The following is a 1,153,433-nucleotide window of genomic DNA, read 5'->3' on the forward strand; positions in this document are numbered from 1 at the left end:
CGGTGAAACAGGAAGTGACCAAAAACAATTGAATGCGTCAATCAATCCTAATTTATTTCATATACTAACATACTAAATCTTGTTTTTTATTTGAAAATATAAAAAAATTATGGGGATGAGCCACTTTTGAGACGCACCCGGTATAATAAAGACAGTACCGAGTTAAATAAATGTAGTTTTTATTTTATCCACTTCCTATCACCTTCCTTGCTTTAATGGAACAGATTTATGTTTTCTCTAATTTACATAATAAGACATCACTTAACCAGAAAAAAAATTACAACAATCATATTTTTTTTCTCTCCCTGTCGCCGATTCTATTATATCTGTGGAATAGATCCTGTTTTGATTAATATTAGGGGTTGTAAATGTTTGACTAAAATTAATAATTTATTATTAATTTCAAAAATTACCTAATTTCGATTATAAAATTTCTTCTATAACGTGTATTTTATTATTTTTATCCTTTTGGACTCTAAATTGTTTTTCTAAAGTTTTATTTAAAAAACCTGTCCTAAATCTTAATAAAATATAAAAAAGTTTAAATACGATATATTTTTAATTTAATTATAGCTTCATTAAAATAAAAAAAAATACCCGGCTATGATACGGAGAGTTCAGGTGTACTTGAGAAACGAAAGACAGTGTTGTGTTTCTCGGCAGAGTCGTCAGGGAACGACCGTTACGACAGAGACAACCTATCTATCGCTCGTGTCGCACTCGTTATAACCTAAAACAATAACACAACAATAACAAGACAGTGTCTGACCGCATGTTCCAGCTATTTATGAATGAGATGCTCAGTCTATATTTTATTTTAAGTCTATGGTTGGTACCGTCTCCGCACGCCACCGCTAACAGCATTTCAATAGCTCTACTTGATGTTGTTGGATCTAGTGTTACGACTCCGAGGACATTAATATATTGATTTTATTCATCTTCTTTCCGATAATTTTTTAGACGCGGTTTTAAAAGATCCAAAATTGATTAAAGTATCTTCTAACCTTCTAAAAATGGCTGTGTTTGGTTGCTCGCGCTCTGAATACCGCTCAAAATATAAATCAGCTGCCATTTGCTTATGTTTGTTAGACTCAATATAACATTTCTATACCAAACATATTATATTTCTCAAAATTTTCAAATTTACTAATTTTTTTATTATTTAAAATACACACACTTCAATCTGTTGAAATGAAATGTCCCGCATCCATCAAAGGTATGTTCCGATCACCATGACAACCATTTACTTTGTTACTCGGCGCGGCCTACTATCTATTAAGTGGATATTTTAAGAAAAATTTAAAATGTTGAGGTTAATAGTGAAACTAAATATAGAGTGTTATATATTTTCGAGAAGCCCATGCCAAGCTCAATAAGAAAATTTAAAAATATACAGGGGGTTCTATTTAAAAAAAAACATAAGTAGGTATAGTTAATATCTCAAAAAATATTTTTTTCGAAAAAAGTCTGACTACGCCACTGCATTCTACACAGAAAAGTGCCTTTAGAATGTATAATTCATTTTTCCGTGGTTGCTGAAATAAACAAACTATCGAACATCTTCAAAAACTACAAAATTTGATAATACCCCTGTAGCTTCGAAACCGATCAAGACAGCTACGATCCGTTTGCGCCATTGTAATTTTTTCAAGAAAAGAACCCGAGACTGTAGTATCAAAATTTAATATTTCTCACGGTTTCCTAGATACCCTATAGAAACAACCAAAATGGTCCACCCTGTACAAAGAAGTTTTCGAACAAGTTTTTTACGCTATTTTTTCTACGACTACAAATTAGCAGCAGACTCACTCAGTTTTTGCCAGTTTTGTGAAATAATTTGCGATGTAATGATGACACTTTTCTGACGGCTGCGTTGCGTTTGGCCTTTCATCTAAACATTGGAGGGTAAAAATGTTAAAATTGGCACATATCGTGTGCAAAATGACACATGTCGTGCGCTAAATCCTTAGCACACAACAGTCTGCAAAACGCCAATTTCAGATTGAGTTTTCCCGGAAAACTTTTCCGTGTATCAAACTGCATTTTCTAGGCTAGTCGTAGAAAAAATAGTATTTCAAAGTCAATTTAGAGTGCAATAACTTTGTTCATAAAGGTAATTTCACTCGAATTACCAAATATCTATGTGGTGCCAAATTATTTATCAAATACTGTTTTTTTTTTCAAACATATATGCTAATAAACAACAATCTCCACACGTCCATACCACCCGGTGCGAATAGGTAACAATAGCAGGCAATAGTGCGAATGGTAACGTTCGTCAGGTCTGTACTCGGCTTTACATTCAGAACCCTAGAATTAGTTATTTCTGTGTTAATACATACATCACTGGCAAGATAACGTACATCCTGTAAATGAAAACAAAGCACCAATGCTGAATAACAGCTATGACTATATTTTAACATTAGAACGATATATTCAATAATTTTCTCATTGAAGTAGGTGTCGTTTAATTATTTTCTTATTTACTCTCCATAAACTAAGTAAACCCACTTGTTGATATAACTTTGATTCCATCTATTGATTTTCCGGAAAGTTTCCATGAGTGCGCAGTCCACCGACAGCCAACTTCACCGATCATTTTCTGTTTTCTTCTCTCTGAAAAATTTTCCGATAAGTGTATTTCGCTCTTCCAAGTTCATTGTTAAAAAGGCTTTATTTTACGCCGATCAGTTTTGCTTTTCGCAGCAGACAGTTGCAATATGTTTTTTCTAATATTTAGTTGTTTATTGTAAAGTAAAATATCGGAAATGGAGGATTTGCTTTTAAATATTGTGAAAGAAGCCGGGGGATCTAAGTTGAGTCATTTGAAACAGAAGGCACAGGAAGCTCATGGTGAGATACCCTTTTTAAAAATGATATTTTTAGTTCAATATGTTTAACTTTCTGTTTTACATATAATTTTGAATAATATTTGAATATATAGAGTATTGAAAAGTGTATTCTCGTTAATATTGCCAGGTCAAAAAATGAAAAATTTTAAACTACGTTTGAATAATCTGAATAATACCGGCATTTTAACGTAGTAAGAAATAAAGAAAAATAACAATTTTTTACGTATTTTTTTATATTTTTTCATAAAAATTATTCATTATTAAATAATTCCACTAAATATGTATTTATGCAAAGAACTTGTAGTTTTTAGCTAAAAGTATACGTATCTACTGCGTAAAAAGAGTTCAGTAGCATATGAAATAATCAATCTACTGTTCCTTATCATTTTTTAATTCGAGGTAGGTGTGAGAGTTTCCAGATTTTGTTCAATTTTGTGTTCTTATTAGCATATTTTATATTTATACATTTTTCAAATATTTGAATATAAGATTTTAAAAACGTTGAATAATTTTCTTTTTGAATAATTGTGTTTTTCATGTCGAACTTTAAAGTCGATGTAACATACAGTTCCGGTTCATTAAAAAATGAAAATTTGTTTGTTAATTTGTTTTTTCCTGTCCTTAATTAAATGTGCTTAATTTATTAGATATTTTAATGTATATAAAATTGGTTAATACAGGGTGGCGCCTCTTATACGTCGGGGAGGCTCCAAGGAGAACGACAGTTTGTACTGAAATGAAATTTTGTGAGCATATATGTATTTAAATTCAGAGCACTTTTTAAAAATATAGAGAGTTCTACAGGGTGTCCCCAAAAAAAGTTACATATCAAAGTTGTGTTTTTTGTAATGGAACACCCTGTATATTAATTGATTTTAGGATTCTGGGAGAAAAATAAAGGTGAGTTTTATAAGAGAAGTATATGACTAAAATGTAAGATTTTTGGCATATTTAACATTTTCTAGAAATAAAGAACAATTTTCAAATTACAATAAAAGCTACCTAAATTAGAATTTACTCGGTATAGCCTAATATGTAGTTAAATTAACTATTGTACTTTAAATCAAATTAAAACTTGATTCAAAAAGTTATACAGGGTGAGACAAAATTAATATTGAACATTGGTCACCTTTAAAAGCATGTTACTCTTTTACCCAGTTTATTATTCCGATATTCAATGGTGAAATTCACGTCTCTTCAAAATACTGTTGAGATTGCCTACCCCTCAAACAAAGATTTTCCTAGATATTTTCATTTACATGATTTGATCCGAGTAGATCTTTATTATTTGATAAAATCTAGGTGGCTGTGATGTGTCTGACGTTATTTCAACATACCTCTCTAATTAGTCCAACTTTAACAACTAGTTATCATTTTGTGTCAGTTAAAATAAAAAAATTTCTCAGAAATTTGCCGAAAATGCAAACTCATCCTACATGAGAGAGAATTGATATATGATTCTATTATTTGGTGAATGCAGGTCGCCATTCACCAATTAATAGAATACTTAAATGCTCCTGATTTTATCTAGTCTGTTATTTATGGGGATATGTTAAAGACAGTGTTTACGAAACTCGACCAACTATTGTCGACAACATGAGAGAAATTATTGTAGCAGTTTTTCGAGGTGGAACTCCACATATGCCTTTTAAAATTTAAAGATTCTTTTGAAAAGACAATCATTTTATGCAGTGAACAGGACAGGAAGCATATTGAGCATTTGATTTCATCTAGCTAATTTTTGTCACATAATTATAGGTTTATATCATTGCCTGGAAACTTATATGGTGAAATTTTGATAAAATAATTTAGTACACACTAAAAACACGGTATGTCGCTAGTGGTAGGAAAAATAATTTTTAGAGGTTACTAGTTGATTTGGTTGCCTGTGATATGCATATACAGGATGTTTCCTAATTAATCTAAAAAATAAAACATCGTTAGAAAACGAATTAAGGCGGGCTCTTAAGAAGTATATTTATTTTTTTCTCGACAACCGTTTGATGAACAAGAAAAACTCAAAAGATCAATTTTGTTGAAAGAGGATGGCCAATCAAGAAAAAAATATATTTCCTTTAAAAAAGCAGTGGTGTACCATTTATGTTAAGCAAAAAAAAACGATTTCTTTTAATTTTTAACACCCTGTAAATCAGAAAGGAAGTACTTTAGACCCAATGGTTATATAAAAATTGTTTTAAGAACACATGAGGAATCACACCATAATTTTTTTAGACTAATTCGAAAACATCCTGTATATTGTCAACTTGACAATGACTGCTGATAAATCAAAAAATACCTTTTCAGTGAAAAAAGCCTGATTTTCGCAGGAAAAATTTTGATTTTTATTGAATTTGGGCCTGCGTTTGCAAATACTCGTTTGTTTTTTAATTTTTTATCTATCTAAATTTACTAACTATCTAAAATTACTTTTATCATAGTCAGAAATAGTTTTATTATTGGTGCATTTATTCAAAAATGGTGTTTTCTTGTTGTGTTGCATCTTGCAAAGAAACTAACAAAACTGCAAAAATGTACGTGTTTTCAAAATACGATAAGGTATGTATCTTAGATAAAAGAAAAATATATGGTATGTATTCGTTGTTTGATTTCTTTTCGTTTGCTTTAAAATCTATAAATCTCGGTCTATTCATTAGACAGCCAGTCGACTTACGATCATTTACATGAAACTCTGTAAAATAAATAAAAAAATAAATTGTAAAATATATATATTCTTATTTTTTATTAAAGTTACTCTGATATACTAATATATCAGTGTAACTTTAAAAATAAATCCTTTGAATTCAAATATAAACATAAAAAATATTTACAGCAGAAAAGGCGAAGGCGCTGGGTTAAACGTAGTCTCCACTAAAAACACGGAGGGGCGCTTTGACCCAAAATTTTACTATTAAGTTTCATATCTATCTTAATAGTAGATTATTTTCTTTTATCTATGGTTTATATCTAGTTTTAATTCTGTAATAATTAAAGTATATTTTAAAAGTGTATCTTTTTATTACCGTTGACTATTTTACTCTACAATCTTTAGTTTTTGTTAAATTAACAAAAGGCATATCACACAGCCATCCTAGTTTTTTTCAAATAATAAAGATCTACTGACGCAAAATCATAAAAATTAAAATATCTGAGAAAATATTTGTATGAGGGGTAGGCAACCTTAATAATATTTTGAAGATATATAAATTCCCCATTGAACACCGGATGCTATATACTAATACTGGGTGTTCCATTTAAAATAAAGGTGTAACTTGCTTTTAAAAGTGTCTAATGTTCCATATTAATTTTGTCTCACCCTGTTTAACTTTTCGTGTCAAATTTCATTTCGGTTTAACATATAATGATTACTATAATTAAAAACCAGGCCAACTAAAATTTAGGTAGCTGTTGTCCAAATTTAAAATTTACTACTCTTCATTTTCACAAAATGTGAAATATGTCAAAATTCTTCGATTTTAGGTATATGCTTCTTTAATAAAATTCACCTTTATTTTTTTCCTAGAATCCGAAAATCAATTAATATATAGGGTGTTCCATTAGAAAAAACACAACTTTGATGTGTAACTTTTTTTGGGGACACCCTGTATAATTCTATTTATTTTTATAAAATGCTTTCAGTTAACTTACATATGCTGCCAAAATTTCATTTTGAAATAAACTACCGTTCTCCTTGGAGCTTCCGCAGCGCCACCCTGTACAATTTGTGGGTCTCCAGTGCTATTATATTTAGGTTTAGGGGACCGTTGGTTGTGTTTTTGTTTGTAGTCTTTTAAAAATCTACTAATTAGTTTTCCATCGCTGGAAGTTGATGGGTTTATTAAGTTTAACCCAGATCTAGGAATAGTAATGGAAGGAGTAAGAAAATTCGTTATCTAATAGCTGTTCTTGAATAAACGAAATAAAATTAGGCAATTTAAATGATAGACGTCGAAATTGTTAGTTTTACAGCAATTCCACCACCTGCGATAGCAGCTATCTTATTGTCTTTGTGCGTCTTCAGATATTGACGATAAAATTGTTGCAATAAAGCTTTCTGGGATTCCTCTCTTCAGAAATGACAGACATCCTAATAATTTCCCTGCCATCAACGTAAGGGTCCGATGAAGAGGGTGTAGTGTCCTGAAAGTTGAAAATAAAAGGCCGGGTTCTGGTTTTAACTAAATCGGATTACCCATCCATCCATATCCATATACGTATTAAGCCTTAAAAGCTCAAAGGATTTTTTTGTTACACCCATCCCGCGGAAACTGCTTCACCAATCTTGATGATTCTTTTTTTAAATGAAAGGTATATATGTCTAGATTTGTTATGAATATTTATCGTTTAATCGGTATTTCTTTATGTAAAACGAATAAATATTAAAACATACCTGAAAAACACCTACACACAATACCTCGAGAAATAAATTATTTGTCATTGTCAGTGGTGTGTCAGTTAGAGTATATATTAAGTTTTTAGATATTTTAGGGGTCAGTTCATACCGCCATGCGCCAGCTTTAGATACATAAATATTAGCACAAAGGTTGGTTTAAATGACATTAGTGATTAGTGAATTAGCTACGTAAAGCGATTTTAGGAAATTCATCCTCAGAGTGTAAAATTATGTCGAACAATTTGTTGTATGAAAATTCCTTACTATCTGGTTTAGAAGAATGAAATTCTATAGAAAGAATTAGAAGAGATTTTTGAAATTCATCAACCAAATGGGTAAAGTTAGTAAAAATGTATATAAACCTTCGTGACCTCTGGATTATACACGTATACACATAAAAATTTGAACAAAGGATCATTTAAATTTAAAACACATGAGTTAATTATTTGTACAAAGCGAATTTTTGAAATTCAAACCCTTAGAGAGTAGAATAGGGAATGAAAGTTTGCTGTACGAAAATCGACGAAAATGCATTACTGTAACATCTAGAAGTATAAAATTTTATACAAGGGTTTATTTATTGACATCAATAATATGAACAAAATATTTCTTCTTCAAATCATCCTTCTAGGAATAAAAAATATCGTATAGAGAGTATATTAGTGCTCTTGAAAAATAAAATAAAAAATTCAGGGGAGTATATCAAGATAAGCGACAAATGAAAACTTCAAATATTCAATTGAAAACTTTATTTGTCAGAGCTATTTATTTTAGTAATACAGTTTATATTGAACCATAGGTAGGGTTCTATCATTTTTAACTCTATGGTTCTATCCATAGAGGGTACATAATTATTTCATTATTTATGTTTTTCGAGAGATTTTCTTTTTTCAGATTTTGCAAAATTTCGACTTTGGTTTTAGTCAAAAATAACAAAATCGATTTTTTGAAAGGATATAAAGGGCGAGGCTTAAATAAATGCAATTATTTTTAGCGGTAGTATACTTTGACCCCAGAAACACGATTATGAGTTTTTTCGCGAAATTTTTTTTGGAAAATTTGGAATTTTTTGAAAAACTTTTTTTAGTTTTTAGTTAAAAACCATAATTTCTTGATAATATGGCAACATAGGTAGTAGAATAAATTTACCAGACAGAAAAACCCGAAAAGCTCCAGTGGTTCTCAAAATTTAAACAAAAACTTTTTTTTTGGAAAATTTTTAAAGGAAAATAACTCGGTTATTTTATAGTTATTTGAAAAAAGGTAAAAAGGAAATATGTTTCTTTTATCGAGATCTACCAGCCCTGAAAATATTTGCACTTATTCAAGACTCGTCCTTTATAATACCATACCCAGAAAATCGACAATTGCTAACTTTCATATGAAATACGAGTAGCTCTATAACTCTTAAAAACATAGTTTAAATAGTGCATTTGTAAGGCTCACCAGCTCTATTTATAAAGAGGTAAGCAATCATTTAAATCAATGCATGAACGATTCGAGGTGTAAAGGTGCGTACTCAGTAGAGGATTTTGGTCCGAACGAACCAAGCGAGCCGAGCGCGCACGAACGAACTCAATAAGGAAAACATCGCGATGTTCAGAGTACTTGTTGCGTTCGCTGTATTCACACGTTCAGTTGTATTTAATTTTTATTTGCGCTTTGAATCTCTAGGTCACCGTTCTGTAATTAGCATTATTAGTGTACCCGAAAATGCAATGGTTCAGTCGCTGGAAATATTTTAAAAATTTGACACATGCCAAAATTTTCCATGTAAATAAGAAACAAGCTGTAAAGCCTCTTTTTTTATAATAAAAATTTGACGTGGTTACTTCTTTACAGCTAGGTTGGATGAGAAATCATGTGACATTTGCCAAATCTTTCCATTAAAAAAACAAGCTTTATTGATATATTCGTTATAATTTGTGTAAATGTACCTTTTCCTGTTCCAATAGATTTTTTTTCCTTTCGCCTTCTCCCTTCTGAAACTTGCCAGAAGACTTTCAATTTTTTTCTTTGCTTCTCCAGAAGCACATCCCATGATCTCATCTATCTGCCTCCATGCATCAAACTTCTTAACTTTATTAGAGTATAATCCATCCTTTGGATTCCAAAGCACTGGATATTGTTCATAAATGTCTCTTAACTGAAGGCACTTTTCTCTATTCCGCTCCATTTCGTTTGAGCAAAGAAAAATCAAAACAATGAAAATTTTTAGCCGCGAATGCTCCGAATAAGACGAACACCATGAATGCAACGAACCTCCGTACCCACTGAACCATAGATGAAAGAAAATAATCTTCTATTAAGATAGATATGAAACTTAATAGTAAAATTTTGGGCCAAAGCGCCCCTCCGTGTTCTTAGTAGAGACTACGTTTAACCCAGCGCCTTCGCCTTTTCTGCTGTAAATATTTTTTATGTATATATTTGATTTCAAAGGATTTAGTTTTAAAGTTACATTGATATATTAGTATATCAGAGTAACTTTAATAAAACATAAGAATATATATATATATTTTACAGTTTATTAAATATAAAATTTGACTACAAGGTAGAAAGTAAATCACAATATTTGATAAAAGGTATAAGTATACCATTTTACAGTTAATAAATAATAAAACTATTTCTGACTATGATATTTAAAATTTATAAGATAGATAGAATATTAAAAAACATACCGGTATTTGCAGGCGCAGGCCCAAATTCAATAAAAACCAAAATTTTTCTTGCGAAAATCGGGATTTTTTCACAGAAAAGGTATTTTTTGATTTATCAACAATCATTGTCAAGTTGACAATATACAGGGTGTTTTCTAATTAGTCTAAAAAATTGTGGTGTGATTCCTCATGTGTTCTTAAAACAATTTTTATATAACCATTGGATCTAAAGTACCTACTTCCTTTCTGATCTAGAGGGTGTTAAAAATAAAAAAAACGATATTTAACATAAATGGTACACTACTGTTTTTTTAAAGAAAATATTTTTTTTTTCTTAACTGGCCATCCTTTTTCAACAAAATTGATCTTTTAAGTTTTTCTTGTTCATCAAACGGTTGCCGAGAAAAAATAAATATACTTATTAAGAGCCCGCCTTAAGCCGTTTTCTAACGATTTTTGATTTTTTAGATTAATTAGGAAACACCCTGTATATGCATATCACAGGCAACCAAATAAACTAGTAACCTCTAAAAATTATTTTTCCTAGCACTAGCGACATATCGTGTTTTTAGTGAGTACTAAATTATTTTATCAAAATTTTACAATATAAGTTTCCAGGCAATGCCACTGAACAACGCATCCCCTTTGAGCAAAATGCATGTACCGACAAGCCGGCGAAAATGTTTGGCGCGCTCGGTTCGATGAAATACGTAACAATACGTACAATACGTACTGAAACACGTATTCACTTGCCGAATTCGGCTGTCCGCGCTTGGCTCGTTTGGTTCGTTCGGAGCAAAATGCTCTAGTGAGTACGCACCTTTTAACAAAAAAGTATAGTCTGTCCCAGGCGAAGATCCATAACAATTGAGTATGCCAGTTTAATGCTGGCTATACACCGTCCGATTCATTAGGGCGATTGGGACGATTTAAGCTTGATTTTCATGCATCCGTTATACGTTGGTACCTTTGAATAAGAAGACTAAGGAAGGAGCATAATGCTATCCATGTATTCATGCATGGTGGGCGGAAAAAGCACTCTAGTGTGGGGATCCTTGACAGTTCTGTTTGACGATTCATTTGACACATTTGAATTTGATTTGAAATTTTGTGGATTTGTCAGTCTTTAAGGAGCTTATTTTATGTTATTTATTATTTAGTCTACTACTGATAGTTGTATAAAGGTAGTAAATCTAGATCGAAATTGTAGCAGAACTTAAATTAACAGTGACACTATCGCGATTTATCGAAAAAGACTCTAAAATAGTTGGTTGTGTAGCGTGCGGTAGATCTCGGCAAAAATTGAGTGAAATAATGGAATAAATTTTCGCTAGTAAGTTACTATACTAGTAAACCGATCATTTATGAAATTCACTTAAATTAACTAAATTATATATTTTTCTTGCATTTTAGCTTTTATTTATTACTTGTCAAAGATTAGATGTCAAAGAATTTAGAGACGTTAATTTGACTTACCTGCTTCAGTAGCGTATCGGATGCTTGTGTTAATAAATACTTATTATAACTTATCTATTTTTATTAGAATTATATATTTTCATAACAATTTTAATAACTACCAACATTTATTCACAACGTAAAATAAAACAACAAATTATTGAGTCTACCCCACGTCTACCCTACATCATAGTTTTACATTTTTTAAATAAAATTAGAACAACACTAGCTTTTTTCGTTTTCCTGTTATTACCGATTCTGAACCGTCCTAGAATTGTGATGCGTATGCGCAGAAGGAAATATGAAGACATTATTTCATTTGCGCATGCGCTGGAGAGTTCTAGGACGATTCAGAATCGATAATAACAGTAAATATTTTACTTCAGCCCGTCAACGGACCCGTTCATACGATCATAGATAAATGCAACAAGTTTAGATTGGAAAGCCCGTAAAAATTTTAGGTCGCGAAATTATTTTGGGTCGCGACCGTTATATACGATCTGGCGCTGCTACAGCGGTCGCTAACAACAACGGCAAACAAAATCAGAAATAATTTTCTCTTGTCAAAGTCAGAATCTTCAAAAATCATAATGATCTTTCAAAATCTAAACCGCTCTCATTAAAGAAATTCCGAAAAGTGTTTATAGCGTCCATTTTCAAAGTAATAATTGCTATCTTGTGAGTTTAATTCAAGTGTTATTTACTCCAACCGGTGATAATTGTGGAAAAGTGGCATTAAAAACTTAAAAAGCTGTGCTGTGAACTGTGAACTGCAAAAACCATCATGGATCGTGGCATAACGTCGGTTTCCAATGTTTCATAGGTATTTCATACATGCGTCCTTATATAAAATAAAGTCTCTTGTATGCAACACACTGTCTTTTATTTATAAAATTAAACGAAAATAATAATAAATTTGAATAAACAATATTTGGCGATATAATTCCGGAAAAAGCCGAACCGCTCCGAAATTTTCAGAAGTTTTGGGTCGCGACCGTTGCAAGAATAGCGCCAAATTAGTGTTTACATTGTCCTTATGGGCACTTTCCAATCTAAACTTGTTTCATTTATCTATGCATACGATAACGGACGTTTTGACACTTTTTTTACAAATTTAGTCTAACAATAATAAAAATATAAGTAAAATAGCAAAATCGTTATGGAAACGAAAATATAAAATAACACCAACGTATATCCGATAAATGGTGGCATGAAAATGCAATAAATTTAAAAATTGCGATGTTTTCTAACCAATCAAAGTCTTTAAATTCTACCAATAAAATTAATATCGTATCATCGTATCGTCGGACAACGGATGCATGAAAATCAAGCTTAAAGCCTGAGTCTCATGCATCCGAAATCCGATGGTACGACATCCGAAATTTGAAGTTATCGTGTGAAATAAAAAAAGCCTGTCACATACATCCGAAAGTTCGTTCCGAAATTTGACAGTTTTGACATTTTTCTGCTGCGCTGAATAGAGATTCATGTCATGTTTTATTGGAGAAACACTTATAAAAATAACTTCCTCGCCAAATATCCCGAAATTGCCCACTTCCCACTAAACTTGTTTTAAAAACAAATGTTTTAAAAAAAGTGAGGTTAAAAACACACGATATCGTACAAAAGTTAAACAAAATTTAACTTTATACGACGTCGGATGATTAGTTAAAATTATCGGATAAAAATTGTTGTCAAAATATTTCGACCAATAGGAGCACCGTCGGATCGTCGTGTCATCGGATTTCGGATGCATGAGACTCCGGCTTTAGTCGGGTTGAATGAAAAATTGGGTCGTATGTAGGCTTGTCATCTGATAAATCGGGTCTGTGTTGGCAGAGAAAACCATATAACTGGACGATTTTTTTTCTATTAAGTCACTTTGTAGCCGATGATTTTGTTTTTTTTTTCTAGTTATAATAACAGCTAACGATAAGACCGATTTTACCATGTGTACTAGGGTTCAGAACCGGGAAATCCCGGTACCGAAAGTACCGAGAATTTCCGGTTCTTTTGAGACATCAAAGAACCGGGACTATTTTCGGTACCGAATTTTTTTACTCGTTAATAAAATGTAATTAAAAAAAAATATTTTTTGTTATATGCGAAAGTTCTTTGATACTTTCTAGCGGTCGAAATCAAACTCTTCTAAATAAATAGTGATGTTATCTCTTATTGTTGTTACTTCTGAAGTTCTTTTGAATTTCCTATAATGTTTATTAACAATTATTGAAGTTTAGATATGTTATTTTATTATTAAGTATAATGTTGCTCAATATATTAGTTATATTTTATGTTATGTTTTTACAGACATTTGCATTTTTAATTGAAAATGTATTTTTTTCGAATTTAGTTATAAGTTGGTTTATGTTGTTTGGTGTAAATTTTAAGTTTCCTCTATTTTTTTCGTTTTTCCTTCACTTGTGTTCATTTGTGTTGATTAGGCTTCTGAACCGGGAAATCCCGGGCTCGAAAGTATCATGAATTTACGGTTCTTTTGAGCCATCAAAGAACCGGGACTAGAAATGAAAATTTCCGGTTCTTTCAGTACTTTAGGTGCCACCGAAATTTTTTTTACTGATTAAGAAATTATTTTTTGTTACATGCGAAAGTTCATTGATACTTTCTAGCGGTCGAAATCAAACTCTTCTAAATAAATAGTGTTGCTCAATATATTAATTATATTTTATGTTGTTTTAATAGGAATTTGCATTTTTTGACTGATTATTTAATAATTATTTTCATTAAAAACACATATTTCTATCGATTTTATTTTTGAAAGCCATCTCTTGTTTGCTGATTGACGAAATGTGCCATCATTTAACAAAAAATTAGCCAGTACCGAAAGTACCGAAAAAAAAGGGACATCCCGGTTCCTTAGAGGCGTGGCCCGGGAATTCCCGGTTCCCACAAACGGTTCCGGTTCCAAAAACCCTAATGTGTACCTATAGGAAACGAAATTGAACTGTCGATTACAGATGGATTTATTGTGAAATCGGGTAGTGTGGATAGACAATAGCCAATTGCGTTGGCTCAACCTAGTTGGACGTGTGTATACCACCGCCTAATTCACAGGTAAATTGTATTTTCTGTGATTTTGAGGACCTGGTTGGACAGACTATAGTTAGAAGACTGCAAGGTTTTGTATAGGTATATTAAGGGACCTAACCCTCAATTGGGAACAAAATGGTACATTATGTACATTATCAGGTCTCTGTTAGCAATAAATATATTTTGTCTTGTATAACCAAAGTCGATGTATATTATGAAATGTTATGTATGACGTTTGTTTTACCGTATTTCTTTTTAGATTTGCTGGCATCGCAAAACAATCTTTTAAGAAACCCGTCTTATGAACTAAGATCTGTTTGCTTTGTTCCATTGAAGCTAGCATTGGAAAGCAAGAAGAGTAAACTCGTGTCGCTAGCTTTAACAGGATTAAACGTAAGTGATTTGATGAAAATTATAAGTAGATAGTTAATATTAATTTAGCACCTAGTGCTAAAAAGTATTTCATAGTTTTTTAAAAAAAATATCTAAATTTAATTTAATGTGCTTATAAGTACCTACCTAGTCTTTAGATCGAATTACTTTCATGCCTGGTTTCATCAACTTATTTTCATTTAAAGATATCAAATTTTATAAATTTTGGATCCTATTTTTCCAAAATTTGCGCTTCAATGAAAAAATAATGACATAAATTTGTTTTGAACATTCTGTACCACTTAATTCAAATATGTTTACATTATATCTTTTTTCTTCATTTCATGAAATTCTTCTACCAATTTTGACTACTGCGTATTCAGAAACAAGACTACTATTGACAATTTAATATTTTTTTTACCACAATATTTTTTTTGAAAACAAAAATAATATATATTTTTTAAAAATTTCAATTTTAGAAAATTTTTGAATTTTACATTTAATCTAAAAATGAAAAAAAATGGTATATGTTCTAAACGTTCTGCGTCCCCTACCCCTCGTCAGAGGTTTTACTTTGGTATAGTATGTTCGCTACATTTTCGGATATAGGTTACACCCTCTATACTATTTTTAAATTGTGCACTTTAACTTGAAACTATTACATTTAATTTACCATATTTTTGTTTAAAACAAATGAGAAAATTAAGTTTATTTTATCTTGGACAATTTTATGGGTGCCCAACAATATTATAACCCTAGAATCATACCCTATAAAATATTTGTTTTAAAATAAAAACAAGAATTGTTGTTTGGTACATTGATCGGTACGTTCTTTTCTATTTTCAAAACTATATTTGCCATACCTTTTCTTTTTAATTATTGTGTTATTTAAATTTAATTAAAATTTGTAAAAGTATCTAAGTATATTACACAATGTGATGAGTGTTACAATGTGAAAAGAGTGTTACTATTAATATAGTAACAAGCGAGGCAACAAGTTACCTTCATAAGATTAAATTTAGTGTATTTTGTAATACATTATTATTATTAATTGAAATTGGAATTCAAAGACATTAAGACAATTATTAATAAATATTTAGTTGGTTTTGGACATTCATTGCTTTTGCGTCCAGTTTTGTTCTTGAAAACCATTGTGTATGTAATAGCTATACCGACTGGTGCATCGTCGTTTGAAACAGGAAATCCTGCCCAAATTTTAAACTGGTCAAATATTGACTCCTCTGTTGATTTTAAAGCGATGTTGTAAATAAAAATGTTGACATTTGCCTGGATTTCTCTGTTCAGATTTATTTGACGCAGGTTTTCTTAAATTAGCTAAAATCTCGTTGTTCAAAATTGTTCAAATTTGGCAAGCGTATTCAGCATACGCAGCATCTTTAAGAAAACTATTTACGACATTGTTGGCAAAATCAATAGGGGGCCAATATTTGGAGAATTCAAAATTGATATGGGATCTTATCTCTCGAACGACCATGCACCTCCCGGTTCTTGCAAACATGATTGCAATGGAACATCAAAATCAACTTTTTTTTATCATTAATTGTCGACTTTCAGAAAATAATACGAGATGAACGATTTCAAACGGGAACCGAGCCTGAAGATGATTCCCTGTGGCTTCCCGCTCAGCTTCTTTTATCTACATCGTCGATGTTATCCCACTGTGAAGATACGCAAGTGCACATCCTTAGAGTGGTGCTCAACTTGGCTTGTACAGCAAGTTGGGCTTTAAATGGTCGGTTGGTTTTGTTACTCTTAAGCAGATGTGGCGAGGCGTATGAACTGGGAACACAACCCGTTAGAGCAGCAGCACAAGCAGCCGCGAGTCAGACTTTAACTGCGTTTTGTACATTTCTGGGTAAGTAATTCCTATTTAAGAAGAAAAAAAATATATATGTATGTGTGCACTATGAGTGCATATTTGAAATGAAACTTCTTACTTCCGTCGGTCCCTTTGTCCGTCTGTCAGTCTATCCATCTCTATAATTAAATACCGTACATACGGATAATTTTGGTTCTGTCAGTTCTGTTTAGCACTATTTTAGAATGCACTAGGCTGTAGGAACACTTTTAACTACACTACTAATTCAAATGTTTTTATTCTTTTCAGTCTTCTAACTTTTCAAAGAAAAAATTATGATTAATTTAAAAAAATAAGAAGTTCCCAAATTTATCATTTCAACGACTGATATTGGAGATGGAGAACTACCCTCTATAAAACCGTCCCAGATACTGGCTTTTGTCAAAGCCCTGGGACTGTATGATGAGTTATGATTCAAGAAAGGGGGACACAATGGATCTGTAAGGTCGAAGTGATTAACCCCCCTCCCACTCATTCTAAATTCTAAAAAAAAAATTCTACGTAAAAAACGTCGTAAATGTATATTTTTACTCAGTGGTACTCAGTACTACAGGTACAGACGAGAAGTTATTACTCTCCAAACCAGATAAAATATATGTAGGTGACACCCTCTATAAGTTGGAGTCATATTGGCATCAAAATAAAATTGCTCATGTCGAAGAACTCCCAGATACCAATTTTCATCAAAATATTGACGTTACTTCAGAAATTATTTGGAAAAAACCGAAATAAAAATGAAATTTCTACACCCTGTATCTCCGAAACTAAACATTTTAGGACATACACATACGAACTTTTTTACTTATTTTTATCTGCAGAATATTCTGCGGAAGTTTCCGGAATACATTTCGGACCACTTTGTATACAGATAGGGTTGAATGTCGCCTTAAGTACATTTTCCTGTACTTTGATTCGAATTTTTCACATTTTTTTTTTCACATGCGATTTCTATCTGAGTTTAGCATCTCATTCTCATCATTCCAAGATATTTAGTTGTATTTTCATAACGTACTAGTAGTTGATTTTATACTGGCATTGTACTCGATTTGTTTATTAGTGAAATAGATATGCACTGATTTTTATCATTCAATTTAAGGCGCTTTGTTGCTGCTCAGCGTTGTATTTCGGTAACAGCCAAAAGTAATATCTTTGGTAACGGCAGTTTGTAACTTTTGGGTTGACTTGCTTGGGTTTTATACAATAAAGTAGTCGAAGTGATAGTAATATAGAGAAGTAACTTGTAGTTAATTATGAAGAAATTCTTTTACCAAATTGATTAAATATTTTTATTTTTCTATTTTCATTCTTTTAACATATATGGAAAATTGGCTCATGAAACATAAGAAATAAACTCTTGAGATACATTATTATTTACCCAACTACTGAGTCAATCATATTTCAGATTTATTATTATTTAGAGTTAAATACTCCCAGAGGGGTGTCTAATTTTTTCCCAAATGTAAAATAAAAACTAATAAATGAAACATTTCGAATTTAGGATATAATGGTATATTATATTTTGGTCTTTTATTATATTAGATGAGGAATGCCAAGAAATACTTCAGCAACAGCAGAAACACAGGCATTCAGGCAGCAGCGCTGAGATGGTCTACACAAAAACATCAGCGGTTGCATGCTTCAATGAAGCCATACCAGTTATGCAGTATATTTGCAGCAAGTTAGAAGAAAACAAGATGTACATAATATATTTAGTTATATAATAGAGTATTTATATAAAAACTTATTTTTACTAGGTTGCCAAGGTCAAGCGATTCTACAATTTTTCTGCTGGAATGTCTCTTAACTTTAGTGAATACATTGCCTCATACTGTTCACTCCAATATACATTTTACAACCTTCTTGTGGCAGAGATTTTGCCCTGCATTGCTATCTCTATTAGGTTCACCCAGTGATCCTAGTGGACAAGTCCTTACTAACAGTCAGGCAAAGATTGTATACAGGTACCTATTACAAGATTGCAAATTTTTATTGTTATATCTACATAAATACATTTATTTTTTAGTATCGGAATTCAAGTTGTACGATTGGTTGGAAGAGAGCGTCCTTTAAGACCAGTTTTAGAAGCTTTATTTCATCGAATGCTCTTGTTACCAAGTCCACCCAAAAGACTGGAACCATTAAGAGCCGCTAGGGAACTTTTAAGATCTCCTGGAAGATTAGCTGATTTGCTCTTACTTTCTGGACCTATCCACAGACACGCTGGAGATGACATGGCAATCATAAGACTGTAACTATACTTGCAACTGTATTAGTATATCAATAATGTATTCTTGAATCTAAACAGGATAATGGATTCCATAGAAGAATGCTCGCAATGTAACGATCATGGGGTAGTGTTGGCTAGCGTCGAATGTGTGGGTGCTTTACTAGGCTCACTTGAAGCACTGAGCAGAGGAGAAGGACTGAATCAAGAGGCAGCTGATTTAACCAATACTAGATATGGGTTGCTTGAACAAGCTGATTATACTGGACCATTAACTTACCAGTCTCTAGCGAGATTACCCAAACCTTACAGGTTTGCTTTATAAATACGAGGGTTTGCTGAAAAGTTGTCTCACCTCACAGTGACAAAACGTTTTCTTTAATTTACTTTCATTTTTTTACATAATCTTCACTTTGTGAATGATGCGTGGTATTGTCATATAATGGTTTTTCCCTTCTGAATATAATCGATTAGAATTACAACTCGATTCTCCCAAAAACCAGTCGCCATCAAAAATGTTAGCTTTCTTTTGAGGCCATTTCTTATTAGCAGTCGCTGTATTGAGTATACTTTCGTTTTTGATGTATAATGATGAATCCATGTTTCATCTACAAAGATTAAACGGAATTAAATCTCATCTCTGTAAATAAACTCACCGGCAAAAAAAACCGGCCACTAAAAACTAGTCCCAATTTCAAAGTTGGATTTCTCGAGAGCCACTCATTAGATTTTGATGTTTTTTTTTAAATTGTAAATTAATTCCTTCTTAACGGATGCTACGTCAGAAATTTCTATTCCGAATTTATTTTGAGCATATACTGGGCACAACAATAAGACGAAGTTTTTTGCCCGAACTTTGTAACACCCTGTAGGGTGTAGTAGCTGTAGTAGCTATTGCTAAATCAAATCACATTGTAGCCTCATCTTTTGTGAGTATTTTTTTTTAATCTCGACATTATCTCTGTTTGTATTGGAGATACGCTGCTTTAAAACGAAGGTCTCGGAAAAATGCTTCGCAGGCAGAAAGTTTTATCTATAAATAATCAAGGCGACATAGACGAAAAGGGATTTATGAATATTTGCAATATGACAACAACGGTTGTCAAATTAAAAAAATGCCATTATCTGTGACGGATGTTGCTCGTATTGTGGCTTTAATTGAGGATTACCGGAGTGAACGTTATGTGTCCGATACCCTGGGTATACCTCGAAGAACAGTCCAGGATGCCTGGAATCGGTATAGGAAACGGGAAATTTCACCAGGCGAGTGGGTTCCGCAAGAAAACAGAAGACTAATGCAATTGACGACCGCTTTATTATTCTGAATACTTTACGAAATCGCAGAATTACAGCGTTTCAGAATCAACATCTGCTACAAGCCGTGCGTAGAACTCAAGTCAGTTAGAGAACACTCCGACGAAGACTAAAAGAAAACAGCTTGTCTGCAAGGAGGCCTGCCACGCAATGGAATATTAGGTTTATCGGATTCATGCGAACTGTTTTTACCGCTGCTACTTGCACTCATCTTATTGATAATTTCTATCAAAATTTAACGCAAACTATTACAAAATTACTATGTAAATTAAATAGAAATCACGAGAGCTTCACTAAACACGTCCGCACAGTCTGGTATCTATAGAACTAACTTTAAAGCAGCGTATCTCCAATAGAAACAGAGATAATCTCGTGATTAAAAAAATAAAATGCTCACAAAAGACGAGGTTACAATGTGATTTGGTTTAGCAATAACTACTACAGCTACAGGGTGTTACAAAGTTAGCTACAGGGTGTTACAGCCTACAGGGTGTTACAAAGTTCGGGCAAAAAACTTTGTCTTATTGTTGTGCCCTGTATATGCTCAAAATAAATTCGGAATAGAAATTTCTGACGTAGAAATTATATTTGGTTAGTAGGTATATATGTTAGTAGGTATATAGTTGGAAAATATTCCAAAATTAGGACTAGTTTTTAGTGGCCGTTTTTTTTGCCGGTGAGTGTATTTATCGTATCAAAGAACAAAGGACTCTTTCTAATACTGAAATTTTGGTTGGGTTTGTAACATATACATTCTTTAGACATTCTTATGCCCTCTGGTATCTCTTTTAATTTAATTCGGTGTAATTGAGTAACATTGTCAATGTTTACGATCAGATATCACGTAGATTTAGGTAACCAAATTATTACGATAGTAAATAATGGTCCTTATATACGGCACCCAACACGTTTTTGACTTGTAGAAGAATTGAAGCGAAACTTTTTACTAACAGCTATTAAATTGAAGGACTTGAATATTTGTTTATGAATGCTTTTTATAAACTTCAAAAAAATGGAGTTAATATAAAACGATAATTCTGTTACCAGGACGGATGGCTGTGGCTATTAAACCAAAATACTACTACGTCTATATCTCTGACTACTCTCTGACTACTACTAACTGCTACTAACCAACAATTTGTTTTGTGTAGTCTCTGGTCTGTTTTTGTTTAAATGTTTTGTTAATTATTCATGTTGGGGATTTATTTTTAAATTAATGTTAATCATTAGCCAACCAGTATTTTTTTTGCACAATCAAAATAGTTTCTCTAAATTTTACATAACCAAATTGTCACTCTAAATTGCTGTCCTTTTTAGAGAGATGTCACTTGTGTGGTCGTTATTGAATTCATTATTCGAATTCTCAGAATGTTGTTAAAAGTTTTATCTTAAAATAAAATTTTAATCAATGACAATTGTTTATCTCCATCATTTACCAAATTAATAATACAGAAATTACAGCTCAATTACAAACAATTCATTACATGATTTACAATCATTTTAATAAATTATACGAATATTTTCGTTGATTATTGGTTTGAAATAAATATGACAGTATCCTCCAATGAAAATGCGAGTTACTTCTAATTCTAAGCTTGATAATGAGCTAGATTCTTTTCCTAGACCGTTATTCAGAAGCTACTTGCTTGCAGCTATCGATGAAAATATGCATGGAATCAAGGTTGGTACAGTTTCAAGTTTATTATAGTGCTTTTCTTAGCCGCGTTGGTACAGATCGTTACCCAGTGTTGCCACAAGCTTATTTTTTATCGGGGATTATCACGAGATAACGGGGTTAAATTGGTTTAAAAAGGGTAGATCTACCCCCAATGGGGTAGCTGTGGCAACACTGCCGCTATCACTTTTTCCCTCGCAAACTCGCGCGTCACCGCCGTCTCCCATGCGTTCTCGCGGCCGTCATTCAATGGCAATTTTTACTCCCAACGCGCGTAAAGAAGTTTCATTTCAATAACAAATATTTGACGACTTTGTATTTGATTTTATCTATTTTCGTAATAACTCTTGCATCGTTCAAGCTGCAACTGTGTTGAACAAAAAAGAAAGTGCAACACCTTTGAAAATTACTGAAATCGTTTCTGTTGAGCAAATCTCAACAAACACTGAAATTTCGTAGATTTTGATGATGAATGTTGCCGTACCTATACATGTTGAGGTCAGAAAGTTTTTACAATACCCTCGTAAATTCAAAGTTCAAAAAGTTCTTAAATCAAAGAGTTTCTCATTAATTTTCAGAGACGTAGTAGCAAACTTGAGATACCAAAGTGATTCCTCCGAAAGCAGTGGAATTGAAGGCAATGCTCGAGATGCGGAGGAAGAATCAGATTCTGGTGCGACTGAAGGACCGGAAGATGATATCAGTCATTCAGATGATAGTATTATGGATGATGAAAGCTTTTTGACTAATCAACAATTACAAAAGCTATATAAATTGCCAAAATCTTTGCATTTGGTTAGTATTAATAATTAGGAACAATTATTGTCAGTACATTTTTTTATTTTACAAAAATGAATTTTGCAAAACCCAAAAGTCAAATTCTATAATATCTTTCACAAAATGTTTAATTATATTAAAACCTATAAGTTATAAACTACCAACAACTAGTTTTTGTGAATTACACTTAATGATGGATTTTGCTTAAGTATGCTTTTTTTAGGGACGAGTGGGCATTGAAGAATGCAATACTGACATTGAAAGACATAACTCAAGACACTTTGTGAAAACATTACAAAATATTTTGTTGCCAAATTTATTAACTCTTCGATCATCGATTCAGGTGAGCAGGAAATATTATTTATTAAAGCTTTAAGCCAGGAAGCTTTATTAAAATTTGTCCGCTTTTAGGTAGATGAAGTATTACAGGAGTTTGCTTCCAAATGTTGCCAACATAATTACGCCCAGAACTACGAAATTTCAACTATCATGAATGCCGATGGGGTCTATTTAGCAACATATTCTGCATTACTGTTAGACCTAAAACTTATTCAAATCGGACATTACGAAGAAATTAGAAAAGAGGTAAGCGTTTTTTTTTACACAAAAGTAAGAACAGTAAAAAATGTTATTTTTTATAAATATAGGTTACAGTACCTATAACTGAAGTACAGTTTGTCGAAGAAATTCATGGAAGTGGAGTATTGGTCTACGTGTCTGCTACTTGGTTATGTGAATTGTATCAAAGCGTTTTAGCAAAGTCATTGTTGCTAACTGCTGGGTATGATCCGAAAGGCAGACAGCAACCAGCACTGATAAATTTATTAACAGGTACCTACCTAAATTATTCCTACAACTGATAAAAATGGCCGTCAAACGTCTTCCGGATTCGGACCTTCTCATATTGAGTGTCAAAACTTGTCTTCTTGTTCTAGATGTTTTATTAACATAATATCTCCTTTATGATCATATTATACAATCAATTGCGTCCACTGTTGGACATAGGCCTCCTTTAATTTCTGCCATTCATTGCGATCTCTCGCAGCATTTATCCAATTTGTCACAATCTATTTAATATAGTCGGACCAGCGTGTGAGTGGACAACCTCTACTACGATAATCTTCTTGTCTAGGAATACAATTATTGTTCTAGCTTACCGAGTATCTGTTCTTCTTGCCAGGTGGCGAGATTCTTCTTGCCAGATTCTTTCTAAGACTTTCTAAGGAGGGAACACTTCACTAACTCGACCAGAATCGTTCTGCTTCCCAAGTGGAAACCAACTTAAAACAGAACTGAAGAACCTTCAACGGTCTAAGACACTCGCAAAAGAACTTACGACCTAGATCAAAGATTTTCCTTGATTTAACTAGAAACAGTCTTTGTATTGTCACGGGGTTTCTAACAGGACACTGTCTCCTCAACAACGAACACCTCAGTAGGCTGATTCTGAGAAATAACGCCGAAGTGCAGATTCTGTGGGGAAAATGGGGAAACACCAGAACACCTTATCACTGAGTGCACTGAGACGACGACCGTTCGTGCCATGAACTTTGGTACGGCTGATGTCGAAGATGGAGAGCTGGCCTCTGTGGAGCCGTCTCAGATACTGGCTTTTGTTACAGCCCTGAGACTGTATGATATACTCGTTATAACTCAAGAAAGGGATACACAATAGATTTGTAAGGTCGCGGTGATTAACTCCCCTCCTAAACATTCTATATTCTACTACTCACTACTCGCTAAGCGAGTCGCTAAGTAAGTGACAAAAAAACGGCGACGCTCCAAAAATTACATATCACCACTTCCTTCGTATTCCACACTATGTATAAAATATACTAAATTAAAACAAATCATAGTCAAAACTTGTTTAATGGCACAAGCACAAACAACATAAACGAATGAAGCTAAATCAAAAAATGTAATTGAATAATATTAAGCATAAATGGGTATTTTTTTCTTTATGGGCTATATAACATTTGGTTTTATAATTTGATTGGCGCTTTCCGGGATAGTATAATAAAATGCTTGGATCCAGGACATTTAAATCCGGGATTTTCCCGGAAATCCCGGACGTCTGGCAACCCTAGTTCCTGTTTCACTTGGTTGGTAGTTGAGATTCACTTTAGGTATGGATTACATTACTGTGCTCCACTATTTTCCTCTGCATAAAGGTGGGTAACGTCTATAGAGGGTAGAGGTGAGGAGAATCATCTCTTATGGGACTTTGTTTGAAAAAGTGGTCACCGAAAAGGGGAAAATGAGGGTTCACCAAATAACCATAGTTGCGCTAATAAGCAATAAAGGATCGAACTGAACATAGCAGTTATAAATAAAATCAAAAAGAGTGACAACACGCGTCTTCAGAAATTGCATATTTACTTATCTCTTTATAATTATTCCCTATGTCGGCGAGCAAGAATTCATTCAAATTATCAAGGGGAAATTATATTAAATTTTTTCAATTATCGAGTATTTTCTTAAAGGACTTCAATATATAGTCTATAAAATGAATAACTTTGAATTTTGACCGTTATTTTTTACCAACATGGCAAATATAAAATCCCTCTGTCAAAAAAGTGACTGTTATTCTTTACAGTGGCGGACTAAGCCTGTCGGGGGCCCGGGGCGGCGAAGCTAAATGTGGCCCCCAGTCTGTTTAGATTATGATATACTTCTAATGCATATTTTGTAAACATTGAATGACGTATGTATAATGGTTGACAAAATTCAAGTATTTATAAATGGTGTCTCAGGCTGAGCCTGCGTTAGAAGTTTCTAGAGAACTACAATATCTAGATATGAGATTTTATGCATATCATTGTTTCACAATGAGATCTATCGATTAAAAGCATTTTCAATATGGCGACACTTTCGGAAGTACCGGAAGTTGACAGCAATTTTCTTATTTTAAATGGGTGACCCCATTTTTTATTACATACTTAAATTCTCTGTAAAATTTTATGAATTTTGATATTAAACACTCTATACCTAACGTTAACCGTTTTTGAGAAAAAAAATATTAATAATTTTTGGAGGAAAAAAACCGCCTGTCAAAAATATGTATACTCGTATAGCTTAAACGTCAAATTTAGTGATTGCCACAGCCACTGTACCATAAAAAGAAGATATGTGGCTATCTATGTCAAAAATTAAATTGTCCGAATGATATATAATAATGGCCGCAGCTGTCATTGAATTGAGCGATTAAAAAATTATCATAAATCATTTTTTTTTCCAATGGAAATCCACTTTTTTATTTCACTCGTAAAAAGGTTTTCGTTACTTTCGTTTTTAAAATTTGTTACATTTTGACTATACTTATGCCTAAAACAGTATATTATCGATCATCATTTTCAAGCTAACTTGGCGCTGCTTTTTTTTCGATCGTACGGTATATTATTAAAATATCAACTATTAGATATCACTAAAGAACGAAAATACGAGATATATTTATATATGTCGCATCCACCTAGTGTAATTCTCCGCTTCATGAAATGGATATCCACTTCGCGAACTGGTTAGGTTAGGTTAGGTTCGCGAACTGGTTAATTTCAGTTCGCGAAATGGATATCCATTTCAGGAAACGGACAATTACATTAAGTGGGTGCGACATATAACATATAAATACACTTTTTAAACTTTTAAGCAGGCAGTAGTTATAATATAGGAAATTCAAAAAATTCATTTTCTGACAGATGGAAATAAATTGTCTGACTGTTTGACACTTAATGTCAAAGGAAGCTAGATAAAATCAAGAAAAATATATACGTTTTCAAACTAAATCTTAAATAACTTAAAAACGATTTATTGTAGGTATAGGGATATGTCTAGTTAAAACGTAACGAATTGGAAAACCTTTTCACTAGTGAAATAAAAAAAGTGGGTTTCCATTTGAAAAAAAATTATTTATGATAATTTTTTAATCGCTCAATTCCATGACAGCTACCGCCATTATTATATGACTTGCTCTTGCATGCTTGAATGACCAGGAGATCGCTAGGATAGACTGGTCGCCAACTGTTTTAGCTCTTTAGTTACCCAGGGTGCACCACGGGGAGGCGAGCTAAAATTGCACCCCTAAAAAGCAGTAACTACAATTCTCGAGAACAGTGGCTTCAGTTATGGAGAGAAATGGCCGATGCGCACCTATATTCCTGGTTCAAACATAACTATTGCCAGACACCGGGTACCGATCTAAACCGGAAAACATGGTCAACTTTGAATAGGATACGTTCTGGCCATGGAAGATGTGCGGATTCCCTTTATAAGTGGGGAAAAATACCTTCCCCAGAATGTGATTGCGGATCCCCTCACCAAACCATCCATCACATAACTAGAGAGTGCAACCTACGCGCTTATGGTGAAGACTGGAGGGACTTCTGGAGGCTTCTCCATCAGCTTTGGAATGTATAGGGCATCTAGATGTTAATATACAGTGTTCGTAAATACGTTTTTTATGTTGTCTTTTTATATTATACTTGCTTTTTTTTATATTTACATTGTAATGTTTTCATTTACATTGTAGTTTATTTTATGTCTATGTTTAAGTGTCTGGTTTTCTTGCATGTATATGAGCCATACGATAAATAAAATAAATAAATTATTATATGACATTTGAACAATTTAATTTTTAAAATAGATAACCACAGGTCTTTTCTTTATGTCACAGGGACTGTGATAATCACTAAATTTGACTTTTAGGCTGTACGAATTATTTTGACAGGTAGTTTTTTTCGTCCAAAAATGTTAAATATTTTTTTCTTAAAAATGCTTTCAGGGAAATACCGCGGCAATAATATCGCGATTTTGTAAGTCCTCCAAGATCCGAAGGGCCCCTTCGCTGTTTCACACCCGTGGCCCCCGTTATACTAAAGGAAATGAAGCTAGAATACAAGTTATGCTGTGCATTGGTTGTAATTTAAAATGTTTATTCAGTAAAAATAAATAATGAAACCATTGAAAAATAACTTAAAAGCTAAAATAAATAAATTCAGTCTCAAAATATATAAAAAAAATAATTATTCGATATTTTAAACAAAGAAAATTACCCCTTGATTTAATTTCCTAAATAGAAAATGCCATTCACAATTATTGGGGCCTGATAATTGATAATTAAGTGAATATCTGCTTCCATTTATACTGTTTACAAACTGCTTTATAACTACTGAACACAATATTGGCCTTGTTTGCCAGTTGAATAAAAAATTACTTATTAAGATTCGGAGGCCCCCTAAAAGACGGGGCCCGGGGCGGACCGCCCCTTCCGTCCCCCCCCCCCCTTAGTCCGCCACTGATTCTTTAAATTGAATGCCTAAACGAATCAGATAGGTAACTCTTTTTACTTTCGTGAAATAGAAAAGGAGAATAATAAAACAAGTGACAGTTCTTCCTCTTCTTGCAAAAATCAACAAGCACTGTCATAATTGTCAAAAGTAAAATGTCATCAGCTTTTGACATTTCTAAATATCAGACCAATGCCGTCTCTAATAGAACAGCCTCGGAGCGAGATTTATGACGTCACGTTAGTTACATACTACGGATTAATAAATATGTTGTAGAATGCATGGAAAAAATAATTATTCCTCGTATTTTTGGTTTGTATTTTAAAAAAGATATAGTTTACATGAAATATACATAATATACAGTTAATAAATACAATATATGTAAAATAAATACAAAATGTAAAATATATTTTACATTTTATTATTATTATACCGTATGATCGAAAAAAAACGGGGTCCAGTGGGCTGGGAAATGACGATCGATGACATTTCCCATATAAATTTACATATAAAATGATAGCGATCTTCATTTCATAGCCATCGTTGACGCCGTTTTTTCTCGATCATACGGTATTTTTTTTATTATAATTTTTTTATTTTTCAATACACGAAAATAATTCTCCTTACCTCTAAACTCCATAGTTACGACTTTATACATAAGACATATTATCAAGTTCCGAGTTGTGTTCTTTAGCTCTTTTAAAGAAGCCCTTGTTGTGTTTTTAACTAAATACCACACGGTCCGAATTCGGAACAACTCTAAAATCTTGTTTGACGTGTCTGTGACGATTATTTTAGATATTGGAGGCTTATCTCCATCCCAACTCCTAACGGACTGGCAGAAACTTCAAAAAGTCCATGGAAGTCCAGACACGAGTCCTGAAATAGAAGCTGGAATTAAATTAAGCAGAAGAGTTCTCACTTGCTGCTGGTCTTCGGTAGTTTCCGTTCTTGGTGCGCCGTTAAAAGAAAAATCTCTTTTAAATGGAACTTCCGCTTTAAGTAGGTTGGTTGCTAGAAGAGCTAGACAAAAACATAAGCAGAAGCTTAGAGACGACATTATCACTGCGAGTTTGGAAGGCCTGCATAAGGTAATTTAAAGAATCTATTTAAATTTTAAAACTGAGATAATAATGAATGCGGTAGGCTATGATTCAGTAGTATTGCTAAAGACTAAGGAAGGAGCATATCAAAAATCTTAGGTACACCGCGATTGGCCTCAAATATGGCCGACTTAAATTCCGGTTTATCAGTGTCGTTCTAATTTTATTTAAAAAATGTAAAACTATGATGTAGGGTAGACGTGGGGTAGACTCAATAATTTGTTGTTTTATTTTACGAATTAAAAATTATTTTACGTGAATAAATGTTGGTAGTTATTAAAATTGTTATAAAAATATATAATTCTAATAAAAATAGATGTTATAATAAGTATTTATTACCACAAACATCCGATACGCTACTGAAGCAGGTAAGTCAAATTAACGTATCTAAAGTCTTTGACATCTAATCTTTGACAAGTAATAAATAAAAGCTAAAATGCAAGAAAAATATATAATTCAGTTAATTTAAGTGAATTTCATAAATGATCGGTTTACTACACGTATGTATATTATATAGTCACTTACTAGCGAAAAGTTGTTCCATTATTTCACTCAATTTTTGCCGAGATCTACCGCACGCTACACAACCAACTATTTTTGACTCTTTTTCGATAAATCGCGATAGTGTCACTGTTAATTTAAGTTCTGCCACAATTTCCATCTAGATTTACTACCTTTATACAACTATCAATAGTAGAATAAATAATAAATAACATAAAATAAGCTCCGTAAAGACTGACAAATCCACAACATTTCAAATCACATTCAAATGTGTCAAATGAATCGTCAAACAGAACTGTCAAGGATCCCCACCCTAGAGTGCTTTTATGGCGCTTTTTCCGCCCACCATGCATGAATACATGGATAGCATTATGCTCCTTCCTTAGTCTTCTTATTCAAACACTATATTAAAATAATTTCGGACTTCCATTGAATTTAACTTTGATACCGTTTCGGTCATATGTATCACAACTCTATATTTGACGCGCGTTTTGCTAACCCTGTTAGCATTATGGGCAGATGATTAGAACTAAATTAATACTTACAATTTGAGCATTTTTATAGGGCCCGGTTGCTAATGACAAAGCGTGACAAAATTAATCAAGCGAGTCAAAACCGATCGAGCGTAACAATTAATTACCGGGAATAGAGGAATAGAAACGGAAGGAATAGAGGAAGGAATTGGACCATTATTTCTATTCATATTATCTTTAGATTTATTCATTTTGACGCTTTCATATGCAACTAATTACTTGTAGTTTGAGAGAGTTTGATTAATTTTAAATTATTAACATGTATACAATGATCTTTATCAAAAATATGTTGAGCAACAAAGATTTATCTGCCCTAATTAATATCGATCTTTTATTTTCCCCAACATGTTTTTGATTAAAATCTTTACCGGAAATTTCATAAATACCCGGCCTTTCCAGTGGAGGTGTTTTATCTTTAGAATTACCTTGGCTGTTGTAATTAAATAGAACCATAAAGCTGTTGTAATTAAATTGAGTTTAAAACTGTTTTAGTAAAACAAGAATGTTAATTTTAGGCCGCAAGTTTAAGTAACACTTTGAAACTACAAACCAGAAGCAGTAGTATTTTAGCACTTCTGTCGGCTTCTTCTTGTAAAAGTTATTCTTCAAAATTACTGGCTTCTCACGCCTTATCTCTTGATGTTTTACTTTCTAAAGGTAAGCCTTTACCCGCATCTATAATCGGTTATTAAACATTTTTCATTTTAGGCATTGAATTAGGGTGCTACAGCCCGGCGTGTTGGCCTCACGTATTCAGCGCCTGCGTAGCCGTGGCTAACTTAGAACATTTCTTGTTCAGCAAAACTGGCTCAACGCAACTATTAATGGTCGCACAAAGCACACAAAATAACATTATAACATCTACCACTAAATCGGACAATCAGGATAAGCTAAGTTTCAGTATGAATAGCGATGAAGAAACGTGGTAACCATTTTAACACATGTATAGTAGATGTTTTAATATTTCGTTTGTTTTTAGTGTGGATGTATACAGTTTTTTGCATAACTCTTACTCATCTGATCAAAATAGTCCAAACGAAACAACTATAGGGGAGATTGTTGAAAAAAGTGGAGCGAACAACGCACAAGGTCAAGGAATTTTACGAGGTGTATATGCAGCTAAAGTTTGTTGCGCTCTGTCACAAAAGGCTGATGAGTTATTCCATTCTGCGGCATTAAGGTTGTCGTTACCAGGATTGTGTAGTTTTATGACGGAGCTTTGTAAAGCATCTCATGCACAGGTACTGTGGAAAATGTTATTGTAATTTTATTGATCCAAACCATTTTATAGCTGATGTTGGTGCTTGTTTTATAGTTAAGTTTATTTTATACTTAAACTAGCTGACCCTGCTAACATACAGTGTGCCTAACAGTGAAGTGAAGTGATTTTTTGCCTTGTGGTATGGACTGAGAGACCGAATAATCTTGAATGATTGAGACTAATAAATTGTTTTCTATATTGTCGCGTCCTGGTTTAGAGGGTTGCGGCTAGGGACGTTTTAGGTATCGAAGATCATTAAAACATCATATACAAAATATAAATTTATTACAGAATTAAATGCATGAGTATATTTAGGAGAAATGTCAAGTAGAATATCTTTTGACAAATAAAATATACTTAGAGAAAATATATAAAAATCAATAAACTTACTTTACTGTCATTATGATACTTGGAGAACTCAACTCAACTGAATCGTGTGACTTCTTGATTCATTCTCCCTTACTCTCCTCTCATTTACTTTTTAATTATTCTACATATTGTTATTTAGGTACAACAATAAGAATTAAACAAAGTTCACCTTCAGATCTTAGTCTGACGTCAACTTGTTCTGGTATAATTCCTATTGTGCAAATATTATGTTTATAGAAATATATTTTGCTTTATATATTGGGTGATTTATTTTAATGATAAATACTAAAATTCTTGTTCTTGACAATATTTTCGTTTATGTTTCGATTCAAGATCCAAGTATTTTCTATACACTGTGTCAATTTTAAAACTTCCCACCTTTCATATCTTTCTTGCAGTTAAAAGTATGAAAAATCGGAAAGACACGTCAATTTTATTTGTAAGGGGGACACTTTAAATGAATATTTTTAGCCTTTTTCTTTCAACCCCCTAGGAGGCGTAGACACCCTTACAATCTTTATTGGGACTTTGAAGCCGCTGCGAGAGCGAACGGATGGACAATCGCTGAAAAAGCTACTGCTTTGACTGTCGCACTACGAGGAGATGCGACTGACATCCTGCAGACACTGTCATCATCGGAACAGGGAGATTATCAACAATTGGTACGACATATAGAAATGAGGTACGGCCGAGCTCATTTGGAGCATGTCTACCATTCCCAGCTCAAAAATCGTGTTCAGAAGCCCAATGACACCCTAAGAGAATATCAAGCTGAAATGGTCCGCCTTGCTCGCCTTGCGTACCCTGGTATGTCCGAAAATGTTATGGAGCGCTTAACAGTATAGGCTTTTAGGGATGGTTTACGTGACAACGAGACAAGGCAAACACTTTTTTTTAGCTTATCCAACGCATTTGGGAGACTCCCTAGCACGTGCCCTGGAATTTGAGGCCGCGAAAGAATGCTCTAGGTCTCTATAGTTTGTACGGGCTGTTGAGGATTGTTCCGACGATTCCAAAGTGGAAAGGATTGTGCGGAAAGTACTGGATCAGTATATGAGCAAGAAGGGGGGACCGATTCGCTGTTGGAATTGCGGACAGATGGGAAATCGTTGCAAATAAGAGAAAGAAGTGAAAGTCTTAAGGACGACTGTGGTTGGTGATAGTTGGCAAACCGAAGATCTTGCAAATGACCAAATCAGTGATCCAGAGTTGGGCTTGGTGATTAACTGGAAAAACGCGGACGAGAGACCAACGTGGGAGGAAGTTTGCAGATATTCGCCGAACGTGAAGTCGTACTGGTCCCAGTGGAATTCATTGGTAATAGATAACGGATTACTTCGCCGTGTGATTGAGAAACCAGAGGGATAAGAAGAGAGAAGGCAGATCGTCATTCCAAAGAAGAGGGTCTATAAGAAATATATAAGAAAGTATGTCCCAGATTTGCAGTAGACATTAATTATTACAATAAGCTATGAGGATGCGTGACATGAGGTGTCAATTTTGGAAGATGGCGTAGTTCCCAAACCAAACTTATATAAAAAATGTCTATACCTATGTGGTGGATTCATCTCTCCAAAAAATCCTATATGGGTATTTCGCAACTGCAAAAAAATCTACAAAATAAAATAGTTATTTTTTGTAAACACTGCTGCGTTAATCCAACTGAAACTACTTGTCAGCAGTTAGGTTTACAGATAAACAAATTTGCCTAACGAACAAAAAAATACTTAACGTTTAATAAAAAACTTAAATAAAAATTGATTTTCTATATCATTTTCTTCGTGATTTTTTCCGATATTTTAATAGTTATTCTGCTATTCGGGACAGACACGAATGAATTCGATAATAGATAACATTAAAATCGGCCCAGTTATTTTTGAGTTATAAATGGTGTAACTAACAAGAAGTTTCTTTCATCATCATCAGTAAAGCACTGATAGACAAGAGCACTGAACATTGTTGAAGTTCGATTAGTAATTCAGTAGAGATCAAGTTGAGTATTTTTCTTTTTGAAGTGAAACTTTTTTACGCGCGCTGGGAGTAAAAATTCAAAGCCGTTCCACACGAGCTAGCGTCACGAAAAGTGGTAACGATCGAAAAAGTGGAAATGTGGATGTTGAGATGGGTCTTTGGAGCTTCGTAACCCGGGTCCTATATGCACTAGGGGGTTGAAACTCGGAATTTAGATTTTTTTTATTATTTCTTCGAACCCCATCTTTTCATGATATTTTGGTTTGGTTTTGTGCACTATGAAACCCTATAATACATGACGAAAAAATTGTCCGATTTAAATGAAATTTGTTATATCGATCGATTGGACCAAGACAAGCTTGACGGTGTACGACACGTGTCACTGTGACAGTTAGTTTTGACGTAAGAAACGTCAAAAGTTGATATCGTCCGATCGTGACCAAATTTGGTGGGTAAGCGTCCCACCCTGCAAAGTTGGATACGACGCGACGTCGACGGCGACATTTCGTTTACATCTTCCTCAGGGCGGGGCTAAGGATTTGACATTGAAGAAAAATGTGGATTGATTTCGGCATATTTGGGGACGGGCTACAGGATGACGCCCTCGAAGTTTCGAACCGATGCCTCTAAATGGACGAAACCATCAGGATTTTTCTTAATTATGGGTCTATTGGAACCATATTTGGCACGTGAATAGAGGTAACCGAATGGAGCCCCCAGACGGACAGACGGTCATTTTAATATAAATCTTGTGAAAGTGAATTAAATTATTTATTAATTATTAATTTAGTACCTTTTCAACATTTCAAACTACACTTTTTCAAACAAGTCTTACAAATCCTTCAATTGAATAGCTGTTAGTAAAAAGTTACACTTCAAATATAGTGCACACGCAATTTTTTTTTTGATAACGACAGAAGATATAACTTCTAGTGTATACACATAGAGACATAACTTCTAGTATTTTATTAATAATTTTGATAAGAAGGAAGATGTATATTTAAACTGTAAAATATTTTTGTTTGCCATTCAATTTGAAATATATGTAAAATATTCTTGAAAAGTTTGACTCCATGAATCCAAACGCAACCTTTTTTTGTATTCTATTTTTTATTTCTATATTTGAATTGTGAATTTATTTCTAGCTGTTTACTAAATATGAGGAATCATCAAATATATCGAAAAAATGGTGGAAAAAAGAACTGGAAATACAACAGAAACCACCACCTACTTTACTATTGCACAGAATTGGAGAAGTAACATTGAAATGTATTAAATCTGGACGGCCTTTGATTCATATTATGAAAATGTGGTCCATAGGTAAAATTATATTATCATTCGTATTAACTATAATTTATCTCGTTTTTATGCAACACCAAATAATTATTTAAAATTATAACTAGTAGATTAAAAATAGAAATATAAAATATTAATCTAAATTTATAATTCTATACAATATTGATACCTTTATGGAAACCTTTCCTTACTGGCAACAGTTGGATATTTTAAAAACAAAAAAATGCTATCACATAATTTTTTTTGCAAAACGTTTGTTACGAAGTAAATGTTTGTTGAATTCTAATCCCAGTGGCATTATGCAGAAAAGAATGTTTTCTGCATAGTTTTTCTGTTTTTAATAATAAATATAAGTTTTATAACTAATATAGTAGTATTTTAATTACAGTTGGACCACACTTTATGCAAGCAGCATGCCATAAAGACAGGGTTGTGTCTAAAAAAGCAGTCACTTGTATTCACGATGCTGTTACTGCTTTACTAAATGAACAGGCAGAGTTGCCACATTTCCACTTCAATGAGGCATTGATTAAACCGTTTGAAAATCTACTTTGCTTAGAGCTTTGCGATCTGGATGTTCAGGTAAACAAACGTTTATAATGAAAAATATAGATTTGATTTTTTTAATTCTAGGATCAGATTGTGGCTTGCTTATGTGAATTCGTTGAAGCTAATAGAACTGAAATATGTTCAGGATGGAGGCCTCTTTTCGGAACACTAAGAGTAGCTAATTCCAAAAATAACGCCACAGCCATTTTAGATGTATTTAGAATCTTTCTTTCAACTGATAATACTTTGGTGTTCTCAAACGCCGCTCTGGATTACATCCTTTGTTTATTATCGCACATTAAAAATTCAAACAGTGAAGATAGCCTTCCAGAGAACTCGTTACCTGCAACTCCTAGCAGCCTTAGCAAAAAATCGGTTGGATTTTTCGAAAAAGACATTGAGTTTCCATCAAAACTTTTGATTGGGTCTGTCGATTTGTGCATAGAATCTTTGAAGTTACTACAAAACTGTGCTGAAATATTGTCAATGATGTACGGCATGCCGAAATGTCCAAGTTTTAACCTCTCGCACAGGGTAAATATTGACACAGACCCACAGTTGGTCGATCCAATTATAAAAGATGTTGAAATAATCAACTTCTGTCAGGTGGACAGTGATCAAATAAGTTACGAGGTACTCTCGACGCAAAGCGAGTTTAAGAGGTGCGAGAAGGAAAACATTACGTTGGCCGGATTAGATAAACCAAGTGGAGTCCTCAAAGTTTACTATATATTAATAGGTAAAACATACGATTGGTCTATTTGAGTGGTAGAAAAAACAATTGGTGAAATAAAACATCATCTTGGACTGACATTGATTTTAATGTAGAAGTTTTATACGACGTTTTATTTGTATCACTAGTCGTTAATTAGTAATATTAGTAATCACTGGACCATGCTAAATCAATTGAAAAACGAGGAACACACGCCCACGCATCAATTTCATCAGGCCGTTGATGAGGGTCTTCAAGTTCTTGATGTTTATTGTGGGTTTATTAAAAATCTTTAGGTTATTTTGCATATTTAGAAGCCGACTACTTGAATTTCTTCTTAAATCACTATTACTCTGCGTGTTTCGCTACTCATATTCTTTTTCTCCCTGTGCCTTGTGTTTAGCCGCACGTTGGCGACTGTCTGTACTCTTCATAAAATGTGTAGAGTGCCGTTTTCGGCTCTTCGAATATGGTGGCTGCGGCACTGATGCAACACCAATCCCGTACGTTTCTTAGCCAGGAATATTGTTTTCTTTCTGGGCCTCGCCGTCCCTCTATTTTTCCTTTTAGAATTAGTTTAGGAATGTAATATTTATCTCCTCTAAGGATATGGTCGAGGTAGGAAACTTTTCTTTCTTTAACTATATTAAGTATTCGTTCATAGCCTGCAGTTCTTAAAACTTCTTCGTTGTTGGCATGTGCAGTCCATGGTACACGTAAGAGACTCCGGAGAGTCTACATTTCGAAAGCCTCGATGCGGTTCAGGGTTCTAGCCTTGAGAGACCACCTCTCTGCGCCGCCGATAGTAAGATGGGTCATATGTAGCATTTTACTACCCGTAGTCCTCGCCGTAGTCTAAGTGCTAGCGGGAGACTGCGTGCTAATAGGAAGTTTTTAAGTTCGAAAAATGTTGTTTTTGTATAATTCGTTCTAAGTTTAACTTCCTCATCGCAGTCCCATCGTTCATTGATCATGACACCTAGATATGTAAATCGTGGTACTCGCTCTATATATATTTCCATCCACCGTCAATGCGGTGATGATTATAGGCTGGCGTCCTATTACCATAAGTTTCGTCTTTGATTTGAAGACCGAAACGATTTCTTATGTCCTCTATCTTATTTATTATTTGCTGGAGATCCTCTAAAGTTGGTGCTAGGATTGCCGTATCATCTGCATATCTTATTATTATTAATTGGAACTCCGTTAATCTTAATTCCTCCACTTTCTTCTTCCAGGGCCATTTGAAAACTCTTCTCGATGTATATATTAAAAAGTATTGATGACAGTATACAGCCCTGGCGGACTTACTTACACACGTTGAAGCTACTCGTATAGTTTTTTTATCTTTCATACAGGGTGGCCCATTAGTGCGAGGAAGTCCAATATCGTCGTCGTTGTCAAAGATATGAAAAAAAGTTTAATACAGATGTTACATGGTTTATTAAGGGCGTATACTAAAATATTTTTTTGTATACAGGGTGTGCCAAAAAAAGTTATGATAGAGTTTTAATTTTTTTTTAAATTGCACCCCCATTTTTGTGTACATACAGATTTGGATTCACCATAAAATTCTGGATATAGTACGCTATTTTTATTTTCAGCACCATGCAGTATTGCCATTCAATTTCTTATTTACCTACTAAAATTAAGAGTCTATTTCACTGGTCCGAAAAAGTAGCAAAATAAGCGTTCGGTATTTAACGTTTTATTTAAAACTGGCTAGGTATTTTTACACAAATGAAGAAGGAAATTAAAGATAAAGGATTATACTATATCCGTATTACAGCACATGTTTAGACAAATTCTTTATTTTTAAGATTTTTATGGTCAAACATCAAAAAAATATTCCTTATGTTTCCACTAAATTTTATCGAAAACTAAGACATAATTTAAAATTCCGGTACAATACGGAAATAGATTGAAGTTTTGTGATTAGAGTGATATATGTATAATTTATATGGTTTTGTAACAAATTGCTCGCTATTTATCAAGCTTAATCAAGCCTTAAGGCTTGATTAAGGTTTGATTGACGATTAATTTTTTGATTGACGATTAATCAAAGCATATGTGTTTGGAATTTTGGCTTGATGTGGCTTAACACGACAGGATCGGGCTAAGCCTTAGGCAGATTTCTGAAATATACTATATATTTCCTTGGGCCACACACCCGCTTTACCCAACCCCTGAGAGCGACCCGAACAGTTTAGCGTAATAGACTCTTAATAATCATGAGCATAAAATGCAAATCATAAGAAAGTCCACTACAAAAAAATATCTATTTATACTGTGTTACCTAAATACTGGCTTTGGTCAAAGTCCTGAAACTGTATGATGAGTTATAATTTAAAAAAAAAGGAGACAAAATCAATCTATAAGGTCGCGGTGATTTATTGTGATAATCTTGATTGATTGGTTTCTTTGGGTTGTTAATTTTTTTTTATAGTTGATTCAGTTAAATTTTTGGGATACCAATTTTGCTCCAGGTCATTTTTCGTATTTATGATTTCCAATAAGAAGGATTCTTTGGAATTACTGTTTTTTTTGTAATTTTTCTTGTGTATGTAAGTTACTGATTATGTCCTATTTAACCCATGTTATATGATTGGAATTACGGTGAACATACTGTTGAGGAATACAGTGTGGGTAGAATTTCTGTAGATCGATAAATCCTGTTGCCTTGCCAGTGATCCTAATAGGTATTTAAGAACTACTACTAACTTTAGTGCTTTTAGTTTAATATTTACTTAAAAACGACTGGTGATATATTAAAATCAAAAGTTCGTATAAAATTTCATCATTAAAGGCAATTCCAGTCCAAGAAGATGTTTTATTTCATTCAGATTGTCTGAAGCTATATTAATTTACGATTTTTTAGATGGATTATCATCTGCTATTATACTTTCTGCTCCAAAAAATCAACCGTACGTTATAGAAACACTTTTTAAACTTTTGAGGGATATCTTAACAACACCAGGCGTAAATTTCGGTTTTTGCTGTATTAATCATATATTGTTGCCGATGGTACAAAACTGGCTGCGACAAAATATGAAGGTACAGAAGCCTGGCGAGGTTTGGCAGAATTTTAAGCATTGTTGTGGTCTGGCCAGCGAGTTGGTTGTTGATTATCTGTATCACGTTCAAGTAAGTTGTACAATATAAGTAGAAAAAAATTAGTAAACAAGTACACATCTATTTATTAAGGCGCATTCTTACGACTCGTGTACTTGACAAACATTTGTTATTGGTATATACTTGCCATGTCGTGAGAACGGTTTCCTTGGTCAGTCGTCGCGTTCCCACTCTCTGTCGGTAAACATAGCCCGAGTAAAAGGATCACAATTATTCGTACACTTGCCAAGTGTGGCTTTGGCCAGCTTTGGCTATACTTGCCGATCTTACTATATCGGCTATACTTACAGATCTCCAGGTTAGTGCGTCATTTCAATCAAATTGCAAGCGATATTGTGGTTGCCAAGCACTTTTGATTTACACTGCGGAAGGTGAATCGGGTTGCGATTGCCAGCAATTTAAAGAGGTTGTACGAGAATCGCCCAGTCAGTGGACTTCCGCAACCGGGTTGCTCAACTATTTTTATTATTTAGTACGTGAACAGGAGAGTGTCGGAAATTTTCGATTTGGGCGTATTTTTTTATATTTTCTACGTATCTTGTACGAGTATATTGTTCTCGTATCTACTAAAAAACAGCAACTGAAATTAATTTTCAAAAAAATTGATTGACAACAAATTGGTTGACAAAATTGATTGACAATAAAAAATATAAATAGTCCGTTCCAAGGAACCAAATTTTCAAGAAATTTAGAAGCAATTTACTTGGTTGCTACAAAATCGCCCAGTGAATGGGGGCCATTCCGCATGGGCGACAAGTACCTATGTATCTTACAATTAGTATTATATTATCTAGTAAATTTATGTATTCTAATAAAAACTTACTTGAATATTAATTTTCTTCCTACAACAAAAAAATAATAGTTTAGATTGAGGTTTCATACAACCTTTAATTGGACATCCCTGTTTTTTCCCCTGTTTTGTTTTGCATTTTGACATTTTTATTTCGGTATCTCGGAATATGAATAATTAACAATATTAATAATTCAGAATTGGTAGTAATACATATTTTCTAATTATTCAAAAAATAAAAAAATAAACATATTTCTTTAAAACCACTAAGGTAAACGTACCAATTATCGGCACCTTAAGCACCTTGCGTACCAGAAGCACCATTTAAATTAATTTAGTAAATAGAATCCCGGAAGATCCCACATTCTAATTATTAATTTGGCTAATTAAAGGTATCATACTACGAAAAAACAATTTATTTAAACCTAAAGAGAACACATAAAATTTACAAACGTATTTAAATACAAAATATGCTGTGCTTGTATTATCGGCATACTAAAATAAATTAATGTTCTAGTTTTCGGCACACATAAGATCCGTTTATCGGCACAGAAATGAATGATTTGAATATTATTAACTAAATACTAATTATTAGGTACCTATTCAGTCTTTATGGTCATTTTTAACTCCAAAATAGGCGCGAAAAGGTCTTTGGTAATCTTTTGACTTTCATTTTCTTTTCTCCATCGGTGCACGCTCTTTTTCCATTCAAGTTTTAATGGTCGAAAAACTGTTACGTCCAATGGTTGTAGAATATGTGTTGCGTTTGGGCAAAGAGCTATAAGAATAATATTATTTTTACTGCAAAACTCACTGACGGCCATCGTTAAATGGGATGTATGTCCGTCCAAAAACAAAATAACGGGAAACTGAACTTTTTGGGCGACTAGCCAAGGATGAAATATATTTGCGATGTACTCAAAAAATGTTACACCGGTCATCCATCCATTTTCTGACTTTCCTATACCCCAATGTTCTGGTACTTTTTCGGCAACTGATTTGGGAACTCTTTTGTAATTAAAAACGATCATTGGTGGTAAAATTTGACCGGAGACATTACAAGTTACCAAAGTCGTTAGACACTCCTTCTCATTATTACTTACAAATGAGTAAACTGTTCTATCATCCTTTTTAACTAAAACTTTGTCTCCTGTCCTCTGTTCTAACTAAAACTTTGGGACTGAGGAAAAAAGCCGTTTCGTCGCAATTAAATACGCGACCAGGGTCATCAGTTATACGAAGATAGTTTGACTCCTCTAAGAAGGCCGCTACTTCTATGAACCACTGACGAATGCGATTTTCTCTAAGGCTACTTCTTGCAGATGAGAGGTTTTGAGAAATCTTTGGAGCCAGTTCTTGATGCCTTCTAAGAAACAATTCGCACCATTTACGTCCAGGCCTATTGTCTGTGAAAATATTCGGCCTATTCAGTTCTTTAACCAATAGCTGAACACTATCTAACAATATTGTTTTTGTTGCAGGAAATCCACAGGCTGCAATCCGAAATAGCCATGCTACCAATACATTTTCTTCTTCTCTTGTTAGTATGGTTTCTGGTCCCCATTTCTTCTCTAAAGCCGTTCGCCTTTAACTTTGTCTTGTAGGGTCGACCTGGGTACTAATAACTTATTAGCTGCTTTAAATGGCATTCCAGATCGAATGGGGCTAACAGCGTTATTTAGGTCTTCCGCAGAATAGAGAAACGGTTTTTTCTTTTCCATTGTCGTGAAATTTAAATCTAATAAAAATACATTTCTCATTATCGGCACGTGAGTGTATGTATTATCGGCACTACTATTATGTCAAAGTTTGGTTTAATTCCAATAAAAAAAAGGGGTGCCGAAAATTGGTGTAAAATCTTGTGGCTTGATATTCCATAGAATGACCAAACACTTCTTTTGGTATCTTAAGGGCTAAAGACAAAATCAACCTAAATACAGTTCAATGCGTATAACCAATTATCGGCATATCTGCCGAAAATTGGATCATTCACTAATATTTATATACCCATTATTGGCACCCATTAAATACTCATAAAAGCTACAGAAAAGCAGTTTTTGGCAAGCAATTAATAAAAATAATATATCCTAACTATATGAGACCCAATTAAACGCTTATAACAAACATTATTCAGAAATTATAAAACAATATAGCTTACCTGTTTCTTAACACGTACACCAAGAAAAGTTTTATACAAGAGTTTAGCGCGATCCGACAAGTATATTTTTGATAGTGACAATTACCGATTTTGACAGACAGTTGTTCGATTGTGAAGACGCGTAGATAAAGGTTCGCTGAAGGTCTTGAAATACTTTTATTTAATAATCTTGCCATAGATATCTTATTTTTTGAAATTATTGATCATCATTAATAAACTGTTAAACTCGTTAGACAGCTCAAGTGAAGATTTGCAGGTCCAATATTAAAATAGAGCAATAATAAATAAACAAATCTAATCAATATTTATATTTTTATAGCTTACAAAACATTCACGATTACTTGATGTCTTGTTTTTCATGTTTTCTTTAAATGTTCCTGACTTTAAGAAACAATGGCTGCATGATAAGTTTAAACGGCCCGAAAAAGGCATTCTATCTAGTTAATGAAATTTAATTACCTTTACTGCCTACCTACATTGCTTTTGGATGTAAATACATGTGTATAATAATACTGTATGATCGAAAAAACACGGCGTCCAGTTGGCTTGGAAATGAACATCTCGATGACATTCTCCATATCATTTTACATATAAAATGACAGCAATCTTCATTTCATAGGCAACGCTGACGCCGTTTTTTATTCGATCAAATTGTACTTATGTGTATAATATTCATTTAATGGTTCCTGTTTTAGTTGCTGGTGTTCATATTTTGTTTTTTTTATTGTGTTGTTGCTCTACAAAATGTTAATATTTATGTGTATAACATTACTCTTTCTGTGTATAATAATACTTATGTGTATAATGTTCATTTAATAATCCCTTCTCGCTTGTTGCTGTTGTTGCAATTCAGAATTTAAATTAACCTGAGGCAGTAGGTAGAGTTTCATCCTCCAATATTTTCCTATGTAAATACTGAAGTGGACAGTATTTCTGATGACAATTTTATCACAAACTTTAACATCTTGTTCTTTAAAATGAAACTGCCATACCTTATCTGTAGATTTCAAAGCAATATCTAAATGCTTTTGACCATCATCATATTGTAGAATTAGTGCCGATAATTGGGGTGGTGCTGATAATAGGTACGTTTACCTTAAATTGCATTTTTCTCGGCTCCAATTAAAATGGACAAAGCTGGGTTTCCCCGTGTAAAAAAAACTAATGATGTTGTTTTGGAATTTATGGATTTATACGAAAATGAGCCCTTCATATGGATGGCCAAATATAAAGAAAATAGAAATCGTAATTGAAATTAAAAGAATCACTAGCAAGGACAATTTCGGGACGACCGGTATCCATGGATCCGACTATACTGTTTACTTGCCAAGGATTTAAACAATGTTTGTGCTGACGTACTTGTCGAAATGAACACGTCGTGTAAGCGCCACACTTGCCAATGTTGTTTACAAAGTGGGGATGGTAGGGATACTAACCAAGTACGCAAATATTGGCGTACTTGCTAAGTGGACGAGTCGTGAAAGTGCGCCTTTACACTAACATACGTACTGAATAACATTAAAATTAACTTGTTTTTGTTTTAAATGTTGTAGGGCGATGAGTTTACAAGAAAAGAAACACCATCAGCAACCTTAGCTTTAAAACAAATTCTTCTAATACTGATCGAGTGTATCGCTCAGCCTTGCGAAAATGTTGCCAGATTAGGAACATCTTGTTTACGACATGTGATACTAGGTGTTGGAAAGATCTTAACTGAGAACCAATGGACGATTTTAGTCACAGCCTTACACCGAGCCTGTTATATTAGCTTATGTCCATTGTACCAATTGACGTTAGCTTTCAAAGAAAATTCCGATAGCTTTTATGGCGATTTGGCTACTGTAAAAGTAGCTGCTAGAAAAGATAGCAGCGTAGTAGAAAACGAAAGATTGTATGAGTTGGCTAATCAAGTTTTCTTGATGGCATTTCAAAGAAATTGTGGAAAATGTACTGGAAAAACATGCGAATGTGAAAAAAGTGTTGCTATTGATGATAGAAGTTACGTATTCTTATTATATCCATTTGATTGTAACACGCTACTGAATCCGGACCTGTATACAATAAGAGTGCCGTTTAGGAACTTGGTTGTTGGTATTCTAGCTCATCAAATGCTAATTCAAACGATTTCAAGTGCACTGTTGCAAAATCTAAGACATGTAACGCCAATTTTAAATATACTTCAAATTAATTCCTGCAGTTTAAGAGGAATATTGCCCAAAGTAAACGCCGAGCATGTTTATATGATGTTAAAATGCTTAGAAGTATCCAATTCGAAGGCCAGAGAATTTGATATGCGACCGGGTTTGAAATTCCTGACGCAGAAAGTCGGTAATTTGAACAAGGCTGCTAATTTATACACCCAAGCTAATACATCAGAAGTGGTGCAGATTATTGTCTTAATAGAGTTGTGTTTAGATGGAATAGAAAAATACGAAATAGAGCCTAGAAAGATGAAAGAAATATTGGCCAAAGAAGAAAACGAAGGTGAAGATATTCGAGATATAGTTGAAGAAACAGAGACTCAAGTACTTTGTGACAGAGATTTTGGTTACTTTGAAAAGTTTTTGAGAAGGTTGCATTATAAGTGGGAGAGGTTTGTTCTAATTTACTTATGGTACCTATTAGGATTTTATAAAATACAATAAATTGTAGATTATGCGAGTCATATATTAACTTGACAATAAACATTCCTGAAGAAACTAGAGAGGACTTAGAAGAAGAAATTCAAAATGAGAAAATGGCCGAACCTGAGGTATTTTAATTATGTTTGTTTAAAATGTATAGGAAAAATAATAATGGCGTAGTTATATTATTTAATAATCCTAAAAAAATATTAAGTATTTAATTGAAACACCCACACTTTTATAGACACTTTTATTATACCCCTATAGACACTTTCATTTTTATTATAGTTAAATTGAGTGTAGATATTTTATTTTCTCTCTTCTACTGGCTTAAAACGAACTATAATTGTATCAAATTGGGATTTACAGTATACAGTATACAGGGTGCTACAAATTGGGGGTACGAGCATTGGTATCTCGGTAACCATATAATAGATACGAACATGGTTAAATTGCCTCAAAAGATGCCTTCAAAAAAGTTTCAACAATTTCAAGGATTGCTGGGTTATTTGAAAAAAAAACGGATTTTTTTGAAAATCAAAAAAATAATTACACAATCCCATAGCCACTTTATGAACGCTATTTTATAGTTTTTTTAGATTTTCAAATTAGCTGATAATTTGTGAGACACATAGGCCAATTTATTTTTTTTAAATACGAATCTGCATTTTTTATTTCAGGTTTTGAAAGAATTTGGTCTCTTGAGTACAATGATATGCCACACTTAATATTTTTTTGTTTCTGGCATTTAAACCATTTTTTTTATTTAAACTAATTTCAAGTCCGGTTCAATTTTTTTACATTGAATACGGAAAATCAAATACAATAAAATAATATAAATGTAATATGTATAATACAATCAGTCAAATCGTTTCCCCGGAAGATTGATTGGATATGATGCATGGAGCAGTAAAATGGCTAGAGTTCCTGGACCTATCGCCAAGGGGCGGGAGCATTACTTGACGTTATTTGTAAAAGTGAAATCAATACACCTCCACATTTACAATAAAGAGTACAAAATGCATTCAGAAGTATAAGAAGAAGATCTGTTGAAAGGGCTATACATAAAATTGAACAAAAAATAAATGTGTGCAATAGGGAGGGTGGTAACCCTTTCGAACATTTAGAGCATTAGAAACTAGTTTGTAGAAGTTAATATATTTATAATATCTACTTAATATTATGCATCTTATTAGATCGTACACTGAGATTTCAAATTCACAATAAAAAAAAGTTAAAAATAATATCTTAAAATTGCTGACCTGGATATTATTTATTTGAATCTTTCAATTGGCTCGATTTTCCTTATTCAATATTAATTAGAGCCATCAATATTTGCATAAAAAATTTTGCATTTTCTCAAAAAACTCAGCAATCCTTTTAAAACTTTTTTGATAGCATGTTGGCGAACATCCCAAGGCGCAACTTTGCCCCAATTTAACCGTCTTCGTATCTATTACGGTTTCAGAGATACTAATGCTCGTACCTCGAATTTGTAGCGCCCTGTATATTTCATAAGTACTTATTTTTAATTAGATCAAGTCAATTATGTTTGTAGGTGTTTAAACTCGCAGAGTTTAAACAGCCATACGAAAATGACGATATTAGTACTATAAGCACTGATTCCGAAAGCTACTTAGACAAAGAAGCTCTACCAAACGTTAAAGACGGCGAAAAGATTGAGGACGTAATACCTCCTAAAAAGCCGTTGGTTTCGAGCAAAAGCGTGGATCAGCCTTCACCACCAGTAAAGGAAGTAAGTAAGAAGAAGCACAAGAGTGAAAATGGTTATTCAACTGACGACGAAACCAACGACATGGCAGCTAAAAAATACGAAATGGCCTATGAGAGATACAAAGTGGAGCTAAATTCGATAAAATACGATAGAAATACTTTATTGCAAATGAGAAAATCTACTATTTCCAGTGACAATATCATTTTAAGTTGTACGAGGCCTGGTGATTTAACCAAGTCTTCCAGGTGAGTCTTTTAACAATCATTTTATAATATGTAATATAATTAATAAAAAGAAGCAATTTGCCCGCTAAACATTTGGGTACTACTGGTATAAAAGCAGTTGATCTATGTTTAAATTAGTGTTGAAACGATTACGATTGCTATTATGATTAAAACCGAAATAATCGTACGATTACGATTACGATTATCAAGTAAAAAACGGAGAAATATATATTTCATATAATTTATAAAACAAACTAACGAAAAAAGATACAAACTGAAAATAAAATATAGGTTCAAAACAAAAACATTTAAAATCTAAGATAAATAAGCAAAATTAAGTCCTAGTCCTGTTTTTGGTATAACATAATATAATTTAATATTGAAAATTAAGAGATATTAAATTTTTATTAAGAAAACATAACATTTTTAAGTTTTCAGAACCCAGTCGATTTCTCTTCGGAGTTTGAATGTTTCCTGCTGTAGAAAACAATCTTTCTGACTGGACAGAGGATGGTTTGAATGACAAATATTTCTGTGCCAACTTATTAAGGTTTGGATACAAAGAGTTTTCAGACCAGTACTTGAAGACATCTGCTGAATGATCTAAATTAGGCGCCTTTAGGTATCTTTCAATCTCTTCTTTAAAACCAGTGACTGAAAACAACAAAAAACATTACTTGAAGCCAAAGGCAGAGTATTCTTTAATTAATTTCAAAATATATTTTTTAAAATTTTTATGGAAGAAAATCTATATTGTACTGACCAGAAAAAATTTGCTGGCTTGGAAAAAAAACAGTGGCTTTTCCATTTCTTGACAAATGTCCCATATTCCATCTCGCGTAGAAGCCTCTGTTACTGGAGGCTTAAGTCCAATCTCTGGCACTTCCTCTATAGGGTCATTTTCCAAGGCAGATGTTGATAATAGAAGTTTTTTCGCATTTTCAATTGTTAGGTTATGTATAAACACCCATGCTTTATACCGAGGATCGAGAATAGTGGCCAAGATATAATTTTTATTTTCTTCGAGGTCACTAAACCTCTGAGTCAAGTGATGTTTCAAATTATCAACTATAATTTTTAAACTATCCTTCTGTTGGATTCTATCCCTTCCTCCCATCCTTTACCCGAAAAACCTTAGTGGGTACGTAGCCGTAGTCGAATACGCAGCGTGACAAGATCGGCCGAGTACACAGTGTACACCTCCAAGCGCGCGCTATCCTCAAGTGTTTTATAAGCAAAAAATCAACAGGTACGAGTACAAGAATAAAGGTGAGTGAAAATTAATGAAAATCATGAAAATAATGAATACCTCAAAATTTTATGGCGATTTAACGCTAATGAGCCCATTCAAGAATACAAACTTACTCGCGTTACTTTTGGTTTAAGCTGTAGCCCATTTTTAGCCATTCGAGTTATAAAACAAATTGCTTTAGAAAATTTAGTAAAATATCCCGAAGCATTAAAGATTTTAGATATGGATACGTATGGCGATGATATTATATCTGGTTGCGATTCTCTTTCTCTTGCTATAAAAATTCAACGCGATCTCATTTCTATACTCAAACACAGCGGTTTTGAACTTAGAAAATGGACTTCGAATAGCTCAAATTTTCTTTCTCAGTTATCTCCAAATGAATGCAAAATTGATTCTTCTCTCTCTTTAAATATAAATTCTCTTTCTTCCTCTAAAGTTCTAGGACTAAACTGGAATCCCTCTACAGATGAATTTTTCTTTGATTCACCAGCGTTGTCCTTGACAAACAAAATCTGTAACAAACGCAATATTCTTTCACAACTCGCAAGCATATTCGATCCATTCTGTGGCATGTGAGTTCCTCTCACTCTTCACCTAAAACTGATTATACAAGATTTGTGGAAGTTAGGTATACATTGGGATGATCTGCTCCCAATAACATTGCTACTTCTTGGTATCAACTCGTTCAAGAATTACCTTGCATTTTCTCTCTCAAAGTTACTCGATATTTTCTCACTCTCAAATATTTATCCCTGGAAGTACATGGTTTTTGTGATGCCAGTGAAAAAGGCTATTGTGCAGTAATTTATTTCAGGATAATTCTTCCAGATAACTCTGTAAAAACAAATTATGTCTGCGCTAAAGGCAAAGTAGCTCCACTCAAAAAAATCTCAATTCCAAGACTGGAACTCTGTGCAGCCTTACTTCTGACCAGGTTAATTGATTTCGTTAGAACTTCTCTTACTAATAAACTTATTAATGTTAGTACGATTATATGGTCCTACTCGATGGTTGTTTTACATTGGCTTAGAAGTGAACCATATAAGTGGAACACCTTTGTGAGCAATCGAGTTTCCCAAATTCAAGAGAAATTACCTCCTTCTTGTTGGCGTCATGTAGTCTCCAAAGACAACCCCGCTGATCCAGGTTCTCGTGGTCTTCAACCTAGCGAGTTACTCGACAATGCCTTATGGTGGGCGGGACCTCCATGGCTAAGCCAACCGGATCTTATTGGCCGCAATCAATTTTTACTTTCCCTGAAACTGAAGAAGAACAACGAAAAGTTATATTGACATGTACTTCACAGCCCTCATTGTTTGATACTCTCTTTGAAAAGTTCTCTTCTTTCTCTAAAATTATAAATATTGTCACGTTTTGCAGACGCTTTCTCTATAATACTCGACATTCTAAATCTCGTAAAACCTCTCCTCTCTCGAAATTTGAAATAAATGAAACTCTAGAATGTATTATTAAATGTGTTCAATCACAATATTATGCTAGGGAAATTCTCTTAATAAATAATTGCAAATCTCTACCTAAATACTTAAGAAAATTGACCCCCTTTATCGACACCAATGGAATTCTTAGAGTTGGTGGTCGCTTGCGCAATGCTTCTCTAAATTTCTCTCAAAAACATCCCGCACTCTTACCCAATAATCATAAATTTACTACTCTACTCATAGAATATACTCATAAACTCTATTTGCATCCCGGTCCCCAAACTCTTCACTATATTCTCGCTCAACAATACTGGATTGTTTCTGCTAGAAAAACAATTCGTAGTGTTCTCTTTAAATGTCCTCAATGCTTTCGCGCTAATCCAGTAATGCCTCAGCCTCCTATTATGGGAGATATTCCTGCTGTAAGACTTTCTCAAGTAAAACCTTTCTCTGAAGTTGGATGCGACTATGGTGGTCCATTCTCTTTATTAAGATATCGTGCACGAGGTGCTAAGTCCTGTAAAGCCTATATTTGCTTATTTGTGTGCATGGCCACGAAAGCTTTGCACTTAGAACTGGTTTCCGACCTTTCCTCCGAGACTTTTCTGGGTGCAATGCGTCGATTCATTTCTCGTAGAGGTCGCTGCAATCATATTTATTCCGATTGTGGAACGAACTTTGTCGGAGCTTCTAGAGAACTGATTAATATGCTAAAATCCGCCGCTGAGCAAGAACAAATTTCCTGGCACTTCAATCCTCCAAGCGCGCCTCATTTTGGTGGCCTGTGGGAAGCAAGAATAAAGTCTGTAAAAACTCACATTAAAAGGGTCATTGGTGACCAATTGCTCACGTATGAGGAATTTTATACGCTACTGGTTCAAATAGAAGCAGTGCTTAATTCTCGTCCATTGTGTCCACAAAGCTCTGATCCTAATGATTTGTCAGTTCTTACTCCAGGACATTTTTTAACCCTAGAGCCGTTAAACGCCCCTCCGAAAGATGATCTTTCCGGGATAAAATTAAATCATCTCTCTCGCTGGCAGTTGATATCACGCTTGCACCAAAGCTTTTGGAGCCGATGGTCTAAAGAATACCTTCAAACACTTTTACAAAGAGCTAAATGGAATGGCTCTACTATTCCAATAGAAATAAACTCGGTTGTTTTAATAAAGGATGATAATCTTATTCCGCTCAAATGGAGCATTGGAAGAGTCTTAGAGATTCACCCGGGCCATGATCGTGTTACACGCGTGGTTACTTTAAAAACAGCCAAAGGCATTCTTAAAGACCAGTGACAAAGATATGCCCACTGCCTTACTGCAAATCTGAAAAGTAAAATTTACTCTCTAAAAAACATAATCGCAAAAAAACATAATCGCAAAAAAAACATAATCGCAAAAAAAAACATAATCGCAAAAAAAAACATAATCTCATTATAAACATAATTCACATCTCTTATTTAATTACTTTACTCTACTCTATAACAAATGTAAACTCTCTTAATATTTAATTAAATTACACTCATGCATTAACCCCAATAATGCATTTTTCTAAATTTCCTCTAAATTTAACTCCATAAATTTCACTCTTACTTTCTTTTAAACATAACGCATTTTTTCACTTTTTTTTTTTACTTTACTATTCTCAAACGAAAATGGAAAATATTTCATTTTGGTGGGCGGTATGTTGGATTCTATCCCTTCCTCCCATCCTTTACCCGAAAAACCTTAGTGGGTACGTAGCCGTAGTCGAATACGCAGAGTGACAAGATCGGCCGAGTACACAGTGTACACCTCCAAGCGCGCGCTATCCTCAAGTGTTTTATAAGCAAAAAATCAACAAGTACGAGTCCAGAACGGGAATAAAGGTGAGTGCCCACAGTCCTGATACATTAACTCACCCTAATGAACTGAGCCCCTTAATTCTCGCCCGTAACACCTTCTCTTTATCCAAAGATTGTTTATTGAGCATTTTAAAAAGTGAATTTACCAATGGGATTGCATCGGCTAATGTAACTTGATCTTTGCTGAGTGCCCTTGTAACATCATTAAAGTAGGGCAATAGCTTAACTACTTGTTCAACTAGGATCTACTGACGGGTACTGAGATCATATTGACATTTAAGTTTAGGGAGTACAGCTTGAATTGCGATGCATTGTTCATTCAATCTGTCTAACATTGCATATGTAGAGTCCCATCTAGTTGGGACGTTAGAGGTAGACGTTTCAGGTAGATTGGAGATTAGGACGTTTCAGGTAGATTGTAATTTTTCTGTGCTTCTTGGAGTATCTTTAAAGCTTTACTGACTGAAATGTCCTACTATTTTTCTAGCTATAATTATAGTTTCCTTTATGTCATCGTCTGTAAATATGGCACCCTGAAAATAAAGTAAATAAATAAATCATTCATCTAGGTATAATTTCAGTTTTTTCTAATTTCTCACCTCTAATACAAGTTGCAACGAATGAGCCATACAAGTGACATGGTCTATTTGTGGAAATTTTGCCATCGCAGTAAGCATATTCCGAGCATTATCAGTTATTATTACTTTAAATTTATCCATAATTCCCCAGTCAGTTAAGGCTTTGAGCAAATTGTCAGCAATATTATCTCCAGTATGAGTGTCACCTTCGAATGGCATTACTTCAACGCAAAAATTACGAGGAACAAAATTATTATCCCATCCATGAGCTGTTATGCTTATAAAATCATTAATATTAGAAGATACATCACTGGTTCACAAGTCCGATGTTACGCACAAATATGAAATATTTTCTAATACGCTCTTTACTTTTGTTTTTGCCCTGGTATACATATCTGGAATTATTGTTTGTGTAATGTGTGTTCTAGAAACCATTTCATATTGCGGACAAAGTTTTTTAATGAGTCTGTGGAATCCAATTTTATTGACATGGTCCAAAGGTTCCATGTCCACACATATTTCCTGAGCAATAAGCTGCGTTATTTCTTTTGCTCTTGGATCGCTGACATCATATTTCTGTGCTCTAGAAAGCACCAGTGGAATGGTGGCTTGTTTATTTTTTTGTAGAGATGGACCAGGTTCTGCAAAAGAACCCTATTTGTACTTTCTTTATTTCATTCTAGATTAGAAAAAAAACAATTCAAATACTGGTGAAGCCAGCACTACTTAAAAGTCTATCCCATTATCGGAGGACAACAACATGTTGTATACAGCTTTAATTTAATTAATTTTACATTTTATTGACACAAAATATCATTAACGAAAATAAAGTATTACATCTCATACTCCTATAAGTTACAAAACGTACTAAAAGATGTCCTTACCTGAAATGATTTGTTCAGACGAAATACTTTTAGACTTGTTAATCTCACTTTCATGAAAACGTTTTACGTGCTCCCACATATTAGTTGTTGTATATCCTTTTAGGCCAGCTTTTTTCCCTCCTCTAGAAATTTCACGAATGCAGTATTTACACCTTGCCTTATTTGGATTATCCGCTACTTTTATAAAATGTCGCCACACATCACTTCTTTCTGGTTTATTCCTTGACTCCATTGCAAAATAAAACAACTCCGTAATACCTGCGCGGTGAAACCCTTGATATATGATTTAAAACTAAAACCCTTGTTTATAATCAAGGCTAAAACGTTTTTGTCTTTACAACCGCGTACGCCGTAACCACAGGCCGTAACACAGTCAAAATAATCGATATTTTCGCATTCCTCGCATCGAGGTGTCCTTATAGCGCATGGCTTAGTTGCCGGGGAATTACCAGTGGTTTTAAAACTTTTCATATTACAATAATCGTATCAATAATCGTATATAAAATCGGCGGTTACGATTAATCGGAAAAATCTAATAATCGGCGGTTAATCGTAATCGGAATTGGAATCGTTTCAACACTAGTTTAAATACAGTAATAGAGAAAAATTCACAGAAACTAATTTTTTAGTTGCTCTATACTCAAATATGTTGTTTGATCATTATTTTTTTATTTAAATATGATTTAGACTTTTTGTTCGAGTAATTAGCCTTAAATTCCGACGAAATTATTTTAATAGGAACGCTAAGAGATAAGAAAATATATTATTTGCATTGATACATGGTCAAAACCAAACTAAACCAACCAAAACTAATAAAAACCATTGGCTTTAAACAGTTAGGTAGTTAAAAAAACGCTTAAAAAAGTTAAAAGAATATTAAATATATTATTATCTTATTTTATTTATATTATTAATTAAAAATCTCCAACAACATTCCGGTTTAGCAACACATTGTATATTAAATAGTCACAATTAATGTAAATTCAATTAAATGGTTGCAGAAAAACGATAATAATGTAAGCGGCTAACAAGAATTTTTAAACACATTTTTATTGTCCGTGTTATAAACTCTTTATACCCACCCTAAAAGCAAATACCGGGTGCGTCTCAAAAGTGGTTCACCCTTATAACTTTTTTATTTTTTCAGATAAAAAATCGAGATTTGGTATGTTAGTATATGACATAAATTAGGATTGATTGACGTATTCAATTCTTTTCGGCCACTTCCTGTTTCACCGGAAATGACTCAACTTCTGATTTATAAATGGCACCCTCGGTATTTTTTATTTTATTCGATAGAAAATGATACTCTGAATAGAATGACATATCGTATGTTAACTTTTGACATTTTCGAATATGGTTTATTTGAAATTGCAACATGCGATTCATAACGACAATTTGACTCGAAATACCAAATGTGTGGTACCAAATTATTCGTAAAAAATGGATTTTTCAAATATGCTAATGAGCCACCCTTGTTTCATTTGAAAAATTGAGATATGATTAAAAATACGATTTGAGCATCTTTTAACCGGCCAGGACAAGACACGAAAAACATTAGACGATTAAATCTATTTTTCCAATGCTCGTTGATTAAAAATTAGTCTTTTTAACACAGCCATGCAACTCCAGATTGAAATTTAAAATACGAGAGAATATCAAAATTTTACATGTGATATGTCATTCTATTCAGAATGTCGTTTTCTATAGAATAAAGTAAAAAAATACCAAGGGTGCCATTTAAAAATCAAAAATTGTAGTCATTTTCGGTGAAACAGGAAGTGGAAAAGAATTGAATACGTCATCAATCCTAATTTATGTCATATACTAACATACAAAATCTCGTTTTTTTATCTGAAAAAAAAATTAAAAATTATAGGGGTGAACCACTTTTGAGACGCACCCGGTATATTTCGTGCCACTGTTGTTAGACGGTTAAAACTCTTAAAAAAGACCTAGCAAGCCGAAACATATGTGGAGATAAAATACTCTCCTTTCATTAAATTTGAAACACATAAAAGCCTGTTTCATTAAAATATTAATATAAAAAAAATGAAATTCGTTATAGTATTTATTAGTAGTAGTACGGTTTGATCAATTTTTTTAAGCTGTGCTTTGACCTTGACGCTTAAAAAAATAATATAAATTTCCATAACAATTATTTATTTGGCATCATACAAAAAATGCTTGACCATTAAACTTTTTGATCATATTGCGAGTCATATTGTATATTGTTAACCATTATACCAATATCAATTTAGTTGTCAATTATGGACCGAGGATGGTAAAATTAACGGAAACCGGAGACTTTTTGTCGGAAACAGTCCTAAGCTAAATCCGTTTATGCCATCTACAATACCTCCCCCACAACCGGTACCACCAGAAATACAACAGCAGCGAGCTTTAAGCATTTGTAAGGTAAGTACCATACCATCAAAAATACAAATGGCGTGACAATATCTTTTAAAATGTGGATCTCTATGTATCATTTATTATAAATTTATAACTTAACTTGTCAAAGAAAATTCAAATGATAAAAACACGTCAACTTTTTCTTTCAATGTTAATCTTGATCAGCGATGGCCCGTGAGTTCTGAAAGAGGATGGTGACAGTCACAGTCTATCCTTCTAGTTTTTATGCTACAAAAGACGTCATTATTTAATTGTACACAGTGTAATGTAGAAAATGTTAATTATAAACAATTTTTAAAAAATTTAATAAAAAATATTTTCTACACCGTACAGGACGTCCCAAACTGAGCGTTAAATTTTCTGTAAAATTTTATGAATTTTGATATCTAACACTTTATACCTAATATTAATCGTTTTAGAGAAAAAAATATTATTTAAAATTTTTGGAGGAAAAGAACTGTCAGAAAAATATGTATAGCCTAAACGACAAAGTTACTGATTACCACAACCACTGTGGCTATCTATTTCAAAAATTAAATTAATTGTTCGAATATCATATAATATTGGCCGTAGCTGTCATGGAATTGAGTGATTAAAAAATTATCATAAATCATTTGTTTCATATGGAAACCCACTTTTTTTTATTTCACTAGTGAAAAAATTTTTCAATTCATTACTTTTTGATTATACATGTTATATCTAATTTGCTTATACCTAAAATAATTTTTTTTAAGTTATTTAAGATTTAGTCTTAAAGCTTAATAATTTCTCGATTTTATCTAGTTTTCTTTGACATTAAGTGTCAAACCATCCCACAATTTATTTCCTTTCGTTAAAAAACTAATTATTTTAATTTCGTATATTATAAATACTGACGATAAAACTATGTGTATTTATAAAAATATATCTCGTATTTTAGTGATAGCTAATGGCAATATGACATGGCCAGATATAGTTTTACATCACGTGACATTTAAAGTCATAAGCTACTGGCACAAATTACCTCTACTGGTTAAAACACAAAAAGATATAACTAAATCTTAAATAACAAGAACGATTTATTTTAGGTATAGGAACATGTCTAATCAAAAAGTAACGAATTAAAAAACATTTTCACTAGTGTAATAAAAAAGTGGGTTTCCATTTGGAAAAAAAAAATATTTATGATAATTTTTTAATAGCTCAATTCCATGACAGCTACGAACAATTTAATTTTTGAAATAGATAGCGACATGTCTTCTCTTTATACCAGAGTGGCTGTGGTAATCACTAAATTTATCGTTTAGGCTATACAGATTTCTTTAACAAGCAGTTTTTTCCCTCTAAAAATTTTAAATATTTTTTTTTCTCAAAAACGGTTAATGTTAGGTATAGAGTGTTTGATATTAAAATTCATAAAATTTTACAGAGAATTTAATTATGTAATAAAAAATGAGAGTACCTACCCATTTAAAATAAGAAACTTATAAGAAGACAAGGAAAGAGAGGGGAGAGCTAACACGCATATTCTCCAGTGAAAAATTTTTGAGGCCAAAATTTGATGGGCGGCCATACTTTGGTGACAAGATATCGAGGTGACGCCAAGCGAATTTTTAGGTTTTTTGTGAATACCGTTTTGTTTTAAATTTATAAACTGTGTTGTTTAGTATGGTGAGATGTTCAGCGTATGGCTGCAAAGGCTGAAGCGAGAAAAAAGTGACTGGAATTACATTTTACAGGTAAAAGTCGATACATAACTTTTGTTATGTAGTCATAAAATGTACATTTTTTTCATTATAGCAGTAAAAATATGTAAAATGCTTTTAATATGTTTTGTACCACATCCAAACCAAACTATTTTTAATAATTCCTGTATTATAATTAATGTGTGAAACTAAAAATAATGCTACTCAGCATGGGTTTCTCCAGTGGCGTAGGGAATTATAATAAGAGAAATACAATTTCTGCAATAAACATTTTTTTATATATTTAAATGTAAAAAAATGTATAAAGTATTTTGTTATCAAATATGTAAAATAATTGTAAACTATAAAAAAAATTCTAGTGATAAAAAATCTATATGTATAGCTGTTATATAAAACTTAAATTTACCTGCCAAGACTTGCTGGGGATGGACAAACTTGTGGTGGGCTACTTGTTACTACATATATTTTTTTAAATATTCGTTCAAAAAATTTGCTAATTTATGTGTATAATAAGAGTTTCAGTGAGTAATTAATACAAATTTAAAAATAAATAAAATAACACAAAGCTTCTAGAATTGTTTATTTTTTTGTGGAAAATTAGAATATTCTTATGATTGAAGGTAACAAATATTAAAAATTACATTATTCATTGAATCCGTACGCAAGAGTGAAGGGGATTGGATAGATTCATTATTATACACTATGTTCGAAAAAAAAAAACGATGTCCAGTTGGCTTGTAAATGACGATCGACGACATTCCTCAGATAATTTTACATATAAAATGTCAGCGATCTTCATTTCACAGTCATCGCTGACGTCGTCTTTTCGATGTCGTTTTGTATAGTTTTTATGTAATTTTATATGTAGAATTATATAGGGAATGTCATCGATTGTAATTTACAAGCCAACTGGACGCCTTTTTTTTCGATCATACGGTATAATAATTAATCTAGCCAATCCCCTTCACACTTGCTTACAGATTCAATGAATAATGTAATTTTTAATTTCCAAACAAACAAGACGCCGTTTTTTTTCGATCATACGGTATATATGTATATAGACGTATAAAACATATGTATTTACATTATTTTTTATTTAATTATACATTATACACACGTTAATAAATAAATAATTGTCTTGATAATCAGTCCACTGTGACTGTTAAATAAATTTTGCATTATCGACTTAGATATTCTAATATTATAAAGGTGAGACTATAAAATACAAAATTGTATATACATTACTCAAAAATGAACGATATATTAGTTTACGTTTTAATAAATATTTTGTATCGTCTAGGTACAAGCTAATTTCTGATGTTACGCCATTGGAGAATTTCGCGTGGTGACAAGTGGCCTCACTTTCAGCTGCCGTGTTACCTGTCCCCTCTCTTTCCTTGTCTAAGATAAGAAAGTTCTGTCAACTTCCGGTATTTCCAGAAGTGCCGCCATATTGAAAATATTTTTAAACGATAGATAAAAAAAAACTATGATGTGCAAAAAATATCCGATGTAGATATTGTGATTCTCTAGAAACTTCTAATGCACGCTCAGCCGGGGACACTCTGTATATTCCGCCACTTACCATTTGTTTTCATGGCATCATATCTAAAACCATCAGGCCTTATTAATTAATAGGTTAATATCTCTGGTTAATATTGATGGTAGTGCATTTCAATAGATTTTTCATATTTTGTTACAACAATCACTACAGAATTTTTTTACTTTCCCCACTTCAAACTCTCTTCTTGACTAACGTTGTTTAACTTCGGTAATCGAGTGGGAATCAATATGTGGACGAAGCTGGATATTTGCCGTAAAAAATAATCAAATTTATCTTTTATAGGCTATATTATGTTTGGTTTTAATAATTCATAAAAATATTTTGAAATTTAAGTTCTATTTTTTGCTGTAGTGCAGTGGCGGACTAAGCCTGTCGGGGGCCCGGGGCGGCAAAGCTAAATGTGGCCCCCTGTCTGCACATTTTTTAAAGATTGAATGACGTATGAATAATGGTTGACAAATTTCAAGTATTTATATATTGTACTAATTGTAATAAAAATCGATATATATATATACAGGGTGCCACAGAAATAAGTGCAAGTATTTTAAGGGGTGTTAGATAAAAGAACCATATTTTTTCTTTATCGTTTTTCAAATAAGTCCAAAATATCGGAGTTATTTTACTTTGAAAATATACAAAGAAAAATTTTGCTCTTGTAAATTTGTTCTTGTAAACTTAATCTTATACCTATGTTGTCATATTAACAAGAAATTATGTTTTTTAACTAAAAACTAAAAAAATTCACGAAGTTTTCAATTATTTTTTCTCAAAAAAAACGTGTTTCTGGGGTTGAACTATACTACCATAAAATACTTGTACTTATTTCTGGGACACCCTGTATATTACAGTCAGTATGTCCCCGGATTGTCTTTACAAGAGGAAAAACTTTTTAATTATTGACTTTTTGAAAAAAATGCGTTCTTCATAAGAATTTTTGGTTGTTGTAAAATGGCGTTTATAATTTTCTAAATATCCATACCATTTTAGAAAAAATAAAAAAAAACATAAAAATGTAGTTTTTAATGGAATTTTCCCCCCCAAAAAAATCCTAAAAAAACTAAAAGTCCTAAACATTAAAACGCTATGGTAATATAATTTCGATTTCATTTTTTGATAGATCGTTATAATTCATTTTGATTAACGTCATATTTTTTGATGTAAAAGTATAACATTTTCCGATAACTATTATCACCCTTTCCGTAGCATTGAACTAAATAAAATTTGTGCTTCTTTAGCATTTTAAAAGAGCAAAAAATATAACTTTAATTAAAATTCTGTCAATAATAATCTATTAAAAAATTATCACGAAATTATATTACCATAGAAAGGCGTTTTATTTTTACTAGTTCAAAAATTCAACTACATTTTCATGTTTTTTTATTTTTCTCTAAAACGGTATGGAAATTTGGAAAAGTATAAACAACAATTACCATTTTAGAACAAGCAAAAAATTTTATGAAGACAATCCGCGGACATACTGTAGATATAAATACGTTATTCATCGGCAGTGCCGTTCTTACGTAGGGACCCGACGCGCGACGGGCCCCGACGCGCGACGGGCCCCGACCTAAGAATTAAGGGCCCCCTCGAGGGCCCCAGCTTCAAAAAGGTATCAAAAACGATAACATCATTTTTTTAAAGCTTATAATAATACATTTAAATTGAAAAACGAATGCAATTTGACGTAATAAAACAATCCCCGAGCGAATGTTTACATATATTTAATGGCAATATATGATGACAAAGTGATGGGAATACCGGTTCCACATATATGCCGCGTTACTTTCGCGACCGTTCCAGGTAAATACCGCGATTTTGTAAGGGGCCCCTTACAAAATCGCGGTATACTCCTATATATGTCCAAGAATAAATAATAATTATTCGAATATAAAAAATAATAATTAGGTACATATTCGATATTCTAAACAAAGAAAATTACCCCTTGATTTAATTTCGTAAATAGAAAAATGCCAATGACAATTACTGTGGGGCCTAATAATTGATAATTAAGTAAATATCTGCTTCCATTTACATATACTGTGTTTAGTTTGCGTATACTTATGGTTTGCATACTCTAACTACAAATTGCTTTATAACTACTGAACACATATTGGCCTGTTTGCCAGTTGAATAAAAAATTACTTATTAAGATTTGGAGGCCCCCTAGAAGAAGAGGCCCGGGGCAGACCGCCCCTTCCGCCCCCCCCCCCCCCCTTAGTCCACCACTACTGTAGTGTAAATGAAAAAAATAGTTTGGTTAGATATTGATATCTAATTCGAATTGTTCAATTTTAGGATGCAGAAGCATATAAAACGACTAAAATAGAAACCATGGAGGCCTGCCTAGAGCTACTAACAAGCTTATCTTCAGAAAAATTATCTCCTTTGGCTTCCATATTAAAGCAAGGCGCAGTGTTATTGATTGGAGCTCAGGATGAAAAAATAAAGAAGGCAGCAGAGATTCTCTTACAAAGAATGAATATATCATACGTAGATCATGACAACTATTAATCTTACACAAATCGCATGCCAAGCTTAGTTATCAACGCAAAAGCCTGGGTATTTTAGTTTACTAATCAAGTAATGACTGTAAGAGTAAGTTCAGTAGGTTACTTATTAGGAGACACAATTAATGTGGAAAAATGTATATTGTTTGCGCACAAACAAATATTACTGGGTTAAAAGTCCAGGTTACTCTGCAGACACAACATTCTTGGTGGTTCTTTCTTGCTATTAAGGGACCGCCATATGCCGGAGCACTGCAAGACCTATATCTGATATCAATTAAACTTTTAGTTACGTAATCGGGGGCGTAATTTTTAAATTCATTGTTGCCAACCATGGATATATTCGGCGCCGGTCTAACTAACTGGAATTTAAATTTCGCGCTGGGGATTGAAGTGGTAGCTCTGCTGTAAAAAATGTCAAGTTGCTACATTTATTTATGTATTTCCTGACATTGTCATTCGTTTTGACACTTTAGTTTAGTATTTGAGTTTTTGGTTGAAATAAATAGTGTTGTGATACTTGAAGCTTGAAAATGTTTCCTAGCAGACCTTGCCGTTGAACATTGTTCTTTTTAGGAACTCTTTTAGTGCGAAGTGTACAAGATAGCTTAATAACCGTAAAAAAATCATCGCAACTTTATTACAATATTTTGAACGCGAAAGCAGTAGTAAGGCCCTTTATGTCCCTTAAGTGCTGTTAAGAAAGTAAGTTTTGTTGATGTAAATAATAACTGTTTATATATTTATAATTAATTTATTATTGTTTTCTAAAATGTTAAAATGTTTTGATTAAAAGAAAATATGTAACAGTGGGCATCGCTGTGGTGGTCAAGCTTAAAGCTGTGGCGGTCAGACTAAAAGTTGATTTGGTATGAACTGTATTGGGTTTCTCCTTTTGCTATGTCTGCACCCAGTCTCCTATCCGTGTTCGCCACAGTAGTTTGTGAAGGATCTTAATCGTATGGGAGCATATTTATTCCAGTTCTAGTCATGCATTCTAGTGTGCTATTTCAGGATCATCCCGGCAAAGTAGATATTTCCTTGACACAGACTGATCTTGTTCAGGTGGCACTTGATAGCCATATGCCCTGTAAAGAGACCTGCTGTAATCAGCAACTTACTGTTGCTGAGAATTAGCTGTTTGTGGTTTCAGAATTTTATTGCTTTGTGGTTTCAGAATTGAGTTTTTGTATGAAGGCTTTGAGAATGATTCCCAGACGAGTCTTTTTATCGAGACATCCCTAATTTAATATAAAAATATGACAACTCCGGAAGCAGTATCAATTTAAGAAACCAAAACATGAATAATGACAGATTGACGGCGCGCGCGAATGTTTGAAAAGCAAAAAGAAGAGAGTCGACAACCAGCTTTAGAATGGTGTGCATCGCTTCTGATGGCGGAAGAAGTCGATAGTCTCGATTTCAACAAATGCCATGGAACAAGGGCTGCCTTTTATAGCCTTATTTAAATAACTTGCTTGCTTCTTTGCACAATTTAAATAGAAATAAATTGTTGATTTCGGTTAGAGTTAACCTTGATTTTTATGCGTCCGTTATCCGTTGATACGATGCTCCGACGGCGCTATGATAGGTTATAGCGTTTTCGCGCCACTTTTCATCCGTAAATTTTTACTCCAATGTTTACGGTAACGGACGTTTTGATACTTTTGACAAATTTAATCTAACCTTAATAAACAAAAAATAGTTAAAGAGTCGGGAAAACGAGAATTTTAAGAAAGCTGGTTCTTTAATATTGTCCCCAAGCTATGTCGCGACAATATATCTTTTACTATGCTCTCCTGACTAGTCATGACCAGAGAGAACATTAATAACTAAAGTGAGAGAGACCGGTTAACGTTAATTTTTGAAGACTGTGTTAGTGGCGCGGCCTTTGGCGTCTAACCCGAACTATGAGCGTATTATCGATATAGTAGGTTGCATTCATACCTATATACAGGCGCCAAAAATTTAAAATTTGTATATTTGAACCGAATCTTAATCTTTCAAGTTTATAATAAGAAATCTTCGTAGTTTTTTTAGATTATTTTCTTGACAACGAAAATTTATTATTAGACTTTAAAGCAATAAAACCTATAAATACAATACTGTGTAGGAACATAATAATTTATTTAACTCCAGACTCCTTGCCATACTCCAACTCAAGGCTGCAATCTTCAGTATCTTTTTTATCTAACTTGGTTGGGAGTGAACAGGGAAGCACGGTTTGGAGCTCGCACATAGTATCAGCCGGTATCCCGTAGATATTCAATGTTTTTGATGGTCTTTATTCTATAACAAGAACCTAGCAGTTGAAGAAAATAATTTGTATTACTGGAAATAATACCAGGTATAATACCTAGTCGTTCCATAGGTATCAGAAAAGAATGTGATGTTCAAATTAAAAAAAATAAATTAGCAATGTACGATTATTATGTGCACTCATTATTACTATTAAGTATGTTAAAATAATTACCGAGATAAAACTTACCTTTAAAGGAAACGTTTTGTCTGGGTCTCAACCACAAAACAAAAATTACAAAATGCGGAATAATCGTGGAATCTGAAATAATCAATAATGACAATAATCTTCTCTTCTGACAAGCTAAAAGAACAGGCACATTCAGTCAAAAACAATTTATTACTCCAATTTGCTCCGATTATCAACACATTTTAGTTATCTCCTTCTAGAGCTAAGAAATAGAAAAAGCTACTGACAATCTAATTAATCCTGTCAAATGTTTAACTTGCAAAGTTGAAAACTTACTTTTGTGACCGCCAAACGCTATGCGCGTCTGGGATGCGCGGGGACAAAATAAACTTGTCTACGAAATGCCCTATTCTACAAGCCCTCTCACTTTAGTTATTAGTTTCTCTCTGGTCATGACCAAAGTGCGGGCCGTCTGGCTGCCGGGAGACTACTGCGGTCTACTACTGCGCATCTCATCTGTACATCATTAGTGTTTACATGCTTGTGTTAGTGTTTACGTTGTCTTTGTTAGTACATTTGTGTGTTTTATGGGATTTCTCGTTTATGAGTAGAGATAGAATAATGCGAATTTCACATTACTTTGCAAATTTTTTATGAAACTAAATATGCTACACATATGTGTTTGTCCTAGCCTACTTAGTTACGGAAATACCGGGCGAATTTGTGATGCGCTGTAGACAACAGATGTTAAATACAGATATGATGCGCAGTAGTGAACGCAACGTTTACAGGCAGCTTTCTTAAAATTCTCACTTGAAGTGCTCATTTCTCACTCGTGCCGTCATTCTATCATCATTCACGCTTTCGGATTTTTAAATTGTTACCGCATCCGGGGTTGTCATACTTTTATATTTAAATTAGGGATGTCTCGATAACAGCCTAGGCGATATCTTTGTCACATATTGGCTCCTGTCGCCTGACTGCCTCGGTCGTTTTATTCTTTTTTAGCTTTTTTCATATAGGCAATTGTATTTATTTTATTTGCCTATATGAAAAAAGTTTTTAACGTTTTAAGACGTATATTTCCGGCAAAAAAACATTTAATTTTTAAATTCTTATGATTAACTTTTTTCAGGCTGATAACGGAGGGCCATACATCGCTGAAACTTTAAGATTATTTAGGCCATAAATTAATTAGGCACGATTAGGTAAACTTGTTTCCAAGTAAAGAACCACTGAGTAAACCCTGGCTTTTAAATTCAGTTCATCCAATTTTTTACTGTTCCAAGTAGTACTAACTACTGAAGCTACCTATTGTACCAATTTCTTAAAGCTTTTACATGTATGTATTGTACTATTCGTTTGGTTAGAGCTGGAGCGATATTGAAAAATTACAAGCAGCCAAATAATCAGGGCCCGACTGTAATTATTAGGTTAGTGACGAAAATCTCAGTTAAAATATATGCAACTTAGTAACCTGCTTTAAATTGTATAGATTGCGGATTAATTAAAAATTAGCAACGTGGAATAAAACAATTACAAAGAATATTTAGCATTTTAATGCAGGATAGCAAATGTCTCGCTCTATATATTTAAAATTAATAATACTTAAAATGCATGATCTATACTTGCGAAAAAAATAGCGAAATTTTAACATAGCTGAATATTATTTTTATAATTACCTTAGATCTTAAATTAAATAGCAAACGTTTATTTTTATATGCTAGAATAGAATATTTGTATTTATGTATGAGTTTAATATATGTATAAACATTTTTTGTAGATACATATTATTTTTAGTTTACAGCGGTTTCAGATGGAGCGGACCGTCCGCTATGGAGCGTCCGCGCCTTCGAGCAAGTACCATGAGTTTATATGAACAATTTCACATGGGTCGCGTATGCTCCGTCCGACGGCTATCTTGAAAAAACACGACGGATTGTCCGTTGCGGACGCTCCGCTCCATCTGAAAGCGCTGTTAGTTCGAATTTTAAATATATATTTATTTAAAAAATACAATCTGCACAACAAACTTTTTTTGTAAACAGCGAGGTGTAGTCAAACATATTGCTGTATAAAAATAATAAAAACGCAGTGTGATAACTATATAATATCTGAAATATATATACAAATTCGTGTGGGATGTTTTATTTAATTTCCTAAAATCTGCCATCCTTTTCTTGAAGCAACTTATGCGACTTTTGACCCTCCTGTAACTTTGTTGTGGATAAAGCAATGTTATTCATTTTTTACTAATCAAAAGGGCGTAGGTAGAGGAAGTGAAGGTATTTTGAAATATTAGTTGTTAAAAAATTGCCAAAAAATTATATGTTGATTATTTTGAATAAAATAAATAGCCTGCCTAGATCTACATACAGGGTGTCCCAGTTCAAACGAAACAAGGCAATTTAAAGGTGTGAAAAGGACAAAACGGTGAAACACGTCAACTTTATTTCCGAAGGGGAAATATAATGCGGCTATTTTTGAAGCCCCTAATTCAAACACCATACAGGGGTGACATCCACCCTTAAAATCTTAAATGTAATGCGGGGTCGAGTAGCACATCATTCGAAAGGTAATTAAAGCCTCTTTTCAGCGCCGCGCGCCCTCTCATTTTTGGAGTTTTTGTCAAATTTGACTGAAAAATAAACTTTTCATAAATTGATGATGCTTTGATATTTGATTAATTGTACAGGGATGGAAATGGTGTCCAAAATAAGAAATTTAGATTAAATCAACAAGATTTTGCTTAATGAATAATACACAAAAAGTAGTACCCTGCTTTGAAACAATTGTGACGATTTACTGTTCCGTAGATGAAAAATGTACATTCATTCGAAAAGCACATGTTGAAAAGAAGACGTGTACTAGCCGATAAGAAACAAAAATGTAAACAAATTTTTGGTAGGTAAAAAATTGTTTTTATAAATATCTTATCTTCTTTTGAGGCAGTACTGCTAAATCTTTTTCATCTTGTCATTCAGTTTGGAAGTATTATTAATATTTTGTACGGCTTACTGTTCTTAGTATTATCGTAAGAGTATTTAGTATTATTGTGAATTGACGTGACGTGGTTTATTCTACTGCAGATAAAGTTGAGATAATTGAAACTTTCTTTAGTCATGACGGATGTGGCAATAGAACGGCACAGTTATTTAACGACCCACATCCAGGTAAACATGTCAATAGAGAGTACGTGCTGGAATTAGTAGCTAAATTTAGAGAAACTGGAAGTGTTCTTACAAAAAAGCGAGAAGTTTCACCTGGCGTAGTTAACAATGAGGCGATGCAAATAGTAGTTCTGTGACAAATCCATGTCGAACCAAGAATGAGTGTTAGACAATTGGCAACAGCCATAGGAATAAGTAAGAGTAGTGTTCACAGGATACTAAAGTTTCAGAAATTCCATCCTTACAAACTTCATTTGAAAGTTTTGAATTGAACTTCAAGAATTGAACGAAGATGATTACGACAGACGATTACAATTCTGTGAAGAACTAAGTGAAATGCTCATTGCTATTCCACGTCTTCTTTTCAACGTGTGCTTTTCGGATGAATGTACATTTTTCCTCAATGGAAAAGTAAATCGCCACAATTGTTGCTACTGGTCTGATACCAATCCTAGAGAATTCCGTGAAGTTCATACAGTACTCAGTACCATGGCTTGGAAATAACGATCGATAACATATATGTTCTATGTTCCCATATAATTTTACGTAAAAAGAACAGCGATCTTCACTTCATAGCCATCGCTGACGTCGTTTTTTTTCGATCATACGGTATATCTCACAGTATACATATTGCTAGTCAAACTTCTTTAATTTCGACAGTGACTTACTCACGTCATCAAAATTCTAATGTACTTCTAGATGTTTCACAAACTTGAAATTTTGAATTCCAATTAGCGTTTAGCGTGTAGAATGTAGAATGTTTAGGACGGGAGCTAATCACCGCAACCTTATATTATATCTATTGTGTGTTCCCCTTTCTTGAGTTAAAGTTTTTATTAACGAGTTATAACTCATCATACAGTCTCAGGGTTTTAACAAAAGCCAGTATCTGAGACTCTCCATCTTCAACATCAGCCGTACCAAAGTTCATGGCACGAATGGTCGTCGTCTCGGCGCACTCAGTGATAAGGTGTTCTGGCGTTTCCCCATTTTCCCCACAGAATCTGCATTCGCCGTTGTTTCTCAGCTTCAGCCTACTGAGGTGTTCGTTGAGGAGACAGTGTCCTGTTAGAAACCCCGTGACAATCCGAAGATTGTTTTTACTTAAATCAAGGAAAACCTTTGATTTTTCTCGCTCGTAAGTTCTGAGGAACTTTTTCGAGTGTCTTAGACCGTTGGAGGACACCCATTCCAAGTTGCGGTTGGAATCTTCCAGATTATTCAGTTCCGCTTTCAGTTGGTTCCCGTTTGGAAAACAGAACGGTTCTGGTCCAGTTAGTGGAGTGTTCGCTCCTTTCCTAGCTAGATCATTTGCTTTTTCATTGCCTTCTATCCCTTGATGAGCAGGTACCCAGAATAGGCGGACTTTATTTTCTTAACTTTAGCTTTTAGCTTATAAAGGAAAGAAAAAATAAAAAATCTCGAAATATTCTTATGCATTAAAAGTTAGATGTCTAGCCGCTACGGGTAACTGACTTTCCAGTCAACAAAATCTACAATTAAACGATTTGATATTGCGTGATTTTATTTGGATATCAATACAGAGTGAGTCGTAAATAAGTACAATTATTTTTAGGGGTAGTATATTTCGATCTTAGAAACACCTCTATGATTTTCTTTTCGCAAAGTTTTTGAAAAAAAAGAAAATTTAAATTATTTTTAATTTTTAGTTATAGAACATAATATCTTCATAATATGGCAACACACAGATCATCACGGCAAACCCACAAACCAACCAGTATTAAAGCGAAAAGCATTTTTCTTTTAAATTTTCAAAGTAAAATATCTCGGGTATTTTGGACTTATTTCAAAAATGGTAAAGGGAAAATATGTTTCTTTTATCAAGATCTACCAGCCCCAAAAAATATTTGCACTCATTTAAAATCCACCCTGTATAACAACAGTAAATCAAAGTTTATGAATTATCGCTAGTAAAACTTCTTTAATATTATTTTGAAAGATATATTAAGCTAGAAAAACAGAAGAGAGAAATGAAATCCATGTGCTTCCATGAAACTAAATAAAATAAACTGACTTGGTTTAAGATATCACAACTTTTTGTAGTGGTAGAACAAAGGTTGATTCTCACTATACCTTCCATATATTAGCTCCCTTCCGTTTCTCTTCCGTTCACATAAAATATTATATCATGTAAATGAAAAGGACAATGCACACTATCCGTTCCGTTCCATATCCTTTCCTTCCATACATTTTTTTGGCGGACGGACTGAAGCGTATCGGAAACATCGTTTTCAAGTTCTTACATTTGTACCAGCTATGTTAAAATTTTGCTGATATTTATTTATTCTTTCACCTCTTAATTAAATCTATTACCTTTTTTAAAAGATACACATTTTTAAAATAAAACTTTTGTAATGATATAAATTGTACAATAAAAAGTATGGAACTCATACGGAACGGAAGCTTAAGGTTGATTCTCACTATACCTTCCGTTTCCATTCCATATCTGTTCCGTATTTTAATTGTATTGACGCTATATGTAAGTCTCCGTTCCGTATCAGTTCCATACTTTTTATTGTACAATTTATATAATTACGAAAGTTTTATTTTAAAAATTTGTATCTTTTGAAAAAGATAATAGATTTAATTAAGAAGTGAAAAAATTAATAAATATCAGCAAAATTTTAACAGAGCTGGTACAAATGTAAGAACTTGGCAACGCTGTTTCCGATACGCTTCAGTCCGTCCGCCAAAAAATGTATGGAAGGAAAAGATATGGAACGGAAGGAAATGGAACGGAGAGCATTGTCCTATTCATTTACATGACATAATATTTTATGTAAACGGAAAGGAAAAGGAAGGGATCTGATATGGAAGGTATAGTGAGAATCAACCTTAAGCTTCCGTTCCGTATGAGTTCCATACTTTTATTGTACAATTTATATCATTACAAAAGTTTTATTTTAAAAATTTGTATCTTTTTGAAAAAGATAATAGATTTAATTAAGAAGTGAAAAATTAATAAATATCAGCAAAATTTTAACAGAGCTGGTACAAAATGTAAGAACTTGGCAACGCTGTTTCCGATACGCTTCAGTCCGTCCGCCAAAAAATGTATGGAAGGAAAAAGATATGGAACGGAAGGGAAATGGAACGGAGAGTGCATTGTCCTATTCATTTACATGACATAATATTTTATGTAAACAGAAAGGAAAAAGGAGGGGATCTGATATGGAAGGTATAGTGAGAATCAACCTTAAGCTTCCGTTCCGTATGAGTTCCATACTTTTTATTGTACAATTTATATCATTACAAAAGTTTTATTTTAAAAATTTGTATCTTTTGAAAAAGATAATAGATTTAATTAAGAAGTGAACAAATTAATAAATATCAGCAAAATTTTAACAGAGCTGGTACAAATGTAAGAACTTGGCAACGCTGTTTCCGATACGCTTCAGTCCGTCCGCCAAAAAATGTATGGAAGGAAAAGATATGGAACGGAAGGGAAATGGAACGGAGAGTGCATTGTCCTATTCATTTACATGACATAATATTTTATGTAAACGGAAAGGAAAAGGAAGGGTCTGATATGGAAGGTATAGTGAGAATCAACCTTAAGCTTCCGTTCCGTATGAGTTCCATACTTTTTATTGTACAATTTATATCATTACAAAAGTTTTATTTTAAAAATTTGTATCTTTTGAAAAGATAATAGATTTAATTAAGAAGTGGAAAAAATTAATAAATATCAGCAAAATTTTAACAGAGCTGGTACAAATGTAAGAACTTGGCAACGCTGTTTCCGATACGCTTCAGTCCGTCCGCCAAAAATGTATGGAAGGAAAAGATATGGAACGGAAGGAAATGGAACGGAGAGTGCATTGTCCTATTCATTTACATGACATAATATTTTATGTAAACGGAAAGGAAAAGGAAGGGATCTGATATGGAAGGTATAGTGAGAATCAACCTTAAGCTTCCGTTCCGTATGAGTTCCATACTTTTTATTGTACAATTTATATCATTACAAAAGTTTTATTTTAAAAATTTGTATCTTTTGAAAAAGATAATAGATTTAATTAAGAAGTGAAAAAATTAATAAATATCACCAAATTTTAACAGAGCTGGTACAAATGTAAGAACTTGGCAACGCTGTTTCCGATACGCTTCAGTCCGTCCGCCAAAAAATGTATGGAAGGAAAAGATATGGAACGGAAAGGAAATGGAACGGAGAGTGCATTGTCCTATTCATTTACATGACATAATATTTTATGTAAACGGAAAGGAAAAGGAAGGGATCTGATATGGAAGGTATAGTGAGAATCAACCTTTACGTATAGCTTCAATACAATAAAAAATACGGAACGGATATGGAATGGATATGGAATGGAAACGGAAGGTATAGTGAGAATCAACCTTAATTGTGTTGCAAGACTTTGTTTTCATTTTTCGGCGTCATTTTTTTACATTCTATTTTTTTGATAAGGTGTAATCTACATATATAAAATGCTAATGTTTATCTGTGTCATCTCTACTGAAGTAACGACTTGCTCTAGAAAGTTGCTTTTTTTACCAAAAGATAGCTAATTGGCTCTTCTAAAAACTGTCCTGGCCGGATTTTTTTAGTTTTCATTTAATTAAAAAAATATATTTTTTTCCTGTCGCATGTCGTGGCGGATGCGCCAGGCTTCAACTAGTTTAATAATAAAAGAAATATATAATCTCATAAAATTTTATTCATTGCATATAAATTTTACAAGGCAAAATATATTTATTACATTTTTAGAAAACTGCTGATATGCCTATACAATAAAGAAATAAATATATACATAGTCAGAAACATTTTGATAGATTTGTAATTTTTAAGTTTTTATAAAAATCAAATGCGGTAATTAAGCTACAATAAATTATTGACTGAATTTAAGTTACTTAATAATATATTATTAAAGGTAAATTAGAAGATAACATTAACACCTCGCTTAGTTGCAAGATATATTACAATAATCGTATGAGACGATAATAAAGAAGTTTAATGTTAACAAATTTTAAGGTATAACTTGGTGATATGAATAATTAGGTAGGTATATGTAACATACATATTTTATGGATTTTTTTGTACCGTTTTGACTTAGTGAAATTTTATTTCTTAGAGTAGAAACATAGTGAGGCATCTCGATGCGATGCTTGCCGCGATGCATCTTACGCGCACTTACTCGCTGTTTTAAAAGTGTCTAAAACATGCGCGTAGGATGCATATCGCGGCGAGCATCGCATTGATATGTCCGATTACGTTGTACGCTTAGTCTTTTGTATTTATTTAATACTATAATTGTAGAGTAAAGTGTAGTGTAAATATAAAGTACTTCTTTAAATACCGGGTCCGGCAATAGTGCGTCCGGCATCTATAGCTCCTAGAATAAAAAACTTGAGAATTTTGTTTAAGTGCAAACCTAAAATATGTACTAGGATGTATTTCAGGAAAATATTTTAACTTCTATAGGGTGGCTCAAAAAAGTGTGAGTGGACCTGGATGATTTTTTTTAAATGGAACACCCTGTATATTATTGCATTTTTGGCTTCCTTTTAGATCACTTTACATAACCCTAAGATTTAATTAAGAAGTGAAAAAATTAATAAATATCAGCAAAATTTTAACAGAGCTGGTACAAATGTAAGAACTTGGCAACGCTGTTTCCGATACGCTTCAGTCCGTCCGCCAAAAAATGTATGGAAGGAAAAGATATGGAACGGAAGGGAAATGGAACGGAGAGTGCATTGTCCTATTCATTTACATGACATAATATTTTATGTAAACAGAAAGGAAAAGGAAGGGATCTGATATGGAAGGTATAGTGAGAATCAACCTTAAGCTTCCGTTCCGTATGAGTTCCATACTTTTTATTGTACAATTTATATCATTACAAAAGTTTTATTTTAAAATTTGTATCTTTTGAAAAGATAATAGATTTAATTAAGAAGTGAACAAATTAATAAATATCAGCAAAATTTTAACAGAGCTGGTACAAATGTAAGAACTTGGCAACGCTGTTTCCGATACGCTTCAGTCCGTCCGCCAAAAAATGTATGGAAGGAAAAGATATGGAACGGAAGGGAAATGGAACGGAGAGTGCATTGTCCTATTCATTTACATGACATAATATTTTATGTAAACGGAAAGGAAAAGGAAGGGATCTGATATGGAAGGTATAGTGAGAATCAACCTTAAGCTTCCGTTCCGTATGAGTTCCATACTTTTTATTGTACAATTTATATCATTACAAAAGTTTTATTTTAAAAATTTGTATCTTTTGAAAAAGATAATAGATTTAATTAAGAAGTGAAAAATTAATAAATATCAGCAAAATTTTAACAGAGCTGGTACAAATGTAAGAACTTGGCAACGCTGTTTCCGATACGCTTCAGTCCGTCCGCCAAAAAATGTATGGAAGGAAAAGATATGGAACGGAAGGGAAATGGAACGGAGAGTGCATTGTCCTATTCATTTACATGACATAATATTTTATGTAAACGGAAAGGAAAAAGGAAGGGATCTGATATGGAAGGTATAGTGAGAATCAACCTTAAGCTTCCGTTCCGTATGAGTTCCATACTTTTTATTGTACAATTTATATCATTACAAAAGTTTTATTTTAAAAATTTGTATCTTTTGAAAAAGATAATAGATTTAATTAAGAAGTGAACAAATTAATAAATATCAGCAAAATTTTAACAGAGCTGGTACAAATGTAAGAACTTGGCAACGCTGTTTCCGATACGCTTCAGTCCGTCCGCCAAAAAATGTATGGAAGGAAAAGATATGGAACGGAAGGGAAATGGAACGGAGAGTGCATTGTCCTATTCATTTACATGACATAATATTTTATGTAAACGGAAAGGAAAAGGAAGGGATCTGATATGGAAGGTATAGTGAGAATCAACCTTAAGCTTCCGTTCCGTATGAGTTCCATACTTTTATTGTACAATTTATATCATTACAAAAAGTTTTATTTTAAAAATTTGTATCTTTTGGAAAAGATAATAGATTTAATTAAGAAGTGAACAAATTAATAAATATCAGCAAAATTTTAACAGAGCTGGTACAAATGTAAGAACTTGGCAACGCTGTTTCCGATACGCTTCAGTCCGTCCGCCAAAAATGTATGGAAGGAAAAGATATGGAACGGAAGGGAAATGGAACGGAGAGTGCATTGTCCTATTCATTTACATGACATAATATTTTATGTAAACGGAAAGGAAAAGGAAGGGATCTGATATGGAAGGTATAGAGAATCAACCTTAAGCTTCCGTTCCGTATGAGTTCCATACTTTTTATTGTACAATTTATATCATTACAAAAGTTTTATTTAAAAATTTGTATCTTTTGGAAAAGATAATAGATTTAATTAAGAAGTGAAAAATTAATAAATATCAGCAAAATTTTAACAGAGCTGGTACAAATGTAAGAACTTGGCAACGCTGTTTCCGATACGCTTCAGTCCGTCCGCCAAAAATGTATGGAAGGAAAAGATATGGAACGGAAGGGAAATGGAACGGAGAGTGCATTGTCCTATTCATTTACATGACATAATATTTTATGTAAACGGAAAGGAAAAGGAAGGGATCTGATATGGAAGGTATAGTGAGAATCAACCTTAAGCTTCCGTTCCGTATGAGTTCCATACTTTTTATTGTACAATTTATATCATTACAAAAGTTTTATTTTAAAAATTTGTATCTTTTGAAAAAGATAATAGATTTAATTAAGAAGTGAAAAAATTAATAAATATCAGCAAAATTTTAACAGAGCTGGTACAAATGTAAGAACTTGGCAACGCTGTTTCCGATACGCTTCAGTCCGTCCGCCAAAAAATGTATGGAAGGAAAAGATATGGAACGGAAAGGAAATGGAACGGAGAGTGCATTGTCCTATTCATTTACATGACATAATATTTTATGTAAACGGAGAGGAAAAGGAAGGGATCTGATATGGAAGGTATAGTGAGAATCAACCTTTACGTATAGCTTCAATACAATAAAAAATACGGAACGGATATGGAATGGATATGGAATGGAAACGGAAGGTATAGTGAGAATCAACCTTAATTGTGTTGCAAGACTTTGTTTTCATTTTTCGGCGTCATTTTTTTACATTCTATTTTTTTGATAAGGTGTAATCTACATATATAAAATGCTAATGTTTATCTGTGTCATCTCTACTGAAGTAACGACTTGCTCTAGAAAGTTGCTTTTTTTACCAAAAGATAGCTAATTGGCTCTTCTAAAAACTGTCCTGGCCGGATTTTTTGTTTTTCATTTAATTAAAAAAAAAATATATTTTTTTCCTGTCGCATGTCGTGGCGGATGCGCCAGGCTTCAACTAGTTTAATAATAAAAAGAAATATATAATCTCATAAAATTTTATTCATTGCATATAAATTTTACAAGGCAAAATATATTTATTACATTTTTAGAATAACTGCTGATATGCCTATACAATAAAGAAATAAATATATACATAGTCAGAAACATTTTGATAGATTTGTAATTTTTAAGTTTTTATAAAAATCAAATGCGGTAATTAAGCTACAATAAATTATTGACTGAATTTAAGTTACTTAATAATATATTATAAAAGGTAAATTAGAAGATAACATTAACACCTTGCTTAGTTGCAAGATATATTACAATAATCGTATGAGACGATAATAAAGAAGTTTAATGTTAACAAATTTTAAGGTATAACTTGGTGATATGAATAATTAGGTAGGTATATGTAACATACATATTTTATGGATTTTTTTGTACCGTTTTGACTTAGTGAAATTTTATTTCTTAGAGTACAAACATAGTGAGGCATCTCGATGCGATGCTCGCCGCGATGCATCTTACGCGCACTTACTCGCTGTTTTAAAACAGTGTCTAAAACATGCGCGTAGGATGCATATCGCGGCGAGCATCGCATTGATATGTCCGATTACGTTGTACGCTTAGTCTTTTGTATTTATTCAATACTATAATTGTAGAGTAAAGTGTAGTGTAAATATAAAGTACTTCTTTAAATACCGGGTCCGGCAATAGTGCGTCCGGCATCTATAGCTCCTAGAATAAAAAACTTGAGAATTTTGTTTAAGTGCAAACCTAAAATATGTACTAGGATGTATTTCAGGAAAATATTTTAACTTCTATAGGGTGGCTCAAAAAAGTGTGAGTGGACCTGGATGATTTTTTTTAAATGGAACACCCTGTATATTATTGCATTTTTGGCTTCCTTTTAGATCACTTTACATAACCCTAAGATATGAATAAATATATTTCGATAGTTTCAGAGATATTAAAAAATAAATCAAAAATATATATATTTTCAGCCCTTCTTAAAAAAAAATATTAAAAATAAAAGAACTGCTCTGAAATCAAAACTATATTAGATATTTACTTTAGATGGTCTGTTCTTACTTTGCTATAATTATGTTAATCGTAAATCATACAGGATGTTCAATATTCCACGCCAAACTTTCTAAAATATAAAATATTTTTTCTTTGTTTTTTTAAATAGAGTGGACCTGGATGATTTTTTTTAAATGGAACACCCTGTATATTATTGCATTTTTGGCTTCCTTTTAGATCACTTTACATAACCCTAAGATATGAATAAATATATTTCGATAGTTTCAGAGATATTAAAAAATAAATCAAATCCCTGTATATTATTTTTTTATTAGATGGAGAGTAAAAAAATGAACATTTTTTGTATTCAGAGTATTTCAAAATTTTTAACGGTTTCGCAGATATACGCAGTATTATTTCATATGGCGCTTTCAATGGTAAAATACGCGAGAAAAATCATTGGGTGGCTTTGATAAAAATTTACTATGGAAAATGCCATCCAACGAAACCGTTAAAAATTTTAAAATACTCCAAATACAAAAAAAGTTCATTTTTTAATTCTCTGTCTATTGAAAAAATAATATACAGGGTGTTCCATTTAAAAAAACGAAGAAAAATTATTTTATATTTTAGAAAGTTTGGCGTAGAGTTTTGAACATCCTGTATAACTTACGATTTTCATATTTATTGCAAAGTAAGTACAGACCATCTAAAGTAAATACCTAATATAGTTTTGATTTCAGAACAGTTCTTGTATTTTTAATAATTTTTTTTAGAAGGGCTGAAAAATATATATTTTTGATTTATTTTTTAATATCTCTGAAATTATCAAAATATATTTATTCATATCTTAGGATTATGTAAAGTGATCTGAAAGGAAGCCAAAAATTCAATAATATACAGGGTGTTCCATTTCAAAAAAAATCATCCAGGTCCACTCACACTTTTTTGAGCCACCCTATAGAAGTTAAAATATTTTCCTGAAATACATCCTGGTACATACTTTAGGTTTGCACTTAAACAAAATTCTCATTTTTTTTATTCTAGGAGCTACAGATGCCCGACGCACTATTGCCGGACCCTGTATATCTGAGGAGTCGGGGAATGTATTATCTCACTAGCACCCCATACACCAGCGGACCAGGAAGCTCGGCGTTTTATACCTTTTTTATATAGATATTAGTGATGTGTCGGTATTTGAGTAACGCGATTTTGGAGCGGTATTTTGTTGTAATGTCGTGTCGCGCTCAACAACGAATCAGGAACCTGTTACTGAAGAACGACGATCATAATAACAACGAAACTATAAATTAAGGATAATTTGCAAATAAATTATTTAAAATCGCTCTTGTAGTTAGCTCAAACCGCAGTAACCGCATAGCGACGTGTTTCGCTCCAGCCGTCGCGCTACCATGGTCGCGAACAGTAGTAATTGAACTACGTATCGACGCGCGACCTCGATCGCGACGTGTTTCGTTCAAGCCGTCGCGCTTCTAGAGTCAATTGTTTTGTCTGACGCGAAGAGATGTAACTGGTAACGACCTATACCGCGACGTGTTTCGCTCCAGTGCAAAAAGTCGCGCGACTGCTGGAGCGCACGAGCAGGGTTGCCAACTCTGGAAGGTCGATGGAAGAAGGATACCCGCTAGATTCGTATATTAAGAACCGCTAGGGCCGATATTGCACCTTTCATTACCTGATGAGAGGAATTTAACGATGGGTCGAGTATTTCGCGTGCAATTTAAACAAAAAAAAACTTACCCCAAAGACTAACCAACGCAATCAAAACGCGTCTAACACAAAACATGCAGATGGCTAGCTGCATGTTGTTTATTGCTTAGAAATTTGGGGTTTATGAATTGTTATTCTTTATGAATTTGCACGTACACAGAGATAATGGCAGGGATATGGGTAGTACAGTCACCAGAAATACCGCATAGGTGGGAACAGCAACACTTTGGAAGCCGGAGCCTCGGTTACACGTTACACAATCGCGGTATTTCTCTGGAACGGTCGCTATTGTAACGCGACTGCTGTGGAACCGGTATTCCCATCACTTATAGATATACACATTTATCGGAATATAAACTGCCGGCATTTTTACTTAGAAAGAAAGAGCGTTATAACCCCCTCCCCCTATTTTATCCTTCGATCGTTTTTAAGACGAATCTAATCTGACAGATCAAGCCTGCTGATTTGGCCCGTGATAGGCTTGGTCCAAATAAAGTTTTATAGGCGGATTTGGATGGTGTGTGTGCTATATCTAGTTGGTCAGCTTATCCGCTGGCGTATGGGAGTTTATTGATTTTAGTAGCAAAAGAATCAGAAATGTTTGGAAATAAAGCAATACATATTTTGAACGTATGTAAGATGTCTTACTGCATAACGAAAACAACTGTCAAACGCTGTTACAATAATTATTTGATTTCTTGTAATAATCATTAGATAATAAAATTATCAATAAAAATATTAACTTATGAACTTACGGACTTTTTTGAATGAAATACTACAACTAAGTGTAACAAACGATTACTGTTAAATACCTTGTTTCGTAATTTAGTTACCAATGAAATCTTTATGCATACTTATGTTATCTATAGGTGTCGTTATAACAGTGGGTCATTATTTTTTAGTTTAAAATGTTGGTGCAAGATCCATTACAGCTACAAAATATTCTCGGGCTATGGGAACTGTCCCAAATTCCTGGGCCGCATCTCGTGCACAATCCATTTAAGGTACACGGGATCTCCCGCATTTGCCTAAACTGATGTAGAAGACCTCTTGCTTTTCTTGCTATTAGATGACCATCCATATACATTGCTACAAAAATAATTAAATTATGGCAATACATTCAGTTATACCTGTTGAAGTGACACTTCTTTACGCGCTATGGGATTAAAAATTGAAAGCCGTTACACATGAGAAGCGTCAGGAAAAGTGGTAACGATCGGAGGTTAAGACGGAGCGTCGCACAGTGCTTCGTCCCATGGACAAAAATCAAAAAATAAGTTAAAATTCACTAATATCTGAATATATAATTTTATACCTATAGCAATGTTCAACCATCCTGTATATTATTTTTCATAAACAGCGTTTTTGTTAGCAAATATTTTCACTAAAAATAAATTTTGCGATCATTATCTCATCAGTGAAAAGAATAAAATTCATAGTTGTTCTGTATATTATGGAGTTAAACGGGTACGTACTTAATTGAAAGCCACTATGGATATTGTTAAACAAGGTATGTACTTTAAATTTATTTCTAAGTTCGTGATTGTTTAGTTTTTATTTATTTTTTAAGATGATTCTTAAATGGGTATAAAAATTTTACGTTTTCAAACTTCAAAAAGGCATTTAAAAAAAACATATCAAAACATATCGTATTTATTGAATATTTTTGTTGCCATATTCATACACTTTTAATTTTTATATAGTTCACCTGCGTCTGCTTGCGACGAACTTTATTCTATAATACTTTTCAGATGGGGTAAAATTGATAAGCAATGCCGATCTGGCTAATACTTGGCTTGATCATAAGGACAAGAACTCAAAATTATTTGTATTTCAAAAAATATGTTCTTATTAGATATTGATGAACCTTCCAGTCAAATGAGACACCACTTGTGCCTGAAAAAGTCCACTATGTTGGAGCGAAACGTCGCATAAAAAAAGTGTCCCCCCCCATCTTTCAATTTATTATAAAATCTCATACCCAAGAAAAGGAAAAAATAATATCTGAATATGGTCTCTTAAAGAGGTAACTATTAACATCCGAACCCCTCATACCGACAAAATGAACAGTAACAACGCGAAAAAGTAACATATTAGAAAATGATATCTTATATGTGAGACAGAAATATCTTATATGTGAGGATACCTCATCTACCTGTGATTTGGATACTATAAATTTGGAAGATTCTGTCAGCAGTGATTCTCCTGAATCAGAGTAGTTACGATCTATGCATTTTGTTGTCCTAAAGTAAATTTATAATATCTTAAGTTTTTTTTTAATTAAATATAACATTGATGTTTCTTTTTCATTAAAGAAAAACATTTTTATCTTATATTAGGCTTATATTGTAGGAATCATGTTCTAATGTTATTTCAATTCTTTTTATCACAGGAATTTATTTAATACTTACACCGTTTTCATACTATAACTTATTATTTGCTTAGATGGAACACAGCTCCAACATTATTATTATTTATAAGATTTTTTTTTCATAAACGTGGGACTAAGAACATCATCATTTAGTACAATGAGAGTACTCATCATTTGTGTCAAATAAACCTAGTTTGAATAAATTGCTTACAATAAAAGAGAAGTTTTGGATTTTTGTCCTCTAGAGCCATATGTTCGAAGCACTGTGCGTCGTAACTCGGGCCCTATGCGAGCTAGGGAGCTGAAACTCGGAATGTCGAAGAGCCCCATTTTTTCATGATATTTTGACAACGTTCCGTGCGCTACGAAATCGTCAATGTATCGAAATCAAAAAATTGTAATTATTAAAATAAATTTTAATTAATTAATTGGTAATAATTAATCAATTGAAATTAATTAATTAATATTTAATTAAAAATTAATAATTCACCAATATAATTTCCTAACTGAACAATAAAATAATTGTGAAAAACACTAGATACTATTGAATTTATAAATGAGGGATTTGTTGCTATTAACATTTTATTTCACCTGAAAATCTATAGATACACTAATTATCAATATTTACCTAGGGAGCTAAAATGGAGAAGCATTTCATCTGCTCTCAGATCTTGAGCTATCACATCGTCGGCGTATACAGATATTATTGCTAAACAAAGAAATAGATGGAAATAATCTGTCAAATAATTGGCCCAGCAAGCTTCCCACATTCTTAAGGCCACTGCTTCTGTGAACTCCCTCTTGAAACATCTACAAAAGGTGCATTGTATTAAATTATTTTAATAATTAAATAGAATTGGATTTACAGTAAAATCCATCGGTGGCAAAACAAAAGTTCCATGGCATCTTTATGGTTCTCCAAGTGTTGGTAGAATTTTGGAAGCATCAATCTTATCAATTCTCTTAAATACCTAAAAATACATTATATCTTTAAATTCGTAATTAAGCTACTACAAAAATTGCACAATTTAGAAAATACGGCAGTAGTTTATTGTCACTGAAAGAGAGTAGTTTCAAAATTCAAAATATTAATTTTGTGTAAAAGACTACTGAATTTTGTACTGTTATCATAAAAGAGCCTGATAGCTTACGCATGACTTCTTGGCTTGAGGACTACAAGGGGAGGTATTTATAGGCACGACAGAAAAATCCAAATGAATATTAATCATCTCTTACAGAATTAAATTTAAATAATGCTATTGGTTTTCAAACCTTTAAACAGGATTAGCGGTTATGCAACAAGTATTTTTTTTATGAAGAACTTATTTTCTCAAAATATTAATATAAACTTTTTCCTCTTGTAAAGAGGATCCAAGTACATATATTGCGACTTTTAATTAACATACAGGGTGGTCCGAACTGTATTCTGGAAACTTCGGCAGCATATTGTGCTGATAAAAATAAGTAAAAAAGTTCGTATAAAGGAATGCCCTAAAATGCTTAATTTTGGAGATACAAAAAAAAATCAAAAAATCTTTATTTCTACAGTGGTACATAGTTTTACAAATTATAATAAAATCTAAATAGTAGTAACCTAGTTATCTAATCAATAATATAATTCATACAAGTACGTGAATTCATAATAGCTATCAATATAAATATTTACAAAAATGCTACAGGGTGTAGAAGTTTCATTTTTATTTCGATTTTTTCCAAATAATTAATAAGTAACGTCAATATTTGGATGAAAGTTGGTAGGTAGACACAGGTAGGTACAAACCCAACAAATAGGAGTCACATTAACTTCGAAATAAAATTTCTTATGTCAAAAAACACCATTTCTTATGTCAAAAAACACCCACACACAGATTTTCATCCAAAGATCGACTTATTAAGTTCTTATTATTTAAGTTCAGAAATTATTAGAAAAAAAAACGAAAAAAAAAGCAACGAAACTTCTACCCCCTGTATCTCAGAAACGAAGCATTTTAGGAAATTAATTTATACAAACTTTTACTTATTTTTATCTGCAGAATAAGCAGCCGGAGTTTCCCAAATACAATTCGCACAACCCTTTTTTATGGAAAGCACTGTTCATTAAAATGTTGTATCCTATCAGAACTTCAATACGCTGATAACTGCGCTCTAGTTGCAAACACGTTACAACAATTACAAGAAATGTTGAACACATATACCTGGGCATACGAGGCTTTGGGCCTTAAGCTAAACATTGACAAAACCAAAATCATGTGCACTCCCCCGGAAGATCATAAAATGCTATAAAATTCGGAGAAGAACTATTGGAATATGTAGCGGAATTTAATTACCTCGGCAGTTTGATTTTGGAAAAGGTCAATATTGACTCTGAAATTCAGCACAGGATTAGCAGCGCCTCAAGAGCATTCTGGAAATTAAAAGACAGGGTTTTCTACAATCATGACTTGAGTACAAAATCGAAACTTGCAGTGTACCGAGCAATTATAATCCCCACCATGTTATATGGGAGCGAAACCTGGGTGCCGTACCGCCGACATATGAACGCATTAAACAAGTTGCAACAGAGACACCTGAGACAACTCTTAAGAATCCGGTGGTTCCATCATGTCTCAAACGTATTGGTCCTTGAAAAAGCTAATTGCGAGAGTATTGAAGTCATTGTTACAAAATCCCGCTTAAGATGGGCTGGTCACGTATGCAGAATGCAAGAAAACCGCATACCAAAATCTCTGCTTTACGGTGAGCTTGTAGACGGTAAGAGGAGGGCGGGTGGACAACTCAAAAGGTACAAGGACATTTTCCACGAAAACTTAAAGGGGATTAACATGCAGAATCACTGGGATGAAGCAGTTCACAATAGAACTCAATGGAGAAGAATTGTAAACTCAGTTAACAGCGACAACCAAAAAGTAAAGAGACAACAAAGCAATGAGATTTTTGAATGTCCGGAGTGCGGTAGGCAAATAACATCACGTATCGGGCTTTTCAGTCACAGAAAAGCTCATGAAAGAAAACGCCTTGCGTGACCATCTTTTGATGCGTGTCGAAAACTCGTCAGCGAGTAACGGCAGTATGTATGTATGTATGTATCCTATGTTATAGGCTTGTTTCTCTCTACAATTTCCTGTCTCACAATATACCGTTTGTGTCCAGGAAGGGATCATAGTTTCATAGTTGCCGATTTTCGAAAGAAATGAGTACATGCATATCATTTCGTATATCTTTCGTTTTATTGATTTTATGAAAAGCACTGTTCATTAAAATGTTGTATCCTATGTTATAGGGCTTGTTTCTCTCTACAATTTTCTGTCTCACAATATATCGTTTGTGTCCAGGAAAGGATCATAGTTTCATAGTTGTCGATTTTCGAAAGAAATCAGTACATGTATATAATTTCGTATATTTTTCATTTTATTGATTTTATAGAAAGCACTGTTCATTAAAATGTTGTATCCTATGTTATAGGGCTTGTTTCTCTCTACAATTTCCTGTCTCACAATATACCGTTTGTGTCCAGGAAGGGATCATAGTTTCATAGTTGTCGATTTTCGAAAGAAATCAGTACATGTATATCATTTCGTATATTTTTCACTTTATTGATTTTATGGAAAGCACTGTTCGTTACCTAACCTAACCTAACCAACCTAACCAACTTTTGATAGCAGCATTCCGTATATGCAGAAGCTAAAATATTCAATAGAAATTCATCTTTATCTGGGATGATCGACCAAAATTGGCCTTGCGATCAACCGGTCGATCGCGATTGGCCACCCCTGTCTTAGACGGTGGCAGGACTCCCATTCCTCAAGTTACGGTGATAATTTAAAAGTTTATGGAGATAATTGATCGTTAAGCCTAATCTCACTTTTAGTCAAAGTAATGGTCACTTAAAATGCTATTCAGTGACGTTATGAACTTAGAAGTTTCGTATATTTTTCCCTACTATGCAAAAAAAATGTATTTTGCCGTGATAAAATTATGGGTCGCGACAGTATCATATATTTACCTTAAGGATCTATCCATATCTCTATCCGTAGGTGTAGCTACAAAAACAGCGCGCTGCATTAATCCGACAAAACACCAAAAAGCTGCAACTTCGTCTTTCAGCTCGCAAAGCACCGGTGAAAGTAAGTCGCTCATACCTTGCGTGTAACTACAATACAATTCAATATATTAAAACAAATATTTTGTTTATTTAAATCAAAATTACCCTAAGCCTGTATTGTATATTGCATAATTTAACAAAATATTCTTCATTATAACCAAATTAGGGTTATTGTCACCAGCAAAGTAAGGGTTGCCTCGATCTGTTCGGACTACATCTTTTTCCACAACACTTTGAATTTTTCTTCGAAATTGATTCAGTTTGTTTTCGTTTAGATCAAGTCTTCGCCTTGTTATTTCTTCATATTCCTAAAATTATTTATATAAATTTGATGATTTGTTTCATTAAAGAAAAACATAAAAAAAAGGTAACGGTATCTCTGGTGGAATTACCAGTAATTTGAAATTTATAGAACTGTACTTAAAACTTTTTATAATTTTACTGAACATAAGATGGCTTTTACTTCTTAATAGGTACAGTATGATCCAAAGAAACGGCTTCAACGATGACTGGGGAATGACAATCGATGATAATTTTGGCGAGGTCAATCTCTAGACGTCATTTACTAAAAATTGACAAAAACTCGTAAAAAATTAAAAGTAATAAAATATCAAATGTTCCAAATAATATAGAAAAATTAAAAGTCATACCTTGTATGTAATTATATATCGAGATCTAGTGATGGTATGGGTTGGGTTGGGTCGTGATTTTGGAGCGGTATTTTTTTGTAACGTCGTGTCGCGTTCCACAATGAGTCAGGAACCTGTTACTGAAGAACGACGATCATAATAACGACAAAACTATAAATTATTTATAATTTGCAAATAAATAATTTATAATCGCTAAGAGGCCAGGTCGCGATTTCGTCGGTCGCGAACAGTAGTAGATCTCGATCGCTTCGTCTGTCGCAAAGAGATGTAACTGGTAACGACCTCCAAATACCGTGATCGCGCCAGTGCCAGTGATCGCGCGACTGCTGGGAGCGCCCGTTGGGTCGAGTTTTCGTCGGTCGCGAACATTAGGAACTGGAACTGGTAACTACGTAGCGTCGCGCTTTGATCGGTCGCTGTTGGCGTTGATGCTCCCGTTACAGTCGTTACGTTATTTTCGAGATCGCGATTTTTCGGTAGGTCTAGGTACTAAGCATTTTTGATTGATAATAAATACATGTTAGGTACATTAGATTGTTACAAATAAACACTTTTACAAAAATAATAAAAACAAAAAAGAAATATGACCGAAAAAAAAGGAAATTTGTAAAGCTACTTTCAATTGATTTTTTTTCTTTTGAATTGAAAATATAATCCCAATTAGAGTTATATAGTCTGCAAAGAAACCGAATTACATTTTACTAACGGGAATGCATACGGGAATAAAGGAAGACTGATTTTATTTTGATTTTCTGACATGAACATTTTACTCCTAATTTTTCTACCAATAAGAAATATACACGTAGATAAAGAAATAACACATTACAGAATCGCGGTATTTTGTCGCGGTATTTCTCTGAAACGGTCGCTATATATTGTAACGCGACTAATGTGGAACCAGTATTCCCATCACTATCGATAATTCGCATAACTCTCAAGGCCAAGTAAGTTCCGTTAAAAAATAAGTAAGAGTATGGGCCTAGTAAATGACGTCTAGGGCTTGACCTCGTCAAAATTATTATCGATTCCCCAGCCATCTTCGATCCAGTTTTTTTTCGATCGTATGGTACTAACCTGTCTTCGTATTTCTGCTATTTGATTTCTCTCTTCGAACGTGCTCTGATATGGATACACTTGCAACAGGAAAGGCCACACTTCTTTACGGATATCTCTATCCATGCCGGAGAAAAATACGTGTTTTCTTAAAGTCAGGTCATCCTCTAACTGTCCATTTTCATTAAACAAACTGCGAAAAATTTCCGTTGTTAGTTTCGATACCTGACCTTCTTCGGGGTGAAGTTCAAGTTCGGAAACTTCGGGTCTGCACACCATGAAGTGTCGATAAGGAAGATTTTCATCGCCTCCTGAAATTTGTCAACAATCTTTACAATGAATTTTAACGAACTAGCATTTCTCAATATTTCATAATTTCAACTCTAGTTTACAAAATTTGTAGAAATAGATTCTGGAGTCTATAGTGCGGACATACTTTCATATAAAACTATATAAATCATAGGATATGAACAGTAGCAATATAAAAATACAATAAACATTTGATAAATAAATTTGACTATTTAAAAAATTATTTTTTTATATGAGGTGCCCGGTGGCGTAGAGGTACAGGCTCTCGTCTACCAATCTGAAGGTAGTGGGTTCGAATCTCACACCCGGCATTGCATCAGCTGACTATTTGTATTAAAATAAAAATAGTTTGGGTACCTAGGTCGACTCAGCCTTAAATGAGTACTTGGGATTGACAATCCTGAGGTAATAATAGGCGGTTGAAGCGTAGTGCTAGACACACTACCTTCCTTGTATACCGAACGGCTCTAGTATGGCAAGCTGTACCTTGCTACTCCCAAGGCGTTGAACGCTATATACGGGAGCTATTATTATTATATTTCTTTATATTCGGAATTCCATATCTATAAGAATGCACATTATAGGCTTGGTGCATTTCAGTTAAATTCAACAAATTCCAACCGCACCGCTTCAACGGCAAAAATCAGAAGTTATCGGCCGGCGGCGCCGCGCGTCTGCGTCGCGTCGCGTCGTGTTGATCGCATTAAAATAATATTGAAATCGTGGCTTTGTCATAATATTTAAGTATTTTAGTTTTTTTCTAGTGCAGTTATTGAGACTATAAAATACTCAGGTAACTCACTTGTGTGATTTAACGCTGTTTCGGGTAGTAAAAAATAAGTGAAAAAGAATTCGAACTAAGCGTTGTGTTGTGTTTGAAATTTGAAATATTAATAAAATTGAGACGCAAAATGTTAACTCGTAAAGGAGAGCGCAATTAGGGCGTTGTTGGGTGCAATAACATTCAATAATTCAACTAATTCTAATTCAAATATTCAAATCTCCCGAAACAACATTTTATCGCTTCAAAGTTTCCCACACCGATTTGATCAAAAGCAAAAATGGATTCAAGCAGTTCGACGAAACAAGTGAGTAAACAAAGTGCTCGTGACGTAATTAAAACATTAAATAGACATATACTATGAGAGGATAAAATATAATTTGCAATATTAACTTTGTAACTTTTTTAAATCAACTAATGATTAAATGTTTTATGAACATCTTCTAAAATTATAATTATGTACCTTTAAAAAATTTTGTTATAGCCGAAATAGCGGCAATTATGCTCCACTAGCAAAACCTGTGATTAAAATACGAATTAGCAAATAATCTTTCAAAAATTATACTTCCTAACACTTTTAAAACTGGAAATATTGAGACTACTCGGAAAACAATTGAGATTTTAAATTAACCACACCACGTGAAATTGTTCTTTAGGGACTTTAAATATAACTCCAAAGTTAAATTTTTGCTTTGATTACATGATGTTAACTGGAATTCGATTTACTACATGAAAAATATCGACGAAATAAATAACTTTAATAAACTTTTTGTCAAATAAAATTATTGATTTATTTAACAGGCATGCAACCTCTTTGTCTCAGGTGAGTGACAAAGCCATGTACCCCATGGTTGGCATGCAATACAAAATTGTTAATTAAGGAAAGAAACAGTGCTTTTGCAAAAAAAAATCTACCTCAGATTTGGCCTATTACAAAGCACTTCGTAATCTAGTTACTAGCATAGTGTGTAAGAAGAAAAATATATTCTTAAATTTTTACACGACGCTAATTTAAACAACAAAACACTTATTAAACTTAAGTGAAAAATTCCGATCAATTTAAAAATGTCAACGACTGTAACAGTTGTAACCTACTGCTGAATCTTTGAAGACTCTCAATTAAAGTTACAGAAATCAGAAGGTATCTCTCAAATGTGTCAAAGAAATGGAAGACACAGTAACGACTCCTAACCTTAGAGAAATAATGAATTTAACAAACAATGGATTGAATACTCAGAGTATAGTTTGTATTGTTCAATTATAAGGCAATTTAAAAGAAAATAGAAAAAGCAGTATTATTCGATACTGCTGAGATCTGTGGGTATGTAGAGATCAAAACGTCGTTAATTTCACAAACTGACTTATCTCAAAAAATGCCTGTTTTGAGATACAGCCACAAACTCAAACCTAATATGATACTTTCTTTTCATCTCACGAAGTGTCGTATCTCTGCGTCCTATACTTTTCCGGCAAGTAAATAATTTAGCAAATGTTTATTTACTTTAACCGATATCCAAAACCATTCTGGAAAACTATGAAATATGAGATACGACCTTTGTAAAATTAACGACGAAAAGTGGTAAAAACCAAAGTAACAGACGTTGCATATGAATTGTAATTGTAATTTTTGTAACTGTTTTTTTTTATAATATTGCATAAAAATATATAATGATACTTACCTTTTGCGCTTTTTATATTATGCAACAACGAATGCCATTGATGTAGCACTTGAGCCAGATGATCTAATCCACCATGGTGAAAATGTAATATTTTGTATTGAGATTCTCTAGACGCCACAACTAGTTGTCCGCAGGTACATGTATTGTCATTAAAAAATAGCCTGAAATATTATACAAGAAATTAATCGTTATAGTTTGTTAGGCGGGAGAGTATATATTTTTGACAGACGACAACAAAGAAATTACAGGGAAAAATATTTCTAGTTACTAATATCATATAGTATACCGATTTGGTCATTGAAACTGCGTGGTCTTTATTTTAGTGCATGAGACAAAGATAAATATAAATGACCGGTTAACAGACAGAGAAACAAAATAAAAAACGGCATACAGTGTTGCCAGTTTTAAGGAGTGTACGAAAATGTGTGTAGAAAAAAAAAATATATTTTAAAAACTTTCACGAATACTGCTGAAATGAAGATAATATATTTAAGCTAAATATAATCTAAAACAGCCGCTACACTATCCCCGAACTGTTTTACGAAATATTTCTGGAAATAGTACGATAAATATAAGCCCGTGTTATAAAAATTAGTTTCCAAGTTTCCTGAAATAGATCGAGACCCGCCGTGATTGGTTGTTTGTTTTTTATTTTTATCACGGCGCGTTATACTAATTTTTATAACAAGGGCTTATATTTATCGTACTATTTTGTGAAATAGCACGAGGCAATTAAGGTCAAACGTTGTGATGGCTTCAGAAAAATAAGTAAACATGGAAAAACTGATATGAAAACAGTTACCGATGGTAAATTAAATTGGCTATTCCTCGAAGGTTACACAACAATATTTAGTTTTAATTATTGCCTAATATTATTAGAATATTTATTATTAGAATTATTATTAACAATATAGTAAATAATATAAAAGAGTGACTAACTAACGGTCTACCATTTATCGGCTTATAATCCACGGTATTGCGCCTCATGAACAAAATATACACAAAATTATTTTAAAAATAGTCTCTAGCAAAGTTTAGTTTACGAATTTGATTTTGTTTTTCTAGTTTTAATTGTCTAAATCCCTGCATAATAAATACTAGTTGAATGTATTTATATGAAACCATGCTGGGTACTAATAAAAGTATCGTTTACAGAGTTCTCTTAAGAACAATAAAAGAACATTGCATGTCCGTGGATCATACTTTTGTTGACATCGGGTCAATTAATAATTTTCTCAAGCGTATATATTGATAATGTTACTAGTATTACTCATCAAGCAATACTACTCTTATATTAATCAATTAAGGCCGTATACAAACCTATCATATATACAATTGTATATACTTATTCATTAGAATAAAATTAAATCCTAAAAATATTCCTGCAGTTTAAGTGAAAAGTTTTGTTCCTAAATATCTACTATACATATAATAAACGCGTGTTCAAATATTAATTCTGTGGAATATATATCAATATAACATAAAGATGTAATTAGCGAAATATCATCGTAACAACAGCTATTTTAGAAACGTCTAGGTTTACTTATTTCACTGAGATTTATGAAAAAAAAAATTGCCTCGGATACAGATACCGCCACGTTTTGGAAATAGCTCAAAACAAAACAAAATTGAACGATGCATGAAAAAACGCCAAAAAAATCACCCCTCGCCCTCCTCGCGAGTAGTTTTCAAGCGCTTTTAAGAATCGAAAGTATCGAGGCAAACCGAAGTGGGTCAAGACAACTGGAAATAAATCGAAATGCGTCAAAGTTGGGCGACGAAATGCGACCTTGATATGTTTCGAAGAGTTTCTCGCATAGTGTAGATGCTGATTAATACAGAGCTGTAGTATAACCACTGGACGCGCGTTTCGCTAACCATAATTAAAAAGGCTCTGCTATATACACTGTTAATCATCTGCTGATGATACTAACATCGTTAGCGTTTGCACGTCCAGTGCAAAGGTAAAGTGTTTTGGTGTACTGTGGTGAATTAGTGTTTTATTTTGTTAAAATATTGTTGTTCTTTTATAGAAATAATTACCTTAATGATCGCATTTGACTAAGATCAACGCTAAACCTTCTACATTTGTGCTTCTTAGTAGGCAGTATAGGAGAACTGTTGGCGCTCTCGGGAAAGTTAAGGTTATGTTTCTGCATCAGGTATTCCGGAGTAGTGATCCAGTTGTACTGACTATCGGTACTCGTCACACTTCCCGATCTTGAAAACTCGAAGTGCTCTATGGGATCCTTGATACTATCCGGCGTTTGAATGATTTCTATTTCTGGATTGGATATATCCACGTTGATGTTGATCACACTATTGTTTTTCTCACTCTCGTCGGAACATACCGAGTCGGATATTTCGCTCTTTTCGAAGTTTAGGAATGGGTTTGTACTTTTGATTTCTGCGCTCATGGGTCTGTAGAAGCTGTCTTGTACGTTGCTGTTGTATGAGTCATTGGAAGTGAGACTTTCGAGACTGGTCTGTTTTTTCTGCAAAGTGTTTTGAAGGGTGGACGGACATTTCGACAGATCGCTGTTGGGAATCCAGGTGAGAAAGAGGGTTGGCCGTTTCGCATCGTTATACTGGTCGATAAAGATTTTTGTTGTGACTGTTAGGTATCCTAAAACATAATTACCACAAGTTTGAATGGCATATTTCTATTTGAATGTGGTAGACAATAATTGTGATTTATGAAAAATCATCTTTTACTATGAAATGATTGTCAAATACCAAAATATCAGCATTTACAAAATTCTATGTAAATGCTAGAGCTTTAGTATCTGCGATATCAATAGTCCTTTACTAATACGAAAAACAAAGAATGAAAAAACTAGGAGTGGGTTTTTTATTTAGTCCATATATATTTTTTCCTTTTCTTGGGTATGAGTTTTTTGTTAAATAAATTGAAAGAAGGAAACTCTTTTTTTTATGCGACGTTTCGCTCCAACATAGTGGGCTTTTTCAGGCACTTTATTCTTGAAGTCGCCCCTTTCAATTTATTTAAAAAAAACCTCATACCCAACAACAGGAAAACAAAAAATATATATGGATATTATCTAAAGGTTTAAGCAGTAAGGAACAATTAAACTATTTTTTAACTAAACGTTCTCCAACCCAGTGTGAGTACACATCAATGTAAAACCTCTGACGAGGGGTAGGGGACTCAAAAAACTCACAATCTTTTAGGATGTTTATTTCAAAATTTAATTTGATTTAAAATTGGGGCGACATGTTTCGGGATTCATTTAATTCCCATCCTCAGGCCCAGAAAGACAAAAGTCACACCAGGAAGCCATACCACTCTGAAAATTAATAAATTAATCAATTTTAGAATTATGGTATAAGCCTTTATTGATTAGAACAACAACGAAGGATTTTGAGAAATTGGATTGGTTTGCAGTTACAATGAGTACAATTGCTTAATGAATTTTAACAATCCAATTGTTTTATTTTTTCCGAGTGGCTTCCTGGTGTAACTTTTGTCTTTCTGGGCCGGATGATGGGAATTAAATGAATCCCGAAACATGTCGCCCCAATTTTAAATCAAATTAAATTTTGAAATAAACATCCTAAAAGATTGTGAGTTTTTTCTCTGTAATAATTAAAATATGTTTTAAACGTGTATCTTTTTATTACCGTTGAGTATTTTACACTACAATCGTTAATTTTTCTTAAATTAACAAAATGTATATCACACAGCCCCCTAGATTTTTTCAAATAATAAAGATCCACTGACGCAAAATCATAAAAATTAAAATATCTAGGAGAATCTTTGTCTGAGGGTTAGACAACCTTAATAATATTTTGAAGATATATAAATTCTCCATTGAACGCCGGAAAAATATACTAGGTGTTCCATTTAAAATAAAGGAGTAACTTGCTTTTAACAGTGACTAATGTTCCATATTAATTTTGTCTCACCCTGTATAACTTTTCGGGTCAAATTTCAATTTGGTTTAACATACAATGTTTACTGTAATTAAATATCAGGCTATACATAGTCAACTAAAATTTAGGTAGCTGTTATCGAAATTTAAAATTTACTTTTTGTTTTCACAAAATGTGAAATATCTCAAAATTCTTAGATTTTGGGTATATGCTTCTTTAATAAAACTCACCTTTATTTTTTTCCTAGAATCAGAAAATCAATTAATATATAGGGTGTTTCATTAGAAAAAACACAACTTTGATGTGTAACTTTTTTTGGGGACACCCTGTATAACTATATATATTTTTATAAAATGCTTTCAGTTAACCTACATATGCTGCCAAAATTTTATTTCGACATAAACTGCCGTTCTCCTTGGAGCTTCCGCGGCGTATGAGAAGCGCCACCCTGTATAAACGCTCCAATTGTAGATTGTATTTTAGTTTATAATCATCTGCTGATGATGCTAACATGGTTAGCGAAACGCGCGTCCAGTGTAAAAGTAAAAGTGTTTTGGTGTTTTATTTTGCTGTTACTAACCATCAATTTGTTTTGTGTAGTCTGTGGTCTGTTTTTGTTTAAATGTTGTGTTCATTATTCATGTTGAGGATTTATTTTTAAATTATGTTAATCGTTAGGCAACTAGCAAACTCAGAATACTTTCTTCTGTATAATCAAAATTGTCACTCTAAATTTTACATAACCAAATTGTCACTCTAAATCGCTGTCTTTTTCTTTTTTGGGCAGATGTCACTTGTCTTGTCATTAATCAATTATTCAATTCATTATTCGAATTCTCAGAATGTTGTTTCGCATATATAAATAAGTTTCATCTTAAAATAAAATCTTTATCAATCACAAATGGTTATCTCCATCATTTACCGAATTAATAATACAGAAATTACAGCTCAATTACAAATAATTCATTATTTATAGTGATATACAGTAATTTATTAAATTATACTAATATTCCCGTTGATTATTGGTTTGAAATAAATATGACAGTGTTCTCCAATGAAAATGCGAGTTACTAACTCTAAATTCTAATTCTGAACTGACAAATGAGTTAGATGCTTTACCTAGACCGTTATTTAGAAGCTACAAACTTATCGATGAAAATATGCATGGAATCAAGGTTGGTACAGTTTCAATTTTATTATAGTGATTTTCTTAGCCGCGTATGGTACAGATCGTTAACCAGTGTTGCTACAAGCTTATTTTTCATTGGGGTAGATTATCACGAGATAATGGGTTAAATTGTTTTACAAAACGGTAGATCTATCCAGAATGGGTTAGCTGTGGTTATTATAAACACTGGCGGTATCACTTTTCCTCTCGCTAGCTCGCGCGACACGGCCGTTTCGCATGCGTCTCGCGGCCATTATTCAAGGCCGTGTGTCACAGAATGGTCGTGTGTCATAGAATTACACCGTTATCCCAGAAAGAAGAGAAGGCTTAACAATTTGCATGTGAAGTAATTAACTGAGAGTGATAGACGAAAGTTGTTTTAAAAATACTTTTACTACACTCTTAGAAAATTTACTATTACAAGGATTATTTTTACCTGGGTTGTGTAGAATGTCCGTCTCTTGTCTAATAACTGCCGGGGGATGGACGCATACGTTATTCTTGCAGAATAAGACCTCGTTTTCCTCATAATTTAGCTCTTTCTCCGTGCCGTCTTCGTAGCCGAGAATGTAGGTGGATGCGCGTCGGAAAATGTCAGTCAAGGGCATCTCTAAGGCAAAGTGCCAGGAAGCTGCGAAGAAATTTAAACGAGTTTCATTATTCGGCATTTCTTACTTTATTTCAGGACATACTATAAATTCTTATTCTAGTTAGATATTAATAAAATTTGATATTACATACTTAATATTTCAAATATTATCTGTGGGTTAATAGATATATTTATACATATTTTTATAGGTTATACCGGGTGCGTCTCAATGGTGGCTCATTCCTATATTTTTTTTTTATTTTTTCAGATAAAAAAATGAGCTTTGGTATGTTAGTAAAATATGACATAAATTAGGATTGATTAACGTATTCAATTGTTTTTGGTCACTTCCTGTTTCACCCGAAATGACTATAACTTTTGATTTTTAAATGACACCCTAGGTATTTTTTTACTTTATTCGAAAATGACACTCTGAATAGAATAACATATCATATGTCAACTTTTGCCATTTTCTCTTATTATGCTTTATTTGAAATTGTAAAACTAACTCGAAATGCCAAGTGTGGGGTACCAAATTATTCGTACTTTCGTGCTTTTTCCAAATATCCTAATGAGCCACCTTTGTTCCATTTGAAGAAATTGAGATATGATTAAAAATACGACTGTCTGATCGAGCCAGTCACTGTTTGATCGAGCTCGAAACGACAATGTAGAAATTAGTCTTAGTAACCTTTAAAAAAAATTGTTTTAAAAAATAGTGCCATATGATGCTAGTTTTAAGGCCTTTTGGTGCAGAGGATATTGTTTTTGCTAATTGACTCAGTCAAACTGTCCTGAGGATGGGAATAAAATTCTCGAAAGCTTGACAATTTTGAAAAAGTAGTTTTATTAGCCTGTGTGGTGATTATTGACTGCATCCTCACTTAAGTTTTGAGTTTTTGATTGTAGTAACTGTCAAAAATGTGTCATATTCGCATATAAACCCTTTTTGTTGACACCGAATACCTATTTTTGTCGCATCTACCGAATTTTGTCGCATTAGGTAAGGCACAGTTTAGTAAACATTTATTTATTTGTTAGTTATTTGTCACGATCTTCTCGAATTTTGTATATTACTTAAAAAACTATAAAAACAATGTTGCAATAGTCGAAAACTGCCATTATTTTAATATGTTTTGAGTTCAAGAATACCCCTTAATTTGGAGATTTTTTAGAGCAGTAGATGAATTTTCAAATTTCAGCTCAATTATGAGCAATCATAATATTAAAATAAATACCTACTACGAGTACAATATGCAGTTTAAATAAAATAATTCTAGTGCTAACATCACAATTAGCTATAACATGGCATGATTCAACACAAACTTCAACAAGTGATTCCTTAACTAGATTTGTTTCGACATTTTCACAGATTTGAAAATATCGCAGCAATCCTCGGTATAGTGCAGGTACTTAATATAGAAAACCAAAATTTTCAACAAAAAAGTTATATTTCTTTAACGTTCCATTACTTGAAATTACTGTTTTTTTTCTTTGTATAAATTGCTTCTAGTAAAAATTTATCAAAAAAGTGCCAAACTTGAAAGAGTCTTGCAGCAAAGAAGATGAATACCAAAACTATTTATTATACTGTAAGATGTTCTTGATGTTGATTTTGCTCATCATTATTATTACGAAATCTTCAGAAAAAAAAATTAACTACTAATTATTCATTGACATGTATGTGTCTGGTTACACGCAGGTATATTCTTTGTTTATACTACTTAAGGATATTTGGTCCAAATTACACTAAGCTTCTCGTATGGTTTTCGACAAAAAAAATGTTCTTTTCCAAATTACCTTTCAGACTATTTTTTTTTAATTTTTAGTTAAAAAAATTTCTAATAGGCCAGAAAGCGAGGATAAAAATAGAGTTTTACCTCCGAATTCTTGACACCTGCAACGATTGACGTGAAATTTTAACAGTGAATAGAGATATAGAGATAGGTATGTAAGAAACAAAAGTTACATAGCAGCGATGTGTGCTTTCACCCTGGGGGTGAGTGCCACCCCTTCTCGGGGGTGAAAAATAAATCACCCATTTTAATTGCAAAAATCAATAAAGGGATGAATTCTAAGCAAAAACTCGGAAAATTAAGATTTTCCGAGTTATTTAGGATTCAAAAAGGTTGATTTTTCATCTAAAAACTGCATATTTTTCTGCCATTTTAAATAATAACTCGAAAATCTTGCGTTTTATTATAAAAAAAAATCATCCCTTTATTGATTTTTGTAATTAAAATGGGTGACTTATTTTTCGCTCCCGAGAAGGAGTGGTATTCACCCTCAGGGTGAAAACACACATCGCTACTGTGTAACTTTTGTTTCTTACATATATCTCAATTCACTGTTAAAATTTCACGTCAATCGGTGCAGAATTTAAAAAAAAACTAAAACCCTTGCTTACTGGCCTATAATGCATATATTAACAAAATTATCCTACTTGCTACTATGTGGAAAGTAATGAGAATACTTTAATAATATAATTTTTACTTACTTACTTATTAATACTTCAATAATATAATTTTTAAACATTGCATCTATGACACCATGAACTTCCGATACTAATAATTAAGGATATAATAGGCCAGTGCAATTAATTTTAAATTTGCAAAAATTTTTAGAAAGCTGCGACCATTGAAAATAGTTAGCATTAGTAATCTTTATTAACATACTAAAAGTTCCCATATGTCCGGTGTGTGCGTCATCAAAAAAAATCGGCCGCCATCTTGAATTTTGGTACTTTTTGAGAAAAAATGTAAATAACTCGAAAACGGTGCGTTATAGCGAAAAACTTCAAGAAATAAAAATTAAAGAGAATTAGAAAGTCTATGAGAACCTATAAAAAATAGTTTATTACCCTAACGCAGTGATGTACAAAATTTTTTTGAAATTCGAGCAATTTTTAAAAGGAATCACCGAAATGCAAATTATTAATTTTTTAAGCTTATTAACAAATAACATGGATATTTAGCATCAATTCAACTAAAATACAATCCTTGTAATATTTTCAAGAAATATCTATTGGTGGTTTAATAATATTTCAAAATTAACAAAAATTGTAAAAGCTATCCTTTACAAAATACATGTGTACTAATAATGTGCGAAACCAGCCTCCACCTGTCCCGGTCGCGGGAATTTGCACTTAAACCAAGGTCTTTTTGTTACCATTTTGTAAACAACTTGTTTTTAAAAATACAGTAACAGTTTGAAAAATTAGGCTACAGGTTGGAAGAAAAAAATAAAATGTAATAAAGTATTTGCGAATGTCTATTTGACATAAATATCATCTACGATCTTAACACTTTTTTATTATGATAAATACATTATAAACATACTCCTACAAATCGAATAACAATAATTCAAATTATGACCATTTTAATAAAAATGTGTTACCAACTTGTAACTTAACGTTTCAAACTGTCATCTCTAGAAAAAAAATGAAGTTTACAATTTTATTCGATTTGTTCTTCATCGACTGATATTTGGTTGTTGCAAGAAATATCATTACAGTTACCACACAAGCTTGAACATGGCATATTGGATTTTAAACATGTACATAGTTTATTACATCCAAGATTTGCAATTATAGTAAATCATTTTGAATACAAATTCTGGTGCCACTGCGTTTGACATTGTTTTTGGAACTAAGGTATCCGTTTTTTACTCCATCCCCATTATGTTGCTTCTTTTCCGTTATTTAGCCAATACTGCATTTGTAAATAGGTTCTATAATAATGATTTTCAGCTGCGTTAGTTGTTGGAGGTAAGGTAGCTAAATCAAAATTTTTACCAAGTACCTGACGAGATGTAAGGATTTTATATTTATAATATCTCAACTGATCTAAATCTTTTGCTAGCCTATGTCGACCATATAATGAAAATAACAATGTATTTCCAGCTTCGACTAGCTCAGATTTTTGTGCTGCAGGATTTAAAAAAGCGGATGTACTAATTTGTCGTAGATGAGGATCTTTTTGCAACGTTTTGAAAGTCGCCAGTTTACCTTTTTTAAACAAGCACGAGGTTGTATTACATCCTGATATAGCATGTGCAGATAAGATTGAATGCTTCATGTTACCAATCTTGTTCTGCATATTACCGATGTCAGTTACTCTGTGAGGTTTGGACGATTTTCCATGCCGAAGCATAAAAATAGAATTTTTTGTCCGATAATGCAGTAATAAAACTAATAAATCAGTATCTTCGCCAACTAAAATAACCGACGCAAACGTAGAAAATGCATTTACTTTCAAAACATAATTTACTAAAACTATATCTGCATCTCCATCTGCTTAGAAGAAATAACAGTAAACACTACTTACTAGTAACAGGCTTACTATGATTATGGCGATCGATATTAAACTCAATAGTTTATTTTTTATTTTTATGTAAATGTTAATATTAAAGACAAGTACGAAAATTCAAAAAAGTAACCTATTAAATAACATTTTACACTCTCTACGATTTTCGCTTCGCAAATGCTTGATTCTAGAATATTTCCGGATTTAAAAATTCATAAGATGAATCTTCGCTGCGAGACTAAATTAGTTTTTAATGAGTCTGGTAGATTTTTCAATTCTCTTCAATTTTTACCTCTTGAAGTTTTTCGCTAAAATGTGCCGTTTTCGACTTATTTACATGTTTTCCCAAAAAGTACCAAAATTCAAGATGGCGGCCGATTTTTTTGATGACACACACACCGGACAAATGGGGACTTTTAGTATGTTAATAAGGGTTACTAAGACTAACTATTTTCAATGGTTGCAGCTTTCTAAAATTTTTTGCAATTTCAACATGATGAATGTCATAACTGCACTGGGGTATAATACATGGCAGTGACAGTTATCTGTGATTTTAATTCACAAGTAAATGCAATTTTCTGTGATTTTCTGAATGGCGTCTGTCGAAATCTTCCCTGACTAGTTGGAGAGACTTTAAACGAAAACGTCCAGCGTGTACACCACACTTATCTAGTGTGACTCTTGTACACATTTTTGTGCGGTTTTTGATCCAATATAACGCAGAAAGCTGCTTAGGTAATACTTTATAATATCTTATAGTCATCAACCTTCCCCAATATTAATAAATTAAATGCACTATGAGTTGAACAATTTTGCGTTAATAAAATATCGTAAAATATACGTCACACCTTTTTAAATTTTCTAATTAATTTTTTATAGTATAATTTCTATTCAGAATAAACTTATTGCAGAAAGAACGTATTCTATAAGATTCGAAAGAAAAACGAAGTCAGGAATGACTTGGAAATCATGAAATCATGAAAAAAAGATCGCTCTCATTTTGTATGAAAAAATATTTGGTCATCTATCATCATTTTTAAGCCAACTTGACGTTGATTTTCAATTGTTTCGTACTTTTCAACATTATTAATGTATTTAGGACAAACCGTTTAAGACGTTTAAAGGTACGAAATGTGATAAGAAGGTATTCAAAGTAGCACGAGGTTGGTAATACTAACTAGAATGATATGGAAGGTATATTTTTACCTTTTAAAACAATAGATAACATTATTACAATGTTTTTTTTATTTATAGGGTTCTTGGCTTTTGGTCAATATTAAACTTTTTCTGGGTTTAGGAAGTGTTTATTATATAACTAACGTTTCGGTCCAATTTTAACCTTTTTCAAAGCCACAAAACGTACATTTCCTTCGTCAAACTTGTATTAAAACATGGGTGCATAAAATAACAGGTGATAACACATAACATTTAACTTAAAATTATACTCATACAATATCACCCACATGACACAATAATTAACATATACAGTTTAAAATTTTAATAAATTGTGATGGCCGGCTCAATGTATTTTCTGTACTGAAGCGTTTCTATTTACAAGATTGGTGTGTATATTCTACTTAGCTTATCGACATCTTTTTTTTCCGTTAATTGCATTTTTGTTTTTTTGTATCTGAATCATTTCAAGGAATTCTCGTTGTTTCAAATTAATTTCGGTGTTTAAAATTCCAGTCCGAAATTAATTTGATTAATTCGATTAATCAAATTACGCTTCAGTACAGAAAATACATTGAGCCGGCCATCACAATTTATTAAAATTTTAAACTGTATATGTTAATTATTGTGTCATGTGGGTGATATTGTATGAGTATAATTTTAAGTTAAATGTTATGTGTTATCACCTGTTATTTTATGCACCCATGTTTTAATACAAGTTTGACGAAGGAAATGTACGTTTTGTGGCTTTGAAAAAGGTTAAAATTGGACCGAAACGTTAGTTATATAATAAACACTTCCTAAACCCAGAAAAAGTTTAATATTGACCAAAAGCCAAGAACCCTATAAATAAAAAATATATTAGATTGGTCAAAGAAAAGTTAATTAAAAAAAAATTATTACAATGTATACATTAAATTAATCAACAATAAATAATATTAACTTCAAATAAAAAAACAAAATATTGTAGTGACGTTTTGATTTATTGTTTCTCTATTATATTTTATCTTGACTTTGGTTGGTTATTATAATAAATATTTCCTGAAATATCGCGATAAATGTTAAGGAAGAGAGAAAAATTAAAAATAATGTTGAATCATAGAAGCTGTTTGGTGACTTGCATAATTATATTTATGTATTATTATTATAATTCCAGAAAAAATGCTAATAAGCATTTAGATTAAATTAGATTATCAGTATATTATTAACCTTCCGTCACTCGCACTTCTACGTAAGTACCCGCGTGGGGTATTTTAATACCCCAATTAATTTTTGTTGAGAAACAAGAGAAAAAATATTTAGATGTCATATGAGTAATTATGTAAAATACGCATTCATTTAAATTTTTAACAATTGTAGAGAATGAAAAACTATTATAACTAAATATTAATAGCCCTAATTTTCGGATTCAGAAACTGCTTTTGCCTTATTTGCTAAGCCATTGTTGATGGATTTTACATAGCCAATCAGTGCACTTGGGGCACTGCATGATTTCATGATTCATGATTTTTGGGACAGAAATAACACCCACCTTTGCCAGTTTTCGACCTTTTTTGCACGTGTAAGGTTTCAAGATAATGTACTTTAATAGAACTTGTTAGGCCCTCGACACCCTAAAGAAGATGTGTGTTAAGTTAGTACAACCACTTAAAAAAAATGTATGAAACTATGTGGAATAATTGCCGTAAATTTGCCGCGAAAACGAAAAATTTGCCGCTCTTCGCTGAGTATGTTAAATCGATGGTTGTGCTAAGTTAATATTAAGTTAGCACAACCACCATTGGAAATCAGTGAAAGAACATAGTTAGGAATTTTACAGTATAGCAGGAATTTGCATTTGATACAGTTAAAAAAAATATCCTCCGATCCTTCTCTATCCCCCTGCAGCAAAAAATGTAATAGCGTCAAGGTCATATATTAAGTTAGCACAACCATTCCAGTAAACAGTAACAAGTAAAATGTCTGAAATTAGGTGAAACAATTGCCGTAAATTAGCCGTAAATACACCATGCAAACCAAAAATTTGCCCCTCTATTATTTGTTTATAAAATCGTTATTTTTTTTAATTAACGTAAACGTTTCACGGCAAATTTACGGCTAATTTACGGCAATTATTCCACATAGTTACATACTTTTTTTTAAAGTGGTTGTGCTAACTTAACACACGTCAACAGAAGTAATCCTTAAATTTTGGTGCCGCATTTGCGACTTAATCAGCTAGCACATACTACGTTTGAAGAATACAAGATACGGTATACCGGGTGCGTCTCAAAAGTGGCTTACCCTTTTTTTAATTTTTCGGATAAGAAAAACGAGATTTTGTATGTTATATATGGCATAAGTTAGGATTGATTGACGTATTCAATTGTTTTTGGTCACTTCCTGCTTCACCGGAAATTATTACAACTTTTGATTTTTAAACGATACTCTCGGATTTTTTTTTTACTTTATTTGGTAGAAAATGACACTCTGAATAGAATGACATACCATATGTCAACTTTTGACATTTTCTTATATGGTTTATTTGAAATTGTAACATGCGGTTTATAATGACAATTTGACTCGAAATATCAAGTGTGTGGTATCAAATTAAAGTGATAGTAAAAAAATCCTGTTCCCAAATATGCTTATGAGCCACCCTTGTTCCATTTAAAAAAAAATGAGATATGATTAAAAATTCGATTTGGGCATCTTTTAATCGGCCATAACAAGATACGAAAAACATGAGACGATCAAATCTATTTTTCCAAGGCTCTTTGATTAAAAATTAGTGTTTTTAACACAGCCATGGCACTCTTGAAATTTAAAATTCAATTTTGTCTTAATCAAAAACGTCAAAAGTTTACATATGATATGTCATTCTATCCAGAGTGTCAATTTCTATCGAATAAAGTAAAAAAATACCAAGGGTGCCATTTAATAAAAAAAAGTGTTTTTAACACAGCCATGGCACTCTAGATTGAAACTTAAAATACGATTTTTTTTAAAGCGAAAATGTCAAAAGTTGACATTTTCGATTTAAAGCACTTCTTCAGACTGTCATTTTTTATCGAATAAAGTAAAAATATAACGAGGGTGCCATTTAAAAATCAAAAGTCGTAGTAATTTTTGGTGAAATAGGAAGTAACCAAAAAGAATTGAATACGTCAATCAATCCTAATCTATGTCATATGCTAACATACCAAATTTCGTTTTTTTATCTGAAAAAATAAAAAAAAAGTTATAGGGGTGGGCCACTTTTGGGACGCACCCGGTATAATTTTGAATTTCCTCACCAAGATATCTAAGTAAAACAACCATATGTGGTATTAAAATACCCCGAGTGAGTATTGGAAGGTTAAAACTAAAAACGTATTGTGTTTTAACGATTTATCCATATTTTAATTTGGCATCACATATTTTAATCAGAATATGACAAAAGCAAGGATTAATCCTAATTAATCTCCACCTTAAAAACTAAAAGTAGAAAAAATAAATGAAGATTTGTTATAGACACTTTACGATATTTTTGCCCTTCATAGTCACAAATTATCATAAATGGAGTATGTATCTTTTTTATCAAATGCCTAAATCTTTGTTTGAGTTTGTTGGTAAATGACGTATTGGTAATATCAAGTTATAGAGCATATTATCACTAGTAGGCAATAAACTTGAAATTTTATAATAAAAAATAAAAAGTTAAAATATTGCAGAGGAATAAATTAGTTATTTACATACTTACTCTGTTTTTTTATTACATAAAACTAACTTCTTAACTTTCTATTATAAATATTTGGTTACTAATTTAAACATTTTAAGCAAATTGTTATATTTTTCAGGAAGAATATGCTTTATCCAGAAAACCCGATGTTATACGTTGAGCGCGCTGACACCGATACTGACACTACCGCCCTCCTTTCCTACTAACTTATTGATCAACTCAGTTTCGAAGATAAAACGCCAACGTACGCACCGCGAATTCTTATCCAATTTATTTATTGCAGCTCATAAGCTTCTTTATAATAGTTGATAAGGTAATTTATTACACGTTTTGCATACTGAATAAATAAACGTTTTTTATATTATCTAATTATTTTTTTTTCATATTTTGAAATATCTTGGGAGATTTTTAATTTTCTATAGTATTAAAAAGGACACAAGAAGATGCATCCAGGGTGTCATAAAATCATTTTTAAAGCAACATTCGTAGAAACATGCAATGGAATAATATATTAAGTACTAAACAAAATCATATTATACAGGGTGTTTCAAAAAACATGTGCCATCTCTCGTGGGGAGATTCCTCACGTAAAAATAAGGTTTATTTTTCATATCAACATACGTCCGATTCCACTTTGTTTCGTAGCTATAGGGTGTTAAAGTCTTAATATTTTTTCGATTGATTATAATTTTCTTCCAAGTACTTTTAGCGTTTCGAATGAAATTTTGAGGGTAAAAGTTACTATAAATGCGCCATATTTTAAAGTAAAAAAAATGTCGACATATTCACCAGGGACGTGTATATTGTTTATCACTGGAATATTTTTCTAACAAAAGCATGTACGCCACTGATTTTCTATTATCTTGTTAGCGAAATAGTGTAAGCAATTTAATGCCGATTAAAAATTGTCTCTTGATATGTTGTCGATTTCGGCCTCCTTGATGAGATTAACGGAATTTTATCAATTTGCCTTGATCCAGGTCTAATAGCAACCTTTAAAAAAATTTAACATCATTATCTTGCGAAAGTTTTAAATAAGTACTCATCGATTTCTCATCAAAAAATACGAAAAAAATTACTATAAACACGGGTATCGAAATGCATAGTTTTAGAGTTACAGGATGTTAAAACATTTTAAAATTAGAATTTTATTTTTGTAATTATCTAAAAATACTATTATTTTTTATTTTAAATTGCTGTATGTTGGAGTAATTGTAGTAATAACTAATAGTAATAATATTTAATAATAAGTTAGCTAAAATATTTAATTTATTAATTTTATTTTTATTAATTGTGATTAATAAAATTGTGTTTATCTCATCAAGGAGGCCGAATTCGACAAAATATCAAGAGAAAACGTTTAATTGGCATTAAACGAACTACACAATTTTGATACCAAAAGAAAAAAGTCAGTGGCGTACATGTTTTTTTTGAAAAACATTCCAGTGATAACCCATATGCACGTCCTTGATGAATTTATCGACACTTTTTTAGCATTAAAATATGTAGCACTTATAATAACTTTTACCCTCAAAATTTCATTCGAATCACTTAAAGTACTTGGAAGAAAAGCATAATAAATCGAAAGATTATTAAGACCCTGTAGCTACGAAACAAAGCTGAATCGGACTTATGTTGATATGAAAACTAAATCTTATTTTTACGTGAGGAATCTCTCCACGGGAGATGGCACATGTTTTTTGAAATACCCTGTATAAATACAGGGTGGTGCTTCTCATACGACGCGGAGGCTCCAAGGAGAACGGTAGTTTATATCGAAATGAAATTTTGGTAGCATATGTAGGTTAATTGAAAGGATTTTATAGAAATATATAGAGTTCTACAGGGTGTCCACAAAAAAATGTTAAGCATCTTAGTTGCTTTTTTTGTAATGGAACACCCTATATATTAACTGATTTTCGGATTCTAGGAAAAAAATAACGGTGAGTTTCATTAAAAAAGCATATGCCTAAAATGTAATGATTTTTACATATTTCACATTTTGTGAAAATGAAGAATAAATTTTCAATTTCAGAAACAACTACCTAAATTGTAAGTTACCCTGATAGCCTAAAATTTGATTACTGTAACTATTATATGTTAAACCAAATTAAAATTTGACCCGAAAAGTTATACAAGGCGAGACAAAATTAATATTGAACATTAGTCAGTTTTAAAAGCAATGTATATGTATGTATGTATTTAAAAGCAATGTACTCCTTTATTTTAAATGGAACGTCCAGTATATTATTCAATCCTGTTCAATGGAGAATTCATATATCTTCAAAATACTATTAGATTGCCTACCACTTAGACCAAGATTTTTCTAGATATTATAATTTTTATGATTTTGCGTCAGAAGATCTTTATTATTTGACAAAATCTAGGTGGCTATGACATACCTTTTGTTAATTTGACAAAAATAAAAGGATGTGGAGTACTGTAATAAAAAGATACACCAAAAACACATATTTTAATTATTACAGAATTCAAATTAGATATAAACGTATAATTATATATAATTATGTGACAAAAATTAGCTAGACGAAATCAATTGCTCAAAATGCTTTCTTTCCTGTTCACTGCATAAAATGATTCTCTTTTCAAAAGAAAACATATTTTCATGTTAGTTCAGTCATTGGGGATCTTTGCTTGGAAAAAAGTCCGGAAGTTTTGCAACTTTGCTGGTTTATAGGCTTTGGGGTCCCTAACTTAAAATCCATAAAACCCACATTTCCAGACTTGTCGCCGGCGCCGCCATCTTGGCAAGATGGAGTCCAAAATCGGTATTTTGTGACTATCTCGAAAACTATGTGTTTTTCGCGAAAATTTGAGGAGAGCAAAATCAAAGAGAATAAAATTTCCTATAAAAAAGGTTTTATGAAAATTTTCGCTAAAGTCAACCGTTTAGGCACAAAATCCCTGGAAATTTTACAATTTTGCGGAAAATATGATATATTATGTAGGTATAGTCGATTTTCCGAAATCAAATGTCGATTAGGGTTCTCTAAAACTAGTTTTAGTTTAGTTTCTTCAATTTTGTCATAAAACAGTGGCGTATCATTCATTCGCCCATTAATTTAAGAATAATTAATTTTAATTATTGAAAATGTGTACTTGTTTCCACATCACCCAAGAGGTAAAGTATATGGCGAGTTTATTTTAATGTGGTCTCCCCGGAGGCCTACTCCACTAGATAAATTAAAAACTTTAACTTATCTGCACAAGCCTGACGGATCTGGCTCATTGATGTCAAAGTCGATCGAGTCTGCTGTGCTGGGTTCATCAGGATGGTCTCTCAATATGTCCAACTCTTCATCTTCAGCCGCCAGAGGAATATCTACAGGCAAGTCCAGCTCCACTTCATCGGATTTGTCGAGTGACACTTCAGTGACTTTGTCACATTTCCCATTGCAGTATGCACAAATCATTGAACATTTTAATCCTATTTTTCTGCATCCGCAGGCTTTACCATAGTTGTTGGTTTTGCATTTACAGGATAAAAATGCCAATAGGAATTTTGGAGCTGCATCTTTCAACGTTGTGACTGGAGTAATGCCTGTTTTTGTTTTCTTCCAACCCCATTCTTCGGCATCTTTGGTACAATCAGACCAATGCTGAACCTGGTGGTAAGTTCGCAATGAATGCTGTCCAGCATGACAATAAATTATTCATAAATTAATGAGCGAATTAATGATACGCCATTGTTTCATGACCAAATTGAAGAAACTAAACTAAAACTAGTTTTAGTGAACCCTCATCGACATTTGATTTCGGAAAATCGACTATACATAATATATCATATTTTACGGAAAATTGAAAATTTCTAGGGATTTTGTGCCTAAACGGTTGACTTTAGCGTCATTTTCATAAAACCTTTTTTATAGGAAATTTTATTCTCTTTAATTCTGCTCTCCTCAAATTTTCAAGAAAAACGCATAGTTTTCGAGATATTCACAAAATACCGATCTTGGGCCGGCGGCAAGTCTGGAAATGTGCATTTTATGGATTTTAGTTAGGGACCCCAAAAGCTATAAACCTGCAAAGTTTCAAAACTTTCGGACTTTTTTCCAAGCATGCCCCTTTTTTGATCCCCAATGACTGAACTAATATGTGGAGTTCTGCCTCGAAAAACAGCTACAATCATTTCTCTCATGTTGTCGACAATAGTGGATTGAGTTTTGTAAACACTGTCTTTAACATATATCCCTATAAAAAAAAGCCTAGACTAGATAAAATCAGGAGCATTTAAGTATTCTAGTAATTGGTGAATGCACGCTATATTCACCAACTAATAGAATCATATCAGTTCTCTCTGATGTAGGATAGGTTTCCATTTTCGGAAAAGTTCTGAGAATTTTTTTGTTTTAACTGACACAAAATGGTTAACTAGTTGCTAAAGCTAAACTAATTAGACATCTATATTGAAGTAACATCAGACATATCACAGTCATCTAGACTTTATCAAATAATAAAGATCTACTCACACTAAATCATAAAAATAAAAATATCTAGAAAAAACTTAGATTGAGGGGAAGGCAACCTTAATAGTGTTTTGAGGAGACATGAATTGCCCATTGAATATCGGAATAATATACTGGGTGATTTAAACTAATGTAGTACCTTGTTTTTAATGGTCACCAATTTTCAACATTATTTCTGCCTCACCCTGTATAACTTTTTGGGTCAGGTTTTTCAATAGTTATTTTAACTAAATATTAGGCTATACCGGGTATATTCTAATTTAGGTAGCTTTTATTGAAATTTCAAAATTGTTCTTCATTTTTAGACAATGTTAAATAAGTCAAAAACTTTACATTCCAATCATATATTTTCCTAATAAAGCTCATCTTTATTTTTTTCCTGGAATCTAAAAATTAATTAATATATAGAGTGTTCCATTACAAAAAAAAAATAGAAATTTGATGTGTAATTTTTTTTGGGGATACTCTGTAGAACTCTCTATATTTTTAAAAAGTACACAAGCATTAACCTACATATGCTCACAAAATTTCATTTGAATACAAACTGTCGTTCTCCTTGGAGCCTCCGCGTCGTATGAGAAGCGCCACCCTGTATTATATCGAAGGCTTCAAGAAATAATATCTTAAAAATTTTTTTTTGTAAATAGCAAAAACCAATTGTGAAGCTTTATTATTTAGAAATCACTTTCCCTAAGTTCGCATTGATAAATATGTATAATATTTTACATGCTTTGCACTTTTTAATTATTACATATTCAGAACATGAACAACATTTAATGATTATACACAACGAAGATTTTACTCGAATTGTCAACCTGTGCTCAACATACTGATGAGACTTTTGACCCACAAAAGTATCGAGAACACTTTCAATGTCGAATATATCCCATACAAATTTCAAAATATCTTTTATCTATAAATTGAACCTAGCTTGTTTATTTACCTCACTTTATTTGTTTCTTCTCTAATGATGTGACATGTGAAAATTGCTTTACTTGCAGACGTTACTTTGAAAAATGAAAATTTATGTGAGAGTGTATTGGAAGTGTATAGTTTTAATTATAATAAGTGTTTGTTGTTTTAGGTTTTGCTTTTCCTAGCTGTTGTGGTATACAAGGAGATATCTTGTAGTTATATTAAATCCAGGTGAGGAAATTAAAATAAGATTATAAACTAAGCGTATACACAAAATAGAACATAATATGGGAATATTAGTGATTTCTGAATAATCTAGCTGCAAATGTAAGCAATCAAAACGAAATTATATTTTAAAGCCGGTCCCACAGGATGTGGCAAACACATGAACACATGAACATTTGCCACATCGTGTAGGAGACACACTTGTGAATTGCAATATTGTGGAAGCCTATGCCAAATGATGCGTCCAACGTTGGAAGCATCGTGTAGGATCGGCTTAAAACATATTTTGGTATGGTATCTTCTTTCTGTACCTATATATTATGTGCAGTTATATACTGGGTGCGTCCCAAAAGTGGCTCACCACTATAACTTATTTATTTTGTCAGATAAAAAAAAACGACATTTAGTATGTTAGTAAATGACATAAATTAGGACTGACCGGTATATTCAATTGTTTTCGGTCACTTCCTGTTTCACTGGACAGGATTACAACTTTTGATTTTTAACGGGATTTTTAATAAAAAAAAACACATCACCCTCGGTATTTTTTTACTTTATTCGATAGAAAATGACACTCTGAATAGAATGCCATTTCGTGCGTTAACTGACATTTTCGCATATTGTTTATTTGAAATTGTAACAACCGGTTCATAAGGACAACTTGACTGGAAATACCAAGTTTTTGGTACCAAATTATTCCTAAAAACTGCTGTTTCCAAATATGCAAATGAGCCACCCTCGTTCAATTTGAAAAAATAAGGTATGATTAAAAATTTGATTTGGGCATCTTTTAACCGGCCAGGACAAGACATTAAAAATTAGATAATCAAAGCTATTTTTCCAAGGCTCCTTGATTAAAAAATTGTGTTTTTAACACAGCCCATCTAAAGGATTGGAAACTAAAATACGATTTTTCAAGCGAAAATATCAAAAGTTGACATATGATATGTCAATATATTTAGAGTGTCATTGTCTATCGAATAAAGTAAAAAAATACCCAGGGTTCCATTTAAAAATCAAAAGCTGTAGTCATTTCCGGTGAAACAGGAAGCGACGGAAAAGAATTGAATACATAAATCACTCCTAATTTATGTGATATACTAACATACCAAATCTTGTTTTTCTACTTGAAAAAATAAAAAAGTTATAGGGGCCAGAGCGGTTTAAATGTAAATCTAGGGAGGGTAATTTTAAATAAACATTTTTTTAAAACTAAACATTCTCCAACCCAGTGTGAGCACATATCAAAGTAAAATCTCTGACGAGGGGTAGGGGACAAAAAACTCACAATTTTTTAAGATGTTTATTTAAATTTAATTTGCAAACAAATTTGGTCTCTATATGAAACGTAAAAAGAACGTAAAAAACTATTTTTACGCGTACAAAATATTTTTAATTTATTACTTTTTCAAAATTTCAAACTATGCACTCTGCATAGACGCTCATCCGCGCATAGGAAGCTTATTACCAAACATTTACGACGTTTTCTACGTAAAAAATTCACAGTCCTTTACAAAGATGCAACCGGGGAAACAACAGATTTAAAGATTCACTGAAAAAGTAGTAATGTTAACATTAAATAAAACATTATCAATAAAAATTATGCTATCGCACCTATCCCTAAAACAAACAAGCAAAAAAACAAAATAACATACAAAACATCAGGTTAACATGATGACAGATCATGATCGATGACAGATAAAGAATTCTTACGGAAAGTTACACTTTACGATATAATTTTTTAACTGTTAAAGGCAAACCCCATTTAAACCACAAAACTTTTTAATACCTACTACTGTATCTAAAAGACATTTTTTTTAAATTACTAAATTCTTAGCCACGCATCTGTTTTTCTTGGCTGTTGTGCGTCACGTTACAGATTAACAGGCCCACGTTTGCACCACAAGGCGATGCTGCAGACCACTAGGTAGACCGGTCGTTGTTATACAACTTGTAGTCAATTTACACACAAGAAAAAAGTTTTTGATAATATTTATCAAAAACTTTTTTTCTTTTAAAATGTGTTCAGATTTTGTAAAAAGTATAAGTGAAAATCGCAAAACTTAAATTTGATATGAGTTTCTTAGTTTTTAAGTAATATAGCCCAAGTAGCATTTTCACGACTTGCGACCACATGTTTACTAAACACAACGTTGGATTAGTTACAAAAAATAGTTAGCTCCCTACCTTGGGTATTAAAATAAATTTAAACGTTTTTATAACGTTATGCCGACGTTGGACTAGTACTACAGCAAAGTAGAAGCTTCTGCGACGTCGAATAAACGTTGTCTTGTAACCTTTTTTGCTTAAGTGATCTTTAGGTGATTCGGACAACGTAGTTACAACGTTGGACAATATAGAGTTTTCCGACGTCAGTTTCAGGACCTATTCCAACGTTATGCAAACGTCGTCTGTTTTACTAATTCCAACGTTGTTTAGATTTCCTTATTCTTACGTTGGTAGGACGTCGAGTCACTACCTTTTTGCAACTGTATTGAACCGTAACCTTAAATTTTAAATTTTCACTTCATTGTTCTGTTTGGTCAGACAGTTCAGTGCTGTTTGTTTTTATAAAAAAAAATTTAATTAAAATGGGACATAAGAAAGGTACATATAAAACTAAATTTAAATATACATCAACATATATTACCGATAGTTTATCCACTCCCTCGTTTATTTATATTATAGAGGGCGGCACAAGCTAGACTCTAGGATGACTAAATTAGGCAATCTTGCGACTAGTATACTACCTGTTAAGGCCGAACTGCGACTTTATTAGTCCAGTATGCGACTACTTGAACTACTCCATCTTAATCTCCAAAACAACAAAGTGAAAGCCGCCATGTTGTTAAATAAGAAAATGTTTCGTTCCTAAAATAGCAATTCCTGCTTTTGAATACATTAACTTGAAATATTTGACACTAAAAAACACGCGGAAACAATTTTTCGACTGCGAATAAATTATTCTCATTTTACTAAAAAAAAAAATTCAAGAAAATTTTTAAAACTTCTTTAATTTTAAGGCCCATTAGTATTTTTCAAAGTAGAAACAAAACATTTATCAATAAAGTTGTTTGCGTTTAACTTTTTTTGCCTTGGGTAACGAGTTACAGAGTCGGTTAAAGTGTTTCAATAATTATGATCTTCAAACATCCTCCACACTTAAATACTTTTGTTTTGTTTTCCTTCACTGCCATCTGACATATGTCTCTAACTAAATCATAAAAATAATATTTTTACTATAATTATCCCAATTTAGGATGAAACGCGACTTAGACGCCATATTAGTTTGTACTTCTGTGAATTAGGATTTTAAACAACGTTGCAGTTTGTACTAAATTAGGCTGCTAGCCAACGTCGGTATCCAACGTCGTTTCGACCCAAAAATTATTCTCCAAACTAGTGCAGACTAGGGTTGGCACGAGGTTGTGCCGATGTTGCGCCCCGACGTTTGGTCGCGTGACACAACGTTGTCCCGACGTCCAAATGCTGCTTGGGAGTGGCGAATTACAAAAATTCCTTTTCAATGAAAATTAATCAGTTCAATGAATCAATGAAAATTAATTAATAAACTACTAGCTTTTTCCCGCGACTACGTTCGCGGTACACCTCGAATCGTTCATGCATTGATTTAAATGATTTTTTACTTCTTTATAGAGAGCTAGTGAGCATATATGATTTTTATTTTTCATCTTTTTTTTATTTATTAAGAGCACTAATACTCTCTTTATATGTTATTTTTTATTCTTTGAAGAACAATTAAGGAAGATATATTTCGTTATGATGTCACTAAATAAACCCTTGTATAAAATTTTATACTGTCTGGTTTATAATGTTATAGTATTGCATTTTCGTACAGCAAACTTTCATTCCCTATTCTACTCCCTAAGGGTATAAATTTCATAAATTCGCTTTATCTTTGTGCCAATTTTTATGTGTACAATCCAGAGGTCACCAAGTTTTATATAAATTTTTACTAACTTTACCCATTTGGTTGATGAATTTAAAAAAATTCTTCTAATTCTTTTTTGTAGGATTTCATTCTTCTAGACCAAATAGTAAGGAATTTTCATAGAACAAACTGTTCCGACATAATTTTACTCTCTAAGAGGATGAATTTCCTAAAATCGCTTTGTGTAGCTAATTCACTAATGTCGTTTAAACGAACCTTTGTGCTAATATTTATGTATCTAAAGCTGGCGGTATGAACTCACTCCTAAAATATCTAAAAACTTAATATATAATCTAACGGACACACCACTGACAATGACAAATAATTTATTTCTGGATGTATTGTGTGTAGGTGTTTTTCAGGTATGTTCATAGATAAAAGAAAATAATCTTCTATTAGGTATGTTTTAGTATTTAGTCCCTTTACACAAAGGAATAGCCATTAAGCACTATAAAAAATACTTCATAACAAATCTACACATATATGTGTACCTTTCAATTAAAAAAAGAATCATCAAGATTGGCGAAGCGGTTTCGGCGGGATGGATGCAAAAAAAACCCTTTGAGCTTTTATATATGTATGGATTAATTATTTTTCCAACATATTTTACTTTGCAAATTTTTATAAATATTCAGTCTCGCCAATATCGTAGTCCACCGTGTCCAACCTGTTTAGCCAAACGTAGGCCGATTCCTATTCGTGACCCTGGCCGATGGAAGAGTCTTGAAGACGCTCATCCGCGCATAGGAACAAGTTGACTGCGTAGCGTATTGCGTATTAATCGATTCTGAAACTTTCTATCTCATGTATAACATGTTACGCAAGTTTATTATTTTAATCTCGATTTTAATAGATAAATGTGTGAAATGCCACCTGAATATCTTCCGCCATGACATGTTTTTACTTTTTTGTTATGGTAAAGTGATTTCTATATAAACTTTATTTAATAACGTATATTTTCCTCCATTTGTGATTTTTTAATTTTAAGCGAAAATTAAGTATAACATTTTAGGAAAAAGAAACACTGTAATATTTAAAAGAATAAGAAGAAATTAGTCTTATTTTGAAAGGAAAATATAGAAAAAACTCTTTCTATAGAAAAAAGTTTTTATACTAACCAGAATCCGGTGACATATACGCGGTCTCACCAGAAACATTACTTATTACTTCAATAACTTGAAGAATATCTACTTTTAATAATGAACACTTCAGAAATACACCAGTAAAAACATTTTTTGTTTGAGATTAAAACTCGAATTAAATTATAAATATTAGTTACCTATGTAGGCCTGTTTAAATACTTAATAAGTTACCTAGCGAAAAAACCTGTGCGCGTACCTACCACTATTGTTACAGGTTAATTCGTTAAAGAAATATGTTACACAAATTTAAAACGCTAAAATTTTAATGGTATTACTTGTGCATTATTGGCCTTATAATGCAATTAGTTGGAATTATATCTTCTTTAAATATAATTAGACTTTTTAACAACTTTTAAGTTACCTAGGAAAAAATATGTGCACGTTGTTACAGGTTAATTCGTTAAACAAATGTGTTACATATTATTTGTGGTATTAGTGGTATTATATTGGAATCAGCTTGGCATTAGTGGCGCATTATATGAGAAATTTTGGTATTTAATTTGTATTTTTGGCATTACTTTGGCATTAGTATACAGACATTTGTCAGCGGTTTACTCCTTGTAGATAATCAAAAAGTTTTTTGATAAAATTTGCTTTTTATGTCATATCATTTCTATGAAAAATTACATTAGATTTTTATTAAAGACGCTGGGTAATTAAAACATTGACTAATAAAGCTTGTCCACTTTAAATAAGGGGTCACGAAATATCCTCCTTGGACTGTTTGGGTTAAGGGGTGTATAATAAATTAATCCTTGTTTTATAATGAAAACCATAAAACATTTATTTGTGAGTAAAATAATGCAATGGTTGGATATCTCTCCTTTATAATTAGGTGACTAAAAATACACTAAAATAATTAGAAATAAAATCTTGTACTTATTTAGTAATTACGTCAATATTAATTAATTGACTTTCTATAGTCTATTTTATTTTACGTACAAATATATTATTAAATTTTAATCTAAGCATTAAGTAATAAAACACTTTGTGCCCACTTATATCGTAAGAGGTTACGAAATATACTCTTGGTTACACCCCTTACAGAAAACAGTGTAAGGGGTGTAAGTAAATTGTATAATCCCTGTTTTTTATAGTAAAAACCATAAAACATTTCTTATTTGTGAGATTAAAAAAAAAACAAAACAATGCATTGGTTTAAATAAGTACATTCAATACATATGTATGTGTTTGGTTTGGTTTGGTGTACATTTATATGCCCAGTATATTTTTGTTTAACAAACCAATCAGGGAAAAATCCAAAACCTACCGTTATAGGAGATCATCATCATCGTCATGTAGCCATCGTTGTCCACTGCTGAACGTAGGCCTCCTCCATATTTCTCCATGTCTCTCGATTTTGGGCCGTCATCATCCAATTTCTAGCAATCCTCTTTACATCATCGGTCCAGCGTGTCGGTGGTCTGTCTCTGCTACGTTTGTCTGCTCGAGGTCGCCATTCTAACAATCTTCTAGTCCACCTGTCTTTAGATGTTCTCGCCACATGACCGATTAGGAGGTATAAGATGATTAAACTTATATAATGACAACTACTTATCGGATAACAAATTAATTACTACTGTCAGCTACTGTCTAGGTAGCATATACCTAGAGTACCTATACCTACCTATGATGTAGGTAGATTAAAGCTTATTTTGACTTTACCTCTCACTTCGGTGTCACAAGCTGAATTTTTCAGGGATGGAAGTACAGTATATAATATGGGGACCCCTTTCCGAAGGTAGTACAAAATTAGACCAGGTAAAAGGGCACTATCATCAAAAATCGATATATTAATACCACCGTATAGAGAAAACATATACTTATTTTTTGATCCAGTACACAATAAAGTCTTCGTAGGGAGTATTTTTTTATAATTATTTACAAAAAAACATTTCCATTAGCGCTTATGACCAAAAAAAACTTTAAACATGAATAACTCATTTCAATCATGCGAAAATTTGGTTTAAAAATAGACTTTTTTTAATATAACTTTCATTTAACGAAAAACGAAGGCTTAAATGAAAAAAAGAAATGAAAAAAAGAAACAATTTAAAAGTTTCGCTTATGTCTTGACAAGGTATCAAAGCAAACCCCATATTTTTTGCTTTTAAACTAATAAAGATATATCAAAAAACAATTAGCTATGTAATGGCTTTTGCGCGCGCTGGCCGACTGCCGCCGCTGCGCCGAGATTTCCTATACCCTTGTATATATGACGTCATGGTGTGGCAAATGTAGCATTTTAATTCGATTTGGGCTCCCTTATATAGGATAACAGAAACATTTTCAATGTTAAAAGGTCTCTTGGTAAAAATCGCTACAAGTAATGCTTCTCGAGATATTTGAAATCGAAATTATCAATACCGGTCATCATTGACATAAATTCAACATATATGTTGACTAAATAGTTATTAGACTGAAATCATAAATTTGAAATGTTTTTGTGCTAAAAGTTCAACAGAAACTGTTTTATCATCATTTTTTTACAAAGAGATATTTTTTACGTAAAAAGTCACAGAAATGTATATTTTTTCGCTCGGTAGTTTTATACAAGTACGGACAAAAGTTATTACTCTTCAAAACAGTTAAAACACATGTAGGTGGCGCCCTCTATTAGTAGGAGTCATATTGACATCAAAATCAAATTTCTCATGTCAAAAAACTCTCAGACACCAATTTTCATCCAAATATTGACGTTACATCAGAATTTATTTGGAAAAAATCGAAATAAAAATGAAACTTCTACACACTGTATCTCTGAAACTAAGCATTTTAGGGCCTACATTTTATACGAACTTTTTTACTTATATATTTTATCTGCAGAATATGCTGCCGAAGTTTCCGGAATACAATTCGGACCACCCTGTATATTTTAGAAAAACGAAATAACAACAAACTAATACAAGTAAAAATAAGCTGAATATAAAATAATGTAGTTTAAAATGTAGTTGTAGCCATATAAGTTGCGTTTAATTGTAAATTAATTGATACAGGCAACAACAAACCATTTAAAAGACTTAAATATGTATATTACTTTTTATTTTAAGATGTTAAAATCACAACTGTAAAATAGAATATATTACTGAGGCGTTATTTTCTTCTAAGATTTAGGCTGTCTCGTTGATTGGTTTTAATTGACTTCTAAATACTCTTGAGAATTAATACTATTTTTTAGAAGTTTTTCACCTCTATCTGGTAGTTTTATTACCTCCAAATTTTTTATATTTTATATAAAAAAAATTAACTATTTTTTTCCACTGTGACATTAATAGTTATTCACGTTTAGTAGTAGTTATTTTCAAAATATATATTTTTTAAATTATAGTAAAACAATCTCAAATTGCTATTAATATTTTCTTTATAGCATCCATAATATTTTAACAGACTCAATATTTATATTTCAGCAAGTATTCAACCAGTTCTTCACCAATTCACAGTGACGATTTTGGTAGATTATGGAAAACAAGAACAGAATGGAAATCTCACTGGGTAAAAGAATGGCATATAAAAAAGGTCGGTCAAAAATTTGAGAGAGAAGATTTTTTATTAATCTATTTTATCTATTATTTTTTTTACCTATTACTATGGAGTCACTATGGAGTACATCATATAATTTTATTTTATTTTTATTTATTTACGCAAACTTAAAAATTGGTAGTATTGAGAGAAAGAATAATTATATGTTTTATATATTAAATTGATGAGTCGATCTCTTAATAAAGAAAATGTATTTATTATTATAACAGCAAAATCATCAGATTGTTGAAGAGCTGTGAAAAGATCTTTTTAGATTGAAAGTAAGGCCAAGTGGCGATAAACGTTTATTTTTCATGAAATCTCTACTATAAATTTTAATGCATTTCAAACATGAAAAATGTATCTCAACCCAAGTACTTGTAAATGGTGTAGTAACAAACAAAACAAACAATTTTTTTTCTAGAAATATATTTCCAGGATTATTCTCCTTAAATTTTAAAATCGAAATTATCATATCAATTATTAATACCTGTAATTTATTCATCAATTTACGTTGGTCAATAACATTTTTTGTTTGTTAAATCACTATTAAATGCGTTGGAAATGTATCAATATAACAAGTTTGTTAAATCAGATGTTAAATGCGTTGGAATTTTTTTATAGGATTCTTTAAATTTCGGATCCGCAAGAGATAAAGAAAAATAATTGAGACATACGAGTACCTATCTGCAAACCTTATTTCTAAATATGTATAACAATATTATCTAATATTTCATAAAATAAAATTCACAAAGATATTTGACTTAGCCGCTTTTATTAACATATCGAATTGAAATAGCACAGAGACTTTTCTGTAATATCTGTTGTATCATCTTCTTGCACCGAATAAATAACGCGCTTTTTTATTTCAGATTATTTTATTTCTGTGGCGTGTTCTGAAATACAACGGGTTACATCATTTCTAATATTCTCGGACAAGGCCCGAAAATTTTTTCCAATTTGCTGTAAACGTTTTTTGAATTTTCATACTACGTATAATGAGTCATATGAAATATCCCCTTAACGAAATGTGATATATCTCCTTATGAAATATCGGGAATATCCCCTTAACTTCTAAGCCTACCGAGCCTTCACGACTTGGGTCCGTTACAGTAAGCCCCCCCGGTTGAATATTTCCCTTAAAACTTTAGCACTGTATTGCACTCACCTAGCACTACCTAGCACCCAACTTACAGAGCTAGCACCACAACTCCTAGCGAGTTACAGGTCATTTTTACCGGGGGGGGGCTAATGTAACGCTAGCCCCCCCCCCTCGGTTGAATATTTGCCTTAAAACTTTAGCACTCTATTACACCCACCTAGCACTACCTAGCACCCAATTTGCAGAGCTAGCACTACACTCCCAGAAGAGTTATAGCATATTTTCACCTGGCGCACAGTGGGGCGGATGGTAATTCTAGTGGGACAAAACATCAGTGATGTTTGGGACTTTATTATCTTGTAATACGAGATAATAAAACTAATGGGCATAAAACTGTTATAATATATATGACACAAAAACCGTACTGTAAACTATTGCCAAATAAATAAAATTATATCAGGTGAAACACTTACAAAAAACTCTATTTAACAGTTATTTCTTAATTACTTTGTAATCTTGTTACACCCTGTATATTTTATTTTAAAAAATATTATTTTATTAAAAAATAAATAAAATAGATGTTTAATTTTAATTTATATATATATATATATAGTAAGGATCTAAGACAATAGTTTAAACTTTTATTAAAACTAATAAATCATTTAATTTTATTAGAAGTTATAAGAAATTTAAAAAAGGCTTTTGCATATCATCATGTTTTGTTTAACTAGAACATCATGTGGGTGTTTTTGTCTTGAGGAAAATTGCCGAACTGACTATTGGTGTCATTCATTGATTTTTTGAACTCAGTGCCTTTTGCGAGAGTTTCAGAGTTTTCAACAATTATTACAACAGCATCCCTACTCCCACTAGATCTAAAGCTCACAGTACTTGCAAAACCCAATCTTCTTTTGAAAGGTCCTCTATTAACCCTTTAACGAGTCTTTGTTTCGTGTTTATACTAGCCGATTGAAATTAAACTTTTAAGCGTCCACACCTTCAGAAAATTCTTGGCAGCTAACTTCAATCTAACCTATCCGGTGAATCGGTGAGAGACTCCTAAAAATTATGTTTTTTTTTTCAACAATTTGGCAACGCCCGGTACAAATAAATATCGGCATGGAAACTACAAATATTCTAGCATCAAAATTGCTTACTACTTTTTGGTAACTATTGGTTACTCAAAAGATCTACATCATTCAATATATCGATATTTGATAAAAACAAGTGAAAGTTTGATATCTGCAGAACAAAAGCACGAAATATTTTAACGAATAATATACGTGTAGTATAAAAGTAAATAACATAATTTGGTTTTGGAATAGAATGTATAAGCACTTGTAAATATTTTGTTTTCGTATATCCTCTGCCTTGCTGAGCAGAAAACGACCTTTAGTTGATAAAAATGTATCGAAATACATACAAAGAATATATATAACCAAAAAACAATTGATGCATTTTTATATCTATTGGAATGCCTACTATTAATTCATCAGTACACATTTTTTGGCTTATTTCTAACAAAACGGTTTTGTCCCGTTAGAATTACCGTCCGCCGCACTGTGCGCAAGGTGAAAATATGCTATAACCACAGACTTAACTATGGCCACCGTCCAAAAATATTCTAATTAAAAAATTTTAGGCGGTGCATGGGCTATAACTACCTATAACTCTTCTGGGGGTGTGGTGCTAGCTCTGTAAGTTAGGTGCTAGATAGTGCTAGGTGGGTGCAATACAGTGCTAAAGTTTTAATGGAAATAAAAATAAAGCGAAATAATAAATACACTATAACTCTTTTGGGGGTGATGTGCTAGCTCTGCAAATTGGGTGCTAGGTAGTGCTAGGTGGGTGCAATAGAGTGCTAAAGTTTTAAGGGAAATATTCAACCGGGGGGCTAGCGTTACATTAGCCCCTCCCGGTAAAAATGTCCTGTAACTCGCTAGGGGTTGTGGTGCTAGCTCTGTAAGTAGGGTGCTAGGTAGTGCTAGGTGGGTGCAATACAGTGCTAAAATATTAACGAGTTTGGAGAACCGGGGGGGGGGGCTACTGTAACGGACCCGATGTTTTGTACCACTAGAATTGCCATCCGCCCCACTGTGCGCCAGGTGAAAATATGCTATAACTCTTCTGGGAGTGTAGTGCTAGCTCTGTAAATTGGGTGCTAGGTAGTGCTAGGTGGGTGCAATACAGTGCTAAAGTTTTAAGGGAAATATTCAACAGGGGGGGGGGGGCTAGCGTTACATTAGCCCCTCCCGGTAAAATGTCCTGTAACTCGCTAGGGGTTGTGGTGCTAGCTCTGTAAGTAGGGTGCTAGGTAGTGCTAGGTGGGTGCAATACAGTGCTAAAATATTAAAGAGTTTGGAGAACCGGGGGGCTACTGTAACGGACCCGATTATATCGGGGGGAATATCACTGTGGTATTTTATTGTACAAACGCAGGAAATTGCAGAGGAATTTTAAGGTATTTCGGAAAATTTAGGGACATTTTGGGGAATGTCGCGGTATTTCGAGTGAATTTCGGGGAATTTCGAGGATATTTCAGTGAATTTCTAGTGAATTTTGGGGAATTTAGAGGAATTTAGGGGTATTTTGAAAGAATTTGGAAACTTTTGGGATATTTCGGGGAATTTTAGAGATTTTTGGGGATTTTTTCCAAAAACGGTATTTCAGTGTACAAATTTTGGCACTGATTTTTTTCTCGGATTATATAATTTATAAGTTTATATGATTCATTGAACGATATAAACTTTTTCTATTTTTAAAATGTTTACATTATGTAAATATACTAATTGTGATTTTTTACAGATTTACGTACCAATTTGGAAGAAAGTTTGGACGCCCGTAGAAATAAAGGAATGGCTACCACTTCCAAGTATATCTCACAAATAGATCCACTTTTGAGTAGTATTACGGCGTATAATTGTACTCTTTATACTCTTTTTACTTTTATGGAATATAAAGAAAAACATTTAAAATAATCCTTACTCATAAATAATTGCCATTGTAAGTTAACCAGTTCATTTTATAAAATGCATTTTGAAAAAATAGTTTAATTTCCTTTTTACTCCAGAATGCAAAGTATATTTTTTGTCTCTGTATTCGTGGAAATAGATATCTATTACAGAATTAATAATTTAGTACATCATCAATCATAATTTATTATAATAAATAAAGGCCATATTACATTCATCTATAAATAATCATTTTAATATCTAATGTTTATTATACATACACATAATTACCACTCTCTCATTTGAATCCGATGTTGTAATGAAAATGGACTGGCTAATCTAATAACTATTATACTTTAAAAGTAATATTTTAATATACCGGTGTTGTAAACTGATGCATTATTACAATTGTGATAAAGCACTATATTTATTTAAACTATTTATTTTTTTGTTAATTTGTTAGAAAAATATTACAATTAAACCGTGTTTAATAATAAAAGCAACTTTGTCAATTGGTGTCCTATTTCAAATTCCTGTAAAAGTTCCCCTAAAAACCGGCGAACTGGGTAACTACAATAATTTAGTTGATTACGATACGGAGAGGGAACAAACTATGAGGCATCTTCTCGTATGCCCAAATTTTCCCAATATATTATGTAATCAGAGTGATTTGGCGGAGGGAAATAGCAACGCTCTAGGGTGTACCAAGTAATGGATATCCTGTATACCGGGTGCGTCTCAAAAGTAGCTCACCCCTATAACTTTTTTATTTTATCAGTTAAAAAAACGAGATTTGACATGTTAGTATATGACATAAATTAGGATTGATTGACGTATTTAATTGTTTTTGAAACACTTCCTGTTTCACAGGAAATGATTACAACTTTTGATTTTTAAATGGCATCTTGGGTATTTTATTACTTCATTCGATAGAAAATCATACTCTAAATAGAATGACATATCATATGTCAACTTTTGATATTTTAGCATATGGTTTATTTGAAATTATAACATGGTTCATAACGATAATTTGACTCGAAATACTGTGTGGTATCAAATTATTCGTAAAAAAAATGCTTTTCCAAATATGAAATAATCATTTAAAAAAAATTGAGATATGATTAAAAATACGTTTTGAGCATTTTCTAACTGGCCAGGACAAGACACTAAAAACATTAGACGATCAAATCTATTTTTCCAAGGCTCCTTGATTAAAAATTAGTTTTTTTAACATAGACATGGCACTCTAGATTGATTTTTAAAATACGATTTTTTAATAAGGGGGAATGTCAAAAGTTGACTATGATATGTTATTCTATTCAGAATGTCATTTTCTATCGAATAAAGTAAAAAAATACCGAGGGTGCAATTTAAAAATCAAAAGTTGTAGTAATTTCCGGTGAAACAGGAAGTGATCGAAAACAATTGAATACAATCAATCAATCCTAATTTATGTTATATACACACATACTAAATCTCGTTTTTTTTATCTGAAAAAATAAAAAAGTTATAGGGGGTGAGCCACTTTCGAGACGCACCTGGTATAACTGCCTACGTGCATATATGTTTGCTTGTCTATATTGTCCAATGTCTATTTATGTTGATTTTTTGACTGTTCTTTTTTAAATGTGTGCCCTTTTTTAATTTGAGTCGTTTTATATTTTTTGATATTTTTTGTTGCATCTTACACTTCTATATTTTTTGTATTTCTGGAATTTTTTTATTCTGAGTTGGACACGAATAAATAAATAAATAAATTTTAAAAAGGTCTATACCTCTGTGACCGATTCATCTCTTCAAAAAAGTCTAATACTCATTAGACTTTTATAAAAAAAAACAATATAACATACGAATCTCCTTCAAAACACAAAATACAGGGTCCGGCAATAGTGCGTCGGGCATCTGTAGCTCCTAGAATAAAAAACATGAGAATTTTGTTTAAGTGCAGACCTAAAGTATGTACCAGGATGTATTTCCGGAAAATATTTTAACTTCTATAGGGTGGCTCAAAAAAGTGTGAGTGGATCTGGATGATTTTTTTTAAATGGAACCCCCTGTATATTTTTGCATTTTTGGCTTCCTTTCATATCATTTTACATAATTCTAAGATATGAGTAAATCTATTTCAATAGTTTCAGAGATATTCAAAAATAAATCAAAAATATATATTTTTGAACCCTTCTTAAAAAAATATTAAAAATACAAGAACTGTTCTGAAATTAAAACTATATTAAATATTTACTTTAGATGGTTTGTTCTTACCTTATTATATAAATATGGTAATCGTAAATCATACAGGATGTTCAATATTTTACGCCAAACTTTCAAAAATATAAAATAATTTTTCTTGATTTTTTTAAATGAAACACCCTGTATATTATTTTTTTATTTGATGGAGAATTAAAAAATGAATATTTTTTGTACTTAACGTATTTCAAAATTTTTAATAGTTTTCCGGATACACGCAGTATTATTTCATATGGCGCTTTCAATAGTAAAATACGAGAGAAAAATCATTGGGTGGCTTTGATAAAAATTTACTGTGGAAAATGCCATATGAAAAACAAAACCGGGAATATCTGCAAAACCGTTAAAGATTTTGAAGTACTCTAAATGCAAAAAATAATAATTTTTTAATTCTCCATCTATCGAAAAAATAATATACAAAGTGTTCCATTAAAAAAAACAAAGAAAAATTATTTTATATTTTAGAAAGTTTGGCGTAGAATTTTGAACATCCTGTATGATTTACGATTTCCATATTTATAGCAAAGTAAGTACAGACCATCTAAAGTAAATATATCTAATATAGTTTTGATTTCAGGACAGTTCTTGTATTATTAATAATTTTTTTAAGAAAGGCTGAAAAACATATAATCTTTATTTATTTATTAATATCTCAGAAATGATCGAAATATAACTACTCATGTCTTAGGATTATGTAAAGTGATCTAAAAGGAAGTCAAAAATGCAATAATATACAGGGTGTTCCATTTAAAAAAAATCATCCCGATCCACTCATACTTTTTTGAGCCACCCTATAGAAGTTAAAATATTATCCTGAAATACATCCTAGTACATACTTTAGGTTTGCACTTAAACAAAATTCCCAAGTTTTTTATTCTAGGAGCTACAGATGCCCGACGCACTATTGCCGGACCCTGTATACACTAAGATTTATTTTAACCCACACTAAACCAATCAACACTGCACAACAAACAAAAAATGTAATATATGTACATAATACCATGTGAATGTGATAAATGCAGTGGCGGAATAAGCCTGTCGGGGGCCCGGGGCGGCAAATCTAAATGTGGCCCCGGTCTATTTAGATAATGATATACTTCTAAGCACATTTTGTAAAAATTGAATGACGTACAATAATGGTTGACAAAATTCAATCATTTATAGAGGGTGTCCCAGGCGGAGCCTGCGTTAGAAGTTTCTAGAGAACTACAATATCATGAAGCTTTTGTGCATATTGTTGCGGACCCGTGTGAACTCGACCTAACCTAACTATATGTCCCGCCCTCAGATGACCTTAACATCGCATTAAAGAATAGACACCGTAATGATTCATTCGTTCGAGAGGAATCGAGTCCCACTGGAATGGACTAGTACATACGAGAACATTCGAAAACCTTCTCTACGCACCTAACGATCTATGGACTATTCTAGACTTCTTTACCTGTCGGTATAAAAGCCGGCGGCTGTGGCCTACAGGGGGCAGTTATAAATATACAGTTGACGCGCTAAAATTCAAAATAAATTCTTAGTTATAAATCGTTTGTAAATAGTTCTATAAGTCTTTTATCGTTATTGTTTTTGTTAATTAGTGTTAAATAAATAGTGTTTAAATAAATTGTGACTTTCTATCCACACGGAACCGACGAAAAACGTAACAATATCATTGTGTCACAATGAGATCTATCGACTAAAAATATTTTCACTATGGCGGCACTTTCGAAAGTACCGGAAGTTGACAGCAACTTTCTTATTTTAAATGGGTAACCCCATTTTTTATTACATACTTAAATTCTCTGTAAAATTTTATGAATTTTGATATTAAACACTCTATACCTAACGTTAACCGTTTTTGAGAAAAAAAAATATTTATAATTTTTGGAGGAAAAAAATTTGCCAGTTAAAAATATGTACCGTATGATCGAGAAAAAACGGCGTCAGCGATGGCTATGGAATGAAGATCGCGGTCATTTTATATGTAAATTTATATGGGAAATGTCGTTGATGTTCATTTCCCAGCCAACTGGACGCCGTTTTTTTTCGATCATACGGTATATAGCATAGATAAAAGATATACTATTAAATAGATAGGCAACTTATAATACATTTCAATTTTATTATACAAGGGCGCCTCTGGTAGACGGAGGAAGAAATACTAATGGAAGAGAGGGGTGCGGGGAAGGGGGGTTGTTTTAGTTAATTTAAAATAAATTTAGACATACATGTAAGAACACTTTGTGTGCTTTTAATTAGGTCGATCATATTATAAACGATAAATCAACTGAATTAAAAGCATACAAAGTGTTCTTATATGTCGGATATTAATTAAAAAATATATTAAAAATACTAGAAATAGTATATATTAAGTTGTTACAGTTATAATTTAATCTTTGGCGGTTTTCAGCAAATAGCAGGCAGTTTTACATAATTTTCCTCCCTTTGAAGTGAATTGGAAACGGCTAGGTATATAATTTTGGTGTAGGCAAGATTCCCAGTTTGTTTCTGTTTGGGACCTGAAATAATAAAAACAAATTAAATCAGATGTAATCATCTGCTGATCATGCTAATATAAAACGCGCGTCCTTAATTCCTTACATGCACCGTAAAAAAATTTAAATAACTGCTCTGCAAGTAGCATTTATTAGCAGTACTAATTTAAAAAATCTATAACTGTAAGTAGATATGTTTAATTTACTTACCATTGTATCCTTCGGAAACCAGGAGTACAACAATTAAACTCCATGATAAAAAATAATTAAGAGTTATTACAAAACACAAATTGTCCCACCATTTTTAAAAAACATTGTCTAAAACAGAATACTGGCAAAAAATCTGAAGGAATTTAATTTTACAATAATTCGACAAATCAAAACGAAATCAAACCGTAAAATCACAACAAAAGCGACTCTGAGTGACAGTTAAAAATCAAATTTTATTATTGTCAGATATTGACATTTACATTGTTAATATTGACAGTTTTAATAATTTGCGCCTCTGCATCTTGGAGGAAAAACTATTTTTAATGAACTGTCATTTCCATTTAAGTTTCCCAGCCATGGGTATATAGCCTAAATGTCAAATTTAGTGATTGCCACAGCCACTGTACCAAGAGAAGACATGTGGCTATCTATGTCAAAAATTAAATTGTCCTAATGTCATATAATAATTGCCGCAGCTGTCATGGAATTGAGCGATTAAAAAATTATCATAAATCATTTTTTTTCAAATGGAAATCCACTTTTTTTTATTTCACTCGTAAAAGGCTTTCGATACTTTCGTTTTTAAAATTTGTTACTTTTTTACTATACATGTTCCTGTACCAAAAATAAATCGTTTAGGTTGTAAGTTATTTAAGATTTAGCTTTAAAGCGTATATTTTTCTTGATTTTAATCAGTAGCCTATGACAGTATATTATCGATCATCATTTCTAAGCTAACTTTGCGCTGTTTTTTTTTCGATCATACGATATATTATTAAAATATCAACTATTAGATATCACTAAAAGACGAAAATACGGAGATATCTTTATATAAAAATAAACTTTTTAAACTTTTAAGCAGCAGTAGTTATAATATGGGAAATTCAAATAATTCATTTTCTGACAGATGGAAATAAATTGTCTTACTGTTTGACACTTAATGTCAAAGGAAGCTAGATAAAATCAAGAAAAATATACGTTTTCAAACTAAATCTTAAATAACTTAAAAACGATTTATTTTGGGTATAGGAATATGTCTAGTTAAAACGTAACGAATTGGAAAACCTTTTCACTAGTGAAATAAAAAAGTGAGTTTCCATTTGAAAAAAAATTATTTATGATAATTTTTTAATCGCTCAAGTTCATGACAGCAACCGCCATTATTATATGACATTTGAACAATTTAATTTTTGAAATAGATAGCCACATGTCTTTTCTTTATGTCACAGGGGCTGTGATAATCACTAAATTTGTCTTTTAGGCTGTACAATTTTTTTTGACAGGTAGTTTTTTTCGTAGAAAAATTTTAAATATTTTTTTCTAAAAAATTCTTCCAGGGAAATACCGCGACAAAATATCGCGATTTTGTAAGTCCTCCAAGATCCGAGGGGCCCCTTCGCTGTCTCAGGCCCGTGGCCCCCTTTATACTAAAGACTTCACTGCTCATCATCAGTAATGAAGCTAGAATACAATTTATGCTGTGCATTAGTTGTAATTTAAAATGTTTATTCAGTAAAAATAAATAATGAAACCATTGAAAAATAACTTAAAAGCTAAAATATATAAATTCAGTCTCAAAATATATAAAAAATAATAATTATTCGATATTTTAAGCTAAGAAAATTACCCCTTGATTTAATTTCCTAAATAGAAAATGCCATTGACATTTACTGGGGCTTAATAATTGATAATTAAGTAAATATCTGCTTCTATTTATACTGTTTATAGTTCCAACAAACTGCTTTATAACTACTGAACACATACTGGCCTTGTTTGGAGTGGCGGATATAAGGATTTGGGGCCCCCCCCGCGAAATTTTTTATGGGCCCCCCCTAATAGTCATAATAATAATTATTACGCCGTCAGCTGTCATTTGTTTTCAATATTTCCATTTTAGTGCGCAGGACGAAACGAGAACTTCTTTGTTCACATTTCTGTACCCGTTCACAAAACATCCCCCTTTAGAACTTCGTCTGTCATGTTAAGAAATGAAAGTAAATAATAAAGCGCCTCTCGTGTTTGTTCGCACTCAAAAAAATTCAATTAATGCCTGTATATATTTTTAATATATTTTTTAAATTTACATTTTTTAATTGTAAAGTACTATATTACATTTAAATGGAATATATTACATAACAATTATGTCTATTACAGGATTACAAGCTTGTTTTCTAACATTTTTTAAATAAAACGAATTATAAAATTTCAATATATGTATATTTGTCGTAGGTATGAAAAAAGTAAAATATCAAATGGACAAACGTTTACTTACATTTCAATAAAACTTCCACTTTTAGTTTTGCAATCCAAACGCAATATTTCTATTTCACAAATAAAAATATCCGACAGCACTAAAATCACTGAAACTTCCGCGGCTGACAACGAAAACTGAAAAATATAACGGCACTTTTTGTTTTGGACCTGCATATCAACATTACGCTGTACTATTATGTGTTTGTTGTTGAAATAATATAAAATATCTAATTATAACTTGTAAATTTTAATATTTCAACATGATTTTAACTACTTTTGACAATAACTAACTTTTTGTTATCAAGATGACATTTTAGACGGCAAATGACATATATGTCATAATATTTGAATCTAAAATATGTATGTAATATCGTAATATATAGTTTAAATTACTATAATGCAACTTTATGCTAAGAAAATATTTATACATTCACAAAATACAACAAAGTCTAATAATATAGTTTGAAAACAATGAATATTAAATTAAAATTGAAAAAGTTAAGCGCCCTTGTGTCAAAATTAGATGATTAAATTTTCGCAGTTTTTACACCATTTGATGACCTGTGGCGCCTCTAGTGTTTGTTCGGGCGGTTGGGCTTTTACTCCCGCTTATGGCCATTAAAGAAAAAGTTCTAAATGGGGATGTTTTGTGTACCCGTTTTCTCGCCCATCAGGTTGTCACTTGTCAATGCGCGACAAGTGGGTAATTGGACAATATCGTTAGGTATTCGCGATTAAAGTTCACGAGAGATGGCGCTGTCAATATTCCAAGATGGCCGTTTAAGAATACCCGTTTTAAAAGTTCTTATGACGTGTTGTTTTCTTTTTAAATTTTTCTTACTTTTAATTGCAGTTAAATTATATTTGACTGGTCTAATATGAATAAAAGAAACATTTACGGTTTTTTACAGTTTACTAGGTGACGGAAAACGCCTAATTGTTGATGATAAAGCTCTTTTAAAAAGAGACGTGTTAATTTTTTTTGGAATAAAACGACTACGAAAACATGATTTAACGATAAAGCTGGGTGGGTTTAGGTGTCTAACCCCAACGGTAATGAACATACTAAAAACACTTTAATATCCTGAATTGTGGGTACCAAGAAAATTAGATGTAATTGTATCCGCAATATGGGCTCGGGAAAACACTGTGAACACTTATTTGCCCCATTATTGTACAATAACAGGTAAGGTTATTGTACAATAACAGGGCAACACAATTCTACAACTACGTTACCGATTTATGTTGAAAAAACGATCTTAAAATTTTGTGTTAGTATGGTCACTTTCTTTTAACCATTTTAGGTTACAAATATCACCAAATCAATAAAAAACACATTCGGGGTTTGCGTTTTTGTTGCTTTATTCTTAGGTACGAGTTTTAAATAATATACGTACTTATACGAATATAATCTTCTTGCACAAAATGAACACCGCAAATTTTCTTGTACGACATCCACGTTTCGATTTCCACTATTACATCCATTTTGGCCATAAAATGCATTTTTCGGGGAAAAGCATGAAATATTATGCCTTAATTCGTAATAATTTTGCACTGTGGCATACCGCAACTATAAATACGATAAATGGGATCATTTTTTAAAGTCAGAAACCAACAAATCCCATAAAAAAACTGAAAAACGGATATCTCGTCTGAACTTTTTTTAATGACTACTAGAGGGCACCACCACCACGGGAGACTTTAATTGCGAATTGCTTATCCATAGTTATCAATCAATGAGCAATGGGCTTTCAAAATGATGTAAAATATTAACAGATTGTACCAACATCGAGCACAATGCACTAAAAATGAGAGTTGACAGTTACCGCAGTGATGCCAACAGACTTTTTGTGAGATTATGACACGCTGTAGCCAAAATTATCTTCTTCTAAAGTAATGGTAGGAAATATGGATGGCAAAGTTCCAGATCGATTTTCAAAAATAAAATTATAATGAATGTATGATTTTAAACAGGCAAAAAGTTTGGCATTTTTTCGCTGTTTTACAAATTTCAATAACGGACTTGACTTTCCTTTCGCAGTATTAATATTTTTCTCCTAACCTGTGGGGCCGTGTTGAAATAAAATGGGGCCCGCGTCGCGGGCCCTGCCGGCCCGTTATATCCGCCACTGTTTGTTTACCAGTTGAATAAAAAATTACTTCTTAAGATTCGGAGGCCCCCTAAAAGACGGGGCCTGGGGCGGACCGACCCTTCCGCCCCCCCTTAGTCCGCCACTGGATAAATGTTATATTGGTAAAACATTTAGCCACTTAAATATTCAAAATAAATAAGATAAAGAACATTTAAGAAAGGGCGATTTTCAATCTAAGATTTGTTAGCATTCATGGGACACAGGGCACAGAGTAGATTTTAACAACGCAAAAATTATTATGAACGAAGCGGATTTTTTAAATAAATGTATTGGTTACTAATGTTTGGCTATCGCTTCTTTGATTTCAATTAACTTGATATAATGTTATTTTAACAGAAACTCAACGGTTTTTATAAAAGTATCTGTAGAAAAAAAACTAAAGTGTTCTTGAATAGTTGTATTTAGATATTTTAAAGAGTTTTTTCTTTGTTCTTTGTGCTTTTTGGTTTCCGACGAAGGGGAGAGATTATATACTTCCTGAAACGTTAAGTATTTTTTGTTCGTTAGGCAAATTTGTTTATTAAGAAATTTACAAGAAATAACTGTTTTATTTTGTAGATTTTCTTACAGGACAAGTGGCGCAATACCCATTGAATTTTTTTCAGTGAAACTTCAGTCACTTTGAAAATTTATTAAAAATGATTTTTTCCTTAAATTTTGAAAACCACCGGATCTTTTCTGGGTTTTCGTAAATTTAATCTACTACCTACATATGTTGAGAGCCATATTATCAACAAATTATATTTTTAACTAAACAAAAATCAAAATTTTCAAAAAAAATTTTGCTGAAAAAAAAACCATAGACGTGTTTCTGGAGTCGAAATATACTGTCCCTAAAAATATTTGCATTTATTTAAGACTCACCCTGTATAGTTGAACAATTTTCCGAAAAAAAATATCCCAATTTTTAAAAACTAACAAATATAGGTAAACAAAAATATTTTTTTAAATAAAGTAGAGATTAAGATTTACTTTTGAATTATACAGGGTTGTTCACCACATACGACACGGAGTATTGTAGCTAAACGGTTAGATTTCTACAAATTGTAAGTTTTGGGTTCGTTAAAGGACTATTAGAGCTACAATTTAAAAATAATTTTACAAGATTCACAGTGTCCCAAATAAGTAAAAAATATTATAGTTGTATTTTTTTAAATGGAACACCCTGTATATTATTTTATTTTTAGATTCTACGATTGAAATAAAGGTAAATTTTATTAAGGCTTATCACGCTTAAACCTTACCGTTTTTGAAATATTTTCAGTTTTATGAAATTGCAGTAAAAATTTTAAGACTTCATTTCTCCAAGGGTATCGAAATTTTTAATACTAAAAATTTACTGAAGTTTATTTATTGATCAGATATTGTGTTGCAATAATAAACAAAATTCTACCTTATACAGAGTGCCTAAAAATTTATATTAAGTAATTACTAGCTTTAAACGGCAATAACTAGTTTAATTTAAATGGAACACCATGTATATTTTATGAGAATCAGACGCACAATTTAATTGTCTATCAAATTGTATTATACTATTTTTACTCATCTCTTCAAGTTTTCGAAAAAAATGAATTTTCTAATAATTTAGACCTTATTTATCACTATACCCATGGAATATTGACATTTTAGATTATTTTTAAAGATGTAACAAATTTTCAAAAAGCACAGATACAAATATAGTCGATATAGTTCGCTTATTTTATTTAAAGGTAAAAAAACTCAATATGATTCCAGTATTCAAACTACATTATTTGACTGTTAACGTTGATTAATAATAATTGCTCAAAATACTAAAAAACTGAATTTTTTATTTGTATTAGACAGTGTGGTAAAAAGTAACACCTTATAAATTTTATTTCATTTTTTGACGAATGCTTATTTATAACAAGAGAGACGTTCATTTTCATAACTTATTATTGTATTGATTTCTGAGTCAAATCCACATTTATTTAGAATAATTTATTAATTAAAACAATTAAGTATGTAATTAACTAATTTTTGGGCGGAAATAATGGTGGTATATTAATAATTAGTAATAATTGGTATATTCTTTTACAAATATTTAAATAGATTTGTTTTTGTAAACAAATGGGCTTGCAATATTATTATTTTTACCACCTGTACATTTTGTACATATGTTGCTTTAAAAAAATCTAAAATGTCAATATTCCATGGGTATATTGATAAATGAGGTCTAAATGATAACAAAATGCATTTTCTACGAAAACTTGAAGATATAGGTAAAAAATGCGATAATACAATTCGATAGACAATTAAATTGTGCATCTGATTCGCGTAAAATATACAGGGTGTTCCATTTAAATTAAACAACTACTACTAACTACGACACTCTGTATATGGTAGTATAATTTTTATTATTACAACACAATATCTGATCAATAAAAAATCTTTAGTAAATATTTAATATTAAAATCTTTAATACCGTTGGTGAAATGAAACCTTAAATTTTTTACTGCAATTTCACAAAATTGAAAATATTTCAAAAACGGTAAGGTTTAAGTGTGATAAACCTTAATCAAATTTACCTTTATTTCAATCGTAGAATCTAAAAATGAAATAATATATAGCGTGTTTGTTCTATTTAAAAAAAATACAACTAATATATTTTTTACTTATTTGGGACCCTCTGTATCTTGTAAAAGTATTTTTAAATTGTAGCTCAAATAGTCCTTCAACGAACCCAAAGTTTACAATTTGTAAAAATCTAATCGTTTAGCTACAATACTCCGTGTCGTAGGTGGTGAACAACCCTGTATAATATATCCTATAGTAATGAAAATATGCTTCATTATACCTTATTAGAAACCAGTTTAAGTAAACGCATATTTTCTAAAATTAAATCAGCGTAAACAGTTTAATTAAAATATCTCGGTCTTCCCGTTGCACTCTTAATTTAAATTTGTTAAATTTTCATTTATAGGGCCATACGCGGACCACTATAAATCTTCAAAATTAAATCTAAATGACAGCGATGCTCGCAAACTAATTCATATCATTGGGAAAACCGTAACGGGTTTAATGTCTTTCGCGAATGTCATAAATTCTAGTATATCAATTAAAAGAAAACGCGTTTATAAAATTCCCAAGCCGCAATGCTTTAAAACGAATATTTACAATCCGTTGTCATTCAGTTAGCAGTCACAGTTGATAAAATAGTGAGCTGGACAAGGTTTACCGTTAAAAAGTAAAGTGATGAAACCTTTTTATGGGTTTGGCATCTTTTGTGGTTAAAGGACATCAAATCTTTCTTAGTAGAAGAAACTTTTTTAGTGCAACTGATTAAGAAGTTGGTATGTTTTAAATATTTTTATTTTTATTTTATTTTACATATACAGGGTGTTTCAAAAAACATGTGCCATCTCTCGTGGGAGATTCCTCATGTAAAAATAAGATTTATTTTTCATATCAACATAAGTCCGATTCTGCTTCGTTTCGTAGCTACAGGGTCTTAATAATCTTTCGATTTATTATAATTTCCTTCCAAGTACTTTAAGTGATTCGAATGAAATTTTGATTGGAAAAGTTGCTATAAGTGCTACACATTTTAATACTAAAAAGTGTCGATAAATTCATCAGGGACGTCCATATGGGTTATCACTGGAATATTTTTCAAAAAAAAACATGTGCGTCACTGACTTTTTTGTTTTAATGTCAAAATTGTGTAGGCCGTTTAAAGCCAATTAGAAGTTATCTCTCAATATTTTGTCGAATTCGGCCTCCTTGATGAGATAAACGCAATCTTATTAATCAGAATTAAGAAAAGTAAAATAAAAATATAATTAATAAATTATATATTTTACCTAATTTATTATTAAATATTATTACTATTAGTCTAACCTACAGTAATTTCAAATAAAAAAGTAATGTTATTTGAGATATAGTTACAGAAAACCTAATTTTAAAAAGTTTTAACATCCTGTAACTCATGTAAAATTATGCATTTGCATACCCATGTTTATAGGAACATTTTTTCATATTTTTTGATGAGGAGTCAATAAGTACTTATTAAAAACTTTTGCAAGTTAATGATATTAAATATTTTTAAAGGTTGCTATTTGACTTGGATCAAGGTAGATTAATAAAATTGTGTTTATCTCATCAAGGAGGCCGAAATCGAGAAAATTTCAATTGGTTAGGCATTAAACTGCTTACATTATTTCGCTAACAAGAGAAAAAAAGTGGATTTTTTTAGAAAAATATTCCAGTGAAAACACATATGCACGTCACTGGTGAATAGGTTACTTTTATTTAATATACTTTTTTAGCTTTAAAATATGTCGCATTGTAGTAACTTTTGTCCTCAAAATTTCATTCGAAACACTTAAAGTACTTGGAAGAAAATTATAATAAATCGAAAGATTATTAAGACTTTAACACCCTGTAGCTACGAAACAAAACAGAATCGGACCTATGTTGATATGAAAAATTAATCTTATTTTTACGCGAGGAATCTTCCCAAGAGAGATGGCATAAGTTTTTTGAAACACACTGTATAGGGTGGCCCATTAGTGCGAGGAAGTCCAATATCATTATTATCGAAGATATGAAAAAAAGTTTTAAACAGATGTTGCATATCCTAAAAAGAATCTACTAATCAACTAAATAAAGCGGCATATCCTAAAAATATTTTGTTGTATACAGGGTGTCAAAAAAAAGTTATGATAATGTTTTATGTTTTACCCCAAAAAAAAAATTCTCCATTACACTATTTTTATTTGAAAAACTATGCGATGTTGGTATTCTATTTCTTATTTACTAAATAAAAAGTGGTTAAAAACTGGAGTGAATTTAATTTTATTAATACTTAGCTATATTTTCCTAAACACCAATGATAACAGAATAAACCCGCGAAGAAAAATATACATTATCTTATACTACAGAGTCGCCAACATCGCAATATTTAAAATGCTATATCTCAATTATTTTAAATGCGACACCCTATATATTATTTTTCTTTTAGAGGTAGAATTAAAAAGTGAATTTTTTTGTATTTAAAATGTTCCTAAATTTTTAATGGTTTTGCAGATATTCGCAGTACTATATTATGGCTCTCCCAATTAGTAAATTTTTATTAATTCGATCTGATATGACCTTGGTCTGGTATTTTACCGTTGAGTACTCAATGAGTAATATAATTAATACAGCCAATATCTGCAAAATCGTTAAAAATGTCAAACTTCAAATACAAAAAATGTTTATTATTTTAGTCTGCATCTAAATTATGGAGTGTAGAGAGGAGGAGAAATATCTCCTTATGGGACTTTATTTGAAAAAGTGGTCACAAAAATGGGAAGAATAAGGATTCACCAAATAACCACATTGGCGCTAATGGCGCATAAATCTAAAAAAAGCAAAGTAACCATAGATAAGAGAATAAAAGTAACATAACCAAACATTACCCAAAAAAGCTTTGTTTTTATTTTTTACAATATAAAACAATTACTTTAATATATTAGAGGTCCAGTCTATTGCTGCTTGCTGCTGAATAAAAATCGATAATTTATTTCATGTGACATGAAAATAAACACGCCTTCACGTCAAATATTTATCTCTTTTGAATCATTTTCTGTTCTAAAAATTCTCGGCGCATATTTTAAATTTTAGGTTTTTGCTACAGCAGCGCCATCTTAAGTCTTCTATGACCATTTTTAATGCACGAAGATATTTCTCCTTACCTCTACACTCCCTAATCTAAACGAAAAATAATATACAGAGTGTTGCATTTACAAAATAGAGATATAGAACTTTGAATATTGCGCTTTTGATGACGCCATATAAAATACCTTGTATAGGAAAATGTAAATTTTTCTTCGCGGATTCTGTTATTCTTGGTGTTTAGGAAATTATAGCTAAGTATGAATGAGGTTATATTCACTGCAGATTTTAATAACTTTTTAAATACCGGGTGCGTCTCAAAAGTGTCTCACCCCCTATAAGTTTTTTATTTTTTCAGATAAAAAAACGAGATTTGGTATGTTAGTAAATGACATAAATTAGGATTGATTGACATATTCATTTGTTTCCTGTCAATTCCTGTTTCGCCGGAAATGAGTACAGCTTTTGATTTTTAAATGGCACCCCCGGTATTTTTTACTTCATTCGATAGAAAATGTCATTCTGAATAGAATGACATATCATATGTCAACTTTTGGCATTTTTGTTTAAAACAAAATTGAATTTTTAATTTCAATCTAGAGTCCCATGACTGTGTTAAAAACACTAATTTTTAATTAAGGAGTTTTGGAAAAATAGATTTGATCGTCTAATGCTATTCGTGTCTTGTCCTGGCTGGTTAAAAGATGCCCAAATCGTATTTTTAATCACATCTCATTTTTTTCAACTGGAACGAGGGTGGCTCATTAGCATATTTGGAAAAAGCATTTTTTTACGAATAATTTGATACCACACACTTGGTATTTCGAGTCAAATTATCGTTATGAACCGCATGTTATAATTTCAAATAAATCATATGCGAAAATGTCAAAGTTAACATATGATCTGTCATTCTATTCAGAGTATCAGTTTCTATCGAATAAAGCAACAAAAAATCGAGGGTACCATTTAAAAATCAAAAGTTGTAGTCATTTTCGGCGAAACAGGAAGTGACAGAAAACAATTGAATACGTCAATCAGTCCTAACTTATGTCATATATTAACATACCAAATCTCAATTTTTTATCTGAAAAAATAAAAAAGTTATAGGTGTGAGCCACTTTTGAGACGCATCCGGTATAGAGTTTTTAACCGAAGTTTTAGTAAATGAGAAATAAAATGGCACACCGCATAGTGCTTCAAATAAAAATAGTGTACAATATGCAGAATTTTATGCTGAAAAAAACTATCTACGGAAAAATAAGGGGTGCAATTTAAAAAAAAAATTATCATAACTTTTTTTGTGAAACCCTGTATACAACAAAATATTTTTAAGATATGCATCATTATAAACCATTCAACATCTGTATAAAAACATTTTTTCATATTTTCGACAACAACCACGATATTGGACTTCTTCGCACTAATGAGCCACCCTGTAGGTGGTGCCCAGTAGCTCATATACGGGAGGAGTATTGCGGGTAATTACCCTTCCCAAAATGTAATTTATAAATAACGTAAAATGTGGTATAAAATAGTTGAAATTAACAATACAAACAAAAATAGAAAATTCAGGTAAATCCAAGTTACATATTTTTATTCTACAGTGACAATACCACAGACAATACCTTTTAGCGTAAATTTAATTTTAATCTGATACTTGCCACTTGTCACTACCCTTTTCAGACTCAATTTCTAGATGCGCCGCTGGTAGTGCCTCTGTAAGAACTTGTATTTTTATTGCAATAATAAATATGTTGTACTATTTGCCACCTTTTGATATTCAATATACTTAAAGCAAATCATTTTAAAATATAATATACCGGGCGTTACTCAAAAGTGGCTCATTCATATAATAACTTTTTATTTTTTCAGATAAAAAACGAGATTTGGTACGTATTCAGTTGTTTTCGGTCACTTAAAATAAAAAAAGAAAATACCAAGTGCGTGTTACCAAAATATTCCTAAAAATGTGCTTTTTTTAAATATATTAATGAGCCACCCTCGTTTCATTTGAAAAAATTGTTTAAATAAATGTTTAAAAATATGAAATTGTTTAAAAATATGATTAAAATACGATTTGGTTATCTTTTAACCGGCCAGAACAAGACACGAAAAACGGTAGACGATCAAATCTATTTTTCCAAGGCTCCTTTATTAAAAAATAGTGTTTTAACACGGCCATGGCACTCTAGATTGAAATTTAAAATAAGTATTTATTAGGACACTTGAGACAGACAGCCACTTCCGGTCCAGACACCGAATTCCAGGAACCCAATCAGATAAGAACATATAAAATATGTTAATAAATAAGGATAAACAGGTTTGAACCGGGGTGAACCGCTTTTGAACTGCCCGAACAGCTTTTAGTTTAAAACAACAGACCTGTTCATTGTTTGTTCAAACATGTCTATTTTTGTTCTAAAGCGGTTCACCGCGGTTCAAACCTGTTTATCCTTATTTATTAACGTATTTTATATGTTCTTATCTGATTGGGTTCCTGGAATTCGGTGTCTGGACCGGAAGTGGCTGTCTGTCTCAAGTGTCCTAATACCTACTAAAATACAATTTTTTAGTAAAAATGTCAAAAGTTGACATATGATATGTTATTCTATTCAGAGTGTCATTTTTTGTCGAATAAATTAAAAAAATATCGAGGGTGTCATTTAAAAATCAAAAGTCGTAGTCCAGAGAATAGGTACATTAAAGAAATGCTAACTTCATGTTAAAAAATGGAAACAGACGCCACCTGGTGTCGCCTGGCAGTACTAGCTAAATTGAGGGGAATTGGAGGGGCGGGGCTTAAAAGAGGGGAAATTAAAAAAAATATATTTTTATAAGTATCACTGACTTACTGTTTAAAGTTAATAAACATATTTTTTATTACTTTAATATAATTTAATGTATTAAAAAATATGTCTATTAACTTTACACAGCAAATCAATGATATTATTAAAGGCTTATTATTTTCAGAGAAAATTCATAGTAAATAAATTACACATTAGTAAACAATATCATTTATTTTTTAGAGCTGCGATTTATATTACAATAATATTGAAATACATATATATATATATATTTTTAACAATGAAAAACAATATCCCGGAACCTGAAAAAGAAAGATGATCAATTAATGACTTAAATTAGTTCAAAATACATTTTGCAAATAACTAGTGAATTGGAAAGATAAACATACTATTAAAAAGACATTTTAGTAGTATATTATTATCTATTTACTGATAATACATAAGTATATAATAGGTAAATAACATGCATAAGGCACTATGATACAACTACCTGTATCATGATAATACACTAATATCACAAAAAATATATGCTAATTTAAATTCCTTTAATGATCTAATGAAACACTATCTAGCCTCAATGCACGCCATTCCAAAGGCAAAAAAAAGCTGTTATACCAAATAAATATAAGCTGAATAAAACATAAACCAAGCCAACGTGCATAAAAAACCAAAAAATGCATCAAAAAATACTTTTATCAGATCATACCCTTGGATATATTATGTATTTTATATATCGCACATCCCGTTCAAAAGTTTACTAACTCAAAATAGAGAATATAGAGAACATTGTCAAGAGAAGTAAAAGAAAATTTAAGTTAAGGCAATATGCTCCTTTTTGGATATTAATGGCCAAATAATATAATGTTGATTTAATAAAATTTTACTGGCATCCTTCTGAGGTATAAATCAGATTAAAAGGACATTGTTTTTGTAATAATTGTTTGTTTTGTAAACATTTTTTGAAGACAATACAGTTTTGAACGGGCTGTGCGATATAAACAAGGATCTTACTATTATTTGAGGTTAGAAAGTATTTAAATAACATAAAACATAATCAAAATCATTTGTCATCATAAATTATAGAGGTACTTACGTGTTTTGATATTATTATCAGGAAATAATACGTTTAGTTAAACAGGTACGCTGCCAGGCAAGTTCTATCGGCGGGTCTTTGCAAAAGTTGAAATCTAAAAATACAAAACTACGTTTACATCTTAGTTGTATTTACGAATAAAGTATTTGTGTGTAATTTCTGACTTACCAGTTAATTGAATAATCGCATTAAATACATCCAAATGGTAATTTAATATTGTAAAAGCAAAATTGTTTTAAATCACTTGCCAGGACAGCCCGGTCAGCTTCTTTGTTGGCAAAATGGCCGCGGTATCATGATTTAAGCAATGTGAGTGACAAAGAAAGCCAATGCCTGGCAGATGTTGCTTTCTTTGTCGTTGGTCCTGGCACGTTTAAATTTGACTGTTGCCTGTTTTCCCATACAAGTGACACCCCCGTGTTGTAGTCATTTCCGGTGAAACAGGAATTGACCGAAAACAGTTAATAACGTCAATGGATTCTGGAATTTATGTCATATACTAACATACCAAATGTCGTTTTTTATCTGAAAAAAATAAAAAAGTTATAGGGGTGAGACACTTTTGAGAAACGCCCGGTATAATAATATAATAATATGTAAAAAAGGATCTAACTATAGTGTTTACTATACTTACTTATTACTAAACTACATATGACAGTGACAGTTATGTCTGTCATTTTAATGCACTCGTAAATTATATTTTCTGATGTTTTTTGAATATCTCGAAATGTTCCCAAACCAAACTCGTTGGATATTTTGGCTTTCTTGAAACTTCTAACGTAAGCTGAAATACCGTTTAGTAGGTACATCGGAACACGGGACATAGGAAATCCCATGTTAATTTTGAAAAGGCCAAATCCCAAAAGCCCTAAAATCCCCAGATGATTTTAAGCAAAAATTGTATTAGACTTTTTTGAAGAGGCGTTAAAGTTGTGTAGAATTTCGTTTCATTTGTAATAGTCATTTAAAATTTATTTGCACAAATCTACTTTCAAATTACTAAAATTTTTAATACTGCCCAGTGAAAGCTACAGTTAAAATACCAGCAAAAATGTGATTGTGTCAATGTCAAATTTGATATCACATTTTGATTACAATAAATTGAAGATATCAAATAGAGAGTAATTTTGTATAAAATAATTACGAATTTTACAACTGCTGAAAAAGTTATGATGGTTAAACGGCATTTTGCTGGGAATAGTATTCCCGCTGTGTGAGATATGTTCGCAGCTGTCTCCGAAAAGCCTATACCGAATAAGTCAACAGTTTAAAGAATAAACCGGAGGTTTGAAACTAAAGGCACTAAGATATTAAGCATATGGAAGTGTGAAGACAAAATAATTGATCAGGAAAAAAATAACAATGACTTGAATATTCTTCATCTTAAAGAAAAGAAAAACATTGACTCCCGTTTATTGGGGATATGGTAGGAAAGGATCTTTCGCCAAACGATTTCTTCCTGTGAAGCACACTCAAAAACCGTTTTTATAGGTATATTAAATACAGAAATTTGGACTGAAAATTTTGAATGAAAAAATATTTTGGGCTGAACAAGACATCTCTGTGGAATACTATAAATTCTTCTAAATATACAGGGTTGTTCACCACATACGACACGGAATATTATAGCTAAACGATTAGATTTTTACCAATTGTAAGTTTTGGGTTCGTTAAAGGTGTATTAGAGCTACAATTAAAAAATATTTTTACAAGATACAGAGTGTCCCAAATAAGTAAAAAATATTATAGTTGTATTTTTTTAAATGGAACACCTTGTATATTGTTCTATTTTTAGATTCTACGGTTGAAATAAAGGTAAATTTAATTAAGGTTTATCACACTTAAACCTTATCGTTTTTGAAATATTTTCAATTTTATGAACTTGCAGTAAAAATTTTAAAGCTTCATTTCTCCAAGGGTATCAAAGTTTTTAATACTAAATATTTACTGAAGATTATTTATTGATCAGATATTGTGTTGCAATAATAAAAATTTTACTACCTTATACAGAGTGTCCAAAAATTTATATTAAATAATTACTAGTTTTAAACGGCAATAACTTGTTTAATTTAAATGGAACATCCTATATATTTTACGTGAATCAGATGCACAGTGTAATTGTCTGTGAAATTGTATTATTCCATTTTTTACCCATCTCTTCAAGTTTTCATAGAAAGTGCATTTTCTTATAATTTAGACCTCATTTATCACTATACCCATGGAATATTGACATTTTAGCTTATTTTTAACAATGTAACAAATTTTTAAAGGGTACAGATACTAATATTGTCGATATAGTTTGCTTATTTAATTAAAAAATAAAAATAAAACTGTTTAAATATTTTTTGTTAAAGAGGACCAATTAATATGATCCCAGTATTCAAACTACATTAAATTGATTGTTTACGTCAAAGTAATAACTGTTCCAAATACTAAAAAACTGAATTTTGTGTGTGTATTAGACACTGTGGTAAATAGTAACACCTTATAAATTTTATTTCATTTATTGACGAATGCTTATTTATAAAAACAGAGACATTCATTTTCATAACTTATTATTATATTGATTTTAAAAAGAACTAAAATAAAACAATTTACAAGTATGTAATTAACTAACTTTTGATGTTTTTTTGTAAGAAATAATGGTGGTATATTTAATTGGTATACTGTTTTACAAAGATTTAAATATTTTTTTGTATGCCAATGGGCTTGCAATATTTACCACCTGTACATTTTGTACATATTATGGTGCTATAAAAAAATCTGAAATGTCAATATTCCATGGGTATAGTGATAAATGAGGTCTAAATTATAAGAAAATGCATTTTCTACGAAAACTTCAAGAGATGGGTTAAAAATTGTATAATACAATTTGATAGACAATTACATTGTGCATCTGATTCACGTAAAATATATAGGGTGTTCCGTTTAAATTAAACAAGTTATTGCCGTTTAAAGCTAGTCATTATTTAATATAAATTTTTGGACACTCTGTATAAGGTAGTAAAATTTTTATTATTGCACCACAATATCTGATCAATAAATAATCTTCAGTATATATTTAGTATTAAAAACTTTAATACCCTGGGAGAAATAAAGCCTTAAAATTTTTACTTTCATAAAATTGAAAATATTTCAAAAACGGTAAGGTTTAAGTGTGATAAACCTTAATCAAATTTACCTTTATTTCAATTGTAGAATCTAAAAGTAGAATAATATAAAGGGTGTTTCATTTAAAAAAATACAACTATAATATTTTTTACTTATTTGGGACACTCTGTATCTTGTAAAAATATTTTTAAATTGTAGCTCTAATAGACCTTCAACGAACCCAAAACTTACAATTTGTAAAAATCTAATCGTTTAGCTACAATACTCCGTGTCGTATGTGGTGAACAACCCTGTATATCTATGTTCGTATATTATAAATTCTTATAAATATCTATATCTATTCTATTCTGGAATACTAAAAACTTCTCCCCTTAACAGTTTTGTATTGTGAGGCGCGAATTTCACAATCATTTGGTTTATTGTTTGACTGTGAATGGGGAATTATGTAAACATTTTATTAATTCTTAAGTTTCTTGTGCTGTAAATATTTCGTTATGAACGAGGCTTGCGAGTGATCGAGTAACAAACAGCAAACAAGTCATACAACGCGAATACTATTCTCAGCTCCACTAATTCTTTTGTAGATGATCATTCAGAAAATCAGAAATTAATTAATAAAATTCAGAAATAGTAAATCCAGAAAAAAGTTAACCACTTTTTTCAAACCATAGAAATTCTTGTAAACAAGAAAAATGTGACATCGCATTTGACAATAACAAAATCAAATTTTTGCTGTTATTTTAATTGTAGATTTCACGGGGCCGTATTATAAATTATTATTAATTCGAAGATTTCGAATTATAATTAATTTGAAGTTAGATTTTTGTAAATAACTTTTAGATGCCTATTCCAAATAAAACGAAATTCTAGACGACAATACAACTTTAACGCCTCTTCAAAAAAGTCTAATACAATTTTGCATAAAATGGGCTCTTTCACTATATTTTGGAATTAGCATAATTGAATAAAGCAATTAATTCTAGAATTTTCTGCTATCTCACTTTCGAAAAATTTGAAGTCGTTCTCGAAAATAAATAAAAACAAAAAAGCCCAGAATAAAAATCCGCACTTTATTTTTAATACGTCACACCATGTTGAAAAGCGGCAACACGGCCGGGCCACCATGCTGACCCACCACCACCTCCACACAAGGCAATTCAACCTTTTCCAATATGGCGGAGATAGAAGTGCTTTATTTGGCGCGTATTTTAAAACCTGTTTTATTTCCAAATAGACATTTTTCACACAAATGTCGGGTTAGATTACGTAATATTTCACTAATTTTTTAATATACAGGGAGTCTAAAGCTCTCCACATAAGTATGGAATTTTTTGTATTATTACTTTTATGAAAACATCAGTTAGTTACTTTTTATAAAAAGGTCTGATTTCTCAGAAAATAAGTAGGTAGTGTACTAGAGTGTAAATATTCAAACTTGAGGCAGCATATATAGGGTGTTCAAAATCATCGGAAAAAGAAATAACCAGAAATATATGACAGAAAATAGCAATATAAACTAAATATTCAATTGCAAACACTTACCTACCATAGTTTAGAATTTACTGCACGTTTGATAAATATATATACTATTATGGACAGTATAGGAAGTTACTTGTCTTAGTAAAAGCCTTGGTAAATACTCTTGGTGTAAACTTGGTGTATAAATTCTGACGTATGTGAGGGGCAATTGTGACCTAAAAAAAGACTTACATCCAGGCCATTTATATTTTCAAATGTGAATGTTGTCAATATCTTGTGAGGTAAGTGTAAGCAGTAGCCATAACTAAATCCTCACTAGGGTAACAGAGGCTTTGGCCTTTGGCCTTTTTGAGGCATATTTAATGCACTTCTTACTCGAGAACTACTAGTAGAAGTGAAACTATCTCTTTTAATAGCTGTCAACCATTTTTTAAGAAGCTCGTCATTTTTGGGGAATATAAAAGCAGAAACCTTGGGACCCCCTCTATAATTCTCGTGACAATTTGGAATAGAGCATATAAAAGGTATGCTACAATAAAATGTTAATACCTACCCTTTAATACCTATCTTTTGATTTTTGTAAGTAACCATTATAAAGTAATATGCAGACTGGTGAAGGCTTTTTACTCATTTAGGTGTAATATCTTGATATATACTTCTAGTTCTTACCTTAAAATAATTAATAATAGAGGAGTACGGCAAGCACAAAAGTTTGAAGTTCCCTATGTGGAATGTCTGGTTTGGATTTTTATTACACTGTTATTTTTTCACAATTTTCTGATCACACCATGCACTGAACACTAAGAACTAAACAAACGTGCTGCAGAAGTACAACAAACTAGAGATAATTAATTATTTCTGGTATGCAATCGGAACGAGAAACCACTACCGGCTTTTCAGTTTAAAGTAAACAATTTAATAATGCGCTGCCTTCGCCGCCATATTTGCCTTGCCCATATCATGTTGATTGGCCTTGAGTTGAGGTGGTGCTGGTCAAATCAAATCGCAATGTTGCCAGTTGTTGGCTGGCGCACGAGCACGGTTCTACAATGTGATTGGGCATATTTTTCATACGTCATCAATTGGCGCTTTAAAATAATTTCAAATTAAAGCAATTTTGAGGGCCTATAACAAAATTATTCAATGTCATGGAACTAGGTTTTTTTGATAAATATACTGAAAATAGTCTTCTTTTTCAGATTTTGTTCTTGAATTGGGTATTTTATTTTTTGTGAAAGAGCCCATTATCTGGGGAGACAATATCTGACATTTTCAAAATTTATGGTATTTCCTGTCCCGCGTTCCGATGCTCCACACGGTATAAGAAGGAAACCCAGATTTTGTATAAATTCTGTATATTAAATTATTATTTAAAATGTTGAATTAAACGTAACTAGATAATAAGTAAATCTGAATATACTAAATTTAAAATATTTAATATTATTATGTCAATGTTTACAATTTAAAAATTGTTTCATAGAATAGACAACTGTTTACATCGTGAACAATAATCTACTCACCATAATTTAAAAACTTATAAATATCACTACTTACAACTTATAAATATTATTTGCAGTCGAATACATGAAGACAACAAAGTTTATACTTTTAATTTAGAACTTTCGTTTTATAAAAAAATATATACAGTATGTCCCCGGATTGTTTTTACAAGAGGAAAAACTTTTTTTAATTGACATTTTGAGAAAAAAGCATTTTTCATAAAAATGTTTGCTTGTTCTAGAATGGTTAATTCCGTTTGTACTTTTCCAAATTTCCATACCGTTTTAGAGACAATTAAAAGAAACATGAAAATTTGTTTGAATTTTTTCCTAAAGTCCTAAAAATCATAAAGCGTTTCTATGGTAATATAATTTGGATGGCATTCTTGAAGGACGGCATTGTTAAAGTGTCACATTTTCCGATATCTATTATTACTCTTTCCGTAGCATTTAACTAAATAAATTATATGCCATTTTAACATTATAAAACAGTAAAAAATATGACGTTTATTAAAATTCTATCAATAACAATCTATCAAAGAATGAAAACAAAATTATACTACCATGGAAACGCGTTTTGATTTTTAGAACTTAGAAAAAATTAAACTATATTTTCATGTTATTTTCAATTTTCTCTAAAACTGTACGGAAATTTGGACCAGTATAAACGGAATTCGCCATTTTAGAACAAGGTATTTTTTTATGAAGAATGCTTTTTTCTGAAAATGTCAGTAATAAAAAAGTTTTTCACACCTTATTGTAAAGACAATCCGGGGACATAGTGTATATTAAATCATAGAAATCAAATAATGTTCGCCAATATTTTCTCCTGTTATTTATAGAATACTAGCATGAACCCGCGACTTCGTTCGCGTCGAATTAATCATTTGTAATGGTAATGATAAAGCAAAGCAAGAATTCCCATTAACATACTAACTGGATAAAATTTTCTCACATTTATGTCAGCATGAGAAAAAATAATATGGCGATATTATTATATAACTTCGTAATATTTGAGGGGTAATTTTATCTCGTTGGAATTTGATTTTCGAAGAATCCGTTTGCCAAAAATAAGCTTTTTACGTCCAGCAGTTTAAGCAGAATCGTGATTATGATAAATCACGATTCTGCTTAAACCTATTACTTATTTACCCTACCTTATTACCCAACTTTTTGGAACACCCTGTATGATTTTTTTAAAAAAATTTAAAATATGTAAAAAACAAAATAAATTATGCGTGCCCAAGCGTTTTTGCGAAAGACTAACCGTTTTTTAAATAACAAATACTGTAATATTTGAGGGTCGTTTTCACCCTCTTGGAATTTGAGATTCGAGAAGCCCCTCCTTATCGAACCTCTACACCCCACAGTCAATCCGTTTGCCAAAAATCAGCTTTAAACGTCAAGCAGTTTAAGCAGAATCGTGATTACTCAATGGTCATATTTTATGAAACACCCTGTATAAATTTTTAAAAAATCTTAAAATATGTAAAACAACAAAATAAAATATACGTGTTTAAGAGTTTTTCCGAAAAACTCACCGGTTTTTAAATAAAAATATTCTAATATTTGAGGGGTTGTTTCAGCCCTTTAGAATTCGAGTTTCGAAAAATTCCTTCTTATCGAACTTCTACACCCTAAAGCAATCCGTTTTCCAAAAATCAGCTTTTACGTCAAGCGCTTTAAGCAGGATCGTGATTAATCAATGACCAGATTTTTGAAACACCCTGTATACATTTTTCAAAAATCTTAAAATGTGTAAAAACAAAATAAAATATACGTGTTTAAGAGTTTTTCCGAAAAACTCACTGGTTTTAAATAAAAATATTCTAATATTTGAGGGGTTGTTTCACCCCCTTAGAATTAGAGTTTCGAAAAATTCCTTCTTATCGAACTTCTACACCCTAAAGTCAATCCGTTTTCCAAAAATCAGCTTTTTACGTCAAGCGCTTTAAGCAGGATCGTGATTAATCAATGATCAGATTTTTTCGAAACACCCTGTATACATTTTAAAAAAATCTTAAAAAATGAAAAAACAAAATAAAATATATGTGTTTAAGCGTTTTTTCCGAAACTTGACCGTTTTTTAAATAAAAATATTGTAGTATTTGAGGGGTGATTTCACCCCTTTGGAACTGGAATTTCGAAAATCTCTTCTTATCGAACCTCTACACCCCTAAAGTCAATCCGTTTTCCAAAAATCAGCTTTTACGTCAAGCGCTTTAAGCAGGATCGTGATTAATCAATGACCAGATTTTTGGAAACACCCTGTATACATTTTAAAAAATCTTAAAATATGTAAAAACAAAATAAAATATACGTGTTTAAGCGTTTTTCGGAAACTTGACCGTTTTTAAATAAAAAATATTGTAGTATTTGAGGGGTGGTTTCACCCCTTGAACCTGGAATTTGAAAAATCCCTTCTTATCGAACCTCTACACCCTAAAGTCAATCCGTTTTCCAAAAATCAGCTTTTACGTCAAGCGCTTTAAGCAGGATCGTGATTAATCAACGACCAGATTTTTCGAAACACCCTGTATACATTTTTAAAAAATCTTAAAATATGTAAAAAACAAAATAAAATATACGTGTTTAAGCGTTTTTTCGGAAACTTGACCGTTTTTTAAATAAAAAATATTGTAGTATTTGAGGGGTGGTTTCACCCCCTTGAACCTGGAATTTCGAAAAATCTCTTCTTATCGAACCTCTACACCCTAAAGTCAATCCGTTTTCCAAAAATCAGCCTTTTACGTCAAGCGCTTTAAGCAGGATCGTGATTAATCAATGACCAGATTTTTGGAAACACCCTGTATACATTTTTAAAAAATCTTAAAATATGTAAAAAACAAAATAAAATATACGTGTTTAAGCGTTTTTTCGGAAACTTGACCGTTTTTTAAATAAAAAATATTGTAGTATTTGAGGGGTGGTTTCACCCCCTTGAACCTGGAATTTCGAAAAATCCCTTCTTATCGAACCTCTACACCCTAAAGTCAATCCGTTTTCCAAAAATCAGCTTTTTACGTCAAGCGCTTTAAGCAGGATCGTGATTAATCAACGACCAGATTTTTCGAAACACCCTGTATACATTTTAAAAAATCTTAAAATATGTAAAAAAGAAAATAAAATATACGTGTTTCAGCGTTTTTCGGAAACTTGACCGTTTTTTTAAATAAAAATATTGTAATATTCCACCCCCCTTTTTACCCCCTTAGGGGATGAATTTTAAAAAATCCTTTCTTATCTCACGTAAACATCATAAAAGGAACCCCTGTACAAAATTTCAGCTTTCTAGGGTCAAGGGTTTGGTCTGGGCGTTGATGAGTCAGTATCAGTCAGGACAGTCAGATTTATATATATAGATATCATTCTACCTATTACAATTTTTATTACTATAGAAAAAGCTATAATGCGCTGTATCTATGCAGACAGTTTTGCTTTTCATTTCGAAGGAATGAATATGCCAATACCTATTATTTTTATGTTTAAAAATTTCTTTGTTACGAATACCACAAAATGATGAACAAAACTGTACATACCTTCTCATTACAAGATATCTAACTGTGTTAATTTTCGCAATTAATCGGATTTTCCATCTGTAACATTATACTCTACAATATTGTTATTATACGTCTATAAGTATATTTAATAATGTATTTTGAATAAATTAAAGTAAAAACAATACAAGCATACAACTAATGACGCTTGGTGTTTTGTGCGAGAAGGTATTGGTATTTAATTTTTTTATAAAGCATTTCTTTTTTACCTGCTTATACAGGGTAAGTCTTAAATTAACAAGAGCAAATATTTTTAGGGGTAGTATATTTCGACGCCAGAAACACGGTTATGAGTTTTTTTTTCGAGAAAAAAATCGGAAAGTTTGCAATTTTTTGAAAATTTTTTTGAATTTTTTTTAGTTTTTAGTTAGTAAAAACATAATTTCTTAATAATATGGCAACATAACTGGTAGATTAAATTTACAAGAATGAAAACCCAGAAAAGATCCAGTGGTTTTCAAAATTTTAACAAAAAATCATATTTTTTTGTAAATTTTTGAAGATAAATAACTCGGTTATTTTGGACTTATTTGAAAAACGATAAAGAGAAAATATGTTTCTTTTATAATGATCTACCAGCCCTGAAAATATTTGCCCTTATTTAAGACTCACCCTGTACAGGTAAATGAGTGCAAATATTTTAAGGGATAGTATATCTCGACCCCAGAAACACGGTTATGAAGTTTTTTCCTGAAAAAATTGGAAAATTCAGAATTTTTTGAAAAAAAAAATTGGATTTTTTTTAGCTTCGAGTTAAAAAACGAAATTTCTTAATAATATGACAACATAGGTAGTAAATTAAATTTATTTACAAGGAAAAAAAAAACCAGAAAAGATCCAGTGGTTCTCAAAATTTAAGTAAAACTTGTTTTTTTATAAGTTTTCAAAGTAAAATAATGTTAACTCTACTAAAATATTTTCTTTCTACTAGTTTCTTTTATCGAAATCTACCAGCCCTCAAAATATTTGCACTTATTTAAGACTCTGTATAAATATAGTGCTTAATAACGTTTTTAGTGACATAGGACGATGCTATAATCTTTATTTTCAAGAAAATGTTCCAAACCAAACTAAGGTTAAATAAGATTCCCAAAAGTGGGAATTATCATCAGTGATGGTTTTCTTATGTAAACTTTACGCGCTATAAATACTTGAGAACAAATTAATATGTGGAAACCGTTTTTAATTGCGCTCAACTTTTATATCAAAAATGATTGTTTCATTTATTATATCTTGGATTTGAAGGTGTGAGGATGATATGCTAAGCTGTTTTGCAATCTAACTAAAAACGCTGCTATTTTTTTAAGAATCAGCCTATTTTTCAAACTCTGCTTAGTTTACAGATTATATATATTCTTTTTGGTTAATGTTATGATTTTATATTATTGTTTTAATACTAAACTAACCACTTATTTTGGTTTGTTTGTATAATAACCCTTTATGATTAGTTAACCGAAATTGCAGGATTCTTAACTAGTTTAGAAATGAAGGGAACGGCCTCTGTAATTGCGGTGTTAGTATTACTTTATTACCATTTACACTTCTTTGAATATGAGGTTATAACTTTAGAGAATTTTTTTATTTACCATACGGTTTTTTACATTTTGCAATTTTTTAAAGATCCAAACTACTTATAGGTACGTATTATTTAACTTCGTAACTTTAAACTAACACTATAGGGTTTTCTGCTATTTTGAATTGTTTAAGAAACTAGACTTATATAGATTTAATTCTGCTTTGTTATTATATTTAACCGGAAACTATCGGGAATGTGGTCCTTCGATATACCGCGACAGGCATCTCATGTGATCGTAAGCACAGGAACCTCTCGCTTCGACTGCTTGCCTGCTTGTCATGTTTTTCGTGTTTGGCGTGTTCGTTTGGGCTGCTCGCGAGCAATGTGCACACACCTTAAGGGACCAACCTGGGGCACTGGGTCAACACTAAATTATTTTACATCATGTTGTCGTTACAGAAATCATGTCGTTACAGAAATAAAGAAAATAAAAGAATACTTTATAGTAAATAATTAAACAACTTAGGAAGTGATATTGGTCGTTAATGTTTAATTAGTTGATATTTAACAAATTCAGCAAATTTGTGTGAGTTTTATAACTAAAATATACAAATAAAAATGAAATTTATCATATTGCTATAACTTACCCTACCGCTACTTTAACAGGAACCAAATTTGATTTTGTAAACTAGTTGATAAGTAGCTAAACTAGCTGTTTTTTTGATAAACGGTAAACCGTCATAAAATCTCTATTTCAACAAGATAACTTTTTGCTTAGTAATAACTCTAGACTGTTAACAAACTGCTGATTACCTGCTAAGCATTTGGCAATATTGAGCGAATTCCTTCAAAATAACAGCGCTTTCAGTTAACTAGCAAGTGTGCATTTTAGACTTAAAATAATAAGCTTCAGTTTCATAGCTTCTATCATCGAAAATTTTACATATATATTTTCCATATTCGTGTGTATTCATGACTTTGTTAGTATCATGCTTAACTTGGTTCATAAACCAAACTATCTTTAAATTTATTCTATAATTTGATTCTGTGACTAAAATCTTTAATATTTTATCAATGACTTGGATTTTTAATAATGCTTTCGTGCCTTCCTATGAGGTATGTGTCTTATATGTTAAACTCTTTGTATTTAAGTATGCAAAACTTTTATGTTGAATTCCCATTTTTTTTTAATATATGTAATTTACAAAATGTATATCGAAATGACTATTTTTTTATTGAATATATTAATTTATCAGTATTTTCAAGAAACAGAGCCTCAAGGAAAATTAATAGTTTCAACCAACCAAGCATTGAAGTTTCAACGAGTCGCAAGACTAATTTAAAGAAAATTTAAAATTTCTTCATTTAAAATTTAAATCAAAAACATCATGGAAGTTTAACATTACAGTTTTATTTATTTTTTTTTGATTTTGAGCAAACCTATAAGCAGCTGGATTGATGACAGAGGCAAATTTCTGAAACATTCTTCCAATTACTCTCAACAGCTATAATTTATTGTTTGAAATTCTTTCTTACTTTTGAAAATTTCGATATTTCAACAAACACAAATATTTACTGTATTTTTTTTCTTTTCAGATGTGCCACAACGTCTAGTATGTTTCTAACTTTGAAAACTAAATTATTAGTTACCATACTTGTAATAATTGGAGGAATAAACGCACAGCGATGTTATAAACGATGCAATTGCCTGAAGAGTAAATCTGCACAGAAAGCAGCAATGTGCAACAAAAACATAACTTACCTCAACATTCTTGTCGATGAAAAAGGAATAGGAATTAGTTGTCGACAATTATTTCCAGAAGATATTAAAGACACTGTGATATTCGATGCCAAATACTTAACATATATTAACGAAGAGTCTCCAATACCATTGGAGTCTATTGTTAAAAAGTGCCAAAAGTCCAAACAGCGGAATATACAGTACGATTTAAACATGCTCCAATTCGACAATATAACTATAAGTAGCAGTATTTTCGAAACTAATCCTCACATTTCACATTTGAACATAAGAAGTAATGTAAATTCAAATAATACGAAGAATTTTTTCAAACTAGATGCAGACTTTTTGAAAAATGCCTCTCATTTAAAGGTCCTGACTATCAAAAATAATAACTTAATGTACATGGATAGCATTTTTAAAGAATCCTCTTCGATAGAGATTTTGGACTTATCATCTAATAGATTAGAAAACTTCAGAGCAAATCTTTTTGCAGGGTTTGAAGACTTGAAGTCACTAATCTTACAACAAAACCAAATCACGTTTTTGAACAAGGAGATGCTAAATGGATTGGAAAATATTACATATATTGATTTAAGTCAAAACAAAATAAATAAAATTGAGAGAAATGCATTTGATGATTTTTCAAATCTTGAATATCTCAACATTAGTGCCAACAACCTGTATATTTTACCCAATGACCTTTTCAGTGTTTCCATCAACATCAAATACCTGGATTTAGCAATGAACGAAAATTTGTTATTACCAGAAAATATATTTAGTCCTTTAGAATCACTGACATCTCTCAATTTGAGCAATACAAATTTGAAAGAAATTTCAAAGGATTTTCTTCAAACGAATACAGATTTGCAAGTTTTGAATTTATCAAAAAATAGTATTAGTGAATTGAAAACCGATGCTTTTACGAATTTGTATAATTTAACTCTTCTGGACTTAAGTTACAATAAACTGCAATATTTACCAAATACAGTGTTTTCAAATTTAGGGAAAATAAGAAAAATTTACCTGAATGACAACCGACTCACTAAGATTGGTGTAAATATTTTTTCACATCTAAATTACTTGGAAATTATTGATTTAAGTGGCAACTTAATTGTTGATATCAAAGAGTCAGATGAACACGTTAAATGCAATGAAGTTATTTTAAAAAATAATCTTCTATCAAGATTTCCAGCATTTTTAATATACAATGCTTCAATCTCGAACTTGGATTTGTCGAGAAACCTGATAGATGAATTTGTTTTGGTAAGTATTCAATTTTAGTACCTATAGAAACTGAGTATAGTCTGTCCAATGACAAGATCCTTGACAACGATAGATGTGTCTGTCATTTTATTTTCAAAGTAGTTTATTTTATTTTACTAAGAAATAAGATTGTACAATTGGAACGCATAACAGAAAATTAAAATATTTAAAATTTGAGTGACAAGTGATTATATACTTCAAAATATTGTGAAAAAACTGTATAAAATTGAAAAATCTAATCGCGTTATTTTATTAAAAACAATTACAGTATGTGTTAATACAAAACAAGCAATGGTGTATTAAAAAAACACCACATACCAAAAAAAGTATAAAAAGATTTCCTGATTTCAAGCCGTGTTTCAAGCCCAAGCAACTTCCTGCATTTATTTTTACATTTATCAATATAACTTATGTAAAAATAAAAAAAAATATTACAAAGGAATAAAAAAGACACAACATAAATAAAACAAAATATTTTATTAATAATAACACTTACTGACTTGTATACCTTAACAGTTTGTTAATTAACTTTAATTTTAATTTTTGTCAACCAGCACCTTTTGACATTATCTCTCTGCAATACTAAAATTTATTATTTACCTATTGTATGCTGCTATGTTACAGATATTTTAGTTTTTGGTACCATATACGAAATGATATACAAACTTTATTTGTGGCTAATACAACTTTCTGGCCATAATCTCTGGAAAACTGTCTCTGGCGGTCCCTAGGCAGCAAATATTAGCTGTAAACTATGGGCTGGGTCAACACTTAATTTTCACGCGAATATTTCTCCACTTTTAAACCTTTTAAACATTTTAAAAACACGAAACACACGTAATAACAGAGTCCAAAATGCAAAATATTTATCATTTTTATGTGACATAATTTGACACTAAATTATAACCTATAATTTGGAAAGAGTTTGACAACTCTCAAACTTAAACCAATAAAACTGGTTATAAACAACAAGAGATGACGGATTTATACAGGGTTGTTCACCACATACGACACGGAGTATTGTAGCTAAACGATTAGACTTTTACAAATTGTAAGTTTTGGGTTCGTTTAAGGACTATTAGAGCTACAATTTAAAAATATTTTTACAATGTCCCAAATAAATAAAAAATATCAAAGTTGTATTTTTTTAAATGGAATACCCTATATATTATTACATTTTCAGTTTCTACAATTAAAATAAAGGTAAATTTGATAAAGGTTTATCACACTCAAAACTTACCGTTTTTGCAATATTTTCAATTTTGTGAAATTGCAGTCAAAATTTTAAGGCTTCATTTCTCCAAGGGTATCAAAGTTTTTAATACTAAATATTTACTGAAGTTTATTTATTGATCAGTTATTGTGTTGCAATAATAAAAATTAGACTACCTTATACAGAGTGTCTAAAATTTTATTTTAAATAATTACTAGCTTTAAACGGCAATAACTTGTTTAATTTAAATGGAACACCCTGTATATTTTATGAGAATCAGATGCACAATTTAATTGTCTATCAAATTGTATTATACCATTTTTTACCTATCTCTTCAAGTTTCTGTAGAAAATGAATTTTCTTGGAATTTAAAACTCATTTATCAACATACCCATGGAATACTGACATTTTTTAGATTATTTTTAAAGATGTACCAAATTTATAAATACTACAGATACTAATATTGTCGATATAGTTTGTTTATTTCATTAAAAAATAAAAGAAAACTGTTTAAATATTTGTTAAAGAGGACCAATTAATATAATTCCAGTATTCAAACTACATTAATTGACCGTTTGCGTTGATTAATAATAATTGGTCCAAATACTAAAAAACTTAATTTTGCATGTGTATTAGATAGTGTGGTAAAAAGTAAAACCTTAAAAATTATATTTCATTTTTTGACAAACGCTTATTTATAACAACAGAGACATTCACATAACTTATTATTTTATTGATTGCTGATTCAAATCCACATTTATTTAGAATAATTTATTAACGAACTTAATTAAGTATGTAATTAATTAGTGTTTGTGCGGAAATAATGGTGGTATATTTAATTAATGGTATACTCTTTTATAAAGACTTAAATAGTTTTCTTTTTGCATACAAATGGGCTAGTAATATTATCATTTTACTAAAAACGATAATATTACTAGCCTGTAGTAAGAAATAATTTAAAATAAATTTTTAAACACTCTCTATGAGGTACTATTATTTTTATTATTGCAACACAATAATGGATCAATAAATAGACTTCAGTAAATATTTAGTATTAAAAACTTTAATACCCTTGGAGGAATGAAGCCTTAACATTTTTACTGCAATTTCACAAAATTGAAAATATTTCAGAAACGGTAAGGTTTAAGTGTAATTAACCTTAATCAAATTTACCTTTATTTTAATCGTAGAAACTAAAAATGTAATAATATACAGGGTGATCCATTTAAAAAAATACAACTTTGATATTTTTTATTTATTTGGAACACTCTGTATCTGGTAAAAATATTTTTAAATTGTAGCTCTAATAGTCTTTCAACGAACCCAAAACTTACAATTTGGAAAAAACTAATCATATAGCTACAATACTCCGTGTCGTATGTGGTGAACAACCCTGTATATCGGGTCCGTCTCAAAAGTGGCTCCCCCCTATAATTTTTTTTATTTTTTCAGATAAAAATACGAGATTTGGTATGGTAGTATATGACATAAATTAGGAATGATTGACGTATTCAATTGTTTTCGGTCACTTCCTGTTTCACCGGAAATTACTACAACTTTTGATTTTTAAATGGCACCACCCTCGCTATTTTTTTACTTTATTCGATAGAAAATGACACTCTGAATCGAACGAGGTATCATATGTAAACTACTGACATATTCGCTCAAAAACAAATTGTATTTTAAATTTCATTCTAGAGTGCTATGGCTGTAAAAATATTAATTTTTAATCAAGGAGTCTTGAAAAAATAGATTTAATCGTCTAATGTTTTTGGTGTCTCGTCCTGGCCGGTTAAAAGATGCCCAAATCGTATTTTTAATCATATCTCACTTTTTCCAAATGGACTGAGGGTGGCTCATTAGCCTATTTGGAAAAAGCATTTTTTTACGAATAATTTGATACCACATACTTGGTATTTTGAGTCAAATTGTCGTTATGAACTGCATGTTACAATTTCAAATAAACCATATGCGAAAATGTCAAAAGTTGACTTATGAATAAGGTAAAAAAAATACCGAGGGTGCCGTTTAAAAATTTGTAGCCATTTCCGGTGAAACCGAAAGTGACGGAAAACAATTGAATATGTCAACCAATCCTAATTTATCTCATACACTAACATCCCAAATCTCGTTGTTTTATCTGAAAAAATAAAAAATTTATAGGGGGTGAGCCACTTTTGAGACGCACCCGGTATAAACCCATCCATAGTTAACTTAAAAAATATTAGAAAGTTTTTTTAGTTAAATAAATGGATTGGTATTGACGTCATCTGCTTTTTTTCTGTCATCGTCTGTCGAAATCTTACCTGAAAAAAAAACAACAGAGTATATAATAATTAGTATTAATAATAAGTTAGAAATTATGAATTTTAAAGTTTAAGAGATTGTGTTAACAAAAAAAGTTTTTTAACAGAATGGGTGGTTTATAACGCTGTTTGCACGGCAACCGTGTCAGTCTCCTATAAAGATCCTTTCGTGGAATGTTGTATACTAATGTGCCAAATATTACGACATTAAAAGACGAGTAAAAATAATTAATTGTGATATTCATATCTCTTCACAGAGTTGCCAATATTTACTATTGTACGTCTTTTCATTCATTCACGAAAATTTCTAATTTATTTACGAGTCATTACTGCATATAAAAATTGAATTTATATTTTTTATTTTAATTATGGTTTTGTAATGCATAAGTTAATTTTTATAATCATATACTAAAATATATTTAAAAAAATATAACAATTAAACATTCGAACTTTTTTTGCAACAATGATTATAATCGGAAGTCAATATCAATATTTTCTAATGCGAGAATAGTGCAAAATATGCTTTTTTATCTCAACTTCCTCTTGTAATCGGGAGATTAATATATTTAACAGAAATTGATATTTAAAATATAATTCTAACTATCTTGACCAACAATGTCTTCTCTGGGCCGAAAATCAACAAACTCTGACATTCAACTGTTTCCAAAACTTACTACTCCGCTACTCGCCAACATCAGCGGACACGGGGTGCAGGCACGGCGTGAAAATGACTGCCTATCATAAGGATCATAGGCGTCGATAACTTTCGGCCATTCCTGACTTTTGAGTGTCCTCAATCCTCTGAATCACACTAAAAGGACATAAATAACACAGGCCGACATGATTTTTGTAACACGAGTCAGTTGCAGAATTTCTTCATAAAAATATGCTTCTAATAACAGAAAAAATACTCCTGAAGCTCCTACACGTACCACTTTTCAGTTGCCTAATTACGCCTCTTTTTTGCAGGTAGTCAATTTTATAGATGTCAGGTATTAAGTCTAGGTAGATTCGTTTACATACAGGTAAATTTTATGATGGGATGATTGAAAGGGACGCATTTTGTGCACTATAATATATTGTGAAAAACATAAGAGAGTTCAGTTTTCAGTTGATTTTCGACGTGAGTTGTTCTATGCGTGTAGATAAATAGTACGAAAATGTCAAGTCAAACGCGCCGCAGTTGTAAAGTGTCTCCTGATCGATTTTGTTACATTTATGGAGAATTTATGGTGCAATCACAAGCCAGACCATTTTCTGAAAATGTGAAGAAAGCCTACTTCAAGTATTTTGGAGTTTTGGTTGGAGATCAAGACAAGCAGTGGGCTCCTCATGTGTGCTGCGTTACTTGTAGCGTGTCGCTTGTGCAGTGGATGAAAGGGAAGAGGAAAAAATGCCATTTGCGGTTCCAATGGTATGGCGAGAACCAACTAACCATTTTGACGATTGCTATTTTTGCCTGACGAAAACTGAAGGTTTTTCCAAAAACAAAAGCACAAGATCGAGTATCCCAATTTGCCGTCTGCCATACGACCTGTTCTTCATGGTGCAGATCTCCCAGTGCCGATCGCGCCCTTAGACTGGCAAGGTATTGTTTTGGAAGATAAGGAAGATATTGAATCAAACAGCTCTGGAGACCAGTGTACTGATCCTACCTTTACCCCAGAGGGCGGTTCCGACAAGCCACATTTGATTGTTCAAAGCGAGTTGAATGACTTAGTGCGTGACTTGGGGTTATCAAAGCAGCAGTCAGAACTTCTGGATCCCGGCTTAAGGAATGGAATCTGTTAGCCAATGAAACAAAAATCACCACTTTTAGAAAAAGAAATGCTCCGTTCTCTGCATTCTACAGTATGGAGGATTCGTTGTGTGCATGTACTGATATCGATGGCTTAATGCAGGAACTTTCTATAGAACATTCTCCCTGTGAGTGGCGCTTATTCATAGATTCGTCGAAATATAGCCTAAAAAGCTGTGTTATTGCATAACGGAAATTTAAAACCCTCTATACCAGTTGCCCATTCAGTGACAATGAAGGAAACTTATGAAAATATGCGCATGCTTTTAGATAGAATCAACTACAACTGGTATAAATGGCAGATATGTGGGGACTTGAAAGTTATAGGAATTTTAGTGGGACTTCAGGGAGGATTTACAAAATATTGCTGTTTTCTTTGTTTGTGGGACAGTCGTGCAGTAAATCATCATTATGTACAGAAAATTTGGCCAGAAAGAAGTGAATTTCAACCGGGTTCCCAAAATGTCAAGTATATCCCTCTTGTAGACCCCAAAGACGTCCTCCTGCCTCCTCTTCATATCAAACTTGGCCTCATGAAAACTTCGTGAAAGCTATGAATAAAAGAAGGTGATGGATTTAAATACCTAAGGCAAGTCTTTCCCCAGTTGAGTGATGCCAAATTGAAAGAGGGTATTTTTATTGGACCACAAATCAGAAATTGTTGGACGACACAAATTTCACAGACACGCTTACCAGGCAGGAACTCAGAGCATGGACCTCATTTGTTAGTGTAGTGAGGGGATTTTGGGAAACAATAAGGATGCGAACTACGAACAATTGGTTAATGAGCTTTTAGATGCTTATAAATCGCTTGGTGCCCGAATGTCTTTAAAAATTCACTTTCTCCATTCTCATTTGTCATTTTTCCCTGAAAATATGGGTGCTGTCAGTGATGAGCAAGGTGAGAGATTCCATCAAGACATAAGGACAATGGAAATTCGTTATCAAGGACGATGGGATCCAGCCATGATGGGTGATTACTGTTGGTTTTTGAAGAGAGAAGACGCGGTCCCTCATAAAAGGAAAAAGTAAAAGTTTTTGTTTATGTTTTGATCTCGTTTCGATTGTTTTTGTACTTTTTAGGTATAAGTAATGTTTGAGGAGTGTAAACTATAAAATATAATCGGTATATAGGCTTAAGAAGTTCTTAAATCATGTTTTGAATAGCTATCTTAATATATTGAATATTGTAATATTGAATGATGTTTTATTAATGTAACAAAAAAACCTTACGTGTTACGACTTTTTTTTTGCCACTTTCGTGATTAGATAGGTTCATTCTACCACAATATCCTATTGAGCTTTGTGTTACATCGAAAAAATTTTTTTTTGTCGGCCTGTGTAATCAGAACCTTTTAAATGGCATTTTTAAATGCTGAAATAAAAATATTTATTAGTTTTTTTTTGCTGCTGAGCCATATCTTTATCAGCTAATTGCTACCATTGTTACATCACACTAAAAGGACAAAAATAATCAGAATGGTTTAAAGGACATTTTTTAATGCTGAAATAAAAATATATTATGTTAGATTGTTTGCTGCTGATACTAGACAATTGATACAAAACCAATTGTCAAAACCTTATCAGCTAATTGTTACCATTATTACAACACACTAAAAGGAGAAACATAATCAGAATCGTTTAAAGGACATTTTTAAAAGCTGAAATAAAATATATGTTAGATTGTTTGCTACTGATACTAGACGATTGATACAAAATCAATTGACAAAACTTTATCAGCTAATTGTTACCATTATTACAACACACTAAAAGGAGAAACATAATCAGAATCATTTAAAGGACATTTTTAAAAGCTGAAATAAAAATATATATAGATTGTTCACTGCTCATACTGGAGCTACGTCTTATTTGCTACTTAAATATATAAAAATAAAATATCGTAACTCACTCAGAAACAATACTCAAAAACTCATGATGGACAAATAAATTATTCAGGGACAAAATACAATTTCAAAAGGTAAAATAAACGAATTACTTATTATATATTGGTGTTACACGCAATCTGCAGCTTGCGTGCAACAAAATAAAGTTAAATCTCAAATCTAAAATCTTAAATCTAAATTCAAAAATCTAAAAGATAAAATCTAAAAGATAAAATCTAAATCTAACTATGGGCCCACGCCTATTCTAGCCACTGGATAGGAGAGCAATCCAGGTCGAACTAACCAGACCGAATACCGGGACTCATCCCTATTTGCAAGTCTTGTCCGCCCTACTCACAAAGCGCCCAGGTGGAAAACTCATACCTTAGCAACCACCACACGCCTTTTCCAGCTATCATACTAACGTATACCTTGAAAAAGAGAGTACCGGGTAGAACTAACCCTACTCCTTTTTCCTATCCTAATAAACGTTTGAATCTACCATAACCAAATCCATAGCTTGCCAAACCTAACTATTCCACAGTACTTGTTCTGTGACCTTGCATGTCATACTAGGATGTTTCTAATTTCATATCAACCAATCCTCAGCTGCTTAGAAATTCAAATGATCCTGCCTACCATGGAGATTGATTGAATCCTATTAGCTGTGTCGAAGTGATCCTTAGCAGATCTAACGCTGAATATAGTTCGCTACGCATCCAATTTTTCTTTTATTCCGCTTGATATTTCGCATAATTCGCTACTAATTTATGCCGAAAATCGCTAACGCCGACTTTATCATTTACGCCCGGAGGGATAAACACAACTTATCCAGATACGCTCATTTTGCTCCTAGTGCTTAGTTCCCACGCAATCCAAACTGAATGTTTGAAACATTTTCAACCTGGATATCGTAGTGCAACTTGTTACACATACTAGAGATTATGCCTCTCTACTTGTCCCATTCCACGTGGATGTCTAACAGTATTCAGGTAGTGAGATATATGGCTAGTTTATAGTGAAAGTATTCGTTTTTTTAGGTAAAAGGGTATCCCTAAATGATTACTTTATTCGGGGTTGTAAAACTCATATATTAATGTCGCATAAAGATTTAAGTACATACCTAGGTAGCTTAGTTTATGTATTTTGAATTAAAATAATATAGTACCGCTTTACTTATTTTTGTTTACGCATAATATGAAAAGTGTATACCATTTTATATAAGATTAAGATAATCGGATTTGCTAGTTGTATATTAACTATTAGACATTTTTGTTAAAAACTATTTAAACATGTTTTTACCGAAACAATATTTTATTTCCGAGAATATTTATTTTATGTCGTGCTTTAGTACAGCGTTGTTGTGAAATCTACTATATAATAGTACTCTCGCGCCTAGAATTTTACCCATCTGGACATGTACATGTATTTCTAATTACAAGAAATTACGCTTTTATTAAAAAGTAGCCCTGTGTACTTTAATAAACGCTTCGTTCTTATCTTCTGCAAAATTTTACACAACTTTTTTAACATTCACAATGTGTCAATATATTACAACACTACTCGAAGGGTTATTTGCTATTAAATATGGCGTATACGAAGATTAAATTTCTTGAAATACTAGTGAAATACCTGAATTAAACTGAAAAACTCTGAAATATAATGAGGTGGTTAAAATTATATTATAATAATTGAAAAACTAATGTAATACTTATAAAATATGTGAATTTTTGATATAATTCTCAAGTGAATTTGCAAAACCTGAAGTTCGAAACCTATTTAACTTTTCTACCACGATGTATTTATTCAACTACATAAATAGGTACAAAACAAAATAACTTTCTTAAAGACTACGTTAAAAACAGCATCTTAAAATGAATTTTCAAATATTAGATCGAAAATGCGTGTATACTAGAAGGATTATGAGGTGTCTATAATAAATTAATATTATGCCTTAATAAACGTTTGATTTCATAAATGTTCAACTTTAAATTTTACATATCTACTATTTCTCTATTGTATTTCTGATCACTAAAGATAATTACCAAGTACATTCATGTAATACCTAGTATATTACTGATATAGCAATACTAGACTACCTAAAGTCGAAAGTTTCAGTAAAATGTAAGAAAAATTAAAAATATAGATGAAATATTAATAACATCTATAACTAAACTTAAAGTAATAAAATAAGTAATAAGTAAAATGGGGTATAATTAAAAAAATGTATATATGAAAAATATAAATTATATAGTATTTATGAAACAATCTATGGTCGGTATTTCTGAAAAACTGAAGACTTTTGAAGACTTTTTTTTACCTTTCCACATAAAGTCTTGAATATACCTGTATATACTTGATATATTTTTTTACATAATAAACAATGAAATTATTAAATTACTGTTCGACTTTTGTTTACTATTTTTAATTAAAAAGCTCAACAAAATATTTCAACGCACAAAAATAAAAATCATGTTTGAAAACCACCGTTCCACGCTTCGGCTTGATCAAGAAGTTTAATGAGAATAAAATAACACATACTCAACATAACTAATATACTAAATAACACATAACTCTAGAAATTTTATTCCTAAGGAGGACCATAGATAGATATTTATTTAACTTTTAATTTTAACAATAAAATTTTACTTTTCACGTGAAAAACTGTTTGTTTGTGCTTCAAGCGAAATCGACCCTTATCAACCGACTACGGTAGCGCCCTCTCTTCGAGACCTCTTGAACCACGAGGCGATTCATATCACAGAAATCGAAAAATCCGAAAATCCGAACAATTACTTTAAAAAAACTGAAATCTGTCTCCATGACAACAATTTTTACTGTATAAAAATACTACCTTAGAATTTATCTTGTAATTACCTTAGTATTTATCTCGATTTTTTTCTAGCAATTTTTAAAATACCTTTCAGAAGAGATTTGTTCAGATAATGTGTTGGCTCACTACCTTTTCCTGTTATCTTCCGGAGTCTGTAACTTGTAGGGGTGATATGACGCTTCTTTCCAGCACTGCATTTTTTTCCGCTAATATTTTCGAGCACTAGAGCTAGCAGAATGATCCTTCCGGTTTTCTTTTCGCGCTTCGTCGATCCGACGACGGTATATCCGAAATCCGAAGCCGACGCACAGTGCTTCGTCCCATGGACAAAAATCAAAAAATAAGTTAAAATTTACTAATATCTGAATATATAATTTTATACTTATAGCAATGTTCAACCATCCTGTATTTTATTTTTCATAAACAGCGTTTTTGTTAGCAAATATTTCACTAAAATAAATTTTGCGATCATTATCTCATCAGTGAAAAGAATAACATTCATAGTAGTTCTGTATATTATGGAGTTAAACGGGTACGTACTTAATTGAAAGCCACTATGGATATTGTTAAACAAGGTATGTACTTTACATTTATTTCTAAACAAGTTCGTGATTGTTTAGTTTTTATTTATTTTTTAAGATGATTCTTAAATGGGTATAAAAATTTTACGTTTTCAAACTTCAAAAAGGCATTTAAAAAAAACATATCAAAACATATAGTATTTATTGAATATTTTTGTTGCCATATTCATATACTTTTGTGGGATCGCGCCTGAATACGCCCCTGGCGTAGACCGCGCGCGCAAGGTCAAGCCGACGACGACGAGTGCAGCGCCGACGCGAGAAGAAGTCAGTTGAGTTTGAGTTTGATGGTGATTTACCTTGTCGGGAGCTGGCGCACGACGAACGACGAAATTACGACGAAAATACGACGCGATTATTAATCTATTTCCTTTATTTTATTTTGTTTAAATAAATAGTTAAATTTATAAACTCTTTAATTTCCTCTCCTGCCAGTATCCCACAAAATTTGGGGGCTCAGCCTGGGATATAAGAGAGGGAATTACAGTTTATAAATAAAAGTTGACAGTGAAATCAAGGTGAAATTAAAAGTAAACGACGTATAAGTAAAATAAACATTCAGTTGTGAGAAGTGTTAGTGTAGTGAGTAGTGCAAGTGACTGAAGATAAAGAGACAGAACAATAGACAGTGAAATAAAAACAAAAACTTGTTTAAAAGTGAATATAGACATTTTGATAGACAATTATTGACATTTTCGAAGGCACAAAGACATTATAAACTATTTTTACATCTATCCATCGTTTCATCCATCGTTAAGTGCTAATATATTAAACAAAAATGACCAGTTTGAAAGACATTTCACGAATATCAGACAATATTCAAGCCGCGCCTTTCGCTATAATAAAACTATTTCACAAGTTTCTCTATGAACAAGATGGTGACAGATCAAGTAGAAAAAGGGTCCGTAATTTCCAAGGTTTTTCTTACGAACAAGGGTCTGAACAATAATAATAAGATAGGGTATGCAAATATTTTTTTTATTAGTGATTTAACCTCCATTGCAAATATTTTATTAGTCGATTACACTGCTTCGAAAAATGAATTAATAAAACGTATTTGTGACCAGTTGCTAGATATAAATGCATTGAAATTGTCCATAGAAAACGCCGAACAATCTGAAGAAGAAGATGAAGATATAGAAGACCAGATTTCGATAATAAGCAACACCAGTAGTAAATATGTACCTAAAATTTCTCAGAATATTCTACAACCACACAGTTCGAACCATAATTTGAATTTTGCACTTACGTTTCGAGACGTTGAAGATATAATTAAACCTTTTGATGGCACAGGGCCGTATCCAGTAGAAAGGTGGGTACAAGATTTTGAAAGCACTTCTATTATGTTAGGCTGGAGTGATTTACACAAATTTATATTCGCTCAGAGATCTTTGACTGGATTAGCAAAACTTTTCATAGAAAGTGAAAATAATATTAAGTCTTGGTCAACTTTAAAAGTTGCTTTATTAAGAGAATTTTCATCTAAAATTAATAGTGCCACTTTACATAAGATTTTATCTGAGAGAAAAATGAAAAAAGAAGAAACAGTTTATGAATATTTTTTAAAAATGAAAGAATTAGCTAGTCGTGGTCCAGTTGAAGAAGATGCTTTAATTAAATATGTCATTGATGGTATCAGAGACGAAAATTCCAACAAAATTGTTTTATATGGTGCTTCAAACATTACAGAATTTAAGACAAAATTAAAAATATATGAAGAAATTAGAAAAACTAGTCGAAGTGGAAATCAGCAAAGATATGTAGCCAATAATGATCAGCAAATTACTAGAACAGTAAAATGCTACAACTGTGGTCAAAATGGGCATAAATCATCACAGTGTTCATCAAGACACTTAGGAACAAAATGCTTCCGATGTAATGGCTTTGGACATAAAAGTTTCGAGTGCACACAAGGTCAACAAAATCGCCAAAGAAGTAGTCCAGCACAGAATCATCCAAGAACGACATTCACGAGACCTAACAATCCTAATTCACCAGATTGCAACCAGATCAGTTTGCCAAAGAACGACTCTGTACATAAAATATTTTTGATAAATGGCCTTGAAGTAAATGCTCTTGTAGACACGGGTAGCGCAATTAACGTACTATCTGAAGATTTATACAGAGAGTTAGAAAATGTTTCCTTAAATCCAAATAAAATTATTTTACATGGTTTTGGACAAAGCAAGGTTGAAACCTTAGGATCTTTTGATGCAGAAATATACGTCGATAATTATCAATTTTTCACCCAGATTTATGTAGTTTCAAATAATGTAATGACTGAATCAGCAATCATAGGAAACACTTTAATAGATCAAGCAGAAGTAACCTTCAATCAAGATGGAATCACTTTTACGAAACTTAACCCTCTACAAAATATGATGTCAATAGAAGTCAGTCCTAATGAATTCGACATTGGTCCCATAAATTCAAGTTTAAGGAAAGAAATTGAGAACATGTTAGTAGAATATCATCCAGAGAAGATAAAAGAAACAAATATTGAAATGAAAATTATACTGAAAAACGATTCCCCTGTATATCATAATCCGAGAAGATTACCATTTCCTGAACGAGATATAGTAGACAAACAAGTTGAAGATTGGATTCAAGATGGTGTAATTGAACCCTGTAATTCAGAATTTTCAAGTCAAGTCGTGGTAACTAAAAAGAAAAATGGTTCACACAGAGTATGCATCGACTATAGAAAGTTAAACAGAGAAATAACCAAAGATCGCTTTCCGTTGCCGTTAATTGAAGACCAGTTAGACAAACTGCAAAATGCCAAAGTATTCTCGACATTAGATTTGAAAAATGGTTTCTTTCATGTTGGAGTTGAAGAATCAAGTCGAAAATATACATCCTTTGTCACACATAAAGGACAATACCAGTTTCTAAAAGTACCCTTTGGATTATGCAATTCTCCAGCTGTATTTCAACGATTTATCAATCAAATATTCCAACCATTAATCAGTGCAGGTATAGTACTACCGTACCTTGATGATTTGATAATTCCATCAGCAAATGAATACGAAGGCATTTCCAGACTTAAAACCGTCTTACAAATAGCAAGAGAGTATGGCTTAGAAATAAATATGAAGAAATGTCAATTCCTGAAACGCAACATAGATTTCTTGGGTCATGTTATAGAGAATGGCAAGATTTTTCCCTCTAAATACAAAACTGATGCTGTAATGAAGTTTCCGTTGCCAAGAACTAAGAAACAACTACAAAGCTTTTTGGGGTTAACTACTTTAGAAAATTTATTATGAACTATTCCTTGAAAGCTAGAGCTTTAAGTGATTTATTGAAGAAGAACTCCACTTTTAAACTAGAAGAACCGCAAATAGCAGCATTTGAAGAACTTAAAATAAGCTTATCCCAGAAACCTGTTTTACAAATTTACCAGAGAGATGCTGAAACAGAACTTCATACAGATGCAGCTTTAGAAGGTTATGGTGCAATACTTTTACAAAGATCACAAGAAGATAACCAATTACATCCAGTTTATTACATGAGCAAAAAGACAACTGACGCTGAAAAGAAATACTGTAGCTATGAACTTGAAGTATTAGCCATCATAGAAGCCTTGAAGAAATTTCGTGTTTATCTATTAGGCATTCCGTTCAAGATTGTGACAGATTGCGCAGCTTTCCAGAAAACAATGAACAAGAAAGATCTAGCCACGAGAGTAGCACGATGGGCGTTACTACTCGAAGAGTATCAATATACCATAGAACACAGATCAGGAACTCGCATGAGACACGTCGACGCTTTAAGCAGAAACCCAATTATGATGATATCAAGAGAAACCGAACTAAGACAAAGAATTAAGATGGCGCAAGAAGACGATAGTGAAGTAAAAGCAATTAAAGAAGTTTTAAAAGAGAAACCCTATGATGATTTTGTCGTAATAAATGATATTTTATTCAAAATTCATGATGGAAATAATCTGATAGTGATACCTCGATCTATGCAGACTGAAATCATTAGAATGATTCATGAAAATGGTCATTTCGCAACTAGAAAAATAGAAGACAGGCTAAACCAAGAATTTTTCATTCCCAAGGTTAGATCAAAAATTGATAAAGTAATCGGAAGTTGTGTACCATGTATTATGAATAACCGGAAAAGAGGAAAACAAGAAGGATACCTGAATTCCATACCAAAAGAAACAATACCACTTCATACATATCATATAGATCATATTGGACCTTTGGAATCTACAAGTAAGAACTACAAGCATATTCTAGTTATCATTGATGCTTTTTCAAAATTTGTATGGCTATATCCAACCAAATCAACGACAGCAAAAGAAGTAATACAGAAGCTAGAAACTCAGAGAAAAGTATTTGGAAATCCATCAGTAATAATATCCGATAAAGGTACAGCATTCACAGCACATGAATTTGAAGATTACCTGTAAAGATCAGAATATATTTCACGGTACAATAACTACAGGTTTACCAAGATCAAATGGACAAGTTGAGAGAATAAATTCCATTATAATATCCGTTTTATCGAAGTTGTCTATTGAAGATCCAACTAAATGGTTTAAACATGTTGATCAGCTGCAAAGAGTTATTAATTCAACATATCAGAGAAGTATCAAAACAACACCTTTTGAATTATTGACAGGAGTAAAGATGAGAGACAAAAATGACTTACGAATCAAAGAAATGTTAAATGAAGAATTTGTAGCAGAGTTTCAAGAAGACAGAGAAGATTTAAGAGCAAGAGCTAAAAAAGCTATAAAAGAGATTCAAGAAGAGAATAAGAAGACTTATAATTTACGAAGACGTCCACCAAGAAAATATAAGAAAAATGAACTAGTTGCCATAAAGAGAACTCAGATGGGTCCTGGTTTAAAGTTGAAGCCGAAATACCTTGGTCCATACAAAGTTACTAAAGTAAAGCCGAATGAAACTTACGATGTACAGAAAACCGGTTTTTGTGAAGGCCCAATGGAAACCTCTACATGCGCAGAATTCATGAAGCCTTGGATTCCTTATGAAGACGACCTAGATGATATTGACGGATCATCTGAGGCAGATGATTTGCAGGACGGCCGAGCTGTGGGATCGCGCCTGAATACGCCCCTGGCGTAGACCGCGCGCGCATGGTCAAGCCGACGACGACGAGTGCAGCGCCGACGCGAGAAGAAGTCAGTTGAGTTTGAGTTTGATGGTGATTTACCTTGTCGGGAGCTGGCGCACGACGAACGACGAAATTACGACGAAAATACGACGCGATTATTAATCTATTTCCTTTATTTTATTTTGTTTAAATAAATAGTTAAATTTATAAACTCTTTAATTTCCTCTCCTGCCAGTATCCCACACTTTTAATTTTTGTATAGTTCACCTGCGTCTGCTTGCGACGAACTTTATTTTATAATACTTTCCAGATGGAGTAAAATTGATAAGCAATGCCGATCTGGCTAATACTTGGCTTGATCATAAGGACAAGAACTCAAAATTATTTGTATTTCAAAAAATATGTTCTTATTAGATATTGATGAACCTTCCAGTCAAATGAGACACCACTTGTGCCTGAAAAAGTCCACTATGTTGGAGCGAAACGTTGCATAAAAAAAGTGTCCATCTTTTCAATTTATTATAAAATCTCATACCCAAGAAAAGGAAAAATAATATATGGATATGGTCTATTAAAGAGGTAACTATTAACATCCGAACCCCTCATACCGACAAAATGAACAGTAACAACGCGAAAAAGTAACATATTAGAAAATGATGTACAGAAATATCTTATATGTGAGGATACTTCATCTACCTGTGATTTGGATACTATAAATTTGGAAGATTCTGTCAGCAGTGATTCTCCGAGTGAATCAGAGTAGTTACGATCTATGCATTTTGTTGTCCTAATGTAAATTTATAGTATCTTAATTTTTTTTTAATTAAATATAACATTAATGTTTCTTTTTCATTAAAGAAAAACATTTTTATCTTATATTAGGCTTATATTGTAGGAATCATGTTCTAATGTTATTCCAATTCTTTTTTATCACAGGAATTTATTTAATACTTACTCCGTTTTCATACTATAACTTATTATTTGCTTAGATGGAACACAGCTCCAACATTATTATTATTTATAAGATTTTTTTTTCATAAACGTGGGACTAAGAACATCATCATTTAGTACAATGAGAGTACTCATCATTTTTGTCAAATAAACCTAGTTTGAATAAATTGCTTACAATAAAAGAGAAGTTTTGGATTTTTGTCCTCTAGAGCCATATGTTCGAAGCACTGTGCGACGGGTACCCGTATCTGAGACGACCGATCACCGAATCGGTCCTCGAAACCGACGCGACGCGACGCCTTTACAAAACGATAGTCTCAAAGGTCAAAGTCAAGTCAATAGTCGTCAGTAAGTCAGAAATACGCCGTTACGGCATAAGAACGCTGGATTAAACTCATCGCCACTACTAATGTAATCGGGAGATTAATATATTTAACAGAAATTGATATTTAAAATATAATTCTAACTCATCTTGACCAACAATGTCTTCTCTGGGCCGAAAATCAACAAACTCTGACATTCAACTGTTTCCAAAACCAACTACTCCGCTACTCGCCAACATCAGCGGACACGGGGTGCAGGCACGGCGTGAAAATGACTGCCTATCATAAGGATCACAGGCGTCGATAACACTCTGCCATTTTTTTTATTCACTAAAGATTTAGTTCGTGAAATATCTTAACACGTTTGATTTGCTTATTCACGATCGTGGCGTCTTTCGTATTGATTCCTTTCGATTCTTCTTTCACGAATTTACTGTTGACATGAGGCGTGGTCCACGAAAGTGTGCTTCACTACCCGTATCAACGTAGCTTTTTATGCTCGAGATTTTGGCTTATAGGTTTAAATATGTTGTATTCTAGTATAATAGAATAATGTGTGAAAAAATAATTTATTCATAAAATTAAGCCAACTCTTAAAAATTGAAGAATTAGTATTAAATACCCATATATGCATTAAAACTTTTTCAACACCAATTAACAAACCATGTTGACTTGAATTCTGATGAGTTTTATATTAACATTATTAATTTATCTCTATCTTAACCTTGTCTGTAAATAGACAACTAGAAAACATATATTTCTTTTGTTGCTGTGTTATTACATGTCAGTAATTTACATTACAATATGTTTATTATTAAATACATAACTTACTACAGTAATTTACACTCTTAAACATTTTAATTAACGGAATTGATATAACTGGCGCTTGTTTGTCCATTATTTAGTGTCGGATTAGTAAAACGAGCATTGCGAATATTTAAAGTGCATTAAAAAATATAGTGCAATCGAAACAGACGTTAATCGGAACATCTAATAATCGGGACATCCCAATTGCGATTTTATACGCCATCTCTCATGGGGAGATTTCACACATAAAAATAAGATTTATGTTTCATATCAACATGTCCGATTCTGCTTTGTTTTGTAGCTTTTTCTTCTTCAAGTGCCATGTTCCTAGTGAACGTTGACGACTGCCATATTAACAATATTTCTGTATCGCTCTCGATCTTGCGCTATATGGAGTAATTCATCCACGCTCAAGCCTGTCCATTGCCGCTAGTTCCTCAACCACGAAAGCCTCTTGCGCCCAATCCATTTCTTTCCTTCGATATTTCCGTTAAGGATCAGTCGGAGTAACTCATATGGAGGTCCTCTGGTTATGGCCAAGGTATTCAAGTTCTCGCCGCTTGATAATATTCAGAAGTAGTCTGTCGTGCTCCATTCTTCGAAGAACTTCTTCATTTCTGGTTCTAGTGGTCCAAGATATTTTAAGTATTCTTCTTTATGTCCACATTTCAAATGCTTCGATTTTATTTATCGTTTCTTTATTAAGTGTCCACGTCTCACAAAAGAATCGACCACACATAACACTTTGTAGACTTCTCCCGTATTTTGATGTTTAGTGAACTATTTGAGAGCAGCGACTTAAACTTCTGAAATGCATGTTCTTGCTTGTTCTATACGATATCTGATTTCGCATGAAGGATCGATATGTTGGTTAGTCCAACAGCCTAGATATTTAAACTTCGCCACTCTCTCCAACACGTTTCTTCATTCAATAATAATGATGTTTCCCCGACATCTATTTTACTCACAACCATATATTTCGTTTAATTTATATTAATAGATAGCCCCCAATTCTTACAAGCTTCATTGACTCTATTGACTAATTCTTGTAGACCTACGAGATTTTCTGCTATAATTACAGTATCGTCGACATATCGACTATTTATTGACTATTTCTCCTCCTGTTACAATTTTTTTTTTGGCCACTTAGGTTTTCTGAAAAAACGATTTAATATTCGTAGCTACAGGAATTTAAAATCTCCATTTTTTTTCGATTTTGTTAATTTTCTTCCAAGTGCTTTTAGCGATTAAACTGAAATTATGAGGGCAAAATTATGAGTGCTACATATTTTAATGCTAAAAAAGTGTCGACAATTTCACCAGGAACGTGTATATGGGTTATCACTGGAATATTTTTCTAAACAAACATGTGCGCTACTGACTTTTTCCTCTTTTACCAAATTGTGTAGGTCACTAAAAGTTGTATCTTGATATTTTGACCATTTCGATCTCCTCGATGAGATAAACGCAATTTTATTAATCACAATTAATAAAAGTAAAATAAAAATAAAATTACTAAATTATTTATTTAACGTAATTTATTATTAAATGTTATGTAGCAACGAAACAAAGCAAAATCGGACCTATGTTAATATGAAAAATAAATCTTATTTTTACGAAAGGAACCTATCCATTAGAGATGGCACATGTTCCTTGAAACACCCTGTGTATCTAATTTTAGATATAAAAATTATTCACCAAAAGGAATCATAATAAAATACTCTAAACTTGTCTGTATAAAAACCATAAGTGTGCAAATTTCAAATAGGAAGCGTGATATGGATCTTTTTCCGAACACCCGGTCATCCTGTTTATGTTTATTAATAATTAATTATTAATAAATTAAGTGTTAATGCGATTTTTAAATATTTTGTTTCTGTTTTGCATCTTATACAAAAATAAACAGGAATGTTGACGGAAATGTATTATGCTGAAACCATCCAGCTAAGATATGTTTGCCAGATAGGGATTCAATTCCAGATGTTCAAATTTTTTAAATGTCTATTGTTAAAAATATTTATATCATAATTGACGTATACAGTTTCCTTGGATTTTCTTTCCTTGAAGTGCGACTTAAAACTTTTGCCTCTGAATATTCCAGATTATAAATTTTAATATTATTTGTATGTGCGTGTGGTTGTTTTTAACTGTTACTTATTTGATTTTCTGTTAGTTCTATAACCAAGGTTTTATGTTTCATGCATATTATTTTATTTTATAGTAAACGTGTGATATAGGTATTTGATATTCAGTATATCAAGAATGAGAATAAAAGTTCTATAACAACACAGTTGTCTACTACAGCACAATACTCCCCCCCCCCCAAAAAAAAAATCCGCTACCCTAAACATCCTAAGCAGATACAAATAAATTAAGTATGTTTGTCAGGGTTGTATTAATATAAATATTGTATTCATAGATTGATAATGTACTTACTACTATGAGCAAAACGTACATAACATGAAAAAATGATAGAATGGAATCACCCAAGGGCCTTTTCAGTTTTATTTATATAAAAATAATATTCACGTAAGAATCTCATTTCATTTTTGAATGCAGATATTTTTACTTAATTTACATTGCATTTTCTCGTATCTTTTCTAAGTAAAATTTAGGGTGTTATATTTATACGCTCTTTATGCCACTATACAGGGTGCTACAAATTAGAGGTACGAGCATTGGTATCTTGGAAACCGTAATAGATACGAAGATGGTTAAATTGGAGCAAAGTTGCTCCTTGAGATGTTCATCAAGATGCCATCAAAAAAGTTTTAAAAATTTCAAGGATTGCTGAGTTTTTTGAAAAAAAACGGATTTTTTTGAAAATCAATTTTATTTTTTCCTGTCGTTAATTTTTAGAAAATAGAAAAACTAACTGCACATTGTAGCCACCTTATTAGGGCTATCTGATAGTATTTTTAGATTTTCAAATTAGCTGATAATTTGTGAGATACATATGCCAACTTAATTTTTTTAAATACGGACCTGCATTTTTTATTTGAGTTTAAAAGAACTTGGTCTCCTGAGTACAATAATATGCCATACATAATATATTTTTTTGTTTTGGACATTGGAAAACAATTTATTTAATTTAATTTCAAGTCCGGCTTTGCTTTTTTTTAATATTGAATCTATTCATCGTTGCAATACTGATAAGCTTTCAAATTTAACAATAACGTCGGGTAAAACATTAAATACGGAAAATCAAATGCACTAAAATAATACAAAATGATATAAAATAAATAATATAAACAATCAAATCATTTCCCCGGAAGGTGGATTGGAAATGGTAGAACAGTATAATGGCCAGCGAGGTTCCTGTCGTCCATAAGAAGAAGATATGTTCAAAGAGCTATAAATAAGATTGAACGAAAAATAAATTTGTGCTCCCGGGTGCACAAATTTTTATTTTCGTTTCGGTTGTAACCAAAGACATTATAAAGATAGACCGAACATCTCATTCATAAATACTCGTTGGTAGTGTATCAAACATTCCAATGTGTCAAACAAGGATAGAAGAGACAGAGAAGTCTAAAATTTCCGACCCCGGTAACTAGGCACATTTGTATTGTTCTAATGGCCAGTGGCGTATCGTTTTTTGGAACGAATTAGTAAAGTAAAAGTAAAGTAATTAGTAAAATTTTTATTCCATATTATTATTACATTAACACTTTTTCGTCAGATGAGTTTTGTTATAAGGTCTAATATAATAATACAATTAATATCCCACATATACTTATGTTGAAACGTTAGTAGTTTTCGAAAATCGCTCAAACGTCGATTTTCAATTTAAACTTTCACACATTTTAGACATTTTTGTAAACATAGGTGGCCGGAACATATTTTCAAACCAAAGTTGTAGATTTGCCATTAAACTTCCATTCCAGAAATACCTAGGGTTGCCACTTGTCCTTTTTTGAAAAGGACAGTCATTATTTAGAATAACTTGTCCTTTTGATTTTTTTTTACTTAAAAAGTCATTTTTATTTACGTATTTTCCGTGAGAAAATTACCTACAGCAAACAGAAATATCTTTTTCGCCCAAATTTAATTAGGAATGTTATAAAACTTAACTTATAAATAAATTTTTCTTGTTTAGAATAGGCAGCATTATTTAGAACTTCCCGTTTAATCTCAAATTATAGTTTAGGTTTTAGTTTTACCTTTTTTTTATCTTAAAAAGAACTTTTCAAAATTAGTACCTAATTAGTAACGATTTAGTTAGTTCGCAATCGATAGCTTCCTGTGAAGTACTGTGTAATAGTTGTTTAATCTTGTATTATTAATAACTTCCTATACCTAAAATCAATATTTAATGAGAAAATTGTGTTTTTTTTTAAATAAGACAAGATTTGACTCTTTCGGTCTTCTTCTTGTATTATGATGGCTCTGATACGAGGCAATTGCCTTTTAGTCTCGCAATAGAAGGCATTTATCATTAAAAGTATAAAATCTGTGTGCTACAGTATGGGATTTCTGTCGCATAATAATGAATACCTATTACGTTTATTTACAAATCCATTACTTTTAAAGGTAGCTTCATCAGATAATCAAATTTTAGTTAAATGTCCTAATCTTCATGAACTGTATTAAGCATATGTATTGCGGTTTGAATCACCCTGTATGTTGACAAAAATATTTTGAAAATGTGTGTTACAATGACCCCCATCTTATGTAAAAAATTAAAATAAAAATCACAAACCAAAAACGTAATAGGTAAAAAGCTTTTTTGGAGGCCTGGGTCACTCTCTATATAGATATGTATAAAACTAGTAGCCTAAGAATTATTTACAGTTCGTCCCATTCTAAAAAAAGTTAAACACACCGTACAAATAACTCTAGGAAGATGTATTTGTACGGTGGTAAAAAATTGTCTAAACAAGGCCGAAGGGGCAGATATAAAAAGCAATAAAATGTAAAAAGGTTGGGTAAACACCTTTGTTTATTTGTTGAGCAAAATTCCTTTAGAATATCGTATATAATGACCAAAATAGGACGCAATTTTAAGAAAAAATGTCACTTTTCTGGCTTATAATAAAGTTTCAAATGTAACGTTTATATTCAAATTTGTTATGATCTACATCAGTTAGGTAGTAATTGAGACGAATTATAATTCAATTACCGGCTACTACGTTTTTGTTTTAATAGATCAAAATTCAACAAATATAATTAGAAATTATTTTAGTTGTGAGAGGCTCCCTTGTGGGACGCCTATGTACGATTACGGCGCGGCGGAAACAATGCCTACCTGTGAAAAGACAAATTCGGGTAATTTGAGCTTATTTGTCCACACATTTGACACTGTCGTACCATATTGAAAATTCGCAGATTCAAAAGTACATTAAACAAAAACAAAAACTACTGAAAAACACTGAAAAGTTCACTTCGGACTTGATTCCGACTTCAAACACACCGTAAGCTAAACGTAGTACGCTATAACGGACCATGGGTCGTCGCGAGGGGTGGTGAGACGGACGGCTCATTTCATTCTGGAAGACTAGCAGCGACGTTGCCAATAGTTCTAGACGTTTCAGCACATTAAACAGTAAACATATCCTTTAATAGTAACGCATATATCCTCTGGTTAATAACATATTATTACGCATGCTTCTTTAAAAATAAACTATTACTTTAATTAAGAAATTGAGATTTATTGATATCCGGTGAAGGTTTTAAAGTCACCTTTTCTGCAAATCAAACTAAGTAGATAGGCGCAAATTTGATATGTGGCAATGTCGCCTTCTCTATCTCAGTTGGTTTTTACAGTCAACCTCCGAATGTTTGATCGGGTTAAAATGCATAATATGATGTCTGTTCTTCCTAAATCTATGGTCGTAACCCTTTCGAACATGTAGAGCATCAGAAACTAGTTTGTAGAATCTGATTTATTTATAATAACTACCATTAATATTATGTATATTATTAGATCGGACACTGAGATTTCAAATTCATAATAAGAAAAGTTAAAAATAATATCTTTAAATTGCTGACCTGGATCTTATTTATTCTTCTTTAGAATCTCTATTCTTATCTTTCTCTTCTTATTCTTCTCTTTCAATTTTTCCCGATTTTCCTTATTCAATTTTAATTAGCGCTGATCAATATTATTGCGATGAATATGATCATATTAAATAATTTAAAAAACCAGAGTCGGACTAGAAATTATTTTAAATAATAATGAAATAGTTTTGTTATTGTTAAGGTACCCAAAACAAAAGAAAAGTGTCAAGTGTGGCTTATCATGTGTGGCTCATGAGACCGAGTTCTTTCAAAACTTGAAATACAAAATGTAGGTACGTATTTCAAAAAATTAAATTGGCCTCTGTGTCTCACAAATTATCAGCTAATTTGAAAATCTAAAAATACTATCAGATAGCCATAATAAAATGGCTATGAGAATGTGCAATTAGTTATTAATTCTCTAAAGAGTAACGACAGGAAAAAATAAAATTGTTTTTCAAAAAAATCCGTTTTTTCCAAAACACTTGGCAATCCTTGAAATTATTAAAACTTTTTTGATGGCATCTTGGTGAACATCCCAAGGATCAACTTTTGCCCCAATTTAACTATCTTCGCATCTATTACGGTTTCCGAGATACCATTGCTCGTACCTTGAATTTGAAGCACCCAGTATAATTACTTAAAGCTTTTATAAAAGTCTGCTGTGTATTTCGCCACTGTAAAAAAATCTGCAAAATAAAATATTTTTTTTATAAGCACCGCTGCGTTTATCTAACGGAGATTAATTTGTCAGTGGTATTTTACCAAATTTAAAAAGATACGTTAATTTAATTTTAATAAGTTTTTTTATTGGTAGTTCTCATTGGAATTAGGTAGTAAATTTATACCTAATGACTTATCTTAAAACTTTATCAGCAAAATAAAACACTAATAATTAGTGTTATTAAAGAGAACTATTCACCACAATACACTAGAGAATACTTTACTTAATACGTTACTGCTGAGTTTTAATCATCTGCTAATGAACTACTTACTTACATCTGCTTACTTAATCATCTGCGCGTTAGCGCATTTATTTTGCAATGAAGCATCAAATGAAAACACGTTTAGTCAAAAATGCTTGTGGCTAAAACTGTTTCTCTTGCTGTGTGCATCTAGTTTTACCTCGAGTTTTACGGAATCATATGTTTTGATGCTATTGCGTATCTTGTAACAAAAAAGAATAAACATATGATTTATGGTAGAACATGACACATTTATGTAAATAATCCACAATAGTGTATTCATTCATTAAACATTTTCAGGTGAAAGACTTGGTTCCCGACAAGAGCGAAATGAAAATAAATCTATCAAATAATTCACTAAGACATGTAGATATTAGAGGTGGAAATACGACAAGTAGAAACTGGAAATTGGATTTAGACATCTCAAAGAACTACGTGAAATGCGACTGCGAAAAATTTAGTTTGACCAAAGACAACAAAAAAGCATTTAGCGCGCTTCAGCTGACATATAATCAAAGTTTCTGTAGAGACAAATCGTGGAAGCAAAGATGTCCTTTAGTGAAAATCAGGAATTGTCCCACTCCGTGTGATTGTTACTATCAGGATAAAAAATTAGCCGTAGTTGTTGATTGCTCAGTAAGAAATTTAACGAGATATCCTGTGGTGCATAACGTTGAAACCGTTGACAATCAGTTCAAACAAAATCAGACTGTAGTGTATCTGAGTGGGAATCGTTTGAATCTTGAAGGACAGATAAATTTGGAAAGCTACGCAAACGTTTCCATTTTGGATTTATCACACAATGAAATTACAAAAGTGAACTGGATACCTCAACATGTGAAGGTGAGCTTTCTATTTTTGATTTATTTACTATTAATAACACTGGTCTGCATAAACAATATTTTTCTCGAGCCCTGGCACTATTCCTGCTGACTCTTTTACATCTTAGAACATCAGTTTATACGAACTTTTTATTTATGCATATCTGCAGGATATGCTGCCAAAGTTACTCTATTAAAAATTATATTAATATTATTACCTTTTATTAAAAAAAAATAATAATAACTTAAGGACGCAAATCTACCACAATATTTTCGTATTTTTATATTAAAACCATGTTGTTTTATTTTATCTAGTGGCTTTTGATATTAAATGTCTAATAATACAAATATATAATTAATAATAATTAATATTATGATCAATAATAATTCAATCTAGAGTTGGCTCCCGTATATAGCGTTTAACGCCTTGGAAGTGGCAAGGTACTTAGTGGTTTGCCATGCTAGAGCCGTTCTGTACACAAGGAAGGTAATGAGGCTAGCGGTACGCTTCAACCGCCTATCATTACCTCAGAAATTGTGAATCACAAGTACTCATTTAGTACGACCTACGTACTTAAATTATTTGTATTTTATTAGAAATACTTGTTTCCAAAATGTTTCGATTTAGCGCTATCTGTATAGAAATTTCTACACAGAAACTAGTCACCTTTCAACAACGCGAATCAAAACTTCTGGTCAAAATAATTAAAACATATTTATACCGGGTGCGTCTCAAAAGTGACTCACCCCTATAACTTTTTTTATTTTTTTCTGGTAAAACAACGATACCTATGTGATATGTTAGTATATGACATAAATTGGGATTGATTAACGTATTCAATTGTTTTCGGTCACTTCCGGTTTCACCGGAAATGACTACAACTATTGATTTTTAAATGGCACCCTCGGTATTTTTTTACTTTTATTCGATAGAAAATGACACTCTCAATCGAATGACATATCATATGTCAACTTTTGACATTTTGGCATATGGTTTATTTGAAATTGTAACATGAGGTTCATAACGACAATTTGACTCAAAATATCAAGTGTGTGGTATCAAATTACTCGTAAAAAAATGCTTTTTCCAAATATGCTAATGAGCCACCCTCGTTCCATGTAAAAAAAATTGAGATATGATTAAAAATACAATTTGGGCATCTTTTAACCGGCCAGGACAAGACACTGAAAACATTAGACGATCAAATCTATTTTTCCAAGGCTCCTTGATTAAAAATTAGTGTTTTTTCACAGCCAACTCTAGATTGAAATTTAAAATAGAATTTGTTTTTGAGTGACTATGTCAAAAATTGACATATGATATGTCATTCGATTCAGAGTGTCATTTTCTATCGAATAAAGTAAAAAAAAGAGGGTGCCATTTAAAAATCAAAAGTTGTAGTCGTTTCCGGTGAAACCGGAAGTGACGGAAAACAATTGAATACGTCAATTAATCCCAATTTATGTCATATACTAACATACCAAATCTCGTTGTTTTATCTGAAAAAATAAAGAAATTATAGAGGTGAGCCACTTTTGAGACGCACCCGATATACTTATTATCCCTTAAGTACTAACACCCCGTCTCACAGACGCAAAGGACTAGCTGGACGTATGACATCTCCTCTCCTCTCCACTTCTAATTATCATCCAATTATGTAATTTCAATACGCATCAAAACAAGTTAAAGGCCGGCAGGGCAATTTGCGAAAGTGTGTAGTTTTCGAAATATTTTAGTTCAAACTGTCGATGCCGTCTGACAGACGGAGTGTTGGCGTTAACGTAAGTTTTTTTTTTAATTTGTGGAATGAATCAAGAACCTAGAAGCTCAAAACATGTAAAGTATGGCAAGAAAGATTACAAGGATACTCTTCTAAAGTGGTTTGAAGGGACTGGCAGCGATAATAGCAAAATAGTGACAAAGAATCCGAATGTGGGGAAAATTTTGCCATAGAGAGCGATCATAATTCTGAATTCGAATTAGAAGGTAAAAAACGGGTTTTAACTAATATCTAATGGTATGTAGCTGTGTATGTTTTGATATAGATGATGAAAATATGGATGTGAACGATCAGTAAACTAATATCGAAGAAAGTGAAGAGAACAATTTGTTTGGAATGCGCAAAAAAGTGTGTAGGGAACAAGCCCATCTTTAGGCATTGTCATTTTTTTATTCTTTATATTTTCTTTTCCTTTTTTGTGCTTAATAGATAGGTTTTTATATGCTAAATATAATAATCAATATATTTTTTCATTTTCCTTTCGCTTTTTTTTCTATCTCGATGAGAAACAAAGATATGGTCAAAAATCCAAAATTAGTACTTTTATTTCAAAAATATAAAACATGTTCGCATAATATAAGCATTAGATATTTTTTTCCTGTAGTTTTAATGCTAATGATTCACTCCACTTACAAAAAATCTGTTAGACACGAACAAAATATGAATTTTTTTTAATGCGTCTCTCAGATGGTCGGTCAGTATAGGCGCGACTATTTCAATATGCTAGTACTTAAAGGTTATAACACAATTAAAACATAAAAACATGTATTCCATTGTGAAAAAAACGTTTGCTGGTAACATTTTTCTTCGGTCTCCTGTTGAGTATGGGTAGTTGGTATTGGCTGTTATTGGCGGGTATATGGATGTTATTACATTTATTACTAAAATAAGTCATCTCTGTAATGCGTATAATAAATTATTATAAAATCGCATAAAAAATATCTGTATTTGTACTCACCATATGCCCTTCCTTCTGCTTTTTTAAGTATACTACTATAAAAACTTGTAGAATGCTTAAATGCAAAAAGTGCAGAACAAAATCCAAACAATTAAAGTAAGGTTATGTTCTCATATTTGATGGAATATCAAATAAATTATGGACACTTTTCAGGCATTAAACGGGTACAAAATCTTTGTATATGTGGGCCACATCTGTTCTTAAAAGTTTTGAAAAATTTGCCACTGAGATCTTTATTGTTATAGAAGGGTTATGGCTTACGTAGTGAAACCATATTTTGGTAAAATGTTTCCCAACAAAAAGAGATTTACGTTACGAAACATATGTGTCAAAAATGTGACACAACTGTTTCACAATGTTTCCCAGCGGAAATTTTGTTTAGATTTTGTGTATAAAAATTCTACTTGGGGAGAATGAAAAGAAATATGTTTTATTGGGTATGTTTTATTACAGGTGCTACACTTAGAAGACAACAAGCTATCAACGCTGAGTGATAACGTTATTACTACTTTAAGGAATGACGTATACTTAAATAGGGTGTCTTTGGGAAATAACTCATGGATATGTGACTCGACAGCAAAAAAATTACAAAAGTTTCTAATAGAATTTAACAATATAAAGGTAATATATTTGCACTGGAAAAACAATTTCATAAAATCTAATTGTATTTTTCTTTTAAACTAATAACCAGTTTTACAAGTTTAAAATTCACAATCACAAATAAATATTTCACTAACAAGTAATTCAATTCTTATTTAGCAATTAATATAAATTAATTATTTGATTACAGGTTGATCAATCGGAGGTGATATGTAATAAAACTGGCGAATCTCTAGTGTACATGAAGTTGTACGATCAACAAACCAATGCCGTAATGATGATTTTTCTTATTAGCGTAACTATAGCACTAGCTCTGATATCCATACTTACGATGCTCTACTACAAATATAACAAATCTATAAAGATATACTTGTATTCGAAGAATTTATGTTTGTGGTGTGTGGCGGAAGATGAACTTGATAAGGGGAAAGATTACGATATCTTTATAAGTTATTCGAATAAGGACGAGGAGTTTGTTCAAAATAGATTGTTAAAAGGTAAAAACATTTAATCTTCTATTTTTATACATTTAAAACTCTTATTACGTGACGTATCAGTATTAATTAGTGTTCATTTTGAAAACACAACATCAATAATTCGTTATTGATTAATGTTTTGGTGTTAAATGTTATAAATACATACAGGGTGAGTTTTCTACGATGTTCTCTATGGGTATCTCGGAAACTACTGGAGATAGAAAGTCGGTTAAATGGGGAAAGAATTGCAGTTTTGTGTTCTATGTCAAAAATGACAGGCTTTAGAAAAAGTGGCGGACACAATCTCATTAAGAATGTGATTACCTACAACTTTTATATGAAAACTTTTTGTCTAAAATAGCTTATAATGGAATTAGGGACAATTTTTAAAATAGCCAAAATTTGTTCGAAATATCGAAATATCTAGTAAGCCATGAACTTTTTCAAAAATCTGAAAGGCGCATATTTATGTCCCCACAAAACTGCAATTTTTTCCCCATTTAATCGAATCTCTATGTTCAGTAGTTTCCGAGATACCCATAGAGAACATCGTAGGAAATTCACCCTGTATAATAATTATTCATTCCTATATTAAAATTTTAATAGATTTTTATGTATTGTTACCATATTTTTAAATATATTCATTTTAATTTGAGCCATTTAGTTCTGTTATTAAATCTAAAAATGAAATAACTGGTGTTTTGGCAGTTGATGCGTCGACTTTTATGTTAACCATAGATATATGAAACAAGTTTAGATTGGAAAGTTCACATAACAACAATGTAAACACTATTTGGCACTATTCTTGCAACGGTTGCAACCCAAAGCTTTTGAAAATTTTGGAGCGGTTCGGCTTTTTCTGGAATTATATCGGCAAATATTATTTATTCAAATTTATTATTATTTTCTTTTAATTTAAAAATAAAATACAGTGTGTTGCATACAATAAACTTTATTTTATATAAGCACATGTATGAAATACCTATGAAATATTGGAAACCGACGTTATGCCACGATCCACGATGGTTTTTGCAGTTTACAGTTCACATCACAGCTTTTTAAGTTTTTAATGCCACTATTTCACAATTATCATGGGTTTGAGTAAATGAAACTTAAATTAAACTCACAAGATAGCAATAATTACTTTGAAAATGGACCCTTTAAACACTTTTCGAATTTTTTTCAATGGGAGCGGTTTAGATTTTGAAAGATTTTATAATTTTTGAAAATTCTGACTTTAGAATTTATATGATAGGACAAGAAAAAATTATATTTCTGTTTTTGTTTGTGGTTGTTCTTACCAACCGCTATAGCAGCGCCAGATCGCGTACCACGGTCGCGACCCAAAATAATTTCGCGTTCCAAAATTTTCACGGGCATTCCAATCTAAATTTATTTCCTTTATCTATGGTTGACAACTTAAGGTTGGCATTTGCCTGGTTTTGCATTGTTACCTGTTCAGTTTTAATTTAAAAATAGATGCACTTTTTCTTGAATTAGTTAAAATCGGTTTGTTCAAAACTGTTCAAATTTGTTCAGCATACACAGACTTTTAAAAACTCTAATTACGACTTCGCTGTAAAATTATCAAGGGAGCTAATGTTTGGACATTTCAAAATTTGCATGCCACTTCCGTTTCCAACGACGATGCACCACCCAGTATAATTCTACTGGTATTATTAATACTCTTCATATTTCAATTTGTATTTTTTTTTTATTTTATCTGTTTTATTTAGAAAAGAATGTGTAGAAGCAAGAATAATTTTAAATTGATTGTTTATAGTAATAAAATTAGTCGGGGGATAATAATATAGAGTAAACATTAATGGAAACCCTCTAATGAGAGGAAAGAGACACAAACCTCATAATCTTGTAAAAAACTTTTTATTTAAAAAAATATGAAAAAATATAATTTTAAAAATTTAATATGAACTACTGGGCCAATACACGTTTATTAACGGAGTACTGGAAGTGAAAGTAATTTTTATACCTTTGTGAGGGGTTCTTTTCTTGAAAAAAAAACTGATATTTTGCCACTGAAAGAGAAGTATAAAAAATAAAAAGCTATTTTTGTAAAGTATCTGTGTGTAGAATCCAAACGGAAACTAGTTTTTCAGTGTTTTTTAGAGGTAAAACAAATAGGCTTAATCGTAAAAAAATGCTTAAAGTTTCAAGGGGTATATCCTCTAGTATTTTGGTAGTTTAGACAGTAGATGTGTATTAGATGATGTATATGAGGCAAATGTGTTATGAGTAATAAAATAATACTAAAATAATTATGTTTTTGTTTTGTTTGTTAATAGCTATTACTCAAACAAATACTTGTGCATTATTACACCTCTCCTCCCCTTCATATCAAAAATAAACGGATGTCAAACGACTCTAAAGTCTGTCCAATGACTCGAGGGAAGATTTTAACAGACGGCAATCAAAAAATGACAGAAAATAAAATTTGCCTGTGAATTAAATTAATTAATCTGGGATCCTCCAGTTGGACAGACTCTATAGGGTGTCAAAAACATGTTTACCAAACTCCCTAATACAGATAAAAATAAATTTAATTATACCTATACAAGGTGTCCCAGAAATAAGTGCAAGTATTTTAACTTGTAGAAACAACTGTTCAACCCCAGAAACACACCTATGAGGTTTTTTTCGGGCAAATTTTTGTTTTGAAAATTCGGAATTTTTTGAAAATTTTTTTGGATTTTTTTTAGTTTTTAGTTAACTCGCGTATGTTTTACGCATCTGTTTAAGTACTCGCGTATGTTTTACAGATGTAAATACTCGCGTAGTAAATAATAATTAAATAATCATTAGTGAAATGGGGGTATTTGAATGGTGCATATTTATACATGGTTTTTCATCACATACGACACGGAGTATTGTAGCTAAACAATGAGATTTTTACAAATTGTAAGTTTGGGGTTCGTTGAAGGACTATTAGAGCTACAATTTAAAAATATTTTTACAAGATACAGAGTGTCCCAAATAAATAAAAAATATCAAAGTTGTATTTTTTTAAATGGAACACCCTGTATATTATTACATTTTTAGTTTCTACGATTAAAATAAAGGTAAATTTGATTAAGGTTTATTATACTTAAACCTTACCGTTTTTGAAATATTTTCAATTTTGTGAAATTGCAGTAAAAATTTTAAAGCTTCATTTCTCCAAGGGTATCAATGTTTTTAATACTAAATATTTAATGAAGTTTATTTATTGATCAGTTATTGTGTTGCAATAATAAAAATAATACTACCTTATACAGAGTGTCTAAAAATTTATTTTAAATAATTATTAGCTTCAAACGGCAATAACTTCTTTAATTTAAATGGAATGCCCTGTATATTTTAGGAGAATCAGATGCACAATTAAATTGTCTATCAAATTGTATTATACCATTTTTTACCTATCCCTTCAAGTTTTCGTATAAAATGCATTTTCTTATAATTTAGACCTCATTTATCAATATATCAATGGAATATTGACATTTTAGATTGTTTTTAAAGCAACAAATGTACAAAATGTACAGACTAGTAATATTATCGTTTTTAGCAAAACGATAATATTACTAGCCCATTTGTATGCAAAAAGAAAACTATTTAAATCTTTATAAAAGAGTATACCATTAATTAAATATAACACCATTATTTGCGCCCATATACTAATTAATTACATACTTAATTGTGTTCGTTATTAAATTATTATAAATAAATGTGGATTTGAGTCAGAAATCAATATAATAATAAGTTATCAAATTAAAGTCTCTGTAGTTATAAATAAGCATTTATTAAAAAATGAAATATCATTTTTAAGGTGTTACTTTTTATCACACTGTCTAATGCCCATACAAAATTCAGTTTTTTAGTATTTGGAGCAATTATTATTAATCAAAGCAAACAGTCAGTTAATGTTGTTTGAATACTGGAATCATATTAACTGATCCTCTTTAACAAATATTTAAACAGTTTTTTTTTATTTTTTAATGAAATAAACGAATTATATCGACAATATTAATATTTGTACTCTTTAAAAATTTGTACATCTTTAAAAATAATCTAAAATATTAATAATCCATGGGTAATATTGATAAATAAGTTCTAAATTACAAGAAAATGCATTTTCTACGGAAACTTAAAGAGATAGGTAAAAAATGGTATAATATAATTTGATAGGCAATTAAATTGTGCATCTGATTCTCGTAAAATATACAGGGTGTTCCATTTAAATTAAACAAGTTATTGCCGTTTGAAGCTAATAATTATTTAAATATAAATTTTAGACACTCTGTATAAGGTAGTATTATTTTTTATTATTGCAAACAACAACTGATCAGTAAATAAACTTCAGTAAATATTTAGTATTAAAAACTTTGATACCCTTGGAGAAATGAAGCCTTAAAATTTTTACTGCAATTTCACAAAATTGAAAATATTTCAAAAACGGTAAGGTTTAAGTATAATAAACCTTAATCAAATTTACCTATATTTTAATCGTAGAAACTAGAAATGTAATAATATACAGGGTGTTCTACTTAAAAAAATACAACTTTGATATTTTTTACTTATTTGGGACACTCTGTATCTTGTAAAATTATTTTTAAATTGTACCTCTAATAGTCCTTCATCGAACCCAAAACTTACAATTTGTAAAAATCTCATCATTCAATACTCCGTGTCGTATGTGGTGAACAACCCTGTATACTAAAATAAATTAAATAGGAATATTTAGGCATTGAATGAATATGTAATACGTTTATCTTAAATAAAAGTTGCTTACATAAATGGTTTATATGAAGATTTATTTCTAAATGCCTATAATCGCAAAACTTATACCTAGTGCGGCTAGACCAAAATTAATCATTTTGAGAACGTCCATTACACACATTTTTGTGAATGTCTGAACATATAATATGTTGAACATATTAATCTGAACAATTAAAATATATTTGTTTTTAGTGTATATTTTTTGACCTAGGGCATTTATAGCCTTCATTTAGCTCGAAACGTGAACTGTTTTTAAGATATTTGCATTTAAAGGTTACGATACGTCGACTTTAGGACTAAAAAAACTGTGAGATCAATCATGAACAACTGATCATAGATAAGTAGGAATACTTTAGTAGGAATTTGAACGGAGCATATTAAAATAATTATCAGTGTAGTAACATGCACCACATATGCTCTAAAAATTTACAGGATATGTTACAAGTTAGGGCTGTAAATGCTTGCAAGGGCTGTAACTTCTTCAGGCAACACCTTAAGGCATATACCAACTTTTCTTTTTATTTTTATCTTTAGTCAATTTTGTTTGTAAGGGGGACAACTTTTGCCCCAAAAATGATTGCAAAATCTTCAACCCTCTAAGCGGGGGTGTCATCCCCCAATTTTTTTCAAATGGGAAGGGGGGTTAAGTGGTACCGCAATGAAAAGGGCTGTCTATTCTCTATACTTTCCCGTTTTGTTTTTGAAAATCGGTCGAGTCATTGAGAAAATATGAAGGATTGAAATTTGAAAAGTTTATTTAAACATTTATCAGAGTAAATGATAAGGATAAATTCCTTCGACCAATTTGCCGTTTTTTCTTATTATTTCTAGATGCTTACGCATTTTTTCACTTGCCACAAGGTTGAACGATCAGGTTAGATAGAGTCCACTTTCTTTTTAAACGGTCTAGTTAATCGGCACAACTGTCGGTACTGGGCTGAGGACAAGCCCAGGGTTTTTCACGAGGTGCACACCCAAAACCCTCAGAAATTGAAAGTGTGGGCCGGTATTTTTAGAAATTCTATTGTGAGTCCTTTTTTTCTTCCTGGAAATCTAACAGGTGATATGTACTTGGATTTACTGGAAAATACCATCGACCCAGCCCTAACTGACATCATAGAGAACAATCCTGGATACGTTGAAGCAGAACTAATATTTCATCAAGACGGTGCACCTCCACATTACTCTCAAAATGTGCGTAATTATTTAAACAATAACTTTCCCGTTCGGTGGATAAGACGAAGGGGTGCAATTGAGTGGCCTCCCCGGTCACCCGACTTGACTCCTTTAGACTTTTTTCTATGGGGACACATAAAAAGTAAAGTGTATAGCACTCCACCCGCTTCATTAGAAGAGCTGCGAATACGAATTATTGATGTTCAATTTTAATACGAATTATTGATGACAAATTTCAATCTTTCATATTTTCAAAATGACTCTACCGATTTTTAAAAACGAAGTGGGAAAATATACAGAATCAAAAGCCCTTTTCATTGAGACGCCACTTGACCCCTCTTCCCATTTGAAAAAAGTTGGGGATGACACCCCCGCTTAGAAGGTTGAAGATTTTGCAATCATTTTTGGGGCCAAAGTTGTCCCCCTCACAAACAAAATTGACGTGTTTTTAGATTTTTTGAAAAAAAAAGACCCTGGCTGTTATGCCTTGCGGAACGTTTTCGATGGGCCACCCTGTATAGTAGATATAATTAATTCATAGAAAAAATAAATAAATAAAGTTAATTAAAAAATAAATATTTGTCTTTTTACAGAACTAGAACAAGGCGAAATTCCATTTAAGGTCTGTATTCACTACAGAGACTGGATGCCGGGAGAATTTATCAGCAAGCAGATTATCAATTCCGTGTTAAATTCCCGAAGAACTTTGGTTATTTTGTCCAATAATTTTCTCGAGAGCGTATGGGGTAAAATGGAATTTAGAACGGCTCATACACAGGCCATAAGCGAAGGCAGAGCAAGAGTAAGCAATGCATTTGAAATCTTAGATTGAATAAAGCAAAGATGTAGCATAATTTGTTTAAAATGTCCTCAAGATATACATATATAAGAATTGTTTTTTTTTTTGCCAAAGTATACTAGTTATAACGTTAAATTGAATAAAAATGTCTCTACTTCTGTGGCGGATTCATCTCTTCAAAAAATTTCTCTGGGTATTTCGGAGAGTAAATTTTTTATTTTGTAGATTTTCTTACAGTGCAAGTGACCAAATACCCAAATATTTTTTTTAAAGAGTACAATTTGAATATTGTTTATGTTTCTGCATTTATCTGTCCGTCTTTTTTGACGGCCAAATCTGTGTTTATTACGCATACAAAACTTCCAATGCTATTTTAATGTGGCGTTCTGTATCCTTTACTATATTTTAATCTAATGTTTTAGAATAGTATAAACATTTTAATATACACTCAGATGCAAGAAAACCGCAACGGAGAAATTTTTTATAGAGTTTTTTTATAGATATTAGGAGAAAATATAATTTTACGATCAGAACTATGACTCCTGAGCATTTTGTTTTTTGATTTATGTCACTACATGCTTTGGTTAATTTTTAATAGCGAAATGAACTGATTACGATCAATTTGCAATTTTTTCAATTATCATTACTTATTGATGTAATTTTTAATATGACGAGATGGTTTTGGTTACTACTTGTCCTAACGTCATATTACGCTTCATTGGATACTAAATTAAAAAAAAAACGTTAAAGACTAACGATACAGTCCTTGTTTTAATAAACATTAATAACGATAACAGAACTAACGATATTAAAGAAAACATCTGAAGGTAATACTCAAGTATACAAACAATGAAAAAATGTAAAAAATACCGTAATACTTCGTATTGCCTCCCTTGGCTGCTATAACTGGCTGTGTACGTCTATTCATACTGCCATTTAGGCTGCATATACCATATTGCGTTATGCTTTCTCATTCTTCTTTAAAAACCAACCGAAGTTCATTGAATGAAGCTGGTACTGCTTCGCGACTTCTAACCCTACCGCCAAGCATTTGACTACCGTCGAATATGATGGGCGATTTATAATAGTATATTATCCACAATAATCACCAAAGTCACCGTGTCATATCGTAAAATATCTTAAAAAAGAAATGATAATTGAAGAAATTGCAAATTGTTGGTGTCAAGTTTATTTTGCTCTTAAAAATTAACCAAAGCATGTATTGACATGATCCAAAGAAATAAAATGCTTAGAAGACGTGGTTTTGGCCGTAAAATTATATTTTAGGAAAAAAAAATTGCACAGAATCTTTTAAATTTATGGTAAAAAAACAACTTCTCGATTAACCCTGTATAATATGCCAAATACTAATGTTTATAAAAAGCTGAATTTACAAATTAAAGTTGATATAATTATATACAGCTCGCTAAAAAAATTATGATTATAGGGTTAAAAATTACAAAAATATAATACTTTAAATTTGACCAAAAATTTCTCCGATGTTTTTTTTGCAACCATTCCTGCTGATGTAAAATAACGTTGTGGTTTGGATCTATGATTGTACCTCCCATTTTCTTCTACCACCCACCCTTTTCGCGGGAGCTCCCCTTCTCTATTTTTATCACTTTCCAATATTATCCATTTTTCCTCTTGTAAAGACAATCCGGGGACATACTCTAGAGCAAAATGTAATTACCAACATTTTTAGGTTATTGTAGTGATTTACGGTGAACTAAACGAGGATAGTTTAGACGAAGAGATGCAAACTTATTTGAAAACGAACACTTATGTAAAATGGGGCGACCCTTGGTTTTGGAACAAGTTGAAGTATGCTTTGCCCCATTCAAAAGCAAGGACTTTATCACGAGGAAATTGGTACAAACATAATCATCCTGTTAATTGAACAAATAGAGAAAGACTGTTACTTTTATTTAAATTTGATTAGATCTCAAAACATATACTGTGTATATATGCTATTTTATAAGGATAAGTTTGAGTTTGTTTTTAATGTATTATATGTTTCGCTTAAAATTAATATTATACGTGTCAGTTATATGAAATCAAAGAATATTAAAATATTCTTTGGTGAAACTAAACGAGATTTGAACTCATTTAAGTAATGTATATTCGTAAAAGTAATAAGCGAAGTATACGTAAATGTATTAATGTACTTAACAAAAATATTTTTTTAGAATGTTCTACACATATATCTACACATATTATCACTGTATATTAAATAAAGTAGATTTTGAGTATTTTATTTAATAATATCCTTGTATATATAAACAAGGATAATATGCTTAGGGAAGTGGCGGTTTTTCAATAAGAGCACATGTGCACGTGAACCTTCAAATTTAATGCCTGTTATTGAGAAAAAAATAATTTAAATTTTATAATTTTTTATAGTATTTATTCCAAAATCGTTTCATCTTAAAGTGCGTATAATAAACATTAGTTGCGTATAATAAACATTAGCACTAATATACAGTCATCTGCTGGATCTGTGTCTATGAAAGGAATGCGGACAAAAAACATTTAAATAAACAGCAATATATTTTATACGTCGACTTGACGAGTACGTCACCGCAAATCGCTCCGCCCACTCATTTTATTGGCCACATGCAAATTTGTCGAATTTTTATTGATGGGACGCGTCGTCTAATTTTTTTCGAAAAACATCGAGAATATCGTTTCCCCTCTCACGGATACCGCGTAGCTACAGAACGGACAGACGTACTGTACATTAGTGTGCTGCACCACAAACGCGCGGCGCACGCGCACTGATTCGCCTTAATGTGAAAATAATAAAAATTAACTCGCCTTCTGCGCGCAAACCGCTTGCCGCGAACCATCTCCTGTCGGTTTTTCTGATAAAAGTGCTAAAAAAACCTATAATTTTTCGATTAAAAAAAGGTTCATCTGAAATTGCCAGAAACTCTCATTTCCGGCGAATTTATGGTAGCCGTTAACAATCAGCCCTATTTGTAAAAAATTGTTGGAATATACCGAATATTACAAAATAATTAATGCTGATTCCGAGGTTGATTCAATATAAAAGGTGGACCGAATTGTAATATATATCCTAAAATACTTCGTTTTGGATATACAGGGTGTAGAAATTTCATCTTTATTTAGGTTTTTCCAAATATTTTCTATATTCTAATAAAAATTTCTATTAATTAACGTCGATATTTGGGTGTAAATTGGTATATGGATTTTCTTTTACATGAGAATTTCAATGCTAGTAAAACTTCCACTTGCAGGGGTCGCCACCTACGTGTTTTTTTAATGGTTTTGAGGAATAAACATTTTTTATTCGGACCTGTATTACACTATTGAGAAAAAAGATACATTTCCGTTTATTTAACGTATATAAGAAATGTCTCTTTGTAAAAGTCGGTACGAGCAACCGTTCTCAAGATATTTGGAATCGAAATAATCAATACATGTCACCACTGACAAAAATAAACATGTTGACTAGATAGTTATTAGACTGAAATCACAGATAAGATAGCAGTTATACATATAGTGATATTTAACATGGTGTTATCTGTGCTGAAGTAATAAATTTGATTTTTTTGTGTCCAAGGTTCAACAGAAACTGTTTTATCATATATTTTTCTAAAAAAAATGATAAATTTGAAAAGACACATGTATTGATTATTTTGATTCCAAATATCTTGACAACGGTTATCCATTGCGGTTTGGTTTATTTTTTTGCTCAGTAGTTTTATACAGGTCTGGTATACGGACCAAAAGTTATTAACTCTTCAAAACAGATAAAAACATGTAGGTGGCGTTCTCTATAAGATATTTGGAATCGAAATAATCAATACATGTCATCACTGACAAAAAACGTTGACTAGATAGTTATTAGACTGAAATCACAGATAACATAGTATCTTATCTGTGCGGAAGTAATAAATTTGTTTTTTTTTGTGTCAAAGGTTTCACATTTTTCTAAAAAAAAATATAAATTTAAAAAGGAACATGTTGTATTGATTATTTAGATTTCAAATATCTTGACAACGGTTGCCCATAGCGGTTTTTACCGAGATACATATTTTACATAAAAAAGACGAAAATGTATATTTTTTCACACAATAGTTTTATACAGACATATACGGACAAAAAGTTATTAACTCTTCAAAACAAAAAAAACATGTAGGTGGCGTGTCATATTACCAAGTAGTATATACCAAGTAGGAGCCATATTGACATCGAAATCCCAAATATCTTATGTCAAAAAACATCCAGACACCAATTTTTATTCAAATATCGACCATAGTTTAGAAATTATTTGGAAAAAACCAAAATAAAAAACTTCTAAGTCCTGTAACTTTAAAACAAAGCAATTTAGGACATATATTTATTATATATTTATATTAACTATTTTATTTATTTTTACATGGAGAATATGCTGCCAAAGTTTCCTGAATACAATTCGGACCACCCTGTATGTGAAATAAGTAAATTGGTAAGTTACCGAAAGAATAGAAAATATGTATGTCATTTATTTAATTCTCATACAGAACACAAAAACTCATATTTTATTATGATCTGTTGAAGAGAACACATGGTGAATACAGGTTGAGTCTTAAATAAGAACAAATATTTTTAGGAGTAGTATATTTTGACCCCAGACAACAATTATGAGGTTATTTTCGCGAAATAAAATGGTTGAAAATTTGGAATTTTTTTGAGTTTTTTTTAGTTTCTAGTTAAAAAGCATAATTTCTTGATAATATGGCAACATAAGTAGTAGATTAAATTTACAAAAAAGAAAACCCAGAAAAAATCTACCAGCCCTGAAAATACTTGCACTTATTTAAGACTCACCCTGTGTATTACATAATATTCATTTACTTTTTTTCTTCTGATTTCCAGTCTCCATTGGTCTCTGTCTGTCCAGAGATTTTCGTCTATTCGTTCTCGAGTCGTTTCCCTCTCTTTCTTTTACCTGTTGTGTCCAATTGAGTATTTTCTTTGGGATTCTGCTTTCTTCCACTCTTGGTAAGTGCACGTACCTGAGTGCCACGTACCACCTTGTACGTGCCCGTACTACCATATATAACAACAATACACAAGAAAGGAAGTAAATACGATTGCGATAACTATCGAGGAATCTCCGTCTGAGCTGTGTTTCAAGAGTCTATGGAAAATTGGTCAAAACGAGAATTGAGGAACAATACCGGGATATGGAGGCTGAAGAACAAGCTGAACAAGATGAACAAGAAGAACAAGATGACAAGATATCATGAAATACATCTCCTCTACGTAGACCTCAAGAAAGCGTATGATAGTGTACCCCAGTCTAAATTGCGGGAAGCTCTCAAAAAACTAATATCAGCATAACATTAATTAAGCGCTGTCCAAGAACTTTACATACATAAATACCGCCATTACTCGCTGACGAGTATTTGACACGCATCAGAAGATGGTCACGCAAGGCGTTTTCTTTCATGAGCTTTTCTGTGACTGAAAAGCCCGATACGTGATGTTATCTGTCTACCGCACTCCGGACATTCAAAACTCTCATTGCTTTGTTGCCTCTTTACTTTTTGGTTGTCGCTCTTAACTGACTTTACAATTCTTCTCCATTCCGTTCTATTGTGAACTGCCTCTTCCCACTCATTCTGCTTGTTAATTTTCTTTAAGTTTTCGTGGAAAATATCCTTGAACCTTTTGAGTTGTCCATCCGGCCTCCTATTACCGTCTACAAGCACACCGTAAAGCAGAGATTTTGGTATGCAGTTTTCTTGCATTCTGCATACGTGACCAGCCCATCTTAAGCGGGACTTTGTAATCATGACTTCAATACTCTCGCAGTTAGCTTTTTCAAGGACCGATACGTTTGAGACATGATGGAACCATTTTATTCTTAAGAGTTGTCTAAGATGTCTCTGTTGCAACTTGTTTAATGCGTTCATGTGTCGGCGGTATGGCACCCAGGTTTCGCTTCCATATAACATGGTGGGAATTATTATCGCTCGGTACACTGCACCGCAAACCAAGCATTTTTAAAGAACAACACTAGCCAAGTAAAGACAAGACAAACAGTATCAAAGGGATTCAGCATAAACAAAGGTCTTAAACAGGGCTGATGTCTGTCCACGACACTATTTAAAATCTATTTGTAACAAGCTCTGAAAACGTGGACTAGGAAGTGCTAACAGATGGGGATACCACTAAATGATTCGATACTTTACACTTTTTGTTTCGCTGATGATCAAATAATACTGGCTCCGAGATAACGAGGACCTGGAATATATGACTCGCAAATTAATTGAAGAGTATAACAAATGGGGGCTGGAGGTAAATTTTAAGAATACGGAATATATGTGTATCGGCGGCGAACAACAACTTAATTCTAGAACAGCAACGGCAAGAGATAAAACTCCAAATGGCGAGCAATTAGACAACTCATACTTTTATGGGATAAGGGAGTATCAAAACAAAACAAAGTCAAAATTTATGACAGCATAATTAAAAGCATTATTAGTTATGGTAGTGAAGTATGGCCTTTAAAAGAAAAAAAAATCTTAAGTTGCTCGAAGCTACAGAAATGGACTTTTAGAGGCGCGCGGCCGGGAAATCGAAACTGGATAGAGTAAGAAATGGAAAGAATTCAGAACATCATGGGCGTTAAACACAGAATAACAGAAGACATCAAAATTAACATAATCTTTTTATTTGACTTAATACATTCGGTTCTTGGAACAAAGGCTTTTCATTTGATTCGCCCATTTCTAGTACATAAATTACAGAACATCGTTAGATCCGTAACAGTTCTGAACAGCCTGACAAATATATGGCATCGGATTATTACACCCTAAATCGTTCCATCCATTTGGTTCAGGACTATACGTTGGCATACCGAGTTGAATACAATATTCGCCTTCGTACTTGTTGTACTCGGTTTTGGCATTATCAGGTTGACCGCGCAGCCAATCTGTATAAATAATTTTCGTTCCCGTTGTTGCCCAGTAGTAGTCACCGTTTCCCAATCTTGTACCTGCTAACCAATATCCATCTAAAAATTTATTAGAATTAGTTATTATTAGGGTTAATTTGTGTTTGAGAGTTTGTTTTAGAAAAAAAGTATAAAAAATAAGAGTATACAGAGTGCTACAAATTCGGGGTACGAGCATTGGTATCCGGAAACTGTAATAGATACGAAGATAGTTAAATTGGGGCATAGTTGCCTCTTGGATGTCCACCAAGATGCCATCGAAAAAGTTTTAAAAATTTCAAGGATTGCTGTGTTTTTTAGAAAAAGCTTTTTTTTTGGAAAATTAATTATATTTTTTCCTGTCGTTACTTTTTAGAAAATCAAGAAAATAATTGCTCATTCTCACAGCCACTTCATTAGGGCTATCTGACAGTATTTTCAGATTTTGAAATTAGCTGATAATTTGTGAGATACGGAGGCCAAATTATTTTTTTTTAAATACGGACCTGCATTTTTTATTTTAGATTTTGAAAGAAGTCTCCGGAGTACAGTGATATACCACACTTGATACTTTTTGTTCTTTTGGGTACTTTAACAATAACAAAACTATTTAATTATTATTTAAAATAATTTCAAGTCCGACTCTGTTTTTTTTTAAATTATTTAATTGGATTATATTCATCGCAGCAATATTAATTAGCGCTAATTAACATTGAACAAAGAAAATCGAGCTAATTGAAAAATTCAGATAAATAATATCCAGGTCAGCAATTTAAAGATATTATTTTTACCAATGACTAAAGAACCCAAGGATATGTAACATCCATATACGGGCTGCAATAGAATTTGTTACGTTAGACACCATCATTTTGGAGCCTACGTATGAGTCACCACCTCGTCAACAGCGACAATTTTAGCGATTTTCAATAATTTGTTGTTTGTAGTGAACTTTGTATAAACTTTATTACAATGGTGATGTGTTCAGCTTTCAAGTGTAAAAGCCGCAACGATAAGAAAGAGCTAGGAGTTGCGTTTCCATAAGTTAGTATAGTTTTTTTGTAAACCCTATTGTTAATCACACCGCATAAAAAAAATCTAAAATGGATAGGTCAGGTGATCGAGGAGGCCCCAACGACCGTTTTTAGAGAGGTATTTTAGATAACAATCGATATTTAGAAATTTTTAGACACCCTGGAAATACTACCACCGAGCATGTCATTGTAGCAACTTGCAACTGCGTTAATACGCCTGGCGGCGACCGCTTCATACTCTTTCAGATATTTAGCAATAAAATAAAGAAACCTGTTATTTTTAAGCTGTTATGTTAAGCTGTTTTTTATAAATAACTATAACAGTTTCAACTGTTATCTAAAAATAACAGTTTTGCCCATCACTATCATGGCTAACTAAGTGAAATTGTTTAAAAATGATAAGAATTGGCTATAACTCAGTAATTTTTCGAAGAAAACATATTATAGCTTATATCGCTAAAAAATCTTAAAAAATGGCGCTTTTTATAAAGTCATGGCCAACTATGGTTTCCATTTAAAAAAACATATGTTTGTGTCTTATGTCAAAAATGACAGGCTTTAGAAGAAAACGGAGGACACGATCTCATTAAGGATGTGATTATCTACAACTTTTATCTGAAAACTTTTTGTCTAAAATAGCTTATAATGGAATTAGGGACAATTTTTAAAATGGCAGAAATTTGTTTTTTTCGAAATATCTAGTAAGCCATGAAATTTTTCAAAAATCTGAACGGCGGCTATTTATGACCCCACAAAACTGCAATTCCTTCCCTATTTAACCGACTCTGTATCTCCAGTAGTTTCCGAGATACCCATAGAGAACATCGTAGGAAGCTCACCCTGTATAGTTCAAATGAACGAATCGATGGCCTCTACACTATCCGCGAAATTATTCGTAAAATCTTTTTGGAAGTATTACGCGAAATACACTTTGCAGAAGTGTTTTTTAACGTGTTTAAATTAATGTTTTTTATGTGATAATTATAATTAAATTTGAAAGTTTAGATCCCCTACGCACTTACCTTTGTACCCATTATCTGTCAGAAATTTTTGCAATGCTTTCGTTTCTTCTTCAGAATTTACACTAGCTAGTTCCAGACCTACGCCTTTGCAATTAATTAATGCTTGAAACCAATTGACCTAAAATTAAAAATAAAAATATCACTATCTATCTAATATCGATTTGTTATATTAAAATATTAATTGTGAGTAATAAACAAACTCAATTTCTGAACCATTCAGATTTTAAATAAACAGAATAAAATTTATTAAAGCTGTGTTTTTAAAATTGTATATTTTGTTTAGATACGATCATCATGGGTTGTATTATAATTCTAGCCGTTTATTTTAATATATTTTTTGGAAGATGTCAAACTAACAATATAAAATCTAAAACCTGTATATACCTTTATACATCTCCTGGACGAGCAAGGCGATCTGATGCTTTTGTATAAATAACAAAATAAAGACGATGGAATTTCCACAAAAAAAATTATTTTCCATTTTAAAAATTGTCTACCACTTAATATATTTTTTTCTTTTTAAGTTTCTTTTGTGGTATTCAATGACGTAGAATTATATAGTATCTACACAGGGTGTTTCAAAAAGCATATGCCATCTCTAGTAGACAGATTCCCGAGGGGTGTCTCACTATTGGAATTACATGTACATTTTCTTGGCAGTCGCTGGCAGTCATTGGCAGTCTTCTTCGCAGTCATTGGCAGTCGCTTGGCAGTAAAGTGATATTTTGGCAGTACATGTACATTTTTTACCCAAGTGTGACACCCCTCGCAGATTCCTCATGTAAAAATAAGATTAATTTTTCATATCAACATGGGTCCTATTCTGCTTTGTTTCGTAGCTACAGGAGGTTAAAGTCGTCAGTTTTACCGATTTATTATAATTTTCTTCCAAGTGCTTGTATAGCGATTCTAATGAAATTTGGAGGGTAAAAATTACTATGAGTGCTACATATTTTAATACTAGAAAAAGTGCCGACAGATTCACCAGTGACGTGCATATAAGTAATAACTGGAATATTTTTTCTAAAAAAACATGTGCGCCACTGACTTTTTTCTTCTTATTAGCAAAATTATATCCTTTAAAGTATGGTCAGTTAAATGCCGATTAGAAGTTGTCCATTTCGATCTCCGAGATGAGATAAACGCAATTTTATTAAATTAAAATAAACATAAAATTAATAGATTATTTAATTTAATTTATTACTCATTTTTGTTAAAAATTATAACACTGATGTACAGGGTGGGTCAAATTCGACGCTTTTAAATGGAAACACCCTTTTCTATAGGAGATAGACAAAAACTAATATCGGTGTCTGGAGCTCAATTTTCATCAAAAACATAATGGTGAAAACCGCATATCGATCTCTATTACCGTTTCGGAGTTACGGGGTGTTTTTCAAAAATATGCATGTTTAACAAATTGCTGTAACTTTTTTGCTATGAAAAATGTTGTATTTTTATGAAAACATTTCCAAAGCACCTTTTTACGTAGAATTTAATGGTTTAAGTATAATTTTTTTAAAATTAATAATTTAAGAATTATCAACAGAAAATTTGATTTTTTATATGGGACACCCTGTATATTTTTAATTTATTGAAAAGAATTTAAAATTACCTTTCCAAAAATATAACACACTTGATATTTTGCTGGATTCCTCTTCGAGATATAGAGTATATAAAAATTCGCCCGCTTTAAATAAGTAGGCTTTGAACGGCATCGGCTGTGATGCAAAAAACTTCTAGCTTTGAGCATCAATTAAAACGAAAATAATACTTGCTATGAGAGATGCAGAATTTTATAACCATTTAAAATATATTTATCCTACATCAACACATTTAAACTATTTCTAATAACAATTAAAATAAATAGCAAACCAAGACATAAAATTTTGCTACAGGTGCTCGACATATCGACCGTCTTCTGTTATGGACAGATGGGTCAGTTTTTGAACATTTCTCGCGGAATTCATTAACTCAGTGGGGGTGAAAGATACCCTCTCATAACTGCTAAGTGTTTCGAATTATTGTCTAGATTATACGGAAGAATAAAGAACCTTTATTGTTCCGCAAATATATCCATATGATTAGATCCATGGGCACTAAGTCAGGCGGCCTTGACGACCAACGGCTGGGATCTTGGTTAGCAATTCAATTATTCTTGAAATTGGCTGCAAAAATTTGCTGATAACTTCAGCGTTCGGAGGCGGTGCGTCGTCTTCCTGGAAAAATATGTTTTCGAGTTCCATTAAGGGCATATCATCAATAAGGGATCCAAAGCCTACTAGTTAAAATTGGCGAACTTTTCAAAATTCTGTATTTCGAAGAGGATTATAACAAAATATCAAGTGTGCTATATTTTTGGAAAGGTAATTTTAAATTCTTTTCAGTTAATTAAAAATATAGAGGGTGTCCCAAATAAAAAACCAATTTTCCTGTTGATAACTCTTAAATTATTAATTTAAAAAAAAATTATACTTAAACCATTAAATTCTACGTAAAAAGGTGCTTTGGAAATGTTTTCATAGAAATACAAAATTTTCCATAGCAAAAAAGTTACAGCGATTTGTTAAAAATGCACATTTTTGAAAAACACCCTGTAACTCCGAAACGGTAACAGATATTGATGTGCAGTTTTCACCATCATGTTTTTGATGAAAATTGAGCTCCAGACACCGATATTAGTTTTCGTCTATCTCCTATAGAAAAGGGTGTTTCCATTTAAAAGCGCCGAATTTGATCCACCCTGTACAGTGCTACCTACAGCAAATTCCACTCAAAAATAATCTTATTTAAGATAATTACAAAAGGCTTGTTTTTTAAAAGTTTTAACATCCAAACCAAACTTTAAAACTATGCATTTGCGGACCATGTTTATAGGAACTTTTTTTATATTTTTTGATGAGAAATCAATGAGTACTTATTTAATACTTTGGCAAGTTAATGACATTAAATTTTCTTAAAGGTTGCTATTAGAATTCAATTAAGGCAAATTAATTAAATTGCGTTAAACTCATCAAGGAGACCGAAATCGACAAAATATCATGAGACAATTTTTAATCAGTCCATTTAATGGTCTACACAATTTTCCCAACAGAACAAAAAAAGTCAATTCGACACATATTTTTCACACATATTTTTTTAGAAAAATATTTCTAAAATAATAGGTCCGGCAATAGTGCGTCGCGCATCTGTAGCTCCTAGAATAAAAAACTTGGTAATTTTGTTTAAGTGTCAACCTAAAGTATGTACGAGGATGTATTTCAAGAAAATATTTCGGAACACCCTCTATATTATTTTTTCAATATATGGAGAATTAAAAAATGAAAATTTTTTGAATTAGAGTATTTCAAAACTTTTAACGGTTTTTCAGATATTCGCGGTTTTATCTTTCATATGGCATTTTCCATAATAAATTTTTATCAAAGCCGCCCAATAATTTTTCTCTCGTATTTTACCGTTGAAAAAGCCATATGAAATAATACTGCGTGTATCTGCGAAACCATTAAAAATTTTGAAATACTTTATATACAAAAATTGTTCATTTTTTAACTCTCCATCTAATAAAAAAATAATATACGGGGTGTTCCATTAAAAAAAAATAGAGAAAAATTATTTTGTACTTTAGAAAGTTTGGCGTAGAATTTTAAACACCCTCTATAATTTACGATTATGATATTTATAGCAAAGTTAAGTATAGAGCATCTAAAGTAAATACCTAATATATAGTTTTGATTTCACGACATTTCTTGTATTTTTAATATTTTTTTTAAAGAAAGCTGAAAAATATATATTTTTTATTTATTTATTAATACCTCTGAAACTATCGAAACGTATTTACTCATATCATAGGATTATGTAAGGTGATCTGAAAGGAAGCCAAAAATGCAATAATATATAGGGGGTACCATTTAAAAAAAATCATCACAATCCACTCACACTTTTTTGAGCCACCCTATAGAAGTTAAAATATTTTCCTGAAATACATCCTCGTATATACTTTAGGTTTCCACTTAAACAAAATTCTGAAGTTTTTTATTCTAGGAGCTATGCCCGACGCACTATTGCCGGACCCTGTATGCACGATAACTTTTACCCTCAAAATTTCATTCAAATCAAAAATTAAAAATTATAATAAATCGAAAAAAGATGATCAATTCAACCCCCTGTAGTTCCGAAACAAAGTAGAATCGGACCTATGTTGATGTGAAAAATAAATCATATTTTTACGTGAGGAATCTCTCCACGAGAGATGGCACATGTTTTTTAAAACACCCTGTATAAAAATAATTAAAATAAATTTGTTATGTTCTACCTGTTAATCTTTTTAAGTTTAAGGTTTAATATTTGATCTTTATTTGATTGATAATAATTGGTGTAGTAGATAACCCTATTTCATTCAAAATTTTACGAGCTGCTAGTCCACTTATTTGCCTTTAATTAAAATAAAAATTACGTATAATACTCACCGGTTCGTTTACAACTACATATTTTTGACAACTAACACAACAAAATAATATTATTAATAAAAAGGACAGTACTTTACAATTTTGTTTAAGAACCATGATGATGTGTTTTCAACTTTACTACAACGTGGAATATGGTAGATGCAGGAACTATATATATAATTTACGTAAAAAATCATGTCGGTGGGAAATTCCATGACTATAAATTTGTGGTCTGAAAATTTCATTTAAAATATTAATTCTTTTAATGGACCATTTAGTAGGAGACATTTAGCATAAGATATTTAATATGCTGTATAGCCCAGTCAAATTAGATAAATCGGTGGAAAAAATTCTGACAGTTTTGAAAATGGTTTTAAAGGATTCTTCTAGACTTGGGATGATATGACATGTGTCAAAAGTTCCTGAGTTGAGCCCGAGAAGGGGATCTCCTGGTTAAATGTCACTTATATTACTCTCTCTTCTTTTTAGCTTATATCTCGGAAAATATGACACCTATGGAAAAATACCCTATATACTGGGTGCGTCTCAAAAGTGGCTCACCCATATAACTTTTTTATTTTTTCAGATAAAGAAATAAGATTTGGTATGTTCGCATATGGCATAAATTATGATTGATTGACGTATTCAATTATTTTTGGGCACTACCTGTTTCACCAGAAATGATTTTGAAATGGCGCCATCGGTATTTTTTTACTTTATTTGATAGAAAATGACACTCTGAATAGAATGACACATTATATGTCAACTTTTGGCATATTAGTTCAAAAACAAATTGTATTTTAAATTTCAATCTAGAGTGCCATTGTGGTTGTGTTAAAAACACTAATTTTTAATTAGTTGTTACACTTGGTATTTCGAGTCAAATTGTCGTGATGAACCGCATGTTAGGTTAATATACCAACCCCTTTTTTACCTGGAAAAATAAAAAAAAAGTTATAGGAGTGAGCCATTTTTAAGACGCACCCGGTATAAAACTCTCTACAGAAAAAATAGAAAAAAAAAAACAGAGAATTCTCTACAGAAATGATGCATTTTTTAACAGGTCTAACATTTTAAGAGTTGCACGGTTGACAATATTTTGTCAATAACACCATTTCTCATACTGTATTTTTTGCATTTAAAATCAAATTAAAGTCTAATGCCGGGTCCAGACCAAGCCGACAAAACAGTGAAAAGACAGAAACATTCATGTTTTACGAAGTTGTGACAAATCCAATATATTTCTGCGACATTTTTGTCTCATTTTTGTTTTGTTTCAAAATTCGGAGACTTTTCAATGTCCCGTCTCGAGTCGGTAAAGATCAAAGTGTCTATGTTTTGTTCGTATATTTTGCGACAAGTTGTCGGCGCTGTGTGGATGCCGTTGCAAACCAAACCAAATCAAACAGTAAGAGACCAGTGAAATCACACATGGTTAATAAAACTCATTCGCAATAACTAAACTTTTTACTTTTTTGTACTTTTGCCATTGTGGTGTGGACAATTTGTCTCAAGTTTGTCTTGTCAGAAGTCTCCATTTTTTGTGACAAATTTGTCTTGTTTTTGTCACAAAATCGTGTTTATTTTTTGTCACCTTGGTCTGGACCCGGCATAACATTAAACTATAATAATAATAATAAGGGTGATATTAATGGATTCTTATATTCCCTAGAGAGTCTTCATTGCATTCTGAATTTTAGTTTTCCATTGGAGCTGCAAACATTGTAGAAAATATACGAAAACTATAGATCGTGGTTCACAATTCATGATTGCTCAGAGTTGAAGATCTCTATGTCTACACAGTAAAAAATATTTACATAAAATTACCATAAATATAATTTTTCAAAGTATGGTAATGTGAAACTTTCATGTCCTCCAATGTATTATTCCCTATATTTACAGAAGATAAATGTTATAGGCTTTGTTATAAATCATACTATGCAAACGAGTAAAAATTAGTACTATACTTGAAATTTAACGTATTTTTAACTGTCCTGCTATATAATGAAATGATAGGCTATGGAGTAAACGCCAATTATAGATTGTGGTATACCAAAATGGTTTGTAGAGATTCATAACTAATAATGTAAAAAAATAAATTGTATGACTTATTACGTAATTTTACTTTTATTAAATGTATAAAACACTTTGTAAAAAAAAGATTGAAAGTATATACAAGTTGGTCCGAATTAACAGGGTTGGAAAAAATCATGATTTTTTAAAAAAAATAAAAAAAATCAGATTTTTTTGATTTAAATCGGATTTTTTTTATTTAAATCAGATTTTTTTGATTTTAATTCAAAACAATATTTAAATCGGATTTCCAAATGACTAGGACTTATTTCCAATTAAAGTCTTATCCTAAATGGCTAAATCTTTATAACTCTGAGCGATACCGATAACATTAACAATTCTACGGCGCGTGTCATTCTTCCACATCGGTGACCAATATATTCCGCAAAAAAAGTCGCTCCCTTCAGATCAAAAGGATTTTTTTTCAAACGTCTCAAAAGTATTAAATTTTGTCATTTTAACGGCTAGGCATAAAAGTAAAGCACTGTTACGCCTAAGCACAAAAGTGCAAAAATATATTATTAAAATGATATTGGGTGTCAAATTCAACGAGTGTACAAATCGTTTCTCGATTACTGTTTGTATTAGTTGCAATGTTTAAAATTGATTAAAAAATTATTTGTTATGTTTTAAAAAAATGGTGTTTTATTCGAAGTAAAAATGTACTTTTTGTGCCTCCTTGTAACGTCGGCATAGCTTTACGATGGTCCTCAAAATGTACAGCATCGTCAAAAAAAGTATAATTTCTACTCTTAATAAAACAACAACTGTTGTTCGGAATTAGTCTTAAGTCGAGAATGAAATTAGTATTATCTAATGTCAAAATGTAAAGTACTTACTGCAAATCAAAATGTCGGTAAGAATTTGGAAACATACCAACGTTTCAAAAAAAAAAAAAAAGTATATATATTCGGACAACGATTATAGATTTTCGGGAATGAAGATATAATCTTTATATCAGGAGAAACTAGTTCTGGGCACCAGTCTGCGAATGATATGTATTCGAACAGCGAATTTTTGTCACTTATACATAAATTTTAAAATAAATCCCTGCGTTTAGCAGTCTTATGGATTCACACGAAATTACTTCAAAAATCGGTCCAACATTTAAATTGATGAATAGGTATTTTTATACAGTTTTATAAAATTTACAATTATTTTTCGATTTATTATCTGTTATATCTGTTATAGAAATATTTTTTATATTTTTCTAAGATAGATTTTTTAACTTTTACAGTTATTTTTTGATTTATTATAAAGTTTCAATAAAATTAATTTTTTGATTTAAATCACATGATTAAAATTTAAAAAATCACTTGATTTAAATCACGATTTAAATCATGATTTAAATTTAATTTAAATCATGCCAACCCTGCGAATTATATTCGGGAAAATTTCGCAGCATATTCTACAGATAAAATAGGAAAAAAATGTTCTAGAAGTTTATGTAATAAAATGATTCTTTTCCGAGATACAGGTTCTAATTCGATTCTTTCCAAATAATTGCTGAACTAATATCGATATTTGGATGAAAATGGATCTCTGGATGTTTTCTGGACCCAAAAATAGTTAACTATACTATTATAATAGTTAGTTTTATACGCTCAACACAAAGTTATTCCAAAATAGTTAAAAATTTGTAATTGGTGTCTTCTACAAGTAGGAATCATATTGACATCGAAGCCTAGTTCTAGACCCTGTATTTCCGAAAAGAAGCATTTTAGGACATAAACTTATACGAACAATTTTACCTATTTTTATCTGTAAAATATGCTGGCAAAGTTTCCGGAATACAATTCGAACTACCCTGTATATTACATACAACATGAAATAATCTTAGAAATTGTAGTAAATTAAAAAGGGGCAATAAATAAAATACTAAAATATTTTATATAGGTTTTATCAAAATTCCTGCTAAGCATTGGCAGTTCCTTTGTGGTTCTAGAATTAGGCCCTTGGATGAAAACCTTTCTATGCTTGTGCCTCTATCTCTTTTCCCAGTGGACATTCTGCTTTTCTTTGATCCAGATTTTTACTGCACTACGGATTATACATTTGGATATTCCTTGTACTTGGCTTCAGACTAAGATATGATTCTGATGACCCTTGCCTTGCTAGATTATCGGATTTTTCGTTGCCTTGGATTAGCGATGGGAACTATCGAATGAATTAGACTATCGAATGGTTACTGAATGAATAATTTCAACTATCGAATGGTTTCATTCGAATAAAATCATTCATTCATTTGTATACTAAAGCATATGTGACAACCTCGCCGTGCAACTAAATGATTATCGTTAAGCCACGACTATCGAATGCTTTTTATAAATGAAATTTAGTATTCGTTTGATTATTGTCTGCGTCAGTGCATTATTAGTCCTTCCCAAAGAGGTTAGGTCCTTCCAAATTTTTATAACTTGCCTTCTAAATACTGTGCTATTTTTGCGTTTATTAAAATATTTAAAATACTAAAGTAGTAGTGTTTTTTTTTTAAATTGATGATTGTGTAATGTGTGCAGGTGGTCAAAATTTTTTCCGAAAATTTTTTGTGATTTTCCGATCTTTCAATTATTTAATTTTATACGGTATATGGTCTATTTTTTAATGGGAAATTTTGAGAAGTAACAATTTTAAGAGAGATGAGGTGAACTTACAATTAATTTTAAAAATACATATGTATTTGTATTTTAGATGTTTTAGTAATATGAATTAGTTGAACTTAATAATCATATATAAGTAATGTGGTAATGTGGTTAAGTAAATTGTTATCAAACTCAAATTTTGGGATGAGAAAATTAAATTGATTGATTAAAGTTTTACACGTGCCAATTTAAAAAAAGTTAACGATATTTGTATTTTGTTTATGTTAATTCTCTTACATGTAGATTTTTGCGAAGAAATATTTCATTTATTTTTTAAAGTAAATGCCAGTAAAAGCAAATATTATTTTTAAATACTAATACAAAGTAATAAAAAGTAATATACATATTATATAATTTTGATTCCTAATTTTTTATTTATATTTTTCTTCTATTACACTGCATGCTTAGAAAATTAATAAATGTTTATATTTCATGATTTTAAAATTTGTTGTTAATATAACAAATTAGTTCTGTAATTATTATTATTTAATAAACCAACGTTGCCACAAAAAAATTAAAGACTATATTATTTTTAAATAGGATCTAATATAAATAATTTTGACTTCTAATTTGTTGTTTATATTTTGCTACTACTTAAAAAAATGTTTATATTAAATGATTTTAAATTTTGGTGTTAATAGGTATATCAAATTATTACTGTTATTATTATTTATTAAACCTGTTTTGCTTAAAAACATTAAAAATCATTTTCCTACATCCAAAATAAAAAGTATTATTGCAGTGTAACAACAGAATATTAATAAAAAAAAATGCAAAATATATAGTCATACTATCCCTAACTAACTATAATACCAAAGAATAATATTCTTCGCTAATACCAACTAATACGAATATACGGCAACAGCGCCGTTCGTAATGTATTTTCTGTGTAAATACTAGCACCTCAATAAAAAAAAATAATGTGTCCTTATCTTTATCTGACTCAAAATCAAAGATGCCGGCTTTTTTCATACCATTGCCACCGACCGCTGTCGGGTTTCTAGGAAAGAAACCTACGTCGCCGGGCGACAACTAAAATCGAGTTTATATTTTATTATAATCGATCGTGACGAATAAATGAATTTTACAAATGAATGAATTTTATAAATGAATGGTTTTTGGTGCCGAATTAATATATTTCAAGGCAGATGACGCATCTATTCGATATTTTTATTCGAATAGTTTTCGACGAATGTTTTCTTACTAGCTATCGAATTATTCGAATGAATTGCAACTATCGAATGTTTCGATAGTATTCATTCGATAGTTCCCACTACTACCTTGGATGCCGCTCTGGAGAGTCTCGACAATACTTTTGGGCTCATAAGCATACAGGAAATGATTACATTAATGTAAAATATTGAACAGCTCTTAATCAGATTTGGTGTAAAAAAGTTATTTACGGTGCCCATTTCCCTTTGGAATATAAAAATTTACATTTCATTTACCCTTTTGGAGTTTATGGCGTTCATGTGTTGGAGTTTATTGAGTTTATGGTTTATAATTTTATTTACACAAGAAAACTCTAGCGCAGCATTCTATTATATTTATAGGGAATAAAACCAAACCAAACAGTAAAAATGCCAGTAGTTCAAATTAAGAAAGGATTTATCAGGATAACAGACAATTTTACTTAGAACGAGAAAATTTTTTTTTCAGACGTCACAAAAGTATTTATTTTTGCATCGTGATTGACAATATAAAAAAGTAATTTTAACGCCTAGGCATAAAAGCTTAGTATAAAAGTACTAATGCATAGGTAAAGCACAAATGTACAAAAATAACTCAACGAGCTAACCATAGTTTATCGAAAAATATAATTACTTACAAGCTATTACTTTTAAATATTTTTATATTATTTGGAACGTTTAAAATTGTTTAATAAATTATTTGTGGCGTTTGAAAAAAAAGCATGTTCAATTCGGAGTAAAAAATTCTATTTTTGACTCGCCTGTATGTCAAACGTACCACCTCACCGCAAAAAGTATCCTTTTTACTCCAATAAAGCAATATACAATTTTTGAAAAAAGTTTTTGATTATTTTTATAAACCTTTATTTTCATTGCCTGTTTCTTAAAGAAAGAATAACTCTTTTTGTATTATTAATTAAAATATTAGTATCTACATATTATAGCAAATATTACTGATGGTGAAAGAAAGGAAGCATCAATATTTAATTTATGCTTCTTTATTTTTATGAGGCTGACATTTAATTACAAATATACAAATTATAAAATACTACCCATATATCTAAAAAAAATATTTAAGACTAGAATAAAAGAACTATAATGCAAACCTATAACTACATGTCTAATATACATTATTTATAATAATGGCTTTAGAATTTTATAAATTTTATCACAAAATGTCATTCGATTCATAGCAAATTTCACTGGACTGACAGATGTAGGGCAGATGCGAGTGACATCCTACATCGTTCCATCCGTTTGGCTCAGGACTGTACGTGGGCATACCCAATTGAATACAGTGCTCCCCTTCGTTGTTATTGTAGTCCATTTTGGCATCGTCAGGCTGACCTACAAGCCAATTCGTGTACACGACTTTAGCCCCTGTCGTAGCCCAATAATACTGCCCATCTCCTAATTTTGTACCGGCTAACCAGTATCCAGCTGAAAATGACACATTACTATAATTAGCAACCAAAAATATATTAAATATAAATGTGGTAGATTTGCGTCCTTATGTTATAATATATGAAATGGCGTCCGCAGGTTTAGGACCAGGAAATAAAAATCTAAAAAAAGGACCAGGAAAAAAAAAAAATTATACTGTGATTGTAAACGAATTTTTAATTTTTGTATTATAAGGGAAATTGTGTATATTTTATATTCTTGTGTCGTGTTTAATGCCTTGGTCATACAGAGTGGGCCACTGAAAACTTACAATGTCTATAATTTTTAAACCAAAAAAGATATCAAAAAAATAAAAAATACCGTTTCTATAATATCGGGGGGGAATAAATATGACGTATTTTTTGAACCACCCTGACCTACCCCTTAGACGGCACCCCTACTCACTTGAAAATCTTAAATAGTAACACCCCACTTGTGGCACCTTTTTGGAAAGCCCATGAAAAATGTTAAACGATGATCATAAAGTTTTTAGGGTGAAATTGAAAAACTACCCCTTACACGAAAAATTAGGTGGACATGAAAAAAGTGATGTTTCAGTATAAGTTACAAATTGGGACCCAGCTAAATGAGGCAAATGAGGTATTTTCAAACCACCCCGACCCACCCCTAGGTGTCACCCCCTCACTTCTAATCTCATCAATGCCATTTTGAAACCATTGCCATTTTGAAGCTAAAAATAAAAAATGTAGATAATAAAAAAGGCAATGCAAAGATGTTTTACTAATCGTTCAGCCTAATTTTGCGATAACGCAAATTCTTCCTTATCATCTATTTTTTTACTTTCAAAAAATAGGAGTGCATTTTCAATACTCTTCTGACAGATGTTCGAGGTATACCAGTGATTGATGCCAGTGATTGATGCCAGTGATTGATGCCAACTGGCGTGTTGATGCTTCTGGATTGACCGATACCTGACCAATAACTTCCATCTGCATTACTTCATTCAGTACCCTGGACCCTGTCCTTTTTTTATTTTTAACCGATCCAGTTGCTTGAAACTTTAGAATCAGATCTCTAACATAAACGTAACATAACCCTTTCCAAATAGCACATACCTTCAGCACCATAAAGAAAAACTATTTGAATTATTTCTTCCACAGTATAAACCATTTTTCTTTCAAATAAGCGCATCAAATAAAGATTTAAAATAACACCAAATTTGCAAACGATTGAAAATCGATAGAAGACAGTGCAAAAACGCAAAGATTTTTTAAGAAAACGTTTTAAGATTCCTGTTTGTTGAAAGTAAAAAAATAGATGATAAGGAAGAATTTGCGTTATCGCAAAATTAGGCTGAACGATTAGTAAAACATCCTTTTTTATTACCTACATTTTTTATTTTTAGCTTCAAAATGGCAATGGTTTCAAAATGGCATTGATGAGATTAGAAGTGGATGGCATCTAGGGGTGGGTCGGGGTGGTTTGAAAAATACCTCATTTGACTAATTTAGCTGGGTCCCAAAATCACTTTTTTCATTAATGTCCACTATATCTTTTTTGGTTTAAGAATTATAGCCATTGTAAGTTTTCAGTGGCCCACCCTGTATAGACAGACTATTATGTGTAGTGTGTCTTGATTGTGTGTCTTGATTGTATCCATACTATCAAGATAAGCTCTTCTTCTTGAAGATGCGAGATCTTGTCGTTAATGAGGAAGCTCCTAGTCAGGTGCTAGGGGGAATCTCCTCTAGCACTTTAGCTGGGTCTAAGGAGCATCTCATTGTCTTGTCCCTGGCTAATGGCTGTAGTATCGTGGCCAGGGAATTACACCAAGATGTATAACGATTCGGGATGGGACCACCCTGCCCGTCATACTAGGTACCCTCTACTGTCTGTGGTCAGGTATCACGGACAGAGGGTGTGGGGGATCTAAGCTTAACCGCCCGGATCAAGAGGAGACAACCTCAGACTAGTCTAGGGTTGCCAACGGTCTCCTATTCCAAAAGACAGTCCTTTTTTTGATCTCACTATCCTCTTTTCTCTCACGTATTCAAAAAATCCTCTTTTTTACATACCAAACTCAAAATCTAAAAAATATTGGGTATCCCCACAATGCATTACATTTTTGTATACAGACCGGACCACCGTAGTAGTAACATAGGCAGAACCGGACGAATTAGCGTATACCCGTCCGCCGGATAAAAAGCAGGCGAAAAAATGCGATAAAATAAAAATAGGTAGATAAAATTTGAATGTTTTAGAATTTGTATTTATTCGTGTTTTAATAGCCAAAACGAATACATAGATTCTCGCGACAGTTCTCGTGTAAAATTTATTTTTTAAGTAAAATAATCGATGTTTACGAAGTTCGTGAGAAAATTCAAATTGTAAAATGGTATTTCCAAAATAGGTCTTATCGGGATATACAAACAATTTTTCCACAAACTTTTGTAAACAGGTCAATTCCACCTTTACCTACTATATCAAGAGTTATTAATAATTTTGAAACACATGCGTGCGTGTCCCCACAAAAACACAAAAAGCCTGATGTGTTCACCAGATCGCCAGATCTTTCTCCCAATGATTTCATTTTGTGGGGTTATGTAAAATCCAAAGTGTATGGTCATAATAGGGCTAATAATCTGGATGAGCTTCGAGTAAAACTACGAAAGGCTTTACAAACTATTAGCCCTAATATGTTAGCCAATGTCCGACGGGAATTTTACGACCGCCTAGGCTTCTGTCTAGCACAAAAAGGTGGTCTTTTTGAACACTTGTTATAACTTTTATTATTTTTTTAAGAGTAATGTTTTAGTTTTTTTGGGTTTAGAGAATTTATTTATTTTTAGTTTTGGCTTGTAAACACACTCAAATAATAAATATTTAAGTATTTTTATTTTAAATGTTACCTTAAGTGAAGGTAACTTAAGGAACACTTAAAATGAAAATAATAAATACTCGGCACTCCTCGCGTCGTATTCCTAGTCTGCCACGACCGACCCGTCCAAGCACAACTGCAACTGCGTACTGCCTGACCAGCCGACTAGTCGGCAGTGAATCTCGAGTACCCTCGAGTACGAACGCAAATCGGGTAAACGTAAATTCGTCTGGCAACTTGCTATGTTACTACCCAGATAGCACAAAAGGAACATTTACATTCTAAGAATATTCCTCCTAAGTTCTTATAAGTATATTCTTTTTTTAATAAGTATAGCATATGAATAGTACATTCTACTATGAATGTGATTTAAAGGTATATTATCAGCATGACCTTAGAATGTCTTCTTAAATTATGGTTTACAATAAATTATAAGTATGTGCTATTCACGTTCTAAACATATCAATATCTGAATAAAAATAAAGGACAATAAAAATAATTTCGAAATGAAAAAAAATACAATACATTATATTTGTATACATATATTCTTACTATTAAATTTTTGTGTATTAAATAATTATTAGGGATTTTATATATTAGTGTATATAGATGCACTGTAAACAAATATTCAAGCAAAAATACAGTGTTTCTTATTCTAACAAATAAATAAACCTGTAAAACTGTATAAATAAAAACGATCTTCCATTATGAAATAAAAAGATCGATTATACCAAAAGATAGTTTGATAAAACTCGATAGATTTTAATCGATTTTTTGGGTAAAAAGATCGATCTTCGATTGAAATCGATTCGAATTGGACATCCATAACATAACCTAACAAAAAAACAACAAGTGAACCATACCATAAACGTAAACGCGCTTCATCCAAACTATTTTAATAATTAAAACATGTTAAAACACTGAGATAAAGTAAAGGTAAGTGATGCAAATAATTATTTTAAGGATAGAATCGGTAAAATAGTTCTTGTTATGTTTGTGTTTTTAGTATCTATTTTAAGGGGAGTGAATTTAATGTTCTAAAACCATGAGACCTCGAAAAAAAATAGGTTATACTAAAAATATTTTAAAATTCAACCAAAACAAAAGGAGCCAAAATCTTATTAAGTCAATGTTACGCAAATATGACTTCAATATTGTACATTAAACTGGATTCAGACTAAAGTGATTCTTTATTATCCTCTGTACATCATCAAAGTAGTAGTATCTGGTAGTATCATTTCTGTTCTAATAAGTGTAGTTCCAGTGCTGAAATTTCCTACAATATAGTATTTATATAGGTATTTATGTAGGCTCTTCTATAATCATGTATTGTGTATTTTTTAAGAGAAAGGTATTTTTTAGAATTATTAGGTTCGAGAATTATCTAGACTTGGTGGTTCAGGAGTAGCACAAAGTACAAGGAAAGCGCTTTATAAGGTTCTGGGCAATGAAATTGCACAAAAATATTCTTGGGATGGGGCCAAACAGAAGAGAAGTTTGAAATCATTGTTAGTGGCCAAAAGCAATTTTAGGTATCTGAACTTAAATATATTTGGTGTTGCAAAGACTGTAATAAGATATATTTTAGACTCCATGAAAGGTCAATTTCAAGAGTCAAAAGAAACCGAAATTATCAATATAATTATAAATTATAAAAAATATGGCTTGTAAAAACAAAAGAAGGATTAGAAAATACAAAGGTAAGTTGTGCAAATTTATTTGAACAGTATAATTTTGCTGATATTATTTCAGAAGGGTAGATAAGAGAATATAGAAACATAGACATAGAAGATAATATCAATGTATATTGTTATATTAAAATATGTTTAATTAATAAACATATATTACTCAAGTTCGTCTTTATCCTTACCTATTATTTTTAACCGTTCTATTTATTAGTTAATTTTTGATTATTACACACCAAATTATTTAATTTCAGCAAATTGTTTGTAGTGTGTCCCAGATATGAATGTACTGTATATGTATCCTATAGATTTTAAGAGATAAAAAAATTGCTAAATATGAAAAAAATTGTATCTATCTATAGTTTATAGGATATTGGTACAGTGCATCCTTATACAGGACACCCTGTAGATACAGAGTTGAGGGTTGGAATCTTTGGTGTTACAACAGCAAAATAAAACACTAATTCACCACAATATACCAAAACACTTTACTTTTGAACTGGACGCTTGTTTGGTTAATCATGTTAGTAGTGTATGATTAAAACTTAAATTTTGACCATCTGCTGATGCTGCTAACATGGTTAGCGAAACGCGCGTCCTGTGCAAAAGTAAAGTGTTTTGGTGTATTGTGGTAAATTAGTGTTTTATTTTGCCTCTGTAGATAATAAAAAAATATTAAAAACATATGAAAAGCATAAATATAGAATATTAAAAACATGAATATCATATAATTGGAATATTATTTTTAAATACATTCTTTTACGAACATATAATTCACGTTCATACAATGTATCTTGGAATGTGAAACGCACTTCTATATCACTTGAATAGTGTGGAACGTAATCTCTGCTATTCATGTGCTATATATGTTCCCAATGAAAAAAAGGAATGTGAATAGAACATTGTTGTTCTCCAAAGTCACTTGCTTCGCATATGAAAAGAACGTAAATGTGCTATCTGGGTAGTAGCCTAGTCTTCTCTGTATAATCTGTGTCGTCCTTTGTACAGAAAAGAAAATGAAGAAATATTTATGTACAATAAATATGTATTCATAAAAGCAATAAACATGTCTAACTATTTTATATTTACTTACTGTTAGTTTATGTTTTGAAAAGTTTTGTTGAAAATGGTTTGTTTTGTTTGGTATTTTAACAAGTTTTGAATATAAATATTTTTAAGAAAGTTAGAAAGACCATCAATCGCATACCGTTGACATAACTTTTTGATAAATTCTAGACATTTGGGCGAGGTCTCAAGAAATATTTCGCCTCTTTTTTAACCTCTCGTCCTCTATTTTTTATTTTGAAATGTGGCAACCCTAGACTAGCCTATTTTGGTCTCAACCTTCGGGGCATTAGGAAGTACCCCATTGTGTTTAGCCCTTAGTACATGCGGAGTTCTGTAGAAGTGGACCGACTAACCCTTGTGGTGTAATTGGCCTCACATCCAAGGAGGCAATAGAGAAAGAGGGGCATATCCTCTATTATTGATTCGGGACAACATCGGTGTTAGGTCTAAGGAGAGACTAAGTTAGAGGTGGAGAAAATGGAGGACAGGTCCTCCAGCCTCCACCTCACGAGTAGCTCAGCCGGAGACAAGCTCCTCGACTGTGAAGGGCATGGAGGAACCACCCCAACCGTGGAAGGATGTATACTCTCATAGGAGGTAGATGTCAAATCGTCGGAGGATGAACATCTGTTGTCAGAATGGGCAATACCCGGTCCCCCTACAACAGGAAGATCCTTATGTATGATGAGTTATAGACTGTATGATGAGCAATAACTTAAGAAAGGGGGAAATAATTAGTGATGAGCAAATGCAAGACTTGGTCTTAAAGTTAATAACTAGTATTGGTCTTGGGCTTGGTCTTGCTGCAATAGTCTGGCAAGTTTTTTTTAATATATTTTAACTAGATGCACTTGCTATAGAAAATATTTAAATAAATAATATAATAATAAATATTAGTTTTACGAATTTAATGCCAATAAAACTTCAAAGAATGTAGTAAAATATCCCTCGGTAGTGAAGTCTTGTAGGCATATTTTGATATTAGAATATTAATCTGACAAACATTTTTATTTTTAATATATTGTATGGAATCAGGATTTCTTTCTTTAAAATTTTATGCAATAGTCGGCAAAGCACTATTTGTAATAAATTAAAACTATAATTTTGAACAAAATAAATTATATCGTATTTCATACAAACGTGAAAATAAAATTAACACAGTATCGCTAATTATTTCAATCCTTATTGATCGCACTGTATATATTTATTATGCTTACCCTTGTATCCGTTATCTGTCAAAAATTTCTGTAGTCTATTGGTCTCCTCTTTCGAATTTACACTGGCAAGTTCCATGCCAGCACTTTTGCAGTTGATAAGTGATTGAAACCAGTTAGCCTAATGCAAAATTTATAAGTAAAATTCAAATTTATTTCTTAGAATATATCTTAAAGAATCAACAGTTGTTATTTATAATTTAAAGGAAAAAATAGGGAAAATAATATTGTCTGTTTATATTGTATAGTATACTAAAATTAATAAATTAGTTATAATTCATCCTAACGTTATATTATTAACGTTATGATATATTAACTTAACAACTATAGTAAAATTGACAAAAAACAGAGTCTTTTTAATATATTTTTTTTCAAATTCCTGCCAAAAAAAATTAAATTTTTGATCGATAATTAAATAATATATGTCAAATATAAATTCAAGAGCCTACATAGACACATAGATAAACGGAACAAGTTTAGATTGGAAAGTGCCCATAAGGACAATGTAAACACTATTTGGCGCTATTCTTGCAACGGTCGCGACCCAAAGCTTTTGAAAATTTCGGAGCGGTTCGGCTTTTTCCGGAATTATATCGCCAAATATTGTTTATTCAAATTTATTATTATTTTCGTTTAATTTTATAAATAAAATACAGTGTGTTGCATACAAGAAACTTAATTTTTTATAAGAACGCATGTATGAAATACCTATGAAATACCTATGAAACATTGGAAACCGACGTTATGCCACGATCCAGGATGGTTTTTGCAGTTCACAGTTCACAGCACAGCTTTTTAAGTTTTTAATGCCACTTTTTCACAATTATCACCGGTTGGAGTAAATAAAACTTTAATTAAACTCACAAGATAGCAATAATTACTTTGAAAATGGACGCTATAAACACTTTTCGGAATTTCTTTAATGAGAGCGGTTTAGATTTTGAAAGATTATTATGATTTTTGAAGATTCTGACTTTGACAAGAGAAAATTATTTCTGTTTTTGTTTGCCGTTGTTCTTAGCGACCACTATAGCAGCGCCAGATCGCGTATAACGGTCGCGACCCAAAATAATTTAGCGACCTAAAATTTTTACGGGCTTTCCAATCTAAACTTGTTGCATTTATCTATGCATAGACAAAATGTTTATATCAATTTTCCATTCATTTCAAACTATGCAAAGGACGCTAAAATAAAATTTGATAGTCTATGTAGCATTAATATATTGGTATTTAAAAAAAAATATTAATATTTATTACATTTTTTATATTGTATTATATTGACATTAATTGTCGGACTCTCTCAATCACTTGCCCACCAAATAGAAGAGATTGGTAACGTCATTATTGATGACGGGCATTTCGTAAATTACTGCGTATTCTTTTTAGTAATTGTCATTTTCATTTGATTTGGGGTTATAATTTTATTGACGGACATCGATCAATGTCAAAATTAAAATTTGACTGTTGCTGTAAAACAAAATTCCAATTTTTTTATTGCAAAAATGCTCCAAAGACTTAACCAAAATGAACAAGAGCTCATTGCTAAGCTTATAACACGCTGGTAGAACACTCTTGCCCGTTGACGCCGTATATGATTTAAGTACAGGGTGAGTCAACGATAGAGTAAAGTCCATTATCTCATTTGTTTCCAGGTTTACAAAAAAATGTTTAATATAAAAGTTATAGGGATGGTTAAGATACACATTTTAAAATTATTATAAAGTATACAAAGTGCTTCAAAAAAGTGTGGCGGATATAACATATGTTTTTTTAAATGCAACACCCTATTTTTTATTTTATTGTCAAATTCTGCGTAAAATTCCATAACTTTTTTATATATAATGTTATATAATTAAAATTAATGGTTTGTGTAATATTTCAATTTATTTAAACAAATGTTAAATTGCAGTGTGGTAAAAAATTGTCAGTGGTGCCATTGTGTCTGAAGTTGAAGTACCAAAATTTGGTAGGAGAGTTTTATAGAGATGAAAAAAAAGATATATGTAAAGATATTTTAGTTAAATAATATACGGTGTTCAAAATATATTTATGAATTTCAACTACTTAAAATTAAAAAATCTCAAATTTTTTAAATGGTACACCCTATATATTATCATTTTTTCTGATAGATTTTACAAAACTCTTCAACTTCTATTAAGTATGTCATATACCTATTTTTAATAGTTTGCGATTTATTCCCATTTTTTCTATTTTTATCCATATTTTTAATACAATTACCCTATAAAATCATAGTTTCCATGAAAAAACAAAACTATTTATTACTTACCTTTAACAAGTAGCTTCATAATTAGTTACAATTGCTGGTATTAGTTAAAATTAATTAACTTTACTCAAATAAACTAAAGAGCAGTCGTGAATTTCTTGGTATATATTATGAAAGATGACACTTGGGATTTTTCGTCGGGGTGAATAGCCACAGAATCGGGTAATACTAGAGTACCTAATTGCTGAAGACTACTGATATAGGAATTTTCTTCGACATACAGTAAAGTTTTTTTCTCGTAGTAGGTAATTCTGGTTTATAATTCATTTGGTAAAGCCAACATTACTACTGCCGCGAAACCGTCCCATTACACACTGAAGATGTTTTCTAGATAATATACATCTATTCTTATAGTAGTTAGCAAAGTACTAAGTATATAATATATAGTACTGAACCAAAAAAATGTGGTTTTCTAGGCTTGTCCGTGAATTAGTCACATTGACTAATTCATTTTAAGAAAATCTGTAACTATTATCTCTACCATTTATACTTATTATAACAAATTAAACTAAAACTCAAATTTTGTTTTTAACTTGCTTAACAGACATGAAATTGTGATAATTATTACTTTTTGTCATGGTAATTATGATGTTATAGCGTAATTGTATTAAAAATATGGCTAAAAATAGAAAAAATTAGAATAAATCGCAAACTATTAAAAATAGGTATATGACATACTTAATAAAAGTTGAAGAGTTTTATAAATTCTATCAGAAAAAATGATAATATATAGGGTGTACCATTTAAAAATTTTGAAATTTCTTAATTTTAAGTAGTTTAAATTCATAAATATGTTTTGAAAACCCTATATCTCTATAAAATTCTCCTACCAAATTTTAGTTCTCCACTTATCACACCGCAATCTAACATTTGTTTAAACAAATTTAAATATTACAAAAACTATTAATTTTAGGTATATAACATTATATATAAAAAAATTATGGAATTTTACGCAGAATCTAAAAATAAAATAAAAAATAGGGTATTCCATTTAAAAAAACATATGTAGTATTCGCCACACTTTTTTGAAGCACCCTGTATACTCTGTAATAATTTTAAAATGTGTATCTTAACCATCCCTATAACTTTTATATTTAATATTTTTTTGTAAGCCTCGAAACAAATGAGATAATGGACTTTACTCTATCGTTGACTTACCCTGTACAATGCAAAGGTGTAATATTCCTATGTAAAATACAAATTGGATAGCGTTTTTAAATAATATAGTGAGTTGTGCTGATGCTTTAGAAAAAGTAATTTCAACAGTCCAAAGGATTGGAATGCCGAAAAAAACGGAACTCGCTCAATCAATAATATAGCAACGTACTTAAAATTGTTTAAACAATATGACCTGATTTCAGACACACCCTAAAACTCACATTTGATAAATAATGATGACGTAACGGTGAACAATGGCTGGACAGTCTTTTGCATTTTTTTTCTTAAAATAAGCATTTGTATACCGGGGTATCGATTCAGGGACGTACGGGAAATCCCATGTAAATTTTAAAGGTGACGTTTATTGGCTCCCCTATTGATTTTAGAAGAAACCTTTATTGAAATTTTTTAACGTATTCGCTGGATTAGATTAGGCTATCAACTTTGAAATTCTTCCGCAAAGCCGTTTTTAAATTATTTGCAAAACTAGGTTTGGTTTGGCACTCCGAATTCCAGTAATTTATGAAACTTTATGGCATTGACATTTTTGAAGCATTGAAGTTCAAAACATTTTTTTGTCGTGAAATATTCATTTAAAGGGAAACTCACCATGACTAAGTGATATTATGGAGGAAATAACTACCAACAAATATTTTTTAAAAACAAATCTAATATTAGTAGTATTCTTTCGTTCTCATTGCAATCGAAGTGTTGTGATTTTAGTGAAAGTGATTTTTTAGTTCACTTCAGGGGGTTTATTCACTTGTTTAATGAATGAAAGAACACGATCAAAAAATAAATATTTTTTTGTTTACACCCACCGTTGAGATTAAAGTTATATTGATTTACTGATATAGTTTAGCGATTATTCTGTTTAGAGTTTATTTAAACATTAATAAAGAAAAAAATATTTTTGGAAGCTTTCCTGAGAGATTCCGACCTAAGGGTACGAACATAGTGGAGGCAGGTTTCTGCTTTCCGGCAACCAGCGCCGTCTCTGGGGACCTATTCTTGACCACTCGCATCTTCAAATATCGCTCGCATCTCGCATCTCCTAAAAAGCCATATAACAATACACAGATGCGTAACTTTGCGTATATGCATCACGTGTATTGTATATGGCTATTTCGGAGATGCGAGAAGGATACGGGAAGTAGATAATTAAGAGGAAATTTACCTGATTAACTAACCTAACCTAACCAAACCATATTCAAACGCCGCGCCCGCCTCACCGGGGCCGCGCATAGGTGTATTTGGTCTATAAACCTGGCCTAAAGTGATATTTTTTTATTTTCATTTTTTATCTTAACTGAATACAAATCTATAAATTCTAAATGTAAGCACGTTTATTAGTTATTAGCTTTTTTAAGTCGTAAGTTGACTATCAAATAAATAATATATTTTAGTTAAAAGTATGAATTATCTTGAGTGTATTCTGAATACTTCTAAGATTATAAAAATAGTGGAATTGTTTGTAGTGCTTTTTTTGCAAATTGTTCATAATAACTGTCATGATGGATACAGAGCCAGCTTTGTTTGTTGGCTCTGTTCTGTTTTATGCCATATTTTTATTTTGAAACGTTTCCTTCTATTCTATTTTTTTATAATGTTTTATATTTAAAAAATCAGTGGCATTTTTATAAGGTGTAAGACTATTCGGCAATATTCCGCATGGAAATTAGTATCCGTTCAATGCTTAAAGTCTCCAGCATTGGAATATGCACAAAAATCTTGCCAATATTTGCCACTGCCAAAAAAAACATTGATTTAAATAGATTCTTAAAGGAAATAGTCTTTACCCTATTAACACCCATCCTCGCTCAAATATCGTCTATAATATACAAATTACTTTCTTGTTCTAGCATCCTCATCCAATTGCTTGGTTTTGCACAGAATGGCCCTATTTGATCGGTGGAAAGGGTTTCAGAGTAGAGGAAAAAATATTGTGTAGGAAAAACAAAATGGGGTTCCATATTAGCAACCTCTCCTCTAATTAATAATTAATATTACTAGCAAAAAAGCAAAAAAATCATAAAACATAATTTTGGCCAACTTTTAGTTCTTAATACCCCCTGTGCGCCGTCGGCGCGTGCAAAAGCAGAAATAAATAAATTTTCGTTCCGGTAAAAGCGAGAACGCCGATGAACGCTGGTTGACGGTGCCTGCCTGCTTTCACTGTGAACTAGCCGATTTGATAACACGCTTTAATTTTTCAAGGTTATAAGCGCGAGGCGGCGCGGCGCGGCGCTACTATGTAACCATATACAGGGTGTCCCAGAAATAAGTGCAAGTATTTTAACTTAACTGGTAGTATAGTTCAACCCCAGAAACACGCCTATGAGGTTTTTCTAAATAATTTTTTTTAAAAATTCGGAATTTTTGAAAATATTTTGGAATTTTTTGCAATATTTTTTTAGTTTTTATTTAAAAAATAATTTCTTGATAATATGGCAACATAGGTAGTAGATTAAATTTACAAGAAAGAAAATCCAGAAAAGATCCAGTGGTTCTCAAACAAATCTCGAAGTATTGGAAAGAATGTGTAAGGACCAAGAACTATTGACTACAATAAAACGACGGAAAGCAGCATATTTTGGTCATATTTTTCGAAATAACAAATATAGTTTCCTACAGCTGATCGTTGAGGGAAAGATTGAAGGACGACGAGGCATCGGGCGTAAACGGTTTTCCTGGTTGCGGAATTTGCGCCAGTGGTTTAATATAGGAGAGGCCAGTGCAATTATCCGTTTGGCTCAAGACAGGAGGAATTCCAATTGATGGTCGCCAACCTCCGATGAGGAGAAGGCACATGAAGAAGAAGGTTCTCAAAATTTTAGCAAAAATAATTTTTTTTGAAATTTTCAAAGTAAAATAACTCCATTATTTTGGACTTATTTGAAAAACGATAAAGAGAAAATATGTTTCTTTTATCGAGATCTACCATCCTTTAAAATACTTGCACTTATTTCTGGGATACCCTGTTTATAACAATACACGTGATGCGTATACGCAAAGTTGCGAACGATGTCAAGAATAGGTGCCCAGATTGGCGCTGACTACCAGTAAGCGGTAAACCTGCTTGCACTGTGTTCGCACACTAAGAGTTAAATTCAAGCAGGTTTAAATATTTAAATTTTGTTCTTAAAATGGTTTATAGTCACAAAATATCACCGGTGTCTTTTATGGTTTAACCTTGACAGAATAATTTTTAAGGTTAGAAACCCGAACTGAAAGTTTAAAAAGTTTTATAAGGTTATTGAAGGACTGTATGTTGAATATACATGCCAAATTTGAACAATTGTGGATATGCTGTTTTTAACTAATTTAAGAAAAACTGCATCTATTTTTAAATTAAAACTAAACAGGTAACAATGCAAAACCAGACAAATGTCAAATACCTTTAGTCCATAGATAAATGCAACAAGTTTAGATTGGAAAGCCCGTAAAAATTTTAGGTCGCGAAATTATTTTGGGTCGCGACCGTTATACGCGATCTGGCGCTGCTATAGCGGTCGCTAAGAACAACGGCAAACAAAAACAGAAATAATTTTCTTTTGTCATAGTCAGAATCTTCAAAAATCATAATAATCTTTAAAATCTAAACCGCTCTCATTAAAGAAATTCCGAAAAGTGTTTATAGCGTCCATTTTCAAAGTAATTATTGCTACTTTGTGAGTTTAATTCAAGTTTTATTTACTCCAACCGGTGATAATTGTGAAAAAGTGGCATTAAAAACTTAAAAAGCTGTGCTGTGAACTGTGAACTGCAAAAACCATCGTGGATCGTGGCATAACGTCGGTTTTAGGTATTTCATACATGCGTCCTTATATAAAATAAAGTTTCTTGTATGCAACACACTGTATTTTATTTATAATATATAACGAAAATAATAATAAATTTGAATAAACAATATTTGGCGATATAATTCCGGAAAAAGCCGAACCGCTCCGAAATTTTCAAAAGTTTTGGGTTGCGACCGTTGCATGAATAGCGCCAAATAGTGTTTACATTGTGTGACATTGTCCTTATGGGCACTTTCCAATCTAAACTTGTTTAATTTATCTATGCTTTAGTCCTCAACCTATAACTTTGTCAATTTAGTGTGCCCGAAATGCCTTTTGGTAATTAAAAACTTGTTACAACTTACGTTATTACTCTTTAAACCAGTTAAATAATATGTAGGTGGCGCCCTCTATTAATAGGAGTCATATTGACATCAAAATCAGATTCTCATGTCAAAAAATACCCAGACACCAATTTTCATACAAATATTGGCGTTACATACTTCAGAAATTATTGGGAAAAAATCGAAATAAAAATGAAACTTCTACACTCTGTATCTCCGAAACTATGCATTTTAGGACATACATTTATACGAACTTTTTTACTTATTTTTATCTGTAGAATATGCTGCCGTTGATGAATAAGTTTCCGGAATACAGTGCGGACCAACCTGTATATCACTGGTCTGCAAAAAGCATTTTTTTCTCGAACCATTCCTGTTGATTCTTTTTTGAAATAACGTCCTGGATCCAAATGTACCTCCCATTTTCTTCTACCGCCCACCTTTTCGGGGGATGCATAAAAGAACGCAACAGAGAAATTTTTGCTCAAATTTAAATTGTTCTGTTTTTGTTATTTTTTTAGCTCAATTTTCATGAATTTTTTAGCAAGCTGTATATAATTATCTCGACTTTAATTCGTAAATTCAGTTTTTTATAAACTTTAGTATTTGGCATATTATACAGGGTTAATCGAGGCGTTGTTTTTTACCCTAACTTTAAAACACCCTGTGCAATAATGTCGTGTGTAAATTTTCCGAAAATATAATTTTACGGTCAGAACCATGTCTCCTGACCATTTCGTTTTTTGGATCATGTCAATATATTCCTTAACAGGTAAAAGCTTCACGATTAGGAAATACAATTTAACATTTACATACATTGTTACCTTTCCAGTCTTAATTTAAAAATAGATGCAGTTTTTCTTAAATTACTTAAAATAGGCTTGTACAAAATTGTTCAAAGGCAAGTTGACATCGTCATCATCAAAGGCAAGTTGACATGGTCAGCCTACGCAGACCTTTAAAAAACCTATTTACAACTTCGCTGTAAAATTAATAAGGGAGCCAATATTTGGACAGTTCAAAACTTGCATGGGATATACTATGTTTCCAACGACGATGCACCACCCTGTATATCCTGAGCCAATGCATAACCCGGTATACATAGATTTTATAATACGACACCGTATAAGTACGCTCATTAAAGTACATACTTGCATGGCAGACTAAAATGACCATGTGAACTAAAATAATTTATATTAAATGTTTTTATTTGTATAGCTGTTAACCTTGTTGTGGAAAACAGATTGAAGATTTAAATTTAGCCAAATAATTATCTATAATTATCTATTGCCTTACATACACAAACACCTTATAAAAATGATCTATCTACATGTAATTAAGAAAAATTACTATTTGTTGTAAAATCATTTTAATAAAAAAGAAACTTGTTTGCTATACTTACCGGCTCTTTAACAACAACATACTTTTGACATGTCGCAAACTCGAAACTTAATACAACAAATACAACCACAGAGGTTATGTTATTTCGTATGAAAACCATTATGAGTTCTCTCCACTACAACGACTGATAATAATATAACTGGAATCGTTAGGCTCATATAAAATAACACATGGTTGTAATCTTTAGCGTAGTTGGAAAATCCAAGTTCTTTAAAATTCATCAAATAAAATGGTGTAGTAAAGCCTCTAAATTAATAAAATATAAATTAAAAAACACATTGCAGTTAATTTCTTTTATTAATTCATTACTTTAATAAATATGGCGAGTGGTAATTTCCTTGCTGTTGCTATTTTGAATTAATAAAATAAATTAGGAATAAACAGTTTTGTTAAGACTGAACGTTAATCAAAACTATTAAAGCAATATGTAACATATACAGGGTGAGACTTTAAGTGCAAATATTTTTAGGGATAGTATATTTTAACCACAGAAACACAGTTATGAGATTTTTTTCGTGAAAAAAAAAATTGAAAATTTGGAATTTTTTGAAAAAAAATTTGGAGATTTTTTAGTTTTTAGTTAAAAAACATAATTTGTTGATAATATGGCAACATTGGTAGTGAATCAAATTTACAAGAAAGAAAATCCAGAAAAGATCCAGCGATTTTCAAAATTTTAGAAAAATTTTTTTTTGGAAATTTTCAAAATAAAATAACTCGGTTCTTTTGGATTTATTTGAACAACAGTAAAAAGAAAATATGTCTCTTTTCTCGAGATCTACAATCTCCGAAAATATTTGCACTTATTTAAGACCCACCCTGTATAATTTATTTATTAATTATATTAGAAGTTGAAACTAATTACTTTTATCTCACAGATTACATGTAATGTTAGAGTAAAAGAGAACTGTCTTGGTAGTCAGTTAAACTAAAATGTTTTGAACGTAAATATAGGATTATATGTCAAAAATTTGAAAGTAAATAATGTTAAAAATTTGATTGTGCGTCCAATTGTAAATTTTTACACAAATATAAAAAATGAATTAATAATAATTAAATACCAACTTGTGCTTTATTGATGAATGCCTAAAATGTATTATATTGTATTTTATATAATTTTCAATAAACACTATATTGTTATATTACACTCAGATGCAAAAAACGCAACGGAGAAATTTTTGGTCAATTTTTTTTAGTGTTATAATTTTGTTATTTTTAGCCTCGTTTTTACCTCTATTTTCATTAATTTTTAGCAAGCTGTATATAATTATATCAACTTTAATTCGTAAACTCAGTTTTTTATAAACTTTAGCATTTGGCATATTATACAGGGTTACTCGAGGGTTTGGTTTTTTACCCTAAATTTAAAACACGCTGTGCAATCATTTCGTGTGTAAATTTTCTTGAAATATAATTTTACGGTCACAACCATGTCTCCTGAGCACATCGTTTTTTGGATCATGTCAATATATGCCTTGGTTATTTTTAAGAGCGAAATGAACTTGACACCAACAATTTGCAATTTCTTTTTGAAGTTATTTTTCGATATGACAAGCCGGCATTGGTGAATTGTTGTGAACTATACATATCATGTTCGACGTTTGGGACATGTTTGGCAGGGAGGTTAGAGGTCGCGAAGCGGTTCCAGCTTTATTAAACGAACTTCGCTTGGTTATTAAAGAAGAATGGGAAAGCATAACGTAATATTTATGATATACATATGCAGCCTCAATGGCAGTATGAACAGACGTATACAGGCAGTTATAGCAGCCAAGGGAGGCAATGCAAAGTATTAGAGCATATTTTTGACATTTTTTTCTGTTTGTATACTTGAGTATTACAGATGCTTTCTTTAATATCTCGTCTGCATTGCTTCTCTCTACCCATGGCTGAAGTTTAGGTATAGGCTTGTAGGTCTACCTACCAGATTTTCCTTGCATCCATTCTTCTTGCCATTTGTGCATCAAATTTGCTCTTGCAGCATCTTTCGGTATCTTGTTGTATCTGTCAGCTTGTTCTTCTACTAAGATGTGAATAGAGAGAATACTAGATATTGCATTCAACGCGTCTGAGGAAACAGTTCTATATGCACTGGACACTTTTAGGTTCACCTTTCCATGGAAACTCGTTAACTTTTTTTTATATGTTACTTTGGACATTGCAACGTGCCACACGGGGGCGCTGTATAGCAATTCTGAGTGTATCACGCTTGCCAATACTCTTCTTTTTGATGCTCTTGGACCGCCCAATCTAGGCATCAGTTTACCCAGAGCTGTAAACGTTTTGTCTGCTTTTGCAATAGGCTTGTTTAGATGTTTAGCAAAGGTTAATTTTGAATCCAACCGTATACCGAGATATCTAAGAGCATTTTTTTAGAATGACTGATGTGCCGAGTATTTCAAAAGTTATTGACTGAATCATTCTTTTAGTGGTTACAAGTATAGCTTCGGTTTTTTTTGGCGCCAACAGGAGATTTTTATATTGTAACCAATTAGCCGGCTCTTTGCAGGCCAGTGTTATCCATGTTTGTCAATGCTTCCTCGGCTTTTGCAATTACTACCATAGCAACATCGTCCGCAAATCCGATTAATGTTATCCTTCTGGCATTCACGTCTCCAGTAGGTCATCATATAGCACGTTCCATAACGTGGGCCCACGGACCGATCCCTACGGAACATCGCTGTTGATTTCAATTTCCGTTTTCTTGTTATTTTCTTCTAGGATTATTTTCCGCTCAGAGAGATACGAGGTTACGATGTTTAGTACATCTGCTTTCAGTCTATAGAAAATAGAAGGTCTGTAGATAGAAATGTTTACACAGATGTTGACAAGATAACCTGAAAACTGAACTGACAGTAGGGGAAAAGGGGGAAATCACTAGGGTATTTTAATGTACCAACGTAAGGAATTACAGGGGAATTTTTAAGTATCTGGAGGAATTTCAATGAATTTTTGGGTATTTGGGGGTATTTCGAGGGAATTTCGGGGAATTTTAAAGGAATTTCGAAGGTATTGCGGGAAATTTTGCGGGAATGTCGATGAATTTTTTCTGAAAAGGGAATTTCAGGGTACAATTTTTTTAAGCCATCGTATTTTAGATGATGCCTAGTGGTGCGACTTCGGCAACCGGTTTCCTGAATCGTACCATATTTAGATGGTTTTAAAAACTGATATTTATATTGAAATATTGTCAATAAAAATCTGAAAAAAGTATATAAGACGAAATGTGGAAAAGATCAACATAAATCTTCGTAATAATCAACCACCCAGCCCGAAAAATTTGTTAGTTTTTCAAGGTTTAGTCTTATACTCCCCCCCCCCCTCCTATTTGTGATGTATATTCTTTCTCTTGCTCTTGTTATAACAAAATTAATAATATCAAACAAAAATATTTTATAGAAATTAATGTGATTTAATTCAGAGAAAGGTTAACATTTAATTTGTCAATCTAAGTGTAATTTCCTGATCATCAGGAATTCAGAAATGGGAAAAACCATGAGAATGTGAAGCGACCGACCTCTCTGCTTCAAGTATCAATATCATTGGAATTTCTCGATCTATTTAATATTCTTATTAAACGGCTTTGTTGTTTATTAATGGCATCAAGAATATATACAAAGATCTGAAAAACCCACTGAACGTGCGAAGCTCTGAACCAAAGCCAGGCCACAGTTGCATTTGTCGTCTGTCTGCCGCAATGTGTGACAAATATTGTTTTGTTTTGGCTTATCTGTGGTGAAAACTTTTAGCGCCTAACTAAATATGTTTTACAACAAAATATTTGTTTTAGCAGTTTATTATTTCGGTGAGTAGTGATACACATTATTGTGCATTATAAACTTTTATAATCTAAAATGGCATAGGCGTTATTAATATTATACTAAATTAATAAAAAAATCAGTTTAAAATTCAAAATTTTTTTCGGGGTTAATATTATTAAAAAAATATTTTTTTTATATTCAATTTATTAGAAGATGATTAAATAACATGATAAATTGATCTGTTTAATATGCACTTTTATAAACGCGTTTAAATTCCTTATAATGTATGTACAAGTTGTTTCAAAAATCATTGTGCCATCTCTTGTGGGGAGATTTGTTACATAAAAATAAGATTTAATTTTTATATCAACATAAAACAAAAAACAATCTACAAACTGTTGTAACCCTGTAACCCTACCTTTTATTATTTATTACATTTACATCTTTAATTTGTATACAATAATTAATTATTTTTAACATCAAACTTTAATACTTTATATCATGTTCATTTTATTTATTTTGATTATTTTAGATTATAATTAGATATAACATAAGTTAGCTAACCATACATATTTTTTATGTCCAAAATCTATATTCATTTCATCTTCGTTCTAGTATGTTAATTAATTATGTAAAACTTTTTCTGTTTTTGAGATTTCATATCACTTACACCTTATCAAATCTCTCATTAAGGGGGAAGGTGTTGTATCCCTGCCTAGATTAGATTATAATTTGTTATAATTTTTACACAATTTTGATAACGAGAAAAATAAAAGACAGTGGGACCGGCGCCGTCGCCGTCGATAGCCATGGTGAATATGTCGACTTTTTTTAGCATATTTAGCATTATTAGCATTTAAATTTCATTCGAATCGCTAAAAGTACTTGAAATAACATTATAATAAGTGATAAGTAAATTATTTTTTCGTGAGGATTTTCCCCACAAGAGATGGTACGCACATGTTGTTTGAAACACCCTGTATAATTTTGAAAAGATTGTGTTCAAAATAGTAAGTTTAGAAAAATGTCTACAACGTTGTGTTGGTTCATTTCTTGAATATAGCCTGGGAATTTCGTATTAAAAGGGAAATCTAAAAAGTAAAATATTTATATTTTGCTTGTAAAATACCAAAAGTCGGTTTATAAATTTTTGTATAATAAATAATAAATTTTACATTTTTATATAGATATTTAAATGTAATGTAGGTGATCGTTTTTCTACTCCTTTTAAAATCAATATAAATAAAATTGTATAATTTTAACAGTTTAGATGAAACGAACCTTATACAAATAAGATGCTTGATTATTTAGGCAGTTGGTATAACATTTTTAGTTGTGTTTTGTCTATTTATTTAATTAATTATCAATTTTGCAGCTGCTGTCAACTCCTTGATATTTGAAAATAATAATTCCAGTAGTTTGAATATTAAATATCACGTATCCAGTGATGAGGTAAGTCTAATTTTGAAGTATTCCATTGCATTAGTAACTTTCTTCTGTAATTATAGCAAAATTGGTTTCAAGCTCTAATAAGGTGCCATAATGCCGGTATGGAACTGGCAAGTATAAGGTCGAAAACGGACTACGACAATTTAGATAAATATCTGAAAGAAAATGGATTTAAAGGTGAGTAAGAATAAACTATAACATATTGGCAATAGATAGTCTTCGGTCGGTATCTATGGTCGGTATCTACATGTGTAGGGATGAATGTTATTTGATTGAGTGTTATTTACTTAATAATTTTATACTTGATAATATTAATTTGAGGCGTCAAGTTGCAAAACCCGCCTTATCCATTATTAGCCGACAATACCAACAAAAAAGCAAAAAAAGTTTTTTTAATTTCACTCAAAATGAGTTATTTGGGTCATAAATGACCTAAATACAAAATATTTGTATGGTGTCTGTCTGTCTGTCAGTCTGTCAGTCTGTCCGTCTGTCCGTCTGTCCGTCTGTCCGTCTGTCCGTCTGTCCGTCTGTCCGTCTGTCCGTCTGTCCGTCTGTCCGTCTGTCCGTCTGTCCGTCTGTCCGTCTGTCCGTCTGTCCGTCTGTCCGTCTGTCCGTCTGTCCGTCTGTCCGTCTGTCCGTCTGTCCGTCTGTCCGTCTGTCCGTCTGTCCGTCTGTCCGTCTGTCCGTCTGTCCGTCTGTCCGTCTGTCCGTCTGTCCGTCTGTCCGTCTGTCCGTCTGTCCGTCTGTCCGTCTGTCCGTCTGTCCGTCTGTCCGTCTGTCCGTCTGTCCGTCTGTCCGTCTGTCCGTCTGTCCGTCTGTCCGTCTGTCCGTCTGTCCGTCTGTCCGTCTGTCTAACACGATAACTCAAAAACCTAACCTAACCAAATTTGGCACAAAAATACTGTGGCACCTGAGAATCTGGCCATTAGTTTTTGGTGGGGGTGGGGCGTTGGTAAGGGGGTATGGGAGGGGATTAAAAATTTTAAAAAATCGTAACTCCAAAATTACGGTAGCTAGCGAAACGCGGTTTTCAATTTAAGATTAGGAATAATATTTGCAACAAAATTTGTAATAACATCAAAATCAGTCAAAGTAGCAGTTTTTGAGATAAAAAAAAAGTGGAAAAGTTCCTTTACTTTGAAACTAAAAGAACTGCCTGTCAACTTTTTATTAACATATTTTAGTATGGGCGGCTATACGTGCCTGCCGGCGCCAATTTTTTTTTAAGTGGCATAATGACATAATATATTGATACTGGATCCTGAAATCTACATAAACATAGTCTCAAAATGCAGTAACAGTCGCCTATTCCTATATAAAATTCACTACAAATTACGTTACTGCAGCAAAATCCGTCTTATACACTTATATTTGCTTTGTATTGCTTTCTAATTGGGTTGCTTTGGTTTGGTTTGTTTTGGTTTGGTTTGTTGGCTGGCTTCTGTTTATTTTTGGTTTTTTCTTCAGTATGGCATTGATATCTAAAATACAGTATCTCCTAGGTTAAGTTCATACCTACACAAGATAGGTGTTTGGAATGTAAAGCAGGAACATATTTTCATGATTTCAGGTATTCTAAAGTTAACACTATTTTATGAAAATTGCGAATTTCCTCAGAAAGTCGTTTGTGTGTTTTGTTTATGTTTGGAAAAGTGTTCAGAAAGTAATGCAGGAACATGTTTTCATTTAACTGATTTCAGTTATTCTATATAGTCGGAAAAAAGAGAATGATAGATTTCCGCAGAGAATTTTTTTTTGCTTTTTTGTTTGGGGAGGCTTCTATATTTCCTCCTTCTACACAAAACTACTAAAGTTATGCGTTGACAGGCAATTTTCAGTCGGTTGACTATTTAGTTGCAGATTTGTGACCAATATATTCTTATAGAGTCGCGCTCACATGCAATCAAATAGTCAGCATAATCTATGCGCTGACATATCGTTGGCTTTATAACGAAAAGGCGTATCTCGATTTTTACTACTTTTCAGGAGAGCAATTTAAAGAAAATTGCTTAGTTACTTAATAACCAATAAATGTAAAGTCTTTAATTTATTGAGGAGAAATTAAATTCTAATAAATAATTTATTTTTGTTGTTTAGTAAAGATAGACCTATTTATTTTAATATAATACATTTATTATCGACCGAATAGTATACATACGCCTATGTAAAATAAATTTAAAAATGAGGATAAAGTGATACATACAAGAAAAAAATAGAAATCACCAAAAAATCAGAAACAAATATTTTTAAATACTTTTATTGGGGTGTTGAATTAAATCAACTGAAAACAAAGACAGTGTTCATTCTAGAAGCAAAAACAACAATATATGAAAATACTCTCTAGCTTATTTTAATAATATTGTTTTTATACGAAAATAATTTTTTAAGCATTAATATATTTTTAGTAATTATTTAGTTAGTTGAGGCAATTATTTAAAATAAAACCTCTTCTGATGATATATTGACATTAATGATTTAATGATATTTTCGTAATATTATAGGTTTTGACCCCGAGTTTAGTTTAGATTGTGATGTTGAAAAAATTAGTTATCGTTTTAGATTTACTGTTCTATAACATTCAGGAATTACCGGTAACATCTTTTTGGGCATAAATAATTCGCCTGTTTTTTATTGCATGAGCAATACAACAGATCTAGTAAAATTGCCTGAAAACAATTCACCGAAGTAGAATTACGCGAAAACAATTGATCGAAAAGAAAATTAACCAAAAAGATACTTGCCCGTACAGAAAAATTGTCGAATTTCAGTTGGCCAATTAATAAAACCCCAAACTAAACAAAAATTACACATGTTTCTTCATCCGTGCCTTTTTGATACAAATAACTGTGAAGTACGTAACAATTTCTGTTTCCCTGTTCACTGATTGGAAATTCGACTTCCATTCTACATATTTAAAAACTGGAGATAAACTGGATGATGATAGGCACAATAAAAACAATTTTCTAGAAATTGGCAGGGTTGGCAATGACAATGGCCTGACAATGATAATGAGCTGGCAATTAAAATGGACAATTATTGTGTTTTTTCGGAAAACCTTCTGGTTCGCTAAAATGTTCTTAGGGAAACTATGATTTCGGGCAATTTTCCATTAGAACAGTCTTCGTTTCGGTAATTTGCTTTCGGTCAATTTTTCTTCGGCCATTTGTCTACGGACAATTTTCTGGATACGCAATATAGCTATGTGCAAAGTCTAACTCGTTATAAGCATAGTTTGTTGCAAAAATCCATAGACTTATTTCTTTCAAGTGTGTTGAATCAGCCACACTGTAAAAGAGCTGCTGCCTTTAGAAAAGAAAGCAACTACCTTACTTTTGTTTTGTCCCAGGCAGCCATCAGAAAATAATAGGCAGAATGTGTCATTTTCTCCCGCACGCATTCTCATAACTTAAAATAAAGGACCTACCTCAAATTCCATATTTCTTGTAGTATAAAAATTAGTATAACAACTGATATAACAAAGAGCCCTATCTCAACATACGTTTCTTCGTCAGAACAAAGAATTCTAGTATTTGAGATGAGGCAAATTTTTAAATGAATATAAAATGAAAAAGGTATAATATCGAGATGCTCAAATTCTCTATGTTTAAAAATGACCCAATGGGCATATCATGACGTTGATATTTCAAAATCGCCAAAAATCGGCTTACGCCTTTTCGTCATAAAGCCGAATTGATTACAAATTTGCAACTAAACAATCAGCCGACTAAAAATTCTCTGTCAGCGCAGGGGCTTAACGGAAACGTATTATTAAAAATCATTCAAAAATATCACATGCTTTTAAATTCTTTAAATGATTTCCCTTTAACGGAAGATATTAAAATTATTTTTATAACTAGAGAAAACGTAAACCTTAATAAACAAATTATATAACTAATAGACACAAAATTTATGTTGAAATCTAAAAATAAAATTAACTACTATAAATTGTAATTTGTTTCACATTAGTTAAGCTAATACATAATATGAGATCTGATATTGAACAAGGTTGATATGAAACATTAGTTAAATGGGTATGCTTCCTCGAAACCAGTTAAAATTATGTTGTATTTTAATAATAAATATTGTGCTTTAAATAGGTAATACTAATAGTCTTTATTGTACTCATAATAGAAATTTAATGCGAACATACAATTTCCGATGCCAGAAAATTGTCTACCTAGGTATATATTCATTTAACAATTAAAGAGATAAATAAATTAGAATTCCATATTACGACTATATTTGTAGCCAAAAAATGGTGGTATGATTTGCTACACTCTGTACTCTGTATCAATTTAAAAGAATGTAATGGTTTTTCATGAAATTTTTTAAAAATATATTATTTAGCGTTAAATTGTACAGGGTGTTTCAAAAAACATGTGCCATCTCTCGTGGGGAGATTCCTCACGTAAAAATAAGATTTATTTATGAACACATAGGTCCGATTCTGCTTTGTTTCGTAGTTACAGGGTGTTAAAGTCTTATTATATTTTTGATTTATTGTAATTTTCTTTCAAGTACTTTTAGTGTTTCGAATGAAATTTTGATGGTATTTTAAATCTAAAAATGTGTCAACATATTCACCAGGGACGTGCATATGGGTTATCAGTGGAATATTTTTTCTAAAAAAAGCTTGTACGCCACTGACTTTTTTTTTGTTAGTAAAATAGTGTAAGCAGTTTAATGCCGATTAAAAGTTGTCTCTTGATATTTTATCGATTTCGGCCTCCTTGATGAGATAAACGCAATTTTATTAATTTGTCTTGCCAAGTCTAATAGCAACCTTTAAAAGAAATGAATATCATCAACTTGCGAAAGTTTTAAATAAATTCTATAAAAATGGGTATGGAAATGCATAGTTTTAGAGTTACAGGATGTTAAAACTTCTTAAAATTATTTTTTTTGTAATTATCTTAAATACCATTATTTTTTAATTAGAAATTGCTGTATGTTGGATTAATAGTAATAATAACTAAGTGGGAATAATAACTAAAGTGGGATATAATAATAACTAAGTGGGAAAGATCATACACCAAGAACTAGCATTAAAGTATAAACTCATTGAGCATAAAGTTAACTATTATCAGTACGAACCTGCTACAATCCTTGAAAACAATGAATATGAAATGTACTGGGACAGAACTATAATAACAGATAAAAGACTAGAACACAATAGACCAGACATAGTAGTGAAGAAGAAAAAAGAAAATGAAGTGTTGCTCATAGATTTTGCGGTGACAAACAACAATAACCTAACACAAACATACAGAGAGAAGATTACCAAATATATTGATTTATGTTTTGAAATTAAGGATATGTGGAAATACGATCGAGTCCGGGTCATCCCATTAGTACTATCGAATATGGGTGTAATACCAAAAACACTAACTGAATCGCTGAAGGCAATAGACTTAGAACCATACCACTACCAACTTATGCAAAAATCTGTAATCCTTAACACCTGCTATACAGCAAGGCGATTTCTATACATGTAACTTAACCGGGAACGTTTCTAAGGCAGAAAAGTTATCACCATCATGGTTGAGAGGAGTCACTCCTCCAACCACGAGAAACCGACGGATGTAGTTGGGATAAAACGACATTATAACTAATAGTAATAATATTTAATAATAAATTAGATAAAATATATAATTTATTAATTTAATTTTTATTTTAATTTTATTAATTGTGATTAATAAAATTGCGTTTATCTCATCAAGAAGGCCGAATTTGACAAAATATCAAGGGACAAATATACATTGATAACCCATATGCACGTCCCTGATGAATTTTTGACCCTTCATTTGCATTAAAATATGTAAGACTTATAGTAACTCTTTTTTATTCAAAAGACCAAAGGTACCTGGAAGAAAATTACAATAAATCGATAGAAAAATAAAGAAAGACTTTAACATCCTGTAGCTACGGAACAAAGCAGAATAGGACCTATGTTGATCTGAAAAATAAGTCTTATTTTTACATTAAGAATTTTTCCACGAGAGATGGCACATGTTTTTTGAAACACCCTGTATAATAAATTGTAATATTTTCAGCAAGAGTCTTGCTTTTATATTTTTTTCCGCTAGTTCTGATAAGGAAGTAAACGGGTAAATACCGGTAAACCCATGTGTTTGAATTTACGGATTACTGGTAAATTAAAAAGTCGGAAAATTTGCAATCCCTAGTCATGGTTCTTCATTCTTTTTATTTTAACATAGTACATTTCGATCTTCAACAGTTTTCAAGCACAATATAATTTAAGCTTTTATCAAACTTTATGTTTATCTTACAGGAGGATACTGGCTGTCAGCAACAAATTTGGGCAACGGAAATTACTACTGGGCGTCATCTGGATCTGCGGTTATATATTCAAACTGGTTGCCTAATCAGCCGGATAATGCTAAATTAGCTGAGAACAAGTACAAGGGTGAGAATTGTATCCAATGGGGCATTTACAATTCAAATCCGGAGCCATCCGGTTGGAACGATATGCACTGTAATTACAAAATAAGATATATTTGTCAGGAAACTGACGTTTGTGAATAAAGTTTATATCGGAGTGTGTTGTAATAACGCTCAAAATGTAATCTTAATTTTACTAGTTTCTAGGATAGGATTTCTAGATTTCTTGGAACAAACCTTTGGAACTGCGGGAACTATACTGCCGTGTTAACAAAAAAACCTTTATCTCAAAAGTTAAGTTTTTTTATTGTTATTACTTCTAAATAAGGGTACTCATATACAGGGTCCGGACTGTATTCCCGAAATTTTGGCAGTATATCCTGCAGATAAAAATAAGCAAAAAAGTTCGTAGAAATGTATGTCCTAAGATGCTTAGTTTCGGAGATACGGGGTGTAGAAGTTTAATTTTTATTTCGATTTTTTCCAAATAATCTGAAGCAACGTCAATATTTAGGTGAAAATTGGTATCTGGGAGTTTTTTGACCTGAGAAATTTGATTTTGATGTCAATATGACTCCTATTTGTAGAGAGCGCCACCTACATGTGTTTTAACTGTTTTAAAGAGTAATAACTTTTTGTCCGTACCTGTATAAACCTACTGAGTGAAAAAATATTCATTTCCGTGATTTTTACGTAAAAAATGTCTTTTGGTAAAAATCGCTATAAGCAACCGTTCTGAAGATATTTAGAATGGAATTAGTCAACACATTATAGTATAAGAGCTAGCAACGTTTTCGAGAAAGTATTTTAAGACGTCTGGCTCTTTGATATATCTTTTACTATGCTCTCTGGAACAGCATGAGGCCCGTCTGGCTGCCGATACCCGTTGCGTTCACTACTGCGCATCGAAAGAAGATCCTATTTTTTTTTATTAATTTAGTCCTATAAATTCTAGTATTGAATATAAATCGAACATGTCTCTATAGCGCAGTGCGTATGGTTTCCGACCACGAATCGATGATTCAGAGTTCGAATCCGGGTCAGGTCAAAGACTTTTTTATTTTATTTTCGTTTATATTTGGATAGTAAAGTATTAAATAATTCTGGTAATTAAAACAAAACAAATATTTAATACTTTACTATCAGAATATAAACGAAAATAAAATAAAAAAGTCTTACCTGATCCGGATTCGAACTCTGAATCATCGGTTCGTGGTCGGAAACTCTACGCACTGCGCTATAGAGACATGTTCGATTAATATTCAATACTAAAATTTAAAGGACTAATAAAAATAGCGGATCTTCTTTCAATGCGCAGTAGAGAACGCAACGTTTACCGGCAGCCAAACGGGCCGCATGCTGTTCTAGAGAGCATAGTAAAAGATATATCAAAGAGCCAAACGTCTTAAAATACCTGTTTTTTTCCGACGTTGCTGGCTCTCGTACTATTAGTGACAAAAAAGAAAGATGTTGGGTAGATAGTTATTTGGCTAAAATATTAATTTGGAAATTTTTTATTATTTAAATTAATCATAAATTTATTTTCGAACAAATGATGAAAAAATAGTTTCTGTTGAACTTTTGACACAAAAACATTTCAAACTTATGATTTCAGTCTCATAACTATTTAGTCAACATATTTAATTTATGTCAATCATGAAAGATATTGATAATTTCAATTCCAAATATCTCGAGAACCATTACTCCTAGCGATTTTCTCCGAGACTCTTTTAGGTAAAAAATGTCGTGAATATACAGTGTGTCCACGGATTGACTCCCAAAGAGGGAAAACTTTTTTATTCGTGGGTTTATGAAAAAAAGTTATTCTTCATAAAAACTCCTGCTTGAGCTTAAACGACCAACAGGCATATTATTTTTACAAATTTTATACCGAGTGTTAAAAATTTTAAAAAATATGGAAAACGCTTAGAACAAATAAGTACTTGTATATGTAAAAATACGAGGAAAAGTTATTAATAATAGTTCTAGGGATTGAAAAACTACACCACGTTACCAAATTTTATCTCACTACCTAAATGTACAGGGATTGGTAAAAGATTCCTCTCCATATAAAATACCATTTTCTCTAAATTATTTTTTTTTGGAATAACACCTGCTACAACCTGCCTTTATTATCTATTATTTGTTTGCAACAATATTTTTTATTTTTCATTCGTTTTCTAAAAAAAAAGTTCAATAATTAATCGTGTACGATTTTTATTTTATAGCCCCCATTGGTTAATTTAAAAAGGGAAGTAATGAAATTGCGTAAAGGTAAACAAGGATTTAAAAGTTATTCAAAAAGAAATTAAGTTAATTTAGAGTAAATGGTATTTTATATGGAGAGGAATCTTTTACCAATCCCTGTACGTTTTAGGTAGTGAGATAAAATTTGGTAACGTGGTGTAGTTTTTCAATCCCTAGAACTTTTATTAATAACTTTTCATCGTATTTTTACATATACAAGTATTTTGTTCTTAGCGTTTTCCATATTTTTTAGACTTTTTAACACTCGGTATATACATTTGTAAAAATAATATTCCTGTTGGTCGTTTAATCTCAAGCAGGAGTTTTTATAAAGAATAACTTTTTTTCATAAACCCACGAATAAAAAAATTTTCCCTCTTTGGGAGTCAATCCGTGGACACACTGTATATTTTTTTACTCAGTAGTTTTATACAGGTACGGACAAAAAGTTATTACACCTCAAACTAGTTAAAATTATGTTGGAGGCGCCCTCTACAAGTAGGAGTCATATTGACATCAAAATCAAATCTCTCGTGCCAAAAAACTCCCAGACACCAATTTTTATATAAAAATATTGCCGTTACTTCAGAAATTATTTGGAAAAAATCGAAATAAAAATGAAACTTCTACACCCTGTATCTCCGAAACTAAGCATTTTGGGACATACACTTATACGAACGTTTTACTTTTTTTTATCTACACGCTCTCAGCCTGAATGTACCTTAAGGCATTCTGTTTAAAACCTAGGTATCCTATAAAACGACTAACGTTTTCATACATTGTTTAAAATTCAAATGTTTTTATCAGCCAAGTCGAGCACGCCATACCGTCTTGTTCTCGAAGGTATTAGCGGCACTTTTTACCACCCTGTAACTTCGTTGTGGATAAAACAAGAATATTAATTTTCACTATACCTGAAGATATGCTATAGATGGCTAGGTTACCAAAATATCTAGTAAATATACCTCATAGTTTATGAATTATCGCTGGTCAAATTTCTTATTTAATTTTAACATTGACTCACTGACAGATCATCAAAATTCTAAGGTACACACGTAAGGTGTCACAAACTGTTAACATTTCGAATTTTAGATAAATTTATACTTATAATGGAAGGAAAAAATTAAAAATCTCGAAATATCCTTATGGATTAAAAGTTAGCTGTCTAGCCGCTACCGGTAACTGACTTTCCAGTCGAGAAAAAGGTAGAAAACTAGAATTAATGGAAGCGGTCTCTTCTGATTTTATTTGTAAATATGAATGTACCGACAATAATTCAAGGATTATCAATTTTTTCTAGTCAAACTTGTTTAACTTCGCTAGTGACTCACTTGCTGTCATCAAAATTCAAAGCTACTTCTAGATGTGTCACTAACTTCAAATTATGAATTTTAGTTAGCATTAAGCGTATAACGCAAGGAAAAAATGAAATATCCCAAAATATCCTCAAAGTTAGCTGTCTAGCCGCTACCGGTAACCGACTTTCCGGCGATGGTAATGGAAGACCGGTGATAGGATTGTTTTGAAAATTTTGATTTTTATATTGATGGTATATTGTTGCCGGATCATTTAAAAAGTGGTAGCATCTTTGTTATTTTAAACGGAACATCCAGTATATTATTACATTGTTGGAAACTACTCTTATATATGATAAAATTTCTATTATAGGCTTGGTGCATTCTCCGCTGATGCTGTTTCCACCATCGGAGAATATCGTAAACAACTAGTACTTAGAAATACACGGGTTTAAATAGCGAGAATACGAAAAATTTATTACTTAATTATTCTAAAAGTGTTCAGATCATATTGGCAATTGCACAGCACCATAATTATAAAAAAATAATCTACTATCTCGATTACTAAGTATATCTAAACAGTGCCCTTAAAAATAAAGTTTTTCAATTAGAATAGAATATAAGACTAATATTGATATTAACAATTATAACAAATCCCGGAGTTTAACCATAGTTTTTTCATTGCAAATAATTAATCTTCATACAATCTTATGACACCCGTATTTTTTTATTTTACTTCAATTTCATCCCATTTTTAAAAAAAAATTAATCAATATTAAGAATTTCAAATTTACACTATTGCAATCTCTGACGTCACCTATCAAAAGTGTCACTCGAGTGTCACGGTTTGCCACCGGGTACAAAGGTAAATAAAAACCATTTTTCTAAATGTATTTTAAAGTAGATATAACATTAATTGTAAAATAAAACTTAAGGAACTTACGTTAAAATGATCTTCACAGTAAAATCTCGTACTTTTGCTGACATATTGTTGTCTTGCCGCTTCAAACCAGGCTCTTGGACGGCTTTCATCCAAAGGAACAGTTATTAAAACTTTTTCTGGAGAGCCTTCAGAGATATTTAGACAGCCCTTCACAAAACAAACTTTAATACCTTTCATTACAAAAATAATAAAGGGGGTACAATAAAACAAAATTGAAAACTCAAAGTATTTAACGCCAAACGCAAAATCAACAAAATACAAATCTAACCTCGAACGCCTCGAACAAATTTTAATGCTTCGTTAAAAATGGCAGTAACCTGTTAATTATAAAAATTTAAGTTTTAATTTCTAGTAGTGAAAAATATAAAAGTAAATTTAATATTGGGGTAATAAAAATAATCCCACATAAAAACGTATTTTTTAACGATCTTAATAAAAATAGAAGAGAACTAGACACGCCATAATATTATTCTTCAGAGGCTGGAGCGCCCTCTGTCAACTATTCAGTCAAATGCTGATAGGTGACGTCACAATTTTCTACGCGTCATTTCGAACCAGTGAAATTTGTATTGAATTTGATTTATTATTTATTCCTTAATTGTAACTTCGTTGCATTTCTTTTTGTATTGAGGGAGTACTTTTTAATCACTTCAATTGAATTTTATATTAAAAATAACAAAAATTTACTATGGTTAAACACCGGCGGATTGTTGAATACGTGCTAAAAGAGAGACTAAATAAAATAAACTGACTTGGTTTTACATGAGATCTCACAACTTTTTATGGAAACTTTTTATCACAACTTACTTTTTATGTGGAAGAATTGTGTTGCGAGACTTGACATTTTTTACATTCTATGTTTTTGATGGGATAATATATTTCATACAATGCCTGATATTTTTTGTTTGCCTGATAGATTTTATATCATACCTAGGAATCCTATACAATGTCGGATTTCAATCTCTATAGGTAACATAATATTATGTATAGGATGATACAAACTAGGCGCTCTGACGATCAAAAACTGGCTATTGAAGTCTTAGAGGCAATAGTTATACCGCCATGCACCACCATCGTTAACTATCGTTAACATTAGTTACAACCAATGGAAACAGAAGAAATCCCATGCAAATTTTGAACTATCCAAATATTGACTCCCCTGTTGATTTGTAAAAATGTTTAAAGACTTTTTTACGTCTTCGCAGTGAGTTTTGCATTGTTACCTTTTTGTTGTTTTAATTTTAACATAGATGCAGTTTTTCTTAAATTAGTTAAAAAGGCTTGCTCAAGATTGTCCAAATTTGGCATGTGTTTTCAGCATACCTAGACCTTTAAAAAACCTATTTACGACTTTGCTGTAAAATCAACAGGGGAGCCAATATTTAGCAGCAGTTGAAAATTTGCATGAGGTTTCCTATATTTCTAATGCCAACGCACCACCCGGTATACGTACTTCCTTTCCCAAAAGAAGTTGTCTCTCAACCCTGGAAGTTGTCTGCCATTTTAATACAAATAAATGTATCTTGTTCCTGTTTGGATGTCGTTTGTCAAAATTATATTTTATTTTATACTTTTTTGAATTTATTATGCCTTATGTTTATCTATAAAAGAACAAAAAAAACACCAACAACATTCTTATTATATAATTTATTTTGAAGTTGATAAAAACTCTAATTCACATTAACAGATATTGTCAGTCAGGAGTTTTAGTATCTTTTGCACCTTGTACAAAAACCTAGATTTCATCCTTAGTTGTTTTTATCGCGTGCTTTCTTTAAGAATATTATGTGAAAGTAAATAATTTATAGAAATAAGTATTATTGCATTATATTCTATTTATAGTACTTTTGTTCACTTTCGTATTTCTGTATTGCTTGAGTCGTTTGTCTAAATAATTGTTAATAAGTGATATGTTTATTATTAAATTAAAGTCTACCATTAATATTTGAGCAACAATTCTGGCGTTTAAAACATATGCAACATTACAAGAAAGAAGAGTTAAACCTTTTTAAATTGATTGTTTTCGCATATATGTACGTCTAAAATAAATTAATTATTTTTAATGTAAAATAAAAAAAACAGTCCTTAAAATACTAAAACAATACCTTTTTAGATCTACCTTCCTTAATACTAAGTTGTAACAAATGTTATTAACATGTTAAAATATACTGATTATAAGAGGTTTTATAAAACCTTCAGGGTTTATATACTTATATGAATTATGTATAGGTACTTCATATTGCTACATATTTTACATGTTACAATTATTTTTTACGCTAAAATTTTTTACATATGTACAAAATTAAAACTACAAATTAAACAAAATGAATGTTAATTCATTTTCGTCATACTATATTGTTATATTATTATAACATAAGCAAAATCAGAATGGAAAAGATGCATATAACGTCCGCCGGACGTTATCATAACGGCCGGCGGCCGTTAAGTTTCTAAGGTAATCGTAACGTCTGTCACCTGCAACAATGACTATTTATTGTCAGTTGGACTTTTCAAAAAATTGGGAAAATAGACCATAGCGAGATGTCGCGAGAAATTCCGTTGGAAATACAGGAGGAAGCGGCTGCGGCTACTCAAAATTTACTTCCGACTATAACCAGAGAGAGATATCAGCAGGAATATGACAATTTTTTGAAGTGGCGGCAGGATAGAAGTATAAACAGCGTAAATGAAGCGGTATTGCTGGCTTATGCTAAAAGAATGTCTGAAATGTATTCTCCTACATCACTGTGGACAAAGATATCCATGCTGAAGCTTGCGTTGAGAGTATATGAAAACATCGACATATCAAGGTAAAAAGCCATTATATTCTTCGATATTTAATCATACTCATCTAAATTATATTTGTTCATAGATTTGGTAAACTGTTCATGTTTCTGAGGCGCAAAAACGAAGGTTATTCACCAAAAAGCCAAAGTTCTGTCGGAGAATGACATAAATAATTTTCTACTGGATGCCGATGATTACACCTGGTTACTCGAAAAAATTGTATTGGTGCTTGGTATTCTTGGAGCTTGTAGGCGCAGCGAGCTTTGGTCACTCACAGTTGATGATTTCGAAGATTCGAGAGAAAATATTCTTGTCTCATTAAGAAATACTAAAAATAAGAAAGATAGGAAATTTCTTATTCCAAAACGGGCCTTCCGTTTGATGCCTATGGTTTATACAAAAATACATCAACCTGCGTCCTCGTAACTTTGACAATCCAAAATTTTTCATTGGTTACAAGAAAGGCAAGTGTGTTAAGCAAATCGTCGGTATACATACCATCGGGAGCGTACCGCAGAAAATTGCAAAATTTTTGAACTTGGAGAATCCAGAACGTTATACAGGGCATTCATTTCGTAGATCATCAGCAACCATGCTCGCCGAAAATGGTGGTGATTTACTATCGCTAAAGGAGCTAGGAGGATGGGAGTCTTCAACAGTGGCAGAAACTTACATAGAAAAATCAGTTTCCAAAAGAATGAAAATAACAAATCAACTTTTTTCATGATAGCTCCAAAAATAATGTGTCTTTAGTGGATACAAATATTTGCCATTCTTCAGTAGCATCATCTTCTTCTATAAAATCTGTAAATCCCTGGGAAGGATTACAGATTTCTAAGAACAACAAGTGCACTTTTAATTTCCATGTTCATTATCATGAAAAATGAATTTTAGTATAAGACATTATGTATTTTTTTATCCTTACTTGTGTTATTGTTCAATAAAATTTGTTATTAAATAGTAGTGTTTATTGCTCTAAAAAATCTGCAGTATGACGAAAAATCTAGAACGCAACACGGCCGATAACAAATAACGGCCTTGGCTGCTTATGATCCTCGGCTATCGCCTCGGATCACAAACTTCAGCCCGGCCGTTATTAGTTGTTTATCGGCCTTATTACGTTAATAACTATATAAGGTTGAAATAATGTTATTTCATTATAATGTTGAATATATGTATAATAAGATATATCTTAAAATACTTACTACAATAATTTGCAGCCAATTGCAACATCACTAAAAATATTAAAGTTAGATAAAAACCAACAAGGCGACAGTTTTACCCATTGTCTACAAATACTTTTGCTACTACTATTTTTAAAATAACGTGAAAATAAAAAAAATCAAGTGAAAATAACTAAAAAAATTCAGAGTTATTTAACACTGAAAATATAGAAAACTAATGATCACTTTTTGAGAATAGCTTGGCATCATCATAGCACTAACAAAATTACGACTCGTAAAATTACATCAAAGTACTCTACTAAAAAAATAATGTCAGTAGTCAGTAGATATTTTTGGAGTAGAATAATTTTAAAATAATTAATATTTTGAATATTAAAAAAATGAGGGTCTTTGTTAAAAGAAATATTTGTAAGTAATACTCTGACACTATTTTTTTATTTAACCATCATTTAAATATACATCCCTTATAATACTTATTTTTTAGTATTGCCTTCAATAATACACTGCTGAACATAAAACGAGTCATTATAACACTGGTCTGCAAAAATTTGTTATTTAGTACTATTATTAGCTTATTATTATTTCGTGAGCAAATTTTCCTAAAACATTATTCTTTGGTCAGAACCATGTCTCCTGAATATTTTGTTTTTCGACATGTGATATTTTCATGTCAACACATACCTTAGTTAATTTTTAAGAGCAAAATAAACTTGCCACTAATATTTTACAATTTTTTCAATTATCGTATTTTTGATGTTATTCTTCATAATGATCAGGTGGCTTTGGTGATTATTGTTGTGTACGATTGAATATGGTTCTTAGTGTCAAAGATTGTGCAAAAGTCATTGATCTTGTTGAAAATGACCGAAATTATGAATATTCGCTTGGTCCTTGAAGGAGAGTGGGAAAACATAACGCAATATATTTTCAACCTCATTAATAGTATGAACTGTCTACAGACAGTTATAGCCGCCCGGGGAGCCAATACAAAATATTCGAGTATTTTTTCAAGTTCTTTGTTTGTTAGTACACTTAGTTATTGCAGTTATTTTGTTTAATATCCGTAGTCTTGTTAGTGTTACTAATATTTATTAAAACCAAGCCTGTATCGTTACTTTTAAACGTTTTTCAAATTTTAATATAGAGTTCTAATCAGTGTCGGTATTACATTACGGCAATAGAAACCAAAGCCACCTCGTGATTTTCAGAAATATCATCATAAGGTAACGATAGTTGAAAACATTGCAAATTGTTGGTGGCAAGTTCATTTCGCACTTAAAAATTAACCAAGGTATGTGTTGACATGAGTCAAAAAACAGAATGTTCAGGAGACATGGTTATGTTTGAAAAATAATGTTTTAGGAAAAATTACTCAAGAAATTCTTGCACAGGGTCTTTTAAAGGTATAGGGTAAAAAAATAACTCTATTCGATTAACCCTGTAAAATAAGTTAAATATTAAAATTTATAATAAACTGAGTTTACGAATGAAAGTTGATATATTTATATACAGTTTGCTAAAAAAAATGATGAAAATAGTGCTAAAAGTAAAAAAATAAAACACTTTAAACTTCACGAAAAAATGTTCCGTTGTGTTTTTTTCATCTGAGTGTATTATAAAATATTGTTTCAAGTTGCTAAAAACAAATTGTGAGTTTTTAAAGAAATCTTATTAAAGGCACCAGAGTTTGCAATAACATGCACAACGTTATTTCAAAATTTCACTTAAAAGGATCTAAATTTTAGCATATACAATATCGAACAATTACAATTCTACCAGTCTTCAGATAAAAATCCTTTTAGAGATTTTTTACCTAAATTAAATTAACTACGGATTTTTCTAACACAGCCCACTTTTAAACTCTAAAAAAGTGTGTTCGGTTACAGATACAATAACGTTCCTTTGCTCTTGTCGCCAGTTTCTTATTATCACTACCAGCAGTACCACTACGGTTGCCGTAATCACTAGCGCTAGTGCTGCTAGCGCTATGGAATTCAAATAGGCGTAGGGGAAGCTGGAATTGACGGAACAGTTGGCCTCTTGCTCGTCGTTGCCCGAAGGACAGTGACGGAGACCGTCGCACCACAACTTCGAACTTATGCAAGCGCCTAGTTCCGGACAACTGAAACCAAAAAGAGCACTTTTTGTTTTGAATCATATCAAAGTTGCGCTATATATGTTTTTATTTTTGAGGTAATACAAAATATAAAAGAATTGTCTAATTATTAATTCTAACTTGCGAATTTTAATATTTTCATTAAAAATCTCTGACAACAATTAACTTTTTGTTGCTAAGATGAAATTTTAAACGGCAACTGACATACCGGGTGCGTCTCGAAAGTGGCTCACCCCTATAACTTTTTATTTTTTCAGATTAAAAAACTGAATTTTGGTATGTTAGTATATGACATAAATTAGGATTGATTCACGTATTCAATTGTTTTTGGTCATTTCCTTTTGTACCGGAAATGACTACAACTTTTGATTTTCAAATCACACCGGTGGTATTTTTTTATTTTTTTCTGATGGAAAATGACATTCTGAATAGAATGACGTATCATGTGTCAACGTTTGACATTCTCGCTTAATAAAAAATCGTATTTTAAATTTCAATTTAGAGTGTTATGCCTATGCTAAAAACACTAATTCTTAATCAAGGAGCCTTGGAAAAATAGATTCCATCGTCTAACGTTTTTAATGTCTTGTCCTGGCCAGTTAGAAAATGCTCAAATCGAATTTTTAATTATATCTCAATTTTTTCAAAAGGAACGGGGGTGGTCCATTATTAATTATTTGTAAAAAGCATTTTTTACGAATAATTTGATAACCACACACTTGTTATTTCGAGTCAAATTTTCGTTATAAACCGCATGTTATAATTTCAAAAAAAAACAAATGCGAAAATGTCAATCTTTGACATTTGACATATGATATGTCATTCTATTCAGAGTATTATTTTCTATCAAATAAAGTAAAAAAATGGCGAGGGTGCCATTTAAAAATTAAAAGTTTTAGTAATTTCCGGTGAAACAGGAAGTGACCGAAAACAATTATACGTCAATCAATCTCAATTTATGTCATATATTAACATACCAAATCTCGTTTTTTAACTGAAAAAATAAAAAAGTTATAGAGGTGAGCCACTTTTGAGACGCACCCGGTATATCTACAGGGTTGTTTGCCACATACGACACGGAGTATTGTAGATAAACGATTAGATTTTTACAAATTGTAAGTTTTGGGTTCGTTGGAGGAGTAATAGAGCTACAAATTAAAAATATTTTTACAAGATACAGAGTGGCTCAAATAAATAAAAATATCAAAGTTGTATTTTTTAAATGGATCACCTTTTATATTTTTACATTTTTAGTTTCTATGTTTAAAATAAAGGTTAATTTGTTTAAGGTTTTGCACCCTTAAACCTCACCGTTCTTGAAATATTTTCAAATTTGTGAAATTGCAGTAAAAATTTTAAGGCTTTATTTCTCCAAGGGTATGAAAGTTTTTAATACTAAATATTTACTGAAGTTTAATTATTGATCAGTTATTGCGTTGTAATATTAAAAATAATTCTACCTCATACAGAGTGTCTAAAAAATTATTTTAAATAATTTCTAATTTTAAACGGCAATAACTTGTTTAATAAATGAAAAATATATATTTTTCAGCCCCTCTTAAAAAAATTATTAAAAATACAAGAACTGTTCTGACATCAAAACTATATTAGGTATTTACTTTAGATGGTCTGTTCTTACTTTGCTATAAAATATAGCAATTGTAAATCATACAGGATGTTCAATATTCTACGCCAAACTTTCTAAAATATAAAATTATTTTTCTTCGTTTTTTCAGATGGAACACCCAGTATATTATTTTTTTATTAAATTGAGAATTAAAAAATGAACATTTTTTGTATTTAAAGCATTTCAAAATTTTTAATAGTTTTGCGGATATACGCAGTATTATTTCATATGGCGCTTTCAATGCTAAAATACGAAAGAAAAATCATTGGGTGGCTTTGATAAAAATTTACTGTGTAAAATGCCATATGAAATATAAAACCGGGAATATCTGCGGAACCGTTAAAAATTTTGAAATACTCTAAATACAAAAAGTGTTCATTTGTTAATTCTCCATCTATTGAAAAAAAAAATATACAGGAGGTTCCATTTAAAAAAAACGAAGAAAAATTATTTTATATTTTAGAAAGTTTGGCGTAGAATTTTGAACATCCTGTATGATTTACGATTTCCATACTTATAGCAAAGTAAGTACAGACTATCTAAAGTAAATATCTAATATAGTTTTGATTTCAGGATAGTTCTTGTATTATTAATAATTTTTTTAAGAAAGACATAAAAATATATAATTTTTATTTATTTATTAATATCTCTGAAATTATCAAAATATATTTACTTATGTCTTAGGATTATGTAAAGTGATCTGAAAGGAAGCAAAAAATGCAATAATATACAGGGTGTTCCATTTAAAAAAAATCATCCCGATTCACTCACACTTTTTTGAGCCACCCTATAGAAGTTAAAATATTTTCCTGAAATAGATCCTAGTACATACTTTAGATTTGCACTTAATCAAAATTCCCAAGTTTGTTATTCTAGGAGCTACAGATGCCCGACGCACTATTGCCGGACCCTGTATGTGTAGCATATTTAGTTTCATAAAAAAGTTGCAAAGTAATGTGAAAATTGCATCATTGTATCTCTACTCATAAACGAGAAATCCCATAAAACACACGAAAATGGGATACCCTGTACAGATGTGTGTATGTAGTCTACCGGCAGCCAGACGGCCCGGACTTTGGTCAGCAGAGCATAGCAGAAGATATACTAAAGAACCAGCTTTCTTAAAATTATCGTTTTCCCGACGCCGGGCCGACGTTGCTAGCTCTTGTACTGTTATATTTTTATTAAGGTTAGATTTAATTTGTCAAAAAAGTGTCAAAACGTCCGTTATCGTACGATCTTTCTTCGGTGACGGGCTGGAGTAAAAAATGTACCGATGAAAAGTAGCGCGAAAATGCTATGACCAATCAGAGCACCGTCGGACCATCGTATCAACGGATAACGGACACATGTAAATCAAGCTTTATAGCTATTAAAGAAAAAGTTCTAAAGGGGGATGTTTTGTGAACGCAAATGTCTTAAGTCCAATTTTCAGTCAGTTGCTGTATTTATATGATATTGATCATAATATACGTTTAAGATTTTCGTCATGCTATTATGACTTTATTTTTAAAAGCTGCTATACATTAAAAAAAAAAAAGAAAATAAAATGTGCATAACAGTGTTTTATACAAATTACTGATGCTTTACAGTTTAATTAATATATCAAGCACAAAAGTACAATCTATAAAAGTATCTGTAAATATGTTCAGATACGTATATTCTACGATATTCGTTAACTACCTGTGTGGGCATTCTGGAGGTTTTATGCTGAGCATGGATGTAGGTAATGCTAAAGCAGGATTTTTAGAAATTTCCATCCACGTTAAAACAAAATTCCCAGTTTCTCTTTTCAAAAACTCCACTACAAAACTTCGACCATTTCTGAAAATAAAAATCATTAAAATTAAAGACAAAATTACAATTACTACATCTTTATTAACATGTTTAATAACATGTCTTAGATGTGTCTAAGAGTAGGTAATTAATACGTAGTAATTAATACTTGAACGTGTATTAAAGTATAATTTATTTGTTAATCATGAAGAAAAGGTGTTGTATTTTGGGTTTCAAAGGAAATGTTCTACTTTAATGATGTGCGTCAAATCATAGAGGAGCTAGAGTTGTTGTTATATTTATAGGTAATATCAATATGTTCACAATTTTGCCGTTTCTGATACACACCTTGTTGTAAATATCGCCATATTATCATAACAGCAAGTAGTGTAGTGAACATATTAAATACATCTTTAAAGAAACATCGTAAAAACCTTCAAGAGACCGAACTGAAATTAAAAAAAGGCTTTACCCCGAAGTGATACTTTTAACAGTGCGAACAATACAAGAACTAAATGAGTTCAAAGGGGTATATATACAGAGTATAAAGGGGTAGTGAAGAGGTAGTGGATGGATCAAGCTAACAGTTAGAAGTGTAACAATTGCCATTTCAATAGCAATGGTCACAAATTAACATCATTTTTACTTAACCGATCAAATATTTACACAGAAAAACATTTGCTCTTAATTTACAAATTTTGGTCTCTAATGCTTAGAAAAATAAAGTGATAATAAAATATCTTTTTACTCAAAAGGAAAGTTAAAAATTTACTCAACATCTAAATTTCTTTAAGTACTACCTGCTTTGCAATTTTTTATAGCTGTACATGCTCCATCCTTCTGAAAAAAGTTCGACAACATCTTCAAGATCTTCATATTGTGGACAAATCACTCGGACTTCTTCAGTCCGGCCCGCTGGATATATGAGAATCCGATTTTTGCTGGGGCATAAACGGCTGTCCCTTCGCTCGTTCCCTTTAACTTTTAGATAAATAAAGTTGCAATCTTCTTCTGGTTCTATTAGCCAAGGTTGTTCCAAACAGTACCTAAAAAGTTATGATAGAATGTAGACTATCCATAAATTGATGTTAAATATGCATGATAAAAAACTGGTAGAATTATTTGGCATCGAACATTGATAGTTTGAATTTTATTCAGTAGTCTTTATTAGATTGCTTATTTAACGTCCATACCAATCCATATATTTCACTAAAAAAAGTTTCTAATATTTTTTTAAGTTAACTATGGATGGGTTGGAAAATGTTTCCTTTCCGTTTTTTTTCATCTGAGTATAGAAAATATATGCAGGGCGGGTCTTAAATAAGTGCAAATATTTTTAGGGCTGGTAGACCTCGATAAAAGAAACATTCAGTTTATAATCATCTGCTGATGATGCTAACATGGTTAGCGAAACGCGCGTCCAGTGTAAAAGTAAAAGTGTTTTGGTGTATTGTGGTGATTTAGTGTTTTATATTGCTGTGTAACACCAAAGGTTCCAACCCTCAACTGTAAGTTTCTAAAGATTCTTGACTGATATATTTAATTGCGAAGACAATCTTTGAGTGCTGGTTGTTTTTTAGGGTTCCGTACCCAAAGAGTAAAAAGGGAACCCTATTACTAAGACTTCGCTATCCGTCCGTCCGTCTGTCACAAAGGTCTATCTTATGAACCGTTATAGCTAGACAGTTAACATTTTTACAGATAATGTATCTATGTTGCCGCTATAAGAACAAATACTAAAAACAGAATTAAATAAATGTTTATAAATAAAAAAGTACTTTCACTAAACATTATCTTTTAAGTAAGAATTTTACATAGAATCTTTCAAGTTCTCGGTGGCCGCGTGGTTAAAGCGTTAGGGACTTTACGCTGCTATGACGTTGGAGCCGTAGTAAGGCAGGTTCGAATCCTAGTCAACTTTTAATCGTTTTTTTTTTAATTTTTATATATTTTTACATATTTTTTTTACTTTTTACATATTTATTATTGATTAATACAATTTTTAGTAATGTGTTTCTTCATTTTTTTTTAAAATACTTATACTTATCATTCAAAATTTCAGCTAAATCGGAAAAAAAGTTTTTAATATAGTGTCTAATGTTGTATAGATAATGAATGGTACGGAACCCTTCGTGTGCGAGTCCGACTCGCACTTGACCAATTTTTTTTCTTTAAATTATAAATAAAATAAATTGTATCAACTTAAAAGCACTTTGAATCTAGTAAACACATTCACTTCGAATTTTAAAACTGTTTCAACTGTTTTATAGGTTTCACCTTCTCTACAATAGAGGCGCTGTTTGGCTTTAGAGGTATGCTTAATAGTTCTATTCATCTAATTCGCGCAAATTAGTTTCTGACTGATGCTGGTCCATTTAGTTCTCACCAGAGACAATCCCACTAAATAATCGTTCCAATAGATTGTTCGCAAACTACATACCTCTACGCAATTAATTTAGTCTTAAATGCCCTTGAATACGCGAAACAAGGAAGGTACATTGAAACAAGGAATAACATTGTACAAGATATACAAAAAAAAACAACTGGAGTGGTACGGCCATGTACAGCGAATGGCTAACGACAGAATACCAAAGTAAGTGTTGCAGTGGACCTCTACAGACAGAACGAGGCCGACCTAAACTCTCCTGGAATCAAGGAATCGACAGAGCCATGTCGGAAAGGAACCTACTACCAGGAGATTGGGACAATAGACGGAGGTGGCGCATGGAGACTGGAGGGCGACGAAGGACGTTCTAAAACCGGACATACATATAAATGCTCTTAAAACGTTCGCCGCGAAATAGTTAATTTTATATCTGCATAAGGATGCCCCTCTCTAATAAGACGCCAAAACTGTGAACGGCTTTGACAGTTGACAAAATAACAACCAACAAAATAATGTTAACTATTCTAATTATAAAATGAACAAAGAATCGTTTTTAATTTTGTTAATTAAGTTCATTATTTTCTTATTCTAAAAATTGCAATGTCACAAGGAGATTGATAGAAAAAAAATGTTTCTCGTGTAATTTGTATGCATTGGGAAAAAGTATTTTGTATTAAATTAGGGGGAGTGAAAAAGTATAGTAGTTTGGTGTATTGTGGTGAATTAGTGTTTTATTTTACTGTTGAAACACAAAGAATTCAACTCTCAACTGTAATATAAATTAGGTACAAAGGGTAAGACACTTAAAATCGAGTAAAAACAATTTATTATACGCAAAACACACGTTTTATGTACTCGTTATTACAGGTAGAGAGGTAATAATTGCTAGTATGCGAAAGGTGTAATTGTATAAGATTTAGTTCTCGTTATTTCTAATTAAACTTAAACCGGTTAAAGGGGTGTGTTTTTATACTGAAATAGATAAATTATAATCATAATGGCTTAACTAGTATCTCTGCACTTTACAATACAGGATATTTTGTTCACGCCTTTGATGAATTGTTTACCCTTTTTCTCAGGGCTCGTAGATTCTTTACTTGTCAGTGGCAATTTTTCGTATGAATAAATTAGAAATATAGGTCATAAAGGAAGTGGCAATATTGCATTCCTCTTCGTGCCGTAAGTATGGTAATATCAGAGATTAAAAAATTATACCTTGGGAAAATTTGCCGTGAACAGGCAGTTCTAAAAAGTTTTCTAAAAATATATAGGGAAATTCTTTTAAATTTCCCTGTATACTTTTAAATTTTCTGTGTACTTTTAAATTTCCCTGCAATCTTTTTTTTGCAAAAAAACTCATAGACGTGTTCCTGGGGTCGAAATATACCACCTCTGAACATATTTGCACTTATTTAAGACTCATCCTATATAAATCCGTCGTCTCTTGTTGTTTTTAATCAGTTTTATTGGTTTATTTTAAAAATGGTAGATCATATTTCAATATTATTGGAGTGACGGAGTTATTGTATGAACGATGCACGGACGCAGATGGGTATGAACTGGACTTAAGATTGTTTGTTTGTCAAACTCTTGCCAAATTAAAGGTTATTATTTGTGTCAGATTATGTCAAATATTTGTATATAGTTGCGAATTGTTTTTGTATTTTGGTTAGTGTTATTACGTGTGTTTTGTGTTTTTTGAAGTTAAATGGAAGAAAAATCCAAGGAAAATTAACTGTAGACCCAGAACACAACAGTTTATAGTTACGATTCAGTGCCCAAAGGGTCATCAATAGCTACCAATAAAGTTTGTATACAATCACACGATACCATCACAACATAAACGTTAAAACAATTATAGCTAAATGACAAACTTTTTAAGGTATACAATTCAGTGTTATTATTAATAAAATATTTTGTTTTATTTATGTTGTGTTTTATTTATTCATGTGTAATATTAAAACAAATATTTGTACAGAGAAGTTATATTCATAAATATAATAATAATTGCCGGAAGTTTCTTAAAGTTTGAAAGAAAAAAAGAGTTCTTTTTAATATTTTTTTAGTATGTGGTGTTTTGTTTAAAATACTTCCTTCTTTGTTTTGTAATAATACAAACCGTAATTTAATCACATTAAGACCGTCATTATCTCAGTTTTATACAGTTTTTCTTATAATATTTTGATGTAATCACTTCATAGATAAAAGAAACACAAGGAAGTGCTCATAAGGACAATGTAAATACTATTATTTGGCGCTATTCTTGTAATGGTCGCGACCCAAAGCTTTTGATAATTTCGGAGCCGTTCGGCGTTTTCCGAAATTATGTCGCCAAATACAGGGTGGTCCGAATAGTATTCCGGAAACTTCGGCAGCATATTCTTCAGATAAAAATAAGCGATAAAGTTCCTATAAATGTATGTCCTAAAATGGTTACTTTCGGAGATACAGGGTGTAGAAGTTTCACTTTTATTTCGAGTTTTTCCATAATAATTTCTGAATTAACGTCAATATTTGGATGAAAATTGGTGTCTAGGAGTTTTTTGACATGAGAAATTTTATTTTGATGTCAATATGACTCCTACATGTAGAGGGCGCCATCTACATATTTTTAACTGGTTTGAAAAGTAATAACTTTTCGTCCGTACCTCTATAAAACTACTGAGTAAAAAAATATACATTTACGATGTTTTTTACGTAAAAATGGTCTCTTGGTAAAAATCGCCACGAGTAATGGTTCTCGAGATATTTGGAATCGAAATTATCAATACCTGCCATCATTGACATAAATTATACATATTGACTAAATAGTTATTGTGTTTGCTTCATTCACGTTACCGTAGATGGAGCTAAGAAGACTTAGGTAGGGTATATATAAATAAACAAAATACGAGTAGCGGAAAAAGGGGCTAAAAAACCCTACATACTTGCTCTAAATAGTTATTAGACTGAAATCATAAATTTGAAATCCTTTGTGCTAAAAGTTTAACAGAAACTAATTTATCATCATTTTTTCGAAGAAAAATTTATGATTAATTTAAAAAAATAAAAAGTTCCCAAATTTATCATTTCAATCAAATAACTACCCACTCAACACGTTCATTTTTTGTCAATAATGACATGTATTGACTATTTCCATTCTAAATATCTTGAGAACGGTTGCTCGTAGCGATTTTTTTCAAGAAGCATTTTTTACGTAAAAAATCACGGAAATGTATATTTTTTCACTCAGTAATTTCATACAGGTATGGACGAAAAGTTATTACTTTTCAAAACAATTAAAACACATGTAGGTGGCGCCCCCTACAAACAGGAGTCATATTGACATCAAAATAAAATTTCTCATGTCCAAAAACTCCCAGACACCAATTTTTATCCAAATATTGACGTTGCTTCAGAAATTATTTGGAAAAAATCGAAATAAAAATGAAATTTCTACACCCTGTATCTCCAAAACAAATCATGTTATGGCATACATTTATACGAACTTTTTTACCTATTTTTATATGCAGATTATGCTGCCGAAGTTTCCGGAATACAGTTCGGACTACCCTGTATATTATTTATTCAAATTTATTATTATTTTCTTTTAATTTCATAAATAAAACACAGTGTGTTTCATATAAGAAGCTTATATATACATGGTATATTTTACTAACCTATAAATTAATAAAGTTATAGGGAGGTTATAACATCCTCAATTAGTGAAATACTTACTGTATAGAGTGGTTGTGGTTTAAAAATGCTTCACTTTCCATAAAACTTTCTTTTCTATTGTTTAGTATCGTAATTTCTCCGCTAGACCCTCTCAATCGTCTACTTTTCCATGGATTTAGACAATTGTAGTTGATAGGAACGACTTCGTAGTTAGCATCGAAAAGATAACTGTTGTAATCTTCGGTTCCTTGCATTTTAGTAACTAAAATATGAAGAGTAAGAAATTGTGGTTATTTTTACTAAAGAAGTTAATATTAACTACTAACCTATAAATTTCACAGCAAATTTTAATGCTGGTTTGGTTGTGATTACAAACGGTTGATCAGTTATGTTGCTACAAATACAATCACGTTTGACTTCAATATCTCTCCATGGATATTCCGAGAGAGATATTCTTGCTATGCCGTCGTATTCTGATTTTACGTGACATTGCCACCTGTAATTTGTAATAAAATTGAATATAGATCTATATAATTAATAAAAATTATTAAATAAATCAAGATCAAGTAAGAGAGGCTACGTGAGAAATTTTCAGATTTCATGTTAATCCAGTGGTTTACACATTTACATAATTTGTTATTATATTAAGTAGAGAAGAAAATACTATAGAGGCACACGTCATTAATTTAGAACAAATACACTCATATAAATACCTGAGAGGCAATATCAATTTGAGAGAAAATTAGGAGCTTAACCAGAAAAAAAATGTTAACATGGCTGATATATCGCTGGCTGGGTCGAGATTTCCGGATGTAAGAAGAGTACAATGCGTTTATAATGTACTGAACAAAGAGAGAACAGTAAACACGTTGCCAAACTTATGAAATAAACCGAGAAACTGTGCACATTGCTAAGAGACGTGGAAGGAGATATAGAATAGGGTGTCCGTTATTTACGAAGTTGATCATTTCTCTCACTATGCCCTCTAAATTTTTAGTTTATTGTATAAAAAAATAACAGACCATTGTAATCCCTTAATATTCATAATAAACCTTGCCCCAAAGACGATTCATTTCCCATTTAAATTATATGGGAATTTTCCACTTTTTGAAAATGTTTTTTTTCTTTCGATCCTGTTTTCTAGCAGCCATGACAATCACATAGTGTACAAAATAGAACGCTCTACAAAAAAGGCCTCTCACAATTTTTCGATAAACCTACTCCTTCAAAAGTTATTCACGGTTAAAGTTAACCACTCGGTAAATTCCTACATTTTTCAACTTTTTTGACAAAATTATGATTATTTTTGGAAAATTTAATATATTTTTTCAAGAAAAAGCAATTTTCATGATACCATGATAAACAATTTTGAATCATGGAAAACAACTGTATGCATGACAGGTAGTTAATTCTAATACTTATTATTTTTGAGCTTGTATTCTTTTGCAGTACTTACTTAACTAATTTTAAGTAAGTTCGGTAAATTTCTGTTATTATAATTATTTACAGAATTAAAGATTTCTTAATTCCCAACCTTAACATCATAATAATTTTGTTAAAAAAGTTGAAGAATTTAGGAATTTATGGAGTGGTTAACTTTAACCGTGAATCACTTTTGAAGGAGTAGGTTTATCGAAAAATTTTAAGATACTTCTTCTTGTAGAGCGTTCAATTCTGTTTAAGAATATGTAATTGTCATGGCTGCGAGAGAACAAGATCGAGGGAAAAATAATTATATGCAAAAAGTGGAAAATTCCCATGTAATTTAAATGGAAAATGAATCGCCTTTGGGGCAAGGTTTATTGTGAATACTAAGGGTTTACAATGGTGTGTTATTTTTTTTAAACAATAAACTAAAAATGTAGAGGACGTCGTGAGAGAAATGATCAACTTTCTACATAACGGACACTATAATATAGAAGATTCGTCGCGGTCGACCAATCGACCAAATCAGTACTTAAAATTCTAGGAAAGGGTGTGCATCATGCGTTCAGCTTCAAGATTTAATTACGTCTCGTGATACTTTATTTGTTTTATCCCTTAACGAGTCTTTTTTACCTACGAGATAATTTACCCTATAGTTTGTACTATTGTGGCGGCGCTTAAGCGCCAAGCTTGTTGCAAACAAATGTTGTTTACAAAGATAGTATAGTTTCCAAGTACGCAAATATTGCCAAGTTCATGATTCGCCAGAACTCGCCGGCAAAAACATTTTTTATAAATAAAAATATCTATAAGTGCGAAGATGAATGTTTATATGATACTATACTACCGAAATTACTTTTTAACATAAAAGTTTGATTCTAATAAAAATATGTAAGAGTAAGATTCAAAGTGTAATGAAGTTCATAAAATTTCTAGGACACCCTGTATATTGTGTTAATATTATACTAGAATAATAGAGACTTCATTCTCTTTTAATAATGACAGTCAATGTATATTATTGTTAACTCATTATTGTAATGAACTTCATTAGTGTTCCTATTGTTGAATTAAATATATTAAATATTTAATTGCCATTTTGTAAGAGAGTTTTGATCGGTTTTGGTCGCTATAGTTTAATGCGAAAAACCGAACCGTTTGCGCCGCTCGCCCTACTCTGCTAGTGCAGGCCGAGTGGAGGGGAGCGTCAGTCGAGTACCTTGGCTGCAGCAGCTCCAGTTAGGGAGTTGGTGGTCGCACGCACAGATCACGTAAATAGATTGGCAACTCTCATGCATTAAATATGTCCGGAAAATTTGAAAAAAAAACAAATAATGCGTGGCGACATCGGACGAGTGGACTGAAAATCACCTTTTAATTTAAGATTTCAAAATACAGGTATCTACTATAACTGAAGAAATATTTTACAGATTCCTTTCTTTTCAATATTTTGGTAGGGTGGTAAATTTAAAATAATTTTTTTCTTAGATATAAGCACCATTGTAAATAAACCCAAATTATTTGATTAAAAATTAGGTTTATATATAAATATTCAAAATTTTATCGTGTTTAATTTTCTTATTATATTACATATTTTATGCATGAAAAATACATAAAATGCAATATTTGTTTGATAAGAAAACAATAACATTTTCAAATATTTACAAAATAAACCTAACTTATAATCAAATAACTTGGTCTATTTACAAATGGTGTTTATATCTAAGAAAATAATTTATTTTTAAATAGATAAGGAACAGAATAATTAAACTAAACAGTAGCTTTAATATTATAATAAACATTCAACGTTAAACTAATAAAGCAGATGTCAAGTCTGTCTTGAATCCGGGAACACAGCATTTTCTATATGTCAGACTCATGATTATTTTTAAAAACACAACACACACACAGCACAGCAGTAAATTAAAAAAACACGCTTTGAATATCAAAGAAAAATAAAACAGAATGGCCGAACTAAGTCGTAAGAAACTCTGGCAACAAATGGCGAACGCCGGCTGTCAGCCATGCCGGCCGGCTTCTCTACCACGCGGCGGGGACGGTTCTGCGCAAGCGCCAGGTGTTTGCCAAGAAGGAGGAAAAATCGACATATGCGCCATCTTACGCACAATTTTGGTAATTAAATATATAATTTTCAGTCCACTCGTCCGAGGGCGCTCAAAATCGTATAAAATTTCAAAACATTTTGTCGTATTAAAGTTTCCCAGCCCTGGTCGCACGCGAAACAGTGAGGTTCGAGTCCGGAGAGCCCTGCCAACTGTCCTGCTGCCAGCCGCCTGTCGCCGCACTGTATAAGGTAAGCACCCACCGCCAAAGTGATCGAGGGTAGGTCGTATTATTTTTATAGTTATTAAGCGTTTACTCGACTACCTGGATGTATTATAGGGATAAGGGAGTTAGTTGACGGGATTGTTAGGATATTAAAAGCGCGGGAGAACAACCATTGCCGACCAGGCAAAGAGGGACTACGCTGTGCTACGGGTAGGTCGTCAGGAATGGTGGCCTTTTCTTTTAAAGGTTCTGTTTGACTATCTACTCCGGTATGGTATATCCTTCGGGTGCGGAGACGAGAGTTTTTAGTTTTCTTTATTAATATTAAAAATTACCAGGGTTGCCGACCAGGCAAAAGAGGGACTACGCTGTGCTACTGTATCAGGAATGGTGGCCTTTTCTTTTAAAGGTTCTGTTTGACTATCTGCTCCTGTTCAGTGTATCTCTAGGAAAAGCTAATTACGGGCTAATAATTTATTCATCTCCTTAAGGGACAGTCAGGGTAGTTCAGTAAACGCACGGGTCGCGAATGTTCATGGAGCTAGAACAAAATCTCGCCCAAATCCCGAGGCTGGTTTTGTAGCTCCTGTATTTTTCTAGGTGTGTCGTCCGGACGACACCCTGCTTCAGTGACGCTGGATGGGATCTCGCCGAAATCCCGAGGCTGTCCTGACCGGGCGGTGTGTGTGCGGGCTTCGCTCATCCGAACGAGGTACAACTCGCCGAGACGTCGCTAACGTCAATGTCGATCCGGAACTCGCGTTTGTATATCCCTCGCGACGCTGTTAACTTCGCGATAGATCCGGGACTCGCATTTGTATATCCCATGGGACGCTGTTAACTTCGTGATCGATCCAGGGCTCGCGTGTGTGTATCTCACGGGACGCTGTTAACTTCGCGATCGATCCAGGACTCGCGTTTATGTATCACGGGACGCTTTTAACTCCGACGCCGATCCGAGGTCCGTGTTTCGCTGTCAAAACGGACGCCGTTCCGATAAATATTTAGCTGTGACCATCGGGACGCCTGTAACGACGTCGCCGCCGTTTAGAGAGTCGCGTCGTAGTAGAGTGTGTTGCTCCGGTATCTACGTGTCTATGTTCATTAGGACGCCGCTAAATTCGACGCCGATCAGGAACTCGCGTCATCTTATTTAATAGAACGTCATTTCGGGAACGCGTTTTGAATTCGCGGGATAGAATCAGTCAGAGAGTTACGTATCGGGAATAATCGATCAAAACTCTAGAGGTGCACGGTTGTTATTGTAAATTTTACTTTACGGGTCTCTAAATATACATTTTATTTCACTATTGTTACGATTCGAGGACGTGAACCTTCCTTGATTACTTCTGTACATAAATAATTAGTTAAATAAAAACCTAGTGTTACGTTATAGTTAATTGTGTGTTTTATTTTCTTTTCATCTCATCACTCCCTGGTATCTCCACTGTATAAAAACTACCCGTATTGGCACTAGTGGTCTCTCAAACTCTTTAAACGTTGGAGGTGGCGCCCGAGGAACCGAACCAAGGCAACTTGGCCTCCGTGAGCTTTCTCAAAAACGGGGGAGTCTCACAAAAGAATGGGGATGTTATGTCTAAAAAAGTACTTGGGGTGACAAGAAGACCGAAGGGGGAATATTAAAAAAAAAAGAATTAAAGTAAAGTAGGCTCTTTAAAGTGAATATTTTCCATCACTCCAAAATTATTGAATAAGTTGCTCCAATATATGTGCAAACAAATAGAATGGAACGAATTGGGTATAAATATAAATGGCGAAATCTTGAACCACCTGCGATTTGCAGATGACATTGTCTTGATATCCGACTGCGTAAATAAAGCCCAAGAAATGATACAAAAATTGTATGCAACTTCTGACAAAATGGGACTAAAAATCAACATCTCAAGAACCCAAGTGATAAAAAACCTAGTCAAATTAAACTGGAGAAAACAAATGCTTACAACTACTTGGGTCGGTCACGAAATACTGTTGCGGACCTGTGTGGACTCAACCTAACCCGTTCTAATATGTACCGCCCCCATATGACCTGGAATCGCATTAAAGAAGAGACACCGTAATGACTCATCGAACGTTCGAGAACATTCTAAATCTTCTCTATGCATCTAATGATCTAATGGACTATTGGAAAACTGTATAGCTCTGGGTATATAACCCGAGGCCTGTGCAAAGGAAAGACAGAAAACAAACAGATCGGTAGACACGAACAATTGCCGCGCTAAATTCAAAATAAATTCCTTTTAGATAAATAGTTAGATAAATAGTAAATAAGTTGTAAATCGTTCTTGAAGTAGTTTTATTGTTATTGTTGTGTTACTTAGTGTAAAATAAATTGTGCTTAAATAAATTAGACTTTCTATCCACACGGAACCGACGAAAAACGCAAAAATACGTATAAGTCGCAATAACCAAATTTGCGAGCTCAACAGACGAAAAGGACTGACTTGGGCCGCCTATGGACAACTGGAATAGATTTTCAAAACAGCACTTACGATATGTTTGAAGAAAAAGGTATTCAATCAATGCGTACTACCTGTTCCGACGTATGGAGAGGAGACTCTAACATTAACCAAGTAAACAGCATGTAAAAAAAGACAAAGAGCAATGTTGAGAGACAAAGTACTAAATATCGAAGTACGGGGGGGGGGGATAGAGAACAAAAGTCAAGCATGCCATAGAAATAATAACAACTCTAAAATGCAATTAGGCAGGGCCCATAGCAGGGCACAAACAATGATCGTTGGAAGAAGAAAATTATAGAATGGAGACCGAGACATGATGCATTGAAGAGTAGATGACTGGATGCAAATTGCTCTAGATAGGGTGTTATATAAGCAAACGAGAGAGGCATACATCCAGCAGTGGACTTTAGTGGCTGGTTGATGACGATATTAATAATAATAATAATAATAAATGTCTTTATTTAAGTCAGTTATAATAACAAATAATGATTACATAAATTTTTAGACGGCGAGATTTAGCATAGCTACATCTAACCGTCGCAGGAAATATGTATAAAGATATAAACAAAATATTTATCCATCTATATGCAAATAGATTCTCCCATTTTTTAAAAAGAATGTATTTTATTTTTAAATAGTACTTCCTCTAATTTATATTTAAAACTAATTATACTTGGCGAATTTGTTACAGTATCTGGTAACGAATTGAACAGTTTAGCGCCGTTGTAGCTAAATGACCTTTGGAATAATGCAGTGGAGTGTTTTGGTATTACTAATTTATTATTATAGCGGGTGTGCATGCCGTGAACTTCAGACCCCTTTATAAGCTTTTGTCGAAGATAAGTTGGAAGACCGGTACTCAATATCTTAAATACCAAAGTTGACAAGTGAGCAGTATATCGTTCCTCCAGAGTAAGCCAACCTGACATGCCAAAGAGCGGTGTAACATGGTCGTACGTTCTAATACCGTAGCTGAATTTCAAACAATAATTTTGTAGCTTCTGCAGACTTAATTTTTGACTTGAAGTCAAAGCTGGCCAATACACTGTGTCACAATAGGACTGACAAGAAAGAATCAACGCATCACACAATTTAAGTTTAATATCTGAATTTAAATAGCCTTTATGCAATTACAGTTGTTTGAGTTTACCATAACTTGACTGAAGCAATCTAGAAATATGAGTTTCAAATCTAAGTCCAACATCCAAATATACACCGAGATTACGACAGCAGTCTGTACTGTTTATAATATCATTATTAATTTTGATCTTAAAATTAGTATTATCAATAATATTTTTCCTATTCCTCCCAAGCAGTACCATCTGAGTTTTTTTTGCATTAAGAACTAGACCGTGTGCATTAGAAATTTTGTATATCTCCGCCAAATCTGAATTAATTAGTGCCACTGCACTGTTAGATCGAACCTCCTCAAAAGAAAAATACAACTGAAAATCACCGGCGTATTGATGGGAGGAACAATATTCGAGGCATTTACAAAAGTCTGCAGTGTAAATTGTAAATAATAGTGGTCCCAGAATACTGCCCTGTGGAACACCTCTAGTAATTGATACAGTATCTGATGATTTACCATTACTAAAATTCACTTTCGGCTCTCTATTCTCTAAATAACTTTGAAAGAAATTAACTGTGGTACTATCTAGTCCAAAATATGACAATTTTTTGCATAAAATAGTATGGTCTATAGTGTCGAATGCTTTGCTATAATCTAGCAAGACCAAACAAGTGTTTTCATGTTTATCATATGCTCGGAAAATATTATCAGTGACATCTAGCAGAGCTGTATTAGTACTATGTTGAGGGCGAAATCCGGACTGCGTACTTGGAAGTATATTGTTTTTCGCTAAAAACAGACTAAGTTGCTCATGGACTACTTTTTCTAATATTTTTGAAAGTGTAGGCAGTATACTGATGGGCCTAAAATGAGAAATTAAAGTAGGTTTTGAAATCTTGGGAATGGGTATTATTTGAGACTGCTTCCAAGCAGATGGAAATTCATTTAACGACAAACATTTATTAATAAGAAATGCAATATGAGGTGTTAAAAAGGGCGTTATAATAGATATCATTTTTAGGTTTATACCATCACTGCCAACAGCACTAGAAGTTAATTTAGAGATTATTTTCGAAACAAGCGTACAATCTACATTTTTAAAAGTAAATTTTTTAGTATTTAGTGTTATTGTCTTATTTACATAATTTTTGTCTAAAAACTTGTCATTTCTATCAGTGGCAGGAATATTCTCTGTAAAATGCCTATTGAATTGATTAGGGTCGTTATGGATTTCTTCAGGTTTTATGTCGGCAACCGATTTAATATTTAGCCACCTTATTGTCTTCCAGAACTGCTTGGGATCACATTTGAATTTATGGACAAGATAAGCTTTTTTCTCGTTTCTCACTGCCATACTAACAAAATTACGCAAATCTTTATAATAATTCCAGGATGCGTCCGTTTTAAGTTTTTTATATTTTGAAAGGGCTTTCTTTCGTAACTTCATCATCATTTTTAAGTTCTCTGTAAGCCACGGAGCAGGAGCTTTGGTAAATTTAGATGATTTAATGGGAGCGTGATCATCAAAAATTGAGTTTATGTTAATATTCAGGTATTCTACGATTTTATCAACTTCGTCCAGACTATATATATGATCCCAATTGCGCATCTCTAAATCATTCATAAAGTCGATATAATTAAAATTTGAATAATCACGATATGTACGATATTTAATTTGGTCAATTTTAGTAAAAATTTTCAGTGTACAAGTAACCAATGAGTGATCCGATATTGGATCCATATCTACAATATTTACATCATTAATTAAACTAGGACGAGAACAAACAATAATATCTAGCAACGTCTGAGAAACATTAGTTACTCTAGTTGGCGAATCCACCATTTGTGTTAAGCCATATTTGTTGAACATTTTTTGTAAAATATTATTGTCGTTGTTCAAATAATTGACATTTAAATCTCCTCCGAATAAAACGCAGTCAAATTTAAGCAACACATCAATCAAAGTATTCTCCAAACCATTTACACAGCACAACAAATTAGAATCGGGAGGACGATACACCGATCCCAGGCAAAAATTTAACTTACCCACCCTCACACTCACCCAGATCTGCTCCAACGTAGAGTCATCTAAGGGAACCGTATTTGAACTTTGTATTTTAGTGAATTTTTAATATAGAAGCACACTCCACCACCTCGGCCATTTCGTATTAAGTTATAACCATTTAATAAAACAGCCCCATCTGTCACGTTACCAGACAGCCACGTCTCTGAGAGTCCCAGAACATCATAGTTTTCGCCAATTACATGTTCCGCAAACAAATCAAAAGAAGAAAAAATTGAACGTATATTGAAATTTATTAATATTCTATATATTTATTAATATTCTATATATCAATTATACCTCAAGCTATACTAATGGTTGGCAGAAGAACAAATCGTTCAGTGGCCATCTTCACAGACAGTCAAGCGGCGCTAAAGGCACTCGGCTCCGCGGTGGTCAATTCTAGACTAGTGTGGGACTGTGCGCGTGCTCTGAATACCTTGGGCGAACGTAGCACTGTTACGTTGGCCTGGGTGCCAGGGCACGAGGGCCACAAGTGTAACAAAAAGGCAGATAAAAGGGCCAAGCAAGGCTCATCAATGCCATTCATATGCCCAGAACCCTTCTGCGGCGTTGCAAAGGCGGTCACGAGAATGGCCACGGAACGATAGGTGGCCAACAAATCTCTAGAATGGAGGAGAAACTCACCAGGGCAGAGACAGGCGAAAAGGTTCATTGTAGAACATTTGCCAAAATTCAGGGTAGACTTGATAAGCAAGGACAGAAAGGTAGTCAAAGCTGTAGTAGGTCTACTAACAGGACATTGTAAGCTAAATAGGGATCTAAAGCTGATGGGATTGACAGACGAAGATATGTGTAGGTTCTGCCAATCTGAAGAAGAAACGTCAGAACACATTTTATGTCGGTGTGACAGCCTGGCAAATGTGCGGTTCCCGGTAATAGGCAATGATAGGCCATTGCCAAGGAGCTACATGGAGGGTTCAGTCTCCAAGTTGCTAAACTTTGTGAAAATGATAGGACTGGAGAATGTAATCTAAGGATCAGAAGAGGACCACAATAGATCTGAGAAGGTCGCACTGGATCAGGCCGAAAGCCATCTCTAAGAATCTAATCTAAAATGGTTGGCAAAGATTAGTTTTTTTAGGCAAGTTAGAAACAGTTGCACTTCTGGTAAAAGTAAGTGGAATTGAGTTGGTGTTTGACAATGGTGGCGCTATTAAAACTATGAATTCAAAAATCGATATTTCGAAATCCATTAGAAATAACTGATGTATTTTATTTTTTTTAAACTTTGTTAATATTTCTGCTATATTTTCTTCGCAGACAGTGTGTGAAAATCTTTATAAATAAAAAATTACACGATTGGTGAAAATTGCAATGCACTAAAAGTAAATGGATGGGATTTTTAAAAATTTTGAATGAAAAAAACAAACCTATCGAATTTTTCTTATCTTTTAACACAAAAATATCTTGTAAAAAAATTTCCGAACTTCAAAATAAAAAAAAAGTTTCAATATCTAAAGTGGTTCTGGAGTTATCGCGTGTTATGTGTTAAAAAGTAGAGTTTTTAAATTATTGCGATTACTGCCGTTTCCTCGTTATAAAAAAATGGAGACCCTAACGATATCCTTATAATTCCATTTCAGTTGCTTAGAAACATATCTAGTTATGTTTTTGAAAAAAAGGTCTTAAAAAATAAGCGGTATGCGATCGTGATTTTACTTTAATTGATAGCGAAAAGCGTACCGGAGAAATGCGACAACGCCGCAACAGCACACCATCGCATTGCTCTCACTCCGACTTAATAAGATCCCTATGTGATTTACTTCCACACATGTAAATACCGGCCCAAGAGTAAGTATGGCATATGTAGATATAGAGTTGAATATGTATAGTGGCAGCTTTCATTGATTGAATATTATGTTTTTAATGAACAAGGACATTCCAGTAAAAGCTGTTTGAAGAGCTAAAACGTTGGGGAAGAAATCTAGAGGAAGGGAAGCCAAAAATTATGCAATAGATAAAAATAACATAAGATTTAACAAAGAGACAAAAATCAGCCTTAAAAAAAGACACAAATAACTGGAAAACAAATGTGTATAGTTAGGGAGTTACTAAATATAACATTTCTCCAAAAAAATCCTTACATGGGTATTTCGCCACTGCAAGAATTGAACCGATTCATACATTAAAATCACACCACACTTTATAGAAAAACATTCAAAAATTAATATAACGCCTAACAGTTTAATAGTTAGTTTTGATGTTGTTAGCCTTTTCACTAATGTACCAGTAGAAAAATCACTTAAAATAGTTAGGGATAGGTTAGAACAAGATAAAAGTTTAAAAGATTAAACTAATTAAACATATATAGTATTTTGGAATTGTTGATAATTTGTATTAAAACTAATTATTTTCAATTAAATAACGATTTTTTTCAACGAGATTTCAGTATGGCAATGGAATCACATCTTTCTCTTTTGCTAAGTAATATTTATATGGAAGATTTTGGAAATAATACAATAAATAGTTTTTCAAAAAATCCTGTAATATGGCTGCGTTATGTTGATAATATTTTTGCAATATGGCAACATAACCTTTCTGAAATAGAATTTTTTTTGGATTATATAAATTCTCGCAAACCTACCATAAAATTTACTTTAGAAGTAGAGAGAGGTAATCGTTTGCTATTTCTTGATGTTTTAGTGTCAAAGTTTCAAAATAAACTAATTTTAGATGTTTACAGAAAACCCACAAATACATATACTTAAATTTCACATCTAATCACAGTATAAGTGTAAAAAAGGTGTTATAAAAAGTTTATATTTCAGACGACAATTCACTAAACAGAGATATAAACCACATAAAACATACATTAATAAAAAATGACTATCCATCATCTTTTATTGACATAACGAAATACAAACCCCAAATCATAGACACAATGATAACAATACACAATATTATTACAATTCCACACATACGACGCGTTTCGGAAAAAAATAAGAAGGATAGGGAAACTAAACACAGGAACAGATTTCAAAACACAAAATACACTTAGATCCATTTTATCACACACTAAACCATTGAATACTGAACAACAAACAAAAAATTTAATATACAAAATACCATCTGAATGCGATAAATTTTATATTGGTGAAACATCTAGACCCTCAAATGTTTGAATTAGAGAACATAAAGATTATTTAAGAAAGAGCTATTTCCACAAATCTAAGATTTGTCAGCATTCATGGGACATAGGGCACAGAATAGATTTTAACAACAGACGCATCTGTTTAAAAAAATAAAGTGTTCTCGAATAGTTGCATTTAAATATTTTAAATAGTTTTTTCTTTATTCTTTGTATTTGTTTTGCTTCTGACGATGGAAAGAGATAAACTTTTCGAAATGTTAAGCATTTTTTTGTTCGTTAGGCAAATTTGTTTATCAGTAATCATAACTGCTGACCAGTAGTCCCCGTTGGATTAAATAATTATTTCTTTTGTAGATTTTCGTGCAGTGGCAAAATACCCATATAGATTTTTTTTTGAGAGATGAATCCGCCACATAGGTATAGACATAGTTTAAAATATAACATGTATTAACTTCAATATGTATTAACTAAATTAACTAAGGCATTAATTAAAATATGCTTCAATTATTTCCCTTACCTGTTAATTTCCGGATTGTATTCAGTGAAACAATCCTTCTGCCCGAACAAAGCCTTGTTAAACGTTATTCTTAACCTCCGCGGCTCGTCGTATTCAAAGAGGTATTGGCAGAACAGGTCCCTCTGTCCTCCCCTGCCGAACAGAAAGGTTATCTTCGGCGAATAGAATCGGCCCTTGTTGTTCGTGAACAGTCGATCGCACGAGTTCCTGTTTATTTGCACGCCTTCTTGCGACAGATCGACGAATTCGTAACGAAGGATAAAATGGACTGGATATAAGACGCTGCCGTATTTAATGGTCTGGGAAATTGTTAAGTCGGGGCTGGTGCTGACGTAGCTTTCCGACAGGCTAGAAAAAGGAATAACGTTTACTCGATCATTAATAACCTTGGTGTACATTCTTAAGTATTATTTGTAAAGAAGTCAAATTTTCTTTGAGCGGCATGAATAAAAATAAATTGGAATAATCTTTGGGAGATAAATAAACTAGTAAAAACAATTTTCGCGTATCTTCTAAAAAAATATTAATTTGAAAAACAAAACACTTTGAATTCCCTGTAGAATGTAGAGTGTAGAATGAGTAAGAGGGGGGGTTAATCACTGCGACCTTAAAGATCTATTGTGCCCACCTTCCTTGAGTCATCACACAATCTATAACCCATCATACCCCTGTTGTAGAGGGGACAGGTATTTCCCATCCTCCTCTGACAACAGTTCTTCCTCCGAGGGTACACACCCTTCCACGGTTGGAGTTTGGCTCTCCGTGCCGCCCTTCACTGTCGAGAAAACCGTGAGGTAGAGGCTGTACTCCATTTTCTCCACCTTTTTAACTTGGTCTCTCCTTAGACCTGATACCGGTGTTGTCCCGTATCTATAATAGAGGATATGTCCCTCTTTCTCTATTGCCTCCTTGGATTTGAGGTCAATTCCTATTGTGAGGACCTGACCATGACCCTCCTCCCTCGAGTTGATGACTCGCCAACTCGATGTCCTTACATTGAAGTTCTGACCCTGGATAAGGCTCAGCAGGTAGGTGGTGTCTTTCCCCTTTCTCCTCGCCAGAAGGACCGTGATGGGCGCCCATTTAGGGATGTTTTCTCCCTTCAATGCAACCAGTTCCGGCCCTTGCCAATTTTTAAGCTTAGGTACGATTTCTACCAACCAGTTCGCCGATTCTTGAGATACACAATCTATGAGGATCATGACCACCCGAAAATGTATCCCCGCAAAACGCAGCTGACACACATTTTGTAGATCGTTGTGTTGCAATCCGATCGCCACTACTTCGTCCAGTATAGTCCTCTTCTAGAGCCGTTTGCTGGTCGGTGGTCAGAGCAACCTCTGGGAGAGGAGCAACCTTTGGCAGCACCGCCATTTTCACTTGTCTAGCAATAGCGGCAAAGCTGGTATACACCCTGCTTGCCTCCCGGTGTTGGATGGCTTTCTATCCAGTAATATTAAAAAATTATTATTATTATTATTTTATTATTATTATTATTTTTTTATTATTATTATTATTTTTGGGCCCGTATTCTGTAACTTTGAAAACGCTAAGCGCTTTTAGACGCTCAGCGTATATGACGTTAATTTTCGCTGAGCGCGCACTTAATTAACGATTTCGGTATTCTCGTCTTACGCGCTTAGCGTCTTTACTGATTGCGCTGAGCGCTTTGAAAACGGTTGCCTTAAAGGATCGTTTTGCTTGTCGAACTCTCAGTGAAAATCGAAAAAATTGTGATTTTGTGCGTTATCTTGCTCTTTAGTGAAAATTACTATTTCTTCTATAAATTCCTCAATAAGTAATTGATAATTTACGACTTGGCAGCTATACATATTGTTGAAAACATTGAAAATGCTGAGAAGCGTCTTCAACACTTCCCTCGTATAATAAGAATAATGACATATCCATAGAAAAATAGCTTGACATAACTCAACAATAGGTTATGAAATTCACGTAACATTGACATTTTTCATTGTTACATCTGTCAGTTAGTAACTTTTGACTATTACCTACATTAGAAATTGTGATGTTGGCAATATGTGCTCAACGCGTATCCAGAACACGATTCGCATGGCAACGAGAATACCAAAATCGACAGCCTTGCGTTTCGCCGATCGAATACTTGTGCTCACCGCTTTGTAACGTAACGTTTTTATGTCAAAGTAACAGAATACGGGCCCGCTTTTTCTCTCCCTGCCGGAGAAGAGGTGAGAGGTTATCGCTCCCCCTCTTGCCCTTTGATGGAGATGAATCAGGTTGTTTCTTCGTTTCTTTACTCTCCCCTTTTCGGAGGAGTATTTTCGCTTTTGCTTCCTCTGGAGCAAGTCCTTAGTGGAGCAGTCGGAGTATCTCCGTGCTAAGACCCACTCTCAGAGTCCGCCTGGTTGACTCAGGCCGGGTAGACGAAACGGTAGCTTGTGTCGCTCATTGGGCCCAGAGGTAGGCTCCCGACCCTTGCTGGAGAAGGTGGTAGCTTGTGTGCCACTTGTGGAGGATGATCCCAAGCAAGTGTCAGCCGCCCCTCTTGTAGTTTCCTTTGGATTTGGTCCCTTGAAACTTTCATTTGTAATGTTCCCAGTGTCACTAGGGGGCTTCCCCACAGCTTCACCGGTCGGTGGTGTTTGTAACACTAGATCTCATAGTGTTCCTACGGGTCGCTAGGGATAGTCGGTCCACTTCTACAGAGCCCCGCATGTAGAAGTAAAGGGTAAATATAATGGGGTGCCTTCTGATGACCCAAGGTTGAGGCCAGTAATGGCTAGTCCTCTATCTAGCCACGCATCCCTTTGATCTGGTTCCGCCATCGTATGATTTAGGTTTTTGGTGAGGTTATCTCCTCTTGGTCCAGGCGGTTAAGCCAAGACCCCCCCCCCACACCCTCTACCTGCGAGACATGATCACAGTCAGTAGAGGGTGCCTGGTATGACAGACAGGGGTAGCCCCGTCCGGCATCGTTATAAGTCTTGGGGCAATTCCCTGGCCACTACACTACAGCCAGAGCAAGACGATAAGTGAGATGCTTGTTAGGCCAAGCCAAGCGCTAGGGGGATTCCCCCCAGCACCTGACCAGGAGCTTCCCCACCAACAAGGTCTTGCAACTCCTACGGGAAGTTGAATTCCCTGACTTACGGTTATAAATGGTTTGGATACTGTGAAGGGAAATTCGAAACAATAACAGTCGGTCGACTATTTAGTTGCAAAAGTGAAAACAATACATACCTATGGATCCGATCGGCCGACTAGTTGATTGCACGTGAGCGCGGCTCCATAAGGATATATTGGTTATAAATATGCTACTAAATAGTCGGCCGATTAAAAATTGCCTGTCAACGCATAGCCTAAGCCTACGCAATCTAATGAAATATTGGGCCGATCAGCTCCATAAGAATGTTTTGTTTTCACTTTTGTAACCAAATAATCGACCGACTAAAATTACATGTCAGTGCGTACCCTAATAAGCCTTAAAAAACTCACAAGAGAAAGGCAGAAAAATGCATGCTTCGTTTAGAAACGTGTAATAATTACTTTTATTCAAATATGCAATACTTGTTTTGAGTAGTGTATTATATAATAGATGTACTGGGTGCGTCTCAAAAGTGACTCACCTTTATAACTTTTTATTTTTTAGATAAAATATCGAGATTTGGTACGTTAGTATATGACATAAATTAGGATTGATTGACGTATTCAGTTGTTTTCTGTCACTTCCTGTTTCACCAGAAATTACTACAACTTTTGATTTTTAAATGGTACTCTCGGTATTTTGTTTAATAGTATGACATGTCATATGTCAACTTTTGACATTTTCGAATATGGTTTATTTGAAATTGTAACATGCGGTTTATAACGACAATTTACCTCGAAATACCCAGTGTGTGGTATCAAATTATTCGTAAAAAAATGCTTTTTCCAAATATACTAATGAGCCACCCTCGTTCCTTATAAAAAAATGAGATATGATTAAAAATACGATTTGAGCATATTTTAACCGGCCAGGATAAGATACTAAAAATTAGAGGATCAAATCTATTTTTCCAAGGCTCCTTGATTAAAAATTAGTGTTTTTAACACAGCCATGGCACTCACTTAGATGGAAATATAATATACGATTTTTTTAAACGAAAATGTCAAAATGTCATTCTACTCAGAATGTCATTTTCTATCGAATAAAGTAAAAATATACCGAGGGTGCCATTTAAAAATCAAAAGTTGTAGTCATTTCCCGTAAAACAGGAAGTGACCAAAATCAATTGAATATGTCAATCAATCCTAATTTATGTTATATACTAACATACCAAATCTTGTCCTTTTATCTAAAAAAATAAAAAAGATATAGGGGTGAGCCACTTTTGAGACTCACCCGGTATTGTATTATGCTGGTATTTTAAAAAATAGTAATATTAAAAATATGGAACAGTTATTTTTCAAGAGCAATAATGTCAATTTGACCAATTTAAAAATATAAAAAATAGATGTCAAATGCAACCGTGGAATGAAATGTTAATAAAAGAGTAATTACAGTTCTAGATTATGCAGCCAATATTTGATCCACAAATATCAATAGAGGTGAATGTTATCTAATATTTGCTCAGCCGTCTGGTGACAATTTAGTAAATTCAGCTTATCTAAATTTTCACTAAAATATGAGTGCTAATGAGCACTAAAATGCGATTTTTGGCAATTCAATCCCGTAGGGTGAAATGGAGGAAGAACTTTTGTATAAAAATTCGTTAAATTCTGTTCTAGAAGTGTGAAATTTTGTATAGAGATTTCGCTATTAGATCCTTTCCTAAAATTAGGGGTAAAAGTTTGTATAAAATTTTTAAAAATCTCTTCTAGGAGTATGAAATTTTGTTTAAGCGACGTAATTGAGCAATATAAAACGATTTTTGAAAATATATCGAAGGTGTTGGTGATGTCCTATGTTCACAATAAAGGTACATAGAATTTGGAACGTCTGTGTTTTGTGTAAGTTGCAACCATAATGTATAAGAAATTCGAGTTTTAAGCGGAAGAACTCGATAGCAAAAACTACCTACTTATTCATATGACAACAGCCTTAACATGTAAATATTTTGAAAACTGTTGGATTTGGATCTAGACAAATTTATTCGAAGTTACTTTTATATCTGAGAATGATTAAATAAATAAACCAAATATGGAAATAGCCATTTGAAATAATCGATTTTTTATACTCTTTAGAAAGTATTTTTTATGATAAATTTATGAGGACCCTTTCTAGTATTTAATCAATTAGTATAAAAACTGAAGTAGAGTAGAATCTTTTCTAAAATATTGCCAACATAAATTCGTAAAAAATGCATGAGTTCCGAAAAATGTACAATTTAGTTTTTGCATTCTAGCTGCTCTCTGCAATTATATTACTTTTGACATATAATTGAAAATATTTAAAAAAAAATAAACTGGTTAGTCATAGCAATAGAACTTATTATACAGGTACGGCAATAGTGCGTCAGGCATCTGTAGCTCCTAGAATAAAACACTTGAGAATTTTGTTTAAGTGCTAACCTAAAGTATGTACTAGGATGTATTTCAGGAAAATATTTTAACTTCTATAGGGTGGCTCATAAAAGTTTGAGTGGATCGGGATGATTTTTTTAAATGGTACACCCTGTATATTATTAAATTTTTGGCTTCCTTTCAGATCAGTTGACATAATCCTAAGATATGAGTAAATATATTTCGATAGTTTCAGAGCTTTAATAAATAAATAAAAAATATATATTTTTCAACCTTCATTAGAAAACATTATTACTAATACAAGTACTGTCCTGAAATCAAAACTATATTAGATATTTAATTTAGACAGCCTATACTTACTTTGCTATAAATATCGTAATCTTAAATCATACAAGATGTTTAAAATTCTAGGCCAAACTTTCTAAAATATGAAATTAATTTTCTTTCTTTTTTCAAATGGAACACCCTGTATATTATTCTTTTAATAGATGGAGAATTAAAAAATAAACCTTTTTTGTATTTAGAGTTGTAACGTTTTTAGTTCGTTACATGTCTTTTTTATATATAATATATATGATGTCTGGCGTATCGTCATCGGATTCCGTATCGTTCAGGCCTGATAATTTATTTGGCACGCTTGGCGTAATTTTTACGTTCCCTAGTCGCCAACCCTGTTATCGTTTGACACAACCCTGTTATCGCTCTGAGGAGGCGCTGTCAACATCGCTTCTGTCAACTCTCTCCGTGCTTAACCTCACTTTGTTTTGCCGCTCTGTTGTATCCCGGCTTTTAGAAATGGTGATTATTTAAATCTTGCTATATAATTTGAATCAGCTGCTATTTCAAACCAAAAGGTAAAGACGAGATATTATCCTTTTAGATTCGATATTATTACTGCATATTTTTAGGGTAGAGTTTTGGATGTCCCAACTTAACTTGTATTTGTATTTTGCTGGCACGTTGGCGTCCCTTTTCTTTTGTCCTCCAGAATGTTACATGGAAGAAAGGACAGTTTCTTTGTTTTTTATTGAGGCTTCGGAAGTAATTCGAGGTAGGTTTATTTTGTTTATTAGACCTTCTTTGGTTTTAAACAAGATTTTCATATTTTTAGGGTCCAAGGTACAGACTATTTACAAGGTACGGGCATTATCCAAGGTCCTAGTAGTATCCAAGGTACGGGTAGTGTTCCCCTGTACCGTTGTCTTATGGACGGACCGTGTCCAAGGTTATGGTCCAAGTTACGTACATTATCCAAGGTCCTAGTAGTGTTCCAAGGTATGGGTAGTGTCCCCATATTGCCACAGTATGGATGTAGCGTAAACCCCATGCTGCTTCGTTCCCATTTCTCAGTCTAGTCAGTAGTTACGGCTGTATTGATTCATGGTGTCCTCATTCTGGCCCCTTTTGCTGTATTGGCCAACAGGATAGCCGAGAGACAGTGCAGAGATGCGAGACCACTTCACGCTATTACTATTTGAAGCAAGATTACACAAAGAACAGCTAAGTGTAGATTTAAGTTCTAGTTTTACATTTAACATTTAAAACATTTTCAGTCTTAAACAATAACGTACATCTTAAGTAATATCGTACAGACTATGTTTAGTGGTTAGATTGTTAAGAACATTAATGTGTATTTAATATTTAAAATATGATTTAGATCTTAGGTTTCATTACATTACGTCTTGTAATGGTATTACTTTCATAGATATTTAGTACAACTCTTAACACCATTTTTTTTTACATATAACCACTATATATTTATTAGAACTCTACAATGTCATGTACCAGCAAAGATCATCATGAATAAATATAGTCATTAGTTTTAAGTAATATACAACTGTGTTTTCTTTCTCTGTACATGCCTGGCGCCCAATATCTATATTTTTTTGTTTATTGTTATTGATTAGTTTTCTCTCTAGTGAAATACCTTATCCACGACTGCTCTCCGATGAAAAGCTGCCGTTCGCAGTGGTAATGTTTAAAAAAAAAACGCTACAGAGTATTTCAAAATTTTTAATGGTTTCGCAGATACACGCAGTATTATTTCATATGGCTCTCTCAACGGTAAAATACGAGAGAAAAATCATTAGGTGGCTTTGATAAAAATTTACTATAGAAAATGCCATATAAAATATAAAACCTCGAATATCTGCAAAACCGTTAAAAATTTTGAAATACTATAAATACAGAAAATGCTCATTTTTTAATCCTCCATCTATTAAAAAAATAATATACAGGGTGTTTAAAAATTTAAAAAACAAAGAAAAATTATTTTATATTTTAGAAAGTTTGGCGAAGAATTTTGAACGTCTTGTATGATTTACGATTATCACATTTATGGGAAAGTAAGTACAGACCATCTAAAAAAAATATTTAAAAATAGCAGGTTAGTCGTGACTGACTAAGTTAAGAAAAAACTCAAAATTTAAGTGAGGATGCAGTCAATAATCACCCCATAAGCTAATAAAACTACTTTTTCAAATTTGTCAAGCTTTCGAGAATTTTATTCACATCATCAGGATAGTTTGACTCAGTCAATTAGCAAAAAAACATCCTATGCACAAAAAGGCCTTAAAAACTAGCATCGTATGACATTGGAATACAAGGAAATATCCTTTATAAAATATTAAAATACATATCCAACGACATTACTTTTCTTTTAAACACAAAACAAAAAAGTATATAGTAAAAGTAATTTCTCCATTGTTATTTCGAGCTCGATCAAACAGTGACTGAAATGAAAATATTTAATATAGTTGTGATTACAGAACAGTTCTTGTATTTTTTATTAATTTTTTTTAGAATGGCTGAAAAATGTATATTTTTTATTTATTTATTAATATCTCTGAACCTATCAACATATATTTACTCATATCTTAAGAATATGTAAAATGATCTGAAAAGAAGCCAAAGTTAAAAAATTTTCCTGAAATACATCCTAGAACATACTTTAGATTTGCACTTAAACAAAATTTCCAAATTTTTTATTCTAGGCGCTACAAATGCCCGACGCACTATTGCCGGACCTTGTATAACATTATACATAAAATATGCTTAGAATTTCAAAAATAGCAAATTGGTATCCACTTTCGATTAGACCACATGTGTGAGAAAGAGGAAAATATTTGGAAATAACCTATATCTCGAAATATCCTTAATCTATAAACTTCAGTCAAAGTAAACAAGAAAATAATGGAAAAATGTATAATCAGGGACGGATTAAGACAAGGGGACCCACTATCCTCAGTACTGTTTAATGAGTATTAAAAAAGTATAAAAAATGCGGGAATTCACAGAGAGCCTTCTGTATATACCAAAAGACAGCAATGCCTAGCCTTGGCAGACGATAGTTATCGTAGCAAGAGATCGGATAGAGTTGATATCGGCGACCAAAGACTCGAAAAAGCGTAAAAGTAGGTAAGAAAACTGAGTTTGTGGGGTGGTTAGATAGGGGATTTTGAGAAGGGAAGATGTCTACAAATAAATTCTGAGAGAGGGAAACGATGCAAGTGTGAATAAGTAGATACATTCACATATCTAGGAACAGTATTTATAAGGAAACCAAATGTAATCCAGGAAATTATGTCAAGAATAATGACAGAAAATAGATGTGTAAACTCACAATAGAGAATTATTAAGAGCAAGAACATCTATCTACACGTTTCAAAGTCGGAATATACGAAACTATACAACCAATAGTACTATATGCATGTGAAGCGTTGACGTTCAACGCAACGGAAAATTTGGGGCTAGAGATTTGGAAAAGGAAAATACTGAGAAAGAATTTTGGAGGAAAGAAGATAAGACATTTGGATCAGAAGAACAAACGAAGAAATATATATATATATATATATATATATATATATATATATATATATATATATATATATATATATATATATATATATATATATATATATATATATATATATATATATATATATATATATATATATATATATATAACCAAAACTAAGAAGAAAATTCTTGGGGATAGCGGTCTAGAGGCAAAAAATTAAACAATTTATTACAAACGCCGAGCTTTCGGAAAATATATTTCCTTTTTCAAGGCTAAAACATATCACAAAAGTCAACTGAATATAATATAATATTATATAAACTTACGTGTAAAAAGTTTAATTATAAAAATAGAAAAATATATCAATTTCCATATGGAAGAAAGGAACTAAAATTTTGTATAAAAGTTAAAATCTTCTTAAATATTCATGATTTCTGACATTACTAAAAATTATTTTGACATAGAAAGGTAAATTTAATTATTAATAAAAAACACGTAAAAAACATATAAGGTTAATCACAAGTTACAAATAAAAATAAAGAAAAAATCAAATTTTAAATATTATTTTTATTTTTAATAAAATGGAGTAAGAAAGAATATATATTACTAAGATCCTCAATATCTTTTCTTTTATTAATACAATTATCATTAATGTAAATTTCTACCATTTCAAGAAAAAGTCTTTTATTAGTATTAAATTCAGTATCCAAAATTTTTGCATTTTTAAAATCAATATTATGTAGTGTATCAATCACATGTTCTGATAATGCACAACTACGTTTACATAATCTAAAATCACTAATATGTCTATTAATACGTTCTTTAAGAACAGTAGAAGTTTGTCCAATATAAGAAAGATTACAATCAAGACAACTAATATTATAAACAACACCAGATTTATATAAAGGAAGATCTAAATCTTTTAATTTAGTATATAAATTATTAATCTTTAATATATGTTTACCACATATTTTAACCTGTTGAGGAATAGATAAGATCTTTGTTAAATTATTATTTAAGGAATTTACATACGGTAATGAGAAATAATAACCGTTAACATTATTGTTATCAATATTATCACAAAGTTGAACATCATAAGCAAGAACATTATTACTCGAAATAACATTATTATGTAAGTTTTCTCCAAAACTTGATTGATCATTAACCAACAAATTATTATATAAAAATTTCTTTAATAATAATTCAGGATATGAATTTTGTAATAAAATATTATAAATTCTTTTTAAGTTTTTCGACAAAAATTGAGGATGGCAAATTCTTCTAATTCTATTATTTAATCCGACAATTAAATTAATTTTCATTTTTAGTGGATGGTATGAGTTAAAATTCAAATATCTGCCTGAATAAGTAGGTTTTGTATACCAATCTACTAAGATAAAGTTATCAAATGTCCTAATAACTTTTGTATCAAGGAAAGGAACGCTATAATCAGTTTCTGTTTCAATAGTAAATTGTATTTTTTCATGATATGAATTAAAAATATCCATAATGATATCAATCTTATCAAAAGGTACAGATGTAATTATATCATCTACATATTTTTTAAAAAATGGTAATTGAAAATTTAATTTTGGTATACACTCATTTAATAAATCATCCATAACATATTGTGAAATAATTGGAGAAACAGTAGCACCCATTGGTGTACCAAAAATTTGCTTGTAAAATTTTCCTTCAAATTTACAATAAGTTGAATTAAAAATAAATTCAACAATTTCTAAAAAATTATTTTTATTTAATAATGTGTTACTAGAAATATCCAACCAATGCTTCTCAATACTATTCTTAATAAGACAATAAGGAATGTTACTAAATAATGAAACAACATCAAGACTTATCAGAACATAATTTTGAGGAATTCTTTTATTCATAATAAAATCAACAAATTTAAAAGTATCATGAGTAAAATATTCATTATCTTGATTATAAGACAAGGTTAAAACATTAGTAACATATTGAGACCATTTACTATTAGGAGAATTTATTGAAGAAACGATTGGTCTTAAAGGTATATTTTCTTTATGGATTTTAGGTAAACCATAAAATTTTGGAGAACTTTGATTGTAAATAGTTAATTTCTTACAAAATTCAGGAGTTAATTTATTTTTAAATTTAGAAACTAGTTTATTAGCTTTTTGTTGAAAAGTAGAAGTTGGATCTCTATCAAGTACTTTATAATAATTATTGTCAGAAAGAATTTCTAACGATTTTTGACAATATTCTTCCTTAGTTATAATCACTGTAATATTACCTTTATCAGCTTTAGTAACAATCAAATTAGGATTAGATTTAAAAAATTCTTTAGTATCTAAATATAATTTTCTCATAAAATTGTTATTACTAATGGGTTTATGAATATAATTAGTTAAAACATTTGTAACTTGTGATCTCACAATATTTCTTAAATTTTCCGGATGTAACAAAATAATATTTTCAATATCAGCTAAAAATTTTTTAAAATTAATGTCATTTAAATGGGGTTCAATACTAAATTTTTGTCCTAAAGCTAAAAATTTTTTAATATTATCTGGTAAATTCACATTAGATAAATTTTTAATCCAATTATCATTAACATTTAAAAATTTATTATTTTGAAAAATATTAAAATTATTAATCTTCTTTATGTTATTCTTTTTAATATTTTTGAATTTTTTTTCATAAGATAAATTTTGAAATTCATAAAAATTATTTAAAATATATTCAGGAAATAAATTAGAAAGATTAGATTTTAAATTATTAATAAATTTTTCAATAAAATTAATATCTTTCAAAGTAATATCTATCTCAAAATTTAAAATTTTTTGGTCTAACCTATTTAAAAAGTCTAAAGTCCTGTATCCAGTTCTTCTATGTCCACTTTTTAAATTAATAATCAAATTTTTAGTATTATTTTTGATATGATTTGGTATAATTCCTTTACTTCTACATGTCAACAAAAATATTCTTCTATTTCTCAAAGATGCTAGTTTGTTATTAAGACTAGCCCATTTCTTCAGTTGTTTAACAGCATCATTGCCAAAAAGATGTTTCATATCAAGGTAAAACCCCATACCAACAATTATACAAAGAGGAAGTCTTGACCGATCAATTATAACCAAAACTAAGAAGAAAATTCTTGGGGATAGCTATCCTATTTTGGTTATAATTGATCGGTCAAGACCTCCCTCTCTATATATATATATATATATATATATATATATATATATATATATATATATATATATATATATATATATATATATATATATATATATATATATATATATATATATATATATATATATATATATATATATATATATATATATATATATATATATATATATATATATATATATATATATATATAAAGCAGTTATTAAACAGTCCACCAAGTATAACGGGAGTAGCAAGAGCACAAAGACTGCGATGGCTAGGACATATTAATAGAATGGCTCAAAACAAGAGTTCGTAAAATGATAATGAGACGTGAAATAGGTGAAAAGAAAAGGACGGATAGACCGAGAACCAAATGGGAAAAGGAATGTTAAAAAGGACTTGAGAAGAATAAAAGCGAAGGACATAAATAAGTGGAAAAATATAACAAATCAAGCTATCAGCTTTTTACACAGGGTGGCGCACCTCATTCGCCTCGGTTGATTATACGAAAACGGAAAGATGTAGACACAAAATATTAAAATATTTTATTGGTATATGTGGGAAGGCAATGTGCATAAGTTAACATTATTTTGAAATGTACAAGGTATGTCAGAACTAAGATCCACACCAAAGTTATATTTTTTCTTATGGAAAAGCCGGTATTTTATTTCATATTTGGATCTTTGGACGCAAAATAAGGCATTTATTATGATTAGATTTAAATATGTTTACAAGTTTTGGTTTTTGAGATATTTAAATATGTACGCTATAATAAAAAAAAATACCTCTTCTACATTGCTTTTCCGAATTAACTGTTGTGCTGATTTTTAAGCCAGAGAAATAAACTTTATCGAAAAATTTGAATGCTTTGTTTAAGGGCATTAAAAATTGCTGGTCAATTTTAAATTTTTATTTCACATAAAAAACTTCGTTATTTCAACACACCCTGTATTTACAACACCCTGTATTTTTAAAACAAATCGAAGCAGCGTTAAAAGCTTTTTCAAACTATATTAGGGTCTCCTATTACCTCAGATTGAATAAAGAGAAATTTTTCAATAAAATGGCAATTAAGAGGGCTGGTGTCGCCATAGCAATTTTCTAGTGACAGTTAGTAACTATTTTTGAAATCGAAATTAGTTTATGGACATTATTATTTAGATTTATAACAAATTACTTATATTTACCCTTAATAGTTTAATAAGTAAGTACTCATTATTTTATCAAGAAAAATAAAGCAGTACCTACCTGCTGGCGGAACGAATGGATATGTTAATAGTAATTTTATTTTGTGAGGAAAATTGCTTCTTGGCCTCAAGGGCTTATGCTCAAAGATAAACAAATAGGTATCTTCCTGATAAGCCATCCTTTGAAAAACTCTACTTGTCCTATTTCGCAGAGCTGGTAGTGTGGTTTATAAAAAATATATTAAGCTGTCTTTGGAAATGAAGAAAATTAATTTGCCGTAATTGGCTCTTTTATAAAAAAAATCCATATATCTACAAGTCATCGTAAAATAAATCAAAGAACTACTTCTTCGTTTATCTTGACAGAATAATAAATACATATTAGTTAATAAATATTATTTATTAAATTATTGTAGGTAAATTAAATAAAAGTAAACTGCCTAACTAATAGCACCTAATCAACCGAACCCAATAGCTACTAAATTTCACTAGAACTTGCCATGATAACATTAGTCCCCTGGTTGCCTTTTTATTGAAAAATTGCTCTTTATTCAAAATCTGAGCTGGATATATTATAGGATGCCTTAATATAGTTTGAAAGAGCATTTGAATCTACTTCGATTTATTTTAAAAAATACAGGGTGTTGTATTTGAAATAATGAAGTTTTTATGTAAAATAAATGTTTAAAATAGACTAGCAATTTTTGATACCCCTGTATACATTAAACAAAGCAATCAATTTTTTTGAGCAAATTATTTCTCTGACTTAAAAGTCAGGACAAGAATTAATTTTGAAAAGCAATGTACAGGATGTTGACAATATTTTTTATTATAACATGAATATTTAAATATCTTTAAATATCTTAAAAACCAAAGCTTGTAAACATGTTTAACTGTTACAATAAATGCCTTATTTTGTGTATATTTTATGTCCAAATATGACATAAAATACCAGGTATTCCATAAGAAAAAATATAACTTTGGTGTGAATCTTAGTTCTGACATACCCTGTACATTTCAAAATAATTTTAAATTAGGCACATTGACTTCCCACATATACCCATAAAATAGTTTGTTTCTACATCTTTCCGTTTTCGTATAATCAACCGAGGCGAATGACGTGCGCCACCCTGTATGTATATATACAGGGTCCGGCAATAGTGCGTCGTAAGGAAGTGTAAATCTAAAGTATGTACAATGATGTATTTCAGGAAAATATTTTAACTTCTATAGGGTGGCTCAAAAAAGTGCGAGTGGATCAGGATGATTTTTTTTAAATGGAACACCCTATATATTATTGCATTTTTGGCTTCCTTTCAGATCACTTTACATAATCCTAAGATATGGATAAACATATTTAGATAGTTTCAGAGATATTAATAAATAATTAAAAAAATTATATTATTCAACCTTCATTAAAAAAAATATTACAAATACAAGAACTGGCCTGAAATCAAAATTATATGAGGTATTTACTTTAGATGGTCTGTACTTAACTTTGCTATAAATATCGTAATCTTAAATCATACAGGATGTTCAAAATTCTACGCCAAACTTTCTAAAATATAAAATAATTTTTCTTTGTTTTTTTAAATGGAACACCCTGTATATTATTTTTTTATTAGATGGAGAATTAAAAAATGAACATTTTTTGTATTTAAAGTATTTCAAAATTTTAAATGGTTTCGCAGATACACGCAGTATTATTTCATATGGCTCTCTCAACGGTAAAATACCAGAGAAAAATCATTGGGTGGCTTTGATAAAAATTTACTATGGCAAATGCCATATGAAATATAAAATCGCGAATATCTGCGAAACCATCAAAAATTTTTGGAATACTCTAAATACAAAAAATTTTCATTTTTTAATTCTCCATCTATTGAAAAAATAATATACAGGGTGTTCTATTTAAAAAACGAAGAAAAATTATTTTATATTTTAGAAAGTTTGGAGTAAAATTTTGAACATCCTGTATGATATTCGATTACCATATTTATAGCAAAGTAAGTACAGACCATCTAAAGTAAATATCTAATATCGTTTTGATTTCAGGACAGTTCTTGGAATTTTTAATAAATTTTTTTAGAGAGGCTGAAAATATATATTTTTTTATTTATTTATTAATATCTCTAAAACTATCGAAATGTATTTACTCATATCTTGGGATTATGTAAAGTGATCTGAAAAAAAAAAAATGCAATAATATACAAGTGTTCCATTTAAAAAAAAATTAAATCCCGATCCACTCACACTTTTTTGAGCCACCCTATAGAAGTTAAAATATTTTCCTGGAATACATCCTAGAACATAATTTAGATTTGCACTTAAACAAAATTCTTCAGTTTTTTATTCTAGGAGCTACAGATGCCCGACGCACTGTTGCCGGACCCTGTATATAAAAATATTATACTTTTAAAAACTTATAATATAAACGATTCTGTAAAAACTGTGAATAAATATTCGATACAAATAAAACATCCTTACCTACAAGGCCTTGTAATTCTAGACGAGTTCATTAATAAAGTGTGATCACAGAGTTTGGGCTTGTCGTCTTTACAAAACTGGCCGATTAATTGTACCGGGCTCTTGCTTCGAACATCTCCATCCCAAATTTGCAACTGCACGTCGCACTCGCCCCCGTTGAAGTCGTTCAATCGGTCGCTTGTCACGTAGTATTTCAGGAACGACACCCAAACGATATCCCGAGGTTGTCCTCTGAAACGAGAAATTTGTTAGTGCAAGAGAAACGCTTTTAATTAAAATAGTTGTAACAGATATTCATCCAACTGTTTTAATTAAAAAAAAGTTTATTAAAAAAAATAAAAATCAAATCAAATTAAAAAACTCAATGTTTTATCGTGGCACATCCTATACAGGGTCCGGTAATAATGCAACGGTTATCTGTAGCTCCTAAAATAAAAAAGTTGGAAATTTTATTTAAGTGCTAATCAACTAATATTTTAACTTCTACAGGGTAGCTCAAAAAAGTGTGAGTGGATCGGGATAATTTTTTTTAAATGGAACACCCTGTATATTATTACATTTTTGGCTTCCTTTCTGGTCACTTTACATAATCTTAAGATATTTTTAAATAAGTTTTGATAGTTTTAGAGATATTAATAAATAAATAAAAAATATATACTTTTCAGCCTCTCTTAAAAAAAATTATTAAAAATACAAGAACTGTCCTGAAATCAAAACAAATTATATATTATACAAAAAATATTATATATTTACGTTAGATGGTCTGTAATTACTTTTTTTTTTTAATTTATATTGTAGTCTTAAATCATACAGGATGTTCAAGATTCTACGCCAAACTTTCTAAAATATAAAATAAATTTTCTTCGTTTTTTTTAATTTTTTAAATACCTATTATTTTTTTTTAGTAAATGAAGAATTAAAAAATTAAGAAATTTTTTTGTATTTAGAGTATTTCAAACTTTTTAACGGTTTGGCAGATATTCGCGGTTTTATATTTCATATGGCATTTTCCGTAGTAAACTTTTATCAAAGCCACCCAATTTTTCTCTCGTATTTTACCGTTGAAAGAGTAATATGAAATAATACCGCGGGTATCTGCGAAGTCTTTAAAAATTTTCCAATACTCTAAATATAAAACATGTTAATTTTTTAATTCTCCATCTATTAATAGAATAATATACAGGATGTCCCATTTAAAATAACGAAGAAAAAATATTTTATATTTTAGAAAGTTTGGCGTAGAATTTTGAACACTCTGTAAGATTACGATATTTATAGCAAAGTAAGTACAGACGAGAGTAAAGTAAAGTAAACACCTAATATAATTTTGATTTCAGGACAGTTCTTGTATTTTTAATAATTGTTTTAAGAAAGGCTGAAAAAATATATTTTTTATTTATTTATTAATAGGTATCTCTCAAACAAGCAAAACTTATTTAAAAATATCTTAAGATGATGTAAAGTAATCAGAAAGAGAGCCAAACATGTAATAATATACAGGATGTTCTATTTAAAAAAAAAATCATCCTGATCCACTCACACATTTTTAAGTCATCCTGTAGGGGTTAAATTATTTTCATGAAATATATCCTCGTACATACTTTAGGTTAGCACTTAAACAAAATTCTCAAGTTTTTTATTCTAGGAGCTACAGATGCCCGACGCACTATTGCCGGACTATGTATACCGGGTGTTTGTCAATAGTGGCCCACCCTTACCACTTTTTAACTTTTCTTGATAAAAAATACGAGATTTGGCGTCTTAGTATATCATTTAAATTGGAATTAATTAACGTATTCAAATAGTTTCGGTCACTTCATGTTTCACTGCTTTGTATGAAATGTCTAAGACTGTTGATTTATAAATGATACCCTCATAAAGTTTTGATATTATTTGATAGAAAATGACATTCTGAACAGAATGACATAATACAAGTCAACTTCTGACATTTTCAATAAAAAGAGTTTTTAATTCCAATCTAGAAGGTCATGGCTGTGTTAAAACCACTGATTTTTCATCAAGGAGCCTTGGAAAAATAAATTTGACCGTCTCATGTTCTTCGTGTCTTTTTCTGGCCTGTTAAAAGATGACGAGATCATATTTTTAATCATGACTCATTTTTTTTAAATGGAACCAGGGTGGCTCAGTAGAATATTTGGAAAATGTATTGTTTTAAGAATAATTTGATACTACATACTTGGTACTGGAATGTATTGTCTTGATACTGTAGATTGAAATTTAAAATATTGGCGTGAGAAAATGTCAAAAGTTGACATGTGATATGTCATTCTATCCAGAATATCATTTTCTATCAAATAAAATTAAAAAAAATACCGAGAGTAATATTAAAAATCAAAAGTTGTAGTCATTTCCAGTGAAACAGGATGTGACAAATAATAATTGAAAACATCAAACAATCCTGCTTTATGATGAATACTAACATACCAAATTTTGATTTTTCATCTAAATAAATAAAAAAGTTATAAGAGTGCTCTTTTGAAAAACATTCTGTATTATTTTTTTTCATAAACTTATTACACAAAATTATTCAACATGACTAGTGAATTAGAAAAATAGTTCCAGAATCTTAGCATCAATTAGTATTATCTAATCATCATGACTATTTTCACCATTGAAACACTGAATTTTTAATGAATTAAAGACTTGATAGTTTCCAACCTTCACCGGAGCTCATTTTTGTTTGTCGACATACACCGGTGAAATACTTTTATTATGTTTATGATAAAATTAATAAATGTTGGGACTTTCACCCACTCCCTTGTTGTTTGTCGACAATGACAGATGAATGTTGATATTCACTTATTTTAAACTTTTACAGTAACGTATACAAAAAATAACTTTTTTATTTTGAAGATTTCTCTTCCAGTGGCAAGAAATCCAGGCTTTTATCGAGAAATTAACCCGCCAGGCGCCATATGAAAATATAGCCATTATAATTACCTGTACTACTAAATTATTATTATATTGTAATTATGTATATTATTTGTACTACAACCAAGTAGATAACAAAACTCTACAAATCGCTATTTAAAAAAAAAATATTTTACGAGACAATTGTGTACCACAATGTCTTTGTGGTATAAGAATAAAAAATGTCAGTGATTGAATTTATAGTGGTCCAAATTGGACTTGAATTAAAAAAAAATAAGTAAAAAAATTAAATAAAAATTTATACCAAATTACTAATTGTTTATCATATATTCCTCAGTTATGATAAATATTCCGAATAAATGTATATCGACTAGCTGCAAAGCTTCCCTATAGCATACAAAATGTTCTTGGTATTTATCAAAGACAAAAATAAAGGAAGACGAAACAATTTACATTTTTTTCAGAACGTCAACGGTTTTTGTAGACGTATCTGTTAATAAAGTGTTCTAGAATGCATATTTAAATGCAAGTTGCATTTAAATATTTTAAATAGTTTTTTCCTTATTCTTTTTATTTTTTTGCTTCCTACGACGAAAAGAGATAAACTTTCCGAAACTTAATAATTTTTTTGTTCATTAGGTAAATTTGTTTATCAGTAAACCTAATTGCTAACAATTAGTCTCCGTTGGATTAACGCAGCAGGGTTTACAAAAAAAATAACTATTTTATTTTCTAGATTTTCTTGCAGTGGCGAAATACTCATATAGGATTTTTAATAGAAAGAAATTTATATTTTATCGCAATCAAAGACCTGTGTTCCACAAAAATCGATGATGGCAGTTTTACGTTGCTAGCGATAGATCACTGCTCGCGTTCCAATTGTTATTAATGTTTTTTGGGTACAATAAAAACGTTAAACTAAATATTTGTTTAGGTATATAAATTTAATTAAATTACATAGATTATACATTATTTAACATCATTTTTAGTTTACTCTTTAAATTATTATATTAAAATATATTAGAGAAATTACTGTGGCAACGCTTGGCAACGTTGTGGTTTTGATTTTACTAGAAATTGTAGGAATATGTGGGAATTACGCTGACATTTCACAGTTTTATTCATTATGTGTTTGACAGACGGATGTTGTGAGTTTTACGCAGTGGTTCTGACTCTTTTGGTTTTTAAACGATGGTTTGCAAGTTCATAGTTTGTAAAAAGGTGAACTATTCTAACCTCGGATTGGCATTTCGGCGGTAAGTAACATTACGTCATTTTAGCTTTCACCGTGGCGTCTTTACTTTTAAGAATTATACGTAGATTATAAAAATACGTATATTTTGTTATTAGATAGCGTTTTCGATGGTGAAATTAGAGTTACACTCTGTTTGACCTCAGACAAAACTTGGTACAAATAGCCCTATATTATATGCCGGGTGCGTCTAGAAAGTGGCTCACCCCAATAACTTTTTTATTTTTTTAGATAAAAAAACGAGATTTGGTATGTTAGTACTCGACATAAATTAGGATGGATATATATCCATCATATATTCAATTCTTACTAAAATAGGATTGATTGATGACGTATTCAGTTGTTTTTGGTCACTTCCTGTTTCACCGGAAATGACTACATGTTATGATTAAATCATTTATATTACTTTTAGTATTTTATTAGGCATAACAAAAAGAACAATATCTCTTGCATATGCTATGAAGAAATATAACAATACCTAAAAATTCATCAATCATATATCTACAGATTGGTGTACCGACTCCGTCTCAAAAGTGGCTTACTTTTTTATTTTTTCAGATAAAAAACGAGATTTGGTATGTTAGTATATGACATAAATTAAGTTTGACGTATTCAATTGTTTTCGGCTAATTTCTGTTTTACCGGAAATGACTCCAAATTTTGATTTTTAAACGGCACCCTCGGTATTTTTTACTTTATTCGATAGAAAATGACACTGAATAGAATGACGTATCATATGTCAACTTTTTACATTTTCGCTTTAACAAAAATCGTATTTTAAATGTCAATCTAGAGTGTCATGGCTGTGTTAGAAACACTAATTTTTATTCAAGCTTTGGGAAAATATATTTGATCGTCTAATGTTTTTCGTGTTTTGTCTTGGCCAGTTAAAAGATGCTCAAATCGTATTTTTATTATATCTCAATTTTTTGAAATGGAACGAGGGTGGCTCATTAGCAAATCTGGAAAAAAACATTTTTTTACGAATAATTAGAACCACACACTTGGTATTTCAAGTCAAATTATCGTTATGAACTTCGTGTTACAATTTCAAATAAACCATATAAGGAAATGTTAAAAGTTGGCATATGATATTATAATGATTATAAGATATGATTCTATTCAAAGTGTCATTTTCTATCGAATAAAGTAAAAAAAAATCTGAGGGTGCCATTTAAAAATCAAAAGTTGTAGTCATTTCCGGTGAAACAGAAAGTGACCAAAAACAATTGAATAGGTCAGTCAATTCTAATTTATGTCATATACCAACATACCAAGTCTCGTTTTTTTACTTGAAAAATAAAAAAGTTATAGGGGTGAGCCACTTTTGAATCTCACCCGGATTACTACGTATATTACAAATTAAAATAACTTTTTTACGATTGTTGATAAAAAAACAGCTCGCCATCATCATGCCACTGGTAAATTTAAAGTAAAATGGGGTGAGAAGTATTGCTAATTTTCTTTTCTAGTTATTATCACAGTAATCTTATTACGTTTTTGGTAATTTTAAAGTAAGAGTTACCTGAAATGATAGTGACAAGTAGTATTAGGTGGTAAAGAATGCTTCGGGCTTTCTAAATGCCCAGTAGTGTTTTCAAAAGCAGTAACGATAAATTCACACTTTTTTCCTGGTTCTATGTAGGTAGGCGACTCCTTATTGACGAAAAAAACCTGAAAATAGAAATACTAGTTATAATATTTTTATATAAGTTCATATTTCATAATATTCGCATCATGAAACACTCTAAATTCTGGTTTTATTCAGTAGACAGGGCGGTCCGAATTGGATTCCGGAAACTTCGGCAGCATATCCTGCAGATAAAAATAAGTAAAAAAGTTCGTATAAATGTATGTCGGAAAATGCTTAGTTTCGGAGATACAGGGTGTAGAAGTTTCATTTTTATTTCGATTTTTTTCAATGAAAATTGGTATCTGGGAGTTTTTTGATATGCGAAATTTGATTTTGACGTCAATATGACTCCTACTTCTAGAGGGCGCCACCTACATATATTTTTACTGGTTTGAAGAGTAATAACTTTTCGTCCGGATCTGTATAAAACGACTGAGTAAAAAATATACATTTGCGAGGTTTATTACGTAAAAAAGGTCTCTTGGTAAAAATCGCTACGAGTAATGGTTCTCGAGATATTTCGAATCGAAATTATCAATACCTGTCATCATTGACATACATAAATTAAACATATTGACTAAATAGATACTAGACTGAAATCATAAATTTGAAATGTTTTGTGCCAAAAGTTCAACAGAAACAGTTTTATCATTATTTATTTGAAGAAAAATTTATGATTAATTTAAAATAATTCATTCAGTGAAATAACTATCTTCTCTGTATGTGTATTTTTTGTCAATAATGACACGTATTGACTATTTCCATTCGAAATATCTTGAGAACGGTTGCTCGTAGCGATTTTTACCAAAAGACATTTTTTACGTAAAAAAATCAAGGAAATGTATATTTTTTCATTCTGTAGTTTTATACAGGTACGGACGAAAAGTTATTACTCTTCAAAACAGTTAAAACACAGGTAGGTGGCGCCCCCTACTAATAGGAGTCATATTGACATCAAAGTTTTTCGGGTCAAAAAACTTCCAGACACCAATTTTCATCTAAATATTGACGTTACTTCACAAATTATATGAAAAAAATCGAAACAAAAATGAAATTTCTACACTCGGTATCTGCGAAACTAAGCATTTTAGGACATACATTTATACGAAATTTTTTACATATTTTTATCTGCAGAATATGCTGCCAAAGTTTCCAGAATACAGTTCGGACCACCCTGTATATTTAAATTATTTACTTTTAGGTACTATTATTTTCTTTGCTTTTATTTTTATTTTATACCACTGATATAGTGTATCTCTTTATATTAGGTCTCTCAGTATTTAACAATCAACTGGATTAAAAAATGTAAAAATTATGTTTAATTAAAATCTACATATTTTATGTAAGTTAAATTAAATATTTTTATTTTTGAGCATTTTGTTCTAATAATGATTCTTCCAGAAAAAGCCTGTAACAAGTCATAAAAGTATAGACGTTTCTTATTACACAGATATTATAATAAATAAATCATATTTAACTAAAAGAAGTAGCAGGGACAACTGTGAAAATATCATCCGAGATATAATCTTTCTGCTTAATCATCGTAATCGTTTTAATTAGATCGGGTTTTGGTTATTTTATTTAAATAAATATTAATTAATTAGTATTATTTACATTTTGTTTTAACTTCAAAAAAGCTTTAGGGAACAGTAAAAACCAATAAATTGATTTAAATAACCACGGGCTTAATATAGATCAAAACATTTCCAGCAATTCCAGTTGATTTTTTCTTCTTCTCTTAACTTATTTTTAAGTAAAAAACAACTCAAATATTGCCTTGGTTTATTTTGAACTAAGTCTATGTTAAGATCAGATATTATAAATTTTGATATTTATTTTTAGTCTTGTACCGATCTTACACCGAATTTTGGTTATGTGATACATTGCTTATTGTAGCAATAGCAAACGAACGTACAAAAGTGTAATGCAATAAAATTTTACATTTTTCTTAATTAAATAATTAGAAAATTAAATATAAAAAAATAATTCCGAATTACTAAATTGGTATCAAATGTACTTCAATTATGATCAACATTGTTAATTTTATATTTCTTATTTTTATTGATTTTGATTTTACTTTTTCCGTAATAAACAATTATTAATATTTGCTTAGGTATCTTAAATTTAAAAAAAAAAACTTAAAGATCGTCAAGTATCGCGTAAACGACATTGCATAAGATTTTGGGAAAAATTTTATAACTTTTTTATATTTATATAAACGTTATACACCTAAAATTAACAGTTTTTGTAATATTTGAATTTGTTTAAATAAATGTTAGATTTTAGTGTGGTAAAAAATTGTCAGTGATACCACTGTTTCTGTTGCTGGATAACTAAAATTTGGTAGGAGGGTTTTATAAAGATGAATAAAAAGATATTTTTTATTTAAGTATTTCAACTAACTTCAAAAATTCAAATATCTCAAAGAACTTAATGGTTTATAAAGATGAAACATTTTTTGAGGAATTTGAGAACACTTAATTATCAAACTTTTCTTCAGAGCAAAATGGTGCGATAAAACCAGATAAAGCCAGACAGAGATAGAGTTGGTTCTATAATTACAGTCATACCTACCTCGATCTCGAGCTCGAATCCCGGCAAATAGGATAGAGGTAAAGGATGAAACGGATTTCCGAAAGGAGAAGTATGAAACTTAAGTAGAAGTTCTGGACCGCTGCTAATAATCTCCGGGATAGTTTCGCCGCTGCAAAGGTGGGCCAGGGTGGTGGCGCCGCCGCCCCAACCGTCCAGGATTTCAATGTAATCCTGCATCGTGTTGCAGTGATCCCATATCCTGTAAGCACAAAGCGGATAATATTAATAAAATTAATTCAAGTAATAATCAGTATTACATAGTCCAGTCGAGCTACCAAAATTCGTGTGTTTTTAGAAGGGACCTATTTTTTATGATTCTAAAACGTTTTTAAGGTGCTAACATTGAAATTAAGCGTGGAAGTCACTTCAAAAACTTTGGCGTTTGGTCGCTACATTAAATTATACCAGCAGAAAAAAAATAAAGGTCTAAATAAAAATTAGAAGTTTCCCCTCGGAAACGGTCAGTAGCTAAACGATCAGTGATAGAGCTAGTGGAGGTCTATATTCTCCCCATTTAAACTGTGTTTTAAAAATGCAGAGTTTCCGAAATATTTAAATAGAAATATTTCGATTGTCGATTTTCTGGATATACTCCTTTGGAAAAAATATAATTTTTTATTTATTAACTTTTTCCACTTTTCTCACCTGCTACGGTTAGAAGCCGTTAATGTAAGAATTCTAAATGCAATTGACCCGTTTTTTAGGTTATGTTGTATAAAAAAAATTGCCGAAAATGAAAAAATATGGTTTTTATTTATTTTCTCACCCTGTATGTACTTTTTTGACAAACTGTGGATACTAAAAAATTTAACTAATCGATCTACATCGACCCACACCTGAAAACCCTTCAAATCGGAATAACTGAAGAATGCTCGATTTTGGCTGGAAAATTTTTTGGAAATTTTCGAAGAAATTTTTTTATGGGCAATAATAGAGCTCCACTAGTTCTATCCGTAGAGGTCTCACTGGTATCAAGAATAGGCCATAACGATCGATGCAGATTGATTAGTTAATTTTTTACTAACAGAGTTTGTCAAAAAAGTACATACAGGGTAAAAAATAAAAAAAATTGCTGAAAATTAAAAAGATTTTTTAATTTTCAGGAATTTTTTAAAATACAACATAACCTAAAAATGGGGTCAAGTTGCATTTAGAATTCTTATATTAACGTCTTCTAACCGACGAGGTGACAAAATTATTTGCACATTTAATTTTTAACACATGATAATTAAAATTAATTTTTACAGTAGGTATCTTTGAGCTCAAATTTATTTCAAAATAATATATAGTAAAATATGGTTACAAACCCGAAGGAATAATACAATTTTTTTACTGTTACAAGACTTTCATTGTTTACCGCTATTCATCTGGTTTATAATACTTCATTGTAAAATGTATCCCAGAGGGCAACGGTAAAAATTTGAGCAGCGCGAGCTAGAATTCTACTATAAAGTTAAGATACACCGTGCCCACAATGTAACTTGATATTCCTTTGTTTAGCGAGACGAGTACAATAGATATACTACCATTTTCTTCTATTAAAAAAGTTGCGAGATATCTTAGTACATTCACAGGCACGAACAACGGGTACCTTAAAATTTTGATGTATTTAAAGTTTTATCCACGACTCGTCTATAATTTGATTATTATACATGAGTTTATGAAATAATAATAATATTCATTATTTACTAGTGAATAATGGTTTCATTATTCACCACACATCCAAATCAAATCAAATCAAATCATTTATTGCATGTTAATAGATACAAGTATCCTTACACAAAGTCATATTTTGTAAAATGCAAAATTATAAAATAAGCACAATAATTATTTAACAGTAATTTAAAGTACACAAAAAAACAATACATAAACAATGTAAATGTTTTAACCTATAACCACGCTATAACCCTTCACTGCTTTCTAAAAAATCAGTAACACTAAAATAAGCCATATCAAGAAGGTAGCTTTTAATTGTAGTTTTAAATTGATGCCTTGGTAAATTTCTGACATTTTGAGATAATTTATTAAAGCATGTAGGAGCATAATGAAGGCTGGAGTTCCAAGATCTTCCGAGGCGCAAACGAACAGGCTTTATATTCATTCTGTTTCTGGTTGCATAATTGTGTTGTTCATCATGCGTAGTATATAGTTCTAGGTTATCCTTCACAAATAAAAGACACTGGAGGATATAGCAACATGGAAGTGTCAGTATTCCCAGTCTTTTGTAGGCGTCTTTTGTATTTGCTTGATAACTTAAATTTGACAAAATTCTCAATGGTTTTCTTTGCAGTTCAAACAGTCTGTCAGCATGAGCTGAGCGACTCCAAACAAGTATTCCATAAGTAAGCACCGAGTGAATGAGAGCATGATAGGCAGCTACTAACACATCCTCTCTCCACACACTTCCAATCGCCGAAATAGCGCTCATGGAAACCTTCCTGCCACATAGTCTACGTGACTTTCAAAGCTCAGTTTTGTGTCAAATTTTATTCCCAGAAATCGGACACTGCAGAAATCTACTTTATATTTTGTTTTAAGAGAAAAAATAACTATTTCTGTTTTAGTGTCATTCAGGCATAATCGGTTTGCCTGAAACCAGTCACCAACATTTAGCAAAATCGATTCAAAATTAGTTTGAATTTCTTCAGGGGTTTCCGAGCACATAAGATAGTAGTGTCATCGGCAAACAAAATCAAATTATTCTGAAGTGTAGTAACGGGTAAATCATTAATGTAAATTAAAAACAATAAAGGTTCTAATACTGAGCCTTGGGAACCCCATATTTTACAACATCAGAGAGCGTACCGTTGGCTAATGTTTGTTGAGAATCGGTTTACAAGATAATCAGCCAATAATTTCGAACTCAAATTATTTACTCCATAATATGAAATTTTCTGTAAAAGTATGTTGTGATCCACACAATCAAGGCCTTGGTAAGATGCAGAAGACCGAACCAACATAGTTATCGCTCTCAAAACCCTCAATTATCTTCATCAAACGAATGGAAGCCATTGTTGTAGATTTTCCTTTACGAAACCCAAACTGATTCTCTATGAACAAGTTATTAGATTCAAAGTAATGTGTTAACTGGTGTTTCAATAAACATTCAAAAATTTTTGAAAGTGTGGGTATTAAAGCTATAGGTCTATAATTATTCACACTTTCAGGATCACCTTTTTTAAATACTGGTATACGATTTTGGAAATTTTTAAACAACTGGGATACGTACCGTCTCTTATACATCTATTGAATAATTCAGTTAGAGGATATATTAATAAATTTATTACTTTTTTAACTAGTGGAATGGTCATGTAATAAATATCTTTACTATGCTTATTTTTTAACGAATTTACGGCGTTTCGAGTTTCTATGAAAGTTACCTCTCTAAAGGAAAAATTTAGGTTTAAAGGTTTATTAGAAAATTTTGTTATATAGTCAGGCGCTGTGCGATTTTCTACGCTCAGATTCCACGGATATCCCGATCCAAACTCCAAACAAGGGCTGTCAAACATTACCATTAATGTAAATAAATAATTTTTGTTTTAAGTTAAAGCTAAATTAGTTAGCTACCTAGTTAAAAAAAAAATCAATGTTTTGTTTCCATGTTACTTACTCGTTATACTCGTTCAATATTTTTTTGACGTTAAAAATAAAAACTTATATTAATATTTTCTAAATTTTTTATAGTCTTGGATAAAGTATAGTATTCTACTCGCATAATATAATGGCTGTTATTCACTTGGATGATTTATGACACTCGCCAGCGGCTCATGTCATAAACTTCATCCGCGTGAATAACAGCCACCATTATATATGCACGTTGAATAATACACTATAATATAGTTTGTTCTAGTTGGCGGATTTTGATGATTTTTTAAGAAATAAATAGCTAAATTATTTGACTTTTTAGTGTCTGTTTCTAAATTAAAAATTAAAGTTTGTCAATTATATGAGGGAAAACAAAATGTTGATATTTTGGTGAAAGTTTGAAACTCTGTGGAATATGTTAAGCAAGGAATTTAAAAATCATTTTATCATCTAGGTACGTCTTTTCTCCATAGTTTATTTTTAGATTCGTCTCGCTTTTGAATCAAACAGAAACAATTTACAGCAGTTTTAGCATTGATTTTGGGTCCCCATCAAGACATTTATAAATAGTGTTTATTGTTTTTGTAATGTCACTGTCATAGAAAATTCATATTATTATTGTTTATTGACATTTACACTAGTAGAGATGATTGTACGTTTAATATCGGCTATTGCTGCTTTAATTGATCGTGGTAGAGATCAACTTTTGGCTTAAAATCATATCAGCTAGAGTAACTGCTCAACAGACAATAATAATATGATTTTTCAAAGAAATTAACGTGACACAAATCATAAACACTATTCTTAGGTCTGTTGACTAGAAAATACAAAAAAATGTTAGTGTCTTCTTCAAATGAGAATATCTCCAAAAAATAAAGCTCTTGAGATGTATAAAAAAATAACTATCGAGAAAAGATACACCTAGACGATAAAATTATTTTTAAATTTCTTGTTTTGTTAACGTATTCCATAGGGCGTTTCAAACTTTCACCAAAATATCCACATTTTGTTTTTCCACGTATAATTGACAGATGGCAACTTTCATTTTTCATTTAGAAAGAGTTACTAGAAAGTCAAATAATTTAGCTGCAAATTATTTAAAAAATCATCAAACTCGGTCCTCTAAAACACAATACAGAGTGTCCCAGAAATAAGTGCAAGTATTTTAACTGGTAGTATAGTTCAACCCTAGAAACACACCTATGAGGTTCTTTCGCGAAAAAAAAAATTAAAAATTCGAAATTTTTTGAAAAAATTTTTGAATTTTTTTTTAGTTTTTAGCTATAAAACATAATTTCTTGATAATATGGCAACATAGGTATTAGATTAAATTTACAAGAAAGAAAATTCAGAAAAGATCCAGTGGTTCTCAAAATTTTAGCAAAAAATAATTTTTTTTTGAAATTTTCAAAGTAAAATAACTCCGTTATTTTGGACTAATTTGCAAAACTATAAAGAAACAATATGTTTCTTTTATCGAGATCCACCACCTCTTAAAATACTTGCACTTATTTCTGGGACACCCTGTATATAAAGTTTTAAAATAAATGAAAATTTAATGGTGCTCGATTTTCGTGCCGGTGAGTGTATAAGTACAAAATCAAAGTTAGTTCTAAGAGCAAAATAAAAATAAAATTATCACAGTAAATTTTTTATTCGAACATTATATTAAAAAAGAGTTGTAATACAGGTTAGATATAAATAAAAATTCAAATTTAATTTTAAATACAAAACAGCATAAAGTATTTTAGTGTGGGGAAATTTGGTACTATTTTAAAAGTAAGGTTGACAATTTATTTCACATTTTCATAAATCATGAAGCTTCATTTTGATCGATTGGTTCTTGCCACCAGCTCTGATTTATGAAGCCGTTATTGGTTTGACACCTTTGATACATTACTTTCGGTGTTTAATGCAAATGTGACCTTGCGTCGTTACAGATTTCCCTCCAGAACTTTAAACAGAGGGTGTTTTAAAAATTCTCTAAATAAGCTAGTAGAATTCCTAAAAATAGTCCATATTGTTGTATGTTAATGTTGTTGTACGGATGCCTTTTTGACCGAATAATCTGGAATTATTGAGACCAATAGATTTAGCAGTTGTTATCATTTGCTCCCTATATTTTTGTTAACATTTTGATTCCAGAATTTTCTATATACAGTGCGGCGCCTCTTATACGCCGCGGAGGCTCGAAGCAGAAGGCCAGTTTGTATTGAAATGAAATTTTGTGAGTATATGTAGGTTAATTCAGAGCACTTTTTAAAAATATAGAGAGATCTACAGGGTGTCCCCACAAAAGTTACATATCAAAGTTGTGTTTTTTGTAATGGAACACCCTCTATATTAATTTATTTTCGGATTCTGGGAGAAAAATAAAGGTGAATTTTATAAGAAAGGTATATGACTAAAATGTAAGGTTTTGGACATATTTAACATATTTTAGAAATAAAGAATAATATATAAATTACAATAAAAGCTACCTAAATTGGAATTTACCCGGTATAGCCTAATATGTAGTTAAATTAACTATTGTACTTTAAATCAAATTAAAACTTGATGCAAAAAGTTATAGAGGGTGAGAGGAAATTAATATTGAACATTGGTCACTTATAAAAGCATGTTACTCTTTAATTTTAAACAGAACACCCAGTATATTATTCCGATATTCAATGGAGAATTCATGTCTCTTCAAAATACTATTAAGATTGATTACCCCTCAAACAAAAATACCACTAGATATTTTCATTTACATGATTTGACTTGAGTAGATCTTTATTATATGATAAAATCTAGGTGGCTGTTACTTCAACTTGATGCACTTTAACTAGTCCAACTTTAACAATTAGTTATCATTTTGTGTCAGTTAAAACAAAAAAAAATCTCAGAAATTTGCTGAAAATGCAAACTTATCCTACATCAGAAGGAACTGATGTGATTATATTAGTTGGTGAATGCCAGTGTGCATTCACCAATTAATATAATACTCCACCAACTAATATAATTCTCCTGATTTTATCTAGTCTGTTTTTTTATGGGAATATGTTAAAGACAGCGTTTAAAAAACTCGACCAACTACCCATACAGCACGTCCAAATGAAATTACGTTTCTACAAGGGAGACACATGAAAAACAAAATATGTTAAAGTGAATCTAAGTGTTCATCTAGTTCTAACATATACATATGAGATACACGCAGGTTTATATCGATAGAATTGTGAAGCATTTTGAGCATTTGATTTCATCTAGCTAATTTTTGTCACATAATTATAGGTTTATATCTAGTTTTAATTCTGTAATAATTAAAATATGTTTTAAACGTGTATTTTTTTATTACCGTTGAGTATTTTACTCTACAATCTTTAATTTTTGTTAAATTAACAAAAGGTATATCACAGCCATCTAGATTTTTTCAAATAATAAAGATGTAGATACTGACGCAAAATCATACAAATTCAAATATCAAGGAAAATCTTTTTCTGAGGGGTAGGCAACCTTAACAATATTTGGAAGATATATAAACAAATCAGAAGGGATTAAATCGATCCAGCCCTTCTTTTTCAGAACTATAAATGCTGTAACTAACCTAATCACATGAATCAATTATGAAAATCATGAAATTAGATTTCAATCTTTTCAATAACTTCAATACGAATCTAATTTATTGTCATTTCTGCCCAGTGTAATGCATTGTAAAATATTTTTGGTGTGTAATTCATTAATTCTAATGACGTTAAAGATCCACCACAAAACTAAAGCTTGACCACGACTAGTAAAAATCAAAATTTGAAGGGAGTAATACAACCAGTACTTATGAAAGCGGGACATGGGCGTTAACCAAAAATGAGAAATAAATCACTTCCTTGTAAGAAAGAGATCTTCTGTAATGCAGATCTTTGCATTACTGAAGAATGAACCATTTTTGCAGATATGATAATAGAATAAAGGCTCTCATAGGAAAAGGAAACATTTAGTTGGATATATGGAAGTCAATAGAATAATATAGGCAAAATGTGGTATAATGTGGTCTAATAATAAATAACATCTTATAACACAATGGAGAAAATGGAAATGAAAGAATGGAAATAGTGGCAGAATACCGACAAGAATGGAAAGCAATCGACATTGCATCAATGACTCATGAAGAGTCGTAGCGCCAATGACGATAATTATGATATTACGTAGGCCTATCTTATCGAGAAGTAAGACAAGGCGACACACTCTTCCCTTAACTATTCATTGCTGTCCTATAAAGTATGTTAAAAGTGATAAACTAGGATTCAACAGGAATTAACATCGATGGCAAATTGATAAATCATCTCTGTTTTGTAGATGATATTGTTTCAATAACAGACAACATACTACATAGAATATGCTGGAGATGCTAAATTATGCTTCGGAAAAAGTCTGTTTGAAAATTAACTTATCAAAGACACAATACATGACAAACCTAGTACTGAGTGGTAATTTAAACAATAATAACATACTTTTGTAACAAGTGCATATATATAAATACTTTGGACATGAGATCGATATTAGAAGGAAAAATCAGACACACGAAATATATACGAAGAATAGGTTTGCCGTGAGCGGCACTGGGTAAAATAAAACATATACCGAGATCTGATCTTCCAATATGTTTAAGAAGAAAGGTCTTACCTGTCCTCACGTATGGAGCTGAAACACCTACTTGGACAGAAAAGAACATACATAAAATATAGGTCATCCAACGGAAAATGGAAAGGTCTACGTTGGGAGATACAGTTAGGGATAAAATACCCAATCATATCATACGAAATCAAACAGGAGTAAGAGATGCGGTGATATCTATCTTACATCTTAAATGAAATTGGGCAGGACATGTGACTAGGATAACAGATGGACGGTGGACAAAGAGACTTGTGAAATGGAGACCATGACACGAAGCCTATAATAGAAGCAGAGGACGACCTTCTAGTCGATGGAAAGATAATATTAAGAGAGTGGCTGGAAAGTGGATTCAAGTGGCACAAAATAGAAAGAAATGGTTAGAGTTGAGGAAGGCTTTTGTTCAGCAGTGGACGGAATAAGCTATATAATGATGATGTATGCCTATTTTTTGTAAATAATTTTCATGATACGGACAATGGTGTATATAGAACATTTATGATAATACGCAACCAATAATGTATAAGTGCCCAATTTGATCGGATATTTACGAAAATGGACATTAATTAAGGCCAACATTGGCCTTAATTCATCAAATTTCTGCTTTATTTGCTTTTATTAGTTATTGTCCAGGCAATAATGGTATTGACCAGACAATATTGAGATGTTCAAATACAACAACTATCAGCAGCAACAAGAATATACCAGAAGTAACACAGTCCTTCAATATCTCTGTTAGCCGTTTCCACTGAACACTGACTTTGACATTCAATTCTAAAATTAAATCATTAAAATCAATCATATTCGTATCAAAATATTTGTAAATTTTGTTATGAGACATGACACAAAAAATTTAAAATATCTCTAAATCGACTAACAGTGGAAAATTTAAAGTATTCTGAATTTAAATGTGTAAGGGAATATATAGATTATGTGGCTCTAATATGACGAAGATAATAATTGAGTAAAAGTTTATGATCATTTTTATAATGAATTTTCTTATAAGCTAAAGTAGAATTGACTCATTTCTTGACTTGGAAATTCTCCGGATTTTTTTCTTTGAGGTCTATCTTAAGTCTTTGACTTAAGTCATTTCATTTCAAGTCAAATCATTTTTGTAAAGACTTAAATCAATATAACGTTATTGAAGTCGCTTTTATGACTTAAGTCTATATTTTTACTTAAGTCACGATAATCTGGAAGTTAAGTCAGTAAAATGGCTTAAATTATTATAATTACCCGCACGTCAAGACAACCAGGATTCAATTTTAAGTAATAGGTACAAATGGGACTAAGACAACATAAAATAAAACGATTAATTTTCAGAAAAACTGCAAACACAAAGATATATATATGTTTTTTATAAAATTTAACCGATTTTGTAGTACTTTATAGTATGTATCCATTACATTTTACACACGTAGATGTCATGTACACACGTAGATGACACGTTTAGATGTCATCAAATAGATGTCTATTAGAAATTGGGATGTACTGATGTTTTTTGATCATATGTCAATGGCATATCTAAGGGCTGGAGGATTTTAAGATACTCTTTAATATATTCGAGATCAATTTTTTTAGTTCGTCTTTCGGGCTACATAACGAAGTCAGGAATTCACATAAAAGAGAACAGACCCACTACCCACGCGTAACAGGACAAATAATCAAAACCGGTTCCGAAAAAATAACATTTTAATTGCTAGCGGTATTGAGTATTGTTTTCTATCTGCTTTATGGCTGCCACCTAACAATTTAAAAAGAAATGCTGTTGTTAAAAATTTACCATAAAAATCAAATATCAAATATAAAAATCTGACTTAAGGCTTTTATAAAAAGACTTAAGTCTTTACTAATGACTTAAGTCTTTTCTGAAAAGACTTAAATCTTTTTCTATTTCGGAATAAAGATTTAAATCATAAATCATTTTGAAAAAGACTTAAACTTTAAGTCTTAAGTCAGCTTTGAAAAAATGACTCTAGTATCTATAATATTATAATTAATATTAATATTATATATTTTTCTTTTTGATGCTTTTACTCTTAGCTTATAAAACTAGTCAAAGTCAACTCTGAGAACCACGCTGTGTAATTTTCTAAGTAAATGCTACAGCAAAATATTAAATTGCTTTTCTTATTGCATTATAACTCCAGGTATATGGAGTCATAATACATCGAATATTCATCAATCAAGCACTCTCTATATAATGTCTAATTCATTAATTAGTTTAATGTTCCGAGACAGTCATGTTAAATTTAATAGCTTTAATATAATTCCAAGATATTTACAAAGAGGTAAAATAAAAAATCAAAAAACCAATTTTTAAACTATGATTTTATTTAATATTTGCGATATGGCAAAGAGCACCTTTAAGAGCGGTTTAAAGGAAGGATTTATTTCCGTTTTTTTAATACGTGAATGCAAATCAGTCAAAGGGTCGGCAATATAGTAACCGACCCTTTTCTGATTCGGAAAATTTGATTTTTATGAGATCAGTTACGATACTGCATAACTGACTTAAGAAATAGCATTCTGGGCAATTTAGATAACTACAAAGGGTCAAATCTTATTAATATAAATGCAAGGAAGAACATAATAATATTTAGATGGTGAGCAAAAAGTTTTTAGATAAGAAAAAATATTTTTCTTGAAAAATCCAGATGTAATGTAGATATGAACTATAATAATTATTATAACATTTCCACTTCTATAAGTTTTGGCAAAAAAATCGCAACAAATGTTACAAAAATATTATATACTCTACTTATTATTCCAGTACTCAAGGTAATTTCGAGTTTCGAGAGCTACCACACTATTTCTGAGCATGCTTCAAAAGAAATACACGAATAAAATTAGAAAAAAAATGAAATTAATATTAATATAATTAAACAAAAAACAAGGTCTATTTTTTAATGGTTTAGAAAATAAAAAGATCAAATCCAATCTAAACCAAAAAATACAAAAACACAACAATAATAGCGGACTCACGACAGACGAGTGACTACACCACATATTTTATATGACTGTTTCATATTTTTTGCCCCAAATTCCACTCATTATTATATCAAGGTGTATAGCAACATCTTTTGGAGAAGCAAATAACTGCTGTGTTCTCTCTATCGCCGATGGAGATTCCATCGGTAATGTGTTCCTTTTTCCATTTACGAATTTGTTTCTGGCTTCAAGTGATTTTCAGTAATACCACTTGATGTTTCGATCCGTGGAAGGGGTGAAAGGCTGATTTATTTTCAAGAAGATCACCTGGTACCTCCAATTCTTTATTTTGACTGGAACACGGATTTCTACACCCATATGTTAACATCAATTTATATAAGTTTATGTAAGATATTATATTCTTGCGAACCTTTTGATATTATCTGAGTTTGAATTCACCCCCCATTGGTTAATAGTATACACTCAGGCCGCCCGCAATATTGCTTGTTCAAGGGATTTTCAGAGCCAACAATTTTTTGTGTATGTCCCTATATTTACGTTCCTTTTTATTTTTATATTCATACTAATAAACTAATAGTTTATTGTCTTTTCTGTTTTGTCGGTCTTCAATTATTATATTAAACTAAATTTCAAACTCGGATGAGATCGCATATTTCGTGAGTAAGAGTTGATTTGAACACTCGCTGAGTCGGTAGGCCATTGACTGATATGACGAGGTTCGCGATTTGGATTCCGTGTCAACGGTAAAAGTAGACCCCGTCCAGATTAGCCCTAACGGCAGACAGGAAATGTTAACTCATCATTTTGCCAGGTATATACTGTATATACATATTTACAGTATATATCATATAATAATTACTCCAGGTATATATTGTAAATGATAACTCTCAAACGCGTATAAAACAGACGTCCTATTGAGGTGCGTCCAGACTTGAGCATTTTAGTCCATACGAACAGAACGAACCGAACCGAACAAGAACAAGCAGAATAAATAGGCTGAAGAAAAAAAAACATTGCGTTCGCGCGAATATAAATGTTCCATCTACCTTGAAGTGTTTGCTCGAGTATAATACCGTGGTAGTTTTATAATAAATGTAAAAAAAAACAACAACCACAACCAAGTTTCAGTATAAAATGAAGCATGAACACTGATTTAGTGTCGCTTTTAGTGATTTTTTCATTATTCTCTTACAGATTATTAAAAGATCACTAAAAGCTAAACAAAGGCATCAAAAACAAACATTTCATTTCATTTTATGCGATATATTTTATATTTCTTTAAATAGTTTTGAATGAACAGTCATAACATATTAGAAGTGGGATATGAACTTGTATATTTCGAAAATATGATGTGTTAAAATAGAAAAAAAAACATTGACATTAATCATTTTTATGTTTATTCTGTATTGTGCAGGAGCAGCGGGAACTAGTAACATTTTAAAACTCTAATGAGTGACTGTTCGACATTGTAGCCTATGTTAATCTGTATTTAGTTAGACATTAGTTATATTTATGTTTATTTGAATTTCTTCTCTGATAATATTATAGTAAAAAGTTCTATATTTACGAAAAGTATTGAGCATAGAAAGGTATATTGATTTTAATATATTAGTACGCATAATTATAAAAATTGTTTTTTAAAATATGTTATACACATGTTTTTTGAAATGAGAAATTCCTGATATCGGTCACTCCTTTAAATATAAAGAAGCGACAATAAATTGTTTGTAACAGAAAATGTATGTTTTGATCAAAACTACATTTTGAACAACAGTTTTAAATTTATTTTCCAAAAAGCACTCAAATGAAATAGTGTATCTATAACAATTTCGTTGTCAAAAAAATAAATATCAGCTTTTTTTCATATTTTAATCATCTCTTACCGATAATAAATATTCCGAAATATTTTATTAATAACCTATTATTAAGCCAGACGTATAGGCGGATATAGAAGTAATTGAAGTTTGATTTGTAAATTCCGTTATAAACTAATATTATCGTATATTAAAATAACTGATTAATTTTGTTGCCGTATTTTGCATATTTTAATATATGTTAATTAAAATTCTAGGTTCTATCAAAATTTATACGAACGCACAAAAGTTTTAATAATGCCTACGTTAAATGAACGTTTTTAATTAACGATATAATGTAGTATAAAGTTATTAAATATACCCATAATTTACGTATATCGAGCATATTATTTACTTATATTAGAAATTTAATTTGTTGAAATATTTTAGTTGTAAATGTAGGTATTATTATGAATAATAATTATAAAACAGTGTATTAATGTATACTGTTTTACAATAATTGTTTAACTGTGTACTAAGTTAACTCTAAAACATGAATAATATTTTGGGCGTGATGGCAAAGCCGAAAAAAGTATTCTCTGATTCCTAATTCTGTCTAAACGGGAGATTCGGGCTGATCTTCGCCAGAAGTCCATTTTGGTCGATAACAACTTCTTTTTATGTATTTTGCTTAATTACCATACCTCAGAGCCATATAAGGATTACATATTCAGGATCGCGTTATAGATCAGTTTTTTCTATGATCCAAGGTATCCATAGACCAAAGCACCGAGTTTAGCGCTCCTATCACCTTGCTGCCTTTACCAATCCGTTCTTCGATTTCCTTTTCGCATCTCCCTTTGTTTGCGATTTTTACCCCTAAACACATAATATATTCATCGCAGGCTTCAATTTTTATATTGTTATTTAATATCAGGTCTTCCAACTCACCACTAACACATCTTGTCTTCTTCTTGTTTAGCCCCAGCCCTAATTTTTTGTATTCTTCTATAAGTTTTCTAGTCACATATTTTAGGTCTTTTAGTATTGAACATACTTCTAGCCGCGTTTATATGGGATCCATCTTTGAAAAAACGACATGCTAGAAGCAACATGGGTTCAATAACCTGCCTGTCAACACGTACTTAAGTTGATAGAGCCGAATAGGGCAAGGTCGAGTCTGAACCGGCGAATAAAGAAAGCGATATTATTTTAAAAGAAAATATGTCAAGGCATGGGTTGTTAGGTACAGTTTGGCTATTTTAATCTAACTATTTCCGTATGAGAAACAAGGGGCAAATTATACGAGAAAGAGCAGAATCACATAAATATTAAATTTAGACTAATTACCATATTTTTTTTATATGATTATTATTTTTTTAATTATCAACTTCGGACAAAGAAAAAGCTTGCATGGTTTCCACCGCCAACAGGCGTTAAAACAAATGAATCCAAGGTGTTGCCAAATATTTATTGGGATAAGTTGATAAGTTTTTACCGTTTGAATATTGTTGTACATAATAATTATTATCATTTAATTAGTGCTAACTTATCAAAATTCACAACACGGCGAAATTTCAACAAAATCGGCCAACGGATCTTTGAAATATTAATAAAAAAATGTCTATTAGGACTTGACACCCTGTATCTTTAAAATTATGCATCTCCGGACACATGTTTATTTTAACTTTTTACCTTAAAAACACAAAGAATCACCTTCTGAAGTTGGCCAGATACTTAATTAACAGCCTGTATTTAAAAATGGCTAGCTAGCGATTTTGTAAGTAAAGCTATGTTTATTTTAATAGAAAAAAAATACATTTCATAAAAAATAAACAAACCCATAATTCAATTACTATACACTACAAAATGAAACACTCAATCACCACAATACACCAAAACACTTTTACACTGGTCAAAAAATAAATATCAGCTTTTTTTCATATTTTAATCATCTCTTACCGATGATAAATATTCCGAAATATTTTATTAATAACCTATTATTAAGCCAGACGTATAGGCGGATATAGAAGTAATTGAAGTTTGATTTGTACATTCCGTTATAAACTAATATTATCGTATATTAAAATAACTGATTAATTTTGTTGCCGTATTTTGCATATTTTAATATATGTTAATTAAAATTCTAGGTTCTATCAAAATTTATACGAACGCACAAAAGTTTTAATAATGCCTACGTTAAATGAACGTTTTTAATTAACGAGATAATGTAGTATAAAGTTATTAAATATACCCATATTTTACGTATATCGAGCATATTATTTACTTATATTAGAAATTTAATTTGTTGAAATATTTTAGTTGTAAATGTGGGTATTATTATGAATAATAATTATAAAACAGTGTATTAATGTATACTGTTTTACAATAATTGTTTAACTGTGTACTAAGTTAACTCAAAAACGTGAATAATATTTTGGGCGTGATGGCAAAGCCGAAAAAAGTATTCTCTGATTCCTAATTCTGTCTAAACGGGAGATTTGGGCTGATCTTCGCCAGAAGTCCATTTTGGTCGATAACAACTTCTTTTTTAAAAAAGTAGAAAAAAGACTTAAAGTCTCGGTCTCAACGTTTATACAATGTTATACTGTTACATGTTTCGCTCATATACGAGCATCATCAGACCTAACGAGAAAGAACCTAAATAAATAACAAATAATAAAAAGGTCGTCATAACTTACAAATACAATTAAAATTAATCCAAATACACCGTTCACATTTTACAATTAAAACAACACTGAGACGAGGCTGAAATGACCGGCAAATATTTGTCAATAAAAAACAAACAGGAACAAAAAATCAAAAATAAAATAAAAAATGGAATAACCCAGCGGGATTTGAACTCTAGCCTCCCGGGTGGGAACCAGAGAGCAAAGCCACCAAGCTACCATACTACTGAAGTAAAGATTCAGAACTCAACAACGGCCGAATTAATCTTTCAGATTATTGAAAATTAATGTTGGTTCGAAATTAAAAATGTCATTCACGCACACAAGAACCGGACTTTTTTTAGCTCTAGTTATTTCCATTTTCTCCAATAAATCAAGTTTTTTACTTTTTTGGCATTTGTGCAGAACACTAACGTTTTCTGAGATGGAAAAATCGTGACCTGTGGCTAATAAGTGGTTCGCAAAAGCCGATTTAGTCTCAGTTATATCCGAATTTCTGTATTTATTGACAAGGCTCAGATGTTCCTGTACTCGGGTGGAAATCTTTCTACCTGATTGCCCCACATAGACCGCTTGACAGTCGCCACATTCAAAGAATAAACTTCCGATTTAGAGAGCCTCTCCGTTTTGTCTTTATTTCTAACCAAATTTGCTTTTAATGTATTAATAGTTTTAAAGGAAATAGATAAATTAAGATTTTTAAAATATTTTGCCAATTGGAGCGAAATATTACCAAAAAAAATGTTAAAACTTTATACGGGCCTCTCTGTAAATTTTTCAAATGTATGACATTATAAGACATCTTGTACCTATTTACAAACTTATAGTAAATCTTGTTAATAGTTCCTAGCGGAAACCCGTTGTTAAAAGCAATTTGTCTTATAATGTTGAGCTCTTTATTAAACGCTTCTCTGGGTAGTGGCAAGTTACATAATCTATAGAACAAACAATTAAACGCTGCGAATCTATGGGAATATGAGGAGTTAGAAATATGCTGAATAACGTTATCTGTGGAGGAGGTTTTCTAAAAATTTCAAACTCTATTTTATTATTATTTCTCATAAGTAATAAATCCAAGAACGGTAATTTGCCTTCGTTTTCTTTTTTCCAAAGTGAAAGAAATTCTATTATGTAAGGTATTGACATAAGAAAGGAAATCCACCAGCTGCCGTTCACTGCCACCCCACACGATGCAAACATCATCTATAAGTAACTATAAGTTTGTAAATAGGTACAAGATGTCTTATAATGTCATACATTCGAAAAATTTACAGAGAGGCCCGTATAAAGTTTTAACATTTTTTGGTAATATTTTACTCCAATTGGCAAAATATTTTTAAAATCTTAATTTATCTATTTCCTTTAAAACTATTAATACATTAAAAGCAAATTTGGTTAGAAATAAAGACAAAACGGAGAGGCTCTCTAAATCGGGAGATTATTCTTTGAATTGTGGCGACTGTTAAGCGGTCTATGTGGGGCAATCAGGTAGAAAGATTTCCACCCGAGTACAGGAACATGTGAACCTTGTCAATAAATACAGAAATTCGGATATAACTGAGACTAAATCGGCTTTTGCGAACCACTTATTAGCCACAGGTCACGATTTTTCCATCTCAGAAAACGTTAGTGTTCTGCACGAATGCCAAAAAGTCAAAAATTTGATTTATTGTAGAAAATGAAATAACTAGAGCTAAAAAGTCCGGTTCTGTGTGCGTGAATGACATTTTTAATTCGAACCAACATTAATTTTCAATAATCTGAAAGATTAATTCGGCCGTGTATTATTGTTGAGTTCTGAATCTTTACTTCAGTAGTATGAGTAGCTTGGTGGCTTTGTTTCTCTGGTTCCCACCCGGGAGGCTAGAGTTCAAATCCCGCTGGGTTATTATTCTATTTTTATTTTATTTTTGATTTTGTTTAATTTTTTGTTCCTGTTTGTTTTTATTGACAAATATTTGCCGGTCATTTCAGCCTCTGTCTCAGTGTTGTTTTAATTGTAAAATGAACGTGTATTTTTGGATTAATTTTAATTGTATTTGTTGAGTTATGACGACCTTTTTATTATTTGTTATTTATTTAGGTTCTTTCTTGTTAGGTCTGATGATGCTCATATATGAGCGAAACACGTGTAACAGTTTAACATTATATAAACGTTGAGACCGAGACTTTGAGTCTTTTTTCTACTTTTTAATTTGAACCAGGTCTCTGAGAAAAAATGGATGCCTTCTTTAAACTTCTTTTATGTATTTTGCTTAATTACCATATCTCAGAGCCATATAAGGATTACATATTCAGGATCGCGTTATAGATCAGTTTTTTTTTCTATGATCCAAGGTATCCAAACAAGGTTTAGTTCTTTATATTTCTATTGAGCTCTTTCAAATGACGTCACAAATTAATATAAAATGTAAAAAAGCAGGTGATTGCCGACAACCGCCGACTTGTATCTGGTATTTTCAATACGCCTATGATGGTTGCGCATGTTGCAAAATCTGTGAATTTTTTGTCTTGGGCCATTACTTTCTGGTCATGGGCGAAATGCAGAGTATACAGAGAGAGGTTGTCATAAATAGATATTCCCATCTGAGAACACTTCTTGCTCCAGTGTTTTATAGCTTCTGATATCGTATGAACGGACCCTTTAACGGACGATAACGGACGTTTTGACACTTTTTTGATAAATTTAATGTAACCGTAATAAAAATATAAGTAAAATAGCAAAATCGTTATGGAAACGAAAATATAAAATGACACCAACGTACATCCGATGAATGGAGACATGAAAATGCAATAAATTTAAAAACTGCGTTACTTTCTAACCAATCAAAGTCTTTAAATTCTACCAATAAAATTAATATCGTATCAACGTATGGTCGGACAACGGATACATAAAAATCAAGCTTAAGGCCTATTTTCATTCATTCGGAGCAATCAGCAGCAACTACCTATCAGCAGTAAAGCTGCTGAAAAGAAAATACTTGCCCTCAATCGTAACCAGTGGTCTCGTTTCTATTTGTAGAGCATGTAGAACTCTTTTTCCTCAGCTAATATACAGAATGGTCCAAACTGTATTCCGGAAACTTCGGCAGCATATTCTGCAGATAAAAATAAGTAAAAGAGTTCGTATAAATGTATGTCCTAAAATGGTTAGTTTCGGAGATACAGTTTCGGTGTAGAAGTTTCATTTTTATTTCGATTTTTTTTAAATAATTTCTGAAATAACGTCAATATTTCGATGAAAATTGGTGTCTGGGAGTTTTTTGACAAGAGAAATTTGATTTTGATGTCAATATGACTCCTACTAGTAGAGGGCGCCACCTACGTGGGTTTTAACTGTTTTGAAGCGTAATACATTTTTGTCCGTACCTGTATAAAACTACCGAGCGAAAAAATATTTCTGTGATTTTTTACGTAAAAAATATCTCTTTCTAAAAATCTCTACGAGCAACCGTTCTTAAGATATTTAGAATGGAAATAGTAAATACATGTCATTATTGACGAAAAATAAACACGTTGAGTAGATGTAGTTATTTCACTGAAATAATAAATTTGGTAAATTTTTATTTATTTAAATTAATCATAAATTTTTCTGCAAAAAAATGATGATAAAACAGTTTCTGCTGAACATTTGGCACAAATACATTTCAAATTTATGATTTGAGTCTAATAACTATTTAGTCAACATGTTTAATTTATGTAAATGATGACAGGTATTGATAATTTCTATTCCAAATATCTCGAAAACCATTAGTCGTAGCGGTTTTTACCGAGAGACCTTTTTTCACACAAAAACGTCGTCAATGTATATTTTTTTACTCAGTAGTTTCATACAGGTACAGACGAAAAGTTATTACTCTTCAAACCAGTTAAAAATATGTAGGTGGCGCCCTCTACTTGTAGGAGTCATATTGACATGAAAATCAAATTTCTCATGTCAAAAAACTCCCAGACACCAATTTTCATCCAAATATTGACGTTACTTCAGAAATTATTTGAAAAAAATCGAAATAAAAATGAAACTTCTACACCCTGTATCTTCGAAACTAAGCATTTTAGGACATACATTTATACGTACTTTTTTACTTATTTTTATCTGCAGAATATGTTGCCAAAGTTTCCGGAATACAGTTCGGACCACCCTGTATATTTCAAAATATTAGCAGCAGTATAAATAAGTAAGTTTTAATCATTAAATCAATATTAGAAATGGAAATTATAAAATGACAATACAAAAACAACTTCAGTTACACTGGAAAATTATCCAAAATCACTTCCGGCTCATAAAATTAGTTTGACGGCTCAGGGTTGTTATTTAATTCAATCGAGGCAGGTGTTCGTTATAATCTGTGCGCCGATCTAATCAGGACAGATGAAATCTACATAATCCGACCTACTGATACAGGTATATAATAAGCCTTGTTGCCTCGCCGAGGTGGTAATTCGTTAAGATTCTCTTGATGCAACCTCATATACCGCATATTAAAATATTTTATTAACGGATTTGCATAATTCTGTTTAGAACTCGATAGAAACTTAGGTGTTTTATAGGATATATTAGTGTGATAAAGTATCTTTTTCGTTTTCACATTAATATATCCATCAAAGTCGTTTTATATGGTGCAGTGAAAAAATTAATTTGTGAATTTAATAATAATATTGATGATTATTTCTTGCTACAGATTATTGTAGTAAACTTACCATCCGTTCTTTAATTTTACAACTCTTATTGTAAAAAATGTGTTCACTAAAAAAATGTATAAAAGATTACAGAGAGAATTTTTAACAGAAAATTCTACTTCACAATGCAAAACGCGTACCTATGTCAATCGAATTATGTATACTTCACTGGATCTAATGAGGTTGAATAAGGCGGCTTAAATTGAATTTAAAGGCTACAGGCAGAATCGGGTAGATGGAATACTAAAACTATTTTATTTTTCAAAAAAAGCGGAAAACGAAGCCTCTTTATACAGGGTGGTTCGAACTGTATTCCGGAAACTTCGGCAGTATATTCTGTAGATAAAAATAAGTAAAAAAGTTCGTATAAATGTATGTCCTAAAATGCTTGGTTTCGGAGATACAAGGTGTAGAAATTCCATTTTTATTTCGATTTTTTTCAAATCATTTCGAAAGTAACGTTAATATTGGGATGAAAATTTGAGACATTTTTTTACGTAAAAAACGTCGTAAATGTATATCTTTTAACTCAGTAGTTTTATACAGGTACGGACAAAAAAAGTTATTACTCTTCAAAACAGTTAAAACACATGTAGGTAGCGCCCCGTACAAATAGGAATCATATTGACATCAAAATCAAATTTCTCGTGTCAAAAAACTTCCAGACACCAATTTTCATCCAAATGTTGACGTTACTTCAGAAATTATTTGGAAAAAATCGAAATAAAAATGAAACTTCTACACCCTGTACCTTCGAAACGAAGCATTTTAGGACATACATTTATACGAACTTTTTTTACTTATTTTTATCTGTAAAATATGCTGCTGAAGTTTCCGGAATACAATTCGGACCACCCTGTATATCAATTATTGTGTTTGTTAAATGTCATAAATTAGTAATAGTTATTTTTGCCTCGATATTAATGTAATAGTATGGCAAAATAAAAACACTAAATAACCACAATACACCAAAACACTTTTACTTTTACACTGGACGCGCGTTTCGCTAACCATGTTAGCATCACCGAGTGGGCGTGGCAAGATCTAGCTAACCGAGTAAGAGCCCACCGAGCGTAACAGTTAAATTTCCGCGACTAGAGTAGTAGGAACGAAGAACTTGAAGGAATTGGACCGTTGTCTCTGTTCATACTATCTTTACATTTATTAATTCTGATGCTTTTATATGCATCTAATTGCCTGTAACTTGCGACTTGATTAATTAATTTGAAATTATTAAGATCTATACAATGTTCTTTATCAACAACATGTTCGGCAACGCAAGATTTATCCGGTCTAGCATATCTTATCTGAGCTAAATGTTCCTTAAATCTAGTTAATATTGATCTTTTAGTTTGCCCAACATATTTCTGATTACAATCTTTACAAGAAATTTCATAAATACCTGACCCTTCCAGTGGAGGTGTTTTATCCTTTGGATTACCTAATAATTGTTGTAATTTATTATTAGTTTTTATTTTGCTGTGTAACACCAAAGGTTCCAACCCTCAACTGTAATGTAATAGTATGGTTAATTTTCTTTAAGATGATGCTTTTAAGTTCAGCTTTAGCTTTTAAGCTATGAGTTGATGATGCTTAATATTACAAATAGGCCAGTTAGCGAGGGTTTTAGTGTCCGAATTCTGAACACCTGCACCGATTGACGTGAAATTTTAACAGTGAATAGAGATATATGTAAGAAACAAAAGTTATATAGTAGCGATGTGTGCTTTCACCCTGGGGGTGAGTGCCACCCCTTCTCGGGGGTGAAAAATAAATCAAACATTTTAATTAAAAAATCAATAAAGGGATGAATTCTAAGTAAAAAATGCTCTATAACATTTTTTCAGAAAATTAATATTTTCTATTCAGATTTTCTAATATTCAGAAAATTAGTTATTTAGGATTGAAAATGTTGATTTTTTTATCTAAAAACTGCATATTTTTCTGCCATTGTTTATAAATAACTCAAAAACCTTTTGTTTTATCGCAGTCATATAAAGCAAAAATGATGCTTTTGGAATAACTAGACGATTGACTAACTTGACTAGGGGATTATCGTGAGTGTGTAATAATAGCCGAGTTATCACTCTGTAAAGGTGATTTTTTATTTTTCGAAAACTAAATTGCAACATTTTACCGTAAAATAATGGCGAAAGAACACATTTTTCGAAGAAAATGAACATGACCGTTTTTAAAGTGCTTGAAAATACCGTTTAAAAGCTATTAAAAAAGTTCGTAGCTCAAAAATTCGCGGAGTTATGATAAAAATAAAATGGTCACCTAATTTTATCGGGAAAAAATAACAATAAAATCTATGGCTAAAATCATAAAAATAAAAACTAAGCGTAATACATGTACAGTTGGCTATATTTAGGTACTAACAATGGGCTCTGCAAGTTCGAGCGGTTTAGAATGACTAAATTTTGAAAAAAGTTGAAAATAATGAAAACAAATTTTCTTTATTTTTTAAAAAACTTAATTTTTTTACATATTTCAAAAACTAAGCAAGATACTTACAAAATACTTCTTCTTCTTCCTTCTTCATATTAGGCGAATCGCCTGTTTGGTTTCGTCGTCTCTCCCGGTCAGACAAGTTGTCGCTCAAATGTTTTCGTGGACGTCCTAAGCTTTTGCGACCTAGCGGTGATTTGTCGCATGCAACTCTCACTATCCTTCTGTTGTACATTCTGTTGATATGCTCGTTCTATTCTTCCTCTCTGCTGAGTACCAACTCATTTACATTTTCCACCTTGCATGCTCTTCTTATGCTTCCATTTCTCACCCTGTATAGAAGCGTCTTTCCAGCTATTCTGCGTAATACTCTCATTTCAGTTGTCTCTATAGTTGTTTAATTTTCGCTGTATTAGGTCGAGTTTCTGCAGTGTATGTCATTATTGGTCGTACCGTTGCCTTGTAAATTCTCGCTTTCGTTTCCACCTCAATGTTTTTATTTTGCCATATTGTGTCATTCAGGCATCCTGCTATTCTGGTTGACTTGGTTGTCTGTTCTCGCACCTTCGCTTCTACATTACCATATCCTGAGATTTCTATGCCTAGATACTTAAACTTCATCTCTTGCTGGATAACATTGCCCTCGACTTCCAGTTTGCATCTTAGTGGTACTTTTGATGTTGTCATGCATTTAGTTTTCTAGGTCAATATTATCATATTAAGTGATTTGGCAGTGCAGATAAATCGATGTAGTAAGCGCTGTATATCGTCCTCATCATTAAAAAATACAACAGAGTAAAATTGAAGGTCTTTTTTTACTATAAATGTTGATAGATAATTGATTAGATAATTTATGTCAGAGTTGTTAAATAGGTGCTTTTAGACACTAACTAATATAAGTGACTTGATTTTACAAGAGCTTGTAGCGAAAGAGAACTTTTTTTTCCGAAAGAACAAAATGTGTGACAAATTTCCATTTTTTATATCTTATCTTTTTGATGGGATATACCTAGTTAAAGAAAGTTAATATCAAGTTAATATAAATAGATATTTGCATGAACATTGCTTTACCTGTATTATACAAAATAGGCTGTCTTGTATATCGCAAGTACAAATTATAATTTACATTGCAAGAAGACTTGTGTCAAGACCGAAGACGGCCGTGACAAATTGCCATGTCATGGATATTGCATACCGTATACCTGTGTCAGTTCGTCGGATTATGTAGATTTAACTTGCTCCAATTAGATTACCAAGATATAATTTGAAACGAACATGGCCAAACCGACTATCTAAAGGCATTTAAATGTCTATAGTAATGTTACGCATGCAAAACGAGATAAATATGTATAGAATCATATTTGGTTTAATCAATATTGCTATGTGCGTAAATTTTATGGTTGCCATTATCTTCCAAATATTAGGAAATTGATATTTAGTGGATTGCCCAGAGACTTTTACCTCGGAATTCAATTACTGTGAATCTATTAATGTGAAACCTTCTGTATTGTATTTTATAGTTAAAACACTAAAATTTTTACCCATTTTTCTTCGTTGCTTTTCATTTGTTAAAATGTGTTAAAACAATTTTTAGAAATAAGTCCCATTGTTTATTTACATGCGAAGGTGGCAGCTTATAAATTGTATCCCATGATATTTCTGTTAAGGATGACTTAAACAATGCTTTATTTTTTTGACTGAATATTCGAACTTTTTCTCTTTTTTTATCTTTATGTTCCGATATATATTCAATTTTTTGTGCACTATGATCGGAGATCTTAGTGTGCAATACATAAGTTTTATAATTTTCACTAAAATTGGTAATTATGTTATCGATACAGGTAGAACTGTTTTTACATATTCTTGTGGGTTCGGTAATAGCATAGTGCAGATTATATGACCGCATGACCGATAATAGAAATTGACAATTTCTATTATTTATATTATAATATATTCTATTAGAAAAGTATATGACTAAAATGTATAGTTTTTGAAATACATTCACCGGTACGAAAAATGGGCACCTTAAAACTTTGATGTATTTTAAAGGTTAATATATTTTGTTTTAATGGGCCGATTATGATAATTTTTTAAGCAGTGTGTAGCCAAATTATTTGATATATATCTTTATCGTATCTTTTTCTGCATTAAAGATGAAACTCCCCATCTGTTAATTATACGAGGGAAAACAAAATGTGATGAAAGTTTGAAACACACAATTTCTAAAAAAGTTACGATAGTTAAATGGCATTTTGCTGAAAATAGCATTCCCAATGTGTTAGACTGACATTCGCAGCTCAGTCTCCGGAAAGCATATACCAAATAAGTCAACAGTTTAAAGAATAAACTAGGCAGAGGTTTGAAGCTAAATGAAGGGTATTAAATGGTATTAAGCACATGGAAGTGTGAAGCCAAAAATAATTGAACAGGAAGAAAACAACAATAATTTTAATATTCTTCATGCTAAAGAGAAGAAAAACATTGACTCCCGTCTATTGGGATTAGTAGGAAAAGACCACAAGATCTTTCGCCGAACGACTTAGGAATAACTGTAGTGAATACTCACAACCCGTCTTTAAATCAACTAATTCTTTTGTAGATGATCATACCAATTCAGAGAAAAACAACCTAACCATCCATTCCAAACCACATAAATTCTAGTAAGTAAACAAAAAAAAATGATATCGAATTATTTCATCATTGACAAAATCATATTTATGCTGGTATTTTAATTATAGCTTTCTCTGGGCCGTATTATAAATTTTTAGTAATTTGAAGGTTGCAAATAACTTTTAGATGCCTATTCCAAATAAAACGAAATTCTAGAAGAAAGTACAACTTTAACGCCTCTTCAAAAAAGTCTAATACAATTTTTGCATAAAATCATCTGACGAGATAATATTTACCTATCTAAAATTACATGCGATTTCCTATATGTCCCGTGTTCCAATGCACCTCACAATATAGAACTTCTAAAGCAAATTAAATTACTTTATAATGTCACTACACTCTCATAGAATAGTAGGAAGTAGGAAGGATAAGGAGGCGATACTTCACATATAAATTGTTTTGATAATAATAAATATAATACGAGTATATGTTTTAAATTTAATTTACAAAAATAATGCTGATAACTAGAAACCTTTCCATGTATTTTTATCTTAAATATCGTAATTGCGGAAAATACTTTGTTTTTATGCAATATAATGAAACCAAACCAAACCAACACTGTTTTTTAACATTTGTTGCCTGAACTTATTCCATGGCGACAAACATGATAATATAAATCATTTATTTAATTACGGTTGTTTTTCTGAAATATTCGGTCATTACAGAAAACGGCAGTACGTGAATTGAGTAGGCATTTCAAGGAATGACAAATTATACTGTTTGCGCCGTCAATTTAGTCGATATGTAATTTTAGTTTTTTTGTCTTGATAACGGAGATTAATTTAACTATTGTAAACATTGTAGTGACATACAAGGTTCGGCAATGCTGCGTCGGGCAAATCTGCAGCTCCTAGAATAAGAAACTTGAGAATTTTGTTTAAGTAAAAACCTAAAGTATGTACCAGGATGTATTTCAGGATAATATTTTAACTTCCATATGGTGGCTCACAAAAGTGTCAGCGGATCTGGATGATTTTTTTTAAATAAAACACCATGTATATTATTGCATTTTTGGCCTCCTTTCAAATCACTTTAGATAATTCTAAGATATGAGTAAATATATCTCGATAGTTTCAAAGATATTAATAAATAAATCAAAAATATATATTTTTCAGCCCTTTTTAAAAAAATTAATTAAAATACAAAAACTGAAATACAGGGTGTTCCATTTTAAAAAACGAACAAAACTTGTTTTATATTTTAGAAAGTTTGGCGTAGAATCTAGAACATCTTTATGATCTAGAATTTCCATATTTATAGCAAAGTAAGTACAGACCATCCAAAGTAAATACCTAATATGGTTTTGATTTCAGGACAGTTCTTGTATTTTTAATCATTTTTTAAGAAAGGCTAAAAATATATTTTTTGATTTATTTATTAATATCTCTGATATCCCCTATCGAAATATATTTTACTCATATCTTAGGATGAGTGATCCAAAAGAAAGCCAAAAATGCAATAATATACGGGATGTTCCATAAAAAATATCTCGATCCACTCACACTTTTTTGAGCCACCCTATAGAAGTTAAAATATTTTCTTGAAATACATCTTATTAAATACTTTAGGTAATTTTGGTATTTTACTTTAGGTATGTAATTAAACAAAATTTGCAAGTTTTTTATTGTAGGAACTACAGTTACAGACGCACGACGTACTATTGCCGAATAATATTAAGAACAATGATAGTTCCACTATAATAGAATTATTTTATCTGAATCATTCTCTGAGACTTTACATTAAAATTCCTTAGTAATATACGTCAGAATATATGCTGAACACATTATATATAATAAAAATATATTAAATTTATAGTTCATGTCTGGCAATTTTGCAATTTTATAGATAAACGTGGCAATATCGATTTTTTTTCTCGCATTCCTTCCGTAGCTTCAGATCCGCTGGTCAAACAGTAGTCTTATTACGATAATATAAAAATTTTAATAAACTTATATGGAAACACTTTTTATTTCTGACTAAATTTTTTGGAAAGAAAAAAAAATTGGTATAAAACTTTAAGATAAGGTTTTTTGTTGTAAATAAACAAGATAATAAAGAATAAACGACTGCTGCGATTTATTTTCTTGTGAATTTTGTGTTCAGTAGTAAAAGTACGAATGTCCGGTTATTTTCATTCTACCAAAAAGAAAATAAAAAATAAAAAAATATCTTATGTTGGATTAACGGATGTACAGAGGGGAAGAATTAACTTTAATCGTAATTTTTTAAACTAGTACTTTTTAACCGTATCTCTTTACAGTACTAAATTCTATTATTATTTACCTATCGTGTAACGTCTCTATTTTACAGCTACTCCAGTTTTTAGTACCGTATACGAGATGGTATAGCCACTTTATGGGTGGCTAATGAAGCTTTCTAGGTTTACTACTTTATCCTCGATTCTTCCCCCATTAAACTTAAAAAAAACAGTGTGTGCACTATGTGCGCATATTTGTAGTGAAATTTCTTACTAACAGCTATTAAATTGAAGGATTTGAAGGATATATATTTTTTATGAATGCTTTTTATAAACTTCAAAAAAAATAGAGTTAATATGAAACCGTATACTATTCTAGCTTTATAATTTTATGTTTTTTAATTTTTACTAAAAAACGATAATTGATAAATATAATATATATTAATAATAATAAATCACTCAGCCGGATAGCCCTGGCAGCTGAGGCCATTAAACCAAAATATTGCTACATATACAGCGTGGTCCGAATTGTATTCTGGAAACTTCGGCGGCATATTCTGCAGATAAAAATAAGCAATAAAGTTCGTATAAATGTATGTCTTAAAATGCTTAGTTTCGGAGATACAGGGTGTAGAAGTTTCATTTTTATTTCGATTTTTTCCAACTAATTTCTGAAGTATCGTAAATATTTGGATGAAAATTGGTGTCTGGAAGTTTTGTGACACGAGAAATTTGATTTTGATGTCAAAATGACTCCTAAAAGTAGGGGGCGCCACCTACATGTATTTTAACTATTTTGAAGAGTAATAACTTTTCGTCCGTACCTGTATAAAACTGCTGAGCAAAAAAATATACATTTTCGTAACTTTTTACGTAAAAAATTTCTCTTGGTAAAAATTGTTACGAGCAACCGTTCTCAAGATATTTAGAATGGAAAAAGTCAATATATGTCATTATTGACAAAACATAATCACGTTGAGAGTAGATAGTTATTTGATTGAAATAATAAATTTGGGAAATTTTTATTTCTTTTTAAATTAATCATAAAGTTTCTGCGAAAAATGATGTTTAAACAGTTTCTGTTGAACATATGACACAAACACATTTCATATTTATGATTTCAGTCTAATAACTATTTAGTCAACATGTTTAATTTATGTCAATGATGACAGGTATTGATAGTTTCTAATCCAAATATCTCGAGAATCATTAGTCGTAACGATTTTTACCCATAGATCTTTTTTACCTAAAAAAGGTCTTAAATGTACATTTTTTAACTCAGTAGTTTTATACAGGTACGGATGAAAAGTTATTACTTTTCAAACCACTTAAAAAATATACAGGTGGCGCCATCTACAAGTAGGAGTCATATTGACATCAAAATCAAATTTCTGATGCCAAAAAACTCCCAGACACCAATTTTCATCCAAATATTGACTTTACTTCAAAAATTATTTGGAAAAAATTGGAATAAAAATGAAACTTCTACACCCTGTATCTCCAAAACTAAGCATTTTAGGACACACATTTATAGGAACTTTTTTACTTATTTTTTTCTGCAGAATATGCTGCCGAATTTTCCGGAATACAGTTCAGACAACCCTGTATATCTCTGACTACTACTAACCAACAATTTGTTTTGTGTGGTCTGTGCGGTCTGTTTTTCTTTAAATGTTTTGTTCATTATTCATTATTTTTACTGATTAACAGTAATTTTATTAAATTACACGAATATTCTCGTTGATTATTAGTTTGAAATAAATATGACAGTGTCCTCCCATGAAAATACGAATTAGTAACTCTAAATTCTAATTCTGAGCTGGTAAATGAGCTAGATGCTTTACCTAGACCATTATTCAGAAGCTACAAAGCTATCGATAAAAGTATGCATTAAAATTTACTTCCTAGCACACAACCAGAGGATATTAGTACACAATGACATTAAGGTTGGTACGGTATTAAGTTTATTATAGTGATTTCCTTAGCCGCGTATGGCACAGATCGTTACCCAGTGTTGCCACAAGCTTATTTGTTATCGGGGTAGATTATCACGAGATAGCGGGGTTAAATTATTTTATAAAGGGGTTGGGTTTTTATAAGGGGGTTGCCACAGCCAACCCAGCATTGGTTGGCTGTGGCAACACTGCCGTTACCACTTTTCTTCTCGCTAGCTTGTGCGTCACGGCCTTGAATTTTTACTCCCAACGCGCGTAAAGAAGTTTCACTTCAAAAAATCCCAAACACACATAATAACACAAATCAAAATGCAAAAGCAATATCGCAAGTATTTATAATTTTCCAGAATGCTGGTTGTTTGACATAATTTGACACAAATAATAACATTTAATTTGACAAGAGTTTGACATTTTTCAAAAATCTTCAGTCAAGTCCGTACTAATCTAGCACGTGCGCCGTTTATCGTTCCGTCACCCCAATAAAATTGATATATGATCTGTCATTATTGGAATAAATCAGTAAGATTGGAAAAACAACAAGAGATGACACGCATGACGAATTTATACATAAACCAATCCATAGTTAATTTTTTTAGTGAAATAATTAGATTTGTATGGAGGTGAGCTGCTTTTTTCTGTCATCGTCTGTCGAAATCTTTCCTGAGTATAATCAGTGTATAGTAAGACTCTTATTAGTAATTTTAAGAGTCTATTACGCTGTACTGATCGGGTCGCTCTCAGGGGTCGGGTAAAGCGGGTGTGTGGCTGAAGGAAATATATATTATATTTCTCAAATCTGTTTAAGGCTTAGCCCGATCCTGTCGTGTTAACCCACACCCAAAATTTCAAACATAGGTGCTTTGATTAAGGCTTGATTAAAGTTTGCAGAGCTTCAGCATTTGCCATAAAATAGCGAACAATTGATTACAAAACCATATAAATTATATATCACTGTAATCAAAAATCTTCAATATATTTCCGTATTGTAACGGAATTCTAAATTAAGTGTTTATTTTCGAGAAAATTTAGTCCAAATATAAGGAATATTTTGTTGATGTTTGACCTTCAAAATCTTAAAAACAAAAAAGTTGTTTAAAAATGTACTACTATAGGGATATAGTATAATCCTTTATCTTTAATTTCCTTCTTCATTTGTGTAAAAATACCTAGCCAGTTTTACTTAAAACGTTCAACGCCGAACCCTTATTTTGCTACTTTTTCGGACTAGAGAAAAGGACTCAAGGAATTATTCCGAATCTATATTACTATTTTCTCTTTATGTAGAAGCTCCGAAAATCTGTGATAGATAGTAAAACGTGTTCAGCGACTCTGTTCTGCCTTTTTAATTTGTTTCGGTTTATTCGCCGCAAAATATCTGTCCCGATCTAATCAGGCCAAGTGAAATCTACATAATCCGACCAGCTGACATCGTTATACGCTTTGCAGTTTCCGCGGCATGGCAATTTGTCACGGTTGTCTTTACATGCAGTATAAATTGCACCACGCAATAACGGTAAAAAGCTGTGGCGGTGTGAGGAAAATTTATTTTCCTTCTGGATATTTAGATGCAAAACATTTTTACTTTTCACGGTTATGCATGTTTATTTCACCCATAAAGCCTGCATGAAAGTGGATATTTTTTAAATGTGTATTTTAGTTTTAGCCTCCAATAACTCTTGTTAAAAAATCGTATAATATCCATAAAATTGGTTAATTTATTGATCAGTCATTTCCTTTCTGAATGAAGTTCAGACTCCTCTAAAATCATCATCACTATGATCATCTAAGTAAATGAAACAAAGTCGGGTAGTTACCCCATGTAACTCAAGGACGGCTGGATCGATTTTAATAATCTCGAATTCGTCACCGCCTCGAATAGCAGAATAAAGGTTGATTCTCACTATACCTTCCATATCAGCTACCTTCCGTTTCCTTTTCGTTTACATAAAATATTATATCACCTAAATGAATAGGACAATGCACACTATCCGTTCCGTTTCCCTTCCGTTCCATATCCTTTCCTTCCATACATTTTTTGACTGACGGACTGAAGCGTATCGGAAACAGCTTTGTCAAGTTTTTACATTTCTACCAGCTCTGTTAACATTTAGCTGATATTTATTTATTCTTTCACGTCTTAATTAAATCTATTACCTTTTTCAAGAGATACAAATTTTTAAAATAAAACTTTGGTAATGATATAAATTGTACAATAAAAAGCATGCTCGAAAGTATGGAACTAATGCGGAACGGAAGCTTACATATAGCGTCAATACAATAAAAAATACGGAACGGATATGGAATGGATATGTAATGGAAACAGAAGGTATAGTGAGAATCAACTTTTATGTGGATCGCATTGAAATAATATTAAAATCGTTTAATATCACGTCGCATTGAGAAGTTTTTTTGTAACACTTCTAGAAGTACTTTAAAATTTTGATGACGGTGAATGAATCACTGTCAAAGTCAAAGAAGCTTGAGTGGTACTAATTCAGTACTAATTGTTGTTACATTCATATACAATTAAAATCAGAAGAGACCGCTTCGATTAATTCTAGTTTTCTACCTTTTTCACGACTGGACAGTCAGTTACCCGTAGCGGCTAGACAGCAGCTAACTTTGAATCCATAAGGATATTTCGATATTTTTTATTTTTTCTTTTAGTTATACGCTTAAAGCTACCTAAAATTTAAAATTAGAAGTTTGTGACACATCAAGAAGTACCTTAGAATTTTGATGATGTGTCAGTGACTCAATGTCGAAATTAATGAAATTAAACATGCGATTATGCATAAACTATGATGTATAATTACTAAATATTTTCGTAAGCTAGCCAGCTATAGTATGTCCTCATGTTTATTTAAAATTAATATTTTTGCTTTATCCACAACGAAGTTACAGTGTGGTCAAAAGTGTCGCTAATACCTTCAAGAAAGACTTGGCGGGGGTACGGCAGTGCCCCCAGATAGTGTGTCCAGAATAATTAAGAACTATTTTGAATTAAAATGACTAATATTGAAAATAGACTATAGGTATATAATATTTGTTCCTGAATACCAGATTAAGGATAGGTGGATATATAAAACTCAACACCAATTAATTAAAACATTTAGGTAAAAAATGCTATTATAAAACATTCATTAATTAAGAAGGACCTTTTTCTTTTAAGACCGAGGCGAAAATATATTTATTAAAGCTCTGTGATATAATAATCCTGTAATAACTGAGATTAATTTTTAACCCTCTAAATAATTTAAATTCAATTTAGAAAGTCTGAAAATCTTGACAAATTAAAAGGAGTAACCTTATCATTAATTTACGTCCAAATTTATAAAGCTTTACCTAAAATGTTATATACCATTTTTCACCTTCCATTATTCAAAGTAAACAAACTGATTTTTTCTTTTCTAAATACTGGTAAATTAGCATTTAATATTTTGATTTTAGTATAAAGATTTATTTTAGCTAGCGTTATTTAAAAATTATGTACACTAAAATATATAAACTATAGTTATTTTCAAATTTTGTGTTGCTTTGTTAGCGTTAGCGTTATTCTTGAAGATGAAATCACTTTACTAAGTATACAGGAGTCAATAAATAAACACTAAAATTTCAACCTTTCAAGTAGTGATGAGAAAAACCCATTAATTTCAATAATCGAGTACTCGAGCGAATTTTCGCTTGAGTTATCCCATCACTACTTTCCAGTTAATACCTTACAACTTAACTAGGAAGTAGTATATTTTAGTTAACTTTGTTTCTGCTTCGAAAAATATGTCGACAAATATATTCTTGCTGCTCAAAATTGCAGTATAATTTTATAAGTATAATTTTTGTAATACACATTTTGTTATTGACAAACGTAGTTGCTATATAGTTTAGTTTTAAGAGTGAATTCAACATTTTTTGAAAATCTATACAATATGTACCATATTATAACAAGAGTAATTAATAGACAAATTACTAGATCTAAATAAATTGTCTTTAGAACTGTTTATATTGTCATTAATATTATCAATAATAATTCTTCATAACTATTAATGAGACAACGCAGTTGTACTATATGTTATAAAAAATTCATATATTATCTTGTAGAACATAATACTATTATGCAGTCAATATTGGTATTATATCCCCATATAATATATTAATTGCATATCGTTGTACCTTAATGCTTATGCCATAGATTATAATTAAGCTTTTCTAAATTGATACAATATGTGTGTAGTAAATTAATTATACAGTAGGACTGCTTGACTGTTGCTAAAACAATTAGTATTATATTACCGAGCTAATACTAAACATCAATTAAGCAAGGATTCAGTGTGTCAGTCAACCAGATGTAGACCTAAAGCTATTAGTTTACTTTGTAGATGCATTTGAACGTCATGTATATCTTGTCATGTCTATGTCTATGTTTATTTTTAGCAATAACACACCTCTCTTAGGAAAGATGTTTATATATTAAAACCGTATGATCGAAAAAAAAACGGCGTCCAAAATGACGATCAATAATATTTTCCATATAAAATGACAGCGATATTCATTTCATAGCCATCGCTTACGCCATTTTTATTCGATCATACGGTATATTTTTATTCGAATTACTTAACTCATGCATTATGGTAGACGCAACTCCTTTTGTATGTTGAACATTGTAGTTTTATAAAAATATAGTAATTTTTTATATTAGAAGTCGATTTTACAAAAATGCCAAAATCAAAACTTACGTAAGTAAATTTAAAATGAATTGACATACCGGGTGGCCAACTAAGAATGGACGCCGACTGTATTTCAGAAACTACTTATCGTAAAATTTTGAGAAAAAAACTGTAATAAGTAAATCGGGCAAGAAAAATCGCTGTAAATTATTTTCAAGTTCGAAAAATGTCCGGGCGCACTGTGATGGCCAATCAGAAAACAAAATTTTTCTCAAAAATATGCAGGTGAAGAGGTATTTTAAATATTGCTAATGTAGTTAATGAAAAATTTGTGTTTTCTTAAACGTATTGTGGTGTATATAATAAAATATAGTGGTGGTTTAACATGCTTTTATTAAAATAAGGGTAACTCTGGTTTGGGTTAGCCGATTTAAACAAACTAGGGCTCATTTAAAACAGCATTTCTTTCTTAAGTAAAGCAGAAAATTTTGAAAATATCAGCGCAAACCGCAACTTTCTATCTTCTCTCTAAGGGGAGATATTAAGAGAAATCATGTTAGGCTGCTGCCTAGGACTATAAGGTCTAAAAATTATAGTACTAGGCTAGGAAACAAAAAAAGGTAAACTGCTTAGATCAAAATATCAAAATGTATATTTTAGTTTCATTTTAATGACATTTAATTGATATTTATCTATGTTCGTTTTTGTTCCGGCTCTATAAATAAAAAATGGTGACCTAGCTGGCCGTGGAAATATACCGCTCCAGGGTCTCTATCTACTAAAGTAAGTAAAGTATCCAAGAAGTTCCACACCATATCATACACCAATAAGCTGCACAACTGTACCAACTGAATCATCATGCTGAAATAGCTACAAATGCAATTTCATCATAATTGGTCCTCTAACAAAATCGGCAATTCCTTTCTTAGAAATAGTGGATAGTTCATTCCATTTAGATGAATAATAGAAAAGTCCAATCATTCACTCTCCTAGACCCAAATATTAACGGTCTTGGTGCTGAACTACTTGCATCAAGTGTAGATTTGGACCTGTAGTGCATATTTTTAAGATTCGCACGTTCGTTGCTATATGAAAAGTGACCCGAATAACATAAATTTAATAATATAATAATAAATAACACATACAACAGGTAAAACACAAAAACAACTGAAATGAACGACGAACTTGGATTAATAACTAAATGACATCAGCATGCAAATAAACCCTAGTTTTCGGCTATACGAAATTCTGGCGTATTCTGTTAAAAGCAATATGGCGGCACAAAATTCCTAAAAATTTAAATAAAATCATTGATATTCCGACTTTCAGATATTTTAATTTGGCAACTACCTACATAAAATTAAGCAGAAATTAGTAAAAAATATATGGACGACAATGATTTGCTTCCTTAATATCTCCCGCTAGAAAATTCCCCACTTTTGGAAATGTTGTGCTCTATTTGACTGTACAAAAAGAAACATAACCTGCTATTTAATTTTTTTAAGCTAAAACGCAATATATGTTATGATGTCAAACAGCGCCCCTTAGCGAAAAAATGTATCGAAACAAAATTTATACTGAAAATTATTAAGAAAGAAGAGCTCTTTTAAACGAGCTCTAGTTTGTTTAAATCGGCTAACCCAAATCAAAGTTAACCTTATTTTAATAAAAGAAACCTTTCTCCACCATCAAAATACCCTGTATCAAAAAAAATACAAATATCCCATTGATTACAATAGGAATATTTGAAATACCTCTTTACCTGTATATTTTTGGAAGAAATCCTGTTTTTTGATCGGTCACCAAAGATGCTCCCCCTATCGGACGTTTTTCGAACTTTCGATATTCTGTGGCAAACATGAGAACATAATGTTACTTTGTTGTTTGGATTTTGTTCTGCAATTTTTGCATTTAAGCATTCTTCAAGTTTTTATAGTACTATAATTAAAAAAGCAAAAGGAAGGACATAATATGGTGAGTACAAATACAGATGATATTTTTCTTATTGGATTTTGTAATTATTTATTATACGCATTACAGAGATGATTTGTTTTAGGAATAAATTTAATAACAGTCACACAATTCGGTTTCCTGTTGGGTATGGGCAACCCAACAGGAAACCGAAGGAAAATGTTACTAGCATACGTTTTTTTCTCTTTTTCCACAATGGAATAAATAATTTTTTTGTCATACGCTCCCAAAAACAGCTATTTTACGGACTCATTTCAGTCCGTAAAATGTTTCTTTTTCGGCCTAGGCCGTAAAGGTCGTCATGGCAACCTTTATGGACTAAAATGTCTAAATTGTTGATGAATTTGTGTGATTTTGTGACAAATTTCGAATGACATGTCAAAATGCGATGAAATAAACAAACTCGTTACTAAGATATGAATTTATAAGCCAACTTTTTCAAACATTATAATTTCAAATATGGAAAATTTGCAAATATGCGTTCTAAAAAACTGTAAAAAGCGTATGACAAAAAATAGTGTATGTAACACGTACCTAAATTATGTTTTTTAGGACTCATCTACTATTTCGGACTCGGCTAACGCCTCGTCCGCAAACAGTAATGATTCGTCCTAAAAAACATCATTTTAGGTACTAGTTACATAAATAGCTATTATGTTTTAGTTCTATTATAATAAGTAAATAAAAATGTTTTAATTATTATGACCATTTAAGTTTTGATTGGCGTTGTTGACAGGTGACTAGTTCGAAATTTCTACACAGATAGCGCTAAATGAAAACATTTTGAAAACAAGATTTTCATTTATTGTCGACTTATTTTCGAAACATGAGTTTTTCTCTTTTTAGACACAACTATGATATAATGCAGATGATTTGTGTCCGACTCCATGCCAATTTTATAAAATAATGAATTAAATTCCGCCATGTTGGCTAGTGATAGCGTTTTTAACCAAAAATAGATGGTTTTATTGGCTCTTGAGCTTTTAAACTCATAAGAACGCGTTCTACTTACATTAATTTATATATTTTTATTTTTAGAACTATGATATAGAAATAAAAAAAAATAAAAAATTATATTTAAAACACAAAAATATTTTATAGCAACAAATAATGATAATGATGGGGCATTAAAAATATGAAAGTACATTCATTTAATTTAATAATTAAACTGAGGAACACCGATGAATTTGCTTTTGCCAGATATTTTGCGAGAAAACTTAAAAACAAAGATTTTAAGACAAAAAAAAATATTGCTGAGGTCGACATTGTGGATGGTTGTTTTTATTTTGAAGTCCACACAAGACAGACTATTTTAGTTTGGTGTTTTGCTTCTTCGCATTTAGAAACAGTGGCTGTTGAAAACGGGAACATTTTGGACACAAATTGCAGAAAATGTTTCGAAACATTTCCTGTAAAAGTTTTGATTCCGCATCAAAACATTTCAGAAAACGGCTTCTGCCATCACATTGTAAGCACATGTAACAAAGCCATATAAAATATATAGATTTCGAAAATGTTTCCTATTTGTGGTATATCGTTTCCATTTTGTGCCAAGAAACAAAAACATGATTATTCGAAACATTACCTAAAATGTGTCCAAAAATGCTACTTGGGAGCGATTTCTCTTGGTCAATTTACTTATAAAAAATGTCTTCCCAAAGTTATACGATAAGTACTTTTTGAGATACAGCTGGCGTCCATTCTTAGTTGACCGCTTGGTACATTTTTTAATTGACAATTGGTTTTTCCATCTCTACGAATGACTCCTTAAATCCTATAATATAGTTTTCCCAACTATTTCAATCATTTTGGACCTCTCCCGTATAAGTTAACCTATATTTCTATCATTCTATAACATCTAATTAACTTAAGTCTTACCTCAACATTTTGTCGCTGTTATCGAATTTGGGGATGTGTTCTTTGTAGCGGTAGCTCGCTTGTCGAATGGCGATCAGAGCGTGCTTCCCTAAGGGCACGTTTTTTTCTCTTACTCTGTAGTGACAGGAAACGTTCCTAGGATAAATCCCTGGATAATTCGGTGACTGGATGCGACAGTTACGCCTCGAGCAACCTGATAAAAAATAAAGTAATTTGATCAGAAAAAGTACACCAAAGAAATAGCTATCGTAAGAAAATAAGTTATGAAAGGAAAAAATAGCACATTGTTTTATTGGAGTGTAAAATGATACTTTCTGTAGCGAGGCTGTACACCATTACAAACGGGGCACAAATATTTATTTTTATTCCGAATAGAACATGCCATTTTTTTTCAAACGCCACAAATTTAAACCATTTCAAACGTTGCAAATATTATAAAAAGATTTACCCTTAAAGTAATACCCTGTAGATAAAGGTATATCGAGAAACTATGGTTATACTCGTTGAAATTGACACTTTATGTCAGTTTAATAATATATTTTTGTAATTATGTGCTTAGGCGTAAAAGTGCTTTATTTTTATGCTTAGGCATTAAAATTACTTTGTAATATTGTCATGTTGCAAAAATAATACTTTTGAGACGATTAAAAAAATATTATTGGATTTTAATCCCTTTTTAAATACAAGTGTTCAATAGTGTTAATAAAGATAATGGTTCAATAGTTTAACTTTTATTCTTGATAAATTTATCTTTTTATAATTTTCTTATAAATTTACTAAACAAAATATTTGACTTGTTTTAGTAAATTGATCAGAAAAAATATACCAAGGAAATGAGAATCATAAGAAAATAAGTTATGAACGAAAATAAAATTGTTCTATTACATCTAAATGTCTGAATTTAAATGTGTATACAGTGCGTTCTAGATAATTGGACCTACAATGTAGGACCTGCAAGTTTGTATTATATGGGACTTTTCGTCATTTTGATTTTGTGTCAGATTTTGCTTTGAATTATATTAAATATAACATCATAAAATTTAACTTTTTGCTCTCGGATATTTGTGAAATTTTTGCATTTAAAGAAATAAATGGCTAAAAACTGGGTTTATTAACCGAATGTTGAAAAATTTAATTTGAATTTTTTTTAATGTTATCCCAGTATACTAATTTTCAGTTATCTAAAAGAAATCTTTGTTTCGCCTTTTTAACTAGGAGCATCAACTATTTTCAGAGCAAAAATAGTTGCCATTTACTAAATTTATTTTTTTTGAAGATATATTAAATTTAGTTGTTTTATTTCAGCATTATTTAACGTTTTCCGAAAATTTTCAAAACATAATTAAAATATTTTGGGAAATGTTTACTCAGTGAGCAATATTTTGTCACATTTGCGTTTTATACATGCGACCAATTGCACACACATGTTTCGAAACTGTTACTTTCAAGTGCCCAGTATACGTGGAAGATGAAGCACGATAACAACGCAATTTTAGGCAAAAATTTGGAATTCTGTCAATGCATGTGTGAACTAATACACAAATAAGGCACTTATCACTCTTTTTATATTCCTTATTTTTTTTTAAATTTACCAAGAAAATTATTCTCAAACACTAAGGATTATATTTCATTTACGTGGAAAAACATTGAAAAAATAAAACTGGAAATTTTTTAAATTTTTGTGTTAATGTTATCTAAATGATTTTTAAAGCCTATGAATTCCTCGCTACAGAGAATTTTGTTTCCCTTTAAGGATGCTCTGTATTTACAGAACGTAGTACTGTATAAACGTTGTATAAACGTATGTACTGTATAAATGTTGGTACTGACCAAGCGTAAAAAATCATCAATGCGAGATGAAGCCCCCCAATCGATGTTTATTTTACTCCGAGATTTTAAATATATCTAACGCTTGCCTAACTGTAACTTTTGTTAATCTATACCGAAATCTATACTAATATGTAAAATCCTTAAGTGACTGACTCACTGATTAATCACGATCCTGCTCAAATCACTCAATGTAAGAAGCTCAATTTTGGCATAGAGATTGATTCTAGGGTGTAGAGGTTCGATAAGGAATTTTTTCGAAATTCCAGTTCCAAGGGGGTGAATCCACCAGTCAAATATTAAAATATTTTTTATTTAAAAAACGGTCAAGTTTCCGAAAAAACGCTTAAACACGTATATTTTTTTTTGTTTTTTTACATATTTTAAGATTTTTTAAAAATGTTTACAGGATGTTTTGAAAAATCTGGTCGTTGATTAATCACGATCCTGCTTAAAGCACTCAGTAAAAAGCTGATTTTTGGAAAACGGAATGACTTTAGGGTGTAAAGGTTCAATAAGAAGGGATTTTTCGAAACTCGAATTCTAAGGGGGTGAACCCACCCCTCATATATTAGAATATTTTTTATTTAAAAACCAGTGAGTTTTTCGGAAAAACTCTTGAACATGTATATTTTATTTTGTTGTTTGACATATTTTAAGATTTTTTTTGAAATTTATACAGGGTGTTTCATAAAATATGATCATTGACTAATCAGGATTCTGCTTAAACTGCTTGACGTTTAAAGCTGATTTTTGGCAAACGGATTGACTGTGGGGTGTAGAGGTTCGATAAGGAGGGGTATTCTCGAATCTCAAATTCTAAGAGGGTGAAGACGCCCCTCAAATATTACAATATTTGTTATTTAAAAAACGGTTAGTCTTTCGGGAAAACGTTTGGACAAGCATAATTTATTTGGGGTTTTTACATATTTTGAAATTTTTTAAAAAATCATACAGGGTGTTCCAAAAATTTGGGCAATTTCTTAACCACGATTCTGCTTAAACTGCTTGACGTAAAAAGCTTATTTTTGGCAAACGGATTTTTCGAAAGTCTAATTCCAACGAGATGAAACTACCCTCAAATATTACCAAATTATATAATAATATCGCCATAGTGTTTTTTCTCATGCTGACATAAATGTGAGAAAATTTTATCCAGTTTGTATGTGAATGGAAATTCTGGCTTTGCTTTATCATCACCATTACAAATGATTAATTCGACGCGAACGAAATCGCGGGTACACGCTAGTTTATTATAAAATGAATTAAAATAAGTGTTTGCTTTAGGCTTAAATGAAAAGCTGATATTAGTATTATTATTTAGTAAGAACCGACATACGCTGATAAGTTAAGCATATTCGCTAACAACAAATTTATCTAAATGGATGTCCTGTTTCAGCTATGAATTTATGCACGATAATCTCGCATATATTTGCATTAATAAAATTGTTTAATATTCCACAATTAATCTAAAGCACCGGTTTAAATAAATTAATAAATAATAGAATTTCATATTTGCTTACGCCTGCTGTTATTGGCAATTTTGACATCGCCGGCTGTAAATTTCAATGAATTTAATTTTGAAATTTTAATATTACGAATACCGCTTTATTATGGAAAATTTTCACTAACATACATTTTCGAATACTAGAAACAAAGTTTTTAATTTTACATTCATTCAAAATAATATGTAATTTCTGTTTTTTTCGTATAATATAGATATAGATAAAAGTGTATCTATTATACTCTATAATAGGCTTGGTGCATGTTCCGCCAGTGCTGCCACCATCGGAGAATATCATAAACAACTAGTATATACAAATACAGGGGTTTAAATGGCGAGTATACGAAATTATTATATTATTTAGTTATTCTAAAAGTGTTAGGAAGTATAATTTGTAAAAATTCTTTAAATAAAAATAAAAAAGTAAATATTTTGATATGTTCAGAAGGTCTAATTTGTATTATAATTTATTATTACAGTTAAAAACTTTTTAGATGAGTTCCACTACGATAGCGAGCATAATTTTAATCACCGGTTTTGCTAGTGTAGCATAATTGGGGCTATTTCGTCTATACCAAAAATTTTTCCAGGTACATAATTATAGTTTTAGATGGATGTTCATAGAACATTTAATCACTAGTTGATAAAAAAGTATACCATTAATATTGCAAATTATATTTTATCCTCTCATAGTATGTCTATTTAATTTTTTGATTATGTAACGCATTTTGTTTACTCACTTGTTTCTTCACTCGAATTGCTTGAATCCATTTTAGCTTTTGATCAAATCGGTTTGAGAAACTATGAAGCTATAAAATGTTGTTTTGGGAGAGTTGAATATCCTGGAAAGGTTAAGTTATTGAATGGCTATTACACCCAACAAAGCCCTAATTACACTCTCCTTTACGCGTTAACATTTTTTCGGGAATTTTATTAAAATTTAAAATTGTCACAACGCAACATGACGCGCGACGCGACGCCTGTAAATATTTATAACGACGATTGTAAATATTTATAAATATTTACAATTTCAAAGAATAAAAAAAAATAAAAATAAAATTCTAAAATATTTAGTATGTTTATAGTAAATAGAGTAATAGCAAACATTAGACCAGTGTTTACAACATCAAATTCGATTATCAAAATATAAGTCATTTACGGTGTAGAAAGCCTTCTCTAGTGAATAAGATTTCAATACTTTGCGAAATGATGAAAATTATGTTATGGATTTGATTTCAAATGGCAGGTAATTGTGCATTTTTTTTCGAGTTGTATAATATTGAACTTTTAACTAACTCTAAGCGTGGGGTAGATAGATAAAGATCTTGCCCCGCGTTCCTGAGTGGATAAGTGTAAGACGGCCTTTCTCGAGAAGTTGCTTACGTATTAGGCAAACGGATACAAATATAAATAAGGAAGGAAGAGTTAATATTTTTAATTTTTTATAAAAGTCCTGGCAATGAGTTCTGCTGTTTAGTACCAGTGAATATCGAACAGCTCTCTTCTGGAGCTTGAAAATGCGGTCAAATTGAGTCGCACAACACGTACCCCAGAATGGAAGGGCATATCTGAGGTGCGACTCAAAAACTGCATAATAAACAGTTCTAGCCACGATAAGTTAAGCTCCTTAGAAACGGATTTTAATGCAAAATAGGCAGAGCTAATTTTTTTCGACAAAGCGTCGATATGCATGTCCCATTTCAGAGAATTGTCTACAAGCCCTAAGAATTTTATAGATTTTACGACGTTAATGGTGGTGTTGTTAAGTACAAAAGGCTGCAGCGAGTTTTTATACGACAAAGCTTTAGTTTTAGAAATGTTGAGACTCTGGAGGTTCGAATCGCACCAAGATTTAATGGTGATTAAGTCATTTGATATAATCCTATGAAATACCGTGACGTCCTTGTTGCTCCAAGTGAAGCTAGTGTCGTCCGCAAAAAGACATATTTTACCACTAATATTTATGTTAGCAATGTTGTTAATAAAAAGAAGACACAAGATAGTGCCTAGTACTGAGCCTTGAGGTACTCCACATTCTATTGGCATTCTAGAAGACAACGTAGTATCCACCCTCACAAGTTGGCTTCTGTTGCTCAGATACGACTTAAACTATTCGAGAGATGTTCCCCTGAACCCATAGTGCTGCGGTTTACTAATTAGGATCTTATGATTTACACAGTCGAACTCACTGAAAAATCACAGAAAATTATTGCTGTAGAATGATGGTTATTTAGGCTGGAGTAAATTTTATTAAGGAGGGAAAACATAGCGTCATTTGTGGACTTGTTGCTCAGAAATCCAAATTGATGTTCAGTAAGTATTTTGTACTTAAACAGAAAATATACAAGCCTTCTTTTAACCAACCTTTCTATAATCTTAGATAGCGTTGGAAGGAGTGCAATTGGGCAATATTTAGAAGATTGATCTTTGTCTCCTCCTTTATGCAGAGGAATGATCATTGCCGTCTTAACCCTCAACTGGTAACACGCCTCTGAGAGACGCTCTTGTTTACATTTTTCTTCAGAAACGCAGTGGCGCCTCGCTTGGCGCCACCGCCGATCAGGGTATACCTAGCTCGCTTACTGGACACATCATTCTGGGCGGTAACGACTTTTTACATATCTATTTATAGCCGTGGGAAGTTTTTTTATTTGAGTCAATTCCGTTAAAACGTTTCGACTTCATACATTTGCTAGCAGAGGGCCTCATATAAAAGCAGGTCCAACACCGACTAACTATTCCTAATTTTCCAGACTTCCTAAAAAAATTATAAGGAATATTTTGGAAGATGTGGAACAACCAGTATCAGGCCCAAGAGATATATCGGACAAGCTTCCAAAGAGAAAGACAGGCAGGTATTGGTCTTACGAAAAAAGAAGACAAACAGCTTACAAATGTACGAAAATGTATGAAATGTTATAAGACACATTCATGTTATATAGTTGTTTTTTAAGACTTTTTCAGACAAAAATTACCCTTTAGACATTTGAAATTCATGCCGTCATCTCTCAGACGTGTGTTACTTGTAGCGTACTAAAATTTCATGTTACCAGTTGAGGGTTAAGACATTTTGGAAAAAATTCCATTTTGGAATGACATGTTTATTAAAGTAGTTAGGAGATTCAGAGTGTTTTCTGGCAGATTCGAAAACATTTTTAAAGTTAGCCCGTCGTTCCCAGATGATGATTTATTTTTGATGGTAATAATTGTACTGCGAAGCTCTTCTAAAACTACGGGCGAAAAAAAGAAAAAAAAAATATGAAAGTGGATCATGAGGACATATGGTATTAGTTAAATTTTTAGCTACATTTACAAAGTAATCATTAAGGTTCTCAGGTGAGGTAGAGATATTGCTAGGCAAAGAAGATTTAAAAGCATTCACAATAGACTATGTTTCTTTAGCCATATTAACAGAATTGGCGATTCTCCTATTATAATAAAGGTCCTTAGCGGCTCTTATAGTCTTATGATAATTTTTTCTGTATAGTTTTACGTAATTGTGGAAGAAGACACTGTCTGAGAATTTTTTTAAGTGACAAAAAAAACGCATGTTTTTAGAAGATATGCGTAGACCTTTAGTGGTCCAAGGTTTATTATGCTTATTTTTGATAGGCTAAGAGGAAAGGATTTAGACGCTAGACTGGTTAATGTTTTACGGAAATAGAAAATTCGGTGTCGACATCATAAGAACGAGTATCCAGTTGGTTGTTTTACATAAGTGGCTGAATTTTTGAGGAATCTTTTCTGAAAAAATACGGCATAATTTATGAGGGGCATTTTTGATTTTGGAGTTTATCGAAAATTTAGTTAAAACTGCTTCATGAGACCCGAGCTAAAGACGTTGCAGGCGATGGAGTTAGGGATCAAAAGATGACACAACATAGTCCATAGTACTAGAACTGGTTTTGGATATTCTGGTAGGTGAGTCATGGCTATTCCAAAAGTGCATGGCTATTCCAAAAGAATCAAAAATAGGCTGAAGAAACTCTTGAGCAGCACATACACTAAGAAAGTCAATATTAAGATCACCACATAAAATTAATTTGCTTTTTAAGGGCAGGAACTCAAGCAAGCTTAGTAGAATTACGACTTTAATTTCCTGATATTTTTTCACTTATTTTTTACTACCAGAAACAGCGTTACATCACAAAAACCTCGTACCTGAGTGTTTTATATTCTCAATAATTACACTTGCAAAAATCTAAAATACTTAAATATTATGACAAAACCACGATTTCAATATTATTTTAATGCGATCAACATGACGTCGCGTCGGCGTGAAATATATATCATAGGTACTAATAATTTCTGATTTTTGCCTTTGAAGCGCTGCGATCGGAATTTGTTGAAATCAACTGAAATGCACCAAGCCTATAGTAAACTAAATATCACACAAATTTACATTTGAATCACTTTACTAGTATCAAACCACCAACGAATAGAAACACCGACAGATTGCGGATTTGTGTGTGAAAACTCCGAAATTAACATAAACGTCGCTCTAACGAACTCTATTAAAAGCAAAACCGATTCTCTGCCATATGAAGCCAATTTAAATCGGCATCGGTGTTGCTATTAATACCCCGCGCTGTACCTATTATTTATGAGCATTTCAATCATATGAACGTTCAGTTTATTCAGGAAATTAAAGTCGTTTTCAGGTTTTCGATCTATCGATAGCGGAGATATATAATCGACGACAAAGTTAAATTAGCTTTTGACTGTTTAGGAGTTCTAATTTTAGATAAAATTATTTGGAAACGTATCTCTGAGTGAAAGAGGCCATTGTCTCTCTTCACTTCACATAGCGTATTGTTCGGAAATACCGAAGTTGTTCGTATAAATGAAAATTTCTGTGTTATTGTTGTGATTTATTCCAATTTCTATGTCTTATTTAGAAACGCAATTCAACATTTAGGAGATCTTTTGTCATTTTATTAAAGAATTTTTTGCTTTGATGGTATTGAAACACTGATATTCACGCATTTGTTCTATCGAGGATCTGGAGAATCACTCCAAGTTTGAGAGTTTCCTTATATAACCCCAAAACTTTCCTCCAAAAGGCTTGTATGGAAGTAATTCTTATTTCTTTTAATTATTATGTTTTTTGAGGTGCTGAATTCAAATCTGATGTTTCCTAACAAAATTTCGTGACGGAATATGGAGAAAAATGCAAAAAATTAAGAAGGAAATTGAATTCTTTGCGGTATTTTTTTTATAACTTTAAAAATATCAACTCTTCGTAAATATTCTTTCTATTCAAAATTATAGTAAATATAAGTTTCTATAATGTTTGTTGCCAGTCAAATGCCAGTTAAATATTAGCGTTTTTTGGTTATCTCCGCCTAATACCTACTTTTTGTACTCCAATACACAGGGTGGCGCACCTCATTCGCCTCCGTTGATTATACGAAAACGGAAAGATGTAGAAACAAAATATTTTATGGGTATATGTAGAGAGGCAATGTGTACAATTTAAAATAATTTTGAAATATACAGGGTGTTTCAAAACAAAGATCCGTACCAAAGTTAATTTTTGTCTTATGTAACACCCGGTATTTTATTTCATTTTTGGATTCTTGGGCCCAAAAAAAGGCATTTATTATAAGGATTAAATATGTTCAAAATCTTCGTTTTTTGAGATATTTAAAGATATCCAAATTTTCATGCTACAATAAAATAGATTATTAACACCCTGTACATTACTTTTCAGAATTAATTTTTATGCTGAATTTAAAGGTAGAGAAATAAACTTTACTGAAAAATGGTTTTGCTTACTTAAATTTATACCGGGCCATCAAAAATTGCTGATCTATTTTAAGGATATATTTTATATAAAAACTTTGTTATTTCAAATGCAACACTATGTATTTTTTTAAATAAATCGAGGCAGATTCAAATGCTCTTTCATACTATATTAGGGTTTCCTATACCTATCTTGCTCAGATTTTGAATAAAAAGCAATTTTTAAATTAAATTGCAATGAACATGGCAGGTGTCGCCATGACAATATTTACAGTTAATAACTATTTTCAAAGTCGACATTAGTATATAGACATTATTATTTATAATTTATCCAAACCAAACCAAACAGTTTACTTAAATTTACCTACAGTAGTTTAATAAGTAAGTATTCGTTATTTTATCAAGAAAAATAAAGTAGTATCTGCTGGCAGAACGAATGGATATGTTACTAGTGATTTTATTTTGTGAGGAAAATTGCTTCTTGGCCACGAGGGCTTATGCTCAAAGATATCCAAATAGGAATCTTCCTGATAAGCATTCCTTTGAAAAACTTCTTGTCCTATTTCGCAGAGCTGGTAGTGTGGCTTATTAAAAACCTATTAGGCAGAAACTTGTCGTTGGAAGTGAAAAATATGAATTTGCCGTAATTGGCTCTTTAATAGACAATCCATATAGCTACAAGTCATTCTAAAATAAATCAAAGATCTACTTCTTCATTTTCCTTGATAGGATAATAAATACATATTTAATAAGTATTTTTTATTAAACTATTGTAGGTAAGTTAAATAAAAGTAAACTAGTATAAATAAAAAAAGACCATAAATTAATTTCGATTTTGAAAATAGCTAGTAACTGTCACTAGAAACTTGCCATGACGACACTAGCCCTCTTGTGTTTATTGAAAAAATGCTCTTTATATAAAATCTGAGCTAGATAGGTATAGGAAATCCTAATATAGTTTGAAAGAGCATTTCAATCTGCTTCGATTTACTTAAAAAAATACATAGTGTTAGTGAAATAACAAAGTTTCTATATAAAATATATCCTTAAAATAGATCAGCAACTTTTGATGGTGCTGTATAAATTTAAGTAAGCAATACCATTTTTCAGTAAAGTTTATTTCTCTACATTTAAACTCAGCATAAAAATTAATTTTAGCATGCAAATTTGGATATCTTTAAATATTTCAAAAACCAAAGATTTTAAAAAAGAGAAATAAAATATCGGGTGTGTTCCATAAGAAAAAAATATAACTTTGGTATGGATCTTAGTTCTGAAACACCCTGTATATTTCAAAACAATTTTAAATTATACATATTGTCTCTCTACATATACCCATAAAATATTTTGTTTCTACATCTTTTCGTTTTCGTATAATCAACCGAAGCGAATGAGGTGCGTCACCCTGTATATCTACAAATATCTCTGTACAGACAATACATATCTTCGTCTTAAAAATAACACATAATATTGCTTCACTGCGCGTTAACACTCACTAAGAGTTTTCTCACTAAGTGCATGGGTGGCTATCCAACCAAACCACATATATTGAGTAAAAAAGAAATCCAAGTGAGTGGGACTGGAAAAGCACATGAAAATATCTCATTCCAGTGCTAACCACTTTGATGTCGACACTGGGTTCTATTCCTGCAAATGCAAGAACAATGCTCTCAACGTAATTGTTAATGCAGGGGACAGGAGGACTGTAAACAACAACATTATAAATTTAAATGCTCCATAAATATAATATTATTATATTTATGGAGCACAGCAACAGTAGTCTTTTTTAAGTTTTTTTGTTTTGACCTAAGTATATTATAAAGGAATTTGCATAAATCCTTCAGGCCTTCAGTGAAAAAATCGATTTTATCCACGACTTGTCTATAATTTGATTATTATACATGAGTTTATGAAATAATAATAATATTCGTTAGTCACTAGTGAATAATAGTTTCATTATTCACCGCTTCCACGGATATCTCGATCCAAACACCAAACAAGAGCTGTGCTTGATCCAAACCGGCTTGGAAAATAAAAAACAACGGTGGCTATGAAAGCCAGAAATAAGCATTGAAATGCTACGTCACGTTGTGTTGTCGCGCTGTTGTGGTTGCTTTAATTCCGAGTTTATTAAAAAAAATTAAATAATAATCTAAATAATTTTTGTTTCTTGATAGGATAAAGTAGAGTATTCTACTCGCATAACTATAATGGGTGTTATTCACTTGGATGATTTATAACACTCGCCTGCGGCTCGTGTCATAAACTTCATCCGCGTGAATAACAGCCACCATTATATGCTCGTTGAATAATATACTATTAAACTACAGCTCAAAATACGCTAACTTTTAACCAGTGCTAGAGCCTAATCGGATTGCCTGAGAAAAAAATATAAAGAACTGAATTTGTATTGAAAAGCCAGATACGTGATGTTATCTCTCTTCCATACTCTGGACATTTGTTGCCTCTTTACTTTTTGGTTGATGTTGTTAACTGAGTTCACAATTGTTCTCCATTGCGTTCTATTGTGCGCTGCTTCCTCCAACCGCTTCTTCCTCCAACCGGAAAATATTCTTGCAACTTATTTAATTCGTTCGTGTTCCGGCGGTACGGCGCAGCTTCCAGGTTTCGCTTCCATATAACATGGTGGGGATTATTATTATTGGACACTGCAAGTTATTTTCATTCTTGTGCTCAAGTCATGATTGTAGAAAACCCTGTCTTTTAATTTCCAGAATGCTCTTGAGGCGCTGGTAATTCTGTGCTGAATTTCAGAATCGATATTTGCCTTTTACGAAATCCAACTGCCGACGTAATTGAATTCCACTACATATTCCAGTAGTCCTCCTGCGACTTTTATAACGCTGTTTGATTTTCCGGAGGAGTACACATGATTTTAGTTTTATCGATGTTCAGCTTAAGGCCCAAAGCCTCTTATGCCCAGGTATATTTGTCCAGCATTTCTTGTAGTTGCTGTACTGTTTTTGCAACTAGAGAGCAATCATCAGCGTAGTGAAGTTCTGTGATGAATTTTATACGTATTTTGCCCTAAGTCTTTTTATGTTGAACAGACCGCTGTCATACCTGTATATAACACCCAGTTTCAGTTTCCCGCTATCGATAGATCGAAAAGTTCCTCTTTTCTGCAGTTTGCTGTCCATTATAATAGAGAGCGCTGCCAGCGAATATGATGAATAGAAGAAGAGCTAAGACACATCCCTGCCTAAAGCTTAATTTTCATGCATCCGTTGTCCGACGATACGATGATACGATATTAATTTTATTGGTTGAATTTAAAGACTTCGATTGGTTAGAAACCGTTAATCAATCGAACCCTTTAAATACAACCAATGAAATTAATATCGTATCAACGTATCGTCCGACAACGGATGCATGAAAATCAAGCTTAACTCCTGTATTTGTCAGGAGGGATCGATCAGTGATCCATGATGTGACACTCTCGACTTGTTATTATGGAGGCTCTTACACTCTTTAAGAAATTTGTTGGGTACCCCGAACTTTTGCATAATTTCCCAAAATGCATCTCTGTTTACAGAGTCGAAGGCTTTTATTAGGTCGATGAATACAACATAAAGTTTACTCTGCTGCTCCTTTACTTTCTCCTGTAATTGGCGGACGGAGAATATGGAATGAAAGGTATCGCGGTTGGTGCGAAATCCAGCTCGCAATTCTGGGAGGATTTTTTCTATATGTGGGTGCAGGCAGTTTAACATAATTTTTGCAAGAATTTTTCCTTCGATAACCCGTAATAAAACTCCCCGGTAGTTTCCGCAGTCTGATGCACTTTGTTCTTAAATACATTCACTATAAATTCACTGGTATAAACCAATCTCTACGGAACACAATATCTTTGGCTTAAAATGTTAAAAGGCTATCTATAAAAATACCTAAAAAATGATACTTATAAAAATTGTTGGGAAATATACCAGCTGATTATTAAAAAAAATAATTTAATCACTTAGTATCGACCTATTAGACACAAAGTTTAGAATAACCGAAGCAATCCCTTTTCCACTTTGATAACTAGCTATTTCATATTAACCCCAATTGTGTAGCTAAACATTATACATGCTGCAATATACCCGGCTCTTTTATATTCAAGTTTCAAGGAGGACATTCATAAACTTGCGTTATTTTACTGAATGCGAGGCTTTTGCAAACGCGAACTGTGTACTATAAAGCGAAAAGACGCTCCTATGTGCCCGAGAACATGACAATGTGTGCATTCTCCCGATAAATAATTAACTAGCTTGCTTGGGAAACTTTTCCCTCTTACACTTGAATAAACCAGAAAAGAGAGAGAGTCGGAAATATAAAGTGTTAAATAATCGAATAGTTGCGCTTAGAAAAGCTGAGAATATTGGGTTAATTACTTGAAAATATACGGGCTTCCAGCAATGACCGTTTTTCGGTTGGTTTGCTTTGGAAGATATAATTCTAGATAAATGAACAAAATGAAGTGGACTTAATAAATGGTATTTATTCGCCAGATATTGTTAAAGCTCTAAAAAGACGGAAATAAGAATAAAAATAGGAGAAGTACGCAAAGTAGAACACACAGTAAGTAAAGAGTGTACACCTTGCAGTTTGGAAACAACCAATTATAAGGTGGTTTGACTATGAAACGCCACTGTAACGAATAAACAGTTTTTATTAGTTCATTTATTGGATAAACGAAAGAAACAAATTACTAATTAACACTTTGTTTTATTGTGTCGAATGTAGAATGTTTAGGAGGAGAGTTAATCACCGCGACCTTAGACAAATCTATTGTGTGTGTTTAGTTCTTTCTTGAGTTATAACGAATTATAACTCATCATACAGTCTAAAGGCTTTAATAAAAGCCAGTATCTGAGACGGTTCCACAGAGACCAGCTCTCCATCCTCGACATCAGCCGTACCAAAGTTCATGGCACAAACGGTCATAGTCTCGGCGCACTCAGTGATAAGGTGTTCTGGTGTTTTCCTATTATCGCCACAGAACCTGCATTTGCCGTTGTTTCTCAGCTTCAGCTTACTGAGGTGTTCGTTGAGGAGACAATGTCCTGTTAGAAACCCCGTGACAATCCGAAGATTGTTTTTACTTAAATCAAGGAAAACCTTTGATTTTTCTCGGTTGTAAATTCTGAGCAACTTTTCAAGTGTCTTATAGACCGTTCTCGGTTTGGTTCTCGGTTCTTCAGTTCCGCTTTCAGTTGGTTCCCGCCCAGTTAGTGAAGTGTTCCCTCCTTTTCTAGCTAGATCATTTGCCTTTTCATTGCCTTCTATCCCTTGGTGAGCAGGCACCCAGAGTAGGAGGACTTTATTTTCTTTACCTAATTTTTTGAGCTTCTCTAGGCATTCTTTGACCAACTTCGAATTGATGGTTACTGAGTTGGTCGCGTTTAGTGCTAAGTGACTATCCGATAAGATGGCAATTTCCTGTTTTCGATAGTTCCTATATAAGATAAATTGTACGCATCTTTCGATAGCGTAGATTTCTTTATCGTATAACATATACATTACTTTTTTTATTCTAGGTGTAATCACTATTTATTAAACTTAATTTTTAATAAACTCTTACAAACGGCCTTGCAAGAAACAGGGCTCCATACAAGGCCAATATTATAAATCAGTCGTTTTACTTAAAACTAGAGTTATAATAATCAATATATCCACTTCTTACTAAAACTATATAAAAAGCTGTTTCATTTAAACGAAAAATTAAATGCTTAAACTATTATTATCTCCTTTACAAAAACTCAACGAACGTTCCTTAAACACAATCGTATAACTAAGATATAAGAATATATTAATGGAAATTATTTAAAAATTATAGTAATGAGTACTATATCGATAACAAATAAGTTGCCAATGCGTTTAAAAATGAAATTACAAAAAGAAAAAAAATCCTATAATATAATGGCCTCCTTATGGGTTTGTTCTTTGTAAGGACAAACATGTTTTTTTAGCTAAAAAGTTTAATAACCCCAATAAATACATTGTTTCAACTTTCCCGGTAGATACATATTTATAACTAAAAACTAAGTGTTCATATTTTCATGATTTGCAGATGTTTCTAGTAAGGCCCATGTACCCTAGCAAAGCCAACCGTCAAATTTTTGATTGGCCTTATAAGAAACCACACGCTTTCAAGGAACACTACTGATATTTTAACTGAAATCAAAGCAAAACTTGTTTTTCTTTGCTTCCATACATTTTTTGACGGACATTTTTTTGTACTCAAGCGTATCGAAAACAGCGTTGTCAAGTTCTTACATTTGTACCAGCTCTGTTAACATTTTGCTGATATTTATTTATTCTTTTACTTCTTAATTAAATCTATTACCTTATTCAAAAGATACAAATTTTTAAAATAAAACTTTCGTAATGATATAAATTGTACAATAAAAAGTATGGAACTGTTACGGAACGGAAGCTTACGTATAGCGTCAATACAGTAAAAAATACGGAACGGATATGGAATGCATATGGGATGGAAACGGAAGGTAGAGTGAGAATCAACCTTAAGTGGACCACTTACGACTGGCAGTATGAGAGCAGGGGTAATTTGGTGGGAGATAAAGTGCCAGATTGACTGTACTATTCCTGACATTGTCACACCTTAGTTTTGTATTACAATTTTTTACAAGGAAGTTTTGTATTACAATTTTTTTTGTTTAAAAGAATTGTGTGTTATGATACTATGTTTTGAAAGTCACGTAGACTATGTGGCAGGGAAGGTTTCCATAAGCATGTATGCATTTCGGCGATTGGCTAAGTCTATCATGCTCTCATTCACTCGGTGTTTACTTATGGAATACTTGTTTGGGGTCACTCAGCTCATGCTGACAGACTGTTTGGACTGCAAAGAAAAGCATTGAGAATTTTGTCAAATTTAAGTTATCAAGCAGATACAAAAAACGCCTACAAAAGACTGGGAATACTGACACTTCCATGTTGCTATATCCTCCAGTGTCTTTTATTTGTGAAGGATAACCTAGAACTATATACTACGCATGATGAACAACATAATTATGCAACCAGAAACAGAATGAATATAAAGCCTGTTCATTTGCGCCTCGGAAGATCTTGGAACCCAGCCTTCATTATGCTCCCTGTACGTGCTTTAATAAATTATCTCAAAATGTCAGAAATTTAACAAGACATCAATTTAAAACGACAATTAAAAGCTACCTTCTTGATATGGCTTATTTTAGTGTTACTGATTATTTAGAAAGCAGTGAAGGGTTATAGCGTGGTTATAGGTTAAAACATTTACATTGTGTATGTATTGTTTTTTTGTGTACATTAAATTACTGTTAGATAATTATTGTGCTTATTTTATAATTTTGCATTTTACAAAATATGACTTTGTGTAAGGATACTTGTATCTATTAACATGCAATAAATGATTTGATTTGATTTGATTTGATTTGATTTGACTATAAGCTTAAAAAAATTACTAGCAGACCTTGCAGTCGAAAGGACCTTGAACGGCAAAGCGGTAATAATGGCCCTTTATGTCCCTTACGTATTGTTATGGAGGTGGTTTTTGTTGATGGAAATAATAACTGTTTATGTATTTATAATTGATTTATTTTGGTTTCCTAAAATATTTTGATTAAAACAAAATATATAAAAGTGGCAACGTTGTGCTGGTCAAGTTTAATTACATGACTAAAAGTTTATTTGATATGAACTAGAAAAGAAAAAATTACAATCTATTTTCATATAAGTATTCGTTTCAAATGATCTATATTAGAGAAATATATGTTTTATCAATTAGCTACTCGTCAATGTAGCTGTAGTCAGTTTCGTCAATTTTAATAGACCAAAGTATCTCTTGGGACTATCCTATCTATAGACTTTTGACAGTCGCAAAATTGCATAATAATCGATGTTTCAATCATTCTGACAAGCCCTAACATCTGATGCTCATTGAAATTGCCTCGTTGCCTATCAAATTTGCGTCGAAATCGAAATTAAAAGTTTTAATTTGTAGTCGACATAGAATCGGAAGCACATATTCACATTTTACAAAGTATTAAATGTGTAATTAACAGTTCTTTGATTAAAAAGCTATTCATTTTTGCTAACTTAATATTAAAACTTGGTGATCAAGATATTAATGAATAAGAATGGTATTCGTAAAATGGGACTAAAAATATCAAAGAATTCAAATGTTCTTATAGTAGAATTTTAATTTACTCTCTAGTTATTATCGGATTGCTATTTTATATTTTGCATAGAAATTCCGAAGAAAATAAATAAAATAAACTTTTGGTGTCTCTAGTGTGAGACACAGTAAAGCCGGAGAATAACTTGAACCGAGCATTCGCTAGTCAATGCCGGAAAATAATTGGCGAACCAAACGTGTTCCACTCGACGGTCGTTTTTGTTGCAAATATCTTTGTAGAATGTTTAGGAGGGGGTTAATCACCGCGACATTCATGATTACACTTCTATTGTGTGTTCCCCTTTCTTGAGTTAAAACGGGTTATAACACATCATACAGTCTCATGGCTTTGATAAAAAGTCCTCCAGGTTCTTTAGTTCCGCTTTAAGCTGGTTTCCATATGGAAAGTAGGACGGTTCTGATCCATTTAAGAGAGTGTTTGCTCCTTTTCTAGCTAGATTGTTTGCTTTTTCGTTGCCTTCTATCCCTTGATGACCGGGCACCCGGAGTAGGAAGACTTTATTTTCTTTGCCTAATTTGTTCAACTTCTCTAGGCATTCTTTGACCAACTTTGATCGCTCTTAGTGCTGCTTGACTATCGGATAAGATAAGTATTTCCTGTCTCCGATAGTTCCTATCTAATATAAATTTTACGCATCTTTTGAGAGCGTATATTTCTGCCTGAATGATGCTGGGGTAGGTGCCCATATTGGTTCGGAGTATTTACTTTTCGGCCCAAATACTCCTATCCCTGTCCCTGCTTTGATTTTGGAAGCATCAGTATAGTACGTTATGGTAGGCGTTCTAAATAAAATAATACGTCAATACGGTAACGTCAAAAAAATGATGTTAATCAAAATTAAAAATAATCATCTCACAAAAAATTAAAAGTATATAACGTCACTGTTAAGGTTGATTTTCATGCGTCCGTTATCCGTTGATACGATTTTCCATCCGTAATTTTTTTTCCAGCCCGTCAACGGAGAAAGATCACACACTTTTTTGGCAAATTTAATCTAACCTTAATAAAAATATAATAGTACAGGAGCTAGCATGATACGGGGGCTGTCCCAAATTGCAAAATTTTCGAAAAGACCCTGTAGCTCAGAAACGAAGAGGGCTATGAAAATTTTGTTGACAGCGTCTTCCGTTTGACAAAAAAGTGGGATAGGTTTGTGCAAACCGCATCCTTCTATCTTTACTAATAACGGAGATACCGTATGATTTCAACCAAAATGGGACACCCTGTACATGTACTGCCAAAATATAATTTTGCTGCCACGCGACTGCCAATGACTGCAAACAAGATTGCCTATGTTTGCCATATAATTATGATTACCATATATTTATGTCGACTGATGCCAATGACTGCCAGCCACTGCCAAGGAAATGTACAGGGTGGGCCAAACTGGACGCTTTTAAAGGGAAACGCCCGTTTCTATAGAAGATAGATGAAAACTAATATCGGTGTATGAGCTCAAATTTTATCAAAAACGTGTTGGTAAAAACCGTACATCGCGATCTCTTACCGTTTTGGAGTTACGGGATGTTTTTCAAAAATATGCATTTTTGAAAACAAACAAATCACTGTAACTTTTTTGCTATGGAAAATTTTGTATTTTTATTAAAACAGTTCTAAAGCAACTTTTTACGTAGAATTTGATGGTTTAAATATATTTTTTAAAATTAATAATTTAAGACTTATCAACAGAAAAATTAATTTTTATTTGGCACACCCTGTGTATTTTTAATTAACTGAAAAGAATTTAAAATTACTTTTCCAAAAATATAACATACTTGATATTTTGCTCGATTGCTTTTCGAGATATAGAGTTTTTAAAAATTTTGCCCACTTTGAATAAGTAGGCTTTGATTTCCAGCAAGACGGGGCACTGCCTCAGAACGCTGAAGTTATCAGCAAATTTTTGCAGCCTATTTCGAGAATAATTGAATAGCTAACCAAGATCCCAGCCATTGGCCGTCGACTCCGCCGGACTTAGCGCCTATGGATTTTTATCTTTGCGGAAGAATAAAGCTTCTTATTTTTATATTGTCCGTATAATCTAGACGAGAATTAGAAGTACTTAACTATTATGCAAGCGTATATTTCAACCCTACTAAGTTAATGAATTCCCCGAGAAATGAAGAAAATTAAAAAACGGCCCCGTCTGTCCATAACAGTAGCAAAATCTCATGTTGTGGTTTGCTATTTATTTTTATTGTTCTTAGATTTAGTTTAAATGTCTTGATGTTGTTTAATATAGTTTAAATTGTTATAAAATTCTGCATTTCTCAATGCACATATGATTTTTGTTTTAATTGCTTCTCACAGTTAGATTTTTTGCTTTGGCGCCGATCAAAACCTACTTATTCAAAGTGAGCGAATTTTTAAAAACTCTATATCTATATATCAAGTATGCTATATTTTTCGAAAGGCAATTTTAAATTCTTTTCAATGAATTAAAAATATACAGGGTGTCCCATATAAAAAAATCAAATTTTTTGTTGATAATTCTTAAATTATTAATTAAATAAAATATACTTTAACCATTAAATTTTACGTAAAAACGTGCTTTGGATGTCTCATAAAAATACGTTTGTAACATTTTTTATGGCAAAAAAGTTACAACGATTTGTTAAAAATGCATATTTTTGAAAAACGATGTGCGGTTTTCACCATCATGTTATTGATAAAAATTGAGCCTCAGACACCGATATTAGTTTTGGTGTATTTCCTATAGAAAAGGCTATTTCCCTTTAAAAGCGTCCAATTTGACCCACCCTGTACATGCAATTTCAACAATGGGGCACCCCTAATAAAAAGTTTCCCTTCGTATAAAGATATCTTGCATTCCCCATATCTAAAATATTACATCTTCTAACCCAAATTTGTGAGCAATCTTAAACCAATCAGCTCCAACAATATATCGAAACCCGAAACTCAAACGAGACTCTAGAGTCTCTAGACGTATCTTTTATCTCGCCACAAATCCCATAAAATATTTCTTTTTCTTTTTTCTTTTACCCTTTCCCGGGACATTTTTCTAATCATATTTAGCCTGACAGCAGCTGTCTCGACTCCGCTCCCTTGACAGCACTCTGCCGACTAAAAAGTAATTTAAAGTTAAAAGTGGATTCCGTGTGTTCATCACGTGTCGACGAATAAAGATTTTTTAATTCCCTTTTGTCTCTCCTTCATAGCTCGGTGTTATTTACGTATTTTTATCGCATAAAAATATTACGAGAAGGTGTTTATTATACAGAGATCTGTCTAAAATATGAAGTTAAATTTTTGAAGATTTATTTTGGTTTGGTATCTTTCTTCATAAATAATGTTTATATCTTTGTGACGATTTCATTTCTTGAAAAACGTCTTGATTTTTCGTGACATAAAGTGAAATCTACAAAATATAAAAGTTATATTTTGTTAACACCACTGCTTTGAATGCAAATAGAAACCAGCTTTAGGTACTGGCTTTTACTAGTATAACAAATTTGCTTTATCAACAAAAAATACTTAGCTCTTCAGGAGAAATACAGGGTCCGGTAATAGTGCGTCGGGCATCTGTAGCTCCTAGAATAAAAAACAAGGGAATTTTGTTTAAGTGTAAACCTAAACTATGTACAAGGATGTATTTCAGGATTTTATTTATTTTATTTATCGTATGGCAAGTATCGTTTAACAGATATTACAAAATATATAGTATATCAAAAAATAATATCAAAAAGTAATGATAATTAAAAAATTGAAAATTGTGGGTGGCGAGTTCATTTCGTTCTTAAAAATTAACCAAGGCATGTGTTTTGGTTAGTTAGTTAGTTAGAAATGTGCTAAAAAACAAAATGTGTAGAGGACATTGTTCTCACCGAAAAGTAATGTTTTTCGATGAATTCGTAAGGAAAATTAAATTTAAGATAAAAAACAACCCTTCTATTACCCTGTATAATAAGCCAAATACTCGGCCAAATTCTAAAGTTTATAAAAAAACTGAGTTTATAAAATAAAGTAGATATTGTCATATACACTTTGCTAACAAAATCATGAACATAGGGCTAAAAATAACAAAAATATAACACTTTTTATATATTTGACAAAAAAAATCCTTTCCGTTTTTTTTTTACATTTAGTTTTTAGTATATATGCATTATGCTTGAAATTAACTATCAAAGCCAATAAATCGTTACTAAAAATTAAATTCGTTTAATTGTTATAATTTTTGAGGATCTGATTGTCCCTTTCTGAATAAAATATTTGAATTTTTAACTGTTTTAAATATCCGCCACCAGTGTTGAGATTGAGCAAAACGTTGTTTAAAATCTACGTATACAGACGAACTACTTTGTAGACCAAACTGTTTTTAGTCACGTAGAACAATGTCTAGTGTCTCGCTCTCAGTGGCCACAAACCCGACTAATCGTCACTGTTTTAGTTTCAGCAGTACATTGTTTTCCTTTGAGGCGCTTGTGTCGTGTTTTTGGTTTGGTATCAATTATTTTTGTGGTAAGTTATTTTATTATTTAAATATTAATTATGGAGAGAACTGTTTAATGTTATATTGACGATTTTATAACTGCCTTGAAGGAGAATCAATTATTTGGGACAGTAAATTATAATATTATAGCGATAAAATGATAAAATAGACCATTTTGGTCTCTCTCAGAATCTTATCCGATAGTCAAGTAGCTCTAAACGCGATCGACTCCAATCAATACCAGCAATTCGAAATTAGTCAAAGAATGTCTAGAGAAGCTGAACAAATTAGGCAAAGAAAATAGTTCTTCTACTCTGGGTGTCAGCCCGTCAAAGGATAGAAGGCAATGAAAAATCAAACAATCTAGCTAGAAAAGAAGCTAACACTCCACTATCTGGACGAGAACGTTCTGTTTCACAAGCGGAAACCAACTAAAAGCGGAATTGAAGAACGTGGAACTCCATCCGTAACCTGGGGGGCGGTCTAAGACACTCGAAAAAGTTCCTCAGAATTTACGACCGAGAAAAATCAAAGATTTTCCTTGACTTAAATAAAAACAATCCTCGGATTGTTGCGGGGATCTAACAGGACACTGTCTCCTAAGCGAACACCTCATAAGGCTGAAGCTGAGAAACAACGGCGAATGCCGATTCTGTGGGGAAAATGGGGAAACGCCAGAACACTTTATCACTGAGTGCGCCGAGACGACGACCCTTCGTTCCATGAACTTTGGTACAGCTGATGTCAAGGATGTACAGCTGGTCTCTGTGGAGCCGTCTCAGATATTGGCTTTTGTTGAAGCCCTGAGACTGTATGATGAGCTATAACTCGTTATAACTCAGGAAAGGAGAACACACAATAGATCTGTAAGGTCGCGGTGATTAACTCTCCTCCTAAACATTCTACATCTCTAAGATGTATGCATATTTTTTTCTTTAGTTTCTTTTATCGTCATCGTTGAATTATTAACGATAATTTAATTATTGTTAATAGTCCAATTAATATAACAGTAATGTTACATCACATCAATTTTTAAATTAAATCTACAGGATTTTCTCGATTCAGTCTCTATATCGATGACTTACCCTGTGTTACAATATTGTTAAGCGATAATTTTAATGAACGGTTTACACTAAAAGTTAATATTAACTGTATATAATAGGTGTCGTGTATTAATCAAATCGCATAAGTAAGTGTTCGAAATTATTCGTCAATGACGTATACGACATGTTCAAACAAGTAACTCACAACAGTACTGCAACTGACAGTAATTTATATATATTTTTATTCACAAACTAATGTTTGAAAAGGCATTCAGTTACATCGTATTTATAGCTGGTACCGTAAAAAAACTAGCACAAACTTTTCTTAATGAGCAAACTCTGCGGTTAGCCCTCTAATTTAAAAGTTGGTCATTGCGCGAGTAAACCTAAACAAACAAAAAAACCTCTATACTAATTGAAGCAATGATTTTTTTGTGAAAAACTTAGTTTACTTTCTATTGGAAAAATAGCTTAGTTTTTTCTAAGATTATCGAATTTTAATTTTATTCAAATATTATCCTCAAGTAACTAATTAATATTAAAAATATCTAATATATCATATTCTCGTGTTCCAGTTTTAGTTACCATACTGCTCCGAAACGGCTTAACCGATTTTGATGAAGTTTTATATGCATATTCAGTAGGTCTGAGAATAGGTTGTTATCTATTTTTATACCCTTAAGTGATAAAGGTGGTCCACCCCATTTTTTTATTTTATGGACTAAAAATGTTGACTAAATAGTTATTAGATTGAAATCATAAATTTGAAATGTAATTGTGCCAGAAGTTAAACAGAATCTGTTTTATCATTATTTTTTCGAAGAAAAGTTTATGATTAATTTAAAAAAATGAAAATTTCCCAAATTTATTATTTCAGTCAAGTAACTATCTATTCAACGTGTTTATTTTTTTGTTAATAATGACAGATTTGTCAATAATGACATGACTATTTCCATTCTAAATATCTTGAGAACGGTTGCTCGTAGTGATTTTTACCAAGAGACATTGTTTACGTAAAAAGTCACGAAAATTTATATTTTTTGACTCAGTAGTTTTATACAGGTGCTGACAAAAAGATATTGCTCTTCAAAACAGTTAAAACACATGTAGGTGGCGCTCCCTACAAATAGGAGTCATATTGATATCAAAATCAAATTTCTCATGTCAAAAAACTCCCAGACACCAATTTTCATCCGAATATTGACTTTACTTCAGAAATTATTTGGAAAAATCGAAATAAAACGAAATTTCTACACCCTGTATCTCCGAAACTAAGCATTTTAGGACATACATTTATACGAACTTTTTTACTTATTTTTATCTGCAGAATATACTGCCGAAGTTTCCGGAATACAGTTTGAACCACCCTGTATAAAATTTTCGTATCACAGTTTTAGTTACCATACTCCTCTGAGACGGCTTGACCGATTTTCATGTGTATTTTATATGTATATTCAGTAGGTCTGAGAATAGGTTCTTATCTATTTTCATACCCCTAAGTGGTAAGGGTGGTCCACCCCAATTTTATTTTTATTTTTTTTATGATGTGGCATTAAAAAATACATACAACCCTAAACTTTCAACCTTCCACCATCATCCCCAATTTTTTAATAGTGATATTAGTAATTCAGTAATATTCAACCCCGTGAATAAAAATGACTAAATATTTATATGACAAAACAACCTTCGCCGGGTCAGCTAGTTTTTAAATAAAAAAAAAATATAAACAAATTCTTTAATAATGCTATAAATTTCTTTATTATAGTAAAAATATTTTTAGTCTTATGCATTTTTTTGATGTTGAGCATGTAAAATTCCTGATGAGCACATATATTCTTTTTTTTATAAGTCAATTATCGCAAATTTTTCGGGAAAAAGTGTTTTATCCAAATTTATTTTCTCCTAGCATTTATTTTATACTATCGTTTTAATAAACTTATCTGATTACACTCGAATATCATTTTATCATGAGCAAAAATTATACACAAATTTTATCAAAGATTTTATGCAGCTTTTATCAATATGCTATATGTATTAAATTATTGTCGTTACATAAATTAAATTAAAAACTACAGTTACGAATAAAATATCAATACGAGGGATCATAATATATATATATATATATATATATATATATATATATATATATATATATATATTTATAATTTAATGGGGCATTCACAAAGAGAAAATAACTGTAGACATGCAAACCAAATATTTCTAATTCAAAACTACTTAAGATTTAGAGTTGTTTGGTCTTTGATGTTTAAAAATGATAAGAAACACGCAAGTAAATCAATGATAAATTAATTGAAATAGTTTTATATTATACGTAAATTATTACTTTTATTCCCATTAATATACAGCATATATTCTTGTTTCCGTACGTATTATATTTAAAAGAAAATATATTGTTATGTCTATACGTATAGAGAAAAGTATTTTAGGGACTGTTAAATAAAATAATTATTTTTTATACAAGACGATAAAATGGTATTTTATCGTCGACCGAAAAGATTAATTCACGAGCAATGAAATCGCGAGTGAATTAATTTCGGGAGACGGTAATGCAATTTTATCGTCGTGTATAAAACAATATTTTTTTCATAGCGATTTACGTTTGATAAAATATTCCGAAATTATTATTTCAAGGAATTTATTACGAGTAGAAAAAATATTGTGCTGGGTTGGCGTTGGTTTCTATGTAATTTTACAAATAAATAAATCTGTCTCTTTAGTTGTCAGTTTTGTGTCAATATTTTTTAATTCTCTTTCGTGTCGATTGCTGATTGAATTGGAGCCAGAAGTGGCTCAAAACAAAATATGTAAATTACCAACAGATATTCAGGCTGAGATGACAAACGCCAAATCCAAACTACTTCCATTTAAATCCCGAATAACTTATGAAAAGAAATACAAACCTTTTCAAAAATGGAAGCAATTAAAGAACGTGCGGGAAGAAATAAAGTTTTTAATCTATCCTCGCTGTTAAAGTATCATTTAATCTACCCTTGCGGTTAAAGTACTATTTTATCTACTATTTTTGATAGATATAAGTTAATTTTAACAGTTGCTATGGAAAAAACATAAAAAAATAATAATAGACATAAAGTGAATCTTAAATATAACTGTTAAATAAACATAAAATTGTTTACTGCCCTGTAAGTAAGACCACAGCCACAGAAAAAACGTTTTTTGCGTTTTTAGCGTGAAGCGTCTTTTGCGACTAAAGCAGGCCGCTCATTGAATCGGATCGGATCTGATCGGCACGACATCGCTCAGTCCGAAAACGTCAAACACCCGCTCACCAAATCGGTATGCTTCAGTTTATCATTCGAAATATAATTTTTGTGGCGTGTAGTTTATTTTAGGTCGGATTAGAATTTTATAAACAATACTTAATAATTTATATAATACTAGTTGAAGCCTATATGGCCTACTATACAGCATCCGCCACGACATCAAAAAAAAATACTTTTTATTTTTAACATTGAAAATGTTTCTGTTATCCTATATAAGGGAGCCCAAATCGAATTAAAATGCTACATTTGCCACACCATGACGTCATATATACAAGGGTATAGGAAATCTCGGCGCTGCGGCGGCAGTCGGTCAGCGCGCGCAAAAACCATTACATCGCTAATTGTTTATTGATATATCTTTATTAGTTTAAAAGCAAAACATATGGGGTTTGCTTTGATACCTTGTCAAGACATAAGCAAAACATTTAAATTGTTTCTTTTTTTCATTTAGGCTTTCGTTTTTCGTTAAATGAAAGTTATATTAAAAAAAATCAATTTTTAAACCAAATTTTCGCATGATTGAAATGATTATTCATGTTTAAAGTTTTTTTTGGTCATAAGCGCTAATGGAAATGTTTTTTTGTAAATAATTATAAAAAATTACTCCCTACGAAGACTTTATTGTGTACTGGATCAAAAAATAAGTATTTGTTTTTTCTATACGGTGGTAAAGAAAATCGATTTTTGATGATAGTGCCCTTTTACCCCGTCTAATTTTGTACTACTTTCGGAATAAGGGTCCCCATATCATGTACTGTACTTCCATCCCTGAAAAATTCAGCTTGTGACACCGAAGTGAGAGGTAACGTCAAAATAAGCTTTAATCTACCTACATCATAGGTAGGTGTAGGTACTCTAGGTAAATTCTACCTAGACAGTAGCTGAACTAGCTGACAGTAGTAATTAATTTGTTATCCGATAAGTAGTTGTCATTATATAAGTTTAATCGTCTTATACCTCCTATAACGGTAGGTTTTGGATTTTTCCTGATTGGTTTGTTAAACAAAAATATACTGGGCATATAAATGTCTGTTACAGGTTAATTCGTTAAAGAAATATGTTACACACATATTATTTTAATAATAATAGTATAATAGTAATGGCTATATTATGTTATAACACATTATTGAATTAACAATTGAAAACAGTATTGAATGTACTTATTTTAACCAATGCATTGTTTTGTTTTTTTAATCTCACAAATAAGAAATATTTTATAGTTTTTATTATAAAAAACAGTGATTATACAATTTATTTACACCCCTTACACTGTTTTCTGTAAGGGGTGTAACCAGGAGTATATTTCGTAACCTTTTACGATATAAGAGGGCACAAAGTGTTTTATTACTTAATGCTTAAAATTTAATAATATATTTGTACATAAAATAAAATAGACTAGAAAGTCAATTAATTAATATTGACGTAATTACTAAATAAGTACAAGATTTTTTTTCTAATTATTTTAGTGTATTTTTAGTCACCGAATTATAAAGGAGAGATATCCAACCATTGCATTATTTTACTCACAAATAAATGTTTTATGGTTTTTATTATAAAACAACGATTAATTTATTATACACCCCTTAACCCAAACACTCCAAGGAGGATATTTCGTGACCCCGTATTTAAAGTGGACAAGGTTTATTAGTCAATGTTTTAATTACCCAGCGTCTTTAATAAAAATCTAATGTAATTTTTCATAGAAATGATCTGACATGAAAAGCAAATTTTATCAAAAAACTTTTTGATTATCTACAAGGAGTAAACCGCTGACAAATGTCTGTATACTAATGCCAAAGTAATGCCAAAAATACAAATTAAATACCAAAATTTCTCATATAATGCCCCACTAATGCCAAGCTGATTCCAATATAATACCACTAATACCACGAATAATATGTAACACATTTGTTTCACGAATTAACCTGTAACAATACTGGTAGGTACGTGCACAGATTTTTTCCTAGGTAACTTAAAAGTCGTTAAAAAGTCTAATTATATTTAAAGAAGATATAATTCCAACAAATTACATTATAAGGCCAATAATGCACAAGTAATACCATTAAAATTTTAGCGTTTTTAACTTGTGTAACATATTTCTTTAACGAATTAACCTGTAACAATAGTGGTAGGTACGCGCACAGATTTTTTCGCTAGGTAACTTATTAAGTCGTTAAACAGGCCTATAAAAGCTATAACAACATAGGTAACTAATATTTATAATTTAATTCGAGTTTTAATCTCAAATAATAAATGTTTTTACTGGTGTATTTCTGAAGTGTTCATTATTAAAAGTAGATATTCTTCAAGTTATGCGAAGTAATAAGTAATGTTTCCGGTGAGACCGCGTATATGTCACCGGATTCTGGTTAGTATAAAGACTTTTTCTATAGAAAGAGTTTTTTCTATATTTTCCTTTCAAAATAAGACTAATTTCTTCTTATTCTTTTAAATATTACAGTGTTTCTTTTTCCTAAAATGTTATACTTAATTTTCGCTTAAAATTAAAAAATCACAAATGGAGGAAAATATACGTTATTGAATAAAGTTTATACAAATCACTTTACCATAACAAAAAAGTAAAAACATGTCATGGCGGAAGATATTCAGGTGGCATTTCACAAATTTATCCATTAAAATCGAGATTAAAATAATAAACTTGCCTAACATGTTAGGGTACGAACATAGTGGAGGCAGGTTTCTGCTTTCTGGCAACCAGCTCCGAAAAAGCCATATAACAAAACACGTGATGCGTAACTTTGCGTATATGCCGTGTATTGTTATATGACTTTTCGGAGATGCGAGCAGGGTTCGGAAGTAGTTAATTAAGAGGAAATTTACCTGATTAAATAACCTAATCTAACCATATCCAAACGCCGCTCCCGCCGCGCCGGCGCCGCACATAGGGGTATTTAGTCTATAAACCTGGCCAAAAGTGAAATATTTTTATTTTCATTTTTTATCTTAACTGAATACAAGTCTATAAATACTAAATGTAAGCACGTTTATTAGTTTTTTTTAAGTCGTAAGTTGACTATCAAATAAATAATATATTTCAATTATAAGTATGAATTATTTTGAGTGTATTCTGAATATTTCTAAGATTATAAAATAGTGGAATTGTTTATAGTGCTTTTTTGCAAATTGTTTATAATAACTGTCATGATGGATACAGAGCCAGCTGTCATGTCCTGTTTTATGCCATATTTTTATTTGGAAACGTTTCCTTCTATTCTATTTCTTTATAGTGTTTTATATTTAAAAAATCAGAGACATTTATAAGGTGTAAGACTATTCGGCAATATTCCGCATGGAAATTAGTATCCGTTCAATGCTTAAAGTCTCCAGCATTGGAATATGCACAAAAATCTTGCCAATATTTGCCACTGCCAAAAAAAACATTGATTTAAATAGATTCTTAAAGGAAATAGTCTTTACCCTATTAACACCCATCCTCGCTCAAATATCGTCTATAATATACAAATTACTTTCTTGTTCTAGCATCCTCATCCAATTGCTTGGTTTTGCACAGAATGGCCCTATTTGATCGGTGGAAAGGGTTTCAGAGTAGAGGAAAAAATATTGTGTAGGAAAAACAAAATGGGGTTCCATATTAGCAACCTCTCCTCTAATTAATAATTAATATTACTAGCAAAAAAGCAAAAAAATCATAAAACATAATTTTGGCCAACTTTTAGTTCTTAATACCCCCTGTGCGCCGTCGGCGCGTGCAAAAGCAGAAATAAATAAATTTTCGTTCCGGTAAAAGCGAGAACGCCGATGAACGCTGGTTGACGGTGCCTGCCTGCTTTCACTGTGAACTAGCCGATTTGATAACACGCTTTAATTTTTCAAGGTTATAAGCGCGAGGCGGCGCGGCGCGGCGCTACTATGTAACCATATACAGGGTGTCCCAGAAATAAGTGCAAGTATTTTAACTTAACTGGTAGTATAGTTCAACCCCAGAAACACGCCTATGAGGTTTTTTTCTAAATATTTTTTTTTGAAAATTCGGAATTTTTTGAAAATATTTTTGGAATTTTTTTGCAATTTTTTTTAGTTTTTATTTAAAAAAATAATTTCTTGATAATATGGCAACATAGGTAGTAGATTAAATTTATAAGAAAGAAAATCCAGAAAAGATCCAGTGGTTCTCAAACAAATCTCGAAGTATTGGAAAGAATATGTAAGGACCAAGAACTATTGACTACAATAAAACGACGAAAAGCAGCATATTTTGGTCATATTTTTCGAAATAACAAATATAGTTTCCTACAGCTGATCGTTGAGGGAAAGATTGAAGGACGACGAGGCATCGGGCGTAAACGGTTTTCCTGCATGCGGAATTTGCGCCAGTGCCATGGTTTAATATAGGAGAGGCAAGTGCAATTATCCGTTTGGCTCAAGACAGGGAGGAATTCCAATTGATGGTCGCCAACCTCCGATGAGGAGAAGGCACATGAAGAAGGTTCTCAAAATTTGAGCAAAAAATCATTTTTTTTGGAAATTTTCAAAGTAAAATAACTCCGTTATTTTGGACTTATTTGAAAAACGATAAAGAGAAAATATGTTTCTTTTATCGAGATCTACCACCCTTTAAAATACTTGCACTTATTTCTGGGATACCCTGTTTATAACAATACACGTGATGCGTATACGCAAAGTTGCGAACGATGTCAAGAATAGGTGCCCAGATTGGCGCTGGCTACTAGAAAGCGGCAAACCTGCTTGCACTGTGTTCGCACACTTATACACAAGATAGAAAGTTTCAGAATCGATTAATACGCAATACGCTACGCAGTCAACTTATTCCTATGCGCGGATGAGCGTCTTCAAGACTCTTCCTTCGGCCAGGGTCACGACGCCGCCGAAGAGGAATCGGCCTACGTTTGGCTAAACAGGCTGGACAGGAGTACGATATTGGCGAGTCTGAATATTTATGGGTAAAGTAAAATATTTTGAAAATAATTAGTCCATACATATATAAAAGCTCAAAGGGTTTTTTTGTTGCATCCATCCCGCCGAAAGCGCTTTACCAATCTTGATGATTCTTTTTTTAAATGAAAGGTATATATGTGTAGATTTGTTATGAAGTATTTTTATAGTGCTTAATGGCTATTTCTTTGTGTAAAACGACTAAATACTAAAACATACCTGAAAACACCTACACACAATACCTCCAGAAATAAATTAGTTGTCATTGTCAGTGGTGTGTCAGTTAGATTATATATTACGTTTTTAGATATTTTAGAGTGAGTTGATGCCGCCAGCTTTAGATACATAAATATTAGCACAAAGGTTCGTTTAAACGACATTAGTGAATTAGCTACACAAAGCGATTTTAGGAAATTCATCCTCTTAGAGAGTAAAATTATCTCGAACAGTTTGTTGTATGAAAATTCCTTACTATTTGGTCTAGAAGAATGAAATCCTACAAAAAGAATTAGAAGAAATTTTTGAAATTCATCAACCAAATGGGTAAAGTTAGTAAAAATTTATATAAAACTTGGTGACCTCTGGATTATACACATAAAAATTGGCACAAAGATAAAGCAAATTTATGAAATGTATACACTTAGGGAGTAGAATAGGGAATGAAAGTTTGCTGTACGAAAATGCAATACTATAACATTATAAACCAGACAGTATAAAATTATATACAAGGGTTTATTTAGTGACATCATAACGAAATATATCTTCCTCAATTATCCTTCAAAGAATAAAAAATAACCTATAAAGAGAGTATTAGTGCTCTTAATAAATAAAAAAAGATGAAAAATAAAAAAACATCTATGCTCACTAGCTCTCTATAAAGAAGTAGAAAATCATTTAAATCAATGCATGAACGATTCGAGGTGTAACGCGAACGTAGAACGTAGTCGCGGGAAAAAGCTAGTAATTTATTAAATTATTTTATGTAACTGATTAATTTTCATTGAAAAGGAATTTTTGTAATTCGCCACTATATTAGTTAAAAACTAAGAAACTCATCAATTTTAAGTTTTGCGATTTTGACTTATACTTTTTACAAAATCTGAACACATTTTATAAGAAAAAAAGCTTTTGATAATATTTGTGTAGATTGACTACAAGTTGTATAACATAAATTTCTCTACCTAGTGGTCTGCAGCATCGCCTTGTGGTGCAAACGTGGGCCTGTTAATCTGTGACGTGACGCACAACAGCCAAGAAAAACAGAAGCGTGGCTAAGAATTTAGTAATTTAAAAAAAATGTCTTTTAGATACAGTAGTAGGTGTTAAAAAGTTTTGTGTTTAAATGGGGTTTGCCTTTAACAGTTAAAAAATTATATCGTAAAATGTAACTTTCCGTAAGAATTCTATATCTGTCATCGATCATGATCTGTCATCATGTTAACCTGATGTTTTGTATGTTATTTTGTTTTTTTGCTTGTTTTTTTGCTTGCTTGTTTTACGGATAGGTGCGATCGCATAATTATTATTGATAATGTTTTTATTTAATGTTAACACTACTACTTTTTCAGTGAATCTTTAAATCTGTTGTTTTTTGGTAAGTTCGTTATTTAAACATATGTATGTAATACACTCATATTAACACTAATCATATTTTTACGTTTTTATTCATCATTTTCAATGCCCCCCCGGTTGCATCTTTGTAAAGGACTGTGAATTTTTTTTAATTAAATGAAAAACAAAAAATCCGGCGACGACAGTTTTTAGAAAAGCCAATTAGCTATCTTTTAGTAAAAAAAGCAACTTTCTAGAGCAAGTCGTTACTTCAGTAGAGACGACACAGATAAACATTAGCATTTTATATATGTAGATGAGCTCTTCATCTTCTTCTTCCCAAGCGTTTTCCTTTCGTGAACTGTCATGATAATATTTACTAGCTTGATCATAGAGGTGTGGATATTCTCTAACAGTATCAATTAAAAGTTCTTCGTCCATTGTAAACAATAAATAGCACACAAAATAATCAACTACAAGGTAGTTCACAGTGATGTTTACATCAAACACAACGAGAAAACTGATCGGACCTTCGGAATTTTTTGCCCTCTCTACCAAAAAAGACTGATTCCTAAGCCAACCGATGGACGTTGCTGAGCGGGACTGAAGCAGTGCGTGGATGTCAATCTATTTCTATGTATTTCAAATCATTCCGACAGGACTGTTCCGTGCCGATCCAATCCGATCCGATTCAATGGGCGCCCTGCTTAAAACAAAATAACAGGATTATATAGGGGTGGCTCGACCAAAAGCGTGTAGCGTTCGGCGTGTCTCGCAAAAAAAGCAAATGAAAACAAATCAATTTGTTTTCTGTAGCGTCTTGAGCGATTTCTAAGGTGTGACCCCGTCATAAGTGGACGTAATATTTAATAATACAATAAAAATAAATTAAATAGTTTGCATTTTTTTCATTTTAGGGTACCTATTATCTAAAAATATTTTTATAGAGAACATCTACTGTTTAGGAAGATTCTATTAAATTCAAAAATTTGAAGGGAATGTTTGAAAAAGTGTAGTTTGAAATGTTGAAAAAGTAATAAATTAGAGGAATATTTCTTTACGCGTATAAAATAGGTTTTTATGCGTAAAAAGTGTTTTTTTACGCGAAACAATAAGTTCTTTACGCGTAACAATTAGTTTTTTGCGAGTAACAAATTGTTTTATACGTGTAAAAATATTTTTTTATGCGTAATTTTTGTTTACCGGTAGCGAGTAGTGTTTTACGAGTAAAAAATAGTTTTTTTAAGTGTAAAAATAGTTTTTTACACCTAAAAATATTTTTTTAACATATGTAAATAGTTGTTGACGCGTAAAGGATAGTTTTTTAAGTGTAGCAAATAGTTTTTTACACGTAAAAAAAGTTTTTTTTTACCAGGAACAAGTTTTAACGCGTAAAAATAGTTTTTTACTTGTTAGTTACGGAGTAAGTAAGTAGTTCGTAGTTACGAAGTTTCACTTCAAAAAGTTTCATAAATAATGTCCTAAAATTGCGTTAGAAACTAGTAATATTTAATATTCTATTATATAATTATAATTATTCATTATAATATATTATTATATTATAATTATAACAAGTAACTACAAAACTACAACATAAAAAACTATACACAAATAAACTAAAATTCGTAAAATAAATGGCTATAATAATTATTAATTTTACACACACCACTGGCACTAGCAGTAGATTGTGTTTGTCGCCGAATATACAGTGTGTCAATACTTCCCACCCTTAATATCCTTCTTGCAGTTAAAAATATGAAAAATTGGAAAAACACGTCAATTTTATTTGTAAGAGGCACACTTAAAATGAATATTTTTGGCCTTTTTCTTTCAACCCCTTAGGAGGGGTAGATGTCACCTTTACAATCTTAAATGTGAATGGGGGTCAAGTGGCACATCGTTTTAAAGGGAGTTTAATTCTCTTTTCAGTGGTATCCTACTTTATTGCTTTTTATCCAGAGGTTTCCGAATAATCGCGTTTCAAAGGTGCAGAAACAATTAAACGTGCCAGATTTTGGTTTTCATGTTAGTGTTTACACAAAAGTTATTGCAATGGATCTCCTTGTAGTACAAATGAGTAGAAGAATATCTTACGCCCTATCTTATAAGTTGTTCAAAATGTTGTCTATTTTCCCGGAAACAGTAATAAAGTCTGTTTTCAAACACCTCCCTAACATTTGAGAAAATTTCACTGGGAATTGACTGGCATTCTGCTGTAATTCGCCTTTTAAGATCATCAATGTCAGTAGATTGTGTTTTATAAACAATGGATTTAAGATGCCCCCCCCCAAAAAAAAAGTCTAAGTGATCTTGAATGCCATTCAATTGGTCCCCTTCTGCCAATCCATGTACCTGCAAATTTCTCGTTTAACCACTGTCGGACCGGAAAAAAATAATGAGCTGGAGCACCGTCCTGCTGGAATGTTAACAATTCCTCCTGTGAAACTGATTAGAGGTTGCCACTCATTCGAATTTGAGAAAGGAAACGTTAATGTTTATGATGTTTTCTGTTTATTAGTATTTCGAATTTCGACCCCCTAGAAAAATGTAATGGCTACGTCCATGTTGCCACCTAATCTTCTAATCATTTATACTACAAGGAGATCCACTGCAATAATTTTTGTGTAAACACTAGCCTGAAAACCAAAATCTCAACGCAGGCATGTTTAATTGTGTGTGCATCTTTGAAACGCGATTATTAGAAAATCTCTGGACAAAAAGCAACAAAGTAGGATACCGCTGAAAAGAGAATTAAATATCCTTTAAAACGATGTGCCACTTGACTCCCATTCCCATTTAAGATTGTAAGGGTGACATCTACCCAGGCCAAAAATATTCATTTAAAGTGTCCCCCTTACTCATAAAATTGACGTGTCTTTCCGATTTTTCATATTTTTAACTGCAAGGAAGATATTAAGGGTGGGAAGTTTTAAAATTGACACACTGTATATCCCGGCCCGTCCACGATTCAACCCCAGCATATCTTTTATCTTCGTCTCTTCAACGCTAACTGCGCCGATTTCGCCTAACTCTTTCTCACATGATTGATTGTTGAACGGGCCGGGAATCCACGCGCTTGCGGCGTTACTAATAGGCATCTTGATAGAAACTGCAGACCTGCCGCTTCTTTTGCGTGTTTTTAATGGACAAAAATCGAAAAAAATGCTTCAAATGGTAAAATTGCAAAAAGCGCTTGACATGCGCCAAAAAAACGCAAAACGCAAGAAACGCTTTCTGTGTGGCCGTGGGCTAACCCGTAAAAGACTCTACGTCATATAACCTTTTTTTCTTTTTAGCATCTAATTTTCACAATATTATAGGATCCTGGACGCTCCAGTATATCCCCATTTAGCATTTTCTGCTCCCCTATTATTATGTCTACGACATACACAACAATTTCGTTATCATCTGGTACAAAAGTAAGTTACAAAACTGTTCTCATACATCGAAACACTATCGCAACTTACTATTGGATTACAACGTAATAAATCTCTAAAAAACACTCCCGCGAGGATCTCTAGTCGAGGAAACATGTTCCGCGAATCTGCTGGGAAAAAAAGTTTCCTCGAGAGGACACAAATCAAAACTTTTTACTCACCCTCCAGAAGGCGGTCGCAGTAGCTTCCTACACTCAGTTTGCCGCGGTAGGATCGCTGGCTCTGGTTGCCGTAACGAATTTTGGCGTCGGACAATTTCAAAAACTTGTACGAAAGTTTGAATTCGAAGTTGTAGCCGGAACTTTGCTGAAATTAAAATATAAATATGATGTAGTCATAGCTAGTACATTATTTGAAACTAGTAGGTAAATATTATAATAGTCTTTACTTGCTACAAAATGATTTATTAATTAATAGTATTGCTATATTTGTATACACAGTTAACTATTAGAACGTGGCGAAACATCGCAAGAAGTCAAGTACCCAAATGATGAAACAAAATATCCTCTGGAATGGCATTGTGTTAATATTATAATTTCATACCACGCGACGCGAAGTTTCGACCTTAAACTAACATAATTAAAAACTAAACGTTCTCTAACCCAGTGTGAGTACATATTATCAAAGTAAAACTTCTGAAGGCGGGTAAGGGGACAAATAACTCACAATCTTTAAGATGTTTATTTAAATTTAAATGCTTCAAAAAAAAAGCAGGGGGGCGACATATTTCGGGACTTAAACAATTCCCATCATCAGGCCCAGAAAGAAAAACGTCAACCTAGGAAGTACCACCACTCGGAAGAAATAAAAAATAGTTAGAGTTGTTAACTTTTCAAAAGAGAAACCTTTCGTTGTCATACCAAATAAATGTCTATATCATAATATTCAGACAATCTAATTTCAATTTTATATTTTCTTTTTAGACGAGAATAATCGTTCGTCGTATAAGAATTATTATATAAGAATTATTATATTTATTAATTATCATAGAAACATTTTTATACGACGAACGATTATTCTTGTCAAAAAAGAAAATATTAAATAAGTTATACAATTTGTAACTACAATGAGAGAGATATGTGAATGTTAACAACTCCAGTAACTTAATAATCCAGTTAGACCAGTCGTCTCGTACATAAATGCTCCCTCTTATAAACTATGTCAAATACTAGCTAAAACACTTCCTTCCATGATCAATTTTCAATCAAAATTTGCCATAAAGAATTCTTTTGAGTTGCTAGATAATTTGAAAATTATTGAAGTTCCACATAATGCAACACTCGTTTCTTTCGATGTCAAAAGCCTGTTCACTTCGATCCCAACCCATGAATTGTCCTCTATTATTTATGAACTAATTGATAAATCTAATCTTAGTATAATAGTAGAATCAGATTTAATAACAATAATTGAAACTTGTTTAGAACAAAACTATTTTCAGTATTACAATGAAATATTTAAACAGAAAGATGGGTTACCGATGGGTTCCCCAATTTCACCGTTATTCGCAGAAATATTTATGGCAGATTTTGAAAAGAAGCTATTTAAAAACAAGAGTAGTTTAATATCAAAAATAAATTATTGGGCAAGATATGTAGATGACATTTTTTGTATTTGGTCAGGCACCGAGAGAAATTTAAACAGTTTTTTAACATTATTAAATTCAATTAACCCGAGAATACAATTTACTATTGAAAAAGGTATTAATACCATCAATTTTCTTGATGTTACAATTATAAAACAGTCTAATAGATTACAATTTGATATTTACAGGAAACCCACTACCACAGACACTGTAATACATAGTCAATCACACCAATCCTGGCAAATCAAAATGTCACCCTTTCATAGTTTAATTCATAGATTAGTAATGTTTCCACTGAGCCCAGAGAATTTTAAAAAAGAGTTAAATATTATTAAACAGATCGCCATCAACAATGGATATAAGTGTTCCCTTATTGATAATATGCTAAAGAAAAAACAAAACAAAATATTAATGAAAAATTTTTAATCCGCTAATTCTAAAGACAATAACAATTATCAACCTTTAAACTACATTCCTAATTTAACTAACAAAATATCAAATAATCTCAATAAAATAGGATGTAAAACTATTAACGTAAATAAAAGAAATTTAGGTCAAATTTTATTAAATAATAAAGACAAAACTAATGTCAAAAATAAGTCGGGTGTATATAGGGTGGATTGCAATACTGTGATGCCGTGTACATAGGCCAAACAGGTAGAAATTTAGATATAAGGATTAAAGAACATGTAAAGTCTATTAATAATCTCCAGCATATTTCTGGTCTTGCAACTCACTGTATAGTAAATAATCACAAAATTAATGAAAACTCAATTAAGTTACTACACAGAGAAACAAAAGGTAGACGCTTAAATTACATTGAACAGTTAGAAATACTAAAATCTGTTAACACGAAAATAATGTTAACGACCAACAAGGATTTCTAAACACATTTTTTATTACCCCTATTGTAAACTCTCTGAACCCACCCCCATAGCAAATATATATATATAGTTACAGTGTAGTTAGACGGTTAGTTCTTAAAAAACTCTTGAAAAAGGCCTAACAAGCCGAAACATATATGTAGAGTTAAAGTTACTCTTATTAAAAGTTTTTTGAAACATCTAAAAGCGTGTTTTATTAAAATACTAATATCTAACTATTTTTATTTTTTCCGAGTGGTGGTACTTCCTAGGTTGTCCCCTTACCCGCCTTCAGAGGTTTTACTTTGATAACATAATTAAATTAACTACACTGAGCTGCAAAAAAAAGCAACGGAGAAATTTTTGGTCATATTTTTAAAGTGTTATATTTTTATTATTTTTAGCCGTATTTTCATTATTTTTCTAACAAACTGTATATTAATTTATCAACTTTAATTCGCAAGTTTTTTTATAATCTTTAATTTTTGCTAACATGGTTAGGTTCGAACATTGTAATAGAGGTATTTGCTAAAATAACTGTTGAATATATAGTTGTGTTTATATATTTTAAATAGTTTGTTTTATCTTTGTTCCTTGTTTTATTTTTGTTTATAACGACGTAAAGCATTTATTGTCGGTTAGGCAAATTTGTTTAACTTGTAAAATACCACTAGCAAATCGGTTTCCGTTTGAATTCAACGATTTTTACAAATAATATCTTTTATGTTTTGTAGATTTTCTTATGGAGATGAAAAATAAGAAATGGTTTCACTCCGCCACAAAGGTATTTTTGGACAAATAACCTTAAATTTAAACTAATAAAATGATCAAATTCTCAGTTTAATACCAGGCTTTAAAAACTAAAGAAGATTACTTTTCTATCAGGAGAGTAATAATACAATAGACGTATTTTCAAGCTTAGGTCAATACTAAGCCACCTGACATAAAATAAGCGCACTCTAAAAAAACCTATTAGCCTCGCTAATTCCATTCTGGAGGCTCCGAAGGTCTCCGTTATGTCGCTATTCATTTAACCAAACATTTCTGTTTGAGTGCTCTATTTTGATACTAAGCACTTAATAGGATTATGAGTATTAAAATAAGTTAATTAGTCATTTTTGTTTGTACTGAATACTGAAAGTAAGTATATGCAGGTTAGTGATGAGCAATACGACTTATTTTAGTAAATTAATTCACATGATTCGTTTCTCAATTTGAAACGATGAACTCATCTATTTGAATGAACTAAATACATATTAGACGTTCTATAAAAACCATATCATAACTATTGTTAAAGAAATGTTCGACCACCGGTAATCGGATAAAGTAGATCAAAGAATGCCTAGAATAGCTGAACAAATTAAGCAAAGAAAATATAGTTTTTCTACTCTGGCTGCTAGCCCACCAAGATGTGGAAAGTAATGAATAAGTAATAAACGATCTAGATAGAAAAGGAGGTAACACCTCGCTAACGGTGGAAACCAACCTCAAACAGAACTCAAGAACCTGTAAGACTCCATCCGTAACCTAGAATGGGAATTCTCTAACGGCCTAGGATACTCGAAGAAATTTATCAGGACTTGCGACCGAGAAAAATCAAAGATTTTTCTAGATTTAAATAAGAATAATCTTTTTACGAGGTCTTAACGGGGTTTTAACAGGACCCTGTCTCCTCAATGAACACCTCAGTAGATTGAAGCTAAGAAACAACGGCGCATGCAGATTCACTTTTTGTAACTCATTTATTGGTTTCTTTCTATTTCTGAATAGATTCCATATTTTTATTTGTCCTCCGTACAGATCCTTTTTTCAGTCGTTTGAAAAAATCTCCTAATGCTCTCCTGGGACTGTATGATGGGTTATAAAGGGAGACACAATAGACCTATAAGGTCACGGTGATATCTCCCATACAGTCTAAAATCTGTCCGCAATCGGAAATATTTATCCTACCAAACTTATAAAGTCTCGCCACGCAGTTCTTCCACTACAATTGTGAGATCCCATGTTACTAAAAAGTCAGATATTTTAGTTAGTTTCCAGTAAAGCACCCAAGTACCTATTCAAAAACTTTGTTATAAATTGTTATTTAACCAATTACCTTTGAATATTTATATGACCTTAGACATCTTTATTAGTGTTGGGAATAATCGGATGATTTCAATCCTCGAGATTTGTGTGTCTGAAAACATTCTCTCTTTTCTATAATTAGTGCTATTTTTTGACAGTAAACTATAGTAATCCATTATTGATTTTTTTCTTATAAGCATCTGTAGTTTTTATCAGGGTTAAGGTTTTTAAAAGCTTATTGATGTTTTACTAAATGAAACTATAACGTTAATTTTTGTTTTCTGAGAAGTTTTCTTGAAAAAGAAAATGCCTATATAGAATATTTTTATTACTTATTCTGATCACAAAACACTTGCACCTTAACTAAATTGAAACTGTATTTCTATGTAGAGGTATAACATGTAACTACTCTAAAAGTATTTTTATAGATGTGTTGCAAAATTTTACCGCCCTCATGGTTTGACTACACTATCGGGAACCGCTAAGCCGTAAAGTTCTAACTTTCGGGTGGAAAACTTCAACAAAAATACAAAGTTTGATTTGGAAGTTTTGTTCCTAACTTTGCGACGGCGACGTTGGTATCGACTAAACTTTCAGTTCTGTGAGAATAACACATCTGTTTATAATCATGGATTGGAAATCAAATTAATTGACAGCTAAACAAATTACTAATGCGTTATTAATAATTAATAGATTGCTTTGACATTATGTATTATTAAGAAGATGTGTATGCTTATAATATGACAAAACAAAATTATTAGAAGGGTTCTTAATTTCATTATTCGTCATTTATGAAGTATACGTGTTATTTTTAATTAATATAATCAATATTTTTTTACTATATGTATGTAAATACAAACTATGATATCTAATAAGACTTGACATACTTAATTCGCTTGATACAAAACTGTGGAACACACCCACATTCGGAACTTAACAGAACCGTATACTGATGATATTTGGTCTAATCTCTTATTCCTGTGGAAACCTTGTAGATTTGTAGATTTGTAGAATTGTAGATTTGTAGAATTGTAGAATTGTAAAATTGTAGATTTGTAGATTTGTAGATTTGTAGATTTGTAATTTTGTAGATTTATAGATTTGTAGATTTGTAGATTTTAGAATTGTAGATTTGTAGATTTGTAGATTTGTAGATTTGTAGATTTTAGAATTGTAGATTTGTAGATTTGTAGATTTGTAGATTTGTAGAATTGTAGATTTGTAGATTTGTAGATTTGTAGATTTGTAGGTTTGTAGATTTGTAGATTTGTAGATTTGTAGATTTGTAGTTTTGTAGATGATTTGTAGATTTGTAGATTTGTAGATTTGTAGATTTGTAGATTTGTAGATTTGTAGATTTGTAGATTTGTAGATTTGTAGATGATTTGTAGATTTGTAGATTTGTAGATTTGTAGATTTGTTCAGATTGTAATTCTGTAGATTTGTAGATTTGTAGCCGTCAGGTATCTGTAGATCTGCAGATTTGTAGATTTGTAGGTTTGTAGGTTTGAAGATTTGTAGATTTGCCGGGATTTGTATTTGTGGCCTTTGTAGGTTTGTAGGGTTTCAAAAAGGTTTGAGTGGACCTTGTAGGTTTGTAGATTTGTAGGTTTGTAGGTTTGTAGGTTTGTAGATTTGTAGATTTGTTATTTGTAGGTTTGTAGATTTGAATTTGTATATTTTGATAGATTTTGTAGGTTTGTAGGTTTGTAGATTTGTAGATTTGTAGATTTAGATTTGTAGATTTGTAGATTTGTAGATTCTGTAGATTCGTAGATTCGTGGATCTGTAGATTTGTAGATTTGTAGATTTGTAGATCTGTAGATTTGTAGAACTGCCCTGAGATTATATTAGATTACTTTAGATGATCTGTAGATTTGTAGATTTGTAGATATGTAGATTTGTAAATTATACAGAATTTGTAGATTTGTAGGGCGCCAGACTTTTAGATTTGTAGATTAATTTTGTGTTTTTGTAATGGAACACCCTGTATATTTTGTAGGTTTGTAGGAGAATCAAAGGTTTGTAGGTTTGTGTATTTGTAGTATTTGTAGGTTTGTAAGGTTTCAGGTTTTGTAGGTTTGTAGGTTTTATATTTCATGTGGCATTTGCAGGTTTGTAGGTTTGTAGGTTTGTAGGTTTGTAGGTTTGTAGGTTTGTAGGTTTGTAGGTTTGTAGATTTGTAGGTTTGTAGATTTGTAGATTTGTAGATTTGTAGATTTGTAGATTTGTAGATTTGTAGATTTGTAGATTTGTAGATTTGTAGATTTGTAGATTTGTAGATTTGTAGATTTGTAGATTTGTAGATTTGTAGATTTGTAGATTTGTAGATTTGTAGATTTTAGATTTGTAGATGCGTAGAATATTGAACATCCTGTATGATATACGATTACCATATTTATAACAAAGTAAGAACAGACTATCTAAAGTAAATACCTAATATAGTTTTGATTTCAGAACAGTTCTTGTATTTTTAATAATTTTTTTAAGAAGGGCTGAAAAATACATATTTTTTATTTATTTTTTAATATCTCTGAAACTATCGAAATATATTTATTCATATCTTAGGGTTTTGTAAAGCGATCTGAAAGGAAGCCGAAAATGCAATTATATACAGGGTGTTCCATTTAAAAAAAATCATCCAGGTCCACTCACACTTTTTTGAGCCACCCTATAGGAGTTAAAATATTTTCCTGAAATACATCCTGGTACATACTTTAGGTTTGAACTTAAACAAAATTCTCAAGTTTTTATTCTAGGAGCTACAGATGCCTGACGCACTATTGCCGGACCCTGTATATATGAATATAACATAAAACGAGATGTAATTAACCAAAGGTCATCGTAACAATAGCTATTTTATTTTAGAAACGTCTAGGTTTACTTATTTTACTGAGATTTATGAAAAAAAAATCCTTTGCCTCCGGTACAGATACCGCCACGTTTTGGAAATAGCTCAAAATAAAACAAAATTGAACGAGGCAACAAAAAACGCCAAAAAATACCCCCTTGCCCTCCTCACTAGTAGTTTTCAGGCACTTTTAAGAATCGAAGTAGGTCGAGGCATACCGAAGTGGGTCAAGGCAACTGGAAATAAATCGAAATGCGTTCAAAGTTGAGCGACGAAATGCGACCTTGACATGTTTCGAATTGTTTCTGGCATAGTGTGCACGCTGTTTACATCAGCATCTACTACAGTTATAACTAAATTTGTAAAAAATAAACTAATTTACTGCTATCTAGTTATGCTTTTTTGATGTTTTTTCTTTCCTTTATTGTTTTACACGTTCAATTCAACAAAATATTGACTTTTTAGACAAACAAAACACAAATAAATAAATATTTTTATACCGAAAAACCGGAGGAATTTTATCGATGTATAATACTATTTCTGAGTTGATGGTAGATAACAAAATTTTAAAGTAGTTTTCATTCAATTTTTCCATTTCCGCACTATATCGTGATAAGTGTAGACCAATGGACCACTGTACTTTGTCCGAAGAACGTATTTCACTCAGAAATCTCTAACAGAAAAATCGATATACTCTATTCTATTCAATGCGATCTCCTTTTCTCGTCTTTCATTGCGATTTACCGAATTTATATTTCAGTAAATATTTTTCTGTTCGGTATTATGTACTACAAAACAAAATATTAATAGTATATACCTTTAATACATATTTTTGCATTTTTTAAGATTTATGATTCATAGATTTAGTAACACTATGCCTTTTTAAGATTTTTATTCTGAGGAATAATAATTATTAAGAATTATTCTTAAGGAAAATTTTTCCATATTTTCATGTTTTTTTCCTTTTCAAATTTTGTCTAAAACGGTATCAAAATGTATAAGCGGGATTAACAATTTTAGAAGAGGCAAAATTTTTTATGAAAAACGCATTTTTTTTAAATTATCAATAATCATTTTTTCTCTTGTAAAGACAATCCGGAGACATACTGTATATTAGATATTTCGATATTAATTTAATAAGGTTTGTAGGGAAAGAAAGAATAACTGGACAATTGGGTATAAACTGGAAGTACTTTTTTATTAGATTTTTGTACAAACTAAAGATCATAATGATGATTAGAGTATGAACTCGTTTTTCAGTGTAAGAATTCAAAATATGTTTTAAAACACAATTATTATTTACTCTAATAAATATTTATTCTGAAGTTTTTAATTAAGAATAAGCTGCCCAATTGGTAATATTTATTTTCTATTCTGAATACTATTATAGAAAATAATGTCTTGTGTAGGTATCCTGTATTTTTTTATAAAATTGACTTAGGAGGTTTCAAATTCTCTTCATTCACTACAGTTTTGATATATGTATGTGGTAGTAAGATTTTTTCTTTTTTTTTCTATAGCAACTCATAAAATTGCCTTATATCTATCAAAAATAGTAGATAAAATAATACTTTAACCGCAAGGATATATTAGATGATACTTTAACAGCGAGGAGAGGTTAAAAACTTTATTTCTTCTCGCACGTTTTTTAATTGCTTCCATATTTGAAAATTTTTGTATTCCTTTTCATAAGTTATTCGGGATTTAAATGGAAGTAGTTTGGATATGGCGTTTATCGCCTCAGCCTAAATATCTGTTGGTAATTTACTTATTTCGTTTTGAGCCATTTCTGGCCCCAATTCAATCAGCAATCGACAAGTAAGAGAATTAAAAAATATTGACTCAAAACTGACAACTAAAGAGACAGCTTTATTTATTTGTCAAATTACATAGAAACCAACGCCAACCCAGTACAATATTTTTTCTACTCGTATTAAATTCCTTGAAATAATAATTTGTGAATATTTTTTAAAACGTAACTCGCTATGGAAAGAATATTGTTTTATACACGGCGATAAAATTGCATTATCGTTTTATCGCAAATACCATTTCATCGTCTTGTATAAAAAATAACTATGTGATGTTCATTGTTGGTGAAATTATTTATCATTAAATATATTTTTTCAAAAAATAATCAAATTACTAAGACAAACAGAAAAAATGGAATACATTGGAATACCTACTAAAATATTTTACTCCCTCAATTTGCTTTATAAATTTATTTTTTTAAGTTGATTGAAACGTCGCGTCGCGTCGCACAGTGTATCGAGGTCGAGGGGTGTCTCACTTGGGTAAAAAATGTACATGTACTGCCAAAATATCACTTTACTGCCAAGCGACTGCCAATCACTGCGAAGAAGACTCCCTATGACTGCCATGTAATTATTATAGGCGACTGCCGTAAGACTGCCAATGACTGCCAGCGACTGCCAAGAAAATGTACAGGTTATTCCAATAGTGAGACACCCCTCGATCGAGGTATACGGAAATATGGAAATTTGCTTTTGTTTTAGAACTATTAGTCTGATTTGGATAATTCTGATTTTTTTGAAGAAAAATGACTATTAAGTATTTAATTTTGTCCCAAATTTAATTTTTCCAAGAATTCAAGATGACGGCTTATATGTAATACTTACAGTATTTCCACAAGCGTTTCCTAATTACATGGATGTTTTTTACCGACTTACTTATGAAATATTCCTTATACTATTAACTTTTACCACTAATTAACAAGATTTCATTCTTCACATTTATTTTTTAGTAAAAAAGTTGCCTGACATTAGATACCAATTAAAAAATATACAGGGTTGCTCACGCTATTCGACTCGGAGTATTGTTGCCAAATGACTAGATTTGTGGAAATTATGAGTGATGGAATTATTGAATAGCTATTAAAGCTACACTTACAAAAATACTTTAAATAATTATTAGATTTAAACGGCAATAACTTGTTTAATTTAAATGGAGCTGAATATGAGGTACTATATGCAAAATTTGATGCTATATCCAATTATGTACAGAAAAATTGGGGGTACGATGTAAAAAAAATGAAGCTTAGTAGACGTACTTTAATAAATAAGACTTCGAAAATTATTGTTATTGAATACATGTTGGTATTAAAAACTGGACAAATCGTAAGTTCATAATTCATATAAAATAAAAATAAGATAAAAAGTTAATTAAATTTTAGGAGAAGTATAAAATTATGCAGTTTAATTTGTAATAGTCAATTTAATACGAAAATTCAAATAAAATACATTCTAGGAAACACCCGTAAACTATTTTGTAAGTTATCGAAAATAAAGTTATCTTTATTTATTTATTTATTTAGTATATTATTTTTAACAAATTTGAAGTTTCTAGGACACTTTTGTTCAAAAAAGTCTCTCAGGTTAGAAATTTTGCATAGTTGCTGTATGTCCAACAAATTACATTGGGTCGATCTACTGTGCGTCGATGAGAAACTTACGTTTAAGTAGTGATGAGCTAAACTTGTCTTGATCTTGCACAAAAGATCAAGATCTAGACCAAAACTAACACCGACCAGTCCAAGGCTTCCGCATGACCAAGACCAAGACTAGGCACGCAAGACTTATTGTTTTAATTTATTACTAATGTATTACTTGTTCATTGCAAGACCTAGACCTTGAGCTTGCATTTGCTCATTACTACTTTTAAGTTACTGCTTTTTAGTTATGTTTGAATATTAAAAATTAATATTTAATTTTTAATTAAATATTATTTTTTATATATAATTTTAATATAAATAAATTTTAATTAAGTTTTTTTAGTAATAGTGTAGAATTTAAAATAATTTATCCGATAGATCTTTTTAAATGGGTATTGTGATTTCAACATTTTATCGGTGAAATGTAAAATTGTGTTAGGGAACCAATTGTCTGTTTTGCATGTTCGGTAGCGAAACAAAATCTGCACAATCGCGTGTCATAGTCTATTGTTGATTGCTTAATTTATAAATACTAAATGCTAATTTGGCTGCTTTGTGTTCGCTTCACTCAGAATGACGACTATTTTCCGTTTTATACGTTACACTCGATTACTGCCTTTTATAGAGATTTTAATGGTATGTTTTTTAATAAAATTAGTTTTATTTTCCCTCAAAATAATTTTTATTGACAAATTTTGAAAAGATTTCACGCCTACTCGGTACTAACTGAGTACCTATATAAACCATAAATTTGCTGATATTAGTTTAGTTTTAATCATCTGCTCATGATGCTAAAATGATAAACGCGCGTCCAGTGCAAAAGTAAAAGTGATTTGGTGTATTATTGTGGTGAAATAGTGTTTTATTTTGCTGTTATATCACCAAAGGAGCCAACCCCCAATTGTAATGTTACTGTATTGTTACTATTCTATATTAGTTTTAGAATTTATGTATATTAGTAATATGGTAGGTGTACAAGACCTGTTGTTTCTATGTGGATATTTATTATAAGTATTACCTAGATGGATTTATAAATTGCGTATCCTAAATAGCAGTATTATGATAATTAAAAAAATGCTAAAAACACGTTTAATAGTTTTTCATATTCGTGTGTATATAATTTGATATTTGATATATCTACTTAAAAAAGTGCTTAGTGCTTTAAAACTGGGGCGATAACCTTACTTTCGATTAAAATTGTAGGCGTGCTGTAAAGAATGAACAGGCAATTTGCCTAATATAGAGTAGGAAGAAAATCATCATCATCATCATTGTCAGCTGATCCAACCATTTCCAATTATGGTGTATCCTCCCTCACATTTTTAGATACTCTCTTTGTAGTTGGGCCTATTGGTGTCTATTGTTGGCTATGCGAGCCCAAGTTATTCCTGATAATTTTCTAATATCATGGTCCCATCTCGGGTGTAGTCTTTTTCTAGATCTCTTAATTTTTCGTGGGTACCATTCTGTAATTTTACCATATTGTAATTTTAATGGTCCATCTGTTGTTCATCGTTTTTGCCAGGTGTCCTGCCCATTGCCACTTGAGGGATTTGATTCTGTGGATGACATCTATTACCTGGGTCTTTTGTCATGTCCGCCCTATTCTTTTACAGTCTTTCTTGGTTATTCCCAGCATATTTCGTTCCATTGAGCATTGTGCGACCTGCAGTTTCTTTATAATGTCCGTTTTAAGGTCGATTCTCAGCCTGCATCCACATGGGTACGTGATCACGGATCCATTGTAACCACGTGATTACTGCCAACCAATCAGACTGCTGGATGGTTTTACGTACGTCCGTGAAGGTCATCACGGAGAGAAGTTGGTTAATTTTAACTTCAGTACGTGTTTTCTGTCCGTTTTGGGAGCTGTTTGTTTACATTATTTAAATTTATTTGGCTGTTTTGTTTTTGGTGTTTGGAACTCGTGTTTTGAAAGTTTGAGTTTTACGATGTCGGCTTAACAAATGCGGTTCAAATGTGGATATTGTGGCTGTCTAATAAATAGTCACTAAAAATAACTTTTTTAATTTTCTGACGATAACTTGATCGTTGCCGCACAGTTTTCTTTTTCAACCTCTTGGACATAGCTCCAAGGAGTAAAAGATAATTATTACTAGTCATTCTTCAAAAAAAGTAGATTCTGGCAGAAAATAAACAATTTACACAGAAATATTAATAAAATACGGCAATTCAAAAGTTCAAAACATTCAATAAAAAAATAGTCCACAGAACCAAACAACAATAAAACGAAATGGCAATTGACAATATTGACAATCACGGATACGTAACAACCTTTGCATAAGAAGACTAAGAAAGGAGCATATCAAAAATCTTAGGTCCACCGCGATGGGCCTCAAATATATCCGACTTAAATTCCGGTTTATCAGTGCCGTTCTAAGTTTATTTAAAAAATGTAAAACTATAATGTAGGGTAGACGTGGGGTAGACTCAATATTTTTTTTTTATTTTACGTTGTGAATAAATGTTGGTAGTTATTAAAATTGTTATAAAAATATAAAAATCTAATAAAAATAGATAAGTTATAATAATTATTTATAACCATAAACATCCGATACGCTACTGAAGCAGGTAAGTCAAATTGACGTATCTAAATTCTTTGACATCTAATCTTTGACAAGTAGTAAATAAAAGCAAAAATGCAAGAAAAAATATATAATTAGTTAATTTAAGTGAATTTCATAAATAATCGGTTTACTACACGTATGTATATTATATAGTCACTTACTAGCGAAAAGTTGTTCCATTATTTCACTCGATTTTTGCCGAGATCTACTGCATGCTACACAATCAACTATTTTAGAGTCCTTTTCGATAAATCGCGATAGTGTCACTGTTAATTTAAGTTCTGCCACAATTTCCATCTAGATTGACTACCTTTATACAACTATCAGTAGTAGAATAAATAATAAATAACATAAAATAAGCTCCGTAAAGACTGACAAATCCACAAAATTTCAAATCAAATTCAAATGTGTCAAATGAATCAACAACAATGTGTCAAACAGAACTGTCAAGGATCCCCACCCTAGAGTCCTTTTTCCACCCACCATGCATGAATACATGGATAGCATTATGCTCCTTCCTTATAGTCTTCTTATTCAAAGGTAACAACGGATGCTCTATTTGGATGGCTTAAAATTCACGTATACGTTTAAGAGATACGGATGTCCGTGATCACGTACCCATGTGGATGCAGGCTCACTATTCCTTCCGTTTCCATACCATATCCATTCCGTATTTTTTATTGTATTGAAGCTATACGTAAGCTTCCGTTCCGTATCAGTTCTATACTTTATATTGTACTATTTATATCATTACGAAAGTTTTATTTTAAATATTTGTATCTTTTGAAAAGGGTAATAGACTTAATTAAGAGGTGAAAGAATAAATAAATATTAGCAAATTGTTAACAGAGCAGGTAAAAATGTAAGAAATTGACAACGCTGTCAATTTCGCTTTAGTATGTCCGATACGCTTTAGTCCGTCCGCCAAAAAATGTATGGAAGGTAGGATATGGAACGGAAGGGAAACGGAACGGATACTGTGCATTGTCCTATGCATTTACATGATATAATATTTTATGTAAACGGAAGGGAGCTGATACGGAAAGTATAGTGAAAATCAACCTTTAATTGTCCAGGTTTTGCATGCATAGGTCATGACTCATAGTTGGTCAAATGTTTTCTTCCTTAGATAAAGTGGCAGATCTTCTTTCTAGATTTGAATATGATTGAGTTTCTTCCATAAGTACTCCATGCTAACTTAATACTTGTGTTGATTTCTGGTAGTAGAGATACAGAGCTTTGCATTAGTTGTCCCAAATATATGTATCCTTCTACTATTTCCAGTTTTGTGTTATTTATTAGAAGGTCTTTTCTGCCTCAGGATCGAAATGCCAGTTATGACTTAAAATACGATTTAAGCATCTTTTAACAGGAGCAGGAAAAACAAATACTATTTTTTAAATTAAAAATGTCAAAAGTTGACATATGTTATGTCATTCTATTAAGAACATCATTTATTAGAAGTATCAGAAGGTCACAGGAAGTACCCAAAACTAATTGAATACGTTATTTAATCTTGATTTGTGTCATGTACTAAGATACCAAATCTCGTTTTTTATATCTAAAAAAATAAAAAATTTATAGAGGTGAGACACTTTCGAAAATCATCCAGTATACCAATTTTATTTATAATTATTTTGTTCATGAATATGTGCACAACTTACACTTCATAATAATGAATAAACGACCAAGTAACGCAAAGCTTGCATTTTCTAAAGATTCTAGAAAAAAACTAGATAAAAATCGCACCAGGAACACGAGATAAATCAAACGGTCATATTTCCTTACCTCCTGAGACAGCTTCTCCACCGCCAGAGTGAGATTAATACTGGAAGTTTCGCTGTAATATACGGTGTATCCCCACGAACTGCCGCACCATTTTCCTCCCGACGCGGGACGATTCGCCTCCTTTATCGAAATGTATCCGTCCGGACAGCCGGTGGCGGTAAACGACTCGAAACTTCCCACGGAGAAGGATTCAAAAGAGATCTGAAACGAATAAAAGAAAAGATAGTAGCTTGTGGCGGTAAGCGCGCTAACATTTTCGGAATATATTAAAATAGGACATATTTTATTGTTAAGACTTCAATTACTGCAGACTTGGGTTTATATCAATTTGGGAAACAATCGTGTTTTGGTGAGACATTTTGATGTAAACCCAAGGGAATCTCTCACATAACGTCGACCTAGACATGTTTTTATAATCTATTATACAGGGTGTTTCAAAACAAATACGAAAAATTTCAGGGGGTGATTCCTTGTTCAAAATAAAGGGTAGTTTGCTTCATAAACGTTGGGTCAAAAGTCAACCATTAGGGAGATATTGCAGTACAAAGAAAAAAAGCGGAAAAATAATGTTTTTATTTTTTATCTTGAAAACGAAAAGAGATAGACTAATAACATTTTATGGAAGCATTACTGTTATGAAAACACACTTTCTGGTAATTTTTTCACTTTTTTAAAATGAGTGGAAGGGGATGAAATAAACTACCCCTATCATTCTTGTTAACGAAATTTAAAGAAAAATCTTATCAAATACATGCAAAAAAATTAATTTGGATAGTTTAGTTTGTTTAGAAACTTTTTTATCTCTTAAATTTATGTATTATATATTAATATGTATTTTTTTGATAAAACTCACCGATTTGAAATTAAAAAATAAAATGTAAAGCATTACATGTCAGGACAAAAAACATTTTCTGATAAAGAATCTAGTGGGCTGCTGTAATTTTTTTAGGAAAAAATCTAGTCGGCCGCTGTTACTTTTTAGGATGTTCCTAATATTATTTTATTTGACATTACTCTACTGCAATACGTTATTATCTAGATGATTATTATTAGGTACCGTTATTATCACTAGATTCTTAATCTAAAAATGGTTTTTGTCCTGACATGTAAAGCTTTACATTTTATTTTTTAATTTCCAATCGGTGAGTTTTATCAAAAAAACACAAGAGGCAAAAAAGTTTCTAAATAAACTAAACTATCCAAATTAAAGCATTTGCATGTGTTTGATAAGATTTTTCTTTAAATTTCGTTAACAAGAATGATAGGGGTAGTTTATTTCAACCCCTTCCACTCATTTTAAAAAAGTAAAAAAATTACCTGAAAGTGTGTTTTCATAACAGTAATGCTTCCATAAAATTTCATTAGTCTATCTCTTTTCGTTTTCAAGATAAAAAATAAAAACATTATTTTTCAGCCATCTTTGTACCGCGATATCTCCTTAATGATTGACTTTTGACCCAACGTTTATAAAGCAAACTACCCTTTATTTTGAACAAGGAATCACCCCCTAAAGTTTTTCGCATTTGTTTTGAAACACCCTGTATATAGTATACCGGGTGCGTCTCACAAGTGGCTCACCCCCTATAACTTTTTTATTTTTTCAGATAAAAAAACGAGATTTGGTATGTTAGTATATGACATAAATTAAGATTGATTGACGTAATCAGTTGTTTTTTGTCACTTCCTGTTTCACTGGAAATTACTACAACTTTTGATTTTTAAAGGACACCCTCGATATTTTTTTACTTTATTCGATAGAAAATGACATTCTGAATAGATTGACATATCATATGTCAACATTTGACATTCTTGCTTAAGAAAAAATCATATTTTAAAATGCAATCTAGAGTGTCATGGCTATGTTAAAAACACTAATTCTTAATAAAGGAGCCTTGCAAAATTAGATTTGATTGACTAATGTTTTTAGTGTCTTGTCCTAGCCGGTTAGAAAATGCTCAAATCGTATTTTTAATTATATCTTAATTTTTTTAAATTGAACGAGGATTGGCTCATTTAGCATATTTAGAAAAAACATTTTTTTACAAATAATTTGGTACCACACACTTGGTATTTCGAGTCAAATTTTCGTTACGAACCGCAAGTTATAGTTTCAAATAAACCATATGCGAAAATGCCAAAAGTTGACATATAATATGTCATTCAATTCAGAGTGTTACTTTCTATCGAATAAAGTAAAAAAAATACGAAGGGTGCCATTTAAAAATCAAAAGTTGTAGTCATTTCCGGTGTAACAGGAAGTGACCGAAAACAATTGAATTCGTAAATCAATCCTAATTTATGTCATATACTAACATACCAAATCTCGTTTTTTAATTAAATAAAAAAGTTATAGGGGTGAGCCACTTTTGAGACGCATCCGGTATTATATAGCCTATCTATTATACCGGGTGTTGCATCGTCGGCCGGGACATAGGAAATCTCATGTAAATTTTAATGGGGTCAATTATTGGCTTCCTTAATTATTTTAGAGGATAATTCTATTTCGGTTTATTGAAGAGCACTAAAACCCACATTCAAAAGAACAACTTTAGATATTTTTGATTAGCTCGTTTACGAGTTATCGCCGATTTCTTTTTAAATATTTCTCCTTTCTTATGGCCTTAAAAGATAACTGTCAAATGAAGTTGTCATTTCAGAAATTTACCTATTTAGTGCTTTATTATTATTGAAAACTCATTCCTAAATCTTAAAGATGTATTTATAAATACAAATTAATATGAATTAAAGTAAAATAAAGTAATCAATTACAAGGTTAATTATAGCATTATTACAATATTCAATAACTTATTAATTTAGGTACTATTAAATTGTTACAACTTTAGGATTTAAGAAGATGTTCAAATATTCCTCCATCGACTGCTAGACAATAACCCAAACGATCATAAAATTCTCTTCTTACATTCGCTAGTTGGTAAACTGAAATTCTATTGCATTCGACAGAAATAGCATTTTTTAACTCGTCTAGATTTGGGTATTTTTTATCCTTTTATATCCTGTTTTTTAAATGGCTCCAGAGAAAGAAATCATTTGTATGATTTAGGCCAATAACGTTTCCGTTAAAATTATTGTCTAAATATTCCCGAACAGCCAGGGTACTATGTGCCGGGCAGCCATCCATTTGATACCAAACTTCCTGATTTTCCCTAGCGGCATCATGTAAAGCAGGTAAAATATGATTTTCGAGTAGTTCCAAATAATATTCTGCATTTAAATTTCGTGTAAGGAATAATGGCCCGATAATATTGTGTCCGAATATTCCTGCCCAAACATTTACTTTCAAGCCTGTGTTGGTTTTCTTTGTTCCAATATCAATAATTTTGAACATTGGGTTCATTATTTAAGGTAAACGTGCATTCGTCAGTGAAACATATGTTTTTTAAAAATTCCCTATCCGTGTTTGCTCATTCCATCATATCAAAACAAAACGCCTGCCGCCGTATTTCGTCCCCATCTCGTAGCTCTTGGTGCTTTTCATATTTGAAGGAATAGTATTTATGTCGTTTCAAAATTCGCAATGCTGTAGTGTGATCTATTCCTATTTCATCCTCAAGTTTCCTTGTGCTGATCTTTCCATCGTTCTCTTCCACGCACAATAAAACTTCCAAATCGATATCATTTCTTGCATCTTCTCTTTGTTCCTGCCTTGCTTCACATCTGCAGATATTTATTAGGGTACCATTGGTCTCAAATCTCTGGATATTCCTTGCGATTGTAGATTTTCCAGGTATCGGTCTATTCGGATACAAAGCAGCAAACATGTCCGACACCTTTTGGTAACTATTTCCTTGATAATACCATTTAATCATCAATACTTTTTCTTCGGTAGTGTAATTCATGGCTAATACTTTCGATATAGGTATGAGTTTCTAATAATAATAATAATAAAGCACTAAATAGATAAATTTCTGAAATGACAACTTTATTTGACAGTTATCCTTTACCTTGACTGGTGCTCATAATTAAATACAGGGCCATAAGAAAGGAGACATATTTAAAAAGAAATCGGCGATAACTCGTAAACGGGCTAATCGAAAATATCTAAAGTTATTCTTTTGAATGTGGGTTTTAGTGCTCTTCAAACCTAAATAGAATTATTAGAAACCTAAATAGAATTATTCCCTAAAATAATTAGGGAAGACAATAATTGACCCCATTAAAATTTACATGGGATTTCCTATGTCCCGCTCGACGATGCAACACCCAGTATAGCCAAGTCGAGCAGAGCCGTACCATCCTTTTCTCGAAGGCACTTTTGACCACCCTGAAACTTCGTTGTGGATGAAGCAGGTATATTAATTTTCACTACACATGAAGACATACTATAACTGGCTAGGTTACTAAAATATTGAGTAAGTATACCTCATAATTTATGAATTATCGCTTGTCAAATTTCTTTAATTTCGACATTGACTCATCATCAAAATTCTAAGGTACTTCTAGATGTGTCACTAACTTCAAATTTCGAATTTTACGTAGCTTTAAGCTTATAATGAAAAGAAAAAATGAAAAATCTCGAAATATTCTTATGGATCAAAAGACCCGCTTCCGGTAACCGACTTTCCGGCGATGGTAATAGGAGGACCGGTGATTTGAAAATTTGGATTTTTATATAAAGGCTTCTGTTTCATCTATTTAAAATAATATCAGCGTTAGAGTGTTGCCGGATCATTTGAAAATTTGCAGCATCTTTGTTATTTTAAATGGAACACCCAGTATATTATTAAATTTTTGGAAACTATTCTCATATCTCATAATTTTTCTATTATACTAACCTATATCTATCTCTTATATTTTTTTTAAGTAAATTTTATGCTTGGTTTGAGGTCAGGTGTAAATAAATATTTTAGAGATTTAGTCCATTAATTTATTATTTATTGATAAAAAAAATCATGACATTTCGACCATTAACTTGGTATTTTTCATAATGACAATAATCTTCTTTTTGTTCCATCCTGAACGTAGATTTGTTACTTTTTGTTAAAACTTCCTAATTTTTAAAAGGCAAATAAAACGTGCACACACAGACAACATACATATACAGGGTGAGTCTTAAATAAGTGCAAATAAGTTTTCAATGGTGGTATATTTCGACCCCAGGAAAACGTCTATGAGGTTTTTTTCGCAAAAAAAGATGTTGAAAATTGTGCATTTTCTTTTAAATTTCCCTGTATATTTTTCGAAAACTTTTAAGAACTGCCTATTCGTTGTAAATTTTCCCAGGGTATAAATCTCTGGTATTCCCATAGTTGCAGCTTTACTCTATGGTTACAGAACTAAAGGGGATGCAAATACAGAAAAAATCCGGTGGCTCTCAAAATTTAAAAAAAGTCATTTTTTTTTAATTCTCAAACTTAAATAACTCGGTTATTTTGGACTTATTTGAAAAATGGTAAAGAGAAGATATGTTTATTTTATCGAGATCTACCAGCCCTGAAAATATTTGCAATTTAAGACTCACCCTGTATACAGTACATCATAGAATTTTTACTACTTTTAAGTAGCCCGATAGACGGCTATTCTGATAAGATTATATTAATTACTATTTAATTAATAAAAAAACTCCTAAGAATAAATATAATAATAAACTGTTTGATTTGCAAAGAAACACAAACTACCTTATCAAACTGATGTACCGATAATAATTAGTAAACAATACTACAATTATATTTTTAAATTAAAGTCAAACACAATTAAAAATCGTACAAAAATAGTTATCAGTTCCATGTTAATAAAACAAAATAATAATGTGAGTACAATTTTCTCAATTTAACCATGTTAAGCTTGAAATACCATAATTATGAACTCACACTGAATTAACTTATTTTATTAATGTTGTTTTATTTCATACCTATAACGTAACTTTATAAACAAAAGTTTCAGAGTTGCCATTATATAAATTAAATTATCAAACTTGGAATGTAGGCAATATACGTTAGTTAAATTAAAGTCTTTCTACACACGTATGCATTTAGAGTGTATACAGGTTTACAATTTAAGATTAGCATAAGCTTTAGCCCACCTTAATAATATTTACCTAAATTTTACGATTATGCTCTAATGGCAAAGTTATAATTTACTACCGAAATAATTACTTTACAACTAAAGTTACCGATGAAAGCAAAGAACTTTTAAGTCAGTGGATTCACACACCATTATGGTAGTTACTAACTTAGCAATTTGCGAGTATAAACTTTACATTTTTATGCTGACTACTATTTCTTATATATTTACAAAAAAACATATATAAACAAATGTTGTCAAAAATGCATCTACCATCCAATTTACTAAGTGTTTTTGGAAGGACAAAAATTGTTCAATTACTAATATTTTTGTTTATTTAAGTTATAAACTTGCTTCCCCATTACAAGTTATCTATGAAGGTAATAATAGAGAAAAAATCATACTCAATACAAAATTATTATTAACGGATTTTTTTTTTCTTTGCACTTCTATATGAATTTGTGAAAATTTATTATACAAAGTGTCTCATTATTTCGTTGACATAGAACTACTACGTATTTTTGGTTATATCAAAATAAGATCATTGGCTACAATTTACCTCTATACAGAAGTACTTCGTTTGACCGTTAGAGGGCATCAAACTTTAAAAAATAAACACATTTTTTCAGATATTTTAAGAACCGTTATTCCGATTTGACTGAAATCTTGGGTGTCTATGTTTGGCTAAGTGCTTTAACATTTGACTTTCACAAAAACCAAGAAAAGGTTAGGAAAGGGTGAAAACCACCCCCACCCCTACGTAAATTTTAGTATAAATATTTTCCAACTCAACCGACGACAGATTTTTTTTTCGTAAAATGGTCCCTCTAGTCACTAAATGTAGTCTTCACTACATTTTTTGTCTCTGGTAAAAAACCCACCGCGCATACTTTTTGAGAAAAAAAAATTTCCGAAGCTGAATTCCACGAAATGGTTTTTTTTTGGTCACATGAAGCTACTTAGGCGCATAAAATCTATCGTGCTCTAAAAATTTAGTTGTCAAAAATATGTAATTTTATGTTAGTATCACAAATTATATTTGACAATAAGCCCTTATAATAATAATAGCTCCCGTATGACGGCTCCGTTTAACGCCTTGGGAGTAGCAAGGTACAGCTTGCCATACTAGAGCCGTTCGGTAAGGAAGGTAATGTGGCTAGCACTACGCTTCAACCGACTATTATTACCTCAGGATTGTGAATCCCAAGTACTCGTTTAAGGCTGAGTCGACCTAGGTACCCAAACTATTTTTATTTTAATAAAAACAGTCGGCTGAAGAAATGCCGGGTGTGGGATTCGAACCCACTACCTTGAGATTGGTAGACAAGAGCCTGTACCTCTACGCCACCGGGCACAATAAGCTTCTTAAAAACTTTAAAAAAATAATAAAATGTTCGAGTTTATTTTTCATTGATGCCCTCTAAAGGACCAACAAAGCACTTTTGTATAAAGGAAAATTATGGGCAACTAACTTATTATGATAAGTTAATTGTAGAAATACGTAGTTCTTCCTTTTCCACGAAATATTGGACCCTGTGTATTATTTTGTAGGTCTGTTTTAGAAAAATAAATTCTCCAAAATGGTTTTTCTGAAAAACTATGCGATATGGCGTTTTTACAAGAGACAAAAAATGTAGTAAGGGAAGGATCATTTTATGAAAGTAGAGATGAAAAATATTTACACTAAAATTTATGTAGGGGTGGGGGTAGTTTTCGTCCTTCCCGTACTTTTTCTTGATTTTTGTGAAAGTAAAATACTGAAGCACTTAGCAAAACATAGTTACCCAAAATCTCATTCAAATCGGAATAACGAAAAATATTTGTTTATTTTCATATTTCTCTCATAGTTCTCTAGCGGACAAACGAAGCACTTTTGTATTGAGGTAAATTGTGTCCAATGAACTTATTTTGAATACATAGTAGTTCCATGTCCACGGAATATTGGGACACCCTGTATAAAAAAAGAATTATACGGTCTTAAAAATGTTACAATAACAAACTTAATTGTGATGTTATGCATACATTTGAAAGACAATTTAATGATAGAGTAATGTTTATGTTAAAATTACGAATATGAAGCTAATATTCTTTAACTGGTTTTCTTAAAGTTAACGGCTTTCCCCAAAAGAAGTAGAAGAAGGAAAGTAGTGAATGGAAACAGTACGAGAAGATAAAATAGAGTATGCGTTGTGGTCGTAAGAAAGATACCTCTAATGACTGCCTTTACTATACTTTTTCCAGAGGGGGTGAATATATATATAATTTTCACATTTCGACATCCAAAAAGTAAATATGGAATTACTTTTTCGAGTAATTTTTGAAATAAAGTGTATACAAACTGTTATCACCCAACAAACATTTGAAGTTAAAATTACGTTAAATTAACCACCTGGACTATTATTGACCAACTGGAAATTGGTCGAAATTTCCAAGAATTGACGTTAAAATTCCCAAAGTGGGGAATAAAACTAAAGTAATTTGGAAGTTAAAAACAGGTTAACAGGTTATAATGTCTTGTATGAAATATGGGCTATGAAGTCAAAAATAACCGACCTGTAAATTTTACTAAAAATAGTCCTAATTTATACTACCTACATTTTAACATGGGAAAGAAAGAGAAAGAATAAGGTAAAGTATTTTTCTTTTTAATATGTGTATGTAAATGAATTTCCCAATAATGAACTAGGAAGACAAACAAGTGTAGTAATAACTGGCATGGCCGTTTGAACATTAATCCAATATGGATGAAATACCTACATATATATACACTTCCTAGCAAATGTAAATAAGTTATTGGTAAGAAGTGGATTACTGGATTCGCAAGATAATTATGTCTGCGGAGAAAATTTTTCTGTGAGATGTAAATATGATAGGCCCTAAAAAATTATGCGCCATTAAAATTTAGTGTATTTTCAACAATGAATTTTAGAATAAATCGTTACTTTCAAGGTTCTAACCTAACTTTTTTTCAGCTAACTTCCTTTTCAAAGTTCTTAATTAGTTAATTTAACTTGTGGTAGGTAGTATTATTCATAAACGTTTGTTTATTTTTCTCAATAGTTTAGAACAATATCACCAAAAAATATTTTTTGAAATCAAATTGGATAAGAAAATGGCCGCTAATGGTGTTTTTAACTATTCGTCTATGAAGTTAGGTTTTTCATAATTTTAAAACCTTAAAGTCCGCTTTCTTTTTATGAGATTAAGATTTCTTTAAATTAATAACCTCAAAGGTCAAGATTTCTTGCTTAAGGTATTTTTCCTTCGAGGTGCAGGTTAAAAAATGGGCTATAATAGGTCGGAGCTCATTTCTCGAAGGCCTGACTTTTGGAGTATCGCCGATAAAACAGAAAACTTTTATTTTCTTTGAGTGACAGTTGACAATGATATTTTATGCTAAGTTCAGTAATTACATCTTCGAGCAATCCGATTAACTTTTCACAGTAATCATGTGTCCTAAAATGAGAATATTTATTGAGAGTCACGTGACATGTCAAATTTTTATCCTTTTGCTAGCCGATGCAATTACTTAACTGGCCTAAACTAGAACACTAACTAACTAGAAAACTAAATTAGTTTTCTTTGCTTATTATTTGTAAAAGTTTTGTGTTTTGGGATTGTGAGTGGTTATCATAGAGGGCTTTTTGTTTTTATTGCACATAATGGACACGTTTAAGATTGTGTCGGTAATAAAAAAGAAACGCATTGAATATTCTTTCATTCCACACCAGTGGGAACAAGGTAATGTGCTATGACGTAATAATCCCTCAAAAACTATTTTAAACGGAAATCACCCCGAGGTATATCTGACTTTCTTCCAAGTCAAAAACTAAGCTACTTTTACCTTTGAAGCATAATAGCGACTTATGAGGTCGAAATAAATTCAATTTTCAACCTAATTTGAACTCCTCCAAATAAGGTCCCATTTAAAGTTATTAACAACTAAATTTTAACCTAACTTGAAAACTGAACAAACAATGAACTTCGACCCCCGAGACAAATTTGAGGTTATAATAAAGTAACATTTGACCTACTTTAAGTCCCTGTAGTCTTAATGCCCTCAATAGGTTATCAGTAACTAGATTTTAACAATGCCAGCTAACTCCAACGTTGCTACTTTTCAAAGGCATAATTTTAGGTTATTATTAAGTAGTTTACGACCTCTTTTTTAGATTTCTCGCACTTTATTCCCTACAAGAAATTTATTAAGTTAAATATAAGTAAAATTCAACCGAATAGTGGTTAATTTTCCGTGGTCAATGGTTTTTTCTCCTTCCTATGCTACTTGGGCAATGTCATATGTTCCTTCTCTGGACAGACTACACAGAAAGTTGCTATGCTCTCCGGTCTAAGTGCTTTAATAAAATTTTGGTAGTATTTTCTAAGTAATGTTTCATTTCAATATCATCACTTTCTTCTCAAATATATTAATTATTAAGATAAAATAAGCTCCTATTAACGATGCTAAGATGTAGACCCACTATTTTTTTGGCAGTACAAGCATATTTAACTATTTAACTATTACTTTCCCTCTCGGAATCAGGAATCAAATCAACAGAAGAATTAAGTTAGCATGAAGTACTTAAGGAAGAAACCCAATCATAGTCAAATCTAGAATGCCACTCTATCTCAAGAAGAAAACATTCGACTAATATGTATTCCCAGTCAAGACCTATGCATGCGAAACCTGGACACTTGAAACGGACATCATAAGGAAACTGCTGGTCGTACAAGGTTCAATGGAGAATGCTGGTAATAACCAAGAGAGACCGTAAAAGAACAGTGTGGATACGACGAAAGGCCCAGGTTATAGATGTCATCCACAGAGTCAAATCCCTTAAATAGCAATGGGCAGGACGCGTGGTAAGAAGAACAGACAACAGATGGACCACAAATATTACAGCATGGTACCTACGAGGAATTAAGGGACTTAGAGGAAGACCAAACCTGAGATGGAACCATGATATTAGGAAATTAGCAGGTATAACTTGGGTCCACATAGCCAAAAATAGACAGTAATGGGCCCAACTACAAAGAGAGTATGTAAAGGAGGCTACACCATAATTAGAAATGGTCGAATAAGCTGAAAATGATGATGATGATTAGATCAGAAGAAATACCGAATATATTTTTAGAAGAAATAACATAATGCTCTAAAACATATAAAAAAGTGAAATTATAACAGATATAATGATGATAATAGTATCATCGGTTTTGATCTTCTCTTAAAATATTTTCTTCTAGTGGGTGAAACACCCAGAAAACCTTGTTGAAGAAATGAGTTGGCCTCAAAACTATCGACATTATTTAATCAAACATTCTTATTACAAGGACTGGTTTAAATTTCGATTATTACAAACTTAAATTTAATTATCTCTTAGTTAGAAAATCTGACTTGCTTTATATAAGAAAACCAAAAATATTTCTCCCAGAATTTTCAAGCCTCGCATTCTTCCTTTTAGCTACTGTACAATACCGTCGTAACATCGATCATGCTCCTTTCGCAGGTCTTATCTTTTAAATAACTATAAAATTACTAAAATTAGGAAACAGGGAGGCTAAACACGTGAAGCCGTCATGCTACGTGCTTTGAATGTGCTTCCTGTTTAAGGTGCTGCGCTTTTATCTTTAAACTTCGTTTTAACTAACTTGGCCCGTCATGCACATTATTTCCGCAAACTTTTGCCGTTGATTTTGCTCTTGTTAATTTAAAGCTCCCGATCCGACGCTTGTTGTTTAGAACGTATTAAGTGGGCAGTATCAAAAGGGCGCTAAATTAAATTCCTAAAGAAAATTATTCGCGTCTTGTATTCCTTTAAAAGTACTGAAGTTTTCGGGAAGTAATCACATTTTGATTCAAATGTTATTTATAGGCAAGAAATAAAAGTTAAAATTAAGCTGAGAGTACGATATCATACAATAAGACAACCTTAATTATTTTGGAAAAAAATTGTATCCTACATTTAACCGTCATGCGTCAGCTACTGAACATATCCTTTTTCGCTTATCCGTCCTGAACCAATAAGACCCATCCATTGCCGGTATAATTAGCCTACTAATCCTCTCCTTAGAGGAAATGTATCATGCCTAGCATTACTTTATGCATCCCATTATACTCCTCTACATTGCGGGGGCGTTTGACAATATACCTCACAAGGTAGTCAAGCGATCTCTAAAAACAAGTGATGTCAATAGAACGATAATTCGCTGGTTTTGGGAAATGGTCTCAACACGGACAGCAGAGGTTGAGATGGGTATCAAAACTGTAGTTGACAAAACAACGCAAGGAACACCACAAGGTGGAGTAACCTTTCCCCTACTCTGGAGCTTGGTAGTGGATGAACTATTTACTAAAAGAATTAACTCTAGCTGAAATACACTGAACACGGTATGCAGATGATATAGTCATGATCGCTCAGGCGAAACGTGAAAGCACCCTGTATGATATTATCCAAAAAAGACTCCGTATTGCTGATAGATGGAGACCTAAACCTACTGCACATTGTCGTCGGTAGTTATGCCAATGCGACAATGATTAGAATAGCCATTGATTCAGTACTGGGAGAATTTTCAGGTCAGGGACTTGGAACACACTCACAAAGAAAATTTCACTCATCCAATTCCCAGTGGATGACATACCAAGAATTTAAGAACTTACAACTTTGAGAAACACCTCACTGTTAGTTGAGCAACAAAGGATTGGAAGAGAGAAACTTTTCCACAGCATCTAAAGGACCATACCATAACGTGGTATACTGATGCTTCTAAAACCAAAGCAGGAAAGAGTATTTGGGCCGAAAACTAAATATCTCGAACCCATTGGTACCTACCCAAGTATCCAGGCAGAAATCTACGCTATCGAAAGATGCGTACAATTTATCTTAGATAGGAACGATCGAAAACAGAAAAGAGTCATTTTATACGATAGTTAAGCAGCACTAAAAGCGTCAACTCAGTAATAATCAATTTGAAGTTGGTTAAATGATGCCTAGAAAAGCTGAATAAATCAGGCAAAGAAAATAAAATCCTCTTACTCTGGGTGCCAGCTCACCAAGGGATAGAAGGCAATGAGAAAGCAAATGATCTAGCTAGACAAGGAGCGAACACTCCTCTAAGGATTGTCACGGAATTTCTAACAGAACACTGTCTCCTCAACGAACACCTCAGTAGGCTGAAGCTGAGAAACAACGGCGAATGCAGATTCTGTGAGGAAAATGGGAAAAAACGAGAATACCCTATCACTGAGTGCACCGTGACGACTACCGTTCGTGCCATGAACTTTGGTACGGCTGATATCGTGGATGGAGAATTTGTCTCTGTGGAGCCGTCTCAGATACTGGCTTTTGTTAAAGCCGTGAGATTGTATCATCATACAATCTCATCGTTATAACTCAAGAAAGGGGAACACACAATAGATCTGTAAGGTCGCTGTGATTAACACCCCTCCGCTCATGAATGCAGAATGTTTACTGCATTCATGAGCGAAACACGTGTAACATAATTTTTAACATAAATACAGGGTGGTCCGAACTGTATTCCGGAAACTTCGGCAGCATATTCTGCAGATAAAAATAAGTAAAAAAGTTCGTATAAATGTATGTTCTAAAATGCTTGGTTTCGGAGATACAGGGTGTAGAAGTTTCATTTTTATTTCGATTTTTTCCAAATAATTTCTGAAGTAACGTCAATATTTCGATGAAAATTGGTGTCTGGGAGTTTTTTGACATGGGAAATTCGATTTTCATGTCAATATAACTCCTGCTTGTAGAGGGCGCCACCTACATATTTTTTTAACTGGTTTGAAGAGTAATAACTTTTCGTCCATACCTGTATAAAACTACTGAGTAAAAAAATATACATTCAAGACTTTTTTTGCATAAAAAAGGTCTCCTGGTAAAAATCGCTAACAGTATGGTTCTCGAGATATTTGGAATCGAAATTATCAATACCTGTCATCATTGACATAATTAAACATGTTGACTAAATAGTTATTAAACTGAAATCATAAATTTGAAAAGTTTTGTGCCAAAAGTTCAACAGAAATTGATTAATCATCATTTTTTCGCAGAAAAAAATATGATTAATTTAAAAAAATAAAATTCATTATTTCAGTCAAATAGTTATACTCAACGTGTGCTTATTTTTTGTTAATAATGACATGTATTGACTATTTCCATTCTAAATATCTTGAGAACGGTTGCTCATAGCGATTTTTACAAGAGGCCAAGAATTTACCAAGAGACATTTTTTACGTAAGAAGTCATAGGAATGTATATTTTTTCAGTCAGCAATTTTATACCGGTACGGAAAAAAAGTTATTACTCTTCAAAACAGTTAAATCAAATGTAGGTGGCACCCCCTACAAATAGGAGTCATTTTGACATCAAAATCAAATTTCTCGTGTCACAAAACTTCCAGACACCAATATACGTCGAAATATTGACGTTACTTCAGAAATTATTTAGAAAAAATCGAAATAAAAATGAAACTTCTACACCCTGTATCTCCGAAACTAAGTATTTTAGGACATACATTTTTTAAATTTTTTTATTTATTTTTATCTGCAGAATATGCTGTCGAAGTTTTCGGAATACAGTTCGGACCACCCTGTATATGAGACCGAGACTTTGAACAGTATAAAAGTCGTTAGTATTGTCACTGTTTTCAAAGTCTTCACTACTTTAAACAACTGTATAAGTTAAACGTAATTCATTTGGTTTAGTCTAGTAACTTCCACTGTATTTAATAAGTATATCGAGTGATATTTGTAGATTTTTTCTTTGATAACGACTTGTGATATACCTATAATGCCTGTATGTAAGTACAGGGTGAGTCAACGATCGAGTAAAGTCCATTATCGCATTTGTTTTGAGGTTTATAAAAAAATGTTTAATATAAAAGTTATAGGTAAGGTTAAGATACACATTTTAAAATTATTATAGAGTATACAGGGGGCTTCAAAAAAGTGTGGCGGATATAACATATGTTTTTTTAAATGCAACATCCTATTTTTTATTTTATTTTCAGATTCTGCGTAAAATTCCATAACTTTTTTATATATTATATTATATACCTAAAATTGATAGTTTTTGTAATATTTTAATTTGTTTAAACAAATGTTAAATTGCAGTGTGGTAAAAAATTGTCAGTGGTGCCATTGTTTCTGAAGTTGGAGTACCAAAATTTGGTAGGAGAGTTTTATAGAGATGACAAAAAAGATATATATAAAGATATTTTAATTAAATAATACAGGGTGTTCAAAATATATTTATGAATTTCAAATACTTAAAATTAATAAATCCCAATTTTTTTAAATGGCACACCCTATACATATATTATCATTTTTTCTGATAGATTTTACAATACTCTTTAACTTTTATTAAGTATGTCATATATTTATTTTTAATAGTTTGCAATTTATTCTAATTTTTTCTATTTTTACCTATATTTTTAATACAATTACCCTATAAAATCATAGTTGCCATGACAAAACAAACTTTATTACTTATCTTTAACAAATAGTTTAATAATTAGTTAGAATTGCTGATATTAGTTAAAATTAATTAAATTTACTCAAATAAACTAAAATCGCAGTCGTGAATTTCTTGGTATACAAGGGGACACTTGGATTTTCCGTCGCGAGTCGGGGCGAATAGCCGCAGATTAAGATAATACTAGATTACCTAATTGGTGAAGACTACTGATAGGAATTTTCTTCGACATACAGTAAAGTTTTTTTCTCGTAGTATAATTCTGGTTTATAATTCATTTGGTAAAGCCAATATTACTACTGCGGCGAAACCGTCCCATTACACACTGAAGATGTTTTCTAGATAATCTACATCTATTCTTATACTACTTAGCAAAGTACTATATAATATATAGTACTGAACCAAAAAATATATTTTTCTTGGCTTGTTCGTGTATATCAGTCATATTAACTAATTCATTTCAGGAAAATCTTTAACTATTATCTCTACAATTTCGTCTTATTACAACAAATTAAATTAAAATTCAAATTTTGTTAACTTGCTTAACAGACAAGAAATTTTGATAATTATTACTTTTTGTCATGGCAACTATGATGTTATAGTAATTGTATTAAAAATATGAGTAAAAATAGAAAAATTTTGAATAATTTGCAAACTATTAAAAATCGGTATATGAAATACCTAATAAAAGTTGAAGAGTCTTGTAAAATCTATCAGAAAAAATGATAATATATAGGGTGTACCATTTAAAAAAAATTCTTAATTTCAAGTAGTTGAAATTCAAAAATATATTTTGAACACCCTGTAGCATCTAACTAAAATATCTTTACGCAGATCTTTTTCTATATATCTATAAAATTATCCTACCAAATTTTAGTTGTCCAACTTCAGAAACAATGCCATCACTGACAATTTTTTATCGCACTGCAATCTAACATTTGTTTAAACAAATTTAAATATTACAAAAACTATTAATTTTAAGTATATAACATGTTATATAAAAACGTTATGGAATTTTACGCAGAATCCAAAAATAAAATAAAAAATAGGGTGTTCCATTTAAAAAAACATATGTTATATTCGCCACACTTTCTTGAAGCACCCTGTATACTTTATAATAATTTTAAAATGTGTATCTTAACCGTCACTATAACTTTTATATTTAATATTTTTTTGTAAACCTCCAAACAAATGAGATAATGAACTTGACTCTATAGTTGACTCACCCTGTACATACAAGTCAGACGTGCGTCGTGTAAATTTTCAACATTAAAAGTATATAGCAAAGAAAATATTAAACTTTATTTCAAAATTAAACTAATTTACGATAAAGTCATAAACACAACGAATTTGAATAGTTATTTCATAAATTTAATTCTATTAAGTATATTTTCCCGATTTCCGTCAGTTATTTCCGTTGTATGAAGTGAGTGACGTGCGTTATAAATCGTATTATGTTTATTGTATGTGTCTGGCAGTTGGCGAAATAATTTTATCAGCTTTATTTTATTCTGTATCGATTTATTACAGTTGATGTTCAAATATTTAGTAGATCTGCAATATTTCGTCGACCGTAAATTTTGCTTATTCAAGTTCTTGCTAATTGGGTATTTTTGTTTAGTCAAAGTAAAATTATTAATTAAAAATATCGTTTAAAAAACGATCAATTCGTTACAAATTTGAAGAGGATAGGTTATGCAAATCAAACGATAAATTTGTAAATATACCTACTTATTTTATTAAATGGAATGAAAGGAGTGCCGTACTCTGCCTGGAATTCACAAGTAAAAGAGTACGGCAGAGAGAACCTTGATCACTATTCTAAAGAATCCAACTATGCTGTTCTGAATTTTAATAAAAGAGAAATAATAATAATACAAAAACTGCCCCATACCAAGTTTAATACATTCAAAACATGACACATTTATTATATTTAAAACGGAAGAAGTGTTTGTTATTTTAGCAGGTCCCCATCCACAGTTACTAAGGGCTCTTGTTGCAAGTGTCGAAGCTAAAGTTGAAGGTATGGTGCCAATATCTTTACAGCGCTGTCAGATGGAGAGGAGCGTCCGGGCGGACCGTCAGCGCTGTTTTTGTGCTGCGCTGCCCAGCACAAACTCGCGCCCCATCGCGGGCCCTTCGTCCCATCTAAAAGCGCTGTTATAGATGATAAGTTATTCTAGAGTTATTCTATTTATTGGTTTTGTTTGCTCTGTTGTAAGCTAAGATGCAGAGGCCAAGATGCTTATTAGTGTCAAGGCCCTTACTGCCACACTGAACATCTGCACGAATGGACAGTAAACTTTTAAACTGAAATTATTCACAACATAATCGATTCCATTAAATGCATACACATGTTATATATCATCTTTGTCAGATAAATAAATAAGGAAAAGATCTAGCACTGAATATTACAACAGATAAACAAAATAATATGATTTGATTACCATTAGTTAAATAATGAGAATACATTTACTTTACCCTTAATAATATTCTTTGTCACAAAACTTACGAACCAAATAACTTACCTTAATAACTGTTAAAGGCGCACTTTTTATCAAGTATTGTTCCTACCAGCGGGGGCTAAAGTTTCATTGGGGTATGGCACCACCACGCCAAGAATGTTTCATTATTAGGATGGTGGGTAGTCTAATGAGTGTGCCTCACTGGGACGCTAATTTTGAGGAAGCAATAATTGAGTGGTTTCATGAACTTAAATAGGCTTAAGTGAGATGAAGATCATCGAGACATTGATTTTTCTCAGTAACAATAAGAAGAGTAACAATAATTCCGATTCTGAATTTCTTACTTATAGAAGAGAGAAAATTGAATATTCAATACCAGAAAAGGAAGAGATGTGGTATATGGCAACCATGTGTCAACGAAGCAATGGCATAAAACAAAAATCTCAGGAATCAAATGTGCACGATCCATGTGCGGCAAATGCAGATCCTATATTAGCATGAACTGTATTTGAAAAAGTTATGTACATTCAAGGTTTGTAGTTTTGTTGAAAATAATTTGTGTCTGTTACTTTAGCTTCACATTTCAGTTGTTTATACTTTTAATAATAGGTAAAATCATAATATATAGGTAGGTATATGTTTTTAATTTCTATGGATTTCTTAGTCAAGTTATATTTCTGTTGTCAAAAATTACTAAAAAAAATGCGTTTTACTTTATTTTTGTGTCCGTTCTTATTAATTTGTTGAAAATTAATGAAATTGTTTGTTCACAAGTTTGAATATATTGTAAATAGTGATAAATTAACAGGCATTTATAAAATCTCTTCACCATGTATTTTAAACTGAAAAAAAATTTAAAAAAAAAACCAGCAAACCATAAGCCTTGGAAAAATTCACCACGCCGCACCAGTTGAGGGTTAATTTAAATAAATGTATTGCTCAGGCATTTAGTAAATGATTAGTAATGTATAGCTATTAATTCTTTGATTTTAATGAACATATCATAAATAAACATAACGTAAGTAAAATTTAAAAACAAATCAAAAATAATCATATACAGAAAGTTTGAAGGTTTTACGTTTTACCTCATTAAATATTTAAGTTTTACTTCATTATTATTGTTATGAGGTAGTAAATTGTTAATTTTGAAATTTGACTTTATATAATGTCATTTTAACATAGAATAGTTGTACATATTTAGATATTTTAAATATCTTTTTCGTTGTTCTAGGTGTATTTTTGGCCGCAGATGATAGGAGGAGATATACCTCTTCAAAAGTTAAGCATTTCGTTTTTTGTCCATTAGGCAAATTTGATTTATTAATAAAATACCGCTGACAAATTGGTCCCTCTTGGATCAACGCAGCTGTGTTTACAAGAAGTAACTATTTTATTTTGTAGGGCGCCTTCTAGTGACGAAAAGTCTTTTTTGAAGAAATTTTACGTATCATTTTTATAAATTTCCAAAACGCCCAGAAGTTGATTTGGATAATTTTAGACTGGTCGATAGAATGATATTTTACAGCAATTTAAAGTAAATTTCAAACTCTATTTTTCTCTCCTTAAACGTTCTTTGGTACATTGTGTTTTTACTGATCGTACAGGTAGTTTGAATAATTAAGCACCAACAAGAACACCGTCGGTTTTCCTACTAGCGGTTTTTTTTCACGAAGCTCTCTCTCTGTGTCTTACCTACCTCATTTTAAATGTTTTATGTCTCGCCGTGTTTATGATCTGGGAAAAACGGGCATGTGTTTCGTGAATAATAAATAAAGATGTCACTTTTCTTCGGGTAGCAGACGGCGAGACATCATTTAGTGTTCTTTTCCATTAAATTTTTAGTAAGGACATTATGTCGGTCTATAGTATTTTTAGTGAGCGCGTTTAAATAGTGCTTAGCGGTTTCTTTGATGCAGCCCATGTTTTTTTCTTTTTATAATGCAATGAAATGTATATTAGTTTTGAGGTAGATAAGACATATTGTAATCGGAAAACACTTTCCGATGCACGTCATCAATAATATCGACTTTGACATTAAAGTATAAACCTGACTAAATGAAATTTTGGCAAAAATATTTAAACTTGTATAATTTAAGATACTGAGCAGCTCTTCATTTTACTTTATAGAGCAAATGATTGTAAAAGATATTTTATTTAGATTAAAGCTGCAAAAATTAGTTTAAAGCGAATTTTATTACCACTATATTGGTCATATTGCGCCGTGTTCAGTAATGTTGTCCTTTATTATTTGACAATTATCCTATCAGTCATTATTTTGTATAATATCGTGTTTTTGTTGAATCTTTGTGAGCAATTCTCGTATTTTTTAACTATTTTTGTAGTCTTTTTTTGAAAATTGCACTTTTCAGAACTAAATGTTCGAGTTTTTGTATTGCATTTCTTGAAATTGTGTGTTGAAAATATGCCGAAGCATTTAAACAGTCGAAGAAAAGAGCTTGTAGCTTCGCTGATAAACAATTTGAATGAGAACGTGACAATAAAGGTCCTTTATTACCGTTGACTGCAGTCAGAGAAGTAAGTTTGATTGATAAGCACATTATACCACTTTCCTAGTTAGTTTTTATTAAATTCTGTGATTAATTGTTTGTGCATTAATAGCACCCTTTTACTTGTTATTACTTATGGCATTGTAAGATGTACATCAATCAATAAATAAATAACCCATAATAACGCTTAGAATAATAATAATATAAAATGGACTAGTTTTTGCCAATATGTAATAAGTAAAATAAGCTATAAAACAAATAAATCAATTAATTACTAAAATATTAGTTATTAAATTAAAAATAAAACGTAAAATTCTTTAAAAAATGATATAATAAATATATTATTTCTCCAATAATTTTAAATTAAGATTCATCTCATAAATTCATCACAATCTGGCATCGCTGTCGCCATCGCTTGTCACTCAAAGTTGATAACGTGTATCGGAAATTGTTTTGCAATTACCATATATAGATACATAATGTAGATATAGATAATGTTGAAAGACAAAATAAATGAAATCTTAGATATTATAAAATAAAATGTCCATTACAGAATAAGAAAAAAGTAAACTATTTTAAGTCAACGTCTCCTTTTTGCTGCTAGGGCTAATCTGAACTGGACCTACTTCTTTTACGCGGAATCCGTACTGTGGTCCTCGGTCATAGCATTGGCAATGGCCTACGGACTTGGCGAGTGTCTAAATCGATTCTTACTGAGGAGTTATCAGATTTCATCCGGCCTCAAACCGTCGTTTCTTCTGCAGATTGACAAAACCAGCACATTGCTTTGTCCGTCAATCCCATAAGCTTTAGATGCCTAATCATCTTACAATGCCCTAATAGTAGATTCACTACAGCTTTGACTAAGCCCAATATATTTTTTTTTATTTATAGTATCGGAACTATAAATTAAACTAATAATTGCGATACAAAATGGCGATGTTATGTTTCTAAAGACAAGTATTGGATTCGAAACATCATAATTAATTCTCTTAATTTAAATACGGACCTGGACTTTTATTACTTTACTATTTAACGCTCTTCATAATTATAAAATATATTGTGGTCTAGGAATGGTATAGGTACAATTTCATATTTTGCAGAAAATCAGCATTTTCTTGGAGAACTTTGAACGTCAGCTATAGTAACCACTAATAAAATAATTTCAATGCCGTTTATGTCTCCATGAGTAGATAAAAAAGCGCTTTTTTCACCATCAATTATACTTAAATCGCTTCATTCAAAACAGAGATGTAAATATTTAAATGTAATACCGTTGATTGAAAGAATTGGGAAGATACGCAACATAATGGGCGAATTCGTGGCAAGGCTGATTTGATTTTCCCTTATGTCTCAAGTGCTGTGTACACCAATCGTTCTTCGGCCAACGTATAAAACACTTATTTTATCTAATTCGACCAGCAAAGGCATATCGAAGATGGTATATGGATCTGAAAGGGACAGTGTTATTTGTAATACGTTTGACGAAAATATCTTTCGATGAAAAATCCGCGATTATGTATTGAAAATTTATTCGTGTTAAATTGAGAATAAACAACAAAAATAAAAATTCTTTTATTGATGCTGAATATGTTGTATGATCGAAAAAAGTCGTTTAGATGGCTTGGAAATGACGATTGTTAACATTTACCATAATATAATAACAGAGATATATAACCATACCATATAATATGGCAGCACCTAATATTTACCATATAAAATAACAGAGATCTTTGTTTCGATGCCAACTCTGAAGCTGTTCTTTGTTTAATCATATAATATTATATTAAATTGTTTAATGATAAAAAATCCGTATTATTAATGAACTGTACCCAAAATCTGTAAATCTACGGATTAATCAGTAGAGGCAACACTGTCTCCGTCAACCACGCACTCTGTTGACTGAAAGCAGAACTACGGTCTGCTAGCTTAAGTTAGGTTCGGTTGCTGGGGTTTGGGATCATGTTTGATTTCTCACTCGGAGGCCTTGGACCCATAGCGATACCCCTGTTATTCTTGCACCAGACCTTCCTCTCATTCTTTCTTTGCGTTAAAGCACTTCCAGCTCTCCCAACGTCGCTGATGTTGGCTTCTGCTGCTTTCTCTAGTCCCTCCAAAAAACCTAAAGTTTTAAAGCGTCGGTACTGCAGTGCAGGACAGTGGCACAGCAGGTGCCCTATGGTTTCTTCTTTCTCTCCGCATTCTCTGCAGTAGTCGTCGTGGGAAATCTTTCATCTCACGAGGTTTACCTCCGTGTGGCAGTTTCCTGTGACGACACCAATTATGCGTACTAGGTTCTATTTGTGCTCTAGTAGTTGTTTTGTCTTTTTGCTATCTACCACTGGCCATAGTCTTCGAGCAATGTACTCACGATGTTGTCACATCTCTTGCTGCTTGGACTTCATGGTAGTTCCTATAGCATACATCAGTGTGTTGATCGTCATAAGTGGTGGGTCATCTGCCACGGTCTCTCGCTTGGCCTCCTCTTTGGCGAGTCTGCCTGCTTCTTGATTGACAAAACCTAACCTAACCTAACCCAGCACAGAGTAGACCCGCCGTGACTCAGCCAGGACAGTGCTTCTCGGCATTCCATCAAAAAATTTTGATGGAATTTTTGTTTTTTGAAAGGATTTTGATTTTCAAAGATGGTGCATGGTGATGCTTCTTAAAAAGTCAAAGCTGTCAGAGTATATCATGATATCCCCTATTGGTCTATCAGCAATTTTCTCTCGTATATAATTAGCCGCTTCCTTTATGGCGTAAATCTCTGCTTGTAGAATATTACAGCCATCCGATAGCCTTAAAGATCGTCGGATGTCTAGTTCCTCTGAGAAGATGCCTATACCTGTGCCTCCTAAAGTTGCGGAAGCATCTGCTATATCTTGAGTGTTTATTACTCGGTTGCTTTCCCATTATTCTCTTGTCGGGATGCGAATGCTTATCTTTTCTCCAAAATCATGTTTGGTTAGCATATAGTCCGTTTTCTGGTCTGGCAGATGTAGACTCGTGTTCGCCATGATTATTCTATCACTGGCAATATCTTCGAGTGACCGTAGTTCTGGTCTGGTTCAACAGATTGGATTCCCTTAATCTTAGGGCACCCTTAGCGGCCAAATCCTTTATGAGCCAGTCGATTGATTGCAAGTCCAGAATTGCTTCTACCGCAGCTTGCGCTGTGTTGTTCCTTGCTCCAGTTGTACCTAGAGATGCTAATAGCTCTAGTTTTGTGAGGTTTTTCCTATTAATCTCTTTAAGTACCGCGTCCCACCATATAATGTGCCTAATAGGTGATGATTGGTCTAACTGTAACAGTGTACATCCAGTGTATAATGTACGTTTGCATACCTCATCTCCTTCCTAACAGTTTTTACATGCATAGGATGCATTTATTCCCTTTATCATCCTTTCCTTCGTGTTCATTTTCCAGGAAAGCTTCGAGTCCAGAATGATTCCTAATTATTTTGTTTCCTTAGCAAGTACAAGTGTGTTCCCTTCCAGCTTTGGCAGTGTGAACTTGGGTATCTTGTATTTTCTTGTAAACCGAATGAGTTCGGTTTTGTCTGGTTTGATGCCCAAACCGTTCCTTTTTGCCTATTCCGTTAGCTTCTTCAGAGCAGATTCCATGATGTCACTGATCGTCTGCAAGTCTTTGCCAACGATCAGTATTACCACGTCGTCTGCATATGCCTTTATCCTAAGGGCATGTATCCAAGGGTCTGCTACGCTACAGTATTTTTTATCCGCTGCGCTGTAAACGAATATCAGTGCGCAGCGGCGTAGAGCTAAACTAAATCTCGGAAATCTCGGACAGGCTGACGGTAACGCTGCTACATCTCGGACAGGCTTAGTGCTACGAACGGACAGGCTTAGTGCTACGAAATCACTCATAAGTTTGCGCATTTTCTTATTTCTTCAATCAACTGTAATACGCCTAAGCTTCTTCTAAAATTACATTTTCTGACATGCTTTTTATATGTAATATGTCAGATCCAGTTTAATAAAGTAACCTCTCACCGCATAACATTTCCAGATTACGAGAACGAACAAAACTAATGAACCGGGTCAAAGTTGCTTTCGGCAGTTTTCGGAAGTTTTGGAATTATAACGGGGCAGAGGCCCTAAGCCTAGTTAATTGGTCCCCTTCGACAGGAAGGGACCAGACCACACATCTTTTACCTTGACATCAAAACTTTGAAAGTTTAATGTTCTCGTTGGTTTACGATCCCAGATGGGTCAGCTTTTAACCCGAAGATATAAATTATAATGAATTTTTAAGCAGAGTTATTTAGCATGTTTTGTACAGTGGTCGCCAAAAATTTGCAAACAAATGGGCGAAATATATTCTGAAGTTTATATATACTCTGTTTTTTTTTCTCAGGTAAAATTTCGACAGACGATGACAGAAAAAAAAAGCAGATGACGTCCACATCAATCTATTTATTACTCTAAGAAAAGTTTCTAATATTTTTTAAGTACAACTAACTATGGATGGGTTTATATAAACATCCGTCGTGCGTCGTTTCTTGTCGTTTTAACTAGTTTTATTGGTTTATTTCAAAAATGACAGATCATATTTTAATATTATTGGAGTGCAACGATGAACGCTGTACCATTGCGTTCAAAAAAAAGTTGTACAAGAATTAGTAGTCCCCGATAGAACTCCTGGTCTATAAGGATATCGAGAAGTGGATATCGTCGAACAATACAATTATGCCACCTAACTTTTTAGGCATTACCATGAATTTGATAATAATTAGTTGCGTGGCGAAATAAAAGTATAAAAATTTACTAATTTTTTTTTTTATTAATTGACCTTTTAAAAATGGTCAATTTTTCAAGTTTTTTTTTATTATAGACCAGCAGATTAAATCATATTTTGTTGTACTACTTTCATTTATCTATACTTCAGAAATTATTTGGAAAAAATCGACATAAAAATGAATTTTCTACACCCTGTATCTCCGAAACTAAGCATTTTAGGATATACATTTATACGAACTTTTTTACTTATTTTTATCTGCAGAATATGCTGCCAAAGTTTCCGGAAAACAGTTCGGACCACCCTGTATATTTATAGCGAAGTCGTAAATAGATAGGCACATATGCCAAATTTAAACCACTTTGGACAAGCTGATTTTGCGGAATTTCAGAAAAACTACATCTATTTTTAAATTAAAACTGTACAGGTAACACCAGTCAAACACCGACATACCTTAAGTTGTCACCGTCATTTTCAAACAACTTAATTTTAATATTCAGTACTAGTAATAAATTATTGTTATACACCTAAAGAAAAAGTAAGCATGATAAAATGATACTACGCGGGAAATAGCTTAGACAGTGTATCTGACATGTTTCGGTTAATTTCCTGTGAATGTTAAAATTTTATAAAAACTAAATTACTTTTGACAATGATAAAATCATAGTTTGTAAACCTAAGGTATGTCAGTTTTTATATAAAAATAGATGCAATCTTTTTAAATGACTCAAAATTGGCTGGTCTAAAATTGTACAAATTTAGCATGTATAAACCTTTAAAAAATATATTTACTTTGCTGTAAAATCAACAGGGGAGCCAATATTTGAACAATTCAAAATTTGCATGGGATTTCCTATGTTTCCAACGACGATGCACCACCCAGTATATAGATATTCAATTGTACCCAACTTATTTCTTTGTAAAATAAAATAAGCTACTGAAATTAAAACGACAGAGACATCTAGCACTGTCAAGGATTTTGTCGTCGGACAGACTAGGGACCATCCATAAATTACGTCACACGAATTTTAGGACTTTTGAACCCCTCTCCCCGTCCTTGTCACAGGTTGTGACATTTTTAGAACCCCCTCCCCCTGATGTGACGTCACACATTTTTCAAATTTATGCATGTATTAAAAATCATCAAAAGTAAACAGTTATTTTCATTTTTTTCTTATTTTTATTAAATAGTCTTTAAAAAAATCAACATTTTTTTACATTATATAAATTTCGTACTTTAGTACTTCAAATTTTAACATGTATGTCACAAACCGCAGTACCTGATTTTATTGTTTTACCTTTTTGTACACGTTTTTTATGCAAAAAGTTGAATCAATGTTTGCAATAATTTGTGGAGGATAGAGAGCTGGCCTCTGTGGGTCCGGCTCAGATACGTTTCTTATATATATTTTAATTGATAAATCTTGACAAAATGGTGAATATGTGTGATTTATTATTTTTATTTATAACCTTGAAGATGACACGTTAATAAAATATAACAATACATTTCTTAATACATATTAATTATTTATTTATTTTCTATTTACAAGTAAAGTAAATGTGCGTTAACTTTAAATCACAATTTAACTTCATATTGTTGTATTTTTAGCCAATTGTAATATTTTGTAAATAATATCTTTGATTCGATCTTGAGGTAATATTCTTCAGGTTATGGAAGGGTAAATGCATCGTGTAAAAACTTCTAATTTATCTAAAATAACGTTAATTAAAGTAATATTAATAATAACCAATTCATATACTTACTTTTGGTAATTGTTTACTTCTGTTCAGGTGGAAATATTCATTGCATTTTGTTAGCTGTTTGATTGCTACAAAGGGAAATCATATTATATTAATTATATTATAAGAAACGATGTACATACCTTTTTTTAATAACAATAATACCTTCACTAATTATTATTAATAAATAATCTGATTGTGATTTTTGTTATGATTAATTAATTTGTGGTTAAGGCAAACGTCAAATCGTCAACGCGTCTATCGGTGTTGCCAGCTTCTTGAAGTTTTCTTAAATCATATTTCACCTCATTCATATTTAGTCTCTAAATAATTAATATTAGCATTTAACTTATTTTAATACTTTTATTTATTAATGATATTAAACCATTATCAAGTGTATCTAATTGTAATTGCATTTAACTTATTATTATTGTTTGATTTATTATTAATTTTCTTTTATTATCGGATTAATCCTGGCAACATTGGTACTTAACTGGTTGCGGAAGTATCTAGGGATTTTATAGCTAAATTTATGTCAGGAGGGGAGTTTCGAGATTAAAATTCCAAGCGCCCACCTGTCTAGTGATTTTCTTTCTTTTCTTTTCGGCACGCTGGCAGTGAAGTCAAGTATTGAGTTGAAAAATCCTTTCATTTGATTTTGGGAAAAGTTAATAATTCTCTACGTTTAATTGATATTAGTTATATCATACAGCTACGGCTGGATTGAGACGAAACTAATAACGTTGCATCTTTTGTATTATTTCCAAGGAAATCGCCCACAGTTTGGGTAAGTTAATTTTGGGTTATTAATTATCACGTGGGACAAATTTTTATTGGGTTAATTTTAAATTAGGCACCTTGGTTTGGTTTTTTCTTTTTAAACACCGGTTTGGTTCCACGAGGGTTTTCACAACTGGCTAGCGGGGTTCCTGGTCAAACCTTAGACGTTCAAACCAACTAATAAGCTGAGGGGAAGCCACGTGGTTGGGCCTTTTGGTTGTGCGACAGATCCTGAACTTGGAAAGTTTAGATAACATAAATGTTATAAATGTTTCGAAATATATCTCGTTCTTCCTAAAAAATTCACAGTCCTTTACAAAGATGCAACCGGGGGGGCATTGAAAATGATGAATAAAAACGTAAAAATATGATTAGTGTTAATATGAGTGTATTAAATACATATGTTTAAATAACGAACTTAACAAAAAACAACAGATTTAAAGATTCACTGAAAGGGTAGTAGTGTTAACATTAAATAAAACATTATCAATAATAATTATGCGATCGCACCTATCCGTAAAACAAGCAAGCAAAAAAACCTCGAAAAAAACAAAATAACATACAAAACATCAGGTTAACATGATGACAGATCATGATCAATGACAGATAAATAATTCTTACGGAAAGTTACACTTTACGATATAATTTTTTAACTGTTAAAGGCAAACCCCATTTAAACACAAAACTTTTTAATACCTACTACTGTATCTAAAATACTTTTTTTTTAATTACTAAATTCTTAGCCACGTTTCTGTTTTTCTTGGCTGTTGTGCGTCACGTCACAGATTAATAGGCCCACGTTTGCACCACAAGGCGATGCTGCAGACCACTAGGTAGACCGGTCGTAGAAATTTATGTTATACAACTTGTAGTCAATCTACACAAATATTATCAAAAACTTTTTTTCTTTTAAAATGTGTTCAGATTTTGTAAAAAGTATAAGTCAAAATCGCAAAACTTAAATTTGATATGAGTTTCTTAGTTTTTAACTAATATAGTGGCGAATTACAAAAATTCCTTTTCAATGAAAATTAATGAGTTAAATAAAATAATTTAATAAATTACTAGCTTTTTCTCGCAACTACGTTCGCGTTACACCTCGAATCGTTTATGCATTGATTTAAATGATTTTTTACTTCTTTATAGAGAGCTAGTGAACATATAGATGTTTTTTATTTTTCATCTTTTTTTTATTTATTAAGAGCACTAATACTCTCTTTATAGGTTATTTTTTATTCTTTGAAGGATAATTGAGGAAGATATATTTCCTTATGATGTCACTAAATAAACCCTTGTATAAAATTTTATACTGTCTGGTTTATAATGTTATAGTATTGCATTTTCGTACAGCAAACTTTCATTCCCTATTTTACTCCCTAAGGGTATAAATTTCATAAATTCGCTTTACCTTTGTGCCAATTTTTATGTGTATAATCCAGACGTCACCAAGTTTTATATAAATTTTTACTAACTTTACCCATTTGGTTGATGAATTTCAAAAATTTCTTCTAATTCTTTTTGTAGGATTTCATTCTTCTAGACGAAATAGTAAGGAATTTTCATACAACAAACTGTTCCGAGATAATTTTACTCTCTAAGAGGATGAATTTCCTAAAATCGCTTTGTGTAGCTAATTCACTAATGTCGTTTAAACGAACCTTTGTGCTAATATTTATGTATCTAAAGCTGGCGGCATCAACTCACTCTAAAATATCTAAAAACGTAATATATAATCTAACTGACACACCACTGACAATGACAACTAATTTATTTCTGGAGGTATTGTGTGTAGGTGTTTTCAGGTATGTTTTAGTATTTAGTCGTTTTACACAAAGAAATAGCCATTAAGCACTATAAAAATACTTCATAACAAATCTACACATATATACCTTTCATTTAAAAAAAGAATCATCAAGATTGGTAAAGCGCTTTCGGCGGGATGGATGCAACAAAAAAACCCTTTGAGCTTTTATATATGTATGGACTAATTATTTTTCCAACATATTTTACTTTGCAAATTTTTATAATATTCAGACTCGCCAATATCGTACTCCACCGTGTCCAGCCTGTTTAGCCAAACGTAGGCCGATTCCTCTTCGGCGGCGTCGTGACCCTGGCCGAAGGAAGAGTCTTGAAGACGCTCATCCGCGCATAGGAATAAGTTGACTGCGTAGCGTATTGCGTATTAATCGATTCTGAAACTTTCTATCTCGTGTATAACATGTTACGCAAGTTTATTATTTTAATCTCGATTTTAATAGATAAATGTGTGAAATGCCACCTGAATATCTTCCGCCATGACATGTTTTTACTTTTTTGTTATGGTAAAGTGATTTGTATAAACTTTATTCAATAACGTATATTTTCCTCCATTTGTGATTTTTTAATTTTAAGCGAAAATTAAGTATAACATTTTAGGAAAAAGAAACACTGTAATATTTAAAAGAATAAGAAGAAATTAGTCTTATTTTGAAAGGAAAATATAGAAAAAACTCTTTCTATAGAAAAAGTCTTTATACTAACCAGAATCCGGTGACATATACGCGGTCTCACCGGAAACATTACTTATTACTTCGCATAACTTGAAGAATATCTACTTTTAATAATGAACACTTCAGAAATACACCAGTAAAAACATTTATTATTTGAGATTAAAACTCGAATTAAATTATAAATATTAGTTACCTATGTTGTTATAGCTTTTATAGGCCTGTTTAACGACTTAATAAGTTACCTAGCGAAAAAATCTGTGCGCGTACCTACCACTATTGTTACAGGTTAATTCGTTAAAGAAATATGTTACACAAGTTAAAAACGCTAAAATTTTAATGGTATTACTTGTGCATTATTGGCCTTATAATGTAATTTGTTGGAATTATATCTTCTTTAAATATAATTAGACTTTTTAACGACTTTTAAGTTACCTAGGAAAAAATCTGTGCACGTACCTACCAGTATTGTTACAGGTTAATTCGTGAAACAAATGTGTTACATATTATTCGTGGTATTAGTGGTATTATATTGGAATCAGCTTGGCATTAGTGGGGCATTATATGAGAAATTTTGGTATTTAATTTGTATTTTTGGCATTACTTTGGCATTAGTATACAGACATTTGTCAGCGGTTTACTCCTTGTAGATAATCAAAAAGTTTTTTGATAAAATTTGCTTTTCATGTCAGATCATTTCTATGAAAAATTACATTAGATTTTTATTAAAGACGCTGGGTAATTAAAACATTGACTAATAAACCTTGTCCACTTTAAATACGGGGTCACGAAATATCCTCCTTGGAGTGTTTGGGTTAAGGGGTGTATAATAAATTAATCGTTGTTTTATAATAAAAACCATAAAACATTTATTTGTGAGTAAAATAATGCAATGGTTGGATATCTCTCCTTTATAATTCGGTGACTAAAAATACACTAAAATAATTAGAAAAAAAATCTTGTACTTATTTAGTAATTACGTCAATATTAATTAATTGACTTTCTAGTCTATTTTATTTTATGTACAAATATATTATTAAATTTTAAGCATTAAGTAATAAAACACTTTGTGCCCTCTTATATCGTAAAAGGTTACGAAATATACTCCTGGTTACACCCCTTACAGAAAACAGTGTAAGGGGTGTAAATAAATTGTATAATCACTGTTTTTTATAATAAAAACTATAAAATATTTCTTATTTGTGAGATTAAAAAAACAAAACAATGCATTGGTTAAAATAAGTACATTCAATACTGTTTTCAATTGTTAATTCAATAATGTGTTATAACATAATATAGCCATTACTATTATACTATTATTATTAAAATAATATGTGTGTAACATATTTCTTTAACGAATTAACCTGTAACAGACATTTATATGCCCAGTATATTTTTGTTTAACAAACCAATCAGGAAAAATCCAAAACCTACCGTTATAGGAGGTATAAGACGATTAAACTTATATAATGACAACTACTTATCGGATAACAAATTAATTACTACTGTCAGCTAGTTCAGCTACTGTCTAGGTAGAATTTACCTAGAGTACCTACACCTACCTATGATGATGTAGGTAGATTAAAGCTTATTTTGACGTTACCTCTCACTTCGGTGTCACAAGCTGAATTTTTCAGGGATGGAAGTACAGTACATCACAGTACATGATATGGGGACCCTTATTCCGAAAGTAGTACAAAATTAAACAGGGTAAAAAGGCACTATCATCAAAAATCGATATATTAATACCACCGTATAGAGAAAACAAATACTTATTTTTTGATCCAGTACAGAATAAAGTCTTCGTAGGGAGTAATTTTTTATAATTATTTACAAAAAAACATTTCCATTAGCGCTTATGACCAAAAAAAAACTTTAAACATGAATAATCATTTCAATCATGCGAAAATTTGGTTTAAAAATAGAGATTTTTTTTTAATATAACTTTCATTTAACGAAAAACGAAGGCCTAAATGAAAAAAAGAAACAATTTAAAAGTTTCGCTCATGTCTTGACAAGGTATCAAAGCAAACCCCATATTTTTGCTTTTAAACTAATAAAGATATATCAATAAACAATTAGCGATGTAATGGTTTTTGCGCGCGCTGGCCGACTGCCGCCGCTGCGCCGAGATTTCCTATACCCTTGTATATATGACGTCATGGTGTGGCAAATGTAGCATTTTAATTCGATTTGGGCTCCCTTATATAGGATAACAGAAACATTTCCAATGTTAAAACACGTGGTGTAGTCTTAAAATAAATATATTGTAAAAACGTATTTTCCTTTCTTTTATGAGCGTCATAAAATATGGTGTTTGTCTACCATACTTTTAACAATAATTTTACATATTTGCATGTCTGTGTAGGTATAACCCGCTGGCAAAGTGTTAGGTCGGCGTTTACATGTGTAGGAGTGTGTCGTTATGGCAATCTAGTAAGTCGAAGTGAGCAAAAATACGAAGTATTTATTACATAACTACTTAATCTGACGCTAGATTCCATGTGCTTGGGAAAATACTAGCCTTCTCTCTTTATTCAGTACATCTTATTTTACTAAGCGTGTTGACCGTATTTTTCGTATACATGAAAACCGGCACCCAAGACCAAAAATGCCGACCCTTAGTATATATATACATATTTAAAAACCACTGGCTAATATATACGGGAACAGTCTATAGACATATAATGAAGAATTGTGAATCATAATTATACAAATTATGTAAGCAAAGTGGGAATATTACGCCATTGAAACTAAATTTCTTTTTGAAAATAAATTTTATGTTTAGTTGAAAATAAATATTAAGTCACTGAGTCTAAAATCTATGTTGACAGATGAACTACTGAATCTTTACTTGTAAAGTATTAGCAAGAAAACATACAAATATAATGATAATGAACAATTTGAATAAACAAAATATATCAAATGTATTTTGTAAAATTTGACGTCGATTTTTTGTTGTTTAGGTAATACTGGATTTTTGGGACCCCTACGAATAAAAGCTAAGTACCAAACTTTTATTAGCTCCCTCTCGTTCCTGCGTACTTAATAAACATTGTACCTATTTTTTTGTTGCTTCTGATTAGTTTTAATTAAAGACCATTTATTGAGTAATTATAAGTATCATTTATATAGTGGGTACCCCGTTTTCTTCCTTTTTAAATTTTAAGTAGAGTAGGTAATATTATAGTCTAGAGTCTAGGTTACACTAACTGGTAACCAGTATTACCAATTGTTGCAAATTTCTAATTTATAATATAGTTATTTTAATTTCCCTATATTATTGTAATAATTATTTAAACCATTTTAAATTGTATTGTTTCAAATGATGAGCTACCCTACTCTGAATAAACGTCTTTCTTGTTAATCTGTCTTTTATTGTGTGATTACATTGAACTAAAATTTTGTGTTTTATAGGGTACAATTTGAACCCACCCCCCAAACGGGAAGGTAGCAAACTAAAGAAAGGGAAACACACAATAGATATCTAAGGTCGCGGTGATTAACTCCCCTCCTCAACATTCTACATTCTACATTGTGGAATAGTCAAGAGAGAGACAACATCATCCTCAGGTCGTGAATCAATGAGTCAGTTTTACAATTTGATAAAATTTTCAGACAGAGGTTTTTCTCTTTCTCAATCGTAAATTTGATGGAATCATTTTGTGAGTTCAGATGATTGAGGAAGGAATCCAACTGTTTATCGGTTCCGTTCTAGATTATGAAAGTATCGTCAACATATCGAAACCAGATTTTAAGATTGACGACTGCAGACCTAATGGCCTGGGTCTCAAACCATTCCATATATATATACTCGCCGCATATTAGCTATTACTGGCACTGGAGAGAGCGAGGAACCCATCGATAAACCATCATTTTGAGCATTATAAAACTTATCTTTAACTTGAAAGTAAGAATTATTGTGCAGACAGCATCTCAAGAGTTCCATCACTCCTATAAGGGACAGCAAGTTCTTTCAGAAAAGGTTAGGTCTACTGTCAATCTAGCCTCGCTAATGTCTAACGATTTCTCCAAGGGAACGTTAAAATATTTTGAATTTTTTACAAATGAAAATGTTTTTCCTAATAATAATGGTTGGGCAGGCAAATTATATTGGACACCCACGAGTACGATTGAAAAATTGAGGAGACTTTGGCTAACGGTAAATATAGCTTAATATCTAGTGACCCTAGTAAGACAATTGAACACCTTATCACTGAGTATGCCTAGAACTCAATCGTTCGAGCCATAAACTTTGGTACGGCTGATGTCAAAGATGGAGAGCTGGCCTCTGCAGAGCCGTTTCAGATACTGGCTTTTGTTAAAGCCCTGAAACTGTATGATCAGTTATAGCCCATTATAACTCAACACACAATAGATCTGTAAGGTCGCCGTAATTAATCCCCTTCCTAAACATTCTACAAGACAATTGAAGGAAAGATCTACCGGGATTACAAATATAAGAATTTCATACCTGACAATTTAAGAACATTTCCCACACCATATCACAGTAAATCACCACAAGCATTTCGGGCATAGTGTAGTGTAGAAGATGTTTATGGTTTTAAGTTTTAATTATATAAAGTTTTACTTTAACGGGGGGTAGCCATAATTTTTGTACTAAAGTATTAGTTGTTGACATTGTCGATGCCGACGACGTGACTTAGTAAGTCGATGTGGACACCGTAGTTGATGCGTCACGAATAAAATTGTCGACGCGACATTCTCGAACTAGTCCAACTTTGACTGTTCAATTTAAAATTATAAGGTATAAGACATTAAGTTAAATTTTTTTTTTATTTGTGTTATTGGTCGGACGTAGCGCAAGCAGTAGTGTGTCGATCTGCGGTGCGAGAGATGGGATGGTACTGGGTTCGATCCTCTTATATCCGCCAATACGGTCACTTGATTTATTTAAATAAAAATATTGATTTATCTACATAGAGCGACCAGTGACCGGCCACCTCAAGGAACGCAATGCAAACCACCAATAAACTCTAGGTCCCATGTATTTGTGAAACAATGATGACACACATCAAAAGTACATGCTAAAGGTAACTGACCCCCTGTATAGAGTATAGCACTGTAAGAAGAATTTGTGTTATTCTTCTTTACTTAATAGAGCTATATCTACTTACTTATAAATCTAATTTATTTTCAGATAAATCTACATATTTTAGTGTGAATTTAACAAACAGAATGTTTTTTTTCTTGAAATACTTCTGTTTTTTTGCCACTAGAAGATTGCAAAAGTATTTTTTTGCAAACGCCACTGCATTGATCTAACAAAGACTTTTTTTTTCTTCTTCTTAGAATAGATTATTTAAAGATAAACACTGAACCGAAATAAATACTTCCAATATGTGTTACTAAATGTGTTTTGTGAATAAACTTAAATACCAATTGTACAGAAGCCACTTCAGTTTTCCGAGTTTGCAGCGTCGTCGTTAAATCCTAATTGTCTCTCAATTAGAGCTTTCAGTGTATGCAGTCAACCTCTTGCAATTATAGCCGCATAATAATAGCTTTGCCTTCCCAAAACCAAATTGTTTAATAATCATTATTTGCGCGAATAAACTTCGTTACCCAAGCAGCTGAGGCATATGCGTTCAATGCCGCACAATTATTAGGTCGCCGCAATCAATGGGTCGCTAATATTTTGCTTTCTGCTTAGACTAATGTTTATAGTCATTATAACGTTGATTGGAAGAATTGGGAAGAAACGCAACCTAACGGGCAAATTAGTGACAAGACTGGTTTGATTTCTCCTAACGTCTCAAGTGCTGTATGGTGGAGCCACTACTCTTTTTGCAGCATAAAACATTCATTTTCTCTAATTCGGCTACCGAAGGAATATCGAAGCCGGTGTGGAACTGAAAGCGACAGTGTTGCCATTTTAAAATGTGTAATATCTGTGATACGTTTGACGAAAATATCTTTGGATGAAAAATCCGCGTTTATGTATAAAAAATGTATTCGTGTTAAACATAGAAAAACAACAAAAATTAAAATTATTTTATAGGTACTGCATATTTCGTATGATCGAAAAAAGTCATTTAGTTGGCTTGGAAATGACGACATTGACATTTACCATAATATTTTACATACGAAATAACAGCGATCTTCATTTCCAAGCCAACTCTGACGCCGTTGTTTGTTTAATCATATAATATTATATTATATTGTTTAATGACAGAAAATCCGTATTATTAATGTACTCTGTACCCAAAATAAATCTACGGATTAATTCGTAGTTCTGGCAACACTGTTTTCGGCAACCACCCACTCTGTCGACTGAAAGCTGAACTACGGTACAGTATTCTTGATCTGCTGCGCTGTAAACTACTATCAGCGTGCAGCAGCCACAGCAGCGCAGAGCCCACCTGGGACCCACTCTTAGTAAATACAAAAAAATAAATACATATTATAAATTACCAACTATGAAAATTATTTTCTAGTCATCTTTATCTAAATAAAATAAGAAAATGCCGACAATCGACGGTTTATGATGGTATTAACTGCCCATGCCTTTCACAATCAAAACGAACATCACAATCAGGACAAAAGTCTCAATTTTCTTTGTCTCTATCCTCGCTACTATTTGTATTTTTTTTATTTTCTTATCTTTTACTTCATTTTCTCTACTCTTTATTATAAGACTTCGCTGTCCGTCCGTCCGTCTGTCACAAAGGTCTATCTTATGAACCGTTATAGCTAGACAGTTGAAATTTTCACAGATAATGTATCTATGTTGCCGCTATAGGAACAAATACTAAAAACGGAATTAAATAAATGTTTATAAATAAAAAAAGTAATTTCACTAAACATTATCTTCTAAGTAAGAATTTTTCATAGAATCTTTCAAGTCCTCGGTGGCCGCGTGGTTAAAGCGTTAGGACTTCTGCGTGGTTAAAGCGTTAGGAACAGTTTCTGTTGACCTTTTTTATGTCAATGATGAAAGGTATTGAAAAATTCGATTGCAAATATCTCGAGAACCGTCACTCGTAGCGATTTTTACCAAGAGACCTTTTTTACGTAAAAAACGTCGTAAATCTATATTTATTTAATCAGTGGTTTTATACAGGTACGGACGTAAAGTTATTACTCTCCAAACCAGTTAAAAAATATGTAGGTGGCGCCCTCTACAGGTAGGAGTCATATTGACATCAAAATCAAATTTCTCATATCAACAAACTCTCAGACACTCACAGATAGATAAATGCAACAAGTTTAGATTGGAAAGCCCGTAAAAATTTTGGGTCGCGAAATTATTTTGGGTCGCGACCGTTATACGCGATCTGGCGCTGCTATAGCGGTCGCTAAGAACAACGGCAAACAAAAACAGAAATAATTTTCTCTTGTCAAAGCCAGAATCTTCAAAAATCATAATAATCTTTCAAAATCTAAACCGCTCTCATTAAAGAAATTCCGAAAAATGTTTATAGCGTCCATTTACAAAGTAATAATTGCTATCTTGTGAGTTTAATTCAAGTTTTATTTACTCCAACCGGTGATAATTGTGAAAAAGTGGCATTAAAAACTTAAACAGCTGTGTTGTGAACTGTGAACTGCAAAAACCATCGTGGATCGTGGCATAACGTCGGTTTCCAATGTTTCATAGGTATTTCATACATGCGTCCTTATACTATAAAATAAAGTTTCTTGTATGCAACACACTGTCTTTTATTTATAAAATTAAACGAAAATAATAATAAATAAGAATAAACAATATTTGGCGATATAATTCCGGAAAAAGCCGAACCGCTCCGAAATTTTCAAAAGTTTTGGGTCGCGACCGTTGCAAGAATAGCGCCAAATAGTGTTTACATTGTCCTTATGGGCACTTTCCAATCTAAACTTGTTTCATTTATCTATGCAGACACTAATTTCCATCAAAATATTGACGTTATTTCATAAATTATTTGGAAAAAATCGAAATAAAAATGAAACCCCCTATACACCCTATGTATCTCCGAAACTAAGCATTTTAGGACATACATTTATACGAACTATTTTACTTATTTTGATGTGCAGAATATGCTGCCGAAGTTTCCGGAATACAGTTCGCACCACCCTTTATATGTATTGATTTATAATTTATATATTCGACCGCTATGTTTGTGGCATTGACTTGTTCCATACACTTTTTGTGTTTACACGGAAATTAAAGTATTATTTATTTATTTATTTACTTTACTTCGTTTAAACATTTTATTGAAACAACTTAAACGGAAAATCCACTGTACTTTGCTCATAAAGGTGTTAATATCGGATATAGTGAATAATTAATATTCTACATGGTAAATTCAAAATATTAGCGAAACATTGATTGCGGTGACTTAATAATTGTGCGGTCCGGAACGCGTATGCCTCAACAAAGTTTGTTCGTGCAAATAATGATTATTAAACAATTTGGTTTTAGCAACGCAAACTATTATGCGCCTGTAATTGCGATAGGTTGACTGCATGGACCGAAAGCTCTAATTGAGAGACAATTAGGATTTAACAGCGCTGCGAGCTCGGAAAACTAAATGGTAGATTTGCCAAAATTGGCATTTCAATTTATTCATAAAAATAATATGTCGAAGAGAATATACAGAGAATATTCTTCTTCGATATTTAAATACTCCAATATGACAAACATTTTAGAATTATCTTTGTTAAAAACACGATTTTTTAATCGTGTATTTTTTTGATGAAAGAAAACTTCTGATGCAGTTTGATTCTATATAAAAATGGTGTTCTGAATTTGTTATAGTTGAATAATATAATCTGCCCTTTTCATAGAAAAAAGATCAACAAATCTGTAGAGAATTTGCCTTTCTTTTACTTAATAATATTTGATTTGTTTTTAAGTTAGCATTTATAGATGTATAAAATGAGATTATGTCAAGTCTGGAAATTACGAAATTTTTGTTTAACATTTCAAAGCCAAAACTCAATATTTCGGAAACGGTTGAATTTAGGTATGTGTATTACAATATTTGCTTAAAATTGAAGGAAGAATTGAAATACCCAATAATATACATAGGGTTCCATTAAAAAAAAATATTTTAGGTGCCACGACTTTATGATCAACCCTGCATACTTAAAGTACACAAGATGTGTTAACTTTTTGTGGCACCTATCAGCACCTACATATCAGCGACCCTGTATATACAATCCTGGTATTGAAATTCCTCCTCAAGAAATAAATTGACAAACCCCAGAAGTCCGTAAATTTGTACGGGGTCTCTATCAAAGTATCTGTGTTTGAAATAAATAAGTATCTGTGTTTGAAAGGTTACACTACTGCACGATAGTCAACATGCATATAGAGCAGGCAGATCCAGAAAAACTGATCTGTACCAGTTAACCGAGCTAATACAGGCAAGCCTGGATAGCAAAGAAACAGCAATTTGTGCCTTCTTGGACAGTGCAGGGGCGTTTGTCAAAATACTTCAGAAGGAAGTCTGGAAGCAATCTCTGAAAACCAGAGGGGTGAACAGTAACGATAATTCGCTGATTTTGGGAAATGCTCCCAACACAAGTGATTCCCCCTACTATGGAGCTTGGTAGTGGATGAACCACTACACAAATTAACTCTAACTGGAATCCACTGCGGGTATGCAGATGACAAAACCCTGGTAGTGCCATTCGCCAGAAAGCGCAGTCTGAAAAACTTGAAAAGAATCCATCTAGATGAAAAGGAAATACTGCCATCACAGGAAGTCAAATATCTGGGAATAGCCCTGGAAAGTAACTTCTCGGGAACAGGCATATTAAGAACATTACCAGCAAAGCCACAAAGGTTCTCATGATATGCAGAAGACTGGCGGGAAATAGATGGGGCTGCGCCGCACATACGGTTATTCATATCCCGTAGGACGACAAAAAACAAATTTCTGCTGATCCCAAAAAAAACATGCCGTTTATAGATAAGTATTTTTCATTAGTCAGTACATCAGAATTTGAAAACATTTTAATTTTATTTATGATAGTGCAAGTTGTAGTGCTGTATGAAGATAGATTTTTCTCCATATCGTTTTAAACATATTCAAAATGTGATGGAACTGCTATTAAAAAATCGGTGTTTTATTTTATGATGGAATTATTGAAAACACTTTATAATGGGTTTTGAGGCTTCAGGTATGTAGATCCTAAATTCATTATTGCAATATTTTACTGTGACTACAATTTTGAAAAATCTACGTTTTGGTAAATGTGTTTAAAAATAATTATTTTTGGGATAAACATAATGAATTTAAGAAGAGGTACAAAAAAAGTTCCACCGAGTACCGTTTGCATTTTAGGTTCAAAATTTTACTTATTGTATAAAATTTATACAAAAAATTAGCTATCCCAATTGAGCCTTTTATTTCCAGGTAGTCGTGACGATCCTGGCCCGACGTTACTATTTGCAAATAGAGGGAAATTATTTCTTCTGTTGCAAGAAGAAACATTCTTTATATTATCTTCTTCCAAGTGCAAAGAACGAATCTTAAACTATGTAAAAGACAAATATAATGGCCGAAATGACCTAGCTTTGAACCTCAAAAAGCAATTGAAAGGTGCGGTGAAGGTTTCTGGTTCCAAATTGCTTTATAGATGAAAAGCGTGTATATGCGTGTAAAAGCGTAATTATATATGCGTGTAAAAGCGTAATTATATAATGTTGATGATAATAAAATAGAAAATAGCGATAATTCAGAATGATTCTTGAGGTATATCGTTTTCTCCAAACTTTTGACTTTTTGTGTATATTTCCAGTAAATCTACGATTTTAATTGTTACTTAGAATATGAAACTTTAACTTAATTTTTCAGTAGAAAAAAAAATTGTCGTCCTAAAGTAGACAATTTGCGTAGTATGTGAACCTAAGACCCATGATTATCTATGGAGCAGTTGCCTGGTATACAAAACTGAGTAACGTACAGCAAGGCAAAACCTGTGCAAAGTACAGAGACTGGCATGCATCTGCATCACTGGTGCCCTGAGAACATGCCCAAAAGCAGCAATGGAGGTCATCCTAGACCTAACACCATTGCATATTGTCGTCGGTAGTTATGCCAATGCGACAATGATTAGAATGGTCATTGACGGAATCAGTATTGGGAGAATTTTCAGGTCAGGGGCCTTGGAACACCCTCAAAAAGAAAATTCTACTTCTCCAACTCCCAGTGGATGGCATACCAAGAATTTACAAGTTTGAGAAACACCTGACTCTATACTACTTTGGCTCCCCTCGCGTATAGTGTAGAGGCCGTTTTAGACTTAAAATTTTGCTGAACAAACTTTTCATAATAAAAATATCTGTAAAATTTTTTTTGTTTGTTGAGTTTTTTATTCATTGGTCTATGCCATTCATCGAACGCTACGTAGAAATGTCATTTTATTGGTAATAATATATTTTATTTTTAATAAAATACCCTTTGTTAAATAAATGTCAAATCATCTATTGTTCTGCACGTTCAATTGAAAGTATAAATGTAAAAACCCCGTTCGGTTGCAATAATTTACGGTTAAAATTTTCATCTAAATTCGTCGGTAACCTTTTGTCACGACATGAAAATTGCCAATTGGTTTTTTGCTCTGTTTTAATTGAAAACGGGCACAGTTCATTTCTATGTATGTACGTAATAAATTTATATAGATAAAGACAATATTTTAAAATACAGGCAAAACTTGTATTGTTTCCGTCTGTATGAATTATGTATTGTTCTCGACTGTGGCTTTATGTACAAAAGGATTTATTAATATTTGCTTAAATAAAGAAATATTCTTTATTATATGATGTTATTTTATTAACAGTCTACTTTACGTTGAGATATGATTCTGAATTGTAAAAAATGTCTATAGCTCTGTTGCGGATTCATTTCTTCAAAAAATTTCTATGTGTATTCGTATCTCTTTCCATCGTCGGAAGCAAAAGAACACAAAGAAAAAACTATTTAAAATTTCTAAATACAAGTAATCAAGAACAGTTTAGTTTTTTTTTGTTTTTTGTATTTTTTGCTTCCTACGACAGGCAGAGTTATATTTCTGGAATATTAAGCATTTTTTGTCCATTAGGCAAATTGGTCTTCGGTGGATTGCAGAGGTGTTTATAAAAAACAACTATTTTATTTTGTAGATTTTCTTACTTATTTCTTTCTTATGTTTTTTGAATTATGGTTTAATTAACTTTTTACATGTTTTTTTGAAAAATAAAGTATTGTAAAGGTCAAATTGGGAAATTGATTTTACTTAGACTGATATTGGCAAACCAAACAGATTTACTTTTCCAAAAAATGAATAAGAAACTTGTCCAAGAATCTTTTTAATAAAATAAAATCTACAACCTAATTTTTTTTAGGTCATTATTAAACATCTGCCAGGTGTTAAAACTGTGGAGAATTGCCAAAAACTCTTTTGAATTTCATAATATAATAAAAATACAGGGTGCGTCTCAAAAGTTGCTCACCCTTATAACTTTTTATTTTTTTAGATAAAAAACGAGATTTGGTATGTTAGTATATGCCATAAATTAGGATTGACTGCCGTATTCATTGTTTTTGTTCACTTCCTGTTTCACCGGAAATGACAACAACTTTTGATTTTTAAATTACACCCTCGGTATGTTTTTACTTCATTCGACAGAAAACGACATACTGAATAATCATATCACATATCAACTTTTGGCATTTTCGCATATAGCTTATTTGAAATTGCAACATGCGGTTCATAACGACAATTTGACTCAAATTACCAAGTGTGTGGTACCAAATTATTCATAAAAATGCTTTTTTCAAATACGCTAATGAGCCACCCTTGTTCCATTAAAAATATGATTTTGCCATTTTTTAACCGGCCACGTTAGACGATCAAATCTATTTTCCAAGGCTTCTTTATTAAAAATTAGTGTTTTTAACATAACCTACGATTTTTTTAAACGAAAATGTCAAAAGTTGACATATATGATGTGTCATTCTACTCAGAGTATCATTTTCTAACAAGTAAAGGAAAAATATATCGAGAGTGCCATTTAAAAATCAAAAGTCGTAGTCATTTCCGGTAAAACAGGGAGTCAACGAAAGTAAATGAATACGTAAATCACTCCTAATTTAAGTCGAATACCAACATACCAAATCTCGTTTTTTATCTGAAAAAATAAAAAAAATAAGGTGAGCCAATTTTGAGACGCACCCGGTATATACTATAAAAAAATCCATCACAATGAATAATTACCTGTATTATCAAACTATATTTAAATTTTTATCAAAATTGTACCCCTTTAGCAACGCATACCTTTTTTTTGAACATATTTCTGTTTTTTCCGCGACTGAAGGAAAATACAAAATAAAACTTTCTAACACCAGTACTGCCGTGCTAAGCACAAAGGTCGTATCTGCAATTGAGGTTAAAATGAGAAATCGAGGTTTGAAGTTTGAAGGCTTGCATTAGTTGATTTATATCTTATTTACATGTTCTGTTTATTGTTAATGCTTTGTAAATATTTAATTTTCTTTAGAACAGTGTATTTTTTGTTAAATTGTTCTTAAATTATTTATTGCCTGCAGTTATTCCAAAACTAATTGTAAATAATGTACCCCAAGACGTTTTTGTCGTAAGTATCTTTTACTAAGCGGATTGGGGGGGTATCTGCTCAGATGCAACTAATTTGATTTAGTATTATGCACTAACAACTAAAAATCCTTAGTATTGGGTCAGGTTTTTATGATAGGGATAATATAAATAATAATAAAAAATATATTTTATGCCTTTTATTAATGATTAATATAACTGAAACTTAAGTAAAACACATTTTTTTAATACAAAATAATTAATCATTTAAATCATTTACTGGCAATTTTTTCCAAAATGTAAAATGACTTTGTGGTATGATTCTTTTATCTGAATCAAGAAGAGTTTTTATTATGTTATTTTTTCTTGATGTGGTAATCCGCACTGGGTGTTCATACTTTTGCGGCAATTTCATACCTGTTTTTAATATTTTATTATTGAGAAAGTTTAATTTTTCCCATGAAGCGCTGTTGTAAAAAAAGATTATTGTTTCCTCTTCTAGCCGGTATCTAGACCATATCTCGTAAATAGAGCAGGTGATCGGGTTTCTCTTCGTTATTATTTGTATGCGCTGTTTTCTTTTTCTTTCAATTATCTCTTTTTTTAGCATAATCCAAACGGAAACCAACATGTCAGTGGTATTTTACTAGTAAATAGAAAAAGTCCCAAAAACATTATTTTTGGTTTGAGAGAACTGATTTTTAAAATTTGGTTTCAAAATTTGTTTTCCCCGAAAGTATAGAGCCACACGCCGCCGCCACTGCAAATTTACTATACAGGGTGTCAAAAATAGTATATCTAACTTCGGTAGATCATTCTATGGATAAAAATAAAACAAAAAGTTTAAGTATGAACATATGCCCTAAATGCTTCCCGAAGAAATTACAGCCCTCGAAAAGTTAAATAAAAATAATAAGTATATTTTGTTTATTTTTAAGAACATTGGTAAACCGTTTTTCCTTAAATTTGGTACTTTTACACACATTCTAATGCCAAAGCGAATGTCAATTGTGAAAAATTCCCCTGAAAGGTTTCAAAAACAGCCCTGAAAAGGTATTTACCATTAGGGTCGAGAGTACTACTGGTGGTACTTCTTTTATCTTTATAGATAGAGTAATTTCAATAAATGAAAATTAAAGCTACTTAGGACTTTTTTTATGTTGTATTAATATATTTAATTTTTTTTTACATTTTATTATTTCACTAATACTATAATCGATGCATCGTAATCTTTAAACGCAAATATTTTGAAAACTGCCTACCTTATCGAACTAAATGGAAAGCACCGCTTTTACGTAAAAATGTTTTAGTTATATTATTTGTTGAAATTACTGTATTTATAAGGAGATAAGAAGTACGACCAGTAGTGCTCTCTACCCTAATTTAATAATTTATTAATTTTACGCTAATTTTACGCTATCGGAATTTTACGCTATTTCCATTGGCTTTGGCATTAAAATGTGTTTTTTTTTCATGAAAAAGATTTACCAATGTTCTTAAAAATGAACAAAATATATTATTATTAATTAGTTAAAATTGCCTTATATCTATCAAAAATCGTAAATGAAATAGTACTTTATCCCCAAGGGTAGATTAAATGATACTTTAACAGCGAGGATAGGTTAAAAACTTTATTTCTTCTCTCAAGTTTTTTAATTGCTTCCATTTTTGAAAATTTTTGTATTCCTTTTCATAAGTTATTTTACTTAAAGGGACTTAAATGGAAGTAGTTTGGATATAACGTTTGTCGCCTCAGCCTGAATATTTGTTGGTAATTTACTTATTTTGTTTTGAGCCATTTATGGCTCCAATTCAATCAGCAATCGACACGAAAGAGAATTAAGAAGGTGCGAGGAAGGATGGCGGGCTACATGTGGACCCATTGACTCCGCCTGTAGTACGGATGACGTAAAATTCGGATGAGGCAGGTGGGCGTTATTTGCTAGCTAGAGTGAGGGACCCTTCCATATTAAAACCTATTCGGCTATTCCTCGCCTATCTCCACGATCAACCCTCAAGTGTGTGTTTTGAAGGCTACACCAACACCAGCATCAAATTATATATGGCCTCAGAGGGACTTCCGAGTGACGCGGATTCCCTGCGTAGGATATATTATCGCTTCCACAAAGTATATGGTATTGACTCAGCTGAAGTGGATGCGGATCTTTCTGCCTTCAGGTCCTTCTTTTCAACGGAAAAACTTCAACAGCTTCAGAGAATTAGGGAAAGTCATACCAAGTATTTCTCCAATGGCTCTCCAAATAAAAATAAAAATATTTTTTTTTAGGTGAAATGACGTGAAAAGAGGATCAAGCAACCTCTGAGAAACTAGACGATAGCAAGATTAGTATTTTTTTAATTAATATTCAGTCCTTAAGACATAAAACGGATGAATTATATCTTTTATAGAAGAGCTCAATTTTCCAGAAATTGTTGCCATAACTGAACATTGGTTAAATATAGATGAGCCTGTATTTGTCAAAAATTACTCTACAGTAACTAGATTCAATAGAAGTAACTCATTTCATGGAGGTACTATGATAATGTCTGCTAACAACGACTTTACGGCAGTAACTAAGTTCGATATTCTAATATCCGAAAAAAAATTTGAATTTTCCGTCGGTTATCATAATGTTTTTGACCTTTATATTATTTGTATTTACAGAACACCTGACGCTGACGTGCATATTTTCAGTCAAAAATTGCTAAGTTTGCTTGAATCCCTACCTATAAAGAGTAAATTAATTTTGTGTGGCGATCTAAATATTGACTTTTCCAGTGTGTGTGCAGCTAGGGAGTCTCTCCAGACCATTTTTCATTCTTTTGGTATACTCATGCATGTTGACTCACCAATTAGAATAACTAAAACTGGCTCTAGTACTATAGATTAAGTCGTGTCGTCTTTTGACCCGGAATTCGTTGACTGTAGAGTCCTTCACTGAGGTTTCTCTGATCATGAGGCAGTATTGACAACGTTTTTGCCACATTCCAAATGCAAAAATACCTCGCGCAAATTGGGCCGTATTTTTTCGGATAAAAATTTTCTAAATTTTCACCACCTATGTCTAACAACTGAGTGGGTTGTCCTCTCGGCTGACGTCGATTCCGAATTTTCTAGATTTATAAATACCTTGTCTAATCTGGCGTGCAGGCGTTTCCTCTTAGGCCTATCAAAAGTAAGCAAGGTATACCCTGGTCTACGACAGGCTTGCGTATATCTGCAAAGGACATGCGCTCATTATCTCACCTTAAAAAGTTCATAGACAGCGTTTTCTTTCATAATTACGTGAAACTTTATAGAAGGGTTTATCGTTAGACTATAAAAGCTGCCAAGGACATTTATTATAATGGGAGGATAGCCAAATCCGGTAATGTTGCTAAAGAGACTTGGGCTATTGTAAATGACTTAAGGAATAAGACTTCTTCGTCTGGCACAGTCATTAATTCACCTGAAGATTTAAACACTTACTTTGTTAATGTGGCTAAAAATTTAGTGGACACCATAACTCCTTCTCATGATTCACTTTCATATCTCCCTAAAGCAAATGAGAATTTACACAGTTTCTTCTTCACGCCCGTAGCATTAGATGAGCTCAGTAGTACAATTAAAAGTATTAAAAATAAATTCTCATCTGGGACTGATGGGCTTATTCTCAAAATGTTCTCTGAACTTCCGGAATGCACATTAATCTATCTTACTACTTTAATTAATGAGTCATTCCAAAAAGGAGTTTTTCCAAACTGCCTTAAGACATCAATAATTATTCCTCTGCATAAAGGAGGAGATAAAAATCCAGCTTCGAACTATCGCCCAATTGCTCTTCTGCCCACATTATCTAAGATCATTGAAAGATTGGTTAAAAAAAGGCTTCTATCTTTTCTCCTAAATATAAAGTACTTTCTACCCATCAAATTGGATTTCTAAGTAACAGTTGCACAAATGATGCTATGTTCGACCTTTTTAATAATGTATACTATAGCCTGAATAACCATCACTCTACAGCTACAATTTTCTGTGATTTCTCTAAGGCTTTCGACTGTGTAAATCATAATATCTTAATTAACAAATTGCAATACTATGGATTCAGGGGAGTGCCGCTCGAATGGCTTAAGTCGTATCTTGGCAACAGAAGGCAGCTTGTGAGGATTGATACGTCTGTCTTCTTGTAAGCCTAGAGAATGTGGTGTCCCTCAGGGTTCTTCCCCAAGGAGATGCAAGACCTTGTCGTTGGTGGGGAAGCTCCTGGTCAGGTGCTGGGGGAGAATCCCCCTAGCACTTGGCTTGGTCTAAGAAGCATCTCACTAATTGTCTTGTCCCTGACTGTAGTGTCGTGGCCAGGGAATTGCGCCAAGACATATAACGATACCGGGCGGGTCTACGGACAGCCTCAACCTTGGGGCACCGGGGGCACCCATTGTATTTGACCCCTTACTTCTACATGCGGGGCTCTGTAGAAGTGGACCGACTGTCCCTAGCGACTCATAGGAACACTATGAGATCTGGTAATAATAGTAATAAAAACATCACCGGTGATGCTGTGGGAAACCCCTAGCGACACTGGGAACAGATACAATGAAAGTTCCAAGGGGCCAAACCCAAAGAGAACTACAGGAGAGGTGGCTGACACTTGCGTGAGACCATCCTCCGCAAGTGGCATACAAGCTACCACCTCCTCCAAGGGTCGGGAGCCTACCTCCTACCTCTAAACCCAACAGGCGACACAAGCTACCGTTTCGTCTACCCGGCCTGGGTCGTAGCTCCTCGACTGTGAGGGACACGGGTCTCCGTAGAAAGTCCTGGGACTGTATGATGAGTTATAACTCAAGAAAGGGGGACACAATAAATCTCTAAGGTCGCAGAGATTAACCCCCGTCCCACTTATTCTAAAAATTCTAAATTCCCTCAGGGTTCAGTACTTGGCCCTATTTTATTTCTGGTGTTTTTCAACGACATTGCAAATCTAGACATTAGCGATAAAATCTGCCTCTTTGCGGATGATACTAGTTTCACTTGGAGCGGCCCAGATGTTACGGCACTATATGGTACTATATCCAGTGACTTACGCACCATTAAATCTTGGTGCGATTCTAATCTCCTATGCCTCAACCTTTCAAAAACTAAAGTTTTGTCATATAAAAGTACTATACAACCTTTTGTACTTAATAACACCACTATTGACGTCGTGGACTCTGTGAGATTCTTAGGACTTGTTGTGGACAACTCGTTAAAATGGGACTTGCACATCGAAGCCTTATCAAAGAAACTAAGCTCTGCCTGTTTTGCGCTAAGATCAGTGTCTAAGGAACTTAACTCATCAACCTCTAGAATGGTCTATTATGCCCTTTTGAGTCGCATCTTCGTTATGCCCTTCCATTCTGGGGTACTTGCTGCGCGACAAAATTTGATCGTATTTTCAAACTTCAAAGAGAGCAGTTCGATACTTATTGGGACTAAACAGTAGAACTCACTGCCAGAATTTCTTTAAAAATTTCAAAATACTGACTCTTCCTTCCTTATTCATTTTTGAATCCGTTTGCTTAATCCGCAAGCACATATTCTCTATTCCGGAAAGGCCTTCTCACAACTATCCACTTAGGAATGCGGAGCACGATATTTATCTGCCAACCCCGAGCTCAGAACTAGTTAAGGGCTTAATACTGTACAATGCCAAGAAAATGTACAATCATTTGCCTTCGAATATCAAGACACTTTTACTCTTTCCCGCATTTCGCAAAGCTCTGAAATCATACTTACTGGAGAGAGCCCTATATGCGGTAAACGACTTTTTTGTTGATGTTTAATCATGGACAATTTAGAATTTTTATTTTAATATTTTGATCATCTCACACACTGGTTAAAGGTCTAGTATTTAATATTTTATAACTCTTGATTTTATGTTATTATAACATGATTTTATCCATTTACAGTTTTCCCTTTGTAAAATTTTCTAGATACGCCTGTGTTCTGCAATGTCCATATTAAAATGTAACTCGCTATAGAAAAAAATATTGTTTTATACACAATGATAAAATAATAAAAGACGATAATGCGTCTCCCGAAATTAATTCACTCGCGATTTCATCGCTCCTGATTTAATCTTTTTGGTTTTGTATAAAAATAACTATTTATTTAACCTTTCAAGGATTGTAACTTCTTCAGGAAGTATTTTAGCTTTTTGTTTTATTTTTATCTGTAGAATCACCCACCAAAGTTTGATACACTATTTTTTTTATACATTGTATACATTCTAATATTTTTAATATTTTAATAATGAACTCACGCTGTAAAAACCAATACAGGTTTTAAAGGTTTTAAAAATCCATAAATTAGACTTGGTGCTCCGGGTAATAATATATTTCAGTTTCATTAAGTTTTTAATAAAAGGCGAATGGCGTCCCTTCGCAGCTGTATTTAAGTGGGGCTTTGCATAATTAAATAACTTCTTCCTGCCAACAAAAACCCATTAATTAAACCTTTCCATTGGCTCTTTTTAAACAAACTGCTGAAGATAGTTCGCCGCCGTTAGTGTTTCCAATCTGTTAGCTCGATAAAAAGTCGAACGTGAATTTATCGACCAGAAATACTTAAAACGGAGCTGGAGCGGAAAATTGTTTTTTATACGAAAATTTCACTAAGGACGAGTCATGTTTCCGTGTTTCTATCTGTACGAGGATTTTAGGTTCGTTCTACTTTTATTATATGGGATTTCTATATTTTTCATGTTTTAACATATCTTTTTTTAAAGAGTTGGGCGTCAACATATCGACCTTTATTGTCTACCTCAACATATCGACTATGACGTATATGTCAACAATGTCCAAAATGTCACAGGCACATCAGGTTTGGGGTTAGGTTTTTCATTAGGAGAAAGTAAAAGTACATAAACCATGGTATGCTCATTTGTCGTTTCAAATTTGTTCATTTCTGCGCATGACGTCACATTCGAATCAAATCCATGACAGCTGCATTTGATCTAATGGTTTTTATCTGTTTTTTTATCGTGGTTTTGTGGTAATTTGCCTGATGTTTTTATATAGTGAGTTTTGTTAGTATTTTCCGTAATTCAGTTTCTAGTATTTAGTACAATTGATTTTAGGTGGCTAGACTAGCTATTAGGTAATTTGTTTTAAAAGCTTAAAATGCCTGGGTGTACGGTGGCTACTTGCAAAAACACTAATCGGAAAACGAAAGGCACCTACAGTAAATATTTTCGATTTCCAAGAAGATTTGGCTAAACAGTGGATAATTGCTTGCTGTCGAGAGGATAAGATAAATCTAAAAAATGGTTAGCTTACATTTTGAATCACTTAATTTATAGATCTAATTTGAATAATAACCAAACTGACACTGTGTCAGTATTAAATATTCCTTCTTTATCTCATAAACCTGGTTAAATTACTAAAAGAAGGCAACATAACACAGTAAGTTACGGAGATATTAAAGGAGTCATTTGAGACTCAACCTTCAATTTCATATGAAGAACCTTATTTGCAATCTTGAACTAACGAAGAAAACCAAGCATCTGGTAATAATAGACCCACTATAGCTGAATTAACCAGAGCAATAGAGACTAGTCTTACTGTGAAAACCCCCACCAGAATTAATAATCCTGAGTAAGTTTAACTTTATATATTTAAAGCAGTTTTAATAAAAAAAACACATTTTAGGTCAAATGGACTTGATCAGTTTAGAGATAAAATTAAAATGTTATAGGAGCAAAATGAAGAGCTATACAAGAACAAGTTAGGGTAATGAATGATCCTCTCCAGAAATGTGAAAATATGTGTAGGGCGATGTTGATGAAACTGTTCCTTTGTAAATTTATTATATGTGACATTAATGATGTAAATAAATTATATTATTAGAGTAATAACTTAGATGAGTATCCACTCTCATTTTACATTATTGCTCAAAACTGTTCTCTTGTAAATTTATTATATATTATGTGACATTAATGATGTATACAGGGTGGTCCGAACTGTATTCCGGAAACTTCGGCAACATATTCTGCAGATAAAATTAAGTAAAAAAGTCCGTATGAATGTATGCCCTAAAATGCTTAGTTTCGGAGATACAGGGTGTAGAAGTTTCATTTTTATTTCGATTTTTTCCAAATAATTTCTGAAGTAACGTCAATATGTGGATAAAAATTGGTGTCTGGAAGTTTTTTGACATGAGAAATTTGATTTTGGTGTCAATATGACACCTACTAGTAGGGAGCCACCTACATATATTTTTAACTGGTTTGAAGTGTCATAACTTTTCGTCTGTACCTGTATAAAACTACTGAGTAAAAAAATATACATTTACGACGTTTTTTACGTGAAAAAGGTCTCTTGGTAAAAATCGCTACGAGTAATGGTTTTCGAGATATTTGGAAAAGAAATTATCAATACCTGTCATCATTGACATAAATTAAACATGTTGATTAAATAGTTATTAGACTCAAATCATAAATTTGAAATGTTTTTGTTCCAAATGTTCAACAGAAACTGTTTTATCATCATTTTTTGCAGAAAAATTTATGAATAATTTAAAAAAATAAAAATTTCCCAAATTTATTATTTCAGTGAAATAACTATCTACTCAACGTGTTTATTTTTCGTCAATAATGACATGTATTTACTATTTCCATTCTAAATATCTTAAGAACGGTTGCTCGTAGCGGTTGTTACAAAGAGATATTTTTTACGTAAATAATCACAGAGATGTATATTTTTTCGCTCGGTAGTTTTATACAGGTACGGACAAAAAGTTATTACGCTTCAAAACAGTTAAAACACACGTAGGTGGCGCCCTCTAGTAGTAGGAGTCATATTGACATCAAAATCATATTTTTCATGTCAAAAAACTCCCAGACACCAATTTTTATCTAAATATTGACGTTATTTCATTGAAATTATTTAGAAAAAATCGAAATAAAAATGAAACTTCTACATCCTGTATCTCTGAAACTAAGCATTTTAGGACATATATTTATACGAACTTTTTTAGTTATTTTTACCTGCAGAATATACTGCCGAAGTTTCCGGAATACAGTTCGGACCCCCCTGTATATCATAGTCTCATAGTGTATTTCGTCTTTTCATGAAGATCCTAGGTCACTTCATGAAGCGTCGGTTAGGTTAGGCGTTTAGTTATGGTATTAGGTTAGTTTTTTTCATTAAGTGACTACGATCTTCATGAAAAGACTGAATACACTATTAGACTACGACATATATAAATTATTAAAGTAGTTCGACGAGTGTCCATTTTAATTTGATATTATTACTAAAAATCTCTTGTATTACTTGGTTGTTACCTATAAAAGGTAGAGGGAATAAAAGGTAGAGGGTATAGCATCTCAATTTCCGTTAATAATGGCCGAAGAGAGATTTGACGATATAAGCTTATATTAATTCAGTAAGAAATAAATAAAAATATATCAGACTTTAATAGTGTAGTATTGTGTATTCAGAACATAGAATTAAAGATCATAAACATAGTCAACAAATATTAATTTTCATTCTATGAAATGATAAATTAATTAAGAAATATTAATAGAATTGATGCATAATTATTTAAAAAGCTTATAGGCAACAAAATCTCGAATTTAACTCAAAATTGTTATGAAAACATGTGCTTTAACATATATGGCGATTTCAAATTTTGATTCGAATCTGACGTCATTCGTGCGAGAGAGACGGAGTTATACATGCGCATAGGCATACCACGTTTTCTTAAGCTCCGCGCGCACTGAAGGGGCATCGGCGCGAGCGGGCGGCGCGACCGACACGACCGGTCGTAAAGTCGATTGTAGCCGCGCACTAGAGTCGCACGATCGACGGTCGAGAGTACGTCACCAGCCTAAATTTGAGCATAGACGAGGAGAAGTTTATTCAAATTTAGTCAAATTCATTCGGCATTTCAAAAAATTATAAAGTATAATTACTATTTATATTTTTATATGCAACTTTTTATATTTTATGCTTTATGATGGAAATTAATATTATTTAGATCTTAACCAAACACACATTAATATATTTATATATATATATATATATATATATATATATATATATATATATATATATATATATATATATATATATATATATATATATATATATATATATATACATGCAACGCCATTCAATACGCAGCCCCTTACATCACGCGCGGACACGTCGAAGCCCGGTAGTCTGGGTTGGGGGCGGCAAAGGGGCGGACGCGACGAATTTAATTCGGCTGGAATATTTTCTTTTTGTTTTGACGAGCGTATATCGGCCGGGCGCTCATGTTGCGCGCGGTAGCGGGAAGCCCGGCGTTGTTGCCGTATCATTACTTTACTCTTTTGCTACTTAAATTATATAAGTAATATTTATTTAATGTATTTTTGATGATTTTTATGACTCATGTGATATCAAAATATCTCATTTTTCAATAGTAGTAAAAGTCAAAATAAAACACTAATTCACCACAATATACAAAACACTTTATTTTTGTACTAAACGCGTGTTTCGCTAACTATATTAGCATCATCAGAAGATGATTAAAATACATGATGACAAAATAAAGTGTTTTGTGGTGAATTAGTGTTTTATCTTGCTGTTGTAACACCAACCCTCAACTGTAAAGTAGTAAAATTTTAAATTTATATTTTAAATTTACAATTATAGTAAGCAGTTGAAAAAAAAACTTATTTCTAAACATTTCTTATAACTATTGCAGAATGACTCACTGTTTTCATTAAACTTTTTAGCAGGTTTTCTATTTGTGTATTTAATAATTTTATTTTATTTTTTTACAAAAATTGGTTAGCAATAGTAGCCTAAATTAATAAAAAAATGTTAATCTATAGTGTCATTTTAACAGAGTTATTTCCAGGTTGAAGTTTAACTTTTTCAAATAGAATGCTGTACCGGGTGCGTCTCAAAAGTGGCTCAACCCCTATAACTCTTCGTTCAATAAATCAATAAAGCAACAGTTTGCAAATTGGGACTTTAGGCTTTAATATGTTCCTTGTGTTCTTTTTTTCTCCATTCTGATGAAAGCAATACACCGGAAAATTAAAAAAAATGGTTAATCCGATAATTCTTCCTTCTTCTTTAATAACTAAAAAAATATTACTAAGTTAGCTGCATATACAATATTAGCCCATTATTGTAAGTTAATATGGTTTTTTATATAACAATTATCATTATGTAGATACAATTTATTTCCCCAATGTATAATTGCAGTTTTTAAATAGAATATTTGCATTTTTAATGCATTATTTAACTTTTTAACATAAATCTTAATTTAAGAGTATTATTATTTTTTATTTAATTTAATTGAAACCAGAGAATTTTGCTATTCGTCATGTTATCTTAATAAACTGCACCTTCACACTCGCAGATAACGCGCTGTCAGTCAGAGATATTGATATTTTTATGAACTTGTCCTATACGTAATTTCACACACAGAAACTAGCGTAGAATAGACAATAACCAAAATTTTACGTCGACTCGATTGTTTTGATTATCTCATGAAAATCAGCCGCCTATGTCATAAACTTAATTAATTAATGTATCTTGTTTATGGAAAACAAGTATAGGGATATATTTTTCGAAAGCTCATAACAAGACAAATAAAATTAAATTTTTTAATGAAATAGGCGACAATATTAGTATCTGTACCTTTTGAAAATTTGTTACATCTTTAAAAATAATCTAAAATGTCTATATTCCATGGATATAGTGATAAATGAGGTTTAAATTATAAGAAAATGCATTTTCTACGAAAACTTGAAAGAGATGGGTAAAAGATGGTATAATACAATTTGATAGACAATTACATTGTGCATCTGATTCACGTAAAATATATAGGGTGCTCCATTTAAATTCATTGCTGCTTAAAGCTAGTCATTATTTAATATAAATTTTGGACACTCTGTATAAGGTAGTAAAATTTTTATTATTGCAACACAATATCTGATCAATAAATAATCTTCAGTAAATATTTCAATTATTAAAACTTTGGTACCCTTGGAGAAATGAAGCCTTAATATTTTTACTGCAATTTCATAAAATTGAAAATATTGCAAAAACGGTAAGGTTTAAGTGTGATAAAACTTAATCAAATTTACCTTTATTTTAATCGTAGAATCTAAAAATAGAATAATATACAGGGAGTTCCATTTAAAAAAAATACAAGCCTATAATATACTTTTACATATTTGGGACACTATGTATCTTGTAAAAATATTTTTAAATTTTATCTCTAATAGTCCTTCAACGAACTGAAAAAACTTACAATTTGTAAAAATCTAATCGTTTAGCTACACATCTTCGTGTCGTATGTGGTGAACAGCCCTGTATATTTTATATATGATTTTAAGTTTATTTTTCAATAAAATATCTAAAGTAAAAGACTGTTTTATTTTAAAGCTGTAACTGCAAGTCCTAAACGTCACAAGTTTATAAACTTATTATTTTTTAAATATACAAATAAGTACTATGTATTAATACAGGGTGAGTTTCCTACGATGTTCTCTATGGGTATCTCGAAAACTACTGGAGATAGAGAGTCGGTGAAATGGGGAAAAAATAAGTTTAGTTGGATCATAAATAATATGCGCCTTGCAGATTTTTCAAAAAGTTCATGGCTTACTAGATATTTCGAAAAGAACAAATTTTGGCTATTTTAAAAATTGTCCCTAATTCCATTATAATCCATTTTAGACTAAACGTTTTCAGATAAAAGTTGTAGATAATCACATCCTTAATCAGATTGTATCCTCCGTTTTTTTCTAAAGCTTGCCATTTTTGACATATGACACAAACATATGTTTTTTTAAATGGAAACCATAGTTGGCCATGACTTCATAAAAAGCGCCATTTTAAGCTTTTCAGCGATATAAGCTATAATATGTTTTTTTGAAAAATTACTGAGTTATAGCCAATTCTTATAATTTTTTAACAATTTTACTTAGTTAGTCATGGAAACAAGTTTAATCGTCTTTGCTCTCCGAAATGTGAAGCTGTCACATCCAAACTTTGTAAATTAAAATAAATAAAAATTGTAAATACGAATTTTCAAATGAAGAAAAAGCGTGTAGAATTATTGGTTTGACTTTTCTTGACCATACATTTTCGAGGATACGTTGACAGGTGAATGTTACGTTTTTTAGAGAACGGTTTTCAAGACATGTTATAAAAGTTAAATTTAGTTATAGCCAATTCTTATCTTTCTTGACTAATTTCACTTAGATTGCATGATACCCTTATTCTGTTATGATTTATCACTTATAAAAAGTCAGAAAATAGTATTAAACGGTTTTTTACAATTTACATTACACAAACTAAAAACTTAAAAAATAATATCACTACACACTTTAAGTTATTTTAGAAATGTTCAAAAATCCGCCTTTGTGTTTTGAGTTGCATCTTTTAAAAACTGAATTACTACCTATTTCCACACACAGAAGGACCGGTCGATTTAAACTTCTCTCGTACTGCCACTTCGAGTGTGCCTCTTTAATTCATAAGCTTTTGTAAACCTTATTCTTAACCATACCGCATACAAAAATCTAAAATGGATAATAGGTTCGACACATTTAAATTGAACAGCGAAAGGGAATGCGGGCCAATGCAAAACCACTGGGCAATTTACGGATAAATTCAACTGAAGCCATACCCCCCGTACCGATGCCGCGCTGTTCAACTTAAATGTTTCGCACTTTAGGTGAGGTGATCGAGGAGGCCCATGCAATTGGTCCATCTCTTCCTATCCTTGAGTTTGCATAATTATTATGATATAAATAAATTTTAACATTTATTTCATTATGGGGGGGGGGGTCATAATGAAAGTCATGTTGGAACCACTCTATTGATGCGCGAGTATCTACACGCTTTTCTTCATTTGAAAAATTCATATTTACAATTTTTGTTCATTTTGATTTACAAAGTTTGGATGTGACAGCTTCACATTTCTGAGAGCAACGGCGATTGAACTTGTTTCCATGGCTAACTAAGTGAAACTGTTTAAAAATGATAAGAATTGGCTATAACTCGGTAATTTTTCGAAAAAAAACATATTACAGCTTATATCGCTAAAAAGCTTAAAAAATGGCGCTTTTTATGAAGTCATGGCCAACTATGGTTTCCATTTAAAAAAGATATGTTTGTATCATATGTGTCAAAAAATGACAGGTTTAGAAGAAAACGGAGAACACAATCTCATTAAGGATGTGATTATCTACAACTTTAATCTGAAAACTTTTTGTCTAAAATAGATTATAATGGAATTAGGGATAATTTTTAAAATAGCCAAAATTTGTTTTTTTTTTCGAAATATCTAGCAAGCGATGAACTTCTGAACATTTGGAAAAAATCTGAAAAAAAATCTGAAAAGCGCATATTTATGACCCCACAAAACTACAATTCTTTCCCCATTTAACCGACTCTAGCTCCAGTAGTTTCCGAGATACCCATAAAGAACATCGTAGGAAACTCACCCTGTATATTTAAAACAAAATAATATTATAAAATATGATTTACGTATATTTACGTTTTTTTTATATTTATTATATTATAACACTGTACATTTTAAAGCTTCCATTTATATTTTCTTAGTGTAATTAAAAATCGTAAGTCTAAAATAAATTTATTTTAAATTCAATATAAAACATCTAAAAAACTATTTCATTAATTTTCTAATGATAATCTTAAGTAGAAAGATCTAAAAATCTTTCGTTTAGGTAGGGGTACGATGTTGCCGGATATAGCGGGCTTCTTATACTTTTAATATATATCAAACATATACAGCGGGCTTCTTATACTCTTGATATGTCTGTTACGCGCTTACGCGCCCCTAGGTCACATACATGGGTACTAGAGGTGTATATTTTGATATATTTTAAGATTTTATGAAGCCCGACCAATTTTCGGCTATCGATAGAGATGACCTTCCTGATGCCTATATAAATATATACACGCGAGTTTTTACGAAGCCCGAAATCGGGCTTCCTAAAACCAAATCGGGCTTCGTAATGATGGCGCGTGGTACGTTTCGGTCTTGATAAAGGCAGATTGCATGTATATATATATATATATATATATATATATATATATATATATATATATATATATATAGAGAGATATATATATATATATATATATATATATATATATATATATATATATATATATATATAGATCTTAACAAACCACATAACACTAGTGAAATGGAGTGGAAGATGGGGATAAAATATACTACATGACTCTTAGCTTGACCGATTTTAACAAATTTGGTATCATTCAAAAGGGTTTAATTTGTTCTTAAAAAAACAAAGCTAGATATGAAAAATAGTCAAATAAAACTTCTATTTTTAGTTTTTTAATCTAAATAAGTGTCATTACAAACATTTATATATATCTTTGTTTTAAGTCAGTAGTAAATAAAACGAAACTTGTGTATACATTTTGTTTAATGATTGACGTTTCGACCAATTTTAATTCGGTCTTCTTCAGAATCTATAATATACGTATAAATAATTTTCTACGTTTGTGGTAAGAAAAAATTATATATTAAACACATTGTTAGTGATAAAATTGTATTGTATATTATAGATTCTGAAGAAGAAACGTCAATCATTAAACAAAATGTAAACAAGTTACGTTTTATTCACTACTGACTTAAAACCAAGATTTTGAAAACTTAAAATATAATAAAAAAGTCAAAGAAAATTGAAAAAAGAAAAAATATAAGTAGTTTTTATAGTACCGTATTATCGAAAAGGAACGGCATCAGCGATGGCCATGAAATGAAAGTCGGTGCCATTTTATATATAAATTTATATAGGAAATGTCATCAATCGTCATTTCCCATCCAACTGGACGCCGTTTTTTTTCTATCATACTGTAGATATATGTACAAATAATTTATTCAAACATAAATATTATTTTCTCTATGTGTACCTTGTACGGAGCGATCAACATAGGATGACTATTTATCAGCTGTTATTACTAACGGCAAAACAAACCAAAAAATAAATAATATGATAAGTTTTTGGTTTGGTGAGATCATCAAAACGAGATGAGAAATAAATGGATTTAATCGGAAGGTTTTCTAATTCAGTTCGTTACGTGCGTGTTAGAAGTTTTTATAAAAAACGGCATATTAAGTATGATATGGTCTCGTACACTTTCGATTAATAATTCATCGGAAATGTTTAATGTAAAACCGCTTCACTAAAAACAGTCGCTTGGCGCGGACTATTCGTCCCCCTCCCATGCATTCTCTGATTTCGCCTGATGGCGTCGGGTACCACGAATTGCGCCGATAGCTCGAAGCGCACCGATCTAATGCGGTGCACGGGCTTACATTTACAGTACGTCTGCTGGATCTGTATCTATGAAAGGAATGCGGACAAAACACATTTAAATAAACAGCAATATATTTTATACGTCGACTTGACCAGTACGTCACCGCAAATCGCGCGGCCCACTCACTTTATTGGCTACTTGCAAATTTGTCGAATTTTTATTGATGGGACGCGTCGTCTAATTTTTTACGAAAAACATCGAGAGAATATCGTTTCCCCTCTCACGGATACCCCGTAGCTACAGAACGGACAGACGTACTGTATTTCAACGTAAACTGAAAATTACGTGCCGCTCGCTCGCGGCGGTACCCCTTCAGTGCGCGCGGAGCTTTATACTATGGGAGAAAACTTCATTCGGAACCTCGCAATAAGTGGAATAAATTGGTGGTTTCAATTACACTTTATACCTTTTAGTTTACGATCATTCACAATGTCTAAAAAACACAATTAAAATTAATAGAATATCCTAGCAACAGCTTGCAGTAATCAGTTGTATCCATAGAGAAAGCCTAATATTTAGCTTATAAAACAATCAACTTGTTGTTTCTAACAACATTTTCTCTTTACGGATGATAATCAAATGCCAAAATGACATTCCTCGCAAATTTTACAGTATAATTAGTGGAAAAGTCAAAAGTTAGTTAACTTTTTCCACTAATTGCAAATTCCTACCACTAATTTTGACGTTCTGAATGCTCAACAAATTAGGGGAACAAACTTCTAGGCTAATTGAAACCACTAATTTATTCAACTAATTGCGAGGATCTGAATGAAGCTTTAAGCTTCATTCAGAACGTCAAAATTAGTGGCAGAAATTTTCAATTAGTAGAAAAAGTTATCAAACCTTTAAGTTTTTCACTAATTTATACTTTAAAATTTGCGAGACATGTATTTTTGGCCTTTGATTATCTTCCGTCAAGAGAAATTGTGGTTAGAAATCAAAAGTTGATTATTTTATAAGCTGAACATTGGGCTTTCTCTTTGAATACAACTGACTCGCAAGCTGTTGCTAATCTATTAATTTTAATTGTGTTTTTGCGAGTGTTTTGTTGCGAGGTTCTGAATGAAGCTTTAAAGTGATTAATTCTTAATTTTATTCTCCACAGGGAAATTCTTAAAGGAATCTTGATTAACAGCAGCAAAACTTCAATTAATGCGGATGATGAGACGTATCCCTTCAAAATATTGTAATTCGTATTTATTTAAAGAAATCACTGAGATCTCCTATAACAAATTAAAATGTCAGTAAATTTATTCAAATAATTAAATCCAATCTTAATTATTTAATGTGTATTGGTCGAACTTTATAAATAACGCTGAGACTTACGCTAAACGACTGTTCCACAGAATATACTACGAAAAAGAAGCCCAAGTTCCTTGTAATAAATCGGTTAAGTGTGAAATAATCACGTAATATGTTTTAAAAATAAAATTACAAACGGAAACCAAAAGGAAGTTTATTGATAAAAAAGTTATACTATGCAAATTGATATACCATGCTGGCAACTGTTACTCTTGGGTCGGTATTTACATTTGTGGAAGTAAATCGCATAGGGATCATATTAAGTCGGAGTGAGAGAAATGCGACGGAGTGCTGTTGCGGCGTTGCCGGTATGCCTTTCCCTATCAAGTAAAGTAAAATCACGATCGCAAACCGCTTATTTTTAAAAGACTTTTTTTCGAAAAGATAACTAGATAAAATATTTAGAAATGTTTCTGGACATCTGAAATGAAATTATAAGGATATCTTTAAGGTGTAATTTTTTTATAACGAGAAAACGTCAGTAATCGCGATAATTTAAAAACTCAACTTTTTAACACAACACGCCATAACTCAAGAAACACTTTAGATATTGAAACTTTTTTTTTATTTTGAAGATAGGATCTTTTACAATATGCTTATATAACAAAAATTCGATAAGGTTGTTTTTTTTCCATTCAAAAATTGTAAACAACCCATCTATTTACTTTTAGAGCATAGCAATTTTTAGCAGTCGTGTAATTTTTTTATTGATAAAGATTTTCACTTACTGTCTACGAAGAAAATACAGCAGAAATATTAAGAAAGTTTTTGAAATAACTACAATCAATTATTTCTAATAGATTTCGAGATATCGATTTTTGAATTCAGAGTTCTAATAGCCCGACCACTATCGAAAACCAACTCAATTCCACTTATTTTTACCAAAGATGCAAGTGTTTCTACCTTGCACTTAAAAATTTTCAAGCTATAGGGAAAATTACAACGACCCGTTAATAAATAAACAAATACAGTATCACGAGACGTAATTAAATCGTGAAACTGAACGAATGATGTACACCTCTCCCTAGAACTTTAAGTACTGACAGAGGTACTGATTGGGACGACCGGTCAACTGCGACAAATCTGCTATATCCCCTTCCACGTCTCTTATCAATGTGCGCAGTTTCTCGATTCATTCCATACGTTTCGCAACGTGTTTACTGTTCCCTCTTTGTTCAGTAGATTATAAACGCATTTTACTCTTCTTACATACGGAAATCTCGACCCAAGACTAACCTTTGCCAGCCCTTAGTATTAAGTATAACCTCTTTGGTATAACATTGTTAAACAAACACTAACAAGTCATAACATATCAGATCATAGAACTAAAAAAAGTACTATTACATAAAAACAGGTGATACAATACTTCAAAATTAATTTTAACATAATATCAAAACCGAAAAATCAAACTGCAAACACAACCACATTTTGGTCCTGGGTCCTAGTCGTAGCTCACATCGTATTGTCGGTAAGCAAAATCCCTGTATAAACATTTTTATATGATCTTGACGATCAGCGCCAACAGTCGTCCTAACTGAAAACTTTTGCTGGAACCATTTCGGATATTTAACTTACACGGCCCTGGACTGTTCTTGAACGCGAGCCGGGGTTAGCGAACTTTCCGGCCGCGATTGTGTCTCAAGTTCGCTGTTTTAGTCGGTGAGTGATGCGGTTTTTTAAACACATCTCGTTCATGGTATAAAATAAAAAACATCGTCGCGCGTCGCGATACCTATTTTAGGTAAATAATTAATATCTGCCGAGGGCTAATATCTGCAGAGATTGAAATATTTTGAAATAGCCATAAAAAATTACAATTATGCTTAAATTACTGTTCATTTTCTTCTTTACTAACTTGATTATCAGTCACCCCAGTGTTAACCTAATTCTATTACATTATTTTATTACATTATCTAATTTCCCGAAATCTCTTAAAACTAAACTATTTTAAATTCAGAACTGAAATATTTGGATTGCTATTATTCTTGTATAATTTGCTATTAAAATTCATAAAAGCTCGTCGAAAGCACAATAAAACTTTTATGTGTTTCAATTTTGCGAAATAAAAATATATAACTCGTAATTCCCTTTTCTGTCGCGTTGAAACGAAAAAAAAATTAAAACGTACGATATACATAGAGACGGAAAAACTTTAGATATGTATAAAACGATAGTATGAAATGTGTTTTACAACCCACATCAGCTCAAGACCATAAAGCAGCAATTTCGTAGTTTCAAAAATATTTCCCCCAAATATTTTTTCCAGTAGAATGTCAGAGATCTTGTTCTTTAATAAACATAGGTAGTAGAGAATCTACGATGGGTAAGAGGGGGGGTTAATCACTGCGACCTTAAAGATCTATTGTGCGCCCCTTCCTTGAGTCATCACACAGTCTATAATCCATCATACCCATGTTGTAGAGGGGACAGGGTATTTCTCATCCTCCTCTGACAACAGTTCTTCCTCCGAGGGTACACACCCTTCCACGGTTGGAGTTTGACCCTCCGTGCTGCCCTTCACAGTCGAGGAGCTTTCCTCCGGCTGAGGAACCCGTGAGATGGAGGCTGGAGGATCTGTCTCCATTTTCTCCGCTTCTTTAACTTGGTTTCCCCTTAGACCTGATACCGGTGTTGTCCCGTATGTATAATAGAGGATATGTCCCTCTTTCTCTATTGCCTCTTTGGATTTGAGGTCAATTCCTATTGTGAGGACCTGACCATGACCCTCCTCCCTCGAGTTGATGGCTCGCCAACTCGATGTCCTTACGTTGAAGTTCTGACGCTTGATAAGGCTCAGCAGGTAGCACAGGTATCTTTCATCTTGCTCCTCGGCAGAAAGACCGTGATGGCCGCCTCTTTAGGGATGTTTTCTCCCTTTACTGCAACCAGTTCCGGCCCTTGCCAATTTTTAAGCTTAGATGCGATTTCCACCAACCAATTCGCCGATTCTTGAGATACACAATCTATATGGACCATGCCCATCCGAAAGTGAATCCCCGCAAAACGCAGCTGACCCACATTTTGTAGATCGTTGTGTTGCAATCCGATTGCCACTACTTCGTCCAGCCTCTTCTAGAGATGTTTGCTAGTCGGTGGTCATAGCAACCTCTGGGAAATCCTTTGGCAGCACCGCCATTTTCACTTGTCCAGCAATAGCGGCAAAGCTGGTGATAGGTCCCTGCTTGCCTCCCGGTGTTGGACGGCTTTCCATCCTGGCTTTTTTCTCTCCCTGCCGGAGAAGAGGTGAGAGGTTCTTGCTCCCTCTCTTGCCCTTTGATGGAGATGAGTCAGGTTGTTTCTTGGTTTCTTTACTCTCCCTTTTCGGAGGAGTGTTTTCGATTTTGCTTCTTCTGGAGCAGGTTCTTCGTGGAGCAGTTGGAGGTATCTCCGTGCTTCTGCTTCGCTAAGACCTACTCTCAGAGGATCGTTTAGCCCGTCTGGTTGGCCCAGGCCGGGTAGGCAAAACAGTAGCTTGTGTCGCTTGCTGGGTCTAGAGGTAGGCTCCCGGCCCTTGCGGGAGAAGGTGGTAGCTTGTGTGCCAGTTGTGGAGGATGATCCCAAGCAAGTGTCAGCCGCCCGTCTTGTAGTTTCCTTTGGATTTGGTCCCTTGAAACTTTCATTTGTAATGTTCCTAGTGTCGCTAGGGGGCTTCCCCACAGCTTCACCGGTGGTGTTTTTAATACTAGATCTTATAGTGTTCCCACGAGTCGCTAGGGATAGTCGGTCCACTTCTACAGAGCCCCGTATGTAGAAGTAAGGGGTAAATACACTGGGGTGCCCCCTGATGCACCAAGGTTAAGGCCAGTAATGGCTAGTCCTCTATCTAGCCACGCATCCCTTTGATCTCCTGGTCCCGCCATCGTAGGATTTAGGTTTTTTGGTGAGGTTTTCTCCTCTTGGTCCAGGCGGTTAAGCCAAGACCCCACCACACCCTCTACCCGCCAGACATGACCACAGTCAGTAGAGGGTGCCTGATATGACGGGCAGGGTTAGCCCCGTCCGGCATCGTTATATGTCTTGGTGCAATTCCGTGTCCACGACACTATAACCAGGGACAAGACCATGAGTGAGAGGCTTGTTAGACCAAGCCAAGCGCTAGGGGGATTCCCCCCAGCACCTGACCAGGAGCTTCCCTACAAATGCAAATGCAATTCCCTACAAGGATGCAATGCTGAAAAATTACTTTTTTAACTTATAACATAGTCTAAAAAGTAATTTTATTAGTATTAGTAATTTTATAGTATTAAATCCCAATAAAAACCTTTCCTATGCATGAAAATAAAGATTTTATTACATTAATATCAGACATTTTTTTATATCATAAACTATTGAATAAATATTGCACCCTGTCTCGGTCTCGGTCTCGTTCTCGTTCTCGGCCGAGAATTTCTTTTTCTCTCGGTCTCGGTCTCGGTCTCGGTCTAAATTCTAAAAATTTGCACCAAATAAAGAAAGGTAAATAGGACAAGTAAATTTAAATATTTTTTCATATGGAACTTCTGGTGACTTATTTATAAGGACTTCTTCTTCTTATAGTGCCATACTCTATACAGAGCGTCGGCTACTTCTCGCATGTACTTGTGATGTGTATCATCAGTGTTTCACAAGTACACGGGAACTACAGTTTATTGCCGAATCCGCACGGCACTATTTGTGCTGCTGTACAAGGCAAGAGTACTCAAGATGGTTTGCCAATGCCTTCCTTAAGGTGGCGGCTCGCTGGTCGCTCTATTTAGATCAATAAATATTTTTATTTTAAAGTAGCCCAAGTTTGCGAAAACTGCATTCATTTTGCTTCAACGCCAACAGATATCCGGCAAAGATAGTAGAAATAGCATATTCTGTACGATTTGGTTTACTAATTTTGAAGTAAAATTACTTTACGCGATGGGGGTAAAAATGGAAAGCCGTGACACACAAGATGCGAGAGAAAAAACAAATGGGGCTCGAAGAGTTGCAATCTGTTCCTTATCAAAGAATACTCCGATTTAAATGAAATTTGGTATGTCAATCAAGGCCAACTTGACTGGGCATGACACGTGTCACAATGATAGTTAATTTTGACGTAAGAAACGTCAAAAGTTGATGTCGTCGGATCGCGACCAAATTTGGTGGGTAGGCTATGTGAGCGACGGTGTACACGGTCCCACCCTGCAAAGTTGGATACGACGTTTCATTTACATCTTCATCAGGGTGGGACTAACGATTTGATATTGAAGAAAAATGTGGGTTGATAATTGGGGACGGGCTACAGGATGACGCCCTCGACGTTTCGAACCGATGCCTCTAAATGGAGGATTTTTCTATGGGTCGATATGAGGCTCAAACTAGGCACGTGGATAGAGATACCCGAATGTCCTCAGACGGACAGACGGGAAGATGGACCGACAGACAGACGGAAGTAAAAATAAGATTCACTTCAAATAGGCGTACATAGTGCACACAGTTTTTTTAATATTTCTGTATACATACCCCGCTGGCAAGCGAACCTTTAGGTCGGCGTTTACATGTATAGGAGTGAGTCGTTATGGCAATCTATAGTAAGTCGGAGTAAGCAAAAATACGAAGTATTTATTACATAACTTAGAGGTGTGTAGTTCGTGAACGAACTAGTTCCAATGAACTATTCCGACCCCGGAATGAAAGGAACTAGTTCCTGGTTTCTCAAAGAACTAGTTTCTCAGGACCTATTCCGGGATCGAGACTGTGACCGATATAGAATGATATGCGACGGCGACGGATCGGCTAGCGCGCGTAGCCCGATGGCAGGAGTGGATCCAGAGTGATTCAACCAGCGTGACGGGATGTGCCAGGGCAGGCGCGAGGGATAAACGCATAGGGCAAAAAGTGTACACCTACATTTTCTATCCTTAGTACATCCCCTACATCCTCCAGTACATCCTCGGTCCATCCCCTACATCCTCGGTACATCCCCTACATCCTCGTACAACCCCTAGTAGATCCCCTACATCCTCGGTACATCCACTACATCCTCGGTACATCCCCTACATCCTCTAGTACATCCTCGGTACATCCCCTGGAAATCCTCTCATGTGTACGCAATACATTTAGAATAATTTTCGTGATGAACCGTTTTACGTATCTAAAATACTTTTCGAGATATACTTATCTTGGACACACTGTATATATTTTTTTTAAATTTTATTTGAATGGTAAAAAGAAAGTTAAAATTTTGAACGATACTATCTCCGAAACTATTAAATATATAAAAAAAAGATGAAGCACCATTTCGACTTACATTTACTAGAGGGATATAAAAATTTACAGGGTGTTTTTTTTTAAAATAACAAAATTAAGGTTACTTTACTTACGACGAAACCGGAATTGTTATTTATGTTAGAACGATCTCCCACTTTATTACGAGCTTTATTATATGTATAACTACACAAAATTTCTCAAACCTCTACAATTTATTGGCTAGTAATATAGTTGACACCTAATATTTTTGTTGAATTTAAAAGGACAAAAAAAAATCAAAACCATTTAAAAAAATTAATGGGGTTATCGAGAATCGAACTAAGGCGCGCCAACCCATATCAAATCTTGCCAGAGCTGTAACAATCTCGGCTATTATTGTGCCTACAACAATTCGCCGTTACTTTTATTATACAGGGTGAGTCTTAAATAGGTGCAAATATTTTCAGGGCTGGTAGATCTCGATAAAAGAAACATATTTTTTCTTTACCATTTTTCAAATAAGTCCAAAATAACCGAGTTATTTAAGTTTGAAAATTTAAAAAAAAATGATTTTTTTTAATTTTGATAGCCACCTGAATTTTTTCTGTATTTGCATCCCTTTTAGTGCCGTAACCATAGAGTAAAGCTGTAACTATGGTAATATCAGAGATTAAGAATTTATAACGTGGGAAAATTAGCGGTGAACAGGCAGTTCTAAAAAGTTTTCGAAAAATATACAGGGAAATTTAAAAGAACATGCACGATTTTTAACATATTTTATTTGCAAAAAAACATCATAGACGTGTTCCTGGGGTCAAAATATACCACCCCTGAAAATATTTGCACTTATTTAAGACTTACCCTGTATAACAGCAGTTTATGCCTCGGTTTATGCAGTTTATGTCGGCGGAAAAAATAACTTAGTCATGCGTAAAGCCCTATATTATGTGCAAAGTTATCAATCTCGTGTTTTGAACCCCAAATAAAAATGAGATCTAGTAGCTACCGAGGATCTACTTTATAAAACAGACCTAAAAATAGGCAACGCTAAAGGCATTCGCATTTATGAACTTCGTTTTTGACGTATAGAGGGTACAATAATAATTATTTACACACACTTCCCTTTAATTCATAACGCTTACGGCACTATGCAATAAGATATGAACACACATGCCAAACACAGTTTTGCATAAACTTATACTAGAGATATGGATTAAAGTCTATATTCTGACTTATACATACATTTTGCGAGATATTTTGAGGTTATGAGTAGGGGTGAGCCACAAAGCCTTGAGTATCGATATTTTTATCGATATATTAAATAAAGGTCCATTTTCACTCCCATGAAATTTGTGCAAATCGGCTTGTGAAAATCGGCTTGTGCAAACTTTATTTAATAAATTCATTGAGAAAAACGGATGTGCACAAGCTAATTCACATACGTGAAAACCAAGTAACGATATATTGGTCCATAAATATCGATATAGCTATCGATATAACAGATACCGCTATATCTCTTTATGAATACTTCATATCGGAAATATCTATATCTATCTATATTCACAATATCGATATTCGATCTTATTTGATTTCGTACAGGGTGGTTGTAAAATATTGAATAAATATCAACATCTCGAGAACCACATTTTTTGGAAATCGCTCGGCCACATCAATTATTTTAATTTTTCCGGGGCAGATTATGCAAAAAATGAATATTATACAGGGTGTCTCAAAAATGCTTTGTCCAAAACAATTTCTTTTAATGGCAACCCTCGTGGCAACATAATTATTATTTTTCTGCATTTTTGAATTGCCCTTAAAATTCTGAATATTTTCCATGTAAGTGCTATACCCAAATCCAAGCTTTTTGGAGTTATTCTCATTTAAAAATTAAAAAGTGAAAAAAAAAATATTAGAAAAAAACCTTTTTTAAGAGGATACCGAAGAGGATACCTTATGGAAAATGTATTCAAAAGACAACCCACAAATTTGAATGACTTGAAACATCGCATTCGGCAAATTACGCCCTAAATAATTCGAAATACATCCCCGGTAAATTCTCGGTACATCCCCTACATCCTCTAGTACATCCTCGGTACATCCCCTACATCCTCGGTACATCCCCTACATCCTCTAGTACATCCTCGGTACATCCACTACATCCTCGGTACATCCCCTGGAAATCCTCTCATATGTACACCATAAATCCCTCCCCCACATAAAAGTGTTCACCCCTCGGGCAGGCGTGGGGAGTGCCAGCCGTATGTTATCGGATCCGGACATAGAGGAACTATTAATAGACTAGTTCACGGGAATCTATTCAGTCGGCAGATCCGAGATATAATACAAGGCGACGACGATGCCTTGTCTACTGCCAAGCCTTGTCTACTGCCACAGCCGGCGCGGAGTAATTACCACAGAAAATTGTTGTGGATACTGTTTTTGATTTTTAGTTTATTTTTTAAATATTTTATGGGAATGTTTCACTTTAGGTCCCTAAAATTAAGAAATATCTTATAAAACGAAGTAGATATTCTGAATTTTTAGACAAAAACAAAAAGGTTGAAGTGAGGAAAAATGCAATTTTTCTTAAAATTTTTGTAATATTTGCTCTAATTGATTTGTGATATAGTTTTTTAAACTGTGATTTGAGTTTATTTTTATATTTTTTATCTGCAATAAAACTTACCTATAAGGGAAATTAAAATAACTTTCGTTGCACATCATAATACGACCACCAGCAAACTCCATAAGACGACGCATGGTGTCATTAATGACGTGCAACGAAAGTTCTTCCAATTTCCCTATATATGTTTTTAACATACATTACACGTCTCGTTATATCTCCGTACATTATAAAAATTATACAGATCATACTGTGAATAGTTCTAGAACGCATTAGCAAGCAAGGGGGATGTCAATGTTAGTCGGGAACTAGTGTGAACTAAAGACCTAGTTTAAGGAACTATTCCTCTGGAGGAACTAGAACTAAGGAACTAGTTCCTCCCAAGGAACTAGAATTCGCACCTCTAATATAACTACTTAATCTGACGCTAGATTCCATGCGCTTGGGAAAAATACTTGCCTTCTGTCTTTATTTAGTACATCTTATTTTACTAAGCGTGTTGGCCGTACTCTTCGTACACATGAAAACCGGCACCCAAGCTCAGAAATGCCGACCCTTAGTATATTAATATACACAGCAACTTTATTTTATCTATTTCATAACAAATAATTGAATAAAGCTCTAAAATTAATATTTGTATTAACTACCATTTAGATTAAAACATTTCACTATTTATACATTAAATTATATTAAAACTCGCTAGGAAAAATATCCTAAACCAAATTGATTCGCTATTTTTTACGGCAAAATGAAAATTTTTGAACTTAATCGAACGAAAACGCTAAATATGTAAAAAAAATAAAAAGTGGTTTCACTTTTGCCTACAATTTATGTGACATTTTGAATAAATGAACAGTATTGTATGTACAGTAGGCATATTATTTTTTTAGAGAGGACTATAAAGTGAAATATCCATAAAAGTAATTTTTATATTAATTCTTTTCTTGAATTTAAAGCAAAAATTATCGACGATTATATAAGACAAATTTCACTAAAATTCACTAGTAAAAAAAGCCATAACCTTAATATAGCCTTCACCTGTATATAACTCATCTAATTTTTTAAATCCCATATTTTTTAAAAGAATTTTAATGCTGCAAGAAATAAATTTCCTAAAACATTTTCCCTACGTACATTTGAAAGCATGTTCTCTGGAATTCTACCGGAAAAATTATTTAAAATATTTTTAAAACTCCGAAATTGCAGCCTTAATCTTTTATGGCCCCGGAGCTGCGGCGGGTTGTAAAACACATTTCATGCGATGCCACAGAAAGTTTTGCCGCCCGTATGTATATTGTACGTTTTTTAATTATTGTTTTTTTTTCTAATTTTTATTTCAACACGGCAAAAAAATGAATTATGAGTTATACCGTTTTTTTATTTCATAAAAATTGAAACTCGTAAAAACTTTATTGCGGTTTCCACTTGCCTGTATGAATTTGAATAACAAATTATAATGGAATGGAATATCAGGAATTTGGGTTCGGAATAGTTTAGAATGAAATATGTAGTTTAAATAGTTTTAGTAGGTTTTGGGAATGTAAGCAATGTGCCACAGAATATTTTAATAGAATAATTTAGTCAATAGTTAACAGATGAATTGTTTTTGAATGTTTTAGGCTCGGTTTTAGGGTAATTGAATTTCACTTAAAATTGAATAAATATTTACTGAAAATTATTTTAACTAAAAAATATATTTTTCTTTTTTGGGGGGGTGGGTGGTATCGGCAAATGTAAAAATGTAAAAATGTAAGAAAATGAAGTTAGAAGTAATTTTAACTTCTAACTTAAGTTAAATATATACAGGGCAGGGCCAATTAAATCTAAAACAACTAGAACAAAACCTAAACAAAGTCAAATGTTTCAGCTGTATAATCTGTATAATTGGCTTTATGTTTTTATTTAATTATTTTTAAATGAACATTTTTTAGCAAAATAAAACATTAGTTCACCACAATACACCAAAACAATTAAAAATATAACATACTTAGTATACACAAGCATAAAAAGGCATAAAGTGTTTAATGGAAGTTAGCGCTACCAAAAAGTAGTTAGTTTACCAAAAATGCTTTTTATATCTACTAGTGTAAGCTAAGTAGCTTACACCAGTAGATATGAGAAACATTTTTGGTAAACTCTGTCTCAAATAGTTTCTGAAAAATAAAATTAATTTTTTTTAAAAGGTCCGATTAAATTTATATCTCCGAAACTAAAGTTCCAAGAAAAGTCTATAAAGAAGAAAGGAAAGTAAACATTTTATTGTTTAATAAAAACGTGGCTATTAAAGAAATATAAATCGGAACATTAGGGCTTTGCGTGGGGATGTGGGACTTTTGTATCAAAATCGGGACTGTCCCGACAAAATCGGGACTGGTTGCCTGATACAGGGGTTATTCCGTGGGAATAAATACTTACTTATTAAACTATTGTAGGTAAATTAAATAAAAGTAAATTGTTATAAATATAAATAAAGTCGATAAAGTAATCTCGATTTTGAAAATAGCTACTTACAGTCACTAGCAAATTGCCATGGCGACACTAGCCATCTTGATAGCCATTTTATTGAAAAAGCGCTTTTTATTCAAAATCTTAGCTCAATAGGTATGGGAATGCCTAATATAGTTTGAAAAAAACATTTAAATGTGCTTCGACTTATTTTAAAAAATACATAGTGTTTAAATACAACACTATGTATTTTTTAAAATAAGTCGAAGCACATTTAAATGTTTTTTCAAACTATATTAGGGATTCCAAACCAAACCAATAACGAAGTTTTTATGTAAAATAAATATTTAAAATAGACCAGCAATTTTTGATACCCCTGTATACATTTAATTACTATACCAAACAAACCAAACTAAACTATCTACCATCATTTATTGACAAAACATTAAACGAAATGCTGTATACATTTAAGAAAGCAATCATTTTTTTTAGTAAAGTTTATTTCTCTGGCATTAAGGTCAGTACAAGAATTAACTCTGAAAAGTAATGTATAGGGTGTTAATTTTTTCTATTATAGCTTGCATATTTAGATATCTTTAAATATCTTAAAAACCAAAACATTTAAACATATTAAACCCTTATAATAAATGCCTTATTTTATGCCCAAGAATCCAAAAATAAAATAAAATACCGGGTGTTCTATTAGAAAAAATATAACTTTGGTATGGATCTTACTTCTAACACACTCTATACATTTGAAAATAATTTTAAATTATGCACATTGACTCTCTACATATACCCATAGATTTTTTTGTTTTTATATCTTTCCGTTTTCGTATAATCAATCGAGGCGAATGAGGTGCGCCACGCTGTATACAGGGTGTTTCAAGAAATACGTGCCAACTCTCGTGAGGAAATTCTTCAAATAAAAATAAGATTTATTTTTCAAATCAACGTAGGTCCGATTATGCTTTGTTTCGAAGCTACAGGGTGTTAAAGACATAATATTTTTTTGATTTATTATAATTTTCTTCCAAGTACTTTTAGCGTTTCGAATAATTTTAAGCGATTTAAATTTTGATGGTAAAAGTAACTATAAATAATGCGACATATTTTAAAGTTAAAAAAGTGTCGACGTATTCACCAGAGACGTGCATATCGGTTATCACTGGAATATTTTTCTAGAAAAGCTTGTACGTCACTGACTTTTTTTTCTCTTGTTAGCAAAATAGTGTAAACAGTTTAATGCCGATTAAAAGTTTTCTCTTGATATTTTGTCGATTTCGGCCTCCTCGATGAAATAATCGCAATTTTAATAATTTATCTTGATTCAAGTAGTCTAATAGCAACTTTTAAAAAAAATAATGTCATTTATTAATTGTAATTAATAAAATGCGTTTATCTCATCAAAGAGGCCGAATTGGACAAAATATCAAGAGATTTTAATTGGCATTAAACGGCCTACACAATTTTGATATCAATAGAAAAAAAGTCAGTAGCGCACACGCGTTTTTTTTGAGAAATATTTCAGTGATAACCCATATGCACATCCCTGATGAATTTATTGTTAATAATAAACTTATTTTTACGTGAGGAATCTCCCGAGAGATGGCACATGTTTTTTGACACACCTTGTATAGTTTGCCAAAAAAATCATGAAAATTCGGCTAAAAATAAAAAAATATAAAACTTTAATTTGGCGAAAAAAAATTCCGTTGCGTTTTTTTGGATCTGAATGTATATTCTTCAAATCCTTCAATTTAATAGCTGTTAGTAAAGTAAGAAGATTTACACTCTTTTTGCATACAAATGGGCTAGTAATATCATCGTTTTACTAAAAACGATAATATTACTAGCCTGAACATTTTGTATATTTGTTGTTTAATAAAAGACAATCTAAAATGTCAATATTCCATGGCTTAATGATTATTGATAAATGAAATCTAAATTATAAGAAAATGCATTTTCTACAAAAATTTGAAGGGATAGGTAAAAAGTGGTATAATACAATTTGATAGACAATTAAATTGTGCATCTGATTCTCATAAAATATACAGGGTATTCCATTAAAATTAAACAAGTTATTGCCGTTTAAAGCTAGTAATTATTTAAAATAAATTTTTAGACACTCCGTATAAGGTAGTATAATTTTTATTATTGCAACACAATAACTGATTAATAAATACATTTCAGTAAATATTTAGTATTAAAAACTTTGATACCCTCGGAGAAACGAAGCCTTAAAATTTATATTGCGATTTTACAAAATTGAAAATATTTCAAAACCGGTATGGTTTAAGTGTAATAAACCTTAATCAAATTTACCATTATTTTAATCGTAGAAACTAAAAACATAATAATATAGAGGGTGTTCCATTTAAAAAAATACAAGTTTGATATATTTTATTTATTTGGGACACTCTGTATCTTGTAAAAATATTTTTAAATTGTAGCTCTAATAGACCTTCAACGAACCCAAAACTTACAATTTGTAAAAATCTAATCGTTTAGCTACAATTCTCCGTGTCGTATGTGGTGATCAACCCTGTATAAAAAGAGACCCAAACGACATAAACTTTATAATACAATAATAAATAACACAAACAACAGGTAAAACACGAAAACAAGTGAAATCAAGGACGAATTTGGATTAATAGCTAAATGACGTTACATGAAATAAACCCCTAGTTTTCGGCTATACGAAATTTGGCCGTTTTCTGTTAAAAGTAATATGGCGGTACAAAATTCCTAGAGATTTTAATAAAATTGATTGTCCTACTTTCGGACATTTCAATCTGAGGAGTACCTACGTATAATTAACCAAGAAAATCGTAAAAATTATGTGGATGGACGATAATGTTACTTAAACACGTTTAAAAATTTATGACGTCATCTTTTTTAAGAAAACGCCCGAAATTCGGATGCATGGAAACTGAACTTAAACGTTTTGATATTTTGAAGTAACTAATTTACCTTTTTTTGTTTCCTAGCCTACTACTATAATTTTTAGACCATATAATCCTAAGCGGCAGCCTAACATAATTTGTTCTCTTAATATCTCCGGTTAGAGACAAGATAGAAAATTGCGGTTTACGCTGATATTTTGAAAATTTTGTGCTCTATTTAACTGTGCAAAGAGAAATGTAACCTCCTATTTAATTTTTTTATGCAAAAGCGCAATATCTGTTATGATGTCAAACAGCGCCCTCTAGCTACCACAAAAAAAAATGATGGAAACAAAATCTACACTGGAGATCATTAAGGAAGAAAAGCTCTTTTAAACGAGCCGTAGAAAACGTAGTTTGTTTAAATCGGTTAACCTAAATCAGAGTTATCCTTATTTTAATAAAAGCAAGTTTAACCTTCCCCCACCACTTTATTTTATGAGATAGAGCAAAACACTCTATATCAAAAAAATTACAAATTTCTCTGCATATTTTTGAGAAAAACCCTGTTTTCTGATTGGCTATCAGCGAAACGCCCCCTAGCGGACATTTTTCGAACTTGAAAATAATTTCCAGTGATTTCTCTTGGTCGATTTACTTATTAGAATTTTTTTACCAAAGTTATACGATAAGTAGTTTCTGAGATACAGCCGGCGTCCATTCTTAATTGGCCACCCGGTACAACGAACTAGTGGACAGAAAAGACATTTTAATAAATGACACAGCACTAGCAATAGTATAAGAATACATACATATGTACATTTGAGACAACTAATTCACAGCTTGTGATCTCTACTACCAGAAATCAATGGAGGAATTAAGTTGGCATGGAGTACTGAAGAAACTCAATCATATTTAAATCTAGAGTGTATCTTTATCTAAAGAAGAAAACATTCGACCAATGTGTACTATCAGTGATGAGCTATGCATGCGAAACCTGGACACCTTAACATCATAAGGAAACTGCAAGTCGCAGAACACTCAATGGAACGAAATATGCTGGGAATAACCAAGAGAGACTGTAAACGAATAGAGTGGATACGACAGAAGACCCAGGTAATAGATGTCATCTACAGAATCAAATCTCTCAACTGGCAATGGACAGAAGACAGCACAACCGGCAGAATGGCAAGAAGGACGGACAACAGATGGACCACAAAAATTACAGCATGGTACCCACGAGGAATTAAGAGACCTAGAGGAAGACCAAACTTGAGATAGGACCATGATATTAGAAAATTAACAGGGATAATTTGGGCCCGCATAGCCAACAATAGACAACAATGGGCTCAACTACAAAGAGAGTATCTAAATATGCGAGGGGGGGCTACACCACCAATTGGAAATGGTTGAATAAGCCGAAAACGATGCTGATTATGAAGTGTCACCAGGGAGGAGTATCAACCAATTGTAACTTCAAAATATTCCACTGTGGTTGGTAATGTTATACAGAATTTCAGATTTTTATTTTATTTTCAGATTTTTTTGTTTTACAGAAACCAAACAAAACAGTACAGGAGTCATACATTGTAGGCTACCTTGTAAACTTTATCATGCTTTTCAGAAGTATATGAAAATATATTTTATCGCCCAATCCGAACGGCACTATTTGACAGCTATAGGCAAATACACTCAAGGCAAACTCAAGGTTATTTGACATCATTGTCTTTCTAGATGAGGTTCGAACCCGGTATTCTCAAAAATAAGGTGGTATTTTAGCATTATCATGTTGCGCTTAAAGAACTATATCTACTGAGGCAGTTGGTGATACTGCGGGCATCCCTCCTATCCACTTATTAGCTCATGAACGAGCGGATAGATACAAGGGAGAACTCTATAAACAAATAACCAGGAAAAATGTGATGGAGACATAGCACGATCAATGGGATAAAGGAAAATATGAAAAATGGACCTGGAGACTTATACCCAACATTGGAATATGGATTGACAAACCATATGGTGAAGTGGGATACCACCCGAGTTTAAATATCTTTGGATACCATTTGACACAAACGCTGTTTGGACACGGGTGCTTTCGAAAATATCTTTGTAAGATGCGGTGGGCAAGCTCTGAGTCATGTATTTTTATTTTGTGGTGAAATAGACGATGTTGAGCATGTATCCTATTGTGCCAGATGGAAGGATGAGAGAGATAATTTTAAAAAGGTGAGTCATGTATATTTTGTGGTGAAATAGACGATGTTGAGCATGTATCCTATTGTGCCAGATGGAAGGATGAGAGAGATAATTTTAAAAAGGAGAGTGGACTGGATTTCACCGAAACGAACGTGATGAGAAGCCTAGAAGGAGGTGAATTATTATGGGAAACAGCAAACAGATATATAAATAATTTATTTAGTAGAAAAGGAGAGAAACAACGCCACATGGTGTAGCCAAACCACATCAAAGTAATGCGTAAGCGGTTCCGGCGCGGCGTGGTGAACTTACTTGAACACTAGGAGGAGGGTCTTTTTCTCATCAAAATGAAAGTATTTTAGAATTAATGTAATTTATTTAAAATTCTATGTAGAGTAGCTGTCCTAATTTTCATTAAGTACCTACATTGATATATACTCCTATTTTATAAATTGGCGGAATTTTTATATAAACCCATTATATAAATAAAATCATCAAAGAGTCACGCAGCTCTAAAGCTATTACCATGAATTTATGAATATTAATATAATTATTAGCAGCCATTACCTGAATATTATATGCTTTAATTCTGAATGATAAATATACCCTATTATACTATCACGGAAGAAAGTAATAATCTATCAACATTTAGATTTGAGTTTTAAGAAAAAGTTTATATTTATACAGGGTGTTTCAAAAAACATGTGCCATCTCTCGTGGCGAGATTCCTCACGTAATAATAAGATTTATTTTTCGTATCAACATATTTCTATTTCTATATAGGTCTATTTTAAATATTTATTTTACATAAAGACTTCGTTATTTCAAATACAATACTTTGTGTGTGTGTGTGTGTGTGTGTGTATTTTTTTAAATAAGTCGAAGCAGATTTAAATGTTCTTTCAAACTCTATTAGGGTTTCCTATACTTATCTGGCTCAGATTTTGAATAAAAAGCGATTTTTCAATAAAATGGCCATCAAGATAGCTGGTGTCGCCATAGCAATTTTCTAGTGACAGTTAATAGCTATTTTCAAAATCGACATTCGTTTATTGACTTTATATAAATTTATAACAGTTTACTTTTACTTAATTTACCTACAATAGTTTAATAAATAAGTATTTATTATATTATCAAGAAAAATAAAAAGGTATAGTAAACGCCACGAATGTTTGGGAGTGATTTATCGGTCGCTACCATGTGAACTAATCTGTTCAAGGTCACATAATAATTAATTAATTCCAGTGCCATGGTGTTTCAAGTCATTATAATAATCAATATATAATCTGTTGTAATTTGTTGTTTTAACAGTCAAAGTCTTGTCAAAACATATATTTGGTTATAAATATAAAATGGAATGCCCCATTGGTCGCACTGCAAGCACACCGGACTGGCGCACAAAAACAAACCAATCAAAGAAACGCGATATAGTATCGTCTTTGTCAATCACGCTAACATTTTAGAATAAGTAGGAGGAGCGCAGGCAGATGATTAGACCGGGCCTTTAAAAACCTACGTCTGCGGTAAAAATTTACGTTTTTAATGTAAAAATGATAGCACGGGTGTCGATTCTAACTTCATCAAGCTATGAATCACTCCCAAACATTCGTGGCGTTTACTATAGATAAGTTCTTTGATTTATATTACGATTACTTCTAGGTAGTAGTATTACAAGATTAGTAGTATTACTAGGATTTTCTATAAAAGAATCAATTAAGGCAAATTAATTTTCTTCAGTTTCAACAACAGGTTTCTGCCTAATAGGTTTTTCATATACCACACTATCAGCTCTGCGAAATAGGAAAAGTAGTTTGACAAAGGAACGCTTGTCAAGAAAATTCCTTATTTGGATATCTTTGATTTTGATATCTTTGATAAACCCTTCAGGCCAACTGCAAGGACAATTGCTTTCCTCACAAAATAAAATCACTAGTAACATATCCATTCCTTCCGCCAGCAGATACTGCTTCATTTTCCTGGATAAAATAATAAATAGGTACTTATTAACCTTATTGTAGGTAAATTAAATAAAAATAACCTGTTATAAATTTAAATAAAGGCCATAAACTAATGTCGATTTTGAAAATAGCTACTAAGTGTCACTAGAAAATTGCCGTGGCGACATCAGCCATCTTCATTACAATTTTATTGAAAACTCGTTTTTTATTTGCTTCGACTTATTAAAAAAAGTACAAAGTATTGCATTTGAAATACCGAAGTTTTTATGTAAAAGAAATATTTAAAATAGACCAGCAATTTTTGATACCCCTGTATACATTTAAGTAAGCAATACAATTTTTTTAGTAAAGTTTATTTCTCTGGCTTCAAAATCAGCACAATAATTAATTCTGGAAGGTACCTAATGAATACGGTGTTGACAAACTTGCTTATTATAGCATGCATATTTAAATATCTTTAAATACCTCAAAAACCAAGGCTTTTAGACATATTAAACCCTTATAATAAACGCCTTATTTTATGCCCAAGAATCTAAAAATGAAATAAAATACCGGGTGTTCCATAAGAAAAAATATAACTTTGGTCTGGATCTTAGTTCTAACACACTGTACATTATAAAATAATTTTAAATTATGCACATTGCCTTCCCACATACACTCATAAAATATTTTGTTTCTACATCTTTCCGTTTTCGTATAATCAACCGAAGCGAATGAGGTGCGCCAACCTGTATAGTTTGTAACTTGCTCGTCATGTTATTCTGCTTTATTTTCTGTCATTAACTGGGTTTTTTCATCGCACATTTGCTAGGCTGTCCTTTGTAGCAGATACAATATTTTTGTATAATTGAAATTTTAATTTAATAATTATTTGTTTTTGGAGATTTATTTTCTCTCGATATATTTATGGTATTTAGTATACTTTGCAAAAGGCATCGGCACCCAGGTTTCTCTACCATATAACATGGTTGGAATTATTATTGCTCGGTACACTGCAAGCTTCTTTTTTTTGCTCAAGTTAAGATTGTAGAAAACCCTTTTAATTTCCAGAATGCTCTTGAGGCGCTGCTAATCCTATGCTCCTTTCAGATTCGATATTGGCCTTTTCCGAAATCAAACTGTAAAAAAAAAAATTATTTGTTTATGGAGATTTATTTTCTCTCGATATATTTATGGTATTTAGCATACTTTGCAAAAGTAGCACAAAAAGTATTGGAGAAAGAAAAACCTGCTTGTAACTTCTCTTTTAACAGTCGGATACTTTTGCTAAAAGGGCCAGAGAGGAGAAACTTTGTGTGAAGGAATGAAACAATAATCTAAAATACCGAAAGATATAATATATTTATGATGTAATAAAAGTTGGTGACAGCACAGTGCAAATGGTAGATACTAGGTATCATTTTCCGATGAATTAAAAATCGTCCTCATCGCTTTCACAAGCGAATTCTTCACATGCTTCCTCCCAGTGAATAACACCATTACTTATGGGGAAGAGTTGCTTGTAAATATCACCTTTGTATTTTCCAACAAGTATACCAGCAAACATTCCAACAAATATCGCCCCGTAATCAGTCCAGAGTAATTTCTTCATATTTTTATACTGGAATTTTTTTCGTCCCCTTCAAAAGTCCAAACAAAAAATTTTTCCGTTAACGCTAAGTCAGTGACATTATTTTAATCAAATGACATTTGTCAAATATTTACAAATAGCATTGTCAAAAAATAGATACTTTTAATCGTCTGTTTTTTAACACTGTCAAAAAGTCGTCCTTACAATATTTTACCAGGGGGATCAAAGTGAAATAGCAAAATTGGTTAATATTAGTCTCACCTCATGGAACTAGATGGTAGTAGGAACATAGTTTTATTGAAGGTTTTATTAAATAATAGTACTATTAGTTATTGTCAGATGATGCAGGAAATATTTTAATTATGTAATTTTCAATTATTATTGTCGTTATCATAACGCCATTCATAATAATAATAATAGATACAGGATCTTTTTTCATCATCATCATCATTTTCAGCTTATTCAACCATTTTCAATTATGGTGTAGCCTTCCTCACATATTTAGACACTCTCTTTGTAGTTGGGTCTATTGTCGTCTTTTGTTGGCTATGCGGGCCCAAGTGATCTCTGCTAACTTCTAATCTTGACTTCAATACTCTCGCAGTTAGGTTTTTCAAGGATCGATACGTTTGAGACTTGGCGGAACCACCAGATTTTTAAGAGTTGTCTAAGGTGTCTCTGTTGCAACTTGTTTAATGCGTTCATGTGTCGGCGGTACGGCACCCAGGTTTCACTCCCATATAACAATGTGGGGATTATAATTGCTCGGTACACTGCAAGTTTTGTTTTTGTACTCAAGTCATGATTGTAGAAAACCCTGTTTTTTAATTTCCAGAATGCTCTTGAGGCGCTACTAATACTGTGCTGAATTTCAGAGTCAATATTGGCCTTTTCCGAAATCAAACTGCCAAGGTAACTGAATTCCGCCACATATTCCAATAGTTCTTCTCCGATTTTTATAGCATTGTTATGATTTTCCGGGGGAGTGCAAATGATTTTAGTTTTGTCGATGTTTAGCTTAAGGCCTAAAGCAGTAGTTCCCAAACTTATTTTTCTCGTGGGCCACTTTCAAAATTTTACTGGTTTCGGTGGACCCCCTGCTGCTACATTTCTACCACATTCTTAAAGTCGCCAAAAAATAAAAATTGTGTCACTTCTGAGTTCTGTCCCTATATTCCGATATGTAAAATAAAAACGAAAAATGGTACATTTATATCACTTTATTTATTAAAAGAATAGAATTACAAGAAAAATATTAAGGTAATATAGGTTCAGGTCATAATTTTAATTAATGGGAAGGATGTATCTGATGGAGTGTCAGCAAACGATCAATGTTTGGCTTTATTTTTGTGAGCAATAACCGCAAATCCCCCCGCTCTGTGATGTTTAATTTGCTCCTTTTTTTGTTAAGAGGTTTGTAACGGCACTAAAACTCCTTTCGACAAGGTATGACGAGGGAAAAGCTATTAAAAATTTCCTTGCGATTTCCCACAGTCCAGGATATTTTTCGGGTATTTCTGCTTGCAGCCAAAATGTTGGGTAGCCTTTTCTAAATTTCACCTTCAGCTCCTCATTAGTGCTTAGCTCGAGCAGCTCCTCTTGTAATACAACATTGGCCACTTCCGTTTCATCAAATGGATTTATGATCCATGGTGGTATATCCATCGTCAGTATATCTTCAAACCTGGTTTTGAAGTCATCATGCAGAGCACTTAAATGTTGACTGTAGGTATGGATATCCTCATCAATACATTCTACCTGCGACAAGTTTGGAAATTGAGAGAATTCGCGCCGACTAATGTTTTGCTTCATAAATTTCAATTTCCCAAGAAAAGCCGAAATTATCCCCTTTGTTTTTATTAAATTCAGGCTGTCCCCTTGTAACTGCAAGTTAATATCATTAAATTTTTTAAACAAATCTGTCAAATACGCAATGTCTGCTTTGAATTTGATCAAGTTTTCTTTTAAATCTGGATCTCTACTTTCTAAGAACTCTAATATGGAATCGAAAACAGAGTAAAATCTCGTTAAGCATGCACCTTTCGACAACCAGCGTACTTCAGTATGTAAGAGCAGTCGTTGGAAGTCTTCATCATTTTCGTCGCACAATTGAGCAAATAAACGCGTATTCAATGCATTGCTTCTGATTTTGTTGACAGCTTTTATTACAAAATGAAGAGATTGGTTCAACCTGTCACTTAAATGTTTTGCCACAAGATGTTGTCGGTGGATTACGCAATGAATAGCTGTAAGTCCTGGTATAATTCTTTTGAGATGACTTATAAACCCACGATATCGCCCGACCATTGCAGGAGCTCCGTCTGTTGCCACTGAAATAATGTTTGTAAATGGGATCGATTTTTCCGTAAAAAAATTACTCAGGACATTAAATATTGATTCGCCTTTAGTGTCAGTCTCCAAAGTTCTGGCAAATAGCAATTCTTCGTGAATTTCTTCCTCAACAATAAATCGGACATATGCCAATAGTAATGCTTCATTACTGGGTAACGTTGACTCGTCCAGTTGTATAGAAAAATGAGTTTTTTGCAGATGATTGCACAAAAAGCTTTCGATATCAGAGCTCATTTCATCAATGCGTCTTTGTACAGTATTGTTACTTAATGGAATTCTTTTTAGTACGTCAAATGGAGATTTGTGCAAAACAGTTTTTAAAACCTCTTCAACAGCGGGTAAAATTAATTGTTCTCCGATAGTGTGCGGTTTTCCAGATTTTGCTATAAGTAATGAGATATTGTAAGATGCCCGCAAGCCATCATCGTTACTTTGAGATGTTGAAGCGAACATACTGTGCATGGTGGGTCTCTTTCCATATTTTTCTTTCAATGTTTGAAAATATTTTAAATCTTTACCTATTTTATCAGTATGACACCTTTTTAGATGATCTTCGAGCTTTGATGGTTTCATAGAGTCATTGCTCAAAACTTTGTTGCATAATAGGCACATGGGCAATTGTTTGTCTGCCTCTGATGGAACAAAACCATATTTCAAATAATCGATACTATATTGTCGACATTTTTTCTTTGCTGTAGCCATGTTTCGTGTCAGTTACCTTACCTGTAAAAAAAAATGTTTTAGTAACCAAGTTTTTTTTCTGAATATAGGTATCACACCGCAGCCTTTGTCAGCACGCGGAAATAGAATTACGGCTTGTAAAGGGACCAACTAATAAACCGCTGAGACAAATACAGACGTTTTCACAAAACGGTATCAATTTTAAAGTACATAATTTTACCACTAATTTTAATAGTATAAATAAAATTTGGTGTGCAGTATCGAATACTGATCATATTTGTGTAGGAAAAATAAAAGTCGAAATCCCAAAATTGTCCATAAAAACGATAACTAACATTTTATTAAATCAATGAGTTCACGCGCTCCGTGTATTTGCGTATTTTTTGTCTGCGGCTTCATTGTTAAAACGTGACAAACTGGCATCGAAGTCCAAGCCCCGCCCTTTTCCCGTCGCCCGCGCACCGCTCGCTCTTTCCGAAAAGGAATAGTTTTGATAAAATAGTTACTTCAAAACCAATTTAAAATGATTATGAAATTACTGTTTTATAAAATTAGTAGTTATTTGCAAGAAAAATTACAAAATTAATTGCTCTGCAATATTGCTTATTCGGCCTTTTAGAGAGGCAGTGTTTCTCTCGTGAAAAAACAATTGAATAAAACGTGCTGTGTTTGTCTTCAAATCGAAAGAGGACAATTAAAATATCTGTAAGTTACTAAGTTACCTATCTATACAGGCCGTTGTGATCAACCGACTAGTACACGTAAACAAAATACTTAAGTACTATAACAAAAAAAGGTAGGTTACTTACTTTTCTCCGGCACTAGCAAACACAGATATAAATTTTCTCACAACTTTTTTTCCAAATTCCGCCTTTTTTCGAAATTCCGGAAACAAATGAATGCGTTTGCCTTTGGCATCAAGTATTTATAGTGGTGATTAAGTTCATGTCTGAACAAGCATTAAGCATTGTCGGGCGGATAGCGCTTTGCAAGTCTGTACACGAAATTGTACGTAATATCGAATACGCAAGTTTGGACAAGTAACAGTCGCTTGCCTTATTAAAATATTATCTGCTTAGATAGGTACTTAAAACAATGTAGGTAGGCCCTTATAAAAACTATGCTTACATTTTTGCTCTTTACTATCAAAAGCAGATAAATTTTCGTGGACCCCCATTAACATCTTATGGACCCCCATTTTTTGTTCACGCCTACGTAGACCCCCAGCAAGTCTCCCGTGGACCCCTGGGGTCCACCTGGACCACTTTGGGAATCACTGGCCTAAAGCCTCGTATGCCCAGGTATATGTGTTCAACATTTCTTGTAATTGTTGTACCGTGTTTGCAACTACAGCGCAGTCGTCAGCGTATTGAAGTTCTGTGATGAATTTTGTACGTGTTTTTGCCCTGAGTCTTTTTATGTTGAACAGACCGCCGTCGTATCTGTATGTAATGCCCAATCCTCTCTCCTGCAGTTTGCTGTACACTATAATGGAGAGTGCTGCCATGAATATGTTGAATAGGAGATGCGCTAAGACACATCCCTGCCTAACTCCTGTATTTGTTAGGAATGGGTCGCTCAGTGATCCATGATGTGACACTCTTGACTTGTTGTTGTTATGGAGGCTTTTACACACTGTAAGAAATTTGTTAGGTACTCCGAACTTTTTCATAATTGCCCAAAGCCCATCTCTGGTCACAGAGTCGAAGGCTTTTGTTAGATCGATGAATGTAACGTAAAGTTTAGACTGCTTCTCTCTTACTTTTTCCTGTAGTTGACGGATGGAAAATATGGAATCGACGGTGTCGCGGTTGGTACGAAAACCCGTTTGCGATTCTGGAACAATTTTAACATTGAAAATGTTTCTGTTATCCTATAGAAGGGAGCCCAAATCGAATTAAAATGCTACATTTGCCACACCATGACGTCATATATACAAGGGTATAGGAAATCTCGGCGCAGCGGCGGCAGTCGGCCAGCGCGCGCAAAAACCATTACATCGCTAATTGTTTATTGATATATCTTTATTAGTTTAAAAGCAAAAAATATGGGGTTTGCTTTGATACCTTAGCAAGACATAAGCGAAACTTTTAAATTGTTTCTTTTTTTCATTTAGGCCTTCGTATTTCGTTAAATGAAAGTTATATTAAAAAAATCTATTTTTAAACCAAATTTTCGCATGATTGAAATGATTATTCATGTTTAAAGTTTTTTTTGGTCATAAGCGCTAATGGAAATGTTTTTTCGTAAATAATTATAAAAAATTACTCCCTACGAAGACTTTATTGTGTACTGGATGAAAAAATAAGTATTTGTTTTCTCTATACGGTGGTATTAATATATCGATTTTTGATGATAGTGCCCTTTTACCCGGTCTAATTTTGTACTACTTTCGGAATAACGGTCCCCATATCATGTACTGTACTTCCATCCCTGAAAAATTCAGCTTGTGACACCGAAGTGAGAGGTAACGTCAAAATAAGCTTTAATCTACCTACATCATAGGTAGGTGTAGGTATATTCTACCTAGACAGTAGCTGAACTAGCTGACAGTAGTAATTAATTTGTTATCCGATAAGTAGTTGTCATTATATAAGTTTAATCATCTTATACCTCCTATAACGGTAAGTTTTGGATTTTTCCTGATTGGTTTATTAAACAAAAATATACTGGGCATATAAATGTCTGTTACAGGTTAATTCGTTAAAGAAATATGTTACACACATATTATTTTAATAATAATAGTATAATAGTAATGGCTATATTATGTTATAACACATACATATGTATTGAATGTACTTATTTTAACCAATGCATTGTTTTGTTTTTTTAATCTCACAAATAAGAAATGTTTTATAGTTTTTATTATAGAAAACAGTGATTATACAATTTATTTACACCCCTTACACTGTTTTCTGTAAGGGGTGTAACCAGGAGTATATTTCGTAACCTCTTACTATATAAGAGGGCACAAAGTGTTTTATTACTTAATTGTAACGTTTTTAGTTCGTTACATGTCTTTTTTATATATAATATATGATGTCTGGCCTATCATCACCGGATTCCCTCTCGTTCAGGCCGGATACTTTATTTGACGCGTAATTTTTACGTTCCCTGGTCGCCAACCCTGTTATCGTTCGACACAACCCTGTTACTATTCTGTGGAGGCGCGCGCTGTCAACATCGCTTCTGTCAACTCTCCGTGCTTAACCTCACTTTGTTTTGACACTCTGTTTTATCCCAGCTTTTAGAAATGGTGATTATTTAAATCTTGCTGTATAATCTGAATCAGCTGCTATTTCAAAGCAACAGGTAAAGATGAGATATTATCCTTTTAGATTCGATATTATTATTGAATATTTTAGGGTAGAGTTACGGATGTCCCAACTTGTATTTGTGTTTTGCTGACACGTTGGCGTCCCTTTTCTTTTGTCCTCCAGAATGTCACATGGAAGAAAGGACATGTTGTTTATTATTTATTGAGCCCTCGGAAGTATTTCGAGGTAGGTTTATTTTGTTTATTATACCTTGTTTGGTTTTAAACAAGAGTTTCATATTTTTAGGGTCCAAGGTACGGACTATTTCCAAGGTAACGGACTGTGTCCAAGGTACGGACTGTGTCCAAGGTACGGACTGTGTCCAAGGTACGGGTAGTGTCTTATGTACAGACATTATCTTATGTACAGATGTCCTGTGGACGAGTGTCCCCAGTAAGAACGATTTTTTCTTACATCTAAGTGCCACAGCGTGGATGTAGCTTGAGTCCCATGCTGCTTCGTTCCCAGCTGTAAGCTAGTTAGTTACGGCTGTACCAATTTATGGTGTCTCATGCTGGCCCCTTTGGTTGTGTTGGATGGCTGAGTACAGAGATGCGAGACCACCTCACGCTGCTACTGTTTGAAGCAAGATTACATAAAGAACAGCTAAGTGTAGATTTACGTTCTAGTTTTTATGTTTTAGATTTTCTATATTTTCAGTCTTAAACAGTAACGTACATTTTAAATAATATCGTACAGACTATATTTAGTGGTTAGATTATTAAGAACATTTATGTCGATTCAGTAGTTACAATGTGATTTAGATTTTAGGTTTCATTATATTACACCTTGTAATGGTATTACTTTCTATAGATATTGTTATTGCGCTATATTAACAGATGAATAACGAGACATAGATTCTAGAATCTACAGGTTGCAACACATCAGATTTAACACCGCATAAAATTTAACAATTTAAATAAAGTAATGCTACTTTTCTTATATTTTCTATAACGTTACACGCATTGTATTTTTTCATAGTCTTTTCATAGAACATATTTAATATTATTTACATACATAATTTTACTCAACAAATAACCACTATAATAATTATTAAAATTGTACAATGCTATTTACCATCAGAATTCATCATGAATAAATATAGTCATTAGTTTTAAGTAATATACAACTGTGTTTTATTTCTCTGTACATGCCTGACGCCCAATATCTATTTTTTTGTTTATTGTTCTTAATTAGTTTTCTTTCCAGTGAAATACCTTATCCACGACTGCTCTCCGATGAAAAGCTGCCGTTCGCAGTGGTAGTTGTTTAAAAAACGTTACATAATGCCTAAAATTTAATAATATATTTGTACATAAAATAAAATAGACTAGAAGTACAAGATTTTAAGTACAGTACAAGAAAAGTACAGTACAAGATTTTTTTTCTAATTATTTTAGTGTATTTTTAGTCACCTATTTATAAAGGAAAGATATCCAACCACTGCATTATTTTACTCACAAATAAATGTTTTATGGTTTTTATTATAAAACAACGATTAATTTATTATACACCCCTTAACCCAAACACTCCAAGGAGGATATTTCGTGACCCCTTATTTAAAGTGGACAAGCTTTATTAGTCAATGTTTTAATTACCCAGCGTCTTTAATAAAAATCTAATGTAATTTTTCATAGAAATGATCTGACATAAAAAGCAAATTTTATCAAAAAACTTTTTGATTATCTACAAGGAGTAAACCGCTGACAAATGCCTGTATACTAATGCTAAAGTAATGTCAAAAATACAAATTAAATACCAAAATTTCTCATATAATGCCCCACTAATGCCAAGCTGATTCCAATATAATACCACTAATACTACGAATAATATGTAACACATTTGTTTCACGCATTAACCTGTAACAATACTGGTAGGTACGTGTACAGATTTTTTTCTAGGTAACTTAAAAGTCGTTAAAAAGTCTAATTATATTTAAAGAAGACATAATTCCAACAAATTACATTATAAGGCCAATAATGCACAAGTAATACCATTAAAATTTTAGCGTTTTTAACTTGTGTAACATATTTCTTTAACGAATTAACCTGTAACAATAGTGGTAGGTACGCGCACAGATTTTTTCGCTAAAGAACTTATTAAGTCGTTAAACAGGCCTATAAAAGCTATAACAACATAGGTAACTAATATTTATAATTTAATTCGAGTTTTAATCTCAAATAATAAATGTTTTTACTGGTGTATTTCTGAAGTGTTCATTATTAAAAGTAGATATTCTTCAAGTTATGCGAAGTAATAAGTAATGTTTCCGGTGAGACCGCGTATATGTCACCGGATTCTGGTTAGTATAAAAACTTTTTCTATAGAAAGAGTTTTTTCTATATTTTCCTTTCAAAATAAGACTAATTTCTTCTCATTCTTTTAAATATTACAGTGTTTCTTTTTCCTAAAATGTTATACTTAATTTTCGCTTAAAATTAAAAAATCACAAATGGAGGAAAATATACGTTATTGAATAAAGTTTATACAAATCACTTTACCATAACAAAAATGTAAAAACATGTCATGGCGGAAGATATTCAGGTGGCATTTCACACATTTATCTATTAAAATCGAGATTAAAATAATAAACTTGCGTAACATGTTATACACGAGATAGAAAATTTCAGAATCGATTAATACGCAATACGCTACGCAGTCAACTTATTCCTATGCGCGGATGAGCGTCTTCAAGACTCTTCCTTCGGCCAGGGTCACGACGCCGCCGAAGAGGAATCTCATCAATCCTACGTTTGGCTAAACAGGCTGGACACGGTGGAGTACGATATTGGCCAGTCTGAATATTTATAAAAATTTGCAAAGTAAAATATGTTGGAAAAATAATTAATCCATACGTATATAAAAGCTCAAAGGGTTTTTTTGTTGCATCCATCCCGCCGAAACCGCTTTACCAATCTTGATAATTCTTTTTTTAAATGAAAGGTATATATGTGTAGATTTGTTATGAAGTATTCTTATAGTGCTTAATGGCTATTTCTTTGTGTAAAACGACTAAATACTAAAACATACCTGAAAAACACCTACACACAATACCTCCAGAAATAAATTATTTGTCATTGTCAGTGGTGTGTCAGATTATATATTACGTTTTTAGATATTTTAGAGTGAGTTCATCCCGCCAGCTTTACATACATAAATATTAGCACAAAGGTTCGTTTAAACGACATTAGTGAATTAGCTACACAAAGCAATTTTAGAAAATTCATCCTCTTATAGAGGAAAATTATCTCGGAACAGTTTGTTGTATGAAAATTCCTTACTATTTGGTCTAGAAGAATGAAATCCTACAAAAAGAATTAGAAGAAATTTTTGAAATTCATCAACCAAATGGGTAAAGTTAGTAAAAATTTATATAAAACTTGGTGACCTCTGGATTATACACATAAAAATTTGCACAAAGGTAAAGCGAATTTATGAAATTTATACCCTTAGGGAGTAGAATAGGGAATGAAAGTTTGCTGTACGAAAATGCAATATTATAACATTATAAACCAGACAGTATAAAATTTTATACAAGGGTTTATTTAGTGACATCATAACGAAATATATCTTCCTCAATTATCCTTCAAAGAATAAAAAATAACCTATAAAGAGAGTATCAGTGCTCTTAATAAATAAAAAAAAGATGAAAAATAAAAAACATCTATGCTCACTAGCTCTCTATAAAGAAGTAAAAAATCATTTAAATCAATGCATGAACGATTCGAGGTGTAACGCAAACGTAGTCGCGAGAAAAAGCTAGTAATTTATTAAATTATTTTATTTAACTCATTAATTTTCATTGAAAAGGAATTTTTGTAATTCGCCACTATATTAGTTAAAAACTAAGAAACTCATATCAAATTTAAGTTTTGCGATTTTGACTTATACTTTTTACAAAATCTGAACACATTTTAAAAGAAAAAAAGCTTTTCATAATATTTGTGTAGATTGACTACAAGTTGTATAACATAAATTTCTATGACCGGTCTACCTAGTGGTCTGCAGCATCGCCTTGTGGTGCAAACGTGGGCCTGTTAATCTGTAACGTGACGCACAACAGCCAAGAAAAACAGAAGTGTGGCTAAGAATTTAGTAATTTAAAAAAAATGTCTTTTAGATACAGTAGTAGGTATTAAAAAGTTTTGTGTTTAAATGGGGTTTGCCTTTAACAGTTAAAAAATTATATCGTAAAGTGTAACTTTCCGTAAGAATTCTTTTTTTTTGCTTGCTTGTTTTACGGATAGGTGCGATCGCATGATTATTATTGATAATGTTTTATTTAATTTTAACATTACTACTTTTTCAGTGAATCTTTAAATCTGTTGTTTTTTGTTAAGTTCGTTATTTAAACATATGTACTATGTAATACACTCATATTAACACTAATCATATTTTTACGTTTTTATTCATCATTTTCAATGCCCCCCCGGTTGCATCTTTGTAAAGAACTGTGAATTTTTTCTATATATGGGTGCAGGCGATTTGACATCATTTTTGCAAGAATTTTGCCGCCGATAGCCAATAGTGAAATTCCCCGGTAATTTCCGCAGTCTGATGCACTTCCTTTGTTCTTAAATATATTCACTATATTCGCGTTGCGAAAGTCCTGAGGTACCTCTCCGCTCTCCCATACGACATCGAAGAGAGCCTTAAGATGACCAATAAGTTCTTTACTTGCACACTTATAGATTTCCGCCGGAATCGCGTCACAGCCAGCCGATTTGTTGTTCTTAAGCTGTCTTATGGAGGTTTCTATTTCCTGTTCTGTTACTGGGATGTCTAATATATCGAGGCTGTTATTAGGTATTGTTAGGTATTGTGTTTAGTGCTTCCATATTGGGGTTGGTATCTTGGTTAAGGATATGGCTGTAATGTTTCCAGCGACTTCTGATTTGTTCTTCCTCTTTTAGAAGTTCGCCATTTTCTGCCATGATTGGGCAGCTTACCTTCTTAGTTGGACCGTATACTTCTTTTACAGCCTCAAAGAATTTACGATAATCGTGATGCGTGGCGTACTCTTGAATCTGATTCGCTTTTTGTGACCACCAGTTATCCTTTACTTGGCGCAGTTCTCTTCGAAGCGTGTTGTTGGCTGCTTTAAAGTTGTCTACCAGTCTTGGATTATGCGGATTTGCAGTGACTGCTTGATGTGCTCTATGTTTTTGTTCCAACAAAGCCTGTATATGCGGTTGATTTTCGTTAAACCAGTTTGGTTGTTTCTTTTTGTTCGACTTTCCCAGAACTGCTTCGCTGGTTTTATGAATCGCATCCCTTAATTGTGTCCAGCCTTGTTCAGCTTTCAAGATTGAGATTGAAGCTATCGGTGGAAGGGATTCTTTGATGGCTTCCCGGAGGGCGTCAACGGTATTGTTGTTCTCTAGACCCCGTACGTTCAATCTGGTCATGTTGTTTTGCTTTTTACAGTGTGGATGTTTGGGTTTTAACTGGATTTTCATTTCTGAAATTAAAAGTCGGTGATCAGTGCCGCATTCGGCATCTATTCTAGCTTTTGTGAGCCTAACATCTTTTAGATGCGTCCTTCGAACGATTATGTGGTCCAATTGATGCCAGTGGCCTGATCTAGGATGTTTCCAGGTACCTTTAATCTTGTCCTTCAACATAAACCACGTATTGGTGATGCAAAGATTATACTCTGCGCATGTTGTTAATAAGCGTTCACCATTGCTATTTACGTTTCCCATTCCATGTTTTCCCAATACGTCGGGCCATATTTCCTGTTGTTTGCCGACACGGGCATTAAAGTCATCTAGCAAGATGATTCGTTCGTGCTTTGGAATTCGTTGGAGGGCATTTTGTAAAGCTTGGTAAAATTTATCCTTATCCCCAATTTTAGCATCAAGGGTGGGAGCGTAGGCACTAATGATGTTGACGTAAGTTTTGTCTGATATGGGGTACCTTTGATCGCAATGCCTACGCCATGAATTCTCCTGTGTGTTGCGGGCTGACCTTTCCAAAAGAAGGTGTAATGCTCCCCAGTGAGACTACCTTCATCCGCAAAGCGTGTTTCGCTTAGAGCGGCAACATCTATATTTAATCAGTGGAGTTCCTGTGAGACCAGTGCTGTTCTTCTCTCTGGTCTATTTGAATTTTGTCCAGTAGAGTACGGACGTTCCACGCCGCAAACGTAAAACATTGATGTTTTTTGTTTCTCCGATGATACGCTCGAGTAGGCACCCCCACCCGGAGATCCGATTGAGGGTGTATTTTACCTCCGGATGATAATTTTGTCCCACTCGAATGTTCCATCATTGCTGTGTGTAAGCTGCGTGAAAAGGTTTAACTGTGGCGGTTACGCTACCGCACAGTTTTGGCTGCAACTGTAGCACGGGATGGCTATGGCACAGTGAGGACCGCGACGATAGTTGGAAGAAGATGGTAGGTCTGAGGGTTGTATAAGATTATACCGCCTATACTCGGACGTCAGAGCCTCGTTTGTGTAAACAGGGTGCACCACGTGAAGGTGAGGTTGACTTTTGGGTAAGCTAGGCTATATGTATCGCGTCAATACCCCTTGCACCCCAGTACAAGAATATTTTTATTTCGGACAACTAATACACAGCTCGGGATCTCTACTACCAGAAATCAACAGAAGAATTAAGTTAGCATGGAGTACTTATAGAAGAAACTGAATTATATTCAAATCTAGAATGCCACTCTATCTAAAGAACAAAACATTCGACCAATGTGCACTACCAGTCATGACGTATGCATGCGATACCTGGACATTTAAAACGGACATCATAAGGAAACTGCAGGTCGCATAACGCTCAATGGAACAAAATATGATGGGAATAACCAAGAGACACCGTAAAAGAATAGAGTGGATACGACAAAAGACCCAGGTAATAGATGTCATCCATAGAGTCAAATCCCTCAAATGGCAATGGGCAGGACTCCTGGCAAGAAGAACGGACAACAGATGGACCACAAAAATGACAGCAGTATCCACGAGGAATTCAGAGACCTAGAGAAAGACCGAACCTGAGATGGGACCTTGATATTAGAAAATTAGCAGGGATAACTTGGACTCGAATAGCCAACAGTGGGAATTTCACAATTGTTTGTCAAAAGTGGGCTCAACTACAAAGGAAGTATCTGAGGGAGGCTACACCACATTTAGAAATGGCCGAATAAGCCGAAAATGATGATGATGATAATAAATATATAACTATATAAATATATAACTATGCTAGGCAATAGATTTAAGTTCTTTAGACAATATTTGTTATGTTATGTTATTGTTTATTTTAATGTGTTTTGACATTAAAATAAACAATAACATTCTGTGTCTTTCACCTCTAGTAAAAGGTATAAAATAAAATTATAAAATTTAACAATCTGAATAAATTATAACAATAGAACTGATGTACCAAGTAACACCAAGTAGATGTTCCTTCCGTCACTTTTGTTGTTTTTCTTTTCGTGTTTAAATATTAAAACATCAGAAAATATTTTATTTAGAAAGACAGAATCAAACGAAAAAAAATTACACAAATTACCATTATATCAAAAGGTGTATTCATTAACTATGGAATCAAAGGTGTAATTAAACCGAGTGCTTTAATTTGTAAATTAGTGTTTTATAAATGACTTTCTCCCTTAGCTGAATAAATTAAAACTGCTAAAAGTAGGGGTGGCAAGTTAATGAGAAATTTATAAAACGTAAGGTTTCCGTGTTTTCATAACTTTTTATGCAGAATAAAATGCAGTAATCCTTGAATAATCAAACAAAAATATCTAATGTTTGAAGATTTTCTTACGTCATGACATAAAAAGAATAATATAAAATAAAATTAAACTATAGAGGGTGTCAAAAAATACTGTATCTAACTACGGTGGGTGATTCTATAGATAAAAATAAAACAAAAAGTTCCTGTTGAATATATGCCTTAAAATGCTTCCCGAAGAAAATTATAAAAATATTGGTAAACTGTTTTCCTCGAAATTTGGTACTCTTACACGCATTTTAATGCCAAAGCGAATGGCGATAATGTAAAATTCCGTAACAGCCCTGAAAGTGTACTTTCCATTCGGGTAGAGAGTACTAACTACTGGTGGTACTTCTTTTATCCTTATAGATACAGCAATTTCAATAAAAGAATATCAAAGCTAAGACTTTTTTATGTAAAAAAGGTGCTCTTCGCTTAGTTTGAAATGGTGGACGGTTTTCAAAATATTTGCATTTAAAGGTTCCGAAGCATCGATATTAGTATTAGCGAAACCATCAGAAAATTAATTTATTTACAACCACATAATATGCAATACTGACATTACTGACTTTTAAAAAATTTGAAAGTGTCAAATTATCTATATTTCTTCCCTCTTCCATTTCCCTCATCCATTTTCCTCATCCATTTCTCTCACTCGGTTTTTCTTATTTCTCGCCTCATTTAATTAAGCAAAATATTATTTTAATATCTTTATTAAATACATATCTAACATCAACAAAAATAAACAAGAAGATTAACAATAATAATTGAAGATTTTAATACATTTATTTGTTGAAATTAATGGTCAAATTTGACTTATATTGCCCCCTACTTTTCTCTTGAAGTAAACTGGGTTCTGCTCTTTTTGCAGCTTCTGTAAGTTCTGGTGGAGTACCAATATTAAAGTAGTCTTCATTATCAGAACTTTCCGACAACATTCTGGCTTTCTATGTTATAAAAATTCGAAAAAGGGAACAAGAAATTCAAAACTGTCACTTAGTTGTTTGTTTTGCTGTTGAAGGTTTGCGCCATAACAACCACTGGTACCGGTAACTATAGATGTGGAAATGGCAAAACAGAAAACGAGAAATTTTCGCATTTTTTTTTCAAAATAAAATACTGTCGCTATTTTTCTCTCTCGGAGGAAAGTTTTCATTATTGTCTCGAGATTTAGTTAATCTCTCGATGGTAATGAAACACTTCCCTCCTCGGTATGTGATATACTATTATTTCAAACTTCTTTACACATTTTATCATTTCACTAATACTAAATAATCTTTAAACGCAAATATCTTGAAAACCGTTCACCGTTTCGAAGTAAACGAAGAGCTCATTTTTTGCGTAAAAAACTTCTGGCTTTTCTTGTCATTTGTTTAAAGTACCGTATCTATAAGGATAAAAGAACTACCACCAGAAGTACTTTCTTCCCTAATGGAAAGGACCCTTTCAGAGCTGTTTCGGAATTTTACACGATTGCCATTCGCCTTGGCATGCGAAAGTGTATAAGAGTACCAAATTTCAGGAAAAACGGATTACCAATGTTCTTAAAAATAAACAAAATATATAATTTCTTCGGGAAGCATTTTAGGTCATATGTTAATAGGAACTTTGTGTTTTATTTTAATCTGTAAAATCACTTACCAATGTTAGATATACTATTTTTTGACACCCTGTATATAAATGATTAAATATACCGTGTCGTGCATCGAAACACGGGAAACAGGAAATCACATGTAATTTAACTAATAAATTTTGATTTTAATTAATAAATTTTGAAAATGTCAAATATTATCTCTCGGATGATTTTATGCAAAAATTGTATTAGACTTTTTTGAAGTCACCCATACAGGATCAAACCATCGGCCCAGTTTTGGTACAGGAATGGTTCAGTACTGTAAAGATCCGGGTCAACTATGCATACTAGTCTTGGCCCAGCTTTGGGGATAACCTGGAATGATAACATCGTGTCAGGCTTGGTTGTCAAAATTGGGCCAAGCTAGATCACCAATGCTGGGCCATACTTGATTACCAGAGTTGGGCCAAACTTAATCACCAACACTAGGCCAATTTTGATCCCCAAGTCTAGGCCAAGTTTGATCACCAATACTGGGCCATATTTGTATACTAGTTTTGGCCCGACTGTGGTTATGTAGTGCTATTACTGTGGTGCTATTGTGGTTGTCGAATTAAAACATCGGGACAGGCTTTGAATCCGACGTTGGGCCATTACTGATCATCAAGGCTGGGCATGGGCTGGGCCTGCCTTGAATGCTAAGACCAAGCCATGCTTGATCGCCGAGAGTTTAATTGTCGAGTTTCGAGTTTGATCCAGCAGCAAAAAAACAATTGTTGGTGAAGTCAAAGTTGGGTGAACTAAGAGATGGCCAAGACTCGATTTCCCAGTATTGGACCAAGTCTAAATCACCAAAAAATGGCCCAGGCTTAATTGACTAACTCTGGTTCAAAGTTGGGTCGCCGTAACATGGCCAGAACTGAGATCCCTAGTGTTGGACTAAAATTGGGTGAATTAAGAGATGGGCAGATGGGTCTCGATTTCCTAGTATTGGGCCAAGTCTAAATTACCAAAAAATGGCCCAGGCTTGGTTGACCAACTCTGGTTCAAAACTGGGTCGCCGTAGCATGGCCAGAGCTGAGATTCCCAGTGTTGTACCAAAGTTGGGTGAATTAAGAGATGGGCAAGACTCGATTTCCCAGTGTTAGCCAAGTCTAAATCACCAAAAAATGGTCCAGGCTTAGTTGACCAACCCTGGTTCAAGGCTGTGTCGCCGTAGCATGGCCAGAGCTGATATTTCCAGCGTTGGACCAAAGTTGGGTGAATTAAGAGATGGCTAAGACTTGATTTCCCAACTGTGCCCAAGATAGGGTAAACATAGGATTAGTCAAGCCTGAATTACCCAGCTTTTGACCAATCTTGGTGCGCCGAAGTCTGGTTTCCCGCGACTGGGGCACGCTCGGCCCCGTTGTCTACGTTGAACTACGGGGACTCCTGTATGGGCATTTAAAAGTTATTTGCAAAAATCTAACTTTAATTTAGTAAAATTTACAATACGGCCCTGAGAAAGCTACAATTATGTGATTGCAAAAATGTGATTGTGTCATTGTCACATTTTATTAACAAAAAATTGAAGGTACCAAATAGAGTAATTTTGTATAAAATAATTATGAATTTTGCAACTTCTGAAAAAGTTACGATAATTAAATGGCATTTTGCTGGAAATAGTATTCCCGCTGTATTAGATATGTTCGCAGCTCGCAGTCTCCGGAAGTCAACAGTTTAAAGAATAAACCGGATATTTAAAATTAAAGGCACTAAGTAAGCACATAAAAGTGTGAACACAAAAATAATTAAACAGGAAGAAAATAACAATGACTTGAATATTATTCATGTTGAAGAAAAAAAAAAACATTTACTCCCTTTTATTGGGGATACACTAGGAAAAGACCACAGGATTTTTCGCCGGACAAATGCTAAAAATTTTCCCCTTAACAGTCTTGTTTTGTGAGGCGTGAATTTCACAATTGTTTGTCTGTGAATGGGGAGTTATGTAACCATTTCATTAATTAGTAATTAGTATAGTTTAATTAAGTTCCTCGTGTTACAAATATTTCGATTATCTCGTGAATTATTGTGGATGTATTTGATATCAGCGAGGCCTGTGAGTGATCGAGTAATAAACAGCAAACAAGTCATACACCGCGAGTACTATATTCTCAGTTCAGCTAATTCTTTTGTAGATGATCATTCCAATTCAGAAAAAAATTAACCACCTTTTTTAAACCACAGAAATTTTTGTAAAAAAATATGTAATATCGAATTTGACAAAGACGAAATATTTTTTGTTGTATTTTAATTGTAGCTTTCTCTGTGCCGTATTATGAATTTTTAGTAATTTGAAGGAAGATTTTTGCAAATAGCTTTTAGGTGCATATTCCAAATAAATCGAAATTCTAGACGACAGTACAACTTTAACGCTTATTCAAAAAACTCTAATACGATTTTTTTTTAAATAATCTGGGGAGATAATATTTGACCTTTTCAAAATTTACATGAGATTTCCTATGTTCCGCGTTTCGATGCATCACACGGTATAACATTATTTTAAATGTTCTTGTTATAACAATATAAATTCACATCCTTTAGAAAATTATTAATTAAATTATTTTTATTTTTTATACATACATCCATTATAAAAACTTTTATTGCATCTACACTATTTCCGGAGAATTGATTGAAATTTGTATTTATGTTATGGAAATCTAATAAATATTCAAAAATGCATACAAACGAAATCGCCATCAAGATAAATGTATTAAATATAAAAACAAATTTATGAACGTTTTCGATTCAAGCATTTAGCGCTCATAATATAAATCGAAAATGAGTTTTTAATAGCACCGTGGTGCCATAAATCTATAGTCGTTATGTTAGCCATTTGATGGAAAACATATTTTTATAGATCGATGTGGAACACATTAGTGTAGAATTAGTATGTACAACAAATTATAGGTCTTACCGAAGTGCTTTGCTTTATAGGATGGTCATATAGATGGAGTAATTGGTCAACCAATAAATCAGTTAAATAAATAGAACTAAAACAACTCCATTTAAATTTAAATTTTTTAAAAAAAATACAAGAAAAGTTATTTTATATTTTACAAAGATTGGCGTAGAATTTTGAACATCCTCTATATTTTAAGATCACGATATTTGTAACACAGTAAGTAAAGACGATCTAAAGTAAATGCCTAATATAGCTTTGATTTCATGACAGCTTGTATTGTCATTTTTAATATCTCTCTTGTTAAGTTTGGCATTGAATTTTAACCACCCTGTATGATTTAAGATTACGATATTTATAACAAAATAAGTACATACCATCTAAGGTAAATACCTAATATAGTTTAGCTTGTTCGACAGTTCTTGTATTTTTAATATTTTTTTAGCCGACCATACCAATAGGTATGGTAGGCTATTCAGATCGGCAAAAAAAAGTTTTTTTAAGTTTACTCACAATGAATTATTTGGGTCATAAATGACCTAAATACAAAATATTTTCATGGTGCCTGTCTGTCTGTCTGTCTGTCTGTCTGCCGTCTGTAACACGATAACTCAAAAACCGCTGAACCGATTTTAACCAAATTTGGCACAAAAATACTGTGGCACCCGAGAATCTGGCCATTAGTTTTTGGTGGGGGTGGGGGTTGGTAAGGGGGTATGGGAGGGGGTTAAAAATTTTAAAAAATCGTAACTCCAAAATTACAGTACCTAGAGAAACGCGGTTTTCAAATTAAGATTAGGAATAATATTTGCAACAAAATTTGTAATAACATCAAAATCAGTCAAAGTTGCAGTTTTCGAGATATTAACATATTTTAGTATGGGCGGCTATACGTGCCTCCCGGCGCCAATTTTTTTAACCAGAGGATGAAAAAAAAATAATTTTTTATTTATTTATTAATATCTCTGAAACTATCAAAACATATCTAAAAATATCTTAGGAGTGGCCACAAATTCAATAATATACATTGTGTTCCATTTAAAAAAGTACTCCCTATCCACTCACACTTTTTTGAGCCACCCTATAGAAGTTAAATTATTTTCCTGAAATACATCCTAATACATTCCTTAGGTGTGTATTTAAAATTCCTAAGTTTTTTTTTATGTTAGAAGCTACAGATGCTTGATTGCCTGACTCTCTATGTGTCTAAATGTCGTGACGTGAAAGCAAGTTTAATTTACATTTCACAGTGAGTCTCATATAGAGGATGTTTTCTACGCCAAACTAAAATATAAAAATATACAATACAAAAGAGACAAATAAAATATAAAATAAATTTTATTTGTCTTTTTAAACGGAACACCCTGTATATTATATTTTAATAGATAGAAAATTAAAAAATAAACCTTTTCTGCATTTAGAGTATTTTAAAATTTTTAACGGGTTCGCAGATATTTGTGGTTTTATATTTCATATGGCATTTTCTACAGTAAACTTTTATCAAATCCACTCAATAATTTATCTCTCGTATTTTACCGTTGAAAGAGCCATATAAAATAATACCGCACACTGCGAAGCCGTTAAAATTTTTGAAATATTCTAAATACAAAAAATGTTCATTTTTTAATTCTCCATCTATTAAAAAAATAGTATACAGTGTGTTTCATTTTTAAAAAAAAAACAAGAAAAGTTATTTTATATTTTACAAAGTTTGGCGTAGAATTTTGAACATCCTCTATATTTTAAGATCACGATATTTGTAACACAGTAAGTAAAGACGATCTAAAGTAAATGCCTAATATAGCTTTGATTTCATGACAGCTTGTATTGTCATTTTTAATATCTCTCTAGTTAAGTTTGGCATTGAATTTTAACCACCCTGTATGATTTAAGATTACGATATTTATAATAAAATAAGTACAGACCATCTAAGGTAAATACCTAATATAGTTTAGCTTGTTCGACAGTTCTTGTATTTTTAATATTTTTTTTTTGACCAGAGGATGAAAAAAATCATTTTTTATTTATTTATTAATATCTCTGAAACTATCAAAACATATCTAAAAATATCTTAGGAGTGGCCACAAATTCAATAATATACATTGTGTTCCTTTTAAAAAAAGTAATCCCTATCCACTCACACTTTTTTGAGCCACCTTATAGAAGTTAAATTATTTTCCTGAAATACATCCTAATACATTCCTTAGGTGTGTATTTAAAATTCCTAAGTTTTTTTTTATGTTAGAAGCTACAGATGCTCGATTGCCTGACTCTCTATTTGTCTAAATGTCGTGACGTGAAAGCAAGTTTAATTTACATTTCACAGTGAGTCTCAGAATATATAGATATCTCATTATTTTAGAAAGTTTTAATATAGTACTAATTAGTAATGAGCAAGAATGGTTATGCCGTCAAGGCTAGAATTTAATCTGCAAAACCAAAACCAAAGACCGACCAGTGTAAGACTGTCGCAAGACCAAGACAAAGCATGCAAAACTCTTGCGGTTTTGTATTTTTTTACGTTTATACAATATACACTCACAGGTACGAAAAACGGGCATCTTAAAATTTTCATGTATTTTAAAGTTTTATATATTGTGATCTAGTGGACCAATTTTAATAATTTTTTAGCAATTTGTAGCTAAATTATTTGACTTTTTAATCTCCAAGTTGCCATCTGTCAATTATACGAGAAAAAACAAAATGTTGATATTTGGTGAATGCTTTGGTGAACACCCTGTGAAGTACATTAACAATGCAAGGAATTTAAAAATGTCATTCAAAAGTGTCTATTCTCGATAGTTTGTTTTTTGATTCATCCCAATAGCTTTAGTTTTTTTGGAGATATTCGCTTTTGAAGGAGACACTAACTTTTTTTCGAATTTTTTTAGTTTAAAGTAATGACTGTGCTTATGGTTAGGTAAAAAATAGTGTTTAAGATTTATTCAATGTCACTGTCTTTGAAAAGATATGGCTTTATGTCCAAAAGTTGATCTCTACCATGATAAATCAAAGCAGCTATAGCCGATAATTCAGAAAAAAACATCTACTCATTCTTAAAACCATCTCTACTAGAACTACTAGAGTAAAGGTCAATAAACGATAATAATTTCTCATTGACAGTTACATTACAAAAACAATATACACTATGAAAAGTGTGTTGGTAATTGACTAATTGGCAGATAGAAAGCTTCATTTTTAATTTAGAAGGAGATACTAAAGTCAAATAATTTAGTTAAATATTGCTTAAAAAATTATCAAAATTTAGAACAAAATATATTGCTATAAAATACATCAATATTTTAAGATGCCCGTTTTTTGTGCCGGTGAGCGTATGAAAGAGCTTATTTGTTCAAAATCATTGTTTTAATTTATTATAAATAAGGATATTATAATTCAGGACTATTGGATAAAAAAAAGAAATGCTGATAAAGTTACATTTGTATTACTTTATTAAAAGTACTATTTATTTAAATACTTTCTATGTAGAATGTGCCTCTAGTAAAGTGCCATGAATGTGTCATCTATTAAAAAAAGCGAGACTCGCAAAAGTGATGAAGCAAGACCAAGACCAAAACCAAGACTGGTACATGCAAGACTAAGACCAAGACTACTTATTAACTACAAGACCAAGACTAAGGAAATCTCCGTCTTGGTTTTGCATTTGATCATCAATTTTACTAAAATCATGATATACACAATGGTCTATTATTTGACAGCAAAATATCCAGGAAATTCAACTTATAATACGTAAAATTAATTTCGTGTGGCCGTCATAGTCGGTCATAATTTAGAGTGCCCTTAACAACACTTTCCGAAGTAAATAATGGCCTAATAGCACGTTGTTGAATTAAAATTAATTAGTTACCGAGTTCGGGACCGCTAAATGATCGAAAAACCCAACTGCTCCTAAATTATTCAAAGATACCGTCCGTTTCTCATATGGGCTATATAAATTAGTACCTAACTAAATAGAATTAGTTAAGTTCTTGTAGAAGAGAACGGCTGACGTAGGTATAAAGCAAAAAACAGTATCGGCGAGGCAGAAGGCCAATTTAAATAGGTTTCAACAGAAACTATTTACTGCTAAATATAGATTATAAAAACATCATATTTAATGGCAATAACACAGAGTATTGGAGTGTTGTAGCCAAGAGAGTAGATTTTTAAAAATTATGAGTGATGGGATCGTTGGAGGAGTACTAAAACTACAATTTAAAATTATTTTGAAAAGGTGCAGAGTGTCCGAAATAAATAAAATATTAGTGATGGGAAAGACCGATTAATTTCAATAATCGAGTACTCTAGTTTCAAGCGATTGCAATAACCGAGCGATCGCTCCAGCGAAATATCGCTCGTATTTAAAAATACGATTTTTCGTCAGTCGCCAAGCAGTAAGTTGCGTGAGCATTACGGAAAAAAATCATTTCTATATTCAAGAACAATCATATACTTAAAATTTTACACTTTCTTTAAGGATAGTATTCTTTCCATGAGTACAACAAATATTTGGATCTATTTTACTTTTACACTTGCTTTTTAAATATAGTTATAGTCACTTTAAGTAATTTTGAATCTAAAAAAAAGAATAAAATGACTTATATTTAAGAAAAACTTATATTACTATCAAGTGAATAAAATCATTTAGCAAAGAAGAAACTATTATTAAATGAAGTATAAATACTTTTATATAATAAGTATTCTTCACTTTTACTTGAAATCGGTGTATACTTTAAATAAGCATATTATTCTCGGCGCGAGAATAACACCCCATTTCCAAAAATTACTATTCTTATATTAAGTGACCATCCCCAACAGCAACAACGCAACGTGCATTCCTGATTCCTACCTTCATTTCATTGGATTTCTGTTTCTCTCATGCGACACGAGACGCGCCGACTAGTCGGGTAGGTTTATAAAGTTTTTTTGTTATTGTTTGTGCTCGTGATATGTGAAAATGGAGGACCTATTTCAGGCGTGGGAGATGACGGATTTGATCCCAAAATTTCAAGGTAAGTTTAGCAATAATCCTACATTATTTGATGACATTGGTTGGAGGTTAGGGGGACTCCATTTTAATATGCATTATTTCTTATACACCGGTGATAAACTAGGTATGTACGCGTTTGGAATGATTCAATTATGTTTTAACAATTTTTATTATTGTTTCTCGTTTTTAATTAGCGGTGCCGCTGTTCAATATCTACCTATATTGGGAAATTACACAGTTTTATTGTATTTTATTATTACGAAAAGCATATAATTTGGTAGGTGATGTTTGGCTAATCTAATTTAAACAGTATTAACCATATTCGGGGTTATTCTAGTGATATTTCAATATTCCATACCTATTGTAAATGGAAATTAAAATTTTTAGCATGTACCAACTCTATTATATTCATGTATGTTACCGGACAAACCCGATTTTAGGATAAACTAATTTTTCTTAGGCCAAATCAGGGTATCAAAAGAGGCGCGGGTTTGAAAAACTATTATGCTGCGCTTAAAGACTTTAGATAAGGAAAATATTTTACCAAAACAAGAGTTTCTAACAAGATCGAACCCGAACCACCGAAAGCATAGGGAACACGTTACCGAATTTTATGAAAACTATATAGTTTTTCGAACCCGCTTAATATTCGGTCTAGGAAAAACTAGTTTATTCTAAAATCGGGTTTGTTCGGTTCCGAAATAGTGCATATTAAAATGGAGTTCCCCTAACCTCCAACAAATGTTATCAAATAATGTAGGACTATTGCTAAACTTACCTTGAAATTTTGGGTTCAAATTCGTCATCTCCCATGCCTGAAAACGATAACAAAAAAACTTTATAAACTAATCATTAGACAATTAACTAACCTAAGAGTACGAAGAGGCTTTATTTCAAAATAAAGTAATTATTACATGTACACAAAGAATTTCTATACTTAATGCAATAATTTGCTAATTTACAAATAAGTATAAGTAGTACTCGAAACAAGATTTTATCTAGAATTGTCTGGAGTGTAGTTATAATCTTAATTTCAATACTAGGTAAATCTTAAATAAAAGATAAATTTTCTTAGCTTCTAAGGATAAGATTTTCTTGAAAAGAAGTATAACTAGATTTGCGGAATGGGGAAACTAGCATATCGTTGGTTCAAGATTAATAATCTTTTAGCCAGTTTAGCTTTTTTCCGTGCAGGGCACATATTCTTTAGGTGATGAATATGGCAAATAGCATGCGACCAGCGATTCGCTTGATCGCTTTGATTAGCTTATTTCGAAGCATTGTCGATGTAGGTCGTAAAATTTTGTCCCTCAGATACGCAACGGATAAATATATATATACGGCGTCGTATAAATTTGCTACCTGAAATGTATGCAGAAAATTTGCTTGGCTTTTTATCGAGTATGTCACATTAAAATTGAATTTCAATTTATTTCATTCTAGGATCGCTTGCGTTCGTCGCTCGTAACTCGTCACTTGTATCCCTCGTTCATAATCGAGCGATTTATTTCAATAACCGAGTACTCGAGCGAATTTTCGCTCGAGTTATCCCATTACGATAAAATATATCAAAGTTGTATTTTTTTAGACGGAATACCCTGTATATTATTACATTTTAGTTTCTACGATCAAATAAAGGTAAATTTGATTAAGGCTTACCGCATTTTAATCTTGCCGATTTTTGAAATATACCGGGTGCGTCTCAAAAGTGGCTCACCCCCTATAACTTTTTTATTTTTTCAGATAAAAAAACGAGATTTGGTATGTTAGTATATGACATAAATTAGGATTGACTGACGTATTCAATTGTTTTCGGTCACTTCCTGTTTCACCGGAAATAACTACAACTTTTGATTTTTAAATGGCAACCTAGGTATTTTTTTACTTTATTTCATAGAAAATTTATTTTTTTATTTAAGTTTTTAAAACCAGATATTGTATTGAAGTTTTTATAGTTACTACATAATGTTTCAATAATAAAAATAATGCTACCTTATACATGTCTAAAAATTTATATTAAATAATTACAAGCTTTAAACGGCAATAATTTATTTAATTGAACTGGAACACCCCGTAAATTTTACATGAATCAGATGCACAATTTAAATGTCTATCAAATTGTATTACACCATTTTTTATTTTTACCTATCTCTTCAAGTTTTTGTAGAAAATGCATTTTCTTATAATTTAGACATCATTTATGAATATACCAATGAAATATTGACATTTTAGATACTTTTTAAAGCAACAAATGTATAAAATGTACAGGTGTTAAAACCGTTAATATTACTAGCCCATTTGTTTAAAAAAAACTATTCAAATCTTTGTAAATGAGTATACCAATTAAATATACCACCATTACTTCCGTCCAAATTTTTATTAATTACATACTTGTGTTAGTTAATAAATTATTTTAAAAAAATGTGGATTTGAATCAGAAATCAATATAATAATAAGTTATGAATGTGGACGTATCTGTAGTTATAAATAAGCATTCGTCATAAAATGAAATAAAATTTATAAGGAGTTACTTTTTACGACACGGTCTAATACACATACAAAATTCGGTTTTTTAGTATTTGGAGCAATTATTATAAATCAATGCAAACAGTCAATTAATATGGTTAGAATACTGGGATCATATTAAATGGCCCTTTTTACAAATATTTAAACAGCTTCTTAATTTTTAATGAAATAAGCGAACTATATCGACAATATTAGTATCTGTACTCTTTGAAAATTTGTTACATCTTTAAAAATAATCTAAAATGTCAATATTCCATGGGTATATTAATAAATGAGGTCTAAATTATAAGAAAATGTATTTTCTACAAAAATTTGAAGAGATAGGTAAAAATGGTATAATACAATTTCATAGACAATTAAATTGTGTAACTAATTCTCGTCACATATACAGGGTGTTTTTTCAATATTTATGGATTAAGAGGTTGTTAAAATTAATTACTATAATATTTAACAGGTCTGTATAATTTTTTCCATATTTAAAACCATGATTACTAACAAAAGAAGAAGAATGAATTCACTCAAATTTTTTACTACCTACAAATATTTTGGCTTATGAAAAAAAAACTTGATAATTATTTAACTATTCCCTCTATTGTGATCACATTCGTGTGTTGATATATCGAATTTATTTATGTATAACCTGTCCTAGACAACCGTATGATTTATGACTACATGTCACAAAAATATTCCCGGTGTATTCAGTAAATTGAAATATGTTTAAACAAATATTTAAATACGCTTTATAAAAATGCATTCGAAAATATAAGCAGCTATATAAATTTCATACGTATGACAGAAATCCATTATTTATTGTTGTGTTTATTTTTGTTGCACATGTTTTTGTATATAAAGCACATCCTGAATAATTTTCTGGCTTTCTGATTTCAGTTTTAACTATTTCTCTATGCAATATTTATTTTTTAAAAATGAAAAATAAAATGATAGAGGTAGAGGTATTTATTAATTTATTTTTTTTACAATATATCTAAATAAAACTGCAACTCTGAAAGTGTATTTGGTTACACATTATTAAAAAGTGCGTGCAGTATGTAATAGTTTTAATAATTAATTTTGTAACATAACTATTATAAAGTTATCTGCGTAATAGTCAAATTAGAATATGTAATATACTTTTTATATAAAATTACAAATAATTGGGAACGATGAAATTTCCCACATAACATTACATATAAAATGACAGTGATCTTGATTTCCAAGACTCTCTGACGCCGTTTTTTAGATCGTGTGGTATATTGTTTGTAACGAAATTTTATATGAGATTTTACATTAGTACAAAATAAAACTGTTCAAAAGCGGCCAACTAGACTACTTCTCTAAAATAAATTTCTTAGTCTTGGTTCTATCTAAACTAATCGAAAAAAGTTAAGGATATTGTGTTTTCGCTAGGAAGAAAACAAACTTCGTTCTGACAGACGTACAGTTCGTGTGTGGAGACTAAGAAATACAACCGGACAATGGAGACTAAGACTTAACGACCGATATGTTCAAGAAAGGCATCTCTTTGGAGTTAGAGGTGTAATGGTCTGGGGTAGAATTTTCTACGGAGGTCGAACGGAATTGTAAGTCTGTGAAGGTACAACAGTACGACGGGTGAAATTTATGCTTACGACATTATTGGAGGATCACGGGAGGCATCTTATAGGCCTATAGCAATGTAAATCTGCTTTTTTAAATCGCTTTAAGACCGTCCGAAGGTAATACGTACCCTGCTGGCAACTAAAGGTCCTGGCTGAATAACGTGTAGTTTCTTGCAGGATCCATCCTAGCTGCTCTCATTAAGCTTCGGTCCTCCCTAGCATTTGTCGACCTTGTCTACCCTCCTTATGCCTCTCCATGACAGATCCATTCCCATTAAATCGGTTTTTAAGTCTAGAAATTACACTTTAGGTGACTTTAAATCGATCAGCCACATCGATCTGTCGCGCACCGCCAAGAAGCAACCCAATGGATTTTCTACCAACAAAATTTTCTTTCTAGCGAAAACACAATATCCTGAACTTTTTTCGATTAGTTTATTTATTATCTTTTTATTTAAAATCCGTAAGTTCTATGAAAAAGAAAGGAGATAAAAATCTTTCTAAATATACCAGACTATCAAAAATTTCATAAATAAGTCATTGCATAAGTTTTTCTACAAATTTAGTAAACAAGATTAATAGGAGTAGTCTATTTCAACAAACATTATTTATTACATTATTTTTTCTCAATTTTTGTACTATAATATCTATCTAATGATTAAATTTTGACTCAACGTATTGAGATGACCCGCCGATATATTTAAAAATAGACACATTCCTTTATATTCAAAACATTCAATTTTTAAAACACTAACTACCTAAATAAAATTATTGATTTTTCAAATATTATTCACAAACTAGGGAGAGAAAAATCAGATGACGGACGACCAGAGATAATAGATGTTAGGTAATAGCTTTGAGACTACCATTCGAGACGCATTGATGTTATTTTGGTTCGTAAATTTTGTAACAAAGAATGTTATTAAAGGTAAAGTAGGGCAACGGCCCAGCTACGTCGAAACACCGGTTCCCATTAGAACACCGAAGTTAAGCGCCGTAAGACGATGCTAGTTAATGGGGTGACCGGTTCGAAACTTTGCAACGTGCTGTTGTCCAAGGGAAAAGTGTAAAATCTATTGATACACACTGCTCATTCACGCCGGTTCGAGGCCGGATGAGATCGGATATCTCGTGAGTAAGAGTTAATTTAGACACTTCCTAAGTCGGTAGGCCATTGACCATGATATGGCCGAGAACTGCGGTTCGGATTCTGCGTAAACAAAGTAGGTCCCGTCCAGTTTAGCCATTGCAGCAGAAAGGAGACTTTAACTTGACACAAAGGTACAGGGTGGGTCAAATTCGACGCTTTTAAATGGAAACGCCCTTTTCTATAGGAGATACGACGATAGGAGATAAGACACCCTCTATATTTTTAATTAACCGAAAATAATTTAAAATTACCTTTCCAAAAATATAGCACACTTAATATTTTGTTATAATCCCCTTCGAAATACAGAATTTTGAAAAGTTCGCCACTTTTAACTAGTAGGCTTTGGACCCCTTATTGATGATATGCCCTTAATGGAACTCGAAAATATATTTTTCCAGCAAGATGACGCACCGCCTCTGAACGCTGAAGTTATCAACAAATTTTTGCAGCCAATTTTAAGAATAATTGAATAGCTAACCAAGATTCCAGCCTTTGGCCGTCGAGGCCGCCTGACTTAGTGCCCATTGATCTAATCCTATGGATATATTTGCGGAAGAATAAAGGTTTCTTATTCTTCCGTATTAATCTAGAAAAAAATTAGAAATACTTAGCAGTTACGAGAGGGTATTTTTCACCCCCACTGAGCTAATGAATTCCGCGAGAAATGTTCAAAAACTGCCCCGTCTGTCCATAACATAAGGCGGTCGATATGTCAAACACCTGTAGCAAAATCTCATGTCATGGTTTGCTATTTATTTTTATTGTTATTAGATATAGTTTAAATGTGTTGATGTTGGTTAAATATATTTTAAATTGTTATAAAATTCTGCATCTCTCATAGCAAATATTATTTTAGTTTTAATTGATGCTCACAGCTAGAATTTTTTTTGTATTATAGCCGATGCCGTTCAAAGCCTACTTATTTAAAGCGGGCGAATTTTTATATACTCTATATCTCGAAGAGGAATTGAGCAAAATATCAAGCGTGTTATATTTTTGGAAAGGTAATTTTAAATTCCTTTCAATAAATTAAAAATATACAGGGTGTCCCATATAAAAAATCAAATTTTCTGTTGATAATTCTTATATTATTAATTTAAAAAAATATATTCTTAAACCATTAAATTCTACGTAAAAAGGTGGTTTGGAAATGTTTTTATAAAAATATAAAATTTTCCATAGTAAAAAAGTTACAGCGATTTGTTAAAAATGCATATTTTTGAAAAACACCCCGTAACTCCGCAACGGTAACAGATATCGATATGCGGTTTTCACCATCATGTTTTTGACAAAAATTGAGCTCCAGACACCGATATTAGTTTTTGTGTATCTCCTATAGAAAAGGGTGTTTCCATTTCAAAGCGTCGAATTTGACCCACCCTGTACACCTCAACACAAAGGTACCAACGAAAGATACCAAGGTAAAACAACCTCACACAAAGATAAAGTAAACGTTTTCTCATTATTTAACTAGTGTTCATATAGCTTATTTGTGTGTTAATATTCTGTGCTAAAGATTTTACTTATTGATTTCATCTGAGAATTATATCATATAACATGTGTATGTATTTAATGGAATCGGTTAAACTGTGAATAATTTCAATTTAAAAGTAATCTAAATACAATCGTTTACTATCCATTCGTGCCGATGTTTGTGGTTTAGTGTGAGAATAAGGGCCTTTTTGAGTGTATTAACATTTTTCGACCGTGTATAGGCGAATATCTTAGCTCGCAAAAGGGCAACCAAAAACAATAAATATAAATATAAAACAATATAGTATAACTTATAATCTAAAGATATTTGCACCAAACCTTCAACTTTAGCTTCGAGCCCCGCAACTAGGACCTTAGTACCTAGGGTGGGGACCCGTTAAACTAACAAAAAACCTCTTCCGTTTTGAACGTAATAAATGTGGCATGCTTTGAATGTATAAAACTACCAACCTTGGCAGCATGAGTACAGTTTTTGTATTATTATTATTTCTCTTTTAAAGTTCAGAACAGCAGAGTTGGATTATTTACAATAGTGACCCAGTTTTTTTTTGTTATACAGTTGGCCAAAATATTACCTCTTCAACTTTGTTGAACGACCCCGTGTTGTTTGTGCTACTAGTTTATAATGTGTGCTACTAGTATATAAATAAAAAATTATCTTCTATTTTTAAAAAAGAATAACACTCTACATTAACAGGTGTCATATTAGCTTTTATTTGCTTAATACTATCCATGCATTTACCAAATTATCTGTTTGTTGAAAGTTTTAATGATTATGGTATATATTACCTTGGATATAATGCGAGTTCAGTGTTGCAACGACAATATTGCCGATGATTAGTATCTATCTATAAGCAAGTTTATCCGTTATGCATTATGAACAGGTGCTTTAGAGCGGCCTAATTTCCGTAAGTGATCATTTTATAGAGATCTGTCAGTATTCGAAAATATCGAAGGTTTATCGTATCTCTTATTAATTTTAGTATTGCCAGTAAAAGCTAATAATAAGTATAATGTTGAATTTCTATGATTTTAAGAATGAATTCCGTGTCTATGAATTGCCTGAAATTTTTATTATTACGGAATACACTTCTTGAAAAATGATCTGTCATTATTGTTACTAAAAGGGTGTTCTTGTTGCTTTCAGTAAGTTTCAAATAGTATATTACATACCGAGGAGGGAAGTGTTTCATTACTTATTACTCGTTCATTACTTATTATTGAATAATGAAAACTTTTTTCCGATGTTTGTATACTATTTTATTTACAACCACATCATTAAAAAATAGGGACGGTATTTTATTTTGAAAAAAAATATGCGAAAATTTGTCGTTTTCTGTTTTGGCATTTCCATATCTATAGTTACCGGTACCAGTGGTTGTTATAGCGCAAACCTTCTTATTGTTACTATACAAACAACTAAGTGACAGTTTTGAATATCTCGTTCGCTTTTTCGAATTTATATCACATAGAAAGTCAGAATGTTGTCGGAAAGTTCTGATAATGAAGACTACATTAATATTGGTATTCCACCAGAACTTACAGAAGCTGCAAAAAGAAAGTAGAAAGAAAAGTAGGGGGCGATATGAAATAGCATTGAAAGTATACGAAAAATGGTGTGCCGAAAGAAATACTAAGAATATTGCTTCGGAGACAGTCTTGATGGCATATTTTAGCGACACGGCAAGGCAGAAAAAACCATCTACTCTTTGGGCTACGTACAGCATTATACGGACAATGCTAGAATAAAGGGAAAAGACTGACATATCAAAATATCACAAACTCGTCGCTTTTTTAAAACGCCAGAATGTAGGTTTTAAGCCAAAGAAGTCTAGCATTTTAAAATCTTCAATTATTATTGTTAATCTTCTTGTTTATTTTTGTTGATGTTAGTTAAGTATTTAACAAAGATATTACAAGAATATTTTGCTTAATTAAATGAGGCGAGAAATAAGAAAAACCGAGTGAGGGAAATGGAAGAGTGAAGAAATGTAGATAATTTCACACTTTCAAATTTTTTAAAAGTCAGTAGTGTCAGTATTACATATGTGGTTGCAAATAAATAAATGAACTGTCGTTAAATAAAACCCCTTTCTAATAATAGTTCAATGGTTTTTTCTAAACCAAGCAACTTTATTTCTGTCTGTTACAACAATTATTTTTTCAGTTTATACGACTTATTAGAGAAATGTCATCAAAATTAATGTTATTATGTTTATTTTTTCCATAAGCAATGAGAAATATATTTATAGGATATATTCCTGTTCTAAATTTCGTAAAAATTATTACAATTTAAATAAAATTATTATTTAATGACAAATGATTTACTTATTCAATGAAAAATCGCTATAATTTTGAGTATTCCAATCGCTTTAAACATATCGGGATGTTTGATGCAATGTGCTTCATCATTTTTCCATAAGCAGCCCAGGTCGAAGTTCATGTGTTTGGTTGTCTCTATTAAGTTTAACTTCATGTCCTAGGTATTGTTAAGAGGGAATCTGTTCTATTGTAGTGTTGTTCACCGTAGGCAATTGCTCATTACAAAGTTGGTCATATACTTAGTTTTTTCCTGGTTCATTTCTAACCCAGCATGGCGTGAAGCGTTGTTTAGTTTTTCCAACATTTTGCATGCATTGTCTATTTTGTCAGTAATTAAGAAAATGTCGAAGACCACCAATTTTGCAAATTTGCATCCTCAAATATTGAAGGAGAAAACTATTCTATGCCATACTATTCAAAGTACTTAAGCTTCTTTCAGAACCTCCCAATTAGTGGAATAAATTAGTGGTTTCAATTACACTTTATACTTTTTAGTTTACATTCCCAATGTCTAAAAAAACACAATTAAACTTAATAAAATATTCTAGCAACAACTTGCAGTAATCTGTTCTATCCATCTCGGTATCCATAGGTAGAAAAAGCATAAGATTTAGCTTATAAAACAATAAACTTTTGATTTCCAACCAAATTTTTTCTTGACGGGTGATAATCAAAGACCACAATGACATTCCTCGCAAATGTTGAAGTATAATTAGTGGAAAAGTCAAAAGTTTGTTAAATTTTTCCACTAATTGAGAATTGTGACGTTCTGAATAGCTTACATTAAAATTAGGTGAACAAACTTCTACGCTAATTGAAACTACTAATTCATTCCACTGATTTCGATGTTCTGAATGAAGCTTAAAGCTTCATTCAACACTTCGCAATTAGTGGAATAAATTAGTGATTTCAATTATATTTTATACTTTTTAGTACGATCATTCACAATTTTCATCACATTCACAAAAAAAACAATTAAAATTAATAGAATATTTTTTTTTGCAACAGCTTGTGTTTGTCAGTTGTATCCATAGAGAAAGCCTAATATTTAGCTTATAAAACAATGAACTTTTGATTTCTAACCACAATTTCTCTTGACGGAAGATAATTAAAGGTCAAAATGACATTTCTCGCAAATTTTGAAGTATAATTAGTGGAAAAGTTAAAAGTTTGACTGTTTCTACTAATTGAAAATGACTATACTACTAATTTAAATGTTCTGAATGCTTACATTGAAATTAAAGGAACAAACTTCTACCCTAATTGAAACCCCTAATTTATTCCATTAATTGCGAGATTCTGAATGAAGCTTTAATGTTTAAAGTGTCAATTAAGAATACATTTTTCAAATATTTTAAAACTTTTAAATTAGATAGATACCTATATATTATAAAAAGACATTTTACTTATGTTGTTTTGATATAAGCAAAAAATGTTTAGGTTAAAGTTAATTCATTTATTCTTGTCATCACTTTGCTTTGATAGGACTTACACAACTTATGACAGAAATATTATTATGTTTCAACTAAATTACATAAGCTTTACGTCATTTTCCCTTTCCTTCGATCACTCCTTGATAAGTTAATGGCTTTACTAGAGTCACGCGAATTCGTTCGTTAGCGTGAGAGTTGTTAAGTCTATTAATATTTTTGGTATGCCTAATTTCGTATAAAATATTATCAGTGAGTTAATCCTATTATAATAATATTCTAGTAAAATTTCACAAAAAGCTGCAGATATAATTTTATTTCCTATTATCAATATACTAACCACTAAATCTGAATTCTTTGGATTCTTGGGTGCGGTAAAACAGAAAGAAATTTTAATATTAAGTACGTAATTTAAAGTAAATTTAAAATTTAAAGTGGAGATACGGAATTTTGTATCTTTATACAAGGTGAATCAATAGGGTGAGTCAAAAGGGTGAGTCAGGATAAGTGCAAATATTTTTAGAGTTGGTAGACCTCGATAAAAAAATATATTTTCTCTTTACCATTTTTATGAAAAAACGGTAAACGGTGTGAAAGTTTTAAGAAAAAATATATTTTTTTCTTAAAGCGTCATGCAAACCATCTGCTGATCTAGAATCAAAGATTAATTAGATAAAAAATAAAATTAAAATTAAATATTATCAAAAATATTAAAAATATAAGTTACTGAATAAATAGAAAATAATATTGAAAGATATTGACAATTAATGTGATAAACTTCTAACATACTTAAAATGTAAAAAAATAATTTTTTATGTGTTTTGATTTAACTTATATATTTAAATTAACACAAAACAATTATCTTTGATTTAACTGAGACGGTCTAACTAAGTGCTTTCGTGTTGGAAAACTCCATAAAATTAGATAAGAACCGGGATTATGTAGTCGCAGATGCTGTATTTAGGAACATAATCGTATTTCTTTGTTGCGTTTCTGGAATAATTTACTTAAAATATGCGAATAACCCCTATTTAGATATTTTATTATGTAATACAGGAATCAACAATAGGGTCCTTGCACGTGTCGGATATGATTTAGATATTTATGATTTCTAATACATTTTTACCTAAAACATATGTATGTAAAATCAGTTTGTACAAATTCCATCTGGAAAGTACTTAAATTAATGATTGAAATTCATTGAAATTCGCTTGGCGCGAAAACGAGGCGTGACGTCAAAGATCTTAAAATTTTCGGCTCAGAGCGAACGCATTCCATTTAAATTTTAATAAGCTCTTCCCAATGACATTTGATATAGAAATAATTTCTAATTTATTTATATGCTTTTCAAATTTATTTTGATATCACTGGGTGTTAGAATTATGATAGAACCGGATTATAATAAAGCAGAGACAATCTACGGAAAGTAGATTCTAAAATGTCTATGCAGAATGTTTTGTTTACTTCTGCCAAAATTAGAGGAGCAAATGTAAATAGGTGGGTACACGATTTATGTTTACAACTTGTCAACAAGCCTATGTGAATAAAAATAGTCCTACTATATGTGTTTTGATTGATTTTATAAAGTTATACTTCGTCACTGAACAAGCATTTTTAATCATAAAATTGGACTGGTGTTCGGCGCCGACGCGACGGTTTCTACTCTTTCATCCATTTCATGTTCATTGTTTTTTTAAACTGACAGAATAGATTCGTGTAAAATTCTTTTAAACTCTAACAGATATTACGTATGAAAACGTCAAATCACAAAGATTTACATAAAAATAACTCTTATTTTTTATTAAATAATCATTTCCTGAATGTTTTTGCCCTTATTCATTTATGCCATGAATATTTTTAACGTTAGCAGTAAGTATATGTATATATTTAAAGAAAACTGTAAGTTAAGTAAATAATTAGCATTTAATTATCTCAATTCATACCTTTAAATACAATACTACTTGTTAATATTTTATCTAGAAATTTCAAATTCACTATTCTATCTGATTCTATCTACCTATACGTATTTATCTTCCATAACCTGTAATAAAATACCATTAATATTATATCAATACCATCGTTAAAACTTTTTTTACCTATTTTAACTGTTATTTGTCTTCTTTCCGAATTATTTTTATCGAATTTCATCGACTTTTATTTAGATCTCGATGATTTACAAATTGCAGATTGATGAGATTGACGTTCGTTTGAGGCACGAGCATGTATGTCACAGAATATACTTGATGTAGAAGAGAAGAGCAGTGTTGTCCGATATTTTCGAGCTAATTCGTTCAACGGAGCTTTAAAAACCTTTCATATTCCTTCAACATCACAAAAAAATCCAAGTCTTGTAAAAAATCACTAAATTTCGGGTATTTTACTTATTTTATAATAAGGAGAAAATTTTTATAAACTTATTTTTGCTAATTTTGGTACACCGATATATTTATATAATTTTTTTATTAAAAAATAACATGATCAAAAATGCTGTGATAGATACTCGACAGCAGTATTATAAAGTATGTCTCAAAAAATGCATTTCTTACAATGGCTGTTTCAATCTAAAATAATTAATCAAGACGCCATGATCAGCTGACTTATTAAATATTTATGTTTTCCGTTTACCTATTTATTTCCTTTCAATGTCAAGAACTTTGGTTTAGTTATGGTATGTGTGTAATAAAACGTGTTGAAAGATAAAAACGTATCTATTATTTTTTTTTTGTTAAATGTTAAAATCTTTCGAACTGTGGACTTTTTGAATTGCTTTTAACTTCATCCTTAATTAAACACCGTTAAAGTGAAAAAATAGATGTAGGATATAACAATAAATACTCCTATTACATATTTTAACAATTTTTATAGTGCAAAGCTGCCAGAAACCTTCATATTGTCTTCTTTTTGGATAAAAATCCTTCAAAAATGGCCCTTTGATCGACAAAATTTGACTCATATAGATTGTTCATATTGAAGGAAATCCTGCAATTCTGGCAACACTGGTTCTGTCATAATTCTAAACAAAGTGCAACCCTTTATTTAAATGGAATGCGCTCGCTGTGAGCCGAAAATTTTAAGATCTTTGACGTCACGCCTCGTTTTCGCGCCAAGCGAATTTCAATGAATTTCAATAATTAATTTAAGTACTTACCAGATGGAATTTGTACAAACTTATTTTACATTTACAGGGTGGTCCGAATTGTATTCCGGAAACTTCGGCAGCATATTCTGCAGATAAAAATAAGTAAAAAAGTTCGTATAAATGTATGTCCTAAAATGCTTAGTTTCGGAGATACAGGGTGTAGAAGTTTCATTTTTATTTCGATTTTTTCCAAATAATCTCTAAAGTAACGTCAATATTTGGATGAAAATTGGTGGATGGGTGTTTTTTTGACATGAGAAATTTGATTTTGATGTCAATATGACTCCCATTTGTAGGTGGCGCCACCTACATGTGTTTTAACTGTTTTGAAGAGTAATAACTTTTCGTCGGTATCTGTATAAACCTACTGAGTAAAAAAATATACATTTGCGACTTCTTTACATAAAAAAGGTCTCTTGGTGAAAATCGCTACGAGTAATGGTTCTCGAGATATTTGGAATCGACCTGTTGGAATACCTGTCATCATTGACATAAATTAAACATGTTGACTAAATAGTAATTAGACTGAAATCATAAATTTGAAATCTTTTTGTGTCAAAAGTTCAAAAGAAATTGTTTGGTCATCATTTTTTCGCAGAAAAACTTCTGATTAATTTAAAAAAATAAAAAATTATTATTTCAGTCAAATAACTATGCTCAACGTGTGCTTATTTTTTGTCAATAATGACATGTATTGACTATTTCCATTCTAAATATCTTGAGAACGGTTGCTCATAGCGATTTTTACCAAGAGACATTTTTTAAATAAAAAGTCATGAAAATGTATATTTTTTAGTCAGTGGTTTTGTAGAGGTACGGTCAAAAAGTGATTACTCTTCAAAACAGTTAAAACATATGTAGGTGGCGCCCCCTACAAATAGGAGTAATTTTGACATCAAAATCAAATTTCTCGTGTCACAATATTCCGAGATACCAATTTTCATCCAAATATTGACGTTACTTCAGAAATTATTTGGAAAAAATCTAAATAAAAATGAAACTTCAACACCCTGTATCTCCGAAACTAAGCATTTTAGGACATACATTTATACGAACTTTTTTACTTATTTTTATCTGCAGAATATGCTGTCGAAGTTTCCGGAATACAATTCGGTCCACCCTGTATATGTTTTAGGTAAAAATGTATAAATATTTAAATTATACCCGACACGTGCAAGGACCCTATTGTGCGTCGGGCATGTATAGCTCCTAAAATAAAAAACTTGGGAATTTTGTTTAAGTGCAAACCTAAAGTATGTACTAAAATGTATTTCACGAAAATATTTTAACTCCTATAGGGTGGCTCAAAAACGTGTGAGTGGAAGAAAATTTTTGCTTGCGAACACTCAAAAAAAACATTTTTTGTTAAGGCTATTTGCATAAAATACTTGCATGGGACTCAATTTCTGCAATTGCCATCAACAGAGGTTAATACAATTTTAACTAAACTCTTCTGCGTGATGCAAATATTAAACATGCATAAAAAAGTGGCCAATTAATATGTCCAAATAAAAAATTGTAGTTGAAGCTATTATATATGTTCCTGCTTGCATATTGAGCAAGGAGAGACCTTTACGTTTAGACGATACAAATTGCGATGCAAATATCAAATTTCATTGGCTATGTTATATAGTTGTCAACATTAAATCAAAAATGTGTAGTATTAGCCTCTCATATTTATTTCTCGTTTGTGGCCGAATCTATTTATAAAGAACTTAGAATTGTATTCTATATTTTCGATAAAAAATATATTTTTCAGATCATTTTTGATCATAAAATATACATAACAACCAAGCGTTCATCATAATTCAATAAGTTATGTTTTTTTATAATATATTATTGATACCTATTTATCTACGAAGAACGAGTTGGGTGTAATACAGCCGTTCTAAACCATAGCAGTCCTGTTAATTTAGTAGAAGTAGTTTATTGAGACCATTTTCTTATTTATATCCAGGGTGAGTCTCAAATAAGTGCAAATATTTTCAAGGCTAGTAGATCTCAGTAAAAAACATACTTTCTCTTTACCCTTTTGCAAATAAATTCAATTTTTGTTAAAATTTTGAGAACCACTGGATATTTTCTGTTTTTTCTTTGTTGCAAATTTAATCCACTACCTATATTGCTATATTAGCAAGAATTTATGTTTCTTAACTAAAAACTAAAAAAAATTGTCAAAAAATTAAAAATTTAAAAAAAATATTTCGCGAAAAAAAAGTCATAATCGTGTTTCTGGGGTCAAAATATACTAGCCCTAAAATTATTTGCACTTATTTAAGACTCACCCTGTATATTATATTTTTCGTAACGGCTACAGATTGTAGCATCCAATAGAACACAATATTAGTAAAAATATAGCTAAAAAAAATCTATAATAATTTTTATAAGTTCAACGTTAGACATAAACTTTTTAATGTTTAACCTTTTTAGGCATTACATATTTTTATGACTAATTTGTGCAGTATCTTTTAGAATTAACATAATTTTCTTAATTTTAAATATATACTAACAATCTACTAAAATGATGTTTTTAACTCTAGCGACAAATTACTAAGGATGGTAGGAAATTGGTTTAGTTTCCTTACAGTTAAAATAAAAACAAAATATTATAAATTAAATATAGAAAACCATACTACTAAAAATATTATTAAATTACCAATAAAAATTTGATGTGAAAATATATACGTTTTTTTCACAGTGTAATAAAAAAAGTAAAAATTCACAATTATCATAAAGAAGGGCAAAATTTTTTTAAGTAAACTCTTCTGCGTATGTCAAATATTAATTACATGCATGAAAAAGAGAATAATTCTAATTAACAATATGGCAGTCAAGTTCCCGCAAACCCTATTAGCAAAAACGTTTTCGACTGCTGTACGACACGAATTTAATTTTAAACCTATTACGCTCCGCGTACCCTTAATAAGCTCTTTATTACGTTTGGATACACCGGTTGACCAAGTCGCTTTAAACGATCCGACCGCAGAGTAGAAACATACGAACGTGTGTACGTCTGATGTTGCTTGAGTGGCCAATTTGCATGGCCAAATAGAAAATTCCATTTGGAGCTACGAGTTCCGGCTTGCATATTGAGTAAGGAAGGGCCGTTACGTTTCGACGATACAAAATTGCAATGCGGGTATCGAGTATCATTGACGATATTGGCGAATAGATGCTCGAAAAACTGACCTATATGCGGTTTGGTCTGAAATTATAAAAACTTATATCGATGTTCTTGCTTTAAACCGTAATTGTAAATTAAGCAGACATATTAAGAGTAAAAAACTTAAAGATGTTTTTATTTACTAATGTGCAACAGAAGAGAGATAAAGTAACATAATACTATCACTATTATATTAAAACAATGTTAAAAATATTTTATAAGAAGATGGTCAGCCAAGGTGTTGCAGTATAAAGAATGGCAGAATTGAAGAAGAACGTACGTTGGAATCTGATCATGAAGAAGCGGATGACAGAATGCTAACCCATATTTCTCACATGACATATACTACAAACGTAAAGAACGTAGTTATTTGTCCTACCCATACTGATGTTTTTGTTAGTGCACTTTACCACTACTTGCAGAAGTGGAAAAGTGCAGGACTTAAAGAGCTTTATATTGCCTTTGGAGTAGGAAAAACGTTGCGGTATACCCCACTTCATACGTTTGATGGCAGATTACCACTTAATGTTTTAACAGCTTTACCTGCTATTCATTCTTTAACTGGTTGCGACACTACAAGCAAGGTTAGTACAAAATTAGCAGCTCTGAAAGTAGCAGAATCGTATGCTGAAAAGCTCTTGTAAGAATTTGATAAAGAGCCATTAAATGAAGAAATGGAAAAACAAGCAGAAGAATTTTTGATTCGTGCACTTTCATCAAACTTGAGTACAATGGATAAGTTCCGTTTCCATCAGTTCCATCATACAAGAATTACGAAATTTTCAAGATTTGGCCCCTACTTCAAGATCAATCCGTCTTCACATAAAACGGAGCTACTTGCAATGCTACAAATGGATTCATGCTTTGGAACCATGTGAAAAACTTAATCCGTTGAACTATGGTTACATAGAAAAAGATGGTATTTTGATTCCATAAGTAACAGACGACCCAAAGGACCCTGAAGACTTTCCTAGTCCATGTAGTTGCCAGTTGTGCTTCAGAGAAACTGTATGTCCCTGTAGAAAATTAAAAATAATGTGTTGCGACTTTTGTAAATGTAAAAGTAGTGTTTTAGTAGTAGTAGTAGTATAGTCTATAAAATGAATAACTTTGAATTTTGACCGTTATTTTTTACCAACATGGCAAATGTAAAATCCCTCTACCAAAAAAGTTACTGATATTCTTTAGATTGAGTACCTGAACGAATCAGATAGGTAACTCTTTTTACTTTCGTGAAATAGAAAAGGAAGATAATAGAACAAGTGACAGTTCTTCCTCTTCTTCCAAAAATCAACACGAAATGTCATAATTGTCAAAAGTAAAATGTGATCAGCTTTTGACATTTCTAAATATCAGACCAATTCCGTCTCTAATAGAACAGCCCCGGAGCGAGATTTATGACGTCACGCTAGTTAGATACTACGGATTAATAAATATGTTGTAGACTACATGGAAAACATAATTATTCCTGGTATTTTTGGTTTGTATTTTAAAAATGATATAGTACACGAAATATACATAATATACAGTTAATAAATACCATATATATATATATATATACCTATTTATAGCAATAAATACTTTGGCAAATAAAACTATAAACCATACAAATGCAGCAAATGTTTTACAATATACAAATAATAAATAGGGGCATAAGATGATGGATAAAATGTAAAATATATTTTAAATTTTGAGGTTTGAAAATCGATCTAATTTAACAAAAAACATTCAATACCTACTAGTGATGTATTTATTATTAATTGTTTAATAATATTATTATTATTTTGGTAGGTTGTGATTTTTGTGTGTATTTGTTGCATTTGTATGATTCATAGTTTATTTGCCAAAGTATTTATTACTATAAATAGGTATATATATTGTATTTATTAACTGTAAATTATGTATATTTCATGTAAACTATACTTGTATTCATTTAAAACTTCCCACTATGGTTAGCTTAAAAAACGAAAATCTCTAAACTGGAATCGACTGTACTTCAAATCGTTAAAATTGATAATCTGTGGTAAATCCAATTGAACTCTGACACTTGGCTGACATTGACGTTTACGGTTCCTTTTTCTAAATATTTTCATTATTTTTTGAGTTTTTATTCACAAATTCTATTTGATTTTGTTCTTTTATTTAACCTGCAACCTGCAGTACTAATTATATATTTATAAATAATCTTTTCACTGATCAAGAATTGATGAATAGGGTGGAAGATATTCAAAATGTGTAAAACGCTTAAAAACGTATTAGAAAACATTGACTCGTTCACAAATTCGTGAAAATAAATTAGTCCAGATGTTTGTAAAAAGGTCTCTAATTATTTTGAGAAGTTTCCTCGTATCAGTAATTTTCAGGTTTGTAATATGTTCTATATGATAATAAATAGATTAAAACTTATATTTCAGGAAACAGCGCGGGCATTACAGATTGTTGTAAATCAGTTTTTAAAATATAAAGAAGGTTTAAAACAGGTTTAAAAGTTGAGTTAGTAGAGAAGACCTAAATAAGGTAATGTTGGTAATGGGACCAAACATCAAATAACACTTGAAATATATAATTACGTACAATAATTGTAAGTAGTTTTTATGAATCTGTTTGATATCTATTGCATTGTTTTTATATTTCTTGAAATATATATTTTTTTACTTTACAGGATACACAAAGAATAAAAAATACAGTTACTCACTAAAAGCACTTAAGGTTTGTAATAGATGTAGTTAGAATATCAAACACCAAACCAAACCAAAAATTATGTTTTATTTTACTGGTATTCCTCACATTTGAAGGGAAAGTCATTTCATAAATAAGCAGGACATTGTATAGTACACTCTATATTAATAATTGTTTTTTATCATATACTTGTTAGTTAACGCATGACTTACTAGGTATAAAATTTAGTACTGATTAACCTATAGTTGTGGTTGTGATATATTCTGATGTGTTTCTGGCAATTTAAAATAAATTAATATTTAAACAAACATTTCTGGCTTTCCTGACAGGAGTGTGGACACAAATTTAATAAAGGTATAATGTGGATAATGTTCTGATTATTATAGTTTGCATGGATGTTTTTGTATGTTATTTTTAATAAAGTATATTTAATGAGTTTTTGAGTATTTCTTTTTCCTTCTGCTGGCTGAGGCGCGCCGCTGACTCAGGAGAAGGATCGATACGGCCACCGAGTGGGGGTTTAAGATTATTATTTGTAGACATTATATTGTCAACACTGACGCGTAGCGCATCTCTTGCGTAACTCTGACGCGTAACACGTGTCCGACGACATCAGAAGTGGTTGAGAACATTTAGTGTTGGTGTTTTGTGAAGTTTTATCTGTTCCAAGTTCAGATACTCAGTTATAAATCCCAATCGCAAAAAAAAATCATGTTGTGAGTGGTATCTTTAGAAGAAAGCTCTACATCGAAGTCTCAATAGTACATAACACCGGATAATACAGTACAGGTCCACAGTACTGTTGTCCACAGTACTTTTGAAATAGAAAAACGACATTACCATAAAAAAACAACACTTGAGGATCGATGCTGAAGGCTCCAGTAGACCATATGAATGGTTGGTCTGTTTTGGGTAAAAGTTTCTTGAAAAGGAATTGTCTGTTTAGAAGATATAATGATCCAAAAGTTAAGGTAAATTAATTAAAAATAAAAATAATTAATTAATAGAAACGAGACCCTCAAATAATCCATTGGTTTGCTATATCACAATTTTGATCGCCATCTTAGGCACAATTTTGATCGCCGTCTCAGGCAAAACAGTGATCGCCATCTCAGGTACAATTTAGATCGCCGTCTCAGGCAAAACAGTGATCGCCATCTCAGGCACAATTTAGATCGCCGTCTCAGGCAAAACTGATCGCCATCTCAGGCACAATTTATATCGCCTTCTCAGGCAAAACACTGATCGCCGTCTCAGGCAAAACAGTGATCGCCATCTCAGGCACAATTTAGATCGCTGTCTCAGGCAAAACAGTAATCGCCGTTTCAGGCAAAACAGTGATCGCCATCTCAGGCACAATTTAGATCGCCGTCTCAGGCAAAACAGTGATCGCCGTCTCAGGTAAAACAGTGATTGCCATCTTAGGCATATTTTTGATCGTCGTCTCAGGCAAAACAGTGATCGCCATCTTAGGCACAATTTTGATTGCCGTCTCAGGCAAAACATTGATCGCCCTCTCCAGGCATACTGACCGCCCGCCCTCTTCCAGGCATATTGATCACCATCTTAGGTAAATAGATAAATATATAGATAGATGATTTTGCCCTCTTAGGCATACTGCTTGCTCTCCTAGGCATATCGATTACCATCTTAGGTAGATATATAAATATGATAATAGTAACAATGATATAAAAGGTAAAAGGTATATTAACATAAGGTACATACTTTATGTTAATCCCATTGGATTTTTTTTAAGGAATATTAACAGTTAGCAACCGATACATAATATGTACTGGTTATAATATTATATACCACAACTGCAAATATCTAAAAATAAATTCTAAAATATGTATATTAACTCTTATACTGTTACCTTTATTCTGAATGTCTATAATAATTGGAAACACAATATTATTTATAATAATATTTTAAAACTAAGAAAAAAAGGAAAGAAAGGAAACTGAATCTAAATGATACGTGACTTCAAAAATTTTGTTTCTGTTTCATATAAAGACATAATGTTCTCTTTATTATAATTAAGGATTAATATTTCAGGACATCCTAGAAAATAATCAAGTAATGAAAATAAAAGTGGTTACATAATATATTTAATAAATATGGTAATAATTGATAACAGAAAATGTTCGTATATTTTTCAATCGACACACAAAGTTGTTACATAAAGCAATACTATTTGTTTGGTTTGTAAAAAGGAAAACAAATAGTGTGCACATAAAAGTGTTCTGTATGTTTTACAGTTTATACAGAGGTGTGCTGAATTTTTTATAGTAACAAAAGTGTAAAAATCTTACAGTACAAGTAAAAAAAATAAAAAACAGAGACTATGACATTTTAGTTAAACTCTCCTGCGTGCTTCGAATATTAATTACATGCATAATAAAGAGAGTAATTTTAATTAACAATATGGCAGTCAAGTTCCCGCAAACCCTATTAGCGAAAAGGTTCTCGACAGTACGACACGAATTTAATTTTAAACCAATTACGCTCCGCGTACCCTTAATAAACTCTTTATTACGTTTGGATACACCGGCACCGGTTGACCAAGTCGCTTTAAACGATCCGACCGCAGAGTAGAAATACACGAACGTGTGTACGTCTGATGTTGCTAGAGTGGCCAATTTGCATGACCAAATAGAAAATTCCATTTGAAGCTACGAGTTCTGGCTTGCATATTGAGTATGGAAAGGCCGTTATGTTTCGCCGATACAAAATTGCGATCTGGGTATCGAGTATCATCGGCGATATTGGCGAATAGATGCTCGAAAAACTGACCTATATCCGGTTTGGTTTGGAACTATATAAATTTGTATCGACTTTCTTGCTTTAAACCGTAATTGTGAATTAAGTAGACATATTAAGAATAGAAAACTTAAAGATGTTTTATTTACTAATATTCAATAGAAGAGAAATAAAGTAACGTAGTACTATAACTATTATAATAAAACGGTGTTAAAAATATTTTATATATTTAATAGAAGAATACGCCGAAGAAAATAAATACATTATCGTAGGTTAAATTTAAAGGAATATTTTAATAACATGATATGCCACAAATCCATAATTCTGAATTATTAGACTTTGCAGTATTGAAAAAATGTGTAATTTTAACTATTAATAAATTTGAAAACGTTTTAGAGATAGTTTAGTTTAACTGGCTAAGTATCTATCCAACAAATTTGTTGGATAAAAGGCAGGGAAAACACTACTTACTAGTTAAAAAAAAACGATTTCTAGTTGAGTAGCTTATCATCTTATTACAATCAGCCCTCCAATTATAAAAAGAAATGAGAATCATAGGCGAATATATTATGATTTTTATAATTCCTTATTAGCTAAAACAGGTTAAAAGCAAGGATCAAGGATAATTACTACAAATTTAGTCTATTATAAGTATAACATTTACTCGCACTGAAAGAATAACAAAAAATAAATTATATTAACCTTTTCTCTGATTTTTTTTAATAAAACCCAGCTAATAATTAGAAATATCAATGCTTTTTAGTTTATATAACTAAGTGCGCTCTCTTTTACATTTTTTCCTTCTACATGTTGTAATGTGTTGTAACGTAATGCGTTCTTTTTTATAGAGAAATATAATCTAAGAAAAGCAAATCTTAAAACTTGATTTGGTTTTCTTAGATTATATTTTTCTACTAAATTCTGCTGTATTCAAAGACTAACAGTTTAACTAAATTCTTTTGCGTGCTTTGAATATTAATTACATGCAAAAAGAGAGTAATTTTAATTAACAATATGGCAGTCAAGTTCTCGCAAACCCTATTAGCGAAAAGGTTCTCGACTGTACGACACGAATTTAATTTTAAACCTATTACGCTCCGCGTACCCTTAATAAGCTCTTTATTACGTTTGGATACACCGGTTGACCAAGTCGTTTTAAACGATCCGACCGCAGAGTAGAAATATACGAACGTGTGTACGTCTGATGTTGCTAGAGTGGCCAATTTGCATGACCAAATAGAAAATTCCATTTGGAGCTACGAGTTCTGGCTTGCATATTGAGTAAGGAAAGGCCGTTACGTTTCGACGATACAAAATTGCGATGCGGGTATCGAGTATTATCGGCGATATTGGGGAATAGATGCTCGAAAAACTGACCTACATATATGCGGTTTGGTATGGAATTATATAAATTTGTATCGGGTTTCTTGCTTTAAAATGTAATTAAATTAAGTAGACACATTATGAATAGAAAGTTAAATGTGTTTCTATTTAATAATAATCAATAGAAAGGTATTATTACTATTACAGTGAAATAATGTCAAGTGCGCTCATTAGATTATTTCCTTTAACATTTTTTTATCATGTGTTTTGTTCCTTTCACAGGGAAAATATAAATAAAAAAACAGTGTGTGCACTATGTTTGCATATTTAAGTGTAACTTTTTATTAACAGCTAACAGGATTAATATAAATATTATTTTCAATTTATTTCTGTAATCTATACGTGCAAATGCCTAATAATGTACACATTTAAATTTATTTAAGAAGAGAAAATTTTTGAACCTAACCAAGAATTCGTCTTTATAATTTATAGTGATTTACAGTAATTTTGTTAAATATACGAATATTCTCGTTGACTATTGATTTGAAATAAATATGACAATGTCCTTCAATGAAAATCCGGGTTGCTTAACTATAATAATTCTAATTCTAATAATATATGTTTACCTAGCCCGTTATTCAGAAGCTACAAACCTACCGTTCACTGTACACTCATACATTAAATTAAGGAAAAAATTTGATTTTAAATTTTTTATAGTATCAGATTTATACGGTACAAGTAAAAAAGTGAAAATGAAAAACAAAGACTGTAACATTTTAGTTAAACTCTTCTGCGTGCTTCGAATATTAATTACATGCCTAAAAATGGAGTAATTCTAATTAACAATATGGCAGTCAAGTTCCCGCAAACCCTATTAGCGAAAAGGTTCTAGACTGTACGACACGAATTTAATTTTAAACCTATTACGCTACGCGTACCCTTAATAAGCTCTTTATTACGTTTGGATACACCGGTTGACCAAGTCGCTTTAAACGATCCGGCCGCAGAGTAGAAATATACGAACGTGTGTACGTCTGATATTGCTAGAGTGGCCAATTTGCATGACCAAATAGAAAATTCCATTTGAAGCTACGAGTACTGGCTTGCATATTGAGTAAGGAAAGGCCGTTATGTTTCGCCGATACAAAATTGCAATCTGGGTATCGAGTATCATCGGCGATATTCGTGAATACGAGTAGATGCTCGAAAAACTGTCCTATATGCGGTTTGGTTTGGAGCTATATAAATTTTTATCGATTTTGTTGCTATAAAATATTAGTAAATTAAGTAGACATATTATGAATTGAAATATTAAAGCTTTATTTGTATACTAATGATCAATATCACTCTTAAAATAAAATGATTTTAAAGATTTTTTTTATTGGAGAATACACATCAGAAAAAATAAAAACATAGAAATGGGAATCATAGGTAAATATATTATGAGTTTTATTACTACATATTAACTAAAAGAGGTTAAACACAAGGATCAGGGGATATTTACTACACAGCTTTATTAATTAATTAAAACCCTCTACTGAGGAAAAGGAGACTCTATAAATGTAAAGGTTATTAATAAATTTTGATAATCAAATGCATACTAAGCTCATCATAAACTAGTTTTATTCCAAAAAAAAACAATGTTTGTTAGAAGGTATCCAATACGAAATTATTAAGGTATACATGCTTTTATAAATTTAAATGCAAAACGTACCTTACGTGCTTATCAGAATGTTCTATCCTCAATTGTCGCTTACTAGTTAACAGTATTTTGAAATCGTTCCACCAAATTTTCCAACAAAACTGTGCTCAAAATTGCAAAAATGTATTCTATAAACCTTGGTTAGATTAGGTTAGGTTAGGTTAGGTTAGGTTAGGTTAGTATTTCTTTTCCATGCTGAACAATGTAGTTGTATTAAACATAATACTTTTTTTTCATGGAAAAATTATTAGATTTCACACATTATAATGTGAAAACTTGTAATTGGTGAAAATAAAAAGACAAGAGAAAACATTGACGGTATTAGTGTTTATCATTTGTATAGTAACTATTTTTATTAATATCAAAAATGAGTTGCCAACTTAAAAAGCAAAACCTATGATAAACACATTTGGTAACTTTGATCGCAAATGTAGGACAGTTTATTTTATTTCACAGAAGTCTAAAAATTATCCTACTAGAGCAATATTGTAACCAAAGATTTTAACTAATATAATATTTTGCATATTTTTATAAGGCAAAACTGTTATCCTGTTAATATCTTTCCAAAATAAGTAATTATTTTAAAATAAATTACTACGTCAATTTTTTTGTATAAAGTACTTTTTAATTCTTTAAAGCCTAAACCCACCCTTTATAGTGCTTAGATCCTGCGGCTAAACTAGTTAGTCTAAATGGCCCGACCTGCCAGTTAAATGTACGTCCATGTATACCAGTTGGTACATACAATTTGCTGGGCCACATACAAATTTCCCCTTTAACGTAACATTTCTCGGCTGATATATTGAATGCGAGAATTCCGTTACATTACGAAAAGAATGTTTTAAAAGACTATACAGAGATTATCCATGTTGTTGGACATATTATATTAAATTATTGCTGTAGGTTTTACAGAGCAGTTTTCAGCAGCTGTTTAAGCAAAATAAAATAAACAAATATAAAGGCATGCAATTTATTATAATGATGTTGTCAACGGTTTATAATAATCTATCTGTTATAAAAATTAAAGTGTTCTTGAAGTGTGTGAGATATCTAAAACCAAAACTATGCTAAGGATTTATTCTAGTTAGTCTGCACTTACTTTATTGTAAAAATTCTGAATTGTAAATACACAATTTGGGTGTCCAAAATTCAATGTCAAACTTGCTATAAAATAAAATACGTTTACTTTTTACTTTCTTTAAATAATTAATATTTTTGGTTTATAAAATATTTTGAAATTTTTAATGGTTTTGTAGATATTCGGGACATATAATTACGTGCACTAAGATATAAGACAAAAAATAATTTTCCAACTAAATAAAAGGAAAACACCAACAAATGCTTTATTTTCGGTATTATAATTAATAAAGTTTCACCTCATGTGTAAATCCTACGGTTATATTATATAAAAGTACCCTTTTATAAATATTAACAAGAACTTGAAAGAAATTTTCCACCGTATCAGATAAGGTTTTTTTTTGTTAAAACGGCAGTATGAATAAAAAGCTTAAAATGTTTTTATTTACTAGTGATCAATAGAAGGGACATAAAATAGTATATGTAGTAAGTATCACTATTATTGCAAATCGATGTTAAATATATTATGCATATTTAATAGAAGAATACACCGAAGAAAATATAAATACATTATCGTAGATTAAATTATAGAAAAGAAATGAGAATCATAGGTGAACATGTTATGATTTTTATCATTACTTATTAATAGCAAAAAAACGGACTGAAAACAAGTAGAGAACACGGGGTATTTACTACAACTTTAATTATTATTATTTTAACATTTACTTATACTGAAAGATCAACAAACATTACATTAATTTAACGTATTTTTTTTGTGAATAATTATTTGAATAAATCCCAGCTTGTAATTAGAAACATCAATTTTCTATTTGAAAATTATCTTGGGTGTTTACTACAGTTGGTCTGTTCTTACTTTATTATAAATATCCTAAATAGTAAATTATGTAGAGCGTTCAAAATTTAATGACAAACTAAATCTATAATGTAAAATAAGTTTTCTTAGTTTCTTTAAATCGTAAATATTTTCAGGCATTTAAAATGTTATGAAATTTTAACATTGAAAATGTTTCTGTTATCCTATATAAGGGAGCCCAAATCGAATTAAAATGCTACATTTGCCACACCATGACGTCATATATACAAGGGTATAGGAAATCTCGGCGCAGCGGCGGCAATCGGCCAGCGCGCGCAAAAACCATTACATCGCTAATTGTTTATTGATATATATTTATTAGTTTAAAAGCAAAAAATATGGGGCTTGCTTTGATACCTTGTCAAGACATAAGCGAAACTTTTAAATTGTTTCTTTTTTTCATTTAGGCCTTCGTTTTTCGTTAAATGAAAGTTATATTAAAAAAAACTATTTTTAAACCAAATTTTCGCATGATTGACATGATTATTCATGTTTAAATTTTTTTTTGGTCATAAGCGCTAATGGAAATGTTTTTTTGTAAATAATTATAAAAAATTACTCCCTACGAAGTCTTTATTGTGTACTGGATCAAAAAATAAGTATTTGTTTTCTCTATACGGTGGTATTAATATATCGATTTTTGATGATAGTGCCCTTTTACCCGGTCTAATTTTGTACTACTTTCGGAATAAGGGTCCCCATATCATGTACTGTACTTCCATCCCTGAAAAATTCAGCTATGAATAAAAAGCTTAAAATGTTTTTATTTACTAGTGAGCAATAGAAGGGACATAAAATAGTATATGTAGTAAGTATCACTATTATTGCAAATCGATGTTAAATATATTTTGCATATTTAATAGAAGAATACACCGAAGAAAATATAAATACATTATCGTAGATTAAATTATAGAAAAGAAATGAGAATCATAGGTGAACATGTTATGATTTTTATCATTACTTATTAATAGCAAAAAAAAACAGACTAAAAACAAGTAGAGAGCACGGGGTATTTACTACAACTTTAATTATTATTATTTTAACATTTACTTATACTGAAAGATCAACAAACATTACATTATTTTAACGTATTTTTTTGTGAATAATTATTTGAATAAATCCCAGCTTGTAATTAGAAACATCAATTTTCTATTTGAAAATTATGCTGGGTGTTTACTACAGTTGGTCTGTTCTTACTTTATTATAAATATCCTAAATAGTAAATTATGTAGAGCGTTCAAAATTTAATGACAAAGTAATACACTCATATTATCACTAATCATATTTTTACGTTTTTATTCATCATTTTCAATGCCCCCCCGGTTGCATCTTTGTAAAGGACTGTGAATTTTTAATAGTTTCGAAGAAAGCCAGGATATTATTAGTGAGCACTAAGATACAGAACAAAAAATTACTAGATAATTTTAGTTACAATTACAACTACTTTTATCCAACAGAAACATAATATATATTATTAATTATGTTATAGGTACTATAACATAAATAAAAGAAAGAACTTGTTCAAATGTGAACTTGTTAGCAGTGTTTACAAAAAATGTCTAAACCTCTGTGGCGCATGGCGAGTTTATCTTTTCAAAAAAGTCCTATGGGTATCTCGTCACTGTAAGAAAATTTACAAAATAAAATCATTTTCATAAAGTCATTTTTTGTAAACACTGCTGCGTTAATCCAATGGAGATTAATAATTGTCTGCAATGGCTTACTAATAAACAAATTTGCCTAACGGACAAAAAAATGCTTAACGTTTCGGGAACTAAATCTCTCACCGTCGTCGGAAGCAAAAAATACAAAAAACAAAGAAAAATCTATTTATATTATCTAAATGCAACTATTCGAGAACACTTTAGTTTTTTTTCAAAGAGATACATTTATAAAACCCGTTGAAGTTTTGTTAAAAATAAAAAAAAATTGTAGTTGTACCATGTATTCATTAAAATTTGTTAATTCATAAAATGTTTAGAAATGCTTTTGTGGCATCGTAGTGTTTTTTCTGTTTCTTTTTTGTAGATTTTCTTATAGTGGTGAAATACCCATAGGACTTTTTCGAAGAGATAAAAATCATATCTTATCATGTTAAAGTTTTGAGTCTGTTTTTACTAAAAACATGCGCAGTTGTAAGAATAAAATATAATATATTAGTTTTTACTAAAAAACTAAAGTAGTAAGAATAACATTTAAAAACTAAATTATATTAGACCCTTAAGAAATTTTTACGTGAATATACAGGGTGGCGCACCTCATTCGCCTCGGTTGATTATACGAAAACGGAAAGATGTAGAAACAAAATATTTTATGGATATATGTGGGGAGACAATGTGCACAATTTAAAATTATTTTGAAATATACGGGTAAACAAATATATATGTTTCAGAACTAAGATCCATACCAAAGTTATATTTTTTCTTATGGAACACCCGGTATTTTATTTCATTTTTGGATTCTTGGGACCAAAAAAAGGCATTTATTATAAGGGTTAAATATGTTTAAAATCTTTAGTTTTTGAGATATTTAAGATATTTAAATTTGCATGCTACAATAGTATGGTATGGATCTTAGTACTGAACCACCCTGTAGGTTTCAAAATAATTTTAAATTGTGCACATTACCTCCCCACATATACCCATAAAATATTTTGTTTCTACATCTTTCCGTTTTAGTATAATCAACCGAGGCGAATGAGGTGCGCCACCCTGTATATTCCGCTATACAGGGTCCGGCAATAGTGTGTCGGGCATCTGTAGCTCCTAGAATAAAAAAGTTAGGAATTTTGTTTAAGTGCAAACCTAAAGTATGGATGTATTAGGATGTATTTATATTATTAGGATGTATTTCACGAAAATATTTTAATAAAAAGTGTGATTGGATCGGGATGATTTTTTTAATGGGATACCCTGTATTTTATTGCATTTTTGGCTTCCTTTTTGATTACTTTATATAATACTAAGTATTATTAAATATGCTTTGATGGTTTCAAAAATATTAATAAATAAATAAAAAAAAAATATTTCTTTCAGCCTTTTAAAAAAAAATTATTAAAAATACAAGAAATGTCCTGAAATCAAAACTGTATTAGTATTTAATGTAGTGGGTCTGTACTTATTTTGTTACAAATATCGTAATCTTAAACCATACAGGGTGTTCAAAATTCTATGCCAAACTTATTTAAATATTAAATCGTTTTTCTTAGTTTTTTTTTAAATGGAACACCCCATGTAGTATTTATTTGCTAGATGGAGAATTAAAAAATAAACACTTTTTGTATTTAAAATATTTCAAAATTTTTAACGGTTTTGCAGATATTCGCAGTTTTATATTTCATATGGTATTTTCCACAGTAAATTTTTATCAAAGCCACCCAATGATTTTTCACTCGCATTTTTCCGTTGAAAGAGCCATATGTAATAAAACCGCGAATATTTGCAAAACCGCAAAATATTTTGAAATAATTTAAATACAAAAAATGTTTATATTTTAATTCTCCATCTAACAAAGAAAGAATATACAGGGTGTTATAGTTAAAAAAAACAAATAAAAACTATTTTATATTTTAAAAAGTTTGGCATAGAATTTTGGACACTGTGTGGGTTAAAATTACGATATTTGTGTTAAAGTAAGTATAGACCCACTACAGTAAATACCTAATATAGTTTTGATTTGAGGACATTTCGAGTATTTTTAATATTTTTTTTATAAAAAGGCCGAAAAGGATTATTTTTGTTATTTATTTATTAATATCTTTGAAACTGTTTAAACATATTTAGTATTACCTTAGGATTATGTAAGGTGATTAAAAAGGAAGCCAAAAATTCAAGAATATACAGGGTGTTCCATTTAAAAAAATAATTTCGATCCACTCACACTTTTTTGAGCCACCCTGTAAAAGTTAAAATATTTTCCTGAAATACATTCTAATACATACTTTAGGTTTGCACTTAAAAACAAAATTCCTAGCTTTTTTATTATAAGAATTACAGATGCCCGACGCACTATTGCCGAAATCCGTATAACTTCCCAATATTCAATTTCCTTAATATTCAATAGAGTTCATTAATCAGTGCACTTCATTATCATCGAAGTGCACTTTTGCAATTTTTTATTGAATATTTCAGAATGAAGAAATAATTCAAATTAATAATCAAAAAATAAATTCGATTCTGATAATAGGTGTAACTAGCAAATATTTTTAACAAAATCGCAACCGCATTTATGTATAATGGTTTTACCTAGTTAGACTAAATGACATTAATCTGACAGTTAAATGTACGTAAGAGTACGTCAACTAGTGAAATGACCAATTTGCATGACTAAACGGAAATTTCCATTTACCATTGCGAATTCGCTGCTTTGCTGTTGAGTTTGAATAGGTGGCTGCTGTAGTATTTTATGCAAATTATGCAAATTATACCGTAAGAATCTACTATCAAATCTAGTTATAGACAGACAGGTTTACGATTATTACTGGAAAATAATTTGCCACTTTGAAGGTTGTATTTGCGAATTCGCTTATTTGAATTATTATTTCTTTCAGAGGTTTCTGTTACATTTGTTTTTCTCTTTTAATCTAATTTGTCACTCATCCTTACACTACAACCAATTTACTTGGGATTTATTAGTAATATAGTAATTACTTTTTTAATGATGATGTCAATATTTTAAAGTTAGTCACACATGTCTCAATTCACGCATTGATGTAAATTGCAGCGTTAAAATAAATAATTGTAAAGATAATATAAACAGATATAATGGCCCAATTTCTTCAGTTGCCTTTTACTATTGTTCTAGTCGTGCTATTCTATTGATACAGTCTTGATGGGTTTTGTCTGGCTTCGCTGATTTTGAATACCAGTTTAGACTTCTGTTGTTAATAAAACATGAATTCCAGTATGAAAAGCAAAATGTTTTTGATGTATTGTGGCAAACTAGTAATATTTTTGTTGGATACAACCAAAGATTTCGCACCCAACTGTTTAACTTTATATTTAATAGAATTTGTTAATGCGTGGCTAGATAGAAGACTAGCCATTACTGGCCTCAACCTTGGGGCATCAGGGGGCACCCCATTGTATTTAACCCTTACTTCTACATGCGGGGCTCTGCAGAAGTGGACCAACTATCCCTAGCGACTCGTGGGAACACTATGAGATCTAGTATTAAAAACACCACCGGCGAAGCTGTAGTGTTACATTACAAATGAAAGTTACAAAGGAACCAAATCCAAAGGAAACTAAAAGACACTTGTTTGGGATCATCCTCCACAAGTGGGACACAAGTCTAGACCCAATAAGCGACACAAGCTACCGTTTCGTCTACACGGCCTGGGTCAACCAGGCGGGCTCGACGATCCTCTGAGAGTAGGTTTTAGCGGAGCAGAAGCACGGAGATACCTCCGACTGCTCCACGAAGGACTTGCTCCAGAGGAAGCAAAAGCAAAAACACTCCTCCGAAAAGGGAGAGTAAAGGGAGAGTAAAGAAACCAAGAAACATCCTGACTCATCTCCATCAAAGAGCAAGAGAGGGAGCGAGAACCTCTCACCTCTTCTTTGGCAGGAAGAGAAAAAGCCAGGATGGAAAGCCGTCCAACACCGGGAGGCAAGCAGGGACGTATCACCAGCTTTGCCACTATTGCTGGACAAGTGAAAATGACTGTGCTGCCAAAGGATTTCCCAGAGGTTGCTCTGACCACCGACCAGCAAAAGTCTCTAGAAGAGGCTATACTGGACGAAGTAGTGGCTATCGGATCGCAATACAACGATCTACAAAATGTGGGTCAGTGCGTTTTGCGGGGATACACTTTCGGTTGGGCATGATCCTCATAGATTGTGTATCTCAAGAATCGGCGAATTGGTTGGTGGAAATCCTTACACCTAAGCTTAAAAATTGGCAAGGGCCGGAACTGGTTGCAGTGAAGGGAGAAAACATCCCTAAAGGGGCGGCCATCACGGTTTTTCTGCTGAGGAGCAAGGGGAAAGACACCACCTACCTGCTGAGCCTTATCTAGGGTCAGAACTTCAATGTATTGACATCGAGTTGGCGAGTTATCAACTTGAGGGGGGAGGGTCATAGTCAGGTCCTCACCATAGGAATTGACCTCAAATCCAAGGAGGCAATAGAGAAAGAGAAGACCTCTCCTTAGACCGGTATAAGAACGGTCTAAGGAGAGACCAAGTTAAAGAGGTGGAGAAAATGGAGACAGATCCTCCAGCCTCCACCTCACGGGTTCCTCAGCCGGAGGCAAGCTCCTCGAGTGTGAAGGGCGGAACGGAGGGCCAAACTCCAACCGTGGAAGGGTGTGTACCCTCGGAGGAAGAACTGTTGTCAGAGGAGGATGGGAAAAGCCCTGTCCCCTCTACAACAGAAGTATGATGGGTTATAGACTGTGTGATGACTCAAGGAACAATAAATATTTTAGGTTGCATTGATTAAGCCCCCCTCCTACTCATTTTACATTCTACATTCTAATGCAGAAAATGTTTAGAAATGCTTTTGTGGCATAGAAATGTATGTTTATTATCTCTTGTCCGCTATTGAAGCGCACTTCATGGTCTCCTATTTTATAGTTTCTTAATTCGATTTTCTCAATTCTTTAGTTTTATTGTTTGGAATGAAAGCCTTAAATCTCTTCATTTAATACATACAGGGTATTGTATAATCGTCGTTGAAAACATAGAAAATCCCATGCACATTTTGGACTGTCCAAATATCTGCTCCTCTACTTAAGATAAGTCCCTGATTTAACAAGTAAGTCTTACCTATATTTGGAACATTGTTGAAATACATTTCCTTGATTTTTTTTCCAACCCCAGATAGGAGAATATATAGGGTTCATCCTAATTGAATATAGTCATTAGTTTTAAGCAACTGCAACTCTGTTTTTTTTCTCTGTATGTTGAAAGGCGCCCAACCTTTTAGTTTAGTATATTAACGTTAATATAATTAATTTAAAATTTATTAAATTTGTTTAAGCTTTCTATAAAGTTTATTGTCAAATATAATTTGTTTCTGTAGTTATGCAATTTATTTGTATAGTTTGTACAGGATATACAAGATATAAATTCTCTAAAAAAGTAAAATAAATAATATAAAAGTCCCTAAAGAGACATTTCCGGGCTACGTTCAATACATACGTTTTTCTTGATCTAAAGAATATCTTACTAAAATATATGTTTCCTATTTCCGGACGTGCTATATATACGGACGTGATATTTTTTTATGTTTATATAGGAGGGTTAGATGAAGTATATACCAGAATTTGTATTTTAACATTTTTGTTATAAAAAAGTACATAATAACCATTAATAACTAACCAGTTATTTATAGAAAAAAATGTTTTCTTAAAAAATATCACAGTATTAAAAATTAGTATTGAAAAGCAAATAATACAATATTTTTTTTTAAGAATATTAAGACTAGAAGATTAGAATTACAAATAATTACATAATTACAATTAATGTTGTACTCGCTATAAGATATATTGATATTGATATAATAGTCGAGTTGAGAATAAAGGTTACTTTAAAACTAAGCTTTGATTCTTGTAGACTGAATGGGTAGAGATTATTGTTACTAATCCGTTTCTTATACGATAAGTATTTATATTATTACTAGCCTATTAAAATTCTTTAGTTAGTTGTTTAATATATATTTAACAAATTACAAGAATAAAACTAAACTAATTTAAAAATAAATATATTAATTTATTTTTGTCTTTTAATAGATTAGTTTGAAAACACTTTTTGAAGTTACAAACTTTTTAAAGCTACATTTACATATACACTACTGTTTTTTACATTTTCTTTTCTAAAGCAATACTATTCCGACTTCAACCATTGATCAAATCGATAGAAATAGCAAATGCGTGCGTTTGCCTCTGAAGTGACCAATTTGAATGCTCAACGACATTTCTATTTTAAGCTACAAGTTTCGGTCTGCATATTGAATAGGGAGATGTGCCACTATATACACTGCGACTCTAACAAATTGTAACATAAATATCAGATATAGTCCACTGAATAGATTCATTACAAACATTATTCAACATATCAAATCTGTAATTAGTTACAGTTGACATTAGCATACATATTTGTATAATACACTGAAAAATATTTATAGAATACTATATTGAGGTTGTTTCAGAACTGTTTTATGAAAAAAAAAATATATACATATATACATACATACTGCCATTACTCGCACGAGTATTTGATACGCATCAGAAGATGTAAGGCGTTTTCTTTCATGAGATTTTCTGTGACTGAAAAGCCCGATACGTGATGTTATTTCTCTTCCGCACTCCGGACATTCAAAAATCTCAATGCTTTGTTGCCTCTTTACTTTTTGGTTGTCGCTGTTTACTGACTTTACAATTATTCTCCATTGCGTTCTATTGTGCGTTTTTATTCCCACTCATTCTGCATGTTAATCCCCTTTAAGTTTTCGTGAATAATATCCTTTTACCTTTTGAATTGTTCACCCCGTTTCCTCTTACTCTCTACAAGCTCACCGCACAGAAGATATTTTGGTATGCGGTTTCCTTGCTACTGATATACACGACCAGTCCATCTTAAGCGGGATTTTATAATCATGACTTCAATGCTCTCGCAGATAGTTTTTTCAAGGGCCGGTACGTTTGAGACATGGTGGAATCATTTGATTCTTAAGAGTTGTCTAAGGTGTCTCTTACCAAGTTTACACGAATGCTTAATTCGCATTAGTCATTAATGCGATTTAGTGAAAATACGGTTTGGGTCGTGTTTACACGATGGGTTAAAAAAGGGATTTTTACGTTGACATTAAACAGCTGTTTCCTATTGCCAACCTAAGAAAATTCAAACCAATAATAATATTGCTTTTGCTTAAACAACTGATATTGATTTTTCGCATTTTTAACAAATAATTCTAAACTTTTAAACGTTAAAAATGGATCATCTAAATATTGTTAGTTCCTTTATGGTTCTGTTAAACCAATTACTATATGAAAGAAGAAATCAGGTGATATCTAGAATCTTACGAAGAAGAAGGTAAACTCTAAAAAGAATGAGAAGTTTAATGTTAGATTCTTATTTACATTTACTACATTGTCAGATTGTAATGGAAATACCAGGATCAGTTTTTCAAAACTTTCCACCGAGCTTCAGGAGTAGTTGGATGAAACCAAGGAGTGGTCACTTTTTTAAAAAATAAACACAAAAAATAACCTCAATATTCGTTCAGTCAGCTGTCGGTTCATTTTTTTTTGTTGGTAGCGCTGCGAGATAATGCGCATTTGTGTTTACACGAAACTTTAATTCGAATTTAAGCGAGATAATCCACATATTTAATGCGTTCTAAGTTAATGCGAATTAGAATTTTTAAAACGGTTTACAAATGTTGACACAGGCGTTTTATTTAAATTCGCATTCGGCTAATGCGCATTAGGGTGCTCGTGTAAACTTAGTATCTGTTGCAACTTGTTTAATGCGTTCATGTGTCGGTGGTACGGCACCCAGGTTTCGCTTTCATGGGTTTCGCTAGGTTTCGCTAACATGGCGGGGATTATTACAATAAAAACATTACACCGAATGTTTGGTTTTTGTGCTCAAGTCAAGATTGTAGAAAACTCAGTTTTTTAATTTCCAGAATGCTCTTGAGGCGCTGCTAATTCTGTGCTGAATTTCAGAGTCGATATTGGCCTTTTCCGAAATCAAACTGCATAGTGAATTCCTCTACATATTGTAATAGTTCTCCGATTTTTATAGCATTGTTGTGATCTTCCGGGGGAGTACACATGATTTTAGTTTTGTCGATGTTCAGCTTCAGATCCAAAGCCTCGTATGCACAAGTATATGTGTTCAAAACCTTTTGTAATTGCTGTAATGTTTTTGCAACTAGAGCGCAATCATTAAGGTATTGAAGTTCTGTGATAAATTTTGTACGTGTTTTTGCCCCGAGTCTTTTTATATTGAACAGACCGCCGTCGTATTTGTATCTAATGCTTAGTCCTCTTTCCTGCAGTTTACTGTCCACTATAATGGAGAGCGCTGCCATGAAAATGTTGAATAGGAGAAGCGCTAAGACACATTCCTATCTAACTGCTGTATTTGTTAGGAAGGGATCGCTCAATTATCCATGAATAACACTCTTGATTTGTTGTTGTTATGGAAGCTTTTACTGTAAGAGATTTGTTGGGTACTCCGAACTTTTTCATACTTCCCAAAATGCATCTCTATTCACAGAGTCAAAGGCTTGTATTAGGTTGATGCAACATAAAGTTTGCACTACTGCTGCTCTTTTACTTTTTTCCGGTAGTTGGCGAACGGAGAATATGAAATCAGCGGTACCGTGGATGGTGCGAAAACCCGTTTGCGATTCTGGGAGAATGTTTTCTATATGTGGGTGCAGGCGGTTTGATAATTTTTACTCAAAAAAATATATAAAATAGGCAAAAAAGTTTATAAACAAATCGGGCTTTCCAAATTTATTTTTTACTTAGTAGTTGTGTATTTTTTTAAATAGGTATAGAGAGTTAACAAATATAACAACGGTACCCCAATTCAATCTCATACAGTTATTTTATGAGCCATGTAAAACCAAGTCAGTTTATTTTATTTCGTTTCTCTTTAAGCACCTATACAAAAATGTTGTTATAAATTGTTATTATCAATATTAGATATCTTTTTTTCTCTATATTTATAATAGCTCTAAAAGCCTAAAAGGAGCATGGCTTGATTGGTTATCTTTCTACATTTGTTTCTGTCTCTCGCTTTATTCTCCACCCATCCATTCTCCACCCATCCATTCCAAAAGGAAGTTGAAGAGGACTTGAGAAGGATCTCAAGTCCTCTTCAACTTCCTTTTTCCATCTGGTTCTCGGTCTACCCCTCCTTCTCTTTCCACCTATTTCACGTTTCATGATTACACTAGAAATTCTTGCTTCAGCCATTCTTTCCATGTGTCCCAGCCATCTCAGTCTTTCTGCTCTTGTTACTCTCGTTATACTCGGTGCCCGATATTGTTGCTTTAATTCTTTATTTGTTCTTCTCATTCATATGTTGTCTATCTTCTTTACTCCAGAAAGTTCCCTCAGTATTTTTCTTTGCCAAATCTCTAGCCTCGAACTTTCCGTTGCATTGAACGTCTAAGTTTCACATGCATACAGCACTATAGGTCGTATCATTGTTTGGTACATTCTGATTTTTAAACTTCTAGAGATGTTCTTACTCTTCATAATTTTGTGTAGTGCACTAACATATCTATTTCCTGCCATTATTCTTGCCACAATTTCCTGAGCTACATTTGGTTTCCTTAGAAATACGGTTTCTAGATATGTTAATGTATTTACTTCCTCAAACTTGTATTGTTTCCTTCTCTCCGAATATATTTGTAGACATCTTCCCTTCTCAAAATCCCTATCTGACCACACCAGAAATTTCGTTTTCTTCTCATTAAACACTAAGCCTACTTTTTGCGCTTGATCTTCCAGTAGACTATTCTTTTGTAATAATTATGGTGCCGTGCAATTACCAAGTCATTATAATTATTACAGAAATTAAGATGTCTAATATTGATACTATATTTTTGATGGGATTATTTAAAAAAAAATACCCCTTGACACTAAAAATAACAATAAGTAGTTATAACACCGTTTACGTGTAAAGTATAAGAGAAACTCAATTCCGAAAAAGCACGAAAGAAATCCAGCAAAAATATTTCATCCTTGTTATAAAAATGCCAGAGCGGCATTATTCCCAATTTGCGAGGGAATTTTAAATCTTTCCGTTCTCACGCTTTTCACTCCTCCTCCTCAACTAACCTTACACGCTTTACACGAATCGAACTAAGTGGTCTTTAGCCTTTCCGCGTACATATATATAATTCCGACCCTCCCGTTGTATTTCTGTCTGCCTCCGGATTAAAGGATTTAAATAATCGCATTCCATTTTCAGCTTTTAGCTCGATCCGGCATACATAATAAGATCGACTTTCGTCCCGCATCGAGCGTATAAAACAGATCGGCAGCGTGGCGCTTCGAAACATCAAATCATTTGAAAAATCGAGCGCATATATATGGTCGAGGCAAATTTTATTTGATTTATTCGACGCGATTTCATATGTAAAGTAGCGAAATGTAGAATATTGGATTCGTAACAAGTTTGTTACGGCTCTGTTTTCTTATTGGTTGATCTATTTTGGTTTATAAATTATCATTTTTGACAAATTTATGAATGTGAAACTAGAAGCGGTGTGTAGATTAGATTTTTTTGAGTAGCAATCGGTGTGTTCGACTGTGACATTTTCAGGTCAATTGTGGACCTCTCCATTAAGAGCTAGGTTAGGGCAATGTGCAGTTGGCAAGGCTGGTCTAATATGTGCCAACTTCAATATGTATGCATCCATACGACATTGCTAATATTGGAAGATGCAAGGATAACGTGTACCAATGTTGGTGTAGGTGTGCATGTTCTGCTTGAAAAACTTACTGATATAAAGCTGAGAACCAAATACTTAATAGTAAGTGACGACGAAGTATGTGTTGTGGTTGCAAGCTATGTTTCAATGAATGCATATTCAGGGTATCGCAATGTTCTGTGGACGTAAAACTACTACGTATTTTTGGAATCAAATTAAGTTCATAGGACATAATTTACCTCTATACAAAATTGATTCGTTTGTTAGTTAGAGGGCATCAAACTTTAAAAAAATAGACACATTTGTTCAGATATTTTAAGAACTGTTATACCGATTTGAATGAGATTTTGGGTGTCTTTGTTTTGCTAAATGCTCTAATATTTGACTTTCATAAAAATAAAAAAAAAAGTACGGGAAGGGTGAAAACTAACCCCACCCCTACATAAATTTTAGTTTAAATATTTTCCAACTCCACCGACGACAGATTTCCTTTTCGTAAAATAGTCCCTCTAGTATTTACTACATTTTTTGTCTCTTGTAAAAACACGCCACCTTATAGGCCTCCATGTTCTTCTCGTGGGACTTTCAAGTCTACCGTGTTTCCTGAGGCATATTTAATTTAATAAAATCTTTAAAATCTCCTTAATACGGATCATCTCTCGAATGGTTTAGGTCGTATCTGAGCAACAGAAGTCAACTTGTGAGGATGGATACCACGTTGTCTTCTAGCAAGCCAATAAAATGTGGAGTACCAAACCAACAGAATGTGGCTCAGTACTAGGCCCTATTTTGTTTCTTCTTTTTATCAACGACATTGCATACATAAACATCAGTGGCAAAACATGTCTTTTGCGGACGACACTAGCTTTACTTGGAGCAACAAGGACATCACGGCACTCCATAGGATTATATCAAATCACTTAATCACCATTTAATCTTGGTGCGATTCGAACCTCCTGAGTCTCAACGTTTCTAAAACTAAAGCTTTGTCGTATAAAAACTCGCTGCAGCCTTTTGTACTTAACAACACCACCATTGACGTCGTAAAATCTATAAAATTCTTAGGGCTTGTTGTAGACAATTCTCTGAAATGGGACATACATATCGAAGCTTTGTCGAAAAAATTGAGCTCTGCCTGTTTTGCATTAAGGTCTGTTTCTATGGAGCTTAACTTGTCAGTGGCTGGAACTGTTTATTATGCACTTTTTGAGTCGCACCTCAGGTATGCCCTTCCATTTTAGGGTACGTGTTGTGCGACTCAATTTGACCGCATTTTCAAGCTTCAGAAGAGAGCTGTTCGATATTCACTGGGACTAAACAGCAGAACTCATTGCCGGGACTTTTTTAAAGAATTAAAAAGATTGACTCTTCCTTCCTTATTTATATTTGAATCCGTTTGCCTAATACGCAAACATGTATCGCTTCTCAAGAAAGGCCATCTCACAGTTATTCACTCAGGAACGCGGAGCAAGATCTTTATCTACCTACCCCACTCTCAGAGTTAGTTAAAAGTTCAATATTATACAACTCGAAAAAAATGCACAATTACCTGCCATTTGAAATCCAATCCATAACATCATTTTTTTCATTTCGCAAAGCGTTGAACTCTTATTTACTAGACAAGGCTTTCTACGCCATAAATGAATTATATTTTGAAAATCGAATTTGATCTTGTAAACACTGGTCTAATGTTTGATATTGCTATATTTACTAATGACATCGAAATAAATTTATTTAGAGGTCATTCATATTTACTATAAACAAACTAAATATTTTTGAATATTATTTTTAATTTTTTGTTCTTTGACATTGTAAACATTTATAAATGTTTAGTTTAAACTGTTTGTTTTGTATTATCTTTCGTTTGTTTGTTTGTGTACCTTGTTTGTTTACTTTGTTTGTTTAGTTTACCTTTGTCTCCAAATTGAATTTTTTTTTACTTATTGTCAAAATGGCATTTATTTATTTATTAAGTCTACAGTATAAGCATGACTATATTCAATCTGGATGCCCTTTTCTAACATCAGTTTATGTGTTTTGGGCTACGAGGTATGTTTGAACAGTGTCTTCTCTAGCTGCCGCTGCTTGGGACAAGTTTGCTTGAAAAGAAAATCGCGCAGCTAAGTCTCAACCTTATATGAAATTTTATCGATAGCATCTATTTCAATAGTAGTATATTCAATCTTAAATCATCTTTTGGCTCGTCGTTTGTCTAGTTTCATTAGTGAAATAGCAAAAGGTATCCACGGAAATTTGAAACATAAAGGTTCCAGCCTCGGTTGCTAGGTGGTAAAGCAATTATTTTTTAAGTTAGGCAGTTACTAATAGTTATGTCAGATGGCGTTAAATCAGATTTTTTTTTCGTTTCCATAGTTTTCAACGACCATTGTCAAAGATTATTTTTGTTGTCATCACATCATATTATCAAAACGATTTTCAAAGAATAATTTTTATTATTTGTGAGGATTTTTTTTTATTTGTGACTAAAATATAATGTAAGTCTTTTAATTTTTCCATCATTTAAGTGCCTCTTTTTATATTTATTTATTACATTTACAAAGCTTTGGGAGCATTACGTCGCCGCCGGTGTTGTTTTATTATAGTAAATATTGTTTATATATTTGACTTCTATTTTTTGTTGTTGTATAAATTTGACTTTTAAATCTTATTTTTTTACACAACCCGTAGCAAGGTTTCTCATTAAGATTTTAATTTTTTTTACGTTTAAAATGATAATTTAGAGTGAAATTTCATAATGGCGCGTATTTTAATGCCAACGCCCCACAATAGATGGCGTCTCTGACATTTTTCAGGAAGGCAATTTCCGTTCTTTTTCTTGATATATTATTTGGTTTGGATTCATTATAGTAACACTTTTATTCTGTCAGTTTGACATTTAAACAACTATAATTTAATTTAAAATTTCAATTTCTAACATTACCTTTTGTAATGGTATTAGTTTAGGTATATACAGGGTGAGCCTTAAATACTTTCAGGGCTGGTAGATCACCATAGAAGAAATACATTTTCTCTACCATTTTTTAAATAAGTCCAAAATAACCGAGTTATTTAAATCTGAAAAATAAAAAAAGATTTATTTTCAAAAAAAAATTTGAGAACCACCGGATTTTTCTGTATTAGTCAGCGGCGTGCGGTCCATGGAAGCGGGGGAAGCACCGCTTCCCTAAACTTTTTAAAGATAAAAAAATAAATAGTTAAACGTTAACAATACTGTTTTATTCTATAACAAAAGATTACTTTAATTTGTTAAGATTATTTATTTGAAACCTTACATAAACGTATCTAGTAAATTTAATTAGCCTTTTACTGCATGGATGCGCGCCTGGGAATCGCCGCCGGTCGCCTATCCCTCCTTCATGTAGGTGTTATTGACCTCGAACGCAAACGACAAATTTATGCCGGAAAATCGCGCACAGTTGCTAGCCACGGCAGCGATCTTTCGGCCGCCTTCCTTCACTTTTAATTTATCGGGACGGATTCGCTTGCGATTTTATAGGTAATATTATAATAAATTAAATCCAAAATTTTATGATGATGTTATAGACAAATTTGCAATGGCTGATAGACGAATAGACCTCAAATACAAATAGGTGCCTATCTCGCGTCAAGTGCTTCGGAAAATTAATTTAAAATATCGTATTTTAACTATTGTAACTTATGTGTTTTTGTTTGTTTAACAATTTTCGATAGAATTTTAATCGAACAATGGAATTGGCCTCGGAATTTTCAAAGGTAAGTTTTTTAAGAAAATGTAAAAGTAATGTCTCGAAATAGGGGTTTTTACCGATTCGCTTCCCCGCCTATAATTGTCAGTGCACGCCGCTGGTATTAGCATTCCTTTTACTGCTGTAACCATGGTAATATTAGAGAATAAGGAATTATAACGTTGGAAAAATTGCGGTGAACCGACGGTTCTAAAAAGTTTTCGAAAAATGTACAAAGAAATTTAAAAGAAAATGAACGATTTTGAACATCATTTTTGCGAAAAACCCTCATAGACGTGTTCCTGGGGTAGAAATATACCACCCCTAAAAATATTTGTAATTATCTAAGACTCACCCTGTATAGAATGCCTTTAATATGCTTTAATATACAGGGTGGTCCGAACTGTATTCCGGAAACTTCGGCAGCATATTCTGCAGATAAAAATAAGTAAAAAAGTTCGTATAAATGTATGTCCTAAAATGCTTAGTTTCGGAGATACAGGGTGTAGAAGTTTCATTTTTATTTCGATTTTTTCCAAATAATTTCTGAAGTAACGTCAACATTTGGATGAAAATTGGTAGATGGGTGTTTTTTGACATGAGAAATTTGATTTTGATGTCAATATGACTTCCATTTGTAGGTGGCGCCACCTACATGTGTTTTAACTGTTTTGAACAGTAATAACTTTTCGTCGGTACCTGTATAAAACTACTGAGTAAAAAAATATACATTTTTTTTACATAAAAAAAGTCTCTTGGTAAAAATCGCTACGAGTAATGGTTCTCGAGATATTTGGAATCGAAATTATCAATACCGGTCATGATTGACATAAATTAAGCATGTTAACTAAATAGTTATTAGACTGAAATCATAAATTTGAAATCTTTTTGTGTCAAAAGTTCATAAGAAACTGTTTAATCATCATTTTTTTCGCAGAAAAACTTATGATTAATTTAAAAAAAATAAAAATTTATTATTTCAGTCAAATAACTATATACTCAATGTGTGCTTATTTTTTGTCAATAATGACATGTATTGACTATTTCCATTCTAAATATTTTGAGAACGGTTGCTCGTAGCGATTTTTGACGAGAGACATTTTTCACATAAAAAGTCATGGAAATGTATATTTTTTTAGTCAGTGCTTTTATACAGGTACGGTCAAAAAGTTATTACTCTTCAAAACATTTAAAACACATGTAGGTGGCGCCCCCTACAAATAGGAGTAATTTTGACATCAAAATCAAATTTCTCGTGTCACAAAACTCCCAGATGCCAATTTTCATCCAAATATTGACGCTACTTCAGAAATTATTTTGAAAAAATCAAAATAAAAATGAAATTTCTACACCCTGTATCTCCGTAACTGAGCATTTTAAGACATACATTTATACGAACTTTTTTACTTATTTTGATCTGTAGAATATGCTGCCGAAGTTTCCGGAATACAGTTCGGACCACCCTGTATACAGTATCAATCTAGTAGGCCATCGAACATAAATTCTAAAATTACTACTTTTTTTATTACTCGTTGTGATCGCTTCAATTTAACGTCGTACAGGAATGAATATTTAAATAAGGTAATACTACATTCTTTTTTTTTCTCTCTTTTTTTAATAGCTTTAATCATATTATATGTTACTATAATTCTTTTTCATTTCACAAAATCATTTTATCATTATTTTTATCTGACAAATATTTTTATCATAACCAAGGGCTCGAACTCACTGACGACCAGGTCGCAACGACCTGGCCGTCGGCTGGCCGGATGTATTGCGTTTTTAGCTGCGGCCAGATGAACGACCAGTTTCAACAGAGTTGTCAAATCTAACGATTTTTTACGTTTTACCAATTAGAAAATATTGTTTCAGAAATGTTAAAATATCCGAGTGAACTAAAAAGCGAAGTTGCTATTCACAACAAACAAAAAGCATTGTGTACGCGCGACCGACAAAAAGGGAGATATTCTGTTTCTCTTTTCTACTGATATGGCGCCCTTATCGAATAACGTAAACATATTAGGGCCATCGTAAAAAAAGATCGTCAGACACTGGCTCTAAATATAAGCAGGTAGAAAGTTTAGCTTACAGTTATTTTAATGTTTACAATATAACGAAGAATCTACAACAGTAATTACTTCTATTTTTATGAATGTTTAAGTTACTTTCTTAATTTTTTTTTTCAAAATAATGTACCTAGTAGAAATATAGTCTAATGAACCCTGTTTGAAAAACGGTAAATTAAATATCATATTTAAAATACAGTTGTCCTCCTTGTACATGACTACACTACAACTAAAAAAACTAATTTAATAAAAAAACAAGTAGTTGTAGAAAAACTTTAAATATTATTTTTTTATTTTTTAAACATCGAAACTCAAAGGTATAATAATAGGTATCATACCAACCATAAATAGAGTAGGTATGTCATATAAAAATGTTTTGAGTTTTTACTAGAATCGACCCTTGATAAAAAAGGCATTAGATTTAAGTTTAACTTTGATCCAGTCTGTATACTATTTCTTTGGATTTTCTGCACGTGTGCAAAAACTACACTAAAACACTATATCTTATAGAAAATAAAATATTGTGCCTTTTTTGATGAATTTTGAATTTGAGGGATTTCATCTGAAAAATTATTAATTTGGAAGAAAACCGGCAACAAGCGGCAGAAAATAATAATATTTCCGTGCAGTCTTCTGGTCGCAACGACCAACGGACGGCCAGGACGTTAGTGTGCGCTATATCATTTGATTTAATTTGCGGCCTGGCCGATGCGACCTGGTCGTCAGTGTGTTCGAGCCCTAACACATTTTGCAATGTTAATTAAAATAATTAAGGATCATCATGATTTAATATAGTCATCTATTTTAATAACTACGACTGTCTTTTCATCTGTATCTTGCTTGTCAAATAAAACAACCTATCGTACGCAAGGGTTTAGTACTAATATAGTTTTTTAAATAATATTTTTTTCTTGCCAGATTCCGTTACAAACAACAGGAACAAAATATAAAGTCAGTAAAGTATAGTAATAGGAAATAGTAACATACACCATATCTATGTTAATAAAATGTTTATTAAAACCGTGAATGAATTGCAAAATTCAAAATAATAATTAAAATACAAACAAATAAAAGGACGGTTTACAAAATTGGGAACATTTTAAAAAATAAACCTATGCCGAAACAATAAGTAATCCTCTTTATTTTATCTAGCGAGGGTAATGGGTTATTTGAAATTTTAAATTTGGCTGAAAATGATTAATCCTTCAATCCATGTTATTGCGTATGTGTCTAAATAATCTGATTCATCTGAAACAGATCAAAATGAAACAAAGAATATAAAATCGAATAAAAAACTTTATTTGGTCCCCTAAAATAGAGCTCTGTTTTATCAATAAATTACTGTTTTGTGAACTCGCGAGCAGAATCCAATATTTTCGATTTCATAAAATTGAAATAATGTGTTTTCTAGTCTATAATCTAGATAACACCTTAATATTTTAATATTTTTATTATGTATGTTCGAATATTTATTTCTACTGATTGTGTAGAAATGATTGACTTTAAAAATACTTTTTTATTATTTAATTGAGGGTTGGAATTAGTGATGCTGATTTTCGTTACTTTTGACTACTCGTCTCTGGACTACTAAGTAATCATATCAAATATTCGTTACTTTGATTACTTTGTACTGATTTTGGTACTGCTGTTAAAAAACCTTTGTGTCTAATTTCACCTACTTAAGGGATATATTTCCAAAAATAGATTCTTAATACTCACGTTTTTCATTTAATGGATCTCTGTGTTTAAATTTAATCCCATCTAAAAGATAGAATGTAAAAAAATGCCAAGTCTCGCAATACAATTCCTCCGCTATAAAAAGTTGTGAGATCTCATGTAAAACCAAGTCAGTTTATTTTATTTAGACTCTCTTTAAGCACCTATTCAACAATTTTGATATAAATTATTAGTATCAATATTAGTCATCTTTGGCAATCAGAACTTGGCAATTGCATGCACGGCACCATAATCATAAAAAAGAATAATTTACTATTTCGATTACTAAGTAAATCTAAACGGTACACTTAAGAATAAAGTTTTTAATTACTATAAAATATCATATCGTGCAATTGCCAAGTCATTATAATTATTATAGAAATAAAGATGACTAATATTGATACTAACAATTTATATCAAAATTGTTGAATAGGTGCTAAAAGGGAGACTAAATAAAATAAAGTGACTTTTTAGGTTATATAGGTTTTCTTAGGTTTTATAAGAGATCTCACAACTTTTTATAGCGGAGAAATTGTGTTTTTGATGGGATCTTATTTCTTTTTGTAGGTTATACTTTTATTTTTTTTCGGGTCATTCAAAATAATATTAAAGAAGTTTGACTATACTTCAGAAACTTTGAATTGTCGTATAATTAATTAAGTCAGACAATATTAATTGATCAAAGCAAAACCTTAGAAGGCGGGTATATAAAAGGACAAATAACTCACAATCTTTAAGTTGTTTAATTTAAATTTTAATAAAAAATGTCTATACCTATGTGGTGAAATCATCTATCCAAAAAAAAATCCTTATGGGTTTTTCACCTATTCAACAAAATAAACCCTTAAATGTTAGAATTAAAGAACATAAAGATTATTTAAGAAAGGGAGATTTTCACAAATCTAAGATTTGTCAGCATTCATGGGACACAGGGCACAGAATAAATTTTAATAACGCCAAAATTATAATGAAAGAAGCGATAGCCTCTAAAAGAAAAATAAAAGAGGCTTTTTTAATTCAATCTAATAGAAATAAATGTATTGCTCATGCATCTGTAGATGTTAGTAATGTATGGCAATCGCTTCTTTGATTTTAAAGAACATTACATAAATAAACATAACATACGTGAAATTTAAAAATAATCATACAGAAAGTTTGGGCTTTTTGGTTTTACCCTATTAAGTAATTATCATGTAGTAATTGTTAATTTTGAAGTTTAACTTAATATAATGTCATTTTAACAGAACGTCAACGATTTCTTGTAGACGTATCTGTTTTAAAAAGTAAAGTGTTCTCGAATAGTTCAATTTAAATATTTTAATTAGTTTTTTTCTTGATTCTTTATATTTTTTTGCTTCCGACGACGGAAAGAGAAAACTTTCCGAAACGTTAAGCATTTTTTTCTTTGTTAAGCAAATTAAAAAAGCCTCTTTTATTTTTCTTTTAGAGGCTATCGCTTCTTTCATTATAATTTTGGCGTTGTTAAAATTTATTCTGTGCCCTGTGTCCCATGAATTCTCACAAATCTTAGATTTGTGAAAATCTCCCTTTCTTAAATAATTTTTATGTTCTTTAATTCTAACATTTAAAGGTCTAGATGTTTCACCAATGTAAAATTTATCGCATTCACAGGGTATTTGGTATATTACATTTTTTGTTTGTTTACCATCATCGGAAAGTCGGTTACCACAGCCTAAGGGTATTTCAAGATTTTTCATTTTTTCCTTCCATTGTAAGCTTAAAGCTAACTAAAATTCAAAATTTGAAGTTTGTGACACATCTCGAAGTACCTACTTTAGAATTTTAATGACGGCGAGTGAGTCACTGGCGAAGATAAAGAAGTTTGACTAGAAAAAAATCATAATTGTTGAATTATTGTTTAAGATATGTATATCAGAATATTAACGAAAATAAAATTAAAAATTATGCCCCGAGGCAGCCTCGAACTCGGGCCTTGTGGTGCACGGTGTACTAGCGGAATACTTTCGCGCCGCGCTATCAAAGCTTGCTCGATATATGCTCAAGCCTCGCATTTAACATATTAAACTAAAAATAAATAGAGACTTCATTACAAGTTAAAGTCTGACTAGAAAAAAATCATAAGACTTGAATTATTCATAATACTTGAAAATCAGAAGAAACCGCTCCAATTAATTCTAGTTTTCTATCTTTTTCTCGACTGGAAAGCCAGTTACCGTTAGGGGCTAGACAGCTAACTTTTAATCCATAAGGATATTTGGAGATTTTTCATTTGTTCCTTTGGTTATAAGTTTAAAGCTAGCTAAAATTCTAAATTTATAGTTTGTGACACATCTAGAAGTACCTTAGAATTTTGATAATCTGTCAGTGAGTCAATGTCGAAATTAAAGAAATTTGACAAGCGATAATTCATATAAACTATGAGGGATAATTACTAGATATTTTAGTAACCTAGCCAGCTATAGTATCTCTTCAAGTGTAGTGAAAATTAAAATTCTTGCTTTATCAACAACGAAGTTACAGGGTGGTCAAAAGTGCCGCTAATACCTTCGAGAAAAGGATGGTACACTTGTGCTCGACTTGGCGGGTGCACTGCCGTGTCCCCTGATACTATTATAAGACTATAATGTTTTCATAGAATTTGCATTTGATTATATTTTTACAATACAACAATTACATATTAGGTATTAAGTATGAGTAACCCGTAATAAATAATAAATACATAGTATTAGTATAGTAAAAATAAGTAGTAACAGTATATACCTAATCAAAGTAAACGTATAGTTCTAAATTCGTTACTCGTTACTTCGGGTATCAATGAGTAACGAGTACTCACTGAGTAAAACACTTATTTACCACAATAGACCAAAACACTTTACTCTTGCACTGGACGCGCGTTTCGCTAACCATGGTAGCATAATTAGCATATATGATTAAAACTAAATGTTTTATACGAAAACTCCTTAAATTTTTAAAAATTAATGACCTGAGTTTTGAGTTTTACTGCAATTTTACTTAATAATTTACACCCTGTATAGCTTAGTTTAGGCTATATAAAGGTAAATTGTTTTGGACTTTTTCGAACCGAAAGTTTCTTTCTATTTGTTAAACTAAGGTAAAGTTTTTCGTATTGATCGTGTCCGACTCACGCTATAAATGTAATGAGGAAGAAAATTATAGGTATTACAAAGGTATTTTATTCCTTTTTATAGGTGCTATTTCGTACGGCGGAATAAAAGCTTCGTGGATTTTTATTTGAAGTATTTTAATTAAAAATGTATCGGAAAAAGGAAATAATATTCCGCGGTCTTTCAGAGCATATTCAGAAATTTAAAATGGTATAATTTAATTGGAAATTTTTATTATTAAATTCACAAATATACATTACTAGATGAAAAGGAATTGAGGGTTTACATAGCCTCGTTAAAATATTCTATTAATATTTTAAAACCAAATTGGAACAAAGGCCTACCTACGTTATAATCCGGTTTCTATAATCTAAGAACTAATATAAAAGTGGGGGATATAACGAGGGAATATTTATACCGGGTGTGTCTGAAAAGTGGATCACCCCTATAACTTTTTAATTTTTTTGAGACATTTATTTTTGAAGTAAACTTGAACTACTTAGTTCTACATCTACTACATTAAACAACAGAACATACAGACGAGGAGATTGAGACTTTTTATGATGATTTATCCACAGCTATCTCAAATAACCATACACATTTCACTGTCGTATGCAGTGACTTTAATGCCAAATTGGGAACGAAATTAGATCCATCAGAAACTGCCTTAGGCAACTTTGGAAGCCCAGGACGAAAGATCGCGGTGACACTCGTTTAAATTTTCTATTAGAGAAAAACTTGTTTCAAATGAACAGTTTCTTCCACAAGAAACCCCACCGCAGATGGACATGGAAAAGCCCAGATGACAGAACGAAAAACGAAATCGATTACTTTATTACTGACAAAAGGTACATATTTAGAGACGTAACGGTCCTTAATATATTTGCAAAATCAAGCGACCATCGAATGGTGAGAGCCACAATTATATTAAACACCAATTACGAACGGCACAAAATTATAAGGAAAAAACAAAGTAAGACATGGACACACCCGAGAAGTATACAGGAATTCGAAAACCACATCACTCAAACCCTTCAAAATAAATCACCACCAAACGATTTTAAAATCCTAAATGATATAATAGTAGAAGCAATAACGAAAGCCCAAAATAAATGTTGCCCAACAAATTTGAAGGAGGAAAAGATCAGTTTGGAAACACAACGCAAAATGGAACAAAGAAGGAAATTGAAAAACGACGAACACGCCAGTCAAGGTGATTTGAATAAACTAAATAAGGAAACATCAAGGGAAATCAGAAAAGACATAAGAAAGCACAGAAACGAAAAAATTGTTAAAACTATCGAGGATAATAAGAGCATGAAAATAATGAGACGCAAGCTCACTAATGGAAAAAATGAAATTGTCAAACTCAAGGACAAAAATGGTAATATAACATCTAATAGAGAACATTTATTACAGATTGTGGAAACATTCTATGAAACACTATACACCAACCATTCTACTCTAGACTCGAGGAAGTACCTACAAGGAAAGGTTCAAAATCAGGGTTCTGAGGATGTTCCGGAAATCTCTGTAAGTGAAATTTACAATGCTCTAAAAAAGATGAAGAACAATAAAGCTCCGGGGGTGATGGTGTTGTCACAGAAGCGATAAAGATGGGAGGATGGGAGGATATTAATGACCAATATTCAACGGCTGTTCAATCTCTGTCTGGAAAATCAAAATATCCCTACAAAGTGGAATAACTCAATAATTATCCTCTTACATAAAAAAGGAGACATAGCAGACCTGGAAAATTACAGACCAATTAGCCTTCTTAACCATCTTTATAAACTATATACCCAAATTATAACAAATAGACTAGAGGCAAAATTGGACTTCTACCAACCTAAAGAGCAAGCTGGTTTCCGTTCCGAATTTGGTACCAACGATCATCTGCAGTGTTTAAAAACCTTAATAGAAAAAAAAAACCATCGAATACAATCGTCCCCTAGCACTGATATTTGTCGATTTTAAAAAGCGTTCGATACGGTAGAATTACCGGCCATCCTAACAGCGCTACGAGAATGTAGAATCGACCATCGATATTGTAACATAATAAAAAACATATATGACAATGCTACAACAACTGTAAATCTACATTCCACAACTAACCAGATGAAAATAAAAAGGGGAGTTAGGCAGGGCGATACCATGTCGCCAAAATTGTTTATTACTGTTCTTGAGCATGCATTCAAAATGCAAGCCGAATGCTGGCTTGGCAACAAAAAGGAATAATTATCGATGGAGAGAGAGTCAACCGCCTACGCTTTGCGGATGATATCGTTATAGTGTCAGATAGTCTGGGAGATATCAAAGACATGCTTCAAGAACTTAACGATGCATTACACGAGATTGGACTAACAATAAATTTTGACAAGACTAAGATAATGACTAATATGGTGCCCAGAGAACACAAACAAATTCACAACAACAGAATAGAATTAGTCCACAAATATGTATACTTGGGCCATGAGATCAAAATAAGCAGAGATAACCAAACCTGTGAACTGGCTAGACGAATTACCTTGGGATGGGCGGCTTACGGAAAAATGAGGGACATCTTTAGAGCAAATATCCCAATACATCTGAAAAGAAAGGCATTTAACCAATATATCCTCCCGGTTTTGACCTATGGTGCAGAGACACTCACTCCAACAAAAGCAACCGCAGAAAAATTGAGAGTGACACAGAGGCGGATGGAATGATCTGTTATTGGCCTGACTTTGAGAGATCGAGTAAGAAATGAAGAGATACGCCGACGTACGGGAGTGGATGACATTATCCAGCGAATCACAAAACAAAAGTGGGGATGGGCTGGACACATTGCTAGAATGGCAGACGGGAGATGGACCAAAAGACTTATAAAGTGGAGATCAAGAGCCGACAAGCGTAGCCAAGGCAGACCTCCCACCCGATGGACCGACGCGCGACGACCTGAAACGAATAACAACTAACTGGATTGCAACAGCTAATAACCGCGAGAACTGGAGACGTTTGGAGGAGGCCTATGTTCAACTATGGACCTGAAAGGGGGCTGCGTGATGATGATGATGATGATTTTTGAAATGAAACTTCTTTGCGTTTGTTGATGGTAAAAATTGTGACGCAAAGCCTTGAACGACGGCCACGTTAAAATATTCTATTAATATTTTAAAACTAAATTGGAACAAAGGTCCACCTAAATTATAATCCAGTTTCTATAATCTGAGAACTAATATAAAAGTTGTAATACGAGGGGAATATTTATACCGGGTGTGTCTCAAAAGTGGCTACCCCTATAACTTTTTAATTTTTTTGAGATATTCATTTTTGAAGTGAAACTTCTTTGCGCGCGTTTATGGTACAAATTGTGACGCAAGGCCTTGAACAACGGCCGCGAGACGGCTGTGATGCACGAGCTAGGGAGAGGAAGAATGGTATTGACAGTGTTGCCACAGCTACCCAGTTCCAGGTAGATCTACTGTATTGCGACTTGGTTACCCAACAATTGTTTGTTTAATATTTTATTAATTATTGCAACAACAAAAGCATAGCATACCATCTTTAGTAGAATTTTAGAATTTAGAATGAGTGGGAGGGGGGTTCATCACTGCGACCTTACAGATCTATTGTGTCCGCCTTTCTTGACTTATAACTCATCATACAGTCCCAGGGTTTTGACAAAAGCCAGTATCTGGGACGGTTTTATAGAGGGTAGTTCTCCATCTCCAATATCAGTCGTACCAAAGTTCATGGCCCGAATGGTTGTCGTCTCGGCACACTCAGTGATAAGGTGTACTGGTGTTTCCCCATTTTCCCCACAGAATCTGCATTTGCCGTTTCTTCTTAGTTTCAATCTACTGAGGTGTTCATTGAGGAGACAGTGTCCTGTTAAAAACCCCGTTACAATCCGAAGATTGTTTTTACTTAAACCCAGGAAGATCTGTGATTTTTCTTGATAGTAAGCCCTCAGAAACTTCTTCGAGTGTCTTAGACCGTTGCAAGATTCCCATTCCAGGTTGTGGATGAAATCTTCCAAGTTCTTAAATTCCGCCTTGAGTTGGTAACCACTTGATAGCAGAACGGTTCTGGTACAGTTAGTGTAGTGTTCGCTCCTTTTCTAGCTAGGTCATTTGCTTTTTCATTGCCTTCTCTCCCTTGATGAGCAGGCACCCAGAGTAGGAGGACTTTGTTTTCTTTGCCTAATTTATTCAGCTTCTCTATGCATTCCTTGACCAATTTCGAATTGATTGATACTGAGTTGATCGCTTTTAACGCTGCTTGATTATCAGGTAAGATGGCTATTTCTTGTTTCCGATAGTTCCTATCTAAGATAAGTTGTACGCATCTTTCGATAGCGTAGATTTCTGCCTGTAGGATGCTAGGGTAAGTGCCCATTGGTTCGGAGTATTTAGTTCTCGACACAAACACTCCGATCCCTGTTCCCGTATTGGTTTTGGAAGCATCAGTATACCAAGTTATGGTATGGTCTTTTAACTGCTGGGCAGACGTTTCTATCTTCCAATCCTTTTTATTGCTCAATACTACATTGAGATGTTTCTCAAAGTTGTACGTTCTTGGCATGTCGTCCACTGGGAGTTTCAGGAGTGGTATTTCCTTTTTGAGGGTGTTCCAAGCCCCTGATCTGACAATTCTCCCAGTACTGATTCCGTTAGTGACCATTCTAATCATTGTCGCATTGGCATATCTACCAATGACAATGTGCAGTGGTGTTAGATATAGAATGACCTCCATTGCTGCTGTTGGACAGGTTCTCATGGCTCCTGTGATGCAAACGCATGCTAGTCTCTGGACTTTGCTACCATCTTTTGTAACTCGGTTAGCTAATTCGAATAAATGTATTCAAAGGGTGAACATGTGTTTGATTTTTCCTGTATTGGAATGAGACGACATCACACTACCCCTTTGTAATACAATTTAACTCCGCTATATCGTGATAATCTACCCCGATGAAAAATAAGCATGTAGCAATACTGCGTATTGATCTGTGCCATACGCAGCTAAAAACATCACTATAATAAACTTGATTCTATACCTGTGTACCAATATCTTCTGGTTTTGTGCTAGGAACTAAATTTTCATGCATATTTTCATCGATAGGTTTGTAGTTTCTGAATAACGGTCTAGCTAAAGCATCTATCTCATTTGCCACCGCAAATTTATAAGTATTAGAGTTGGTAACTCGAATTTTCATTGGAGGACACTGTCGTATTTATTTCAAACCAATAATCAACGAGAATATAGCATAATTCAATAAAATTACTGCAACTCACTATAAATAATAAATTGTTTGTAATTGAATTGTAATTTCTGTATTATTAATCCGGTAAATGATGCAGATAAACATTGCTGATTGATTAAAATTTTATTTTAAGATGAAGCTTTTGTTAACAACATTCTGAGAATGCGTCAATAATGAATTAAATAATGACAAAACAAGTGACATTTCTCTAAAAAAGACAGCAATTTAGAACGACAATTTGGTTTCGTAAAATTTAGAGTGATAATTTTGGTTATGCAAAAGAAATACATATTCTATGAGTTTACTGGTTGCCTAACGATTAACATTAATTAAAAAAAAATAACTGCTACAATTATAGTACAATTCTTTTAAAAGTTCCTCAATATGGCCGACCTAGTTACGAAAATTGGTATTTTTTTTTAATGAAAAATAAGTTGGTGTTAGCGAATTCAGAAATTGATTAACTCTTTGGTTAACAATAACATTTTTTAGGATTGTCAAATTGACGTTAAAATTAGGTTATTAGGTGGTTGTCATAAATAAAAACATAGATTATTGAAATTATTTAATAAGAATAAAGGTATTTTACCGCAGATCAGAAGAGATTTTACTTAAAGGTATTTTATACTTTCTCAGTGAGAATATTACTTATATTTTAGTTAAATATAATTTAACTTCTTTTTATATTTTAGTTAAAGGGACGTAAGAACTATAGGAAGTGAATTTTTGTTTTCATGTTTTGACGATATCTGAGAGTTCCTAGAGGTATCAAGATTATTGAATAATTATAGTTTAATAAGTGACACATTAATAGAAGACTTGGAAATAGGATGATGCGTGTCATGTTATAGTTGATAGATCACCCCATTTCTCTTAATTTGTTTTTATTTCAGTAAAGTTAATCACAAATTGAATTGATGTGTGCAAAAACAGCTATGTATTTTCAAACATATTATTTAAATAGTCCTTTTATATACTGTTAAACTGTATCAACTACAAAGTCTTTAGCAAAAAGTTATAAGGTAATAAATTTTGGAGATATAATTTATGAAAATTTATATATAAAGATTAGAACACAATCCTCTGAGGGAAAAAGAAATACTCAAAAACTCATTATATATACTATGGGGATAGGTGTATGGAAAGATAGTCTGTATTAGTGGAGCCCGCTCCTGTCGGGGTATGGCACAGGCTGTACGGCTTGCCCTGGGTACCGTAGCGGACACAGTAAAGAACCCTATCCCGGTTACTTTACTCGGTCTAGCCTGACATATTATTATTATAATTCTTATAATAATTATAAACTATTATTATTATAATTCCATATTTTATTTTATAGTTTATTATTATTTTTCATATTATTCTGTTATTGATATTAACACTTTTCCCCCATATTTCTATATTTATTATATTTCTATAAGTCTAATGAGTTTTTAAATTTTTCAACCACTAACATAGAGATGTGCAATCAAAGTTAAAAAAGAAAGTAATTTATTTCTGAACGCTCATTTTTTCTATTAGATTACAATAATCTTGTACGTTGTGAATATATACAAAGTGTATCATTCTGAGACTTTGACAACATCAATTGAGTACAGTTGAGGGTTGGAACCTTTGGTATTGCAAACAAACGAAAACGACTAGAGCACAAAAGAACCTAGAACGCATAATTGTAGGTGTCACTGGAAACTGCCCCACGGGGGTAAACCTCGTGAGATGGAAGATTTCCAATGACGACTACTGCAGAAAATGCGGAGAGGAAGAAAAAACCATAGAACACATGCTGTGCCACTGTCCGGCACGGGAATACCGATGCTTTAAAACCGAGTTTAAAACTTGAGGAGAAGGTTTTTTGGAGGGACTGAAGGAAGCAGCAGAAGCCAACATCAGCGACATCGGGAACTTTGCAAAGAGCTGGAAGTGCTTTAACGCAAAAAAAGAATGAGGGGAAGGTTTGGTACAACAATACAGGGGTATCGCAATGGGCCCGAGGCCTCCGAGTAAGGTATTAAACATGATCCCAAACCCCAGCAACCTAACCTAACCTATCATTCTGAGAATACTTTGACAACATCAATTGATTACAGTTGTTGGTATTGCAACAGCAAAATAAAACACTAATTCACCACAATACACCAAAACACTTTTTGCACTGGACGCGCGTTTCGCTAACCATGGTGTTTTTAATCATCAGCAGATGGTTATAAACTTACAGTTTTTAATCATCTCTTTTTTATTTTAAAATAAAAAATAAATACATACATATTCTCTCTCTCTCTCTCTCTCTCATATTCAATTGTTACAATTTTTTAAAATATCATAGAATTAAAATATTAAGAACAGTTTTTCGATTTTGGAATATTAAAATTTACTATCGAATTTTGTAAAATTAAAAAATAAATTGAACTGTCTTCTTTATATTTGAAAAATTTATGAAAATATACTACTAGTTAGTCAATTTTATATTAAGGAGAACTAGGTACGCTAAAAGGATTTTAAAATATAAATTTTTAATATTTTAAAATTTAATATTCAATTATTTATACGAAATATCGGGTGAGTTCGGTATCAATCAATGTATTGTTTCATCTAAAAATAAATTCCCTAAATGTAATTTTTAGTTCAAAGGAAAAATATTTTCAAAGGATGTGAACATCACCCACATCAATGCTTGAAATCTATATAATCTAATATTAGGAATATGATTATACCCATGTTCAAAAATAATTAAACAGAAGAAAGGATTTTGCAGAAGTAGGTTTTCGTTTTGTATAGTTGGTATCCAAACACATTAAAACAGCAAGGAGACACGAAACGTATTATCATCGTGCATTTTTAATTTATCTAAATAATGCATTTACGTCAAAGAGCATTCTACCACGAAGATGCATTCCTGGCAAGGAAATTACAAATAAACCTCTCTCCCTAGCGAAAACAAACTTAAATTAGAAAAGGGTCAAAATTTGACAAATCCATTTGCACGAATTAGCCAGTTTAAAAGCTTTGGCTCCGAATTTTTGTCCGATTAATATCTCTAAGGTGCAAGAAAACAAATTTAGTATTTAGTAAGTAGTTTAGTAATCAAAATTATTATTACCAGAAGGATTTAAAGAAGACATAAAAAATTTAGCCGACCACCGGCACCGGTGGGAATAAGAAGTTACACACATAAATCATTTATTTAATTACTTTTGTGGATTAATTCTTCAAAGAGACTTCCATCAGCCGTATATTCTCTAGAGAATCCGTTTTAGGATTTTTTCTAAAACAGGAAGCAGACATAAATCGTACTATAGCACCACAAAATTTTAATTTACCTAGATAATGCATTTGCGACGAAGAGTATTCTAAACTGTAAAAAGTGCATGTAAAAACGCATTAAAAATGCAATAATTTTAATGTAAAGTCGCCTATTGTTTACTGTAGCAGTTTGGTAAAATTCCAATATCTTTGCTTATTATTGGTACTTTTCCTATAATATGTACAATTTCTAACAAAATACTATTCGTAAGTAAAGTTACAATAATATGACAAACGTAAAAAGTAAATTTACGTATAGTTTACAATTACATTACTTCTGATTTACTACGTTGTTGTAAATTTGTTGGAAAATCGCATCAATTTAGTAACTTTCCTATTTAAATTGCCGCGAAACACCATCATCTTCATTAGTCATTACGCCGGCCATGATCGTGATGCCTACTGTCAACTGTCGACGCTTGTAGTCTGATCGTGTGCCTTTTTTATAATAATTTTTACTGCGTTTCGGTCCTTGATCAAACGTAAAGTGGTAGTAAACTACCGGATTTAGTCATTTGTTTTTGTTTACTGTTCATATTGGGAGAGTAAAGGTAAGTTTACTTCAAAAATAGAAATGTCTAAGTGTGCTTTTTCTACGGATTTCAGGTTCGGATAGGTTATGTTTTTGTATCGAAACACTTAAAAACGGAGAGGTCATACCTCCAGAAGAACGGCTTGAAGCCGAGGAAATCCGTCCATGCATGGAAACGTATATTTAAATTAAAGAAATTGTAAATATTCGCCCTTTCCAGGAGCTTTGCCCTCCTGGAAGATGTACCCCATTGGAGGATGGTTGTGAGTCCTAGAGACCTGATACCAAGTTCTCCAAGACTCCTGATACCAAGACTCCTGACAGTTTTTAATTTAATAAAAAAAATGTAAAAAATTAAAAGTGATTTATTTATAATCAATATTTACCAATCTTTAAAAAAAGTAATGTAATATTACAATTAAATAAAGTAAAAAGTATTATTATTAATAATAGATATATTATCGTAGTTAACTTCAAGTAAAATTATAGTAAAACAGTTTTAAAATTACTTTTAATTTACAGTCCATTGCTGTAAAATGTTAGTAATAGTGTGGTAATTTCACAGGAATTTTCCATAAATTTACATTTTTTTGGAATTTCATTGAAAATTACATGTTTATTGTAATAGTTGTACATACGATTTACAATTAAAGAATGTAATTTGAGTGAAATAATCAAGTAATATTACATTAATTTTCACTGTAAAATTACTGACACAATTACTTTTAACTTACAATGATTATCTAACATTACTAAAAAAAGTAAACATACTATCAATATCGCAGGCATTAAATGACCTCCGATATTTGTAGTAAAATTACTTAATTTATTTTTACAGTGCACCACGAAAATGCATTTCTGGCAAGGAAATTCCAAATCAACCAAGTCTCCCTACCGAAAACAAAGTTAAATTATTAGAAAACTTTTAGGTTGGGTTAGGTTAGTTAAACCATAAAAATATTGAAATTATATTCCTGCAGTTTAAGTGAAAAGTTTTGTTTTTAAATATCTACTATAAACAGGTTGTTAACTCGGCAGTTACTTATAGGGGAACAGAATGGCAACACTGCCTATGGAGAACACATGTACTTATAGGCTTTTCTGCCGACTCGTCCCGTCGCGTCGTCTATCGACGAGCGGGCCGAGATTGCCATATTTCAATCATAAAGCTCTTGCCGCGAGTAATAAACAAATTAACAACCTGTATATAATAAACGCGTGTTCAAATATTAATTCTGTGGAATATATATCAATATAACATAAAACGAGATGTAATTAACGAAATATCATTGTAACAACAGATATTTTAGAAACGTCTAGGTTTACTTATTTCACTGAGATTTATGAAAAAAATCCTTTGCCTCAGATACAGATACTGTTTAGGAAATAGCTCAAAACAAAACAAAAAATGGCAAAAATTTCAGCACGCCCTCCTCACTAGTAGTTTTTAGGCGCTTTTAAGAATCGAAAGTAGGTCGAGGCAAACCGAATTGGGTAAAGATAAGGCCGAAGATAACTGGAAATAAGTCGAAATGCGTCAAAGTTGGGCAACGAAATGCGACCTTGAAATGTTTCGAAGAGTCTTTCGCATAGTGTAGACGCTGTTTTAGAGGTGCCTGCAATCATGGCTTTAATTTTTTGTTTGTGCTTTATCCCTCATTAGCTAGTAATTGATAATTTTTGACGTTAAATCGGAATATGATTATATTATGTTCGAAAATTAAACTGAAGAAGAGATTTTGGGGTTCATTTTATTTTTATTTTTTAGTTATTATCCAAAGAGGTTAAAACAAGAAGCAGACATAAATCGTACTAGCACCACTAAATTTTAATTTACCTAGATAATGCATTTGCGACGAAGAGTATAAAATCGAAAATGCATTTCTGGCAAGGAAATTCCAAATCAACCAAGTCTTCCTACCGAAAGCAAAGTTAAATTAGAAAACGGTTTAAATTTGACAAATCCATTTGCACGAATTAGCCAGTAATAAGATTAATATCACCAAGGTGCAAGCAAAACAAATTAAACCCGACTTAAAAGAAAACCGTAAAAGGTTTATATGCCAGTAAGCAAGGATAAAAATAGGGGATTACCTCCGAATTCTTGACACCGATTGATGTAAAATTTTAACAGTGAATAGAGATATATATGTAAGAAACAAAAGTTACATACCATTTTTTCGGAAGAAAATTAACATCATTATTTTCAACTTTTATACAAATTTAGGCATTCTAAACGGCTCGAACTTGCAGAGCTCATTGTTAGTACCTAAATATAGCCAACTGTACATGTATTACGGGTAGTTTTTATTTTTATGAGTTTAGTCATAGAATTTGTTGTTAATTTTTTTCCGAAAAACTGAGACGACTATTTTATATTTACCATGACTCCGCGAGTTTTTGAGCTACTAACTTAAAAAAAAACATTTAAAAGGTCTTTTCACGCACTTAAAAACGGTCATATCCATTTTCTTCTAAAAATGTGTCCTTTCGCCATTATTTTGCGGTAAAAGGTTTGCAATTTAGTTTTCGAAAAATAAAAAATCACCTTTACAGAGTGAGTAACTCGGCTATTATTATACCTACGGTAATCAACAAAAAATGAATAGTTTAGTTATTCCAACAGCTTCATTTTTGCTGTCAGTTTTGCGATAAAACGTTCTCGAGTTATTTATAAAAAATGGCAGAAAAATATGCAGTTTTTAGATGAAAAATCAACATTTTCAATCCTAAATAATTAGAAAAATATTAATTTTCTGAAAAAATGTTATAGAACATTATTTGCTTAGAATTCATCCCTTTGTTGATTTTTGCAATTAAAATGGGTGATTTATTTTTTACTCACCCCCCAGGGTGAAAGCTAGCACACATCGCTACTAACGTAACTTTTGTTTCTTACATATGTCTCTATTCACTGTTAAAATTTCACGTCAATCGGTGCAGGTGTCCGGAATTCGGACCTTAAAACTCTCGCTTACTGGCCTATAAGTAGGTGACGACTGGCATGAACAAAAAGGCAGACATACACATAAATCATTTCTTTAATTACGTACCTGGATTAATTCTCCATAGGGACCTCCGCCTGCGGTGAAATTTAGATAACAAAGGAACGGAAATTCGGATGGTCTTTTCACCTCCAGTTGATAGGTGCGTCCCACGACGCCGTAGTATGAAATATTGCAGGCTGGAAAAGGAAAAACAAGTAAAAACACACAGCGAAATGGAGATAAGGGAATGCAGTTAACGTTTATGTAACGTGTTATTTTAACGGTCTACCACATATGCTTTTGCTTTTATTATTAAAGTTTGCGGCGTTTATTATTATAACTTTCATAATAAAAATTTTAATTTAGAAATATAAATAGTTCATATAAAGTTATTTCAATAGTACTCATTACAAAAAAATTGGGTGTGCAAATATTTATTAAATGTGCGGCATGTTTGAAGGGAAACTTCTTACTAACAGCTATTAAATTGAAGAATATGTATTTCTTTAAGAATGCTTTTTATAAACTTCATATAAATTAGAGTTAATATAAATCCGTATATTCTAGCTTTATAATTTTATAATTTTTTTTTTTAATTTTTATTAAAAAACGATATTTCTCTCACTCTCTCGCTCGGCCTGTCCGCTGTGACCATTAAACCAAAATACTACTACATCTATATCTCTGACTACTACGAACTGCTACTAACCAACCACTTGTTTTTTGTGGTCTGTTTTTATTTAAATGTTTTGTTCATTATTTATGTTGGGGATTTATTTTTAAATTAATGTTAATCGTTAGGCAAACTCATAGAATATGTATTTCTTTTGCATAATCAAAATTGTCACTCTATATTTTACATAACCAAATTGCCATTATTCGAATTCTCAGAATGTTGTTAACAAAAGTTTCATCTTAAAATTAAATTTTAATCAAACACAATTGTTTTTCTCCATCATTTACCGGATTACTAATACAGAAATTACAGTTCAGTTATAAACAATTCATTATTTATTCTGATTTACAGTAATTTTATTAAATTATACGAATATTCTCGTTGATTATTTGTTTGAAATAAATATGACAGTGTCCTGCAATGAAAATGTGAGTTCCTAACTCTAAATTCTAATTCTTAGCTGGCAAATGAGCTAGATACTTTACCTAGGCCATTATTCAGAAGCTACAGACCTATCGATGAAAATATGCATGAAAATTTACTTCCTAGCACACAAGGTTCTAGTGGAGTGCCCAGAGACTTTTACCTCGGAATTCAATTACTGTGAATGTATTAATCTGAAACCTTCTGTATTGTGTTTTATAGATAAAATACTAAAATGTTTACCCATTTTTTTTTTCGTTGCTTTTATTTTTTTATTTTAGTAAATTCTTAATAATTTCCTTCTTAATATTTTGATTTTTTTAATTCTTTTTCTAAGTAAATTTATTGAAATAAATAAATCTAAGGCATAAGCTATACCTATTCTGCTTATATTCTAATCATTGAAATTTTGATTGAAATCGAATTATACAGGGTGGCGCGTCATATACGACGCGGTTTTTGCAAGGAGAACAAAAGTTTGTATTGAAATGAAATTTTGTGAACTTATGTAAGTCAATTTAAAGCATTTTGTAAAATTATGTAGAGCTCTACAGGGTGTCCCCAAAAAAAGTTACACATCAAAGTTATTTTTTTTTGTAATAGACTCCCTATATATTAATTGATTTGGATTCTAGTAAAAAAATAAAGGTTTGTTTCATTAGAAATGTATATGACTAAAATGTATAGTTTTTGAAATACATTCACCGGCACGAAAAATGGGAATTTTAAAGGTTAATATATTTTATTTTAATGGGCCGATTTTGATGATGTTTTAAGAAATGTGTTGTCAAATTATTCGACTTTTTAGTATCTTTTTCTAAATTACAAATGAAACACTCCATCTGTTAATTATACGAGGGAAAACAAAATGTTGATATTTTGGGGAAAGTTTGAAATACCCTGTGAAATATGTTAAAACAGCAAGAAATTTAAAAATCATTTTATCATCTAGATACATCCTTTCTCGATGGTTTGTTTTTTGTTTCATCTCATTAGCTTTATTTTTGTTGGAAATATTCGGTTTTAAAGAAGGCACTAACATTTTCGTAATTTTTATATTAAGACCATGCCTTTGCTTATGGGCCTAGTCAACACATCTAGTAAGTTCTGGTCCCGAAGCAGGCCTTCTTGACATAATATTTGCTTCATTTAATCTTCTTCTTGTAGTCCCTTAGTTAATATGTACGGTCCTTAAGTGCAATTCATTATCAATGTGAAAAGCTAGCAAACGGCGGTTTCTTAGCGATAAACTTAAAATAAGTCGATCGTCTCAATTATACGAAGGTTCCTGAACGTCTAGATTGACGTCCTCATGGACGTGGTCATAATTCAAAGACCATTTAGTATATTCTATAGTATTAAGGTATTTTTGGAACCGGAATTTTATAGCAAATTCACTGAACTCATATAATAAATGATATATATTTGACTCACCCTGTATATCTATAAAAATATTTTTGAAATGTGAACACCATTAAACATATATTTTGTAAAAGGTTTGGGTTATCTCAAATAGGAATCCTGATGCAGAGCTTTTCCGGAATACGGAGCCATCTTGTATGTATGTATGCATTTGTATACCTATGTGTATTTATTTAAATACTAAAGTGAAAGCAACTAATTTAAATGGCTAAACTTTGTAACATATCTTATTAACAATACAATGCAAAAAGTTTTATAAAAATTCGTTGACAGTAAATGAATTCCGAAGTTTGTATCTCATAAGGGCTTAAAGCACTCCACTTTTGGTACAATATCAAGTTTATTATAGTGATTTTCTTAGCCGCGTATGGCACAGATCGTTAGACAGTGTTTCCACACGCTTATTTTTCATCGAGGTAGATTATTACGAGATAGCAGGGTTAAATTGTTTTACAAAGTTTCGCTACGTGCTATTAATACGTTACTCGAATTTGGTAAAAATGTTGTATCTCTGATTGAGAGTAAACCACGCATTTATGACCACACTCCTGCCGATTATTCCAACAGGAATAAACAAGACTTGGCATGGGAACAACTTTTCTAACTAGCATATCAAAGATTTCTTTTTTCATTCTATAAAATGCTTCAAATCTTTCAGGATAAATATTTTTTTTTAATTCCTTAAAAACACTAAATCCACTGTTCCTTTGTCTCTTTTTGCAATAGGGGTGTCTCCAATAGCGACGCTTTGGATAATTTTGGTTCATATTAATTAGGCTTACAACTGCTAACAAATTTTCATCCTCTGAGCTTTACGCTACTACCAAATCACTTATATGTTCGCTTCCTGAAAAATCATGCAACGCTATTGCCATATCATTGCCATGTATGTGCGACGTCATATGCTAGGTCACTTTGGTGGGCGCTCTCCCTAAGAGTCGACTTCGCCAAGTCGTTAGGCTTTTGACAATGATATGGCCGAGGACCACGGTTCGGAGTTCGCATAAACAAAGTAGTCCCATCCAGATTAATCTTAGCAACAAAAAACAAACGTTAAACTTATAAAAAATAAAATATGGTTTTCAGTACCGAAAAATTAACGTAATTTCTCACAGGAAAACAGTCTCGAGACAAAAACGTAATTTCCAAACGTGATTTTTACGTCTTATAAATAAGTATTATTGATGTCATAAAACATGTCATTTTCACGTTATTTGGGTAATGTAAATGTAACAATTATTTTTGACAATATAATTTTTTTTAGTTCGCTAGTCATCATCATCACCATCTTCTTCAGTTTATTTAACTATCTCTTAGTAATTGGGCAAATTGTTGTCTATTGTTAGCTATGCGGGCCCAAGTTTTCCCTGCTATTTTTCTAATATTATAGTCCCATCATAGGTTTGGTTTTCAAGCTGCCTTAATTCCTCGTCGGCATCATGGTGTAATTTTGATGGTCCATCTGTTGCCCGTCCTTCTTGCCATGTGTCCTCCCCACTGCCACTTAAGGGGTTTGATTTTGTGAATGACATCTATTACCTTGGTCTTTTGTCGTATTGACTCAATTTTTTCTTGGGGCACGGTAGTGTCGCCAAGTCCAGCACAACCGTACCATCCTTTCCTCGAAGGTATTAGCGGCACTTTTGACCACCCTGTAACTTCGTTGTGGATATAGCAAGAATATTAATTTTCATTTCAAACCAAAATACGGTCTTTCTTTGTTAATCCTAGCATGTTTCGTTCCTGCAATTTCCTTATAAAATTCCGTTAATAATGTTAACTACACTCACCAGCACGAAAAACGGGCACGTCTTTGATGTATTTTAAAGTTTAATATATTTTGTTCTAGTTGGCCGATTTTGATGATTTTTTAAGCAATTTGTAGGTAAATTATTTGACTTTTTTAATATCTCTTTCTAAATTAAATATTAAGATTTCCATCTGTCAATTATACAAGGTGAAACAAATTGTTGATATTTTGAAACAAAGCAAGTAGGTAACTTAAAAATCATTTTGTCATCTAGGTACGTACGTTTTCTCGATAGTTTGTTTTTTGGTTCATCTCGATAGCAATTTTTAAAGACAGTTATATTACATAAATCATAAACACTAATTTATAGGTCTGTTGACTAGGACCAAAAGCAAAGGAATAGTTTTAATGTAAAAAATACGAAAAAATGTTAGTGTCTTCTTTAAAAGCGAATATCTCCAAAAAAGATAAAACTATTGAGATGAATCAATAATCAAACTATCGAGAAATTATACACCTAGATGATATGGTTTTTGTGATTCCTTGCTTTGTTAACGTACTCCGCAGGGTATTTCAAACTTTCACCAGAATATCAACATTTTGTTTGCCCTCCTTTAATTTACAGATGGCAACTTTAATTTTTAATTTAGAAAGAAATACTAAAAAATACTAAAAAGTCGTCAAAATGGGAACACAATATACAAAACTTTAAAATACATGAAAATGTAATGGTGACGTGTTTAGTAAATCGCGTGTCAAAAAAATCCTGTCTTGTTTTAGGGCCAAAGTGTGCTATTTTTTTATTGTAACACCAAATGTTATCAAACAATTACCAGTTGCTTAAAACTCACTGTATATTGCTCATATTCACAATATTTAATATTCTTATACCGTATGATTGAAAAAAGTGCGTCAAGTTGGCTTGGAAATGACGATCGATGACATTACCAAAATAATTTTATATATAAAATGACAGCGATATTTATTTCATAGCCATCGCTGACGCTGTTTTTTTTTATCTATTGTATTTAGTATTTAAAATTATTAATTAAGGAATATATGTATAAATGTCTGGTCGCTCATTGTTGTTGCTCTCTACATTTAATGAATATTATGGAAGCTAGCCCAGGCATATTAATTATATTCATTACAGTAATGGCCTTAGACCATCGGTTTTCGCATTCAATTAGCAGCCAGACGTTATACAACGTACGATATTATTCTACGGATATCGATCTTGTTAGTAATTATCTATTAGGAATAGGAAAAAGTTCAAAAATTCAAATCATTATCGACATCTTAACATCCTATAAAAGCTTAAAAACATTTTTCTCCACCGTTTCAGTAAATGTTCTAGAAGGTATTTATATAGGTTCAAAACGTAGGTATACTAAGTGAACTGGAGCTAAATAAAGATAAAAAAAATATCAATATTTTTTGAACAACCTTAATTTTCATAATTTGAAGTTCATTTCATATTTTGAAGTTCACAATTCACAGTATATGTCAAAGAAGGAAACGTATTTATCAGATACATTATTTAAATAGGAAGAAACTATATAAATTCAAATTAGTTGAAATTTATGAATAAAACACTTTCTGTTAAACATAGCACTGACAGAATTCAAAATAGAATTGTCGATAAAAACATTTTATTACAGAGTAATATATGCACATAATAATGCTGGAATAATTTCAGTGGAAATTACGATATTGCCCCAAAAATAATTTTAACGACATATTGGATATGCACACAATAATATGATGGTGGATTGATATTTGGATGGAATATATATTTTGAATTTCAGGTCATATACCTAACAACGTCAGTGGAAATTACAAAATTTTAATTAAATTTAATTAACTCATAACTGAAATAACTAACAAAACAACATAAATAAACTTAAAATTAATAATTTAATTTTGTTTTATATACTGCGTTTTTATACAATATTTCCCAGGATTGTCTTTAAAAGAAAAAACACTTTTTTATTATTATTGACTATTTGTGAAAAATGCATTCTTTTCGTTTTGCTTGTTCTAAAATGGTTGATCGCGTTTATACTTTTTCAAATTTCCATACCGGTAAAAAAAATAAAAAAAAAAAAATAGTGTTGATGGTAATAAAATTTAGATTTCATTCTTTAATAGACGGTTATTATTAATTTTGATAAAAGTCATATGCTATCAATATTAATCTATTTATTTCCAGCCGAAACACAAACAGGATCAAAATCTAAAATCAGTGTATCCAAAGTTTACTTATTTAAATACCAATAATAATAATATCTAATCTTAAAATTATAATACTTCATTTTTCTGAAACTAATTTTGTTTTTATACAAACTAAGTCAATACTCTATCAATACTGATATGTTTAGGATTTAAAAAAATGAAATTATTAAACAAAAATATTATAAAATAATATATCAAAGAATGAAAACGAAATTATTAGATTTTTAGGAATTTTAGGACTAGAAAAAATTCAACCATATTCTCTTTTATTAATTTTCTCTAAAACGGCATGGAAATTTGGAAAAGTATAAATAGGACTAACCATTTTATAACAAGAAATTTTTTTTATAAAGTATGCATTTTTCTCAAAATGTAAATAATAAAAAAGTTTTTCCTCTTTTAAAGACAGTCCGAGGACAATGCAAATCTATATTATCTTATAAGTTTTTATATACTGTAACGTTTTTAGTTCGTTACATGTCTTTGTATATGATATATATGTCTGGCGTATCGTCACTGGATTCCGTATCGATCAGGCCACGCTTGGCGTAATTTTTACGTTCTTTAGTCAACAACCCTGTTATCGTTTCACTGCTTCTGTGGAGAGCTGTCAACGTCGCTTCAAGGTTTCGCTCTCTGCGCTGTGGACTCACTTTTGATTTTCCCGCTCTGTAGCCATCACCAACACACCATCCCGGCTTTTAGAAATGGTAATTATTTAAATCTTGCTGTATAACCTGAATCAGCTGCTATTTCAAAGCACTAGGTAAAGATGAGATATTATCCTTTTTAGATTCGATACTATTACTGCATATTTTCAGGGATTAGCCTCAACTTTAACTCGTATTTGGTGTTTGCTGGCACATTGGTTTTCTTTTGTCCTCCAGAATGTTAAATGGAAGAAAGGACAGTTTCTTTGTTTATTATTAAGCCCTCGGAAGTATTTTGAGGTAGGTTTATTGTGTTTATTACACCTTGGTAGGTTTTAAACACGAATTTCATATTTTTAGGGTCCAAGGTACGGACACTGTCCAAGGTACGGACAGTCTCCAAGGTACGGGCATTATCTAAGGTACGGGTAGTGTTCCCCTGTACAGTTTTCCTATGGTTGCATGCCCTATGAATGGGTAGTTTCCCTATATACAGATGTCCCATGGACGAGTGTCCACTGTACCTTTAGTTTATCTCATGTATAGATTGCCACAGTATGGATGTAGCGTAAGCCCCATGCTGCTTTGCTCCTATCTTTATGGCTAGTCGATAGTTACGGCTGTATTGGTTCATGGTGTCCTCATCCTGGCCCCTTTTGTTGCATTAGCGAGAGACAGTACAGAGATACGAGTCCCACCTCACTCGGTTACTCTTTGAAACAGGATTGCTTCAAGAACGAACAGCTAAGTGTAGATTTAAGTTCTGGTTTAACGTTTTACATTTAAAACATTTTCAGTCTTAACATAATAACGTACATCTTAATTAATATCGTACAGACTATGTTTAGTGGTTAGATCGTTAAGAACTTATTCATGTCGATTTAGTATTTAAAATATGATTTAGATTTTAGGTTTTATCACATTACGTCTTGTAATAGTATTACTTTCTATAGATATTATTATTGCGCTATTTTAACAGATGAATAACCAAACAGAGATTCTAGAATCTACGGGTTGCAACATCTCAGATTTAACATCGTACGAAATATAACAAATTAAATAAAGTAATGCTACATTTCATATATTTTGTATAACTTTACATGTATTGGATTTTATCATAGTTGTTTTCATAGAACTTATTTAATACTATCTTTAACACATACTATCTTTAACACCACTTTCTTCGACATACAACCACTATATACTAGAATTCTACAATGTCATTTACTATCAATAGAGTCCATCATGAATAAATATGGTCATTAGTTTTAAGTAATATACATCTGTGTTTTCTTTCTCTGTATATGCCTGGCGCCCATTATCTATATCTCCTTGTTTATTGTTATTAATTAGTTTTCTTTCCAGTGAAATACCTTATCCACGACTGCTCTCCCATGAAAAGCTGCCGTTCGCAGTGGTAGTTGTTTAAAAAACGCTATAACTAATTTGGCGCCCAACGTGGAGCATCCAGCCATAGGTAAACTGTACAGGGGAACACTACCCGTACCTTAGATAATGCCCGTACCTTGGAGTCTGTCCGTACCTTGGACCCTAAAATTATGAAACTCGTGTTTTAAACCTACCAAGGTGTAATAAACACAATAAACCTACCTCGAAATACTTCCGAGGGCTTAATAATAAATAAAGAAACTGTCCTTTCTTCCATTTAACATTCTGGAGGACAAAAGAAAACCAATGTGCCAGCAAACACCAAATACGAGTTAAGGTTGAGGCTAATCCAAAACTCTACCCTGAAAATATGCAGTAATAATATCGAATCTAAAAAGGATAATATCTCATTTTTACCTGTTGCTTTGAAATAGCAGCTGATTCAGATTATACAGCAAGATTTAAATAATTACTATTTCTAAAAGCCGGGATGGTTTGTTGGTGATGGCTACAGAGCGGGAAAAGCAAAAGTGAGTCTACAGCGCAGAGAGCGAAACCTTGAAGCGATGTTGACAGCTCTCCACAGAAGCAGTGAAATGATAACAGGGTTGTTGACTAGAGAACGTAAAAATTACGCCAAGCGTGGCCTGATCTATACGGAATCCGGTGAAGATACGCCAGACAATATATATATTATATCCCTCAACGAACCCAAAACTTACAATTTGTAAAAATCTAATCGTTTAGCCACAATACTCCGTGTCGTATGTGGTGAACAACCATGTATGTTCTCCTACTATTTCCAGTGTTGTGTTATTTATTAGAATGTCTTATTAGGATACCCTTATACTCCTTCCTTATCTTTTCATTCAAAGTTTTAAACAGTAACACATTATTTACATAAATAACTGTCTGGAATAACATAATTTTAAACATTATGATGATCATTTCTTTGTAAATCGAATATTTGTTAAGGGTATTGAATATTTATATTTGTCGACTAATACTCATCGTAAATACCATGTTATCCAACTTACTCAATACATATTGATTTTATAGTTAATAAGTAAATATTTGATTTTGTAGTTACATGTAAACCTATAACTAAATTAAACAAACTATTCGATATGTAGACAGAACTGGAGTTTATATATTGCCTTTAGATTCTAATCTCTTTAGCATATAAGTATTTATCATTTCTATTATTCAAAAAATTGCGTGTGCACTCTGTGCGCATATTTGAAGTGAAACTTCTTACTAACAGCTATTAAATTGAAGGATTTGAAGGACACGGATTGAGGGATTTCAAGAACAAAATGTAATAAAATATAGCTGTGTCAAATTTTTGTATAACTTACCAATTATTTAGAATATTAATTATTGAATTATCTAAAAAGTATAGTTCTTCGGAAGGATCTGTATTTAGAGAAACAAACAAATAATTTCTATTAATTATTATTGGTTTATTTGTTATTATTGTATATATAGTAAAGAACTTATTGGTCATCTTATGGCCCTCTTCGATGTCATATGGGAAAGCGGAGAGGTACCTCAGGACTTTTGCAACGCGAATATAGTGAATATATTTAAGAACAAAGGAAGTGCATCAGACTACGGAAACTACCGAGGAATTTCACTACTGGCTATAGGAGGAAAAATTCTTACAAAAATTATGTTAAACCGCCTGCACCCACATATAGAAAAATCCTCTCAGAATCGCAAACGGGTTTTCGCACCAACCGCGGTACCGTCCATTCCAATTCTCCATCCGGCAACTACAGGAAAAAGTAAAAGAGCAGCAATGTAAACTTTACGTTACATTCATCGATCTAACAAAAGACTTCGACTCTATGAACAGAGATGCACTTTGAGCAATTATGAAAAAGTTCGGAGTACCCAACAAATTTCTTACAGTGTTTAAAAGCCTCCATAACAACAACCAGTCAAGAGTGTCACATCATGGATCACTGAGCGATCCCTTCCTAACAAATACAGGAGTTAGGCAGGGATGTGTCTTAGCGCCTCTCCTATTCAATATATTCATGACAGCGCTCTCTATTGTAGTGGACAGCAAACTGCAGGAGAGAGGTTTGAGCATTAGATACAGATACGACGGCGGTCTGTTCAACATAAAAAGACTCAGGGCAAAAACACGTACAAAATTCAACACAGAACTTCAATACGCTGATGACTGTGCTCTAGTTGCAAATACGTTACAGCAATTGCAAGAAATGTTGAACACATATACATGGGCATACGAGGCCTTGGGACTTAAGCTGAACATCGATAAAACTAAAATCATGTGCACTCCCCCGGAAGATCACAACAATGCTATAAAAATCGGAGATGAGCTGTTGGAATATGTAGCGGAATTCAATTACCTTGGCAGTTTGATTTTGGAAAAGGCCAATATCGACTCTGAAATTCAGCACAGGATTAGCAGTGCCTCAAGAGCATTCTGGAAATTAAAAGACAGGGTTTTCTACAATAATGACTTGAGCACAAAAACGAAAGATGCAGTGTACCGAGCAATAATTCCCACCACGTTATATGGAACCGAAACCTGGGTGCCGTACCGCCGACACATGAACGCATTACACAAGTTGCAACAGAGACATCTTAGACAACTCTTAAGAATAAAATGGTTCCATCATGTCTCAAACGTATCCGTCCTTGAAAAATCTAACTGCGAGAGTATTGAAGTCATGATTACAAAGCCCGCTTAAGATGGGCTGGTCACGTATGCATAATGCAAGAAAATCGCATACCAAAATCTCTGCTTTACGGTGAGCTTGTAGACGGTAAGAGGAGGCCTGGTGGACAACTCAAAAGGTACAAGGATGTTTTCCACGAAAATTTAAAGGGAATTAACAAGCAGAATGAGTGGGAAAATGCAGCTCACAATAGAACGGAATGGAGAAGAATTGTAAAGTCAGTTAACAGCGACAACCAAAAAGTAAAGAGGCAACAAAGCAATGAGATTTTTGAATGTCTGGAGTGCGGTAGACAAATAACATCACTTATCGGGCTTTTCAGCCACAGAAAAGCTCATGAAAGAAAACGCCTTGCGTGACCATCTTCTGATGCGTGTCAAATACTCGTCAGCGAGTAATGGCAGTATGTATGTAAATCTTCAGTAATATTTTTAAATTAGTTTTCTTGGATCTTCTAAAGACTAAGTATACAGGGTGAGTTTTCTACTATGTTCTCTATGGATATCTCGGAAACTACTAGAGATAGACAGTCGATTAAATGGGGAAAGAATTGCAGTTTTGTGCGGTCATAAATATGCGCCTTTGTGATTTTTGAAAAAACAAATTTCGGCTATTTTAAAAATTGTCTCTAATTCCATTATAATCTATTTTAGACAAAAAGTTATCAGATAAAAGTTGTAGATAATCACATCCCTAACGAGTTTTTGTCCTCCGTTTTATTTTTTAAAGCCTGTCATTTTTGACATATGACACAAACATATGTATATTTAAATGGAAACCATAATTGGCCATGACTATAAAAAGCGTTGTATTTTTGTAAAATTACTGAGTTATAGCCAATTCTTATCATTTTTTACCAATTTCACTTAGCCATGGAAACAAGTTCAATCTTCGCGTCGTTGCTCTCAGAAATGTGAAATGGTCACACAAATGGTTGTAAATTAAAATACACAAAAATTTTAAATAGGAATTTTTTCAAATGAAGAAAAGCGTGTAGGATTATTGGTTCAACTTTTCTTGGCCATACATTTTCGAGGATACGTTGACAGGTGAATGTTACGTTTTTTAGAAAACAGTTTTCAAGACATGTTATTTAAATTTAGATACTCGCGCATCAATAGAGTGGTTCCAACATGACTTTCATTATGACCCCCTCTCATAATGAAAGAAATGTTAAAAACTATTTATATCATAATTATGCAAACTAAGGGATAGGAAGAGGTGGAACAATTGCATGGGCCTCATTAGGGATGTCATTTTCTACTACTTTTATCTGATTTTTTTTTGTCTAAAATAGATTATAATGGAATTAGGGACAATTTTTAGAATAACCAAAATTTATTTTTTTCGAAATATCTAGTAAGCCATAAACTGTTTCAAAAATCTGAAAGGCGCATATTTATGACCCCACTAAACTGCAATTCTTTCCCCATTTAATCGACTCTCTATCTCCAGTAGTTTCCGAAATAACCATAGAGAATCGTAGAAAACTCACCCTGTACAAATTATCAAAAATAGCTGTGAAGACAATTAATTCTGGATGGACTGTAATAAATAATAAATTTATTATCATGAAACTCACACTTTCAAAATTAAAAACATATTTTTTCAATTACGTTACAGGGACGCCGTATAAAAGATTTCATTCTATATTTTCCGAGAAAAAAAAAAAAACAAATTACAAATACAACGCCGCATAAAGGGAAAACATGAAAATCCAATTTGAACCAATACGCGATCCAAAAATTTTCTTTTATTAAAAATAAAGTAATTTATTGTTTTGGAAAGCAAAACCGTAACGCCATTTATTATTCTTTTCCGAGATAGTATTCTCCTCACGTTGAATCTAAATCTCCCTTAATCATCCGTTTCACTTCAAGTTGTTTGTTCTCCTTTAGTTTGCAATATTTTATATCAAATATGATATTATACAGAGGCGTATAAATTGTAAAAAAGTAAAGAAGAAATATGTACAGGGTGGGTCAAATTAGACGTTTTTAGAGGGAAACACCCTTTTCTATAGGAGATAGACGAAAAATAATATCGGTGTCTCGAGCTCAATTTTTATCAAAAACATGATGGTGAAAACCGCATATCGATATCTGTTACCGTTTCGGTGTTACGGGGTGTTTTTCAAAAATGTGCATTTTTAACAAATCGCTTTAACTTTTTCGCTATGGGAAATTTTGTATTTTCGTGAAAACATTTCCAAGGCACCTTTTTTCGGAGAATTTAATGGTTTAAGTATAATTTTTTTAAAATTCATAATTTAAGAGTTATAACAAGTTCAATCTTCGCGTCGTTGCTCTCAGAAATGTGAAATGGTCACACAAATGGTTGTAAATTAAAATACACAAAAATTTTAAATAGGATTTTTTTCAAATGAAGAAAAGCGTGTAGGATTATGGGTTCAACTTTTCTTGGCCATACATTTTCGAGGATACGTTGACAGGTGAATGTTACGTTTTTTAGAAAACAGTTTTCAAGACATGTTATTTAAATTTAGATACTCGCGCATCAATACGATGGTTCCAACATGACTTTCATTATGACCCCCTCTCACAATGAAAGAAATGTTAAAAACTATTTATATCATAATTATGCAAACTAAGGGATAGAAAGAGGTGGAACAATTGGATGGGCCTCCTCGATCACCTGACCTATCAATTTCAGATTTTTTATGCGGTATAGTTAATTTACAAAAGAACGTATGAATTAAGATAGGCACTCGAAGAGGCGGTCAGGAGAAGTTTAATTAAGTTGACCGGTCTTTCTGTGAGAATAGCTAGTAATTCAGTTTTAAAAAGTTTAATTTATATGTACTCAAAACAATAGCGGACTTTTTGAAAATTTTCTAAAATAATTTAAAGTGTATATGTAATATTATTTTTTTAAGTTTGAATTTGTGTAATTGTAAAGAACCGTTTAATAATATAATATTCTGTCTTTTTATAAGTTATAAATTATAACACAATAAGAATACCATACCAACTAAATAAAATTAGTCAAGAAAGATAAGAATTATTTAAAAACATAAAAAAAATTGCACAAACTCATTAGGGATGTCATTTTCTACTACTTTTATCTGATTTTTTTTGTCTAAAATAGATTATAATGGAATTAGGGACAATTTTTAAAATAACCAAAATTTATTTTTTTATAAATAACATAAACTGTTTCAAAAATCTGAAAGGCGCATATTTATGATCCCACTAAACTGCAATTCTTTCCCCATTTAATCGACTCTCTATCTCCAGTAGTTTCCGAAATAACCATAGAGAATCGTAGAAAACTCACCCTGTATAAATTATCAAAAGTAGATGTGAAGACAATTAATTATGGATGGACTGTAATAAATAATAAATTTATTATCATGAAACTCACACTTTCAAAATTAAAAACATATTTTTCAATTACGTTATAGGGACGCCGTATAAAAGATTTCATTTTATATTTTCCGAGAAAAAAAAACCAAATTACAAATACAACGCCGCATAAAGGGAAAACATGAAAATCCAATTTGAACCAATACGCGATCCAAAAATTTTCTTTTATTAAAAATAAAGTAATTTATTGTTTTGGAAAGCAAAACCGTAACGCCATTTATTATTCTTTTCCGAGATAGTATTCTGCTCACGTTGAATCTAAATCTCCCTTAATCATCCGTTTCACTTCAAGTTGTTTGTTCTCCTTTAGTTTGCAATATTTTATATCAAATATGATATTATACAGAGGCGTATAAATTGTAAAAAAGTAAAGAAGAAATATGTACAGGGTGGGTCAAAGTAGACGTTTTTAGAGGGAAACACCCTTTTCTATAGGAGATAGACGAAAATAATATCGGTGTCTCGAGCTCAATTTTTATCAAAAACATGATGGTGAAAACCGCACATCGATATCTGTTACCGTTTCGGTGTTACGGGGTGTTTTTCAAAAATGTGCATTTTTAACAAATCGCTTTAACTTTTTCGCTATGGAAAATTTTGTATTTTCGTGAAAACATTTCCAAGGCACCTTTTTTCGGAGAATTTAATGGTTTAAGTATAATTTTTTTAAAATTAATAATTTAAGAGTTATAACAGAAAAATTTATTTTTTATTTGGGACACCCTATATATTTTTAATTAAGTGAAAAGACCTTTCCAAAAATATCGCACACTTGATATTTCCTCTGCGAAACACAACGATTTGATCCCCTTGGAAATACAGAATTTTTATAAGTTCGCCACTTTAGTAGGCTTTGGAACCCTTATTGACGATCTTCCCCTAATGAAACTCAAAAACATATTTTTCCAGCAAAGTAAAATTTCTACAGAACGCAGTTATCAGCAAATTTTTGCAGCCAATTTCGAGAATAATTGAATAGCTAACCAAGATTCCAGCCGTTGGCCGTCGAGGCTGCCGGACTTAGTGCCTGTTATCCTTTTAGTGGATTTTTATCTTTGAGAAAGAATAAATGTTCTTATTTTTAAATTGTCCGTATAATCTAGACAATAATTTTATTAGAAGTATTTAGCCGTTATGCGAGGGTATCTTTTACCCCCACTGAGTTAATTAATTCTGCTAGAAATGTTCAAAAACTGTCCCGTCTGTCCATAACAGAGGACGGTCGACATGTCGAACATCTGTAGCAAAATCTCATGTCTTGGTTTGCTATTAATTTTTATTGTTATTAGATATAGTTTAAATGTGTTGATGTTGTTAAATATAGTTAAATTGTTATAAAATTCTGCATCTCTCAATGCAAATAATATTTTCGTTTTAATTGCTGCTCACAGCTACAATTTTTTGCATTACAACCGGTGTCGTTCGCAAAGCCTACTTATTCAAAGTAGGCGAATTTTTAAAAACTCTATATCTCGAAGAGGAAAATATCAAGTATGCTACATTTTTGGAAAGGTAAAATTAAATTCTTTTCAATGAATTAAAAATAGACAAGGTGGTCCATTTAAAAAATCAAATTTTCTGTTGATAATTCTTAAATTATTAATTTAAAAAAAACTAAACTTAAATCATTAAATTTTACGTACAGCGTGTCCCATTTTGGTTGAAAATCATCCAATCATTTTGGTTCATATTATGTCCAATATTATCAAAGATAGGAGGATGCGATTTGCACAAATCTGTCCCACTTTTTTGTCAAACGGAATATACTACAAAATTGTCATAACCCTTTTCTCCTTTCTGAGCTACAGGGTCTCTTAGAAAACTTTGCAATTTGGGACAGTTCCCGTATCTCCGTTATTGTGAAAGGTATCGAGAAGGTGAAAACTGATTCTTGTAGAACTTCTTACGTAAAATACAGTGACGTAGTCTGTTTTTCTACGAAAAAAATATTGTTGCAAATATGAAGTAAAGTTATGTTTTTCAAAACCGTAACCATAAATTATATGATCCGCCTTGCTATGAGCTTCTCAAAAATATATATCACTCTGTATTTATTTTCACTATTTACTGCAATATTTAAAATATATCATTTTCTCATTAGCATGCCATAAATAACAAAATAACCAAAATGATTTTTACTAAAATAGTCATACACCCATACATATATATTAAAATTTAATTGGGACTGAAATATTTTACTTTTAAACTGTCGCCACTGAATCTCTGAATATATTTTTCTTCTTTTTATAACGGGATTTATTATAACGGAATGGGTTTGCAAATATCTAAAAGCTTACCTGCTCGCATTTTCCAGTTGTTCGACATTGTTGTAGTTGGCACGATATATTTCATATTTCAAAAATCCATAAATACAGAAATCGAGAACTGACAAATCTGGGGACCATGGAGGCTATCGTATAGGTCCATATTGGTCCCAATTTATTGATTTGGAGAATAGTCATTTAACGAAATTCTAATATTTTAAAAGATGTGAGGGGGAGTCCCATCTTGCTGAAAGTATATTTCACATAAATTATCTAAAGGAATATTTAAAAGTTCCGGTACAAATTCTTTAGTTTATTTTATTATCAATTCTGGCCTACTAATAAATATGATGTTTTAATGAAGGCTTTTAAATATTGCAGTAAATTGCATAATAACATAGTAAATAGCGAAAATAAATAGAGAGGGTTATATATTTTTGAGAAGCTCAAAGCAAGGCGGATCATACGATTTATAAATTATACAGGATGTTCCATTTAAAAAACACATAACTTGAATTCATATTTTCAAAAATATTTTTTTTTGCAGAAAAATAGACAACGCCACTGTATTCTACGTAAAAAATTCTATAAAATCAGTTTTCATCTTCTCGATATCATCCACAGTAACGGAGATACGGAAGCTGTCCCATATTGCAAAATTTTCGTAAAGACCCTCTAGCTCAGAAAGGAAGAGGGTTATGAAAATTTTGTTTACATTATCTTCCGTTGGACAAAAAAGTAGAACAGGTTTGTACAAACCGCATCCTCGTATCTTTACTTCCTTTCTGTATGGTAAAAACATAACTTTAGTTAATATTTTCAAAAATATTTTTTTTTTTGTAGAATAACACTGCCGTCGGCAGTTTAGAGGCGGCAAGTGAATTTTTTTCAATTTTGAGATTTTTGCCTTTTGTATTCAAAAATGTTTTTGAATTTTTTTTTTCTACGATTTTTGAAATTTGAAAAAAGCGGCAAGTGACATAACGTCACCATTTTGGAAGTAAAAAGGCGGCAAGTGTAAATATTTAAGTTAAAAGGCGGCATTCTTGCAAATATGCCATTTATATTTAAAAAATGATGACGTAATGATGCATATTATGTAGTAAAAAGGCGGCATTAGACAGTAATTCCTCTATTCCTAAAAGGTGGATACCAAATACGTCATAAAAGTTATAAGGCGGCATTGTTTAATACCACCCTATTCGTTAAATAAGATCGTGAAATACGTCACAAAACTTGTAGAAAAAAGCGGTATGTGACTATTGCGCCTTTTTTTAACGGTCAAAATTACCACTCGGACTTTGACGCGGATGTAAATTTGGTAGTAAGAAGGCGCTATATTTCGCGAGAGATGAATTAGTCGATTGTGAATCCAGGCACGCATCGCATTTTTCGGCTTATATAAAGTGATTAATAATAATTCATTATAATAATAGTGATTGTGGCTTTGGTGCAAAGGTAAGCTTTTAAACTATTTTTATAGGTATTTTAGATTATTATATATTGTTTATTATTCAATACATATTTATATGATGGATTTGTAGCTAAATTTGTGTCATGTGTTAGGTTAGGTTAGGTTAGGTTGCTGGGGTTTGGGATCATATTTGATCCCTCACTCGGAGGCCTTGGGCCCCTTGCGATACCCCTGTATTGTTTTACCAAACCTTCCTCTCATTCTTTCTTTGCGTTAAAGCACTTCCAGCTCTTTGCAAAGTTCCCGATGTCGCTGATGTTGGCTTCTGCTGCTTCCTCTAGTCCCTCCTAAAAACCTTGCCCTAAAGTTTTAAAGCGTCGGTATTCCAGTGCCGGACAGTGGCACAGCAGGTGCTCTATGGTTTCTTCTTCCTCTCCGCATTCTCTGCAGTAGTCGTCGTGGGAAACTTTCCATCTTACGACAGTTTCCAGTGACGACACCTACAATTATGCGTACTAGATCCTTTTTGTGCTCTAGTAGTTGTTTTGTCTTTTTGCTATCTACCACTGGCCATAGTCTTCGAGCTGTAGCGCAGTCCTCACGGTGTTGCCACATCTCTTGCTGCTTGGCTATGATGGTAGTTCCTATAGCCTCCTTCAGTGTGTTGATCGTCACAAGTGCTGGGTCATCTGCCACGGCCTCTCCCCTGGACCCGTCTTTGGCGAGTCTGTCTGCTTCCTGATTGCCCACCACATTGCTGTAGCCTGGCACCCAGCAGAGAGTAGCCCCGCCCCGACGCAGCCAGGACAGTGCTTCTCGGCATTCCATCACAGTTTTCGATCTCCCTGATTGCATGGTGATGCTTCTTAAAGCGGCCAAGCTGTCAGAGTATATCACTATATCCCCTATTGATCTATCAGCAATTTTCTCTCGTATACATCTAGCCGCTTCCTTTATGGCGCAAACTTCTGCTTGTAGAACATTACAGCCATCCGATAGCCTCAAAGACCGTCGGATGTCTAGTTTCTCTGAGAAGATGCCTACACCTGTGCCCCCTGAATTTGCGGAAGCATCTGTGTAGACTGCTTGTCTGCTTGTCTGCTCTTGAGTGTTCATTACTCCGTTGTTTTCCCATTCTTCTCTTGTCGGGATGCGAATCCTTATCTTTTCTCCAAAATCATGTTTGGTGAGCATATAGTCCGTTTTCTGGTCTAGCAGATGTGGACTCGTGTTCACCATGATTTTTCCTATCACTGGCAATATCCTCGAGTGACCGTAGTTGGTCTGGTTCCACAGTTTGGATTCCATTAATCTTAGGGCACACTTAGCGGCCAGATCCTTCACGATCCAGTCCAGAATTGCAGTCCAGAATTGCTTCCAGAATTGCAAGATTGCAAGTCCAGAATTGCTTCTAGCGCAGCTTGCGCTGTGTTGTTCCTTGCCCCAGTTGTACCTAGAGCTGCTAATCGTTGTACTTTCGTGAGGCTTTTTCAATTAATCTCTTTAAGTACCGCTTCCCACCATACTAGTGCTCCATAAGTGATAATTGGTCTAACTATAGCAGTGTACATCCAGTGTATAATGTACTGTTGCAGACCCCATTTCTTTCCAAATAGTTTTTACATGCATAGAATGCATTTATTCCCTTTATCATCCTTTCCTCCGTGTTCCTTTTCCAGGAAAGCTTCGAGTCCAGAATGATTCCTAAATATTTTGTCTCCTTAGCAAGTACAAGTGTCTTCCCTTCCAGCTTTGGTAGCGTGAACTTGGGTATCTTGTATTTTCTTGTAAACAGAATGAGTTCGGTTTTGTCTAGGTTGATGCCCAAACCGTTCCTTTTTGCCCATTCCGTTAGGTCCTTCAGAGCAGATTCCATGATGTCACTGATCGTCTGCAAGTTTTTGCCAACGATCAATATTCCCACGTCGTCTGCATATGCCTTTATCCTAATTCCCTTCATTGTCAGAGAGGTCAGGATCGGGTTCATTACAATCAGCCACAGCAGAGGTGATAATACCCCTCCTTGTGTGGCATGCCTCTTGTTGCACACATTTTGGCTGAGCTGTTTCCCATCTCCAATGTGACAGTCCTGTTTCCTAGCATTTCCAACACCAAGTTGATGGTTAACTGCTCTACCTTTAGTTCCTCCATGGCTTTTTTGATCGCCTCTGTCTTTACATTATTGAAAGCACCCTCTATGTCTAAAAAAGACACTAATGTGTATTCCTTATCCCTGAGGGATTTTTCAATTGTACCTACTACCGAATGCAGAGCACTTTCGACTTTTTTGGCGCAGCACATTGCTTCTCAATATCTGTAGTCTCCTTAATATGTAGATCTATCAGCCTCTCTAGTGTTTTCAGTAGAAACGATATAGGTCTGAAGTCCTTAGATAAAGAGTGGCTTGGTTTACCCGCCTTGGGTATGAAGACCACTTTTACCTCTCTCCACTTCTTTGGAATATGCCCCAAATATAGGCATTCCCGGAAGATCCTAGTTAGTAGGGTATTGATGCTCCTTGGAGCTTTCTGCAGCATGATTGGTGTTATTTCGTCCACTCCTGCCGACTTGTATGGGCTAAATGAACGAATTGCCCATGCTACCCTCTCCTCTGTGATGGTCCTGCTGATCTTCTCCCACTTCTCTGCTTCGTCCCCTGATCCATTGTCGTCTCTCGACTCTTACCGATCGATTTCGTTTGGTTCAGGGTCCTTGCAGCCTGGGAAGTGGGTCTCCATTAGAAGATTGAGGGTCTCGGCGTTGGATTCAGTCCACGAATCGTCTGGTCTCCTGATATTGCTTGGTACCATCGGTTCTTTGGACAGTACTCTCCTCAGTCTGGCCGCCTCGTTGGTGTCCCTGATGGACTCACTGAATTCCTTTACCGATATCCATTTAGCCTCTCTTATTTTCTTTTTATATTCATTGAAACACTTTCTATACACGTCCCAACTTTCTTACGTTTTCTCCCTTTGTGTTTTATTGTATAGATTATTTATTCCTCCCCTAGTCTGCCGTAACTCCGCGTTCCACCACGGTTTGGTGTTTTTACGGGGTCGGCTAACAGGGCATGAATTTTTAAAAGCTCTCACAAGCACTTCTCCTAATTTCTCAACCGTTTTGTCTATATAGTCGCAATTCGGTTTCTCCGGCATGTGGGTTAGTTCCCCTTCACTAGAATACCTATTCACGAGTTTCTCATATTTACTCCAGTCCGTCTTTCTGGGATTCCTATAGGGTTTAACAAGCGGGACCTCTCGTTTAATTCTAAAGAGTATTCTCCTATGGTCGGAGAAAAATCTCTCCAGATCAACTCTCCAATCCTCGACTATCAAACCCCGTCCCTCCGTGGTCAAGGTTAGATCTAAAACTTCCTGTCTAATTTTATTTGCAAACGTTGGCACGTTGCCTCTGTTGCATATAGTAAGGTTATTAGAAAGTATAAAATCCATTATCGACTCACTTCTTTCGTTGATATCCTTGCTTCCCCATTGGACATGATAACCGTTGGCGTCACATCCTATCACCAGCTGTTGGCCAATTCTTCTGGCTTCTCGAACTAGATTTCGGACCGCTTCCGGCGGGGGATTCTCTTCGTCATATGGCATGTATGCTGAGACCAGTAGAAGTTTGAACCCCTTTTGGTCCTCGCACGTGGCCACGCTCAGATCGTTTGTGCTGTAATGGGATAGCAAGGTAAGCTTTAGTGCTCTTCTTGCTACTATACACGCTCTCTTTTTACTTTAATATATGGGTGAAGTAGAATGTATTCTTTTGACCTCAGTTCCTGGATTTTGTCTCTTGCGATCCATGGTTCCTGAACTAAGGCCACGTCCACCTTATTTTCACTCATGAACAGCATCAAATCCTCCGTCGCGGCCTCACAGTGGTTCAGATTAATCCGAACCACCCGCAGCCCTGGTTGACTTGGTGCCATTCTTGTCGTTAGGAAGCCTCGCCTTTAGAGCCCCGAGACCAAATTTGATGCTTCCTTCCGATTTCCTCAAGCGATCTAGTGATGCCTCGTCAATGGCATGTCCCAGACTATATCCCTTCCTTTTCCGTTTGGACTGGCGACTGATGAGACTACCCTCCAGTCCTGTGTCCATAGGCTCTATTTTGTCTCGCCAAGATCTTCATCGTTGTCTCATCCTTCTCCGGGACTGGAGGAGGGATCCATAATAAGATCGTTTTTCTTAGGGGCAGTTGCGATCTGGGAATGACCTCTAGTCGGGCTCCTGGCCAGATATCGTTGCAGTTGCGGATTACTTGCGTTAGGAAGTCTCGCGACAACCTGTTGCTGCAACCCACAACTTTAACACCCTGCTACCATCCAGCCCCGTCGAAGATCACTTCCTCATCGCTGCCTCCCTCCTTTTCGGCGACAGCCATCAGGATCCTCGACTCAACCGCCATCCACCTTTCGGGTGTCATTTTGCCATCTAGATCAGCTCGATCAATGACAGCGACCTGACATTCGTCCGGCGAATCGAAGCTAGTCGAGGGTTTAGCCCTTTTTGCTATGTTTCCTTCTCCCTCGCCAGACCGACCCCTTTTAACCGGTATCTTTGCAGATTTTGGTTTTTTGGGGTCTGCTGACTTTGGAGATTCCACAATAGCGTCGGACCTCTGAAGCCTTCTCACCAATTTGGAGGACGACTTCTCCCCTTCTTCAGGAATCACCTCCATTTTCTTTGACTGTTGGTCAGCCTCGAATTTGGAGATTTTTCTCTTGTTCAGCTTGATGAGGTTTCTTTCCCGTTCGGTCAAGTCTTCCTCCTTCTTCAAACTCATCTTTTTCAAAAAAGTCTGAACGTTCCGGTAGACTTTTTTGGCCTTTTGGAACGCCGTTAGACTTTTTCTCTTGATGCTTGATGTTTTAGAAGAGGGGGCATCGGCGTATCCTCTTGCTTAAAACAAGAAAAAAGCAGACACCAAATTAGCGCCGGATGCAAATATTTTTGAGGTGGCACTTCTCAATTTACCATTTTTGTTATATAAGTAAAACAACAAAAACAACTCTCTAGTTTATAAAATGACCGCAGGCAAACAAAAAATGCATGAGAATATATACAGAACAATCCATTATGGACTACCCTGTTATACCTAAAATTATTCCTTTTACTATATAACTGTTATCATAAAACTACTTAAAATTTGCAAGATGACTATTAATTTAAAAAATAAACTGTGTTTAATAAATAGATGTTACAAAAAACTTATCTTTTTTAAGTTAAAACCTTAACATATTTTACTTGATTCTAAATAGCGGCACGTCAAAGGTTTTGCAGTTAAAAGGCGGCATTTGAACAGTTTTTTGTCGCTTACCGCCTTTTAACTTCAACTTCTTACTGTATTCAATACAGAAAACGAAGCAAGAAAGAATTAACCAACATTTTTTTAAACAAAACTTGCTCTATTGTCTAAAAATACATCTAAATAACTAAATATAGTATATCCAATTAGTGTTTTGTGCAAATCCCGCCCTTCTATCTTCACAAATAACGGAGATACCGTATGGGTTCAACTAAAATGGGACACCCTGTACATGGAGTCCTATTTTCTTGTTTTTTATAGAGTTTCTCGCGTATGCGTAGAAGTAAAAAGATGCGGTATTTTTATTTGTGGCAAATTAGTGATTTATTTTGCAAAAACTCTGTTAAATAAATAAGACTTAAAAAAATAGAAGTTAAAAATAAGACTTAATATTAAATTATTGTATCTATAAGGATAAAAGATGTACCACCAGTAGTACTCCCTACCCTAATAGAAAGTACCCTTTCAGGTTTGTTACGCTAACTTCAACGATCGCCATTCGCTTTGGCATTAAAATGTGTGTACGAGTACCAACTTTCAAGAAAAACGGTTTACCAATGTTCTTAAAAATAAACAAAATTTATTATTTTTATATAACCTTTCGAGGGTTGTAAATTAGGAAGAATTTTAGGGCATAATTTGTATGGCATAGAAACTTTTTCTTTTATTTTTATCTGTAGAATCACCTATCAAAGTTAGATAAACTATTTCTTAACACCCTGTATAATTTCAAATAAAACTTAAAGTCATTCGTCATTTTTGTTGATGATATTTCTTAGAAGAAAAATGTAATCAAAAATACAATAGAATAAATCCTTCGGTTGGTAGTAACGCTCGTAAAATACTTAAATAACGAATTCTTTATTACTAACTTATTAACTTTTTTTACAAACTTTCTAATAATTCTTTGTATATTTTTAAGGGTTTACTTAAGCAAAGTTTGTAGATAATTAAATTTTAATTTGTTAAATCATACTTTTTCTTTTAATCCTTAATATACTCTAATTTCGAGTACAACTTGTGGGGGTCTAATATATTAACATTTTTAGCTATAACGTTTTTAATAATTTCCTATAACAATATAATATTTTTCATTCGGTATCCGTAATAAGTTTAAAATAATATTGAAAATATTTTTCATAATCTACTGGTTTATGATTCTGAGGTTGTAGATAGAGTATAATATGTCGTTACCGAACCGTATTTTTTTAAATAATTTTAATAATATTTTCTTAGATTTATTATTACATTTTTATTACATTCACCTTTTTTTAGTTTTCACAATTCATTCACCTTGTACAAACTTGAAGAATTCTGAAAAGTGTAGTGATTGACAGAACTTCGATGACAAGAACTTTGATGTGTCGGTTTAGAAGTAAACTTTCCACAAGTTTAATAGCCACTTAAAAACTTTTGGAAACTACTTGCCAAACTATAGAAGCAAGAACAGACGATTTTGCAGATTGCTTTTGTGTAAATCAAAAATCGAATTTTGGAAATATAATAGTAATAAAAAATTAAAGAAAGAATGATATTCTCAATAAATTTATTTTTATTAATTTATTCTATGTGAAGTACCCCCTATATCAAGATATAAGTAATTATAATAATATTATAAAAGAATTCTTGCCACTTAACTGCTGATATAGAAATTTAATTCTACGCTGTGTTTGTGGATCAACCTGTCATAATGTGGATCAACCTGCTCTCACTACCGGTTTCGGAGACCTACTCCTTCATCAGGTGAGCTTGGGTCGATTCCACAAAATGACAAACCAAGCGCAGAGTAGTTGAACGGAAGATAGCGGCAATGGTAGTACTTTCGTAGCATGGAATTAAATTTCTATATCAGCAGTTAAGTGGCAAGAATTCTTATATAATTTTATTATTATACATATACTGCAAGAAATTCGTTTTCCATTTTATAATGGGCTTGCCTAAAAAAAAGCCTTTTACCATCCATTTACTATCGATAGTTGCGCCTCGGTGGTACGAACATTCTCCGATGTAAGATAAGTTTCCACTTTCGGCAAAATTTCTGATATATTTTGTTGTTTTAACCGAGACAAAATGATAACAAGTTGTTAGTTAAAGTGGAAGCTGTATTAAAGTAACATCAGAATTATCAGAGCAACCCAGATTTTATCAAATAATAAAGATCTACTGACACTAAAGGTACATTCAGGCTGAGAGAGTCGAGCGTCGCGCGTCCGGTGATTCAGGCTGGGAACGTCAGCGCAGCGTCATATGAGCTTGTTCTTTAGGTTTTCAGTTTGTAAAATGGCTTCAAGCAGAGCAGTTTGTCAAATGTTACTATTGGAAACACCATATTTTACATTCAAAACAATGGATGAAATACTAGGAATTCACCCTATAAACAGAAGACGATATCTGCATGTAGGATTTCATCATTTATATTTTGAATTGAGAGAACATCCTGATCGATTTTTCAACTATATGAAAATGTCCATTTTAACATTTGATTTCTTACTTAGTAAGGTGCAAAGTTGGTTGGATTTCATTTTAAGATTTAATCCAAATTAATATTCTAATATATTACAATAAGTAAAAACAAATCCATTAGTTAATACCAACCAAGGGAGAATTAAAAACGACTCTAATTGATCCTTTTCAATTGTGATACTTTTAGCGGGTATACAAAACACATACAAAGAAATTTCGAAAGCTCTTATCTATTTACTCGTACTATGAAAAAATGCTTACTAGAAATACCTAGAATTGTAGCTATTTTTTCAAGTAGTCGATCAAGCAGATTTCTATTCTTATATTGAGGCAATTTTGCATTCCACAGTTAGCGATTAGCACTTCTGCGTGCTGGTCCTCAGATGCCATAACAACCACTGAACGCTAGAAATTTTGCCGAAAAACAATTCAAATTGAACTCGACGCTCGACGCTCAGCGGACGCTAGCTCAACGCCGAACGCGACGCTTTCTGTCTGATCGGTCTAATTTAAGTTAAGGGAATTAATTCCATTTTGTGGAGACGCGAACGCGACGCAAACGAGACGCGACGCTCGACGCTCTCATCTTAAATGTATCTTAATTTATAAAAAATAAAATATCTAGAAAAAAATCTTTGTTTGGGGGGTAAGCACCCTTAATAGTATTCTGAAGATATATCAATTCTCCATTAAATATTGAAATAATATACTGGGTGTTTCATTTTAAATAAAAGTGTTTAATATTAATTTTGTCTCACTCTGTACAACTTTTTCGGTCAAGTTTTAATTTGCTTTTTAAAAAATGCTCTAAATTAACCTACATATATGCTTACAAAATTTCATTTCAATACAAACTGTCGTTCTCCATGTACCCTCCGCGTCTCATAAGAGGCGCCACCCTGCACAAATGGAAAATTCATTATTTCAAATACCTACCACCATCAAATAAACAATCAAGACATGATTAAAACAGAATAGTGAGTTTTAATCCACTGTTGGTGATGATAACTTATTTCGAGTGAAATTGTCGTTATATCTAATGTCGTGTCACGCTAGATTGAAATTTAAAATACATTTTTTAGAGAAAATGTCAAAAGTTAACCAGTTATATGTCATTTTATTCAAAATATTATTTTCTATTAAGTAAAGTAAAAAATTACCGAGGGTACAATTTAAAATTCAAAAATTGTAGTCATTTTCGGCGAAAACCGAATAAGTTGCCGAATGACCGAAAGTAATAATAGTTGAAAACGTCAATCAATCAAGTTGTTACTACGATGGTATATATCAAATCTCATTCTTTTTTCTGAAAAAATATAAAAGTTATAGGGGGTGGGCCATTTTTAGAAGACATCCTGTATTGATATAAACGTTAATTTTTCAAAAATTAAATGCCACATAAAATATATCACCAAGCCGCAATATTCACCGGGACCGCGGCAATATGCCTCCTTTAATTTAGCACACACACCTAATTTGTAACTCAAGCTGCCGCCTCATTTCTTAATGCCATATTTTATTTCCGCAATCTTATTCCCAATTTCACAGAAAATTACATTTTCTGGGCGACGTTTAATATATGGCAGCAGTAGAGGAAGAACAGGAAGCCAACTATCCGGCTGCTTGGATAGCTCCTTGAGAAAGAACTAGGTTCCAGTAATTGATATTGCGTCGTATGTTGCAAGATCAAATAATATTTAAAACAGTTTTATATTTCTTTTTTTAACGTATTTTTGTTACAGTTGAGGGTTGGAACCTTAGGTGTTATAACAGCGAAATAAAACACTAACAGAACTGTTTATTGGTCTGGTTTGGCAAAGCACTGTTTATTGCACTTTTTGAGTGGCACCTCAGGTATGCCCTTCCATTCTGGGGTACGTTTTATGCGACTCAATTTGACCGTATTTTCAAGCTTCAGAAGAGAGCTGTTCGATATTCACTGGGATTAAACAGAAGAACTCATTGCCAGGACTTGATAAACTTACTAAATATTTTTGAATCCTATTCTTATTCTATTGACAAAAAATTAAAAATATTAACTCTTCCTTGCTTATTTATATTTGAATCCGTTTGCCTAGTACGTAAGCATGTATCAGCTACTCAAGAAAGGCCATATCACACTTATCCACTAAGGAACGCGGAGCAAGATCTTTATCTACCTACCCCACGCTCAGAGTTAGTTAAAAGTTCAATATTACACAACTCTAAAAAAATTCACAATCACCTGCCATTTGAAATCAAATCCATAACATCATTTTCTTCATTTCGCAAAGCAGTGAAATCTTATTTACTAGGCTTTCTATGCCGTAAATGACTTATATTTTGATAATCGAATTTGATCTTGTAAACACTGGTCTAATATTTGCTATTACTATATTTACTATAAACTTACTAAATATTTTTGAATTCTATTTTTATTTTTTTATTCTTTGACATTGTAAACATTTGTAAATGTTTATTTTAAACAATAAGACTGACAATGTAATTTGTATACTTGTTTTGTATTCTCTTTTGTTTGTTTACTGGTTTTGTTACTTTGATGAATTAGTGTTTTATTTTACTGCATTTTTGTTACTAAAATGAAAAGTCAAGTTTCCAGTTCATAAATGTATTAATGTACTTGACAATGTAAAGAATATCACAGGCGCAGGTTTGAGGCTGGTTTTTCATTAGGATAGCATGATTAATTTCCTGATTGATATATTATTACCTAATTATTGCCTAACTTTAACTACCTAACTATTGCTGGTTTTGGGAAATGCTCTCAACACGGACAGCAGAGGTTGAAATGTGTACCAAAACAGTAGTTGTTAAAACAACGCAAGGACCACCACGAGGTGTAGTAATCTCCTCCCTACTGTGGAGCTTGGTAGTGGATGAACTACTAAGCGAATTAACTCTAGCGGGAATACACTGCATAGGGTATGCAGATGACATAGTCATGATCGATTGAGGGAAACATGAAAGCACCCTGTGTGATATAGCTGAGAGAAGGTGCAGAACTCTCGGGCTGAGCATCAACTCAGAAAAAACGGCGGTAGTGTCATTCACCAGGAAACGAAGTCTGGAAAACTTGGAAAGAATCCATTTAGATGGAAAGGAAATACTGCCATCACAGGAATTCAAATACCTGGGAATAACCCTGGACAGTAAACTTCTCTAAAACAGGCATATTAAAAACAACTAACCAGCAAAGCCACAAAGGCTCTCATGATATGCAGAAGACTAGCAGGAAGTAGATGGGGCTGTGCCCCTAACATTTTGCGATGGATGTATGCCATGATAGTAAGACTCATGAATACCTATAGAGCAGTTGATTGGTACACAAAAATAGAGGAACGTACAGTAAGGCTAAACCTGTGCAAAATACAGAAACTTGCATGCATCTGCATCACAGGTGCCTTCAGAACATGTCCACCAGTAGCAATGGGGGACATCCTAGACCTAACACCACTGCATATTGTCGTCGGTAGTTATGCCAATGCGACAATGATTAGAATGGTCAGTGATGGATTCAGTAGTGGGATAATTTTCAGGTCTTCTACACCCTCAAAAAGAAAATTCCACTCCTCCAACTCCCAGTGGATGACACACTTTTACATGAAAACTTTTTGGATCGTTACCACTTTTCATTACCACTAGCTAATTTTTCCTCCCAGCGCGCATAAAGAAGTTTCACTTCAAAAATGTTGGTTCACTTATATTTTACTTTCCAAAATGAGAATACATAACCTTGATTACTAAAGAAATAAAATTACTGAAACAAACTAGCTTAGAATACTTTTCATTTAGTTTATTGAAATTTTTTGTAAGGATATAATCTTTGAGTGAAAACTTGAAAATTACATTTACCGAGTACTATAAACCAACACGTACCTATAGACACATAATTTAACAAAATTCCGAGAAATGTTTAGCTCATTTATTTCAGCCCGAACCGTAAGATCCATTTTTCAATGTTATATATTTTACTTCCGCAATTTTGTTCTCAATTACGCTGAAAGTGGTATTCCCTCTGAAATATTTATAATGTAGAGCCGAGAAATATCGTATATTTGCGTTTAATCGTCGGATTTATTAGAGTGTGAGCCGAACTAAAAATGTATTGGGATCTAAACGGTCTAATGTAGATACGGATATTCTAGAAATTCTATTACAGTCGTTGGGTGATCTCCAGAGCGAAATATGTATCAAATGTGCCATCGTAAGAAGAGGATGTATAAAATTGTGTGCTGTTAATGGACTATAAAGACACACCTGAACTGCTTATAATTTATTATCAACCATTAATGACTAATTGAAGGGCTTATTGTAATAATATGATAAGACACTCAACCAGAAATCAGTTTTATTAACTAGTAACTAGTGTTTTTCTTGCCTTTTATTTAACAAATTTGCTAGATAAATACTTAGCGAGTTAAACTAGACTTTTTAGAGTAAAACGTCTTCAAATTTATATTTATTAATAGTTCAATTTACACATTTTTTCTGCGGAGTCTAATAATTCAGAATTAGGGATTTGTGGCATATCATGTTATGACAATAAGCTCTTAAATTATATACAGGGTGAGTTTCCTACGATGTTCTCTATGGGTATCTCGGAAACTACTGAAGATAGAGAGTCGGTTAAATGGGGAAAAATTGCAGTTTTGTGGGGTCATAAAAAATTATCACGACGCCTTTCAAATTTTTGAAAAAGTTTATGGCTTACTAGATATTTCGAAAAAAACAAATTTCGGCTATTTTAAAAATTATCCCTAATTCCATTATAATCTATTTTAGAAAAAAAGTTTTCAGATAAAAGTTGTAGATAAATACATCCTTAATGAGATGGTGTTCTCCGTTTCTTTCCAAAGCCTGTCATTTTTGACATATGACACAAACTTATGTTTTTTTAAGTGGAAACCATAGTTGGCCCCGACTTCATAAAAAGCGCCATTTTTTAAGCTTTTTAGCGATATAAGCTATAATAAGTTTTCTTAGAAAAATTAGTGAGTTATAGCCAATTCTTAACAATTTTAAACAATTTCACTTAGCCATGGAAACAAGTTCAATCGTCGTTGCTCTCAGAAATGTGAAACTCTCACATCCAAACTTTGTAAATTATAATAAACAAAAATTGTAAATATGAATTTTTCAAATGAAGAAAAGCGTGTAGATACTCGCGCATCACTAGAGTCGTTCCAACATGACTTTATTTTGACCCCCCCCCCCATAATGAAAGAAATGTTAAAAATTATTTATATCATAATTATGCAAACTGAAGGATAGGAAGAGGTGGACCAACTGCATGGGCCTTCTCCGATCACCTGACCTATCCATTTTAGATTTTTTTATGCGGTATGGTTAACAATAAGGTTTACAAAAAAAACTTATGAATTAAGAAAGGCACTCGAAGTGGCGGTACGAGCGAAGTTTAATTAAGTCGACCGGTCGTTTTGTGAGAATAGATAGTAATTCAGTTTTAAGATGTAACTCAAAACAATGGCGGATTTTATGAATATTTTCTAAAATAACTTAAAGTGTATGTAGTGATATTATTTTTTTAAGTTTTAGTTTGTGTAATGTTAAAGAACCGTTTAATAATATATTCTGACTTTTTATAAGTTATAAATCATAACAGAATAAGAATGCCATGCAATCTAAGTGAAATTAGTCAAGAAAGATAAGAATTTGCTATAACTATATTTTACTTTTCTAACATGTCTTGAAAACCATTCTCTGAAAAACGTAAGTAACGTTCACCGGTCAACGTATCCTCGAAAATGTATGGTCAAGAAAAGTTGAACCAATAATCCTACACGCTTTTCTTTATTTGAAAAATTCATATTTACAATTTTTGTTTATTTTCATTTACAAAGTTTCGATGTGACAGCTTCACATTTCTGAGAGCAAAAACGATTAAATTTATTTCCATGGCTAACTAAGTGAAATTGTTTAAAAATTATAAGAATTGGCTATAACTCAGTAATTTTTCGAAGAAAAGATATTGTAGCTTATATCGCTGAAAAGGTTAAAAAATGGCCCTTTTTATGAAGTCATGACCAACTATGGTTTCCATTTAAAAAAACCATATGTTTGTGTCATATGTCAAAAATGACAAGCTTTAAAAAAAAACGGAGGACACAATCTCATTAAGGATGTGATTATCTACAACTTTTATCTGAAAACTTTTTGTCTAAAATAGCTTATAATGGAATTAGGGACAATTTTTAAAATAGCCGAAATTTGTTTTTTTCGAAATACCTAGTAAGCCATGAACTTTTTCAAAAATCTGAAAGGCGCATATGTATGACCCCACAAAACTGCAATTCTTTCCCCATTTAACCGAATCTCTATATCCAGTAGTTTCCGAGATATCCATAGAGAACATCGTAGGAAACTCACCATGTATTAGAATTTTTTACATTTAATGTAATTAAAATGTTTTTCCTCCGTTTTATAACGATATAATTTTTGAGTGAAAACCTGAAAATTACATTTACCGAGGACTATAAACCACCACGTATAGACACATAATTTAACAAAATTCCGAGAAATTTTTAGCTTATTTATTTCAGCCCGAACCGTAAGATCCATTTTTCAATGTTATATATTTTACTTCCCCAATTTTGTTCTCAATTACACTGAAGACTGAAAGTGGTATTCCTTATGAAATATTTATAATGTACAGCCGAAAAATATCCTATATAAATTAAACGCGTTTTTAGCGTTTAATCGTCGGATTTATTAGAGTGTGAGCCGAAGTAAAAATGGTCTAAACGGTCTCATGTAGATACGGATAGTTCAGAAACTTTATTACAGCAGTTTGCTGATCTCCATCGAGAGATATGTATCAAATTTGTCATCGTAAGAAGAGGATAATATGTAAAATGTGGTGCTGTTAATGAGCTATTAAGATGCATCTGATTATCACTATCAACAGTTAATTACTTTATATTCGAGAGACGTAGAGCTGGAAACGGAAAGCGGGTAGATAATGTAGAACAAGGAAACCGTATGTACTTGGCACTATTCCTAATTAAGCATTTTCATATTTACATATACAGAGTCCAGTAATAGTGCGTCGGGCATCTGCAGCTCATATAATAAAAAAGTTACAAATTGTGTTTCAGTGCAAACCTAAAGTATGTATTAGGATGTATTTCGGGAAAACATTTTAACTTTTACAGAGTGGCTCAAAAAGTGTGAGTGGATTGGGATGATTTTTTGATCCTTTCATCCTTGTTGATCACTTTACATAATTCTAAGATATTATTAAATAGGTGTTGATAGTTTCAAAGATATTAATAAATATATATATAAAATATTTTTTCCAACCCTCTCTTAAAAATAAAATTAAATAAAAAATACAAGAAATGTCCGAAAATGAAAACTGCATTAAGTATTTGCTGTAGTTGGTCTATACTTACTTTGATACAAACATCGTAATCTTTAACGAAAATTCTATGCCAAACTTTCTAAAATATAAAATAGTTTCTCTTTGTTTTTTTTTAAATGGAACACCCTATATATTATATCTTTGTTAGATGGAGAATTGAAAAACTAACATTTTTTGTACTTCAAATATTCCAAATGTTTAGCGTTTTTGCAAATATTATCGGTTTTCTAATAATATATGGCTCTTTCAAGGGTAAAATCAGACAGCCTATATCCCTAACCACACAGGAGACAGGAGAAAATATTTATTTTCAAATAAAAAATCGGTAAAAAAACTTTTAAGTTAAACGGTTTTATCTTATGTGCACTGAAAACTAGAAAATAATAATAACAATTAGGTATTTTGAACTTCTAGTTCAGAATTATTTTAGTACTAGGCAGAATAGCTTTTAGGCATATTAGACTAAAATAAAAACCTGGGGCCCCTCTGAAATTCTACCTATGGCAAAGCATATCTTTATACTTTGGTAGATCATGAGCTCGGCGTTCGCGGGTGAAGCCGCCACGACTGGTTATTGATTGTCAAAATCTCCAGTTACAATTATAGTAAGTCGATGCAATCCACACTTAGTATAGAAGAAAGTATTACAGCAATAGTTAATGGGCCCCACGTTTTTATTTTAGTCTAATATGCCTAAAAGCTATTCTGCCTAGTACTAAAATATTTCTGAACTAGAAGTTCAAAATACCTAATTGTTATTATTATTTTCTAGTTTTCAGTGCACATAAGATAAAACCGTTTAACTTAAAAAGTTTTTTTACCGATTTTTTATTTTCTAGTTTTTAGTATTTAACGGAAATGCCTACCGAATATTCCTCATTCTATTTAATTCATTTAGTGCATCATTATTACATGGTTTTTTACCTGATAATTTATTACAATCTAATTCCTCAATACATAGCCATTCCAGAGACTTGACTCGACTTAGAGCCACGTATGCTTGCCCTTCCTCAAACAATTTTGAGCCCAAATACACTACTGCATGGTCGACTGTGCTGCCCTGCATTTTATGGACGATGGATGCCCATGACAAAATTAAGGGTAACATTCTTCTTTCAGCCGTACCATAATTGAATTTTGCTGGAAACTGTATGGCTTTCGGGTGTATAACGTGTATGCCGTCTCTGCCAAAGTCAATCCAAACTGATGGTACCTACATCTGTTTCGTACATTTGGGTTCGACGGAACTGAGGCCAAACAATTTCTGTAATGTGGCCTATAGCACCATTTACCAATCCTTTTGTAACGTCAATGTTGGACCGCAACATTATTTTGCTCCTACAAATATTTCAAGTACTGATGGTAAGCCTCCAGTCTTATTTATATCTGTTGGTATTATATTTGCTAAATTTAAAGTATCTGTATTTCGTGTGGCGTCAATTAATTGGTCCTGTGCTTTAATGGTATAAATTCGAGATCCCTTATTCCGGAACAGATTTAAAACAGCAGCGTTGTGATTGTTTACTTGCTGATTAGTAGTGTATACCCTTAACGCTTTGTCTGTTGCAAACTCATCACTTGGGTTTTGAATAACTCTTTGCATCAAAATACTAAAATGGTTAGCGGTTAGCTCACCTATTCTCAAAGCATTTAGTATTTCAATAAAAGTATGGTCCCCTTGCTGACGCATATTCTCCGTCAGCTCACAGAGCGTGAACAAACGCCATAGATGTGTGGCTGGTTGGAGATGATCGGGCTGTTTGAAAACAGGAGCTCCGGAGCGTTTGATTGGAGGCAGTTGTAACAGATCTCCAAAAAGTAAAACGTTTATGCCTCCAAAGAACTCGTCTTCATGATTTTTAAGTTGTCTTAATCGTGCGTCAATCATACACAGCATTTGATAAGATACCATTGAAATTTCATCCATGTTGTTCCCACGAGTAATGGACATTTTAACGGTCGACACCCCCAGAGGTCCAGTAAGTCCAGTATAGCAAGGCTATAATATACAACAAGAGGCGCCCAATCTTGAGGGGAAAACGCTTGCGACATTACATTTTTAGCCACCCTAATGCCATACAGTCCTCAGCACGTTTTAACCTATTACCTTAACTTGGGTGGTAAAGATACCGCTAACTACGTAGGTACATCTAATCACCTATTTTTTTTATCTGTCCTTCTAACGTCACACAATCTTGGACACAACTGTTCTGGACACGACTACTCATGCCCTCACCTAATACGCAATTTTGTAACTATCTATCTAACTATAACTAACTTGTCTATCCTGGATTTTAAATTTTGTCATAATCACAGTATTCTACTAGTGTAGTTCTTTCATTTGATACCCATATTGAAGGGGTTGTGGAAAAATATGAAGTCCGCCATTTTGTACCGGCGGCCATCTTAGATTTACAATGTTATTGATATTACTATATTGTATTGTCATCGGAACTAAAGGTGTGTACCAAATTTCAGATCAATCTGACAACAGGAAGGTACTTAAATTTCAATTTCTAATTTTGACCCAAATAAACAAACAAATAAATAAATACCGTACGGGTCGAGCTAAATAAAACCGTTTAAAAAGTCCGTTTTTTTCAAAAAACTCAGCAATCCTTGAAATTTTTAAAACTTTTTTGATGGCATTTGGTGAACATCCTAAAGCGCAACTTTGCCCCAATTTAACCATGTTCGTATCTATTACGGTTACCAAGATACTAATAAGTACCTCGAATTTGTAGCACCCTGTATATTCTTTATCTATGGTTCATGCTCTTTTTCCTACTCTAGTTTTGAAGTATTCTAATAAGTACATTAAAGGTTGACTATAAAAACCATGTGTAATGACAAAGCATACATTTAATAAATCGTAGATAAGTAAATTATAATACATTTTTCTCTACTATGTACCTAGTTATAATATATTATGATGATGTATATAGCATGATCAATAAAGTTGATAAATATTTTAGCTTTAATATAATAAATCGTTTCCCGAATTTGAACCTATAAATCATACTATCTATAAAAGAGAGCTTTGCTAGAACGTTCAAGAATATAAAATATGCGTTATCATAATAAATAAATTTGAAATAAATTATTTGACACAATATCAATATGCATGTATCATTATTATCAAAAGGGAAGGCTCGTGACCTGTAAAAGAGGTAGTGCTGCCGAGCGAATGTCTCAACAACAGAAATTAAAAAAAATATATAAATTGCGCTTATGTTGTTATCAACATATCAAAACAAATTTACTGTACTTTTTTGTTATTAACATCTCAAAAAACTTCATTTCTCACTTCACAGTGTACAGAGTGTCCCATTTTGGTTGAAATCATAGGGTATCTCCGTTATTAGTGAAGTTAGAAGGGTGCGGTTTACACAAATCTATCTGACTTGTTTGTCAAACGGAAGATGCCGTAACCAAAATTTTCGTAGCGCTCTTCATTTCTGAGCTACAGGGTCTTTTTGAAAATTTTGCAATTTGGGAGAGCCCCCATATCTCCGTTATTGTCGATAATATCGAGAAGGTTAAAACTGATTCTTGTAGAACTTTTTACGTAGAATATAGTGGCGCAGTTTGTTTTTGTATGGAAAAAATAGTTTCCTTTTTTTTTAATTAACTGAAGTTATGTTTTTTAAAATGGAACACCCTGTGTATTTATAAATCATATGATCCCTCTTGCTATGAGCTTCTCAAAAATATATGTCACTCTATATTTATTTTCGCTCTTTACTTCAATATTTAAAATATATAATTTTTTTATTAGTAGGCTGTGATAAATAACATAAAAATCAAAATGGTATTTACTAAAATAGTCATACATACATTCAAATTTTATTTGGAATCAGGGGTGGATGGGGAAGTGGAAACCGGCCCGGGAATAACAGGCAACCGGCCCGAATCCACAAAAACAAAATGACCATAATGAAGAAACGTATTTTATTTATTAATATACAAGGTGTCCCAGAAATAAGTGCAAGTATTTTGTATCCCAGGAATAAGTGCAAGTTTTTTTGAGAAAATTTGGAATTTTTTGAAAAATTTTTTTGAAGTGTTTTTAGTTTTAGTTAAAAAACATGATTTCTTGATAATCCAGCAACATATGTAGGTAGTAGATTAAATTTGCATGAAAGAAATTCCAGAAAAGATCCAGTGGTTCTCAAAAAAAGCATTTTTTATTTAAATTCTCAAAGTAAAATAACTCGGTTATTTTGGGCTTACTTGAAAAACGGTAAAGAGAAAAAATGTTTCTTTTGACCAAATCTTCCTCCTCTTAAAATACTTGCACTTATTTCTGGGACACCCTGGGTAAGGGTCAAATCACCCCAAGTAAGGGCGACTTTCGCTCGGGCGAAAAAATCCCTTTGGCCTCCGATTTTTTAAAAATATTGAAATTGTCTTGATCAAAATTTTTATAAAGATCAATATCGGGTTTTTTACTAGAAAATAGCTCAGTTTCACAGGGTTCTACTGTTTTATTTCCATTATCGATAACGATAATTTGATCTTCAATATGCTACGATTTTGAATCACGATATTGAGAAACTTTAAGACTGCCTGATTCATTCAGTTCACTTGGCCCAATCCTCTGTGAAATAGATTATTTTTAGCTTTTCTATATCTTTCGGTATATATTTTCTTACAGATTGTAGAAAGAAATTCTCTCTTTTCTGGTACAGCAGCAGCCTCGTCATGTATACATGTTTTTATTTTGGTATAATTCTCATCACATAACTTTGCCTCGTTTCTACATTTGGCATCTTGTATGGTAATATCATGACTCAAACGAAAAAAAACTAGGCAATACCTACGCAGTAGATATAAATATGTTCTGAGGTAGATGCTATGTTACGGTCCGTAATAAGAATATTTGGATTTTGGAGACATATTAATATTTTATTATCTAATCTAGTTTGTACCTCATTTAACTCTTCTCTGCTATCACTAATTTTTTGTAAAATTATTCTAGCAACATTTAAACAACAACTTAGACTTAACTTTTAGTTCTCAGACTTGGCTTTTAGTCCGTCCCCAATTCAAATCAAGCATAGAGATATCCATCTTCATATTTTCTCTGTCAACCGCAGAGTTCGCGTCAAATTTGTCTACCTTTTTACTCAGAGGAGCTCAAAAAGTATTGCATCGAGGCGCCCAGATGTCAAGCTACGCTACCGTATTCCTAATTCCTAGTATACACTTAGGTCTTGACTATTTAGATGATATTCACTCTTTTCTGCTGTACACCCGCTGGAGTCTTTATTAGTTATTAATAAAATAATAGTGGTAAAACTGTACAGAATGAGTCTTAAATAAGTGCAAATATTTTCAATGGTGGTATATTTCGACCCTAGGAACACGTCTATGAAGTTTTTTTTGCAAAAAAAAGATGTTCAAAATCGTGCTTTTTCTTTTAAATTTTCCTGTGTATTTTAGACAAAATTTTAGAACTTCCTGTTGACCGCAAATTTTCCTACGGTATAGTTTCTTAATCTTTAATATTACGGCACAAAAAGAGATGTAAATACAGAAAAATTTCGGTGGCAAACTTTTTTAAAAATAAATTAGATTTTTTTTAAATTTCAAACTTTAATAACTCTGTTATTTTGGACTTATTTGAAACACGGTAAAAAGAATATATTATGTTTCTTTTATTCATATCTACCAGCCCTGAAAATATTTACACAAAGCAGCACAAATAAGGTGCACTTATAGACTCACCTTGTATAATAAAACATTTCAAATGAAACAACAAACAACAGAATGTTTATTAAAATTATAAATGTGTCAGAGAAAGACATCTCTAACAATAGTTATTTTACAAATTGGTGTTTATGTTTACTGTCGATTATATTGATGCAAATTGATTAGTTAGTTAGGCAGTCACTAAGAATCTTACGTAACTTTAGTTAGAAGATTAACCATTTATTTTATTGCTAAATCAATCTTTTTTGAGCTCTGATCGGGACCGGCCGCGGCCCACTGGCCCATCTACCCACCGGCCTACTGGGAATTTTCCCGTTTTCCCATATGGCCCATCCACCCCTGTTTGGAATTGATATATTTTACTTTTAAACTGTTACCACTGAATCTCTGAATATATATTTTTTTTCTTTATAACGGAATTTATTATAACGGGATGGGTTTGCAAATATCTAAAAGCTTGCACCATTAAAGAATTTTCCAGGTGCTCGACATTGTTGTATTTGCCACAATATATTTCATAATATTTTAAAAATCCCCAAAATCAGAAATCGAGAACGGACAAATCCGGGAATCAGGGAGGCCATCATATGGGTTCAGTGGTTCCCATTCATTGATTTCAGAAAGAATAATTTAAAAAAATTCTAATATTTTCAAGGTTGTTAGGGAAAGCCCCATCTTGCTGAAAGTATATTTCACTTAAATTAGCTAAAGGAATATCTAAAAGTCCCGGTACGATAACTTCCAAGATTTACAAATAGCGGTAGAGAGTTAAGTTTTCCTAATATATAAAAAAAAATTATTAGTGGCCCCTAACAAACAAAACTTTTAGATATTGCAGTAAATAGTAAAATAAATAGAGTGATATATATTTTTGAGAAGCTTATTGCAAGCCAATATTGCAAACCAATCGTATAATTTATAAATATACAGGGTGTTCCATTTAAAAAAAACTAGTTCATATCTTCGGAAATATTATTTTCGTAGAATAACAAACTACGCCACTGTATTCTCCGTACACAGTTCTACAAAAACAGTTTTCACCTTCTCGATACCTTTCGCAATAACAGAGATACGGGGGTGTCCCAAATTGCAAAATTTTCAAAAAGACCCTTTAGCTCAGAAACAATGAGGGCTATGAAAATTTTGTTTACAGCATCTTTCGTTTGACAAAAAAGTGGAACAGGTTTGTGTAAACCGCATCCTTCTCTCTTCACTACATATACATACATACAGCCGTTACTCGCTGACGAGTATTCGACACACATAAAGAAAAAGAAAATGGTCACGCAAGGCGTTTTCTTTCATGAGCTTTTCTGTGACTGAAAAGCCCGATACGTGATGTTATCTGCCTACCGCACTCCGGACATTCAAAAATCTCATTGCTTTGTTGCCTCTCTACTTTTTGGTTGCCGCTGTTAACTGAGTTTACAACCCTTCTCCATTGAGTTCTATTGTGAGCTGCTTTTTCCCACTCATTCTGCATGTTAATTCCCTTTAAATTTTCGTGGAAAATGTCCTTGTATCTTTTCAGTTGTCCACCCGGCCTCCTCTTACCGTCCACAAGCTCACCGTAAAGCAGAGATTTTGGTATGCGGTTTTCTTGCATTCTGCATACGTGACCAGCCCATCTTAAGCGGGATTTTGTGACCATGACTTCAATACTCTCGCAGTTAGATTTTTCAAGGATGTGTCGGCGGTAAGGCACCCAGGTTTCGCTCCCATATATCATGGTGGGGATTATAATTGCTCGGTATACTGCAAGTTTTGTTTTTGTACTCAAGTCATGATTGTAGAAAACCCTGTCTTTTAATTTCCAGAATGCTCTTGAGGCGCTACTAATCCTGTGCTGAATTTCAGAGTCAATATTGGCCTTTTCCGAAATCAAACTGCCAAGGTAATTGAATTCCGCCACATATTCCAATAGTTCTTCTCCGATTTTTATAGCATTGTTGTGATCTTCCGGGTGAGTGCACATGATTTTAGTTTTGTCGATGTTTAGCTTAAGGCTCAAAGCCTCGTATGCCCAGGTATATGTGTTCAACATTTCTTGTAATTGTTGTACCGTGTTTGCAACTAGAGTGCAGTCGTCAGCGTATTGAAGTTCTGTGATAAATTTTGTACGTGTTTTTGCCCTGAGTCTTTTTATGTTGAACAGACCGCCGTCATATCAGTATCTAATGCCCAATCCTCTCTCCTGCAGTTTGCTGTCCACTATAATGGAGAGCGCTGCCATGAATATGTTGAATAGGAGAGGCGCTAAGACACATCCCTGCCTAACTCCTGTATTTGTTAGGAATGGGTCTCTCAGTGATCCATGATGTGACACTCTTGACTTGTTGTTTTGGAGGCTTTTACACACTGTAAGAAATTTGTTGGGTACTCCGAACTTTTCCATAATTGCCCAAAGCGCATCTCTGTTCACAGAGTCGAAGGCTTTTGTTAGATCGATGAATGCAACATAAAGTTTAGACTCCTGCTCTTTTACTTTTTCCTGTAGTTGACGGATGGAAAATATGGAATCGACGGTGCCGCGGTTGGTACGAAAACCCCTTTGCGATTCTGGAAGGATTTTTTCTATATATGGGTGCAGGCGGTTTGACATTATTTTTGCAAGAATTTTTCCGCCGATAGCCAATAGCGAAATTCCCCGGTAATTTCCGCAGTCTGATGCACTTCCTTTGTTCTTAAATATATTCACTATATTCGCGTTCGAAAATCGTGAGGTACCTCTCCGCTTTCCCATACGACATCAAAGAGAGCCTTAAGATGATCCATAATTTCTTTACTTGCACACTTATAGATTTCCGCCGGAATCGCGTCACAGCCAGCTGATTTGTTGCTGTTTTATGGAGGTCTTTATTTCTTGTTCTGTTATTGGGATGTCTAATACATCGAGGCTGTTATACTGAGGTATTGTGTTTAGTGCTTCCATATTGGGGTTGTTTTCTTGGTTAAGGATATGGCTGTAATGTTCTTTCCAGTGATTTCTGATTTGTTCTTCCTCTTTTAGAAGTTCGCCATTTTGAGCCATGATTGGGCAGCTTACCTTCTTAGTTGGACCGTATACTTCTTTTACAGCCTCGAAGAATTTACGATAATCGTGATGAGTGGCGTACTCTTGAATCTGATTCGCTTTTTGTGACCACCAGTTATCCTTTACTTGGCGCAGTTCTCTTCGAAGGGTGTTGTTGGCTGCTTTAAAGTTATCTACCAGTCTTGGATTAAGTGGATTTGCAGTGACGGCTTGATGTGCTCTATGCTTTTGTTCCAAAAAAGCCTGTATATGCTGTTGATTTTCGTCAAACCAGTCTGGTTGTTTCTTTTTGTTCGACTTTCCCAGTACTGCTTCGCTGGTTTTATGAATCGCATCCCTTAATTGTGTCCAGTCTTGTTCAGCTTCCAATATTGAGATTGAAGTTATCGGTGGAAGTGATTCTTTGATGGCTTCCCGGAGGGCGTCGGCGGTATTCTTGTTCTCTAGATCCCGTACGTTCAATCTGGTCATGTTGTTTTGCTTTTTACAGCGTGGATGTTTGGGTTTTAACTGGATTTTCATTTTTGAAATTAAAAGTCGGTGGTCAGTGCCGCATTCGGCATCTATTCTAGCTTTTGTGAGCCTAACATCTTTTAGATGCATCCTTCGAACGATTATGTGGTCCAATTGATGCCAGTGGCCTGATCTAGGATGTTTCCAGGTATCTTTAAACTTGTTCATCAACATGAACCACGTATTGGTGATGCAAAGATTATACTCTGCGCATGTTGTTAATAAGCGTTCACCATTGCTATTTGCGTTTTCCATTGTTTTCCCAATACGTCAGGCCATATTTCCTGTTGTTTGCCTACACGGGCATTAAAGTCACCTAGCAAGATGATTCGTTCGTGCTTTGGAATTCGTTGAAAGGCATTTTGTAATGCTTGGTAAAATTTATCCTTATCTTCAATTTTAGCGTCAAGGGTGGGAGCGTAGGCACTAATGTTGTTGACGTAAGTTTTGTCTGATATGGGGTACCTTAGGGTCATAAGACGTTCGGAGACACCAATAGGTACTTCTGTTAACTTGGTGGCGATTTCGTTTTTGATCGCAATGCCTACACCATGAATTCTCCTGTGTGTTGCGGGGTGACCTTTCCAAAAGAAGGTGTAATGCTCCTCAGTGAGACTACCTTATCTGCAAAGCGTGTTTCGCTTAGAGCGGCATCATCTATATTTAATCGGTGGAGTTCCTGTGAGACCAGTGCTGTTCTTCTCTCTGGTCGATTTGAATTTATCTTGTCCAGTAGAGTGCGGACGTTCCACGCCGCGAACGTGAAACATTGATGTTTTTGTTTCTCCGATGATACGCTCAGTAGGCACCCCTCCCGGAGATCCGATTGAGGGGGTATTTTACCTCCGGACGATAATTTTGTCCCACTCGAATGTTCCATCATTGCTGTGTGTAAGCTGCGTGAAAAGGTTTAACTGTGGCGGTTACGCTGCCGCACAGTTTGGCTGCAACTGTAGCACGGGATGGCTATGGCACAGTGAGGACTGCGACGATAGTTCCCTTGTGCTACGTTCTCGGCCGGCTAGGTGTATTTTATTACTCCTTTTCCCCAGAAGATGGTAGGTCTGAGGGTTGTATAAGGTTATACCGCCTATACTCGGACGTCAGAGCCTCGTTTGTGTAAACAGGGTGCACCACGTGAAGGTGAGGTTGACTTTTGGGTAAGCTAGGCTATATGTATCGCTTCAATACCCCTCTCTCTTCACTAATAACGGAGATACCGTATGATTTCAACCAAAATAGGACACCCTGTACAACTAGAAACGGAAGTACTGACAAAAATACTGGCAATTATAATTATTAATTAATTATTAAGTTTTTAAATGCCGGGATTTTCGGAATTTTTATTTTCGTCGTGACCGCGAAATGCGACCTCGAAGGTACTAAAAATATAAATAATTTCCTCTATACCTAGAAAGTACAAACTTGTTTTTTAGCCAACTTTTCATTACAAAAATTAATGTTTCTTCAATATACAGGTTAGGTCAAGCTGTTCTTAATATTTTTTCTTCCAAATAAAGCTGGACGCACTTGATTTGTAATAGTCCAAGAAAATAGGCCTTTAAATACCGAGTTTTGTTAAAAACTTGAATTTTTGTTATAAGTTACTTTGAAAGATCTAAAAACGAATTGTGAAAGATTTTTTTTTAATTCACTCTCGAGAAGGGATGAAATAAATAAATAAAATTATTTTTTCAAAATTTCGGAGAAACAGTAAGAACTAGGAAAAAAGTTCCAATAAAAGTTGTGGAGCGTCAAATTTTACATAGAAATTATATCTCTATACTTTTTTTTGTTGAGATCAAAATTAACTGAGATATGGGGGCTAAAAACTAGAGAATGATAGTAGAAATAAAAAAAAATATATAAGTTGCTGAAAAATTCATATCTATACTAATATATAAAATCCTTAAGTGACTAATATACTGATTAATCACGATCCTGCTCAAACCACCCAACGTAAGAAGCTCAATTTTGGCATACAGGTTGATTCTAGGGTGTAGAGGTTCGATAAGAAGGGATCTTGCTGAAAGTATATTTCACTTGAATTAGCTAAAGGAATATCTAAAAGTCCCGGTAGCGGTACGATAACTTCCAAGATTTACAAATAGCGGTAGAGAGTTAAGTTTTCCTAATATATAAAATAATTATTAGTGGCCCCTAACATAAAACAAGAGCCAGATAGCAGTATACTTTTAATAATTCTTTATTTTCTTTTACTATCAATCATGGCCTACTAATAAATATGATCTTTTAACAAAAACTTTTAGATATTGCAGTAAATAGTGAAAATAAATAGAGTGATATATATTTTTGAGAAGCTTATTGCAAGCCAATATTGCAAACCAATCATATAATTTATAAATGTACAGGGTGTTCCATTAAAAAAAAACTAGTTCATATCTTCGGAAATATTATTTTCGTAGAATAACAAACTACGCCACTGTATTCTCCGTACACAGTTCTACAATAAACAGTTCACCTTCTCGATACCTTTCGCAATAACAGAGATACGGGGGTGTCCCAAATTGCAAAATTTTCAAAAAGACCCTTTAGCTCAGAAACAATGAGGGCTATGAAAATTTTGTTTACAGCATCTTTCGTTTGACAAAAAAGTGGAACAGGTTTGTGTAAACCGCATCCTTCTCTCTTCACTAATAACGGAGATACCGTATGATTTCTACCAAAATGGGACACCCTGTACAACTACAAACGGAAGTACTGACAAAAAATACTGGCAATTACAATTATTAATTCATTATTAAGTTTTTAAATGCCGGGATTTTCGGAATTTTTATTTTCGTAATGACCGCGAAATGCGACCTCGAAGGAACTAAAAATATAAATAATTTCCTCTATACCTAGAAAGTACAAACCTGTTTTTTAGCCAACTTTTCGTTACAAAAATTAATGTTTCTTCAATATACAGGTTAGGTCAAGCTGTTCTTAATATTGTTTCTTCCAAATAAAGCTGGACGCACTTGATTTGTAATAGTCCAAGAAAATAGGCCTTTAAATACCGAGTTTTGTTAAAAACTTGAATTTTTGTTATAAGTTACTTTGAAAGATCTAAAAACGAATTGTAAAAGAATTTTTTTTAATGCACTCTCGAGAAGGAATGAAATAAATAAATAAAATTATTTTTTCAAAATTTCGGAGAAACAGTAAGAACTAGGAAAAAAGTTCCAATAAAAGTTGTGGAGCGTCAAATTTTACATAGAAATTATATCTCTATACTTTTTTTTATTGAGATCAAAATTAACTGAGATATGGGGGCTAAAAACTAGAGAATGATAGTAGAAATAAAAAAAAATATATAAGTTGCTGAAAAATTCATATCTATATAATATATAAAATCCTTACGTGACTGACATACTGATTAATCACGATCCTGCTCAAACCACTCAACGTAAGAAGCTCAATTTTGGCATACAGGTTGATTCTAGGGTGTAGAGGTTCGATAAGAAGGGATTTTTCGAAATTCCAGTTCTAAGAGGGTGAAACCACCCCTCAAATATTACAATATTTTTTATTTACAAAACTGTCAAGTTTCCGAAAAAACTCATAAACACGTATATTTTATTTTGTTTTTTTTACATATTTTAAGATTTTTTAAAAATGTATACAGGGTGTTTCGAAAAATCTGGTCATTGATTCATCACGATCCTGCTTAAAGCGCTTGACGTAAAAAGCTGATTTTTGGAAAACAGATTGACTTTAGGGTGTAGAGGTTCGATAAGAAGGGATTTTTCGAAAGTCGAATTCTAAGGGGGTGAAACTATCCCTCAAATAGTAAAATATTTTTTATTTAAAAACCGGTGAGTTTTTCGGAAAAACTCTTAAACACGTATATGTTATTTTGTTGTTTTACATATTTTAAGATTTTTCATAAATTTATACAGGGTGTTCCATAAAATATGACCATTGAGTAATCACGATTCTGCTTAAACTTCTTGACGTTTAAAGCTGATTTTTGGCAAACGGATTGACTGTGGGGTGCAGAGGTTCGAAAAGGAGGGGTTTTTCGAATCTCAAATTTCAAGAGGGGAAAATGCCCCTCAAATAATACAATATGTGTTATTTAAAAAACGTCTTTCGGGTCTGTTGCCACAATTTTTCTAAAATATATTTGTTAGTAATGTTACCACTCAATACACCAGAATCCAAGAATATAATTGAGGTTGATTGGAGTCTTTGGCTTATAATATCTCTAGTAGCAAAATAACTAGTTCATCATAATACATCCAAACTTTCTACTGTGAACTATAGATGCGCTTTTCGTTAACATCATTTCAGCATCATACTACATGATGCTAACATAATGTTAGCATCATCATCACATGATTAAAATCAGCCCAGTATTTAGTCTTTCGGGAAAACGCTTGGACAAGCATAATTTATTTGTTTTTTTTTACATATTTTGAAATTTTTTAAAAAATCATACAGGGTATTTCAAAAAGTTGGGTAATTTCTTAACCACGATTCTGGTTAAACTGCTTGACGTAAAAAGCTTATTTTTGGCAAACGGGTTTTTCGAAAGTCATATTCCAACGAGATGAAACTACCCCTCAAATATTACCAAGTTATATAATAATATCGCCATATTGTTTTTTCTCATGCTGACATAAATGTGAGAAAATTTTATCCAGTTTTTATGTTAATGGAAATTCTGGCTTTGTTTTTTATCATCACCATTACAAATGATTAATTCGACGCGAACGAAGTCGCTGGTATACGCTAGTATTTAATATTTTTATTCAATTTGATTGGAAACTTATAAATTTCAATTAAGATTTTTTTTAATTCACCCCGAGAAAGGGTGAAAAATATAAATAAAGTGTTTTTCTTTTAAATTCATTGAAATGGTAAGGATTTTGAAACAAATGTTTAAAAGCTTCTGGCCTCCCTATCTCGGTTAATTTTGATTTGAGCAAAAAAGTATATAGACAATTTTTATGTAATTAAACGCTCTACAATTTTTACAGTTAAAATTTTTGAAATACTATGAATACAAAAAATGTTCATTTTTTAATTCTCGGTCTATTGAAAAAATAATATACAGGGTGTTCCATTTAAAAAAGAAAAGAAAAATTATTTTATATTTTAGAAAGTTTGGCGCAGAATTTAGAACAGTACAGACCATCTAAAGTAAACGCCAAATATAATTTAGATTTCAGGACAGTTCTTGTATTTTTAATAATTTTTTTAAGAAAGGCTACCAAATATGTATTTTTTATTTATTTATTAATATCTCTGAAATTATCGAAATATATTTATTTATTCATATGAAGTGGTCTGAAAGTGGTCTTCATGTGAAGTGGTCTGAAAGGAAGCCAAAATGCAATAATATATAGCGTGTTCCATTTAAAAAAAATCAGGGCCCTGTGTGAGCTAGTACTCGGAATGTAGATGGGGCTCAAAGAGGCCTATCTTTTTATGATATTTTGACGACCTTTCGTGCACTATGAGACCTCAACATCAATAGCGAAAAAATGGTACGATTTAATGGGTCTTAAAGCATCGTAACTCAAGCCTTATGTGAATTAGGGGGATGACACTTGGAATGTAGATGGGGCTCGGAGAGCCCTATCTTTTCATGATATTTTGACGACGTTTCGTACACTATGAAACCCAATCATCAACAAATCAAATAAAAAAATTGTCCGATTGCGACCAAATTTGGTGGGTAGCAAAGATATATAAACTCAAGAGATACAATTGTTTACCTCTCTCCTTCATCAGCCATTATTCTATCTTTATTTTCCCATCTCTCTTACACCGAAAACATTTGCCAGATTTACCTGTATATTGGTATTAGTATTCGATTAAATAACACAACCAATTATTAAGTAATAAATAATTTCGTTATATTTTTGTAATATATCAATTACATTAATTTGCTAACGTCAATTTTTTTATTTAATGCTTAACTGCTTTACTATTTTAAATTTTATAATGGAATAAAAATATCATGGTCGTGTTTCTTTTAATAATAAAAAGCAGTTTGGCAACGTCACTTTTAGAAATATGCCGGCGTAGTACAACGTATTTCGAGGATGGATGGAAAATCCTAGATTCTCCTTTTGCGATGTTGCTATGCCGCCGATCAAGCTCCATATTCTTTATTTGCAGTATTATAGTATTTTTGCGTTATTTTGTGGACTTCTGTGGACATTAATTTGAAAATATGGTGCATTCATGTATTGTGTACAAAAGAGTGTATCATTTAAATTCAAATTTAATTTTTTACCTGTAAATACAAATAAGTAGGGTTAGGTATATTACTATATCCTATTCTCTGTAGATCAGAGACGTACCTAGACATAAAAAATAACAGATCTCTAAATTATATTTTTAGCTTTATTTTTTAAATCATATATTTATTATGTTTTTTAAATTATATATTTATTAATTAAATTGTTTGTAGGAAAAAGATACATGGTACATACTAATTACCAATAAGTTAATAACAATTTCTGTTTCCCTTTTAAGAAAGGATATTGAATGTTAAAAATTAAATTTAAGTTCTATAAACCGCCTGTAATTTATAAACAATATCTATTTTCGAAAAACCGTACTTTCTTATAAGAATAGGTACTCTACTTGGGTACTCTACTACGCTCTAGGTACCTACTTGGGTTTGACAAACCATTACCTACCTTTTGTGAAAATTTTATTGGGGTGTACCAAAAATGGAATTTTGCGGCCTTACTTTTTTTGTTGCCGTTACAAAATTTATACGGCTTTTGTTTTAAATTTTGGTTGCTATAATGTAAATGGACATCTTTTGATATACATATAATTAATGATCTTATTACATGAATTTTATGACTTTCTTACATTTTATTGTATTGAAATTCTTTGCACATGCACTTTTTATTATTTATAAACAATATGAATTTTCCTTTGCAAACAAGAGAAGAAAAGCTAAATATTTTTTTTAAACTAAGAACCGTTTACTAAACAATCACCATTTTATTTTATTTATGATTTTGTAAAATTATCGCTAGACTTTTCTGATGACTGTGTATTATAATATCAAATAATTTTGTTTAGAATTACACATACCGTATGATCGAATAAAAACGGCGTCCAGTTGCCTTGGAAATGACGATCGATGGTATTTCCTATATAAATTTACATATAAAATGATAGCGATCTTCATTTCATAGCCATCGCTGACGCCGTTTTTATTCGATCATACGGTATAATATACATCTTATATTTTCAGTTCTGATTTACTGTGTTTGAAACATCCCTAAAATGAAAGTTAAGGTAAATAAATGTTGAATTTTCTTACTTCTTATTCCCTCATAAGGCACATTTTAAATTTTATTCATTGTTTTTTATTGTAGTTGTAAAATTTATATAGGTATATAATAGTAAAGTTTGTATTATTTTATATATAAAATATTGTGCTATTAGGTTAAAATAACTATTTTATTTTGTTATTGCTAATAGAGGGAATCTCATTCGCCGGACACGAACAAGGTTTGGAACAAGATATTGAAACTGCATTTAAAGTAATAAAATATATAATAATTAAAGTAAAAAAATACAACTTTGATATTTTTTATTTATTTGGGCCACTCTGTATCTTGTAAAAATATTTTTAAATTGTTGCTCTAATAGTCTTTCAACAAACCCAAAACTTACAATTTGTAAAAATATAATCGTTTAGCTACAATACTCCGCGTCGTATGTGGTGAACAACCCTGTATAATATAGGTACCCGGTGGCGTAGAGGTACAGGCTCTCGTCTACCAATCTCAAGATAGTGGGTTCGAATCCCACACCCGGCATTACAACAGTCGACTATTTAGTATTTTTGCGTTATTTATTTTATTAAAATAAAAATAGTTTGGGTACCTAGGTCGACTCAGCATTAAATTAGTACTTGGGATTCACAATCCTGAGGTAACAATAGGCGGTTGAAGCGTAGTGCTAGCCACATTACCTTCCTTGTATACCGAACGGCTCTAGTACGGCAAGCTGTACCTTGCTACTCTCAAGGCGTTAAACGATATATACGGGAGCTATTATTATTATTATTTTTAAAATTACGATTTAATTCAAATATTTAATAACTTTAACAAAAGGTGATCTTTTAGTTATACTGAATGCAGTACTTGGTTATATCATACTTTTATCTTTCTAACCTGCGAGAAATGTCGTGCTCAAAAAGATATTTATAAAACGGCCGGCCGCAGTAGAGAAACGGGTACCGTATATTCGCGCTTAAATGTCAGATTTATTAGAATGGCCGGAGCAAAAATGTATTTGAGGTTAAACCGCAGCACGTAGATCTGGATATTCGAAAGGTTTTATGGCGGTGGCTTTGGTCAGCTTAGAAAACGGAACGGAGCAATTTATGATGTGCGGGGTAAGTTTATCAGGAAGGAGTATTTATTGGGATAATTCGGTCAAATGACGTACTGCAAGATAAGCGACCTTAGCACACGTAGTTTTTCATTTCTTGACTGAAATCATTTTGCAGTTTCATATAAAATGATTTCGTAAATCAAATTATAAAACTACATGCTCTACTACATGCTATCGCTTCGTTGGTTATTCCATCAACACTAACCAATATTAATCTTAAAAAAGAAAAATTAAATATTTTATATACAGGGTACTTAATTTTTAATTCGTTAAATTCATTGATTACAATATTTAATTCAAAAATTTGAATAAATGCCCACTGATTACTTCTTATAAAAGCTTTTCCCAAATATATAAGGGAAAAATATATATACAGGGTGAGTTTCCTACGATGTTCTCTATGGGTATCTCGGAAACTACTGGAGATAGAGAGTCGGTTAAATGGGGAAAGAATTGTAGTTTTGTGGGGTCATAAATATGCGCCTTTCAGATTTTTGAAAAAGTTCATGGCTCACTAGATATTTCGAAAAAAACAAATTTCGGCTATTTTAAAAATTGTCCCTAATTCCATTATAAGCTATTTTAGACAAAAAAAAAAATCAGATAAAAGTTGTAGATAATCACATCCTTAATGAGATTGTGTCCTCCGTTTTTTTCTAAAGCCCGTCATTTTTGACATATGACACAAACATGTTTTTTTTTAATGGAAACCATAGTTGGCCATGACTTCATAAAAAGCGCCATTTTTTAAGCTTTTCAGCGATATAAGCTATCATATGTTTTCTTCGAAAAATTACTGTGTTATAGCCAATTCTTATCATTTTTAAACAATTTCACTTAGTTAGCCAGGGAAATAAGTTTAATCGTCTTGGCTCTCATAAATTTGAAACTGTCACATCCAAACTTTGTAAATTAAAATAAACAAAAATTGTAAATATTAATTTTTCGAATGAAGAAAAGCGTGTAGGATTATTGGTTCAACTTTTCTTGACCATACATTTTCGAGGATACGTTGATCGGTGAATAAGTCAGAATATATTACTAAACGGTTCTTTATAATTTACATTACACAAACTAAAACTTAAAAAAATAATATCACTACATACAGTTTAAGTTATTTTTGAAAATTTCAAAAAATCCGCCATCGTTTTGAGTTGCATCTTTTTAAAACTGAATTACTATCTATTCTCACCGGTCGACTTAATTAAACTTCTCTCGTACCGCCACTTCTAATGCCTCTCTTAATTCATAAGTTCTTTTGTAATTATTGTTAACCATACCACATAAAAAATCTAAAATGGTTAGGTCAGGTGATCGAGGAAGGCCTATGAAATTGGTCCACCTCTTCCTATCCCTGAATTTGCATAATTATGATATAAATAATTTGTAACATTTCTTTTATTATGGGGGGGGGGGCTGTTATAATGAAAGTCATATTGGAACCACTCTATGGATGCGCGAGTATCTACACACTTTTCTTCATTTGAAAAATTCATATTTACAATTTTTGTTTATTTTAATTTACAAAGTTTGGATTGGTGGACAGCTTCACATTTCTGAGAGCAACGGCGCCGCGATTGAAGTTGTTTCCATGGCTAACTAAGTGGCATTGTTTAAAAATGATAAGAATTGGCTATAACTCAGTAATTTTTCGAAGAAGACATATTATAGCTTATATCGCTAAAAAGCTTAAAAAATGGTGATTTTTATGAAGTCATGGCCAACTATGGTATACATTTAAAAAAACATATTTATGTGTCATATGTCAAAAATGACAGGTTTTAGAAAAAAGCGGAGGACACAATCTCATTAAGGATGTCATTATCTACAACTTTTATCTGAAAACTTTTTGTCTAAAATAGCTTATAATGAAATTAGTAATATCTAGTAAGCCATGAACTTTTTGAAAAATCTGAAAGGCGCATATTATGACCCCACAAAACTGCAATTCTTTCCCTATTTAACCGACTCTCTATCTCCAGTAGTTTCCGAGATACCCATAGAGAACATCGTGGGAAACTCACCCTGTATATATAAATTATATATCCCTTGGTTTGTATTCAAATCGTAGTCTTATGCTGTGTTACAGTGTAGTAATAACCCTATTTTGAGGAATATGGTGATGCTCGTTATCATTCCTGTTAAGCTCGTTATGGCTTCCTTTTTTCTTTATTGTTTTTTTTTGATACATCTACTTTTTAACTATGTCTGGGTGGGCGATTTTTTCCTCACCAGACGTACTGTTGATCGGCTATGTTTGTCCTTCTAGTCAGCCAGACAGAAGATACCCAATATGCCCTTGAACACCAACCGTGGTGGAGCCAACGAAGTTTCTTCGGTATCTTCTTGGAACCCTGAAGATACTTTCGGCACTGTTTTCTTCAGGTCCTGAGAAGAAGGCGTATTCCGGATTAACATTTGAAAGTAATCGCGAATGTTCACCTTAGATAGGTATTTAACAAACACGTTCTGGAATATCCTACACACTGCGCAAGTTAAATGAGAAACTCGAGACAAGTTGTTTTCAAAAAATGTTGTATTTAATAAAAACCGAAGTTAAGAGCCTCTAAGATCTACATTGGACTCAAAAGAATGTACTCTGTTTGAGTATTTAAAAGTTTGCAATAATTACAATACGAGTACATTTTTATGTACACTAAACCTAATGTACAGGATGTATGATCGATTACATATATATAATTCTACAAATGTTTCCATTGGTATACAATACACGTTTGAAAGAATTACCACCCTCCCTAATGCACAAATTAATTTTTTGTTCAATTTTATGTTGTAGCCCTTCTACAGATCTTCTTCTTATACTTTCAAATGCATTTTGTACTCTTTTTTTGTAAATGTTGAGGTGTATTGATTTCACTTTTCATGACGACTCACAAATTATCAGCTAATTTGAAAATCTCAAAATACGATCAGGTAATTTTTGGATTTTCTAAAAAGTAACAACAGGAAGAAATAAAATTGATTTTCAAAAAAATCAGTTTTTTCCAAATAACTGAGCCATCCTTGAAATTTTTGAAATTTTTTAATGGAATCTTGGTGAACATCCCAAAGCACAACCTTGCTGTTATTTAACACTGTTCTTATCTATTACGGTTTCCGAGATACCAATGCTCGTACCTCGAATTTGTAGCACCCTGCATTGTAAGCTTTTTAATTTTATCTACAAAAACTGTCTTTAGTTTTTCCAGGCACTAAAATCATGAAATCATATTCAACCATATTTATTCATCAGGTATTCATCAAGTCTCGATCAAAACAAGCTATTGTAATATAAATAGGAATTTAAATTACAATAATTGTACTTGATAAAAAAATTATAAACACACCAGAAGTTAAAGAAAGGGATCCAAATATTGATGAAATTAGAAAACAAATAAATATTATTGATTAACTAAAATACAAATATGTGACAAGAGCGATCTCAAACGTCAGCCATTAATTCATATTTTAATGACTGGTAGCACTCCTGGTGGCTGTTCGCAAAGTTTCTCTTTTATTCCCAGTTATTTCCATGAAACAAACTGTTCTAAAGGGGGATGTTTCGTAGTTTTACCTCATTAGGTAACTGTCATCAGCTAGTAACTTTTAATTGAAAATTTGACTTTATATCCTTTATATCATGTCAGTTTGTTAAACAATAAGGGATTTAATAGACGGGTCTTTACCAAATAAACTCAAGTGTTTTTATAGTAGTTATAACTCGATATTTTAAACAGCCTCTAAAACTCTACACTATCTTCTAAATGTTTTACGAAATCTTTCTGGAAATATTTCATAAAACATTTCGCAAAACATTTCTGAAAATAAAACAACCAATCACGGCGCGTCTTGGTTTATTTTAGGAAACGTGGGAACTAATTTTTACAACAGCGGCTTATATTTATCGTACTATCTTGTGAAATAGCACGGAACAGTCAAGGTCAAACATTGTGATGGCTTCAGAAAAATATGTATACATGGAAAAACTGATATGAAAACAGTTTGGTTTAATAAAAATTAAGTAAATTAAATTGACTATTCCTCGAAGGTTACACAAGAATATTTAGTTTTAATCATTGCCTAATATTATTAATTACAATATAGTAAAAAAATAAAACAGTGACTAAATATTGGTCTACCATTTATCGGCTTATAATCCACGGTATTGCGCCTTAGGAATAAAATATACACAAAATTATTTAAAAAAAAGTGTTGTAATTATTTATTATTTCTGGTTATGGTAAAGTATCATTTATACTATAGTCTGCAGCAAAGTTTAGTTTATGAATTTTTGTTTGTCGAATTGTCTAAATCCCTGCATAATAAAAACTAGTTGAATGGATTTATATTAAACCATGCTGGGTGCTAATAAAAGTATCGTTTACGGATTTCTCTTAAGAACAATAAAAGATCATTGCTTTTAAATAATGTCCGTGCACCATACTTTTGTTGACACCGGGTCAATTAATAATTTTTCCAAGCGGATATATTGACAATGTTACCAGTATTACTCATCATGCAATGCTACTCTTACATTAATCAATTAATGGGGTAAACAAACACATCATATACATTTTCATATACTAATTCATTATAATAAAATTAAATTATAAAAATATTGTAATTATATTCATGCAGTTTAAGTGAAAAGTTTTGTTCCTAAATATCTACTATACATACCTATATCAATATAACATAAAACAAGATGTAATTAACGAAATATCATCGTAACCACAGCTATTTTAGAAACGTCTAGGTTTACTTATTTTACTGAGATTTATGAAAAAAAATCCTTTGCCTCGGACAAAGATACCTCCACGGTTTGGAAATAACTAACAAAATTGAACGAGGCAACAAAAAAACGCAAAAAAAAAAATCCTATGAGTAGTTTAATCCTCCTAACGAGTAGTTTTTAGGCGTTTTTAAGAATAGAAAGTAGGTCGAGGCAAACCGAAGTGGGTCAAGAAAACTGAAAATAAATCGAAATTCGTCAAAGTTGGGCGACGAAATGCGACCTTGACATGTTTAGAAGAGTTTTTCGTATAGTGTAGAGGCTGTTTTAGATATTTCTTGGGTGAATGTCCGCATTGGTGTGTTTTATGAGTGGTTGGCCATATCGTAGATATTTTCGTACTAGGATTGTTACAGTTGTTTTGCAATAAATACAGTCTCTTTAAATTTATGCTTTTTCCAATGGGGCCGTTTTTATTGCAAATTATAACTATATTTTTAGCAATCCTAGTATGGAAATATCTACGATATGGCAACCTGTGATAAAACGCAGCAATGCACAGTGCTTCGAACATATCTTCAAAACTTCTCTTTTATTGTAGGTAATTTATTCAAACTAGGTTTATTTGACACAAATGATGAGTACTCTCATTGTACTAAATGATGATGTTCTTAGTCCCACGTTTATGAAAAAAAATGTTATACATAATAAAAATGTTGGAGCTGTGTTCCATCTATGGAAATAATAATTTATTGTATGAAAACGGTGTAAGTATTAAATAAATCCCTGTGATAAGAAAGAATTGAAATAGCATTAGAACATGATTCCTACAATATAAGTCTAATATAAGATAAAAATGTTTTTCTTTAATGAAAAAGAAACATTAATGTTATAAGTATTTAATTAAAAAATACTTAAGATACTATAAATGTACTTTAGGACAACAAAATGCATAGATCGTAACTACTCTGATTCAGAAGAATCACTGCTGATAGAATCTTCCAAATTTATAGTATCCAAATCACAGGTAGATGAAATATCCTCACATATAAGATATTTCTGTACATCACTTTCTAATATGTTACTTTTTCGCGTTGTTACTGTTCTTTTTGTTGGTATGAGGGGTTTGGATGTTAATAGGTACCTCTTTAATAGACCATATCCATATATTATTTTTTCCTTTTCTTGGGTATGAGGTTTTATAATAAATTGATAGATGGAAACTTTTTTATGCGACGTTTCGCTCCAACATAGTGGGCTTTTCCAGGCACAAGTGGTGTCTCATTTGACTGGAAGGTTCTTCAATATCTAATAAAGAACACATTTTTTGAAATACAAATAATTTTGAGTTCTCGTCTTTATGATCAAGCCAAGTATTAACCAGATCGGTATTGCTTATCAATTTTACTCCCTCTGAAAAGTATTATAAAATAAAGTTCGTCGCAAGCAGACGCAGGTGAACTATGCAAAAATTAAAAGTGTATAAATATGACAACAAAAATATTCAATAAATACGATATGTTTTGATATGTTTTTTTTAAATTCCTTTTTGAAGATTGAAAACGTAAAATTTTTATACCCATTTAAGAATCATCTTAAAAAATAAATAAAAATTAAACAATCACGAATTTGTTTAGAAATAAATTTAAAATACATACACCTTGTTTAACAATATCCATAGTGGCTTTCAATTAAGTACGTAGGTACCGTTTAACTCCATATACAGAACTACTATGAATGTTATTCTTTTCACTGATATAAGATAATGATCGCAAAATTTATTTTTAGTGAAAATATTTGCTAACAAAAAACGCTGTTTATGAAAAATAATATACAGGATGGTTGAACATTGCTATAAGTATAAAATTACATATTCAGATATTAGTAAATTTTAACTTTTTTTTTGATTTTTGCCCATGGGACGAAGCACTGTGCAATGCAGGTATTCTAAGCAGACAACTTCACGGTTGATGGTACCCAACTTCTTTACGGGTGAATGCCTGACTGTAATATAAAAACTCAGTAGTTTTAGGAATTAGATTAGTTTACACTTGATTACGGTCAGTGATCCTTTTGACTGAAACGTTATGTCAATGAAAAAATAAATAAAATCATTGAAAGTCCGAAATTCATTTAATTTCCAATACTGAATAAATGTTTACCACATTCAAAGTAACATTTGCACTTATTTAAGACTCACCCTGTATTGCGTATATACAGGGTGCTACAAATTCAGGGTACGAGTACTGGTATCTCGGAAACCGTAATAGATACGAACATGGTTAAATTGGGGCAAACTTGCGCTTTAGGATGTTCACCAAGTCAAGGATTGCTGAGTTTTTTGGGAAGAACGGATTTTCCTGAATATCAATTTTATTTTTTCCTGTCGTTACTTTTTAGAAAGCAAAAAACTAAATGCACATTCTCATAGCCACTTTATCATGGTTATCTTATATTATTTTTACATTTTCAAATTAGTTGATAATTTGTGAGATACAGAGGCGAACTTAATTTTTTTTAAATACGGACCTGCATTTTTTATTTCAGGTTTTGAAAGAACTCCGTTTTCTGAGTATAATGATATGCCACACTTAATATTTTTTTTTGTTTCGGACATTTGAACACAATTTATTTAAACTAATATCAAGTTCGACTCTGTTTGTTTTAAATATTATTATTTAATCTATTCATCGTTACAATATTGATAAGCTTTCAAACTTAGTAATGACGTGGGGTAAAACGTTGAATATGGAAAATCAAATGCAATAGACTTATGAAAAATAATATAAAATAAATAATATAAATATAATTATTATAATATAAACAATTAAACAATTTCCCCGGAAGATGGATTGGAAATGGTAGAGCAGTATGATGGCTAGCGAGGTTCCTGGACCTGTCGCCAAAAGGCGGGGTCTTTTGGCTACTTGACGTCGTTTGAAAAAGTGAAATCAATAAGTCATATAACTCTTTCGAATATCTAGAACATTAGAAACTAGGTTGTAGAAGTTGATTTATTAATAATAACTACGATTAATATTATGCATATTAATAGATCATACAGTGAGATGATTTCAAATTCACAATAAAAGAACTTTATTGTGAATAATAGCTTTAAATTGTATAATAATATCTTTAAATTGCTGACCTGGATATTACTTATTTGAATCTTTCAATTATATATATTTTAATATCGATTTTCCTTATTCGATGTTAATTAGCGCTGATCAATATTACATACCTGGGACACATAATGCGAAACCCCAAATATCAATTCTTGCATCTGTTGATCGAAGGCAACATCGAAGGCCGGAGGGGTATAGGAAGGAAGAAAATGTCTTGGCTGAGGAATATTAGTGGTGCAGCGAAATCGGGAAGCTAAGTCGCTTAGTTTCCGAGAAAAAAAAAACTTGCGTAGAACCAGGTCTAACATGGTAAGTTTTGTCAAGGATATCACAGTATATCAATATATAGGTACTCGATTTCATACGAGAATCGAGTACGACATTTTTTCATGGTCGAGGCATTTTTTATCTTCAAAAAACTGAAAAAAATCGATTTATTTGCGAATCATGTTTCTCACCGTCTCCACTGTAATATCTCGGGAAATAAAAGTGCTATCGGGCTGTTCTTTTTTTTAAATTAAAGTAAAAACCATAGCGCTTTTATACATGTTTTTTACGCAATTCGCTTTTTTATTGTTTTAAACATCAGAAAAACAAAAAAAAATAATTTTATGTATTACAATTTTCACCAATCGAGAAACATTTTTATTTTTAACTTTTTTTATGTACATCCAGCGAAGCAAATGAGCCAAAACATTACAAAAGTTTTTGGAAATAATACTTTTTTCCTAATATGTATCGTTTGACATCAGCGATTTTTTTATTAAGCGAGTCGGAGCGCAACGTTTCGCCGTAGCGTCCGTCGTCGTCGCGCGGTGCCCATAGCGTATGCAGGATAGACGAGCTGAACTATTTAGTTGCCGTTTTAAAGATTCCCAGATTTTATGTGTTTTCTTTATGAGGTGGTACTAATTATTGGTAATTAAAAATTGACAGAAACACCCGTTTGACATGACTTTGAATGTCCCATTTTTTTTGTTCGCAACAATACCTATTTTTCAGTATCCATTTTTTTTATTTTTTAATACAAGCTGCGATGCTGTAAATGAATAAAATATTCTTTGCAGTTTCTTAAGGGTTCTACCAATATTCTACATAATATGTATATACATTGGTACTCATATTATACTAATAGGTACTATATTACATTTTTTCTCATAAACTAAGTACTTATTTAATACGTTATTAAGCATTTATAAGTTTTGCAACATTAATAATTATCTAATTCGTCATTTTCTTCTGTATCTCCCTCGAAATCTTTAATTATGTTATTACAAGAACGACATTTACACATATTGCAACACTTTAAGCCTTCTTTAATACACACTTTCGATTTGTCACAGTTTTTATCTGAACAATAAATGCTTAATGATTTGTGAACAATATCGGGAATCGGCGTGTCATTGGTAAATATGGGAGACAAAACCTCTTTAGTTAAATTCCATCCTGAATTCTCTGCATTTATAAGATGTCTTGGTATATTGCTCTTGTACCATATTTTAAGTTAACACACACACCTGAAATAGTTTATTAAGGTCATATTAAAATTATGGAAAATGTAAATACCTTAAGAAATGCTGGTAAAGAGCACCTTCAGTTGGAGGAAGCTCCGAACACGGTTTGTTTGTTGTCGCCAGTTTTATTCTTAGGTCATTTCATTTTTGAATTTCATTGTCTTTGTTTTTGTAAAGTAAAACAACCAATTTTATAACGACTTCAAAAGCTTCGTCATTTAACAGCTGTGGCAACTCAGACAGTTTTTGAAGAATGATAATATTTTTTGTTGAAATTTGAAATGCAGATTTCTTGCCTATTTAAAAATAAAACCACTTGTTGTGTCACAACCAGTAAAGCAATTGAGTGTCAGAGAAGGCAAGAGCAAACTTTAGTTCCCAAACTTTGAACCACTTTTTTTTATTGAAATAAATCTTCTATTAGAGCCGTGTTCAAGTTGGATGAAAACATCAATTCCTCTTAAGTTCGAATAAAAAACGTGGATAAGTAAAATTAATATAATATTTATATCAACTGATTTTACTAAAATGTGTTTACTAAACTTACTTTCGTATATTGCATGCAAACTTATCCTAGTGTCTGCCTCTTCCTGGGTGCTATATAAATCTCTAAGAATTTTCGAATGATGTTTATGTAGTGATACTACTTTTTCTGATAATTTAAATCCTCCAACTACTATTAATATTTCGTTTTCGTTTAAGAATTGTGCCGCATTTAATGTCAAATATTCTGTCAAAAAAATTAAAAAAAACTCTTTGTTTTTAGACGATTTTAAAAAACATCGATATTTTTGAATTTTTCGGCTACCAATAACATTGAAATGGAGTATATTACTATATTCCCCCGTCTTGAACGTTCACCAGATTTTCTTGAATTGTATTAAAGAAGGCATAAAGTGTTGCAGTATGTGTAAATGTTGTTTTTTTAATAACATTATTAAAGACTTCGAGGGAGATACAGAAGAGAATGACGAATTAGACAATTTCTAATGGTGCAAAACTTATAAATGCTTAATAACGTATTAAATAAGTACTTAGTTTTTAAGAAAAACTTTAATATAACTATTAGTATAATATTAGTACCTATGTACATACACTGTGTCAATTTTAAAACTTCCCACCCTTAATATCTTTCTTGAAGTTAAAAATATGAAAAATCGGAAAGACACGTCAATTGTATTTGTTACGGGGACACTTTAAATGAATATTTTTAGTCTTTTTCTTTAAACCCCCTAGGAGGGGCAGATGTCACCCTTACAATCTTAAATGGGAATGAGGGTCAATTGGCACATCGTTTTAAAGGGCGTTTAATTCTCTTTTTAGTGGTATCCTACTTTATTGCTTTTTGTCCAGAGGTTCCCGAATAATCGCGCTCCAAAGTTGCTGAAACAATTAAATATGCCTGCATTCAGATTTTAACTGCAAGAAAGATATTAAGGGTAGGAAGTTTTAAAATTGACACAGTGTATATACATATTATGTAGAATATTAGTAGAACCCTTAAGAAACTGCAAAGAATATTATTTTATTCGTTTACAGCATCGCAGTTTGTATTAAAAAATAAAAAAAAATCGGATACTGGAAAATACGTATTGTTGCGAGCAAAAAAAACTTGGACATTCACAGTCATGTCAAATGTGTGTTTCTGTCAATTTTTAATTACCAATAATTAGTACCACCTCATAAAGAAAACACATAAAATCTGGCAATCTTAAAAAACGGCAATTAAATAGTTCAGCTCGTCTATCCTGCATACGCTGCTAGGGGCACCGCGCGACGACGACGCTACGGCGGCGGCGCGCGGCGATACGTTGCGCTCCGACTCGCTTAATAAAAAAATCGCTGATGTCAAACGATACATATTAGGAAAAAAGTAATATTACCAAAAACTTTGTAATGTTTTGGCTTCATTTGCTTCGCTGGATGTACATAAAAAAAGTTAAAAATAAAAAAGTTTCTCGATTGGTGAAAATTGTAATACATAAAATAATTTTTTGGGTTTTTCTGATGTTTAAAACAATAAAAAAGCCAATTAAGTAAAAACCATGTATACTGATAAAAGCGCTATGGTTTTTACTTTAATTTAAAAAAAGAACAGACCGATATCACTTTTATTTCCGGAGATATGACAGAGGAGACGTTGAGAAACATGATTCGCAAATAAATCAATTTTTTTCAGTTCTTTGAAGATAAAAAATGCCTCGACCACGAAAAAATGTCGTAAAACTCGATTTCATATACCCTGTGATATCCTTGACAAAACTTACCATGTTAGACCTAGGTTCTCCGCCAATAAAAAAAACGGCACGATAGGGCTTCGAAATCGCTGCACTATAGGCAGTGGACAGGGCTACACGGTGTACAGTCGTTAATACACACCGCCCGGAACAGAGAAGCAATGGAAAATGTTATCGCAAACATCCATTAATGGATCTGCACTAGAAGAAGAAGAAGATCAATATTGTTGGGATGAATATAATTCAGATTAAATATTTTAAAAAACCGGAGTCGGACTTTATTTTAAACAATAATTAAATAGTTTTGTTATTGTTAAGGTACCCAAAACAATAAAAAAAAGTATTAAGTGTGGCATATCATTGTACTCGGGAGACCGAGTTCTTTCAAAACCTGAAATAAAAAAATGTAGGGGTTAATTTTAGATTTAGCGTATCTATTAGGATAGGTAGGTATAGCTTAGATGATATTATGTCTGCGAGATAGAACCACAAATAATGGAATCCTGTATGGATTAACCGCAGAAATACGTTTCCGATATCTCCAACATTAGTGCCGCGTCATTACTCGCTCGATACTCATTGAACCATAAACGTTTGGATTTGGGTTGACGTACATATGCTTCCAGTTTCAATATTTCAAGAAAACCTTTTTTTTTTATTTTTATATCATTTAGAGTTAAATTATTTTTTTTCTTGGCTCAATCAAGTGAACCTTTTTCTTAATGACTCTATGCCAAAATTTACATTTTTTTTTAATTCTACGACTAATGTAACTACAATATGTAAATGCTTAGCAATATAGGAGAAAATGGACATCTGAATAAATATACAAGTGAAGATAGCGCAATCCAAAAATCTGCAGCATTTGGACAAGCTGATACAGCGATAGAGTTCATAATTTCATAAATTTTGAGATTATTAAATTAAGTTTTAGGGAAGTCATTGGATACAATAGGTATTTTATTAAATTTACTAAAACATCTGCTAGTATCTAAACTAGCATAGTAAGTATCTACTTACCAGATAGTTTAGAAAATATATTTCTGTTATTGTTAATATAGAGTCCGCACTAAGTAAGTAAGTAAGAGTCCGCAGATAGTCAGGATTTGGTGAGGTAATAAATTCCATTGTCATGTTTATTTCTTATTAATAAAACTAAATATTTATACTTTAAATTTAAAATTCGAAATTCAATGGAACGAAATATGTTGGGAATAACCAAGAGAGGCTGCAAAAAAATAGAATTGATACGACAAAAGACGTCAGAATTGTTACGACATACGACACAGAGTCAAATCCCTCAAATGGCAATGAGCAGCACACCTGGCAAGAAGAACGGACAACAGATGGACAACAAAAATTGCAGCATGGAAGAAATATTCGTTTATCTAAATAGAGCGACCAGCGAACCGCCAGCGCTACCTCAAAGAAGGCAATGGAAAACCATCTTGAGTATATTTGCCTTGTACAGCCTCTCAAATAGAGCCGTTCGGATTCGGCGATAAACTGTAGGTACCATGTACTTGTGAAACACTGATGACGCAAACAAAAAATGTCAAAAGTACAGGTGACGCTCTGTAGAGAGTATGGCACTATAAGAAGAAGAGGGAGGCTACACCATAATTGGGAATGGTTGAATAAGCTGAAATTGATGATGATGATGATGATGAAACTTAAAACACAAACATATTGAATTTGGTATCATCAACTTACTAAACTATTCATAATGATTCATTGTCTTGATCCTCATTGTCACTTCCTCAATTGGGTAATTATTTGCTAAACGCAATTCAGCTTCCTAATCTAACTTCCTAACAGATTCATCTGGAACTACTCCTGCAATCTTTTATTCTAGGTACTACAGTGATAACTGATATATAATGTCATAAAATTGAGTTATTGATGTCCGAGCAGTCCAGGTTGTATACACAATAATTGGAATTAAAATTTCAAATTTGAATTTAAATATGAATGAATTTTACATAAATGATCGATAAAACACCCACATCGACCTTGTAGTATAAATTATTTAAAAATTGCACCTTTGCGTGCTCGTCTCACAATTTGATTTACAATAATTTATAATTTATACATTTATGCAGTGTGTACCATAAGGTAAAAATCCAAACAAGTAAAAAAACTTAATGAATTTTGAACTTAATTAATTATTGAGTTATCAAAAAAATGATATTTAATTTTAACATTATTTAAAGTGACACTTTATCTTTACACTCATCTTTGGTTTGAAGTTTTTAAAGATGTGTCGCAACTTGTTATGAAATATTTTAATTTTTTTAACTAGTGATGAAGACTTAAGTTTTTTAGATATAACGACACGTAAATTTACGTGTGTTAAGTTAGCACAACCGCTTAAAAAAAATGTATGAAACTATGTGGAATAATTGCCGTAAATTAGCCGTAAATTTGCCGTGAAAACGAAAAATTTGCCGCTCTTCGCTAAGTATGTTAAATCGATGGTTGTGCTAAGTTAATACTAAGTTAGCACAACCACCATTGGAAATCAGTGAAAGAACATAGTTAGAAATTTTACAGTACAGCAGGAATTTGCCGTTTTTTTGCCGTTCTTAGATACAATTAAAAAAAATATCCTCCGATCATTCTCTATCCCCATGCAACAAAAAATGTAATAGCGTCAAGGTCATATATTAAGTTAGCACAACAATTCCTGTAAACGTTAAGTAAAATGTCTGAAATTAGGTGGAACAATTGCCGTAAATTAGCCGTAAATACACCATGCAAACCAAAAATTTGCCGCTCTATTATTTGTTTACAAAAACGATAATTATTTTAATTGACTTAAACGATAACGTTAAATTAGCGCAATTTTTATTAAAATTCATTAAATGGGTTTAATAATGATTTTTTAGTACAACAGGAATATGCCGTAAACAAGCCGTGAAATCGAAAAATTTGCCGCTGTTTTATTTCTCTATAAAATCTACAGAGTGATTCAGGCTTCCGAAACATAGAGTTTATGTTAGGTTTTGGTTTATAAATTTCATTTCATTTTTTTATGTAATATGGAGGCAATGGTAACGCATATTTTAAAAATATTTTTGTCAGCATACAGGGTGATTCGAACATATTTTCAAACCAAAGTTGTATATTTTTAAATGGAATACTATATATTTTTTTAGCTCAGTGGGTTTGCCACTAAATTTCTGTTTCAAAAATACCATAATGTCATATACTATACCTAATGGTTTTTGAAATATAAACGTTTTTAAACTAAATTTACTGCTTATTTGTTACTGGAATGGTTGTGCTGACTTAATATATGACCTTGACGTTATTACATTTTTTTATTGCAGGGGAATAGAGAATTTTCTTATTAAATATCGATTTTCGGCATAAGAAGCACTTAATAAAACAAAAAGATTAGAAAACACCTTGTTCGATTATGATACAAAATACAGGGTGTTCCATTTAAAATAGTAGATAAAATAACAACATTTAGTTTTGCCTCACCTTGTATATATCAAACAAGATAGCAAATGTTGGTAGACCGAATTTTGAAGAAGACACTATTATACAGTACTTCATGTTAGATTTTTTTAAAAATCTTCGAATTTAGAATTTTCAGAGGGCTTTAAATAAGCAGTAAATTTAGTTTAAAAACGTTTATATTTCAAAAGCCATTAGTTATAGTATATGACATTATGGTATTTTTGAAACAGAAATTTAGTGGCAAACCCACTGAGCTAAAAAATATATAGTATTCCATTTAAAAATATACAACTTTGGTTTGAAAATATGTTCGAATCACCCTGTATGCTGACAAAAATATTTTTAAAATATGCGTTACCATTGCCTCCATATTACATAAAAGAATGAAATGAAATTTACAAACCAAAACCTAACATAGAGTTTTTTCGGAAGCCTGAATCACCCTGTAGATTTTACAGAGAAATAAAAGAGCGGCAAATTTTTCGATTTCACGGCTTGTTTATGCCATATTCCTGTTGTACTAAAAAATCAATATTGATTCCATTTAATGAATTTTAATAAAAATTGCGCTAATTTAACGTTATCGTTTACGTCAATTAAAAAAATTGTCGTTTTTGTAAACAAATAATAGAGCGGCAAATTTTTGGTTTGCATGGTGTATTTACGGCTAATTTACGGCAATTGTTCCAACTAATTTCAGACATTTTACTTAACGTTTACAGGAATGGTTGTGCTAACTTAATATATGACCTTGACGCTATTACATTTTTTGCTGCAGGGGGATAGAGAATGATCGGAGGATATTTTTTTTAATTGTATCTAGGAAGGCAAAAAAACGGCAAATTCCTGCTATACTCTGTTTTTTTTCTCAGGTAAGATTTCGACAGACGATGACAGAAGAAAAACAGATGACGTCCCATACCAATCTATTTATTTTACTAAAAAAAGTTTCTAATAATTTTTAAGTTAACTATGGATGGGTTTAAATATAAATCCGTCATACGTCGTCTCTTGTTGTTTTTAACCAGTTTTATTAGTTTATTTCAAAAATGACAGATCATATTTCAATTTTATTGGTTTGACGGAACGATGAACGACAAACGGACGCCGATGCGTATGAACTCGCCTTTAGATTTTTGACGCTTGTCAAAGTCTTGCCAAATTATAGGTTATAATTTTGTGTCAACTTTTGTCAAATACCCTGCGTTTTGGAAGATGATGCATTTTGATTCGTGTTATTACCTGTGTTTTGTGTCTTTTGAAGTCAAGTGGAGGAAAAATCGAGTGAAAATTAACTGTAGACCGAGAGCTCAGTGTATGGTTTGGTTTGGTTAGCATCAATAAAGTTCGTATACCATCTCGTCGTAGATAAGTGCATCTCGAATATGGTAGGACCATACTAAACACATACTAAAAACTGGAGTAGCTGTAAAATATCGACATCACACGATAGGTAAATAATGGATTTTAGTACTGCAAAAAATTAATGTCAAAAAGTACTGGTTTAAAAAAAATTAAGATTAAAGTTAATTAATCAACCTTTAAGGTATAAAATTTGGTGTGCTTTGGTGTTAAAAGTGTTATTATTAATAAAATAGTTTGTTTTATTTATGTTGTTTTATTTATTCCTGTGGAATATTACAAATTTGTATTTGTACATATAAGTTATATTGATAAATATAATCATAAATGCGGGAAGTTTCATAAAGCTTGAAAGTAAGAAATAGCTTTTTTATATTTTTTTGGTATATGGTGTCTTGTTCTTGTTTGTTTTGTATTAACACATACCGTTTTGATTAAATAAAATAACTCGATTACATTTTTTCAGTTTTATACATTTTTTTTCACAATATTTTGAACTTGTCAGTCAAATTTTTAATATTTCCTGCTATGCGTTCCAGTTGTACCAACTTATTTCTTTGTAAAATAAAATAAACTACTTTGAAATTAAAATGACAGACACATCTATCACTATCAAGGATCTTCTCATTGGACAGACTATATACTGTAAAATTTCTAACTATGTTCTTTCACTGATTTCCAATGGTGGTTGTGCTAACTTAATATTAACTTAGCACAACCATCGATTTAACATACTTAGCGAAGAGCGGCAAATTTTTCGTTTTCACGGCAAATTTACGGCTAATTTACGGCAATTATTCCACATAGTTTCATACATTTTTTTTGAAGTGGTTGTGCTAACTTAACACACGTCGTAAATTTGTTATGTCGCTTTGATAATTTTTTGCTGATAATGTATCAAGAGATCATTTAGATTAGTTATAGTAAAATTAAATACTTGATATAGTTAGACACCGCCACCTTAAAGATCTATTGTGTTTCCCTTTCCTCCCTTGACTTATAACTCATCATATAATCTATAACCATCATACATGGAGATTTTCCTTTTGTAGGGGAGACAGGATATTAAAAGTAAGCTTTTAAGCTGAAAAATGTATGAAAAACAAAATGCACAAAATGACATTGACACATTTCCGCAGGAATTTTTTTGTATTTCTATGCTCGTAATGGCTCGTATAAAACAAATATAAGTTCATTTCTCAATTCTCATGTAACTGATTTCGGCTATTCTAAAGTCAAAGCATTTTTTTATATAAAAAAAATAACAAATTTCCGCAGACAATTTTTTGTGTTTTTATGTTTAGAAAAATGTCTAAAACACACCAAGAAGACTAGTTTTGATGTGACAGATTTCGGCTATACTAAAGTCCGAAAATGAAAATGACGCATTTCCGCAGAAAAATTTTTGTGTATTTGTACTCCTAACGCCTTCTAGAACGTATATACTCTGTTTTTTTTTCTCAGGTAAGATTTCGACAGACGATGACAGAAGAAAAGCAGATGACGTCCATACCAATCTATTTATTTTACTAAAAAAAGTTTCTAATATTTTTTAAGTTAACTATGGATGAGTTTAAATATAAATCCGTCATGCGTCGTCTCTTGTTGTCTTTAACCAGTTTTATTGGTTTATTCCAAAAATGAGAGATCTTATTTCAATTTTATTGGTTTGACGGAACGATGAACGATAAATGGACGCTGATGCGTATAAATTCGCCTTTAGATTTTTGAAGCTTGTCAAAGTTTGACATAAGTTGTACAACTTATGTCAAATACCCTGCGTTTTGGAAGATGATGTATTTTGATTCGTATTATTACGTGTGTTTTGTCTTTTGAAGTCAAGCGGAGGAAAAATCGAGGGAAAATTAACTGAAGACCCAGAGCACAATTAGAGTTACTCGGTGGTCAGGCAGAAAGTCTTATACGCCAATAAAGTATACAAATAATTTGTATACCATCTCGTCATAGATAAGTGCATCTCGTGTATATAGTGAAAGGATCGTACTAAACATACTAAAAACTGGAGTAGCTGTAAATAACGACATCACACGATACGTAAATAATGGATTTTAGTATTGCAGAAAAATAATGTCAAAAGGTACTGGTTTAAAAAAATTAAGATGAAAGTTAATTAATCAACCTTTAAGGTATAAAATTCGGTAAGTGTTATTATTAATAAAATAATTTGTTTTATTTATGTTGTCTTATTTATTCCTGTGGAATATTACAAATTTGTATTTGTACGTAAGTTATATTAATAAATATAATAATAAATGCGGGAAGTTTCTTCAAGCTTGAAAAAAGTAGTTCTTTATAGCTATTTAAAAAAGAACTATTTCTTGTAAGAAATAGTTCTTTTTTAAATTTTTCGGTATGTAGTGTTTTGTTCTTTTTTGTTTTGTATTAACACATACTGTTTTTTTCACAATATTTTGAAGTAATCACTTGTCACTCAAATTTTAAATATGTATATTAATTTTCTGCTATGCGTTCCAATTGTACCAACTTATTTCTTTGTAAAATAAAATAAACTACTTTGAAATTAAAATGACAGACAGATCTATCACTGTCAAGGATCTTGTCATCGGACAGACTATATATAAAGTCATTTTTTATATAACAGATTTCGGCTAAATTAAAGTTTAGCCGTAAAATAATTCATCGATACAGGGTGAGTCTTAAATAAGTGCAAATATTTTCATGGGTGGTATATTTCGACCCCAGGAATACGTCTATGAGGTCTTTTTCGCAAAAAAAGATGTTGAAAATCGTACATTTTCTTTTAAATTTCACTGTATATTTTTCGAAAACTTTCTAGAACTGCCTGTTCACCGCAAATTTTCCCACGGTATAATTTCTTTATCTCTAATATTACCATAGTTACGGCTTTACTCTATGGTTACGGCACTAAAAGGGATGCAAATACAGAAAAAAACCCGGTGGCTCTCAAAATTTTTTCAAAAAAATCAATTTTTTTTAAATTTTCAAACTTAATTAACTCGGTAATTTTGGAGTTACTTGAAAAATGATAAGAGAAAATATGTTTCTTTTATAGAGAGATACCACCTGAAAATATTTGCACTTATTTAAGACTCACCCTGTATAAATCCGTACGTCGCGTACGACGTGTAGTGGCTCTGCTTCTAGTTCTAAATAATGTTCTGCTATCAAATTTTTCATTTATATTTGGATGACATCATTACAAATCAAAATTAAATATTATTAATTAGAAAACAATAATAGCTGTCTACTCTAAACCGCTGAGAAATCAAATCTGAATAAAATATTAATATGTAATCTTCCTTTATCATCGTGGCCCAGCAAATTGTTGAATGACTTGTTATTTTCTATTACCGAGTCTAATACTATCTAATTTTAGAATGAAATATTTAATACAACTCGGTTACTCGTTAAAATTAATCAGGAAGGTACATGGGTTCAAGGTGGCAATATGGACTATACATTAGTATTTTCATCAGTAAACAATAGTCATAGGCGTGCGAAGAAACTACCAAATAAAAACACAATATTAACTATCAATATTATCGTAGTATAAGATTATTAATATATGTTTTTGCATTAAGTGTTATAATTTTGATATTAATAAATATATCTACACAATACAAGAAAGTCGATTAACTAAACGGGTGTATACCAGGTGCGTCTCAAAAATGGCTCACCCCCTATTACTTTTTTATTTTTTCAGATAAATCAACGAGATTTGGTATGTTACTATCCCATACAGCACGTCCAAATGAAATTACGTTTCTACAAGGGAGACACATGAAAAACAAAATATGTTAAAGTGATCCTAAGTGTTCATCTAGTTCTAACATATACATATGAGATACACGCAGGTTTATATTGATAGAATTGTGTGAACAGTGTTTACTAGTTGTATACCGTGTGCACACAGGATTCTAAAGAGTTTTTGTAACGTAACAAATAATTATTAAAATAATGAAATCTGACGTCGGTATATGAAACATACAATGTATAAGTCATACGTATGTGTGATACTTCGTATCATAGTTGTGCTTATAGTACACACCTTGTAAAAATGTGACGCATAGACATAATATAAATATCTATATAGACACTTTGTAATAGTGTACTGTTGTGTCTACATTCTAGCATGAAATGAAGGTGTGCGCACGCGCGGATAGCCTCAGCGTAGATACACCGACCAAGTGTATCTTATGTGTACCTTTCTCCTTTCTAGCAGTGGTATGTGTTAGCAGCTATTATTGTTTTATCATTCGGAAGCTCTATATAAATGTTCTGTTTGTGTGTAGTTTAAAAGAGATTTAAAGGTAAGCACAAGTTTTTAATTGCCTTGTTACACCTTCCTAAGAGTATTATTAATATTATATAGCGACTTTTCCCGTACTCGATACCCAATTTACCAAATTTTGACTCCAATGAATGAAAACTCCAAATATTCTCGTATAATGATAAAGAGGTTAGCTCTGCAATATAATTTTTTTTAATTTGGAAATAATAAAAATCTAAATAGACCAGAGAAAGAAAGATTTAAACACTTCAAAGAACTTCTTACACTGATATTCGGTAAGTTATTGACGGATCAATATACAGATATGTTTAATATTCAATAATCAGTTTCATATAAAATTTAAGGGTGAGATTGTTAATCTGGAAATAAAATACAACAAAGTCCAACAGAGTGCTCGATGAATGTGTATGCTAACAAACCAACTGTTTGGAAGGAAAAGAGGAGAAAAAATTACTGAACGAGGTCCACCAAATCGTAGCGATATACCAGTGTTTACCATTTTAGTATGTTGTTATAGGAGGTACTTATATTGTTAATACATTTTGATACAAATTCTGTTCTTTTGCAGTGTTTTCTATTGAAAAATACAAAGTTTTGCCTTCCTAATTTTCGTTCTAAAAAGATATAATTGGGATCATTGAATTCTTAAAAAGAAAAAGAACGAAAAGGTAGGCATCAGAACTTGTATTATTTCCTAAATTCCTTCATATAAGAAGTAGTTTTATCTAGCACAAGATGGTTAGGTATACGAAGCAAAATACATACGTATACACGCGGTAGTCACAACTGCAATGTGTAAACAGAGTTTAAACGTAATACACAAGCACTATGTATCCTACGGCACACTGTGTATCCCTTACTTTGTGTATACGTAAATGCTATACTGTGGCTACATTGTGAGGCGGACGTTTAACCTTTGTGTATACGTGTTGAACTACAATGTGTAAAAGTAGCATATTTACATCGGGGGAATTGTGTCACCCTGTGTCTGCATCTAATAATGTATACACATCGTAAATGTGATTTTATGTGCTGTATGGGATATGACATAAATTAGGATTGATTAACATATTCAATTGTTTTCGGTCACTTCCGGTTTCACCGGAAATGACTACAACTTTTGATTTATAAATGACACCCTCGGTATATTTTTACTTAATTCGATAGAAAATGACACTCTGAATAGAATGATATATATCACATGTCAACTATTGATATTTTCGCATATGGTTTATTGGAAATTATAACGTACCTTTCATAACGATAATTTGACTTGAAATACCAAGTATGTGGTATTAAATTATTCGTAAAAAATGCTTTTTCCAAATAATGAGCCACCCTCGTTCAAAAAATTGAGATGTGATTAAGAGTACGATTTGGGCATCTTTTAACCAGCCTGGGCAAGACACAAAAAACATTAGACGATCAAAATTATTTTCCCAAGGCTCCTTGATTGAAAATTAATGTTTTTAACACAGGCATGGCACTCTAAATTGAAATTTAAAATACGATTCTTTGATTCTATTTTAAACGAAAATGTCAAAAATTGACATATGATATGTCATTATATCCAGAGTGTCATTTTATATAAAGTAGAAATATACCCAGGATGCCATTTAAAAATCAAAAATTGTCGTTATTTTCGGTAAAACAGGAAGTGACCAAAAACAATTGAATAAGTGAATCAATCCTCATTTATGTCATATACTAACATACCAAAAAATTTCGTTTTTTGTATAATAAAATAAAAAAGTTATGGAGGTGAGCCACTTTCGAGACGCACCCGGTATACTAGTTGTTTTGTTGTTTTTTTTTGTGTAAGTGATTTCAAGTAAAAAAAAAAGTTTTGATGCATTAAATAACTTAAAAGTGATAACGATGCACATTTTCGTCATCTAAATTCAAGTAAAAAAAAAGGTTTGATGTATTAAATAACTTAAAAGTGATAACGATGCACATTTTCGTCATCTAAATTAGTTTTTATCATAATTTTTGTATTTTACTATTATCGAAATTTGAAGTCAACGACTTTTAACTCTCCACCTCTGGAATCGACAGACTTATACAATCGTCAAGCACTCCAAACGCTATCAACGAAATTGATTTACAATATTACCGCATAACAGCTTCTCACCGTGACTTAAAAAATAATCTGTATAAACACGAATATTATTAAGCAGACGATCAAAGCAGTCAAAACAGTGTGATAGTTAAATTTAGTGCGTTACCATGGGCGCGAAGCTTCCGTTGTTGTTTCTATCGTTTGCGCTTGGATTGGGATTTATTTACTTGAAACTAACTCATGTACCACCATTACCCCAAGTGGAAAATACATGGTGGGGTCCTGGAAGTTCCAGAAAAGACGATGTAGCTGTCAGGCCGTTTAAAATAGATATCCCTGAAGAGGTAAGCGGTAAAGAAGTAAAATTGCAAGTGATGTGTATTTTCTAAACGTACTACAACAAAAAGAAACAAGAGAGCTCTATATTTTATTATAAACGTTATAAATAGTCTATCATAGAAATTAAATTAAACTTAACAGATTTTATAGACAGCTAGATATTTATTTTCGCCACTAAAATAGAGAACTAAAAATAGTCCTGATTAGTTTAATTATTCTGTTAAACACTGCTGAGTTTAGAATCCAAAAGACATGTTCTTCCTCTTACTGGCTGTTTACTTGTATTTTTTTATTTTCTTTGTTATTTCAAATGCAACACACTGTACTTTTAAATAAATAGAAGCAGATTCAAATGCTCTTTCAAACTATATTAAAATTTCCTATATCTATCCAGGTCAGATTTTGAATAAAAAGCGATTTTTCAATAAAATGCATGGCAATCAAGACGGCTGGTGTCGCCATGGCAATTTTCTAGTGACAGTAACTATTTTCAAAATCGACATTAGTGTATGGCAGTGTATGGACAATTGGACAGTTGGACAGTTTACTTAAATTTGCCTACAATAATTTAATATGTAAGTATTCATTATTTTATCAAGAAAAATAAAGCGGTATGTGCTGGCGGAATGAATGGATATGTTACTAGTGATTTTATTTTGTGGGGAAATTGGTTCTTGGCCTCTGGGGTTTATACTCAAAAATATCCAAATAGGAATTTTCCTAATAAGCGTTTATTTGAAAAACTACTTCGAATTATTCGAGTCCTATTTCGCAGAGTTGGTAGTGTGGTTTATAAAAAAAACTATTAGGCAGAAACCTATCGTTGGAAATGAAGAAAATGAATTTGCAATAATTGGCTCTTTTATAGAAAATCCATATATCTGCGTCATTGTAAAATCAATCAAAGAACTACTTCTTCGTTTTTCTTGATATAATAATAAATACATATTTAATAAATATTATTTATTAAACTATTGTAGGTAAATTAAATAAAAGCAAACTGATATAATAATATGATTAAATTATATTTTGAAATTATTATTTCAATTCATTATTATTAGTCCATAAACTAATTTCGATTTTGAAAATAGCCACTAACTATCACTAGAAACCTTGCCATGACGACACTAGCCCTTTTGGTTGTCATTTTATTGAAAAATTGCTCTTGATTCAAAATCTGAGCTAGATTGATATAGGAAACCCTAGTATAGTTTGAAAGAGCATTTGAATCTGCTACGATTTATTTAAAAAAATACAGGGTGTTGTACTTGAAATAATAAAGTTTTTATACAAAATAAATATTTAAATAGACCAGCAATTTTTCACACTCCTGTATACATTAAACAAAGCAATCACATTTTTCAGCTTACAAGCTTATTTCTTTGACTTAAAAGTCAGCACAAGAATCAATTCTGAAAAGCAGTGTACAGGGTGTTGGAAATCTTTTTTAGTATTGCATGGCATATTTAAATATATTTAAATATCTCAAACACCAAAACTTGTAAACATTTTTAACCCTTATAATAATTGCTTTATTTTGTGTTCCAAGATCCAAATATGAAATAAAATACCAGGTGTTCCATAAGAAAAAATATAACTTTGGTGTGGATCTTAATTCTGACATATCCTGTATATTTCAAAATAATTTTAAATTATGCACATTGTCTTCCCGTATTTAAATATTTTGTTTCTATATATTTCCGTTTCCATAGAAGCAACCGAGGCGAATGAAGTACGCCACCCTGTAAGTGATATTCAACCATATTTAATAAAATTGAATATTGAAATAAAAATATTTAATTTATATTTAAGTATATTGAAAGTTGTTAAAGAATGAAAGTTTTGTCAAAACGTAATACCGTATGATCGAATAAAAACAGCGTCAGCGATGGCTATGAAATGACGATCGATAACATTTCCCATTTAATTTTACACTCGATTTTACATATAAAATGACAGCGATCTTCATGTCATAGCCATCGCTGACACCGTTTTTATTCGATCATCCGGTATAAGTGACAGCATTATTAAAAAATGGGAAACCTTGGCCTCACTTCATAATTAGTGTTTTAATCAAAATATAAACATTTATGAATTTTGTTTTATATCTTTCTGCGGGAAAATTTTAAACATGTATCTACGAATTTCCCTTGCAAGTCAAAAGTTGTAAGAAGTAGTAAAGAAAAGGTTAATGTAAATAGATGTTAAAAATCTAATATGAATATTTTTATTTAATTCAAATTAGTAAATATTCAAACTAAACTTAATATTATTGAAATTAAATCGACAAAAATAAAATATTGAATTAAAACACTCATGTATTCGATAAAGCTAGAGGCAAATAATGAAGGTAAAAGGTTAAGTTTAGATAAAAATATTGAATTTAACAAAGTAAATATTTAAATAGCGCTGAAAACACTTTACATACACTTACACAAGTACTTTAATAAACGAAATACACTCACCGCACAGTGTGAAATTTACGGGTTGTAGCTGGAAAAAAATATTTCAGCGACTCTTTTAATGAAATATTAGTCTTTTTCGTTTTTATATAAGAAATTTTATCAAGGCAAGGTAGACCATGCACCAAAATAATCGTAGTAGGGCATATACAGGGTCTCTCATAATGTTTGGTACATATATGGGAAACTTTTTTACTATATTATCAGTGATTCATAAAATGTTATTTTTAATAAAAAAATTTGTTGATTAGAGAATAGTTTTGAGGTTAGTAACTACGGAGTTTAATATACGGAGTGTCTAAAATTCTACAAAATGTGGCGTTGCCGAACCAAAATACATAATCTATAAGAAAGGCAAATAAGAAAGTACTATATACAAACAAAATACACTATAAAATGTTTGTGGGTCAAACCGATTTGGAAAAACTATCTAAATCGGAGAAAATCATACAATCAAAGAAAATAAAATAATCAATTGTTGATTTCTCGACGAACCTTACCGCACAAAGAGACTCTATTTGAGGTTTTTCTTTCATTTTTTACTCTTGCTAATACAGATAATCGAAATTCCCCGTTAACCAATCAGAATTTTTAGATAAGAAGATATGTTTATGCCTATTTTGCCTTTTTCCATTTGTTCTCGATTTTCTGACAAAATATCTATTTCTTATATTTTCTTTGACAGCTCTTGAAAGATTACTAGAATCAAAGCGTTCCAATATAAAATTCACCACAGCGCTTCGCCGCTTCTTTGGAGTGTTAGAAGTACAAACCTCATATACATCCTGACGAGTGAAGCGCGCAGCCATCTTAAAAAATATATATGTATGGCTAAAGCGCACCTAAACGCAGCTAATTTTTTTATGTCGTATGCTTTAATAAGTGGCCTTTCAAGAAATGACACAGTTACCGTGGTATTATGTGGTATTATGTAACAAAAACATATTTAAAGTAGCCAAATTACAATTTTTCATAGGTAACTGCAGGTACTTCTTTAACATTTCTTTTCAGTCAAACTATAAGGCAGAAATATTTTTAAAAAATGATAGCTTACCACGTATGCCTAATATAAAAATCATATCAATGTAGTTATTCCGTGAAAGTAAACACTTCTCACTAAAACGCCTGCAAAATTTGACTAAATGGGCTAGAATTTTAGATGATTTTATCGTTTTGTCCGAAAGATAAAGTAATGAGCATTTTTAAATAATAAGCTTGATTTTAAAAATAAACATATGTTTTTTTATTGATGAATGGACATTCCTTGAATAAATTTTACAATAACTTAGGACCTGGGATAAAGTTGGCAAATCGAATTAATTCCACCTAGAACGTCAAAATTTCACACTGTGCACCGGCGCGAAAAACGGGCAAATTTTGATGTATTTTAAAGTTTAATCTATTTTGTTATAGTGGGCCGATTTTGATGATGTTTTAAGCAATGTGTAACTAAATTATTTGACTTTTTAGTATCCCCTTCTAAATTAAAAATGAAAGTTCCTATCCATGGCCGGAAAGTTCCTATCCATGGAGACGGAAAATACCGTGTGGAATATGTTAAGACAGCAAAGAATTTAAAAATCGTTTTATCATCTAGGTATATCCTCTTTGTCGATAGTTTTACTTTTTGATTCATCTTAATAACTTTATTTTTGTTGGAGATATTCGCTTTTGAGGAAGACACATTTTTTTACATTTTTTCGTAATTTTTCCTAGTCAACAGACCTAGTAAGTTGTGGTCCCAAACCAGGCCTTCTTGACATAAGATTTGCTTCGTTTAATTAATACAGTCCGTTCACTTACATGTACGTTCGTTCACTTACATGTACAGGGTGTCCCATTTTGGTTGAAATCATACGGTACCTCTGTTATTAGTAAAGATAGGAGGATGCGGTTTGTACAAACCTGTCCCACTTTTTTGTCAAACGGAAGATGCTGTAATCAAAATTCTCATAGCCCTCTTCGTTTCTGAATTACAGGGTCTTTTTGAAAATTTTGCAATTTGGGACAGCCCCCGTATCTCCGTTATTATGGACGATATCGATAAGGTGAAAACTGATTCTTGTAGAACTTTTTACGTAGAATGCAGTGACGTAGTTTGTTTTTCTATGAAAAAAATACTTTTGAAAATATGAACTAAAGTTATGCTTTTTCAAATGGAACACCCTGTATATTTATAAACCATTTGATCCGTCTTGCTATGAGCTTTTCAAAACTATATATCACTTTATAATTATTTTCACTAATTACTGCAATATTTAAAATATATCATTTTCTTATTAGTAGGCCGTGATAATTAACAAACAAATCAAAATGGTTTTACTAAAATAGTCATACACATATTAAAATTTTATTTGGGACTGATATATTTTACCTTTGAACTGTTACCACTGAATCATTGAATATTTTTCTTTTTTTTTATAACGGCATTTATTATAATGGGATCAGTTTGCAAATATCATATCATATTGCATTATTAAAGAATTTTCCAGGTATTCGACAGTGTTGTAGTTGCCACGATATATTTGATATTTCAAAAATCCCCAAAATCAGAAATCGAGAACGGACAAATCCGATAATCAGGAAGGCCATCATATGGGTCCATTGGTTCCAATTCATTGATCTGAGAAATAATAATTTAATATTTTCAAAGTTGTATGAGAGGGTTCATCTTGTTGAAAGTATATTTGACGTAAATTAGCTAAATAAATATCCAAAAGTTCCGGTAAGATAGCTTCCAAGATTTACAAAGAGCGGTAGAGAATTAAGTTTCTCTAATACATAAACAATTTATTAGTGACTCCCAAAATAAAACAAGAGACAGATAACAGTATACTTTTAATAATTCTTTAGTTTCTTTTGTTATCAATCATGGCCTACTAATAAATATGATTTTTTTCATAAAAACTTTTAAATATTGAAGTAAATAATGAAAATAAATATAGAGTGATATATATTACTGAGGCAAGTCAGATCATATAATTTATAAATATCCAGGATATTCCATTTAAGAAAACCTAACTTTAGTTCAAATTTTTAAAAATATTCTTTTTATAGAATAACAGACTACGTCACTATATTCTACGTAAAAAGTTCTACAATAAACAGTTTTTACCTTCTCGATACCTTTAACAATAACAGAGATACATGGGGTGTCCCAAATTGCAAAATTTTCAAAAAGACCCTGTAGCTCAGAAACTAAGAGGGCTATGAAAATTTTGTTTACGGCATCTTCCGCATCGGTTTGACAAAAAAGTGGCTATGGTATGTGCAAACCGCACCCTTCTATCTTTACGATTAACGGAGATACCGTATAATTTCAACTAAAATGGGACACCTTCCTGTACGTTCTATGCTGTACGTTCCTTAGATTCACTTTATTATACATTTGAAAAGCAAACGGCAATTTCTTAGCGATAGTTTTCCTACAGAGATTCCTGGGCGTCTAGCATATGAATTTGTCTCGAGGAAGCTGTACTTTGTGCATACCTGAATCTATTAATGACAACGAAGTTGATTAACACCGTACGAAGATGGTTAAAGCAACTATAGCGGATAAAACTTCTGAACATAAAACCAAACCACCTGCTAGAGTAACCGCACAATAGCCAACAGACAATACTAATATGATTTTTCAATATCATTAACATTACATATTTCATAAACACTATTTGTTGAAACTATTAGTGTATTCTAAAATCGACAATATACCACAATACCATAAAACCAGATATATTAATATCTAATAATTAAGATATCAATGACAGTGAACAAGAAACGACGCCTCAGTGAAGTCATGGTAGGCTTTAGAAAAAAGTTGCTTTTGACGTAATAGTATAAACGTCAAAGTGTTATTATATCAACATTTTGATAGTCTTAGCAACGATTTTTATCTTGTGGTAGCTTTTTCAAAAGCCCTCTATTACTTGCAGAAGCATTTGATGCAAGGCAACTGTTGCAAGGCTTCCTCAAGGAGGTATGAAGGTACGATTAAACATTCTTATAATATAAGAATGCTTATTCGCTTGACCTGCTGTTTTCGTACTACGGAAAGTATTCATTTCCCTCTTTATCGATGACGACATAGAGGTCGACGTTAAAACAGGATAAATGTTTAGGCATATGTGCAGTTTGATCCCCAAGTTAGTACAAGGGTAGTTGTCGGAGACTTGGGCTTTATTGTTATAAACTACTTGCTTTTCTTGTATCAAGGATCTTATTATGCATAATAGTGCGAGCGTTAGATTAAATTCGGCGCGGCGGCGGCGGTGGCAGTGATATCAACCGCTTCTTCAAGTAAGAAAGATAAAAAAAACGCTGCTGAGACTATCAAAATGTTGATACAATAACATTTTGACGTTTAACCTATCCCTTCACAAGCGACTTTTTTCCAAAGCCTACCATAAATTCACTAAGGCGTCGTTTCTTGTTCACTGTCATGGATATCTTAATTATTAGATATTAATACACCTAGTATTATAGTATTCTGGTACATTGTCGATTTTTTAAATAAACTAATCTTTTCTATCTTATTTTTTATTAGAATGGTCATAATGAAGAGGTCCAATGATACTGTGTAAGAAAAATAAAGTAATTAAGGGTTTATTTTTTCGTATTTAATATAATTTTGCTAATAACTTTGATTTGAAAAAAATATATCAAGATGAGGTTTCCGCTGACTTTTTAAGCTTTTATTACTCTTTAGTATCAGCTAAAATTACATGTAGAATTTTTTAGAATTTAGAATGAGTGGGAGGGGGGTTAATCACTTCGACCTTACAGATCCATTGTGTCCCCCTTTCTTGAATCATAACTCATCATCCAGTCCCAGGGCTTTGACAAAAGCCAGTATCTGGGACGGTTTTATAGAGGGTAGTTCTCCATCTCCAATATCAGTCGTACCAAAATTCATGGCACGAATGGTTGTCGTCTCGGCGCACTCAGTGATGAGGTGTACTGGTGTTTCACCATCTTCCCCACAGAATCTGCATTCGCCATTTCTTCTTAGTTTCAATCTACTGAGGTGTTCATTGAGGAGACAGTGTCCTGTTAAACCCCGTGACAATCCGAAGATTGTTCTTACTCAGACCCAGGAAGATCTGTGATTTTTCTTGATCATAAGCCCTCAGAAACTTCTTCGAGTGTCCTAGACCATTGCAAGATTTCCATTCCAGGTTGCGGATGGAATCTTCCAAGTTCTTGAGTTCCGCCTTGAGTTGGTTACCACTTGGAAAGCAGAACGGTTCTGGTCCAGTTAGTGGAGTGTTCGCTCCTTTCCTACTTGTAACTGTACCTTAATCTTTGTAACTAAAGAGTCCTAACCTAACTATATACAGGGTGCTACAAATTCGAGGTACGAGTATTGGTATCTCGGAAACCGTAATAGATACGAAGATGGTTAAATTGGGGCAAAGTTGCGTCGTGAGATGTTCAACAAGATGCCATCAAAAAAGTTTTAGAAATTTCAAGGATTGCTAAGTTTTTTGGAAAAAACGGATTTTTTGGAAAATCAATTTTGTTTTTTCCTGTCGTTATTTTTTAGAAAATCAAAAAACTAATTACACATTCTATTAGCCACTTTATTAGGGCTATCTGATGGTACTTTAAGATTTTCAAATTAGCTGATAATTTGTGAGATACAGAGGTCAACTTTTTTAAATACTGACCCGCATTTTTTATTTCAGATTTTGAAAGAACTCCTGTCTCCTGAGTACAATGATATGGCAGACCTTATACTTTTTTTTGTTTTGGGTACCTTAACAACAACAAAACTATTTAATTGTTATTTTAAATAATTTCAAGTACGGCTCTGGTTTCTTAAATCATATAATTTGATTATATTCATCGTAACAATTTTGATTAGAGCTAATTAACATTAAATAAGGGAAAATGGTGCCAATTGAAAGATACAAATAAATAATATCCAAGTCAGCAATTTAAAGATATTATTTTTAACTTTTTTTATTGTGAATTTGAAATCTCAGTGTACGATCTAATAATATTCATAATATTAATCCTAATTATTAATAAATCAACTTCTACAAACTAGTTTCTAATGCTCTACATGTTCGACAGGGTTACCACCCTCCCTAATGCACAAATTTATTTTTTGTTCAATGTTATTTATAGCTCTTTGAATATAACTGTAATTGTAACTGTTATAGTTCCGAATGCATTTTGTAGTCTTTATTGTAAATCTTGAAATGTATTGATTTCACTTTTATAAATGACGCCAAGTAATGCCCCTTTAGTTATTGCATTTAATTTTCCTTATTCAATGTTTTACCCCACATCATTGTTAATTTTGAAAGCTTATCAATATTGTAACGATGAATAGATTAAATCTTAAAAAAGACAGAGCCGGATTTGAGATTAGTTTAAATAAATTATGTTCAAATGTCCGAAACAAAAAAAATTAAATGTGGCATATCATTGTATTCAGGAGACCGAGTTCTTTCAAAATCTGAAATAAAAAATGCAGGTCCGTATTTAAAAACTTAAGTTGCTAATCAGCTAATTTGAAAATCTAAAAATACTACCAGATAGCCCTAATAAAGTGGCAATGAGAATGCGCAATTAGTTTTTTGATTTCCTAAAAAGTAACGTCAGGAAAAAATAAAATTGATTTTCAAAAAAATCTTTTTTTTCCAAAAAACTCAGCAATCCTTAAAATTTTTAAAACTATTTTGATGGCATCTTGGTGAACATCCCAAAGCGCAACTTTGCCCCAATTTAACCATATTCGTATCTATTGCGGTTACCGAGATACCAATGCTCGTACCTCGAATTTGTAGCACCCTGTATATAAAGATTTTTTCCGCAGACCCTACTTCTAATACTTTCCGAGATACAGCTGAGAGCTATTCTTAGTGGGATACACTGTACCAATAGTGGCTTCTTTAAAATTTAGCTTACCAATATTTGCAATATTGTTTGAGATATACAGGGAGGGTCAAAACAAAATGGTTGTATTTTTCTCCATGTAAATTGACACTCCGTAATGGAACAAAGTTTTGTTTAATCTTTTTGCTTCATTAATTAACTTCCTATTCCTAAAATCTATATTAAATGAGAAAATTGTATTTTTTGGAAAGTATATGACAGGATTTGATTTCCACTCTTTCAATAGAAGGCGTTTACTATATTAATTTAAAACAAAAATCATAAACCAAAAACCTAATATAGAGCTTTTTCGGAAGCATGGATCACTCTGTATAAAACATAAAAAGTAAAAAGTCTGGTTGCAAAATGATGTAGCGTTTAAAACATGAAAATGCTACAATATAAAATTTGTTTTTTTACATAAAAAAAAACAAGAAACTGTCTAAAAATCCACCGCTAAAACTTGTATGCAATAACACCCAGGGTCGATTTTTATACTACTAAATTTAATAATAATAATATTTAATAGGAGTAATTACTATTTAATTGGTTTAATTACCTAGTTATATTAGTTCAGTTCGTCTACTAGTATCTAATTAAATTAAAAAAAAACTAAAATAGAAAAAGTTTAGTTTTAATTTAAAAGAAGTTTATTAAGTAGAAATTTAAAATTCATTTTATTCATTTGGCCTAGACCTCCTTGTTACTAATTTAAAAAATATATAGGTACCAGTTTTTTAAAATTTGAATCTAAAATGTTTGCGGAACATGATTTTTCATAGACTGATATTTTCTGTATTGGCAGTTTCGTTATTTTCATTTTTACCACATGACCAAAAATTTTTATTTTTGTATAGCCATTACTTTTGAAAATTGTACACTTGCATAAAATTGGACCCCCCCCCCCCCATTCTTTACTCATAGTTATTGTTGCGGTTGGGGTCACCTTAAAATGATAGCTCGAAGGACCATAGATAATTCTTTATTTTACTTGTAAATTTAACAACAAATTTTTACTTTTAACTGAAAAAATGTCTTTCTTGCTGAGGTTCGCAGCCATCTTCTTTTTCAAGCGTCGCAAGCGAAATCGACCCTTGTCGACCGACTACGGTAGCGCCCTCTCTTCGAAACCTCTTGAATCCCGAGGCGATTCATATTACAGAAATCATAAAATCCGAACATACCGGCCACCTTAAAAGTTTCGAACTTTTAATCGACTGGCATTAAACAAACTTTAGCAATAGACCGCTTAACTATGCGACCGTTCGGCACTTTCACAGAAACGACGCGCACAAGTCCATCGGATCCTGGATGAATGTCGACTATTCGGCCTCTCGTCCATTGTAAAGGTGGTGATGACTCTTCCTTCAGGATGACCAAACGCCCAATATTTAGATTATTTTGTTGACTGGTCTTCCATTTGGATCTGGTTTGTAATGTAGACAAATACTCTCGTGACCATCTTTGCCAAAAGTGTTGATGAATTTGTTTCAACCTTTGGTAATGATTCAAACGTGAAACATTTGCTTCAATGATGTTGGTTTCAGGTATGGCCAATAAAGAGTCTCCAATAAGAAAGTGACTTGGGGTAAGCAAGGAGAAATCTAGGGGATCATTGGATATTTGGGTAAGGGGTCTAGAATTCAGACATGCTTCAACTTCAACCAATAATGTGTACATATCTTCAAAAGTTAAATATGCTTGAGATAATATGCGTTTTATATGATACTTGGCTGATTTGATCGCGGCCTCCCAAATACCTCCCATATGCGGCGAATTTGACGGAATGAAATGCCATGAAATTTTATCCTGTCCCAAGAAATTCAAAATTTCTTCATTAACTGACTTATCAGAAAGGAAACTATATAATTGTTGCAACTCTCTAGCTGCACCTCGAAAATTTGTTCCATTGTCTGAATAGATGTCAGAAGGTTTACCTCTTCGTGATATAAACCGTTTTAAAGAATTTATAAAAGCATCAGTTGAGAGATCACGCACTAGTTCAATATGAACTGCCTTTGTTGATAGGCAAATAAATAAACATATATAAGCTTTTACATTTTTTGCTTTTCTAGAAGTACTATTTTTAATATATAAAGGACCTGCGTAATCTACACCGCACTTATAAAATGGTCTTAATGTTGAAAAACGATCGGAAGGTAAATCTCCCATTATTTGAGTTACAGACTTTGGTTTAGCTCTAAAGCATTTAATACATTTCCGCAAGATGCGCTTGACGGCAACTTTCCCTGATAATGGCCAATATTCTAAACGAATTGTAGCTAGAAGTGCTTGAGTACCCATATGTAAATATCGTAAATGAGTGTGTAATATTAACAGTTCTGTGAAGGTGTGCTTTGTAGGTAATATTGTCGGATGCTTCTGATTATAACTTAAATGCGAATGTTTTAATCTTCCGCCGACTCTAATAATACCATCTTCATCTAAAAATGGATTCAAATTCAACAGCTTGCTAGAATTGGACAGTTTAATTTTAGAAGTAAGATTTTTTATATCGTCAGCAAACTCTTGAAATTGTACAATCTTAATTAGAATAGTCATAGCTTTGTTTAACTCATTTACTCTAAGAGGACCTGAAATTTTATTATCTTTACATAAAGCGTTGTTTTTAAAACGTAAAACATATGCAATTACGCGTTTAAGCTTTGTTAGGGAAGAAAATTTAGTAAAGATATTAGATATCTCAGCAGTATTTGAAACTAAAGCTACAGTTCTTTTCATTTCTGGTACATTACTATCTCTGTAGTCAGGAGTTCTGCTTGAGAACGGCTTGGCATTATCATTTAAAAAATTAGGACCGCACCACCATAATTTTTTATCTTTTAAAATGTTTGGATTTGTGCCTCGCGAAATAATATCAGCAGGATTTAATTCTGACTTTACATGATACCATTTATCTTTTGACGTTAATTCGGTAATTTCCGCAATTCGATTGGCGACGAATGTTTTTAAATAACATGGTTCTGTCGATATCCATGATAATACAATGCTGGAATCAGTAAAAAGAAATGTTTTTTCTATGTTTACCGTTAAAGATCTAAGAACTCGTTTTGTTAACTTAGCCAGAAGTAAAGCTCCACACAATTCCAATTTAGGTAAAGTTATTCGTTTGAGTGGTGCTACTTTTGATTTTGCACACAATAATCTCACTGTACATTCTCCGAAATTAGTTAATGATCGTAGGTAGATACAACAGCCATATGCACTCTCGGAGGCGTCACAAAAACCGTGAAGTTCAACATAATTTGAAGAATTACATAATACATGTCTAGGCACTGAAATATCATTTAATGAATTTAATTGTTTACTAAAATCTTGCCAGATTTCAGCTATGTCTGATGGAATTGGATCGTCCCAATTTATCTCACATTGCCACAAATTTTGCATAATAATCTTAGCTTTTATAGTAGCTGGGCCAATCAATCCCAGAGGATCATATATTTGTGATATTAATGATAAAATTTGCCTTTTAGTAATATTTGTTTTATTATAGTTCACGTTTACTGAGTATCGTAGTATATCTGTTTTTGAATCCCAAATTAAACCTAGTAACTTAAAATCTGTTTTATCTGAAAATAAATGAGTAGAATTAGAATTTATATCTTCAACAAAGGCTCGTGAATTTGATGACCATTTTCGTAATTCAAATCCACCGGACTTTAAAATCTCATATATCTCGTTTTTTAATTTAAGTGCATCCTTTACCGTATTAGTACCGGTTAGTAAGTCATCTACGTAAAAATCTTTAAGTATCTTATTGCAAGCTTCAGGATATCTATGTTGATTTTGATATGCTAATTCATGGAGACATCGAATGGCTAAAAATGATGCTGGAGCTGTACCGTAAGTTAAAGTATTTAACGTATAAGATTGAACAGGTTCATTATCATTTTCACGCCAAAGAATTCTTTGTAGATTCCTATGCTCAGGATGTACTAAAACCATGCGATACATTTTCGCGATGTCACCAGTAAATACTATAGGATACGTTCTAAACCGAATTACTATATCAAATAAATCATCCTGTATAGTTGGGCCTACATGCAAACAATTATTCAATGATATTCCTGTATTTGTAATCGCACTACCATCGAAAACTACTCTTAATTTTGTGGTACTGCTGTCTTCCTTTCTAACAGCATGATGAGGTAAATAAAAACAATGATCAATATTATCTGAATCTGTGTTTACTAGTGTCATATGCTCCATATCTAAATATTCTTTTAAAAATTCATTATAAAGTGTTTTATATGTTTGATCCTTTTCAAATTTCAATTCGATTTGATTTAATCTTTTTAAAGCGATGGCCTTAGAATCCCCAAGTTTATTAACTGAATCATTATGTGGTAGCTTGACAATAAATCTACCATCTTCGTTACGTGTGGTAGTTTCTTTAAAGTATGATTCACAATATTGTTCTTCAAGGGAAAAATGTTTTTTAAATGGTACTTCTTCTATTTCCCAGAATCGTGTCAATTGTTTATTTAAAGATAAATTACATATTTGTTTATTTACTTGTTTATTGTGAATGATACCTGACAATATCCAACCTAACTTAGTTTTTCTTAATGTAGGCTGTTTTGTACCTAAACTTATTGATTCGCCCATTATTAAGTCATAAAATATTGAAGCGCCTATAAGAATATCTATATTATTTGGAATATTAAATTTTGGATCAGCCAGTTGTATATTATCTGGAATTTTAATATGACTTATATCAAATTTTATTTGAGGTATCTCTTCAGTAATCTGAGAAATTATGAAAAAACTTAAATTAGTTGTAAATGAACCGTACATTGACTTTATTGTAGAATTTACTGCTTTTGAAATATTAGTATTATTTTTACCAATACAAGATATTGAAATGTTAGTATGATTTTGATCTAACTGTAATTTTTCTGCTAATGACTTTGTAATAAAATTACTTTGGCTACCTGAGTCTAAAAGAGCACGACAGGTATGCAAATTTCCAAATTTATCTTTTATATATATAACAGCTGTCGATAACATGACATAATTTGATAAAGAATGAGCAGCAGTAGAAGATAAATTTAATGAAGATTGATTCTCACTATTATCTTTTTCATTTTCAGAAACTTCAGTTGGTATTTTATTATTACATGCGCAATGAGAACAGGAAGTTACATTTGTTTTGTTACTCGAATAGTCATGTAATAACGTATGATGTTTTAGGTTACATTTAAAACATGTTCTAAGAGATTGACACTGATCTGTAGCGTGATTTGGTTTTAAACAGTTTGCACATAATTTTAATTTTTTAATTTCTTTATGTTTATTCTCTAAATTAAGTTTAAAAAATGATTGACATCTATAAATAGGATGAGGTTGATTACAATAATAGCATGAAAAACTGGAGTTTTGAGTTGTGGCAAAAGAATGACTCTTATTATCATGGCCTTTTCTGTATGAAATAGATATATCTGATTTTGTTTTGTTTACATTTATTGTTTCTAATATCATACATCTTTGCTTTAGAAAATCCGTTAAGTTGACCATAGTAGGCAAATTGTTACTCTTTAATGAACATTCCCACTCTTTTCTTGTGTTATAATCGAGTTTAGATGTTAATAAATAAATTAAGAGTGTATCCCATTGATCTGTGGGTTGTCCTAGTGAATGTAAGGCTCTAATATTTTTCAAAAACGTGTCTAATAAATTTCTTAAATCTTTACAAGATTCTTTCTGAACTGGAGATATTTCAAATAAAGTTTTAATGTAATTATGAATTATTAATCTTTGATTTTCATAACGTTCTTGTAACAATTTCCAAGCTATTGAATAATTGCTACTAGTTACCTCTAAAGAACTTATAATCTGAGCTGCGTCTTCTCGAAGACAAGATTTCAGATAATGAAATTTTTGAATCGCATCTAATGATACATTATTATCTATTAAGGAATTAAAAGTATCCTTAAAATTAATCCAATTCTCATAACCTCCGCTAAAAATAGGAAAATTTATAGGATGTAGCTTTATGTTACTTACTGGATTTTGAGGTGTATGTAATATTTGTGAATTAATATTAGCATCAACGCATGCATTTTTACCTGTAGAAATAGCTTTGTAAAATACATTTTCTATTTCTTCTCTAACTTCTGTTTCTTCTTCATCTAATAGCTCTAATTCGGACTGAACTTGATCGAACTCTACAAACGCGGACTCTACTTTTTCCAACCTAGTTTTTACTTCTAGAACATCCTGCATGTTAGACATAAAACTTTGAAACCGAGTGGCTATGCCTCTCAACTGACCTCGCCTAGTTCTTAACCTTCTGAGATCTATTGCTTCAGCCATTTCAAATCTTACCTATTGCAATATAAATTATAATATTTAACACAATTCTATAGCTTCTTCTGTTGCAGTATATTCTTTTTACTAAATTTATAGCAATGTTATCTTATTATCAATTTGTTTTTTCAATTACACTCACAATAAATCGTTAAGTTACTAAATATTATTTCTGTGGTACCTTAAACTTAAAAAATACCCTTAAATTAAATTATACAATATGATTCTTTTGTTAAATATGTAATGAAGCCGTTGATAAAATATCTCGTAGTAGTGAGACCCTTAAGAGAATATCCCGTAGTAGTGGGACTCTTAATAAAATCTCCCGTATTAAAACTCTTAAGAAAATAACCTTGATCAATTATTTATGACAAATCTACGTATACCGATCTGTATAACTATATAACTTTATCGTCTTTAGTCTTTATTAACTTGAAAAACTACTGAATTTACTATGAATATATTATAAACATTATTAGTCGAGCACAGCATGCATGAATAGGAAAATAAGGAAATAGATAGGGACAGACTCACTTCTTGCGTTTTGTTGCTAGCCGGCCACCATGGATGTTCTTCCAGTTCGTGACAAAAGGCTCGTTTCTAGCCCGGCAATATCCAGTTTTTAAAATGATCAAAATGGCACTTATCCGGCTCGAAGGACCAAAATGTTGCGGTTGGGGGTCACCTTAAAATGATAGCTCGAAGGACCATAGATAATTCTTTTATTTTACTTTGTAAATTTAACAACAAATTTTTACTTTTAACTGAAAAAATGTCTTTCTTGCTGAGGTTCGCAGCCATCTTCTTTTTCAAGCGTCGCAAGCGAAATCGACCCTTGTCGACCGACTACGGTAGCGCCCTCTCTTCGAAACCTCTTGAATCCCGAGGCGATTCATATTACAGAAATCATAAAATCCGAACAGTTATAAACCCAATTTGCCTTAAACGCGAATGCTGATTAAAATATTCTTTTGCGAGATTTATTAACGTATTTTAATTATACTTTTATTTACGAAATATAATTGTAGCGTTTTTTTTTAAACATTACCACTAGGAACGGCAGCTTTTCATCGGAGAGCAGTCGTGGATAAGGTATTTCACTAGAGAAAACTAATCAATAACAATAAACAAAAAAATATAGATATTGGGCGCCAGGCATGTACAGAGAAAGAAAACACAGTTGTATATTACTTAAAATAATGACTATATTTATTCATGATGTTCTTTGCTGGTACATGACATTGTAGAGTTCTAGTAAATATAGTGGTTGTATGTCAAAGAAAGTGATGTTAAGAATTGTACTAAATATCTATGAAAACAACTATGATAAAATACAAGACATGTAAAGTTAAAGAAAATATATGAAATGTAGCATTATTTTAATTAATTTGATATATTTTTATATGATGTTAAATCGAAGATGTTGCAACCTCGTAGATTCTAGAATCTATGTTTGGTTATTCATCTGTTAAAATAGTGCAATAATAATATCTATGAAGTAATACTATTACAAGAAGTAATGTAATGAAACCTAAGACCTAAATCATATTCTCAATACTAAATTAACATGAAGGTTCTTGACGAACTAACCACTAAACATAGTCTGTACGATATTATTCAAGATGTAGGTTATTGTTTAAGACTGAAAATGTGTTAAATGTTGAATGTAAACTAAAACTTAAATCTAAACTTAGCTGTTCTTGAGGCTATCCTGTTTCAGAGAGTAGCAGCATGAGGTGGGCTCATATCTCTGTACTCGGCTATCCAATAAAACAAAAGGGGCCAGAATGAGGACACCATGAATTAATACAGCCGGAACTACTGACTAGCCTATAGATGGGAACGAAGCAGCATGGAGCTCAAGCTACATCCACGCTGGGGCACTTTATATGTAAAATAAATCATTTCTACTAGGGACACTCGTCCACGGGACATCCGTTCATATATATCCATTCATAAGATAATGGTACAAGGGAACATTACCCGTACCTTGGAAATAGTCCGTACCTTGGACCATAACCTTGGACCCTAAAAATATGAAACTCTTATTTAAAATCAAACAAGGTCTAATAACAAAATGAACCTACCCCGAAATACTTCCGAGGGCTCAATAAATAATAAAGAACCTGTCCTTTCTTCCATGTGACATTCTGGAGGACAAAAGAGAAGGAACGCTAACGTGCCAGCAAAATACAAATAAAAGTTAGGTTGGGACATCCGTAACTCTACCCTAAAAATGCGCAGTAATAATAACTTCGTAATAGCAGCTGATTCAAATTATACAGCAAGATTTTTATAATTGCAGTTTCTCTAAGCAGAGCTTTTTTGATAGTGACAGTCAGAGAGAACACTAATAACTAAAGTGAGAGAGACCGATCAACGTTAATTTTTGAAGACTGTGATAGTGGCGCGGCCTTTGGCGTTAACCCGAACTATGAACGTATTATCGATATAGTAGGTTGCATTCATACCTATATACAGGCGCCAAAAATTTAAAATTTGTATATTTGAACCGAATCTTAATCTTTCAAGTTTATAATAAGAAATCTTCGTAGTTTTTTTAGATTATTTTCTTGACAACGAAAATTTATTATTAGACTTTAAAGCATTAAAACCTATAAATAAAATACTGTGTAGGGACATAATAATTTATTTAACTCCAGACTCCTTGCCATACTCCAACTCAAGGCTGCAATCTTCAGTATCTTTTTTATCTAACTTGGTTGGGAGTGAACAGGAAAGCACGGTTTGGAGCTCGCACAGAGTATCAGTCGGTATCCCGTAGGTATTCAATGTTTTGATGGTCTTTATTCTATAACAAGAACCTCGCAGTTGAAGAAATATTTGTATTACTGGAAATAATACCAGGTATAATACCTAGTCGTTCTATAGGTATCAGAAAAGAATGTGATGTTTTAAATTAAAAAAATTAAATTAGCAATGTACAATTATTATGTGCACTCACTATTACTATTAGGTATGTTAAAATAATTACCGAGATAAAACTTACCTTTAAAGGAAACGTTTTGTCTGGGTCTCAACCACAAAACAAAAATTACAAAATACGGAATAATCGTGGAATCTGAAATGATCAATAATGACAATAATCTTCTCTTCCAACAAGCTAAAAGAACAGGCACATTCAGCCAAAAACAATTTATTACTCCGATTTGCTCCGATTATCAACAGATTTTAGTTATCTTCTTCTAGAGCTAAGAAATAGAAAAAGCTACTGACAATCTAATTAATCCTGTCAAATGTTTAACTTGCAAAGTTGAAAACTTCCTTTTGTGACCGCCAAACGCTATGCGTGTCTGGGATGCGCGGTAACAAAGAACTTGTCTACGAAATGCTCTATTCTACAAGCCCTCTCACTTTAGTTATTAGCGACGTTATTAGTTTCTCTCTGGTGACAGTAGAACGGCCAAATACAAAGTGAAGTTAAGCGCAGAGGCGCGAAACCTTGAAAATGAATGCCCACAGAGCAGCACAGAATTGTCGACTTGAGGTCGTTAGAACTACGCCAAGCGCGTCAAATAAGTTATCCGGCCTGAACGAGAGGGAAGGACGTTATCACTCACCGGTGATGATAGGCCAGACATCATATATCATGTACAAAGACATGTAACGAACTAAAAACGTTACATAATTTTAAGCGGATACCACCTTTATTTATTTCTATGTTTTTTTTCTTCATCTTTTCAGGTCATTGGAGATTTGCAGAAGAGGTTAAATAATACCCTGCCTTTTCAAACACCACTGGAGGATGCGAAACAACATTATGGTATGAACGCTAATCTTTTAAATACCATAGTGGATTATTGGAAAAATAAATACAATTGGAAAAAACGTCAAGAGTTTCTGAACCAGTTTCCGCAATTTAAAACTGAAATACAGGTAACAATTTTGTTTATATTTTTATTTTGGTTAACCATAAATTATTTTTTTTTTGATCAGTAGGTATTATCAAAATCCCAAAACACTTTACTTCTGTAACTGGGCCCGAATTCTGTAACTTTGACATAAAAACGTTACGCTTTCAAAGCGGTGAGCGAAAGTATGCCATTAGCGAAACGCCAAGCAGTCGATTTTGGTATTCTCGTTGCCGTGCGAATCGTTTTCAGGATACGCTTTGAGCACATATTGACACCATCGCAATTTCGCAGGTATCTAATAGTCAAATGTGAATAAAACAATGAAAAATGTCAATTTTACGTGAATCATCGTGAATTTCATAAACTATTGTTGAGTTATGTCAACCTATTTTTCTATGGATATGTCATTATTCTTATTATACGAGGGAAATGTTGAAAACGCTTCTCAGCATTTTCGATGTTCTGAACAATATTTATAACTGCCAAGTCGTAAATTATCAATTACTTATTTTTAGAAAAAGTAGTAATTTTCATTAAAGAGCAAGATAACGCACAAAATCACATTTTTTTCGATTTTCACTGACAGTTCGACAAGCAAAACGATCCTTTAAGAGTCTATTTGCGCTACACCGCTCGGGTCGGTCTCAGGGGTCGGGTAGAGCGGGTGTGCTGTGGAAGGCGGTCCGTTCACGATCCCCCACCGCCTGATTTTTGGTCGAACGCATTCAGTGTAAATCACATCTGAATATTTCCCATATTATTTCAGTGGAGTAAAAACGATATCAAAATGTGTCAAAAATTTTTTTGGAGGTATAACTACATGATATCTATACAGGATTATCAGTTAGGCCTTTGTGCATGTGAAATAACTAATTACGACCTTTTTGGGGGTGTCAGAAATTTTTAACTAGCAAAATGTCAAAATGTATAACCATGTTTTTTTATCTTTCCTACGCGATAACTCCTAAACTAATCAACTTATTCACAAACTCTTTTTTTTAATCCATTGAGAACACATAGGCCGTGATAGCTGAGGTAATTAAAATTCCATAGTGAGTGTATTTTTTTTGGAAAATGGATTAAACTTCAAACATTAACTTTATTGTATCATGATTTTCGGTAAGCGAGAAACTTTTTTATTTGAAGGAATTTTACACATAGTATCTGCGTATGAAATAAAAAGTAAAAATATTGAAAAAGTTTTGAAACTTGTTTTAATTTTCTAATGCTAATACTTTCTTGTTATCCTAAATTAAGTTTACGAATAGGCCGCGCGCGAGACCACTCAGGGCCTCGCCGCCCGAGACTTTGATTTTATATGGCGACACGGCGGACGCGATGTTCCGTAGGCCTATTTCTGATTATTTGTATTGTACCTGCAGTTTGAAATTTAGTTAATTCAGTACGTTATAAATTATTTAGTTATCGACTCTTTAATTTGCAGAAAAACTATAAACAAAAATGATAGGTTTTTAAATCCTATTATAACGAAACCTAAAACTATCATAATCATAAATGCTGCGGAAAAAGGCAAAATGATGTATGCTTAATATATTAATTAATAATTGTATATATATTATATTAACAATTATTAATATATTATTAACAAAAGAAAACTAGTTAAATAGAACGGTTTTGATATTATAATATTTTTGATATGTGATAAAATAGGAAAAAGGGCAAACATCACAAATTAACATCTAGACAAACAGGTATCTTATGTTGTAACCTATTTTAATAAGATTTTTTAATAAATTCATTGATAATAAAATTGATATGATCGCTAAAATTCCATAGTCAGTATTTTTTTTGCCAATAGAGCTGAATAATTTATCATAAACCAGAATAATTTTAATTATTCTTATTTACCGTAAATATAAAAATAATAATAATAATATAATTCCATTACATAAATAATTCTATATAATTCTACAGAATGTCCCCTGATTTGTGGAAAAACTTTTTTATTATTGACATTTTGAGAAAAATGTATTCTTCATAAAAAATTTTGCTTGTTCTAAAATGGTTAATCCCGTTTATACTTTTCCAAATTTCCATACCGTTTGTATATTGTTGAATTTTTTCAGTCTTAAAAATCAAGGGGCGTTTCTATGGTAATATAATTTCGATTATATTCTTTGATAGACGGTTATTATTAATTATTGTTTTATTATATGTAAATTTATATATGCATGGGAAATATTGTTGATCGTCATTTCCCAGTCAACTGGACGCCGTTTTTTTTTCGATCATACGGTATATTATGTATTTCAATAAAAGCGACAATACTTAGGCAACAATGTTTTCGATCTAGCGTGGTTTAATGACAAAAGGGGCTCCCTGTAATCCTTTTACCTGTTCAAATTAATTGATTAGTATAATGAGACAAGTCGCTGATTCCTACTATTTAGTGGTTTTCATATTTTATTGCAATGAAAATCGCAGTTTTACGTACACAAAACGCAGATTTAATTTAATTTTTTTTTAAAAACTCAGAGCAAAATTTAAAATGTCATATGTCAAATAGAAAAAAAATATTACAGTCGAAAGTGATAAAATATCCGATTTTTAAAGAAAAATCTCAATGCAATCGGTAATATTTGCCATGACTACCAACATAAAGCTTTTTTAATCTGCCAATTCGTTTATTTAATCAGGAAAGTGTGCTCAAAGGTTTCAAAAAAAAGAATTTTTATTCATTTCCGATAAAGACAATTAAAATAAAAATTCTCCAGCTTTGGCAACATTTGACTTTCAAAGAAATTTTTGTCTATTTTAATTTCTACACCGGGTGCGTCTCAAAAGTGGCTCACCCCTATAACTTTCTTATTTTTTCAGATAAAAAAACGAGATTTGGTATGTTAGTATATGACATAAATTAGGATTGATTGACGTATTCAATTGTTTTTGGTCACTTCTTGTTTCACCGGAAATGACTACAACTTTTGATTCTTAAATGGCACCCCCGGTATTTGTTTACTTTATTCGATAGAAAATGACATTCTGAATATAATGACATATCATATATCATATGTCAACTTTTGAAATTTTCGCTTAAAACGAAATTGAATTTTAAATTTCAATCAAGTAGCCTTGGAAAAATAGATTTGATCGTCTAATGTTTTTAGTGCCTTGTCCTGGCCAGTTAGAAAATGCTCAAATCGTATTTTTAATCATATCTCAATTTTTTCAAATAGAACGAGGGTGGCTAATTAGCATATTTGGGAAAAGCATTTTTACGAATAATTTGATACCTCACACTGGTATTTCGAGTCAAATTATCGTTATGAACCGCATGTTATAATTTCCTTTATAATTTCAAATAAACCATATGCGAAAATGTCAAAAGTTGACATATGATATGTCATTCTATTCAGAGTGTCATTTTCTATCGAATAAAGTAAAAAAATACCGAAAAAACTAAATATGCCATCAGTTTGCTTAAATAGAACAAGTAACATATAATTTACGCGAAACTGACGATATGACCACAGACAACAAATTGCAGAGCTTCACAATTCAGCATAAAAAATATTTATTAAAAAAATAAATTAAATATAACTGTAATCAGAAAACCTTAATTTATGTCTGTATTGTAACGGAATTTTAACTTATAATACTCTTTCCAATATAGACATGTCTTATAAACCTTATATTTTTAAATGACGTGTTGAACGATGTGGGGTACCGATTAATTTTGAAGAAAAAAATATTAAACCCTGAACTTAAATTAAAATTTATTTTTAAATTATAAGAAAGTATCGCTTATAATTAAATTAACTATTAAATTTATTTCAATCAATATTTTTTAAGTATAATAAATACAACTTTGTTTGACCATCAAAATCTCAAAAATGGTAGATAACAACCTATTCTCAGACCTATTGAATAGACATATAAAATTTAATCAAAATCGGTCAAGCCGTTACGGAGAAGTATGGTAACAAAAAAATTAAAAAACAACCCCTATTTGAAAGTGAAAATTTAGTGTCGTATGTATTTTTTAATGCCACATCGTAAAAAAACAAAAATTAAAAATTTTGTCCAAAAAAATAAAAAAATTGGGGTGGGCCCCCCTTGTCACTTAAGGGTATAAAAAATAGATAACAGCCTATTCTCAGACCCACTGAATATACATATAAAATTTCATCAAAATCGGTCAAGCCGTTACGGTGAAGTCGGGAGAAGTATGGTAACAAAAAAACAACCCCTATTTGAAAGTGAAAATTTAGTGTTGTATGTATTTTTTATTGCCACATCGTAAAAAAACAAAAATTAAAAATTTTGTCCAAAAAAATAAAAAAAATTGGGGTGGGCCCCCCTTGTCACTTAAGGGTATAAAAAATAGATAACAACCAATTCTCAGACCTACTGCATATACATATTAAATTTCATCAAAATCGGTCAAGCCGTTACGGAGAAGTCGGGAGAAGTATGGTAACAAAAAATTAAAAAAAAACAACCCCTATTTGAACGTGAAAATTTAGTGTTAAATGTATTTTTTAATGCCACATCGTAAAAAAACAAAAATTAAATATTTTACCCAAAAAATAAAAAAAATTGGGGTAGGCCCCCCTTGTCACTTAAGGGTATAAAAAAATAGATAACAACCTATTTTCAGACCTACTGAATATACATATAAAATTTCATCAAAATCGGTCAAGCCGTTACGGAGAAGTACGTAACAAAAAATTAAAAAAAAACCCTATTTGAAAGTGAAAATTTAGTGTTAAATGTATTTTTTAATGCCACATCGTAAAAAACTAAAATTAAATATTTTGTCCAAAAAATAAAAAAAATTGGGAATGGGCCCCCCTTGTCACTTAAGGGTATAAAAAATAGATAACAACCTATTTTCAGACCTACTGAATATACATATAAAATTTCATCAAAATCAGTTGAAGCCGTTACGGAGAAGTAAGTAACAAAAAATTAAAAAAAACCCTATTTGAAAGTGAAAATTTAGTGTTAAATGTATTTTTTAATGCCACATCGTAAAAAAACAAAAATTAAATATTTTATCCAAAAAATAAAAAAAATTGGGGTGGGCCCCCCCTTGTCACTTAAGGGTATAAAAAAATAGATAACAAATAATTTCAGACCTACTGAATATACATATAAAATTTCATCAAAATCGGTCAAGCCGTTACGGAGTAGTACGTAACAAAAAAATTAAAAAAAAACCTATTTGAAAGTGAAAATTTAGTGTTAAATGTATTTTTTAATGCCACATCGTAAAAAAAACTAAAATTAAATATTTTGTCCAAAAATAAAAAATTGGGAGTGGCCCCCCTGCTTGCCATAAGGGTATAAAAAAATAGATAACAACCTATTTTCAGACCTACTGAATATATACATATAAAATTTCATCAAAATCCGGTCAAGCCGTTACGGAGAAGTACGTAACAAAAAAATTAAAAAAACCTATTTGAAAGTAGAAAATTTAGTGTTGTATGTATTTTTTTTAATGCCACATCGTAAAAAATAAAAATTAAAAATTTTATCCAAAAAATTTTAAAAATGGGGAATGGGCCCCCCTTGTCACTTAGGTATAAAAAAATAGATAACAACCTATTCTCAGACCTACTGAATATACATATAAAAATTTCATCAAATCGGTCAAGCCGTTACGGAGAAGTACGTAACAAAAAATTAAAAAAAAACCCTATTTGAAAGTGAAAATTTAGTGTTGTATGTATTTTTTAATGCCACATCGTAAAAAAAACAAAAATTAAAAATTTTGTCCAAAAAATAAAAAGAATTGGGGTGGGCCCCCCTTTGTCACTTAAGGGTATAAAAAATAGATAATAACTTATTATCAGACCTACTGAATATACATATAAAATTTCATCAAAATCGGTCAAGCCGTTACGGAGAAGTACGTAACAAAAAATTAAAAAAAAAACCTATTTGAAAGTGAAAATTTAGTGTTGTATGTATTTTTTAATGCCACATCGTAAAAAAAACAAAAATTAAAAATGTTGTCCAAAAAAATTTTAAAAAATGGGGTGGGCCCCCCTTGTCACTTAGGGTATTAAAAATAGATAACAACCTATTCTCAGACCTACTGAATATACATATAAAATTTCATCAAAATCGGTTAAGCCGTTATGGAGGAGTACGGTATCTAAAACTGTGACAAGACAATTTTTTATATGTATTAGATTTCAGATTCAGAAATCTGCCTAAACCTTAGCCCGATCCTGTCGTGTTAAGCCACACCCATAATTCCAAACGCACGTGCTTTCAGCGAAAAAATATAATTTTTAAATTCCTTAGATTAGGGCTTGCAGAGCTTGAGCATTTGCCATAAAATAGCGAGCAATTTGTTACAAAACCATATAAATTATATTTATATCACTGTAATCACAAAACTTCAATCTATATCCCTCCTGTAACAGAATTTTAAATTATATTTTTATTTTCGAGAAAATTTAGTCCAAACATAAGGTTTATTTTGTTGATGTTTGACCATCAAAATCTTAAAAATGAACAAGTTATCTAAAAATGTGCCACACGACGGATTTAGTATAATCCTTTATCTTTAATTTTCTTCTTCGTTTGTGTAAAAATACCTAGCCAGTTTGACATAAAACGTTAAATGCCGAACGCTTATTTTGCTACTTTTTCGGACTAGTGAAATGGACTCTTAAGGCAACCGTTTTCAAAGCGCTTAGCGCAATCAGTAAAGACGCCAAGCGCGTCAGATGAGAATACCCAAATTGGTAGTTAAGGGCTCGAACACACTGACGACCAGGTCGCACCGGCCAGGCCGCTGCTACCTCTAAAAGCATTAAATCAAATGATACCGCGCACACTAAAGTCCTGGCCGTCCGTTGATCGTTGCGACCAATAGACTGCACTAAAATATTATTATTTTCTGCCGCTTGTTGCCGGTTTTCTTCCAAATTAATATTTTTTCAGATGAAATCCCTCAAATTCAACGCACAATATTTTATTTTCTATAAGATAAAGTGTTTTAGTGTAGTTTTTGCACACGTGCAGAAAATCCAAAGAAATAGTATACAGACTGGATCAAAGGGAAACTTAAATCTAGTCCCTGTTTTTTTCAAGGGTCGATTCTAGTAAAAAATCAAAACATTTTTATATGACATACCTACTCTATTTATGATTGGTATGATACCTGTTATTATATCTTCGAGTTTCGGTGTTAAAACATAAAAAAAATAATATTTAAATTTTTTCTACAACCACTTGTTTTTTTATTAAATTAGTTTTTTTAGTTGTATTGTAGTCATGTACAAGGAGGACAACTGTATTTTAAATATTATATTTAATTTAACGTTTTTCAAACAGGGTTCATTAGACTATATTTCTACTAGATACATTATTTTAAAAAAAAAATTAAGAGTAAAAGTAACTTAAACATTCATAAAAATAGAAGTAATTACTCTTGTACATCCTCAGTAACAATAAAAAAAGAGGAATTTATATTGTAAACATTGAAATAACTGGAAGCTAAACTTTCTACCTGCTTATATTTAGAGCTAGTGTCTGACGACCTTTTTTACGATGGCCCTAATATGTTTACTTTTAAAGTCAATAAGAGCCATCAGTAGAAGTCCATATCAGTAGAAAAAAGAAACAGAATATCTCCCTTTTTGTCGGTCGCGCGTACAAAATGCTTTTTGATCGGCCTATTTGTTCTGCTTGTTCGTGCGCGCTCGGTTCGTTCGGGCTAAAATGCTCAAATCTGAACGCACCTTTAGGAACAATACTGTTTTTGTCCTTTATTGATATAATGCTGAAAATCTCTCGAGTTACATGTCTCACTCTACACATATTAAATTACATAGACGTAGGATGTAGAATATTCTGTTATGAAGCGACTGATGGAATAGCAGGCATCGCGGATTTGAAAAACATGGAAATAACGAGGTTGGAGATTTTACTTGTTTCATTTACCACACCAGTATTTTTTAACGAATTTTACTTAGTCGGGGTTGGAGATTTTACTTACTCCATTTACCACACCAGTATTTATTAACGAAAAATCCAAGAATATTTTCAATGCATTATTTAATATTAGAACATTTAATAAGCTCATGAATAGCAACTTCGCTTTTTAGTTAACTCGGATATTTTTACATTTCTGAAACAATATTTTCTAATTGGTAAAACGTAAAAAATCGTTAGATCTGACAATGCATCCGGCTGGTCACCTGGTCGTCAGTGAGTTAGAGCCCTAAGTGCGCGCTCAGCGAAAATTAACGTCATATACGCTGAGCGTATAAAAGCGCTTAGCGTTTTCTAAGTTACAGAATTCGGGCTCCGGACGCTCGTTTTGCTAACCATGTTAGCATCATCAGAAGATAAACTAGGATAAACTGAATTGGCTTTCTAGTATTTAAGAAACCAAATATCTGCTCCTAATAACGTAATCTTAGTACTAAACTTAGGATAAAGATTTACTTCCGCAGACCGTGGAGCGACCGAAGATTACAGTTAGGGTTGGAACTAGTGATGGGAAAACCGATTAATGTCAATAATCGAGTAGGTATTCGAGTTTCAAGCGATTGCAATAGCCGAGTGATCGCTCGAGCGAAATATGACTCGAATTTAAAAATACGGATTTTCACCCGTCGCTTGTTGTAAGTACTCGTTAACGCCAAGCGCCAAGCAGTAAGTTGCGTGCGCAGTGATGAATAGCAATGGCGACGAGCGATTCGCTTGATTTAGTTTATTTCAAAGCATTGTAGGTCGTAAAATTTTGTCCCTCAGATACGCAACGGATAAATATATATACGGCGTCGTATAAATTTGCTACCTGCAATGTATGTAGAAAATTCGCTCGGCTTTTTATCGAGTATGTCACATTAAAATCGGATTTCAATTTATTTCATTCTACGATCGCTTGCATTCGTCGCTTGGTACACGTCACTTGCATCACTCCTTCATAATCGAGCGATGTCAGTTATTTCAATAATCGAGTACTCGAGCGAATTTTCGCTTGAGTTATCCCATCACTAGTTGGAACCTTTAGTGTTACAACAGCAAAATAAAACACTAATTCGTCATAATTAGCGATCTTTCTTGCTGTTGTAAAACCAAAGGCTCCAACCCTTAACTGCATTATGTAAGTGTTATGAACTTATCAAAGTTATTATATAAAATAATATATCCCTATTGAATACATATTTATTAATAATCTGTGTGTTAATACATATTTATTAATTATGATAATAATTGTGTCTAGGGCCTAAATATTCACTTTCTTCACGTTAAACCGACAAATGTACCAAAAGGGGTCGATGTTCTGCCACTGCTGCTTCTACATGGATGGCCCGGCTCGACAAGAGAATTTTACGAAATTTTACCAATTCTGACAACGCCACAGAAAGGTAAATAAATGCATAAAAAAACTGTACTTTTCATAAATGATTTTTAATATAATTTACATTTACCTAATCGACAAAAATCCTAAACGTTTCAAGAGTGTAATAATCTAATCTCAATAGTCTAATAATCGAAGTCATTCGTTACAAGCAAAAAGAAAAAAAAGCGAACCTTATAATCTAGAAACTGTTTAAAATCTCTAAATATAACTATTCAGAGAACAGTTTTTAGCAGAGGAGTCTATTAAAAACTGTTTAAATTCAGTTAAAATATCAATACCTAAATGAAATCTATTTCCATTTTACAGTTACTATCTGATTAGAATTACCTAACGAGATAAAATTAATTTCTGCGAACTAGCATTAAATGGTGTCATATACGGATATTACAGTTGAGGGTTGGAACCTTTGGTGTTACACAGCAAAATAAAACACTAAATCACCACAATACACCAAAACACTTTTACTTTTACACTGGACGCGCGTTTCGCTAACCATGTTACTAATTTATAATCATCTGCTGATGATGCTAACATGGTTAGCGAAACGCGCGTTCAGTGTAAAAGTAAAAGTGTTTTGGTGTATTGTGGTGATTTAGTGTTTTATATACGGATATGCCGACAATACATGTTTAGTATTTACAGGAATACATGATCCTTGAAACAAACATCAACAAGGACATACCAAGTAGCCACAAAAAGTGCACACACGATGCTATAATAATCTCCTAACCATAAAGGATCTAGAAACAGAATATATGATATTTTTTCTTCTTCTTTTACTTATTTGAGATCTAGTCGATCTGTTAGTTTTAGGGTTGGGGGTTTGGAGAAGGTTTGGAGGCTAGGTTGTTTTCTATTTTTTATATCCCTAAGTGACAAGGGTGACTCACCAATCTTTTTTTTAGTAAACAATTACATACTTTTTCATTTATTAAACAAATACATACAACCCTAAATTTCCACCATTCTACTATCAACCCCTATTTTTTAATAGGAGATGACTTTGTTTTAATTTTTTGTTATCATACTCCTCCTAAACGACTTAACCGATTTTAATGAAATTTTATACGTATATTCAGTAGGTGTGAGAATAGGTTGTTATCTATTTTTTATACTCCTAAGTGATAAGGGTGGCCCACCTCAATTTTTTCTTTACTTTTTTGACAACATTTTTTATTTTTATTTTTTTATGATGTGGCATTAAAAAATACATACAACCCTAAAGTTTCACCCTTCTACCATCAACCCCAATTTTTAATAGCGATAATAATAATTCAATACTTTTAATTTAACAACAAATTGTTTTCAAAAATTGTCATAATACCTTAAGTTAAAAAGGGTATGATTGTTATATACCGGATACAATGGTGTTTACCCAAATTCAATATACCATTTTGGGTATATACTTTTGGGTATATACTGGGTGCTATTTCAATATACCGGGTACTTGCCCATCACTAACCTTAGCCACAGCAACGCGTGGCTGGATTTGCTAGTATATTTATACAGGGTGTCCCAGGCTGAGCGTCTATTAGAAGTTTCTAGAGAACTACAATATTTAGATCGGAAATTTTTTGCACATCATTGTTTCACAATGAGATATATCGATTAAAAGTATTTTCAATATGGCGGCACTTCCGGAAATACCGGAAGTTGACAGCAACTTTCTTATTTTAAATGAGTGCCCCCATTTTTTATTACATACTTAAATTATCTGTAAAATTTTATGGATTTTTATATTAAACACTCTATACCTAACATTAACTGTTTTTGAGAAAAAAAAATATTTAAAATTTTTGGATGAAAAAAATTACCTGTCAAAAATATGAGTATAACGTAAACATTAGATTTAGAGATTACCACAGCCACTATGCCATAAAGAGAAGACATTAAATTACAAAAATTAGATTATTCAAATGTCATATAATAATGGCCGCAGCTGTCATCGTATTGAGCGATTAAAAATTACATTTTTTTCAAATGGAAACCCACTTTTTTTTATTTCACTAGTGAAATGGTTTTTCAATTCGTTACTTTTTAACTATACATATTTCTATACATAAAATAAATCGTTTGTAAGTTATATAGTTTTAAAGCGTATATTTGTCTTGATTTAAAAAAAAAATATTTCCAAGCCAACTTTGCTATGTTTTTTTGGATTATACGGTATATTATTAATAATATTAACTATTAGATATCACTAAAGAGCGAAAATATGAGTTATATTTTTATAAATAGACTTTTTAAATTCTTAAGCAGTCAGTATTTATAATATACGAAATTCAAATAATTCGTTATTTGACAGATAGAAATAAATTGTCTGACTGTTTGATACTTAATGTCAAAGGAAACTAGATAAAATCAAGGAAAATATACGTTTTCAAGCTAAATCTTAAATAACTTAAAAACGATTTATTTTAGGTATAGGAATATGTATATTTAAAAAGTAACGGAATTGAAAAACCTTTTCACTAGTGTAATAAAAAAAAAGTGGGTTTCCATTTGAAAAAAATGATTTATGATAATTTGTTTAATCGCTCAGTTCCATGACAGCTACCGCCATTATTATATGACATTTGAACAATTTAATTTTTGAAATAGATAGCCACATGTCTTCTCTTTATGTCACAATGGCTGTGGTAATCACTGAATTTGACTTTTAGGCTATACAAAATTTTTTGACAGGTAGTTTTTTCGTCCAAAAATTTTAAATATTTTTTTTCTCAAAAACGGTTAATGTTAGGTATAAAGTGTTTAATATCAAAATTCATAAAATTTTACAGAGAATTTAATATGTAATAAAAAATGGGGGTACCCATTTAAAATAAGAAAGTTGCTGTCAACTTCCGGTATTTCCGGAAGTGCCGCCATATTGAAAATATTTTTAATCGTTAGATCTCGTTATGAAACAATGATGTTCAAAAAATCTCTGATCTAGATATTGTGGTTCTCTATAAACTTCTATTGCACGCTCAGCCTGGGAGACCCTGTATATCTACTCTCAGTCCTGGGCCGGCCCCATGAATGCTGGAAAGTTTTGTTAAATAATTTGTATATATACCCTTTTTGGGACATTAAATAGTTTTTGCTTTTAGAGAGAATATACACAGGGACGCGCCGTCCATATGGGTAAGGTCGTGCGGCGCACGACGGCGCCAATAAAAGCCCTAAAGGCGCCTGCGGTCACTGACTTTAAAATAAAATAAAAAAATAATAAAGCAATGTTTTGGCACTTATCAACAAAATAACATAAAATTTAAGTAATACTTTTATCTATGAACGCTAGTGGTGAACATATATTATCCACCAATGTCAAGCGCCGCGCCGCTGGTCATTGGAAATTTTGGCTTAATATTATAATATTGGAGAAAGGCGGCTACCCTTATTTCGCACGACGGCGCCGAAAATACTTGCGCTTCCCTGAATATACATTCTACTTACCTCTTCAAACGTTAAGCATTTTTTGTCAGCTAGGCGGCAAACGCTACTGACAGGGCTAATTTTCATTATTTGTATATAAATTACAATTCTGTTTATTTATTTACAGGGCGCAATTTTGTTTTCGAAGTAGTAGCTCCCTCTTTACCTGGATATGGATTCTCCGATGGGGCATCCAAGCAAGGACTGGGACCGTTCGGAATAGCTAAGATTTTCGATAATCTCATGCAAAAATTGAAATACAAAAAATATTACATTCAAGGAGGTAAATACTAACATTTTAAAAACAATACTATAAAACACAATACGTAAATTTGAAATGTCTTTCGCCACTGTCGTTCGATATTCAAAAGCGAATATCTCCAATAAAAATAAAGCTATTGAGATGAGTAAAAAAACAAACTATCGAGAAAATATGTACCTAGATGATAAAATAATTTTCAAATCGCTTGCTTTGTTAATATATTCTACAGGGTGTTTCAAACTTTCACCAAAATATCTACATTTTGTTTTCCCTCGTATAATTAACAGATGAAATTTTTATTTTTAATTTAGAAAATGATTTTAGATAATAAAAAGTCAAATAATTTAACTATAAATTGCTTAAAAATCATCAAAATCGGTCCCTTAGAACAAAATATATTAAACTTTAAATTACATCTAAATTTTAAGGTGCCGGTGTAGCTCAGGGCCGATACATCGTTTTACATGGGTGACCTTCAACAAATTAGAGACAAGCTGCAATTTTGCATGGAGCTTCATTTTTCAGATCTTTAAACGTCCTGAAACCCCAGCGATGAACCCTTGAGCCCGTCACCTCAAAACCGGGGTAACCCTACAAGGGGTAAAAATGGCCCTCTTTTTACTTTTTTTTCAATAACTCTACAACTACGAATTTTAGGAAAAAGAGTCACGAGTAAAAAATTGAAGAAAAGAAAATTTCCTACCACAAAGGTAAAGAACCAAAATTTTTAGAATTTCAGTTGCGCAGGTGCGAATTATTTAATTTAGGAGGATTGTTTTGATAACCCACCATTCTATGTTTAACTTCAAATGAAAACATTTTTGAGATAAATCTCGAGACCAAAAAATTTATTAGGATACAAGTTCCTATAAAAACGATCTTTTTAATAAAAGTAAGTTATCAGTGGCGGAGATAACATTTGCGTTTTTTACATTTAAAAACATTGAATAAGAAAAATTGCAGTTTTACAAATGATTTCCCATGAAATAGGTATATTGAAAATTTACACGTTTAATAACAAGATAAGAAGCCTTTAGCCCAAAAATAGGATAACTTATTTTAAGGATAGTCCTCATTTACTTCCACATTTGTTGGGTTCATACATGTAATGCCATTGCATTGACCACATGCCATAGTGCAGGTGAGTCCCATTAGCATGTACATGCTTTTTTACAGCCTCCCGAAGAGCAATTGCAAAATTTTTTCTCTAAAACCCATGTAGGAGCAATGGGCTGGTCTGAATATATTGGATTCATCTCTCGATTTTCCAGATTCCAACCCCAATCTTGCGGTGGTAAATTGTTATTTAACCAAGCCTGTACCCTTCGATAGTTTCAGATCTGTTTTCTCAATACTATAGTAATTATATAACATATCACTATGGTAAAAATGTCACTCTTGTTTTTGATGGCTATGAAGTATTGTTGGAAAATGGAATCAATGTTAAATTCGCTGATGGTGATGCCGCTCCTCTTATTGTAACTACAGCGGTCGTAATAAGTGACAATTTACCAGAAGGGACCGTAGTAGTCAGCGAAGATACGGTCAATATGGTGTTACTGATTCATTATTGCCACAAGAGACTGTTTATGATTCGTCCGGGAAAGGTGTCAAAACTAAATAAAATAATCGACATATCGGCCTTACAACAAAAATTGGGGGATCTGAAGAATGTGACACAACGTCTGCTGTATTCAATAAAGGGAAGATTAATTTAGTGAACACCATCCAGAAGAAAAAGTTATGTGAGCTATTAAAATAATTTTATAATCCCGAGGCTACAAAGGAGAAGTTAGAAGAAGTTACATCTCAGTTTTTTATAGCAGCATATGTTAAAAACTCAACAAAAAAGTAGATTTGGATAGTGCCAGATACATGCTTTATCAAGAGTACCTAAACGAAGTCTTAATACCAACTTCAACTTGACATCACTACCACCTACCTCCAATAGTGCGAAATATCATGGACTTAGAGTTTATGTTAAATATATATTGCATTCAAATGTTAAACTAAATTCTCATTTTTAACTTACAGGTACAGGCTTGGTTAAATAACAATTTACCACGGCAAGATTGGGGTTGGAATCTGAAAAATCGAGAGATGAATCAAATACATTCAAACCAGTCCATTGCTCCTACATGGGTTTTAGCATGTATACATGCAAGTGAATTGGACTCACCTGCACTATGCCATGTGGTCAATGCAATGGCATTACATGTATGAAGCCAACAAATGTGGAAGTGAATGAGGAAAATCCTTAAAATAAGTTATCCTATTTTTGGCTAAGGTTTTTCTTATTTTGTTATTAAACGTGTAAATTTTTCAATATTTTCATGGAAAATTATTTGTAAAATTGCAATTTTTCATATTCAATGTTTTTAAAATGTAAAAAACGCACATTTAAAAAAATATATCTCCGCCACTGGTAACTTACTTTTATTAAAAAGATCGTTCTTATAGGAACTTGTACTAATAAATTTTTTGGTCTCGAGATTTATCTCAAAAATGCTTTCATTTGAAGTTAAACACAGAATGGTGGGTTATTAAAACAATCCTCATAAATTAAAGAATTCGCACCTGCCCCACTGAAATTCTAAAAATTTTGGTTCTTTACCTATGTGGTAGGAAATTTTTTTCTCTTAAATTTTTTACTCGTAACTTTTTTTCCTAAAATTTGTAGTTTTAGAGTTATTGAAGAAAAAGTAAAAAAAGGGCCATTTTTACCCCTTGTAGGGGTGGTTTTGGGATGACGGGCTCAACGGTTCATCGCTGGGGTTTCAGGATGATTAAAGATCTACAAAATGAAGCTCCATGCCAAATTTCAGCTTGTCTCTAATTTGTTGAACCTCGGCCTGTATAGGCTCTGTGCTAGTGAGTGTAGATAAATATCTAAATAATAAACGTTACACCATCAATAATGATTTTGCCTCTATCTCAAGAAACAGCTCATATTGGTTAAAAAAATGAAAAAAAAATCATCTAGATAGCTGAAAGCTGGTATACTTATGTAAGTAAAAAATAAACAACTTTTTCAAATAATTTGTTTAAAAATTACCTTTTAGATACCTGAGATCAAAAATGTTAATTTTATTATGTAATTTTTAAACTAATTCAAATCAAAAACTAACGCTAAAGTCAAATCCCATCGAAAACATAGAATGTAAAAAAATGCCAAGTCTCGCAACACAATTCCTCCGCTATAAATGTTGTGTAATCTCATGTAAAACCAAGTCAGTTTATTTCGTTTAGTCTCCCTTTACGCACCTATTCAACAATTTTGATATAAATTGTTAGTATCAATATTAGTCATCTTTATTTCTATAATAATTATAATGACTTGGCAATTGCATGCACGGCACCATAATTATAAAAAAGAATAATCTACTATTTCGATTACTAAGTAAATCTAATAAACGGTGCACTTAAGAATAAAGTTTTTTAATTACTATAGAATATCATATCGTGCAATTGCCAAGTCATTATAATTAATATAGAAATAAAGATGACTAATATTGATACTAACAATTTATATCAAAATTGTTGAATAGGTGCGTAAAGGAAGACTAAATAAAATAAACTGACTTGGTTTTACATGAGATCTCACAACTTTTTATAGCGGAGGAATTGTGTTGCGAGACTTGGCATTTTTTACATTCTATGTTTTTGATGGGATCTTATTTCTTTTTGTAGGTTATCCTTCTATTTTTTTTCGGGTCATTCAAAATAATATTAAAGAAGTTTGACTATAACTCATAAACTTTGAATTAACGTATAATTAATTAAGTCAGATAATATCAATTGAATCAAGATATGTATTTAATATTTTACAATCAAAATAGTAACGAAAATAAAATTAAAAAAATTGTGTCCCGATGTAGCCACCCGAGTTCGGCCTTCCGAACTAGCGGAAAACTTTGCCACCGCGCTATCAAGCCTTGGTCGAAATATGTCCAAGCCTTGCAATTAACATATTAAACTTAAAAAATAAACAGGGACTTTATTACAAGTTAAAGTCTGACTAGAAAAAAATCATAATCCTTGAATTATTGTTGGTATATAGGTACATTGATATACAGGAAGAGTTTCCTACGATGTTCTCTATGGGTATCTCGGAAACTACTGGAGATAGAGGATAGAGAATCGATTAAATGGGGAAAGAATTGCAGTTTTGTGGGGTCATAAATATGCGCCTTTCAGATTTTTGAAAAAGTTCATGTCTTACTAGATATTTCGAAAAAAAAAATTCTATTTGTTTTTTTTTGGCTATTTTAAAAATTGTCCCTAATTCCATTATAAGCTATTTTAGACAAAAAGTTTTCAGATAAAAGTTGTAGATAATCACATCCTTAATGAGGTTGTGTCTTCCGTTTTTTTCTAAAGCCTGTCATTTTTATCCAGTCAAATTAAAATAAACAAAAATTGTAAATATGAATTTTTCAAATGAAGAAAAGCGTGTAAGATTATTGGTTCAACTTTTCTTGACCATACATTTTCGAGGATACGTTGACCGGTGAATGTTTTTTAGAGAACGATTTTCAAGACTTGTTAGAAAAGTTAATTTTAGTTATAGCCAATTCTTATTTTTCTTGACTAATTTCACTTAAATTGCATGACATTCTGTTCTTTTTTGATTTATAACTTATAAAAAGTCAGAATATATTACTAAACGGTTCTTTAGAATTTACATTACAAAAACTAAAACTTAAAAAATAATATCGCTGCAGTCACTGCATACACTTTAAGTTATTTTAGAAAATGTTCAAAAAATCCGCCATTGTTTTGAGAGTTACATCTTTTTAAAACTGAATTATTACCTATTCTCACAAAAGGACCGGTTGACTTAATTAAACTTCTCTCGTAGCGCCACTTCTCGAGTGCCTCTCTTAATTCATAAGTTCTTTAGTAAACCTTATTGTTAACCATACCGCATAAAAAAATCTAAAATGGATAGGTCAGCTGATCGAGGAGGCCTATGCAATTAGTCCACCTCTTCCTATCCCTGAGTTTATATTATTATGATATAAATAATTTTTAACATTTCTTTCATTATGTGGGGGGGAGGGCATAATGAAAGTCATTTTGGAAACACTCTATTGATGCGCGAGTATCTACACGCTTTTCTTCATTTGAGAAATTCATATTTACAATTTTTGTTTATTTGAATTTACAAAGTTTGAATGTGACAGCTTCACATTTCTGAGAGTAACGGCGATTGAACTTGTTTCCATGGCTAACTAACTGAAATTGTTTAAAAATGATAAGAATTGGCTATAACTCAATAATTTTTCGAAAAAAAACATATTATAGCTGATATCGCTAAAAAGCTTAAAAAATGCCGCTTTTTATGAAGTCATGGCCAACTATGGTTTCCATTTAAAAAAACATATGTTTGTGTCATATGTCAAAAATGACAGGCTTTAGAAAAAAACAGAGGACACGAACTCATTAAGGATGTGATTATCTACAACTTTTATCTGAAAACTTTTTGTCTAAAATAGCTTATAATGGAATTGGGGACAATTTTTAAAATAACCGAAATTTCTTTCTTTCAAAATATCTAGTAAGCCATGAACTTTTTCAAAAATCTGAAAGGCGCATATTTGTGACCCCACAAAACTGCAATTCTTTCCCCATTTAACCGACTCTCTATCTCCAGTAGTTTTCAAGATATCCATAGAGAACATCGTAGGAAACTCACCCTGTATAAATAAAATCAGAAAAGACCGCTTCGATTAATTCTAGTTTTCTACCTTTTTCTCGACTGGAAAGCCAGCTACCGGTCGCGGCTAGACAGCTAACTTTTAATCCATAAGGATATTTCAAAATTTTTCATTTTTTCCTTTGCTTATAAGCTTAAAGCTACCTAAAATTCTAAATTTGGAGTTTGTGACACATCTAGAAGTACTTTAGAATTTTTATGATCTGTCAGTGAGTCAATGTCGAAATTAAAGAAATTTGACAAGCGATAATTCATAAACTATGAGGGATAATTACTAGATATTTTGATAACCTAGCCAGCTATAGTATGTCTTCAAGTGTAGTGAAAACTAATATTCTTGCTTTATCCACAACGAAGTTACAGGGTGATCAAATATGCCGCTAATACCTTCGAAAAAAGGATGGTACGGCTGTGCTCGACTTGGCGGGGGCACTGCCGTACCCCCAAATTTGGGGGATTTTACCCCCTAAATCAATTAATAAAAAAATCCTCTCCGGCCTTATTTGCGACACTCTATTTTTATTCGATATTTTCAATTTTTCATATTGTAATTTGAAACATCAATATTTTTTAATCCTCCTATATAAACTATATATTTAATAAAGTAAATTTTTTTTCAGGAGATTGGGGTTCTATTATTTCTACAGATATTGCTATTCTATTCGCAGATCATGTTATAGCTATTCACAAAAACCTCTGTTTTGTGAACTCTCCCATATCCAACTTAAAGCTTTTTATAGGATCATTTTTCCCCTCATTAATAGCAGAGGGGTACGAAATTGAAGCAAATTATCCACTGTCTAAGACATTCAGTTTTATATTGTTGGAAACTGGCTATATGCATCTACAGTCAACCAAACCTGACACTGTTGGTAAGTGAAATTAAATACATTTTACGCTAAAACGTTAAAAATCATATACGATTACGACATAAAAAGTATTACAATTTAAAACTGGGATGTGGTACAAGACCTTGGCCCCTGTATCCGACAAACGTCACAGTTTTAACTACTACGTTGGGAAAATTTGCAAAGCGTCACTGAAGGCACTGGCATTATATATTTTTTCTTTTGTTTCTAAGTTTCTTAGTTGAAAACTATTATCGTTGATTGAAAGAATTGGGAAGATACGCAACCTAATGGGCGAATTCGAGACAAGGCTGATTTAATTTCCCCTTACATCTCAAGTGCTGTACGGTGGAGACACCAATCGTTCTGCAGCCAACGCATAAAGCACTTATTTTCTCTAATTCGGCCAGCGAAGGCACATCGAAGAAGGTGTGGATCTGAAAGCGACAGTGTTGCCATAATAAAATGTGTAATATCCGTAATACCTTTGACGGAAATATCTTTGGATGAAAAATCCGCGTTTATGTATTGAAAACATATTCGTGTTAAACATAGAATAAACAACGAAAATAAAATTTATTTTATAGGTACTGAATATGTCTTATGATCGAAAAAAGTCGTTTAGTTAGTCGTCAAATGATGGGTTATTGACATTTACCATAATATTTTACATATGAAATAATAGCGATCTTCATTTCCAGCCCAACTCTGACGCCGTTCTTTATTTAATCATATAATATTAAATTAAATTATTTAATGATAGAAAATCCATATTATTAATGTACTGTATCCAAAATCCGTAGATCTACGGATTAATCAGTAGTAATGACAACACTGCTTCCGGCAACCAATCACTCTATTGACTGAAAGTAGAACTACGGTACAGTATTCTTTATAGGACTGGCCCTAGTTGACCTAAGTTCCGCTTATGATACGGTTAACCACAAGATATTACAGCCTAAAGCCAACGAGACCTTGAAACATTACTACCTAGTCAAGATACTTGAATCCTTGTTCAAAAATAGGCAGTTTTTCGTGACGCTCGAGGGCAAAAAGAGTCGATGGCGAAACCAGAAGAATGGGCTGGCACAAGGGAGCGTGCTGGCACCAATTCTTTTTCAACATATACACAAATGATCAACCTGTTCCAGAGAACACTAGAACCTTTGCATATGCAGATAACCTAGCAATAACAGTTAAAGGAAACGGGTTCGAAGATATCGAGGAGAAACTAGAAATCGCCCTAAAAACAATGTCAACTTATTACAAAAAAAATCTTTAAAACTAAAGTGAGTGCATTCCACCTGAATTCGAGACAGGCGACCCGCAGACTTAATGTCACATGGAACGGGACACCACTAGAACACACAGATAAGCCTACCTATCTTGGCGTCGCGTCGTGCTGGACAGAACATTAACTTACAAATATCACTGCGAAAAAAACACGCACAAAAGTAGCAGCATGAAATTCCCTTATAAGGAAGCTGACCAATAGTAAATGGGGAGACAAACCTATCGTGGTCAGGATTTCTGCTGAAGCTCTATATTTCTTAACTGCTGAATATCACCATCTGGCCAGGATCTGGTACAAACAGGTCACTGATGCTGCGACAGATGAAGAAGAACGACACCCAGATCTTCTATGATATGTATATGCTGTGCATTATTTATGTGTTGTATACAGACCGGACCACCGTATTAGTAACATAGGCAGAACCGGACGAATTAGCCCGCCTGGCGGATAAAAAGCAGGCGAAAAAATGCGATAAAATAAAAATAGGTAGATATGTGATAAGAATGTTTCATAATTTGTATTTATTCGTGTTTTAATAGCCAAAACAAATACATAGATTCTCGCGACCGTTCTGGTGTAAAATTTATTTTTTAAGTAAAATAAGGGATGTTTACGAAGTTCGTGAGAAAATTCAAATTGTAAAATGGTATTTCCAAAATAGGTCTTATTCGGATATACAAACAATTTTTCCACAAACTTTTGTAAACAGGGCAATTCTATCTTTACCTACTATATCAAGAGTTAATAATTTTGAAACACATGGGTACGTGTACCCACAAAAACACAAGAAGCCTGATGTGTTGATTAATGAAGAACAGGAGTTAAAGCAAGTGTTTAACCGTTTAATTAGTGGACATCTTTGTGACCAGATCTTTCTCCCAATTATTTCTTTTTGTGGGGTTATGTAAAACCCAAAGTGTATGGTCATAATAGGGCTAATAATCTGGATGAGCTTCAAGTAAAAATACGAGAGGCTTTCCAAACTATTAGCCTTAATAGGTTAACCAATGTCAGACGGGGATTTTACGACCGCCTAGGCTTCTGTCTAGCACAAGAAGGTGGTCTTTTTCAAAACTTGTTATAACTTAGTTTTTTTGGGGTTTAGAGAATTTATTTATTTTTAGTTTTGGCTTGTAAACACACTCAAATAATAAAGATTTAAGTATTTTTATTTTAAATGTTACGTTAAGTGAAGGTAAACACTTAAAATGAAAATAATAAATACTCGGCACTCCTCGCGTCGTATTCCTAGTCTGTCACGACCGACCCGTCCAAGCACAACTGCAACTGCGTACTGCCTGACTAGCCGACTAGCCGGCAGTGAATCTCGAGTACGAACGCAAATTGGGTAAACGTAAATTCGTCCGGCAACTTGCTATGTTACTAGTAGCCTGGTCTTCTCTGTATATGTTTTATATGAGGGAATAAATAAATTGGTTAAAAAAAAAGGATATGCCTGCCCAGTGTGGTATTGATCTGCCCATGCAAAAAAGGTGAACATCAGCCTGAATAGAACATGCAGAATAGTGACAGGTTGTATGAAACCCACCCCCTTAGAAAACCTTTACAAGGCCGCAGGTTTTACAAGCCCCGATTTACGCAGAAAAGCTCATGACCATACTGAGAAGCTAAAACAAATCTTTGATGCTCGTCACTCAATTTTTGGCCAAGACTGCGGCCCAAGTAGACTTAAATCCAGACACCATCCCCTGAATGAACCTCCCTCCCACCACCCACTTAGAGAGGACCCACCAAATGGTGTTTCTAGCGACTGGAAAACCTGGAGAATGCTCAACCGTATCAGAACTGGGGTAGCCCTAGTAAAATCCAATTTGATCAAATGGGGTTTGCTGGACAGAAATGACGACAAATGCGACTGCGGCGCCTTTCAGGACATGGAACATCTTCTTCAATGTTCTGCGTGCTCCCTCATACGTACCCTCGATGACCTATGGCTGGCTAAACGCGAAGCATTGGACGTAGCCCATTACTGAGCTAATAAACCATAATCCGGATACGAAAAAGTAAAAGTAAGTTTATCCGCTGCGCTGTAGACGACTGTCAACGCACAATGGCGCCGGCGCAGTGCTAATCTAAATCTCACAATTCTCGGACAGGATGACAGTAATGCCAGCTACATCTCTGACAGGTTTTGTGGCGTCTATTCTTAGCCACCCAGTACATTGTGTACTGGTTTTCCTTTTAGCTTTTGAATCACTACGTATAATTTATTAAACATTATTTTCAAATATTTATCCTTGTAGGAGTAGCTCTCAGAGACAGTCCTGCCGGTTTAGCTGCTTACATAATCGAAAAATTTACCACTTGGACTAATCCAGAGTGGAAAGACTTGGATGATGGTGGACTGACAAGAAAATTTACACTGGATAAACTATTGGACAACGTTATGATATACTGGGTGACCAGGTCAATCACCACCTCAATGAGACTCTATTCGGAGAATTTTAATAAAGCACGGCATGCTTTAGGAATTGATCGGTAAGTATTTCAGAAAAAAAAAATATTTCTATTTGGTTACGTTGTGTAAATTAATTGACGGTACTCCTCAGACTAGTAGAGAATATTACTAGAAAACATAAATATAAAAAAAACTTTTGCCGGCATAAAGGTTGCTCGTAAGTGAAATGGTTATATTGGAACGTCCTCTACACTATACAGAGAACTCTTCGAAACAGATCAAGGTCGCAATTCGTCGCCCAACTTTGTCGCATTTCGATTTATTTCCAGCTGTCTTGATTCATTTCGGTTTCCATCGACGTACATTCGATTCTTAAAAGCGCCTGAAAACTACTCGTGAGGGGGGCGTGGGGGATTTCTTTTGGCGTTTTTTGTTGCCTCGTTCATTTTGAGCTATTTCCAAAATGTGGCGGTATCTGTAACTCTAACCCGAGACAAAGGATTTTTTTTTCATATATCTCAGTGAAACAAGTAAATCTAGACGTTTCTAAAATAGCTGTTGTTACGATGATATTTCGTTAATTACATCTCGTTTTATGTTGATATACAGGATGTCCCAGGCTGAGCGTGCATTAGAAGTTTTAAGAGAACCACAACATATAGATCGGAGATTTTTTGCACATCACTGTTTTACAACGAGATCTATCGATTAAAAATATTTTCAGTATGGCGGCACTTCCGGAAATACCGGAAGTTGACAGCAACTTTCTTATTTTAAATGGTGCTCCAATTTTTTATTACATACTTAAATGTTGTGTAAAATCCTACGAATATTGATGTTAAACACTCTATACCTAACATTAACCGTTTTTGAGAAAAAAAAATTAAAATTTTTGGACAAAAACACTACTTGTCAAAAAAATTTGTATAGCCTAAAAGTCAAATTTAGTGATTACCACAGCCACTGTGACATAAAGAGAAGATATGTGGCTATCTATTTCAAAAATTAAATTGTTCAAATGACATATAATAATGGCGGTAGCTGTCATGGAATTGAGCAATTAAAAAATTATCTTAAATTTTTTTTTTCAAATGGAAACCCACTTTTTATATTTCACTAGTGAAAAGGTTTTTCAATTCGTTGTTTTCACTTTTTAACTAAAATGTTCCTATACCTAAAATAAATCGTTTTTAAGTTATTTAAGATTTAATTTTGAAAACGTATATTTTTCTTGATTTTATCTAGCTTCCTTTGACATTAAGTGTCAAACGGTCAGACACTCTATTTCCATCTGTCAGAAAACGAATTATTTAAATCTTTTATATTACAAATACTGCCTGCTTAAGAGTTTAAAAAATGTACTTATTAAACTATATCTCGTATTTTCGCTCTTTAGTGATATCTAATAGTTGATATGAGGCGTTGCGGATAGTAAGGGCGAACTCAGCAAAAGCTACTGTTGAGAAAATTGAGTTTAAAGAAATTTGCAGACGGGCGAATTCAACAAAAGGGTGGAGTAAAATAAACATGAACTAACAAGCAAGCTTACTAAACGAATCAGTCACGCGCTGCCAATATCGGTTCCGCGCAAGACTGTTGAGTTCCCCTTACTACCCGCTCGGCTATCGCATATCTGAAACTTTCGTTTATTTCAAAGTGTTTGTTTGTAAGGCGAAGCAAAGACGAAGTCAACAATTCGACCGTTCTATGAGGTAGGAATTGTAATGTAAAATGAAATTATGAAAAAAAATTTTGACACAATGTTGTGTTCGCCCCTTTGAATAAGAAGACTAAGGAAGGAGCATAATGCTATCCATGTATTCATGCATGGTGGGCGGAAAAAGCACTCTAGGGTGGGGATCCTTGACAGTTCTGTTTGACGATTCATTTGACACATTTGAATTTGATTTGAAATTTTGTGGATTGTCAGTCTTTACGGAGCTTATTTTATGTTATTTATTATTTATTCTACTACTGATAGTTCTATAAAGGTAGTAAATCTAGATGGAAATTGTGGCAGAACTTAAATTAACAGTGACAATATCGCGATTTATCGAAAAAGACTCTAAAATAGTTGGTTGTGTAGCGTGCGGTAAATCTCGGCAAAAATTGAGTGAAATATTGGAACACTTTTTGCTAGTAAGTGACTATATAATATACATACGTGTAGTAAACCGATCATTTATGAAATTCACTTAAATTAACTAAATTATATATTTTTCTTGCATTTTAGCTTTTATTTATTACTTGTCAAAGGTTAGATGTCAAAGAATTTAGATACGTTAATTTGACTTACCTGCTTCAGTAGCGTATCGGATGTTTGTGTTAATAAATACTTATTATAACTTTTCTATTTTTATTAGAATTATATATTTTTATAACAATTTTAATAACTACCAACATTTATTCACAACGTAAAATAAAACAACAAATTATTGAGTCTACCCCACGTCTACCCTACATCATAGTTTTACATTTTTTAAATAAAATTAGAACGACACTGATAAACCGGAATTTAAGTCGGCCATATTTGAGGCCCATCGCGGTGTACCTAAGATTTTTGATATGCTCCTTCCTTAGTCTTCTTATTCAAAGGTTCGCCCTTACTATCCGCAACGCCTCATATTATTAATAATATTCCGTATGATCGAAAAAAAACAGCGCAAAGTTGGTTCGGAAATGATGCTGCTTTTTGAAGAAAGCGTTACAATATGACATGGCCAGATCTATTGTTTTACATCACTTGACGTTTAAAGTCATAGGCTACTGGTTAAAATCAAGAAAAATATACGCTTTAAAACGTAATCTTAAATAACTTAAAAACGATTTATTTTAGGTATAGGAACATGTCTATAGTCAAAATGTAACGAATTGAAAAGCCTTTTCACTAGTGAAATAAAAAAAGTGGGTTTCCATTTGAAAAAAAATGATTTATGATAATTTTTTAATCGCTCAATTCTATGACAGATGCGGCCATTATTATATGACATTCGAACAGTTTAATTTTTGACATAAATACCAACATGTTTTCTCTCTATGGCACAGTGACTGTGGTAATCATTAAATTTGACGTTTAGGCTATACAGATATTTTTGACAGGTAGTTTTTTTCGTTCAAAGATTTTAAATATGTTTTTTTCTCAAAAACGGCGAATGTTAGATATAGACTGTTTAATATCAAAATTCATGAAATTTTACAGAGAATTTAAGTATTTAATGAAAAATGGAGGCACCAATTAAAAATTAGAAAGTTATTGTCAACTTCCGGTATTTCCGGAAGTGCCGCCATATCGAAAATATTTTTAATCGATAAATCTCGTTGTAAAACTGTGATGTACAAAAAATCTCCGAGCTAGATGTTTTAGTTCTCTAGAAACTTCTAATGCACGCTCAGCCTGGGACACCCTGTATATTCCACACAATTAATATTTGAACACGCGTTTATAATATGTGGAGAAAATATTAAAAAAAAACACTCAATCTGCAGGAATATAATTGCAATATGTTTATTATTAATTTTATTATAATGAATTAGTATATAAAATTGTATATGTTATGTTTGTTTTACGCGGCCTTAATTGATTAATATAACAGTAGTAGGTATTGCTTGATGAGTAATACTGGCAACATCATCAATAGATCGAGCTGATTAGGACAATTTCAATTAAAAATACTTTTATATACAGGGTGATTCGAACTGTATTCCGGAAACTTTGGTAGCATATTCGTTTGCTTCGTTTCGGAGATACAGGGTGTAGAAGTTTCATTTTTATTTTGATTTTTTCCAAATAATTTCTGAAGTAACGTCCATATTTAGATGGAAGTAGGTGTTTGGGAGTTTTTTGACATGAGAAATTTGATTTTGATGTCAATTAGAGTCCGACTTGTAGAGGGCACCACCTTCATATTTTTTAACTGGTTTTACTGCATAAAAAAATATACATTAACAAAATTTTTTACGTAAAGGTGTAAAAATATGTTTAGGGTCATGTAAATGACTACTCGATTGTTGCCATACTGATACTAATTTATTCTACCTTCTTATAATATAAATTCATAATGTTCGATTCGCTATGAGCAACCGTTCACAAGATATTTCGAATGGAAATAGTCAATACATGTCATTATTGACAAAAAAATAAACATGTTGAGTAGATAGTTATTTGATTAAAATAATAAACTAGGGAATTTTTTTTTAAATTAATCATAAATATTTCTAAGAATTTTTGGCACAAAAACATTTCAAATTTATGATTTCGGTCTAATAACTATTTAGTTAACATGTTTAATTTATATCAATGATAGGCATTGATATAATTTCGATTCCATATATCTCTAGAACCATTACTCGTAGCCAAGGATTTTTAACAAAAGACTTTTTTTTACGTAAAAACCGTGGTAAATGTATATTTTTTTACCCAGTACTTTTATACAGGTACGGACGGAATGTTGTTACTCTTCAAACCAGTTAAAAATATATAGGTGGTGCCCTCTACGAGTAGGGCTCTTATTGACATCATCAAAATCAAATTTCTCATGTTAAAAAACTCAAAAACACAAATTTTCATACAAATATTGACTTTACTTCATAAATTAATTGGAAAAAATCGAAATAAAAATGAAACTTCTACACCCTGGATCTCCAAAAGTAAGCATTTTAGAACATACATTTATACGAACTTTTTCACTTATTTTTATCTGCAGAATATGCTGACGAAGTTTCCGGAATAGAGTTCGGACCACCCTGTATAATAATAACACGGTTTGATATAAATCCATTCAAAAATAAGAAATAATTAGACGATTTTACAAGCACAGGGTCTTCCTTAAGATTTATATAGAATTCTACACAATAAATTTTCGACAAGGAAAATAGTATTATTTTTTAGTCATTAATTGTAACTTTTTTTGTGTAGATATATCAATAATACCAACTTTATTTTTACAGTATCCCTATTACAATTCCTTCTGGCTGTAGTCGATTCAAAAACGAAATTGCCTATCTTCCGAAGAGCATTTTAAAAGAGAGATACAAAAATCTGGTCCACGTGTCCGACCACGAAGATGGCGGACATTTTGCTGCGTTTGAACTACCAGATGTCCTGGCGAAAGATGTGTACGATTTTGTTGAAATCGTTAGAAAATCGGCAAAGAAAAATCCAGAACTTTAGAAGAATCAATAGAAATCTAGAGAGACAAGTTATTTGAATACGTTGATAATTATAATTGTTGGATGAACTATTTTTTCTACTTTTATAGAGAACTGAATAAAGATAGTACAAAATAATTCTCTATTTATACGTATTTTATAATTATTGTTTTAATGATCAATTTTTGAAGTGAAATTTCTTTACGCGCGCTGGGAGTAAAAATTCAAGGCCGTGACACACGAGCTAGTGGTAACGAAGAGTGGTAAAAGTGGTTTAGACACGGCTTAAAAATACGTAGTGACACGACATGTGTTTGTGAGCAGTCCACGTGTTTATAAAAAATATTGATATTCTAATACAACTTTTATGAAAGTGAATCTAATTATTACGTGTGAAAAACTATTTGTTACACGTAAAAAAATATTTTTTACGCGTATAGGGCTATTTGTTACACGTAAAGAAATATTTGTTACACGTAAAAAATTATTTTTTACGCGTAAAAAATAATTTTTTAATTTATTACTTTTTCAACATTTCAAGCTACACTTTTTCGAACATGTCCATCAAATTCTTCAATTCAATAGCTGTTAGTAAAAAGTTACACTTCAAATATTAGCCTAAGAGCTGACGACATATTTAGAGAACATATTTTAGGCAAGCTAGAATAACTAAAAATGTATAGTTTATTAACTGGTAAACCCAGAATCCTAAGTCTGGCTGGGGGGTTGGGGGTATTTCGCTACTGCGTAACCCATAACATTTGCAAAAAAAATAAATTCTTTAGGCAACTTGAAATTTGTTTATTCCTAAATTTTACCATCTATTTAACCTAGAAATAAGTATACCAGACTTTTTTTTCGGGTTTAAAGTGTAACCAGACCATTCCAAATATGTTTAATTATTATACCTGGAAAACATACTTTAGGCATTCTAAAATGTTTACAGCGTGTTTATTAGATGATATTAAAAAATATGTGTTAATTTCCAGACGAATTCAATGGGATTTAACACTAGCCAGACGCGAATAAAGATTTTAAATGAGCGCGATAAGAAAGTCTTATGAGTATCTATAAGCGCGAGAAAGATAGTTTATTGAGACCCGGTCGGCAGCTGATGCGGCGACGTAACAGCATTTTGGAGTCGTAAAAACTTAACTAATATTGAATAAATAAAAAGAAACATTTCTTAATAAAGTGTATGATTGAAATACTTTCAATGAGAATACTTTTTAATTTAAGTATTTTGTATCTGAAAGAATAAAAAGACGAATAATTATTTAAAAATTAGCATAATATTAAATATTTTTTTTTCAAACGTCAGAAAAGTATAATATAATTATTATTATACTTTTGTAACATATTATATAATTATTAATTTTTGCGACCTGATTGACAATATAAAAAAGTCATTTTAACGCCTAAGCATAAAAGTAAAGCACTTTTGCTTACTTTTGAATCTATTTAGAAAGATTAACAATGGTAGGTACTTTAATAAAATTCCAGAATACTTATTTTTTTAGCACTGTACATGGTACCCTTTTGTCGGGACAACGTTTTCTGGTAAAACCACTTCTTTCAATTTTAAACCATGTTGTTGGCGCACTTTTAAAAATTCTTTGCCTTTTTGTATTCTGCCTTCATTAAAAACAATTATTCTAAACTATTTACACTATGCACGTCAATATTTAATTTATAAATACATTTTTGTACATGGTAACTTAATTCCAACAAAATAATCTCTGAATTAAAAGCCTGCAAATAATTAAAATGAAACCGAAAAAAAATTGTTTTTATGAAAATTTGAAGTACATACTCCAAAATACTATTGCGTGAGCCGCATCGGCTGCCGACGGGTTGCGCACAAGCACGCCCACTTATGGCCTCTAAAATTCTGCACAGCGCCTGACCGGACCAGTTATTACACTGTTTAAACGGGAGTTTAAATTTGCGCACAAGAAAAGTTTACTCGTTTGCAAATCGTCATAAAAAACAATTTTCGTACAACGAATTAGGGACAAGATTTTTATCTGTATACTTATAGGATACCTAATCTGTGGTACGGCTGTGCTCGACTTGGCGAGGGCACTTCCGTGTCCCCAGATGGTAGATTATTACAATTGGGGGTTGGAACCATCGGTGTTTTTTTTTTGGCTGCATCATGGTTAGCGAAACGCGCGTCCAGTACAAAAGTGGAGTGATTTGGTGTATTGTGCTGATTTAGGGTTTTATTTTGCCGCTAGATTATTGTTTAATAATTATGGTGCCGTGCAATTCGCCTACTCATTATAATTATCACAGAAATAAAGATGTCTAAGATTGATACTAACAATTTATAACAAAATTGTTGAATGGGTGCTTAAAGAAAAACTGAATAAAATAAACTGACTTGGTTTTGCATGGGATCTCACAACTTTTTATATTGAAAGAATTTTGTTGCGAGACATTTTATGTTTTTGATAGGTTATAATTATTCTAAAAGTGTTAGTAACCATAATTTGTGAAAATTCTAAAATTAAAAATAGAAAAGTAAATTATTTTATATCTTCAGAATGTCTAACTTGTATTACACTTCTCAGTTTTGTCCTCGTACTACATAAAAGGAATACAAATAGAGTAAGTCTTGTCTTGCTGAAATCCGTGCGACATACAAAAATAAACGTGGCAACGCCGCTCCGCACCGTCCTCGCCGCGACTGGCCCCACCAATGTCATTATAAGTTTTGTCGTCAACGAGGTTCGTGCGTCGAGTGTTTTGTAAAGTGTTTTTTACGTGTTTACGGCGAAATGGGTAGAAACAGGTCCAAAAATGAAATTAAAAAGAGGCTGAAACGGAAGCAGAATCGCCTAAACCAACTTTGGGAGCGTTTAGAGGATGTATCAAGTAAGTATTATCAGTTTTTTCATAACCTAGGTAAAACAGTGCACATGGGGAAACGGGGAGGTGTTTTCAGTAAATTATCGCCTCTATACTTTCTGGCTAACCATACTTTAAATAAAGAATTGCACTAACAACTACGTGTGAATTTTATTATCTAACCCTAACCTAATCCTAACTCCTTGACCCAGTGGTCTTGCGAAGTATGGTTGACAGTAATATTTTGTTTGAAGGCCCAGTGGTCAACAAACTTAATAATTATGCGTTTCATTGCAGGCGATGACGCATCATCCTCCGGCAGTGATGATTCTTCCAGTGAAGATAATCACTCTGGTTCCGAAAGGGGAAGGCGGAGCCCAGTGAATCTCCCGCTTGAACCCATCGATAGCCCGGCGATAAATGCAGGCAGTAACAAACCAAACACCTCGGACGCAATAATTACCTTATTAGGTATATACAAAAGTTACCCAACAGTTTGGGAAACAATAATAAATGTAATTATTTATTATCATAGGTAAACAACCAAACCTTACCCAACAGTTTGGAGAAAACATTCACGAAGATATTGTAATGCGCTGGAGCGAATTTCTAAGAAAAGGGGTTGAAAAAGATGACAAAAAAGCTTTGATCGACAGTTACCCTATCGTAGGAAACTGTAAAGAATTACTCGCACCTAAACTAAACATGGAAATTGCAACATGTTTAAACGAAAGCTTGAACCGACAAGACATGTACCTTAGTAGGATACAAGACGAAATTGGGGTAGCCATCTCCGCTTTAGGGAAACCTTTAGGCAATTGCTTCCCTAATCCAAGCGAACAGTCTAATGAATTCTTAAAACCCAGTATTGATGCGGCGAAAATCTTAACTAATGTCCATCATAGCATATCTACACACAGGCGCCATGTTATTCTACCTCATCTGAACAGCTCGGTGAGGAAGATCATCGAAGACTACCCAATAGACGAGTTTTTATTTGGGGACAAGTTTGCGGAGAAACTGAAGTCATCCAAGGAAATACAGAAGACGTCCTCAGATCTTAGATTACAGAACCCCTCCACCAGTTCAAAAAACTACCAGCGCCCCAAATACAAGTCCAAATACAAGAACCAATGGAACTACAAAGCGAAGGGTCGGAACACCCAAGGGGTCTCATACAACCAAGCCCGGCTGAAAAAGAAAAGGACCCAATATTAATGGTGAGCATAAAAAATGATCCGCACATGTGTGTCGGCAAGACTAGATCTAGATTACATTATTGGGAAATGCTGACAAGTAACCCTCAAGTTTTAAGTTGGTTAAGGGGAATTAAATTTAACTTCATATCATCCCCCCCTACAAGACATTCCATTAAAGAACCTAAGTTAACACGGTTAGAACATGAAAATTGTAAAAAATTAATTGACAGCATGTTGGAAATGGGCGCCATTTCCCGTTGTACAAGTTCAAAAACACAATATGTTTCTTCATATTTTCTAAGACAGAAAACAAACGGTGAGTACCGTTTCATACTTAATTTAAAATCTTTAAACTGTCACTTAGAAGCCCCCCACTTTAAACTTGAGGATTATCGCACTGCCATTAAATTAACATACCCTGGTTGTTTTTTTACCCTAGTAGACTTAAGGGATGCATATTTTTCAATACAGATAAATGAAAAATATAGGAAATTTTTGCGGTTTTGCTTTCAAAACGAACTATTTCAATTTAATTCCTTACCTTTTGGTCTCTGTTCGGCCCCGTTCATCTTTACAAAGATAATGAAGCCCGTACTTCATTTCCTTAGAACACGTGACATAATCTGCGTTTGTTATTTAGATGATTTTTTCCTAATCAGCCCTACTATGGAGAAAAGCAAAAAAGACATCACCTTAACCCTACAAGTGTTGACAAATCTTGGTTTTAACGTAAACTACGATAAAAGCCAGTTAAATCCCAATAATACTTGTTGTTTTTTGGGCTTTTTCATAGATTCGAAAAACATGCGTCTTTCGCTACCCTCAGAAAAAAGCCAGCTAATCATATCTTTAATCAATGACGTGTTGTTAATACGTATCTGTTCCATAAAGCTTTTCGCTAAAATAATTGGTCACTTAGTAGCAGCCTGCCCAGCAGTAAGGTACGGACCACTGTATATAAAATCTCTCGAGGGGGAAAAGTATAAAGCCCTAAAGAGCGGAAAATCATACAATCATAATATATCCTTATCGCGAGGGGTCAGATCAGACCTTGAGTGGTGGCAGAATTCATTAGCATGTTCATATGTTCCAATTTTTCAAGGCAACTACGACATCACTATTTTCACAGACGCTTCAAACAGTGGTTGGGGCGGTAGTTGTAATAACGAGAACATTCACGGTTTTTGGCTACAAGAAGAATCAAAAAATCACATAAACTGGTTAGAATTGGCAGCAGCTTTTCATTGTTTAAAAGCGTTTACCAAGTCTTTTACACATATGAACATACTATTGAAAATAGATAACGTCACTGCCATAGCATTAATTAATAAAATGGGTAGCGTTAGACACAGAAAACTTAACACTATTACCAGACATATCTGGCAATATTGCGAATCAAAAGGCTTATATATTTTTGCAACATACATTAGCTCTAAAAATAATAAACAGGCAGATTCTGAGTCTCGCTGTAAAAATATTGATACGGAATACGAATTAAATAATATTCATTATAAACGCTTATGCCGCATTCATGGAACTCCGCAAATAGACCTTTTTGCCAGTCGAATTAACGCAAAATGCGCAAGGTATAATTCTTGGAAACCGGATCCGGGAGCATCGGGAACTGATAGTTTTACCACATGTTGGTCACAGGATTTCTTTTATGCCTTTCCCCCATTTAGCCTAATATTAAAAATGCTTAATAAAATCATAATGGACAAGGCAGAAGGTCTAGTCGTAGTACCATGGTGGCCCACACAACCTTGGTTCCCCCTGTTTAAGAGATTGGTTGTGGGGAAAATATTATTCTTTAAGCCAAGTAAAACCTTACTTTTATCGCCTTTCAGGAAACCTCACCCCTTATGGCGGACAATTACCCTGGCTGCCGGCCATTTATCAGGGAAGCCTTTGTAAAGAAAGGGTTTCCCGAAGAGGCCATTGCATCCATAGTAGCATCAGTAGCTGACAGTACACTAAAACAATATGACACCTGGTTTAAAAAATGGTGGGGTTTCTGTTGTGACATAAATCACGATAAATGGTCCTACGACCTTACTACCTTTATTAAATTTCTAAGTATACAAGTAGATAACTCTAACTCTTATTCGTCCATTAACGCGTGCAAGTCAGCATTATCCTTTGTACTCCCCATCGACACTCGAGATGAGGGAATAATTAAAAGATACTTAAAAGGCATTTATAACCAAAGGCCACCAAGGCCAAAATACAATACAACCTGGGATCCTCACCCAGTACTGAGTCTGTTAGAAAATATGTTTCCTTTAAGTACTTTATCCTTAGAAAAGTTATCACATAAGTTAGTTACTTTGTTAGCAATTATTACGGCGCATAGAGTACAAACATTCTCAAAAATTAGATTAAGTTATATAAATCAGTTTGATGATAGGATCGAAATACTGATCCCAGATACCGTCAAAACTAGCGGGAAAAATAAATTTCAACCTGTGCTAAAGTTACCATTCTTTAGAGACAAACCAGGGTTGTGTTTAGCATCTACGGTTTTATTTTATCTAAACACAACTAAAAGCCTCCGCGCCGATAATAATGATTATTTAATACTGACACACAGGAAACCTTATCATACGGCCACAAGCCAAACGATAAGTAGATGGATCCGCTCGACTCTAAAATCCGCGGGTGTTGATACAAGCAAATTTTCAGGCCACAGCACTCGGCATGCCTCAACTTCGGCCGCATACCGAGGCGGAGTTAACATTGAGGAAATAAGAAAATATGCAGGATGGACTGAAAAATCAAACGTTTTTAATAAATTTTATAATAAACCAATATCAACACCGGCGGATCTCTTTGCAAAAGGGGTCCTCCAAGGATCCAGTATTACCTGTTAAAATAAGAGTTCCTTACTTTAAGATTTAGTGCGTTCTGTTCCTTGTAATTACGTTATATACCTATATGTTTGTTACAATGTAAACATACAGTTTAATGGTTATATTATTATATTTCGTTACACACCTTTAAAAGGTGCCTTTCCTATAAATATATACAAATTACTTAAGTATATATTATACAAAGCTTATAGGGAATAAAGCTATTTTCTAGAGATCGTCTTTTCATTCTCTAAACAGCTACTCTATTTGTATTCCTTTTATGTAGTACGAGGACAAAACTGAGAAGTGTAATTAACAGATCAAATGACTTACCTGTAGGAAATTTGATCCTAATTACACGATCAGTTTTGTCCGAAGTACTACATAACCCACGCCATCTTATAAAATAATAACAGTGATAATTAATATTATGTATGAACCACATCACAACTATACCTAAGAGCTCTTGGTCACTCCCACCCCCTCACAAGCCGATCTCTTATCAAAACTTATAATGACATTGGTGGGGCCAGTCGCGGCGAGGACGGTGCGGAGCGGCGTTGCCACGTTTATTTTTGTATGTCGCACGGATTTCAGCAAGACAAGACTTACTCTATTTGTATTCCTTTTATGTAGTACTTCGGACAAAACTGATCGTGTAATTAGGATCAAATTTCCTACAGGTAAGTCATTTGATCTGTTAATTATAATTTATTATTCAAACTAATAGAACTAATAATAAATTAAAGCTGAAGCTGAAAAATTATATTAAAGCAAATTAAATTACAAAGAACCTAAAATTGTGAGTGATAAAACAATGAAAACGTTAAAATGGCAGTTTAAAAAAATAGGTACATTTGAAGATTGCAGAAAATTTAATGCAGCATTCCATAAATTCGGAGAAAGATACATATTGCTTTTGAAGCTTAGAATGCACTTTAAAATTTCAAACGTTTATAGTCCATTCATTTCAAGTCGAAATTTATTGCTTGCGATAATAAATAGTCAGCAGAAGTTGCTTCTGGCAATATTTATGGGCAATAGAAGGGATTTTATTTGCTAAGCAAATTAGGGCACATATAAATGAGAATTTTTAAATTAATTTTAAAAACGGGCATAAAATCCGTTTTATCAAATCTTAAACGAGGTATACTAAAGAAAATAAGAAATTTTAATTTTTTGTTGTTTTTGCTTCCTTAAGATAACGGCCACTCTACATCTATCGGAGAAAATATATTTAAAAAAAATCAATCCTCATAAACTTCTCTTTTTAAATTCCTATTAACGTAACTCTCATCTTTAACCTTCCACAAACATAATATTTCTTTGAGTAAATCAATATTCTACGTTTCGCAAAATCTATTTGCATCTTCAAGTAAAATTAAAAAAAACCTCAAAAAACACATCTCAGTGGAATTCCATACATAGACAATTGGTAAAACTACCCTAATGTTAACAATAATTATATTTAACAAAGTTAGTTAACAAATAAAATAAAATATATGTATATGTTATACAGTAGGATGAGTCAAAAAAAACTAACCTATGGAATTTATGGGTTAAAATCATAGATTTAGGAAGAACAGATATCACATTGTGCATTTTAACCCGATCAAACAACCGGAGGTTGACTACGTACTATAAAAACCAACTGAGATAGAGAAGGCGACATTGCCACATCTCAAATTTGCGCCTATCTACTTAGTTTGATTTGCAGAAAAGGTGACTTTAAAACCTTCACCGGATATCAGTAAATCTCAATTTCTTAATTAAATTCATAGTTTATTTTTAAAGAAGCATGCGTAATAATATGTTATTAACCAGAGGATATATGCGTTACTATTAAAGGACATGTTTACTGTTTAATGTGCTGAAACGTCTAGAACTATTGGCAACGTCGCTGCTAGTCTTCCAGAATGAAAATGAACCGTCCGTCCCACCACCCCTCGCGACGGCCCTTAATCCGTTATAGCGTAGTACGTTTAGCTTACGGTGTGTTTGAAGTCGGAATCAGGTCCGAAGTGAACTTTTCAGTGTTTTTCAGTAGTTTTTGTTTTTGTTTAACGTACTTTTGAATCTGCGAATTTTCAATATGGTACGACAGTGTCAAGTGTGTGGAAAAATAAGCTCAAATTACCCGAATTTGTCTTTTCACAGGTAGGTACAAATTTCCGCCGTAATTGTACATAGGCGTCCTACAAGGGAGCCCCTTACAATTAAAATAATTTCTAATTATATTTGTTGAATTTTGATCTATTAAAACAAGAACGTAGTAGCCGGTAATTGAATTATAATTCGTCTCAATTACTACCTAACTGTTGTAGATTATAACAAATTTGAATATAAACGTTGCATTTGAAACTTTATTATAAGCCAGAAAGTGACATTTTTTTTCTTAAAATTGCGTCATATTTTGGTCGTTATATACGATATTCTAAAGGAATTTTGCTCAACAAATAAAGAAAGGCGTTTACGCGACCTTTTTTACATTTTACTGCTTTATTATATCTACCCCTTCCGCCTTGTTTAGACAATTTTTTACCACCGTACAAATACCTCTTCCTAGAGTTATTTGTACGGTGTGTTTACCTTTTTTTTAGAATGGGACGAACTGTAAATAATTTTTAGGCTACTACTAGTTCATGAAGATTGAGACATTTAACTAAAATTTCATTGTCTGATGAAGCTACCTTTAAAAGTAATGGGTTTGTAAATAAACGTAATATTCATTATTATGCGACAGAAATCCCATACTGTAGCACACAGATTTGATACTTCTAATGATAAATGCCTTCTATTGAGAGACTAAAAGGTAATTGCCTCTTATCAGAGCCATCATAATACAAGAAGAAGACCGAAAGTCAAAGCTTGTCTTATATTTTCAAAAAAAAAACACAATTTTCTCATTAAATATTGATTTTAGGTATAGGAAGTTATTAATAATACAAGATTAAACAACTACTACACAGTACTTCACAGGAAGCTATCGATTGCGAACTAACTAAATCGTTACTAATTACTAATTTTGAAAAGTTCTTTTTAAGATCAAAAAAGGTAAAACTAAAACCTAAACTATCATTTGAGATTAAACGGAAAGTTCTAAATAATGCTACCTATTCTAAACAAGAAAATGTTATTTATAAGTTTTATATATATACTCCAGGGTTGTCGCAACTAACGTCTCATCCCCACGCCTAACCGCCACCTGTTACGATCAAGAACATCTTCCTCTTCCAAGTTACGGTCCTCCATTGCCCTTATAAATTTTATAACATCTCTAATTAAATTTGGACGAAAAGAATGTTTCTGTTTGCTGTAGGTAATTTTCTCAGGGAAAATACGTAAATAAAAATGACTTTTTAAGTCAAAAAAAGTCAAAGACAAGTTATTCCAAAAAAGGACAGGTGGCAACCCTAGGTATTTCTGGAATGGAAATTTAATGGCAAATCTACAACTTTAGTTTGAAAATATGTTCCGGCTACCTATGTTTACAAAAATGCCTAAAATGTGATTTACCATTGCCTCCATATTCTAAAAAAAAATTGAAAGAAAAGTCACCAACCACAAACCTAATATAGAACTGTTTCAGAAACTTGAGTCACCCTGTGAATATTCAAAAGTAACTGAAAGTTTATATAGAATTAACTGAAAGTTTAAATTGAAAATCGACGTTGGAGCGATTTTCGAAAACTACCTACTAACGTTTCAACATAAGTATATATGGGATATTAATTATATTATTATATTAGACCTTATAACAAAACTCATCTGACGAAAAAGTGTTAATGTAGTATATTAATATGGAGTAAAAATTTTACTAATTACTTTACTTTTACTTTACTAATTAAATTCCTTCCAAAAAACGATACGCCACTGGCCATTAGAACAATCGAAATGCGCCTAGTTGCCGGGGTCGGAAATTTTAAACTTCTCTGTCTCTTCTGTCCTTGTTTCACACATTGGAATGTTTGATACACTTCCAACGAGTATTTATAAATGAGATGTTCGGTCTATCTTTATAATGTCTTTGGTTAAAATGAACCTAATACCCGAGAAAAAAATATTCCCGGTATTTTAGCTCAATTTAAAAGGTGTCGGTGAACATTCAAAGTTTTCCATTTATATAACACGTAAAAAAATCCATAACTATGAAACGGTTTACGATAAAAAAATTTACATCGGGGATTTTTGTAGAGCATAAAATTTACTAAAAAATCTATCTAAAAATAGATGGAGAATATCTTAATCTTCAATGGAACAAATATGCTGGGAATAACCAAGAGAGATCGTTCCTCATGTTATATTTATTACAACTGATTGTTTTTTATTTTTACTAGGTACTTTAGAAACGATTGGATATAGATTTCAAAACTTTACTGAAGATGAATTTGAAACCATGAATAAGACAATTCAACATGCGAAACCAAAATATGAAAAATCCAAAAAATCAATTAAAATAAATGGTTGATTTTTCTTGTATATATATTTAATGTTATACTCTCCTTTTATATATTTGAATAAGGGAATGTTTATACCGTACCTATATATTTTGTCTTATTTCAGACATTCAACTTTAAGATTTTTTTAGAAATTATATCAAACACAAAGGTCAGAGTTGAGTAATCCCTTATTTAATGAGCAGCCAAAAGATCAGTAAGTAGCATAGATTTAGTAAGAACAGATATAACATTTTGCATTTTAACCCGATCAAACAATCGGAGGTTGACGACGTACTGTAAAAGCCAACTGATATAGAGAAGGCGACATTGCCACATATCAAATTTGCGCCTATCTACTTAGTTTGATTTACAGAAAAGGTGACTTTAAAACCTTCACCGGATATCAATAAATCTCAATTTCTTAATTAAATTAATATTTTATTTTTAAAGAAGCATGCGTAATGATATGTTATTAACCAGAGGATATATTATATGCGTTACTATTAAAGGACAGTTTATTAATGTGCTGAAACGTCTAGAACTATTGGCAACGTCGCTGCTAGTCTTCCAGAATGAAATGAGCCGTCCGTCCCACCACCCCTCGCGACGGCCCATGGTCCGTTACAGCGTACTACGTGTAGCTTACGATGTGTTTGAAGTCGGAATCAAGTCCGAAGTGAACTTTTCAGTGTTTTTCAGTTGTTTTTATTTTTGTTTAACGTACTTATTTACCGAGCGTTTTTAATTTTTCTAAGTCATAGATGTGGAGATATGCATATTTTTATCAATATTGTTTATGTTTTTCGTCAATACAATATTAGTAAAATTATATTGTACCTATCTAAAAGTCTACAATTTAATATCCATTAATGTTTCTGTTGATTATAACCTATTGCTGATGTATTATTTTTAACATACAATTGCATAAAATTGCTAATGTTTGCAAGAAAAAACTGTTACATTAAATCTATACTAATATATAAAATCCTTAAGTGACTGATTAATATTATATATCATACTGATTAATCACGATCCTGCTTAAACCACTCAACGTAAGAAGCTCAATTTTGGCATACAGGTTCATTCTAGGGTGTAGAGGTTCGATAAGAAGGGATTTTTCGAAATTCCAGTTCCAAGAGGGTGAAACCACCCCTCAAATATTACAATATTTTTTATATAAAAAACGGTCAAGTTTCCGAAAAAACGCTTAAACACGTATATTTTATTTTGTTTTTTACATATTTTAAGATTTTTTAAAAATGTATACAGGGTGTTTCGAAAACTCTGGTCATTGATTAATCACGATCCTGCTTAAAGCGCTGGACGTGTGACTAAAGCTGATTTTTGGAAAACAGATTGACTTTAAGGTGTAGAGGTTCGATAAGAAGGGATTTTTCGAAACTCGAATTCTAAGGGGGTGAAACTATCCCTCAAATATTAAAATATTTTTTATTTAAAAACCGGTGAGTTTTTCGGAAAAACTCTTAAACACGTATATTTTATTTTGTTGTTTTACATATTTTAAGATTTTTTATAAATTTATACAGGGTGTTTCATAAAATATGACCATTGAGTAATCACGATTCTGCTTAAAAACTGCTTGGCGTTTAAAGCTGATGTTTGGCTAACGGATTGACTGTGGGGTGTAGAGGTTTGATAAGGAGGGGTTTCTCGAATCTCAAATTCCAAGAGGGTGAGAACGCCCCTCAAATATTACAATATTTGTTATTTAAAAAACGGTTAGTCTTTCGGGAAAACGCTTGAACAAGCATAATTTATTTGTTTTTTTAAATATTTTGAAATTTTTTAAAAAATCATGCGTTTTAAAAAGTTGGGTAATTTCTTAACCACGATTCTACTTAAACTGCTTGACGTAAAAAGTTTATTTTTGGCAAACGGGTTTTTCGAATGTCAAATTCCAACGAGATGAAACTACCAAGTATTACCAAGTTATATAATAATATCGCCGTATTGTTTTTTCTCATGCTGACATAAATGTGAGAAAATTTTATCCAGTTTGTATGTTAATGGAAATTCTTGCTTTGCTTTATCATCACCATTACAAATGATTAATTCGACGCGAACGAAGTCGCTGGTACACGCTAGTTGATAAATAAATATTAAAAAATAATTTTTATATCTACTCTCCCATGAATGAAATGTTTTTTTTTATTGCGAACATTCGATTTTTTGCTATATTATTTTAGCAATAAGTCAGTTAATAAGTTATAACCAACTAGAAAGTTTAATGGATAATAAGTTTGGAAACATTAGATACAATATAATGTTACCAATATTGTATAGACGTAAAATTAACAATATTGCTAATACATCTCAATTAGTACTTTTTTGAACGTTACATTAGCAACGTTTCAATAATATTCTGAAATGTTTTCAGGAGGTTGTGACAAGGTTTCAATAAACTTGCATCAACAATATTTTTTTTCAACCTTGCACTGCAATGTTATTTGGCGGAAGATTTAAGCTACCCTACAACCTTGCATATACCTCCCTACAATGAAAAAAGCAATGTTACACCTTGCTTTGCGAAGTTTTAGCAATGTTGCAGCAATAAAATTCTGCTTGATGGGCTTGTTTTTTATTTTTTCCTTTTTTTTTGTAATATGACCCTTAATGTAATAACTAACCTTTTTCTGTAATATAATATCATCCACATAACGTTTATAAAACGGCAATTGAAAAGGAAGTGTCATGTTGTTTAACACATTGATCCTGTAAATTGGTCCTGTTTCGGTCACAACCGAATTAAATAAAACACAGTAGTATAAATTATTTTGGATCGACAACACTAGAAATTAAATAAATAAATTAAGTTGCATAGTTCATACCAATTACACTTTTAGTCACGTTATTAAGCTTGACCGGCACAGCGTTGCCCACTTTACATATTTTCTTTTAATCAGAATACTTTAGAAAACAAAAAACAAAAATAAATTAATTATAAACATACAAACAGTTATTATTTGCATCAACAAAACTCACCTCCTTAACAACACTTATGGGACATAAAAGGACATTACTACCGCATTCACGTTCAAGATATTCTAATAAGGTTGCAATTAGTTTTTGCATTGACTATTAAGCTATCTTGTACACTTCGCACTAAAAGATGATTTAAAAAGAACAATGTTCGACTGCGAGATCTGATAGTAAAACTTTTTAAGCTGAAAGTATCACAACACAATTCATTTAAACCAAAAACTTGAAATACAAAACTAAAGTGTCAAAACGAATGACAATGCCAGGAAATAAAAAACTAAATGTGGCAACTTAACATTTTTTAGAGCAGAGCTACCACATGAATCTCCAGCGGAAAATTTAATTCCAGTTACACTAACTTAACTTGAAGTCCTAAATAAGTACTCATTGATTCCTCATCAAAAAATATGAAAAAAAAAGTTTCTATAAATATGGGTATGGAAATGCATAGTTTTAGAGTTACAGGTTGTTAAAATCTTTTAAAATTAGGTTTTTTGTAATTATCTTAAATACTTTTATTTTTTATTTGGAATTCCTGTAGGTTGGACTAATAGTAATAATATCTAATAGCAATAATATTTAATAATAAAATAGGTAAAATATATTAATTTAAAAATTTAATTTATATTTCATTTTTTTTAAATATTCCAGTGATAATCCATATGCACGTCCCTGACGAATTTATCGACACTTTTTTAGCATTAAAATATGTAGCACTTAACGTAAGACTTTAACACTCTGTAACTACGAAACAAAGCAGAATCGGACCTATGCTGATATGAAAAATAAATATTATTTTTACATGAGGAATGGCCCACGAGAGATGGCACATGTGTTTTGAAACACCCTGTATAAATAATTACTAATAAGGAACTAAGGAAATTTAAAAATAAATAATCTTAATAATTACCTATCCAATAAATTACAGTCTATCTTCTTCAACATTGTATAGTTACATTCAGAAAAAGTATCGACTTTTCTACGTAATTAATAACGACCATAGCCGAGTGGCAGTGAAATACATCAAACATCAAAGAATTTCACGTTTCGCAATAAAATGCAATTTTACTCTCGCATAGATGTTTGCTTTAAAGCGTAACGAAGTACTTGAACTCATTGTTTACATGAAAACCGGCATATAAAATCAGGTTATTCTACTTTGCATAGTCTTTTTCTATCTTATCCACAGTTTGTTACCTTTAATAACATGAATATATAACTAGGATTGTAAGTAGATGGTCAAGTATACCATAAATCATTTACAAATTATACAAACCAGAAATCCTTGCAGAGATATTTTAATAAAATATGTCATATTATTAAATATTATTGTATAAAATTTACAACTGGATTTTTATTTAAATATTGTCATGAGAATAATTAAATTGTTACAAAAATTAACCCTTTTAGAATTAGAATTTAGAATAAGTGGGAGGGGGGTTAATCTCTGCGACCTTAGAGATCTACTGTGTCCCCCTTTCTTGAGTTATAACTCATCATACAGTCCCAGGACTTCCTACGGAGACCCGTGTCCCTCACAGTCGAGAAGCTACGACCCAGGCCGGGTAGACGAAACGGTAGCTTGTGTCGCCTGTTGGGTTTAGAGGTAGGAGGTAGGCTCCCGACCCTTGGAGGAGGTGGCAACTTGTATGCCACTTGCGGAGGATGGTCTCACGCAAGTGTCAGCCACCTCTCCTGTAGTTCTCTTTGGGTTTGGCCCCATGGACATTTCATTGTTACTGTTCCCAGTGTCGCTAGGGGGTTTCCCCACAGCTTCACCGGTGATGTTTTTATTACTATTATTACCAGATCTCATAGTGTTCCTATGAGTCGCTAGGGACAGTCGGTCCACTTCTACAGAGCCCCGCATGTAGAAGTAAGGGGTAAAATACAATGGGGTGCCCCCCGGTGCCCCAAGGTTGAGGCTGTCCGTAGCCCCTCCCGGTATCGTTATATGTCTTGGTGCAATTCCCTGGCCACGACACTACACTCAGGGACAAGACGATGAGTGAGATGCTTCTTAGACCAAGCCAAGTGCTAGAGGGGATTCCCCCCAGCACCTGACCAGGAGCTTCCCCACCAACGACAAGGTCTTGCATCTCCTAGGGGAAGAAATTAAAAATCTCATCGTTTAGCTACAATACTCCGTGTCGTATGTGGTGAACAACCCTGTATAATGAAAAAATAGTTTTAAGTGTTTGTATAATCGATTGATTCGGATTTGGGGAGGTAAATATAAATCAATAAAGGATGATGATTATGAGACTTTTTATAGTAATTTGAATATTTTTTTCTGCTTTAATATCATCTTTTGTCAAAATAATGGCAACCCCGTGATTTTTTTTAAAGAAGAGGACACAATATTATAGTGCTTTGTATACCAGTGGATTAAAAAAATGATGAAATAGTAGGAGGTTACTAAAAATGTGTCTTTTAAGTGTATATATGTGTGTCATATGTATTGCAAATTTCTTTCAACTGTTCTTAATGATCAAATATGTATAGTATAGGGAACAGTATACAAAAATCTTAATCTTAACCATCCAAGATTTGCTGATGACATAGTCCTAATTGCCAATAGTCCTGAAGCATAAATTAATTAACTAAATACAGCCAGCAATAAAAGAGGGTCTCAAAATAAATTTAGCAAAAAATAAAGTAATGGTCAACGAACTAATTAACAGAAAATACATTCTAATGAATAACAAAACACTGGAAATGGTTTGGGAAGAATATATATACAAGTATATATATTTGGGATAACTAATACACAGTTCTGGATCTCTACTACCAGAAATGAACAGAAGAATTAGGTTAGCATGGGGTATTTATGGAAGAAACTCAATCATATTATAATCTAGAATGCCACTTTATCTTATATATTTATAAGAAAATATTCGACCAATGTGTACTACCAGTCATGATCTATGAATGCGAAACCTGGACACTTAAAACGGACATTTTAAGGAAACTGCAGGTCGCACAACGCTCAGTGGAACGAAATATGCTGGGAATAACCAAGAAAGGCCGTAAAAGAATAGAATGGATACGACAAAAGGACCCAAGTAACAGATGTCATCCACAGAACCAAATCTCTGAAGTGGCAATGGCAGGATACCAGAAGGCAAGAAGGACAGACAACAAAGAGACCTGAAAGAAGACCAAACTTGAGATGGGACCATGATATTAGGAAATTAGCAGAGATAACTTGGGCCCACATGCATTTTGCACACGTCCATGATCGGTTTTGGTTCTAGGCCGAACGATGCCGCGTAAACAGCATACATATCGCAAATCCGTCTAGTAAATAGCATCCGTGATTCCAAATTTTAACTGCCTTAACTCCTCTTATAAACAGCAGACGATATCGCGAAATTTGTTGATTGGTTGCTCGTAATCAGCATTCAAGATCGCAAAATTCGCATGTGCAAGACGTCTACCAAAGAATATAGTACTAAATAATATTTTGCAAAAAAATAATTTGTTCCCAAACCACGAGTATAAGTTAATAGATAAAGAAACTATTAGAACATGTTTCGTTAAAAAGGAAGAAATTGAGGTCAGTTACATAAATTAAAAAGAATAATTACTCAAAACAAATTAACTTTAACAGAAAAACAGATTATAAATCGAAACCAAAAAATGGCTGAAACGAATAAAGTTCTAGAATGTTTTAAATTTCCAGGACGTTTTACCCAATGCTTAGAGAATGACTAGCTAATTACATTTTAAAAATTTAAAACAAAAAGTACACTTTGTGTAGTTTTTTTTCAGGTAAAATTTGACTTTTTCTAGTACAAGAAGACCAAGATGATTGTAACTCAGTTCCTTCTTGAATATTTTTTATTGTTAAGGACACATCTTTTTTTTAAGAAAAGTTAGGTATTAGAAAAAGTTAGGTATTAAAAATTAACCCTTTATATGGTATGGTCGTAGAAGCACATTCAAAAAAAGACTCAAAATAAAAGAAAATAATTCAAAAGTGGTTGGAAGTGGTCGGAAGACATTTCATTGTAAAAAAACCGCTTTTATATCAAACAACCATCTTTAGCAACAAAATTAGAAATACCCACAATATGGCAACCACTTAACAAGCGTACCACCTCAAACTTAAAGCGGCCATCTTGCTCAGACAGCCTTATGTCTGACTGCACCCAATATTGCCAAACGTGAATGAACAGCAGGTTTTAAAGTAAAATCGTTTATCAAAGTTTATATTAGTATATAAACTCAGACTTGAGATTTGACTTTAAAACCTAATTAAACAATAATTAAATAAAAAAAAACTCGCAAGTTCAAAAACATGAAAAATAAAATAAATATTAAAGAAAGTTGAAAACGGAAAATTGAAGAACAAAATAACCATAATTATGTGTCAAGGGAACAAATCTAATAGTATTATATGTACAGGGTGTCCCATTTTGGTTGAAATCATACGGTATCTCAGTTATTCGTGACGATAGAAGAGTGCGGTTTGAACAAACCTGTGCCACTTTTTTGTCAAACGGAAGATGCTGTCAACAAAATTTTCATAACCCTCTTTGTTTCTGAGCTACAGGGTCTTTTCGAAAATTTTGCAATTTAGGACAGCCGCCGTACCTCCGTTATTATGGATGATATCGAGAAGGTGAAAACTGATTCTTGTAGAACTTTTTACGTAGAATACAGTAGCGTAGTCTAAATTTTTTTTTGAAAATATGAACTGAAGTTATGTTTTTTCCAATGGAACACCCTGTATATTTATAAATCATATGATCGGCTTTGCTATGGGCTTCACAAAAATATATATCACTCTATATTTATTTTCATTATTTACTGCAATATTTAAAATATACCATTTTCTTATTAGTAGGCCGTGATAAATTACAAAATATCAAAATGGTATTTAATAAAATAGTCATACACATATTAAAATTTCATTTAGGTTTGATCTCCGGTTTGATATATTTTACTTTTGTACTGTTACCACTGAATCTCTGAATATATTTTTCTTTTTTTTATAACGGAATTTATTATAACGGGATGGGTTTGCAAATATCTAAAAGCTTGCATTATTAAAGCATTTTCCAGGTGTTCGACATTGTATTAGTTGCCACGATATATTTCATATTTCAAAAATCCCCAAAATCAGAAATCGAGAACGGACAAATCCGGGAATCAAGGAGGCCATCATATGGGTCCATTGGTTCCAATTCATTGATTTGACAAATAATAATTTAACAAAATTCTAATATTTTCGTTATAACTTAAGTTGTGAGAGGGAGGGGCACATCTTGCTGAAAGTATATTTGACGTAAATTAGCTAAAGGAATATTTAAAAGTTCCGATGGCGATAGCTTCCAAAATTTACAAATAGCGGTAGAGAGTTAAGTTTCGTTAATATATGAAGAATTTATTAGTGGCTCTCAAAATAAAACAAGAGACAGATAGCACTATACTTTTAAGAATTCTTTAGTTTCTTTTATTATCAATCATGGCCTACTGATAAATACGATCCTTTAATATATTTTTTAAATAATGCACTAAATAGTGAAAATAAATGTAGAGTGATTGGGAAGCTTATGGCAAGCCAGATCATATAATTTATAAATATATAGGGTGTTCCATTTAAGAAAACATAACTTTAGTTCATATCTTTAAAAAATATTTTTTCGTAGAATAACAGATTACGCCACTGAATTCTACCTAAAAAGTTCTACAATAAACAGTTTTCACCGTCTCGATACCTTTAAGAATAACAGAGATACAGGAAGTATCCCAAATTGCAAAACTCTTTAAAAAAATCCCAACTTTCAAAAAGACCCTGTAGCTCAGAAACGAAAAGGGCTATAAAAATTTTGTTTACGGCATCTTCCATTTGACAAAAAAGCGGCACAGGTTTGTGTAAACTGCACGCTTCTATCTTCACGAATAACGGAGATACTGTATGATTTCAACCAAAATGGGACACCCTGTACAAAATATTCATTGCTTGCACAAACTTGACATGTGTCTATTCAAAATATTGTTAAGGCTACACTATTTTGTATAACAAATATAATTATTTAAAATTTTATTTCATCAACCCTTTCTCCATTAATTCCGGTAAACGTATAAACAAATCGAAATAATATGTACCTTATATTTTCAGTCTATTATAAATTTCATGTTTGTGTGACAATCTTGTCATTAAATAAAGCTCAGTATAGTCACACAGTAAAAAATGGATTATTTACTATAGATTTAACAACCGGGATAAGATTGACATTTAAATCGCATTAGCCAAAGCATTAGCATTAAGCATATCACATTTTTGACAGCATAATTCTGTATAATTTAATGCTACATGTTGTAAACACAGGTAGAAAATGTATATCATATTAAAAATATTAAGGCTTAAATTATCCAAAAATACATGGTACGTGTCAGAATTAATATGGGGTAAAATCTAATTCAGAAATGGATTATATTACTTTGTTATCAAAGATATCATGTATTTTTTGTTAACTTAGAACATATTTTTACGATAATTTTTGTAACTTACGTTTCATGGCGTTTATATAATATAATATAGGCCCGAGAATATAGAATATGTTATTCAAGACTAGTTGAAGCCTGGCGCATCCGCAACGACATGCGACTTCAGGAAAAAAATACTTATTTTTTTTTAATTAAATGAAAAACAAAAAATCCGGCGACGACAGTTTTTAGAAGAGCCAATTAACTATCTTCTAGAAAAAAAAACTTCCTAGAGCAAGTCGTTACTTCAGTAGAGACGACACAGATAAACATTAGCATTTTATATAATGTAGATGTTTGACTGACTTTCATAATTTACTTAACTATGAGATACATTTCATAAATTGAATTATTTCAAAATGTAAACAGTTAATTATAATAAATTGTTATTCTGTCTTATTAGTGGCATTATTTGCTGCTGTTGATACATACAAAGATATGCGTGATTAAAGTATCAGATATTTTATAATTTAAAATAAAAATATCCAAATAACATTAAAATTACTATTCCTCAAAATAAATCATGAAAATAAAGTTATTGTTTAACATTGCTCTAATTTATTAATCAATATATTTTTTGTTGCCGACTATTATTGTTACATTGTACAGGGTGAGTTAACGATAGAGTAAAGTCCATTATCTCATTTGTTTCGAGGTTTACAAAAAAATATTAAATATAAAAGTTGTAGAGATGGTTGAGATACACATTTTAAAGTTATTATACAGTATACAAAAAAGTGTGGCGAATATAACATATGTTTTTTTTAAAGGCAACACCCTATTTTTTATTTCATTTTTAGATTCTGCGTAAAATTTCATAAGTTTTTTATATATAATGTTATATACCTAAAATTAATAGTTTTTGTTATATTTAGATTTGTTTAAACAAATGTTAGATTGCAGTGTGATAAAAAATTGTCATTGAGGCATTGATTCTGAAGTTGGACAACTAACATTTGGTAGGAGAATTTTATATAGATATAGAAAAAGACCTATGTAACGATATTTTAGTTAGATGTTACAGGGTGTTCAAAATATATTTATGAATTTCAGCTACTTAAAATCAAGAAATTTCAATTTTTTTAAATGGTACAACCTATATATTATCATTTTTTCTGGTAGATTTTACAAAACTCTTCAACTTTTATTCAGTATGTCATATACCTATTTTTATTAGTTTGCGAATTATTCCAATTTTTTCTATTTTTACCCATATTTTTAATACAATTGCGCTATAACATCATAGTGACCATGATAAAAAGAAATAATTATTACAATTTCATGTCTGTTAAGCAAGTTAAGAACAAAATTTGAATTTTAGTTTAATTTGTTGTAATAAGTATAAATGGTAGGGATAATACTTACAGATTTTCTTGAAATGAATTGGTCAATGTGACTGATATACACGGACAAGCCTAGAAAACCACATTTTTTGGTTCAGTACTATATATTATATAGTATTTTGCTAACTACTATAAGAATAAGTATATATTATCTAGAAAACATCTTCAGTGTGTAATGGGACGGTTTCGCGGCAGTAGCAATATTGGCTTACCAAATGAATTATAAACCAGAATTACTACGAGAAAAAAGTTTACTGTATGTCGAAGAAAATTCCTATATCAGCCGTCTTCAGCAATCAGGTAATCTAGTATTACCCTAATCTGTGGCTATTCGCCCTGACGAAAAATCCAAAGTGTCATCTTTCATAATATAGAAATACACCAAGAAATTCACTACTGCGATTTAGTTTATTTGAGTAAAGTTAATTAATTTTAACTAATACCAGCAATTGTAACTAATTATGAAGCTATTTTTGTTTTGTCATGGCAACTATGATTTTATAGGGTAATTGTATTAAAAATATGGGTAAAAATAGAAAAAATGGGAATAAATCGCAAACTATTAAAAACAGGTGTTTGACATACTTAATAAAAGTTGAAGAGTTTTGTAAAATCTATCAGAAAAAATGATAATATATAGAGTGTCCCATTTAAAAAATTTGAGATTTTTTAACTTTAAATAGTTGAAATTCATAAATATATTTTGAACACCCTGTATCATTTAACTAAAATATCTTTACATATATCTTTTTTTCATCTCTGTAAAACTCTCCTACCAAATTTTGGTACTCCAACTTCAGAAACAATGGCACCACTGACAATTTTTTACCACACTGCAATTTAACATTTGTTTAAATAAATTGAAATATTACAAAAACTGTTAATTTTAGATATATAACATTATATATAAAAAAATATGGAATTTTACGCAGAATCTAAAAATAAAATAAAAAATAGGGTGTTGCCTTTAAAAAAACATATATTATAGCCGCTACACTTTTTTGAAGCACCTTGTATACTCTATAATAATTTTAAAATGTGTATCTTAACCATCCCTATAACTTTTATATTAAACATTTTTTTGTAAACCTTGAAACAAATGAGATAATGGACTTTACTCTATCGTTGATTCACCTTGTACAACATGGAAACTCATAAATATCATAAAGCTTAAAAAAATCGAACTAAGCGTTAAAGAATTTATTTAGTGTGTACCTAGATTGTGCACTTATGCCTGTTTTGAACAGTCCTAAGTTTAATACAAAACATGTTAAGTATTAGTTTAACCCACCGAAACAATAATTAAATATTAGTTATTTTTTATAGAAGACGATAAAATGGTATTTTATTGTCGACCGAAAAGATTCGAAAATTTCGGGAGACAATAATGCAATTTTAACGTCATAAAACAATATTTTTTTTCCATAGCGAGTTACGTTTTAAAAAATTTCAGAAATTATTATTTCAAGGAATTTATTACGAGTAGAAAAAATGTTGTGCTGGGTTGGCGTTGGTTTCTATGTAATTTGAAAAATAAATAAAGCTGTCTCTTTAGTTGTCAGTTTTGAGTCAATATTTTTTAATTCTCTTTTGTGTCGATTGCTGACTGAATTGGAGCCAGAAATAGATCAAAGCGAAATAAGTAAATTACCAACAGATATTCAGGGTGAGGCGACAAACGCCATATCCAAACTACTTCCATTTAAATCCCGAACAACTTATGAAAAGAGCTTTAGAGCGCTAAATATAACACTCAATCAAGAGGACCCAGATATTGTGTTACTCGTAGAACACTGGTGTAAGGATAGTGAACTTGACTTTGTATGTCCAGAGAGAGATAAAATTGTATCTGCTTTCTGTCGGCAAAATAATCGCGGTGGTGTTTGTTTAATTGTTAAATCAAATATTCAAGCTCATAAAATAGTGTACACAAAATCTATTGAAAAAGAATTTGAGGCATGTGCTTTGGTACTAAAAAATGAAATATTGAAATCCAATTTGTATGTACTGTCTGTCTACAGAACCCCTGACAGTTTTTTGACTGAATTTTTAAAAAAATTAAATGACCTTTTAGGATCCATTTATAATAGTAATGATCAGTATATAATGTGTGGTGATGTAAACATCAATTTATTTGAGGAGTCAGGTAATAAAAGGATTTATTAAATTTATTATTAGAATATGATATATCATCCCATATTAATGAAGCTACTAGAGTACAGGGCTCGAGCTCAACTTGTATAGACAATATATTTTCTAATATGCTTGACTGTGAAGTGTTAGCTGTATCGTCAGTTTTTTATTCAGATCATAGATATCAGTTATGTAAATTTAATTTTAAATATCAAACATTAAGGGCAGATTCATATATTTATTGAACTGGGCTGCCTCATATTTATCAAATAGAACACAGACCGTTACAGTTAATGGCGCTAAATCTAGTAGAGCAAATATTAACAAGGGCGTTCCTCAAGACTCTATATTGGGACCTTTGTTTTTTATTATATTTACAAATGATGTACATAAGTGTTTTTATGGTACAGGATATTCTCTTTTATATGCGGATGACACAAATACACTAGTAAGTGATATAGATTTATATATAATGATTGATAAATGTAATAAGATTTCTAATAATTTTAATAAATATTGCACTAATAACGGCCTTATATTAAATTCTCAAAAGACAGCTCTTATATGATTTCTTCCAAAAAAATGTTAGTGTGGACTACAGCCTATATGTAGCAGTTGAAAGACAGTCAATAAGAAATGATAACGTAGTGAAATTTCTGGGTCTTAATTTGGACCAAAAACTAACATGGTCTATTCACATAGATATTTTATGTACAAAACTTAGCAGTGTTTGCTTCTTAATTAGAACGCTACGTACAAATGTTAGTATGGATATACTGAAACTTGTTTACTTTGGCCTAGTACAGTCGATCCTACAGTATGGTCTGATATCCTGGGGATCCTCCTCTCACTTTCAAAAAGCTTTCAACATGCAAAAAAAGATTTTAAGGTATATGATTAATGTATCACCTGACACATCTTGCAGACCACTATTTAGAATGCATAACATAATGTCACTTCCCAACATGTACATTTATCAATTAATTTTGAATATATATACTAACAGAAATAAGTTTCAATTAAACAGTGATTATCATTCTCATGAGACTAGATTTGCCAGTGATCTACATCTACCATATTCAAGGCTGACTGTGAGTCAGAATGCACCGTCATACTTAGGCATAAAATGTTTTAATAAGATTTCTAAAATTGTGCCCAATTTGGATCAGGATAATTGCAAAAACAAACTGCGGAGTTTCTTATTGAATAATGTATTCTATTCGGTAAAGAAATTTTTAGATTTTTAGGTGTAATTTAAGTACTTTTTCTCTTTTTTTTTCTACTTTTTCTCTGAATAGTCTTATGAATTGCAGAAGTATATATTTATATTTATATCTGTTTGTATACTCCAACGATGAATAAAGATTAATTTATTTATTTATTTATTTAAAAGGAATACAAAATTTTCAAAAATGGAGGCAATTAAAAATCGTAAGAAATAAAGTTTTTAACATATCCTCGCTGTTAAAGTATCATTTAATCTACCCTTGCGGTTAAAGTACTATTTTATCTACTATTTTTGATAGATATTAGGCAATTTTAACAGATGCTATGGAAAAAAATAATAAAATTCCAAGCGTATGTTATAATTTATTTAACAAAAACTTAAAGTTTTCAGAATAGTATTATACATACACTAGTTTTGTTCCTCACTTATGTAAAACTGAACTAACCTACTTTAAAAGATTTGAGTAGAGAAACATCATCATTAATATTTTCATGGAAATACAAGATAATAATATGTCTCATAATAAAATAAGCCAACCATAGAAAAGTTAAAAGTTTTTCGCAAAAAAACGCAGACAATTATATGAAGCATTAGTAGAATCAGCACATAATAGGACTCAAAAGTTATCGAAGAGAGAAAGAAAATTTGCAAAGAAAATGAGATAAGATCAGTTCAAGACGCGTGTGATCATTAGAGAATATTTTAAAAAATAATAGACATTAATAAATAAAAATATAAACGTTATTAATAATAATTAAATGAACAATATTCCTGTTAGAGCTTTGAAAACGTGTCTTTTCCTGTATTAGCCTTTCTTTCTATACAAAATATATTAAAATAATTTAAGATATATGTTATGTGGTGTTGTTTGAAAAATCGCGATAGCTATACGCTAACAACATCTTGCTACAGATTCTTGAGCAGTCATAATCATCATCATTCTCAGCTTATTCAACCATTATCCCTGCTAATTTCCTAATATCATGGTCCCATCTCAGGTTAGGTCTCTTAATTCCTCGTGGGTACCATGCTGTAATTTTGTGGTTCATCTGTTGCCCATCTTTCTTGCTACGTATCCTGCCCATTGCCACTTGAGGGATTTGATTCTGTGGATGATATCTATTACCGGGGTCTTTTGTCGGATTTACTCTATTCTTTTGCTGTTTTTCTTGGCTATTACCAGCATATTTCGTTCCATTGAGCGTTGTACGACCTGCAGTTTTTTTTTACATGCATAGGTCATGACTGATAGTACACATTGGTCGAATGTTTTCTTCTTTAGATATGGTGGCATTCTAACTTTAATATGATTGAGTTCCTTCCATAAATAATCCATGCTAAATTAATTCTTCGATTGATTTCTGGTACTAGAGATTTCGAGCTGTGTATTAGTTGTCCCAAATATATGTATTCTTCTATTTCCAGTTTTGTGTTATTTATTATAGAATGACTTTTCTGTCTACTAGTTTGTTGTACATTACGTTTTTGTTCGATTCGTTTTGAAACCTACTTTATTACAGGCTCTATTTAGTTCGTTAAATTTTGTTTGTAGTTCTTTAACAGGACTATTGGCTATTAGGACTATGTCATCAGCAAATTTTAAGTGATTAGGATATTCTCCAAATATTTTTAATCCTTGTTGGTCCATTATAATTGGCGGAAAATTTCTTCTAGTGTTGCTGTAAACATCTTTGGGGATATTGCGTCTCTCTGTCGTACTCCTTTGCCAGTTGGGAACTCTGGTATTGTTTTATTATTATTATTGTATCATTATCATTACCAATAAATTATATAAGACTCTTGCCTTGAACTGCTGATATAGAAATTTAATTCCACACTGTGTTCGTCATAATGTGGATCAACCTGCTCTCACTACCGCGGTTTCGGAGCCCTACTCCATCATCAGGTGAGCTTAGGTCGATTCCACAAAATGATAAACACAGCGCAGAGTATCTAATTCCAACTTATCGGAAAGTAGCGATTAAATATTAAGTCCCGCACGACGAGATCATGGCTCTTGCTTTGGCTTCTTTGTATACAGGGTGTCCCAGGCTGAGCGTGCATTAGAACTTTCTAGAGAACTATAAGATCTAATCGCAGATTTTTTGCACATCATTGTTTCACAATGAGATCTATCGATTAAAAATATTTTCTATATGGCGGCACTTCTGGAAGTAGCAATTGACAGCGACTTTCTTATTTTAAAAGAGTACCCTCATTTTTTATTACATACTTAATTTCTACGTAACATTTTTTTAATTTTGATATCAAACAGTCTATACCTAACATTAACCGTTTTTGAGAAAAAAAAATATTTAAAATTTTTGGACGAAAAAAACTGCCTGTCAAAAAAGTTTGTATAGCCTAAACGTCAAATTTAGTGATTACCACTGCCACTGTGACATAAAGAGAAGACATATGGCTATATCTGTTTCAAAAATTAAATTGTTCGAATGTCATATAACATAGATAAAAGAAAATAATCTTCTATTAGGATAGATATGAAACCTAATAGTAAAATTTTGGGTCAAAGCGCCCCTCCGTGTTCTTAGTAGATACTACGTTTAACCCAGCGTCTTCGCGTTTTCTGCTGTAAATATTCTTTATGTTTATATTTGATTTCAAAGGATTTAGTTTTAAAGTTACACTGATATATTAGTATATCAGAGTAACTTTAATAAAACATAAGAATATATATAATTTACAGTTTATTAAATATAAATTTTGACTACCAGGTAGAAACTAAATCACAATATTTGATAAAACTATACCAGTTTTACCAGTTAATAAATAATAAAACTATTTCTGACTATGATATTTAAAATTTAGATAGATAGAATATTAAAAAACATACAGGTATTTGCAGACGCAGGCCCAAATTCAATAAAAACCAAAATTTTTCCTGCGAAAATCGGGCTTTTTTCACAGAAAAGGTATTTTTTGATTTATCAACAATCATTGTCAAGTTGACAATATACAGGGTGTTTTCTAATTAGTCTAAAAAATTATGGTGTGATTCCTCATGTGTTCTTAAAACAATTTTTATATAACCATTAGGTCTAAAGTACTTCCTTTCTGATCTACAGGGTATTAAAAATTAAAAAAAAATCGATATTTTGCTTAACATAAATGGTACACTACTGCTTTTTTAAAGAAAATATATTTTTTTCTCGACTGGCCATCCTTTTTCAACAAAATTGATCTTTTGAGTTTTTCTTGTTCATCAAACGGTTGCCGAGAAAAAAATAAATATACTTATTAAGAGCCCGCCTTAAGCCGTTTTCTAACGATTCTTTATTTTTAGATTAATTAGGAAACACCCTGTATATGCATATCACAGGCAACCAAATAAACTAGTAACCTCTAAAAATTATTTTTCCTACCACTAGCGACATACCGTGTTTTTAGTGAGTACTAAATTATTTTATCAAAATTTCACCATATAAGTTTCCAGGCAATGGTCATATAATAATAATGGCGGTATCTGTCATGGAATTGAGCGATTGAAAAATGATCATAAATAATTTTTTTCAAATGGAAACCCCTTTTTTATTTCACTAATGAAAAGGTTTTTCAATTTGATACTTTTTTTAACTTAAAAACAATTTGTTTTAGGTATTGGAACATGTATAGTCAAAAAGTTACGATCGTAAGTTTGTCGTCTCTTGTAGAGGCGACGGTCTTCTTGATGTATGTTTTCTTGAGTTTTTTGTCTGTTATTCTGATGTTGTTTTGTGTTACTGCTTCTTTCCGATCACGAGGGATTTCTTAGCGTTCTTATAGCTTTTTCTGCTTTCGATTGCAGTATGTAAGTTTTTCATTGTTGTTTTTGATGTCTTCCACAATCTTCTTTCTTATTGTCTTACATAATTCTGTATATTCTATTCTGTTTATGCTTCTCTCGGTTTTCATTTCTCTTCTTTTCTTGAGAAGTTCTTTATAATTTTTTCATTTTTAAAGTCTACTTTGTGGCCTGTATTCCCGAAGTATTAATAAATTTAGATTTCCACAACTGTCTCTATTTAAAATAATATTTATAGTAATTAATTAGAACATTTAAAGGTCTAGAAGTTTCACTTGCTTGCTAATGTGACTATTGAAACTTTAACCAAATAGTTTCGCCATTCAGACTGAATAAATTTAATAAACTGTGGGTTGATATTTCAAACGAGACTAAATATTCTGAACGATGAAATATCAAATATTTAGTGACGAAGTTATGATTGTGTTTATAATTCCAAGAAAGCAAAATTCTACATTGACGAAAAACTTACGAATATATTATTAAATTAGGTAGTAGCGTTTTTTATAAACATTACCACTGCGAACGGCAGTGGGTAAGGTATTTCACTAGAGAGAAAACTAATCAATAACAATAAAAAAAATATAGATATTGGGCGCCAGGCATGTACAGAGAAAGAAAACACAGTTGTATATTACTTAAAACTAATGACTATATTTATTCATGATGGGCTGTGATGGTAAATAGCATTGTACAATTTTAATAATTATTATAGTGGTTATATGTCAACGAAAGTGGTGTTAAGAATTGTACTAAATATCTATGAAAACAACTATGATAAAATACAAGACATGTAAAGTTTAAGAGAATATATGAAATGTAGCATTACTTTAATTAATTTGATATTTTATATGATGTTAGTGCAATAATAATATCTATACAAAAGTAATACTATTACAAGGCGTAATGTAATGAAATCTAAAATCTAAATCATATTGTAACTACTAAATCGACATAAATGTTCTTAATAATCTAACCACTAAATATAGTCAGTACGATATCGTTTAAAATGTACGTTAAGTTAAAACTGAAAATCGACTGAAAATCTGAACCTAAATCTACACTTAGCTGTTCTTGAGGCAATCCTGTTTCAAAGAGTAGCAGCGTGAGCTAGGCTCATATACTCTGTACTGTCTGTCGGCGATCCTGCTGGCCAATACAACAAAAGGGGCCAGGATGAGGACACCATGAATCAATACAGCCGTAGCTACTGGCTAGGCTTAGAAATGGGAGCGAAGCAGCATGGGGCCATCATCCATACTGTGGCAATATGGGGACACTACCCGTACCTTGGAACACTACTAGGACCTTGGATAATGTCCGTAACTTGGACCATAACCTTGTACCATAACCTTGGACACAGTCCGTCCATAAGATAACGGTACAGGGGAACACTACCCGTACCTTGGATACTACTTGGACCTTGGATAATGCCCCTACCTTGTAAATAGTCCGTACCTTGGAAATAATACATAGATATGGGACACCTGCCCATACCTTGGACCCTAAAAATACAAAACTCTTGTTTAAAATCAAACAAGGTCTAATAAACAAAATGAACCTACCTCGAATTACTTCCGAGGGCTCACTAAAAATAAAGAACATGTCCTTTCTTCCATGTGACATTCTGGAGGACAAAAGAAAAGGGACGCCAACGTGCCAGCAAAATACAAATACAAGTTAGGTTGGGACATCCAAAACTCTACCCTTACGCACTAATAATAACGAATCAACAAAGATAATATCTCACTTTACCTGTAACTTCGAAATAGCAGCTGATTCAAATTATACAGCAAGATTTTTATAATTGCAGTTTCTCGAAGCAAGGATTTTTTTGACGGTGACAGTCGGACGGTCAAAGCCAAGTGAAGTTAAGCACGGAGAGGTGACAGAAGCGATGTTGACAGCGCCTCCACAGAACAGTGAAACGATAGCAGGGTTGCCGACTAGAGAACGTAAAAATTACGTGTCAAATAAACTATCCGGCCTGAACGAGAGGGAATCCGGTGATGATACGCCAGACATCATATATCATATACAAAGACATGTAACGAACTAAAAACGTTACAGTGAATTACTTTGAAGATAAAATAAATTAATATAACAACTAGGACAAATAAGTTAACTTAGTTAGATATGCAAATTTCACTTAAATTTATACATTAGGCTAGCTTAATTCGTTATATCTGCTATAATGAAAACTTGACCTTTGTCAAGTATTTCCATTATTCAGAAAGGTTTCCCATGACAGATATCTTGGCTTAATAGTGAATATTTTCGAAAAGGAAAACTTTCATTACAGCAATCCTAGTGTGAATATATATTATATATTAATTTTATAATATAATTGTAAAATATTTGTGAAAAGGAAAATTCTGTCGGAAATTTACAATGTGAAGGGGAGAATCCTGCTAATATATGGAATCATTAGAAACTTTAATCAAAACCAGATTTCCATTCGATTTTTGAGTTAATATTTAAGCTAAGAGAGATGAGATTTGAAACAAAGTGTAAATATTTTGAAGGACAAAATATCAAGTATCTAAAATTCAGAGAAAACAAAGCTTAATGCTCAAAATTCAGGGTGGCCTATTAGTGTGAGGAAGTCCAATTTTGTCGTCGTTGTCAAAGATATAGAAAAAGTTTTATATAGATGTTGCATGGTTTATAAAGGAGCATATCCTAAAAATAATTTGTTGTATACGGGGTGTCACAAAACAAGTTCTGATAAAGCTTTAAGTTTTTTTTGCATCCCCCATCTTTTTGTAGATAATTGGATTCAGCATAAAATTTTGTATCTATTAGACCATTTTATTTGAAGTACTATGCCGTGTCGCCATTCTATTTCCCATTTACTAAAACTTTGGTTAAAAACACTATATCGGAAAAGGGGTTAAAAACTGGGGAGAGAAAAAGTAAGTTTTTTTAAAAAACTAAGTATTAAAAAAAGATTTTTTTTAATATTTAGTTATACTTTTCTAAACACCAAGGATAACAGAATAAGCCCGCGAAGACAAATTTACGTTATCTAATACAGGGTAATTTTTATGGTGTCGCCCACATCGCAATATTTAAATTTTTATATCTCAATTTTTTTAGACACCCTGTATATTATTTTTCTTAAGATGCAGAATTGAAAATTGAACCTTTTTTTGTAATTAAAGTGTTAATGGTTTTGCAGATATTATTGCGGTATTATATTACATATGGCCATAGTGCAACTAAATCGGCAACGAAATGGCGCGCTAAGGAAATCTCCAGTTATTATTTCACGTAGTTATCACATTAATACATACTAGCTTTTTCCCGCGACTTCTTTCGCGTTACAAATCGTTCATGCATTGATTTAAATGATTGTTTACCTCTGTATGGATAGAGTTAGTGAGCCTTACAAACGCACTATTTAAAGTACATTATATTAACAGTTTTAGAGCTACTCATATTTCATATCAAAGTTTGCAATTGTCGATTTTCTGGGTATTATACAGGGCGGGTCTTGAATAGGTGCAAATATTTTTAGAGGGCTGGTTGATCTCGATAAAATAAACATATTTTCTTTTTACCGTTTTTCAAATAACTTCAAAATAACCGAGTTATTTTACTTCGAAAATTTTCTTTTTTTCCATTACCTGAAACTAAGTATGTATGTTTGGATAGAGGGTGGATGGCGCTCTTCTGTGGCGGTTTTTTATTTCTTAATTATGTATAGGGTGTTTTAGAACTCGAACCAAAATCGAAACTTTGCAAAATCTGAAAAAAGAAAATCTCTGGAAAATAACAAATAATAGTTAAATGGCTATTTACCCTCTGTGGATAGAACCTATGGGCCCATATAAACTGTATTACTAAAATAAATAGCTTTGACATATGTATAAAGTTTCCAATTTTCGTTTTTTTTCCAGATCACTAATCGATTGACACGATGATCGATTTAGATGAAAAAAAAACTTTAGGTACTTCTGCAACGAAATCATAGCATCGAAATAAATTTTTAGGTACTCGTCCAATTTTTTGACACAATGATCGATTTAGATGAAAAAAACTTTAGGTACTTCTGCAACGAAATCATAGCATCGAAATAAATTTTTAGGTACTCGTCCAATTTTTTGACATAATGATCGATTTAGATGAAAAAAAACTTTAGGTACTTCTGCAACGAAATCATAGCATCGAAATAAATTTTTAGGCACTCGTACAATTTTTTGACACGATGATCGATTTAGATGAAAAAAAAACTTTAGGTACTTCTGCAACGAAATCATAGCATCGAAATAAATTTTTAGGTACTCGTCCAATTTTTTGACACAATGATCGATTTAGATGAAAAAAACTTTAGGTACTTCTGCAACGAAATCATAGCATCGAAATAAATTTTTAGGCACTCGTACAATTTTTTGACACGATGATCGATTTAGATAAAAAAAAACTTTAGGTACTTCTGCAACGAAATCATAGTGTCAATTTTTTGACACGACGATCATTTCCGACGAAAAAAATTTTTAGGTACTTCTGATCGAAATCATAGTATCGGAATAAGTTAGGTACTCGTACAATTTTTTGACATTAAACCTTAAACCATTCATATTTTTAAATGAAACTAGTAGAAATAATCTTAAAAGAAAAAAAAAATTCATTTTTTTCATCTGAATTTCTTTAATATTCTAATTAGGGTATCGGCATATGATGGGCATTTTGTTTTCTACCAATTATAACACGCGTATATCCTCGTTTCCCTTTAATAGTTTGCTTTACCGTGTTGCCGGTCTGAAGACATCGATTCAACGTAAATCGGCATATACACTTATACTAAAGTCGAAGGTGGCGCCGCCCGTGACAATACCGGTGTACCCCAAATCTATATATGATATATTTTATTCCTAGAAGGATGATTTGAAGAAGAAATATTTCGTTCATATTATTGATGTCACTAAATAAACCCTTCTATTAAATGTTATACTTCTAGATTTAATAGTAATGCATTGTCGTACAGCAAACTTTCATTCCTGATTCTTCTCCTTAAGGGTATGAATTTCATAAATTCGCTATGTCCAAATAATTAACTCATGTCTTTTAACCGATCCTTTGTGCAAATTTTTAGAACTAACTTTACCCATTTGGTTGATGAATTTCAAAAATCTCTTCTAATTCTTTTTTTAGAATTTCATTCTTCTAGCCCAGATAGTAAGGAATTTTCATACAACAAATTGTTCCACATAATTTCACATTCTAAGAGGATGAATTTCCTAAAATCGCTTTGCGTAGCTAATTCACTAATGTCATTTAAACGAACCTTTATGCTAATATTTATGTTTTTAAAGCTGGCGGTATGTACTTACCCATAGAGAAAAGTAAAAATGAAGTATAACTTTTTTTTTACCTTTCTATATGCACTGACCCCTAAAATATCTAAGAACTATATAATCTAACTAACACATCACTGACAATGATAAATAACTGATTTCTAAAGGTATTGTGTGTAGGTGTTTTTCAGGTATGTTTTAATATTTATTCATTTTACATATAGAAATGGCGACTAAACGATATAAAAATGTTTCATAACAAATCTAGACACATATATACCTTCCATTTAAAAAAATTCACAGCTTTTGCAACATGCGCAACCATCATAGGCGTATTGAAAATACCAGACACAAAAGTCGGCGGTGGTCGGCAATCACCTGTTTTTTACATTTTATATTAACTTGTGACGTCATTTGGAAGAGCTCATTAGAAATATAAAAGAACTAAACCTTGTTTGGAAAGCAATTTGACATTCGTGACGTCAGCACTCCGGCAGTCTAACGTATCGCTAATTGCCATTCGCAAATATATTCCAGATACGTATAGTGAACAAGTGAACCGTTCACAACGTTAAATAATTTTGATATTTGATTTTTATAGTGATGGCTTTTTATAAAAGTGAAGAATTTAGTAAGAAAAATATTAATGATGGAGATGGACGTGTGCGGATTCATGAATGGTCACGATCACGGTCACGACACTATAGAAATGTGAGGTATGTATATACATAGGGGAATTAATGACATTAATTTGCAATAGCAACTCGAACCCACAGTTTTATTATGGAGCCAGATTAAACCAATCAGAATGAGTATTATGTTACCGTAAAAGCGCGAATATTGGTTAAACGTAGGGTTACCCACGGCCACGTTGGTGCCCGAAATATGCAAAAAAGGTCAGTTTAGGTTAAGTTTAGATTAGGACTATATTTTTATTAATGCAAAACCAACTAAAACCTAATTCTAATCTAACCTAAACTCACTCACTCTTTTGCATATTTCGGGCTATTACCTAGGTATAATATTCGAACTTACGGTGTAAATTTATGGATGGCCCATAAATTTAAATTCGCCGTACAAAAAATAAGTAATAGTTAGGTACTGTAGATAAAAATAAATTAAAATATAGTTCCATGATAATTCAGTTTACAACTTGTTTTCATAATACCTAATAAAAAACCGTCACAATCACTACTCATAGTATGTATACCTATGTATTTTTAAACATTATGAGATTTAAGTATACATAGGTGCCCATAATATGAGTAGCGTTATTGACGGTTTTTTGTTATGATGAAAATATATTATCGATTGCAGCAAGTATACCTAGTTTACATTCAGTATGTCCAATTAATATAGAACATTATACCTATGCATGAATTTAAAAATTTGCTACCATTATGTTTTGATAGTTGAGTTTTTGAAATTATTTGTTAGCTTCTTAAACAAAGCAGACCCATAATAATTCAAATCTTTATCATCCAAGACTTCCAAGAATTATAAAGTAATCTCACGTCAATTTTTTTTTTTCAATTATTGTATGCCTTAAATGCTTGCAAAGTTAACAAAACTATTTCTTTGAATACCTTGCAATTAAGATATTTGGTCCAATTTATCAGTGTAACAGTCAAATTTCCTCGCAACGACCTCTGTGTGCTAGCTCATGAATTATCGCAAATAACTATTATTTTTGCATCATGTTTACTATAATTTTATTGTTAAATATTGTTTTATTTAAATTTTACAATTATGCAACCCGATATACACCGCGATATACAGCTATAGATACACAATATTGTCACTGGACCAGGCACACCAGCAGTAGTAGGCTTTTTGTCCATCTCTCTATATCTTTGATCATCACCTCCGTCACTTGTCACTGTCAGATCAAATCAGATGTTTTTGGATTTATTTATCCTTTGTTTTGGTTATTGAAATTTTATAATTATCAGATAAAATTTCGTAGTTAAATTGGTTATTTTTGATGTGGATCGCAGTGTGCAATTCATTCTTTTAATTGTGGAATTTCTGAGTTTAGTTCGTTCATTGACCGGATATGGAATATGGCTGAGGAGAAAACATCATTTTTTATTTATGCCTTTTTGTGAGTTGGACTAGGCAAGATATTATATAGTTCTCTATCTATATCCTGGAGGGAGATTTTCGGTTGATATCTGATTTTGTGAAGGAAATCGAATCCTTGCATCACTTCTTGTGTACTCTCCGGCTGAAGAGTGTCGTCGTGAAGAACTGGCTGTCGTTTCGTGAAGCATTCCCTGTTGGTGAATAGCAGGTCTTCGTAAAGAAGGATTAAGGCTTCCGAAACACATTTGGTCAGAAACGTGGTTGGATTTTGTTGAGTTTACATGGACCACCGACCAATTTCTGTAAGGGATTAAATAGCCAAATTTTTCCGACCGATATCTCGATTCCACGTGCCCAAGAAGTCCCCGAATAGTTCCAAGGTATGCTATAATTCTTCTGCCTATTCTAAGTCAAGGCTCAACTGATTTTTGTTTATATTGTTGTCTGGTTTTCGACTTTTCCAAGCCCACGTGGTGTAGAAAGATTAGTTGAGTGTTATCTTTCTCAAGTCTTATTTGGTTGTTCGTAATTGTAGAGCAAGAAGACCGATCCAGACAGAACAGCCAAAGACCGACCAAGACCGATCCAGTAGCACATAACAGTCCAGAATTCCATCCGTTCCTGTTGTCCGTGTAGAGGTACTCGTTGGACACCATAAACCCTCGTTGAGGGTTTTTATGTTCATCATTTGAAACACCTCCCATGCATCTGTACCTCTGCTGACATCCGTGGGCTCCAGTGACATCACATCGAGCTGCTGTACACCGTCGTAGCCACCCATAGCTATACACCGTAGCTCAGCCGGAGGAACTTCCGAGTAATTTCAAGACTTAGAGTAAGACTGTTTAGATTTAGTTTCATATTTGTAATCTACCCAGGATTTTGTACTTAGTTTAAGTAAGAGGGATTATGACGTCATACTTTTAGTTTTATTGATTTAAATTTCATTTCACTTTACATCTATTTTCATTTACCTTCAATTACATTTCATTCATTTTTTTTCTTTATATAATAACTTTTTATATATCCTATTTAACTTTTTAATATTTCAATATATTGCTTAAATATTTTTAGTAGTATTATTTACAGTCTAGCCTCATAGTTAAGTTAGAGTCACTTAAGTACAAATAGTTATAGTAGTAAGATTTGAAGTTCATGGTAGTTACACTCAACAGTTCGAGGTTAGTGTTGAAGTCTACTTACTAGTTACATCTTTATTGCCGAGTTCATAGAGTATAATCTCGTGGTGCCCTTTTATTAACATCTTTGAACCCCGACCACCCGGCTGTTAAAATTAAAAAGCTAGTGGCATCTATGCAACTCATCCTAATTAAGTAAACTTGTGTTTTATTGAACTTCAAATTAGAAAGGGCGTGGCATCAGTTCTGCCTCATATCCGAAATTCAGATTGTGTGTGACACAATGAAGGAATGAAGAGTCAACGTGCAACGTGAACGAGAAGATAAATGGAAAGTAAAAAAAATGTAAAGTCTTAATTACTAATTACACATTCCTTTCCTTTTCCCTTTAGTTCTCCTTCCTAAAATGTATATTGCCTTCCCTAAGATTTTAAATATAAATGATTTAAACTCATACAAGTTTACCACAATTTAAACTTAATATAATTATTTAATTATTAAATCCATAATTGTATTAAAATATAACACTTACTAAATATTAACTATTTCTACTTAATCATTTAATAATTCTGATAAAGACACGCTTGATTATTTATTTTAGAAATCATACGGGATAATCATTAATATGACTATATTAAAAATATTTAAATCAAAATGTATTTGAAGGAATGCTACTGTATTACAATAAATTGTAAAACAAGTATGTAATAATAACTCGGAATAATTATTAAAAAGCAGCATATTTGGTATACTCTATGAAGTGATTTTAAGTGCTCCTGTCCATTTTTCAATTAATAAAGTGCCTATTTAGATACATTATCACACTTCACACCTTCAAACGATAAAAACTTATCTCAATAAATATTAGGCACCGCTTTGGATTCATTTGTTTTTACGCCTGTTGGCGGTGGAAACCATGCAAGCTTTTTCTTTGTCCTAAGTTGTTAATTACAAAATAATAATCATATAAAAAATATAGATCCTAATAGCCTAAATTTTATCCTTTATCAAAATGTATCAGCAGATCCGATGAGACTCGAGTTATTATATGTTTTGGAACTTAATGATTTAATTAATTATTCCCTCTGATGCATCGATTGTGCGCATTATCCTACGTGCCAAGAAAAAATATTGCATTAGTCTAAATTTATTATTTATTTTATTCCGCTCTTTCACGTATAATTTGCCCCTTGCTTCGCATACGGAAAGAGTTAGATTAAAATAGCCCAACTGTACCTAACAACCCATGCCTTGACGCATATTCTTTTTTATAATAATATCGGCTTTCCCAGACTAAACATCCATATCCATAAAATAGTTGGCCCACACACACTGATAAGACCTCATTTCGGCTCTCGAACGTCCTTGCTCTATTCGATGATCAACGCCGGTTAAACTATCAACTTACGTGTTGACAAGTCGATTAAGCAGGTTATTGAACTTGGACCGTACCATGTCGCCTCTAGCATGTCGTTTTTTCAAAGACGGGTCTCATATAAACGCAGCCAGAAGTATTTTCAATACTAAAAGAATCATCAAGATTGGTGAAGCGGTTTCGGCGGTATGGATTTAACAAAAAAATCTTTGAGCTTTTATATATTTATATGGATTATCTTCAAAATAACTCATTATATTAAAATATGATATTAATAATTATAATTTTATTGAGTATTGTTTTTTCCGAATTTTAAACACAATCCTCACCCTTTTTACCAAATGTTTGATATTATTTTGCCATTCAAAATATTTACTATTGTTTCAAATCTCAACTCCCCTAACTTAAATATTAAATCAATTCTGTCAAATGGCGAATATGTTTTTGGATTAAAGCATCTATGGTCCCATTAGCGAGTTCTCCCCTTCACATTCTAAATTTCCGACAGGGTTTTCCTTTTCGCAGATATTCACTATTAAAGCGAGGATACCTGTCATGGGAGACCTTTAGGAGTCATTTAAATATTTGACGAAGCTGAATGTTTAATTGTGGCAGATGAACAAATTTAAAAGTTGAATTTAGCTAGTGTAATATACAAAGCGATCCAAAATGACTAAAATAGTTGGTTATTATTATTTTACTCATTTGGTGGTCAATAAATAACTTTTACTATCCGAAACATTACGTTACATTACACAAACTTCGTACCTAGGAATTTTATAGTTTCAATAACTGCACTAGTAAAAACTAAAATACTTAAATATATTATGACAAAGCCACGGTGTTAATATTATTTCAATGCCATGAACATAAACGGTAACCATCAGCTCTGTAAAATACAGAGCCGGAAAGTTCTGATTTCTGCCATATCGAGCGCTGCTGTCAAAATTTTTAAAATCAACTTGAATGCTCGAAGCTTATAGATATAATTTAAAAAAGGCGTCCATTGAACCCAAAGAGGCCTGATTTGAAATACAAAAGTCAAAGCAATAGATATAAGATGATCTAACATTTTGTAAAACAAAATATAAGTGGATGCAATATGTATTTACTTACGGGAGCAGTCAGAACTTTCGTCACTGGAATCCTCGCAGTCAACCACGCCATCACAAAACTTGTATAGTCCCACACATTTTCCATTATAACATTGAAACTCGTTCTTCTTGCACAGTTGTGCAACAGACGAAATGACAGTCAGGGTAACAGCGGTTAAGAAAACCCTCAAAATCCTGAAACAAATTTTATATTAACATTATTGATATATTTTTTTCTGTATAATTTATGTTAACCATTCTTCTTTATACGAGATTTTATTCACTCGTTATAGTAATTAATAAATTATTGCAAAATAATTGATAATTAATAATTGTTGCAAAAGTTCTATTAGACTTTTTTCGAAGAGGCGTTAAAGTTGTACTTTTGTCTAGAATTTCATTTCACTTGGAATAGTCATTTAAAAGTTATTTGCAAAAATCTACCTTCAAATTAGTAAAATTTATAATACCAGCAAATACCAGCAAAATTGTGATTTTGTCATTGTCAAAATCGATGTCACATTTTGTTTGAAGGACCAAATAGAGTAATTTTGTATAAAATAATTATGATTTGCGCAACTTATGAAAAACTTACGATGGTTAAACGGCATTTTGCTGGAAATAATATTCTCGCTATGATAGGTAATTTCGTAGCTCAGTCACCGGAAAGCCTATACCGTATAAGTGAATAGTTTAAAGAATATGGTTTTGAAACTAAAGGCATGGTATTAACCACATGTAAGTGTAAAGACAAAAATAATTGAATAGGAAGAAAACCATGACTTGCATATTCTTTATGTGGAAGAATATACTATTTAATATATAAATAAACTGAAAACGACATCTCTGTGGAATGCTAAAGATTCTTCCCTTGTGCAGTAAAGAATCCCCCAACAGCTTTGTATTGTGAGACGTGAATTTTACAATCATTTGGAGTATTGGTTAGCTGTGAATGGAGGACTATCTACATATTTTATTAATTAGTATAGTTCAATAAAATTTCTTTAGTTACAAATATTTCTTTTATTTGATAAATTACTGTGGAACAGTTATCATCGAGATCTGCAAGTGGTAAAGCGACCAATATTTCTTTTATTTGTTAAATACGGGGTTGAATTATTGTGGATGTATGTGGTATTATCGAGGCCTGCGATTGATCGAGTAATGAACAGCAAACAAGTCATACACCGCGAATACTATTCTCAGTTCAGCTAATTCTTTTGTAGATGATCATTTCAATTTAGAAAAAAATTAACCACCCTTCCAAAACCACATGAATTCTTGCAAACAAAAAAAAAATGTAACATCGAATTTGACAATGACAAAATCATATTTTTGCTGGTATTTTAATTGTAGCTTTCTCTGGACCGTGTTGTAAATTTTTAGTAATTTGAAAGTAGATTTTTGTAAATAACTTTTAGATGCCTATTCCAAATAAAATGAAATTATAGACGAAAGTACAATTTTAACGCCTCTTCAAAAAAGTCTAATACAATTTTTGCAAAAAATCATCTGGGGAGATAATATTTGACCTTTTCAAAATTTACATGGAATTTCCTATATCCCGTGTTCCGATGCACCACACGGTATATATACACAGTATATTTAAACAACCACTACGATCTATCTGTAAAGTATAAAATATTTAGCTTTTTTCAATGAGATCTTCTATAGATAATTTGGATTTCAAACCATGTACTCTGTTGGGTCGTTCAGTATATCCAATATACGACTCCATATTAAATTTACGAAATATAAGATAGACATTGTCTATTTTTGTTTTCAAATCCTTTCGGAATAGCAGCACTTTGCTATAAAAGAAGATAAGTATTATTATTGTCAAGCGCAAGAATTTTAGATTTATCATTAAAATAAATCACCCAATATATTAAATAAAATATATTTTTATAAACATAGCATTTGCACAATAACAATTAAACTAGAACAAGTTGACGTCAGACTAAGATCTGAAGGTGAACTTTGTTTAATTCTTATTGGTGTAAATATCAATATGTAGAATTATTAAAAAAATTAATGAGAAAGGAGTCGGACTCCCTCGGGGAGAATGAATGAAGAAGTCACGCGGTTCAGTTGAGCGGATTTCTCCAAGTATTATAATGACAGTAAAGTAAGTTTATAATTTTTTATATATTTTCTCTTAGTACATTTTATTGGTCAAAAGGTATTCTACTTGACATTTCTCCTACCTAATTAATGTATTTAATTCTTTAATAAATTTATATTTTGTTTTTATATATATTGATTGTTTTAATGATCTTCGATACCTAAAACGTCCCTAGCCGCAACCCTCTAAAACGGGGTCGCGACATTATTACCAATAGAAAAAACATAACATTTTAAGTATACTTAGTTTATTAAAAAAAAGTTCTTACAGTTGAGGGTTGGAAAAAGTTCTGGAAGAGTTCTGGAAAAAAGTTCTGTTTGCTAGAAATTATATTCAACCGAAAGTTTTAGAAATATAGTTTTTCCATTTTATTTGCCCTAACCGATAGTTAAATGTCAATATAACACACTTTTTTCATTTGATTTATTGTTTTTATTATTTCGATAAGCAGGCAGTAAAAATCCATTTATCATTTATGACGAATAGATTTGACGTCGCATTACACAAAATAATAGGTGAATGAGTTTGTTCCATATAAATATTGACATTTTACAACAAAATTATGCATAAATGCCTATAATCACAGAACAGGCATATATGAAAACAAAAAATGTATAAAAAATTGAAATATAAAACAAATTGGTTTGTAACTTTCAAAGGTCTTTCTTTTTTGAGGGTAAAACAATGATTAATTTAATGGAGAGAAAATAGCTGGAAAAGTACGACTAAAATAGACTTTTACAGGTCTGTTGTGTCTTTTTTCTTATCTTTAGATTACATTGTTTATTACATTCGTTCAGCGGATCGTCTAGCCCACCTGGTTGACCCAGTTGGGTTGTCTCTATTGTCGCTAGTGGTAGGCTCCCGACCCTTGCTAGCGTCGTAGCTTGTGTGTGGACGCTGGTCTTCCGCAAATATCAGCCGCCTCTCCTGTAGTTCCCTTTGGGGTTGGTCACTTGGAACTTCTATGGATAAAGTTTCCAGTGTTGCTATGGGATTTCCCAACAGCTTTACCTGTGTTGTTTATTATACTTGATCTCATAGTGTTCCTACGAGTCGCTAAGTTTATTTGGCCTACCTCTACAGAGCTCGGCATGTAGAAGTAAGAGGTAACTTCGTAATGCCGAGTGTAACATACAATGAGTATAGACTAGTCTTCTATCCAGCGAAGTATCCTTTTGACCTGGTCCTGTTATTGTAGGATTTCAATTTTTGGTGATATTCTCTCCTCTAGCTCCGGGCGTTTAAGCCAATACTCCCCCACACCTTCTATCTGTGAGACATGACGACAGACAGTAGAGGGTGCCTGGTATGACGGACAGGATAGTCTTGATAGATACGCCTTGGTGCAATTCCCTGGCCACGACACTACAGCCAGATACAAGACACCGATATGCTTCTAGTTCAGCTAAAGTGCTAGAGGGGATTCCCCCTAGCATCTGACTAGGAAGACTATGCGCCGATTCTTCGATTTGATTCGTTCATGCATTTATAGTGAGTATGATGTGGTTCGTCGATGCAATTCGTTTGTTTGTCTGGAAATTCATCCATGGTTGACAGACCGCCGCAAAACCCATCGCAATGGAGCACCAAATCGATGCATTGACAAACCGCATCCAAAAAGCGCATCATCGTATAGTATTTAGTATGGGTCTTAAATCTGCGTGTTAGTATGCGCGTGTTAGTCTGCGTGTGTCTTAGTATATTAATGTCATATAAATGAATATAGGATGATTCACGGCGATGCCGATGGCACGTTAGACGTTTATGGAGAACCTATATAAATTTTCAAATTCAAGTTATCTGCTCCATTCTTCTAAAATATTTTCAGCATTACAGTGTTTGGTTTAGTTAATAATTCGCCGCATAATTCGAAAAGTAGTAGCATCTTTCTTATTTTAAATGGAACACCCGTTGCATGGAAAGTACTTTCATATCTCTTAATTTTCTACTAACCTATTATACCTATCTCTAATAGTTTTTGAGATAAAAAATTTAAACATGTGAAAAATTGACAAAAACATGATATATGCATATTATTTAAAAAATCTAATTAAATTGATTTTCAACGATATATCATGTTCCTATATTTAAACCTTCCAGTTTTTTAAGTAGATCAATTCAAAAATTATAATTCTATTATTATAGTTTCATTTCAAGAATTTCATTACCATAACAATTTTAGAAATTTAGAACGTAAACTCTCAGAACCTCGCAATTAGTGGAATATATTAGTGGTTTCAATTACACTTTATATTTTTTAGTTTACGATCGTTCACAATGTCTAAAAAACACAATTAAAATTAATAAAATATCCTAGCAACAGCTTGCGTTAGTCAGTTGTATCCATAGAGAAAGCCTAATGTTAGCGTATACGTATGGTTTGCATACTCCACCTACAAACTGCTTTATAACTACTGAACACATATTGGCCTTGTTTGCCAGTTGAATAAAAAATTACTTATTAAGATTCGGAGGCCCCCTAAAAGACGGGGCCCGGGGCGGATCGCCCCTTCCGCCCCCCCCCTTAATCCGCCACTGAGTTTCAATTAGACTTTATACTTTTTAGTTTACGATGATTCACAATGTCTGAAACACACAATCAAAATTAATAAAATATCCTAGGAACAGCTTGCGGTAGTCTGTTGTATTCATAGAGAAAGCATAATATTTAGCTTATAAAACAATCAACTTTTGATTTCTAACCACAATTTCTCTTGACGGAAGATAATCAAAAGCCAAAATGATATTTCTCGCACATTTTGAAGTATAATTAGTGGAAAAGTTAAAAGTTTGATAACTTTTTCTACTAATTAAAAATGTCTACCACTAATGTTGCGGTTCTGAATGCTTACATTGAAATTAAAGAAACAAATGTAAAATCGCTATTTTTGGGGCTTACTCAACTGGGCCTCACAATGCAAATTCACCTCAAATATCCATTTAGTTGGTCATTGGCAAGCGTTCTCTCATTGTACATGAAAATATCAAAAGAAACATTTACTGATCTGGATAAAATTGATAGTTAAATAGTAAGATTCACCCGGAGGTACTCCACCCCCTAGCCACTGACATCACTGACATTCTATTTAATATATCCCATTCTATATATTTCATCTAATTCAAATATTATTCGGATCTATTGGTTAATAATCTTCAAGAACTAGCTAGTGACACCTGAAATAGTATAGCGGCTTCCCCCGGATGCAAATCTGCCGCTAAACAGATTCGTATCCCAATCGAATAGGCTAATTGGGGTACCTCACTACCCCAACGCCACATCGTGTCAATTGAGAAGACAAGGGAGACCGCAAACTCTCAAGACCAACCTCGAAGGCAAGACGTCACAAGAGGTTTTCTTCTCATGGTCAAACGACCCGTTGCCTTATAGTACATGCAACGTTTATAGTCAAAAGACTCGCAACCCCCAAATGCCAGCTCTGTGACAAAACACAACATTACACAGCCGGCCGGTCTGTCTACTACTGACCTGCCGTCGGCAAGCTAAGCCTCCTCTTACATCACAATTTTACCTGATCACAAATATTTACCATACTATACCATACCGCCATTACTCGCTGACGAGTATTTGACACGCATCAGAAGATGGTCACGCAAGGCGTTTTCTTTCATGAGCTTTTCTGTGACTGAAAAGCCCGATACGTGATGTTATCTGTCTACCGCACTCCAGACATTCAAAAATCTCATCGCTTTGTTGCCTCTTTACTTTTTGGTTGTCGCTCTTAACTGACTTTACAATTTTTCTCCATTCCGTTCTATTGTGAGCTGCCTCTTCCCACTCATTCTGCTTGTTAATTCCCTTTAAGTTTTCGTGGAAAATATCCTTGAACCTTTTGAGTTGTCCACCTGGCCTCCTCTTACCGTCTACAAGCTCACCGTAAAGCAGAGATTTTGGTATGCGGTTTTCTTGCATTCTGCATACGTGACCAGCCCATCTTAAGCGGGACTTTGTAATCATGACTTCAATACTCTTGCAGTTAGCTTTTTCAAGGATCGATACGTTTGAGACGTGATGGAACCATTTTATTCTTAAGAGTTGTCTAAGATGTCTCTGTTGCAACTTGTTTAATGCGTTTATGCGTCGGCGGTACGGCACCCAAGTTTCGCTTCCATATAACATAGTGGGAATTATTATCGCTCGGTACACCGCAAGTTTCGTTTTTGTGCTCAAGTCATGATTGTAGAAAACCCTGTCTTTTAATTTCCAGAATGCTCTTGAGGCGCTGCTAATCCTGTGCTGAATTTCAGAGTCGATATTGGCCCTTTCCGAAATCAAACTGCCGAGGTAATTGAATTTTGTATTGCTACATATTCCAATAGTTCGTCTCCGATTTTTATAGCATTGTTGTGATCTTCCGGGGGAGTGCACATGATTTTAGTTTTATCGATATTCAGCTTAAGTCCCAAGGCCTCGTATGCCCATGTATATGTGTTCAACATTTCTTGCAATTGCTGTAACGTATTAGCAACTAGAGCACAGTCATCAGCGTATTGAAGTTCTGTGATGAATTTTGTACGTGTTTTTGCCCTGAGTCTTTTTATGTTGAACAGACCGCCGTCGTATCTGTATCTAATGCCCAAACCTCTCTCCTGCAGTTTGCTGTCTACTATAATGGAGAGCGCTGCCATGAATATATTGAATAGGAGAGGCGCCAAGACACATCCCTGCCTAACGCCTGTGTTTGTTAGGAAGGGATCGCTCAGTGATCCATGATATGACACTCTTGATTTGTTGCTGTTATGGAGGCTTTTACACACTGTAAGAAATTTGATGGGTACTCCGAACTATTTACATCGCTTGCCAATGAATCGTACTATTTTCTGTAATCGACTTTCATATAGAGTGTTTTAGCATTACTAGATAAATAAATAGAGAGTTTTCGAAGAAATGCATATTCTTTATTAGAATAGTGAATAAATAAAAGCATTATTATAACAAACTTATTTTCCAAGTTTTACACAAACTTCTACGCTAATTGAAATCACTAATTTATTCCACTAATTGCGAGATTCTGAATAAAGCTTCATTCAGAACCTAGCAATTAGTGGAATTAGTTGTTTAGATTTCAAAAGTTTATTGTTTTATAAGCTAAATATTATGCTTTCTCTATGAATACAACAGACTACCACAAGCTGTTGCTAGGACATTTTATTAATTTTTATTGTGTGTTTTAGACATTGTGAATCATCGTAAACTAAAAAGTATAAAGTCTAATTGAAACAGTGAAACTACTAATTTATTCCACTAATTGCGAGGTTCTGAATGAAGCTTAAAGCTTAATAATTGATAAATAATTATAAAGTTTAAATATTTGTTATGGTAACGATTTTTTAAGTGAAACAACTATAATAGAATTATAATCTTACAGCTTTACTGAAGAAACGAGAAGGTTTAGGTATAAGAACATAGTGTATAGTTGAAAAGCAATTTTATTCGGATTTCGATTTTTTAAATAATGACGCTTTATTAATAATAAGTCTTGACAATAATATACATAGGCTTGAATTTAAATTAACGATAATTTGAACGATTTTATAACAATCGGAAATATTTTTTTTTCTGATCTCCCTGATTGATATCCAATCAGTTGATTTAGACAGATCGAATATGTCGACTTCACTTAACCTATAAACCAAATTTTAACTTTCAATATGCCCAATTTATGATTTAACCAATGCTTATTCAGATCATGTTTTTGTTAATTTTACACATATTTTATTTTTTATCTCTAAAACTATTAGAGATTTGAATAGGTTAGCATAACAGAAAAATATTGAGATATGGAAGTAGTTTAGAAAAATATAATAATATACCGGGTGTTCTATTTAAAATAACAAAGACGCTACCACTTTTAGTATGAAGTTGATGAGATGGAGCAGGTACCTTTATGCAAAAATCCAAAGTTTCAAAAAAATCCTATCACCGGTTCTCCATAAACGCCTAACGTGCCATGGCCGTGAATCACCCGTATATAAAATAGCAGATCAATGAATTCGATTTTTTTATTATCTTAAAATTATTTTATAATTAATGAATTTATTAAAATTATACAAAGTGATATTTGTATAGAATAAGTGGAATTGTTTCCTTCTTACAAACTGAAATATAATTTACATAAATATGAATTTTTCCACATACTATTTACCAGCAAATATGAAGTACATACTAAAGTTATTGTATCTCTCCAAAACAGTAACTTTTTATTGCATATTTCGCATTTCAATTAGAACTTGGAAGAATTGCTCCCGCCTTTCGTTCCAAAATTTCGTTAAAATTAATTTAAAATATTCGCACCGCTACTGTTCCGTGCGGAAGCGGCATCAAAATTAATTCAAAACTTAATTTCACCATTCACTTAATACAAAACGTCTTTTCGAATGTATTATCGGGAATATTCCCGGGATATTCGGATGAAATAAAATGTAATTTTCGCTTTATATCTGGAAACCCCACTGAAATATTAAATAAAAATATGTCAAAAAAGGTTTTCCATAAAATCCTACTTTATCTTTTTACACGTCCCTCTTTAGACGATGATTGGTCTTTTTATATTCTTAGGAATTTATGTTTCGGCTATTTGCATAAATTTCTCGAAGATTTAGAAATTTCGCCGCCTTTATTTCCACCCGCCGTATTTCACTTTTATCCTTTCTTTTTTCCATTGAGGATCAGGATTATATATCCCAGAGTGTTGCCAAATTTCTTCGGGGAATTTGCCTAATACCTTTTCCTAACATAATAAGACAGGTACTGCAATTATACTCGATACTTAAAGGTCTCTTGAGTGTACTCTTTAAATGTATTTCTAGAGGTATATTATTTAAAATAAAAAAAGTGATACAGTTTTAAGTGGCAGGACTTTTTTATTTAATAAAAATATTTTTTAAGAAGAAAATTTCGTTAATATAGGATCTGTTACCATCTTCAAAGATAGTCAAGCAGTTGTAAAGGCACCAGATCCAGTTATGGCGATATGGAAACAGAGGTAAGACAACAAACAACAAAAGCAATGGGAGTGGCTGGATGTCTGAACGACACCATATGGTAAAATAAATAGGTGGGTGTCGAGATCAAGACACATAATGACCTACACAGCAGAAACCAGACCGGATACAGCCAAAACAAAAAGATTCTTGGAAACAGGCCAGGTGAAAATCTTCCACAAAATCACAGATAGAACGCTGCTAGATAGAGAACGAAGCGACAACATAAGGTAAACCTGCAAGGTGGATAGCATTAACGAATGGGTATTGAGCAGAAGACGCGAATGGAATGAACATATAAGCCGAATAGACGAGGGAAGAATAGTAATCGAGAACAGCTCGAGACAAATCACCACTGGGAAGAAGAAGCACCGGAAGGCCAAGAAAAAGATGGTGTAATAACCTCACCATCGATTAAAACTGTAGGCATGATGTGAAGAATGAACAGGCAATCTGCCTAATATAGAGTAGGAAGAAGAAGAAGATTTATTTATAATACCTACTATTAATATGAAGCATATTATTAGATCGTACACTGAGATTTCAATTTCAAAAATTAAAAATAATATCTTTAAATTGCTGACTTGGATATTATTTTTATCTGAATCTTTCAATTGGCTCGATTTTCCTTATTCCATGTTAATTAGCGCTGATCAATATTGTTGCGATGAATATAATCAGATCAAAACAAAAAATGTATAAAGTGTGGCATATCATTGTACTCAGGAGGCCAAGTTCTTTCAAAACCTGTAATAAAAAATGCAGGTTCGTTTAAAAAAAATTAAGTTTGCCTCTGTATCTCACAAATTGTCAGCTAATTGGAAAATCTAAAAATACTATAAGATAGCCTTAATAAAGTGGCTAGAGAATGTGCAATTAGTATTTCGATTTTCTAAAAAGTAACGGCAGGAAAAAATAAAATTTATTTTCAAAAAATCCGGCTTTTCCAAAAATCTCAGCAATCCTTGAAATTTTTAAAACTTTTTTGGTGGCATCTTGGTGACCATCCTAAGGTGCAATTTTACCCCAATTTAACCATTTTCGTATCTATTAAGGTGTAACGAAAATATTTTCGTTACATTTTTCCTTTTATATCGTTTATACGTTTTTTTATATATTATCGATTTTTTGCGGAACTTCGATAGTGGTACACATCACTAGCGATGGTTGTTAGTTTAAATTGATTAAATATTTTATATATTTTCTGGTTGCCTATGGGTTTCCGATAATAATTAGTTTATTTTTAATGAAAACGAAGGTTTATTATTAATATTTTGTTTAGTGTTAAATAATTAAGATGCAATTGTTACACAAATTTTTTATATTGACATTTGGTACTTAACGCATGTCTAAATGAATGGGAGAATTCTATAAAGGGACTTGTTTTGCCGAAAATCACTCTCTCTCATCTCGATCTTCTTTGCTTAACACCTAGTTTTTTTTTCCAGACACCGGCACGAGGTACGACTTGGAAATTATTTATTAGTTTTATTTTTTTAAACATTTCTTACTATCTAATATGATTTAATTATTTGATTTAACTATTTAATTAGCTTGTAACTTTAAATTCCTTTTTCTATTTTATCTTTTTATCTCACAGTTCATTTTTTTATAATCATTTCTTTATCTTCTTATCTTAGTAGCACGTGTATGGTAGTTTTGTAAAAAATTTTCTAATACCTTTAACTTTTATTTAGTACTAATTATTTTTATCTTTCTTATTTATGTACTGAGACGCAAGCTGTCGAACAGGAACCCGCAGAGGTGTTCGATTTAGCAATCTCAGGGGCCATGAATAGAATCAATCACTGCAGGAGTACTCTCAGAGACGAACCAGGACGGACTCTGGTAAGTAAGGATTTTTTATAATATTTATATTATACGACTTATGTCACCTTTAACGAATCCTTGCTTGCCAGAAGGCAACTCTTGTTTTATCTGGACCCAGTGGTGGTGTCTATTGGCAGGCCATTCGACAGATAGATTTTTGTTTTTTGTTGTTTTTGGGTCACTCTAGGGAACGTATCTTTACCTCGTATCTGCCAAATTTACCTTACCTTATCTTTATCTTATTTGGCGGATGCATTATCTTAGTTCCTGGAGTGACATATCTTTTCTTTTAGTTTTTATCTGTCGAATTGCCGCATTTATCGTTTTTCGTATCTTATCCTATCTTTCTATTTACCTTTATCTTTCTATTTAGTTTTTTTAATTTATCTTTTAATGTCGCATTTTAGTATTAACTTTTGTTCTAAATTAAATTTTCATATATTTCTAGTTTTTTTATTTTACATATTTTTTTATTCTTTTTACACGTGTCTACAAATTAAATCAACTAATTTACTGTAACAATATATATTTTTTTTCAAGTCGTACCGAAGTGATTGTGGTGGTCTGGAATTTTCTAGAGAGAGACAGCAAAATATTTTTCTTTTATATTTTTTTTTATAATTCTATATTTATATTCTTTATATTCTTTAAATAATTTGGACAATCTTTTCAATTATAACTTAATTTAAACTGTCATTGCCTATTTTTTTTTTAAATTTTAATTATAATTTTTATTATAATATATAGTAGTTGGATTTAGATATTGATTATTGTGTATTTGAATCACTAATATGTTGTTTAATCATAAGTTATTTTTATTGTACCTTCATTGGCAACCAACAGACAGTTCAATTAGTAATTTAGAATACCACCACAAAACTGGGTACTTATCAATTGTGTTGAGTAGAATACTGCTGTTTGTTATCTTCTAGGAAGATACGACAATTGACCCTCCCCATAAGTAGCTCATGCACTGAGACTGGTGGAGTCTCACAAGCTCTCCAACGTTAGCCGGACAATCACGCTACCCACCAGCGGACGAGTGCAGCGAAGAGGGTGAGGCCTTTCTCGCAACCAACCGAAGCAGAAACACTTAAGTATTCCAGTTGCATATCTAATCTCATATAATTGAGACTGTCACAGCCAATTACATTGATTGTTTATAATTGTTAATTAAATATAAGTCATTAATGAAATTTTCTATTGTCTTATTTAATTTCAAAAATCCAACCAAACCAAACCAAACCAAACCAAATCATACTTCCACATACCAGTAACTTTTAGAATTTTGTGGGTTATAAAGGTTTCCGAGATCCCAATGCTCGTACCTCGAATTTGTAGCACCCTGTAGAGTATGGTTTATTTTTGGAAAGCTCATAAGGGCAAATAGAATAAAAAATAATATATAATATGGTATCCCATTTAAAAAAATGTTTGATGTATATAGCTTGATGAATATAGCTTGATGAATATCAAGAAAATAGAGTAAATCAAAAAGACCCTTTACAAAAGCTAAGGCTTGCATTAACGAAGATTTCTTCGTTAATGCTAGCCATAGCTCATGTAAAGTTTGTGGTGGAATAGGACGACAACGTTTAAGTTCATCGCACAAATATTCGATTGGATTTAGCTGAGTCCTGACGTCAATCCAATCAAATATTCCAATCTTTGTAATCCAACCTCATCCAGGTACTCATCCATCGTCGTACTTCTAACTAGCCAGGTCCCGCGCAACGGGGCCTGGCATTATCATGTATCAGTATAAATTGATTTCCAATGAAAGGAGCAAATGGAACGACATTTTATTGGAGGACATCCTCAATATAACGATGGGCATTGAGATCTCCATTTTCAACAAATTAAAGATTGTAAAAATATCAGTACTTTATTTGAAAATGTGTAGCTATTCTTTTAGAGACTATAGGATAATTCAAAAAATTAAATGTTAGGAATGCATCTAAGATTACAGGAAAGTGTTTTTTTTTATCCAAAGGGTGTTTTGAATTTATTGCAAAAAACGAAGTCTTGATTTACCCCGGTATAAACCCACCTAGCCGAAATATATTAGCCATTAAAATAATAACAAAGAATGCCAATAAATTTACCTAAAAACTAGTACCATAGTATAAGGAAACTAGTAGCTTTACTCCTTGTCAAATCCTTTGTTCTTTTTCTGCCACTTTATATGACCTTGTTCTCGCCTCTCGTCACCACTGACGTAGCTGTATAGTGGTGGTCTATTAACTAGGAAAAGTATAGTCGTAACTAGGCAAAGTATAGTCGTTTTACAGATATGTATTTAGGAAAATATGAGTTCACAATAAAATAAAATAAAATAAATTAATCATCGAGTAAAAACTTGCTTGTAAACAGAATATTTTCACATTTCATGTAGGTAACAATTCTTCTGTATCTGAAAATCTTCTGATGGGAAGAAATGCGGAAAAATATATAATGACATATTTTTATATTATTATCTATTTCAGAGATTTTCTACAACTTTTTTTTAATTTAAAACTAGTTTAATTTTCTGTAGATAACTGGATTCGGCATAAAATTCTGCATAACATATTCTGCATAATTACATAATTCTGCATAAAGCTGCATTTAAATAAAGAGAGTGTACTATGTCTTTATTTAAAGCACACTGCGGTGTTGCCATTCTATTTCTTATTTACTTAAACTTTGGTTAAAAACATTATATACAAAAAGTGGTAAAAAATTAGAGTGAATATAACTTTATTAATACTTAGCTATGTTTTCTTAAACATGAAGGATACCAGAATAAATTCGTGTAGAAAAATTTACTTTATCGTACACAGAATATTTTTTATAGCGTCACCAAAATCGTAATATTTAAAATTTTGTATCTCATTTTTTTTAAATGCAACACCTTGTATATTATTTCTTTCAGATGTAAAATTAAAAGGTGAACATTTTATTTATTTAAAGTGTTCTTTAATTTTTAACCGTTTTGCAGATATTTTCTGTATTTCATTACATATGGTATTTTCATTACATTTTCAACGATAAAATATCAGACAAAGATCATATTAGGTGGCTTTGATAAAAATTTACTGTTGAAAGAGCCATATGTAATATCATACTGCGAATATCTGCGATACCGTTAAAAATTTAGAAACCCTTTTAATAAAAAAATGTTCATCTTTTAATTCTGCATCTAACAGAAAAATAATATACAGAATGTTGCATTTAAAAAACTGAGATATACCATTTTAAATATTCCGATTTTGGTGACGCCTTAAAAAATACCCTATATAGAATAATGTATATAGGATGATGTAAAATAATTAAAAAAAAAATAAAACTAACTTTACCATAACTTTTTTTGTGACACCCTGTATATAACAAAATATTTTAGGATACGCCCCTTTTTAAACCTTGAAACATATATGAATAAAACTTTTTTCATATCTTCGATGACGACGATATTGGACTTCCTCGCACTAATGGGTCAACCTCATAGACTTAAAATAAAATATAGACTGAGCATCTCATTCATAAATAGCTGGAACATGCGGTCAGGCACTGTCTTGTTATTGTTGTGTTATTGTTTTAAGTTATAACGAGTGCGACACGAGCGATAGATAGGTTGTCTCTGTCGTAACGGTCGTTCCCTGACGACTCTGCCGAGAAACACAACACTGTCTTTCGTTTCTCAAGTATACCTGAACTCTCCGTATCATAGCCGGGTAATTTTTTTATTTTAATGAAGCTATAATTAAATTAAAAATATATCGTATTTAAACTTTTTTATATTTTATTAAGATTTAGGACAGGTTTTTTAAATAAAACTTTAGAAAAAACAATTTAGAGTCCAAAAAGGATAAAAATAATAAAATACACGTTATAGAAGAAATTTTATAATCGAAATTAGGTAATTTTTGAAATTAATAATAAATTATTAATTTAGTCAAACATTTACAACCCCTAATATTAATCAAAACAGGATCTATTCCACAGATATAATAGAATCGGCGACAGGGAGAGAAAAAAAAATATGATTGTTGTAATTTTTTTTCTGGTTAAGTGATGTCTTATTATGTAAATTAGAGAAAACATAAATCTGTTCCATTAAAGCAAGGAAGGTGATAGGAAGTGGATAAAATGAAAACTACATTTATTTAACTCGGTACTGTCTTTATTATACCGGGTGCGTCCCAAAAGTGGCTCAACCCCATAATTTTTTTATATTTTCAAATAAAAAAACAAGATTTAGTATGTTAGTATATGACATAAATTAGGATTGATTGACGCATTCAATTGTTTTTGGTCACTTTCTGTTTCACCGGAAATGACTATAACTTTTAATTTTTAAACGGCACCCTCGGTATATTTCTACTTTATTTGATAGAAAATGACACTCTGAATAGAATGACATATCATATGTCAACTTTTGACACTTTCGCATATGGTTTAATTGTAATTGTAACACGTGGTTCATAACGACAATTTGACTCGAAATACCAAGTGTGTGGTATCAATATATTCATAAAAAAATGCTTTTTCCAAATATGCTAACGAGTCACCCTTGTTCCATTTGAAAAAATTGACATATGTATGATTAAAAATATGATTTGTACATCTTTTAATCGGCCTAGACAAGACACGAAACCCATTAGACGATCAAAACTATTTTTCCAAGGCTCCTTGATTAAAACTTAGTGTTTTTAACAACACCATGGCACCCTGGATTGAAATTTATAATACGATTTGTTTTTAAGCGACAATGTCAAAAGTTGACATATGATATGTCATTCTATTCAGAATTCTATTATCATTTTCTATCGAATAAAGTAGAAATATACCGAGGGTGCCTTTAAAAATCAAAAGATGTAATCATTTCGGTGAAACAGAAAGAGACCAAAAACAATTGAATACGTCAATAAATCCTAATTTATGTCATATACCTACTAACATACAAATCTGTTTTTTTATCTGAAAAAATAAAAAAGTTATAGCGGTGAACCACTTTTGAGACGACCCGGTATATTAAAAAATATTGTCTCATAATGTAATATCATATTAAAATTCTTGTATGTTATTTTAGATTCTGAAGATAATTTTAGAATAAACCGGAATATATTTTTAATAAAAACATTATTAATTATTAACAGGGTTATAATTATGATTTTGTTACAATGTAAGTAAGTAAATAATGTAATATAAGAGAAAAAATTCAGATTTTACATTTTACTAAAATATTATCTAAATAAGCGCCTTTCTACAACAACGCCACTGACTCCCAATGGGTAAATTGAGAGTTGCCTACCGGTCGAAAGTCGTTTCAAGACTTAAATGGATTATTTAAGTCAAATTTCTTGCAAATTTGGCACTGGCGAACCATATTTTATAGTTCTTGAACAGAAAAAGTCAATAAAATAAACACTTAAGGACTACAAACTAAGAAAATGCGTTAATACAGCCGGGGACATAGCGGCATCAAAGCTTTACCGCACACTTGCCACGCGTACTACAAGGTAATAAATGAATGAATAGGCTCCCTCGCCTCTAATCGGTGTTATCATATTGTAAAGAACTTATCCTTTTTAAACAGTATCCGACTTATAATTTAGTAGTATAAGGACTATTTAATACATCTATGGAATATTAAAACCTACTTTATTAAACTGTAGTATTAATATCTCAATATATGTGTATAACAAGAAAAAAAATATTGATAATATTAAAGACGTGACAACATAGGCTGGATGAGGAAGGCTCGGTCGACTGTACCCAGAAGTAAACATGTGTACAAAAAAGGTTGTTTGTCCGCGTTGAGATGTAAATAGTGTAGTCTATATTTTATTTTAAGTCTATGGTCAACCTGTATATTTACGGTGGTTTAAAGCTAGGTGTGGCACTCTTCTTCCCTCAAATATAAACTCAATATTTTGTCTATAATATTTTAAATATTGTTGTATTACGACCACTTATAATAAAAAATAAATAAAATAAAAAAAAAACAAAAAAATACAGTCCACTAAATTTACAAGAGCTTATGTTATTTTAAAATTCTTTCAATTAAAAAATATGAATAATTTGCGGAGACTTTAGATGTACAAAATATTTACTCTAAAATTGTTTCAAAAACCAGTCTATATAAATTATCTCGTAAATTATTATTGGAATGAAAATTTTATGGCAAATCCCCTGACCAAAAAATATTTTCATGCGCATATTTGAGATAACCTGTATATCTAAAAAACTATTTTTAAAATCAGCCCACATGCTAAAAAAAAGAATAACATTTAATTAATTACATAATATCTCAGCTTCTAAAATAACCAAATATAATTAAATGTTAATTGATAATTACTATCAGCTTGCCGATTTATATCCGATGGAAATCTAAAAAAACTCAAAGAACAATTTTTTGAATTATTACTACAATTAATAGCAGCACACAGTAAGGCACTCATTTTTTGTCAATCCGTCTCTGTGCTGGGACGCAACGCTCGAACCTCGCAGCTCGATGGACGGAATTTAACTGAAACGCTTTGCAATCTGCCGATATTCGACAGATTGCAAAAACTGGCAGAAAATATTTGCGAGAGTGCAACTACTCTTTTCCTTAAACTATGCTAGTACCATAATCATAAAAATCGGATTACAAATTCAAAAGTTATGAAACATCAAACTTAGTCAAAATTTTAGGGTGGTGGAATTTTGTGCTGGGGAATTTATTTGCACTTATTTAAGACTCACCCTGTATATACCAAATTTGGTTTAAATTTATCCGGAGATTCGGTATTGTAAAAAAGAGTTGATATTTTGTTTCAAAGTATCAACACCCTGTATTTCTAAAATTAACCATTTTTGGATCTATATTGATGCTTTTCTTCTGAATGTGCTTCCTGAGAATTTCCTTATCCTTCTATAAGCATTCCTAAATTAAATTTCTCTATTGAGTATTTAAGTTCTGCTACTAAAAACTGGACTACCCTGTATAACTGTTATGATTTAATAACTGATTGCATGAAAAACAGAATTTATATTAAAATTAGGAAATGTCCTTATCTATTATTCAGTATGATGATTGCGATGATATTCTATAATTAAAAGTTGCCAAATAAAGCAATTAAACTTAATTTATTACTGCGTATAGTTTAATCAAAATGTTTCGTCAAACTGTCACTCAAGCGGAAGATAGTTATAAGTCCTCCTCTATAACTTTACTCTATTTTAGTTGCCGATCCTTCATCAAATTATTCTCGGCAGTGACAGCTGATCATGATTTATTTTCTGACAAGCATTAAAGTCTTCGTAAAGGATTTATTTTACAGGAAAAGCAGAAAAGCGGTAAAAATAAAATCTTTTAAAAGATGAAATTTAATGTGAAAATGAAAATGAATTTGTTTATCACCCTGAAATTATAATGGTATACACTTCTTCCTCTAGGAGATGTGAGACCTTGTCGTTCGTGGGGAAGCTCCTGATCAGGTGCTAGTTTGGCTGGGTCTAAGTAGCATCTCATTGTCTTGTCCCTGGCTATAGTGTCGTGGCCATTGAATTGCACCAAGATGAAGAGGAGACCTCACAAAAAAACAAAATCCTATGATGGCGGGACCAGATCAAAGGGATGCGTGGCTAGATAGAAGACTCGCATCTACTGGTCTGAACCTTGGGGCACTAGGGTGTAACCTCGTGTATAATCCATTGTTTTCTCGTCTTTTTCACTTTTACATGCGGGGTCCTGTAGAAGAGGACCGACTAATCCTTGCGGTGTAATTGACCTCATATCCAAGGAGGCAATAGAGAAAGAGGGGTGTATCCTCTATTATAGATTCGGGACAGCACCAGTATCAGGTCTATGGAAAGACCAAGTTAAAGAGATGGAGAGAATGGAGACAGATCCTCCCACCTCACGGGTACCTCAACCGGAGACAAGCTCCTCTACTGTAAAGGGTACGGAGGGCTAAATCCCAACCGTGGAAGGGTGTATATTCTCGTAGGAGATAGATGCCCACTCCTCGGAGGATGAATATCTCTTGTCAGAGGAGGATGGGAAATACCCTGTCCCTCCTACAACAGGAAGATCCCCATGTATGATGAGTTATAAACTGTACGATAGCTGTTACTCAAGAAAAGGGGACACAATAGATCTTTAAAGTCGCGGTGATGAATCCCCCCCCCCTCTTATTCAATCTACATTCTACATAGTACACTTCACACTGCATAGCATACTACACTTTCTCTAAAAAATGCAACTTTCTGTTTAATTTTGAAAAATTCCCCCTGTAGATATGCGTTTTATTTACCATACATATATGTAGATCTTCTGGTTTGTGGATTTGCTATAGCTGGCGGCTGTTTTGGGAGAGTTGTTGATTATTATTCATGTTTGGTCATCATAAGTTTCCGGGAGTTACGAAATATTTGATACTGTTAATTTAGGTCTATTTTAGGGTGTGTCTTCTAAAATATAGATTTGTTTATTGACATACTGGTAAAATTTGTCTTCCATAGTGTTAACTAAAGTTATTATAAATGCTAGTTTATGCATATTTAATAATCGATAGTCTATACAGGTGTCGATTTAAAAACAAGCAAACGGAAATATTTTTTCGACATCATCAGGAAGATCTCAAATATTCTGTATTTCGAAGATCATCTGTACTTTCAAGTTTACCCACTTTAATATGTATACCTATAACTTTGAGCGATACACCTTTGAAATGGTCGTTTCTTTCTCTTTACATTCTGTTTACTTCGATTTTTTTTAGATTCTGTTTACATTCTAATTGAAATCTGAAATTACCAATCAGCCCCCGATATATTCAGAGATCTTCCTGACAGTACTTTTAATTGAGAGATATTCTTTATTGCTACTTCTCATCTTTTTTGATTGGTCGTAGGTAACCTCCAGATAAAGCGTAGGTAACCTCCTGTATGTAGTAGTGGCATCAGTGTTTCATGAGTACACGGGACCTACATTTTATCGCCGAATCCGAATAGCACTATTTAAGAGGTTGTACTAGGGAAACACAATAAAGAGATAAATAATGTGTCTATACCCGAAAAAAGTCGTGACAAAAAAGTGGAAGAAGAATCTAAAAATACTTGTATTTTTTTTTACTTGTAAATTAAATTTGCCTAACCCTCAATTATAGGTAAGCCTAACCGAGGTATATCTCCTCCACAATCAAGGCACAAAACGGTGAATTTCTAAAGGAGGAATAGTAAATCAGAAATCGCTGGAAAAAGCATTAACCAAGAAAAAATACAATATGGAAGTACTAAACACAATACCTCAGATAACGGAACAGGAAATAAAGGCCATAAAACCATAAAACAACTTAAAAACAACAATTTGGCGGGCTGTGACACGATTCTGGCGGAAATCTATAAGTGTGCAAGTAAAGAACTTATTGGTCACCTTAAGGCTCTCTTAGATGTTATATTATGAGAAAGCGGAGGGAACAGGTACCTCAGGAGTTTCGCGACGCGAATATAGTAAATATATTTAAGAATAAAGGAAGTGCCGGTGAATTTAACTACTAACTATCGGAGGAAAATGTCTGGCAAAAATTATATCAAACGGCCTGCACCCACATATAGAAAAAATCCTCCCAGAATCGCAAACGGGTTTTCGCACCAACCGCGGTACCGTTGATTCCATGTTCTCCATCCGCCAACTAGAGGAAAAAGTAAAGGAGGAGCAGAGTAAACTTTATGTTGCATTCATCGACCTAACCACAGCCTTTGACTTTGTAAACAGAGATGCACTTATGCACCTAACAAATACAGGGGTTAGGCAGGGATGTGTTTCAGCGCCTTTCCTATTCAGCATATTTCTGGTAGCGTTCTCTGTTACAGCAAAGCACAGGAAAGAGGAATGGACATTAGATACAGATACAACAACGGCCTGTTCAACATAAAAAGACTCAGGGCAAAAACATGTACAAAATTCATCACATAGCTTTAGTACACTGATGACGGCGCTGTAGTTGCAAAAACGTTACAGCAATTACAAGAAATGCTGAACACATATACTTGAGCATACGGGGCTTTGGGCCTTAAGCTGAACATCGATAACATTAAAATCATGTACACTTCCCCCGGGAAAATATAATAATGCTATAAAAATCGGAGAAGAGTGTGAATTATAAAATAAACTATCTTCTTGAACTGACAGTGGGCTTGATACCCCACACAGTGCAGTTATGACATTCACCATGTTGAAATTGCAAAAAGTTTTAGAAAGCTGCAACCACTGAAAATAGTTAGCCTTAGTAACCCTTATTAACATACTAAAAGTCCCCATTTGTCCGGTGTGTGCGTCATCAAAAAAAAATCGGCCGCCATCTTGAATTTTGGTACTTTTTGGGAAAACATGTAAATAACTCAAAAACGGTACGGTTAGCGAAAAACTTCAAGAGGTAAAAATTGAAGAAAATTAAAAAATCTATCAGATTCATTATAAACTAATTTAGTCTCGCAGTGAAGGTTCATCTTATGAATTTTTAAATCTAGAAATATTCACGCATTCGCGAAGCGAAAATCGTATAGAGTGTAAAATGTTATTTAATACGTTACTTTTTTTGAATTTCCGTACTTGTCTTTAATATTAACATTCACATAAAACTAAATAAAAAATAAACTGTTGAGTTTGATATCGATTTAGTAAATTATGTTTTGAAAGTAAATGAATTTTCTACGTCGGCGTCGAGCGTCGGTTACTTTAGTGGGCGAAGATACTGATTTATTAGTTTTATTACTGCATTATCGGAACAAAAAATTCTATTTTATGCTTCGGCCTGGAAAATCGTCCAAACCTCACAGAGTAACTGACATCGGTAATATGCAGAACAAGATTGGTTACATATGAAGCATTCAATCTTATTTGCACATCCTATATCAGGATGTGATATATACATCCTCGTGCTTGTTTAAAAAGGTAAACTGGCGACTTTCAAAACGTTGCAAAAAGATCCTCATCTGCGACAAATTACATCCGTTTTTTTAGATCCTGCAGCACAAAAATCTGAGCTAGTCGAAGCTTTCCAGCATTCCATACATTCTTATTTTCATTATAGAGTTGACATAGGCTAGCAAAAGATTTAGATAAGTTGAGGTATTATAAATATAAAACCCTTACATCTCGTCAGGTACTTAGTAAAATTTTTGATTTAGCTACCTTACCTCCAACACCTAACGCAGTTGAAAATCATTATTATAGGATCTATTTACAAATGTAGTATTGGCTAATTAACGGAAAAGATGCAACAGAATAGGGATGGAATAAAAAACGGATACCTTAGTTCCAAAGACAATGACAAACGCAGTGGCACCAGAATTTCTATTGAAAATAATTTCCTGTAATTCCAAATCTGAATGTAATAAACTATGTATGTACAGGGACATCATTTTAAGTGTCTCACTCGATTTATAATTTTCCTGTTTGGTATTTAAAGATAGTAGAAAGATTTTCTAATGTAATTTTTCGCGAGGATGCCGATTCTCTACATCAAAATTTTTGAAAACGTCAATTTTGACAGATACGACGCCATCTTGATTTTTTTTAAATGGAAACAAGTTGGTAACACATTTTTATTAAAATGGTCATAATTTGTATTATTTTTAGTCGATTTGTAGGGTTATGTTTATAGTGTATTTATTATAATGAAAAAGTGTTAAGATCGTAGATGATATTTATGTCAAAAAGACATTCGCAAGTACTTTATATTACATTTTATTTTTTTCTTCCAACCTGTAGCCTAATTTTTCAAACTATTACTGTATTTTTAAAAACAAGTTGTTTATAAAATGGTAACAAACAGACCTTGGTTTAAGTGCAAATAGCCCCGACCGGGACAAGGTAGGGGCTGCTTTCGCACATTATTAGAACACGACTGATATTGGAGATGGAGAACTACCCTCTATAAAACCGTCCCAGATACTGGCTTTTGTCAAAGCCCTGGGACTGTATGATGAGTTATGATTCAAGAAAGGGGGACACAATGGATCTGTAAGGTCGAAGTGATTAACCCCCCTCCCACTCATTCTAAATTCTAAATTCTAAATTCTAAATTCTAAATTCTAAATTCTAAATTCTAAATTCTAAATTCTAAATTCTAAATTCTAAATTCTAAATTCTAAATTCTAAATTCTAGGATAATAAACTATTTTTCATTGATTCTGATAGAGTTTTTTATTCTTTTTAATTTTCACCTCTTGAAGTTTTTCGCTGTAACGCACTGTTTTCGAGTTATTTACATTTTTTCCCAAAAAGTACCAAAATTCAAGATGGCGGCCGATATTTTTTGATGACGCACACACCGGACAAATGGGGACTCTTAGTATGTTAATAAGGGTTACTAATGCTAACTATTTTCAATGGTCGCAGCTTTCTAAACGTTTTTTCAAATTCAAAATTATTTGCACTGGCCTATGATAACGGTCAGTGATACATCTAATTGAAACGTGTAATTTTTCAAAAATTATAAAGAATGTGAGCTCAAGAAGCAATTTCATTTCTTAATAAACAATGATATTGATCTAAACATTACATCAATTTTGCATTCTATTTGTCCCAATATTCAGCCAACTAAAATAATCCATACAGAACGAGACGGATTACAAAATTTGACGAAGATTATATAACGAGTTTGTAATGTCTTCGGAACTGAACTCCTAATGCGTTGTTAGTTAAAGAGGCCGTTAAAACGCCTGCAGCTGAAAAACGGAGGGGAAAAGCTCCCCTTTTCGGCTCCCTTTAGGTTTGCCACTGACAGTAAAAGCCTGCATGTAGACAGATTGCTTGCACGTGTAATAAAATTCACTCAACAAAAATGACATCTGGCAAATATTCTTTTTCTGACAAGCTACATTTTAAAATCGGTTTTCTTTGTTTTCGCATTTTTTTTTTCTTTCAATAGAGGTTATTGGTTGCAATCTCAATAATTTTAATGCCATATTCATTCAGAACCTCGCAATTAGTGGTTTCAATTACACTTCATACTTTTTAGTTTACGATCATTCACAATGTCAAAAAACACAATTAAAATTCATGATTAAAATTAATAGAATATCCTAGCAACAGCTTGCGGTAGTTAGTTGTATCCATAGAGAAAGCCTAATATTTAGCTTAGAAAACATATTTAGCTTAGAAAACAACTTTTGATTTATAACCACAATTTCTCTTGACGGATGATAATCAAATGCCAAAATTACATTTCCCGCAAATTTTGAAGTATAAATTGTAACGAAAATATTTTCGTTACATTTTTCCTTTTATATCGTTTATACGTTTTTTTATATATTATCGATTTTTTGCGGAACCTCGATAGTGGTACACATCACTAGCGATGGTTGTTAGTTTAAATTGTTTAAATATTTTATATATTTTCTGGTTGCCTATGGGTTACCAATAATAATTTGTTTATTTTTAATGAAAACGAAGGTTTATTATTAATATTTTGTTTAGTGTTAAATAATTAAGATGCAATTGTTACACACATTTTTTTGAAGGTATGTAAGAAATTTTATCGTATGTATTATTTTACTATTAATTATAAATTTTTATATTGACATTTGGTACTTAACGCATGTCTAAATGAATGGGAGAATTCTATAAAGGGACTTTTGTTTTGCCGAAAATCACTCTCTCTTATCTCGATCTTCTTTGCTTAAACACCTAGTTTTTCCAGACACCGGCACGAGGTACGACTTGGAAATTATTTATTAGTTTTATTTTTTTAAACATTTCTTACTATCTAATATGATTTAATCATTTGATTTAATTATTTAATTAGCTTGTAACTTTAAATTCCTTTTTCTATTTTATCTTTTTATCTCACAGTTCATTTTTTTATCATCATTTCTTTATCTTCTTATCTTAGTAGCACGTGTATGGTAATTTTGTAAAAAAATTTCTAATACCTTTATCTTTTATTTAGTACTAATTATTTTTATCTTTCTTATTTATGTACTGAGATGCAAGCTGTCGAACAGGAACCCGCAGAGGTGTTCGATTTAGCAATCTCAGGGGCCATGAATAGAATCAAATCTATCTTTCTATTTACCTTTATCTTTCTATCTAGTTTTTTAATTTATCGTTTAATATCGCATTTTAGTATTAACTTTTGTTCTAGTTTAAATTTTCATATATTTCTAGTTTTTTTATCTTACATATTTTTGTATTCTTTTTACACGTGTCTACAAATTAAATCAAATAATTTACTGTAACAATATATTTTTTTCAAGTCGTACCGAAGTGATTGTGGTGATCTGGAATTTTCTAGAGAGAGAGAGCAAAATATTTTTCTTTTATATTTTTTAAAATTCTATATTTATATTCTTTATATTCTTTAAATAATTTGGACAATCTTTTCAATTATAACTTAATTTAAACTGTCATTGCCTATTTTCTTTTTTAAATTTTAATTATAATTTTTATTATAATAATTAGTAGTTGGATTTAGATATTGATTATTGTTTATTTGAATCACTGATATGTTGTTTAATCATAAGTTATTTTTTATTGTACCTTCATTGGCAACCAACAGACAGTTCAATTGGTAATTTAGAACACCACCAGAAAACTGGGTACTTATCAATTGTGTTGAGTATAATACTGCTGTTTGTTATCTTCTAGCAAAATCTTAAAAATGAACAAGTTATCTAAAAATGTGCCACACGACGGATTTAGTATAATCCTTTATCTTTAATTTTCTTCTTCGTTTGTGTAAAAATACCTAGCCAGTTTGACATAAAACGTTAAATGCCGAACGCTTATTTTGCTACTTTTTCGGACTAGTGAAATGGACTCTTAAGTATTCCAGTTGCATATCTAATCTCATATAATCGAGACTGTCACAGCCAATTACATTGATTATTTATAATTGTTAATTAAATATAAGTCATTAATGAAATTTTCTATTGTCTTATTTATTTCCAAAGAATACTTCCACAAACCAGTAACTTTTAGAATTTTGTGAGGTAAAAGTTTGTTAACTTCTTCCACTAATTGAAGATTACTACCACTAATTTTTACATTGTGACTGCTTAAATTGATATTAGAGGAACAAACTTCTACGCTAATTGAAACCATTGATTTATTCCACTAATTTTGAGGTTCTGAATGAAGCTTTAATTTACTTAAGTACTGGTTAGTCACAGGTTACCTTCATAGAAGTTAGTTTATATATGTGGTTATATTAAAATTTACCCACTATAACTTTAATCAGATACATCTTGGTCACTCTCAAATTGAGCTGGCGATTGCCTTATAGCAGAGCCATCATAAAACAAGAAGAAGAAGTACTGGAAAACAGCTGAACGTTTCTCCAAAACTCAGTTTTTATAAATTAAAAAACACCTGTTTTAGGGTAGGTTTTTATGTCCTGAAATCTCCTGTATTCTCATAGAGATTGTTTGCTCTATAGAGGACGTTAAAATATGTAATTTTATCACAAAAAGCAAAAATCACGTAATTTTGAGTTGTATCAATTTCGTTATGAGGGTGCGATATGTCATATTTTTAGTGTTTTTTGAACTTTTCGACTGATATAAACATTATTATGTACTGTTTTTAAATTTACATTAAAATATTACAATAATTTTTAGGTAGGTAGGTCGTTAATTTAGTCAGTTTTATTCTGTTTGTTTAGTGTTTTATACTTCAAATCAGATATTTTTAATCGAAATTATCACTACCAGTCATCATTGATATAAATTAGACATGTTGACTAAATAGTTTCATGAAATCATAAATTGATGGCTGAAATCATAAATTTGAAACTTTTTGAGCCAAAACTTCATCAAAAACTCTCTTATCATAATTTTTTCGAAGAAAATTTATGATTAAAAAATAAAAAAGTTTCCATATTTATCATTTCAATCAAATAACTATCCACTCAACATGTTTATTTTTTGTCAATAATGGCATGTATTAACTACTTGCATTCTAAATATCGTAAGAACGCTTGCTCGTAGCGATTTTTACCAAGAGGCAAAACGTGAAAAATCACGGAAATGTATTAACTAGTAATAAAATTTACTGTGGCATTTCATTGTACTCAGGAGACCGATTTCTTTCAAAACCTGAAAAAAAAATTCAGGTCCGTATTCAAAAAAATTAAAATGTATACTGGAAGAGAGAGAGTGCGAGACAGATGGAAAGAAAAGCATTTTGCAAGCTAGACTGAGAGACGTTTTGGTGGAGGAAGGTGAGGATCCTGACACATTTTGCTTTGAGTTGGAAGGTGACCTTGACTCGTCCTTACAAAAATTAGAAGACAGTTTGAATGACAAAATTACAGAAAATTCCCGGGAATTGCAAGACAACTTGAACGACAATTTGAATAGTAAAATAATTGACTTGGAAGTTAATTTAGAAGATAAAATCAGTGATAAAATCACAGAAAATTCCCAAAAATTAGAAGATCAGATTATAGAAAATTCTAAAGATATACAGGCCAGCTTTAATAATAAAATAATAATTTTGGAAGAAAGTTTTAACAATAAAATAACAGAGATTGAGGAAGATGTAAATAGAAAAATCGAAGTTTTGCGAGAAGAAATAGCAAAGGCAAATTCACAAAAATGTCAAGAAACATCGGAGGGACCGAAACTAGTCGAAAATAGGTATGCATCAAAATCAGTTATGAAACCTCCACAGTTTGACAGAAAAACCGCTTGGGCCAATTATTTTTGCCAATTTGAAGCCGCTGTGAGAGCGAACGGCTGGACAAGAGCTGAAAAAGCTACCGCTTTGACTATCGCACTGCGAGGAGATGCGACTGATATTCTGCAGACACTGCCACCATCGGAACAGGGAGATTGTCAGCAATTGGTACGACAACCAAACCAAACTCAAAAATCGTGTTCAGCAGCCCAATGAGACGCTAAGAGAATATCAAGCTGAAATAGTCCGCCTTGCTCGCCTTGCGTACCCTGCTATGCCCGAAAATGTTATGGAGCGCTTAACAGTACAGGCTTTTATTGATGGTTTACGTGACAATGAGACAAGGCAAACACTTCTTTTAGCTCATCCAACGCATTTGGGAGATGCCCTAGCACGTGCCCTGGAATTTGAGGCCGCGAAAGAATGCTCTAAGGTCTCTAGGATTTGTACGGGCTGTTGAGGAGAGTTCCGACGATTCCAAAGTGGAAGGGATTGTGCGGAAAGTACTGGATCAGTATATGAGCAAGAAGGGGGGACCGATTCGCTGTTGGAATTGCGGACAGATGGGAAATCGTTGCAAAGAAGAGAAATAAGTGAAAGTCTTAAGGAATGGATCTGCAGGTTTGGTGTTCCCATCGAGCTGCATTCAGATCAGGGAAGAAACTTTGAGTCCAATCTGTTCCAAGGCGTCTTTGAGGTCCGTAACATCCGCAAGACCAGGACGACTGCTCTGCATCCACAATCCGATGGGATGGTTGAACGCATGAACAGAACCATCAACCGTTATTTGGCCAAAGTAGTCTCTGACCATCAAAGAGACTGGGACAAATTTCTTCACCTGTTCCTGTTGGCCTATCGTTCATCCGTCCAAGAATCCACAGGGCAAACTCCAGCCAGCATCGTTATGGGACGGAAAGTCGCCTACCTTGTGATCTGAAGTTTGGTTGCCGACCGGGAGAAGATGTCGCCGGAGAAGATTATGTCCATAGACTACGCCAACGGATGGACGACATCCATCAGCGAGTCCGCCTAAATATTCAAAACGCTAGTGACCGAATGAAGGAGCACTACGACATTCAAGCTGAGCATGGAGGATACCAACTAGGGAAGCTGGTGTGGCTATACAACCCGCAGAGACGTCGTGGATTATCTCCGAAGCTACAATCCTCGTGGGAGGAGATTTGCGGATGTCCAGAGGAAGCGCTGCGACGTTCAATGAGAAGTTTGGGCGTGTCGGAGAACTACGCCGACAGGATCCAGAGGTTGGAAGCGTCTTGAGGCTAACCGACAATGCACATGGTTAAGCAAGACACAACTTCTACCTGGTCACCAAGGAATGGTCCCCGAGTAAGCCGACTTATCTCAATCTATGGAAGACCCTGATTGAACTGAAAGAAGCCCTGCTAAACAACAACATTGCACGATTAGCCATTCCGAAGCTGGCGTGTGGACTCGATGGCTTGAGTTGGCGTACAATCCGGAACATGATTGAAGTCTTGTTCAGATTTACGGGAATCGAGATCTACTACCAGACTTCGCAATGTACCAGGGGCCAGCTTTGCAAATACCTTCATTCACCGTGTACATCTCGGGACGAGCATGTACCTAAGAAGGGGGCAGTGTTGCGGACCGGTGTGGACTCGACCTAACCTAACTATATGGCCCGCCCTCGGATGACCTTAACATCGCATTAAAGAATAGACACCGTAATGATTCATTCGAAGATTCGAGAAGAATCGAGTCCCACTGGAATGGAGTAGTACATACGAGAACATTCGAAACCTTTTCTATGCACCTAACGATCTATGGACTATTCTAGTAATATTTAGCTGTAGGTATAAAAGCCGGCGGCTGTGGCCTAGAAAGGGCAGTTATAAATAGACAAGTACAGTTGACGCGCTAAAGTTCAAAATAAATTCTTAGTTATAAATCGTTTGTAAATAGTTCTATAAGTCTTTTATCGTTATTGTTTTTGTTAATTAGTGTTAAATAAATAGTGTTTAAATAAATTGTGACTTTCTATCCACACGGAACCGACGAAAAACGTAACAGTATCTTAGTAAATATCTAAGGAGCAACTTTACCCCAATTTAACCATGTTCGTAATGTTATTACGGTTACTGAGAGCTCTTACCTCGAATTTGTTGCACACTGTATATTTTTTATCTATGGTTCATGCTCTTTTTCCTTCCCATAAACATAACAGTACAAACGATAAACATAAGCTGGCTGTAGTTCATTGCAACATATACCCTTTAAATGAAATCTATCCAAACCAAACCAAACAAAACGCATTTTGCATTTATAATGAAGGTCTTCAAGCTTTAAAAAATAGACTTTAGTCTAGAATTGACCTGCGGAGAACCGAGTGCCTTGGCTGTGTGTAAAAATGGCCGCCGAACTATGTGTTCTTTGTTGGCTTCTTAGTTCTTCTTATGTATTACTGGACGTCGTGATGTGCTTACTAAATATAGTACAATGGAATTATAAAACAGATGTTGAAATGATGCGATATAGGAGCCGGTAGGGTATAGACCACTTTCTCCTATCTCTCGTTGTTACACGTCTCAGTTGTATTATTTTTAAAAGACAACTAATTGGTTTATAATCCCATCAAACTTTCATATGAAACTGTCACGCAAAATATATCAATTATTAAGGCCATAAAAAAACGTTAAAATTTCTTTTAAGAATGCATTAAATCCCAAAAAGTTCCAAACAGTTTAATAGCGGAACCAACTTCCAAACTTTTGGAAAAATATGTCACGTCGCTATAAGAACAGGTAAACTTTTATAACAAAAGTTTTTTTATTTATTAGGGCTATCTTGTCCGATTTTTAATGAAACTTTATAAATTATGTGTCACTTCTGATCAGTTCCCGATGGATAAATTTAAAAAGTTTCGAAAAGAGTAGCAAATAAAAAGATATTGTCTATCCGAAAATTTATCTCTTCCAATTTGCCAAAAGAGCGAAAAAAATATGAGTTAGAAACTTTGTCAGTGTTAACTTCTTATAAACTTAGTCTTTTATTCAACTTCTCTGTTATAATAAATCCAATAAAAAACTTTCATTTTTATCTTAGATTAAAACTGTGAATATTCGTTATTGTATATATTACGGCTGGTAGAGAGAAAATACATTATAATAAATACCACAAAACTAGAAATGCAGAATAATACATAATACTTGGGACAACTAAGACACAGCTTAGATCTCTACTACTAAAAATCAATAGAAGAATTACAGCGTTTCCAGATGGAGCGGAGCGTCCGCGACTTCGAGCAAGTTCTATGAGAAGATGAGCTATATTGAAAAAACACACGCGCGGACGCTCCGCGCGAACCGTCCGCTCCATCTGAAAGCGCTGTTAAGGTAAGATTTCCTGCATCGAAACGTATGCTTTCGACGCATGCGATAAACGCGAAGTACTGGTTCAGTGCAATTATATACAACTGATTTGCTATGTGAGCGTCTGACGCTTCAGTGGTGCTTCAGTGTCCGGCAATCGCATGTGGTTATTGCATGACTGCCCTTGAGAGGAGTCTAGACGCACATACTTTGCGTTTTCATAGTGAAAAGTATACGGAATGTGTATGCGTTCTTTTTTTATTAATATTTTATATTAAAAACAAACATGTCTACAGTGGAAAAATCAACTGTAATGGAACATAAAATGTTACAATTTTCGCCTGAAGAGGATGAGCTGACGTTTTCTGAATTGTCTAAATGTTTGTTCGTCCTATCGAAAATGACATCTTATTAGTAAATTTGCATAACCCTCAGTTTCCATTTTTTTTTAAATAATTCTTTTTCGGGGTTTCTTTTTTTCTTTATTATATACATAAAAAGTATCATTTTAATATTAATAATATACATCAAAGTATCATAAAAAAGTATCATTGTTTCTTCATCCTCCTCTTCTTGTAACAATAATAAATTTATATAATTCTCCATGTTCAGAACTACACACGCTTTAAAATATCAAAATTTGGTACAACAAATTTGCATAGCAACGATATTTTTTTCCAGAACATTATTTTAATATGAAACGCTGATAGAAAAACACAACCTGGTGCGTTTTTCGCCGTGCGTTCAACGCATCTAAAAACGCACATGTCAGACGCATGCGTCTCGACGCAGTTAGGAAATAATACCTTTAAGTTAGCATGGAGTACATACCGTGCTGGCAACAGTTAGGTACTCTTGGGTCGGTAATTACATGTGTGGAAGTAAATCGCATAGGGATCTTATTGTCGGAGTGAGAGAAATGCGTCGCGACGATGTGTTGTTGCGGCGTCGCCGGTACGCCTTTCCCTATCAGGTAAAGTAAAATCACGATCGGAATCACGACCGCTTATTTTCGAAAAAAAGACTTTTTCGAAAAGATAACTAGATAAAATCATTAGATATGTTTTTGAGCATCTAAAATGGAATTATAAGGTGTCCATTTTTTTTATAGCGAGAAAACGTCAGTAATCGCGATAATTTAAAAACTCAAAAAATCGCGATAATTTAAAAACTCGAAAATTTTTTTATCACATAACACGCCATAACCTAAAAACTTAAGAACCACTTTAGATATTGAAAAATAAAAAAAAGAAACTTTTTTTTATTTTGAAGATCGGATCTTTGACAATAAGTTTAAATAAGAAAAATTCGATAAGGTTATTTTTTTCGAATCAAAAATTTTAAAGAACCCATTCATTTACTTTTATTGCATAGCAATTTTCAGTAATCGTGTAGTTTTTTTACTTATAAAGATTTTCACATACTGTCTGCAAAGAAAATATAGCAGAAATATTGAGAAAGTTTTTGAAAAAACTACAATCAATTATTTCTAAGCGCGTTCTAATAGCGACCACTGTCGAACACCAACTCAATTCCACTTATTTTTACCAAAAATGCAAATGTTTCTAACTTGCACTTAAAATTTTTTAAGCTATAGGGAAAATTACAACGACTCGTTAATAAATAAACAAATAAAGTATCTCGAGACGTAATGTAGAGTGTTTGTCAAAAACTCTAACGTGATTGGTCGGGCTTAATAGTTGCCTGCTAGGGCTAGACACAAGTCGACAAGTCTGCTATATCCCCTTCCACGTCTCTTAGCAATGTGCACAGTTTCTCCGTTTATTTCATACCTTTGGCAACGTGTTTGCTGTTCCCTCTTTGTTCAATACATTATAAACGCATTGTACTCTTCTTACATACGGAAATCTCGACCCAAGACTAACCTTTGCCAGCCCTTAGTATATGGAATATACTCAATCATATTCAAATCTTAAATGCCACTTTATTTAAAATAGAAAACATTTGATCAACATTTTAAATAAATTAAGAAAACCATTTAGTTTTTTAGTGGTATTTGATGATAAAACATTTTAATCTCGAACTCTAGTAATTAACTTAAATTATTACCACAAAATAATTAGCAATTTTCGATTTAAAACTTTGTGAATAAGTACCTATTATCGGGCGAAAATATACTTCCACAAATTTGTTTTCTGACTTTTCTAGAATTATAGCGCTCGATAAAAACTAAAGTTTTATTAAGCTCTTAAAATGCAAGATGCGCATTTCGGTGCTGTTTTCTCATTAATTTCGAGCAGTGCTTCCAATCACGTTATACGGAAGAATTTTCTTCCTTAAATGCTTTCGAATAGAAGTACAAATAATTTACGTAAAATCGATTTTCTCCAAGAGCATCTATTAAAATTCATGAAGCAAGCCGGTACTTTATTAAAATATTTGACAAAGAATTTTGTAATTATTTCAAGATATAATTATAGCTTTGAGTTGCCGAGAATGGCGTACTCGGAATTAGAATTCGCATTTTATTTTATATTTTTTTATATTATAAATTATATTTTATTTGAAACTAAATTTTTAACACATATTAGTAAAAAACAATTTTTTTTGCAAGAAATATTATATTTTTAGAAAGGTTTTTAAAAATACAACTCACGTTAAAATCTTTGGTGCTAAAGCAGTAGAATAATATAAATCGAAAAAAAAAAATGATGTCAAGATGGCTGGGGAATGACAATTGGTAATAATTTTGGCAAAGTCAAGCACTAGACGTCATTTACTTGGCCCGTACACTTCTTGAGTTATTTCAGATCTATTGTGATCTTCTTCTGATCCCTTAAGTTACAGTAAAAGCCTCCATAACAACAAGTCAAGAGTGTCACATCATGGATCACTGAGCGATCCCTTCCTAACAAATACCGGAGTTAGGCAGGGATGTGTCTTGGCGCTTCTCTTATTCAACATATTCATGACAGCGCTCTCCATTATAGTGGACAACAAACTGCAGGAGAGAGGTTTGGGCATTAAGTACAGATACGACGGCGGTCTGTTCAACATAAAAAGATTCAGGGCAAAAACACGTACAAAATTCATCACAAACCTTCAATACGCTGATGATAGCGCTCTAGTTGCAAAAACGGTACACCAAACAAACCAAACAAGAAATTTTGAAGACATATACCTAGGCATCAGACGCTTTGGACCTTAAGCTAAACATCGACAAAACTAAAATCATGTGCACTCCCCCGGAAGATCACAACAATGCTATAAAAATCGGAAAAGAACTACTAGAATATGTGGCGGAATTTAATTACCTCGGCAGTCTGATTTCGAAAAAGGCCAATATCGACCCTCAAATTCAGCATGGATTAGCAGCGCTTCAAGAGCATTCTGGAAATTAAAAAACAGGGTTTTCTACAATCATGACTTGAGCACAAAAACTAAACTTGCAGTGTACCGAGCAATAATAATCCCCACCATGTTATATGGGAGCGAAATCTCGGTGCCGTACCGCCGACACATGAACGCATTAAACAAGTTACAACAGAGATACCTTAGACAACTCTTAAGAATCAAATGGTTCCATCATGTCTCAAACGTATCGGTCCTTGAAAATGCTGACTACGAGAGTATTGAAGTCATGGTCACAAAATGTCACGTATGCAGAATGCAAGAAAATCGCATACCAAAATCTCTGCTTTAGGGTGAGCTTGTAGACGGCAAGAGGAGGCCGGGTGGACAACTCAAAAGATACAAGGACATTTTCCACGAAAACTTAAAGGGGATTAACATTCAGAGTGTGTGGGAAGAAGCAACTCACAATAGAACTCAAGAATAGAGAAGAATTGTACATTCAGTTAACAGCGACAACCAAAATGTTAAGAGGCAACAAAGCAATGAGATTTTTGAATGTCCGGAGTGCGGTAGACAAATAACATCACGTATGGGGCTTTTCAGTCACAGAAAAGCTCATGAAAGAAAACGCCTTGCAAATACTCGTCAGCGAGTAATGGCAGTATATGTATGTAAGTTACAGTCCTATCTTTTTCACAGCAACTTTCTAGCAAGTTGGAGGCTGCCTATTACCGAGAACCGCACATTTGTCAGTCGGTCGCACCAACATCGAACTGAAATTACATACATCATTTCTATAATTGTAATATCATAATTCTGAGGTATACGATTTACACTTTCTTGATTTTTTAGATATTGTTATTTTAATATCTTAATATGTAATGATTTTAGGTAAATTTGTACGTACAAATATTCATAGACCACTTAAAAAAATATTTTCATAATTGTGAGGTTTATGATTTGCACTTCCTTGTTTAGTGTAACTCATAAAGATCGTGAGGGATCTAGGCCGCTAACGGTGCCCTAAGATTAAGGGAATCCAATCTGTGGGACCAGCCCAACTACGGTCACTTGAGGATATTGCTAGTGATAGGGAAAATCATGGTGAACACGAGTTAGTCCACATCTGCTAGATCAGAAAACCGACTATATGCTCACGAAACATGATTTTGGAGAAAAGATAAGGATTTGCATCCCGACAGAGAAGAATGGGAAAGCAACCGAGTAATGAACATTCAGGAGATAGCAGTCTAAACAGATGCTTCCGCAACTTCAGGAGGCACAGGTATAGGCATCTTCTCAGAGAAACTAGACATCCAACGATCATTAAGGCTATTGGATAACTGTAATGTTCTACAAAGAGGTTTACGCCATAAAGGAAGTGGCCAGTTGTATACAAGTGAAAATTGCTGATAGGCCAATAGGGGATATCGTAATATACTCTGACAGCTTGGGCGCTTTAAGAATCATCACCATGCTATCAGTGAGATCGAAAACTGTGATGGAATGCCGAGAAGCACTGTCCTGGTTGCGTCGGGGCGGGGCTACTCTGTGCTGGGTGCCAGGCCACAGCAATGTGGTTGGCAATCAGGAAGCAATCAAGACAGACTCGCCATAGAGGGGGCCACGGGAGAGGCCGTGGCAGATTACAGTAAGAGACGTGGCAACACCGTTAGGATAGCGCTACAGCTGGAAGACTATGGCCAGTGGACAAAACAACTACAAAAGAGACAAAACAACTACTAGAGCACAAAAAGAATCTAGTACGCATAATTATAGGTGTCGTCATTAGAAATGGCCCCACGGGGGTAAACTTTGTGAGATGGAAAATTTTCAACGACGACTACTGCGGAGAGGAAGAAGAAACCATAGAGCACCTGCTCTGCTACTGTCCGGCACTGGAATACCGACACTTTAAAACTTTAGGGCAAGGTTTTTGGAGGGACTAGAGGAAGCATCAGAAGCCAATATCAGCGACATGGGAAACTTTGCAAAGAGCTGGAAGTACTTTAACGCAAAGAAAGAATGAGAGGAAGGTTTGGTACAACAATACAGGGGCAATGGGCCCAAGCCTTTGAATAAGAAGACTAAGGAAGGAGCATAATGCTATCCATGTATTCATGCATGGTGGGCGGAAAAAGCACTCTAGGGTGGGGATCCTTGACAGTTCTGTTTGACGATTCATTTGACACATTTGAATTTGATTTGAAATTTTGTGGATTTGTCAGTCTTTACGGAGCTTATTTTATGTTATTTATTATTTATTCTACTACTGATAGTTGTATAAAGGTAGTAAATCTAGATGGAAATTGTAGCAGAACTTAAATTAACAGTGACACTATCGCGATTGATCGAAAAAGACTCTAAAATAGTTGGTTGTGTAGCGTGCGGTAGATCTCGGCAAAAATTGAGTGAAATAATGGAACAACTTTTCGCTAGTAAGTGACTATATAATATACATAAGTGTAGTAAACTGATCATTTATGAAATTCACTTAAATTAACTAAATTATATATTTTTCTTGCATTTTAGCTTTTATTTATTACTTGTCAAAGATTAGATGTCAAAGAATTTAGATACGTTAATTTGACTTACCTGCTTCAGTAGCGTATCGGATGTTTGTGTTAATAAATACTTATTATAACTTATCTATTTTTATTAGAATTATATATTTTTATAACAATTTTAATAACTACCAACATTTATTCACAACGTAAAATAAAACAACAAATTATTGAGTCTACCCCACGTCTACCCTACATCATAGTTTTACATTTTTTACATAAAATTAGAACGACACTGATAAACCGAAATTTAAGTCGGCCATATTTGAGGCCCATCGCGGTGTACCTAAGATTTTTGATATGCTCCTTCCTTAGTCTTCTTATTCAAAGGCCCAAGCCCTCCGAGTAAGGGATCAAACATGATCCCAAACCCCAGCAACCTAACCTAACCTAACTTCCTTGTTTAGTGTAACTCATAAAGTTAAAAGTTGGGATATAGGGAAATTTATTGTGTTTGTTTATTTTGTTATATAATTTATTTATTTGTCTAATCTAACCATCTGTTCTAACCCCTACCTGAGTCCGATTGATGAGCATCGTTTGGCTGTTTCATCTACTTTTCCCAAGTAACACAAGATATTCTCACCCAAAGTATTTAGAGTACACACACGATCCCACACTAGTCTGAAATTGACCTTCGTGGCACTGAGTGCCTTTAGTGCTGCTTGGCTGTATGTGAATATGGCCACCGAACGAAGTGTTCTTTCCTGCTTTATTATTTGTTCTTATGTATTATTGGATGTCGCGTTACGCTTACTAAATATACTACAAGGTAACTGGCCAATGGAATAAACCAGGTTAGAAGCTGGTATAGTATAGGCTACTTTCTCTTATCTCCCATTGTATTATTTTTTAAAAGACAACTAATTGATTTAAAATCCCATCAAACTTTCATATGAAACTTTTTTAAAAATAAATCACCATCACGCAGGATGTATCAATTATTAAGGCCATCAAAAAAACGTTAAAATTTCTTTTAAAAATGCATTAAATCCAAAAAACTTCCAAACGGTTTAATAGCGGAACCGACTTCCAAACTTTTGGAAAAATATGTCACGTCGCTATAAGAACAGGTAAACTTTTATAACGAAAGTTTTTTTATTTATTAGGGCTATCTTGCCCGATTTTTAATGAAACTTTTTAAATTATGTGTCACTTCTGATCAGTGCCCGATGGATAAATTTAAAAAGTTTGGAAAAGAGAAGCAAATAAAAAGATATTGTCTATCCGAAAATTTATCTCTTCCAATTTGCCAAAAGAGCGAAAAAAAAATATGAGTTAGAAACTTTGTCAGTGTTAACTTCTTATAAACTTAGTCTTTTATTCAACTTCTCTGTTATAATAAATCCAATGAAAAACTTTCATCGTTATCTTACATTAAAACTGTAAATATTTATTATGGTATAGTATATTTATTATTGTATATGTTACGGCGGGTAAAAAGAAAATATATTCTAATAAATAACATAATACTAGAAATGTAGAATAACTTGGAATATACATATACTTAGAACAACTAAGACACAGCTCAGGATCTCTATCTACTATCAAAATAAAAAGAAGATTTAAGTTTAAACGCACTTGCATTTTTGGTAAAAATAAGTGGAATTGAGTTGATTTTCAACAGTGGTCAGCTATTAGAACTCTGAATTCAAAAATCGATATCTCGAAATCTATTAGAAATAAATGATCATAGTTTTTTTCAAAAAATTCCTTAATATTTCTGTTATATTTTCTTCGCAGACGGTATGTAAAAATCTTTATAAATAAAAAAGTTATACGATTGCTGAAAATTGCTATACACTAAAAGTAAATGGATGTGTTGTTTAAAATTGTTGAATGGAAAAAAACAACCTTTTCGAATTTTTTTATAAATTTAAACATATTAGAAAAGGTGCAATCTTCAAAAAAAAAGAGTTTAATATCGAAAGTGGTTCTTAAGTTATGGCGTGTTATGTGATTACTGACGTTTTCTCGTTATAAAAAAATGAAAACCTTAACGATATCCTTATAATTCCATTTCAGATGCTCAGAAACATATCTTATGATTTCATCTAGTTATCCTTTCGAAAAAAAAATCTTTTAAAATTAAGTGGTTTGCGATCGTGATTTTACTTTACTTGAAAGGGAAAGGCGTACCTGAGAAATGTAGCAACGCCGCAACAGCACACCGTCTCATTTCTCTCACTCCGACTTAATAAGATCCCTATGCGATTTACTTCTACACATGTAAATACGGACCCAAAAGTAAGAGTTGCCAGCACGGTATATTACGGCTAAAATTGATAATTGACTAATTTTAAAACTAATCTACAAACTGAACTTTTGCAAACTTAAAACTAACCAAACTGAAAAACTTTTGCAAACTAACTAATAGAGAAACTGTTAGTTTTAATGGCCCATTTCTGTAAAATAGCGCGTAACTAACAGCTAGTTTACAATTTAACTGGTTAGTGTGCAAACTGTTCACAAAATGTAGTGAAAATTGGAATTTTATGTCAATTAACTAAAATACTTGTTAGTTTAAAAAGGCAGTACTTATCAGGTAGTCTACAAAATCTATTTCGATTCTTGTTAATGTCTTTGGATAGGCAGGTTATGGCAATATGATAAATTTTATTTATAAAACGAAATAAATTTTAAACAGAAACTTGTTGAATTTAATAACTATCGATTTATTCAACTCTTCCTTACGATACGATCATTGTCACTTCCTAACCAACCTTACTATACGCCTTGTTTCTATATTATTTGTGTATATTGTGTTTTATAGATGATACATGATCTAAGATACATTTGGTAATTGGATACTGTTCTCAACTCTAACTATCGAGATATTAATTTATTATATAGAGTGGAGTATAAGGGAAGGCGATCGAAGAGGACTATTTTGTGTAGATTACTATTAGAATAATTTGCCAATTGCTTTTGATTTTTTAAGAAACTACTTGTTGATACATCACCCCGAGATTACATTCCCAAAAAATTACTTTGAAAATATAAATAAATAATAACAAAATCAATTTCATTTAATTTGAGACATCATATTAGTTATAGTCTAAGAGCTGGCTACATAAAAAACCTTATCATCGTTACATGGCTAATTTTTCTTGTGAAGCATCCTTTTATGTTGCTATTATGAAATAGTCATGTCTGCCAGCTCGATCCCGGGGCTTAAATCGGGGGTGGCCAATCGAAAAGGTGAAATTCTGACACTAAAATTATTATAACGTATATGAGTTATAATTACTAAATAGCTTTTATTTATTATTAAGAAACGTGAAAAATTGTTGGCAGGCATTTTTCTCGTGGTTAAAATGCTGGCAGACAACACTAAAGAGGCATGAATTTTTTTCCGGAGGCAAATTAAAAAAAAATTATGGTATATATGCATGCCGATTAGTGGAATGCCATATTTATTTATTTTAAAAGCCGTATACAAAAGGGCAAATAAAAATATCGTGGCTAAATCAGCAACAGACAGTTATCAAAAGCGCGATATTACTCTAGCGCTTTCAGGGAACGCTCGCCGTCTCATCCATTTAAGTATAGATAAATCATGTATACGATTATATTATAAATATATTTTCTTATTATTTCCAAAAGAGATATTATCATACATTTTACTATTCTGCCTCACTATTTGTATCTGACTCAGCGTACTGCAGATCCTCGCTCTCTCAAATGAGTCTTCCTCTGAGTCGATATCTGCACCGGAAAATTTTTGTAGACTTACATGTATTATGTTTCAATTGACAACGCGGCGAGCGTGTCCTGAAAACGCTTATACAGGGTGAGTCTTAAATTAGTGCAAATATTTTAGGGGTGATTTATTTCGACTCCAGGAACACGTCTATTTATTTTTTTTTAAATTTATAATAAAATAAATAAATAGAATAACAATAAAAAGATCGTGCATTATTTTTTAAATTTCCTGTATATTTCAGAATACTTTTTTTAACTGCCTGTTCACCGCAAATCTACCCACGTTATACCGTGGGTAAATTTGCGTAATTATTTCTTAACCTATACCATTGTTATAGCTTTACTCTATGGTTACAACGCTAAAAGAATGGATGCAAATACAGAAAAAAACAGGTGGCTCACAAAATTATTTCAAAATAAATAAATTTCTTTTTAAATTTTCAAACTTGAATAACTCGGTTATTTTTATTTTTAAACGATAATGAGAAAATATGTTTCTTTTATCGAGATATATATACTAGCTCTGAAAATATTTGCACTTATTTAAGACTCACCCTGTAGAGAGTAATATCGCACTTTGGATAACTGTCTACCGCTGATTGAGCCACGATCTTTTTGTCTGCTCTTTTGTATAAGGCTTTTAAAATAAATAAATATGACATTCCACCAAGTGGCATTTATTGCACACCTGGTTGGCAAATAATGGCATTTGGAAAAAAATTCAGGCCTCTTTCGTGTCGTCTGTCAGCATTTTAGACACGAGAAAAATGTCTGCCAATAATTTTTCACGTTTCGTTAATAATATATAAAAGGTATTTAGTAATTCTAACTCGTGTACCTTATAATATTTTTAGTGTCAAAATTTCACCTTTTCAATTGGCCGCACCCGCTTTAAGCCCCGGGATCGCGCTGGCAGACATGGCTATTTCATAATGGCAACACAAAAGGATGGATTACAAGAAAAATTAGCCATGTAACGATAGTAAGTTTTTTTATGTAGCCAGCTCTCCATCTATTATCATAGTAGCGCCATAAGAAAGTCATTATAAGTAGTTTATTCAAAAATTGTAAAATACCAGAAAATCGTGTAGTAAATAATTACCCTTGTTAAGATGACAAAAACAACATAAATATGTAAATACTCAACATGTAAAAAACACAACCTCAAAATATATTAAATACTACAAATAATGCTATTTTGTGTTAATAAAACTAATGGAGATATAAAAATAAATAGTACATAGTAGCCAAAATATAATATATATAATATATATATATATATATATATATATATATATATATATATATATATATATATATATATATATATATATATATATATATATATATATATATATATATATATATATATAGTAGCTATAATACATAGTAGCCAAAATAAATGGTTAATATACAAACTAAAATAATTGGTTAATATTAAAATTTTAAGTAGCATAGCTCCATATGGCTACCACAATGAAATGGCAACTTGAAACAAAAAAAAGAAAAGAAATATCTGAAGTTAATTACCTCGAAATTAAAATTAATAACAATTTAAAATAGGATACGCATATAAATAGATAGTTTAAAAAAGGAACACGCCAGAACAGCCAATTCAAACTTTCACCAAAATAATAACATTTTGTTTTCCCTCGTATAACGGACAGATGGAAACTTTCATTATTAATTTTGAAAGCGGTACTAAGTCACTAAAGTGAACTAATTAAGCTATAAACTGCTTAAAAATCTTCAAAATCAGTCCACTAAAACACAATATATAAAACTTTAAAATAAATGAAAATTTTAAGTTATCCCTTTTTTGTACCGATGAATGTTGAATCCTACATATGCGAATTGTTGTATTCCGGAAATTATGGCAGCATATTTTGCAAATAAAGATAAGTAAAAAAGTTTATATAAATTTATGTCCTAAAATTCTTAGTTTTGTACAGGGTGTAGAAGCTTCATTCTGTTTCTGTTTTGAAAAGTAATAACTTTTCGACTGTAGTCGTATAAAACTACTGAGTGAAAAAATGTACATTTCCGTATTTTTTTACGTAAAAAATGTCTCTTGAGCAACCGTTCTCAAGATATTTAGAATGGAAATAGTCAATACATGTCATTATTGACAAAAAATAGACATATTGAGTAGATAGTTATTTGACTGAAATAATAAATTTGGGAATTTTATATTTTTTAAATTAATCATAAAATTTTCTTCGAAAAAATTATGAAACAGTATCTGTTGAACTTTTGGCACAAAAATATTTCAAATTTATGATTTCAGTCTAGTAACTATTTAGTCAGCATGTTTAATTTATGTCAATGATGACAGGTATTGCTAATCTCGATTGCCAATATCTCGAGAACCATTACTCGTAGCGATTTTTACCAAGATACGTTTTTTACGTAAAAAATATCGTGAATGTATATTTTTTTACTCAGTAGTTTTATACCGGTACCGACGAAAAATTATTACTCTTCAAACAAGTTAAAAAATATGTAGGTGGCGTCCTATACAAGTAGGATTCATATTGAGATCAAATTCAAATTTCTCAGGTCAAAAACTCCCAGACACCAATTTTCATTTAAATATTGACCTTACTCGTAACCACCGTAATAACAAGGCCGGACAGCTTATTCGTGACGTCATCAACTGGAGGCCTAAACTTTGATTGCATTTGATACACTTTATACGTATATAATGGATATAAACTTTAATTGCACCGAATTTTTAATAAATAATAATTAAACATAAAATTTAAAAAACATCAGATTGATATCCCATCTCGCATTATCCATCGTCATTGTATTTATTTATGCTGTAAGTGTGTCTAAGTTTCTTTTATTTCCTTTTCCAAGTCTATCATTGTTTTTTAACAACAGTAGTGTTTCAGACGTGTATTTCTAATAGAATTTATGACAATTTTTACAATAACTTAGCAATATAAATAGTACATTGCGGAAATTTTAATAATGGTGTTATTACTTTTAATGTAATCCAAAGATATTTTTGATAAAAATATTTTTTTATTGTGAATTTTGAGAAACTCCTCATAGCTTTGTAAGACTGTTAAAAATTATATATTCAAATAAAACTATATTAGTTATTTCATCCCAAGACTGCCTTTAGTAAGGTTTTTTATAAGTGAATTTTGTTCAATATCAGTGTTGTCTGAAAATGTTAAATTATTTTTAGGGACATTAATGACTGAATCGTAAGTTTCCTTTCGCCTTCATATAAATGTCGAACACAAATACTGTACTGACTCCCGGCTAACTGTATATATTTTCCAAACCTACTTTCAAGAGGATCAGTTTGCAAGTTCTCTAGAAAACATATCTCATATTTGACTCATTAAAACAATATTTTATTACTTCAAGCTCAACCTGTTACTCATCTCAAGTTAATAACTTTAATGTTGAACACAGATAAAAGTTTTTTATTAAACACAGAATTTTTTTATTACTTTCATCGCATTTTAAAGAATTTAGTAAATAACAAGCATGACTAATAATTTGATCAATATTACAGGTTATCAGGGTTCGGAAAACTATATGTTTACTCTTAAAAACTACATTACTTGTAGTTAATCGATGTAGAGGGTGTAGTTTATGTAAGTTCCAAATTAGAAAAAAATACTTTAATAAGTAATTTGTAGCCCAGCTGCTTTATTTATGGCGAAAAGACAAATATCTATAGATGGTTTTTTATAATTTTAATTGAATTTTAGCAAAACGCCGGTCTAATTATGACTGCAAAAATTATTTTTTTGTAAAGCGTGTCACTTAATAATATCGGTAAAGGTACACACCTGTAGATTTACCGTTATCGCTTAGTAATGATTTCTGGTGAACTCCAAAAAATGTTTTCTTACATTAAGAGCCCCACGCCCCCTCCTTTAAAGGGTGAACGTGGGGGTTGGGTTTCGGGAAATGTTTGGATTGGGTGAGCAAGTGAAAGGTGAAAGAGATAAGTTTATAAATTCTTTAAAAATCACTTCTTGTATCACTAGGTGTTTGTTTAGACCTTTCTTAATAAAAAAAAATTCAAGTTCCCCCGTGAAAAAATAAAATAACAAGATACTAATTTAAAAATGGGATCCAAAAAATATATTATATCCGTGCAGACGAAGAAGCGTTTATAATTTAATTATGTTTGTAAAAAAGTTTTATTTTGTAAATCAAGTGATTTCCATACTTAAAAGAAACTTTAAACACTACTAAAATAAACCTGAAGTATAAAATTAAAAAAATATATATTTCACAAAACAAAAAAACTAAACTACCATTACAACTCTGAACTTAAAAGTAGAAAATAATATTTATTTAAGAAAACATATTCTCAACCAGCTCAGTAACATGTTCTATAAAAGGAGTTCTTTGGCTTCATCATCCAGCTCTAAACATTCACTTTTCTTCCACATATGCCGAAATGCAGTCAAATAAGGGTCAGAGGATATCAGGAGACAATCTTGATTTGTGGCATACCGTGAACATTTTCGACTATTAGACAGTTAAAGCACGGCCAGAGACGTAGACGTAAACGTATCGTTTGACATGTACGCTTGCGCAGTGAGAAATTCACTTGCGTTTACGGATACGTGATACGTATCTTTACGTGCCTTTACGTACGTACAAAACACAAACGTATCGAGCCGAAGGAGATTCAATTTTCACCCGAATGATGCCGAACGTACAAATTCACAAACAACTCGTTTCCACAACTGGCTAGTAATTAAGTTATTTCATAAATTTTGGGGCCAGTGTAACAGAACTGGGCCTATTTTATCACAATAAATTAGTATGAAAATATTAAGCATCATAATAAACTCATTTTGGAATCTATTTAATTAAATGCTAGTTCTTAGCCAAAATCCATATGAGGATTCTAAAAGATGGAATTTAATAAATAATCATAAAACTGTGTCTGTTTTCCAATATTTTTTATTACTAAAAGCATTTTAAGGGCTACTTTCTGTAATTAAATAATTTCCATTTATAATTTTCTTCATTTTTCGAACTTTTATAAATTTAATGTGGAATCAATGGAATAATAGGTATCCATTTTCAGTTTTAAAATTAAATAAATTGTTTCACAAAATAATTTAGATCTACAAATGTACCATTTGCGTTACGTACGTCAAAATACTTGCTTTAACTCTTGTTTACACGACAACGCAACGGCAGACGTAACGTAGGTTTCTGCGTTACGTGTCGAGAGATAGGTATACGTATTGTGCCTTGCTTTAACTGTCTATTGCTTTTTCTGAAAAAACGTAACTTAAAATTGTGATGCGGTCTATTGAGAAACACGGACTACTTCAAACAAATATATCGCATGAATAGGCAGAATTCGGCAGACCATTTTTTGTTTATAAACAAATACATTCCTCAAACATTATTATTTGCGATAAGAGGAAACGTCGATAAGCGTCGATAGTATTTTTTTGGTATTTTGAAATGAAAAATTAATACATAATAATAATTTCAGAACTTTCTTAGTAATAGTCCAAAGGTAGAGAAAACCTTTTCTTTAAAATATAAAAAATAATAATCATCTCGGGTTTTTTAAAGCCTCCAGGAATATTTAGATTCTTATTTGCTATCACTAAGCGAAAAAGACAATTAAATGTGATGGGTTTAAGAAAGAAAAAAACATGGTTACAAATTTTATTCAGAAAATTTGTTGTTGTTTTTTATTAAATCAATGCTACTACTATTCAAAAAGTTTAACAGTGTGTCATATAGTTTAATTTTTCCAAAATCACTTATGACCGCTCTTTAACATATGCAAGAGCCACTGTGCGTCGCCTCGGGGCAGGAAGCGTGAAATATCGATAAAATACATAACATATACTATAAACAATATCAATTTTTTTAATTTACCTTATTACCTTATTTTTATATTCCTTTATTAAATTTGATTGATAAAAAGTGAGAGATAAACATTTATTGACTGGTATCATTTTTTCCGTATTCTACTAAAACTATTTTTATATACTATAATATTTGTAAAAACTCGGAAAAGACATTTTAAAACTTCGAAATATATCTGGCGAGTGAAAAAAGATCCACAATTTGAACTTTTATCGGGTAATTATCAACGCTGCTAAATAGAGTTGGGCCTCCAGTTGGTGAGGTCACGAGATTTTGTCCGGCCTTGTTATTACGGTGGTTATGCCTTACTTCAGAAATTATTTGGAATAAAATGAAATAAAAATGAAACTTCTGCACTCTGTATCTCGGAAACTAAGCATTTTCGGACATACATTTATACGAACTTTTGTACCTATTTTTATCTGCAGAATATGCTGCTGAAGATTTCGAAGTACAGTTCGGACCACCCTGTATATCATAAATAGATTAACTGAATTGTTTAAATAAACTAAGCCAATAATTTAGAACACTTAATTTAATTTGCTTGGAAACCAACTACAAAGCTACTATACGTCTTTTTCGATTCGAATTTCCCAAACGATTTATTTAGTTTCTAACTGCAACATGCAAATGGCCAAACATTCCACACCCTTAATATTGCATAGGAACATTGCCAAATAAGTGCAATTAGTGCAGAACACTAACTACACGGTTTTGTAGTCCTAATTTATGGCCCAAAGAGCAGTTCCTATTGGGAAATGTATTACATATTATTTGCCATGCGAATGCAGACGATATTTAACTTTCATCGATAACAAAATTCCTGCATAGAGAGGGAGAGAGCCAGTTTCAAATAAGCCGAAGTTGTTTCCTGGAAATACCTAGGTACGTATATGTATGTGTAGTTGATTACATATCCACTCACCGAACATATGCGGTAACGTATTGCAACAGTTAATGATATTAGACTATGTATATTTCACTGTTATGTTTCATAACTTTATAATATATACTCACATGCAAAAAGATGCAACCGATATATTTCTCCACTTCCAATATTAATGTTAAAGTTATATTTTCTATTTTTAGATCTGTTTTTATTTATTAGCAATTTTTATATAAACATATCTACTTTAAGACACCCTGTGCAATAACTTCTTGAGCAAATTTTTCTAAAAAAAATTTGAGTTAGAGTCAGGCCTCTTGAACATTTTGATTTTTGGGTCCTGTCAACACCAGTGGCGGCTCGTCAGGGTAGGCCTCTGAGGCCGCGCCTCACCTTTAAAATGAAGGAACGATTTATTTGTTTTGTATCTAGTTTTTTATTTAATCCCAGTATAACTTATTACAATTCTAAAACACATTCAACATAATAAAACTAAAAAATATATATTTTATAAATACAGCCAGGTCCAGGCACAACATAAGCCGCATAAACCCAGCCAAAAAGAACGCGACTGGACAGAAGCACACAGAGGCGAAATAATTCTAGCTTGGCAAGTTCGAATTGCCTACCTATTAGCAGCGACGATTTAAGATCATGTGACGCCGATGACGCGACGGCAGACGACGTGGTACGCATTCTCGATCGCAGGGTTAAGGCATGGTTGAGGCGCGATATTTGGCGCTTGGGTGTGTTTTATTGTTAGTTTAAATCATCTGACTCTTGAAAAATGCGACAAAGTCTCGATCTCATATGCAGGACTCAGGAAGTTAAAGTGCTGGTGGCTGGTCGGTTGTGGGGAGAACAGCGTGGGTGAATTAATTAGTGTATATTTTTGTTTTTATTGATATCTTTAGGGCGAGAATTATATAGATTGTTTGTCTTTATAAACTTAAATTATTTGATGGCTATTAGATACAGTATTTTTAACTCGATTACACATAGGGCAAGGTGGAATTTTAGCAGTTTTTAAAATTCAACGCAACAAATATTGTTGAAATTTGAAGGTTTCTTGAAGACTTGGCCGGTAAGATTTATTTTATTTATTTTAAAGTACCGAATTAAGTGAATTTTAGTGTTTTCTTTAAAATGAATCCTATTTACAACGTTATTCTTTCTATACTTGAAACTCTTTTTCTAAGACAAAATAAAACTGGAAAAAACAAATAAATATTAATGAGTAAAAAGTTTTCTCAATATTTAACGATGAGAGGCAACGTAGGTAGAGGCAAGACGATAGGTATTTAAAAACTTTTTAAATATGCTTGCGTACTAAACCTTAAAAAACCCTTAAATTAAAAAATGATAATGCGTCACAGAATAATACTTCATAGGTGAGAAAAGTTGTAGCCTCACTTTCCTATAATATACTCACGAGCCGCCACTGGTCAACACATGCCTTGATTAATTTTTAAGAGCAAAACGCACCAAGCATTTTTTTTCAATTATCGTTACTTGTGATGTTATTTTTTACTATCACCTTTGGTGAGAATTGTAAACTATACACTATTATTTGAGTTGGCCTGCATGTTCGACAGATTTAAACTCTATAGAAGACGTTTGAGACAAGTTTAGCAAGAGGGTTAAAGGTTTTGGAGTGGAACCAGCTTCATTAAATGAACTTCGCTTGGTCCTTGAAGAAGAATGGGAAAACATAACACAGTATGGTATTTGTAACACTTGGCAGCATGAACGGGCTACAGACAGTTATAATAGTCAGAAAAGGCAATAAAAAGTAGGTATTAAGTTATTTTGTGCAAGTTTATTTTCTGTTTGTGTACTTAGTGTTATTACAGTTATTATTGGCTTTAATATCATTAGTTCTGTTATTGTTATTAATATTTAATAAAACCAAGACTGTATTGTTACTCTTTATCGCTTTTTTCTTCAATTTAGTATAGTGTATGTAATGCGGCGTCAATATGATAAAATAGTCACCTCGTCATATTAAAAAATAATGTCAGAAACTAATGATAATTAAAAAAAATGCAAATTGTTAGTGGCAAGTTCGGAAAAATTCTGTTTAAAGAAAATTTGCTGACGAAATTATTGTTTAGCATGTTTTAAAGGTAGGGTAAAAACAACGAGGTTTACGAATTTGTTTACGAAGTTGATATATTTAAATACAATTTGATAACAAATTCATAAAAATTGGGCTAACAATAAGAAAAATATAACACGTTGTAATCAAAACATTGTCTGGTGCGATTTTAACTTGTTAAAAAAAATGATGTTAACTTCTCTCCTTACATTCTTAAAAATTTAAATTATATTCCTTCTCATACTCCTGTTTAAACATAATTTTTGTCTGCAAATACCCATCCTAATTATCTCGTGGAAAAATGAGTCATTTATTTCATCAATTTATTGAATTATTAAATAATACAAATAACAATTATCTCGGCTGTATTCAACTCTTAACGTAAAATTGTCTCGGAGTTGACTCGCTTGGCTAATTTTTTACCACGCCTACTCTGAGTCTAACTGAGCGAGTACATAAACGCTCAATTTATAGATATTAGTTTAGTTTTAATCATCTGCTGATAATGGTAACATGGTTAGCGAAACGCGCGTCCACTGTAAAAGGAAAAGTATTTGGTGTAACAGACTATAAGAAGAAGACTAAATGAAACAAATTTTATGTCAAGAAGGCATGGTCTTATGTAAAAATTACGAAAAAGTATTAGTGTCTTCTTCAAAAGCGAATATCTCCAAAAAAAATAAAGCTAATGAGATGAACCAAAAAATAAACTATCGAGAAAGGATGTATCTAGATGATAAAATTATTTTTAAATTTCTTGCCTTTTTAACATATTCCACAGGGTGTTTCAAACTTTCACCAAAATATGAACGTTTTGATGTCCCTCGTATAATTAAAAGATGGGGAGTTTCATTTTTAATTTAGAAAAATATATTAAAAAGACGAGCAATTTGGTACATACTGCTTAAAATATCATCAAAACCGGCCCACTAGAACAAAATATATTAAACTTTAAAATGCATCAAAGTTTTAAAGTGCCCATTTTTCGAGCCGGTGAATGTATTTCAAAAACTATACGTTTTAATAATATACTTTTCTACTTAAACTCGCCTTTATTTCTTTACTAGAATCAATTAAAAAATTAATTCATATTTATATATTAATTATAGTGTTCCATTACAAATAACTAAACTTTGATGTGTAACTTTTTTTGGAGACACCCTGTAGAACTTTATATAATTTTGGAAAATGCTTTATATTGATTTACATAAGCTCACAAAATTTCACTTCAATACAAACTTCCGTTCTCCTTGCAAAAACCGCTTCGTGTAGACGCGCCACCCTGTATAATTCGATTTCAATCAAAATTTTAATAATTTGAACATAAGCAGAATAGCTTATGAATTAGATTCATTTATTTCAATAAATTTACTTAGAAAAGAAATTAAGAAAATCAAAAAATTAAGAAGGAAATAATTAAGAATTTACTAAAATTACTAAAATAAAAATGAAAAGCAACGAAAAAAAATGACTAAATATTTTAGTACTTTATCTATAAAACACAATACAGAAGGTTTCACATTAATACATTCACAGTAAATGAATTCTGAGGTAAAAGTCTCTGGGCACTCCACTATATACTAAATCTAAATATATTAATTAAAATTAATGTATAATTATAAAGTAGGTTTGTTTTACAACAAACAAAAAAGGCACTGAAATACCTTTAAACTTTAAAAATCAATTAGAGGGGGACCTAACCTCCACATTACCTTCGTATGTAAATAATAGTATCAATCACGATGTATGAATACTAGTAATAGTATTACTTACGTAGGAAGTAGAGTTAGAATACGCTACTCGAGTCTGAGACGACCCGTGTGTGCACGGTCTTAAGGTTAAAGTATTATATAAATTTGTAATTAAACTACCCAAGTAGCATCTATCTGACTTCGAACTAAATCTGATCTGAAGCGACGTCAGACTTTGTGCAAATTTAGGTCGGGTGCTGGTCATACGACCGGTGACGTCGCTTTTCTATTAAAACCGACGTCGTTGAATCCGAGTCGGTAAATCCAACGATCTGTCGACGTACAAAATAACAACGTACCATTTTTATTAATTTCCCAACGTCGTTTCCATGTTGGCTTGCACGACGTACATATACTTGAACTAGCCCGACGTCTACCCGTTGTTGTCCGAATAGGATACGTCTCACTGTTAATCCCTATAGTAACGTCCAATTATATTTTGTTGTATTTTATGTTCCAATTTATAACCTAATTTACGTATCTCTATTTACGTCCGTAAATACAACCCATTAAGTAGAATTTGCGGCCTAATGAACATCATGAACATAACCTAATAAAAAGTTTTTGTAAACAAACTTAATTTTTTTTATTATGCCTAAAAAAAACACTAAAAAGACATTTAGACAGAAAGAATCTATATTTTACAGAAAGAGGTCGAGGCTTTTGCAAAATAATAATAGAAGTGGCTGCCCATTTTTTAAGGAGAAAACAAAAACTAAAATATAGTTGCACAAATCCACAAATCACTGATACGCAAAGTGAGGTTACGTGGCGTACATTGGAATTATATACGTCATAATACGATTGCCGGTCGTCCGGTTTGATGACTTCGGTCGTGTGAGACGACTAATGTTGGAGACCCGGTTGGAATTGGTATATTGGTAGTTCATATTAAGTCGGACACAGAGATCCGCCATTCTTAACAAGTATCCGATTGTCAGCCATTTAAAATCTTTTTTGTTTTTAAAATTTATATTCACATTCCGATTTCTAGTAAAATAATATTGATAAGGCTGAGTTTGGGGGGAACCACAGTACAGTTTTATGATTAAACCAGCTAGAAAATAAAAAAAAATATTTTGCGAGTTACTTTTTTATAGATATTTTTATATCATAAATCTACCTAATTTTGAAGGTGCTCGTTGTTTTCCGGTGTATTTTAATCAGATATATAAAAAAAGTAACTTCCGTTGACAAAACTGATGTCTGGATTAATGATTCAGAATTATTATAATATGAAATTAGGTAGGCACTTATAGTTATATTCGAGGAGTGATTATGAATCCATTTGTAATTAGGTAGTTTGGTTAGGTTTTTATGTATTATTGGTAGCGAATATGAATCCAAACGTAATGTAAGTGCTTAGCGACGAATTTTAAGTGACTAAAATCCAACGTAATATGACGTTGGTAATTGGTAGAATTACATTCCCTATTAGGTCAGATACCGACGTCGAGGCGACCCGAATCTGCATTCCCCATTTAGGTGCAAATAAGGGTCGTCAGGCGGTCGAACCGACGTTGGTACCCGACGTCGGGTTTATTGAACGCGACATATACCCGACATTAGATAACGTCCAAATGCTACTTGGGTAAATACTTAAATTATGTGAAATATTATAGATATTCAAAATTACTTGTGAAAAATTAATCATATTAAATCAGACGTTACTATTTTTGTTTGTTATAGTATGTGTACAGCATTTAATTAAGGTGCTTAAAATAATACCCCAAAATTAAATTATAGAAGCCTGTCGAATTTTTCCACTCGCACTAGAATAAAGGTACGGACTTAAAGAAAACCAATTGGCCAAGTTAAAGTAAAACCACCAGAAATAAGTAAAAATAAAGCACAAAAGAAAACCCTTTAGACAATATTTAAATGAATATTTGTTGATTTTAGGTTATGATAGCTTACCCCAAAGAGTAATTCCAGGAATGTTCTGGCGGTTCTGGTAAGCACTTACATCTACATTTAGAGATTTTGGTACCTTCAATAGGTCAACCTATATCAGGTATCGAATTAAATATCTGAAGAAATCCTGTACAATATTAATAATAAATTTATCACACGTATCGCATACTAAAAATAAATGATAAAATATTATTAAGTATAAGTAATGAATATTAAATTATAACTAAATTACCATTTATTTAATTCCTACTATTTTGTTTCGAGAAGCCACTAAACCACTTAAAAGATTTTTAGTTAATCTTGCCTTTACTTCATAAAAATTAGTTATAATGCGATACTTATCTAGAACGCATAAAAGTTTTACGGTTAGTTTAAAAATACCTAACTTAGGTATAATGGGATTTTAAGTTTTAATATATGCAATAAAGAATAGAAATTACGACTTTTAGAATGTTTAATAAAATGCCTTCCTACAAAATGTGTAAATTCTTCTGAATCATGACTAATTTTTATGTAGTATTATAGACATTATTTAAAAATATGTTGATAAAACATTATTTAGTAAATTTCTGTCTATGTGTGTAGGCGGTGGGTACATTAAAAAAAGTACCGTATGATCGAAAAAAAATGGCGTCCAGTTGGCTGGGAAATGACGATCGATGACATTTCCCATATAAATTTACATATAAAATGACAGCGATCTTCATTTCCCAGCCAACTGGACGCCGTTTTTTCTCGATCATACGGTATTATGCCACTAAAACAAAATTCTAAAAATTTAACTTTTAGTTACGTATGTAAAATCGTTATTTTTGGGGCTTACTCAACCGGGTCTCACAATGCAAATTCACCTCAAATATCCATTTAGTTGGTCATTGGCAAGCACTCTCTCATTGTACATGAAAATAACAAAACAAACATTTACTGATCTGGATAAAATTAATAGTTAAATAGTAAGACTCACCCGGGGGTACTCCGCCCCCTAGCCACTGACATCACTGACATTCTATTGAATATATCCCTTCATATCTTCCATCTAATTCAAATATTATTCGGATTTATTGGTTAATAATCTTCAACAACTAGCTAGTGTCACCTGAAATAGTATAGGGGCTTCCCCCGGACGCAATTCTGCCGCTAAACAGATTCGCATCCCAATCGAATAAGCTATTTGGGTGGCTCACCATCCCAACGCCGCATCGTCAATCGAGAAGACATTATAGAGACCTCAAACTCTCAAGACCAACTCGAAGGCAGGACGTCACAGAGGTTTTCTTACCGTGGTCAAACGACCCCGTTGGCTTACAGTCAAACGACTTGCAACTATATTAGTCAAAAGACTCGCAACCTCCATTTGTCAACTCTGTGACAAAACACAACACTACACAGCCGGCCGGCCTATCAACGACTGACTGACCTGCCGCCTGCCGAGCTAAGCCTCTCTTACGCTCCACAATTTTTACCTGATCACAAATATTTACATCGCTTGCCAATGAATCATACTGTTTTCTCTAATCGACTTTCAAATAGAGTGTTTTAGCATTACTAGATAAATAAATAGAGAGTTTCTGAAGGAAAGCATATTCTTTATTAGAATAGTGAATAAATAAAAGCATTATCATAACAAACTTATTTTCCAAGTTTTACACGTAATCGAGGGCGTGATTTTTAAATTCATTATTGCCAACCATTGACATATTCGGCGGCGTGCTGACTAACTGGAATTTAAATTTTGCGCTGAGGATTCAGCAATAAAAAATGTCAAGTTTCCGCATTTATTTATTTATTTCCTGACATTGTCATTCGTTTTGACACTTCAGTTTTGTATTACGAGTTTTTGGTTTAAATAAATAGTGTTGTGATAATTTAAGCTTAAAAATGTTGCACTAGCAGACCTTGCAGTCGAACGCTGTTTCTTTTACAACCTCTTTTAGTGCGAAGTGTACAAGATAGCTTAATAGCCGTAAAAGACTGATCGCAACTGTATTAGCATATTTTGAACGGGAAAGCGGTAGTAATGGATCTTTATGTTCCTTAAGTGCTGTTAAGACGGTTAGTTTTGTTCATCTAAATAACTGTTATAATTATGATTAATTTATTTTTATTTTTATTTCCTAAAATATTTTGATTAAAAGAAAATATGTAGAAGTGGGCAGCGCTGTGCTGGTCTAGCTGAATCACATGACTAAAAGTTTATTTGATATACAGATTATGTCAATTTATTGACGTAAAATTTTTTGGCTTTATCTTTATAAGAAATTGACTTTTTCGAAAAAAGTTTTACTTTTCTTCAAGGCAAAAAATTATTATTTTTCTATAAAACTGTAGTGTTCAGCATAAAAAAGAAGTACTTACATAAGCACCGCCTATTTTAATTTAAGCCAGGTTATTACGGGTCAAAGTATTCGAACTTTTTAAATTTACTACCAACCAAACGGACAAAATCAGAATAGTTAACTGTATCAATCATTGTTGATCGCCCTGAATCTCATAAATTGTTGTAAGAAAAAATGTTACAAGCAAAAAATAAGACAAAAACGCCTTATCTTTGTATTGATTTATCGTAACCTCGCTGAAATCTGAAATGTATTTTAGGTCGCTCTGCTTTTATCTGAAAATATATAAAAGGCTTGAGGTTTTTTATACAAATGCACAATACTTTTTCATTAAAGTCTAGACAAAGACCTTTTAACACTTTCGAGTCTCTACTAAAATTGTAAAGTTTTTCCATTTCTCACTATACTTTCTAAATATATAGATAAAGAGAGATAGATAACAGAGGTTGTACTAGAATTACGAATAATGCATAATAAAGATATTATTTCTGGATTGTTAATAATAGACTTCTATAATATTTTATAGTAGTAATACAAATATTTCAATATTTTTTAGATTATTTTTTACAGTATTTTACAATTAGTATGATTACCATCGAGATCATTATGACAAAAGTTAATTCTTTATGTTTCGTAACGTTCGATATAAAAATATTAAATTATTAATAATAATATTATTAAAATTATTTAAAATAGCTTATTCACCTTTCAGCAAACAATCATAAAAATAGAAACATCAAAATTATATGTATTTAATTTCCTCAAACATAGAAAAGAATTACTAAATAAAGGTAAAAATAATAATATATTTTATTAGTATTTTAATAAAACACGCTTTTAGATGTATCAAAAAAAAATTTAATGAGTAACTTTAACTCTACATATACAGGGTGAGTTTCGTACGATGTTCTCTATGGGCATCTCGGAAACTACTGGAGATAGAGAGTCGGTTAAATGGGGAAAGAATTGCAGTTTTGTGGGGTCATAAATATACGCCTTTTAGACTTTTGAAAAAGTTCATGGCTTACTAAATATTTCGAAAAAAACAAATTTTGGCTATTTTAAAAATTGTCCCTAATTCCATTATAATCTATTTTAGACAAAAAATGTTCAGATAAAAGTTGTAGATGATCACATTTCTAATGAGATTGTGTTCTCCGATTTTTTCTAAAGCCTGTCATTTTTGACATATGACACAAACATATGTTTTTTTAAATGGATACCATAGTTGGCGATGACTTCATAAAAAGCACCGTTTTTTAAGCTTTTCAGCGATAAAAGCTATAATATGTTTCTTTTACAAAATTACAGAGTTATAGCCAATTCTTATCTTAATTGACAAATTTCACTTAGTTAGCCATGGAAACAAGTTCAATCGTCGTTGCTCTGAGAAATGTGGAATTGTCACATCCAATCTTTGTAAATTAAAATATACAAAAATTGTAAATAATTTTTCTAATGAAGAAAAGCGTGTAGGAATATTGGTTCAACTTTTCTTGACCATACAAGATACGTTGACCGGTAAAAGTTACTTTTACTGGTCTTTTTCTAATGGTGTTCTAATTTTGTTATGATTTATAACTTATAAAAAGACAAAATATATTATTAAACGGCTCTTTACACATTACACAAACTAAAACTTATAAAACTTAAAAAAATAATCAATACATACACTTTAAGTTATTTTAGAAAATGTTCAAAAAATCCACAATTGTTTTGAGTACATAAATGCATATTTTTAAAACTGAATTTCTAGCTATTGTCACAGAACGACCGGTCGACTTAATTAAACTTCTCCTGTTCCGTCTCTTCGAGTGCCTCTCATAAGTTCATAAGTTCTTTTGTAAACCTTGTTGTTAACCATACCGTATAAAAAAAATCTAAAATGGACAGGTCAGGTGACTGAGGAGACCCATGCAATTGGTCCACCTCTTTCTATCCCTGAGGCTACATAATTATGATAATGAAATAATTTGTAACATTTCTTACATTGTTGGGGGTGGGGGGGTTTGTCGTGGTCATAATGAAAGTCATGTTGGAACCACTCTATTAATGCGCGAGTATCTAAATTTAACTTTTCTAACATGTCTTGAAAACCGTTCTCTAAAAAACATAAGTAACGTTCACCGGTCAACGTATTCTCGGAACTGTATGGCCAAGAAAAGTTGAATCAATAATCCTACACGCTTTTATTCATTTGAAAAACTCATATTTACAATTTTTGTTTATTTTAATTTACAAAGATTGGATGCGACAATTTCACATTACTGAGAGCAACGACGATTAAACTGGTTTCCATGGCTAACTAAGTGAAATTAGTCAAGAAAGATAAGAATTGGCTATAACTCAGTAATTTTGTTAAAGAAACATATTATAGCTTATATCGCTGAAAAGCTTAAAAAATGGCGCTATTTATGAAGTCATGGCCAACTATGGTTTCCATTTAAAAAAACATATGTTTGTGTCATATGTCAAAAATGACTGGCTTTAGAAAAAAATCGGAGAGCACAGCCTCATTGGGGATGTTATTATCTACAACTTTTATCTGAAAACTTTTTGTCTAAAATAGATTATAATGGAATTAGGAACAATTTTTAAAATAGCCAAAATTTGTTATTTTCGAAATATCTATTAAGCTATGAACTTTTTCGAAAATTTGAAAAGCGCATATTTATGACCCCACAAAACTCCAATTCTTTTCCCATTTAAGTGACTCTCTATCTGAAGTAGTTTCCGAGATACCCATAGAGAACATCCTAGGAAACTCACCCTGTATGTTTCGGCTTGTTAGGCCTTTCTAATTTTTATTCCGCTAATTCTAAAGACAATAGCAATTATCGACTTTTAAACTACATTCCTAATTTAACTAACAAAATATCAAATAATCTCAATAAAATAGGATATAAAACTATTTACGTAAATAAAACAAATTTAGGTCAAATTTTATTAATTAATAAAGACAAAACTAATGTCAAAAATAAGTCGGGTATATATAAGGTGGATTGCAATGATTGTGATGCCGTGTACATAGGCAAAACAGGTAGAAATTTAGGTATAAGGATTAAAGAACATATAAAGTCTATTAATAATCTCCAGCATGTCTCGCAACTCAATGTATAGTAAATAATCACAGAATTAATGAAAACTCAATTAAGTTACTACACAGAGAAATAAAAGGCAGACGCTTAAATTACATTGAACAGTGAGAAATACTAAAATCTGTTAAAAATGAAAATAATGTTAACGATCAACAAGAATTTCTAAACACATTTTTTATTACCCCTATTGTAAACTCTCTGAACCCCCATAGTAAATATATATATAGTTACAGTGTAGTTAGACGATTAGTTTTTAAAAAAAACTCTTGAAAAAGGCCTAACAAGCCGAAACATATATGTAGAGTTAAAGTTACTCATTAAATTTTTTTTGATACATCTAAAAGTTTTATTAAAATACTAATATTTCAACGATGTTTCACAAGGAACCAACCACAGCCTCAGTACTATTTATTAATATATGTATTTTATTTCTTTTTACTTACATTTTTTCAATTTTTCTTAGAACGTCGGCGTCGTCCCGCAATATATTAATTTAATGTAGATTAGGTCGAAATAAATTACCATAGCATGAGCTTTAGATAAAACTTGTTTATTCTCTGTCCTGTCTTTGTATTCAAAAAATGTATTTCACCAGGCCTTACTCACTCAATTTTTATTGTCCTTACACGACAAATCAAATCAAATGGACAGTTTTCCCAACGAAGGTAACTATTTTCGCTATCTTATAAATCTATGAGTATAATTATGCCAATTATAATAACAAACATTATCATCTGTAATATTCGTATTATTACAATTATTTATCACAATTACGGTAAGTATGATACACAATTGCTAATCCATTATTAAACTGTAAATGTCTAGAATAATCTTAGGATGATCGTAAATGGCTTTTTGTGCCTCCGCTGTATGTCGTTGAACGTACAGCTTCGCCACAAAAAGTATTATTTTTACTCCTAATAAAACACACAATATTCTATTAGTCTTCTCAAATATGACAAAGAGTTGCTAGATACGATAAAAAAATATAGGCAAAAAATAAATATATTCTTTTCTCCTGCTTACTTGCATGCTTTCAAATTATCTTAGAACATTGTCTTTTATCTTAGAACAATATCTTCTTTACATATAATAATATAATAGTTCACGCAGACTTGCGATTTTTATTGTTTTTACACGACAAATCAAATTAAATGACCAGCTTTCAAAACGAGGGTAACTATTTTCGCTATCTTAACGAGTATAATCATGCCAATTATAATAACAAAAATTATTATCTATAATACTCGTATTACTACAATAATTTATCACAATTTAGGTACAAACACGATACAACAAAATACGATACAAAATGACTAATTTATTATTAAACTATAAATGTATGAATATTGCTTAGAATCATTTTAGGATATTACTATTTATATCTATAGTAATTATTATTACCACGAAGATATCCATGACAAAATATGTAGGAATAACTTTGTAATTCTCGGTCTCATAGTAACTAAATTATTTACAATTGATTTACTATTTATAATAGTGAATAGGTGTCATACAAAATATAGACAAAAAATAAATATATAGTTTTCTCCTTTTTATTTATATTCTTTCAATTTTTCTTAGAACGTTGTCTTACAATATCGTCCCATTGCTGCCAAAAGTCACTAACTTACTTTTTATTACTTCCGAGAAAAATGCGTCTAAAGATGAATTGCATTGCATAAAGATGTTATAGTTAGTAACTATTCGGTATTAAAATAAAACATAAATAGCCAGAAATCGTAGTTAATGACTTTTGCAATCGATTCTCCGCTTCAAAACATAGTGATTGAATTTGTTTTTTTCGGAAAAATGTTAGTTAGTGACTTTTGGCAACAAAAGGACGATATCTTCTTTCAGTTTACAAAGGTTTAGGTTAGGTCCGAATAAATAATCATAGCACGAGTTTAAACATAACTTGATTATTCATACTGTCCAATTCAAAATAATAGTTCACGCAGACCTACGATTTTTATTGTCTTCATACGACAAATCGAATTAAATGAATACCTTTCACATCGAAAGTAACTATTTTTGCCAATCATGCCAATAATAAAAAAATATCATCTATAATATTCCTATTATTACAATTATCTACCACAATTTTGGTAAGTACTATACACAATTACTTATTTCTTATTAATAAAATAAATATAGGATAATTTTAAGATATTACTATTTAAAATATGTACAGTATTTATTATCACAACGGAGATAGTTATGACAAAATTTAATTCTTTCTAATTTCCGGTGTCATAGTATCTAAAATATTTACAAGTTATTCAGCTCAGATAGTAATGTTTAGTCTCCTCAAATACGACAAAGAGTTAATAGATATGATACAAAATATAAGTAAAAAATAAATATCTAATTTTCCTAATAATGTTTAGTCTCCTCAAATACGACAAATAGTGAATAGATATGATACTAAATATAGACAAAAAATAAATAAAGTTTCGTCCTTCTTACTTACATTTTTCCAAATTATCTTAGAACGTCGTCTTACAATATCTTCTTTCAGTTTACAAAGGTTTAGGTTAAATCCGAATAAATAATCATTGCACGAGTTTAAACCATAACTTGATTACTCTTACTCTCCAATTCAAAACAATAGTTCACGCAGATTTGCGAATTTTATTGTTTTCACACGACAAATCAAATTAAATAAACATCTTTCACAACGAAAGTAACTACTTTTGCCAATCATGCCAATAATAACAAAAATTATCATCTATAATATTCGTATTATTACAATTATTTACCACAATTTTGGTAAGTACACAATTACTAATCTATTATTAAACTAATGTCTGAATATTATCTAAATTATTTACGACAATTTATTCAGCTCAGATAGTAATGTTTAGTCTCCTCAAATACAATAGAGAGTTAATAGATATGATACAAAATATGGGTAAAAAATAAATATCTACTTTTCTCCTTCTTATTTACATTCTTTCAATTTATCTTAAAACGTCGTCTTACAATATCTTCTTTCAGTTTACAAAGGTTTAGTTTCGGTCCGAATAAATAATCATAGCACGAGTTTAAACCCTAACTTGATTATACTTACTGTCCAATTCAAAAGAATAGTTCACGCAGACTTGCGATTTTTATTATCTTTACATGACAAATCGGTTCAAATGAACATCTTTCACAACGAGGTTAACTATTTTCGCTATCTTACAAAGCTACGAGTATAATCATGCCAATTATAATAACAAAAATTATCATCTATAATATTCGTATTATTACAATTATTTATCACAATTTTGGTAAGTACGATACATAATTACTAATTTATTATTAAACTATAAATATCTGAATATTACTTAGAATAATTTTAGTTTGAACAACTTTCATAACAAGTGTAAATTTTTTGCTACCATATTAAAATAATCTTGCCAATTATACCAAAAAATGTTTATCTATAATATAATATATTAATAATTTCTCGTCAAAATATAAATGTTTCAGTAGAATTAATTTCAGTTTTCTTGGAATAATTTTTGTATTTCCTTTTTTTACTTACATTTTTTCAGTTTTTCTTAGAACGTCGTCTTACAATATCTTCTTTCAGTTTACAAAGAGGTTAGGTCCGAATAAATAATCATACCACGAGCTTTAAGAAAACGTATTTATACCCTGTCCTATTCGAACCAGTCTTGCGAACTTCAATTTCACCAACCTTACTCACGATTTTTATTGTCTTCACACGATAAATCGAATTAAATGAACATCTTTCACAGCGAGAGTAAACATTTGCGCGAGCTTCTACGTTCGACCGTAGACGGACGCGGCGCTCTCGGCTCTGATTGCCGCGCCGGAGAACGAAGAGTTGGGCCCTGCAGGCCTGCACTCTCGACGCGATGACGTAGGCGATTAAGTGGGGAAGGAGAAAAGTGCGGTTTATTGTTGGGGAATACGTTTTCTGCCGAATAACAATGGATCGTGCAGAAGTGGCACAACCCGTAAAAAGGATTTATTTCGTTATCGCGACCCCGAAAATTTACTCGATACTGGAATTATTTAGTTGCGGGGGCTACACAAGGAGAATGAGGAAAAATATAATGTCTTTGTTCGATTCTTTGCTTGTGTTGTCAAAAACCCCATTTTAGTCTCTATTGAGCTTATTGGTTTATAGGAGGATATATTTTAAGCCTATTTGTTTTTTTCTTTTGTATATCTCCTAGATCAATTCGAAGTTGGTGAAAGATAGAGAAGCTAAACAAATTAAACAAAAAAAATAAAGTCCTCCTACGCTGGGTGCCTGCTCACCAAGGGATAGAAGGCAATGAAAAAGCAAATAATCTAGCTACTAAAGGAGCGAACGGTTCTGGGTCAGAACCGTTCTGTTTTCCAAATGGGAACCAACTGAGAGCGGAACTGAAGAATCTGGATGACTCCATCCGTAACTTGCAATGGATGTCTTCCAACGGTCTAAGACACTGGAAAAAGTTCCTCAGGACTTACGATCGAGAAAAATCAAAGGTTTTCCTTGATTTAAGTATAAACAATCTTCGGATTGTCACGGGGTTTCTAACAGGACACTGTCTTCTCAACGAACACCTCAGTAGGCTGAAGCTGAGAAACAACCGCGAATGCAGATTCTGTAGAGAAAATGGGGAAACATCAGAACACCTTATCACTGAGTGCGCCGAGACGACGACCATTCGTACCATTGTCACGCGTTTGGCCTTGGCTTGGCTCTTTTCAAGTTAGAAATAGTAGAAAGAAAAATATAAAAAAATTATTATGAAAAAAAAGGAAATTTATAAATATTTGAGGTATTCATATACTATGCTGGCAACTCTTGCTTTTGGATCGGTATTAACATGTGTGGAAGTAAATTGGAGCAAGTGAAGGAGGTAAAGTAAAATCACGATCGCAAACCGCTTATTTTTAAAAGACTTTTTCTTTGAAAAGATATCTAGACAAAATCATAAGATATGTTTCTGAGCATCTGAAATGGCGGGATTATAAGGATATCGTTAGTATGTCCATATTTTTATACCGAAAAAACGTCAGTAATCGCCATAATTTAAAAACTCAACTTTTTAACAAATAACACAAGAACCAGTTTAGATACTGAAAAAAGATATTGATTTTTTTTTAATTTGAAGTTAGGATATTTTACAATATATTTAAATGAGAAAAAATTGATGGCTTGTTTTTTTCTATTCAAAATTTAACAAAACCGTCCATTTACTTTTAGTGCATAGTAATTTTCAGCAATCGTGTAACTTTTTTATTGGTAAAGATTTTCACATACTATCTGCGAAGAAAATATAGCAGAAGTGTATTTTGTGTTTTTTTAAGTGAAGGATAAATTTAGAGAAAAGTAAGTGCAGACCGGGAGCGTTGTATTAGCCACCAATAAAGTTTGTATACCATCTCGTTTATGGTACTAAAAACTGGAATAGCGGTAAAATAAAGACATCACACGATAGGTAAATATTACAGGGCAGGCCCCTGAAAATTTACAATGGCTATAATTTTTAAACCAAAAAAAATATCGAAAAAATAAAAAATACCATTTCTGTAATATGGAGGGGGAATACATATGACGTATTTTTTGAACCACCCCGACCTACCCCTAAGGCGGCACCACTACTCACTTAACAATCTTAAATGGCAACACCCCACTTGTGGTGCCTTTTTGGAAAGCCCATGAAAAATGCTAAACGATGATCATAAAGTTTTTAGGGTGAAATTGAAAAACTACCCCTTACACGAAAAATTAGGTTGGCATTAATGAGAAAAGTGATTTTTTCAGCATATGTTACAAATTGGGACCCAGCTAAATGAGTTTTTTTTTTAAACTACCCCGACCCACCCCTAGGTGCCACCCCCTCATTTCTAACCTCAAGATAGCGATACCCCACTTGTGACACCTCTTTGGAAAGCGTATAAAAAATGCTCAACGACTGTCATAAAAAAGAACGAAAAAAATAGAACCTAAAAATAAAACAAAAATGTCAAAACGTGTCAAAATCAATAGAATGAATTATTTTTGTATCCATGAACCATTGCGAGAAAAAAAAGCTGGTACACAAAGAAATTTATTATAACTCTTAATGAAGACCTCACACACTTTCAGCAAGATGGAGCCCCTTCGCATTATTCTATTGTCACAAGGCGGTGGTTGGATAAATATTATCCAAGGCAATCGATTGACAGAAGGGGTCTAATCGAGTGGCCGCCAAGGTCACCTGATCTCACTCCTTTAGACTTTTCCTTGTGGAGTTATACTAAATCCATAGTCTATAAGACAAAACCAGGTTCGTTGCAAGAATTGCGGCAGAGGATAACTGAAGCATGTCGAAATATTTCGAGAGAAACTTTCCAAAAAGTGAGAGAAGAATTTGAAAATCGTTTGTTACTACATTTTTGTATGGAACAAAACGGCTGTCATTTTGAGCAATTATTAAAATAAATTATCATTTTAAATTTCTTTCAAATTGTCACACCTATATTTCTTGTCACTAACCAGTAATTAAGTTGAAGTCTGTATGACCATCTTTTAGCAATTTCAATTAGCTTTCCAAAGAAGTGTCACATGTGGGGTATCGCTATCTTGAGACTAGAAGTGAGGGGGTGCCACCTAGGGGTGGGTTGGGGTGATTTGAAAAACACTTCATTTAGCTGGGTCCCAATTTGTAACTTATGCTGAAAAAATCACCTTTTTTATTAATGTCCACCTAATTGTTCGTGTAAGGGTAGTTTTTCAATTTCACCCTAAAAACTTTATGATCATCATTTAGTATTTTTCATGAGCTTTCCAAAAAGACGCCACAAGTGGGGTGTTGCCATTTAAGATTTTCAATTTAGAAGGGGTGCCTTCTAAGGGGTAGGTCGTGGTGGTTCAAAAAATACGTCATATGTATTCCCCCTCGATATTATAGAAACGGTATTTTTTATTTTTTTGATATCTTTTTTGGTTTAAAAATTATAGCCATTGTAAGTTTTCAGTGGCCCACCCTGTATAATAGCTTTTATTGTTGCAGAGAGATAAGGTCAAAATGGGTACTGGTTTGAAAACATTAAAATTCCAGTTAAGTAACCAACTTTTAAGATATAAAATTGAGAATGTGTTTGTAATTTATTGAAATTATTATTAATACAATATTTTGTATTGTTTATTTATGTTGTTTTTTCATTCCTGCAACATTAAAAATTGTTTGTTCCTACATAAATTACGACGTACTAAAAATAAATAAATGGCAGGAAGTTTGTTGAAGTTTAAAAGTTAGAAATTGTCCCTTTTATTGATTCTTTATCTAGTTTTGTTTAACATACACCTTTGTTTGTTTTGTATTAACACACAGCTTAAACTTTTTTATGAATACGAGTAAAATAACTCGATTTTCGAATTTTAGGTTTTATATAGTATTTTTGCAATCAATCGAGTGGTTCGTAAAGGATCTGGCCGCTAAGCGTACCCTAAGATTAAGGAAATTCAATCTGTGGAACCAGACCAACTACGCTCACTTGAGATCCTGAGGAAAATCCTGATAGTGATAGGGAAAATCATGACGAACACTAATCCACATTTGTTAGACCAGAAAACGGACTATATGCTCACCAAACATGATTTTGGAGGAAAGATTCGCATCCCGACAAGAAAAGAATGGGAAAGCAACCGAGTAATGAACACTCAAGAGATAGCAGTCTACACAGATGCTGCCGCAACTTCAGGAGGCACAGGTATAGGCATCTTCTCAGAGAAACTAGACATCCGACGATCTTTAAGGCTATCGGATGGCTGTAATGTTCTACAAGCAGATATTTACGCCATAAAGGAAGCGGCTAGTTGTATACGAGAGAAAATTTCTGATAGACCAATAGGGGATATCGTGATATAATCTGACAGCTTGGGTGCTTTAAGAAGCATCATCATGCAACCAGTGAGAACGAAAACTGTGATGGACTGCCGAGAAGCACTGTCCTGGCTGCATCAAGGCGGGACTACTCTGTGCTGGGTGCCAGGCCACAGCAATGTGGTGGGTATTCAAGAAGCAGACAGACTCGCCAAAGAGGGGGCTAGGGGAGAGGCCGTGGTAGATGGGCCACCACTTGTGACGATCAACACACTGAAGGAAGCTATAGAAACTACCATCAAGGCCAAGCAGCAAGAGACGTGACAACACCGTGAGGACTGCGCTACAGCTTGAAGACTATGGCTAGTGGTAGATAGCAAAAAGACAAAACAACTACTAGAGCACAAAAAGAACCTAGTACGCATAATTGTAGGTGTCATCACTGGAAACTGCCGCACGGGGGTAAACCTCGTGAGATGGAAGATTTCCAACGTCGACAACTGCAGAGAATGCGGAGAGGAAAAAGAAACCATAGAGCACCTGCTGTGCCACTGTCCGGCACTGGAATACAGACGCTTTGAAACTTTAGGGCAAGGCTTTTTTGGAGAGACTAGAGGAAGCAGCAGAAGCCAACGGACATCGGGAACTTTGAAAAAAAATCGGTGCTTTAACGCAAAGAAAGAATGAGCGGAAGGTTTGGTACAACAATACAGGGGTACCGCAATTACCTTTTCTTCTAATTCTTTAATATTCGTAGTTACCAGAATGATGTCACTAAAATTTTAAACATATTAATTTCCCGTTTTGAATTGCAATTGTACAAACTTTGTTCTTTGTAAAATAAAATAAACTACTTTAAAATTAAAATGACAGACACGTATATCACTGTCAAGAATTTTTTCGTTGGTACATTTCCTCTCTTAGTACATTTCTAGGGCACTATTGGAGTAAATTCTGTTTGTTTTAACTCAACAAAATTCTATACTTTTCTGTTGAGCATGTTTTGAACAGAAAATGTAAAACAGAAATGTTTAAGCAGAATTAAATTACTTCCAGATTTTCAGAAAAAAAGTTGATATTTGTCAAAAACCGAAAATAGGAAAATCAAAAATTTACAAATACGTACGGCTACATAATCAGGCGACAAATTAGAGCAGCAATCGGCAAACTGGCTCGTGTGCCGATTAGATTTTTTTGCTGTTGAGCATCGATCGACAAACACGTACTCATTTGCATCGCAAAGCCAATCAGCAAAGCCGCACTAATGACTACGTGTCCTTTAATATGTATATTTTTGCGTAGTGGATAGATAGTATTGGAACATCTGTGACATTTCCACAAAAGTCATGCAGTATTCAATAATTTTCAATTAAAAATATTTAAAAAAACATAAATAAAACATATTTAAAATGTATTTAGTTGTTTTATAAAACGGTTTTTCAGAAATTGTAATGATTTTTGCAAAATAAAACACTATTTCAACACAATACACTTTTAAAACAGGACATGCTTTCGCTCACAAAAAAAAATAATAAAATGTATTACTTTATAATATAATAAACTTCTATTTTATGCATAAAATCTTCCTGAACTTTTCATAACTAAGAACACTTATGTAGGTAAAACAATTCTTTTTTTAATTAGGATAATAAAACACTATACGCACCATTCAAGAGGCTGAAAATAAGTAGGTCAAATATAGCAGCACAACATGCGTGGAAAACCCATATCTTATAATGAAGACAGAGAGAAAAGTATTGTTAACGGTCTTTACATGAACAGATTCTTTGCTGTGTTATAGCAGAGGTTGCCTCTGAGCCATAGTAAGTAATGCAAATGAAACAGACATAAGGAGAAATACCGTTACATTAATAAGGCACAGTAGTTGCTGCTTATAGTATTAAATATTAAAAGAACACCAAGAAATACATTTGAAAAGGTAATATCCAGATTTGGCTTTTTCTATGAATTTATCAAACAAAGGTAATTTGACCTTTATAATTTGATTGTTATTTTTACAAATTGACTTCTCATAGACTATAAAAAAAGAGAGAAAGCAAAATCATTTAGGAAACAACGTTTATATTTTGTTGTTAATGCGATTTGACGTTTGGTTTTTAGACACCTCCTAAGTCGGTAGGCTACTGACCATCATATGGCCAATCCGCGCCGAGGACCGCGGTTCGGATTCCGCGTAAACAAAGTAGGCCCCGTCCAGATTAGCCCTGGCAGCAAAAAGGAGACGTTAACTGAAATCTTTACTTTTTACTTTTATACTTTTATATTTACTTGTAGATCTTCAGTTTTTTTTTCTGCGAAATTGACTCGTGTTTCGACGGTCTGCCTGCTTGAACTCTTTTTCTGTGAAGTTTAAAATGAAAAGAGGAAGATCAGTAAGGGGGGAGGGGGGAACTGAAATACACTCAGATGAAAAAGGAATATTTTTTCGTCAAATATTTTATATTATTTTTTTTAATTTTAGCCCTATTTTTGTGAATTTTTTTAACAAAGTATATATAAATATATCAACTTTAATCGGAAAACTAATTTTTTTATAAATTTTAGTATTTGGCTTATTATAGAGTGTTAATTGAAAAGTTGTTTTTACCCTAACTTTAAAACACTCTCGGCAATAATTTCGTGAGCACATTTTCCTAAAACCTTATATTTCGGTCAGAATCATGTCTCCTGAGCATTTTGTTTTTTAGGATTATGTCAATACATACCTTGTTTAATTTTTAATAGCGAAATGAACTTGCCACCAACAATTCTGCACCAGCAGAAATAAATAATAAATTTCACTTGGTCCTTAAAGAAGAATGTTAAAACATAACGCTTATTTCCTGTTTGTATACTTGATTAATACAAATAATTTCTTTAATCTGTTATCGTTATTAATGTTTCTTAAAACCAGGACCAAACCAAGCCAATGCAGAGTAATATGAACATTACGACAATAGTCACCAAAGCCGCCTCGATATATTAAAAATAACATCAGAAAGTAATGATAATTGAAAATATTGCAAATTGTTGGTGGCAATTTCATTTAGCTGTAAAGATTAACCAAGACAATTGTTGACATGAAACAAAAAACAAAATACTCAAGAGACATGGTGTAACGTTTTTAGTTCGTTACATGTATTTTCTATATATGATTTATATGATGTCTGGCGTATCGTCATCGGATTCCGTATCGTTCAGGCCTGATAATTTCTTTGGCACGCTTGGCGTAATTTTTACGTTCCCTAGTCGCCAACTCTGCTATCGTTTCACTGTTCTGTGGAGGCGCGCGATGTCAACATCGCTTCTGTCAACTCTCCGCGCTTAACCTCACTTTTACAAATCCCGGCTTTTAGAAATGGTGATTATTTAAATCTTGCTCTATAATCTGAATCAGCTGCCATTTCGAAGCAACAGGTAAAGATGAGATATTATCTTTATTAGATTCGTTATTATTATTGAATATTTTTAGGGTAGAGTTTTGGATTGACCCACCTTAACTCGTATTTGTATTTTGCTTGCACATTAGTGTTCTTTTGCTTTTGTCCTCCAGAATGTTATATGGAAGAAAGGACAGTTTCTTTATTTATTATTGAGCCCTCGGAAGTATTTTGAGGTAGGTTTATTTTGTTTATTAGACCTTGTTTGGTTTTAAACAAGAGTTTCATATTTTTGTTAACACAAGAGCAATGAGTGCCAGAAATCTAAGCGAGGGACAATGTAACGATCGTGTATCTGGACCAAGGTTATGGTCCAGGTTACGGACATTATCCAAGGTCCTAGTAGTGTTCCAAGGTACGGGTAGTGTGCCCATATTGCCACAGTATGGATATAGCGTAAGCCCCATGCTGCTTCGCTCCCGTTTTTAAGCCTGGTCAGTAGCTGCGGCTGTATTGATTCATGGTGTCCTCATTCTGGCCCCTTTTGTTGTTTTGGCCAACAGGATCGCCGACAGACAGTACAGAGATATGAGCCTACCTCACGCTGCTACTCTTCGAAACAGGATTGCCTCAAGAACAGCTAAGTGTAGATTTAGGTTCTGATTTTCAGTCGATTTTCAGTCTTAACTTAACGTACATTTTAAATAATATCGTACAGACTATGTTTACTGGTTAGATTGTTAAGAACATTCATGTCGATTTAATATTTAAAATATGATTTAGATCTTAGGTTTCATTACATTACGTCTTGTAACAGTATTGTTTTCATAGATATTTAGTACAATTCTTAACACCACTTTTGTTGACATATAACTACTATAATAATTATTAAAATTGTACAATGCTATTTACCATCACAGTCCATCTTGAATAAATATAGTCATTAGTTTCAAGTAATATACAACTGGGTTTTCTTTCTCTGTACATGCCTGGCGCTCAATATCTATTTCTTTGTTTATTGTTATTACTTAATTTTCTTTCCAGTGAAATACCTTACCCACGACTGCTCTCCGATGAAAAGCTGCCGTTCGCAGTGGTAATGTTTATAAAAAACGCTACAATGGTTCTGACAGAAAAAATATTTTTTAGGAAAATTTGCTAACGAAATTATTGCACAGGGTGTTTTAAAATTCGGATAAAAACAACCATTCGATTGTTGTAATCGAATTTAAATTTGAATTTTTGGCGCCATATAAATAGTTTAAGTTGGTAGTATTGCAGTGTGAAGTTAGGCTAAGATTATTATGTCGTTTGTCAGTAAAATTATGTTTATGTGTTTTTATAAAAAACTTCTGTCGAACCATTTATTTAAATCATCGTAATAAATAAGTAGAATTATATCGCTACACGTCGGTCATAGCTACACGATAAACTCTGTATAATAACGCTCAATACTAAAGTTTATAAAAAACTTAGCTTATAAATTAAAGTTGATATATTTATACAGGGTCCGGCAATAGTGCGTCGGGCATCTGTAGCTCCTAGAATAAAACATTTGGAAGTCTTGTTTAAGTGCAAACCTAAAGTATGTACTAGGATGTATTTCAGGAAAATATTTTGACTTCTATAGAGTGGCTCAAAAAAGTATGAGTGGATCTGGATGATTGTTTTTAAATGGAACACCCTGTATATTATTGCATTTTTGGCTTCCTTTCTGATCACTTTACATAATCCTAAGATATGAGTAAATATATTTCGATAGTTTCAGAGATATTAAAAAATAAATTAAAAATATAAATTTTTCAACCCTTCTTAAAAAAATAATTAAAAACACAAGAACTGTTCTGAAATCAAAACTATATTAGGTATTTACTTTAGATAGTTTGTTCTTACTTTACTATAAATAAGGTAATCGTAAATCATACTGGATGTTCAATATTCTACGCCAAACTTTCTAAAATAGAAAATATTTTTTCTTTGTTTTTTTTTAAATAGAACACCCTGTAAATTATACTTTTATTATGTGGAGAGTTAAAAAATAAACATTTTTTGTATTTAAAGCATTTCAAAATTTTTAATAGTTTTGCAGATATACGCAGTATTATTTCATATGGCGCATTCAATGGTAAATTACGAGAGAAAAATTATTGGGCGGCTTTGATAAAAAATTACTGTGGAAAATGCCATATGAAATATAAAACCGCGAATATCTGCAAAACCGTTAAAAATTTTGAAATACTTTAAATACAAAAAAATGTTCATTTTTTAATTGTCCACCTATTGAAAAAATAATCTATAGGGTGTTCCATTTAAAAAAACGAAGAAAAATTATTTTATATTTTCGAAAGTTTGGCGTAGAATTTTGAACATCCTGTATGATTTACGATTTCTATAATTATAACAAAGTAAGTACAGACCATCTAAAGTAAATACCTAATATAGTTTTGATTTCAGAACAGTTCTTGAATTATTAATCATTTTTTTAAGAAAGGCTGAAAAATTTATAATTTGTATTTATTTATTAATATCTCTGAAACTATCAAAATATATTTTCTCATGTCTTAGGATTATGTAAAGTGATCTGAAAGGAAGCCAAAAATGCAATAATATACAGGGTGTTTCATTTAAAAAAACTCATCCTGATGCATTCACACTTTTTTGAGCCACCCTATAGAAGTTAAAATATTTTCCTGAAATACATCCTCATACATACTTTAGGTTTACACTTAAACAAAATTCCCAAGTTTTCTATTCTAGGAGCTACAGATGCCCGACGCACTATTGCCGGACCCTGTATACAATTTGCAAAAAATCATGAAAATTGAGCTAGAAGGAATTGTAAACTATGAGTTACGATATAATCTAGAAATCGAACATTGTCGCACGTTTTAAACCGATATATATGTACAATTATTGTTATCGGTTTCAGCAAGGTTATATTATTTACAAAAACAGTTGACATTTAATCTCCTTGAATTTATTTCTTTTCATTATATCCCTATCATTAGCGTAATTTGTCAAAAGTTTGGATTTCTTTTATTTTCTTGACAAATATTAAATGGAAACATTAGACACCATTTGAGAGTATAACGAGTCTCATTAGTTAGTTAATTATTTGGAAGGAAAGTTAACAATAATTAAAGTTACGCACAAAACAGTATACTAGATTTACTTGCGTATTTTGGGTAATCTCCGCAAATTCATGTAAAGTTAGAATTAATATTACCCCACGATAAATTTTCTGTATCTAGTCAAATTGTTATCTGTAATTTTACTTATTTTGACTGAAATTAGTTTAATATCGTAATATGCCAGATAATATACTGTAAAATTTTGTGGTGATAATATTCAACACCAAATAATTGTTTACAATTTACCGGAAATGTCGAATATCTAACTCTAACTCTAAATTAAATAATTAAAAATTTCCTTTTATGCGTCGCGGCTTTTGCAAGGAGAACAAAAGTTTATATTGAAGTGAAATTTTCTGAGCTTAGGTAAATCAATTTAAAGTATTTTCTAAAATTATGTAGAGTTCTACAGGGTGTCCCCAAAAAAAGTTACACATCAAAGTTATGTTTTTTGTAATGGAACACCATAATTAATATATAAATATTAATTAATTTTTTAATTGATTCTCTAAAGAAATAAAGGCGAGTTTAATTAGAAAAGTATATGACTAAAACGTGACCAAACCAAAACACCCTATATATTAACTGATTTTTGGATTCTAGTAAAAAAATAAAGGTTTGTTTCATTAGACAATTATATGACTAAAATGTATAGCTTTTGAAATACATTCACCGGCACGAAAAATGGGCACATTAAAACTTTTTGATGTATTTTAAAGGTTAATTAATTTTATTTTAATGGGCCAATTTTGATGATTTTTTAAGCAGTGTGTTGCCAAATTATTTGACTTCTTAGTATCTTTTTCTAAATTAAAAATGAAACTCTCCATCTGTTAATTATACGAGGGAAAACAAAATGTTGATATTTTTGATGAAAGTTTGAAACACCCTGTGAAATATGTTGAAACAGCAAGAAATTTAAAAATTGTTTTATCATCTAGATACATCCTTTCTCGATGGTTTGTTTTTTGGTTCATCTCATTAGCTTTATTTTTGTTGGAAATATTTGGTTTTAAAGAAGGCACTAACATTTTTCGTAATTTTTACATTAAGACCATGCCTTTGCTTTTGGGCCTAGTCAACACATCTAGTAAATTCTGGTCCCGAAGCAGATCTTCTTCGCCAAACCGCCGGCAGATATCGCCAACTATATCCAATTACCTGGATCAAGCCCAGATTTCAGTTAATTCGATGCACTGTGTTGCCATATGGACAAGAAAGTATATGTTTAAAAGTAAGTCATAAAATCACAACACCTGAGGAGTTTGCAGAGATGCATTACATTTTTAAGATTGTGATATTATTACATAAAATAAATTAAAAGTTAAATGTTTAAAAGTTAAAAAAGTTAAATTAAAAAACTTACCCAACATTAAAAAAGATCTTGATGACAGATCGATGTAACTGCGACAGTTCTCTTTTTCGATACACACTTAACTAAAATACACTTCATTGTGCTGCTTTACTCGTACATGCTATTATAAAAACTGCTAAAATAACAGTCCCCATTTTTAACTTAACACATTATTTTCATATAGGCTTCATCACAATTTGAACCACTGATTTACAAAACACCTTGAAAAGCACACATTACACATTACTTTGAATACCTTTCTGAATGAATAAATGTTGAGAATTATTGTCTCCTACCGCCACTTTACGAACTACTTTCAATCTAAGAAAATACATGTTTCACTCAACAATTTTAAATACGTAATTTGTTTTTTCGCTATTTTTTCTATGTATTTCGACAATTCCGTCGACAGCCCAACCGTCGGCCAAGACAGTCGCGCATCACTAGTTGGTAACTGCTCACTGCTCCTTTGTCGCGCCGGCGTGTCGAGCTTGCGTCATGCGAGGTTGCCGTAGTTTCAACAATTTCAAATTCAAGACACTCGCAGCAATCAAATTCTTATAAAATTTTAAAAATAAAACAGAAAAACATGAAAGGAAACAAACAAAAAGCAAATGAATTGATTATTGATAAGGTCACAAAAAAGAAATTTCTAAAACGTTTGTCGTAATTCAGAATTCAATATATCGAAAACAGCCCGACGAATAATCAATTCATTTTTGTTTCCTTTCATGTTTCTCTGTTTTATTTTTAAAACTTAATACGAATTTGTTTGCTTCGAATGTCTTGAATTTGAAATTGTTGTAACTACGGCAACGTTGCTTAACATCGTCGTCTGACGCAAGCCCGCCACGACGGCGCGGCTCAAAGGACCAGTTCACACGTGGCACTCTTGGCCGATGCGCGACGTTTGGTTTGGTTTGGTTTGGTTTGGTTTGACCTGGTTGTGAGTAATATGATGAATCATTTTCGTAAATGTCATAAACGTAATGTTTTAGCCATTTAGTTAATTTTCGGTGGTTTTTGTTAAGTTTTCATTGAAAGGGTAAGTACTAAATGTGTTTTTTTTCTATAATAATTATTAATAATGATCACTGATAAAAGATTAAATTTAACATTCCTAATTTTTGAGTAGAAATTTGTCTATGAATTTATAAATGTAGAACTATGTAGAATGTGGATAACATAGGAGGTTGCAACACTGCAATGTTTATATACACCGTAGCGAAATCTCAGGTGAATAAACAAGTGGCACTAAAAAGTTTTTTCAAATTTTCCGGAAAACGTCAAGAAAAATTTTAAATTTTCAACATTTTTTTTTCGCAAAAAAAACCTCATAGGCGTGTTTCTGGGGTTGAACTATACTACCAGTTAAAATATTTGTACTTATTTCTGGGACACCCTGTATATATATATTTGACTCACCCTGTATATCTATAAAAAGTATTTTTGAAATGTAAACTACCATTAAACATATATTTTGTAAAAGGTTTGGGTGAAAATCTCAAATAGGAATCCTGATACAGAACTTTTCCGGAAAACGGAGCCATCTTGTATGCATACATTTGTATATGTGTGTGTTTATTTAAATACTAAAGTGAAAGCAATGAATTTAAATAGGTTAACTTTGTAATATATCTTATTAACAATACAATGCAAAAAGTTTTATAAAAATTCGTTCACAGTAAATGAATTCTGAGGTTTGTATCTCATAAGGGCTTAAAGCACTCCACTATATATTCTCTTCAAAGAATGCAAATACAATAAAACAAAACTAGAATAAAAATAATCTAATCATACTTTAAAGGAAAATGAAAAATCAGCTTTATACGCCTGCAAGACTAAACGCATATTTTCCGAAAAATTTGTACTATTTGTCATTTTAAATTTTTATGGCTTCCTTCCAGACCTTATTTATCAAACGTCAAAGTGTATAAAACTGGTTATTTTGTTCAAGCGAAAGGAGGTTTTCAAAAGCTAGATCCCCGCCTATTTACGTAACGCTTTTAACTTATTATAAAGCGATGTGCCAAGGGTCGAAGAACGCCAAACGTTACTTACACATTTCCCATATAATGAATAGATTCCTCTAACGATCCCCAAAGGATACATCAAATTGAAACTTTGGTAAAAGGACTACTACGTATATATACGGCGCCGTTCGATCAAGATAAGGATGTTTTTATTGGGAAAGTATCGATATACATCTCTGTTAGTACACAGACAGTACATCAGACAGTATCGATATAAGAGCAGCATCATATTTTTTATTAATTAATAAGTTTAGAATTTATTTTTACGTTAAAAAATAAGACAAAAAAACTAGTGGAAAATTTGCAATGAAGTATTATTTTTATCAAAAAGAAATCAGTATTTTGCCACTAAACTAAAACAGAACTCGAGATTTTGACTACCTTAAACCGGGGTAATTTTGGTACGATTTTTAATGTTTTTTGTTGATATAGTTCTTGTTATACAGGGTGTCCCAGTTCAAACGAAATAAGGCAATTTAAACAGGTATTTCTGGTGTGAAAAGGACAAAACGGTGAAACACGTAAACTTTATTTTCGAAGGGGAAATAAGATGCGACTATTTTTGAAGCCCCTAATTCAAACCCCACGCGGGGGTGACATCCACCCTTAAAATCTTAAATGTAATGCGGGGTCGAGTAGCACATCATCATCGAAAGGTTATTAAAGCCGCTCATTTTTGGAGTTTTTATCACATTTGTGGGAATCGGGTGAAAAATAAACTTTTCATAAATTGATGATGCTTTGATATTTGATTAATTGTAGAGGAATCGAAATGGGGTCTAAAATAAGAAATTTAGATTAAATCAACAAGATTTTGCTTAATGAATAATACACAAAAAGTAGTACCCTGCTTTGAAACAATTGTGGCGATGTACTGTTCCGTAGATGTAAAATGTTCCGTAGATGTAAAATGTCCGAAAAGCTATCCGAAAAGCACATCTTGAAAAGAAGTTTTTGGTAGGTAAAAAATTGTTTTTATTAATATCTTATCTTCTTTTGATGCTGTACCGCTAAATATTTTTCATCTTGTCATTCAGTTTGGAAGTATTCTTAATATTTTGCACGGCTTACTGTTCTGAGTATTATCGTAATACTCTTACGATAATACTTAGTATTATTGTGAATTGACGTGATGGTTTATTCTACTGCAGATAAAGTCGAGATAATTAAAATGTTTTTAATTATCTTTAGTCAGTTATTTAATACCGACATCCAGATAAACATGTCAATAGAAAGTACATGCTGGAATTAATAGCTAAATTTAGAGAAACTGGAAGTGTTCGTATAAAGAAGCGAGAAGTTCCACCTGGTGTAGTTAACAATGAGGCGATGCAAATAGTAGTACTGGGACAAATCCATGCCGAACGAAGAATGAGTGTTAGACAATTGGCAACAGCCAACAGCCACAGGAATAAGTAAGAGAAGTGTTCACAGGATACTAAAGTTCCACAAATTCCATCCTTACAAACTTCATCTGGTCTAAGAATTGAACGAAGATGATTACGACAGACGATTACAATTCTGTGTAGAACTAAGTGAAATGCTTATTGCTACACCACGTCTTCTTTTCAACGTATGCTTTTCGGATGAATGTACATTTTTCCTCAATGGAACAGTAAATCGCCACAATTGTCGCTACTGGTCTGATACCAATCCTAGAGAATTCCGTGAGGTTCATACTCAGTACCCTGAAAAAATTAATGTATGGGCTGGAATCTTTGACGACTGTCTAGACCCGTTCTTTCTGGATGGAAATATATACCTGGATTTTTGGAAAATGCCATAAATCCCAGCATTACACAAATCATTGAGAATGAAGATCACTATGTCGAAAATTAACTTGTGTTTTAACAAGATGGAGCTCCTCCACACAATGCTGTACGTGAGCGGCAGTATCTTGATAAAACATTTCCTGGTCGGTTGATTGGAAGAACGAGACTCTTTCTGGAATGGCCAGTTAGGTCACCGGATTTGTCTCCGCTGGATTTTTTTTATGGAGACATCTCAATACAAAAGTATTCGCCACGCAACCGGAGATAGTAGAAGTATTACCCCTATACGTACACGAGTACGCGGTTATAACACTCGAAATATTACAACACATCCGAGAATGCTTTGAGCAGAACCTGTATTCGTGCATGGAAGCAGGGGGTGCTCAATTCGAACATTTAATCAAGTAATCGTTTCAAAGCAGGATACTACTTTTTGTGTATTATTCCTTCAGCAAAATCTTGTTGATTTAAATTTCTTATTTTAGACTCCATTTCGATTCCTGTACAACTAATCAAATATCAAAGCAACATCGATTTAAGAAAAGTTTATTTTTCAGTCCGATTCTATCAAATGTGACAAAAACTCCAAAAATGAGTCGGCGCTGAAAAAAAGCTTTAATAACCTTTCAAATGATGTGCTACTCGATCCCGCATAATATTTAAGATTTTAATAGTGGATGTCACCCCCTCGTGGGGTTTGAATTAGCGGCTTCAAAAATAGTCGCATCTTATTTCCCCTACGAAAATAAAGTTGTCGTGTTTCACCGTTTTGTCCTTTTCACACCAGAAATGCCTTTAAATTGCATTGTTTCGTTTGAAATGGAACACTCTGTATAATATTATTATTAAATATCGCTTTTAACAAATGTCGATGTTAATCGAACATCACTGTATATTGGTTGAGCTCTTTTGTTCGTCCCAATATTCGATGGCGGCTTCACTGTTAGATCTAAAAGTTACAAAGTCAATACTTGTTTGTATTTAACTTTTTGCTTACTCTGTAACACCTATCTTAAAGGTTTGTATAAAGAAAGTGTTAAATTGAATTAAAATACCTATATACTACAACTATAAGACTAGGGAAGCTTAAGTGATTATTTATACTGGCAACTGGCACCATAATTATAAAAGTATAATCTATCATTTCGATTACCAAGTGCATTTACGAATAAAGTTTTTTAATTAGTGGAATATCATTAATAAATAATAATAATTAATTGATTATTTTATCGTGCAATTGTCAAGTCATTAAAGTAATTACAGAAATAAAGCTGTCTAATATTGACACAATTTAAGCAAAATTGTTAAATAGGTGCTTCAGTAGAAACTAAATAAAATAAACTGGACTTGGTTTTACATGATATCTCACAAATTTTTGTAGTGGAGGAACTGTGTTGCTAGACTTTTTCTAGGTATTTCTAGGCATTTCTTTATATTCTATGTTTTTGATGGTGTAAGAGTCTCAATTTATTTTTCTTTGGTTCAGTGAAAAAATAAATAGCCTTACTGGCGTACAGTAGTAAACTTAAATCTCTCGGGCGCCACCTCTGTTATTTATAGTGGAAGAGGTCCACGTTTCGCCAATACGGGTAGCTTTTATACAGTGGAGATACCAGGGAGTGATGAAATGAAAAGAAATAAAACACACAGTTAACTATAACATAACATTAAGGCTTTATTTAATTAATTAACTATATGCTAAATACCCCAGGAAGTTTCACGACTTTACATTGTAGTGAAAGTGAAAGAAAATTTATAGTTAATGACTCGTAAAATAAAATTTACAACAACAATCGAGCACCTCTAGAGTTTTGACCGTATAATCTCGATATGCAACTCACTGTCCGATTTTATCACGCGAATTCAAAGCGCGTTTTTGACATGACGTTCTAGTAAATAAAACGACGCGAGTTTCTAACCGGCGTCTAACTTAACGGCGTCCTAGTAAACACAGACATGTACGTACCGGAGCGATATACTATTTTATAACCCGACTTTCTAAACGTCGGCGACGTCGTTACAGACGTCCCGGGATAAACAAGCGCGAGCCCTGGATCGTTCGCAGCAGAACGAAACGGCGTCCTGTGGGGATAATTACGCACCCGGAGCCCCTGAATCGTGCGCAGTAGAACGAAACGGCGTCCTGTGGGATAGATACGCACGCGAGCCCTGAATCGGTCGCAGTAGGACGAAACGGAGTCCTGTGGGATAGGTACGCACGCGAGCCCTGAATCGTTCGCAGTAGGACGAAACGGCGTCCTGTGGGATAATTACGCACCCGAGCCCTGAATCGTGCGCAGTAGAACGAAACGGCGTCCTGTGGGATAGATACGCACGCGAGCCCTGAATCGGTCGCAGTAGGACGAAACGGAGTCCTGTGGGATAGGTACGCACGCGAGCCCTGAATCGTTCGCAGTAGGACGAAACGGAGTCCTGTGGGATAGGTACGCACGCGAGCCCTGGATCGTGCGCAGTAGAACGAAACGGCGTCTCGGTTAGTCGCCTGGATAAGCGCAGTCCACACCGCCCGGTCAGGACCACCTCGGGATGTCGGCGAGATCCCACGGCGCTCCTGATGAGAATACGGGAACTACAGAACCAGTCGCGGGATAGACGAGATCCTGCTTTAGTTCCAAGAACATTCGCGACCCGGGTATTTACTGTACTACCTTAACCGCTATCTGTCTCCCTTTTTAATAAAAGAAATCGGTCTTCGCGTCCACGGGATCCGTTCAGCTCCCCTACCTGCTAGAAGACGGTTGGCCCTGAACGAATACAAGTTTTTGCTAGCTAATGCGATCGCGCGTTCTAACTATCTCTGTCTCCCTTATCCCTATAACGCGTCAAGGCAGTAAAGTAAACGGTATTAACAATAAAAAGAATACGACCTACCTCGATCACTTTGGCGGTGGGTGCTTACCTTATACAATACGGCGGCAGGCGGCGGGCTGGCAGCAGGACACTTGGCAGGGCACTCCGGACTCGAACTTCACTGTTCACGCGACCACACAACTCACTCTGTAGTGCCAGTACTGCCGAGGGTACTTCGACTACGGTCCCCTCCACTCAACCTGCACTGGTAGGGAGAGCGGCGAAAACGTCCTCTCGGTTTCTCGCACCGAACCACACGGCGACCAAAACCGATCAAACTCTTTACAAAATGGAAATTAAATATTTAACTTATTTAATTCAACAATAGAAACATTAATGAAGTTCACAATGAATAATGAGTTAACAATAAAATACCCCTACCTGTCATTATTACAAGAGAATCAAGTCTCTATTATTCTCGTATAATATTAATATAATATACAGGGTGGCCCAGAAATTTTATGAACTTCATTACACCCCTTACTTCGGTTAAAAATATATGAACATATATTTTGTCAGCTATGCTGAAATGAAACTTCCTGTTAAAAACAGCTTTCGTTTGACCAAAACTTAAGTTAACGCCCAGTATATCTCTTAAAGTCTAATAAAAACAACAACAAATTCGGAATGTTTATTGAGCCAAACTTAATCTAATAAAATAAAACCAATTCGAATATTGTTTCATCCTAAAGCTTAAGCTAACGCCCAGTATATCTCTTTGAAAGTCTAATAAAACAACAACAAATTCCCATGAAATGCTTATTGGGCCAAACTTAACCTACTACAACAACAATAAATTCGGATATTTACTGGGCAAGATTTCATCTAACAAAACAACAAAATTCGAATGGTTACGGGGCAAACTTAATCTAAAACTTTGATATATCTGGGACCTGGTATCACTTTGATTATGCTTACAACTAAAAGAAAACAACCATAAACTCAAATGTTTATTTGTCAAGTCTTAATCTAAACTTTCGTATCGCAATCATGATTGGTTACTAAATAAAACGACCAAATCAAATGTTTATTTTCAAAATGCAAAACTTCTAACTAAATTACGCAATATCTTCGGTCTTCTTCAACTTGAAGATCTTCCTTCGGCGGTGTGTAGAGCTTCGACGTGTCGAGCTTGCTCCAACGGTGTTTGCGGCTTCGGTGAGTCCCTCGTTGTCCAGCGGTGTTGAAAGCTTCGGTGGGTCCCTCGTTGTCCAGCGGTGTTGAAAGCTTCGGTGAGTCCCTCGTTGTCCAGCGGTGTTGAAAGCTTCGGTGAGTCTCTCGTTGTCCAGCGGCGTTGAAGGCTTCGGTGAGTCCCTCGTGGTCCAGCGGAGTTGAGAACTTCGGTGAGTCCCTCATGGTCCAACGACGTAGATCTATCCTGCAAATGGTTCAGTCATGGAGACCCATACACCTATAACACAAATTAATTAGTTCAACTCTTCTGGCACGTGGGACGATTGGTCGCAATGTATTTTCATATATATATATTTTTTTTTTTTTTTTAAAAAACACGACCAGATGAGAGATACTACTAAAACCCCCTTTTTGTTTCCCTCTTTAATTTTAATTTTTAACTTTTTTTTTTCAAAAAGAAAATAACTAACCAGGACCAAACCTCGTAGACATAACATAGAGACTTAAAATCGCGCAATATTCCTCTTTTCTTTCCCTTAGTAATAAAAAAAAACAGAAGAAATTATATTTCCCTTTTTTGTTTACTTTAACTATCAGAAGATATAACTTGACACCTTTTTTTTTTAAAGAAAAGTAAAACCCCTTAAAAAAAAGTGAACAAGAAATGAAAACTCAGAATCTGATGACTTGTGGACTGATGACATTGTGGCGACAGACTCCTGTTGCTGGACGTCCGGCATTTTCAGACGGGCCAGGACATCGGGCTTTTCTGCATGTCACCTCTCCACTTCTTCCCTGGCAAATTGTTGCTGTCTCCGCCTAGACTGGCTTCCAGATACATGGGAATGTGGGGGAGTTGGTTAGCGCCAGTGTGGCCTGCAGATAGTTCCTGGCAGTGACTCATGAGTCATGAGTCGTTATAGTCTGAAAAATTCAAAATAAAATGAGTTCCACAACTTCATCAGTCGGGACGGGTTTTTTTTTAGATACTGTTTAGATGCCTGTTGATCTTCCTCTTGACCAACATCCATCAGCCCAGGATTCGGTGTGATTTGAACGGGAAGGTATACATCTACACTTGCAATCTTGTGATCGCACGCCGAGTGTTCCACATCTGGAACAGAACAAAATAAATCTTCTGACATACACCAATGTAGGTGTCCGGGGTTTCCACATCGCCAGCAAACATTCTTCTCCACTGGAACTCGATCAGAGTTTTGAAGCAATACATCTTTGAGTCAGAAAACTTGTTAGTTTGATCGTCTGCGGAACTCTTCTTACAGGACTCTGTAGACTCGTTTTTATCGGAAGGCGACCGCCTTTAGAAACGGATGCTTGATTATTGGTCTTTCCCAACTTCTCGGTTGTTTGTTCAACATTTTTCTTCGGGTTTACTTGTAAACCTTCGGCGGAGCTTCGGATCTTTAAACTTGACATGACATTACAAGACGAAACCACCGATTCTGCACTCACCAACTTAGCATTCAATCGGATCTGTCGGGTTCGTAAATCAATCTGGAAGTCATGTTTGCCCAGAATATCCATACCAATAATCATATCCGAAACTAAGTCTTTTAGACTGTGGAAAACCTCATTCAGAGACTGCTCTCCTACTTGGATTTTCATCCTAAATGCTGTGCTAATGGACTCCGTGGCACCATTAGCAAGTCTCGCTCCTTTTACCGTGGGTTTGACAGGAATTGCCTTGGAAGTTTGGCACTGTTCTGTCAATTTCTTTCCAATATAGGAATGGGCAGCTCCAGTATCCAGGAGTGCCAAATAGTCGGTGTTCCGGTAGCGAATCTTCACAACAGGACGAATTTCTTGACGTATGATTTGTGGTAATTCTTCAACAATCTCCGTTGGTGAATAATGTTGTTCCTGGGATATTTCTGTGCGGTTTGGTTCCCGCTTTCTTGGGCTCACACATGGACAATTCCTAGAAAGAACACCTGTCTTTTTGCATCGGGAACAAAAGATTTTGGGCTCGGATGTGCACTGTCTGCGGAAGTGTCCTGTCTGTCCACATCTCCAACAGATTGCTTCTGAAGTCTGTTTTGCAGAGTTCGGCGCTCTATACGGATATCTTGAAACACGGGGAGTAACAGACACATGTCTCTGTTTACTCTGAGACGGCGATTGGCTCTGGATAACCATCAGGTTGCTCCTGGCTCCAGCATGCTCATTTTCCAGCCTGTCTCGCCGAGGCGTATTATTCGGTCGGGCTTCGACATCGGACGGTGCATAAGTACGGGACGATCGCTGCAGTTCCTGATTAAGCAGTTCAAACTCCTTGGTTATTCTTGAGAACGATGAAATATCGTGAAAATCTCCTCTTCGGACATACTGACGAAATTCAGGTAACAAATTTCTGTACAACCACTGCAATTCTTGATTCAGAGAGATGCTGCCATGTCTGCGGATCAACGTTTGAAGATCAGTGATGTACGCCGTGACAGACTCGTTATGTCTTTGCACTCGACGACTTATCTTCGCCTCTAGGTCCACCTCATAATTTACTGGATAATAAAAAATTTTAAATTCTCCAGTAAATTCTTCCCAGGTCCTGTAATTTACTCGGTTATTGCGGTACCAGAGCGCAGCTTCTCCTTGCAAAACTTCTGGCAAATGTGGCAATAAACGATCCGGATGTATATTCTGTGCTATACAAATTTCTTCCAGTCTCTCTAAGAATGTTACAGGGTCCGAGCGACCATTAAATGTCACCCCCCATTTGTAAACTTGTATAGGATTAGTATTAAAACTATTTGACATACCTGGATTTATCGGCAGAGGGACAGGCTGTGAAGTAGAAGTATAGACCACCGGAGAAGGCACTACACGTCCAGCAATGTATCCACTCGAGGTTGCTGTCACTGTAGTTGTCACTGTCGTAGTGGTCAGGGTGGCTGTAGAGCTCACTGTCGGTACAACAGCACTATTTCCAGGAAATCCAAAAGGCTGTGCGACAGGCTGTGGACTCGCCTGTCCTTCTCTAATGAATCTCACTATTCTTCTTCGCATTTCTTCGACAGTCCCGGTACTATCCAGTCCAAAACGCACCAGTTGTGCGGCTAATTCAGACTTCTTCAGGGAATAAATCCACCCTGTCCTGAAATCAGATTCAGCACTTGTGCCAGACGGCGCCAGGTTCAAACCTGTATGCGACAGCGACGGTACGGCGTCGTTACCTTCAACGGAAGCACCGATCGACAAAAAATCTTCCTCAGTTTCCATATCGCTCTAGATTTCACTAGTCTTTTAACACAGAAACACTGAGACTTTACTTGTCTCTAGAGGTACTTATGCTCGACGGTTGTTACTTTCTTTTCACCTCCTCTCACACTGTTTCAATAGCTTTCTTGCTTTTACTAGCTTTACCCGGTTTTCCTGGTATTTTGACGGTTTAATCTTCAAAACAATCAAGTCCCTGCTCGGGCGCCAATTTTGTAAGAGTCTCAATTTATTTTTCTTTGGTTCAGTGAAAAATAAATAGCCTTACTGGCGTACAGTAGGAAATTTAAATCTCTCGGGCGCCACCTCTGTTATTTATAGTGGAAGAGGACCACGTTTCGCCAATACGGGTAGCTTTTATACAGTGGAGATACCAGGGAGTGTTGAAATGAAAAGAAATAAAACACACAGTTAACTATAACATAACATTAAGGCTTTATTTAATTAATTAACTATATGCTAAATACCCCAGGAAGTTTCACGACTTTAAATTGTAATGAAAGTGAAAGAAAATTTATAATGAAAGACTCGTAAAATGAAATTTACAACAACAATCGAGCACCTCTAGAGTTTTGACCGTATAATCTCGATATGCAACTCACTGTCCGATTTAATCACGCGAATTCAAAGCGCGTTTTTGACATGACGTTCTAGTAAATAAAACGACGCGAGTTCCTAACGGCGTCCTAGTAAACACAGACATGTACGTACCGGAGCGATATACTCTTTTATAACCCGACTTTCTAAACGTCGGCGACGTCGTTACAGACGTCCCGGGATAAACAAACGCGAGCCCTGGATCGTTTGTCGTAGAACGAAACGGCGTCCTGTGGGATAATTACGCACCCGAGCCCTGAATCGTGCGCAGTAGAACGAAACGGCGTCCTGTGGGATAGATACGCACGCGAGCCCTGAATCGTTCGCAGTAGGACGAAACGGAGTCCTGTGGGATAGGTACGCACGCGAGTCCTGGATCGTTCGCAGTAGGACAAAACGGAGTCCTGTGGGATAGGTACGCACGCGAGTCCTGGATCGTTCGCAGTAGGACGAAACGGAGTCCTGTGGGATAGGTACGCACGCGAGCCCTGGATCGTCGCAGCAGGGACGAAACGGAGTCCCTGTGGGATAGGTACGCACGCGAGCCCTGAATCGCTTCGCAGTGGGACGAAACGGAGTCCTGTGGGATAGGTACGCACGCGAGCCCTGGATCGTGCGCAGTAGAACGAAACGGCGTCTCGGTTAGTCGCCTGGATAAGTGCAGTCCATTACCGCCTGGTCAGGACCACCCGGGATGTCGGCGAGATCCCACGGCGCTCCTGATGAGAATACGGGAACTACAGAACCAGTCGCGGGATAGACGAGATCCCAAGCTTTAGTTCCAAGAACATTCGCGACCCGGGTAGTTTACTGTACCACTACCTTAACCGCCGCTATCTGTCTCCCCTTTAATAAAAGAAATCGGTCTTCGCGTTTGACGGGATCCGTTCAGCTCCCCCACCCAGGAAGACGGCGCTGGCCCTGAACGAATACAAGTTTTTGCTAGCTAATGCGATCGCGCGTTCTAACTATCTCTGTCTCCCTTATCCCTATAACGCGTCAAGGCAGTAAAGTAAACGGTATTAACAATAAAAAGAATACGACCTACTCTCGATCACTTTGGCGGTGGGTGCTTACCTTATACAATACGGCGGCAGGCGGCAGGCGGCAGGCGGCTGGCAGCAGGACACTTGGCAGGGCACTCCGGACTCGAACTTCACTGTTCACGTGTGCGACCACACAACTCACTCTGTAGTGCTGGGGCACGCTGAGGGTAGCTGACTACGGTCCCTCCACTCCAACCTGCACTGGTAGGGAGAGTGGCGTAGAACGTCTCGGTTTCTCGCACCGAACCACGGCGATCAAAAACCGATCAAAACTCTCTTACAAAATGGAAATTAAATATTTAACTTATTTAATTCAACAATAGAAACATTAATGAAGTTCATTACAATAATGAGTTAACAATAAAATACCCTACCTGTCATTATTACAAGAGAATCAAGTCTCTATTATTCTCGTATAATATTAATATAATATACAGGGTGGCCCAGAAATTTTATGAACTTCATTACAATGGGTTAATTTATACAACAAGAGAACAACGACTATGAGACTCTACGAGAGAAAACTAAGACAGGATTTTGTCGCTTTGATCAGTACGTATATTCAAAATATTCGAAATACCATCTACGAATACCATTAAAAGAGAAACGTCACAAATGCATGTATCTCTTTTTGTTCGAAACAGATCTAGGCCAGTAAACGTAGCCGAGTATTATATGTAAAGGTGAAAAAAAATAGTAACCAATCAATCTCAACGGGAATGTGTAGATAATGATCTCCTATTTTACCCCTCAAAAGTCCCATTCGGTCCCAGTGGGAGAAGTTTGAAAAAAACCGCCGCCATCTTGGATTTTTTAGTTTTTTTCAAATATCTCCGTTAGCATAACTTTTTCCGAAAAAACTAAAGATACGTTTTTTGTCGAGAATTAAATTTAGAATATTTTTCCTTTAATCATTTTTGTTCTAAAATAAATAGTAATAGAGATAGAACAATTTTTTACTATACGTTATGTAAATTTTCCAGATTTTTAAACCAATCAGCTATAATTTTTGGCATTAACAGTATAGTGTTAATATAGATAAACCAAGTATAAATTTAAGCATTAAAACAATTAAAAATAACGTTTAAATATTATTTATTAAATAAAATTATTGTTAAAAAAGATATTATTAAATTAAAGTTATTAAATAAAATCTGCTGTGACGTCATCCTGAGCGTAATTTTCGTCCTCAACTAAAATACAAAAGTTTGTACAACTAATTCCTTAGCACTAACCACACTTTGAAGAACATTTAAGACCCAGTTATCTACAAGAGCAATTTTTAGAGCACTGACTTCTTTGCAATTGCAAAAAAATAATTTTAGTAGGTCAGGAGGCACCTCTTCTGTTGATTGAATAGGTGTCAGATTACCTTTTTGATCTTTCTTCCATCCATATTGTAAAGGATCTAACTTGTTACCAATCCATTCATGAATCTGAAATATACAACTTATAACATTTTCTATAATAGATATATCTTTACAGTTACCTGAAAGCATGTCCTGAGTAAATTGAGTTTTGCAGAGTTCTCAGTTGGACGCAAACTGGCTAAATTAAAGGTAGTCTTAAGGGCTTGTCTTTATGTAATCCGATTGTATAGAGTGTCTCTCAGATAGTTAATATGTAATATAGATAGCTCTGAATGAAACAAGTCATCTTTATTAGCATTTTTTTTATCTTTTAAATAAAATGGAGGTGTATCACATCCCGATAAAACATGTAAAAACAATATGTGTTTTTTAAAAGTCCCATGTTGTCTTGTACCTCAGATATTTTATCACCTCTTGCTGCTTTTCCCGGAAGAAGCATGGATATATTTTTATGTTTTGAATGGTATATAAGTAAAATCATAATATCAGTATCCTCGGAGACAACTGTTATATGTTTTGTGAGATTTTTTTCAAAAAGCACTAAAAAGTCGATTCTAAAAATATCCAAAATATAAGAAAGACAAAATGGGACGTTTAAAAAACACATATTGTTTTTACATGCTATATCAGGCTGTACTACCTCCTTTTTATTTAAATAATCAAAAAAAATGTACTTGAAAATATGTCGATATAAAATGTCGATACTGAAAAAAGATAACGATCTTTATCAAAACCTCCACGTATTTTTAAGAAAAAAATTCTAACAAAGATAACTTGTTTCAGTCAGGATTAAATTCAAGAGAATTTATTCTTATTTATAGCTTTAAAAGATTAAAGCTATACCACTGTCCAAGCTGTATTAAACATATTAACCATCTGAGATACACTCTATACAATAGGATTACATCAAGACAAGCCCTAAAGACTACCTTTAATTTAGCTAATTTGCCTCCAACTGAGAACTATGCGAAATTCCATTTACTCAGAATATATTTTTACAGGTAACTGTAAAGATATATCTATTATAGGAAATGTATTAAGTTGTATTTTTTAGATTCCAGAATGGATTGGTAACAAAGCAAATCCTTTACAATATGGATGAAAGAAAAATCAAAAAGGCAATCTGACACTATTCAATCAATAGAAGATGTGTCTTCTAACCTACTAAAATTATTTTTTTTCAATTGCAAACAGAGTCAGTGCTCTACAAATTACTCTTGTAGAAAACTGGGTCTTTAATGTTGCTCAAAGTGTGGTCAGTGCTACGGAATCAGTTGCACAAACTTTTGTATTTTAGTTGAGGATGAAAATGACGCTCAGGATGACGTCAGAGCAGATTTTATTTAATAACTTTAATTTAATAATAATTTTTTTAACAATAATTTTATTTAATAAGTAATATCTAAACATTATTTTTAATTGTTTTTATGCTTAAATTTATACTTGTGGTTTATCTACATTATCACTATACTGTTAACGCAAAAATTATATCTGATTGGTTTAAAAAAACTGGAAAATTTATAAAACGTATAGTAAAAAATTGCTCTATCTCTATTACTATTTATTTTAGAAAAAAAATTATTGAAGGTGGGATGTTCTAAATTTAATTCTCTACAAAAAGTATATCTTTAGTTTTTTCGAAAAAAGTTATGCAAACGAAGATATTTAAAATAAATCCAAGATGGCGGCGTTTTTTTTTTCAAACTTCCCCCACTGGGACCGAATGGGACTTTTGAGGAGTTAAATAGGAGATCATTATCTACACATTCCCGTTGAGATCGGTTGGTTACTAATTTTTTCCATCTCAACCTCCAGATTGACTGGCCTAATCTACGCAATTTGATTTTTGAGGATTTGTTAAATTTGGTTTAAAACATCATAAGATTTATCTCATTAGCAGTACTAAGAATCGATAATTTTTGCCCAAAAGTGGATTTATCACATTTTGCCTGTTCGTTCCTCAACTCTTTGCTGGTAAACAAAATTTGCTTAACAACATAACACAAAATATTTAACGTTTTTTTTTTAATTTGCAACAGGTGAGATACATATCCTGGAACTTTATAGAGCTACTAACAATGTGGTAGCTGTAGTATATAAACAACCTCTCAAATAGTGCCGTTCGGATTCGGCGATAAACTGTAGGTCCCGTGTAGTTGTAAAAACACTCATGACACACATCACAAGTACATGCGAAAGGTATCGAAAGATAAAAGTTGGGTTGATACATATCTTAGAGTTCCGTATTGCCGGATTTGCATCAAAAGTTCAAACCGCACAAGTAGACGTTTATGGAAAATATTGTATATATTGTTAGAACCTTATTTTTCACAATTAGTTACTCATTTTATTACAGATGTAATAGATTATAAGTGTGAAGTGTAATTATAGTGTTCTTTATGCTAGATATATTATCATTTCAGTAGGATATACTATACCTATATGAAAGTTTTTAAAATAGTTTTTATACAAATTTTCCTACAAATGTAAAGACCGGCAACACTATACGCCGCTTTTAATTTTGTCTCTCTGTCTGTCAACCGGTCATTTATATTATTCTCTGCCTTACACGTTAAAACTAGTCCAGAGCACACTTCTAAAATGACCAAATCGGTATACGTCGATACGTGCAGAAACTATGCTGCCTAAAGCAGAGCGAATATGCAAAGTTGTGCTTTTTTTTTCATAGCCGCAAGGAATAAAAAAGGGATTTTATTAGCATCGCTTGGTAAAATAAAAAGAGAAAACTTTTATTTCAAACTTTGTGCATGTAAAGTGATAAAAATCCAGAGGAATTTGTGGCTTAAAAGATCAAACGGTTTTAATTAGAAAAGCACGCTTTTATTTATGTCACTTTAGGTTGTTAGCAGTATAAAAGCTTAGTCGAGGCACGTGTAGATATTTTTACCAGATTTTTTTAATAAATCTTGATACTATTTACTTGATATATAACAAATCTGTTTTTTAGCTGGTAAGCTCAGTGAGCACTTTATCCTTTAAGGGAAATGTGTTCTAGGTGACGACGTTGTTACGTTATCAGGCCCTTCTTTTGCGTCAAATAGCACATAAAACTGAAAGTAACGTCACAACTGGTGCCTAAGTTGGTTTGAAAAAGGAATAATGTGTACTATTACACAAAATAGGAATTGTGCTGATACAAAAGGAACTGTTACTCGAATGCAATAATAACTGACATTCACTAGGAGTGTATATGCCTTTAAAAGGCATAAAACCGTTATTGTGGAATGCATAGTGTGAGGTATAGTAGAAATTTTGTTGTTAAACCCATAAAGTTCATTTGTACATCATGGAAAATAGTAACTGGGCTCAAAATTTGTATACACGGTTACAAATAATTTCGACGGTATAAGGCATTTTAACCAGTAGTTTACAACGCACCGCAGAAATTGGTCGATCCAGATCGAGTAATATAAAATACGTCGTCGTCAAATAAGAAACGCGTTCTGCGAAATTATAAAACTACCTCATCTTACTACAGAAAGTAAAAAAGCGTGTAAATTACTATGTGCACGTAGGAATATTGTAGTTTATGCTAGAACTGGTGCTCCAACATCAGAAAACGCTAATGTATTACAAAATCAGAATGCATCAAAATATATTCTAATGTCACTATTATTATCGCAGATAAAAATGTAAGAATAAAATAGAAACCTCCCAGTCCAATAAAAGATCAGCTTGTGACAATGCTGAAAGTTTTGAAGATCATCAGCCAATTGTGTAAATGAAATGAGTGAGAAGGTTTCCAGTAGCAGCTCACTGAGTGTAGATATTCCTATTGACACTGGAGTTACCCATAAGACACCGCGGACACTATGCTGTTCTCGCGTCGGATAAGTCACAAAATAGGAATGATTTCCAAACATCGTGTCAGCGGCCGATGTCGATCACGCAATTACGGAATATTGCTACAAAATTCCTCGTTTGTGTCAATCATGACGTACAGAAGGCATTGCGTGAAACTAATAGGGAAGTGTATTTCACATTGCCTACATTTTTCCTGTAGACACAATTAAGGAACCCTGCATTAACGGCCATATTGTCAATAATTTTCTGGGCACATGAAAGTAACAGTTTCGAAACATGTGCTTGCAATTGGTCGCATGAATAAAACGCAGATACGTAACTGTTCCCTAATGTGACAAAACTTTGATCACTGGGAGTGCACTGGTACTTTTCGTAACAACTAAAGTAAACACGTTAAAACATATGTTTGTCAATTTGTAAGGAATAATGTTAATCTTGTATTTTTATTGTACAACGACCTTAGTTCTAAAAATGAGACATAGCATTAAAGTATGGAAATCACTGTTTAGTATAAAAATTCGAAAAAAAATCAGCAATATTAATAAATCTTTTGAAAACAATAACGTACTCTTAAGTATCAAGATCAAGAGTATCTCAAGAGTATCAAGATTTGTATGATCAAAATTAACGAAAAAAAAACCTGAATGCAAAGCTCATTTGTCTACCATTTATCTTTAACAAGAGTAAAAAAATATTTTTCGCATTTATTTTGATACCACCCAGTACCACCCTGTATATTTTAGTTATGATATAATTTAAGAAAAATGTTAATGTATTTTCTGATAATTCATATTTACTAGGAAAATATATTAAAAAGTTTTTATTTTTACTATACAATGTATTATTATATTGTAATCTTCGTTTCTTTACAATATGCATGATTAAAAATACCCTTATCTGATTTAGAACGCAACCCCTATTACAAATACATTTAAGTTACTTTATCAAGTTTTAAAAAAGTTATTTGATAAAGTATGTTTAACCCTCTCATTTTGGAAAACCTTCTGAAGCAAACTACTCTCTAGCGGTATTACTGGTATTAGGGGAATTCTAGAGATAAACTAAATGCAAAAGTTTCAAGAGGAATATTATTAAACTCTCGTATTTATAATAGAGACTCAGCCTGTGCAAATGTTGCTCTAAATATTAGGCTGTACATTTCTTTATATCGCTGAAGCTTAGAATTTTAATATTTATTTTTTCAAAAACATATTTTGAATCCAAAATGGACAAAAATTTAATTGATTTCTATACAAACATGTATTTTTGAAAGTATATAATTTTTAAAAATATTTTAGAAAACAGAATAATCGACATCATTTTTAGGGGTTGATTTAAAAAGATCTTAAATCCTCGTTATAAATTACCAAGCACTAGTAAAAGATGATAATGTTTTTAGGTGTGATTGGGTTTTTCAATGTTGTAATCGTATTGTTGGAACTTACATCGACAATAATATTGATAAAATGTAGACTTGTTAATGTAGAATCTGTTGTAGAACTTTAGGTAGGTATGTTATAGCAATATAATAATTATCCATATATAATTCATAGGTAGGTTTGCAAACGGGGATTTTATAGTACCTACTGATTACCCCATATTTTGCAAAAATATACGGATTCTTTCAAAATAAAAGCACTTTTAGTTAGTTTATACATTAGCTGCTGAGTTTAAAAGTAGCTATGTATCGATTTCAGCCCTCCGTAGCATATACACAAATTCTGGACATTTTCATTAATTTTATTAACCATTTGATAGTGCAGTGTTATACCCACCTAAAACGTCGTAGTTGTGTAGATCAGGAAAATAAAGACAATGAAAGATTAACATAACAATTATATTTGAAATACTTTATTGTCTAAATCCTTGATTCTGACCCTATTCCGGGAGTCCTTAACATAAAACACCCGATAAAACATTTAAACTAATTTATTATACAACTATAACTACAATAAAGTAGTTAAATATAACTCACTAGCAATTAAAATTAAACAGCTATTTTACGCTTAACATAACAATTACTTAATACGGTAAAACCAAAAAGCTTCAAACTTTCTGTATGATTATTCTTTTAATTTGTTTTTAATTTTTACGTACGTTATGTTTATTTATGTTATGTTCTTTAAAGTCAATGAAGCCATATACAGGGTGAGTTCCCTACGATGTTCTCTATGGGTATCTCAGAAACTACTGGAGATAAAGAGTCGGTTAAATGGGGAAAGAATTGCAGTTTTGTGGAGTCATAAATATGCGCCTTTCAGATTTTTGCAAACGTTCATGGCTTACTATATATTTCGAAAAAAACAAATTTCGGCTATTTTAAAAATTGTCCCTAATTCTATTATAAGCTATTTTAGACAAAAAGTTTTCAGATAAAAGTTGTAGATAATCACATTCTTTATGAGACTGTGTCCTCCGTTTCATGAGAATGTGCCGAGGGCACATTCTCATAAAGGATATGATTATCTACAACTTTTATCTGAAAACTTTTTGTCTAAAATAGCTTATAATGGAATTAGGAACAACTTTTAAAATAGCCGAAATTTGTTTTTTTCGAAATATCTAGTAAGCCATGAACTTTTTCAAAAACCTGAAAGGCGCATATTGATGACTCCACAAAACTGCAATTCTTTCCCCGTTTCCGAGATACCCATAGAGAACATCGTAGGAAACTCACCCTGTATTACTAATATATACAGATGCATGAGCAATATATTCATTGTTATTAGATTGTATTAAAAATGTCTTTTTTATTTTTCTTTTAGAGGTTATCGCTTCTTTCATTATAATTTTGGGGTTATTAAAATCTACCCTGTGTCCTGTGTACCATGAATGCTAACAAATCTTAGATTTGTGAAAATCGCCCTTTCTTAAATGAGGAGTTTCTAGATGCATTTTATCCATTTTATCTAATTTTGGCAAACAAAGAAAAACTGTTTCGCTTTTTGCAAGATACTTAGTACCGAAAAACTAGTTTACTTAAAAAATTGGTCAAGTGCGAGTCGGACTCGCGCACCAAGGGTTCCGTACCATTCATTATCTATACAACATTAGACACTATATTATTATAAACTTTTTTTCCGATTTAGCTGAAATTTTGAATGCGCGTATAAGTAATTTAAATAAAATGAAGAAACACATTACTAAAAATTGTATTAATCAATAATAAATATGTGAAAAGTAAAAATAAATATGTAAAAATTAAAAAAAGTCGCCTTGACTAGGACTCGAACCTGCCTTACTATACGGCTCCAACGTAAAGTCCTAACGCTTTAACCACGCGGCCACCGAGAACTTGAAAGATTCTATGTAAAATTCTTACTTCAAAGATAATGTTTAGTGAAAGTACTTTTTTATTTACCTATAAACATTCATTTATACTCTGTTTTTTTCTCAGGTAAGATTTCGACAGACGATGACAGAAGAAAAACAGATGACGTCCCATACCAATCTATTTATTTTACTAAAAAAAGTTTCTAATAATTTTTAAGTTAACTATGGATGGGTTTAAATATAAATCCGTCATACGTCGTCTCTTATTGATTTTAACCAGTTTTATTGGTTTATTTCAAAAATGACAGATCGTATTTCAATTTTATTGGTTTGACGGAACGATGAACGACAAATGGACGCCGATGCGTATGAACTCGCCTTTAGATTTTTGACGCTTGTCAAAGTCTTGCCAAATTATAGGTTATAATTTTGTGTCAACTTTTGTCAAATACGCTGCGTTTTGGAAGATAATGCATTTTGATTCGTGTTATTACCTGTGTTTTGTGTCTTTTGAAGTCAAGTGGAGGAAAAATCGAGTGAAAATTAACTGTAGCCCAGAGCACAGTGTATGGTTAATACTCGCTGCCCTGGCCGAAAATCTTAGACACCAATAAAGTTACAAGTACCATCAATAAAGTTCGTCTACGATCTCGTCGTAGATAAGTGACACATACTAAAAACTGGAGTAGCTGTAAAATATCGACATCACACGATAGGTGAATAATGGATTTTAGTACTGCAGAAAAATAATGTCAAAAGGTACTGGATTAAAAATATTAAGATAATAATTAATCAACCTTTAAAGTATAAAATTTGGTAAGTGTTATTATTAATAAAATAGTTTGTTGTGATTATTCCTGTGGAATATAACAAATTTGTATTTGTACATATAAGTTATATTGATAAATATAATCATAAATGCGGGAAGTTTCATAAAGCTTGAAAGTAATAAATAAGTAGTTCTTTTTTTCTATTTTTTTGGTATATGGTGTCTTGTTCTTGTTTGTTTTGTATTAACACATACCGTTTTGATTAAATAAAATAACTCGATTACATTTTTTCAGTTTTATACAGTTTTTTTCACAATATTTTGAAGTAATCACTTGTCAGTCAAATTTTAAATATTTCCTGCTATGCGTTCCAGTTGTACCAACTTATTTCTTTGTAAAATAAAATAAACTACTTTGAAATTAAAATGACAGACACAATTATCACTGTCAAGGATCTTCTCGTGGGACTGACTATAATTCTGTTTTTAGTAATTGTTCTTATAGCGGCAACATAGATACATTGTCAGTAAAAATGTCAACTGTCTAGCTATAGCGGTTCATAAGATAGACCTTTGAGACAAACGGACAGACGGACGGACAGCAAAGTCTTAGTAATAGGGTTCCCGTTTTTAACCTTTGGGTACGGAACCCTAAAAATGGATAAACAATCACATTACACCTACATGTGAAAGATCTAGTTTTGATGATATCTGAAAAAATTTTAAAAAAGCTGTTGACTGTCTAGACGTGAAATTTCTGGTCCGTATTCCCAACTACATGTTCTTGTGCTGTGGACATACTGATGTTTGTTTGTCATTGCCTGATGAAGAGTGTCTGACTGTCCCCACTTGTAGTTCCATTCATTATTTTAAGTAGTATTATTCAAAAAATAAGGAAGTGGTAGTACAAAAAAGACATTCTTCATCTGGCGATGACAAACAAACAGCAGTATGTCCACAGCACAAAGACATACTTTTGTTTGTTTGTCTAATGCCAATGGACATACAGCACATAAAAAATCAGTTTAAAAATTTATAACCTCGTTTCTGACAATATTATGTATGTAGTTTGTATTATTATTGTCCTTAAAAATGGACAAAACGCATTTAGTAAGTCTGCTCCTCAAATAATTTTTATGTTCTTTTTTGAGGGGGTCTAGATATTTCACTAATATAAAATTTATCACATTTCGTATATTACATTTTTTGTTTGTTGTCCAGTGTTTATTGGTTTAGTGTGGATCTAATAAATAGATCTAAGTGTATTTTGTGGTTTGAAAGATGTTCGTACTTTATATCTCATTTTGTTTCATTTTTTTTATTGTTTTCCTGTCCTTATTTTTTCCGAAACGTTTCGTATGTATGACGAAAGAACTATGTGTTCTTATATGTTTATATTAAAGAAGAATACTAACTACCGTGTATTTTTTAGTTTCAAATTTAAAGTGGCTCCATCTAGTGTGCCAGGAATGCACTAAACCTGGCGGAAAATTTGAATATACCATATTAAATAAGGTACCGTATGATTGAGAAAACGGCGTCAGCGATGGCTATGAAATGAAGATCGCTGTGATTTTATATGTAAAATTATATGGGAAATGTCACAGGAAATGGAATTATATGGAATGGTATAATAAAATTTTTATATAAGTTCTTTTTTATTAGCCGACCATGCTAAGAGGTATGGTAGGCTATTAAGATCGGCAAAAAAAAGTTTTTTTAATTTCACTCAAAATGAGTTATTTGGGTCATAAATGACCTAAATACGAAATATTTTCATGGTGTCTGTATGTCTGTCTGTCTGTCTGTCCGTCTGTCCGTCTATCCGTCAAAAACCGCTAAACCGATTTTAACCAAATTTGGCACAAAAATATTGTGGCACCCGAGAATCTGGCCATTAGTTTTTGGTGGGGGTGGGGTAATGGTAAGGGGGTATGGGAGGGGGTTAAAAATTTTAAAAAATCGTAACTCCAAAATTACAATAGCTAGAGAAACGCGGTTTTCAATTTAAGATTAGGAATAATACTTGCAACAAAATTTGTAATAACATCAAAATCAGTCAAAGTCGCAGTTTTTGATATAAAAAAATTGGAAAAATTCCTTTACTTTGAAACTAAAAGAACTGCTTACCAACTTTTTATTAACATATTTTAGTATGGGCGGCTATACGTGCCTCCCGGTGCCAATTTTTTTTAATCGTGCTTACTCACTGGCGGATCCAGGATTCGGGAAAGGGTAGACACAAAACATTACTCCAAGTACATATTCAAGAGTGGTGTGTGAGAAAATAAATTAATAATATCGTATTACTTGGCTGAAACCAAGGGGGGGGGGCTTGAGCCCCGAAGCACCCCCTCCCCCATCCCCGTAAATCCTCCACAGCCTTTACTGCCAGTTGGCTTTAAGAAGACTGTCCTTTATTTTTATATTGAATAAAATTGATTTTTAAATGGTGTAGTTTAAAATTCGAAAATTTTTTTTCAAATACACATGTGTCTGGAAATCTTCTGTCCTTTTTGACATAGATAAAAGACTTAAAATATATTTTTGATAAGTTTTATGTCAATTTTCAAAAAATGAAGTTAGTCACAGGTCGCAATGTTTCCGGCAGAGGACAGCACCTTATTATTAGGAAAAAAATTACCTCTAGTAACTGACCTTGCCAAAATTATTATCAATTGTCATCACTCAGCCAGGATAATGACAATTAATAATTTAGTTTCAGGCCATTTTATTAGTAATTTTGATTCAGGCCGTTTTATTTTCGGTCATACGATACAAAGATAACACTGTGTGATAGTTAACCGAGATGTCATTCGGATGTTAAAAAACTTAAATCGAGTTTTTTTTTTGATAAAGTGTCTTACACGTTTCCAGAACAACCAGAATAAAAATAAATCAGTTAACGGTATCGCCTCACAACGTATCTCACCGAGATTCTAGCAAACACAAATGGTCTTTAAATTGCCGCCGCGTCCAGACTTGTTCTGGCAAAACGTTTGTTCTGGTCATTTAAGAAAGACCATTAATCTTGTTTTTGCCCCGGCTAAGTTATTCCCAATTTGGGAACCGTAGCTACACGAAATACTACATAAATTTGCTTTCTGCGCTTTTTAAAAGGGATATATTCCGGGCTTGTTTGCCCACTGATTTATAGCCAATATTTTAAAGTTAAATAAGGTGCTACGGCATGTTGCGATTGCCAATGGTTAGGGTTAAAGTTTCATGCGCGTTTCGAGTGTTTTTCAAGCAGTCCTCGTTCGGCTTTTTTGTTTCCTTTTTATTCGAATTGAATAGCGATGGAGCAATGCGTTGTTGGTTGGTTCCATAAATAAAATTTTTATATTTTTCTCGGTAAGCTCGTTGACCTTTAACCGATGTGTTTTTTATGGATGTTATAAATTTTTAATTATTTTTATGTTTTGAGCTGTACTGAAAAGTTTTTATTCCAAAGTTAAAGCTATTATCCAGAATTTGTCAAATTTCTAAATAAAAAAAAATTGCAAGTACTGCAGATCCCATTAATACGCGGATGACACCCAGTTGTTGGCTTGCGTACAGATTAACGAAGATATTAATAATATTTATCAAATAATTAATATACAGGGTGAATCTTAAATCAGTGCAAATATTTTTAGGGGTAGTAGTTAGTAGTAGATTTCGACCGACCAAAAAATTTTGAAAATTTTAAATTCTTTGAAAAAAATTGTGGATTTTTTATAGTTTTTTTTTATTTTTTGATAATATGGTAATATAGCTAGTATATAAATTTTACAAGAAATAAAATCCAGAAAAGATCCAGTGGATTTCAAAATTTAAACAAATTTTCAAAGTAAAATAATTCGATTATTTTGGATTCATTTCAACAACGGTAAAGACAAAATATGTTCCCTTTATCGGGATCTACCAGCCCCGAAAATATTTGCACTTATTTAAGATTCACCCTATACATAATTTACAATTAAACGAGACTAAAATTAAGATACTACTTTTTGGCGAGGATAGGTTAGAGTTGAAGAATGGGAATCAGTTTGATATCCAGTTAAATAATATTAATCTTGAGTTTACTGAAAGTGTAAAAATATTGGCGTTTAAAAGAAATAGATACAAAATTGCAGTATTCTAGACATATATTTCTTCACTGGTTCAGAATAGTGTAGGGAATCTAAAAATATTTTTTTTGAATAAAGAAATTCTGGATCCTAATATTAACAAATCAATGCGAATCATTGATTCTATCCAGGCCATCCTACTATGACAGACTCTATTGTAGAATGTATAACCGGTGGTGAACCATTGTGGTGCATTATTAGGATTTTTGATGGTTTCGTTTATAGCACTTGTGAGGTCTGCATGCAGTGAGGTTAGGCTTACCAAATGAAAACGTGTCTACCCTGGACAAGCTTTTAAAAAAAACCGGACGTCATAATTTTTAGCAAAGTAGCATTTTTCACATTACCTACTGATTGATGATGTTACACCATTTTTGTTTTATTAATTAAAACAAGATCAAAAAATACATTTATATAACTTTTAAAACCCGAAACTTACAAAGTAATGTTTTACAAAGTAATGAATTTACACTGCTGAACTTATCTACGATTTTTTAAATAACTATGCCTATTTTTTAAAACTACACTCACCGGCATCGGCACGAAAAACGGGCACCTTAAAATTTTCATGTTTTTTAAAGTTATATATATACCTATTATGTTATAGTGGACCGATTTTGATGAATTTTTAAGCAATTTGTAACTAAATTATTTGACTTTTTAATATTTTTTTTCTAAATTAAAACTGAAAGTTGTTATCTGTCGATTATACAAGGAAAAGCAAAATGTTGATATTTTGGTGAAAGTGTGAAACATCCTGTGGAGCACGGTAACAAAGCAAAGAATTTAAAAATACCTTTGTCATCTAGATGTATCTTTTCTCAAAAGTTTGTTTTTGATTCATTTTAATAGTTTAATTTTTTTTGGGGAGATTTGCTTTTGAAGAAAAAACATTTTTTCCAATTTATTATATTAAAGCCATGCTTTTGCTTTTGGCCCTAGTCAACACAACTATAAAATAGTGTTTATGATTTATGTAATGTCATTGTCTTTGAAAAATTATATTATTACTGTCTGTTGGGCGGTTACTTCAGCAGATATGGTTTTAAGTCCTAAAGTTGATATCTACCATGATCAATTAAAACAGCAATAGCTGATACTTCAAAACTTAGAACCATCTCTACTAGAGTAAACGTCAATAAACAATAATAATTGACTTTTCAATGACAGTGACATTACAAAAACAATAAACACTATTTTATAAGTGTATTGATAATAATAATAATAATAGCTCCCGTATATAACGCCTTGGGAGTAGCAAGGTACACCTTGTAGAGATCTGCACGGGCCGGGTAGCCCGAACGGGCCTCAGGCCAGGCCCGGCCCGAACACGGGCCACGGGCCGGGCCGGTTTCGCACTGTCAATAGGGGTCGGGCCTCGGGCCGGGCCGGTTCCGCACTTTAAATAAACACAACTTTGCTTCTGTACATGTTTTTGAGACACCCTGTATTATAATAGGTGTTTTTAGGCTATGTTTTTGTGAAATTGATAGATAGTCTGGAATCGACAAAGAACTACTTGGAATAATTGTAATTGAAAGGATTTTTGTAATTTTATTTTGATCATTTTATTTTAATGGTTCGGGCCGGGCCGGACTAGTTTAAGTTTTAACTTTCCACAAACCGGGTCGGGCTACAAAAAACCGGCCCGTGCAGGTCTTTAACACCTTGCCATACTAAAGCCGTTCGGTATACAAGGAACGTAATGTGGCTAGCACTACGCTTCAACTGTCTATCATTACCTCAGGATTGTGAATCCCATGAGTACTCATTTAAGGCTGAGTCGACCTAGGTACCCAAACTATTTTTATTTTATTAATTACCACCCAAACTATTTTTATTTTATTTATTATTAAAAATAGTCGGCTGATGAATTGTAAAAATGTTATTAAAAATAGTCGGCTGTATGATTCGAACCACAACTAAAACTAAAAGTTGTTATCTGTCGATTATACAAGGAAAAGCAAAATGTTGATATTTTGGTGAAAGTATGAAATATCCTGTGGAGCACGGTAACAAAGCAAAGAATTTAAAAATAACTTTGTCGTCTAGGTGTATCTTTTGTCAAAAGCTTGTTTTGATTCATGTTAATAGTTTATTTTTGGAGATATTTGCTTTTGAGGAAAGAAAATTTTTCGAATTTATTATATTAAAGCCATGCTTTTGCTTTTGGCCCTAGTCAACAGAACTATAAAATAGTCTTTATGATTTATGTAATGTCACTGTGTTTGAAAAATCATATTCTTATCGTCTGCTGGCTAGTTATTCTAGCATATATGGTTTTAAGTTCTAAAGTTGATATCTACCATGATCAATAATTAAAGCAGCAATAGCTGGTACTTCGACACTTAAAACCATCTCTACTGGAGTAAACGTCAATAAACAATAATAAAAGCTTACTTCGGGTTTCTCTTATTACCGATTCTGAACCATCCTAGAACGGTGATGCGTATGCACAGAAGGAAATATGAAGACAATATTTCATTTGCGCATACGCTGTAGAGTTCTAGAACGGTTCAGAATCGGTAATAACAAGAACCCGAACAAAGCTAATATGACTTTTCAATGACAGTGACATTACAATGATGAGGACACAAAATCAATGCTAAAATTGCTGTAAAACATTATTAAAAAGTCAAATAATTTAGCTGCAAATTGCTTAAAAATCATTAAAATCGGCACACTAGAACAAAGTATATTAAACTTTAAAATATGTACATCAATATTTTAAGGTACCCATTTTTCGTGCGGGTGAGTGTAGTTTATTATTTTTCATTATGGCGACATTTCTTAATGAAACATTAAAATTCAACCGTTGATGAAAAATCCGCCTGGACCAACCCAGACGTAAAAATCCGGACATGTCCGGATTAATCCGAATGTCTGGTAACCCTAAGCGAGGTAAACTGCTTTAGCAAAAAATGTTGTAGTCTGTCTGGTGCAGATGCCTTCCAGTTATTTAATTTTTTAATGATTGTTGCTATTCCTCCTGTAGTGGTCCTGAAGCAGCTCACAATAGAACTCATTGAAGAAGAATTGTAAACTCAGTTAACAGCGACAACCAAAAAGTAAAGGGGCAACAAAGCAATGAGATTTTTGTATCTTCGGAGTGCGGTAAACAGTTATCACGTATCGGGTTTTTCAGTCACAGAAAAGCTCATGAAAGAAAACGCCTTGCGTGACCATCTTCTGATGCGTGTCAAATATTCGTCAGCAAGTAAATGGCAGTATGTATGTATGTATGTCGTGGTCCTGCCCAGGGGCGGATAAATAAAACATAATGCAAAATATGCCTTTTAGGGCACCATTTTTAACCCAAAAGCCTAATAGTTAACCCAATTTACAGACATTAGGGGGAGCCTGGGCCTCATGGGCCCCCCTCTGTATCCGCCACTGAGTCCTGCCAATAATTTGACTTGATATTTTGGTATTTCTCTCTTTCTGCTCGTATGCACTCCATAATACGTTTTATTTATACACTTGCGTGCATAGAAATCGGCCCAATGCAAAATTTTAAAGTTAACTATATATTTTTTAGAATCTATTTTTCAGATTAAGAAAAAATACATGCTGTTTGAAAGACAATTTCATATTCTTTGAAAAGAGTTTAGAGATATTAATTTGTATTTTGGTTTCTTTGAATTAAAATTATTAAATTAATGCATGAAACAAATTATCGTTTTTTATTACTAAGAGGTATGTTATTATTTATTTATTTATTTATGGACAATTAACTAAACTAAATTTTCAATAATGGGTATGACCCCCTCTTGCTCTAACAATATTTCTCATACGATTTGGCATAGATCAAATTTGATATTGTTTCTTGCGGGATGTTAAGCCACTCTTCCTCTACTGCAACAATGAGCTCTGGGATAGAAGTTGGGGCTCTTCGTCTAGTACGAATTCTTCGTTTTAGCTCATCCCATAAATGTTCTATTGGATTTAAGTCTGGACTGCATGCAGGCCATTCCATAACCCGAATTCCGACTCTGAAATGTAATCGTGTACGATTCTTGATGTGTGTGCCTTCGCATTGTCATGAATAAAAGTGAATTCGTTTCCAATGTAGTCAACGTAAGGTACCATATGAACTGCTAAACAAGAAACTGCCAAACCAAATCTCCTCAATATACCTAGCACCAGTTAAACCTCCTCTCCCGTGCCGACGGTCACCCCAACGGATGAAAACTGGGTGGGTTCGCGCAGTCATAGAAATTGCATCCCAGATCATGCAGGAACCACCTCCATAAGCAATCCGCTCCTCAATGCAGCATTCTACGAATCGCTCATCTAGCCTCCGGTACACTTTTCTTTTTTGGTCGCTACCATAGAAGCATATCCTGGTCTCATCTGAGAATAAAACAGATTCCCATTGTTCTAGTGTCCAATTTATTATTCCAGTACAAAACGCAGGCGTGCTTGACGATGAGCTGGGGTAAGTTTTGGACGAATTGCGGGTGTTTTGGGAGCCATGTTACTTTCCTTCAATCTTCGTCTTTCTGTCCACTGACTAATAGTCACTCCTCGTGTTTCACGGAGCTGTTGTTGCACCTGAATAGCATTAAGACGCCAATTTCTTAACATTGTTGACACAATAAAGCTGTCATCACGATCCGTTGTATATCTCTTTCTACCAGTTCCAGGTCGACTGCGAAAGGATCGAGTCTCCTCATATCGTTCACACACTCTTCGAACCGCTCCGCGTGTCATATGTAGTTGCCGAGCTACAGCTCTCTGTTTAAGTCCATTTTCGATTAAAGCGATTACTTGGGCGGCTTTTTCCGGTGATATATGCATTAAATTGAAACACTAATCAAACAATGAAACACAAATCAAACAATGAAACACAAGTAATCAAAGAATAAAAGAACAATGCGAAAATTTCGATTACAAAGGTAGTAATTGCAATATTTGACAAGTTTGTTATTCTTATTGTCACCACAACACAAATACCTTTTATTTGTTTACCCGTTGGTACGCATATAAACGATAAGTACCCTGAATAAATGTATGCTCATATTAAAGCATGTTAAATTGTCTTTGAAACAGCTCATATTTTTTACTTGCCATGATAAATAGATTCTAAAAGACACAGTTAAAACCAAAAGTTCACAGTGGGCCGATTTCTATGCCACGTAAGTTTATATCACCTCGTTCTCTTAGAATTCCTCGCCAAAAATCTTCAATTTGTTGTTGGGTAAGCGGGTGTTTAATTACATTGTTCTCATAGTTTAGTTGCCGGCAGAATCTTTTTATATGTTTGTTAAACATTTTGTTGTGATGATAGTGATTACCTCTTGTCGTATACCTCCTAAGCCGCTGTACTTTGGTTTTAAGCTTCATCTTTATGGTTTGTTCTATCTCTGCAATGCATTTGTCCTTTCGGCACTTTTGAATTAGCGTATCAACTTTTATTTGTACTTGAGCTGTCGTCTCTTCCTTTTTGTATTCGCTCTAGGATAGATATTTCCTGTTATAGTTCTTCAATACTTATTATTATTATTATTAATAGAAACAAAGAAAAAAATTAGACCATTATCTCGGTTCATATAATTTATTTTGACGTTCTCATATGCATCTAATTTCCTGTATGATAAAATTCATAATTATAAATTATTAACTCACTATAAAAATTCAAACCAGAAAATAAAACGATATTTTTTTTAATACGCAGTATTTCTAGAATTTCCATGATTTTTTTTAAACATATCAGATACCATAAAGTTGTCGCATTAATAAAAAATGCGATTCTGAGGGCCTCTTTGTGATATTTTTTGGTCGTTTTTATGGGCCATTATACGGAACAGCTTTATTAAAATTTCATTAGTCGGTGGCAAGAGACCCTTTGGCTCGTTTAAAATAATAGCCATAACTTAGAGGAAAAACCGCTCTAGATTCTTTTATTTTTTAATGATATGGAACCGCAATTTTTTAGGCTCTTTGCAAGAATATATTGTACTACATTGAAGTCGCATATATTGTACATTGTACTACAGTGAGAGTGTAGTAAAACTTTTGAAAGAAATTTATATCTATTTTTTATTTCTAATTTAAATTAAAATATTTATTTATTATACAATATTACAATATTATATTACAATATTATATTACAATATAATATTCTAATAAATATAGCAAAAACTAATGTGATGTACAATGAACTAGTGGAAAGAAAAGACATTCTAATAAATAACACAAAGCTGGAAATAGTAAAAGAATATATTATATATTTGGGGCAAATAATACACAGCTCGTGATCTCTACTACCAGGAATCAACAAAAGAATTAAGTTAGTATGGAGTACTTATGGAAGAAACTCAATCATATTTAAATCTAGAATACCACTAAAAAAATTCACAGTCCTTTACAAAGATGCAACCGGGGGGGCATTGAAAATGACGAATAAAAACGTAAAAATATGATTAGTGTTAATATGAGTGTATTACATACATATGTTTAAATAACGAACTTAACAAAAAAACAACAGGTTTAAAGATTCACTGAAAAAGTAATAGTGTTAACATTAAATAAAACATTATCAATAATAATCATGCGATCGCACCTATCCGTAAAACAAGCAAGCAAAAAAACCTCGAAACAAACAAAATAACATACAAAACATCAGGTTAACATGATGACAGATCATGATCAATGACAGATAAAGAATTCTTACGGAAAGTTACACTTTACGATATAATTTTTTAACTGTTAAAGGCAAACCCCATTTAAACACAAAACTTTTTAATACCTACTACTATATCTAAAATACTTTTTTTTTAAATTACTAAATTCTTAGCCACGCTTCTGTTTTTCTTGGCTGTTGTGCGTCACGTCACAGATTAACAGGCCCACGTTTGCACCACAAGGCGATGCTGCAGACCACTAGGTAGACCGGTCGTAGAAATTTATGTTATACAACTTGTAGTAAATCTACACAAATATTATCAAAAACTTTTTTTCTTTTAAAATGTGTTCAGATTTTGTAAAAAGTATAAGTCAAAATCGCAAAACTTAAATTTGATATGCGTTTCTTAGTTTTTAACTAATATAGAAGCGAATTACAAAAATTCCTTTTCAATGAAAATTAATGAGTTAAATAAAATAATTTAATAAATTACTAGCTTTTTCTCGCGACTACGTTCGCGTTACACCTCGAATCGTTCATGCATTGAATTAAATGATTTTTTACTTCTTTATAGATAGTGAGCATAGATGTTTTTTATTTTTCATCTTTTTTTTATCTATTAAGAGCACTAATACTCTCTTTATAGGTTATTTTTTATTCTTTGCGTTATGATGTCACTAAATAAACCCTTTTATAAAATTTTATACTGTCTGGTTTATAATGTTATAGTATTGCATTTTCGTACAGCAAACTTTCATTCCCTATTCTACTCCCTAATAAATTTCATAAATTCGCTTTACCTTTGTGCCCATTTTTATGTGTATAATCCAGAGGTCACCAAGTTTTATATAAATTTTTACTAACTTTACCCATTGGTTACCAATTCTTTTTGTAGGATTTCATTCTTCTAGACCAAATAGTAAGGAATTTTCATACAACACACTGTTCCGAGATAATTTTACTCTCTAAGAGGATGAATTTCCTAAAATCGCTTTGTGTAGCTAATTCACTAATGTCGTTTAAACGAACCTTTGTGCTAATATTTATGTATCTAAAGCTAGCGGCATGAACTCACTCTAAAATATCTAAAAACGTAATATGTAATCGTAACTGACACACCACTGACAATGACAAATAATTTATTTCTGGAGGTATTGTGTGTAGGTGTTTTTCAGGTATTTGTTTTAGTATTTAGTCGTTTTACACAAAGAAATAGTCATTAAGCACTATAAAAATACTTCATAACAAATCTACACATATATACCTTTCATTTAAAAGAAGAATCATCAAGATTGGTAAAGCGGTTTCGGCGGAATGGATGCAACAAAAAAAACCTTTGAGCTTTTATATATGTATGGATTAATTATTTTTCCAACATATTTTTCTTTGCAAATTTTTATAAATATTGACTCGCCAATATCGTACTCCACCGTGTCCAGCCTGTTTAGCCAAACGTAGGCCGATTCCTCTTCGGCGGCGTCGTAACCCTGGCCGAAGGAAGAGTCTTGAAGAGGCTCATCCGCGCATAGGAATAAGTTGACTGCGTAGCGTATTGCGTATTAATCGATTCTGAAACTTTCTATCTCGTGTATAACATGTTACGCAAGTTTATTATTGTAATCTCGATTTTAATAGATAAATGTGTGAAATGCCACCTGAATATCTTCCGCCATGACATGTTTTTACTTTTTTGTTATGATAAAGTGATTTGTATAAACTTTATTCAATAACGTATATTTTCCTCCATTTGGTGATTTTTTAATTTTAAGCGAAAATTAAGTATAACATTTTAGGAAAAAGAAACACTGTAATATTTAAAAGAATAAGAAGAAATTAGTCTTATTTTGAAAGGAAAATGTAGAAAAAACTCTTTCTATAGAAAAAAGTCTTTATACTAACCAGAATCCGGTGAATATACGCGGTCTCACCGGAACCATTACTGATTACTTCGCATAACTGGAGGAATACTTTTTTTAGTACTTTTAATAATGAACACTTCAGAAATACACCAGTAAAAACATTTATTATTTGAGATTAAAACTCGAATTAAATTATAAATATTAGTTACCTATGTTGTTATAGCTTTTATAGGCCTGTTTAACGACTTAATTAGTTACCTAGCGAAAAAATCTCTGCGCGTACCTACCACTATTGTTACAGGTTAATTCGTTAAAGAAATATGTTACACAAGTTAAAAACGCTAAAATTTTAATGGTATTACTTGGCATTATTGGCCTTACAATGTAATTTGTTGGAATTGTATCTTCTTTAAATATAATTAGACTTTTTAACGACTTTTAAGTTACCTAGGAAAAAATCTGTTCACGTACCTACCAGTATTGTTACAGGTTAATTCGTGAAACAAATGTGTTACATATTATTCGTGGTATTAGTGGTATTATACTGGAATCAGCTTGGCATTAGTGGGGCATTATATAAGAAATTTTGGTATTTAATTTGTATTTTTGGCAATACTTTGGCATTAGTATACAGACATTTGTCAGCGGTTTATTCCTTGTAGATAATCAAAAAGTTTTTTGATAAAATTTGCTTTTTATGTCAGATCATTTCTATGAAAAATTACATTAGATTTTTATGAAAGACGCTGGGTAATTAAAAGATTGACTAATAAAGCTTGTCCACTTTAAATAAGGGGTCACGAAATATCCTCCTTGGAGTGTTTGGGTTAAGGGGTGTATAATAAATTAATCGTTGTTTTATAATAAAAACGATAAAACATTTATTTGTGAGTAAAATAATGCAATGGTTGGATATCTCAAGGGAAGCCGCTACCTGTACTGAATGAAGTTTGACATCTAGCGATTAGATGGCGCCAGCAATATTAAATTTGGAATTTATAAAAAGAAAAATAAAACGTTTTTTTTTATATAATTTTATAGATGATTAAACTTATATAATGACATCTACTTATCGGATAACAAATTGAGAGGTTACATAGACTGTACAGCATAGTTCATGCCTCATGTCTAGAGTAGATTATATCTGTCCCTCCTAATGATGTAGGTGATAGCTTATTTTATCGACGTTCCTCTCACATTCGCTGTCCGCTGAATTTTCAGGTTGATGGAATAGTACAGTATACATACGAGACCCTTATATCCTATTAACTCAACAGATAAACTTTTCAAGCTCAAGATTTAGACCGGGTATAAGGGCACTATCATCAAAGATCGATATAATCACCACCCGTAATAGAGAAAAACAAATATCTATTTTGATCCAGTATCACATATAAAGTCTTCGTAAGGGAAGATAATGTATTTCTTATAAATTATTATTTACAAAAAAACATTTCCATTAGCGCTTATGACCAAAAAAAACTTAAAACATGAATAATCATTTCAATCATGCGAAAATTTGGTTTAAAAATAGATTTTTTTTAATATAACTTTCATTTAACAAAAAACGAAGGCCTAAATGAAAAAAAGAAACAATCTAAAAGTTTCGCTTATATCTTGAAAAGGTATCAGAGCAAACCCCATATTTTTTGCTTTTAAACTAATAAAGATATATCAATAAACAATTAGCGATGTAATGGTTTTTGCGCGCCCTGGCCGACTGCCGCCGCTGCGCAGAGATTTCCTATACCCTTGTATATATGACGTCATGGTGTGGCAAATGTAGCATTTTAATTCGATTTGGGCTCCCTTATATAGGATAACAGAAACATTTTCAATGTTAAAAACATTCGAGCAATGTGTACTCCAAGTCATAACCTATGCATACGAAACCTGGGCTGGAACTCTGTAACTAAATAGCGATCGGTAGCGATGAAGAATACTGACCTTGGCCGTACAAACTAAACGGCAAGCGACAGTGTTCTTCATCGCTACCAATTACTATTTCGTTACAGAGTTCCACCCCTGGACACCGTAAAAGAATAGAGTGGATACGACAAAAGACCCAGGTAATAGATGTCATCCACAGAGTCAAATCCTTCAAATGGCAATGGGCAGGACGCCTGGCAAGAAGAACGGATACCGGATGGACCACAAAAATTACAGTATGGACTCACGAGGAATTAAGAAAGCTCAGTGGCGGATCGTCAGGCGCAGTAGGTGAAGGGTCACTTCACCGAAAAATACTCAAATTAAAGAAACAACTTTACTGCTTGAAATATTAATTTAGTTTAATATATTTACATGTATCTAAATAATAAAATGGTAATTTCTTATAAGTTATTTATTCGGGCGGACCTCTGCATAGTAGGTCCACCGCATCGTTAATTCCGGCCGAAAAAGTAGCATTATAGGCCCGCGCGTGCCTACAAGCCAGAAGTGGAAATAAAAATGTTTCTATTTCGGAGCCAAGCGGCTGCACGGTTTCCATGGTAACATTACGTCAGCCTAGCGGCAGATGTAAATCCCCCGCCCCGAAGTTTATTATCGGAGACCGATGTGAATGAGTTTTTGGCTTTGGGCAGTTTTCTTCGTCTTCCTTCTGTTCAGGAAATGCGTGACGGCGGCGCATAATTTATGCATTTATGCTAATATTCGGCTACTTCGGCGAGTAATTAACCGTGTAAAGATTGTAAAGTTGTTGTTGTTATTTATTGTTGTTTGTTAATGGCTTTTGTTAAGGATTTAAAGTAAACTGCAGCAACCTCACATTCATTTGTGCGCCAGATTGACGTTGCCGCGCAACGACAGGAGAACCATGATGGCCGAGTCCAAGTAATTGTGACATAGTTGTCACTTAGGAGGTTTTGCGTTAATTTTATTTTTTTTTGCAAATAAACGACGATAAGAGAAAATAGTAGGTTTATTATTAAACCCGAACAGCTTTTGTTGATTTAACTTGTTAATTTTTGCCGATATTTGCTGTGTCTTTTAAAACTGTTTTGTGTGTGTTATGTGTTAGAAATGAACCCAAATAATGACTTGGTGTGCAATTTATAGGAAACTCCCATCAGACGGTGGACAGATGAAGATAAGAGGGATGTTTTATCTCAAGGGCGACCAACTGAAACTTTAACCATAAATTCCAAAATAGAAATAAGAAAAAGTGGTAAATCTTATAATATTAAATTTAAGTCTTCCTGGTTTTCTGATTTTAATTGGCTATGTAGTAGTATTGTTTTACAAAAATTATTTTTTTGGTCGTATTTACTATTTTCTAATAAACATGGCATTTGGAATAAAGAAGGGTTCACTGATTTCGTAAATATAACAAGATCTTTGCATAAACACGGGGAATCTGCAGAACATTTAAAATGTCAGTTAATGCTAAGAAATTAAAAAAAAATCAAAATACGATAGCCGATGCTTTAGAAAAAAACGTTCTCTATAAGCTTAATTTTAATGAAAATGTTCGTTTAAATAGGCTTTAATGAATATAATTAATTAAATGAAGATATTACTGATAAGTTTGCATCAATAAAGAACAGAAAAATTGAGCTGATTTAGGTACAAAAATTAGTAAGTTTAGTAATATAAATAAGTAAAATTTATTTTGGTTAACATTGCTTAGTAAACATTAATGTAATAATAATTAATGTAATAATAATTAATGTTAAATTGTGACAAAAATTGTGACCGGACCGAAACAAACATACGAAACGAGAACCATAAAGATCAACCGAGGTATATTCCAGGGCAACAGCCTGAGTCCAGTCTGGTTTTGTTTGGCCTTAAACCCCTTGAATAAGATACTTTCAAACAGCAACTTAGGCTACAAGGTCACCAAGCGAAACAAAGTAGTACTAAATCATCTTATGTACATGGACGATCTTAAAGTATATGCAATTAATCCCGAGCAGCTTCAAAGTCTGTTGGAATTGGTATCCCGTTTCAGTAAATCAATCCATATGGAATTTGGCTTATCTAAATGTGCTACTGTACACTACAAAAAAGGTAAGCTGATAAGTAATGACAATGTTACACTAATGGATGGTACAGAGATAGAGACACTAAAAACATCTGCATACAAATATCTTGGAATGTTACAAACGGGGCAGATCAAGGATAAGGAAATGAAGACCAGAATGAAAAATACTTACCTAAAGAGAGTGAAAACAGTTTGTAAAACATACTTACCGGGCAGACAGAAGATTGCAGCAGTCAATAGATGGGCAATTCCTGTCCTGGCGCATACATACGGAGTCTTGAAATGGTCCAAAACAGAGCTGCAGGAAATAGACAGAGCTACTAGGAGAACATTATCTCAGTTCAGATTGCACCATCAGTCGTCTTCAGAAATCAGGTTGTATCTCCCCAGGATCCATGGAGGGAGAGGACTTATCAATGTTGAAAGAGCATGCAACAGACAAAATAACAAACTAGCAACCTATTTTATGCAAAGGGATACTTACCTTCATCGAGCAATATGCAAGATTGAACGAGGCTACTCTTCCTTGAACCTGGCTTCCCATATCCCAACGGAAGTTCCATCGGTTCAGGAATAGCTGAGGGAACTTCGAGGAAAGGCTCTGCATGGAAGGTATGCCAACGAAAGCCAGGCAGAAGGAATTGATAAAAGTGGATTTATACAATTCCTTACAAACATTAACCTCATGGGAGAAACCGAGGGCTTCATATATGCAATACAAGATCAAGTGGTTAGCACTAGAGCGTATAGGAGGCATATTTTAAAACAAAACATACCAACTGACAAATGTAGAGTATGTCATAAGATTAGCGAATCCATCCAACACATCAGCTCTGGATATGAGAGTCTTGCGTCAGTCCACTACACGGAAAGACACGACAACATAGCAAAGATTATTCACCTGGAAATGCTAAAGTACCTAAAAATCAAGAACCCTGAAAAGAAATATTATGAATACAGGCCACAAGAATTACAGGAAAACGAACATCATAAAGTATACTGGAATACGCAAATACAGACAGACAGATCAGTAGTTCATAATAAGCCGGACATTGTTTGGATAGATAAAAACGAAAAGAAAGCCTACTTAATCGACGTAGCTGTACCACTAGATGACAACGTAGTCGAAACTGCAAAGGAAAAAATTTCGAAGTATCAAGACTTGGCTTTCGATATGAGGCAAACCTATCATCTAAAAGCAATCCGACTAATACCACTCGTCATTTCAAGCAATGGTTTGGTTCACATTGATTTTGAGAAGAACTTAAAGGAGCTGAAGCTACCAGAAATATCATAAGTCAATGTATTAAAGCAGCTATTTTGGGTACGGTGAACATAGTCCGCAGAGTAATGAACATGGAGCCTTGAATGGAAATATTCCGGCGACATGTCATGGTACAACCGATAGAATCGAAAAAAAAAAAAAAATTAATGTAATAATCGAATGGCTCCTCGGTTGTAACCAACATTTTTTTCAATATCGAAATTTCAGTGAAAAAAAGCCATACCTATAAAAATTACAACCTTATTTCACTGAAATCTATATTTTGAAAAAAATGTCGGCTAGCACGTTTTTCGGGGAAACCATTCAATAATTACAGTGTTCGCCATAAAGTTGGATCCATATGGACGGTTTCTTTTGGTATTAGTGTTTAAGTAAAAACTTTTTGTGGCTATCAATTCTGCTTTAAAAACAACTTAAAATGCACCAAGTCAAAGTCGAAACATAATTTTCTTAGTCACTTTTTTTTAAATAATAATAATTTAACCAATTTTTAAAAATTTCTTTTAAATATTTTGTATTTGATAGCTCCCAGATGTTAGCTGTCAACTTTGGCTTGGTGCATTTAAGGTTGTTTTCAAAGCAGAAGTGATTGCCACAAAAAAGATTTTTTAAAACTCTAATATAAAAAAAAACGTCCATATGGATCCAACTTTATGGTGGACACTGTATATAATGTTTATTATATTTAATTTAAATTTAATTATATTTTCACTGGAATGCAAAATAATGTGGTTATCGAAAACTGGTTGTATCTCTTTTTACTTAATGCGGTTTAGGCCAAACTAAAACGAAATTATTATAGGTATTAGTGTATAAATAATAACAAAAAAGAATGTTGACAAAATGGTGAATGCAGCAAAAAATTTTCAAATAATATTATAAAAAAATAAGCACCTAATTTTTTCCCCACGAGCCGCCACTGAGAAAGCTAGAAATAGGCTGAACCTGAGATGGGACCATGCTATTAGGAAACTAACTAACTAACTAACTTGGGCCCACATATCCAACAATAGACAAAAATGGGTCCAACTACAAAGAGAGTATGTAAGGAAGGATACACCATAGTTGGAAATGGTTGAATAAGCTGAAAATGATGATTATCATAATGATGATTCTAATAAATCTATTTAGGAATTGAAATTAAATTTGTAGATAAACAAGTCAAAACGAATTAAGGATCAATTTCACAAATTTTGTTTAAGGAAAGAAAATATTTATTTTAACACGCAAACTTTGTATAAAGATAACTATTTATATAAAAGTTTATGATACTCGTTGTGCATGCATGCATAAACATTTGGCTTAATATATCAACAAAACGTAATACTTTTACAATAGACAACTCTGCATATCATATAACAAAAGACAGTACTCTATATATTGTCAGAAGAGTGGCTGAATATCCTGCTGATATTAATCTAGTGCTTTTGCTTCCTTCCTATTCCAACTTTCCATAATTCGTGCTTACTATTGTTTCGCCTAACAATGTAAAACTAAAGTTATCTTTTGCATATATGCGTGAGTAATAGAAATTTTAATTAAAACGAGAATGAGAATAGTGATGCTTTAATTTATCTACAAAGATTGGAAAAATCGTATACAGATGTTAATATACTCATCGTATTTATTTAATAATAAATACATTTTTGATAATGGATTATAATAATATTATTAAAATAATATAACTCAATAAAGCAATATCAATAAGAAACAATATTACGAAGAACTAAATTAAATAAGAGCAAATAAATATAATCTGTCCATCAAACCACGCTTTATTTTGACACACGATATCCAAGATCCAAGACATCCAAAAAATGACCGACATGGGCATTCTCGAAGAACTTCCTGAGGGGTTACGACCAAGAAAAATCAAAAATCTTCCTAGATTTAAGTAAGAACAATCTTCGGATTGTCACGGGTTTTTTAACAGGACACTGTCACCTCAATGAACACCTCAGTAGATGGAAACTAAGATGAAAAGGCAAATGCAGATTTTGTGGGAAAAATGGGGAAACGCCAGAACACCTCACCACTGAGTGCGCCGAGACGACAACCATTCGTGCCATGAACTTGGGTATGACTGATATTGGAGATGGAGAACGACCCTCTGTAAAACCGTCCCAGACTACTGGCTTTTGTCATAGCCCTGGGTTCGTATGATGAGTTATAACTCAAGAAAGGGGAACACAATAGATCTGTAAGGTCGCAGTGATTAACCCCCCTCCCACTCATTCTAAATTCTAAAATTCGAGTGTTTGAAATCAGGAAACTACCCCTAATGCAATGCAAATATAAATACCGGGTGAGTCTCAAAAGTGGCTCACCCCTATAACTTTTTAATTTTTTTAGTTAAAAAAACACGAGATTTGGTATGTTAGTATATGACATAAATTAGGATTGATTGACGTATTCAATTGTTTTCGGTCACTTCCGGTTTCACCGGAAATGACTACAAGTTTTGATTTTTAAATGACACCCCCGGTATTTTTTTGAATAGACACTCTGAATAGAATGACATATCATATGTCAATTTTTGACATTTTCGCATATGGTTTATTTGAAATTATAACTTGCCTTTCGTAACGAAAATTTGAATCGAAATACCAAGTGTGTGGTATCAAATTATTCGTAAAAAAATGCTTTTTCCAAATTTTGGAATGAGGGTGTCTCATTAGCATATTTAATACGCTAATGAGACACCCTCGTTCCATTTGAAAAAAACTGAGATATGATTAAAAATAAGATTTGCGCATTTTCTAGCCGGCCAGAACAAGACACTAAAAATATTAGACGATCAAATCTATTTTTCCAAGACTCCTTGATGAAGAACTAGAGTCTTTAACATAGTCATGGCACTCTAGATTGAATTTTAAAATACAATTTTTGATTAAGCGAGAATGTCAAAAGTTGACATATGATATGTCATTCTATTCAGAATGTCATTTTCTATCGAATAAAGTAAAAAAATACCGAGGGTGTCATTTAAAAATCAAAAGTTGTAGTCATTTCCGGTGAAACAGGAAGTGACCAAAAACAATTGAATACACCAATCAATCCTAATTTATGTCTTATACTAACATACCAAATCTCGTTTTTTTATCTGAAAAAATAACAAAATATAGGGGTTATAAATATAAAGTTTTGGAAATAACCTCAGAATATTACCGTCACTTTTTCCGTTTAATTTCTACACTGAAAAGTAAAAGAAAACTACAACATTGCACCACAGATTGTACTTAGATTTTTGTAAACATACGATACACAATTATTGTTGTATTAGCTAAGTTATTATTCTTCCCCAACTCAGTTTACAATAGTGCCTAGTAACAGCAAATTGTATCAAAAAAATAGTTAGTAGTGCTACAATTATATTTTCATTTAAATTTCAACGAGTACAATCTGAATATTCTCTGACACAAATTGTGAGAATTGCCACCACACTTCTTTTTCGTATAAGATCAAGCATATTTAACTATTTTGGAGATCTTGTAATAGAAATAGAAGCTACAACGTGAAGCCTAGTACCATTTTAGACGCAAAATGCAGCAGTGGTTTCTACAATTGTGTGGTTTATTACAATTTATTTTTTTTCGTGGATTTAAGAATAAATACTAAACTATTTTACATGTAGGTCCTAAGACAGGAGGGTCCTAAAACTTGGGCCCGGGTGGGAATCAGTGTTTTGAGTGTTTTCTTATTGAATTCGATTAGTATTTTTCTGATATTATATGTACTAAGATGTGCTATACGTCGATACTAGTTGTGTAGCTTTTGTTAACATTTTAATACGTTCTTTTCGTAATTAATTAGTATGATACCACCACATACACCAGAGGCGTAGTCAAAATATTTATCAAAAATATAAATATCTCTTCAAGCACGTAAGTTTTAAAAAGATATATGTGCCAGGGCACTGTTTGGTAGTATGGTACCAACTTGGTCTTGGGTGTTATTAGTCCTTGTATTCTTCTATTATTCACTGAACCAAATGGTTCTATGATCTGCGTTACAAGGGCTATTCAAATTATCATTAATATGTTTGATTATTTTTACTGTACAATATTACATAGATTTAAACGAAATAAAAAAAACATGAACTTTATTTACATATTAAAATTTTGCTATAGTAACATACTGTAACTCGCTTAACTTATTAACACATTTTTTTGTACTTAAGATATTAATTATATTATAATAAAATTAGATAGATAATAAAATTACAATAATATTGGAATAATACAATACACACAATGTACAGGGTGGGTCAAATTCGACGCTTTTAAATGGAAACACCCTTTTCCATAGGAGATAGACAAAAACTAATATCGGTGTCTGGAGCTCAATTTTTGTCAAAAACATGATGGTGAAAACCGCATATCGATATCTGTTACCGTTTCGGAGTTACGGGGTGTTTTTCAAAAATATGCATTTCTAACAAATCGCTGTAACTTTTTTGCTATGGAAAATTTTGTATTTTTATGAAAACATTTCCAAAGCACCTTTTTACGTAGAATTTAATGGTTTAGGTATAATTTTTTTAAAATTAATAATTTAAGAATTATCAACAGAAAATTTGATTTTCTGTTTGATTTTTTATAAGGGACACCCTGTATATTTTTAATTGATTGAAAAGAATTTAAAATTACCTTTCCAAAAATATAACACACTTGATATTTTGCTCCATTCCTCTTCGAGATATAGAGTATATAAAAATTCGCCCGCTTTAAATAAGTAGGCTTTGAACGGCACCGGCTCTAATACAAAAAAAATCTAGCTGTGAGCATCGATTAAAACGAAAATAATATTTGCTATGAGAGACGCAGAATTCTATAACAATTTATAACATTTTAAAACAATTTTAACCAACATCAACACATTTAAACTATATCTAATAACAATAAAATTAAATAGCAAACCAAGACATGAGATTTTGCTACAGGTGTTTGACTTATCGACAGTCTTCTGTTATGGACAGACCGGGCAGTTTTTGAACATTTCTCGCGGAATTCATTAACTCAGTAGGGGTGGAATATACACTCTCATAACTGCTAAGTATTTCTAATTCTTGTCTAGATTATACGCAAGAATATGGAACCTTTATTCTCCCGCAAATATATCCATAGGATTAGATCCATGAGCACTAAGTCAGGCGGCCTCGACGGTCAACGCCTGGGATCTTGGTTAGCTCTTCAATTATTCTTGAAATTGGCTGCAAAATTTCCTGATAACTTCAGCGTTCAGAGGCGATGCGTCGCCTTGCTGGAAAAATATGTTTTCGAGTTCCATTAAGGGTATCATCAATAAGGGGTCCAAAGCCTACCAGTTAAAAGTGGCGAACTTTTAAAAATTCTGTATTTCGAAGGGGATTATAACAAAATATCAAGTGTGCTATATTTTTGGAAAGGTAATTTTAAATTCTTTTCAGTTAATTAAAAATATAGGGGGTGTCCCAAATAAAAAATAAATTTTTCTATTGATAACTCTTAAATTATTAATTTAAAAAAAATTATACTTAAACCATTAAATTCTACGTAAAAAGGTACTTTGGAAATGTTTTGATAGAAATACAAAATTTTCCATATCAAAAAAGTTACAGCGATTTGTTAAAAATGCACATTTTTGAAAAACACCCTGTAACTCCGAAACGGTAACAGATATTGATGTACGGTTTTCACCATTATGTTTTTGATGAAAATTGAGCTCCAGACACCGATATTAGTTTTCGCCTATCTCCTATAGAAAAGGGTGTTTCCATTTAAAAGCGTCGAATTTGACCCACCCTGTACAATAAATTAAAGAAACTAAAATATCAAAACATAGAAGAAATCATATTTTAAATATCAAGTGGTGTCAGTAACTTTTCTCCTTTTAGGCCCAACAGAATATTTTTAGCTACCAAATTTCCCATTGCATTGCGAGCACGAAAAGTGCTGGCTCCGATGTGTGGTGTTATTACTGAAAAAATGAGTTACTTAAGTACATAAGTTACATACATGTAATACCAATCAACAAAAAGTTGTATGAGCTGTAAGAGAGTATGTCAAATACTTACCAATATTGGGTAACTTTAATAATTCACTATCGACATTTAATGGTTCAGGGTCCGTAACATCTAAGCCAGCTGAATATATTTCTCCATCTTTTAAAGCTTTAAGTAAGGCATCGTGGTCTACCTAAGAGACAAATAAAATCAATGTCTAAATAAACAAAAATAAAAAATCAACCAAGAGACTGGGTTTCGATTCAATAATGGTTCTACCGACTCTTCATCATTAGTAAACGCAATGAGTAGAAGAGGTACACCTGCAGTGGTATGCAGATTGTCAGATAAAGGCCGCCTTAGAAAATAGGATAGTAACTTCCACTCTGGGGCAAGCTATCATCATCAAAGTAGCAGCAGGTGAAGGTTGTCTACATTATCTTCCTCTACTTTGAGCTTAATCTTGGTAGATGACCTCCTCAGCAAATTGTCCACACAAGACACAAGAAAAGTAGGATATGCAGACGACATTGTAATTACGGTCAGAGGCCAGTTTGCTGGTATGACTGACAGTCAATGCCGAGAAGACACAGGTTGTCAACTTTACAAAAAAGATAGCACCAAAAGACCTAAAACCACCGCTGATAAGAGAAACAGAGATTTCATGTGCCAAAGAAACAAAGTATCTTGGCGTATTTTATCAAAAGCTCACATGGAATACTCACATATCGAAGGCAACACAGAAGGCTGCTATTTCTTTAGGTAAGTGCAGAAGGATGTGTGGAAAAAAAACTGAGACTTAACCCTATATGGTTATACACAAGGATTGTAAGAATTATGATAACCTATGGGTCGGTGGTGTGGTAGACAAAGACATTGCAAGTAAGCGCGATAAGGCTGTTAAGTTCCACACAAAGGCTTGCTTGCCTGTTTGTAAAAAACCACTCCCACAAATTCGATGGAAGTTTTGTTGCACCACTACATATATTCATACAAGGCGAAGCCAGATCTGTCGTACACAGTTTAATTCATTAGCAGCACATAAGCAATACACATAGCGCTGAAAACCAGAAGCAACTAGAAGATCTAAAAGCAGGCAAGGTATTGGGATTACCGCTAGATACAACAGCTAAAAGGTATAATAGCTTTAACAAAAAATTTAACATAATTAAGGAAAGAAAGGTTGGAGAAAACACAAGTTGGGGTACACCCCCTTCAAGTTGAGACAACCTGGTATACAGACGGCTCAAGAACATTCAAAAGCGTAGGGAGCTGGAATAATATGGCCGAAACAAGGAATATCTTTCCACGTAAGTGAAAGTGTAGAAGAAATAATCAGTAGTGACTGTGTAGAAGAAATAATCAGGCAGCACAGAACACATTATTCGGTGGTCATCTTAATAGCTTATCAATTCCATTCAAAAACCCAGAACCCTTCTCATGCGTTACAAAAGCAGTCACGAGAATGATGGGTGTCTTTTTTTAGACAATTTACATAACAACCTTTAAAAAAATCCAATGTCATTAACATGCCATAGTGTCAAATAAGTACTCCTCAGAATCCTCACACGGAACGATGGGTGTTTTTTTTAAAGACAATTTACATAACAACCTTTAAAAATATCCAATGTCATTAACAAGCCATAGTGTCAAATAAGTACTCATCAGAATCCTCATCAAAAATTATGAAAAGTAGTTCCTAAAAACATGGGTGCAGAAATCCATAATTTTAAAGTTATAGGATGTTAAAACTTTTAAAGATAGACCTTTTGTAATTATCTTAAATAGCAACGGTGGTCAAGTTTAACAGTAACTTACCAGTCCTATAGAGCAGTTGCTTGGTAGAACAAAACTAGAGCAATGTACAGCCAGGCAAAGCCTGTGCAAAGTACAGAGACTAGCATGTATCTGCATCACAAGTGCCATGAAAACATGTGCAACAGCAGCAATAGAGGTCATTCTAGACCTAACACCACTGCATATTGTCGTCGGTAGTTATGTCAACGCTACAATGATGAGAATGGTCATTGAAGGAAACATTACTGGGGGAATTTTTAGGTCAGGAGCTTGGAATACCCTCAAAAAGGAAATTCCACTTCCCCAACTCCCAGTGGATAACATACCAAGAATTTACAACTTTGAGAAACACCTCACTGTAGTATTGAGTAATAAAAATAATTGGAAGGAAGAAACTCCTTACTCAGCATGTAAAAGACCATACCGTAACGTGGTATAAATGCTTCTAAAACCAAACCTAACCCAATGTGTACCTACCCCAGTATACTTCGGGCAGAAATTTACGCTATCCGAACCTTTCAATCTTACGCAATTCGAAGTTGGTCAAAGAATGCCCAGAGAAGCTCAACAAATTAGCCAAAGAAAATAAAGTCCTCCTACTCTGGGTGCCTACTCACCAAGGGATAGAAGGCTATGAAAAAGCAAATGATCTAGCTAGAAAAACACCCCACTAACTGGACCAGAATCGTTCTGTTTTCCAAACGGGAATCAACTGAAAGTCCGTAACTTGGAATGGGTGTCCACCAACGGTCTAAGACACTCGAAAAAGTTCCTCAGAACTTACGACGGAGGGAAATGAAAAGGTTTTCCTTGAGTTAAGTAAAAACAATCTTCGGATTGTCACGGGGTTTCTAACAGGACACTGTTTTCTCAACAAACATCTCAGTAAAAACACCAGAACACCTCATCACTGAGTGCGCCAAGATTACGACCATTCGTGCCATGAACTGCTACAGCTGATGTCGAGGAGGAAGAGCTGGCCTCTGGTGAGCCGTCTCAGATACTGGCTTTTGTTACAGCCCTGAGACTGTATGATGAGTTATAACTCGTTAAAACTCAAGAAAGGGGGACACAATAGATCTGTATAAGGTCGCGGTGATTCACTCCCATCCTAAATATTCTACATTCTACAACTTACCAGTCCTCCTCGGCTAACATTAACAAGAATTCCCGTATTTTTCATTTTAGAGAAAAAATCTGCGTTACACATTTTTCTCGTTTTCTCGTTTAGTGGAGCAGATATAAAAATAAAATCACTCTCTTTCGTTAATGTTTCTTGATCTACAAATTGTGCTCCGAGTTCTTTTGCTGTAACAATTATAACGAGTAAAATTAATAATAATGTATAATATAATAACAGGTATAGTTTCTTCAATAAAACAATAAACATCAGTAAACATTTTTGTTTACCTGCTATCTTAATATAAAAGTATATTTTCTTTAGATAATGTATTCATTCGTAATTATTGAATATTTTGAAAATGCATCCCCTACTTATGAATGAAGGATTATATAAACATTTTAAATATCTGTTCTAATTATAAAAATATACATAAATATTTTTTAGGAGATTTAATAAAAAGGTTATCTAAAGAGGTAAAATTAGGAATAAACGTTTGTTGAATATACGTTATTATTTATTCTAGAAGTGGAAACTTGGTTCGAAGAATGATGTAGAAAAATGTTTAGAATTGATATTATCTCGATAATTAAAAATTGATAGTTTGCATTTCTCAAGCTATTTTTTCAACAGAATTTAACTTTACAAAAAAATCTATTAATTTATTCGAAATATTTAATTAGATATGTGTTTCACTGATAGATGGACCAGAATCAGTTATTTTTGTTTGTACCTACCAAGAAAATCGACTGATATAAATTAAAAATGATGATTTATTTTCTGTTTCTATATTATTCTGAAAATTGGTAAACTTATTGTAAAATAAATATCAATGAACCGATGAATAAATTTGACAGATATCCTAGAGCAACGGGTTAATTATTTGTTTGTCATTATTAATATAATTCAAAACAAAAATATTTAATAAGTAGAATTTTACCTAATATAAAGGACCCATATGATGCGGACTAGAGTGTACCAAAAAACATTTTTTTTCTTTTAATTTACCCTAAAAATATCGTTCAGAAAGATAAATATAAGTATCGATATCGTTCAGATTCTTGTAGGAAATTGAACGGTCTTCAAAAAAGGTCTGAATTTTCATTTAATCGACTCGTTTGAAAGTTATTGAAGGTTAAAGTTTAACTTCAAGTTGTGTATGATACCTTCCACATTTTTTTATATTCTCTCACGAAATGGCTCAAATATGATATTTTATGCGTTTGAGCCATATTTTTCTATATATATATATATATTTGAGCCACGTATTTCATGATAAAATATGATAGTTTATGTTTATGAGCCAATATTTCGTGATAAAATATAAAAAAAAATGTGAAAGTTAACATATACGATTTGAAGTTGAACTTTAACCTTCAATAACTTTCAAACGAGTTGATTAAAAGAAAATTTATAGTGGCCTTTTTTTGAAGATTGTTCAATCTCCTACAAGTATATGTATTGATTTTTACAAAACGCTGATTTGTTAAAACGCAATAAAATTCCAAATAAAAGAATTTGTTTCCCCATGTTATTTCCCCATCGCTAACCGTTAATATTCATATTCACGGCTCAAACTTTACTAGAATTTTTTTTCATCATCCTGAACAATATTTTCACGGTAACTAAAAAGAAAAAAAGTATTTTTTTTTGGTGAACCCTAAATGCGGACTTAATTCACGATGCTGTATACACAACTGATACTGATATTAAAATTATATCTATGCTTTTACTTATATTACCTTCTGGTTTTTCTTTGTGCCCCGTGTATAATAATTTGGCAATCCCAAATGCTTTCAGTTTCTTTGCAATCGCGTGTCCAATTCCTCCAAAACCTACTATACCTACTGTTGAATCAGAAATTTCTTGTCCCAGTAACCATTGTGCGTCAAAATGGTTTTTCCACCTACCTCTGTAAGTTGGATAAAACTTATTATAACTAAAAACCGTACAAATGAGCAATATCAATGAGGCATGGAGTAAGTTAAATTACATTAATTTAGAGATTAAATTTAAATCAAAATCTCTATATCATCTAGATCTTTTTAGAGAAGTTTCTAGACTCATTTTTACTAAAAAAGGACTCATAGACGTGTCTGCGGCAAACATTGAATAAAAAAACTAAAAAAGGAGTCAATCAACAACACTAGCGATAAAGCTAAGGTTTCTTATTTATTCATTTGAGAATGGCCACGGAACGATGGGTGGTCAACAAATCTCTAGAATGGTGGAGAAACTCACCAGAGCAGAAAAAATCATTGTATAACATTCGCCAAAATTCACGGTAGACCCGATAAGCAACATTATAGGGTTGCCTAGTGGGACGTAGGTGCTAGTAGAATATGACACCTAGATTTCAAATTCGCAAAAATTCAAATCTATCAAATGGTGTCAATAATAAAGTTGAACAAAACTAACTAAAAAGATATAACTACGATATAGCTTTCATCTCTAATGCTAAGAATTGACTCTTTCTTAATATTTTTATTCAGTGGTGAGAAATATATTGAAATAGTTAAAAGTATTCTCCATAAAAAAAATCCCAGGTCTTTTTCAAGAAAATGGGCCCGCCATAAATGTAGAGTTATACTCGGTATAGTTAAATTTATCCAAAATGGAAAAAACCGCCACAAAACAATTTTTATTACTTAAATGGATGCATATTTAATCATCATCGCAGCAGATGATTAAGATTACGTAAAGATATTGTTCACGAAAGTTGCGATAAAAGTTTAAAATGTGTGTTTTCAAGTATTTTCATGTATTCATTAAACAGTATGCACTGAAGTAAAAGTGTTTGAATTTAGATAATTTCCAACACCAATTTAATGAATAAATAAGTGTTTCTGTAGTAGTTAAGTTTTATAGTGTATTGTGCGTATACTATCTCCAAACAAATAAATAATCAAATATAATTAATTTACTTAACCTAATGCATTATCTAATATTACTTAAATGTGTCATTAATCAGTTTAAAAGGTTTTTAAGTAACAATTTGAAAAAATAATTATTGGTAATCTATTATGGAATATTTCTTTCTTGAAACATTCAAACTTGAACAAATATAGTTTAAGTTCAGCTAACAAATAATAATTTAATTGTGAAATTCCTAGATTTGTTTTATTTAATACACTACAGTTGCCTAGCGAATACAGTATATTTAGGAGTTGCGATAAATGTACAAAAATAACTTTAAAAGACCTCTATAATTTGACACTTACTTAAGATTATCTGAAAGTGAAGAAAATTAATATCCAGAACATTATCTTCCATAAAACTTGCTTTTATCGTTGTTTGAAAGAATTTAGTAGCTATGCAACTTAATGAGCGAATTCGTGAGAAGGCCCATTTGATTTTCCCTTACGTGTTAAGTAGCATACGGTGGAGCCGCCACTCGACCTGCGGCCTACGCAAAAAATGCTTATTTTCTCTAATTCGGCCAGCCAAGACATATCGAACACGGCGTGGAACTGAGAGCGACAGTATTGCCATATTAAAATGTATAATATCTATAATACGTTTTTGACGAAAATATCTTTGGATGAAAAATCAGCGTTTATGTATTGAAAATTTATTCGTGTTAAACATAGAATAAACAATAAAAATAAAAATTCTTTTATAGGTTCTGAAGATTTCGTATGATCGAAAAAAGTTGTTTAGTTGGTTTGTAAATGACGGTATATATAGTTAGTTTATACAAAAATAGCAGGTTAGTTCGTTAGTTTATATATGAAATAACAGCTTTCTTCATCTCCAAGCCAACTCTGATGCCGTTCTTTGTTAAATCATATAATATTATATTACATTTTTTTTGTTTAATAATAGAAAACCCGTATTATTAATGTACTGTCACTGTACTCAGAATCCAGAAATCTATCTACATATACAGATAGGCAATCTACAGATAGGCAACCACCTACTCTGTCGACTGAAAGCAGAACTACGGTACAGCATTCTTTATCAGCGTGCAGCGGTGCAGAACTAAACTAAATCTCGGACTCCCTTACTGTAATGCTAGCTACATTTCGGACATATATGGTGCCACAAAATGGCCGATAAGGTTGCGCATCTTCTTATTTTCAATTCTTTCATTTGAAAATGATTGAAAATTGATGGTGACCCTTCATTCATTGAATTCACAGTACCACTTTTTAAGTCATTTCATGGATAGTAATAAGTCTGCCAATTTTCACGTCGGCTAATCTCGAGATATAATTTAATATTAATAATATAATATAATATAATATTTAATAATAATATATAATTATAATATTAAATAATATAATTTTCATTCAATGAATGAAGGGTCACCATCATTTTCAATTTCTTTATTTCAATCAACGCTTTTATATAAAAAAAATAATCAAAAATTAATAATTTTTACAAACGAAATATTATAGTAAAAGTTCTAGCTCTATTATAGAGATAATACTAACTGTTCAATATTCCAGCGTCCTTCCGTAAAGCGCCTAGAAGCTGCAAGAGCTAACAGTATTGCTACATTTGAAACAGAGTCTTTGGCTGTAGAAGGGACATATGCAACTGGAATACCTCTAGATTTTAGTTCTGCTACATCGACATGATTATATCCTGATGACATACAACCTACCACTTTCAGCTGTGGACCTATATTAGAAATAATGGAATAATGAAAGTAGCTTCTACATCCCACAAGAGTCAACTCGCATACTCATCAATGTTGCCGCTTGTTGTCGTCTTATTTTATGAACGGTTTACATAATATACAAGACATATACCGTATGATTTTGGAAATGAACATCGATGACATGCTCCATATAATTTATTTGGTTAATAAATAAGTGAAATGAATACCAGTATATCTAATACCAGTGTTGGCTGCGAATGTAATCGTAGTTTTGTGTGTTTTAGTGGGCTTCGGAAACATGTTAAAAAATTTCATCCGAATCGACAAAATAGCACCTTTAATAACTAAAGTAGGTATATATATTACGCTCAATAGTCGAATTCAGGCAATGCCCGAGAAAAATACGCAAATCTAGTTTTGAGCAAGGAATATTTCCCAAACCCGAAAAATTAATTTTATTCTATTCGATTTTTTTTTTGCTTATAGTGTGATTTGATTGCATTGGTTTTACTCTTTTTGGTTGGATTGGTTTAGTTATTTGGCGAGTTGGTTAGCGTGGTTATTTGGAGGGTGTTAATTCATTGGTTAGTTGGTTTTTCGGGTTAAGGAAATATTCCTTGCTCAAAACTATGTTTGCGTATTTTTTTGCGAATTCGACTATTGAGGGTAACATATGCATTTACCTGCAAATTTTGTAATAAACGCAGAAAGAAAAAAATCGTGGGTGTTTGGGCAGGCTCGAAAGGAAACAATGTTTTTACGACGTTTCGCGACTTTATTGTCGCTTCTTCAGGCACCAAAACATATATTAATCCATATTATGCCTACAAACATTCATGGCGATTCCAACCGCCAAGACTAAGCCACATACGGAACATTTTTTTACATTTTGCCCGATGTACACCGGTGCTCGGTTAGTGTCGTTCTGTTCTTTCTTCCGTATGTGGCTTAGTGTTGGCGGTTGGAATCACTATGAATACTTGTAGGCTTGTATGGATTAATATATTTTTTGGTGCCTGAAGAAGCGACAATAAAGTCGCGAAACGTCGTAAAAACATTGTTTCATTTCGAGCCTTCCAAAACACCCACGATTTTTTTCTTTCTGCGTACTAATTATTACTGGGAACTAACAGCAATCATTTTGTAATAAACATTTTAGTCAAAGAAGAATTTAGCATGGCATTTAAAATCACAAGCTTACTTACTTACTTACTGCCATTACTCGCTGACGAGTATTTGATACGCATTGGAAGATGGCTACGCAAGGCGTTTCCTTTCATGAGCTTTTCTGTGACTGAAAAGGCCGATACGTGGTTATCTCTCTTCTGCACTCCGGACATTCAAAAATCTCATTACTTTGTTGCCTCTTTACTTTTTGGTTGTCGTTAATTAACTGAGTTTACAATTCTCCTCCATTGCGTTCTGTTGTGCCCTGCTTCCTCTGATGCTGCATACTTATCCCCTTTAGGTTTTCATGGAAAACATCCTTGTATCTGTTAAGTTGTCCACCCGGTTTCCTCTTACCCTCTACAAGTTCAACGTAAAGAAGAGATTTCAGTAGACGGTTTTCTTGCATCCTGCGTACGTGGCCAGCCCGATCTTAAGCGAGATTTAGTAATCATGACTTCAGCGCTCTCGCAGCTTGCTTTTTCAAGAACTACACACAGAAAATCACATGCACAAGTGGCACAAGGTAATTGACCAAATTATTAAAAAAGTGAGGCAGAGTCAAGTGTAAGCATGACTGTGTTTCTATTTGTCCTCTTTAAGAGTGGAAAAATTTATCGTAATGTAATGATTGAGGGATAATCGTAATGATTAAGGGGTAATAATAGAACTGTTTTAGGTGACGGTTTAAATAATACCAATATCTCTGTACAAAATATTGGAAAAAAAGTCGTATTTTTGATTTTGTCAGTAGGTTTAAAGATGACTTACATGAACATTTTAAACGGGATCATGATATTAGTGCTAAAACAAATTACATGAACTTTTCCTTATCAGAAGAATTGAATTTATGGTTTTCTCAAAATAAAGGAAATATAATATTTGAAATCAAAAATAGTAGGTAAAAATATTTCTAGTTGGATTGACTAACGTTCACTCCGAATCAAATGCAGTGAAAATTAAGATCTATTAGCTTTTGAAAAGTTTTTTTATTAAAGTATCATATCATATATTTTCATAAATAAAAATATTTTAATTTCATTTTTAAACAAATTTTAAATCTCTAGTAAATATTAGATTATAACAGAATAAAAACCTACACTAAAACGCACAAAACTTGGTATTCATTTCGCTTATTCTTACTTTAACTAGTATTCTCATTACTATTAAGTTCTAACAAAATAAACCAAATAAGAATCAAATTTTGAAATAAACCGTAAAAATAAACGTTTCTAGTTTACCTGACAATTGAAAATCATGAAATTAAGTGACAACAAACGGCAAAATTGTTGGGTATGCCATTTGACTAGTATGACGTGGAAGCTAGTAATAATGAATGGTATATTATATTAATCATTAATTTAGTGGTAATTTAAAACAATTTGACTGTTGTGTACATACAAATGGATAAATATAACGGGGGTTCCTTAAAAGTAGGCCACTCTTATAACTTTTCTATTTTTTTAGAAAAACAAATGAGATTTGGTACGTTAGTATATGACATAAATCAACATTGATTGACGTATTCAACTGTTTTCGGTAACTTTCTTTTGAGTCTAATATATATTATTATTAAGGGTTGCAACTATAATGTAATTTCTTACCAGCAGCGTCTAAAATTTCTTTGTCTAAAGTAACTCCTGCGCACCAAAACAGCCCATGGGGCTTTACTCTTGGAAGAAGTTTCAAAATGGATGCTCTATCGTATTCTGTATTTCTAATAACTTCAACTCTAAAAGTTAAAATAGAACAGTTATTTGGGATATAATAAAAAAAAATAATTTCAAAACGGAAACAAAAAGCTCATGTAAAATAATTAAAAATAATCACATATTCATCACTAGGTCAACTTTTAACAGTATTTTGAAAAAATGTTTTTTGAAAAGATTTTTTTTTCTTTAAATTTTGCACCCTCTCTGTGTTATTTTATTTTCTTATTTTTTTATTAATTATTATTCTTCCTTTTTGAAAATATTTAAATAAATAAATTAACTAGTGCTAACTTTAAATTAATTTATTATACCTGTTATATTAAAGGTCGTTTCTGATAAAAATAGTTCTTGATTATTATTTCAATCTAGTACAAGTAATTTTTATAACTAAACAAAACTCATTAAAAAACTATTTATTTCAAATTCATATTTTAATCAATATGATCAAAAAATGCCCCATAAAATTTAATATTTACGTTAAAACCTATTTTATTTTACAGTTTTCATGTGTTTAATCATTTTACATTAAACACCCTTTACACTATGCTAGAAATATTTCAAAAAATATTTCGGAAAACATTTCAGAAGTAAAATCAATGTTTCTCTTATAGTGCGAGGAATCTTGGCTTGTCTCCGGCTGCAAATTCCGATACAGATCAAAATCGGCCGAGACAAGCTGTGATTGGTTGTTTGTTTTTTATTGTTACTGAAATTGTTTCGAGAAACGTTTCGATGAGTTTATCAAAACTTTTATAACACACGTCTATATTCTTCGTACTACTTCACTAATCAATCAAGGTCAAACTCTATGGTGGATTCAGAAAAATTAGTAAACATGGAGTATGAATAAACATCATTAGCTTGTAATGGAGTGTAATGAAATACCACTATATTAAACTGATATAAAAAATCAAAAACAGTGCATTTAGAAAACAGTTACCGCTGATAGATTAAATTGTCTATTCCTCTAAAGGGGCGTCCAGACCGGATGGGCGAGCAGGAGCCAGCAAGAATTCGGGTATGTTCTATGGGAACGCTGAACTAGTGTGGACGGCTCTACGAGCGAGCGAATTATTGCTTGCTCGCGCTCGACGCTGTTCCACGCCGTATCGGTTCATCATCAAAGAAAATTCGCGCTATTGCACGTTCGGTTTGGACGAGATTTTGTTTACCACGTTTGCGATCGAATATTAAAAATATATCTACTATACATATTATAAACATGTGTTCAAATATTAATCTTGTAGAACTTAGTTTTTAGTAATCTTAGAACGTAACAGCAGACATTTTAGAAACATCTAGGTTTACTTATTTCACTGAGATTTTTGAAAAAAAAAGTCCTTTGTCTCGGGTAGAGATACCGACACGTCGTGGAAGTGGCTCGAGACAAAACAAAATTGAACGAGACAACAGGAGACAACCGAAAGTCGCCCAAAAAAAAACCCCACGCCCTTCCCGCAATTTCACGTGTAGTTCCGAGGCGTTTATAAGAAATGAAAGTAGGCCAAGACAAACGGAAACAAGCCGAGACAACCGGAGATAGGCCGAGACGAGACAACGTTAGGCGAGGAAATACCATCTTGACCTGCTTGGGACTGTTTTTCGCATAGTACAGAGGGTGTACAAAAGTATAAGTAGATATACAAAAGTTATAAGTAAATATACATTAATTAAACCACAAAAGTATAGGTAGATATACATTATTTAACATCACATACCGGGTGCGTCTCAAAAGTAGCTCACCCCTATAACTTTTTTATTTTTTCAGTTAAAAAACGAAATTTGGTATGTTAGTATATGACATAAATTAAGATTGATTGACGTATTCAATTGTTTTCGGTCACTTCCTGTTTCACCGGAAATGACTACAACTTTTGATTTTTAAATAGCACCCTTGGTATTTTGTACTGTATTCGATAGAAAATAACACTCTGAATAGAATGACATGTCATATGTCAACTGTTGACATTTTCAAGTGTGTGGTATCAAATTATTCGTAAAAAATGCTTTTTCCAAATATGCTAATGAGCCACCTTCATTCCATTTGAAAAAATTGAGATATGATTAAAAATACGATTTGAGCATTTTTTGTTGGCCAGGACAATCCTTGATTAAGAATTAGTGTTTTTAACATAGCCATGGCACTCTAGGTTGAAATTTAAAATACAGTTTGTTAAGCGAGAATGTCAAAAGTGGACATATGATATGTAATTCTATTCAGAGTGTTTCATTTTCTATAAATATTATTTTCGAATAAAGTAAAAAAATACAGAGTGTGCCATTTAAAAATCAAAACTTGTAGTCATTTCCGGTGAAACAGGAAGTGAACAAAAACTATCGAATCCGTCTATCAATCCTGATTTATGTCATATACCAAGTCTCGTTATTTTATAAGAACTGAAAACATAAAAAAGTAATAGGGGTGAGCAACTTTTGAGACGCACCCGGTATATTTGAATTATTAATCACATTTTTATTTATTATTATCACTGAGAGTTAATATGTTTTTGGTGTATTAAAACTATCTTTTTATTAGAAAATTGTACTTACGATGTTCCAAAGGCATCATACATTGTTTCAGGAACCGTATGATTTGACACAAAAACTCTTGGGAGACTCATTTTGTCCGTTAAATCACTTCACTAAATTTTCTTAATATAAGAAAAGTTCGATGCGTTATGTTATAACCTAAAATAACATTTTAAAGTAATCATTATTTTAAATTTGGTATTAATATTTGGCGGTTATCTTATCTATTTTAAGAAATATAAAAAATCTTTTATTAAATAAATTTATAAGTACCTACTTTATTTGAATATAAGTATCATAAGCAGTTTCGATAGTTTTCACATGTTAAATCTTAATATTTGAGTTCTGTCTTATCTCTATAAAAAACTGAGCAAACATAATTAGCAATCTAAAAAGCGTGGCATTTTAATCGAATAAGCTTGAATAAGTATTTATTTTACAGATTGCAAATTTCATTACTTTTAGTTAAAATTTATAAGTATAAATTAACAGTTACAGCGCTTTCAGATGGTGCGAAGCGTCCGCGACTTCGAGCAAGTACCATGAGTTTACTTGGTACTGTACTGTTGGTACTAGTACCATGAGCAAGTACGCGCAGACGCTCGGTTCAGATGGAGCGGACCGTCCGGTCCGCGCGGATGTTTTTTCAAGATAGCCGTCGACAAACTCATCCGGACGGAGCATACGCGACCCATGTGAAATTGTTCATATAAACTCATGGTACTTGCTCGAAGTCGCTAACGGGCCGTCGCGGACGCTCCGCTCCATCTGAAAGCGCTGTTAGTATAGTATAGGAGCTGGCAAACATTGAGGTGAACGATATTTATCAAAATTTTCACCTACTTGGTCTAATTATACATGGTATAGACAAATTAAAATCGACCGTCTGCCGTTTCAAAGTGGCACCTTTAACTAGGGGGATGCAGTTAAAAAAGGGTGGTTTTAATATTTGGTGAACAATATTGATCAAAACTCATATTCACTCACTTAAAGAAACAACTTCAGAATGTGCCGAAACCACGTGAGCAGACGATTTATTTGACAGCTTAACCCTGGCAGACGCCTGTCAAAGTGGCATATTTTACGGTAAAGTGAACGACAATTATTACACATTAATTTTGGTGGATGTATTCCCCTATTAGTAGGTTAACTAAAAACCATATGGCAGACGAAATATTTGACAGCGTTTCTGTGGCAGACGCTGTCAAAGTGACAAGCTCACTCTTAGTAAACAATATTTATAATCGCTTAAATTGGTAAAATAACATAAAGTACAAGGGTATTTTTTAAATTTAAGAAAGCGGACGACCTATGTGACAGCTTAACTTTGGCAGACGCTTGTCAAAGTGACATATTTTACGATAAAGTGAACGAAAAGTATTACACATTAATTTTGATGTGTGTATTCCCTTATTAGTACATTAACTAAAAACCATATGGCAGACGAAATATTTAACAGCGTTTCTGTGGCAGACGCTGCCAAAGTGACAAGTTCACTCTTATTGATAAAAAATTAAAACTACTCAAATTGGTGAAGTAAATATTAAACAACTTTGGTAAATGACATTTAAACATTTTTATTGAAAAATTGGTTAGGTTTGGTGTAAAATAAAAGTAAAAGTAAAATAAATAATTATTCTTTTACTAACATAAAACAGGATTTTTAAACCTTAATAAAATCAGTCTCTCGTTTGTATTCATTAACAAAACCTAAGAATACTTCAACAAACCTAAAACTATTGTCAAGGATGGAATTATTCGATATATAAAATAACATATTTAATATTAATATATTTCGTAAATTAATAATTCGATTGAAAGGAAGTATAAAATAATTAAAGTTCATTGGCATTTACGCAACAAAAGTAAAGTTTTAAAAATCAAAGTTATAAGCATAATTGGCAATTGCGAAAATATTTCCTTTCAATACTACGAATTTATAAAATCATCAAATCAGCACTAACGCGGTCATCGCACCGGTCATCGCACCGATAGACCAATAATGCTGATTCTGATGATTCGACGTAACGAACCAATAAATACAAAATGTCACCTGTTGGGGGACACAGTGGACAGTCGATAGTCGATAGTAAGTTCGATAAGGTCGCGGTCGAGATTCCGGCATTGGCGTTACACTACCCTGACACTACCCCCCGAGCCAGTGCGGATGATGTTCGTCCATAAATATAATATGTAAGTACATTTAGTTTTATAATTATTGTATTATTCGTAGATTAATTAAATTGATTATTAAGTTAAATTGAAGTATTTATTATTTTTTGTTATGCCCCTAGTCATAACCCACAAAATGGGGTGTGATTATATGTGGTGGAGGCGCCGGTTTTTTATTAAGTAACAATTTCTTTACACATCCATATGTGGTGGATAATACTAAAACATACGAAATGAATAATTTTTAATAGCTTCGATAGCAACAAAGAAGCTCGCACTTTTATTTTACATTTACTGACTTAAATAATTATATATTAAAAAATGCTTGATTATTTGGTAGGACGGACTATTTTATTTATTTTAATTTATTGTATTAATAATAATTGGAGATGGCAAAATTTATATTAAGACTTAGGAATCTCTTATATTAGTTTTGTTTTACTTATTTTTTACCATTTATAAATTCAATGCGTAGGAACATTTTTTTTTATTAAATGTCCAGTATTTTTTACACTATTTAGATAGAAAATGCTGTCGAATCCTATTGTTTAATTTTTTCTTTACTGCATATGGTAATAATCACTGCATATGGTAATAATTTTTGTGAATGTTGAGAATTTTTATTATTGAGAATAATTTATTTATTTTTATTCTATAAGGACACACATAAAACGACATCCAGTATATTGATAGACAGTATATTTTAAATTATTTTTAGTGTTGCCATGATAAATATATAATGATAAATATAATTTTTAAATGAGAATTTTATTATTTCAGTTATTTAAACTGCAATAATTTAACCTGTTGGTTGAATATCATTATCAAGGATGACACTGACCTAGAAAACATTATTCTTGTTACGAATATTTTTAATTTTGAAATATGAGTGGTAAAGGAGGCGACCATATTTATTTGATTCATTTTACAAAAACTGCTGACTTAGTTAGAACTGCATTGTACGTCTGTGTGTGTTGAAAAATGTATTTCATTACATGATATACTGAGCGATAATTATTTTAATGATAGTTTAGAATTTATTTATTTTATTATTATTTAAATTGATTTTTTTAAAATATATTTATAATGTCTTTTGTAAAAGCACCTGTTCTACAGGAATTTATACCGGAAGCCACTTTTTGACCCTACAATCGACTGCCCAATTTCTTTTATTCGAGAATATGATAAAATAACTAATAAGAATGGCTGGAATTATGCTTTTAAGATAAAATATTTAGAATGTTACTTAGAAAACGCTGCTTTTATTGGTATAAGGAATATATTAATGACAAAAAATAATTTTAATAAAGTCTGAGCGATATCAAAAGATTTTATTTTAGAGTTTGAAGTGAAATATCACTACGCAAACTAAATCTAAATTCCGGTACACACGGAAACAGGGAAAATGAAGCTATAAATCTTATTATTACGATTTACTATCAATTGCATATGAAATATATGGTAAAAGTAAATTTTGAAATTTTTAAAGCTCAATTCGAATATGGTTTACATGAATCGTATAATTATCATTATTATCTTCTGCTTACTGAAAATATGAATTTCCAGAGTTTGAAAAATATAATCTATAACATAAGCGATTTAAAAGATATATTATTAGAATCCAAAACATCAGCATATTCCAGAAATTCTTATCATTCTCAAAATTCTAACATAAATAAAAGACAATCATAGCAAGTAAATTCAAATATCAGTCAGAGGCGCTATGATTTTCAATACGAATATTTTACTAATCATTTAGATTCGAACTTAAAGGGCAGAACTAGTTTTTATAAATAATAATAATAATAATAATTATGGTTCAGATAGAATAAACAATGCAGGTCAATCTAAGTACAGTAATTTTTCACAATCAACTAGGTCGTCAAATAATATATGTTGTGATAATCAGGATACTCTCCCATACGAAATGTATAGTAACCAGGAGGAAAATATTTTAATGATGTCAAAAGAGGATATTTTTAAAAAAGAGGATGATTTTGTAAATGACTATAAAGAGGAAACGTTGGATTTCCTCACTTTAGAAAATGCGCAGGCAGAGGAAGATGATAATACCCTCCCTGTAGCGTTGAAATATGCACAGGCAGAGGAAGACTATAATACCCTCCCTGTTGCTGGAGAATATTTGCAGGTAGAGGATGGGGATAATACCCTCCCTAGCAAAATAGAATGTACGAAAATAGAAAATATTCAGAATGAGCTCTTAGAAGTAGAATGCAATTCCTCAAGTTTGCCTATATTAAGTAGAGATAAGGCAAAAAATAGATTTATTTCCTCTGACAATATTCCTGGAAGAAGAAGAAAAAGACAGTTTCCTGAACCTCAATCGATAATTGAGTCAGAAAACATAAATGAAGAACTACCATTTACAAGAAAGCGAAAGGTTTTAGAATATAAACCTGAAACAGATAATACAATGCCATGGAAAGAGCATACATCGAGAAGAAGACATAGGACAAAGATAATATCTAGGAAGCGAAACGTCATGATGGCAAAGGATATTATTATCCACCCTAGCCACCCTCCCTGGAATTGCTGTAGATAGTCAAATTTTACAGTCAAAATTAAATGTAAAATGCGAAGAATAGGTACCCGAAAAAGGAAAACCGATAAAAGTAGAATTTAAGTTTACATTTTCGTTCTAATTATCTAGTCAAAAGTCTGAACATACACAAAATTTTTTTTAGATTTCTTAATTCAATATATAAAATAGGTAAAATCGAGTGATATATTTCTAATTTCTATATATACCATTAGCTGACACAGTAATTTTATGTGACAGAAGTATAAATAATTAAAAAAATCGTAATTTTAATCGTAATTATAATAGGTATAATCTCAGGTTTGAAGTAAAGTTTTATATTCAAAACCGTTATACCACAATTTATAGCAAAAATTAAATTTAGTAGATGAAACTAGGAAACGTAATTCAAATGATTTAAAGTTAAGCTGTGAAACATGATAACGATACGTCTCATGACATACTTTATGTGATAGTTTGCACTTTTTTATTCTTTTCTTTTATGTTTAATTATTTATAGTATTTGGAATCACTTTATAAAGTTAAAAGGCAAAATAATAGGCGTTTAAAAAAAATTTAAATAGATGTAATTTTAACAATGAAAATAAAAATATTAAACTCTCTTTGCGTATCTGAAAATCGAACATTTCATTATAATCTAGAGCCAAATGATAATCAGAATCTCCTATCTCTATCTCCTGGGGATAAAATAAATGCAACTATTGAATGCATACAAATAGAATAAGTATTGTGTATACAGTATTGGAAAGGCAACTCTGTATGCCCAAGTTAGTCTTCTTCAAAATAAAATCAAGATGGAATATTGAAATAATTGGAAAAAAGATATGTTTTTCTTAACATAAAATATTAATGATGTCTTTATTAATGACATGTATTATTGAGCCCCCTAGTGTGTAGGTTTTAAATTGATATTTAACCCTAACTGCGCGCAAACTCTAGGACAAATATCAATTTGAAACGAAAAGTATTGAACCACTATTAGAGTTGATTATTTAGCGCTTAATATAAAAATAAAAGAAATAAAGTAAATTATTATAAACCCAAATGTAGGTAGGGAGATAGAGGGCATACAAATTAGGTAGGAGTGTTCATAAATCCTACAAATTTGCAATGAAAATATAAGTTTATTGTTTGTTTACGCCCAATCATATAAAAACTTTATATTCTCTGCCGTCAAGAACAAAAAAAATGATATTCTTTGAACTAAGTTGAAAAATAAAATTAAATAAACAAACTTAAAATAGGATTAAGTTTGATATACTTTAAGAACTAGTTTATAAGACATAATAATTTAATACAATAAGCTGTAAGTAAGAGCACATATTTACTCTTTGTTCTCTTTATTTTTTCATGTAATTACTGGTCAAAACTGCCAATACCAAGCAACAAGTCAAGGAACACCACTGAGAAGAATCGACGTGGACCAAACCCCGAAGGAGAAAGAAGAACGTAGTACCACACCATCATGCCTATACGATGCAAACTGCCTACCCTTGTTTGAAGCTTTGTGAACAGTACACTATGGTACGCAGTCCGAAGCAAGTAGTCCAATTCAAAAATGGGTTCAGAACGTGCTGTCAAATTTGGTCTGGCGATTATAAGCAGCTACAGGAAGAGTTATTGTCTTGTCTAAAACTGCCCCTCTTCTTCGAAAGATGAATTCGACTCAATCCAGATGACAAACAAAAATCATACTGGAATTTTGTTTCCATTGTCAGCCCTACACCGATATCAAGAAACAACTCCCTAAGGACGCAAGTATTGAGAAATAGCTTACCAAAACAAAGAGCTTTTCAAAGTGCAGGGAACGGGAGGCATGTGTGCATTCGTTAGGTTTAGGGATGTGAAGGTGGATACTACAATCAAAACTTCAGTTTTCAGCCTCCGTGAGCAGCCGACGAGATTTGTGGGTGGGTGTTTTATGAACAGAAGTCAGTGCAAAGTATTGAAACTTAAAACTATATAGGTATTGTGCATTTCACGTTAGTGCCAGTATTAAAAGACATTTTTTTGTCTATATGTAAACGGCTAATCGCCATCCTTAAACTTATTAGAGAAGCTTTTTTTATATTTTTTTTTGTTAGTAATTTCTTTAAAAAACATTTTTTTTTAATTTTTTTAATATTGTATACTTAAAACATTTTTTATTATGAAACGTTAAGCACAATTTATTGCAATGTATAATAATTATTGTTAAAAAGTATAATTTCATAAATATTGAATTATCGCTGGGGTCCAGCTTTAGAGGTGCGGGGGAAGTGTCAAGGATGGAATTATTCGATATATAAAATAACATATTTAATATTAATATATTTCGTAAATTAATAATTCGATTGAAAGGAAATATAAAATAATTAAAGTTCATTGGCATTTACGCAACAAAAGTAAAGTTTTAAAAATCAAAGTTATAAGCATAATTGGCAATTGCGAAAATATTTCCTTTCAATATTACGAATTTATAAAATCATCAAATCAGCACTAACGCGGTCATCGCACCGGTCATCGCACCGATAGACCAATAATGCTGATTCGATGATTCGACGTAACGAACCAATAAATACAAAAATGTCACCTGTTGGGGGAACAGTGGACAGTCGATAGTCGATAGTAAGTTCGATAAGGTCGCGGTCGAGATTCCGGCATTGGCGTTACACTACCCTGACACTACCCCCGAGCCAGTGATGATGTTCGTCCATAAATATAATATGTAAGTACACATTTAGTTTTATAATTATTGTATTATTCGTAGATTAATTAAATTGATTATTAAGTTAAATTGAAGTATTTATTATTTGCTATGCCCCTAGTCATAACCCACAAAATGGGGTGTGACACTATTTTTAAAAAAATATATAACAAAGAATATATTCTATAAATGCGAATCTAGTTCCCCAAGTATTGTAAAAAAGCACATTTCTTAAAACTATAAAATACTTAGGATTTTAAAACATCGCAAAATCAGCCTCCCATTTTTATTATTTTACAAATAAGTAACCTAAATAAAAGAGAGAACTTCAACAAATCAACAATCCAGCATCATTCTAAAAAAACATTTCTTAAAACTATAAACAGGGATTTTTTAAAATATTGCAAGTCAGCCTCCCCATTTTTATTCTTTCACAAATAACCTTTCGTAACCTAAATAAGAGGGAGGGAACTTTAACAAATCTTAACGTATTTATCTAAACAAAAAATAAAACAAAAAATATATCCCCTACAAATGAATCTAGTTCAAACATTGTTTCCAAAAAAATATTTCTTAAACCTTAAAGCAGGATATGTAGTTATATCGAAGACTTAATAAGTTCCAAAAACTTGTTGCAAAATTTCAAAATACAAAATATGTCTTTATTTATACCTCTAAGAAATCACCCTCCTCGTCACTTACTTGATTCAATCAAAATTGCGTCGGCGTCCCCGTCGTCGTCACTTTCGTTAGTTAAATCAGATTTATGTAAAATATCACCAAGTTGAACGGTTGGTTGGTGCTTCGAATTTTTTGCAATAATACTGATTTGCAGGGGGGAAGGTTTTGAGCATTAAAATGTTACTTTAATAAAACTGGATTTTTTTCTGATATGCATCCATAAGTTTTAATAAAATATTCCATTCTGGCCTTATCTATATCCTTTAAATTTGGTTTTCAGTATAATTTGTAAACATAGCCTTCCAGAGAATTTAGTGTTTCCTGAGGGATGTCTTTAAATTTTTTTACTTTTGCTTTGACCCCAATGACGCAAAAGCAGCTTGAGTTTGATTGCTATATATTTTTTAATATTGCAAAAGGTTTCTTTTTTCCTTTGTCATAAAATGAGGCTTCGTAATCACAACCACTAAATGCATGGAATGCTGGTAGTGCTTGGCTAAGAGTTGATCCTAAAGAGCCCTGTATCTTTGTAAGATTAATATATCTTAACGAATTATTCGAAATTTGACCAGTTTCCATCCAAACAAGCTTATTTTCTTTTATAAATTGATCAACATGCGCTAATGCAATAACTGCAATATCTGTATCTGAAGTTCGTATAACCACAGATAACACATAATCCAGATGGCTCCTTACGTGTTAAAAATTGTCACCCTAATTTCACTCCAATTTGGAAAAATATTGGAGTGACGTTTGAATAATCTGAAATTTTTAGATTTCTTTTCTCACTTTTTTGGGAGGTTTTGCTTCTCTTGCACAGATGTCGCTTGCACTTCAGTTAAGGTGTGGTTGCCAAACGTTATATCGAAATATATTTCATTTTATGAATATATAAAATTAAAGGTATACCAAATTAAAAAATTATGTAATTTATAAACATGAAATAGATATGTTAAATTAATATATAAATATTTAACTTAATACGTTCATTATTATTTTATTAATTTATCGTCACACGTCATTTACCAGTTGCCTAATTACGAAAAGTTTCCATATGACATTAACCTCAAAAAATGATCTTTGAAAACAAACAACAACAACAGAGCAACAAATGAACAAATAACTACATAATGACTGAGAATGATAAGTGATAATAATAACTTTAATGATATGAAGGCACGATGAAGGTAATTATAAACATTATTTTGAGTTTGTTTAATAAAATATAGGATACAATATAACTAAGCAAAAATCAAACAGTTTTAGACAACCAATACAAGATTTAGAACTTGACATCGTGATAAACAAATTGTACATTCAGGAACCCGTTTAAATATTATAGGTAAGTAATATTTTCACAAAAAACTAAACATTTTAGCATAAAATCACAGGTAATATATAGAATATTACCTATGATAAAATGTTAAATACTGATGTATATTTATTCTAATCAACATTTAAATTTAAACTCAAAATTTTCATAAAAAAGAAAAATGATAATTTTTCGTAAATATAAAGTAAATAATATTACATATTTCAGGTTGATTGACGAATACTCTACAGATTGATTAGAGCCCATGATGATGCGAAGATAATTAATATCACCTAACTTCAAGAAACCAGCATAAAGAAGTTTACATTCATAACTCATCTAACCATTATAGGTAATAATTTACAAAATTAGCCATTTTTGATTATAATATTAAGGCACTTAGGGTACATTTTATCTTCTAGATCAGTAATGTCGTCATAATTTAAATGAACTCACAGATAGGCAATGGGGCACTGCACCGAAGCAGTATTACAAAATATGTGAAATAAAACTGTAATACAAATTGCTCTATAAAATTTAATAGAAATAAATTTATTTATAAAAAGTAAGTTATGAAGTTTATTTTTCCTAGGAAAAAAATAACATTTATATTTTGATCAATTTAAGAACATTACAGTTAAAAAAATATGTGTTAGAATAACATATTTTAATAAAATTGCAGCTTTTAATTTTTATACTTTGCTTTTATATCAATAAGAACTAACGTAAGGAACATCTTCATATTTATACTATGAAAACACATGCATATTTTTTTGATGTTTTAAACCAGTGAATGATGTTGAAATATACTACACCTATTATTCTTATTAACTAACTTTAATTACAAACTTACACATTATTGTCATTGGAAATAAATTAATTTTGGATATTCTATTTGTTTAGAAACTTTTTACCTATTGTAGTTTTTAAAACCTACTTGATTTAAAACAAAAAATGTCACCTGTTGTGACAAAATAAAGGTCTTTTTACTAGAAAACAATCTAGTGAGCTTTCTTAATAATACTTTATTTGATATACCGTATGATCGAAAAAAACGGCTAGTCAGCGATGGCTATGAAATGAAGATCGCTATCATTTTAAATGTATTTATATGGGAAATGTCATCGATTGCCATTTCCCCAGCCAACTGGACGCTTTTTTTTTCGATCATATGAATACTGATGTATTCCCATCTGTTAATCTTTTATTTTAAGGAAGATTTAGGAAGGGTAGCTTAAAAAACATGTTTGCCAATCAATTATCTTTATATATGTCGTTTGTAAAAATATTTTACAGTAGTAGAAAATAAAATTGTTTTTTAAGGCGAACAGCTTCTTTGCTAAAATATTTTTTGGTCCCAATACATAATGATTTACATTTTTTAACTTCAAATAATGAATTTAATGGAAAATTGCAAGTCATAAAAAACGTTCTAAATATACAAATCTTATCCATTTTTTTCCATATCGTTGCTCCAGTTTTTTTGTCAAATTAACGAATATTAGAAATAGTTTATTTCAACCCCCTTCAGCTTATTTTAAAAAATGTTGACAAATAACAAAGAATACACCCCTTAAAGTTTCGCATTTGTCTTGATATACTCTGTATAAGACAACAGTAAATAACTTGTAATATAACTTCGAAATATAAATTTGAAATTAAAATAATGATTTGTTTATAAGTGATTTACGTTTTATTAATTTTGATTTTTTTCTTAAATTTAATTTAAAAGTGATTTACGTTATTTATTAATTGAAACGTTTAAAAATTTGAATATACGTTCAAAATTTTTTACAATAAATTTGTTTATGATAAATAATTTTTTATAATAAAAATATGACCGAATTTTCTGAAAGTTTGCCAAATTTGTACATATAAAAACCTATAGCTTTACCTTTTCACTTATCACAGAAAATCTCTATTCCTTCCTTATCACAGAATAATACAGGAACGAACCATATGCGACAAAGATAGAAGATTTAGATATGTCGTTACTGTTTTTTGTTTTAATGGATATTTTAAAAAGCCGGGTAATATATGGTAATCTGTGATGGTAATATATCATATACCTTTGACTGTCTTTGATTACAACTGTGTGATTAGTGATAATTATTATTAAAATGTCTGGTAATAAGTGTCAATTTTACAATTGTGAGATTTTCGGAAATCAGGTGTACATGTTTAAGTTTCATGCGTCAAGAGATCCTAATTTATGTACAAAGTGGATAGAAAATTGTGAGTTCATTCATATAGAATTTTTTTTGCACATTTTGTATGTAAAAAATACGGCGTTAAGTTACCTTAGAAATGGTGATGGATGGCTTTTTACCATATACTGTATGATCGAAAAAAAAACGGCGTCAGCGATGGCTATGAAATGAAGATTGCTGTCATTTGATATGTAAAATTTTATAAATCAATCGTCATTTCCAAACCAATCGGACGCCGTTTTTTTCTCGATCGTAGGGGTATAATTTAAATACATTAAGAGTTGTCCATCGTTATATTTCTATATCTATGCAAAGTTTACGATGGATAAATCAAGTAATATTATGTGGATACAAATTATAAATGAATCAGTGAATATAAACTGTTATAAATTATAAGTAGGTAATGCAGTTAGTGAATATACCGTACGATAGAAAAAAAAGGCATGGGAGTGGACTTGAAATGAAGATCGCTGTCGTTTAATAGGTATGTAAAATTATATGATAAATCTTATCGATTGTCACTTCCAAATCAACATGACATGCATCTGTACATCATTAATCAAACGACTAGAGTTTCCTTGGAAATCCCGAACTCCCAAGATCTTCGGCAGCGTGTATGTTTATCTCCGAAATCCTGATATTAAATTCTGGGATCCCGAAAATCCCATAAAATTTAAATGTCCAATCTAAAATGGACTGGACTTTATACACCTTTCTAAAGATCAACAAAACAAAGTAAAATTCATCATTTAGTAAGTAAGTAAAAAATCAGCAGCTTACTGGTGACAATAGTTTGGCTTGGCTTTGGTTTGGCCGAGTTTTGTTAACAACAGTCGAAGTCTCAGTTTTTTATTTGATATATGTTAATCAAATAAAAAAGCCCAGACTAGATAAAAATCAGGGAGCCAACTAACAGAATCCATACTCACTCCTCTCTGATGTAGATGTAAAGTTTCATTTTCGGAAAATTTCTTAGATTTTTTTTGTTTCAACTGACGAACTGACACAAAATGATAACTAGTTGCTAAAGTTGAACTAATTTGACAGCTATGTTGAAGTAACGTCAGACATATCACAGCCACCCTAGATTTTATCAAATAATAAAGATCTATTCACACTAAATCAGTTAGAAATGAAAATATCTAAGAAAATCTTTTTGTTTGAGGTGTAGGCCGGCAACCTTTAGCATTAGTATTTGGAAGTGACATGAATTTCCCATTGAATATACGGAATAATATTCTGGGTGATTCAATTAAACTAAAGGAGTTATACATGGGTGGGTATTACTAAAGGAGATACAGGTTATACCAATGTTCAGCATTAATTTTGCCCCACCCTGTATAACTTTATGGGTCAGGTTTTAATTTGATTTAAAGTGCAATAGAGTAAATTCAATTTAGGTAGTTTTTCTTAAAATTTAAAAAATTGTTCTTCAAAATCTTAAGTAAGTCTGAAACCTTACATTTTAGTCATATACTTCCCTAATAAAACACACACCTTTATTTTTCTCTTAGAATCTAAAATTAATTAATAAAGGGGTATTCCGTTACAAAAAACACAAATTTGATGTGTAACTTTTTTTGGGGACACCCTGTAGAACTCTCTATATTTTTAAACGTACGCAGAATTAACTTACATATATGCTCAAATTTCATTTCAATACGAACTGGTCGTTCTCCTTGGAGCCTCCGAGTCGTAAGGAGAGGCGCCACCCTGTATAATTCTTTTTATATAGTTGCACTTTAATAAATTGTTAGTTAAAACCTTAGATTAACAATAGAAAGTTAAAACTAACAGTCCTACGAGTGTGGAATTTTGTACAGGTGGATTTTTGGACATTCATCTCCTAAGAGAGAGTGAAATAAGGGATGAAAATTTGTACAAACATTTGTTAAAATCGGGTTTAGAAGTATGAAATTCTGTTTGTTCCTTTTATGTAACGTAATTTAGCAATAACAAGCAATTTTTTTTCAGAACGTCCACACCTCATTTCACCCCCGTTAGAGGGCGAATTTCCAAAAAATTGTTCCTGAGTGCTAAATTACGTTACATAAGGAACGTCTGCGCAAAATTTCATACTTCCAAAACCGATTTTAATGAATTTTTGTACAAATTTTCATCCCTTAATTCTTATGGGGCGAATGCCTAAAATTCGCTTCTGAGTACTCACTTTCATCATCACTTGAGGAACCTCTGTGCAAATTTTCATACTTCTAGGACAGATTTTTTTCAGAAAGTTCACCCCTCATTTCACCCCCTTAGAGGCAAAATTTCCTAAAATTGCCTCTTAGTGCTAAATTAAGTTACATAAGGAACGTCTACGCAGAATTTCATACTTCTAAAACCGATTTTAACAAATTTTTATACCAATTTTCATCCCTTATTTCTTAGGGGGATGAATGTCCAAAATTGCTTCCGAGTACTCACTTTCGTCACTTAATTAACAATTTCCAAATTTCAAACTCCTCGGACTAATTTTTAAAAAGTATGCAAAAATTTCACCCCCAGTTTCACCCCTTAGTAGAAGAATTTCCTAAAATCGCTTTGTATAATCGAACTGTTAAGTTACGCTACTTAAGGCACCTCTGTGCAAAATTTCGTAGTCCTAGGACATGCTTTTTTGTATACAAAAGTACCCCTCATATCACCCCCTTAACGAGCTAATTTCCAAAATTGCCCCTTAGTGTTCAATTACGTCAGTCAAGGAGCACTCGTGAAAAATTTCATACTCTTAAACCAGATTTTAACAAATTTTTATGCAGCTTTTCATCCCTAATTTCACCCCCTTAGCGGTCGAATTTTCAAAAATCCCTTCTTAGTGCTCATTTATATCACTTAAGGAACCTATGTGCCAAAATTTTATTTATTACTATATAGATAACCTTTACCCTTATTTTCAGCTAATGAATATTAGAGACAAATAATAATAAAAATAAAATCTAAATTATAAATTTCATGGCTATAAATAGTATATATATGCATCTAGAAATTCTGACTTTCAAACATCCTACTGCGTGACTATTTTCATATCCAATTGTCTAGTATTAAAGTCCGAATATACATTTTCCCTGGGTTTGACCGGGAATTTCCTTATAAATGTGAACAACCGGCTACGTGGCTTCACATCGCGTGGCCGTGGTGTGGCTCCAAATTCGTTCGTTTTAAAAATATTATTAGATTTGGCTATAGGCGCCCTCTGTGTCATTAATAGGGAACTGTCTCATCGAAAACATGCTGTTCCGTAAGCAATGGCCATCTGGATTATGTGTTATCTGTGGTATAACTATATTTTTGCAAACAGTTTTTGTTATATGAAACAACATTTTAGTATCGGCCTCTTCATGCTCACAATAGTATTCTTGTGCTATTTCCTTAATAACATGTTCGTTTTTCTGATAAAATTTATAGCAATGATTATCAATTGTTACATAATATGTAACTATATTATATAGATTTTATCATAATTATAGGGTAATAACAGTTATTTTTTCCACTCTTCAACAAGATATGCCACAAGCGCTCCTTTTTGAAGTTATCCTGCCTCAAAGATGCTAAGAAATTAGAAGGCCGTTTTTTGGTTAGGTCCATTGATAACAAAGTTTTCTTCTCGAAAAACTGAGGTAGCTCTTCGGTCCCGTTCAATATCTTTCAAAGAAGGTGTTACGATTTTATCAAAAACCTCGTCCAAAAACTAAATGCAGCTCATTTCCTTCTTGTAAATCACACAATTTAGCTAAAAAAACAAATCTAGCTAGAGCCTGAAATGTTGTAGGAGGTTCCTTTGAGGAGATGTAAAAAAGAATTCGTCAACAATACTGAACCAATCAAAGGCGGATCTTCAGGACTGTATCAAAGCTTTCTATAATGTGTAATAGATTTGCTTTATTTGTCTGGCGTCAAAGGGTAACTAAGAACCAGCTCAAGATCGATTTTATTATCAATTGAAAGCAATAACATCCTGCTAAATAAGTCTTCTTTCCAGTTTTAATTCACAAAATGGAATTTTTTGACGAAGCGTATATTTTACCCCCCTTCGTTTGCGAAGGTTTTGATTTGAATTTTTTTGATCGGCTTAAATCTCATGATGTCGATGGCACATTCTTCTACAAATTTAGAGCGATAAATTATTTCCATTTTCTAAAAATATTTAACAAAAACTCTTCAGTCTTTTATGTCAGCAGCTTTTCCGGTTGCAATGTTAAAGAGATGGTCGCTATCAAAATTTTAAAACAACCATTCATAAATTCTCTCTTAAAGTTGGGATATTTATTTTTCGAATTTCAGAAGATTGAAACTTTATTGTCCACCTAGAATAATTAGGCTGATTAAATACAAAGAAAATAGATTATATTTTTAAATAAAATCAATCTATATGGCTTCCAAAATCATTAAGTCCTAATGCTTCTGGAAAAGCCAAAAAATTCAGTATGAGATGGCTATAGGTATATCAAATTGCGCTGCTTTTCCATATTTACAATTTAAAGTTTCTCCACAGTGTTTATTGTATTGTTCTAAAAAGATACGCAGTTGTGGTGAGAAATTTTCACGGTTATTTATTGTTTTCTTGAATGTCGTCAAGTTGATCAATAATTTCATCAGATATAATATTGTCTCTAAACCATGGTTGGATACTGAATGAAAATAAATTCGATATATTGTGGTTTGAAGGGCCTCAAACGCCCGTTCAACTTGGTGATATTTTGCATAAATCTGATTTAACTAACCAAACTGATGAGGACGGGGACGCCGACGCAATATTGGTTGAATTAAGTGACGACAATGGTGATATCTTAGATAACGACTTATTTTGTATTTTGAAATTTTTCAACAAGTTTTTGGGAACTTATTAGTCTTTGATAGGAAATAAATTCGATATATTATAGTTTGAAGGGCATCAAACGCCCGTTCAACTTGGTGATATTTTACATAAATCTGATTTAACTAACGAAAGTGACGACGACGGGGACGCCGACGCAATTTTGATTGAATCAAGTAAGTGACGAGGAGGGTGATTTCTTAGAGGTATAAATAAAGACATATTTTGTATTTTGAAATTTTGCAACAAGTTTTTGGGAACTTATTAGTCTTCGATATAACTACATATCCCGCTTTAAGGTTTTAAGAAATATTTTTTTGGAAACGATGTTTGAACTAGATTCATTGGTAGGTGATATTTTTTTTGTTTTATTTTTGTTTAGATAAATACGTTAAGATTTATTAAAGTTCTCCCCCTCTTATTTAGGTTACTTATTTGTGAAAGAATAATAATGGGAGGCTGATTTGCAATATTTTAAAATCCTGTTTTATAGTTTTAAGAAATATTTTTTAGAATGATGCTGGATTGTTGATTTGTTGAAGTTCTCTCTCTTATTTAGGTTACTTATTTTATAGTTTTAAGAATTTTTTTTTTACAATACTTGGGGAACTAGATTCGCATTTATAGAATATATTCTTTGTTATATATTTTTTTAATAATAGTTTTAGGTTTGTTGAAGTATTCTTAGGTTTTGTTAACGAATACAAACGAGAGACTGATTTTATTAAGGTTTAAAAATCCTGTTTTATGTTAGTTAAAGAATAATTATTTATTTTACTTTTTTACTTTTATTTTACACCAAACCTAACCAATTTTTCAATAAAAAAATGTTTGTATATCATTTACCTCAAAGATTTGTTTAATATTTAGTTCACCAATTTGAGTAATTTCAATTTTTATCAATAAGAGTGAACTTGAATACTTTGACAGCGTCTGCCACAGAAACGCTGTCAAATATTTCGTCTCTGCCATATGGTTTTTAGTTAACGTACTAATAAGGGAATACACACAAAATTAATGTGTAATACTTTTCGTTCACTTTATCGTAAAATATGTCACTTCTTGACAAGGGTCTGCCAAAGTTAAGCTGTCACATAGGTCGTCTGCTTTCTTAAATTTAAAATATACCTTTGTACTTTATGTTATTTTACCAATTTAAGCGATTATAAATATTGTTTACTAAGAGTGAGCTTGTCACTTTGACAGCGTCTGCCACATAAACGCTGTCAAATATTTCGTCTGCCATATGGTTTTTAGTTAACCTACTAATAGGGGAATACATCCACCAAAATTAATGTGTAATAATTGTCGTTCACTTTACCGTAAAATATGCCACTTTGACAAGCGTCTGCCAGGGTTAAGCTGTCAAATAAATCGTCTGCTAACGTGATTTCGGCAAATTCTTAAGTTGTTTTTTTAAGTGAGTGAATATGAGTTTTGATCAATATTGTTCACCAAATCTTAAAACCACACTTTTTTAACTGCATCCCCCTAGTTAAAGCTGCCACTTTGAAACGGCAGACGGTCGATTTTAATTTGTCTATACCATGTATAATTAGACCATGTAGGTGAAAATTTTGATAAACATCGTTCACCTCAATATTTGCCAGTTCCTATACTAATAGTTGTAGATGTTATTAAAGGCATGTTCGGTCTTCCGGTATAACGTGCAAAGCTGATTGTGTTCTCCTACTCTAGGTACCGTATGATCGAAAAAAAAACTGTGTCAGCGATGGCTATGAAATGAAGATCGCTGCCATTTTATATGTAATAATATAAAAATATGTTATATGGGGAATGTAATATGTAATCGATGTTCATTTCCAATAAGCCAACTGGACGCCGTTTTTTTCACTCATTCAGATTTAAAAAAAATCACAGGTTCTCCATAAACGTCCAAATGTACCATTGCGATCAAAAAAAAGTAGTACAAGAATTAGTAGTCCCAGATAGAACTCCTGGTCTATAAGGATATCGAGAAGTGGATATCGTCGAACAATACATTTATGCCACCTAACTTTTTAGGCATTACCATGAATTTGGTAATAATTGGTAGGTATACGTGGCGAAATAATAGTATAAAAAATTTACCTACCTTTTAAAAATGGGCAATTTTTCAAGTTTTAAAAATATTTTATTACAGACCAACAGATTAAAACATATTTTGTTGTACTACTTTTTTTATCGCAGTGGTACGTACCATGGCCATTAATCACCCCGTATACAGTCCGATATTGTTGCAGAAATGCAATTCAAATAGGCAATAGGTAAACCAAGACAAATTTACTTACCTAATTTACTAGTACTTACATGGCATAATATCCCTTTCTTAATTTATATAAGTTATTTAGTTATTAAATAAAATTCTTTTGTATATGTATCTTTTCACTTTTCTACTCAAGATATAAAATATATTATCATCTAAGTTAAGGGCATTTATCTCCATACACATGATTTTAATCGAAGTTTAATTGAAGTATTTTTTTATTCTTTGCCGTTATCAACACATAAAGAAGAAAATACATTACCGTTTTAGTAATATATGCATGCATTGTTACGTAGAAAACTACTAAAAATACTATCCATTGATAACTTTTTCAGCATACCTTTATATCATGGTTTAGTTGATCTTGCTTCTTGTTTAATTGATATCGGTACTATGAATATCATGTGCAAACCAAACCAAACTCGACATGTCTAGGCACTTTGCACGAACATAATAATTCCAAAGGATGTAATACACCGATATGATACTCTGTGATTTGAGGAAGAAATCTATAACACCATAACTAAATCACAGACTAAATACTGTCTTAAAACGGTTGGACCATGATCACCTTAGATTTTTAATATTTTAATGGATCCTATTAGATACTTTGAAATAATCTTTATACAACACGTTAGCCTATTTCATTTTGGTTTGTCAACCAGTCTATAAATAAAAAAACTCAAAATAATTTTACCTCGTTTACTAAAATTTTATCATGTGAGTTCTATATATTTTTAAAAATGCTATTTTTCCACGGCTCATAAATACTTAAATTAACTAGTTTTGTATGGCAATCGCTTCTTTGATTTTTAATGTATATAACATTAATAAACATAAAATAAGTAAAAATTAAAAACAAATTAAATAATAATCATACAGAAAGTTTCAGACTTTTTGATTTTATCTCATTAAATATTTGTTAGGTAGTAATTATTAATTTTGACGTTTAACTTGATATCTCATTTTAAGAGAATGTCAACAATTAAGACGTATTTGTTAAAAAAAAACAAAGTGTTCTTGAATAGTTGTATTTAGATATTTTAAATAGTTTTTTATTTATTCTTTGTGTTTTAGCTTCCGTTAAGTATTGTTTTGTCCGTTAGGCAAATTTGTTTATTAGTAAATCACCGGGAGCCTGGATAGAAACCTAAGCAAAGGAATAGTTTTGACCGAACACTATTAAAAGATGACACCGTCAATGAAAGGATCAGTACTGATATAAATGAAAGTCTAAAAGAAATTGTCATAACCGAAGATGGAGTTGAAGTTGCCTGGAATAAAATAAAAGAACCGATAGTAAAAATTTGCAAACACAATCTCAAAGCAGCAACACCAATTAAAAGAAAACCTTGGATGACCAACGATATTTTGGAAATAATGGAGAAACGCCGAAAGGTTAAAAAGAGAAATTATGAAGAATACAGAAGGCTACATAGAATAATACGTCAGAAAATTCGAGAAGCAAAGGTTTGGTTTGGTTTTATCATCTAATAGAACAATGTAGTAAAACAGAAGATTGTGAGCAGGAATATTTAAAAGAAGGAAAGCGGAGCAGATCTACGACAAGCAAAGAAAACTTATTTTCGATATTGAAGAAAAGGTGGAAGAATGGGAGAGATACCTAACCGATCTCTTCTACGCCGACAGGGCAGATAGTCCTCATAACACATGAGTGCTATAACGCTATCTAAGGATAAGGAAGCAACTGGACCCGATGAGATACTTTACAAACTTATTTATGTTACGTCATCGGTCCACCAGCTACGCTTCTCGAAATTATCTCATCGCAAGCACGTACGACTGAAATGTCGACCACATCAGTTTTTTGTTAAGTGGAAATAAAGAACTCTAAGCTTTTCATTTTTATATTTAGATTTGACTGTACCACCGTTGCATTAACATCTTTTTAAAATTATAAACTGATTTCGTTTAAAAAATGCTGTTTTTTTATTTAATTTAACCTGTTCCAAAACTGGCGCAGTCGGTAGGATTATTCCGGAGAGACCATAACGCTGATCTCGTTTGATTTTACCTCAATTAACCGGAATCACCTGAATTTTTCCAAAAAATCTGCTCGCTTTCGTGAACACGCACCCTTAGCCGTAAACAAGTGGAATTTGGGTACCCTGTGGGAAGAAGCATTCTTAGTCTCAAGTTTGGAATTTGGAGTGCACCGAAGATCCCCTGGAACATACCCCTACACTGAACCAAAAGTCGACATAAATACAATGAAAAAGTTCATTAATATAATGAATTAAATCATTAATTTTGGGCCGATGAACGATTTCATTGGCACAATGAAAAGTAATTCATTAACTCTATGAATTTTAAGTTCATTAAGTCAATGAACGGTGTTAATTAATTTGAAGAACACATTCATTGGTACAATGAACATATTTCATTAATACAATGAAATAATTTCATTGTATTAATGAACCGTTATCATTAATACAATGAAATAATTTCATAAACTATTTAGTTATACATTTAAAAGTCGACACTATTAGTAACTCTTGTTATACCGTATAATCGATGATGAAGATCGTTGTCATTGATATGAAATGTCATTGATAGTCATTTCCCAGCCAACTACCTAAAATAATTCTACTATAAATAGATTTCCATTTGAACAAGCCCTTAGCTACAAAGGTAACAAAATTACTAATAGTGCCGACTTACTTACGAGCACAGTAAATTATTCCATTAGGGATTATTAATAAAAAACAAGTGCAATAAACTAATAATAATTTATTAAACTCGATATAGCATATATACAAATTAAAAATTAAAAATATCGAATCGACGAAGAGAATAGTAATGTTATTATTAAATTTAGGGTAAATTATATAATAAGAAAATTAATTTACCAGTCGATATCCTGAGGGATTTCTATAAAAATGACCATTTCTTTATTATATTAGCTGTATTCTTAGACTTGATAACGTCTAGACGAATTTGTAACAGGCTTTCCAAGTCGCATCAAGTGGGTCCGATGTTAAATTGTCGAATTTGAGGGCTTGAAGGCAGGTCTCAACATCTTCTTCCGGTTCTAAAAGACGTATATCAAAATAATTAAAACGCCAAATATTAAAAGAACATTCGAATTTACCATAATCAGTTCCATGCCTCGACTTGTTACTATGTTTTTCTTCTTTTTGTTTTTTATCTTCTGAAACATATTTGGAAACCGCTGTTTTAATGAATACCCACACCAAAGATCTCAAACAGCGGAATTTGATTTGACAACACAACAAATTAACTACAATACGATAGGACTTTTATTTAAAATATTTAAAATATTGAAGAGAACACTTACCGTTCTAATGAAACTAAAGCCTCACTGAATAACTCAACCACACAGACGTTATTAAAGTGCCAAAGTAACCGATCAACATGGCGGACATTTAAGCCCTAATATTTTATTCATGATATTAATAACCGCGTACATTAATATAATGTAGTGTGTTTGTTGTATTAATAACATTGTTCATTGTCACAATGTACAACTCATTAATCAATGATTTTGTACATTAATATAATGAATATGTGTTTATTAAAGTTTCAGCATTAAAATAAAGAAAGCGTTCATTGGAACAAGGAACACGTTCATTACATAAATGAAAATCTTACATTAATTTAATAACCATATTTTCATTATATTGATGAAATTAGATTCATAGTATTAATAAATCGGACATCGATCTATGATTAACAAATCATTATATTAATGAAAAAAATCATTGTCCCAATGAAACAACAGTTAATAATCAATGTTCATTAATATTATGAACAATATTTTTTTCAGTGTAGCCTGCGTCTACTGGAATTTGAGCCTTGCTGTTAAACCTTGGACAAGTGGAATTTGGGACCCTATTGAAGACAAGCATCCTTAGCCAGTACAGGAATCTGGAGCGCATCGAAGTCTTCCTGGAACGTCCCCTAGCCTGCGTCTACTGGAATCTGGACAAGAAAGGTGGAGCGAGAAGTCACACTGGTCACAGTCATTTCTCACACAGGAGTTAAATTGTGGGTAAGTCTTATTGCCTAATTCTTTTTTTTTATATAATATTTTTTTTTTTAATTTTTTGAAAATAATTTGCATAAGTTATACCACCAACTTACTTTAAAATGGAATCAAATACATCTACTACTAGTAGCACCACTGTACCAACTCGTCAAGCAACACCAACTCCTTTTACAGTAAATTCAGATAAAGCTATCCGATTAATTAATACTTTCGATGTTAATCGTTCTAAGCTATATAATTTTATAGACTCTGTAGATTTTGTTTTTTCAAAATTGGACCGATGACGTAACATTTATTCAGATGCAGCTCTAAACAACTTAACTGATTTTTTTTTAACAAGATATATATCCAAGACAGCATCTCCCAAAAAGCATAAAGACCAGAAAGCTGGAATACTTTGGACATCTTATGAGACAGGAGAAGTACCAGCTATATATTGCAGAACACCATGCAAGGCAAAATGGAAGGGAGACGCTCAGCTGGAAGAAAAAGGATGTTCTGACTCAAGAACTTGCAGGAGAGGTACAGAGTAAATACCAACACGCTATTTAGAAGAGCTGTGAACAAAATACAAGTGTCATTGATGGTAGCGAACGTTCTTCGAGGATAGGGCACATAAAAAAGAAGGAGATTAAGAAATGTTTATTTCATGAAATGGCCAAGGCCAAAAGTAAGCATCGACATTGGCATCTATGAGAATAAAGGAAAGTAATTCATTAGAGTTTTACAGGTGTGATCATTTCCTCTCCGCGTAATGCTCGTAGAATATTCTTAGCGGTCAGTTCTGCCATTGCATTTCGTGTGTTGTTTGTGGCACTACCAATATGGGGAGTCAGAACTGAAAAATTAAAAATAATTTAAATTAAATTAAAAAATAACAAAATAAAAATAAAACCTTTAGTATTAAAATTGTATTACGCCATTTAACTCGAATAGCCAAAAAAAATATTTCGCAGAGCATAAACTAGTCATAAATAAGCAACTCAAAAGGTTATAAAATTACTAGCTGACCCGGCAAAGGTTGTTTTGCTATACAAGGTGTTTCAAAACAAATGCGAAAAAATTCAGGGGGTGATTTCTTGTTCAAAATAAAGGGTGGTTTGCTTTATAAACGTTGGGTCAAAAGTCAACCATAGTGGGCAGCTGTAATTTTTTTAGGAAAAAATCTAGTCGGCCGCTGTCACTTTTTAGGATGTTTCTAATATTGTTTTATTTGACATTAACCTACTGCAATACGTTATTATCTAGATTATTATTATTATCATTATTATCACTAGATTCTTAATCTAAAAATATTTTTAGTTCTGACATGTAATGCTTTACATTTTATTTTTTAATTTCAAATCGGTGAGTTTTATAAAAAAAAATACAAGAGATAATAAAAAAGTTTCTAAACAAACTAAACTATCCAAATTTATTTTTTTGCATGTGTTTGATAAGATTTTTCTTTAAATTTCGTTAACAAGAATGATAGGGGTAGTTTATTTCAACCTCTTCCACTCATTTTAAAAAGTGAAAAAAATTAGCAAGAAAGTGTTTTCATAACAGTAATGCTTCCATAAATTTCATTAGTCTATCTCTTTTCGTTTTCAAGATAAAAAATAAGAACATTATTTTTCCGCCATCTTTGTACCGCGATATCTCCCTAATGGTTGACTTTTCACCCAACGTTTATGAAGCAAACTACCCTTTATTTTGAACAAGGAATCACCCCCTGAAGTTTTTCGCATTTGTTTTGAAACACCCTGTATAAATGTATTTTATGGAACAAGAGTCATTTTTATTCACGGGGTTCAAAATTATTGAATTACTAAAATCGCTATTAAAAAATAGAGCTTGATGATGGAAGGGTGAAAGTTTAGGGTTGTATGTACTTTTTAATGGCTCATTATAAAAAAATAAAAATAAAAAATTTTGTCGAGAAAATAAATAAAATTGGGTTGGACCAATGACATCGAAATAAATTAGACCCGGCGACTTACATTTTGGCGAAATCCATCATTGCCTTAGAAAATTGCATGTATGCCAAATTTCCACTACCGGCCGCATTTAAAATGAAATCTTACCTACGTATACGTACGGGGATAGCTAACCCACATTGTAAACCAGTAATTCCATAATTCCAAATAAGATTACGTCGTAGAATATTTTAAACCGATAATAATTAAAGGTAGTAAAGTTAATAAGTAAAGTTTAAATCTTCTGTAATTATAATTTTAGAAATTAAAATTTAACATAAAACAATCGACAACGTCGCAAGCGCCAGCTGATGCCGAAAACGTACTTTACTATCTTCACTCCTAGAATTTAGGCAGCCAACAAAAACATCCAGTTCGAATTCGTTCATAAATTGCTCTACGGCGTTGCCAATGTGTTGTAGTTTTTCGAAATGTTTTACGAGGTGATTTCCAGATATTTAGTGTTTTGTGGTATTGTTTTAGTGATTTTTATTGATAAACAATAAGACAATGGTGCGAACTTGCTTATTTTGCAAAAATGAGACGATTTAAACCTAGAAGTTTTCATTTCGAAGGTGAGTAGGCTATGTTACATCAGTGCGGTGCCGAAAGGTAAAATAGAAAAATCTTTGGAAATGTAGTAATCACACAGTTTTTGGAATGTACCGTTATAAGTAATGAATTACATTAAGTTAGTTTCGTCACGTTTGGTTTATTGAATATTTTGCTCATAATTTTTAATTATTAAAACCAAGTATACAAATACCAAGTATACAAATACGTTAATTTGTTGAAAATATATAAAGTGCCACAGTTATGAAAAATGTTCATAAGCGAAATACCATATGATCGAAAAAAAAAACGGCGTCAGCGATAGCTGTAAAAGAAATGAAGATCGCTGTCATTTTTGTACAATGTAAAATTATATGAGGGAATGTCATCGTGTTCATTTCTAAACCAACTGGAGGCCTTTTTTTTTCTATCATACTGATTGTTATTAGGATTTTTAGTTGTTAAAGATGATTTTTTAAGTGTAAAAATCAAAATAGATTTATATAATGATTGAAAAAAGTTAGGGAAGAGTACGTTGGATATTACATACTAAATACCGAATGATCGAAAAAAAAACGGTATCGAAGATTGCTGAATAACAATCAATATATTTTTTGGCGAGGTCTATTTCTAGATGTCATTTAATTAAAAATTAACATCAAAAACTAATACTAATTATAGAAAAATTATAAAAAGGATAGAACGTTTCAGAAACACAAACCGATATCAAAAAAAAAATTTCAAATTTATACTACACCATTTAAAGTAATACAACCTTAAAGGCCTATTACTGCTGGTAAGTGCCATTAAAATAAACAAGTAGGGGTCATGACATATCACCTCGCCAAAATTATCACTGATTGTCATTTTTACGCCGTTTCTTTTTCGATGGTATAATGTTTGTGGTAATAGAGCAATGTATTTTTGTTTTGTTTATTAATGCTATAAAAAATTATATAGTTTAAAAAGATGAATGCATCTTTGTTTGATATGTTTTAAAGCATTACTTATTTTTTGTTTGGTAACTTCTAATGAAAAGTTAATTATTTATTCAGTACAAGGTCCCGATTATCCGCGAAGAAACTGTTCCAGAAATAAGTAAATATTTTAGAAATTTTCTTTTGTTTAACAAAGATCTTTATTATTGTTGCTATATAGTAATATTTTTATACCTAATATAAAATTGTAATTAGTCACGACAGTTTTAAAATATTCTCATTTTCCACCGTTGCTTCAAGCAAAATAATAACCATTAATTCACATAAATGTTTTATAAAAGTCGTCGTCGGCTCGTATTCATTGAATGCTTGATGGATTATATTACTACTGGAGCAATTTACAGACTTTATACTATGGAAATGTGCATATCATAATATTTCAATTAGTTATTTTCAATTTATTGGAGTACAGAAGTAGTCATTTTCAAAATTTGAAGAGCCATCGAGCACAACAATATATCGTATCCAAAAATCATACCGTATGATCGAATAAAAACGGCGTCAACGATGGCTACGAAATGAAGATCGCTGTCATTTTATATGTAAAATTATATGGGAAATGTCATCGATCGTCATTTCCAAGCCAACTGGACGCCGCTTTTTTTCCCGGTATTTACGCGGATATAATATTAAATTATATTACAATCAAAGTAACTACTGTGACACACTTTCTCAAGATCTCTGAACAGCGTTGCCATTCTCACGGGAATCCTTCATGACTGCGATCAGCCCGTCTTGTTCCCACTCGCATAGAGCAAGAAACGAATGTCTGATTCTGATCTTCTCCTTTTTATGAATGAAATGCCGGGTCTACTTTATTTAGAGGTCATTGGGTTGGACCACCTTTATCTCTTAGGGTGGCTGCAACGACTTCCCGTAATCCTGCGGTTAAAAGATACCAGCTGGTTTTTATATATAAAAATCAATTGTTTTGTTTTAACAGCAAGATTACAGAAGATTAGGAGTATAAGAAATAGATAACAACCTATTCTCAGATCTACTGAATAAATATATAAAATTTTATCAAAATCGATCAAGCCGTTTCGGAGGAGTATGCTAACTAAAACTTTGACAGGAGAATTTTCTATATTAGATTTCAATAATTCCGCCTAGGTGGGTTAGAACCCAGTATATTATTTTTGTTTGTCATTTTTTGTCTAATTTACCTTTAATTTTTTTGCTAATCCTATTTTATTTCTATTTTCGACAAAAAAATTAGATTACAAATTTGTACAAAATTAAACTCTCTACAATCTTATATTAAATAGTTTTGCCGAAAAAGTATTAATTTTTGCTATTACTTAACAGAAATTGTAAATATTTCTAGATATGTAATATTAATATGTAGCGCAGGCATACACACACATCCTACAAAAACTTCCTTACACAAAAGTTGTCGAAAATTAAGTCCTCTACAACTTTACTTTTTGTCTACGCTACTTCTTTTATTCGAATTGATAAAAAAGTTGATCAAAAAGTTGACTTCTTACAGTGCCATACTCTATAAAGAGCGTCGGCTACCTCTCGCATTGTCCATGTGATGTGTGTCATCAGTGTTTCACAAGTACACGGGACCTACAGTTTATTGCCGAATCCGAACGGCATATTTGAGAGGCTGTACAAGGCAAATATACTCAAGGTGGTTTGCCATTGCCTTCCTTGAGGTGGCGGCACGTTGGTCGCTCTATTTAGATAAATAAATATTTTTATATCTATATTAGTATATAAATCTGACTGTCCTGACTGATACTGACTCATCAACGCCCAGACCAAACCCTTGACCCTAGAAAGCTGAAATTTTGCACAGGGGTTCCTTTTATGATGTATACGTAAGATAAGAAAGGATTTTTTAAAATTCATCCCCTAAGGGGGTAAAAAGGGGGGTGGAATATTACAATATTTTTATTTAAAAAACGGTCAAATTTCGAAAAACGCTTAAACACGTATATTTTATTTTGTTTTCACATATTTTAAGATTTTTTATAAATGTATAAAGGGTGTTTCGAAAAAATCTGGTCATTGATTAATTACGATCCTGCTTAAAGCGCTTGACGTAAAAAGCTGATTTTGGAAAACAGATTGACTTTAGGTTGTAGAGGTTCGATAAGAAGGATTTTTTCGAAACTCGAATTCAGGGTGAAACCACCCCTCAAATATTACAATATTTTTATTTAAAAACGGTCAAGTTTCCGAAAAAACGCTTAAACACGTATATTTTATTTTGTTTTTACATATTTTAAGATTTTTTAAAAATGTATAAAGGGTGTTTCGAAAAATCTGGTCATTGATTAATTACGATCCTGCTTAAAGCGCTTGACGTAAAAAGCTGATTTTGGAAAACAGATTGACTTTATGTTGTAGAGGTTCGGTAAGAGGATTTTCGAAACTCGAATTCTAAGAGTGAAACCACCCCTCAAATATTAATATTTTTTATTTAAAAAACGGTCAAGTTTCCGAAAAAACGCTTAAACGTATATTTTATTTTTTACATATTTTAAGATTTTTTAAAAATGTATAAAGGGGTGTTTCGAAAATCTGGTCATTGATTAATTACGATCCTGCTTAAAGCGCTTGACGTAAAAAGCTGATTTTCGAAAACAGATTGACTTTAGGTTGTAGAGGTTCGATAGAAGGGATTTTCGAAACTCGAATTCTAGAAATTGAAACCACCCCTCAAATATTACAATATTTTTATTTAAAAACGGTCAAGTTTCCGAAAAAACAGCTTAAACACGTATATTTTATTTTGTTTTTACATATTTTAAGATTTTTTAAAAATGTATAAAGGGTGTTTCGAAAAAATCTGGTCATTGATTAATTACGATCCTGTAAGCGCTTGACGTAAAAAGCTGCACGGAAAACAGATTGACTTTTAGGTTGTAGAGTTCGGTAGAGGATTTTCGAAACTCGAATTCTAAAGGGGTGAAACCACCCCTCAAATAATACAATATTTTTATTTAAAAACGGTCAAGTTTCAGAAAAAACGCTTAAACACGTATATTTTATTTTGTTTTTTACATATTTTAAGATTTTTAAAATGTATAAAAGGGTGTTTCGAAAAATCTGGTCATTGATTAATTACGATCCTGCTTAAAGCGCTTGACATAAAGCGATTTTCGAAAACAGATTGACTTTAGGTTGTAGAGGTTCGATAAGAAGGGAGTTTTTCGAAACTCGAATTCTAAGGGAGTGAAACCACCCCTCAAATATTACAATATTTTTATTTAAAAAAACGGTCAAGTTTCCGAAAAAACGCTTAAACACGTATATTTTATTTTGTTTTTTTTACATATTTTAAGATTTTTAAAAATGTATAAAGGGTGTTTCGAAAAATCTGGTCGTGATTAATTACGATCCTGCTTACTTGACGTAAAAGCTGATTTTCAGCTCTAGATTGACTTTAGGTTGTAGAGGTTCGATAAGAGGGATTTTCGAAACTCGAATTCTAAAGGGTGAAACCACCCCTCAAATATTACAATATTTTTTATTTAAAAAAACAGTCAAGTTTCCAGAAAAAACGCTTAAACACGTATATTTTATTTTGTTTTTTACATATTTAAGATTTTTTAAAATGTATAAAGGGTGTTTCGAAAATCTGGTCATTGATTAATTGATCCTGCTTAAAGCGCTTGACGTAAAAAGCTGATTTTGGAAAACAGATTGACTTTAGGTTGTAGAGGTTCGATAAGAAGAGTTTCGAAACTCTCGAATTCTAAGGGGGTGAAACTATCTCTTAAATATTAAAATATTTTTATTTAAAAACCGGTGAGTTTTCGGAAAAACTCTTAAACACGTATATATTATTTTGTTGTTTTACATATTTTAGATTTTAAAATTATACAGGGTGTTTCATAAAATATGGCCATTAATTAATCACGATTCTGCTTAACTGCTTGACGTTTAAAGCTGATTTTCGCAAATATGGATTAACTGTGGGGTTTAGAGGTTAGATAAAGGAGGTTTCTCGAATCTCTCAAATTCCAAGAGCATAATTTATTTGTTTTTATATTTTGAAATTTTTAAAAATCGCATACAGGGTGTTGCAAAAAGTGGGAGTGCAAATTGATTAACCACACCGATATAAAAAGATTATTTTTTTGGCAAACGGATTTTCGAAAGTCAAATTCCAGCGAGTTGAAACTACCTCTCAAATATTACCAAGTTATACAGGGTGTAGAGGTTCGATAGAAGGGAGTTAAGTGCAAATATTTTCAGGGGTTGTATATTTTGACCCCAGGAACACGTCTATGAGTTTTTCGCAAAAAAGATGTTGAAAATCGTGCATTTTCTTTTAAATTTCTCTGTATATTTTCAAAGAAACTTTTTTAGAATTGCCTGTTCACCGCAAATTTTCCGCGGTATAAATTCTTAATCTCTGATAATATTACCATAGTTACACCTTTACTCTATGGTTTACGGCACTATAAAATGATGCAAATACAGAAGAAAAATCCATTGGCTCTCAAAATTTTTCAAAAAAATCAATTTTTTAAATTTTCAAACTTAAAATAACTCGTTATTTTGGACTTATTTAAAAAATGGTAAGAGAAAATATGTTTCTTTTTGTCGAGATCTACCAGCCTGAAAATATTTGCACTTATTTAAGACTCACCCTGTATAATAATATCGCCATATTGTTTTTTATCATGATGACATAAATGTGAGAAAATTTTATCCAGTTTGTATGTTAATGGAAATTCTTGCTTTGCTTTATCATCACCATTACAATGATTAATTCGACGCGAACGAAGTCGCGGGTACACCCTAGTAAATAAATAAAGCGACCGTACTGGCTGGGGATCAAACCCAGTACCTTCCGCTCCGCAGACCGACACACTAACGCTGGAGCTACAGCCGGCAACTAAAGTTGACACTTTTTGTTAATTAATAACAACAAATAATCTTTAAAAAAAAATTGTGTGTGCACTATGTGTGCATATTTGAAGTGAGACTTCTTCTTATTTCCATCTGTCTGTATGTCCGTCTAAGAACTCCATTTCTTTTGGTTTGGGAATTTGGTTCCAATCTACCCATAATTAAGAAAAATCCTGATGATTTAGTCCATTTAGAGGCATCGCATCGGTTCGAAATGTCAAGGGCGTCATCCTGTAGCCCGTTCACAATTATGCCAAAATCGACCCACATTTTTCCTTCAATGTTAAATACTTAGTCCCACCCTGATGAAGATGTAAACGAAACGTCGTCTCCAACTTTGCAGGGTGAGACACTGTGCACTGTGCACCGTCGATCACATAGCCTACCCACCAAATTTGGTCGCGATTGGACGACATCAATTTTTGACGTTTCTTACGTCAAAACTAACTGCCACAGTGACATGTATCGTACACGGTAAAGGTGGCTTTGGTCCAATCTATTGACATAACAAATTTCATTTAAATCGGACGATTTTTTGAATTGATTCATTTGAAAAAAATACCATGAAAAAATGGAGCTGGAAGAACCACATCTACATTCCGAGTTTCAGTTTCCAGTTAGGATGTTTTCTCTCTTCACTGCAAATAGTCCCGGCCCCTGCCAATTCTTAAGCTTAGGTGCCGTTTTCATCAACCAATCCGCCGACTTTTCAGATACACAATCCACAATCTACACACACCGGAAAAGTCTAGGGATATTACAATTTTATCCAGCCATCGTCAGTAATTTTATTATTTGCATTTCTGATATAATAAAATTAAAATAAACAAATAGTTTACAGGGCGTATTGGAAATAAAAATGCGAAATTTACCGAATTTTTCAAATTTACCTTGATTTTTATTGAACTCAAAAAATACACACATTTTTTTATTCTAAACTGTGAATTAAAAAAAAAAAGATACAACCATTTTATAATAAAAGGGTATGGCCTCCTCTACTGTCATTACAGCCCTACATCGTCTCTCCATGCTCCTGATCAGGTTGTCGATCTCTTCTTGAGATACAGCCTGCCACGCTGCATTCACGGCCCGAACCAGATCCCTACGAGTTTCACGAGGCATACCCATTCTCAAAATTCTTCTTTGGACCGCGTCCCATACGTGCTCGATGGGGTTGAGGTCAGGAGATTGTGCCGGCCAGGGTAAGATTAATTGATGAGCATTGATAAACTCACTTACCACTCTGGCTGTATGAGGCCGTGCATTGTCATGCATGAGAATGAAGTTTCTCCCAAAATCAATGGCATATGGTAACACGACAGGCTCAAGAATTAAATCACGATATGTGATTCCTGTTAGAAACCTTTCAAGAAAAACAAGATCGGTTTTTCGGCCTAACTGAACTCCTCCCCAGACCATAACTGTTCCACCTTGATAAGGGTGCACTTCCTGAACATGATCCAACCGAATAAGATTTCCCGGTTCTCTCCATACCCTAAGCCTTCTCGAATCTGGATGAATTCCAAAGCGTGACTCATCCGTGAAAAGAACATTTGCCCATTGTTCATTCGATCACTGAACATGATCTTGAGCCCACAAATATCGTACCTCTCGATTTCTCTCGTTAAGGGTTGAGCTCTCCAGGGGCGTCTGCTTCTTAAGTTAACCTCTCTTAATCTATTGCCAACAGTGTCAGGACTAACGGTTACATTATGTGTTTCCTGGAGAATTAAACTAAGCTCTGGTGCTGTAAGAGTCGGTGGGCGTCGAGCATTTAATTGTAAAAAATGATCTTTCTGAGGGGTAGTAATGCGATGTCGCCCTGTGTGCCTTTCAGCAACATCACCACTTTCACGGTAGCGTGCACTTAATCGCGATATTACACTTTGCGTTGTATTTAATGCTATGTCGATTTGGCGCATTCCATCTTCGAGCATACCCATGGCCCTTAGCATTTCGTCTCTGTTAAGATGTCTACGCTCCATAATGTCGTTTAATACTAAACCGAGTTATTTGAATGAATTCTGGCCAGTTATCATAAAAACATAGCCAGTACAGGTTAAATTCGAAAAATTGATGCTAGGTGCTTTTTATACATTTGACAAAAAATGCACAAACACTTCTGCAAATATCCCAAATTTAGAAATAACTAGTGTGACTACTTCGTTTCAATCGAAGTAGAAAGAATCGGCCTACAAATATGTGGTTGTTTATTCAAAACATTTATTTTTAACTTTAATAAAATGATATCCCTAGATTTTTCCGGTGTATGTATGAAGAACATGCTCACCCGAAAGTGTATCCCCGCAAAAGGCAGCTGATCCACAATTCGTCGACCGTTGCATTGTAATCCACTCGCTACTACTTCGTCCAGTATCGCCTCTTTTAGACCCGTTCGCTGGTCAGTGGTCAATACAAGTATTATTCACTTTTGCAGACAAAAGATGGAAAGCATCCGTTCGCGCTGAATTCATTCGCCTGGTACTACATTTGGCTGTAAGATTTATTCATTTATTGAACACATTTTTGCATATTCAGTGTTAATCACGAATTTAAAATTAATAGGTAGCATGGCAGTCTATGGGGGGCTTCGTATTAGGTGATTTTTAAATATTGTTTTAATGATAATAATCTTATTAAAACTTGAATGAGAGTAGTGTAGAAACAGTATAAAAAGTGTATCTACTTATAGTACAATTATTTTGAATTGTATTATCTTCTAAAAATTTAGAAAATGTCATGAACCATTAAAAAAGTAAGAGGATACTTAAATCAAAAAGTCGGTATTCATTGTTATCAATACATCTTTGATTCAAAATATTAGATAAGTTGTACAAATAATAGGGGGAATGATATTACAAAAGTTACATTTTTATAAATATATTTTTTTTCGATAATGTTTAAAGATTTTCAATATATTATTTTGATTAAATCTTAATAACGAACATACTTACGTCAGAACTATTGAATATTAAAACTGCATTAATATGTTTATTTCTAAGACTTCACTAGTCGCAAACTATAAACACTTAAAATATATCCAATTACATACTTAAAGATGGAGATGTCTGTTTTTTTTTAACTTGAAATCCCCCGAGATGAAAATTTACCGAGATTATAGCCACTTACTTGATATTAAAATTTAATAAAAAATATTCCATTTTTGAATTAATCAAACCACTTTGTATCTACAATAGTATTTTATCTTTATGTTATAATAATTTTTCAAGCAGAACTATACATATATGCTATTGAAATCCCTGTGAACATTTTAGTAGGACGACAATCCACTTTTGCTTGGGCACAGTGACTGGGGCAACAAAGAGTGTATTTTTTGAAAGTCTGACCACTCTGAAAGCTATAAAATAACCAAATGCAATTCATAAGGCATAAGTTGTAAGAAATTTTTAGAATAATTGTATATACAGGGTGAGTTTTCTACGATGTTCTCTATGGGTATCTGGGAAACTACTGGAGATAGAGAGTCAGGAGTAAATGGAGAAAAAATTAGAGTTTTTTGAGGACAGATATATGCACCTTTCGGATTTTTGAAATAGTTTATGGCTTAATAGATATTTCGAAAAAAAATAATCAGCTATTTAAAAATGATCCCTAATTCCATTATAATCTATTTTAGATAAGAAGTTTTCAGATAAAAGTTGTAGATAATTACATCCTTAATGAGAATGTGTTCTCCATTTTTTTCTAAAGCCTGTCATTTTTGACATATGACACAAACATATGTTTTTTAATGCGCCATTTTTTAAGTTTTTAGCAACATAATCTTTAATATTGTTTTTTCGAAAAATTACTAGATATAGCTATTCCTTATCTTGTTGAAACAACTTCACTTAGTTAGCCATGGAAACAAGTTCAATCGTCGTTGCTCTCAGAGATGTCAAACTGTCACATTCAAACAAAAATATTTTATCGAAACGCAACTAAATTGTAAATATGATTTTTTTAAATAGAGAAAAGCGTGTGAGGTTATTGGTTAACCTCTTCGTGGACCATACATTTCGTTGACCTTACGCTTTTAGAGAACGGCTTCCAAAAACTATAGAAAAAAACGAAAAAAACAATCTCAATAAGGATGTGATTATCTACCACTTTTATCTGAAAACTTTTTGTCTATATTTTTGATAAACACGTGAACTGCTCACAAATACACCTCGCGGCACTACGTATTTCTAAGCCGTAGGCTGTCCACTGTCCATACCGCTTTTCGTCTCGCTAACTTGTGTGTCACGGCCTTGAACTTTTACCCCCAGCGCGCGTAAAGAATTTTACTTCAAAAAGTAATAGCAAGAGAAATCGGTTTCGCTCTGTTATAACAGTTTTTTTTATTGAAATATATATGTGGTCAAACTTGCCACCACTACTATATGTTGACGATTTATGTATGGTGTATTCTGACCAAGATTACAACAATTTACAAGTGAACCTAAAGAATGATCTGAAGAAATTTGAAATGTGGTGCTTCAACAATTCACTAACTATAAATGAACCCAAAACAGAATTTATAAGATTTAATATAAAAAAGCATACAAAAGACTTAAATACAATTCTAAACGAGCAAAAAATAAAAGAAATATCTGAAGTCAATTACCTCTGCATTAAAATTCATAACAATTTAAAATGGGACACACATATATGTAAATAATTTAAAAAAAGAAAACGTCCGTACAATTGCCACACTCCTGATACTTAAAAACATATCACCAAATATGAAGAAACCAATATATCATGTATTATTTTCATCAAGGAATATATATTTAATTAATACGTGAAGTAATACGACAGGAAAAACTTAAACATGCTACAAAGACAACAAAATAAAATACTAAAAATAATATTTAACCTAGATAAACTAACACCAACAGAAGAAGTATACCAAAAAACTAAAGACCTAACCTAACCTAACTAAACATAAGACAATTAATAAAATATCATAATATATTACTTCTACACAAAATCAAAAATAAATTAATAAAAACAAATATTTTTCTAAAACCTAACAAACAAATACACACTTACAAAACTAGAAGAAAATCAGACATATAACAGTCAAGAGAACTTAAAAAAAAACTTTCATAAAAACTAACAACAGAAACTACCATAATATATATTATGTTACCAAAAGAATTAACACAATTGAATTATAAAAATTAAAAAAAATAAAAGCATGATATTTGAGAAGAGCGTATAAACGTAGACGACATAGACCAATTTATAAAAAAAGGGCAATGCCTTCGATACCACTTGTCCAGGGAGAGTCTTCAAACTGCTGCAGATGAAGAAAGGCGCAACCAGCAACTGCCACGAAGATAAAGCTTAAACCTAAATTGAAAAAAAATGTCTATATCTATGTGGCGGATTCATCTCTCCAAAATAATCCTATATGGGTATTTCGCCACTGCACTGCAAGAAAATCTACAAAATAAAATTGTTATTTTTTTAAACACATCTGCGTTAAACCCAAACGGGTACATACTACTTGTCAGAAGTTATGTTTACAGTTATACAAATTTGCCTAACAAAGAAAAAAATGCTTAACGTTTCGGAAAGTTTATCTCTTTCCGTCGTCGGAAGCAAAAAAAATACGAGGAATAAAGAAAAAATATTTGAATTCAACTACTAATTTTTTTTATTTTTTCCATTCCAAACCGATTAATTTTTCAAATCTCGCATAATTTTATTTCCCTCCATCACACCTACGCCACATAAAATATTTAAAACTTGTCCCTCCAGACGTCTAAATCAAGCACGTCATACACTTTTCAATTGAGATAATTCAGATAAATGATTAAGCGGTTAAACGTTCACTAGTTTTGGCACGGCCATCTTAGTTAAAATCCTAATTGACGTTTACTGAGGCTTGGTTCCGACCAAACTCTATCAATCATAATACGATATAATTAATTTTCGATTAAGTTTTTGTTGTAGAAAAGATCTGAAATGGCCCGGTTGAATTACAATGGGAGCGACAAATAAAATCCATTAGGTGCCCGTCAATTAAGAAGTCATTTTTAACCACATTCCCGAGAAGGAAATTTAAATTGAATTAGACCAGACGATTGTTGAATGGGAAGCTTATAAATATCTAAAAATTGTGGGGGGGGGGAGCATTTTTCTTACATATCCTCCAAGTTGATATTAAAACTCTAAGCTAACTAATATTTTATTTTAAAATCTAATCGGAACACTTGCATAACCTGATATTTGATTATTCAACATTGCAGTCATTTATTTGTTCAATTTTCTATACCTGTATGGTAATCTTTAGCTTATGTTTTCGAAGTGAAACTTCTTTAAGCGCGTTGGGAGTAAAAATTCAAGGCCGTGACACACGACCTTGAATGACAGCCGCGAGACGGCCGTGACGCGCGAACTAGGAAAAGTAATTAGAAAAGCGGCAGTATTGCTACAGCTACCCCATTCGGGGTAGATCTACCCCTTTGTAAGACAATTTAACCCCGATATCTCGTGATAATCTACCACGACGGAAAATAAGTTCGTGGCAACACTGGGTAGCGATATGGGCCATACGCGGCTAAGAAAATCACTATAATAAACTTGATATTGTACCAACGTTCAAGCATATTTTCATCGCGAGGTTTGTATCTTCTAAATAACGATCTAAGTAAAGCATCTAGCTCATTTGTCAGCTTAGAATTAGAATTTAGAGTTAGTAACTCGCATTTTCATTGGAGGACACTGTCATATTTATTTCAACCAATAATCAACGGGAATATTCGTATAATTTAATAAATATCACTATTAATAATTAATTGTTGTAATTGGGCTGTAATTTCTGTATTATTAATCCGGTAAATAATGGAGATAAACAATTATGATTGATTAAAATTTTATTTTAAGATGAAACTTTTGTTAACAACATTCTGAGAATTCGAATAATGAATTGAATAATGACAAGACAATTGACATCTGTCTAAAAAAGACGGCGATTTAGAGTGATAATTTGATTACCTATATTAAATTTAGAGCGACAATTTTGATTATACAAAAGAAATACATATTTTATGAGTTTACTGGTTGCCTGACGATTAACATTAATTTAAAAATAAATCTCCAACATAAATAATGAACAAAACATTTAAACAATAACAGACCACAGACCCTTTGAATAAGAAGACTAAGGAAGGAGCATATCAAAAATCTTAGGTACACCGCGATGGGCCTCAAATATGACCGACTTAAATTCCGGTTTATCAGTGTCGTTCTAATTTTATTTAAAAAATGTAAAACTATGATGTAGGGTAGACGTGGGGTAGGCTCAATAATTTGTTGTTTTATTTTACGTTGTGAATAAATGTTGGTAGTTATTAAAATTGTTATAAAAATATATAATTCTAATAAAAATAGATAAGTTATAATAAGTATTTATTAACACAAACATCCGATACGCTACTGAAGCCGGTAAGTCAAATTAACGTATCTAAATTCTTTGACATCTAATCTTTGACAAGTAATAAATAAAAGCTAAAAAGCAAGAAAAATATATAATTTAGTTAATTTAAGTGAATTTCATAAATGATCGGTTTACTACACGTATGTATATTATATAGTCACTTACTAGCGAAAAGCTGTTCCATTATTTCACTCAATTTTTGCCGAGATCTACCGCACGCTACACAACCAACTATTTTAGAGTCTCTTTCGATAAATCGCAATAGTGTCACTAATAATTTAAGTTCTGCCACAATTTCCATCTAGATTTACTACCTTTATACAACTATCAGTAGTAGAATAAATAATAAATAACATAAAATAAGCTCCGTAAAGACTGACAAATCCACAAAATTTCAAATCAAATTCAAATGTGTCAAATGAATCGTCAAACGGAACTGTCAAGGATCCCCACCCTAGAGTGCTTTTTCCGCCCACCATGCATGAATACATCTTTGAATAAGAAGACTAAGGAAGGAGCATAATGCTATCCATGTTTCACTTCAAATATGCGCACCTAGTGCACACATTTTTTTTATATTCAGATTGCTTTGACTGGAGTAGACAAAACCCTTATAGCAATATCAGAAATATCAGATTGTCTTTTTGCTTAGATCAAAGATCGTTTGGTTCTTTCTGTAATTTTTCTGGTCATGTTTGATCGAGCGACCGATTCGTTTGAACCTAGTCTCTAAAATATGTGGAAAGTTACTAAGTTTATCAGAATCTACTGACGTCCCAGTTATTATTACCTGATCAATCAACGTGAAATCTGAATTAAAGATTTATTTCTAAGACATATTTTTCTAGGGATTGCTATTTGTAATTTTAGTACTCTCTATTACATAAAAAAGACTGGCTTGATCTTGGTCTTGAAGTCTAATCGTAGTAATTGGTCTTGGTCTTTTGCAATCTTGCTCTTTTTAATGTATTTTTAATAAAGGTACTTTCTACATAAAAAATCTTTAAATAACAAGTATTTTGATTAATTTAATTCAAAATGAGACTTTTGATGAATGAAACAATATTTGTCCGATGGAAATTTTTATTTTTCTATTTACAGGGTTGTCCGCATTTAAATCGAGAAACTTCGACAATATATTATGGAGACAAAATAAGTAAAACAGTTCTTATAAATGTATGTCCTACAATGCTTCCTTTTGGAGATACTGGGTGTAGAACTTACATTTCATTTCGATTTTTTCCACATAATTGTTGAACTAACGTCGATATTTGAAAAAAAGTGATGTCTGGTAATACTCGTAAGTGAGATTGTTCCAACTTTATTGACAATTACTGTTGGGTATTTAATTAATATCATACATTTTTTTTTAATTTTTTTGGTGTCATTGAATTAAATTGCGTTTATTTTCAATTTGTTATAATCTATTCAAGTTTTGCAAAGGAAAAGAAGATGATTATTAAAAGCACATATTTCAAAAGGAAAAACATATATAAGGGTACATGGAGATCACCAGATGGAGTAACAACTAACCAAATAGATCATGTTGCAATTGACAAATTGGAAGAAAAATGCATTACAAAAGTAAGATCGTACAGAGGCCCTGATGCAGATTCAGACCACTTCATGGTGGGTATCCACGTGAAGCAGATCATACCAGAGATGAGAAACCAGATCAAGAAAAAGCAAAGAGATTAAAAAAGCAAGTATGAAAATATGATTAACCAAGAATTCGGTAAAAGCTTAGACGAAAAGAAAATTGAAGGAAAGTGGGCGGTTATGAAGGCAAAGATAAAAAATAGTGCGAAGATATGTGGAAAAAGAAGTGGACAGAGTGAGTCAAAACAATGGTTTGATGAAGAATGTAAAATGGAGTTAGAAGTTAGAAATAAACTAAGGTTACATATGTTAGAAAAACAAACACAACAAACTAGAATAGAATACGCGAAACAAAGAAGTAGAACTAAAAACATATTAGGAAATAAAAAGAGGTTAAGTTTTATGAGGAAAACTTAATGAAAATAGAAGAGCATTATAAATCAAGGCAAATTAAAAATTTATATTTGGGACTGAGGAATGAAAGAAAGGGATACCAAGGTAGAACACTATATGTTAAAGACAAAGAAGGACAAATAATATCAACTGAGGAGGATGTTTTGAGTAGATGGAAAGAATATTTTGAAGAACTATTAAATGAAAGCCAAGATACTCGAGACAAGCAGGAGGAGGACGAAATAAATATAGAGCATCAGAATAAAGAGGTACTTCCACCGAATTATGAAAGTGTACAAAGAATCATCCAGAACTTAAAGAATGACAAAAGTCCCGGAAATGATCACATGCCGACTGAGCTATTTAAGTATGAAGGGTCCAAGTTGATAGAACACATCCAGGAACTACTGAAAGATGTATGGGAGAAAAAAGAAATACCGAAAGAGTGGAAAGAAGCAATAATTTGCCTTATACATAAGAAGGGAGATAAGAGCGAGTGTCAAAACTACAGAGGTATAGCTCTCCTAAATGCAGCGTATAAAGTACTGGCAACATATATAAAAGAAAGGTTAGCGGAGGAGGTTGATGAAAAAATTGGAGAGTACCAATGTCGATTTAGGAAAGGAAGAAGTACCATTGACCAAATATTTACCCTTAGAGAAATACAAGCGGAGAGTTATGAATACGGAAAACAGACAATGCTCCTATTTATCGACTTTCAGCAGGCATATGACAAAGTTAAAAGGACGGAGGTGTTTAGAGCATTAACAGAATTAGGGGTTAGCAAAAAACTGACCAAGATGATAAAATTGACACTCCAAGAGACAGTAAATGAAGTCAAAGCAAATTAAGAAAACAAATGGAAAATTTATAATAATCAGGGACGGATTGAAGTATTAGGATCCACTTATCTCCAGTACTGTTTAGTGTAGTATTAGAAAAAATTATAAAAGACGCGGGAATCAACAGAGAGGGCCTTCTGTATACAAAAAGACACCAATGCTTAGCATTTACCGATGATTTGGTCATCTTAGCAAGAGATCGTAAAGAGCTGATATCGGTGACCAAAAGACTAGAAAATCAAGCGCAAAAAGTAGGCTTAGTGTTTAATGAGAAGAAAACGAAATTTATGGAGTGGTCAGATAGGGATTTTGAGAAAGGAAGATGTCTACAATTGAATTCTGAGAGAGGTAAACGATACAAGTTTGAGAAAGTAGATACATTCACAGATCTGGGAGCAGTATTTCTAAGGAATCCAAATGTAACTCAAGAAATTATGGCAAGAATAATGGCAGGAAATAGATGTGTCAGCGCATTACAGAAAATTATTAAGAGTAAGAACATTTCTAGAAGTTTAAAAATCAGAATATACCAAACAATGATAAGACCAATAGTGCTGTATGCATGTGAAACGTGGACGTTCAATGCAACAGAAAGTTCGAGGCTAGTGATTTGGGAAAGAAAAATACTGAGGAAGATTTTTGGAGGAAAGAAGATAGACAACATATGGACCAGAAGAACAAATGAAGAAGTAAAGCAACTATATCGGGCACCGAGTATAACGGGAGTAGCAAGAGCACAAAGACTCAGATTGCTGGGACACATTGAACGAATGGCTTAGTTAGAAAGAATTCCTAGTATGATAATGAAACGTCAAATAGGTGGAAAGAGAAGGTTCTCGTGTTCACCATGACTTTTCACGTAGACCGAGAATCAGATGGAAAAAGGATGTAGAAGAGGACTTGAGAAGGATAAGAGTGGATGGGTGGAGAATAAAGGCGAAAGACAGAAACAAATGGAGAAAGATAACCAATCAAGCCACGAGCCTTTTAGGCTTTTAGAGCTATTTTATATATATAATCTATTCAACAACGTCATAGAGATTGACTTAAGTGCGCTGATATAGATACTCTTTCTATCGACAAGATATTTATATATTATATATATATATATATATATATATATATATATATATATATATATATATATATATATATATATATATATATAGCAGAAGAGTATATATATATATATATATATATATATATATATATATATATATATATATATATATATATATATATATATACATGCAATCCGCCTTTATGACCGAAACGTACCACGCGCCACTACGAAGTTTCTCCTCCTCCGATTTGTGTTTCTCCGATTCCGGGCTTCGTAAAACCGCGTGTATATTTAATAATATAGGCATCAGGAAGGTCATCTCTATCGATAGCGAATCGGTCGGGCTTCATAAAATCTTAAAGTATATGGTCAAAATCATGTATGTGACCTAGGCGCGTAAGCGCGTAACAGACATATCAAGAGGAGAGAGTATAAGAAGGCTCGCTATGTTTGATATATATATTATATAAGAAGCCCGGCAACATCTTACCTAAACGTAGAAAAAAAAAGATTTTAGATCTTTCTACTTAAGATTATCATTAGAAAATTAATGAAATAGTTTTAGATGTTTATATTGAATTTAAAGTTAAATTTATTTTAGAAAATTATTTTAAGACTTAAGATTTTTAATTACATTAAGAAAATATAATGGAAGCTTTTAAATATACAGTGTTATAATATAACAAATATAAAAAACGTAAATATACGTAAATCATATTTTATAATATTATTTTGTTTTAAATATAGGCAGTTTCCTACGATAGCTTTTTATAGTAGTCTTCGAAACTGTTGAGCTAGAGTTCAGCTGGGAAAGAATTGCCTTGTGTCATAACATGCTTTCAGATTTTGAAAACAGGGAGCTTACTAGATATTTCGAACAGTTCTTTTGGCTATTTTAAATATTCTCTCAATTCCATTATATCTATTTTAGACAAAGTTTTCAGATAAAGTTAGATATCACACTCTTAATGAGATTGTGTCCTCCGTTTTCTTCTAAAGCCTGTCATTTTTGACATATGATACAAACATATTTTTTTAATGGAAACCATAGTTGGCCATGACTTCATAAAGCGCCATTTTAAAGCTTTTAGCGATATAAGGCGTTTTTCAAGTTGCTGCATGTTTTTTTTCGAAAAATTACCGAGTTATAGCCACCTCTTACTGGCTTTTAACAGTTTCACTTAGTTAGCCATGGAAATAAGTTCAATCGCCGTTGCTCTCAGAAATGTCATTTTAACTCTGCAAATGAAATAAATGTTAAAATTTATTTATATCATAATAATGATGCAAACTCAAGGATAGGAAGAGATGGACCAATTGCATGGGCCTCCTCGATCACCTCACGATCAAGTCATGGCCAACTATGGTTTCCATTTAAAAAAACATATGTTTGTGTCATATGTCAAAAATGGCAAGCTTTAGAAAAAAAACGGAGGATACAATCTCATTAAGGATGTGATTATCTACAACTTTTATCTGAAAACGTTTAGTCTAAAATGGATTATAATGGAATTAGGGACAATTTTTAAAATAGCTAAAATTTGTTCTTTCTTGAAATATCTTAGTAAGCTATGAACTTTTTGAAAATCTGCAAGGCGCATATTATTTAGAAAAATGGTATGATCCTAATTAAACTTATTCTTTTCCTATTTCACCGACTCTCTATCTCCAGTAGTTTCCCGAGATGTCACCCATAGAGAACATCGTAGGAAACTCACCCTGTATTAATACATAGTACTTATTTGTATATTTAAAAAATAATAAGTTTATAAACTTGGTGATTAGGGACTTGCAGTTACAGCTTTAAAAATAAACAGTCTTTTACTTTAGATATTTTATTGAAAATAAACTTAAAATCATATAAAATATACAGGGTTGTCACATACGACACGGAGTATTGTAGCTAAACGATTAGATTTGAAGGACTATTGTATGTACTCAGTTTTTACTAGCTTTTACAAGATACAGAGTGTCCCAAATATGTAAAAAATATTATAGTTGTATTTTTTAAATGGAACTCCCTGTATATTATTCTATTTTTAGATTCTACGATTAAAATAAAGGTAAATTTGATTAAGTTTTATCACACTTAAACCTTACCGTTTTTGCGATATTTTCAATTTTATGAAATTGCAGTAAAAATATTAAGGCTTCATTTCTCCAAGGGTACCAAAGTTTTTATTACTGAATATTTACTGAAGATTATTTATTGATCAGATATTGTGTTGCAATAATAAAAATTTTACTACCTTATACAGAGTGTCCAAAAATTTATATTAAATAATGACTAGCTTTAAACGGCAATGAATTTAAATGGAGCACCCTATATATTTTACTTGAATCAGATGCACAATGTAATTGTCTATCAAATTTTATTATACCATTTTTTACTCATCTCTTCAAGTTTTCGTAGAAAATGCATTTTCTTATAATTTAAACCTCATTTATCACTATATCCATGGAATATAGACATTTTAGATTATTTTTAAAGATGTAACAAATTTTCAAAAAGTACAGATACTAATATTGTCGCTTATTTCATTAAAAAAAACTAAACAAACTGTTTAAATGTTTTTTGTTAAAGACAACCTATAAATATGATCCCAGTATTCAAACTACATTAATTAACTGTTTACGTTGATTAATAATAATTGCTCCAAATACTAAAAAACTGAGTTTTCGTGTGTGTATTGTAAATGTGTGGTAAAAAGTAACACCTTATAAATTTTATTTCATTTTTTGACGAATGCTTATTTATAAAAACAGAGACGTCCATTTTTATAACTTATTATTATATTGATTTCTGAGCCAAATCCACATTTATTTAGAATACTTTATTAATTAAAACAATTTAAAAGTATGTAATTAACTAATTTTTGGTTGAAAATAATGGTGGTATATTTAATTGGTATACTCTTTTACAAAGATTTAAATAGTTATTTTTGTATACCAATGGGCTTGCAATATTTACCACCTGTACATTTTGTACATATATGTTGTTTTAAACAAATCTGAAATGTCAATATTCCATGGGTATAGTGATAAATGAGGTCTAAATTATAAGAAATTGCATTTTCTACGAAAACTTGAAGAGATAGGTAAAGAATGATATAATAAAATTTGATAGACAATTAAATTGTGCATATGATTTACGTAGAATATACAGGGTGTTCCATTTAAATTAAACAAGTTATTGGCGTTTAAAGCTAGTAATTATTTAATATAGATTTTTGGACACTCTGTATAAGGTAGTAAAAATTTTATTATTGCAACACAATATCTGATCAATAAATAATCTTCAGTAAATATTTAGTATTAAAAATTTTGATACCCTTGAAGAAATGAAGCCTTAAAATTTTTACTGCAATTTCATAAAATTAAAAATATTTCAAAAACGGTAAAGTTTAAGTGTGACAAACCTAAATCAAATTTACCTTTATTTCAATCGTAGTGTCCAGAAATAGAATAATACACAGGGTGTTCCATTTGAAAAAATACAACCATACTATTTTTTACTTATTTAGGACACTCTGTATCTTGTAAAAATATTTTTAAATTGTAGCTCTAATAGTCCTTCAACGAACCCAAAACTTACAATTTGTAAAAATTTAATAGTTTAGCTACAATACTCCGTGTCGTATGTGGTGAACAACCCGGTATGACATATATTAGAAAACATGTTTACAGCTATTCATTGGCTTTCATTTATATCATTTGCTGGCATTTTTTGTCTATACGAATTATATACAAATGTCTTGACTTTAACCCAATCTTTATTTTTTTCCATTTTATCTACGTATTTATTAAGAAATTCTTCGCATTCGTGTTTTTTCGGTGGTATTTTATTTTTTATGTGTTCTCGAAAATATTGATCAACTAATTCCTTTTCTACTCTCGTCCATCTACTACGTGCACCAGTGGTTTTAATTCGTGATTCATCTTGAGCGTCTATCTGCATTATGGTATTTCTTTCTCTTAAATCGTCTATGTCACTAGCTTTTCTTTTTTTTCCCACTTAATTGCAAGTCTCTGTGCTACAATCCTGAACTATAGTTGGTTCTTCAACTAGTCTGACATATAAACTATCAGTTTTCATGTCATTTCTATTTGCTTCAAATACATTGTGACGTTTGATTTGTTGTTCAACATCATCTTCTTCACTGCTTTCGTCCGAGATGTAACATTCTGTTTCTAAGTTAATTTCTTCCAAATTTTTTCCTTTAAATTCTGTTCCTCTGCCTTTTTCTATTAATAATAAAATCTTTGCAACTTTTGCAGTTTGATATATATCCTGCGGTAACCTAAAAATATAAATAATTATTGTACACTTTGATTTTAACTATTTTGTTTTTGGGGATAGAATATTCATAAAAACTAAATTTTAGGGTTTTTTATCATGTTTTATGGCGTATTATCAATAATATCATACGGTGTCAAATGTCACAAATGGTATAAATTACATTTTTTAAATAGAATATATTAGAATTATTATTATTCTTTGAGAACTCAAAATATATCACACATGCCCTCTCTTGTTAAAAGTTTCACTAAATTTGATGTAAATGTGTAAAAATAGTATATGTAAAACTGACAGGATGGTTAACTACCTAAAAACCCCTAAAACTAATAAATAAAAAAAAATATCGATAAAACTGATAAAAAAAGGCATATGTATGTATTTTTGAAATCAGAAAAATATAATGCTATCTAATATACTTTTAATTTATAGGGTATCCCATTAAAAATAGTTTAAATCAATATCTCTAACATTTGATAGCGTATGTCATTTTAGGTAATACGTCATAGAAATTGACTAAAATCCCTACTTTTTAAAGAATGTTCTATCTCCAAAATCAAAAAAATATAGTCACTTACATGTGGAACAAAATAAAATAAAAGTACTGTACACACCTATAAAACTGTTCGTGTGTTTTTTTCGTATGTCCCATAAAGCAGGCTACCTGTTCCATTTCATGGGCTTCCATATTCATCAGTTGTAATGTAGTAGCAATGTGTTTTCGGAATCTGGTAGAAGTCAGAAGAGACGGATGCTTAGCCCCAGAATTTTTCGCCAGTACCCTCATGACATAATCTCCCCTTATCCATTTTTCCTTGGAGTCTGGGTATGCAAATAAATAAGGGTTGGATTTAGGAACTATATTAGTCTTTTTTCTAATATTTAATAAACTACTTATGTATTTTTGCGTCTGGATAGAAAATAGAATAGGGATTGGCTTTGAGCCTTTCCCATCTGTAACAACCCTTTTAAATTTTTCGCATAATATTTTTTCTAGGGCAGTTAACGATTCAGAAAATGCTTTTTGAGTTGTTGACGAATGCTCTCTCTCATATGTTTCAATTTTTAAGTATTGGACATCACCTATTCGTTTTCTATTGAACATTATAGTTTGTGCTAATATGCACTCTGTCAGTTTTTTAAAATTTTCTTTCAAATTGGTTTCGCTGAGGATTAGCCTATAAGCGTTCTCACAGGTTTCTTCGATATATTTCTTGAATCGCAATATATCTTCTGCTAATGGCAGTGGGTTGGGTTTTTGCCACTGTTTTTCTTTCAAGTCTTTTAGAGCCAAACTTGAAATTTCGTTACACCAATGGTCTTCAATAAGCCTCTTTAGATCCTTTATATCACGTTTTTTTTCATCTGTATTATCCCAATGCATATTATGAATCTGCTTTCTCTCTAATACTGTCTTATAAGCAACGTTACAAACAATTTTTAAATTTGTACCCATATGTAAGGCCAGTGAGGGTGCCCGAAAAGATTTTTTAATTTCGTCATAGCCACTTATGATTTTTGCTGCCCCTACTAATGTCGAAAACATTTCGGGGCTAAGCACCTCAAAAAGACCTTTTATATTTTCGTTCATAGATCTGACCGCCATTAACAGCTTTGCCATTTCTCGTATCTTATTTGAAATTAAAGTTGTAATCTGTTGTCTCTTGTGTTTGGCTAGAAGTATTTCTCCATACATGCATATCAATGGGTCATTCTTTGCAACATTGCTAACTGAATCAGCACGCATTATTTCGAAAACTTCATTTTTTAAACGAGATGAGTTTAGAAATTCATTATTTTTCAATGCCATAAACGTTTGGGACTTTCCCAGACAATTTTTTCCTGGATTAGTGATATCTTGAGGTTTATTTTTGCAAACCTTAACATGTTTATGCAATAATTTTTTGCTGTAGAGTCCTAAGCAATATGTGCATACAAAATAGTCAGCGCTAGGGTCCCTGGATGTTCGGACAGGATTTGAAATATTTTGTTCTTCTTTTAAAATAAAATACCCCCGCTTCCTAAATGCCGTAACTATATTTAATCGCTCTTTGCTCTTTGGTTTCATTTCAATCATCCGTTTAACCTCAGGATCGTTCGCATGGTGTCTCGTGAGATGCCTAGGGAAATGTGTAATAACATCTTGAAAACATATTGGACAGATGGTTGGCCTCTCCCGAGAAGATGGTCTTCTAGTGTATGGTCCTGGAAGCGTAAACTAAAACAAACATGAAGGTAAAAATACCTTACACATACCTTTTCCATTTACTAACAGAAATTAGTTTCAGATTTGTTTTAGCCCTCTTAATTCCCAAAATATAGGGCGAATTTAAAAATGTTGCATTTTTCGACCCCCTTCGTATCTTGGTTTGCTTAAACTTATCGAAAAGATGAAAGCTGCGTCCCCTAGAGATTCCATGTAGAATCCAGTGCCGTAACTAGTTTTTGGCTGGGAGTTCATTTTCAAAATATGACTGAAATGACTGTTTTTTTTTAAATGGGACACCCTGTATACTATTTTTTTAAATTTTATTTGGTTTGTTATAAGCTTTCTAAGATATCTTTCTAAGAAGTCTATTCTTATTGTTATAAATACATTATTGATATTTTCATATATACATTATCGTTTACTGCATTATATATTTAACATTTTAACATACCTAAATCAACCTAGTTTATAGATGTATTATTTTCTTTTCTTTAATTTAATCAGATAATTTTGCTTTCGATCATGTTAACAAACTGCACTGAGGGTGTTTAAAAAAACATACGTTTTAGTCATATATCAGGAATGATAGCTCTCAGCAAAAAAACTAGTTGCGACACTGAATTCTACGGGAAAAGCTCTATGGGCTCAGTTTTCACATTTTCGATAAATTATAAAATAACTAAGATGCAAGGATGTCGAATAATTTCAAATTTTTCCTATATATCAGGAACTAAGAGGGCTAGAAAAAAATGTGAAAAAAGTGTGTAAAAACCGCATCTTTATGTCTACACATAAAAAAGAAACCCGAAAACACGAAAAGGTGGTCTATACATGTACTAAAGTGGTGCCTCAAATACTACTCGGACTCCTTAGAACGACGAAAAATTTGAAATAGAATGATGAAATCAAATTTTTAGAGCATATGTAGTTCTATTTGAACTACATTTTAAAATTATTTAGATCCCTATAGGGATATCTAATATGTTATATATTCAAGTTGTATTTTTTAAATATGAACGTTCTATAGTTGGTTTCGTAATTTAGGATAAAAATTAAGACTAGTTTGATTAAAAACGGTCATTATGTCATATTTAAAAAAGAACTAAGTATATGGCGAAAACATTGGGTAATTTAAGGCAAGGCAAATGCATTGAGTAATTCTAATTTTATATAATAGTTCTATATTACTTATGTTTTCAAATCTTAAATAAAAATGGTTTACTTTAAAACTTAAAATAAAAAAAAAATAACAATAACAGTTTTACCTTACAAAGAGTTTGCTCATTTTCATTAATATCGTTATTATTGTGAACATTTTCTCTGGTAACTTTTGAGTATGTTCTGTTAACATCTCCAATAGGCAATTTTTCTTTATCGATGCTGGATGAAGGAGTTTCTTCATCATCGTTAGACAAACTACTATCTGTAGGTGGGATATATTCATCGCCAGAGCTTGAATGTTGGTTTTCAGTACCGAAACTCGAAATACTATCAAATGCTTGGGAGCAATTTTGTGTATTAACATCCAGTTGATTTCCTAATAATGTAATTTCGTTATTTTCGAATTCTACTTTATTGACATATTTATTTCCGTTAGGTAATTCAATAGGCGATAAATATTGAGTACTTTGTTGTTTTCTTAAAGGGGCTAAAATAGTTAAATGATTGATTTATGTAAGTATATCTTTATGTACAGAAATAATTTACCCCCTTGTTTTGCATAGATCTCGTCGTGTTCTTCTTCACAAAATTTGTATATATCGAATTCAGTAGGTGTCGAGTTTGTTTTATTTGTCGATGATACATTGTAAGGATCATACAGAGTATTTTTAGTCATATTTTTTTTTATGTGCTGGTCACATGAGCCCTGTTTAAAAGATGGCAATGTAGTAATTGACGGAAAAGTAATATCAAATGATCCAGATCGGAAAATTTCAGTGGAATTGAAATATACACCTTTTTCGAAAGTTGTAGCATTTGCAATTGTATAATTATTAGTATCCTCGTTTAATTTCAGCTCAACAGCTGATTTTATAAGGGCATTTGTTTGAGTATCTTGCATCATAGTTTTATAACTATTTTTAGTATCTTTGAAAGTTGTTTTTAGAACAGAAGTTTCCACTATATTGGTAACAGTTCTTTCTCTCACTTTTTGCGACTTTGCGGAATTCTGTGTAGATGAATCGCATTCATTTACCAGAAGCGAAGATTCAGAATGTGATGAAATAGGAGATTCTGATCTCTTAACCTTAACCACCTCAACTGTGTCAGAAACTACTGCTAACTTACTTTCCTCCGCTAGACGTAGTATAAATTCTGCTCTCTTCATTTTTATTTGCTTTTTATTGTAAAAAATTTAAACCTAAAATGGTTAAACATCAAACAGCTTTTTTCAAGTCAGTAATTTATCAAATACACAATCTATAAGAATAATTTCAGACAAAATTTTCTGTTTCTTTTTCAACTAACAAGTAACCAATATGTATAAGTTATTCAGTTCACAAAATAATGCGATTTTCAAAAAAATTTGTTAGGAAAAAGAACGAAATATTTTTTATATAGGGTGTTTCAAAAAACATGTGCCATCTCTCGTGGGGAGATTCCCCACGTAAAAATACTTTATTTTTCATGTCAACATAGGTCCGATTCTGCTTTGTTTCGTAGCTACGGGGTGTTAAAATCTTAATATTTCTTCGATTTATTTTAATTTTCTTCCAAGTACTTTTAACGTTTCGAATGAAATTTTGAGGATAAAGGTTACTATAAATGCGACATATTTTAAAGCTAAAAGTGTCGACATATTCACCAGGGACGTACATATGGGTTTTCACTGGAACATTTTTCTAAAAAACATGTACGCCACTGATTTTTTTCCTCTTGTTAGCGAAATAGTGTAAGCAGTTGATTAAAATTTTTTAAAAAACACTCTTTATATTTTGTCGATTTCGGCTTCCTTGATGAGATAAACACAATTTTATTAACGTGTGTTAAGTTAGCACAATCACTTTAAAGCGTCCTATAGTATAGTATATCCTAATCCTTTATATCTAACCTAACCTAACCTTAGCCATAAGCAAATACGTTTAAATAAAATATACGTCGGCCTCCCCATAAGAGCAATGAGAGGATTTACGTCCCAGTATTGAAGGAGGACAGAAAATCGTGTCGAATGGTTTCAAGTCATAGGTTCATCCTTGTTTAGTCAAACCTCCTACAAACCAAGGATAGACTTATGTAGGAAATGCATTGAAATTCTATAGCCATCCTTCAATATCGGGACAGGAATTTAAGCGGTACCCTCCGTATACTTTATTTTAAACGTATTTCGTCATAAGACTCGCAACCTCCAAATGTCAGCTCTGTGACAAAACACAACACAACACTACTACACAGCTGGCTATCCCATCTCCTACTGAGTACTGAGTACTGACTGACCTGCCGCGCGTCGGCAAGCTAAGCCTCCTCTTACATCACATTTTTACCTGCTCACAAATATTTACATCGCTTGCCAATGAAGCATACTATTTTCTCTAATCGACTTTCAAATTAATAGAGTGTTCTAGCATAGCTAGATAAATAAATAGAGAGTTTCCGAATTATAAAACCATTATTATAACCAACTTATTTTCCAAGTTTTACAAAACTATATTAGGTTTTTGGTTTGTGAATTTCATTTCATTTTTTTTACATAATATGGGGACAATGGTAACGCACATTTTGAAAATTTTTTTGTCAGCATACAGGGTGATTCAAACATATTTTCAAACCAAAGTTGTATATTTTTAAATGGAATACTATAATTTTTTTTATCTCATTGTATTTACCATTAAATTTCCATTCCAAAAATACCATAATGTCATATCGTCAGTGAAACGTGATAAACTGCTAACTCCATTATTCCTAATTTTACAGGAGAGCAAAAAAACGGTACAAAAAAATATGTACACATGTAGGAAGTATTTTGATGCGTTAATATGATAAAGGGATAAGAATTTTATTTGCTGGGGAACAATAAAACTCAATATTTCGTGTTACGTAATTTTTTTCAGACACAATGGGGATATAGCAGATATTCGTCTTGCAGAAATAAGAAATAAAAATATACTTCTGGAGATAGCAACCTTTATTGTTTGAAATTTTGAAAATGGAAATGAATATTACCCAAACAGATTTAGAAATAATCAATTAACTTTAAAAAATATGATATTCATAACAATATATTTATAATATCGTCGGTCTAGAAGCAAAACATACAAGTCCAAAAACGAATAAATTTTTAATGAAAATTTTAAAAACTAAAGTAGCAGAATTTTGGACTTAATGAATATGAAAATAATTTAAAAATTAAACATATAATTCTTAGAAGATACAGTAGAATCTTTCCAGGCTTATTCTAATTTTTATACAACGGTAGTAGACCGAGTTTGGAAGACCAGTGCGTGATTTTATTAAATTTTTATTACTTTTCTCCTTATTTTTTTAATTTTTAGATAACTATTAGGGGGGGCCCAGCCTTCGCGGGCCCCCTTTATAGTTAATTATTTATTCTTAAGAATATTTGCTTTTGCATTGCATTATGGAATTTACATTGCATTGATTTACCTTGCATTAGGGTAGTTCACTGATTTCTATACAGGGTGAGTCTTAAATAAGTGCAAATATGTTCAGGGCTGGTAAATCTCGATAAAAGAAACATAATATTTTCTCTTTACCGTTTTTTCAAATAAATCCAAAACAACCGAGTGATTTCACTTTTAAAATTTCCAATTTTTTGCTATAATTTTGAGAGTCATTGGATTTCCTGTCTTGTAAATTTAATCTACTATCTATGTTACCATATTACAAACAAAGTATGTTTTTAAACTAAAAATTTAAAAAAAATCAAATTTTGTTTTTAAATTCCAAATTTTCAAAAAAAAAATTCGCGCAAAAAACCTCATAATCGTGTTTCTTGGGTCGAAATATACTACCCTAAAAATATTTGCACTTATTTAAGACTCACCCTGTATATAATAGGGAAAAATTGACCAAAACGTAAGGCGAAAAAATACGCAAAAAAACACACGGGCCCCTCCTTACATTGCCACCCGGGCACCTTTGGCCTAGTGCGACCCTGGATCGGCGTCTTCTTTAATGGGAAAAAATGTGTTTGCTTTCCCTACTTATAGAGTATTTTTTCTGTTTCTAATGGTATAAAAAAACTTATTAACGTAAAAAATGGAGTTAGCAGGTTATCACGTTTCACTGACGATATACTATACTGAGTGGTTTTTGAAATATTAGCGTCAAGGTCATATATTCAGTTAGCACAACCATTCCAATAAACGTTAAGTAAAATGTCTAAAATTAGATGAAACAATTGCCGTAAATTAGCCGTAAATACACTATGAAAACGAAAAATTTGCAGCTCTTTTATTTGTTTATAAAATCGACAATTTTTAAATTAACGTAAACGGTAACGTTAAATTAGCGTGATTTTTCTTAATATATATATATATTATATACGCCGTATATATGCCGTAAACAAGGCGTGGAATCGAAAAATTTGCCGCTATTTTATTTCTTTATAAAATCTACAGTCAGATTCAGGCAGTAGAATTCGAAAAAGCTCTATATTAGGTTTTTGGTTTGTAAATGTTATTTCAATTTTTAATATTTTTCATTTAATATAGGAGCAATAATATTGCACATTTTGAAAATATTTTTATCAGCATACAGGGTGATTCAAACATATTTTCAAACCAAAGTTGTGTATTTTTAAATAGAATACTAGATATTTTTAACTCTAACTATCTGATCATCAATCAAGATGCATTTTAATACATTTTATACCTAAAATTTTTAGAATTTAGATTTTTAAGAGGGCTTTAAATAAGCAGCAAATTTAGCTTTAAAACGGTTATATTTCAAAAACCATTCTGTGTAATATATGCCATTATGGAAAGGAAATTTTGTGGCAAATCCACTGAGCTAAAAAATATCTAGTATTCTATTTAAAAATATACAACTTTGGTTTGAAAATATGTTTGAATCACCATGTATGCTGACAAAAATATTTTCAAAATGTGCAGTATTATTGCTCCTATATTAAATGAAAAATATTAAAAATTGAAATAAAATTCACAAACCAAAAACCTAATGTAGAGCTTTTTCGGAAGCCTGAATCACCCTGTAGATTTTATAAAGAAATAAAATAGCGGCAAATTTTCCGATTTAACGGCTTATTTACGGCATATACCTTTTGTACTAAAAAGTTAATATTCATCCCATTTAGTGAATTTTAAGAAAAATCGCGCTAATTTAACGTTATCGTTTACGTTAATTAAAAAAATTATCGATTTTGTAAACAAATAATAGAGCGGCAAATTTTTCGTTTGCATGGTGTATTTACGGCTAATTTACGGCAATTGTTCCACCTAATTTCAGACATTTTACTTAACGTTTACTGGAATGGTTGTGCTAACTTCATATATTATCATATTATGACCTTGACGCATTACATTGTTGCAGGGGGATAGAGAATGATCGGAGGATATTTTTGTTAATTGTATCTAAGAACGGCAAAAAACCGGCAAATTCCTGCTACACTATAAAATTCCTAACTATGTTCTTTCACTGATTTCCAATGGTGGTTGTGCTAACTTAATATTAACTTAGCACAACCATCGATTTAACATACTTAGCAAAGAGCGGCAAATTTTTCGTTTTCACGGCAAATTTACGGCTAATTTACAGCAATTATTCCACATAGTTTCATACATTTTTTTTAAAGTGGTTGAGCTAACTTAACACACGTATTTTATTAATTTGCCTTGATCCAAGTCTAATAGCAACCCCAACAAATTTCATATCATTAACTTGCGAAAGTTTTAAATAAGTACACATTGACTCCTCATCAAAAAAAATATGAAAAAAATTTCCTATAAACATGGATATAGAAAATCATAGTTTTAGAGTTACAGGATCTTAAAACATTTTAAAATTAGGTTTTTTGTAATTATCTTAAATACAAGTATTTTTTATTTGAAATTGCTGTAGATTGGGCTAATAGTAATAATAACTAATAGTAATAATTTTTATGAATAAATTAGTTAAAATATATAATTTATTAATTCTATTTTAATTATATAAATTGTAATTAATAAAATTGCGTTTCATCAAGGAGGCTGAATGCGACAAAATATCAAGAGATAACTTTTAATTTGCATTGAACGGCCTTCATAATTTTTATATCAAACGCAAAGAAGTCATTGGCGCACATGTTTCTTTTTGAAAAATATTCCAGTGCACGTCTGTGATGAATTTATCGACACTTTTTTAGCATTAAAATATATAGCACTTATAGCAACTTTTACCCTCCAAATTTCATTCGAATCACTAAAAGTACTTGAAAGAAAATTAAAATAAATCGAAAAAATATTAAGACTTTAACACCCTGTAGCTACGAAACAAACCAGAATCGGACCTATGATGAAAAAGAGATATAAATGTATGAAATAGATATAGATCTTTTATTTTTACGTGAGGAATCTCCCCACAAGAAATGGCACATGCTTTTTAAACCCTGTATAAGCGAGTAATATACGAAAAGTACTAAAAAAAAACGAAACTACTACAGTCATCGTCGATATAATACCGTACGATTGACGAAAACTGGCGTCAAGTTGGCTTGAAAATGACGATCGACAAATCGATCGAAATTATATTTACCTTAAATGACAGCTCTTGCTTTTCACTTCCACACTAACTCTGAGGCCATTTTTTCAACCGTATGATATTTTAGTTCCACTTTTATCAATATAATGCTGGCAGTAGCAATGACAGCTGATTGTATTCAGAATTTGACGTCTTTTTTAACGTTAAAACTAACATACAAAAAGGTTTCAAAATACCAACTTGCTTTTTATTCTGTAACTATATTTTTGTATGATTTTTAGTTTTTAGTACTTCAAATACAATCACGATTGTTACTGATATAGAGATAGAAAAAGATGTACGTAAAGGTCTTTGAGCTATATGTTGCTCAAAATAAATTTATGAATTTCCATGATTTAAAATTAAAAAATATCAATTTCTTTAAGTGGCTCATTCTGTATATTAATTTCTCTGGTAGATTTTACAAAACCCTTCAACTTTTATTAACTATATCAAATACCTATTTTAATAGTTTGCCATTTTTTTAAAAAATGCCATTTCTCGTGGGATTCCTTACGTAAAACCAATGTTCGGTGGTAAAACTAAGATTTATTTTTATACCAACATGGGGGGGGGGGCTTTATTTCGTAGCTACGTAAAGACTTCATTTCGATTTATAATTTTCTTCGTGAGTGATTCGAATAAAATTTTGAGGGTAAAAGTTACTACAAGAGAATATTTTAATGCTAAAAAAGTGTGAAATGCTAAAAAAGTGTTGACAGATTCATCAGACGTGCATACCTATGAATATAGGTATGCATATGATATATGTATAGGTATATAGCACTGGAATTTTTTTATAAAAAACATGTGCGTCACTGCCTTTCTGTTTCTCTGGGAAAAATTGTATAGACCGTTTAATGCCGATTAAGAGTTGTATTTTGATATTTTGCCGATTTCGATCCTCTTAAGGAGATAAACTTTTAATAATTAATCAAATTAAAATAAAAATAAAATTAATAAGTTTTATTAAAATTTAAAACGATGTTCAATGCTCCCTAAAGTAAATTAAATAAAAATATAATTGTTAGGTTAGGTTTAGGTTAGGTTAGGTTAAGATAATTACAAAAGACCTATTTTTAAAAGTTTTAGCATCCTGTAACTTTAAAACTATTTATTTCCGTACTCATGTTTATAGGAACTTTTTGTACCAATTAATGACATTAAAAAAATGTCATGGTTTTTATTAGATATACCGGGTGCGTCTCAAAAGTGGCTCACCCCCTATAACTTTTTTATTTTTTCAGATAAAAAAATGAGATTTGATATGTTAGTATACCACATAAATTAGGATTGCTTGACGTATTCAATTGTTTTTGGTCACTTCCTATTTCACCGGAAATTACTACAACTTTTGATTTTTAAATGACACCCCCGGTTAAATGACACCCCGGAATCATATGTCAATTTTTGACATTTTCGCATATGGTTTATTTGAAATCGTAACATGCGGTTCGTAAGGACAATTTGACTCGATATACCAAGTGTGTGGTACCAAATTATTCATAAAAAAATGCCTTTTCGAAATATGCTTATAAACCACCCTTGTTCCATTTGAAAAAATTGAGATATGATTAAAAATTCGATTTTGATATCTTATAACGGGCCCGGACAAGACACGAAAATCATTAGACTATCAAATCTATTTTTCCAAGGCTCCTTGATTAAAAATCTGTATTTCTAACACATCCATGGCACTCTAGATTGAAATTTAAAATACATAGTTAGTTTGAAGCGAAAATGTCAAAAGTTGACATATGATATGTCATTCTATTCAGAATATAATTTTCTATCGAATAAAGTAAAAATATACCGGGGGTGCCATTTAAAAATCCAAAGTTGTAGTCATTTCCGGTGAAACAGGAAGTGACCAAAAATAATTGAACACGTCAATCAATTCTAATTTGTGTCATATACTAACATACCAAATCTCGTTTTTTTATCTAAAGTATAAAGGTAAAAGGATAAAGAAGTAAAAAAAAGGATAAAGTAGTAAAAGGATAAAGAAGTTATAGGGGTGAGCCACTTTTGAGACGCACCCGGTAGATTAAAGCAAATTAATAAAAGTGCGCTTATTGATCAAGGAGACCGAATTAGGTATATAGCATTATACAGGGTGAGTCTTAAATAAGTGCAAATATTTTTAAGGGTGTATATTTCGACCTCAGAAACACGTCTATGAGTTTTTTCTCGCAAAAAAAATTGAAAATTTGGGATTTTTTGAATCAAATTTTGGAAATATTTTTAATTTTTAGTTAAAAAACATAATATCTTCATGAAATGGTATTAGATTAAATTTACAAGAAAGAAAACCCAGAAAATATCCAGTGGTTTTCAAAATTTAAACAAAAAATCATTTTTTTTAAATATTCAAAATAAAATATCTTGGTGATTTTCGACTTATTTGAAAAACGGTAAAGGGAACATAGTTACTTTTATCGAGATCTACCAGTCCCGAAAATATTTGCACTTATTTAAGACTCACTTTATATAGAAAAGTTTATAAAATTTTACGCAAAATCTAAAAATAAAGTACCAAATAGGATGTTACATAAAAAACATATTATATCCGCCACATTTCTTGAAGCATTCTGTATATTTAAAAATAATTATAAATTGTGTGCCTGTCCTAAAACTTTTCTGTATAACTTTTTTTCGTAAATCTCTAAGTAAATGAAATAATTAATTCTCTATCGTTGGCTCACACTGTACAATATAATTTATCTGAAATAAGATAAAATAGAAAAGTTTTAATAGCGTATTATTTAAGTTTTCAACTCTATTGTACCTTATATTAGAAATTTAAAATAAAAAATAAAGACAAAACGTTAAAATAAGAAAATACTGAAAAGGTCCTACTTACCTAATTTAATCTATAACTATAAAAACAATTTTATAACAAGATTAAACTATTTTCTCAACGGCGCAGGGCTTCTGATCATCGTGAAATGAAATGCTCGTCCGTTAAGCATATATCACGTGCAGAAAAACCGTTACTCGCTTTGGATGCGCCGCGCCGCCGGGCTTCGACAAATCGGTGTAACGTAGCAGACTGCGTGGTGGTAGGGAGTTGTGTATATAGTATTTACAGGGTGTCCTATTTTGGTTAAAATCATACCGTATTTTCGTTATTAGTAAAGATAGGAGGATGCGGTTTCCACAAACCTGTGGCACATTTTTGTCAAACGGAAGATGCTGTAAACAAAATTTTAATAGCCCTCTTCGTTCCTGGGCTACAGGGTCTTTTCGAAAATTTTTCAAATTGGGACAGCCCTCGTATCTCCGTTATTATGGATGATATCGAGGAGGCGAAAACTGATTCTTGTAGAACTTTTTACGTAGAATACAGTGGCGTAGTCTGTTCTTCTACAAAAAAAATATTTTTGAAAATATTACCTAAAGTTATGTTTTTTCAAATGGAACACCCTGTATGTTTTTTCAAATGGAACACCAAAATTGATCCGTCTTGCTATGAGCTTCTCAAAAATATATATCTCTCTATATTTATTTTCACTATTTACTGTAACATTTAAAATATATCATTTTCTTATTAGTAGGTCATGATAAATAACAAAAAAATCAAAATTGTTATTACTAAAATAGTCATACACATATTAAAATTTTATTTGGGCTTGATATATTTTACTTGTGAACTGTTACCACTGAATCTCTGAATATATTTTAATTTTTTTATAACAGAATTTATTATAACGGGATTGCAATGATATAGCAAATATCTAAAAGCTTGCATTATTAAAACATTTGCCATGTGTCCGCCACTGTTGTAGTTGCCGTGATATATTTGATATTTCAAAAATCCCCAAAATGGGAAATCGAGAACGGACAAATCCGGCAATCAGCCTGAATCAGGGATGCCATCATATAGTATATAACTATAGTGAATTGAAGAACGGTAAGGACGGCTGGGAATGACAATCGGTGATACTTAAAATATATACTGAAAAATAATATGATTCTAAAAATTGACGTAAAACTTGTCAAAAATTAACACCAATTATAAAAAAGATTAAAAAGCACAAGACCATTTCCAGACACACATATCTATTTCTAATTTTTAGAATTTTAAACTGAACATAATTTTTACTCAATATAAAAATAAATTACAACATTCTTAAGGCCAGCTGACAGTAAACACCATTAAAAAATAAAAAAGAGTACGAGTCAAGTAATAACCTCTAGGGTTGACCTCGCCAAAATTATTATCGATTGTCATTCCCAATTCTTTGACGACGTTTTTTTTTTGATCATACGGTACTTTACGTGGCTTACAAATTGGTTAGTTGATTTTTGAGTTATTATTTCGAATATTTTATGATTGAAGATTAAAAAAATGTCACTTAAACAAGAATATTTTAAAATATCCACTTAGTATACTTGCGAAGCCCAAATTCTAGTAGTCTATTCAAGTGGTGTTCGTAGTTACCAGGTTGTTAATGCTAGGGTAAAACCTCAAGTATACCAGTAAATATGTATTTCATCCAAAATATGTACAGGGTGTTCTATTTTTGTGTGTTTAGTGTTTTCGTGTATGAGTAGAGGTACAAAGATGCGGTTTTCATATTAATGTCCTACTTTTTTAAGAAACTAAGATTACTGCATACAGGTTTGTCTTATCCCTCTTAGTTGCTGAAATACAGGACGAATTTCAAATTGTTGTATTTTTGACCCTCTTTGTTATCTTATAGAATTTTATTGTTATCTTATAGAGTCCCATAGAATTTTTCACGTAGAATCCAGTGGCGTAACTTGATTTTTGCTGGGAGCTGTCATTATTGTAATATGATCCAAACCTTTTTTTTTAAATGTGACACGCTGTATATTATTTTTTTAATTTTATTTGTCTTGTTATGAGCTTTCGAAAAATATATCCTATACTTGTTTCCATAAACAAGATACATTAATTAATTAAGTTTATGACATAGGCGGCTGATTTACATGAGATAATCAAAACAATCGAGTCGACGTAAAATTTTGGTTATTGTCTATTCTACGCTAGTTTCTGTGTGTGAAATTACGTATAGGACAAGTTCATAAAAATATCAATATCTCTGACTGACAGCACGTTATCTTATCACAAGCTCATTTTGAGTGCAGTTTATTAAGATAACATGACGAAGAGCAAAATTCTCTGGTTCAATTAAATTAAATAAAATAATAATACTCTTAAATTAGGTTGATTTATGTTAAAAAGTTAAATACTGCATATTTTACCTTATTTATGAAAATAAGTAGTTACTATATTTCTAGAAAGCCCTCATAACAAGGCAAATAAAATAAAAAAATAATGTACAGGGTGTCCGATTAAAAAAACATAAGTTTGAGTCATATTTGGAAAATGACAGCTTCCAGCAAAAAACTAGTTACGGCACTACATTCTACTTAAAAAATTCTACAGGAATCAGTTTTCACCTTTTCAATAAGTTTTAAGATAACCAAGATACAAAGGGGGTTAAAAAATGCAACATTTTCAAATTCGCCCTGTATTTCAGAAACAAACGGGGCTAGGACAAATCTGTATATAACAATAGCGTTTCATTAAAAAGTAGCAAAGTAATGCGAAAACCGCATCTTTGTATCTCTACTCATAACCGAAATATCCCATAAAACACACGAAAATAAGACACCCTGTAATTCAAGATAAACAACATTAATAATTTGTATAGAGTAAATTTATTGTATTCTATTTAAAAACTGCAATTATACATTGAAATAAATTGTATCCACATAATGATAATTGCTATATAAAAACCATATTAACTTACAATAATGGGCTAATATTGTATATGCAGCTAACTTAGTAATATTTTTTTAGTTATTAAAGAAGAAGGAACAATTATCGGAATAACCATTTTTTTTAATTTTCCGGTGTATTGCTTTCATCAGAATGGAGAAAAAAAGAACACAAGGAACATATGAAAGCCTAAAGTCCCAATTTGCAAACTGTTGCTTTCTTTATTGATTTATTGAACGAAGAGTTATGGGGGTTGAGCCACTTTTGAGACGCACCCGGTATAGCATTCTATTTGAAAAAGTTTAACTTCAACCTGGAAATAACTCTCTTAAAATGGCACTATAGATTAACATTTTTTTATTAATTTAGGCTACTATTGCTAACCAATTTTTGTAAAAAAATAAAATAAAATTATTAAATACACAAATAGAAAACCTGCTAAAAATTTAATGAAAACAGTGAGTCATTCTGCAATAGTTATAAGAAATGTTTAGAAATAAGTTTTTTTTCAACTGCTTACTATAATTGTAAATTTAAAATATAAATTTAAAATTTTACTACTTTACAGTTGAGGGCTGGTGTTACAACAGCAAGATAAAACACTAATTCACCACAAAACACTTTATTTTTGTCATCATGTATTTTAATCATCTTCTGATGATGCTAATATGGTTAGCGAAACACGCGTTTAGTACAAAAATAAAGTGTTTTGGTATATTGTGGTGAATTAGTGTTTTATTTTGCAATTTTACTACTATTGAAAAATGAGATATTTTGATATCACATGAGTCATAAATCATCAAAATACACAAATAAATATTGTTTCTAATTTAAGCAGCAAAGAGTAAAAATAAAAGATACGGGCAACAACGCTGGCTTCCGCTACCGCGCAAGATGACGCCCGGCCGATATACGCCGTCAAAACAAGAAAATATTCCAGCCGAATTGGGGCCTGTCGCACGTCCGCCCCTTTGCCGCGCCAACCCAGACTACCGGGCTTCGACGTCCGTGTGATGTAGGGGGCTGCGTATTGGTGGCGTTTCATAAATGTATATATATATATATATATATATAGAGCATATATATATATATATATATATATATATATATATATATATATATATATATATATATATATATATATATATATATATATATGAAATGAACAAAATTCTTGCTACCCAGTGCACATTAACAAATACCTTCTTGCCTTCTAGCTGTATTCTTCCAACTTCGAAAATCTGAAAGTAGAGAAAAAATTAAAAATAAAAAGTAAAAAGAAAATTGTTTTGCTTGTCGTAAAGGGGGGAACCAAGCTCCACTCCCACAACCGGTTTCTGGGCCTACCCTTCATCAGGTGGGCTGTCCAGGGGTTGGTTCTCACCGATACGGCAAGCAAAACTTCTTCTATATCTACAGACGATTGCCGTATCGGTGAGAACCAACCCCTGGGCAGCCTAATATCTCACCGACACTTTACGACATCGTCTGTAGATATAGAAGAAGTTTTGCTTGCCGTATCGGTGAGAACTAACCCCTGGACAGCCCACCTGATGAAGGGTAGGCCCAGAAACCGGTTGTGGGAGTGGAGCTTGGTTCCCCCCTTTACGACAAGCAAAACAATTTTCTTTTTACTTTTCATTTTTTTTTTAATTTTTTCTCTACTTTCGATTTTTCGAAGTTGGAAGGAATACACAGCTAGAGGCAAGAAGGTGTTATTTATATATATATATGTTAGATCACAAATAATGCGATTCACTTTTTAAAAAAAACATTTATTTGCTTAAAAAAAATTTATAATATTTTATTTTATTTTATTTATTAATTTTATTATAATTTAACTAAAAAATTCAAACGGACATAGTCTCACCCGGCAAATTCAACTACTCTCTCTTGATTAACAAAATAATTAGGTTTTATAATGAAATATTGATTACATTAACAATAATCGTGAGAACAATTGAATATTATTATGATACGTTCGCGATTTCGCAACGCGCGCCGGACGTGTCGCAATAGGATGTGGCCTGCCGGGTGAACGTACTGGTGGACCAATATAACAGCTCCCCTTTTTAAGAGAAAAGTTACTCTCAATAACTTTTAGAGGTCTCATGTAGCTCGAACTCTTCTTCGGGATTCTGGATATCGTGTGGTGAATAGCGGTTCCTTTTCTTAGGCAAGAAACTGACCAATCTTCTTCGGGTTGGTTTTGGATGTTCTGGCTAGGTGGAGATGGTCGAACTTCATTGACTGTCCCATGGTAAGGCAGAGAAGTCTTTTTCACGGCATTTGCAAAAGACATACAAAGTTATTAGTAAAATTATTATAATTATTGTTGATATGGTAAACCAGGATAGATGTTTCTCAATGAAGGGCTTGTTGATCATCTTGTCCAGTTCATCAGAACATTGACTAGCTTGTGTTGGGCAATATTCAGGTCATCTAAATCAATCTTGCTTAATTTTAAAGGTTTCAGATCGGGTAGATGAAGCTTTTTCTGGAATATGGTTACAGCATGTATACGGAATTCTACTTGATGACTTCTATATGTAACATTTTGGTATGCTTCAGTAGTGTAATGGCATGCACTCTGTTATAAATTAATAAAGGTACATTCTGGTTGAAGCTGCAATAGTGAATTGGTGTTGATTATTTTCGTCACTGTCACGTCTACCACATTTAATTGTGATGGGTAATGGATCGGAAATTGATGTTAAACTATAGCCTGATCAATCTGCTTGACGTTGTAGCCTTTTGCTAAAAAAGCAATGAAACTCTTGACAGGTCATAGGTAGTACTTGAGTTTGCTTGAGCAACTGAGCTTCGCAAATTGCATCACTGTCAATTGGGTAAGGCAATACTAGAACAGATCTTCTGGTTTCTGGTAAGAGATTTACAAGTCTTCAGGTCTTGAAGGGTGACGTATAACATTGAATCATCATCTCGCGCAATGTATGTTTGTGTTGTTGGTACTATATGGAAAACCTTGTTCGATTATCTAATATAGAATTGGATATAAACGATATAGAGTAAGATTCTGGTTCTATTAAAGTACTTTCAAAACAAATACTATTCTGAGGTCTGTCTGAAAAGCATCTAACTCAATTATATCAATGTACTGAGCAACGCTCGAAGAGTAAACAGGAAGAGGAAGGTTATTTAGTGATTGTGAGGCTTGTTGTAAGGCAGATATTAAATCTTTAGGTGTTATTATGAGCTATGAAGTATATTTAATCGAGCAAAAAGCAACAGCGTTTAAAGCATCGTTTAGATAGTTTTCTTACAAAGCATAACTTCCATTAAAAATTCACATATTTCTAGTGTTTTGATTTTGGTGCTTGATAAAATGCGAGATCATCAGCAATGCTTGTTATCGATTGATTAATTTCTGATTAAATTCTATTAAAAGTTTTCGTCAATCTGCAATCTTTTGAATAGCGTTGTATTAAAGTTTTTTATTACTGAAGTTGTGACTGAAATTTGGTTCTAAGTAATGTTTCAATATGTCTTTCGTCTGAGAAATCTTATTTATACATCATTAAAGTATTCGCCATCTGAGGCATCTAGGTTACCCGTTATTGATTTCCAAACTGAACCAATACTCATTAAATATTCCGCGTCTTTCCTATAATTAAATTCTTTGTGTATCCGCTATTAGCTCAGAATATTTTAAATTCACCGAATTTGAAATTTTGATTTAAAAAGACTAACATGAGTTTGTATTTCAGATCTAAATGATACCATTCTAGGGGAATTATCCATTGTAAAAGCGTTAATGAGGTCATCCAGTGTTTTATCATTATTTCTAATTGTTTGTTTGATTGGTGATAAGTCTTTGTAAAACCAGGAGTGTCCATTTATCGTTTGATATTTGATTGTTCCCTCTTCGTGGGAAGAAGACTCCAAGAGTGTTATTTATAGGTGTTATGGTGTATTGACATAGGGCTGCTGAAAACAGCCCAAAGAATCTGCAAGAAAGAAATTTTATTCAAAAATACGGTTTTAGTCTGTCGAAATTTATTTTGAATTTTGTTTAGTACGTGGGTTTAAAATTATAGCAGAGTTTTCAAAAACTTCGGTTATTTCAAATGGACCATTAAATCTTCTGGATTTACTTTTATTTGAGATTCTTTTACATAAACTTTGTCACCAATTTTATATTCAGGTTTTTCAGCTGATATTTTTAGGTCGAATCGACTTTGACTTTTCTTTTGTCTTGAGTTTTTTCTGCGTGCAATCTTATAATAATGTTCCATACGATTATTAAGGTCTCTTATGTACTTAGATATTAATTTTTCTTGTTATAGAGAGTTTCTGGTGCTCTACTTGCTGTATGACCAAAAAATAAGCTCATATGGAGTGAAACCGTGTGTTTTATTTCGAGTATTATTGTAACATATCACGGCATAAGGAAGGACTTTGAAAGGATGTTCAATAGATTTTCTGCAGAGTTCGCACGTATCATTTCGTTTTCAAGGTCGTGAAATCGTCTGCTAGATCCGTTGACGAGGGCGATTGACACTAGAAAAGGTTAATTTTATGTCGTATAATTCGCATAAATCTTTTCATCAGGGTGTGGCACAAATTCACGCCGCAATGCAATGTATTCTTAGAGGTGTTCCGGGTAATGCTGAAAAATAATAAAAGCGTATTTACAACTGTTTCTGCCTTTTGTCGCTTAAGGATACGCTTGCGTAAATTTTGTTAATTCGTCTCTGATAGTAAAAGGTAGTTTCTCGTAGGGTATTCAAATATGTCGAGGTTAATCTTTCGAATGGAGTTTTCGGTGTTTCGTCACGACCAGTGGCGTACTAAGATTTTTTTTCTACATATTTTTTACCTTTTGACATATCTCACAGCTTTTAATATATTTTTCTACATCTTTCGGTAAATTTGGCCAATTATATTTTGCTTTAAGTCGTCTGACTGTTTCATTTATGCCTCGGTGTAAATTGTTTTACCAGTGATACTGTTCTAATATACAGGTATCTCATCTTCTGCTCGGTGTCTTGACAGTGTTTTGGCATATTCTAATTTTATGTCTTTGTCAGCAAAGATATAAGATAGTGTTTCTAAGATAGTAAATCTAGATTATTTTCTGCCATTGTGTGATGTCAGTTGTGTTAAATTCTGTTGTCCTTTTAAGAGTATGTAAATAAGTAAAAGCAATAGTTCCTGGATCAAACGGGGATTGGGATAATAAAATATTTTCGTCCTTTTACCTTTTACTGGATACTATGTTTAATTTTGATTGGCTAAAGTTAGTTTCTTCAAAAATGTCGTCTATTATTTCTTCCGCGTAATTGTTCTAGTTTATTTTGGCGAAAGAATAAGTTATTATGTTTTTTATTTGATTTATCCAGAAGCTGTGAATTGGTAATTCCATTGAGTAATCGATTATTGATCTTGTCTGTACAAGTCTACAAATTTATTGTATTGTCTAGTAGTTTTCCATCGGTATCGCTATCATCTTCTTGGGTGTTCCTCATCTTGATTTTCAAGTGCTCCTAATTTCATCTTCATTGATGCTAGAATATTTATTTTCTTTTGGAGTTTAGCACATTCTTGGAAATGGTTGACTTTAATTCTGGATATTGCATCGGCGTTCTTGTTTATTTTCCAGGCTATATTCAATTTTAAAGTTATACTCTTCTAACTTAATCTCCAGCGAGCTAGCTCTACTTCCAGGGTCTTTTACTTGGCATGAGCCATGTTAAAGGTCGGTGGTCGGTAACTAACGTAAATTTTCTTCCAAACAAATATGGTTCAAATGTTTTACAGTCCATACTATTCGCTAAGAGTTCCCTCTCGACAGAATATTTCGTCTCCGCAGGGGCAGCAATGGCATGCGAAAGCTATAGGGAGATCTTTACCTACAGGCTCAGGATAATACGGCTCCAATGGCAAAAAGCAATTGCGTCCGTGGTGAGTAGAAACGGTTCTTCAAAGTTAGGATAAATGAGATTGGGTCCGAAATTAGCGTGTTTTTTTAATTCTTCGAACGCTAATTTCATTCAGTGTCGAAATTCGAATGGTATATCTTTTTAACAGTTTAGTCAATGGTTTTGATATCTTCGCGCAAAATTCGAGATGAATTCGCGGTAGTAGCCTGCTAATCCGAGGAAAGATTTGATTTCCTTGGGATTCTTCGGTTCTAAAACTCGGATGCATTCTATCTTAACTGGATTTGGTTTGACTCCATCTGTTACAATATGTCCGAGATAGGCAACTTTTCTCAAGAATTCGCACTTATCGGGCTGGATCTTTTATTCTGCTTTCCTGAGTCATGTTTAAAACTTTTTAAGCGCTGCATATGTTCATGGATGGTCGGAGAATAGATGATAATATCGTCCATATACAGGCAACGTTCGTTTTGTATTCCTAGGAGAATGTTGTCCATAACCTCTGAATGTGGAGGGGCATTTTTCAGGCCAAAATGGCATGAACAAATCTGTAGTGGCCATTTTCCACGGAAAAAAGCTGTCTTGGGTACGTCTTCTGGCTTGATCTCGATTTGGTGGAAACCTTGACGCGAGGTCAAGTGAAGTACTGACATCTTCCCAGCTGATCTAGTAAGTCAGAGATATTTGGTAGGGGATATCTGTCATCTACACTGACTTCATTTAGTTTCTGTAGTCTATGACTACTCTCCATTTCTGCTTTCCAGAAGCATCGATCTTTTGGGTACTACCCCAAACAGGTGATGACCATGGGGATACAGATGGTCGAATTATTCCTTGGTCCAACATTTTTTCCAATTTGGTGTTTTACTTCCTCCTTGTGATCAGATACCTATAGGATTTTGTATAAATAGGTTTTGCGCCTTGTGTCTATGGTATGCTTGATTTCATTTTGTGAGTTAAATTATCACCTTCTGAGGTAAAATATGTCAGGAGTATTCTAAACAGAGATTGGTTATCATTTCATGCCTTCTTCGTTGAGATGTTCGGTTCTTAGTTCGTTTTAATTGTTTGCGCGTTCGATCGATTATAGGTGGGTTTTGATTTTTTTATCAAAGGTGTTTAAATTTAGATTGGGTTAGGGTTATAAGGTTCTATAGAAATGTCTGAAAAATTATTATTTTAGAAATACCATTAACATTAGCAACAGAAGTAAAAATTCCGCTACTGTTAACATAAACAAGAGCATTTGGTAATCTGACCTTTTATCTTTTTCCTGTGAGTGTAAAATAGCATCAGTGTTAATTAAATTACATTTTAATTTAACAATTTTCTCGGTACGACTGTCAATGGATATCTTATTGCTACTGTGTCTTACAGCTGTTATTTATTTTATTAGAATTATTTTTTAAAATACGAGGGGTTTCCCGTAAGTTATCATTTACTTTAAATAAAGGAAGTGTATTGAAATTAGTTATTAATTTTTTTGATTTAAGATCTATAATACACTGATAGTGTTCTAGAAAATCTGCGCCTAAATACCATCAAATTCTATGTCTAAATTGCAAATAAACACTTTATGTGGATCCTTACATGTAAATGGAATCATGGCTGATTCTGTTATCTGTATTTTTTGATCTGTAATGCCTTGTATAATGAGATTTTCGCTATTTCTGTTCGGATAATTTTTACTGTGTGGTTTTTAAATATTGAAATACCTGCACCGGTATCTGCTATGAGTAATTTAAATTTATTAGTAGCGTCATTAATATAATATAGATTTTTCGACCTGACAGTATGGAGTGGAGTTAAGGATAATTGTGTTCTAGGATAATATCTAGGTTGGGGATTTTTCTGGTTTAAGTTGAGGGTTTGAATTTCTGTTGGTGGGTCGGTTTCAGGAGGCAGTGTTGTGTGCACTTTCGGTTTCTTCGAAATAGTCTTCTTCTGAGGAATATAATCTGTATTTTCATCATAATGGTAATCGTCATAATATATAGGTTGATCATAGTATTCCTGGTTGTAGTTACATGATGATTTTCTTTGGTTGATTAGGTTCTTCTGGATAACAGATGAACGGAAGGGTTGATTTTACTTACGACAGGCTCCTGTTGGTTTTGAAAATAATTGGGTCTAGGTTGATATGAAGTAGAAGGTTGATTATGAGCTGAAGGTTGAGCTTGAGAAGGGTTAGAATTATTTTGAGGCAAGGCTTGGCCTGAAACGACATTGGCTAGACAAGTGTCCAAGTCGGCCACAAAAGTTACATTTAATGCTTGTAGGTATAGGATTCCTACTAGGTTGGGGTTGTTGATTGTTGATCTGATAGGTTACCTTATTGGTCTCCAAAATAGATAGTTGGAGTTCACGTTTAATTCTACTTTGTGCTTGTAATATATCTCGAGGATTTCCTGAACGAATAATCTGTCCTAAACGGGGTTCTAAACCAGTCAATAGGGTATTTAGGGACATGGTATCGATTAAACTACATTGAGCTAACTTTTGTTCGTTAATTCTAAGGATTTATTAATATTGTATGATCATTTTTGCGTTATGTTTCAGAGAGGATTCATTAGTAATTGTTTACTTCTTTGGAGATCTTGTATTAAAGATGACAAATTTAGAGTCGCCAAAATGCAAGTTTAATAAAGATTTAACCAATTTTATAATAATAAACAAAACATTTAATATTCCTTTATAATAGAATATCGAAACAATATGGTTCCAAATAATAAATAAAATAATACGTGATAATTCAATATTACTTACGTTTGTAGAAACATCGGTCTCGTCTGGTTCTATCAATCAGGATGCTGCCAGGGGCGTCACTTAGGTGTTCTCCTTCCACAGCTGATGATAGTGAGGACTCTTCGAGCTTCTTTCTTGTTTCTTTCTTCAATTTCTTCAGTTTCTTCCCTGAACTTTTTTCAGTCTCGGTTTCTATCGATCTGGTAACTGCCAGTGTCACTAGGTGTTCCTTCCACAGTGTCGATAGTCACTAGGTTCTTTTTCTTCTTAAGGATTAGAACTGCTGTCAACAGTTGGTTTTTCCGCAGAAACGTACTCTGTCGACGTTTCAGATCCTACCGACTGCCAAGCAATTGTTAGATCACAAATAATGCGATCTCACTTTTAAAAAACATTTATTTGCTTAAAAAAAAAATTTATAATATTTTTATTTTATTTTATTTATTAATTTTATTATAATTTAACTAAAAATTCAAACGACATAGTCTCTGTTCGGCAACTAAACTACTCTCTCTTGATTAACAAAATAATTAGGTTTTATAATGAAAATATTGATTACATTAACAATAATCGAGAACAATTGAATATTATTATGATACGTTCGCGATTTTCGCAACGCGCGCTGACGCCGCAATAGGGCCGTGGCCTGCCGGTGAACGTACTGGTGGACTAATATAACATATATATATATATATATATATATATATATATATATATATATATATATATATATATATATATATATATATATATATATATATATATATATAGTATATATATAGTATATATATATATATATATATATATATATATATATATATATATATATATATATATATATATATATATATATTATATATATATATATATATATATATATATATATATATATAACCAAAACTAGAAGAAAATTTTGGGGATAGCAGTCTAGAGGCAAAATTAACAATTTATTACAACGCCGAGCTGAAAATATATTTCCTTCGCTAAACATATCACAAAAATAACTGAATATAATATAATATTATATAAACTTACGTAAAAGTTTAATTATAAAAAATAGAAAAATATATCAATTTCCATATGAAGAAAGGAACTAAAATTTTGTATAAAAGTTAAAATCTTCTTAAATATCTATGATTTCTGACATTACTAAAAATTATTTTGACATAGAAAGGTAAATTTAATTATTAATAAAAACACGTAAAACATATATAAGGTTAATCACAACAGCTCAATATATATATATATATATATATTTTTTTTTTTTCTATATATATATATATATATATATATATATATATATATATATATATATATATATATATATATTTCTTCAACAGAGATTGACACATCTGGCACTGCCAATAGTGAATGGCTGGTAATATACAAGGTGGTCCGAACTGTATTCCTGAAAGTTCGGCAGCATATTGTGCAAATAAAAATAAGTAAAAAAGCTCGTATAAATGTATGTCCTAAAATGCTTTGTTTCGAGATACAGGGTGTAGTTTCATTTTTATTTCATTTTTTTCGCCACTTATGTCGGTGGTAATGTAATTGAATTGTCCAAATATCATCCATGTCGAACGAATTCTTATCGAATGATCATTTTTTTATTTTTGAAGAGTCGCATATTATTTATGAATACTCACCGATATTTGACAATTTTAATAACTCGCTATCCTTATTTAGGGGTTCTGGGTCCATAACATCAAGACCTGCTGCAAATATTTCACCATCCCTCAAAGCTCTGATTAAAGCAGCTTGGTCAATCTAGAGATTATTAAGATTAATATATACTTTTTCTACAAAAAATTAATAAGTTTAGTGTATTTATTCTTGAATTAACTTTATTTTTATTGGAAACTTAACGTTAACGATCATTTAAAAATTGTTACTACTTTGAACGTTCCCTAAAATTCAACATATCATTAGGTATACAAAAAATTAGGACAACAAATGTCAACCAGTTTTTATCAAATCATCTATTTCTTCCATTTTGTATAATAATATAATTTAACTTATACTTAAGTTAACAATAAATTAAGTTTTGTATAGTATAAAGCACAATATTTTAAAATATGATTGAATGATGTGTCCATTAAAATACGTTATTAATATGAGTTCACTACAGGTAGGTATACATTAAGTGCAAATATTACTATAAATATATTTATAAAGTTATATACAAGATGAGCCTTAAATAAATGCAAAAATATTCTTAGGGGTAGTATATTTTGACCCCAGAAACAGAATTGTGAGGTTCTCCTCGCATTTTTTTTTAAATTTGGAATTTTTTCAAAAAAATATTGGATTTTTTTTTTACTTTTTAGTTAAATAACATATTTTTTGATAATATGGCAACATAGGTAGTAGATTAAATTAACATAAAAGAAAACCCAGAAAAGATCTAGTGGTTCTCAAAATTTAAGATTTTTTTTTATTTTTGAAAATTTTCAAAGTAAAATAACTAGGTTATTTTGGACTTTTAAAAAACGATAAAGAAAAGTTTCTTTTATCGGGATCTACTACCCTAAAAATATTTGCACTTATTTAACCTTATTTACCTGCTTTAATATTACCTTTCTTTGATTATGAGTTATGAGAAACGTTTTTTTCAATATTTTTATATTATTTGTCGGAGGATTTGAGTTACTTATTTTATTAAATCATTAATATAAAAACAGCTATTTTATTTGACCAATTTACATGACTTGCTTAATACAAAGGCATATCAAGTACCGAAAACTCAAAATAAAATCTATATGTATTTTCTCAAGGGACTAAGAAAAATAACAAATCAGACATGACTCCATACTAAATAATATGGTTTCTTCAACAAGCAGTTTATCGACTTATACATTACATACACATATTACAAGTGAAAGATCCAGAGGAAAAACTTGATAAGCGACAATTTCTTAATTTTAGAATTTTAAAATATTATAGTAGGTCTAACTGGGCCCTACAAAATGCATAAACTCTGCAGAGCAATAACTTGTTAAACCCTATGATATATGCCTAGTAAAAATATAGAATACAGGGAAACAACCTGATAACCACCAGCAGTCCAGTGCTCTCCTGTAAAATTAGTCAATGGCGCTCAATCATGTTTTCCCCTGGACCCTTCAAATGCTATCAACTACTTACTATACAAATAACTTATTTTTAATGACACTTACCAATTTCCCCCTGCTAATATTCACTATAATTCCAGTTTTCTTCATTTTCGAAAAGAACTCTGCATTACACATTTGATTAGTTTCATTTGTAAGTGGTGCCGCCAAGAAGATAAAGTCACTTTCTGTGTTTAACGTTTCTTGACTAACGAACAGAGCTCCTATTTCTTTTCCTAAATGAAAAAAAAAGGTTAAATTGTAACATAAAAATTGTTTTAATTAATAGTTTACCTTCTGGCTTTTCTCTATGTCCAGTATATAAAATCTTTGCCACGTCAAATCCTTTTAATCTCTTTGCTATTGCCTGTCCAATACTTCCTAATCCAATAATGCCCACAGTAGATCCGGAAATATCTTGACCTAACATCCATTGTATTTCGAAAGTCTCCCATGTTCCTCTGTAAATATACAGGGTGAGTTACTAAATACTAATATTTTCAGGGGTTGCAAAAAACGATGTTGAAAATGGGGCATTTTCTTTTAAACGTTCCTGTATATTTTAGAAAACTTTTCAGAACTACCTGTTCACCGCAAATTTTAGTATTGGTTTATATATTATATATTTAAATTATATCTTAGGTATAATTTCTTAATATCTGATATGATTACGACACTACCCAAGTAGACAATTTTATTTTATAAAGGTTGTATAAACAGCTATGTGATAATTTTTATAGGATACCTTAATTCATATAACGTCCTATATGACCGTAATATGATAGCTTTACAACCAAAAAAGACCCATTTTTATACAAGCGTTCAGTAGTATAGAAGTTCTATAAAAAGGGTATACAACTCTTATGCAACTATTTTACACAGCATTATATGACTATTATAAAACTAGTTTTATTGTGTATTACGTGGTCACATCTAAGAAACAGAACAATAAAAACATTTGATCATTTAGCGAGGTACAAGAGTATTTTATTTTTTACCGAAGAATATTAGGAGAAATTATATTTTAAGCGTGTCGTAAAATGAATCTAGAGGATGTGGATTGTTAAAAAGGAGACTTTACTCGACAATGAAGATGGCGGGTAGAGCCAGAAGGTACAACAAATATGTAATATAAAAAATCATTAATAGGGTTTGAAAAGTAGGGACAATTTTTGTTGCGCCGAAAATTTTACTGGTAGATTATAGGCATGTATTTGGCAAAAAATTAAAGCGCTTTAATTTCGATTAAGGTTTACATATAAATTTAAACAATATAATAAAATAAAATTTTCAAAAATTCTTGTTTTTAATTTAATTAAACACTTTATTACTGTATGTGGCAATCTTATCACAAAATAGTTCCCAAAAATAACATTTTACAATGTATTTTGATGTTTTTAATTTTGCTTCATATAATGGCGGCCATAGACCATACAAAAATTCTGCCTTAAACATGGCGAATTATAATGCAACCATTTTATTATAAATGAATCCCTTAAATAAGTCTTTGTTGTAAAATAAAACGGTATAGGATAAATATCCATCATTACGCAGAATTTCCAGGCACTATAAAACTATTTTGGACATATTGAGATTTGTGACAAATAGATGTTGCCAAATCTCATTTGATTAGTATTTAAACTAACAAACATGATCAGATTTTCATGGATTCATGCACGCAATGCATTTCATGCGTGCCCGACGAGTGAGCGGCAACCTAAGGACTTAGAAAAACAACAATAAAACAATACAAACATTACTACAGTAAAACTTTTACACCAACGTAGCAACAATGCTTTGAAGAAGCCAGACAACCCGAGAGATTTTGGCTTTTGGGAATCCAGGTAATTCTCGGGATTATTTGCCGTAATTTCGAGGAGTTTTTTCTTACATGCTCTTTATAACTACCATTGCGTTTGTTAAGTTTTTTCCAACTTTGTTCAGAATTCATAATAGCTGTGATTGATTATACTCGTACGTAGATATTACTTTTGCAACAACAAAATAAATAACTAGGTATACCATTTAATTTAAAATGAGGTTATATTATACATTACCACTTTTATAATGCAGATATTACAGCGAATTTATTTTGTTAATCACAATTTTATCATATAAGGCTATATAACTGTGTTGTATACAGCACCGTCGCACCGTAGTTTAACGCAATAAAACGTTCTATCATACAACGTAATACAACTTTAATAAGACAAGTTTAAGTAACTATTATATGATCTTGTGACTACTAGTTATATGAAAATTATAGAACTCTTACATGGTGGGTATAAGAGTCTAATAAAATAATATGTTTGTTATCATATAGCATTGTCTTTTATTATACTTCGACTATATTTATTAAGTGTTATATCATACTAAAAGAAATGATCGTTTAATGCGTTATAGGATACGTTGTAAAAACTACTAGAAAATAGTTTAATATGACAACTTTTATTAAAAAACAGAATGGTCGAAACCAAACGCTTAATAAAATCAAGCAGTCCTTAAGACAACGCTATTCGACTGTTATAAAATAATTCAATCCTTTTAGAATTTCTTTTTGCTACTTGGGTAAGGGGTTGTTAAAACAGGAAAAACCCGATAGCTCTATTTTCTTGAATAAATATTTTTTTAAACGTCGCAAAAGTATTAATTTTTGCAACCTGATTGACAATATAAAAATGTCATTTTAACGCTATCTGGTATAAATGTAAAGCATTTTTACGCCAAAGCATAAAAGTACGAAAATATATTATTAAACTGATATAAAGTGTCAAATTCAATGAGCGTAACCAAAAGCATATATAACATAAGGCTGATCGTTAATTTTAATTGGAACCAAAAAGCCGAAATTCGTATACATAACGTGGGAGTAACAGAAAATTTTGAAATAAAAAAGGGGGTAAGGCAGGGGTGTATTCTGTCTCCAATGTCGTTTAACTTGTATATGGAAAGAGCATTCACTGAATCAATCTCCGATAGTCCCATTGGTTTGAAAATAAATGGCAATCCAATTAATAATATCCGATTTGTGGATGACACAGTGATAGACAATGTTAATGATCTCCAAATCCTTCAAAATAAGGTTAACAATGAAAGCCAAAAACTGGGTTTAAAAATTAATACTAGAAAAACTAAATTTACGGTTCTCAGCAGAAACAACATTCCGAACACCAGAATTTACTTAAATGGAGAGGTTAACAAGCAGGTCACACAAGTTAAATACTTGGGATGCATGGTTAACCAAACGTGGGATCCAGATCAGGAGATCAAATGCCAGAATCGAGCAAGCAAGAACAACTTTTCTGAAACTTCGAAGGTTTCTCACAGATAGGAACTTGAACTTCTTGCCTTAGATACAGAATGGTGAAGTGCTATGTCTGGCCTGTTTTGTTATATTTGTATGGTAGCGTAAACACTGAAGGTAACAACAACAAACAGAATTGAAGCCTTCGAAATGTGGACCCTACGACGAATGCTAAGAGTATCCTGGGACGACCGTGTGAGGAATGAAGATAGTCTCAGAAGAGTTGGTCTAGAAGAACGTGAACTCTTCGAAATCATCAAGAAGAGGAAAATATCCTATTTGGGACACATAATACGAGGAGAACGCTATCACTTTCTTCTTTTTTTTTAATTCTCCTAAGTCGCTGCAATATTAATTATAATATTAATTATAATTATCTGATGAGAAAGAAAAAGATAAAATACCGACGCAGGAATCTGCACGGCACCAGAAGAAATAAAATGTATTTGTGGCGTTTGAAAAAAGCATGTTCTATTCGGAGTAAAAATTACTTTTTGTGCCAAAGGCTGTATGTCAAACGTAGTGCCATTTTTACTCCTAATAAAACAATATACTATTTTTTAATTTGCCAGCTTGAGTAACTGTTATTTTGTACTTATTTGAAAAATGGGAAAGAGAAAATAATGTTTCTTTAATGGCGTTATTGTGCATCTATCAGCCCTGAAAAAATTTGACTTATTTAAGAAGACTCAGCCGATAAAAAAACTCTAACTCAAACTAAATCATTTTGTAGTAAATGTATAAGCATCATTGAGTGTTACCACAGACTAACCTAAATCAGTTTGTAGTGTTACCCACTGAGATTAAAAATCATGTTAAATAAAAGTCAATTAAGAAAGGTCTTATTGTTATTATTATTAGCACCTTGATTATGTGTAACAAAGTAACTAACTGCTCAAAATATTTCTTTTATTTAATGTGTATGTGTGCCAACACCAAATGTGACATTATGGACTAAACTTGAGACAGAATATAGACATAATGAATAGTTCCAAATCATAGTAAGGCAGATATTTATTGATCATTGTTGCAAAAATAAATAAGACATAAACAGCAACTATAAAACATTTAATTCTTAATTATCTGATTAAGCAAGCAAATTTAATGATATCATTGCCATTCAGTTACATTTTTTTATTTGTTTTTGACTTTTATTACAGGCACAAAATAAAATTATATGTTTACACAGAGCACATAAAATTAAAGTAATATATAATATTATATTTTTTAGACTATAACTATGCCATGTTATAGACTACGAATATTAAATATTATATTTTTTATTATGTCAATGCTCCTTAATATTCTTTTATGATTACAAAATTAAACAAACAAGGCAAAGTTACTGCCTGTTTGGCAAACATAAAAATTAACCTTAGAACCAACGTACTAGATTTTACCTGATTTATGAGAAATATAATACACACAATTTTATTTTTAAATTAAGATCGTAAAACAATTACCATTACAAACCCTAATTATGTACGTATTTTTCACTTATCTACTATCTTGAATAATGAAAAATCAGTTATAGTCCCACATTTCAAATGGAAAGTTTACTAATTAAGTTTTTCTAAATTTTAACCAATCTTCATGGCCCATTGTACCCCTAAAATGGATTGTAAATATTTAGACCCACTACATTTGTAATTTATTACTTCATCAGATGCAAAAAAACGCAACGGAGAAATTTTTACTCAAATATAAAGTGTTATATTTTTGTAATTTTAGCCCTATTTTCATGAATTATACAGGGTGGCGCACCTCATTCGCCTCGGTTGATTATACAAAAACGGAAAAATGTAGAAGCAAAATATTTTATGTGCATATGTGGGAAGACAATGTGCATAATTTAAAATTATTTTCAAATGTACAGGGTGTGTCAGAAATAAGATCTATACCAAAGTTATACTTTTTCTTATGGAACACACCGTATTTTATGTCATTTTTATTACATAAAATAAATCATTTATTATATAGGTTTAATACGTTTAAAACTTTTGGTTTTTGAGATATTTAAAGATGTTTAAATATGCATGCTATAATAAGAAAGTTTGTCAGCACCCTGGGTACATTACTTTTCAGAATTAATTCTTGTGCTAACTCTTAAGCCAGAGAAATAAGCTTTATTAAAAAATTTGATTGTTTCCTAAAATGTATACAGAGGTATCCAAAATTGCTGGTCTATTTTAAATATTTATTTTGCATAAAAACTTCATTATTTTAAATGCAACACTATGTATATTTTAAAATAAACTGAAGCAGAGTTGGCCTCTCGATACCTATCTGGCTCAGATTTTGAATAAAAAGCGATTTTTCAATAAAATTGTAATCAAGATGGCTGGTGTCGTCATGGCAGTTTCCTAGTGACACTTAGTTTATGGACTTTATTTAAATTTATAACAGGTTACTTTTATTTAATTTGTCTACAATAAGGTTTAATAAGTAAGAATTTATTATTTTATAAAGAAAAATGAAGCTGGTATCGGCTGGAGATGGCTGAAAGAATGGATATGTAACTAGTGATTTTACTTTGTGAAGAAATTGCTTGTTGGCCTGAAGGGTTTATAGCCCAAAAATATTATCCAAATAAGAATTTTCTTGACAAGCCAAAGATATCCAAATAGGAATTTTCTTGACAAGCGTTCCTTTAAAAAATTACTTTTCCTATTTCGCAGAGCTGTTAGTGTGGTATCTTAAAAAACTATTGGGTATAAACCTGTCGTTGGAAGTGAAGAAAATGAAAATGAATTTAGTTGTTAACCATTTTATTGAAAAATCGCTTTTTATTCAAAATCTGATCCAGATAGGTATAGGAAACACTAACATAGTTTAAAAGAGCATTTAAATCTGCTTCGACTTATTTTAAAATATACATTATGTTGTATTTGAAATAACGAAGTTTTTAGGTAAAATAAATATTTAAAATAGACCAGCAATTTTTGATACCGCTGTATACATTAAACGAAGCAATCAAGTTTTTCAGTAAAGTTTATTTATCTAGGTTAAAAGTCAGCGCAAAAATTAATTCTGAAAAGTAATGTACAGGGTGTTGACCAACTTTTTTATTATAGCATGCATAATGCATATTTAAATATCTTGAAATATCTTAAAAACCAAAGCTAAATATCTTATTTTATGCCCAAAAAATAAAAAATGACATAAAATAGTTGTGACACGTCATCGTCACTAACTTCACCCATTAGGGGATAAATTGGCAAAAGTTGCTGACTTATCGTTGATCTTAGGGCTCAATTGTTATTTATGCATGTATTTAGGGCTTGTGTAAAGTTTCATACTACAGGATACTACTTATACTTATTTTAAAATGTACAGACAACATTATTTCTGCTTTTAAAACACAAAAACTTACTCTTCGATGTGTCTCCGACCTTCCGTATATCTTCTAGAAGCTGCCATAGCTAAAAGGAGCGCTGTATCAGCCACTGCATCACTCGAGACTCCCGGTGTATTTCCTAACAATATTCCCTTTGTTTTTAATAAGGACGTATCGATTTGATTGTATCCAGCAGACATAGTACACACCACCTTTAATTGCTGACCTAAAGTTAAATTATTACAGTCATCCGGTATGATAGTAGTATAGTAAAATTTACATTCACATATACACGACATATCGACTTATTATGATGTATTTCCTACTAGTCATTATCAAGTACAAAGAGATCAGTTTATATTATTATAGTTGAATTTTTGTGCGTCCATTTTATAAAATTGTATTCTTAGTTGAAAAACTCTACCGCAATCTTAGAGATTTATCCAAAATTTTTGATACTATAAAAAAACTACACATATGTCCATAATTGAAGACCTCGGGGGAAAATAGTAACAAGCCACAACATGAGTGAAATTGATTTAATATTATGATTTATTGATTTAAGAACGTAACAAGCCACAAGGAAGAAAGTGCGGTATTTGGGCAACATCATGGCGACCGGCAGAGATAGTGCGGTTAAGCGAAAGACAGTAGTGATATTTCGAGTGAAACGGATGATAGTGTAAGGGATAAGGACTATTTTAATTCGAGTAGCAGCAGCGATTACAGCAGTGTTGTCACCTCAGAGGTAAATAGAATATAACGTGGCTTGTTACGTTTTTAACTAAAATTTTGGACATTTTTGAAAGCTTAAAAATATTTCAATTATTGCAACTTGGAATATGCGTTGAGTATTTATTTCCACCTGAGTTTATGGAACGTACTCTTATTGTAAAAAAGGCGTAAGATTTTTGAATAGAAAGAGGTTAGGTTAGGTTATTTCAGATGGCTTGTGGCTTATTACCTTTTTGCATAAAAATTTATCAATTTCAGTTTTGGTGAAAACAACTGATAAAAAGGTAATGTATTATTTTTTTATCCAAGGTGGACGTGTTACTAGAGGATTCATCGAAGCGCCGGAGAAAAAGAAGGCCGCCAGGAAAAGACAAATCAACACAGAATGCAGGAAGAAAGTTAAAGCCCAACATAGACGAAATCTCGGACATGGATATACCACTACAAAAGGAAAGACTCAAATACCTAGAACTTTGGGCCCACCATGTAGCTGCAAGAAGAAATGCAGATAATTACTACACGGAGTAGAAATGGCGATATTTCAATCATTTTGGGACCTACAAACGTTCGATAAACAAAACGTTTATTTATTTGGCACAATCAAGAGTGTCGGTAAAAAACGAGTCTACCCAAAGAAAACCAAAAGGCGGACTTCCTCAAGATCTACTACGTTTAGGTACTTTGTAAAAATCAACGGAAAAGACCAAGAAGTTTGTAAACAAGAGTTTTTATCTATCCATGGTTTGCAAAATTCAAAAAGACGAGTTTATAATACCTGTACCCAGATAAACCAAGGACTTCACACACCAAAGAGCGATGGTCGCGGAAGACACAAGAATCGGAATTATCCTCATTTCAGGATATAATGGAAAACGTTTATCGTGTTTTTCTCTAAACGATTGAAATGTGGCTAATTACTATTTTTCCCCAAGGTCTTCAATTATTGCACATCGATAAATAGAGCATCTTTGCGTTTTTAGAATTAAATATTCAGTATGTAGGTATTGTTCCGGAAATGACTACAACTTTTGATTTGTAAATGGCTCCCTCAGTATGTTTATACTTTATTCGATAGATAACAATAGATAATGACAATCTGAATAAAATGACGTATTACACGTCAGCTTTTGACATTTTCGCATATGGTTTATTTGAAATGGTAGTATGCGGTTCATAACGATATTTTGACTCGAAATACCAAGTGTGTAGTACCAAATTTTTAGCAAAGTCGTAAAAAATGCATTTTCTAAATATGCTAATGAGCCACCCTCGATCCATTTCAAAAAATTGAGATATGACTAAAAAAATGATTTGCGCTTTTTTTAACCGACCAGGAAAAGACACGAAAAAAATTGGACGATTAAATATATTTTTCCAAGGCTCCTTGATTAAAAATTAGTGTGTTTTTAACACACTAACTCTAGATTGCAATTTAAAATACGATTATTTTTTAAGGGAGAATGTTCTATTCAGAGTCATTTTCTATCGAATAAAGTAAAAAATTCCGAGGGTGCCATTAAAAAATCAAAAATTGTAGTCATTTTCAGTGAAACAGGAAGTGACCGAAAACAATTGATTACGTCAATCAATCCTAATTTATGTCATATACTAACATACCAAAATAAATCTCGTTTTTTTGTCTGAAAAAATAAAAATGTTATAATAGGGATGAACAACTTTTAAGACGCACCCGGTATACAGCATTAAGATATGTAGCACTTATAGTAACTTTTACCCTCAAAATTTCAACCGAATCACTAAAAGTACTTGGAAGAAAATTATAATTAATCGAAAGATTATTAAGATTTTAACACCCTGTAGCTACAAACAAAGCAGAATCGGACCTATATTGATATGAAAAATAAACCTTATTTGTACGTGAGGAATCTCCCCACGAGAGATGGCACATGTTTTTTTAAACACCCTGTATAATTTTATCTATAGTTTCTATCACAGTATGCGTTTATCTATAGTTTCTATCACAGTATGCGTATAGCCACAAATTTGACCGGTTGAACGAAATTTTATTTATAATTTTAAAAATGTGTGTGGATGTCAATTGATGTAATTAAATTTTAGACATATGTGTATAACTGGCAAGCTTTGAACTTGAAAAAGATCCAAAGATGATCGAAACGTCGGAATACTAGTAAAGATTATCCTTAATTCTAATTAAATTGTATTATTAAAAGCAGACCAAAGACCAAGAATAAGTTAACCAAAATTGTTCAAAAGAGGGTCAAAGAAGTAAACAAAAAATAAGCTATAAGATCGTTTAACAGAAAAACTTCAGAACAATATTAGGATTTAAAAATTTAAATACGCTTAGTAATGAAGCATTAAAATCCTGATTAAAATTGTTACTGTATTTTCACAAAATCGTAAATATTTCAAAAACGGTAACATTAAAGTGGGGTAAACTAATGAAAGTTAAATTTATTTTAATCGGAGAAACTAAAAATGTAATAATATACAGGGTGTTTCATTTTAAAAACACAACTTTGATGTTTTTTATTTATTTGGGACGCTCTGTACCTTTTAAAAATAATTTTAAATTGTAGCTTTAGTAATCCTCCTGTAGAATTACGAAGTTTAGTTTAGAGAATTTAGTTTTAATCACCTGCTAATATTACTCAAATTGAGAAATTTGAGAGATCTTCAGATTGAGAGATTTGAGAAATTTATATTCAGATTGAATAAAATTGTCATGTAGTAATGAGAAAGGCATAAATAAATGAGAAGAGGCGCAGAAGAAATATTTACAAAATTAAGGCATTAATGGATATTTGCGTAAAATAAATGAAAATTAATTTTACACATCAATTATTGTCTTGAAAAGGGTATTTCTAACCTGCTGCATCAATAATTTCTTTATCCAACATGAAAGGTCCAGCCCAGAATAGAGCATCAACCTTTGTTCTTGATAGACATTTTATAATAGATTCTCTGTCGATTCCAGGAGATGTAATAACTTCAACCCTACAAAATATATCCGAACCTAAATTTAGAGAAGTGGAAATTCATGTCACGCATTAATAGTTAAAATTAACTACAAAAAACGTATGAAATTATCTAACACAGTTGTGTAATTATTTAATTTAACTAAGAAGAAATAACTCAACGTATTTTGGTTACGTCTATAATTTATGTTTTTACTTAACATAGGAACTAATATTTGAACAGTTCAAAATTTGCATCGGATTACCTATGTTTTCAACAACGATTCACCACCCGGTAGATAATATTGTACTGTTGATTGAAGAAATAAGAAGATGCGCAACCTTATGGGCGATTTTGTGGTACAAAACCTGTCCGAGATGTAGCTGGCGTTACCCTCAGCCTATTCTTCTTTGTGAGACAATTCCGTTTGCGGAGGAGGTTAAGTATCTAGGATTAAACCTGGACGAAAAACTTAGCTGGAAAAAACATCAAAAAAGACTTTCTATGCTCTATGAGCATACAGCCGAATTTGTGGTAGAAACTGGGGATTAAATCCCAAAAATATGTACTGGCTCTACGTGACAGCCATCAGACCTATTATCACGTATGGTGCGGTTGCCTCGTGGCAGAAAGCCAACCAAACAACGGCAAAGAATAAATTGTCGAAACTACAACGACAAGCATGCATAGCGGTGACTGGTGCCTTCCATTCCACGCCGTCAAAAGCTATGGAAACCCTAATCGACTTACCTCCTCTTCAAATTCTTTTGGAAAAGAGAGGCAAGATGGACTACATACAGGTTTCTAAATATGGCACGAGAAGGCTAAGGAACAATCATGTTCACACAAAACCGACTAGGAGACGAACTATAGTCGGATGAGATTCTGGGAATGGTTTCGGATCTCACACCACCAGTCCAACTCTTGACACGCACCTACAACGTCCTGTTTCCGAATAGGGACGAATGGAATAAGCCGAGAAACGGTTTATTACATGCGGAAATGTGTTGGTACACGGACGGATCCTAAAACGAAAAAGGATCGGGCGCAGGAATTTACTGCAGCAGTCCAAAGACTGAGATCTACCACAGTCTTGGAAAACACCACAATTTTCCAAGCTGAGCTATATGCTATTGAAACTTGTGTGCAACTGCTGGTAGAACGGCAAGACACCGGGAAAACAATATGCATATTTTCGGATAGTCAAACCGCGTTGAAAGCACTTGAGGCAACGAAAAGCACGTCTATGACAATTCTTCATTGTAAGAAACTACTTAATATATTACGAGATAGGAACATAATGTCGCTAATATGGATACCGTGACATGTCGGCCTAGAGGGAAATGAACGTGCTGATTTCCTCGCCAAAATTAGTGCAGGCTCACCATTCGTTGGCCCAGAACCGACACTTAGCGTTCCAAAAAAATCTTGCAAGAGACAGGCTCTGTGAATGGGTTAGGGATGCGACGTTCCGGGACTGACAGTCCCGGAATCGAACATGTCAAGAAAATCCTAGCAGAGCCATCCAAACACAGAACAGAAGAACTCCTAAAGGCTGGTAGCAATGGAGCGCGTACACTCACTGCAGTGTACACGGATCACTGCCGGCTGAGATCACAACTACAGAGGATGGGAGTGGTGGAAGACGCCGAATACCGACTCTGTATGGAGGATGACGAAACAATTAAGGCACGTTATATGTACCTGCTCCGCCGGGCAGGACTAGATTTGAGATGTTTGGCAAACCCATGCTAGACCTATCAGACCTAGGAGACTTATCACCCTGGGACATAACGGCCTATGTTAAAAGGCTGGGTCTTGAGGGTGAACTTTAACGCCTTTTTATATTAAAGAGTTCGTAGAAACTGAGCCACAATAGGCCCTCGCGGCCGTAGTGGTGAGTCCCATGGAACCCACTCTTAGTCAAATACAAAATACCCTCAGCCTGTCCGAGAATTACGAGATTTAGTTTAGCTCTACGCCGCTGCGCGCTAATAGTTACTTACAGCGCAGCGGATAAAGAATACTGTACCGTAGTTCTGCTTTCAGTCGACAAAGTGAGTAGTTGTCGGAGACAGTGTTGGCAGAACTTTTGATTAATCCGTAGATTTACGGATGTTGGATACAGTACGTTAATAATACGGATTTTCGATCATTAAACAATTTAATGTAATATTATTTGATTAAACAAAGAACGGCGTCAGAGTTGGCTTGGAAATGAAGATCGCTGTTATTTCATATGAAAAATATTATGATAAATGTCAATAATCCTCATTTCCAAGCCAACCAAACGACTTTCTTCGATCATACGACACTACCTATAAAAGAATTTTTATAAAATAAGTGTTTTATGCGTTGACCGCAGAACGATTGGTGTCACAAACGTTAAGCACTTGAGACGCAAGGGAAAATCAAATAAGCCTTGTCACGAATTCGCCCATAAAGGTCAATTCTCACTATACCTTCCGCATCAGCTTTGCATAATATAATATTTTATGCAAATAAATAGGACAATGCATACTATCCGTTCCGTCTCCCTTCCGTTCCATATCCTTTCCTTCCATACAATTTTTTGGCGGACGGACTGAAGCGTATCGGATACATCGTTGTCAAGTTCGTACATTTGTACCAGCTCTGTTAACATTTTGCTGATATGTATTTATTCTTTCATCTCTTAATTAAATCTATTACCTTTTTCAAAAGATACAAATTTTTAAAATAAAACTTTTGTAATGATATAAATTGTACAATAAAAAGTCTGGGACTTATACGGAACGGAAGCTTACGTATAGCGCTAATACAATAAAAAATACGGAACGGATATGGAATGGATATGGAATAGAGACGGAAGGTATAGTGATTTAGGTTGCGTATCTTTCCAATTCTTTCAATCAACGGTGATAATTTTTATAGAATTAATTCATAAGTAATATAAATTTATACAAAATTTATGATTATCCAAATATATTAATTATTGCATTGTATTTCGCTACTGTAGCAAAAATCTAAAGAAGTTATTAATTATTTTAATTCATTAAATTGTTTTTACTTTTTGCACAAAATAATAATAATAATTTCCCAGCTTTTTTGCCGGAGAAGTTAATTAAATTTTAACTAGTATATTACTTACGAATTCTCAAAAATTTTGTAGGCCACTCTGGGCACTGTTGGATTACTTATAAAAACTTTTTTCAGCGTCATGTTGGCACATACAATCTTGCTAAGCGGAACAACGAACAACACCTTATTATTAAAAAAGCATAATATTCATAATTTATTTAAAATACCACAATCATGAAATAAAAATGCCATATCTTATCTGTTTTTACAAATTATACCCCAATTTATCCTAGAAACGAGGTCTAATTAAAAATTAATTAGCACGAATATCCCAATATAAAATTTGTAGCGTAGAAACAAAAATATACAGTACATGATTCTAACAGTCGTATTTGTGTTGAACAAGGTTAGTGTAGGTTCTCATTGATAACACAGCCACACAAAAAAAGAAAAGTGGTCTATGCTTTTTACATCATATCCTATAGTATTTTTCGACGCTGAGCACTAACCCGCTATAGAATTACGTTATCACATCCATTGTGATTATTACCAAACCCCAAAATCTTGGTGAAAATCCTTAATAATTATTCTTATGTATTCGACTTGCAAATGACATTTCGTCAAAAGGCAATAAATTGATGTTCATTATTTTTCTAGTAAAAAGGCATTGACATAATTTGAAGTCGATAACAAATAAGTATCACATAGATCATGCCGTAGCACAGTCTGATTTTAAAAAATAGAAAGAAATATTTTGTATTTAAAAATACGCAATACTCTAAAACAACATTAAATTGTCCGAGAATTCCGAGATTTAGTTTAGCTCTACGCCGCTGCGCGCTGATAGATCGCAGCAGATAAAGAATACTGTACCACAGACTGTACCGTAGTTCTACTTTCAGTGGACAAAGTGAGTAGTTGCCGGAGACAGTGTTAGCCAAATACGTTTAAATTACCTATACGGAGGGTACCGCTTAAATTCCTGTCCAGATGTTAAAGGATGGCTATAGAATTTCAATGCATTTCCTACATAAGTCTATCCTTGTGTGATAGGAGGTTTGACTAAACAACGATGAACTTATGTCTTGAAACCATTCGACTCGATTTTCTGTCCTCCTTCAATACTGGGACACAAATTCTCTCATTGCTCTTATGGGGAGGCCGCGGTATAGGTAATTTAAACGTATTTGGTGTTGGCAGAACTTTTGATTAATTTGAAGATTGTAAGATTGCTGTTGAGATTGAAAGATTTACGAATGTTGGGTACAGTACGTTAATAATACGGATTTTCGATCATTAAACAATTTAATGTAATATTATTTGATTAAACAAAGAACGGCGTCAGAGTTGGCTTGGAAATGAAGGTCGCTGTTATTTCATATGTACAATATTATGATAAATGTCAATAATCGTCATTTCCAAGTCAACTAAATGACTTTCTTCGATCATACGACATCTTCAGTGCCTATAAAAGAATTTTATTTTTTTTTGTTTATTCTATGTGTAACACGATTAAATATTCGATATATAAACGCGGATTTTTGGGTCAAAGACATAATTTGAAGTCGATAACAAATAAGTATCACATAGATCACGCCGTAGCACAGGCTGATTTGAAAAAATAGCAAGAAATATTTTAGTATTGAAAATACTTCTGGCCGCGTTTATATGGGATCCATCTTTGAAAAAACGACATGCTAGAGGCGACATGGAGTTCAATAACCTGCCTAATCAACTTGTCAACACGTAAGTCGATAGCTGAGTAGAGCAAGGCCGTCTGAGGGCCGAAATGATGTCTTATTAGTGTGGGCCAACTATTTTATGGATATGGATGTTTAGTCTCTGAAAGCCGATATTATTACAAAAAAGAATATGCGTCAAGGCATGGGTTGTTAAGTACAGTTGGGCTATTTTAATCTAACTCTTTCCGTATGAGAAGCAGGGGGCAAATTATACGTGAAAGAGCGGAATAACATACATAATAAATTTAGGCTAATGTAATATTTTTTCTTGGCGCGTAGGATAATGCGCACAATCGATGCATTAAAGGGAATAATTAATTAAATCATTAAGTTCCAAAACATATAATAATTCGGGTCTCATCGGATCTGCTGATATATTTTGATAAAATTTAGGCTATTAGGACCTATATTTTTTTATATGATAATTATTTTTTTAATTAACAACTTAGGACAAAGAAAAAGCTTGTATGGTTTCCACCGCCAACGTAAAACAAATTAATTCAAGGCGGTGCCAAATATTTATTGGGATAAGTTTTTATCGTTTAAATATTGTTGTAAATAATAATTATCATTTAATTAGTGCTAACTTATTAAATTTCACAATACGGCAAAATTTCACAAATGGCATATTAAAATCTGCATTATCTGAAATCAAACTATAGCTAAACGGCTAATAAAATAATAGAGACACGACGCCGACATCTATAACAAGATGGGCAGTTTTTAATAATTATTCCGAGTTATTATTACATACTTCTTTTTTTTTATTGTAATAAAGTAATAATATAGTCATATTAATGATTATAGCCCGTATGATTTCTAAAATAAATAATCAAGCGTGTTTTTATCAGAATTATTAAATGATTAAGTAGAAATAGTTAATATTTAACTTAACTTCGTAAATGTTATATTTTAGTATAATTATGGATTTAATAATTATCTTAAGTTTAAATTGTGGTAAACTTGTATGAGTTTCAATCATTTATATTTAAAATCTTAGGGAAGGCAATATAGATTTTAGGCAGGAGAACTCAAGAGAACGACTGTGTAATTAGTAATTAAGACTTTACAATTTTTTTTACTTGCCATTTTCTTGTCGTTCACGTTGCACGTTGACTCTTCTTTGTGTCACACACAATCTGAATTTCGGATATGATGCAGAACTGATAAATTGGATCAAATATATTAATTGCAGGTAATCAAAGACATATTTTTGTTAACTTTGCAAACATTTAAGGCATGCAATAATTTTAAAAAATTTTGACGTGAGATTACTTTATAATTCTTGGAAGTCTTGGATGATAAAGATTTGAATTATTATGGGTCTGTTTTGTTTAAGAAGCTAACGAATAATTTCAAAAACTCAACTATCAAAATATAATGGTAGCAAATTTTTAAAATCATGCATATAGTCTGTTCAACGAGAAGATCCTTGACAGTGATAGATGTGTCTGTCATTTTAATTTCGAAGTAGTTTATTTTATTTTACAAAGCAATAAGTTGGTACAACTGGAACGCATAGCAGGAAATTAAATGTATTTAAAATTTGACTGACAAGTAACTTCAAAATGTTGTGAAAAAAAACTGTATAAAACTGAAAAAATGTAATCGAGTTATTTTATTTAATAAAAAACGATATGTGTTAATACAAAACAAACAAAAACAAGACACCACATACCAAAAAATATAAAAAAGAACTATTTCTTACTTTCAAGCTTTATGAAACTTCCCGCATTTATGATTATATTTATCAATATAACTTATGTACAAATACAAATTTGTAATATCCCGCAGGAATAAATAAAACAACATAAACAAACATAAATAAAACAAACTATTTTATTAATAATAACACTTACCAAATTTTATACCTCACAGGTTGATTAATTAACTTTAATCTTAATTTTCTTAAACCAGTACCTTTTGACATTATTTTTCTGCAGTACTAAAATCCATTATTTACCTATCGTGTGATGTCAATATTTTACAGCTACTCCAGTTTTTAGTATGTGTTTAGTATGGTCCTTCTATCATATTCGAGATGCACTTATCTACGACGAGATGGTATACGAACTTTATTGATAGTAACTTTATTGGTGTACCTGTATAAGACTTTCCTCCCGGGCAGCGAGTATTAACCATAAACTGTGCTTTAGGTTCTACAGTTAATTTTCACTCGATTTTTCCTCCACTTGACTTTAAAAGACACAAAACACACGTAATAACACGAATCAAAATGCATCATCTTCCAAAACGCAGGGTATTTGACAGAAGTTGTCACAAAATTATAACCTATAATTTGGCAAGACTTTGACAAACGTCAAAAATCTAAAGGCGAGTTCATACGCATCGGCGTCCGTTTGTCGTTCATCGTTCCGTCAAACCAATAAAATTGAATTACGATCTGTCATTTTTGAAATAAACCAATAAAACTGGTTAAAAACAACAAGTGACGACGCATGACGAATTTATATTTAAACCCATCCATAATTAACTTAAAAATTATTAGAAACTTTTTTAGTAAAATAAATAGATTGGTATGGGACTTCATCTGCTTTTCTTCTGTCATCGTCTGTCGAAATCTTACCTTAACTTACCTAAAACAGAGTATAGCTATAATGTTCTATATTAATTGGACATACTGAATGTAAACTAGGTATAGTTGCTGCAATCGATAATATATTTTGTTGCTTTTTCATATCACACAACATTTTCATCATAACAAAAAACCGTCAATACCTATTTTTGGTATTTTGGTTTTTAAAACCGTCAATTTTCTATTTAAGTTAGTTTTTACTCCGCTTCGATCTATACCGTATATTTTGCTGTTTTTTCTTTTACAGTAAAAAACAATAATTCGTCACTTGATATTTCCACGAAGGGAACCACAAATTCAGAATAAAAATAATGATGAATGTACGCTCTTACTTGCATCGTGTGGACACCGCACAGTGTTCCTTCTAGTTTGCGCAAACTATACCGTGCAGGCAAGTCGCCGCCGCTTAAATGATAATAGCCTGGTATTTTTCCGTTGAAAGAGTCATATGTAATAAAACCGCGAATATTTGCAAAACCGCTAAAATTTAGAAAATATTTTAAATATAAATAATGTTTTTAATTTTATTCCATTAAAAAACATTTCTTCTTCTTCAAGTGTCATGTTTCTTGAACGTTGACGACTGCCATGTTAACAATACCTCTGTATCGCTCTCGATCTTGCGCTACACGAGGTAATTCATCCGCGCTCAAGCCTGTGCATTGCCAAAAGTTCCTCAACCACGAAATCCTCTTGCGCCCAATCAACTTCTTTCCTTCGATTTTTCAAGGTATTCAAGTTTTCGTCGCTTGATAATATTCAGAAGTAGTCTGTCATGTTCCATTCTTCTAAGAACTTTTTCATTTCTGATTCTGGTGGTCCAATATATCTTAAGTATTCTTCTGTGTCCACGTCTCACATCCATACAATAAAATCGACCACACATAACACTTTGTAAATTTCTCCCGTATTTTGATGTTTAGTGAACTATTTGAGAGCAGCGACTTAAACTTCTGAAATGTATTTATTGCTTGTTCTACGCGACATCTGATTTCGTATGAAGGATCGATATGATAGTTAATCCAACAGCCTAGGTATTTGAACTTCTCCACTCTCTCCAACGTTTCCTCATTCAACAATAAAGAGGTCTCGCCGACATCTACTTTACACACATCATTTAGTTTTATTTATATTAATAGATAGGCCACAATTCTTACAAGCTTCATTGACTCTGTTTACTAATTCTTGTAGATCTACGCGGATTTCTGCTATTAATACGGTATCTCGTCGGCATATCTTATATTATTGACTATTTCACGTTGTTTGTTAACACGTCTTAATGTAGAATGTTTGGGAGGGGAGTTAATCACCGCGACCTTACAGATCTATTGTGTGTTCCCCTTTCTTGAGTTATAACGAGTTATAACTTATCATACAGTCTCAGGGCTTTAACAGAAGCCAGCATTTGAGACGGCCCCCACAGGCCAGCTCTTCATCCTCGATATCAGCCGTACCAAAGTTCATGGCACGAATGGTCGTCGTCTCAGCGCACTTAGTAAGTAATAAGGTGTTCTGGTGTTTCCCCATTTTTCTCCTCAGAATCTGCATTCGCCGTTGTTTCTCAGCTTCGGCCTACTGAGGTGTTCGTTGAGGAGATCCCTGTGTAAGTGTCCTGTGAAAGTTTCTTCATTTGTTAGCCTATCAGTCTAGGGTACCTTAAGGATTCTGTGATACAGCCATATCTCGAAAGCCTTTAGTTTGTTAATGGCTGTTGCTTTCAATGTCCAACCTTCCATACCACAAAGAAGCACCGATCAAACGTAGTACTTATAAATCTTAATCTAAGATTTAGGTCAAAATCTTGTCGAACAGGCAACTGTTTGAAACCTCAAGAATGCCTGTCGAGCTTGTTCGTTACGACATTTAGTCTTCTTGTCTGATGTCCAATCTGGAACAGCTAGATTGCCAAATACTTTAATTAATCTATTCTTTCTATGGGCCTTCTGTTAAATGCTATGATGGAATTATTAAACATATCTGGGTTTCTGGATATTACCATATTATTTTTTTATGTTTTTGTTACTCTGTTCTTGCTGTACCTTGTTAACCAGTTGTTGTAGATCATCTATATTATCAGCAATTAATATCGTATCGTCGGCGTAGGGAATATTTTTAATGTTGTTTTAGCGTATTGCGTATTTTTAAATAAAAAATTCACAGATTTTGCAACATGCGCAACTATCATAGGCGTATTGAAAATACCAGACACAAAACTCGGCGGTGGTCAGCAATCACCTGTTTTTTACATTTTATATTAACTTGTGACGTCATTTGGAAGAACTCAATAGAAATATAAAAGAACTAAAGCTTGTTTGGAAAGCAATTTGACATTCGTGACGTCAGCACTCCGGCAGTCTAACGTATCGCTAATTGCCATTCGCAAACTTACTTAAGATCGAGAGCGATACAGAGGTATTGTTAACATGGCAGTCGTCAACGTTCAAGAAACATGACACTTGAAGAAGAAGAAATGTTTTTTAATGGAATAAAATTAAAAACATTATTTATATTTAAAATATTTTCTAAATTTTAGCGGTTTTGCAAATATTCGCGGTTTTATTACATATGACTCTTTCAACGGAAAAATACCAGGCTATTATCATTTAAGCGGCGGCGACTTGCCTGCACGGTATAGTTTGCGCAAACTAGAAGGAACACTGTGCGGTGTCCACACGATGCAAGTAAGAGCGTACATTCATCATTATTTTTATTCTGAATTTGTGGTTCCCTTCGTGGAAATATCAAGTGACGAATTATTGTTTTTTACTGTAAAAGAAAAAACAGCAAAATATACGGTATAGATCGAAGCGGAGTAAAAACTGACTTAAATAGAAAACCATTTTCTTGTACGCATCATTTTTTCTGTTTCTATCGAAATAATCTTTCAATTTTATCTTCCATAGACATGGCAACGATCAATATATTTCAATAAAACTCGTCATAAACTCCTTATTGGAATAAGTACGAATATCAGACATTTTCTATGAGTTGATAACTAATAACGCAAAACCCACAAAACTGTACCTTGAACTCGCTGATACTGTCTACACATATGATATCACCGCACAAACTGGTTTGCGCAAACTAAAATCTTTAAGCGGCGGCTACACGACAGCGACTTGCCTGCACGGTATAGTTTGCGCAAACTAGAAGGAACACTGTGCGGTGTCCACACGATGCAAGTAAGAGCGTACATTCACAATTATTTTTATTCTGAATTTGTGGTTCCGTTCCGTTACAAATGTCAAGTGACGAATTATTGTTTTTTATTGCTTATTGTTAAAGAAAAAACAGCAAAATAAACGGTGTAGATCGAAGTGGTGTAAAAAGTGACTTAAATAGAAAACCATGTTCTTGTACGCATCATTTTTTCTGTTTCTATCAGAATAATCTTTCAATTTTATCTTCCATAGACATGGCAACGATCAATATATTTCAATAAAACTCGTCATAAACTCCTTATTGGAATAAGTACGAATATCAGACATTTTCTAAGAGTTGATAACTAATAACACAAAACCCACAAAAGTCACAAAAATGTACCTTGAACTCGCTGATACTGTCTACACATATGATATCACCGCACAAACTGGTTTGCGCAAACTAAAATCTTTAGCAGCGCGACGTTTACGCAGGCCGCGCTTGTTGGTTTGTGCGTGCTACCGTTTTACCGTCTACACACAGCGAGTTCCCGATACAAACAGGTTTGCGCAGGTAAGCTCGTGGTAAAGCTTGTACGTGTAGCCGACCCTTTAAGGGGCTTTATATGCTTATTAGCTAATATGTCTACCACCCTCCAAACATGCTGAATTGAGTCCTTTATATTAACACCTTCCGTAAATTGACGAACGCTTTGTTTGAACTTTTTCCTAGCAAAAACAAGTAATCTTTTATCTTTCAGTAAATTTTCTTTAGTCTTGAATCTCTTGTATTGTTGAAGAGCTTGTTAATCAACATATCACTACATCTCTCCACACAATTAACAGATGTCGGTTAAGATTCATATTTCTGCAAATAGTGTTATTTCAAATGGCATAAATACCAAATGGAAATACTTATTTTTATTTATTTTGGTACGATTTTTCTTATGATTTTGATGGTCAGATCATTTTTTATAGTTTTTATGACTGTAAGCATGTTCATTTTGGTTTACTAGAAAATACTTTAATCTTTTTCTCTATCGGGTTTTGGCGCTTTGAGGGGGCAAGTTGTAAAAACTAATACCAAAATTAACTTGGAATGGTTTTGTAGGTTGAACAAATTTTATAAAGTTGATAAAATGATATGTTTATTCAAAAAATTAAATACCGAATTTATTCAAAAAATTAAATAATCGTTGAAGTTGTAATATATAAATATAAACAAAGAAATAATAAGATCTAAGCAGTTCATAATCTGGCAGACAATATATATTTCGAAACAATAAGATCAACTTCCGTATTTAGTACAAATTGACTTAATTTAGAATAAATTACCCAGAGAAATACTGTTTTGCAAAAAAAAACAATACAAAATTAAGAGATTATTTATTTTAATAATAACAAAGATATTATGAACAAGAAGAAAAAATATTATGTAACATTCACATTCATTAGATAAAAAGTAATTCATTAGAGTTTGACAGGAGTGAACATTTCTTCTCCGCCTAATCCACGCAAAATATTCTTAGCAGTCAGTTCTGCCATTGCGTTTCGGGTGTTGTTTGTGGCACTACCAATATGGGGCGTCAACACTGAAAAGAATGCAATTCTATTATTATTCTGGAACTAATGCAAATCTACCACCTGCAAACAAAGTTACAAATTATAGTGTTAAAATATATGAACATGCCATTTAAACGCAATTAAACAAAATACTTCTTTGTTCTATATGCATATTCATTATCTATGTCTATTAGTATAATCAACAGATGATGAGAAATAGATCTAACGATGACAAACCTTCTCCAGCAGTGACGAGTGAAATGAAATAACGGAATATATGGTAGATGGATATAGATGGATATTCACCTACACGACATACAACTATGTTAGAACATACAATAAGAAGAAGTGGATTACTTCATGCATAAAGCATTGTCTGGAGGTGCCAGGTGTTTTAGAAAATATTTAATTGACCGTCGTATGGTGTAGTGCATCAAACAACTACTGTGGTAAAGTGAATGTTCAGCATACACTGATTACATATGAACGATGGCATGTCTCTAGAGGGCAATTCAGTACGGTATACTTAGTTCAAGGGGAAAAACAATGGAAGTTAATATGTTGGACAGTCCAAAGTATAATAAACTGAAAAGAGAGAAGAAAGACAATGGGCAGTAAAACATATATTTGAAGTAAATGTACCCATTCTTTGCACTAAAGCAATGCGGGATCGGACTCTGGTGTAAAGTGGTAGTTGGAGGGCTACAAGTTTTTGACTATGAGTCTTTGACAAGTTCTACGATATTTACACTTATGGAAATAAAACTATGTCTGAAAAATTAATCAATATCTTCACAGATGGACCTCTAGAATATTTTCCTAAGGTCTGAAAATTCAATTTAAATGGGCTATAGATAAACACGGCATGAATATATTTATAGGAGCTATGACGAGTAAGGTCATAGACACCACCAGCAAAATTGCTTTACAAAATTAGGTTGACTTAGATTAGTGCGTCTTCCAATGCAAGATGCCAAAGGGATTCAACTAAGCCGAAGAGCTGAAGTCCTCAAATGAGTTTGTCTCATTTAAGTAGGCATCAATCAAGAAAATATGATCTGGCATGTATCGAGGAAACTAAATTTAATACTCTATATATAGAATAAAATATTGTTTAATATTTCTTGGGAGTGGATGGTTTGTTTTATGGAATTAAAATATAAACGTTCTAAAAATTAGTTTTTGAATATGCAGCAATAAATGAAATATCTAACGTTTTTAGAAAAATCTTCAAGATGACAGGATTGTTGAATGGCACAGTCAAACTCAGTGAATCGAAAGAAAACGTATTTATTTATAGCTTCTAATTGGTTTAACAATAAACAATAAGTTCTTCAGACTGTGTTCAGACCACGACTTCTCGCGTTCTTCTTTTTATTAATGTTCTTCTTACATCCACAGATTACTAACTGCTAATCTGGTTATGCAACCAGTAATTCTTAGTATTGTCATCAACAAGGATGAGATTGGGTCATGGAAGTTCTTTGACTACGTGAAATATTGGGCATAATTATATAGTTAAATTTGTGTTAATGTACTTGTTAGCCCTCAACGAGCGCTGGCGTGATGAATTTCCGTACCGGTTAGGGCGTGCTGGGGACCCCATTTTTTTTTCAGTTAAAAAGTACATGATGAAGAGATTCTATAAAAAGCTTGTTATTTTAACACTGTTTACCATATATTCAAACTTGCGAACAAACAATTTCATTAATTTTCAACAAATGAATAAGAACGGACACAAAAATAAAGTAAAACGCATTTTTTAGGAATTTTTGACAACAGAAATATAACTTGGCTAAGAACCCATAGAAATTAAAAACATATATATTTTATGATTTTACCGTATTACTAAAAGTACAAACAACTGAAATGTGAAGCTAAAGTAATAAAGATAAGTTATTTTCAACAAAACTGCAAACCTGGAATGTAGGTACCTACATAAATTTTTCAAATACAGTACATGCTAATATAGGATCTGCATTTGCCGTGGATCGTGCACATTTGATTCATGAGATTTTTGTTTTTTGTCATTTCTTCGTTGACATATGGTTGACATATCCAATATCTCTTTCTTTTCAGGTATTGATTATTCTCTCATCTATAAGTAAGAGATTCAGAATCGGAGTTATTCTTACGGAGAAAAATCAATGTCTCGATGATCTTCATCTCACTCAAGCCTCTTTAAGTTCATCAAACCACTCAATTAATGCTTCCTCAAAATTAGCGTCCCAGTGAGGCACACTTTTTAGACTACCCACCCTCCTAATAATGAAACATTCTTGGCGTGGTGGTGCCACACAGACCCCAATGAAACTTTAGCTTCTGCTGGTAGGAACAATACTTGATAAAATCAAGTGCGCCTTTAACAGTTGCATATTGGTACCCTAACTTAAAGGTAAATGGCGCGGCGAGACCTAATTCTTAAACATAAACATTTTACAGAGGTTTAAATAGTGCTTGGGGTCCGCTAGACCCCACCACGGCAGTTCAGGGTTAACAATTGTCAAATCTGTAATATATAATACTCACCAACATTAGATAATTTCAATAATTCACTATCCCTATTTAGAGGTTCTGGGTCCATAACATCAAGACCGGCTGCAAATATTTCACCATCTTTTAAAGCTTTGATCAAAGCAGCTTGATCAATCTAAAAATTAATTATTAAAATTAAGAAACATGAAAATGAGGATGTAAAACAATTTTTGATAGGGAGCTAGTAGGAATTTGACAGCAGTATATAATAGAAAAAAAAATAAACAACATAGTTACATGCCAGATATGCTCTAAAAATTTACAATATATCTTGTTATAAAGCATGGCACGGTATATTACTATATAAGAGAACTTTTTCTTTTATTTTAATTTATTAGTACCACTCACTGTACAGGGCGGGTCAAATTGGACGCTTTTAAAGAGAAACACCCTCTTTTATAGAGGAGACAGACGAAAACTAATATCGGTGTCTGGAGGTTTTATCAAAAACGTGATGGTAAAAACCGCACATCGATATCTGTTACCGTTTCGGAATTACGGAGTGATTTTCAAAAATGTGCATTTTTAACAAATCGCTGTAACTTTTGCTATGGAAAATTTTGTATTTCTGTGAAAACATTTCCAAAGCACCTTTTTACGTAGAATTTAATGGTTTAAGTATAATTTTTTTAAAATTACTAATTTAAAAGTTATCAACAGAAAATTTGATTTTTTATTAGGGACATCCTGTATATTTTTATTTAACTGAAGAGAACTTAAAACTTTTGAACTTAACTGAAGAGAACTTAAACAAGCCCTTTGCAAAAATATAGCACACTTGATATTTTGTTATAGTCCCCTTCGAAATACAGAATTTAGAAAGTTAGCCACTGGTTTGGGCTTTCGACCCCTTATTGATGGTCTGCCCCTAATGGAACTCAAAAACATATTTTTCCAGCAAGAACCGCTTCAGGACGCTAAAGTTATTAACAAATATTTGTAGCCAATTGCCGCCGGGGCCGCCATACTTAACGCCTATGGATTTTTATCTTTACGGAAAAATAAAGGTTCTTATTTTTAAATTGCCTGTAAATACGGACAAAAAAGCTCTAGATAGACAAGAATTGTACATAGCGGTTATGCAATGGTATATTTCATCCCCACTGAGTTAATGAATTTCGCGAGAAATGTTTAAAAAACGGTCCATAAAGAAGGCGGTCGACTGTCGAACACATTTCATGTCTTGGTTTGCTATTTATTTTTATTGTTATTAGACATAGTTTAAAAGTGTTGGTGATTTTAAATATAGTTTAAATTGGTATAAAATTCTGCATCTCTCATTGCAAATATTATTTGCGTTTTAGTTGCTCGTCACAACTAGATTTTTTTGCATTACACCCGCGCGGTTCAAAGCCAACTACTTCTTCAAAGTAGGTAAATTTTTAAAAACTCTATATCTCTAGAGAAATATTAAGCAAAATATCAAGTATGCTATATTTTTGGAAAGGTAATTTTAAATTATTTTCAATGAATTGAAAATATACAGGGTGTCCCATATAAAAAATTAAATTTTCTGTTGATAATTCTTAAATTATTAATTTTAAAAAAAATATACTTAAACCATTAAATTCTACGTAAAAAGATGCTTTGAAAATGTTTTCATAAAAATACAAAATTTTCCATAGCAAAAAAGTTACAGCGATTTGTTAAAAATGCACATTTTTGAAAAACATCCCGTAATTCATAAACAGTAACAGATATCGACGTGGACGGTTTTCACCATCATGTTTTTGATAAAAAATGAGCTCCAGACACTGATATTAGTTTTCGTCTATCTCCTATAGAGGGTGTTGTTTAGGGAAAGGGCGTTTAGAAGCGTCCAATTTGACTCACCCTCGAGCTCACCCTGTACATTGTTTGGTACACTGTTACTTACTATAATATTTTTTACACCCTGCAACTAAAAAAATATTAAGCTACTTTATACTAAGTTTGATCTGAGATGAGATACTATTAAGACGAATAAAAATTTCTTAGAAACTTTTAAAAGAAAATCCATATTTTGCAATTTTCTCCAAACACTATGTATAATAAAATTACGATTAAATTTTTAAAAGCAGTTAATGAGTCCGAACTAGATATGCTTATGATTATATTTCAATTTCAATAGTACTTTATTGTTTAAAAAATATAAAAATTTTTGTTAACAAAGTATAAATATTCCTAAATCTAAACCTAAATTAAAAAAAATTGTGTAAATATAAGATAGAAATACATCCATTTAAACAAACAAGCAGTATTCAGAAAAATAGGTGCAAACAAGTAAGTAAAATAACATATACAATATACAGAATAAAGAGAAAATTAAAAATAACGCTAAAAAGAATAAGTCAGACTAACAAGCAATTCTAGACTCTAAACACTAATATCAAGGGAGCCCCGGTAGAATTCGTCAACCGTATAGACCATTATGAATATGTTATATTAAAAAACGACGTCAGCGATGGCTATGAAATGCAGATCGCTGTCATAATATATTTCAAATTGTATGGTCAATGTTTATTTGGAAGCCGTTTCTTTTCGATCATACATTACTAGCATCTAAATACTATTACAGTTGAGGGTTGGAACCTTTGGTGTTACACAGCAAAATAAAACACTAAATCACCACAATACACCAAAACACTTTTACTTTTACACTGGACGTACGCTTCGCTAACCATGTTAGCATCTTCAGCAGATGATTATAAACTAAAATACAATCTACAATTGGAGCGTTTATATACTCGCTCAGTGGGCACAGAGTGGGCGTGGCAAGATCTAGCCAACCGAGTCAGAACCCACTGAGCGTAACAGTTAAATTTCCGCCACTAGAGTAGTAGGAACAAAGAACTTGAAGGAATTGGACCGTTGTCTCTGTTCATACTATCTTTACATTTATTAATTCTAATGCTTTCATATGCATCTAATTGCCTGTAATTTGAGACTTGTTTAATTAATTTCAAGTTATTAAGATCTATACAATGTTCTTTATCAACAATATGTTCGGCAACGCAAGATTTATCCGGTCTACTATATATCTTATCTGAGTTAAATGTTCTTTAAATTTAATATTGATCTTCAAGTTTGCCCAACATATTTCTGATTACAATCTTTACAAGAAATTTCATAAATACCCGACCTTTCCAGTAGAGGTGTTTTGTCCTTTGGATTACCTAATAATTGTTGTAATTTATTATTAGCACTATACACAAGTTTATAATTGACATTCTTAAAAATTCCTTTTAGTTTATAATCATCTGCTGATGGTGCTAAAATGGTAAGCGAAACGCGCGTCCAGTTTAAAAGAAAAAATGTTTTGATGTATTGTGGTGATTTAGTGTTTTATTTTACCTAAATACTATACAAATACCTAGCTATTACGTTTAATAACACTTACCAATTGTCCCCTACTAATATTTACTATAATTCCAGTTTTCTTCATTTTCGAAAAAAAATCTGCATTGCACATTTGATTAGTTTCGTTAGTAAGTGGTGCAGCCAAAAAGATAAAGTCGCTCTCTCTATTTAACGTGTCTTGATTAACAAACTGAGCTCCTAGTTCTTTTCCTAAAAGATAAATATTGGGTAAAGTAGAGCATAAAAAAATATTTCAGTCAATTGTTTACCCTCTGGCTTTTCTCTATGTCCAGTATATAAAATCTTTGCCACGCCAAATCCCTTTAATCTCTTCGCTATTGCCTGTCCAATATTTCCTAATCCAACAATGCCAACAGTAGATCCGCTAATATCTTGACCTAACATCCATTGTGTGTTGAAAAAGTTAATCCACGTTCCCCTGTAAATATAGAGAACGTACTAAATACATTATTTTTGTCACGAAATTCTGCATTAAATGTATACACTATGTCAATTTTAAAATTTCCACCCTTAATATCTCTCTCGCAGTTAAAATTATGAAAATCACGTCAATTTTATTTGTGAGGGGGACATTTTAAATGAATATTTTTAGCCTTTTTTCTTTCAACCCCCTAGGAGGGGTAGATGTCACCCTTACAATCTTAAATGGGAATGTGGGTCAAGGGGCACATCGTTTTAAAGGGCATTTAATTATCTTTTTGGTGGTATCCTACTTTGCTGCTTTTTTTTCCAGAGATTTCCGAATAATCGTGTTTCAAAGTTGCAGAAACAATTAAATATGTCTGCATTGAGATTTTGGTTTTCAGGCTAGTGTTTACACAAAAATGATTGCAATGTATCTCCTTGTAGTACAAATGATTAGAATATTAGGTTACACTACTTACGCCCTATCTTGTAAGTTGTTCATTTTCTTGTAAACAATAATACGAGTAGAGTCTGTTTTAAAACTCCTCCCTAACATTTCGGTAAACTTCACCGGGAATTGACCGGCATTCTGCTGTAATTCGCCTTTTAAGATCATTAATATCAGTAGGTTGTGTTGTATAAAGATCTGATTTAAGATGTCCCCAAAGAAAGAAGTCTAAAGATGTTAAATCCGGTGATCTTGGAGGCCATTCAATTGGTCCACTTCTGCCAATCCATGTAACCGGAAATCTCTCGTTTAACCACTGTCGGACTGGAAGAAAATGAGGTGGAACACCGTCCTACTGGGATGTTAACAAATCCTCCTGTAAAACTGGATTACCCTCTGCATCAATTTGAGTTTCCAGCTCTTGGGTGATAAAAGGATCATTAGTCTTTTGAAGCATATTAAGATGCAGATCCCCTGTCAATAAGTTTCCTTCAATAAATAAAGGACCAATTCATTCAAGCATTTCCTAAAACACCAGCCCAAACATTAACTTTTTGGGGATATTGTGTATGTCGAAAAATGGGGGTGAGGGTTTGAAAAAAATAATAAATAATCTGAGAAAAGAAACGTTAATAGTTATGATGTTTTCTGTTTATTAGTATTTTGACCCCCCTGGAAAAATGTAATGGCTACGTCCATGTTACCACCTAATCTTCTAATCATTTGTACTACAAGGAGACCCATTACAATAATTTTTGTGTAAACACTAGCCTGAAAACCAAAATCTCAATGCAGACATATTTAATTGTTTCTGCAACTTTGAAACACGATTATTCGGAAATCTCTGGAAAAAAAAACAGCAAAGTAGGATACCACCAAAAAGATAATTAAACGCTCTTTAAAACGATGTGCCACTTGACCCACATTCCCATTTAAGATTGTAAGGGTGACATCTACCCCTCCTAGGGGGTTGAAAGAAAAATGCTAAAAGTATTCATTTAAAGTGTCCCCGTTACAAATAGAATTGACGTGTTTTCCGATTTTTCATATTTTTAACTGCAAGAAAGATATTAAGGGTGGGAAGTTCTAAAATTGACACAGTGTGTGATCATTAAAAGGTGCCCGGTGGCGTAGATATACAGGCTCTCGTCTACCAATCTGAAGGTAGTGGGTTCGATTCCCACACCCGGCATTTCATCAGCCGACTATTTTTATAAAAATAAAAATAGTTTGGGTACCTAGGTCGACTCAGCCTTAAATGAGTACTTGGGATTCACAATCCTGAGGTAATAATAGGCGGTTGAAGCGTAGTGCTAGCCACATTACCTTCCTTGTATACCGAACGGCTCTAGTATGGCAAGCTGTACCTTGCTACTCTCAAGGCGTTAAAAGCTATATACGGGAGGCGTATTTCCATAATATACCATAGTAGAGAGCATAGGGTCTCTAAGCTCCGCCTCCAAGCTTAGTTTAGCATTGAAGATGTCTTTAACGCGGTATAGAATGGAATAGGATAACGCGCCAAATGTGGTATAGTATGGAGTCGCCTTCTCAGCGTTACAACGTGATATATGTCACATTCTTAGTCACTTCTTCTATTTTGCATTGAATTAGACAGTTTGCGACCGTTGGGAATTGTAAACAAGTATCAGGATGGCTGAGCAATGTACGTCAGAGATTATGTTAACAAATATAAAATCTGAAGTAAAATTGTCGATATAAATAGCAATTCGACTTCATAAGAGACAACAGCTATTCACCAAAAAACAGTGCTGTAAGTAAATAATATTTGTCGGGCTGGAAGAATTTAAGAAGTTTTGTAGACCAACATGCTTTATTGAAAACAAATATAGAAAAAAGTACTAAGTACTAGGTTTAACACAAAAATAGAAAAGTAATCAGATGCTAGAAATATTAACACGGTTTAATAATGTCACATCATATTGACACAGTGCAGCAGTTAAAAGCATTTCTCAAAAATACTACAATAACCTGTAAAAAAAGCAAGTAGTATACTAAAGTACAACCAAGAGCTTTATCCAGAAGAACTTGCTGTTTGCACTCGAAAAAAAGGCTCTCGATCAGTAAGGCTATCAGAAGAGAACAGACTAAAAAAATAGTGCTTGAGCAAAAATATTACCAAAAATACACTAAATGCCAAAAGACATTAATATTTAATACTTTAAACTAAACAATACAATCTAACAGGAAATAACAATGCTTATTTTTATTATTTTTTAAGTGGCTGATATTTTAAAGAAGTTAATAATATATACATTATTTAATAATTAAATGTTATTTTTGTTGATATTTTCTTTGTTTTATATTTTGTCATGTTTTTAATATAAATGATTGAAAAAAACGGCGTCCAGTTGGCTGGGAAATAAAGATTGATGACATTTTCCAATAAATTTATATATAAAATGGCAGCGATCTGCATTTCATAGCCATCGCTGACGTCGTTTTTTACCATACGGTATTATTTTACACAAATGAATATTACTGTTCATGCTATCAAAAATAACGCGAGTAATGCGACTACGAACTATACCCGATTTTGGCGCATTTCCCATTCCGTTCTATACCGTGTTAGAGACATCTTTACTGCTGAACTAAGCTTGTGGGCGGGGCTTAGAGACCTTATGTTCTCTACATGGTATATTATGGAAATACGCATACGGGAGCTATTATTATTATAAATCAATAAAATAACACAATAAATAGATTCCTTAAGAGTTTATTTTTACACCAATAAAGAAGGAAATTAAAGATAACATCCGTATTGTAGCACATTTTTAGAGAACTTTTTAAGATTTTGATGGTCAAACATCAACAAAATATTCCTTATGTTTGGACTAAATTTTCTCGAAAATAAAGACATAATTTAAACAAGATTTTGTAGATTTTTCTTGCAGTGCAGTGGCGAAAAACCCATAAGAATTTTTTGGATATAATTTAAAATTCCAACGTTCCGTTACAATACGGAAATAGATTGTAGTTTTGTGATTACAGTGATATATAATGTATATGGCTTTGTAACAAATTGCTCACTATTTTATGGCAAATGCTGAAGCTCTGCAAACCTTAATCAAAGCATGTGTGTTTGGAATTTTGGATGTAGCTTAACACGACAGGATCGGGCTAAGCCTTAGGCAGATTTCTGCAATATAATATATATTTCCTTCGGCCACACACCCGCTTTACCCGACCCCTGAGAGCGACCCGAACAGTACAGCGTAATAGACTCTTAAAGAAGCATATACATGTACCTATGTCTGATATATAAAATGTTTCAAAATAAATGCGAAACAGCTTAGTGGGAGATTTTCTGGTAAAAATGATACAAAAAACGATGGAATAATCAAATTATATGAGAGATGAAGAAGTGATTTTCAGGGAAGTGGAATGCAAGCATATGGGCAAAGTATTGCTAGTTTTTGGGACCCGAGAGTTGTACCTCAAGGTATAACTGGCAAGCACCAGATAAAGGTAGAAATCTTTTTATTTATTATTGTATATAGTTAAAAAAAATTCTTTTCGTCTCTACAAATTAAACTTTGTCCATAAAATTATCATTATTATCAAGAAGTGATAAAAATATGATAAAAATAGAGAGAGAGGCTCCCCTGAAAATAGTGGTTGGTAGAAGAAAACGGGAGTTATATTTGGATTCAGGACTTCATTTTAAAGAATCAGCAGGAATAGTGCCAGGACTCGAGAAAGAAAAAATGTTTTTGATGACTAGTGTATAATTACTACGTAAACATATACTTAAATAACATTAGTTTTTGCGTATTACAGTGACATGAAAATCAATAAACAAACTTTAAGAGAAAATGTAAACAACACTTATTGATATTATGTTGCAATTATTTTCTATTTAATTTATAGATTAGGTATGTTTCGCTTAATGTGTACTCTTATCTATAAAAACTTACTCTTCGATGTGCCTTCGACCTTCCGTATATCTCCTAGAAGCTGACATAGCTAAAAGGAGCGCTACATCAGCTACTGCATCATCTAAGACCCGTGGTGTATTTCCTAATACAATTCCTTTTGCTTTTAATAGGGCTGTATCTATATGATTGTATCCAGCTGACATTGTACCTACAACTTTTACTTGGGGACCTAAAAGAAAATCTGTTTTAGAGGCACTCAGTGTTTCAAAAATATACCAGTAAGGTTTATTTAATCTGTAAAATTTTATCTTTTTACAAGAATTTAATTTATTATTATACAAGGTGTTCCATATAAGAATGCACACTACAGTGATCTTGTAAGCTAGAAGAGATACAAAGTTGGGTAAATATGTAAAAACTGAAATCGAAGTCTAAAAAAAATGAGATAAACGCAATTTTATTAATCACAATTAATAAAAATAAAACTAATAAATGATTATCTAATTTATTATTAAATATTATTACTATTCATTATTAGTATTAGTCCAACGTACAGCAAATTCAAATAAAAAATAATAGAATTTAAGATAATTACAAAACACACCTAATTCTAAAGACTTTTAACATCCTGTACTATAACTCTGCATTTCTATACACAAGCTTATAGGAACTTTTTTTATATTTTTTTGATGATGATTCAGGGTGTAAATGAAGTTTGCTGTTAGACCTCGAACAAGGCAAATTAATAAAATTGTGTTTATTTATTTTGGCGCTTTATAGGACCTCAAAGGAAAGAGATTAACGAGTTAGTTGAAACAAATCACATAGCTAGGGAATCCAGGGTTGATTATTTTTCAGAACTATACAAATCTAAAGAAATCGAGGTCGAACTAAATACACCCGAAATAATGACGAACTACAACGTACAGATTGAGGCAGCCGATATAATTATATCCCTTCGAAATCTAAAGAATAGGAAGAGCTCAGGGCAAGATGACATCCCAAACGAATTACTTAAATATGGCGGCCATTGCCACATACAGCAGCTAACATCCTTGATTCAAAAAATTCTTTACCAACACAGGATATCCGTTGAATGGCGAACCAGCACCACTATTTTGATGTTTAAAAGAGGAGATAAGAAACTGCCCTCAAACTATACAGGCATAAATCTTCTAAGCACCGCACTAAAACTTAAACAAAAGTGATAACAACCAAAATTAACGACTTAACATGCTTAGCAGATGAACAACAAGGTTTCAGATCGGGCAGATCATGCACAGACGCGGTTTTTGTCAACAGAAAAATCAATCGAATATAACAAACCAGCGTATATGTGTTTTATTGATTTAGAAAAAGCATTCGACCGTGTGCGGCTGAGAGACGTTGTACAACTTCTTTACAATAGGCAAATCCCAAACAACCTCGTTAAAACCATAGAAAACATAATATATGAAGCGAACCAAATTCAAGCCAAAATTAACGGGGTCCTGACTGAACCAATAAATGTAGGCCATGGTATCCGACAAGGTGACCAGGGAGTCCTCTTCTTTTCAACATCATTATTGACGAAATAATAGGAAATGTACGTTTACTGAAGGGAGACAGTATGGGCGACCAGGAAATTACTATTCTGTGCTATGCCGACGACGCCGTATTGGTAGCCGAATATGAGGACGATCTACAGCGTTTATTACATCGATTTAACTGCACTGCCAAATCACTTAATATGATAATATCAACCCAAAAAACTAAATGCATCACGACATCAAAAGTACCAATAAGATGCAAACTGGAAGTCGAGGGCAATATTACCCAGCAAGAAATAAAGTATCTAGGCATAGAAATCCCAGGATATGGTGATGTAGAGGCGGAGTGCGAGAACGGACAACGAAGGCAACCAGAAGAGCAACTAAAGTGGAAACTAAAGAGAGAATTTTCAAGGCAACGGTACGACCAATAATGACATACACTGCAGAAATTCGACCTGATACAGTGAAAACTAAACAACTATTAGGGACAACCGAAATGAGAGTACTAAGAGCTGAAAAGACGCTTCTGGACAGGGAGAGAAATGAAAGCATAAGAAGAGCATGCAAGGTCGAAAATGTAAATGATCGGGTACTCAGCAGAAAGGAAGAATGGAACGAGCATATCAGCAGAATGGACAACAGAAGGATAGTGAGAGTTGCACACGACAAATCACCGCTAGGTCGCAGAAGCTTAGGTCGTCCACAAAAACGATGGAGCGACAACTTGTTAGTCTAACCGGTAGAGACGACGAAACCAAACAGGCGATTCGCCTAGTATGAAGAAGGAAGAAGAAGAAGGAAGAGGAAAAAGCGTTTATTTAATCATGTCGGCCAAAATCGACAAAATATCAAGAGACAATTTTTAATCGGCATTAGTACCGACTTAAGCCGCTTACTAAGTCGGTACTACACGATATGTCCAACGTTGGAAAAAAAAGAAGCAAATTTAATTAAAATAATTAAGCCAATATTTGATATTTATGTAATATTAATGTAAAATAAAAGTACTTCTAACCTGCTGTATCTAAAATTTCTTTATCTAACTTGACACCTCCAGCCCAGAACAGAGCATCAACATTTGCGCCTGACAGACCTTTTATAATAGATTCTCTGTCATAACCAGATGATGTAATGACTTCTACACTACAAAATATATCAAAGACTAAATTCAGAAAAGTAGAAACTAATATATGTACTGGGTGAGTTTTCTACGATGTTTTCTATGGGTATCTCGGAAACTACTAGAGATAGAGAGTCGGTTAAATGGGGAAAGAATTGCAGTTTTGTGGGGTTATAAATATGCGCCTTTCAGATTTTTAAAAAAGTTCATGGCTTACTAGATATTTCGAAAAAAACAAATTTCGGCTATTTTAAAAATTGTCCCAATTCCATTATAATCTATTTTAGACAAAAAGTTTTCACATATAAAAGTTGGAGATAATCACATCCTTAATGAGATTGTGTCCCCCGCTTTTTTCTAAAGCCTGTAATTTTTGACATATGATACAAACATATATGTTTTTTTTTTAAATAGAAACCATAGTTGACTATAACTTCATAAAAAGCGCCATTTTTTAAGCTTTTTAGCGATATAAGCTATAATTTTTTTTTTCGAAGAATTACTGAGTTATAGCCAATTTTTATCGTTTTTAAACAATTTCACTTAGTTAGCCATGGAAACAAATTCAATCGCCGTTGCTCTCAGAAATATGAAGCTGTCACATCCAAACTTTGTAAATTAAAATAAACAAAAATTGTAAATATGAATGAGATACTCCTGAATCAATAGAGTGGTTCCAACCGGTTCCAAAATGACTTTCATTATGATCCCCTCCCCATAATGAAAAAAATGTTAAAAATTATTTCATAATTTATATCATAATTATGCAAACTCAGGGATAGGAAGAGGTGGACCAATTGCATGGGCCTCCTCGATCACCTGACTTATCCATTTTAGATTTCTTATGCTGTATGGTTAAGAATAAGGTTTACAAAAAAACTTATGAATTAAAAAAGGCACTCGAAGTAGCGGTACGAGAGAAGTTTAATTAAGTCGACCGGTCCTTCTGTGAGAATGATAGTAATTCATTTTTAAAAAGCAACATTTTCTAAAATAACTTAAACTGTATGTAGTGGTATTATTTTTTTCAGTTTTAGTTTGTGTAATGTAAAATGTAAAGAACCGTTTAATACTATATTCTGACTTTTTATAGGTTACAAACATAACAGAATAAGAATACCATACAATCTAAGTGAAATTAGTCAAGAAAGATAAGAATTTGCTATAACTAAATTTAACTTTTCTAAATGTTAAAATTTAACATGTTTTGAAAACCGTTCTCTAAAAACGCAACATTCACCTGTCAACGTATTCTCGAAAATGTATGGTCAAGAAAAGTTGAACCAATAATCCTACATGCTTTTCTTCATTTGAAAATTTCATATTTACAATTTTTGTTTATTTTAATTTACAAAGTTCGGATGTGACAGCTTCACATTTCTGAGAGCAAAGACGATTAAACTTGTTTCCATGACTAACTAAGTGAAATTGTTTAAAAATTATAAGAATTGCCTATAACTCAGTAATTTTTCGAAAAAAAAAACATATTATAGCTTATATCGCTGAAATGCTTAAAAATGGCGCTTTTTATGAAGTCATGGCCAACTATGATTTCCATTTAAAAAAACATATGTTTGTGTCATATGTTAAAAATGACAGGCTTTAGAAAAAAGCGGAGGACACTCCGCTTTTTTCTAAAGCCTGTCATTTGCCTGCCTTTTTTTTAATCTCATTAAGGATGTGATTATCTACAACTTTTATATGAAAACTTTTTGTCTAAAATAGATTATAATGGAATTAGGACAATTTTTAAAATAGCCGAAATTTGTTTTTTTTCGAAATATCTAGTAAGCCATGAACTTTTTCAAAAATCTGAAAGGTGCATATTTATGACCCCACAAAACTGCAATTCTTTCCCCATTTAACTGACTTTCTATCTCCAGTAGTTTCCGAGATACCCATAGAGAACATCGTAGGAAACTCACCCTGTATTTATAAAATACAGGGTGGCCCATCGAAAACGTTCCGCAAGGCATAACGGCCAGGGTAATTTTTTTCAGAAAATTCAAAAACACGTCAATTTTGTTTGTGAGGGGGACAACTTTTGCCCCAAAAATTATTGCAAAATCTTCAACCCTCTAAGCGGGGGTGTCATCCCCCAATTTTTTTCAAATGGGAAGGGGGGTCAAGGGGTACCGCAATGAAAAGGGCTTTCTATTCTCTATACTTTCCTGCTTCGTTTTTGAAGATCGGTCGAGTCGTTGGGAAAATATGAAGGATTGAAATTTGAAAAGTTTTTTAAACATTTATCAGATTAAATGATAAGGATAAATTCCTTCCGCCAATTTGCTGTTTTTTCTTATTATTTCTAGATGTTTGCAATCGGGTTGCGCAGAATTGCAAAAAACACCTTTATGGCAAAATTGTTCGCCAGTTAATAGCAAAATTTCGCGAAACTGGATCTGTTATGAATAAAAAGAGGCAGGGGGAAAATCCTGTAGTTAATGAAGCTATGGAGGTATTCGTATTGGGCCAAGTTGCCATGGACAGTATTCTGTGTACAAGAAAATTTGCCAATGAGACCGGCGGGAATCGTACCAAAGGATATTAAAAAACACAAGTTCCACCCGTACAAAATTCAGTTGGTACAAGAACTCAACGAAGACGATTTTGATCGTTGCTTGCAATTTTGCGAAGCTATGAGTGAACGAGTGTGTTGAACGGTGTAGTTAATCGGCACAACTGTCGGTACTGGGCTGAGGACAACCCCAGGGTTTTTCACGAGGTGCACACACAAACCCCTCAGAAATTGAACGTGTGGGCTGGTATTTTTGGAAATTCCATTGTGGGTCAGTTTAACGATATTGAGAAGAACTTCAACGTACAAGTCACAGAACAGCTATCTAGCAACTACCGCACCTGATCGTTCAACGTTGTGGCAAGTGAAAAAATGCGTAAACATCTAGAAATAATAAGAAAAAACAGCAAATTGGTGGAATTTATCCTTAATTATCATTTACTCTGATAAATGCTTAAATAAACTTTTCAAATTTCAATCCTTCATATTTTCTCAATGACTCGACCGATTTTCAAAAACGAAGCGGGGAAATATAGAGAATAGAAAGCTCTTTTCATTGCGGCGCAACTTGACCCCCCTTTCCATTTGAAAAAAGTTGGGGGATGACACCCCCGCTTAGAGGGTTGAATATTTTGCAATCATTTTTGGGGCAAAAGTTGTCCCCCTCACAAACAAAATTGACGTGTTTTGGATTTTTTGAAAAAATAAATACCCTGGCCGTTATGCCTTGCGGAACGTTTTCGATGGGCCACCCTGTATATAAAATTAACTACAAAAATGAGAGACACGCATTCTACTTCTAATCAAAGTTGCCTGATCAACAGAGACACTTATAGAGAGTACGAATTAGGGCTCTTTTTTTAGGGGAATTTTTCAGAACCGCGAGTTTCGGTACCCAGCCTTTTAAGAACCTGGATTTCTCGTTTTTTTGGTACTTCCGGTATCAGAAATCATCGATCAGAAAGTAAGGGATGATTTTCCAAAGTAAAATCGATAAAAAATTGAGATTTTTAAATAGAAAAATAGCCTGAACACAAGCAAAGAAAAAAAACATAGGTAACTTAAAATTCACATAAACCTATTAAATAATAAAATAAAATATTGGAACCTCAATAATTGAGTAGCAGACTTACTAAATGCATTTTGTCCATTTTTTAAGATTTACAACCAATAAACTTGCGTAAAGTAAATTTGCCAAAATGGATATAAAAATTATAGATAAAAATAAAGTATTTTTAAAACTAGAGTAAATTATATGCCTTCATTGTTTAGGGTTGTTATTAATATATTTTCACGTATGATGTTGAAGTAGACAGACGCTAGAAATAGATGTTCAGTTAAGCTCATTAGAACGGAACTTCAAATCTCATTTAATTTTCATATATCGCATACAAGAATTTTTGGATTTTATTAAAAATGACCAGGCGGTTATTATTACAGCAACAAAACAAATAAAAAATATTCATTACAGTTGGAGGTTGGAACTTTTGATGTTACAACAGCAAAATAAAACACTAATTCACTGATTGTGCTCATTCAATGATTGTGCAGTTCGTCAATAATTAACAAGCAAGGGATGGTTTTCAAAAGTGTTACCGATAAAAATTGAGTTTTACATGAAAATATGTAATATCAAATTATTAAGTAGTCAATCATGAGAAAATTAACATGAACACAAATGGACAAATATAAGTGAAGAAAAAAAAGGTAACTTAAACTTTACATTAAACAACATAAACCTTAACTAAATCTGAAAAAAGACCTTACATTTTCAATTAAAAATGCAAATGGCTAGAAAAACATAACATAAAAAATATAACTAATATATTTAGCAGCTTTTTAACCTGATTAAATAATAACATACCATATTAAAAGAACTTCAGAAGTCAGAACAGTAAAAGATAGCATCACAGCTTATTTGGAAGAATTAGATTTCGACCGCTAGAAAATATCAATGGACTTTCGCATGTAATAAAAAATATTTTTTTAATTACCGGGTCTCGAAAGTACCGAAAGAACTCGGAAGGAATTAATAATTTCAAGTCCCGGTTCTTTTATGTCTGAAAAAAACCCGGTATTTTCGGTACCGGGATTGCCCGGTTCTGAACCCTAGTACGAGTATGTCTCCACCATGTCTCCACCTATAGTCAGAAGAAAAATACAAATTGAAAAAAAAATGTTAAAAAATACATAATAATAATTGTTATTATTATAAATTAATTCTTCTTTACTTTTTTTTTGCTTCTAACAACGGTTGTGATATACCCCCTGAAACATTAAATATTTTTTGTTGATTAGGCAAATTTAATTACCAATAAAGAAATACTGAAAAGCTAGTTCCCGTTTGGATTCTAGCCGACTGGCATTGTACAAAAATAACTTTTTTGATATCCAGTGACGAAATACCCCGTGTTTTGTCCAGATATATAAATTATATTTAACAATCTATTACTTACAAATTCTCAAAAATGTTATAGGCTACTCTGGGCACTGACGGATTAGCTATAAACACTTTTTTCAGCGCCATGTTTTCGGCACACGCAATCTTGCTTAAGCAGAACAGCACTGCAACATACAACACCTTATTACCTAAAATAACACAATATTTAGAATATGTTTGAAGTACCACAACTGCGATTACTAACACCATATCTTATCTACTCTTAAAAATTAAACAAAAATTTCTTTTGAAAACTAAGTCATTTGATTAGCACGCATAGCCTAATAAACAATGTGTACGCGTACATGACAAAGCTAATACTGTGCAGGATTTTAACAATCTGTTGTATTGAGTATCGAATATTCAACAAGGTTAGTGTAGTAGCATCCCATTGATAATTACTGAACGCATTACGTTTGTAGATTCCCCGACGTTCTATATTAATTATACAGGGTGTGGCAAAAGTATAATTTTTTATTATTGATTTTTTTGAAAAAAAAAATGTCATCATGTATAGTAACAAAAAAATATTTTAAATGCAAATTTAATAATTTGAATTATATTTTGGGTGTCTATATTTTGCTACGTGCTTTAATATTTGACTTTCTCCAAAAATCAAGAAAAAGTACAGGAATGGCAAAAACTATCCCCACCCCTATATAAATTTTTGTATAAGTATTTTCCGAGGTATTTCCCACTTCCACTAACGACAGATTTTCTTTGCGTAATGGTCCCTTTAGTAGATATTTACTAAATTTTTTGTCTCTTGTAAAAAAACGCCACATCGCGACATCGCATACTTTTGGAGAAACATTTTTTAGAGAACTTATTTTTCCAAAGCACACCTACAAAAATATACAGGTAGTTCCAATATTCCGTGGACATAAAACAACTACGTATTTTTTTAATCAAAATAAGTTAATTGCCCATAATTTATTTACCTTTTATACAAAAGTATTTCGTTTGTCCGTTAGAGGGCATTAAAAATAAACCCGAACGTTAACTAATTTAAAATTTCATTTTAGCTGACCATACTAAGAGGTATGGTAGGCTATTAAGATCGACAAAAAAAAAGTTTTTTTAATTTCACTCAAAATGAGCTATTTTGGTCATAAATGACCTAAATACAAAATATTTTCATGGTGTCTGTCTGTCTGTCTGTCTGTAACACGATAATTCAAAAACCGCTAAACCGATTTTAACCAAATTTGGCACAAAAATACTGTGGCACCCGAGAATCTGGCCATTAGGTTTTCGTGGGGATGGGGGGTTGGTAAGGGGGTATGGGAGGGGATTAAAAAATTTTAAAAATCGTAACTCCAAAATTACAGTAGCTAGCGAAACGCGGTTTTCGATTATTTAAGATTAGGACTAATATTTGCAACAAAATTTGTAATAACATCAAAATCAGTCAAAGTCGCAGTTTTTGAGATAATTGAAACTAAAAGAACTGCCTACCAACTTTTTATTAACATATTTTAGTATGGGCGGCTATAAGCACAGATAACACATAATCAAATTATGTATTATCTATTTACTGTTTGACCAACGGATCTGAAGCTATGGAAGGAATGCGAGAAAAAAAAATCGATATTGCCACGTTTATCTATAAAATTGCAAAATTGCCAGACATGAACTATAAATTTAATATATTTTTATTATATATAATGTGTTTAGCATATATTCTGACGTATATTACTAAGGAATTTTAACGTAGTTCATATTGTTGGATATGTTTTATTTAATAACTTATTTCTTTCATTCTGTATAATCTGCTTATTACGAAAGGTGAAGATATTTCAACGATATCATTGGCAAACCGGCATCGCCGCGCATGGCCGCCTATTCATGGAACATGATTGGCGAGAGTACGTCACAGGATTTGTTACCACGCGGTTGCCATGGCTTTTACGCCTTTCCTATTCGCTAGCCTTATCCCCAACTTCACGGTTACTTCTGAAAAGAGTAGAAATATTGAATAGTATTGAAATATCCAGTGGCGGTGTCATTCTTTTGATCATTATTACTTTCTTTCATTATTTTATACCGGTTATCCTAAACTTTATTCCTATATTTTTCGTATATTTAATAGTTAAAATGTGTTTTATTGTTTTGTTATCTTGTTATAATGTTTTTCGTTCGTAGTTTTTAATTATTAATATTAAGTTTGATCGTATATTTGTGTTTTAAAATGAATAAATTTGTTAAGGGTAAGACGCTACATAGCCAGGACAAGAGAAATAATAAATAATTTATATAGGTAAGTAGAATAATAATAATGTAATTATTAGAATACTAAAATTAAATATTGGCTAAAATGAAAAGCACCCATTTTACCTAAATATTTTAGCTAATCTAAAATAAATGTAAATAAACGTGGATGAAATCTCATTTGGTTTATTTCCTTATGTTCATAACAGGGTTTGCGACGAAGAAGCTACAGAGAGTTCGCTTAAGTTGCCACTTAAACGTAAACTTGAGCGGATACCTCTTTATACCGGAGTTAGCGTATCGGCTATAAAAAAATTCACACAGAAGATAAAAAAAGACTGGAAACTAACCCCGATAAAATGATATCCAGCCCTGGAAAGAAACGGCTACGTGAGCTCGACGACTTTGATTTCCAAGTGGGCAGGAATTTGATAAATAGATTTTATCTCGAATTCAAAGTCGTCCCCACAATTAGAAAGCTTTTGCAAAACTTGCAGGAAGAATCGAATTTTCCTTTGGCAGGGAAACGCTTAGGGGGTTATTAAAATCAAATGGATTTTTTTGGCGTAAATGTTAAAATACCAGATAAATATTAATGGAACGGTCCATTATATTGCAGAAAGAGATATAAATATATACGCGAAATTCAAAAATATCGCCAAGTATTATCTATTTGGATGACATGGGTAGACAATGACCTAACCTTTAAAAAGTGCTGGCGGAGCGATACCATATCTGGTGTAATAGGCAATATTGGATCTACTGGTGAGTAAAATTATGTTTTGTTTGCGCTTCCAAAGTTAACTATTTTCAAGATTTTTTTTTCGCTGGAAATAGTTATATCTAAAATTATGTATCGTAGAAAAAAATATAGTTAGTACAGATATATAAATAAATATACCTCAAGACTCAGTCTTGATCATCTGCTGATGATGTTAACATGGTTAGCGAAACGTGCGCCCAGTGTAAAAATAAAAGTGTTTTGATGTATTGTGCTGATTTAGTGTTTTATTTTGCTGTGTAACACCAAAGGTTCCAACCCCCAGCTGTAATTATTTCTTCTATTATATTAACAACACATAATAACAAAATTATTCAAAATATTTAAGGGAGCTTTAATAAAAGCTTTTAGTGTGTTTATCTGCTAATTCAACAGTAACGATTCAAACAGGATAAAGTTTTTTGAAAAAAAAATATTAATCAGAATTTATATTTATGATACACATTATTTTCATAAAACACCGTACGCCCATGCCTATTTTATGAATGAAATTGTGCGTGTCTTGTTTACAACTGTGTTCCCCTGCCGATACCCCGTAGCTACAGATCCGTTGGTCACACTATATGTGTTATCTACTTTTTATGTATTATCTAAATTATGTTATCTGCCATATAAGTGCCTCCCGGCGCCATTTTTTTTTAATTTTTTAAGTTTTTTATGATGCATATTGTAAAATATAGGTAATTTGTGATACTAACATAAAATTCCATTTTTTCGCCAACTAAATTATTAGTGCATAATAGATTTTATGGGCCTCCATAGTTTGATGTGACAAAAAAAACATTTTTTAGATGTCAGCTTCGGAAAAATATTTTTTTCCTCAAAAAGTATGCGCGGTGGTGTTTTTTGCAAGAGACAAAAAATGTAATAAATATTAGAACGTATTAGAAGGACCATTTTAGGAAAAAAAAACGATCATCGGTTGAAGTGGAAAACATTTATACTAAAATTTATGTAGGGGTGAGGGTAGTTTTGACCCTTGCCGTACTTTTTCTTGATTTTTGTGAAAGTCAAATAGGGCACTTTGCAAAACATAGACACCTAAAATATCATTCCAACTGAAATAACGGTTTTTAAAATATCAGTGTGTTTATTTTTTTTAAATTTAATGCCCTCTAGCGGACAAACGAAGCAATTTTTTTATGGAGGTAAATTGTGTCCAAAGCACTTATTACTTATTCCAAAAACACCATAGTAGTTCTATGTCTATGGGATTTTGGAATACCCTGTATAACCAAGCAACTTAATTTGTGTAGTGTAGGAAAACACTACATCGAAATATTTTATATGAAAAACTTTTATTACCCTTATTTTTTAAACAAGCTATATTATAATATTAGCAAACATTAGTTTAAAAAGTGGACTTTTGCAAAATTCTTCAATGATCACAAAGAAAATTAATATTTATTCTAGTCATATTTACATTTATATTTAGTTTCATTATTTTCAATCAATTAGAAACAAATGTTACGATATTTAAATATTTACACAGTGTTATTTTCGAAAGATTTTTCAAACTAAAAATCTTAATTTATATTTTTGAATTAATACGTTTTTATGTCCTTACCTATAATACATCTCATTTTTAATAATCAATAACACCACAAACAAGCCACAAGAATAATATAAAATTCACAAATTTAACAATATAACCGTTGTAAAAGGTTTTGTTATTGTTTGAAAAGAAGTTAAAAATGACCTGCCATCGAAGGTTAATAATATCTCTTGACTACCGCTTTCTGGTTATGGTAATGTGTTGTAAGTGAGTAAAAGGCACATAATAAGCAGTACCATTGTGGCAGTACCTAATACACGAAGTAAAGTAAATAGAAACACTACAAGTACCAAAGATATCCATTATAGCTATAAATATTTTAAATAGAATTTACTTACAAAATAATATTTCATCAAAACATTACTGCAAATTTAATAATTTAATATTCATTATTTTCTAAATGTTTACCGAAATATTACTAACAGTATAGAATCATTATCCTTATCAAATATCGTCCTAATTTTTTGAAGTAGGGATGGGTATTTTCACGATACGTAATTATCGATTAGCCTGTTTTATCGACACTGATAAAATAAAACGATTTTAATCAATAACTCCATACAATCAACGATGCAATATTGTTATTGTTAAAATATAGGATGCTATTTAGAAGAGTAATATTATAGAACCAAAGAGTTGGTTAAATATGGCTTATATTTGAGTACCTCATGCTTTATGATATTCAGTTACATTTTACTATATTTGATGATGGTAAAAGAATCAAACATAAAAAAGCAGCATTTTCTACAGACCCTACTCTAGCTCATTTCTTCTTTTGTAACTCCGTCGGTAAATATTAATAAAATGTATTTAAGTAAATTAATAATTAATAATATATTTTCTTTCCTTGTGTAGGAGATGCTGATATTAATAATTATCGATAACACTTTTCCACAATATTTCCATCCTTAATTTTAAGTAAATCTTAAGAAACACTTCTGATTTAAATAGTGTACGAATATTAGACTATTCTAGATTTCCTCGCGCATCCACCATTTTCATATCAAGCAATTGAATAGTATAAATTCTAAAATTACTACTATTTAGACATTATTAAATAACCTCGATTCCTCATTTATTTAATGTTCTAAAACTGTTAGTAGTCATCATTCTGTAACGTATCCATATACAGGGTCGCTGATATGAATGGAAATGGTCAATTATTGGTCAAAGTATACGAGGTCCTGCAACAAGTTAAATACAAAAGCTATAGGGTTTTTAAATGCTTCACATCAAGGTTGGTCATAAAGTCGTGGCACCTCAAAGATTTATTTTTTTTAAATGGAACCCCCTGTATATTATTGGGTATTTCAATTCTTCCTTCAATTTTAAGCAAAAACTGTAATACACATAATGTACCTATCTAAATCCAATCGTTTCCGAGATATCGAGTTTTGGTTTTGTAATGTTAAATGAAAATAATTTTATATCATTAAACGATTTAATATAATATTATATGATTAAACAAAAAACGCTGCCAAGTCAAGTAACGCAACTTCGTGTAAAGAGTATCGTCTTATTAGTCTAATGAGTCACTTCCTTATAAAGCTCTTTCTACGGGTGCTACATACAAGACTCTACAAAAAATGTGAGGAGGTAACTGGAGAACATCAATTTGGATTTAAGAACGGCTTTGGCACTAGAGAAGCCATATTCAGTCTTCAAACATTAGTACAGAATTGCCAAGATCAGAGAAAAGATGTTTTCATGTGCTTTATAGACTATGAAAAGGCGTTCGATAATCTTAAACATAACCTCCTTATATTATACCTCAAAGACTTGGGACTTGATGGAAAAGATATAAGGCTCATCAGTCATTTGTATTGGAACTAAAAATCTGAAATTCGTATACATAGCGTGGGAGTAACTGAAGATTTTGAAATAAAAAAGTGGGTAAGGTAAGGGTGTATTCTGTCTCCAATGTTGTTCAATTTATATGTGGAAAGAGCATTCACTGAGTCAATCTCCGATAGTCCCACTGGTTTGAAAATAAATGGCATTCCAATTAATAATATCCGATATGCGGATGACACAGTGATATTGGCAGACAATGCAAATGATTTCCAAATCCTTCTAAATAAGGTTAACAATGAAAGACAAAGACTGGGTTTAAACATAAATACTACAAAAACGATATTTATGGCTGTTAGCAGAAACAACATTCCGAACACCAGAATTTACTTAAAGGGAGAGGTCATCAAGCAAGTCACACAATTTAAATATTTGGGATGCATTGTTAACGAAAGGTGGGATTCAGATCAGGAGATCAAATGCAGGATCGAACAAGCAAGATCAACTTTTCTGAAACTTCGAAGATTTCTCACAGATAGGAACTTGAACTTCGGCCTTAGATACAGAATGGCGAAGTGATATGTCTGGTCCGTTTTGTTATATGAACAAGAACGTGAACTCTTCGAAATTATCTAGAAGAGGAAAATAGCCTATCTGGGACACGTACTACGTGGAGAACAATATCACTTTCAGCGTCTGATTCTCCAGGGTAAAATAGAGGGGGGCAAAAGGGGAATAGGCCGAAGGAAGGTATCCTGGCTGAGAAATATTCGTCATTGGACAGGCATACAGGAATTCCAAGCACTCCAAGTCGCTGCAATTAATAGAACCATATCTGATGAGGAAGAAAAAGATGAACGCCTACGCAGGAATCTGCACGGCACCTTAAGAAGAAGAAACAAAAAACAGCGTCAGAGTTGGCATGGAAATAAAGATCGCTGTTATTTTATGTGTAAAATATTATGGTAAATTAATCGTCATTTCCAAGCCATCTAAACGACTTTTTTCGATCATACGACATATTCAATATCTATAAAAGAATTTTATTTTTGTTGTTTATTCTATGTTTAACGCGAATAAATTTTCAATACATAAACGCGGATTTTTCATCCAAAGATATTTTCGTCAAACCTATTACACATATTACACATTTTAATGTAGCAACACTGTCGCTTTCAGATCCACACCAGTCTTCAATATGCCTTCGCTGGTCGAATTAGAGGAAATAAGTGTTTTATGCGTTGACCGTAGAACGATCCCGACCGTAGAACGTCTCCACCGTACAGCACTTGAGATGGTAAGGGGAAATCAAATCAGCCTTGTCACGAATTCGCCTATTAGGTTGCGTATCTTCCCAATTCTTTCAATCAACATTAACAATAACAACTGTAATTTTTGTGGTCCATCTGTTGTCCGTCCTTCTTGCCAGGTGTCTTGTTCATTGCCATTTTAGGGATTTGACTCTGTGGATGACATATATTACCTGGGTCTTTTGTCGTATCCACTCTATTCTTTTACTGTCTTGGTCTCTCTTCATTATTTCCAGCATATTTCGTTCCATTGAATGTTGTGCGACCTGCAGTCTCTTTATGATGTCCGTTTTAAGTGTCCAGGTTTCGCATGCATATATCATGACTGGTAGTATACATTGGTCGAATGTCTTCTTTTTTAGATAAAGTGGCATTCTAAATTTGAATATGATTGAGTTTCTTCCATAAGTATTACATGCTAACTTAATTCTTCAGTTGATTCCTGGTAGTAGAGATCCCGAGCTGTGTATTGCAAATGATATAAAGAAATATCCCAAGTAGCATTTTCACGACTTGCGACCACATGTTTACTAAACACAACGTTGGATTAGTTACAAAAAATAATTAGCTCCCTACCTTGGGTATTAATATAAATTTAAACGTTTTTATAGCGTTGTGCCGACGTTGGACTAGTACTACAGCAAAGTAGAAACTTCTGCGACGTCGAATAAACGTTGTCTTGTAACCTTTTTTGCTTAAGTGATCTTTAGGTGATTCGGAGAACGTAGTTACAACGTTGAACAATATAAAGATTTCCGACGTCAGTTTCAGGACCTATTCCAACGTTATGCAAACGTCGTCTGTTTTACTAATTCCAACGTTGTTTATATTTCCTTATTCTTACGTTGGTAGGACGTCGAGTCACTACCTTTTTGCAACTGTATTGAACTATAACCTTAAAACTTAAATTTTCACTTCATTGTCTGTTCAGTCAGACAGTTCAGTGCTGTTTTTGTTTTTATAAAAAAAACTTAATTAAAATGGGACATAAGAAAGGTACATATAAAACTAAATTTAAATATACATCGACATATATTACTGATAGTTTATCCACTCCCTCGTTTATTTAGATTATAGGGCGGCACAAGCTAGACTCTAGGATGACTAAATTAGGCAATCTTGCGACTAGTATACTACTTGTTAAGGCCGAACTGCGACTTTATTAGTCCAGTATGCGACTACTCGAACTACCCCATCTTAATCTCCAAAACAACAAAGTGAAAGCCGCCATGTTGTTAAATAAGAAAATGTTTCGTTCCTAAAATAGCAATTCCTGCTTTTTGAATACATTAACTTGAAATATTTGACCCTAAAAAACACGCGGAAACAATTTTTTCGACTGCGAATAAATTATTCTCATTTTACTAAAAAAAAAATCAAGAAAATTTGTAAAACTTCTTTAATTTTAAGGCCCATTAGTATTTTTCAAATACATTTATCAATAAAGTTGTTTGCGTTTAACTTTTTTGCCTTGGGTAACGAGTTACAGAGTCGGTTAAAGTGTTTCAATAATTATAATCTTCAAACATCCTCCACACTTAAATACTTTTGTTTTGTTTTCCTTCACTGCCATCTGACATATGTCTCTAACTAAATCATAAAAATAATATTTTTACTATAGTTATCCCAATTTAGGATAAAACGCGACTTAGACGCCATATTAGTTTTGTATTACTGTGAATTAGGATTTTAAACAACGTTGCAGTTTGTACTAAATTAGGCTTCTAGCCAACGTCGGTATCCAACGTCGTTTCAACCCAAAAATTATTCTCCAAACTAGTGCAGACTAGGGTTGGCACGAGGTTGTGCCGACGTTGCGCCCCGACGTTGCGCCCCGACGTTTGGTCGCGTGACACAACGTTGTCCCGACGTCCAAATGCTGCTTGGGATATGTTCCAAATTTTTAAGCAAAGTAAATTATGCAGGGCTCATCTACTTTTCTATATTCTTATACACTTTTTAAATAATTTCAAAGCCTATGGCAAGCTAAAACACTGTGTAAAACAATGCTTTTAATAATAGTCACATTGGTTGTCACAGATTTCTTATTCTTCAAATAATTTTGATGATTTGATCAAGTTACAGTGACAAATATAACTACTAGTATATTTATTGGTAATGTATTGTTCATGTAGAATACATATTATTTGTAATAAAATGAGCTTACCTTGGGAAATCAGACTTTTTTAAAAAAGAGACACAACAAATAATATCAAATAGTAATAATAGTTTCCTTCATAACAAATTTTACACTATTACAGTTGAGGGTTGGAACTTTTGGTGTTACACAGCAAAATAAAAACACTAAATCACCACAATACACCAAAACACTTTTAACTTTTACACTGGACGCGCGATTCGCTAACCATGTTAGCATCATCAGCAGATGATTATAAACTTTACACTACTATTTGTTAGTACCTAAGTAGAACTTAAAATTATAACTATATTTCTTCACAATCTAATGTCACAGTGAGTGATGTTTGGGAAATAATACAAAACTGTCAACTCTACTATAAAATGAAAAATTAAAGCGTTCATCTTCCTATATATTATTGTATTAAGTACAATGTAAATAATATAAAATATATGAGTATAATTATTCACCAAGTAAGAACACCTAAAATACAGAAAGGAAAACGGAGGATTTAGGCCATTTACGTATAAAACTTTTAAGATAAAGTTGTAGTTAGCAACGTTTTAAAAAATTTATTAGCAAATTTATTAACAAAACGATAATTCAACACTAATAAATATAAAAAAACAACAAAAATAATAATAAGTTAACTGGGGGAACTGCCTATGTTTGTATGTAATGTCATTAGGACAACATCTATTTCCTTTATATTTTTAAGCGCCTGTTTATAAACTTTTCCTTCTTGTAAGCACGCCGGTTCATTCTTTAGCAGTTCCGCAGCTTCTTGAAGTACTTTCTTTGCTTCCTACGAAATAAAAATATATCTATCAATAAAATAAATAAAAATTGAAAAGAAAACAGTAGATATTAACATGAAGTGGAACCTAAGTAAAACAAAAGTTATGTAGAATGAACAGTTAAACATTCAGAAGTAGCAAGTTGATATTAGTAAGGTAAGAACCATATTCGGATGTCACAGAGTTTTTAACAGATCACTAAGAGAAACTATCAGCCGAATAAAAGAATACAAACTTCCACTAGCCATAAACTTTATAGACTTTGGGCAGGCTTTCGACTCGATATATTCCAAGGAAATAATAGAAGCCTTAGCGAAACAAGGTATTGACAGGCCTTATAAAGAAACTCTCGCGAATATATACAAAGAAGCCAAAGCAAGAGTGATGATATAAAAAAAAACAACCTCAGAGTTCCCCACTGGGAAAGTATGACAGGGGGACGGGATATCACCAAAGCTGTTTACAGCAACACTAGAAGAAATCCTTCCGTCAACTGGACTGGACCAACAAAGGATTAAAAATAGAGGGAGAATATATTAACCTAAATATCTTATAATAATTAAGATTCGTTGACGACGTAGTTCTAACTGCCAATAGTCCTGAAGAACTACAAGCACAAATTAATGAACTAAGTACAGCAATCAATAAAGTGGGTCTCAAAATGAATTTAGCAAAAACTAAAGTAGTATATAACGAAAGTGGAAAGTCATATTATATCTACAAATTCATTTACCCACTAGTAGATATAAAAACATTTTTGGTAAACTCTGTCCCAAATAGTTTCTGAAAAATAAAATAATTTTTTTAAAGGTCCGATTAAATTTATACCTCCGAAAATAAAGTTTTAAAAAAAGTCATACTATATTTACAAATTCATTTACCCACTAGTAGATATAAAAAACATTTTTGGTAAACTCAGTCTCAAATAGTTTCAAAATAGAACAATAAAATTATTTTTTTAAAAGGTCCGATTAAATGTATCTCTCCGACTGTGGAAAGAAGTGGAAAGAAAATACTATTGAAATACATTTGGGACAACTAATACACAGCTCGGGATCTCTACTACCAGATATCAACAAAAAAATTAAGTTAACATGGAGTACATATGGAAGAAACTCAATCATATTTAAATCTAGAATATCACTCTATCTAAAGAAGAAAACATTCGACCAATGTGTACTACCAGTCATGACCTATACATGAGAAACCTGGATACTTAAAACTGACATCATAAGGAAACTGCAGGTTGCCCATGAGAGACCGTAAAAGAATAGAGTGGATATTAAAAAAGATCCAGTTAATAGATCGGAGTCAAATTCCTCAAGTGGCAATGGGCAGGATACCTGGCAAAGAGAATGGACAACAAATGGACTACAAAAATTACAGCATGGTTACCCCCGAGGAATTAAGAGAGCTAGACCGAACCTGAGGTGGAACCACGATTTTAGAAAATTAACAGGTATAACTTGCGCCAGCATAGCCAACAATAGACAACAATGGGCCCAACCACAAAGAGAATATCTAAATATGTGAGGGATGTGACTACACCATAATTAGAAATGATTGAATAAGCTGAAAATGATGATGATGATGATGACCAGCCGCTACCGATAACTGACTATCCAGTCGACAAAAAGTTAAAAACTAGAATTAATCCATTTGATATTGTCTAATTTTATTCTTATATCAATGTAACAACAATACTTCAAATTGTATGTATTATCCTACGAATTATTTCCTTTAATTTCCCTAAATCATAATAATAATCCCTTTAATTTTGAAAGTGACATATTAATTCTAAGGTACTTCTAGAAGTTTCACAAATTTCAAATTTTCAATTTTAATTGGCTCGAGAAATTTCATTATTTAGTAAATCAAAAATATGAGTATTAAAATCCAAGTGTCGAGCAGTTTTTACCAAGCTTTTACTGGTGAGCAGCTAGTCGACACGACGACGTTTAAACTTTAGGCTTGATGATATTCAAAATCGACCTACACCTACAACTGGAGAGTAAAAGAGTATTGTGAGGAAAATAAGTTTAAAAGGAAATACTTATCAGAAAGTAGGAAAAAAGGTTCAGAAAAAAGTAAGTTAACACCTACTCTGGGTACCTGCTCACTAATGGATAGAAGGCATTGAAAAAGCAAATGATCTAGCTAGAAAAACGGTCCTCCAACGGTCTAAGACACTCGAAAAAGTTCCTCAGAACTTATGACTGAGAAAAATCAAAGGTTTTCCTTGATTTAAGTAAAAACAATCTTTAGATTGTCACAGGGTTTCTACCAGGACACTGTCTCCTCAATGAACACCTCAGTAGTGGGGAAAGTTCTGTGGGGAAAATTGGGAAACACCAGATCACCTTATCACCGAGTACGCGGAGATGGCGACCATTCGTGCCATGGCCACTTTGGTATGGCTGATGCCGAGGATGGAGAGCTGGCCTCTGTGGAACCGTCTCAGATACTGGTTTTTGTTAAAGCCCTGAAACTGTATGAAGAGTTATAACTCGTTACCTATAACTCAAGAAAGGGGAACACACAATAGATCTGTAAGGTCGCGGTGATTAACTCTCCTCCTAAACATTCTACATTCTACAAGTTAACATTACAAAACTAGAGCTAAAATAGATGATTTATTTGACACTTTTTTTGAAACTAGAAACTGACTTTCTTTCTATCACATAAAACAAAATGGTTTTGTTTAAAACATATTTCGAAGAAAAACATTTCAAAAAGGAATATTCGGCAAGCTACTCTTACTTCATTTATTTACAGTGTGATTTTGTAATCTGTTATAAGGCAAGTAGTCTCGGAAACTAAGGCGACGGGACAAGACAAAGTACGGCAGGAGGAACTTTAATACTTAATACTTACGTGTAATGCAAAAGTAAGCTGATGGGGATCACCGCCTCTTCTTCCTAACTCTGCTATAGTGGCGTGCAATTCATAAAGAACTAAGCCTCTCATTCTAGTTTCTCCTAAAATAAACAATATTTACAGTTCAACAAGTAGCATGTTGAGTACATTTATTGGTTATCACAAATACAAAATATTAATTTGACTTTGATTTGTACTAAGAGCATTATACTCTATACGCTCTATTCTAAATAGTTTAATCCATAGACTTAAAATAAAATATAGACTACACTATTTACATCTCGACGCGGTCAAACAATCTTTTTTGTACACATGTTTACTTCTGGGTACATCAGTCGACCGAGCCTTCCTCATCCAGCCTATGTTGTCACGTCTTTAATATTTTTAGCAATTAAATAAAAACACAGAACCTTTCCGATAAACTACAATTCACAACACATTTAATCAACTATAAATCACAAATAATACTAACAATATTATCAATATTTTTTTTCTTGTTATACACATATATTGAGATATTAATACAGCATTTTAATAAAGTAGGTTTTAATATTCCATAGGTGTATTAAATAGCCCTTATACTACTAAATTATAAGTCGGATATTATTTAAAAAGGATAAGTTCTTTACAATATGGCAACACCGATTAGAGGCGAGGTCGCCTATTCATTCATTTATTACCTTGTAGTACGCATCGCACGTGTGCGGTAAAGCTTTGTTGCCGCTATGTCCCCGGCTGTATTAGCGCATTTAGTCCTTAAGTGTTTATTTTATTTACTTTTTCTGTTCAAGAACTATAAAATATGGTTCGCCAATGCCAAATTTGCAAGAAATTTGACTTAAATAATCCATTTAAGTCTTGAAATGACTTGCGACCGGTAGGCAACTCTCAATTTACCCATTGGGAGTCAGTGGCGTTGTTGTAGAAAGGCGCTTATTTAGATAATATTTTTGTAAAATGTATAATCTGAATTTTTTTCTCTTATATAATCATTTATATAACGGTTTATGTAACAAAATCATAATTATAACCCTGTTAATAATTAATAATGTTTTTATTAAAAATATATTCCTGTTTATTCTAAAATTATCTTCAGAATCTAAAATAAAATACAAGAATTTTAAAACGATATTACATTATGAAACAATATTTTTTAATATACCGGGTTCGTCTCGAAAGTGGCTCACCCCTATAACTTTTTTATTTTTTCAGATAAAAAAACAGATTTGTAAGTTAGTAGGTATATGGCATAAATTAGGATTGATTGACGTATTCAATTGTTTTTGGTCTCTTTCTGTTTCACCGGAAATGATTACATCTTTTGATTTTTAAAGGGACCCTCGGTATATTGCTACTTTATTCGATAAAAAATGACACTTTGAATAGAATGACATATCATATGTCAATTTTTGACATTGTCGCTTAAAAACAAATCGTATTTTAAATTCCAATCCTGGGTGCCATGGTGTTGTTAAAAACACTAAGTTTTAATCAAGGAGCCTTGGAAGGAGCCTGGGTTTCGTGTCTTGTCTAGGCCGGTTAAAAGATGTAAAAATCATATTTTTTATCATATGTCAATTTTTTCAAAAGGAACAAGGATGACTCATTAGCATATTTGGAAAAAGCATTTTTTTATGAATACATATATATTGATACCATACACTTGGTATTTCGAGTCAAATTGTCGTTATGAACCGCGTGTTACAATTACTATACGCGTGTTACATATTACCATATGCGAAAATGTCAAAAGTTGACATATGATATGTCATTCTATTAAGAGTGTCATTTTCTATCGAATAAAGTAGAAATATACCGAGGGTGCTAGTTAAAAATTACAGTTATAGTCATTTCCGGTGAAACAGGAAGTGACCAAAAACAATTGAATGCGTCAATCAATCCTAATTTATGTCATATACTAACATACTAAATCTTGTTTTTTTATTTGAAAAAATAAAATAATTATGGGGATGAGCCACTTTTGGGACGCACCCGGTATAATAAAGACAGTACCGAGTTAAATAAATGTAGTTTTCATTTTATCCACTTTCTATCACCTTCCTTGCTTTAATGGAACAGATTTATGTTTTCTCTAATTTACATAATAAGATATCACTTAACCAGAAAAAAAAATACAACATAACAATCATAATTTTTTTTCTCTCCCTGTCGCCGATTCTATTATATCTGTAGAATAGATCCTGTTTTGGTTAATATTAGGGGTTGAAAATGTTTGACTAAAATTAATAATTTATTATTTATTTCAAAAATTACGTAATTTCGATTATAAAATTTCTTCTATAACATGTATTTTATGATTTTTATCCTTTTTGGACTCTAAGACGTTTTTTCTGAACGTTTATTTAAAAAAACCTCTCTTAAATCTTAATAAAATATAAAAAAAGTTTAAATACGATATATTTTTAATTTAATTATAGCTTCATTAAAATAAAAAAAATACCCGGCTATGATACGGAGAGTTCAGGTGTACTTGAGAAACGAAAGACAGTGTTGCGTTTCTCGTCAGAGTCGTCAGGGAACGACCGTTACGACAGAGACAACCTATCTATCGCTTGTGTCGCACTCGTTATAATCTAAAACAATAACACAACAATAACAAGACATTGTCTGACCGCAGGTTCCAGCTATTTATGAATGAGATGCTCAATTTATATTTTATTTTAAGTCTATGGTTTAATCCTAAAGAATCATATCGACTAATTCAACGTACAGAGTATCCTATTTTCCTGTGTTTTTCAAGATTTCTTGGTTATTAGTAGAGGTACAAAGATGCGGTTTTCACGTAGAATTTAGTGATTCAATTAGATTTTCGTTGGGAGCTATCGCTGTTGATTTATAGTCTAAGAGCTAGCAACGTTTTTGAACGAGAATTTTAAGATTGCTGGTTTTTTAATATATATTTTATTATGCTCTCCTAAACAGAGTGCGGCCCGTCTGGCTGCCGGTAGACGTTGTGTTCACTACTGCGCATGATATCTGTATTCAACATCTGTTAACTACTGCGCATCATATATTCTCCTTGTATTTCGGGAACTAAGGAGGCTAGGACAAACATAGTATAGCATATTTAGTTTCATTAAAAAGTAGCAAAGTAATGTGAATCTGATTCAAGGCCTGTGAATCTGCTTGAGTTTTTACTCCCAACGTGCTAAAGAAGCTTCACTTGAAAAAAGTCATGATATATTTTTCTAATAAAATACCTAATACAAATTTTATTTAAAAAATATATGTGTATACAAGGTGTCTCAAAAACTATGTGTCATCTCTTGTGGGGAGATTCCTCACTTAAAACATAATTTAAGGAAAAGAGTAGTTGCACTCTCGCAAATATTTTCTGCCAGTTTTTGCAATCTGTCGAATATCGGCAGATTGCAAAGCGTTTCAGTTGAATTCAGTCCGTCGAGCTGCGAGGTTCGAGCGTTGCGTCCCAGCACAGAGACGGATTGACAAAAAATGAGTGCCTTACTGTGTGCTGCTATTAATTGTAGTAATAATTCAAAAAATTGTTCTTTGTTTTTTTTTTTTTAGATTTCCATCGGATGTAAATCGGCAAGCTGATAGTAATTATCAATTAACATTTAATTATATTTGTTTATTTTAGAAGCTGAGATATTATGTAATTAATTAAATGTTATTATTTTTTTTAGCATGTGGGCAGATTTTAAAAATTTTCATTCCAATAATAATTTACGAGATAATTTATATAGATTGGTTTTTGAAACAATTTTAGAGTAAATATTTTGTACATCTAAAGTCTCCGCAAATTATTCATATTTTGTAATTGAAAGAACTTTATAATAGCATAATCTCTTATAAATCTAGTGAACTGTATTTTTTATGTTTATTTTATTTATTTTTTATTATAAGTGGTCGTAATATTACAATATTCAAAATATTATAGACAAAATATTGAGTTTATATTTGAGGGAAGAAAAGTGCCACACCTAGCTTTAAACCACCGTAAATATACAGGGTGGCCCATTAGTGCGAGGAAGTCCAATATCGTCGTCGTTGTCGAAGATGTGAAAAAAGTTTTATTCATATGATCATATGTTTCAAGGTTTATAAAGGGGCGTATCCTAAAATATTTTGTTATATACAGGGTGTCACAAAAAAAGTTATGGTAAAGTTAGTTTTATTTATTTTTAATTATTTTATATCATTCTATATACATTATTCTATATAGGGTATTTTTTATGGCGTCACCAAAATCGGAATATTTAAAATGGTATATCTCATTTTTTTTAAATACAAGATTCTGTATGTTATTTTTCTGTCAGATGCAGAATTAAAAAGTAAACATTTTTTTATTTAAAGAGTTTCTAAATTTTAACGGTTTCGCAGATATTCGCAGTATTATATTACATATGGCTCTTTCATCAGTAAATTTTTATCAAAGCCACCTAATATGATCTTTGTCTGATATTTTATCGTTGAAAATCCCATATGTAATGAAATACAGAAAATATTTGCAAAACGGCTAAAAATTTAAGAACACTTTAAATACAAAAAATTTTCACCTTTTAATTCTACATCTGAAAGAAAAATAATATACAAGGTGTTCCATTTAAAAAACATGAGATACAACATTTTAAATATTACGATTTTGGTGACGCCATAAAAAATATCCTGTATATTATTCTGGTATCCTTTATGTTTAAGAAAACATAGCTAAGTATTAATAAAGTTATATTCACTCTAGTTTTTTGCCACTTTTCGTATATAATGTTTTTAACCAAAGTTTTAATAAATAAGAAATAGAATGGCAACACCGCAGTGTGCTTTAAATAAAGACAGTGTTTAAGAATCATCTTCAGTCCATATGCAGAATGTTATGCCGAATCCAGATATCTACAGAAAATTAAACTTGTTTTAAATTAAAAAAAAGTTGTAGAAAATCTCTGAAATAGATAATAATATAAAAATATGTCATTATATATTTTTTCCGCATTTCTTCCCATCGGAAGATTTTCAGATACAGAAGAATTGTTACCTACACGAAATGTGAAAATATTCTGTTTTCGAGCTTGTTTTTACTTGATGATCAATTTATTTTATTTTATTTTATTGTGAACTCATATTTTCCTAAATACATATCTGTGAAACTATGGCGAGTGTCACGACTATACTTTGCCTAGTTAATAGACGACGACTATACAGCTACGTCGGTCGGTGGTCACGGGTGGCGAGAACAAGGTCATATAAAGTGGCAGAAAAAGAACAAAGGATTTGACAAGAAGTAAAACTACTAGTTTCCTTCTACTATGCTTAAAAATAAGATTTATTTTTCATATCAACATAGGTCCGATTTTGCTTTGTTTCGTAGCTACAGGGTGTTAAAGTCTTAATATTTTTTCGATTTATTATAATTTTCTTCCAAGTACTTTTAGCGTTTTGAATAAAATTTTGAGGGTAAAAGTTACTATAAATGCGACATATTTTAAAGCTAAGAAAGTGTCGACATATTCACCAGGGACGTGCATATGGGTTATCACTAGAATATCTTTCTAAAAAAAGCATGTACTCCTCTGGCTTTTTTTTGTTAGTGAAATAGTGTAAGTAGTTTAATGCCGATTAAAAGTTGTCTCTTGATATTTTGTTAATTTCGGCCTCCTTTATGAGATAAACGCAATTTTATTAATTTGCCTTGATCGAAGTCTAGGAACCTTTAAAAAAAATTAATATCATTAACTTCTGAAAGTTTTAAATAGTAATAAGTATATAAGTACTCATTTCATCAAAAAATATGAAAAAAAGTTCCTATAAACATGCGTATGAAAATGCATAGTTTTAGAGTTACAGCATTTAAACTTAAAAAAAAAGTTAAAACTTTTTAAAATTAGGTTTTTCGTAATTATTTTAAATACCATTATTTTTTTTATTTGAAATTGCTGTAAGTTGGACTAATAGTAATAATATTTAATAATAAATTAGGTAATATATATATATATATATATATATATATATATATATATATATATATATATATATATATATATATATATATATATATATATATATATATATATATATATATATATATATATATATATATATATATATATATATATATATATATATATAAAGAGATGGGTAGTCTACGCGACTGACTAGTTGAGAAAAAAATATTCAAACAGGTGTCTTGGGGATGCAGTCTAATAAGAAGGCCGTTAGTTCAAGGAAAAACCCTTTATTGTTTAGTCAAGCTTTCGAGAATTCAGTTGTTCTCTTCTTCAGGACTCTTCTACAATTATAGTAATTAAATACAATTTCTATTCTTGTAAAAATTTTTTAAAATGCAACTCACCAATGTGGGATTACGGCAAAGTTTACAACATTGCTCAACAATCAAAAGAATCCTCACTTCTCAAATGCAGTAGTGAAAATCAATTTTAAAATACACGTGAAAACTAACTACAAAACTTTATAAAAAACAATACAACGTGTATGTGAGTATAGAGTCAAAGCACAAAAATTGCATGTCAAAAATCTTAAAATACAATAGCAATTAATTCTGCTTCATGAACGATCTAATTATTTTATTGTAAATACTTAAAAGACAAAAGAAACGAATTAATTTTCAAGATTTTCTTTACAGTAAAGTGCGTTTCTGTTAGCACCGCCGATCGTTCACTAACGAACACCATAGTTTCAAAAAAGGTAAAATATGTTACTCTTGATAAGTAAAAAAGGATAAACTTATGCATATAATAAAAAGAGTGAAAGAGAAACAACTACATAGAAATATTTTGACACATTGGTTCGTTTCATCAGCGAGATCGACCATGCGCAATATAACATCAATGCTACACTGAGAAAACAGGCATTAGACAACTTGATAAATTAATTTAAGTAAAAAGAAAAAGTTTTTCTTTACATAGAACCAGACTAGAATTTACTTTAGAATTGAAAAGAAAAGCAAGATCTCAAAAAAGAGAGAATTGTAATACAAATTTTAGTATAAAATAATATCTTAACATTCAAATGACATTAAGCGATGGTGAAATACAAAAAGCGATAAAAATCTTTTCAGAAACTCAACAATCAAACCCCACCCAAGCTACAGTATGAAAATATAACTATTGAGAACCTTGAGTAGCCACTTGTCGCAATGAACCATATTTACCACTGTACAAGTCTAAAATGTAACCGTAAATAACACTAAGACTCTGGGTGTCACTTCTTTTATTCATGGTGTTAACTTGTGAATTTGTGAAATGGTTCACATAAATTCACAAGTTAACACCATGAATAAAAGAAGTGACACCCAGAGTCTTAGTGTTATTTACGGTTACATTTTAGACTTGTACAGTGGTAAATATGGTTCATTGCGACAAGTGGCTACTCAAGGTTCTCAATAGTTATATTTTCATACTGTAGCTTGGGTGGGGTTTGATTGTTGAGTTTCTGAAAAGATTTTTATCGCTTTTTGTATTTCACCATCGCTTAATGTCATTTGAATGTTAAGATATTATTTTATACTAAAATTTGTATTACAATTCTCTCTTTTTTGAGATCTTGCTTTTCTTTTCAATTCTAAAGTAAATTCTAGTCTGGTTCTATGTAAAGAAAAACTTTTTCTTTTTACTTAAATTAATTTATCAAGTTGTCTAATGCCTGTTTTCTCAGTGTAGCATTGATGTTATATTGCGCATGGTCGATCTCGCTGATGAAACGAACCAATGTGTCAAAATATTTCTATGTAGTTGTTTCTCTTTCACTCTTTTTATTATATGCATAAGTTTATCCTTTTTTACTTATCAAGAGTAACATATTTTACCTTTTTTGAAACTATGGTGTTCGTTAGTGAACGATCGGCGGTGCTAACAGAAACGCACTTTACTGTAAAGAAAATCTTGAAAATTAATTCGTTTCTTTTGTCTTTTAAGTATTTACAATAAAATAATTAGATCGTTCATGAAGCAGAATTAATTGCTATTGTATTTTAAGATTTTTGACATGCAATTTTCGTGCTTTGACTTTGTACTCACATATACGTTGTATTGTTTTTTATAAAGTTTTTGTAGTTAGTTTTCACGTGTATTTTAAAAGTTGATTTTTACTACTGCATTTGAGAAATGAGGATTCTTTTGATTGTTGAGCAATGTTGTAAACTTTACCATAATCCCACTTTGGTGAGTTGCATTTTAATAGTTTTTTTACAAGAATAGAAATTGTATTTAATTACTATAATTGTAGAAGAGTCCTGAAGAAGAAACAACTGAATTCTCGAAAGCTTGACTAAACAATAAAGGGTTTTTCCTTGAACTAACGGCCTTCTTATTAGACTGCATCCCCAAGACACCTGTTTGAATATATATATATATATATATATATATATATATATATATATATATATATATATATATAATTTATTAATTTAATTTTTATTTTTATTTTATTAATTGTGATTAATAAAATTGCGTTTATCTTATCAAGGAGGCCGAATTCGACAAAATATCAAGACATTACTTTTAATTGGCATTAAACTGCCTACACAATTTTGATCACAAAAGAAAAAAGTCAGTGGCGTACACGCTTTTTTTGAAAAAGATTCCAGTGATAACCCATATACACGTCCCTGATGAATTAATTGACACTTTTTTAGCATTAGAATATGTAACACTTAGTAATTTTTACCCCCTAAATTTCATTTAAATCACTTAAAGTACTTGGTAGAAAATTATAATAAATCGAAAGATTATTAAGATTTTAACACACTGTAGCTACGAAACAAAGCAGAATCGGACCTATGTTGATATATGAAAAATAAGTCTTATTTTTACGTGAAAAATCTCCCCACGACCGATGGCACATGTTTTTTGAAACACCCTGTATATAAAGTACATAAAAAAAATCGAGTTAAATTAAGGGGAGCATACCAGGAGCTAAAATTTGTATTAACTTCGACAACCCTTGACAGAGTCTGGCTTTCAATTCCACATCGTCTTCATCTAAACCAGGTAGTCCTCGCTGATCTTCGTGGCCCATTAATTGTGTTAAGGCGAATCTAACATCCGTCAAATAATAATGATTATTGTGAAGATATTTCTCGTAGGTTTTGATAAAATCCTTGGCAGCTCGCGATTCACCTTTTGGCAAATCTTGGAGGTCTTGCCCGATTCTGTCCAGCAAATCTTGCATGTGATGAGCGGATGATACGGATGAGCATTTGTTGCATTTCCAGTCTGGTAGTTTTTCGTTTACGTTGTTTATTATAAAAGTGGGAGGAAGAAGATATCCAGTGCAATTGCTAAAAGTCAAAATTAAAAAAAATCGTAAGACTAAAACCGATTAATTGTAATATGTTATAGGTAAGAAATAGTAATAAAATTATAATTGCAGGGTGTTATGAATTATATTTGGGAGAAACTTCTGTAGCACATTTTGCAAATAAAACTAATTAAATAAGATCGTATCAATCTATGTCCTAAAATGCGTTGTTTCGGGGATACAGGGTGTAGAAGTTTCATTTTATTTCGAAATTTTCAAAATAATTTCTGAACTAATGTCGATATTTGGATGAACATTTGTGTCTGGATGTTTTATTTTATTTCGATGTTAATAGGACTCCCATTTGTAGTTTAAAGATTAATAACTTTTTGCCTGTACCTGTAGAAATCTACTGAGTAAAAAAATATATATTTCTGCCACTTTCCACGTAAAAAAAGGCCTCTTCGTAAAAATCGCTACGGGTAGGTAACCGTTATTATTCTAACGATATTTGGAATGTAAATTATCTATACATGTCATCATTGACAAAAACAATCATGTTGACTAGATAGTCATTTAACTGAAATGATAAATTTTTGGGAACTTTTATTTTTTTAAATTTCTTTAAAGATCTTTCTATTTCTTTTTTAAATTGTATTTTATATACCTCTCTTTCCACATTGATTGAACAATGTTGAAAATATAATGTGACATTTTTTGCTTGGTGAGTATAGGTTAGTATTATTTAATATTGCTAACTTATATCTCGTTTAAGTAATGTAATATTTACCCATTTTGACATCTCATTGCACTAAAATATGTACTAAATTCTGTGGGATCCGTACATCTCTCACAAGAACACCAAAAGAACTTCGATTCATAGAGATGATGTCTTCTGTTGGCGGTACCCCATAATGGATCCGTGTAACATATACTAAGATGTTCTCCTGGAAATAAACAGTTAAATAAATGGATCTACTGGATCTGTGTCTATGAAAGAAATTTCAAGAATGCAGAGACAAATATTGGAGTATGCTCAATTTACTACTAAACGCATTTAAATAAACAGCAATATATTTTATAGATCGCTACCTATATACGAGTATAAGCGATACCAAATTAACTTTTAGCGAGAGCGCCCACCAAAGTGACGTAGCGCCTGACGTGGCACGTGATCTGGCAAGTAAGTATCTAGCAAGTTACGTCGAACTGAACGAACGATAATAAGTGAATCAGCGCATACTGAAGTAGCGCTGTCAGAAACGTGTCATTTGTCGTGGAAGCATGCCACGCCACTGCTTCAAATATAGAACTGGTTCTTTTCGCTACGTGCTATTGACACGTTACTCGAATTTGGTAAAAAATAAAGGAAGATTCGGACTTCAATATACCTTTTGTATCACTGATTGAAGCTTTTTTAACTAGCACATCAAAGGTTTTTTTTTCATTCTGTAAAATGCGTGAAATCTTTCCGGATACATATTATATTTAAAACGGCTATCAGTCGCTACTTGCTAAAGAAATTAGTCTTGCTTTGTATTGTCAGTGGCAATAAAAATCACCACTACAAAAATATCGTGTCTAAGTAAACCAACAGTACAACTAGCCGATACAAAGATTTGTATTAAAAAAATTGAAGGCCACAAAAAGAATCAAATGTTTTTGTACTTAAAAAAGCGTAGTTTATTATATTATTCTAACAGCCCTAAAACTACATTTAAGTTTACCTTTTTTAATGTGAGTACCACATTTGATTAAGATAGATCCTTGATCAGTAAAAGTTTTGTTGCAATTAGCACTGCATCTATGTTCGAACATTGAAGTAGATTCGTATATCGCTACGTGCGAAGGGGTCGTCAGTGGAACTTCATGACCATTTATCTGAAAACAATATAAAGAGTGGTACTCAGTTATCTGCACTTACACTAAACTTAAAGACAAACTTTTTATTACTATCATATGTCTATAAAATGTCCATACTAACCGTAACAATACCACAAACTCTTAGCACTTCTTCTTCCGTAAATATATTTCGTAATTTAAAAAACCCTAAAATAAACTGAGCGACCATTATCCTGTCTTTTTCATATTTTCCTGATATTTTTCTTTCTTCACAGTGTGACTGAAGTCTATCCAGCTTTTTCCAAATATCTGATAAGAATTGTTTCTGATACAGACAACGTAATACCGTGATACACTGGTAGGTAGGGTGAATTGTACCAAATGTTGAAATGCAAACCTATAATAAAAATAGAATATAAAATAATGATGAAATAGCAATAATAAATATAACTAATTATAAAAATCTAATAATATGGAGGCTAGTCTTTAGAAATATTAAATTCCATTCACTAGCTACTAAGAATGAAAATATAAATCATAATCCAATAAATTATGCAGGTAAACAAAATTCTTTATTATATTCTGTGTTTGTTTATATATCAAAAATTGTTTCTTTCATCAATTAAGATGATTAATTTTATTGTCGGCCTTCTAAGGGGGATGAGACACTTATTGCTATTGAAATTTAGAAAAACCATATAATAGATATATTGCAGAAATTCATGTGAGAAGCTAGCGTAGATATGGAAATATTCTTAGGTTCATTCGTCTGTCAAGACAAATAAGTTCGGTCAAGCAGCGATCAGCAAATAGCAATCAGTGAATAGCAAAATCAGTGATAAAACACAAATTGAAAAATTTGTATTTTTCAATTTGTATATAAAAATTGTTCGTGGAGAACCGTTGATCGTTTTTTTTTAATTTAGATTTTGTAAAAAGGCACCTGCTCCATCTCCAAATTATTTTCAGCATTATAGTGTTGCAACTTCAAAAGTGGTAGCATCTTTTTTACTTTAAATTGTACACTCGGTACATTATTACATTTTTCGGAACTATACATATATATATATATATAAGAAAGAGCATATATATATATATATATATATATATATATATATATATATAAGCAAGCAGCTATATATATATATATATATATATATATATATATATATATATATATATATATATATATATATATATATATATATAGTCTTCTTCTGCTGCTACTCTTATATATGCTGTATATATATATATATATATAGCATATATATATATATATATATATATATATATAACCTATACCTATCTCTACTAGTTTTCGAGATAAAAAATAAAACATGCGTAAAATTGACAAAAGCGTGATCTTGAATAAGCTTTGGCTAAATCATAAATAAAGCTGAAATTTGATTTATAGTTTAAGGAAAGTTGACATGTTCGACCTGTCTAAATCAACCAATTGGATATAAAACTGAGAGATCAAAAAAATATATTTCCGATCGGTATAAATTCGCACAAACCATGGTTATTTTAAATTCAAGTCTATGTATAATATTAAAAAAAATCGAAATATAAATAAAACTATAAACCTGCATACCTAAACCTTCTGGTTTCTTCAGTAAAGCCATATAAAAGATAATAATTCTATATGTAGTTGTTTTGTTTAAAGAATACCGTTACCATCACAAATATTCAAACTTTATAAGTATCAATTAGACTTCACTTGCTCATCAGCATCATCATCATCATTCTCAGCTTATTTAACCATTTCCAATCATGGTGTAGCCTTCCTCACATACTCTCTTTGCAGTTGGGCCGAGAGTTGGGCCCATTGTTGTCTATTGTTGGCTATGTGGGCCCAAGTTATCCCTGCTAATTTCCTAATATCATGGTCCCATATCAGGTTGGTTCTTCGTCTAGGTCTCTTAATTCCTCGTGGGTACCATACTGACATTTTTGTGGTTTATCTGTTGTCCGTCCTTCTTGCCAGGTGACCTGCCCATTAGGGTGGTGCGTCGGTATAGGGGAATTTTTTTTTTTTGGAAATTGAAAACCCCTGTATGCGGAAAAGTTGTGTTTTAGTAAAATGATAATGCAGTTTTTTTTTCACATTTTTATTCCACCCCCTTCCACCCCCCCAACAGGTCCAAAATTTATTAAAATAAAAAATCGAAAATTGGAAACGCCTGTACGCGGGGAAGTTGTGTTTTAGTAAAACGATAATGCAGTTTTTTTTGAGATTTTATTCCACCCTTCCACCCCCCTCCCAACAGGTCCAAATTTATTAAAACAAAAAAAAACGAAAATTGAAAACGCCTGTATGAAAAAAGTTGTGTTTTGGTAAGAGAATGATGATGCAGTTTTTTTTTAGATTTTTGCTTTATCCCCGTCCACCCCCACAGATCCAAAATTGGTTTAAAAGAAAAATCGAAAATTAAAAACGCTTGTTAACTTTTGGTGAGAGGATGATGCAGTTTTTTTTATTTGTTTCATTTTATCAATGTTAACAAGCTTTCTGTATGAAGAGCTGATAGATTCAATCAATTAATCAATTCTCCCCAATAATAAAACTGCGAACGCCGTTACTATGGATTGAATTATCTTCATTATTGCGTACTTTTAAGATTCTATGGTAGGCACGTTTTCTAATATAGATTCTTTCATCCCAAAGCATTGCTAGCAATATGTTCTTAGGGTATCCGAAGTAACCATTTCTCTGAATGACAGATTGGACTATATTTTTAAGATCCTCTGGTAAGTAATTACATAATCTGATGGTTTCAAAAATATGCTTGGGTCCATAAATGCATGAAGAATGAAGTTTGATTTTGAACCATATCGGTGCATAAACTTTCATTATGAACGTCCCGCTAATGTAACTGAATTTGTAGACGGGTCTTCAGCAGAAGCATACAGTCTTAGAATTCTGTTACTCGTAGTCAACCACCTGGAGTGATTAAGCTGTCCAGGGTCGCGCTTTGCCATGCTTTCCGTCCAAGTACCACTCATGATTACTCGAGATATATCGTACATATACTTCTAATCCGAACTTAGATCGCTAGTAGGCATATCTGGAATGGTGTATTCAATTCTTGTAAAGGTAACAAAGGGAAGTTTTCACAATTATTGGCTTTTCCAATGGGTAATGGATCCCTTGAAAGCCTCGAGGGCCGGTTGTGGTCCCATCCAAATGCTGTAATAAATGCCTTAAAGGGAGTTCATTGGCATGGAACTGGCAGACAATCCATTGTAGTGGCCTTTGTAAGCTATTCTCTAACAGAGTAAGTAGTAGTAACTACAATTTCTAATATTTTTAAAACTTTTACTTCTGACGTATTTTAATTTTTCAAAAAAAAAATTTTCAAGAAAGATGCCTGACTGTTGTAGAGGTTCGATTGATGAAGATAATACATTTTTCCTAATGAAATAAAACGAATTGGTTTCATTATCCACCTCCCCGTCGACCTTTTGCCCTTCATACATTAATTCACCTTGGGGAGGTGGAAAATGAAGTCCAATATTTTTTTTTTATAACAGTAAAATACTTGGGTCTATCATAGACAAGTTTTCCGCACCCAGGAGTTTTGTTTTTTCTAAATTTCAAATGTCGCACCACCCTACTGCCCATTGCCACTTGAGGGAATTGATTCTGTGGATGACATCTATTACCTGGGTCTTTTGTCGTATCGAAAAGTGAACGAATTATTAATTTTTAAAGAAACCGAAAAGTTTAGGTATAGGAACATGATATATCGTTGAAGAGGTATTTTATTAGTCTTTTGATTTTTTAAATAATATATGTAAAGAGTTGAATTTAAAATAACAAAGATTTGAGTAATTTTATAACAAACATAAATATTTTTATTGCTCCCCTTTTGTAATAACCAATCAGTTGGTTTAGACAGATCGAATATACCAACTTTCCTTAATTTATAATTCAAATTTTAACTCTCAAAATGTTTATTTCATAATTTTACCAGTGATTATTCAAGATCATGTTTTTGTCCATTTTACAAATGTTTTATTTATTATATCAAAAAATGAGACAAAAAATGTTAGAGATAGGTATAAGTTAGTATAATAGAAAAATTATTCAGGTAATAATTTAGATTTACTTTCCAAAAATGTTATAATATACCGGATGTTTCATTTAAAATAAGAAAAATGCTACCACTTTTCAAATGATGCGGCAACGTTGTAACGCTAAAAATATTTTAAATAGATGGAGCGTATTTAATAGATCAACATTTTCAAAAAAAGTCTATCACCGGTTTTCCATAAAGTCTAACATGCTGTCGGCGTCGCCGTGAATCACCCTGTATAGGGGTCTTAATAATTTGCAAATATTTTTGGGGTAGTACATTTTGACCCCAGAAACACGATTATGATGTTTTTATCGCGAACAAAAATTTTAGAATATTTTTTTGGATTCTTTTTTGTTTTTAGTTAAAAAATAGAAAAACCAAAAATATAATTTGTTGATAACTGGTATATAATTTGTTGATAACGGATAAGATTTGTATGTAACTGATTTATATTCCAAACCAAACGAACATAGGTAGTAGATTAAATTTACAAGAGAGAAAACCAGAAAAGATCCAGTGGTTCTCAAAATTTTAACAAAAAATCATTGTTTTTTTTTGAAAATTTTCAAAGTAAAATATCTCAGTTATTTTAGATTTATTTGAAAAACGATAAAGAGAAAATATATTTATTTTATCGAGATCTACCAGCCATATTTATACTTATTTAAGACTAATTGCAATATTTGCACTTATTTAAGACTAACCCGATGTAAGTCCTCATAAATTATCCTTCACAATTTATAAAAATATAAACAGATATAGAAAAATAGATAAAACAAGGGTTGTATAAGGTTGTATAATCCATTATTGCGCAGAAGAAATACCTAGTTAGGCAGAAAATACCACATCATTCAGTTGCCATCCTCGTAGACAGCCAAACAGCCGCTAAAGGGACTCAATTTTAAAAAGCTCCATTCCAGACTAGCGTAGATTGTGTGCATGCTCTAAATACATTGGGTGAGAGTACCAATGTTAATGCAATTGCGTTAGTCTTGGTACCAGGACATATTCTTCAATACATAAACTTACTTTAGAGCCTTTTGAGACAGTATACTGGCATTCTGGAATATGACTTGGCGATTTTTCGCAAATTTCGCTGCATACTGGCCAGCCACATTTCGTGCACGGTTTATAATTGTCTTCTTTTATGGCAGTACCACAACCCAAACATACGGGTACAGTCACTTGAGTTGGCCCCCAAATTAAAGGAGGTTCTTGTAGAATCACCTCGCCTAGTTTAATATCTCTTGTTGCAACGAGGTATCGACCCAATTTTTCATCATTCAGTATCTGAAATTAAACAAAAAAATGTTATACATTAAATGTCTATAAAACAAAAGTATATTGATATTAATAAGAAGTTAATTATTAAGATTTTGAAGTATTTTACTACAAAAAATAAATTTCGAAGAAATGATTGGTCGTTTATTGCTGGTATATTTTGAATCTTCTGATTATACAAATCCACAAATCCTAATGTCAATTATACATAGGGTGGATGAAAAATCGGATCGTCTGTAGAATTGTTATCCAATTGTATATCTGTTTAATTGACAATCCATGATAATTTTAGCGAGGTCAAACCCTAGACGTCATGTTGCAATTATATTAAGTAAACTTGATTTTTAAATGGGATTTATAATAAGAGAGTTGGCCTCTGTGGAGCCGTCTCAGATACTGGCTTTTGTTAAAGCCTTGAGACTGTATGATGAGTTATAACTCGTTATAACTCAAGAAAGGGGAAAACACAATAGATCTGTAAAGTCGCGGTGATTAACTCCTCTCCTAAACATTCTACATTCTACAAGAGAGAAATAGAGAAAAAAATAGAGACAAAATAAGAGATAAATAGATTTGTATGTCTGGAAACGTGGGGGGGTTGTATCCTTTTGTCTTTCTTTGTAGAATGTTTAGGAGGAGACTTAATCACCGCGACCTTACAGATCTGTTGTGTGTTCCTCTTTCTTGAGTTATAATCATACAGTCTCGGGGCTTTAACAAAAGCCAGTATCTGAGACGGCTCCACAGAGGCCAACTCTCTTTAGCCGTACCAAAGTTCATGGCACGAACGGTTGTCGTCTCGGCGCACCCAGTGATAAGGTGTTCTGGTGTTTCCCTATTTTCCCCAAAGAATCTGCATTCGCTGTTGTTTCTCAGTTTCAGCCTACTGAGATGTTCGTTGAGGAGACAGTGTCCTGTTAGAAACCCCGTGACAATCCGAAGATTGTTTTTACTTAAATCAATGAAAATCTTTGATTTTTCTCGGTCGTAAGTTCTGAGAAACTTTTTCTTGATCTTTCTTTATATATATGCCCTTCTGATGACCTCATTCCAGGATCTTCTAGGCCGTCCTCTTTTCCTTTTTCCAGGAGGTGACCAGCTGTAGATACGGTAGGGCCATCTTTGATGTTCCATGCGTAGCAAGTGTCCAAACCACTTAAGGCCCCTCTGTTCAACTCTATCCACTATTGTCTGTGTGGCATTCATTTTGACTCTGATTTCCACGTTCCTAACTCTGTCCAGTTTAGATACTCTTGCACTGGGGAGTCATATGGTTGGTTTATGGGTCTCGAGGGTGATATATAGCGCCGCACTCTATATCATATCAAAACCTTGGGAAATGCCCGAAGTCTGAACGGACGGACCAACAAATCCTACCTCTACGTCCTGGTCGTGACTCCTGGGCATCTCCTGGGCAATGTGTGGCGTACAGTGGGTGTGCGTTACATAGCTATCTTACTACGCGCTATCGGCGAATTTCCGGCGCTAAAAACTGGAACCTTGCGGCTAAGGGAATAAATCCCTACAGAAAATTCTGGTCTTCCAGGTTAGGGGTTGAGACGTTAGACTAGCAATCTAACACTTGGAAAACAAAGAAGCGCTAAAAAGCCAAACATGTTGCCTCGGAATTAGGACGGAGATAACGAATCTTTCTTTAATTAGTGGTAATTTTTAACGGATTTTATGTCAATTACATCTAGAGATTGACGTCGCCTAAATTATCATCAATTATTATGGCCAATATTTTCATTCCCCAACCGTCTCTGACGTCTTGTTTTTCGAGAATACGGTATCATGTGGAAAGAAATTGACGGAAAGCATCCAATTTTTGTCAGTTGTTTTGATGGTATAAGGATAATATGGACAGTTCAAACTACATTTTTGTACAAACATGTTTTTGAAACATGTTCTTTTCGTTAAAATAGGATCCATGTGAACCCATAGGATGCGAAATTCAACTGAGATCAAATTTCGTTGGCCGGACCGTTGGTTGAGCCAATTAAGTTGGACGTATTTATTCTAGTTTAAACAATAACTCGAGTATTAAGTATTAAATATACTTAATATATTTTTAATTAAAAATTTTCCAATAATACTTCTTTACTTTGGAAATACGCAGACAAGTTTATCAATAAAAGAAATATAAGCAACTAAGAACAAATAGAAAAATTTATATATACTGATATAAAATCAATTAATCTGATAAAGATTTAAATCTAATTTAATACACTCTTAAAGTTATTTACATTTTTAACGTTTTGTTCTGCAATCAATAATTGATTGCAAATTATTATAAACGATTACAATGTGGAATTAATTTAACATTTAAATTATTAAGTTTAATTATCTCATGCTTTCAAAAAATGTTCTTAAAATAAAACATAATCTGAAGTAACTAATGGAAGATAATCCAAAAATAGCTAATTTATATGTTTTTATTTATACTAACTTTATTTTTAAGACTTTAAGATTTATGGCGATATATTTTACGACATTTATTAGATATATATATATGTTTGGCGACATTATTATACAGGGTGGTCCGAACTGTATTCCGGAAACTTCGGCAGCATATTCTACAGATAAAAATAAGTCAAAAAGTTAGTATAAATGTATGCCCTAAAATGCTTAGTTTCGGAGATACAGGGCGTACAAATATAATTTTTATTTCGATTTTTTTCAAATAATTTCTGAAGTAACGTTAATATTTGGGTGAAAATTGGGAATTTTTTGACATGAGAAATTTGATTTTGATGCCAATATGACTCCTACTTGTAGAGGGCGCCACATACATATTTTTTAACTGGTTTGAAGACTAATAACTGTGACTATTAACCGTACCTGTATAAAACTACTGAGTAAAAAATATACATTTAGGACATTTTTTAAGTAAAAACGTTGTCTCTTGGTCAAAATCGCTACGGGTAATGGTTCTCGAGATATTTGGAATTAAAATTATCAAAATATGTCATCACTGACATAAATTAAACATGTTGACTAAATAGTTATTAGACTGAAATCATAAATTTGAAATATTTTGTTTCTTCTTGGGAAAAAATTACGATAAATTTAAAAAAATAAAAATATCCTTAATTTATTATTCCAGTGTAATAACTATCTACTCAACGTGTTTATTTTTAAAACACTAAATCACCACACTACACCAAAACACTTTTACTTTTACACTGGACGCGCGTTTCGCTAACCATGTTAGCATCATCAGCAGATGATTAAAAAAGTTAGTTTTTTAATCATCTGCTGATGATGCTAACTATGGTTAGTGAAACGCGCGTCCAGTGTAAAAATAAAAGTGTTTTGTTGTAGTGTGGTGATATAGTGTTTTACTTTGCTGTGTAACACCAAAGATTCCAACCCTCAACCGTAATAGTGTTTATTTTTGTCAATAATGACATGTATTGACTATTTCCATTTTAAATATCTGGAGAACGGTCACTCGTAGCGATTTTTACTAAGAGACATTTTTTACGTAAAAAATCAAGGATATGTATATTTTTTCAATCGGTAGTTTTATACAGGTACGGACGAAAAGTTATTAATCTTTAAAAATTTAAAACACATGTAGGTGGGGCCCCCTAAAAATATGAGTCATATTGACATTAAAATCAAATTTCTTGTGTCAAAAAACTTCCGGGCACTAATTTTCATCCAAATATTGACGTTACTTTAGAAATTATTTGGAAAAATCGAAATAAAATTGAAATTTCTACATCCTGTATCTGCGAAACTAGGCATTTTAGGACATACATTTTTATACGAACTTTTTACTTATTTTTATCTGCAGAATATGCACATCAATATCGGACCACCCTGTATATTTTTGTGGCGACATATTTTTGATTAAAAAGGTTTTTACCGCTATAATAATATGTATTGATAAAGTAGACATCTTGAATGGGAGAATATCTTTTGAGTGTGTGACTTGTAAGTCAACCCCATATCTCAACGTAGATACACAAAATACAGTTTACACCAAATAATCAAATGAAGGAATAATTAATGTTGTGCACAGAATTTAAAAAAAATCCTATTTTTTTCTATTTACGAAAAAAACCACATAAACATGTTTCTGAGATCGAACTACGTATACCACCCCTAAAGCTATTTACACTTATTTAAGACTCACTCTGTAAAATAAAAACACTCTATGTATTTGAAATTATGTAGAATCACTAAAAGTGGTATTTTTATTTTACATTTTAATATAAAAAGTATGTATCCATTAAATTTTCATACAGGAATGGCCAAAACGTATTGTAAAAGTATATAAACAGGAAATTATACATATTTAACCCATTTTTTTAGGGCAAAAATTATGTAATTATTTATATTTATACCTTAAACGGTTTGCACACTTTCCTGTGTTTCTTCCAGTCAGCTTTTTGATGTTCTTTCGAACAATAATGAACCACATGACATCCACCGCACTTTTGAGTAGCTTCCCTATTACACACCTCACATTTACCTTCATCTGACATTACAACACTTTATTAACACTTAAGCCGTATAGACTATCCTCTTCAGTATAATTTATTTATTCAATAAAAGTTAAAAACAAGCCGATAAAAGCGATATATTAATATATAAAATAAATGTTGTTGTATTAAGTAGAGTAATTTTATTTTAAAACGTGCGATGTACCTCGGTCATAACACGAAAACTAAATTAGCGATTCTAAAAATAATTCCCCGTTCCAAATAACGAATGGGCCGGAGATTACGTTAGGTTACAAGAGATACACAATGGAGAATCTGTATTAAGTTTCACTTGAAGAGATTGTTTAGAACTTTAGTTAGACAATAGATGAAGCATGAGAAACTTTTACTATTGTGTCTTTTTATTGATGTAGATTAAATCTATTCTCACTGAAAATTTAAATCTTGACAAAATGGTGAAGGTACAATTTTAAACTATAAAGTTTAATCTTTGTAAAAGACGGAATTTTCGATGGACGCTTCTAAAATATTATTACTACACTAGCCTTAAAAATATCCTTAGTTTGCCTTTAAATTTAGGCTTTAAAATGGCTCTGAACTATATAGTACTGTGGGTCTTAAACAAGTGCCAAATATTGTAGGAGTGGTACATTTCAACCCCAGAAACGCGTCTTCCCCAAGTCCCTTTGCACAGAATAAAAAACAAAAAAATTGACATTTTTCGAAACACAAATTGGATTTTTAAAATTTTTAGTTAAAAAATATAATATTTTGATATGGCAACATAAGTAGTTTATGAAATAATTTAACCCAGAAAAAATACAGTGCATCTCAAAATTTTCCATGTTAAATAACTCTGTTACTTTGAACTTACTTGAAAAACGGTTAAAAGAAAATATGTTTCTTTTATTGAGATCCACCTGCCCTGAAAGTATTTGCACTTATTTAAGACACACCCTGTATAGATCAGAAATGAAACATTATCGTCATCATTCTTAGCTTATTCAAACCTTTCCAATTATGGTGTAGCGTTCCTTGCATATTTAAATACTCTATTTGCACTGTTGTCTACTGTTGGCTATGCGGGCCCAAGTTATCCCCGCTAACTTCCTAATATCATGGTCCCATCTCAGGTTTGGTCTTCCTGGTGGTTACCATGCTGTCATTTTTGTGGTCCATCTGTTCTCCGTTCTTCTTGCCAGGTGTCCTGCCCAATGCCATTTGAGGGATTTGATGTCTGTGGATGACATCTATTACCTGGGTCTTTTGTCGTGTCCACTCTATTTTTTTACGGTCTCTCTTGGTTACTCCCAGCATATTTTGTTCCACTGAGCATTGTGCGACCTGCAGTTTCCTTATGATGTCCGTTTTAAGTGTCCAGGTTTCTCATGCAGAGGTCATGGATGGTAGTACACATTGGTCGAATATTTTCTTCTTTAGATAAAGTGGCATTCTAGATTTGAATATGATTGAGTTTCTTCCATAAGTACTCCATGCTAACTTAATTCTTCTGTTGATTTCTGGTAGTAAAGATCCCGAGCTGTGTATTAGTTGTCCCAAATATATATATATATATATATATATATATATATATATATATATATATATATATATATATATATATATATATATATATATATATATTCTTCTACTATTTCCAGTGTTGTGTTATTCATTAGTATGTTTTTTCTTCCCTCTAGTTCGTCGTACGTTATTTTAGTTTTTGCTAGATTTATTTTGAGACTCACTTTATTGCTGGCGGTATTTAGTTCATTAATTTGTTGTTGTAGTTCTTCAGGACTATTGTCAATTAGGTCTATGTCATCAGCGAATCTTAGATGGTTAAGATATTCTCCATCTATTTTTAATCCTTTGTTGGTACAGTCCAGCTGACTGAAGATTTCTTCTAATGTTGCTGTAAACAGCTTTGGGGATATCACGTCTCCATGTTGTACTGCTTTGCCAGTTGGGAACTCTAGGGTTGTTTTATATACCATTACTCTGGCTTTGGCGTCTTCGTATATATTGGCGAGAGTTTCTATATAAGGCCTGTCAATACCTTGTTTCGCTAGGGCTTCTAGTATTGCCTTAGTGTGGCATACTTCATCAGTGGCAGTACACATTGGTCGAATGTTTTCTTCTTTAGATAAAGTGGCATTCTAGATTTGAGTATGATTGAGTTTCTTCAATAAGTACTTCATGTAGTGAACCGATATTTTTGCAAATAGGTATAAATAATTAAAAATAAATATTTAAATACATGGTCAAGCTTCCTTTAAAATCTACAAAGTCCAGTCAGTAAAAAATTCTAGAAAAATCTCAGGGACCGTCGAACGCGGGCCTCCTTTCGAGGTCAGTAAACAAAATTCTTTAGAAAAAATGCACCAATTAGAACGCAAGTAGCCACCCTAAAAAACGGTGGGGACAATAGATTCTTCGAGAGTATAGTGGCAAAATTTTACATATAAATACGGGTCCATAAGTTCATAAAAGTAGTCTTTGGGCAAATATCAGTTGGAGCTCGTCGTAATACCCAAATGTTGACCGGTTTTTATTTTATTTTTTTTTAATTTAATAAGTGAATATTCTAGTCGGGACTTATAATAAAAAAATTAAAAAATTATAAATGTGTTTGAACGTAACGTAGTAGATTTTTCAAGAGTAAATGTAAATATTCAGAAACTCTGGTGTTGTTTTACATATCATTACTCTGGCTTTGGCTTCTTTGTATATGTTGGCGAGAGTTTCTATAATATAAGACCTGTCAATACCTTGTTTTGTAAAGAAAATGTTTCCTTCTACTAGTGAAAAAAGTCTTCCTACTCTGGGTGCCAGCGCACCAAGGGAGAGAAGGTAATGCAAAATCAAACTATCTAGCTAGAAAAGTATTGAACACTCCACTAACTGGATCAGAACTGTTCTGCTTCCCAAGTGGAAACCAACTTAAAGCAGAACTCAAGAACCCGGAAAACTCCACCCGTAATCTAGAATGGGAATCCTCCAACGGTCTAAGACAGTCGAAGAAATTTCTCAAGACAAATTTATGACTGAGAAAAATCAAAAAGTTATCTTGATTTGAGTACAAAGAACAATCATCGGATTATCACGGGTATTTTAACACTACTCAATGAACACCTCAGTAGATTGAAGCTAAGAAACAACGGCGAATGCAAATCCTATGGGTAAAATGGGGAAACACCTCTTCACTGAGTGCGTTGACAAGACAACCATTCGTGCCATATACTTTGGTACGACGGATATCGGAAATGGAGAACTACCCCCTGGAAAACCGTCTCAGATTCTAACTTTTGTCAAAGCGATGAGACTGTATGATGAGCTATAACTCAAGAACGGGGAACACAGTAGATCTATAAGGTCGCGGTGATTAACTTCCTCTTCCCATATTATTACAATCTACAATCTATTATTGAAACATCAAAATTTGATGTTTTATTAGTAGAATGTAGATACCAAAGCTACGAAAAGCAAAATAGTACATTTAATAAAGCATGAAAAATTTAAAAACAATAATTAATATCAAAATAAAATCGGTTGTAATAATATTTAACACAACACGCCTACTATTATAATGTTAATCTTTTGTATAGTAAACATATAGAAAATTCTAACCTGAAATGGTTGTAGACATTTCATAATGCCGGTTCGTACACACACTACGGAAAATATAACTTTTCATAAGCTCGTCAATTTAATTAATTAATTGAAATTGAACTCCCGCTTCCCTGGACACGCAAACCGTAACCAAATCAACTGAAATTAACTAATTTGTCACGTGACTATACGTATCATCTTTGCCCGTTCAAAATCCCACCAATGATGGGATATTATTCAAAGTAATTTCTCATGCGTTTAGAATGGACTGAATTCACAATATTTCGTCTCGACATTGAATAGAATTAACAATCTCCAGAGTACAGTGATTCATCTACGTCTAACTACTCTAACGAGACACAAAAAAGCAATGTAATTTTTGTTATTATCTTGTTATAATATTTATAATTTTCTAATATTTCATTTAAGATATTTTTTTAATAATTTCCCAAACGGATTTTATTGCCTTGACATTGTTCACGGTTAACGTAATGTTTGTTGTAGAACGATACTATGAATCATTCATTACGTCCCACATGTCATCGTTCTATTCGGTAGGTTAAACTTGAAATCAACCGGTAATTGCGCATTTGATACCATACGACCATAAGATCGAGAAAAAAAAACGGCGTCATAGACGGCTGGGAACTGACAATCGGTGATAATTTTGGCGACGTCAAGCTCTAGACGTAATTACTTGATCCGTACCCTTCTTTATTTTTTAATGGCGCTTACTACCACCAGTTGGTCTTAAGAAGATTGTAATTTATCCTTTTTTTAAGAGCATCCTTTAACCGGCCAGGACAAGACACGAAAACCATTAGATGATCAAATCTATTTTTCCAAGGCTCCTTGATTAAGAATTAGTGTTTTTAACACAGCCATTGCACTCTAGATTGAAATTTAAAATACGATTTTTTAAGCGAAAATGTCACAAGTTGACATATTATATGTCATTCTATTCAGAATGTCATATTCTATCAAATACAGTAAAAATATACCGAGAGTGCAATTTAAAAATGAAAAGTTGTAGTCATTTCCGATGAAACAGGAAGTGACCAAAAATAATTGAGGAGGTCAATCAATCCTACTTTATGTCATATACTAACATGCCAAATCTCGTTTTTTCATCTGAAAAAATAACACAGTTTATATCTCTCTGTATCCGCCATTGGTTGTCATTAACCAGCCGACTTAGGCGCCGTTTTTTTCGATCATAGGGTACTTATTTTATAATGGATAATAATAACAGAACACGTCAATAAAAAGACACTTATTCAGTCAAAAATAGAAAATGTATAAAAATATGCCATATCTCGCAACATAGTTCTACTACTGCGCTGATACGTCGATTTGATTCGTCCATGCGTCCATAGTGATAGTGATAGACACAATACATAGTGAGTATGATCTACGTACTCTGGTATGATGCGGTTCGTCGATGCGATTCGTTTTGCTACCTCTGAGGCCTAAAAATAATATCGTTTAGTAATAATAATTTAATAGTAATAAACTACAAATTTTTTTAAAAGAAAGGTATATATGTCTAGATTTGTTAAGAAGTATTTTTAAATTGTTGAATGGCTATTTCTTTGTGTAAATCAACTGAATATTAAAACATACCTGAAAAACACCTACACACAATACCTCCAGAAATAAATTATTTGTCATTGTCAGTGGTTTGTCAGTTTGATTATATATCAAGTTTTTAGATAATTTAGGGATCAGTTCATACAGCCAGCTTTAGATACATAAATATTAGAACAAAGGTTGGTTTAAACGACATTAGTGAATTAGCTACACAAAGCGATTTTAGGAAATTCATCCTCTTAGAGAGTAAAATTATGTCGGAACAATTTGTTGTATGAAAATTCCTTACAATGTGGTCTAGAAGAATGAAATCCTACAAAAAGAATTAGAAGAGATTTTTGAAATTCATCAACCAAATGGGTAAAGTTAGTAAAAATTTATATAAACTTGACCTCCCCTTGAACAGGTGACCTCTGGATTATACACATAAAAATTGGCACAAAGGATCATTTAAAAGACATTAGTTAATTATTTGGATAAAGCGATTTTATGAAATTTATAATCTTAGGGAGTAGAATAGAGAATGAAAGTTTGTTGTACGAAAATGCATTACTATAACATCTAGCAGTATAAAATTTTATACAAGGGTTTATTTAGTGACACATCAATAATATAAACTTCTATATTTCTTCTTCAATTATCCTTCAAGGAATAAAAAATAACTATAAATGGAGTATTAGTGCTCTTAATAAACCAAAAAAAGAGATGAAAAATAAAAAAAAATATCAAGGGAGTATATTAAGTAAAGCGACAATAGAAAATTTCAAATATTCATTTGAAAACTTCATATTTCAAAACTATTTATTTTATTAATACAGTTTATATGGGACCATAGGTAGGGGTTCTATCTATAGAGGGTAAATAATCATTTCACTATTTATTATTTTGGAGAGATTTTATTTTTTCAGATTTTGCAAAATTTCTTTGAAATAGACTTTGGTTCGATTTCGAAAATAATCTATATATCAATAAGAAATAAAAAACCGCCCTGGAAGATCGCCATCCACGCTCTATCCAACCATACATAATTAGTTTCAGTCAATGGACGTAGTTAGGAAAAATTGAAAAAAAGTGTTAAAAAAAGCAAGAATTCAAAAACATTTTGTGGCCAAAATTGAACTTCTTTGAAATACTTTGATTTCGATAACTTCTAGAATTATTAAGATTTTTTATTTCAGACGGCTCTAATCAAAAGTTTTATTTTTGGCATACAAAATGTGTCATAAAGTCATATACAGGCGATGAAAAAATAACAAACGGTTTTTAAATTTTCGAATTTTCTTAAGTACATAATAATATTTAAAGAGAATAAAAATGCTCTTGAAATTGGTATATTGACGGCTTTTTATAAATTTTAAATAAAAAATATGTAATAAGTCAAAAATAACGATATCGGTTTTTTGTTGAGCGAGTCTTAAATAAGTGCAATTATTCTTAGCGGTAGTAGGTATATTTGACCCCAGAAACACGATTATGAGTTTTTTCGCGAAATTTTTTTTGGAAATTTGGAATTTTTTGAACAACCTTTTGAATTTTTTTTTGGTTTTTAGTTAAAAACCATAATTTCTTGATAATATGGCAAAATAGATAGGTGGTAGATTAAATTTACAAGACAGAAAAACCCGAAAAGTTGCAGTGGTTCTCAAAATTTAAGCAAAAAATATTTTTTTTTGGAAATTTTTAAAGTAAAATAACTCAGTTATTTTGGAGTTATTTGAAAAACGGTAAAGAGAAAATATGGTTTTTTATCGAGATCTACCAGCCCTGAAAATATTTGCACTTATTCAAGACTTGCCCTGTATAATACCCAAAAAATCGACAATTGATAACTTTCATATGAAATACGAGTAGCTCTAAAACTCTTAAAAACAAAGTTTAAATAGGGCATTTGTAAGGCTCACTAGCTCTATATACAAAGTAAATCATTTAAATCAATGCATGAACTATTCAAGGTGTGACGCGAACGTAGTCGGCGGAAAAACCTAATAATAACATCAAAATCAGTCAAAGTCGCAGTTTTCGAGATATTAACATATTTTAGTATGGGCGGCTATACGTGCCTCCCGGCGCCAATTTTTTTTCAGTGCATGCGACACTAACTACTACCGCTGAAATGCTGGATACGAAACTTCATATAGGAAACGAAAAAGACGACTAAATGTGTGAAACGAAGTGATAAATAAGGTCATAGAGCAAAAATAAAATGCGTTCAATAAACAGTTACAAAAGAAAACGGACGAATCTGCTTTCAAATAAAAATCTTGACAAAATGGTGAAGCACACATTTTAAACTTATGTAGTTAAAATAAACCATCTTTAAAATTAATAATTGTCTTTAGATCAAACTAAAATCTCGCCCGAAAAATTATACAGGATAAAACAAAATTATTATTGAACATTAATACAGGGTGATCACTTTTAAAAGCAAGTTGCTCTTTTACTTCAAATGGAATGGCGTGAGTTTGTCCATAGAGATTGCCCGCATTGATGCGTTTTATAAGTACTTGCCATACCGTAAAGATTTCAATACTTGAATTTCTGAAAATAGTATTATTTAGTGGAGTGCCCAGAGACTTTTACCTCGGAATTCAATTACTGTCAATGTATTAATGTGAAACCTTCTGTATTGTATTTTATAGTTAACTAAAAAAAAACACTAAAATGTTTACCCATTTTTCTTCGTTGCTTTTAATTTTTTATTTTAGTAATTTTAGTAAATTCTTAATTATTTCCTACTTAATATTTTCATTTTTTTAATTCTTTTTCTAAGTAAATTTATTGAAATAAATAAATCTAATGCATATTATGCACCTATTCTGCGTATATTCTAATCATTGAAATTTTGATTGAAATCGAATTATACAGGTTGGCGCGTCATATGCGACGCGGTTTTTGCAAGGAGAACAAAAGTTTGTATTGAAGTGAAATTTTCTGAGTAGTAAGTCAATTTAAAGTATTTTTTAAAATTATGTAGAGTTCTACAGGGTGTCCCCAAAAAAAGTTACACATCAAAGTTATGTTTTTTGTAATGGAACACCCTATATATTAATTGATTTTTGGATTCTAGTAAAAAAATAAAGGTTTGTTTCATTAGAAAATTATATGACTAAAATGTATAGTTTTTGAAATACATTCACCGGCACGAAAAATGGGCACCTTAAAACTTTGATGTATTTTAAAGGTTAATATATTTTATTTTAATGGGCCGATTTTGATGATTTTTTAAGCAGTTGATGCCAAATTATTTGACTTCTTAGTATATTTTTCTAAATTAAAAATGAAAGTCTCCATCTGTTAATTATACGAGGGAAAACAAAATGTTGATATTTTTTATGAAAGTTTGAAACACCCTGTGAAATATGTTAACAGCAAGGAATTTAAAAATTATTTTATCATCTAGATACATCCTTTCTCGATCGTTTGTTTTTTGGTTCATCTCATTAGCTTTATTTTTGTTGGAAATATTCGGTTTTAAAGAAGGCACTAACATTTTTCGTAATTTTTACATTAAGACCATGCCTTTGATTTTGGGCCTAGTCAACACATCTAGTAAGTTCTGGTCCCGAAGCAGGCCTTCTTGACATAAGATTTGCTTCATTTAATCTTCTTCTTGTAGTCCGTTAGCTAATATGTACGGTTCTTAAGTGCAATTCATTATCAATTTGAAAAGCTGGCAAACGGCGTAACGTAACTAAAAGTTTAATTGGTATCGAATATACTTCCATTTTTTACCTTCTTGTATATTTCTAATCCTATGTAGTAGAGAAAGAAAGTGAAATTCAATGGTAAAGTAAAGATATGCGCAGATACCACGCATACAAATCGAAAATAATAAAATAATCGAAAATCTACACAGATATAAAAGTGTGGGGTCTGACTGTAAAAACCGGAGTAAACTTTATAATTTTTTAATCATTTTTGAACGTCGATATATTACATAATTTTTCAATTTTATTAGTTTTTTTTTGAAAATTTAAAAGTCTTGAGTTTGCTCTTTTTTGAAATCCACATATTTTTTAGTTTAAAAAATTTCAATTTTTTAAATGTTCGATTTAAAGAACTAAAGATTGTTTAAGAAAGGGCGATTTTCACAAATCTAAGATTTGTCAGCATTCATGGAATACAGGGCACAGAGTAGATTTTAACAGCGCAAAAATTATAATAAAAGAAACGATAGCCTCCAAAAGAAAAAGAAAAACGTTTTTTTAATACAATCTAATAAAAATAAATTTATCGCTCACGCATCTGTAGATGTTAGTAATGTACGGCAATCGCTTCTTTGATTTCAAAGAACATAACATAAATAAACCTAAAATAAGTCAAAATTTAAAAAAAATTAAAAAATAATCATACAGAAGGTTTGGAACTTTTTGGTTTTACCTCACTAGGTAATTGTTAATTTTGAAGTTTAACTTGATATAATGTCATTTTAACAGAATCTCAATAGTTTTAATACACGTATCTGTTAAGATAGATTAAAGTGTTATCGAATAGTTACATTTAGATATTTTAAATAGTTTTTTTTTTCTTTGTGTTTTTTTCTTGAGAGATATACTTCCCGAAACGATATGCATTTTTTTTGTTCGTTAGGCAAATTTGTTTATTAGTGAGCCACTACTGACAATAATTAGTCTCCGTTGGATTAACGCAGCAGTGTTTACAAAAAGATAACTACTTTATTTTGTAGATTTTCTTACAGTGGCGAAATACCCATAGGACTTTTTTGAAGAGATGAATCCGCCACAGGAGAATATATATTTTTTAAATTATTTCAAGCAATTGGTTCACTTGGTTCTTCAAAAATTTCGGTTCAAACAGATAATGCTTGGAACTTCTGGTATAGATTTGAACTACAAAGATGGTTATCAGCTTTGAGAAGAAACACCCTATCGTAGATCAGCAACCATGCATCGTAAATTATTACACGCTTATTGTTCGTTGGGTTGGACCAATTTAAAAAAGTGGTTTTATAGCCGGCGGCAAACCAGTCGTACCATATAGGCGACTGGCGCCAGATGCGATCCCGCAATCAGTGTTGCCAATTTGTTTAAATTATATTTGTGTCAAGAATAACACAGTGGTATACGCTAATTAACGAATACATAACGAATAGTAATTATTTTAAAATGAGTACTGTCACTACCCATATAACACACAATATCCGCAGGATATTCATAGAATGTCGGAATGTCCCATTATAAGATCATATAAAGACATCTATAGGATATCCTCCAGACATCCTGAAATCCTGTAGATGTCTCAGAATAGAATATCCTATGGATATCTCTGTCGTATATCTAATGTACATCCAGCTGAGATATCCAAACATGCTCATGATAATAAAATATCCTCGAAAATATCCTAACAATATCGTCTAGATATTTATGAAAAATAAATAATGTACTACTTTTTATATTACATAAAATGCAATAAACCGTACAGATAGATATATATTACGTCAAGGCAACAAAATATCCTGTTGGTATCTTCTGGATAATCTGGATATTTGAGCTTGGCCACTCCCAGTAATACAGAGAATTTAAAACGCCCGCGCAAAAAATTTCCCACAATCTATCTCGACAGTTGTTTGTTTTTGCATCGTGTAATATTCAGTTCTTTGATTTAGTGAAATTCGAGGTGAATTCGGTCGTTTCTTGATATTGAATGGGCTTAAAAATGACTGAAACTAATAAAACTGGTTGAGTTTGACTTAGTTTTTTCTTATACTCATAGTTCTAGCCTTGTTCTAGCAGACATTCTATCTTAACCTCAACTATTAAACTAATGTCGAAAAACGACGAACGACTCAGGGTCTCACAATGAAAAATTTGTGACAAAATTATAGGTGAAAATTTGTTGAAAAGCGCTTGTTCTTTATCCCTAAACCCATTTTCGTGTTTGATCTATTCGAACAGAAATCCTATTTTTGTGTTTTATTGTGAGTTTCTGGAATGTGTGGTAGAAATTATACCTGTATCCTGTTGCTAACTTTGATGTAAACTGTTGCTGCTAGACATAAACTGCTAGACTCCATAAAGGGTAGTATAATCTGGTATAATACCATGGTACAAAGATATAACACCATACGATCGAAAAAAACGGCGTCAGAGGTGGCTTGGAAATGAAGATTGCTGTTATTTTGTATGTAAAATTATATGGGGAATGTCATCGATAGTAATTTTCAAGCCAATTGAACGCCGTTTTTTTTTCGATGGTACAGCATAAATTGAAAGCTCTTAACTCATACAAATAAACTTCTAAATTTTGACGCAAAATTCATTGACATAATATTTAGGTATATTTTAGAGCTGTTAATAAAAATATCCAATGAATAACGTCAAAATGGTGGCTAAATGAAACTAAATCGCGAACGTTTTTACTATAAACTAAGGATGAAGTAAGTATTGTCAAATAACAGTCCTCATATAATGTCCTAAAAATATTTTATAATGCTCCCAACATCATCCTTGTATTATCCTATAAATATCCCAAATAATCGTAAAAGGCTTGCCTAGGGATATCTTGAAGATGACTTTTTTTGTCCCATCTGGATATCCCATAAATTTCCTCCTCTGGTTTTTGGATATCCCTAAGATATTTACTATATCCTTGGTGGATATCCTCAAGATATCTATAGGATTGTGTTGTGTTATATGGGTACTTTATATTTTTGAGGGGAATGATGTTATTGTAATACAATACAATCTTAACAAGGGAATTTAAGACAACTCTTAGAAAATGCGCAGTCAGAATAAGCACATATTGGACCGTTAAATTTTTCTAATTAAATCTGCTGGAAAGGGATGTGTTGCTGGATGAGGAAGAGCATGTGTTGCTGGAGGGATGTATCCAGTTATTATATGTAATTCTAGTTACTGTTCGAAAGCTTGTAGACATAGCCAAAGATTTACAATGCCTTTGTAGATTTCTTTTTAGGCTACAGCACACTTCCTTTTAGTAGTAAATACTAGACCTTTGGACCAAGATTACCTTGCAGTCTAAAAAGTAGTCTCGGTTTATGTCTAGCTGATGGCTTATATTTATTAACTGCTACCATAAATCATATATTCGAGTTTTAAAAAAAACCTTCTTTTGTTGCTTTATATTTAATAAACTATAAGGGGGTTGGGTAAGCAAATAAGAATTTCTTTTTTTAATGCTCTATTCTGCTAATGCTGTATTCTGATGCATATATTTGTTATCTTCTTATGGAACATTTCTCTGAATGTCATGGTAATTCCTGCCTCTGATAGATAGTCCCGAATCTATAAAGATTCGGGACAACACCGGTATCCAGTATCAGATCTAAGGTGAGACCAAGTTAAAGAAGTGGAGAAAATAGAGACAGATCTTCCAGCCTCACGAGTACCTCAGCCGGTGACAATCTCCCCGACTGTGAGTGGCACGTACAGCCAAACTCCAACAGTGGAAGAGTGTATACCCTCGGAGGAAGAACATTCGTTATCAGAGGAGGATGGGCCCCAACAACAGGAAAATCCTCACGTATGATGAGTTATAGACAGTATGATGAGTTATAACTCAAGGAAGGGAGTCACAATAGATATTTAATGTCGCGGTAAAATATATTTAAAAAAGTTCTTATAAATGTATGTCCAAAAATGCTTAGTTTCGGAGATACAGGAATACAGAATAGGAAACTCACCCTGTATACAGGGTGGTCTGAACTGTATTCCGGAAAATTCGGCAGGAAATTCTGCAGATAAAAATAAGTAAAAAATTCGTATAAATGTATGTCCTAAAATGCTTAGTTTCAGTGATACAGGGTGTAGAAGTTTCATTTTTATTTCGTTTTTTTCCAAATAGTTTCTGAAGTAACGTCAATATTTGGATGACAATTGGTTTCTGGGAGTTTTTTGACATAAGAAATTTGATTTTGATATCAATATGACTCCTACTGGTAGGAAGCGCTACCTACATATTTTTAACTGGTTTGAAGAGTAATAACTGTTCGTCTGTACCTCTATAAACCTACTGAGTAAAAAAATATACATTTACAACATTTTTTACGTAAAAAAGGTATCTTGGTAAAAATCGCTACGAGTAATGGTTCCCGAGATATTTCTAATTATCAATACCTGTCATTATTGAAACCGAGATGTTGACTGAATCGTTATTAAACTGAAATCATAAATTTGAAATGTTTTTGTGTCAAAAGTTCAACAAAAACTGTTTTATCATCATTTTTTCGAAAACAAATTTATGATTAATTAATTTAAAAAATAAGAAGTTCCCAAATTTATCATTTCAGTCAAATAACTATCTACATATTTTTATTTCATTACAGTTTTAACTATCTATAGTCTGTCCAACGAGAAGATCCTTGACAGTGATAGATGTGTCTGTCATTTTAATTTCAAAGTAGTTTATTTTATTTTACAAAAAAATAAGTTGGTACAACTGGAACGCATAGCAGGATATATTTAAAATTTGATTGACAAGATGACAAGTGATTACTTCAAAATATTGTGAAAAAAACTGTATCAAACTGAAAAAATGTAATCGAGTAATCTTATTTAATAAAAACGGTATGTGTTAATACAAAACAAACAAGAACAAGACACTACATACCAAAAAAATATAAAAAGGAACTATTATTTACTTTCAAGCTTTATGAAACTACCCGCATTTATGATATTTATCAATATAACTTATGTACAAATACAAATTTGTAATATTCCACAGTAATAAATAAAACAACATAGGTAAATAAAACAAACTATTTTAATAATAATAACACCTACCAAATTTTATACCTTAAAGGTTGATTAATTAACTTTAATCTTAATTTTTTAACCAGACCTTTGACATTATTTTCCGCAGTACTAAAATCCATTATTTACCTCCCCGTGTGATGTCGATATTTTACAGCTACTCCAGTTTTTAGTATGTTTAGTTTGATCCTTCTATCATAATGAGATGCAATTTATGTACCACGAAATGGTATACAAACTTTTATCGATGGCAACTTACGTATAAGACTTTCAGCCTGACAGCGAGTATTAACCATAAACTGTACCTGGGTCTACAGTTAATTTTCACTCGATTTTTCCTCCACTTGATTTCAAAAGACACAAAAACACACGTAATAATACGAATCAAATGCATCATCTTCCAAAACGCAGGGTATTTAAATAAAGTTGACAGAAATATAACCTATAATTCTGGCAAGATTCTTTGACAAGCGTCAAAAATGACAAAATCTAAAGGCGAGTTCATACGCATCGGTGTCCGTTTGTCGTTCATCGTCTGTCAAAACCAATAAAATAAATACGATCTGTCATTTTTAAATAAACCAATAAAACTGGTTAAAAACAACAAGACACGACGTATGACGGATTTATATTTAAACCCATCCATAGATAACTTAAAAATTATTAGAAACTTTTTTTAGTAAAATAAATAGATTGGTATGGGACGTCATCTGCTTTTCTTCTGTCATCGTCTGTCGAAATCTTACCTGAGAAAAAAAACAGAGTAGTCATCTACATGTTTATTTTTTGTCAATAATGAGGACAATAATGAGATATTTCCATTCTAAATATCTTGAAAACGGTTGCTCGTAGCGATTTTTACCAAGAGACATATTTTACGTAACAAATAACGGAAACGTATATTTTTCACTCAGTAGTTTTATTCGGGTACAGACAAAAAGTTATTACTCTTCAAAATAGGTTAAACACATGAAGCCACCTACATATAGAAGTCACATTGGCCCAAAGTCAAATTTTTTACGTCAAAAAAATTCCTAGACACCAATTGTCATCGAAATATTGACATTACTTCAGAAATTACTTGGAAAAAATCGAAATAAAAATGAAACTTCTACACCCTGTGTCTTCGAAATTAAGCATTTTAGGACATACATTTAACATTTTTACTTATTTTTATCTGCAAAATATGCTGCCGAAGTTTCCGGAATACAGTTCGGACCGCCCTGTGTAACGTATACAGTACAAATCTTAGTATTGCGCACAAAAAAGCTTGTTTGGAAACCTTAAATTTAGAAGACTGTTTCCTACATTGAACCTAGAATATTTTAATTGGAAAAAAATAAACTGATTTTCATGGCTGTTAATATTTTTTTCTTGGTACAAAAATATACCAGATATTCCACATTACTTATCCTTTTCCCAAGACAGTATTTGGTTGATAGAGAATTTAATTTAACAAAAAAGTGGTCCAAATTAGGTAACCTTATCCATATTGTTAAATATACGGCAACACTGATCACCGACACGGTATCGGTACTTCTACGGCATCCGAAACCGTCCCTCGCCGAAGTGGTTTTTGGCATGTTCGGCTTCTTAAACGACCGTGAGAATCGTCATGTTTTATGGACCGCGATCTTCCTTTTGCGCCGCACCAGGAATGCACAGGTGTCTCATGAACTTATATCGTTTTCAAAACCAAAAAGGAAATTGACCCGTTAGATCATTTTTTTTTTCCATTTTGTTACCAGGTCGCCTTCATGTATATAGCTTTTTTATTAATCTATATTTTACAAATTAATTTACTTATAAAAAGGTTTTTTAAGGTTTTTGAGACATGTGTTGTTCAAGATAAATTTCTGTTTTCACAAACGATGAGTGATTTTGTGAAACTTATGATCCCGTTATCAAAATTCGGCTCTTCCATAGAAAAAACTTGCAGTAACTGAAGTTTAGCAGATACTGAGAAAAAATCATTTTTAATATGTTTTATTTGTTTTATTTTATTCGAGTCCTACAGGGTGTCCCAATGTTTTGTGGACATAGAACTATTACGTATTTTTGGAATCAAAAGAAGTCCATTGGAGAAAACATTACAATTGCCTCTATACCGAAGTGCTTCGTTTGTCCGTTAGAGGGCATCAAACTATAAAAAAATAAACATATTTTTACAGATATTTTAAGAACCGTTATTCCGATTTGAATGAGATTTTGGGTATCTATGTTTTGCTAAGTGCTTTAACATTTAAGTTCCACAAAAATCAAGAAAAAGTACGGGATAGGTGAAAACTACCCCTACCCCCACATAAATGTTAGTATAAATATTTTCCAACTTAACCGACGACCGATTTTTAGCCGACCATACCAACAGGTATGGTAGGCTATTAAGATCGACAAAAAAAATAATTTCACTCACAATGAGTTATTTGGGTCATAAATGACTTAAATACAAAATATTTTCATGGTGTCTGTCTGTCCGTCTGTCTGTAACACGATAACTCAAAAACAGCTAAACCGATTTTAACCAAATTTGGCACTAAAATACTGTGGCATCCGAGAATCTGGCCATTAGTTTTTGGTGGGGGTGGGGGATTGGTAAGAGGGTATGGGAGGAGGTTAAAATTTTAAAAAATCGTAACTCCAAAATTACAGCAGCTAGCGAAACGCGGTTTTCAATTTAAGATTAGGAATAATATTTGCAACAAAATTTGTAATAACATCAAAACCAGTCAAAGTCGCAGAGAGTTTTGAGATAAGAACTGCCTACCAACTTTTTATTAACATATTTTAGTATGGGCGGCTATACGTGCCTCCCGGCGCCAATTTTTTTTTATAAAATGGTCCTTCTAGTATTTACTACATTTTTTATCTCTTGTAAAAAAACGTCACCGCACATACTTTTGAGGAAAAAAATATTTTTCCGAAGCTGACTTCTAGCCACTTAGTTACCTAGTTGTTTCTTTGTCCACGGAATATCGGAAGGCCCTGTATATTTTGTAGGTCTGCTTTGGAAAAATAAATTTGTGGTAAATAAATAAGATGTGGTTTTTTTTTGCAAGAGATAAAAAATGTAGTAAATTTGAGTTGGACAATATTTATACTAAAATTTATGTCGGGGTGGGGGTAGTTTTTACCTTTCCCGTATTTTTTTCTTCATTTTTGTGAATGTCAAATGTTAAAGCACTTGAACATTTGACGAGTTGTTTTCATTAAAAAATGCCGCCCCTCATCAGCCTGCCGCCCTAAGCTGCTGCCTATTTTGCCTAGGGTTCCCAACCGTCCCGGTTTGGCCGGGATTAACCAGGAATCAGAAAGTTTGTCCCGGCGAAAGTTTTGCCTTGGCCGAGACCTGGAAACTAAAAAAATGTGTACTACACACATAATATATTTTATTTTCTAATATTTAATGTCTTGCTTCAATTATTTAAAAGCTTAAAAATAATTGTCCCGGAATCGCCGATGCTCAAGTTGGGAACCCTAATTTTGCCTGATGGATAAAGCGGCTCTGCGTATAGTAACAGAGAGGTCTTTTAAATCCCATACCAAATCTCATACTTACTATTCTAGCATTCTAGCATATAATATACAATAAACGAAATTATGGTATATCTGAAGATAATATAAAAAATATAGGTACTAAAATATAGGAGCGAGTATAAATTACAGTCACCATTTTGTCAAGAAATAAATATCATCAAAAAGAAAAATTCCATCTAGAAATAAAAAACATCGAATATCAAAAAATATTTTTATGAATACAGTGTGCATTCACCAATAGCAAAATCACCAAAATGCAAAGCTTATCCTACATCAGACAGAATTAATAGAATACCTAAATGCTCCTGATTTTATCCAGTCTGTTTAACAAGTTAAATCAATTGTTACAAAACTAGACCAACTATTGTCGACAACATGACAACATGAGAAAAATGATTGTAGCTGCTTTTCGAAATAGAACTCCACATATGCTTTTTAAAATAAAAATATATTTTGAAAAGACAATCATTTTATGCAGTTAACAGGAAAGGAAGCATTTTGAGCATTTGATTTCATCTAGCTAATTTTTGTCACATAATTATAGGTTTATATCTAGTTTTAATTCTGTAATAATTAAAATATGTTTTAAACGTGTATAATTTTATTACTGTTGAGTATTTTACTTTACATCCTTTAATTTTTGATAAATTAACAAAACGTATATATAGCAACCACCTACATTTTTTCAAAAAATAATGATCTGACACAAAATCGTAAAAATTAAAATATCAAGGAAAATCTTTGTCTGAGGGGTAGACATTGTAGACAACCTTAATAATATTTTGAAGATATATGAATTCCCCATGGCACACCGGAATAATATACTAGGTGTACCATTTAAAATAAAGGAGTAACTTCCCAAGCAACACACAATGGTATATTATACGTTTAAACTGATATAATACCGTCCGTCTTATCTAGGTATACGACAAAGAATGTGAAACGTATAATAAACTGCAAAATGTCCGCGACTTCAACGTATATATTTAAGGTTTCTATATTCCTTTTATAATCGTATATACATATACCAATATTATACAAGATGGTAAACGTATATTAGCAATTTATGATATACTAGGAATACACATAGACCAAATACGTGTATTAAATGTTATATTTCTTTATAAATTTATACGTGAAACAGAACCGTTTATTAAATGTTATTTTTACATACAAATTTATACGTATCCAGGAAATGAAATTTAGTAATACGAGTATAACCACCTGATTTTTGAACCAGTATAAACAAACTTTAGGTTACTTAAGAAATGCTACCCCCATAATGGTGACATAAATTATACCCTATAACCCCTTTATATAACATAATATTGCAATCTTTAAGTAACCTAAAATTAAAAAGTTTGTTTTTACTGCTTCAAAAATTCTTCCTATTAATAAAAACAATAATGCTAGGTGGTTAAATTACTAAATTTAATTACCTAATATATTTTTTATGGTTAATGGTAGGATTTTTAATAAATAAATATAAAAAACTTAATTGGAAATCACTAATAACATCTTAAAAATTGGAGACATATACCGTACATTACTGAAATAAAAATAAACAAAACATATCATAATTCTTAAAATAAGAAAACTGACAATGCATAAATATAACTAAACATAAAATATAAAGAATAATATATACATACGTTCACAATTTTTCTCTGTTATACGAGTAGTATGTTATTTTACCAAATCGTTTAAATCAATCCAGTTGTCTACCAGAATAAGAAAGTTTGACAGCTTCTAAAAAATGGAGAAAGGGCAAACAATATATTATTATACAATTACTGATAGGGTGTAATAAATAACTTTCTAACAACAAGTTTTTATTTAATCCATGTACTAAAAGTAATAAAAAAAGTTTAGGTTTAAGAAAGGTCTGTTTTTTAAAAAAGCGTTTGCGCGAATTGTTTTTTTGATTTGCGACAGGGGTATGTAAACGGTATACAGTATACGTTTACAAAACCTATGCTGAGCACTGCAAAAACTTGTCATTGAACATGAACATATTCATGCATATAAAAATATACATAAATACATACATGGAAGTTAAATAAAAGCTTATAATTGATAAATTTAAAACTTACCCTCAATTCCGTTTCCAAAGGAAAAAAATGACGAAAAAAATCATCAAAACCCTACAACGCGTAATACGTAAGTAACAGAGCCTAAGTGTACTTTCTCTTTCTTCTGCAATAATTGAACTATAAATTGTGTAAAAGGAGTAGGTAGCTGGATTATAGATGGATATACCATATTTATGTCTTTAGAAAAAGTATTATATTAAATAACGCACCTTATATTGATATCAAACAAACAATGTGTGGACACAATGGCGTCTTTACTCTTGATCACACTTATGAATACCCTGAACCTAGATGTTTCATAGAAGACGCAACGTGATTGGGTAGATTTGATCATGTGATAAGATTTTGTAGTGTCGAGTATAAGTTTCATATACGTGTACCATATTCCATTTAGATTCCATCTGCTGTAAAAAGTCTAACGATATGATTGGTAGATCTAATCACGTGACTAGATTTTATAGTGTCGAATAAATGTTTCGTATATGTAGTCTATATACCATTTCTATACAATTTATTGATACTAGTTATATACGTTTTTGAAATTCAGTTCTTTTCAATATTTTTATATTGGAGTTCAAATTTATCAAAAAATCACAAAAAACAGTTTGATAATGACTTACTATGCCCTTTGTGTCTGAACCTTTCAAAAATTACGAATATAACTGACTTGTTGTCAAAATCGAAATATTATATACTTAAAATATATGTTTCGAATATACGTTAAAAAGCAGTATAATAATGTTCAGTATAATAAACGTATATACTAAGATTAACGGAAAATAAAGCCCTTTAATATGCGTATATTATACATTGCATATAAAAAAGTAATATGAAATACGTATATTATTTATACCTTTAAAAAAATATGCGATATTTATACGGATAGTACGTTTATGAAAGGTATATACTCTTGAACGGTGTTGCTTGGGTTGTTTTTAATAGTAACTAATGTTCCATATATACCCTGTATAACTTTTTGGTTATTATAATTAAATATCAGGCTATACAAGGTCAACTAAAATTTCGGTAGCTGTTATTTAAAATTAGCTATTTAAAATTTATTCTTCATTTTCACCAAATGTGAAATATGTTAAAATCCTTACATTTTAGGTATATGCTTTAATAAAACTCATCTTTATTTTTTTCCTAGAATCCGAAAATCAATTAATAAGGTGTTCCATTACAAAAACCACAACTTTGATGTGTAATTTTTTTTGGGGACACCCTGTATAACTCTATATATTTTTAAAAAATGATTTTAATTAACCTACATATACTGCTATAATTTCATTTCGATATAAACTACCGTTCTACCGAGATGGCGACATCCTGTAGAAACTACAGAGGACCGTGGCACTGTTACAGTTTCTTGTATACAGGGTGGTCCGAACTGTATTCCAGAAACCTTGGCGGCATATTCTGCAGATAAAAATAAGTAAAAAAGTTCGTATAAATGTATGCCCTAAAATGCTTAGTTTCGGAGATACAGGGTGTAGTTTTTCCAAATAATTTCTGAAGTAACCTTAATATTTGGATGAAAATTGGTGCTTGGGAGTTTTTTGGCATGAAAAATTTGATTTTGATGTCAATATGAATCCTACTTATAGAGGGCGCCACCTACCTATTTTTTAACTGGTTTGAAGAGTAATAATTTTTCGTCCGTACCTGTTTAAAACAAGTGAGTAAAAAAATATACATTTACGACGTTTTTTACATAAAAAAGGTCGCTTGGTAAAAATCGCTACAAGTAATGGTTCTCGAGATATTTGGAGCCGAAATTATCAAAACCTGTCATGATTGACATAAATTAAACATGTTGACTAAATAGTTATTAGACTGAAATCATAAATTTGAAATGTTTTTGTGCCAAAAGTTTAACAGAAACTGTTTTCTCATCATTTAAAAAAAAATAAAAATTTCCCAAATTTATTATTTCAGTCAAAGAACTATGTACTCAACGCGTATTTATCTTTTGTCAATAATGGCATGAATTGACTATTTCCATTCTAAATATCTTGAGAACGGTTGCTCGTAGCGATTTTTACCAAGAAACATTTTTTACGTAAAAAATCACGGAAATGAATATTTTTTCACTCAGTAGTTTTATACAGATACGGACAACATTTTATTACTCTTCAAAACAGTTAAAACATATGTAGATGGCGCCCCCTACAAAGAGGAGTCATATTGACATCAAAATCAAATTTCTCATGTCAAGAAACTCCCAGACACCAATTTTCATCCAAATATTGACGTTACTTCACATTAACTGGAAAAAATCGAAATAAAAATGAAACTTCTACACCCTGTATCTCCAGAAGTAAGCATTTTAGAACATATACTTATACGAACTTTTTTGCTTATTTTTATCTGCAAAATATGCTACCGAAGTTTCCGGAATACAATTCGGACCACCCTGTATAGTATGTGCACCAGAAGATGTCAGTGCCAGTTGTGTTACTAGCCGCTATGTCACTTTAATTCACAGGTAAATTGTATTTTCTGGCATCTTCAGGTTGTAGTCTGTCAAAACCTTCCCAGACTCGTTGGACAGACTTTATGCTGTAACAAAATAACACAAATGTAAGTTTTTATTTATTTAATTTGTTCAAGAACATAAAATATTGTATAGTTTATAGTTAGAAAAAATGTGCAGTTTAGAATGACAGAGGCTCTTAAATTCGGAGGCTGCGCCTATTCGCATAATTCACCCGCTGCAATACGATATTTTAGTGTCAAGTTAGCAGCCCATTGGTGTAGGTGTTTAATAGGCCATTACTGCTCAGCTAGAAATAAGCGATAGGTATTTAGTATAGTCGTCGCCACGGCTGCATGCCGCGCCAAAAGGTCACTTCGGCAGAAAATAAACCGCAAACAGAAACGAGGATTGATCAGAGGCTGAAACAATATCGCATTACTCTGCTCTTGCTAGCAGTGGCGTAACAACAGACTCACGGGCCTATGTGCAAAAATTTTACCGGGCCCCCTATTACACCTACATATTTCAATACTACTAATCTGAATAATATGCACTCTTATTTTAGGTTAGAAATAACATTATCAAATTAATTTTTATATACCTAGTATTATTTATTACTGCAACACAGAATATGTAACCCAAAACATATAAAATATCAAATAAATAAAAAAATAAATAAAAACAAAACAAAAAACAACAACAAAACTAACTAAATTAAAATAAACAATGTAAATAGGAACATGAACATGTTAAAATTCTTTTTTCCTTGCTTTAGCATGGGCGAAAGTTGACACAATATTACCAATGTCTATTGTACGAGTAACTTAATTTTCTACTGAAATAATTGCCAAAAAAAGTAGCAGTTTCGGGCACCTATCGTAACTCTTTACTCGTTACTTAACTACTTTACCCCTTAATACAACCATTAGGTAACTAGAGTTTTTGTGATTTTGAGTTAACTACTTTCGCCAGTATAATTTTTCATGCTCTTTTTGATGCTACAACTAGCTTAGTTCTATTTCTATTCGATGGTACAGAAATCGAGTGACAATACAGCAAATTTCCTTTATTGTCAAATTTAATGCTCTAATGAAAAATCACATATTTACAGTTATTTTTATTTTGCAAAAAAAAACGAAAACACAGCTACAAAATTGCACAAGAACAAGTGTAAAGTAATAAGTTATTTTCGCGATAGCTTGTGCTAGTTAAGTAGTTAAGAAGACGTGTGATAGATAAGAACTTAGTTTGGAATCGCCCGATTCCGCTTGATTCGCGATAGCATGTGATAGATATGGGAATGCGGCTCAGACCCCCCGAGGACCTGGGCCCGTGTGATTCGCACCCACGGCACATCGATAGTTCCGCCACTGCTTGCTAGACAGTAACAATTAGATTAAATTTAAACCATAGTTAGGTAGAGGCAGCATTTTTTATCTTTTCATATAAAAACAGTTTTTTTTTCAACGGGATGATTTTCTTTTAAACCCAACACCCTGTTTATTATTGCATTTTTTGGCTTATTTTTTCTGTTAGAGAAGAGGGGAAGCGATTTACCGCCAAAGTGTGGGGTTCGATGCGACAATGTGATACTAGCCGCATAATACCCACTAAACCCCTCTCTTATGCTAGGAGTGGATGTCGATCGCCGTGAGGCATACGGATGCATCCACTCCTACCTTTACTCGTCACTCCGTCGACAATGTATCGTTCTAGTTCTTAAACTTAATCTTGATTGTCACAGAATCGATATCACTGACAGCCCATGCAGGACAATTTACATAGATCTATTACGTCTTTCGGCCACTACCTCGTCCACTTCAATAAGAACGTTGAGACACAGCTAGTCAACAGCCTTCCAGCATTGCTCATCACGCAGCATAACCCTGACGAGGTTCTCAGTGCCGCATGCCGGTCGCATTCCAGTAGTACGTGCCCGGCATCCTCTACATCGCCATAAGCTCCGCAGTGGGAAGAGGCAGCTTTTCCGATGCGATGGCTGTAGGCAGCAAACGTACAATGTCCACTCAGAAACTGCATCAAGCAGCAGGTCAGTCTCCTATGGACTCTACGTAGCCATGGTCTCAGGTCTGGTATTCAGCGCCGAGTCCAGCCGCCTCGATCGCTGCTTTGCCATCTGCTTTCCACAGCTCCAGGAATTTTTCTTTTTTTGCCTTGATATCACCTTTTTCTAGCCTAGATTCGCTCCTGTATCTAACTTGTAGGTCTAGAGGCATTATCCTAGCGAGCACTTGTAGTGCTCCTGTGTTTGCCCTGCTTACCTTACATACAGGAGCACTGTCCTCTGTGCCCGGTTTAGAGCGTCAAGATTCTTTGCCAGCTTTAGAGCGGTTTCAGCCCATGCGGGTGCAGCATACAGCACAACAGACGCGTCTGCAGTTGCCAGCATACTGCGTGCCCAATGGCCGGCGCCACCATCGCGCGGCAAGAGCCTTGTTAGAGCTCTTGCACGCTGCGTTCTTTGCCTTTGTCTGAGTGTGGTAGACAAAGGTACCATTTTTGTCTAGCCAGACGCCCATGTATTTAATCTTGTTCTTAATTGGCACTTGTACTCCCAGAATGTTGACCTCCAAAATCCCTACAGTTTTGCTCTTCATGTCAGTCTGCAAACACAGGTCTTCTCACGAGCTAGTTCTAGCCTTCTGCTTTCTATCCACCGCCTTATATTCTCAGCGGCTATCGTTGCAAGTCTCTTGGCTTCATCCAGACCTTTTCCTATAGACACAACGGCTAAGTCGTCCGCAAAGGCTATCGTGTAGACGCCACTGGGTTAATCGATGGCGAAGACCGGATCATACAGGATGTTCCACAAAAAAAGGTTCTAAAACTGACCCCTGTGGAACTCCCATACTGACTATCTTACTGTAACCACTCCCAGTAAGCACCACCCGTTTGGAGAAATAACTCTTTATGATGTTGAGTAAATATTTCTGATAAAAAAAATATATATTTTTTAATCTTCCTTAAAAATATTATTACAAATACTGTCCTGAAATCAAAACTATATTAGGTATTTACTTTAGATAGTCTATACTCAACTTTTCTATAATAATAAACATCGTAATAATATCATACAGGGTGTTCAAAATTGCCAAATTGTCTAAAATATAAAATAATTTTCTTTGTTTTTTAAATGAAACACTCTGTATATTATTTTCTATTAGATAAAAAATAAATATTTTTTGTATTTAAAGTGTTCAAACACACAATTAACTATTTAAAAAAATCCTTCGCCAAATTGTCACGATTCGCAATTTAAAACGGTGTATTTTCAAATTTAAAACTGCATTCTCTATGCATCTAATGATCTATGGATTATTCGAGAATTCTTTAACTGTGGGTATAAAAGCCGACGGCTGTAGCCTGAAGAGGACAGAAATAAATAGACGGGTACAGTTATCGCGCTTAATTCAAAATAAATTCTTTCTAGATAAATAGTTATAAATAGTTTGTATATAGTTCTTTAAGCCTTTTAATCGTATAAAATAAATTGTGTTTAAATAAATTGTGAGTTTCTATCCACACGGAACCGAGGAAAAACGTAACAATATTGTTTTATTTAACCTTTCGGCACCGACATAAAAAGTGTTCCGTCGTTTCTTCTTCAGTTTGACAAAATCTGCACATGGCTTTGTCCGTCAATCCGATCAGCTTTAGATGCCCATTAAGCTTATAATACCCTGTTAGTACACTCTATAACTTTGACTGTCTTTGCTCATCAGGTCTGTCGTGAATTTTGGCGAATGTCCTACTATAAACTATTTATATTCGAGATATATTACTAGCGACACCATTACTAGACCAGTTACATAAATGTAAAAAATGCATTGTCGCACACTGAAAAAAATCAGTTAATAGTGACAGTTCTGAAAAGGGTAATTAAAACACGGTTTAGCAACGGATAATTTAATTACAGCTTTTTGGCACGATACTTAATTGGTTTGTTGTGACTAACTGTTCGACCGCTGTATACAATAACCAATTAAAGAAACGTGATTGTAAAGATCGGTTCAATATCGTTATCAGGCTATTTATTTACGCTGTAATAAAACACTCATACATACATAAACGCGTCATTATAGACGTCCGTCTGGCGCCTGCAAATGACCGCAAGGCATCTGTTGTTTCGCAATCTGGGTATTGTTCAATTGTAAAGTTGATCGTTTAACACGTGTTTCTTAGAGTTAATAGACACCCAGCGCACGCCAACTTTTGCGAATTCTATAAATACAGAGATACAGATGTTACCTATACCATTCTTCAAACCAAACATTAGTCAGATGGACTGTGACAAACACTACTGCTAAAAATTGAACAAAATGCATTTAACTTTGACGTATACTGATATTTTCTCCATGTTAATTTAATTTCAATTGTAGTTAAACAAAGATTGATTCTAAATTTTAAGAATTGTTAGCGGCTACTAAGGATATCAAATATCCTTAATAGCCATGTACCAAATATACTACATATGTACCGGTCACACATTTACAATGCCTCCTATATGACACCGATTGGTCGTCTCTACCAGTTAGGAATTGCACTGCCATCAAAGAGAACTCTAATCCCTCATCGGGCAGGACGAAAAAGGCGCCGCAGTGCGCCGCGGGAAACCTTGCTAAACGTATTTATTTATTAACGGACACTTTTCTTGTGTATGTAGGTATGAACTTAACCTAATAGATACTGTAATTGAGACTGTAGTTAATACCGTACCAAGAAAAACAACAAACCAAAACCGAGACCAAAACATACCTAACCAAAGCAACCCAAACACGCTGTAAGCCAAAACGCGTCTGTTTGCGAATTCCAGTTGCCGAGTACTTTTCAAATCTTGCTTATTTTACAATATTTTATCAATAAATAAAAATAGTACACTTCTGCAAGAAGTTTTTTTGGTTGTCTACGTTTAGAAAAATTTCTAGAATGAAAAACAGAAATGTATTTTTGAAAAAGAAACGACAGAACACAGTTTATGTCGGTGCGACAGCCTGGCAAATATGCGGTTCTCGGTATTTGGCAATGATAGGTCATTGACAGAGAGCTACCTAAATGGAGGGTTCAGTCTCAAAGTTGCTAGACATTTTGAAAAGGATTGGAGAATATAACATAAGGATCAGAAGTAGACTGAAGGATACATACATACATACATACTATCATTACTCGCTGACGAGTATTCGACACGCATCAGAAGATGGTCACGCAAGGCGTTTTTTTCCATGAGCTTTTCTGTGACTGAAAAGCCCGATACGTGATGTTATTTGCCTACCGGACTCCGGACATTCAAAAATCTCATTGCTTTGTTGCCTCTTTACTTTTTGATTGTCGCTGTTAACTGAGTTTACAATTCTTCTCCATTGAGTTCTATTGTGTTCTTCCCACTCATTCTGCATGTTAATTCCCTTTAAGTTTTCATGGAAAATGTCGTTGTATCTTTTGAATTGTCCACCCGAGCTCTTCTTACCGTCTACAAGCTCACCGTAAAGCAGAGATTTTGGTATGTGTTTTTCTTGCATTCTGCATACGTGACCAGCCCATCTTAAGCGGGAGTTTGTAATCATGACTTCAATACTCTCGAAGTTAGCTTTTTCAAGGACCGATACGTTTGAGACATGATGGAACCACCGGATTCTTAAGAGTTGTTTAAGATGTCTCTGTTGCCACTTGTTTAATGCGTTTATGTGTCGGCGGTACGGCACCCAGTTTCGCTTCCATATAATATGGTGGGAATTATTATTGCTCGGTACACTGCAAATTTTGTTTTTGTGCTCAAGTCATGGTTGTAGAAAGACCTGTCTTTTAATTTCCAGAATTCTCTTGAGGCGCTGCTAATCCTGTGCTGAATTTCAGAGTCGATATTGGCCTTTTCCGAAATCAAACTGCCGATGTAATTGAATTCCGACTGGAAGATGGAACCTAAAGATCAGAAGATGACCTCAATAGATCTAAAAAGGTCTCAGTGGATCAGGGCGATAGCCACCTCGAAGAATCTAACCTAATCCATGAAAGAGCTTCTGCATCTTGTTCGTAGTACTTTTTTTACTAATATTTAGACCTAAAATATTTTATGTTCGGAAAAGATAGAATAAAATACAAAAATGAAACATTTATATTGCAAAGCAAAAATCAAGGAATGGATAGTGCGTTGGAAAAGAGTCTCGTACGTAGCTGTAGAATCTCCGTTAATAATTCCATTGTATGTACATCAACAACTATTCTAGTAGCTAGTAATGTACGGATAAATAAAAATTTTATTTCTGTGGCATAATAGCATCTAAAAAAATCAAATATTTATTAAATATACCTATCAATCATAAATATTACGTAACCAATGTGATCCCGGCCGATAGCCCTCTAATCACCGCTTTAATTAATTTAAATAATCGAAAGTATATAACAACAACAACTGCATCAATTAACGCTTCGAAATAATAACAGTAGTAGGAATAACAATATCAATATGCGCGGCTCTTGTTGAACAAACATATGGCCGGCGGCTACGTCCAGGCGCCGTTACAACGTTTATCGCTGGCGTTTTTGCCGTCGCGGATCCCAGTTGGCGCCAGCCGATACCGAGAATTTTCCCCGACTCATGCTTCGCTCAGCGTTGCCAATCTATTATAATAGATCTAAAGGTCTTTTCTTTATTCTATCAAGCTTCGTCACTTGAAATACTTGAAACTATTTATAATGGAATTCCTACATTAATATCACAGCCTATTCAGTACATTATTATATCAAAAAAACTAGCGCCAGGTACAGCAGAGAAATACCTATGCATAATGCAGGGACTTACATACGACCTTATTTTTTTTTCGTAGAGGAGGGAAAAATCTTTTATAAGACACCCAAAGTTGGGTAGTGCCGGATGCCTACCGACTAAAAAAATCCGCTCTCGCATTCCCTCAGTGCAAAGGGTGTCTAGATTTACCTTATCATCTTAATCATACTCTTTATTTCTCTTCCCACTCTTTACAGTTTATGATACTTCGGAATATCCGATATATTAGCGCTCATTGTTCTTCCCTTTCAACTAAGTATCATGAAAGTGGGGAAGTCGAAGTCCTTCCATACGGAATTGTTCCCTAAAGATCTGCCATCGTTCGCACGCAAACAGTGTATGCTGAACATCATGAACCTGATGATATTTTCTAAAACACCCATGGCCAGACAATGCTTGATTCTTGAACTAATCCACTTCTCCGTATGATATGTTCAACCATAGTCGAATGTCGGGTATTAAACTGTATGTCCATCTGCCATATATTCCGGTATCCCGTTTGTCCTGCCACTGCTGGAGAAGTTGTCCTCGCTACATCCTTATCCATCCTATGGTATCTTCCTGTATGAGAATTTCAATAGGTGCTCTTTCAGATATAATCCCTATAGCCTCTCCAAATACCGCTTTGCATATGCTGCATACTCTAAAAGACATGATACGTTGTATTGTGCCATTCTGCGTAATTTTTGTCTAAGGTTTCGAGTGTTAATGACTTTATGCCATACCGTTGCAGCATACAACAGCTGCGAACACTCGCGGTTAGTGTGGTACACACCACACTAGCAAGCAACGCTTTTGGATGCTCTAGCTCCTCCCACTTTTGGTATGAGTAGGTGCTAGTTGGCTAAAGCGGTGACAGTTTTCTCAGCCTTGGTGATCATTTTATTAATATAGACCAAAAAATTCAGTTTGGTATCTAGCCATATACCTAAGTATTTCAAAGAATTACTTGGATAAATTTCAGCTCCTTGTATATAAAAATACACCGAGAATATTTTTATTTTTTTGGTCAGTAATACTGCTTCTGTTTCATTGCCCATTTATACGGTGAATCTATTTATTATCCTTCATCCAATTTACAACTAGCTTTATTGCCAAGTTGACGGTGTCCGTCAGTACAGCTTCATCGCTTTTACATGCAACAATGGCAAGGTCGTCTGCGAAAGCGACTAGAGTTGTTTTATCTGGCATTTCTATCCTCAGTAGACTGGCATGTATCTGCATCACAGGAGCCACGGAAACCTGGCTAGCAGCAGAAATGGTGGTAATTCTAGACCTAGCACCACTGAACATTATCATCGGTAGATATGCCAATGGGACAATGATTAGAATGGTCACTGACGGAAACAGCACTGGGGGAATTATTAGCTCAGAAGCTTGAAACACCATCAAAAGGAAAATTCCACTCCTCCAACTACCAGTGGATGACCTACCAAGAATGTACAAATTTAAGCAACACTTGCATACTTCTCAATAAACAACTCGGTATAATGAAGTTAAGAAACAACGGCGAATGCAGATTCTGTGGGAAAATGTTGAAACGTCAGAACAACTCTTCACTGAGTGCGTTGATACTACATGCCATAACTTTGATACGAATGATATCAGAGTTGGAAAACTAACCTCTGTAAAACTAACATCTGTCTCAGATATTGGCTTTTTTCAAAGCTCTGATAACAGAACTCACGAAAGGAGGACATAATAGATATGTAAGTTTGCGGTGATTAACGTCCCCATTAAATCTTCATTCTACAATCTATTTGAAAATCTATTTTTGATTTGACACTGAGTGTCTGTTGATCAAGAATACAGCTACTGCTGCTTCCGTGTTCGCCTTAGCCGAATCTCTCTATCCAGTGCATCCCGTTCTTCTAGCTCTCTGGATACAGTTGCCGATTTTTTTTCTAATAATGGTACATGTGAACCCGACTACTGGTCTTTGAAATTATTTTAATATAAAAATACTTATTTTATCCCTTTTGTTTTTTGTTCATGTCAAACACTGCAAATTGTAAAATCATAATCTGTTCCGCAATTTCATAATCTTTTTCCAGAATAAAGATACCCAAATATTTGAGATTTTTCGACGAGTGTAAAAATCTTATGTGCTCGTTTGATTGGAACTATTACATTTAAGCCGCTCTAGAAAGCCGCTCCAATGCAGAAATATAGACTCAGTTCATAAAAAAATGTAAACGTTTCTGCTTGTCCAGATTGGAGAATTCTGAGATTTCGCGTATAATTTTTTTTGCGCCCGGATTTCAGGGGAAAATATTACCGTGTCCGGATTACTGGAATGCTCGATGTAGAGGGTGTCCAGACTATGAAGTTATACTATTCTAAATTATGAAAAAAAAATACAAAATACAATTTTATTTATTAATAATTTCCGTTCTGTAACTATATTACTGGCAACGTCAGATGTTTGCCTGACTGATATTTTGACTAGCGTGTGAAAAAATAATTAACAAGTGTAATCTGAGAGATTACTCAAAGACTAAATATTTCTTTTATATTCTAATTTATTTACTTTTATATTTTTATTAGTATTTGATAATATAATGTGTTATCCATTATATTCTGTTTTTTTTATGAATTATTAATTCTTTAATTAAATAAAAAAAACTATGCACTACATGTCTCTATCAAATTTAACCTTATAAGATTATTTTTTCAAAAAAATCTTCTGGGTATTACGCCACTGTACGAAAATCTACAAAATAAAGTAACTATTTTTTGTAAACACCGCTTCGTTGATCAACAATACGATACTACTTCGTTATCGTTAGCAGTGGCGGATATAACGGGCCCGTAGGGCCCGCGACGCGGGCCCCACTTTATTTCAAGAGGGCCCCACAGGTTGCCACAGGTTAGGAGAATAATATTAATACTGCGGGGGGAAAGTCAAGTCCGTTATTGAAATTTGTATAACAGCGAAAAAATGCCAACCCTTTTGCCTGTTTAAAATCATACATTCATTATAATTTTATTTTTGAAAATCGATCTGGAACATTAATTTAGAAGAAGATTGATAGTTTTGGCTACAGCTTGCCATAATCTCACAAAAAGTCTGTTGGCATCACTGCGGTAACTGTCAACTGTCATTTTTAGTGCATTCTGATCGATGTTGGTATAATCTGTTACTATTTTACATCATTTTTAAAACCCATTGCTCATTGATTGATAACTATGGATAAGCAATTCGCGATTAAAATCTCCCGTGGTGGTGGTGCCCTCTAGTAGTCATTAAAAAAAGTTCAGACGAGATATCCGTTTTTCAGTTTTTGTATGAGATTTGTTGGTTTCTGACTTTAAAAAATGATCGCATTTATCGTATTTATAATTGCGGTGTACCACAGTACAAAATTATTACAAATTAAGGCATAATATTTTATTGTAAAATCATAATCTGTTCCGCAATTTCATAATCTTTTTTCCTCGAAAAAATTCATTTTATGGCCAAAATGGATGTAATAGTGGAAATCAAAACGTGGATGTCGTACAAGAAAATTTGCGGTGTTTATTTTGTACAAGAAGATTATATTCCAACAAGTATATATATTATTTAAAACTCGTAACTAAGAATAAAGCAACAAAAACGGGACCCCCGAATGTTATTTTTATTGATTTGGTGATATTTGTAACCTAAAATGGTTAAAAGAAAGTGACCATACTAACACAAAATTATTTTAAGATCGTTTTTTCAACATAAATCGGTAACGTATTTGTATAATTGTGTTGCAGCTAGTTATATTAATTACAGAAATGTATTTTAAAAAGAATTTTGAACTTTTAACATACCTGTTATTGTACAATAATGGGGCAAATAAGTGTTTACAGTGTTTTCCCGCGCCCATATTGCGGATACAATTACATCTAATTTTCTTGGTACCCACAATTTAGGATATTAAAGTGTTTTTAGTATGTTGGGGTTAGACACTTAAACCCACCCAGCTTTATCGTTAAATCATGTTTTTCGTAGTCGTTTTATTCCAAAAAAATTAACACGTCTCTTTTTAAAAGAACTTTATCTTCAACAATTGGGCGTTTTCCGTGTTTCTTTTGTTCACAGTGGCTGATACAGAGAAACTGAAATCTGTGAACTGTGTTAAATATTAGGCTTTTTGGATAAAAATGGCGCCCTAAAAAGCATATTCTACATTAGAGATCTGCACGGGCCGAGTAGCCCGAACGGGCCTCAGGCCAGGCCCGGCCCGAACACGGGCCACGGGCCGGGCCGGTTTCGCACTGTCAATAGGGGTCGGGCCTCGGGCCGGGCCGGTTCCGCACTTTAAATAAACACAACTTTGCTTCTGTACATGTTTTTGAGACACCCTGTATTATAATAGGTGTTTTTAAGCTATGTTTTTGTGAAATTGATAGATTGTCTGGAATCGACAAAGAACTACTTGGAATAATTGTAATTGAAAGGATTTTTGTAATTTTATTTTGATCATTTTATTTTAATGATTCGGGCCGGGCCGGACTAGTTTAAGTTTTAACTTTCCACAAACCGGGCCGGGCTTACAAAACCTACTTCTCTTCTGGGGCCGGGCCGGGTCGGGCTACAAAAAACCGGCCCGTGCAGGTCTCTATTCTACATTACTTTTTATTTTGGACCCCCTAAAATAAATTCCTGTATCCGCCCCTGTTCATTCATATTAGACCAGTAAAATATAATTTAACTTCAATTAAAAGTAAGAAAAATTTAAAAAGAAAACAACACGTCATAAGAACTTTTAAAACGGGTATTCTTACACGGCCATCTTGGAATATTAACAGCGCCATCTCTCGTGAACTTTAATCACGAATACCTAACGACATTGCCCAATTACCCACTTGTCGCGCATTGACAAGTGACAACCTCATGGGCGAAAAAACGGGTACAAAAATGTGAACAATGAAGTAGGACGAAACGAGACGTCCTGCGCACTAAAATAAAAATATTGAAAACAAATGACAGCTGACAGCGTAATAATAATTATTATTAGGGGGGGCCCCATAAAAAGTTTCGCGGTGGGGCCCCCAAATCCTTATATCCGCCATTGATTGTTAGTAACAATATGTATTTTAAAAATGTAGGTTTCATGTAGTTTTCACTTTTTGAAGAAAAACTACACGTAATTAATCAGGTAAATTACGTCTTAATTAACTACTTCCAAACCCTGCTGGTCTCATAGACATCTTCTCAGAGGAACTAGGCTATCGGATGGCTGTAATGTTCTACAAGCAGAGGTTTGCGCCATAAGGAAAACGGCCAGTTATATACGAGAGAAAACCGCTGATAGGGGATATCGTGATACACTCTGACAGCTTGGGCGCTTTAAGAAGCGTCACACGCTTTAAGAAGCGTCATGACCATGCAATCAGTCAGATCGAAAACAGTGATGAACTGCCGAGAAGCACTATCCTGCCTGCGTCAAGGCGGGGCTACTCTGTGCTGGGTACCCGGCCACAACAATGTGGTGGGCAATCAAGAAGCAGACAGACTCGCCAAAGAGGGGGCCAGGGGAGAGGCAGTGGCAGATGACCCACTATTTGTGACGATCAACACACTGAAGGTAGCTATAGGAATTACCATCAAGGCCAAGCAGCAAAAGGCTTCAGTATGAAGACTGTGGCCAGTGGTAGGTAGCAAAATGACAAAACAACTACTAGAGCACTAAAAGAACCTAGTACGCACAATTGTAGGTATTGTCACTGGAAACTGCCCCACGGGGGTAAATCTCGTGAGATGGAAGATTTTCAACGACGACTACTGCAGAGAATGCGGAGAAGAAGGAGAAACCATAGAGCACCTGCAGTGCCACAGTCCGACACTGGAATACCGACGTTTTAAAACTTTAGGGCAAGGGTTTTTGGAGGGATTAGAGGAAGCAGCAGAAGCCAACATTAGCGACATCGAGAACTTTGCAAAGAGCTGGAAGTGCTTTAGCGCAAAGAAAGAATGAGAGGAAAGTTTATTACAATAATACAGGGGTATCGCAATGGGCCCAAGGCCTCCGAGTGAGGGATTAAACATGGTCCCAAACCCCAGCAATCTAACCTAACCTAACCTAACCAAACTTTACATAAATAAGAACATAATTTTACATAATTAAATTTTCGACGAAGGATTTTGTCCGAAATTTCAAAAACTTATATGGAAACTCTAGACATACGATAAAAAAACAATTATAGTAATAAGGGCTTCCGTAATTCAATAGTCATAATCAATAAAATTTTATTACAACGACGTTCTCATTAGATAAGCAATTCGATGGTGCGTGTACTCTAGAGGCGACCTCGGCGAGATCTTCCCAGATGGCGGCCCGTAATCTAATAGTTAATCCAAACGGAGAGAGCGGAGTCAAGTGCACATCTGGAATCCTTTTCGAGCCGACTAACGATCGAGGCGAAACATCTGGTTCGGCAGCCAGCAGCGGTACGATTTTATTGAACGCTCGTTTGAATCGGCATCGTCGTTTCCGACTTCTTTTACCCGTTTCACGTTTTCTAGGTCTCAGTCGACACATGGCCGTAAAATTCTACCAGACGAGACCGAGTGAAAAAACTACATTTTCTGTATCAATATTTTAACAAGTTTAAAAAACACATATGATCAATTTATTAAATAAAGATCCTATTAAGTTAAAATTGTGTAAAATCGCCTATTTCTGGGGCTTACTCAACCGGGTCTCACAATGCAAATTCACCTCAAATATCCATTTAGTTGGTCATTGGCAAGCACTCTCTAATTGTACATGAAAATAACAAAACAAACATTTACTGATCTGGATAAAATTAATAGTTAAATAGTAAGACTCACCCGGAGGTACTCCGCCCCCTAGCCACTGATATATTCTATTCAATATATCCCATTCCATATTTTCCATCTAATTCAAATATCATTCGGTTATATATCGGTTAATAATCTTCAACAACTAGCTAGTGTCACCTGAAATAGTATAGGGGCTTCCCACGGACGCAACTCTGCCGCTAAACAGATTCGCATCCCAATCGAATAAGCTAATTGGGGTACCTCACTAGTCTCTCTACCCCAACGCCGCATCGTGTCAATCGAGAAGACAAGGGAGACCTCAAACTCTCAAGACCAACCTCGAAGGAAAGACGTCACCAGAGGTTTTCTTCCGGTCAAACGACCCGTTGCCTTACAGTACTTGCAACGTTTATAGTCAAAAGACTCTTAACCCCCAAATATCAGCTCTATGACAAAAAACACAACAAAACAGCCGGCTGGCCAGTCTACTACTGAACCGCCGTAGGCAAGCTAAGCCTCCTCTTACATCACAATCTTACCGGATCGTAAATGTTTACATTACTTGCCAATGAATCATACTATTTTCTCTAATCGACTTTAAAATAGAGTGTTTTAGCATTACTAGATAAATAAATAGAGAGTTTCCGAATTATAAAATCATTATTATAACCAACTTATTTTCCAAGTTTTACAATTGTTATGTCAAACCTAAATTGTTTTTATTCTATGATTTCAAAACTACGCCGTTTTGGATAGTTAACTCGCTTTCCATTATCAATACCGGGTGAGTCACAAAAGTGGCTCACTCCTATAACTTTCCAAACCCCCATAATATTTTTGTATTTTTTCAGATAAAACAATAAAATTTGGTATGTTAGTATATGACATAAATTAGGATTCATTGACGTATTCAATTGTGTTCGGCCACTTCCTGTTTCACCGGAAAAGACTACCACTTTTGATTTTTAAATGGCAACCTCGATATCTTTTTACTTTATTTGATAAAAAATGACATTCTGAATAGAATGACATATCATGTCATCTTTTGACATTCTGGCTTAATAAAAAATCGTATTTTAAATTTCAATCTAGAGTGCCATGACTATGTTAAAAAGACTAATTGTTAAACAAGGAGCCTTGTGTCTTGTCCTGGTCGGTTGAAAGATGCCCAATTCGTATTTTTCTTCATATCTCAATGTTTTCAACTGGAACGAAGGTGGCTCATTAGCATATTTGGAAAAAGCATTTTTTTCGAATAATTTGATATCACACACTTGGTATTTCGAGTCAAATTGTCATTATGAACCATATGTTATAATTTCAAATAAACCATATGCGAAAATGTCAAAAGTTGACATATGTATTGTACATATATGTATTAACTATTCAGAGTGTTATTTTCTATCAAATAAAGTTAAAAAAAAACGAGGGTGTCATTTAATAATCAATAGTTGTAGTCATTTTCGGTGAAACAGGAAGTGACCGAAAACAATTGAATTCGTCAATCAATCCTAATTTCTGTCATATACTAACATACCAAATCCCGTTTTTTTTTATCTGAAAAAAATAAAAAAGTTATAGGGGTGAGCTACTTTTGAGACGCACCCGGTATACCAATACTAAATATATTGAGTGACAAAAAAGGCGAACACCTGTTATTCAGATTTTATATTTATTAATGCTCGAGCAATATCTCGTCTGGCATTAAGTTGGGTTTTGCCCTTGGCAACATTTGGTTTTTGGACGGTGTGAAGGTATGGAATCCTATGTAGCCACATCGTCTTATTACTTTTACCTGGCTAGCATGCATACATACACACATACATACTGCCATTACTCGCTGACGAGTATTTGACACGCATCAGAAGATGGTCACGCAAGGCGTTTTCTTTCATGAGCTTTTCTGTGACTGAAAAGCCCAATACGTGATGTTATTTGTCTACCGCACTCCGGACATTCAAAAATCTCATTGCTTTGTTGCCTCTTAACTTTTTGGTTCTCGCTGTTAACTGAGTTTACATTTCTTCTCCATTGAGTTCTATTGTGAGCTGCTACTTCCCACTCATTCTGCACATTAATCCCCTTTAAGTTTTCGTGGAAAATGTCTTTGTACCTTTTGAGTTGTCCACCTGGCCTCCTCTTACCGTCTACAAGCTCACCGTAAAGCAGTGATTTTGGTATGCGGTTTTCTTGCATTCTGCATACGTGACCAGCCCATCTTAGTCGGGATTTTGTAACCATGACTTCAATACTCTCGCAGTTAGCTTTTTCAAGAACCGATACGTTTGAGACGTGATGGAACCATTTGATTCTTAAGAGTTGTCTAAGGTGTCTCTGTTGCAGCTTTTTTAATGCGTTCATGTGTCGGCGGTACGGCACCCAGGTTTCGCTCCCATATAACATAGTGGGGATTATTATTGCTCGGTACACTGCAAGTTTCGTTTTTGTGCTCAGGTCATGGTTGTAAAAAACCCTGTCTTTTAATTTCCAGAATGCTCTTGAAGCGCTGCTAATCCTGTGCTGAATTTCAGAGTCGATATTGGCCTTTTCCGAAATCAAACTGCCGAGATAATTGAATTCCGCTACATATTCCAGTAGTTCTTCTCCGATTTTTATAGCATTGTTGTGATCTTCCGGGGGAGTGCACATGATTTTAGTTTTGTCGATGTTTAGCTTAAGGCCCAAAGCCTCGTATGCCCAGGTATATGTGTTCAACATTTCTTGTAATTGCTGTACAGTTTTTGCAACTAGAGCGCAATCGTCAGCGTATTGAAGTTCTGTGATGAATTTTGTACGTGTTTTTGCCCTGAGTCTTTTTATGTTGAACAGACCGCCATCATATCTGTATCTAATGCCCAATCCTCTCTCCTGCAGTTTGCTGTCCACTATAATGGAGAGCGCTGCCATGAATATGTTGAATAGGAGAGGCGCTAAGACACATCCTTGCCTAACTCCTGTATTTGTCAGGAAGGGATCGCTTAGTGATCCATGATGTGACACTCTTGACTGGTTGTTGTTATGGAGGCTTTTACACACTGTAAGAAATTTGTTGGGTACTCCGAACTTTTTCATAATTGCCCAAAGTGCATCTCTGTTCACAGAGTCGAAGGCTTTTGTTAGGTCGATGAAGGTAACATAAAGTTTAGACTGCTGTTCTTTTACTTTTTCCTGTAGTTGGCGGATGGAAAATATGGAATCGACGGTGCCGCGGTTAGTGCGAAAACCCGTTTGCGATTCTGGAAGGATTTTTTCTATATGTGGGTGCAGGCGGTTTGACATAATTTTTGCAAGAATTTTTTCTTTTTACTTTTACCTGGCTAGCATGCATCCGCAAACAGAAACCAGATTTGTCACTAAAGACCACATGATTCCATTCCTAATCCCATTGAATTATCTCCCTTCACCACTCCAGATGGTTACACCTTTTGTTCAGGAGTAAGAGGTTATAGGTTAGGTTAAGCACCCAAGGCGGACGATAAGAAAAAGAGTCAAAATTTCGGATTCGGCGATATACTGTACGCATACTAATTGGCCTAATATATACTTCAAACCACAACCATCACCACTTAGCAATGGCGCGGGTGTTGGCAATTCGATTCTTTCTAAGAGCGAAAATTTCCAATCGACAATCTTGAACCGCAATCGACAATCTCTGCGACGTCTACGCCCGTAATTCTCCGCCCGTCAACACCGTATTATGGCGCTTAAAGGTCTGTTAGTTCTTCTGGAAATTTCCCATACCGATAATTCGACCCCTTTTAAAATCATTAAGCTGGGGTACCCAACCAATTTCTACTCACTCTAGACTTTACGGCTACTTCAGAAAAAAAAATTGCAACAAACCTTGCCAACTCTACGGTTAAAGTGTGACCGTCAACCGTCATAGACTAATGTCACCTACTAGAGATAGATTGGACACTGATATAAAACAAATAAGTCCATCATTTAGAGCCACCTGGTGATCCGGAAGAAACTAATTGAGAGTTTTAGCATAACATAATTTTAGCGTTCCGTTATTTATTAACGCTAACTAAAACGGTAACGTTATTCAAGCGCAAAATTATTCCTTGTAAAATAGAAAATAATAAATAGACTTGTTTAGTATATTTTATGTTTTATTAGATCACTAGAAGTGTAACACATTCAAAACTAAAAATAAAATTATGAAAACATACATTTTAAACACGAACAATAGAGCACAAACCGCCTATTTTTTTGATTTAACAAATAAATTATAATATACTATAGACTACTAATTAACTATTACTAAAAATACTATATTACCAACTATGTACTTACTTATTTATGATTAAACATTTTTTTTAGTTTGTTCATAAATGTATTATTTCTAAGTTGTGTAAAATGTCTTTAATAAAAATGTTTAGTATCTAACACGAAAATAATGATCGACTGTAAATATCAAAATGCACAAATGAATAAAAACACAAACTATAAACACAAATCACCGAACTTTCCGGCAAATCAGGAATATCTGAATTAATAATTATTTAAAAATAATTTGACGGATCACCAACATTTTGACAACTAGACCAAAACTTTGGGGTAGACTCAATAATTTGTTGTTTTATTTTACGTTGTGAATAAATGTTGGTAGTTACTAAAATTGTTATAAAAATATATAATTCTAATAAAAATAGATAAGTTATAATAAGTATTTATTAACACAAACATCCGATACGCTACTGAAGCAGGTAAGTCAAATTAACGTATCTAAATTCTTTGAAAACCGAATTATACTGTGTCAGTTAATGCAGGTACAACCTAAAATATTAAAGAGAACCTGAAACTCTGAAAAAATAACCCTGAAAATTTAATCACTTTATATTATATGATATTTATAAGGCAAGATAAGGCAGTCAGCAAAACATTATTGAATATCTTGAGAACGGTTGCTCGTAGTGATTTTTACCAAGAGATCTTGTTTAAGTAAAAATTACGAAAATGTCAGTAATTTTATGCAGTATAAATCGCGATAGTGTCACTGTTAATTTAAGTTCTGCCACAATTTCCATCTAGATTTACTACCTTTATACAACTATCAGTAGTAGAATAAATAATAAATAACATAAAATAAGCTCCGTAAAGACTAACAAATCCACAAAATTTCAAATCAAATTCAAATGTGTCAAATGAATCGTCAAACAGAACTGTCAAGGATCCCCACCCTAGAGAGCTTTTATGGTGACTTTTCCGCCCACCATGCATGAATACATGGATAGCATTATGCTCCTTCCTCAGTCTTCTTATTCAAAGTCGGCAGGTTATTCTGCAGATTAGTTAGTAAAAAGTTCGTATAAATGTATGTTCTAAAATGCCTAGTTTCGGGGATACAGGTTCTAAAAGTTTCATTTTTTGAACTGGCGATTGCCTTGTAGCAGAGCCATCATAAAACAAAAAGAAGAAGTTTCATGAAGTAACGTCACTATTTGGATGAAAATTGGTGTTTGAGAGAGAGTTTTTTGACATGAGAAATTTGATTTTGATGTCAATATGACTCCTACTTGTAGGGGGCGCCATCTACACATTTTTATAATGGTTTGGAAAGTAATAACTTTTCGTCCGTACCTGTATAAAACTACCGAGTAAAAAAATATATATTTACTAAGTTTTCTACGTAAAAAAAGGTCTCTTCGTAAAAATCGCTACGAGTAATGGTTCTGGAGAGATTTGGAATCTAAATTATCAACACCTGTCATCTTTGACATAAATTAAACATACCTTGACTAAATAGTTATTAGATTGATATTATAAATTTGGAATGTTTTTGTGCCAAAAGTTCAACAGAAACTGGTTTTATCATATTTTTTTCGAAGAAAAATTTAAAAAGTTCTACACCAATTTTCATCCAAATACCTATTGATGTTACTTCAGAAATTATTTGGAAAAAATCGATATAAAAATGACGGACATAGAACTTTTTTACTTATTTTCGAAATACAGTTCGTACCACCCTGTAAATCTACAGAATATGCTGCCGAAGTTTACCGAATACAATTCTGACCTTCCTGTAGAACAAGTCAGTCTAAACAAGTTTTAAATTTTTATATCCCAATGCTTAATCATATACATATGTATGTTAGGGTCGTTTCATAATTTACTTATTTCTCTGAGATTCAGAGTAATATATTTAAAATTAACTTAAAAAAGATCTATAAACCATTTTTCTTTCTATTTTAATATAACCGAAGTTTATATTTGAACATCTGCGTGGGAAGCCTGAAGGAACGGAAATACAACTCTACAGTTTATTTTTGTAAAACATAACAAGAGAGATAGGAAAACGGTTTTATTTAGGAAATTCTTTGTGGGTGGTGGTGTATGTGTGTGTAAACTGTAATTAGCTCAAATCGTGCGTCGCGCTGAAACCGTAGCGTAAACAAATTTTAGTGGCAATGGATGGAATTTTGTAAATGCAGACTGACAGTTTTACTAGCGCCTTCCTCGATAGGAAAATAAGGGATCTATTTTTATATGACTATGGGGGCCATTATTCTATTCCTAAAATATATCCCATAAAACGATGAAGGAAAGATTTAAAAGGGGGTGTTCGAATTTTTAGTGGCGGTTGGTGCTAAAGGGCACAGAGGCGTGTGCCTAGTGTGCCTACCCAACAGAAACGATAAATTGAAAGAAATAACTATGTAATAGAGTGCATGGTAATATGTATGGCTTATACTTAATACGATCAAATAACGATATTTCTAATAAAAGAGTTAATACACTTACCGGCACGAACAATAGGCACCTTAAAATTTTCATGTATTTTTTAGTTTTATATATACAGGGTGGGCCACTGAAAACTTACAATGGCTATAATTCTTAAACCAAAAAAGATATCAAAAAAATAAAATATACCGTTTCTGTAATATCGAGGGGGAATACATATGATGTATTTTTTGAACCACCCCGACCTACCCCTTAGGCGGCACCCCTACTCACTTGAAAATCTTAAATGGCAACACCCCACTTGTGGCACCTTTTTGGAAAGCCCATGAAAAATGCTAAACGATGATCATAAAGAAATTACAACTAATTAATTACACGAAAAATTAGGTGGACATTAATGAAAAAAGTGATTTTTTCAGCATAAGTTACAAATTGGGACCCAGCTTAATGAGGCAAATGAGGTATTTTTCAAACCACCCCGACCCACCCCTAGGTGCCAGCCACTCACTTCTAATCTCAAGATAGCGATACCCCACTTGTGACACTTCTTTGGAAAGCTAATTGAAATTGCTAAACAATGGTCATACAGATTTCAACTTCTGTCTTCTTTCAACAATTACTGGTAAGTAGTGATAAGAAATGTAGGTCTGACAATTTGAAAGAAATTTAAAATGATAATTTATTTTAACAATTGCTCAAAATGACAGCCGTTTTGTTTCATACAAAAATACAAACGATTTTCAAATTCTTCTTTCACTTTTTGGAAAGTCTCGCTCGGAATATTTCGACATGCTTTTATTATGTCGAGTTATCCTCTGCCGCAATTCTTGCAACGAACCTGGTTTTGTCTTGTAGACTATGGATTTAGTGTAACCCCACAAGAAAAAGTCTAAAGGAGTGAGATCAGGGGACCTTGTCGGCCACTCGATTGGACCCCTTCTGCCAATCCATTGCCTTGGATAATATCTATCCAACCACCGCCTTGTGACAATAGAATAATGCGGAGGGGTTCCATCTTGCTGAAAGTGTATGAGGTCTTCATTAAGAGTTAAATTTCCTTCCAAATTTCTTTGATTTTCAACCTCATTTATAATGGCTGGCTCTATCAAATTGTTCAGCATTTCCAGGTAAGCATCACCAGTCAAATTTCCGTCGATGAAAAATGGACCTATAATTTTATCGCCTAGTATTCCGCACCAAATATTAAACTTTTGGGGATGTTGGGTGTGTCCTTCAACAACCATATGCGGATTCTCATCGCTCCAGTGTCTGCAGTTCTGCTTATTCACAATTCCGTTTAAAAAAAATGAGCACTCATCACTAAAACAAATATTTTTAGTAAGTGAAGGTTTCCTTCGAATTTCCTCCGTGATTAGTTCACAGAACTGAATCCTTCTATCTGGATCGTCGTCGCCAAGTTCCTGCAGAATCTTCATTTTGTAGGGATGGAATTTGTGCATTTTCAATACTCTCCTGACAGATGTTCGAGGTATACCTGTGATTGATGCCAACTGGCGTGTTGATGCTTCTGGATTGACCGATACCTGACCAATAACTTCCATCTGCATTTCTTCATTCAGTACCCTGGGCCCTGTCCTTGTTTTATTTTTGATCGACCCAGTTTCTTGTGTGACTTACGTTTTTGTCCGGATTTCTTTCATTGAAAGCACGGGCTGTTCTCAAATAACACATACCTTCAGCACCATAAAGAAAAACTATTTGAATTCTTTCTTCCACAGTATAAACCATTTTTCTTTCAAATAAGCGAATCAAATAAACGTTTAAAATACCACCAAATTTGCAAACGATTGAAAATCGATAGAAGACAGTGCAAAAACGCAAAGATATGCCAGTTTAAGATACCTGTTTGTTGAAAGTAAAAAAATAGATGATAAGGAAGAATTTGCGTTATCGCAAAATTAGGCTGTAAAAACATCTTTGTGTTGCCTTTTTTATTATCTACATTTAAAAATAGCATTGATGAGATTATAAGTGAGGGGATGGCACCTAGGGGTGGTTTAAAAAATGCCTCATTTGCCTCATTTAGCTGGGTCCCAAATTGTAACTTATGCTGAAAAAAATACTTTTTTTATTAATGTCCACCTAATTTTTCGTGTAAGGGGTAGTTTTTCAATTTCACCCTAAAAACGTTATGATCGTCGTTTAGCATTTTTCAAGTAGGGGTGCCGTCTAAGCGGTAGGTCGGGGTGGTTCAAAAAATACGTCATATTTTATTCCCCTTCGATATCATTGGATCGGTATTTTTTATTTTTTTGATATTTTTTTTGGTTTAAAAATTATAGCCATTGTAAGTTTTCAGTGGTCCACCCTGTATATTGTGTTCTAGTAGACCGATTTTAGTGATTTTTTAAGCAATTTGTAGCTAATTTATTTGACTCGTTTGTATCCCTTTCTAAATTAAAAATGTAAGTTGCCATATGTCAATCATACGAGGGAAAACAAAATATTGATATTTTGGTGTCAAAAAAAGTTCGAAACACCCTGTGGAGTTCGTTAACAAAGCAAGGAATTTAAAAATCATTTTGTCATCTAGGTGTATCTTTTCTCGATTGTTTGTTTTTTAATTCATTTCAATAGCTTTATTTTTTTGGAGATATTCGCTTTTGAAGAAGACATTAATATTTTTTCGTATTTTTTACATTAAAATCATGCCTTTGTCTTTGGTCATAGTCAACAGACCTATAAAATAGTATTTATGATTTATGTAATTCCACTGTCCTTGGAAAATCTTCTCTGTTGGGCAGTTACTCTAGCAGATATGGTTTTAATGATAAATACCAGATATTTCTGAACTTAAAACCATCTCTACTAGAGTTTTTTCTCTACTAGAATAGCAAACACTATTTTATAAGTGTGTTGATGGGGACTAAAAATCAATGCTAAAATTGCTGTAAATCGTTACTGTTTTATTCAAAAGCGAATATCTATACTAATATATAAAATCCTTAAGTGACTGACATACTGATTAATCACGATCCTGCTCAAACTACTCAACGTAAGAAGCTCAATTTTGGCATACAGGTTGATTCTAGGGTGTAGAGGTTCGATAAGAAGGGATTTTTCGAAATTCCAGTTCCAAGAGGGTGAAAGCACCCCTCAAATATTACAATATTTTTTATTTAAAAATCGGTCAAGTTTCTGAAAAAAACCTTAAACACGTATATTTTATTTTGTTTTTTACATATTTTAAGATTTTTTAAAAATGTATACAGGGTGTTTCGAAAAATCTGGTCATTGATTAATCACGAACCTGCTTAAAGCGCTTGACATAAAAAGTTGATTTTTGGAAAACAGATTGACTTTAGGGTGCAGAGGTTCGATAAGAAGGGATTTTTCGAAACTCGAATTCTAAGGGGGTGAAACTATCCCTCAAATATTAAAATATTTTTTATTTAATAACCGGTGAGTTTTTCGCAAAAATTCTTAAACACGTATATTTTATTTTGTTGTTTTACATATTTTAAGATTTTTTATAAATTTATACAGAGTGTTTCATAAAATATGACCATTGATTAATCACGATTCTGCTTAAACTGCTTGACATTTAAAGGTGATTTTTGGAAAACGGATTGACTGTGGGGTGTAGAGGTTCGATAAGGAGGGGTTTCTCGAATCTCAAATTCCAAGAGGGTGAAAACGCCCCTCAAATATTACAATATTTGTTATTTAAAACACGGTTTGTCTTTCGGGAAAACGCTTGGACAAGCATAATTTATTTGGTTTTTTTACATATTTTGAAATTTTAAAAAAATCATACAAGGTGTTCCAAAAAGTTGGGTAATTTCTTAACCACGATTCTGCTTAAACTGACTGCTTGACGTATAAAGCTTATTTTTGGCAAACGGATTTTTCGAAAGTCAAATTCCAACGAGATGAAACTACCTCTCAAATTTTACCAAGTTATATAATAATATCGAGAATACTGTGAGAAAAATGTGAGAGCTCATAAATGTGAGAACATTTTATCTAGTTTGTATGTTAATGGAAATTCCTGCTTTGCTTTATCATCACCATTACAAATAATTAATTCGACGCGAACGAAGTCGCTGGTACACGCTAGTATCTATATAAAAATAAAGATATTGAAATGAATCAAAAAACAAACTATCGAGAAAAAACGTACCTAGATGACAAAATAATGTTTTCCTTCAAAATAATTCCTTGCTTTGTTAACATATTCCACAGTGATGTGAACATATTCCACACATTAAACTTTCACGAAAATAACACTTTTTTGCCCCGTGTCGGCAGATGGAAACATTCATTTTCAATTTTAAAAATGATACTAATAAGTCAAATAACATAACTAAAAATTGCTTAAAAAATAATCAAACTCGACCCATTAGTATTGACCAAAAAATGTCTTCTTCAAAAGCGAATATCTCCAAAAAAAACTATTGAGATGAACCAAAAAACTAACTATCGAGAAAAGATGCAACTAGATGATAAAATGATTTTCAAGTTCCTTGCTTTCTATTATTCTACGGGGCGTTCCAAACTTTCACCAAAATAATAATTTTGTGTCCCCTCATATAATTGACAGATGGGAACCATTTTTAATTTAGCAAGAGATACTAAAAGGTCAAATAATTAAGCTACAAATTGCTTAAAGGATCATCAAAATCGGTCCACTAGAACACGATATATATATAAAATCTTAAAATACATCAAAGTTTTACGGTATCCGTTTTTCGTACCATTAGTGTATATTTCATTTCGAAATAACTGCGTACAAAGATTCAGAGAAAAATAGTAATAGGCTTTCTAAACTACAAAAATAAAATAAGTATATCCACCAAAAAGAAGTGGTAGTTCCACTAAAAAGAATAATGTGAAAGAATAATGCAAAAGTGAAAGAAAATATAATCTATGTTCCACCAGGTATTTTATTTTTTATATTTTCTTCAAATTTAGCTTTTTCGTCTTGTTAAAAATTCGAAGAAAGATTGTTTCTAGATACACTCAAATGCAAAAAAACGCAAGGGAGAAAATTTTGATCAAATTTAAACTGTTATATTTTTGTTATTTTTAGCCCTATTTTCATGAATTTTTTAGCAAGCTGTATATAATTATATCAACTTTAATTTGTAAACTCAGTTTTTTATAAACTATAGTATTATTTGGCATATTATATAGGGTTAATCGAGGGGTTGTTTTTTAAATTTGACACACCCTGTGCAATAATTTCGTGTGTAAATTTTCCTGAAATATAATTTTATGGTCAGAACCATGTCTGCTGAGCATTTTGTTTTTGGATCATGTCAGTGCTTGGTTAATTTTTAAGAGCGAAATGAACTTGCCACCAACAATTTGCAATTTTTTCAATTATAATTTAAGTTTTTTAACATTGAAAATGTTTCTGTTATCCTATATGTATAAGGGAGCCCAAATCGAATTAAAATGCTACATTTGCCACATCATGACGTCATCACGCGTATACGTATAGGAAATCTCGGCGCGGCGGCGGCAGTCGGACATCGCTAATTGTTTATTGATATATCTTTATTAGTTTAAAAGCAAAAAATATGGGGTTTGCTTTGTTACCTTGTCAAGACATAAGCGAAACTTACAAATTGTTTCTTTTTTTCATTTAGGCCTTCGTTTTTCGTTAAATGAAAGTTATATTTAAAAAAGTCCATTTTTAAACCAAATTTTTGCATGATTGAAATGAGTTATTCATGTTTAAAGTTTTTTTCGGTCATAAGCGCTAATGGAAATGTTTTTTTGTAAATAATTATAAAAAATTACTCCCTACGAAGACTTTATTTTGTACTGGATCAAAAAATAAGTATTTGTTTTCTCTATACGGTGGTATAGATTATCCGATGCAGCGTAATATGACGTTACGACAATAGTCACCAAAAACCATCTCGTCTTTTTAAAAAAATTACATCAAAAGTAATGATAACTGAAAAAAGAGCAAATTTATCGTGATCAGTTCATTTCGCCCTTATAAATTAACCAAAGCGTGCATTGACGTGATCCAAAAAACAAAATACTCAGGAGACATGGTTCTACCCGTAAAATTATATTGTAGGAAAATTTACACACGAAATTATTACACAGAGTGTTTTAAAGTTAGGATAAAGAAACAACCCTTCGATTAACCCTGTATAATATGCCAATTACTAAAGTTTACAAAAAACTGAGTTTATGAATTAAAGTTGATATAATTATATAATTATGTACAGTTTGCTAAAAAATTCATGCAAATAGAGCTAAAAATAACAAAAATATAACACTTTAAATTTAACAAAAAATTTCTCTGTTGCGTTTTTTTGCATTTGAGTGTAGATTTACTCATTGTACAGGGTGAGTCAACGATAGAGTAAAGTTCATTATCTCATTTGTTTCGAGGTTTACAAAAAAAATATATAAATATAAAAGTTATAGAGATGGTTAAGATACACATTTTAAAATTATTGTACAGTATACAGGGTGCTTCAAAAAAGTGTGGCGAATATAACATATGTTTTTTTAAATGCAACACCCTATTTTTTATTTTATTTTTAGATTCTGCGTAAAATTCTATAACTTTTTTATATATAATGTTATATACCTAAAATTAATAGTTTTTGTTATATTTAAATTTGTTTAAACAAATGTTAGATTGCAGTGGGTTAAAAAATTGTCAATGTTGGCATTGATTCTGAAGTTGGACAGCTAAAATTTGGTATGAGAATTTTATAGAGATATAGAAAAATACCCATGTAAAGATATTTTAGTTAGATGTTACAGGGTGTTCAAAATATATTTAGGAATTTCACCTACTTAAAATTAAGGAATTTCAATTTTTTAAAATGGTACACCCTATATATTATCATTTTTTCTAGTAGATTTTACCAAACTCTTCAACTTTTATTAAGAATGTCATATACCTATTTTTATTAGTTTGCGATTTATTTCAATTTTTTCTATTTTTACCCATATTTTTAATATAATTGCGCTATAACATCATAGTTGCCATGACAAAAAGTAACAATTATCACAATTTCATGTCTGTTAAGCAAGTTAAGAACAAAATTAGAATTTTAGTTTAATTTGTTGTAATAAGTATAAATGATAGACATAATAGTTACAGATTTTCTTGAAATTCATAATTAGTTAATGTGATTGATATACACGGACAAGCTTAGAAAACCACATTTTTTGGTTCAGTACTATATATTATATAGTACTTTGCTAGCTACTATAAGGATAGATGTATATTATCTAGAAAACATCTTCAGTGTGTAATGGGACGGTTTCGCGGCAGTAGTAATATTGGTTTTACCAAATGAATTATAAACCAGAATTACTACGAAAAAAAACTTTACTGTATGTCGAAGAAAATTCATATAGGAGTAGTCTTCAGCAATTAGGTAATCTAGTATTACCCTAATCTGTGGCTATTCGCCCCGACGAAAAATCCCAAGTGTCAACTTTCATAATATAGAAATACACCAAGAAATTCACTACTGCGATTTAGTTTATTTGAGTAAAGTTAATTAATTTTAACTAATACCAGCAATTGTAACTAATTATGAAGCTACCTGTTAAAGGTAAGTAATAAATAGTTTTGTTTTGTCATGGTAACTATGATTTTATAGGGTAATTGTATTGAAAATATGGGTAAAAATAGAAAAAATGGGAATAAATCGCAAACTATTAAAAATAGGCATATGACATACTTAATAAAAGTTGAAGAGTTTTGTCAAATCTATCAGAAAAAATTATAATATATAGGGTAACCCATTTAAAAAAATTTGAGATTTTTTAATTTTAAGTAGTTGAAATTCATAAATATATTTTGAACACCCTGTATCATTTTAACTAAAATATCTTTACATATATCTTTTTTTTCATCTCTATAAAACTCTCCTACCAAATTTTGGTACTCCAACTTCAGAAACAATGGCACCACTGACAATTTTTTACCACACTGCAATTTAACATTTGTTTAAATAAATTGAAATATTACAAAAACTGTTAATTTTAGATATATAACATTATATATAAAAAAATATGGAATTTTACGCAGAATCTAAAAATAAAATAAAAAATAGGGTGTTGCATTTAAAAAAACATATGTTATAGCCGCTACACTTTTTTGAAGCACCTTGTATACTCTATAATAATTTTAAAATGTGTATCTTAACCATCCCTATAACTTTTATATTAAACATTTTTTTGTAAACCTTGAAACAAATGAGATAATGGACTTTACTCTATCGTTGACTCACCCTGTACAGAAAATACCTCTCAAACAATAAAAATGCATGTTATATTAACGTATTTACTATTTGGGAGGTTATTTTTTAACTATCGTGTTAAAATACCACGATGGAAACATGTATAAAATAACCAATAGGAGCTGTTGTTCAAGATGTTTTTAAAATATATGTTAAACAATATTTTAAGGCTGTCACTACCGAAAAATACTTTACCCACCCTACAAGATGCCATATGTGTGTATAGCGGTAAAAACTTTTAAAATATGAAACTAAAAAGTTATAGACACTAATTCACTTTTAGTGATGCATTAAGTTATCACAACACATGTTTGTCGACAAGTTGTTAAAAACATATTTTCCAACGACGAAACTTCGCCCGATATCGTGTAGTGACAGATGTGGTTGAGTAGAGGGAAAATATGATTATGGTTTGCATGTGTGTTTAATATAAAATATGAAATTATACATAATATACATAATTTGTTGAGTTATTTACATTCATAATAAAATATTGTGAGATTAACAGAAATTAATAAGATCAGGAATTAATAAGTTCAGAAATTAATAAATTAATAAAACAATGATTTGTATTGTTCTTTTTTGTTGGTTATTTGTATTTAAAATTTAAAAGGAGAACGACAATTTGTATTGATATTAAATTTTGTGAGCATATGTAGGTTAATTTAGAGCATTTTTTAAGAATATAGAAAGTTCTACAGGATATTCCTAAAAAAAGTTGTACATCAAAGTTTTGGTTTTTGTAATGGAGTATCTACTATATATTAAAATGGAGTATTATATAAAAGTGAGAATATATGACTAAAATGTAAGGTTGGCATATTTAACATTTCCTAAAAATGAAGAACAAATTTTAAATTTCAATAAAAGCTACCTAAATTAGAATTTACCTGATATAGCCTAATATGTAGTTAAAATTACTATTGTATTTTAAATCAAATTAAAACTTGATCCAAAAAATTACAGGGTGAGATAAAACTAATACTGAACATTGCCAGCCTTAAAAGCAAGTTACTCTTTTGCTTTAAATGGAACACCCAGTATATTATTCCGATATTCAATGGAGAATCCATGTCTCTTCAAAATGCTAATCATCAAACAAAGATTTTCCTAGATACTTTAGCGACGGGCTTCTGTAGCTCCTAGATTAAATAACTTGGGAATTTTGGTTAAGTGCAAACCAATGTAGGTATACTAGGATGTATTTCAGGAAAATATTTTAGCTTCTACAGGGTGGCCCAAAAAAGTATTAGTGGATCGGGATGAGTTTTTTTTTAATAGAACGACCTCTATATTATTGCATTTTTGACTTCCTTTCAGACCACTTTACATAATCCTATGGTATGAGTAAATATATTTCGATAATCTCAAAGATATTAATATATAAATAAAAAATATATATTTTTCAGACTTTCAAAAAAAAAAAATATTACAAATACAAGAAATATCCTGAATCAAAACTGTATTAGGTATTTACTTTAGATGGTCTATGCTTACTTTGCTATAAATATCGTAATCTTAAATCTCAAATCATAAAGGGAAAATTCTACGCCAAACTTTCTAAAATATAAAATAATTTTCAGTATATTGTTTATTATTTATTATTTTTTATTAGATGGTGAATTTAAAAATGAACATAACATTTTTTTCATTTAGAGTATTTCAAAATTTTTAACGGTTTTGTAGATACTTGCGGTATTACTGCATATGGTTCTTTTAACGATAAAATACTTACAGAGAAAAATAATTGAGTGGGTTTGATAAAAATTTACTGTGGAAAATGCCATATGAAATATAAAACCGCGAATAACCTGCAAAACCGTTAAAAATTTTGAAATGCTCTAAGTACAAAAAATGTTATTTTTTTAACTCTCCATCTATTGAAAGAATAAAATACAGGGTTTTCAAGAAAAACTGAAAAATATATATTTTTATTAATTTGTTAATATCTCTGAAACTATCAAATTATATTTGCTATATATATATATATCTTTTCCTTTCTTGGGTATGAGGTTTTGTAATAAATTGGAAGATGGAAAACTTTTTTTATGCGAAGTGAGTGTCACACACTTACACTCATTTATACAGACTGGTGCTAGCAAAGACTTCAAGTTTTTAGAATAAAGTAGTGCCTGAAAAAGCCCATTATGTGGGAGCGAATGGTCGCATAATAAAAAAAAAGTTTTCCATCTTCCAATATATTACAAAACCTCACACCCAACGAAAGGAAAAAAAATATGGATATAATTTTAATGGTTAAAGAAAAAAGAAACAATTAAATTATATTTACTCATATCTTATGATTATATAAAGTGATCTGAAAGGCACTCTTCAAGGTGAAGCCAAAAATGCAATAATATACAGGGTGTTTCATTTAAAAAATCATCCCGATCTACTCTCACTTTTTTGAGCCACCCTGTGGAACTTAAAATATTTTTCTGGAATACATCCTAGTACATACCTACTTTTCATTAGCACTTTTTTCAAAATTTTTATTCTAGGAGCTACAGATGCCTGACGCACTTTTGCCGGACCCTGTATATGTCCATTGAAAACTCCCTTGTCTACTGAACCTGTGATTTTGACTTTCAATTTTAAAATCAAAGAATTCAAAATAATCAAATTCTTATTCAAATTAGAAAAAAAACAGAGAATCATGAAAAATACATTGAAACCAAAGCAATCAATGCTCCTTCGTGCAAAATCCTGTCAATGGGATAGTCAATTCCAGGTAGCTGCTTGGCTTAAGGCCGATACCTACAAAATAAATAAAAACATTACCTAATTTTTAATATCTTTCAGAATTGCAAGCATCAAATCAGACATTAACGTCAATGCCCGGAAAAATTAATTAAATCGATAATTTTCCTGCAGCTTATCAATATTTTGCAAAACCTTTGGATTTTTAAGTTAATGGCCGGCCTGTAACAATAATGTCCAACCTAAAAGCCCCATACTCACACTTCGCTACTTCACTTCCTTCCTTCCTCGCGTCTTTTCATCCAAAAGTCATATATTTACTATGGGAAAATGTCGATTTTATGCGACTGTGTGTCTCTACCTCCTTCGTCAAAACGCTAGTTCGTCCGTTTACTTCCTCTAAACGCTCCTTCCACGTACTGTCGGTTTTTGGAGGAAGTAGCAAAGGAATTATCACGAACACAAAAAAATATTAAAATATATAAAATATATAAATCGATCTTGGATTTCATTTGTAGTTGATTTCTTGATTTGGCAGTACGTCTGTACAGGGTCTCCCATTTTCGTGTGTTTTGCAGGGTTTCTCGTTTATGAGTCGAGATACAAAGATGCGGTTTTCACATTACGCTGTTACTTTTTTATGAAACTAAAGATACTACATACAGATATGTCCTAGCTCTCTTACTTCCTAAAATACAGGGCGAATCTGAAATTATTGCATTTTTTGATCCCCTTTGTTTCATAACTTATCGAAAAGGTGAAAACGGTCTCCCGTACAGTTTTTCACGTAGAATGCAGTGACGTAACTATTTCTTCGTTGGAATCTGTCTTTTTTTAAATTCACTAAAACTTATATGCTTTTTTAAATACGATATTTTGTATATTATTTTATTTTCCTTGTTACGAGCTTTCTAAAATACCTACTTATTTTCATAAACGGGGTAAAAATGCATTATTTAACTTTATTACATAGTCGGCCGGTTTAAATTAGGTAATCAAAACAATCAACTAATTTATTCGACGTAAAATGTTGGTTATTGACTTGTTATTTAAAAGCAGCGCAAGTTCAGTTTCCGTGTAGTTTATCAAAATATCACGATGCAAAGCAAAATTATCTGGTAAAATTAAGTTAAATAAACGGCTCTTATTTTATAAGAGCCGGTTTAGCAGTTTAGCAGTACCTAAATAAATAAATATAGAGTATATTATAATTTTCGAAAGCTCATTAACGAGGCAAATAAAATAAAAAATAATATATAGAGTGTCCTGTTTAAAAAAAAAGAACATAAGTTTGAGTCATTTTTCGAAATAGACAGCTCCCAACGAAGAATCACTTTCGTCACTGCCATTTTACCTGAAAAACGAGACACGGGCGGTGGGTAAGTACTCAATGGGTAGAGCAAAACAAAATCAGGGTATCCGGTATATACCTGTACATTTAGATGAACAGTCTAATTTTATAAAAGGTATTTCCAACGACCGCATAGTAAATACCCGGTATAATACCAGTAATATCAGAAATACGAGTATATCTACAATATTTCTTATATATATATATTGTAGATATTATATATTGGTATATTTCTATTCCCGGTATTATACCGGGTATTTATTATGCGGTCGTCGGAAACTCCTTTTATTAAAATTAGAATGTTCATCTAAATCTACAGGTATATACATATATACCGAGATTTTATTTATCTACAAATTGGGTACTTACCCACCGCCCATCACTGACCCTTTTCACCTTTTCGATAAGTTGTAAGATAATCGAGATACAATGGTTATCGAAAAATGCAAAACTTTCTACTAATTAAAAAATAAAAAGTAAAAGAAAGAAATAAGAAATAACTTTGAACTAAGAAGGCTAGGATAAATATGTGTGTATAGCATATTTAGTTTCATATTAAGTAGAACAATGATGTGAAAACAGCATCTTTATATCTCTACTCATAAACCAGAAACCCCTTAAAACACACAAAAATGAGACATCCTCTACATCTAGCAATCGCCAGTCGATATAAAAAAAATTCACACGCAATAGTCTAAAAAATGGAAGAAAAAAAAAACAATATTGTCTTCATATTTGTGAAAAAATGCATGTCCATATTTATGTAATCGTAGCGACAAAAATAAAAACATAGAAATAGTGTGCATGACGCCTTTACAAAAATATCTGAAGAAATGGGGATTGACATCATTAGCGTTTAATTAGTATGTCATATTTCATGGTTTCGATATAAATTACATAATAAACTTTACTCTATTGTTGACTCGCCTTGTACATTCAGTAAAAAATATATATTATTAAAATTCAATTTTTATTTTTGACACGACAAAGAATTGCAGTTTTATAAAATAAAAATTATGCGTCTTTCGGATTTTTTGCGGAATTATGCGTCTTTTCGGAAAATTTAGAGGTTACTAGATATTTCGTATTAAACATGTAGCTGCTATATTAAAAATATTTTGTGGTGTGTTGTTGCATAATTGACTAATTTCCAAGCATCGAATGGACGAAGGAAGGAAGCGAAGGGACGAAGGAACGCGAGGAAGTAAGGCGAGGAAGGAGCGAAGTGGGAGTATGGGGCTTAAGTGGGTACGTATACGTACGATATTGACCGATCGTTACTGTTAAATAATCAGTAACACATACATATTTTCATACATTAATAATGAATGAATTTGCGAATTATTTTTTCTTATTTCAGTACCTATTAGTGATGACAAATAAAAATAAATTAATATAAAAATTAAATAATTTCTTAAAGTACTTTACATTTGTTTTATTTCCGAGTGACGTAATTGAAACAACTGCTTCCTCGTTTCCTTTTTTTTTCATTCTGGTCAGATGTATTTCGTGTTATTTATACACATCAAAGCAGCAGATCTCTCTGAGAAAAAAACGTGTAAATCATATGGCTCCTCTCGACTCTGCATCCAGGATGTGCACTGCAGTCGCTACGGAGAAATGTCGTAAATAAATCAAAGCGGCACCGAACACAGAACGTGGTCTATTGTTTACAGTGCAGCAAGAATAGATTGCCACCATGGTTACGCCATGTGTTCGAACTATCGAAATAACAACAGAAGGACAACGCGGCTTGTGGCTGAAGATTTCAGCTGATTTTTGGGTCTCTAAATTTTCGCTGATTTCTCACGCCCATACTGTGAGCACATTCTAACATATTGTCGGTCAAACAGAACAAGACCTGACAGTGTCAGTTTAATTCACAGGCAAATTGTAATATACCGGGTGTTGCATCGTCGGACGGGACATAGGAAATCCCATGTAAATTTTAATGGGGTCAATTATTGGCTTTCCTAATTATTTTAGAGAATAATTCTATTTAGGTTTATTGAAGAGCACTAAAACCCACATTCAAAAGAAAAACTTTAGATATTTTTGATTAGCTCGTTTACGAGTTATCGCCGATTTCTTTTTAAATATTTCTCCTTCCTTATGGCCCTGTATTTACTTATGAGCACCAGTCAAGGTAAAAGATAACTGTCAAATGAAGTTGTCATTTCAGAAATTTACCTATTTAGTGATTTATTATTATTGAAAACTCATTCCTACATCGGAAATCTTAAAGATCCATTTATAAATACAAATTAATATGAATTAAAGTATTATTACAATATTCAATAACTTATTAATTTAGGTAATATTAAATTGTTAGAACTTTAGGATTTAAGAAGATGTTCAAATATTCCTCCATCAACTGCTAGACAATAACCCAGGCGATCATAAAATTTTCTTCTTACATTCGCTAGTTGGTAAACTGAAATTCTAATGCATTCGGCAGAAATAGCATTTTTTAACTCGTCTAGATTTGGGTATTTTTTATCCTTGTATATCCTGTTTTTTAAATAGCCCCAGAGAAAGAAATCATTTGGCGAAATATCAGGAGACCTTGCTGGCCAATCTACTGAATGATTTAGGCCAATAACGTTTCCGTTAAAACTATTGTCTAAATATTCCCGAACAGCCAGGATACTATGTGCCGGGCAGCCATCCATTTGGTACCAAACTTCCTGATTTTCCCTAGCGGCATCATGTAAAGCAGGTAAAATATGATTTTCGAGTAGTTCCAAATAATATTCTGCATTTAAATTTCGTGTAAGAAATGGCCCGATAATATTGTGTCCGAATATCACTGCCCAAACATTCACTTTCTGTGGATATTGCGTCGACAAACCTGTGTTGGTTTTCTTTGTTCCAATATCGATAATTTTGAGCATTGGGTTCATTATTTAAAGTAAACGTGCATTCGTCAGTGAAACATATGTTTTTTTTTAAATTCCCTCTTGGTGCTTTTCATATTTGAAGGAATAGTATTTATGTCATTTCAAAATTTGGAACGCTGTAGTGTGATCTATTCCTATTTCATCCCCAAGTTTCCTTGTGCTGATCCATAGACAAACTAACAAAGCAAGACGCGTCAACGCTGTACTGCAAAACGGTAACAAGTTTGATAAGAGTTTATTACCGCGCTTGCGTCAACTGGCCTTTTAGACGAGGACGGTTTACTTATGGATTGTGTATTTTGTAGTAGCCTTTTAGACAAGGATGTTTAATTAAAAGCGTTTATTAAAATCAAATAAATTTATTTCCATCGGTAAAATAAACAATAATTTCTGGACATAACAGATATAAAAACAAAAAGTTAAATAAACGAAAACGTATTCCTCTTATTAAAATAACAAAAAAGATGATAAAAACAACAGTTATGGTAAACGAAATAAAAAGCATTATTCTTCAAAAGGTACAAAAAAAAATTATTATGTATATTATAATATTAATAATAGGAACAACAAGAAACATCTTAAAAATATACAACTTTTTCAAATATAAAACAAAAAACATAAACTTCACATTTACACAAGAATTTGCAAAAATATTAACATTTCGAGTCTATTATAAAATATAAAGCACGAAAATTCAAATCATAAAAAGATTAAAAAAGATAAAAGATTCTTATAACTTACAGTCAATTTGTAGGACCTTCGTTTTGTCTACGATGTAATCACAATAATATGTATAATCACAGTAATTATTATGTTCTTCATAAATGTAAAATGTATTAAATTATTTGTTTTCGTTTTGTACGCTAATAAAATAATAGTAATAACCAAACAAAACCCAAAATCAGGAATTCAACAGTTCGTTCAAGGATGGTTTAAGGCAAAAACGTTTTTCGTTTTATTTAGGTTAGGTTTGACGAGTGCGACTGCGCGATGATTTCTGACTCAACTGGCCAGCGCAAAAAACAATAATTCGACTTCCTCAATCCTTTGAAAAGTCTTGCTTTTGTTAGTTTGTCTATGTGCTGATCTTTCCATCGTTCTCTTCCACGTACAATAAATACAATAAAACTCGGTCGGTATCATTTCTTGCATCTTCTCTTTGTTCCTGTCTTGCTTCACATCTGCAGTTATTTATTAGGGTACCTTTGGTCTCAAATCTCTGGATATTCCTTGCGATCGTAGATTTTCCAGGTATCGGTCTATTTGGATACAGAGCAGTAAACATGTCTGACTATTTCCTTGATAATACCATTTAATCATCAATACTTTTTCTTCGGTAGTGTAATTCATGGCTAAATCATGGTAATTTTAATAATAAAGCACTAAATAGATAAATTTCTGAAATGACAACTTCATTTGACTGTTATCTTTTACCTTGACTGGTGCTCATAAGTAAATACAGGGCCATAAGAAAGGAGAAATATTTAAAAAGAAATCTGCGATAATTCGTAAACGGGCTAATCAAACATATCTAAAGTTATTCTTTTGAATGTGGGTTTTAGTGCTCTTCAATAAACCTAAATAGAATTATTCTCTAAAATAATTAGGGAAGCCAATAATTGACCCCATTAAAATTTACATGGGATTTCCTATGTTCGGCTCGACGATGCAACACCCCGTACCCCGTATACCAGTGTCATTTTTGATCGTTGTCTGTCGAAATCTTAACTAACTCGTTGGACTGATTTTAACTGATAAACCAAGATGTAAAAAAACGCAATTGATTTTTTTTTCCTCAAATTTAAAGTATTATATATGTACAGGGTGGCGCACCTCATTCGCCTCGGTTGATTATACGAAAACGGCAAGGTGTAGAAACAAAATATTTTATAGGTATATGTAGGAAGGCAATGTGCATAATTTAAAATTATTTTGAAATGTACAGGGTATGTCGGAACCAATATTCATACCAAAGTTATATTTTTTAACACCCGGTATTTGAATTCATTTTTGGATTCTTGGGCCCAAAAAAATAGCATTTATTATGAAGGTTAAACATGTTTAAAATCTTTGGTTTTTTTGAGATACAGGCAGTCCTCGTACTTACGGCAGGTTAGGTTCTTCAAAATAGCGCTAAGTCGATACGACGTAAGTCGAATCTTATTTTGTCATAAGATCCTATAGAAAATGGAGAAGTTAGGTACTTTTTGTAAGATAAAAATACGATAAAACAGATAAAGAGATGTGCGTTTGTATATATTAATATTATTGTATTTTTAAAATGATGGAGGTATGAGAACTAGTGTATTGTAATGTAGTTAAACTTCTAATAATACAAGAAACAAAAAAAAAAAACGAAAATAAAAAACAAAAACTTAAAAATTTTTTTTTATGAAAAACAAATTAGGGCGAGTATTTTTACAGTCCCGGCTTTTTCATTATCTAATCAAAAAAGTATTTTTAACTATCCATATAATAGTAAATATAATACATATACTAATATGGCAACTACAGAAATACCAGAGAGTAAAGTAGACATATTTAGAAAGTATATATTAATTTTTTTTTTGGTTGGAACTTTTATTGTAGATATCGTAGAAAGTCGTAATAGTTGCTAATTAAGCAATGATCAACACTGTCCCGCTTTATCATTATCAGAATCTGTCAACCCTGCTTATATGTTGCTAAAATTTTATTGTTTATGTCCAAACTTCTTTTAAAATTTGGATCGTTCTTTTCAAAAAATGACGTAACTCGAAACAGTGGGACGTAACTTTGAGGAATAGTGAGAAAAATTTGTACGACGTAACTCGAAACGACGTAACACGAAACGACGTAAATCGAGGACTGCCTGTATTTAAAGATATTTAAATATGCATACTACAATAGAATCGATTATTAACACCCTGTACATTACTTCTCAAAATTAATTCTTGTGCTGAGTTTAAAGCTAGAGAAATATATTTTACTGAAAAATGTTATTGCTTTCTTAAATTTATACAGGGGTACCAAAAATTGCTGATTGAAAACTTCCTTATTTCAAATACAACACCTTGTAATTTTTTAAATAAATCGAAGCAGATTCAAATGCTCTTTCAAACTATATTAGGGTTTCCTATACCTATCTAGCTTAGATTTTGAATAAAGAGCAATTTTTCAATAAAATGGCAATGGCTAGTGTCGTTATGGCAAGTTTCTAGTGACAATTAGTAGCTATTTTCAAATTCAAAATTAGTTTATGGACTTTATTTAAATTTATACCAGTTTGCTTCTATTTAATTTACCTACAATAGTTTAATAAATAATATTTATTAAATATGTATTTATTATTCTATCAAGAAAAAAGAGTTAGTTCTTTGATTTATTTTACGATGACTTGTAGATATATGGATTTTCTATGTAAGAGCCAATTACGGCAAATCCATTTTCTACCCTTCCAACGCCAGGTTTCTGCCTAATAGGTTTTTTATAAACTACACTACCAACTCTGCAAAATAGGACAAGTAGTTTTTTAATGGAACGCTTATCAGGAAGATTCCTATTTGGATATCTTTGGGCATAAGAACTTGACGCCAAGAAACAATTTTCCTCACAAAATAAAATCACTATTCTCACAAAATAAAATCACATATCCATTCGTTCCACCAGCAGATACTGCTTTATTTTTCTTGATTAAATAATGAATACTTACTTATTAAATTATTGTGGGTAAATTTAAGTAAACTGTTATAAATCTAAATAATAATGTCCATAAACTACTGTCGATTTTGGAAATAGTTACTAACTGTAACTAGAAAATTGCCATGACGATACCAGCCATCTTCATTGATATTTTATCGAAAAATCGCTTTTTATTCAAAATCTGAGTTAGATGGGTATAGGAAACCCTAATATAGTTTTAAAGAGCATTTGAATCTGCATCGATTTATTTTGAAAAATACAGGGTGTTGTATTTGAAATAACAAAGTTTTTATATAAAATAAATCCTTAAAATAGATCAGCAATTTTTGGTACCCCTGTATAAATTTAAGGAAGCAATAACATTTTTCAGTAAAGTTTATTTCTCTACCTTTAAACTCAGCACAAAAATTAATTCTCAAAAGTAATGTACAGTGTGTTGACAATCTATTCTATAGTAGCATGCAAATTTAAATATTTTTAAATATCTCAAAAACCAAAGATGTTAAACATATTTAACCCTTATAACAAATGCCTTTTTTGGACCCAAAAATTCAAAAATGAAATAAAATTCGGGTGTGGATCTTAGTTCTGAAACACCCTGTATATTTCAAAATAATTTTAAATTGTGCACATTGCCTTCGAACATATACCCATAAAATATTTTGTTTCTACATCTTTCCGTTTTCGTATAATCAACCGAGGCGAATGAGGTGCGCCACCCTGTATTTTTTTACATTTAACCCTATTTTTATTAATTTTTTAGTATACTGTATATAAATCTATGAACTTTAATTCATAAGGGCAGAGCATTGCTCACTTTTACATATTTTTAATCAAAGTCTTTTAGGAAACAAAAATAAATTAATTATAAATATATAAACAGTTATTATTTACATTAACAAAACTCACCTTCTTAACAGCACTTAAAGAACATAAAGGGCCATTACTACCGCTTTACCGTTCAAAAATTCTAATAAAGTTGTGTTTTACGGCTATTAAACCATCTTGTACACTTCGCACTAAAAGAGACTGTTGCTAGTAAACATTTTTAAGTTTAAAGTATCACAACACTAATTATTTAAACCAAAAAGTCGTAATAGAAAACTAAAGAGTCAAAACGAATGACAATGTCAGGCAATAAATTAATAAATGTGGCAACAGGACATTTTTTACAACAGAGCTACCACCTGAATCCCCGGCGGGAAATTTAAATTCCAGTTAGTTAGTCCAGCGCCGAATATATCCATAGTTGGAAACAATAAATTTAAAAATCGCGCCCTCAATTAGGTAACTAAAAGTTTAATTGGTATTAAATATACATACAGGGTGTTTCAAAACAAATGCGAAAAACTTCAGGGGGTGATTCCTTGTTCAAAATAAAGGGTAGTTTGCTTCATAAACGTTGGGTCAAAAGTCAACCATTAGGGAGACATCGAGGTACAAAGATGGCGGAAAAATAATGTTCTTATTTTTTATCTTGAAAACGAAAAAAGATAGACTAATGAAATTTTATGGAAGCATTACTGTTATGAAAACACACTTTCTGGTAATTTTTTCACTTTTTTAAAACGAGTGGAAGGGGTTGAAATAAACTATCCCTATCATTCTTATTAACGAAATTTAAAGAAAAATCTTATCAAACACATGCAAAAAATTTAATTTGGATAGTTTAGTTTGTTTAGAAACTTTTTTATCTCTTGTATTTTTTTTATAAAACTCACCGATTTGAAATTAAAAAATAAAATGTAAAGCATTACATGTCAGGACTAAAAATATTTTTAGATTAATAATAGTGGGCAGCTGTAATTTTAGGAAAATCTAATGGCCGCTGTCACTTTTTTAGGATGTTTCTAATATTGTTTTATTTGACATTACCCTACTGCAATACGTTATCTACATTATTATTATTATCATTATTATCACTATATTATTAATCTAAAAATATTTTTAGTCCTGACATGTAATGCTTTTAGCATTTTATTTTTAATTTCAAATCGGTGAGTTTTATAAAAATACAAGAGATAAAAGTTTCTAAACAAACTAAACTATCCAAATATGGTATGTGTTTGATAAGATTTTTCTTTAAATTTCGTTAATAAGAATGATAGGGGTAGTTTATTTCAACCCCTTCCACTCATTTTAAAAAGGTGAAAAAATTACCAGAAAGTGTGTTTTCATAACAGTAATGCTTCCGTAAAATTTCATTAGTCTATCTCTTTTCGTTTTCAAGATAAAAAATAAAAACATTATTTTTCCGCCATCTTTGTACCGCGATATCTCCCTAATGGTTGATTTTTGACCCAACGTTTATAAAACAAACTACCCTTTATTTTGAACAAGGAATCACCCCCTGAAGTTTTTTGCATTTGTTTTGAAACACCCTGTATATGTATTATTTTGCCACCAGAACATTTTTTTAACTCAGAATTTACGCAAGATCTTTTCAAAACAACACATTTCTAATATGTCAAAATGAATGACTCATTATTCGTTACAATACCTCCTAATTACATCGGCATTTAACCAGTGTGAGTTATGCACCACACATACATACATACTTAAAGTTGTTTGCCAACTGAATAGAAAAAGGACTCTTAAAAATAACAATGGTTTTCGTCGAATTGGCGCCACAACTAATAGTAGTCGATTTCGTAACTGCCTACATACCCATTAATTTAAAATAAAACCAAGTGCATAACGCCGACCGCATGTGCTGCTCACTATGACATATTCTTGGCATGTCGTTCTGTACGAGGCGGTCTTGAAACAATACTAATAGAACGCCTATGCAAATTTATAATCATAGTTGGACGACGCGCGACATCGAGAATGTCACATTGACAATTGAATTGTTGCTACCCAAGCTACCTAAGTGACGTCGTTAATGTTGACAACATCGACAGCTAATAATTTCGTACAAAAATTATAACTATAGTTAAAGTAAAACGTTATATGATTTAAAATTTATAAAAAATTTAAAACCATAGAATTAAACACTTATTAAAAACACAGCAAACATTCTTAGCTAAGCATAAGATAAAATAAAATGATCTTTTACTTCGCTGAAGCAGAGTGCAAGTGGACGAGCAATTTTAAATGTTCAAATGACAGTCGAAGAATCGCTAAATCAAATAATGAAGGCTTGTATACCTCTTTTTTAAAAATTCTTGCAACTATGAAAAAATGTTAGTGCTTATTTTAACAAGAAGGAAAATGCAAAAGTAATATAAGGATCTACTGATATGCGACTCTGTAATATCTGAGCAAGCTCGAACCAAGCAGAGAAATCTACGTGTGGGATATATCGATTACTCCAAGGCATATGATTCGGTACCACATATACACACTGTATATACAGAATCCATCCAATTATACAAAACATCCTAAAACACTGTATGTCTAATTGGAAAGTAAACCTTATGTTAAAAACTGCCTTTTGCAGACCATCAAAATAACAATAATAAACAATTCCAGGGCGATTCGTTTGGTCCTACATGGTTCTGCTTGGCTCTAAACCCTCTTTCTACATTACTCGATAACACTCAAATGGGATACAGGTTAGATAAACGAAGTGGAGTTAGAATTAGTCACATGCTTTATATGGATGACATTAAATTATTTGCTGAATCAAGGAAACACCTTACATTATTACTTGATAGTACAAAATCATTCAGTGACAGTATTGGAATGGCATTCGGCTTGGATAAGTGTGCGGTTGTAAATGCCAACCCAGGTAAAATAGAGCGGGTGGGTAACCTAATCATCGATATCGACATACTGCCTCAAGGAGAAATATACAAAGATCTACGTATAGAGCAACATCTGAGTATAAATCATACAGATATGAAGCTTAAGTTTAGGCAACAATATATTAAAACAGTCACCAAACTGCAAAATTGAATGGCAAAAGACTAATAACAGCCATAAATTCTTGGGCAATCCCTGCACTTAATTACTCCTTTAGAATTATGGAGTCAAACGGACCTAGATGAATTGGATCGACGCACCCGCGTACTTGTAACTAAATTTATATATTTGCACCCAAATTCCGCCATTGAACACCTGTATTTACCACGAAATAAGAGAGGGAGAGGTTTACTATATATCAAAAGCCTGTGCAACACTGAAGTGGACAATTTCAGACGCTATTTTTACAGACAGCCTGGTCAACTTACGACAGACATCATTAGGAATGATACTAATGCCACGCCACTGAAGCTTCATACAGACATGGAACAAGACGTTGAGCCGGTAATACAGTTAAACGAACAGCGATGGAGATAAAAAGCTATACATGATCGATACGCCAATCAGATAGATAACGAAGCTATAGATAAAGACCTTCCACTATCTCTCTTCCGAAATGGCAACCTACATCCAGAAACAAAAGGCTTTATCCTCGCCAACCAGAATAAAGTCATAAGAACGAGAAACTATGAGAGGCATATACTTGAAATTAACAGCGTGGATAGATGTAAAATGTGCAATTCAGTGGGAGAATCAATAGAGCACATTACGGGCGCGTGTCCTAACTTAGCAAATGATGTCTACTTGGGTAGACACAACTGCATAGCAGTCATAATACATCAAACTGTTGCATCAGACTGTAAGCTTTTAGATAATAAAACAGCGATGTATAAATATGAACACAGATCAGTATTTGAGAACCACCAGTATACGCTTTATTGGGACAGGCTCATTATAACCGACAGGCACATACAGAATCACCGTCATGATATTGTTTTAATAGATAAGGGAAAAAAAGTCGGACTCGTCATAGACATACCCGTCCCACTAACCCTAAATACTATAAAAACGTAGAGAGAGAAGGTCAATAAATACCAGGATCTTGTGATAGAAATGAAAAGAATGGGGAAATTGTCTAAAATGGATATAATACCAATAGTGATGTCAGTTGAGGGAGTTGTATCAAACCGATTTAAGGAATTTTTGCATAAGGCCTCTCTACCCTCAGGCCTTTACGTACCAATGCAGAGAAGTGCAATTTTATACACATGCAGAATAGTACGTAAATTTCTGGCTATGGGATAAGGTGAATTCCTTCTACACAAGCCAGCCCAACCAGCAATTGCTGAGAAAAAAAATAAAATACCTACATAAAATAAGTATAGACCTAAAATCTATTGTAATCAATGTACTGCAATTAATTGAAGAAAGGGAAGCAATAACCACCGCCTGTGAAGTTTACAAGATAGCCTAAGTCAAGCTGAATAACCAAAAATATCTGAAGAAATGAGTAATTATTAATCAATCCAAGGGGGGAGGGGGGAGGGGAGATTAATCACTCCTTTTCCAATGACAAACCTAATCTAAAACCTGCGCTTTTGATATTCTCAATATTATCGACATTTACTTCACAGTCGACGTATTGTCGACATGTTGAGGTCGACAGTGAAAGTCGACGCGTCGGAGCCCAACTCTGTTTATAATTGAAGAGGACAGTCGATAAATAAAACACCAAAGTATTATGCAAAATAAATATTTTTCAAAAATAAACCTTCATTGTGTATCTATGCCTTTCGAAGTCATAAAAAATATACCTTTTTACAGTTCTGAGAATTATTATTGTATTATTTATTGTGTCTCCTTTTCTTCAGTTATAACTCATTATACAGTCATAACTCTTTCCACGGTCCTCCGTGCCCTTCACAGCTGAGGAGCTTGTCTCCGGCTGAGGTACCCGTGAGGTGGAGTCTTCATTTTTTACACCTCTTTAACTTGGTCTCTCCTTAGACCTGATACCGGTATTGTCCCAAAAGAGGATATATCCCTCTTGCCTCCTTGGATTTGAGGATTGATTCACAATTCCTATTGTGAAGACCTAACCTTGGTCCTCTTCCCTCGAGTTGATGACTCGCCAACTCGATGTCCTTTAATTGGAGTTCTGAGCCTGGATAAAGATTCAGCAGGTAGGTGCTGCCTTTCCCTTTGCTCCTAGGAGAAAGACCGTAATGGTCGCCTTTTTAGGGATGTTTTCTCCCTTCACTGCAACCACTCCCAGCCTCTGCCAATTCATATCATTGAGCTTAGGTGTCGTTTTCACCAACCAATCTGCCGATTCACAACCTATAATTTACCCCCCATAATATGTATAATAAAATATTCAGAAACCCGTGTCTCCAAGGATTGGTGTGTGAAAAATAAAATCTTATTAAAATGGTCCGATATTTGCTCCTCTATCAGTCTATGAGGAGCATGCCAACCCGAAAGTGTATCCACGCAAATTGCAGCTTATTATGGTCTTACCATCTCTAGATTAAATATCTCGCTCTATACCTTGGTAGCGGGTTATTCATTTCTTAAAAAAAATTGGTATCGCCACTGAAAGAGAAATTCTACCTTGTCAGGCGTTTTACTAGTAAACCAAATTTGCCTAACCAAACCAAACCGAGAAAAAATGCTTAAAATTTCAGGAGGTATTCACACACAATTTTTTTTGAACAAAAAACAAAAATTTCCTAAAAAATCTATCTGAGATTAATTTTTTTCAATAATTCTATAATTCGTATATTTGAAAGCTTTGAAAAGTGAAAAAATCAAAATATGCAGTTTTAGTGTATTGGTTAAAAATTTTCATATTTAGCAAAAAAAACTAGATTACTCTCAGATAGATTTTTTAGTAAATTTTATGCTCTACAAGAATCCGTGATATAAAAAAAATTATCGTAAACCGTTTCAAAGTTATGGTACTTTTAATGGAAAAAGATCTTTTTATGTGTTATTTAAAGGAAAATTTTGAATGTTCACCAACAACTTTTAAATTTGATCTAAAAATTCTGCCTTCAGGGGATATTTTTTTCTCGGTTATTAGGTTCATTTTAACCCATAAATTCCGTAGATTAGTTTTTTGGTCACCCTAATAATAGGTTTATGTATTTTTTAAAAGTAACGTGTAGTTTTCCGAACCCTGCTTTGCTTGAAACTTTTTATTAAGCAAATGAGGATTAGGTACAAAATCTTTAGAAAAAACAGTTAATCAAAATTTTTTAATTATTTAAAAGGATAATAGTTATGGTAACTAGTTGTAGGTTATATCTGTATTATTTTAATTAGGTATTATATTACGTAAAAAAATTATAAAAATCAATATCCGTTTGGAAATTAAAAATAATTTTTAAATATCAAACCTTATCTGCATAGTTTTTCCATTATTAACTGAGTCGTATCCTGAAGTGGCTTTGCAACTATGCCGCGCCGCGGTTGAAATATCATATCAATAAAATGCGAAAGAAATGTGACATATTTATCTATTTATAATTCGCTTTTCTCTTTTATGAATATTTACTATAAGACTATAAAAAATTATATTTATTGCACTATTAATTGTGCATATATTTCGCCTTGTATCAGTTACAGAAATACGCACACTTATTTTGCGGCTGGTATTTTATAGACAGTTATATTTTTTTTAAAACACTGTATATATAATAATAAAATAAGATTTTATGTTTTGTTGGTGTAAAGGAAGAATTAGTAATTCTTATGATCTTGATTTTGATGAGATAATTTTTGAATCCTATTCAGTCCATGGGATAGAAACATTCATTATCCTTAGCCTGGAAACGAGCTGACAAATGTCATAATTTTCCCCTTTGATATATCTTCTTTCTCTTAAACTGCAGAGGTGTAATAAGGTAAGCCCACATACCGCCGACCACTACGGTAAATATTCTAAAATGGCTAACAATGAACATATTCACACTACCAGTAACGTCGCCGTGGCGTCGTGCATGGCAATGTTCATCTTCCATTTACTTGATGGTTTATGTTCAAATGGCGCATGTAATTATTGGACTACTGCAGGAGGAACACTTCAAACTTCAAAGTTAATATGCCTAGCTTAGAGTAAGGTGGGGCAAAAGTCTGAGGTTAATTTTCGATAAGTGTAAACTTTTAAAGATATCAATTCAAATTTTTACAAATTTATATATGACTTTCTTAAACCTTCCTCTTTAAAAGTTTTACAAGAAAAACGGCAGAATAATTAATCACATTTATTTATTAAAAAAAAATAGTGTTGAAAAATGGGACTTTTACCCCATAAAAGGGGCAAGAATCCTAGAAAAGAGGGGTAAAAGTCCCCTTAAGAAAAAATATAATCATCTGTTGATAAGGTGTTTCCTTAGTAAAAAAACAAAATGTTTTATGCATGTGAAGTTTAATAAAATTTAGGAACAACTATTTTAAATATTTAGAGGCATAGGCACATCGATATTATTCTTGTTCATAAGATGTACATTTTTCATGCCACCATTGCATTGCTTACAAATCGAGCACTATATCCAGTCTTCTACTATGAGTACTATGGGTTCTTGAAATTTAGTGCCACACCCTGAGCAAAATGTGTCTGATTCGTTGTCACCGTGCTTCACTTCTCACGGATACTGGGCCCATAAAAGTTACAGTTTCGAAACATGTGTGTGCTGTTCCTTAAAGGTGACAAAATATTGCTCACTGGGAATGGACAATCTGTTTTCAACAAACATTTTTTGATACCTACTGTTATGTTTTTCGTCGGTTCCGTGTGGATAGAAAGTCTAATTTATTTAAACACAATTTATTTTACACTGAGTAACAAAACAATAACGATAAAACTACTTAAAGGTAAAGAACTATTTACAACTTATTTACTATTTATCTAAATGGAATTTATTTTGAATTGAGCGCGGCAATTGTACGCGTCGACCGATCTGTTTGTTTCTGTCCTCCTCAGGCCCCAGGTGTCGCGTCGGTTTATGTATGAGAGAAACAGACAGTCTAGATCTTACTCGAATTTTCTGTTTACGTCTATTTTTCTGTTACGTCTGTACTTTCTGTCGCTCCAGATTATTCCATTAGTTCTCGAATGGGGGCGGGGCATATAGTCTGGTTAGGCTGTAGGAGTCCACACGAGTCAGCAACAATACTACCAAATTGTTTTGTGTTGGTCCTTTTACTCACATCATCGTCCATTTAACGGCACAACTGGTTTGATGAGTATTTGATACCATTCACGTACAGACCCAGTTCTTATTATCAACTATTAAAGCATCAAAAGTATCTATTTGCTATCTTCTCTGACTACCGTGATAAGAGTACGTCAGTCAGTTCTACCTGTAGCTAGTAGGATACTGACGTCTATATCCTTGGCCCATTTAGAAATATAATTGATATTGAAATCTTTAGAGTGCATTTTGGTTTTAAACTAATTTACACTACACAAAACTTTAATTTTATATTCTGGATTCACGTTTTCCTAACTAGGTTTACATCATCAGCAGTTGGCAAAAACTGAAGTTTTATCCATGTGATCCGTTATGATGATGCTAACATTACTAGCAAAACGTGCGTCAAAAGTGTAATATCAAATGTTTTGATAAGTTACTGATATTTTGCTATGATTTTTTTTTTATCTTGAATACTACACACAACTAACAGAACTTATTGGAGCTGTTTAAATATATAATTTAAATATTCGACAGTCCGTTGTATCTTTCATTTTAGACCCATCTGTAAAAATATCGATTAAAGCTTCAGTTAGAGATTCATTTCTTCCACTTGCGTGAGGATCTCGTAAACTCGGCATCCTTAACAAGAGTAATAAGGAATTGATGCTCTAGCACACATATATCGTACCGCCTCTGCCCACTCAGAGCGTATGCATTGTGCATGTGTGCATGTATGTGTGTGACAACTCGTTGGCGATTTCTTGGAATCGCAGCAGGCCGCGACTGCCTCCATCTGCGAGCGCCGAGCGCCAGTCTGACGCCGATGCGGACGCCACCGTCACCGCCGCCTCGCAGCCTTGCCAAATCGCGAGTGGGCCTCGCTTTCTGCATTCGGACAATCGCTCTATTGTTGGACCTCTACGAATAACTCGTAGGCATTGCAACAAAAAATGCAATGCAAAAAAGATGCATATGAAAATATGAATGTAATATGATTAGTACAGTCAATCTGGCACCTTTAACTCCCATCAAATTACCCCCGCTCTCATACTTTGCCAGTTGTAAGTGGTCCACTGGAAAAGCTTGAATTAGAAAATTCGTATCTCCCACCCCACCATTTTTGAGAAACTAAAAAAAAATTGATTCGATGTTATGGCTGAACCGTAGACCCCACAGAGAATTTTATGGAACAAAAAATGTAGTTTAGATGCTGTGTAAATCGGTTTTTCCTTATTGGGCAGTATTTACACCGTACGTTTTGTGGAATCTGCTGTTTTACTTGAGATGTGGGTGACTGATATTTTTTTGGCAACCACAATTATTGTGATTTTTTGGCTCAGTGGGATAGACACGTTTGGAATGGAAGAACGATTTTGTAAATGCGGTATATAATGAAGTTGAAAGATCTGCAATAAATGTCTGAGCGGTATTACATGTTTGAATTATGTGGACATTTATAACTTACCAAAAACTTTAATAAACTACAAATTATAAGAGTTTAATATATCTAAAATGTTTGGTTTTTGAGATATTTGAAGATAATTTAAATATGCATGCTATAATAAAAAACTTTGTTAACACCCTGTACATTACTTTTCAAAATTAATACTTGTGCTGACTTTTAAGACAGAGAAATAAACTTTACTACAAAATTTGATTGTTTCCCTAAATGTATACAGGGGTATCAAAAACTGCTGGTCTATTTTAAATATTTATTTTACATAAAATCTTCGTTATTTCAAATGTAACACTCTGTATTTTTTTAAATAAGTTGAAGCAGATTTAAATGCTCTTTGAAACTATATTAAGGTTTCCTATACCTATCTGGTTCATATTTTGAATAAAAAGCGATTTTTCTATAAAATGGCAATCAAGATGGCTGGTGTCGCCATAGCAATTTTCTAGTGACAGTTAATAGCTTTTTAAACATCGATATTGATTTATGGAGTTTATTTAAAATTATAACAGTTTCTTCTTCTTATCACGCCCTCTCCTGCCGAAGGTTGGCGATCCAAATGGCAATTGTGGCTCTGGAAACTGCAGCCTGGAAGATTTCCGCAGACGGGCGTTCAAACCATCTCCTCAAATCTTTTAGCTATGAGTTCTGGCGTCTTCCTACTGATCTTTTCCCGTGCACTTTGCCCTCTATTATGAGGCGCAGTATTTCATATCTACCACCTCTCATCACATGACCCAGGTATTGCGTTTTTCTTTCCTTGATGGTGTTCAGTATCTCTTTTTGTTTCTGCATGCGCTGGAGTACTTCATCGTTGGTGATTCTTTGTACCCATGAGATTTGTAGCATCCGTCTCTATACATACATTTCAAAGGCTTCTATTCTCTTTTCGGTCTGTGAATCCAGTGTCCAGCTCTCTCTCCATAGAGTAACACAGAGAAGACGTAGCACCTGGCCATTCGTGTTCTGAGTTCCGCACTGAGATCTCGTCTTGTAAAAAATGATTTCATTCTCACGAAAATTTTTCTCGCTTGCTCAATTCTTGAAAATATTTCTCTTTTCGCGTCGCACTGACTATTGATGTTAGCTCCTAAATACTTTATTGAGGTCACTTGTTCGATTGTTTGTTCCTTGACACGCAGGTGTGCATTTATTGGAGTCTTAGAAAAGACCAATAGTTTGGTCTGGGAGACATTGAGATGCAGTCCAAACATCTCACTATAGTGGACTACGGAATCTATAATGCTTTGCAGTTCTTGTATATCGTTGGCTATTATAACCGTATCATCGGCATATCTGATATTGTTTATTGGGATTCCATTGAACTTGATTCCGCCCTGGATTCGATCCAGTGCTTCTCTAAATATAGTCTCCGAGTACAGATACATACAACAGGAGCGGAGACAAGATGCAACCTGCCGAACACCCCGTCTGATTTGTATATCTTCCGATGTTGACTGCTTCATCTCAACTACTGCCGTTTGATGCCATTAAAGTTCTGATATGAAACGTAAGTCTTGTTCCTCAACTCCGGTTGTTCTTAGAATTTTGATCATCTTCTGATGATTAACACAGTCGAACGCCTTACGATAGTCTATGAAGCATGCAAATACATTCACATTCATGTCTCTACACCTCTGTGTCATTACATTTAGGGAGAAGAGTGCTTCAGGCGTTCCGAGTCAGTTTCTGAAGCTAAACTGGGTGTTGTCCATCTGATTTTCGCACTTCTTGTAGATTCGCGTGTGGATGATTCTAAGAAATGTTTTGAGGACATGGGACATAAGGCTTATCATCCGATAGTCATCACAGTGTGAGGCGTTGGGTTTCTTTGACAGGGTTACGAATGTTGATTTAAGCCAAACTGACGGTATTTTGCTTGAGCTATATAATTTGTTAAATAATGCTGTTACCAAATCTAGACTTCTGCTTTCGTTAACTGCAATGAGTTTAAGTATTTCAACGTTTATTTTATCGGGGCCGGTAGCTTTTCCGCTTTTCTGCGCTTTTATTGCATGAACAACTTCGTCTTTGGTTATTGCTGGAGCCTTTTCATTCAGTATGTGATCTATCGGTGGTGGGAAACAAGGTCTCTCATCATTAAAAAGTGTTTCGATATATTCTTTCCATCTCGCAAGCTTAGCCTTTACTCCTAGAATTATCTCGTTGTTATCGTCCCTTAGGATTGTTTCTTGGTGTTTTCTGTGTCTGTTTGTAAATTCTTTCACTTTTTTATGAACATTGAAGGTGTCATACTTTGCTTGTAATTTTTTTGGAAAATGATTTACAGTAAGGTTTCCGTTCCTTTTCTGTACCGCAGTGGGAAGACCGTTTTTTGCTGATTCAGCAGCGCTCTTCCGTGTTCGGTACTGTACCGCTTCAAAGTCATTCTTCTCGCGCTATAGCCCAATTTTGGTGAAACTGTTGCCTTTCAGCAGTGCAGCCGCCCATTCTGGGACAGACGCTGCGTGGGAATCTTCTTAGCTTCACCTTAAGTGACATTTAGGGAAGCAATCAAATTTTTTAGTTTAAACAACAAATCAAGTATATTTCTCTGTCTTAAAATTCAGCACAATAATTAATTCTGAAAAGTAATGTACAGAGTGTTAGCAACCTTTTTTATTATAGCATACATAACTAAATATCTTTAAATATCTCAAAAACCAAACCTTTTAGATATATTAAACCCTTATAATAAATGCCTTAATAATTATGCACATTGCCTTCCCACATATACCCATAAAATATTTTGTTTCTACATCTTTCTGATTTTCTATAATTAACCGAGGCGAATGAGATGCGCCACCCTGTATAAAATGTCAACGATGTTATTTCTAAAGCTAATCGATGCCGTTTTTTAGATTTTAGACTATGAAAAAAGACTTTAGAGAAAATTATGCATTAATAAAATCTAATGGTAATTATGTTTGTTCCTGAATAAACTTCTATTTCTTTCTTAATATTGAGCTCCACAAAATTTGACTTTTAATGTCATTTAATTCAATAATTAAATAACTATGTAATGATCAACATTTTCATCTAACTTTAAATGTAAGTGTAAAACCGCTTTATCAATATAATTTTCTTTGAAAGTTTGCAATCTATAAACTTCTAACATCTATTAATGTTTTATTTTATTTCTAAATAAAATTGTTTTTTGATTTTTTTGTCGGATGAGTTGGCGTGCGTACGTACACTCTCATCACAATCCGAAGTTGTCAGTCAAGCAATAATTTTATTTGTGAGATATCATTAATTGTTTAATTGTTAACAAAAGAAGCTTTTACCCAAAATGAATTACAAAGGGTATATTTGTGACAATAAAAAAGTTATAAATAAAACAAAGTCGACAAATCCGCTAGCTAAGCTATCCTATAGGAGACTGCAAAAGGTCGCAAAAAAGTTAGAACTACCGGCAAAATTTAAGGTAAATTTGATTTCCAAGTGAAATTTTATTAGATTAGATAGTGAAATATAAGATCAGAAAATAGTCTTGTGGTTATTTGGAGCCTTTTATTCTGGATATTAGTCTAGTTTGGCGTAAAATCTCAAGTTTAGTCAGTCAATTTTGTTTTTTACTAGCTTTTTAGTAATTTGTCATAACATTAAATTGCAAAATTTAAATTTTGTGTATTATTTAACATTTTGAAGGCCCTAATAGGCTTCATAATGCCTAAACAAAGATTTGATAATTATTTAGATTAGAACTAGAACTAGACCTTGTTCCAAAATACTTATAGAATATTAGTATAGTTATAAATATATTTAACCACTTATAAGAAGTGATCTATATAATAATCTCTCTCTAATACACTTCTCATATACAGAATGTCCAATGTAAAAAAAGATTGTTTATGCTATCTAATATTGTTTATTCTATTGGACTATTGGGCAATATCAAAGAATGTCTCTGTCTATGGGGCAACCCTATAGATAGACGCGATTTTGATGCGACACGAGATTTCTCGAGCGTATAATATTTTTTCGTAATACCCAAAGTAAATTCACTTTGGCAATACCTATTGACACATGATTCAGAACCCAGTCATTAATTTTTTAATAAATATTTTATCTGCAGAAAAAAAAGTTAATGATTGCTAATTTGCTAATCATAAGAAAAAAAATAATTGCTAACACTGTATACAGGGTGGCGCACCTCATTCGCTTCGTTTGATTATACGAAAACGGAATGATTATACGAAAACGGAAAGATGTAGAAACAAAATATTTTATGGATATACATGTGGGAAGGCAATATGCATATTTTAAAATTATTTTCAAATGTACAACTAATGTCGATTTTGAAAATATTAGCTACTAACTAATTAACTGTCACGAGCAAATTGCCATGGCGACACCAGTCATCTTAATTGCCATTTTATTGAAAAATCGCTTTTTATTTAAAATCTGAGCCAGATAGGTATAGGAAACCATAGTATAGTTTGGAAGAGTATTTAAATCTGCTTCGAATTATTTTAAAAAATACATAGTGATGTATTTGAAATAACAAAGTTTTTATGTAAAATAAATATTTAAAATACACCAGCAATTTTTGATACCTCTGTATCTTTATTTCTCTGGCTTCAAAGTCAGCACAAAAATTAACTCTGAAAAGTAATGTACAGGGTGTTGACAAACTTTTTTTTATTATAGCATGCATATATAAGTATCTTTAAATATCTCAAAAACCAAAGCATTTAAACATATTAAACCCTTATAACAAATGGCCTATTTTTAGTACATTTGAAAATAATTATAAATTATGCACATTGATTTTCTACATATACCCGTAAAAAAACTTGTTTCTACATCTTTCCGTTTTCGTATAATCAACCGAGGCGAATGAGGTGCGCCACCCTGTATACTATAACGAAGTCTTCATTATTATTATTTGTCATTGCTAATAATTCGATCTTAACTATTTTTTCAATTAATTATTAGCTTTTTTGAAAGCTTTCTAACTAATATATTTTTTTTGGTATAAACTTCTAAATTTTTTGTGAACTTTTCAAAACAATCAAAAATATTTATCTTAGTTAATAATATGTATATTCGAAGATTTAAAAAGTATTTTGAAGAATTATTTATAATTTTAGCACAAGGTGTTATTGGCTTTGGTAATTGCTAAGAAACAATCAAGGGATGATATTGTTCAAGCTATATTTAAAACTGGAAATCGTATGCGTAATGGGCAGTCGGCTTTAGAGCCTGGTGAGTACCAATGATTTAAATTTATTACTATTATTGTTGTGCAAAATAATTTTAAGATTCAAATATACCGGATTGTTTTTACAAGAGTTACAAAATTTTTTTATTATTGAAATTTTGAGAAAAATGCATTCTTATAAAAATTTTTGTTTGAAAAAAAAAAACCTAAAAATGTTAATCCCGTTTTTTTAAGGTTGATTCTCACTATACCTTCCATATCAGCTCCCTTCCGTTTCCCTTCCGTTTACATAAAGAATTATATCATGTAAATGAATGGGACAATGCACACTATCCGTTCCGCTTCCCTTCCGTTCCATATCCTTTCCTTCCATACATTTTTTTGACGGACGGACTGAAGCGTACCGGAAACAGCGTTGTCAAGTTCTTACATTTGTACCAGCTCTGATAACATTTTGCTGATATTTATTTATTCTTTCACCTCTTAATTAAGTCTATTACCTTTTTCAAAAGATACAATTTTTTAAAATAAAACTTTCGTAATGATATAAATTGTACAATAAAAAATATGGAACTGATATGGAACGGAAGCTTACGTATAGCTTCAATACAGTAAAAAATACGGAACGGATATGGAATGGATATGGAATGGAAACGGAAGGTATAGTGAGAATCAACTTTTATACTTCCGAATTTCCATACCGTTTAAGGGAAAATAAAAAAAAACATAAAAATATATTTGATTTTTTTGCCCAAAGTGAAGTGTTGAAGTCCTAAAAATCAAAACGCGTTTCTGTGGTAGTACCGTATGATCGAAAAAAAAAACGGCGTCAGCGATGGCTATGAACAGATGATCACTGTCATTTTATATGTAAAATTCTATGGGGAACGTCATTGATGTTTATTTCCAAGCCCTCTGGACGCCGTTTTTTTTATCACATGATATAATTTTTCATTCTTTGGGAAATTTTTACTGATTTAATTTTAATTAACATCATATTTTTTTGCTGTTTTAAAATGCTCAAGAAGCACAAAATCTATTTAGTTCAATGTTACGGAAAGAGTAATAATAGATGGAAAATTTGATACTCTAAGAACAGCAAAAAAATATGACGTTAATCGAAATCAATAATATATAGCCATCTCTGTATCTATCTATATTATCTACTCTTTGAAAAATTCAACAATAATTTCATGTTTTTTTTTTAATTTTCGCTAAAACTGCATGGAAATTTGGAAAAGCAAAAACGGTATTAACTACTTTAGAACAAGGAAACATTTTTATGAAGAATGTATTTTTTCTGAAAATGTCAATAATAAAAAAGTTTTTTCTCTTGTACAGAGAATCCGGGGACATACTGTATGTGTTATGTATAAAAAATATTATTAATTAAAAAAAAAATACATCAGAGACTTCATTTGGTTTGCAATTAGATTTAATATTGACTTTTAAAAAATATAGAACATCGCTGTTTACACAAATATGAACCACTTTTTTATGAACCCCAAAATGCCGAAAACAAAATTGTTATACAGGTTGTTAACTCGACAGTTACTTATAGGGGAACAGAATGGCAACACTGCCTATTGAGAACGCATGCATTATTGATTTTTCTGCCGACTCATCCCGTTGCGTCGTCTATCGACAAGCGGGCCGAGGTTGCCATATTTCAACCATAAAGCTCTTGCCGCGAGTAATGAACAAATTAACAACCTGTATACACCCCCTTTCGTTTCTATGCTACAAGGCGACATTGAAAAATTTGTAATTTCAGGAACGCCTCCTATGACAGTTCTTCCGCATGTCAGCAAAGAATTTTTTTTTTTATTATAAAAGACACTTATTAATCTTTTGACATACTAATACTTCTTAATAAAATCAATGTTTATTTTCACTTAACGATAACTACTCCTCGCGGACTCAACCTCTAGATGCACTACTGGCTCTAACACAATATCCTTCTATATTTATTACCTCTTAACAAAACCAATTATAGAATAAATAATAAGAATAGCCCAACAAATCCACAAAATTTCAAATCAATTTCAACTGTGTCAATTGAATCTCCAAACAAATCTGTCAAAAATGGGGGGCATGATGCCACGATTCTGCTTCTGTAAGTTAATGTAAATATAAATCCCATCAAAAACATAGAATGTAAAAAAATGTCTCAACACAATTCTTTCACTATAAAAATTGTAAGATCTCATTTAAAACCAAGTCAGTTTATTTCATTTAATCTCTCATTAAGCACCTATTCAACAATTTTGTTAAAAATTGTTAGTATCAATATTAGTCATCTTTATTTCTGTAATAATTATAATGATTAGGCAATTGCACAGCACCATAAGTATAACAGAATAATCTACCATCTCGATTACTAAGTAAATCTAAGAGTGCCCTTAAAAATAATGTTTTTTTAATTAGAATAGAATAGAAGAAGAGTATATAATAGTAATAATATCATATCGTGCTATTTCCAAGTCATTATAATTATTATAGAAATAAATATGACTAATACTGATAATAACAATTTATAACAAAATTGTTAAATAGGTGCTTAAAGAGAGACTAAATAAAATAAACTGAATTGGTTTTACATGAGATCTCTCAACTTTTTAAAGTGAAAGAATTGTGTTGTGAGACTTGGCATTTTTTACATTCTATGTTTTTGATGGGATCTCATTTCTTTTTCTAGAATATCCTCCTATTTTTTTCTCTGGTAATGTATCATTCAAAATAATATTAAAGAAGTTTGACTAGCATAAAAACTAACGACTTGTGTTTCCGACTTTCGCTATAACCTAAATATCAACTTTAAAAATGTTCAATTTGTGATTTTACTATTCAAAATTATTCAAAAGATTATTCAAAATCATGTTTTTATCAATTTTACACATATTTTATTTTTAATCTCGCAAACTATCAGAGATAGGTACAGGTTAGTAAAATAAAAAAAATTATGAGATGTGAGAGTAGTTTTCAAAAATATAATAATATACTGGGTGTTCAGTTTAAAATAACAAAGATTCTACCACTTTCAAATGTTCCTGCAACACTGTAACGCTGATAATATTTTAGATAGATCGCCTTTATATAAAAATTTTGCCTTTATATAAAAATTCAAATTTTCAAAACAATCCTGTCACCGGTCCTCCTATTACCATCGCCAGAAAGTCGGTTACCGGTAGCGGCTAGACAGCCAAAATTTAATCCGTAAGGATATTTTAAGATTTTTCATTTTTCCTTTCCATTCATAAAAATCTTAAAGTTACCTAAAATTCGAAATTTTAGGTTTGTGACACATCTAGAAATACCTTAGAATTTTGATGATCTGTCAGTGAGTCAAATCCGAAATTAAAGAAATCATAATATATATATATAATACATACTAAAAAAAATCATAATCCTTGAATTATTGTTGATACATTAATATATAAATAAAATCTGAAGATACCGCTTCGATTAATTCTAGTTTTCCACCTTTTTCCTGACTGGAAAGTTAGTTACTGGTAGCGGCTAGACAGCTAACTTTTAATCCTTAAGGATATTTCGAGATTTTTCATTTTTTCCTTCCATTATAAGCTTAAAGCTACCTAAAATTATAAATTTGAAGTTTGTGACACATCTAGAAGTATCTTAGAATTTTGATGATTTATCAGTGGGTCAATGTCGAAATTAAAAAAAATTGACAAGAGATTCATAAAATATGAGGTATAATTACTAGATATTTTGGTAACCTGGCCTATAGTATGTCTTCATGCGTAGTGACAGTCAATATTCTTGCTTTATCCACAACGAAAAAACAGGCTGGTCAAAAGTGCTGCTAATACCTTTGAGAAAAGGATGGTACGGCTGTGCTCGACTTGGCGATAATATTAGCTTCCTTTCTTATTATTTTTAGGGTGGCTACAACGATGTCCCGTAATCCTCCTGTTAAAACATAATAGCTGGTTTTTATATATAAAAACTAGTTGTTATGTTTTAACAGCAGGATTACGGGACGTTGTTGTAGCCACCCTTATTCAAAGGCGTGGAAAGAAGAATGGTCATGAAAAAGTAATGGCATATTTGATTTCATAAAAAGTGATTAAGGTTCCTAAAACCATAAGGTGCTTTCCTTATTTATAAATGAAGAAAAAAATCAATTGCATCCTAAATGGAGCACTCACTACATAAATTAACAAACAAATTATTTTCGTACTCTTCATCAATTTAGATTCTGAACCATTACAACAACCGACATCCAATTCTAACATTTTCAATGCTGAAAATATTAGTCAAGAGACAGCAACAATGCATTCAGAATATAACTTTCAAAATGAATTGGCTCAAAGTACAACAAATTCTAATATCGATATGGATTCTCATGCGTCTCAAGAATCCATTCTGAACTTATATCATATAACCAACCCTGAGGGTATTAGTTACCAGATACCAACGACCTGTGGAGAAGAGGTGTCCAATCAAGGAACGACACTGACATTCTTTGATGGTAATTTAGATTCAGAACGGTTACAACAATCTATACCAGACGTAGGTGATATTCATAAGCCGGAAACTATTATTCATCAAATACCAACAAACTGGTCACAAAATAATTCTACAGATATTCTTACTGAATGTACTTCATTGCAACAAAGGATACCCAGCTTTGACAGTATTAGATATCATAAGCCACATCCAAAATTTAATTTTAAAAGTACTGAAAATACTATACTGGCTACTCCAATAGAATATGATCTTCAGAATACCGAAACCGATAGTGCTTATGGTTCTTTTTCTAGCAGTGTTAACTGTATTGAACCAGAAAAAGTTGATAGTGAAAACAACCTTGCAACACTTCATGGTGAAAATAACAATATTGCAGTACTGAAAAATATCGATTTTGAGATCGTACAGCCTAGTTCTAGTGCAAATCAAACTACCGACGAAGGGATTTTAATTTGGGGGAAGGATAATGAGGCTTCGTTTGCTATGGATCAAGTAGAAAACACAAATAGTGTTCCAGAAGCAGGCACATCCACAACTTTAAATTTTGATATATTTACAAATAAATCTGAAGGAGTTTTTCAGTATTTATACGATTAAATAAATTTGTTATATCCGTTAGATTTTTTTTTGCTATTTATAGTCTGTAAATATATACCATATGATTGATAAAAAACGGCGTCAGAGATGCCTTGGCAATGAAAATCGCTGTCAGTTTATATGTAAATTTATATAGGAAATCGTCATTTCCAAGCCAACTGGACACCGTTTTTTCTTCATATATTATTATATTGTATGTTAGTATTTAATTATTAAGCACCTTATTATAATTTGTCAATTTACATTTTTTAATTATATTCATGTTTTTGTCTATTAACAGCATATCTGTGATAGATATGAAACTAATCAGAATCTATAATGCAAATAAAAAGTAGATGGGCGTATCTTGTGCCTATAATTATTCATACATTATTTTGAACATTTTTGTATTAAGATATTTTTATACGTAAAAGTGATTTTTGTGTTTATTTATATAGTCGTAGGTACCATTTTCTACAATTATTATTGTCTTTCTAATAACGTAATAATAGTAATTTACATACATTTTTGTAAAAATTATTCCTTATAAATAAAATTCTATTTTGTAGTTAATTTTATTTTGGAATTGTTTTGGTTGTCTAAGATTTGTTTTTGTTTATAAAAATATAAAATGAAAATAAGATTTATGAAGGGCAACGGCCCAGCTACGTCGAAACACTTGTTCCCATTAGAACACCGAAGTTAAGCGACGCAAGGCGATACTAGTGGATGGACGGGTGACTGGTGCGAAACTCTGTATCGTGCTGTTGTCCAAAAAAAGGCAAAAGTGTAAAATCTATTGACACACACTGCTCATTCACGCCGCGACCGGTTCGAGGCCGGATGAGATCGGATATCTCGTGAGTAAGAGTCGATTTTACTTTTTTATTTTTACTTTTTATTATTTTAGTCACTTACCAAGTCGGCCATTGACCATGATATGGTCGAGGACCTCGATTCGGATTCCGCTTAAATAAAGTAGGCCCCGTTCAGATTAGCCCTGGCAGCAAAAATGAGACGTTAACTGAAATCTTTAGTTTACTTTAAGATTTATGATATACTAAATAATGTATGTAGTTATATTGATTCTTGTTCCTATAACAATAATTGAAGTATACAGGGTGCCAACGAAAGGTGATTATATTAGAGAAATAATGTGCACTCTTCAGCTTTATCCAGAACCTCAAATTTCGTGGAATAAATTAGTAGTTTCAATTAGAGCAGGTGTTTAGCTTTATTTAGAACCTCGCAATTAGTGGAATAAATTAGTGGTTTGAATTATTAAGCTTCATTCAGAACCTCGCAATAAGGAAGATGCATATATTTTATTTTTCGCCAGAAGCTGTTCAATTTAATTGGTCTGACGTCACCCGCCGTTCTCATCGACGCGCGATGGCCAGCATCAGCCAGACATGTTCCGTTTATGTACGTATTTAGGTGGCGTACTAAGACATTTTTGTTGCTTTTAGCTTTGATTGAAGGAACTTTTTATGCTTTTGTGCAATTATTATTTTTGTGTGTTGTATGTTCTGAGCATTTTTAAAGTAATGGCAGATTCCGGTTTTGTAAAAGCCCAATCAGATAACTTGCCAATAAAAGTCGATGCTTTTATGTTGGCTGATTTTATAAATACAAATTCCCAATTTATTGGTTCTGAATTACGAGGAAAAAAAAACAAAGAGGTATGTAACATTATTTATTTTTTGTAGTACTGAGGCATATTTAAAGTATAGGTAGGTACCTATTGTTACGAACTTTTATATAGTTATAAATTAATGTTATAAACTTATTTTTCAGATCAGGTAGGGAGACGTATGGAGATAATGCTGTAGGTTATGTAGAAGGTGAAAAGAGAGAAAAATATTTATGTACGTGGAAAAATAACCATAAAAAAATACCATGCAACTTTTGTATTTAATGTTTTCTTCTAAAACTTGCAGTTAAGGCTGTAGGTGTCAAAATATAATGAATAACCCTGTACATTCAAATTTCATATAATATGTAAGACAATATACATAAATATATGAACTTACATCAAAATGATCGTCACAACAATAAATTTCACGTTTTTCTTTTCATCTTTTCTCATGGCTTTGCACTATTTTTTTCTTATAGCATCATTCTTTGGTACACTAAAGAATATCTTGTCTGGCGTAGTATTAGTATTTTTACAAAGTATAGTAAGTAGTATTTTTACAAAGCGGAACCATGCAGTAATTTTAGAACTTCCCGACTGTTTTCGCTCATTCATTACTATTTATAAATATCACTAATTACTAATTATGAATTAATTAACACAAATAACTAAAATTTTGATTCGGATTCAACAGCGTTTAAAAGCAAACTGTGTAAAATACACACGCGTCTGGCTCCACTCAATCAGAAGAACGGCTGGTGACGTCACAGCGGCAGGGCCCGCTAAAGAGCGTTTGCCCGGCCATTTAAATAAACAATATTTAATTATTTTATATAAGAGGCATTTCTTAACCGATATCAAAGATTTTTTTTGTTCAATTTGTAATTATATAAACTATTTTTTAAAACCATTATTTAAAAACATACATTTTCCTCATTAGAGGAGTAAATTAGTGGTTTCAATTACACTTTACACTTATTAGTTTAAGATCATTCACAATGTTTAAAAACCACACTTAAAATTAATAGAATATCCTAGCAACAGCTTGCGTTAAGCTTGATTTTCATGCATCCGTTGTCCGATGATACGATGATACGATATTACTTTTATTGGTTGAATTTAAAGACTTCGATTGATTAGAAACGGTTAACCAGTTGAAGCCTTTAAATACAACCAATTAATATCGTATCAACGTATCGTCGGACAACGGATACATGAAAATCAAGCTTTAGTCAGTTGTATCCGTAGAGAACGCCTAATATTTAGATTATAAAACAATCAACTTTTGATTTTTAACTACAATTTCTCTTGACGGAATATAATCAAAAATGATATTTGTCGCAAATTTTGGAGTATAATTAGTAAAAAAGTCAAAACTTTGATAACTTTTTCTACTAATTGAAAATGTGTACCACTAATTTTGACCTTCTGAATGCTTATATTGAAATTAAAGGAAAAAACTTCCACGCTAATTAAAACCACTAAGTTATACATTAATTGCGAGGTTCTGAATAAAACTTTACACTTTATACTTTTAGTTTACGATCATTCACAATGTCTAAAAAACAATTAAAATTAATAGAATATCCTAGCAACCTAGGGAATATGGGAAATAGGAAAGCTTAATATTTAGCTTATAAAACAATAAACATTTGATGTCTAATCAAATGTTGTCTTGACGGATGATAATTAAAGGCCAAAATGACATTAATTTATTCCACTATTTGGGAATTGTGAATGAAGCTTTTGTTCCTCTAATTTCAATGTAACGGTTTAGCGCGTCAAAATTAGTGTCAAAATCTGTCAAGAGAACGTTAATATACACTTAAATATAATTGAATTCGCTAATTTATTCAACTAATTTCGATGTTTTAAATGAAGCGTTACACCGTGTATATGTATATACAAGGTAAGTATGTAAGTCAAGCTAAAGTTGTAGATTTTTTCAACAGATTAGTCTATATTTTTTATGGTATGATTTAAAACACTATAAAACACTGTATGGTTTCTGAAATATGGCCCCTTAAAACTCCAAAAGGAAATATAAACTAGCAAAAAAAAGAATAAACTATTAAATTGATTATATTTCTTTAAAAGGATTTTTTTATAAATTTAAAACTATAAGTATAGTTTTGAATTATTATTTTTTTCATATTTTTTGTATGTAGTGTTTTCAGTGTAACTATTTTCTTAAAATAAAATGATTAGATTTTTTTGAGTTTTATACATTTTTTGCATAATATTTTAAAGCAATCATTTGATATACGTCATTAAAATTTAAAAAGATTGTTTTTACAAAAGGAAAAACTTTTTTATTACTGATATTTTGAGAAAAATGAATTCTTCATTTTGCTTGTTCTAAAATGGTTAATCCGTAAGTCCTAAAAATCAGGCCTCACAGGTCGCAATGTTTTCGGCAGAGGACAGCCCCTTGTCACAAATTACCTACAACAGATGCGAAAGAACACCGAATTACGCGTTCAGGTTTCTGTGACCTTCAGAAAGAGTTCATAGACCAAACCAATATGTTATCGAGGCATACAAAAAGGTCCACAGACTTCGAGACATACGAAAAATCAAGTCCATTTAGCGTGTGTCGCAATTTTCACACCTTAAAAAATTAGTTTTTTATAGCTATAGCAACTGCAGCGACTATGAAAAAAGCTGTGTGATATTCATAGAAAATAAGGGCACCTGTAATTCATTTGACAATGTTATAAATCGCTAAAAGAGGTTTCAAATCTCTTGGATTTCTATTAATATTAAATAAATTTTATTAAAAATTGAACTAAAATTGTTAGTATCATTAAAAACAATTCAAATTCAAAAATTGTATCAGTCAAATTCCCTCATTTAAGGTGAATATTAAAGTAAATATAAATACAGCTCATTCTAAGCTCTACTTATCTTTAAGAAAAATTTAAATCATTGTTGCAATTGGGCCTTAGTGCCATTTCCTGAATGAACAATAGTATAATAATGTACATTATAATAATAATAAATTTTATATCATAGTGTGTATTAAAACTACTAAAACCCTTTTAAATTGATATTATATTAACAACTTTTGTTTTTTAATCCAAAAAAAAGTTACCAATTTTCTCAATCAGAATATTTGCGGTCCTGAAAAGGACCTCCGTTTTCCCATGTCCGTCAAGGTAGGTAATGGGTAAACGGTAAAAAAACAGGATAATGAAATTTAAAAAATTACAAAAATTGTTCAAAAGTGCCTCCCTCTTGCATTAAACAATAACCCAAATGATCATAAAATCCCCTCCACACATTGGATAACATATCAGGGGTGACAGTGTCAAAGGCATTAAATATTTTCTGTCTTAACTGCTCCAAGTTTTTAATTTCTTCATGGCCGTAAATTTTAGATTGTATGTACTCCCATAAAATCATTCACCGAGAAGTCAGGCGAAATTAAATGTCAGTCTAAACAAAACTGTAATTTTTGAAAACTTGTCAAAATTTGGACACACGCTAACTGGACTTGATTTTCCTATGTCTCGAAGTCTGTGGACTTTTCTGTATAATCTCACAGTAATTTAATAGATTGCTCGTCATATTATATCAGCTCGTAGGAGATTAGGAAAAAAAAAGATATTTATAGTTTAAAAAATAATTTATTTAACAAAATTTAATTAAAGACGTGACAAAATAGTTACATTTCTATTGGTTCTATCGGACTTTTTTCGACTGTATAAATCTTTATTTTTTGTACTAACTTTAATGCATAAAATATTTTCAATCTAATAAATAATTTAATGATGTAAATAAGAGGAAATTTCTCACATGGGTGGTCAAATTCTATAGTTTTCATTATATCAAACAGCCTCTAATGTTTTCTTCAGTGCAAAACTCATCAAAATTTAATATAAATAATTTTCCAGCCTGTAAATAAAATGAACAAATTTTTCCACTTTCATGATCAAAGGCTTTTAAATGGGTAAATAATTTCGAGTTATCCAGAGATTCGGATTCTTTTGCAAATTTTAGACAAATATCACATTGATGTATTTGAAGACTCTTTTTAATGATGTAGTCAAACATAATTAAAGGCATTTTGAGTTGAAAACATTTCTCAGAGGCTGTTTGATATAATGAAAACTATAAAATTTGACCACCCATGTGAGAAATTTCCTCTTATTTACATCATTTAATGATTTATTAGATTGAAATATTTGATGTATTAAAGTTTACAAATAAAGATTTATATAGTCGAAAAAAGTCCGATAGAACCAATAGAAAGGTAACTATTTTGTCACATTTTTAATTAAATTTTGTTAAATAAATTAATTTTTTATACTATAAATATCTTTTTCTTCCTTATAAATAAACACATTTGCATCCCATTTTAAATAAGATATACAAATTACCAAAACTTAGAAATAACAGTTCAAAAGTTCAACAAAAATCCTACACGCGTTTTTAAAAAGAAACATATAACCACGCACTATGTCATTCCAGCAAGCAAATACGACACAGCATAGGTTTCCGGACTAAACGACTGGTGTATTTACACCACTCAATAGGCGTGTCGGGTTTGCCGAGCGGTTTCCGATGCAGTCGCTTTCTTTCGCATCTGTTATAGGTAATTTGTGCCCTTGTTATGAAAAAAAGTTCTAAATATCAAAACGCGTTTCTCTGGTAATATAAATTCGATTTCATTCTTTGATAGATTTTTATTATTATTTTAAATTAATTTAAAACAGCAAAAAGTGTGACTTTAAATTAAAATTCTATCAATAACAATCTATCAAAGATCAAAGAATATCTACTACATTTTCATGTTTTTTTTTTAGTTTTCTCTAAAACGGTATAGAAATTTGGAATAGTACAGACGGTAGGTATAATTTTAGAACAAGGAAATTTTTTTATAAAGATTGCATTTTCCTCAAAATATCAATAATAAAAAAGTTTTTCCTCTTTTAAAGACAATCCGGGGACAATATATACCGAGTGCGTCTCAAAAGTGGCTCACAACTATAACTTTTTTATTTTCTCAGATTAAAAATCGAGATTTGGTATATTAATATATGACACAAATTAGGATTGATTGACGTATTCAGTTGTTTTCTGTCACTTCCTGTTTCACCGGAAATAACTATAACTTTTGATTTTTGAATGGTACGGTTTGTTTAGGTATGTTTTGTTGCTTTATTCGATAGAAAATGATTAGAATTTTAGAATTTAGAATGAGTGGGAGGGGGGTTAATCACTTCGACCTTACAGATCCATTGTGTCCCCCTTTCTTGAATCATAACTCATCATACAGTCCCAGGGCTTTGACAAAAGCCAGTATCTGGGACGGTTTTATAGAGGGTAGTTCTCCATCTCCAATATCAGTCGTACCAAAGTTCATGGCACGAATGGTTGTCGTCTCGGCGCACTCAGTGATGAGGTGTACTGGTATTTCACCATCTTCCCCACAGAATCTGCATTCGCCGTTTCTTCTTAGTTTCAATCTACTGAGGTGTTCATTGAGGAGACAGTGTCCTGTTAAACCCCGTGACAATCCGAAGATTGTTCTTACTCAGACCCAGGAAGATCTGTGATTTTTCTTGATCATAAGCCCCCAGAAACTTCTTCGAGTGTCTTAGACCATTGCAAGATTTCCATTCCAGGTTGCGGATGGAATCTTCCAAGTTCTTGAGTTCCGCCTTGAGTTGGTTACCACTTGGAAAGCAGAACGGTTCTGGTCCAGTTAGTGGAGTGTTCGCTCCTTTCCTAGCTAGATTATTTGCTTTTTCATTGCCTTCTATCCCTTGGTGAGCAGGTACCCAGTGTAGGAGGACTTTGTTTTTCTTTGCTAATTTATTCAGCTTCTCTATGCATTCTTTGACCAATTTCGAATTGATTGATAATGAGTTGATCGCCTTTAACGCTGCTTGACTACAGACAAGATGGCTATTTCTTGTTTCCGATAGTTCCTATCTAAGATAAGTTGTACGCATCTTTCGATAGCGTAGATTTCTGCCTGTAGGATACTAGGGTAAGTGCCCATTGGTTCGGAGTATTTAGCTCTCGGCCCAAATACTCCGATCCCTGTTCCCGTATTGGTCTTGGAAGCATCAGTATACCAAGTTATGGTATGGTCTTTCAACTGCTGGGCAAGCGTTTCGCTCTTCCAATCATTTTTATTGTTCAATACTACATTGAGATTTTCTCAAAGTTGTACGTTCTTGGCATATCGTCCACTGGGAGTTTCAGGAGTGGTATTTCCTTTTTGAGGGTGTTCCAAGCCCCTGATCTGACAATTCTCCCAGTTCTAATTCCGTTAGTGACCATTCTAATCATTGTCGCATGGGCATCTCTACCAATGACAATGTGCAGTGGTGTTAGATCTAGAATGACCTCCATTGCTGCTGTTGGACAGGTTTTCATGGCTCCTGTGATACAAACGCATGCTAGTCTCTGGACTTTGCACAAGTTTAGCCTTGCCGTCCGTTGCTCTAGTTTTGTGAACCAGGCAACTGCTCCATAAGTAATCATGGGTCTTACTATCATGGTATACATCCAGCGCAAAGTGTTAGGGGAGCAGCCCCATCTATTTCCGGCCAGTCTTCTGCATATCATGAGAGCCTTTATGGCTTTGCTGGTAGTGTTCTTAATATGCCTGTTCCACAGGAGTTTACTGTCCAGGGTTATTCCCAGATATTTAACTTCCTGTGTTGGCAGTATTACCTTTCCATCTAGTTGAATTCTTTTCAAGTTTTTCAGACTTCGCTTTCTGGTGAATGGCACTATCGCGGTTTTGTCTGAGTTGATACTCAGCACGACAGTCCTACACCATCTCTCAGTGATACGGAGTCGTCTTTGGATAATATTACACAGGGTGCCTTTTCCCCCGAGCGATGATGACTATGTCATCTGCATACCCAATGCAGTGTATTCCCGCTAGAGTTAATTCGTCTAGTAGTTCATCCACTACCAAGCTCCACAGCAAAGGGGAGGTTACTCCACCTTGTGGAGTTCCTTGCGTTGTTTTAACAGCTACAGTTTTGGTGCCCATCTGAGCCTCTGCTGTTCGTGTTGACAGCATTTCCCAAAACCAGCGAATAATAGTTCTGTTCACCCCTCTTGTTTCTAGAGATCGCCTGACCACCTTATGTGGTATATTGTCAAACGCCCCCGCAATATCCAAGAAGGCACAAATTGCTGTTTCTTTGCTATCCAGACTTGTCTGTATTAGCTCCGTTAATTGGTACAGAGCAGTTTCTGTGGATCTGCCCGTTCTATATGCATGCTGACTATCATGCAGTGGTTTAACCTTTAGATGATTTTCTCCAATATGGTTGTCAACTACTTTCTCCAGCGTTTTTAGTATGAACGATGTGAGACAAATAGGCCTAAATGACTTGGGATTTGTCCAGTCAGTTTTGCCTATTTTGGGTATGAAGATTACTTTTGCTCTTCTCCATGTGGTTGGTATATATCCCATCGCTAGACTGCTTCTTGTAATGCTTAGTAGATGGTGAGTAGCTATTTGCTGACCCTCCTTTAGAAGGGCAGGAAAGATCCCATCCACTCCTGCTGCTTATAGGGCTAGGAAAGGTGTCGATCGCCCATTTCAGCTTTTGTTCTGTTATTACTAGCTTGGCCACTTCCCAATCTTCCCTGCAAGGATTGTGAGGTTCAGTGGGAGCTACATAAGTATCAATAGGTATGCTACCTGGAAAGTGTGTATAAAGTAGGAGATTTGCTCTCTCTTCCTCTCCCTCCGTGTAGCTTCCGTCAGATTTCTTAAGTGCCATGTTGGGGATAGATCCACTCTTGGCCATAGCTTTGTGTAATCTAGCTGCATCAGGAGTAGAAGTGATGTTTTCGCAAAAGGATCTAAAGTCAGACTGCTTTGCCCTTCTTATCTCCTTCTTATACTCAGTTAATTTCTCGCTGTAGAGCTGCCATTCGCCACTGGATTTAGCTCTATTAAAAAGTCGTCGGACCTCCGATCTAAGTTTGGCCAACTTTTTGTTCCACCAGGGCTTGTTGTTACTTTTCTGTATGCCTTTACTTGCGGGGCAACTAGATTCATATGCATCCAATATTGCACCGCTGACTTCCCTTGCGTACCATTCTAGATGCAGATGGTTTCTGGCCCTACTTGCATCTATACGGTTTAGGTTGTCTACGAGATTGGAGTTATATATGTCCCAGTCTGTTTTTCTTGGATTCCTTCGAGTTTCTGTTTGGAGTGTGATTCCTCCTAATATGAACTCGATGATTCTGTGATCTGATAGGGAGGGTTCCGTGAGACCCTCCATTGTTTCACGTAACTGATTACACCAGCACTCCCGATTGTTAAATCTAACACTTCTGCCCGCGTTTTTGTCACAAACGTGGGGGTTTTTGTCACAAACGTATAATTGAGAACTTCAAGATTGCATGCTAAGAGGAATTCAAGTAAACACTCACCTCTAGTGTTAGTGTTAGTGCTTCCCCATACCTCATTGTGTGTATTGGAGTCGCATCCCAATAGCAGAGGTAGTCGCCGTTGGCTGCAGAATTGCACGAGCTCCCGTACCTCCGGAGGCGGTGCCTCCCCGTCACCCGGAAAGTAAGCAGAGGCAATCACGATGTCTTTACTGAATCCTCGATATTAAGCTGAACCATGATAGGAACAAGATCTCGGGTTGTAAATTCTGAAACACATGTGTAGTTAATGTCCTTTCTTATAAGAATACAGGCTCGGGGAAATTCCTGCCTGTTATCATATATTACCTTTGAATTTTTTCCAGACAAACCTCTAATTTGTCCCTGATACACCCATGGTTCCTGGGCTAGTACCATTGCATAATGATTTTTCTCAAAGAGTCTTGCTATTGTAGCGGAAGACCCTTTTGCATGGTGCAGGTTTATTTGGGATATCCCATGCATGGGGGGGGAGGGAGAAAGGATGTTGGGTTTAGAGGTAAGCTCCCGACCCTTGCTAAAGGAGGTGGTAGCTTGAGTGCCACTAGCGCAGGACGGTCCCGCGCAAGTGTCAGCCACCTCTCCTGTAGTTTTCTTTGGGGGGTTTGACCCCTTGGAACTTTCATTGTTCCTGTTCCCAGTGTCGCTAGGGGGTTTCCCCACAGCTTCTCCGGTGGTGTTTTTACTGTTATTTCTGGATCTCATAGTGTTCCCACGAGTCGCTAGGGATAGTCAGTCCACTTCTACAGAGCCCCGCATGTAGAAGTAAGGGGTAAATACAATGGGGTGCCCCCTGATGCCCCAAGGTTGAGACCAGTAATGGCTAGTCCTCTATCTAGCCACGCATCCCTTTGACCTGGCCCCGCCATCGTAGGATTTAGGTTTTTAGTGAGGTTGTCTCCTCTTGGTCCAGGCGGAAAATGATACTCTGAATAGAATTACATATCATATATTATGTCAACTTTTGACATTTTTGAATATGGTTTATTTGAATAACATTAGACGATCAAATATATTTTTCCAAGGCTCCTTGATTAAAAATTAGTATTTTTAGTAGTGTTGGGAAAATTCGAATTAAATAATTCGACTAATTCGATAGTAAATTAAAACTAACTAATTCGATTATCTTTTTCGATATAATCGAGATAAAAATTAGTAGTATTTTATATTATATCTGTGGTAATCGAATTACAAATGAACATAAAACATAACCTCTTATGGACGAATATTAGTAATTAGTATTCTTTCGTTCTGAACGAACTGAAAATTTTCACTTAAACTGATTTATAAAGGGAATCGACAAAGAAAGGAACGATCCGATATAGAAAAATCCAGAAATCATTGTTATTTCCTATACCACGTAGGAATAAATCAGTTTAAGTGAAAATGTTCATTTCGTTCAGAACGAAAGAATACTACTATTATTTGGTTCATTTCCATTTCACCAAATTTCACCGAACACTAAAATTAATTTTCTTCTTTTATCTAAATAATTATTAATTGCCACTGATAAAATAAAAAGAAATACGAACCGCACGTAAACAAGGACATACTTATATCGTTTTAGAAGAAGCTTTTATTTTAGAGAGGAGGTTTTCAATAGGAATTGAAATGTTTATAAAAGGCCATAACAATAACAATCATAAACTCGGCACTTTTAAATTTAAAACTATAAATTATGGTTTAATTTATTAAACGGCTTCGGCACAGTTAATAGAATACATTGAATAAAGAATCATTTTTTTTTTATTCTTTATTCAATGATAGAATATAGGTATGGCAATGGTTCAGATTTCTGCGAATTGTTTAAAATAGCCCCTAGCCGACCACTATTAGCTGGGACGAATTTATTTTTAGGTTAAATTTATAATTCTACTAAATAATTCGAATTATTAATTCGATTGTGAAATATGAATTATTACTAATTATTTGATGGTGAAAATAATTCGATTATTCCCATCACTAATTTTTAGCACAGGCATGGTACTCTAGATTGAATTTTAAAATTTAATTTTGTTTTAAGCAAAAATGTCAAAAGTTGACATATGATATGTCATTCTATTCAAAATGTCATTTTCTGTCAAATAAAGTAAAAAAATACCTAGGGGGGCATTTAAAAATCAAAAGTTAGGTTAAGTTGGTTAGGTTAGGTTAGATTATAAGTAATTTCCGGTGAAACAGGAAGTGACTAAAACAATTCAATACGTTAATCAATTCTAATTTGTCATATACTAACATACCAAATCTCGTTTTTTTATCTGATAAAATAAAAAAGTTATAGAGGTGAGCCACTTTTGAGACGCACCCGGTATACTTATGTAAGTTTCAGGGTGCAGCCACACTATCCTAAAAACGGCGTATCGGCGTAACGCCGTAATGACCTTGAATAAATTTCCAGTAATTCTATTGGATGAAACATTCATCTGTCAGAAATTTTATCTGTCAAATTCATCTGTCAAAAATTTCAGCCAATAGAATTACTGGAAATCTATTCAAGGTCATTACGCCGTTACGCCGATACGCCGTTTTTAGGATAGTGTGGCTGCACCCTCATGCATCGCCGCCGCAGGACAATTTCATAAGAATGCGTTATTTGAAAAAACACGTGTCGGTCGTATCGCCCGTATCGCGCGCTATCGTCCACCACGCAATTAGAAGTGTTACCTGTTAAAGAAAGATTGTTTGTGCACTATGTGCGCTTATTTGAAGTGAAACTTCTTCTTACTTCCGTGTGTCCGTCTGAGGACTCCATTCGGGTACCTCTATTTATATACAGACCGGACCACCGTAGTAGTAACATAGGCAGAACCAGACGAATTAGCGTATACCCGTCCGCCGGATAAAAAGCAGGCGAAAAAATGCGATAAAATAAAAATAGAAAAATAAAATATGTGATAAGAACGTTTCAGAATTTGTATTTATTCGTGTTTTAATAGCCAAAACGAATACATAGATTCTCGCGACAGTTCTCGTGTAAAATTTATATTTTAAGTAAAATAATGGATGTTTACGAAGTTCGTGAGAAAATTCAAATTGTAAAATGGTATTTCCAAAATAGGTCTTATCGGGACATACAAACAATTTTTCCATCTTTACCTACTGTATCAAGAGTTATTAATAATTTTGAAACACATGGGTGCGTGTTCCCACAAAAACAAAAAAAGCCTGATGTGTTGATTAATGAAGTTAAAGCAAGTGTTCATTTGTGCTACCGCGGATCAGAATCCCACGTTTTCAAGTAATCAAATTGCTGAGGTGGTTGTCCTGCCCACAATGCCCGTATTGTTCACGAATATTTGAACAACACTTTTCCCAACCGTTTAATTTGTGGATATAGAACTATTTTGTGGCCCGCTAGATTACCAGATCTTTCTCCCAATTACTTATTTTTGTGGGGTTATGTAAAATCCAAAGTGTATGGTCATAATAGGGCTAATAATCTGGATGAGCTTCAAGTAAAAATACGAGAGGCTTTCCAAACTATTAGCCCTAATATGTTAGCCAATGTCAGACGGGGATTTTACGACCGCGTAGGCTTCTGTCTAGCACAAGAAGATGGTCTTTTTGAACACTTGTTATAACTTTTTTTATTTAGAGTAATATTTTAGTTTTTTTTGGGTTTAGAGAACTTATTTATTTTTAGTTTTGGCTTGTAAACACACTCAAATAATAAATATTTAAGTATTTTCATTTTAAATGTTACCTTAAGTGAAGGTAAACACTTAAAATGAAAATAATAAATACGCGGCACTCCTCGAGTCGTATTCCTAATCTGTCTTGACCGACCCGTCCAAGCACAACTGCAACTGCGTACTGCCTGACCAGCCGACTAGCCGGCAGTGAATCTCGAGTACGAACGCAAAACCGGTAAACGTAAATTCGTCCGGCAACTTGCTATGTTACTAGTAGCCTGGTCTTCTCTGTATAAATTCATAATGATGATTTCGTCTATTTACAGGCATCTGTTTGAAACGTCGAGGGCGTCATCCTGTAGCCCGTCCCCATTTATGCCGAAATTGCACAACTAAAACACGGAATCACTCTAAACTGGGAATGTAGATGGAGCTCGAAGAGTTTCAGCCCCCTAGCTTACATAGGGCCCGAGTTACGACAAAATCGTTACCACTTTTCCTCTCGCGTCTCTCGTGTGTCATAGCCTTCAATTTTTAATCCCATCGCGCGTGAAGAAGTTTCACTTCAAAAACTTATATTTTTACTATGATAGATAAATTGATATTAAACTTTCAAGATGTTGCCTTTAACAAATGTCGCAAACTTTTATTATGACATAAAACCGCGTATTTCTTTTAGCGGTAAAACAGGTGGTATTTAATCATGCACATCTGGTGGCGCTGCGGTGAAAGCAGCGGCAGTAGCATAATTATGGGCTTATGCAAATAGCGAGACGATTAAAAACGCGGATCCGATGCTCCGAGTGGACATGTGAAAAGCGAATTATCGTGCAATGTAGCTAAATTAATTGATTAAATATCGGCTGATAAAATACCATATGGTCTTAATACAGACTCTGACAATTTTTCAAGGTATTTATAATTTTTAGAATTCTTTTGTAACTTATAACAAAATGAGAGTTATAAGATTAATTTTAAAACGTGACATTGAGACATTAATATTGCTGAGAAATTTATTTAAATTAAAGAATTTTTGTATTTGAAATAAAAATGTTAAGTACATATTGCAATAAAATATTGCGTTAAGTGTTAAAGAAAGATAGCCGTGTACAAATGTGTTAATAAAACGGTACGGCAACACTTTAAAAGGTAAGTTATTACTAGTATGTAGCTCTTTTGTCTTTTGTGTGTAATAGCTTGCTAAAATTTACATCAAAATATTTTACTTCTGTTAATATTTCACTATTTCACAAAATACTTGAGTAATTTTTACCGGCATTTTTTAAGTAATAGTGGTAAAATATTTTAATATATTATATTCTTAGTGGTTCTTATTCATAACAAATGGAATATTAATAGATTTAATAATTATAATTGCCTCTGACTCTTTAAAGGTTGTGTATAAAATTAATGACATATTTGTCCAAAATCCTTTGAAACAAAAAATGATTCACTTATTTATTAGCCGACCATACCAATAGGTATGGTAGATCTGCAAAAAAGAAGTTTTCTTAATTTCACTCAAAATGAGTTATTTGGGTCATAAATGACCTAAATACAAAATATTTTCATGGTGTCTGTCTGTCTGTCCGTCTGTCTGTTCGTCTGTAACACGATAACTCAAAAACCGCTGAACCGATTTTAATTAAATTTGGCACAAAAATACTGTGGCACCCGAGAATCTGGCTAATAGTTTTTGGTGGGGGTGGGGGGTTGGTAAGGGGGTATGGGAGGGGGTTAAAAATTTAAAAAAATCGTAACTCCAAAATTACAGTACCTATCTAGCGAAACGCGGTTTTCAAATTAAGATTAGGAATAATATTTGCAACAAAATTGGTAATAACATCAAAATCAGTCAAAGTCGCAGTTTTTGAGATAAAAAAAAATTGCAAAAATTTCTTTGCTATGAAACTAAAAGAACTGCCTACCAACTTTTTATTAACATATTTTAGTATGGGCGGCTATACGTGCCTCCCGGCGCCAGTTTTTTTTATTTTTATTCTTTATTCTATTTTTAAATTATTCCTCTTTATTTATATTTATTCTTTATTAATATTCTTTATTATTATTATTATTCTATGATTCGAGAGTGCAGCGAAAAGGGAAACAAACTCACGTTTGTATGGGTCCCAAGCCACACTAATATCCTTGGCAACGTTATGGCAGATGAAGCTGTTCAGCAAGCTGCTAGGAAAGATACTACTGATTTTCTTTATACTATAAAGTGATGACTGTGACTGTAAACAATGTATATAATACAGTTCATACCAAATAAACTTTTAGTCACGTGATTAAGCTTGACCGGCGCCGGCGTAGCGTGTCCCATTTTTATATAATTTCTTTTAATCAAAATATTTTAGGAAACAAAAATAAATTAATTATAACTATACAGGGTGACAATTTGAATACGAACAGTATTTAATATTACCTTCACCGATGATAGTATGAAAATTTGGCGAAATACGTCAATTTATTTTGAGTGCAGCTTAGTTGTGTTACTTTAACTTTTTGACTTCAGGGTATTTACCTCAATATTTAATGGCAACCCCTATTTCTTTTACCATTTTTGTCTTCCTTATAAAATTCTCAAAAAAATAATGCAGTTTATGTAGAATTCTATAAGAAACACAAAAATGGTAAAAGAAATAGGGGTTGCTATTTAAAATTTTAGGAGTAGGTGCCCTGGGGGTCAAGGGATTGAAAGTAACACGACAACAAATGCTTCAAAAATTGTCCCCCTTAATATGTAAATTGACGTGTTTCGTCAAATTTTCATACAATCATCGGTAGAGGCAATATTAAATACTGTTCGTTTTCAAATTGTCACTCTGTATTATTGAACAGCTATTATTTACAACATAAAACTCACCTTCTTAACAGCACTTAAGGGACATAAATGCCAATTACTACCGCTTTCCCGTTCAAAATATTTTAATAAAATTGCGATGAGTTTTTTACTGCTATTGAGCTATCTTGTGCACTTCGCACTAAAAGAGGTTCTAAAAAGAACAATGTTCGACTGCAAGGTCTGCTAGTAAACATTTTCAAGCTTAAAGTATTACAACACTAGTTATTTAAACCAAAAACTCGTAATACAAAACTAAAGTGTCAAAACGGATGACAATGTGAGGAAATAAATAAATAAATGCGGCAATTTGACATTTTTTAGCTACCACCTGAATCTCCAGTGCGAAATTTGAAATCCAGTTAGTCAACACGACGCCGAATATGTCAATGGTTGGCAACAATGAATTTAAAAATCGCCCCCTCGATTGTGTAACTAAAAGTTTAATTGATATGAAATATATATAATATAAATATTATCTTAAAGTACTTCTACATAAACGAACAGAAAGTGAATGAATGGCAGGGTGAGTGGACAAGTAAACCTTCGAAGCTTCGCTCAATGAAGCAGGATCCGTCAACCACATCATTACGTTTTACTCTAAGAGCGGGTAATTCCAGAGTGCATCGTCTTCAGAATTGGACATACTGCAGTGACATATTATGCATATCTGCCTAAACACGAAATGTCTTAAAAACTTGACCTCTATGAGATACAATAATCTGTAAATTAGGACTATTACAAAGAAATAGTATAAAAACTATAAATTGATTGAAACTATATTGAGAACTGAATGAAAAATAAATAAGAAGAAAACTTAGCAGGGACATATTTTTCAATGCATCGGTATACGTAAAATCTGTATAATTATTAAAATAAATATTTTAACACATCGGACGTAAATTTATGCATCTCTTTGTTGATTTAATTACTTAGTAATTTGAAGTGACAAAAATTGTCTCTACGTAAAACCTTTTATCAAATTTTACTGAATGAATTATGTTAATACATTTACAAACATGTTTATTGAAAAGTGTACGTCCTTAAATATTTTAACCTTTAGAATATATTATAAGCAACCATTATTAAAATTCAGAGAACACTTTAATTTTTAGCAGATACATATTTTACAAACCGTTGACGTCGTCTTAAAGTGACATTATCTGAAAAACTTCAAATTAACAAATAATATACTCATCATACAGTCTCAGGGCTCTGACAAAAGCCAGTATCTAAGACGGTTTTACCACGGTAGTTCTCTCCAGCTCTAATAATCAATCCTACCAAAGTTTATTGCACGGATGCTCTAGTGTTTTCCCATTTTTTCATTTCCCAAAATTTTTAAGCTAGGTATTAATGGTCTAGTGGCAAAAAAACAAAATTCTTTTCGATTTAAAGTTCTTGTGATATTAGACTAAAAGCAGATGCAAATCAAATTCAAATTAATAATTTTATCTTTTTAAACCAGGATATTGTATAAATTAATATTAGATGTACAGAGATAAAGTCGGGTACAGTCGACTGAGCCTTCCTCATCCATTTTATTTAGATGTCTTTAATACCTACTCAATATTTTTAAATATTTAAAATTCCAGTAAGAAATAAACAAATAGTCCTTATAATAATAAATTATAGAAATTTAACTGTTCCATAACTATAAGTTCTAACAATAATGACAACAAATGCACAATCAGCTTCCTTTTAATAGGATAAGTTCTTTAGCCTATTCATTCATTTATTACCTTGTAGTACGTGTTGCACGTGTGCGGTAAAGCTTTGTTGCCGCTATCTCCCCGGCTGTATTAACGCTTTTCTTAGCTTGTAGTCCTTAAGAGTTTATTTTATTGACTTTTCTGTTCAAAAACTATAAAATATGGTTCGCCAGTGCAAACGAAGAAATTTGACTTAAATAATCTATTTAAGTCTTGAAACGACTTTTGACCGGTAGGCAACTCTCAATTTACCCATTGGCAGTCAGTGGCGTTGTTGTAGAAAGGCGCTTATTTTAGATAATATTTTAGTAAAATGTAAATCTGAATTTTTTTCTTTTTACCATTACATTATTTATTTTACTTACATTGTAACAAAATCATAATTATAACCCTGTTAATAATTAATAATGTTTTTATTAAAATATATTCCAGTTGGCTTATTCTAAAATTATCTTCAGAATCTAAAATAACATACAAGAATTTTAAATGATATTACATTATGAAACAATATTTTTTAATATACCTGGTCTCGTCTTAAAGTGGCTCAACCCTATAACTTTTTTTATTTTTCAGATAAAAAACAGATTTGTATGTTAGTAGGTATATGATTATAAATTAGATTTATTGACGTATTCAATTGTTTTTGGTCTCTTCCTGTTTTACCGAAATGATATATCTTTTTATTTTAGCACCTCGGTATATTGCTACTTTATTCGATAAAAAATGACACTCTGAATAGAATGACATATCATATGACATATCAACTTTTGACATTGTCGCTTAAAAACATATCCTATTTTAAATTTCAATCCAGTTTTTTTCAATCCACTAAGTTTTAATCAAGGAGCCTTGGAAAAATAGTTTTGATCGTCTAATAGGTTTCGTGTCTTGTCTAGGCCGGTTAAAAGATGTACAAATCATATTTTTAATCATACATATGTCAATTTTTTTCAAATGGAACAAGGGTGACTCATTAGCATATTTGGAAAAGCATTTTTTATGAATATATTGATACCACACACTTGGTATTTCGAGTCAAATTGTCGTTATGAACCGCGTGTTACAATTACAATTAAACCATATGCGAAAATGTCAAAAGTTGACATATGATATGTCATTCTATTCAGAGTATCATTTTCTATCGAATAAAGTAGAAATATACCGAGGGTGCCGTTTAAAAATTAAAAGTTATAGTCATTTCCGGTGAAACAGGAAGTGTCCAAAAACAATTGAATGCGTCAATCAATCCTAATTTATTTCATATACTAACATACTAAATCTTTATTTTTTTATTTGAAAATATAAAAAAATTATGGGGATGAGCCACTTTGACGCACCCGGTATAATAAAGACAGTACCGAGTTAAATAAATGTAGTTTTTATTTTATCTACTTCCTATCACCTTCCTTGCTTTAATGGAACAGATTTATGTTTTTCTCTAATTTACATAATAAGACATCACTTAACCAGAAAAAAAATTTACAACAATCATATGTTTTTTTCTCTCCTGTCGCCGATTCTATTATATCTGTGGAATAGATCCTGTTTTGATTAATATTAGGGGTTGTAAATGTTTGATTAAAATTAATAATTTATTATTAATTTCAAAAATTACGTAATTTCGATTATAAAAATTCTTCTATAACGTGTATTTTATTATTTTTATCCTTTTTGGACTCTAAATTGTTTTTTCTAAACTTTTATTTAAAAAACCTGTCCTAAATCTTAATAAAATATAAAAAAGTTTAAATACGATATATTTTTAATTTAATTATAGCTTCATTAAAATAAAAAAATTACCCGGCTATGATACGAAGAGTTCAGGTGTACTTGAGAAACGAAAGACAGTGTTGTGTTTTTCGGCAGAGTCGTCAGGGAACGACCGTTACGACAGAGACAACCTATCTATCGTTCGTGTCGCACTCGTTATAACCTAAAACAATAACACAACAATAACAAGACAGTGTCTGACCGCATGTTCCAGCTATTTATGAATGAGATGCTCAGTCTATATTTTATTTTAAGTCTATGCGTTTTCTAGTTTAGTTTAGATAAAATTATTTTGTTGTGTTCAAAAAATGTGTTAATTATTATTTTTTTAGAAAATTTGTAGGTATTTATGTAATCTATAGGAACACGGTTTGATAACCAACAAATGTTTTTTAATATTATTCTTCCTTTTTTTAAAAAACAATAGACCTAGGCCCCTCCTGAGGTCAACCCCGCCCCCCAGGATGAATTGCTAGTTACGCTAATGGACATGGTGTGTATTTTCTTATGATTAAACAAAATAAAAATTTTTAATAAACATACCTACCTACGTACTTTAATTATTTAAAAAATTTATGAAGAATGACTTTTTTTATGAAGAATGAAATTTTTAAGCTAGGTATAATGGTCTAGTGGCAAAAAAACAAAATTCTTTTCGATTAAAGTTCTTGTGATATTAGACTAAATAAGCAGATGCAAATCAAATTCAAATTAATAATTTTATCTTTTCAAACCAGGATATTGTATAAATTAATATTAGATCTACAGAGATAAAAGTCGTAGGAGTACCTACTCACCTTTTTAAATATTTAAAATTCCAGTAAGAAATAAACAAATGTGATATAATAATAATAATAATAGAAATTTAATTGTTCCAAACTATTCTAACAATAATTAAGGAACAAAATGCACAATCAGCTTCCTTTAAAGTCGAAGGTGCTGTTAGGTTAGGTTACAGAGGGTAAGAAAAATAAAAATAAATAATTATAACAATTTTAACAAACAAAAATAATATTCTATACAGGGTGTCCCAGAAATAAGTGCAAGTATTTTAAGGGGTGGTAAATCTTGATAAAAGAAACATATTTTCTCTTTTTCGTTTTTGAAATAAGTCCAAAATCACCCAAAATAACGGAGTTATTTTACTTTGAAAATTTCCAAAAAAAATATTTTTTGCTAAAATTTTGAGAACCGCTGGATCTTATCGGGATTTTCTTTCTTGTAAATTTAATTTACTACCTATGTTGCCATATTATCAAGAAATTATATTTTTTAACTAAAAACTAAAAAAAAATCCCAAAATTTTTTCAAAAAATTCCGGATTTTCCAAAAAAATTTTTCGTAAAAAAAACTCATAGGCGTGTTTCTGGGGTTGAATTATACTACCAGTTAAAATACTTGCACTTATTTCTGGGACACCCTGTTTAAAATAATTTCGAATGAGAAACTTAAGATTTTTTATCTCAAGTTCCCTTAAAGATTATATTATTACACAAATTGACACAAAAATATGACAATCTTAGTTAAACTTAGACATAGCCAATAAGAGGAAAGGGGAAAACAATAGAGAGAAATAAAGATTCATTGAAAACAAATGATACTACATAAATTAAATTATTTTATTTTTTATTTTCATTATATTACGATTTTTATTTCATTCAGAAAATTACTGTGTCTTAATTTTTCTTTTAAAAGAGCATTCATTTTAACTTAATTTATTGATTTTGCAATTTGGTTGGTACCCCAGAGTGTGTAGATAGTATAGATTGAATTTTAAAATACTGTTAATAAGGGCAAGAGAGGGAGAAAGAACCTCTCACCTCTGCTCCGGCGTAGGCATGTTCGGTCTTCCGGTATACCGGTACCAGGATCGGTACTTTTGAAATATTCTGATAACGGTATCGACTTTTTCAAGACCGGTATACCGGTTTAGGTGCCGGTACTGGAAGACCGGATTTGGTATCGGTACCGAAAAACCAGTTTTGATATCGGTACCGGAAGACCGGTTTAAATCGGTCCAAAAAGACCGGTTTCAATCGATACCGGAAGACCGATTTCAATCTATACCGAAAGACCGATTTCAATTCCAAGCCAACTGGAGGCCTTTTTTCGATCATTCTGTATAATACGGTCAGGAACCTACAATGTAATTTATTTTGATGTATGTTTAAGGCATGTGCTAGTCTAGTTTGGTCTAGTAATTTAGTTTTATTTTTTTTTTAGTACATCTAAAATTCAAGTGAGGCTCTAACTCCAGTAAATCTTAAACTCAGGCCGATATTCAATGGCGTTCACTCTATAATTTAAAATATGTAAAACATCATCTTATTTCCGCTCCATTTATATCTAAAATAAGAGTAGTTTTTCCATTTTTCATAAGTAACGAGAATGTTGAACAAGAAATCAAGAATATGTTAAATGTGAACATAAACAATGAAAATCTAAAGTTACGGCGCGGCGCATTCTCAAGACTCGTGTACTTACCTGTTCATCCGGTATTCCAATCCTAGCCGGTCTTCCGGTACCAACCAAGGCAAGCAGAAGTAGGCACCAGCTTTGCCGCTATTGCTGGACAAGTAATTGCTGGACAGACATTGAATGGGGTAACTTGAATATACCTACTGAGGAAGTGCCGGTTTTTACTACGGATGAAATTTTAAGCGCCGCGCGTAACATAAAGAATGGTAAAGCGGTAGGTTTGGACGGAATACCTGGAGAGGTGTTGAAAGCAGCAGCTTTGAAGTATCCGGAGTCCATTACTAACGTTATGAATTGGTGCTTAGTCCGAGGCCATTTTCCGAGATTGTGGAAGGCTGGAAAGCTGGTTTTGATCGAAAAGCCAAACATAAATGGAGAGTTCATCTGCGATAAACTACAGACCAATATGCCTACTTAATGCCAGCGGGAAACTCTTTGAATCCTTAATAAAAGCTAGACTGGAGACTGAACTGGAGGAAAACGATAGACTGTTCGATAGGCAATTTGGATTCAGAAAGGGCAAATCCACAATAAACGCTCTTAACATAATTGTGGAAAGGTCGACCTGATAAGGCAACGCAGCTGGAAGAGTAGGGGATACGTAGCCCTTCTCACGTTGGATGTGAAAAGCGCATTTAACTCTGCTCCCTGGCGGGATATTATAGACCAATTGAAGTCAATGGGCCTCAGCAGGTACCTAATTAGGGTAATCCAGTCCTACTTATCGTGCAGGAAAATAGAGGCGAAGGACGGCCAAACCTATAAAATGAGTTGCGGGGTTCCTCAGGGATCAGTACTTGGCCCGACGCTGTGGAACGTCTTCTATGACCAGGTGCTGAGGTTGGACATAGGAACTGGGTGCGAGATTCTTGCTTACGCAGAACGCAGTTGATCTGGCAGTCCTGATCACAGCCTTAACGCCCAATATGTTGAAAATAAGAGTGGAGACTGCGGCGCTGATAATCGGCAACAGGCTGGATAGCATGGGTATCAGCTTAGCAAAACAGACGACGGAGTTGCTTGCTTTGGTGGGACAGCGGAAATTAGAAAGCTGGAGCGCTGATGTCATGGAAGTGACTATTATGCCCTGCAAAGCTGTAAAGTACATGGGAGTGTAGTTGGACAGCGGTCTGCGTACGACCACCCACCTCTGCAGAATAGTGGAAGAGGCCACACGTGCAACTAATACCCTGTCGCGGGTAATGCCCAATGTTGGCGGACCTAGGGCTATGAAGAGGAGGACGATGTCATTGGTCGTGACTTCTATGATATTGTATGCCGCTCCAATTTGGAGAAGAGCTATACAATATCAACACTATCAAAATATGCGGCAATCTATGATTAGGAGATTGGCCTTACGTATTACGAGCGCCTATAGCACTGCTCCAACAACGGCAGTACTGGCATTGGCTGGTGTCATGCCCATTGTACTCCAGGTAGAGGAAAGATGCGACACCTACAGGCTGGGCAAGGAACATAGGTTGCAAGTAAGAGAAAACATCTTGATGAAATGGCAGGAAGATTGGCAGAGATATGGTGGCTGGGCAAAGCAATTTATTGAAAATGTGGCGGAGTGGCACAAGAATGGATGGGTGGAGGTAGACCACTTTCTTACTCAAGCTATCACAGGTCATGGGTGTTTTGGCACATACCTGAAAAGGATGGGCAAAAGAGATAGCGATCGCTGTGTGTACTGCCAGGAGCAGAATACTCCTACGCACACTCTATTCGAGTGTGGAAGATGGAGGGAATTTAGGGACGGGGCAGAGGCAAGGTGCACCAAGGTCACGCTGGATAACGTCGGAGCACTTATGGGTGAAGACCAAGAGAAGAGCATAGCGGTTGCGGAAATGCTTAGGGTTATTATGAAAACCAAATTTCAGGAAGAGTTGGCGCAACGATTAATACATAGGATGCACACATAAGACAACTCTGTCTTGAAGTAATGCCCCGGGCGGTTCCGAGACGGAGACTGAGGTTTGACAAAGATGGGTTTTTAGTGGGTAGGCCCTCTGGGTAGAGTAGAGAGGGAGATCCCCACACTCCGGCCCTAAAGGCGTTTCCCATCTATAAAAAAAAAATGCTGGACAAGTAAAAATAGGGGTGCAGCGAAAGGATTATCCAGAGGTTGTACTGACCACCGACCAGGAAACGACTCTAGAAGAGGCAGTACTGGACGAAGTAGTAGGGAGCGGATTGTAACACAACGTGGGTTAGGTGCGATTTGCGGGGATACAATTTCGGGTGGGCATGCTCCTCATTTGTGCATCTCAAAAATCAGTAGAAAGCACAGGAAACTGCACCTAAGCTTAAGGATTGGAAGGGACCGAGACTAGTTCAAGTGAAGAGAGAAAACATCCTTAAAGAGATGACTGAGCCACTTCTAGGCTCAGAACTCCAATGTAAGGACATCGAGTTGGCGAGTCATCAACTCAAGGGAGGAGGGCCATGGTCAGGTCTTCACAATGTCAATTGATCTCAAATCCAAGGAGGCAATAGAGAAAGAAAGATATATCCTCTATTATAGATTCGGGACAACACCGGTATCAGGTCTAAACAGGTACTAAGTTAAAGAGGTTGAAAAAATGGGCGCAGATCCTCCAACTCACGGGTACCTTAGCCGAAGACAATCTTCTCGGCTGTGCAGAGCACGGAGAGCCAAACCCCAACCAATGGAAAGGTGTATACCCTCGTAGAAGGGTATAAAAAAACCATGGTATAACCAAATCAAACATCTATTGTCAGAGGAGGATGGAAAATACCCTGTCCCCACTAAAACAGGAAAATCCCGATATATTATGAGTTATAGACTGTATGATGAGTTATATCTTAGAAAGGGGGACACAATAGATCTTTAAAGTCGCGTTGATTAACCCCCTCTCAACTCATTCTACATTCTACAAGTAACAATTTTAAACTACTATCTACTTATGGTATTTTGCTGTAAATAAATTTATATTTATATTTGTTTCTTTTGTAAACATAAAAAGCAGAACCAACTATTTTTTTCTTGTTATTTTATGTTCTATTATAATTTATTTAGTAATTCATATATTTTATATCTTATTTAGTATTTAAATTTATTCGTTTATATGGTTTTTACGCGGATTAAGCCAAATGATAAATGAAAGAAAGGCGCTTATTTTTCACCAACTGGTGTTTACAACATTATATTACACTGGAGGCACTTTTAGAAATTACATCACAGATTTTTTAAGATTTTATTCGTATTTCATATTTTAGGTTAGTGCGTTCTTGGGTTCTATGAAATATCAGACAGGCAGAGACAGGCGAAAAAGTTCATAGAAGAACTTTCGCGAAAATGCACAGCAGACTTTACTTATCAAGCTGATAGGCAAAAACAGAAAAACAGTCAAAGCTGTAATGGGTAACAAGGCATTGTAATAGAGATCTAAAACTAATGAGATTGGCGGACGAAGCCATGTGCAGATTTTCTCAATCTGATAAGGAAACGACAGAACACAGAAGATTATGTCGGTGCGACAGCCTGGCAAATGTGCGGTTTTTTGTACTAGGCTAATGATACGCCATTGACGAAGAGCTATATGGAGGTCTATAGAGCTATATAGAGCTATGTTCAGTCTTCAAGCTGCTAGACTTTTGGAAAAGGATCACACTGAAAAATATAACCTGATGATTGAAAGAGGGCCACAACAGATCTGAAAAGGTGTCAATCTAGTGAAAAGTCTGAAAAAAATCTAATCTAATCAAATCAACATCAGATTCAGTGGTTGTAGATTAAAATTGTCCCAGAAATCTCACTGGAAGAAGCAACAATGATAATAGTTTAAGATAGCCAAGCGTTAATTTAATTAATAATTATTATTTATCATATCTACATGTTACGGTTAAAATGGATACTTGGTTAGTTTTCAAACTAACCAGCTATTTTGCAAACAAACAACACAAGCACCACCGCAAACTAACACCTAACCAATAAAATAACAGCGCATTTTGCAAAATAGCTAGCTAGTTTAAAAACTAGCCAAGTATCCATTTTAGTCGTAGCATATGTATGTATATGTATACCTTTTGGCACAATGTTCCGGATGAATGCAATTTTTTCTCTTTGGAACTTGTCTTAACTTGATCTAAGAACACGCTTCCATTTATTTACGTATTATTGAAATTATTATTTTTGGCTGTTGCACACTGTAGAATATGTCATGCATAAAACTAACCATATAAATAACTATTACTTAACTTTTCTTCCATCCAGAAGAAGAATAGTTTTGAAATTTTAGTTTTTTATTTATTTTGAGCTGTCAATTCTTATGATAAATCGACTTCCTTTTATAGTTATTTTTGTATTATCGTCTGTGTCATTTTCTCGACTTAGTCGGGGATCTTCTTTCCAACGGGCTAAGCCAAGTTGGAGGATTCTTAATCTATAGTTGGCTATTGTCGTATATTAGGTGCATGGTTTCCACTGAGAAATCTCCTTACTATGGTACATGTATTTCTCCTTATATGGTACATAGTATGAGTGTATTCCGGTATATTGAGGGTTTTCAGTAGCGGTATAAATGTTTTTGGTGTTATTCCCGTTGTGGACATGATAAGTGGTATGATAACTTTTTCTTGATTCCAGATTATTTCAATCTCTTCAGCCGGTGGTGTGTACTTATCGATATTTTCTCTATACTTTTACTCTATGTTGTTATTATTGGGTATGGATTACATCAATGAGATATACTGTTTTTTTTGTGTTGTTTTGTTTATAAATACTATGTCTGGACGGTTGGCATTAATTGTCTTATCTGTGTGAATGGGGATCGTAATAAACTTTATAAAATTTATTTTCAGTTATTGATTGTGGATGGTATTGGTAGTACGGGGTCGTGATGGTTTGTATTTTGTGTGCATTAATCAGTTCCTTGTGAATTATTTTGCAACGTTATTGTGTGTGTCTGTATATTCTGTTGCTGCCAGAAGTCTACATCCCGCTGTAATATGCTCGATGGTTTACGGTGCAAGGTAGCATTTTCGGCACGCGTCTGCGCGGCACGGTTATACTGTTTCATCTTTTAATATATATTTTCTATAGTTCTAAGAGTAGTTACGACATGATCCTGGATTGCTATCGCAAATCCTTCCGTTTCGGGGTACAGCTGTCCCTTTTGGAGCCACATGTGACTTAACTGTTTGTCTACATGTTGTTGTTCAATTACTGCAATATGCTTTCCATGTAAAGCTTTAGATTTCCATTTTTAATTAGTTCGGTCTCGAGATTTCTTTGTTGTTCATGGTTTTGTGGAAGTATTTTTAGATGTAGTGGTGTATAGTTATTATTATCAGCATTTATTATTGCGATATGTAGCGAACTGTTTGATTTTGTCTAGAAGTATTTGGTAAGACCTTCTATTTGTTTCTCACATTTATTTATTCTTTTTGTATTATCATTAGTATTATTATTTATATTTTTTATATGACAAATTGGCGCCCAACGTGGGGCATAGCAAGAAATCGCTTTTATTTATTTATGTATTATTGAAATTATTATTTTTTTGCTGTTACACACTGTAAAATATGTCATGCATAAAACTAACCTGTATATATATATATATATATATATATATATATATATATATATATATATATATATATATATATATATATATATATATATATATATATATATATATATATATATATATATATATATATATATATATATATATATATATATATATATATATATATATATATATATATATATATATATATATATATATATATATATATATAACTATTACTTACACATTTATAAAATAAATTATAACAGCTTGTTTCAACGTTTCGTCCAACAACATGAATAAACAAATTCTAACGTAATCTCATTCATATTTTTTTTTAAATAGAAATTTAATTATGAAATTAGCGTTAATTGGTAATACAATTAAAAGTTGATTTTTGAATTTGAGGTAGGTATAAAAATTTAAAAAAATCTAAATGTCCACAAAATGGTGGACATATGAAAAAGAATAGTTTTTTATTTAATTTGAGCTGGTTGATTCATAAATATGATAAATCGAGGTCCTTTTATAATTACTTTTGTATTATCATTATTATTTTTTATATGACAAATTGGCGACCAACGTCGGGCATGAATAAGAAATCGCTTCCATTTATTTATGTATTATTGAAATTATTTCTTTTTGTTGTTATACACTATAGAATATGTCATGCCATACAACTAACCTATATAAATAACTATTACTTAACTGTTCTTCCATCAAAATATTATTTATACGAATTAGACTTTTATCATGGAATTCCCAAAACTTGACATTACACATTTCTAAAATAAATTATAACACCTTGTTTCAACGTTTCGTGCAACAACATGAATTAAACAAATTTTAGCGTGATCTCATTCATAAATCTTTTTGAAAACTAGAAATTTAATTATGATTTTAATGTTAATTGGTAATACAATTAAAAGCTGCTTTTTGAATTTGAGGTAGGTATAAAAATTAAAAAAAAATCCTAAATGTCCACAAACCGGTGGACATATGAAAAAGAATAATTTTGATATTTTAGTTTTTTATATATTTTGTCAATTCATATGACAAATCGACGTCCTTTTATAGTTACCTTGGTATTATCATTATTATTATTTTTTATATGACAAATTGGCGCCCAACGTGGGGCATGAATAAGAAATCGCTTTCATTTATTTGTGTATTATTGAAATTATTCTTTTTGGTTGTTACATACTGTAGAATATGTCACGCATAAAACTAACCTATATAAATAACTATTACTTAACTGCTCTTCCATCAAAATATTATTTATACGAGTTTTAACACAATTTGTTCAATTGTTTGATAATGCTTATTTAAAAAATTACCATACATTGATTATCACTCAACAGCATAACACCGAGTCGTAGAATTCCCAAACTTGACATTACACATTTTTAAAATAAATTATTTTGCAACACCTTGTTTCAACGTTCCGTCCAACAACATGAATTAAACAAATTCTAGCGTGATCTCATTCATAAATCTCTTTGAAAACTAGAAATTTAATTATGATTTCAACGTTAATTGCTAATTCAATTAAAATAAAAAGTTCCTGTATTACCTACGGTATATTTTGTTTCTTTAAATATTTTAATAAATACAAATTATTATTCATTTATTAAATCTTATAAATCTACATAAATGAAACCTATATAATATAACTCAAGAACGGTTGGACCGATTTTAAAGATCTCTGATTTGTTGGATTCGTTTCCGTCTCGAATAGCAAAATAACTGAACATCGGAAAAATTCACGGAAAAAAAATACAGAGAAAATTAATTTTTAAATAAATTAGGTTTAGAACTCCGTCATCTTCCATAATTGGCAGACCATATCACATGCCACGTAAGCTTATAGCTTATTTGATATTTACTGGAAATCGGACTTTATAGAATAAAACTACGACATAAAATGTGGGAAAATAGTATATTCAAATCTACAAATATATTGAAATATAACGAAAATACCTTATTTACAACCACATACTATATAATACTGACCTTACTGACTTTTAAAAAATTTGTAAGTGTCAAATTATCTACATTTCTTCCCTCTTCCATTTCCCTCACCCAATTTTTCTTATTTCTCGCCTCATTTAATTAAGCAAAATATTCCACAAATTACCTATAACAGATGCGAAAGAAAGCGACTGCACCGGAAACCGCTCGGCAAACCCGACACGCCTATTGAGTGGTGTAAATACACCAGTCGTTTAGTCCGGAAACCTATGCTGTGTCGTATTCGCTTGCTGGAATGACATAGTGCGTGGTTATATGTTTCTTTTTAAAAACGCGTGGGATTTTTGTTGAACTTTTGAACTGTTATTTCTAAGTTTTGGTAATTTGTATATCTTATTTAAAATGGGATGCAAATGTGTTTATTTATAAGGAAAAAAAAGATATTTATAGTATAAAAAATTAATTTATTTAACAAAATTTAATTAAAAATGTGACAAAATAGTTATCTTTCTATTGGTTCTATCGGACTTTTTTCGACTATATAAATCTTTATTTGTAAACTTTAATACATCAAATATTTTCAATCTAATAAATCATTTAATGATGTAAATAAGAGGAAATTTCTCACATGGGTGGTCAAATTTTATAGTTTTCATTATATCAAACAGCCTCTGAGAAAAGATTTCAACTCAAAATGCCTTTAATTATGTTTGACTACATCATTAAAAAGGGTCTTCAAATACATCAATGTGATATTTGTCTAAAATTTGCAAAAGAATCCGAATCTCTGGATAACTCGAAATTATTTACCCATTTAAAAGCCTTTGATCATGAAAGTGGAAAAATTTGTTCATTTTTTTTTGACGGGCTGGAAAAATTATTTATATTAAATTTTGATGAGTTTTGCACTGAATAAAACATTCAGAGGCTGTTTGATATAATGAAAACTATAGAATTTGACCACCCATGTGAGAAATTTCCTCTTATTTACATCATTAAATTATTTATTAGATTGAAAATATTTTATGCATTAAAGTTAGTACAAAAAATAAAGATTTATACAGTCGAAAAAAGTCCGATAGAACCAATAGAAATGTAACTATTTTGTCACGTCTTTAATTAAATTTTGTTAAATAAATTATTTTTTAAACTATAAATATCTTTTTTTTTCCTAATCTCCTACGAGCTGATATAATATGACGAGCAATCTATTAAATTACTGTGAGATTATACAGAAAAGTCCACAGACTTCGAGACATAGGAAAATCAAGTCCAGTTAGCGTGTGTCCAAATTTTGACAAGTTTTCAAAAATTACAGTTTTGTTTAGACTGACATTTAATTTCGCCTGACTTCTCGGTGAATGATTTTATGGGAGTACATACAATCTAAAATTTACGGCCATGAAGAAATTAAAAACTTGGAGCAGTTAAGACAGAAAATATTTAATGCCTTTGACACTGTCACCCCTGATATGTTATCCAATGTGTGGAGGGGATTTTATGATCATTTGGGTTATTGTTTAATGCAAGAGGGAGGCACTTTTGAACAATTTTTGTAATTTTTTAAATTTCATTATCCTGTTTTTTTACCGTTTACCCATTACCTACCTTGACGGACATGGGAAAACGGAGGTCCTTTTCAGGACCGCAAATATTCTGATTGAGAAAATTGGTAACTTTTTTTTGGATTAAAAAACAAAAGTTGTTAATATAATATCAATTTAAAAGGGTTTGGTAGTTTTAATACACACTATGATATAAAATTTATTATTATTATAATGTACATTATTAATACTATTGTTCATTCGAAATGGCATTAAGGCCCAATTGCAACAATGATTTAAATTTTTCTTAAAGATAAGTAGAGCTTAGAATGAGCTGTTTTTATATTTACTTTAATATTCACCTTAAATGAGGAAATTTGACTGATACAATTTTTGAATTTGAATTGTTTTTAATGATACTAACAATTTTAGTTCAATTTTTAATAACATTTATTTAATATTAATAGAAATCCAAGAGATTTGAAACCTCTTTTAGCGATTTATAACATTCTCAAATGAATTACAGGTGCCCTTATTTTCTATGAAATTCACACAGCTTTTTTCATAGTCGCTGCAGTTGCTATAGCTATAAAAAACTAATTTTTTAAGGTGTGAAAATTGCGACACACGCTAAATGGACTTGATTTTTCGTATGTCTCGAAGTCTGTGGACCTTTTTGTATGCCTCCATAACATATTGGTGCAGATTATTTTCACCCACATATTGGTGCAGAATTATTTTCACCCAAACTATACATTGATGCGGATTGTCTATGAACTCTTTCTGAAGGTCACAGAAACCTGAACGCGTAATTCGGTGTTCTTTCGCATCTGTTATAGGTAATTTGTGAATATTCTTGTAATATCTATATTAAATACTTATCTAACATTCAACAAAAATAAACAAGATTAATAATACCTAATAATTGAAGGTTTTAATACATTTATTTGATGAAAAGTTTTGCCTGGTAAAAATGCTAGATTTCTTTGGGTTTGGCTAGGTTATGATATTTTGATATGTCATTCTTTTCCCTTAATTCTAGCATTGTCCATATCATGCTGTACGTAGCCCAAAGAGTAAATGGCTTTTTCTGCCTTGCCAGGTCGCTAAAATATGCCACCAAGAATGTCTCCGAAGCAATATTTTTAGCATTTCTTTCGTATACTTTCAACATATATTTAGATAAAGGGTGGTTCGAATTGTATTCCGGAAACTTCGGCAGCATATTCTGCAGATAAAAATAAGTAAAAAACTTCGTATAAATGTATGTCCGAAAATGTTTAGTTTTGGAGATACAAGGTGTAGAAGTTTCATTTTTATTTCGATTTCTTCCAAATAATTTCTGCAGTGACGTCAATATTTGGATGAAAATTGCTGTCTGGGAGTTTTTTGACATGAGAAATTTGATTTGGATGTCAATATGGCTCCTACTAGTAGAGGACGCCACCTACATATTTTTTAACTGGTTTGAAGAGTAATAACTTTTTGTCGGTACCTGTATAAAACTACTGAGTAAAAAAATATATATTTACGACGTTTTTTACGTGAAAAAGGTCTCTTGGTAAAAATCGCTACGAGTAATGGTTTTCGAGATATTTGGAATCGAACTTATCAATACCTGTCATCATTGACATAAATTAAATGTTAACTAAATACTCGTAGTTATTAGATTGAAATCATAAATTTGAAATATTTTTGTGTCAAAAGTTCAACAGAAACTGTTTTATCATCATTTTTTACAGAAAAAGTTATGATTAATTTAAAAAAATAAAACATTCCCAAATTTATTATTTAACAGTGAAATAACTATCTACTCAACGTGTTTATTTTTCGTCAATAATGACATGTATTGACTATTTCCATTCTAAATATCTTAAGAACGGTTGCTCGTAGCGATTTTTACAAGATAGATTTTTTTACGTAAAAAGTGTTGGAAATCTATATTTTTTCGCTCGATAGTTTTATATAGGTACGGACAAAATGTTATTACGCTTCAAAACAGTTAAAACACATGTAAGTGGCGCCCTCTACTAGTAGAAGTCATATTGACATTAAAATCAAATTTCTCATGTTAAAAAACACCCAAACACCAATTTTCATCCAAATATTGACGTTACTTCAGAAATTATTTAGAAAATATCGAAATAAAAATGAAACTTCTACACCCTGTATCACTGAAACTAAGCATTTTAGGACATACATTTATACGAATTTTTTACTTATTTTTATCTCCAGAATTTCCTGCCGAATTTTCCGGAATACAGTTCGGACCACCCTGTATACAGGGTGAGTTTCCTACGATGTTCTCTATGGGTATCTAGGAAACTACTGGAGATAGAGAGTCAGTTAAATAGGGAAAGAATTGCAGTTTTGTGGGGTCATAAATATGCGCCTTTCAGATTTTTGAAAAAGTTCATGGCTTACTAGATATTTCGAAAAAAACAAATTTCGGCTATTTTAAAAATTGTCCCTAATTCCATTATAAGCTATTTTAGACAAAAAGTTTTCAGATAAAATTTGTAGATACTCACATCCTTAATGAGATGGTGTCCTCCGTTTTTTTTTAAAGCCTGTTCTAAGCCTAAAAATATTTGACATATGACACAAACATATGTTTTTTTAAATGGAAACCATAGTTGGCCATGACTTCATAAAAAGCGTCATTTTTTAAGCTTTTCAGCGATATAAGCTATAATGTGTTTTTTTCGAAAAATTACTGAGTTATAGCCAATTCTTACAATTTTTGAACAATCTCACATATTTAGCCATGGAAACAAGGTCAATCGTCGTTGCTCTCAGAAATGTGAAACTGTCACATCAAAACTTTGTAAATTAAAATAAACAAAAATTGTAAATATGAATTTTTCAAATGAAGAAAAGCGTGAATGATTATTGGTTTAACTTTTCTTGACCATACATTTTCGAGGATACGTTGACCGGTGAATGTTATGTGTTTTAGAGAACGATTTTCAAGACTTCTTAGAAAAGTCAAATTTAGTTATAGCCAATTCTTATCTTTCTTGACTAATTTCACTTAGATTGCATGGCATTCTTATTCTGTTATGATTTATAACTTATAAAAAGTCAGAATATATTACTAAACGGTTCTTTAGAATTTACATTACACAAACTAAAACTTAAAAAAATAATATCACTGCAGTCACTGCATACACTTTAAGTTATTTTAGAAAATGTTCAAAAAATCCGCCATTGTTTTGAGTTACATCTTTTTAAAACTGAATAATTACCTATTCTCACAGAAGGACCAAATTAAACTTCTCTCGTACCGCCACTTCGAGTGCCTCTCTTAATTCATAAGTTCTTTTGTAAACCTTATTGTTAACCATACCGCATAAAAAAAATCTAAAATGGATAGGTCAGGTGATCGAGGAGACCCATGCAATTAGTCGTGCGTTAGTAGTATTATGATATAAATAATTTTTAACATTTCTTTCATTAATGGGGGTGGTGTAGGTCATAATGAAAGTCATGTTGGAAACACCTTATTGATGCACGAGTATCTACACGATTTTCTTCATTTTAAAAATTCATATTTACAATATTTGTTTATTTCAATTTACAAAGTTTGGATGTGACAGCTTTACATTTCTGAGATCAAAGGCGATTGAACTTGTTTCCATGGCTAACTAAGTGAAATTGTTTAAAAATGATAAAAATTGGCTATAACTCAGTAATTTTTCGAACAAAACATATTATAGCTTATATCGCTAAAAAGCTTAAAAAATGGCGCTTTTTATGAAGTCATGGCCAACTATGGTTTCCATTTAAAAAAAATATATGTTTCTGTCATATGTCAAAAATGACAGGCTTTAGAAAAAAATGGAGGACACAATCTCATTAAGGATTATCTAGAACTTTTATCTGAAAACTTTTTGTCTAAAATAGCTTATAATGGAATTAGGGACAATTTTTAAAATAGCCGAAATTTGTGTTTTTCGAAATATCTAGTAAGCCATGAACTTTTTAAAAACGCTGAAAGGCGCATATTTATGACCCCAGAAAACTGCAATTCTTTCCCCATTTAACCGACTCTCTATCTCCAGTAGTTTCCAATATACCCATAGAGAACATCGTAGGAAACTCAGCCTGTATATTATTTTCGTATACATATCGCCCCCTACTTTTCTGTAGAAGTAAACTGGCTTCTGCTCTTTTTGGAGCTTCTGTAAGTTCTGGTGGAGTACCAATATTAAAGTAGTCTTCATTATCAGAACTTTCCGACAACATTCTGGCTTTCTATGTTTTATAAATTCGAAAAAGCGAACGAGAAATTCTAAACTGTCACTTATTAGTTGTTTGTTTTGCTGTTGAAGGTTTGCGCCATAACAACCATTGGTACCGGCAACTATAGATATGGAAATGACAAAACAGAAAACTACAAATTTTCGCATATTTATTTATTTTTTCAAAATAAAATACTGTCCCTATTTTTTAATTAATGATGTGGTTGTAAATAAAATAGTATACAAACCTCGGAGGAAAGTTTTCATTATTGTCTCGAGATTTAGGCCCTGTTCCCAGAAGAATCCCTGACTAGTCAGCGCGTTTCTTATTGGTTGAAATGCATAGAAACCTGACTAACAATCAGGTTTCTAGGCCTTTAGTTAATCTCTCGACAGTAATGAAACAATTGAAATGTAAAGGTAAATAAAAGAATAAATGACGCCAACTGTCAAATATATCAAGTAATGTCTATAAAAGCATATAATTAGACGGAAGATAGCATAGGTTAGGTTAGGTTTACCATTCGCCGTTGTTTCTTATCTTCAATCTACTGAGGTGTTCGTTGAGAAGCCCCTGTGTTCTGTTAGAAACTCCGTAACAATCGGAAGATTCTTCTTACTTAAATCAAGGACATTTTTTAATTTTTCTCGGTCGTAAGTTCTGAGGAAATTTTTCTGAGGGCGTCTTAGAGCGTTGGATGATTCCCATTCCAGGTTACGGATGGAGTTCTCCAGGTTCTTAAGTTCCGCTTTAAGATGGATCCCGCTTGGAAAGCAGAACGGTTCTAGTCCAGTTAGTGGAGTGTTTGCTCCTTTTCTAGCTAGATCGTTTGCTTCTTCAGTGCCTTCTATCCCTTGGTGAGCACCTAGAATAGGAGAACTTTATTTTCTTTGCCTAATTTGTTCAGTTGCTAGGAAAAAAAAGCTGCTAGGAAAAAAGCATAATAAAAAAATCGCTTTGGGCTACACTCAAATCTTAATTGAAAATAAAATTTTAAAAAAGTAACAGGTAAAAATTATTAATCTTAAAGGATAAACTGGTCTTTTCCCTAGAAAAACGATTGACTACCTCTTCGATATCGATATTTATTTCTCTATGTACGCTTAATAGAGCAAGTCCTGTCAATCGCTCCTGACCTGTAGAGTTACGTAGAAAGTCCTTCAATCGTCTTATGCCGCAACCGCACATGCGGCATTTAGCGAACTTCGAGCGCTCGTCAACTACCGAACGCTCCCCATACAGCACATCAAATCACATTTACGATGTGTTTACATTATTAGATGTAGACACAGGGTGACACAATTCCCCCGATGTAAATATGCAACGTTTACACATTGTAGTTCAACACGTATGCACAAAGGTTAAACGTCCGCCTCACAATGTAGCCACAGTATAGCATTTACTTATACACAAAGTAAGAGATACACAGTGTGCCGTAGATACACAGTGCTTGTGTATTACGTCTAAACTCTGTTTACACATTGCAGTTGTGACTACCGCGTGTATACGTATGTATTTTGCTTCGTATATCTTGTGCTAGATAAAACTACTTCTTATGAACGAATTTAGGAAATAATACAAGTTTTGATGCCTAACTTTTCGTTCTTTTTAAGAAATATTTATTCAATGATACCAATTATATCTTTTTAGAACGAAAATTAGAAAGACAAAACTTTGTATGTTCCAAAAGTATCTCGATCGTAAGTTCAAGAGAAGTAGCCTTAAAATTGTTCCATTTTTGTTTTGTATTAAATGTACCATTTTTCTTCCATAAAATGTATTAAGTGGTTAAAAAATAAAATTATTATATTTCTTTATATCATGGAACGCAATAGCGCAAATAACAAAATAATAATAATTATTTACACTGCAGAAACCAGAAGTAAGAAAACACTGTAAAAGAACAGAATTTATATCAAAATGTATTAAAAATATAAGTACCTAGTATAACAACATACTAAAATGGTAAACACTGGTATATCGCCACGATTTGGTGGACCTCGTTTAGTCATTTTTTTCTCCTCTTTTCTCTCCAAGCAATTGGTTTGTTAGCATACTCATTCATCGAGCACTCTGTTGGACTTTGTTGTATTTTATTTCCAGATTGACAATCTCACCCTTAAATTTTATATAAAACTGATTATTGAATATTAAACATATCTGTATATTGATCCATCAATAACTTACCGAATATCAGTGTAAGAAGTTCTGGGAAGTGTTTAAATCTTTCTATCTCTGGTCCATTTAGATTTTTATTATTTCCAAATTAAAAAAAATATATTGCAGAGCTAACCTCTTTATCATTATACGAGAATATTTAGAGTTTTCATTCATTGGAGTCAAAATTTGGTAAATTGGGTATCGAGTAAGGGAAGAGTCGCTGCTATAATATTAAGGTTAGGTTAGGTAGGTTTTAAGGTAACAAGGTAATTAAAAACTTGTGCTTACCTTAAAATCTCTTTTAAACTACACACAAACAGAACATTTATATAGAGCTTCCGAATGATAAAACAATAATGGCTGCTAACACATACAACTCCTAGAAAGCACTTGGTCGGTGTATCTACGCTGAGGCTATCCGCGCGTGCGCACACCTTCATTTCATGCTAGAATGTAGACACAACAATACACTATTACAAAGTGTCTATATAAATATTTATATTATGTGTATATGTCACATTTTTACAAGATGTGTACTATAGGCACAATTATGATACGAAGTATCACACATACATATGACTTATACATTGTATGTCTCATATACCGACGTCAGATTTCATCATTTTAATTATTATTTGTTACGTTACAAAAAACTCTTTAGAATCTTGAGTGCATACGGTATACAACTAGTAAACACTGTATCACACAATTCTATCAATATAAACATGCGTGTATCTCATATGTATATGTTAGAACTAGATGAACACTTAGATTCACTTTAACATGTTGTTTCTCATGTGTCTGCCTTGTAGAAACGTAATTTCATTTGGATGTGCTATATGGGTCGTGATCGGACTTCGCCTTTCCATCCACACATGCAGGCCCTGATAGCAACAACATAGAGATGAGCGCTCGTTCTCGTAGCCGATCGAGTCGCCGAACTCCGACTTCCTCATCCACACACATAGGAAATTGGCGAAGCCCCGATCGGAGATCGCCGAATACCGCATGCGCGGTTGCGGCATTATGGTTGAAAAAGACCTTTCTGGTGTAGCTGTTGACACTGGTAGAGTTGCTAAGATCATTAATAAAATGTATATATTTGGAAATATACACTGGTTACGCTCCGATTATCGTTTCGATGGCGTTTTTAGGTCGGTCGACTGCAGGTAGCTGCTTCCATTTTTGCTGCCACAAGTCTAGTTCTGCCGCTAAAGTGTTATAGTCCAAGAATTCTTTGTCTAATAGCAGAACAATAACAAACGTTAATCACGTTAATGACCAGCAAAACACACAACATTCAAAATCTTGTCCTTGTCAAACTTTTGCTGTTTTAAACACTTGAATGTTGAAAGTCGAAAATGACATTTGCTTTCAAAGTGGAAAAGTGAGGTTAGGGTGTATAATGTATATTCATCAATGACTAAAGAATACAAGGACAAATAGCACCCGAGACCAAACTGTGACCATTCTTCCAAACAGTGCCATATTCTTCCAGCTTCCAACAAATATTTTACTTAACATTGCCGCTTGAAGGGATATTTATATTTTTGATATTATATATTTTCACTACGCCTATGGTGTATCGGATGGTATCATACTAATTAATTACGAAAAAAACGTATTAAAATGTTAACAAAAGGTACATAACTAGTATCGACGTATAGTACATATCAAGTACATATAATATCAGAAAAATAATTATCGAATTCAATAAAAAAACGCTAAAAAGGTGTAGGGAACTGTTTATTTCCCTATAAAACGTAACTTCTGGCTCTTTGGCTCTTTCTTATCATTGCGCCTTTTACACTTGAAAGCTGAACCATTGTAATAAAGTTTATACAAAGTTCACTACACACAACCCACTATTAAAAATTGCTAAAATTGTCGCTGATGACCAGCTGATGATTCATTCGTTATGTCTAAAAAGTTGGCGTCTAAGGTCACAAATTCTGCTGCAGCCCGTATATGGGCGTTACATGTCCTTGTATTAGTCATTGATATTCATCCCTCTTCTTCTTCTTCTTTTTTGTTTCGTTCTTACTTACTTAATGATCATTACTTTTTAAAAATTCTCGGCCATAATTTCGGGGGGGGGGGGTTTGAACCCCCAAAACACCCCCCCCCCAGATACGGCCCTGCCTGTCCCTGCCTTGGTTTTGGAAACATCAGTATACCACGATGGTATGGTCTTATACATGCTGATTTCCAAGTTATTAACGACGCTTTTTTTTTGATTTATGGTATTATAAAATTAAAAAAAAATAATGTAATGTTTTCACATAATTAGAGTTTTTGTTAATTAAAGTATTAACGCGTAGAGAATATCGTTCTTTACACAAAACGGCTTTCTAAGAAATTTATTACAAACATCTGTTAATTACTTCACAGATTTCCTTTAATTAAAATTTTAATTCATAAAAAAATATCTTCTAAATTTAAAAGTTGGCAAATATTAACACTTTCATTGAAGGAAGGCCTGTTTCAATAAACTCCGATGCTTGTTTACGTTCAGAAGTAAGCGATTCATAAAATCACCGTTTACAACATTAACATTTTATAATGTTTTAACAAATTTACGACATCCGATTAAAACGGAAATTTATGTAAGAATTTTTATAGAGTCAAGGTTGATTTGTATGGCTTATTTATTATTAATGGGCATTTTTATACAAATTTTGATGTGCTTATTTTAAATATGTATAATAGAGTGATTTAAAACTACTTTGGTTATACCGGAACTAGAAACTTAGAAACCCATCTTAAATATTTTAAACAGAATAGTCTATATTATATTCTTCTTCCTCTTGAGTTGCTATTTTTTGCCTCTAAAAATTTCTATTACTGTCCGTTCAAACTATCCATGCAGATCTGCTGTCATAAGTTCTGCTGTCTCCCACAGATATTATGTTCATAATAGGCCAGTCAAATAAGATTTATTAGGGGGATCACTTAGAAAAAAGTGTTGGACAGCTAATTATTGATTTGATCAGTTCATTTGATGCGAAAGATAAGTTTTCTATGTTTGAACGGTTGCTCGACCGCCGCGCCCCTCGACTCAGGAGACACAAAAGATGGTAAAATTCTTGGACTTTTTTCAGATTAAGTAATTTCGGATCAAGTAAGTATTCCCATTCCTTTCACCTTTGTATGATATTTCTTAAAAAGTGGTATTATAGATAGATATTAATTGTGAGATAGCTTCAATTCTGTTGAAAATCTGGTCTAAACTACGAGATGACAAAGATATGCTGTATCGTGTTGGTGTCGTAAGTGCACTGAAGCAGCGAGAATCTTCCGGATTCATCCTCCGAGGAGTGGACATCTACGAGAGTATACCCTTCCACGATTGGGGTTTAGCCCTCTGCGTCTTTCATAGTCGAGCAGTCTTCATTTTCTCCACTTCTTTAACTTGGTCTCTCCTTAGACCTGAGACCGGTGTGATCAGATCCTGAATCTATGAAGATAATCTATGATATGATAATTTCCTCCCTCTTTCTCTATTACCTCCATGGATTGGAGGTCAATTCCTATTGTAGGGACCTGGGCCAGGGAGATAATGGCTCGCCAACTCGATGTCTTTACATTGGAGTTCTGGCAATTTTGATGATACGTCTCTGCTTGCATTACAGTGTTGGATGGCTTTTTATCTCCTTGCCGAAGCAAAGGTGTGAGATTCTCGCTCTCTCTCTCTCTCTTACCCTTTGGTGGAGATGTGCCAGGTAAATAGTTTATGTTAGTCAGTTTTAAATTTTTGATCAAAAAATTAAAGTTATATTATTACCTTAGCTAGAACCTCTAGTTTGTGTTTCTCGGTTAAAATGTAAATCTACCAGTGTTTACTATAAATTTTATCTAGCATAAGTAATATATGCAACTAGTTGGGAAACAGTTGCATATATTTTGCTGCGTATATCCTGAATGGATAAGGTGACAAATGAGAAGGTATTCAGGCGGATGAGCAAAAATAAAGAACTCATATCAACAGTGAAGGAAAGGAAGTTATAGTGCGTCGGTCACATCATGAGGTGTGATCGATACGAGGTGCTCAGACTGGTCATCGAAGGCAAAATTGAGGGCAGGATATCAGTGGGAAGAAGGCAAAACTCCTGGCTTAAGGATCTGCGTCGTTGGTTCGGAAGAACATCGGTTGAATTTTTGTGAGGTGCGGTTTCCCGCACCATCATAGCCAGTTGGATCGTCAACCTCCGAAGGGAGACGACGACCTAAGAAGAAAAAGAAGGCATTCGAATTGATGGGTACTGAGTTGACAATGGAATAAGATAGCTCTTTCCTGTTTCCGGTAGTTCATATCTAAGACAAGTTGTCTGCATCTTTCGATAGCGTAGATTAGTGCCTGAAGGATGATAGGGTAGGTGCCCAATGGTTCAAAGTATTTAGTTTTCGGCTCAAATACTCCTATTCCTTTTCCTACTTTGGTTTTGGAAGCAAAGTAGGAAAATGTCTCTCTCTCCAAACCAATCCTTTTAATTGCTCAATATTACAGTGAGATGTTTCTCACAGTTGTGCATTCTTAATATGTCATCCACTGGAAGTTGGAGGAGTGGGATTTTCCTTTTGAGTGTATTCTAAGCCCCTGACCTGACAATTCTCCCAGTACTGTTTTCGTCAATGACCATTCCAATCATTACAATGTCTACCGACGACAATGTGCCGTAGTATACAGAAGAGTTTATGTTAGTCAGTTTTAATTTTTTTATCAAAAAATTAAAAAATCATATTATTACCTTAGCTAGAACTTCTAGTTTGTCCTTCCCGATTAAAGCTTAAATCTATCAGTGTTTACTATAAAATTTATCGCATAAGTAATATATGCAACTAGTTGAGAAACAGCCTATTTTGTGTAAGTAATGGAGGTTTGGACGTGAAATAGATTTGAGTTGATCGTGTAGTAAATAGGTGTTTTTCAACGTGCTCATCACTAGCTGCGAAAAGACGAATATTTCTAGTTGCGAAGTCACTTTAAATGTCAAAATTAGAAAAAATATGTTATGACAGTTGGATTAAATATGATCTGAGATATAAAAACCAAAATACAGACTGAAACATCATAAAATTTACATTGCGCCTTAGAAATTCATTAAACAATAAAATATTTATTCAAAAATAACATATTTCAATAGCAGCAGTAATAAAAAACGGCCGAACAATATCAACTGTGTGACAGTTCACAAATCATTATTTATTATCAAAACAAAATGTAAATTTTTCCACACCCCTCTCGAAGGTGAAGAATAAGAAGAAGAACCGTGCGAACGAAGCTCAATTCTAATAACGCAACCTCATCTCGCCTCGGTCAGAAAAGAGCCGGTTCCAAGAGATTGACTGTAGCCCCGTAATTTTGGATAAAATTCAGCAAAAATATAAAGAAAAATAGACAGTTTATACATAAATTTATTTTCTCAATCTTTACTAATAGGGGAAATACCCCGTGTTCGCGGCCAAAATGATCCACAGTGTACTTTCCACTTTGCAATTCAAACTATATTTTATCAAACTATATTTTAGAGAATTAATACCTCTTAAGGAGGAAAGCCTCTATTTCAAAAAGACCTTATTTGTTAGGCCACAGATAGCCCAGGAAAGCCGTTACAGTTTGAAAGAAGCAGAATTCTTTCTGAATTTTAGGTAAAAATAACATTAACTAAATTTTAGTAACTAATGAATTAAGGTACTTCTAGGTAATTTTGATACAATAAGGTATCGGAGGTAGAAACAGTTTTGGTACAATAAGGTATTTCCAGGTAATCTTAATGAAACGGATTTGCAAGACATTGAAGTATTTGTCAGAAATTACTATCACAATTTACATATTGTCCGAGAAGGGAAAAATAAATTCTATAGGGGGTGTATAAGGGGAGGTGCAAGGATGTATGCGGATATTGAGGATGCATGGGTAAATATTGTAAAAACAATCCGGGGACATACTGTAGATACGAGTAGGCTTATGACTCAGATATCATTTGCATATTAATACCATGATCCACATAATGCCAATATCGAAATTATCGGATTCTGAGTTCAGCATGATGAATATATGCTTTCGAGATTTATATTTTGGTGAGTCTTCTAAACTGTGAATAAAAAAAATAAATTAGTGTGTTAACGAACAGTTTTTTTATGACCAGTAGTAGGTATGTATTGGTGGTGGGTCGGCATTGGAATCATAGAAAATCCCATGCAAAATATGAACTGTTTATTGGCTCCTCTATTGATTTTACAGCAATGTCGTAAAAATACATTTAGTAAAAGTTTGCATATGGTTGAGTACACGTGCCAAATTTGAATAATTTTTAACAACCGATTTTAAATAAGGTTACCAGCGCAAAAACGCCCCAATCCATAAACCGGCAAATTTGGGCTGAGTGATATTTATTTTATTAAATTCGTTTTGTATCTAAATAAAAATAAAAGTTTTAAGCTGCAAAATTTGCTTCATTAATAGTTTTCACGCAATTATTAATACTGGCCTACTAACTTCGCAAATAAATTCATAAAGAAAAACCTAATCCACATTTTTTAACAAAACACAACAAAATATTTGTATTTTCTCAAAGCAAGCTTTTTGGGGTTAGACCGTTTTTGCCGTTGGTAGCCTCAAATATTTTAAGAAAAACTTCATCTACTTTTAAATTGAAGTTGAACAGGTAACAATGCAAAACCAGTCAAATGCCAACATACTTAAGTTGTCAACCCATGATTTTGTGAATGTCAAATTGTATTTTCTATACATTAGGACTTTCGAATGCCTAATTTGAATAAGTTTTAAATTGCAAAATGCATTTTAAGGACACTAATTGTACTATAACGTAGTAGTGTATAGAGCACAACAAATTACATTTCACAATGATAAAATCATAGCACAGTTTAAAGAATATTAATATATCAGTTGACCCACTCTTCGCCCGTATCAAAATTTCTCCCGCCGCTCCCCGCCTGTCTTGTAGACTTGGGTCAGTCTACATCCTTGCTCGACGTGTACACAGCGTTCCAAGTTTATTTTAGTTTTGTTTTCGGTCCGACGCATAGGGTGAACCAAAAATAGTGTTTTAGTTGTTTTGTTCGAATTGTGAATAAAATCTACTAGAAATATTTGTGCAGTGGATGGTTGTGAAAGTAGAATGACAGACAATATATCGTTCTTTAGGTGCCCAAAAGATGAAGGAAGGTATGTGTTTATATAGTATAGGATATTAAGTATATAATAATTAAAGTATTAGACATATTAAGTATATTATAATTATGGAAACCTAACTATGAAAAAATGGTTTTAAAAATATACATATAAATTAAGAAAAGATTTTACTCGAAATATGCACAAAATATTTATTTTTAACAATTAGTTTATTATTTTAGTAGATATTTTAGAGTAGTAGTAGATACTTTACTATTATGTTTTGGATTTTGCAGTATTTACCGGTTTGCAAAGTGCATATTAAATTATTATTTAAGCTATTTGCATTTTTTAAATAGCATGTTTTACTTTTTAGATGTTTGTATTTAACTTTAACTACCTACCTGGAAAGTCCAAATTTTATCGCCAGGTAATAAAAATACGTGCATACAACTTCTTCTGCTATTGACAAGTTTTTAGAGTTTTTACTAAATTTTATGTAACAGTAAATATAACAATTGACGAGCACATGGGAAAAACGATGAGTATCCAGAAATGATAAATGTTCAGGAAACCGTTTTTTTTTAATTGAAATTACGCATGGACTTTTATATCCGAGTTTATATCGTTTTTCCCATTTTTAAATGCCTGTTTCTATGTGGCCGTTATCGATATTTCCGTTTATTTAGGTACCAAAAGGTGTAGCTTTTTGGTACTTTCATTATTTTTCCAGTGTGCTCTTCAATTAGTGGTAAATACTGTAATAAATTATATTTGCATTTAACTTGAATTATCTACCTTTTTATTAAAAGGCAATAAAAAGTACTTGGATACAACTTGTCTTGCCATAGTCAATTTTTTTTCAGTTTTTATTAAATTTTATCGAACAGTAAAATTTATTACACAATTAACTACTAACAGTCATAATTACTGTTCATGATAATCATAAAATTTAGAAAAAATTCCAAAAAGATTGACAATGGCAACATAAGTTGTATGCAAGGGTACTTTTATTACCTTACGATAAAATTTGGGCTTTCCGGGTATGTAATTAAAGTAAAATGCAAACATCTATAAAGCAAAACATGCTATAATTTAAGAAATATGCAAATTATTATTATATATATTAAAAAAATTAACTTATTATATTTATTTAGCATACATTTTTCATATGGGGTTTCCATAATAATTATTAATAATAATTACCCTATTGACAATTCCATATTACAAAGAATTAGGATAGAATAATATATCTAATATTTTAATATTAATGTATATTTAATACTAAATACTAATAAATATTAATCAATTATTAAAGACACCTAAAACTGTTAATCAATAAAACTAGTACTGTGTTTTTATTTTTCTACTTGCTATATTAAAATTCCTTAGTATTTTTAGTTGATCCCTCGTATACGGCCAGCGTTCTGACTGATAAAATAGCACTTCCGCTGCACCCGGTAAACGTACAAATTTTTTGTCACCTCGAAGAGTCACAGACCGCCTTTGAAGTCAAAATAACAATAGAATTCCTTAAGAGTGGGCCAACTGATATATTAATATTAATTAATATAAACCAGGTAACATTTGCCTGGTTTTGCATTGTTTACCTGTTCAGTTTAATTTCTCTGTTACTATGAAAGTCCAAAATCCGGTGAATGTCAACGTTCACCAAGTTGCTTGACGTATGTTCAAAATATTGGTCAAATATCATTATTTCTAACATACACCTGCGAATGCGAACATTTACCATGCGCTTATAGTGTATACTAAAAACATTTGCACGCTATCAAATCTTGCGTAACACTGACGACAAACCAATATAGAGGGCGACGGAAGAGAACCATAGAAATAAACCGATAAAAAGCCACATAATGCACTCATTCGTGCAAATGAGTTTTGATTGCTTTGGGTTTAACGTCCATTTTTCGTGACTGATTTTTTTTAAATCCGATTATGCCTTAACGTAAGGTACGCGAGCATCGAAGGCAAATTGTAACATTTAATAACCGATAGTTTCCAAGTTTCACCGGAGCTCATTTGTGTTTATCCACATACACCGGTGAAAGTCAGAATTTTAGATAAAATTAATAAATATTTGTTCTTTTACCGTGACGTTTCTTGTTTGTCAACATTGACCGGTGAATGTTGACATTCACTAATTTCGAACATTCGCAGTTTCATATCTGCTATAGGTATCATAGGTATAATAGTTAGTAAGTATGTTTATTTTTTGGCTGAAACAATCTAAAGTTATTGGACTATGGCCACGATCAGAAAAGATCCATCTCAAATAGATCGAGTGGACGAGTGCACAATAAACACTAGGGCCCCGGCCAGCCAGCGAGTACCTGGAGCGGCGGTACCATGCAGCGAGAGCCGATCCGAGAATAGATGAGCGGTACCGGACTGGCGCCACGGCCATAATGGCCGCTCTCGAGACCGTTCGGTGGTCCTTTGTGCGACTTATCTTTATTGGTTCATGTTAATGGGTTCTTCTCTGGGCCGGTGCCGGCGCGGCTCGCCGATGTCTCTTCGCTGCTGCTTCATTTGCATAGAGTGCGGACGGTGAAATTGAGTGGCCGGGAAAAAATCGGTTGCGTTAAAATTATTTTTAAGCAGAGCATCGCAGAGATTCTTCAGAGAAGAGGGTAAATTAACAAAAAATGTCTAGAAAATAGAAGGTCGATTTTACGACGAGGTAAATTTTTCAAGTACGGCGGTTGTTGCTAAATATATAAAAAATACCTCCGTTCAGCGGTATTTTTTTTTAACATAAATACCGCCTTTATTTTACCAAATTTTATGTGTTATTGGATTTTTCCTACGTAATAAGTACTGTGATAGGTACTATTGTCAAAATAATACTACACTTAAAGCATACATAATGGCTATCCCACTCAAAATTTAGCTGCTCCCAGTCCGTACTCTTTTACCTTTACGTCACTTTGATAAGATCTAAGCTGGACTACGGATCCATAGTCTATTTATCTAGTTCAAAATCATATTTTGATAAACTTGATGTCATTCAAAATAACTGTCCTAGACTCATTTCTGGAGCATTCCGTACTAGTGTTATTACTAGTTTACATGCACAGTTTATTGGGTGCAACGCCTCTTAAACACCATCGGCTCAATTTGCTTTTTCAATACGCTATGTCACTTAAATTCAAACCATTTATCCCAACGTATAGTTTCTTTTTTCGACAACTTATTTCTCCAAACTTTATACTAGATTCTAGATCCGATAGTCTAGGGCAATTTTTTCCAATTTTTGCAAATATCACAACATCACTATTCCTGAATGCATGCCACTTCGAAATGTCACCACTCCTCCCTGGGAATTAAATAATACACTCATCAAATTAGACAAAAAAGCACCCCTCCATCTTTAAACAAAGCGTCATTTTACGGATTCAAGATCTATCTCCAGATAATATAATATACGCGGACGGTTCCAAATTCTCCCAGGTGGCATCGGCAGGATGCATTACATAACAATATGGTCTTACAAATATTGCTTACTTCCTACCAGCAGCGTCCTTTCTGCCAAACCTTTTGCTATTAAGGAATCTCTAAGAATAATCTCCAAACTACCTCCTTCCAAATGGGTGATATGTTCAGATTCACTAAGTGCATTACAATGCCTAAACGAATTATCACCAAAACATCCTCTAGCCGTTATATCGCTCGACTTGCATCACTTCTCAATATCTAAAGGTTCAACTGTGGATCTAGTATGGATTCCTAGTCATGTGGGCATAAGAGGTAATGACGATGCTGATAAGATTGCTAAGACTGCGGCGAATGATGGAGATTTTATACCACATGCATTTTCTATCTCTGAACTTAAATTTCTACATATACCCACAATAAAAAGTGGTATTCAGGCAGAATGGGAAGTAACAGTACATTCAAATAAACTATATAAATGTAAACCACAAGCCTTCCAAGCTTCTGTAGCTCGGTCATTATCCAGAAAAGAAGAAGTCATTTGATTCCAAATGACTTCTTCTTTTCTGGATAATGACCAAGCTACAGAAGTTTGGCTCAGATTGGGCCACTGGTATTTATATCATTCTTTCTTTTTAAAGGGCGACCCTCCGCCTAACTGCTCTCTTTGTAGCAACCAATTAACTGTGCACTACCTCCTAATAGAATGTCCCTCCTTCATTAACTTAAGGCAATCATTTGGTCTGAATAGCGATCTGGCTTCCGTACTTGATGCTATTAATCTACAGTCTTTGTTCCAATTTATTAGGGCATCTGGTTTGGGTTCATTAATATAGTTTAATTTAACTTTAAATTGATCAATGCCGCTAAATGGCTCAGCTGCTGATGCGGCTTCTACAAAATCCTTCCCTCCTTCCTTAAAGCATACAAAAATAAACATTTTTGACATGTCAAATGCAAAATAAGAAGGCAACAAACAATAACTTTTTTATCACCTAATCGAAATGCAAAAATAAAGGTTATAATTTCGAAATAGTTATGAGAAAATGGCAGAACTTGGTCTTAATCTTGCCGTAAGGCCCTTGGAAGTTTTGCATTTTTATACAAATTTCTATTCGAGGCACTTTCTACAAAAAAATCTTTAAATAAATAATATTTTTAGTAATTTAATGCAAATAAAACGTTAAAGAAAGAAATTATTAGATTATTTTATGACGAAAAGTTTATGTTTCAGTATAGGTATTATATTGAATCTTGTGGAAGTCTTGCACTGGTCGGTCTTGGTCTTGCAGATGAAACGACTTGCAACCAATAATACACACACGTGCATTATTGGTTACCGAATGCAAAACGTTCATTATTTAGTTTATTTATTTAAACATCTTATATGTAAGCAGTATAGAAAATTAACTGTATAAATCGTATTAAATACTCGGATAATGCATTTTTAAGAACAGCAGTTCCCAGCATCACCTTTTGCAAGCATTCTTTTTAGAGTACTTCCATATTTTGTTTTAAAATAATTAATAAACAAAATCGTGGGCACTTAGTATGCACTTTGTCACAATCCACAACACAAAATGTACGAATTTATACAATACACTCTATAGCTCTAAAAACTTTAAAGACACCTTTTTCACATTTAAAATTGACAAAATAATTAACTCAAAATTTCTCAGCTGTTATTTTTATAAGTTTACCATAGGCAACTAATAATACACACTATCATGACAAGGCCACGAAGGCTTTGACAAGGACTACAATGACGTCACAACTGTCAGCTGAAGCGCGGGAAGAGGCGAACGTACGTCTTATGAGGATGAGCAATCCTATTAGTTTACCGTTCTTGATGTTGACATTTAGGACTTTTTGAAGGTTGGAAAATGTCAGTTTTCTAACTTTTACTTCCCACCCACGGGTGGAAAGTTTATTTCCCTCCCGTGGGCGGGAAGTAAATACAGATTTTTAAATTAGGACAAAAACATTTTTTTAAAGATTTTATTTTGATAAAATGCTGCTTTAATTGCAACTTTTTTTTATAGAAAACTCTTTTAAGCAAATTACAATCGGTGCTGCAATGTCCTATTAGGTACATTTTGTATTAAAATAAAAAGTTTTAAACAACAAATAACTATTTATTCAAATTAATTGTTACATTCGAATTATTATATGTTTTGACACTTATGGATATACCACCTTGTTGGTTGCAGCTTCTGTAAATTCTGGTGGAGTACCAATATTAAAGTAGTCTTCATTATCAGAACTTTTCGACAACATTCTGGCTTTCTATGCAACTATCGATGTGCCGTGTGTGCGAAGCACACGGGCCCGGGCCCTCGGAGGGCCCGGACCGCATTTTTATATCTATCACATGCTATCGCGAATCAAGCAGAATCGGGCGATCCCTAACTAAGTTCTTATCTATCACATGTCTTCTTAACTACTTAACTAGCACACGCTATCGCGAAAATAACTTATTACTTTACACTTGTTCTTGTGCAATTTGGTAGCTGTGTTTTTCTTTTTATTTTGCAAAAATAACTGGAAATATGTGATTTTTCATTAGAGCATTAAATTTGACAAAAAGGAAATTTGCTGTATTGTCACTGGATTTCTGTACCATCGAATAGAAATAGAACTAAGGTAGTTGTACCATCAAAAAGAGCATGAAAAATTATACTGGCCAAACTAGTTAACTCAAAATAAACATAAAAAAAATGCGTGATGATTTTAATTTAGTTATGGCAGAAGCTATTGATCTAGCGAAGCAATGGGGTACAGCAACTCAATTTGTAAAGAACAGGATGTCTTGCCCAAAAATATTCTTTGACAAAATTAATCAAATTCAAACAAATGAAGATTGGTTTAAAATAAACGTATTTTTTAAAAGCTTCGACATAATTATATTTCAAATAAAATCTCGAAGTACTGGACTCAATGAAGTTTATTTAAATTTTCGCGCAATATCGCTTGAAGTATTACGTAACCTTTCTGTTTCTGATGAGGATATATATGAAATGGGTCAGGTTCTATACCTTAAATAGACCGATGATATTGCCTATACGATTTATTCTCAATTACTCTCCTTCAGGTAATGTTTCCGAAAAAAATTATATGAAATCAATTGCATTTTTGAACTCACTGAATTTATTTTAATAAAAAACCTTTCATAATCTTCTAGTTTCAGGGAGATTTTAACAGCGTGTCATTTTTCTCACCCTACCTGTTTCTGTGGCCTCGGTTGAAAGATCTTTTTCCAAATTAAAGCTTGTCAAAAATTATTTAAGAAATACTATGGGCGAAAAACGGTTATCAACTTTGGCAATTATTTCAATAGAAAATGAAGTTGCTCATACAATAGACATTGGTAATATTGTGTCAACTTTCGCCCATGCTAAAGCAAGGAAAAAAGAATTTTAACATGTTCATGTTCCTATTTACATTGTTTATTTTACTTTAGTTAGTTTTATTGTTGTTTTCTGTTTTGTTTTTATTTATTTGATATTTTATATGTTTTGGGTTACATATTCTGTGTTGCAGTAATAAATAATACTATATAAAAATTAATTTGATAATGTTATTTCTAACTTAAAAGAGAGGGGGCCCGGTAAAATTTTTGCACACAGGCCCGTGAGTCTGTTGTTACGCCACTGTTTCTATGTTATATAAATTCGAAAAAGCGAACGACAAACTGTCACTTGGTTGTTTGTATTGCTGTTGAAGGTTTGCGCTCAGGGTTCGGAAAACTACATGTTACTTTGAAAAACTACATAAACTACATTACATGTAGTTAATGAAGTTTATGTAGAGGGTGTAGTTTATGTAACCTATGTATGTAACTTTCAAATATCAAAGGTTTGAGGTGAGTTTATAATAAGTTGAAGCTTTAAAAACACATAATGTATTTAAAAAAACAGAAGAAATATGGCTTTAAATATAATATTTACATCATATTATCTCTATTACATCTCATACAAAGGAAAATTATTCCTAATATCAATACATAGTTTATTAACGTAGTTTTCATGTAGTTAATGAACGGGAAAAGACGTAGTTTTTAAAGATAAACTACACATAGTTAATCAGGTAAATTACATCTTAATTAACTACTTCCGAACCCTGTTTGCGCTATAACAACCCCGGTAACTATACATATGGAAATGCCAAAACAGAAAACGATAAATTTTCGCATATTTATTTTTTTTTCCAAATAAAATACGGTCCCTATTTTTTAATTAATGGTGTGGTTGTAAATGAAATAGTATATAAACCTCAGTGTAAAGTTTCATTTCTGCCTCGAGATTTAGTTTTAGTTTAAACTATCAAATCTCTCGACGGTAATGAAACACTTTCCACCTCAGTGTGTAATATACTATTATTCATTAACTAATTATTATAATATAAATATAACAGTTAATATTTTATAACTAAATATTAATTATAATATTATGATTTTTTTTTATTAATTTGAAACAGAATATCTTTAAAAATAATATATGAACGTTCCGACAAAACCAAATTTTCGAAGACTCATTTTAAATATTTTTAAGAACTAATTAAACGCCCTTTAAGAACAATAAATAAAACCCTTATATACCATTTTTACTGTGAAGGAATCACGGTTATTTTACGGTTAAAGGCTTTCCAACTCTGTCTGTTTATTACATTGGGGAAGATAGGTGCAAGGTAGAATAACAGGTAGAAAAACTTATAATCCCTTTAACAGCCACTTTCCGGCTTAAAGTGTTTTATGATTTTATTGGTGTTTTACTAATCGTTTTCGGAATTGCAAAGTTTTAAATTAACTTGGACCTTGGACCTATATTAATAAAACTAGATTTTACTCTATTTTGCTTATAGAAGCAGTTAAAGAAAGATTAACGAATTTTAGTCAAACCCCTCCAATATAACGTTTTTATAATTCAGGGAAAATGGTCTTTTTAATTAGTAAATTTACCTAGAGTTATCTTTTTTCATTATTAAGATTTAGAAATTCTCTTATATTATGTCTAATTAAGTTATAAAAATTATTATAAACAATTTAAGAAAATCCCCATTTATATAATATTTTTATGTTATTTTAATTTATATAGGGTCCGGCAATAGTGCGTCGGGCATCTGTAGCTCCTAGAATAAAAAACTTGGGAATTTTATTTAAGTGCAAACCTAAAGTATCTACGAGGATGTATTTCGGGATGATTTTTTTAAATGGAACACCCTGTATATTATTGCATTTTTGGATTCCTTTCAGATTACTTTACGTAATCCTAAGATATGAGTAAATATTTTTTTGATAGTTTCTATACATATAAATAAATTTATTTATTATTTTAGTTCTATAAATATTTTTTTTCAGCTTTTCCTAAAAAGCATATTAAAACTACAAGAACTGTTCTGAAATCAAAACTGTATTAGATATTAATTTTAGATGGTCTGTATACTTTCTTTACTATAAATGTGGTAATTGTAAATCATACAGGATATTCAAAATTCTGCGCCAAACTTTCTAAAATATAAAATAATTTTTCTTTGTTTTTTTTTTAAATGGAACACCTATTACACGTGTATTATGTTTCTATTACATAGAGAGTTAAAAAATAAACATTTTTTGTATTTAAAGTATATTTCAAAATTTTTAATTGTTTCGCAGGTACAGGCAGTATTATTTCATATGGCTCTGTTAAGGGTAAAATATGAGAGAAAAAGCATTGGGTGACTTTGATTAGGTTAGGTTAGGTTTGGTTAAATTTTTAATTTACTGTGGAAATGCCATATGAATTGTAAAACCGCGAATATCTGCAAAACCGTTAAAAATTATGAAATACTCTAAATACAAAACTTGTTCATTTTTTAATTCTCCATCTATCTAAAAAATAATAAATAAAAGATGCTATCGTGGGGACTATAATAAAAAAGAAGAATGAAATTATTGGGCAAACCAACAGTAAAATTGCCAAGAAACATGGCTAAAATATGACTACCCGTAGACACTTAGTGTTTCTGCCCTTCCGGCTTCATCAATACGGGAGGAATCAGCAACGATGAATTATTGTTTTCTCTGGGCCAAGGTGATAGCGGCGAGGTGTGTTGAAGTAACTCCGCACCGGTCTTTTGGTAGTAACCAGTAGTAACGCTTGCGGAGCAGGTTGCAAATGGTGCCTAGTGCCTCGTTTGTTTCCCTTTTTCTTTTTTCAGGATCGTTTGGTTTGGTTTGGTTTGGTTCCTCCCGTATTGATGAAGTCGGAAGGGTAAAAACACTAAGTGTCTACGGATAGTCGTATTTTAGCCATGTTTCGTGGCTAATCTTACTGTAGGCTTACCCCCCAATAATTTCATTCTTCTTTTTTAAAAAATAATATACCTACAGGGTGTTCTATTAAAAAAAAACAAAAAAATTTATTTTATATTTTAGAAGTTTGGCGTAGGACTTTAGACATCCTGTATGATTTAAGATTACGTTATTTATAGCAAAGTCAGTATACAGGGTGTCCCAGGCTGAGCGTGCATTAGAAGTTTTTAGAGAACCACAATATCTAGATCGGAGATTTTTTGCACATCATTGTTTTACAACGAGATCTATGGATTAAAAATATTTTCAATATGGCGGCACTTCCGGAAATACCGGAAGTTAACATCAACTTTCTTATTTTAAATGAGTGCCCCCATTTTTTATTACATACTTAAATTCTCTGTAAAATTCTATGAATATTGATGTTAAACACTCTATATCTAACTTTAACCGTTTTGAGAAAAAAATTATTTAAAATTTTTGGACGCAAAAAACTACCTGTCAAAAAAATTGATATAGCCTAAAAGTGAAATTTAGTGATTACCACAGCCACTATAACATAAAGAGAAGATATATGGCTATCTATTTCGAAAATTAAATTGTTCAAATGTCATATAATAATGGCGGTAGCTGTCATGGAATTGAGTGATTAAAAAATTATCATAAATCATTTTTTTCAAATTGAAACCCACTTTTTTTATTTCATTAATGAAACGGTTTTTCAATTCGTTACTTTTTAACTATGCATGTTTCTATACCTAAAATAAATCGTTTTTAAGTTATTTAACATTGAGTTTGAAAACCTATATTTTTCTTGATTTTATATCTAGCTTCCTTTAACATTAAGTGTCAAACGGTCAGAAAAATTATTTCCATCTGTCAGAAAACGAATTATTTGAATTTTCTATAGTATAAATACTGTCTCCTTAAGAGTTTAAAAAGTGTATTTATAAAAATATATCTCGTATTTTCACTCTTTGTTGATATTATTAATAATATTCCGTATGATCGAAAAGAAAACAGCGCAAAGTTGGCCCGAAAATGATGCTGCTTTTTGAACAAAGCGTCACAATATGACATGGCCAGATCTATTGTTTTACCGCACTTGACTTTTAAAGTCATAGGCTACTGGTTAAAATCAAGAAAAATATACCCTTTAAAACTAAATCTTAAATAACTCAAAAACGATTTATTTAAAGTAGTAACGAATTGAAAAGCCTTTTCACTAGGTAGTGAAATAAAAAAAGTGGGTTTCAATTTGAAAAAAATAATTTATAATACTTTTTTAATCGCTCAATTCTATGACAGCTGCGGCCATTATTATATGACATTCGAACAATTTAATTTTTGAAATAGATAGCCACATGTTTTCCCTTTATGGTACAGTGGCTGTGGTAATTACTAAATTTGACGTTTAGGCTATGCACATATTTTTGTCAGGCAGTTTTTTTCGTTGAAACATTTTAAATTTTTTTTTCTCAAAAACGGTTAAGGTTAGATATAGGGTGTTTAATATCAAAATTTATAAAATTTTACATAGAATTTAAGTACGTAATAAAAAATGGGGGCACCCATTTAAAATAAGAAAGTTGCTGTCAACTTCCGGTATTTCCGGATGTGCCGCCATATTGAAAATATTTTTAATCGATAGATCTCGTTGTGAAACTATGACGTGCAAAAAATCTCCGAGCTAGATGTAGTTCTCTAGAAACTTCTAATGCACGCTCAGCCTGGGACACCCTGTAGACCATCTAAAGTAAATACCTAATATACTTCTGATTCCAGGATAGTTCTTGTATTTTTAACACTTTTTTTCAAGAAGTTTAAAAAATAATGTATTTTTTATTTATTTATTAATATCTCTGAAATTATCTAAATTACATTTATTTACTCATATCTTAGGATCGATTATGTAAAGTAATTTGAAAAGAAGTCAAAAATGCAACAATATACAGGGTGTTCCATTTAAAAAAATTATCCCTACCAAGTACTTACTCTAGTGTTCCCAAAATGTATTTTTGTAATTTAAATCTGCTTCGAATGAAGCCAAAGCCTGACGTTTATAAAATACAATTTCACATGGACAAAATTATAAAATGACAACTTAGTTAACGTAAGTACATTGGCATTTACCTGGTTTTGCATTGTTACTTTATTATTATCTTCAGTTTTAATTTAAAAATAGATGCAGCTTTTTTTAATTTACTTAAAATCGGCTTATCCAGAATTGTTCAAATTGGCATGTGTATTCAGTATACACAAACATTTAAAAAACCTATTTATAATTTCGCTCTAAATTAGCAGGGAGTCATTATCTGAATAGTTCAAAATTTGCATGGGATTTCCCATTTCCAACGACGATGCACCACCCGGTATAGTATACCGGGTGCGTCTCAAAAGTGGCTTTATAACTTTTTTATTTTTTTCAGATAAAAAAACGAGATTTGGTATGGTAGTATATGGCATAAATTAGGATTGATTGACGGTATTGAATTCTTTTTGATCACTTCCTGTGGCTAGAATGTTTTGGTTTGACTACTGGTTTGAACTGGTTTGAACGACTCGTTTGACTTTTGGTATGACTAGAACTTTTGGTTTTTAAATAGCATCTCTCGGTATTTGTTTACTTTATTCGATAGAAAATGACACTCTGAATCGAATGACATATCATATGTCAACTTTTGACATATTCGCTCAAAAACATATTGTATTTTAAATTTCAATCTAGAGTTCCATGGCTGTGTTAAAAACACTAATTTTTAATCAAGAAGTCTTGGAAAAATATATTTGACCGTCTAATGTTTTCAGTCTCTTATCCTGGCCCGTTAAAAGATGCCCAAATCGTATTGTTAATTGTTAATAATATTTCAATTTTTTCAAATGGAACGAGGGTGGCTCATTAGCATATTTGGAAAAAGCAATTATTTACGAATAATTTGATACCACACACTTGGTATTTTGAGTAAAATTGTCGTTATGAACTGTATGTTACAATTTCAAATAAACCATATGCGAAAATGTCAAAAGTTGACATCCCAAGTAGCATTTTCACGACTTCTAATGCTGCGACCACATGTTTACTAAACACAACGTTGGATTAGTTACAAAAAATAGTTAGCTCCGTACCTTGGGTATTAAAATAAATTTAAACGTTTTTATAACGTTGTGCCGACGTTGGACTAGTACTACAGCAAAGTAGAAGCTTCTGCGACGTCGAATAAACGTTGTCTTGTAACCTTTTTTGCTTAAATGATCTTTAGGTGATTCGGACTACGTAGTTACAACGTTGAACAATATAGAGTTTTCCGACGTCAGTTTCAGGACCTATTTCAACGTTATGCAAACGTCGTCTGTTTTACTAATTCCAACGATGCGACTAGTATATTACCTGTTAAGGCCGAACTGCGACTTTATTAGTCCAGTAAGCGACTACTCGAACTACTCCATCTTAATCTCCAAAACAACAAAGTGAAAGCCGCCATGTTGTTAAATAAGAAAATGTTTCGTTCCTAAAATAGCAATTCATGCTTTTTGAATACATTAACTTGAAATATTTGACCCTAAAAAACACGCGGAAACAATTTTTTCGACTGCGAATAAATTATTCTCATTTTACTAAAAAAAAAATTTTTAAACTTCTTTAATTTTAAGGCCCATTAGTATTTTTCAAAGTAGAAACAATACATTTATCAATAAAGTTGTTTGCATTTAACTTTTTTGCCTTGGGTAACGAGTTACAGAGTCGGTTAAAGTGTTTCAATAAGTATGATCTTCAAACATCCTCCACACTTAAATACTTTTGTTTTGTTTTCCTTCACTGCCATCTGACATATGTCTTTAACTAAATCATAAAAATAATATTTTTACTATAATTATCCCAATTTAGGATAAAACGCGACTTAGACGCCATATTAGTTTTGTATTTCTGTGAATTAGGATTTTAAACAACGTTGCAGTTTGTACTAAATTAGGCTTCTAGCCAACATCGGTATCCAACGTCGTTTCGACCCAAAAATTATTCTCCAAACTAGTGCAGACTAGGGTTGGCACGAGGTTGTGCCGACTTTGCGCCCCGACGTTTGGTCGCGTGACACAACGTTGTCCCGATGTCCAAATGCTGCTTGGGATATGATATGTCACTCTATTCAGAGTGTCATTTGTTATCGAACAAAGTAAGAAAATGCCGAGGGTGCTATTTAAAAATCAAAAGTTGCAGTCATTTCCGGTGAAACAGGAAGTGACCGAAAGCAATTGAATACATCAATCAATCCTAATTTATTACAATGTAACAAACCAAATCTCGATTTTTATCGGAAAAAATAAAAAGTTATAGGAGTATAACAACGATTTCTTTAATGTCACGTAATGAATCATATACGTTAATATTTACTTAATCATATCTTTTTTTTATAATTTGTAATATATTTGAAAATACAGCTGGTTCTTTAAATATAAAATGTTTGTGTTGTATCTTGGTTAAATATATCCCAAACCTTCAAAAACCCGAAAAAATATCCGAACCATTCGTCGATCGCACATATGGACACAAATATTAACATTTGCGAATTCCATTGGCCAAAACGTTTATTTTTAAAATGAATGAAAACAGTCGAGTACACACCCACAGGATACATTTTTTACTGGTCATGTGTTTTTCCGTAAAATAAACTGCCGTCCGTTTTTAAATAGATTCTGCGTTACTTAAAATAGCGATTGATGATAGTAGTTTAATTGAGGTTGCCTCTTCAAACGGAATTTCTTTCGAACATTAAGCAGGCCCGATCGTTTGGAAGTAATACATTAAAATACTTGCGTAGGCACAGTAATTTTTTTGTACAGGATGTTTTGAGTTTTTCCGAATAGAACGCCAATTGATAGCAAGAAGTTCACTTGGGAGTAATCTGAAAATTTGGGATATTATTAATATCAACGAGCTATTTGGCTAAAATAATTCTAAGGATACAGTACTATCCATAATATTTTCGCAACCTAGCCTTTGGTGGATTTCCGTTTTTTTTATATAGATGAGAATGGATTTTTTTTTAGAAATTGGAAACGCCTTTAGGGCCGGAGTGTGGGGATCCTATCATGCGAGAGGGCCTACCCACTAAAACCCCATCTGTGCTCTAAGCTCGCCAATATCGGTACCGCCGAAGGCATTTCATCTACACTTATCTATTCTTCTATGTTGGTCTTGTTCTTATCCAAATCTTGTCCTTTTCGTCCTCCTTTTTCTTCATAATGTTCCTTAACATCCCGCAAATCGTATTTTCGTTCGATAATGTCAGAAGCTTTCCGACCTTTACTCTAGTGATGTTCATACCACATACTGTTTCTGCGGTTTCCCGTATATCTTCGTGCGCGTGACACTAAAATAATATATAGTTAGCCGAGTCTGATGCCTCGCAATACCAGCATGTAGGAGAGTCCGCGTTGGGAATCCTGTGCAGATACTCGCCAAAGACTCCATGGCTAGTCATGGCTTGCGTGATGTAGTAGTCCGTGTTTGTCTGGTCGCATTTTATCCCATCTTTGATATTATTTTTAGGTATGAAAGTCTTTGTCCATCCGCTCTAGTATGATGCTTCTGGCCTCTTTCCGAAGGAGGTTCCGTTTTTATATATTTGGTTTCTTTCCTCGATCAGTTTCCTCTGATCGGAGGTATCTTAGTAAGACACAATACCGCTACAGTTGGCCATGTGCAGTATGCCGATGCAACCCTGAGTGCCAATTTCCTATTTCTCCTTTCTAGCATGTTTTCATGTAGTTTGAAGCGCATGGATCTGTCCTAGAGTGGCGGTTGAGTATGGTCGAATGAACTACCGAAGCCAGAAGTCTTCTTTTTTTCGCGCGAGGTCTAAGAGGATTTTGGCTAGGGCCGCTATACCGTACTAGGTACTCTCTTTTTAAATACTGCTGAAAGTGTACCCCCTAAAAATAGAACCTAACTGACCAATCCCTCAGAAACTGCCCTCTGAAATATTTTTCCCCACAAATCATCTTTTTAGAAACATACCCTCTATAACTATCCCCAAAAATGTCCGCTCAAAAGCCAGCCCCTTTAATTATATTTCTGTAACTATACTCCCCCTTATATATGGATCCTGAAAAGAACTTCTCGAATAACCGCCCTTTGAAAAACTATCCCTCAAAATATATCTCTGAAAATACAGCCTATAGAAACTACCTCCAACCAAATAGGAATGTTATTTAATTTACCTGGTTTAGTTGACATTTTACATCTGTTGGATAAAATATTATTAACCAAAAATTATTTTTTTGAGTAATAATATTTTAATTTCTAAATGAATGATTTTTTAATTCTACACAAGATTTGAATACTAATGTATCACAAAAATGTTTATCAAAACTCACAATAATCCAAGAAGTAAACTATTTAATTATTAATAACTACACTGAAAAAAAGGATCTCTCAGTCGAAATAAATATGACTTTGACCCAAAAGATTGGCGCTTTTCAATAGGGCCAAGAACGACGTCTCTTTACCCAAAGCATTAACTATCTTTTCATAAACTTTAAAAAATTACTTAGAGAATAGAAGAATCTATATGTCCAAAGTATTTCACTTTTGACCCAAAATTAATATGCAAAGAAGCTCTTGCTACAAGAACAATAGTCTCTTTGATTCATCCAAAAATTGTTGATTGAAAAGGGACATTTCTTGATTAAAGAGACACTTTTCTTAAACCAATAGCGAATACCATTGACTCAACTAAAATTTATTTTGATCTAAGAGAAGTCTATACATCATATACAGGCATATACAGGCATATTACGAGGTATATTATTTTCTGATATATTTAGGTTTTCCTAGTCTGTAGTAAGTAAAGTGATATTATTTTCCTCGATAGTAGGTAGTTATTTCTGCTTCTTCACTCCTTGGTATTTTTTAAGGTGGTTCATCTCTCTACAAATTACAAAAAAATGTTACATCGCGATTAATCAAAGTAAAGCAAACAAATTATTAAAATTATAAGCTTTGGTCACATTTTGAATTTTTTAATACGACAACTTGAAATTCTAAAATTTTTGTAATTATTTGCATAAAAAAATCTCGATACCTATATTATTATTCTATCTCTAGTCACGCATGCATTATCTAAACAGGTGCAGTCCGGTTCTACAGCGTGATCCGCCTTCCGGTTCCTTGCCGCCATTGCCTTCTGTCCATCCAGTCATCGGCTTGTAAATTGCGCAATGACATTGCCTTTGTTACCCCCTTTAACCATGTGTCTCGGGGTCTTCCTCGTTTTCTTGTTCCAGTTGGGATCCATTTCATTATATTCTTTGGTAGCCTTTCTTCTCCCATTCTGTTTACATGCCCATACCAGATTAATTGTTTTTTTGGATTTCTTCTATGATGGTTTTCTCTTTCTTCGTTATTCTTCTTATTTCTTCATTTCGCACTTTTTCCAATTTTGATTTTCTTGCCGATCTTCTGAGGAGGTCCATTTCAGTTGCTAAAAGCTTTCCTTCCATGGACTTGCTCATCTGCCATACTTCAGCGCCATAAGTAAGTGTACTCTTAACTATAGTGTCATATATGCAGGTTTTTGTTATGGTATTTATATTTTTTTGCTAAAGAATAGAATTTAGTGCCCCTGTAATGTTTCTGGCTTTGTTGATTCTATTATTGATGGTATTGTCGCTTTTTCCATTATTATGTATGTTAGTACATAGGTATGTGAATTCTGTACATGATTTTATTTTGTTTCCGTTTTCCATTTCTAGGTCTTGTCCTTTGTTGCCCACGCATAGATATTCTGTCTTTTTAAAATTTATTTGTAAACCCCATCTATCATACTCCTCATTTAATTTTCTAAACATGTACTCTATGTCATCTATATCTCGGGCCAGTATTACTTGATCGTCGGCGCGGCGTAGTGAATGGTATATATTGTTTTATTTTCGAGTGGTATGCCCATTCCACTACATTTTCGTCTCCATTGTTCCAATGCTGCATATAAGTAAATATTGAATAAAATTGGAGATAGACCACATTCTTGTCGGAGGCCCTTACTTATATTAAATGATGTTGTGAGTTCGGCTCCAATTTTAACTTGTGCTAGGGGGTTCTTGTAGATTTCCTTTATTGCTTTTATTAGGGTAATATTTATTGGTGACCGGTCGAGTATGTGAAAAAGTTGTTTTATTAGGATAGAATCATACGCTTTGGTTAGGTTTACAAAAATCATGTGTATCTCTCCACCTATAGCTAACACTTTCTCACTTAGTTGTGTTATGCAGAAAATATTATCTACCGTTAAGCGACCGGCTCTGAAACCCGACTGCTCTTCTGTCTGGTACAAATCATAGTCATTTGTTATTAATGTGCTAAGTATTTTGCCATAGCATGTTAATAACGATCACTAATTTGTTATACGATATGCATTTAAAAAGCAAATTATGCAAAATTCCAAGTGGAAAATTCCAAGCAACAAAACCCGTGCATACTATGATGTGCGACCTATGAAATGCGACGTGAGACTGATCGGACTGCCGACTGATTGTATATACCGTCCTTTGTTATCGTCTTGGCGTGTCTTTATTATTTTTCATCAAAAGAGCTATTGGAAAAATGGCCATGTTTCTTGAATGAAGTACTTCCTAGCGTATTTTTGTTATTATCTTAAAACAAAGTAACTTGCACTTGGTTGAATGAAAATAGATTCAAAAGAAATTTTCGAATTTTTCAAGAGAACAAATTTTCTTGAGTTAAGAGAGTTTTTCTTCAGGTAAAATATTTTCTTTTACGCTAAAATAAATTCTCTTGCCACATTTTTTTTTGCAAGAACGATGACGACTTTTGTTCAGTCTATCTTTTTTATCAGTGTACCTTTTCTTAAATTGAACGCAAAATTAAAATATTATAGCTAAATGTATCAACATTTTATCAACACCACTGTAGGAATGAATGAATTGTAATAAAATCAACAGGTAGCATTGGTTTTCTTTTTCCAACGCTTTCATTTCTTAAAGTACTTTATCTCTGTCGTCCATATATAGGAAGAACTTCTCCCACATTATACAGTTTACGCCAAATCTGTAATCTGTGCAGTTAAAAATATTCAGTACGTTGGAAGATGGCATCTCTTGCGATCGATGAGATCTTCGATCATATCGAAGCAACCACTAACGGCACCCACGAAATAACAAGGCCGAACAGCTTATTCGTGACGTCATCCACTGGAGGCATAAACTTTGATTGCATTTGATGTTCTTTATGAGTATATAATGGTTTTAAACCTTAATTGCACCGAAATTAATAAAAAATTAAACATAAAATTAAAAAGAACGTCTGATCTCACATTATCCATCGTTATGTATTCATTTATGCTGTAAGAGTGTCTAACTTTCTTTTATTTCCTTTTCCATGTCTATAATTTTATTTACCACAGTAGTTCTTTAGACGTGTATTTGTAATAGAATTATTTTTGACAGTTTTCACAATAACTTCAGCATTACGAAGTACATTGCGGAAAGTGCAATAATATGTTATTACTTTTAATGCAATCCAAAGTTATCTTTGATAAAAAAAAAATTATTGTGATTTTTGAAAAACTCCTCGTGACTTTGCAAAACTTCTAAAACTTCTATGAAGAAAAATAAAAGGAAATCAGTAATGTAAACATGTCAGTGATTACAAAAAAAAACATGTGTATCAAAAGTAAATTAAATAAGTTTTCAGATGAAGAGTAACAATTTTAACACGATAAAAATTATTTGGTTTATTACACCAAAATAAGAGTAACTAAAACGTAGGATTACATAGTAAAAGAACAGTTGAAATATTAAAATAAAAATTCTATCCAATAACAAGCAATTTCTTAAAGAACGCAGGTGTTGATTGTTAACATATTTTTCCACAGAATCGTTTAAGCTCGGGCCGATTTATGTCCGAAATATTTCCGCCAAGATAAACACGTATTTTTGGAAAGGAAAACAAATAGGGAAAGCCGCGTGCCTAAATTTATTACACATTTCCGAAAATATACCATGTGTGCGGCCGGTTATTGGTTATTGCCGCTAAACCGTTACGTCATCACGTGCCATTCACGAATAGCGAGAAATGTTTCTCTAGGATCATTGACGTCATACCTTTGGACCACTTTTGCGTTTTCGTTTTGTCGGTTTACAAAAAGCTGTGCGTCTTGGAAATACCATTGATTGATTGTTGTGTGGATGTGCGATTGACGATCACATGATTCGTGTATAACGCGTGATGTTTTCATTTATGTTGCGATGTCTGTATTATTTGTCATATCTGGTTCAAAACAAAAAGGCATGATTATTATATTTGGTCACTGCAACAAATCATAATCATTTTATATTTAAATAAAACATATAATAAAGGAAAAGTCCTAATACGGTAATCGGAAAACATTTTTCGATGCACTTCATCAATCATATCGAAATTGACACTACAGCCTATAAACCTGACTAAATGAAATTTTGCCAAGACTGTTTAAATTTGTTGTATAATTTAAGATACCGAGCAGCTCTTTATGTTACTTTACAGAACCAATAATTGTAACAAACATTTTATTTAGATTAAAGCTGCAAAAATTAGTTTAAAGCAAGTTTAAAGCGATTTTTATTATTGCCATGTTGGTCACATTACGCCGCGATCAGCAACGTTGTCGTTTATTATTTGACAATCATCATAATGTCAGCCATTATTTTGTAAAATATCGTGTTGTTGTTGAATCTTTGGGAGTAATTCTCGTTTTTTTGCCGATTTTCATAGTCTTTTTTTAAAAATTGTATGTACTTTTAAACACAAACAGTTTTTTTAAGAAATAAATTTTCGAGTGTTTATTTGCATTTCTTGAAATTTGTGTGTCGAAAATATGCCGAAGCATTTAAACAGTCTAAGTAAAGAGCTTGTAGCTTTCCTGATAAACTATTCTGAACGAGAACGTGGCAATAAAGGTCCTTTATTACCCTTGACTGCAGTCAGAGGAGTAAGTTTCATTGGTAGCATCATCATACCACTTTCAAAGTTATTTCTAATTTTAAAGAAAAATTTGGATCAAGTACTTAAGGCGACACTGTAGTCAAGGCAAGACTGAGCTCTGCCCGGGGTAACCGATCTTATTTTCCCATCGATTCCCGCTCTTGACAACGAACCTTCCTGATAAAAATTTGTATAGAATGAACTAATTATTCAACGTCGCTAACACGGCCAAACTGACCTGTATTTCGCTCTCGAAATACTCTGTTTAAAAGTGTTCGCTTTTTTTATATGATTATATGCTCATAATCATCATAACTGAAATAAATCAAATACACAATACAATAGCTGAAATAAAATAATTATTATGCTCCTTCGGATAACCGGAATCCGCCTGGCAAAAATAATGATCACGCTCTTTCGGATAATCAGAATCTGCTTGGCAAAAATAATTATCATGCTCTTTCGGATAATCAGAATCCGCCTGGCAAAATCAAAATAACTATCATGCTCTTTCGGATAATCAGAATCTGCCTGGCAAAATCAAAATAACCCAAATAAAATAATTATTATGCTCCTTCGGATAATCAGAAACCGCCTGGCAAAATCAAAATAACTATCATGCTCTTTCGGATAATCAGAATCCGCCTGGCAAAATCAAAATAACTCAAATAAAATAATTATCATGCTCTTTCGGATAATCAGAATCTCCCTGGCAAAATCAAAATAACCCAAATAAAATAATTATTATGCTCCTTCGGATAATCAGAAACCGCCTGGCAAAATCAAAATAACTATCATGCTCTTTCGGATAATCAGAATCCGCCTGGCAAAATCAAAATAACTCAAATAAAATAATTATCATGCTCCTTCGGATAATCAGAATCTGCCTGGCAAAAATAATTTTCATGCTCTTTCGGATAATCAGAATCCGCCTGGCAAAATCAAAATAACTCAAGTAAAATAATTATCATGCTCCTTCGGATAATCAGAATCCGCCTGGCAAAAATAATTATCATGCTCTTTCGGATAATCAGAATCCGCCTGGCAAAATCAAAATAACTATCATGCACTTTCGGATAATCAGAATCTCCCTGGCAAAATCAAAATAACCCAAATAAAATAATTATTATGCTCCTTCGGATAATCAGAAACCGCCTGGCAAAATCAAAATAACTATCATGCTCTTTCGGATATAAGAGTCCGCCTGGCAAAATCAAAATATCTCAAATAAAATAATTATCATGCTCCTTCGGATAATCAGAATCCGCCTGGCAAAAATAATTATCATGCTCTTTCGGATAATCAGAATCCGCCTGGCAAAATCAAAATAACTATCATGCTCTTTCGGATAATCAGAATCTGCCTGGCAAAATCAAAATAACCCAAATAAAATAATTATTATGCTCCTTCGGATAATCAGAATCCGCCTGGCAAAATCAAAATAACTCAAATAAAATAATTATCATGCTCCTTCGGATAATCAGAATACGCCTGGCAAAATCAAAATAACTCAAATAAAATAATTATTATGCTCCTTCGGATAATCAGAATCCGCCTGGCAAAATCAAAATAACTCAAACAAAATAATTATCATGCTCCTTCGGATAATCAGAATCCGCCTGGCTAAATCAAAATAACTCAAATAAAATAATTATTATGCTCCTTCGGATAATCAGAATCCGCCTGGCAAAATCAAAATAACTATCATGCGCTTTCGGATAATCAGAATCCGTCTGGCAAAATCAAAATAATTCAAATAAAATAATTATTATGCTCCTTCGGATAATCAGAATCCGCCTGGCAAAATCAAAATAACTCAAACAAAATAATTATCATGCTCCTTCGGATAATCAAAATCCGCCTGGCAAAAATAATTATTATGCTATTTCGGATAATCAGAATCCGCCTGGCAAAATCAAAATAACTATCATGCTCTTTCGGATAATCAGAATCCGCCTGGCAAAATCAAAATAACTCAAATAAAATAATGATTATGCTCCTTCGGATAATCAGAATCCGCCTGGCAAAATCAAAATAACTATCATGCGCTTTCGGATAATCAGAATCCGCCTGGCAAAATCAAAATAATTCAAATAAAATAATTATTATGCTCCTTCGGATAATCAGAATCCGCCTGGCAAAATCAAAATAACTCAAACAAAATAATTATCATGCTCCTTCGGATAATCAGAATCCGCCTGGCAAAAATAATTATCATGCTCCTTCGGATAATCAGAATCCGCCTGGCAAAAATAATTATCATGCTCTTTCGGATAATCAGAATCCGCCTGGCAAAATCAAAATAACTATCATGCTCTTTCGGATAATCAGAATCTCCCTGGCAAAATCAAAATAACCCAAATAAAATAATGATTATGCTCCTTCGGATAATCAGAAACCGCCTGGCAAAATCAAAATAACTATCATGCTCTTTCGGATAATCAGAATCTCCCTGGCAAAATCAAAATAACCCAAATAAAATAATTATTATGCTCCTTCGGATAATCAGAAACCGCCTGGCAAAATCGAAATAACTATCATGCTCTTTCGGTTAATAAGAGTCCGCCTAGCAAAATCAAAATAACTCAAATAAAATAATTATCATGCTCCTTCGGATAATCAGAATCCGCCTGGCAAAAATAATTATCATGCTCTTTCGGATAATCAGAATCCGCCTGGCAAAAATCAAAATAACTCAATGTTAAAAATTTGGATCAAGTACTTAAGGCGACACCGTAGTAAAGGCAAGACTGAGATCTGCCCGGGGTAACCGATCTTATTTTCCCATCGATTCCCGCTCTTGACAACGAACCTTCCTGATAAAAATTTGTATAGAATGCAATAATTATTCAACGTCGCTAACATACTTATTTTGATTTGTAGCGAGTACCTGCTGCCTTAAATTTAAATATTGCTACTGTAAGTATTACTGACTGGCATTTTCGTGCCACTTTTCACAATTTTTTTACTCCAGCCCGTCAACGGACAAAGATCGTACGATAACGGACGTTTTGACACTTTTTGACAAGTTAATCTTAATCAATCCAATTATAATTCCAATACTTACAATTATATATTCCAATAATTAATTATTATTATTTAATTATTTGCAATCCAACCTTATTAAAAATATAATAGTACAAAAGCTAGCACCGTCGGGAAAACGAGAATTTGAAGAAAGCTGATTTTTTAATATATTTTTTGCTATGCTTTCATTTGTTTTCCTGACCAAGCTCGGGCCGTCTTGATGCCGGTAGACTACTGCGGTTCACTATTGCACATCACATCTGTACAGGGTACCATTTTCGTATGTTTTATGGGATTCCTCGTTTATGACAATGATGCGGTTTTCACATTACTTTGCTACTTTATATGAAACTAAATATGATACACATAGGTTTTTCCTAGCCTAGTTCCTGAAATACAGGGCGAATTTGTAATGCGTAGTAGTAAACAGGTATTGAATACAGATGTGATGCGCAGTAGTGAACGCAACGTCTACCGGCAGTCAGACGCCAGCACTCTTTTCAGGAGAGCATAGCAAAAGATATATTAAAGAACCAGCTTTCTTAAAATTCTCTCTCGAAAACGTTGCTACCTCTTAGACTATAAGTAAAACAGCGAAATCGTTATGGAAATGAACATATTAAATGACGCCAATCACCAGCAAATCGTATATCCGATGGACGGATGCATGAAAAACAGCTTAACTCAGCCGAGTATTTGGTTATCAAAATAATTTCAAGAATAAAGAAAATGCAGTGCTCTGAAGTTAAAAACTTTGTTTTGGGTTTCTCGGTCTATCTTCATCTTGTTTATCAATCTATAAATATTGAGTATTGAGTCTCGAAATATGGGGTATTGAGTATTCTTCTCAAATTCCTTCACAATACAAAATTAGCTACATTTTTTTGAATCTGTAGAAGGAGAGCTGCACTACACTACCACTTCCTGGCGTCGCCCTTCATTGTTTACATTTTGTCTGAATTATTTGATGTAGTGTGCAGAGTTCGGAGACTTTTGGCCCATCTCTACCTTAGATAAACCAAGGCGGCAACAGTGGCGAACATTCTCGCATTACGAGAGCGAGCGTATAGCCGGCGCCAAGTCGCACCTCCGCGTTTCGACGTTGCGAGCGCTAATTACAGCTGTGCGCACGTTACGAAACGCGGACCCGAGATTAGTTTACCGAGAACAATTAATGCCAATTTGCACCGTTGTTGCGTCCTGTCTTGTCCTTTCAAAGCAGCACGCCTAATAACTGAGATTAAACGTTTTCAGCGAACCTACATAGGCAATATCGGAAATGTTAATATTCAATATTTGCCGTAACTGTTATCCGTATAATAGTTTCCCTATGCGAATTCCAATGTAAGATTATTCTTAAAATGTTATGTTACTACTCGTAGATCGTTAATATTCTACGGAAGAGTAGAGCTGCTATATCAACGTTGGAAAACATATTTAGCAAAATTTGCACTTTTTCTGTCAATTTCTATACCTTAATGGCAAAACTGCTAAAAGATCCACCGTTTTTCAGACGGTCAGTTCAGTTTTCCGTTCAGCTGTCCATTTAGTTCAAAAATAGACGACCTATTTAGACAATCACTTGAGTTTTCATTATTGTCGTGCAAACGTAACAGCACAGAAGTTCAGTAAAGAAGAAACCAAGAAAGAAAAAAAGTAAATGGAGCAATAACTGGCTTCTAAAGACAATATCACTGTCTCGTGTAAATGTAATAAATGGATTTCAATTTGAACTAGGGTTTGCGGAACCCGGAGCTGGTTTTCAAATTGCAATACTATGGGAGTGCCGCTCGAATGGCTTAAGTCATATCTTAAATTACAGTTTGAGGGTTGAAACCTTTGGTATTACACAGCAAAATAAAAAACTAAATCACCACAATACACCAAAACAGTTTTACTTTTACACTGGACGCGTGTTTCGCTAACCATGTTAGCATCATCAGCAGATGATTATAAACTGATATTATTACTAGTACTTAGTTTGATATACTTTGATAAACTGATATTATTACTAGTTACTAGTTTATAATCATCTGCTGATGATGCTAACATGGTTAAAAGTAAAAGTGTTTTGGTGTATTGTGGTGATTTAGTGTTTTATTTTGAAGTCATATCTTGGCAACAGAAGGCAGCTTGTGAGGATTTATACGTCTATGTCTTCTTGTAAGCATATAGAATGTGGTGTCCCTCAGGACCATTTTCAATTTTCAGTACTTGGCCCTATTTTGTTTCTGGTAATATCAACGAAATTGCAAATCTAAACATTAGCGGTAAAATCTGCCTCTTTGTGGACGATACTAGTTTCATTTGGAGCGGCCCAGATGTTGCGGCACTATGTAATACAATATCCAGTGACTTACGCACCATTAAATCTTGGTGCGATTCTAATCTCCTATGCCTCAACCTATCAAAAACTAAAGTTTTGTCATATAAAAGTACTATACAAACTTTTGTTCTTAATAACACTACTATTGACGTCGTGAACTCTGTGAGATTCTTAGGATTTGTTGTAGACAACTCGTTAAAATGGGACTTGCACATCGAAGTTTTATCAAAGAAACTAAGCGCTGCCTGTTTTGCGCTAAGATAAGTTTCTAAAGAACTTAACTTTTTAACCTCTAGAATAGTCTATTATGCCCTTTTTGAGTCGCATCTTCGTTATGCCCTTCCATTCTGGGGTACTTGCTGCGCGACAAAATTTGATCGTATTTTCAAACTTCAAAAGAAAAAAATATTTATTGGGACTGAACAGTAGAACTCACTGCCAGAATTTCTTTAAAAATTTCAAGATACTGACTCTTCCTTCTTTATTCATTTTTGAATCCGTTTGCTTAATCCGCAAGCACATATCTGCTATTCCCAAAAGGCCATCTCACAACTATCCGCTTAGGAATGCGAAGCACGATCTTTATCGGCCTACCCCGAACCGAAATAGTTAAAGGCTCAATACTGTGTATAATGCCAAAAAAATGTACAATCATCTGCCTTTGAATATCAAGCCGCTTTCATACTTTCCCGCATTTTGCACAACTCTGAAATCATACTTACTGGAGAGAGCCCTATATGCGGTAAACGACTCTTTTGTTGATGTTTAATCATAAACAATTTTAAATTTTAAAATTTTGACAATCTCACACACTGATTAAAAGTCTAGAATTTAATATTTTATGACTCTTAAATGATTATATCCATTTACAATTTTCCTATAGTAAAATTTTATTGATACGCCTTTTTTGTGTTCTGCAATGTCCATGTATTAACGTAGTAATTTTAATGACGTATTTTTTTTGAATTGTATAATTTGTATTGTATGACATTTTTTATTATTTGTATATTTTTTGTGTTTTTGTTTGTTTTGTAAATGTTTTGTCGATGAAGCTATTTTGGCTTTTTGTACAATAAAGCGTTATTTATTATTATTTTTCGGAACCGGGAATTTCGGTATTGTGACTCTTAGGAACCGGGATTTCACGTTTTTTTCGGTACTTTCGGTACTGAAATTTTTGTTCAATGGTGGTTCGGTTCATCAATCAGAAAGCAAGGGATGATTTTTCAAAGTAAGATGGATAAAAAATTGAGATTTTTAATTAAAATAATATCAAATTAATAATTAATCAGTCATGCAAAAATTAATATCAACACAAACAATGCGTATAGGTAACTTAAATTTTACATCAAACAGCATAAACCAATAACTTAAATTAATTTGAGACAAAAGCCCTAAAATATTGAATTAACATTAGTGCAAATATCTATTAAAACATAACAATAAATATTATAGGAACTTCGAACTTCAAAAGAGAAAAGAAGCAAGAATAATAAGAAATAGCATCATTACGTTAAAAGAGCAAAATAGCAACATTACATTTAGAAGAGTTTGATTTGGACCGCTAGAATATCAAAGGACTTTCTCATGTAACAAAAAATATTTTTTTAATTATTGTTACCGAAGCCCGGTTCTGTGATGGCCAAAATGATCTGAACCCTAATAATTGGTAGTATTAGAATTTTCAGAACCGTACTAAAATATTTTCGTGCAATGATTGTGGAGTTCGTCAATTATCAACCAAGGAATGGCAAAAAAAAGTAAAACCGATAAAAAATTGAGTTCCAAATAATATCAAATTCTGAAGTCATGACAAAGTAGACATGAACACAAATAATGAACACAATCAAAAAAACACATACGTAGCTTAAAATTACATCAAACGACATCAACCAACCTGGAAATCAACTTAACTAAAGATTAATATTAATTGATCTGCAAAATACTAAACGATATAATTTTGCTTTCGAAATTATAGTACATTTAGTACAGCGATACTAAAATCATAAAGAAAATTTATGGACATTGATTACTAAGAAATTAAATAAAACAATGCAACAGGTAAGTGGAATAAAATAATGATGTTTTCGAAAACATAATAAATTATCACATTAATATGTTTTTCTACTGATATCCATAACAACACATTACCAATCCGAACAACGTTTTCAACGAAGTAGTTTCAAATCTACTGATATGGAAATGAAACGTAAAGTATCAGTGTCAATAGCCAATACAATCAAATTATACGGAATGTTTACATATATTTGATACCAATTAAACTTTTAGTTACGTAATCGAGGGTGCAATTTTTAAATTCATTGTTGCCAACAACATACGGACATATTCGGCGCCTGGCTGACTAATTCGAATTTAAATTTGGAGCCCCGCTGGGGCTTCAGGTGGTAGCTCTGCTGTAAAAAATGTCAAGTTGTCACATTTATTTACTTGGCATTGGCATTCGTTTTGACATTTTATTTTTGCATTACGAGTTTTTTGTTTAAGTGAATTACATTGTGATACTTTAAGCTTAAAATTTTTCACTAACAGACCTTGCAGTCGAATATATTGTTCTTTTTAGAACCCCTTTTACTGCGAAGTGTAC

General features: G+C 32.3%; 18 protein-coding genes and 2 long non-coding RNA genes across 26 annotated transcripts; 8 read left to right on the plus strand and 12 right to left on the minus strand.

Moving 5' to 3' along the window:
• The first annotated feature begins 2,583 nt into the window (after window positions 1-2,583).
• On the plus strand, window positions 2,584-61,647 carry LOC115885780 (brefeldin A-inhibited guanine nucleotide-exchange protein 3). Of its 2 annotated transcripts, none has more exons than XM_030904796.1 (24): window positions 2,584-2,853; window positions 14,668-14,801; window positions 16,356-16,656; window positions 18,199-18,355; window positions 18,414-18,620; window positions 18,683-18,907; window positions 18,965-19,195; window positions 22,451-22,667; window positions 22,873-22,992; window positions 23,061-23,234; window positions 23,297-23,480; window positions 28,730-29,022; window positions 30,584-30,725; window positions 30,777-30,993; window positions 31,048-31,309; window positions 34,815-34,989; window positions 35,354-35,547; window positions 35,599-36,253; window positions 39,105-39,370; window positions 43,860-44,899; window positions 44,959-45,058; window positions 46,489-46,910; window positions 55,150-55,306; window positions 60,845-61,647. In XM_030904796.1, the coding sequence occupies exons 1-24, from the start codon at window positions 2,769-2,771 to the stop codon at window positions 61,058-61,060; spliced, it is 6,174 nt and encodes a 2,057-aa protein (XP_030760656.1). In that variant the 5' UTR covers window positions 2,584-2,768; the 3' UTR covers window positions 61,061-61,647. The 2 variants fall into 2 exon arrangements, with proteins under 2 accessions (XP_030760656.1, XP_030760657.1); XM_030904797.1 differs by having other exon boundaries at window positions 30,777-30,990.
• On the minus strand, window positions 28,759-42,384 carry LOC115885782. The gene is made up of 3 exons (XR_004050781.1): window positions 42,307-42,384; window positions 40,182-40,200; window positions 28,759-28,810 (listed from the first exon to the last, which is right to left on the minus strand). It is a non-coding gene; the product is annotated as an uncharacterized LOC115885782 (long non-coding RNA).
• Window positions 61,648-77,026: 15,379 nt separating the features above from the next.
• Window positions 77,027-103,754, minus strand: LOC115885759 (TBC1 domain family member 16). The gene is made up of 10 exons (XM_030904770.1): window positions 103,525-103,754; window positions 94,174-94,368; window positions 90,719-91,301; window positions 88,676-88,836; window positions 85,928-86,217; window positions 84,309-84,511; window positions 84,105-84,251; window positions 80,968-81,072; window positions 80,730-80,911; window positions 77,027-78,819 (listed from the first exon to the last, which is right to left on the minus strand). The coding sequence occupies exons 2-10, from the start codon at window positions 94,343-94,345 to the stop codon at window positions 78,629-78,631; spliced, it is 2,034 nt and encodes a 677-aa protein (XP_030760630.1). The 5' UTR covers window positions 94,346-94,368; window positions 103,525-103,754; the 3' UTR covers window positions 77,027-78,628.
• Window positions 103,755-108,949: 5,195 nt separating this feature from the next.
• Window positions 108,950-122,273, plus strand: LOC115885761. Its single transcript, XM_030904771.1, has 4 exons — window positions 108,950-109,015; window positions 109,072-109,133; window positions 117,629-117,737; window positions 121,648-122,273. The coding sequence occupies exons 1-4, from the start codon at window positions 109,004-109,006 to the stop codon at window positions 121,729-121,731; spliced, it is 267 nt and encodes an 88-aa protein (XP_030760631.1). The 5' UTR covers window positions 108,950-109,003; the 3' UTR covers window positions 121,732-122,273.
• Window positions 122,274-142,127: 19,854 nt separating this feature from the next.
• LOC115885802 (protein toll-like) lies at window positions 142,128-193,163 on the plus strand. Its single transcript, XM_030904824.1, has 7 exons — window positions 142,128-142,146; window positions 153,414-154,821; window positions 179,876-180,418; window positions 183,589-183,756; window positions 183,926-184,232; window positions 190,751-190,959; window positions 192,665-193,163. The coding sequence occupies exons 2-7, from the start codon at window positions 153,433-153,435 to the stop codon at window positions 192,857-192,859; spliced, it is 2,811 nt and encodes a 936-aa protein (XP_030760684.1). The 5' UTR covers window positions 142,128-142,146; window positions 153,414-153,432; the 3' UTR covers window positions 192,860-193,163.
• A 4,462-nt stretch (window positions 193,164-197,625) lies between these two features.
• Window positions 197,626-204,572, minus strand: LOC115885796 (C-type lectin 37Da-like). Its single transcript, XM_030904819.1, has 3 exons — window positions 204,428-204,572; window positions 199,962-200,079; window positions 197,626-197,989 (listed from the first exon to the last, which is right to left on the minus strand). The coding sequence occupies exons 1-3, from the start codon at window positions 204,521-204,523 to the stop codon at window positions 197,718-197,720; spliced, it is 486 nt and encodes a 161-aa protein (XP_030760679.1). The 5' UTR covers window positions 204,524-204,572; the 3' UTR covers window positions 197,626-197,717.
• Window positions 204,573-211,297: 6,725 nt separating this feature from the next.
• On the minus strand, window positions 211,298-227,744 carry LOC115885790 (C-type lectin 37Da-like). The gene is made up of 3 exons (XM_030904814.1): window positions 227,531-227,744; window positions 218,564-218,681; window positions 211,298-211,751 (listed from the first exon to the last, which is right to left on the minus strand). The coding sequence occupies exons 1-3, from the start codon at window positions 227,627-227,629 to the stop codon at window positions 211,480-211,482; spliced, it is 489 nt and encodes a 162-aa protein (XP_030760674.1). The 5' UTR covers window positions 227,630-227,744; the 3' UTR covers window positions 211,298-211,479.
• LOC115885791 lies at window positions 215,416-216,370 on the plus strand. 2 transcript variants are annotated; one of them, XR_004050783.1, is made up of 4 exons: window positions 215,416-215,529; window positions 215,600-215,899; window positions 215,956-216,125; window positions 216,182-216,370. It is a non-coding gene; the product is annotated as an uncharacterized LOC115885791 (long non-coding RNA). The 2 variants fall into 2 exon arrangements; XR_004050784.1 differs by having other exon boundaries at window positions 215,600-215,891.
• Window positions 227,745-229,445: 1,701 nt separating the features above from the next.
• LOC115885712 lies at window positions 229,446-229,787 on the minus strand. The gene has a single exon (XM_030904699.1). It carries the CDS (start codon window positions 229,785-229,787, stop codon window positions 229,446-229,448), a length of 342 nt encoding a protein of 113 aa, XP_030760559.1.
• A 1,341-nt stretch (window positions 229,788-231,128) lies between these two features.
• Window positions 231,129-239,329, plus strand: LOC115885798 (perlucin-like protein). The gene is made up of 4 exons (XM_030904822.1): window positions 231,129-231,334; window positions 232,666-232,742; window positions 232,799-232,916; window positions 239,035-239,329. The coding sequence occupies exons 1-4, from the start codon at window positions 231,292-231,294 to the stop codon at window positions 239,286-239,288; spliced, it is 492 nt and encodes a 163-aa protein (XP_030760682.1). The 5' UTR covers window positions 231,129-231,291; the 3' UTR covers window positions 239,289-239,329.
• A 9,855-nt stretch (window positions 239,330-249,184) lies between these two features.
• LOC115885674 lies at window positions 249,185-778,076 on the minus strand. The gene is made up of 15 exons (XM_030904655.1): window positions 777,811-778,076; window positions 715,793-715,965; window positions 553,223-553,353; window positions 385,923-386,123; window positions 370,897-371,041; window positions 334,741-334,933; window positions 296,584-296,803; window positions 293,902-294,050; window positions 288,233-288,463; window positions 272,120-272,467; window positions 259,489-259,658; window positions 259,223-259,424; window positions 253,920-254,165; window positions 253,027-253,167; window positions 249,185-249,722 (listed from the first exon to the last, which is right to left on the minus strand). Coding segments are annotated over exons 1-15 (2,835 nt in total). The 5' UTR covers window positions 777,813-778,076; the 3' UTR covers window positions 249,185-249,439.
• On the plus strand, window positions 627,103-675,578 carry LOC115885675 (juvenile hormone epoxide hydrolase 1-like). Its single transcript, XM_030904657.1, has 7 exons — window positions 627,103-627,421; window positions 646,796-646,987; window positions 656,183-656,327; window positions 659,871-660,026; window positions 666,345-666,596; window positions 670,131-670,365; window positions 675,233-675,578. The coding sequence occupies exons 1-7, from the start codon at window positions 627,245-627,247 to the stop codon at window positions 675,453-675,455; spliced, it is 1,380 nt and encodes a 459-aa protein (XP_030760517.1). The 5' UTR covers window positions 627,103-627,244; the 3' UTR covers window positions 675,456-675,578.
• On the minus strand, window positions 637,697-643,728 carry LOC115885673. The gene is made up of 2 exons (XM_030904654.1): window positions 643,625-643,728; window positions 637,697-643,108 (listed from the first exon to the last, which is right to left on the minus strand). Exon 2 carries the CDS (start codon window positions 643,094-643,096, stop codon window positions 637,970-637,972), a length of 5,127 nt encoding a protein of 1,708 aa, XP_030760514.1. The 5' UTR covers window positions 643,097-643,108; window positions 643,625-643,728; the 3' UTR covers window positions 637,697-637,969.
• LOC115885677 lies at window positions 678,141-682,567 on the plus strand. Its single transcript, XM_030904659.1, has 4 exons — window positions 678,141-678,313; window positions 678,584-678,757; window positions 678,822-679,506; window positions 681,333-682,567. The coding sequence occupies exons 1-3, from the start codon at window positions 678,217-678,219 to the stop codon at window positions 679,502-679,504; spliced, it is 954 nt and encodes a 317-aa protein (XP_030760519.1). The 5' UTR covers window positions 678,141-678,216; the 3' UTR covers window positions 679,505-679,506; window positions 681,333-682,567.
• Window positions 778,077-797,692: 19,616 nt separating the features above from the next.
• Window positions 797,693-801,521, minus strand: LOC115885713. The gene is made up of 4 exons (XM_030904700.1): window positions 799,247-801,521; window positions 799,003-799,195; window positions 798,764-798,887; window positions 797,693-798,017 (listed from the first exon to the last, which is right to left on the minus strand). Exons 1-4 carry the CDS (start codon window positions 801,008-801,010, stop codon window positions 797,693-797,695), a joined length of 2,406 nt encoding a protein of 801 aa, XP_030760560.1. The 5' UTR covers window positions 801,011-801,521.
• A 33,968-nt stretch (window positions 801,522-835,489) lies between these two features.
• Window positions 835,490-848,969, minus strand: LOC115885676 (glyoxylate reductase/hydroxypyruvate reductase-like). The gene is made up of 8 exons (XM_030904658.1): window positions 848,951-848,969; window positions 848,695-848,832; window positions 846,037-846,164; window positions 843,096-843,285; window positions 840,402-840,571; window positions 838,678-838,847; window positions 835,815-835,935; window positions 835,490-835,717 (listed from the first exon to the last, which is right to left on the minus strand). Exons 2-8 carry the CDS (start codon window positions 848,763-848,765, stop codon window positions 835,596-835,598), a joined length of 972 nt encoding a protein of 323 aa, XP_030760518.1. The 5' UTR covers window positions 848,766-848,832; window positions 848,951-848,969; the 3' UTR covers window positions 835,490-835,595.
• Window positions 848,970-872,033: 23,064 nt separating this feature from the next.
• Window positions 872,034-944,285, minus strand: LOC115885778 (glyoxylate reductase/hydroxypyruvate reductase-like). Of its 2 annotated transcripts, XM_030904792.1 has the most exons (7): window positions 936,279-936,407; window positions 933,060-933,187; window positions 929,510-929,699; window positions 923,127-923,293; window positions 922,899-923,068; window positions 921,369-921,489; window positions 872,034-872,244 (listed from the first exon to the last, which is right to left on the minus strand). In XM_030904792.1, exons 1-7 carry the CDS (start codon window positions 936,347-936,349, stop codon window positions 872,123-872,125), a joined length of 969 nt encoding a protein of 322 aa, XP_030760652.1. In that variant the 5' UTR covers window positions 936,350-936,407; the 3' UTR covers window positions 872,034-872,122. The 2 variants fall into 2 exon arrangements, with proteins under 2 accessions (XP_030760652.1, XP_030760653.1); XM_030904793.1 differs by lacking the exons at window positions 933,060-933,187; window positions 936,279-936,407 and adding an exon at window positions 944,090-944,285 and having other exon boundaries at window positions 872,087-872,244.
• Window positions 944,286-945,055: 770 nt separating this feature from the next.
• Window positions 945,056-968,501, minus strand: LOC115885734 (glyoxylate reductase/hydroxypyruvate reductase-like). 3 transcript variants are annotated; one of them, XM_030904731.1, is made up of 8 exons: window positions 968,066-968,322; window positions 963,523-963,655; window positions 958,444-958,571; window positions 955,936-956,125; window positions 951,393-951,562; window positions 951,164-951,333; window positions 947,779-947,899; window positions 945,056-945,278 (listed from the first exon to the last, which is right to left on the minus strand). In XM_030904731.1, the coding sequence occupies exons 1-8, from the start codon at window positions 968,079-968,081 to the stop codon at window positions 945,157-945,159; spliced, it is 1,050 nt and encodes a 349-aa protein (XP_030760591.1). In that variant the 5' UTR covers window positions 968,082-968,322; the 3' UTR covers window positions 945,056-945,156. The 3 variants fall into 3 exon arrangements, with proteins under 3 accessions (XP_030760591.1, XP_030760593.1, XP_030760592.1); XM_030904733.1 differs by lacking the exon at window positions 968,066-968,322 and adding an exon at window positions 968,392-968,501 and having other exon boundaries at window positions 945,076-945,278; XM_030904732.1 differs by lacking the exon at window positions 968,066-968,322 and adding an exon at window positions 963,712-963,841 and having other exon boundaries at window positions 945,076-945,278.
• A 5,348-nt stretch (window positions 968,502-973,849) lies between these two features.
• LOC115885733 (SET domain-containing protein SmydA-8-like) lies at window positions 973,850-1,001,717 on the minus strand. Of its 2 annotated transcripts, none has more exons than XM_030904730.1 (8): window positions 1,001,489-1,001,717; window positions 993,153-993,413; window positions 988,184-988,438; window positions 987,927-988,080; window positions 986,990-987,146; window positions 985,869-986,239; window positions 976,963-977,066; window positions 973,850-974,096 (listed from the first exon to the last, which is right to left on the minus strand). In XM_030904730.1, the coding sequence occupies exons 1-8, from the start codon at window positions 1,001,510-1,001,512 to the stop codon at window positions 973,938-973,940; spliced, it is 1,485 nt and encodes a 494-aa protein (XP_030760590.1). In that variant the 5' UTR covers window positions 1,001,513-1,001,717; the 3' UTR covers window positions 973,850-973,937. The 2 variants fall into 2 exon arrangements, with proteins under 2 accessions (XP_030760590.1, XP_030760588.1); XM_030904728.1 differs by lacking the exon at window positions 1,001,489-1,001,717 and adding an exon at window positions 997,760-997,995.
• Window positions 1,001,718-1,040,655: 38,938 nt separating this feature from the next.
• Window positions 1,040,656-1,079,767, plus strand: LOC115885767. Its single transcript, XM_030904778.1, has 3 exons — window positions 1,040,656-1,040,769; window positions 1,074,532-1,074,646; window positions 1,078,822-1,079,767. The coding sequence occupies exons 1-3, from the start codon at window positions 1,040,725-1,040,727 to the stop codon at window positions 1,079,691-1,079,693; spliced, it is 1,032 nt and encodes a 343-aa protein (XP_030760638.1). The 5' UTR covers window positions 1,040,656-1,040,724; the 3' UTR covers window positions 1,079,694-1,079,767.
• The last annotated feature ends 73,666 nt before the right edge of the window (window positions 1,079,768-1,153,433 follow it).

The sequence above is a fragment of the Sitophilus oryzae genome, unplaced genomic scaffold, assembly GCF_002938485.1.
Source record: "Sitophilus oryzae breed Bouriz unplaced genomic scaffold, Soryzae_2.0 scaffold_41_pilon_pilon, whole genome shotgun sequence".
In the NCBI taxonomy this organism is placed as follows: Eukaryota; Metazoa; Arthropoda; class Insecta; order Coleoptera; family Curculionidae; genus Sitophilus; species Sitophilus oryzae.

Excerpts from the sequence above, each read along its gene's own strand:
- LOC115885780 (XM_030904796.1), top strand. The coding sequence starts at position 2,769 with ATGGAGGATTTGCTTTTAAATATTGTGAAAGAAGCCGGGGGATCTAAG. Across the intron at positions 18,621-18,682 it reads CAGGCAAAGATTGTATACAG|TATCGGAATTCAAGTTGTAC; the intron begins GTACCTATTACA and ends TTTATTTTTTAG. Across the intron at positions 23,481-28,729 it reads ACTGATAAATTTATTAACAG|ATATTGGAGGCTTATCTCCA; the intron begins GTACCTACCTAA and ends CGATTATTTTAG.
- LOC115885759 (XM_030904770.1), bottom strand. The coding sequence starts at position 94,345 with ATGCCCTTGACTGACATTTTCCGACGCGCATCCACCTACATTCTCGGC. Across the intron at positions 88,837-90,718 it reads AGTCAAATGCGATCATTAAG|GCTATTTTTTAATGACAATA; the intron begins GTAATTATTTCT and ends ATAATATTTCAG. Across the intron at positions 80,912-80,967 it reads TGCCACCGATGGATTTTACT|ATGTTTCAAGAGGGAGTTCA; the intron begins GTAAATCCAATT and ends CACCTTTTGTAG.
- LOC115885761 (XM_030904771.1), top strand. Across the intron at positions 109,134-117,628 it reads TGTAGTTATATTAAATCCAG|CAAGTATTCAACCAGTTCTT; the intron begins GTGAGGAAATTA and ends TTTATATTTCAG. Across the intron at positions 117,738-121,647 it reads AAGAATGGCATATAAAAAAG|ATTTACGTACCAATTTGGAA; the intron begins GTCGGTCAAAAA and ends GATTTTTTACAG.
- LOC115885802 (XM_030904824.1), top strand. The coding sequence starts at position 153,433 with ATGTTTCTAACTTTGAAAACTAAATTATTAGTTACCATACTTGTAATA. Across the intron at positions 183,757-183,925 it reads TAGAATTTAACAATATAAAG|GTTGATCAATCGGAGGTGAT; the intron begins GTAATATATTTG and ends ATTTGATTACAG. Across the intron at positions 184,233-190,750 it reads TCAAAATAGATTGTTAAAAG|AACTAGAACAAGGCGAAATT; the intron begins GTAAAAACATTT and ends GTCTTTTTACAG.
- LOC115885796 (XM_030904819.1), bottom strand. The coding sequence starts at position 204,523 with ATGGTTCTTAAACAAAATTGTAAAGTACTGTCCTTTTTATTAATAATA. Across the intron at positions 200,080-204,427 it reads ATGTAGTTGTAAACGAACCG|GTCAATTGGTTTCAAGCATT; the intron begins GTGAGTATTATA and ends TTTTAATTTTAG. Across the intron at positions 197,990-199,961 it reads GACAGATAATGGGTACAAAG|ATGGATATTGGTTAGCAGGT; the intron begins GTAAGTGCGTAG and ends ATAAATTTTTAG.
- LOC115885790 (XM_030904814.1), bottom strand. The coding sequence starts at position 227,629 with ATGGTTTTCATACGAAATAACATAACCTCTGTGGTTGTATTTGTTGTA. Across the intron at positions 218,682-227,530 it reads ATGTTGTTGTTAAAGAGCCG|GCTAACTGGTTTCAATCACT; the intron begins GTAAGTATAGCA and ends ATTTTGCATTAG. Across the intron at positions 211,752-218,563 it reads GACAGATAACGGATACAAGG|CTGGATACTGGTTAGCCGGT; the intron begins GTAAGCATAATA and ends TGTCATTTTCAG.
- LOC115885712 (XM_030904699.1), bottom strand. The coding sequence starts at position 229,787 with ATGCCTAGATTGGGCGGTCCAAGAGCATCAAAAAGAAGAGTATTGGCA.
- LOC115885798 (XM_030904822.1), top strand. The coding sequence starts at position 231,292 with ATGTTTTACAACAAAATATTTGTTTTAGCAGTTTATTATTTCG. Across the intron at positions 231,335-232,665 it reads TTTAGCAGTTTATTATTTCG|CTGCTGTCAACTCCTTGATA; the intron begins GTGAGTAGTGAT and ends TCAATTTTGCAG. Across the intron at positions 232,917-239,034 it reads GAAAGAAAATGGATTTAAAG|GAGGATACTGGCTGTCAGCA; the intron begins GTGAGTAAGAAT and ends TTTATCTTACAG.
- LOC115885675 (XM_030904657.1), top strand. The coding sequence starts at position 627,245 with ATGGGCGCGAAGCTTCCGTTGTTGTTTCTATCGTTTGCGCTTGGATTG. Across the intron at positions 627,422-646,795 it reads AAATAGATATCCCTGAAGAG|GTCATTGGAGATTTGCAGAA; the intron begins GTAAGCGGTAAA and ends TCATCTTTTCAG. Across the intron at positions 666,597-670,130 it reads AACCAAACCTGACACTGTTG|GAGTAGCTCTCAGAGACAGT; the intron begins GTAAGTGAAATT and ends TTATCCTTGTAG.
- LOC115885673 (XM_030904654.1), bottom strand. The coding sequence starts at position 643,096 with ATGGCTGAAGCAATAGATCTCAGAAGGTTAAGAACTAGGCGAGGTCAG.
- LOC115885677 (XM_030904659.1), top strand. The coding sequence starts at position 678,217 with ATGGGTAGAAACAGGTCCAAAAATGAAATTAAAAAGAGGCTGAAACGG. Across the intron at positions 678,314-678,583 it reads GCGTTTAGAGGATGTATCAA|GCGATGACGCATCATCCTCC; the intron begins GTAAGTATTATC and ends GTTTCATTGCAG. Across the intron at positions 678,758-678,821 it reads CGCAATAATTACCTTATTAG|GTAAACAACCAAACCTTACC; the intron begins GTATATACAAAA and ends TTATTATCATAG.
- LOC115885674 (XM_030904655.1), bottom strand. Across the intron at positions 553,354-715,792 it reads CGAAAGTTCTGACTGCTCCC|CCTGCAATATTTCATACTAC; the intron begins GTAAGTAAATAC and ends TTCCTTTTCCAG. Across the intron at positions 371,042-385,922 it reads TGGAGAAGCTGTCTCAGGAG|CAAAGTTCCGGCTACAACTT; the intron begins GTAAGGAAATAT and ends TTTTAATTTCAG.
- LOC115885713 (XM_030904700.1), bottom strand. The coding sequence starts at position 801,010 with ATGGAAACTGAGGAAGATTTTTTGTCGATCGGTGCTTCCGTTGAAGGT. Across the intron at positions 799,196-799,246 it reads TCCGATTGAATGCTAAGTTG|ATCCGAAGCTCCGCCGAAGG; the intron begins GTGAGTGCAGAA and ends TCAAGTTTAAAG. Across the intron at positions 798,888-799,002 it reads AAGTTTTCTGACTCAAAGAT|ATGTGGAACACTCGGCGTGC; the intron begins GTATTGCTTCAA and ends GTTCTGTTCCAG.
- LOC115885676 (XM_030904658.1), bottom strand. The coding sequence starts at position 848,765 with ATGAGTCTCCCAAGAGTTTTTGTGTCAAATCATACGGTTCCTGAAACA. Across the intron at positions 840,572-843,095 it reads GGACGCTGGAATATTGAACA|AGGTAGGTGGAAAAACCATT; the intron begins GTTAGTATTATC and ends TCCAACTTACAG. Across the intron at positions 838,848-840,401 it reads GCACAAAGAAAAACCAGAAG|CAAAAGAACTCGGAGCACAA; the intron begins GTAATATAAGTA and ends TAATTGTTACAG.
- LOC115885778 (XM_030904792.1), bottom strand. The coding sequence starts at position 936,349 with ATGACGCTGAAAAAAGTTTTTATAAGTAATCCAACAGTGCCCAGAGTG. Across the intron at positions 929,700-933,059 it reads AGAAATTATTGATGCAGCAG|GTCAGCAATTAAAGGTGGTG; the intron begins GTTAGAAATACC and ends ATTTAACTTTAG. Across the intron at positions 872,245-921,368 it reads ATTAAAATTGTCAAATATCG|TTCTGACTCCCCATATTGGT; the intron begins GTGAGTATTCAT and ends TTAATTTTTCAG.
- LOC115885734 (XM_030904731.1), bottom strand. Across the intron at positions 951,563-955,935 it reads GGTCGAAGGCACATCGAAGA|GGGAACGTGGATTAACTTTT; the intron begins GTAAGTTTTTAT and ends CTATATTTACAG. Across the intron at positions 945,279-947,778 it reads ATTGAAATTATCTAATGTTG|TGTTGACGCCCCATATTGGT; the intron begins GTGAGTATTATA and ends CATTCTTTTCAG.
- LOC115885733 (XM_030904728.1), bottom strand. The coding sequence starts at position 997,900 with ATGTCAGATGAAGGTAAATGTGAGGTGTGTAATAGGGAAGCTACTCAA. Across the intron at positions 987,147-987,926 it reads TGGTACTCACATTAAAAAAG|GAGAACATCTTAGTATATGT; the intron begins GTAAACTTAAAT and ends GTTTATTTCCAG. Across the intron at positions 977,067-985,868 it reads AATACAAATTTTAGCTCCTG|GAGAAACTAGAATGAGAGGC; the intron begins GTATGCTCCCCT and ends TGTTTATTTTAG.
- LOC115885767 (XM_030904778.1), top strand. The coding sequence starts at position 1,040,725 with ATGGTCATACAGATTTCAACTTCTGTCTTCTTTCAACAATTACTG. Across the intron at positions 1,040,770-1,074,531 it reads TCTTCTTTCAACAATTACTG|CACAAGGTGTTATTGGCTTT; the intron begins GTAAGTAGTGAT and ends TTATAATTTTAG. Across the intron at positions 1,074,647-1,078,821 it reads GCAGTCGGCTTTAGAGCCTG|ATTCTGAACCATTACAACAA; the intron begins GTGAGTACCAAT and ends TCATCAATTTAG.